The 1153433-nt window shown below is 38.5% G+C and overlaps 8 protein-coding genes, 3 non-coding genes and 3 pseudogenes across 31 annotated transcripts in view; 5 read left to right on the forward strand and 9 right to left on the reverse strand.

The window, feature by feature from the left end:
- Window positions 1–30425: 30425 nt before the first annotated feature.
- LOC103021026 (39S ribosomal protein L48, mitochondrial-like) lies at window positions 30426–31165 on the reverse strand (annotated as a pseudogene).
- Window positions 31166–263561: 232396 nt separating this feature from the next.
- On the forward strand, window positions 263562–264068 carry LOC103020749 (ferritin heavy chain-like). Its single transcript, XM_057528041.1, has one exon. The coding sequence runs from the start codon at window positions 263562–263564 to the stop codon at window positions 264066–264068; it is 507 nt and encodes a 168-aa protein (XP_057384024.1).
- Window positions 264069–264592: 524 nt separating this feature from the next.
- UTRN (utrophin) lies at window positions 264593–771235 on the reverse strand. Of its 8 annotated transcripts, none has more exons than XM_057528183.1 (75): window positions 770778–771235; window positions 765462–765626; window positions 664328–664389; window positions 649327–649419; window positions 648012–648089; window positions 647571–647663; window positions 644945–645117; window positions 642338–642453; window positions 641472–641632; window positions 636493–636696; window positions 635406–635587; window positions 634292–634442; window positions 633002–633121; window positions 630759–630860; window positions 627015–627122; window positions 626555–626734; window positions 624025–624194; window positions 619320–619443; window positions 615350–615437; window positions 610250–610491; window positions 609907–610087; window positions 607147–607292; window positions 606270–606482; window positions 596899–597012; window positions 595965–596120; window positions 591756–591926; window positions 589803–589982; window positions 585839–585973; window positions 583765–583914; window positions 582464–582625; window positions 581880–582008; window positions 581037–581210; window positions 579173–579328; window positions 574271–574441; window positions 569152–569331; window positions 566819–566947; window positions 564452–564622; window positions 561996–562157; window positions 561421–561558; window positions 555376–555564; window positions 554327–554499; window positions 546290–546440; window positions 544888–545063; window positions 540757–540892; window positions 538933–539082; window positions 535774–535849; window positions 529688–529902; window positions 527234–527351; window positions 524104–524309; window positions 520906–521060; window positions 505068–505257; window positions 420732–420904; window positions 407899–408055; window positions 384818–384947; window positions 370562–370830; window positions 364481–364627; window positions 361949–362027; window positions 358403–358463; window positions 343953–344014; window positions 342210–342284; window positions 333616–333817; window positions 327024–327109; window positions 322646–322803; window positions 320698–320864; window positions 319410–319521; window positions 300375–300511; window positions 293769–293807; window positions 293478–293543; window positions 292324–292389; window positions 285622–285780; window positions 284991–285231; window positions 281681–281789; window positions 280257–280349; window positions 269268–269290; window positions 264593–266592 (listed from the first exon to the last, which is right to left on the reverse strand). In XM_057528183.1, exons 2-75 carry the CDS (start codon window positions 765538–765540, stop codon window positions 266584–266586), a joined length of 10299 nt encoding a protein of 3432 aa, XP_057384166.1. In that variant the 5' UTR covers window positions 765541–765626; window positions 770778–771235; the 3' UTR covers window positions 264593–266583. The 8 variants fall into 8 exon arrangements, with proteins under 8 accessions (XP_057384166.1, XP_057384163.1, XP_057384165.1 ...); XM_057528180.1 differs by having other exon boundaries at window positions 641466–641632; XM_057528182.1 differs by lacking the exon at window positions 770778–771235 and adding an exon at window positions 770135–770322 and having other exon boundaries at window positions 641466–641632.
- Window positions 483241–483712, forward strand: LOC103018905 (60S ribosomal protein L26-like; annotated as a pseudogene).
- Window positions 681149–681255, reverse strand: LOC114236394 (U6 spliceosomal RNA). Its single transcript, XR_003622363.2, has one exon. It is a non-coding gene; the product is annotated as a U6 spliceosomal RNA (small nuclear RNA).
- Window positions 771236–826806: 55571 nt separating the features above from the next.
- Window positions 826807–826889, reverse strand: TRNAL-UAA (transfer RNA leucine (anticodon UAA)). The gene has a single exon. It is a non-coding gene; the product is annotated as a tRNA-Leu (tRNA).
- Window positions 826890–841345: 14456 nt separating this feature from the next.
- STX11 (syntaxin 11) lies at window positions 841346–872859 on the reverse strand. 2 transcript variants are annotated; one of them, XM_007171327.2, is made up of 2 exons: window positions 872694–872859; window positions 841346–843390 (listed from the first exon to the last, which is right to left on the reverse strand). In XM_007171327.2, exon 2 carries the CDS (start codon window positions 843383–843385, stop codon window positions 842522–842524), a length of 864 nt encoding a protein of 287 aa, XP_007171389.1. In that variant the 5' UTR covers window positions 843386–843390; window positions 872694–872859; the 3' UTR covers window positions 841346–842521. The 2 variants fall into 2 exon arrangements, with proteins under 2 accessions (XP_007171389.1, XP_057384100.1); XM_057528117.1 differs by lacking the exon at window positions 872694–872859 and adding an exon at window positions 847662–847832.
- A 33335-nt stretch (window positions 872860–906194) lies between these two features.
- Window positions 906195–907524, reverse strand: LOC103018173 (60S ribosomal protein L4-like; annotated as a pseudogene).
- Window positions 907525–915599: 8075 nt separating this feature from the next.
- SF3B5 (splicing factor 3b subunit 5) lies at window positions 915600–916375 on the forward strand. Of its 2 annotated transcripts, none has more exons than XM_007171326.2 (2): window positions 915600–916029; window positions 916208–916375. In XM_007171326.2, exon 1 carries the CDS (start codon window positions 915749–915751, stop codon window positions 916007–916009), a length of 261 nt encoding a protein of 86 aa, XP_007171388.1. In that variant the 5' UTR covers window positions 915600–915748; the 3' UTR covers window positions 916010–916029; window positions 916208–916375. The 2 variants fall into 2 exon arrangements, with proteins under 2 accessions (XP_007171388.1, XP_007171387.1); XM_007171325.2 differs by having other exon boundaries at window positions 915601–916029; window positions 916141–916375.
- A 42582-nt stretch (window positions 916376–958957) lies between these two features.
- On the forward strand, window positions 958958–1055038 carry PLAGL1 (PLAG1 like zinc finger 1). Of its 6 annotated transcripts, none has more exons than XM_057527772.1 (8): window positions 958958–959185; window positions 993510–993579; window positions 1009300–1009341; window positions 1024707–1024780; window positions 1028875–1028906; window positions 1033323–1033392; window positions 1048524–1048958; window positions 1052719–1055038. In XM_057527772.1, the coding sequence occupies exons 7-8, from the start codon at window positions 1048807–1048809 to the stop codon at window positions 1053956–1053958; spliced, it is 1392 nt and encodes a 463-aa protein (XP_057383755.1). In that variant the 5' UTR covers window positions 958958–959185; window positions 993510–993579; window positions 1009300–1009341; window positions 1024707–1024780; window positions 1028875–1028906; window positions 1033323–1033392; window positions 1048524–1048806; the 3' UTR covers window positions 1053959–1055038. The 6 variants fall into 6 exon arrangements, with proteins under 6 accessions (XP_057383755.1, XP_057383756.1, XP_057383754.1 ...); XM_057527773.1 differs by lacking the exon at window positions 958958–959185 and adding an exon at window positions 988824–989235 and having other exon boundaries at window positions 1033309–1033392; XM_057527771.1 differs by lacking the exon at window positions 958958–959185 and adding an exon at window positions 988824–989235.
- Window positions 1055039–1057374: 2336 nt separating this feature from the next.
- ZC2HC1B (zinc finger C2HC-type containing 1B) lies at window positions 1057375–1088898 on the reverse strand. Its single transcript, XM_007171349.2, has 7 exons — window positions 1088871–1088898; window positions 1080037–1080098; window positions 1077619–1077738; window positions 1076964–1077102; window positions 1067852–1067991; window positions 1064344–1064449; window positions 1057375–1057547 (listed from the first exon to the last, which is right to left on the reverse strand). Exons 1-7 carry the CDS (start codon window positions 1088896–1088898, stop codon window positions 1057375–1057377), a joined length of 768 nt encoding a protein of 255 aa, XP_007171411.2.
- Window positions 1088899–1089114: 216 nt separating this feature from the next.
- LTV1 (LTV1 ribosome biogenesis factor) lies at window positions 1089115–1103388 on the reverse strand. Its single transcript, XM_007171323.2, has 11 exons — window positions 1103217–1103388; window positions 1102079–1102210; window positions 1100733–1100906; window positions 1096711–1096798; window positions 1095062–1095203; window positions 1094441–1094696; window positions 1091924–1092051; window positions 1090869–1091008; window positions 1090531–1090583; window positions 1090139–1090339; window positions 1089115–1090013 (listed from the first exon to the last, which is right to left on the reverse strand). Exons 1-11 carry the CDS (start codon window positions 1103217–1103219, stop codon window positions 1089903–1089905), a joined length of 1428 nt encoding a protein of 475 aa, XP_007171385.1. The 5' UTR covers window positions 1103220–1103388; the 3' UTR covers window positions 1089115–1089902.
- Window positions 1103389–1108859: 5471 nt separating this feature from the next.
- Window positions 1108860–1153433, reverse strand: part of PHACTR2 (phosphatase and actin regulator 2) — a 264651-nt gene continuing 220077 nt past the window's right edge. For 4 of the 7 annotated variants that reach the window (XM_057527662.1, XM_057527666.1, XM_057527668.1 and 1 more), the window contains 8 exons: window positions 1148553–1148758; window positions 1146725–1146881; window positions 1143181–1143236; window positions 1137192–1137253; window positions 1133620–1133757; window positions 1125975–1126051; window positions 1123693–1123818; window positions 1108860–1115073 (listed from right to left, as the gene is read on the reverse strand). In XM_057527662.1, coding sequence (XP_057383645.1) covers window positions 1123719–1123818; window positions 1125975–1126051; window positions 1133620–1133757; window positions 1137192–1137253; window positions 1143181–1143236; window positions 1146725–1146881; window positions 1148553–1148758 — 796 coding nt within the window. In that variant the 3' untranslated portion in view covers window positions 1108860–1115073; window positions 1123693–1123718. Of the gene's footprint in view, window positions 1115074–1123692; window positions 1123819–1125970; window positions 1126052–1133619; window positions 1133758–1137191; window positions 1137254–1143180; window positions 1143237–1146724; window positions 1146882–1148552; window positions 1148759–1153433 lie in introns of those variants that run through there. The other 3 variants (XM_057527664.1, XM_057527667.1, XM_057527663.1) reach the window with 2 other exon arrangements.
- Window positions 1118838–1118910, forward strand: TRNAW-CCA (transfer RNA tryptophan (anticodon CCA)). Its single transcript has one exon. It is a non-coding gene; the product is annotated as a tRNA-Trp (tRNA).

The raw sequence follows: 1153433 nt of genomic DNA on the forward strand, positions 1-1153433 counted from the left end.
TCTTTCTGGCCTTTGTGTCATATTTTATTTTACATATGTTATAGACCCCAAAATACACTGTTATTTTTGCTTTTAAAAGCCTATTATCTTTTAAAGTCTTTAAAATACTTTTGAAAGCTTTTAAATGTTCCCATATAATTACTGTTTCCAATGTTCTTCATTCCTTTGTGTAGATCCAAACTTCTGGTAACATTTTCTTTCCTCCTGAAAGATTTATCTTAACATTTTTTGTAGTAAAGTTCTGATAGTCATAAATTCTCCTTAGCCTTTTTATGTCTGGAAAAAGTCCTTATTTTTATTTTATTTTTAAAACATAATGTTTCCTGGATATAAGAATTTTAGGTTGATTTTTCTTTTTCCTTTCAGTTCTCTAAAGATGTTTGACCATTCTCTTCTGGGTTAAGTGTTTTTTGATGACAAGTTGGCTGTCACTCCTCTATACTTAACAAGTCTTTGTTTTTCCAGGCTGATTTTAACATTTTCTCTTTAGCACTGATTTCAGCCGTTTTATTATGATATGCTTTGTGGTGGTTTCTTCATGTTTCTTCTGCTTGGGGTAATTTGGGGCTAATTTGTCAACTACTGAGATAATAACTTCCTGAAAACTGTATCCAATGCCCTGTGTATGAAGATATTTTCCCACTCTGGTTTTTGGGAACATCAATTGTTCCTGACCCTATGTGAGCTCTGGGGATTGTTCTGCCTGCTCCTTTCTGTGATTCTTTCCCCTGACTCAGATAGTTTCCTGATATGCAAACCTAGATCAGTATTCCAATAAAGATTTGAGAAGAAGACTCCTTTGCAGACCGCTGGAGACATGCACATTTTATATATATGATGAATTGAATATATAGCTATACAGTCTTTATTGCTAGTCCTCTGCCTCTGCCTTCCTTGAATTTCCAAACTCTGAGCCCTCTCTTCTTCCTTTAGTAAGATCACTGGGTTCTAGGCACATTTTAAAAAATAGGTTAAGTTTACCTTTGCTACTTTCCTAATTCATTTTCTCACCTCTTTTACATTTCTAGTCCCTTTTTTCAGGCCTCTGGGACAAAAAAGCTCCAGGACCCTTCCCTTATGTCTTCAGTACAACGTATGATTATTTTTTTGATACAGATGGAATCACAGTATGATGGAATATAGGGAGTTGCAATCTACACCTACTAGGAATCAAGTGTTCTATATTCCAAAATTACCTATCCCTCCTTCTTCCAATCAAAATTCCTCTTCCTTCTGTGGAGGATTAGAAAATCCTGAAATAACAAGGAAGAGTGTTGGTTAAGAGGGTGGGCTCTGGAATCAGATACCCTATGTCCATACCCTGACTCTGCTACTCACTAGATATGTTACTGGGGCAAGTCACTTAATCACTCTAAGCCTCAGTCTCTATTTGTAAAGTAGAAATAATTACAGGTTCTGTTATAAGGCAATGTAAGGATTGAATGACACAATCCATGTAATGAATTTGGGACAACGCCTAGTGTAAGTGTTACAAAGTATTGAGTATTAGTATTATTTGCTCATGCAGTATGTAACTGATGAACCCCTTGGAACTTTTAGAAGACATTTTTACAGTTTTAAAGGATGTTTATTAGTCCAGATAAACCTCAGATTGGTCAAATGTATGCCTCTTTTTCCTTTGTATTATTCCACTTTCAAGCAAAATGAATAGGGAACATTACATGACAGGTTTATCTTTCCTGGATATCTATTCCTGTGTGTTACTGTGTTGTGGCTCTCCACGACCACCCTCAGGTTTCATGATTTCTAAAAGAACTAACAGGACTCAGCATAGTTATACTCATGGCTGTAACTTATTACAGGGAAAGGATACAAAGAAAAATCAGCAAAGGGAAAAGGCAGATGGGCCAAGTCCAGATGAAACCAGGCACAAGCTTCCACGACTAAAGTCTCATAGGACATACTTAACTCCCCCAGCTTTGAATTGTGACAACATGTTGTCCACCAAGGAAGCTCATTAGAGACTCAGTGCCCAAGGTTTTTACTGGAGTCTAGTAACACAGGCACCCTCAGCCTACCATGTATCAAAATTCCAAGTTCTCCTAAGGAAAGCAGGTGTTCAGTATAAACCATATTGTTTTTACAAATAGTTTAAGCACAGTGAGCCACTCTTTTATTTAGGGGAAGTTTTGTATCAGTGTTGAGAACTGTTTACCAGCCAAGTTAACAAACACTAATCAAGGCTCAACTTGCAAACAGGCCTTTCTAGGAATAGCAGTATCAGGTCTACTATGTTCATTCTTTTCTGCATAGTCACCTTCTCCAAGGTCTTAAGTTAGCTTTTCAAGGCTTCCTGCCTTGCTCAAAGATTCTCCAAAACTCCCAACACCTGCAGTGCCAGCAAGAGTCTTAATAGAATGCAGTGAAAAGGGAGAGACAGGTGAAGTGTCCAGGATTATCAGCACTGTTTTTCATTATAATCCCAGCCTAATACAACATGTTTATGGACCCTAAATTGCTGCAGATATTTTTCTTCAGTATCACTGGGTTAGGGGCAAGAATTTAAGAAAGATAAGGCCTACTGAAGTAGGATTAACTTGGTATTTAAGAAGAATATTCAGCTGTACAGGCTCTTTTTATCTCAGTTGTATTATCAGAACATGTTTGTTTTTGTAATTGTTGTTAGAAATAAAAATGGTATTGCGCCGATCCCCCAAGGTTGAAGATTTTGTCAAAAATAACACATTTATTTACTTGCAGGTATTAACTACTTTGGAAATAAGGGTTTTTTTCTTTACCTTATTGACATACAATGAATTGACATACAGTGAAGAAAGATACTTATAAGATACATACATAAAGGATTGGATCTCTGTCCATAACCCTGACAGCAATACATCCTCTCTCTGATCACTAGGTGGGAAAACTGTAAGGAGTTGTGTCATGCCTCGTGCTGAGATCTACAGCTTAACAATGTGCTTATTTGTCCAGTAACTGATCCCATGAAAATGCATTTCAAAAAAGAATGTACATATTCTTGGATACAGCTGGAATCACATCATGGTGGATTACGGAGGTGTACCAACTTTGGCCTAGATCTGGAAATCAATAACAACAACTACAAACCTTATTTTTTAAAATTCATATGTCTGGAAATTTAAAACCTACATGTTTGAATAACTCATAAGTCCAATTCAAAGGTCAAATAATTAATAACTCACATGCTTAAATAATTCTTAGGCCAAAAATATATGCACACGTGTGTGTGCATGCTTTTTTCAATTACCGAAGACATTGTAAATTGATACAGTAAGCCCGTTCTTATTCTGTTGTATTTGGATTCTACTTTCAGTAGCTTATATTTTAATCATTTCTTTCCTTCCACTTCAATTTTCAAACTTTCTGCTTATTTAAATGCATATCTTAAGGCTCTAATTTTTTCTTGTAAATGCTATTTTAGTTATTTCCCACTAGTTCAAATGTGTAGCATTTTCATTAGATTTCAATTTTGTCATTTTTAATTTTTCTTATGATTTCTTCTTTGACCTATGAACTATTTAAACATCTGGGTTTTAAATTTCCAGGCATATGCAGTTATAAAATGTACTGATTTCTAAATGAAATGCATTGCTATCAGAAAACTCTGTCCAAATTAGACTAATTCTTTGAAATTTATTGACACTTGTTTTACATCTGAATATGTGGTCAATTTCATCCCCAAGTTGTACCGTTCAGAAATACTGAACTACTTGGTATCCCCTCAAAGTGCCAAGTTCTCCCACCTGGAACTCTCATTTCTTTGCTTGGGATTTTAGAACTCTTCCTGGATTCATTCTTCTCTTGCTTTATTCCTATTCAGCCTCCCTGAATCGTTCTAACCAAATTAACACTCCTTCTCTGTGTTCTTACCTTTTTTATAACATTCATCCCCCATATCAAGTTTTCTTCTAATGTGTCCCCCATGTCAAGTTTGCATTAGGACCACCTGACATGCTTTTGAAAAATATAGGTTTATAGTTTTATCCCAAACCTACTGAATTAGAATCTCCAGGAGTAAAGCCCAGGTATCTTCAATTATATCAATTTGACATTAAAGTCAATCTTTATGGATATTAAATTTGATGAACCACTGAGTTATACTGTAATCATTTGTTACTTTGTCTATCTTCCTAATGGTCTTTGTTTATTTATGACTGTGTCCCCAAAACCTAACATAGACTTATTATGTTGATAAATAAAAGAAACAATAAATGTGTTATAAATTTTAAATAATAAACCAAGCAGTTGCCCATGTGCTATGATATAAGGGAAGGCTACTTGTTCAGTCTAGGATTGAAGTCTAGGCAACTCTACCAGCTTCTGGTGCCTCAAATAAATGCTAACACTTCTATTAAATTTAACTGATCTAATCAATTTAATTAATTTGTTCATGACTTCATGGAGTTTCAGAATTGTAAGAGATCATATACTATAAATGAGTAAACTCCTGTCATTATGCAGATGTGTAAACTGAGAATGAAAGGTACAATTGCTTATCTGAGATGTTTAGCAGGAAGATGATAAAACTGGGATTAGATCCTTCACTATTTATTCATGAACAAAGAAGAGGAATAACAAAGAATACTTGGGAAGAAAGGGACTACAGGGTGAGGAAACACCAATATAAAATTTACATGATTTTGATTTGTTGGAATGTTAAATAGAGCAACCTACAAAACTCAGATGAGCGTAAAAAAACAAAACCCAAAAAACCCGAAAACCTAAATGAGGCTAATCCACAAAGGAATACAAACGTTAATACAAAGTGTCAAAAACTAAGAAAATCTAAGATAGAAATTTTTGTGTTTAGGTTCTCCTGAGTTTTACCTCCATGTCTAAGCAACCAAGTGTGAATTATAATTTTAAGAAATGCCCCCAGTTTGGACAGTAAATTAATAACTTGAAGAAGAGTATAATTAAATACCACTTCTCTTTCTTTGGTTCAGATTAATTTAAGTTTCATGTGGGCTTGGATTAATTTTACATGGCTTCAGTTAAATGAGTATACTGATTCAATGAAGAAATTTTACCTTGTTCAGTATTTTTAATGTTTTAACTAATCTAGTTGCTGTATTTCTTGCCCCTAAAATGCTCCACCAGATGGCAGTAACTGTACCACCTATTCTTTTAAAAATGGAAACAACCTGTGAATTAAACCAAATTTATCTTCAAGTATTTGGTAGAGTTAAATTTTCATTGGCGGGAGGAAAAATTTGCAGAAAAAAGTAGGTTGAATATTTTGTATGTTAAATTAGAGGTATTGTCACAAGGCCAGTGACAATTAAAAACTAAAAAGAAGAACCAAAACGAAAAACACTGACCTTTGTAAAAAAATGTATAAATTGAGCCAATAAAAGTGAAAAGGCCAAATTGGCCACATATTGAATACATTTCAGTGAAGTTTTGGTTTTTTATACTTGGTAAATTATGGTGTCTTTGAATTAATTTCATAGATTTCACTTGTAAATATTTTTGTTTGACCATAATCCAACTAAAATACTTCAAATAGATAACAGAAATCACTGAGTTCTCCAAAAATCAATGTAATTAACATTTATCTTCAATCTCTTTAAATTTACTGAAACCAGTCAAGAGAATTAAACTTTAATTCTATCCAGTATTACAGCAGCACATAGAAGAGCTTTCTTTGACTAAACTTAATCTGGGTCAACAGATTGCAGGACTGGCAAAATGAACCAGTATATACAATCATAGATTGAATGAACAGAAGAATAGCATTCAGAACAATAGGTAGTCTAGTCTACTTACATTGGTTAAAACATAACCTGAGGCATTGGGCTTTGGGACTGTGTCTTTAAGGTAAATTGAAAAAGTAAAGAGTATCTAAAGAACATGGACCAAAATCTGAGTAAACTGAGTAACAGGGAATGTTAAATCTATGGAAGGAAATAGAATGCCACATCTGCAAATATGTAAAGGACTGTTACGTGGAAAAGAAACAAGACCTTTTGGGTGACGTCAGCAGACAGCTGGAAAATGCAGTGAGAAATCTTACAAGAAAGGAAAATCTCCATAGGACAGAAGGAAGAAGAAAATATGGGATTAAGATGGGATGAGGAAGAGGACTGTTGTTAGACCCAGAAATTCAGCCTATCGGACAATGGCTCTAACACTGAGACAATGATGGAATTTAAGATCTTGGGTTCCAAAAAGGCAGGCAGCTGGAACAGAAACCCCTGCAAAAAGGAGAAACCTGAAAGGGTGTACCCTCGATGTAAAGGTGGCTGCAGAAAACTCTGCCTGCCAATTCAGAGAGAAGTTTGTCTGTACTATGGTGGAAGGAAACTCTTCCAGAGCCCAGGTTTCCCAGGTTTCCCACTGTAAGAGAGACTTTTCTCCTAACTGACATTTCCCAGAAATCGGATTTACTGCCTCAGGGGCTGGTGAGCTCCGAGCCATTCATACCACGGAAATAATCAAGCAAATGCTGACTACGGCAGAGTCCTGAAGCTCTGCCCAGCATCTGGCAAAGGGGCTCTTTAGGTGAGATCCTTGAAACACACTCATAAATACAAGTTCTAGCTTTTGTTAAATGACACATCCGATAATATACAGAAGTATTCCAAATTATACTGAACCTATACCATTGCCAGAGTCAAAGCCTAGCTTCTAAGAAAAGGAAACAAAGCCTTGAGTCAACTTTCTGGAACATCTGACTGTTTCCTATTCTGAGCCACAGATATTGAGGGAGGAGATACACGGCTTTCAGGAGACTCGCCTGCTTTTAACTAAAAACATTTTGAAGTTATGTCAAACAATGTTTCCTCTTCAGCTATATTTAATTAATTTAAACATACTTATGAAGATAATAATAACAAGAGCTACCAGATATTGTGTCAGAACTCAGTATGTGCCGTGAAACAAAGTAGGCACTTTGCTTTTTTTCCAGTTTATCCTCAGAAAAACATTATGAGGAAGGTATTATGAAGTAGATGAAGAAATCGATATTTAGGAAGGTTGGAAAGTTTATCCAAGGCCACAAACCATGTAACAGTCACCATGGGACTTAGGTCTTTGCGAAGCCTCAGCTCCTAACTAGGCTCTGTTGCTCACTGTGTATTATTTAGGGAGAGGTCAAATGATCTATTCGGGGTCTTGTGGACGTGATGGCAGTGACAGAAGGGCCGAAGAGAAGACACCTGGAAACTTCCACATGCAGACTCCATGTCTCCATACGGGAGATTCTGATACTGAGCTAGGGTCCAGATGCCTTATTTTATTGACTGGTTCCCTTGGTGATTCTGAAGGACATCTACTTTTCATAACAACTATCATAGGGAACATGAACTCATATTTCCCATAATGAGTTGGCATATAATAATCCCGTCTCCTTTCAACCCGAGATTATTTTAATTACGTGAGAAATTATTATGAACCCTTAAGCTCAGAGAAGCTGGCCATCCAAAAGGAGGATGAGTTAACAGACCCAAGTTGCCTGCAAAAAGAAAGGATTCCAGCTTTAAAGATCTTTTAAAACACTGCATTTTACACCTTCCTGTGGGAGAATGACAATCTACTGCAGTATGTTAAAGACTGACAAGTCCTGCAGTAAAGAAACCTGTTTAATTCTATTTAATCCAGGATTTCCCCAACATAGTTTACCACTAAGTTTTCTCTTGTAGCACCTCTGAATCCCACAGCAGTACTTAAGGTTCAAGCACAAACATTTAGGGAGCTGTGCCAGCAACTACCGTCAGGACGTCCCAGCTCTCTGTCACGTAAACCCTTTGCTTCCCAGACCCTCTCTTCTTTTAGTCTCGTACCCTTCTGCCCTTGCCTGGCTATCTGACTTCACAATTACCAAGCAGGTCTGCACAGCACACCGCACTCCTGCCTTCCACTTTGCCCTTAACTCATTGTAAAGTGGATTGGAAACCTCTGAGGTGTTTAAACTTTCTGAGCCAGCATTTCTCAATAGCTGGTGCAAATACTGGAGAAGTCCAACTGGACAGAGTAACAGGCCAGGAGGTTGATTCTACCCCGATATTATCTTCATGTATTTAAGAAACAGTCCTGTCTTCAAATATTTAAGAAACAGTCCTGAGATGGAGGAAGACTTGGCCTTTGTTTTTTCAGCGGCCATAACTAGCACTTTTGGGAAAGGACTTTGCACTATCCAACACTGGAGTGGAATGCCCCATCATTCATTAGTGAGTTACCCTTGACATATTCAAGTGGTGGTTGGATACCACCTTCCAAAGTTATCTTAAAAAGGATGCCCGTAGAAGGCTGGGCTAGATAATCTAATTCTAGAAGTCTAGTCTTTTTTTAAAGAGAGTACACATCCTTTATAGAACATTTGCTATGGATGGACTGATTAAATCATGCCTCCAGTGGTTTTATTGTAATTAGCAGGGCCTGGCAAACAACTGAAGCAATGACATAACCAGTACGACTGTTTAAATTTTCAAAGCCAGACTCAGAGAGGACCCCTGAGGATGGAATAATTGTGTGCTCCACTTAAATATATGCCCCACACTAAAATGAGTTTGCAAGTTTTGATAGTTTAGCCATTTGACTAACTTAGTGAAAAGGCATTATAGGAGAATAACATGCACATGTTTATACATGGAAAAATGTAAAATATTTAAATTGTTTTAAAAGCAAGTAAAATAAAATGATTGTTAACAGATTATATATTGTGTGGTGGGAGTATAAAATGATTGTTAACAGATTATATATTGTGTGGTGGGAGTGGCATTGTCCTGTTTTCTTTCCTTCTGGGAACATATTCCTGTGTATGACAATGGGAATAGGTCATTTGCTATAGGAAATATATCTCATTACATACAAATCAGAGAGATCCCCTGATGTAAAAATGAGGATATCTGATGTTGAGATCTTTTTGCCCATTATTTGCAAATGAATTAGTGCTTGATTAGATTTTTGCAAAATGAAGTTTCTGTATCAGACAATGTAAAAGAAGATAAAAACCGTAATAAACCCAGTTGTGCTACTTTGTCAAAAGCTGAAAATTTTTATGGCTGATCTTAGTTTTGGCAAATCTTCAAAGAGCTCTCAGCAGACTTATTAACATAATTTTGCAGTGGAAGAAACTGATGAGGTTACACAAAGAATTGGTAACAGAATGAGGGGGAAAAAAATTTAAGACTCCAGAACCTTATTTCTGGCGAAGCACTGCCTATCAGATCCTTGGTAAGTGGTGTCTAAACTCTTTTTTAAAATTCTAGTTAATCTTCAGTTGAGTAAGTAGCAAGAAGGCACCAAAATGTCACCAGCAAGAGTCAAGTGTCATAGTGATGAAAACCAAAGAAAATCAACTGTCATAGCTTGAATCTGTGACTATCTGGGACATTCTAAATGTGCTGGGTAAGTGTCTCTGGAATGACTTGGACAAGGACAGATGACAAGCGTAAATGAGCTCTGTGAGGTAGGTCTTACTCAAGTTAATATCTTCATAACCTAGGGAAACAGCAAGCACTAGATAAATGCTATTGAATAAATATTGTTAGATGGATGATTTATTATGCTTTAAAATTTAATTTTAAATATACGAATAAAATTTTGGACAATATGATTAGTCAACAGTGTAATTCAAGGGTTTATTAATAGAACAGAAACTGAAGGGAAATAGTATAAAACCTGAAATAGCATTTTTCAACATCGGGAGATCTTAAAAGAGAAAGAGGGTCCATCGTACGGGAAGAGAAGAAAGAGAGAAATCAGTATCCTTATTTTTTCAGGCTATTTAAAGAGTTAGTTCAAAGTTATCACTCCTTTTTTCCTCTCAAATTAGAATAAGCTTAAACGAGCTTAGTCATCTTCTGAGGTACTACAAGCCTATGACTCTTATTACATTAAAATTGACTTAATTAAAATATATTTCCATTTCCAAATTATTTTCAGAAAACTGAATTCAGTTTCTTTAATAAAGTCTGATTATTTTGTTCTGTTTTGTTTTAAAATAATTATGCCTACCATTTTTTAATGAGTCACATAAAACAGATATGAATAAAATAACAAAATTAGAAAAGGCAATTTATTAAAATTTGATAGATAATGAAAATTTGCAGCATGTCTAGCTTGTTTTTTTTTCTAATTATCTATTCTAATTAGCTATGCTTTTATATAGTATTGATACTGTATCTTATCCCTAGGCCATATAATAAGAGAAGCGGAGTCTTTTTATAGGAAAGTATACTTTTTCTTTGTGCCATTATCTGATGCCAGTGCTACACTGAGCCAGACCATTCAAGAATTCAGTTAGTGATAATTCAGCAATGAGAACTTTAACTACTCCAGGAACTGGGGTTAGAAGCATTTGGAATCAGGCAGTGTTACCTATAATAGATTTAAATACAGTTTAGGAAGTACTTCAACTAATCAAACTGAACATTTACTGGATCACAACAATTTTTAATATTCACCTATAAAACATGATCTGTGTGGTTAGCTTGCTTTCTAAATGGAATAGCTCAGATATCTCAAGCTAACACCCTACAGAGTTAGAGATGGACCAGTGAGTTGAACTGGAGCCTGACTCATTCTCTGTGTCCCCTGATCTAAGCAGTTAACACAACACAAACTCACATCTGTACCCTGTCCAATATAACCTACAAATATCACTCCCTCTTTGGTGCAAAATGAGATTTTTTCCTTTCTCAAATTTTGTTTTAAAAAAAATTAGTTTTCCTTTTTCAGTACTTACTATATGCCAGGCACTGTGCTAAGTGCACTAAATTTACTACCTCTTTGGAGCCTCCTTTCAGCTCTGCTAATAGGTTATTATCCCTGTTTTACAGAGGAAATTGAGGCCTGTTAAGATTGTTATTTAGTCAAGTTATTTTCCAACAGCAGTTTTCCCTCTAAAATAAGTTCTGAGGATTGGTTTGAATCTTGGGAAATGTTCTGTATCTTTTAAAGAGAATTGATTTGGTTACAACAGGATAGACTCCATTCTTACTACTAAACATGTCAACTACTTGACTTCAATCTAGAATTTTATTTGGCCCTCATTTTACTGCCTGTCTACCCTAGTTTATCAAGTCAAATATGAGTGTATTGTAATAAACTGGGTTCAAGATCTTCAGAATGAATATCAGAAATCTGGCTCTGAATGTCACAAGATATTTCCCACCAGACGGAAGAAGAAAAAAAGAAAAGATTCCAGTATTCCCTGCCATCCACAGAATCATAAATGTATCTGAGGTGATCACAGAAAGACAGAGGCAGAGGTCAGAGAAGCAAAAAGAGCTAAACCAACCCTTGTTGTTAGGGCTCAGGGGAAGGTAGGAGCCGAACAAAAATGATGGGCACTGTACAAGTCGATTGTAATATTTTGTTCATGTGGCAAATATACCTTGGGTTCTAGGTTATCCCTCACTTCTAATTGGTAACACTTCATATTTACCCAGTGTGCCTGCATCTAGAGTTTAAGGAGACCATATTACAATGGCAGTGTGCACACGATGGGGAATGGGATGGGATGGCTGAGGGGTCAGGTCAGGAGACTTAGGGCCAGCCCAGGTCTGTGAGTAACTAGCTAAGGAGATTTTGAACAGATCCCATAATATCTATGGAACTTACTTTCCCATAAATCCAAACACATTACATCATCTTTCGGGTGATTTACAGATTTATGATTCTAAAACTCCATCGATTTTTTTTTTTAATTTCAGTTTCTTTTTCTCAGTTATTAGTTAGTCCACTCCATGCTCACCTGGCTTATATTGTTTCTGTCTACACCTGTCACACTGCTAGTATTAGAAATGGTCACATACACAGTACTCACAGACCCTAGACACATACTAATATAAAATACCAAATTCTGCCTCCTATATGTGTGACTAAATTAGACCATATGGATGTATAAGTTAGTAGTTAAGCTAACAACTATTAGCTTTGGAATATTTATTGGTTTGTAAACCATTTCTGATGATTTCTATAATCCTGTGCAATACATATTTTACCATTACCTAAGCTAAGAAACTGAGACTCAGATTCCATAAGCATGGCAAGATTAATCAATGGATGACTGTTGCATTAGTTGACCCATGTTATTCTAACTTAACAAATTAATTTCCTTCCACCATATCATGTTTTAAGTGGCACAAACATATTGCACTTGTTGCAATTTAGATTCAAGAGTAAGAGATAGAAGAGTTATGAAAGTTCTATTTCCAGATTAAATGAGGCCAGAAATTTTGTCTGCAGCCAGTGATCAATGAAGGAAGCCTATAGGCTGACATGGTCATCAAAGGGGTTTCCAAAAAAATATTTTCTGAAATAATACACGACCACTACTGGGGAAATTTGGGCTTATTTCCAGCAGAGTCTAAATGATAGACATTTCTTCTTTTTCCTGCTAGAATCCCTAAGCAGATAGTGAGAATTAGAAGATCTAAAGCATGTGATGTTAATGACACATTTATTAGGACCTCTTAGATCTCATCATGGCAGTCAGACAAGATGCCAAGGAAAAAGAGGCTCAATGAGGAGTCGACCAGATGAGGGAGATGTTGCCTGCTCAACAACAGAAAAAAACTGGTGCTCAGGGAGAAGCTCATGCCAGGAGAGCAGAAATTCCCATTGCTGCACCAAGGATCGTCCCTCCCACGAGAGGCACAAACCAGCCCCGAAGCCTTAAGCCATTTAATACGAAAGCATTTGCCTTCTCCTGCTAATGGCTACGAAGAAAAGTGCCTTGCCAATCTTCCTTAGAACTTTCTTTAAGGGCTACAAAATTTAAAGAGAGGGGGTATCCCTGTGAAATTTCTTTTCTAATGATGGAGTGTGGTTTGAAGCTGTCCAGGAAAGTCTTGTAAAATATTCCAAAAAAGGACACCCCAAAATGAAGGTGGCCTGGCTACAGCAGACATGTCTATTGGTATCAGCTCAGCACAACCGCACTCTTTTTTCTCACTGTTCCAAGAAGAATTTTGGCCAGAAGATTAATTTGCCCAGGAAGAGGCAGAAAGACAACAAACTAAGTTAAGATGATGCAAGAAAAGCCCTTAAAGAGCTTCATTTATACTAAATTGGTCCTGAGGAAGACGATGCTGCTTTAAAAGCCTTGCAAAGAGCCTCTTACCCCCAGGCAAGCTCATGGATGGAGATAATCACCCCCAGCTGACCTATAATTACCTAGTTTGGACTGAATCCACTCCGATTATGTACCGCCAAATGGATTTAACTGAAATTCAGATTTGCTAAAAATAAAACGGCTAACGACCCAGAGCAAGTAACAGTCTCTAGATGATTCATCATAAAGACTAAACTTAGCTGGATTATCATGTCTGCTTGCCAGAGCAGTTGCTGTCTTGTTTTTGTGGATATGAAATTTCATCTTCCTCTAAAATGCTTGAAAATCAGCAATTCTGTTGAAAGCCACATACATGTATCTGGGAGACTGAACGATGGCTTTCTGAACAAAAACTGGCCCTCTAGCCAGAGGCTACTGCCGTGATTACAGCAAGCCGTGCAGGGAGCAGATGTGATTGCTCAGCCATGCTGCACTGAGAAGGAAAAGCACCATTGCACTAATGCACAAAATTCTATTACCCATCAGATGCATGACAGCACTTACTGACTTGCCACTGTGTGCAGAGACTCAATATGCTGGGACAGGAGGTCATACTATTGAAGACACAGCCCGTGCATTGAGGGAGCTCCTCCCATAATTAAAGGGACAAAAGAGTGGCTGTGAAAAGAGAACTATGTGTACCTGGAGGCTCTCTCCTACAATTTACCTGCCAGGTGAATTAGAACAAGCAGTAGAAATGGAATACTATAAGGATAATAATATTATTTTTTTTAATTAAAAAAGTTTATTGAGGTATAAGTGATGTATAACATCATATTAGTTTCAGCTTCAGTATTTGATTCAGTATTTGTGTGTATTCCAAAATGATCACCACAATAAGTATAGTCAACATCCAACACAGTTATAAATTTTGTTTGTAACTATGATGTGATGAAAACTTTTAAGAACGTCTATGAATATTTTTCTGTTTAAGAAATTATTCTTAAATGAGATGCTCTTTTGTAAATGGAAAAGCAAACAAATATTAGTTTCCACTTATCAGAAAAGATGACAGATATACTTACTGAGAGCTTGAAGTCTCATGTGTTTGAGTTCCTCTTTACCTCCTTCTTCCTGCCCAGTTTGCTTTGCTGGCTCTCCCTCAGCCCAAACAGGGTAACAGCATCTATCAGGGTGCTCAGCAGAGCGTAGTCACTAAAATAATGTTCATGCTGGAGCTCGATGATAGAAACCTTAGGCAAGCAACATTTTAAAACACTATCACTCACAGAAGTGTTCTTCAAAACCATGTACTGTTGATCTTTTGTTACTGGTCCCTCGTGTGAACCTCCCAAAGTAAGGGGAAATGAACAGATTTGATGCAGGTGCTTCTACTAGAGATGAGAGGAGACTTCTCAGTTTGGTACGCTGCCATCCTGTTAACTGAACATAGTACACCCTACCTGTACTCACTGACCCAGATCCTTCTTTCCAAGGATGACCATCCTCCATGGAAAAGTTCTGCTCTGCTGTTCAACCAAGGTTGAGATTGGCCAGCCCCCCAACTAACTTTCACAAGTAGTGAGCTGACATCTACAAAGTGGGGCGAAATACCTCTCTAAGATTCATGAGACAGAAGCCTGGCATAATGGGAAAAACAAAGCAAATGTTTTCTGAAGTTGTTTGTAAATAAGCCAGGACTATTTATATATTACCACTTCACTGTCAATTTCCATATGTGAAAGATGATGGATACCATTTCAAAAATGCATTGAAATGGCTTTCCAAAGGAAGGGTCCACCTCCTGCTTGGCTTAGGCTGGCAATGTCTGGGGAGATATGTTCCAAATCAGGGACAATTCTCTTCCATTTTAGACAGCTTTGTGTTTGGGATCCTATATAATCAGACTTTTACAAATTAACATTTCAAACCTAGTCATTTAGCAGGTAGTGGAAACCTAACTTAGGGGGGAAACACAGAGCTGGAAGATCAAATTGTATTTTCAGCTCGGCCAGTTACTCTATGACTAACAAATATTTATTGAGCTGACAAATAAAACTAGGACTGACCTTGGGCGAGACTAAGCTAATCTTTCTGAGCCTCAGTTGCCACATCTGTATGAAGGGGAGAGTAATATTTGCTTCACTCTTTTATCTCTCAGGGCTGCTGTGAAGACAAATAGGAGGATATAGGAGAACACAGTGTCCTTCAGAGTAAATGTTCCAACTAAGTTTTTCAGTATTTTTAGTATTGAAAAATGTGCTGCTTAACACAGGTAAAGGAAGCACTTTAGTCCATCCTAGCCTGATTTTTCCAATCTGACATGCTTCAAATGTAGTAAGGGGAAAATGCTGTTAAAAGATACTGAACCCTTCCCTGAGAGTTCTGAATGATAAACCAAAGGCTATATGACTTTTCAGCCCTTACAAAGCATGAGGAAAGCCCATTTTATAAGGCAGAGAAAAGACAGTGTCACAGTATATAAGTAATGATAGAATCCAAGGCCATTTTATTTTCAGTGGCACTGTGTGTTCTCTCTGCTTTAGCAAAGGCCTACCACTTATCAGTCTAATAGAGGAAGTGAATTATTCCCCCAAATGGAACTTTACATTGACATTTCCAGGAGGCTACAAAATGCACAAAGCAGAAAAACAAGGAAGAAGGAGCCTATCGTCTGAGGTGTTATGTCAACATAATATACTGGAGGACTTAACACTCTCACCATTACCTTGACAATAACCAAGATACAGAACTATGTATCGGCCCTCTGTAGCTACCATGTTTCCTGTCCTGTTTGGAAATGCCCAGCACAGTGCTGGGACATAGTAGGTGTTTGATTAAAACTCGTCGATACTGAATCTAATGTGTCACACCGCCCTCATCAACATTCTTCTTGTGTTGAATGTCCATTCTGAAAGATCAAATTTCATTGCTCATTCAAAGAAATTTTCACATACTGAAAATCTTCTGAGAATTTAATATGTCCAAAGGGCATGAAACTGATAGACTTGAACATAGACCTTATCTGTGTTATGGAAAGGAGAGTTGCAAACTGGATCATGCCATCACTCCTATGCATCAACCTCACATGAAGAACTCCTCCCCTGGTCATTCTGAATGACCAGGAAACAATGCAGCTGTCATCCCTTCTTAGAGCCCAGAGGTCACAGTCCCTGACCATGCGGTACTCAGTGATGACTGAGGGTCTACTGTGCTGACAGCCCCAAATAGAGGAGGCAACACCGATATTTACAGCAGCACTATTTACAATAGCCAAGACACGGAAACAACCCAAGTGCCCACCAACAGACCATTGGTTTAAGAAAATGTGGTATATATATATATATATATATATATATATATATATATATATATATACACATACATACATACACCATATATTCATACAACAGAATATTACTCAGCCATAAAAAAGAATGAAATATGCCATTTGCAGCAACATGGATGGACCTAAAGATTATCATACTAATATGTGATATAAGTCAGACAGAGAAAGACAAATATCAGATGATATCACTTATATGTATATCACTTACATTTCTCACTTAACTGTCCTTTTCCCAAGAAATGCCCATGTCTTTCATTTAGTTTAACATGTTGGGTTTTTTAAACATATACCTTGATTTTATTTTGAGGTTTTGTTGTCTTGGTCAGTTGTATTTTAATTAGGTGGCTTCTCTTATATTGATAATTTATGAAATGTCCATTCCTGTTTATACTATTGCCTTCTTTTTTATTGGCATATGCAGATTTTATTATTTTGAGTTTTGAGACACTGATAATTAACATCATAACTAGATCTTCATAGAAAATTCCATGATAAACATCAAGATCTTGATCTTGATGTAAACAGAAGGGAGTGATCCCCCCAAATCCATCAAAACATCATAGATTTTGTAGAGTATGAGAAAACTATTCAAATCTTGATAAATAAAGCACCAAGATGCCACTGCACTGCAGCCAAGATTCATCTGCTGTGCACCGCGGGCACCTCGGGCCGAGCTGACATTAGATTACCTTTCTGACTGGCCATCTACAGCCCATAAGCATTCCTCAAGGTGTCAAATGAAGATTAATAAAAATCACTGAGAAAACAAGAAACAAAACTGACTACCACTTTGCAGTATTTGCTAGCCTAAATAAATAAGACAATGACACAGGACAATTTTGTTGGTTGTGGATCAGTGCGGGTAAGTGGCACTGAAACTGTAGTTCTCATGAATGTGTAGGCTGAGATGGGAATATAAACAAACCACCATCAGCATTTGACAGGGTGGGGTAGTGGGGTCTGGCTTACAAACTCACGCCTTACCTCCAGTACTAGCACTATGTACTTCTATCCTGTTTCTGCAGTTTAGATTTTGATGGGCTTTAGAAAAGGACCGCAGAAGATCCCTCCCCAGGAGACATGAGAAGAGGGGATGGTGGCTCTGGGGATACTTCACACTTTTAGCCTGGAGTCCTGACCAGCCCTCCATGCTTCACCGACCCTTTTTTGTTTTTCCCATTTATCCTCTTTTGTTTTCCTGCTTATTTTCCTGATCCACTTATTTTATATCCTACTCTTGGGCTCCCTGTCCTTCCCTCCCTTTTGACTGTTTCCTGAGCACCTACTATGTGCCAAACACAGTATTACATTCTGGGGCACAGAAAGGTACAAAAGACAAGTTATCTGCCCTCAAAGGAGGCATAGTCAAGGCTAAATGTTATCTCTTTTAATCCTCACAAAACCCTGGGAAGCACTTATTATTTTCCCATTCATGAAGGAAGAAACTGGAAGTCAGAAAGGTTAGGGGATGTGCCCAAAGTAACACAGCCAGGGCGAGGCCCCCATGAGGCTGATCCAAGGGTCAGCTCCTGTGCTTCTCCACCAGCCCTCAGCCTCCTGGATTCCCCTCCTTACTCCACCCTCATTCTTCACTTAGTACTTCCCCAGTTCTTCTATTCTAACTTATAACAATTTCCCTTCTCTGTTCCCTTTGGAGAGGGCAGACAATTATTTTTAATTGATAGAACTCCATTGGTTTTCAACCCAGTTTTTAAAAGCCCTGTGAAAAGAACAAGACTTGATGTTGGTCCAGCCTTCCACAGATGATCATGAAAACCAGACATCAAAAGGACTTGGAGAAAATTTTACTGATTCCTTACAGAACTCCTGCCTAGTTCTCCTTTGGCCTGTCTGATCTTTTTGAGGTTTATGGGTATGAGGATTGGACCCTGATTCATAATTCAGTGCCTTCAGGTACTTTTCCCAACTATTATTAAGAACTGAAATATGTTTCCCAAAGCAGAGCTGGCATATTATAGGCCAGGAAAAGAAGCCAGGCAAAGAAAGGAGGGAGGGAGGGAAGGAGGGAGAGAGAGAGAGAGAGAGAGAGAAAGAAGGGAGGGAGACAGGGAGGAAGGGAAGAGGAAAAAAGAAAGAAGGAAAGAAAGTCTACCTTCCAAGTAGAAAGAAGAATAGAATGCTTTCATTCGTATATTGTGAAAGTTTGCTGTTAACCAACCACAAGGTATCATTATTAAAATAACTTTCTACAAGAAAGCAAAGGGAAACAAAAGGAAGACCATGAATGCTTTGACACCAAATTAAAGAAGCAAATATATAAATATAAATAATAAAGTAAAATAAGATCAAGCTACCATTCCAGAGGAAGAAGACGAGAAATAAATAAATCTCTTCAAACCAAACTAGGAAAACAGTCTCGTTGGAAACAAACACGCCTACAACAGAATTGATCACTTAGGACAAGAGAAAAGAGCAGAAATCAGTAAATCAATAAAGTATGAAACTGAAGTGTAGGGTTAACGTTCACCTAATCAATACCTAACACCGCAGATTAACGAGGCCCTGGCAAGAGAGTCTAACTTTTTCATATCGCCAACACCCAATGGGGGAGGATGTGAATGTCAATCAAAACACGGTAACAAGGGAAAGGAATCAATCACCTGCTTCTCAGTATTAAATAAAGGTAGCTCACAGAAAGAGCTGGTGCCTGCCTACCACCTTCCTCAGTAAGAAAACAAGAAGGCATTAATAAGAGTTCATCTGTGAAAACTTTCTGTCAACAGTCACAATGGGAGTCTAGAGGTGTATTAAAAACAAACAACAAAGCTTTACCTCTGATTCAATCTGCAACTAAATAATGTAATAAATGGGATGCTTTTAATAGCAGATTGCAAAGTTTTCCCCTAAATCATAGTTTTTAAAACATCATTACTTTTCTGGCAAGCACTCTAATCTGATTACATACCTTTTAACTTACTTCTATCTGGACTTGTAATCACATATATGAACAAATGCAAATCAATTCATTTCATAGCCATAATTAAACTATTTAAGACATTCAAAATTTTTAATAATTTTGGTTCTGAAATATATATTTGGTTAATAGAATTTGCAGCATCACAGTTACAGAAAGACAGAGAAGATGAAAAGGCAGAGGGCTATGTACCAGATGAAGGAACAAGAAAAAACCCCAGAAAAACAACTAAATGAAGTGGAGATAGGCAACCTTCCAGAAAAAGAATTCAGAATAATGATAGTGAAGATGATCCAGGACCTCGGAATAAGAATGGAGGCAAAGATTGAGAAGATGCAAGAAATGATTAACAAAGACCTAGAAGAATTAAAGAACAAACAAACAGAGATGACCAATACAATAACTGAAATGAAAACTACACTAGAAGGAATCAATAGCAGAATAACTGAGGCAGAAGAACGGATAAGTGACCTGGAAGACAGAATGGTGGAATTCACTGCTGCGGAACAGACTAAAGAAAAAAGAATAAAAAGAAATGAAGACAGCCTAAGAGACCTCTGGGACAACATTAAACGCAACAACATTCGCATTATAGGGGTCCCAGAAGGAGAAGAGAGAGAGAAAGGACCAGAGAAAATATTTGAAGAGATTATAATCGAAAACTTCCCTAACATGGGAAAGGAAATAGCCACCCAAGTCCAGGAAGCGCAGAGAGTCCCATACAGAATAAACCCAAGGAGAAACACGCCGAGACACATAGTAATCAAAGTGGCAAAAATTAAAGACAAAGAAAAATTATTGAAAGCAGCAAGGGAAAAACGACAAATAACATACAAGGGAACCCCCATAAGGTTAACAGCTGATTTCTCAGCAGAAACTCTGCAAGCCAGAAGGGAGTGGCATGAAATACTTAAAGTGATGAAAGGGAAGAACCTACAACCAAGATTACTCTACCCAGCAAGGATCTCATTTAGATTTGATGGAGAAATCAAAAGCTTTACAGACAAGCAAAAGCTAAGAGAATTCAGCACCACCAAACCAGCTCTACAACAAATGCTAAAGGAACTTCTCTAAGTGGGAAACACAAGAGAAGAAAAGGACCTACAAAAACAAACCCAAAACAATTAAGAAAATGGTCATAGGAACATACATATCGATAATTACCTTAAACGTGAATGGATTAAATGCCCCAACCAAAAGACATAGACTGGCTGAATGGATACAAAAACAAGACCCATATATATGCTGTCTACAAGAGACCCACTTCAGACCTAGGGACACATACAGACTGAAAGTGAGGGGATGGAAAAAGATATTCCATGCAAATGGAAATCAAAAGAAAGCTGGAGTAGCTATACTCATATCAGATAAAATAGACTTTAAAATAAAGAATGTTACAAGAGACAAGGAAGGACACTACATAATGATCCAGGGATCAATCCAAGAAGAAGATATAACAATTATAAATATATATGCACCCAACATAGGAGCACCTCAATACATAAGGCAACTGCTAACAGCTATAAAAGAGGAAATCGACAGTAACACAATAATAGTGGGGGACTTTAACACCTCACTTACACCAATGGACAGATCATCCAAAATGAAAATAAATAAGGAAACAGAAGCTTTAAATGACACAATAGACCAGATAGATTTAATTGATATATATAGGACATTCCATCCAAAAACGGCAGATTACACGTTCTTCTCAAGTGCACACGGAACATTCTCCAGGATAGATCACATCTTGGGTCACAAATCAAGCCTCAGTAAATTTAAGAAAATTGAAATCATATCAAGCATCTTTTCTGACCACAACGCTATGAGATTAGAAATGAATTACAGGGAAAAAAACGTAAAAAAGACAAACACATGGAGGCTAAACAATACGTTACTAAATAACCAAGAGATCACTGAAGAAATCAGAGGAAATCAAAAAATACCTAGAGACAAATGACAATGAAAACACGACGACCCAAAACCTATGGGATGCAGCAAAAGCGGTTCTAAGAGGGAAGTTTATAGCTATACAAGCCTACCTAAAGAAACAAGAAAAATCTCAAGTAAACAATCTAACTTTACACCTAAAGAAACTAGAGAAAGAAGAACAAACAAAACCCAAAGTTAGCAGAAGGAAAGAAATCATAAAGATCAGAGCAGAAATAAATGAAATAGAAACAAAGAAAACAATAGCAAAGATCAATAAAACTAAAAGTTGGTTCTTTGAGAAGATAAACAAAATTGATAAGCCATTAGCCAGACTCATCAAGAAAAAGAGGGAGAGGACTCAAATCAATAAAATCAGAAATGAAAAAGGAGAAGTTACAACAGACACCGCAGAAATACAAAACATCCTAAGAGACTACTACAAGCAACTTTATGCCAATAAAATGGACAACCTGGAAGAAATGGACAAATTCTTAGAAAGGTATAACCTTCCAAGACTGAACCAGGAAGAAACAGAAAATATCAACAGACCAATCACAAGTAATGAAATTGAAACTGTGATTAAAAATCTTCCAACAAACAGAAGTCCAGGACCAGATGGCTTCACAGGTGAATTCTATCAAACATTTAGAGAAGAGCTAACACCCATCCTTCTCAAACTCTTCCAAAAAATTGCAGAGGAAGGAACTCTCCCAAACTCATTCTATGAGGCCACCATCACCCTGATACCAAAACCAGACAAAGACACTACAAAAAAAGAAAATTACAGACCAATATCACTGATGAATATAGATGCAAAAATCCTCAACAAAATACTAGCAAACAGAATCCAACAACACATTAAAAGGATCATACACCACGATCAAGTGGGATTTATCCCAGGGATGCAAGGATTCTTCAATATACGCAAATCAATCAATGTGATACACCATATTAACAAATTGAAGAATAAAAACCATATGATCATCTCAATAGATGCAGAAAAAGCTTTTGACAAAATTCAACACCCATTTATGATAAAAACTCTCCAGAAAGTGGGCATAGAGGGAACCTACCTCAACATAATAAAGGCCATATATGACAAACCCACAGCAAACATCATTCTCAATGGTGAAAAACTGAAAGCATTTCCTCTAAGATCAGGAACGAGACAAGGATGTCCACTCTCACCACTATTATTCAACATAGTTCTGGAAGTCCTAGCCACGGCAATCAGAGAAGAAAAAGAAATAAAAGGAATACAAATTGGAAAAGAAGAAGTAAAACTGTCACTGTTTGCGGATGACATGATACTATACATAGAGAATCCTAAAACTGCCACCAGAAAACTGCTAGAGCTAATTAATGAATATGGTAAAGTTGCAGGTTACAAAATTAATGCACAGAAATCTCTTGCATTCCTATACACTAATGATGAAAAATCTGAAAGAGAAATTATGGAAACACTCCCATTTACCATTGCAACAAAAAGAATAAAATACCTAGGAATAAACCTACCTAGGGAGACAAAAGACCTGTATGCAGAAAACTATAAGACACTGATGAAAGAAATTAAAGATGATACCAACAGATGGAGAGATATACCATGTTCTTGGATTGGAAGAATCAACATTGTGAAAATGAGTATACTACCCAAAGCAATCTACAGATTCAATGCAATCCCTATCAAATTACCAATGGCATTTTTTACGGAGCTAGAACAAATCATCTTAAAATTTGTATGGAGACACAAAAGACCCCGAATAGCCAAAGCAGTCTTGAGGCAAAAAAATGGAGCTGGAGGAATCAGACTCCCTGACTTCAGACTATACTACAAAGCTACAGTAATCAAGACAATATGGTACTGGCACAAAAACAGAAACATAGATCAATGGAACAAGATAGAAAGCCCAGAGATTAACCCACGCACCTATGGTCAACTAATCTATGACAAAGGAGGCAAAGATATACAATGGAGAAAAGACAGTCTCTTCAATAAGTGGTGCTGGGAAAACTGGACAGCCACATGTAAAAGAATGAAATTAGAATACTCCCTAACACCATACACAAAAATAAACTCAAAATGGATTAGAGACCTAAATATAAGACTGGACACTATAAAACTCTTAGAGGAAAACATAGGAAGAACACTCTTTGACATAAATCACAGCAAGATCTTTTTCGATCCACCTCCTAGAGTAATGGAAATAAAAACAAAAATAAACAAGTGGGACCTAATGAAACTTCAAAGCTTTTGCACAGCAAAGGAAACCATAAACAAGACGAAAAGACAACCCTCAGAATGGGAGAAAATATTTGCAAATGAATCAACGGACAAAGGATTAATCTCCAAAATATATAAACAGCTCATTCAGCTCAATATCAAAGAAACAAACACCCCAATCCAAAAATGGGCAGAAGACCTAAATAGACATTTCTCCAAAGAAGACATACAGACGGCCACGAAGCACATGAAAAGATGCTCAACATCACTAATTATTAGAGAAATGCAAATCAAAACTACAATGAGGTATCACCTCACTCCTGTTAGAATGGGCATCATCAGAAAATCTACAAACAACAAATGCTGGAGAGGGTGTGGAGAAAAGGGAACCCTCTTGCACTGTTGGTGGGAATGTAAATTGATACAGCCACTATGGAGAACAATATGGAGGTTCCTTAAAAAACTAAAAATAGAATTACCATATGACCCAGCAATCCCACTACTGGGCATATACCCAGAGAAAACCGTAATTCAAAAAGACACGTGCACCCGAATGTTCATTGCAGCACTATTTACAATAGCCAGGTCATGGAAGCAACCTAAATGCCCATCAACAGACGAATGGATAAAGAAGTTGTGGTACATATATACGATGGAATATTATTCAGCCATAAAAAGGAACGAAATTGAGTCATTTGTTGAGAAGTGGATGGATCTAGAGACTGTCATACAGAGTGAAGTAAGTCAGAAAGAGAAAAACAAATATCGTATGTTAATGCATGTATGTGGAACGTAGAAAAATGGTACAGATGAGCCAGTTTGCAGGGCAGAAGTTGAGACACAGATGTAGAGAATGGACATATGGACACCAAGGGGGGAAAACTGCGATGAGGTGGGGATGGTGATGTGCTGAATTGGGCGATTGGGATTGACATGTATACACTGATGTGTATAAAACTGATGCCTAATAAGAACCTGCAGTATAAAAAAACAAACAAAACAACTAATACTAAACTTTCATTGGGTTATTTGTATGGAAATATGTTAATATAAATGTTTCAGACATTACATGAAATTTCTAAAAATCTTATATTTGTATTTGTATGGAAATATGTATGGAAATATGTTAATATAAATGTTTCAGACAGTACATGAAATTTCTAAAAATCTTATATTTGTATTTGTATGGAAATATGTATGGAAATATGTTAATATAAATGTTTCAGACATTACATGAAATTTCTAAAAATCTTATATTTGTATTTGTATGGAAATATGTATGGAAATATGTTAATATAAATGTTTCAGACATTACATGAAATTTCTAAAAATCTTAAAAAAAAAAAAAAAAGAATTTGCAGCAAATTATATAGAGAGAGGAAGAAAGTACTTTATGTCCATCAAACAATAGAATTACATCCATCTGTTATTTTTTAAATGGTGACAGCAAAATCAATTCTAAAGGGGTGAAAAGAAAATGAGATTCTGAATTTCTCACCATACCTTCTAGTTCCCCTTGACACACTAATTAGTTTCCCACCCTCTTCTCTTATGCCTTACAGCATGTTTGCCTGGAGGAAAAATGAAACTGGCAAAACAGAAGAGAAGCAGTGACTAATGAAAAGGACAAGAGAGAAGTGACAATTCCTTTGAATGGAGCCATTAGCTACACGCTGTTTTCAGGGCTCCGGGCCTCAATATTCTAACACTTACAATTGTTTTCAGAAATTCCTATGGAGAGTTACAGACTGTACAAAGCTCCATCCTGGATAGTTTGCTATTTGTACAATTAAGGATGGCATGCCCTTTCTGTATCATTTTTCAGGATTATTATTGCTTTTCTCAGAGACTCAAGAGAAGAGGCATAATGAATACTGTCTCCTTACTACAATCATCCTGTCATGAAGTTCAGAAGAAAATCTTTTCAAAGTTTTGAATATCAAATGACAGCAAAAATCTCTGATAGCTTTGAAAAGCAATTATGTACAGTTTGGGATCGAATTTGATATTTTAAAACTTATATATGCTTTTCAATAAGGGGAACTATTTGAACGCATATTTTTCAGGGATCCTTGAAACAGAACAAAATTAGAATTGAGATTTCACTAAAAATTACCCAACCCTGGAAAGCATGTGACTGAATCCAGTGTCATCAACATCTGGCAAGGTACTAACACATAAGAAATGTCTCTGCCATTGTACTGTTTCAGGCACATTTCTACCCTACCGTAACCTTTTATTCAAATGTCCTGTTATATGCCTGAGGAAAAATAAAGCATATTCAAAAGGAAAAAGCAAAAAAAACGAACAAGGAAAAGTCTTTCAGCTCTTTACTTTTATCTTCAGCTATATCTTCCAAAATTGATATGAGCTAATTGATTATGTTTTTCACTACAGCGTGGTCTAGGGTTATTTATGCCTGTTAGAATTCTGAAAAGTTACAAATGGAATTAGCATTACCTAAGATATGATTTTAAAATTTAGAGTAAAATAGCAAATTGACATTTGGGGCCAATGCTCGGGGGAAAAAATCCTGTTGCTGTGGAAATGAGTATAGATGCAGACCTTAAATTTCTCTGTATTCAAAGGCTAATTCTGACTTGAGGTTAATCTTATACACACACACACACACACACACACACACACACACCCCATTGAACTTGAGGAGACAAAGCACCAGGCTTTACCAAAAGAAAGTAATTTCCCGGCAGTAGTCCCTTACCTATTGTTACATTCAAAGATGGTTCCTACTAGTTGCCAAGGTTGGCTGGATCTTAGCATCCAATTCATTTCCTTAGGGAACACCTGCCTGGGGATACTTCTGTCCACTTCATGGGCTTCTCCTGGGGTCTCCCCTCTATGGCTTGGTACCTTCTAATACTTGAGTGAATTCGGTGGTTCCAGGGCAAGCAGAGGAAACACCAAGAAAAGACTTGAACTTCTACAAAGACAGCTGATCATGGCAGCTCTCCTTGTCAGCTTCTGATATTAATGGACACTTCAACTCTCTCTGCACCTCTGATTTCTGTCCACAAAATATGAGGAGCATTCTTTCCCTATCAGAATGCTGAGTACTTAAAACAAATTTCTGTCATATCTTAGAAACTGTTTGCTAAAATTAATGTCAGTAATAGATATTCAGCAGTTTAGTGAAGGCACCTGAGGCATATGGGCCTCAGGTAAAGGGCCCATAAAAGTGCCTTTCAAAGACGCATACATAGAGAATGGACTTGAGGACACGGGGAGGGGGAAGGGTAAGCTGGGACCAAGTGAGAGAGTGGCATGGACTAATATATACTACCAAATGTAAAACAGATAGCTAGTGGGAAGCAGCCGCATAGCACAGGGAGATCAGCTCGGTGCTTTGTGACCACCTAGAGGGGAGGGACAGGGAGGGTGGGAGGGAGACACAAGAGGGAGGAGATATGGGGATATATGTATATGTATAGTTGATTCACTTTGTTATAAAGCATAAACTAACACACCATGGTAAAGCAATTATACTCCAATAAAGATGTTAAAAAAAAAAGTGTCTTTCAAAATGTCCACATGGACTAATTACTATGAATGTGTGGATTTTATTCTGACTTGGAGTGTATAACAGCTATTTGTAGTGACCAGGGGCTCTGGTGTTTAGTGTAAATTGCTTCTCTAGAACAAAAGAATTTGGGTTTCTTCTTAACCAGCAAAATCAATCCACGAGTGCTACCTTCTTGATAGCTGAAACACCCTGGCTTTCCAAAATGGTAGAAGTAGAAAATCCAATATCAAAATATTTTGATTTAGTTTTATTCTGCTTTTATTCAGTCCTTTCCTCCTTTGAGTCTTGATTAGACTTTAGTTCCTGTTCTGCCTATCTCTGTCAAGAGAAGAGATAAACAACTAGAATAAAAATTGCTACTAAACTATATATTGAATTTTAACTCAGTATTTTCTTTCTTCATTTACTGACCAGGACTGTCAGAGCAAAACATGGATTAGGATCTTTGTTTTGAGGTTATTTTGTCAAGTGGATGGAGATTTACTTTTTTCTAATTGTCCTTATCACTTGGAAAGCTGTACAGTGAGCAAGAGGTACAGGTTTCAAAGGTAACCATATTTTAAATATCCCATTTCCTATTTAATACTAGTTCAGAATATTTCAGATCAAAGGAACAGAATTGATCCAAAGTGCCTTAAGAAAGAAAGAAAAAAGAAAATAAAAAAAGATTTGGTCAGAAAAAAATTTTGGTCCCAAGCCAGGTTGTCTGGAGGTTCACCATGTCATCTGAACTTTTGCATTATTTTTCTGCAATTTTCTCCAGTTGGCTCCCCCAGGTAGCTACAGCAGTTGTTAAAGAAAAAAATTATCCTGACACTTGTTACAACAGTAAGGCAGACACAGGACTATTGCAATAGGCTATTGTTATAATAGGCACTATAACAATGAGGTTCTGCAGTACGGGAGAGAGATTGAGTTCAACTCTGAATACAACAAGGAAAACTAAGGACTGATAGCCAAGAAGCAAGGTGAGGGGGTCAGTGGATGGAAAATTACTAAGAGGAAACATCAGCGGAAAAGGGGATTCTGCCTAAACCTACCTGAGAGGGTTCTTGCTTAAGGCAGACCAGGGTGATCACATATCACCTGTGGGATGGTGACAGATGAGAAACTGGATTAGATATTGAGGGTGATCAAATAGTGAGGGTGAGGGAGTCTCTCTTGATAACCTGAATTAGCAGGATTCTTGCTAAAACTGGGTCTTGAGGAGATGTTCAAGACAGGGTCTAGCTGGGCTCAGAGGCGTCTGTGTAGAGTCTGGTCAAGAAAAGAGTCTTTGTCCCAGTTCCAAACTCCTTGTCCTCAAGGGACACCCAGTCATGGAAGAGAAGGAGCCCCAGCCCCAGCCTTCTCTGCAATGGTCCAGGGCACACTGACTGGACCATCCCAGGGCAAGTACTGCCCCCAGAAAATGAGGACACTCAAGTTAACTGAAAGCAATCAGAGCCCACCTCAAGAACTGGAGTGGGGCCGTTGTCACTCAAACTACACAGGGGATAGGTAAAGAAATTCAGGTAGTATTACAAGAAAGGAAGAGAAAAGATGCTGCTGGTCAGTAAACAACAGAAGTGCTTGGCATCTCTCTGAGCACTGATGGCCTCGTAGCTCTCCGTAGGACAGTCAGTAGGACAGTCAGTGGTTAAACACCTCTGCATATAAAGTCCCTAACACAGCATTTGGGTTATTTCACAGACACATGCAAATATTCAATTCCTTTCTATGCTCTTCCCGCAACTCATAAATCATTGTGCATTTTTTAGAACTTTGGTCAAACTTAAACATACTGCTTATAATTTATGGAGCACAGGCTTCTCTGACCCCCAAATGTCCCCAAACTGGTATGTTAGCATAGTATTAACTGACTGCACTAAGGGACAATGTAAGGCAGAGCACATTCATTCCTTAGGCCTTCCTGACAACCAAATTTCCCTTTTCTCTGTAGCCGTCATGAATGTCTTAAGATGATCATGCTAGGGACGAAACATACCCAAAGGCTGCCCCTCTACAATAGGATCCTGTCGCTTCTGCTTTTCTCAGTCACCTTTCACAAGTCAGCATTGCCCCTGGTCACAGAAAACTTTACTCCTAGAAACTCCCCTAAAGGCTCATAAGCACTAAGGGAATATTGGAAACATAATGGAGGTCATTGCATACTTTTAGCTGCAGCTTGTGACATTATGAGAAACCCAATACTTGTATTTTGCAGATGGACTAGTTAGTATACAGTGGAGTCCCTTAATCTGTTTGCAATTCACTGGGCTTCCTACGTGTAAGGATTGGTGTCTTTCAACAATTCTGATAAATTTTCATTCACTATCCCTTAGCTATTGCCTCTTCCATTTTGTTTCTATTACTTATCCCTGAAATTATATACAAGGTATACATTATATATGTATATATATGTGTGTGTGTGTATATATATATATATATATATATATATATATATCTTACCACTCCTTTAATCCATGAGCACACATTATATATGTATGTATATCACTCTTATCCTCCATAAGCATAGTAGTTATTCTGCTTTTCACAATTTGCTTCATTTTGTCTTTTTGGATCTATATTCCTATTTTTTCAGTTTTTTTTTTTTTGTAAATGAATGAGCAGGGCTCTGTTCCAATAAACCTTTATTTACAAAAACAGGCAATGGGGTTTTGGAACTGGATAGAGGTTGCACAACACTGCAAATGCATTAAATACCACTGAATTATTCACTTTAAAATGGTTCGTTTTGTGACATGTGAATTTCACCTCAGTAAATTCTTTTTAAAAAGCAAATAGGCAGTTGTTGGGATTTGGTTCACAAGTAGTAGTCTTCTGACACGTGACCAAGATCAACCTTTAATTCTCTGCTTAAATTCATTCCAGGCAACACTAATTTGCAGTTATGTAACATCTACCTGCATACTTACGACAGGTCACTCACTACCCCACAAGGTAATTTTTTTTCACTTATGGACAGACCCTGATCCTATCTGGAGGGTTTTTTCATACACAAAATCTCCCTCCATATGCCTTCTATCCACAGAGAGTTTACTTATGATTGTCTGCTTCACTAAAGGGACTCCATGCCAGGTTGATTTAAAGGATGAGTTCACTCTAATTGGAGAAATACTGAAGGGGGACATGCTTATATGCTAAAGCACCAGGCAAAGATAAATTGAATCCCTTAGTTAAATATACTCGACAGGATGGACTGACTTCTCACATACACACACATCCATCATCAGCAGATTTTTATTAGATGGAAGATACCTAGGGTTGGCTCAAAGGAAAGTGGTGACAATCGGCAAGCACTCCTCCACGGAGGAGAGGAGGCACTCCTGGCTGTGGAGATGGGTACTTACGATATTGAGGGTCAGGGTCTCCTGCTTGACTTTGGCCACCCAGGAAGCTCTTCCCCTTGCCACTCAGTATCACCAACGCTGGCACGAAAGGGTCTGCAGTGAGCTAGTTCAACGTGGCTAGCAGTTCTTCCAGTTCTGGCCGAGCTCTGAACCTTCCTTTGAAGTCTTCTTCAGTGTGCTCCCTCACTGACAGTTTGACTCCTTCAGGAAGATTGCTTTGGATATTTTCCAAGAAAATCTCTGCAAATGTAGCACTCAAACCGCTGATCTGAACCACTCGCTCATGGGTGGTAAGAACTGAGTCCAGGAGCATTTTGCTGCCTTGGTCCTGCAACTGCAACGCCTCCACGGTTTTGGTGGGCATCGCCTAACTTTCCTCGACTTTAATGCAGAGATGGTTGCAGAGGCTGTGAACATATTGGGCAGCATAACTCTCTGCCAGGGCCATATCATATGCAGTCAGGTGAATGTTTAAAACCCCATATTCATAATCTGTCCCCAAATTAATGGGTCTCACTTCCACTTTTCCCCTCTTCTTCCTGGGCTGAACAGGAAACAAAAGAGAAAGAAACTCTTGTGCTTTAACTAGGTGCTTGTATCTTCCAATGCCATGCGTGGGCTGTGACCTGCAGTGCCGACCAACGCTCAGCAGAATGCCACCTGCAGAACAGAGGGGATTCTCTCCTGAGGTTCTGAACCTCAAGAGGGAAAAGGCTTGCTTAAAAATGGTGTCATTCCTCAGACACAGCGCCTTTCCCAGAGCTCCATTCATCCTTTGCTGCTGTGCGGCCTGTAACTGTGCCAGCTGAAGATCGGCCCAAGAAGCCGCGACCGCTGGGCGTCCGAAAACACTCTATTCTTTCGGTTTTATCTTCCAGTTCACAGAGTTTCTTTCTCTTCAGCTCTATCTAACATGACATTTAATCCATCCATAGGATTTTTAATTATTTTTGTACATTTTAAATTTCTAAAAGTTCTATTTGATTCTTTTTCCTATTTGTTAGGGAGTTTTTTTTAATAGTCTTGTCTGCTCGAATTTTCAAGCTTATTTTGAATTGATTTAGACATATTCCATTTCATATTCAATTTCTGATAATCCCAAAGTCCCTGTGGGTCTGTTCTAGTGTCTGTTGTCCCACCTCTTCTCATGGGACTGACTTCACATGCTTTGTGATTTTTGACTATGGGCAGCTCACTTTCCTTGGAATTTTTTTCTGTAAAAACACTTCAAGGGCTGGGTTGAAGTTAAGTTTCTCCAAAGGTAAATTATATTTGCTTGCGTCACTAGCTTGGGATCACTTCCAAACAAGGAACACTATAAATTTGCTGCTTAAGGTTTTTCAGACCACATAGATAGAATAAATCCAGCCCACACATATTCACAAGGGCTGAATTTAGTTACACAGTCTCAGATGAGATTAGTTTTTTCCTCTACCCCACATCATGGTAAGCATAGTTAAGTTTCTTTGCTTTCCCCTTCTTCACAATGAGGTTTCTTTCTTACTTATACTAAGAATGTAAAGGATATACTTCTCCAGGGTTCCAGCTTTATTCATAAGTCTCTTGTTAGGTTCTCTACTTTATCCAGTTCTGAGGACTTGTATCCATCTCCTTTGCTTGTACAGCCTCAGCAGGAAAGCTCAAGGTCTCAGTGCAGATAACTCCAGAGTAAAAGGCAGCATCAACACTTGCTTGCCCCCAGCATTCCCATTTAACTTTGGTTTTGCCTCTGCATATTCCTTCCTTTTTATCAGTGTGTTTTAAAAGATTTTCAAAGTATATTTTATCCCGAATTTTAATTGTTTCAATCACAAGAGTCATTTACGGTATCTAACTTACTACGTTGATAGAAATAGACATCCCTGGGAATAAAAAGTTTTAGACTTATTTTTGATTCTGCTTTTGTTTTGTTTAATTTCTTAACTTCTGTTATTCAATTTGGAATAATATAATTCATGAATGTCCTACTCTGGTTTCATTTATGTTGGGTAATGTTTATAAACTGATGCTTGATAAATAATCACATACAAAGTTAAATATAGCTAACTTGTCTAGGATCCCAGTGTCTACCTTTTAGACAACTGGGGAAAACTGTGTCACTGATTCTCCATCAATCACAGTGTACGACCAGGGCTAAAATAGATTCTATGCATGTCACTTGTTTGTCAACCACAAATCCTGTACAAATTGCTATAGCACTGACTGGCACAAAATAATCTGGGGTAGAGTAATGCACAGCAACAGAAAGTCAAACAACGTTGAGTAGAAAATCAACTATCAATAAATAGTGAGCCTATTTACTTTGGTTTACATTATGTCCTTATATCTTTGGGCATTTATTTTTTATCATTATTTGTGAAATCACACAAATAAATAATCATTCAGTTTCATAGGTTTTCTTAATCAATGATCAGTTTGAACTTCAAATTTTTAAGTCTAAAATTTTTCTCATTCTATTCCTAAATATTATTGGTTAAGTAGTTTGCTATTTTTTGTCAGAACTGTTCTTTTTTAATTCATTCTTTAAAGCTAACCTCACTTTGCTCAATTGCTGACAATTGTTAAAAGCTTTCTTCCAAATGTAGATGATAAACTAAAATCAAGAAAGCTGTTGCTCTTTTGACATGAAAGAAAATTAACACTCTCTTGATAGAGAGAGTGTTACTTGTATGTCTGCTCATAATTTTTGGATGCATCAGTAATCCTAGAAACATATGAACTATTTTGAATAGTCATGAAAATGAAACTCTGGTCTTGTTGACCACCGATTTTATCATCTACACAAGCCACTATCAACATTCTAATATTTGCTCTCCGCAAGCTTTATTTTGCCTTAAGAAAATCAGTTACCAAATGACACTGGACATTTGGATTTCTTTTAGAAATTAAGCAATAGCTTATATAAACTGACCACAGGTTTCCCACACTGAACTTCAAAACATCAAATAATTTAAAAAAGAAAATAAGCCTATTTATTGGGTGTTACAGGCAAAAAAACAAAGTGTGGAAGTGACACCAATCACCAAACTCTTATTCACATACTCTTGGTCCAAGACATTTTGTTCTCAAGGTTTCTTCTACAAATTACATGTAACCTTTAGCAGACTTGATGCTGATGCCTCCTACTGAATCATGCTTTGGTAACTGTTGGACCATTTTACTCAGGGATTTTTGCTCTTAGAGCAAACAAGGTATGCCACTCAGTTGCCCCATACCTGAATTAACTATTCATCAGGAACAGACATGGTCCTGGGTTGTGTATCTTACCTAAGCTGTTGAAAAGTTTATTTCTCACTGATTTATTTTTTTTCTAAAACCCATTCAGAGAATTTGAGTTTTATTAATTATTGATTGAACTGATTTATCATACTTAAGAAAAATCAAAATATTCCTCCAGTTCGTATTATTGACCAGTAAATACTACATTTGATTTATTGTAGTTTTAAGCCAAAACACATTTGAAATCTAATTCCTAAATGAGGTTGGATTTTGTGACTTTTTCTATAATCTTTATATTCTGTGGAATTCTCCCCTACCAGGTAAGAAAATCACAAACAGAATTAAGAAATCTATTCAGAAGTGAAAAGGGCAGGCAAGAAATCAAGAATGACTTGGAGACTTGGGGCTCAAATGACAAAGAGATTTTTGGGAGCCATTAATAGAAATAAGGAAGTCAAGAGAAGAAAGTGAGTCTAGTGAGAGGTGGAAGAGGAGAAATCAATTTTTTTACATATTGATTTTGAATTAAAAATGCAGAAGTGAAAGGAGTCACAGATATAAATGTAAAAAATGAAACAAGGATTGTAAATAGCACAGGTAATTCAAAATCCAGGAGCAACCTAAAATATTAATAAATATGACAAATAACCATGAAAACTTTTGAATGACAAGAAACATCAGCAAAGTCTGAAGACAAGTGACAAATTGGATATAACATTTTGGTAACTGATAAATAAAAGGCTAATATTCTTAATGCATGAAGGACTCCTAAAAACTGAGAATTTAAAAACCACATACAGCAACACAGGAAAAAGTAGCAAAAAAATGAATGAGCAGTTCACAGAAAAATTAATTCAACCGGACTTTAAACATGGGAAACAATGATTAGTTTCACTCACATTAAGAGAGATACAAATTTTAACTCACTAAGAAACCACTTCGCACCCATCACGTAGGCAAAATCCATAGTCTCTTTTGATAAGACTGTGGGGAAACAAGTACTGTAATGCATTGTTGGTGGGACTGCAAAATTATATAACCCACGTGGAGAAAATCTGACAAAACACAACCAAATTACATGTATATTTATTTTCCATTGATCTAGCAATCCCACTTCTGGGAGTCTATCTCAAAGATACAGTGGGAAAAAATGATATATACGTTTATATATATCATATGTAATACGAGAGAGAGACTGAACCAGGAAGAAGCTACATTTTAGACTCCATCAGTACACAGGGCTGATGATGATCCTATGACTGAAAAGATAACAAAACGATGCCTAACTTGCGAAGGGACAAAAGAAAGGATGGATATCAATATTAAAACGGGGCAAATCTCAGCATCTCCTGAGGCTGGGTCCCTGGGAGGAACTGTTCTAACTCAGCAAAAAAAATTCATTTTTCCTCTATTTGCAACCAAGAAATAGGCAGCTTCTCAGGCACAGATGCCTGGGTATTGAGAAAATGAAACTAGTTGCATTTGACATGACAAGAAAGGCTGTATCATTGGCATAGAATCCCCGTAACAGAGTGTTTCTCTCTGATGAGCAGATACAGAGTCTACAAAATCTGCCAGAAGAGAAAGGGTTGATGGTTCTAAGATATCTTGATGAGATAATAATATCCTGCACTGAGAAAACACCATTTCACATTATTCTCTACTATGAGGTCTACAATCAATACCCACTATGCACCCTAATTCTGAGTCTTAAAAACAGTCTTCAAAAACATTGAATTCAATGTTTTTCTTCCAATTCTTGAAGGATTTTGGCTTTGGGTACCTCTGGGTATAGGTACTAGAGATATGGAACTGTGGAAGGAATTTTTAAAAATATTTTCTCCTTGACTCATCTAGGTTCTTTCAGAGGCAGGCAGCATTTCTCCCACCACATTCCAGTTCTACAATGTCCTTTGTCCAACCTACCAGGTATAAAATTCAGGCTTCTTATTGCTGAAACCTATAAGAAAAATTAATTCCCAGCATATTGTCATGTATAATACATCTGGGAAAGCAAGTTACTCATGGCCTCAGTGAAATTTTGGCAGGATTTTTACTGCCACACCATTAGCGCCTACAAATGGGGAGAACATATGTATTAACAACTGGAGAAATCTCATATGGGATGACATCACCTGCATACGAGCTGAAGTGTGTACTCCTATAAAATAAAACCAAATATTTCTCTGGCAGCAATCTAGCTCATTAAGAATTCTAAATCATGTACCCTGAAAACCTGAAACAAAATTCTGAAAAGTTGGCATATACAGGTGAGCTTCATCAGTTCCCAGGTTTACTCACATCCCCTGTGACACAATATGGTGATGTTTTGATATGCTATGAGGGAGCACGAGTACCCCTAAAATGTGATTCTTTTCTATATTTTGGGATGTGTTTGGTGGATTAAGTTTAGGGATATTTGGTCAGCCAGCAAAGGTGAAGAAAATCCTACCGATAAAATGTGTCTCAGTAGGTGATAATAATGAACTCAATCAGACGGCTGTTGCAGGGTAGATATTAGACAGAACAAGTTGGTATAATAGAGTGAAATGTTTGAATGTTACCAGTCCTCCTAAGTGTTGATCATACACCAAATCTTTGGGTACCACCAGCCAGGTAAAAAGAGGATACCCTCAGATCATACGAATTCCTCGATTTAAATCCAGTTAATTGATCCAGCCCTTCACTCACCCAACAAGCAACCTGAGATGTTTGTGCTCCCATGGAGAGGTGGCTAAAGCGTATGGAACACTCGGTTACTCAAAGGCCTGAGTGCATGTCCTGGCTCTGTCACATAGCAGCTAAATGAACTTGAGCAAGTCAGTGAACTTCTCCTACATCCTTTCCTCCTGCTATAAAATGGGAAAGATAATAACCATCTCACAGGATGAGATTAGTGAATATATGTAAACGTTTTCCTCTATTTTAAACTGGCTCTTGAACATCAGGCCTGGAGAGTCCTTGTTTTCCCCCCAAGATGTTGACATATTTGTGTTCCATTTTATTTCTATTGATTAGCTAATTAACTTGGAAATAGTTTTCTTAACTGCATTTCATATTTTATTAACTCTGCTTGCTTCTGACATTTGCTTAAAAGTTGGTTCTAACTTTTAAAAGGGGCATATTCTTTCTTAGCTTTTTACACATTTAAAAATTAATTTTTAAAGCATCTTTATGATGGTTTTTCATGTCTCTTTTATTAGAGTATTGGGAATTTAATTAGATCTGTATAGGGCTTAATCCCAAGCAATGGAAACTAATGGTAGGAATTTAATAGGCTGATGAGTGAATGATCTGAGAACAGGTGGACTTTTCTAGTGACCACACAGTAATTTTATCAAAGTTATAACTGAAAATACCTCTGAGTATGAAAGGCATGGGTGCTGAGCTAGCATCTCAAAAGGAAGTTCTCCATGAGGAAGCACTCTAACGCTGTCAGTAGAACTCTCTGTGGTGATGGATATTCTACATCTGTACTATCCAATACTACAGCCACTAGTCACATCATGACTATTGAGCACTTGGAATATGGCTAGTGTGACTGAGGAACTGAATTTTTTACTTAATTTTAATTTTAAAATAAATTGGATGAGATTTTATATACTTCCTTAAAACCAGAACCCCTCCAACCTTCACTAGTTGTCTTTTTCTGTCTCCTGTGTTTATTGTCAACAAGTCCTACTGGTATTTCTTTTCTGATATATATCTGGTAGCCATCTTTCTTTTTCTTTTTCTACCTTGTTTAAGGACTTCCTCAATCCATGCCAGTGAAACCCAACAGCTTCCAATCTTCCTGCTTCTAGGCTCTCCCCTCTCCAATTCAGTTGCCAGAGTATCTTGATAAATTACCAAATTCATTATTGCTTAAAATCCTCCTTTGCCAATAGTATGAAAATTCACGTTCTTAGCCTGGTCTTCAAGACTATAGTATGATCCAACCTTAAGGTCTCTAAATACATCTTGGCTTCAGAGTTCACTTCCAAACAGGTGACTCATTTATCTCTCAAAAGATGTCATGTCTGGTATCCTCTTATCACCTGTTCATTCTGTTCCTATATAACCTTCCCCCTGTCCTATCTATTCACATATTGCTGTATTCCAGGATCCTCTGTGACAGTGGCTTTTAAACTATTGTTTTTACTATAACCTATAAAAAGAAATTATTTAACATGATTCTATAGCATACACACTGATATTTTCTATTCTGTTGTACTTCATTCTATTCTATTTCTTTTTTATGCTTATCTTAAACCACTAAATTGACTTCATGATGATACTAGGTCATGGGCTGAATTCTGTTCCCTAAAATTTATATGTTGAAGTTCTAACCCTCATTACCTCAGAATGTGACTGTATTTGGAAATAGCGTTTTTAATGAGGTAACTAAGGTATGATCAGATCATATGGAGGGCTCTAATCCAATGTGACTGTTGTCCTTATAAGAAGAGAAGATTAGTACACAGACCCACATAAAGGGAAGACCATGTGAAGACACCAAGGGTAGATGGTCATCTATAAGCCAAGAAGAAAGGTTTCAGGAGAAAGCAAACTGCTGACACCTTGATGTTGGACTTCTAGCTTCCAGAACTATGAGAAAAAAAATTCTGTTGTTTAAGTCATCTGTTGTTTAAGTTTGCTAGGGTGGCAGCACTGGCAAATTAATACAATGCTTTAATGGGCTGAGATTCACAATTCAAAAAACACTGCTCTATGAGCCTTCCCTCAATTCCTACAGCACATTTTAATCATCTTATTTTGTAGAACTTACTTTCTCTACCAGTCACTTAGGCATGAAATTATATACTACTCTTTAGCTTTGTGTGTATGCCTTGCCTCCCTGCCTTTATTTTAAGATCCTTGATAGTACAATATAGTCTTGTTTTGTTTTCTACAAAAAAACAAGCACTTTCTTAGACACATAGTTATTAAATATATTTTTGTTCAATGAATGAGATTGTTCTTTTTTTTAAGGCAACTAAGCAAAATCTAACCACTAAACACTGTCATCCCTCTTTAACATCATTTTTTCATACCTGTCTTCCAACATCTCAATCTAAGTCAAGGACAGCAACGTGCTGTCAAACGCAGCCCCACAGTCCTTCTCAGCACTGCTCCACGCAGCTATTCCCCGTCTGTCCATGCTTCCATCTTCGGTCTAAACCAAGAAACCAACATCAGAGCTAGAATTAATGGAGTGGAGATGCAAATATATTCTACATTCCCCTTGTCCATAAAAATTATTTTATTTAACTTATTAATTTATTTAAAATGAAACTACCTAGTACCATTCTGCCCCCTTCAGTTTCAGCTCCTCCACAGTCAAACATTCCAAAAGATTCTATATCCACCCTGTCTCCACTTTCTCATCTGCCATTCTCTCATCTACCCACACTAATATGGCTTCTTTCCCGCTATCCACTCAAAGGACTCTTGCCAAGGTCACCAGGAATCTCCAGCGAACTAAATCCAATAGATGGAGTTCTTCCCTCATCTGTCCTACCTCCCAGCATTACTAAACACAGTTGCTCATTCACTAATACTTGAAACCTTCTCTCTGGAATTCTGTGACCCCTCTATTTCCAGTTTTCCTTACTCCAACACCAGCTATTTCACCGTTCCTCATTTGTAAGACCTCTGAGTGTTGCTGTCCCTCAGGACTTAACCCCGGGCCCTCTTCTCTTCTTTACTCTCACCTTAATGACATGTATGTCAAATATCTATGTACACATATGTGTGGGTGTGTGTATCTCTCTATATATACACACACATATACATAAACACAGTTTACTGGAATTATCAGTTTCACAAAATAAATAGTTTATGAGACTATATGATTCTCTCTCATACTTTCTACTCCACTATATGATATCTTATTCTATTTAATTTTTTAAAAATATTGGTCTTAACCCGCTAAATTGATGTGATAACACTAATGGATCGTGACTCACAGTTCTAAAAACACTGCTTTCCCGTGACTTTAAATAACATCTATATGCTAAAAATTCCTAAATTTATCTCTCTCTTCTCACTTCCAGACTTGTAAATCCAACTGCTTATCCATTTGGCCATCTAGTAAGAAAATCAAATGTAACCTCATGAAAACTGAGGTCTTTATTTTCTCCACATATCTTTATTTTTCCCAATTAGCAAATGATACTACATTGAACCCTGTTGAGCAAGCCTGAAAACTCTAGGTTGGCCTTGCTTTGCCCTCTCCTTGGTTCCCTTCACTCACACAGAAGGAATGGAAGATCAGGTCTTGTCAATGCTACACAGGGTCAGAGACGATCAGAATCATTGCAACAACTGCGTTCTGATGTCAAACTGTGACTTTTTACCTGAAGTTACTCAAGGCCCTCCTCACTTCACTGCTTTGGGACAGCTGTTTAGTACCAGGTCTATCAGGGCAGGCCAGCTCTCTGAAGGGTCATGAGCTCCTTTTTCCATGAAGCCCCGAGTCTGTTTCTGCCTCATCATCTCTGGATGGATGAAGAAGTACAGCTGAGGACTGTACTGACTCATAGTTCAGCAAGCCTGTGAGTTTCACCCATCCCTCCCTTCCCGGTCCCAGAGCCGGCCTGTAAACAGCATTGTACCTTGGCTGTTATAAGAAAGAGAGGCTACAGTGGACTCCGAGTGTCTCATCCTGAGTCTGCAGCCAATGAATAGTTCACTGAGAGGCCACACATTAAAAGATCAAGTCATCAAATGATTAATTTTCCACATTTATGTATTTATCAAAAATAAATCACTTAAATTGTTCATAACGCCTTTAATACTTAATATTGGCTGGATTGGCAGGGTCGACACGAGTCGTGGGAAGCCGAGGCTCCAGGGTTCTGGATCTTCACACTCCCTCCCTCAGTCTCTTCTCCTCTGCCTCAGTCCCCCCCTTGCCTGGGGCTGGCAGCCTCTGTCTTTCTTCTACTAGCAGTAAGTTCCCACCCTTCGCCTGCCAGAAGCTGAGGCAGCAGGGAGTAGGGACACATGAAAATTAAACATTCTTTTTAAAAGCTGTTATGAAAAGACAGAACCATCCTATGGTATTAGAGGTCATAATAGAAGTCAGATAGAGGCCTGGAGGGTTATGAACTGGAAAGGGGGTGCAGGGAGAGGGCTTTCTGGTACTGGAAATGTTCTATATCTGGACCTAGTTATACAGACATATACATATGTTAAAATTCATTGAGCTATATATCCTTACCACTTATGCATTTTGCTATTTCCATGTTATACTTCAACACAGAGTAAAAATACTGAAATCCATGAAAATAGTTACAAATATTCCATGCCGTACTAATTGTTATAAACTTTCTACACAGAAGAAGAATTATTTTTTTTTCAAAAAAGAATTATTTTTTGATAATTTGGTAAGTTTTGTCATTATTCACACAGCAAAACCTAAATCCTAAAACTGCCAAAACATTTATAGGACGGAAAGTGACTTCAAAAGGATCTGCAAAAGAGAAAAGGTTAAAACTGAAAAGTTCAAAGTGAAATGCTGAAATTTGGGAAGTATTCATAAAAATAATTTATTTAATATACTCAAATATATATTGGAACACAGTATGGTGTTTCCTTAAAAATATTAAAAATAGAACTACCCTATGATCCAGCAGTCTCACTTCTGGGTATATATCGAAAGGAAATGAAAACAGGATATCAAAGAAATACCTGCACCCCCTTGTTCACTGTAGCATTATTTACAATGGAAACAACTTGTGTCCATCAATGGATGAATGGATAAATAAGATGTGAAAATGTATGTGTGTGTATATATATATATATATATATATGCAAAAAGGAATATTATTTAGCCATGAGAAAGAAGGAAATCCTGCTGTTTGTGACAACATGGGTACATCTACAGGGCATTCATTATCTTAAGTGAAATAAGCCAGACTGAAAAAGGCAAATACGTACTGCATGATATCACTTATATGTGGAATCTTTTTGAAAAAAAAGTCAAACTCAGAGAAACAGGGAGTAGAAAAGTGGTTTCCAGGGGCTAGGGAATGGGGAAATAGGGGGAACAAACTTTTAGTTATAAGATGAATAAGGTCTAAGGATCTAATGACAAACATGGTGACTACAGTTGATAACACTGGGTTCTATAATTAAAATTTGCTAAGAGAGTAGAAGTTAAATGTTCTCACCAAAAAAAAAAAAAAAAATTAAATCTATGCGGCACTAGATGTGTTAATTAACTAGATGAGAGGTTGCAGAGAAAAACAGAAGTAAGAAATAAAAATGAAATATGTGACAAATTTTGGGGGTAGGGGTCATGAGGGGCAGGAGACGCACACAGAAGCAGGCCTGGACCAAATGGCAGCCTTGCAAGGGACTCCTCAAGACTGAAATTTGGGCTGTAAATGTCATGTCTCTCCCCTCCCCCACTGTCATAGGGCTTCAGCTTCCAGCAAATACCTTTTATCAGCAGAGAAACTCCTACTGTGGCCAGGCACCCACATGTTCCTACTGCTGCAGGCCTATGGTTTGGTCTGGTTCTTCCTGCCACAGAGGTGTAAGGAGCCAGGGCCTTCTGAGGTTGGAGACCTTTCTCTGTCCCCCAGCCCCACCCCTGCACATCCGTGTTCAATTTCCACTTGTTTTGGCAGTCCCTTGACTTATTTTGTAGTTCGGGTTTCATCTGGAATTTACATTCCCGTTCCAAGTTCTCCTTGTGAGGTTTGTGTGATTTCCAAGAAAAGAAGGGAAAATGATGACTTTTACAATCATTTTCAAACCAGACGTGGCTATTTGGGAATTTTAATGAATGCATAAAGATCAAGGGAATTGTTTTTACCTAAAATACTTCTTAATTACAATAAAATAGATTTCTGTGAAGGAAAAGCATCCCATTTCAAAGTAGTCAAACACATAACAAACAGACTTGTGGTTACCAAGGGGGAGGAGGGGTGGGGGAGGGATGGAGTGGGACTTTGGGGTTAGTAGATGCAAACTATTATATATAGGATGGATAAACAAAAAGGTCCTACTGTAGAGCACAGGGAACTATATTCAATATCCAGTGATAAACCATAATGGAAAAGAATATGAAAAATAATATATATATATGTATATGCATAACTGAATCACTTTGCTATATAGCAGAAATTAATACAACATTGTAAATCAACTATACTTCAATACAATACAATACAAAAAAATAAAGTGTCAAACAAACAAAAGCCTTTTAAATTTGGAGTGAAGAAGAGCTACAGGAAGAAAGTCTCTGGATGGGAGGCGAGGTCCCACCAAATCTCTTTAGGAGCCTCTTACTGATATTTCCCCTTCCACCATCAAATCAGGTCCCAAGAGAGCACACTATCTCCCTTTAAAACTCTGCTTCTAAGTGCCCTTCTCTGTTTTCAAATTAGAATATTGAAGAAGTATAAAGGAGGCTCAGGGAGGAAAGGGTATCTCATCAACTGAGACTGATGTCCCCTGAAGGATAAACCCTGCACCGGCATACTAAAAAAGGGCCCCGCAAGTGAGAATGGGAGGAAAGAGGAGGCCAGAACACGGCACTCTGTGCTACACCAGAGATTCAACACAACGTAACTAGACTCATGCAGCCAGTTGTCAGGGCCAGTAGGCTAGAGAGGAGTAGGCTGATGGGTTCAAGCACTCTGGAGATGTGCAGGGATCCATGACCCCAGAAATCTTTCCAAAACCTTTTATGGATTCAGAGCAGGAGTAGACTGATGAGAGTGACATATCATCCCTACAAGGGGACTGGCCTGTGTATTCAGTGGAAGGTGGGGGGTCTGAAGGCTGGCCAACCTGGAATAAAATCTCCCTCTGGGGACACAGGCAGTTTTCTGGAATCCCACACCCCCGTAGCTCAATATTGACTTATTTTACTTTCAACCAGACTTTGTTATGTCCCTTTTTAAAGTTGTGAGGCCCAGCAACTTATCAAATCATCAATCATTCAATCAACAGATAACACTAGTTGAAAAATCAACAACTCAAAATTCTATCTCTTTGTTTCCCTTAGCATAATTGAGACAAGAATTTTTCCTGTTGTAGCTTTCTTTTAAAAACTAAAGAACCCATAAATAAATTAAATGTACAAAATAAGAACAAAAAACATAAAACATCACGCTTTTCAGAGTGCAAATTTCTAGTCCTACAGTAGTTAACATCTGTTAAAAATGATTAAAGAAAATAATTCAGGGGATACAAACAAACATTATTTAACACTTCATGAAGCAGGCAGTCTCTATTCCCAAGGGTCCAGAAAAAACTCCAAAATGGGGTAGAAGGCAGAGAGCTTTCACAGGGTAAAGCATAAGAAACAAGGAAGAGAAAACCAGAAAAGAAAGAAAGAACAAGGAAGTAAGGATAGAGCCCAGAGCCGACGTGGCATTTGGGGATTGGCTACAGGATGAACTGCATTTCCGGCCAAATGGAGAACTTACAGGGACTGGAAAGTTCTCTCAGTTTCAGTTTGCTGATGCGGCACTGTGGCCCCATCTTGGGCCTAGAAATTTCTTTAAACAGCGGGCAGAGTTGAATGAGGTTTCAAAGTAGACAGACAGGAGAGGGGATTTCCAGGAAGAGGAGACGGCGTGTGCGAAGGACAAAAGCGTGAAAGAGTACAATGGTTTGGAAAATTTATACGGCTTTTTTTTTTTTCTTTCCCCTTTTGCTGAGCCTAAAGTACAAGATTAGGAAAAGAGGCAACGTCATGAGAAGATGGGTCAGTCAGTAAGAGGTGAGTTAGAAAAAGGATCTAATAGAATCACAGTAGGAGAGGTTGGTTGACTGTGTCAGATTCTCTTGTGGGATCAAATGACATAATGACTAAAAAGAGTCCCGTGGATTTAGCAATTTGGAGGTTGTTGATATCCTCAGCAAGGGAAATGGGGAAGGGTTAATGTAGTGTAAGTGCCTGACAATTAGCTTTTTTGATTGTAATGTAAGTGCCTGCCATTAGGCTTTTGATTGCCAAGGCATCTGTTTCAAAGACATGCATCTCGAATAAGCATATTTCCAGCTACACAGCTTAGTCACCTCACCCATGAAGTTCCCCCTTATAAAGCGCTGGATAACCTAGATAACTGATCACTTGTATGACCCCCCTTTTCCCTTCCTGTGCTTTAATTCCTGCTCTTAAAATCACCAGTAAAAGTAAATGTCAAACTCTTTTCCACAGTGTTTTTACCATCAGGACAGGAAGAGAATTCTTATTATTCTACATCCTTGCCAATACTTGCTATTGTGAAACTTATAAAAAGTTCTTAATCTAGCATGTTGGAAATTATAAACCATTACGGTTTTCACTGACATATTGTTGATTACTAATGAGGTTGACAGATCTGCATATACTAATTGGCTATTTGGATTTCCTCTTCTAGAAAGAACTTGTTTACCTGACCTTTTTTTTCAATTAGATTATTTCTTTCCCTTATTGACAGGAAGGAGTTCACTATATATACTAATTACTAGTCCTTTGTCAGTTATATATGTTGTAAAGTCTCCTCGTTTATTACTCATCTTTCACTATTTTTCATTAATGAAACAGAACTGCTTAATTTTAACGTAGGCACATTTATCAGTGTTTTCCATTAGTTTTGTGTTGTTTAGAAATTCTTCCCAACCCTGGTTCATAAAGACATTCTCAAATATGCTCTTCCAAAGGTTGAAAATGTTGCCTTTCACATTTAAATCTATACTCCAACTGGAATTGAATTTTGTGCTATTTAAGAAGTAAGATCTCAGTTTAATTTTTTTCCATATTGACATCAATTGTTCCCATACAATTTATTGGAAAAAATCATTTTTTCCCACCTCTCTTCAATAAAACCTCTGTCATATACCAAAAAAAAATTTTTTTAATCACCAGTAAAGTGTGAACCCATGAAATCGTAGGTACCCCACCCTGGACCCCAGTAAGGGCAGAAGCCCAGGTCTGTGCTAGCGTTGTCTCTCTCTTTCTTTCTCAATCTCCCTTTCCTTCTCTCTCTCTACCTGCGACCACACGATATAGCCCTGGGTGTGCCGTGTACTCTCCAGGACTTGTGAGTAATAAATCTTGTTTTCTCAAAGTTCCCTGATGGTTGTTGCTGAGGTGCATCCTGTAATCATAATAAGAGCCACAAAAGCTGGCCCAGACACCACTGACTCCCTCCATGTCTGTGGGGCCCACCACAAGTAGTATGGGCCCCAATGAGTTCCCCCAGGTAGTCCTAGTCAATAGCATCACTAAGGATAGGCTGAAACCAACACAAAACAGCTCATTTCATCGCAAAAATAAAGTCTAAAGCCAGTGCCAGCTAAAAATTGTCACTTGCCATCTGGTTCTATAAGAATGAAGTCACTAGCCACTGAAGTCACTGACCTTCATCACACCCTGGAAGGAGTTCAGGGTGGAGATCAGGAATGAGGCACTCTGTGCTCTGGGAAAAACTGGAAGAACAGGCCTTCAGATAATTAGATATTTTCAGGAGAAGATTTTATGAGCCCAAATTCTTGCATCTTCTCATATCTAGAAAAGCACTAAAATCACAAGGGAGACATCTGCTCCTGGTGACAAGCAGCACCCTTCTCCTGGCCAGCAGTAACCTTCTGCCAGAATGCGTGCTTGATTGCACGTATCCCCCTTCGCCAGAATCACATATGTACTGATCTCTCCCCCCAACCTCTTCAGAGCAGTTCCTCAGAGCTCTCTGAGAGGCTGTCTCCTGGGCTATCGATCTCATTTTGCCCCAAATAAAACTTAACTCACAACTCTCACGTAGTACATTCTTTTTTCACTCGACATCAGATTGCAGTGAGTTGAAGCATGGGTGGGAGAAGAGAATACGGAGAAATACAATATAGTTCTTTTTTACTTGGCTGTAAAAGGAATAAAAATATGACTAAGAATACAAATGTAAAATTAATTCAAATATCATAAATGCCATAAAGTCATTTTCTACCCCAGAACCTCAAAACTTAACATTGAGTAAAAACTGAAGTAGGCCCAGTTTGGATCCCTAAAACATCAACAGTAGCTTGCTAGAAAAGTTTTGCTTATAAGGCAGGTTCCCTGAAGAAGCCCAGATCACTCACTCTCTTACGGACTCCACACATACACTCAGGAACAAGGAGGCACTCTTCATTCATTCAACATTATGTGAGTGTACACTGAAGGTCCACAAAAGACCAGGCCCTACACCTGGTGCTGGGGATACAACAGCAAGAAAAATGGACCCAGTCCATGTCCTCTGATTACTTATACAGATTCACAAAAATATAATTCTAAGGGCTGTGAGGAAAAGGTACAGGGTGAGATCTCTCAATAGGGGGATGTGAGTTAGTCTGAGCGATGGGGGCTGGGTAGGAAAGACATCGCCAGGGAAGTAGTGTTTGACGTGAAATCAGAAGGATGAATAGGAGTTAATTAGACTAAAAGGGGAGTGTTTGCTTTGGGGGAGGGGAAGCATTTTCGGTGTAGGCAGAAGGTGAATGAAAGATGAACTGTGGTGGGAGTGCTGAGGCCGACGGGATGGGTGATAATAAATGAGTGAAGAGTCAGGTAGGAGTAAGACTGTGAAGGGTCTCATGGCATGTTTCCATGACTTTGGAAAACCATGGAAAGCTTTTAAGCCAAGGAATAACATAACCAGATTTTAATTGTAAAACATTCTAGCTGAAAGAAGATGAATGAATTGAAGGAATGTGGTGGTGATGGTGGAGGTAAAAAAAAAAAAGACAAATTAAATAAATAAATTTTTAGTGACATTAACAGGGCTTGATAGATTAGTGAAAGAAAAGTTGTAAGGGTTGTGGAATATAACGAGCATAGAAATCAAGAATATTAGAAATACTCGTTCCATTGGTCCCTTGAAATTCTGAAGAACAGGAAACAGCAAAATGAGACACCAAAGACATACTAAATTTGCAGATTCCTATTTCTGTCCATTTATATGTCAAAAGATGATATAAAACCAAGTGCAGTAGCTTGACTGAGTATCTGGCTGGAAGGCAATCACACAAAGGTACATCTGCAGGGTCTTGACCAGACTTGATTAGAAATCCTGAAGAAAGTCAGGTCATCTCTTGAAAACTATGCTCTAGGCTCTTTGTCCTGTGTAGAATTGCTAGCTGGAAATAGCAAGAGAATCTTCTCATATGCTATTTGTAAAACTGAGCTGGGTGTTGTTTGCAGCTAAATTAGAGTAATACATCTAGCAGACCCAAGAACATGAGGGCACATAGCTTTTTCCCCTCCTTGATTGTGTGTACTTATTCTCTAAGACTGTGTCTGTAGGTCAAGTTGTGAGCTGTCTGTCTTCCTTACCATTTAAGGTACACATCCCAAACAAATGGCCTGCTTTGACTTGGCTTGACTAGATACTGTAGAGCAATCTAGTCACATGTTGGCAAGATGTGTTAATTCTTTTAGGCAGGTGCAGCACCAATTAGCACTTCGGAGTGGTTATTTGGTCAATTAAGTTCCATTCAATCAACATTTATTGAACATCAGGTACTAATGTACCAGGCACTGTACACTAGGATATAAAGATCCATAAGAAATAGACATTGTCTTTGAGGAATTTATAGTGTAGTGAGGAAGGAAACGTAAGTAATTAATTTAGTTCAAGTCACTTCTCTTTACAGAGGACCTACTACACGCCTACTACTCTCATTACCATGTTGGCACCCAATAAACCACTGACTCATGAGTTTAAGCACATGAGAATGTATATCTTCCTGAAGGGTGTTTGAACAAGGTACAGAATTAGAGAACTGAATTGATACCATGTCATTTTCTAATCAGCCTTATGATGACAAAAGTTCCAAATTTTGGCTCACACCTAAAATTAGCCTTTGATTTCTAGGCCTGCCCTTCATTATTGCTACCCATCTTTTATACGAAAAGTTTGCTCTACTCTATTTAAGCCTGACAACAGTAAAAATATCTACCACCTCAGTCTTTTACACATAAAATGGAAAAAAATGACTACAGACTTACAGGGCACAAAGTCATAAACAAGGGCACATGGTAGAGAGACCATTCCATTTCTGTCCTTCCAAGGACACACATGAAGGATGGGTCTCACTTGAATGTATTGGTACTTATGTGCTTTGGTGCCCATTAACCCGAAACATCACTGGGGAATGAGGCCAGGCCAGAGGGGATATGACAGAGCCTAACTCTCTGAATCTATCTGACACTTGCTGCTGTAAATATTTACTCTGCTAGATTGTTCAGCCACTTTCAGATAGATATAGAAATTTGCGTTGGCTGAGAGGTGTCACAATGTACTGATTCTCTATTAACATAGGATATCTTTTTAAAACGCCTAGCTGATCATGTATCCCTCATGCTTATAAACTTCTGTTGGTTCCATGATGATAAATTCCAAAATCATTTAATAATAAACTTAATTATTTGGCTCTTGTTAACCTCACTAATACTATCTCCTACCACTTCCCTACTCACACCCTGGGTTCCTCAAAGTTCCTGAACTTTGAATCTCTGAACATGTGAGGCCATGTCACATCTCTGTGCCTTCACACAAATTATTTTGCCTGCCAAGAATGCCCTTCCCCTAATCATGGTTCTAGGCTCACTTTAAATATCCCTTCCTTCTGGAAATCTATACTCAGCAATATTTCTGATTCTTTTCTCTTTCCAGACACATAAAAGACTGCATTTTCCCCACCTGCTTGAACTTAGGTGTGGCCATATGACCTGCTTTGGCCAACGCATTGTGAGAAGTTCATTTGTCCCTTCTATGTGAAAACAATTAAGAGCTTATGCACAACATTCTATATTCTCTCTTCCTTTGACAAACCAACTGAGGAGACCCACTGTTCAAGATTATAGAGCTACTGGATGGTGAATATTACCACAATCCTGGACCATGTCACCACATAAAGAACAGTTGCCCAGGTGAGTGACCTGATCACAGGAGAATTTTTAAAATGTGAGAAACATCTCAAAAAACAAAAACACTAATTCGAAAAGATACATGCACCCTAATGGTCATAGCAGCATTATTTACAATTGCCAAGATATGGAAGCAACCTAAGTATCCATCAACAGATGAATGGATAAAGAAGATGTGGTATATATATGCAATGGAATGTTACTCAGCCATAAAAAATAATGAAATTTTGCCATTTGCAGCAACATGGATGGACTTGGAGGGCTTTATGCTAAGTGAAATAAGTCAGACAAAGAAAGACAAATACTGTATGATATCACTTATATGTGGAATCTAAAAAATACAACAAACTAGTGAATAAGACAAAAAAGAAGCTGACTCACAGATATAGAGAACAAACCAGTGGTTACCAGTGGTTACCAGTGGGGAGAGGGAAGGGAGGAGAGTCAATAGAGGGGTAGGGGGGAAAATGAGTTATAATGGAATTATATGAAATCATGTAAAACTTTTGAAAACTGCGAAGCACTATAGAATTTTAATAATAAAAAAATACATAATAAAAACTAACAAAAAAGTGAGAAATAACTCCCTGTTGCATTAAGGCCCTAAGAGTTGTTTGTTCCCAGCTACAACCTCTCCATCTTGACCAATAACACCCACCTACCTCCTCCAGGAAGATTCACCTGCTAATTCTTCTGTACGCCCACATGTTTCATTGAAATCTGTTTTAGTGAATACCACGTCGTATTCCTACTGAATTCTTATACATCTGTTTCTCTTGGTAGCCAGTGACTTCCTGAAGGACGAGGGCCATGTCTAATTAATCTCTATATCCCCTAAACTGAGTGCAGTATCTGGAATATAGATGTCCAATACATATTTATTGAGACCTAGGTTTTATCCCTGGCTCTATTGAGCAATTCATTTAATAACTATGTGCTTTTAGCCTCTTCTTGTGAAAATGTAGATGAGAATGGCCTGTCTCTGCAAGGTCAAACAAGTTAATAAGAGTGAGAACACTTTGAAAACGAACAGGACAGAAACCAACAAATTATTATCGTTATGAGCTACAGCCAGACTGTCAGGAAAGCAGCTGAACTGGAAGTTGTCTACAGAAAATATGGGGAGACTGCTTTTGTATTCCTCTTACTTATATGCAATTCTTCAAGGTTTTTTCATTTCTTTTTGGAAAACACTTTTAAAAGTCACTAAGGAAGATGGAAGACAAGAGGAGGAGCAAGTTCCCAGGCCCCAGAATGCTCTGACCAAATTCTCATCCTACATCTCCTGTACTGTTTAGTTAGTGGTTCACCCCCCACAGGAAGCGGATAAGGTGCACTGCAGCAGATGCTACTGCTGTGCTGTCCATCTCTCCCCAGCACTCCCCACTCCCAGGAACACCCACAGCTTCTTACTGACAACTTCTAACTTTTTGTTCAAGGGCTTTCTCTGGCTACAAGAGTGTGCTCTGTCTATACGAAACCCAGGCTCAAATTTCTTGGTGCTAATGCCCCTGGCAGCAGCCCTCAACCAATGATGAAGTAGATGTTGGTGGATAAATACTTCAGCTTCCTTCCCTTTTGGATGGGAGAACTCTGAGCCATGCTTTACAAAGTGGCTTAGAGGCCACTGAGGCACTGAGCCCTAGATGCCCAGAGCAGTCCCTGCTCATTGCACATCTGCATTGGCTTCCTTTTTAAGTCAGTTCTTTTTTCTCCACTTCTTTGTCAGTATTTCCTAGGATCCCCCTGCAAGGAAAATATTTGTATCCAAATCCTTGTCTCTGGCTCTGCCTCTAGAGAATCCAAGGCAAAATAACCCACCTTCCACAAAGTTTTATGTTTTAATATAAAATAATTAATAAATATATAGATTTATGAAACAATAATTATAAATATAAAATAAATAATGTGAACATATAAATAAAAACATATAAACATATATAGGCACACCTCAGAGATATTTCAGGCTCAGTTCCAGACCACCTCAACAAAGCAAATATCACAATAAAGGGAGTCACGTGAATTTTTTGGTTTCCCAGTGCATATAAAAGTTATGTTTACACTACACTGTAGTCTACTGAGTGTACAATAGCATTATGTCTAAAAAAGTACATACCTCAATTAAAAAATACTGCTAAAAAATGCCAAAACAATTACAATAGTAACAACAATGATCACTTTATCAAAAATCACAGATCACCAGAACAAATACAATAATGAAAAAGTTTGAAATATTGTGAGAATTACTAAAATGTGACAGAGACACAAAGTGAGCAAATGTTGTTGGAAAATTGGCACCAATAGACTCAGTCTACTCAGAGTTGCCACAAAGCTTTAATTTGTAAAAAATGCAGCATCTGCAAAGCACAATAAAGTGAAGTGCAATAAAACGAGGTATGCTTGTAAAATAAATAAAATGATATGAAATTAAAAGTTACTACTTACTCTTGCACAAACAGACCTTCTTTGGATTCATAAACAGTCTTTAGTGCAATGTTGTCTTATCAAAAGAACCAAAGTGCAAAACATGTTACTCCAGACACTGTCATCACAGGAAATTATTTCAAGAGCATCCTTCCAGGGGGGCAGGTGGGCATGAGGTCGATCTACTGTCCCTGGGAGGGTGTGCGATGGTGGCGGCCCAGGCGCAGATCTTCAAGAAGACATCAGTCCTTCAGATGTAAGATGAGATTTATCGCAAATGACCCAAGAACCTTCACCCTTAGCACTGGAGCCTCAATCTGTCTCTTTCTTGAGTTTCTTTCCAGTCACTGGGAAGCAAAGTACAGGACAAGTCCCTTGTCTTTTTCTTTCTCCTAATGTTGAAATGGCTGATTAAAATGAAGAGAAACTGCCTTTTATCAGCATTCCGACAGCCATGGCAGAATTATTCCTCAAACCTTATTACCTTTTGATTTCTAGCTTCTTCCCCAATATTGTTTTCAACATTTCAGAGAATAAATTAGATACAATTTTTACTGTGGCTTGAGTATACAGCATGGACGTCAGAGCTGAAGCTTGCCTCTTTACCAGTAAAGCAGGCCCCAGAGAAATAAAAGTCAACCACAGAAATGATGTAGCCCCACAACTGTGGCAAAGGGAGAAAAAAATGTCATAGAGAGTATGTTAGAAATTCAAAAAAGCATGCTCATTTTACCAAATGGCATGAAATCGTTTACTTTTTTTTTAATTCACATGAAATCTCTCAGGTTATAATAAAGGCCAATTATTAATAACAAAGAAGCTTTGAGAGGCAGGTGGGGAGGGAAAATATACGCAAACTTGGGCTGAACATATGTGTGTGCTCTGGCCATTTCGACCACTTTCCCAATCAGCCCTGATGGCAGAGAGTAAGTCACACTGATTACTGAACAGCTGAAGTGATTACGTCACCCGCTGTGTAACAGTTCGGGCATTTGAGGGTAGGAGTGCGTTTGCTGTGCAAAGTGACCCCTGGCAGCCTTTCAGAAACCCTAGCTAAATTTGAAAATGGGTTTGAGAACAATAGCAATTTATGCCAGACCAATTCAATAATTGACCCTAGGTGGAGAAACTAGAAGGGAGCCTGTTTTGGAAGCAGAACATTTTCAAATTAGAGGGCTGACTTTTCTCAGATCATTTTCATTCTGGGATTCTTTTCCATTTGTGAATTGTTTATTTTACTGTGTTTCTGCACAATTAATATAGTAAATTGTTCACCAGGCACTTCACATTTCATGTGTTCATTCATTCATTCTATAAATATTTATTGAAGACTTAGCACTATTTATTGAAGATAGTGCTTGGGGCACTATCTAAAATCTACCTAAAGAGAATAACATTACTGAGGACGTGGACCGTGTCATCTATGTGGTCGTGGTGAGCTCAGCTGAAGGTGCTGGCAGGGTCTGGCACGCTGTGTGGTCTCTCTTCTCTCTTCTCTCTTCTCTCTTCTCTCTCTCTCACACACACACATTCAGAATCCTGAGCGTCTGAGGTCAACATATAAATAGCGCAACTGTAACAGTAGCAAAATACTTCCATGATTTCTGGGAGTTAAGAGACCTGAGGGCTAAGCTAGATTTTGCCAGTGACTTTCAATTTGGCCTTCAGCAAATGAATTCACCTCTCTCCACCTCAATTTCCTATAAAGGTGAAAACTTTCTCTGTTAGTTTTTACTACTTTATCCTCAGCTCCTAGAATAGAGCCTAGTGCTGGTAAAGCTCAATAAATCTCTCTTGAATGAATGAATAAAATAGTTTGGTTTCAGATGGCTAGGGTCTGGGCTAGCCCACAGAGGAACTAGAAAGACTTATTGACTGTCTCTGGCCTATGGCCTTCACTAAAAGCAGACTTAGTCACCTCTTTGGCCCTTCATTTTAGACCCAAAAACTAATCGGAGTGTTAGTATCTAGTCACTCTGACGATGAGGGCTGCTGAGGCCGAGAAAAGAAAGGGCAAGAGGAGAAATTCACCCCAATGCCTCACACAGAACTGGTCCAGGTGTTGGACGTAGGAAGGGTGGAGTGGGGTAGATGTGGGGAGATGGCTTTGGTGGTGACAGAACACATATGAGTTCAGGTCCATCTAAGCTTTTAAGATGTCATAGGAAAAAAGCACCAAGTCAAAAAGTCCAGTGACATCTTTTCTGATTACTTTGGGCAAACTTCGGTGCTAATTTCTCTGTGATTTGGTTGCATCTTGTATGTACCTCTTTTATTGCCAGCACTGTAGGTCACTGTCTATATTTGTTTGCATAACCACAAGGGTATGTGTTCACGGAGACTAAAATGCTTAGAACACAGCAGATGCTTAATAAATGTTTGTGGGAAGAATACACTGTCTTTCTTGGCATGGACATTCACAAATATCAGGTTACTGCCTCCCGACATAAACATTTTAAAAGTTTAGTTTTATACTTGATAAACTTTCTTGCCCATCAGGAAACAAAGATGTTAATGCACCTTCACAAAGTGAAAGAGGGAAGCTATTTCTTCACGGCTCTCCTCTGAAACATTTCTCAGCTCACTCCTTCTTCCATGGAAATGATTAATCACTTCCAACAATTGGTGCTTTAGGTCACCCACAAAACTCACATTACAACCTTTTGAAAACCCAAATATAGACGTAACACAAAGGTAAATTGGAGAGCATCTTTTTTCTGTTGTGACAGTATTGTGTTTGCAATAAATAAAATCAGAAGGAAAGAAAACATTGTCTTCATTACAGAGAGTGATTCCCACACAGCCAGGAAGTGGTTTTTACATGGGTTCATCAGGAACTGTCATTAAACAAAACTTACTGCAGGCAAGGAAACAAATCTGTAAAGCATTGTTACAATTGTTCATCTACCTGTTATCACAGAAATAGCCTCTTTGCAGAGTCCTTAAATTCATTCTAAAATAAGTTTCACTTAAATACACTTTAATATGTGACATGGCATTATAAGTAGGGAAGGGACCCCTGAGAACAACCTGTCTGTTCATTTAATTGGCAGGGGGCACTGTTGCCAGTTAATAATTGGTTCCAATGTTATGAAACTTGATGCATTTGCTCAAAATTTGATTTCCTACACAGGGATTCTACTTGTTGAGGACCACGGATCTGAGTAAGAAGGCAGGGCTCTGCTTCCTTGCCAAGCAGGTGGGGTCTCCTAACTCTGTCTGGTTTACTTCAGGTCAATAGGGATTCTCTAACCTAATTTTCTACCTAAGTTCTCTTAACTAGTTCGCTTGGGAATTGCTGACTTTCCTGTCTTCACTCCCTGGCATCACCAGAGTAGCTCAGTGGACATGCTTCCTTCACAGGCAGTGACCTCCATAGAAGGAATGCTGGCAATCTTTGGTCCTAGGGCTTTGCACCAGACTAAAGCAATAATAAATGAGATTTCTTTCAGGCTGGGCATGGTGAGATGACCACTCTCTTACTTTGTCTATGTGAAGCATTTTAGGCTTAGAATGAATGCCTTATTTCACCTTTTTATATGAGTGGGATTCATCAGTTTAATTTGAACAGCCAACTGTTCCAGATCTTAGGTTAAAATATGATAAGAGTCAGGGTGATTTTATTTATTATAAAATTAAATTTCATTTATTGTAAAAATTTTCTTAGTAAAATTAGTAAAGAAACTTTAATTAAAACATTGGCAGGGGCTTCCCTTGTGGCGCAGTGGTTAAGAATCCACCTGCCAATGCAGGCGACATGGGTTCAAGCCCTGGTCTGGGAAGATCCCACGTGCTGCAGAGCAACTAAGTCCGTGCACCACAACTACTGAGCCTGCGCTCTAGAGCCCGTGAGCCACAACTACTGAGCCTGCGCTCTAGAGCCCGTGAGCCACAGCTACTGAAGCCTGCACGCCTACAGCCTGTGCTCTGCAACAAGAGAAGCCACCACAATGAGAAGTCCGCACACCTCAACGAAGAGTATCCCCTGCTTGCCGCAACTAGAGAAAGCCCGCGCACAGCGACGAAGACCCAATGCAGCCATAAATAAATAAAGTAAATAATTTTTTTAAAAAAACAACATTGGCAAACTATTCTATTCATTCAGCAAATTTGTACTGAAAGTCTATTATGAGCTGAACTGTGGGTTGGTTTCTTTAAATGCAAAGACTCTGCCCTAGAAGAACTCAATCTATTAGAGGAAAATAAGCCAAAAATATATTACAGAATAATAACTACTATGTAAAGTGAAAGTGACAACATTGAGAAAGGACCTTAACTCAATTTCACCTGAGTTTCTATCCTGTTGTATCATGTTCTCCTGGGCATTTTACATTTATTATCTCACTGCTAAAAGACACTGACATAATCAAAGAATCATTGAGGATTAGTAGCTATTCTTAAAACAGTTAAGGCCTTAAAAAACACATTTTTAAGCACTCATATGAAATATGCATAAATCATTTAGGAATGAGTGACCCGTATAAGAATATATGTTTAATCTTTGTCCAAATGGAGAAGGTGGCTAGAGGGAAACAGAAAGCTAGAGACAAAGAATTTGAGAAGGGGGTTCACTGAGAACTCCAGCTAATGTAATAGCCGGAACATTTTCATTTATCCATTTGTTTACTAACCAAGTACACGTACCCCACTACACAGAAGCGTTCATTTAAAAAGAAAGAGAGACCAGGGCAAGAAGAGACTGGTTAGAAAGAAGAAACCAGGTAAATGTGTCTGGGGAAATAATCTGTTTCCACTTGTCCTGCCACAGGCTACTATTAATGGGCATCAACTCTGCGCGAGGCGCTAAAGCCAGGTGCGCTGAGAACGTCAACTCAACTCCACATCACTGGTACCAACCAGGCATTACTATCCAATCGAACAGATGAGGATGCTGGGCCTCTGAGCATGAAAGGATTTATCTAGACTGACTCTTAGTGGCAGAGCTGGAGTATGAACCCGGATCTGTTGGATTCCACTAGCTATATTCCACCACCACTCCACTTTAGTATTAGATAGTGAGTGCAAAAGAATTTGCAGGGCTTCCCTGGTGGCGCAGTGCTTGAGAATCCGCCTGCCAATGCAGGGGACACGGGTTCAAGCCCTGGTCTGGGAAGATCCCACACGCCGCGGAGCGACTGGGCCCGTGAGCCACAACTACTGAGCCTGCGCGTCTGGAGCCTGTGCTCCGCAACAAGAGAGGCCATGATAGTGAGAGGCCCGCGCACCGCGATGAAGAGTGGCCCCCACTTGCCGCAACTAGAGAAAGCCCTCGCACAGAAACGAAGACCCAACACAGCCATAAATAAATAAATAAATTAAAAAAAAAAAAAAGAATTTGCAAAAGCCAAGATTAAATAGGGAAAATATTTAAGGATGCCCTTGGAAAAAAACAGAACAAAAACATATTCACCTGCATCACAGAGGAGATGATAGACAATAAATTCCAAGTTGCTCATTTCTGCCTGGCTTGCTTTTGCCTGCTCATTTCTGGGTCTATATTTGGTATTGTAAAAACTGTTAATCCTATAACATAGAATTAATGAGACTGAAACAACAAAGGCTATAAACAATTAAAGAGACAGATTTCATTTAATACTAGCAAATGAAAATGTATAAAAAAGAAAATAAAGTGGCAGGTTTTGTAAAGCTGAACTTCTGCAATCAGCAAAAGAAAAATATGTTTCATGTGCTACTGATAGTAGCAAATGTATCCTTTATGAGTTGTCATGTAAATTTAAAAATCATTCAATTTTTCCCTTCCTTTTCTTATTTTACAATTGCTTATATTGATTTTATTCATAATATCTTCCTAATTACTAGTTTTCTTTAATTGGCTAGTGAAGTAATTAGCAAACTCAGGCTTGCAGTGAAATTCTTTAAAATTAGGAACTCTTGGCAATGATACTATGTCAATTCAAACTTCTGAATTTTTCAGAATTGTTGGCCCAGGAATAATGTTTGCTTTGCAATCTTTGTTAGGAGAGAGTTCTTAACTTTCAATTAAAAAAAAAAAATCTTTGACATCCTTCAAAGCATCTCTATAGGCCAATTATTTTCTCTGTGGGTTATTTCTAAGATCCCAGCATGGTATACAAATTTTGCTTTCTGTTGTATGTTTTCCCGTTTTTCCATTCAAAATGTAATTTCCTTATAGACAATCAAAAGTCTTGATCTTCAATACTGTAATAACTTGAAGTTATAGTTAGACTAACTGTGATGATACAGTGTTAGAAAAAAAAAACAAAACGAAACAGGAATAGAAATTTGGCTTCTTGTTTCCCAGACTGGGAATTTCCATACCTCAAGAAAACCCTTTTACTTGTTTGCTTGAATTAATGGCCAGACATTATTTTCAAATATCCGTGCCTTCAGATAATATGAACTATCAAAAAGACTTCTAGGACAGGTCCTTCCAGCCTAAATCTGACCTCTCTATTCTCTCTTGGCTGGACTGATTTCAAGAAGTCTCCTCTTCCCAGTGTTCACTCTTAGGAATACTGAGTACACTGTTTGCCAGGTGTGTACCCTTACGAGATTGTTCAATATTCAGCTAAAATCGGGATAGGCTTTGTGCTGTTACTGCTTGCAAAAGTCTTAGGTAATAATATCAATGGCTTTTTGGTGCCTGATATTGGGAGAATGGGGCACAAGCAAGACCTCACATCAACCTCCAAGTAATGAAGGCAGAGATCTTTGAAGAAGAAATACCCAACTTCATCGCACCTGGCGGAAAGAACACTAGCTCTACAGTTGCAATTCAGATACAGTGAATGGCTGAACTCACCTACAACGCAGAAGAGCACTGCAGCTCCAAAGGTGATGTGATGTGATGTGATGTGATGTGATGTGAAGATGTGATGTGGTGTGATGTGATGTGATGTGATGTGAAGATGTGATGTGATGTGATGTGATGTGATGTGATGTGATGTGATACAATATGGACTAACAGTTGGCACACCATGAGATAAACTTCAGGGTACACAAAAATGGTTGAATAGTGAATATTTGGACCATCTTTTTGAGTGAGCATTTCTTCAACCAGTATCTTATTTCAGAATATCAGGTGCCACTCTTGTGTTCAGGCAGGTGCTTTGTTCTCTAAGAAGAGTCTGTGAGAATAGCTACAGAGGACTGCATAGTGTGATCAACCCCCAGTGACTCTAGTGGAGACCATCATGGCAGCCATGACCACACTGTCGGGGAAGCACCCGGGATGAATAGATCTTCCATTCAAAAGGGGAAAGAGGATTCATCAAGGACTTCGCAATCGCTGTGGAAATTTAGGGCCTGTGTGTGTATCAGGAATTAATTGGGACAGTATCTCTTGAGATACTAGAACTTTGTAAAAAATTTCTAACCACATGCTTTTATAACATGAAGAATACACACTAAGCAAAGAAGGGATACTTAATCAAAGAACCAAGTCCAAGGTCAGTATCAAGGATAGCATTTGTTGGGAATAAAGGCAACACTTAGCTCTAATTCTCCTGGGAATTAGGAGAAAAAAGATCCATACAGGGTGTCATAACCTTTACGTTAACCACAAAGTAAGGACAATAATAAAGGAAGCTAACAGTTTATCAAACATGCATGTTTTTCTAACACGTATATCCAGGTATACTTTACTGCATGGCAACTCAAATAAAATGCTTTGATTTTCATGAATGGCCTTCTAAGATATTAGAGAAATAACTAATTTTTGAGAAACTTCAGTTGATGGGAACAGACGGATTAAGAGACACTTTGTTGAAAATTGGGGGACAGACTATATATTCTTTATCTAATTTCCAGCCACTTAACTTTGCAATTCTGATAAACAAATACAATCAATATATGCTTAATGGCACAATGATAAAATGAATAGTATTCTGATTAATCAACTAGTATGTCAGAGACCTTAATTTTAATAATTCAGAGCTCATAATTTCTATGTGACTATTTGTCAGTAAATCATATGGAATGTCATTAACCCAAACTTTATATATTGTGATGCTAGGTGTGTCTGTGTGTGTGTGTGTGTGTGTGTGTGTGTGTGTGTGTGTGTGTTATTTATATTGGTATGAATCTTGAAAGATGGATAAATGAATTTTTCAAAAGGCAGGTAGGAATAGATAAAGAGAAGTGATTGAATGAAATAGCACTGCACAACAGCCTGGTTTAACTCCTGATTCTAGTAAATAAAATATACTTGAAATATCTGGGAAGCCTGACAGATGAAAAATATTGAATGTATTTTTAAGTTTTTTTGCTTTTTTTAAAGTTTAGATTGAGGCTTATAACAAAACATCCCAATAGAATGGGAAAAAATTCAATCAATTGTATGAATGTTATATCTCAAGACGCAAAGCATCCAGCCATGGCTGAATGACCAATTTTCACATTTTATCCCTCTGCAAACATTTCACTCAACATTTGGACTTATGCAGATAGAGTTGAAGTAATAAATCCCATAGGATTGAAACATAATCAAATGAAAGAAGAGATAATGTCCCTGAAAACATTTTGTAAATTACAAACAACCACATAAATATAAGGTATTATTTTTAATTAGTGATCCCCTTAACAGCATTAACTATAAATAATAATAGAAGATAGACGGCAGATTTATTGAGAGCTTTCAAATAGATTCTGTTCCTTTGTGCTGTCCTTACCTGCTGGCCCCATGAAAATATGGATGAGGAAGAAGGCTGAAGACAAGCTTGTGAGATTGTGAGGCTATTCCTGACTTAGAGAACCTCTGAATGTCTGTAACAGCAACTTTGGGGAACGTGTTTCCTCTGTGCTACATTTATTGAACAATTTTTGAGCACAGTGGTTCAAAGCCTGAGGTTTGGCATCAAGCAGAATAGAATTTGTCTCTTATCAGAAGTGAGACCTAGGGCAAGCTATTTAACCCCTATAAGCTTATCTCCTCACCTATAAAATGTGAGGATCAGTAGTTATCATTTATTCTCTGCAGGGTGCTGTGCTTTCTTACACTAATGCTTACTTTTCAGCATTTAAGCTGTGCTCTACAAAGCCCTTAGCACCTTGACAGCACACAGAATCCCTTACCCACACAATAATGATTACCTTGTTTTTAAAAATAGAGGCAATAACTCTATTCAACACATTTGCCATTCCTTAAAATATAGCAAATCAAGCAATATATAACCAATATGCAAGAAAAATATTCTTGTTTTGTTTTCATGTCCATCTCTCCAACCCATCAGAGCAAATCACAGCACAGTAAAAGGAGTGTCAAGTAAAATGAGCAAATCCACATGTCCGGTCCTTTGAATGTGTCCACCTACAGGACAGAAGACCTCAGTGTTCTGGGGATTCCTAAGTCTGCCGCTGCGCCATGCCTCCCCTCTGCCAGCTGTCTGTTCCTTTCCCCAGTGCTCAGGCTCTTGACCTCTCAAACAGTCATCACTCAGGCTGTGCTCTTACCTCGTGCAGATTTACATCAGCTTAAACACCACACCTCCCCCAACTTTGGTTACTCTCCGGATACCCTTGATGTGCTCTTGGTCCTTGCCTGACTCCTGAAGGTTTCCAGTGGGAGAGAGAGGGCCACCTCACTCTCCGCTCTGTCCTTCACTGTTCCCCCTTCTCTCTGAGAGAAGTTCGTGAGACATAAGGTACACTTAATGATACAGTCTGAGGCATTTACATTTGAATAACTTCACCCATATCCCAGCTTCTCCAACACTAGTAAGTGACTATTCTCTTGGTAATTATATGACTAGGGTGATTGGGCCCCTTCTAAAGAAAGAAGGCATGCTCCAAGATACCTTGCCATCTTGATCGGCAGCTAAGTTTTGCCATCAATTTTAATGCAAGTGTTTCAGAAAAGAAAATAGGTAGATAGATAGATAGATAGATAGATGATAGATAGATAGATAGACTAATAGCTATAGACCTAGGTCTATTAGCTGTACAGATGTGTATATAGATCCTAAATATAGATATGGCTAAAGAAAGAGTTCTAGACTACATCCTGCCTCACCAGTCATGGGCTAGATCAGGGTGAAGAAGGCTTCTGTGCAGATCAAGCAAGGGCCATAAGGGCCTCTTCAACATGGTACTGGGGTAGTCCTCCACATGTAGGCGCAGAAACTTAATTTTTGCAGCCCAAGTATTTCTCTAGACTCACAAGAAACTGGTTTTATTGCTCAGAATGTTAACATACTGCTCTAATTGCAGATAAACTTAGGAATGAGGATAGGTTGGCCACATGCAGAGGGCAAATGAGTGATCATATAAAAGGTGCATCATGAGGAAACCACCCAAAGAATACTTGCCACAAAAATTTTTGCACCAAGCCAAGATAGCCTGGTAATTTACCTCTGTACTCTAAGGATATTTATCTCTCAAGAACATTTTGGCCCAATATAGGACAACCCTAATGGGTCATTTCAGCTCTGGACACCCTGTGTGGTGAGGTAAGGCTGTGACTGAGGCTTCATCACAGTTCCATATTTTCCTCTACTCCATCTGACTTTTATGTAAACTAGAACTAACCCCTATATATTCCATTTGGTTTTCGTGTATACCCATCTGTGATGCTCTATTCAATAACTATCCATTCTTTTCCTCTTTTCTTTAAAGTTTTGTTCACTTTGAAGACTGTCTCTGTTAAAACAAGGAACATCTAAATTCATCATTTAAAAAAGTGGCTATTTCCACAGGTTTCATCATGGAGTTTTGGAATCGATACTGATTGCACTAGTCATCCTAATTAGTGGAACTATTTTCATTTTATAGATTTGGACTTAGAGCCTCTTGAACTTGGTATATACATCTGAGCAAAAGCATTCGTGTTATTTTTCATTTTCGTTAGGAAATGAGAGCACTTGAAGAAAGGCCCATGGTAATGGCTACCATAAAGAAAATAATCCAAATGTTGATGGAACAGAGAGATTCTGAAAACAAAAGGAAGTTAAGATATTTACCCAAGGTCAGGAAGCACATTTGTTGTAGCTCTGAGAATAGAATGCCACCTAACTCCTTGGCCAGCATCTTATACAATAGCTTCCTATAGTCAATATTTCTTATCTTGCCATGAAGGGCAGTAAACAAATCTCTTTAATATAACAAATGTGAGTCCTGGCACCTTGGCTGTTTACTTGAATTTACTTCCATCCTTAAAATCTCCTTTTCAATCCATTCTCAGGAGTACTTCAGTCCGTTTTTGCTGTTTTTTAAAAATTATGTAAACTTATTGAGTTTAAGGAACTGACAGGTAGCCCTCATTTTACAAATTAGTTACATGTATGAAATTTCATGCAATTTCTATCATAACTCTAAGGCACAGTCAAACACTGAACAGTTCTTGATACTCTTTCTCCAAAATATCCAAATTAATTATTCTGCCCTCCATAATCCCATAATGCTTATCATATTTATTTGAATTATCTGTGTATTTATCTGGCTTCTTTAAATGCAGGTGATTTTTCTTATTTATATTTGAATCTCTAGTTTTTAGTAGTATCCTGGTATAAGTGTGATTTAATAAATGCTAAGAGAAAAAATATTTATATACACTTTTTAATGATATTTTTGTTCTAGCTTCCATTATATTTCCAAGAACTACATACAAGAAAGAAATGGAAACCCAATGATGCAACCCATGAAAGGTATCACACTTAGGGTTTTCCCAGTGTTCACTTTACATGGCATTTTGCTCTTGTAATTGTGCAGCAGGGAAGGAAAAATCTCTTGGCTCTGCCAGTGGTAGGGGAAAGTGGTGGATACAGGGGCAGAGTAGAGGAAGGAAGAAACCTCTATGCCTTGACTATTTCTTTATAACAGATGGGGTAGAATCATTTATTCATTTGCTACCCACTGTTTTCCCTGGGAATGCAAAAAATATTGTAGGGTTCAAAGGAAAAGATGAAAATGGAGAAAGTGCAAGGGCTTCAGGTGGTTATCAAAATTTTAGGACTGAGACTCTCCAGTAGGGGCAGAATGAGATTTAAATTTCTGAGCCTTGCAGGGCAAATCCAGAGCCATTTGGACACCACTCACTGGGTGTGTGGTACCTTCTACTTCTGCAGATCTGAGAGGGCTGTTATATGAAGATAAATTGCAACTCATGGAGCTGGAATGGATAGTTTATATCTAGCAGATCTGAGGGGTGAATGCAGAACTGAGGCAGGGGACAAATCAAGAAGTCAAAAGGTTGTCAGCCTGGGTTGTACAGAAGAGAATAATTTGGAACAAAGAACATGAAGGTACATAAAGTTGGATGCATAGCTTATTAAAAATGTGTGGTCTGTGTATCTGTGTGTGTGCAGGTGGGGGTGCAAGTCAGCAGACTTAACATATACACAAGTATCTATGTATATGTGAGTATATACATATATATGCATAATGAGTGTATGTGTTAGGACATGTTGAAAATGATCAAAGAAGACAATTTAGGTGATACAAACAAACTTAACACTTCATGAAGTGGGGAGTCTTCATTCCCAAGGATTTAGAGAACTGCAAAATGGTGCCAAAGGCAGGACGCGTTTATAGGATGCAGAACAAGGAACAAAGAAAAGAAAGATAGAAAATGAATAAGGAACAAGGAAGTAAGTATAGAGCCCAATGGCATTTCACGATTGCTACTGGACATACTGCATTTCTAGTCAAGCGGAGCATCTACAGGTACACGAAAGTTATCTAAATTTCTGTTTGCCGATGTGCCCACCCCCACCCCCGCTGGCAGGAGCGGGTCCATCTCTCGAGCCTAGACAGTTCTTTCAACAGTCTTTAGTGGAGCCTTTCATGACTCCCCAAGCATGTCTTTGCTTCTTCAGCAGGGCTCCCATTGTACTTGTGTATTCCCCATGAACGTAATTTTCTTACTGTTTGTCTCCCTCTTTCCCATATTTGGCTGTGAGCTGCTTGAGGAAAAACTTGTGTTTTTCATCTTTGTATTTCTAGCTCTAGAAAAATTCCTAGTATGTGGTACACGCAGGAACAATGCTTTATAAAATATCAACTGTCAACAGAAGTTTGGCAGTTTGGGTACAGTTGGAGGCTCTATTTTTTCCTTGTATTCAAAATTATGATTCACATAGTTGGGGCATTTGGGAGACCTTATGGGATTAGGAAATGGTTGTCCCTAAATCTGAAACTGTGGAAAGGAATGAGTAGTCCCAGCTGCCTTGTGTGTATATCTGTGCCCCAGAGCCATATTCTCATGCCGTTTGTACTTTTAAAGGAATCAAGAATTACAGATTCTCGTGCTGGCTCTGCCACTTTGTAATCTGTAGCATTTGACCAGTTACAAAACCTTAATCTCTAAAGTTTTTCCCAGCTCCAAAGTTATTTGTTGAGGAGACTTGTGCCTCTGCTATGATAAAATATTTGATTCAGATCAGCTTTCCCACTGAGAAGATCTATAAAAACTGAATAACACATTTTTAAAAATAGCTGTTTGAAAAAAATGGGAGAACAACTAAGGCAGCCAGGACCTGAGGGCAAAAGATCCTGGAAAGAAGGAAGGCACATTGTATTGTGAATATTCTCCATTTTCCTTCCTAAGTATTTGCTGATCCATAAGTAGTACAACACTCAGGCTGAGCAGAAACTGGTTGTTGAAGTTTTTGGCAGCCAGAAGTTCAGAGGTAAACATTCAGGACTTGAGAGATCAAGATCCTCAAGAAAAGATAACCTCAAAGAAGTGAGCTTAACATTCTGCACCACGTTTTTCCTCAAGGTATTTACTTATTTTTGAGCTACAGGGGGCAAGAGTGGATATTAGACAATATGTTAACTGGATGATAATGAAAAATATGACATAACATAGTTCATGTGATGCAGCTAAAGCTATACTTAGAGGAAAATGTATATCCTTAAATGCATATATTAGAAAAGAAGAAAATTTGAAAATTATATAAGTATCCATCTCAAGCAGTTAGGAAGGGAATGGCAAATTAACTCTGAAGAAAGTAGGAGAAAATAGCAAGGATAAGAACAGAGTTAACTGAAATAGAAACAACTGTATAATATAATTAAAAAAAAAAAAAAATTAACCAAACCTAGAGTTGGTCCTTTAAAAGAATAATAAAATGAGTAAACCCTAGTAAGAAAGATTAAAAAACAAATGAGAAAGTAGCAACGAATCATAAATACTAGTAATAATTACATAATTATTATTTATATAAGTATGTAACATAATTATATGACATAATAATTACATAATATATAAATAATATAATTACAAATCTTATATACATTAAAAATATGAGAACATACTATTACTATTATGACAATACATTTGAAAATGTAGATAAAATTCCTTGAAAAACATAAACACCAAAACTGACCCAAGAAGTATATATACTTATAACATATACACATAAAGCCCTTAATTTACAACATTCCAACAAAGAAAATTCCAGGTTAAGATGGTATAAGTAGTAATTTATTTATCACATAGACAAATAAACTAATTTAGCAGAACTGAGTACCGTATATGGAAATTCATTTGTGACAAAGTTGACAGTAAAGTGCAATGGGGATTGAATGGCCTTTACAATAAATACTACAGGTTAAGTGGATGTCCATAGTGTAAAATTGGAATTTTGAACTCCACCTCATATCACACAAAATGTCGTTTCCAAGTGGCTTGAAGAATGAAATGTGAAAGGTAAAGCAATAAAATTTCTAGAAAATAGACATAGAAGAATACTTTTTATTTTGAGATAAGCAAATTTATCTTAAACAGAGCACAAAAAAGTACTAACTATGAAGGAAAAGACTGAAAGTTGATTGTTATTGAAATCAAGGTCTTCTGTTCATCAGAAGATACAATCAATAGGGTGAAATGGTAAGTCATAGAAAGGGAGTAGGTATTTGCAACACGTACACCCTAAAAAGGCTTTGCGTCTGAAAATATGTAAGAACTCCTATAGGTAGACAACCTAATTTCAAAAGGGCTACTGGAACTCTCATACAGTTAATGGAGGTAGAAACTGGGGTAATTACTTTGGAAAACTGGCAATATCTATTAAAGCTGAATAAATAAATATACATATATGTGTATGTGTGTGTGTGTATATATATATCTATATATATATCTATATCAACTTTCTCATATTATGTGCTCCAAAAGACCAAAGAGACAAGAACAATCAGGTTCATAGCAGCATTAGTTGTATCAGCCAACATCTAGAAACTACTCCATTTCCTTCAACAGCAGAATAAATAAATAAAATATGAAATATTCATATAATGGAATGTTCTATGGCAATGATAATGAATAAATTACTGCCATACAAACGATGAATCTTACCAACACAGCATTAAGTAAATGAAGTCGGACACCAAAAAGTACATACTATATAATTCCAATTATATAATTTATGGAATGAAAGTCAGAGTTGTGGTTTCTTTGGTGGGGACAGGATTACTGGGGATCCAGGGATGATGAGGGAGGCTTCTGGGTATCTGTGATGCTTTATTTATTGATCTGAGTAGTGGTTACATGGGTGTATTTACTTCAAAAAATTCACCGAGGTAGTAAACTTATGATTTTTGCATTTTTATATAACTGTTAAATTTCAATTAAAAATTATATTTAAAAAATGATTTCATATTGTTTTTCTATTTAGTACATGCAATCAAACTCAGAAGTTTGGGACAGAAGGACAACAGAAGTAAATTGACATTCAACTTCTGAAAGTACCAGAAGGCTCTGGACCTCATTACCTGGCAATACACTCTTCGCACAGTTTACACCAATGTGTATTTAAGCAAGTGGAAAGAGATCAGCCCAGCAGGCCAGCCAGACCAGTCTCCAGTGTAGACAGACTATGAGGTCATATTGGGGGGTTATTAGAGTTTCACTAACCCCCAGGTCCCACCCTGACAAAAATTACTTCCCAGTAAGCAGCTTCAGTCCCTAAAGTTCATACCAGCAGGTCGAGGTAGCACTTATAAAAAGTGGGTCTGAGGTTCCCAATAGAATTTTCTAATTTTGTTTGTTCTTTTATTTACATGAAAATCTTTGAACACTCTGTCATTATAAAGATTGATTTCTCTTTTGCAGTGAGAATCCACAACTGAAAAATATTTTCAGAGACTAAGATTTAGTAATTTCTTAAAGTGATGTATGTGGATCTCTTGAAGTCAGGCTACTTACTCTCCAAGGTCCAGAAGAAATCTTTTTACCCAGGAAAGGACTGTTTCCAGAATGCTGCAGCTAATGTAAAATTAAGCTACCCAAGAAGGCTAATTTTTTAACTATTACTACCTATTATCACATTAGCCTAGATAAAGGGTCAGCAAACTATCGTACATAGACCAAATCCTGGCCAATGCCTGTGGTTGCAAATAGTTTCATTGGAAAAACAACCACGCCCATTCATTTACATATCGTCTGGGGCTACTTTCAAGCCACAGTGACAGAGTTGAGTCATTGCAGCAGAGACCACTTTAGGCCCACAAAGCCGAATATATTTACCATCTGGTCCTATGCAGAACAGATTTGCCAGCCACTGGCCTAGATTTTTGTATTACCTTCCTTATCTCAGGAGAAAGCATGCTCCTATGGGAAGAAAACTCAAAATATGTACTTTTTTAAATGCCAGAGTCAATTAAGTTGAGATAGAGAGCTATCAGAAAGATCTAGACAGAGCAAGCAGCACAGCAAGAGGCACTGCTCATGTGGAGAGTAAGCAAACCCAGCAGCCATTCTTGATTTGGAAGGATGCTGATTCCTTTGTAGATTAAAAAAAGTACTATTAGATAGAATTATTTCCAGAGAGTATGGTTTTCTTCTAACGCCTTAAATGATGTAGTAAGTACGACAACTAAGACTAATGTATGAGCCCCAAGTGGATCTTGGATTAAAAATAAAACATAAAGGATATTATTGTGATTAATGTGGAAATGTTAATATGTGCTATAAATTAGATAATAACATAAAATCAATGTTAAATTTACTAAGTTGATAATTGTAGTTTTATAGGAGAAAGTCCTTGTTCTTAGAGGACTGAAGGTTCCTGATTATCTGCAACTGAGAATAAAATGAAACATCAAATAATCAGAGAGAGATTGAAAAGGAAAAAGTAAATGTGGCAAAATGTTAACAATTGGTGAATCTGAGAAATGATATATGGGTGTTGATTGTACTATTCTTGCAAATTTTCTGTAGGTTTGACAGTTTTCAAAATAGACTGTCAGAGGAAAATCTTCTAAAAATAGATATTGAAAGTTTTTTCCTCCAATACTTGGGGAAAGAATGAAAACGATAAAACCCCATTTTTTTTTTAACTGAGAAGTTAAATTTGTCATTACCAAATTTATTTAGATAGTCACATAAGATTATATTTCCTTCTCTTTTTACCAAGTTTTATCTCAGGCCTCACTGCACCCCTAAACTCTTCATTTGATTTCCTACACACAAGAAAAATTGTGTTAAATATTTTCTCCAGGAACACATTATACATATTACACATGAGTATACCTACAGCACACGTTATAACCATATCCCTCAAATAAACATTCCCTCTAGTTAAACCTCTGTTTCAAAATCTTTTAAGGAACTTGTCACATTATGGCACAAATAGAAGATAAACAAACCAGATCCAAAGGGATCTCCAACACAAGTCCCTCGTCGCTTCTCAGAAATACGGTAGCATGTAACCTCGCAAGATTGACACATTCACAGATGACAGTAGAGAATCACCAAGGGGAATACAACTATGTCTGGCATCATAATTTTATGTTGTTGCCAACTGCTGACAGATATTCCACATGGCGCTTAGCTACTGTGGCTTCAATATGAATTTTGAACTGTATTTGAGAGTCTACATCTCTGAGAAATAGAGGAGTATTTTTCCCAGTGTCCTTCATGGCAATCCCTAAATGTTAATGTGTCTACCTGCAAAGAGAAGTGTGAGCAGCAGCCTCTTGGATGCCCAGGTAGCTCAGAGCTCACTCGAGTTGTTAAAGAGAAAACAGTACAGGTCTCTGGTTCCCAAACCTACATCTGATGTAAAAAATTAGGTTCCTCTGTCTAGGTTCTTAATCTGAATTCAGTCCTTCTGTGCAGAAGACAATTTACTTAACGGACTTGGAGACTGGCTCTTCCTATATTCTAGTTCTTTCACTTTTTAAAAAAATTCCAGGGCTTTTCAGTAGACACCACTATGCCTTAGAGTTAACAGTTGGAGCAGAGGTACACCACAGTATTATATAGGTGGTCAAGATAAACTGTTAAGTGAGGAAGGAGAGGAACAAGGGCAGAAGAAGCTTTAAGTGGAACTGAGTGTACAGTAAAAGCTCTACATGTATCTAATGAGGCTAAGATTGATAGGTGCTTAGATATGTCAAGTCAGCCAACATATCCAAATGACAAATTCCGCCCTGTCCCATGGTATGATTGCAACATGGGCAAATGGGGCCACAGAGTTGTAACATTAAACTATCACAACAATACCTAACATCAAGAATGCTGTGTTACTTCACAATCCCTGTTCATGTTCCGAATGCGAAATGAGCAACAAACCTAATGATCCATTTTGATGAGGGGGTCAGCAATGTGTATCCTCTCTGGGTTAAAATACTGAGAGCATCTCAAGGCAATTTACTTCTTTTCTAAGACAAAGGAAATAATCCTTTATCTTAAATAGGAAGTTTGTGCATTTTTTTTACCTCCCAAAATTATCTAGGTAAGATCTAAGTGCTTGTTGTATTGACGGAGGTAGATAGGATAATGATAAAAGATGCCATCTAAACTCCTACTTATTTACCAGTTACACTGTGGGAAGAATAAAACACAATGTTGTTTTTTGGGGGCCCAGAGCTAATTCAAATAAGCCGAAAAGTTATGTGGCTTCTACAAAGTCAACATATATGTCAGAATAGTAGAATATTGCTCTTTTAAAATAAAAGAGAAGACTCAGTAAGTAAGGTCATGGGCACTAATTAGGAGAGAACCATAGATTACATCATTTAAGTTTTCTTCTCTACTTCAGCCATGACATCTAAGATCTAAGATCAAAACAATCTCTATGTTCCCCACTGCCTACCCCCTTTTTAAGAGCTTCAGTAGATACTGTTTATGACTTATAAGGACAAGAAATGAGATTAGGAAATTAGTCTGAAAGCCTTGGGAAAGCAAAAGAGGCAAGATTTAAGTGAAGTCATTATTTGTTTATCTAAAATGAATCCTTGGGAGCAATTACCACCTCGTTCAAAGAAATAAATATGAAACAGTAAAACCTGCATCAGAAGCCATCCACACCTGAAGGAAGACTTTGTCAGCATCCAATGAAAGAATATACAGACCAAAGTCTCTTTAGAATTGCTTACAGGGGATAAATCTCTACCCCAAGCTAATTGTTCTCATAATTGGAGAGGAAATGAGAACTACTAAAAAAAGAAGGTAAGACTCCAGGGTTGGGCTGACTGGCTGACTTACTTAACAAAACAGTCTATATTTTGTTTAAAACTGGAGCTCATGACAAAGGTTTGATTTTGATGATATACCACATCAATAACACTGACCACAGAATTCACCCCATCCACAATATTCACACCCCATTCACAAGATCCTGTCCTATCTACCTTGGAGCCCTGTACATAGTAGGCACTCATGAAATATTTAGTGAAATTAAGGAAGGTAAGAGGGAGAGAGTGAATATGTGAGTGAGTGAGTGAATGTGTGAGTAAATAGAGAAATAAATGTTGAATTGATATAAAGTACAAGAAAAATTATTCACATTAACAAATATCAGAACTTCATTATAAGAATCTGTGGACTGTACAGCCTTTTATAGCAGGGAGATTAGTTGCTCATGGTATACTAAAAAATACATATATTGTGTCTAGACTTTAGAAAAACAAACTTAGAAAGCTGTGTCTATCATTGCTGTCAGTTCAGAAAGTGCTGAGAGCAAAATTGAATGAGAATTTTCACAAACTCTCATCATGAAAGATTTGGTTTGCATGACTAACTTGTCTCACCCTGTCAGATCGTTGCCCTTGACTTCTGAAGGAGATGCTATGGGCACCAAGCTCTGTATGGGGCGAGGGGGTTGGGGAACGGGTGCTACCCAGATGAGAGAATAACCAGCCACCCTTCCCAAACATTCCTGTTCATTTCAGGTTTTTGTTTTGGGGCTGTTTGTTTGTTTGTTTTACAGAGCCTTTAGCTCTTTGGGTAGCCTGCCTTCTCATCAGATATGGTACTGATGTTTTTGTCCAAAATATTTTATAACAGTCTCCCATGATACTTCTGTGTAGCAATTTGCATTTCTTATCTTGAGAGCTGTCTGATTTCTTTTTCTGTGCTTGGTGTTTGGGTTTCTTCTGTTTTACTATCAAAGAAAGAAACTGCACAATCTGGTAAGCCTCTTAAGAAAAGCCACAGAAGCACTGGCAATCTACTTTAGGGAACATATGAGTGATCGAATATGGTTTTCTATACAATTAGGAGTAGCACTGAGAAGATTGAGGAATCCATACCTGAAACTGCCACCTAAGAGCTTTTCAGCATGGATTGATGCCTTAACCTCTCTGATCTCCTTTTCCTTCACTCCAAATGATTGGGGGAGGGAAGGGGAAAGGAGAAGGGTGAAGAATGAGTGGCAGCTTGTTTCCTGTCTTACTCAATTTCAGGGACTACTGTGAAGATCAAATAAACTGTGAAAGGATTTTGAAACAGAAAAGGGCCTTACCAGCTCATTGGGGTTGTTTTAAGTTGTCAGACCTTACTTGCTGCCTGTCATATTCTCCCTAATTCTGGTGCCTACTGCTACTCATCCTTTTGATTCTTGGCCCATACAAAAAGCTAAAATTCCTCCAAATCCACACAGTGTCAGGCAGAAGGTCTGTAGCTTCTGAACTGGTCTAGATTCTTACTTGGGAGGATGAATGGGACTAGGGAGAGAGGTGATTTAAATTGGGGCATTTCTGGTAGCCCTTGATTGAGGGTGGTAAGCAGAAACTGGCCTAGATGTTTAGGTGATACCTCTGTGGTAACTTTTCTTCAAGGATGCTCTTGACCTAGGCAGGATGAAGAAATTTCCTTCCTTTCTAGGTACAAGTGGTTAAGAATCTTACCTCATAAATGCCCACAACCATGGGGAAATTATTCTGAGAGAAAGATGACGACAGAGAGAAATCAATGGGAGAGACTGAGAAAAAGAGTGTCCTGAGACCAGCATTTCCCCTGCTCTTTTTAGTTTGGTTTCATGATTTTCTTTTAACTTAAGCTAGTTCGAATTGGGTTTCTCTCACTTGCAACCAAGAAAGCTGGCTGATGGGACAAAATTCAAATTTGCGGCATTTCTGAATAAGAGCGTTTACTGACCCCTCTCCTTCTCTCCCACTCCAGGATGCAGTCCATCAGCAAATTCCATTGGCTCCTTCTTCAGCAGCTATCCAGGATCCCACCACTTCTCACCTCTTCAAGAACTACCATGTTTCTAGTCACCATCACCTTTCCTCTGGATTCTTGCCTTCTATCAGGTCTCCTGTTTCTACCCGTTCCCTGCCATAATCTTCTCACAACAGTCAGAGAGATCCTTTGAAAATAATCACTTCTCCAATCAAAACCCACTTCTCAATCTCACCCAGAATAAAACCCAAAATTCTTATCACGGCCTCTAAGACCCTCCATGATTTAGCCCCTTCTGCACCTTTTGACCTCATCTCTATTACTCTGGCCCTTGCCCACTGCACTATATCCATACTGGCCTCTTTGATGTCCCTGGAACATGCCAAACACCCTCCCACCTTAGGGCCTGAGCTACCTCTGCCAGGAAGGTTCTTCTCCCAGATAGGGCATGCCACGCCCCACTTTTCACACAGGTCTCTGCTCAAATGTCAGCAGAGAGACATTCACTGCCCAACCCAACTAAAATAACATCATTCCAACAGTCCCAGACCCATTTCAATCTCTATCATCCTTACCCTGTCTCATTTTTTATACCACTTAGCACTATTATATTAAACATGTACTTATTTATTCTCTTTCTCCCACCGAAAAATTCCTGAGGACTGGAACCTCAGCCATTTTGCTTACTGCCATCAACACCTAGAACAGCTCCTGGCATCCAGGAGGACTCTGCAAATATGAGTTGCATAATGATGCATGCATGGCTGAGGAAATCCTGTGTTCATTCCAGAAAGAAATCAAACTACAGGTAACTGGCCTGTGAAAGCAAGCAGGTGCAATCAGAACTCCATCAGTTACTGCACATCCATCCCTGGGAGGAGCCCTGGGACACATGCCACTTGCGGATAACACGAGTGATGCTGGTCTCAGGACCCACTCCTCTCAGTCTCTCCCAGGAGCACAGTTGGCAGTGAGTCATCCAGCCTACCCAGGTGACAGTAATGACAGTAATAACAGCACTCATAATCCAAGATCACCTACTTAATGCCAGGCACTATTTTAAGTGCCTTGCTTTTGTTAATTTCTTTTAGTGACCACAACAACCCTGTGAGAAAGGCCCTGTTATTACACTTATTTAAGATTCGGAAATTATGTCACAAGTGGTCTGAAAAATTTGCCCAAAGTCACAAAACTACTTAATTGCATAGCTGCGGTTTGAACCATTGCATGCTGGTGCACAAACCCAGATTAGCCACACTACCGCTGGACTGCAGATGGTCTTTACCATGACCTACAGTTTGAAATATAGTCCTCATTGTCTCTTACTACACACACACACACACACACACACACACACACACACACACAACGTATAAATAAAGTAAAAGCTTCACAAAACAATGCTTGCCTGCTAATGGATTATGACCAGAGAGACAAAAAATAAAGCAAAGGGCCCTGTTTGAGGTCCTCTCTACTCTCCATCACACACACCTCCATCTCTAATTCTGCTTTTAAACAGGTTCCAGGGGTGAATTACACTTAAATCCCCACTGGCTCAGTGAAGGGACGTTATTGGACAGCGCACTCTATAAGGAAAAGGATACATCTAGGAGGACCCACCTAGAGAGAGGGGGAGAAAATATGACAAAAAGAGCAAGAAGGAGATATTAACTTCTCCTACTACACAATGTTGCCTAAGGCTAGCCCCATCCTGCTTGTTGGAGAATTTCTACAGATCGAGAGGTGAACCACTGTTGTGTAAATTTAAAAGTTGCTTTGGGCTTCCCTGGTGGCGCAGTGGTTGAGAATCTGCCTGCCAATGCAGGAGACACGGGTTCGAGCCCGAGTCTGGGAAGATCCCACGTGCCGCAGAGCAACTAGGCCAGTGAGCCACACTACTGAGCCTGCGCGTCTGGAGCCTGTGCTCCGCAACAAGAGAGGCCGTGATAGTGAGAGGCCTGCGCACCGTGATGAAGAGTGGCCCCCACTTGCCACAACTAGAGAAAGCCCTTGCACAGAAACGAAGACCCAACACAGCCAAAACTAAATAAATAAATAAATAAATAAAATTTTAAAAAAATTAAAAAAAAGTTGCTTCAACTGAGGCTTATTAATATTCCTCCAGGTCTGAGGAATGTTAGCTCAGCTCCCCTTCTGCCATTCAGAAGGCAGTGTCATTCATTATACACTGAGGTACCTGCTGGGAGAGGATAGGACGGTCAGCTATTTTGTCTAACTTCAGTTATCTAATTGAGGTTATATTCTGCTGTTCTTAGCATTACTATTAGATCTTTTAAATATTTTAATTAATTGCCTTTTTATCTTTCATATTTGTGCCTTAAAACAGTTTATAGATAAACACTTTCAAAATAGCTAAATAAACGATCGACCTCTGAATAGAATGATTATCAGTCTTTAGAAAACAACCCCTGCTTTTCACTTGTACAGTCACTGTGTTCCCCGAGGTAGTTTTAAAGTTCTTTTCTAGATGTTCTGGAAAGCACAATATACTTTATTTGAATGGCAGACGTTAGTGAAAATATTGGGATACATTAATAGGCTTTATAACTCACCATCCTAAAGCTTAATCCAAAAAATCAGCTATGGATGAATTTACTTGGAAAAGTGTTATCTAGTTGTATTTATGGCTTTTGACCCACTTTCAGCTGATTTCCTAAACATGGCACAGGGTCTTCAAAGACCTCAAATCCTGATTCAGGTACTATATAGAAATGTCTTTTGTGTTGTTTCTGCTCCTTTTTTTCCCTAATATTTCACCACCCACTTTTAAATTCCCAGGGGCTCCTCTTAGAAAATCAGTTCAGACTGACCCCCAACTCACAGCTTGCCTCTGAGTTACAATCCCCAATTACAATCACCCCAAGAACCTAGTCCTAAATTTAATTTTTAATCTCCTCTGTGAATATGCAAAGTCCCTTAGAAAGTTTTTTTGGAAGCTCTAGAATTAGCTCTTAAATTATCCCTCCTTCCAAAATAGATTTTAGAGTACACAGTGAAAACTTTAACCATCTTAGTGACACTGAACTGAGTAAAAGTGTGTGGTCTTGGAAAGAACAAAACTCAAAAGATCAGAGCTCATATCCCAGATCTACTCCTTATGAGCCATGTGAGCTCTGACCAGTTCTTTGGTCTTGGTAAGCCTCTCATTTCTCATCTAGAAAATGGAAGGCGATAATATCTCCTTCACCGCTGTGGCAGGTATCAGCAATATCACAGGTGAGGCACCTGGCACATGTACTCAACTAGATGACAGGGCACAAGATAGCCTGGTGCTAAGAGCACAGGTTCTGGAGCAAGTCCGAGTTTGAACACTCCCTCTACTGCCTAACGGTGGTGGAGCCTTGAGCAAGTTATTTAATTTCTTTGTGCCTCCATTTCTTCATCTGTAAAATGAGCATGATAACAATAAAAGCATATAGATCACATAAGGGTTAAAAATATTTTTAAACATTGAAAACATATCTAACAAATCTTGTCACATAGTAAACAAAATGTTAGCTTTTAGACTCCAAAATGTTAGCTTTTAGACCCTTTTCTCATACATATCCCTTGACACATTCCAGGGATAACTTGAGGGACTTGGATATTTTCTTCAAAATATAGAAATTGCATATATTTTTCTCCCCAGATAGGCATTAAAAAGAGAAACACTGAAGGAAAATTTTCTCTGCAACTCATTTATGTGTTTGTTTACTGAACATAAGGCCATTAAAATCACTTAAGTTTATAGAACATTAAAACATATATTAGGCCAAGGGAAATGCTGACGCTGAAAACATTTGCTTCCATTATATTCCTGGTTAAATAAACGAAGCATTTTATTTGGCCAGTGAAATAGTGCTTCCTCAGAGAACTCGGGGAAGATGAATTTCCCAAATGCCCCCGAAAGTTGCTTCTGCATAAATCCAATCTATCCTAGCGGTATAAATAACAGCAGAAAAAAAAAAAAAAAATCTTAGCAAAAGCTGAGCTTAATGTGTACTCCACCTGGTGACGAATAATTTAACTAGTCTCCCAATTTTTGAGAATCATGAGAGGAAAAGCTTTATTGTGCATATGACAAGGTATAAACAGGAGTGAAAGCCAAGAATATTTTCCCTTTTGGCAATAATGGAAATGTCCTAGGTTAACTGATTTAGGACACCTAGGGAAAAGTTTCTGGAATTGTACTAGTTCAGCTTTACTTCCATCATCGTAGTACACATTTAGGAATTAAAAATTTTAAAAATTGCCCACTGGTATGTTTTTGAGTCGCAATAAATAGTAGAAGGATCAAGTCAAGCTGAGAAGAAAAACTAATCTCATTAAAAGTATAATTTAAACTGTTGTGTGTTTTCAAATTACATGCTTAATGCCATCAGAGCACTATTACCATAAACTGAAAATGACTAGAAGCAGTATTACAGGCCAATATGCTGTTTCACCTCTGTGTGGGTTTGATATTGCATTTGCTTGGGGCCTATCTGGAGCCTGTTGAATGAACTATAAGATTTTGGAAGGTCCCCATCTGGCCTAAGCAGCCATGGCTCTTTTTATAATGAAAGATTAGAACCTGAAGAAGGACCTCTACATGGATGGTAGTCACTGGACTATCGAGGCCCACGTATATCCTAAGCCCCACTTACCTTAGAAAGCTCTCATCATTTCCCACTGCTGTCTCCACACTGATCTCAGAGAGCCCTGCACTCTTTCAAATAAGTAGCAGAAGCATAGCTCCAACCTGACCTTGTGCACCTGATGGTATAGCTGATGCAAGGCTGAAACATTTGGGTAAGCCTTTCTCAAACTCTCAGCCATAACAAAAGGAAAAAAATACATTCCTAGAGTGAAGAGACTGCAGATGCTTCTACTTAACAGATCTCACTTGCTTTCTGGGGCTCACAGTATCTAACTCATCCTCTTTCTGGGTTCATCTCCCCAAGTGGGTACCAGCATATCCTCCAAGTCTGCTAGGAACATGGAACTAGATATATACACTCTTCTGTTTAGAAAAAAGAGAAAAGACTGAGCCGGACAAAGACTGTGTTCTCTCCCCTCTACCTAAGACCTACCTTCATAGTCTTTATTTCTTACTTAAGAACCTCCTCTTGCCCTTGTAATTGACATCAGAACAACGATTCCCTTAAGAGAGGCCATAAACTCTCTACAAAAAGAAGTCGCCTATGGACCTCAACTGAACAACCATATCTCAGTACATAATGGCTCCTGAAGAAGAACAAGCATACATATTTTATTTCATCCTTACAGCACCCCCTTGATTTGAATAATTGGCCTCTTCTAACTAGTAGATTTTACCTTCTAGAGGGTAAAGTCTGCATCACTTTGGAAGAACTGAAAAAGTTAGGTGATACCAACCTGGGAAATGAATTTCAAAATCAACTTACTATCAAATAAAACTTTTTACATCATAAATTAACACCATTAAGTCATAGCATTATACATAGAACATTTAATATAAACTAAAAAGGTCAATAGAAAAAATCACCTTATTTTCCCAGGCACATGACAGTATTGCACGTTGATAGGACCTGGGGGGGAGATATCAAATTTCTGCTTTGCCTGTCTCTTCAGTGACTCTATGCATGCCATATAAGGCAATATCAAAAGAATGAAAGATTGAAAGCTTCAGTATTTATAGTCTAGGTTCCTACAGTATTCAGATTTAAAGGACAAATTAAAATAATATGGAAATAAGTTATTTATAACACAAATTATGACATGAAAATAAAAATAGTATTCTAATTTTTGGCATTTTTCTGGATTCTACTTCTTAGATTTATTACCCACCACTAAAAATACTTAGGGGTTAAGCCCCAATAGTTAGAGAAACATAACAGAGAGATACACTTAAGATTAGCTCATGAAACTTTGTACTTTTTCTTTTTAAGATGAAGAAGTTTTCACTCCAGGTCTTGGATGTGATGAAATGAAATTACACTGAAAATGCCATGTGATTACTTACACCAGATGGGAAACCTGGAAACAATTCATAAGAAAGAAAGAGAAAGAAAAAAAAAGAAATGAATTCGTGAAGTTTCTAAATGTACTTAATTGAGATATATTATTAACTAAATTGTAGTTTGCAGTTGTTCCTTGTTACGGTTTCTGATTCATTTACTTCTGGTTCATTTGCTTGTCATAAATTGTAGAGCCCCTATATACTATATAGGACCTACTATAAAGCACAGTAGAGTCACTGCAAATGCAATGCTGAATTGCTTTTTGCCACAGTAACCTTTTATCTCACCACCTGAGACATACATTTTTATGATGTGGGTTTATCTGGGATAACACCAAGTAATTCAGACATAGTGCAGGCTCAAATGCAGCCAACAAACTTTGTAGAATTCAGACAACTTCCTACTGCCTTTGGCCCCAATTTTTCCCTAAATCTACCATCTACTCATTTTCCTTACCACCCTCACTGACCTTCTTTTATCAACACTTATCCCTTGACACCCAAACTCTTTGGAGACAATGAAACTTTACTTAAAATGTTCAACCAGAGAGAGAATCCTTTCTTCCTTTGTTCCTTCCTCCCTTCCTTCCTTTTCCCCTTCTTTCCATCGATCCTTCCTTCTTCTACATTCAGTGAACATGGAGAACCAACAATATGACAGATACTACCTAACGAATACATATGTAACTGTGACATAATCTCCACCATAAAAGATTTTACAGTCTGATGGAAAAGACAGACCTTCCAACATATTGAGTTGGCCAAAAAGTTCGTATGGGTTTTTCTGTAACATCTTACTGAAAAACCCGAATGAACTTTTTGGCCAACCCAATATTATTACATGGAAGTGGGAAGATGTCTGAACATGTTTCTTTGGGAGCATGGACACAGGTGGTCACGTAACTCTGTTTGGAAACAAGATGGACTGTTTCCAGGGTGTGGGACATTTGAGCCAGTAGAAGAGTGGAGCTGAAGAGGTAGACAGGAGCAAGATCATGGGGAGATCAACTGTACCTAGGAGAGTAAACTTCATCCTGTGGGCTAGAGGTTGGCAAACATGGCCCTTGGGCCAAATCCCCATCCCACCACCTATTTTTGTAAATAGTTTGGTTGTAATACAGCCACACCCAGTCTATTCAGCATTATCTGTAGCTGCTTTCATGCTACAATGGCAGAGTTTAGTTGAGACACAGACCATATGGTCCCCAAAACCTAATTATTCACTACCTGAGCCTTTACAGAAAAAGTCTGCTGACCTCTGCAATAGAGCAATGCCTTCCAACTTTTTCCCCCACCCCACATCGTGGTATGCAAGGAAAATGGTAACATTTGAGCAGTAAGCTGGGTTAAACAGAGATGCTGCTCACGGCCAGAGGCAACCAGACTGGGGCCTTGAGCTATGCAGAGCCCTATGTGAACAATCTTAAGCTGGCATGAGTGTTAGTATTTCATCAGGCTAGGACCTATTACTAGTGATGCTGAAAGCTCAGCCTCTGTACACTGGTGCCAAATCCAATCTCAGAGACAGAGTTTTGGGTGAAGTAGAAAAGCATGGCTTTATTGCTTTGCCTGGCAAAGGAGGACACAGTGGGCTCATGCCTCTCAAAATTGTGCATCCCAACCCGGGAGGATTTGATGAGGAGCTTTACAGCAATAGTTCAAGGGTGGGGTTGCTGGCAAGATTAGGGTGTGCAGGGCCTGTACTTCCTTAATCCCTTCTCAGGTGGTCTCTTCTCCTAATCTTGATGCGCTCCTCTGGTCCCTTTAATCTTGCTTCAGGGGGTTTCCTGGCTGCTCCTCCCTTGATAAGCAACTGTTCGAATCTGCCCTTTGGAACTCAGGGAAGGTCGCGGAGGCTGGAGTCTTGCCTACACGAAATGGGGGACAAAAAGGCTTTCGCGCCCAGGAGCCCCAAAGGGTCCTTTTCAGTTTCATTAGCACATGAGTTGGGGGGGAAAAAAACACTCTTTGTAATGAGAAGTCACTGGAGAATATTTTAAGCAAGAATGTACATATGTAATGTTTAGCCAGGAGAAAAAAATGCAATGAAAAATTCAAAAGTAACTTCCTTAGGGAAATCAGAGGTTCAAGGATTTATAGTTCTAACCAGCAAGTTGAAATCAATCACGCAAAAAAAGAGTATGTATTTTAATAACTTTTATCGGAAAACTATTCTGTTAGGTTCCAACGGGAGACAAAGACATATGCCTGACATCACAGAGCTTGAGTTTTAGACCATGCTTTCCTCAGAGGATTGGAAAAAGGGACACCCCCTGTCTGCCAGTTTATTCAGGAGCTGAGGAGAGATGGAAGCCTCTTCTTGGCAGCCGTCTGTGACTAGAAGCTCCTGCCTGAGACAGAACCCAGAACTCTAAGAAATGTCAGGAGTTGCCTTGTGCTTACAAACGACAAGCAGATTTGGGCGTGACTTTATCACCGCTCTGTAAAGCTAGCTGCTCACGTTTGTGGCCCTTGACTGTGTCACATTGCCAGAAATTCTGTCATTAGAAATTCTAAGCTGAAGAATTTCTTATTAAATTGTAAACCCTCCCAACCCCAGAAGTGGCTGAGATACTTTCATCTAACAGCTTATAGAAGCTTCATTCACTCATGAAAAGTTTACTGGGCACCTTCAGTATTCCAGGGGCTTTGCTAAGCCCCTGGACACAAGTTAAAGTCAATGGCCCCAGCTTCGTTGAGAAATAGCTAGATCAGGCTCTGAAGGAATAAGACCCAGGATAGCTGCAGGAGGGGAGTGTGTGTGTGTGTGTGTGTGCGTGTGTGTGTGTGTGTGTGCGCGCGCGTGCATGCACACGCGTGTATTGAGGGCATGTTGGAGAAATGTCAAGGTCTTTAGACAAGAGGCAGAAGCAGGTACAGAAAGTAAATGTTCCAGAGACAACTTTCAGCCACTTCACACTTTTGCCTCAGGCTGTCTCTGTAAGATAATTTCTTTTTATAACGTGTCACAAGAAGCAGCACCACCCGTGCCTCACATGCCTGCATGAGGTATTTACATAGTTTCCTCAGTTTTGTTCTCTGATGCCTGATTACTAATTTCCCACTTAAAAAACCTGACCACTCTGATGGCAAACCAGGAAAGCAACAGAAACAAGAGAAAGATTCTTATCAGAACCAACTGACACACAAAGCCAAACTGGCGTTTTTTTTTTTTTAATTTTTTAATGTTATTCCCAGATCCTACGTAGACTTTTTTTTTTTTTTTTTTTTAATTTATTTATTTATTTATTTATTTATGGTTGTGTTGGGTCTTCGTTTCTGTGCGAGGGCTTTCTCTAGTTGCGGCAAGCGGGGGCCACTCTTCATCGCGGTGTGCAGCCCTCTCACTATCGCGGCCTCTCTTGTTGCAGAGCACAGGCTCCAGACGCACAGGCTCAGTAATTGTGGCTCACGGGCCCAGTTGCTCCGCGGCATGTGGGATCTTCCCGGACCAGGGCTTGAACCCGTGTCCCCTGCATTGGCAGGCAGATTCTCAACCACTGCGCCACCAGGGAAGCCCCCAAACTGGCGTTTTGATCCATAGCTGCTGAGCAACTTGGTAACACGACAGCCTTGGAGGTGCCATTCTGCATCCCCCGACCTTCCTCGTTCCTTTCCATCTTTATACCTGCCCTGTTCCTGGCTTTAGGATGATGAAAATGACCTGGCCAAAAGACAGATTTCTCAACAGGTAATATTTCAGTAGCTTTCGAACAACCATTTCAGGGACTTGGAAAATAATGTCATAAATGCTAGGGTGTACTTTACACCCTAGGTCTTTTCAACTTTATCCATTTGTATTCTATCTTCATTGTCCTGAGACACATAAGTTGCATTCTGATTCCCAGCCCATTTCTTTGCTGGGAGTAAATCCAGTGTCACTTTCCTCGCAGGTGTGGACCATTAAGACTAGATTGCCTTCGAGATTATTTACCTGATAAATGACTTCCATCATACTCCAGCAATGTAGCCAATCCTTTATATAATTGCATGGTTACAAAGGGAGCAGTTTAGAGTCTTTGCCAGCATAGGTGATCATCCAGTTCAATGAGTAAATTTATTCTAGTAATAAGGCACAGAGTGAAGCTTGGAAATGTCATCTGGTGTTAAACCTTAGAAGATATGATCACATCTGATTAATCTGATGTGGTGCTTTGCCCTACACTCAAAAGATAATAGAAAATTGTTGTGGTATTTACCTTTTTCTTGCAAATTGCTCTTGAGATATTGCTACTCCCCAGGGTCACCTCACTAAATACTTGTTTTTCAGAACTTGCTTCTATAACATTCAAGCCAATATAATCAGTATTCTTGGAGAATCTACTATACTGTGTGCAAGGTTTTGGGCTAGGTACTAGGAACCCAGCAATGTACAAAATGCTCCTACTTCCTACCCTCAGGAAGCCTGGCAGGAAAGAATAGGAAATCAGTGAAATTGCTATCTACCTGGACTGCCACATATTCTCTGTTTGTATCCCCCACCTCAGATCCTATCTCTGCTTTTCCCAGTCCTCTGTACCCCTGAAGCCTAACCTACACAGATGCTGTGATGGTTAATTTTATGGATCAACCGGGGTAAGACATGGTGGCCAGCTGGTTGGTCAAATATCACTCTAGACGTTCCTGTGAAGGTATTTTTAAGATGTGATGAGCACTTAAATTAATAGACTTTGAGTAAAGCAGATTATTCTCCATAATGTGGGTGGGCCTCATGCAATAAGCTGAAGACCTAAGAGCAAAGACTGAGGTCCCCTGAGAAGGAAGGAATTCCACCTTTGGACTGTGTTCTGACTCAAGATTGCAGTAGCAACTCTTCTCTTGTTCTCCAGCTAGCCAGGCTGCTCTGCAAATTTCAGACTTTCCAGGCTCTACAGTCAATAATGTGAACCAACTCCTTAAAATAAATCTCTCTGTCTATCTCTTTCTCTCCCTCTCTCTCTCTTTATATATATATATATATACATATATATATATATGTGTGTGTATATATATATATATATATATATATATATATATGTATATATATGGTCCTGTTTCTCTAGAAAACCCTGACTAATATATCCATAGGCTCCCTGTTCTCTGGCTTTGGATTTGGATTTGATTTTGTCAATAGGAGGCACAGACAGAAGATCGGAGGGAAGGGGGAAGAGTGAGGTATTCCCTGGCTCCCTTCCTGTGGGTCCATGTGTTAGCAATGACTATGTCCATCCGACTGATGGCTGTGGCACCTGTCCAGTGGTCCTTTCCTATCTTAATGTTCTAGGTTTCTCTTTCTCTGGGTTATGAAAACCACTCTGTCCTCTCACTTCTTCAGGCCTAGGGGAAGCTACAGTTTCCTATCGCTGTTTACTTGGGGTATTCACCATACCTTGTTGGTGTCCTTCAATCCCACTTATATCTATGTAAATAGTTATTTCACCTAAATTCTCCTAAATGTGTCCATTTGAGTGTGCCAGCTATTTCCTATTGAGACTGTGACTCTGAGTCACAAACATTCAACAAAATCTCCTCTCTTCTCATACTTTAATAAAAAATAGTTTTGTAATACATAGTATACTGGCCTCCAATGAGTGGATTACTATTTCATGGTGTTTATGAATTTTTTACAGGTAAATTCTCTTCAGTGTCAGCCTGTTTACAAACAAAGAATTTTGTCCAAAAAGTTTTAGAGCAAGAAGGAAATTGATTAATTGTCCAATTCAACCATGATCCAACACAATTTTCACACTGAAGAAATTAAATGCAGAGAGCTGAAAAGACCACACAGCATTACACAGTTAGTGTTAGGACTGATTCTAAAAACCATGTTAAACTTTAAATTGTTAAGGAAAATTTTATGTCTTAAAATCTATGATTTCAAAAATATCTTAGATGACAAGATTTGTCCTTAACAGACTGTAGAAGAGCTGATATAAAGTCATTCTGCAGATAAAAGGCGATCTCACTGATGAACTGCTCATCGGATGAGCCAACACTGTGTTTTATTCTCAGTTTGCTCTAGTTACAAGTATTTCATCCCAAAGTATTGGCAGCACACCGTCTTAGCCTAAATATATATTTGCACAAAGACCTATAACTGCCCAAATGCAGAGACCTCCTCCCACCGTGATAAAGTACAATTAACAGATAATGACATCCATGCCTTGGGTGGTGGTCAAGGTTTGGTGAATTAATAAAATTGCACAACTGGTTTCCATCTTTGCTTATTTCTAATCTTGTTTATCAGTATCAGAGGCCATGGCTCCCTTCTGATAAATTATAATTTATCAGAAATTTATAATTTTTGATAAATTGGGTCAGCTTATCTGTTATGGGCTGAATGTTTGTGTCCCTGCCCCAAAATTCATATGTTGAAATCCTAACTCCAAGTGTGATGGTATTAGGAAGTGGGGCCTTTGGGAGGTCATTAGGGTCATAAGGGTGGAGCCCTCATGAATGGAATTAGTGCCTTACAAGGCGCTGAAGAGACCAGAGTTCTCCCCTTCTGACACGTTAGGACACAGGCGAGAACCAGGAAGCAGGACCTCATCAGACACCAAATCTGTTGGTGCCTTGATCTTGGATTTCCCAACCACCAGAACTGTGAGAAATCAATGTTTCTTATTAAACCACCTAGTCTATGGTATTTTTGTCATAGTATCTTGAATGAACTAAGACACCGATCTAAAATAGAAATTGTTTCTGAATATGGATCTTAATATAGTTGTAATAGTTCACATCTGGGCAATTCTCTCTTGTAAATGTTTTGAGGAATGTGGAGTAGACATATGTGAAACTATATCACATATAGTCAAGATCCCATGGTAGACTTTTTTGGAGGCCTATAGAATATTAGTCCAAAAGAACACAGCAGCTACCCACACTCAATTCTCATAACCACTGAACAGCTGACAGGCCTCACTGAGATACTCTTAACTGTCTTGGCTGGATCAAAACCACTGAAGCTGAAGCTGCTGTACTACACTTGCTAATCCCTGAACCAGGCAGCCCTCCCTCACAGTAAAAGAGAGATCTTTTTCTGGCTTCCTTCAGGCTCAAGAGGAAAAGAGTTCATTTAGATTTAGATAAGCCTGAGAATCCGCCTGAGCCCCAAAGCCACAGGAGGCTCTCCCCAGCTGAGGGCTCAGGCGCCTGCATCTCAGTGCCCCTGAGAAAAGGGGCCACAGCTCCAGCTGAGCGGGTAATATTGGCTCCTCTCCTCCTCTGCCTCCTCCAGGGCCTTGCCATTCCTGCCACATACTTTTTCAATATAGATTAAACACTTGTAATTCCATTTTTAGTTAAACTGTATTTTGTCAGCTCCCAGGTGTTTCCTCCCAGACACCAGTGTGGAGGTGAGCTTGTGATTTATCATCCGAGTCCTACACAGGATAACAGGAAAAAAGAGTTTCAGGAGCTGATCTTCTTTAGCGCAGTGCATTAAGGTATCTGGAGGAAGAAATGCATGATCATTTAATATAAAGGAAATGGCCACTGGCCTTTGCATCTTTAACCTCAGGCTGTGCAGAAATCTACCTCCACAAGAATGTGATGCCTGCCTTGTGTGAAGCCCAACACATGCTCCAAAAGGCCAAGAACCACACCTGTTTAGTTTCAAATGCTCTAATCAGCTAGGAAGAAAGGAAGGAAGAAAAGAAGATGGGAGAAAGGAAGGAAAAAAGAAAGGAAGGGAAGGAGGGAAAGAAGGAGGAAGGAATGAAAACAGGAAAGAAGGAGCTCACATTTTCATACAGTTCATTTATCTGATCTTTATGAAAATAATGGACCACTATGATAGGACCAAGCCAACTTGATACCTCTCCACCCTATTGAAGGGGAAGGAACCTAACATGTGCTGAGTGCTTGCTGTGTGCTGGATGTTTCACATATTCTCTAATAAAAATAATAGCTTACATTTATTAAACTCTATGTCAGGGATTATTGGGATACAATTTATGTATGTTCTTTCATTTAATGCTTACAATCTTTCAGGTACTATTTTTATGCCCATTTATCCCCAAACTAAAATTTGAACACAGAACACTACAAAATCAATCACCTTTAAGTTTAAAAACTCCTCACTGTCTTAAGAATATTTAGTCCTGTTTTAAAACAGAGCTAAACAAGAAAACTGAGATTGGATTTAGTTATCTAACTCATCGAGAATCAGGCTTCCACTGAGTGGTGGGAACAGGATCTGAACCCAGTTCTATATGATGCCCAAAGCCCAAGTTCCATCCACTGCACCATCTTAACTTCCTGAATTCCAACTGAAATCCATGTGTTTATAATCATCTAAAAAGTGCTGGATGATGGAGCCTTTGAATTGCAGTGTTCTCACCCCACCCCTCCCCTCCTCTCCCCTCCCATATGGGAGTCTTACAAGGAGTTGAATTTTACCCTCACCTACATGGCCCCCTCATTGCCACCACTCACCCTGCCTGTGTTCTGGCTCTCAGCCTCAAGACCACGAAATCCAGGATCCAAGGAAGGAAGTTTCCAACAGTCATTCAGCAATTTTGCCCTACACTAGATTCCAGACATGTATCAATCCTGGCATTCCTCATGCATTCATTCCATAAACATTTAATGGTTATCTCAATATAAACTATGAAAGGTCTTAAGGCTACAGAAATGTGTGTAGTGGAGTGAGAGCTCCTGCCCACAAGAAAACTCAATGTCCACTATAGAAATAGACATGCTAACCAAACATTTATGAATAAATAAATGCCCTGGGGGGTTTAAATCAAGTCTAGATTCTATAAATCAGATCTAAATGGAAGTAGACCAAGAAGAAGTACTGAAGTTGTCTTATGGGAGTCCCAGAGAAGTTAGCAATTGGCCTGTCTTGAAGGAAAAACAAGAGTTTACCAGACCTCGGGTTCGAGCCCTGGTCTGGGAAGATCCCACATGCCGCGGAGCGACTAGGCCAGTGAGCCACAATTGCTGAGCCTGCGCGTCTGGAGCCTGTGCTCTGCAACAAGAGAGACCACGATAGTGAGAGGCCCACGCACCGTGATGAAGAGTGGCCCCTGCTTGCCGCAACTAGAGAAAGCCCTCGCACAGAAATGAAGACTCAACACAGCCATAAATAAATAAATAAATAAATAAATAAATGAAAGTGGATGTGTTTATAAAAAAAAAAAAAAAAAGAGTTTACCAGACCTAAAAGCAGAAGTATCAGGCAGAAGCCCTAGCATGCACAAAGGCAGAAGTAAAAGAACACATACAATTCTGGAAACGACCATAGTTCCATGATGGGGGTGGGGTGTAGGGAGAGTGGCAGGATCTTGTGCTGTAAACAGGTTTTGACTATATTTTACAGGCCACAGAGTCATTAAACAATCTTAATTCCTGGTTGCAGCTCGAGAGGAATGATTCCATCACTAGTCCTGCTTGAAGGTGCGACATAGGCTCCGGGAGACTGGGCGTTCCGTTGCTGTGTCTGCTTCATCTCCCTCAGATCTGAGCGGATGGAATGGAACAGCCTCCCCAAGGCCTCTTGTCCCTCCAATATGCTAGAACATCCCAGCCAAAGTGCTTACTGGCCATCACAGTTTCCCTGTCTCACCTCTCCTCTCTCTCCCTCCTCCTGGCAACATTTTGAATCTAAAATAAAATCTGCTTCTGCCTATAGTGAATAATTACAATAATAATGGTATTTCTAAGAGCTTTTTGTCTCCCTCCCCGCTTCTGTCCTATGGAGGCCCCAGGGGACTGATAAACTCAGCAAATTTACGTGATGTGAAAACCAAATCATTTATCCAAAAGCTGCCTAATGAGGTTACTTTGGAAAGGAACACTACTCATAAAACAGAAATCAAAATGCCAAAAGGCAGAGGAAGAAATGTTTCAATAGTTGCATTCCTGATACCCACAGGCAAAGGAAATACAGGACAAGTGATACTTAAAGTTATCAAAAGCCATGATGTTATTTAAGGCAGATCATCACACAGGTGAGAACATAAATAAGAATAACTCTTTACATTTCCAGAGCAGCATAGTTCTTAGCTTTTCCCAAAATGTTTTCACAAATACCATCTCAGTTGAGACACACAGCTGTTTTGTAGAGGTTGCGTGCTCAAAGAAACTAGGAGCCAGGTGTTTGAATAATGACCCAACGTCATGTGACCCATAAGTGATAAAGCCCGGATAGAACACACACCTTCTGCCTCATGGTCAGCATTCTTGTGATAAGCTGAATTTGATGCCCCCCCCCGGCCCCCGGAAGAAGCTTCTATTATTCCACAAACATATGTTAGTGCTGATTATGTGCCAGTCAATATTCTAAGTGTTTAGGGATATTGACACATTTAACCCTGATAATAACCCTGAGGCCCAGAGAGATTCAGTAACTTGTCCAAGCTGCCATAGCAGAGCCAGGACTTGAACCCCTGTGGTTGGATTCCAGAAACAGAGTTATTCCAGAAACCATGAGGTTATGCTGCTTCTCTGAGCTCATATTCATAATTTTTAAACGAAGAAAATGGTTCATCTCTCATTTATTATCTACTAACTTTCTAAAGGCTGACTGACTTTTTACAGGTTCACTCTTTTTTTTTTTTAATTTATTTATTTTAGCTTTGACCACATTGGGTCCTCGTTGCTGTGCGCGGTCTTTCTCTAGTTGCAGCAAGTGGAGGCTACTCTTCGTTGCAGTGCGTGGGCTTCTCATTGCGGTGACTTCCAGTTGTGGAGCATGGACTCTAGGCACGCGGGCTTCAGTAGTTGTGGCACGCGGGCTCAGTAGTTGTGGCTCGCGGGCTCAGTTGCTCCGCAGCATGTGGGATTTCCCCAGACCAGGGCTGGAACCTGTGTCCCCTGCACTAGCAGGCGGATTCTTATAGAGGTTCACTCTTGAAAGTTCTTCAAAGTCAGTGCATTTTAATGTCTTAGACCAGGGGTCTCAAAGCCCTTTCATGGGATCTGTGAGGTTAAAATTATTTTTATAATAATACCAAACATTATTTGCCTTTTCACTCTCATTCTGTAGACAAGTGTACAGTGGAGTGTTCCAGAGGTTACCTAATGTGTGACATTGCAGTAAGTGGCATGCAGAAGCAGATATGATAATGTAACTCTCATCTATTAAGCCAGACATTAAAGTAATTGGCAAAAATGTAAAACAATTCCACTCTTCTCACTAAATTGTCTTACTTAGGAAAACAATGATTTTTCATTAAAAAAAAAATATGGTAACATGTGATGGATTTATTACTTTTCAAATAAGTTTATTTAAAATTTTTCATTTTTAATTTTTAATAAGGTAAATATTAAAAGATAACTCACATAAACAAAAACTTTTTGGGGTCCTCAATGATTGAAAAAGTATAAATAGCTCCTGAGACCAAAAAGTGAGAATTCCTGTCCTAGATTACTTAAAATCTACCATCATAGAACCTAGTAATGAAGAGCTTAAGGGTAAAGTTCAAGAGGTGTTAAATACTTTAACATTTGGAAGTGACATCTTCAATGTCATATTTACTTCTACTCATTCCTTTATTAATAAGTAAGGAAACCAAGGCCCAAATTGATTAAGGGCTTGTACATTTAGTACAAAACTGGTACTACAAACCACATTTTCATCATAAATTAATTCTTTTCAAACTTTTGTTGAATAATAAGTTTGAAGGCAGAGTGGGAAATTGGAAAATAATAGTAGGTAAAATGAAGCATATGTGTATAGTATTTTAGAGTTTTCAAAGTGCTTCCATTCTCATACACTCCAGCATACACTCACAATGTGATTCCTAGGCAGGATAGATAGCCCCATTTTTTGGTTGATTTTTAATTTTATTTTATTTTTATCAGATAAAAAAACTTACTTAGCTTTAAAAGTGAGATAGCACTATAAGACTTTCAACTATTAACAGCGGTCCCTGCCTCACCTATCCCTACCCTTCATATCTTGTTCTCTAGCAGCAAATACTTTTATCTCTTTGGGTTGCTTCTTGTCATATTTACAACCATGTGTCTAAACTCTATACTTACACTTCTATTTCTTGGCTAGTTTATACTCTGTTATTTGACTTCCAACTAGAAAATTGAGGATTTAGCCCTTGTTTGGCTCACCTATTGCTTTATTAAAATCTATCCTCAAAACGTAAAACCTTAATGCAGTCATCTATTATAATCTCTTCTCACAGTTGTGTGTTTCCACTAGACTCAGGTGGGCTTGTCTAGGTGTCTCAGGGTCCTTCACGTGGCTGCGGTCAGATGGCGGCTGAGGCTGGATGCATCTTGAGGGAGTCGTCTTCTGCACTCACGCATCTAATTGTTGCTGCAGCGGCTAGCATGGCTGAGGACTGCTCCAGCTGAGGCTTGTGGGCCTCTGCATGGTCTCTTCAGCATTGTGGTCTCAGGGTAAGCAGACTTCTTAGATGGCAGATGAAGGTTCTAAAAGCAGGAATTCCAAGAGAACAAGATCAAAGTCATGATCTTTTCTGACCTGGTTTTGGAAGTCACTCAGCATCACTTCCACTGCATCTTGATGGTAACAAATGGGTCATGAGGCCAGAGGGGAATAAGACCTCATCTCTGCATGGGGGATTGGCAAGACCACATAGTAGCAGAGCACATGGATGGGAAGCATTGACAGGGGCTTCTCTGGAAAATGCAATTGGCCACAGCACTTTCATTCCAACCTGCACATCCCTCCTTCCCTCCTCCATCTTCTCAACATTCAGTGTTTACATTATTATTTAATCCACGTAAGTATTTTCCACAGCTGAGCCACATAGTATATAATGATTTTGTCACTTTTCTTTTACATGATTTTATTTTTCTGGAAGTTAACGATTTGTAATTTTTCCTTTTTTAAATTTTTCCTTAATTTCTGTGTTGCTATGACTAATTCTTTCCCAAATCTTCAACAGAACTAAAATTCACCACTCAGTGCAGTCATACACCTCAAGGAATCTAACGCGTCCAGTTTTTTTTGCTTTTAGAGATTCTTCCTAGAGCCTTGGCCCTTCTGATCCAAGATGTGCTGTGTGAGCTAGTCACTCTCTCTCTCCCTGATATGCAGGAGGCTACATGGGGACTTCCACTAATCACTAACCCCTGCCCTTTCTCCTGTGTTGAATCATCTGTTTCATGGATGATGTGTCTTCTTCTTTGTTGATTTATCGAGTAATTGTTATATTAGCTTGACAAGAAGGACTGTATGAGAGGTAAAATTTTTGAGAACTTGCCTGTATGAAAATGAATTTATGTGACATTTACACTAGTTTTTCTGGATATAAAATTCTAGGTCAGAATTTTCACTTGGTGTCTATAAAGTCATTGTTCCATTACCATCTAGCTTCAATGTATTGTTGAAAAGTCCAGTGTCAATCTGATGCTCAATCCTTTTTGTGAAACCTAGTTTCCTCCTTCTCTTTAGTTGTATTCAGATACTGTATGATGATGGAAGTTCTTTGTTATTCATTGTGCTGGGCGCACAGTGGGTCTTTCCAATGTGAAATCATATTCTGTATTATTTCTTTGACAATCACCCCCAACCACCACTATCATTTTATTTATGATTTATTTTTGAAATTTCTGCTAATCAGATATTGTGCCTTCTTGACAGCTCCTGTAAATTTTTTCTTTCCCTAATTTCCATCTCTATATTTTTAGCTCTACTTTCTGGAAGGTCTCATCAACTTTTGCATTCCATTCTTCTATGGATCTCTTTGAAATTTCTACCATCATGTTTTTATTTTCTAAAAGCGCTTTCTTGTTTCCACTTTTTTTTTTTTTAACAGTGTTCTCTTTTCAATTAATGGAAGCAATATCTTCTGTGAAGATTATCAAATAGAGGTTTTTAGGTGACAGTAGTTTCCTATTTATTCTTCTGAAATTTCTTTTTGTTTATTTTAGTTTCTTTCATGTTGGAAGCTTTCCTCAAGAGTCTGGTACACTTGGTTTTTCATTCATATTTAAGAATGGGGTACTACAGATTTAACAACTGTTTTTCTGATTGAGAAGGAATGAGGTGCTTTTCCAGGGGTGCTACTGAAGTGACCATATCTATTGGTCTTTTCTCCTTAGCTAGTAAAGAAAAGCTGAAGGTCATAAGTCTGGTAGTCAGCACTTCGGGAACAGGGTAGAGAGAAGATGAGATAGAGGAATTAACATCTCTATTGTAGACTTTTATTTAATCCCTTGTTTTTTGCACTTTACTCCTGATTTTCAGTTTTCCAGGAGCTACATGCTACTGTTTTGTTTAGTTTGGAGTCTTTTTTCTCCTCTGTTTTTATTTGTTTGGTTTTTGGTTTTGCTTTATTTTTTTAGATCAAATACATAGCTTGTTTTTTAATGCAACTGGAAAAAGTTTAAAGTTATGCCAGCTCAATGCACAGCAGTTGTAGAGACAAGAATATGGTTGAATGGACAAATCCACTGATCTTGCACCTGAGTGACGCTCTCATGAATCTATGATGATATCAAATCAAGCTAATAAGAAAAACATTTTTTTTGGAAAAGGGTACTTATTGTTTTTCACTATGATAAATGCCACAGAGGAGGAGGTGGATGATATAATATGAAAGGCTTCTGATGGCACTAGTTTTAAGAAATGAGAAATATAGTAGTCACAAGGGATTTTCCCAACAAAGACTTACAACAATCCAGCAGCTGAACTGTGGCTAAAGAGCCAGTTGGCCTTTGGCTCTATTTAATAATGTCTATTTGATAATGCAATTATTTCCTCACTAAGCTGAAAGTATCTATTTGAAAAGTGGGAGAAAAAAAGAGAGGTACAATCAAATATTATTTTCTCCTCTGAATACTGACTTTACGATGAATTTTTTTTTATTGTTTTGTTTTGGTTTTGTTTTTGTTTTTGTTTTGGCCACGCCCCGAGGCTTGTGGGAACTTAGTTCCCTGACCAAGGGTCGAACCAGAGCCCTCAGCAGTGAAAGCGCCAAGCCCTAACCACTGGACCAAGGAATTCCCTTTAAATTTGTTTTACTGCACTAATTAGATTAGACTTAGATCACACTAAGTGTACAACTCAATGAACTTTTCATGTGTGTATACCTGTGCAACCACTATCTTGTCAAGAGAGAGAATATTCCCAGAGCCCAGCAATTTGCCATGTGCCCCTTCCTAGTCACATCTTCACTTAGAGGTAATCACTATGCTGACTTCTAAATCTATAGCTTAGCTTTGCTTATTCTTGGACTTCATAAAAATATAATCACAGTTTGTACTCTTTTGTTTCTGGCTTCTTTCACTCTTACATTATATCTATGAAATTTATCTATGTTATTATGTGTATCTGGAGTTTCTTCTTCTTGTTTTTTTTCTTTCTATTTAGTGTTCCATTATATGAATATTCCACAATTTATTTCCATTCCCATTGATGGAAATTTTGGTTGTTGTTTCCAGTTAGGTTATTATGAAAAAAGCTGCTATGAACATTGTTGCACATGTGTTTTTGTGGGTACATGCATTCATTCTCTTGAGCATATCTATAAGAGTAGCATTGCTGAGTCATAGGTTAGGCATATGTTAATTTTGGTAGGTACTGCCAAATCATATTCCAAATGCAACTGCTGTGTTCTTTACTCTCATCAGCAATATAAGAGAGTTTCAGGTACTCCACATCTTCTCTAATACCTTTAAAAAATATTTATTTATTCATATGTTCCAAAATTATTCTATCAATTGATTTTGTTCCATCAAATTTAAATTAAGACCAGTTGACTGAAATGTCCTGATTTTAATGATTATTGTAGGACAAGTTTGCCATAATAGTACCTACCATCCACACTCTGATAACTAGAGTTGTTTACAATACTTCCTACATGACTTCTGGGGTTTTTCTAGGTCTGGCACTTTCTACCTCCTCCCATTTTCAATGTTACTGTTAATTCCCTGAAGCGTCCTTGAACACTTTCACTTTGTGCTTTTCATAGAAGAACCTTTTGAGACTGAATCACAATCATTAAATCTAAATCACTATTGCTCAACAAGCAGCTTCTTGTTTCTTGGCCACAAGCCAATTTTTTAAGTTGATTTCGATTACTTGAAAGAATATGGAAGAAATTGTGATCTATTGACCAAATGAGAGAATGTAGTTCAAGTATAAAGAGCCTCATAACACTCAATAGGCTTTTTTTAATGTTAAAGGGGAATTATTCCTGTAAAAAAGAATTCAGCAGAGTGAAGATCTGTCCTATTATCTGGGGGAGATTATCTATTCCATGTGCAAATTGACTTCTTTCCATTGTTCCTCTTTTCCACTTTACATGTAAAACTGTAAACCTGAATTTAATTCCAATAAAGAGTCTGATTCTTTACTTTTTTATTTAGGTTGAATGAGCTCATGAAGAGGGGGCAGCTAACTGGATCAAAGTAAATTTAAAACACTATTTAGAAAAAACTCTGTTATAGGTGAGCTGCTCTATCTTTTAAAAGTATATTTTATTAATATATTTGACATGTCCAAAAAGGGTCACACAGGTTATTCTTGAACCTGTATGAATAACTGTAAATATTAAAAGGAAAATCTCATGGCAATATCAAAGTGTCACCAAGAAACGTGCTTGGTTATGTCTTTACAAGAGGTCAACTAATTCAAAAATTATGCAATACCCAGTTTGTGATCCTAGCTTTTAAGTTTAGCAATTTGATTTTGTCAGCACAGAGAGAGTAAATTCATCTCTTAGGACTAATTCATACTAAAGCAAGCTCACAAAAGACTTGTGCAAAATCCAGAATTATAGTTTATGAATTAAAAATGAGAAGCATAACTGTTTTAGTGCTTAGAACACATCAGCATTTTCAGTGCATTTTCTCCCAGTGGACACAAATGATAATCATGAAGCTGCCTCATGAGCAAGGGAGTTATAGTTAAACGTTTCAATGGCATCAGACCCTGGTAATTCAACGCATACATTTCCACGGGGAGAAGAGTGAAGGATACTTTGTCCAGGGCATCCCCTACTCTAGTTGTGCAAATAAAAACATCTACTCTAGCTAGCGTAAGCAGAAAAGCTATTTATTAAAGAGCATTAGTTAGTTTATGGAATCTTGAAAGGGCCAGAGGCTTGGAGGCTATGAGCCAGGGGCAACACCAATCACCATGCAAGAGCTCTGATGATGTCACGGCTTCTGGCCTCGCTGAGCACAGACACCACTGCTCACGCTGCGGATGCTGGGTGTGAGGATCTCACCCACTGATTCCCGAGAAAACAAAACAACTCCACTGCTTCTCACACCGGAATATGGAACCTACTTTTAGCACCTGCTTCGTCATGTTACATTCTTCCGATGCAAGCTTTCACTCAGATGCATTTAATTGGTGAAGCCAAGGTCACATGACTGCTGCAAGGAAGGCTAGGAAAGTGAAACATGGCTTATATCTCAGGTAATGGGGATCATAATGTGGGACGTCCCCAAAGATAAGCAGGTGTTCAAAACAAGTTGAGTAGCCATAAAACATGACAAGTAGGGACTTCCCTGGTGGTCCAGTGGTTAAGACTCCATGCTTCCAGTGCAGGGGGCACGGGTTCAATCCCTGGTGGGGGAACTAAGATCCTGCATGCCACACAGTGAGGCCAAAAAATAAATAAAATAAAAAACCATGACAAGTGCCCTGTAGAGGACACTGCCAAAGTTTGTTTAATCCTGTGACTCTTTCCTCTGATATGCCAGAAGTGCACCTACTATTGCAGTCAGGGAGGGGATTATGGATGTGGCCGTATAAACATAAAATTTGTTGAATTTTTGGATTAAGATTGGTGCACTTTATATATGTTATAGCTCAATTTCAAATTATAAATGATAAGCAAGGAAAATACACTTTAATATTTAAGGACTGGATGTCATTTCACCATGACCCTTTATTAATTTATTCCTTAAGCATTTAATGTTTATTTGCCCATATTTTTCTAATATTATATGAGGAAAGTAAGCTCTGGTATATCTTTGGGTGCAAGGCTTATTCCATGGGAGACATTATTAGAAGTGAAATTACTGGTGAGACATAATGAACATTTTTAAATCTCTTAGTGCATATTGCTGAATTACCAGAAAAGTTGTACCAATATATATGCCCACCATCAGTACCTGGGTGTGATTTTTTTCATCCCCCTCAGCAGCTTTATGAGTTACCATCTATCCTATCTTTATAAAATTGATTGACCAAAAAAGTTCTCTCCTTGTTTTAATCTGCACTTCTTTGATAACCAGTGCTGTAAACATCTGTGAATGAATATGAAATATGAACATGACTGTGAAAGTGCTTTCTTTACTGTCAATACATGCTACCCAGAGAGCAGAGCACAGCCACACTTAGGTCACTCATTCTATTCTCGTGAGATGGTTTATATAAATCTTAATAAGAGAAAGAGAAGAATGGTATAATCTGTTCTTTAGGCTTCATTGTGTCGTAAAAATTTTCAAGTATGTACAATTTCATATCACTGTTGGAGGACTGAGGAAACCTAACTCTAGTGCCAAAAAAACCCAACCAACCAACCAAACAAACAAACAAAAAAAAAGGAAAGTTGTATTTGATGACATCGTTGTCTTTTTTGGTCCTTAAAGAGGGAAGCAGGTTCCTTTGGAGGAGACGCTGAGACCACAGTTTCACATGAGATGGAGGAATAAATCCCCAGATTTCCTTAGACATTTAATAGAATTCCAGGGAAAAGTTGCCATCAGCAGAGGGCTCCAAAATCGATTCAGGTGATAGTTTATTTTAACTTAATATCATCTTGGGGAGAAAATCAAATAACTTTATTGAATAACCCTTCAAACTGATGTCTGTCTCATTGCTCTTACACTTTCATCTACTTCCCTGTAAAAAGACTCTATTAATTAGGGGCTTGGCAAGGAAAAGAGACACTCTTTGCTATTTAAACAAAAATAAAAATTCCTGAAACAGTTATTCTCACATATAAATTTTTCATAAAACGTTACTTCCATTTGTCAAGTTCAAAAAAAAAGCTATACGAATTTAAATTGTAGTAGTATTATAACATTAATTCAAGAAGGATTTATACCTTTAAAATAGTGAGTCCTTCCATCTAGCTAAAAAGCCAATCTTCTTTCATATCTTTCTTCAGCTTTTGTAATTTTCTTCATATAAGACCTACACATTTCTTTTTTTATTGGTTCATGATTAGTTAATGGGTTTGGGGTGCTATAGTAAATGGAATTTTTTTCATTATGTTTGCTTACCAGTTGTTGCTGGTATAGAGAAGTATTGACTTTTGTGCATTTCTCCTGAGTCAGACGCTTTCTGAACTCCCATGAATTTAAAATCTTTCAGTTGATTCACTTGGATTTTCCAAGACAATTTTCGATGTATTGATGCTGAAGGCAGGCCATTCTACTGCTATAAGATGACTTTGCCTCACCCTGTTCTGAGCCTTTCCATGCTCATTTTTACAACAGTCTCATTTCAAACTTGGTTGGCCCTTGTGCCTACTCACACTGAATGCACATGTGCATGTACACACACACACACACACACACACACACACACGCACACCCAATCTTGCCCAAACAATACTGAAGAGATTTATAACATGACATCATCAGGAATATTCTTTATCCCCATAGAGCCCAGCTTTAGGTAAAGCTTGATCCAATAGCCCTGACACTTTCACCAAGGCCCTAGTTTCTCTGTCTCCCTGCTCTGCATAGTGTCTGGTTACCCCCTGCACCGAGACACCCACTCCATCTTCCAAGAGCTCCAAGTTTTCTTCCTGTGGAAGCCAAAGCCAAAAGCAAAGCGAAACAAATTAAAATTTAAAAACAAAACAAAATACCAATAATAAAAGACACAGTATCAGTTCTGGAACTTACTTTCTTACATTATCCAAAGGAGAGAGAAAGAGAAGGAGTTTCTTTCTTATAGAAACTTCTCCCTCGTGGCTGCCTCAACAAACATCTCACATCTAATTCTGTCCACGGGTATGACATGAATAACCCTGATCCAGTCACTCTACTGAGGGAAAGAGACACACTGGTAGATTCAAGACAGTCAAGACCCATCCCTGGAGACAGCACTGAGGTCAAAACCAACCCCTGATGGCTAAGAATGGGGAGGGGCGGCCAAAGGAGAAATAAGAGCGAGGACGAATGCTGGGCAGCAGACAAGAGATATTCACCACAGATGGTAGGTGCTAGCTACAGGTTCTTTTAGTTCCTATACCCTACAAATCTATACTTACCTAGTGCATGCTGTCTTAAGGCAGCGTCCCTCGCAAAAATTAAAGGTCCCAATCAGTGCCCAACCAGCATTAATTCATAGTTCCTATGATTTTACCCTGAACAGAACCACAGTATCAGGATGTGTGTATGACTTCCCAATTCCTGTCTCCCCTCTTCTGAGGAAGTGAAGACAGAAGGCTTTATAACCAGAGGGTCTTTGGATTAGCTCCCCACTAAAGCCTCAGACTGAAGCACTATCCCTGGCTTGCCACAGTTCCCAAAGAACCCAGGAGGGAGAGCACCAATAACTCAATGAAAAGTCACCACCTGCCACTGAAAACCCAACTCACAAACAAATAATCACCCTCTTCCCTGCTCCCCATGGAATACCTTTCATTGTAAAGAATAAATTTGCTTTTAAATAAGAATGCGGTCTTGCTCATACTCATACTGAATTTCTACCTTTGCCCTGGAAGATGCCACCAATTCATTCCAGATGCAGCTATTTCCCCTGTGACACAGGACTCCACTCCTCTGGACTCTGCACCTTGCTTTCAGATCTGATCATTTCCCACCAAGTTGTGTAGCTGATTCTGGACAGGCCTTATCTCAGGATGCTTGCCTGATTCGTCTGTCTTCTCTACAATACTTTTGACAATGCTATAAACATTCTATGCACTCAATAAATATCTTTAATGACTTGAGAATTTTATTCCCTTGGAAGAACTAAATATCCCTTGAAGTGGAACAAAGCAAGCTGAGACTGTACACATTTCCATGGAATACAACCCATATTAGTCATTTCTCAGCAAACTTCCTCTTAGATTTTAATATGCAAACTTCATAAAACACATGTACCTTTAAATACAATGTTTTCCTGTCAATAATGATAAAGGAAAAAATTTATGTCACCAAACCTCAGTGCAACATTATTACAAACACATCGTACAGGTAAAAGTCTTAAGTTACATTCAAAATACAACATCACACAGAGTATAAAGAGTGTGGGAATATCCCAGCTGTTGCTGGTGTAAGAGAGTGGACCCTAAGAGAGGATCATAGCACAAGGGGTCATGAAGATGCGATGACAAAGATTATGCTGGAACACATTGGTGATATGACAAGAATCTGGTGAAAACCTTTTTAAGAATAAAATAAGCAAAGTTGGTTGTTTTGAGTGTTTCTGCATCCTAAAGCCTCAACCAGCTCCTTGAAGACTAATCACAGTCTTCTGCTTAGGAGCCTTTAGAGAAGCCTCAGAAATGTGGCGCCTCTCTGCAGTTCCTCTCATTCGGATAGTCTGCCTGAGTCTCCCTTTTTTCACCCAGTCAACGCCAACTCCTTACAGCACCTCCTTTCATAACCCTTGACAAACAATGGCTTCAACCCTTCTCCCCAATTCCATTCTCAACTTCTTTCAACCTGCAGATGACAAAGAATTCATTACAAGAAATGAACATTTTCTTGTAAATTTTTATTAGCTTTTTCCCTAACAACTATATTTTTGCTGTGTATCCATTTCTATGCCCTATCATAAACATAATATTTAGGACATGGAGTAAAAACTGTACATGTTACTGCATAAAAAGCATTATTAATAGTCTTACTAAGCGTTTGATGATCAGAAAGGGATGGTTAATTTTTTACTTCCTAACATGGTAGTTACTTCTGCCTAGACCTTTTACTGGGTTTTAGTTACATTTAGGAAATTGGCTGGTTGTTTTGTGTTGACATGTAATGGATTATAATTTTTCTTCTTTTAAATGATGAGAAATAGGATTTGGTTAGCGTTTTCATGCAAAATGCCTGATTTTCAGGAACAGGTTCTTATAATTACCATTTCGTTATATTAGACTGGACAAAATAATTTTTCAGCATTTTTGAAGTTTCTATTATACTCAAAGCACTGGGCTGGGTGATACAGAGAAATCAAGGCTATCATTACGTGATTCCCCCACCCTCAAACAGCCCCAGAATAGCAGGGGAGATAAACATCTATTCATCAAACTACAATACAGGTCTAATTGTGGGAAGCAACAAAATTGAAGCAGAAACAAAGCTCTGTGTGAGCAGAGAGATGCATTAATTCCAACTGGAACAAAGGATAGAGACTTGACAATGAAGCTTAAAACTATCAAGTTAAAAAAGAGAGTTTACAAGCATTAACAAATGTGTTTGTACATGTTAATCACAGCATTAGGGCTCTAAAGAGAATGGCACATATGTCAAATTCTCACTTATCCCCTCAGTAGTAGGGATGAGGTACAATTTTGCATTGTTGGTGAAAAGGAAAGTCTATTAAGAAAACAAATAGGGTAAGCAAGAATATGAATGAAACATCTACTTCTTAAGCAAATAAGTGCTTGGATTATTTTAAAATTATACATTAGTCATATGACCTTGAGCAAGAACTTAACTCTGTTGGCTTCATTTTTCTCATATGTAAAACTGGGACATGAATTAAATGATGTCTGAATGTCTCATAAAGTCAAAAATGCTACAATTATATAATGTGCATACAATTCAAATTATTGAGTGCCTGCCATGTATACAATGCCATATGCACTGGAAAGTATTAAATAAACATAATGCACAACCTCTGACTTCAGAAACATCATCTTTCTGGAGAGGTCCATCAGTGTCAGGATCTGTGCCCAAGTGCCAAAAGGCAACGTCCAAATAATAAGCAACTTGGGAACTGAGAGAGCAAGAAGGTCTTGGAGCTAAGGGAAACATCTGGGGCGGGGGGGGGGGGGGGGGAAGGACTTAAAATATGCCACAAAAGAAGTTTGGATTTGAGGAGAAAATTAAGAGGAAGAAGCCACCAAACTTCTCTGCCTACCTCCCACCCCTGACTAAAGGCAACCCCAAAGGGGGTGTACAGGAATCATTAGAGCTCCAGATCACTGTTTGGAAAATACTACTTTATCATTCAGCAGTTAGCCACTAAATGCAAATATCTAGGCCATGCATTAGAGCAATTGGTAACAGTTGGTTTTCAAGGCTTCTATAGTATGTTAACTTACATTTTGTTATTTCTGTGAGTACTGTTCTTAGTTTTATGTGGTCATCAATTCAAACTTTGAAAATAAATCTACAGTCTGAGCAATAGCAGTAATGATGAAAACCTTGATACCTTATTCTTAGTGTTTATTATTAATAATGGTTGGGTCTGGACCTAAATGTAAGGCCAGACACTATAAAACTCTTAGAGGAAAACATAGGCAGAACACTCTATGACATAAATCACAGCAAGATCCTTTTTGACCCACCTCCTAGAGAAATGGAAATAAAAACAAAAATAAACAAATGGGACCTAATGAAACTTAAAAGCTTTTACACAGCAAAGGAAACCATAAACAAGATGAAAAGACAACCCTCAGAATGGGAGAAAATATTTGCAAATGAAGCAACTGACAAAGGATTAATCTCCAAAATTTACAAGCAGCTCATGCAGCTCAATATCAAAAAAACAAACAACCCAATCCAAAAATGGGCAGAAGACCTAAAGAGACATTTCTCCAAAGAAGATATAGAGATTGTCAACAACCACATGAAAGAATGCTCAACATCACTAATCATGAGAGAAATGCAAATCAAAACTACAATGAGGTATCACCTCACACTGGTCAGAATGGCCATCATTACAAAATCTACAAACAATAAATGTTGGAGAGAGTGTGGAGAGAAGAGAACCCTATTGCATTGTTGGTGGGAACGTAAATTGATGCAGCCACTATGGAGAACAGTATGGAGGTTCCTTAAAAAACTAAAAATAGAACTCCCATACGACCCAGCAATCCCACTACTGGGCATATACCCTGAGAAAACCATAATTCAAAAAGAGTCATGTACCACAACGTTCATTGCAGCTCTATTTACAATAGCCAGGACATGGAAGTGTTCATCGACAGATGAATGGATAAAGATGTGGCACATATATACAATGGAATATTACTCAGCCATAAAAAGAAACGAAATTGAGTTATTTGTGTTGAGGTGGATGGACCTAGAGTCTGTCATACAGAGTGAAGTAAGTCGGAAAGAGGAAAACAAATACCGTATGCTAACACATATATATGGAATCTAAAAAAAAAATGGTTATGAAGAACCTAGGGGCAGGACAGGAATAAAGACGTAGAGAATGGACTTGAGGACACAGGGAGGGGGAAGGGTAAGCTGGGACGAAGTGAGAGAGTGGCATGGATATATACTACCAAATGTAAAATAGATAGCTAGTGGGAAGCAGCCACATAGCACAGGGAGATCAGCTCGGTGCTTTGTGACCACCTAGAGGGATGGGATAGGGAGGGTGGGAGGGAGATGCAAGAGGGAGGGGATAGGGGGATATATGTGTACGTATAGCTGATTCAGTTTGTTATAAAGCATAAACTAACACACCATTGTAAAGCAATTATACTCCAGTAAAGATGTTTAAAAAAAAAGGAGAAGTAGGCACATAGAAAAATATAAGGTGAAAAAATATAAGGTGATAATTAACTCAAGGAAAAACCAAAAGCTGTACCACAAAGTAAACTTTATTATAGTATATCTAGCTCTAAAGTGATTGGTATTTAAACAATCATAATGATATAAACACTGATTACTGACTTATCTAAGATCATGATATAACTATTTGAAAGGATGGGAAAGAGGAATCAGGTGTCGGGTGTCCATTAAATCCTTATCTATCATAAAGGGAAGGCAACTAGGACTCAAAGTCACTCATATGTGGAATATAAAAAACTGATAAACAATAAATAAATGAACAAACCAAACAAAACAAACACGTAGATACAGAGAACAGAGAAGTGTTTACCAGATGGGGAGGAGTTGGGGTGGAGGAGGAAGAAATGGGTAAAAGGGATCAACTGTATGGTAACAAACAGAAACTAAATCTTTGGTGGCAGCATGTTGTAGAGTATGCAGAAGTAGAAATATAATGTTGTACCCATGAAACTTATATAATGTTATAAATCAGTGTAACCTCAATAAAATAATTTTTAAAGTAAAAAAAATAAAAAATAAAAAAATAATGGTTGGGTCTGTTCAATGATTCATACACCTTCCTCCCTGAGTGTTCAGGGCTGCTATTAGCTCATTATTATAGGTATTGTCACTGGGCATAGTATTCTATGAAGTGTAATGGTGTTCTGATTATTACATTGTGGCATGTGAATAATGCACTCCATCATTTCATAGGCTATCTTGTATAAGGGTATCTTACTATTACTTTAACATATCTTAGGAAATGAGAATGAAATTTTAATATCAGAGATGCTTTCAGTTAAACACAGTGACTTGTTCCCAACACAGTAATCATACACATTCATTGTACTTAACAAGTTGGGAAAACTGAAAAAAAAGAGTAAAGTACCTGCATTATTTTTTCTGTAAAAATGCATTTTAAACCTTCACCAAAAAAAGGAAACCAAATTATGCAAAGGTTTTGTAGCCTTTATACAGTTACAAAGATAGTCTATTTTATAACATACATACTCAATACTATATTTTTTTAACTAACTGCCTTCATGGCCAGACCCTCTGTCAACCTTCCTCATGTACCATGTGAACTTATGACTAATTACTTCCTGTCAGTCTGTCTTTTCTTCTAACTTCATAAATCACCATCATGACAAACACCTCTGGATATTGTAAAATAAGGTAGGTTTTTATCCGTTTAAAAGGGGTCTGAGAGCACTCAGCTGTTCATGTAAACATATTATCAGGCACTGCGTAGATCCAGTGATCAAATTCTACCTTGAGGGAATATGCACCATGAGGACAGGTCTGGCTAATGGCTGGATCACACTAAATATCATGAGTTCCCCTTCGAGCTCTGAATTTAAATCAAGACTTGCTCCTGATTTTTAATCTCCAAACCATAAATCCACCTTCGAAAAGCTAAGTGGAAACGGAAGACCAAGATTTCAAAGGGAGCAACGGCTATGGTCCTATTTGTGACAAAGACATTTAAAACCTCAATACAGCAAGTCCTTGATATCATCCTTTGCCATCACATCTAAGGAATCTTTGTCTCATAATTTCTAATTTGACAGGAAGCACCAAAACCCCTTTCCCTGGACAAAGGGACAGGCTTAAGGATAGAAAGAAATTTGGGAACAAGGTGCCATTTATCTGAAGAGTAGCATTGCCAATGAACGTGTAGCTCCACTGAGATGTAAGGTGGAGGGACGCCTGAAAAACAAGGGAACCATGTGCTTTTGTACATTAAAAAGGCCAGGTTCTTTATTTCATAAAAAAGTAAGACTAAGATTTGTTAAAAGGAGGAATACACATGTCTCATGAAAACTAGACTTGGGTGATTTTTGAAAGAAAACAAATTCTCATGGTCACCATATTGTTTATGTCAAAAACTTGACGAGAAAATCAAATCACAGCTCTGCTATTGGGCAAAGATAGAACAAGAGTTGAAGCACCTTCCATTCTCTCAACCCCAACTCCCTAGGACCAGGGCGCCCCCTTCAGCCATGAGGAGACTTTTAGAGCAGACGAAGCTCCACTGACACCCAGCCAAGATAACTGAGGACACAACTGGAAAGGCACATGGTACTGAACAAGTTCTCCCAACACTCTGGTGTGTCCCGAGACAGAATGTGGAGACGCTGAGTAGCAAAGGGTTAAAGAGAGTTGCATGGGAGGGGTTAGAACATAAAAAGCATTGTCAAGGAGAAAGCTTAGCATTATGGAAGTAAGGAGCATCTATATGAGTCACTCTCTGATGGAAGACTTACCAAAGGAGCCCCTATGTTATACAAGGACGTAATTCCAAATACTCACTCTCTGCTCTGGTTCAGGACACTTACAAAGGAATCAATGAATGGGCAACTCAAACCTCCTTTGGAAACCAGTGTGTATTCATTTGAGGAAAACAGGCAAGGAGGTAGCATCTGGAGGGCACCGGCCAACTCCAAGAAGTGTGCAAACCTGTATTCATCTACCCAGCCTGGGGGATTTTACCTATGATTTCCCAGACTCTTCACCATTCCCCTGCACAGAGGATCCCTAGGAACCATTCTCCAAATCTCAAAAGCCCTCTGCAGGAACATAAATTTCAGTCTATCTGGTGGTTCTTAAGCAAATCATGTCTTACGATGTTTTAGAATAAATTCACACATGGTAGGAGTTCGAACTGGATAACATCTTTGTTTGCATAACTATTCTATAACTTTACTGGTAGCTATTCCATAACTCCCTGGGTAAAATCAGGGTCCTCAAGATTTGATTTTCTATAGGCACAGAGAAGAAGTGGGAGGAGGAGGAGGGACAGAATGACGAGGAGGAGAAGGGAGAGGAAAACACGGCGCAACCACACCAGAGCACTTTATTGAGCCTTAAAAATCCCAATGTTCCCAAGTCTATAAAAATCAGGTTGCTTTCCTTCTCTAGGCAAGATGGTACTTGACTCTTACTGCACTGGGCTTGAAAACTCAGAGCACCACGAGACAGCCAAAAGGGTTCCACTGAACATTTATATCCTAACAAATGTAGAACCAATTAATATCCAGAAATAACTCTCACTGCTTCCCCCTGCCTGAAGATGGAATTTTCTAATTGTCCAAACCATCTTGAACCCACATAGAGAGATTTTCCAATGAACTTCTTGATTCCAGGGATAGCAAAACTGCCAGCAGTTTCTTTCCAGAAACCTTTCCTAAATCCAGCTTGTCCTCTCTGAACTGGCTTTGGTGGCTGGGAGGGGACTGTAGTGGTTCTTTTTCCTCCTCTCTGCCACCCTTGACCGAGGTCCCGGCCATTGATGAGTCATGTTTAAAAGAACTGCCACATCTGGGTGCTGATAGGCTTCCACAAAATGGGAATGATAAGATCTGGAACTGTCTACACCATCGCACCCCCGTCCCATGCATTTGGAAATAATGTCCTTCTTAAGGTAAGTAGCACTGCTACTCAGCTTCCTGTGAATCACTACTGTCTAACACTCTTACATCAATGAATTAAGTGCATGCTTTCGTACTAAAGTCTCCATGCAGTTTTCCTGTGCTGCCTCCCTTTAGGGTCATGATTCTTAACCTTGTTATGAATTTGATTAAATGATCAATCTCCCTGTATAGGAAAAAAAAAAAAAAACAGATGCACAAATACACAACATTTCAGAGGGTTTCTGGGTTCCCCGAAGCCCATGAACTGATTCCCTAGGGGCCCATGGACATTTAGTTACTAAATCCTATGCAACCACATTGCTTCTGGAAATACTTCCAACATTAAGTTTTCTGCAGCTGTACTCTGAAAAATCAGCAGCTCTAACTCATTTTAAAAGGCTCAGTCACTTACTTTCATTCAAATGTATCTTTAAGATGAGGAGATGACATTCTCCCAGAGAATGGAGGGAAATTGCCCTAAATGCCAGGAACCAGACTTTAAGCATTACACATAATATCACAAGAACTTGAGCAATAGGACTGCAAAAGGACAGGACACATGTCACAGATACTTGGGGATACATTTAGATAAAGTCTATTGCCTACATTTGGACTGAGAGTTTCCATACACTTGACATCATTGGAATACTCAAGAATGACAAAGAATTACAAATATTTGTCATATTTTATACATACATATATATATACGTATATATATATATACGTATATATATATATACATATTTTATACTGTAAATCTGTCTTATTATATAGCCAATGTAGATAAGATCTTGCTAGAACTTCTTTATTTTAGTACTAAATCTCACTTTATAATAAAAGCATGCAGCTCAACCCCAATGGCAGAGTTTTAACTAAAATTTTATATTATGTTGACATGAAGCAGCGAAGTCAGTAACAATACCTTAAGACCCCAAAGAGCAAAAATACACACAATCAGCAGGAAGAGAAAGGACAGTGAGCCCAGAAAGGGAAAAACACTGGAGGCAGAGAAATATGAGACTCTAATCCTTTAGACATAAACTCTAATCCTAGAAAAATACAGAAAAGAAGACATGAAGGAAGATTTAATATATAGGTTTACATAATATGAAAGATAGAAACATTTTAAAGGAAGCATGGACTTATTCCAAAGCTAGGAAGGTATGACATACATACAAGGACAACACCAGCTTAATCCCCTAAAACAAACCTCAAAATCATCATAAAGCACTTAGAATTTTCTTGGAGAATCAATTTAACTTGTAATTTAAGGTGACGTTTAGAATTGAAGAAAAGCTGACAAACAAAATTCTTCCTGCATGTTGGTATCAGATTTCATATCTTTCTAATGAAGAAGACCATCTGGCTTTCTTTATTCATGTATGCAATCTTTTCAGATGTGGCACTATTTGCTTCTGCTTAATTTTGTAATATTCTCTTTTCTTCCTTCACAGCTTTCTTCTCGAGCATGCCTTAGAGAACAACATTCTCTAGAATACTGCTGAATTGCATGACTTCTGAGATTCTTAGGGAAACCTTTCATTGTTTTTGCTACGGGAAAAATCTTTGAGGAAAGTTATTAGTATAGTATGTTAAAAACAAGAAATATTGATTAGCCCAAGAGAGTAGGAAGCTGGACTAGATTTTTATACAAGAATATTTTCTACAAGAATCTATGGCTCTATCGCATGTAGGTTAGAAAAGATTGTTCCTGTGCTCAGAGGGCTTGCAATCTAGCCTTCAGACAGAATAAATAGATATGAAATTTCAGGCACTAGATGATCAGTGTCAAATAAGTGGTACATACAAGTGTGCAGAGAAAGCAGGGGATCGTGCAGGGTTGGGGTGATCATGAAGTTTCACGGACCAGTTTCAAGGAACTGGCTGCTCTCCGCATGGATGCCTGAACAAGATGGAGCTGCATGAAATATGCTGATTACGATTTCAGAGACCTCGAACCTCATTTCTTACTTATTTCCCTAGTCAAACCAGCTTCTACTCTTGGTGGCAAGTTCTACATATCTACCCAGAGAACCAAATTCTAATAAAATTCCAGGAATTGAGAAATCAAATTTAGATTAAAATCAATCTTACACTTGTTCACTCACTTGGTATAATAAACACAACATGAAAGAAGAAAAAAAATAAAGTGGGAAAAACAAAGCAGTAAATGGTGTATATTTAATTGTATTCCATTAGCCATTTTTCCCTTCTCAGGTGAAGCTAAAAGTGGTTCTGGGAAGAGAAGATTATAGTGACTTTGGTTTTTTTTAAAAGCTTAGTAAATTTGGTGATTCATTAACATGCTATCTTACTATTAGTGTACTAGTATTTTGAGACTCAATGAAAAATGGTTTCACAACTTCTTTTATGATAACAGATGCTAGCATTTTAATGCCAATCCTTCTCACACAGTGTTGGATCATCTAATAGATGTGTAATAACTAGAAATGACTCTGGATAGAGGAATTTGAGAAAAACCAAAAATGCTCGTGAATACTTGAAGAGGATGATGAACAAATATACACATCTTCTGTGCCCTGCTACTCCCTTTTGAATTTAAGTTCAGTCTGGTGATTTTTGTTTTTGACTCAGATTGAATGGAGCTGGTCTAATGAGTAGAAGAAAATGGATTCAGTCATCTCAGTATGTCAGGAAGATATATGTAGACTCCTTGTACTGGGTGTATATTCTAGTTAATTTCTAATAGGAAAGTGTTTAGAAAATAAATTTGGTTAAAAGAGTATGTAGTTATATAATTAAAATATTTGTCCTAGAAAGGTCTTTTACTATCATCAAGTAAAATTTACCAGGTTTCAAGGGGATGCACGGATAAACTAGGAGCAATAGTGTAAAGTTAAAGAGTCTAACTCAGGTTTCCAATGCTGTATCTCCTTTCCTCCTTCTCCTCTCCTACCATCTGGCCCTCAGGCAGTAACCCGGCAGTGTAAACCTCAGTTGACACCAGAAACTACAAACTACCTGCTGCTGAGGCATTGAGGCTCCGGTGTCCTGGAATCCACAGGCACCGAATTTGTAATCTCTATTCCTAAAATCTGAGGCAAATAGTAGCTCTTCTCACAAAGCTACATCAATCTGGGAAAAGAAAACCAAATCACCTTGGCATCTGATATGCAAAGTCAGCGGGATTCATAGGATACTATTTTCAGCAGGTTAGGATTTAGGGCATTCGCCCAGAGTAGGGGTGGGGTGCTGGGCGTTTCCAGCAAGTTCCCGGGTGATGTTACTGCTGCTGCTGCTTAGGAGACCTCACTCTGAAAACCACCGGTCCATCGGTAAACTCCCTTCTTCCCGTCATCCCTGCCCACACGGCCGTTTCCAGGCAGGCTGAAATGATGCAGAATGCCAGGGCTTCACGTCTGCAGGGACAGGCTCTTGGTGGCACAGCACCTAAAATGACCTCCCGTATTTATTTTGATAATATTACAGTATCAAATTTGACATTCCTCAAACGTCACTAATTTTTTTCTATGAAGATTAACTTTTGAAATTAGAGGTGACAAACTCAACAGAATTATAATTATAAATTTATTCTTATTAATGATGTTATTTCACTCTTGTTTTCTCTCTGCCCCTCACTCCTGATTCTGCCTCTTTGTAAAATGTCTCAGTGGGAATAATGAAGCAGCTTTTCCATTCTCATGGACTTCCCCTTGCTCCAAAGACATCTGAATAAAGAAGAACAACGTGAATGGTAATTCTGTCCTAGTTCTATCTCATGTGCTTGGCCAAGAATTCACACACCACAATATTGGAATATTCTCTATAGGGCACTGTGTGACTAAAACAAATTTCCATTCGTTTCCATTCTGTGCATCTAAAACATTAGCTCAGATTCCTAATTTTTATATTAATTCAAGAACATATGTAAAAACAGTTTTGAAAGTTAATGATATTATGTAATTGTTCTGGTCAAGACTCTTGGTTGCAAGGAGAGCAACCAACTCAAGCTAACTCAGACAGAGCCATTTGCATACATCTGGAGTTTCAGGAGAAGTGGGTCTCTGATTCAGGGGAATGTCAAGGAAGCACAGTCGGGCCCTAATTAACTACAGCTGGGAAATGGTACATAGAGCGGCCAGGGACTCTCTCCACCCTCTTTCTCCCCGCCCCCACCATGACTTCTCTCATAAATGATGCATTTTCCCTCAATTTCTCTAACTCCACTAACTTTATCCCCTCCCCCGTCCCACCCCATTCCAGCCAAACACACACTCTACACGGCCTTTCGTCTTGGCTCCCCACAGCTTAACTGTTCCAGTCTCTCAAGGTCCAACCCATAACTTTACAGGAGAAAAGAATGGCCCCAGTAACTTCAGCTCCCCCCGCCCCCAGTCTGGATTTTTCTTCCTCAGCAGTGGGGGCTGGTCCCCCATAACAAGCCTGTTAGCTAGGCCTACTCCTTCACAGGAAAAGTGGGAGCAAGACCAGTGAAGGAGGAGAAAGGAAGCAGGATCGTGTAGAGAGAGAAGTAAAACCTGACACAAGGCTACCAACAGCCTCGGTCAGCTCATGGCAACCATCCAGAGTTGATCCGAGCTGGGGCAAGATCCAGGGCCAATATGCCCCTTCATTGACAGTCACTGGATAGGGGCTACCCCTGCAAAGAGGCGTGACCTTGGGTGAGTCACTTTCCTTCCGCTGAAGCAACTCTCAAAGAGGGCTGACAGCCGAGGACTGTCTTCCAGCAGCACTCCCAGTGGCTGGAGACTGTCCTTCATTCCTGAAAGACATCTGGGCAGCACATCACACCATACACTGCAGCCTACCCTTGCACCATATGAATCCACTCCTTTCTGTAGGTTCTGGGAGCAACTCCTCCAGGATTCTGGTAGACTTCTCCTCCTGGCAGAAGCTTAGAGGAAGGCCAGTGAGAAGAGCCAGAGCCTCCTCTGCTGGAGCTGGTCTTAGTGCCACAACTGATATTCACTGTCTCCTTCCTCTACCGCCCAGTACAGGTTCCTCTCACCCGCAGCCAACACATCCTCCGGTCACCATTATTTACCTGATGGTGTAACTCAGAGCCTCCCTGGAATCTCATCACTATGACCTTCTCTGATTGGGGTTGCTGTACTTGTCTATTTACGGTCAATGTAGGGCAAAGGAGCACCAAGACGTATCCAAGTGAATCCCGCCGGTGCAAGATGTATTCCTCCACGTTCCCACATGTTCCAGCAGCCCTACACCCTCCTCCTGATCAGGATCAGTGACCTCTGCCAAAAAGGAAATCCATCTTCTTGCCTGCTGTTCTTTGGCACAAGGAGCCCAAAGTACCTAGACAGCAACTTTAGCTTGCAGTTCAAGGGGAGTTTTGCTGTGTCCCCCGATGAAAGTGATTCCTCTTTGAGAAAAACAAACTCTAAACTCACAGGAATGGGAAGCGCAAATTTCCTAAGTGGGTGGATGGGAGTTATGGCTAGTGGGATCACTCCTGTTTCCCCCACACCTGGTTCCTGAACTATATGTTCCACCTATTGGAGATATAGCACCATTGAAAGGTCTTTGATTTAAGGTATTTTGCATCCTAGAGGATGGAGTCTCATCCTGGCAAAGTATTATTTTTGAGTTAGCTATTCAGCTGGGTCTTCAACAGTCTGCTCCTTTATTCTATCAAGCTGGCAACTACTGGATGATGCAGTATGCATTACACAGTGAATTCTATGGTCATTGACACCCACCTGTACCTCCTGTTCAGGTGTCTGTGTGTCTGTTGGCCTGATGTATATGGATCCTTGCTTAGGGACTGAACACTCTGTAAGCCCCATGAGAGTGGTATTGGCTGAAGCCCTCCAGGCAAGAAAAGCAAACCACCCATACCTGGGATATGTGTCCTTCCCGCAAAATTGAATTCTATCCTTCCAGGATAGAAGGGCTCAAATGTAGTCAACTTGCCTCCAAGTAGACGCTGGTCTTCCCAAGGGATGGTGCTGTATTTGTGGCTCATTCTTTGTCTCTGCCACTGGTATTGTGGACATGAATTGTCAGCTCAATTAGCCTTCTTAAGTGCTGTTGAGCTTATGTAGAACTCCATCTCTGCAATCATGGCTACTTATTTCATGCATGTATGTCAGCACTGGAGTAAATGAAGAGAGAATTTGGCTGATTTTAACAATCTATTTTGTTGTTCAGTGCCTCTTCCACGCTGGGTATGCAATAGAAAGATCTTCACACTTTGTCTTCATGCCATATGCCCACCCATGTGCCTCTCCCCCAGATCTCCATGTCCCCAATCTTCTAATCTTTCTTCCTCTAGACCAGCCAACCAAGACATTCACTACTGCCCATGTGTTTTGTTTCATCCTTGAGCCACAAAGTAAAAGACCAGATGCACTGCCTGAAGCTCTACCCATTGGGAGGGCTTTTTATCACCACTTTTTTTCAAGAATATGCCTGAATGGTACTATAGTGCAACCACTGTTCATTTTCAGCTACTCCTCTTATTAACAATGCTTAGACTTTTTCCTCTTCCATCAGCTGTTATAAAGGATGACCCATGTTACCACAGATGCAGACTGAAAGAGAGCCACTAGGACAATAGTGGTAGAGAAAGTGGGTATCTGCCCTACATGCTAGTTCAGATTGCTTGTGCCCCTAGTTCTGTTTATGATCCCAGATGAATATCTTCCATCCTATGAATGGTTAGTTGATGTACCTGACCTTACCATACAGTGGGTCTGATAAAATCCAGCTCATAATGGACAGTTCTGCCCAAATGAGCACTTGGTGTCCCATGGTCAGATGTTCTATCTCTCCTAAGGCCAGTAATATGCCAGGAGCTATCTTTTAAAAGATGTATAATTCTCTGCTTCAAATGGCATAGTCCTTCTCCAATATCCTGTGGACCTGTGTTGTGGTTTTTCCCAGTAAGGACTTACCATAAATTCCACATGATGTGTTTTTCCACCACAAATATCTATTACAGCACTATATGGCCTGATAGATCACATACCTCGAGTGGCAGGGCACTCGCACTGCAGCTGGGACTTGCTGAAAGACTTTCTTGCCCTGGGCCTAACTCAAAGCTGGCAGCCTTTCATGTCACCCAATACATAGGTCAGAGTATTATTCCCAAGTGTGGAATACGCTGCGTCTAAAACTTAAAAAGGCTACCAAACATTGGATTTTCTTCTTTACGGTAGAAGTTGCAAAATAAATAATCTGTCCTTTACTTTCGAGGAGGCGCACTGATGTGGAGGATGTGAAGAGTCCCTGAATGTTTAGTCCCCATTCTCTATAGCACATGTGCCCTTACCACGTTCTCCAACATACTAGCCATTCCTTGCTCATTCATGCTGTTTTACATGATATTATCAATATAGCAGACCAGTGTTATGTTCTATAGGATGTTCATCTGGTCCATATTATGACAGCTGAAGAGAGAGTTGACACATAACACTGGAAAAAATGGTAAATACTACTGTCCAAAGTGAATACAAACTTTGTTTCTCTTTTTGAAAAGAGACAGAAAAGAATGCTAAGGAAGAATTCCTAAGGAAGACTGATGGCTAAGGGTCATTTTCTGTTAGCCCTTCCATCATCTGGGAATAAGTACTCTAGTCCTAGAGAAGGATTCTGGGCAGGACCACAAGCATGTGTACTACACAAAAATCAATATTCTAAGAATTAGTATTGTTAAAACTAATTTTTAATAAAATAATGTGACTATAGGATACTTTACTATTCATGAAGTATTTTGAAAAATTACATTTTTCTTTACAACAACTCTGTGAGGTTATCAGGTTGGGTATTATTACCTTTAATTTACACATTTTTAAAACTCTGAGGCTCAGAGAATTTAAACTAATTCCTTATGTTAGAAAAACTATCACTCACTTGATGTCTGATGTTTCCACAAATATCAAACATTTGATATTAGTATAATTATCAAATGATTAAAAAAAACCCACACAACCTGACTTCAGATTAAGAGGCTTTCCACTCTCCCACTGAGGATTTCTGTACGATAAATTAGACCAAAGATTCAATAATAAGAGTATAACATCAAGCTTCCCCTCTAGAATATGTGAGTGAATTTTTAAAAACTTTTCATTACAGCTCTGCTCTTTTACACTAAGAAATAATTATAAGGATTGACACTCAAGAAACAGGTCAATCAGTGAATTAAAAAAAGGATTATTTTTTAAAGTAAGAGTACTTGACAGTTCTCGTGGGCTGGAGGGAGGCATCTCTTCAGACTCTGAAATAAAATAAATATCTTCTCTGAGAGTTAAAAAAAAGTCAATGCTTAAAGGATTAGAAAAGAATTAAGAAAATTCATCTTTGAAAGAAAGACATACCTAGACCCACAAATTTCAACTATAATCAGAATGAAAATACAGTTAAATCTAAAGAACTATAGTAAGCCATATTAAAGGGGCTTAGTTATCCATGGAGGGAGAGAACGAGTAGCTCCAGTGGCAATACTGGCATTATCAAGTCAGCCCTGTCCCTATTAGAGTGTGTCCAGCCCAAGAACTGATGGCCCAGGCCCAGTGGGAGGCAGATTCAAAAGATGAAGATGGATGTATAAGGCCATCTTCCCTTGAACTCACTAAACATCTTTATGAAAATAAACCCTATGCTGATGTTGGCAATGATGGTGTTAAAAACCAAGTGCTAGTAAAATTCCACTCCTATAATTCTACTGTCAGGGCTCCTTGTGCCCACCTTCCCCATCACCCAAAAAAAAAAAAAAAAAAAAGGTCATCAAGCCTTCATGCCTTTCTTGCATGGCAGCCAGAACATTTGGTGGAAACTCCCCAGCCACTGAAATGTTTACTCTCCTAATTTTTCACTCAGTTTGTTCTTGGCACCTAGAGAGGAGGAACAGTAACTATCATAAGACCCATATGGCAGGAGAAGGCCATTGGCTTTGCACAGACTGATGGATGTGCTTATTCCAGAAAGCTTCAATTTCCAGGAGGAATGACAAGCCAAAATCTGTATGTTTTTCTCTTCTGAGGCAGCCAGGATTTCTTCAGCAGTGCCCAACCATCACAAAAACCCTATAGTAGGAAGATCATGTGCTCGCCATGGGACTGGACTTAGGAAGAGTAAGTTCGCAGAAAAGCCTCTCCCTCAGAAGGTTCTCCTTTCATTGCAGCCCTGCCAATGATGCTCCTAAGTAGAATCATAGCCGTACAACATGCTAATGGCACAGCTCCTCCTCGAGCTCAGCCTCCAGTCACAGATCATGCTCTGTAATCAGCCAGGTTCTGGCTAGGAGTACTCTCTACAAGCTACTTCAGTGTCATGTGCTGATAGACATCCTGGTGGCTATAATGTTCCTTACTGCTTTGTAGATGTAGGCTAAAGAGTATCAGGGGCTGTGCTCCAGAAGCAGCAGCTCCATCTAATGATGATTGAACGCCATCTACATTCCTTGGTTTCCTCAGCTACCACTGAACACAAGTCTCCCAAGGAATCCTCAGGCTACTCCAACTTTCTTCACCAAAAGTGAAGCAAAGTGATACAATAAAATAAGCCAGTCAAGGAGAAAAAGGAAATATCTATTACTCCCTTTTTTCTGCATTAGATGGCTTTGCATATATTAGTGTATGATAATTATATGTTTAATACTGTCTATCCCCACAAGGCTGTGAGTTCCTTGAGGAGCTGTGCGAATAAACAATTCCATCCAAATGGAAAAAAGCAAAGGTTATATCCATTCAGAGCTCGCTATAGCAAGGGAGTCAGCAACCATCACTTGTATTTGGTAGAAACTCAAATGAAGGCAAGGGAAGAGAGAAAGCTTTATAATGCCAAAAATGGAAGGGTTCGGGTAGGCTCTAATTGGAACTTGTTGGCATGAGGAAGCAGAGGTGAGCAAAACAGAAGTGGTGCATCTTATGTGACGAGTTTGGAGAACATGTTTGGCTTTCTGGTTGGTCCTGATTTGGAAACAGAGGCAAAAAATAGGGAAGCTGGCACTCACAGGCCAAGTCCTGACCATTCTTGGCTGATTGTTACAGACTGTGGGTCAGAATTTTTTCATCATATGTAGTCTGATAATTGTCCATTTGTATATCAGTCTCTCAGTCTCCCCATTTTATCATTGACTCTCTTGCAGAAAGTTGACCAATTCAGGAAAGGTAGATATCAAGATCTTTACCTTCACTGCCTGAGGATTCTTCAGTTGTCTCCATGGTCAATAGTATTACAAAATCTTTTTGACCTTTTTTTTGTTATATCATCATGACAATCATATGAGTAGGTTGTACAGAAGCATTTAAGACTCTGGATAAATTACAACAAACCAGCATCATAACAACTATGACAAAAAAAGAATAATGAATAGTCCCTGTAAGATGATTCAGAATTAGGAACCCTAGTTGCCTAACCAAGGTCAGGAGAATAAATCCTACACGCTATGAAGATCAGCCTTAGAGAGCCAAGATTTTTCCTTAAGGCTTTTTCCTTAAGCCTCTTCTACCTTCCTTGTGCCCATTTCATTGATCCAAGTATAGCAAGAAATATTAGCAATGTCACAGATGCCACCAGAACTAGCCAACAAGAAACAGCAATAGAAGCGTGCATCACTACTCATGCCAACTGATCTGTTTTCCATTTAAGGCAGAGGTGGTATTGTTAATAACATCTGACTATTTGTCTATTTGTCTGGTTTCTACTACTGTGAATACTGCTCTGTTTGCATAAACAATGAGTCAGTAATTCTTCCAGGTAGAGTATTTGAATAATTATGAGTACCCTCATTTAGGAACTCACATCTGATTTATGGAATTGTAAATAATATAAGATTTTATTATTTATAGATTTGTAATAATAATATATCTTCTCTCCAGCCTTGGTGACTTAGAGAATTAAGTTCTCTACCTACAGAAAACTCTCAGAATACCTTTCCTGAGGTAAATGAGATGTTAGTGTGAAGCAAACAGGACCAGTGTGTCGGCCACAAAGGAAGTAGTATCCTATAGGGGCACGTGGAGATCCAGTGAAAAAGAAGTCATTTATGACATAAAGTTGGAACTAAGCCATTATACTATCTGGTTACATATTTGGATCTCTATTATTCTTTTCCAAATGATAAGTGTTTGGTCATTGCCCTTCAAAGGTTGTTGAATTAAAATTTAGAATTATCTAGGATCTGATCAAGAGATTATAATAATTGGTCCTTTTCCTGGAAAAAGAAGGACACTAGCAAAGTCACAGGTTGATTTTTTTTAAGGTCATCTGTTCATGCAGATGCAAGTGGAAATATCACCAGCTGTAATTCCCTATGGTCTCATTTGATGAGACCAGAATTGCCCAGAGGTTTTTATGATAGGGATCTGGTAATAGCTGGCATTTCTAGCAATCAGTGAGATTGAGGGGAGTGGATAGCATTTAGGATAATCTAAGAATGGCATTAGAGTTTACACTGACTAACAACTATTATTATGAAGGAATAAAAAAAGAAAAAGAGCTGCAGTTAGTCAAAAACCAGTGACCTTTAGAAACTGAGAAAAAGAGTGAATATACACAAGCAAATCAAAAACAAAACAAGAATTAGGCAGGTGTTTTGGTCCAATGTCTTGGGGGAATCTATACATTATCTGAGGTCATCTGTTTGTTTCAAAGTTCTTGAGCTAGTGCCTACTTCTGAAAATAGAGCTGTTCTACAGGATTTCTGAGAATCCTCAGTTTGAGGTCTCCTATTCAAGTAGTCTTCCAATTATGTGGAATTTTGAATTGCCTCTTTAGTTGTGAAATGTGAACGCAAAGATTGACTCCCTGGAGTTTCACTGCTGTGTTTGTTGTTAACACTACCAGATCAGGTTACTTCCAGGGAGGTTCAAGGGCAGTTTTTCTTTGATGTCTCTTCCAATATATGAAACCTCCTGGTTGAATATCATACAGAGGTTCTTTGGGAAGATGTTGTAGGAAGGTGGCTTTCATCTGTTGGTGATAGGGAATGGGTATAGTACATGAGCCCCTTGCAATATTTTGTCCTATCTGCATGCAGTAGGGAAGAGTTTAGTATTGAAGATGAAATCACTAAATGCATGAGACTTCCAGTTACCAATGTGTCCCTCAGGGAGTGGACCATATGACCATAAGAACTAGTGAGAATACTTTGGCCAAGGGAACTCAAGGGTTTCTGAAGGTTCTCCTAATTTTAATTTAAGGAAGCCTTTTGTTCTTTTAACCTTTCCAGAAAATTATATGTGGTAAGGACAGTAAAGGTTTTGAGAAAAGGGTAACACTTTACAGAGTTCTTTTTTCTTTTTTTCCCATATAGTGTGTGCCCTGGCCACTGACATAAAAGTTGATATCCTACAGGTTGGAAACATAAATTCAAGCAGATTTTTAGCAACTGTAGGCGCTATAGTTTTTCAGCAAGGAAATGCTCCAACCTGTTCTGAAAATAGATGTGCAATAACTAAAACATAGTCAAATCCCATGGAGGTGGAAGCAGGATAAAGTGCATTTGAGGGTGTTCAAAAAGCCCTTGAGGCTTTGGTTTCTGGCCACATCCTACCTTTATAATTTTTCCAGCATTATGTTGTTAACATGTGGCATATGACCCCAAAATAACCTCAGCTGTGTTTTTTAAATTTCCCCACCAACGTTGATTTAAGATAGTAACCAATTTGTCTGTACAATGACGAATAGTTTCAGGCCAATGAATAGTTTCAGCATCTGAGGGAAGCGTGCAACCAGATTTTTCCCATTCTTCCCTTTACAAACCAGGGGCTAAATGTTGGTAATTTATAATGGCCTCTTTGAATCCCTCCAGGACTTATCCTTTCAGGGATTAGACAGGATAATAACCTGCTTGTTTGACATACTGATCTGCTAGAGCATTTCCTTTAGTTTCCATACTATGTCTTTTTGCATAAGCCTCAACTTTTATAGTAGCCACCTCTCTAGGAAAGCAGGAGTGTGTCTAAAAGTTCCTTAACTTGCTTTTCATTTCTAATGGGGGTTCTAGCAGAAGTGAGAGTCTTCTTTTGTTTCCAAAGCACACCAAAGCCATTACTATGCCAAAAGCATATCTGCTATATGTATATATGTATATCTGCTATATGTATGTATGTTTACTCTCTGGTCTTTGGTTAATTGACAAGGTCTAGTAAGTGCAGTAAGTTCTCCATTTAGGCTTATTTTACATACGGTAGAGGACTATATCTACCTATGGAAGAGGACTATATTCTAAAGGGGAGCTTAAATTAGTGATATCATATCCTGTTTGATAATCTTCAGCTTCTGTTTTGAGGTATGATCCATCAATAAATAATCAGGTCAGAGTTCTCAATGGGAGTCTGCAGTAAACCTGGGCAGAGTACAGAGAGTTTCCTAACAGAGGTATGACAATCATGAGGCTCCCCTTCCAGCAAGAATGGGAGAGTGGTAGGATTCAGGGTATTGCAATGGAGAATAATAATGTGAGAGGGAGAGTGAAAGAATTTCATAGAAAGTTAACTGGCTGGCTGAAAAGTGTTGTGCGTTCTCCGCCAGCAGTAATATCTATACTGCATGAGAAGCCATGAGGTCAAGCAGGGAACCCAGATCTAGTTCAACAGAAGCACCAACAAGTTTTATGGCAACAGCTGTCATATCAGGAGTAAGGTTATAGTAAGCAATTAGTTTTTGGTGGTTCCCATGAAATTGAGTTACAACGGAAAAATCTTGTCCAGATTGCACAAATAGACAGAAGGGTTTTTTGTAGTTAGTGGTGTCAAAGTAAGGTTGCTGAAGAGCCCTCTTCAGGTTATGGAAGGCCTGTTAATGTTTGGGCTCTCTGAAGAGAGTTTCGTACCGTAGACTCAGTCAACTCCCAAAAAGGCATTGCAATTTCGGTAAAATTTGGCACCCACTGACTATAATATCCAGTTAAACTTAAAGATTCTCTTAATAGTTATTTTTTGAAGGGGCTAATAAGATAAGTTTAGATTGTTTTTAGTCCATCTGGAGAGAGTGCTTTTCCCTCATTTATATAGGTCATACCCTAAATAATGAACCGTATTTTAGCAAAAGTTGTCTTTTAAAACTGTATGCCCCTTTTCTGCTAAGGCTGAGGGAATGTAAACTGAATACTTTTTATGGGTTTCCTTGTTCTCTGAACAAAGTAGGAGATCATCCACATATTTTTCACAATTGAATCACAAGGGAAATTTAATCTTTAAGTATTGATGTGAGGAAAAAACCCTGCGGTGTGATTGTCCCGGTGTATTGTTGTCTTATTCAGGTAACGGCAAAAAGATATTGCCTATTCTGTTCTAAAGCCACACTGAAAATGACAGAGCAACGATCCAATACAGTGAAGCAAGTGGCTTCAGGCAGAGTTAATGACAGGATGGTATTTACATTAGGTACTACCCGGAACCAAAGGATAACAATTTTGCTGATGGCCCTAAGGTCTGAAAAAACTGATATCTTCACCTGTCTAGTTTCTTTACTGGCAGGACAGAAGTCTTACAAAGGCTATTGCGTTGTATAAGACCTTTGTATATAAAGCTTTTAACTAGAGGTTTGATCCCTTCTTTTTGCTTCTGGCTTCAAGAGATATTGGGGAAGTTTGGATAATAGTTTGGTAGGATCCACCTGAATTTTGCTAGGTTCTGCTTCTGTTATTTTTCCTATGTCAGCTGAAATTTTAGCTCATAGTGTCAGGTATGATGTAAAGACCTTTATCTGCACCACGTATCAAATATAATGGAGAAGACAAAGGGCTATCCAAAGAAGACACAACTTGATTACAAATAAGAGAATCCTCAGGAAATAGTCCTTCTGGTGTGTATTTAATATTACAGTCTCGTTTACAAAGTAAATCCTTCCCTATTAAGTTTGCAGGGTGGTATCACAGAACAGGAAGGAATGTTTTTAGTTAAGGGCCCAAGGGTTATAGTTAAGGGCTGGGAGACAGGCAACATCTGTGATTGTTTGAAATACCTACCATCTGAGTGGTGTGTTTACTCTCAGGAAGAGGTTGAGCAAATATGGCAAAGCCTAATGTAGAAAGAGGATTGTCTATGTCTACCAGTAATTGATGAGGCTGACCATCTATATTTATATTTAATTCACCCTGAGTGTTTAAACTTAAGGAAAATATTGAGCTCTTTTTCCTTCCCTGAAGCATCCCTCATTCATCTGAACTAAAGAATTTTTCTTTGCCTTGGTTTTTCTTTGGTTAGATGGGACTGCCTTTTTTTTCCAGTGTCATTTCAATTTATAAATATCTACAAGTGTCCTTGTCAATAGGTGGTTAGTTGGGAAGTGTGCCACCTAACTATTTGATCTATAGGACCTTAAGGTTATTTGGGGTTTCATCTTGGTTTTGGTTCTAAAGCCCTTTCAAAATGTTCTGTCAGGTGTAATTCAGGTAAAGGAACTATTTACCATTCCAATTTCATCTTTGAATTAGATCTCCAATTTCATGTTTAACTCCACTGTCAAAATGAGAGGAAAGGACTGCCCCTTTTTTAACTCCCAAATATTTTTGGAAGGATTTTCTAATCTTCCTAAAAATCTCTTATTTTATTACTTTCCTGTTTGCATGATTAAACTATGGTTCAACCAAATTTTAAAATGTATTAAAATTTTTTTTATTTTAAATTGTGGTTAAGAAACACATAACATAAAACTTAATCTCCTTATCATTTTTAAGTGTTCAGTTAAGTAGTGTTAACTACATTCACATTATTATGCAACAGATCTTCAACTGATTTTTACTGGAAATATTTTGGGTATGACTTTTAGGAGACTGCTCTATTGCAGGGGTGTACATTTTTTGACTATCAAGTTTATTGTGGAAGGAAGGATCCTTATAGTTGCCTTTCTGGGTCAGTCCAATCACCTTTTGCAATTCAGAATTTAGCATCTGAGGTTTCAACCAACATGTGTACAACTTAATATAGATCAGGTAACCATGGGTCTAATGCACCCCAAGGGATTTTAAATTCTTCTATGAATATTTGCTGGTCTTTCTGGGTTTAGGGAAATCCTAGTTATAGCTCTTGATTTAATTTGGTTCCAAAGTTTAAATTCTACAGTTGCTTACACACTTGACTCATGGGAGGGATGGATTTTAGAGGAAATTGGAGTTTGGATTCTTAAAAGAATTAGGTGATCTGGACAAGAGAAAGAAAGGGAGGAGTCAAAAGAGGTATAAAAGGAGAGATCAGAAGGGAAAAAAGAAGAGGAATATTTGGTTAGTGGGAGGCAACTGGAAGACGAGGAAGGGGAGGATTTACCTGGGAAATGAGTCTTATGTTTTGTTATATGAGTTTGTCAAATTGCTCGTTAGCATTGGCAAAAACATCTTCTAGTAAAGAAATCGTTGATGAGAATTTTATTTGGAGGCCTCTGCTACCAATAAAAATGCTGCCCATTGGGCCTGACAAATATTATTCTCTTCTTTCTAAGGTGTCTCTCAAATGAACAATTGGAGATTGGAGACAAGATGGCGGAGTAGAAGGACCTTGAGCTCACCTCCTCTCATGAGAACACCAAAATCACAACTAACTGCCAAACGACCATCGATAAAAAAGACTGGAACCTAACAAAAAAGATATTCCACATCCAAAGACATAAAGAAGAAACCCAGCGAGAAAGCAGGAGGGGCACACTTGTGATATAATAAAATCCCAGACGCCCTGGTGGGCGACCCACAAACTGAAGAATAATTATATCGCAGAAGCTCTCCCACAGGAGTGAGAGTTCTGAGCCCCATGTCAGGTTCCCCAGCCTGCAGGTCTGGAGGAGGAGCCCCCAGAGCATTTATTTGGCTTTGAAGGCCAGTGGAGCTTGATTGCAGGAGTTCCACAGGACTGGGGGAAACAGAGACTCCACTCTTGGAGGGTACATACAAGTTCTCATGTGCACCAGGACCCAGGGCAAAAGCAGTGACTTCACAGCATCTTGGGCCAGACTTACCTGCTGGTCTTGGAGGGTCTTCTGGGGAGGGAGGAGGTACGGGTGTGTGGCTGTGGCTCTCTCTGGGTCATAAAAGTTGGCATAAATATCAAATGAACAATTGTGTTCAAGTCAAATGTTCCCCAGAGCAGCCACTGAAAGCCAAATCATCTTCAGTGAAGTTATGCCATTAGAAAAATAGGTACAAGACTTAAGAGAGCACCTAAAAGAAGAAGAAATTTTTCCAACAAAAAGAGATGATTTAGTCTTAGACAACCCCATAGCAATGGTCACTAAAAAGTGATGATTGTGAACCTCATGCCTTGGGCCTCAACTAATACTTATCTGCCTCCAACCACAGACCAGACAGTCTGCTCCCCCAATAGGCAGAAAACTCTCAGAACTTTCAAAGCCAAGCTCTCAAATCAGAAATTAAAGATGGAAGGAGAACCTTATCTAGTTTTGTTGATGACACACGACAACATTTTTCCAAATGGATACTAGCTTGATGAGAAACCATAAACTCAGTGGTCAGTGAAGCTGGCTTTTGAACAACAGGCTTATTACACCCTGTAAAGGTCTATGACTATGATCTGTTTGGCGAGTCTCCTTCTGATTACAACACTTTTAGACACACAACAAAAAATGGAAGCACAAAAGAGAGCAAAAGAGGACGAAAAGGAATGGCTTGATTCCACCAAGGATGCCAAACAAATGGGCACCAATAACAAAACCCTGGTACCAAACTGAGAATAAATAGCCAAGTTATACAAAAAGAGCCCAGTTTAGGCCTAGTGCTGACTTACCGCAGGGGCGTGGATTCAACAAGCCTCAAGCAGCAAAGCACAGGGGCCTCCATTGAGTACCACACATCTAAGTGACAGGCCGTGCAGAGCGGATCTCAGTGAAACCTCCAGGAAAACTGTGGAAATAAACAAAGACCATCCAAATGAGAACAAACGGGCCTACTTACTCAGAGCTTTCTATAGCAAGGGAGTCAGTCACCATCACTTGCGCTTGACAGAAGCTCAAAGGCAGGCAAGGGAGTAGAAAGTTTTACAGTGCAAAAAAGGAAGACTCCAAGTCTGCTATGACTGGAGGTTTGTTGACACGGGGAAGCAGGAGCTAATTGGAGGCAAGATATCTTATGTGATTGGTTTAGGGAGCATATTTGGCTTTCTCTCATTGGTCCTGAGTTGGAAGCAGGGACAAAAAAATAGAGAAGCTGGCACTCATAGACCAAGTCCTGACCGCTCCTGCCTGATTGCTGCAGAAGTGTTGGTTTGACTTTCCAGGCTGGTTGCTGCAGAGTTTATGGGTCAGAGTTCCACTGTTACATATAGTCAATCCATTGCCCATTTGCATATTTAGTGCTGCAAGGAAAGCCCTATGACTTGTTTAAATTTTTCTCAATGGGTTCTAGCCCCAACCCTGGTAAAGAATAGCAGCTCAATAAATATTTGAGAAGAAGAAAGAGAATGAGGGAGAGAAATAAAAGGCCCAAACAGCAGTGAACCCTAATTAAGTATGATAAGCTAAAGGAAGTGTCCATGCGATGAAGCCATTCGAGAGGTCATAGGAGGCATGCCTTCAGGTGGCATTGCTTAGCTGTGACCCACAGGAACAGCAGTACATAACCTTTCAACATGTATGCCACAGTCCAAAAAGATGTCACTTAATCAGAGAGAAGCTATAGGACACCATGTGAAAATGAAAAGAGTCACAATGACTGGCAAAAGATATTACCCTCCCAGGCAAAAGGGATGGTCTTTGAGGTAGTGTCTTGTGGGACTACCTATTCAAGTGTCTTTTCAATCACTTGCTTCTGAGGAGTGAGCACTGTCAGAAACTTCTGAAATTTAGTAATAAATAAGAAGTGGCTGTTTACTTCCAGATGAAACTTTATATGGGTCTCATAGGTACCTGAGCTAGACAGGACATTAGTCCAATGCCTCTGCTTTGCACATACACCTGCACACGTGTACACTGCGCAGCCCCCCACCCCCTCATACACACAAGAGACAGAGAGAATTTAAATAGATTCCAACATTACCTGGAGAAAAACAGTCATGGGCTCTTTAAAAAGGAAGTAAATCAGTGCCTAAGGTGTTTGTGAGAGGCCAAGTTAAGAAGCTGGAAGTAAACCAGGGGAGGTTAGCAAAAAATAAATTGTATGTTAATTTCAAATTAGCATTTACACTGGTTCCAGGCTTCAAAGGGCAAGGATCTGAGGAAGAGGAAGTATTCAGAGGAGGAAAATTATCCATCCTAATTGAAAAAGGACGGTCTTGAGGGATTTACACTAGGGAGGCAGGCTCTTGGGATTATTGTAATCTGTCCCCTGTTTTTAGCTGAGCTGTGTGGAGCAAAAAGCCAGCTCCCCTGGGCAAAAAACTGAAAAGCTGGTAGCCCTTCAAAACAAGTGATGGTCAAGGGCATCAAGAGATATTAGGTTTTAACTCAGAGCTAAAAGAAAAACAAGGAAATTTTAATAGCTTGAATAGCCAAGAGCTATCTTAAGGTGTTGGAGCTATAGAGATAACTATAAAAGTCTAAAATGATATGGGGAGAAGAGGAAAAATAATTTTCCCTCTACTCTTCTAAGTTCTTGGCTGAGACCCGTGTAATAATAGAGATTAGCAAGAGAAAAACAAGCAAGTTCATTCATATGTATATCTAATGTATGCATCGGAGATACCCAAGGAAAACTGAGTAACTCAAAGTGAAGGCTTAAAACTCCAGCTGATACATAGCATCTTCAACAAAGAACAACAAATTCATGGAGAAATGATAAGAGAAAAGAAAACAGTTTTTGACTTCCAAGGGTGGCAAACTGTGGGAAGGTAGATCTATGGGAGAAAACTAGGAGTAGATAAAGGCTAGTTAGTAAAGTTTGTTATGTAGATTCCTCTGGCGCCTTCTACAAGCTGATAAGGTCTAAAGTTGTTTCTGGGGATTACCTTTTGTCCTTCCTGGTACAGAGGAGAAGAGAGACACATTTACATGCTACAAAATTTATTTAGGCAAATAGGGGGAGGGCAGGGAGCTTTCCTTGTATCTGCTTCTTCTCAGTTGACTCAGCTCAAAACAATTCTTATGCTAAAGTGGCATATTTGAGGTGGCATATTCTACTACCCTTCTGGGGTGAAGGATTCTTTATGCCTTATACTGGGTTAAATAGTGACCCCCCAAATTCATGTCTACACAGGACCTTTGAATGTGACCTTATTTGAAAATAGGTTCTTTGCAGATATAATCAAGTTAAGATGAAGTCATACTGAATAAGGGTGGGCCTTAATCCAATGACTGGTATCCTACTAAGAAGAAGGAATCTGACACAGACATAGGGGAGTAGGACAGAGGCAGAGAGACTCTAGTGATGCAAGCCAAGGAATAACAAGGATTGCCAGCAAGCACCAGAAGCTAGGAACTCTCTGAGACAGTATGGCCCCCACCAACAACTTGATTTTGGACATCTAGCCTCCAGAACTATGAGAAAATAATTTTCTGTTGTTTTAAGCCACCCGGTCTGTAGTAACTTGTTACAGCAGCCCTAGAAAACTAACATAGGCCAGAGGAAAAAATTGGATGAAAAGTTCAAAAATGGATGTTACATAAATTCAATACATATTTATTGTGCATTAACTATGTCCCAAATTGGGGCTGTAGAGAATACAAAGATACTTATGAACAGATCCTGCATTGGAGGAGCTTAGAATCGAAACTGCCACTGACTTTCACAGAAAAAGAAAAAAAAGATTTTCTTTTCCTTTCAGTGACGCTGTCAGGTTAGCCACATAGTGGAAGACTGATATAAGAGAATCAAAGTTGTGAGTACTCAGCAGGTGGGCCATATTGTGAAATGGCTTGCAAACCACTACAGAGAAAAAAAATTATAACTTCAGGACAAAAAGGTACAATGCAAATCAACTGGTTTCTTAAGCAGCTCTGTAGAGAAAAGTAAACTTTCTGAACTACTTTTTCTCCCCCTTCCCCCAGGATTCCTTTCTTTTCCATAATTAAGAAGCCAACATGAAGCAGCAGGAAGCAAAGTGTTGGTGGGGGTGTAACTACTAATAGCAACATCAGTGCTGACACTTGCTGGAAAAAAACCTTTGGCATTTTTACCTATAACAAACCTGTCGTCAGTGAAGGCACTTAAGAAACGTGCCTTGCTAGTCTTCTGAACGCTAGAAAAATAATTATGGTAATGTAAGGCATTTAACAAACACTTCATGAGTGAAAAAGGAGTGATTCTTCTTTTGCCCAATTCCTTCCCAAATTATTAGTTCATAGGGATGGAAATTGACTTCTCTTTTCCCCCAAATGATCAAATTAGAACAATTCTATGTAGTTTTAATCCCTGAAATTAAAAAAAAAATTAATTTATAAAGTCTGGAACTGACTATTCCTGGGGTTAATTCCTCATGTGACCCTCCACATCTTCTTATGTAGATCTCTTTGCAACATCATGTAGGTTTGGGATACATCAAAGAAAAACTGCACTGCATGGAGTTAAACAGGTAAGGGGGACTTTATTCAAGACCATCTCAGTAGAGGTCAACACTACCGCAATAGGGGACAGAGACTGAACATAACTCTGAATACCACCAATGGCAGCTGGGTATTTGTAGCCAATGGGTAGGGTGAGGGAGTAGATAGAAAGTTATTAAGAGGAACTTGGTTTGGTATCAAGGATAGAGGGACTCCTGCTAAACTGGCTTGGCAGGATTCTTGCTGAACTAGACTGGCAGGCCAAGGGTAAGACCTAAAAGAGAAGAGGGCTCAGAGCAACCTGACTAATGTTCAGTCAAAGAGCGAGAGCCCTTGTCAGATGATACACCCAAGTAGCCTTCGCACTAACAGAGGTGTGTTAGCCCAAGGTCCAAGAAACGGACCAGATTTACCCACATGTTTGATTGTCTTTGTTTTATTTTCTTTTGGTTTATTGGCCAACTATTCAAATAATTTAGAAATCACCCAAGTAATTTTTACTTATTGGTATTTGTGAATTTATAGAATGGCTATAATTCAAATAACTCGTATGCTTATATCAATAAAAACAAAACTATTAAAAATTGCTTTCATGGTAAGTTTGCTTTGTTTCTTATTGTTCAATGGTTGTGACACATAAAGGAGAAAAGGAAGACAAAGAGTAGACATGAATCAGGAACAGGGTCTCACCAGAAGCACACACAGCTACGTCCTGAGGGTCTCCCAATTCCTCCCATTAGGAGAGCTTCAGACCCATTGGCTGACTTGCTCAGAGTCAAATGGAGAAGTCAGGATTTGAAGCCAGATCTGTCTGACTCCAAGATTAAGATTCTTTCCATTATACCAGCAGTTCCCAAACACCAGCTCTTGGACCTGGACCAGCTCAAAATTAAGTTATAAGCTGTCAGAGCAAAATGAAAAATACGAGGACAATGTAGTGAGTTTTTTTTTAAAACAAAATGAATTCAGTTTAAAGCACTGTCCTTTTTCTGAGATTACAGCCCACTTCTGGTGTTTAAAATGTTCTTTCTCTTATGAAATGATAGTGGTTATGATGGTAATTATTTGTTTTTGGGTTGTTTTTGTTTTTCAATGTCCTTTGTTTTGTTTTTGTTTTTCAATGTCCTTACCAGACAAAATTTAAAATTTGGCCAAGCTATAAATGACACCTGAATGTTTTTGATATTTTGGTCACTCATGGAATTCCAGAACCCAGAAATCAGGACTGCCAAAAGGTAAGTTCCCATGAAACATAGAGGAAATAGGCAGCTTGGCATGTTCATTCAGTGATTTCCTCACCTCCATGTTCACTTCAACCTCTGAAATTTAGAGAAAAGTCACTCTGATTAAAAGAAAAGTTAACATCTCTAATTGTATTAGAGAACAAGGACAGACACCAAGGCACAGCTAGAGAGGATGAGAATTAAGATGATTCTAAGGAGTAGAAGAAAATCAGCCACTGGAGGGTCTAATAGCAGGAGGAGAAAACAAAGGATATTGCTCAGACTGAGAAGAAATGTGTACACTATTGTTTCTGCAGAGAGGACAAACAGAACCTTTATCCTCTGTGGAATCCATCTTGTTTTTTTTACCTCTCCAGGGTTTTACCCACTGGAGGGATGCTTGCTTTCACCAAAGAGGGTGCATCTTCCTTAGTGAACAGGCAGCAGAAGTACGGGCAGATAAGCGTTCCTGTATGTGCAGGAAGGTTTCTCATTTTCAAAGGTTACTATTTGTAAGTGACCATTTTTAAAAATGACCAGACATCTCTGACATAACAGGAGGTGTTCTATTTTTCACTTCTGTCCACTTGCTTACTTGAAGTAATAGGGAAAAAAAAGAAGAAGAAGAAGAAAAAGGTCTTGTTTCCTACCTAACCAAAAGAGACAGTGTGTCATGTTTTAAGAGCCTTACAGTCAAGAAAACCGGGGTGTAACGGCCCACATTCAGTGGGTAACTCGGGACGGCTCTCTAAACTCGTGGTGCCTCTGTTTCCTTGCTAATAAAATGTGACTCATAATATTCCCCACTCAGTAGAGTTGCTGTGAGAATTAAAAATGTATGTTCAATACTACATGTACCTCCAGGTATATCCAATAATGTTAGCTAATATTATGTGGACTATATTTATTGTAAGTAGGAATAGCTGAGCATGTCCCAACTCAGAATAAATAATAAGCATATACTACTAAAGAGAGCCTATTGACTAAACTTGAAGTAAAAAATTAAAAATTATTGTTCACTACATCAGCAACATACCGAGGGCCTAACAAGGACTTCTAGCTGTTGTTCTGACTCTCCCACTGATTGGCAGCTACAGAGGACTAGGAAGGATGCCCACCCCCATTCTTCCTCATTCCAGAGACTCGACCTTTAACACAGTCCCCTAGGTTTCCACATTGGAATGGGCAGGGTTAGCTGTCTGCCTCAAGAACTCTAAGGATGTTGGTCCACTCTAGCCAGTAAAAAGCACTGTCCTAAAGTCAATAACTCTGTCCTTAGATTGACTCAGACTCTGAGAGAGGCAATACCATGTCAGGGCTAGGGCATAGGTATAACTCCTGAGACTGGTCAGCTACTTCAATCCTTGTCCTAAGTTTCGGTTGGACTCCTTTGAGGGAATCCATTTTCCAAAGCTCTTTCAAATTCTGGATAGCTCTTCCGAGTTTATTTCTAAGTATCAATGTCCTTTCTTATTACTTCTGGATTATCTCATACACAACCTTTATTTTTTTAAGAAGCCATCAGAGTTCATTTTAAGCCAAGATTTCTTTTTCTTATTAATTTTTTTTCTCTCATTGTAAAGTTGAAAATCTTTGTGCTAAGAGATTTATGAAACAAAGTTGGATTACTCCTGGAGGCCATCTAAAGCCAGATTCCTGAAGTCAGGGGTCGCTAAACTAAACTACGACCAGCTGGCCAAATGGGCCCGCAGCCTGATTTTGTAAATACACTTTTATCGGAACACGGTCACACCCATTCATTTACATATTCTCTATTGCTGCTTTCACGCTACAAGGGCAGAGTTAAATAACTGCCACAGAGGTTGTATGGCCTGCAAAGCTGAAAATATTTACCATCTGGCCCCTAACAGAAAGATTTACCGTTTCCCTGCCTTATGAAGTCAGAACGCTATAAGAAAAGCTGGTCAACTCTGAGAAAAGTTAGTTGGCTACCATCCTGATAATTAAGTAGTCACTTTTGTCCAAAATTTTCCAAGATCGCAACATGTCAAAAGGAGATCTGACACTTGAAAACATTTTCTATTTTGATGGTTCAAAATGGGACCAAAATTACCATCTTCCAATGGGAATTACCCAGGTTCTTCTATATGAAGCATCCTCTCCCAGAAACTACCTCCAGTTAATTAGAGTTGAATACCTAAAAAGCCACATTGGGGGTAATTTTGGTGGGAAAATAAGAGGATGTGACAGTCATAAGTCTAGATTACATTTAGTGACTGGGAAAAAAAACCTCCAAATTTGAAAATCTTTGGAAGAAAATTTAAAGAACAGTTTAGTTAAAAATTAGTAAAGTTCCTGTCTCTTTTCTCCTGACAAGAAGCCAACTGTACATCACAGGGGCATCAACACCAATATTTCTGAGCCAAATCTGAAAACAAATAACAAGCACTGGGTATTAATTTGCATTAATAAAAGAAGCACATTCTTGATGGGTTGCTCCCTTTGCTGAATAAGAGACAAAGTTTTGGAAAATGAGAACATGCGATGGAAGGCCAGAGGAGCTACTTCTGGCTCCTTATGCAAAGACATGCTTTTAAACTTTAAAATAAGTAAGATATACTTCAATTAAAGAACAAGAGACAGTCATGTTCTATTAAAAATGAAGTTTTCTAATACAATTTTTATTTGTTTATTTGGCCACATGTTCCATGCATTTCTCCTTTTTTGTGTGTGGGTTGTGTACAGCTGGGTCACATATATTCTGGATGATGTTTAGAGTTTCACTGACTTTCCTTAATTCAGTCACTGATGAAATCTGCCACCCATTTAAAATTGTCACATCCCTGGTGGAAAGCAATTTGGAAAAACATTTTAAGAGACACAGAGTGTTCACAGCCTTTGACCTAGTTATCCCACTGCTGGGAATTTATCTTTAACTAAACAATTATTTATAATGGCACACACAAAAAAACCTTTACATCCAAAAATAAGAGAATAATTGAATTAAGATACATCAACTAGAAGAACTGTTAGTTACACAGTCATTAAAATAATTATGGAAATCATGTAACAATACAGAAAGTATTTATGGAATAATGTTAAGGGAGAAAAGTAGAATGTAAATTGTATTTGCATTATGATTACAATATGAAAAATGATGTCTGCATAAGAACTAGGACCGGAAGGAACACAAAAACGATTTTTTGATTAATTGAAATATAGGATTACTTAGGGTGGTGGTATGGAGGCTGTATTTCTTTAATAAATGTTAATTTTTATGATGCTGTTTATAAGCTTAAAAACAGAGAAGAACATCTCACTTTTCCCCCTTCTCTTTAATATTTAAAATAATTTAAGAACTATATCAGTCATGGTCCACTTACGAAGAAAAGAAACCATTCCAACTAGATTAAGCCGGATGGTGTTTATTCCCGGATCAAGGCAATGGCTGAGGAAACAGACTCTAGGTTGAGTTTCCAGAAATAATTCTCAAGGCTCTAACTGGGCACCCCAAAGCGCTGCTTCTCCTGCCATGACCAGGAAGTAGCTTGCAAAACTAGAAAGCTCTGTTTACATCTGTTAGCTCCCAGAGAACATTGCCTCTGTATGATCTGCACAAAGGAGATTGAGCTTCACGCTTTCTTCTCTTACTGTGTAACCCAGTTCTGAATTTAAGTTTTGGACAAGTGCAACAGATCGACAATACCTAAATCACATGCAAAATGCTTTACAGCTTCCACGGTACAGTGAGGCACTAAAAGGAGGCTGACTAGGTGGTAAACAAGCCAGTTTCTAGTATCTGCCACAAAGAATTGCCAGATAAAATACAAGACACCCAGTTAAATTAGAATTTCAGATAAACAACAAATAATTCTCAGAATTTCCCAAATATTGCACGGGACAGACTGATACTAAGAAAGTATTCATTGCTTACCTGAAATTCAGACTTATTTGGGCATCCTGCATTTTTATTTTTTAAATATTGCAATCCTACTGCCATGGAAACCAATAGAAATTGAAATCATTCCCAATTCATACAAAGCTTTGGTGATATTTATTCTCAGATACGGATTCTTGCAATAGAGTAGCCACAAATTTCTAATGGAAGCATTTTCTTTTTTTAAACTAATAAATATTCTCTCAATTCTTTATAATTTCTCCAAAAGTAGGGAGCAAAGAGGTGTTTATATGTTGGTTAGACTCATAACCAATCAGAATGTATCAGTGCTGGATGGCCCCCCTAGAGAGAATGTATTCCTTAGAGGTAATTTTTTCTCTACTGCTTTCTTTTAACAGACAAGAAGTTAAGTTAGAACAGAGTCAGAGTTAGCGCCCAGGACTCCCAGACTTGGCTCTTTCAGTCAGGTGCCTCTGAAAAGAATAAACGTCCTTTATCAGTTGTGATATATTCAAACATAAGTGTCTAAGACAAAAACATGGAGTCCTGATTAACCTCTCATAATTACTGAATGCCAGGGAAAGCATGAGTTGCCACTCAAGAACTGTGGTAGGAAAATCTCTGGACTAGGATGGCCTGGATTTTAGCCCTGAATATATTACCACCCTGCTCGGTAAGCTTGAGAATGTGATAATTCTTCTGAGTCACAGTTACCTCATCCTTGAAATGAAGTCATTAATACTTTTCCTGTTTCCTTTACACATTGCCATAAGGATCGAGTGAGTTCACATCTGTAAAATTTTATGAAATGTAAGAAGCACCATATAAGAAACCTTACAGTCTCATGATTGAAAATTACTAAAGTTTAAAATATTCAATATGCCAAAGATTATCCATCTGTGGTGGGCTTGCTATATGCAATACTTTCAATTCTTGCTTATTTTACCCTTGAGCAAAGTAGGTTTAAGTAGTGACAGAAGTCCCAAAGTAGAAATGGTCTAAACAAGATAAACAATTATTTCTTGCTGAAGTAAATGAACTCTGAAGGTAAATGGGACTTAATTATTCTTAGGGACTCTGGTTTCTTCTATTTTGTTCCTCTGTCATTCTCATCATACAGATTCCACCTAATTGCCCAAGATGCTGATCAACTCCAGCCATCACATTTGCATTACAGCCATTAGAAGGGGAAAAGTTTTGAAGAAGGCATACACCTTCCTTTTGTGTTGAACATGCTTCCTTGAGTGTATATACCATTTTCACTTATATTCTGTTGCCATAATTTCATCAAGTGGTCACACCTAATTATAGCAAGCTGTAATTTCAGACAGCCAGATGCTCATCTATAAATCAAGACCTCTATAGCTAAGTCAGACAATATTCTTTGCCACCACAGGTAAAAACCAAATATCTTTCCACATGAATTAGAGAGAGTCTTAGTTTGGGCTGTTATAACAAAGTACCATAGACTGGGTGGTAACAAAAATTTATTTCTCACAGTTCTGGAGGCCGAAGTCCAAGGTCAGGGTGCCATCATGGTCTGGCTCTGGTAAGAGTCCTCTTTCAGGTTGCAGACTGCCTTCTTCGTGTTGTATTCTTCCATAATGGAAAGAAACTGAAAGAGTTCTCTGGGGTCCCTTTTATAAGGGCACTAATCCCATTCACGAGGGCTCCACCCTTATGACCTAATTACTTCCCAAAGGCCCCACCTCCTAATGGCATCGCATTGGGAGTTAGGATTTCAACAAATGAATTTGGGTGTGTGCGGGGGGTGGCGCAGACACTGACATTCAGTTCATTGCAGAGAGGAATTCAATTAAAGATTAGAATCTTTTTTTTTAATGCAGACATAGAGTGGAAAAGCCAAACAATAGTTGCTTTAGTCATATAATTAAATTACTGTCTAACTAGATTATAAGCTCCATGTAACAACAGTAAAGTGTCTGACACATATCTGATCATTTATAAATATTTGAAGAAAAATCAGCTGTTAGAGGCAAAGAGGAAGGAATCACAAATTTTATCTCTGCAGAATCAAGGCTGCCAAATATGAAATTATTAAATTATTGAGAAAGTGAAACAGAACAACAACTTGCAAAACTGTCTTCTAACTCACAAAACAGGTAAACTATAACAAACTGTGACATGCAAGCAAATTATTGAAGATCAAATTTCTCACTTCATTCAGACCCATATGTTCCAAGACAAAACTACTTAACTTTGCCTGGATTCATAAAATCTCTAACTGGAAAACTCCCCAGTTTACAAATTCTGACCAGTTCCTGAGAAGCCCAGCCATATGATCAACTCCAGCCTGCAAGTACATTTCCCTGACTCCCTCTTTTTCAAAACACTCTGTAGTTACCTTGGTATGTATCAATAATAATATTAATGAATTTAACTTTGATACAGGTTGTATTTCTAATGTTCTTTGCTCAGTAGTGATAGACCACGTTTTATTAAATGTCACACTTATTCTTAATGTCTCATAGATTTTTCTTGAGCAGTAGACATGTCAGTGTATTAATATGGATAGATAACCAGTGTGAGAACTAAAGAAATTTTTTCTAACACAAATTGTATGTTATTTAAATTCTCCCTGGTAAAAGAGAGAAGAAATGAGCTGAGACATGGGATCTGTTCAAATAGACAAGGTCAGGATAGGGAGCAGGTACAGGGAAGAAATATTTTGCAATCATTAAATGAGTCAATAAATGTCATACAGAAGTGAGATAATATATCAAATATCAAACAACAAATATCAGTACAGAAGTGAGATTTATCTTTTTGAAAAGTATTTTACTCCAATGAATTTGGTCTTTTCTGCAAGCCTTAAAGTCTCATAACTTTAACACCAGGTTTACACTCAGAATAAATATATGAGTACACAATTTAATTTTGTTTCTTATAATATATGACTTGGGGCATATATTATCTGAGTTTTAATTATCTTGTTTGTAAAGTAGAGATATTATATTACATTTAACTTAGGATATTCAACCAAATGGCCCTCTTTTACATAATTAAAAACACTATAAAATTATATGTTATATCTGCATACTTCATTATATATAATCATACTGCAGACACTATATACTGGTGATATTCTCTTTACTATGTATCATTGTATACACAAAATCATGTTTATTACACTTTAGGAGCAATTCAAACAATTTTTCTCATATAGTTTTGACTATATACAGTATTTGCCTGATGTGCTGATTCTAGAAATGAATCATCAAGTAATTTTTTATTCCACTGCAATACCTACAACACAGATGGGTTGATATGAACACATCAAAAGAAAAAAATGGTAAAACTGTCAGCATGCAGTCAGTTCTCCATTTTGTTGGCCAAATCTGAATTTTTATTCCTGAAGCCTAAGACAAGCATATTTAAATGATATAAACAGTAACAGAGTAATCTCTATAGCAAAGAAAATGACTATGTTAATGATAGTCACATAACTACACTGAAGGCCACCAGAAGATGGCAGTCTTATTTCTTTAAGGAATAGGACGACTCTGAGACAAATGGTTGGGATATGAGATGACAGATAGCATGGAAGATGAAATCGTTCAGGTCACTGCTGGCTACTGCCTGTCGGTGTAATTCTTTCCCAGGTAAGGCCAATGAACTCTTTCTGCAGGAAATGCCAGAAACTAAAAAGCCTGACTTTTAATGCTATGGATTACACCACGAACGATTACATAAGGAGAGAAAGAAAGAGTTCACAAGTCATCGGAAACTTTTTCACCACTGGTTTTTTCTCATCTTTCTTGGCATGTTCCTCTTTCATGCTGTGTCAGCACACGTGAATGCTGAGATAAAACCTAGGGTATTCCTCTGATGTTTTCTCTAGACTTATGGATGGAAAGAGAAAACAGATTTACTGTGGTCAAGAAGAGACACTGAGGCCAATTATCTAGTCATATCCACATCCTTCAAAGAAGGTATCCCAACCTGAAATACATCTAAATCCAAAATATATATATATTGATTAACCTCCTTCTCAGCCTCAAGGAATTAGGCATTAAGGCAGCAGATTGGGCCTTCATGCTGTGTGTCTTCAAAAACCCTCTCACTGATTTTTGTGACTTTCAGATGCACCACCATGAGCTGAGCACAAAGAAATCAAAAATTCTAAATTGAAGTTCTGTAATAGTTACCCTGCTCTTTTATTTCCTGCCTTTTTGATAAGCTGCTTCTCCCCAACCTATGCATATAGAACACAAACAATTTGGTTTACCCTTGAAGAATCCCTCCCCCACCAAAAGAGAACACTGGCATTATTCACATTTTCCCAATATGGATTCATGTAATGCCATTTTTTCAGTTCTGTTCTGAAGGCTTGGAGAATGGTGAAAGTTCACATTAATAAGCATAACCATTTAATTTCCAAAATTAATGAGCAGAACTCAACAGATTGAGTGCATTGTATTGGAATATCTGATTCCTTTGGAATTGCTCTGAAACTCAGAGAGGGTATGATGACCAAATGGTGCTAGACTAATGATCTTTTCATATTACGATATGAAAAGAGAGAAACAAATATTGTAGCATGCATAGCAATATTGTTTCAATTTGTTGATGACAAAACACATTTCATCTCAATTAACAAGTAGACTTTGTTATGAAGTGCTAGCCAGATTGCTAATAATTAAAGACTTAATGTGTCTTCAGTCATTATAATAGGACAGTGATGAGAGGCTGTAAAAAGTGTTTGAATTCTGTTTGCTCTATTTATTTGGGGAAAGGGAAAAAATCCCTATCTTCATAATGATGAATTAAGAAATAATGCATATGATTATTCTGGGTCTTTGGCAAAAGTTAAGATATCATCTCTCAGTGCTTGCCAGTGATGATACCCCAGTACAGAAATGGTCCCCAGAGGATCGCAGGCCAGTTCAGATACCCTTCCCCAAACAAGTAACTCCCTGGCCCTTGTTCCAAGTTCCTATCTCCCGCATATCTTTATAATAGACTCACTTTTTAAAAAATTAATAATTGAGAGCTTAATATATGTATGCTTTCCCATACTTGTTATACTCTTGGGTAACTGGCCTAAATGACCAGTTTTAATGTTTGTTTTGATTTGGGCAATCTAATTGTTTTAGCATCTTGTGCTGAGATTACGTTAGTCACTCATTTCTTTCTTTTCCTGCTACTTAGGCATGTGGGCATGGTTCCATGCATTCAAATTATCACCAGCATCAATTTTTTAAACCCAAATCAGTTTAAGATGTCTGTTTCCAATATATTTTATGCTGAAGCCAATTGGAAATGATCCTCAGTATTTATTGAGGACCTTCTTCCCCCTAAGATTTTTAAATGATGCGCTTTTGCCCTACAGCAATATTTGCCACTTCAAAGTCCATGTTGTGGTGTGGCTTCTTCATATCTTCTGAATGGGCTTTTATTCACCATTATCACTGTAACAAAGAAAATGGATCGACCTACACATGTTGCCTACCATGTCAGGTGCTGTACACAAAAACTCAAAAGAAGTGCTCTTTGGCCCTTCAGGGCTTTCTTTTAGAGACGAATTAGATCTCAAGTAGGATTATGATATGACTATTCCTGACTGAAAAATGCAGACTGAATTTTCTGGCACAAATACTCCTTAAATTTACTCTGTTTCATGCTGATCCAGAGCTCGTTCTCTGATCAAAAAAATGAAGAGATCAGCAAACGTTAAGGATATTTTTTTTACCAGAGTTAGACAGCCATTGTACTTAATCTTTTTTCACATATACACACTGCCTTTCCCATTTAATCCCAAACACACAGAAAATTTGTCCATGTGTGACTCTAATTGACAAGTATGGCAAGACTGGGTTTTCTATACTCTATACTGGTATTTAATACAATTGGGTAAAGAAATGACTCAGATCATAAAATTTAAAACTATGATAATCACAGTTCAATTCATATGGAGTTTCATTTAAAGGGTCAAAAGTATATTCCTATGTTCTAGTTTATTTATTTTTTCCAATCTCCTAGAATTGTAGAAAGGAAAATGTAATTGATTTTGATTTGCGTTTTTCTCACTGGCCTTGTGTGGTGTAATTTAGTTTAGTTGACTTGCGAAGGTCATTCATTCACAACAGAGATTTGATCAATATTTATTGAGCACTTACTTCATGCCAGGGACTGTGCTACATGCTGGGGATAGAACACTAAACAGAACAGACAGTCCCTACTCCTGAGGAGCTTTCAGATACTTTTATAGCCAACTAGAAATAAACGCTAGATATTCAATTCCTTAATTTTCTGATCATTTCTTTATCCAGTAAGATATGATTACCCAACAGATTTAATTATTGAATATCTGATATTTCCTCAACTCTCAGTAGGGTGTTTTGGCAGAAATTTTTCAGGTATCATTAATTCAGTAGCAAAAATGCTATGAACTATGATCATGTTCTGAAAGTAGAGTTCTTAATCTTAGTTACAGAGCTTTGTGATTTTTTATTGTATCTTAACAAATAAAAAGGAGAAATTTTTAATTTTCTTACAGGAAAATTAAGAAACCATCTTTGGCTCAAAAACATTTTTTTTAACGTGGAGATGTCTTTTAAGAAATATCTTGCACATTATAGTCAGTTAGTGAGTGAATGGCTTTTTGAATGAATATAAGATCTATGACAACAGAGACTTTGCCACTTTCCTTTACTTGTCTGTTTCCAGCACATAAAACTGAGTGTCTACTATGTGCTGGAAATAAAGAAGTGAATTTATTTATATTTAATGACTGAATGTGGCCTCATTGATAGCAAAAGACCAATTCTTACTATTTAACTGGAAAAGAAAAAAAAAATCACATGAAATTCCTCAGTGAAGAAAATTATTGTGATAGCTTTAGTCTACTAAATTTTATTGTAAATACTGGTTTATTTGGATTTATTTCAACCAGTTGATTTGAGCTCTCTATTCTGTTTTTAGGTTCCAAGCATTTTTCCCACTTTTACTGTTGTTGAGAAATCTGTTGTCAGTACAAGAGTAGCTTCATTGTAAGTAATCTGTCTTTTCTTTCTGGCAGCGTTTAAGGTCTTTGGTGTTCTACAGTTTCATTACAATGTGTTTACGTGGGGATTTCTTTTTTTAAAAAATGTATCCTGCTTAGGACTATCTTTATTTTGTAGATTCATATCCCTCCTCAATTCTGGAAAATTCTCACTCATTATCTCACTGAATATTGCTTCTCATTTTTTCAATTTTGTCTATCTGGATGCAAGTTAAATGTATGTGAGAGCTTCTCATTCTCTTCTCCATCTTTTAATCTCCCTCTCAGTTTATCTTTTTATCTCTTTTTGCTGTTTCCTGATGAATTTCACTATGTCTAGCTTTTAGTTCACAAATTCTTTCTTCACTGTGTCTAATCTACTCTTCAGCCTATTAAATGATTCATTACAACAGCTGTATTTTTCATTATCAGAAATTGTATTTTGGTTCTTTTCTAAACCTGCCTGCTTTATTCTAACAGCCTATTAATTTATCACATTTTTATTTCATCTCTTTTTATAACAATTTGTAGTACACCTTTAAAGAAAATAATATGCATCTTAATTTCCCATTATTTTAAGTTCTTGGGGGCCCTAAATTTGCTTTGTGTTACTTCCAATGACACTTGCTCTTAGCCTGTGCAGAGAGCATGGCCCTACAGAAAGGATTCACACATTAGTTTAGTGTGTCCTGGGGACAACGCTAATATGCATTAGCACTGCAAGTGTTCAAGAGGTAAACGTTATCTTTTCAAAACTGAATGAAATGTGGCCAGACCTAGGTTACGAATTCTCAGTGGTGACATTTTTTTTTTCCTTCTATCCACCACCAAGGCCAACACAGACACTTTTTCTCAAAGTCTACCTCTGCTGATACATATATATTTTTTCTTAACCCATTCTTTCACCAACTGTTAGGATACTGGTTTTATATGCAGTTAAAGTTAATTGATTTCCCATCTTACAGAGCACAAGTCTGTCTCCCACTCCAAGTGGCAATGAAAACCTGGTCACTAAATCTAGCAAGTGCCCCTAAGACAGCGCATCTCCTTGATTTTCACCTTCCTCTCATGGTGGTTTTCCCTTTCTATCTTTAACACTCAGCCATGCAATCAAAATGTCTTGTTAAATTTTGCCTAGCAACATTTTGGGGGTAGTGAAATACCTGGTGGGTCATACTGCTAGAAAGAAAAGTTTTACAAGCTATTTTTAACTCTCCTTTGTTATTTTACTTTCGGTCCCGACACACATTAATGGAAAGCGACCATTTTCATCTGCATCAAAGGTAAAGAAAAGATGATAGGTAAACTCTTCCCAGGTGCTGGGACATCCATACTCCTTCCAGAAAAGATGTCAACTTCCAGACTCCCCTCCTAATGGCACTGCCTGTATTGCAGGGTATGAAGGAAGAGAAGATTCTGCGCACGTATAGATTAACACTGCTGATCAGTCCATGTGAATGTTACTGAATCTTTATTTCTTCTCTTGTTAACATTTCTGTCTTCCATTCTGGTATCCCCTTGACTTGCAATCCTCTTTGAATTGAGGACTTTTTTCTTGAGAAAAAGAATCAGATCTCCTCCAATCTGAGTAGCATAGAAACACTCATTACAGGACCATCCACACCCACAGACTAGGAGGACAGACTCCTAAGTCATTCAAAGAGAGATAATATGTTCCTGTTTTCAAGCACCTATTTTTCCTCCAACCAATTTCCAGTTAAAGAGCATATTTTTGTTGTTTAAAAGGAAGCTATGTGCTTTAAAGATAAGAATAGCAGTGAAAAGTAGAAAAAACAGTCCTTAAAAACATCTTCCTCTGTGGAAGGCATTGAGGAAGTCATTCAGTGATCCTGACAAGCTAAATAAGTGGCCTAATTATTTTTGCAGAGGTAAGGTGACTCAGAATATGAAGAATGCTTACAGGAATCTGCATATTTATCTTCTTCTTAAACATACTCTTTTCAACTCCTACTCTCACATATACGGACAAAGGAAAGGGTGAAAAAAGAATTTAAAAGCCCACATGATGTGCAGGCTGATTAAAAGTGAAAGCCAGATCTGCTGACAATTGACAAAAAATCAGGTAGTCATTTATTTAATTGGACACCAAGTGACGAGAAGGTGAGATGATTACCAAAGAGATGAATCCTTTGTTCCAGCCTCACGGTTTAAGTCATTTCAAATGGAAAGGGAACTTCTTCAATTTCTCTAGGACACCAGCCTGAAGAGGTTTTTCAATATTAATGCAGGTAATCAGGATCAAGAATACTATTTGCCTCCCTCACAGAAAGAAAAGATTATGAGCCACTGAAACAGATGGGCTAGGAATGCTGCAGGTATTGCCTCAGCTGCATGTCAGTGAGATACAGGGAAGTCTGTGCAGTTTGGTTCTTACAGTTTTGTTCAGTGGCATAAAAATATGGTTCAAAAGAGAAACCCCCAACTTCCTCCCTATCTTCAGTGACCTAGAGAAGAATTTAATTTCCACTTTACAACTGCTAGAATTCTGACCCAGGAGCATTAAGGTTCTGGTACAGAAAAACTGGATACTGGAAGCAAGAATACAAATACATTTTCATCTTCTTTGTACTAGATTTATGAGAGAGAAAAGAATTAAAACTTACTGAGTACCCAATATGTACCCAATATGTGCCAAGTAATGTGCAAGGCACATTATATATTTTATTACATTCTCACAATAACCCTATCATAAGCAGAAAATATCCCAATACTTCATAGGGCTAAAAATACTTTGAAAACACTATTATTCATGTCTCCAATACTTTGGGGTTCAATTTAAAGGTAAAAAATAGAGTCAGCTCCCACTCAGAGTGATGCAATGGTCTCTGTTTAAAGCTCAAGTACTGGTCACTCTGAGCAAAAACAGCTGCCCTCAAGAGAATGCTGAACATCTACAAGACAGACTGCATCCCTAGCAATTCTTAGCAGCTAAGGGGCACCTTCAGGAAAGGGGAAGCAGAGACCCATACTGTAATCCTCTCATGACAGATGACATGGTGGCATCCCACCATGCCAGATGAATTCATTTCCACAGTATAGGGCTGGAATACATCTGGATAGGTTAGATCAGAATGGAAGCAAATAAGATTTGGAAGAGTGTTGCTACTGTCAAATTAAATTTTAGTTACAAGTAACACATGAATACAGGCCACTCTAGAAAGCTGGGTGAGGATGTTATCATCAGTCCTTGGGAGATAAGAGTGGCATTGCACAGGCTGAATGGAAGTGGTTGGAGCCGGGAAGGCTCCCTTCCATTCACCAGCTCTTCTGTTCCAGATGAACATACCTCTGGGAAGATATGGGTCCCACAAGGTTAACCCAGGAGACCTATGTCACCAGGAGAGGGGAAATTGCCAGATGGTGGCCACACTGAGGCAAAGGCAGGAAGGAGCTCTTTTTCCTCTTCTTTATAAGTTGCCTATTGGACCACGTGCAGAAGGAGAGGGTCAGATGACCCTCAACAGAGGTCTGTATCTCTATCACTGCAGAGGGTCTTATGTTTAGACCTAGAAAGTGAGATCATCCACTGGACAGGGACATGAACTCTGAGCATGAACTGTCTAGATGATGGGTGAACATCTTTTCCTCTTGATCTTAAAATATCTCTTGCTATGCAGTGTATTAATACAGGATTCCTGGAGGGCAGGGATAAGACCAGTAAGCTACTTTCAAGAAAAAAAAAATAGCCAGTGTGGTGTAAGGATTTTTGAGGAGATAAAGTTCTCAACAGGCTGAATTGTAAAGAACACAGACAACAGCCTTAGGGGTACAGCATGGGCAACAGCTCAACAAGGATCAGGGTAGGAAGTTGACTGATCATTTCTCTATTCCCTCCCAGGGTGCAGAAGTCTTTGCTGTGACTAGGAAGTAGCTTTACATAAAAGTCTACCAGTCCCAAAAGGATGGAGGCGCAACCTATCTAGTCAATTCATGTCCCTGTGTCTTCCTGAGGCCATCTTTGAATCAGATCCAGACATGTTCACTGCTAAACTAGATTGCAAAGTTCTGTGATCTGTCACCTAATAGATCCCAACTCCTAACAGAGTAAGCAAGCATTCCTCAAACTATACTCCATGGAGATACAGATATAGTTATTGATATATAGATATAGATATACTGAGAAATCCAAGGGACTCAGATTAAATTTATTTAAGTCAATGATTGCCAAACTTATTCAATCATAGGACTCTTTAAAAAATAACAAATAAAATCTCTTGGGACTTCATTGATCATATTTAATAGACAGTGGTCAAGTGGGTAAGAGTATCATTTATATTCTCTAGAACAACTGGAAATTCAACCTTACCTCATTGTCTCATGAGTTTTGCTCATCCATTTTTCATTGAAAATTTATTCAGAGCAAACTCTATGTCCACATAATAACAGTTGCTGCCTAATACATAGGGAAATAAAACAGACATGGGTCCTGTCATTTGGGAATAAAAAACAGACAATAAAAAGTATCAAATGATTACTAATAGTATCTAGTGCTATGATGAAAATAATCAGCATATAAAGAAATATGGTCAGAGAAGGACTGGAATAGGCCAAATCCTTAAAGAATGAGATGGAGCCAACCATGAGAAAGCTAGGAGCAAAGGTATATAGCAAAACAACTAAAACCAGATGAGCCTGAGTGAGATGCTATTTTTATTTTCCATACTGAAATAATAAAATTATATTTCGGTATATTGCAAAGAACTTCCATCAATGAAAGAAACTTCCAAATTCTAGAAATTGTCTTCTTGTTATTCTATAATTCTGGAAGTAAAAGTTGGGATATTACCTTTAAGTTTCTTACATTATCTTGTGTTTCTTTTCAAATTAGTCATCAAATTTATTTCTTGTTCCATATCCACCTACCTTGATGGATTCTATGTTAAAGAGAGTAAAGATCATGTCTGTCTTATCACTTGCTATATCATAGATGTTCAAAAAGCATTTGTTAGGTGGTTAAAACAATTTATTTTTATGAATAAGTATCTTGGTCCTCAGGAGTCCGGGCAAAACACTACAGCATCTACTACAAATATCGTCTTTTTGGTTGATGTAATCTTCATATCCAGAGTATTTGTTTTACATTGTTTTTAACTATGAACCATTTATATGTCATTGATTTGGGACACATAGGTTAAATAGATACAAACACAATTTTTAAATTATTCAATATCTAACAATATTCTTTAAAACTGAAGTAATAAAGCCCATGGGTATATTCCTTTCTTCAATTAGAAAAATATTTAAAGTGATTAATGTGCCTCAACGATCTTAAGTGTAGGATTATAGTGGCATATGTGTTATGAGCTGTGTTTTCTATAAAAATATATAATTTTTCAAAGAATGACCAATGACTGAATAAACATCACTTCCATTTCAGAGTGAAAGGATGGATGACATAAAAATATCATAAGTCTGGCTGATTTAAAAATTACTATTTCAGGGGCTTCCCTGGTGGCGCAGTGGTTGAGAGTCTGCCTGCCAGTGCAGGGGACACGGGTTCGAGCCCTGGTCTGGGAGGATCCCACATGCCGCGGAGCAACTGGGCCCGTGAGCCACGATTACTGAGCCTGCGCGTCTGGAGCCTGTGCTGTGCAACAAGAGAGGCCGTGATAGTGAGAGGACCGCACACCGCGATGAAGAGTGGCCCCCGCTTGCCGCAACTAGAGAAAGCCCTCGCACAGAAATGAAGACCGAACACAGCCATAAATAAATAAATTAATTAATTAAAAAAAAATTACTATTTCAAGGGAAACTAAGACAAAGACAAAAAAGAACAACAGAGGAGGAAATTTAATAATGATAGATAACTTTAAGCTAGGAAAGCTCCAACTGGACTCTTTGTTCAATGGATCCCTGATAGAATAAGTGCTTCTGAGCCACGGTCAAACTATGCAGTACCATTGTTGAACAAAACATTTTTAAAGACACATTTGCTTGACCTACAGTTCATAGAGAGTAGTCCTCTCAGATCCTCTGGATAAAAGAAACCTGAGAAAGTCTTTTTGATTCCCTTAAACAGAGTGCCATCTCCCCAGAATGGTTCTGTAACACAACTGTCGCCTCCAAATCTTCAACAGCCTCCTGGGTGAGACAGCTTTGGGAAATCAAGGCCAACAAGCAATGCATTTAAGGATGGTTCCAACTGGACTCTTAACAGGAGAGGCTGAGGAGGTTTGGTGCATTTGGTGTTTTTGTCATTGTTGTCTTCTTTTCAGCTTTCCACAAAATTCACTGTAACTCACAAGGCAGAAAAGAAAACAGGGATTTGGGGCCATGAATAAAGTATATGCAAACAGCTACACCTAAGCATGATGGCAGGATGCGACAGAGACATGGTCAAGGGCGAGGGAAACGTTGACAGTGTTCATGTTGCCTTAAAAACTAAGCTAAGAAATTCACAGCCAATTATGGTGACATTATTTCTCAGCCAAGTAACCAAGTGAATAATGAGAGAATGAATGAACACTTAGGGGGAAAGATTTCTAATAATTAACAAGCCAATCTGCCATATTAGAATTAAACTGTATCAACTGATTAAAAATACTGTCATTGTGTAAAATCAAACAAAAGTAAAGCAAATATATTTGGGATTTTCAAAATTGCCATAAAATAAACAGAAATAATTCTGACGAACATCCTAGGTCTGGAGCTTACTTTTTTGAAAATGTGTGTGTGTGCCTGCATGTGAATGTATGTATGTATATGAACGTACATATGTGCGTGTGTGTGTACATACATATATACAAACTATATATGTGTGTGTTTTATGTGTATGTGTGTATATATATATACTTTTTACAACCTCTCAGTTGCTATTGTGGTATTCCATGTGGCCAAATGAACATATGATCTGTATACACTTTTGCCACCACTTTATCCTTCAATCTTATGAGATGCACAGTGTTAGTTAGAATTCAGAGGTGGAATTTCAAATGCATTTATGTCCTGGGAACACAGAAATGCCTGAGTACTTGCTTAACAGTGATGTGTCCTCCCTACATACCTCTTTAGAGGGGTATATATAAGAAAATGAATCTGACTCACAGTATGACTCATCCATTCCAGCAGTTAAGTTTAAAACTCCCAGTCCCAGTAGTTGAATAATATCCCCACAGCAAGGCTGCCTGTTTAAAAAACTGTGTTGAGCCCAAAGCTCAGGCTTGAGGACCAAGTGTGATCTTTCACTCTCTCCAAATGTGACTCTTAAAGATACCAAGTTCATTTATTTCTAGAAAGAGAGAGAACAGCCAGCCTACCCAAGGTGAACCTGGCCCTGAATAGTCCTCTAACCTCTTGAAGAGAGGAAGTAGGAGGTACAGGCCCTGGAGAGAACCAGAAAACCTTCACGTATTTTTTAACACAAAATCACTCTGATTGCTAGTTAAAAGGTGGTTTAGAATGCTAGCCTTTGGCATACCTAATGATTTTCTCCATTAGGAAAGATGGTAAAATGCATGTGCTTACACAGAAAAAGAACAGAAAAGATTTACGAATAAAATATTAAAAGTGGTTCTCTCTTGGTGGTGAGAGAACCACTCTCACCACCAAGAATTATATTCACATTTTATATTTTTTGTGCTCTTCTGTATTTTTCCCAGTGGAACTACATCACTTCTATAATCAGGAAAAAATATTTTTAATTATGCTTTTTCATATTAGCTTTGACTTTTAGTTTATGGTCATGTTAGAATGATATTCTATGTATCTTATGAAAGGCATTATGGCTTTTTAATTGCAGTTTTTATTTTTGATGGGGCAGGGAAACAAAGACATGAATTCTTTAGTTCCATTTTGTTTTTGCTTTTTAAAGTCTTTACTGAATTTCTTACAATATTGCTTCTGTTTTTTTATGTTTTGGTTTTTTGGCAGCAAGGACATGTGGGATCTTAGCTCCCCGCCCAGGGATCGAACCCGCACCCCCTGCATTGCAAGGCAAAGTCTTAACCACTGGACCACCAGGGAAGTCCCTAATTCCATATTGTTAATATACATCTTTCATAGGTGCAGGAGTTCTGATTTTTCAGTATTGTCAGCAGTCTCTGGTTACATTAACCAAAAATAGTCTATTTAAAAACAAATTTCTTGGAAAGAAGGAAAAGTATTCAAAATTCATTATTTCATTTATTCCATTATTGAATTCATTTATTGACTGCTACACATTGGGTTTATAGAAATGAACAAAATATAGTCTCCGACCTCAAGGAATTCACAATCTAGTGGGAGAGGTTAATAAATTGACAATCATAAACAATTATATACATATACATATGCTACTGAAGCAGGTTCATGTTGCCCAACACACAGCAAGCCAAAAAGCTGAGACATCGAGGTTTGCAGCAAAGAGCAGTTTTCTTCGCAATGTAGCCAAGCAAGAGGACAGGAGAACCAGTCTCAAATCCACCTTCCTGAAGGCAAGGGGCTCAGGGTATTTATGTGATGAATAAAGAAGCAGGGCGGTCTGAGGTGTGGGAAGTGTGGGGAGCCTGGGGGAAAATGATTGGAAAATGGTGTGCAGGCATAACTAAACTACAGGTCCCTGCACATTTGAAAAGTCACAGAGTGGACCCTTGCACAGGCCCAGTTAAAGGGTAGGTGGCCCCATCCAGTCTTAACCAGCTCAGCTGTAACTAGATGCAGCTGACTCCAGGTTTCTGGAAAACGACTCAGGCAAACATCTTATTGTTTAGACTGCATGTCACTTGGAGGACATGCAAGTCCTAAGACAACCTTGGTTAGTAAGGCAGGTGAAATGGATTTGACTAATTACCCATGGTTTCCTATACAATACACCTATATACATATATAGATGTATATGTGTGTATGTATGTACACACACACACTACACACACACACACACACACATACACACACACACACACACACACACATATATATATAGTTAGGGACAAGCTAAAAGGAACTCTTTCTAGAGGAGATGATGTTCAAGCTGAGTATTAAAGAACTCTAAGAGTTAACTTGGCATTCTAGAAGGGAGTAGAGGGAAAGATCTGTGCAGCAAAAATAACAGTATTTGCAAAGCTATCAATCTATGAAATACTTTGGGGCATTCAGGAAATTTCCACAAATTCAGAATGGTTGAAACAAGGAGCATATGTGAATATGATGGAAGATGAGCCTGCAATTAGATCACAAAGATTTTATAAATCCATTTTGAAGAAATTTGATTGAACTCTTTGCTAATGGAAGGCCATTAAACACTTTTAAACTTAGAAATCTCTATGTCACTTTAAATTCAAGGCACCCAAACTCAATATATCTAGTTTCCCTCCAAGACTAGCTCTCATCTGGTATTCCACTTTCCAGTGAAAGTCACCAGCATCTGTGCCGTTTCATAAGCCAGAGAAATATGCAGCATCCGTCATACTAAACCTCTTCATCCCCATTTTCATCCTGTCATCAAACCACTACTAAAATGTCTCTCTAATCCATCAATTTATCTCCTCATCCACTGTTGCCACCCTAATCAAAGTTACCACTATCTCTCATCTGGACTATGGTGGTAAAGAACTATCCAGTCTCCCCAGTTGATTCTCCTGCAATCTGATACTCACATCAAAGCCAGATCTGTTCAAAATGCAAATCTAACCCCATCTTGACCACGTTTAAAACCTTCACAATGCTCTTATGATGAAAAGGGCCTGTAAGAACCTGCATGGTTAAGCTCTCGCTACCTTTCCCAACTCATCTCAGCTCACTCTCTCTGACCTCCAGCCATTCCGGCTTCCCTCAGTTCTGCAAACACAGCATGTTCCGCCTCCGCCGACTCCTGCTGCAAGCGCTGTTTCCTTGTTCTAGATTAACCTCCCTTCCCTCCTCTCTGCTTCTCATGTCTCTCCCCCATCTCAGGATGTCGCTCACTTTCCTGACATCCCTGTGTAGGTCATATGTTCTTTAGTGTGGTTACTTCATTATATGTCTTTCCCATTGAACTTTTCGCTCAGTATTGTATTTCTGGCATCTAATATAGGGTCTGACAAATAGTCGATGCTCAACAAATCTTTTTTAACAAACGAATGGATAACATTAACAATTTGTGACTTTAAAAGTTTATTCTGCTAGCAATACAAAAAAATTTGCATGAATAAGATTAAAGGTAAGGACAGGGTTAAGAAATAAGTTTCATGATCAGACTAGAGATGATAGTTGTGTGAGCCACACATGGCAGTGAGAATGGAGAGGAGAGGGCAAATCTGAGCCCTATCAAGAAGTCAGAATCATCCTATGTGGCTAAGATTTCACTTTGAAACAAGGAAATACCTGTAAGCTGATAGGAATTGCTAGATGGCTGTCACAGAAATATTTAGATGCTCTAGGTCTTTGGATCAGGAATATTTCCTCAAAGCAGAAAGCATGATTCACTATTAATGCATAAATTTCTTTTAACAGTGACAAGAATTATCCTAAAGTAAATTTAAGTTGGTGGTATTTTGGGAGGGATGCAGTTGGGAAAGAAGAGAGATTTCAGAGCATGTGTATTTCAAAGGGTTTCTCATGTGGTATTGATATAACTCCACCCCTACTTCCACTTATTGGCTTATTGCTTATTGGCCTCTGATAAGCAATTTGGCTTGAATCCATTGGGGGTCAGAGATGACTATTACCAGAATGCTACCTGTAGCTTCACGAATATGTCAACTCTGAGGAACTAGCGTTTTTTTAATATTGTAAAGAGTTTATTTTAAATGAATAGACTAATAGCCTGTTTAATTTACGTTTCAGATGTCTTAGGCAAGACTAAGCCACCATGGTGTAGCCTTAGGCCACAATGAATTCCTGAGAAAACTTGGGACTGTAGTCATCTATTTCAAAGGACTTAGAACAAACCTAAAGACCTGACTGTGACAGCTCCATGTCCTCGCTCTCAACTACTAAAACACAAAATTCAGCCAAGTAAATCTGAAGATAGGATTGGCTTCCTTCAGTGATTCATGAATCAGGCAGCATCCCATTTAGCAACTAGAAGGATGCTCCCAGGGGATGAATTGATACAAATGGGAAGTTTTTTAGGAAGAAGAGTGGAGCAAGGGAGCAATTAGCAAAAGAAAAAAAGGATTATTTTTAGGACCAGACATCTTTTGGGAGGGGTGCAGATGGCAAGGGTTATATCATGCAGATGACCTCTTCTTCCTCTGGAGGAGCGGGGAATGGAGAGGATCCACATGACATTACTTTATTGGTGCTTACCAGAAAATTCCAGACTAGTTGATTAACATTACATTTCTGGTGAAGGTCGAAACTGCACTCAGGTCAGTTTTTACATCTAGCTTTGGTATCATGAGCTTTAGCACAAGTGACATCATTTCGAGCCTGTGGTTTTTTTCCCTTAACACAACCAACCACAAGCATCGATTCAGCTCCTATACATACATCTCTAGGAATTTTCAGTGTGCTTTGTAACCCATGAATGTGCCTATTACGAACCATTAGCAGAAATTTCTCTTTCAGTTAGAGTGCTTCTCTGTGAATGGGCTCATCTTCTTAAACGTGGAAGAAGATTAAGAGCCATTCAAAGAGATCTGCAAGCTGTCTAGTAGGGATGCAAATGTGCAGGATATGGACAAAATGAGTAGCTCCACTTGTGAAACATTTGGATTACGGGAATTTAACTTAGAAAGCACTGCTACTTTCCACTTGAGAAAAGGTTTTTAATTTTCATTTCTTCATAGTCTGACTCCATTTCCTCTCTTATTCCCAGATGTGGTTATGCATTTAGTTCTTGGCATTCTAATTTTCTGGTTCTACACTGTGTATCTCAGAGCTCTCAATTCACAATTCACTTTCTTAGCCTCACTCTCAACTCTTTCCTTTTGACTTCAAATTTACATCTGCTTCTCAGAGATTTAGTCCAACATCTCCAAAAGCACACTGGACATTTTCAACTCAAACTTAAGATGTCATGTATACACCAAGCACATCATTTTTCACCTACTCCCATCCAAAGAAACATTTTCTATCAGTGGTAGTAAACTTGGTGTCAGCCTTCACTTAACACTTTCTATGTTGCCTCATTCAGATGGGTAATCAAGTGCTACTGACTTTCCCACTGCATCTTACTACTTCTCAAACCTACCCTATCCACCAGCATTCCCTTAACCTTGCCCACCACTTTCTCTGCTGACACCTGGTCATGGATTTCTTGCTCCCTAACCTTCAGCAGTCTCTCACAAATGTTTATCAATATCCCACCTCCCTCACTCTCAAAAGATGTCCAGGCTGTCTATCACAAGCTCCTTAAGTTTCTCTATTCTCCATCTCCAAATCTGTTTCTCTACCTAAGAGAAAAATACGTATTTTACATTTTCACTAGTGTATCCACTTCCCTCTGTCCTGAACCCTGTTTTTCCTCACTTTTCCCAGCATTTAATTCTATCATTTATCCTCTGTAGTTCCTTCATTTTCATTCATTCAATATCCATTGGTATTTTTTCCTTCATTTACAAATTTGTCTAGATTTTAAATTTCCTAAAAAAAAAAAAAAAAACCTATTATACTCCTTCTAGCTACTGTTCTAGCTCTGTCTTTCATTTCTGAAAAAAGTTCTACAATCAAATTATCTCTGTATACTTTAACCTCAAGTTTTTCTCCACCTAAATAACCATTTGTCAATACGTGATCAGCCATTACATTACTAATGAAACCACACCTTCAAAATCATTAATAACCTCCTAATCACCAAATTCAATAAACTTTTTCAGTCTCCCTTTTCCCTGACTACCCTGTATTATGTACCATTTAACTATTTTTTCCTTCTTTATCTCTTTTACCTGGTTTCCATGACATCACCCTCACTGCTAAGCAGATCTTTCCCTAACTTTGACTAATCTTTCTAATCCTTTATTGGTTCCCTAAAGTCTGTCTCCATAGCTACTTAAGCTTTTCTCCATGACCTTTTATTTTCCTTCATCTTCTCCACATTCTTGCTTGTTAATTTTTTTTTTCCTATTGCTTCTACTTCAGGACTCATTTCTATGGAAACAGATCCCAAGTTTTGTGTACCCTCTTCCCATACTACAGCCAATGATTCGTTACCACCACATTTTCCCAAATTCTACATGCCTAAACCCAAATTTACTATCTTCACCAAATGTCTCCATGTTTGTAGTGGACCCAGGATGTTTCCAGTTCCTCATTTACTAAGTGTACTTATTCAACAAACATTTACTAAGCTCATACTCTGTCATTTGAAGATCCAAACAGAAAACCAGAAACCACTCAAAATGTTCTACACAGAGAGAACTTAATACAGAAGATTTGTTACACAAGTGATGGAAGCCAAACAGGGGATGATGAAGTAACACATAGATCAGCAAAAGCTAATCTTGACTAGAATGATGAGGAGAGGAGGTTTTGGTAGAAGGTTCAAGATTTAAGATCACCCAGAAGAAGCTGCAACCATGGCAGAAGCTACAGCAACAACAACAAAAAAGATGCAGCTGTTGCCAGAGACGCTGCTCAAGCAGGAAGAGAGTGAGAAATATCCTGGATTCTCACTTCTTCTTGTCCTCCAGTGTCCACTAGTGCCTCTTTCTGGACAAACCAATCCAGAAGCCAGTGGTCATTATAACCTGGAAAATGCAATCCACAGAAGTTACCCCTCTCCCCACAACTCCAGGGGAGGTTACACAGAGCAGAGTCAAAGAGTGAAGAATGGATCTGAGAGCAAAACAAGCCAAAGATGGATCACGTTGACTCTATTCTTGCCTTTCTACCATATTTTATTCTCATACACCACCAGCAAGCTTCCACCTAATATGGTGCAACTCTTCTTTACGGAAAGTTGTTCTCATACTCTCCTCAAAGAAAGGAGACACAAAGATCCATCAGTCATTATTTTTATCTCAATAATTCATGAACTTCAGGTGATATGCAGTCATTCACATCTATTTTGGATGTGGCTTCTTATTGGTCTAGTGACTTGTGAACTAAATTGTAAAGTTTAGCACCACCAAATTCCCTTTACAAAAAGAGTACAGAAAGGAAAAGGGAAAGGGGAGAGAGAATATCCATAGCTCCTGCAGTCTCCATTTCAGTAACTGATGTCAAGAGCATAGCTGATTTTTTTAAATAGCAGTTTTATTGAGATATAATTCACATACTATACAATTCACCCATTGGAAATGTATAATTAAATGGCTTTTAATATTGTCACAGATAACATGCAACTGTCAGCACAATCAATTTTAGAACATTTGCACCCTCCCCCCAAAAGAAACCCTATATTCATTAACAATCACTCCCACCCCTTGTCGAAGATCTCCCCATTTCTTTGAAGATCAGTTTAAAATCCAGTCACCCCAGCTTTCAGGCACTACTCCAGACTCTGAAATTGGAAACATTTACTGTCTGGCCTATTCATTTGGATTCCCCATAGTGCTATTCATCTTTTTATGTATATGCTCTGTTTCCCCAATTAGATTATAAGTCTCTTAAGAACAAGACTCTTGTCTTGATTGAAGAGATGGAAAACATATTTAGAAATGTAGCTGCCTCACTGAATTTAATCCTCTTTTATTTGTTTTTTGATTAACTCATATTACTGAGAACTTTTCCCCTAACAGAGATTTTCTTCCTTAATCATTTCCCCCAAGAAAATAATTCAAAACTGATGGAATAGATTTAACCAGCAAATTTAAGGAGTGTGTGAAAACATGAAAATGGAACAGTTAAGAAAAACGTATCAGAAATTTTTTGTGATTCTCATCTATTGACAATATGCATTCAAGATGTGCTGGAAATGCTGATGTTTCTTTCGTTCCAGCATTACAACAGTGTCCCTTCACTGCGGTATATAACAAAGTGTGATACTAACACAAGGCGGGGAATAAAACAGTTTCATTTCGTCTCATATATGTTGAATTTACAACTTAAATATGGTGTTAGATGTAGTACACTTTTAATCAATTCTTTCAAATGTATAAACATTTATATGTGGCTTTAAATATGTAAAGACACCTTTCAGTCTGTTTCCTGAAACGAAACACTTGAATAATTAACACTTTTTTTCAATTTCTTTCTTTTTTAAATAAATATCAGGGTATTGGTAAGTAAACTTTCCTTTCTATACTTATCTTCTCCTTTCTCTTCCTTCCCCTTCCTTCATTCTTTCCCTTTTTTTTTTTTTTTTTTTTTTTTTGCCACACCACAAGGCATATGGGATCTTAGTTCCCCAACCTGGGATCAAACCCACACCCCCTGCACTGGAAGCGCGGAGACTTAACCACAGGACCACCAGGGAAGTGTCTTCTCTCGTCTGTTCTTACTTCCCTCTCACTCCTTTCATTCCCCTTAGGAAGACATTAGGACAACTTCTTATATTTGTTAGGAACAATCTTGAAAAGCTAAGAGAATTAAATTAACTGTGGAAGAAGAAGAAAGTTCATATAAAATTAGTATCAGGTTCTCCCCATCTCTACATCTTATGGTCATCATGAAAATAATAACAGGTCATATATCCTGCTTTATATTAAGCTCTGAAATAAATCCTTACCTTGAACAGTATTTTGAAATATATAACAACTTCCAACTTAGGCAACATCAGGTAACGTTTCTACAGTACTTGTTTTGTGGCTAGAATTGTGTAAATGTTGGGGATGTTTCACAGTCTGGTAGAGAAAGACACATAAATGAAATAATGGCAACACGGTGATAAAAGTGCTCTCTCAAGTGCCATGGGAGCACTGAGCACAGTCATTCGTTTCACCAGTATTTCTGAATGCCATGTTTGTGCCAGGTACTATTCTAGATGCCGGGAATACAAAGTTATTTTCCCTCAAGCAAATCATGGTTAATACAAAATTACCCTACAGTGTAATAATCAAATGCCAAGTTAAAGCTGAATACAGAATGTCGTGGAAACCAGAGGATGGAACTAGAACAGAGGGGGAGATTTCGGGAATGTCACAAAAACTCTGGAAAAGAGTTTACTGCAGAGTGGAATCTTAAATGATGAGTAGGAGTAGAATGTACTTGATCTCATAAGAAAAAGGGTGTGTGGAAATAGGAAGGATAAGAACAGACCATGCCATGCAGAAAAGATCTTTATAGAGAAGTAAACAATGTGCTGCCTTAAAGGACCAAAAATTGGCATCTCTGAATTTCAAGGGGCTCCTGAAGAATCTACAAGAGATAAGACCGCAAGCAAGACTGAGAAGCAAGGAAGAATCAGGTCATGAAAACCTTCTGTGCCGTGCTTAAGGATCATAGATTTTATCTTGAAGACAACAGGGAGGCACTGAAGAATTAAAAGAGGAATAACATGATCAGCTTTATTTTTTAGAAGAATCAATCTACGTCTGCAGTGACAGGCTGTATTGGTGGATTGAGGGTTGTGGGAAAGGTAAGGGAGATAGAGGGAGACCCACAAAGAGTCTTTCTTGCCGCTCCCCAGGAGAGAAATGGTAAGTGCCTGAATTAAGGCAGTGACAACAGGTATGGAGAAGAAAGTAAGAAGGCTAGAGTGAATTTAGAAACATTTGTGCTTGTTTCTAATTGTGTAAAAAGGGTATAGAAGAGGGAAAACTTAAGGATAATTAGATGCCTGGCTTGTGCAACATGTAAGGAATTCGGCAGAGGAATAATTGGGGTGGGAGGGAGAGAAATGACTTAAATTTTTATTTTATTTTCTTATATCTTTATTGGAGTATAATTGCTTTACAATGTTGATAGTTTTTGTTATACAACAAAGTAAATCAGCTATAAGTATACATATATCCCCATATCCCCTCCCTCTTGAGCCTCACTCCCACCCTTCCCATCCCACCCCTCTAGGTCGTCACAAAGCATCGAGCTGATCTCCCTGTGCTATCCAGCAGCTCCCCACTAGCCATCCATTTTACATTTGGTAGTACATATATGACAAATGACTTAAATTTCGCACATAGTACACTTAACATTAAGAAAGGGGTTGGTGCTGGATATGTGTGTGATAAGGTATGGATGAGACCACTAAGACCAGCAGAGAGCATCTATAGAGTAAGAGAAGAGGAGACTTGAACCAAAACAGGAGCCCAAGATTCCTGCAGAGGAAGAAAGAACTGATAAAGGGCAGATAAGCAGTTAGACAGAAAACTAGAGAGGGTGTTAGAACCACATGAGTAGTCTCAAGAAGGAGTAAGTGAACATGTCAAATTCCACAAGGAGATAAGTATTTATTCCTTGTTTACTTTTCTGTTTTCTACATTTTTTTCTACCTCCAGCTTATATTTTAATATATAAAAACTCTCATATATAACCACCAGCACTCCATCTTTATCCTATCCTGCAAATTATTTTATTAGAAAAAAATCTATTTTTAAAGCCATGTGGGATGACAAAACTTGTGCTTTAGAAGGTCAGTCTAACTGAGAGCAGTTTGGAGGCTCTAATAATAGCCCCAGAGACGACAGAGAGAAGGGAATGGATTCAGTAAATATCATGCTTATTGAATTGATAGAATTTTATATTTAAATTAGAGGTAAAGAGTGAAGGAAATGAAAGAGCCACAGATATTTAGAGATATCAGGCTTGAGTATCTGGAAAAGTAAGATCTGAAAAACAATGCAGGCATTGGGCTGGGGAGGGGAAAGGCAGACGACAATGAAAGGCAATCCAGTCTGTTCTCCTAAGTGTATTCTATTTGCTTTTCACCCCAGACATAGTCTGGTAGTAATGGGTGCTACTCATCAAATATTTCTGGCTCTCCACCTCCACGGCATATGGTAGAAATGCGCTTCTTTCCTGTACTTATGGATGAGTGCACCTCGTGATAAGATTTACCCAATCAGTTGTGAGCAAAAGGAACCAGAGCACTTTCTTGCTTATGTGAAACTCTCCAGAGCTCCTTTCCTTCTCTCACTACAACTGTCCACGTTTGAGTTGGCAGCTATTCAGGCAGCCTGAGTACTTGAATAATAACAATGAGCTGCTAACCCACAATAGACACATATCATGAATGAGAACTAAAATTTGTTGCTTAAAGCCACTAAGTCTTGGGGATACCTCAGCATAACTTAGCCTATCCTGACAGACACATACTCCCTGGGTGATTTCATAAACTCCCATATCTTCAGCTGTCACTGTGCACTGATGAAATCAGGTCCACAACTTTAGCTTTCAGTTTTGAAATCCAGACCCTTATTTCTAGCTGCCTGTAGGATGTCACAAGCATTTCAAATTGACCATTCTAAAACTGAACTCATTAATAGTGACTATATTTTATTTCCAAGCACTTACTCTGTCCCAAGTGCTTGCCATACCTTTTACATAAATTATACCATTTCATTCTTATAATAAATCCAAGGGCAACATACCATTATATCCCAGCTTTAGACTGTAAATCCTAAGGAGAACAGGAAGTGGTAAAGGAGATGAAGTAGATGCTCTTAGAGCAGTAGAAGAAGAACCAAGAGAGTCAAAAGAAAAGGGAGTCATAACTAATGTGAAATATCACAGATAAGTCAAAGGAGGTAGAAATAAAGTGATTCCAATGCTTTGCAATTAGGAACTTACTGGTAACTTTCAAAGGAACACTGAGGTAAGGAGTAAAGGAGATACGAGGCGGTGGAGAGAGTGAATACAGAAAACTCAAGAATTGTGATGATATCTAAGGGAACAGAGGAGATAAGGTATCAGATGGAAAGGGCTGGAAGGTTTAATTTGGGGACTGTTTATAAAGAGATGCAGGCACGTTTGTAGGCTAAGATGAGAATTTAAACATATAGGAGAGAGAATGAGAGAATAGTTGATGATGCAAACTTCAGGAAGAACTAGACAGAAATGGTACCATGAGCACAGATGAAGGATTTAGAGTTAGGCAGGAGGAGGAATTTCTATTCTCCTGAAGTTAAGTAAGAAAGGGTACAGGCAGGTTTGAGGGGAGGAGTCAGGGTTTAAAACAGTTCATGCTGATGGTCTCCAGAATCCTTGTTAATGTGGCAAGGCCAGCTGCTCAGAGATCCAGGAGGAACGAGCAGAGCGTTCACTTAAAATATTTATTTGATAAATCAAAACTGTAAACTTATAAGAAAAACAATTAAAGGAAGTGAAAATAAATCCCTCCTCTCATTAAAAAAAAAAAAAACCTACTATTTTAACCATATTTAACTGTACAGTTCAGCAGCACTAAGTACATTCACATTGCTGTGCAACTCCTCATCATCTCCTGAATTCTTTACCTTCCTAAACTGAAACTCTGTCCCCATTAAACACTAACTCCCCATTTCCCCTCCCCACCCGTCCACCCTCCTGCCCCTGGCATCTACCAATGTACTTTCTGACTCTATGAATTTGACTATTCTAGGTACCTGGTGTAAGTAGAATCAAACAGTATTTGTCTGTACCTACTGTATATTGGAATGACATGATACTTCTTAAAACTGTAGGAAACTTTTCCATGATAAAAAAAAAAATTTATTTGAACTTAGAAAAATAATCAGGTTAAAAATAAAACATTAAAGATGCAAATTGGGGGCTTCCCTGGTGGCGCAGTGGTTGGGAGTCTGCCTGCCAATGCAGGGGACACGGGTTCGAGCCCTGGTCTGGGAAGATCCCACATGCCGCGGAGCAACTAGGCCCGTGAGCCACAACTACTGAGCCTGCGCGTCTGGAGCCTGTGCTCCACAACAAGAGAGGCCACGATAGTGAGAGGCACGCGCACCGCGATGAAGAGTGGCCCCCGCTTGCCACAACTAGGGGAAGCCCTCGCACAGAAACGAAGACCCAACACAGCCAAGAGTAAATAAATAAATAAATAAATATTAAAAAAAAAAAAAAGATGCAAATTGGAAAATACTTTTTTAGAAAATAGTAAACCCCATAATGAGTGAAGAGTGAGTGCTGATTCTTTGTCATAACCACCTTCTGTTTAATCATTCATGAAGCTATGTATCACAGGATGATTGGAGCGTACAAGTAATCTTGAACTTCACTGTTGTCAATAGTTTTAATTTCCTCTAGGAATAAGCTTTTTGTTAGAGCTACTGATTTGTCCCTGATGTGTGATTTAAGTGGTTTCTCAACGTGGGAAGAAGACCAGTCAGGTAGAAAGATCACTGAACAGAGACTTAGCAGATCTCACCCCCAACCTAGTTCTACCACCAGTTAGTCATCATCTCCTGAAAACTGACTCACTTCTCCATCCACAAGACCGTTCCAGTTTTAACTACTTACTTCTACTCTACCACCTCACCTACCCATCTCCATGTATAGCAAAAGGGCTCCTGACCTTTTAAAAAATATGACTCAAGAGAGCAAAGCATTTCTGGATAAATTCCAAACTGCAACACCGGTCTTTGCTAATCAAGAACTTCTTCTCCTAACTGGAAATATGCCCTCAATGGTCCAAAGAGGTCATGGATCCAGCGACTTTCTGGCACATGTGCTGGCATAGCACAGAAGTTAAAGAGTTTCCCAATAAAGTGTAAGAAAGTGTGTATGATCCTGTCAGAATGGCCATCATCAAAAAGAACACAAATAACAAATGTGGAGAAAAGGGAACCCTCGAACACTGTTAGTGTAAATGTAAACTGGTGCAGCCATTATGGAAAACAGTATGGAGGTTTCTCAAAAAACTAAAAACAGAACTACCATATGACCCATTAATTCCACTCCCGGGTATATATCTGAAAAAAACCAAAGACATTAGTTCAAAAAGATACATGCACCCCAATGTTCTTAGCAGAATTATTTACAGATGCCAAGATGTGGAAGCAACCTAAGTGTCCATAAACAGATGAATGGATAAAGAAGATGTGGTATATATATACAATGGAATACTACTCAGCCATAAAAAAGAATGAAATTTTGCCATTTGCAGCAACATGGATAGACTTGGAGGGCATTATGCTAAGTGAAATAAGTTAGACAGAGAAAGATAAATACTGTATGATATCACTTATATGTGGAATCTAAAAAATACAACAAACTAGTGAATATAGCAAAAAAGAAGTCTCACAGATATAGAGAACAAACTAGTAGTTACCAGTGGGGAGAGAGAAGGGTAGAGGGGCAATACAGGGGTAGGGATTAGGAGGTACAAACTATTAGGTATAAAATAAGCTACAAGGATATATTGTACAACATGGGGAATATAGCCAATATTTTTAATAACTATAAATGGAATATAACATTTATAATAGCTATGAAATTGTGAATCACTATATTATACACCTGTAACTTATATAAAATTGTACAGCAACTATACTTCATTAAAAGAAAAAAAGAAAGTGTGTGTGTGGCTGTGAGTAGTATGTGTCTGTGCATGTGTGTATATGTGATATATGCATTAGTATGATACAAAATGCTATAATAAATAAATCCTATAATGTAGTAGTTTAACGTAAAAGTCATTTCTTCTCTCTCATGTAACAACCCAATGCAGGTGTTCCTGGCTGGTGAATGTTTTTCCCTTGGGGAGTAGGTGGTCCAGAGACCCTCAGTCCTAACATCCTGTGACTCTACCATACCCTAAGTTCTCAGAGTTCACTGCATCCAGGAAGAAAGGGAAAGAGAGGGTGGATAAGGCATTTCTTAAATGAGGAATGATACGCATCACTTCCTTGGTGAAGTACTGATCATACGGCCTCCCCTTGAAGGAAGTGAGGCTGGTAACGGTGGCTCTTAGCAAGGCACCATTTCCCACCAACAATATGGAAGGTGAAGCATAAATATTTATGAACAGTGAGCCGTCTCTGCAGAGCCAGTCCCTCTACTACACCCTTCTTCCCACACAAAAAACACACTCACTGCCTCCCCAAAGAAGTCAACCCAAAGTACCATCCAGTCACTGTATCTGGGACAACGTCCGAATCCCTTTATGGTGTATGGTGTTCTCCATCAGGGACAGGTGTGTCTCCTTGTGGGTCGTGACCCACAGTCCAATTAAGGTTTCCTTTGTGTAAAGGGGAGAATGGTGATACTTAGCAGCCATGGTCCACAGCAATGAGGAATCTTTCCAGGAAGAAATAATAAAGACCCTCTGCCTTCGCAATGGAAGAAGTTACATGCTTTGACTCTGCTTCTGCTTTTTCTGAGAAACTCCCTTGTCCATAGCTCTCCATAGCCCCTGGTTCTGTTCCCTGGGAGTTTCTTTTTGTCTATTGTCCTCCATGGTCACCTTTGAACTGGGCATTGGGAAGTGTTCCCTCCTTGGAGGCTACGGCTTCTTCAGCGCATGTCCTGATGGTACCTTCAGGCTGATTTATAAGCACAGGACTTTTTTAGTCCAGGCTTGTGATGACTTTGACATTTCAATTCTCTTAGGCTTCTGATACAATTGTTTCTATTCAGCTCCATGTGCCAAGAGCCTGTGACATTATTACCCAACATTGCTTAATTTTATGGCTTTCATGCTCCCAAGTCTTTCATCTTAATGGTAGTTTCTTTGAGGCCACCTAAAAAATAGACTTGGGTGAGAAAGAAACATCCTTGATTTCTTTGTTGCAAGAGGAAGGTTTCTGTTTAACTACAAAAATCCTAATATGTCTTCGTTCAAACTTCTATTCATTCTTATTACTTAGTGTTTCAAGTCCAAAACCATTAGATTTTCCAATCCTGAAAGTCCCAAATTTTGAGAAACTTCCCTATTATTTCTGCTCAAAGTCTCCAACTCTTGCCTGTGCTCATCTTCTAGCTTTTGATGGCTGTGGCATTCCCTGGCTTGTGGCCACAGCCCTCCAGTCTCGGTCTCTCTAGTCACATTGCTTCCTCCTCTTCTGTGTGTGTGTGTGTGTGTGTGTGTGTGTAAGAGTTCTTGTAGCCTCCCCTCAGCATTTCTTTCACTTTCATCATGACAAACATTAGACAACAAAACCCTACCCAATCCAGATTTGGTCACAACTGAAACTCACAACTTAATAAAAGGAGGAGCATATTCAGGGCTTCCAGCTATGAGGCTCTCAATCCCAGAATCCTTATTAATTAAGCACAGTTTCCTATTTTCTTATGCTGCAGACGAGATCTTTCTACCCCTCCATGCCTCGATGTCTCCTTGAGGGCTTGGGAATTTATCAGATAAAATTGCTCAGCCTGGCCTCCTACTAAGAACTCAGAGTGAGAGGAGTTTTATGGGCAGAACTCTGAGCCGTGTCCTTGAGTGAAACAGTCAATGTCATCTCAACCCTGCAGTTGCCTTATTAAGGAGGTAAACAAAGTGAAGGAGTGGGTTGGGGCTCTGAGAGCAGGAGGAATGAAGAGAACACCTGCTTCATGCTCTGTTGTTGCTGGTAAAACAAACAAAAGCCCAAGGTTTTCATATACATGAGGCTGTCTTTGTTGCAATATCTTGTCAAATAAATTGAGTCTTTAATGTGCAGTATGTTTCCCGCCCCCTCCCAAACTTTCACTATCAAGAAGATGCAGTATCAAAGGACTGCACACACTCAATTTCACGAACCAATAAGCACAGCTTTTGCATTAATTGCCATTTCGGCTCCTTGGAAAAGAATGACAAGAGTTATCAGGAAGATGTTCATTATTGCCAGGCTTTATCTGATGGTAATGGAAATCTGGCCAGTCACAAATTGAAGATTCCCAAATGAGGACCAGCTCTCAATTGAGAGAACAGGACTGGCTGCTCCCAGATGGTTCCTTGCACATTTTATTAGCAAGAACAGCTACAGGTAAAATTTCTCCTTCGTGCAGCTTTCTCTCCATTGGCTTCCTGGCTCAACAGAATGCCAGTATTTCTGGTTCTGACCCTGATACCCAGTTCAGATGTCTTGTGGTCATGACCATATTCCGTGACCTGTGCCCTGGGCCATCACTGGAAGATCCAGGCAAGGGCTCAATCTTGCCCAGACTGAATCAGTCATTAGGCTGTCCTCTATGCCTAATGGTGAGGCCTGGGGACTGACATTTACTGGAGCTGAGTTGAGGTGATGGCAAGAGTTGAAGATAGAAAGGACATTAATTTCTGCTTCTGAGACTCCAGAATTGCACTAAGATCTTCTCTTCCAAACTCCAGGATGTTCAACTTTTTCTCTAATTTCATGAGCTCCCCTAATATCTCTCCAATGAATTCCTTTTTTTCTTCAAGCTAGAAAGGATTGGTTTCTGTTTCTTGCAACTTAAAGGAATCAAATTAATATTTCCTTTGGGGTGTAGCTTAGAAACCATGAAGCTCATTATATTTTCAGCATATTGCTGAAAATGAGTTCTAAATCCTCCTGGAGAAGGGCCTCAACATTTTCAATATATATATTACCTTCCTTACTCTCTCCTCACTTCCCCTGAATCTTAAAAACAAATTTCAGGAGACTCGAAAATTTATCACTCTTCCTGGAGACTTGACCTGTTCCATATCAGAGTGCAATTGGAGTCGGGGATACCCAGCAGAAGACAGAATATTAACTGGAGCACAGGTTTAGAGAGAATCCTGTGTTCTGGATGCTTATCCAGAAACTTCTCCTGACACCCGCACCCCACCCCCACGTACCGCCCAAGGCAGCTTCACAACAAATTCCCCTTGAACCGCAGACAGTGGATTTCCAGCAAAAGCCACAAGCACGGCCCCACAGTGACTTCTATGCCATCCAGTGAGCCACAGTCATGCCCTCTCCAATGAGGTCTGGATCTCAGTTCTGGAAGGGTCCTTTTCCTGGGGCTCTGCCAGCCCTCAGGATAGTGGCTGATCCTTACCTTTACTATTCTTGTACTCTAAGGTTTACTTCCTTCCTATTAATCAACCTCTCATTATATCCATCTTCTGTTATAGTTGACAATCTTTATACTAAACGTCTCTTTTAATAATCTCTGTGTAGTTTTTGTCTCCTAGTTGGACACTGACTGGCTGATATAGTTAATATCATATATTAATTAATATGATGGTTAATATTATGTGCCAACTTGACTGACCCGTAAGATTCCCAGATATCTGGTTAAACACTATTTCTGAGTGTGTCCATGAGGGTGTTTCCGAAAGAGATGAGCTTTTACATTGTTAAACTGATTAAAGCAGATGCTGCTCCCCAGTGTTGGTAGGCACCACCCAATCTGTTGAGGGCTTGAACAAATCAAAAAGGCAGAGGAAGTTTGAATTCACTCTATATCTACCCTTGGCACTCCTGTCTCAGACTTTCAGACTCAAGCTGGAATCTACATCATTTGTTGTCTGGTTCTCAGGGCTTCAAACTACACCACCGGATTCCTGGGACTCCAGCTTGTAGATGGCAGACCATGGGGCTTATCAGCCTGCATAATCATGTGAGCCACTTCCTCATAATAAATTTCATTGTATCTAGATAGAGATATAAACCTCTATATATCTTAAATAGAGATATATATATATAATAAATATCATAATAAAAATAAATACATCTGTTGCTTTTGTATCTCGGGAGAACACTGACTAATATACCCCATTTTAGAGATGAAGAACTGAGGCTCAAATAAGGTAAATAAGACACCTATGGTCACACAACTACTAAGTGGAAGAGACAGAATTAGTACCAATTCTGTCTGACTACCAAGGCTGTCCTCCGTGACCTGGAAATTCCCACAGCCCACATAATTCTGTACACATTCAGTAATTTAATGGAGCAATTGCAGATAATGCCTTTAGGCTTAATGTCTTCTAAACCAGTGCTCTTCAGGGTTGTTTATGGACCTATGCCAGTTTGCAAACTGTTTGCTACCAATGTGCAATGAGATAAGTACAAAAATTGAGTCTAAGCATGTAGAACATTTCATACTGCTACAACATCCAAGTCCATTTGTATTGTATTTTACAAAAGTATTAGGTCCACAACAAAGTAATAATTTTAAAAAATAGCTAAGTCCTTTCCCATAGATAAGTTTTCTAAACCTTGGGCTCAATATTAAGTCTAAATGTACTTTTGTAGTTGTTGCTGCTCTTTGAATCATATGTTGAAAACCTCTTATCAGGGTGGGGATACAAGGTGATTATAGCTGGTGTAACTGTTACAGAGTATAGATGTGTAATAAAGCACATATGAGATTAATCATCTTTGCATAGTGTTTTAAAGTAGACAGATCGAGGATGATAGAGAAGATGGCGGAAGAGTAAGACGCGGAGATCACATTCCTTCCCACAGATACAGTAGAAATACACCTACACGTGGAACTGCTCCTACAGTACACCCACTGAACGCTGGCAGAAAACGTCCGACCTCCAAAAAGGCAAGAAACTCCCCCCGTACTTGGGTAGGGCAAAAGAAAAAAGAAATAACAGAGACAAAAGAATAGGGACGGCACCTGCACCAGTGGGAGGGAGCCGTGAAGGAGGAAAGGTTTCCACGCACTAGGAGCCCCTTCGCGGGCGGAGACTGCGGGGGGCGGAGGGGGGAAGCTTCAGAGCCACGGAGGAGAGCGCAGCCACAGAGGTGCGGAGGGCAAAGCGGAGAGGTTCCCGCACAGAGGCTCGGCGCCGAGCAGCACTCACCAGCCCGAGAGGCTTGTCTGCTCCCCCGCCGGGGCGGGCGGGGCTGGGAGCTGAGGCTCGGGCTTCGGTCGGATCGCAGGGAGAGGACTGGGGCTGGCAGCGTGAACACAGCCTGAAGGGGTTAGCGCACCACAGCTAACCGGGAGGGAGTCCGGGGAAAAAGTCTGCAGCTGCCAAAGAGGCAAGAGACTTTTTCTTGCCTCTTTGTTTCGCGGCGGGCAAGGAGAGGGGATTCAGAGCACCGCCTAAACGAACTCCAGAGAAGGGCGCGAGCCACGGCTAACAGCACGGACCCCACAGCAACAGGGGCGCAGAGGAAAAAACGGAGAGACTCCCGCACAGAGGCTCGGCGCCGAGCAGCACTCACCAGCCCGAGAGGCTTGTCTGCTCCCCCGCCGGGGCGGGCGGGGCTGGGAGCTGAGGCTCGGGCTGCGGTCAGATCGCAGGGAGAGGACTGGGGCTGGCGGCGTGAACACAGCCTGAAGGGGTTGGCGCACCACAGCTAGCCCGGAGGGAGACCGGGAAAAGGTCTGCAGCTGCCGAAGAGGCAAGAGACTTTTTCTTGCCTCTTTGTTTCGCTGCGCGCAAGGAGAGGGTATTCAGAGCGCCGCCTAAACGAACTCCAGAGAAGGGCGCAAGCCACGGCGATCAGCGCGGACCCCAGAGACGGGCGTGAGACGCTGGGGCTGCTGCTGCCGCCTCCAAAAAGCCTGTGTGTGAGCACAGGTCACTCTCCACACCGCCCCTCCCGGTAGCCTGTGCAGCCCGCCACTGCCAGGGTCCCGGGATCCGGGGACAACATCCCCGGGAGAACGCACTGCGCGCCTCGAGCTGGTGCAACGTCACGCCGGCCTCGGCCGCCGCAGGCTCGCCCCGCCTCCTCCGTACCCCTCCCTCCCCGCGGCCTGGGTGAGCCAGAGCCCCCAAAGCAGCTGCTCCTTTAACCCCGTCCTGTCTGGGCGGGGAACAGACGCCCTCAGGCGACCTACACACAGAGGCGGGTCCAAATCCAAAGCTGAACCCCGGGAGCTGTGCGAACAGGGAAGAGAAGGGGAAATCTCTCCCAGCAGCCTCAGAAGCAGCGGATTAAAGCTCCACAAACAACTTGATGTGCCTGCATCTGCTGAATACCTGAATAGACAACGAATCATCCCAAATTCAGGAGGGGGACTCTGGGAGCAGGAGATATTAATCTTTCCCCTTTTCCTTTTTTTTGTGAGTGTATATGTATATGCTTCTGGGTGAGATTTTGTCTGTATAGCTTTGCTTTACAATAGCTTTATTTTACTTCAATATATTATTGCCTCTTTCTTTCTTTCTTTCTACTTTTTCTCCCTTTTACTCTGAGCCATGTGGACGAAAGGCTCTTGGTGCTCCAGCCAGGCATCAGGGCCGTGCCTCTGAGGTGGGAGAGCCAACTTCAGAACACTGGTCCACAAGAGACCTCCCAGCTCCACGTAATACCAAACGGCAAAAATCTCCCAGAGATCTCCATCTCAACATCAAGACCCAGCTTCACCCAACGACCAGCAAGCTACAGTGCTGGACACCCTATGCCAAACAACTAGCTAGACAGGAACACAACCCCATCCATTGGCAGAGAGGCTGCCTAAAATCATAATAAGGCCACAGACACCACAAAATACACCACCAGACGTGGACGTGCCCACCAGAAAGACAAGATCTAGCCTCATCCACCAGAACTCAGGCACTAGTTCCCTCCACCAGGAAGCCTACACAACCCACTGAACCAACCTTAGCCGCTGGGGACAGATACCAAAAACAACGGGAACTACGAACCTGCAGCCTGTGAAAAGGAGACCCCAAACACAGTAAGATAGGCAAAATGAGACGACAGAAAAACACACAGCAGATGAAGGAGCAGGCTCAAAACACACTGGACTTAACAAATGAAGAGGAAATAGGTAGTCTACCTGAAAAAGAATTCAGAATAATGATAGTAAGGATGATCCAAAATCTTGGAAACAGAATAGACAAAATGCAAGAAACATTTAACAAGGATGTAGAAGAACTAAAGAGGAACCAAGCAATGATGAAAAACACAATAAATGAAATTAAAAATACTCTAGATGGGATCAATAGTAGAATAACTGAGGCAGAAGAAAGGATAAGTGACCTGGAAGATAAAATGGTGGAAATAACTACTACAGAGCAGGATAAAGAAAAAAGAATGAAAAGAACTGAGGACAGTCTCAGGGACCTCTGGGACAACATTAAACGTGCCAACATTCGAATTATAGGGGTACCAGAAGAAGAAGAGAAAAAGAAAGGGACTGAGAAAATTTTTGAAGAGATTATAGTTGAAAACTTCCCTAATATGGGAAAGGAAATAGTTAATCAAGTCCTGGAAGCACAGAGAGTCCCATACAGGATAAACCCAAGGAGGAACACGCCAAGACACATATTAATCAAACTGTCAAAAATTAAATATAAGGAAAACATATTAAAGGCAGCAAGGGAAAAAAAACAAATAACACACAAGGGAATCCCCATAAGGTTAACATCTGATCTCTCAGCAGAAACTCTGCAAGCCAGAAGGGAGTGGCAGGATATACTTAAAGTCATGAAGGAGAAAAACCTACAACCAAGATTACTCTACCCAGCAAGGATCTCATTCAGATTCGATGGAGAAATTAAAACCTTTACAGACAAGCAAAAGCTGAGAGAGTTCAGCACCACCAAACCAGCTTTACAACAAATGCTAAAGGAAATTCTCTAGGCAAGAAACACAAGAGAAGGAAAACACCTACAATAACAAACCCAATACATTTAAGAAAATGGGAATAGGAACATACATATCGATAATTACCTTGAATGTAAATGGATTAAATGCTCCCACCAAAAGACACAGGCTGGCTGAATGGATACAAAAACAAGACCCATACATATGCTGTCTACAAGAGACCCACTTCAGACCTAGGGACACATACAGACTGAAAGTGAGGGGATGGAAAAAGATATTCCATGCAAATGGAAATCAAAAGAAAGCTGGAGTAGCAATTCTCATATCAGACAAAATAGACTTTAAAATAAAGACTATTACAAGAGACAAAGAAGGACACTATATAATGATCAAGGGATCGATCCAAGAGGAAGGTATAACAATTGTAAATATTTATGCACCCAACATAGGAGCACCTCAATACATAAGGCAAATACTAACAGCCATAAAAGGGGAAATTGACAGCAACACAATCATAGTAGGGGACTTTAACACCCCACTTTCACCAATGGACAGATCATCCAAAATGAAAATAAATAAGGAAACACAAGCTTTAAATGATACATTAAACAATATGGACTTAATTGATATTTATAGGACATTCCACCCAAAAACAACAGAATACACATTTTTCTCAAGTGCTCATGGAACATTCTCCAGGATAGATCATATCTTGGGTCACAAATCAAGCCTTGGTAAATTTAAGAAAATTGAAATCGTATCAAGTATCTTTTCCGACCACAACGCTATGAGACTAGATATCAATTACAGGAAAAGATCTGTAAAAAATACAAACACATGGAGGCTACACAATACATTACTTAATAACGAAGTGATTACTGAAGAAATCAAAGGGGAAATCAAAAAATACCTAGAAACAAATGACAATGGAGACACGACGACCCAAAACCTATGGGACACAGCAAAAGCAGTACTAAGAGGGAAGTTTATAGCAATACAAGCCTACCTCAAGAAACAGGCAACATCTCGAATAAACAACCTAACCTTGCACCTAAAGCAATTAGAGAAAGAAGAACAAAAAAACCCCAAAGCCAGGGCTTCCCTGGTGGCGCAGTGGTTAAGAATCCGCCTGCCAATGCAGGGGACACGGGTTCGAGCCCTGGTCCGGGAAGATCCCACATGCCACGGAGCAACTAAGCCCGCGAGCCACAACTACTGAGCCTGCGTGTCTGGAGCCTGTGCTCCACAACAAGAGAGGCCGCGACAGTGAGAGGCCCGCGCACCGCGATGAAGAGTGGTCCCCGCTTGCCACAACTAGAGAAAGCCCTCGCCCAGAAACGAAGACCCCACACAGCCAAAAATAAATAAATAAATTATTTTAAAAAAAACCCCAAAGCCAGCAGAAGGAAAGAAATTATAAAGATCAGGTCAGAAATAAATGAAAAAGAAATGAAGGAAACAATAGCAAAAATCAATGAAACTAAAAGCTGGTTCTTTGAGAAGATAAACAAAATTGATAAACCATTAGCCAGACTCATCAAGAGAAAAAGGGAGAAGACTCAGATCAATAGAATTAGAAATGAAAAAGGAGAAGTAACCACTGACACTGCAGAAATACAAAAGATCATGAGAGATTACTACAAGCAACTATATGCCAATAAAATGGACAACCTGGAAGAAATGGACAGATTCTTAGAAATGCACAAACTGCCGAGACTGAACCAGGAAGAAATAGAAAATATGAACAGACCAATCACAAGCACTGAAATTGAAACTGTGATTAAAAACCTTCCAACAAACAAAAGCCCAGGACCAGATGGCTTCACAGGCGAATTCTATCAAACATTTAGAGAAGAGCTAACACCTATCCTTCTCAAACTCTTCCAAAATATTGCAGAGGGAGGAACACTCCCAAACTCATTCTACGAGGCCACCATCACCCTGATACCAAAACCAGACAAAGATGTCACAAAGAAAGAAAACTACAGGCCAATATCACTGATGAACATAGATGCAAAAATCCTCAACAAAATACTAGCAAACAGAATCCAACAGCACATTAAAAGGATCATACACCATGATCAAGTGGGGTTTATCCCAGGAATGCAAGGATTCTTCAATATACGCAAATCAATCAATGTGATACACCATATTAACAAATTGAAGGAGAAAAACCATATGATCATCTCAATAGATGCAGAGAAAGCTTTCGACAAAATTCAACACCCATTTATGATAAAAGCCCTGCAGAAAGTAGGCATAGAGGGAACTTTCCTCAACATAATAAAGGCCATATATGACAAACCCACAGCCAACATTGTCCTCAATGGTGAAAAACTGAAACCATTTCCACTAAGATCAGGAACAAGACAAGGTTGCCCACTCTCACCACTATTATTCAACATAGTTCTGGAAGTCCTAGCCACAGCAATCAGAGAAGACAAAGAAATAAAAGGAATCCAAATCGGAAAAGAAGAAGTAAAGCTGTCACTATTTGCAGATGACATGATACTATACATAGAGAATCCTAAAGATGCTACCAGAAAACTCCTAGAGCTAATCAATGAATTTGGTAAAGTAGCAGGATACAAAATTAATGCACAGAAATCTCTTGCATTTCTATACACTAATGACGAAAAATCTGAAAGTGAAATTAAGAAAACACTCCCATTTACCATTGCAACAAAAAGAATAAAATATCTAGGAATAAACCTACCTAAGGAGACAAAAGACCTGTATGCAGAAAATTATAAGACACTGATGAAAGAAATTAAAGATGATACAAATAGATGGAGAGATATACCATGTTCCTGGATTGGAAGAATCAACATTGTGAAAATGTCTCTACTACCCAAAGCAATCTACAGATTCAATGCAATCCCTATCAAACTACCACTGGCATTTTTCACAGAACTAGAACAAAAAATTTCACAATTTGTATGGAAACACAAAAGACCCCGAATAGCCAAAGCAATCTTGAGAACGAAAAATGGAGCTGGGGGAATCAGGCTCCCTGACTTCAGACTATATTACAAAGCTTCAGTAATCAAGACAGTTTGGTATTGGCACAAAAACAGAAATATAGATCAATGGAACAGGATAGAAAGCCCAGAGATAAACCCACACACATATGGTCAACTTATCTTTGATAAAGGAGGCAAGCATATACAGTGGAGAAAAGACAGCCTCTTCAATAAGTGGTGCTGGGAAAATTGGACAGGAACATGTAAAAGTATGAAATTAGAACACTCCCTGACACCATGCACAAAAATAAACTCAAAATGGATTAAAGACCTAAGTGTAAGGGCAGACACTATCAAACTCTTAGAGGAAAACATAGGCAGAACACTCTATGACATACATCACAGCAAGATTCTTTTTGACCCAGCTCCCAGAGAAATGGAAATAAGAACACAAATAAACAAATGGGACCTAATGAAACTGAAAAGCTTTTGCACAGCAAAGGAAACCATAAACAAGACCAAAAGACAACCCTCAGAATGGGAGAAAATATTTGCAAATGAAGCAACTGACAAAGGATTAATCTCCAAGATTTACAAGCAGCTCATGCAGCTCAATAACAAAAAAACGAACAACCCAATCCAAAAATGGGCAGAAGATCTAAATAGACATTTCTCCAAAGAAGATATACAGATGGCCTACAGACACATGAAAGAATGCTCAACATCATTAATCATTAGAGAAATGCAAATCAAAACTACAATGAGATATCATCTCACACCGGTCAGAATGGCCATCATCAAAAAATCTAGAAACAATAAATGCTGGAGAGGGTGTGGAGGAAAGGGAACACTCTTGCACTGTTGGTGGGAATGTAAATTGATACAGCCACTATGGAGAACAGTATGGAGGTTCCTTAAAAAACTACAAATAGAACTACCATACGACCCAGCAATCCCACTACTGGGCATATACCCTGAGAAAACCATAGGTCAAAAAGAGTCATGTACCAAAATGTTCATTGCAGCTCTATTTACAATAGCCAGGACATGGAAGCAACCTAAATGTCCATCGACAGATGAATGGATAAAGAAGATGTGGCACATATATACAATGGAATATTACTCAGCCATAAAAAGAAATGAAATGGAGGTATTTGTAATGAGGTGGATGGAGTTAGAGTCTGTCATACAGAGTGAAGTAAGTCAGAAAGAGAAAAACAAATACAGTATGCTAACACATATATATGGAATCTAAGGGAAAAAAAAAAAAAGGCCATGAAGAACCTAGTGGCAAGACGGGAATAAAGACACAGACCTACTAGAGAATGGACTTGAGGATATGGGGAGGGGGTGGGGTGAGATGTGACAGGGTAAGAGAGTGTCATGGACATATATACACTACCAAATGTAAAATAGATAGCTAGTGGGAAGCAGCCGCATAGCACAGGGAGATCAGCTCGGTGCTTTGTGACCACCTAGAGGGGTGGGATGGGGAGGGTGGGAGGGAGGGAGATGCAGGAGGGAAGAGAAATGGGAACATATTGTATATGTATAACAGATTCACTTTGTTATAAAGCAGATGCTAACACACTATTGTAAGGCAATTATACTTCAATAAAGATGTTTGAAAAAAAAAATAAAGTAGACAGATCTACAGAGGACTTACAGAACTTTTTTGGACTTCACAATGTTTATCGATATTAGTATAAGCCCCAATGTATTCCCCGACTTCTCTATCAATAATCAGTTAAGGAAATTTCAAGTAAACAGTCTAGATAAAACATTAAGTAGATATATTAAGCCATATTAAATTATTTTGATTCAAGGTGTGGTATAAATATATATTTAAATATAATAATCTGAACATTCTATATGTCCCTAATTCTCAATATATTTCCTCTTAAACTTAGATTTTAATACATTAACTGGTCATCATATATTTACTGAGTGACAGCTTACATGCCCGGACTGAGCTAGTCTTTGTAATGACACAGAAGTGATATGAGATAGCCTTGTGTAGTTTCTAATCTGACCCAATCTCAGAGAGTAAAATGGAAAAGCAGCAATGGAAGTTAGCAGTTAACAAAGGATTAAGTTCTGTGGAATAAATGACAAATACTCCAGAAGGTCAGAACACACAGGAATCAGTAAGTGCTGAGATGATGAGGCCATGGAAAAGGAGGCTTTGAGTTGGTCCCTGACCATATGCTGTGGCTAAAATGACCTGACCTGATTTGAGAAACAGCAAAAGCAGCACAAAGATACCCAGGTGTAGAAACACTGTAAACCCATATAATGTCTCAGAAATTACCATGGGGCAGCTCATGCAGAGTGCAGTTTAGAATATGAATACTAGAGTCCAGTTGATCACCACCCATAGCACAGAAATCTTACCTTTCCTTTAGATTCTAATAGATATCACCATGGAAAGGAGAATGAGTGTTCTAGGTTTTCTTCTGCAGAAAATATAAAAGGCTTACGGCTTCAGTCTGGTAACTTTTTCTCTGGCTGATTCTCCTTGACTACTAAATAGAGGCATGATTTTAAGGGGGCAGGAAAAGATTTTATTGGAGAGGGTTGGGATAAATTCACTTATAATTCTGCCTCTCTTACAAACATGTTGCATTTAACAGAATTCCCTGGCTGAAGGAATGAACTACCCCTATAATGACAGCTTCCCCTTAAATTTCTTCTTAAACATGCTTAAAAGAAAAAAATATATTTAAACACATTACACATACTCCTGTCGTCTTAATTAAAAGGCATTAAATATAATGTTACTTCGAGGGGGGACAGAATCAAAGAACACAAAGACTATGCCCCTATACTCAGTGGAATGGATTGGAATTTTTTATGTTTAAAAAAACTTTTTCATGTTTAGATTTAGAATATTTGCCATCCTTGCTGTCAGGCTCTATTTTTTTTCTTAAATTATAATTAGTGCCTTTGCTTTTGCAACTGCAAGTTCTTTACCCTTTGTTATTTACTTCTTTTCCACTGAAACAAGTTAATAAAACAAGTAACCAAACATATTAGAATTGTGCCCAGAATAAGGGTAAATGGGTTTTGAATGAAAATTTGAATTACTCCTCAAGAAGTTTAGGTCTTTGACATACATTACTTGACTTTTTATTTGGAAAAACATACTAACACTCTCTCAGAGATTATAAAAAAGTTTATTTTTTATCATAGAAAATTGAAAACATCAAAATAGAAAGTTTAAATGGTCATAATGCCACTTCCTGGAGACAATTTCATTTCTCTATCCCAAAGAAGCTGAGCTGGACTTCCGGGGTGGTATCATCATCCAAAGTCTGTCTGTTACTGCTCACCCGAGATAGGCCTTAAGAAGACTTTGATTCCCAGGAAATGTGACTCTTCATTCCTGCCATCTATAATTTGATGTCTTCAAAAAAATTCTACCCCACTCAGTCTCCCAACCCCAGAGAGGCCAAGTTTATAAAAACAATCATAAAGTAGAAAGGTACACCCTTTCAATCTGCTGTTCCCATAATGATTTCCTGTCCTTCAATTGCTGGCACTTTTCAAAACTACAAAATCATCCTCATTTTAGATCAGTGTATCATATTCTATAAAAAGAAATGTTGTTACTTTCAGTCTTAAGAAATCAGTTGGATTTTAGCCACTTTTTGATCAGTGGTTCCTGTAGAAATAAAACCATTAAGAAAACAAATTGTTCAGCCTTGGTTAAAATTAAGAGAAAATGTAGCACCCAATCGTATCTAATAAGCCTTAGGAGAAAGCATCCTGCTGACATAAGTCTATTATAGTTGTGTGTTGGAAAGATAAAGTACAAAAGGTAAAAAAAATAGTAACATTCTTTGAAAATAGGATCATAGTGAACAAAGGGCACTGATAAAAGATGATCCTGGTGAATAAAAGGTCTCTCAATTTATACCCTTACAGGTCCTGTCTTGTTATCTCTACTGAGAGCCAGAAGAGTGCTTCTAAGATATTTAACTGTTAACCATGAAGTTTCTGCTTAAACTCTCAGTAATATAACCTTCAACCACAAAGCATATAAACATCACAAGGTTCATAAAAAATTTTGATTTATGAAATAAAATTCATTCCCATAATTTACAGAAGAGCACCCCAAGCGTTGTTCTTGATAACCCTTTTTATTTGCATATCGTTCCCTACCTTCTGCTAATCAGATACATCTTTGCATCTAATTTTCTCTGCAGATTCTAATCTAAGTGTACAACCAGAAGGCCGTTTTCTTCCACATTCCTTAAAACTAGTCTGCAGAGTTTCACTGGTCTGCATATTCATTACGCAAATAATTATCAAACACCTACTTTGTGCCAGGTAAACATAGCTCTTTTCCCCAACACTAAATTTATTTAAATTTATAGACTATCTATCCTGATATTATGTTCTTCCTCCTGTTTAGGGATTGAAATATGGTGATACAAAATGAAATTGCCTCTTTTTAACATCCTTACTTGGCAAAATAAAATGCTAACAACCCAGTGCCACTCTCCAAATGTGTATTTGCAATATTATTGCTCCATGAAATCCAAAACAGCTAACAACAACCGATCCTGCTCCTTCCCATCATCCCCAGACTATGTCTATTTATTGCTATATTTTCAGCATCTAAACCTGTGACTTCCAATTTATGTTTATTGAATACATGATTTTACTGGATGGGTGGATGGACGTATCCATCTCTTTGAGCCAGGCAAATTACTGATTAAAAAGACCTAAAGTTGGACTAAACCAGGGAACCAAGATGTGCCAGATGTGTCTAAATGGACCACCATCCATTAATAATAATAATAATAGTTATCATCATTACTACTAACTGCTTAGCATATGCTGTACTGCCCTAAGTACTTTGTGTATGCTAACTCATTTAGACTCCAGAATGAATCTAAAGAAAATAGTTTTATAACCCCATTTCACAGAGAAGAAATTGAATTCAAGAAGATAAGAAACATGTTTAAGTGGAGGAGTCCCAGATTCCACTCTTAATGACTACACTATGCTGCCCCCCTTTAACAAGGAGAACAATAAGAAAATAAAACAGCAAAGAGTACAGAAAATTCACCAGCGACCTCCATCCTGTCCTCATCAAGCTCACTCTCATGTGGCATGAGCTGCAAATTCTAACTCATGGCAATGCTACTCTATATTAATCATAACATCAAGCAGCATTTTTATTTATTTCCAAATGTTATTAGTCATAACATCAAGCAACACTTATTTCCAAATTTTCTGCTGTGTCTTTTTAGATACATCCCTCAGAAGCCATTCTATCCTTCACAGGGCCTAGCATCATATCATGTTCATAGTAGACACTCAAAAATACTTTTTGGATTTGACTAAATTATTTTGGAGTTGCTAAGATTCGAATCTCACAGGTGCATTCTGCAAACCCACACAACTGAAGGAATAAGATTAAAGCACAAAGAAGCAGAGGGACAATTCCTGATATAATGGAACATCTTGAGGGATTAAAACAAACATGTATAGAAATCACCTGAGGCTCTGAAAACTTGATTAATTATTTCAGGAAAACCAGGAAAATACACCAACCCCGACAAAGCTTTGAGCAAAAGCTTCATTATGCGGTACTTGGTACACTGAAAGTACACCATTAACAGTACTTATTAACCAATGGCTGCTCAATGTTACATAAATTATTGTCATGAGAACTATTCCTTCAACAATAAAACTATGAAAACCACAATTTCCCTGACAGATTAACAAGCCTTATCATTTGCTATTCACAATGAGTTTAATGTTTACCCCTCAGCAGTCATCACAGACAAGGCATCTGTGTAGCAGTGCAGACGCTCCCCAACTTAGAAACGAGGTGCTCCAAAAGAACACGGGAAGCGGGCTGTTTGAACTCCAGGAGGCTTTGTCCCCAAGAGGCAGACACATAAATGTGGGCTGGAGTTCTACACGTGTCCACAAACACCTAAATTACTCATGATTTGGTTAAAATGCACAATATTGGGAGAGGGGGAGAAAATATCATGTCTATACTCATAATTAAACAACAGGAAAGGTAATAAGACTGAGGAAAGAAACTCAGTCTGAAAAAGAACCCGTGGACAGTGTCAAGGGCTTCAGGGCTGAACACACTGCTTTGTTACTTCACTCTGTTAATGAACTTCACTTCCAGCCCTCTCTGCTCCTGTCTCACAGACTCTTCTCTCTTCCTCCATCTTTCCAGGCTCCTCTGAGCCCAGGATCTCTGACATGCTGCTGCTTCTGGCTTTGCAGCTCCTCTCCTCCACCCACCTTCCCCACATCACCTGGCTACCCCTTCTCATCCTCAGAGCTCAGACTAGGGGCCCATCCAGATGAGCTCTGGCCCTTCTAAGAACACAGCATAGCACCCTGGGCTGAGAATACCTGCATTTAATCTCTATCATAATTATTAGGAATTAGTACAGTTACTTGTTCTGAGTATTTCTTTAACCCCGTCTCCCCAACTAGAGACAAGCTCCATGATATCAGGGACACTGCCTGTCCTTGTCACCTCTATGCCCACATTACATAGCAGAGGCCATGCTCAATAAATATTATTTGTTGTGTTCATGTATTTTTAAAGCAATCCTCCCTTTTCTTGATAAAAATGTAATATTCACATGATTCTTACACCATGATATAGTTTGAGGATTTTGTCTTAGAAATGCAACAGAGGAAGAGAAAAGGAATCTTCCTTAGAGGGCTGAAAAGAAGGAAAATTAGATTTTTTTTTACAGTGGAATAAGCATTGGAGAAAACAGTCAAAAGAAATCAGCTAATACATCCTCTGAATGCTCTCATTTCAGAGGGAGGAAGCAATTGGTAGGGAAGAAATCATTGCATTATACAGTTTCTAGAACGGACCAGAAGGAAGTATCATGCAGATAGCCTAAGGCTGTCTGAATCAGGGAGAGGGTTTACAGGGTAGAATGAAGGCAAGACACATCTGGCAATTCATGTTTAGTACAAACACAAATTAAAGGTTTGTAGCTCAGGAAATGGCTTTTCAGGGAAGTACTCTTTTGACTTGGCAAATATAATATAGCTTAGCTTATCTTTTTTTTTTTAACATCTTTACTGGAGTATAATTGCTTTACATTGTTGTGTTAGTTTCTGCTGTATAACAAAGTGAATCAGCTCTATGTATACCTATATCCCCATATCTCCTCCCTCTGAGTCTCCCTCCCACCCTCCCTATCCCACCCCTCTAGGTGGTCACAAAGCACCAAGCTGATCTCCCTGTGCTATTCGGCTGCTTCCCACTAGCTATCTATTTTACATTTGGTAGTGTATATATGTCAATGCTACTCTCTCACTTCGTCCCAGCTTACCCTTCCCCCTCCCCGTGTCCTCAAGTCCATTCTCTATGTCTGCATCTTTATTCCTGTCCTGCCCCTAGGTTCATCAGAACCTTTTTTTTTTTTTTTTTTTTTAGATTCCATATATATGTGTTAGCATACAGTATTTGTTTTTCTCTTTCTGACTTACTTCACTCTGTAGGACAGACTCTAGGTCCATCCACCTCAATACAAATAACTCAATTTCATTTCTTTTTATGGATGAGTAATATTCCATTGTATATATGTGCCACATCTTTATCCATTCATCTGTCGATGAACACTTCCATGTCCTGACTATTGTAAATAGAGCTGCAATGAACGTTGTGGTACATGACTCTTTTTGAATTATGGTTTTCTCAGGGTATATGCCCAGTAGTGGGATTGCTGGGTCGTATGGGAGTTCTATTTTTAGTTTTTTAAGGAACCTCCATACTGTTCTCCATAGTGGCTGTATCAATTTACATTCCCACCAACAGTGCAAGAGGGTTCCCTTCTCTCCACACTCTCTCCAGCATTTATTGTTTGTAGATTTTTTGATGATGGCCATTCTGACCGGTGTGAGGTGATACCTCATTGTAGTTTTGGTTTGCATTTCTCTAATGATTAGTGATGTTGAGCATCCTTTCATGTGTTTGTTGGCGATCTGTATATCTTATTTGGAGAAACATCTATTTAGATCTTCTGCCAATTTTTGGATTGGGTTGTTTGTTTTTTTGATATTGAGCTTTAGCTTATTTTTTAACTTTTCTTCATTCATTTAATTTTTTTTTTCCCAAGCACCTGTTATATTACCAAATCCTGAGTTAGGTCTCAAAGGTACAAGATTTCCCTTGCCAGAAGGAAAGGGAAAATGTGAACCGGGTCAAGAGAGCTGCCACTGGGCAGAGGTGGCTTTTAAGCTAACGCTGAGTGAAAGGAGTTTGTCTCTCCAACAGAGAAGGAAAGGTGCTCCTGGATGAGGGAGAGAAGAGTGCGTCCAAGGCATGGAGAGAGCCTTCGGCATGTTTGAGAAAAGAGCAGCGGTTCTCTGTGGCTGGAATAGAGAATGCATATTGTGGGGAAGCAATGAGCTTAGACAAGACAGGCTAGATCTCAAGGAGTCTTGCAAGTCATGAGCTTAAAATTCCCTCAAGACTAATGATATTCAAAATCCTTCTAAACACACAAAATCCTTCTCAAGATTTTTGAGAAAATCTTATACCAAAGTCCAGCCTATAAAGTAGAAAAGAACATAGCTGTCCTGGGCTGCTGAGCGGCCACCTGACCCCTCACCTCCAACCTCTACACACAGCCTAAGGTCCTTCCTTGAAGACCCCAGACCTCTGAACACTCCTGCTGTGGACAGCGCAGAGCTATTTGGGCAGGGCAGGTGCTCGATAAATAAATCAGCTAGAGTCACATGATCAAATGAGGCTTTCACTTGTCCCTCTAATTTTTGCTTTTGAGATTACTCTGACTGCAGTGCGGAACGAACCGGAGGTGAGTGGCTGGCACAGCAGGGGCAGGCGTGTCAGTTAGCAATCCAAGTGGGGCAGGATGCAAGACGGTGGTAGAGTCTTGTTTCAGCCTCACAATGTTTTCCCCACCCTCCCCGACATTACCCCTCTCTGTGGGGCTCTAGGGTTGCAAGAGAGAAATATGTGATTGCTCCTACAGCAGAAGTTGCCTTCTGACTTCCTCAGCTAAAGTGTAAACCACAGCTGGTTCCAGGAAGAAGAGAGGTCTGAAGAGGCAGAAAGAAGAGACCTTCCCAAACTGGAAGGAAGCCTAAGATGAGTATAGACCAAAGGTTTCATGGGTCTGAAGCTTAAACAATGTGAGAGATCTTCTAAAAAACTGAAGTTATGAATACAAACTTAGATTTTAAAATAAACTAAGAAGGAGAAATCACACAAATTACAAATTTTAAAGGCATTTAAAAACAGAAAACATCACAAATCCATAAATATAATATTTTTTTTGATGAACTGCCCTACACACCCATTTGATACTGCTTTTGCTTACACTTTCCAGCTGCATACTCTTCAATGATTTCTTCATATAACAACTGTGTATTTTCTACAGAAAAGGTAGATAATTTAGCATTTCTTCTAGCATGGTCAGTTGCATTTTGGTATATTATTATCTTTGGATATTTACTTAAAATTTAGAAATTTTTCTTTCCGTTTACTCTTTTTGGTAATATCATGTAAATTTTTAGAATTGTTGTCAAATTCAGGAAACCTCTATCAAGTCTCTTTTATGCGTGAGCTGGGAGACTTCAGGTCGTTTCAAGTTTTCTTTTGCTGTGACAAATCTTACTCTTTTGATTGATGACACCCAGTGACCAGTTTGTCATGTTGTTGTCTTCACTGTAGTGCTGCATTATGCATTTATAATATGATCAATAAAGTCACTATTTTATGTCAAACAGCAAGAAATTTAGATTGTTTTCCAGTGTGTTCAAATGAGTCACTCCTCTTCATTAACTGGATTATTAAGCAATCCAAAGGCATATTCATTATCTCTGTGTATCACTTCCTCTCACACAGAGAAAATTTTGGGCTGGCAAAAGAATTAAAAGTTATTCATAGGGTTTCATTGTGAAGAGTAGCATACATAATGGCCAACCAATAACATTTGGTGAAGACATGACAATAAAGAAGTAATATTTGGCATCTGTTTTACTTACCTAATGCTTCATTTTTACCCATTTTCCCATTATTTAATTCTGAGAAAATGATTTGGGATAATTGAATCACATTTACTTTTTCATTTTGACTTTTTTCAATGTGCTCATACAAAATAATCAAATGTAGTGATTTGTTCAATAACTCTCATGATTTCAGTAATTATCATTATTTAAAGAACACCACTTTTCATTGTACCCTCTGAAGGGCAAATCCCATTCACTTAAAAATTTAATAGGCATAAGTACTCTTTTAAATGCTTAAAAATAATACTAAACATTGTCAATAAAACGGTTCTCTCTTCTTGGTTCTTCAAGGTGTTCATCTACTGCACTTGTATTTGACTGACGTGTAATTCAAGTACCTTCTTGTCTGTGGAGTCCTCCTGACTTTCAGGACGTTAAGTCTAACTTATTGGAAACACTTCATAAATTATACAATATATTCAATGTCTTACCTTGGACTCACTAGCTGGAATCTTATAACAGTTGGAATATTGTTCTTTTTGTTGTTGTCATTCATAATATCTACTTGAAAAATATTTCTAATGTCTGTTGTATGTCTTGAAAAATATTTCTAATGTCTGTTGTATGTTCTATTTAATTCTCTGTAAATGTTACCGGCATCATGATTTTGGAAAAACAACAACAACAACAACAGCTTTCTTTTATTAAACAGTGCTATCGGGACAAACATGATACATATCAAAGTCAATGAATCTTCCCAATAAAGATGTTATTGAAAACTCTGCATGTTCTGGTGATCATACAAATTTTTAGTTTCAGTTGCAATAAGAGAGTTTTTGGCGTGCCAAATTGTGTCTTTTTGTGTCAAACTGTCTTTTGCCAAAACAGTCCGTTACATTTTTTGGCTTCCACTAGAATACTCTCTTCCCATAGCACCTGAATTTATGTGTAATTAATAATTCTGGGTAACAATGTATTTAGCTTATCTGAAATTAAGGCATATAAAAAATTCAAATTTATCTTTAGTCTGCTGCCACACTGTAGGGACCTACGTAGTTGTATAATAATATTTCTCTAATATAAAATACATTAACATATCAATGAATATGTGTAGGAGCTCTGTCACTGGACCATTTGTTTCCTGAGGACGTTTGGCTACGTTGGTGGTAATTTTGCATGCCAATTCATCTGCAACCCCCAGACGACTTCAGGGCAACATGCCTCAAATACACTAAGATGTGAGCTAATGTGTTGGGATGAAAAAAAATGTGATTTCACACATAGAAGTACTTAATATTTAAAGTACTGCTATAGATTTATGTTCTACAAATACAGAAATTTTGACAAATAATGTTTTTTATGATTTTCATTTTAAAAAGAAAATGAATGTCACATTTATAATGGTATATAATGTATCAACAAGTATATTTCCTTATGGAGAATTCTAACTAGGCATTAGCAGGAATTGCTTCAACACTAGCATCTGATGACAGGAAGAATTTCCCATAAAATACCTGCTGGCTCCAAACTTTTCAAACCTCATTTTTTCTCCACTGCCCACATATTTCCAGTGTCTTAGGATATATTTATATCCCAACCAACCTGTGGTCCTGCACCATTGTTTCACGAAGCTGAATGAGTCCTGGGAGGATTCCTGGAAGCCAGTCCTATACTACACCTACTGCTAGCAATAACAATCACACACAGAAGGCCCTAAACATGATCTAAACAAATTAAACATTTCCTCCACTCAACTTCCATATAGTGTGATTTCCAAAATGCCAGTAAACACCAAAGCCACCTAACATGAGATGGAATCAGAGTGGAGACAGTAGTCCTCACTGATCATGGTTAAAATACATGATCATAGGAATACACTGCCAGGGTCCTTCTGATAACCTCAGAAGGGCCCCTTGAAAGTGAGGCTCCTTGAAGCAAGTTTTAATTAGCTTTATAGTAAATCCACCTCCTGTCACAGGAATAGAACATCAGGGTCAGAAAGCAAAGGGAGCACGCCCTGCCCAGTGAGCACCTCCAAGGGGAAGGACTAAGAAGTGTTCCTGACGAGGCTGCATTCTTGGCATCAAAACATTCCCTTGCCAAAATGAGACATGGAAGCCACACAGTCACTGACTTCTAAGGACCTCAAAAGCTTGAAGAGCTGCATTCTTACAAAAAACTAGAGGGGACACTTTGAAGTTACGTTTTTCGCTGTTGTTATTCTTGTCATTTCTATTGCCACTGTTGCTGTTTTCTAATAAACTGGAAACTCCCTAGTCCCCAGTAATGACCAGCTTCTCAGCAGCCTCACAGGACAGGGGCTCAGAATATACTTTATTTGACAATAAAGAAATATAACACATCTTGCATGCCCAAGTTGAGATTGTGGTTGCAAATCCATGCCCATTATTATCTCATTATCTCATGTGAGATACTTATTATTTCTACCATCTCAGTAATCAGAGAGGTTAAAACAAACGTATATCATTATAGATAGAGGTATGACACTAGCTGAGGGAAGTATTAAGGCATTATTTTCATTGACAATAATTTCAAAGGACAGTCCATGACACCCTAAAGATATTTACTCATATTCTCATTTTCAGAAGCAGTGTAAAAAGTGACTGCCTTTCAATTCCGTAGTTATATATTTTCTTAATTGTTTAGGACAAAAACTAAGGTAAAAATATTTCACTGAAAACAAACAGTGTTCTGCCTTGCACTTGGGTTTTTCCACAACCCCCTGCTGCACGGTAATCAGAGACCCTAATGTGGTCTTGCACCTCCATGAAAATTTCTGGGTAGAATCGCCATGTATACAAAGCTCCCCTGGTTTCCGACCAACATTCAGAAAACAGTGAGCACTGCATTCATGGCTTCTGCAAAGAATACTGTGAACTACTGTTACAGAAACTGATGCCTGACAAATAATCAGTTCCCTGAAAATGACCTCATTTAGTTGAGTTCCTAGCACTGAATAAAATGAGATTATGTGTTTGCTGGCCAATCTGAAATGTGAAGTATGTTGAGTTATTCCAGTGTGTGACATGCAAAATCCTTTCAATCTGTGACGGTATGATGCTGTGAATGTGTAAGATCAGGTGAGAACTCAGAGAAGGAAAAAGAGGGCGACATATATACTGCCACTCCAACTTGCTGGAGGGAAAACACACTGCAAATGTCAGAATCAAAATAAACTGGGCATAGAACAGGATGTCAGAGATGTTTATTTTGAAACATAAGTCCCAGTTCTATTCTGCCACAGGGTAAAAATGTGTTGATTTTCCATTCAAATTAAAAGGAAGCGAGCACCACTTCTGTGCCAAGTGCTATCCTGGGCACTGGGGATGCAGCAATGGGCGAGAAAGACACAGCCCTTGCTCTCTGTCCTGCCACAAAGAGCCAACGCAGGGCTTGTCTGAGCAGGACAAGCTCTTGACGTTGTGTGCGTTCTTCTCCGAGTCATAGAGAAATTGCAGGGAGACCACAACGGCAGTCATCAGAAACAAAGCATCCACCTGAAATTAGTTAGAGCCAAATAGAGCAAACAGCTCTATGGATTTTTTAACACTGAAGCCCATAATTCAAGTAAATAAATAAGTTCTGCTTCTGAGGTCTTGAGACATTTCTTCAGGAGTCTGCCTTATAAGGTAAGGTCCCTGTGTCCACGTACTCCTCTCCCACATGCTTCAGAAGCCCCGCTAACGTGCATCATGCCAGGATGTCTTTAAACATCCCGCTCATTAAAACTCCAGATTCTGGGTCCATGCTCCTCACTGTCGCTCACTTTCCCATGAGGCTTAGCTACAGATGGAGAATTTACTCCTCACACAGACCTGAATGCGGCGGGCAGCACCATCAAATGAAATTTCTCATCCCAAATTAATAAATTACCATTTTATTTCTTAAATGTGGACATCACTCCCGCATTCAACAAATTTTACTGAGTTCCTACAATGTACCAGGTGATGCCGTAGATGTTGAAGCTGTAAGAGTGAACAAAGCAGATGAATTTTAAGTCCTCTAGCAGCCTACATTTTGAGCATCAGAAATAGAAGTTTCTCCACTCTTCAAGGCATTATGGGACTCAGACAATGGTATGAAAAAATCCACACTGAAACAATGAATTGTCCTATTTCATCAATTCTAAGATGCACATTTTTTCACCTGTTAACATCTCTGAAACCAAAGTGCGTCCTATAGTGAGCAGATTCTCATAGTCACTGCCATTATAGTGACATAGTTTGTGAGGGAATAAAAAGATCCCTTGATTATTCTGATAAGATCAAGAAAGCACCAGTACACAAACAATAACTAATAATAATAGTAGGCAAATCTCAAATTTCACTGACTAAAGATAATAAAAGATTATTTCTCTCTCAGTCCAATGCTAGCATTCCATTTTGGATAGCTCTCCTCCAAGCACTAATTTAGAAACCAGATTCACAGGGAATGCTCTCCAGTCCAGGACTCTCAGTGTTTCCCTGTGGGTCTTTACCATCTGGCCGGGCAGAAGGGAAAGAGTATGGAAGATCACATGTGGGAGATCATGTGCGGGCCAGAAGCAGCCTGTGTCACATCTGCCAGTATTCTATTGGGCAGAACCGAATCACATGGACACGCTAACCTGCCTTCTCACTGAGTCGCCTGGGCCCTGATAGAAAGTACAGCAACTGCGCCCAAGGGCAAAAATCAGACTCAGCCATGGGAATCTACAGATCTTGGATCTTGCTAACCCCAGGGCAGAAGTATGAAAAATAAGAAACTCATCAAATATGCTTCACTTGCTTAGTATATTTGGTTTTTTAAAGCTCTTTCATGTTTTCACTCTCACTCCTCAAAATAAATTTTTGGGATTGGTATTTTTAGGCAAATGAGGGATGAAGACACAAAAGGGTTACTGATTTGCCTGATTCTACATGGTACAAGTAGAGTGAACATATCATTTATCTTTTAAACCAGGACACTTTTGAGAAGGAAAGGGAGCACTCTTAACTGCACCGGAGAGCAGATATAAATTGGAACAATCCTGGGCAAACTGGGATGTACTGTCCTCTACTCACCAGGGGCAGCGTAAGGACTTAAGCATAGCGCTCCAGACCCTGAGTCTGATGTTCTTTCCTCTACACTCTATCTGGTCTTTCAGTCTAATTGAATCTAAGAAATTCTTATGGAAAACAGTACTTAGTCCATTCTAGGGAACTATGTTAAAATTGAGCCTTTAAAGATTGCAAATAATATGTTTGCAAAATTTAAACCAAGCCTGAAAGGTGCAGTAAAAGTCACAGGTGTATAATACATACAAATGAAACAAACTGGGCTGTAATTGGTTTTACAGTAAAAACCAAGGGGAATATAGATTTAATGGATTCTGTTTTATGCATAATGAAAGAAATTGGACACAAGGTTCCATGCTGTGGCCAGTGATTCAAGTGAACAAAGGGAATCTGCCACTAAGTGTATGTGTGTGTGGTAGAGAGATTTTCCCCTGGACTTGTGAGTAGAGTGATCATATAATTTATCATCCAAATCACAACACTTTTGAGAGTGAAATGTGGTTCTAATAATAATTATGTCAGGGGAACAGATATAAATTTGGGCTGGCCAGGGCAAACTGGGATACATGGTCATCCCTTAAAAGAGGAGGGGGCTTTCTCCTCTCAGGGATTTTCTCCCTCATCCAGCCTGGACAGGCTCTAAATGGGGTTGCAGGGGAGACACTAAAAGTCATTGCTACTTCACTGGCCCACCTTTCTTTTTAGAAAAAAAAAATGTAGTTAATGAGGGTTTCCCCAGAAAATGCAATATTTCCTTTTCCTTAATTAACATACTGACCAGAAACCTCTCTGATTTCTGTAATTATACGAAGAATTCTAGATGGTAAGGCAATCACAATTCCTGAAAATGCTTTTGATTGCAGATAATGCAAATGTTTAATTTATTTATTGTTTAATGTTTGTTTACTTGTACTACTACTAATATGTCTGCACTAAATTGTAACAATGTTACATAAAAATAACTTTTTCATCCAATAACAGTGCCTGAATGATTCTTAGGAAATAAGCTACCAAATATTGAAATAAGCTACCAATTGTTGGATTGAACAAGTAGGCCTATTTAACCCAAAGATTAATCCAAGCAACTTACTTGCATATAACAATGCCCAGGTCAGTACCTACTTTCTTTGTCTTTTAGTTCTTAAAAAAGTAATATTTCATCCAGAAGCCATTCAATAAAATATCAACAGGAAATTTTATGTAAAAAAGACAATTAATTTTGATATTGATACAACTGCAGAAACTGGGCATTCTTTACACATTTTTTTTCAATGTGCAGCTCCCTTGGAAGTCTAGAAATAGAAACCCCCTATCCCCAGAACAATTTTCAGTCACAGCTTGCCTGGGTCTGATCATGCCAGGAACCAGAGCAAGGGTCCTTTGGGTCTTACCAATCGCACTCCTAGTGGCCTCTGGGGTGGGGTCTCACCAATCACACTCCTAGCGGCCTCTGGGGAGAAACCAGAGATGTGAGCCATTTGACCCTGTATTTGGTTTGGGCCAGGGTACGATCATCACCTGTGCTTCATGCTGCTACTGGGCACACAGATGCTACTCTCAATTCTTGCAACCATTATGCACCCAAAACACTCATGGACTCAAGTGTAAATAGAATAAGATATAGAAACAGCCCCCAAACACTATGTACCCAAAACACTCAAAGATTCTAATGCAAATAGAATAGGATATGCACTGCAGTGAAAACAGATGTCTAATATCATTATTATAGGGATTACAATAATCATAGGGACCATCCTTATTCCTCGGTTGTGCTGATGTTTCTTCTATCAGCTTTAACTTTAAATGTTAGGCCACTGCTGGTTTCTTAGAAGCTAATGAAAGGACTTGCACTCATGGAACCTACACTTCTCCAGGAGCCAACGACCTAGGGAACTCTCCCCTCTGAATGCACACAGCAACGATGTGATAGTGATTTTTGCATGTGCCAGATGCACGCTAAAGTTTATGTTTATGTTTGTGGAGATGCTTCTTTGGTATGTGTTCCAGTTATCCTTGCAGTGAAACAGACCATCATTAATTTAGTAACATAAAACAATGACCATTTTATTATGCTTACAGATTCTGTAGGTCAAGAATTAGGAAAGGGCACAGTTGGGACCGTTTTTCTCTGCCCAACATGTCTGGGGACTCAATCTGAAAGACCTGCGTGGCTGGAGGGAGCCATCGCTGGGGCAAGAGGATGCTTCCAAGGTGGATTCTTCACTCACATGTTTGGTGCCTGGGCTGAGCTGACTTAAAGACTGGTTCAACTAGAACTGTTGAACAGAGCATCTACAAGTCGTTCTCCACATGGTTTGAGCTTCTGGTAGCACAGAGACTGGGTTCTGAGTGGAATTTCCCAGAAAGAGAGAGTTCTAAGCCCAGGTAGAAACTGCACCAGCCTCAGATATCACCACCAAACCTGTAACTGTTGTGATAAATGCACCCAAGTTTACATGGAAAGGACCCAGACTCCACCTCAGAATTTAGAGACCATGTTTTAAAACTGCGATGTATGATACAGCAAGTGTGTCCCTTTTTCCTTCATTATTATGAGACTTGCATTTGGGGCTAGCCAGTAAAACCACCGCAGTAACAGCTACAAATTAAGCTTTATTTTTAAATATTAAGCAAGCTAAGAGATGACTCGTGTAGTAGAAAAAATATTGTTGCCAGTAGTTTTGCCACTTTGAAGATGGTAAGTAGAGCTGAGTATACACAGAGTCGAGAAAATACTGAATCCAAATCACCAACTCAGGACAATGATGGGGCAGACCCACGCAAGACCTGCCGTGGGCCATTGTTAGACGAATGTTTTGCCCACTTTCTCCTGTCTACTCCACTAACAGCAGAAATTCAGTCGCAGCCCAGCCCACTGAGACATTACTCCATAACCAAAGATGGATACCACCACTGCTTCTTAATTAACCCCTACCCCTATCTTCAGTCTGACAGTCTCAGCACTCATTTGCCTCTGTTCTTAGACTAGTTTGGGGGTAAAAATAACGTTCTATGATGACAAATAGTTAAGTGGTAACAGGAGCTTAAAATGAGGGAACTATTATTACAGTCTTCATTCTTGGTGTCTAGGATGCTGGAATTTGATAATCCCTTGGTTATTCATAGTACTTTGTTATTACTGGTGGTGGTGATGGTGGTATTTGACCGGGGTTTTAATGGTGACCGAAATAATTGGGTTGGTCCCCTTTTTCATTCTGGTCATAGAAAAGTATTCCAGAGAACAGAGAACAGCACTCTTCCTCTCCTCTCCCTTGCTTTTCTATCCCATCTAACAAGTAAAACACAACCCTGTTCTTCTTGGTCCCAATCCATGGGAAACTGATGGAGAAATTCAAAGGACTGTGTATGTTCATGATTCAAAGGTTTGTGTTTTCTCTGAGTTCCAGCTCTGCCCGTTACTATCTGTATTACCTTATGCAACTATCTCAACCAGTTTCCCTGTCTGAAAAAACGATGAGAAAAGTAGTATGTACTTTATATGGTTGTGGTGAAGTTATGCATGTAAAGCGCTTAGCATATCATAAATGTGCAGTAACCCAGGCAATGTAACTGTTCTTAGCTACTATGTCTCTAGTCCCAGCTGGAGCTGATGAGTCTGTTTCTTCCTCCAGTCTGTATGATCACAACTTTGAAACTTCATTTCTCTCCAAAACTTTATCATGTCCATGCTTACTCTCAGCTAATTACTTCTGAATGTACAGAGGAAATCTTCCTCCTGAGGGGACCCAGACATTCCCAAAGCCCCAGACTGCCCTAGGGTTTAGAGTCCTGGGTGGGAGATGCACATTCCTAACATCTCCCTTTTTCTCTGCCCCACCTTCCCCACACATACATGTACATAACACAGAGTATGGCAAAGAGACACAGAAGTTGGCCTGGCCCTCGTCAGGAGCTGCCATTCCCCTGCCAAGCTTCCCCTTGAAAAGGGCCAGCTTATGCTAGAGATGCTTTCTCAGTGATTCAAACTGCCAGGAATGTGGGAACCAGATCAGAAATTACTCTGCTGATAGTTTCCTACACAAACCACAACATGTCTGAGTCCACACTTACCAGGGACAATGAACGGGCTGCATTCCAGCTCTAATTTCCCATCATTATAATGTTTTAATACTTCTGAGCTGTGGCCAGGAGTGTTTTGGAGCCCACTTATGCCGGCTCACAAGCGCTGATTAATAACTTTTCAGGAATTTTGTGAGCAGTTGTCATACATAGGCATTATTTAAAATTACTTTATGTAAACTTACGTATTAAAGGAGTCATATTAAAAATAAAGACAACAAATACTCAAAATGCATCACATCCTAATTATTAAACTGCATTTTTCTGTTACCTTTGCCTTTGAGGTTATTTACGCCTATTCTATCTGTATGTTAGGAAGAATTTATGATGATGTGCTAGTGCGTATCATTTGTAGCTTTAAATTGATCATGGCGGCTACCAATCAGAGCTTGATTTTTTTTGGTGTTGTTGATTGTCTTGACATGAGAAGTAATGGAGAAAATGCTAATAATGCAGATTAAACTCATAAGTGTCTGTAGCCATTACAATGTGAGTAGCACAAAAAATTGAGGACTATTGTCCCAGTATTTGGAGCAAAGAAGTTGCTCAATCACTGACACACTGATGAAGTTCTGATAAACAACTTCATTGTTTCACTTTCATTTCAGTCTTACTTATTAATATAAATAAAAATATCAACCAACATTCATATCAGAACTGTACTCATTCATCAATTACAACCTTAGGTTGGCTATATACAAATAGAGTTCAGCAAAAATCAACTACAGCATTCCGAATTGGCTATATGGCATTAACAATAAAGAGTATTTTTTTTAATACTTTATTTTATTTATTTATTTATTTATTTATGACTGTGTTGGGTCTCTTAGTTTTCGTGTGAGGGCTTTCTCTAGTTGCGGCAAGTGGGGGCCACTCTTCATCGCGGTGCGGGGGCCGCTCTTCATCGCGGTGCGCGGGCCTTTCACTATCGCGGCCCCTCCCGTTGCGGGGCACAGGCTCCAGACGCGCAGGCTCAGTAGTTGTGGCTCACGGGCCCAGTTGCTCCGCGGCATGTGGGATCTTCCCAGACCAGGGCTCGAACCCGTGTCCCCTGCATTAGCAGGCAGATTCTCAACCACTGCGCCACCAGGGAAGCCCCAATAAAGAGTATTTTATATTTTATTATTATTTGTCAATTGTGTGTTACACATCCTTTATATCAGTAAAATTTATAATGTACTTATGTACATATATATGTACAAATATTTTTTTTCCAAAAGACTGTTGTTAAACATTTACTAGCACACTACTGGTGCTGTGACTGTTTCTATTAATTCCTTATAGAGGGTCAGACAGAGCTCAGAGAATTTGAATCTGTTTTCATATGCCACATGTAGGGGGTTCCAGGATTCTCACAGTATTGATCTTTATTTCTTCAAATATTCATGATGGCATCTTTGCCTTATTCACAGCATGAGGAACTTTCAAAATGAATGATGCTTTCACATGAGTATGTTTATTATAATTTTATGCCAATAGATTATATAAATATGTAGGCTAATATTGAAACTTTAACTTTCTTTCACAGATTTATTGCATCTGTGATCATATTTTTCCTAAGAAGTTTGCTTGCATAACAGTAATAGAAACTTGCATTTTTCTGCTTCGTATTTCTCATGATAACAAGTTCACCATGTATGATTTCACTAAGTCACTGAACTGGGAGTACAGATTAAATTTCACTATAGTTGTTTGAGTTACAGAGTGTTAGATTTTTACCTACTAACCACACAACTTAATAGGAACACCCTATTTAATGACACTCCAGGGGAATCTGAAAAGGGTATGCCTCTCTCTAAGCTTTTTTTTGCACATAGGTCCGTTGTTCCCAAATGGAAATGAGCAAAATGTTTGATGATTTTTAAATAGTTGGTTATAAATGAGCCTCTTGATTTTAATTTTGAATGTCAAAGTAATCATAAAATCCTTTAGGAAAAGGAGTTCAGTTTGAAAACATTTAAACCTAGGTTCTAATTTAAATTAAAGTGAAAGATTTGTCTGATGCTCTGGAAACCCACAAGTGGAAGGAAAAGTAAGAGGAGGCCAGCACTTCACAGACATCTGTACACCCCAAATTGAAATGTTTGGTGAAATATGGGAATACGGGGAATACAGTTAAGAGTGCTGAATGGATTTCTAGAGCCCGGGCATTTTCCCGCTGTGACATATATCCCAACATCAAAATCGGGGCACTGCCTTTGCTATATAACTAGTCCAAGAGACTCCACACTCTCAGCAATCCTTATTTAAATGTTTTATTTGGTCCAATCTAAATTTTAGGTGCTACATATATTTTTTACTTAATCTTTTGGCTTTACCCATATGAGATATGAAAAGAAAGAAGACACGGGCTTCCCTGGTGGCGCAGTGGTTGAGAACCTGCCTGCTAATGCAGGGGACAGGGGTTCAAGCCCTGGCCTGGGAAGATCCCACATGCCGCAGAGCGACTAGGCCCGTGAGCCACAACTACTGAGCCTGCGCGTCTGGAGCCTGTACTCGGCAACGGGAGAGGCCGCGATAGTGAGAGGCCCGCGCACCGTGATGAAGAGTGGCCCCCGCTCGCCGCAACTAGAGAAAGCCCTCGCACAGAAATGAAGACCCAACACAGCCATAAAATAAATAAATAAATAAATAAATAAAAAAGAAAGAAGACACAAATTACCTTTCACTTACACTTTTCTTCCTATATTTGGAGATCACCAATCTAATCTCTTCTGGAGAGGAAAATCATCTAATTCTTGGCAATTGCGTGGGATAAGCCTAATATTCTCAGAGTGTGCACTTCATGACATTTCCATTGGTTTTACAGAGGTCCTAAGGTTTCGTTGCTTGGGGGCTTAATTTAGCACATGTGTAAATACATTATGTCTCTATAGGCTAGAGCTATGGACCATCTCAGAACCAGCCCCCAGACAGCAAATACCAAAATTCATTTACAACTGTAAGAAACTGAATATCCATCCCCAGGAAATCATTCAACTCATTACAGGAAAATTTTCTCTATGCCCATGTGTATTACCTACACTCGGGCACGTGGCCAGGCCAAAGTTTAGCTAGATTAAGAGACCACTGCACATGATCTAAGGTAACACTTGAAATAAATAGTTCTCCTGAATTCCTGAATTCCTATTCAAAGGAAGATTATGAACTTCTTCATAGTTCCCAAGAAGGTGTAATAGTACATAAAGTACGATCCTAGCAAGGACCAAGGCCATGAGCCAATATCTAAATTGCCAAGCTATACTTCCAGTCTCAGAGAGCATTTGTATTTGAAATACTGCCTAACCAAAAGGAGCTCATGAACATCTTGAGCAAATGCTAGAAAAGCTTGTAGTGGGTTTTCAAATCTTTATTACACAACAATCCCTTCCCACCCAAGTCATTTAGAATCCCTTTTGTTCATTTTAGCTTAATGTGCTAAAGGGAGTCTGGCCACAGGGGCTTCTCATCAGAAGGGAAATAAATTGATGTAGAGTTTTGCCAAACATTTATTGATAGAACATATAACTGATCTATTGAAAAGTCGGGCACAGTAGAGTATGAAGATAAAGAAAGAAATCTTTATTCTTTCTCATGTATACCTTTTCTTTTCTTCTCTGGGCAATTTCTTAGACGTCATAGCTTCTCCAGTGTCTTTCAGATAATAATAAACGGTACCACCTTTAGGTATAAAAAAGTCTAGTCCTGTCTAATATCAAGTTTCACTCTCTCAACTGATTTAAAGTTTTTCTGACTCCTCTGACCTGAGGAGTCAGGTCAGACTCAAACTCAGGCTCAAAACCCAAAGAAGGGCAGGAGTAGGCTCTGCCTGGTCCCTATTTCTTTCTTTTTTTTTTTTTTTAACATCTTTATTGGAGAATGATTGCTTTACAATGGTGTGTTAGTTTCTGCTTTATAACAAAGTGAATCAGCTATACATATACATATGTTCCCATATCTCTTCCCTCTTGCATCTCCCCTCCCTCCCACCCTCCCTATCCCACCCCTGTAGGTGGTCACAAACCACTGAGCTGATCTCCCTGTGCTATGTGGCTGCTTCCCACTAGCTATCTATTTTACGTTTGGTAGTGTATATATGTCCATGCCACTCTCTCACTTTGTCACAGCTTACCCTTCCCCCTCCCCATATCCTCAAGTCCATTCTCTAGTAGGTCTGTGTTTTTATTCCCGTCTTACCCCTAGGTTCTTCATGACCTTTTTTTTTTTTTTCTTAGATTCCATATATATGTGTTAGCATACGGTATTTGTTTTTCTCTTTCTGACTTACTTCACTCTGCTCAACATCATTAATCATTAGAGAAATACAAATCAAAACTACAATGAGATATCATCTCACACCGGTCAGAATGGTCATCATCAAAAAATCTAGAAACAATAAATGCTGGAGAGGGTGTGGAGAAAAGGGAACCCTCTTGCACTGTTGGTGGGAATGTAAATTGATACAGCCACTATGGAGAACAGTATGGAGGTTCCTTAGAAAACTAAAAATAGAACTCCCATACGACCCAGCAATCCCACTACTGGGCATATACCCTGAGAAAACCATAATTCAAAAAGAGTCATGTACCACAACGTTCATTGCAGCTCTATTTACAATAGCCAGGACATGGAAGCAACCTAAGTGTCCATCAACAGATGAATGGATAAAGAAGATGTGGCACACATATACAATGGAATATTACTCAGCCATAAAAAGAAACGAAATTGAGTTATTTGTAGTGGTCCCTATTTCTTCATCCTCCTCGTTCACTCGTCCTCCCCCTCACTGTTCTGCACTTGATTTGGGGAAGTGCAGTGGCAGAGGGGCTTCAGAAGGGAAAAGCGGAAAAAGGCTCCTGACTCTTAGAGTAGCAATCTGCCACCTCAGTCCTCTCTTCTAATGTTGCTTCGTTCTTTCACAGGGTAGCTCTGAAGAACCTTTCTCCCCCTTCCCCACAGAGATTACTCCCCCAAACAGTCCCTTTCCTGGCCTGTGAAGTCTCTGGCTGGACACTGAGAAGCACCCCTCAGTCCCACTCGCAGTGCTGCTGTCTCTGCTGGGTTCTTTCTGGTAACAGGCAGCCCTTCGGAGTGGGACCCTTTTCAAGATGAAAAGCCTGGCCTGTGCTTCCTGCTTGCTCTGGCTCTCAGCAAAATACTCAGCACCTTTGCCTGCCAAACCTGGAAGTGTAGGTGGCCCTTCCTCTTTGTGTTGCCATCAGGGCAATGTCAGCCAGCTTCTTGCCTTTGGACCTTCCAGGTGAGGACCAGATGCAGTCTCTGAAACTCCAAAGCCTAGGAGGCACAGGTCAAATTCTCCAAGAACTTTCTGTCCATCTTTGCTCCCATCCAGGGTCGTCCCTCAATGACACAGGACCACAAATTTCCTTAATGTACATGTCATGAGAAAGGGATTGAAATGGCAGTCTCCTTCCTGACAGACATCCCTGCCAACTTTGAGAGGGTTTCTTGAGGCCCTCAGGTTCTCCTTGATATACTGGGAAGTTATCCTCTCCTCTCTCCAGCAGAAAGAGAAGGCCCCTGCACAGTCATCCATTTATTTACCTCAAGGAAACCCTCATCTTCTGGGCATGATAGAGCATCCTTTTCAGAATGTGGGGAACTTGCCACCGACTGTTCTTAGCTCTGAGGCCTCAGCTATGAGTGAAACAGCAAGAATCTTACCTAACATCCTGTTATACACATATGCTCTATTCAGGACCCATTCTATAAAGGTCTCTGTGGGCTTATCTGCCTTCCCTTGTCCATCCCATCCAGGTATCTGCTCAGGGTCTGCATTCTTGCATTGCTGCTCACCTTGCTCTACAATTACTTGGACTGAAACTAATACCTCTGAATGCCAGTCTCTTGTGGCCACTGGAAAGACCACAGGTCATACCCAGCCTGCGGCACACCCAACAATCTTTAAAAAGGAGCCCATTACCCTTAGTGTGAAAACAGGGCTTCTTTCCTTGAAAATCTGGAAATATGTCCCAGGGATGCTTAGGCTGCTAGCAGAGGTGAGAAAACAAATTCCCAGCACATAAAATGGTTGTTAAGACAAATATAATCAGCATTTACCACGGGAAAGTCCACTTTCTGCAGGTGTATATTAAATACAGGAGAGAGAGGTATCGAGAGAGAGCACAGTTTGTCCGGGGACTGCGGTGTGGCAGATTGTGTAATGGTGAAATGAGAGGGAGGGAGGTAAAGTGAGGAAGAGTTTGTTTTGGTTCGGTTTGGTTTTTGGGGTTGTTTGTTTTTGAAACTCAGTGGTCTTTAGGATTGACCAGAAAAGCTGAGTGAGGAAGGGAGATGCACGTCTCCTCAGATGAGGCACTGCTTAGAAAATAATGAGCCAGAATTTTTTTCTGCCACGATTGGAATTCCTCAAAAGTAAAGAGGAAAATAGGGGTTTCCCTAGTGGTCCAGCGGTTAAGACTCCACACTTCCACTTCAGGGGGCGCAGGTTGCATCCCAGGTTGGGGAACTAAGATCCCACATGCCGTGCGGTGCAGCCAAAAAAATAAATAAATTAAGAGAAAAATGTTTCCTAGACCTTTCCATTTTGGTAAACACATTAACTTTCACATAATTTTATTTAAAAAAAATAATCTCAATGGCAGAGCAGAACTGGTTGGTAGAGAAGTCACCCAGCATGAATATTACTGGTAAGGGTCCAGTTTCTGGGGTGATGTTATTTCAACATTGTCAATAATATCATACTTAGAATTTTAACAGAGATGTTGAATTCCTACTATGTGCAAGGCATAGTGTTGGTAGAAGAGATAATCATATAGAATATATATGCTATGAGCATTCACTCTGGGGGAGCTATAAAGAAGTTAATTACATAAAGAAAACTTACCCTTTACCTTAGTATCTTCAGAAATTTCCACTTTGCCAATTTATGAGACAAAACTTTACCTCTTGATCATTCTAAATCAAGAGTTTTGAATATATTTAACACTTTTTTTTTAAGAGGGAGCTGGAAAGGAAAAGAAGGAAATGTAGAAAATGAGATCAACAAATAGATTCAATAATTTACCACCAGAAGTTTCCTCAGAGCCACCAGTAAATCTCTTACAGAGTACATAATTAATACTTACGAGTGAGATACTATAGGGCCTACATCTGCCATTGCTTGGTAATTCACTTAATTTCTCTAAGGTTCCATTTTCTTAGCACTGTGGTAGAATCAACTGACCCCAGTCCCTTGGGCAAGAGGGACTGGGTTTGGTGTGGAAGAAGAAAAAATTTGAAACTTTAGAAAATTAATCAGAGGCGGGTCATCTTTCTTGGATGGCAAAACAAAACAGGTTTGTACCTGGCAGAAGCTCTGGTAACTTGATCCAAGTCCAGGAAGGAGTCAAAGGCCCTCACAATAATGCCAGAGTTTATTGTTCTCAAGAGGCAGGGTGACTGTTTTCTCTGCCTCAGATATTTGACTGTATTATCGCAGAGAAAGTAATTTGGACTGTGATAACGTGTGCCGGCATCCCAGGTAAACTCATGAGGAAATTTACCTGGTTCATCTCTGGTGAGGAGACTGAAGTGATCTGAAGGTCCTATCTCCATCAGCCCTGGCAGGACCACGGCCCACAGTCTCGCCTCTGAATAATTCATGACTGTGCAGACAAGAGCCTCTTGAATTAATAATCGGGCTAAGGTTTAGGAAGGTAGAAAGGGTGGTGGAGAGTAATGGAGATTCTCAAGGAAAGGTGTAGGAGACTGGAGAAAAGACTGACGGGGGAGGCAACAGAGATGAAAGAGATCAGGAAAGAGAGAGTTTTGCATGGTTCACCCTTCTTTTGAAGGCCAAGTCCTTAGACAGAGATACATTCTCCTCTGAAATCTGAGCCGTTAGAAATCTTCAACCTCCATGACAGCTGGGTGTGTGATGGGTTGGAGAAGACTGGCAGGATGGTGGCAAGAAAGAGGGTGATGCCCAGGGGGAAACGACCACCTGCCCCCTCATTTGCAAAGGCTTGATCACAGATGGAACTGAGGAGGAACTCCTCCATCCCCACCCCATCCCACCCACATCCTGGCGTTTTCTAAGCAGGGCCACCAGTGACCTACAGAGCGGAGAGTCCCACGGAACTGCAGCAGCAGAGAAGGTACGACTGGCCCACGTGGCTGCCTGCCACAGTTTAGTAAGGAGCAGTCTTCAAGACCAGAATAATAAATCTTTGAAGGTACACTGTGAGAATCAAATGAGACCATTTAAGTGAAAATGCTTTTCACTCCACAAAGTGCTACACAAAGATATTATTCTCAATTATGTTCTAGTCACTCAATCACATACATCTTGCTACAAAGTTATTGGTTTGGCCTTCTGTCTCTAATTCCAAAGTAATCTTTTTTAATGCCTACATATTATGATTCTGAGTTGAAAGCCACCTGGATTAGGTATATATTCTTTTTCTTTTCTTTCTTTTTTTTTAGGTATATATTCTTTATTAACCAGTTGGCTTGTTCCCAAGATAGACTAGGACAGACATCTGAAGCCCAGAGAGTAAATAAGAAGGAACTATGTTCATTTACTGAGCTGTTTTGGAGCATCTGCTTTGTCCCAGACAGCGTGAGAAGTACCAGAGACAAAAAATAAATGAACAATTTGTACTCTCAGGAGACCTCAGTCTGGGGGAGGAGACACAACAATTCAGCTGAGCTTAGGACAGGATGTGTTAGGACAGAGGATCACTTTTCTTAGGAACAGGTCAGAGAGAAGCACTGTACTCCAAGGAGCTGGCCTGCTTATGTGGACAGCAGGGTCAGCATAACACCCATGCCTATGAAAAGGGAATTAAAATTGGTTGCCTAGTGATTGAGACTGGCAGGTCTGCTGTTGCCAAGAACTAGATTACATAATTAGGAACTCTGGGTTCAAGAAACAGAAACCTTGTCTAGAATATGGTGTGTGGGGAGTGAGCAGCAAAATATTAATAAACATGAGAATAAAGAAAACAAATCTCAACCATGCAGAGTGGTGCTGTATGGTCGATTAGAGTTTGGGCTTTCAATCAGGCCACCGACATTTGAATTCCAAGTTCTGTTCCTACTCACTGTGTGACGTTGGGCAAGCTATTTAACCTTTCTTACCTCGCTTTTCTCATTTTTAAAATGGGGTTAACGAAAGTACCTACTTCAAAGAATTGTTCTGTGGATTAAAGAGAAAATCCTAGAAAAACTTTTAAAACAGTTTGGGCAAAAAGTGGGAGCTCAGTAAATGTTATCATTCATCAGTGTTATGTTTCTATGCTGCAGGGAAAGCTAAATGGTAAGAATTCTTGGGAAGGAAAATCAATCTCAGTCAGGCAGGCCTCATGAAGTTTGGAATATTATGAAATGGTAAGTCACGGAGAATCTGCATAGTGCTAAAGACCAAGTTATTTTGTTTTCCCCCCCACCTAACCCCACCTCAGCTATGGATCTATTTGTTTTCACCCGTCTTCACGACTAATATGACTCAACTTTCCTCCCTGAACCTGCATCTATTGCTTCTTTCCTTGACTTTATTGCTTCTGCCTTACCAGCTTCCGCTTGTTTATGACGTCCCCATGCTGCTTTCTCTCTGTGTGACACTTATGCCCCCAATACCCACTCCCAGTTCTCTCCATATTTTACGTTCAGATTTGCTAAGAGAGGGTCAAATTAGTCACTAATATCCCTGTCAGGCAAGACAGTCCTATCAGCCACTTAATAGGTGTCTGGCAAGTCAAATGGGCTCGCTTGAGTTGGGCATATGCTCCTGGTGCGTTCCGCAGTGGCCAGGATGAGGGCACTGGGTAGAGCAGAGTATGTTCACCTGAGTGTAAGGATACACTTAGGTCTGCTTCCCACTGGAGGGCTTACGCCAGAAGCTCCCAGAAGTGGGCACTGGCTCCCTTGAGGAATGTGAGGCTGAACTCTAGTTCACCAGTACCTCCAACCACTGTCTGTCAAGAAAAGGTAACCAAACACTTTTTTAAGTGCACAAAACACAAAATAAAACACCAGTATCTTCTGAATTTCAAACACAATAATTAACACGGTTGAAGTCATTCTTAGCCGTCATATCTCCTGTATCATAGAACCTGTGTCCTCTTTTATCCAAGAATCCAAAACGCTGTTAAATTTTTGGCTAAATTTTAGTCTCTAAAGGGTGTAATTTTCCTTCTCTGTAAAATGAGATGATTGCACAATATTGATCTTGACAATGCCGCTCTGACATTCTATAATCTGTGACTCTCTGTAACATGTCCTGCGCTGCAGCCTGCATCTAACATCTGTGGGGTCCAGAGCGAGAGTACAAATGAAATTCCACATACATAACGCAGCGTAATATCATAGCACAAAAGTTCTATAAAGAAAGGGAAAAAAGCAGCTACATGAAATATGTTTGATAACATACCTTTAAAAGACCTGGGAGGCTAAATTTGAATTTGGAATTCCTGGACTCCTCAGAGTCCCAGAATGTGGCAGCACTGGGAGAGCCAGCCCCTCCCTGCCCAGGCCCCCAGCTTACAGCCTGTTTCCTCTTTGCTTCTCTATCCTGCATGATGAGGGGTCTGGTGCACACACGTAGACCCCACTAATCCATATATGCAGCTCCCTCACCCCATCCCCCATCCCCCAAACCACTGCTCCTTGGCCACGCCTGGGGCCTAGGGGTATACACGCTGTCAGTGGTCTGGTTAGAATGGACAGACATGGGGGCTTGGCTCTAGGCCACTTGAGCAGAGAATCTGGGAAGCCTAGGGATTCCACGTGTAGCACAGAAAGGAGGGCGGGGGCTCTAGGCAGGCACACCCTCTTGGCCTCCCAAACTCCTCATCTGATGGCGAGGGGCTTAACCAGAGTAGGGCCAGAGCAGGACCCTCTAAAGGATGGCTCCCCAAGCAAGGGCCACTCTCCCCTAAGTCTCAGAGGGGTACTACACTGCCCATGACTCCCCGGCCCACACTTACCAAATTAAGGCAAATAAGCTACCAGGGAACTGTTTTGTCCCTAATTCATTTTTCTGACCTTGAAATTCTATGCAACTAACCTAATAAAGGGATAAATAGAAACATTTTAGGGAATAATGGGTTTATTTGGTAAACTTTTGTTTGCATTCTACTGTGTTCAAGGCTGCCAGAAAGAAACTTCCTTTGTCTCTACAGTGATAAGGACGCTTCCCAATTCAATTCCCCTAAAGTGTGACCTTCTAGATTTCATGAGGAATCCTGATTTTGTAAATTTCTGAATTACAAATTTCAGAAATTCAGAACAGTGAGACAAAAAGAGGTGACATGGTTTGACCACAGTTGTTTGGAACTGGTCACACAAGATTCAAGCCAACTCTGACCAACTCCAAAGTCCAGATCCATAACTATTGTCAATTCTCATGAGATGAAATATATGCAAATGACCCCTGGCCACATTTCACCTTACTGGCATAAGTCAAATCATCTGAAACATTTTGATTTTGCAAAGTAATATGTTTTATGCACAACTGAATTCCTGTGTCATGCATGAATGCAAAATGAAAAGAAGTATGTCTTTAAATTCAAATCAGTGGAGACTGCCCAAGGACAATAAATCCATTTATTATAGAGCGAAATGAAAATTAGTAGAGGCAAGAGAGTAAATAAAGCCTGCTCTCTCTCAGCACAACCTTAAAATCCAGCTGAGTCCAACCAAACATACATACACCCATACACACACACACCCACACCCACACACCCACACACACAGAGGCAGAGTACTTTTATCCCTCATGGTGCAGCCTGTTATTGAATTTCTATTCTCTGCACTAAATAATGGAATTTCTACTTTCTAAAAAAAATATGGAAGAAAAAGAAACTGCCCATTAAAAGAGAAAATTTTGCATTCACTAATACCACCCCTGAATAAAGAAAAACAATTTTTTTTCCAAATTGCCAGAATTACTGTAATTTTGAAATTCTAGAGATGTTCTGAAATGGTAAGCTTGCTTTGCTTTCTGGGTGAGGTTACAGATGAGCCTTGTCCTTTCCTGGCTATAAGCCCACTCACCTCAGCAAGCCTTCTGCAAGGTCCCCTTGCCAGTGAGCTTGGTTCCCTCTGTAGGAAATGTTTGTCCTCTCCTTTGACGACAGTAATTCAAACCCTTAATTTGTGGCTTTATGAGAGACGTTTGTTAAAATGTATTTGATAAGTATTTATTGTGTGCCTACCTTGTGATCAGTACTATTCTGGCTCTGAGAATAAGGCAATGAAGGAAACAGACAAAAACCTTACCCTCAGGGAGTTTACATTCTAGTGATGGGACACAGAGAATAATAAAATAAGATAGATAAGTGGTAGATGGTGAGAAGTGCTATGAAGAGAATAAAGCAGGGAAGGGGGAAGCAAGTGTTGGAAGTGGCAGGTTACACTTCTGTGCAGGGTACCAGGGAAGACCTCACTGAGAAGATCATACTTGTGTAAAGACCTATGTGAAATTAGTAAGAAAATGAGACCTGTGTGTATTTGTGGAAAGAGTATTATGGGCAGAGAGATCAACAAGCGCAAATGTCCTCGGGTGACGGTGTGTATTAGTTTGCTAGGATGGCCATAATAAAATACCACACGCTGGTGGCTTAAACAACAGAAACTTATTTTATTACAGTTCTAGAGGCTATAAGTCCAAGATCAAGATGTCAGCAGGCTTGGTTTCTTCTGAAGCCTCTCTCTTTGGTTGGCAAATGGCTGCCCTCATGCTGCTTCTTTACATGGTTGTCCCTCTGTGCCCTCATGCCCCTGGTATCCCTCTGTATCCTAGTCTCTTTTTATAAGGACACCAGTCCGATTGGATGGGGGCACCCTAATGCATTTTAACAGTTTAACTTAATCAGCTCTTTAAAGGCTCTGTCTCCAAATACAGTCACATTCTGATGCAGGGGTACCCAACTCTCAGGCCACAGACTGGTACTGGTCCGTGGTACTGGTCCGTGGCCTGTTAGGAACTGGGTTGCACAGCAGGAGGTGACAGGTGGGTGGGTGAGCGAGCAAAGCTTCATCTGTATTTACAGCCGCTCCCCATCGCTCGCATTACCACCTGAGCCCTCCTCCCGTCAGATCAGGGGCGGCATTAGATTCTCAAAGGAGTGCAAACCCTACTGTGAACTGCAAATCCCCTACTGTGGGGGATTTAGGTTGCACGCTCCTTATGAGACTCTAATGCCTGATGATCTGAAGTGGAGCTGAGGAGGTGATGCTAGCGCTGGGGAGTGGCTGCAGATACAGATTATCATTAGCAGAGAGGTTTGACTGCACAGAGACCTTAATAAATCAACTGCTTGCAGACTCATATCAAAACCCTATCAGTAAGTGGCAAGTGACAATTAAGCTGCACCCGGTGGCAGACTTTACAGTGGCAAGTGAGTTGATATACTTCAGTTGTACAGCTGCATCTGATGGCAGGCTTTAAGTTAGAATCTGACACTTATTTTAGTCTGCACATTGCCCACCCATTATTTTATTTACCACTTCTGTCCGTGCCTCTTTCCTGCACTGCGCACTTGTCTCAGTCACAGTTTTGGTAAGCCCACAAGCTAAACCTAGTCAAAATGAGTAAAAAACAAATGTTGCTGGAGAGCTTCTTTGAAAAAGGGAAAGACCCAATGATGAGACAGCAGAAGACTCTAAGACTGCCAACAACAACAAAAAAATGTAAATGTAAATTGATACAACCATTATGGAGAACAGTATGGAGGTTCCTTAAAAAACTAAAAATAGAATTACCATACGACCCAGCAATCCCACTACTGGGCATATGCCCTGAGAAAACCATAATTCAAAAAAGACACATGCACCCCAATGTTCATTGCAGCACTATTTACAATAGCCAAGACATGGAACCAACCTAAATGTCCATCAACAGATGAATGGATAAAGAAGATGTAGCACATATATAAAATGGAATATTACTCAGCCATAAAAAGAAATGAAACTGAGTTATTTGTAGTGAGGTGGATGGACCTAGAGTCTGTCAAACAGAACGAAGTAAGTCAGAAAGAGAAAAACAAATACCGTATGCTAACACACATATATGGAATCTAAAAAAAAGTAAAAAAGAGAAAAAAATGGCACTGATGAACCTAGTGGCAGGGCAGAAATAAAGACGTAGACATAGAGAATGGACTTGAGGACACGGGGGGTGGTGGAGGGGGAAGCTGGGGCGAAGTGAGAGTAGCATCGACATGTATACAATACCAAATGTAAAATAATTAGCTAGTGGGAAGCAGCAGCATAGCACAGGGAGATCAGCTCGGTGCTTTGCGATGACCTAGAGGGGTGGGATAGGGAGGGTGGGAGGGAGACGCAAGAGGGAGGGGATATGGGGATATATGTATGCATATGGCTGATTCACTTTGTTGTACAACAGAAACTAACACAGTATTGTGAAGCAATTATACTCCCATAAAGATCTATTTTAAAAAATACCAAGAGTGCTACTTAAATTACGGGTTCATCGCAACAGGTGATTCACATTCTCCAAGCCCGCTTTGTATAATATGTGGCGACTGGCTATCCAATGAAGCCATGAAACCTTCAAAACTGCTTTGCCACATGGAGACAAAGCACCCTGCATTAAAAGACAAGCCTTTGGAGTTTTTCAAAAGAAAAAAACGTGAACACAAAGAACAGAAGCAATTACTGAAGGCCAACACTTCGTCAAATGGGTCTGTACTGAGAGCATCATTCTTAGTGGCTAACTGCATTGCTAAAGCTAAGAAGCCCTTTACTGTTGGTGAAGAGTTGATCCTGCCTGCTACTAAGGACATCTGTCATGAACTTTTAGGAGAGGCTACAGTTCAAAAGGTGGCACATGTTCCTCTCTTGGCTAGCACCATAACTAGACAAATTGACAAAATAGCAGAGGATACTGAGGCACAACCGTTAGAGTGGATTAATGAGTCACCGTGGTACGCAATCCAGGTTGACGAGTCCACCGATGTTGACAACAAGGCAACAGTGTTTGTTTTTGTGCAATATATTTTTCAGGAGAATGTGCATGAGGATGTGTTACGTGCACTTTTGTTGCCAACCAACACCACAGCTGCAGAACTATGCAAGTCTTTGAATGATTACACATCAGGAAGACTGAATTGGTCATTTTGTGTCGGTATATGCACAGACGGAGTGGCTGCCATGACTGGACGGCTTTCTGGTTTCACTACTCGGGTCAAAGAGGTCGCTTCTGAATGTGAGTCTACGCACTGTGTCATCCATAGAGAAATGTTGGCTAGCCGAAAAATGTCACCTGAATTTAACGTTTTGCAGGACGTGATTAAAATTATCAACCACATTAAAGTACATGCCCTTAACTACACGTCTGTTCCTGCAGCTCTGTGAGGAGATGGACGCAGAGCACACACGTCTTCTCTTATACACAGAGGTGAGATGGCTTTCTAAAGGTAGATCAATGGCCAGTTTTTGAGTTACGAGAGCCACCCCGGAGATTTCTTTTAGAAGAACAGTCACCACTGGCAGCACGTTTCAGTGACACAGAATGGGTCGCAAAACTTGCTTACTTGTGTGACATATTCAACCTGCTCAACAAACTCAATCTGTCACTTCAGGGGAGAATGACAATTGTGTTCAAGTCAGCAGATAAAATGGCTGCATTCAAAGCCAAACTGGAATTGGGGGGGTGACGAGTGAACACTGGGATTTTTGACCTGTTTCAAACATTAGCAGAGATTTTGAAAGAGACTGAGCCACGGCCTTCTTTCTCCCAGCTGGTGCATGATCACCTATCTCAGCTTTCAAAAGAGTTTGAGCATTACTTCCCAACCACAAAAGACCCCCGAACTAGGAAGGAATGGATCCGCGACCCATTTGTGAATCAGCCAGGTGAATTGACTTTGTCCGTGCTAGAAGAGATCAACTGCTTGAGATCACAAATGACAGTGGCCTTAAAAGTATGTTTGAGACAACTTCAAATCTCCATACATTCTGGATTAAAGACAAGGCAGAATATTCTGAGATTGCCACAAAAGCACTGAAAAACCTGCTTCCATTTCCAACATCCTGTGTTTGTGAAGCAGGGTTTTCTGCAGTGACAGCAACCAAAACGAGATTACGGAGTAGACTGGACATAAGCAACTCACGTCGGGTGTCACTGTCTCCCGTCACCCCCAGATGGGACCATCTAGTTTCAGGAAAACAAGCTCAGGGCTCCCCCTGATTCTGCATTATGGTGAGTTGTATAATTATTTCATTATATATTACAATGTAATAATAATAGAAATAAAGTGCACAATAAATGTAATGCGCTTGAATCATCCCAAAACCATCCCCCCCACCAGTCCATGGAAAAATTGTCTTCCATGAAACCAGTCCCTGGTGCCAAAAATGTTGGGGACCGCTGTTCTGAGGTACTGCGGGTTAGGGCTGCAACATAAGAATTTGAAGAGGTGGAAGACACAATTCAGTCCAACTTGTCTCACTCTTTCTGTTTCTTTCTCTCTTTTTTCCTCCTTACATCTCTTCTTTCAAATCTTTTTTTTCTTTTCATTTTCTCACTCCTTTTTATTCTCTCTACTAGTTTGCAAATTATACTCTCTATACGCTAGGTCTTTTAACATGCCTACTCACTCCTTTTAAGGTCAAGGTTTTCCAGTTTCCTGGAGAATACCAGGTTCTTTGAACACTTGAACTCTAGTCATCTCTTCCCAATTTATATGTTGTTTCTGTCCAACATTTTAGTTTCATCTTGTTTTATAACCCCAATTAGAAGTTATTAACATTGTTTTTTGAAGTCAGAGTTTGTTAGATTCACCCTATATTTACTACTTTCATGTATAGAGTCAGACCTCCCATCTGGGATTATTTGGTTTCTACCTAAAGTACATCCTTTAGAAATTCCCTCAGTGAAAGTCTACTGTAATTAACACTTTCAATTTTCAACTTCACACTGAAAACATCTGTATTACTCCCTTGTTATTGAAAGGTAGTTTCTTTGAGTGTAGAATTCTAAGTTTACAGGGTTTGGTTTTTTTATTCTGAGCATATTGAAGATAATATTCCTCTGTATTTTAACTTTTTTGTTGCTATTGAGATATTAACCTTCTGTCGAACTGTTTTCATATGAGGTGATTGATCTTTTCTCTCTCCATGTATTTAAGAACTAGAGTATCATTGATACTCTCCACTATGATGTGTCTTTTTATTTGCCCCACTGGTAATTATGGATTTGAGGTTTGAGGTCTTTTAACAGTTCTTAAAATTCTCAGTCATCATCTCTTCAAATATTTCTTCTTCTTCATTTCTCTCTATTATCTCCTTCTGGGATTAGGTACATAATAGAAATTCTCACTGTATGTTCCAAATTCATTAACTGCTTTTGTTTTCTCTCTGGGTTGACATATGGAAAATTTCTTCAAAACCACATTCTATTTTCTTGATTCTATCTTTAGCTGTTTCTAAACTTCTAATTAACTCATCAGCTCTTTAAGTTCAGTTATAATGTTTTTAATTTGTAGAAATTTGTTGTTTGACAAAACTTTTTAGTCAGTTTTATAGTTTCTTGATATTTGCTGATATTTTAAGAGTATATTTTAAATCTTAAATAATGTTAAATATATTTATTTTATATTTTCAGTCTGATAATTGCAATACCTGAAATTTTCATGTTTGTTCTACTGACTGTTGGTTGTCCTTGTTCTCACTGACGGTGAATTGCTTCTTTGTATATTTTGTGATTTTTTTTAAGTTTATTTACTTATTTATTTTTGCCTAAGGGTCAAATCTAAGACTACTTTAAATAAAATTTTTGGTTTGAGGTTTTCAAACACATCTGTGGGCAGACTTGTGATTACGAATTCTCAGGAGGGGTTTATATTTTTTTCTTCACCCTGAATCAAGATTTAGGCAGGCATTTTCCCTTGCTGTTTTATGCCTGAATATACTCAAAATCTAATTATTTTTATGTGATGTGTGATGATTACCATAGGAAGATCATAAATTTGGAGTGTGAAAGATCTGATGTGAATTACCTATTAATTAGGTATGCTGTGACTAGTAACCTAACATCTATGAATGTGGATAATAACATTTACCTCACAAGTCTACTTTAAAGACTGAATGAAGTACGTGTGTGTGTAATATCAGGCATAGAGTAGACCCACAATGTTAGCTTCCTTACTTAGGGAATGCTCATGTTTCACACATGTCATTATTTTTGCAAATGTCACCTGCAAACAAATCTTCCTTTGCCAGTTGGGAAATAGGAAAAACAATCTCAGTCTCTCTTCTCTTTTTCAATCTTTATTCATGCAACTTCCCATCTGCTGACAATGCTCTAGTTACAATCTACAATAGAACAGTTTTATCTTCCTAGAAGTACAATTCCTACAACAGGATAGGTAGCCAATAAAAGTAAAGTATTACTAAAATAAAAGTTATTTTTCCATAGGGAGCTGTTTGGGATGAGAGAATAACACACACACACACACACACACACACACACACACATCTATTACAACTTGCCTCTCAAACTCTGTAAAAACTCTTGATTCCTAGACATCAAAAAATCAGGTGAATTTAGTTTGGGGGCTTTTGTCTCCTGTCTAAGTTTAGACCAAACAAAATTCATCTCTGTGGAATACCACAGGAGACATGGTTAAAGATTTAGAAATTATTACATCTCTTAAATTTATGACAAGTATCCCAACAAATAGAACTCCCCAAATTGGACAACTTACTCAGTTGGAATTTTTTTTGGCATTTAACTTTAGAGGGAAGATACAAGAGAAAATTAACTCATACTAGTAATTAAGGGTCCAAAAAATGAAATTTTCAGATAATGTCCTTGGGTTTGTAAAAATTTATTCCAGTCTTTCGCAGTTTTTGTATTTGTGACTATAATTCTAGAAAATAAAAACTAATATTCATGGCATAAAGGCATGGGAAAATCCCCCAATGTTTAAGGGAAATAGGATTAGTGTTTACACAGTATTGAATTTACTAAATATGTAGAATGTACATGTTCATATTAGAAAGAGCTCACCTAATGTTAATACATTAACAAACACTAATATGTATATATTTATAAGCATATAATATATCATAATCTGTATCATGTCTCTTCATTCAAACTCAAGTCTAAGAAGACCTATTCTTAAATATTGTAGAGGTCTTGAATTCTAAGATGGTAAGAGAGTTCTCTCCCTCTTGATTAAAAGGAACCTTGAATCTCTGAGCAGTGAGATAGCAGAACATCTCTGAGACCTTCTCTTTTTGGAGTTGGAACAGTTCTGTCTTTATTGAATTTAGTAACAGAAGCTCTTCTACTCAGAATTCTAAAGGGCTAGGCAGCCATAGCACTAGGTATGAACCTAAACGAATTAACCTTGCCACAAGCGTCCTTCAACTATCAGGAGTACTAGGCCCAAACCTTCTTTGAGAAAGTGGTACCTCTTAGACATTTGTCTTTCATACTGTATTGTGGACACAGAACAGCCCTGCTTTGGGAATATTCTGATGCTCTGCCCTTTGTAGTGTCACTGAGCAATGTACCAGACCACATCCAAGATCATTCAGAGGAAGAAAAGTGAAATCATAAAGAAGTCTGCCAACTGCAATACTCTGATGGATAAGGCAAGAGGGAAACATCTTTCAACTCACCCTGAAATGGTGATTGGTTTACTCTCTGAAGCATGAGGACTGAACTCCTTACAATATTATTTCTGCTAGAATTCTGCTGTTGCCTTTTTACATCAAAAAAAAAAAGTTCCCTTTGTTAAGCTTAAAATATTTGTCTTAAAAGAATCTTTCAGCAATGCAGGTTCATTATACAAGAATCCCAGCGTGAGGCTAAAATGATTAAGGTCATGGTTATAAATTATTCAATCTTCAGAAAGTATTTCTTGACCACTTACTTTGTGCCAGACCCTGCACAAGGAATTGAATACAGCAGTGTCTGGGGTGGAAACAGCTCCTAACGTCATGGAGTCTGCAGTCTAATAAAGAGGGAGATAGCTGAATAATTACAACTAAAATGATGGTTATAAAAAATGTATAAGGTACAATAATAACAAAATCTCAGGCACTCTATCTTTGGAGATATCAGGCAAGATGTTTACTCCCAAAGTGACATTTAAGCTGAAATCTGAAGAAGGAGTGGAAATTGGTCATATGAGTATGCAGGGAGGGGTGTTTCAGGGAGAGAAACTCCAGAAAGAGGGATGACGAGCTTGTGCAATTCAAAGACCATTGAGAAGGTCACTGTGCCTGGAGCACTATGAGCAAAGTGTGCTGGCAGAAAATGACCAGTGAACATAAGTCAGACTCTTTATGACCTTGGAGGCTCTTAAAATGTTGATCATTACTTTAGGGGCACTGGGAAGCTTTGAAGGTTTTAAGCAGGAGAATTAAATGACCAGATTTTAATATTTTAAAAGAGTGCTCTGGGGCTTCCCTGGTGGCGCAGTGTTTGAGAATCTGCCTGCCAATGCAGGCCACACGGGTTCGAGCCCTGGTCTGGGAGGATCCCACATGCCGCGGAGCAACTAGGCCCGTGAGCCACAACTACTGAGCCTGTGCGTCGGAGCTTGTGCTCCGCAACAAGAGAGGCCGCGACAGTGAGAGGCCCGCGCACCACAATGAAGAGTGGCCCCCACTCGCCGCAACTAGAGAAAGCCCGTGCACAGAAACAAAGACCCAACACAGCCAAAAATAATAAATTAATTTTTTAAAAAATCACAATTTAGTCTTATATAAATTCAGCCTCTAAATAAATCTAATTTATTAAAAAAAAAAAAAAAGAGTGCTCTGTGTTCAGTCTGAGGTTTGTCCTCAGTGTGTAGAAAGAACACACAAGTCTCTTCTCTGGGCAGAAAATGCAGGACAAATGCCAGCCTACAAGGATAGATTGGGCTTATCGCAGGGCAACCCATCCTCACTGTTAGGAACAACTTCCAAACATGTTCTTCTATGACCGCACACAGACTCATAGCCTGCCACATCTCAGTTTCTCACAAGAACAGAAATATTACTTGCCCTTCATTGACATTGACCAGCACTATGGTATAATAATATTCTCCTTGGAGGTTTTAGTGGCCTGTTCTATAACTCAGGTCACAGCCCAACTTGCAGATAACTTTCTGTCAAAAATCAGACAACAATATATTATTACAGAGACTGTATTCCTCTGCCTCAATATTTGTGCCTGGAAATCAGTTGATCTTTGGTTTGTGTCCCAATCTAGGGTTGCTGATTTCTTCCAACTTCAGAGGTTGGTGTTTGGTTCTAGCATTAATTACGAAGTGTATTTGGGAAGATCATGTTGGGCTATTTAATACACTGTCTAAGGAAGAAGATGATATTCTTTTCCTTTCTTTAACCCCCAGAATCCTCTCTCACCCTTTCTTCTGGAGTCAGTAGTTTAGGAAATGGTCTCAGGCTATTCCAGGTTTGGTAACTATCCCCATGCTCAATCACAATCATCAGTCTCAAATGTGTGGCTCTCAATCTACATTGGCCACATTTGAGCATCTTGGATTCCATCTACAACCAACCAGCACATCTTCCAAAACACCTGAGAACAAAGGGCTGTGCTGTGTCTTCAGAAGCATAAATGTCCTAAAAGAGTCATTCACCAAGCATGAGTTCTACGTGTTCTCTTGGATCCTGAGATCAGGGTGATGAGACAGAGGTTGGCTCAGCTCTGAGTTCAAGGAGTCTGCCTCTGTATTATCAAGGCCCATCGGGAGACCAAGTCTAAAGTCTTTTCTTGCTCCAGGATTCAGCTAGCCTCCCACTTAATACATTTTTATGTTATCAGATAAGAGAGAACTTTGAGTGGTTGGTTTTTGAGACATCAGAGCTTCCAAACTGATCTTCATCAGAGTTTCACATGTTTGAACGGTGAGAAGGCCAATGCATGTGAAGAGGAGTGAACAGAGAGAAGAACAGTAGGATTTGAAGAGAAATTTAGTGAGAAGCCAGATTATCCAGACCTTGGAGGCCATTGTAAGGACTTCAGCTATTACTGAAAATAAACTAAGGAGTCATTGCAGGCACTTGAGCAAAGGAGTGACATGATTAGGATTATGTTAAAATCTGCCACTTGTGGAGAACAGACTGAAAGGGGCAAAGGAAAGAGGTAAAAACCAATTAGAAACAATTGAAATAATCCTGGCGAGAATGGATGGTGACATAGCTCAGAGAAATGGTTGTGAAGGTAATGAGAAATGGCTGATTACTTTTCAGTAATTCTGTGTCTGTCAATCCAGTGTAGCTATTACCTCATGTTAACAAATAATAAAATAAAATTATAAAATAAAACAAAGTAAGATAAAATAGAATAACAAAAAATTTTCTGATAGCCCTAGGCCATGATGATGTACAAATTCTGGATAACATAGTCGAAGGCTCACTTCAGAGGGTATCTAAGATTCCAAACTCAATGGCATGATCACCTGACAGATCCTTTGACCCTCTCAGTTGGGGAAGTAAGAGTTTGGGGAGATTGGGTTTGACCTCAAAGGGCAACAGAGAAAGAGAGAGATGGATATACAAACAGAGAGGCAGACACAAAGACTGTGGAAGTTGTGAGACTTCAGTGCAAGTATGTGTATGGCCATTTGCTTCCCACAATTTGATTGTCTTCTGGGGTCACCAGAGCTCTCTTGGTCCACAGTGATGTTATTGCTCTACATGTAAGTCAGAGACAGGGCAAAGGATAGAGACACAATGTAGGTACCATTAATTTGGACCTAGACATCCTCCACATGGGGTCTGGAATCCTGGGAGAAAATGTAAGATTGGGAAAACCCAGCACCTTATTCTACTCCCTAGAAGAGTGCATTCTCTGGCTCCCTAGAAGAGCCAGGCACATTGTTTTTCAGTTCTTTCTCCTTAGTATGACAAAGGCCTCTGCTCTCTGTGGAGTCAATTTTCTGTATGCTTCATTTTCCTGGAAAACATAATGCTTTAATCATTCCCAGTTTCAAAAAGTCTCTTCTAAAAGCCAAAAGGGTGTTTTTCTCATCTAGCTCAGACACAGAGTTCACACACTGCAGCTCTGACAAGATGGGAGGACTTTCTCCCATGTGCTGGGTCACCGAACACCCTCCCTGGTGGACTTAATCTAATCCAGTCCACCGAGGCCCCTAAACTGGCCAGTTGGTTGTCATCACTAATTAAAGAGAACATTTTAAAGTCATTTCATGAATGATTCACAGACATATCTCAGTGTCCTTTGTATTTGCGATGGCATTCACAGAAGTGAATGTACTTGAAAAATGTCCCACGGCTCCCAGGAACTACTTCATTCAATATTTGCTTTTTTTGCTTGTCCTTAGCCCTATCAGGTCACCTTATCCTTGAATTCTGGAAGATTTTTGCTCCCATTTCTCACAATTTACTTCTAAGTTAATCCTCTCTTCACCAGTTTTCCCCTAAATCCCATGATTTCTGGTCTATTATTTTTATGTTCCTGAATCCTATGGCACATAACTCTAAACCACTTACCTGAGATAACCATGTCATAATTCGCCATCATTAATGCCTTTTACAAAATGATCTCCAAAAATATTTTTAAATTCCCATCACCAACTCTAATGGCAATGAACCAAGCCCATGAGAAGTTATTAAGCAACTGAAGAGACGTTCCTGAAAACCATTACCAACTGGGGTCCCACAAATTTTTCATAGCCATAATTCAGAAGGCAAAACATTTGGCATCATTTGGTGTCAAGGTTAACATTTTATTACGGCACTTTCTCCTAAGAATTGTCTCAAGATTCCAGCCCGCTCATTTTAAATGCTGGAAGACAGTAGCTGTTAGAAAGAAGCTTACATTGCTTGCTTAGCATGCCTCCCAATAGGCAGCTCTACAATGTGAAGAAGAGTGTCATCAGCTCCTTTTGTGATATTTACTCTTGACTCACCCCTGCTTGGGCTGACAGAGGGATCAGTGCCTTTTTCACTGACCTGGTTTTCCCTGCTGCTGCAAAGAAATAGCACAGGGCTTTGGTACCCCAACTGTACCTCAAATAAAGGGGAATATGTGCTTCTAGAATTAAGTCTTTCTGGTTTGCCTCTTGATGTTTGGGGTAGATGCTAAGGCCCGGTACAGAACAGTCCACGCAAGGGAAGCTCAAATACTTTGCTAAGCAGCCGTACCTTATCAGCATCATGTGTGTTGTGGTTATAGAATGTGTGTCTTGACAGTTTCGAAAGCATGGTGGGACAAGCAAGAAAGGAATGAACACATGGAAAGGACTTTACCTTTAGAAGACTGTTTTATTAATGTGTATTAAATACAGAAACTATCTTGAATTGTCTGTTCTTAAACAGAGTATCTGACATCCCTACTTTAGGTTATACTTATGACAAATCTACAAAGTCAGTAAGATAGAACAAAATAATAATAAATGGCTTTTTCCCTGCGTCAGCCAGGGATTTTCTGTCCCAGAATTAGATCTTTAGAATTCTAGAGCTTTGGGCTATGGCTTTATCAACGATACCAATGAGCTTTCCAGGTTCTAAAGAAGGAGCAGGTAGAAAATAAGCCTACTAATAGTTTGTGAAAAATAGGCACCAGATAAAAGACATGGGTTACAGGAGGACAGCCACTAGAGAAAGAGGCAATGGAGGCAAACAAGTGAGGATGGGAAGAATGTAATTAAGGAAGGCAATTTCTTCTTCCATCACTGAGCCAAGAAGACACTTCAAGTTTATTTAAAAAAAAAAAAATCAATGGATCCTGTCCACAAGTTACACATTATTGGCCTTGCTCACCATTCTGACCAATCCCCTTCTCCTGCACTCTACTTCATGTGGAACTGAAGTCTGGAAACTATTTCTTTATGCTGTGGCACCACTGGTCTATGGATTACAGTGCACATGTGTCCAGTTAAAGAACGAATCTTTAGGGCAAGAATCAATCATGTCTCTTTATACTCCCTCCAAATGCATTCTACTGCTGAGAAACTTAAGAGGGTTTAGTAATTGGTCCAAGATCACACAGCTGCTAGGCAGAAGGGTGAGATGTAAGACCAGCTCTAGATGGCTGCAAGTCTCAAATGCAGCACGTCTCATGTAAAAGGTGATCAGCCATTATCCTTTGATGGACTGCATGGTTAGAGAGTAAATAAAGTTAAAAAAAAAAAAAAGAATTTGGGGGGACCTCCCTGGTGGCGCAGTGGATAAGAATCCACCTGCCAATGCAGGGAACACGGGTTTGATCCCTGGTCTGCCAAGATCCCATATACCACGGAGCAACTAAGCCCGTGTGCCACTACTACTGAGCCTGCGCTCTAGAGCCCACGAGCCACAACTACTGAAGCCCACGTGCCTAGAGCCTGTCCTCCGCAACAAGAGAAGCCACCGCAATGAGAAGTCCGCGCACAGCAACGAAGAAGTAGCCCCCGCTCGCCGCAACTAGAGAAAGCCCGCGCGCAGCAACAAAGTCACAATGCAGCCAAAAAAATTAAAATTAAATTAAAAAAAAAAAAGAATTTAAATCTAAAACGCTAGCAATTTGAGAAGAATATTTCCATAACACCCAATTTCATTTTCTAGTTTCCTTAAAAGGACATAGGAAGGGGTCCAGGACTGGATATAAGAGGAGCATTTCTTTCTAATTCATGAAAAACTTAGAAATCTCCTTTAGTAAGTCATTGAACCTCACATGCTTTTGTTTCTCTGAAAAAATGAAGATACAACACTAAACATTAGTTTATGTTTCCCAATTAGTTTAGAACCTTAGATGATTACACTGTACCAAACATGAGAATAGCAACTAGAATTTTAGGGCATGTATTCCAAAATTCTTGATTATTTATTTTAAAAACAGACAAATAAATAGGAAAAACAACCATGGTGTAACCCCTCCCACTTGACCTGACTGCCTTGGGGTTCACTGAAGGGTCTCAGCACAAAGATCCAGAGAAAGATCTAAGAGCCCACCTACAGCCTGCTTCTCCCTCAGTTTCCTCAAGAGATGACATTAGGGCTTATTTAAGTGTGAGCTGACAATCCTGACCCCCACACAAAATCTGAGAGATTAAGGCTGGTAAAAGGAAGAAGTGTGCTCTCTAGACACTGGGCAATTTATTATCGTTAAGTCAATTATACTGAAGAAACACTGATTGATTGCAAACTATGTTCCAGGCACTCTGCTCTGTGTTGTGTATACAATAATGAACAAGATGAGGTTCTGTCCTCAAGAACCTTTCAGAAAACCTAACTGAATCCCAAGCTGACACAATGGTGTTTTTACAGAATAGAGTGAGGGCAGAAATAAGGGAGGAATCAAGGCTACTAGAGAAAAAGAGAGAGTTCTGAGACTTGAAAGATGAGTAGCAAGTAGGAAAAAGGCATAGAAGCAGTGGGGAGAGCATGCACAAAAGGACAGTGGCATGAAACACACAGTAGATGTGAATAAGAACAAATAATTTAGGGAAGATAAAAAGAGCTGGGTAGTGCTGGAGAGGAAGGGAACATGGTAGTGTCTGGGAAGGAGGCAGAGGTTATATCATAAGAGACCTATAAACCTGATAAGAAATTTAGGTTTTAACTTGAAAGCTATGGGGATTAAAGAGAGTTAAGCAGGAAAGTGCATTTTAAAACACTTAGTCTGGTGGAGCTGTAGAAACAAAGAGAGTATAGGAATAATCCATGAGAGTTTTGAGGGCCTAGACTGAGACTTTAATAGAAGAGGTTGAAAAGTATAGGCTAGATATCACGGTGGCAAAATCTACATGATTTGAAAATCAATTCAATGTGTGTAGATAGGGACTTCCCTGGTGGTCCAGTGGTTAAGACTCTGCACTTCCAATGCAGGGATGCAGGGGACGCAGGTTTGATCCCTGGTTGGGGAATTAAATCCCATGCGGCGTGGCCAAAAAAAAAATATATCTATATATGTTTGTGTGTGTGTGTGTGTGTGTGTGTGTGTGTGTAGATAGAAGTAAATTAAACAGGTGAGAATTTAACTCAGATGTCTGGTTTAGATAGCAAAATGATAGGTGATGCCATTCACCATGGTAGGCAAGACATGTGTGCTGGGATAAGGTTAATAAAATGAGTGTTCCATACGTTAAGTTTATGGTATCTGGGGAATGGAAATCTGAGCGAAGTTGTCCAAAGTCTTGAATAGACAGAGATTCGAACCAGGGATCCAGATGATCATGGGTACACAGTTAAAACTTTGAGATCAGATGTCATCATTTAGGGACAAAAATATAAAGTAAAAGAACAAGAATCCGAGGACAGAACTCTCAGAAATAGAGAAGGAAAGGGCAGAAGGAATGAAGCATCAGGGAGGAAGGAAGATAACCATGGGAGAGTGATGTCCTAGAAGTCAAGGAAAGAGAGGGGTCTGCAGGAGGAGGGGGTCATCAACAGTATCAAATCTCACAGGGCAGATGAGAAAATAGCATTATATTTGTCAGACAGAAGATATAAATACCCATTTCTAGGAGCAGAGTGAATGGGTTCTGAAAAAGTGAAGATAGAAAATAGAGACTACTTTTCAGTATGCCTGGTTGTAAAGGGTGCCCTGATATAGGGCTCTAAGAGAAGGAATACAAGGGGCTGACAAGGGGGTTAATTTCTAAGTGAGAATAACTTTAGCATGTTTCCAAGGTGTTGAGAAGCCAGTGAAGAGGATAAGTTTAAAAATACAGAAGAGGGGTAAATATAGAAGAGATGAGAGAGGATGAATGAGCTTAAGATCTGCTGTAAATAGAAGCTTCTTTCCCTAAGGCTGGAGGGGAAGAAGTAAAGATGTGAGTGAGCATGAAGTTTATCCCACTTCAACTTCAATTATCTTTGGGATGCAGACAGCAGCTTTACCAGCTAGAAGGGAAAAGGGTAAGTGCAGAAAAAGGGGCTTGAACAGAGTAGTTAAAATCTTTGATAAACATGTGGTGACTGGGAGAGGAAACTGACCAGAGGCAGACAAAAATCTTGATGAGTAGTGTAAATGGTCCATCTGAGGCTGGAGACCATTAAATGATCCTGGTACCAAGAACTCAGATGTGTGATTTTCTCTAAAGGTTAGAATGATTACAAGATTTGTATGATGCAAAAACAGAGGTAATCATTAAACACACGGGGAAGAATTTGGTCAAAGCAACAAATTGTGGGGTCTGTTCGGAACTGATAAGAATGCTAAATCATAAGAATGAACAGGGAGGAAAAAACTGAAAGGGCTGAGGGACTAGAAATCTCAGTGCTGGTAAAGAACAAGCAAGTGGGGATTTCCCTGGTGGTGCAGTGGTTAAGAATCCGCCTGCCAATGCAGGGGACACGGGTTCGAGCCCTGGTCCAGGAAGATCCCACATGCCGTGGAGCAACTAAGCCCGTACGCCACACTACTGAGCCCACGTGCCACAACTATTGAAGCCCGTGCATCTACAGCCTGTGCTCTGCAACAAGAGAAGCCACTGCAATGAGAAGCCCGCGCACCGCAACGAAGAGTAGCCCCCGCTCGCCACAACTAGAGAAAGCCTGCGCACAGAAACGAAGACCCAAAGCGGCCAAAAATAAATAAATAAATAAATTTATATTAACAAAAAAAGAACAATCAAGCGTGCTAGATATTTAACATGCAGGAAGGATGGGATGAATTCATAAAGGAATGTTACTTTTGGCCTCCACTTCTCCTTTAAACCTGTCAGGTAGGGGCATGGGGTAGAATGTCCTCTGCTCCTAGAAAAGCAGGCTCTCAACTCTTTTGGCCTCTCTTAGGTAGTGAAAAGTTCTACAGATCCTTTAATTCACAAACATTCCAGTAATCAAAAATGTCCATTTCAATATCAATCCACAATTCAATTCTCATTGAAAGATGAGGCTTATCCCCCTCCTCACCTTGAATTAGGGCTAGTTATAGGTGAGCTGACCACCACTTGGGAAGGTAAGTTTGTGGCTGGCTTCTCCTCTCTTTCTCCCCACTGACTAAGCTATTTCAACTCTTGCCAGAATGGAAGCAGAGCCAGGCTGAGGGAGAGTAAGGGGAACTGGAAAGACCTTATTTGACTATGCCTGTTTAAAGAAAGCTTCATGCTCTCTGAATCCAGCAAGTATTTAAAGCTTATTCTTCTCCCAAGTCATGTTTGTGCCTTCTTCACAGCTGTCCCTCCTGAGCCCCCCTGACAGCAATTATCATCATGGACATAATCCTCTCCTTCAGCCAACTGCTTCTGATTCCCTCTGAATTTCTGTCCTGGCTTTTTACTGCTTGACGCCTCACCTGGCAAGGCAATATCTTTATAGAAGAAGAGAGGGAGAAAAAAATAATAAATATATATATATACACACACACACACACACACACACACACACACAATCTTATATATACTCACATATTTATTTCATTTCTTCCTGTGAATTTAAATTACTGTCTGATGTTATTTCATTTCAACCTGAAGGAGTTCCTTTAGTATTTCTAGCAGGACAGGTCTGCCAGCAACAAATTCCCACGGTTTTTGTTTATCTGGGAATAACTTTATTTCGCCTTCACTTTTGAAAGAGACGTTCATTGTATATAAGACTCTTGATGAACAGCTATTTCTTTTTTCGTGTGCTTTCTACAAATGTAATTTTTTTCTTAATTTATTAGTTTTTTAATACACAAAATCAGTTGGAATGGTAAATTTTCACAAACCATGTACAATTAATTATAATCGCCAATAATTAAAATAACACAAGTTCACAGACATATACATGGACACTCACACTTGTTCTAGATTGGATTCCTCAATACATGGGGTTCTCCTGAAACCAAACTTTTCTTGCCAAATTCCAGGTTGAGAGTTCACCTTTTCCAATTTCACATTTTCTCAATTCTTCTTGGAATCCTGTGGGTATTATTTTCCCCTTAGACCAGGATTGTGGGGTCTTTAAAAACTAGAAACCCTAAGAGATTTGTTACTACTGAAGCACCACCAGATTTTGTGGTGTGATGTGATGGACACAGAAGAAACCAGGAGGGTTCTTGATAACGCAGATAGACTGGAAAAGTTAAAAAAAAAGATGAGAAATAAGAGACCTGTTTCTTCTCATCTTCCTCCCTGAGCGGACACCAAGAGCCAGGACGAAGCGCATTTGAGGCTTTTTTTTTTTTTTTTTTTGGCTGTGTTGGGTCTTCATTTCTGTGCGAGGGCTTTCTCTAGTTGCGGCGAGCGGGGGCCACTCTTCATCGCGGTGCGCGGGTCTCTCACTGTCGCGGCCTCTCTTGTTGCGGAGCACAGGCTGCAGACGCGCAGGCTCAGTAGTTATGGCTCACGGGCCTAGTTGCTCCGCGGCATGTGGGATCTTCCCAGACCAGGGCTCGAACCCGTGTCCCCTGCATTGGCAGGCAGACTCTCAACCACTGCACCACCAGGGAAGCCCGAGGCTTTTTAAAAATTAATTTTTATTGGAGTATAGTTGATTTACAATGTTGTGTTAGTTTCAGGTATACAGCAAAGTGAATCAGTTATACATATATGTATATCCACTCTTTTTTAGATTCTATTCCCATATAGGTCATTACAGAGTATTGAGTAGAGTTCTCTGTGCTAGTAGGTTCTTATTAGTTATCTATTTTATATATAGTAGTGTGTATATGTCAATCCCAATCTCCAATTTATCCCTCCTACCCCCCTCTTCTCACTTGGTAACCATAAGTTTTTGTTTTCTACACCTGTGACTCTATTTCTGTTTTGTAAATAGGTTCAATCGTACCATTTTTTTTTTTAAGATGATAGAGAGTTATTTATTTCTTTCAACATTTTGAGTATATCATTCCACTGCCTTCTGGACTCCATTGTTTTGGGTGAGAAGTCAACCATTCATTGTATTGACATTCCCCTATTGTAAATGAGCCACTTTTTTCTTGCCGCCTTCAATATTTTCTCTTTGATTTTGGATTTCGTCAGTTTCACTATGATGGCCTAGAAGGGAGTCTTTTGTTTTTATCTTAATTGGTGTCTATTGAGCTTCTTGGATTTGTAAATTAATGTTTTCATCAAATTTGGGAAGTTTTCAGCCATTATTTTCTTAAGCATTTTTTCTGCCCTTTTTCCTCTTTCCTCTCCTTCTGGGAGTTCCATTACATGTATATTGCTACACTGATGTTATCCCACAGGACTCTGAGACTCTGCTTATTTTTTTCTATCTTTTTTCTCTATGTTCTTAAGACTTCTCTATCTAGGGCTTCCCTGGTAGCACAGTGGTTGAGAATCTGCCTGCCAATGCAGGGGACACGGGTTCGAGCCCTGGTCTGGGAAGATCTCACATGCCGCGGAGCGACTAGGCCCGTGAGCCACAATTGCTGAGCCTGCACGTCTGGAGCCTGTGCTCCACAACAAGAGAGGCCGCGACAGTGAGAGGCCCGCGCACCGCGATGAAGAGTGGCCCCCGCTTGCCGCAACTAGAGAAAGCCCTTGCACAGAAACGAAGACCCAACACAGCCATAAATAAATAAATAAATAAATAATTTTTTAAAAAATGGTACCCATTCTCACAATTTAAAAAAAAAAAAAAAAGACTTCTCTATCTACTAAAGCCTACACTTGAACCTACTCAGAGTCAGTTTCTATTAATTGGTTTCTCCCTTGAGTATATTGTCATACTTCCCTATTTCGCATGTCTCATAATTTTTAGTTAAAAAACTGACATTTTAGATAACTTATTATAGCAACTATGAATTCTGTTTTATTTTTCTGAGAGTTGCTTTCATTTGCCTGGACATAAACTGCAATGCTTATCTGCCCACAATGTGCACTGAACAGAACAGATGTCTCTGTTCAGTTTTCTTATTCTTATTATTATATTATAGTCTGTCTTTTTAGGGGTCATCCTTGTGGTTACATAGCTTTGTGGTCAGCCAATAATTTGTGTTGAGATCTTCTGCCTATTGATCTGTATAAGGACCAGGAAGTACATTCCAAGTTGCAGCAAATTCTCAAGTCTCCCTTGACTTATAATTTATGCTGCAAAAAAACTGGGATACATGTAGCTTCCCAGTAGGCCAAGGGTTATGGAGAGCTTATCTACTCAGCCTTTTTAGAGTTCTCTCTTTTCCAGGACCACCTCATTAAATGTCTTGTTAGTCCACTGCTCACCCTAACCAGGACCACAAACTTGGGCAAGCAAAACTACAAGCTTTCCCCATTTGTTTCCTACCAAGTTCTTCACTTTTAGTTGACAGGGTTATAGATTTTTGCCTCCTACCCCAAATTGATTCTGCCCACTCTGACAATAATGCTACTGAATTTTGCAGCCAGCTCTAAGCTGGTAAAACTATACTTCTTTCCAGTTGTGCTGGGGTGGGAGACAGGCTGAGAGCAGTCCAAGCCAAAAGGCGTTAGACCCCTGCTGTTCTTACCCAAAGCACTCCAGTTTTTTAAAGAATATATGCTTCTCAAGTTGTGGTCTACACAATATGGACTCTGTGGTCCAGAGTCCTGAAATATTTTTTCTTTTTAAAATTTTGCCAGTTTGTCAGAAGATTCACCAACTTCTTCATACTACCCTAATGGAAGTCCCTCTAGGCTGGTCTCTTAAAATTACGTCAAGCTGACATTACCTGTTTGGGTATGACATTTGTTCCCTACAGTTTATGCCCTGTGATCTGCAGCTGGAAGGGAGGCAGTACTTTTCCAGATGCAGCCCACTTCCATGCCCCAAGATGCTTTAGCTTTCTCAAGCATGAATCAAGCCTCATTAATCTGTGTCCTATATCTGTAGAGATTCCATAGCAAGCTCTTAATGTGGTCTCATTGGAGTTCTTCTTATTAGACTTGGAATTAGGAAGCACTTTCCTCCTGTAAATACACACTTCTCTCTTGTGATGGGGTGGACTCAATAGGGTAGCTTTCTCCAAAGAAATCCTCTCCTAATTCTCTTTAGGCCCAATAACTGAACACTTTTTAGACCTTTAATGTGGTTTATGTGTGAATTAAACCATGGTGACTTGACTTAGAATTCACTTTAGAAGGAAGCCTCTACTGTTTATGGCCTCAACTAAAGTTGAGATAGGAAGAGTCCCATTTTAACATCCTGTGTCAAGAGTAATCTGATGAAAGATTTGCAAATTCATAGGTGCGGTTAGATGGCACAAAAAATACTGTAACATCGGGGCTTGCATATTGAGGGCTTACTCAAAACCCCAAAAGTGATTATTTTTCTAATTTAGGAACCTTCAGTTTAGTCCATCTTTAGAAATGGATGACATTCCCTTTTTTGTGGAAGGAGGCAACTCTCTTCATGTACTGCTCATGCAGACAACTAATTAAATGAAACAAAACGGTCCACAAACACAGAAAGTCTCATCAAGAGGTCCCTGTGGATGGTTCAAGTAATTATGCCTGCCAAGGGAAGATACTGTAGGAAGGATGTTATGTTCAGAGAGCACACAGTGTTATTAGTGTTAAACTTTGGCAGGCTGAGACATGATAGCATCCCTTAATGTATCACTGCCCTTAAGAAGATCAAAGGAGAAGAAACCTCTCTGCCTCCCTTTTTCAGAAGTTAAAAGAGATTTAAGAATGGAAGAGCTCAGTTGTAATGCAGTAAGTTAACAATGGATTACAAGAATCTAATAATTCCTGTCTTACTTTTATTTTACTTAATTAAGTAGGCAAAAGGCAAGAGTCATATCTCTTAGAAAGCAGTGCTTCAATACTGCTAATGTTGGTCCAGAAAGATTTGTTGAATGAATGAAATCTCCAGCTTCCCTAGGGATATCTTCAATCAGAAAAGAAGATTTCAAATGAACAATCATCTATATGGGGGGAGGGGGCGGATGTTGAGGATATGGCACTGACGTTCATAATAAGCACATTTATTTTACACATATAGGAATACAGCTGTCTGCTTAGATAGTTTTGGCATCTACTAAAAACATTAAGCACACTGTTAGACAAATTAATTTTCAGGTCTCAGTTTCTCCATCTGTATAATGAGAGGATTTAACTAAAATCACAGATAGGAAATAAAATTTGTCCACTAAAACTGAGTGGTGGTTGTTATATGATTACCATAAAGAAAAGGATTTTTGAGCTCTACAAAGGCCTAGGGGAAAAGTACACTATGATGGATAAGAAATGTTTTCCACGGTCAAAGGATAGAAGAGTAGTGATTTAAGTTGCAATTTTGCCATCCTTGGAAATATATCTAAGGACTCTTTTACTTTAACATCCTATGATTTTATAACTCTATGGTATAGTCTGTATTATACCTTCTAGAACAAGGCAGTCTGGTTTGTAAACAGAAATAGATCCACTCCACAGAGAACTGAGGATGAAACTGGTTTCATTTGTAGGTAGATCAGTTACTCATTTATCTGATGAGATTTGGGGAAGAAGAGTGGACAGAAGTTCTCTTGCATCATTAATTCCAGACATGTTTTTCACGGGTCAAATTTTTCTTTTCTACAGGTTATATGTAATCACCCACAGGAAATTAATTTGCCACACTAAAACATAATTGAATAGTACCAATGGACCCATATATTTTAACTGAAATTTTAACTTTATAAAATGTTTTCACATTTATTTTTATCCTGCATCATTGTTACTTCACAGTAATCCTGTAAGACAGATATACTTATTCTTATTTCAGGGGAGGAGCTTGATGCCAAGTGAGGTTAAGTGAATTGGTTGCCAAGCCTCCCTGGGTGGAGATGGTAAGTGTTAGAGATGGCACATGAATGCAGTGTATTTAACACCATGTCCAAAGATTTTTATACCACAGCTAATCCTTTTCAGAAAGAAGTTTTCAGTAGGAAGATGAGAAATGGCATAAAAGCAGTAAGTACTGGAGAAGGCGGGAAGGGAGGCTGGTGGTGATGGTGGTCAGATGTTTAGGGAAAAAAAGGGAAATCAAAATCTCTGAGCCACACATTACTGACTCCCACATTTGTATCTCAACATCCTTTACTATATACCAACCACCACCTCCACATCTCCATGAAGAGAACTCTTGATTTTCAGCCCACCCTTCCACCCCACCAAATCTACTCCTTCCACAGTTTTCTATATACCATTACATGGTGCATTAGCCTGCTAGGGCTGCCATAACAGAATACCAGACTGAGAGGCTTAAACAACAGAGATTTATATGCTTACAGTTCCGGAGGCCAGAGTCATGATCAAGGTGCCAGCAGGGTTGGTTTTGGTGAGAGTTCTCTTCTCAGCTTGCAAACGGTGGCCTCCTTGCTGTGTCTTCACATGGCCTTTCCCCTGTGGGTGCAGAAAGAGATCTCAGGTGAACACCAGTCCTATCAGATTAGGTCCCTGCTTTTATGGCCTCATTTAACTTTAATGACCACCCCAAAGGCACTGTCTCCAAATACAGTCACATTGGGAGTAAGGACTTCAACATATGAATTTTGGGGGAACACAATTCAGACTATAGCAACAGCATACAACATTTCATCTACTGTTCAAGTCAAAAATACTAGGAGTTATTCTTGATCCCTCTTTTTCTCTCACATCCCACATCCAATCAATGTACCTTTATTTTTTTTTAACACCTTTATTGGAGTATAATTGCTTTACACTGTTGTGTTAGTTTCTACGTATAACAAAGTGAATCAGCTATACGTATACATATATCCCCATATCCCCTCCCTCTTGCGTCAATCTACCTTTAAAACATACCTCTACATCAGTGACATCTCATCACCTCCACAGCTACAGCTGAAGACCAAGCCACTCGATCTCTCACCTGGACCACTGCAATAGCTTCCTAACTGGTCTCCCTGCAAAGTTGTCCTTTAACCCTATAAATCAGATTATTCCTCTTTTGAAAACCATTAATGCTTCCCATATTACTTAGAATTCAATCCAACCCGTTCCTTAGTGTTAGGAAGGTCCTCAACAACCTGGCTCCTGACTATATCTCCAAAGTAACTTCCTCCTTGTTCACTAGGCTCCCCAGCCAGCCTGGTTCTCTTGCTGGCCCTTGAACACTCAAAATTATTCCCATCCCAGGGGCTTGGCCCTTTCTCTTCCTCCTACCTGGAATGCTCTTTTCCAGAACTGCCCGTGACTCACCCTTCATATCAGTCAGGTCTTACTCAACTGTCATCAACGAGGGAGGCCTTCCCTGACCAAACTAACTGAAATAGCCCCCAGCCCTCAAACTGTCAAAACCATACAGCTCACTGTTTGCAGTAACAGGACTTCACCATCCTAGGAAACTCTTGCCCAGGAAAACTGATTTGCAGATAATATTATTGCTTATTTCAGGAACTTCTCAGTATTCATTTATCCAAACAACAATAGACTTCATTCAAGTAAATTAGCTGGGCTCATCAAACGGTTTCCTCTTAAATTCCAAATCCAAACCTCTGGTGTGTTCAGCAATCCCAAGCTGGACTGACACTGAAAAGCCTGCCTTAAACTAGACCTTCCAAAACTCATCAATATCCCACCTTTTCCCTCCCTATCCAAGGCACATCTAAGACTGTCACGGCAGTGCTCTTCCTTTCAGCACTGAAATCACAGTAGTAATTGACTCATCTTTGCTTTATCAGCAGGTTATTTTGATGATTTGGGAGAGGAGCTGGCACTTGACTCTGCCCACCTTCCTTCTACTTATCCTGTTTAATTTGTATTCATATCATTTATTACTAACAGGTACATATACAATCATTTATTTGTTGCTGATTTATTACCTTTTTCCTGGAATAGAACATAAGATCCATAATGGCAGGGATATTTTTTGCCTTATCCTTGGCAAAATTCCTGGAAACTAAGACACTGCCTGGCACATAGTAGGTTCTCATTAAAACTGTTAATAAATGAGTGAGCTCTGTAGGTTGGCTGAGTCAGGATTAAGAAGACAAGGCAGATATAGAAGCCTCTTCATATTCAGTGAGATGAACTGCATTTCTGGGCCCCTGGAAAGATTATAGAGGCTATAGACTCTCCCTTTGATCCTGCACAGCACTGAATCGCCAGGGCACAGATGCCATGGGTTCCACAAGGCTGGTCTCCTGGGGATTCTGTCCATTCTAGTACCCCTGCCCCACCTGAGAAAATACAATCATCACCATTGGTCTGCTCTGCTTTCCTCTATTATCTTTATTCTAACTCTTTCCTTCCATCCAAGGAAAGAGGGACATGACAAAATAGAATATCTAGAAATACTTCTGGTGCCCTCTCTCCTGAAGTTTGAGCCCTATATAAAACCTGGCCAGAGTGAGGCTGTGTACGAAACATACTGACATATTGCGAGAAGCATATATACGAGGACTGCTGGATAAAATTCAGGATACCAACTTAATTTTGAATTTCAGGTAAACAATGAATCACATTTTAGCATATCAGAACCAATATTGCATGGGATATACTTACACAAAAAATTAATTTGTTGGACCTCCCTGGTGGCACAGTGGTTAAGAATCCGCCTGCCAATGTAGGGCACACGGGTTCAAGCCCTGGTCCGGGAAGATCCCACATGCCGCGGAGCAACTAAGCCCGTTCGTCACAACCACTGAGCCTGTGCTCTAGAGCCCACAAGCCACATCTACTGAGCCCGCATGCCACAACTACTGAGCCCACGCGCCTAGAGCCCATGCTCTGCAACAAGAGAAGCCACCACAATGAGAAGCCTGCGCACCACAACGAAGAGTAGACCCCGCTCGCTGCAACTAGAGAAAGCCCACGTGCAGCAACAAAGACCCAATGCAGCCAAAAATAAATAAATAAATTTATTTTTTTTAAAAATTAATTTGTTGTTTATCCGAAATTCAAATTTAACTGGCTGTCCTATGTTTTTGTTTGCTAACTCTGGCAACCCTAATCTATTCACTTATAAATGGGCACAGGTAATAAATATAAGCAGACTGTTGAATGCATGTCCCCATATGCTAAGGATGATCGGGGCTTTTGTCAATTATTTTGTAAAATATAAATCCCTATGAAACAGTGATTTCCCATTAAAATACCATGAATGTATAGCACTAAGGAACACATGCCAAGCCAATTAAGGCATGGTCATCTCTAACCCTTTAGCTTTTCTTGATGTTCATACAGGAATACATTAAGACACATAAATAAATGCTACGGAGAAATAAAGACGACGCAAATGAGAACAAGGAAAGCCTACATTCAGAGTCTCTATAGCACAGGAGTCAGCCACCATCACTTACATTTTGGCAGAGACTCAAATGCAAGCAGTGGAGTGGGAAAGCTTCACAGTGGAAAAAAGGGAAGGCTTCGGGTGTGCCCTGATTGTAGGCTGTCGGCACACAGAAGCTGTAGGAGGCTAACCAGAAGCCGGGCACCTACGTGATTGGCTAGGAATATATATTTGGCTTTCTCCGGTTGGTCCTAAGTTGGAAACAGGGACAAAGATTAGTGAAGCTGTCAGTTATTAATCAAGTCCTGGCCATTTGAGGCTGAATGTTAGGGGTGATTGTTTGGCTTCCTAGTTGTTACCAGATGTAGCAGTCGGGCTTCCTACAAATCTGAGGTATAGTAGGCTGGTCTCCTGGGTTGGTTTCCTGGGCAGCTTACTGCAGGTTGTGGGTTAAGAGTTCTATTTTTTTGTGTGTGGCATGGCCATTGTCTGTTTGTATATTCAGTCTCTCAGTATGAGGCTGCACTATCCAACATGGTAGCCACTAGCCACATGTGGCTATTTAAATTTAAATTAATTAAAACATAAAATTTAAAATTCAGTTGCTCAGTCACATTAGCTACATTCCAAGCTTTCCATAGCCATACGTGGCTGATGGACTACCAAATTGGACTATGCAGATATAGAACGTTTCTGTCACTGCAGAAAGTTTAACAGAATAGATGACAAAACACTTTTATAACTTTGTTAGACTTCCAAACCCCTCTAGGAAAATGCAAGCACCATTATCATCCTACTGGAAAATTTCCACCTTCTCTCTTCTCCCTCTGAGTCTCATTTATTCTGGTTTTCCACAACTTCACATTCTCCATTCTGTTTCTTAATTACCAGACTGTGCCTCTGCCCTCTTTTATGCTTTCCCAGTTTGCTGGGTTGATGCTTTCCTTTATTCACAAATCGTTTTGAAAAGTTACTCTAGTGAGTACTTACTGAATTACCTCACTAACTCTACTTTTCTAGAAATTACCTCCTTCTTCACTAGCCACAAGTTTATTCCAGAAGCTGACACGTTCCTACAGCATGTCACCCCACACCCACATCCTCTGGTCTCATTGATTGGGTACCTGACACAGCTGGGCAATCAGTCTCTTCCCTGGGAATTGGAAAGCAATTCCTTAGCCAGAGCGAGCAAGAGATCTGTTTTCTACTGGGTTACCAGTCTGCAATAAGTAACTGTTACTTGGGAGCAGGAGGTACCAGCCATTTTCTACCAGGCCATGCAGCTAATAAGAAAACAGTGAGAGAGAGTAATGAAACAGATGTACACAGAGAGAGAGGCAGAAATGAGAGATGCAGAGAGGGCTTTCTGGGTTCCCTGCAGCACGGCTATCTATTGTTCCTAGGGTTCGGCTGCTTCATTGCCCTCAAATTCAATGACATAGTCCATTATCCCTCCAACAAATTTTCTTTTTTGCTTAGAGTAGTCTGGATTGATTTCCTGTTATTTGCAAGCAAAGAGTCCTAATCAATATAAACTGTAATCAAGGGAATTTGGAACTTGCCTATTTAGACCCTTTTTCCTTCTCAAAGCATCACACATGATCATCAAGCCTTCCTTTATTGCAAGCTGGTACAGGATGTGTATGGCTAATCTCTTGAGAAGAAATAAAGGAACACAGGACCTAAAGTGCAAAGTAGGATAGGTTTATTTTTAGAATAAAGTAGCTCAATTAATAATGCTTACTTTACAAGTCCTACCAGTAAAAAAATGGAAAAGGGAAGGAAGAGATGGGCATTTTCTATAATTTTATTTAAATCATTAAAATTCCATAATCATTTTTTGAAAATAGAAAGAAATTAAATTCTTACCTTTTATTAATTTATTATTTATTTATTCAATAAATACTTATTGAATATCTTTTATGTACTGGGTACTATGAATGACACTGGGATTCCTAAAGTATAATTTTCAAAAAGCTAAAGTTCTTCCTTTGTGTAATTATAAAATGAATGCATGTCAAAGTTTTCACTCAACTCATTAATGAAGGAACTGTTGGAAGGCAATCCTTCCTCTATCACTCTGTATTCCTACACAGGGTGTGCCTCCGGAGCCCTGAAGCTGACTCGCTAGGATGAGAGGGAATGTCTCCTTCCCCCGCAGGACCACCTGCTCCTCACATTTAAGGGTGTTCCACACGAAGCTGCTTGCCTCCTTCATGGCAGGGGCATCTGCTCCCATTCAGTGATTAATAATATCACTCCTATCTCGCCCGGAACCAAATGTGTACTTTCCAGCGTAGAGATCTTCCCCTCCTTCCAGAGAGGATCTGTTTACATTCTGAGTTAAAAATAATCTCTCTTTCCCTAGAAGGGGGAGGGGCGGGTGTCCCAGCTCCTATGTCAGTTCTGAGATTCATAATTTGGGGGTTTCTCTCCTGCGGTACAACCTCCTACATGCACAGGTGTAACCATCTGGCTCTCATCACATCACCTAGTAAGGTGGTGGGCTTGAGGAACCAGTGCTACACTGTTATTGCCGTGAATAATAGAGGTGTAACATCCTATTCAGAGTCTGGTGTTTCTGCAAACAAAGGAATATCTCAGATACTTCACAGTTTCTGACTTAATAGGAAGTAGTAAAATGTTAAAAATGGTTCAAAGAAGAATTTGAAGAATGAATATAAATATATATTCATTAGGTATATTATTATTCATTATATGTATACAATAAGAATCAAAAATGCTGAAATTAATTGACTAATAGATGTAAAACTGGTTAATATCCTATATGGCAACAAAACGTAATGTCTGAGGTATTATCATTTCAATAAGACATAAGCTATCAGACAAATTCTTTGCATTCCTATAGATGAGAATCATTTGCATAACTATCAGTCATCTGTAACTTCTACGTACAGAGTTCTAAAATAACTTAGTCAATAGAAAGATGAAGATGTAGACCCTTAGAGAGTCAGATAATCTTTGGAGGGTCCATCTAGACAACAAAAGGACATCCAGCAACCTCTTTGCCCATGTTCAAGTCTTAGACAATTTTCCCGATAGTTTAAAAGAGCAAAAACAGAAATGGTCCTGACTTTCTGAAGCTTAGTCTTGTGAAAGACTGACATTAATCAACTAATGACAAAACAGTTGAATAACTGCAAATTGATGAATAAATTGAAGATATACAGTGACATGAGAACATATCATGGGGAACCTGATACGGTTGAGGGTCAGGAAACGGCCCTTAGTAAAAAATATTGTCATGGACCAAGTTTTTATATAAAACAATTATTTTTTAGTTGTGGTTAAATTCAGGTGGCACAAATCAAATGTACTGGGGATATAAGATGAAGAATAATTCTCTCTCCCACTCCTAATCCCCAATCACCCTGTTTCTCTCTGGAAAGAACTAGTGTCAACAGTTTCTGGTGCATTCTTCCATTCTACTCTAAACATATACATATATATAAATGTATGCAAATATATTTACATACATTTTTACACTAAAAACTATATACCAGATGGTGTTCTGTCTTGCTTTTTTTATTTAACAATTATTTTATATCAGTACATATAGAGTGCCTTATTCTTTTTAACAACTGTAAAACTGTCCATTGAAAGGATGTACCATCATTTATTTAACCAATTGGATAAATTTTTAGTTGAAGAAAAATATTTATGAGTATGATCATTTTAACTAGAATGTATGCAGTGTAACTCATTTCATATGTAAGTTTCTTTTTTTTGCCAGGTTTTAATTGCCCATCACGTTTGTGAAAAGACTACTGCGTTCCTTGAATAGATATCATCCCCAGTCTTGGCTCTGTTAATTGCTAGGTGCAAGATCTTGGGCAAATTGCTTAAATTCATTTACCCAGAAAATTTGAATTAAAAACGCCTGCGCAAAATCTGGTTTGAAGGGTTGAGGTAATAATATGTGCCAGTGGTTCTGAAATTTGACCCTTGCAGCCCTAGGAGGCGGAAATCTTCGCACTCTGAGACACACCTTCCCTCCCACGCCCTCCACCACACACGCGTTAACCAGAGCGTCTCAGCTGTTTAATCTGGTTATTTATTTTAAGCTTCTAAGTAAGATTTTATTTGAAGACAGAAGGGAAAAATTTTTTTTTTAATTTGAAAAACACCCTGGAAAATTATTAAATATAAAACAATGCATAAATATAAGGTATTATTGTTATTATCTTTATCAGGATTGAAAAGGAATCATAAAGAAAATGGGCAATGCAATTAGGACACCAGCAAATCCACAGGTGCCGCAGGGATAGGGCAAGTGGTGCAGCAAAACCAGCTCTCCTGCAGTATCCCTCCCTGAGATTAAGTCAGCCTGTCAAAGGCAATCTTCCGAAAATGATAATTTAAGGAAGAAAGCAGGAGTAGGAAACTCAATGCTGGCTTGATTACTTGAGAACAAAAGCTTGAGAGTAGAAGGCTCCAAATGAATAAGTACGCAATTCACGACCAAAGTGTTAAGGGCCTACAGAATCCTGAATGGATGTATTTTCAGTAGCTTGGGGGCCTGATGTTATTTTGAAGTACCACCCTACTCAGCCTTTTCCTGAGAAAAGTGCATTTCATCACAAACATAAACACAGTGTCCTTGGCTTAAAGCTTCTGTAGTCTCTTTTGAGTGCTATAAACTATCTTATTCTAAGATACAATGTTATTATGTGCTATAAATATTATAATATCAACCTTCCACATATGTTTCCACCACACACACACACACACACACACACACCACTTTCAATCTTTAGTGTCAGGTGACCAAGGACATTAAAAAATTATATAAAAACATATACATGGCAAGTCTTTCTCTTCCAAGTGGCAGCCATTCAACACAGGAAGATGTGCTGTGCCCTCTCCTTCATGGCAAACACTGCATTAGGCACCAAAGATACAGAGGTGAATGAGTCACAGTCAGACCTGAAGGGAGCTCAGTGTTGGGCAGAGTAACCCGGCAGATGACTTGGAAGGGCATTCCAATCAGAAGGACCTTCTGGTGAGAATTATGAGAATTAACAGGACTAAACTGCTTCAAACGCAAGAGTCTAGAACATAGACTAATAGCTAAATAAGTAACTGAAAACATTACAGTGTTTGACTCCACTCTCTTCTGGTTCCACTTTCCTCTTATGGTGAAGTTCATCTTTTTAAATGCTCAGCCTAGCCAATACTTCAGACTAGCTCTTGAAAAGGACTTACATATTATTTATAGTTTTAAAACCAGTGTTACTCTTCCTAATACATTTTTCATTTATTAATGGTGTAGTGAACCGTTATTGAATTTTGTATAACATTGAGCTCTCTTTTAGCCTAAAGAGTTTGCCCATTTAGCCTCTCAATCTGTTTCTTAAGAGATGATAATATTCTCAAGCAATGACAGTTCTACCTTTTTCTTTCTGATCTTTATACCTTTCATTTCTTTTCTTTTTCTTATTAGAAGGACCAGGACCTACACTTCGATGGTAATCAATAGTAGGAAGAGCAGGCATCCTGTTTTATTCATGAATTTAATGGGAATACATTCTAACAGCTGATCATTAAACATCGTGTTTACTTCTGATGTTTTATATCCTTTACTGAGTTAAGAAAAGTCCCTTCTGCTCTTAGTTTGCTAAGAGTTTTTATTGCTAACAGATTTATTAGTTGATGTTGAATTTTATCAAATGATTTTTTTCTGCATATGGTTATTAATCTCCAAGTAATGTGGAGCTTTATATTGGTAGATATTCTAATGTTGAACTATCATTTCATCCTGCAATTGACCAACTTGGTTATTATGGTTATTTGTAATATGCTGTTAGATTCAATTTCCTGGCCTACGATTTTATTTTCTTGTACTGTCTTTTTCCAGTTTTTATATCAAGGTAATAAAAATGAGTCAGATAGCTTTAGCTCTTTTTATATTTTCAGATATATTTTTTATAAGATATTGCTTAACTACTCTTAGAAAATTTGCAAAAATTTGCCCATAAACCTGGCCTCCTGTATTTTTTGGTTGAATAGGTAAGAAAAGAATTTTTGTTAGAATTTTATTTCTCTAATGGTTATTAGTTTATGCAGGTTTTTTGTTTCTTTTAAGTCAAGTGTGCTAATTTATCATTTTCCTTAAAAGATGTCCAGTCATTTCATCTGTTTTCAATTTTTTTCATAAACAACATTCTTTCTCTTGACCATAATAAATTTGATGCTTTCTTAATGTTTTGCTCTCAAGCTCTTAGCAGATATTAAACTTTGACAACTAACCTGTCCAGTTTTCTCCTTGCCTAGGCCCAATATTAATCAGTCTGTGTTTACTGCCCCCCACGGGTGGTATGACACACTGGCTCCTTCCAAGACTATCAGTGAATGTTGCATAACCCAACTGTTGTCCCGTGACTTGTGACTAAAAAACAGAGCTTCTTTAAGGAGATTGTTAGTGTCCCAACTACTTAAAGAAGTAATGCAGCTTCAGCCCAAAGAAAAAATTATTTCAATTATTTCTCCCTATTTCAACATTTTGCATTTGCAACGGCTTATTCATTCTTACGAAGCAGGTCAAAGTCACACACTTTACAAATAACAGAAAGATACGCAGCTAGACTATGCCATATATGCCTTATTTTGAATTTTAGTTTGAATTTTATGAAGAACAGGGAGCTCTTAACTACTTTTCAGGAGCTATTTGGGGTCACAAGAAGAGCACTCCTTTGTATGACACAGTTAAAAGAATTGTGAGCCTAAAGAAAATGTAATCAATAAGGAGGCAGTGTAAAAGTTCTAAATGGACCCAGAGAGATGCATTTCATTTATTTTTTTTTTTTAATTGGGGTATAGTTGTTTTACAATGTTGTGTTAGTTTCTACTGTACAGCAAAGTGGAGTTCCCTGAGATGCATTTCATTTAGAATGTTCAGTTCATGGAAGCATTTGACCAAGAACAAACAATAAATGTTTGTTGTCTAGATGTTTTCAGGCAACAATTTTTTTCTTCTTGGAAACAGAAAACAAAACACAAAACTCCACCTGCTTCCTTGAACTGCATGTCAACTGATTTCAAAATCCTTGATTACTCCCATTTGCTTCAAATATGGTCCCTTAATCATTCTCCCTTACTCACCAATGGCTTCAGCAACTGCTTTGCTGTCTAACTGTCCACCATATGCCCTGACATAATTTATTGTGATTTCAACATCCACTTTTGACACTTCTCAGGTTCTTGATGTTTTTAGCTCCAGTTATTCTTAAGCTCTCAACCCCACCTGAGCCATGCAATTGATGGCCATACCTGTCAAGATGAAAGACTGCACTGAACTATTGAAACAGGAGGGAAGGGGGCAGGACACAACTTTTGAAAGAATGACATAGCCTGAGGACATGACATAAACTGAGTAGAACCAAATGGGTCCAAGATGGCAGACAAGTCAACTTCCACTAGACCTTGAGCTTCAGTATATGCTCACTGTAACACATCAGCAAGCTAAATGACACACCCATAGGTGCCATGACAGTTCCAAGACAGACCATAAGGATCAAAAAGTGGGTGGTGGCCCAATTCCTGGAAACCCCCGCCCCTTCCCAAAATAGCTAGAATACTCCTCCCACTCATTAGCCTACGAAATTACCCACCCCTATAAAAACTGACAACCCCATACCCTGGTGCATTTCTCACCTTCTGAGATGGCCCACAATCTGTCTGTGGAGAATGTTTCTCTCTAAATAAACCCATTTCTTACCTATCGCTTTGTCTCTCACTGAATTCTTTCTGCGACGAGACATCAAGAGCTTCATTAAGTCCTGAAACCAGGTGTGTGATCTCAGTTGGAAGACTGGGGGTTTTGGCTGGGTTCCAGTCCCGGCACGTGGGTTCAAGTCCAAATCTGAGGTGCATGGTTTCACTATCATTTTTTAACTTCCCTCTTTCTGATTCTCAGGTTTTGTTTTCCAGTGTACTCTAAAAACTCCATTCCAGTAATATTCTGACCCTTGCTGAGACCTCCAATAATACTACATTTTCAGTAAATAATATGACATTAATGTCCTCACTTCTCCTTGTAGCTATTTAGGATTCACTGTAGAGCAAACACTTTTAATGTCCTTTCCCCTCCCTCCCTCCTCTGAATTCCCTCAACACCACCCAACTCTGGTAGTTCCCCTTCCTCCTCACCTGCACCAAATCAGCTGAATGAGTCTGGCGAAAACCACACAGCTGTGCTGAATGGACTCACCTTAATTAGCTGAGTTAATTTAAATTTAAAATAATTTAAGTTTAATTTAATTAATTAAATGTTGTTTATTTTACCACAAGTTATAAGTGGACAATTAATTTAGCAAAATAGTGCTACTATATATCCTTATTAAGCTTTATCTCCCCCTCTTTAAAATAATTAGAAAGACCCTGTGGGGCCTTCCCAGGTACAAATCCTTTCCATGTCCCCCATTTCTTGTTCATAGGAAACAGGCTTCATTTAGCTTCCTTGACCTTTCCAGAGGTCCTAAGGACAGATTCAAACAGCTGCTTATCAGGGAAGGGAGGGAATGCAGAAACTAAGGAGTAGCAGTCAAGAAACAATAGTGCAGCAGTGGGGCAGGGTCCTGGTTCCTCCTCAAGGAATATACAGAACCATCCTTTTGAGTTCTGTAGAAATTAAGGCCCCACCCAGGCGGAGGATGGTAACTTCAGACTGAGCACAAGATTCCTGGAACACTACCCTGTTACCTCACCACCAACCAGTCAGAAGAAAGTCTGCACAGAGTGGAAGATAATGAAGACTCTGCCCCTCTCTCCAAATGATTCTCCCTTTGAAGCATTTCATGGTCAAGCAGAATCTTTGCTGTTGGTTTTTGGACACAAGTCTGACTTCTCCCCAGATTGCTGGCCTTCCAGCCTGTATTTTGAGAAAATTACCCCTCCTCTAGCTAACACTATCCCTCCACTTAGCATATACACTCACACCTTCTCAAGGATGTCACTTGTCAATTTACTTCTTTCCTTTATTATTAATATTCAGTATATTCTTCTCCACTGTATTATTCCAATTGACATATAAACACACTTTAATATCACCCAATTTAAAAAAAAAGAAAACCTCCATGACTTCAATATTCTTCAAATATTTTCCAACTACACCTTACTATTCTCACATCATATTTCAAGTAATAGGCAAAGGGAAATAATAAGATTTTATTACCCTTAGGATAGCTACACAAATGTAGGCTTATAGAGAGGTTTATTTAATTTTTATATTAACAAAAGACATGTATTTTGGATGTTAAATATAATTTTAGTGAATGTGATTATTGATCCAAGTATTTTAAAGTTTGAGTGTAGCCATGTGAATAATACATATACCATCCACGCTGAAGCTGCAATCTCCACTGTTCTACAATGACAAATCTCTGTGCTATTCCTGTAAGTCATATTGTCATATTTCATATTGTCATAAGTCATACTGTCATTGCTAAGGAGAGATAACATTAGCATGGAGGCCTCAGAGGAGTATTTGGGATCATTTCTTTTTGGCCACACGGCACGGCATGCGGGATCTTAGTATGGAAGTATGGAGTCCTAACCACCGGACTGCCAGGGAATACCCTGGGGAGTATTTGGGATCTGAACAAGATGAGCCTCAGAAGGCATAAAGGAAACTACTCTAAGCCTTGGTGTGAGAATCCTATCAGAGCCTTTAGTGATAGAATCAAGTAGAGGTATCTGTCAGGTAAGAAACTGTTGCTGAGAGAAGAGTGAAGGCCATTCCTCCACAAAATGCAAAATAGGAAATAAACAAGAGACCATGGTTTTGCTCCTTTTCCAGAATTCGCTGGTATCAATACAATGTAGAGGAACGAACAAGGTTTCCTAATTTATCTGATAGAAATTTAAATTCTAGCTCTGTCTGTCACATAGCCTGGGACCTTGAAAGTACTTTATCTCACTGTGCACAGTTCCTGCCTTAGTAAAATGATGATTAGACTCTCTCCCTTTTAGAATGGTTACAGGGATTAGAAATATTACATATAAAGTACTATCACATACTAGTCATACAATATATGGTAGTTGTGATAACTAATTTTTGTTGATACTGTCTTTCCAGTCCCTTTGAAATTGTAAACTCCTCTTTCACTTTGCACTCTATGTGCTAAATCAAATTACATATGGTGCTCCTTAGACAAACAGATACATGAAATATGAGTAGGAGAAATACGATGATGGCTATTGAGGGTTTCCTGTTGGCAATGGTGGTGTCTCCTAGAATACTTGGGGCCAACACCTGCTCCCTGCAGGCAGGTGGTAAGGAGGTCAATGTGTTGTCAAGAGAACTAACCTACAAGTAAGAGAAGTTCATCCTATCCTACATTTTCAAGACTTAGACCCTCAGACCGGTAATTGGATCTTTGCATTTATTCAATGTGGTTGTTTAGTCCAAACACCTTCTACTTCCTGTTTGAAATCTCCAGAGTCATGAAGACAGATCTTCTGATTTATCAATCAATTTCAGAGTCAAGTAACCATTTGGAGACATCTATATTAAGGTAATCAGTTAAAAGTTGAAGCCTAACTATCACTCAGGCACTAAATGAAGAAAAGAAACAAGGGACTTCTGCTTCTGGACATGATGCAGTAACAAATATCCAAAGTTCTGACCATGTTAAACAACTTAAAAACTGGACAAAATATATGAAATAATTACCTCCAAGCACTAGACGGTAGGCCGTATCAGACTGTGATCCCTGAGAAAAGGAATCAAACAAGGTGAGCATTTAATTGTGCTCAGGATTTCTGCTTGGAAAGCACTTTCTGAAGCATAGGCAGAGAAAACAGAGAATAACGTAGTAACTTGCTGTTTGAGAAGATTAAATGCTGTTGAAAATATCAGTGACTTGAAAACAGCAATAGACACTGTGCAAACTAAAGGAGAGAGAGAAAAAAGACAAAATAATTTTAAAAGAACAGCTTCTTAGTGACTTCTGAGACAATGTCTTAGTCTGATATATTGTAATTGAGGTCCCAGAGGGAGGAAATGGCTACAGAAAAACATATGAATAAATGATGGACAAAAACTTTCCATTTGTAATGGAAGTTATAAATTCACAAATTCAAGAAAATTAACAAACCTCAAGCAGAAGAAAGAAAAACTACATCAAGGCACATCATAATAAAACTGTTAAAAGCCAGTGAGAAAGAAAAATTTAAAACATAGGGAAATAGGAAATAGTAAAGACCTCATGTCAGAAAAAGGAAGCTAGAAAATAATGTATAAACTTCTCAGTTTCTGAAAGAAAGCACTGCCCATCTAGAATACTATATTCAACAAAAATATCCTTCAAAAGTGAAGGTGAATTATATGGGATTTATCTCAGAAATGCAAGAGTGGTTCAGTATACAAAATCAATCAATGTAATACGTTACACATTAATAAAACAAAGGGGGATAAAACCACATGATCATCTCAAGTGATGCACAAAAAGCACTGACATGATAAAAACACTAAACAAACTGAGATTAAAAGGGAACTTCCTCAACTTGATAAAAGACATCTGGGAAAAACCCATAGGTGACATCACACCCAATGATGAAAAACTGAAAGCTTTCTTCCTAAGATCAGGAATAAGACAAGCATGCCCACTTTCACCACTTATGTTCAACATTTTACTAGAAGTTTTATAAAACTACAAAACATTTTTGAAAGAAATTAAGGAATACCTAAGTAAATGGAAAGACGTCTGGATTGAAATACTTAATACTGTTAAGATGACAATACTCCCCAAAGCGATCTATAGATTTAATCAATGCAATCCCTATCAAAATGCCAGTGGCTTTTTTTAGCCATTTTAAGTGCAAATCAAAAATACAATGAGATACCACTTCATACCCACTAGAATGGCTATAATTTTTTTTTAAAAAAGGAAACAGGTAGCAAGGCTGTGGAAAAATTAGAACCCTCCTGCATTCCTAGTGGGAATATAAAATGGTGCAACCACTATGGAAAACAGTTTGGTGGTTCCTCAAAAGATTAAACATAGTATTAGCATATGATCCAGCAATTCACTCATAGGTATATATTCAAAAGAATTGAAAATAGGGACTCAGTCAAATACTTGGACATGAATGTTCATAGCAGCACTATGTACAGTAGCCAAAAGGTGGAAACAACCCAAGTTTCCATCAATGGATGCATGAATAAATAAATTCTGATATATCCATACAATAGAATAGTATTCAGCTATAAAAAAGAATGACGTACTGATGTTTGCCACAACATGATTAGCCTCAAAAATGTCATGCTAAGTGGAAGAAGTCAAATACAGAAGGTCACATATTATATGGTTCCATTTATATGAAATATCCAGAACAGGTTAAGTCTGTGGACACAGACTAGTGGTTGCTAGGGGCTAGGGCAATAGGGAATGAGGAGTTACTGCTTAACGGGTACAGAGTTTCCTCTGGGGGAGATGAAAATGTTTTGGAACCAGATAGAGGAGATGGTTGGATAACACTGTGACTATACTAAATGCTACTGAACTGTATACTTTTAAATGGTTAATTTTATGTTATGTGAGTTTTACCTCAATAAAGACAAATAAATAAAACTGATTTTCTCCAATTGCAAAAAAGGTGAGAATTTTATCAAACAAAAGCTGAGAGAATTTACATCATTATAAAAACTCTCAGTAACTAGGAATGGAAAACCTGCTCAACCTGATGAAGAGTGTGTGTTTGTGTGTGTGTATGTGTGTGTCAAAAAACCCTACAACTAGTTTCATACTTAAGAGAAAAAGCTTAAACTCTTTCCACTTAAAATCAGGAATGAAGTAAGGCTTCTACTCTCCCCACTTTTAATTCAACATAGTTCTGAAGGGCCTACTAAGTGGAATAAGATAAAAACAATAAGTATATAAAAGAAATAAAAAACATATGGATTGGAAAAAGAAAGAAACTGTCTTTATTTGCAGATACGTAATCATGTATGTAGAAAATCCTAAAGAAACCACAAGTTACAAAAACTAGTAAGTGAATTGAGGAAGGTCCTAGGATATAGGATAAATCAATTATATTTATAAATACTAACAAAATACAAAAAATTAATTATATTTCTAAATACTAACAAAAAACAACTGGGAAATGAAACTTTTTAAATATCAAAGTTTATTTCAGAAAAGTATCAATAATATGAAATAGTTGTGAACAAATTTAACCAACTATGTGCAAGTCCTGTACAATAAAATATCAGAACACTGCTGAGAAAAAAATAATGAAAAAACACAGAGAGATATACCATGCTTATGAATTGGAAGACTCAATATTAAGATATCCATTCTCCCCAAATTAATCTTCAGTATATCACAACCTCATTCAAAACCCCAGCAAACTCTTTTTGTAGAAATTGAAAAATGTATTCTGAAGTTTTATAGAAATGCAAAAGGATTAAGCAAAATAATTCTAAAATGTAAGAACAAAGTTATAGAATTTACCCTACTTGGTTTTTAAGACATTGTAATACAAAAGTCAGCAAGACAATATTGGTGTAAGGATAGAAATATAAATCAAAGTAACAGAATAAAGTCCAGAAATAGGCACACATACACAGTCAATCAATTTTTTTAAAATGCCAACTGAGAAAGAAAAGTCTTTAGTCATCAGGAAAATAAGATTTAAAACTAGAGATAACACTGGAAACTCACAACCACTAAAATTAAAAAGACTGACAATATCAAGTGTTGGTAAGGATATGGAACAACTGGAACTCTCATTCACTGCTGATGGGGATGTAATATGGTGCAATCACTTTGGAAAATAGTTTGCAGTTTCTTATAAAGTTAACTTACTCTTAACATACAACCTAGTAATTCCACTCCTAAGTATTAACCCAAGAAAAAAGAAAACAGAGACTTGTATATAACATCTTTATTCCATTCATTAAAAAGAGATTGCTTGGGCTTCCCTGGTGGCGCAGTGGTTGAGAATCTGCCTGCCAATGCAGGGGACACGGGTTCGAGCCCTGGTCTGGGAAGATCCCACATGCCACGGAGCAACTGGGCCCGTGAGCCATAATTACTGAGCCTGCGCGTCTGGAGCCTGTGCTCCGCAACGAGAGGCCGCGATAGTGAGAGGCCCGCGCATCGCGATGAAGAGTGGCCCCCGCTTGCCACAACTAGAGAAAGCCCTCGCAGAGAAACGAAGACCCAACACAGCCATAAATAAAATAAATAAATAAGCCCTCCTTCCTCCTTGATAGTCTATAAAAAAAAAAAAAAAGATTGCTTTCTGCACTGCTTTCTGTAGTACCAATTATAATAAGTCTGAGTGTGTGCATAAAATATATAATATACAAATAAAAATTTAAATAAATAAAATACTGAAAAAAAAATCTTTATTCAAAATTGCCCCAAACTGGAAACAACCGAAATATTTATTAACATGTAAATGGGTAAGAAGATGGTGGTAATATACACACATACAATGTACTATTACTCCATAATAAAAAGCAATAAACTTTTGTTACATGTAATATCATGGATGAATCACAGATTTAAAAAAAAAAATGCTGAGTGAAAGAATCCAGGCACAAGAGTACATACTGTTTAATTCTACTTACATGAAGTTCTAAAACAGGCAAAACTATAATTACAGAGAGCAGATTAGTTTCTTGAGGCTAGTGCTGGGTATGGAGATTAATTACAAAGGGCAAGAAGAAATCTGGGAGATAATGGAAGGACTCCCTAATTTTACTTTCATGAAGGTTACACAGGTCTACACATCTGTTGAAACTCATTAAACTCTTCCCTTAAAATTATGTATTTTACCTTATGTAACGTATGCTTCCACAAAGTTGTTTTTAGAAAATAAGAAAAACAAAGGGCATACATATTTAACACTATTTATGGAGTTAGGGCCCCCAAGAATGAGTGAGTACTTAACAAAACTGTAGGGGATTTTTTTTTTCCATCCAGTTTTTGCCATTTCAGAAAATCCAGGGCACATTTCTTCCTGACAGACAATCAGGAGCAAGAGGCAGGGAGGCATTCCTTGTCATAAAACCTCACATCACCTGATTCCCAATTACCTCATCAATTAGGCGGAACTTTCAGGAAACCCCCAAGAGCAGAGATCAAAATCAAATCCAAGAGAAACTTCTAATCATCATGAAAGAAAACCTCAAAACCGATTTGGCTGTGAACAAAACAAGGTGCACAGGGCCCTACAGCTTTTAATAATCAGACATACTCAGAGTATCTTTTTTGAACATTACAAATCAAAGGTGAGGGCTGTGGCATTTCTGAAATAAATGCTCTGAATCACCTGTGGAAATAAGAGACTTACAACAAGCTTTGACTTTCACCAAGCCTCAGAAACCTCAATGACTGAACCCCAAGGGGCTTAAAGGACACCATTGGGTCAACAGAATCATAACTATATCAGGATAAAAAAAGAATTCCTCCTTTACACTTCTTCTTAAAGGAGGTGAGGAATTTTTGTCACCAGAAAAATTAGAAATTATTCAGTCACCAATTGACAAATTAGTTGATTTAATAGACTTAGAGTAATGCATACTTATTTAGAGTATGTTTTTTAAGGTCTGATGAAAGTCTTGAGGATTCTAAACAGAGATGCTAGTCATTTCCATTGGCTCCACTCACTGATTGGGGTCTGCATGGGGTAAATAGAGCAGGACAGGACTTGAGTCAGAGGCCAGAATGATGGCTCTGTTGCATGCTGGAGCACGACCCTGAGGGAGTCACTTGACCTCTTGTATTCCATTTTTCTCATTTGCAAAGCAAGTCTTATTGGACCAGGATCTGTAGAAAAGGAACTAGAACCTGCAGGCCTCAGAATGCACAGCATAAGGGAGGGTTGGGTGTGTGGAACCTGAGGTCATGGATGAAAGTTAGGGCTGCAGTACCAGAGGGGTGAAGTAAGGGGTGTAGCTCAGAAACAAGGTCCATTGCCAGGAAATTTCCATAGACAATCCTGTGAGTAATCTATAAATGGGTGTGGCTGGCTTAAAGGATCTGACCAGGCAGACAATCAATACAACTATTCAAGATCATGGTGAGGATTAAACAAAAGCATTAAGTGCCTACCTACCACAGTGGCTGGCACAAAAGAGCACTCAGAAAAAAACCTTAGGTGTTTGTTATGGGTTGAACTGTGTCCTTCCACCCTCACTCCCAGAATTCATATGTTGAAGCCCTAACCCTCGTACCTCAGAATATGACTGCTTTTGGCGATTAGGCCTTTAAAGGGGTATTTAAGTTAAAATGAGACCATTAGGGTTGGCCCTAATCTAATCTGAACGTGTCCTGATAAGAAAAGAGAATTTGGACACACAGAAAAACCAAGGATTTGCATACACAAAGGAAACGCCACATAAGGACACCAGGAGAAGGCAGCTGTACACAAGCCAAGGAGAGAGGCTTCAGAAGAACCAAACCTGCTGAAACCTTGATCTTGGACTTCTCAGCCTCTAGAACTATGAGAAAGTTAATTTCTTTGTTTAAGCCATCCAGTTTGTGGTATTTTGTTATGAGGGCTCTAGCAAACTAATGCAGTATTCAATGTGAACTGAGTCAAAAAAGATGAGCTACATGTTCAAGTAATGGGGAGTATGTATTTGTAAGAAACGTGAGGCACCAAAAACGCCACCTTCTCGTTGGCACTGTGGATTCTGTAACAACAAGCAAACAAAGGAATGTGTGCTGATGTTCCTATCAATAATATGCTAAATGACACATAAAATATCATTCTTTAGAGTGTTTAAAATAATACTTTAAAGTTTGCCTTCTAGGGAGTAGTCTAAGGCACAGAAGAATGCAGGATGAAATCCAAATATTTCTTCATGAAAAACTCATGATGTCCTAGAACCCTCTAGGAGTCAGGGTGCGAGCACGTCCCAAGCCAAACCCCTATGTCCCCCACTGTGCCCCCACTGCTCTGGGCAGGTTTGTCTAGTAGCCCAAAGATACATGCTAGATGGTTTTAGGGGGTAATCTGAATGTCCTTTTCAGCTTAATCAATGGAACAATGAATACAGGTTGTTCTGCCTGACAAATCAAGAAAAAAGAAGGTGGTATCAGAAGAACACAAACCAACAAATGTCCTGCTTTTATTTAGAAGAAAAAGGTGAATTCTGGAATTCAAAAGTGGGTAGATTTCATGTTGGCAGCAACGTAAACAGATTTCTTTCTGCTTTGAATGCCAGGCTTTTAAAAGGGAACAGGAAAAGAAAATGGGACAATTAGGCAGAGAAAGACCCCGCTGAGAAAAGGGAAGATAACCAGCTGGCAGCCTCCTTGCTCCAAGGTTGCAACCCCATCAGGTTTCTCTGCAGGGAGGGCGAGGAGTGGAGAGGACGTCACAGACTGTCCCAGTGCAATGGCAGTGCTAGGTCGCTTGAGACAGCTCTCTTGGGGGAGAAGTGTCTGCTTCCTGCGCTCCTGCCCTGACTGGGCCCCGGCTCTCTAATCATGCGCATCAGTAGCACAGGCGGAACAGCCAAGGCATCTGGCATTTTCCAAACCGAGTGGGGCCAGTGAAAAAGCCACCTATCCATCATCCGTCCAGCCTGTGGGATAACTCATTTCTGTGAACCTGAGGGATGTCCCTTCAGAGTAACGCAGGTGACAGAAGAATACAAATGACCTGTTTACAGATGTCGGTGCCAAGCAGAGCAGCCGGCTCAGTGGACAGCAGGGAACGCTGGCGGGTTTTAATGTCTTGCTGTCCGGCCATGGGAGTGCGTGCACTGACTCACAGACTCACCCACGACCTTGGAGGGGTCTCTTCTGTGTTTCTCAGTCTTCAAACAAAATAAACTTCAGTCTAGCTATGTAGAACAGCATTTATCTATCATTTATTTTTTCATTCTTCCCTTCAATAAATGTTTGTGGCGAGGCAACCGTGCCAAGTGCTGGGCTAGGTGCAAAGGAGTCAACCCTGAATAATTCCAGCTACTCCCCCTACTCTCCCCCCCTGAGGTGGCTAAGAAACAAGCCAACATACTTGATGACCACAGGGTCTCAGACATACAGTAGGAGCATCTTCGCTTGTCTAGGAGGAGAGTGGGGCAGGTTTAATGGATGAGACATTCTAGAAAGGGAGAAATTGTATAATCTTTAAGAGTACCACAAAAGTCACATCATCTGGGAGGAGTAATACATTTCCTTTCATTCTCTTTTCAGTGGGGCAACCTTCAGATTCAAAAGCATCCTGTCATTTGTTGTACCTTGTAACAGGCACTGTTATTTCCCTTATTGGTAAACCAACGCATCTTTCTTCTCACCTCATCCACCAGAATAGTCTCCGGGCAAGGAGGAGCCCAAGGGCGAGGGATCAGGCTGATATAGGGGGAAGCTCATCATTTCTAGCCCTACAGGACAGCACGGGGACAGTGGTGAAACAGAAGAATGTCCCTGCTCCAGGCTCTGTCCAAGAGAGTAGAAGTTGGTACAGATAAACTGAGGGGAATGATGTGAGCCACAGGCTTTTGCATTGGTTCACATTTGGATTCTGGAACAGATCATTTTGGGGCTGCCCTCACTTCATGGGCAGGTAGCAGATATTCCCCCCACCCCAACTTTACTGAAGTATAATTGACAAATAAAATTGTATACATTTAAAGTGTAATACATGGTGATTTGACATATATATGTTTTATGAAATGATTGCTACAAGCTGGTTAATTAACACATCTATTACCTCACATAGTTATCTCTACTGGGGAGTGAGAATGCTTAAGATCTACTCTCTTAGAAAATTGAAGTATACATTTGAAGTATATTATTAAATATAGTCACCATGCTGTATTAGATCCCCAGAACTTATTGCTGTCCTCAAGTGACCTATGAAAATAGCTCAGCTGGGTATCAATGGGCCTGCCACAGGCCTGTTTAGTAGGAGCAAGGGAGCCAAACAGAGGATATGACAGAGGCTCAGAGGGGTCCACAGTCCCAGCAGGAGCTGAGGTGAAACCAATTAAAGCAAGGGCCCTGACCAAACCATGGAAGATGTAGCCATGAATTACATCAGCCTCCAACATCAAACTACAAATGGCAGCAGAGACTGTGGGCAAAAAATAGTACTATAGAGACCAGAGGAGCCAGAAATAAAGAGCCTTTCACTCTGCTGGTGGGAAGTTACAGGGAGCCTCTTACCCAGATGCCATCCTGGGAAAGAGGAGGGAAGGGAGGAGATCTGAAAGACCAAAGCATTCAACCCAAAGGGACTGCTTAAATTACTGAATCAGCAAAAGGATGGTCACCAACATGTTTAGAGTTGGCAGAATTTCAAGATTTTCCCTTCCTTCTTTACTTTTATATTCTGTTTGGATTTTCTACAATGGGCTTGAATTATTTATCTAATCAGAAAAATGCACAGTGTTTATCATCTTAAAATTACTGTACTGGACTAATCAATTCTCTCCCCTCATACATACACACAGCTTATCTCTCCTGCTATCTCAAAATGATCAGTAACATAGGGCGAATGAAAGTTACATTTTCCTTGAAGTCTCAACTTAGGGTGAATAACTTTGCCACCACCGTCTGCATCCCAGAGCCACACCTGAAACTCCAGATCCTGTGCTGTTTCTTTATTGAGTCACCACACCCTTTGTCCCTCAGAGACAAACTAAAGAGGTGGAGCAAATTAAACAAAGAGGGTCCAATTTCACAGTCTCTCCACAGAGGCAAGGGCAGCAGTAAGTCAACCCCCTAAACTGAGTGAAATGATCAGGAGAAAGGAACAAAGTTTAAATAGATCAAAGAGAGTTCTCAAAGTACAAGCAACAAAAGAAGAAATGGAAGAAAAAGATGAACTTTTCCCCTGGGGAGGCGGGGTGGAGTGGGGGATTAGCCCCTGAAAGCTAGTCTTCATTCTTCAGGCAGATTTCTGAATTATATTTTTGAATTATTTGATGTCTATATCTTCCTATACTATAGAAAACACTATTGTCATCCCTTGTATACCTTCATTTAATTGTGTATTACCTTCCAAAGCAACATTTCCACTGGACTGATTCTTGCACACTAAGACATCCAGCGAGGTGGTGTAGCACCGTGTCTTTGAGCTTCAGTTCTGGAGTGACACAAATTTGGATTCAGCATTTTGCCAGTCAATCTCCTCTTCAGTTGTTGTGAGAGAAACTCAGACTACCTTAAACCTAAAAAGGGAATTGTCTGGGGCTTCCCTGGTGGCGCAGTGGTTGAGAATCTGCCTGCTAATGCAGGGGACACGAGTTCGAGCTCTGGTCTGGGAAGATCCCACATGCCGCAGAGCAGCTGGGCCCCTGAGCCACAACTACTGAGCCTGCGCGTCTGGAGCCTGTGCTCCGCAACAAGAGAGGCCGCGATAGTGAGAGGCCCGCGCACCGCGATGAAGAGTGGCCCCTGCTTGCCACAACTAGAGAAAGCCCTCGCACAGAAACGAAGACCCAACACAGCCATAAATAAATAAATAAATAAATAAAATAAAAAGTCTAATTGGAAAGGGCACTGACAATATAGCTAATATTTATAAAAAATAAATAAAAATTTAAAGTCTGAAAATCCAGCAATTACTGAGATACTGACAATTTTGAGCAATACTGATAATACTAAGTTCTTCCAATATAGAAGGCATGGTTCTAAGTGATTTTCATGTACTATCATGGCATCTTATCATCTTTAATCTCTCTTGCTGCAGACTCTTCGGAGTCACGGAGGAGAGTGCAGCAACTGGGCTGCAGAGAGGGCAAAGCAGAGAGACTCCCGCACAGAGGATCGCTGCCCACCAGCACTCACCAGCCCGAGAGGCTTGTTGAAACAAGAGTTCCAGGCCCAATCCCAGAGCTCTGAGTCACTAGGTCTGAAGTGCGTTCCAAGAATTTGTGTTCTAACAGGTTCCCAGGGACAGTGATGCTGATGGCCCGGGGACAACACTCTGAGAACCACTATCTGAAAGTAAGCCTGAATTTACTGATTACATTGCTCGGAAAGATCATCTAATATTGGTCTAAAGATTCCACTTAATCAATAATAGCTCTTTTCTTTCCCATAAAGTTTCCCATTAAAGTTCCCATTAAAGTTTACTGGGACTTCTCTTAAATATCCCACCTCCTTCACTAAAATTTTTTATATCCAAAAGTAAGTCAAACATATTTGTGCATTGTGTTTTTAGTTTGATTTGATAAAATAAGACTACCCTTCCTACCCCTCACACCACCTCTCACCCCTGGCAAAATAAATTACCTATTCTGTTTCTTTCCCTTAACATGAGGCTTTCTTGGACTCAAAATATAAAAATCACAGCGTAATTTTCAATAAATGTTTGTATGATGTGTAAGATAAAGACAGAATGAAGATGTTTACTTAAACCCGATTAACTGTATGCTCACTGGTTGATTTTAATATTGATATTGCTAAGTTTGCAGTCCATTTTTATCAATAATATGACAATCGCATATGCAATTGGGGTAGTGACATTTTGTGTATATGCAATGTTCTAAGAAGTATGAAAATATATCTACATAATCTATGCCTGCGCAGCTTAACTGTTTCTGTTAATGTGATTTTACTATTAGGCCGTCTTCACTAACATAACTTTGGCATTTCGCTGTCTTTATCAACATGGTTTTGCTATTCCAGGAATCTCTTGCCCAGGAAGATAAAAGTTGCAAATAACTTCATTGTTTATTCCAGGAACTTCCCAAACACCAGTTAAATGAATATCAAACTGTTCAACTCTTCAATAAATAGCATCAAACATCTGTTTACTCCTCATAGCTCTTTAAAACCCTTGCCTTAAAATCCTTTCCTTGTTGGGTCTACAAATCCTAAACTATTATATCATGATATTGATACTTATCCAACCCTAATCAAACACCTGTATTAAAAGATCTACCTTAAACCTGACTCCAAACGCTCATATATATCCCCATCCAAGACTCTATTAAGCAGTGCTCTCTTTCACCATAGTAAAAATAAACTCAGCTTTGTCTTATCAATAGGTTATTTTAGTGTTTGTTTGTTTTTTCCAGGGAGCCAGTGATTGACAGTCTTGGAGTTCCTACCAACATCCATTCTAGATCTCCTTACTGTAGTAGCCCAAGACCCTTGACTAGGGCACTGCTACTCTGAGTTCCCTTGACCTCCTGCCAGGGAAACTTGTTAGAAATGCACATTCTTAACCCTGCCCCACCCCCAAAACTACTCAATCAAAAAACTCTGGTGGTGATCTTCCAAAAGGCTGAGATTAACTCCTAGGAAACAGGAACCCATTTTAGGAATTCTTTATTGTCTGCTCATATTTGAAAAATATATATATATTCTTGGTGCAAACTGCCTTATAACAACTACTTGTTTCTATCTGTCCTTGTCATTTTGGTTGTACATCTATAAGAGGAAAGTTCATAGAAAAAAGGAGGAACAGAGGTCCCAATAACTCCCTTCATCAAACTGGCCCTAAGAAACTGAGAAGTTCAGTGGTTTCTTACCAGATCTCATCCTTTGAACAAACTGTCCTGGTCCCTTACCAAATCTAGGAGGACTTTCCTCAGTCTTCATTTGTTTTGCCCATGGGAGTCCAGTTTGGGAAAGATTTCTCCAAGCTCTTCCATCCTCTGTGATTAATCAGAGATGGCCTGGCCATTAGGCTGTGGGGCTAGAGTCATGAGGTTCACAAACCACCCTCTCTGACTAACCGTTTCCAGACTCCTATGGGTTTATCTCCATCCATATATATAACTGCATTCCCTCTGGGCGAGTTATCTAGTTCTCATATTTTTACCACTACAACTGCAAATCATGAGCTTAGCTTTCTAAATGACATAATTCACCAAGGATCATTTAGAATTACAGTAATCACTCTGGGGAAACTTTTTGATATAATCGAAAGTGTTCATTTGAGAGTCACCTTCGAACCAAAAAGGGAACAAAATTTCAAATATCCAATTTTTGCAAATTTTGATTAGCATAAGGAAGTGGTTAAAAGAAATTCAGATCCAAAGTTGTTTCCTTAAAAAAATTCTCCACCAAAGCAAAAGAAAATGTGAAAAACGTAAAACTATCTCCCTTTTTGATTCCCTCAAATTACAAAATGAACCTACTGGCCTTTATCCTATGATTCTTTTCTACCATACTATACACCTTCACTTCTCTCTACTCTTGCTCGCTCTCTGGCACTCTCCCCTCCCTGCCTAGCTGGACAGAAACCCCCAAAGCTCAATTAACTCTTTAAACTGCCCTCAGAACAGGAAAAACCTCTTGTGGTTGGTTTTAAGCTAAGGTCTCACTATCAGTTGAAAGCCACTGTCAAATAGTTTCCAAAGTCTATATAAGATAGAAAGAAATTTGCAGAGAAATGTAGGATAACTTTAGAAACCAATAATCCAGGGCTTCTAGATATACAACAATTAATTAATACATTATGGAAACTCAGGTGCAGAAAATTAAGAGAATAATGCAGAATGGGAAGATCGCAAGGGTAACTGAATAGAGTTCTAATTAAAAAGGGATCTAGAGAGGTTTGGAAAAGCTTGAAATATTGGGCACAGTCTTTTGGTGGCTATCCCCACAGACTTTCCTGTGAAAATAGACTGTTCTATGATATAGTCTTGTAGCAAAGCACGGATAAGTTCATTTGCTATTTCAAGGACAGGCTCTCTACTATTTAAGCAGAATTTAGGAGTAGATCTTGAGGCAGATGTGACCCCAGCTTTCTTCTCACTTTTTATCAATAGTCTTAAGCTACAAAGAGGGAATTTAATACGAAAGCAAAAACTAGAATGGGAAATAGCCTTTTACCAGGCCTCAAATACCTTGCTGAATATTTTGAAAAAGGCTTGAAACAGAAACAGAGTAAGACTCAGGATACATTTATTCCTTTACAGAAAACAAAAAAACCAGCTAGATACTTCTGCCTCAGTCATTCTATATGGGAAAAGGTCATCTTCTGATGAAGTCATGAGTAGTTATTGTAAACAAAAATGCATTGGAAAAACAATTATCTTGTGTTGGTCAAGAAACTACAGGAACAAAATGAAGTGAAACGTCAGTAAGGGTGCTCCAGGGGGGAAGTGAGCACCCAATTTCCTGTTTTACTTTTAAACTTACAAGTAGAAATTTCTCTAAATATTAAAGGGAAAACTTGCAAAATTTTTATTGATACAGGTAATGCAATATCCACCTGAAATCCTACCACTGTTATACAATCTCACTTCTGGAGGGAACTTTTAGAACATATTAAAACGGAGCACAGAACTATTAGAATACTCAGTGGTGGGTGTCTCTAACAATCCTGGCACGCCTTGTATCCCAGCCATAACCATCACCCTCGGATCTTTAACCGAGTAACATGTTTTCCTCCTTAATGATCACACACCTGGTAACTCATATGCAGTGGCTTACTGTGCAAATTGAATTGCCAAACTAAATATGCTAATAGTTCCTTTCTTGAAGTCCCTGAGGGCCTTCTATTCATCATAATGGCATAGCTAATTTGGACACTGACTTACCCATGTCAGTATACCTAAACCAAGCTCACACTGCAAATCTCAGAGGCACCAGACTTATCGTGGGCAACATATTCGAGTAAGCTGACCGGGGCTGGGCCCATCAAGGTTAAGACTGCCCCACCTAACCGTCAAGTCAAATTTTCACAACAGCCTCTTAGAGTTAAAGACGGACTACAAACAACAGCCAAAATAGAGAAAAGACTCCTCATACCTTGCAGCACCCCGGATAACACTCGTATCAGTCCTGTTGATAATCCACCGGAAACGATACGGGTCCCGCCTAGGCCAGTTCCGCCTAGCTCGGCTCCGCCAAGCGCGGGTTCCGCCTAGCCAAGGTTCCGCCTACCCCTGGTAGAAAATATTCGGGGGGCTTCCCTTCCCTGGTGGCGCAGTGGTTGAGAATCTGCCTGCCAATTCAGGGAACACGGGTTCGAGCCCTGGTCTGGGAAGATCCCACATGGCGCGGAGCAACTGGGCCCGTGAGCCACAACTACTGAGCCTGTGTGTCTGGAGCCTGTGCTCCGCAACAGGAGAGGCCGCGATAGTGAAAGGCCCGCGCACCGCGATGAAGAGTGGCCCCTGCTTGCCGCAACTAGAGGAAGCCCTCGCACAGAAACGAAGACCCAACACAGCCAAAAATAAATAAATAAATAAATAAATAATTCCCATTAAAATATATATATATATATATATATATATATATATATATATATATATATATATATATATTCGGAAAAAAAGAAAAAGTCCATAAAGCTCCAAAATCTGAAACTTGAATTTATCACGTGCTGGCAACTATTTATACAGCATTTACATTGCGTTAAGTATTGTCATAATCTAAAGATGATTCAAAGTATACAGGAATATAGTATTTGCAAGCATTATACCATTTTGTGTAAGACACTTGAGCATCCCTGGATTTTGGTATCCACGGGGTCCTGCAGGATTACCCAGTGACAACTGTACGTACTTGTCCAGGACACCAGGATAGCTATTCCCTGCTTCCCTGTAGTACCAAGGCCAAATATTATTTTCTTTTTGGTGGCTCCTGAAGCTAAAATTCTACGGTAGTAAATCCATGTTCTGCTTCTTTTAGTGGTCCTTTAGGTCAAAATAATCAATATTTGTTTACGTTCTCCTGGAAAAATCAACAGTATACCTGGACTACTATGGCCAAAAGTGTTATTGAAGTACCCTCCTATTCTTCATAAGTTTTCAACCACAACCTCAAGGATCTAAACTTCCTTGTGATTGTATTCTTATCTAGTATGTGGATGACCTTTTGTTGTGTTCTTAAGATGGGGCATATACCCTGAGAAAACCATAATTCAAAAAGAGACATGTACCATAATGTTCATTGCAGCACTATGTACAATAGCCAGGACAGGGAAGCAACCTAAATGTCCATCGACAGATGAATGCATAAAGAAGGTGTGGCACATATATACAATGCAATATTACTCAGCCATAAAAAGAAACAAAATTGAGTTATTTGTAGTGAGGTGGATGGACCTAGAGTCTGCCATACAGAGTGAAGTAAGTCAGAAAGAGAAGAACAAATACGATATGATAATGCATATATATGGAATCTAAAAAAAGACAATGGTACTGATGAACCTAGTGGCAGGGCAGGAATAAAGACGTAGACGTAGAGAATGGACTTGAGGACATGGAGGGGGAGAGGGAAGCTGGGGCGAAGTTAGAGTAGCATCGACATATATACACTACCAAATGTAAAATAGATAGCTAGTGGGAAGCAGCAGCATAGCACAGGGAGATCAGCTCGGTGCTTTGCAAAGACCTAGAGGGGTGGGTTAGGGAGGGTGGGAGGGAGGCAAGAGGGAGGGGATATGGGGCTATATGTATGCATATGGCTGATTCACTTTGTCATACAAAAGAAACTAACAGAGTATTGTGATGCAATTATATACCAATAAAGATCTATTAAAAAAAAAATATGGGGTGAGCTCTAAGATTGATTCCATCTATCTGCTTACTGTTTTAGCTCAGGGAGGGCAGGAGGTCTTCAAGAAGTTACAATTTTGTCAAAGTAACAAACTAGGTTTCATGTAGATAACAAACCTAGAACATGACTTATCCCAAGGAGGTAAATTTCTTTCCCTTATCAGATTTGGCTTTTCAAAACTTTATCAGGCCATTAGTTGAGAGACAAATAAGAGAATTCCTGGATCTGACTAGCACTGCAGTTCCTACTTTTTCGCAGTCTCCATGTCACTGTACGACTCAATCAAATCTTCTGTAATCAACCTCTTGGAAAATCTAAGCACAAACACTCCTTTCATGAATTAAAATTAACTCCAAAAACCTCCCAATCTGGGCCTATCTAATTATCATAAGCTTGTCTAATTGTATATAATATGAGAGATTTGAACAAGTCCTGCATGTTCTGACTCAGCTTCTGTGAATCATTAGAGATCAATATCTTACTATAGTTTCTTTCTTGACCTGGTGGCAAAAGTCTACTCATCTCGTTAAGGGCATGAGCCACAACAGCCAAACTAGTGAAGGCTCTGTTAACTTTTATTTTATTTTATTTTATTTTTTATTGGGGTATTGTTGATTTACAATGTTGTGTTAGCTTCTGCTGTATGACAAAGTGAATCAGCTATATGTATACATATATCCCTTCCCTCTTAGATCTCCCTCTCCCCCCGCCCCCAGTCCCACCCATCTAGGTTACCACAGAGCACTGAGCTGAGCTCCCTGTGCTCTACAGCAGGTTCCCACTAGGTATCTCTTTTACACGTGGTAGTGTATATATGTCAATCTCAATCTCCCAATTCATCCCACCTCCCCTCCGCTCACGGTGTCCACACGTCTCTTCTCTATGTCTGCATCTCTATTCCTGCCCTGCAGATAGGTTCATCTGTACCATTTTTCTAGATTCCACATATATGTGTTAATATACAATATTTGTTTTTCTCTTTCTGACTTACTTCACTCTGTATGACAGACTCTAGGTCCATCCACGTCTCTACAAATGACCCAATTTCGTTCCTTTTAATGGCAGAGTAATATTCCTTTTTATGGCAGAGTAATATTCTATTATATATATGTACCACATCTTCTTTAACCATTCCTCTGTTGATGGACACTTAGGTTGCTTCCATGTCTCGGCTATTGTAAATAGTGCTGCAATGCACATTGGGGTGCATATGTCTTTTTGAATTATGGTTTTCTCTGGGTTAACTTGTTTTTTAGGGTCTCATTTAAATTTGTCAGTCCCTCATGTTGCACATTCTTTGTTACTTATTGAAAATAAAAAGTACCTCTCTGAAAGTAGACTTACCTTCTAGGAAATCCTATATTTCTCTCTCTCACATATTTCTATGCATCATTGTAATGCTTTGAATCCTGCTACTCTTCTTACATCACCTTTAAGAAGGAGGCACTTATGACTGTCTAACCTTTGCAAACTATCTAGGCCCTTCAATAGATAGGCTAGAAACTAGTTTAGAAAATCAAGACTTAGTTTTGATTGTTGATACGACATATCTTAACACTGAAACAGGAAAATATCAGGTGGTTCAAAATAGAGCTGCCATGTAATGTGGTCCTCTAAAAGGAACAGGGGCTATTTTAGAAAAAGGGTGTTGCAATTACATCTCTCTAGACCTCTCTGGTACCTAAAATATTACTGAGATCCAGTATGCAAACAAAGAAATTATGAATTTGAAGACTTTTGCTAATAACCCCATAGCTAATTCTGCAGGCTCTTCAGATGGGTGATTGTATTTATTCTCTTGGTTTAGTTCGGGTACTCGTGGCTCCTGAGAAGTGGAATGCAAACTCTGATTTGTCTGCGTTGTGGTTTTCAGATCTGTGATCCCCAGAGTTTTGCATACTGTGTGTAGCTGCTGTCACATTTAATGATCCAACAAATGTCTCCAACAAAAAAAGAACAGGAAAACCTGACACTTATGGCAGTTGAAAAACCACCCCAGAAACATGATACTTGATTGTAATAAACTGACGTGAAGTTGTGGCTTGATCATGCTTCCAGATATTAATGGTCTATCCTTCAGCTCAGGCTGAAGAAGCTGAGAACAGAGAGCATATACACTCTCTCAACTTTGTCTACAATGTCATGAATTTAGAATTCTATTGTCCTCACTAACATAGCTTTGGTATTCCTCTGTCTTCATCATCATTACTTTATTATAACTTCATTGTTCCAGAAACTTCCTGAAAAACTCATGTATATGCACATCAAACTGTTCAGTTCTTTCTTCAACAGATCATATCAGACAACTCCCATTCACATTCACAGTGCTCATTTCCAAAAATTGCTATCTACAACTCCTTTGTTTGTTATCAATAGTATGTGGGAAATGAATTTAGTAATCAGTACATGTTGTCTCAAAACACTGAAGAAATAGATTAGAAAATAATTCAAACAGATTGTGACAATCTAGAACATTGTTTTGCTATTTAAAAAAATATGAATAGATCCGGAAGAAAATATGACGGAGTTTTTACCTGTGTGCAAAAGAGCCAGATTGCAAAAGAAAGGGGCTTTTGGAAGAGAGAAAATATACGGTATTTATAGCTCCATTTAACACAGCAATCATATTGTTTTGTTTGTTTGCTTGTTTTGTTTTTGGCCACATGACATGTGGGATCTTAGTTCCCCAATCAGGGATTGAACCCGTGCCCCCTGCAATGGAAGCACGGAGTCTTAACCACTGGACCACCAGGGAAGTCCCGGCAATCATATTATGATTGGATAATGTTTGGGTCAGTTTTAGCAGACACCAGGAATTCCCATTATTAATTAAGCAAAGAAATAAACAAAAAATGGGATCTCAGGAACAATTTTTGGATACCCCAGCCATTCCTAGACCCTGTGGTTTTTGTAATACATGCCTGGTTTAGTAATGCCTGCTATGCATGGCTTGTTTAGGAAGACATGGATTTTAGAAATAGAAATTATTTTCCTCTAGAAATATAAATGTTTCCTGAACGGAGAACAGAGGGCAAACTGTCTTGATTCTTACCCATGCTTTAGCATATTTCTTTAATGATAGAAATATATTGGTTGTCACACAAGATTACTTTCTGTTTTAAAATCCTGAATTAATACTGATAATTGTTTTACTTTTCACTTGTCACTTTTCTAGACTTCATGGGCTCACCACCTATATATATTTGCAAGATTAAAACCTATGACTAATTCAGCACCTCAAGTGTACATTACCGAATGTTTACAGGTTAAGTGACAAAAGGGTTCTGTTGCTAAATGCTTTAGAAATGCAGAGTGATACACAGTTAGATAGGTTTCTTTACTTCAGGATTTCTCAAAGCTTTTATTATGTTCATGTGCATTGCGAATCTCCAAAGGGCCTTAGAGCATGCACTGTTTCTCAAAATTATTTAGTCAGGGAATCCTTTTAGTGGCGAAATCCTGCTACATCCATTGCATTTTTAGTGATCATCATGATGTCTTCTTTGGATTCTAACATCACAAACAAGCACACTGAAACATCACAGTGAAATTATTGGGATATGGTTCTATAGGTGGTGGTTAATTCTCACATTTTTTTCTTGAGCTGTATCCCTATATTTGGATACACATCCTGTGAGGATCTAGAGCGCACTACAAGTTCTTTTTTTTAATATATAAATTTATTTATTTGTTTATTTATTTATTTTTGGCTGCATTGGGTCTTCGTTACTGCGCTTGGGCTTTTCTCTAGTTGCGGTGAGCGGGGGCTACTCCTCGTTGCGGTGTGTGGGCTTATTGCGGTGGCTTCTCTTGTTGCAGAGCATGGGCTCTAGGCGGACGGGCTTCAGTACTTGAGGCACGTGGGCTCAGTAGTTGTGGCTTGTGGGCTCTAGAGCGCGGGCTCAGTACTTGTGGCTCACGGGCTTAGTTGCTCTGCAGCATGTGGGATCTCCCCGGACCAGGGCTCGAACCTGTGTCTCCTGCATTGGCAGGCGGATTCTTAACCACTGCGCTACCAGGGAAGCCCTACAAGCTCTCATAAGGACCTGCTAATCTTCCTCCCAGCTCCCATTACTACTATCATACCCTCTTGCTTATCATTGGGCTGAACCATTAGATTAGGCAGGTAGGGATTTGTTCCCTAACTCTGTTTTCTGCAACTTGAACAATACCTTGCCCGCCACTTGGATATTTTGTTTCCAATTCAGTTATAGCCACTAAATTTCAAGTCAAGGAAGAATTTTGATCTGTGGTTAACATCCTCCAGTTAATCACAAGATTCCTCTTTACTTTTTAAATTTTATTATTTCATTAATGACATTTTGGGGATATAGCATCCAGCATGCGTTTTGTTTTGTACTAAGCAACCTCTTATATTGGCCATCATTACCAATATTAACCTGCATGGTCGGGGTGGGAGTGGGGAGAGAACAGGATACGTGAGGATTATTTGGGGAAGGGTTGAGCTTTTGAAACTGCCCTCGCAGACATCCCAAGCAGCGTAAATAGTTGTCCTCAGTTTGCTAAGGGGTAAACATGGCTCATGAGATCCATGGAGTGTAATGAACAAGACTATTCTAGATTTTGATAGGCTCACTCGGGTCAGATTTATGCTAGAATGGCTCAATTCTTTCCAACAGTTTTATAATGTTATTTTATTTTACTTTATCTAAATTAAAAGAAAAAAATTGATTCGAAGTAAAAAGTTAAAAATCAGTATATTTTTAATACTTTCGTAAAATGTTTCTTAAGAAAGTATTATCAGGAACTAATTGTAATTACATCCCATGGCAGCCTGGGACCTCTTCTCATTTAATTACAAATTGAACATTTGTGGTTTCTGGACTGACAACAGAGCAAAATGTGGGCAAATTGTCAATTAACTTTTCCTAATTACTCACGTACAAAATTCAGAACAGTACCTAAAAAATAAGCTATCTGTAAAAGAATAGCTGAACCCAAGCATACACTGCAAATATTCCCAAATTATGAAAACTATGTCACCAATTGGAATGCCTGCAAAATGCAAGATTAGTGCCAAGTTGGTAAGTTTAAACAAAGTGCAAATAAATTGCATGTTTCTAGACAAATGCTTGCCAGGGTTTGATATCACATGTATCTATTCATTTGGTCAATGTGAAGAACCTCCTGTGTATTGTGTATTCTTCCAGCTAACAATTTAAACAAAACTTCTGAGCAGTTTATAATAATATCCCTTTTATTCCATTTCTCACCTATGCTTTTTTCTTTCTTTCTTCTTTGTTTTTATTTTTTCTAATTTTAGTGCCAGTCCTTTTCTATCAGGAGGTCTTCTGCTTCTCCTAGGATTTGGGGCAAAGACATGCTAAGTTTTCCTACTTGTGTTTCCTTCTGAAATTGGATTGATAGCCTGGGGAGGAGGGGCTGATCTTCTTGATCTTTGTTTTAAAAGAAGGCCTCCTAAAAAGGCTGCTTCCTTCCCACTCCATTGAGGCAGTGGACATCATACCCAAGGAAATGGACATTATAGTATTCTGGCCCATGTCCTCTGCTTTGCCTCCCTCTAAGTTTATAAGGTGAAACCTGATGGCTCCTCCCCTTAGCTACACCCTTCGTCCTGTGACTCTGCAGTTTGTCTCACAAAAGAGGTGGAATCTACTCCCCATACCTAGCCTTATAACTTGCTTTGACCAACAGAATTCAGTAGAAGTGATGATGCACCAGTTCTCAGCAAAGCCCATCTACAGTCCCACATGTCTGTCATTGCACAAAAACACACCCAGTTAGTTAGGTTGCTAGTGGATGAAAGAACCCCGCCTTGTTGCCACAGTCATCCGAGTCTAGCCATCCCACATCACTCAACAACCTGTCAACTCCAGACATGTGAGCAAGTCCAGCTGGAATCAGAAGAGTCCTGCCCAGATCAGCTGAACCTCACATCCCATGAGCTAAATAAATGATTATGAGGTTTTATGGCTGCTGTGTCACATTACAGTGGCAATAAATAACTAATACCACAGATAGTGAATGTAATGTGATTGTGATTGGCTCCTGGCCTCCATCGAAGTCTCACTCTTGTTAATTAACCTCACAAAAACACAAGCTGATATCATATGTCAGTGAACTGTGGGGAGCCTACTTACAGTGTTAGGTGGTGTGGTATTAGCGGTTTCAACAAATTCTCGAGCGATTTAAAGGCCCCTGAAAAAGTTGGTCTACTGAAACAGTTGAATGGTGGCGGTCCAGAGGCGTGGGGGAATATCCAAAAGCAAACTACATTCTTTAAATATATATATATACATGCTCAATGATAGAAGTAACAAGCTGAAGGCTTAGGCTTAGTATAAAAACAAAACTTTTTCATTTGTTCTCAGCTCCATTTTCAACTACCTACTCAACAGGTTGCTGGAAACCAACAATTGGTTCTTTAGGAATGTTTAATGTGGATATTACTTTGAGGTAGACAGGATGTTTTAAATGTATGTTTATTGAAATGGATCGATTTTTTTTTTTTTTAAATTTTATTTATTTATTTTTGGCTACATTGGGTCTTCGTTGCTGCATGGGGGGCCTTCTCAAGTGGGCTTCTCATGGTGGTGGCTTCTCTTGTTGCGGAGCACGGGCTCTAGGCCTGCGGGCTTCAGTAGTTGTGGCGCACAAGCTCAGTAGTTGTGGCTCACTGGCTCTAGAGCACAGGTTCGATAGTTGAGGCGCACAGGTTTAGTTGCTCCGCGGCATGTGGGATCTTCCCGGACCAGGGCTCGAACCCAAGTCCCCTGCATTGGCAGGTGGATTCTTAACCACTGTGCCACCAGGGAAGCCTGATCGATTTTCTTTAACAAATTATATGTTTGGGGTTTTTTCTGTTCCACAGATAGCTTTTACTTTTAGAATCAAGTAACATGATTCTCAACGCTATTTCCCCTGGGGTAGCTTCCGAAATGTACTAAATCTCCTACCAGAGTGGTAAAATCCAGTGCATATACAAAAAGTGCATTATTTAAGAGCATGAGGCTAAAAGTGGATTTGGAAGGGTAACCAACTAAATACCAATAGCACCTAAGTTATTAAAACAAAAACTCAGACGGTCCTCGCGGAGAGTCGCCGCGGTTTCCTGCTTCAACAGTGCTGGGACGGAAGCAGCGCTCACCCGCCGCTCCGGCCGGCCGCTCCGAGCCAGCCCGCGCCACCACCTCACAGCGCCCCCCGACCGCCCCAAGGTCCCCGCCGCCGCCTCTCCTCCGCCGCCCGCCATGACGACCGCGTCCCCCTCGCAGGTGCGCCAGCACTACCACCAGGGCTCGGAGGCCGCCATCAGCCTCCAGATCCACCTGGGGCTCCACGCCTCCTGCGTCCACCTGTCCGTGTCATACTATCTGGACCGCGATGATGTGGCTTTGAAGAACTTTGCCAAATACTTTCTTCACCAGTCTCGTGAGGAGAGGGAACATGCTGAGAAAGTGATGAAGCTGCAGAACCAGCGGGGTGGCCGAAGCTTCTTGCAGGAGACCAAGAAGCCAGACCGCGATGACTGGGAGAATGGGCTGAATGCAATGGAATGTGCGCTACACTTGGAAAAAAGTGTGAATCCGTCACTACTGCAACTGCACAAACTGGCCACAGACAAAAATGACCCCTATTTGTGTAACTTCATTGAGACTCATTACCTGAATGAGCAGGTGAAATCCATTAAAGAATTGGGTAACCAACTTGCGCAAGATGGGGGCCCCCGAATCTGGCATGGCAGAGTATCTCTTTGACAAGCACACCCTGGGAAACAGTGATAATGAGAGCTAAACCTTAGGCTGGCTTCCCGTAGCCACGGGGATGACTTCCCTGGTCACCAAGGCAGTGCATGCATGTTTGGGTTACCTTTACCTTTTCTATAAGTTGTACCAAAACATCTACAAGTTCTTTCCTTAGTACCATTCCTTCAAATAATGTAATTTGGTACCCCCCCCAAAAAACGAAAAACAAAAAAAACAAAAGCTCAAAAGGTTTCATGTACATGTGTTTAACATCCAACATTATTTTTTCCCTATCAATAAGCCTTCTATCTGTAAAGGAAATTGAGAATTATATATATAAGAAAGAAGAGAGGAACACAGAGAAAGAGTGAGACAGTGAGAGTAAGAGAGAGAATGTATTAGTGTGTATGAGAGAAACTGCAGGAAAACATGTAGATTTATCAGGATATAGGCTCTCTTTATATTTTATTTTCATAAATGTACATTCGAAGTTCAGAGTCTACCAGTGAACACCGCTGAAGAATATCAAAGTCATCTTGTGTTAAAATTACTTTTATTCAGGATGAAAAATACAGATGTAACCAGATTAGATGATAGTCTATGATTAGTTCTTTATACCACATATTTCAAAAGAACTACATACTTATTTCCCCTTGTTGTTACTGCAATATATTTCTTTATATTTATTATTCCTTAGAAGGTTACAATGTAGTGTTTTATGTAGCTTTTCCTTAATAGCAGATGGAGAACATGTTGCACACAATTACAGGCAGAAAAAAATACATAACTTTTCAAAGTAAGGACAAGGAAGACACCAAATCTACAACTTGTAGTTCAGAGTTCAGGGAATTTTTTTTTTTCTTTAAATAGGTACTTTTACTGGGTATGATGTGGTCTGATAAAAGCTTTAGATTTTTCAGACTGCAGTAGCATAAAGCTATTTCCAACACGATGGATGAAGACGGATCTGAGGTAGAAAGGTGGTCATGGCTTTCCTCTTATATAAAACAATTTTCTTCTTCTCAAAATATCTCTGCTGCAAATAGACACCCTGGTCCCCCAACCCACCCAACCTATTCTAAAAGAGTAGGAATTTCTAACTTTAAGCCTCCTTCTGGCCAGATCCCAGTTAAAGAGAACTCCAAGTTAAAATGTCCTGATGTTTTAAAAGCATATATGCTTGAATCAAAACACATTATTTTCACTTTTTTTGGTTTCTCTACATTTGGTAAATCACATAACATGTTTAAACGGAATCAAATACATGTTAACTCAGAAGCCGAACCAAATACCCAACTGAATGCACTCAAAGGTATAAGGCAGGGTGCCAGCATCGAAGCATTGATTTCATTCTTCTACAGAAGCAGCGATGCGGGCTTTTGATGAACATTGTTCCCAAACGTATTGATCAAATGAAGGGTAATAAAAGGGCTGTTCATTCACTCAAAAGGTAAAATGAGACATTCATTAAATTTGTGTCTGCTTTCAGAAGGAAAATAACTGGGGGCTTCAAGAGTCATAGAGGGCTTGAGTATACACAAACAACTGTAAAACTTTCTTCAAAGGGAACCAAAGACAGCCATGTGTTTTGGTATCACAATTAGGTAAATGTCTGCTGTGTATTGAATGATGAAAATCAAGACCTGGGAACTAGGAAAAGGTGGACCAAGTTTTGCTTCTGCGTCAAAATGAAAATATGCTTAAATGGGCAACCTTTGGTAAAATGATCTTGGAGATTATTATAATCCTGTCATATTGACTGGAACATGAAATAAATAAAGAAATCAAGACCTACTGATACAGAGCAGGGAAATAAAATGCAGGGAAAAAAATCCCAGTAGAAATGCCAGTTAGGCCCACAGGATTTTTATTGTGGTTATCCAAGTGATCGCTAAAGAAATAAGTGTACGATGTCAAATAAAGTTAAACAATATACACAGAGCTGTAGTCTAATCCATAAACATATAATATTTGATTGAAATATATGAACTTATTAATTTGGCCATACCATGGAAACAAATAAAGAAAATCTATTTGGTCATGTGGCTGATGAATTATAAATAACCAAAACATAATGGTAAAAGAGTCAAAGAAACAAATGAAGTTATTGTACAAGGTTAATATGAAGGAATGTAAAAATGTAAAATTGTCTTCTAATTCTTACGCAATTTTTATGGTTATTAAAAAGAAGGTATCATATTAGAAAGCTCCCACCCACTTTCCCAATACTGTATACATTATACAAATCAGTGACAAGTGTATTACTTCCAAATACCACTCTGTTCATTAATTTACAGTTGCATAGAAAGGGAAGAAGAAAACAATAATATATGATTATTATAAAAACAAAATATCCTTTTCTCTTTGGATAGTCAGTATTTTACTCCTTCAGTAGAACACACAGTCAGCGCTCAACAGCATGATTCAAAGAGCCATGGAGCTTCTGATGAAATGGACGTTGAAATTGGCATTTGCTGAAAAGGGCAATACTGTAAGTTAAGAAATGTTGGTTGGCTAGATGAATACTTCACATTGCCTGTGGGAAGGGAAAACAGCACTGTCAGAACAGCATTTACAGAAAACATTACAGGTAGCAGAGATCTGTCAACTCTTAAAAAAAAATTAAAGTGTTTTTTTTCAGAACTAGACAAGCCCTATTTTGCTTTGTTCAATGGGGACTCTTTACTCCCATGTGACTTTTGTTCCTGGGATGAGGTCCTTTGCTCTCATCCTGAAGTTACTTAGTCTGCTTTTTATCCACTCAGCTGATATAGGGGAAGTCTGGAAGACTTTTATTTTGCCCAGGCTGGAAACCAAGTTAAAATTGAGAAGACTTGTCTTTTTTTTTGCAGGAAGGTACCAATGTTCAGTGATTTAGGCTGGTGTAAGCACCCTGTCTCTCCCTGAGGGTCTGTGGGAGGTCTCCTGCAGGGTGGTACCCTTGACAATTCCAACTGGTCTCAGTCCCCAGCTGGGGTCCAGACACCAAGAACTCAAGACAGGAATTACAGTCCAAGGGTGTGCAGTGGTTCCAGTTAAAGGCTCAGGGCCAATGTACATAGGCAAGGGAGGATAGAAATCCAGGCCACACTAAGGGTAGTGGTATCAACCTTTCGAAGAGAAGGCCAAACAGTTCGGTCCATCATCATTAAAACCCATGTCCTCAAATTCTTCTCTGAATGCATCTTTCACTTGCATGCTCTAATGGATATCTGGATCTCCCCTGAAGACACAGCTTCAACACAGGACTGTTTTTCATCCCTCACACTCCTCAGATATTGGATAGGTCCATATTGTGTTTTTCACAGCACTTTCTCCCTCTCCTCCCTAAAAATAACCAGCTTTGACTCTCTTGTCATCAGACTATACCATCCACTATGCAGCCATCTTCTGGCTCCTTGGTTCACGTCCCCTTACCTCTTGAAGAAAAAATGGCTCAATGTCACTCACTATTTTTTTTATTTTATTTTATTTTATTTTATTTATATTTTTTATTTTTGGCTGTGTTGGGTCTTCGTTTCTGTGTGAGGGCTTTCTCTAGTTGTGGCAAGCGGGGGCCACTCTTCATCGCGGTGCGCGGGTCTCTCACTGTCGCGGCCTCTCTTGTTGCGGAGCACAGGCTCCAGACGCGCAGGCTCAGTAATTGTGGCTCACAGGCCTAGTTGCTCCGCGGCATGTGGGATCTTCCCAGACCAGGGCTCGAACCCGTGTCCCCTGCATTGGCAGGCAGATTCTCAACCGCTGCGCCACCAGGGAAGCCCTCACTCACTATTTTTAAATGTTCATGATTTCAGTGCTCACATAGATGATTCTTCCAAAATTCTGGCCTCTTAGTTCCTTGAACTCCTCTCCTCTGAGAATCCGTCCTCACCCTTCTCAGCCACTCATTCGAAGTTGCAAATCTGGACCATCACCAATACCTGCATCCCCTCCAACATTTCAATTTCAATCATCCCACTTTCTGACAACTCACCTGTACCTTTCCAGCTGACTTCCACTAGGACCCCAACTTCACCCACCCTTTGGTGCTACAACCCATTAATATTTGGTCTCCCATACCTAACACACCCTCACTTCTCTTCCTACCAAACTCAGGTGCTTGTTCAATCATTATCATCAACGCTTTGCCTCTTCCCTTGAACTGCTGTACTCTCTTGGCCAAACCACAACTTCAACTTTGGTTAAATGCAATACTTGGCCTACTCTGGTACTGTGCTCATGAACTTGAATGTTGCTGAAGGGCCACACATAGCCCTGCAGACAGGCCTCAGGTTAAATTCATGAGCAAGAAAGCGGTGGCCTTTAATGCCGCCTGGTAGTCACTCTACTTCTCTCTCCATGTGCTCTCCTGAGCTCCAAGCAGCTACTACCCATCCTCCAGTCTCTCCTCACACCTCCGATGCCTCCTCCCCATCCTCACTCTCTGCTGAAGCCCCTGCTTCTGACTCACTAGGACATCAGAAGCAGTCAGAAGGCTTTTACTCTCTGGGATGAGGTTCTTCCTTCTCACGAGCTCTCACAGCACATCCAATAATCTACTTCATATTCCTTTGTTGTCCCTCCCGTTACTGAAGATGAACCATCTGTGCTTCTCCTTAAGATCTCAGCCCCTCTTGCCATTAAGGCAGTGACCCAATCAGAGGATTCACTGTTTCAAAAAGATTCATAAACAAGTTCATGAGAGAAAGTGTTCTCCAAAGATTTACTGTGGTCTTGGGACACATTGTTTCTAAGAGCACCTGATAAAGAAAATACTGAAAGGCACACGGCTATAGCTGCCAACAGTTCTCAGCAGAATTTTAAATGAAAAATCAAAACCTTTTCCCCTCAGAGTAACAAAACCACCTTTGGGTAGTGCTCCAGTCATTGCTTTTAAGTCCATGTTCTGTGATAGCTACCTTAAGTAGATACCTGGGAGAACAATGTCAGTCAAATCTATCCAGGGTAACTTTATATAGTACATATGAGGCCTTTAAAAAGCTGTTTGAACACAAAAGGTCAAGCACTTGGCATTTCGGGCATTTGGAAGGACTGGCTTGGGAGGGGTCCCCCTCCCTGGACTGACAAACTGTTGTATTTAATCAACTAACATGTCAAGCAAGTTTACTTATTTACATGGGGAATAAAGTAGCACTAAAATCGATGGTAGCTAATCACTTACTCTAGGTTATAATCTATAACACCCAAACCAATCAACCCATTAACTCTTACCTGTGGCCTGCTGGGGAGATTTGCTGAAAGAGAAAACAAAAGTAATCAATTGAAGGTGGTACTATGGTTCCCCCTTTCAGCATGCAAAAGTGTGGACTGTACCATTCCCAGCTGTTAAGCGGATGTTAATAAGAAAAGAAGGACAGGTTTGGGGATTTTTTTTTTTTTTTTTTTGCCTAGATGCTTTAACAGGGCTAGTTTCCCTAGTTAGCTTCTCATATCTCATGTGCTGTAAGATACAAAAATTCCACCAAAATATGCAAAAGATATGCCAGCTCTCTCAAATAAGTACACACTAAAGCATTCAGTGAGTAATTAGTCTTGCAAAAAAAATCTCAAAATTTCCTGTTGAAATCAAGCCATATATTTAGTTTATGTATTAGAACAGAGCAAATTCTGTACATTCTACTGAATAGTACAGATTCTGACCAAGAGGTCATTGGGGAAATGAAGGAGCTCGAATCTTTAGTTTCTGCCCCCCTTACCCCAAAGTCTAGGAAGATGGTGGCGATGTGTTTGCGTCAAGGAAAGGTCTGGCCTAGTCCTCAGCACTCAGAAGTCTTCTAGAAACTTGGGCTAATTGTGCCTTCCATGGGCTTAGTTAAGAGCATCAGAGAACTTAGAATATGGTGTCTAATTTGCCTTTGCATCTGAGCAGCTCAATTCCTTCTTGGTTACAGAGGCCATGGGACAGTGTAGCTGATCCGGTGGGACCTGGGAGGGCAGGCACTAGCAAGTCTCTTCTTTAAGGCCTCTGCTTTTTCATCTCTCCCTTTTACTGTGCCATCTCAAAATTATTGGACTGGTACTCAACCCTGGGGGACAGAGGGAGCTCCACCCCCCCAGTGATGGTAACATCTTTTCTGGGTCAAATAAGAATTGTCCCTAATCAAACAGCATGTTACTCCTTTCATCTCTCATTTTTCTTTGCTGAGGGAAAAAAAAGACATCTGTGACCACATAGTGGGTGCTTTGTGAGAAAGAAAGTGAGCAAGAAGGGCAACTTCCTTATGATGCCTGGAGGGAAAGTGTGAGCCCCAGCAGTACTGGGGGGAATGATCAGGTTAAAAAAGCCTAGTCCTACCAGGCATGTAAATTATATCAGGAGAAAAAGAGTGGATCTCCTTACACATATGGGAACTACACCTGTATGGGAACGACACCATCCTAAGGGAAAGCTTAGTTGCATTAGCATGAAGTATGCCATAGGCAGAGTTATGCTTCTCTTCTAAGTAACAAATACCCAAATCCAAACAGAAATCAAATCCATTTTGCTCCAAATCAACATTTTAACCCTATAGTCTTTTAAATCATACTGAACAAATCATACAAGTATATTTTTTAAAGAAATCAGGAAAACATTGCATTGTAGTAGGTCTTGAGATTTTGATGAACGTCAGTAAAGCTGAATAAATATAGGCAGAAGGAGACCTTCAAGATGGTGGAGGAGTAAGACGCAGAGATCACCTTCCTCCACACAAATACATCAAAAATAGATCTACATGTGGAACAACTCCTAGAGAACACCTAGTGAACACTGGCAGAAGACCTCAGACTTCCCAAAAGGCAAGAAACTCCCCACGTACTTGGGTAGGGCAAAAGAAAAAAGAAATAACAGAGACAAAAGAATAGGGACGGGACCTGCACCAGTGGGAGGGAGCTGTGAAGGAGGAAAGGTTTCCACACACTAGGAAGCCCCTTCGTGGGCGGAGACTGCGGGTGGCAGAGGCGGGAGCTTCGGAGCCACGGGGGAGAGCGCAGCCACAGGGGTGCAGAGGGCAAAGTGAGAGATTCCTGCATGGAGGACCGGTGCCGACCAGCACTCACCAGCCTGAGAGGCTTGTCTATCACCCGCCAGGGCGGGCGGGGGCTGGGAGCTGAGGCTCGGGCTTCGGTCGGATCCCAGGGAGGGGACTGGGGTTGGCGGCGTGAACACAGCCTGAAGGGGGCTAGTGCGCCGCAGCTAGCTAAGAGGGAGTCTGGGATAAAGTCTGGACCTGCCAGAGAGGCAAGAGACCTTTGTTTCGGGGTATGTGAGGAGAGGGGATTCCTTCCCAGTGTGCCCACCGAAGGCAGAGCACTGCCTAAGTGAGCTCCAGAGATGGGCGCGAGCCGCAGCTATCAGCTCAGAACCCAGAGAAGGGCATGAACGGCTAATGCTGGTGCCGCTGCCACCAAGAATCCTGTGTGCAAGCACAGGTCACTATCCACACCTCCCCTCCCAGGAGGCTGTGCAGGCTGCCACTGCCAGGGTCCCGTGATCCAGGGACAACTTCCCCAGGAGAACACACAGCGCGCCTCAGGCTGGTGCAACGTCACACCGGCCTCTGCCGCTGCAGGCTCGCCCCGCATTCCAATTATGACTATCATACCCCTCCCGCCCCCCGGCCTGAGCATGGAAGAGTGTCCTAATCAGCTGCTGCTTTAACCCCCTCCTGTCTGGGCAGGTAACAGACTCCTGAGGGCAGTCTACACACAGAGGCAGGGCCAAAACCAAAGCTGAACCCTAGGAGCTGTGGGAACAAGAAAAGAAAGGAAAATTTCTCTGTGCAGCCTCAGGAGCAGCAGATTAAATCCTCACAGTCAATTTGAGGTACCCTGCATCTGAAGAATACCTGAAGAGAAAACAAATGTTCCCAAAATTGAGGCGGTGGACTTTGGGAGCAACTGTAGACTTGGGGTTGGTTTTCTGTGTCTAATTTGTTTCTGATTTTATGTTTATCTTAGTTTAGTATTTACTGCTTATTATCATTGGTGGATTTGATTATTGGTTTGGTTGCTCTCTTCCTTTTATATATATATATATTTCTTTTTTTTTTCCTTTTCCTCTTTTTGTGAGTGTGTATGTCCATGCTTCTTTGTGTGATTTTCTCTGTATAGGTTTGCTTTTACCATTTGTCCTGAGGTTCTGTCTGTTCATCTTTGTTTTTGTTTTTGTTTTTGCTTTTCTCTCTTCCTTTTCTTCTGAGCCATGTGGCTGGCAGGGTCTTGGTGCTCCGGTCGGGTGTCAGGCCTGAGCCTCCGAGATGGGAGGGCCAAGGCCAGGACATTGGACTACCAGAAACCTCCCAGCCCCACGTAATATCAATTGGCGAGAGCTCTCCGAGAGATCTTCGTCTCAACACTAAGACCCAGCTCCAACCAATGGCCAGCATGCTCCAGTGCAGCACGCCCCATGCCAAACAACTAGCAAGACAGGAACACAACCCCACCCATTAGCAGAGAGGCTGCTTAAAGTCATACTAAGTTCACAGACACTCCGAAACACACCACCAGACATGGCCCTGCCCACCAGAAGGACAAGATACAGCCCCATCTACCAGAATACAGGCACCAGTCCCTGCCACCAGGAGGCCTACCCAAGCCACTGAACCAACTGCACCCACTGGGGGCACACACCAAAAATAACAGGAACTATGAACCTGCAGCCTGCAAAAAGGAGACCCCAAACACAGTAAGTTAAACAAAATGAGAAGACAGAGAAATATGCAGCAGATGAAGGAGCAAGGTAAAAACCCAAATAAATGAAGAGGAAATAGGCAGTCCACCTGAAAAAGAATTCAGAGTAATAACAGTAAAGATGTTTCAAAGTCTCGGAAATAGAATGGAGAAAATACAAGAAATGTTTAACAAGGACTTAGAAGAACTAAAGAGCAAACAAACAATGATAAACAACACAATAAATGAAATTAAAAATACTCTAGAAGGAATCAATAGCAGAATAACTGAGGCAGAAGAACGGATAAGTGACCTGGAAGACAGAATGGTGGAAATAACTACTGCAAAGCAGAATAAAGAAAAAAGAATGAAAAGAATTGAGGACAGTCTCAGAGACCTCTGGGACAGCATTAAATGCACCAACATTCAAATTATAGGCATCCCAGAAGAAGAAGAGAAAAAGAAGGGTCTGAGAAAATATTTGAAGAGATTATAGCTGAAAACTTCCCTAACATGGGAAAGGAAATAGTTAATCAAGTCTAGGAAGCACAGAGAGTCCCATACCGGATAAATCCAAGTAGAAACACTCCAAGACACATATTAATCAAACTATCAAAAATTAAATACAAAGAAAAAATATTAAAAGAAGCAAGGGAAAAACAACAAATAACATACAAAGGAATCCCCATAAGGTTAACAGCTGATCTTTCAGCAGAAACTCTGCAAGCCAGAAGGGAGTGGCAGGACATATTTAAAGTGATGAAAGGGAAAAACCTACAACCAAGATTACTCTACCCAGCAAGGACCTCATCTAGATTTGACGGAGAAATTAAAACCTTTACAGACAAGCAAAAGGTAAGAGAATTCAGCACCACCAGACCAGCTTTACAACAAATACTAAAGGAACTTTTCTAGGCAGGAAACACCTACAATAACAAACCCAAAACAATTAAGAAAATGGTAATGGGAACATACATATTGATAATTACCTTAAATATAAATGGATTAAATGCTCCAACCAAAAGACACAGACTGGCTGAAGGGATACAAAAACAAGACCCGTACATATGCTGTCTACAAGAGACCCAAATCAGACCTAGGGACACATACAGACTGAAAGTGAGGGGATGGAAAAAGATATTCCATGCAAATGGAAATCAAAAGAAAGCTGGAGTAGCAATACTCCTATCAGAAAAAATAGACTTTAAAATAAAGACTATTACAAGAGACAAAGAAGGACACTACATAATGATCAAGGGATCAATCCAAGAAGAAGATATAACAATTGTAAATATTTATGCACCCAACATAGGAGCACCTCAATATATAAGACAAATGCTAACAGCCATAAAAGGGGGAATCAACAGTAACACAGTGATAGTAGGGGACTTTAACACCCCACTTTCACCAATGCACAGATCACCCAAAAAGAAAATAAATAAGGAAACACAAGCTTTAAAAGACACATTAGACCAGATAGACTTAATTGATATTTATAGAACATTCCATCCAAAAATAACAGAATACACTTTCTTCTCAAGTGCTCATGGAACATTCTCCAGGATAGATCATATCTTGGGTCACAAATCAAGTCTCAGTAAGTTTAAGAAAATTGAAATCATATCAAGCATCTTTTCCAACCACAACGCTATGAGACTAGATATCAATTACAGGAAAAAAAAATGTAAAAAATACAAACACATGGAGGCTAAACAATATGCTACTAAATGACCAAGAGATCACTGAAGATATCAAAGAGGAAATCAAAAAATACCTAGAAACAAATGACAGTGAAAACACGATGACCTAAAACCTATGTGATGCAGCAAAAACAGTTCTAAGAGGGAAGTTTACTGCCATACAATCCTACCTCAAGAAACAAGAAACATCTCAAATAAACAACCTAACCTTACACCTAAAGCAATTAGAGAAAGAAGAACAAAGAAAACCCCAAGGTTAGCAGAAGGAAAGAACCATAAAGATCAGATCAGAAATAAATGAAACGGAAAGAGAAATTAAGGAAGCAATCCCACTTACCACAGCAACAAAAAGAATAAAATACCTAGGAGTAAAGCTTCCTAAGGAGACAAAAGACCTGTATGCAGAAAATTATAAGACACTGATGAAAGAAATTAAAGATGACACAAACAGATGGAGAGATATACCATGTCCTTGGATTGGAAGAATCAATGTTGTGAAAATGACTATACTACCCAAAGCAATCTACAGATTCAATGCAATCCCTATCAAATTACCAAAGGCATTTTTTACAGAACTAGAATGAAAAATTTTACAATTTGTATGGAAACACAAAAGACCCTGAATAGCCAAAGCAATCTTGAGAAAGAAAAACGGAGTTGGAGGAATCAGGCTCCCGGACTTCAGACTATACTACAAAGCTACAGTAATCAAGACAATATGGTACTGGCACAAAAACAGAAATACAGATCAATGGAACAGGATAGAAAGCCCAGAGATAAACCCATGCACATATGGTCACCTTATCTTTGACAAAGGAGGCAAGAATATACAATGGAGAAAAGACAGCCTCTTCAATAAGTTGTGCTGGGAAACTGGACAGCTACATGTAAAAGAATGAAATTAGAACATTTCTTAACACCATACACAAAAATAAACTCAAAATGGATTAAAGACCTAAATGTAAGGCCAGACACTATCAAACTCTTAGAGGAAAACATAGGCAGAACACTCTATGACATTAATCACAGCAAGATCCTTTTTGACCCACCTCCTAGAGAAATGGAAATAAAAACAAAAATAAACAAATGGGACCTAATGAAATTTAAAAGCTTTTGCACAGCAAAGGAAACCATAAACAAGACGAAAAGACAACCCTCAGAATGGGAGAAAATATTTGCAAACGAAGAAACTGACAAAGCATTAATCTCCAAAACATACAAACAGCTCATGCAACTCAATATCAAAAAAACAAACAACCCAATCCAAAAATGGGCAGAAGACCTAAATAGACATTTCTCCAAAGAAGACGTACAGATGGCCAAGAGGCACATGAAAAGTTGCTCAACATCACCAATTGTTAGAGAAATGCAAATCAAAACTACAATGAGGTATCACCTCACACCAGTTAGAATGGGCATCATCAGAAAATCTACAAACAACAAAACCTGGAGAGGGTGTGGAGAAAAGGAAACCCTCTTGCACTGTTGGTGGGAATGTAAATTGATACAGCCACTATGGAGAACAGTATGGAGGTTCCTTAAAAAACTAAAACTAGAGCTACCATATGACTCAGCAATCCCACTACTGGGTATATACTCTGAGAAAACCATAATTCAAAAAGAGTCATGTACCACAACGTTCACTGCAGCACTATTTACAATAGCCAGGACATGGAAGCAACCTAAGTGTCCATCGACAGATGAATGGATAAAGAAGATGTGGCACATATATATAATGGAATATTACTCAGCCATAAAAAGAAACAAAATTGAGTTATTTGTGGTGAGGTGGATGGACCTAGAGTTTGTCATACAGAGTGAAGTAAGTCAGAAAGAGAAAAACAAATACCATATGCTAACACATATATATGGAATCTAAAAAAAATAAATAAATGGTTCTGAAGAACCCAGGCGCAGGACAGGAATAAAGATGCAGACATAGAGAATGGACTTGAGGACACAGGGAGGGAGAAGGGTAAGCTGGGACGAAGTGGGAGAGTGGCATGGACATATATACACTACCAAATGTAAAACAGATAGCTAGTGGGAAGCAGCCACATAGCACAGGGAGATCAGCTTGGTGCTTTGTGACCACCTAGAGGGGTGGGATAGGGAGGGTGGGAGGGAGATGCAAGAGGGAGGGGACATGGGGATATATGTATACGTATAGCTGATTCACTTTGTTATACAGCAGAAACTAACACAACATGGTAAAGCAATTATACTCCAATAAAGATGTTATAAATAAATAAATATGGCAATTCACAGTGAAAATATGCTTGTAGATAAAAAAATTGAAAAAGCATTTGTTGGTCTATTAGTAAAAAATAATATTCAGGTTACTACTAGTATCATATATATTTCGATGATGCAAATGAAAAAACCAACAAAAGATTTTACACTAAAAAAATTAGTTACAGCAGTCAGTGGAAATTTTAGTATGTTGGTTTATAGGCAACACAATTAAATTCCCTTCATTAACTCCTTGCCAGGAAGAGATGGAAATGCTTGCCTCTCTGCTCTGAAATTCAATGTAAATAATTAAAAGAAAATTTTAAAAGGCCATAATTCAAGGATGCTATCAGGACTAACTGGGATATTAATCCAAGACAGATGAATTCTAAAGCGTTACGTGCAACAATATACAGACACAGTAAAAAAAAAAAAGTCATGTTTAAGTAGGCAATTCATGCAATTAGGATTTAAGAATACAATTTCATTTTAATTCCTAGACTTCCCGGAGTGGAAATTCACTTGTGACCATGCTAATTTTTAATTCACAAAGGATCAAAAGTCAAGATTAACATGCCGATCTCAATTCATTGTATGCTGGTGACAAGCAATTTTAAAGTTCTTGTTAGTTACAGGGGCTCAAGGGATTGGTTTGCCACTAGGAAGATGCCAATCTGATCTGCTTTCAAAAAAATCCTCCAAAGGTGGTCAGTAAGCTTCGGGAATGCGAAGGCTTATTAAAATATTTGCTAGCTTGAGCAACTTGAAAGGGGCAACAAAGCTAAGGAATCCTACAGAATCTTCTAAGTACCATCTGGGGGAAACTTCAACAACTAAACCTTCCTTCCCAGTGGGAATATGTAATCATTCATTCATTCAATTCAGAAATGTATTGAGCACCAAATCTGTGGCAGGTGCTTATTTCTATTCTGTATCCATTTTCTTAAAGAGTTTAATAACTTTAGGCAGAACTTTAAAAATATATATCAATTTTACAAATAAATCAGTTACACCTTTATTTTTCTGGAAAGCTGTCCCTATCTTGGAGAATTTTTATATTATCAAAGCAAAGTATAATATATAAATACCAAGAAGAGCAATCTAAACCCAAATTAATAGCAGAACCTCGGAAACAAAAAATAATAAGATCTAAATTTAAAAGGATTTCTAAAATAATACTATCGTCATTTCCTATATGGGATGTACTTGAGCTCTTCAAAATAACATATGACTAGTAATACTCATCCACAGAAAACTATAAATATTACAAATATTTGTGAATGTGCAAACTTTGACTGTGAGAACACAGGGCCACATCCTGTTAAGGAATCTTGGGTTTCTGCAACTCACCCTCACAATAGAGAATTGCACAGGTGAGAAGGCACCAGTGCAAAGTGGGAGTTTAACCTGTCATGTAGATCCCACTGAAGATATATACTGTTCTCAGGAACCAGTAATAGCTATTAATGGCTAATACGATACCAACCAATGGGAATTTTACACTTGCCTTTAAGGGAAGCCAAAAAATGAAATGAATGCATCCCTCTCTTAAGATTTATTTTTGCCCTATAGTTATATTATTATTTATTTTTAATTATATTCTCTTGTAAAATATGACATAGATTAGCCTTATACAATATCTCCATATAAGAATATACTGTGAAAAAGATTTAAGAGTAACTGCTTTAAAAAAATTAAACTTTTAAAACATATCATAAATTCTTGTATAAAAATTTTAATATGGAAATTATACATTTTATATCCACTAGAAAGCATATATTTAAACATATTTCCCATCCTAGCTCTCATTGCCAATTGACTTTTAACTTGAAAATATCCATTATGATAGTTAAAAAAAAACTTCTAAACAAGACTTACAGAATTTGTTCTTAACTAATTATTAATGTATTTGGATTTAAGCTGAACTAAAAAGTAACTTAATTTTGAAACTCTGGCTTATAAAGACTATGATGAGGTTTCATGTAGACATTAAGTAAAATATAATGCAGAACCAAAATCTCTACGAAATTTAACCTTGAATTATAATTAATACAAAGATTTAATCTGTTCATCTATTATGGCTGTTATAGAGCCTAGTAAATAAGTAACAATCTGATAGCATATGGGCTTCACCTGACCCTCTGAAGCTTCTGTGATACTCTACAGGACCAAAAACCTGTGTGTGTGTGTGTGTGTGTGTGTGTGTGTGTGTGTGTGTGTGTGTGTGTGTGTGTGTGTGTGTGTGTGTGTGTGTGTATGCACCTGCTTTTTGGGGGGGTGAGCACGGAGATTGATATATGGTACATACAATTCTGCAAACTTTGAGAAATGAAATTACAAATAATAACCTGGGAAATTATATGCTCCCAAATATAAATATATTTACGGACTTGTGGAAACTGCCATATGTCCTTTAGGCAATTACTTCTGAAAATTCAGAGACGATTATATTTCAAATAGCTGTTTCCACTTCCCACTAAGGTTGGCATTTTGTAAACTGTAGAGTGGTATAAATTGAAGCATACTTTTTAAACGAAGTCAATATATCATGTTTACCTACACTCCTGATAATGTCTTTTCCCTCATTTAAAATGATATTTTCCGAGGAGAGGATGGAAAAGGGTGTGATGAGAAGCTGTGTTTTATATATACATATACACTACATATACAGGATGTATGATATATAACAGTATATGTATATACTAAAATCTTAGTCTAATAGCTGACTAGATTTAATCACCCTGAAAATTATAAATGTATTTATAAATAATCATATTTATTTAAAAGATTATTTAAAATATAATTGTAGCACTATATACTATGTATATACAGTAAACTGTTTGTTTGAAACAGCAGAAATGTTTTCTGTGAGAGCTCCGCAGAAACTGCAAGGCGGCAAGGTACTGAAATCAAAATGTTTGGGAAAAAAATCAATAAATAGCAATCATTATATAATTTCCTCTGGAATTTGAACTGTTTTTATTTGGTTATTTTCTGGCTCTTAGTTTCCATATGGAAAATTCACAGGGTCATAATCTGTGATGCCTTAAATAGTTTGGCCTTTATACAGTGACTATTTTATTCCATGAGAAAAGAACTCCAAAACCAAAAACAACCCAAACCAAAACAAAAAAAAAAAAGGAAAATTTGAAAATAATCCCTTTCTACACCTGAATTTGATGACATCAGAAGACAAGGTCTGAAGAGAAGAGAGGGAATTACATTAGAAAAAGCTATTTTCAGACCTTGTTTGGTATGTCACTAAAAGCTCTCTTTTGAAGTAATACATGTTTCTTACTATAGCCTGCATTGAAGAGGATAATTTCTCCTTAAAGACAGGCTTGTTTTATTTGCCTCATGTTATCACTCAGAAGGCAGACCAAAGAATCCCAGAGAGCAGGTTCTCACTGGCCCTGCACACAGTGATGTGATGGTATCTAGGCTGGGCTTCATTTGCTTTGCCGACATACGGAATGTTTGATTTATCTTCAAATAATTTACAGTCTTGTTTCTAATATTGGTTTTTGTTATCTTACCAAAGAAGACAAAGGGCCCCCCTCAGGAAAAAAGAAATGGAAGGAAAAAGCGTAGCAGTCGCGTTATGATCTTTCATACTCACGGCAGCAAGATGGAAATGTACTGTTGATCTGCTCCATAACCTCTGTGAGGTCTGTGCTGGTGTCATGAGGGGGGGCCAGCAGGTCCTCTGCCGCTGTGACAGCAGATAGAAAGAACAAGAGACACTCTGAAATTAATGTCTGGTCTTCCACTAAAACGCAACTTCAGGGAGAAAATACTAGTACTGGCCTCTAAATATCAAGGTGAAAATAGTCCTCCTTATAAAGGATAATTTTAGGGGAAAATTCCAAAACCATTTTTGTATTTTTTTGTGGTAACAGAATTTTACATAATTAAAATTTATTAGATGTTTCTAAAGGAAGAATCCACATGTCAGGGGAAAATTCACGAGTGACAAATAATAGTCATATTATTGCAATTTATTAGTCAGAATTCCACTATTGTGCATTACAAGTATTTTTTCATATGAGAAAGATGTTCCATTAATTTCTTTTTCCTTCCTTCTTTTTGGAGACTTCAGCATAGGCTAGCTTATACTGCCACAAAACTAGAGGTAGTTATTTTTTTTTTTGGCCATGCTGCGGGGCATGTGGGATCTTAGTTCCCCGACCAGGGATCGAACCCATGCCCCCTGCAGTGGAAGTGCAGAGTCCTAACCACTGGACCGCCAGGGAATTCCCACTAGAGGTATTTTATAAGGTACTTTTTACTCTGATGTTTTTTAGTCTATAATCGAGAGCAAAATAGTTCTCTTATTTAAAAATTAAAATAATATTAATATTTTAGATTTTCGTCAGATTAATGCAGCAAAAGATAAATTAATTTGCCTAAAGTATGTGGTCCTCAGTAGAGTTTTAGAACTTAATTTCATCAATAACAAAATGTCATTCCAGAATGCCTGGTTGACAGGGCCCTTCCTAGCAGCAGTGACAGGTCCACATTGTGACCAATGACAGGCTGGGTGGGACTTCAGCCTCAGATGGGGGTGGGAGAGGCAGCAATGTCTGTAGGAGCTAGGATGGAGAAAGCAGAGTACTTAGTCTCCACCCCTGGGCAAAGAAAACTATGTTTGATGTAATATTCTTTAGTATTTTATTCTGAATGTGTGCAAGTATGAAATTTTAGAGACAGGAAATTTACTGAAAAAAAGAATTGTTCCTAAGGCAAAGAAAAAAATAAATTGTGCTCATCCCAAAAGGAAAGAGCTCTTTTTCATCTTTCATCAAAATTCAGTCCATTATACACCTTATATAAACAAGCACATTATAGTTTATTATTCTAAAATGTTTGCTTTTTTGGTATAGTTGAAATGGCTTTGTACTCAGCTGAGACCACAGAGAATACAAATTCCTTTATGCCCAAAGGCACCCATGTGTAAGAATGTTATTTAAAATGAAAAGCAAACTAATGGCAAAGCCCAGAGTAGACCAGGGGAGGGAGTAGCCAAGTCTTGGGGACACGGACCTGCTTGATGGAACTGTGGGCCAGGGTCCGGATCCAGGGAGTAGTTCAGTGCGGATTGCTGAGGTGAAGCCCAGGGGGAGACGCCATTGATCTGGGAATCAGATTCAGGCTGGAATCACATTCAGAGGTTAGAAGAGAGGAAAGATTCAAATAACGATCAAAGAAAACATTTCCGTTTCTAACTTCCCCTCCCCAACTACAGATAATTAAATCACATAACATTCTTCACCCTCAGTCATTTTCAAATACATTTTAGCATCAGTTGGTGCGCTCACCAGTATTCACCTGAGGACCAAGTGGTCCTTCCCTTTTGATTTGGGCACCTTGAAGAACTCACTTGGTTATATGGCAAGATTTACCTATCAATGTCAGTGTCATTCCTCAATTGTTCCATTATTTTTATGTCAACCAAGTGAATTTGGAAACATGTTGCATTCATCTTTAAAAAAATTAACACTGTTTCTCATACAGTAAATGTATCTAATTTCAAAATTAGCTCATTTTTTATTCAAATCAATATTTAACAGCAATATTGGAGAGTGGTGAAGAGCACGATTTTGGATTTAGCTGCTTGGATACAAACTCAGTCACTCAGAGCTGAGTAATTCCGAGGAAATTTTTTTTCTTTTTTTTTTTTGTGGCTGCAATGCACTGTGGCATGTGGGATCTTCGTTCCCCGACTAGGGATCGAACCCACACCCCAAGCAGTGGAAGCATGGAGTCTTAACCACTGGACCGCCAGGGAAGTCCCTCCGAGGAAATTTTATAATCGTCTGCTTTTTATTTATAAAAACTGGATTTTTAAATTTATAAACTAGTGGTAAGAGTGCCTGTGTCAGAGGGTTTTGTGAAGAAGGTAATCAATTAGTATTTCTAAAGCGATTAGAACAGAATCTGACCCCTAATAAATACTTCACAAAGGCAGAAAGTTTGAAATTGACAAGTACATGGTCAAATTAGAAAAGTGTGATCCACTGTAAAGGGAATGCAGAAGTTACAATGTTTTTTTTTTTGTTGTTTTTTTAAAATATATTTTTAATAAATTTATTTATTTATTTTTGGCTGCATCGGGTCTTCATCGTTGGGTCTTCATTGCTGCGTGCGGGCTCTCTCTAGTTGTGGCGAGCGGGGGCTACTCTGCGTTGCAGTGCATGGGCTTCTCATTGCAGTGGCTTCTCTTGTTTCAGAGCTCGGGCTCTAGGTGCGTGGGCTTCAGTACTTGTAGCACACGGGCTCAGTAGTTGTGGCTTGCGGGCTCTAGAGCACAGGCTCAGTAGTTGTGGCACACAGGCTTAGTGGCTCTGTGGCATGTGGGATCTTCCCGGACCAGGGCTCGAACCCGTGTCCCCTGCACTGGCAGGCAGATTCTCAACCACTGAGCCACCAGGAAAGTCCCAGTTACAAGGTTTTTGATGCTGATTTTTCCATTACATCTATATTAGCTGAAGTCTGGTAGTTTTGCTAGTTTTTACTATCAGAGTTGAATTTTCCATCAACGTAGCATGGCATTCATCCTAAGTCATTAAGAAGGGATAAGAGCTCCACAGTCTGGAATATACAGAGCCATTTAGATAGCCGATATCTCGAGAAGCATTACTGTGCAATTCTGAAGGCTCACGAGCCATTAGGCAGCTCTGTCTAACAGGAGGAGGTGAGTAGGGGGAGGTGAGGGTGAGCAGAAGAGCCTTCGGGTCTCTGAAGAGCATCAACAGACTACAGCAAACACAGCTTTCAAGCACAGCTTCCTTCTACAACAATTCTACCTATGCAGTAAGTCCTTAATACTCACACTCCATATTCTAAACAAGAGAGTTCCAGAGAAAAGTCATCCCTTACCCAGGCACCATTCAGAAACATCAAATTCACATTACTAACAATGTAGCTTTTCCAATGTACAGCAGTGGCGCCAAGATAAGCTTCAAACATTCAAAGTACCTAGGGAAAACCAGCCAGGCCTTGGGGAAGGTCTAATGATGCACAATTCCAAAGTAAACCTTCCCCCAAGCAGTCTCACAAAAAGTCTGAAACAGTGACAGACATTCAGAAAGTATAAGGGGTATTCTGTGGCCCGCTGTGCAGGTAATGCAAAAATTACACTGTTTTGAATGATTCTGACATGTTAAAAGATACTGATAGCAACTGTGAAAAGATGGTTTTCTAAAATTTGAGAAAATCACTGGAGAGAGAGTTGTTTCTGCCTTTGACTCAACAAATCATTTCTGGGGAAAGTCATTCCTATTCACTGTGTAGGGGCCCCATACTGCATAGGCCAGAGAAAAAGGCAAAAGATGACATGAATTACCATGTCAGGGATTCTTCAAGAGAGAAAAGTTCCAGGCCCATTTGCTGGGATTCTATACGATAGACACCTGCTGCAAAGACATCTTCACTACCAGTTCTGTGACATGATGCCTATCCTTTAACTGCTAGATGTAATCAGGTACTTAATTCTCTATAGTGTGTTGTGTCTTTATAGATGATACTACCTTATATATCATACTATTTTGTTATGGTCCCTAACAAGATTGCAGGTAAAAAGGCAGAAGCTGTATCTGATGCTTCTTTTATATCCCAAAGAACAGTGTTTTTCAAAATTGCAGGCTATTACCCGTTGATGAGTTATAAAACCAGCACTAAGAAAGGAAGACAGAAGAAAAATAAGAGGGAGGGAGGGAGGAAGGAAGGAAGGAAGGGAAGAAGGAAAGAAGGAAGGAAAAAAATAGAAAGTAAGAGACAGCATTTTTTGATAACAGCAATTAGCATTTTGTATTCATCATACATGTATGCATTCATCATAATGCAAATTGTATTTTTTATTGTCAAGAAAGTCTGCAAACAACTGCCATAAAACATGTTATGGCAGGAAATAATAGCTATGTTAGGAAATAATAACTGCAAATTAATAAACATCTGTTACTTAATTTCTTGAAAATAGCTCATTGGAAGTAGGTTTTACCATGAAGAGTTCAGGTCACTTCCTTTCCCTTCATGTCCACAGATGTTTCCCAAATGTAATTTATGCAGATATATGTTATAGGATCTTTTGCCTTAAACTATTCAGAGCTGAGACAGATTTCAGCGTTAAAGAAGAACGGGCAATTCCATCTTAAGCTGGGAAAATGCACTTTTTGGCGCCAGTGAGCATTCAATGCTTATGTTTGAAGAGGGATTTCTAAGCCAGTCTAAATCCACTATGGAGAGGAGAAACCGGAAGTGAACCTCTCTACCAACTCTGGGACTGAGTCCCATGGGACATGGGACTGGGGCAGATGGTGTGGGGACAGGTGACATCAAGTTCTGCGCACTCTACCTGCTCTAGCAGCTGCCGAAGCCGGTGGAGCTGAGACTCCAGCTGCTTGTTGTGATCTTCCAAAATCTGCATCCTAGCCTCCAGCCGACCTTTATGCTGCCTGAGGAGTTTTGCTTCTGCTATAAGTTCTGAGTCCTCCGACGTGTGATGAGGAGACACAACAGAGTCTGGAGGGGAGCCAACAGGGAGGCCCCTTCTCAAGTGTTGCTCTTTCAGCTGCTCGTATTCCACTTGCAGACTTCTAGTGTAGAGAAGGGAAAACCGGAATTAGTACTGCATACCTCACCTTCTCACCAGAATTGTCCATGAGCTCCACATGTAGCCCACGCTACTTACTTCCTCATAGGCAAAAACACGTACAACAATGATCTAAGCAAGCACGAATAAAACCGTGCTTTTAAATAAACAAGTGCTCTAACAGACACCACCCCTGAACCCTGAAATGCAGCTGTAATCTGCAGCCAGCTGCCCAGCGTGTTAATGTCCTCTAAAACTTTGCCTCCACGGTACTTCCTGGACAATAGTCCTGAAAAAAGAATGGGTTAAGGGTCATGTTGAAGTGACTATGAAAGAATTCCCCATCAGAAGTTTTCCCAGGGTGACACATCTTCTCCTCCCAGGTCTAGCACACCTTTGTTCTTCCTCAAGGTCAGCAATGATCCGCTCCAGTTCTCCACGTTCTTCCCTCTCTACCGACTTCAGGATCTGAGCGGGACTCTGGGGCTGGCTCACAGGGGACTCCCCGCCGAGCGTCTGGCAGTACTGCTGGATGAGGGCATGCTCGTCTTCCCTATGGAGGCAAAGGAGACCACAAAAAGGCTCACATCTGGACATGGATGTCTCCGGAGGTAAAGGAAGTAGAAACAATGATGGTCAGGATGGCTACTGAGCCATGACTGCCTTAAAGCTCAATGTCCCAATGACCTCACTTTAAAACTCTGGGAAGATATTTTACCTAATAGTGTATGTATACTATACACACATACCAACATTTCATGCTTTGCTTTGGTCTAACATGTATATCTCGCAAACCTTAGAAGAGATATTTTACTCAGCAGAGGATATAAAATAAAGTACAACACTTAAATAGTTAATATAAAAGACTTTATAGGCAAAATCAATAACTGAATGCCAAAAGAGTAGGTTAAAAGACTGTTAATTAAAAATAAACTGCTATAGACTGTTTCCCCTCCCCGAAATTATGTTGAAACCTAATCCCCAGTGTAAAGGTGTGTGGAGGTAGGGTCTCTGGGAGGTGATTAGGTCATGAGGGTGGAGCCTCCAAGATTAGGATTAGTATCCTTATGAAAGAGGCCCCAGAGAGCTCCCTTCCTGCTTCTGCCATGTGAGGGAACTACAAAATGACAGCTATGAACCAGGAAGGGGGTCCTCATCAGGTACCAAATCCGCTGGCTCCTTGATCTTGGACTTCTCCGTCTCCAGAACTATGAGAAAAAAATGTTAGTCATTTATAAGCCGCCCAGTTTGTAGTCTTTTGCTATAGCAGTCCCAATCAACTAGTTGATTTCACTGTCTTTAGCATGTGGTTAAAAGCAATTTTATAATGCTTTGTAACCCAAAGCGCGGGAGAAGCAAATCCTTATATTCTTTCATTTAAATAACTTAGCATAAATTATAATTGTAGATATTTATAAAATAGCTACAGATATCTTACTTGATATTATCAGCATGTCACTTCTAGGATCAATCATTCTGCATTAAACAAGGAACTCCATTTAATTGACTTGGGTTCTCCCACTTTTCTAACTACTTGTCTAATGAACTAGACATATTAATAATGTGGTCAGATCTAATGACTGACAGAAACAGAAGTATAACAAAGTAGATAAAGTTGATATGTTTATGTGAAGGAAATGCTTATCAGCAAGACTTGAATCCCTTCCCTTCTTTTACCAGAGATCCAGTCAGATCTCCTTGTAAATGTGCAAATGACAGACTTCCTGGCTAATACTAGCAGGAGAGTCCTGCTATAGAATACCTTTGGCAGATTGTACCCTGATCTGTTTTGATGGCTTTTGGTAAACAAATCCTGGAATCTATGGATTTACAGGATAGGGCTTCAGAAAGACATCTTGTAAGTTATGTAGCTATCAGAGTATAAAATGGAGCTATTCCATGACTGAACCAGCTCCCTACTGTGTAAGTGATGTGATTGCAAATATCCCTTAAAGACCTCATCTGTTACCCTGCGGTCAGAGCACCTCCTAACGCAGAAGTAACCTGGTGAGTGGCACGGGCAGTCCTGGACCTTTTGCTTATGAGTAATGCTTGATACTAGGTGAGATCTTTGATTCTGTGAGTCACATTTGAAAATCCAACCCTGTGCTATCACACTTTACTCTGATAAAGAGGGGACATGAAATTGCATCTGAGAGGTAGTGAGTTCTTAGAAAAGGTATCTCCTGAGCACTGAGATCAGAGCAATATAAAGAAGGAACTGAAAATAATGACTGTTAGGCCTGCAAAACAGCCAAAGCACAGGTTCAAATGAGCCACTTGCTGATTTACTTTGCTTCCTTTATCAGTAAACCTCCCTAATCTCACCTTCTTTCTACTATCAAATGAATAAAAAAGGAGTGGGACTCTTTCAACACAGTTAGAAACTGGAAATAAGAAACATAGATGGGAAGGACTGAAATAAGCTATGGCATCATCCTTTGATACCTGTCCTGCAAAATAAATAAGGGAGACTCTTAGAAGAATCTCAGGCTTTCTTCTAAATTTAGAAGGGTGAGGATAAGAGGAAGGAATGGGTCCTGCACCAATGCAGAGCAGCAGTGTCTGAAAGCAGAAATCCAGGGACTTTCCTGGCGGTACAGTGGTTAAGACTCTGCACTTCCACTGCAGGGGGCGTTGGTTTGATCCCTGGTTGGGGAACTAAGATCTCACAAGCTGTGCAGTGCGGTCAGAAAAATAAATTAAAAAAGAAAGAAAGAAAGAAAGCAGAACCCAAAGCTCCTAGGATGCCCATGTAGCAAAATCAAACAAAAACCTGGCAAGGAGGTATGTGCGTGTGTGTTTGGAGGTGGGGGAGGGTATTTTCCTGAGAGGGAGTAAATGGGTAATTTATTATTATACCCTAAACATAACTGTATTATGAAGGAGCAGAGAAGGCTGTGAGGCTAATGTATCAACACCACAGGGATACCAATTAGCTGCTAAGGGTAACAAGACTCTAAGTCAGTGATGCTTGGAGGCACTGCACTCAATTTAAGTGAAGAGAGAGGCCATAATAAGAGAGGATTAAAAAGTACAGATCTAATAAATGGACAAAGCATAAAAATACAGTGCATATAAACTAAATGATAAAATGAAATAATAAAGTAATAAAAAAGTAAGAGTAGAGGAGAACATTTGTAAATATTTCTCAGGCAAAAAAGAGGAGTATAGAAACTAAAAAGACTGAGTATGCAAAAAAGAAATAATAACAAAAGAAAAATGTTCATATATATCCCAGTGAAAATGTTATCTATTCAGGATAAAGCATCTCAAGAAATCAGCCAGAAATCAAAACAAAACAGGAAATCACTTGTAAAGAAAGAAAAATGTTTAGCCTCCAACTCTCCATAATATTCAATGTCCAAAGTCAATGGACAAGGTCTCGAGTCCTAACCTAGCCATTCATATGGCCAACCAGGTCAAGTAAATGTACAGCAAAGCGCTTTGTCTGCAATTTCCTTCCTTTAAAGATTTTTTCTGTTCCAGGCTTCAGAGTTGCAAACAGCAATGCCAGTGCCAATCAGGCCAGCCCCCCAATTTGATCCTTCCACAAACAACAGTGTCGCTCATGGGCAGATGGAGTGAGACATCCTGATGGCAATGGCCTAAGGAGATGTCCTTGAGTTCCAGCTACTCAGATTCCCCAGGACTATCCTGAGTCCTGTCTCTTTTTGAGACATGGTTGCTCAATTCCTCCTTGAAAGAAAATCAGTATCCTTAAAATTAATGCCTTTAAATTGTCCACAGTCAGACTTTCAAGAGAAAAGGGAATATTGGGAATTGGGTTTATGTGGGGGTAAAAAGCCACGAGATTGATTCAGGTCTAGGCTGGGGAGGTAGCAGCCCATGATGCATGGAGGTACAATGACGAATTAACCAGCTTCACAGAAGATGAACATTGTGAGGAGCCAGGGAGCTGGTTTCATAGACCAGTCTGAAGGACAAAGAAAGGCTCAAACTGCAGATACAAATGACTAAAGGGCCTTGGGCAACTTAGAGAGAATTACAGGTTCAAGTCTCAAAATTCATATCTCAAGGCATAGGGCTTTCTTTGATTGCCTATGGCTGAGATCACCCAAAACCAAATTTGGGAGATTGGGCCCAGCAGATGTTGAATTACAAATTTATTATTGTAATACTTATTCATCTTGTCAAGTCAATAGTACTGATTAAAATGAAAATATTTTAAAGGTAAATATTATACATTTAAGGGAGAAAAAATGACCATTTCATGTCAAACCACTGGATTTTAGGTCCAGAGTAGGGTTTCGAGGGTTGAGTCCTTGTTAGCGTTCTTTCTTGATGGAACCCCTGCATGTTCACAGGAAAAGAACCCCAGAATACTCAGTAGTTCAAACTGTGAAAGAGCAAAGAAATTCCAGATTGGCTTTATCAAAGTAAGATTTATTAACATATTCATTAAGAAAATATTAATGTACCAGTAACTGGAAAACAATTTCTCTTTAGTGATTTATACATTCTTACACTATTAATTTAATCTCCCATAGAAGGGAGAATTTGGTTCCTTGCCTTTTCCAGCACCTCGAGGCCACCACATTCCTCCATTTTCAAAGCCAGCAGCGTAGCACCTGTAAAATCTCTGTATCTCACCTCTGCTTCTATGGTTACCTCCCCTTCCCTAACTGACTCTCCTCCCTCTTTCAAAGACCCTTGCAACCACACTGGACCCACCTAGGTAATCCAGGATGATCTTCCCATCTCAAGATCCTTAATTTAATCACTTGTGCAAAGTCCCTTTTGCCATGTAAAGTGACACATTCATAGGTTTCAGGGATTAGGATGTCGACTTCTTTTGGGGCCCATTATTTTGTCTACTTCAATGCCCTCATCATGTTCCTCCCCTGTGGGAACACTTATCCATCTCCCCTCTAGCCTGTAAGATTCCTGAAGACAGATGGACCTTTATCTACACAGTATTGGGCGCATGGCAGTGGTGTGCTGCTAAGTGTTTACCAGCAGGTTCTCTACAAGATAAGTAAATAAAAAGGCCCTGATTTGTAGCATTTTTAATTCTATGGTTTAAATACCTTCCTCACGGCCAATTTAAGCTAATGACTTCACAGAACATAGAGCTGCGAAAAGATACACAGTTGCACACCACCTGACACCCCAAGAGCATAAATAGTAAAGTGAAGTAAAATAATTAGGATGTGATGAGTTTTGAGTATTACTTTTGTTTTTATTTTAACCTAATCTATTGAACTGCAAGTGTATACAAACGAACTGGAATAACCGCTCTGTTTAACAAGAAGCTTACAAACTTCTTGAAAATTTAACAACCAGCTTTCACAATTGCCTCCAGCACGCTACTGCAAGGTAGGGTTACAATAAATATTTGCTGGATGGAAGAATGAGTTAAGATATCTGCTGATAGTATATTAAAATGTATTCAGCTGTTAGTCATCTGATTATTGTCTTTTCTCAGGCATTGGTGCTAAACTTAAAAATAAATAGTGCTTATTCTAATTTGAAAATAGGAGAAACTAACTTTGAGCATTGCCTTTACTCTGTTCACAAGATGCAAAAAACACATTTTAAAGAATTTAAGTTTGGTTTTAATTATTTTGGTTTTAATGATTATTTTTTAATTTTGTTTAATTCTTTAGCTATTTGTCAAACGTGGTGGAAGTCATGTGGATTCAGGATATTCAAGATACTTAACTGCTTTATAAGAAATACATACTAGGGCCTTCCCTGGTGGCGCAGTGGTTGAGAATCTGCCTGCCAATGCAGGGGACACGGGTTCGTGCCCCGGTCCGGGAAGATCCCACATGCCGCGGAGCAACGAGGCCCGTGAGCCACAATTACTGAACCTGTGCATCTGGAGCCTGTGCTCCGCAACAAGAGAGGCCGTGATAATGAGAGGCCCGCGCACCGCGATGAAGAGTGGCCCCCGCTTGCCGCAACTGGAGAAAGCCCTCGCACAGAAACGAAGACCCAACACAACCATAAATAAATAAATAAAATAAAATTTAAAAAAAGAAAAAAAAATCTACATTAAAAAAAAAAAAAGAAATACATATTAGGAGGTTAAATATGAAACAAGCATTATGAATATGCTATTATCTTGCTTTGGGAATTGTTCCAAACTCACAGTACATTAATAATAAGGTAAATCACTACTGTATTATTATATAGTATTAACTTGCTAATCTTTGAAATTTAAAATTGAACAATCTCCTGAGAGCTTTTATTTATAAGCTTAATGATAGTAAAACAATTTTTAAAAAATATTGACCAGAAGACATTCCATGTTAGAGTGTCCTAAGGTATTTCAACTTGGCTCTCTCCATGATCTTTTTTAGTATAAAACACCTAAGAACCATGTTCTACAACTTTCCTGGCTACTTTACAGCTTCCCACCAGATCCAGACCACAATGGATCTGTGTGAGTCAAGTGAACTTGACACCATTGAAATCTTTTAGACATCATTCGGAATTTAAAATGTTAATTCCAAGGTGGTGGAGGGTGGGAAAAATTCTGGCACACAACAGTGGGATAATCAGAGATAAAATACCTGTCTAGAAAGGTTTTTAAAAAGTATTTTTAAGTTAAGGAGGCTTTTCCTACTTGCTAATAAAATCAGATATTGGCAGAGGAGTTAACACTTTTCAATGAAGGGTGGGGAAGAGATGTCCAAGCCTGTGTGGGTTATAATTATTAAATGGCAGAGATTATGGAGAAAATGGGAGCACACAGAAGGAAGAGAGTTTTACAGAATGGCACATATCCTGTAGAATTACATTTGTTAAATTAACAAGAAATATCAGACAAATGGAATGAATATCTATACCTGTATTTATAAATAAAACAATCTGATTTTCCTGAGGCAGATGAGTGGCCAAATGTAGGATTTTTTTCAGTAACTTATATGAAACTAAATAAATAAACATATCCAATTTATACTATCATGCCTTGAAAGCATAAAATCTATGTAGACATTTTTATAACCACACTTAGCGATTTTGATTGGGATCAAAATTCAGGGCTGCAATCAATGAAGATTATATCCGACAGCCATAATACAAGAACTAGCTTTCCCAGGCAGCGCTAATTTCATGATTTACTTACACACTTCCTGTGGTAGAGCTGCTATCAGTGAGGAAAGACCCATTAGTCCTTTCCATCTGGGCCAGTCTGAAAAATGAAAATAAGGAGGTTAGAGAATGTGGCCATATAGGGCATAGTCGATTGGTACATCCTCAGTGTTCCTTAAACTGTCCTAATTCTCACAAAATACAGAACGGCCCAAATCCCCTAGCAAGACTTTGAAATTAAAACAACATCTAATGTTGAGCTATATTTCTATCACCACTGCCTTAAGGCCTGGAGACCTTTATTTTATATCATGTTACTTAGTCTCCTAATAGACCTAGTCTCGGAATTGAGCTCCAGGACCCTTAAGTCAGTCTTCATTCTCACACAAATCTGATTATGTTCCTCTCGTGTTTAAAGACTCTCCATGACTCCCCTTTACCAAAGGACAGAATCCTACTCCTTAGCAAGTGGACCCCCCATTATTGGACTTCAGCTTCTGTCCCTTCATTCCTTCTCATCCTTTCCCCTTTCTCTACCTGCAATCCTTTAAATAAACCATGTTCTTTCCTAGCTCAATGCTTTTGAGTATGTTTTTCCAATGGTCCAAGCCTGACTTTCTCCCAAAATTTCTACTTGGCCTAGACTCAGTTCAAATGTTACTATTTTATGGTGCTTGAACTAACCTTTTAAGGCATAGGTAGTAACTAGCACTGCCAATGCTTAGTGTATTTTTTTTCCTGAAAGTTGGTACATACCATCAAGACCAGCCTATACTCTATATTGTTTGGTGACTCTAAAATAAACCCCTATAATAAAGCTTTAGCATACATTTAATTACATATTTTAATTCATATGTGCACCCTCTCCTGAGAACACTTTCAATCCCTACTTTCATTCACTGAAACTGGGTTACATTATCTAAACCCTGCTTGTACAGTGTTTGGATTCTCATGAGCTCAGTAATCACATTCCATGGAGATTTAGTCCATAGAATGTATAGCAGGTGTTTGGTAAAGTGCAAATTACAACATGGAGAGATGAAAGCCCAGATTTCAAATATGATGGAATCACGACTTCTGCAAAACTACCTCCCTTAAATCAAGGCATGTTAATGACATAAGATTAATACAGAAAGAGATACATTCTGGGTGGCAGTGCAGTGGAGGGCTCCTATCAAAGTTTCTTACCGTGTAGCATACTGTTCTATTCTTGAATGGGTATCATCATGAAACAGCTGAGGAGACTGTGAAGGGCTGTAAGAGAGAAAGCAAATAAACAGTTTTACACACAAATGTTGATAGACGTTACTTTAGGAATGTTAGCTTAGTTAAATAATGAATTTGACATGCAAACAAACCATTAGGATTGTTACCCAGGAGGCAGAACTATTATTTTAGAACAAGAGTTTAGTAATCACCCCATGCTAATAAAGCTGATCAGAACATCAGTCTTGTGCATATGAAGCTGTGAATACTCACTCATAGTGCTCTGGCCACATACTGATGAGTGTGATAGGACTGCAAAGAGGGCAGAGGGAGACAAAAGTCATAGAACAAACACTTTAGAGCAATTTAATACAAAAGCAGTGGGGCGGGGTTTCCCTGGTGGCGCAGTGGTTTGGAATCCGCCTGCCAATGCAGGGGACATGGGTTCGAGCCCTGGTCCTGGGGGATCCCACATGCCACGGAGCAACTAAGCCCCTGTGTCACAACTGCTGAGCCCGCGAGCCTCAACTACTGGGGCCCGCGTGACTGGAGCCCGTGCTTCACAGCAGGAGAGGCCACCGCGGTGAGAGGCCTGCACACCGCAATGAAGAGTGGCCCCCGCTCGCCACAACTAGAGAAGGCCCACGTGCAGCAATGAAGACCCAACGCAGTCAAAAATAAAATAAATAAAATAAATAAATTTATATAAAAAAAAAAGCAGTGGGGCGTAGGGGTGGGGGACATTCTCAATTGTCTTCTACTCCCATGTTTGGTTGCCCTGAGGTCCACCAGTGACAAAATCAAAACTAACAGAAATGACTGTTTATTCTAGAAGAGATACTGTGTATTCAAGTGCCTGCAGGGGCCTTTTCACAGACATTACAGGATATTTGTAATAGATAGCAAACACATCTCTAAATAATCTGATTGAAAAAAGAAACAGAACGCTCTAAAATAGCTCAAAATTATGGAATAATTTAAACAATAATGTTCCATAACATACCGAAGGGAGATGCAATCATATTTTTGTTTTTCCTGGAGAAGAAACTTGATCAGAACGGTAAAGTTAAATACCAAAGACTACATTGTATATTGACGGCAGAGTTGCGATAAGACGAGAATGTTCTGAATCTTTGCTCAATTTTAAACGTAAAAATCCAAATCCAGGTGTACACAAAGTATCTCAACCTCACAGATTCACTGAAAAAAGATACAACCTAGATGCCACGCTTTCCTCTACACCCGGCCAAAATTCTCAATTATCCATAAAACTGAAAGCAACTTTTCTAGATCATGATACACTCACTCTCTTCAAACAAAATTTTATCCAGAAGTTCTATCTAAGAAACTGACAAAAAGAACATTGCTTGAATCAGAGCTTGAGACTGGAACTTGATTATTCAGTATCCCTCCCAGCCCTGGGGGTACACTCCAACCTCCCAGCACTGCTTAGAAATCCCGAGGTCTCCATGTATCATTTGAAAACAAATGATCCTAATTAAAAGCTAGTTCAGGGGGCTTCCCTGGTGGCGCAGTGGTTGAGAGTCTGCCTGCTAATGCAGGGGACACGGGTTCGAGCTCTGGTCTGGGAAGATCCCACATGCTGCGGAGCAACTAGGCCCGTGAGCCACAACTACTGAGCCTGCGCGTCTGGAGCCTGTGCTCCGCAACAAGAGAAGCCGAGATAGTGAGAGGCCCGCGCACCGCGATGAAGAGTGGCCCCCGCTTGCCACAACTAGAGAAAGCCCTCGCACAGAAACGAAGACCCAACACAGCCAAAAAAAAAAAAAAAAAAAAAGCTAGTTCAAACCCTAACCTTTTTTACTGGAGGGGAAGGAAGAGGAGGGAATACTGATGAATGTGGAAATTTAAAATTCTAAAGAAAATTAGTTTTCTAATTAAGTAAAGTCTCCTGCAAAAGCTAATGCTGATTGAAACAAAGAGGAAGGAAAGTTTAAATTATTCTAGATCTACTTGATTCTCCTATTTCTATTACAGATACATACTCAAGAACAAGTTAATGATCTCATTATCTCCTACTGGGAAGCAAAAGTTGATGTCTGAATAGCAAAGATTAAAAGAAGATGGAAGGTCATCTTATTGGGATGGAAAACTGAGACTCTTTGGACCTACTTTCAAAAACAGGCATTTATCCAGTCTGTGTTTGTCAGAACATCTATACTGTATATAGACTTAATTACCCATGTATAAAATAGATACAACAACAATGAAACAAAACAGTATTATTCAATAGTCTTTTTACATCACTTTTCATTAACTCTGAAATATGGATGGTGTCAGGTAAATGATTTGCTATACACTTTCTAAAAAATAGGAACTGCTTGAGAGACCATTTCTAAAATTCAAGTGTGCCACAACATTCGCTGGGAGCTTTAAATGTAAGAAACGTATTTTTTGATCTTAATTGAACTCAGGAAAGCTTTGTGAAACTGCTTGACTGGTTCCTGTAAGGTTAATTCAGTTAGCACAATAAGTGATTCACTGAACTAAGATAAGAATGGCAGAGGTAAAAAGATGAATTGAAGTTTCTCAAGAGAAAGTTTTTTATATATTGTGAAAATTTCTAAGAAAAGAAATAAAGATTAAAAAAACCCCCAGAAGTTTAGGCTTTACTGACTTCAAAGTACCTTGATGTGCAGAAAAAAAATGTTACGTGATAAGCTTTTTCATTTAATTCTAGAAGAGGAAAACTGGGCAATATTCTCCCTGCATTGTTAGAATCTATGATTAAAGGGGGTTAAAAATAAGACCAATCTATGTGTTAGCCCAGACTTCATAATGCAGCCTATCCCTGCTTTCCAAAGTGGTGTTTGAACAGAGTTTGGTTAATCACACACTAATATGGAAGGAATCAGACTCTACTAAATATACTTAATGTTAACCCAGACTTTCTTTGAAGAACTTCGTGACTCCTTTGGTGCCTTAAATTCTCAGCAGACTGTTCCTCATGCTTCCAATCTTTTTGCCTTCTGAAGTCCATTTCTCCCCAAGCGGAGTAAGTGCAGTCCCAGTGTGCTCTAACATACAAATCTTCAATAGCTCCCCACGGCTCTCAGGTAACCTACAAACACCGTGGCATGGCTTACAAGGTCCTTCATTATCTGGTTCTTGCTTTTCTCTCCATTTTCATTTCTTGTCACGATTTCCAGCTTCCCATCCCAGTTTCTGAAACAATCTTGTCTTCAGGCTTTTGAAAATGTTTGCCTTGGCTTGAAACTCTCCCTCTCCTCCCCAGGCACCAAACACTGAGCGTTTGGCCCTATTACTCTTTCAGTTCTCAGGTTAGCTATCACTTCCTGCCAGTGCAATGCTCCCACAACCATAATTCCACATACTATGAGTTGGTTCTTGCTACAGTAAGAACTTAAAAAAACATGAAACTCATCTACTCCACCTTAACCAATACCAGGGAGAGGTGTCTATTTTACTCCTTTTAATCTTCAGGGAAACCTTTTTGGCCAGTAAATCTCACTCAATTCTCAAATTACTTTGTCACTCTTTGAGCCTGTTTCTCAGGTTTATTTTCAACGGTAACTCTTTCATCAAACTCTACTCATTTATTTTGATTTATTTTTTGAAAAAAAAATTTTGCATAGTTATAAAATTAATCAAATAAGCCTAATCATGGATTTGTTTACCTTCTTTTACTAATATCTAATTTTCTCATAAATCCGCTCCACGCATGCATGTATAATTACTGGATAGGGGATAAGACCTTACATTTTGCAGAGATGAAAGAGAAAGAAGCAAAAGAAAATTCTAATCAGCTTCATATATAACTTCAACACATTTACCACTTTGCTGGTTTTTCTCCAATGTTCTCTTCCCGCAAATAGGAGAATAAATGAAATCAAATTTTTTACTACCCACTCATGTAAATTGTTACACCAGAAGATTAAGTGGCCTTGTACTGGAAAGGGCTCAGTAGATAAATGAACTATACCAACTACAAGAATGCATCCTAGGAGTGAAGAAAGAAGAAAACCTGCCCAATGTATCCAGTAGCTCATAAATCTTTTTCAAAAATGATCTTGTGGGCTTCCCTGGTGGCGCAGTGGTTGAGAATCTGCCTGCCAATGCAGGGGACACGGGTTCGAGCCCTGGTCTGGGAAGATCCCACATGCCACGGAGCAACTGGGCCCGTGAGCCACAATTACTGAGCCTGCGCGTCTGGAGCCTGTGCTCCGCAACAAGAGAGGCCGCGATGGTGAGAGGCCCGCACACCGCGATGAAGAGTGGTCCCCACTTGCCGCAACTAGAGAAAGCCCTCGCACAGAAACGAAGACTCAACACAGCCATAAATAAATAAATAAATAAATAAATAAAAGACCGTGAATTTCTAAAAAAAAAAAAAACCAAAAAACCTTGCTATAAAAAAAAAAAATGATCTTGTGACATCTGACTTAATCTTACACTCCTTCTTTTCTTTCTCTTGTTTTCCTCTCACTGACAATGCTGGTAAATTCATGTTAGCTAAAATGAAGCGTCTTCAGAGTTACAGCCAAAAATCGTAGCACAACATTATTTGGCATACTTTTCTGTTCTTTTTTACTTTCACCGAGTCACCCAGAATAGAATGATTGATGTCAGTGATTATTTTGACAGTGAAAGGCAAATTATCAAAATTGCTTAAAAGGAGTTTAAAAGACCTATCTATCTGTATGACTCATATGAAGATGCATATATCTGGGACATAAATGGTCCCAAATGGTTTATCCAAGAGTGAAAGGTACATCACTACTTCAAACCTATCAAATTGTCCTATAAATAAAAGCACTGTGTGATAATTCTATGCTTCAGGCAGTTACTCCAAAGGTTATTTAGATCTGATACCAAGATAAGTAAAATTTTGTCTTTATTAGAAGGTGTTCAGCATAGTTAAGCTATATATTAGATACTAAAACAAATAATGTATTATCATACACTTTTGAAAAAAAAGAAAAAAAATCTACCCACAAAACAGAGGACCAAAGATATACCTTTCCTTATAGATTTTAAGTATTTGAGTAGTGTCCTTTAAATTGAAATCGTTTCAAAAACATTTCTTCTAAAATGTACTGTGGAAAAAATGACTGGGAGGTATATATCTTAAATTGTACAGAATTTGAAATCAATCAAGGTTATCAGAAAGTTTGAATTTCTTGGTATGCTTTAAATGAGTATGTGGTATTTTTATCTACATATACAGCTGCTTTATATTTCTTTCTGCCTGCTCACCCATAATGTTACCTATAGAGGGATAAAAATACCTACTATGCTTTGGCTGTGGTCTTTCTTCTACTTCTTAGCAGTTCAACAAATTAAAAAAAAAAGACTGAACGTAAATGTAGCAAAGTCCCTGGTCTATAGGGTTTTATCTGGAAAAAAAAATGGACTAAATAGTCTATCCCTCTATTTTGACATCTTTGAGACACGGACTGTCATAATATACTGGACGATTACTATTCTCTGATTCTCTCTCATGTACACAGTAAAATGAATTATGAGTTTTGAAGGTTAAATGTCAACACATTTTTATACTTCTTATTACAATTTTCTCTACTGTATAATGTAGGAAACTCCAGACTTCACACTTCGGAGCTTCTCTTCTGTAGTTATTTGAGAGGGCATATTTCTGTAACTAGAATTTCACTATTCTTTACAACTAGGCACTCTGGTGATGATTAGCAATAAAAGTTAATTTCCCCCAAGATTCAAGCACAAGAAAATTGCCTTGGCCGGCATATTTATGCTGATATTTTTAAAAAGTGATTCAAAGATTTAAAATTTTATTTATTTTGATCTTGATGTATAATTGTTTAGTAATTTAAAATTTGCTCTTGCATTTCTTCAGGCTCACTTTAAAATTTCTTTTTCTTTTCATTTCAGGCTATAAATTGCTCTTCTCTGCTTTATAATCCCAAAGTAGTTTTGTTACTTGAAGCTTTGTTTCATTTATGTTTGTAAACTCAAATTACATACTTTTAAGAAATTCTGTCTATTTCATGTACAATATAAAGCTGTCTCATTTCGCTGTCTTCATGTTCAAGAAAAAAAGAAATTAGAAATGTAATGTGAGATTTTGATGAGATTTAGTATAGGTAGATATCTGAAGCAAGAGATTAAGTATTATTAATAAACTTAAATTAAAAATATGTAAAGGGGGACTTCCCTGATGGCTCAGTGGTTAAGAATCCACCTGCCAATGCAGGGCACACAGGTTCGAGCCCTGGTCCGGGAGGATCCCACATGCCACGGAGCAACTAAGCCCGTGTGCCACAACTACTGAAGACCTCGTGCCTAGAGCCCGTGCTCCGCAACAAGAGAAGCCACTGCAATGAGAAGCACGCTCACCGCAACCAAGAGTAGACCCCGCTCGCCACAACTAGAGGAAGCCCGCGCACAGCAACAAAGACCGAACATAGCCAAAAATAAATAAATAAATAAATTTATTTAAAAAAAAAAAAGTAAAATGAGTGGAAAACATACTACAAGAAATAGTAAAAACATCCCACAAGGAGAGAAAAATGGAAAATAAATAAAATAATGAAAGAGCATATAATACCACAATTTACTTTAAGTATTTTTAAGAATAAAAGAGATGACTAATGCAAAGGCTGACACATTATTACATATTTTAAAAGTTTAGGAACACAGGCAAAATTAAACCTGGAAGTTTTGCTGTGCTGTCAAAAGCAAACAGTCAAAATTCATGTTGTGAAGACTGGTTCCAAGTTTATTTTACCTCTTTTAAAATGAAACATTTTACCAAAACACAAATTCTTTTTTGGTATCAGATTTCTCTTTTGTCACTAACATAAAAATAGCAGGTATAAGAGCATATACAAATACAAGTTTTAATAGTAAAATTAAACTTACGTCTCTAAGTTGTCACCTTCAAGAACTGTCTGGACAGGCAGGTAGCCAAGCCGAGGATGTTTGGCAAAGTATTTCTTTGATCTGAACTTATTCTTCAGCACCTTTGTGAAGTCCCGTACATCTTCCCCAGATGTTGTCTATGAGGTTGAAAAAATTACACTTTTCTCATTAAAATGGAAGGAGACAACTATCTACAATCAAATTAGAGTAGATGTAAACTGATGCAATTACATGACCACAGTTTCAGTAGCTTTATGTATTTTTGGAATAGTATACAAGGTCATAACACATGGCAATCAGGACTCATCATTAAATATATCCAGCCATTAGTTTACAATTTTAAATTTTCTGTTGAGCATAAACCATAAGTAGATAATTTCCCCAATATGTTAAAAATCGGGCCTAAAAGTAAAATTAGTTTTGGCAATGTTATTGGTTGATTCCTTTCACTAAAAAAGCAGCAAAATGTTATTAAACATTTGGTGATGACGAAGTATTCTGGATATTATATGGTTTTAACTAAGGTGAATAAATCAGGGTGAGCTATATATACAGCCTGTACAAGTCAACATAAATTGTAATCTGGAAAAAGAGAAATACACAAGAGAGAAAGAGCAGGGCCACACTGGTTCTCTATATTGCAAGAAATACTGTCAGATTCTTTGTTCTTTTCCAACCATACAAACATACAATTATTCGACACGGACTAAATTACTAATGGCGATATAAAACGTGACTTTTTTAAGAAGCAGTTCAAGATGATTAGTTACTAATCATTTAGGGTGAGGTGGGCTGAAATCTACCCCAACCCCCAAGCCCTCATCCACTCAATGAACTGTTCTCTGAGCCCCAGTTTTCTACTCTGTATCATCAATTCTAGTTTTTTTTGGAAAATGTTAAACAGACATCAACTTTAGTCCTTCTGAAAGTGTATTTAAAATATTGATGTGTGCAGAACTGAACTGAAACCTTGGTCATCTGACTCCTAGCTGGCTATCCCTTCTACAACTAGACAGACCTCACGCCAACCTCTTTACAAAGCGAAACCAGAGGACTTTTCTACAATAACAAACTGAGTACTAAATATATTGACTTACCTGCCACCTGCTCCCCTCCAGGCCTTGCACCCTCCCCAGTCTGTCTTTTCCCTCATGACAAGCATGCCCAAGACTCATACAAACTTGTTTTGCAAACAGAAGTTTAACAAAATGTAATTATTTTTTAAAACAACTGAATTGAGTCAACCTTTATGTGGTTTTGTTACTTTCCATTTGCTCCCATTCCACCTAAATATGTCTTCTTCTAGTAAACAGTTAGGGAAACTTCTGATTCTCTAAGCTTGCAGAGCAGAGAGAAAACATAAATCAGCCCAAGCTATTTATACATCAATTTTCACCTTATTTAAAAGGATATGTATAGCAAGCAAAGCCCACATTATCAGTAGGCCTTGCTATCAGACCCACAATGTCAAATCTTCTCCTGAATAATAAAGAAAAAACTATATAATACCTGCAGTTATATAGATACAGACCTTCCCAAATATAAGTGTAGAAAATGAGCTATTAATGGGGAAAAAAAAAAAAAACCAAGGCACTCTGTAGAGGAAAAAGGGTTGCTATAAGATGATGGTTTGGGGGTATTAAAATCTAACCAGGCAGAACAGGAGAGAGAAGCAGAACACAGTTGGGAGTAAAGAAGGCAATATTTAGAGACACAATGCCTGGTACAGAGAAAAAGCCAAAAGGATATATCACTACTATAAAGGACATTTGGGGCTTCCCTGGTGGCGCAGTGGTTGAGAATCTGCCTGCCAATGCAGGGGACACAGGTTCGAGCCCTGGTCTGGGAAGATCCCACATGCCAGGGAGCAACTGGGCCCGTGAGCCACAATTGCTGAGCCTGCGCGTCTGGAGCCTGTGCTCCACAACAAGAGAGGCCGCGATGGTGAGAGGCCCGCGCACCGTGATGAAGAGTGGTCCCCACTTGCCGCAACTGGAGAAAGCCCTCGCACAGAAACGAAGACTCAACACAGTCATAAATAAATAAATAAATAAATAAATAAATAAATAAAAGAACGTGAATTTCTTTAACAAAAAAAAAAAAAAAAAAAAAGGACATTTGGACTTTTAGCAATGGGCATCACAACCACATATCATTAAGTTTATACATATGTTTATCCTGAATGTTTTGGTAAAGAGAAAAAAAAGGAAGAAGTTTTCCATGATAGAAATACAAAAAGAAGGCCCCATGCAATAATAAGCATTTATGACCCAATTTATTTCTATGTCTGCTCTTAACACACTGTTAATATACAAGGAGATAAAGAAGTAACGGCCTCCAGCTTTTACTTGGTCCATTTCCATCTGGCAATAAGAAGGTTTTTATTGCTCGGGCCAGTGATTTTCAAGCCATATCCAGGTCTTTAACTCAGGCAGCCCTGAGTGGGGCGGGTGGGAGAAAAGGCCAGGTGGGCAAGGCACCGGGCCACTTCCCCAGTCTGCCTCAGCCAGGACAGCGTACAATACAGTGCCCTTTAGTATATTCATGCCGTTGTGCAACCATCACCACGATCTAATTCTAGAACACCATCATCACCTCAAAAAGAAAGAAAGCCTGTACCGATCAGCAATCATTCCCACCCCTCTCCCGATCCCCATCTCCTCCCCTCAGCCTCTGGCAACCACTAATCTACTTTCTGTTTCTGTGGAGTTGTCTACTCTGGACATTTCTTACAAATGGAATCAAATAACATGTGGTCTTTTGTGACTGGCTTCTTTTACTTAGTATAATGTTCTTCTAGCTTATCTCTATTTTGGTTTCAATGTGAACTCTTGCTTGGGAAAAAACTGACACATCATTAAAAGTACAAGTCCAATTCCGCATCACACATTCTTTAGCTAAATACATTCAGGACATGGAAGAACAAAGCAAAACCAACCGACCAACAAAAAACCCTTCTCGCTCCCACAAAAAACAAACAAAAAACACCTACCTGCCTCCCAAAAAGTTATAGCAGGGGTTTCAGATAATGCTCAAATTTGATATTTAGAAAAAAATGAGTGCATTCTCATATATGCTAATGAGGAAAAGAAACTACCACCAGCAGTTGTAATCTAAGGGCACTAAATTCACTAACGCCATAAACTTTATGCAATATTAAAAGGAAAAGTGAAAAGTAATTCATCCCACAGGAATGTGATTCTTTAGCTGGGATAGAGCCAAGAAAGTGAATTATGCCTATTTTCTCACCAAAAAAGGTTAAAATAGGGTATTCCCTGGCAGTCCAGTGGTGAGGACACTGCACTTCCAATGTTGGAGATGCAGGTTCGATCCCTGGTCAGGGAACTAAGATACTGCACGCCGCGTGGCGTGGCCAAAAAAAAAAAAAAAAAAAAAAAAAGGCTTAAATATATTTGTACATATTTGGTCTAATTTCCTATCTAATAACAGTACCTAATATTTCTCTGTTTGAAGGTGCTAGAGCAACAGTTTGGTAAAAAGCTAAACAGAGGACTACCCACCTAGCATAATGAATATCATCAAACTCAACTCTGTCTCCATGCTAGTATGAAGACAGAGTTATTCTTGTTCTTTTTAAAGCAAACAACTATTGATATTATGATATGAAGATGAAATCGAAAGGATCATTCATTACTACAGAAATCATCCAGCATGGTAAGTTATCCACACATTTCTCGAAAGACTAGGTTTTCACTTATTGCTGTAAGAAAAGAAATAAAAAGAACAAAAGACTTTGTAGATCTCATTAGATGTAACGAGGGTAATATATTAGCACACAAGTCTCACCTTATAAATAGCTTTCCTTTAATCTTTTTTTTTACTATCAACGGCAGTGAGAGTATCATCACTATTTTGACCCAAAAGAAAACTGACACTAAGGCTTTCAGGGATTCAGATTGACAAGGTGAGTAAGGCAAGAGCTGCTCTTGCAAACCTGGGTCTTTTCACCACACCAGAGCTATATCACCTCTCCAAGAAAAACGGAACAGTCTTAAGTTTTGTAAGAAAAAGAAGCCATAGCCATTGACTAAACTATTATTACAGTCTGAATTTTGCCTTTATTTTAAATAAAGTACTACTAATATACCCTGTGGCTGATTTTTACAAAATTTATATTGACATGTCATTTTATAACTTTTAAATTGCATATATAAGAAATGCTCAGTGCAAGTACAATTAGAAAAAAAATACACATGGAAGAGAAAAAAGAGAAAAATTAAAATTGCCAGCTCTTCTGTCACCCAGAGATAACCACTCTTAAAATGGTTGTAACTGGACTGTTTTATTTTTTAATCCTTTTTATTGCAAAATAAAATACAGATATATAAAACTATATGCAACAGGCACTTGGTTTAATAAAATACATTATATGGTGAATACGATCCAGTCAGGAAATTGAACTTTGTTGGACATTTCAGAAGCCTCATTCCAGTCCTAACCCCTTCCCACCTCCCTAAAACCAGCATCCTCACTTTTATAATAATAACTTCCTCGTGTTTTCAAAATAGTTTCATCACTCCAATGTCTGTCCTTAGATACTAGAGTTTAGTCTAGCTCATTTTTTAAAATCAGATATATTTTAAGTCACTTTTAATCTAACAGATTTCTTCTTCATACTTGCCATTTCATTACAATTTATCTGTTGGAAACTCAGGCAATTCATCCTGTAAAGTTTTCAAGAGTAGGATTTTGCTGGTTGCATATTTTTGGTGCAGTTTAGCATGTTCCTTTGGATATCCTGCAAATTTGCAGCTGGATCCAGAGAATGCAAGAGGCTCAATGAGACTCAGGTTTGCTCTTTCGGCAAGATTATCGGTGGTGTTTGGTAGGATTATAGCAAACACATGATGTGTGGTCATCTCTCTTACATAATCCTAGTAGCTTTCATGCTAAATGCCTATATCCATCCAATGAGGGCTTTAAAATGGTGATACTCTAATTCTACCGTTCATTTTTAGTTGAAAACAAATTTTAAGGACATCCCCTTCATCCATTTAGTCACTCAATAGTACAGCTCATTCAGGAAAGGCAGGATTACATGTTTGATTTTTCTCTTTTATTGACCAATTTTCCCTGTGATGAACTGGTTTCCTACCATCTTCCAAAGAAGACCAATTTTTAAATTATTTTAAGATATCATTATGAATTCATAGATTAACATATTTGATGAGTTTTGATCTATTGCAATTACTGTTGACCCTTGAACAACATGGGTTTGAATGACGCGGGTCCACTCATACACAGATTTTTTTCACTAAATATGTACTATAGCACTACACAAACCGTGGATGTGGAGGGCCCACTGTAAAGTTATACGTGGATTTTCCACTCTCCAGGGGGTTGGTGCTCCTAACCCCCGAGTTGTTCAAGGGTCAACTATATTATCATTATTGAAGCTCAAACTGTCCCATCTTTGACCAGTAGGAGCCTCTTCCTTGTTGTCCCATTTAGTCTAAGTGCTACTGGTTAACAATATAGTTAATGCTCTCCATCAGTCCGTAGGATGTTATGTCTCTAGTTACTTTGGTTGCCTAAGCCTGGTCTCTAATAAATTCCCCAAGAAGTGCTCATAGGGCCAATATTATCTGAGCTCTTACATGTTGATGATGCATTTCCTGTGTCCTTTGCTAGTTACTAGAAAGTTGGTTTTTCTGGATATGAAATTCTTGGCTCATATATTTTTCCCTTGAGTTGCTTAAGTATGTTCCTCCATTTTCTTTTGGTATAAAGTATTGCAGTTGAAAAGTCTGATAGTTATTTAATTTTCTTTCCTTTTTAAGTCATTTTTTCCTTTTGTTTAAATGACCAAAGGATTTTTTTTTTATTTTAAAGTCCATTAATTTTACCAGAATATGCCATAGTGTTGATCATTCTGAGTTAGTGTTCTCAGGCATAATATACTCTTTCAGTATACAGATTCACTTTTTCTTGTTCTTCCGGGTTTTTTTTTTTTTTTTTGAGGGAGGAAAGATTTTCTTCAAAAAAATTTTTTGGAAGTAGAATTGATTAGTTTTCCTTCTTTTTAAATTTTATTTTATTTTATTTTATTGTTTTATTTTTTATTTTTGGCCCCCCCCATGAGGCATGCAGGATCTTAGTTCCCCAACCAAAGACCAAACCCACGCCCCCTGCGGGGGAAGCACCGAGTCTTAGCCACTGGAACGCCAGGGAGGTCCCTTTAATTTTTATTTTTAGGGTTTGTTCTACCTTATCTTGGGTTTCTTCTTCAGGGACTCATATTATCCATACTTTCAGTCCTTTTTTTTTTTTGCCTATCTTCAGTATTTGTCATTTTCTCTTGAATCCCTTATATTGCTTTCTTCACTTCTTTTTTTAAAAAATTAATTAATTAATTTATTTATTTATATTTTTGGCTGTGTTGGGTCTTCGTTTCTGTGCGAGGGCCTTTTCCAGCTGCAGCAAGCGGGGGCCACTCTTCATCGCGGTGCGCAGGCCTCTTACTATCGCGGCCTCTCTTGTTGCGGAGCACAGGCTCCAGACGCGCAGGCTCAGTAGTTGTAGCTCATGGGCCTAGTTGCTCCGCGGCATGTGGGATCTTCCCAGACCAGGGCTCGAACACATGTCCCCTGCATTAGCAGGCAGATTCTCAACCACTGGGCAACCAGGGAAGCCCTTTCTTCACTTCTTTTTAAGTTTTAAGATTTGCCTCTTATTCACCTTCTACTTCTTTTATGGTATTTATCTGTTCTGTTTATTAAGACTAAAATTAGTCTTAATTTCTGAAATTATTTTTCTTTTATTTCTAACTCTTTCCTATGTTCTGTCACCCCAAAATATGCCAAAGGGGCATACTGATTAGTTTAAATTAAACTTAATTGAGAAACAGCCAGGGCAAGAACAGTCTGACCCCTACTCTTTGTCCCCCTGAAAGCAGGAAATAATCTCCCATGTAAAAGGTACCCTCCCTGCACCAGGACACAGAGAAACATCCTTATCGCTAGAAATAGGGAATTCAAGGCTGAGAAAGCTGCGTGAACCATCTGCTTAGATTCTTCAGTAATTGGTAGCCAAGCCTAAGTTTCTTTGTCTTGTCGGTTCTTCACAAAGTTATTGGGGGTTTTTTTTGCCTAAAAGGTACAAAACTGCCTGCTTTGGTCATTTCTTTGAGTCTCTCGTATGCACAAAATTAAACTTTGATTTTCTCTTGTTAGTCTGTCTCACGTCAATTTAATTATTAGACCAGTCAGAGGAACCTAGACGGGTAGAGGTAAATTTTTTCCTCCCAAACAATATGTTGCAAGTTTTGTGACTGGTGGTGGTTTGTTACCACCTAGATTTATTTGGGGGATATCCCATTACCTAGTTTTGTTGTAAATATTATCCAGAGGTTCGGTTTTGCTGTCTAGATCTCTGTCTCTTTTTATGTAACTACTTTACAAATGGGAAGAAAATGGCAAAAAGGCAGAAGAGATTGAAAACTCTGAAGCCACTGCTACCACCATCTCCCCCAAGTCCTTCTGGACTCATTTTTAACAAGCACATAAGAACTCTCACATCCAAATGAGGCCTGTCCTTCAAATTGTCATTTCTGGAAATCAAATGAAGGTGACTCACTGTGAAAAACATTTAAAAACTGAACCTACACAGACAAGTGGGTATGTGACTACTTTAAAATATACTTTCCTCTGTTATGCTGCTATTAAGAAGCAGTGAGATAATAACGAAAACTTATTTGGATAATGCTAAGTAGTTAGTTCTTGACTTGCTCCCCACCAACTAGTACAAATCAATTATTTAAAAAGTGTTGCTGAATTATAAAATGTAGCCTGGGGTAAGTCTGTCCATGTAACTCTCTACCCAAATCCCCAAAACTCCTGTGTAAGCTGATATGAGATGATTTTTCACTCTTGAGTTCTATTTTGCCAACCAAAGTTGGGGGTATTTTAAATTTTCCTCTGTTTTACTCCTTGATTGGGAACAAATATAGACTTCATATAGAGCAAAATTTAGAGTTAGAGAACTACAAATAAAAAAACAAAACCATATTCATTTTAAATCTCCTCAAAATTTCTTTGGTCAATTCATGACTTGGGATGGCACTATTACCTAATTCCTTAACAAATACTCCCAACATTAGACTTTTAACTTAACTACAAATATGCATAAGTTATAGACAGAGGAAAACAAGGAAGAACAAGCAGGAAAACCAAGATTACACAAGAAACAACACAGTCTTTGGCACATGAGTAGAATAATTATTATTATTTGGATCATACACAAATACAAAAATCACTGTTGAACAACACCCTCATTAGTAGGAATTACGTCTTACATATAGAAGTCCATAGTCCCAAACGATAGATGCATACTTCTAAAGAGAACATTTCATTATCATAGGGCTTATCTTAAAGATGTTCCGATAGTTTTTTAAAAATTGCAAAACAATCTCTCAGTTTTGCTTTAAGTTTCCTAGATTTCAACAAGTTGAAATTCAGACACACTGAATTCTATAGGTAGGATGAAATTAGTAAGATAAGCTCAGAGTGTTTCCAGTTCTAATGGAAAAATATGAAACTAAAATATTCGCATTAACAGAATCATCAAAGGGTCAAGAATAAGTAATGAGTCATCCAAAGTAAAATGGATTTTGCTCAAATGTCACCTTAAAAGCTAACAACAGGGCTTCCCTGGTGGCACAGTGGTTAAGAATCCACCTGCCAATGCTGGGGACACAGGTTCGAGCCCTGGTCCAGGAAGATCCCACATGCCACGGAGCAACTAAGCCCGTGTGCCACAACTACTGAGCCTGCACTCCAGAGCCCGTGAGCCACAACTACTGAGCCCGTGTGCCACAACTACTGAAGCCCGCGTGCCTAGAGCCCGTGCTCCACAACAAGAGAAGCCACCTCAATGAGAAGCCTGCGCACCGCAACGAAGAGTAGCCCCCACTCACCGCAACCAGAGAAAAAAGACCCCAAGCAGCATCGAAGACCCAATGCAGCCAAAAATAATAAAATAAAATAAAATAAAATAATTTTTAAAAAAGCTAACAACAATCTAAATGCACTCAACTTACTGGGAAAATAATGTAAAGTGGGCAAGAACCGAAAACCCACCTTAGGATGCTGAGATCAGAGAAAGAGCAATGAGGCTGTGCTTTCAGCATACTGGCAAACATCCCAAGTCTCATCTGAAGAAGTAAGACTGCCAGAAACAAACTACACTAACTCAATGGAGAGCTTTCCAAAGAATGAATCAGCATTTTAGATATTTGATGTTTATAGTCTTATTAACACATTGATGCTGGCAGGGGTGGAGAGGGGTGGACAAAACAACTATTTCTAGTTTTTTCCTTTGTTCTTTTTGTTTTTGTTTGTTTCTTGCCAACCATATACAGTTGTAAAGAAAAGATGTTATTTCACTTTTAACTTTAAAAAGAAAACTTTTTCTATTTTTTCAGTAGAAAACTGATTTTTCTACATTTTCTAAAAATACTGAAAATATGAAATCTAGGGGTTTTTCTATTTTATTTCTTTTTTTATACAGCAGGTTCTTATTAGTTATCTATTTTATACATATTAGTGTATATATACCAATCCCAATCTCCCAATTCATCCTACCACCCCCCCACCCCGGCTTTCCCCCGTTGGTGTCCATACGTTTGTTCTCTACAGCTGTGTCTCTATTTCTGCCTTGCAAACCGGTTCATCTGTACCATTTTTCTAAATTCCACATACATGCGTTAATGTACGACATTTGTTTTTCTCTTTCTGGCTTACTTCACTCTGTATGACAGTCTCTAGGTCCATCCACGCCTCTGCAAATGACCCAATTTCGTTCCTTTTTATGGCTGAGTAATATTCCATTGTGTATATGTATATATATAGATATATATACATATACACACACACACACACACACACACACACACACACACACACACACACACACACACATATATATATATATATATATATATATATATATATATACACACACACCCCACATCTTCTTTATCCATTCGGCTCTCAATGGGCATTTAGGTTGCTTCCATGACCTGGCTATTGTAAATAGTGCTTCAATGAACACCGGGGTGCATATGTCTTTGAATTATGGTTTTCTCAGGGTATATGCCCAATAGTGGGATTGCTGGGTCATGCGGTAATTCTATTTTTAGTTTTTTAAGGAACCTCCATACTGTTCTCCATAGTGGCTGTATCAATATACATTCCCACCAACAGTGCAAGAGGGTTCCCTTTTCTCCACACCCTCTCCAGGATTTGTTGTTTGTAGATTTTCTGATGATGCCCATTCTAACCTGTGTGAGGTGATACCTCATTGTAGTTTTGATTTGCATTTCTCTAACAATTAGTGGTGTTGAGCAGCTTTTCAGGTGCCTCTTGGTCATCTGTAAGTCTTCTTTGCAGAAATGTCTGTTTAGGTCTTCTGCCCATTTTTTGATTGGGTTGTTTGTTTTTCAAATATTGAGCTGCATGAGTTGTTTATATATTTTGGAGATTAATTCTTTGTCCATTGATTCGTTTGCAAATATTTTCTCCCATTCTGAGGGTTGTCTTTTCATCTTGTTTATAGTTTCCTCTGCTGTGCAAAAGCTTTTAAGTTTCATTAGGTCCCTTTTGTTTATTTTTATTTTTATTTCCATTACTCTAGGAGGTGGCTCAGAAAAGATCTTGCTGTGATTTATGTCATAGAGTGTTCTGCCTATGTTTTCCTCTAAGAGTTTTATAGTGTCTGGCCTTACATTTAGGTCTTTAATGCATTTTGAGTTTACTTTTGTGTATGGTGTTAGGGAGTGTTCTAATTTCATTCTTTTACATGTAGCTCCCCAGTTTTCCCAGCACAATTTATTGAAGAGACTGTCTTTTCTCCATATATCCTCTCCTCCTTTGTCATAGATTAGTTGAACACAGGTGCGTGGGTTTATCTCTGGGCTTTCTATCCTGTTCCATTGATCTATACTTCTTTGTTTGTGCCAGTACCATAGTGTCTTGATTACTGTAGCTTTGTAGTATAGTCTGAAGTCAGGGAGTTTGATTCCTCCAGCTCCGTTTTTTTCCCTCAAGATTGCTTTGGCTATTCGGGGTCTTTTGTTTCTCTGTACAAATTTTAAGATTTTTTGTTCTAGTTCTGTAAAAAATGCCTTTGGTAATTTGATAGTCTTTCTTATACCTTCTTATACCTTTCTAAGAATTCGTCCATTTCTTCCAGGTTGTCCATTTTTTGGGCATAGAGTTGCTTGTAGTAGTCTCTTATGATGCTTTGTATTTCTGTGGTATCCATTGTAACTTCTCCTTTTTCATTTCTAATTTTAGTTTTATTGCTCTTTGCTATTGTTTTCTTTGTTTCTGTTTCATTTATTTCTGCTCTGATCTTTATGATTTCTTTCCTTCTACTATGGGTTTTGTTTATTCTTCTTTCTCTAGTTCCTTTAGGTGTAAGGTTAGATTGTTTATTTGAGATTTTTTTTTGTTTCTTGAGGGAGGATTGTATTGCTATAAACCTCCCTCCTAACACTGCTTTTGCTGCATCCCATAGGTTTTGGATTATTGTGTTTCTGTTGTCATTTGTCTGTAGGTATTTTCTGATTTCCTTTTTCATTTCTTCAGTGATTTCTTGGTTATTTAGTAACGTATTGTTTAGCCTCCATGTGTTTATGTTTTTTACTTTTTTTTCCTTGTAATTGATTTCTACTCTCATAGTGTTGTGGTCAGAAAAGATGCTTGATATGATTTCAGTTTTCTTAAATTTACTGAGGCTTGATTTGTGACCCAAGATGTGATCTATCCTGGAGAGTGTTCCATGTGCACTTGAGAAGAAAGTGTAATCTCCTGTTTTTGGATGGAATGTCCTATAAATATCAATTAAGTCTATCTCGTCTATTGTGCCATTTAAAGCTTGTGTTTCCTTATTAATTTTCTGTCTGGATGATCTGTCCATTGGTGTAAGTGAGGTGTTAAAGTCCCCCACTATTATTGTGTTACTGTCGATTTTCTCTTTTATAGCTGTTAGCAGTTGCCTTATGTATTGAGGTGCTTCTATGTTGGGTGCATATATGTTTATAATTGTTATATCTCCTTCTTGGATTGACCCCTTGATCATTATGTAGTGTCCTTCCTTGTCTCTTGTAACATTCTTTATTTTAAAGTCTATTTTATCTGATATGAGTATTGTTACTCCAGCTTTCTTTTGATTTCCATTTGCATGGAATATCTTTTTCCATCCCCTCACTTTCAGTCTGTATGTGTCCCTAGGTCTGAAGTGGGTCTCCTGTAGACAGCATATATATGGGTCTTGTTTTTGTATCCATTCAGCAAGCCTGTGTCTTTTGGTTGGAGCATTTAATCCATTCATGTTTAAGGTAATTATCGATATGTATGGTCATATAACCATTTTCTTAATTGTTTTGGGTTTGTTTTCATAGGTCCTTTTCTTCTCTTGTGTTTCCCACTTAGAGAAGTTCCTTTAGCATTTGTTGTAGAGCTGGTTTGGTGGTGCTGAATTTTCTTATCTTTTGCTTGTCTGTAAAGCTTTTGGTTTCTCCATCGAATCTGAATGAGATCCTTGCCAGGTAGAGTAATCTTGGTTGTAGGTTCTTCCCTTTCATCACTTTAAGTATATCATGCCACTCCCTTCTGGCTTGTAGAGTTTCTGCTGAGAAATCAGCTCTTAACCTTATGGGAGTTCCATTGTAAGATATTTGTTGTTTTTCCCTTGTTGTTTTTAATAATTTTTCTTTGTCTTTAATTTTTGTCAATTTGATTACTATGTGTCTTGACGTGTTTCTCCTTGGGTTTATCCTGTATGGGACTCTCTGCGTTTCCTGGACTTGGGTGGCTATTTCCTTTCCCATGTTAGGGAATTTTTCGACTATAATCTCTTCAAATATTTTCTTGGGTCCTTTCTCTCTCTCTTCTCCTTCTGGGACCCCTATAATGCGAACGTTGATGTATTTAATGTTCCAGAAGTTGAAATTTTGTTTTATATCCCTATATATTAACCAGTATTGACAAGAACATAATTGAACCTGATACTTTAAAAGTAACATGCACTTGTTTAAAAACTGCAAAAATGCAATACAAATCTGTTTTAAGTGTTGTTAACTTTTAATAAGCTGTTTCCGGTCCTCCTCTCTTCTCACCAAAATCTCAACAAAACTATCAGAACAAACTAGTCCTGTCCAAACTCAGTTCATAAGCAGAGAATTTTGCAATGATTCCATCCCCAACAATTTGAATGCTGGGAGTAGCTGATATTGCTGACCTTTCTAGCAACAAAATTTTACAAACATCTCGTCCCTTCTACCTGAGCTAACATGACTCTCAAACCATCTTCCTATCTGGGCTAATGCTTCAGTTCCTGATAGCTATATTTACCAATGGGTAAGTATTCTCTCTATTGACTTTCCCCACTTCCCCACTTTTCCTACATGGATTGGGCCACTGCCCCTCAGCAGATGCATACAGCCTCTAATTACTTTTCTTTCCTGTTAGCTGTTAGCATGAGTCTGTATTCTACTTATGAACACATTCCCCTACATGTTGTTCTTAACTGCAATTTCATATTGCAGTTATGAACGAGATGAGTACTGTTGCTCCTATGATAACACCATCTCCCCTACAATCCTCTCCATCATGGGCTGTAAAATCAAAGGCCAAGAATAAAGGAGGTTTACACTATTTCCCCCTTAGCCTCAGCTTTAACATCTACTAAAACCGATATGCCTATCTGTTCCCCTTTGACAGCACTTGGCCAGATGCCGCTATCATCTGTCACTTCTAAAGACAAACTGATGATCTTCTAAACACCATCTCATCTCCAAAACCTCCTATGTCCCACTTCTATCACATACTGGGGTCTGGCCACACGTCAGGCTTCATCATAACTCAAAACATCTTTCAATCCCAAATCTTTAACTTGGAAAAAACTTTCACTAACTCAAACCTTCTGACTCTTACTCCTAAATCTTGCCCCCATCATCTTGATCTCTAGCCCCTCAACCCCCTTTGGTTTCTTCAACATGAGGATAGCCCAAATCAATCCCAGTACCATTACACCTTTGAATCGTGCAGCCCATGGCCTTCAATTCTACCTACCATCTTTTAATTCCAAAGCCATTGAGCAATGATGGAGTCACGGACTGCAAATCCTTGCCAACCAACTTCAGCTGCACTCTTGTGGCAATGGAGCTGTCAATTTACTCACTTCTTGGTGACTCATGCTTGCCCCCAGTAGCATTTCCAAGTGGTTCCCCTTTTCATTCATATTTAACCCTATCCAGCTCTCTTTCACTGTCAGCAACTGCATGAACTCTTATAAGTCATATGTGAAATTCATCACCCTCGCTCTCTAATTTAAAGAACTATCTACTTTATGCCCTAACATATAAAAACGCTTCTAATTTGAATTAAATTTGGTTATTTACAACAGAGAATATAGACTTTTTAAAAAAAGATCCAATTATGGTAATTTTCACTGTGAAATTAAATGATCATAAACTCTTATTCCAATAAAAAAGAAACTTAAAATTTGATATAAAATGTAACTATTTTTAGAGTAAATGTTAATCCCAGAATTCAAACATACAGTGCACGGGTAACAAGAAAAAAATTTGAATATTATCTTGATCCATAAGCTTACTTATTTTTCAAAAAATATATATAGTCCTGTTGAATCTGTCCACATAAAGACCTCTTTTTCTCCTTCATTATATTTTTTCTGTATCTCTAGTCCCCAGCAAAATGCCTGGTATATAGCAGGTACTCAACAAATATAATATTCCAGCAAGCATACAGAAAATTCCCCAAATGGAGTTAAACCACTAAATCCATGCCACTAACTTTGAACAAATCACTTACCTTCTCTAAGACTTAGTCTTTTTTTAAAAAATAAGGATGAGTTAATTTCTTAGACTCTTTCCAGCTTTAATATTCTATAAATAGTATTTATAATGTCATATATGAGCACATTTAGCTTTTATGTACCAGAATTAACTAAGCATAGTAAGAAAAGTATGAGTCATCCTTGTCCCAAGGAATTAAAAAGATAGTTGAGGAGGCAAAAACACCAACACAGAAAACAATACAAGATAACACAGAATCAAATACTAACTGGTAAAGTAGGGGCTACTGTTAGAGGCCACAGAATGATGTGTTTTGGTGAGGGGAAGCTGGAAGAATTTGGGAAGATTTCACACACAAAGTAAGAGTCAAGCTGTTTTTGTCAAAGAGTGGGATTTGAATGAATGGAGAGACAATGGTAACAAGCATTAAATATAGTCTATGTCATGTTGTCTGTTTTAGATGAACTCTTTTTGGGCCTAATGAAAGAATTTTAAATGTACAAATTTGGATTATAGAGTGGTAAGGGGAAAATAAGAGTTTTTAAAAAATCATTTCCTAGCAAAAGAAAAATTCTACTTCGTGTCTGTAGATAAATGTTTTATTATCAATTTCATAAAATACTTTCATAAATTATGATAGCTAATTCATACACCATTAGTCTTTCTACATCTAAAGACAAACACCATCATAGATAATAAGCTGATATGTTTCAAGAAATATTTCTTGAGCTTTGAGGGTTTAAAATAAGACTTCTAAACTTCAGAAAGTTTTTAACGATAGAAACATTCAGAATCAGCTGGAAAACAAAATTGAACAGGAAAGAAATCAAGTCAGTAATATGACTAGAGCATTTTCCTAACCACAAACGGAGATGCACTATGAGAAATGCCAACATCAGGATTTATACAGAAAGGTCTAATCCATTTAACACTTAAGCAGTGCTTACTATGACTGCCTTGAAAAATTCATATTTGAGTTCATTTTTTAAGGCAGACACCAGATGAGTTTAGGGAACGTTGAGTAAAAGATGAAGGCACCGTAAATAAAGCTCACTTAAGAAAGTAATTTTGGAAAGCAGTAAAATCAAGTAATTCATTACAATTTGAATTTAACAGTATGCCTTTCAAAGATTCAATTTATACATATTTCTAGTCATTTTATCAAAAGTTCTGGGATCAAATGCAGAAAATAACCTGTCCTAAGATGATTTATGAGTAGGCTGCTGATTAAGATCACTACACAGGGCTGTCCTGGTGGCTCAGTGGTTAAGAATCCGCCTGCTAATGCAGGGGACTCGGGTTCGAGCCCTGGTCAGGGAAGATCCCACATGCCGCAGAGCGACTAAACCTGTGCACCACAACTACTGAGCCTGCACTCTAGAGCCCAAGAGCCACAACTACTGAAGCCCACGTGCCTAGAGCCCACGCTCTGCAACAAGAGAAGCCACCGCGATGAGAAGCCCGCGCACTGCAACGAAGAGTAGCCCCTGCTCACTGCAACTAGAGAAAGCCCGTGTGCAGCAATGAAGACCCAACGCAGCCAAAAATAAAATAAAAATAAATTAATTAATTAAAGAAAAAAAAAAAAGATCACTACACAAACCCCAGAAAGGGGCAAAAAACCTCCCAAAGCACATCTGCAAAAAGGAAGCCATCCTGTACAATGCAGGGTAAGCTGTAATCTTAGATATGATAATGGTGACTTTGCAAAGACTAGGTAACAAGAAGAGCTTTGGGTAACTTACAGATTTTATTTTAAAATGATAGCTGGGGAGTGAAATTCATCAGCATATCAGTGATTCTCAAGCTCACCCCCACTGACCATAGATTGATGTTGAAGAGATGTAGATTTCAAATTGTGTGGGTACTTTGAAAGATCATTTTCAATTATTGTATTTAAGACCAAGGAAAATAGTAATTTTATACACCTTTACTGACGTTATACATCTTTAAATATGTAGTCATTTTTTTATACATCTTTAATGTATACTTACCTTATGATTTTTCCCATTTTGACATTAGTTCTTTATCATCAGTTTCCTAAATTTCTAGCTCTGATCATGCAAATTTCAGTACTATATTTCTCCCCAATTCAAACACCTTACAGTGACCAGCAGAGTCTGCACAGCTTGATATCTGCAATTCTCTTTCATTCCATCTCTTACCAATCTCATTCTCCCTTTTGTGAAGGGAGAAATCCACTCTTTGTGAAATCCACTCTAGTTTCTTTCTGTTCCCTAGCCATTCTCACCTCTTCCCCACCCCCAGCTCTGTGGTTGTGTGACCTGTGCAGCTGCACAGGGTCCCACACTCAGAGGTTTCCTGAGCTTGGCTTAATGCTCTGTTGTTGCCATCTTGAAAGTCACAATAAATTTTTAGCAAGGGGGCCCACAAGTTCATTTTGCTCTGGCTTTTCAAATAGCCAGTGCTACCTACCACACCCCCCTTGGGGAATAATAAGCTCCACTTTCTTCTGTGCCCTAATCATGCCAACCTCTTCTTCACCTCCAGACCACCGTGCTGGATCCTCTTTCCGAAATACCCTTCTATACCAGTACTTTACACAGCTGATTCTTTCTCATCCTTCAAGCTCAACTAAAATGTTAATTTCTCTGAAAGACCTTTCCGGATTTCTTTATCTAAAGTGCCTCCTCTAATATTCTACCTCACTATCCATTTATTTCTTTAGAGGCACTTACTACAATCTGTAATGATGTCGTTTATTTGTTTCCTTGTTCTCTGTCATACATCTCCTCCTCTTAAACAGAGTAGCAGGAGAGTCAGTAATCTTGTCTATCTTAGTAGTACACTGATGAATTATCAGAGCCCAAAACATCACCCGACACATGGTAAGTCCTCAATATTTTTGTTGAGTGAATGAATATGTTAATCATAGTAATAAATGGTGCTTCACAAATTTTCTTGGGATATTTTTTCCTAGTTAAAGTTATTATGCGCTATGAGTATTTCATCTATTATAATTCAGCAACATTCTAGAGATTTTTTTCTCCACATATACGGTACCTATTTATTTGAGATAAGATACCTAAGAATGTGAGTGAGATTTATATGTGTATATTTTGTAAGTATTGCTGCCTTTCCGCCAATTTATGGCCCAAAAAGCAACTCAATTCCCTAAACCAAAGAAAAGGTACAGCTCTATGAATAAATTTTGGTTCACTATTTGGAAAGAAGCTAAAAAATAGCGATCAACAGAAAATGAAGATAACTTCAGAAAAAAATATTTTAGATCGACAGAACAACAGGAATCAATATCCAATACTAGTGAGGCATTAACAAAGTATGATAATAATGTAAAGTGGTATAAACCTCTTTTGGAAAATAACTTGACATGAGGTATTTTGGCCATTGACCCAGATCATCTACTTCTAAGTGCTTTGACCCAGATCATTTCCATCTATGGAAATGTAATTTATGTAATATATGGAAAGAGCTATTTTCACAATAATATTTATGAGTGTTGCTTATAAAATCAGAAAATTGAAAATAAACTAAATGTCCAAATTTAACAGAATGGTTAGATAAATTATAGTAATTCACTCAATTAAACATTCTATAACACAGAAAGATTATATTGCAGGACAACATGGGGGAATACTTACTATACAACATGTTTAGTGAAAAAAGCAGTATTAAAATTATAGAAATATGAAAATAAAATCTTAAAATCACTGATATGGAAGAATATTGCTAGGTAGTTTATTGAGGAGCTAGATTTATGAATTTTTTACTTTCTCCAATTTTCTACATTTTTGTTAATGTAAATACAATAAACATATTTTAAGTATGTCTAAAGAAACAATTTCTCATCACATAGTATTATTTTCAATGTAGGTCAGTGTGAGCTCTTAAAAGAGTTTGCAAAAAAAAAAAAAAAAAAAGAGTTTGCTACCAAGAATGTGAAGTTTAATATTAAAACACAGATGTAAATAAAATTTAATAAATTAATTTTTCTGAAAAAAGTATAATTGTTCTGTGCTAATAAATTCAACATAATATATTTGCTTAAAAGAAAACAAAACAACAAAAAATATATGGTTAAGTGATCTTGAAAGGGATTTTTTTCCAAATAAAGTTAAGTCTAAATAAACTGAATACTTTTAGACACTAGTTAATTCAAAAGCAGTATGTTAAAGCAAAACCAAATAAACAAACACTGGCTCAGTACTCACAGGTATACAGTATTCCACCATTGGGTAATGTAATTTGTGACCTTTTGCTGTTCGACCCGAAAAAAAGCAACTCTGGCAGACATCATAGTTAAAATGCTTTAGGCTTCTATACCTAGAGAGAAGAAAGGAAAATTCATTGGCTTGAAAGCCTATTATATAGTCCAAAACACTCACTTGTGGTAAGGAATTTCATTCGTCCAAATCACCATGAAAATAAAAGTTATATTGGCTACAAATGTGGAATTTGCTTATTTAGTATTTTAGCTACAAATTAGAACAAAGAGAATCTTAAATTTCACAAAGGAAATTAAGGAAACCATCTCCCAAGTGAGAAAAAAAGCTAATTTTTGTAGTTGAAGTCTCTAAAACATGTTTTCATCTGTTTCAACATAATGAGAAGACAAATATCCACGCAAAACGAAAGAAGAAAAAAGAGATGTTTATTAGCTTGACACATCAAAATTTAAATTATCACTTATAAATAAAAAATGAGTTTCAGGGCTTCCCTGGTGGCGCAGTGGTTGAGAATCTGCCTGCCAATGCAGGAAACACGGGTTTGAGCCCTGGTCCGGGAAGATCCCACATGCCGCGGAGCAAATGGGTCCGTGAACCACAACTACTGAGCCTGCGCGTCTGGAGCCTGTGCTCCGCAACAAGAGAGGCCGCGATAGTGAGAGGCCCGCGCATCGCTGAAAAGTGGCCCCCACTTGCCGCAACTAGACAAAGCCCTCGCACAGAAACGAAGATCCAACACAGCCATAAATAAATAAATAAATTAATTAATTAAAAAAAAATTGAGTTTCAAAATTCCCTGACAAAGGCTTCTTGTGTGAAAGTCGGGTTAATGTACTTCATGCCAAACTTGGCCGAAGTAACATGAAGTCATTTGATTACTTCTCAGTTAGTATTTAAATGCTAAACTCCTGCTTACCAAGTTTGACCCCAAAGTCTTAGAAAATCACCAATTTCCATCAGGGTCATATATGTATAATGAGTCATGCAATTATTATGCATGAACACTTCTGTAACCTATGTAAATAGAAACTCAGAAAGATCTCTGGTTCTGGAGCAAAACAGTATAAATAACAATAAGAAAATAAGCTTGACGTATTGGCTATTTGAGGGAATGCCATTTTCAGATGGACTGAATGTGCTAAGAGCATCCCATTTCTTCAGGAGGCAAACCCCCAAATGAGAATAAGTGGGAAGGAATGATGGACATACACTGCAACTATACAAACAGAACAGAAAATAGCCTCCTACCACCACTGGTAGAAAATCAGCCTACCTGAAGCCTACAATTGGACATTCTTTACAGATGTTGCATTTGGCCTGATGCTTTGCAGTCTCAGCTGCTGCCACTCGATGTAGAACCGGCAGCCAAACCATGGACTGTGGTTCTAGACGCATCCAGTCTACAAACTCTTTCACACTTATCTCTGGCTTGTTGTTATTCTGGTGAAGAAACAAAAATGTTAAAAGTGAAGAAAATGCCTTCCTTTAAATTGCAGCAGGTGTTGTTGCTTCAAAATCTTCTGAAAATCTGTATAAAAGTAAAAAGAGAGCTTATATAACTCTTTCTAGGTCAGTTAAATCACTAAATAGTTAAGGTTCTTCAAGGAAAAAAAAATTCTAAAATTTAAAAAGAGAAAAAGAAGAAATTGCCATATACGAAGAAGAAAAAAATCGCAACACCTTAATAGACTTAGATTTAAAAAACAAAATCAAAACCCACACAATTCTAGGTACTCTTCACATAGATATTTTAAAACTATAAAACTCATTCATCTAAAACAGTAAACGTTTGAGAAAGTAAAGTCTCACTGATAACTTCCTAAACTTGAAGGCCATTATAAATGCCAATAAAAACGGTTATCTCTTTGTCCTGCTCCAGTCCTGTTACATCATACCAGGAGCACATTGCGATGAATATACTTTGCAGGATTTCCAAATGTATCAATGATAAATTGTATGAAATGTCTTGGTCTCTCTTTAAATCTTAATACTAAGTAATTTTCACTTGTGCAAAGTTAAATTCGTACCAATGTCCTTCTCCTGCTGTTGTCAAGGTCATTCTATGAACCAGAACATATGAGAATCATATTTAGAATTTTCACTTGGTATTTTTTGTATCTCTAAAACAAGAAAAAGGGCCATTATAAAATGTAATAAACCATAACATCAGTTCTTCTTAAAGAGATGGTGTGAGCATTTTTTTTCCTCAGCAATGATAAATCACTAGACATGCCTTGGCAAAATATCTGTAGCCTTGTACTTTATGCATACTTATAACATCGGTAGAAGCATTTCTAAAATGCTTTTCTACACAGTAAGCATCAAAAAAGAAACTAACGTGCTTTTCCAGTTTAATGTCAGTAACTTAGATCAGTATAAAACTTGTGTACATCATTCTCCTTTTGTATATATGTTCTCAAAGAAAAGAGTGCAATTTCAATAACGTCTTTAATTTACATTTTTAAAAAATCTTGCCTACAAGGAGGTCAGGGCATTTTTATTCATTTATTTAGCAAACATCTATTAAGTAGCTATGATGTTCAAGGCACTGTACATAGGGATACAATAGTAAAAAGATAGAAACAGTCCTTGTTCATGGAGCTTAGGTTTATATAAAAGAAAAAAACCACTAAACAAGTAATTATATAATTCAGTATGTTTTTATTATCAATTTTAATGAGCATGATAAGAAGGCAGAGGAGATTCAGGTGAATATAGTAGGGACACATAACCTCATCTGAAGGAGTCAGAGAAGGATTTTCAGAGGATGTGAGATTTAAGGGAAGATCTAAAGAATGAATAAGGATTAGCAATGTCAAGGGAGTTTGTGGGTGGAGGGTAAGGAAGACCATTCTAAACAGAGGGCACATGTCCAAAGGCACAAGGGCCGGAATGAAGGAACTAAGACAGCACGGCTGGAAAGCTCAAGGGGACCAGTGGTACAAGATGAGGCTGGGGCAAAAGCAGGGCCAAATCATAGCAATCTAATGGCACTTGTTAAAGATTTGAGGTTTTAACCCTTGAGGAACCGTAAGTCTCCTTGAGGGGGTTGCTGTTGCTTGAATCAGATGTGCCTTAAGAAATAAAATCAACTTACTGGGATGGTACCAGCGTCTTCTGCCACCTGGTTCCAGCCCAAGTCCCCTGTTCCATTTCTCAGAATATCCTCAATACCATTCCCCACACATTCTATACACCAGTGATCCTTCATGAACGTTTACCTGTTGGAAGCAGCTGCGAACACTGGGTTCAATATTACTGCCCCCAAAAGCTGCTACTTCCCCCAGTTGCCGAGGGATCTGGATGGCATCGTGAAGTAACAGGCCAAGCTGTCTCTGGTCACACATTTCCGTGGGCCCAGCCACTTCCTTAAAGAGATCTACAAGGAGGAGAGGCAAGAGGTTAACCTCCATCTGCCTATTCTGGAATTTTAAGTAAAATATACCTTTGGTTATGTGGAATGAACGACGTAGATTAAAAAAAAACTTATGGGGACACGAATTACATTAGTTGTCGCCTGAATTCTGACAACCTTAACATTCTGCATATTTGTAATCAGGAACTGGTTAACTACATGTTTCCTAAAACGATCTACTGCAGTATGTAAATACATATAAACAGACCAATAAATACAAATTTTCTTTTTAAATGGTCCAGCGTATGCATGTGGGTTCGTTCAGTGGTCTCAATAAGGTTTCCCTTCTTATTGAAAAAGACAGACAGCTAAAAAGAAGCTTTCTTTATGACTTGTTAAAGGAATGAATGTATCTTAAGTAGCAAATTTTAAAAGATTTGTTTATCAACTTTTTGTATTCACTCCTAAATTCAATATTCATTAAACATATATATTTTAATTTCTTTTAAAGATTTCTATACTCAAATCTATTTTGCATAAGAAACATTAAACAGTATAAGGAGGTGTCTTTTATTGTTAGGGGTTATTTTTTTAGGCCCAATCAGTCTCTCGTCCTTATTAGTGATAAAAATTATTTTTGTTTTACATCATTTCATGTAATAAAATACATTAATTCAAATGTAAAGGACTTAATGAAAACTCATGCATACTTTCACACAGTTCTTAGGCTTTTCTACTCATTAAAAAAAAGATGTTTTAAAATTTTTTTGATTCAGTAAAATAAAAACTCTTTTCTTCCTTCTAGAATTGGCTTATCTTCTTTTCATCACTTGCAGTATTTTGAAGATGAAAATTATTACCATATTTCCAGCAACAAAGCTAATATATTCAAATAAGTTACTTTTGGAGTAGGGAGAAATTTCATGTAAAAACAATCCACTTCATTATAGAAACTAATACTTTTTGGAAAGAAATTTCCAAGTTCTAAAAATTCAAAATCACACAAATTCTAAACGGTTTTCATGTGAAGTTTTCCAAGAAAAAAAGAATGGCGAGTAAATATTTATTGGATCCTAAAAACCAATTTCAAACAATACCTGATAAATGAATATCAGATCGAAAGGTATCATTCCTTTTTTTTTAAGGAAATAAGGCTAGATCTAACACTGTCAACAGTAAATTTTCAAACAACTAAACCAAGCTCAGTGATACTGACACAGTAATTATAATGAAGTATGACTTTAATTATAAGCACACATAGGGAAAGCAAATTCAACAAAAATACATTTAATTTTTATTATCATTTGTTCTCTTAGATTTGGTTAGAGTTCTACTTGCTTCATTTGTCAAAAATAAGACTATCATAGCCAGAAAGTATTTATCCAGGATTCTTATTATGATTCTCATTGTAAACCCGTTCCTGAGAAGAGGCCTCCTAAGTCAATACAAAGTTGATGCATATGAATAATAATAATCTGTAGAGAGAAGTGCACATGTTCAGCAACATCAATCATGCCCAGCTTTCCTCTTTTGAGGAAGATAGCTATACTACTATGCCACTATTTAGGTAAAACTACACACAAAACATAAGAGAAAAGACTCCTTAACATTCTGACATATTTCTGAATTCTTATGAAAGTTCACAGGTTGATGTTACAGTCAGATACGAAAAGGAGTATCAGGATGTGGGGATGGATCAGAGGAATGTTCCAATCTAAAACCCAAGTCCCAATAAGTAATCACAGAAGAGATGCAAAAGGCCATTCAAAAGGATCTTTGTAAATGTGTTGTTGATGGGGCAAGGAAGCCACTGAGTTACAAGCAGGAAGGCCAGAGTGTTGTTAGAACCTAATCAAGGGACATTCTCAAAAAGGCACAAAGAGAAAAGAAGGTGTCACCGGGGTAAAGACACTGACGTAAGCCATTGCAAAATCAGCGTTCAGATGGATACCCATTGACCCAGAATAGCACCTCTGCCATTGAGTTTGGAGAGCAAAGTGTCTTGAATATTAATTCCAACAAAGAAAATAATAATGAGGAAGTGTTCTGATACCACTGGGGAAATCAAAACTGGAATCAGAGTTGCTAAGGACCTCAAGGTAAAAAACAAAACAAAATCCCAGAATATTTCCAGAGTCTCAGTACTCTGAGGAAAGATTTAAAGATTTCAACCCAAAGATTTCTTATTTAATTAAGTTCTAAATGGCATACTTCATGGATTAAATTAAATATCAGAAATTTTCATTGCAGGGCTTCTGCTTCCCCTGCTATAATCTGAAAGTTCAATGTGGAATTATACAGAGTATTGTTTCCCAACAATTGTAGAAAGTGTGTCCACTGTAGTACGAGTGTATGAGTACATGTATGCTGAAATACCTCTTCATTTGAAAAATTATATGCTTCAGAAATACGTGTGAAGGTATGTGTGCAGATAAAAGACATTTTCTGTAGAATTTTGCATAGAATTTGGTTTTTGCTCTAAAACTACAGCCATCATGTTGTAACTCTTTCTTTTGGCCTCAGATTACTCCAATAATCAGCTTGAAAAATACAGGGAAGAGGAATCGTTGATCTAGAAAAACAGATGACCCTTGCATTTTAATAAGATTCATGATAAACTTTGAGGTTGGATTCGCACTCTTTTCAGAGTAAGTTGAGCACCGTAACGTAATTGTTACTTTCAGAGAACCCTAAAGTCTCTTAGGAACACATGAAAACCCCAAATCACAGCTGATTTTTTTTAAAATCCTTTTCTAATTTGATACACTGATGTTTTCATTAACATTTTTCTTTCCCACTCATTATAGAAATAACTTTTTTAGCTTTGAAAATTATATCTTCTGACAATTATAATGCTGAAGACAATTTAAATTCTAGATAAAGTGCCACCAAACAGAAGCCTGTGCAAAGCCTTTTTCTGCATGGCTTACTAGGTTCTGACTCCATCAAGGCACCTCGCCTCCTCATCCTACAGTCAGCTTTTCGTTTCATTTTCGCTGACATTCTTGTCAAACTATCTAAAAAAAAACAAGCCACCATGATCTAGCCCTGGAATTCAAAAACAATTGCTTCACAGCCATCCCAGAAAATAAAAGTATTTTAAAATGTATGTTCACAGAAGATGAAGAACCTAAAATTTATCGGACCTGGGATCAAATACCTTCCTGTTTTTGGTATCTCTCTATTCATGAAATATCTCTCTCCCTCTCCCTCGAAGGTATGGATATATCTGTACAGAATCATATGAGGCTATGCATGGCAGGATCCATTTACTCACATTTTATGGATAAAATTAAATCAAAAAAATTTACAGTAATTAAGAGTTTGGAGACATAGCAGCAATTGCTACCATTTATTCAACAACTGCTATTTCTAGGTACTTTTCACATATGATCTCTAGTTGCTTTCAAAGCAAGAATTACTAGCTTCATTCTTTGTTGAAGAAAATTCACTGAATTTCAGCTCCCTGGAATGTGAAGTGGGAATCTTATTACTACCTCTTAGCTGTCGGTATTCAGTGGAATCATGCATGTAACCTGCCCAGAGTCATCCAGCAGCCACTAAGTGATAGAGCTGAGATTCAAAGGCAGGTCTCCCTGGCTCCCGAACCTGTCCCTTTCCAAATGTCAGGTGCCCTTCATTAACTGACAGCTAAAAGGTCACCAGTGATTTATCTGGTGAATAAGAACAAATATAATGAAATTAAAAAATACATCACTTTATTTTCTTATACTATAAAATATAATTATTTGTCTCACTGTGACTGTAACAGTTCTAGTACATGCTGATTTTCCTAAGCATTGGAAACATACGGAAATAGAAAAGGTTTGGGCTTTAGAGTCAGAAATATCTACGATCTAATTCTAGCCCCACGATTCACTGTCTCTACAGCCTTGACTAGATTTCTAACCTATCCCAAGAATTATTTTTTTCAGCTGGAAAATGGAAATCACAATGCCTACATTATGGGGCAATTATGAATTAAATGAGATATAATCTGCAGTCAGTTCTTACTCCATCAATGCACCTCACATCTTGATCCTATAATCAGCTTTCCATTTCACACAAATTCACATCACTTTGCACTGACACCCTTTGTCTAGCCTCGTACATGTATGATCAGAGTTAAAAAAAAAAAAGGGAGCTATTATTACTAGCAAATCATATAAAGTAAGTCTCTAATAAGTTGTTATTATCATTATTATTACTAAAAACATTATTGGTATAAGAAAGGTCTTACATACATCTGTATTTTTCTTCTAAGAGACCTTTGGAGAGAGAGATCAATCCAATCTTCAGACTCTGCACTCTTATTTTTCCAGTCCGACCCCTGAAATTATAAGAATCTCAGTGTGTTAGATGCATTTAAAACTGTATACAGTATGCTAATTATTTCTGAATATCTATTTCCTTGAGGCTAAACGGAAAAAAAAATTGCATCTTAAAAATGCAACTTTCGGGCTTCCCTGGTGGCGCAGTGGTTGAGAATCTGCCTGCCAATGCAGGGGACACAGGTTCGAGCCCTGGTCTGGGAGGATCCCACATGCCACGGAGCAACTGGGCCCGTGAGCCACAATTACTGAGCCTGCGCGTCTGGAGCCTGTGCTCCGCAACAAGAGAGGCCGCGATGGTGAGAGGCCTGCGCACCGCGATGAAGAGTGGCCCCCACTTGCCGCAGCTAGGGAGGGCCCTCGCACGGAGGCGAAGACCCAACACAGCCATAAATAAATAAATAAATAAAAATGCAACTTTCTATTCACTTTTATTAATTAATGTTAAACCCATACCATAAGTTCATGACATATTTTAATAGTATATTTGACTTAGTCTGGAAGAATATACAGCCTTAAGTCACTTTACGTACAACATATGAACTAGGAAGAACAAAAGAAAGTAAAATGAAAATGCTAATTATAAAGCTAAAAATATTTCATTTTTATAAACACTATGAATTAAAATCTGTTAATAATTATAAATGCAAGATTCAAAATAATAGCTAGAGATATATATAATATGCATGACAATACAGCAAGAAAGGTATAATGATATATCTAAAAACAGATGTAAGGAAACTGACTGGAAAATTAACTATAGGTTGAGGGCTTATAACTTGTTGAATACTTAAAAACTTCTCATCTTCATTGATTTTGATCTGTCAATGCAGTTTCTATAAATTACTACTGCAATTATAATAGTCAATGATCTTAAACACACAGGTGTGCAATCTTTATTTGGGGAAGTATCAAATTATAATTAAATACAAAACATATTAATTAATTAACACTAGAAAATAGCTTCATATTATGCCAATGAGAGACCATTTCAATTTCACTTATAGTTTGACTGGAAGAATAATTTTATCTTTAAAAGCATAGAGTTATATTTATTCTTTTATCAAAGAATAAATGAGTTGTTTACCAAATGTCACACTGTACTAGATCCTGGGGCTGGGGAAAGGGAAATGCAGAAGCTACAAAAATTAATCCATGATCCTTGCTATGAAATAACACACAGTCCAGAAAATAATCAAGATATAAAGATTTCTATCTTTATTATTTCATATAAACAGGATCAGTTTTCAGTTTCAGTTTTTACTGTTAATTTTCTTATGGTATGTTTTCAATACACAAGTACAACACATTCAAAACCTATAACTAAATGTTTACATAATTACATGAATACTTAAAATTTAGTAATTCATACTATTTAAAAACATATAAATATTTGTACCATGTAACTTTAATTTTAAGTATCCTTATTGTCAAACTGTATTTAATTCTGGCTTGTTGATATTTTTACTATTACGACTAATTGATATCTTTCATTCTCAAATTATAAATACTCAATTAAGTTTCTGTAAACATACAATGACATATAAAGTATGAAATAAATAAAAAAGGAAAACATGCTTAGGGATTGGTAAAATGTATTTTCAAAATAGTCCCTCAATAGCCTAGAGTTTATAATCTATACTAAATCATACCCAACAAACATATTGAACCCTTGCTATGTACGTGTACAACATTCAGAATTGACCTATAAAATAACTAATACTTAAATTTTAAAATAAATATAGCCATTATAAGCAGAGACCTAAAGTTTATATACTCATTCCAGTGTCCCACAATTATAGAAATACTAGTTCCAAATTAACCTTCAACTGAGCCATGCTGTGAAGTGTGTTTCTACTTCATATTTTTTAGGTGTTTCCTAATTATCACACGAAAATAGACTATGTTTTCTTCCCTCCAAAAATCAGGAAATTTTATTCTCTGTACACAATCAGACAATAGACTTGAAGAAAATAACAAAAGGCTGTGCAAATAGACTAGTACATGACTGTGGCTAAGGACTAAGTAATCCTTTAAGGGAAAAAAAGATCAAACTGGTACGTATTGGAGGCTGATCTCCAGTCTTTGGTGACAACACCAGAAAGGAACATCATCAGGAAGACTAGTGAAAATGTCAAAATGTCAACCATCCATTCATGGCACCATCAACGATTATGAAGGCTTACTGTGATCCCAGCATTGGTCTATGTTCCACGGGGACCAAGAGAAAAGTGTAAGACATGATTCCTACCCATGACTAGCTGGAGAGGTGAGACAAGGAAACAACTAGAGAATCATAAGAAAATATTAGACCAATCTTACGCATGGACATAAATGAGGTAATTGTGGCTGACTAGTCATGAATGACTGGTGGTTAGTCTGAGTAGTTATTAGTCTCACAACATTTGATAGAGAAGATAAGTCTAAAATCAGACACTGAAGGCACGACACAGCTGGACTGTCCTGACTAAGCGAAAGCAGATTATCATAGGAAAAGCCCAGACAAGGGGACAGAGGAAGGGGATGTGAGCACCAGAGGCAGGATTCATCAGGTACAGTGAGAACTTGCATCAAGAGTAAATGGTTGCGAAAGTTGTCCAGGTTATAGGGAGCCAGATGATAGAGGGCTTTGATGTTAAATAAGATATCAGAATTTGAAAGGTAAGAGGGAGTCAATGAAATTTATAGTGAGTGACATAACACAATATTTAAGTATTTGATTCCCTGATAGTTTTCATAAGTAACTCTTGAAATTAATTCAACCAGAAAGATATGTACCTTATAAATAAAATTATATCCACCTTGGAATAGTGGGAAAAATGACTTAACATTGTATCAAATGAGGTTAATATTCTCTGCAGGGACAAAAATATTTAAACCAAGAAATCCAGACTACCGCTTTAAATCTTGATTTAAACAAATTTAATTTCCACTAAATTTAGAAGGAAGATTGTGGAATTAAGACTTTTTAGCCCAGGAAGATGAAGACTGAGAGAGGCTGTGAACTTATAAATGGAATCAATTTTATCTTTATAGTTTATAAAGTCCTTTCTATATATTTATTAGTTCATTTGCCCTTCACAATCACTTATGTATGTGAAGCAGAGCAGATATTTTTATCTCAATTTTTCAGATGAGAAATTGAGATGCCAAAAGTTAAGCTGCTGCCAAGTTTTAAAGCAACCAGAACCAAAAATTTGGATTCTTGTCCTCTACAACAGAAGAAAATAGACTATCTTTTCAGACAATTCAGAATATTAGGAGTTGGGTACATGTTAAAAGCTGAAAGAAATAGTAAACAATATAATTTATAAAGTACTATCTTTCTTAGATATGGCAGTATGGTAGGAATAATCAAGTGATTATCAAAAAAGCTGAATACAGTTCCATATCTACTACTAATATGCAGTAGGTGGCTATGGATAAGTTGTCTTATCTCACTGGGTCAATTTCTCAATCAGTAAAATGAAGAGGGCAGAATGGAAGATCCTCAAAGTCCTGCTGCTTCTAGAATTCTAGGATCTCCTGTGTGTGCATCACTCATTATTTCAAGAGCTGGTTGAATATATTTCAAGGGCTGAAAATACCAGGTCTGGCTGCAACCAAAGCAGTGCAGTAAAAAATACTGCACAAAGCAATGCAGTAAAAAATATATGGTTAATAGATGAATGTCAGATTAACTGAATGAATGGACGGGTTAGATCATGGTACCACTTCCAAGGTTCAGAGACTTCTTAGGGGTCCATAACATCCTGATGCATTGGATGGAGTAGATCATAATTCCATCAGATTCTCAAAGGAAACTAATGACTTGAAAACAGTTAATAACTTGTTTGGATAAAGGAATAAATCATAGTTGCTACAGAAATTTAGGTAATCAACTCTGCCCCTCTGAGACTACCATCATATGAGTAACTGTACTTCTTCCTTAGGTTAATTCATGATATTCCTCTCCAAGGTGGAAAACTCGACTGAACGGACACTGTCCTAACCTAGCATGGTCTTTGCTATATTTCTTTGGCATGGAAGGGAGATAAATCCTAAAAGCTTTTTGTCCTTTAAAAAGGAAAATTTCAAGATACTGTCTTTCTAAATAAGAAACAGTATCTCTGTGTTGCATTTCTCATGTGTTCACATTTGATGGTAGAAAGTGAAAATATGCCAACATTTAACTCCCTAGAATATGAATTACGATGTTTCACATACTGCTTCCTTCCCAACTAAGTGGCACTATTCCCTTTGGGCTGTCCAGCGAAAACAGCATATGGATGTGTTATGGGCTGAGTTACATCCACCTAAAATTCATGTGTTGAAGTCCTAACTCCCAGTACCTCAGGATGCAACTATATATGGAGAAAGTCTTTAAATAGGTAATTAAGTTGAAATGAAGTCATTAGGGTGGGGACTAATCCAATATGACTGGTGTTCTTATAGAACATTAGGACACAGACACACACAGAAGAAAGACCATGTGGGAACACAGGGAGAAGACAGCCATCTATAAGCCAAGGAGAGAGGCCTCAGAAGAAACCAACCCTGCTGACATCTTGACTTTGGACTTCCGGTCTCCAGGACTATGAGAAATAAATTTCTGTTGTTTAAGCCAACTAGTCTGTGACACTTTGTTAAGGCAGCCCAAGTAGAGTGCTAGAGCCACAGATAATGCCGAAGCAGGGTGATTTAACATCTTCTCCAGTTCTTCCTTAAAACATGGCTCAAAATACACACCTCTGGCTCTACCATACTCCATAGAGCTTAATGAAGTCCTTAACTAAGTATCCCATGACTTTAGCATTCTTCCTGGGACATAAAATTAAGTTATAGGCTTTGTAGTTAAAACACCTAATTGACCGGTTATTTTAGTGAATTTACTATAGAAAATGTCTCTTAGAGGGTTAAAAAATTGAAGATCAACTTAACAGTGAATTAATGTTAACAGCCATATTTTACCCTAGGAGTACAAAAATTTGCGTTAAAATGAAATGTACTGAAAGATATCACACAGGGAGATAGTAAAGCCCACATTCATCATGGTAACAGAGATCCATGCTATCTGTTCTTCAGTAAGTTTATTAAGAGCCTCAGGCACACAATGGCTATTTGATTATTTTTAAAAAAGACATTGTTATGATATTTGTCAGTATTGAAAGATAAAAGACTTTTCTAATCAAAAGAATAAATGAAGTTTTAATTAACTGAAAGCTCTTGAAAGCTCTTGTATCTATCATTTACTTCTTATACAGAATCAGTCAGCTGCTAAACCATGCGTGCATTTATGAACTATCATCCATCTTCTTTCTAAATCAATAAAAAACTGATAAGCACAAATTTTCATACAGCTAATTAACAGAAAATAAAATTTAGAGTCTGACAGAAAAACAACAGTTCTAATTTTCTTATTTCATCTTTGCATACTTTAACCCCCTACCAGAAGAATGAATAATTCTTAATGTTTCAGAAATGTCAGCCCACAGCAGGTCCTTCTAGAATTGATTATTTTACAAACGCATTGTCACATTTTAAAAAGCCAAATTAATGGCAAATGAGTTTTGCTGAAAGCTGGGAATGCTCTTTATGTAACAGTGAGCATCTAATTAAATTACAGATATTGGAGTGTCCTATAGTATAAATTATTTAAAACACCATATATGGGGCTTCCCTGGTGGCGCAGTGGTTGAGAATCTGCCTGCTAATGCAGGAGACACGGGTTCGAGCCCTGGTCTGGGAAGATCCCACATGCCACGGAGCGGCTGGGCCCGTGAGCCACAGCTGCTGAGCCTGCGCGTCTGGAGCCTGTGCCCCGCAACGGGAGGGGCCGCGATAGTGAAAGGCCCGCGCACCGCGATGAAGAGCGGTCCCCGCACCGCGATGAAGAGTGGCCCCCACTTGCCGCAACTAGAGAAAGCCCTCGCACGAACCGAAGACCCAGCACAGCCAAAAATAAATAAATACATTAAATAAATAAATTAAAAAAATTAAAAAAAAAACACCATATATACACATAACCACCACTGTAATAAATAAAGCTAATACCAAAAGAGAAATTAAATCCTTTTAATTGCCAAATTGCTCTCAAGTTGTCATACAAGAAATGCAGAGTGGATTATTACGAGCCAACAAATTTTAAAATTAATAACAATAACTACAAAATTTTGTCTTTTGAAAAAAGAAATATTATAAAACATTATGGAGGAAGGAAATCGGACTTCTTTCCATTAGGTTTCCCCTAGCATGGTGACTAAAAACACTACAAATTTGACAGGCTTTATAAATTGAAGCAAAATCTTAAAATCATAGATGGACATTCTTTTTTGTTCTATTGTTGGTTAAGAGCTCAATTTTTGGAAAGTCGTTCCTTTTCAACAATTAACATAAATATTTCCACTGGGAAAAGGACTTTGAAAGAAAGTATTTTCTTAAAAATTCGCTTTAAAAATTTAGACATTTTGCACTATCAACATATTTCACCCAATGACTGTATTTTAATGGGAAAAAATGCACTTACGTATCATATACATTGAGTAGCCAGTTGAGACACATATCGACACAGAGAGGAACGTTGACCAGATTTTTATGCATTTGTTCAAGGCCATCATAAATTGTTGTCAGGCAGTTGACGACATCTGGAACACTAAGAAGCTGATCGTTTTGGTTCAGCTTGTGCTGTTTGAAAACTTCATTTGTTGTATTCAACTCTAAGAGATCCACTAATCAGGTGAGAAAAAGGAATATGCACAGTCATTACATTATAGAACAACACTGAAACAAAACCACTGCCAGTCCTGAGTTTTTAGCTTGATTCTTCAATTTAAGAATCTATCCTTTTTAGCTAATTTCAATTTTTAAAGAAATAAATAGCATTTCCATTCTTACATCTCTAAACTCTTCTTTTATCCACATCTCTTATGTTTATGCTTTTGAATCTAAACTCTGCCACTTTTCAATATGACCTCACTTTTCACTCTTTGGAATATAAATTTTTCCTACTTTACTTTTCTGGCTTTCCTCTCTTCAGCTTCTTTGTACTTTTAAATGTAGGAAAGCATAAATCTCTAAGTCTAATCCTAACGGTAGAACATCTAAAATACGACATTGCTCTTTCTCCTAACTTTTGAGAGCAGCCAGCTCACCACTCTCTCATTCATCCTTTATACCACTGTGTAACTGATCATTCTTAAACAGTTTCTCCACATGTACATCATGAGATACAAAGTTCACTGAAGATATTCTGTTAATAAAACAGGTTTGGAGAAAAATAATAGTTCTCCACCACCTACTGAATCAAGCCTGGTCTGTAAGTCCCTCAAAATCTGGCTCTAACCTGGGTTGCTTCCCATGATCCTTTGGCACATAGGCAACTTGTAGCTAGGTAGGATTATAGGAGGTTCACAGTACAGGTCCACCCATCCACGGCTCTTCATGTATTTGCTCCCATTCCTTACCCTTCATGGACAGAACCTCTACAGTGGGCATGGCTGGTGCTAGACTATGCACGGTGGGCACATAAGGATAAAGTGGAGCCCTGCTCTCGAAGATGGCCAGTCTGAGAAGCAGGATAAGCATACTGATAACTTCACTAAAAGGGGTGGAAATGCCCTAAAAGAAGAAGACATAAATTTCTATGAGAACTATTACTGCTAGGGAAGTGGAAGGAGAATAGAAAAAGCTCCCTGGGAAGGTGGGATTTGAAATGGACCTTAAAAAATAGCTAAGATACAAGAGATCCATATAAAGCAAGGAAAGAATTCCAGGAAGAGAGAACTGCTTGAAAAAAGACAAGAATTCAAGGAAGTCTAGGCAGCTCTGAGAACCGATGATGGCAGTGTGGATGGTGTGTGGTCACACATGGGTGGCACATAGTTACCGTGAGGTAAACGCACGGAGCTCAGGGGGCAGGCCATGTTGGCCTAGGGGGCGCCCTCCAAGGCCAGGAGGAAGAGTTTAGACAAAGAGAAGAACATTACATAATCTTTCCTTTCAATCAACTTTGAGTCCTTCATTAGCTAACTGAAAACAGGAAAACATATTAGATTATCAAACTGCCATGTATCTATACATTTACTGAGTGTGGAGATGACTCTTCTAAATCTAAACATGTAGGTTTGGAAAATTACAGAACCACATGAACTTAAGGTCTGCTCATGGAAATGACTGCTTTATAAAATTCTTCCCCATCTCCATACTTAACTTTTTTTTCTTTTTTTTAATTGATTTATTGATTTATTGATTTATTTATTTATGGCTGTGTTGGGTCTTCGTTTCTGTGCGAGGGCTTTCTCTAGTTGTGGCAAGCAGGGGCCACTCTTCATCGCGGTGCGCGGGCCTCTCACTATCGCGGCCTCTCTTGTTGCGGAGCACAGGCTCCAGACGCGCAGGCTCAGTAATTGTGGCTCAGGGGCCCAGCTGCTCTGCGGCATGTGGGATCTTCCCAGACCAGAGCTCGAACTCGTGTCCCCTGCATTAGCAGGCAGATTCTCAACCACTGCGCCACCAGGGAAGCAAGCCCTCCATACTTAACTTTTTAACGTTAAAAAAATAAACTTGGGAAAACTTTTTTAATATATAAACAACTACTTTCTCTTTGCATGATACACAACTGTTCCCTCAAAAGTATGACATCTTTTGACAGTTAAGTAAAATGAACAAATAGCTTCCTTTGTATTCTTCTATTTTTAACCACTGAATAACCACTAATTTTGAATTTTTTAAAGACATTTATGAAATGTGTCTAGCTGCTTAAATACCACAGAATGATTTTTTCCCCCCAAGTTATCTACAATGGAAAAGAACTGCTTTAAAATTATGCAGATTAAAATTATTTTTAAAACAACTCAACAGAGAAGTCATTTTTTTTAAAAGAGAGAAAGACACAAATATAGAACACACAAGTCTGGACAAAAGATCAGTCCATTTCCTTTAGATGTCAAATACATCACTGGTAAAATTTCAGCTAATTACAAAAGTAACCTGTGTAAGCTTCACGTGAGTTCGAGATGGTGTCAGAAAAAAAAAAAAAAAGAACCATCTGGAATTTTCATTGTCATTTTTACCTCATTTCTTGGCACTGTACACTATTTTCAATTATAAACTTCCAGAGGGCAGGAGTAAAATTCAAATTCATTCTTCACAGTACTTGACAAAGAGAAGTGCTTAACAAATGACAGTGGCCACAGAACTATAATTCCTCACAGATATAAAGAAACATATTCAAATACTGCCAAAATGCTCTAAGTTTTCTGAATTTCAACACTAATTATCCCAGCAACACAGCACTATTACATCCCTACATGGCCTAAAGGTGACAAAAGACCAAATTCCAAAAAGACCATTTCCTGAATCAGGCTGTTCTTGTATTTCTGCTGGAAAAGCCTCCTTTGTGATACACTTTGTAGCTGTGACAGTAATTTGCCACATCCCACAGACTATCATGTCTTCAATTTTTAGTGATTTACTCTGACACTTTGCCTTCGTGCTTAAGCCAGGAATACATCTCCCTGAAGTGTGTCACATTTAGGTACCTTTAAAGACTGACTACATTTAAGTCACAGAAAATTACAATTTTTCTCTTTTCAAAGGGAGACAAATGACAGCTCAGTCATGCAGCAAATGAAACAAATAGCAGAATCACTTTCTACCAACTTTCAGGCTTTTCTTTAAGCCCACAATGAGGCAAAGGGGGTTGAATGGAATTGGATCATCATTCTCCTGTTCTGCAAAAACACACACTGTTTAGCATCCGACCTTGGGCTTCTATGACTCTCCTCCTCTCTGTCTGACTGTCCCTTCTTAGCACATTTCCTATCTCCTCTTCCCCGGACAGCTCAGAAAAGTCATTGGCACTCAAGGTCTCATGTCTGCCCTTTCCCTCTATAAACCTGATGCTCTCATTCACTTTCATTACTACAGTTATTACTTCTCTCTGGATGACTCCAGGTTCTGTTTTCTCATCCTGATCTCCTGCTTGAATACCTGATCCACATTCCCGCTGCTTTGTTCCCAACCAGAGCTATATTAGCGTCTTCAGGAATCTCCACCTTAATATGTCCAAATAAAGGTCTTGCCTTTTTGTTATGCAGAAATCCAGTAATGCTGTTACTACACAGACCATGAGTCTGCAAATCGCAAGATATCCTACCACTCTCCTTCTTGCACACTCTGCAGTCTATCAAGTACCAAATCCCCCCGATTATTAGCTCTCCTTCCTCCTTACAAATCCATGCCCTCATCTCCCCTCCTATGCTCAGCCTCCATCACCTTTCACCTGAACTCTTTACTTGTCCTCTCTTCCCTTGGTCCTTTGATCTTAGATATTGTCTAACGCATACATCCACGACTGGCCCTATGTCCTAACTTACACAAAACAGAAAACTGTTCTATAGCACCCCAATCTATAAAGAAAATATCCAAACATTAAACACAACATTGTGAGAGCCTGAGGAACAAAAAACTGAGGGAATCAGAGAAGATTTCATTAAAAATGACCTTGGGGGGCTTCCCTGGTGGCGCAGTGGTTGGGAGTCTGCCTGCCGATGCGGGGGACACGGGTTCGAGCCCTGGTCTGGGAGGATCCCACATGCCGCGGAGCAACTGGGCCCGTGAGCCACAATTACTGAGCCTGCGCGTCTGGAGCCTGTGCTCCGCAACAAGAGAGGCCACGATGGTGAGAGGCCCGCGCACCACGATGAAGAGTGGTCCCCACTTGCCGCAACTAGAGAAAGCCCTCGCACAGAAACGAAGACTCAACACAGTCATAAATAAATAAATAAATAAATAAATAAATAAATAAATAAAAGAATGTGAATTTCTTTTAAAAAAAAAAAATGACCTTGGGGCTTCCTTGGTGGCGCGGTGGTTGAGAATCTGCCTGCCAATGCAGGGGACACGGGTTCGAGCCCTGGTCTGGGAAGATCCCACGTGCCGCGGAGAAACTGGGCCCGTGAGCCACAACTACTGAGCTTGCACGTCTGGAGCCTGTGCTCCGCAACGAGAGAGGCCGCGATAGTGAGAGGCCCACGCACCACGATGAAGAGTGGCCCCCGCTTGCCGCAACTAGAAAGAAAAGCCCTCGCACAGAAACGAAGACCCAACACAGCCAAAATTAAATAAATAAATAAATAATTTTAAAAAAAGCGATGCCCACTTAAAAAAAAAAAATAAATAAAATAACCAGCTCAAAAAAAAAAAAGACCTTGAAACTGGACCTAAACCGATTTTAAGGACATTTCAGAATACTGGACAAACTAGCTCATAAGCTACTCCATTTAGACTCCATTATTACATGATGTTCCCTGAACTCCATCCAAGCCTTTGATTCTCATGAATATAACTCCCTTCCTTCTTACCCTTGATTACAGCCATGTGCCTAAATCCTGTGTGGCTTTTAGATCCTGGCTGATATGCTTCCTACTCAAGGAAGCTTTGCCTTACTCTTCACAATGAAGGGAATCTCTGCCAGTATTTCCCTTTGACTTCTCTGTTGCTGCCTAGCACATAAAGTTTTTAAATCAAAACACAAAAGAATATGTATAATACATATGTGTGGTCTAAAGAAAAATAATAGAACAAGCTCCCATTAATTCATTACACAGCTATAGAAACAGGCTATCACTGTATGTTGGAAGCTCGTTGGAAAAATCTCCTTAATTACATCCCCTCACAATCACAGGGAGAACCACTAATCTTTGTATTTCACTTTTAATTTCTGAAAGTATATATGTGTCCCTAAATAACAGAGCACTTAGTTCTGCCTGGTTTTGAACTATATAAATAAATGAAATCAAATTGTACAAATTTCTTCTGCTACTTGATTTTTTTCACGCAACTTTATAATTCTAAGATTCAACCATGTTGATGCTGATTACTAGTTTATTTATTTTTGCTGCTGTATATCATATTTATGAATATGCCAAAATGAAACAAATGTTACTATTAATAAGTGCTGCTATAAATCCTATACATATTTCCTGGAGTACTCCGATAATTTTCAAACTCAAAGCATTTACTCATGGGGACTTCCTTGGTGGCACAGTGGTTAAGAATCCGCTTGCCAACGCAGGGGACATGGGTTCGATCCCTGGTCCAGAAGGATCCCACGTGCCGCAGGGCAACTAAGCCCGTGTGCCACAACTACTGAGCCTGTGCTCTAAAGCCCGCAAGCCACAACTACTGAGCCTGCGTGCCACAACTACTGAAGCCCGTGCACCTAGAGCCCGTGCTCCACAACAAAGAGAAGCCACCGCAATGAGAAGCCCGTGCACTGCAACAAAGAGTAGCCCCCGCTTGCTGCAACTAGAGAAAGCCCGTGCGTAGCAACGAAGACCCAACGCAGCCAAAAATAAATAAATGAATAAATAAATTTATAAAAAATAAAAAATCATTCACTTGTGTCCTAGGAGACTGCTCTGTGCCAGAGATTGTATGAGGCCTGAAGTGGAGAAGAAAGCAGACTCAGCCCTCACATGAAAGCTTAGCTCATTTGGAGAGACAGATGGTAAGTAAGTAAATACACAGAATATGAAATATTATGACAAGTGCCACATAAGGAAAGAACGGAATCTATGACATGGAAAATCAGGAGTGACCTAGTTTGGAGTAGAGTAGCCAAGAAAGACTCATTAGAGATGGGTGAGTTAAACTAGGACCTAAAAAGGAAAAGAACGCGCCAGCCACAAAGAGCTAAGACAGGAGCTCTTCAGGCAAGAGGAACAAAATACAGAGGTCGCCATTTCAATGTCCACTAGAACTGTGAGAGCCCACCGGGGGCTGTGGTGAACGAGGTGAATGGAGAGACCGGCCAAGGCAAAGGCCGTTCTGTGCCGAGGGCAGCAGGATCTGTTGTAAGCAGGGGGGTTGTGTCCACGTGTAACGTGCTATCTCCGAATTTACGTTCCTTGAGTGTGGGAACCAAGTCTTTTTATATTGTTTTATCTCTTGCACAGTCTTGGAGTCCAATACATAAATGAACAATGACAGTAAAAACAGTGTGCCCTCTTTGTTAGGACACTGTGCTGGGGGGAGATTTACATGAAATGAGAGGCAACCGTTGACCTAAGGCAGGTGTCAACACAGATGGGGCAATCCTCCTCACATTATCTGTCACACAAAGCCACGCAAGAGGTGCTGATGGGAGAAAAAGTCGTTACAGGCCATCATAAAGTTCTGGAAAAACTGGAGGCAGGTGGGATTAGCTTGTAAATGTTTCCAAAAGAAGTAAATTTTTAACAGAATTGGGGAGGACTAAAGGGTTACAGACGATTGCAGAGGAAGAAGGGTCAGGGCACTTCGAGTAAACAGAAAGGATGGGAGAGGAGGAAGCAGATTAATCATAAACAGGTAGCTGGATCAGTGGTGCCAAGGCCCCGCTAGGAGGGCAGTGGGGTCAGGAGGCAGCGGGGAAAGTGGTAGCCAGGTGGCCCTAAGGACATCACCGCGAACGTTTACAATCGAACACAACCCAGCATATTTCTAAGTGTGCGTTACTAAATGTCGTTTAGTTTAGAGGTGGGAGGCATCTCTCTTCTGCTCCCCTCTGGTTTGGAGGGATGAGCTGAAGGATGGAGTTTTTTCTTTAGGACTCGAAAAAACCCACAGAAGAAAACAGCAAATGCGTTAATATGTTTATCTGCCCAGAAGTATTACTAAAAACTGGGCCCATGTTCACAGTGATAAAAGCAGTCTCCCATCAATGGAGATTTTGTGGCTGAGTCATTTGTCCTCATTTTATAGCTCATCAGGCCTGAGAAGCCCTTCCAGGTCTGTCAGCTGGATTCTGGACATGCAGCTGAGCCTCTTTCAAAACTGCTGTCACCCTGGCCCGACTGAGCTCACTGAAATCCCTTCTGAGTGCTCCTAATTCACTTCCTATTCCCTTATGGCTCAACATACAGATCACTAGCCAGAGTGTGCTGGCTTTATATTTTGGGACTGGTCATTCTGCCATACTTGCTGTGACCACTACAACCTGCCAATGATCTTTGGGTCTCTGAGGATTATGGGCTTCCAGGCCATCTCAGCCTCTCGTCCATCGCCTAATCTGGAGGTGTTCTTCAGCCCTTCAGACAGCTCTTCCACACGTAGCTTGTTTTTCTTATTCTAAAGCTTTGCATTACTATATTTTCTCGGAATGATTCTACACTTCTCTTTCCTCAGCTCTCCTCATGTGACCAGCTTAAAATGTACTTCTAATTTCTACTGACTTAACAGAGCACGTCTTTAACCTTAATATATCATTTTTCTAAGGGTATTCTGCAAAGCTTCACTGAACAGCCTAGACGTACAACAACTGTTAACAAAAGGCAGCAAACAAGACTATTTGGAATTATTCAAATTATGCTGTTGTAAACGTATAGGCAAATGTTACTTTCCATATTAACTACCTGACAAAGCCTAAATGTTCTTTGAGTAGACTCTATCATTAAAACTGCAACCACAAGTAGAATGCAGACAGCTTAAATCTATACTCTATTACAAGCATTCATATATATACTTAAATTTAGATTATGGGGAAAGGCATAATCCTTTAGTAAAACTATCACAGACTATCACTCTGAACATACTCTCTACAGGTTAAAGTTCATGTTGACAACATTAAATGTCTCAAGACATGTTTAAATGAACACAGAGCCCTTTATCTAATATTCTAGGTACCAGTTCAAATTTGGATCAGGAATGCCATTTTTCAGTGTTTCTTTATCATATGATTGCATTGATTCAAACTGTTTGGAATCCTACACTTCCAAATGAATCCAAAGTACTAAAAAGGCAATGATCTACTACTTTGATTCCTTGATTTAATCCTTTTAAATTGGGTGGCAGCATAATTTTTGAAAAAGCTTTTAATGTGACTCCTGTATTTTGGTTAATTTCGTTCTCCAACTGAGAATGGCATATGTTCATTGATTTTACTACTGCACGCATGCTGATGGGGCAAATAATAAGGCATTCACAGAAACACAGCCAACTCCTTGAGTGAAGTACACTGAAAATCAGATTAACTCCACAAACACATCACCCTCTTCATTTATCTTTGTCTTAAAAAAAAAAAAAACAAGAAAGGCAATCCAAATAACAGAGTGATTAACTTTGGCAGAATAAACTCACAACATAGTGCTTTTTGTAGTCTTCGGATTTTGATGGCTGTACGGTAGGCAGAGAAACGTACATTATTCAGGTCAGCTGAAATGGAAAATGGAACACATTCAAAAGCATGCTTATGATTTAACTTACATTGCATGGCAAGAATATATTTGTTTACTTCAGTGATGGAAAAGTATTATGTCTGTTCACATGAAAAGGTCTATTCCTAAAATCTACAACATTTAAGAAAATAATTAAATGTTCATTAGCACCATGGTGAGATACTTTCCAAAGCAGTGCTACACCGATTTCAAGAAAGCATTTTCAAATAGGAAACAGAGGGAAATGAGGAAAAGGAAACACAGCCTGTTGACTTTCCATGGCCTAATAAATACATCCCACTGTAGGCTGAGGGCCCTGCCTTCTCTACAGCTAAGAGGGATCCTCCTCCAGGGCATTTTCCCCAAGGACAATCAGTTTTCTGTCAACTAGGCTGTCCATCTCACTACTCACAAAGCTAGTCTTATTTCTATGCTCCTTCTGTCCTGATCTATTTGCTTCTTCTGCCCTTTTATCAATCTGGTTAAAATTATACTATAATCAATACTCAAATCTTTAGAAACAATAGATTAACTCCAGTTAATAATACTGTATTGTATATTTAAAAGTTGCTAGAAGAGTAGATCTTAAAAGTTCTCATCACAAGAAAAAAAGATATGTAACTATGTTTGATGATGGATGTTAATTAGACTTAACTGTGGTGATCATTTCACATATATACAAATAACAAACAATTACATTGTACACCTGAAACTAATATAATGTCATATGTCAATTTTATACTAATTTTAAAAAAATCTTAAAGATTTAGCATCAAGTTGAGAAAGAAAAGACACTGGAATTTCTTTCTCTGTCTCCTTAAAGACAGAGTATCTGTATGAGAGACTAGAAGAGTTAGAAGAAAACTCAGAAATCATCAACATTGGCCCCTTCGTTTTACCAACTAAACAATCCAGTGGCTTTTCTCTTGCTTGATAACCTTTGCAGCTGTCCTCACCTACCCAAACAGAAGCTCACACAGAAGCCTGATATTTAAGGAGATGAAAAGGAGTGCCCCCTCCTTGCTGAAATGGGAGTGGGCATGAGAGCTTTGGGGTGCCACTCTCCCTCTCCAGCAGCAACTTAGCCCCCCCCAAAAGAAAACTCTTTCAAAGCCACTGGAATGACCTAAGGGAAGCAGCTAAATAATCAGTTCAAAGTCACATTCTACTAGAAATCTACAAGGTCCTAATTCTCATTTCACGTGTTTTCATGTATTTTTATATTAAAATGAATTTAGCTTTTAATGACAACTTAGACAAAATGAAACTAGGCAAGCTAATTTAATAATATTTACTAAATATAAAGTGAGTGAAAAGCACATTTAAAGCAGTGGATTAGAGGCTGCTGTACTCTAATTGTTTTTGTTTTCACTCAAAGCTGAAGTTTAAGACGACTCAATATGAGAGAGGTAAAACAAATTACACTACTTTTAAAATCAACCTTCTTTGGCTCACACCATTTCAAACCCTGCATTCTCTTAAGAAGAAAGGTAAAATCTGTTTATTGCATTGACCTTAGAAATTCAACTGCTTTCACATGCCCATGACATGATCCTTTAAACATAACATGCCACGTAAGGAAAGATGGTGACTAGTGTCCATTTAAGAATATACAACTCTCAGTTGTTTAGGTTAATTCATTACGATTAACTAAAATAACACTCACCAAGAGATTGAAAGAGTTCAGTCATTTTAGGATGATCCCAACAGGTTGTCTGTGTTTGATGACTGGAAAAAAATAGTAATATATTTAAATAAAGGAATGTATAAAATAATAACTGTCACACAGAAAATATGTAAATAGGATTTTTATTCACATTTTTAAGATACATGCAAAATTATCCCCCGATGGATCACTCAGAAACCTGATGCCCAGTTATTACTTAATATTTGAAACAATAGATTTTTATTTGAGCAATTATATCATGAAACTATAGATGAAATAATTTGCTTTATCTATTTCAAAAAGCATTACAGCTAAAGATTAAAACCTAGATATAAAATGTGACTGTCATGGACCCTGGAACCTCAGCCTTGATGTAGCCAGATCAGTGTAGGCTCCAGAATAATTCTACTCATGTTCGGTAGATATAGATGCTCATTCAGAATAAATCCTCTGAGAGCAGAAGTGCTCTGAAGAGGTGCTAAACTTTAGAAGTCCTAATCAGATTTCCAAAGAACAGAGAAATAGTTTAACTGTGAATAACATCTCCACCTCACAATCTACTGAGTCTTCCCCCTCTTTAACCTTGAGTCTTTCTTTCTTCAGTGTAAATTTGCCCTTTTTCCCCATGGGGACTCACTCAGAAACCTAGAGTCGGTACAAAGCTTATCTTAAGCTGAAGACATCTGAGAGTCAACAAATGCAGAAAGAAGCCTTGTCAGAGCTCCCTTTATCTGACTTAAAAGTAGCATCTTCTTGGAAGTGAGGCTACCATAAATCCTCTTAGGAGAGTTTCAGGGCTATGAAGAAGACAGAAAAACCACTAGCACCTGCACAAACAAACATTATCACAAACTTTCTTATCTCATGTTTGTTCTCCTAAAGAAACACATATCTTTCCTAAAGAAACCTACTGGTTCTTCTCATAGGAGCCTTTTCTCTCCAGTTCCTTTCCCCTGCTAAATTGAATATATAAGCCCCAAATTCCAACCTCCTTTTTGAGTTACTCATCACTGTATGCAGATTGCATCCATAAATAAACTCTTTTCTCTGCTAATTTGCCTTTTGTCAGTTTAATTCAGAGGCCACCAGAAACTGAACCTAAGAGGGTAGAGAAAAAAAATGGTTTCTCCTCCCTGATATGCTCTTCATGAGTATCTGGATTCTCCACTCCCCTTACATATGTGTTTCTCTTTTGTCATTTTAACTTCACACTCCTCTTTCAGCTCTCAGACTCCCCTGGTTAACCAGTATTTTTTACAGGTATTGGAACAGTTTTCCTCATGATCTTATTCTTCACTTTAGAAGCAAGTTTTTATACTTTCTCTTTTTTTGTAAATTCCAAAACTAATCAGAAGTTTTTGGGAATAAGGTAAGGGTAATAATACAGATCAATGTAGTTCTTACATTAGGTTCCTTCTTTGTATGTGTGTGTGTGTATGTGTGAACACCTCTTCGGTGGGTCAGTGGCCTTTTTAAAAAATAGTTTACTGTCCATTATCTAGGTCAGAATAGAGTAATAACATTTAATAGTACTCCAAAGACTTCTTGGATGACACTCAGTTTTTATAAAACTGTTTAGTAAGCTAAGTGAAATTGCACAGTACACAAGAGACAGTGATATTAAAATATTCATACAATCAAATTTCAGGGAAATTATTGTTTAAAACCTATGTAATATATCAAGAAGTGGGGCATGTAACTGCGAAAAGAACATAATCGATGTTATTGTACACAGGTAACAGAACCCCCAAACAACTCATAATTTGCTTTGAAAAATACTTCAAGTTTAGATTTGAAATTAGGTATGTAAAATGTCCTGGAAATTCCAAAATCTCAAACAAAATAACATATGTTCAATGTGAAGGTCTGTCTCTGGAAGAGTTGGAAAGTTGTCTGATTCCTCTACCGGGTTCCTGACACCAATGCGAAGGCAAATATTTCCAAATATTTTGCTACCAAACACCAACCAAATCATCATTCTACCCTTTGACTATCTAAATTGCTCCAAAGACCACAGAGAAAGCACCAAAGCTGTGTGCCCTGATATTTTTACTGTTCATAGTGTGGCCCAAAGCTTGACAGAAATGCAGAATCTCAGACCCCTAACTGTACTGAACCAGAATCTTCATCTCATCAAAATCTCAAGTGATTCATATGCACATTCAAGTTTGAGAAGTGCTGACCTAAAAGGCTCCTAATACATGAATGAAAGTACAAAATAAAAATAGAAAAGAAATCTCCAAGTTTTGCTAATAAAACAACCTCCTCCCTACTATTAGTAAGAATTAAAGAAAAAAAAGAATTAAAGAAGGATTTGCTGAAAATACAGTATAATGGAAAGAAATTCATTACAGGCTCCCAGTTTTAAGAGAGCCTACCAGTATTCACTTGATCTCTTGTCTCTTCTCTGGAGTAATTTCAATCCCCATGGCAACACTGCTGCTCAGAGATAGGCATCCCATCGTGAAGGACCAAACCAGGCTCAAGGACCAAACCAAGGCTCAAGAACCAAACTAAAACTATGAGTAATGCAGAGCCAAACTTTATACTGAAACAACAAATATAAGTACACTTTCTCTAGAATCACAAGTGTTGTGCTTTGGCAAACAACCTCTATGCTACCACAAGGGACAAACACCGCCAAGCAGTCAGACAGAGGACTGAGAATTCCATGAGAACACCCGCTTGCTAATGGCTCTTTTTAGTGAAACCACCACTAGGAGCTGAGGGAACACACACATTTGGCAAACAGATGGAAGGAGGGAAGCGGCACCTCCCTTTGTGAATTCAATACCAGTTGATTCATTAGGCAGAACTGCCAACGCTGAAAATAAACACAGCCTCTCGTTACAAAAGTACAACTGCAGCTTACCAAACAGCAGTTAAAAAAAAAAAGTAGTAGATGCAGTTGGCTGTTGGATTTTCTTTCTTTCATTCTTTCTTTTTTTTTAAGTTGGGGGAGGGTTTTAAAGCAAAATCCACACTCAATCCAAAGGCTCCAAGTATTTGAACAGCTGCAGATTGGTCAGCTCATCCTGCCAAAATGCTTCCAGCCCTCCCAGAGGAGGCAACCAAAACAGAATAAAAGAAGCATTTTCCCCCCAAAATAACGACAGTTTAGGTTCTGGCCAATCTCAAATATGAAAGAGGAGTAGAACTTAACATTGTACAGCTTGATAAACTATAAAATAAAGTTGCAATTTTGTTACTAAAGATCCTCTTTGTAAGAGGGAACAGACACAGGAATCTGTCCAAGAATAAAACGAAAAATTAAAAATCTAACCAAGCATCAATTAGGAGTTAAGTACAAATCACATGAGGCAAACAACAGAGAGAATATGTAACATATAACTAACTAGGGTGCCCAGCCAGACCAGTTTTGCTTGCATGGGGAAAAATGGTGAAGCCTTTGATGTGGGCCAGAAATTAGTGAGTGATACACCTGTGTAGCTGAGTTTATCTTTGGGCTATTTTAAACTCTGCAAAATGAAGAAAACTGATAGTAATGCAAATGGTATTTTGTCCACAGAAATGCAAATTGTGTCCACTCAAATGCAGTTGATTATTCTCCTGATGGATACTGACCAATTTGTCAGCTTTGCATCCATCGTTAATTCATTTTAGCATCCCTAACTTGACTCTGAAGACTAGTACTTAGTATTCTCCTTGGAACCTGTTATAACTTCTTACCCATTCCCTTATTAATTAGTGAGTTGAATGAAATCTTTGACACATGCTCTTTTAGTATTTGTACAAGTCAAGATTTTACGTAGTTTAAATTTTATTAAAATTAAAAAAATTTTTATTTTTAATTGAGATACAATTGGCATATAACATTGTGTAAGTTTAAGGCGTACAACATGTTGGTTTGATATATTTGTATATTGCAATACGATCACCACTGCAGCATTAGCTAACACCTCTATCACATCACATAATCATCATTTCCTTTTTTGTGGTAAGAACATTTAAGGTCTAGTCTCTTAGCAACTTTGAAGTTTATCATACAGCATTGGTGTCTATAAATCACTGTGCTGTGTATTAGATCTCCATTACCTAATTTTTAAAATTATCCTTCAACACCTAGGACAGTTCTGGTTTATACCTGCTGTCACATATAATTATTAAAGTGCCCCCGTACTCTTAAGTGTCCCAGTTGGGATAACACATGACCCTAGAGTTTATGGACTTTGAGGAAATATTAAATCAGTAAGGTTAATAAGTAGCATATGCTTCTACCTATTCTTATTCATAATGTATTCTCACAAATCACAGAAAGTTAAACACAAATAAGATTGTACACCAATGAATAGAACACAAAGAATGTTGTGTCACAACACTGCCCAGTATATAAGACAATGAACCAACAGCAATTTACATGTAACGTTGATAAGATACTAATGTCTGGGCAAAGGCTGCTCTGGGGAAGGTACTTTTTAAACGCATTTGTTCTCATTAGAGTGGTCTCATTTTTTCCATTAAAAGATGTTGAGATGGGATCCTGGTTATCCAAAAACTGACACTTTGCCAGACACACTTACTTGTTACTTATCTATCCAATTTTATGTTTGAAACTGGATTTTGTGGGTTTTGCCATTTATCATTCCATTCCAATTTTAAAGGTGTATAAGAGAAAAAAATTGTAGGTGAGTGAGTTAATTAAAAATACAAGTGTGAGAAAAAGAATAGGTATAATGCTCTGGATAAGACAATCACAGAAAGAGAAATATTTCTTCTTTGCTGTACATAGTGAAAGATAACACACTAGGTGAGGATGTATATAATATTAATTACAGTAATAGTCTATTATTTGAGTGCTCAATTTGTACCAGGTACTCTTCTAAACTCTTTCTATGTGTAACCTCAAATCCAAACAATAATTCTGAGTTTGGTGCCAACATTATCCCCACTTTACAAATGAAGGAAACTAGGGCAAACTTAGATAACCTGCTCAAGGTCACAGTAAAGAGTGGAAATGGAATTTGAACACAGATGGTCTGATTTAAAGCCTGAGTTCTTAATATGGAAGTGTACTTGCACGATTGGGGTTTTAAAATATTTCTGATGAATCTGTCTAAATTTGAGTCTGAGGTCCATCATTATAATCATTACAAACAACCTCGTCTCTCTTGCTTCTCTCACTCCTGGCAAAACCCAAGCATGGATCAGCTCAATTACTTGCCTTCTCTGGACGGGAGCAGCTGTGCATGAATACAGCTGGAGAAAATCACTCAACAGACAGACTGATTTTACTTTAAGCATTTGACTTCAAACCTCAAATGTCCAAGTGCTGGCAAATGAACTACATTCCCTAATAAATGTGCCTCCAGAGACCAAAACAACAATTTACTACAGCCATTTCTTTCCCCAAACCTAAGTGTGTTTCCTGGCCTGCCTAAGTATCATTTAACTGGATCTCACACTTCATTGTAAAAACTAAAAACCATCAGACTAGAATTCCTTCATCTTCCCACCACTGAATCAATAAACTTCCCTCCATCTGCCAGATTGCCTTTTTCCCCCTTTTTAAAATGAGGAGTGATCCCCTCTCCTATCAAAGGTTCTTCCCAAAGATTTCTAAACAACTCTTGTGTAGTTAATCCACCCCTCTCAATAAGACTAGTCTCAGAATGTAAATGTTGAAGGGTCTGCCATCCTTAATATCTCTCTCTCTCTCTCTCACCACCCCCCGACAACAACACACCCCCTATCTTGCATCTATATTTCCTGCTAGCTAGCACCCCTTTTCTCTTCTTTACAGACAAAATTCTCAAATGAACAGTCCACATCCTCATGTCCCATTCAGGACTCAACCCACTTCTATTTGATTTCTAACCTCACTCCTCCACCCAAACTGGTCCTGTCAAAATTATCAGTAAACTCCATGTTGTCAAGTGGAATGCCTGCTTTTCTGTCTTCAGCTCGCTAGACCTCTCCTCACAAGTGGGGGGAAATAAGGAAGAGACAATAAACTTCACAAGTAAGTTACACAGTATAGTAGAAGCTGAGAGGTGCTGTGTAAAAAATAGAATCTCCAGAATGAAGTTGACACAGGCGAAATGTAGGCTCTTCAAACACCCTCTTTACATATACTTATACAAGTTATATATAGGAATCAAGCAGGGCTCCCAAGTAATCAAATTTGCATTCAGGTGACTAAAGCATAAAGACTGAAAACACATTCTGGCAACCTGATGTGATGTCATTTATCTGAGTAATATCTTTTTAAAGACCTAAGAGGTAACATTTTGGAATTTTTAATCCCCTCAATCTTGGTTTCATCGTGCATGAATATATGAAGAATATGGAATACTCCTATCAGTAATATTGATTCTTTCTCTGTGTGTGTGCTTGTGTGTTTGTGTGTGCTTGTGTGTGTGACTAGGGTTGAGGGGCCTCTGGGGAGGGGGCAGGGGCAGCACATGAGGATGCTGTGTGAGGGTAAACGTGTATGTTCCTCAGGTTATATGTAACTTCTTGAACCCTCACAAACACTTTCTACCATTCTCTAGTCTTTTAAAGGCAGAAAATCCAAGGTTATACTTTTGGAAACATAAGAATAAATCTAAGGGAAAACTTAAAGTTTGAATGTCAACATTTCAAGAAAAAAAAAAAAACCCTTCTGTTCAAGATCCAAATAAGATAGATGATCCCACTTGACAATGGATATCATAAAAGCACAATATCTTCCTTAAGAAAATGCCATTAGTTTGTCATCATAATGAAGACACAAATCAGGAAGACTAAATTGTAAACAATGGATAATTCCAAATCTGTTGGATTCAATTATAAAACTGCTGTTAAAAAGAAACAATAAGCCCAAAATGGAGTCACTTGTGCTACACCCCACCAAGACTTAATACCTAACCTCACCGCAGTTTCAGCCTCTCCCAGGAGTGGAATAAACCAGTCAGGAATGTCCTGGTCAGCACTAGTGAGGGAATCTATATAAGAAGACTCTTGCATTCCCTTTCCCACAAAAGATGACCTGGCCTGAACCAGTCCTTTCTTTTATTTTGCTAATAACCTTCTTGTTATCAGCCTCAGCCCCACAGTTTCTACAAAAGCCTTCCATTTTGTACAATTCCTTGAAGCTCCTTTCTCTTTACTAGATGGGCTTCTGTCCAATTCATAGATCGTTGAATAAAGCCAATGAGATCTTTAAATTTACTCAGTTGAATTTTGCTTTTTAACAATGTACTTAAAATTATTTCATATGTAGGATACAAAATAGAAATTGTATCTATTTCAAAGATACAATCATGTAAAGGGTTATAAAGAAACACACCCCCAAAATGCAAGTGTCAATACCCCAGGCATGAATGATAGAACAATAAGGCAAGGTTTGTTTGAGTTTGTTTTTAAGTAAAGTAGTAGGATTAACGACCAAAACGGATATGCCTGGGTGTGAGAGGAGATTCAGGTGACACTTGTTTTGAAGGCACTGGAAGACTGAAAGAATAAACACTTAATAAATGCTGGGGAGCCGCTCCTCTGGTAATATCTCTACTTGGACCCAGAACTCAGAGGGAGTCCCAATCCCACCCAACTCTACCCTCCTGTCTCTTTAAACACTCAAACTAGGGAGAATCCGACCATCAACCAACACTCCTGCAGGTCGTCTGTTGTTGCACTGGGGAGTCCTGTACACTCCTGCCTGGGGGTGTTAACCCCAGGATTATGTTCCCACCAGAGTTCAGTTTATCATTGTATCCTTAAAGTTTGTTTTTCAAAGCTGAATTTATATCATTTAGTTTTTTTTTTAAATTTAACTACTTTATATCTTTCACATATATTTTTAAATGAGAAATTAATTCTAATTTTTACTATAGAGTTGTATTGAATCTTCTACTGTATCATTTCAGCTAATAATCAGTACAGAAAAAGATATTCTATTTATTTCACAATTTTCACATTATTACTTCTGTACTGTTGCTAACTGTAATGACTATTTAAAAATTTAATCAGTACTAATTCAAGTACAGATATCTTTTATTTTTCCTTCCCTTAATGACCTCTCAGTGATCTTTCCTGCACCGTATGGTAGACCTTTATTAATGGCATCCCTGACTCTAAAATCACACTGTGTAGTAAGGCTGATGGTGCTGTTATAATTCAATGTAACTGAGTAATCTAGAAGATTCCAAGCCAAAATTCCACTTCATAGTTATAATAACTCTGGCACCAGCAACGTATGGATGAATGGCAGGAAAGATGGTATCTTCTTAAGTCCTGAACTAGTCAATGTATTTCTAAGACAGTGTCAACTCCACCTAAATTATCTCAACAAACTAGGACGCTGGTAAATACTCTAGTAGTTGCCCATTTGCTGCGCAGCAGGCGGTCTCCTGCTTAGTTTTCTAGTCAGCCAAGGTATGCTCCTCGTTTGTCTGAAGCTGCCTCTGGCTCCAGAAGGTTGAGTGATCCCAAGGTGCTTACATTCTTTCATAAAGCAATTTCATTCTTACCTCCTCATCAGCAGAGTTGGCCCAGTGAGTTTTAAACATTTATTTTCAATAAAAATAAAGTCACAGACCATTTCTTGGAAAAACAGACTCGCCAGTACATTCTCTTATATTTCTATTTCATTTATTTATTTATCATTAAAACCAAAAACACAAGCCCCATTTCTGGAAAGAGACTCAAAGTGTGTCCCAAGACTTCTCCACTTAAAATTCTAGAACCGAAAAGATGCCCTCTCCCATCTTGATTAAGGAAGAGGAGAGTGATGAAGGCTGCTATAGGAAACCTTTCAGAGAGAACTATCTTCCATTATTAGAAATATCTTTGTTATGGATTTATTTTGTTTTGGGATGAGTTTCCTTAACATTTAAAGATAAACTGCTTTATGTTAATTTCTCTTTTGGTGTTGTTATACCTATACATTTGTTAGCTTTGATTTTCCAGTGAGGCTGGATATTTGAATTTCCCATTGCTGCCACTCCTCTCTGCTCTTATTTAGGGAAGAAATATTTCACCTACATCATCTAAGCAGGGTTTGCAATTCCTTTAAAGAAATAAGCATTAATTCTCTCCTTTAGACTGTACATACTTGAGACAAGTATATGCAGTTTATGCAAATAAATTGCATGACTGCTATAAAGAACAACTACTTGCTCTCCAAGATTTCATTTTTAACTATAAACTTCATTTTTTTTTTTTTTTCTAGCAATTGATGGATTAGGGCAATAGAGGGTACCCTTGGAAGGCAAGACAGGGGTCTAAAACAGTACTGCAGGATTACCCATATTGAACACAAGGACAGAAAAGGAAATGTAAAAGAGATGTAATAAATTGAGGAAAATCTTGATTTAGACCTATTCATAAGGGGGAGTTAGAACAAGGTAGAGACTGCAAGGTAGCGGCATTTGTAGATACAGATTAGTTTATTCTGGTTAATACATTGTAATATTGAGGAATGTCAGTTGTAGAGAATGTGATAGGTATTATCTATATAATCAGAGCTGACTCAAGTGTTCATGTTAAAGCTGGGTGTGTGTGACTGCATTAAAAAGAATTAAGCTTTGTACTTCAGATTCTAGTGGGAAGAACAAAGCTATAGAACTGGTGAGCTGTGAGCGTGAGCAGAATTGTCATTTGTACCAACACAAAGTCACGCACTTGGGGTTTAGAGAAGACACTGTAGAGGGAGAGAGGAAAACCATATTTCCTAATTATCCTTTACTAAATTCTATGAAGCAGGATGGCTTACTAACAGGCTGAATAAGTAGAGCGTCACCTATGCTAAAAGCCCCTATAAGGGGACCTATAAGCCAGCTTTGTTGGCCAGGCTCCTCTCAGATGGAAATCTCCCCAGTGCCAGAAAACTCCAGACCTTGTGAATGAGCAAAGGTAGAGGAGGACCAGACAGTTTGCTCCCCCACCTCAAAACTCCTGTCATGATCCCACTGGCAGGACTGTGGAGAATGACATCTGCTATCGATAGAAAAGCACCTTTGTCCATTATCAGACCACAGTGTGAACCTTCCTTAATCACATATTCGGCCTACAGGAATTAGCTTATTGTGAACCCTACAGAAAAGGCAGTGTGCAGTGCTGGAGAAAGCATGGTCTTGCTCTTAGACAGCTCTGCACTTAAGTGTTGGCACATAGCAGGTGCACAGTAGATGGTAACCAGTCTATAGTATGAAAGAAAGGATGTCTGCTCATACTTTCTCCACCTGACTGCACTTTCCTAAATATAATCCTTTATCTTACCCAAATTTTCCATGGGACTAAAAATTTCTGTCCTCTACCTCCTCTAACACAGAGAACAGGAGGCAGTAGGTGCATAGTGGTCAAGGGTTCAGGCACTGGAGTCAGTCCCTGGGTTTGAATGCCAGCTCTTAGATTTCCTGGCTGTGTGATCTCAAGCAAGCTGTGTGTGTTCTTATTACCTAAGCCTTGCCTATAAATGGGGGTAATGATACTACCTATACTTCACTGGGCTACTGTGAGAATTAAAAGAGATAACCCCTGCACAGGATTAGCACAGTGGCTGACAAATGAATATTCAAAACATATAATTTATTACAATGACCATTATTATCACCCACTATGACTATTTATTATTATTATTATTATTATTATTATTATTATTTCTGGATCAAAAAGAGAAGCAATGAGTTTTATATGACTAATATGACATATTAAGAAAATTCAACCCGACTTCCCTGGTGGCACAGTGGTTAAGAATCTGCCTGCCAATGCAGGGGACACGGGTTCGAGCCCTGGTCCAGGAAGATCCCACATGCCGCGGAGCAACTAAGCCTGTGCGCCACAACTACTTAGCCTGCGCTCTAGAGCCCGCGTGCCACAACTACTGAGCCTGTGCTCTAGAGCCCGTGTGCCACAACTATTGAAGCCCGCGTGCCTAGAGCCCGTGCTCCGCAACAAGAGAAGCCACCGCAATGAGAAACCCATGCACCGCAACAAAGAGTAGCCCCCGCTCTCCGCAACTAGAGAAAGCCCGCGCGCAGCAATGAAGACCCACGCAGCCAAAAAAGAAATGAAATTAAAAAAAAAAAAAAAAAAGAGAAAATTCAACCCAAGGCTTTTATTCATCATTCCCTTTACACCTGAAACTCCCTGGATGTTAAGTTTTAGTTGAGGAAACGAACAACCTGTAGAAAGCCCAACATATGACCAAAAATTTACAGAGAAAGAGATCGTGTTTTACGGTAGATTTTTGTACATTGTGAAGGCAGCAAGAGCCATTTCAAATTTTCTTAAATTGATGGAACAATGAGCTGTCATTGGACTATACTAGAAAAGAAAAATAATTAGATCAGCTTTGGGAAGTCCACCTTAGAAGCAGCAAATATCATTTAAAGATATGAGTTTCAACTTAAGATATTAACATAGAGGGATTTACACTACATAGACTCTTACGGTTCAGATCTATATTATATCATTTTCTAGAAACAAATGAGTCATGGAGCCATGGCAGTACACCTCAAAATATTAATAATGAATTACCTAGAGAGAAAGAAATACATTGGGGAGCCATCCAAGTATGTTTTAACTATCCTATAAAATTAAAATACAAAATAAAAACAATTTGTCCTTCCCATTCTCTGCCATCTTTCTTGCTATATTCTGGCATTAGAGTATATAAAACTACATACTTAAATATTGAAAGTATCTAATATTTCTACCTGAAGATTATTTTTTTGTTGGCCATATTAATACATCCTAATACGCTCCAGGAAACTCTAGTTGCATGACAATCATGAGAAATTTGTTTCTAACATTTTTCTTCTACTTACTTGTACAGCCATGCAAAGGCAAGTGTATATTAAAAGCCTTTTCATTCATCATTTACTTGCTTATTAATTTATTTGGGAATTAAATTTTGTTTTCATAATGATTTTTCATCTGGAAATACTGGCCTGTATAATCTTATCTCTAGTGACTGATGTTCCTTCTTTATGAGGAAATAAACTGTTAGGTTACACAACAAAGCAAATAATGAAAGAATCTGGATAAACAAGTTTTCTAAAAATAAGAGAATTCACTCTATATACATGGGCAGATTTCTAAATATTTGACAATCCTACAGCATTTAACACTAAAATTTTAAAATATTTAAGAAAATCCAATCTTTCACTAATGATGTTGAAAATATTTCAGGATGCTACAATCCTATAGGTCACATTAAAATTATTGGTCATCAATGTATTATATATATTTTGAAATGCTGATTATAGTGCTCTAGCCAATAAGATGCCAGATAAACCAGCTTTCACTCTACCTGTCTGCCCCATAAGAACTTTGTAGACTGAGCAAGGATACAATTCTGCTAGATCCTCTCAAAATTATAAAAACACTGAATTAGTGAAATTCTAACTTAGACAATGTAATTCTCAGTCACGTATAACCGACCTGGACATATAGAAATTCCTTTTAATAGTAATGCTGAAATGACAGATGGATTTTTTAAAGTACCAAATCAAATAGATAACCATTGCATAAACATAATCAAGTAACAGATTTAAAATTTGTTTTTCTTTTTTTTTGGCTGTACCACACAGCTTGTGGGATTTTAGTTCCCCAACCAGGGATCAAACCCACGCCCTCCACAGTGATGACAAGGAGTCCTAAGCACTGGACCGCCAGGGAATTCCCATATTTAGTATTTTCTTTACCTAGTAAGAACAAAAATATGCCTCCTGGATCCAATTTACATTGTTTAAAAATCAGATGATACAGAAGCCTAGGTCAATTCAGTAAATTAATTAATTTGATTAATTTGCATGGACTTCTAGATTTTGTATAATACATGTATTAGTTTTCTATTGCTGCTGTAACAAATTACCACAAAATAAATGTCTCCCTGAGCTAAAAACAAGGTTTGCAGGGCTGTGTTTCTTTCTGGAGGTTCCAAGAGCACATCCCTTTTCCTTGCCTTTTCCAGCTTCTAGAGGCTGCCTGCATTCCCGGGCTCATACCCCCGTCTGCAACTTCATATAACCTAACCTATTCACATCCAAGGCTCAGGATGTGGGCATCTTTGTATGGCCAGATTCTGCCTATTGCAGCACATCAGATTTATACCAAAACCTGTAATATTCAATTCAAGTCAATATTCACCCAGCAAATTGAAACTCTCTAATACTATAACTATTATTATTATGTAGAATATAAATTAAAATGTTTTAAATTTGGATCAGATGATCGCATCTTTTCTTAATAAAGACGTCAATTTGCCGAGCCTCTGACTCCTTTCCCTTCATGCCTGCGCAAATTTGATACTAATCAACTGCTTTGCTACCTTATACCTAAATTGATCACAACTCAGTACATGGTAGATTATACACTGATAAAAGTATTAAATTCTCTTAAGACAATGTAACATATATTGCTTATTATATTTATTATGTATTATGGCAAAATTATTTATTTTTTTTAATCTGAGGATAGATTTCAGACCACAATAAAAGCTTCATAGGAAAATACTATTTCTAAACATTTTGATTTCACACACAAAGAGGGATACTGGAAGAGCAGATTATTAGTGTTGGCATGGATTTTGGAGATACCACATGCCATTTTAGGAAGGATATAAAGGACACTTGGCCCAGAGATCTTCACTTGACCCGTGTGAGGTCACAGGACTAATCTGAAACAGCGCTGACTCCTGATAACAGGAACGTTCTTCTCATAACTAGGCCACCGTTCAACTTATACATAAAATAGATCCAACTACAACTCTTATCACCTTTATCACAGTGTAAATCAATAATTTACATCTCAAGGGATTTCACAAGATGAATTTTATCATTCTGTCCAATGACAACACACAGACTAAGCCAAGGATCAAATCCTATGCAGACCTTATGTAAATTATACAAAATTTATAAAATGCTACATAATAAGGAGAAACTTACTATGTACAAAAGGAGAAACTGTCAAGTTGACAACAAAAATGCTGGATAATAAACCTAATGTTGTAGATAATTTCCATAAGTCTAAAAGAACTTGAAAATATTGAACGTTTTAATGATAAAATACTTTCTTTTTGGTGGATTAAAATGAGAAGAGTACAAGTACTTTTTAAATGCATTTTCTGGGAGACACAAAAATGGCTTAGAATCAACACAGTTTGAGAAACATCACTATGTCAAGAATATTTAGGAATTTTGTCATTTTCCCCAAATATTTTAATACCTGCTTTATAAAAATATCAGCTAAATATACCTGTAGCCTCATCTAATGAATTACAAATATCACTCTTGAGTTTTAAACTAATTTTTTTCAAATAGTAAATATATATTCTTTATATCTTTATAAACATAGATACATAATTTCCTTCATATAATAGGACTGAAATCCATTTTTTAAAGTTAATTCATAACTTTGATACTTAACAATGGTTACTTAAAGCCTCTTAAGTTATCAACATAACTTTATTTTCTTGGTATCATAAAGGAGAATTAAAATCAACTTACTTGATGTAATAGGGCACTTTATTATGTGAAATGGATCTTTGCCATGGCAGCTGCACTGAAGCTGAAGAAACAAAGGGAGGTTATTGGAAACACTGCTAACCCAAAAGCCTTATGCCTTAATGCAAAACAACTGAACACGTTTTACAGCAAATTCAATGAGAACTGCTGGATTCTTATAATTATGAAATCTGCTAGGCCAAACAAAGAGTGGCTTTAAAGATTCATTTGAAGCAAGGAAAGAAACAACACAGTCTCAATTTCTAATGCCAACTCTAATTGAACCTGTTGATACAAATATTTTTAAATATCAAGTTTTACGGTTTACAACAATCAAAAGTTAAAATTTAGTGCTATCTGGAAATTGTACTCTGTATATATTTTGATTAAGCTAAAACCAAAGTTAATTTTACCTGGTATACCCAGATTGTAAACTAGATTTCTTAACACTGAATTTTCCAGATCATTAATAACACTCTTCACTTTGCTTCATAGTCACAGGAATAACTATTGAGGACAAATGGCATTTAAAGAAACTCAATTATATGAATTTTAAAAAGGGAAAATTAAAATAAACATAGCCAAAGGGTTGTAAAGAACCAAGGCAATTATCTAGATAGAAGAATTCCAAATACTTATTTTTACCTGAAATGCACAGAACATATAGTTCCCTACTTTTACACTAGACATCACTATGATTGAGATTTTATGTTTTGTTTTATTGAGGTACTAATTTTTTACAAATCCATTTACTCCTTTTTTATAAAAATATTCTTTTCCTACATTAAACCAATTATTTTAAGACTTATTAAGAAGAATTGTACATATGTAACTAGAACTATTAAGGAATTTTGGTAAATGAACTAATAAGCAAATTCAAATAAAACTTTGCAAATATCACTAGATTCTCATACAACCAGTTGTCACCAATTTTTCTTTCCTGAATATGGTATCATAATACTATCTTACTAATGTGTAGCATTCTAAACTTTGCAGAGCATTTTCAAATACATCTATTGATAAGGAAGTCAACTATGAGGAACTAAATATTAGAGGTGAAATTACTTGCCCAATAAATAAATGGCTGAGCCAAGACGTGATTTCAGGATTTCTGACCACTAGTTCAGCAATATTTCTATTCAACAATTCTTCCTCTCTTTATAAAGTATGAGCACTCCCTTCTGCAACTATGTCCATGAAAGTAGAAAAGGCAGATGAAAATGTGGAACTAGGCATATTAAATTTCTCATTAGAGCCAACCTCGTTTCAGCACTGGCACCAGGCTAATAGGTCAGTTTTTATTTTGTGCCTAACTAAACAGCCTCCTTTTGTAACTATGGCTAAAATCCAAGAAATACAAGAAAGCCAAAGGTTCTGAGCAGCAATGGATAACAATTATTAAATTTATTAATTGGGATTTTGTTTACACTTCTCCATTCATTTTTTTTTTTTTTTAAGAAATTCACGTTCTTTTATTTATTTATTTATGACTGTGTTGAGTCTTCGTTTCTGTGCGAGGGCTTTCTCTAGTTACGGCAAGTGGGGACCACTCTTCATCACTGTGCGCGGGCCTCTCACCATCGCGGCCTCTCTTGTTGCGGAGCACAGGCTCCAGACGCGCAGGCTCAGTAGTTGTGGCTCACGGGCCCAGTTGCTCCGCGGCATGTGGGATCTTCCCAGACCAGGGCTCGAACCCGTGTCCCCTGCATTGGCAGGCAGATTCTCAACCACTGCGCCACCAGGGAAGCCCTCCATTCATTTTAATAATTGTTTTGATTTGAATAACTTTGACCTCCTTGGACTGCCAGTGCTAGGCAATGAAAGGCAATGTGCTTGAGTTTCACAGTTTTTACAAGTTTCATTTCCTAATGAACAAGAGTTTGATTTTTATTATGAAAGAATGGTTGTGAGGTGAAAGTGTTCAGTTTCATCAATACTAATAAATACATATGCCTTAGAACTATAGAATCTCAATTATTTGTTAAATTTCTCTTTAATTTGGTCTTAGCATATAGCTTTACATTCTATAAAATTAAGTGTAAGCAATCTGGAGTTAATTCATACCTAATGAGTATTCTGCAAGCCCATTTATTTCATCAACATTGATAGTATCCAAATGGAAATGCATCCTGACACCCAGGTAGACAGTACATTCCAGGAAGGACTAAACATCACTCAAAGATAGGCTACCTAAGAGCTCAGGGGTGTGAAACAGGTGTGTGTGTGTGTGTGTGTGTGAGCGGGGGGGGGGGGGGGGGGGGGCGGGGGGGGTGGAGTAAGGGAGGGTGGAGGGGAGAGAGGGAGAGAGAGAGACAGACAGACAGACAGAGAGACAGAGACAGAGAGAGAAAGGAACACTGGCGAGAGCTAGCTTGAGCTCTAGAAAGGCATAGGACAGAAAAGTCAGGAAATGACTGATTAGGATTCTTGAAATTGTGAGAGTAAGAAAAGCCTGACCTTGAATTGAGGTAAAGCAGATTACCAACCGTGACAAAGATTAAGAGAAAATATAAATGTAAGCAATTTAGTTAGAAGACACGATATTATTACTTCAGTTTTCTCTATGGCTATAGATCCAAAGGTACCATAATTGGGAAAATAAGCTTTGCATTAAGTTTCAACCTTCACTTAAATTGAATTAAACAAAGTGCTTGCTTACATATGTTTGCCAGAGAAAAGGAAAGGAAAGGAATTAACATTTAGTGAAAGCATTTGTGCGAAGAACTGTGTTAAGTGCTTTGTGTAACTTGATCTGTTTTCTTATTTAAACCTCAAGGCAATCAGAGGAAATAAGTATTATTATAGTAATTTTAAGATAAAGAAATTAACTTTCAGGGATTCACAGGCCTGGTAAAAGGCAGAATTAATATTTTAATCTCAATCTGGGTGACTCTGAATTCTACATTCTTTAGTTTCCTTAGCAGTGAGTGATAAACAAAGTAGGAGTTCAAATTACTTATTTAAGATCTCAGGAACAGTCCATAAAATGAAAAATTTCAGTTGGAGACTACTGCATAAAAATCTACATATGTGGGTTTGGCTAAATCTGCAATACTTAACCAGAAGAAAAGCCAAGTATGATTGCAGTGAGCCTAATAAACCAAAATCTTCTCAAAGATTTGTGGTAAGTAATTTTTTTTTTTTTACTTTTTAAATTTCCAGGTGCATTTTAAACAAATATGCACTTTTTAAGGAGGAAAATTAATTAAAAATTTTAAAATATAAAAATGATTTCTTTATTGTGAAAAAGTTCATAATCTTTGCATACGGCATAGCAATGCTATGATACTATATTAGTTATTATAACAGATGGTCCAGTGAAAAACCCTAGCTAAGATGAATTAATTTTTACTTCACTTCAAAGAATTAGCACGACCAGATTATAGAAACAATAACCAATAAGCAATCTTGTCACTGATGTTGACATCTTCTTTTACATATTCATCTGATAAATATATTTATAGCAAAGAATACAGCTTCTTGAGTGAGAGTGAAATAATATGCTGATTCATTCAATTAATGAGATCAGTCAAGTTTATTGGTACTTACTAGAGAGAAAATGCTGTGAGGATGGTCCAAAATCTCTATGGGCTTCCTGAAGCTGTTTAAGGCGATCGTCCACAGAAACCTGCACATACACACACAAGAAATAATTGGATTTCAAAACAATAACCTTAATAATATCCTTGATTTAAGTATTATAATAAATGATGCTACTGCCCAAGATATGACTGCTGGTACAGACTCCTCTGTATCTGGAATCAAAATATTGGTATGAAAATAGACCCCTTCTGACCTCAAGTAACAGTAAATAGTGCCAGGTACTCTTCCAAGTAGTTTAAATGAATTAATTCTTTTAACCCTCACAAAAATCATATTGGGTATTACTCATTATTATCATTGTTTTATACATGAAGATATTGAGATAGAAAGAGGTGTCCAAGGGCATAAAGTTTGTATGTGGCAATGCTAGTATTCATACCCAGCCCATCTGATGCCAGAATCTATGCCTTAGTCAAGGCATAGATTGTTATTAGTCAAGGCAAGTTAAGTTATTCCACACTTAACTCAAAAGCGTAACATTCTAAAGTATCTAAAGTCAGGATGTGGTCATGGGGTCAGTGGCTACTCATCTCTCTTTTGTAAGGAAGGTGGTAAAAAGGGTTATGGGGAGCAAATGAAAAAGAAGTCTAAAATATTCCAAGGGAAAAAACAGACAGATGAATAGATAGATGATAATGATGATGATGAAGATTGATAGATAGACAGATAGATAGATAGATAGATAGAGATGGAGAGTGAAAGGACATATGAATATGGACATATGAATTCCTCCAAATTCATGTCCATCATCTTGATTTGGAAGTATTCAAGTAGATACCAGCTGAATGATATACTCTCTATATTTTTTAACCACATTCTTAGCTCTCTATATTTTGAAAATGCAGAGTTGGTACCCTGAGAAACTAATTGCAAATCAATAACAATTGCACACAGCCTTACTGACATTTCCGTTTCCTTTTCCTGGTCTTTGTCTAGTAATGCTAGTCAGGTGTTTTGCTTAGATTGCCAATCTTATTTTCAGCTGCCTTTAAATGGAACGTGTGTCTCTGGCTCACTGGGCACCTCTAGTTTCTCCTGGTTAGCTATTTAAATTACATTAGCAGGTACATTGTTTGTTATGGCCAAAAAGCATTCAAACCCCACACTTTTACATTCCAGAGGAGAACACAAGATGCTGCTCTTGAAATTTAACACTGTTGTCTTCCAGCGTAAATTGTGCTCCTCTTGTTCAATCAGCAGCTAACATCTGAGCTCGAGTGGTTACCAGGCTCAGAGATCAGGATGAAAGAATACACATCCTTTTTCACGCATAACGTATTCCCTGACTTCCAATCTTTGCAGATAGTAATAACAGAAGCAGAGTGGGAAGGGAATCAAGATGGACCACAGGAATACCTACGTGAAGATAATGAATTAGAGAAAGGGAGCAGAAGAAATAAGGAGTACAAATCAAATGCTTTTGTGTTCTACTCACTAGAAAAGCATGTATGAGTTTAACAGATCCTGCTTTACTAATCCTAGATTATTAATATTCTTTTCAAAGACAGAAAAGACTGTCTAATACTATACACTCATTTATTACCTCTTCAATTTCATGAAGAAAATATATAAACCATTGGGTGGTTCAACATTTGAATTAATTCAGCACCTATCATGCTATAAAATATTATACCTTTAAACTAAAATGATTTTATGTGCTACCTCAAAATTACATATTTATCTTGTTATATATCACATCATTTTAGGTACAAAATATAGAGAAAGATTAGTAAGAATTATTTTTTCAATCTTCCACTTAAACTATCCCACTACTTTTCAGGGGGAAAAAATGATTATTATGACTCCTAGAAACTGGCCACTAAATGTGACACAGCTCCACAAAGACTGAGACAAAAACTACTGACTGGCACATGTGGTGACTTGCAAATGCTGATACTTAGTAACACTCAGGAGGACTCTTCTTGGTTTGGCTCTTTTAAATCTGAGATGCACAAGTTAGGCCTAGTCATTAGAACAACTGCATTAGAGCAACTAAGATCTAAGGGCTAAAGGTAAACACCACTGCAGTAAAGTATGCTAGCTGGAAAAAATGAGCAAGATACCTAAATAGCAGGCAGAGGAAGAAGAAGGATGCGGACTTTCTTAACTTTTCAAAAGAAAAAAAAAAAAATACAGGATTAAAGTAAGAAAAATGACTGCTTTATGAGCCATTATGGAAAAAATGTTTCTGTGACCTACAATAGGTTTCAATTACTGTGATTTATTTGACCTTTTGCAATTTTCTAAAAATATCATATGAAGAGAACATCATAAAATTACATTAAAATCTATATTCATAAATAAATGAGGCCTTTGGGTTCAAGATACTGAAAGACAACTGATGTCATCTCAGGCTAGAAATCCATTATCGAATGCAACCCATAAAGAAAGAGAAAAGGATCACAGGTGGTAGAACAGAGAGGGAGGGCTTAAAGACCAAAGTGTAAGCCTGCATTATGAAGAGGAATCAGCTGACACCTGCAAAAGTTTCCATCGCATATTAAGGTCATCCAACTGGCGAGACATCTTTAGAGATGGGTGCAGGTCAAGTGGAGACAACTGACTGGATAAATCATTCACTGTTTTAACTTTTAAGTTGATTGGTGCAATTTCTTCTCTAAATGCCTGGAAGAAAAGGACAAGAATAATGTCATCAGAAAAGAATATAACAAAAGCTAGTATTCCATATTTCCTTAAAAAAAAACCCAAAACACCAAGACCAGCTAAGAGGCCATAACTATAGCTGCCCACTCAATAATAGCTGACTCAATTCAGGTCTTGAGCAACCAGGACCACCAGCCAAAGAATCACCCTTTATAAGCCAGAGAATCTAAATAGATGCACGAAGAGAAAAATTATAATGCAAACTCATTTAAATGATTATGTATTTCTTTCAAATTTTTCATGATATGCAATTTAATCTGGAAAATGTTTCCCACTTTTATCCATTTTACTAATTTCTAGTCTTGATTTTATCTTTAATTTTCTTTCATATTTTCCTTTTTTAATATGGATACCTTAATATTTTTTCACCTGATGCAACACCTTGATTTGAACTCTTTCCATTTAAAATTACGTTAGAAAGTGGCCGGTAAAAAAAAAGCTTTCCTAACCACAAAATCTATGCATATTATATACTCATAGATTTATATATTTATATATCTCTTTCAAAGTCATTTATGACCTCTCTTTGCAGTTAAAGGTAGGCCAGGAAGAGCAGGGTCTGTCAGAAAAGAGGTAGATGAAGCTTAGAACTGACAAATTACAGTTCCGAGCACAGTAAGAGAGCTGTTATAAGTGGGGATTGAAGGGGTGTATGTGAAGAGGGGGAAAAAAACCAAAAAATATTTCAGGTCAATGACAGTGATATGCCCTGTGAGAATGAACAACAAAATAATGAAAACACTAAGTTTTCTCCTTTCTCCACATAATTCCAACCCCCTCTATTTTCATGTATCCTTTTCCCCACAAAGTCTTTGCTTAGATCCGACCCATCCCTTAAAAAACTCACTGGAGTGCCTGACCCATTGGGAAGATTTCCCAGAGGTCTTTCCCTCCCCAGCCCTAGCTGCAGGCCCCGCCCATGTGCTCCTCAGCATTCTACCTGCCACCTCCAACCCAGCCAGGATTTCCAGGCTGCACATCTCTGGACACACAAATCAGGTTTTACGGTGGGAGGCATTCTTGATTGTTTGGTGCCATGTGAACCACTCATTATAGATTTTAAACATCATTTCTTATCAGAGCTCTCAGTTCTTGGTATTGTAAGCATTCATATTTTAATGCCCCCCCATCCCCCATAGAATGGAAGCTTCTTGAGGATGGACAATCTCCAGTACTCAGCACAAAGTTTGCAATACAAGAAGGGCAGAGTCCATTTCTAATGATGAAGGCTCAAAAAATGGTACTTGAGGCAAGATTAAGCCAATATGGAATTGGGAACAGAACTGGGATATTAAAAGAGAACAGCATAGTTTTAACTCTTTGGTGTGTCAAAAATTAATCATGTACCAAACTTACAGGTATTAGGTGTTATCAACATACTGTTAGCATCAGCTCTCAAGTTTCAGCATTTCTATCATCTCCACCCCTTAAGAGACTAGGCCTATGTCTATGAGTTCCCTTTCTTCTCTTTCATCACTCCAAGTTTAGCTAATGAATAATAGGTATCAAAGTGCTTTGAAGGCTATAAAGTTTTATTAAAACACTACAATATTAATTTGACTTCCTCCTTATGCTTATAAAAAGAAAACCTCTCTAACCACTTCCCAGTTCCCCCTTTTATAACATGTAAAGGCTAGAAATAATCATTATGGTTGGTAAACATCAAAATAATATTAAGAATATGACCTTATTTTAAAAAAGAAAATTAATTTTAGGTAAACCTGAGAATATGTTTCGGCATTTCAAAATTCTTGAATATGTCCAAAAACCACGAGGAAGGTCAAGCTGGAGAGTCAGAAGAATAGATCTGGAGCCCAGAGACAGAGTGAAAGATATGGACTTTGGGGGTAACTGTGTAAATGACACCCGAAACAGTGAGCATGGAAGTCAATGTACAGAAAGAAATATCACTAGAACCCTGAAGACACCAGCATTTCAAAGGCAGGCCTGGAGATGGACATTTGGGATTCAGCTGTAAATAAATGATGCCTGAGGTTGTGGGGTTAGGTAAATTACTCTGTAATATAGCATAAAGCAAAAAAAAAAAAAAAATTAAGAATCAGGTAGAAGAAGGGAAGCCCATGAAGATGTGAAAATTGCTACAGCATGGAAGGAATTCAGAGTTGTAATAGTTTTTCTCCATGACTGCAGACGCTGGCCTTTCATGGATGACAGAATGTGTACAAATAAACGGATTCACAAATACAGTTCAACGAGAAAAGCAGATATATGATAACAGGGACGTTATAGGTCTAAAGAATTCATAATTAATATAGAAGCATGGGACAGAGAGAGGGGTGGGAAAAGAGAATTTTTCAGTCTGGACTTTGAAAAGACCTGAATGCCCTCAGATTCAGTTTGAGACCAATTACAGAACTCAAATCTTTCAAGGTTTCTTCAGTTATGACTTTACATCATACACTAATAATCAGCTTTTAAAATCAATATCTTTGTATTTTGAAGGTATTAACGATTAAAAATGAAATGCTAGAAAATATTCTCAGATTTATATAATTTTAAATAATAACCAGTTTTATTTCAAAAGATGGGGACAGTTTTTTAAAAATTATAACTTCAAGACAGATTTTTTTTAATCTTATAGAAGAAATTTTTTTTCCCCCTCTATAAAAATAATGCTTTTTCTCTTACAAGCCACAGGTAAAAACATTAAAAGTCCTTAGACAGGGCTTCCCTGGTGGTTCGGTGGTTAAGAATCTGCCTGCCAATGCAGAGGACACGGGATAGAGCCCTGGTCCGGGAAGATCCCACATGCCGCGCCACAACTACTGAGCCTGCGCTCTATAGCCCGTGCGCCACAACTACTGAAGCCCGCATGCCCAGAGCCCGTGCTCCGCAACAAGAGAAGCCACCGCAATGAGAAGCCCGCGCACGGCAACGAAGAGTAGCCCTCGCTCATTGCAACCAGAGAAAAGCCTGCGCGCAGCAACAAAGACCCAACGCAGGCAAAAATAAAATTAATTAAATAAATAAATAAATAATAAAATAAAAGTCCTTAGACAAACAATGCATTTTAGGTTTAATTTTGTTTTTGTGGTCCAGTGTTTTATGGTAATGAGGAATCTTTCTATTAAGAAAGTTTATCTTTTGGTTTTTAAGAGCTCCAAATTAAGGGGCTTTCTAAAATAAAGCAAATTTTAAAATTGTTTCAGATCTGTTGTATGTTCTGGTATAAAGAACCAATTTATCATGTTTTGGCTGCACTTTCCTATAGGAGAATAAAAATCTATGTGGTTTTCTTTGCTATGAAAGCAGAAACATCTGTTAGTGTTAAAGGTGCTGACCGGCAGCCCGTTGGCAGATGTGAATCCCAGCCCTTCTCCTGTCAGAGGTGTGTATTCTGCAAATAAGAATGATTAAGGATAATTTTAGGAAGTTAAAATTATTGGATTACCCTAAAAGATTTTGTTTTCCAGTTGCTTTGGTATATTTAATAATATTTGGCAATAATCAGAACTTATTTTCACCTGCCTATAGCTTCACTGGGATTGGGGTATACTTTAGAGCACGTGTAAAACACCCCGGACTTTGCATCAATTTTACTTGGTTTAAAGAGACTTGGGTTTTATTTTCTTTTTTCCTAATAAGATGTTAAAATATCTTAATCCACAGTTTATTACTTTGTCTTAAATATTAGCTGTATTTTTCCTAGCTTTCCCACATAAGCAGAAATTTAAACAGAAGGATTTGGATGCAGAGATGGGTAATTTCTTCAATCAAATGGGATTAACAACTCCCAAATTTTTAGTCCAGATATAACTTCATTTCTCCCTCAACCCTAGTCATCCTGTATTAAAAACTGATGCTTTCAAATTCAAATGGGTAAATTCTTGCTCCAACCAAGAGGCATTTTTGCAAACCAATAGAACATACTTTTCGTAAACCATTGGCTTAAAGATTTTCAGTGTTGAAAAATCATCTTTTAAAATACAAGAAGTGTGCAACTTCCAAAGAACCTATCCTAAAAGGTTTTATTTTCAGTTTGTTATTTTAACTCAGATTCAATTATGGAAAAGCTTTTTGGATACTACAGTCACAGGAAGAAGCCTACTTAATTCACAGGGTCACTGGAAACATGCATATTTACAATGAAAGATGGTACCCCAATACTCTTTCAGTAATAAACATTTTTGGTTGAAAATTTAATACGTAGCTTTTAAAGATTCAAATTCAAGTAGCTGATCAAAGTTAAGCTTAATTACATTATTATGAATGAGGTCTCTACAATGAAAGAGAAGAGCAAGAAAGAAATCATGAAAACTCCACCACTTCCTAGCTGTGTGGGCTTGAGCAGTATCTGCAATGTCATCATTTGTAAAATGGACATAATAATAATACTTATCTTGATGGGTTGCTGGGAGGATTAAAAGAGATACCAATGTAAACTGGCTAAGAACAGTTCTTGGCACACAGTAAGCATCAGTAAATGCTATCTATTATTATTATTCCTATGTCTACACATATATTTATTTACTGATGTAATTTGCCTGAGTAGAATTCAGTTAATTTCCTAGACCTTTCTTCTCTTTTCCTATTCAGCCACAGGCGAAACAAAGGGATAGTATTATCCAATATCTGTGCACAAAAGATGTATATCTTTTGCAATAAAAATTCCGTTCATGATATTGATATTGTCAGCCTGATTTTTCATCCGTTTATCCTTTGATTTGATTCATGACTACCTAGTATATAGTTTACTATGCTACTAAAAACCTAATACACTCTAAATCTGTTATTTGTGTCTTTTATCACCTAAACTCCATTAACTGCTTTTCTGGATATGTTCTACAATACGGGAGCCAAAGGGAATCTAGACCAGAGGTCTAACATCTTTAACTTTGGGCAATACCTGATTACAAACAGAATTTATAGCTAAACTAATTCTTCATTACATACTCAGACAATAAGATATAATTAGCAGATAAGAACTCCCAGGAAAACAGTATACTTTTGATTAAACTTCTAAATCCAACCACTGATTTAAAAAGGAACCTGCCAGACTACACCATGTGGATGCCATTCTGTAAGATCCAGGCTGTGAGAAACACTGTCAAAGAAACAATTCAGTTTCTTCAACAAATACATTGCAAAGAAAACAAACAAAAGATAAATGGGAAATCTGGAGATTAAAAGGGACTTTAAAATATTCTTACAGGGACTTCCCTGGTGACGCAGTGGTTAAGAATCTGCCTGCCAATGCAGGGGACACGGGTTCGAGCCCTGGTCCAGAAGATCCCACATGCCGTGGAGCAACTAAGCCCCTGTGCAACAACTACTGGGCCTGTGTTCTAGAGCCCACGAGCCACAACTACTGAGCCCATGGGCCACAACTACTGAAGCCCACGCGCCCAGAGCCCGTGCTCCGCAACAAGAGAAGCCATTGCAACGAGAAGCACGCGCACCGCAAGGAAGAGTAGCCCCCCCTCGCCACAACTAGAGGAAGCCCGCGCGCAGCAACAAAGACCCAACGCAGCCAAAAAAAAAAAAAAAAAAAACCCAACCTCAGTAATATAATTAAAGGTCCTCTGCTGTATTATTTAAAAAAAAAAAAAACTCAACGAAAACAGGTAAAACTAACCTATATTGTTTAGGGATGCACAGCTGGGTGAAAACGTATAAAGAAAAGTAAAAGTAAATTATTGTAGAAGTCACCTTAGTCGTTAGTTTGGCGGGGATGGGGGTTCTGATGGTGAGGGGCATATGGAAAACATCTATTATGTCTGGAAAAGCTCTATATTCTGATTTTGGTGGAGGTCGTAACAGTGTTGGCATTATAACAATCCCTCATAACAGTTTATATATGTGGCTCTCCTTATTTGTGTTATATTTAACAATAAAGGATTTCTTAAATCCTTTATCTGAGGCAGGGATGCTGACCATGGTTTTCTCAATGTGGTCCTGCAGCGAGTCGATGAGCAAGTCTCCCACAGGCTTCCAGCCATTCCGCACGGCCTCCGCCTCCTTCAGGTCAGCATCGAGCTCATCCATCGCTCCCTGCAGGTCTCTGAGCTTCTCCAACGCCTTGTCCACTTGCTTTTGCCAATTGCTAGTAACAGCATTTAGACTTTCCCACTTCCCTTTGACTTCAGACGACTGCTTACGCATGGCTTTGGCAATCTTTTGGGCTCTCTCCTCAGGAGTCAATTCTGTGATTAAAAAAAAAAAAACAAAGAATATTTGGACGCTTGATCAACTCTACATTCTTAGAGCCAAGTGTGAATCACCTTTTGAAGGGTTGCTACCAGCGTACGCTAGCCAGGGTAAGAAAAACTGTTTCCATACTTCCTCCACTGATCCCTACTACTTCTCCAAAGAAGAAAAGAGCTACTCAGAGTAAAAGTGGCCCAGTGGTTTTGGTGACTTCTGAATTTTAATGTATTTGCAAACCTTGAAATGTAACAAGATAACTCAAGAAATAAAACAATTTTTCTTTAACATAAATTAATTACATAAAATCCAGAGACAGCTTTTCATTAGTTTTTCTCTGTCCTCAGAGAAATGGGAATGATAATTGGGAGAGAAATAGCTTTAAGTCATGAGGAAAAACTCTGAAAAAATAAGATTAATTTATCGTGTTACAAAAAAATACAACTGAAGACAAATAACATATCTTAGGTACTTCATCATCGCTGAATCTTTAATACAAGGCATTCTTTGTAGCCCAGAAGTGTAGCACGTCCACAAATATTTCAACAAGAAGACAGCAAGGTTTCAAGGACCACCCTAAATATTTAATAGAGCAAGATGGCCTCCAGAATGTCTGAAATAAAGTAGACTTTTCAGACAGGAAAGGGCAGGCATAACGCAAGATGCTGCCACAGGACAGGGGCAGGAAGAAAGAGTAAGAGTCTAGAAGACAAGCAAAGGGAACGGACAGAAGTCAAAGTCAAGTTGAAAGCCAAGGGTCAGAAATATAGTGATGAGAAGCTGGCAAGACAAGGGCAGGGGAACTTGATGGTCATAGAGCAGACACTCTCAAAACAGGTTAAATAGATCCCCAGCTAAACACTCCTGGGCCTCACTACCCTCAACACCGCAGGATGCCTCCTTTCCTCTCTAGCTGGTTTGATGGTTGTCCTAAGTGTCCCCTGGACAACAGAGAGGCAAGTCAGAAACATACAGTCAAGGTAAACTGTACATTAATTTAAGATAGAAGTGCATATTCTTCTTTGTGATAACATCCCATCTTTTAGTATCAATCACATTAGCAACATCCACTTCCTCTCAAAACATTCCAAACCATTCATAAAATGCACTGAAGTTCATCAAACTTCTGGTAAGATGAAATTCATGGTAAGATGAACTGAAGCAAGCTCTCCTAAACTGTAACTTTCCTACGCAACATAAATTTGTCTGCCTGTCTTTATTTAAATATTATTTAAAAGTCAAAGGGACAGAACATTTATTTTTATCTAAGTTTCCAGAAATTTCGAGACCTCAATATTTAGATGAAAGCAGCTTTTTTAAATCTCTGGGAACTACATGCATGATGAAGAGTTTAGCAACCACAGAACTCCGAGTGTGCTGCTGAAAGGCTGTGAGGCTACACAGAAACATGACCAATCCCGTCAGCTGAATTGATTACAAGAAGAGACAATGTTATGATAAGTAGACAGGCTGAGCATACCAGTAAAAGATAAATAAGGAAAAGAAGTGAGTTAGAGACCCAGCTTCAAGGAATGTTTAGGCTCAGATACAGTCCAGTACAACGGTGATGGGAGGGAGTCGAGAATCCTGGAAAAAAGCCCTAAAACTTATAACATGTCAGGATTTCAAGTTTAGGAAACTTAGAAAAAGCTTTGTAAGGAAAGGTACATCATTAAAAGGGCAACTTTATTTAAATCCTTAAGCCTTCAAGATTTTTTTATAAAATGAAAAATATGTAATATTAATACGATCCATATTTTATATACATATACCATGCTCTGTGTAAGGTGAAAAAAATCATCCTTAGCCTGATAAGAAAGGGAGTTGATAATTTTTATGATGGTAACACCCGTGTTTGTTAATTAGTCACTTCGGCTTTTTCAAAGATATATTTTAAGCACTCATGTTTTACTGACTTTTGTAAAAAAGAAATACAGTGCCAATTTCAGAAGAGACAACTTAATTATGATGATTTTCCTCTGGATAAAGTAAAAACTGTTTCTAAGTCAGTCACTGAATAACCTGGCAGGGAGACATACGGCTTCTTTGTCCTGTGACAAAATACCCAACACTGGCTGTGACTTTTTGTCTTCACTTAATGTAAAATCTTTTGATTGAGCAGTCCTTTTGTACTATTTATAATATAATCCCCACTCAAGCAGCTACTCAGAAGAAAAGTTCTACGTTCAATTCACCATCTGTTTGCCAGAAAGGAAGCATATTAACTAATCACAGAGTCAGAATAAAAGTGCTTCCTGTTGCAGCAGCAATCTCAGTTTAATGCATACTTTAAACCAAGAACAGAGCGAAGTAAAAAGCCAAACACAAACTTTCCAGGATGTTTGTGAAACAGGTAATAAGTAGCAACATGTGAAATCCCAAGTTATCCCAAGTTATGAGTTTGGGGTAAGAAAATTAAAAAAAGGAATTAAAACAGCAAGAGAGCATAAAAGATGAAAATAATAAAGGGATATCCCAACATTAAAAAAAAAAATCCTCCTGTTACTTGAAAATCAAAGGACAAAGTTTGCTTCAAATTTTCTGAATGGATACTTTGCAATAAATTTTAAGACCCTCATGCAAGAGTGGAGAATCTTCTGGACCAGTGGTTCTGAATTCTGGTGACATATTAGAAACCACCCTGACGGTTTGACTGTTTGCTTGCTTGTTTGTTTTTAAATGCTGATCCCCAAGGACGAAGTATTAAAAGATCCTGGTTTAGTTGGTCAAAGGTGAAGGGCGGCATGGATAAATTTTAAAAAGCTCCCCAGGTGACTGTAACGTGTTGCCAGAACGGAACACCGCCAGCCTACTGGCTTATAAATTGATTTCTCTGGTCAGTGCTGTTGAAGCTGGACAGTGTTTCCAATCCAGTGAGCTGCTCTGTCATTCCCACGTAGAGCAGGGCACTAACTACTGAAGGTGGGAGAGCAAATGAAGCTCCATGATAAGAGGGTAATCTAATTTGCATTTGAAAAGGCAGTAATAGAGGCTAATCAAGAGACAGGAAACAGCAGGATAAAACCAAGTAAATTCAGTGACAGTTCACAGACCAGAAGCACTTTTCCTAGGTCACTTTCCTACTCCCTGGGGTGTGTGTGTGTGTGTGTGTGTGTGTGTGTGTGTGTGTGTGTGTGTGTGTGTGTGTGTGTGTGTTTCTGAGAGAGTACTTTGTTTCACTCTTCATTCTCCCATTCTTCTCCCATCACACCTTCTCACTTATCTGGCCAAACTCTGAGGATGGAATTGTATTTAATTTTTATATTTATATTTAGATTACATAGTATATATAGTATAATGTGATATGATGTATTATAAATATTAACATATTTACTTTATATTTATATAATTAAAATAGCAATTTTTTTATTGTGTTACAAAACATTTAAGGAAGAGTAGATAATTATCTTTAGGAAGAAGGAAGAAGAGGGAGGAACAAGGAATGACCAATCCTGAAGTTTTCTTTCTCGGCTGGTGGTTTTTAGTCTTCAAATATGCAAATTAATTGCATGGCATTTACACCACTCTCTCCTTTCTACCCTGGGCAGAAAGACTCACATGCTTCAGTGGAATACAGGTGGAACACGAACCTGGACCAGAAGCAGAGACTAAGACTTGCAATCAGCACTGCTCCCATCCTGCCCTTGGCTCCTAGGTGAGCTAGATGACCTGCTCGTCCCAGCTTTATCAAGTGGGAACACTATTTTCCATCTGGGGAAACATTTTACACTAAGGGCCTCTTTTCCCTCTGAAATTCAATTATATAAGAAAGGCAAAGCCGCTGTATGTCTCCAAGAAATCTTATAATAGAGGAGAAAAAAAACCCTCCTTTTGTGTGCCTATAATTTTTTTTTTACATTTAAAAACATTAAAGTATATGTTCCTCCTATGAAATAATGTACAAATCGATTAGAATCAGCCCAGTTATTTTAAATAAAGATTTTCCATATTTATCATATTTCCTTTCTCTATTACAGAATAGACACATAATCTCCATAGTGACTTTTTAGAGTCCAAAGCCTTATGTCATGCATGTTTGTTCTTTTCATCTTGGTTTTGCAGTACTCAGTCTAGAGACTAGTATGTCCTCAATATATATAATTACTGAATTGAAATTTTCAATTTTCTGAATGGAATTTCCAGCTTTACTCTTTATTGAGAATATTCAACTTCATAATTTTAAGTGGAAATCTTCCCACTTGTTTTTTCTTCCTCCTTTCCAAACCCATGACAGCATTTATATTAAAAACAACAACAACAAAAAAAACCACTTTTTTTTTTTTAACTGTGAAAGAAAAGGATAAACCTTACAAAGTCATTTCAAGTATGGTAATTCCATCTTATTTGTACTGTTTGCTTATTTTTTACATGTATCTATAATCTTATTGTATTTCATCAAGAGAGGAAGAGGAGATATTAAGACAAACAAGTATAGGAAAAAATTCTCCAGAGTAGCATTTTCACCCCATGGACAATATGGTGCAAGGAAAGATTTGTTCATAGGCCGATTCCAATACTAATTAGTTATATAATCATAGATATATTCCTTATCTCCTTGAACTTCAGTTAATATCTATAAAGCTACCGATACATGCCTGGCACACAGAAAAGCTTCAACAGAGGTTAATTTCTTTCATTTTTAAAATGATTTTGTTACTAAGTCTGGGCGGTTTAGATATCTCTAGAGATTTTCACATAAGCAAACCAAGTTGATTAGCCAACAAGAATTCACAGGAAAAAACAAAGCATTCCTGTAGATCTAGAGACTAGACGTGACTTACTCTCACTCTCCGTCTTCATCCCCATTCCATTTTTCTCTCTCTTCTTCGTGACCAAAAGATGCTCCTGATTCAGATAATGCAAAACATATTCTCCTCAAATTTTCTGATTACATGATTAAGATCAACTTAATCTGTCTGAAATGATCAGTGTTGAAGAGGACCCTGCCCGCTTCCTATACTGTATGATAACTGGTGACAATTCATTAGGAACCAGATTAAAAGTACACCATCAAGTGCCATCAGCTGATTACTACAATATTTCTAATTATTTTCATCTAATAAATTATAAAGATGACAATAGTAAGAGGCTACCCAAAGTAGATTAACCTGATAATGTGTAGCCTAAATCTTTCAGTAGGAATATGATAAAGATGATACGGATCCATCCATGCTGCCAACGAACTTGTCAAACCCTTAAGGGGAAAAAAAAGATCGTGGACAGATACATTTAGGGAAAAGCAAGAACTCCAAAGTAAAGAGGTTTAGGGAACATATTCCACAGATACCAAAATATAAGGTATTAATGGCGGTATGGGTGGAGGTGGGATGGATGGAGATAATAGGAATATAGACCACACCATGGAGAGAGATAACCAGCACTTCTGACCAGAAGTCAATCAAGGTTCAGCTAGAGTCTGAATACTTTAATGTTTCACTCTTCCTATAAAGTGGGCCAAAGTAAGTAAACCCAGCACTGAGCTAAGGATGAAGCATGAAGAGACCATTAAGAAGGTTAACCTCCAAGGAAAAAGGTAGGAACAGCAGAAAGACCATGGAACAGAACTAGCTAAGCCACATGAGATCCATTTGCTGTAATGGAATATTCCCTGAATTTCCTCACACTAATGGCAGTTTTATAATTTATTCAAGTCAGTTTTGAGTGCTGGACAGCAGCAGACAGGTCACTGATGGTCCTGAGAGGGGAGAATAGAAATTGGGAATGTAAGTGCCAGGTGGGCAAGGATATGTTTTGTTCACTGCTGTCTCCCCATATCTAGAATACTACCTGGCACATGGTAGGCATTCAATAAGTACTGGTCAAAGATCTATGTTCAATATCTTTGTTTTGATAAAAAAAATTTACCTTTAAGATCAAAGGACAGGGCTCTTCAATTAAAAGTCTCGCATTTCTGGCCACACCACTGCCCATCTCTCCCCAGGCTGCTTCCCTGAGGAACATAGCCGCTAATGATCCATCAACGTACAAAAGAAGACCTGGGCTTTCTATTCAAGCTTAGCCATTCTTACGAAAGAAGTTAGGCATGTCTTAGGTTTATGTATTGCCAAAATAAGTGAGAAGTTTAAAGTGGAGAATTTATGCCTTGGCTAGGATTATACTTTTTAAAAGATAGCAAACCCTCCAATTCACTCGTGAAGACTCCAGCTCTCAAGAGGAACAGCAACAACAGGAAAAGAGGAACACACCACACTGAAAGCGTTTAGTCTCCTCCTATGCTTTATGTTTAAATCAGAGTGACACTCCAGATGTTGATTTCAATAAAATACATACATGTAAATTATTGCCATCTTTTTTAACGAGGCACGTGTGATTTATGGATGGCTGTAATGGTGATTAGAGACCATAACAGATAGTAAACAATTAATTTAAAATGCTGTGTCCATCAAACTAACCTTTGTTATCATATAATTCTTCATCAAGAATGTTGATTTATTTAAATTGAATTTCACTATGATGGTATTCATTAGCATGCAAACAAGTTTGTGAAATTTTTATCCAATCAATACGCTTACTCAGCCGGCTCATTATATTTTAGGAAAGTTGAAGACTGCATTCATTACATCCATTCATACATTATGGAACCTTAAAATGGGAAGGATCACACTGGATCTCTGTAGTTAACACTGGAAATGAAAGTAACATTATATTTTTCTGTGTCTTTTCATGCATTATAACTTTACTAATCTAATTTGGACTTAACAAAGCTAATTAAATTATTGCCTTGGTCTATAGGCCTGAAAGCAATTATTATTCCTTCAAGTTTTTTAATGAAAATTAAAAAGACAAAGTCTAATATTGCCTAAACACCTTCTCCCTTGGTGCTAGGAAATCAGTGAACTGGTATGTCATTCCATTAAGCAGCCTAATATTTCACAAAAGGAAAAGTAAGAATGAAGGGAAAAGCATATTAATTATTGCATGAAATTTTTATAAGTAGAAGAATATAGAAAGCAAAATCTTATTTTTACTGATTATCTAGAAGTGCTTTGATTATTGGGGTAGTTAAGATAGTATGCTATGATGGTTCAGGGCATCAAGGGTTGTGACAAGCCTGAGTTGGTGTTTCAGCTCTGTCACATGGGTGACAGTAGGCATCCAAACATCTCAAAGTCTCAGTTTCCTCATCTGTCAAATGGGTGGTAACAGTACTCATACCTCAAAGAGTTGTTATGAGAATTAAAGGAAACGGTACCTGGAACACTGTAGGACGCTGATAAATGTTGATTTGTTGTGAACATCTATTTTGACTAACATTTCTCTCTTCTCCCTTCCTTTTTAGGCATTGATTCCTCCTCCATCTAACATGATGCTTATAAAGGGGGTCTGCCAATCCCAGAAGACCCTGAGCTCCATGTTACTCAAGCTGAGTGAGTGTTGCTCTCTCTTGGAATGTGCTGGATCTAAAGAAGGGTTTTCCCTCCCTGGTATGTGGTTGTGAGATATAAGGTCATAGGAAAGCAAAGAAAAGAAAACTTGTGGAGAGAAGCAGAAAGGAAGACATGGAGAAAGGTTCTGACTGCCATTTCGATTCCTGTGGCCAGCTGTGTCCTTGCCCTCACTGTAATTTGGTTATGGGGGCTAATACATTCGTCCATGTGCCTACACTTATGGAAGCTGGCTGTCTGTCATCTACAATGAATGGGGTTCTAATTAATAAAGCGGTTATTAGGGAAACAAAAAATGCCCTGGGGAAAAACACCCATGAGTTTTACTACCTAATTACTCAGGTTAGGTTATGTGTAATTTGGCCTCATTTTATGAGATGCAAGGAAATAATTATTGCCATCTTTTTTATGTAACCTTATGTTATACTGAGAATCAATATAAAAGTAATTTCTAAACTCTATGATAATTTCACCTTTTCACTCATTTAATGATCATGAAATTTTATTTGCACAAGTTTGCTAATACTGGCACAAAATGGACTGACATAGTAGACTGAAAAATGTCATTTATTACTTCTTTGTTGTATCATAAAATATATGAGATTTCACATAGGTGAAAAATACTCCTAACTGGCTTTCTAAAATATTATGAAGCATTTAATAATTAAAAGAAAACAGTATATTCTGAGTTAAAATATTAACTACTACTAAATACACACACAGCTGTCAAAGACCAAAGAGGAAGAACACTAATCCATACATACTTTTTTATCTGAAAGGTTTACTATTAGCCATTAATCACAGGTACAATCGTATACAACTATAAAAAGCTGTGTATGAATAAACAACACACATACACAACTATAGACACTACATACAACTACGAACACACTAAAGCAATAGCTGCTTTTTTTTTCCTCTATCATTTAAATGAAACAAAATAAATTAAGTAACTTCACCAGGCTGAAAAAGAAATAATGTTCAGACAGCCTGCAGTAAAATAATAGTTGTAGTAATAGTAACGCCTTGACTGGAATAAATTTTAAAGAAGACTCAAGGGGAAATTTATAAACAAAAAAAAGCAATCTTTTTTTGTCTTAAAATTAAAACCTGAGCAGAGGAAAACAGCTTTTCTACACCCACATATACAATCATTTGTATAATTTTCTAAACACTGTTAGAGGTGAAATACCCTATTAAAGTGTTAATTTAGTAATCGATACCATAGCCTCAACTCATAAAATGTGTGTGTGTGTGCACATCTGCATACACACCTGCCTGCATCTGTCTGTGTGGTAGAGAGGGGGACGTAGACATAAGGCTCTAACTCCCCTGTGCAATTTTGACTTTTAACCTAAGCTGCAGGTAACGAACATGTGAGAAGGCACGTGTATTCCCTGACTACCTCAAGAGGTGTTCGGGTTGTCTTGGACATCTACTTTCACTATGCAGCTGTGTGGTTTTCAGAGGAATTGAAATCTGGGACTGAGAACAGCAGGGAGGTTGGGTGAACAAGGAAGAAGCCAAGAAACATTCATGCAGGGTTAAGAGGCTCTAGACACTGAAAGTCAAGAAGGAGCTAGGAGGTCAGTGGCCAGTGAGCAGAGAGAAAGAGAGAGGAGATAAAAATGAAAGGATGAGTTGAAAGCCAGACAAAAAACCAGGGGTTACGGAGAGTCACCAACATAGAAGCTTAGTGCTCTGTCCCTCGATCTACCCTACATTAGCTGATGACCTTGGTCAGCACCACAATATTTTCTTAGCCTTTGTATTTTTATTTAAATTTTTTTAAAAAAGGCATACTGTATGATCTGCTCAACTCATTGAGATAGTTAGGAGAATACAAAAGTGGTTTGAGAAGTACAAATACAAAGAACAATGTGAATAATGATGAGACATTTGTTGTTCCACTGTTCTACTTTTTAACAGATATAAACCAGGTGGTTAAAATCAAATGAGAAACAATTCAACTTCACTAAGAGGAAATATTATACACTGACATGACACAATTGAAATCCAATTAAGTAGTTCCATATCACTCAAGATAAGGGAACTATTGACAAAGTTGTGAACTGTGTAAAATTTCTGTAATTATTCAGGTAATTTTAGTCCAATTAAAAATTATATTGACTTAATAACCATTTATAAGCGGAATGAGTAATTCTGGGTAGCTGAGTGATCCAGAGAGCTACATTTCATTCATTTAACCTAATTTTTTTTTTTTTACGGTTGCCATTTTGGAAGGCAATTTACTAAAATATAGTATAAACTCCTACGTCTTCTCTTAACTGATTTATATTCTGTCTTCAAAAATAAACAAACCACAATTCATAGCTTCAGCTTTTCTTTTGTTGTAAAAGGCCCCAAATACTCCTCTGTTTTATTTTAGAATCCCCATGTATCCTTTTTATAATTTTCTTTCTCCTCATTGTTGTCAGACTTCTTGAAGTCATTTCTCACTGTCATCCTTTTCCCCTGTCCTGTCATTTCCACCTTGCTACATACCCATAATTCACTGGAAAACAAGTTAAACTAGTTACAACAGTGTCTAAAGTAAGAGTTAATACCTCTGAGAGGGTAGTTTTTCTATGAGCTAATAAGATCTTCACTATATTTTCTACATAATATCTATCTTGGCTGCTCAGACAATTGTTCACATTCTTTCAGATTCTCAGTAACTGAGAAAGGTCACTAAGCAAGGGGAGGGCTGAGCTTCAGATACAGATATTAATAATATAGTCAGAGAGATGACAGGGTACCAGGGAGGCAAGGAGGAGAGCTGGGAGAGGAATGGGTCCAGTAAGAAACAAAGCCTGCAGTGAGTGGGACAGAATGAGCAGGGGCTGGACAGGCAAAGGAGGAAGGAGTTGGAGATCAGGTAGGAGGGACCTATGGGCAGAAAAAAACCAGAATGGACAACAGAATAAAGTTAAGAAGACCATTACCTGCAGGACATCATGAGAAGCTGGTGGGTGTCAAATGGACATTAGTTTGGAGCAGAGAGAGGCATGAGATGCTGCCACACTGGAAAACTGAGGCCAAATCACTGTGCAGCCTTGTATGGCAGGTAAAGGAGCTCAGATCCCAAGTCAGTGACTACCAGTGGTTTTTAAATGCCAGTTTTGTGTTTTAGATGTATCACTGTAGCATCTATTTATGTTGATGCAGGGATACCAGTTAAGAAAGTACTGCGAAGCAACCTAAATGCCCATCGACAGATGAACGGATAAAGAAGATGTGGCACATATATACAATGGAATATTACTCAGCCATAACAAGGAACGAAATTGGGTCATTTGTAGAGACGTGGATGGATCTAGAGACTGTCATACAGAGTGAAGTAAGTCAGAGAAAAAGAAATATCGTATATTAACGCATATATGTGGAACCTAAAAAAAATGGTACGGATGAACCCGTTTGCAGGGCAGAAACAGAGACACAGATGTACAGAACAAACGTATGGACACCAAGGGGCGAAAGTGGCAGGGGATGATGGTGGTGGTGTGATGAATTGGGAGATTGGGATTGACATATATACACTAATATGTATAAAATGGATAACTAATAAGAACCTGCTGTATAAAAAAATAAATAAAATTAAAAATTAAAAAAAAAAGATGTACACACACACACACACACAAAGTACTGCGGGAACTCTCTGATGGTCCAGTGGTTAGGACTCCACACTTTCACTGCCAAGGGCGTGAGTAGTTCAATCACTAGTCAGGGAACTAAGATCCCACAAGTCACGCAGCGTGGCCAAAAAAAAAAAGAAAGCACTGAAAAGTCCTAGCAAAAGATGGTAAGGGGCTGAAATAGGACAGTTAATATTAGTAATGATTTTTAAATGTTTAAAATATACATACTTGAAAGTTGCTAGGAGAGTAGACCTTAAAAGTTCTCATCACAAGGAAAAAAAATTGTAATTATGTGAGGTGACAGATGTTAACTAGACTTACTGTGGTGATCATTTCACAATATATACAAGTATCAAATTATTATGTTGTACACCTTAAACTTGTACAATGTTATGTCAATTATATCTCAGTAAAACTGGGGGAAAAAAGAAAATATCTAGCAGAGCATACCTGATAAAATTCTTTGTCAGCAACTGATCACTTGGTTGAAATAATTAGTTTGCTTGTTTTCAACAGCATTTATTAATTAAAAGATGCCTGAGAGCAACTCATCCTGTGCTATGCAGTAATAAAATAAAACTCCATAAGCTATCATAAAATGCATATATACACATATGACACTGTAAGATAATTGATAACAGAAAAAAAAGGAGCCAGGAGAAAAGGCTTTGGGAGAGAAAAATCATGGCAAGAAGTATTTTCTGGAATAGTTACTTAAAAACAAAGAGATGGATTCACCTTTGTGTGTCCTTTGGCACATTACACATAGCATACTCCATAAATGCTTATTAAATAGAACCAAAAAATCATTATACAATTTCTCCCTGCTCTAGTCCCTCCAACATTGAGTACTTTGAGTAGCATCACACAAGATAACTAATGTTCAAACACTATTACTGATAGCAGTTGTTCGTAAGTCATGGTAAACAACAAAGTATAAAAGCTATTATGGATAATTTTCTTTTATTTACTTTTAACAAGAGGTAAAGTCAGCCAACATTACACAAAATAGTATCAGGAAAGGAGAAAGCGTGAAAGTTGCTAATTGTAAAAAAACAAGCAAGAAAAACCACTCCAAAACAAAAAAATCATAAAGTTAAACTGACATGACTTTTTTTCTTGCCTCCCAAATATAGTATATGAAAATAGGTCTTAAAAATGTCCTGATGTAACAGCAAAATAAGGACTCAAAAGCAATATGTTTTTACCCTTTAAACTGACTAACCACTGAGGAAGAAAATTTATAGCAAAGTGAAACTCTAGTGATATAACACTTTTTTACTGCTATGAAATAGCTTATTATAAAAACGTTTCCTCCATTCTCTGAAAAGTACTGGGGAAGCAAGGAGATGAGACAAGCAGATTTAAGGTAGACTTTAAATTGGATAAGGTGAGACAGGTGAACTTCTTATTTTTCTTCCAAGCTTAGAAAACAAAAACCCAGGGAAATAGCGCCTTCTTCTTGCTGTATTTAAGTCGAAATGCTCTGTCCAACTTTTCCAGGGCCTTGTAATCTGCACCAGACAGCACGTACAAGCTCCTCACTCCTACGTGCTGTCCAGGCACAGCCCCTGACCCCACCTCCCCCGCCCCAGCTCTGCTGACTTCCCCTGACACACAGCCGCTCTGCTCCCCACTCTGGGCTGCTGCTTCCAACGATCCTGTCCCAGCTAATCGCTTCCTACCCACACCCGAGTGTGCTCAGCATACAAGTCGTTCAACCACCTGCTATGTAGCTGTGTGCATGTTGTGGGCATATGTATGTCCGTGTGTGTATATAATACATATATAATTCAGAAGGCATAATTCTCCAAAGATAGAAGTAACAATCATGAGTGATGTGCAGACTGAGAGAGGCAGAGACTCAACAATGACTTAGGTCCCCAGTAGGCTGACTAGAAAAACAGTGATACTGCCAGCAGAAAATAAAAACCAACGCTGGAAGAGATAAGTATGCTGTGTGTGTCTCTGTACACACACACACACAACAGGTCAAGAAAATCATGATCCTGATGGGAAATTTATTCCGATTGAAGTAGAGCTTCCCTGAGAAAGGCTGAGGAGGAAGATGGCTACTTCCCAAATGTCTGATCCAGTTCCAGCTACAGTCAAAGCATTTTCCAACTGTACTTCCCTTACAAGTAATAAATGCTCATGAATTACACTGCTGGACATAGCATGAGGCAGTCTTTCAGGTCTGCTTTTACTATGGAAAGTGAATGACGAGAAAATATTTTGAATGGCATGTTTATTTTTTAAAATGCATCAGAATGCTTTTATGCCAAAAGTGAAAAATCAAAATAAAGATATGTGCTGGCCCCCAAATTCATCTCTTAAATCTACTATGTGATTTATTACTATCTGCTAGTAAGGTAGATACTGTTTCAGTTTTAAGCCAAAGTACATAAATAATATAGGTTGTTATGTTTAAATTAAAGAAATTCTGTTGTCTGCTTGTAAAAGAAAGGGGCTTTCATGTCTTATTTAAAAAAGTAATCTTGAAAAAGAGAAGTTAATAATCTTACTTTCTAGATATTTAAATAATTTATGTTTACTCTTGTATTTTAAATATTCTTCTACTTACAATTATTTATCATGTAGTTTAAATATAAGAAATATAAATTTTTATTTCTTAAAGAAATTATTTTTAGTTACACTATGCTTTTTAACAAAGTATTTTTCTGCAGTTAATTCCCCTTTAAAATAATGATACTGAAGTATACAGCCATTTTATTTTTTAATTTAAGAATCTAAATATTTGTTAAAAATGACATATTTGACTAAAGTAATACTTAAAAGAGAAATTTTAATACTAGATCCTGAAATTCTGTAAGAAATTTTAAAATATCAGGTCCTGATATGCTGTAAGAAAATTCTCTTGTTGATTCTGGTGTTTTGTTCTCACCTGTGTTTTTATGATGTACTAAAGAAATCAGTCTCACCTGTTTTTGATTGTAGGTTTCTTCTTGGTTCTTCAGGGGCCTCAATTGGTTGATCAGCCAGGAAAACTCGAGCTTGGTCTATAGCATTCAGGACAGAATACTCTTTCTCCTTTAACTCACGTCTCAGTGCCTTTGCAAAGAGAAGCAAAAGTTGAATTTGTAACGTTATGTGTTCAAGTCATGGAACATCTTCAATTAGACCACTTCTGATCACACTTGTCAAGGGAATGTCTAATCACCAGCATGTTAGCGAGATCAGAAGTAAAAATGTAAATTTTACACATATGAATGATGAAACATGAATAAAAGCAAAAAGATGATTCCTGTAGAACTTATATGAAAAAAAAAAATCAGAACCTCCAAAATTTACAATATTCACCTAAGGGAAATTGCTACAGTATATCTGATCTTACACAAAATGTACTTTTAGGGTTATCACTACCATCAGACTGCTAAATCTAAGATAGTTTTTTCTTGTAAGACTGACTGACCAAAAAATTACATCCAGTGGTAGAGATAGAGGCGATTTCACAAGTAGTAATGAGATCCTCAGAAGTGTTTTACATTCTTTGGAATATATTAAGAAAAAAATTAAGAGATAGAAACAAATTAAAGTACATGAAATCAAAACTAAACCAAAGAGAACACATAAAAGACATTCTCCAATTATCTTAAAATATATTCCATCGCTCATGCTGAGGCAATTACAATTTTTCCCTTGTGAGGTTTTTCATGCAAATATATGTCTCAGAATAGTTTGTCTTTAGCACTTCTGTGGTTTTAAGTAGGGTCAAACTTTCACCTCTGCTCCTATAAAATGTTTGGTGATTAAAACTTAATTGACTAGGGTTTAAAAACAACAAAACTCGTCCAGTGACTACTGCAAGATAAGAGTAAATGAAGACTTTCTCATGTGCTATTTTAATACTGTAGCTAAGTCAAAATTACTCAATATTGTTACCTCTTAAATTATGTACATAAACACCTACTGGCTCTAATATTTTGCTTTTAATACAGTTCCTCGGCAATGCATTATGAAAACTCAACTTTTCATTTTCTAAAATATTACACTCTAATAGTATTTTAGAATCAACAAAATCCTTCTGAACATAAGTATTTTTTTAACAGCATTTGATATATGTTGGGATGACGGGGTATTTGGAGGCCATATCCTCATCTTCCACAGTAAATAAAAAGCAAAAATTTTTAATTTCTAGAAATATCAGAATAATCTTACATAAAAAAACTGAAACTGAACAACAGAAAAACACTGGTAATGAAGTTGAAAGAGACCATCACAGGTGGGGAGGGATGAGAAGGGCAGGCAAGGAGTAGAGAGAAAGGGCGTGACAGTGACTGTGTCCTGCGCACCTGAGACTTAACAAATACTGGGTGCTGGAAAGTCATTGAAGAGCTGGACAAGACAGTGGTGATGGTGGGGGGCTGTCAGATATATATTTTTGTTTGTCTATAGTATCATTGTCAGATCTCTGATAGTCATTAAAAAAACAAGTCTGGGGACTTCCCCAGCCATCCAGTAATTGGAACTCAGAGCTTCCACTGAAGGGGTCACGGGTTCGAACCCTGGTCAGGGAACTAAGATCCTGCGTGCCACGTGGCATGGCCACAAAAAAAGTCTGAGTCTGAGAGAAAGTCCCACAGGTCTGGAGAACCTGTTTTCCTTCCTGACCACTAAACTCCAGCGCTTCATAAAACAATCCTCTCTGCATGGAGTGTTGGCGGGGGAATGTCTCCTGAACTCCTTGGAGACGCCGAGGTAGGGAAGTAGAGGAGGCAAGCGTGGGCAGGTGGGAACTACGCAGAGAAAGTAAAAATATGGGGCTCGAGCTCTAATGCCAACTCACCACCCAAATATCCTAGAGGACAGCATACATTTAATATCTGTTCATACTCTACTTTGCAAATTTAATTTTGTTATTCAATTTGTTCTATTTCAATTATATTTAATTGCATGTCAGAAATGGGTTTAACTTTCAACAGCGCTACACATATAATCATTTCACTGCCCTTTACCTCTCAATTAGACAAAAAAGAAAACCAGCATTTCCTAACCACCTGGTGAACATTAATGATAAGATAATTAGACTTCAACAGAGTTGTTTTGTACACAGAGCTACAAAGTGTCATTCAGATTTAGGTTCTAATATCACGACATATTTGGGCAGTCTTAAATGAGTATAACATAATCTAATTGGAATTTTTTCTATTTTAATGACTTTTTATTTTCATTCAAAACAATTCTGTTCTCAGGCAATAACAAGTATTGGCAAGGATGTGAAGAAGTTGGAACCTTCCTACACCGTTGTTGGAATGCTTAAAATGGTGCATCCACTTTGAAAAACAATTTGGAAATGCCTAAAAATGTTAAACATAGTTATCATATGACCCAGCAATACCACTCTTAGGTATATATCTAAGAGAACTAAAAGCATATGTTCACATAAAAACTTGTACATGAATGTTCATAGCAATATTATTCATAAGAGCCAAAATGTGGACACAACCCAAACACATCCATCAACTGGTGAATGGGGACTTCCCTGGTGGTCCAGTGGTTAAGACTCCACGCTTCCGTTGCAGGGGGCATGGGTTCCATCCCTGGTCAGGGAACTAAGATCCCGCATGCCACACAGTGCGGCCAAAAAAAAAAACCAAAAAAAGTCACCATCAACTGGTGAATGGATAAACAAAATGTTGTATATCCACACAATGGAATCTAACTCAGCAACAAAAATGAATGAAATAGTGATACATGTTACAACATGGTTGAATCTTGAAAACATTATGCTAAGTGAAAGAAGCCACACACAAAAACCCATTACTATGAAATGTCCAAATAGGTAAGTGTCTAGAGACAGAAAGTAGATTGGTGACTGCTTAGGGATGGGAGGTTGAGGAAAGAATGTGTACCTGCTCATGGGTCAGGCTTCTTTGGGGGGTAATGAAAATGTTCCAAAACTATCATAGATAGTGATGATGGTGGTACAACTCCGAAAACACTAAAAGCCACTGAACTGATCACTTTAACAGAGTGAATTTCATGTTATGTGAATAGTATCTCAATAAAGTTATTAAAATAAAATAATTCTGCTCTTTTTCCCAAAAATGTCCTCTAGGCATTCTGTTTATTTACTAACCTCTCTCCCCCCTCATCTGCAAGGTAAAAGCTCATCTTGTATATGTAGTATGTTCCCACCTCAGTGTTCCCAGAGCACATCTATTTCTTTAACACAGTTCATCCTGATATATTGTGACCATGCCTCTGTCCCCTCCATTACACCGTCAGTTCTTCCAGGTAGGCTCACCTCTTAATCACTCAAAATTCTCAGTGCCTGTCTAGACATATACAGAAAGTACTCAATAAACGCTTGAGGAACAATGAATAAAAGAAGACATGCTTTCAGAATTAAATACTATGTATGATTTTAAATTATGACCAAGCAAAATATACCAAAGTCTCCCAAATCTGATTACCCTAAAATGGAATAATTATTGGATTCCAGTTAGCTCTGGATTATTTGAACTAGTTTGAAAATTTTTGGTAAATAATTTTTTTTAAAATTTATTTATTTTATTTCTTTTTGGCTGTGTCGGATCTTCGTTGCTGTGTGCGGGCTTTCTCTAGTTGCAGCAAGCGGGGGCTACTCTTCGTTGCAGTGCACGGGCTACTCATTGTGGTGGCTTCTCTTGTGGAGCACGGGCTCTAGGCACATGGGCTTCAGTAGTAGTGGCACATGGGCTCAGTAGTTGTGGCTCCTGGGCTCTAGAGCACAGGCTCAGTAGTTGTGGCGCACGGGCTTCACTGCTCCGCGGCATGTGGGATCTTCCCGATCTAGGGCTCGAACCCGTGTCCCCTGCATTAGCAGGCGGATTCCTAACCACTGCGCCAGTAGGGAAGCCCGGTAAATAATTTTTGATGCAAAGTTAATTTTCCCCTATAATCTAACTCAGCTAGTAAGTACGAAGTATTTCAGTTTGCTGTGGGTCATTATTTTATTAATAGCAAATATCCTTTTCTCTCCCTAAACAAGGAACTGATCTCACTGAAAGGGGTGATACTTCATCTTCCCTTGTTTTTCCATATCCTAATTCATGAGGTAACTGCATAGGGCATTGTTTCAAAATGAATGCAGTCATTAGATTGAAGGTAGTAACTGTTATTACTATTGTGTCAAATCCATCTAAAACATATTGGCTTAAAACAATGACAACTTATTTTTCATGATTCTGTGGACTGGCAATTTGACCAGCTCTTCTGCTACTGCCATGGGGGATTACTCCTAAGGCTGTAATCATCTGTGACTTGAATGGAAATAGAAGTCCAAGATGGTCTCACTCACATGTCTGGAAATTACTGCTGGCTATTAGCTAGAGCACCTCGGTTTCCCTCTATATGGTCTCGAATTGTCCAATAGGCTGGACTGGGTTTCTTCCACATGATGATTGGTGTTCCCAAAGGGCAGAGTGAAAACTGCAAGATCTTTTGAGGCATTAGCTCTACAATAGCTCTGTCCAAAAAAAACTTTCTATAATGATGGAAATGTTCTACAACTATGCAGGTCAATATGGCAACACTAGTTGTGTGTTGCTATTTGGTATGTACCTGAAATATGACTGGTACAACTAAGGAACTGAATTTTAAATTTTATCTAATTGTAATTGATTTAAATTAAATAGAAATGGTCATATGTGGCAAGGGTTCGCGTATTAGACCGCACAGCTCTAAGAATCTGCACATCACTTCCACCACATTCTATCATTTGAAGCAAGTCATAAGGCCAGCACAGATTCAAGAGAATGGAAAAATATAGTTCATCTCTTGATGAAGGGAACCACAATGTCCCTTTGCATGGAGTTTTGGACATAGAGAGCAAGTTTCATTATTTTAGCAATTGGCCACACAGGATAAGGGAGAAAGGGAGGGTTGGGTGGGTAATATTGCCCCATGGACTTGGTAATATTTTATATAAGTTCTCATGAAGGCATCTCAAAACAGTGATCTTTGAAGAAAGATCTGAAGGAAGTGAGGGAGCCAGCCATAAGAGGGAGGGAGGCAAAAGAGAGGGAGCTATAATTGCAAAGGTCCTGAGGGAAGTGTTTGCCAGGCTTAGCAGGCTGGCACTGTCAGAGCTGAATGAGTGGATGTTAAGGGTAACTACTTCTGTAAAAATATTTTATATCATGAAAGTTAGAGGGGAAAAAATGCTTTATGGTTGTTAGGAGAGGTACCTGGTAACCACATTCTTCTTCATACAGCAGTTATCTGGCTACCTTGCTGACTCAAGCTTGGCCATCAACCTAAAAGTTCTCCGTGTGGCAACCTGTCACAAAGCTTATGCATTTTCTATTCTACTACACAGGTGGAAAGATCCTAATCCCCCTCCCAGACAAACACACATAAATGAAGCTTGGGCCTAAAAGACCCACGATCAGCTGTAACAAGAAAAAGATACAGAATAATTTCAAAAAATAAAATTGAAAATTGTATTTTAAAAGTTGCGTGCTCTAAGGTGTTTAATATAAAGGGATAGAGACTCAGCTACCTCAAGAGTCAAGAATAATAAATGGAGGGCACAATGATTGTCCCATGGCCGTAATATTTGACTTCCCTGCCATCCCAAGGTGGCATGAGAGTGTATGATAGAATTTTCCAACAAACGTTTCCACCAAAATTAGAATTTCAAAACTCATATTAAATTCATACAGTCTACAAAGAAGTACGCCAGGCACAAGAGAAGACAGCAATTAATAAGCCTGTGATTCGAACTCTTAAGGAACTTATAAAGAGAGAGAATAGTGCTAGTGAGAACGTGGTAAGTGCCACCCGTCTTTGAGAGCCGTATAAATAGGGCACTGAGGAAACACACAGAGGAGGGAGGGAGGTGGAGGGGATAGCAAGCAACGGTCTCAAAAATGCGTGAAGTGTGTTTTGAAAAAGAACTTGGAATCAGATTAAAGGTAATTAGGGGAAAAGCAATTCAAGAAAACAGAATAACAGGTAAGGTAATTTAGTCCCTCATTGTTTTCCCTATTAGGTAGCTTCTGCATGCTCATTTAAATGAAATGAAGCCCCGGAACGTCAGACTGATGAAGACCTGATGCGCATATCAGAATTTAACTAGTGAAATCACAGAGTTTTCATTCTCAATCATTTCTATGAACCCAACAAGCCCTTCAGCAGAGCCTGCCTTCCCTCCCACTTCTCTTCAGTGGCTCCTGCTGTTCCCATGAGTGTCAGGCAGCAGAGTAAATTGCTTCTTAGTCAACTTCAAATGCCTAAAGGGAGATTCTCAGTGATCCTCCTGAATGGTCGGGGAACATTTCTCCCCACCCACTATTAGTTCATGGGAAGGCAGGGGATTAAGGGATAAGGCGGTATAAAGAAGTGACGGGCATGGCTTAAGTAAGAAAGTCTTATCAGTCAATCATTTCCTCTTCATTTGCATCATGAACGTGACATCGCTCACTGTGATGGCTGAATTGCTGCCAAGGAGACAGCAGTTCTATCCGTTGCTCCTGGAAGCACTGACATGGAGATGCACAGGATCCTGCAAGCCCCTTAGAATGAACACAGGGTCTGAGAGAACCTGGAGGGAGCAGGGGAATCCCTGCCATCCCCTCTGTCCTCAGTTGGCAACTTGTCACACTGGACTGAGACAGGGGGAGAAGAATGACAAACACGTGGGTGTGCACTAAATCCCGGTGTCATCCCCTCTTCTTTAAATCACAACTGTCCCCTCGCCTCTCTTTAATCTAAAGCCATTATCCGCATTGTCTGTATATCAAGTGGCAAAGGTCACTGGTATGCACTTTTCTTTAAACTTTCTAGATCATATTAAAATTATATGATTTTTTTGTTAAATTAGATCTTTTTGTTCTTCTGCTAAAAACCCTCCAATGGCTTCCTGCTGCACTTAGAAAAAATTCTCAACTTCCTACCAAGATCCAGAGCTTCCCTACTCTCTGAACCTCAACTACTGATACACCCTAAATTCCAGTCTCAAAGTCTTTATTTCTGTTTCTAGAATATGTCAAGCTTTTCCCGCCTCGTGGCCTTTGCAATCCAGAAGGCTTTTGCTTCACATCTCCAAAGACTGGCTCCTTCTCATTATTTAAACTCCACATTCGGTATGTCTGTTGGGTGAATGAATAAAGAAATGAGTAAACTGACATGAAAGAAAATGTGGGATTCAAGGAAGGAAAACTCCTGGGAAACGGGAGTAGCTCATACAAAGTTGGTCTGCAGAAGAAAAAAGCATAGCAGCAGGGGAGGAAAGTAGTCATCTCCTTAGAGCTCTTCACAGAAAAAGTTATTTCTCAAGACATAATATCTGTGGGCTTTCTTAGCAATCTCACTGATCCTCACTGGTCAAAGTCAAAGAGATCCACAAGGGTCACCCTTCCTGACCCTTTAGGGACCCAGCTCTAATACCAAACTCACCATCAGTATAAACATCCCCTGCCCGGCAGAGCCAGCCCACTCTCCTCTTTGCCACTCCAGTGCTTGGCATCCACTTTGCTGGAGCGTTCACCATACATTTCTGTCCTGGCTTCTTTGCAGACCTGACTCCTACACCAGAATGTTCTGAAGGTTCACATCTATGTCCCAGAGGACAGAGTAGAAACTCAATGAATTTGTGTATGAAAGAATCAGGAGGCATTTTTAAAAAGTGTTTTGTGGTGTAGTAAAACCAGATAAAGATTTGCAGCCAACAGCCTTGTGTCAACAGTCCAGTGCACACCATTTAGGCACACCTTTACCCACCACGAGCCCTTGAATTTGTCCCGTAACTTCTCTGCAGCTTAATAACAAAATCACTCTACTAACTTCACAGGTGAGATACTGAATGCGAACATACCTTGAAACTATTCAGTGCTGTAGAATAACTAGTTACTACAAAAATGATGCTAATTGAAAGTCTTACCATCAGTCTCAGCTCTTCTCCGAGACCGAGTTTCTTTCCTCGGACTTTATTCACTGTTATTGTGGGGGAAAGTTCTAGCTGTTTTATCTACAATAAACAAAACCAGTACCCAAACCTCCATTAGCAGGAACAATTGAATTTAACTTTTGTAAGAGGTAAATTATTTAATTATGAGCAAAGCAGAATTATGTGGTCCTCCAAGATGAAGTCAAAATGTTTGGTAAGCATCAAACTGTGTTGTAAGACTATTAAGTCACTTCAGATTCTCAGAAGGCAAACAAATAAATGTAGTGTCTTTTCGTGAACCACTTTGTTCCAGAATAAAACGTCAATGTAAACCTCTGTGGTGGTAAAAAGGGTTAGCCAGATTACATCACTCACACTAATTTGGTATAAATATCATATTTCTTCAACTGATCAGTCCAACAAACAGTGGACTTTTTTCCTATCCTTCTAGGCACAGCTAAATCAAACACAGCCACCCGTTTTCCCTCTTTCTTCTTTTTGGGAGAGAACTTAAACTGGGCATCCTAAAACTGTTTTCTAAACTCCCATGCTGACATGGAATACTGGCGTTTTCATGCTAACAATACAAGGTCCAAAGGAAGAAGGGACAAAAATGAGAAATCGTAAGCAAGGTTGCAGTGAAACTTTACTTTCATGCGTTGCTGGAAGCAGAAAACTGGTTCAATCATTTGGGAAAGTAAGTTGGCAATATACCAAGAGTCATTACTATGTTCATATTGTGTGAAACAAGAATTTCGCCTTTGGGATTATATCCTAAAAAAATGATCCAAAAAGAGCTACAAACACAAAAGTTTTCATTATAACATTATTTTTGATTAAAAAAATGAAAGCAACTTAAACACCTAACACCTGGAAAATATTTAGGTTCACTACAATACAGTTACACTAGGGATCATTAAATAACCTTGAAAAATTATTGTGAAAATGACTGCATAGCAACATGAAGAAATAGATATGACATGTATCTAAGTGGAAAAGACAGGAAAAAAACTATGTACCCTATTAAAACTGTGTGAAAGGTGAATATGCGAAAAGAAAATAACCCAAAATGAAAATGGATGTTTTAGAGTGGTAAAATTATGGCTAGTATTTTGCTCTTTATTTTATAAAATCTGTAATAAATTATTTTCACAATTAAAAATTATGCTTTTAAGAAAAGAATGCCAAATGGAATCAAGTTCATTTATAACTGAACAAATTACTACTTTTAAAGAACAGCATTATTAAGAATTACAAATGTGTTTTAGAAGCATACTTTTTATAACAATCATAAAACTTTTGCATTATGTTTTTCTTCAATTACCTCTCTGAAGTTAGATTTATTTATAAATGCAATACATGACAACGTAGTTACTAAATGAGAGACTCCATATGTTTAAGTCACTCCCTATGTTTGTTAGGGATCTTAACTCATCTAGCTTTTAAGGTGTCAAATTTAGACACAAGAGGGAATCTCAAACACTGGGAGAATAAGCTATATTTTAAAACCTACCTCAACAATCAAAAATATGCCTATTCTTTTCTCCCATAAAAAAATCCTTCCAACTCTAGTTTTGAATAATTTAGGCAGTATTAAGACAGGAAAAAGGTAACCTCTTGGGTAACCTCTTACCTGACTACAATATTAAGGCATAAAGTATAATGGTGTTGATAAATTTTCTTACAACTTCAAGTACGTTATTTCCAGCTCTTGGGGAAAGATTGTTGCTTACATTTCTGCCAGCTATTATCTTTATTAAAGATTCAGCTATTTAAAAGTAGAAATATTTTCAAAATGTAATATTTTTTCATACAAATCAAAAAGGATTATAGAGAGACAAAGAGGAAAAAGGAACATTCATACCAAAGGACCTGTTATCTCTGGGTCTATTTCATTCACTCAACGTTCAACAATAATTAACTGAGCATCTAGAATGCCAGAAGTAGACAAAGATACGATAGAAAATAATTATCTTAGATGATGATAAATGCTATGGAAAAAAGAGAAAAGCAGAAGAAAATAAGAGAGCTTAGGAGTACTGGGATGGGAATTACAATTCAAGGAGAGAAGTCTAGGTAGGCTTCACTAGGAAGGTTCCATACAGCAAACATTTGAAAGCAATGGATAGTTATCCATGTGGATACCAGGGAAAGAGCATTCCAGGCATAGAAGACAGCACGGTACTGTGACCGAAGGCACAGTGTGGCTGAAACCAGCATATAGGAGAGAAAATAGTAGGAATAAGATGAGCAAGGTGTCAGTGCGAGGTAGGTCAGATGATGTAGGTTTTGCAGACCGTTATGAGAACTGTAGCCTTTATTCTGAATTACATAGGAAGTCACTACAGACTTCTGATTTATCTGAATAGGAACACTCTGGCTGTTGTGCTGAGAATAACAGAGACGTAATTGTAGCTCTGAACATCTGGTAAGAGGTAGACAGACTCAAATTCTGTGTTCTGAATGTAGAACCAACAAGATTTCCTAACAGACTGAATGTGCAAGAAAGACAAGATTGAAGGTGATTATTTTTTACCTAGCAATCAGAATAGGATTCTATCAGTTGAAATGAGGGAGACTGGGTAGAACAAGTTTTGAAGGGCAGGTTCAGGAATTTAGTTCAGACATACACTAAGCTGGAGATTCCCAGGTGGAGATAGTATGTAAACATATAAATTTGGGAGTGATTGAGAGATGACATGTAAAATTCATCAGAAGGTCAGATGAGTTCAGGAAGGAATAAGTACAATAGAAAGAATCTGGCATGGCCTGACCCCTGAGGCGTCCCAATTTTAGGAGGCTGAGGAAAGAAGGAGGAATTAACAAAGGAAACTGAGAAGGAGCTACCAGTGAGGTGAGAAGAAAATCAGGATAGAGTAGTATCCCAGAAGTCAGGTAAAGAGACAGAACAGAAGTACACTTAGTGAGTCAACAGGAAAGGGAGGACAAATAATGGTCACAACTCAGCCAACATCAACAAACAGAGACATGACAAGTTACAATGAGGGACATATAACTCAGAGTGGGGACTCAGGACAGCTTACTTACTTGAGGAGAAAAGAGATGCTTGCAGTAAGTTTTAAGAGGCTTTTGCTATTGTAAAAGTGTTGCTTTATGTATGTCAAAACATACATTAATGTTTTTCTTTTTGATGCGAGCAGCTCTGGCTATATAATTTGCAGAACGCTGTGTAAAGTGAAATTGCAGGGCCCCTTGTCCAAATATTACTAAGAATTTCATGATGGTGGCAGTAGAGCATTAAATCAAGTGCAGGGCCCTTCAAAGAACAGAACCTTGTGTGATCGTGACCGCATGGGACGCACATCCATTATGCAAGGCATCTGAACTGTAACAAATAGGTATTGCTGGTACGGCAGGATTTCTTAGCTTCTGGTTTCAAAAAGGCACTTAACTCATTATTGGAGAACGCAAGCAGAAAAAAAAACGATACAAACGTAAGGAGAATATGTTAGAATGTAATTTACTTTTTTCCCCAACTTGCTTGCAAGGCTAAATCAGCATATACAGATCTGAAGTCATTATAGTATGACAGCAAAAAAGGGCAGCAGAGTCGTTAAATTTGATAGCACTAATAAAGCTACATGAAAAAAGGGAAAGAAAACAGGCTTACTTTTCATTGGTATGCAGACAAAATTTTTTAAATCTCCGTAGTGTTTTAAAAGTTTTGGTTAATGTCCCTGAATGAACATTTAATATATAAATTCATTTTGGTTCCACCCCATTGACATAAAAAATGATGCCTGAATCAGAATACTAAGTATGAATGCTAAAACTAAGATGGGAATCCTCTAGCTTCTCACAGTAATAAAACGGTATTCTTCCCTACACTTTAAAAAATATGTGCACACATAAATGTATTCCTTCATCTAGCAAATATATTCAGTGTTTCCTATCATCAGGCGCTGTATTAGGTCCTGAACTTACATTTTCTCTCTCCTTCAGCCTTGTTCTACATATAACCAAAGAGGGAGGGAAGCAACATCTCTTGCTCTACTGCATACGCCAAGTCACACCATGGCTCATTTGGAGCCGTGGCTAATTTGGAGAATTTTCCCTCCAGGAGTTTTGGTAACACTCTTTAGTGAATTCTTATTCCAAGGTCTCTTCCCAGCTAGAAGGCTACACACTTGCACTATGGAGCTTTTCCAACCTTCCCAAGTACAAACAATCATGATTTATCTGTGTCTCCCTGGCTGTGTGTTCATACTCACATTACAGTGCTTTTGATATCTACTTTAGTCACTTGTTTTCGAGCCTGTCTCTGCCATTAGGTGGTGAAATCTGTGACAACAAAAACAATCTTAGGAACTGATGTATGCTCAGCCCCTAGCAAAGTATGCAGCAAACATTGGGTGCAACTCAAAAGTTTCCTGAATGAATAAATAAACTGTTAGATAAATGAAACTGTCTCTGGGCTAAATATGCCCAGAGGCAGTTCATTAGCAAGGGGCTGTATTGCTTGGTTTTACAGACCTCTACTTGCCTACATCTGTTGTCTACTCTTTAATTTCACCACTAGGGACCGACAATTATTAGGATGCCTTGCCTCTCCCTCTAAACTCGGATATTCTATGACCCTTTGGGGTGAGGTTCCAATTACCCACATCAGGCTTGGGAGACAAATGCAGTTAACTGAATGAGGTGTGGCAGGTAGGTGCAGGCTCACATAGAGAACTGCCGCTTCAGGTCTTCACACAGACTTTGCTAACAGACCTTAGGGGGCTGTGCTTTTAATAAGAAGGCAGTCAACATAGGTGGCAGAGGCTGAAGGGGAACTTGGGAAATAATTTAATCAATTTTAGAAGAAGGTCAATTTTTCATTAGGTAACTTCATAACACAGCAAGACACTGAAATTTCAGGTTTGCAGACAGAGTGTCAGATAACTTTAGTAGGGAGAATAACCATACACACACACACACACACACACACACACACACACACACACACACACACAAACAGACTAAATTTAATGGTGGAGTGTTGCTGTTTTAAAGACAATGTTATTTTAATGAGTAAGCTTGCAAATGTATCTTGGCAATTCAGTTTAAGGCCCAAATGTCCTGATTCTTATATAATGAGGTTTGAATATAGGAATTCAATTGGGTTAAGCAAAGGACAGAATAGCCCTGAAGGAATGGAAAAGCCCCTAAGATATTGTACCTGAATCATACACTTTCAATTATTCTTGGTGATTTCCTTTTCTAAAGTCAAACATGAATTATACAGCAGAAAGGGTGTTAGAGCTCTGATAACTGCTCCTACCTAAGTTAATAGGTACATTGTTATGAAAATGAAGTGCAAATTGAATAGCAAAAACTGAATCTGCAATTTTATCCAATCTACAAGTATCTGACAAGTAAATTCATAACATTACAAATGAACGCTACATACATCATAGGTGCTTTCTAAGTAATTGTTGATTGAATGATAATCTCACACTTTTGAAAGTGAAGCTACAAATAAGTGACCTCACTTTCCAAAACACTTTTTAAATGATACTACAAATTTAAGTCAATAAGTGGGAAAATTCAACTTTATCAATTTATTCTAGAAGTCATTAGAAATATTATATATTTTAAAGTAGTAATTTATTTTGACATTTGACGGGATGAAATTTGTATCTACGTGAGAAAAAAAATAATGTGATTGTGTTGTTTACCAAGCAGATACCTAAAAAGTTTGGAAGATGATTCCTGTTTAATTTAACAGGTTGACCCTAGATTTTAATGGGGGGCTAGTTCTGCTGGACAATAAATAGCAGATATTAATATGGTTTTGTTTAATTAAAACAACCCATATAGCCTAGACAGTTTTAAACAAAACAAAAATGATCAAAACTGTCAAGACAAATTCTCAGCAATTATGTGAGATGAGATTAGCCACCATTTACTGAGTATTTACTGTGGACCAGGTCTCACGCCAAACACTTAACCATCAAGGCACTTTGACTTATGATTATGATTATGATTTAACAAGTCTGCCTATGTGATGGGTTGTTAAAACATTGAACAAAGTATTTATTATGGTTGTTGCTGAAAATCTATTAATGTTCTGAGTCACTGGTTTAAATATCCAAGAAAGTAGAGGTATTTAATTAAGGGTCCAAAATATATTGATGTTTCATAATATCAGTTCCTGGAACATTTACATAACAGAAGGGAAAGATGCCAGTCAGTGAGTCACGCACTTCAATGTATAAGATAGATTTTTGAGCTGAGCCTTTGCTGTGGGGCTTTCTGCTTGCTCATTGCCTAGGACTGCTACATTTTTCAAGAAGCATCAACCCTACTAACTACTTTGCTTTTCTGATTTGTTTCTGGTCTATGGAATGTTTGCTGTATTTTGGAGCCCAATTTTGCCATGCTTGATTTTCTGTTTTTTACATTTTATCTATAATTATTAGGTGTTTGAGCGGATGAGGTGCTTTGAAGTATGACCTTACAGTACCTCTGACCTTGAAGTCTCAGAGCCATCACCTAAACATTTAAATGTATAATATTCCTTCTGGATACAGTCACAAGCACAGAGCGTTTAGGTATAGGAATGACTAAAATATGTCACTGGAGTAGAGGCTGTGCCTTATTGCCCTCTGTATATTCAGCATCAATTCAACATATAAGTCATTCCGTGAACAGTGGGGGTGGATGGATGGATGGATGGATGATGAAGTGACTTGCACTGCCATTATCAAAGAAAGGTTATGAAAAAGTGTCATTAAATCACTGATGTACATATAAAGGACTAGAGTATAGAAATATATGTGGGACTCAGAAAACTTTGAGAATATATGAGTTCCCATAAACCAACCCTTTTGTATCTGAGGTGACTGAACACCTGTATCTGAGATACCAGAGTCTCTTAACCCTCTGTAGATGGTGCAAGCAGACTGGATCCAGGGTAAAGAGATGCAAATGTAAGATAATGTATACTATTTCTGTTCTTTTACTTATAAACACTCAAATATTGCCTTTCAAGGTAATTAGATTCATGGTTAAACATATATAATTTGCCTATTAGCCTTTAATAAGTTAACTAAAGGCAGTGCATGCAGAAGTGTCTTATGGGCTTGGCCTTTCCATGATAAGCTGTTTTCTTTTATTAAGAACAAGAAATAATAAATCACCTTCCAGTCTCTAGGCTCATATCTAATCCCATATAAATTCTCAAAAATATTGTTGCTTCAATGGCTTCATCCAATTATTTGAGGAGTCTAAGTTTTTTTAAGGCACCAATAGGCTAACACAACAAGTGTATGTTATGATGTCAAAACTTATAGTGCCCAAACATAGTGAATCTAAGGAAAAATACAAAATGTAGACACAGAGCAACTAAAATTTAAAATATACTATAAAATAAGTCCTAGTTTAAAGAATAACCCCAAACAGCTATTGCTTATTGAACACTTACTATTTGTACTCTGCTAAGTGGTTTATACATAGTGATGGTCAGAACAGGATAGCAGAGATTGGAGAATATGCCCCAAAACCTAGTTTATAGGGTTAGTGTGGGAATTGAAATCAGATCTACCTAAGCCCACGTGCTAGGTTCAATCACTCTGTACAGACAGGGCCAACATAAGGTGCCTAGAATAGAGAATAATACACCACTATCCAAGTGAGAAGAGCCAAAGAAAAGTTTTCAGTGAACTTGAATACATATACTGCTGAGGATATGCGTTAAATAGTCAGATGTCTACCTATAATTATTTTCTTCAAATTCTTCATATGACTCCTTGACATCAGATTTTGACATCACTGGAAGCAACTTTTGAGTCGCCTAACAGTTTTCCAGCATGTAGTAACCCCACATCCACCTAAGGTTCTGAGACATAGACTTGTTTTTTAGTTTGTATATAACAACATCACTGAAAATTTTAATGTAAAACTTAAGTGTTAATTAAGTGTAACATCAGCACAGGTGGTTTTCAGATGTATCCGGTAGATGTGTATTTGTCTTGTCCATAGCAGAAGAACATATGGTATCTCTTTCTAAATTGATCTTTAAAAGATTTGTGTACAACGATATTCAAGACTTGCATTTATGTGATCACATCTCCTGGAATAATTAACAAATCAGAGTTAAACTTCTTTGCCTCGTATTTAAAAAGAAATCCATCTAGTAATCTCAAGATATTCTACTTGAGCTTGGAGAGATTATGTCAAATTAATTCAACTTCCCTAAATAGTACTGTGTGGTTCAAAATAAAGTAATTCAGACAGCCACCTGTAAAATGAGAGAATGAGTTTGAAATCAAATACAAGGTCCCCTCTTTCTATGGGAAAATTTTAGAGAACAAAATATCTTGCCTAATATTATTATCAAACCACTTAAGGGTTGATTTTGATTGTTCTCACTAGGTATATACTTTTAAGTCATAAGGCAAGAGTTCTTTGAAGTTAAAAAGATTTTTTAAAATTTATTATGACAGAGACTTAAATACCAAGAAGTTAGAAAAAAATGACAAAGTTTGTAATAATAGAAAAAATGGAAAGAAAAAGACTAAATGCTACATTTAATGCTAAACATATCGGTGAAAAAATTAGTTTAAAAATTATTTTATGTTCTGTTTAAAGCTACATCATACTGTTATAATTGAATTCTACAATCCCTTAAGGAAAAAAGATTGGTAATAAATGTGCACACGAACTGAAAACGTGCCTGAATTATAACCAAGGGACCAAAGTAGGGGGTTAGAGAAATGGGTGGTTAGACAGACAACCAGAGATTTAGGACAGCAACGTGCAGTTCACAGCTCAGCCACGAACCTTGTTGGCAATGACTTCTCATAGCACAGAGAAGACATAGGAACTGTAAGTCTGAGAGCTACAAATATAGGCTCTCCCTGAGTGGAAGCTCCATGCGGACAGGGACTGTGTCTGTTTTCTGTACCTCTGTCCTTCTGGTGTCTTAGAAACTGCCAGACACACTAAGTAAATGATAAGTATTTGCTGGAAGTGAAGGAAGGAGGGAGGAAAACTCAGATCTCATTAAATCATATGCCTCTCATTTGCTTCCACTATAAATAAGGGGATTGGACTGAATTATTTCTTGGGTTCCTTTCAATCCTAATAATTGACAATTCTAAGTTGTACACACTCACTCGCACACACACAGACACACACAAGATTTTCCCTGATAAAAAAAATCTGAAGACCAGGGGAAAAGATATCTCCAAGGACATGGGAAAGAAAAATCTTGCCTGAAACATAGAGCAACCACATGTACACCCAAATGGATTTTGATTTTAAGAAAAGACCGAGGATAAATTAGAGACTTAGGTTAGAACATAGGCAAGGCTGAGGTTCCACTACAGCTGGCGAAGTTCAGTAAGAAAGGTAAACTACTACAGGTAGGTGTCACATCTTTAAATATTACCCTAATTGTACGAACTATAGTGATTGGCCCTCCTTGTAATAATTTATAGCAATTAGAAACATTACTCTTGGCAGTTGGGAAAGAAGGTTACTTTTGACAGAATGTAACTGTATTTGGAGACAGGGTTTTTAAAGAGGTAATCAAGTTAAAATGAGGACATTCATTAGGGTAGGCCCTAATCCGATATGACTGGGGTCTTAATAAAAAGAAGGTATTTTGAGCAGTTTTAAGACACAGATACCCACACAGGGTACACCATGTGAAGACACAGGGAGAAGACGGCCATCTACAAGCCAAGGAGAGGGCCCTTACAAGAAACCAACTCTGCTTACATCTTGATTTCAAACTTCTAGCCTCCAGAATTATGAGAAAATAAATTTCTGTTGTTTGAACCACCTGTTTATGAGCTTTATTATGGTGGCCTTAGGAAACTAATACACATCTCCACAAACTTACTCTGAACACTATTCCATAATTTATATCTCCTAGCATCTTAGCCTGCCTAGTTCTCAGAGTTAAATATGAAGTTTTTGGCAAACATTAATAATATATAATATTAAGAACACTTATAATTTTGGATCATTGATAAATTGAAAGGCAGACTATGATAAAAAAAAGTTCTAGAATCTAGAATCAACACAAACCTCTACAAAGGACTATTTCCAGTGAGGATATAACAGTGAGTGAGAACACATACTCAGAAAATCTGGGCTATTCATATAAACCATCTAATGCATAACTCAGAAAGTTAAAGAAGTACAGACTGTTAAATGGAAACTCTTGACTTACTGATAAGAAAAATCCCTCAACAGTAGTCTGGATCATGCACAATGTGCTAAATGATAGCTACTGTGATAAAGAAGTAACCTGAGAAAGTCTAGAACCAGGCACCAAGAAATCTAGAAAGCAGGGACAATCTATATCCAACTTACACTATTCCCCTCCTCCATCCCCAACCAAGGGGATTTTGAGTAGTTTTAAGACTCAAAGGATTAATGGAATATGAAAACATCATCTTTATATTAGAATTCTAAACTATATCACCATTACCCTTCCTTCTTTCATCATCATTTTGACATCTGGCTCTCTCTCATGGTCATGGTGATTTTATTATCCACATAGACAATCCTTCCACTACCCAGCCTCTCAGCTCCTCAACTTGCTCTCCTCTATGACCTTATTCTCCACCCAACTCACACAGCTCATTTTAGCAAAAAGACACTGGATGTTGTCATAAACCATAAATGCACCCCTCCATAAATTCGACTTCAGCGTCCCTTCTCTGACAACCACCTGTTTTCTTTATAGAACGTGCTCCCAGTTTCCCAATTTGAACAATTCCTCAGCCCCCCGAAGCGCTGACTTTGAACACCATTTTACTTCCCCTCATATGTCCCATATCCTCACATCTCCCCTTAGCCAGCTTCAAACCCATGAGCACTCATTATACAACTCCCTTGTATTTCTGTAACTCCCTGGCCCCTGTCTTACTCCATCACATTTGCTTGTTCCAGTTCAGCTCTCCAATTAATTCCTCACCTTCACTGGAGCAACTAAACATGGATGAAGAAAAACATTCACACTGGCTGTTCTCACGTTAAGTTCATGAGCACTGACTCCAGGTCGGCCTGTTATGCTGCCCTGCAGTCTTGGTATATTTCCTAGTTTATTGATGCATCCACTTTTACACTACATTTTCTACCTCCTCTCTCCTCAGATGTCCACATCTTCTTCCCTCTTCTTATATTCAGTTGTTGACCTTTCATCTTATTTCACTGAGAAAACAGAGACAATAGAAAGAGAACATCTATATGTTCCCACACCCACATGTACCAATCTACCTTCATCTGTACCCATATATTCCACATTTCTTCCTGTTAAACTGGATGAGCTCTTCTACCTAATACAAACGGTTCCACTTGTGCACTAGATCCCACCCTATCACTGTTCCTACATGGTACCCTCCCTCCTGCATCACTGACTTTTCCTGCTTTACAGGATCATTCCCATCATCATAGAAGCATGTTGAATTATTCTCCATCTTTACAAAACCATTACTTGACCTCACGTTCTCCCTCCAGCTACTGTTTCATTTCTTTGTTTCCTTTGTTGTAAAAATCCTTGAAAGGGTTCTCTATACTTCTTCTGCTCATATTCTTTCTTGAATCTACACCAATCAGGTTTCCAACTTCACCACACCACTGAAATGACTCTTGTCAAGGTCAACAAGACTGTCTACAGATGGTCACTTTTCTGTTCTCATCTTATTCTGCCTCTCAGCAATATTTGATGCTCGTGATTACACCCTCCTTTATGAAATACTTTCTGCCTTTGGTATCCTAGACTCTGTTCTCTCTTGGCTCTTCTACCCTCTGGCTCTGCCTTCTCAGTCTCCTCATCTTCCCAACCTTTAAAGGTAGGGTGCCTCAGGGCTCATGTCTTGGAATTCTTGACTCCCTGGATCATCTCATCCAATTCCACGGCTAATATATATGCTGATAATTTTGATTTGTTGACCTTTCCCTCAACATCAGACTTGTATATCTAACTGCCTAATAAGCACCTTAAGCTTAAAATGTCAAAAAACGAACTCTTAAATTTCCTCCCCAGACTGCTAATCCAGCAGTTTCCCACATCTCTCTGAATGATACTTCCATTCTTCCATTTGCTTTGTCCAAAAATCTTTGACTCCTGACACTACATCTCTTCTCTTTTTCTCCCAGCCCATGCATCTAATCCATAAGCAAATCCTGTTGTTATTTCCAAATATATTCAGAAACCAGTTACTTCTTACTATCTCCACTGGGATATCCTTGTCCAAGTCATTACCATCCCCCACTTGGATTACTGAATTACATTCCTGAACTCCTGAACTTCAGGTCTCTATTTGAAAATCACCCCACTTACGGCACTTTCCTAAGCTTCTCCACATAAAATAACACTTCTGCTGCCTATACTATCCCCTCCCTCTCTCTCCTTGACCTTGCTTTACTTTTTCCATGGCACTTACTACCATGGGACATATTATATATTTATTGCTTATTGGTATGATGTCTGTATCGCTCAGAACCAGGCAAAAACTTATGTTCATTTGTTGATTCACCAGTGCCTAGAATAGTGCCTGATGCATATTAGGCACTCAGATACTTGCTGAATGAATGAATTGACATTACCATCAGCATCATTATCAATATTACCTTTATTATCTAAATGCCTGGGTCCAAAGGGTTGAAGCAGAGCAACTGCACCCTAAGACAGAACAAAACACAATCTAAAACAGGGTAACCTTGGTGGGAGCAGGGGTTAGAACATAGCCAGCACATACTGGAAATGTCGATGTGCACTTTACTTGTTAAAGCTAGAAGTGGACAATCACTTCCTACCTCAAGATTTCAGTTTTAATCAAAATGGTAGCATATGGTCACAAGTGCGTTTTGTTCCTTAACAAAGCACTTCCATTAGAAGAGCTTTGTATTATTCTACTTCATCACTAATACCTGAATCCTCAAAAAGGGTATATATAATTAATAGAAGGGAAAACTGAAAAAAGTAAGGAGAAATTGATTTTCTTACATCAGTAATTTTAAATCTTCTATCATCATTATTATTTTTTGCATATTATATACCAACAGTGTCTTCCTTTTTTATTTTAATCTTAGAGCTATTTCTCTATCATATTCTCTTTTCAAGTACAAAGAGAAAATTTACCCAAATGGTAACTTGAATAACCTGGTCACAAGCGTTCAAAATAAGATAAATTTCTAGGTCTTATCATTCTGTATTGAAGCAACTTATAATATAGAGGATGTCTTCCTTTAGAAGAAGCATGTGTTTGTCAGTTTTTAAATGAGAACAGAGTTCTAACATCACATTAAAATGTACAGATTTAGAATAAGAACTTGCGTTGCATGTGAAGAGGAAAAACTATAACAGAACAAGGTGATAGCATTTGTTTAGTTGAAATAATATATTTTTGTCATTAACACAGTTCTAGTGTGGAGAAAACTATTCATAAATGTTAGGTACTATTATAATTCTCTTAGTGACATTTAAATTCTAAGCATGCAGACTTCGAAGTGAATTCAACAGAAATTGCAACGAGAAAAAGGAAAAGGTTCACTAGGAACAGTAAAACAATAAAACCAAAAAAATTACAGTCAAAAAGCAAATAGAAAATATTTGTGGTTCTCTTAAGGTCATTATTAGAATTAACTCAGAAAGTAAGTCTCTTGTAATAGAAAATAATTTTGTAATGTACAGAATTGTATATCTGGGAAGTTCATTTTATAGAAATAGGCAGCTAGGAGGTAAAAGGGTTCCATATAGAATGAAATAATTAATCATTGCATCCTAATGCATTGAAAAGTCATACTTTAACATCTAACTGGTTGAGAGATTTGGTTTAAACTGGTTTTAAAGCTTTCGGTAATAGCGTGGTCACATTATTGTTTTGTTGGTATTTTACTTATATATGCAAGGCATATTAGTTTGCCACCTGCTTGGTGATAATATAAATAAATTGCAAAGAATTGTCCAATAAGATATGTGAATTTTCACCATGAATGTGATTGATTAGGGAAAAAGATACTTGAGGATGAACACAGTTTTGGCTTTACCTATTGTGTGTAAAATTATGGAAGTGAAAACCTTTATAAAAGGCTACTGTGGAAAAAAAAAAAAAAAGGCTACTGCACACCCAGAGCACATCAACAGCTGTTGCACAATTTTGTGGGACCTTCTTGTCTTAAACTTTTGCCATTTGTGCTCCTTAGTTTGGTTCTGATGGTCCTAAAAAGGTAAATTTTGTTTGTTTTTAAAAATAAGTTTATAGTGGAATATGTTATGATTCTGCAAGTTTATCTACTAGATTATATGCTAGCTTAGCTGTGTGTGTATTTGCTGTTCAGAAATTTCACAGTTGACTTTGTTTTTTCTCTCCACGAAGAAAAATATAAATTATGATAATGGATAAAAATTTACATTAAAACAAAGAACAAAAAACAAGGTGATATGTGATATATGAGAAAATGGGTATGAAGATATATAAACGAATGAAAAGTTAATGAGGCAAAGAATTTAAATAATACAAGGTTATAAGAATTAACACGTCAGTTGATAACATTCAGTATATCTGCTTTTCAGAGTAAAAGTACAATTTTGCATAGAGATAGATATTTGAGCAGAATAAAAATGTGACAAAAAAGGGTCTAAGTTCAGACAAAAGAAACCAAAAACCCATAGAATGATCTTAAATACAATGGTCTTCATTTGCTTTCAGATTTATATCTATTCTATTTTCTTACTACTACAAGTCCTTATTTTTTCTACTTTCATTTAATAAAACAAGATAGTATGTAATTCTTTATGACTCTGTAACTTCTGAATTTAAGATTAACTTATAGTAAAATTTCCCCCAATATAATATATTAATATTTTAAAATCTATTAGAAATAGATAAATTTCATGATCAGCTAAAAGCAATATAGTGCTTTAGATACCTGCAATGTTTGAAAAAACCTTCAGTTAAATATGAAGAGAAAACTTAATTTGAAACTAAAGGGAGCAATGCATGCAATTTGAATAAAATGCCTAAATACTGATAATTAGGAACAGAGGGGGGGAAAAACCTGTCATAATTGGTTCCATTCACATATTTATTTTATTTTGAGTACTTATTTCACCAAAATCAAAATGAATGACTAAAAGGAACCCACCGTATGTGATCAACTTACTTTACAATGATCATACTGGAGTTGTAGGGCTGGGACATCCCCTCCAATAGGCATTTGTTTTCTAAGCTCTTCATCTTTCATATTCAGCCATTTGATCAGTTCTTCTAAAGACGTCAGCAACCTGTTCCACTTCTCAGCACTGGCCTCCAAATGAGCCCTGTGAAGAGATAACGTTGACCACATTTAGACATTTGAAACGCATCCAAAAAATTATGTACCTTCCTTTAGCCTAATAATCATGTACAACCAACTAATGCTCACGTCTAAGAAGGAGGCTGAAACTTTGTAAAAAGAATATATATTTCTTGTAAGAAACAGTTATTTCGAATAAGCTAGAATATTAAGGATATGTTGGTAATACCTGTCAAAAGTTAAAACATACACCTCCACACCACAAAGGCATCAATATGAGGCTCTCAAGAAGAATGTCCATGATATAATGTAAAATTATTTAAGCAAGTTTCAGTAGTTTATGTATAGTATATATGCACATTCAAATGTAACTTTTTTCTCATTTCATCTATATATACAAAGAGAGGGATAGAGAGAAGAAATCATATGCATATAAAATTTTTAGAAAGATACATACCAGATGTAGTTACTACTGAGAACACAATAAACGCTTAATTTTTATATATTTTTGTACTAATTGAGTATATGCAACAGGCTCGTACGATTTTTCTTTCCAAACAAGCTAATTTGAGGGGGGAAAATTACTAATGTCTTGATTTCTCTTGTATTCAAATAAATTACTGAAAGCAGAACATCACCAACATTTATCTCAAAAAGTTGAAAAACAATAAAGCATTACTTGGACAGAACACTATTTGGCTTATGGCTGACTGATGTCCAGTGACAAATGTTATGAATAGAAAACAACTGGGCAGAAATCACTGCAGTACTTTATACTCTGATTTAAAGATGAGATCTTTGTTTCAATAATAATTTCTGTTTTCAGCACAGAAAAGTATCTTCAGGTTCTTAAATTATGAACTTCATAATTAGGGAACTATGTTTAGGAAAAACATTTTTTATGTGATGAAGGCTTCAATAAGAATAAAGCCTTTGAAAACAGAAAAGTAAATAAAAGACAAATTTGCTAGTTGCTCCTGCTAGAGCCTTGGAGAAAGCCCAAAGCCTTGGAGAAAGCCCTGCCTCAAGCCCACACCACATGAGTTGGATTTAAAAAGATAAGTCAGTCAAAAACAAGTCGAGAGACTCAAGGAATCAGTGTTTCCTCAATCTTGCATCACCCCAGTGGACAGACCATGAATGTGGACTTACATGCTAAACTGCATGAAATGGAATTATCTTGACTGTCCATGACCTTTCAGAATGAAAGGGGCAAGGCTGATGGAGACAGACATAAGCCTTGTTACACAACAGCTTCCAAAGACTAAAGATTTATGATAGCAAAAGATGATTCACTTGGGGCAACCCCAGGTACAAGAAATCTCTGTTGACCATGTTTTACATCCTCTCATACCACAACGTCCACCGTAACATTGGCTTATGATCCCTGCTTCCACAAAATTGCTCCTTTACTGAGTGATATGAAACAAATCAACCAAGCACAGCAACTACTGTCCCTCAGATCTATCAGTAATTTCCTTTTTGGACATCTGACCTACTTGAATCTTTGTCTCAAAGCTAATAGCTCTGCTATAGTTCATTCAAACAAATATTTCCCCATTGATCACATTACGTGGTATTCCCAGCAGTGGATATTCAACAATATCATAAGTCTTGTTTAAAAGTTCATTATGTTTTTCAGAAAAACAACTATGTATCTCTGATCTCTAGTTCATCTCTAATTCCTAAAACAATGACTGTAGTCTATCAGCCAATATTCTTGGCTGAAAGAAAAAAATGGGAGTTCTGCATATCTCTAAAATACCATGAACCTGCATTCTGTCACACACAAAAGACCAACTTTCCTGCAACCCATTTATAGTTCCATTGTCAGCTGGTTAATATAAAACAAACTATTCAAACTATAAAATTCTATGTCTTATTCAAAAAAGCTAGGTACGAAATAATTTTTTTAAAGTTAGGAGTACAGAAAAAAGTTTGAGGTATCATAATTATAATTTGAAGTTCTATTTTATTCTCCTGTATTTACAGTCTTTTCTGTTCATTCTACAGGTGCTATGATTGACCTCACATTACAAACTTATGCTTTAATGAGATCCTGATTCTGTTTGAGGGCCAGCTTTTCTGTGTTCATATTGATTAATTTTAGGCCAAATATGTCCCTGATAAACCTATCCCTGATAAACAATACTTTTACTTGGCAAAGAACAGAACTAAATAATTTCAAGTATATTAACTGAAAATTCTCTCTGCCAGTTACAAAGCATTTTGTCCTCAGTATATCTGACCGAGTTGGTGCAATTTCTTTCCAGTATCTTTAAATCCAAAAAATAAATATTGCACTTCCCTGGTGGCGCAGCGGTTAAGAATCCGCCTGCCAATGCAGGGGACATGGGTTCGATCCCTGGTCCGGGAAGATCCCACATGCCGTGGAGCAACTAAGCCTGTGCACCACAACTACTGAGCCTGCGGTCTAGAGCCCGCAAGCACAGCTACTGAGTCCGTGCACCACAACTACTGAAGCCTGCGCCCCTAGAGCCCGTGCTCTGCAACAAGAGAAGCCACCACAATGAGAAGCCTGCACACCGCAATGAAGAGTAGCCCCCGCTCGCCGCAACTAGAGAAAAGTACACGCGCAGCAACAAAGACCCAACACAGCCAATAAATAAATAAATAAATAAATAAAAATATTAAAAAATAATAAATATTGATAAATAAATAACAGCTAGAAATCAGAAGTCCTTAGTCAATCAAGAAGTGCTTGAGTGTCTTTGTGCGCAAAACACTTATGCACACACCCTGACCTCTTATTTTAGATTATTTGATCCTGCATCTTCAATGTCTATAGTTTAACTCTTTAATCAATAACCAAACCAGACATTACATTCCTATGACATCTAGTTACACACTCATTGTATTGAATAATATGATAATGTCTTTTCCAATGCAGTTAACTTTTTGACTGCACAGAAATAATGAAATTGATCATTGAAATCTATGGCATTCAGCACCTGAAGAACTATTTATAAAGATGAAGGCAATACTCTTTTAAGCGAGATACTAAAGTGACTTTGAAATAAAAACGATAACATTGGTCTATGTGCTTCTCTGTATCTTTCTTTTTCCAAAGTAAAAAGCAAACTGATCTGACAGAATCTCTGCCTGGAAAATCTGTTCTGGTTATTCTCCGATAGATTATAAATATGTGTTTGGTGGATTACTACCATATGCCCAAATAAAAGCATGCTTCTGTAGTAGCCTTCAGTGTCCTAGTTTCAATTTAATTCTTTCATCTTTCAAGATGAAAGCCTTTTCTTGGGCACTGGGTTGAACGCTTTGCAAAAAGAAACCTTACATTTGTGTTTGGTATAGTTGTACTTTTTCAATTTTACTTGAAACATTCTGAGGCTTATATTTCCCCAAGATTACAGTTAACCAGTCATCAATCATGCTTTCAGAATCTTCACTTAAAATGTTTCTTTATCTAACACATATCTGTGGGCACTCACATTTTGGATAATAGAATTTATTATCCTCTCATCTGCTTCAGTTCGTTCTTTGGGTACCTGACATGTGCAAAGCAATAGATACTTTCATTGCATGTATTAGCAACTCAGGGTGATGTCTACTTCAGAAAATGCTTCACACAAGTTAATTCTATTTAGATTGAGTCATCTATTTTACAGCTCTCTAAACATTTTTAAATGACCAGTTATTTTTAAAACTATAATATGAAAACTTTTTTGAACATAAACATCCATAAACATGGCACCTCATCATTTAAATATTGTAGAAAAGGAACTATGGAGAAAGCTATGTATTAATATTAATATCTATTTTAAATCACCAAAAGCCTCTACCTTTCATGTTTCTTCAAAGAAGTTTTTATCCCTTCTCCCAAAGTACAGATACAAAAAAAGAGAGCAAACAGTGTGAATGAGTAAGAGGAGCATTTATTAAAATAAAATACAGTTTTTCATTTTTTCAATAAAGTCAAACATCTATGGAGTACCCACTCTGATATCAAGCACTACACTGGTTCAGAAATAGAAGGTTCTAGGGTCAAGTTAGGAGGAAGACAAGTAAACCAAATATACTCTGAGATAGGAAACCTCATAACAACTCTCTGAGGCAACTACAGCTCAGAGAAGGAAGAAACTTGCTCAGGAAGTCATGGTGAGAATTTGGAATCCACACTAAATTCTAACCTCTTTCCATTATGTTGCTTTCATCATGGACAGCACTTAAGAGGGCAGATAGAAACTGCCAAGGTATATTTGTAGACAAGTAAAGGTACATTTGAAAAGTAGTAGGTCTGCCAAAGAATTTGATGACTCAAATTAAGAGGAGTAAAGATATACTATCCCCTATTGTGTAAGGAAGAAATGCACAGAATTAAATACCCATGTTGGCATTCTTACTGCAAAGAAACTTTTATTTTATGGTAAAACCCACAGATTATAAATTGAGTTATAGTGAAAGAAAACACCTTCATTAGTGCAAAAATAACCAGTAACATTAAAAGGGGATTATTTCTGCTCCCAGAAAAGGAATTAAGACTGACTAGGAGAAAGAAGTAGGGTCCTCAGAATTCAGTCTGTTCTGAAAAGAACACCAAAGCTGTGCTTCCAATATTGTAGCCACCAGCAACATGTGCCAATTTCAATTTAAAGCTTCAGTTAACTAAAATAAGTAAAATCGGAAATTCAGTTCACTAGTTGCACTAGCCACATTCCAACTGCTCAACATGCCACATATGGCTAGTGGTTACTGTACCGAACAGTGCAGATACAGAACATTTCCATCATTGTAGAAAGTTCTGCCGAAAAGCACTGAGCCAGAGGAAAACAAGAAGGAAAGCTGCAGAATCTTCCTCTATCAGATTTGAGAAAAAAAATTTTTAGAAGTTTTACAATATGGTTAGCATAATCGACTACCTAAAGTTAAAAGTGGTGTCAATGACATTGTAAAAGTGTGATAACGTTAGATGTAATGATGATGTTAAAGGTTAATCTCCTCTAAGGGCCTCTAAAAAGGTGCTCTGAATCTTTAAGAGGCTCATAAAAGAAAGGGAAGATAGAATTTTATCTTTGAACACTGTTTTCATTACATTTGAGAATTTCACTGGCCTTTGAAACCGTAAGTTAATAAGGATCCATATTAAACATTAAACATTAACATATTAAACATTAAGCTGATAAGTGGATATTTAATTAACATAATCCTAAATTATACAAATTTTACATAAAAGTTTAAGCCATGGCCTTCACATTACTGAATTTATTAGTAATTTCCAATTCACATTTTTCCAGGGAGTAAAAAACATTGTTAAAAGTTCCTAAGAGCCTATCTTCTAGCTCAGGTTTCAAATCACTAGCTATCTTTGCTTATATCGATCTAAGTGGAATACAGACTTGTATGTATTGTTTTTTGATTGCAAAAGAATAGTTGGTAAATTAGATTTCCGTATTTTAAAAGTGTGATCAATGTTATCCGAAAAGGGACTTCCCTGGTGGTCCAGCAGTAAAGAATCCGCCTTCCAATGCAGGGGACACGGGTTCGATCCCTGGTCAGGGAACTGGGATCCCACATGCCACGGGGCAACTAAGCCCATGCGCCACAGCTACTGATCTCGCGCACCTTAACGAGAGAGCCCATGTGCTCTGGAACCCTTGCGCCACAACTACAGAGCCTGCACGTCACGACTAGAGAGAGAAAATCTGCACGCCACAACTAAAGAGAAGCCCACGCGCCGCAGCGAAAGATCCCACAAGCCTCAACGAAAATCCTGCATGCTGCAACTGACCCGACGCAGCCAAAAATATAAATAAAAAAAAATTAAAAAGTTATCCGAAAAGACTGGAAAATAGTACTTAAGATATTAACCCAAGGCGTTGACTCACATGTAATTCCGTAGTTCCAATGACCACGCCGTGGCCAAAGGAGGTAACGTCAAGCATTTCATGTAGACATAGTGAATGTTCAATAAATATCAGCTGTTATTATGATCTTTGACAGATAGTCTCTTTTCTAAAAATGATGATAAATTGCAGCAAATATTCCTGGCCATGACAATACTGATTTTAGCACAATGAAAGCACAATTTGAAATACAGAATGCACAGAAGGGACATCTATCTGATGGCCTTATTCTCAGAAAAGAATGAAGCAAGGCTGCATGCAGAGAGGGAGATTTTGAGAGGTTTTGGGAGCCAATGAGGAATCGAAATCTTTAAAAGTTAGGGATAGTGGTGATTATGATAGAAAATCATTCAGAATTGCAATTGCAATTCTAAGTAGAAACTGTCAAGTTACAGTTGAAGAAATGTTATCATTTTTCACTTTCCAGTGCAACACTAGGAAGCCCAGAATTTAGATCAGGGGATAGGGAGGGTATGGTTATCAGAGCATCAGTGATTGGAAAAGCAGACAGGAATTTCAAGGTCCTGACATTACTGAAATGGTTTATAATGAAATCCAAGCTGGGTAGATGGGGTTGATGAAGTCTGAAAAGTAGAAGGGTTTAAAGCAACTAAAGATAAGGAGAAAGATGTGTAGGCTTGGGAAGATGAAGGAAAAATAAAAAGAAAGCTAGGAATTCCTCAGTTGAAAATATTAGAGGATGTGCATTTTTAAACAATCTAGTTAGAATATTGTAGACAAATTATATATACAGAATAAAACTACAAAGTTAGAGGATAGTATATAGATGGTCCGGGTATATAGGAAGCTAATGAAGGAAGGTCCTCTTCATAAAATCCATAACTTTAATGTGAAGGAGAGTTGTTTTACTGATGATATTCTAAACAATCCTGATTTGCTACAACAGAGGGCTCTTCTCCAACTAATATGGCAAAATCAATGGCACTCAGACGTGCATGGCCAGGTGGGATGTAAAAAAATAAAATGTGTGCTCTGAAAGCAATTTGCCCCTGGTCTCCTGAGACTAATCATCCCAGGGATGCCAAGATAACATGGGATGTTAACTAAGTCCTAGGCCCGGGCAGATCTATGGGGCTTAGAAACAAAATAGGGATAAAAGCATTTAGAGATAAAGTAAGAAGAAACTGAGAAGTCAACATATACAGAGTTATCAATAGAGACATCGACACCAAGGATGATAAGTGAGGAAAAGATGCAGAATAAAAAGGAAGTCAGATGCTCAAATCAACGAGTAAAGTAGAAGAGTGTCCTACAGATCAGGAGGAAGCAGGAATAAGACGATGAGAGGGTAAAATAATAGATGTATCCACTTCTAAGGACAAGTTGTTGAGAGATGGAGAAGCAATGCTTAAGAAACAGCAATGAGGCTGCCAACTTTCCCTCTTATCCCTGAGCACAGGGCTCCTGTTCAGCCAGTATCTGCTGGCGCCGTACTGGGAGTTTATGGCTAGCATTCTAATAGGTGTCCATAGTAGTTGTTAAATATTCAGAATGTTCCTGTTGACTGCCAGGTGAGGAAAATGGGAAAACTGAACTCTATTAAAGAGTGTTTCAAGTAAAGCAGGCAATTAAGGGGACAGTCAACTTTCAATTATAGAGAAGAGTGGTGGGAGAGTTTAAACAAATATTAAAGACATAGGAGAATTTGTTCACAATAGAAGCCAGTGCAAGTGGAGACTATACTTCAAAAGGAATGAGAGGAAAGAACAGAGGAACAGGAATTCATAGTGCACTCAGCAAGCAACATTTTCAGTAAGGACTGAAGGAGGCAGCTGGCTGTGGGGGAAGTTACTCTACGTTTTTGTTAATGAGAACACCTCCACACCCCCAGCTCCTTGGGAAGGGGTTTTCTCACTAAGTACGTTCCTGGCCTCTTCTCCACCCTTTCACTCTCTCTGTCCCTGTAGAGGTGGGGTGAGGAATCTGATTTGTAGATCTGGGGAATAACTGGATCTACTTAGCTCAGCCCACTCTTCCCTTTTGAGAACAAGCCTGCAGAGACTGAGTTCTTTTCTACTCTTCCATGCAGGGTTTCCCACATGGGAGGCCACATTGTCCAGTGACTGCTGGGAATTCTGCCTGCTTCTGGAGTCCGGTTAACAGCCCCATTTAGCTCTCACTCTAAGCCACCTCCTCCAGCCTAGCCTCTGTCAGTAATGAACATGACACTGTTGTTCTCACTTGTCCTTACTTTTGTTTCCTGTTTCTTCTGAATCCAGCCAGGAAAGAGGGATGCTACTTGCTGGGGACCTTCTCAGAAATTCCCAATATTAGTGACTAAGAAACAAGACGGGGTAGGGAGAATTTCCATGTCTTTTGAACTAATTAGTTCCAAACATAATGGTAATCAATGAGAGTAATAATAATAGTTAACAATTATTTAGTGCTTATCATGTGCCACTGTTTTAGGTACTTTATAAAGTCTAATTAAATCAACTATTCATGATGACTCTATGAGGAAGTTACTCCTATTATCCCTATTTTGCACAGGAGGAAATACATATTGGCCAAGTAACCTCCCCGCAGTGTCACAGCTGCCAAGGAACAAAACTAGTGTTGAAACTTACTAGGAAGTCTAGCTCCAGCATATTAAATGCATCCTGTACCACTTCTCTCTGAGGTGTGCTTACTATATGAGGGCCCATTACTAAGAATAATAAAGCATTTTATCTTCTTTTTAATTGCGATATAATTGACACATAACATTAGTGTCAGGTGTACAACACAGTGATTCAATATTTTTATTGATTACACTCCATACAGTTATTATAAAATATTGACTATATTCCCTGTTCTGCACATTGCATCCTTGAAACTTATTTGTTTTATACCTTAATTCCCTTCACCTATGTTGCCCCTCCCCCACTCCCTTCTGGTAACTGCTGGTTTGTTCTCTGTATCTGTGAGTCTGTTTCTGTTTTGTTATATTTGTTCAATTGTTTAATTTTCTAGATTCCACATGTAAGTGAAAACATACAGTATTTGTCTTTGTCTTACTTGTTTCAGTAAGTATAATACCCTCCAGGTCCATCCATGCTGTCACAAATGGTAAAATGTCATTCTTTTTTTATGGCTGAGTAATATTCCATTTATATATATATATATATATATATATATATATATATATACACACACATATATATACAAACACACATATATATGCATATATATAAATATTGCATTGTATGTGTGTGTGTGTGTGTGTGTGTGTGTGTGTGTGTGTATATATATATATATATATATATATATATATATAAAATCTTCTTTATGCATTCAACTGTTGATGAACAGTTGCAGGTTGTTTCCATGTCATGGCTATTGTAAATAATGGTGCTATGAACACTCGGGTGCATATATATTTTCAAAGTAGTGTTTTCATTTTCTTTGTCTCAATACCCAAAGCGACTGTAATCAAAATAGTATGGTACTGGCACAGAAACAGAAGCATAGATCAATGGAACAGAATAGACAGCCCAGAAATAAGCCCACGTAAATATGGTCAATTAAATCTACAACAAAAGAGGGAAGAGTACACAATGGGGAAAAGACAGTCTCTTCAATAAGTAGTGTTGGGAAAACTGGACAGCTACAAGTGAAAAAATGAAACTAGACCATTTTCTCACACCGTATACAAAAATAAACTCAAAATGGATTAAAGACTTAAATGTAAGACCTGAAAACATAAAACTCCTAGAAGAAAACATCTATGCAGTACACTCTTTGTTGGTCTTAGCAATATATATATATTTTTTTGGATTTGTCTCCTTAGGCAAAGGCAACAAAAGCAAAAATAAAGGAATGGGATCTAATCAAACTAAAAAATTTTTGCACAGAGAAGGAAACCATCAACAAAATGGAAAGGTAATCTACTGAATGGGAGAAGATATTTGCCTATGATATGTCCCATAAGGGGTTAATACCCCAAATATATACAGAACTCATACAACTCAATACAAAAACAAACAATCCGATTAAAAAATGGGCAGAGAACCTGATAGGCATTTTTCCAAAGAAGACATACAGATGTCCAACAGGCACATTAAAATATACTCAACATAGAGGAAAATCATCAGGAAAATGCAAATCAAGTCCACAATGAGATATCACCTCACAACTTTCAGAATAGCTATGGTCAAAAAGACAAGAAATAACAAGTGTTGGTGAGGACATGGAGAAAAGGGAACCCTTGTATACTGTTGGTGGGAATGTAAATAGGTGCAGTGACTATGGAAAACAGTTTAACGGTACTTCAAAAAATTAAAAATAGAACTACCATACGATCCAGCAATTCCACTCTTGGGTATTTCTCTGAAAGGGTCTCTTAACAGCTCTCCTTGTCTTTAGAACTTTGCTCATCTAATAATGCACTCTCCATAGTTGTGTGGGAGAGATATTTCCAAAGCTTAAATCTAATCATGCCACCTAAAAATCTTCAAATTCCATTACCAGTGGAATGGAGCATGGTGCACACAGGTTCCATGATTTGTGTCTTACCTCCCTCTTCACCTTTTTCTCTAGTCACAGTCTTTCCCCTCTACATCACCAGCAAATTCTATTCTCAGTCAGACCGAACTTCTTAACTGCTCCATGAAAACACAGTGTTATTTCTGGCCTCCTGCTTAGGTATCTTTCTCCAGTCCTCATCCAGTCCATCTGGGGAAAACTATACATCTTTCAAGGCTCAGCTTAGTACAATCATCTCTTTCATGAAGCCTTTGATGATCATCTGAAGTGAAAGTAACCACTTCCTCCTTTGGACCCATCTTAGCCTGAAGAGGACTGTGAACCCCCTAGGGGTAGGGGCCATATCTTATTTATGATTCACAATGCCTTAAACCTAGAAGTAAGTTCTTATTAAATGCTTGAATCTCCAGAAATGAGTAATGAGGCTAAAAATTATTTTAATTTATTATCACATTACTAACACATTTTACTGGAATGTATGATTTGTCTTGATCCAGAAGCCCATTGGCAAAAGCTTATTTCCCCATCTTCTAAAAAAAACATTATTTGTTAGATAGTATTCCAACTATAGTTTATGAGTTCTTTCTTTCTAGGTTAGAAAAAAAAAATGTGACTTGACAGGCTTAGGCAATAAAGGCCATGAAAGGTCAAAGTTTTTTTTGTCTTTATTAAATTCTCCTTCCTGAAGAACTCATCCTCCAAACTCTCAAAATTCCAGGACCATGTACACAATCTTCATCAGGGCCAGGCCTGTGGCTTTTAGCTTGTTAGACTAGTTGGCTTTGTTAGAACCTCAGTGAATGTTTTCTACTATGTTAACACTTTAAATCTTTTTATTTATTTATATTTATGGAGAACAGAAAGGTGAAACCCAATGGGATCTGGCCAGTTGAAAATTCAATTTTAAGCAATCACAAGTATATTCTCTCACTATACAATACTCCCTAATTTTAATAACTAAAAAAGTGTAGTTGGTTGATAATGTCCAACAGGATCTTTACACAGAGGTTTCCATAGTCATGCTACATTACCCCCTTCTTTAAGTGTAAAAAGAAGTGCAAATACCCCTTTATGAGTCCCAGAAGAATAAAAACCTTTCAGGATTTCTCTTCAGAAAGAAATTTTTTTAAAAAATTCATTCACAATAAATAAATAATCCGTGAAAGATTTCTGCTCTCCATGAAGTAGTCTACAAAATGCAGAAACCAGTTGAAGCAGATCCACTGAACCCCTTTATGTAAGAAAAAATAAACTAGATGCTACATTAGACAGAAATTACATAGATTAAGGAACTATCAGATTACCCCATTCAATCTTCACAGCAATCATGTGGGTTAAATATATATATTTTGATTTTGTAAATGAGAACACCAAGGCTCAGAGAGACTAAGTGACTTGCCCAAGATCAGTAAGTAAATAGTAAAATCAGAGTCAAATTCAAGACCATTTGGTTTAAGGTTGTACATTTTTCAATACATCATACCGTTTCTGAACTTTAAGATTTAAGAAACTGACCTAGGTGCAAGATCCAAGTCTTTCTACCAACATTCATGTTCTTAGTCAGTTTCCACTAAACTCATATCCAGTTACGTATTATCCACCATCTAGTAAACATAATTCTAAAATGTTCTTAACTCCCAGTAATAATATTAATAGCTGTCACAGTAGGTCTTTTTTCAATGTCCTTTCTTAGTCAAATTCTGATCCTCAAATTCATCCTTATTTACTTTTTACTTTTTCCAACTGGAGACATGAATCATCAGTTATCCATTTTAGTGTCCATAAGTGATATCTAATTTCTAAAAGTACATCTTCAAATTGGATATACAAATTGCATGACGAAGCAAAACACGTTCATTGCCAAGAGTCAGAAAGATCTAGATTCAAATCCTCGTGTGGCACTTGTTAGCTCAATATCTTGTCAAGTTCTTTATATTCATTAAGCCTCTGTCACCTCATGTAAGAAAGGATTTTATTATTCACCTCACTAGGATTATTTGAATACTAAATAAAGAAATGTTTGTAAAGATCCTAACACAATACTCGGTTAAGGTAAACATTCAACAACTAGCAGGTATTGGTAACATCATTAGTATTATTAGGTTTAAAATATGATATGCAAATTTGTGACTAGTCAGGAACAGTGGACAGAGGGCACTGGACATAAATGGAGCTAAAACTGTAACTTTAAAAAAAATAGTCTCTGCATTTAAATCTTAAACTATTTCTGAAGAAGTAGCATGCTGGTAAGGCTTCCTGTTCTCTTCCTGATATAAAAAAATCATGAAAATCCTCCTTCCCCATTATTTTTATTTTGATACTGACAATGCTGACCTGATACTGGCAGATTTTGCTTTTAAGTCGTTCCATCTTTGGTTCATATCATCCAGTCGATGCTGAAGCATAGTAGCCTCTTCAGAATTTCCCAAAGCTTTTACCATCTTCTGCCTGTTTCCATCGAGGCTTTTAAATATGTCACTGTGGGCATCAATTTCTGCCTGGATGTCCTGAACAGAAAAAGGCAAAGAGATAATAATGCAAATATTAGGTATTAGTGTCAACATTACTTGGGATTGCTATACAAACTTTACTTTTTTCATATTCCACACACGAGTTTTTTAAAAGCAAAATAGTTAATTTTAGCTTAAATGATAACAAATTTAAGTGTTTTCACAATTTCTACATTGAAAATAATAGTTTTTAAATCTTTAAGACACCAATTTCCCCCATTCTTAAAAACAGAATGTATCAATATTATAATCTAAATTTCATGTATCAGCTAGTTAGATGTTCAAATTCAATGAGAAATTTTTGAAATTTTATACAATAGTGGCTGCCAAATCACTCAACTTTGCTTAATACCCAAATAAATTCTTCCTCCCCTTTCCACACAGGCCAAACTTCCCTCAAAACATTAAGTTTTACAGAGGTCACTAAGATATTACATAATTAAACTTTTTTTTTTTTTACATTTAGACAAACTTATTAATAGTTCAGCCTTTTAAGCTAATAAAATCTATTTCTAAAATTTAAAAAAGCATTCTCATAAAAATGTTTATCCTCATTAAGAAATAAAAAATAATGACAAAATAATATTTCTCCTGTTAAAAAGGAGAATATTTTGTTCACTTTTATAAAGTAAATTTGAGTGTAGTTTAAGTAAAATGAGAATTAATATAAATTAATAATAAAAATTGGTTCAGACTTTACGTACTTTGGCAATTTGTATCAAAAGCCTTAAAACTGTTGAAATTACCTATCCTAAGAAGATTTACGTATAAATACATTTATCACATTGATTGTTTTTAAAATAAAAAAGTAAAAACTTTCATAATATACATTAATGCTAGTTTATTATTAGGTTTTAAAATGGAGGAGAAAAAACTATATATTGTGATGTTAATTTAATTTTTAAAGTAGGTGTTTAAATTAGCCTATGTGTTTGTAAATCATTGCACACACATACATTAGAAGACTACAAGAAATAAATCAAAATAGTGCAATCTCCGTATAAGAGGATTAAAGGTGAATTTAGTTTTCTCCTTTACACTTCTCTGAGTTTCCAAGTTTCTATAAAAAACAGGGTTTCTTTTTGTAATTAAACAAATACAACAAATTTAAACTTTAAAATACAGAGGGTCTTATCAATTGTTTAGTACTCTCCTGTTATAAGGTTGTCAACTCAATTTTCTATATTAATTTGGCAATCACCTTTTCTTCATGAATAAATGGGATGTGTAGCTAACTCTAGTGTGACAGCCACTACCATCCAACAACTGAGTATGAACTTACAAACAGAAAAGCAGACACCAGAAGGGGCCATGAAGGTGTGGGGTGAGTCTCCATGGCATTAATTGGTGACTAAGGAATATTAAGGCAACATATTGCAGAAATAAAAATTATATTTCTGGTAATGAATCAGAATTAGTAAAAGAAGAGCAAACTCAAACACTATAATTTTGTTACACTTCTCATCTTCAGTTTTCCTGTATAATCATCATTCTTCTTTAGTTTCTCCAACTCTAAGTGAGCACGGTAAAAATTTAAACAGAAATTCTTCGAATACTCAGAATGCTATTATTAATTTAGAACTTACACCTGATAAGCAATCCATGTATTCCATTAAGAACCAAGGCTTAGCGGCCAGCGTTGAAGTGACTGCTCTTCAAGCATCTACAGACCTACACAAACCAGGACACATGGAAGGACCTTGTACAACTCACTACTCCAATCAGCATGGTAAAAAGGTGTCACACAAGGTTAAGGGGCAGAACTGCTGTATTATAATTTCTGGGAAGATCTGTGACATCTAAGATGACATTAATAGGATCATATTTGAGAGATGGGAGAGGTGAACACAAAGTTTGATGGACGGCTTCTGCAAAGTTTATGCTCTAAATTTGCAAGCCCATTGGTCTCTGGGTTATCTAACAACAAAGCCAGATCAGGTCTTCCTGCAAAGTGTAATCTGAGTACACCCAGAATTAGGGTTAACCACTGAACAAAAACTCTAACATTGTTGACTCTTCTGCATTTTACTAGCACCTCCATCCCAGAGAGTACACAGCAGACACTGATGGGGAAGCAGGGAAACACAGCCAGATACTGATTCATGGTTCTCAGGCTGGGCAACAGTATGCATGTAAATGGCAATCTGGTTGTAAATTTAACTTGGGAGGTTCCAAATAGAGATTCTCAGTAAAAAAGAAAAAGAAAAGGAAACTTCTGCTGAAAGATTCTTTGATGACATCTCCTGAACAACATAGTCCTATCCTTTAGAATAGAACTGTTTTATTTTTTGTGTCCTGAAATGCATTTTAAGACATCCAAAGAGATATATCAAAAGCCAAGTTTTAAACTTCGGCTGTAAATATGCATGATAGCCATCTTTCTCAAAAAGCTCAGTGAGAGAGTAAATAAGCAAGGCCTCCCTTTGCTCTGTATTGTCAAGGAGAATTTGGCCTCTAATTTCCTGTGCAGGTTCCTAAACATCATTATCAGTGGACCACACCTAAAATCACAAGGCAACTTCAAACCACAACTTCCTGTAGCAGCCTGACCTATTTGCTTCTTTTCATATTCAAGAGACATAGAAAGACAGAAGCACATCAAGATTCATAAATAGTTTCCTCAGTTTCACAGCAGCATTCCACAACATGAGGAAATTTGGATACCAAACGCACGAAGCACATTTGCCTCTTCACTTCAGATCAGGTGATGCCTTTTCCAATCTGGCCACAATGACAGATGGAGTAAAACAAAACTGCATCACTGGCCCGGTCAACGATCGTAAGTATTTCCATAACGTTTTGGTTAAGAGCACCACCAGTGATCATATATTCATGTTGCAACATAAGTTTCAATATGTGGAAAACCCTTCCACACATGAGCCTCATCAAAAATTAGGAAGAAAATCAACAACCAGAAAACGATCAAAGAAAAGGAAATCAGCATACATTGTTTTTTTAATTTAACATTTGGTGGCATATTTATTTGGCCAAATATATCAGGAGCTTCTAAAGACAGAAAATCATCTTAATATTTCTTCTGTATTCTTCAGAGTCTCTGTTACACAGAGGAAGTCTAATGAAAAATAGATGTATATGGATAGACAGATACATAGATACATGGATGGATGCAAAATTGCATAAATGAATGTGTGAATAAGTTCATCTTGATAGACTGGCATATTAGCCACTGTAATGCCAAGAGAAATCAGACAAATAATTAGAAGGAAATGTAGTAATCATTTTGTTTAATCTCTTCGTTCAAAAAATTTAACAGGGAGAAATTATTATTTAGAAGCCTGCACTGCAAAGCCTTGCCTAAGCTCTTCGCTGGAAATTTAGAATTACCCGCAGTTAATGAATCATGCTCCTTCATAGATCCCTGTGTAATGATGCACTGGTTTTAAAATCAAAATGCCAGCATGGGAGTCTGTCAGATCATGACCCTGATGTAACATCAAATGCTAAAATAAATTAAAGTTCTATGAAAGAGGGTTAACTCCCACTGCGCAGCTGGGAGACTTGCCCTACTAATGCTTACCTCTGTCACCTGGAAGCCTTTCTGACCATTAAATAAACATTAAAGCACAAAACGGTTATTGATAGTTAGTTATGGAAATGTAATCCATCTAGAAGCACAAAACAATGCTCTTCCAACCATTTAACGTAAGCCAGTCATGTGCAAAGAGGGACCCCAGCAAAGTATTCAAGCAGTTAAACTAACATTTGAAAACAGAACAGAAGAAATATTTTAAGAATTCACTCGAAAGGCTTGCAGTGTACTTTCAAACAATGTAAGCATAATGTAGAAGGTTAAGAAAAGCTAGGGGTTAGAATAAAGAGACTACATATTTTTCTCTAAGTAAAATACCATCAAAAGCCTAAGATGCACACTTTCAGAAGAACCTTGCAGAAGACAGCTACAAAAGCTCACAGAGGTTCACTGATCAACAATTAGTCTTTTTTTATACAACACCCACTACCCAGGTCAAAATAAACTGCACAAATAAAGCAAAACATTTATTCATTTACTTACTTAATAATTGATATTTTAATACCAGTTTTGCCCTAACTGGACATTTCTTTAATGATATAACGCATAGAGGTATTATATGCAAACACTTTATAATGTAAATCACATACATTTTATTTCTTTATAATGTTCTATAATCAAGTAGTGGCTGCAACTATGTAAGCAAAAATATTTCCTTAGATTATTATAAACAGAACTGTTTGAACCCTCTTATAAGAAACAGAGATTTAGAATAGTACCACTAAGAAGTCTTCAACAACTAAGTTGGTATTAGAATAGATTCATCGTCTTTGGGCCTTGCTGACATTATTTTGGTTTATTTTTGCATGGCATATTTACCTAACCCTACATGGCCACAGAAGTGTTTTCTCTGAAGGAATCCTGACCCCTTTTCTGAAGGTGAAGAAGTGAGGTTAGCAACAACTTCCCAACTATATCCCAAGGCTCAGGCTAAATCAACAAAGTTAACCATTAGGGGAAAAGAAATCCACTGTTCCTTTCAAAAGCGACACCGGAATTCAGAGATAGTTTAGGATTGATTGTCAAGAGCTCAGTAGGATCACTGCCTGAGTTTCAGGTTTTGAAAATGAGGGATCATACCTTTTAAAAAATAGTCATGGGGCTTCCCTGGTGGCGCAGTGGTTGAGAATCTGCCTGCTAATGCAGGAGACACGGGTTCGAGCCCTGGTCTGGGAGGATCCCACATGCCGCGGAGCGGCTGGGCCCGTGAGCCACGGCTGCTGAGCCTGCGCTTCTGGAGCCTGTGCCCCGCGACGGGAGGGGCCGCGATAGTGAAAGGCCCGCGCACCGCGATGAAGAGCGGTCCCCGCACCGCGATGAAGAGTGGCCCCCACTTGCCGCAACTGGAGAAAGCCCTCGCACGAACCAAAGACCCAGCACAGCCAAAAATAAAATAAATAAATAAATAAATAAATAAAAATTAAAAAAAAAAAAAATAGTCATGTATCACCTAAAAAAAATACAACCTAATAATATCCTCAAAGGTCATTACGTGCTATGTAAATATGCTTTGAGACAGTTTATGAGACTTCTGGGATAGTGAGTGATTGCAATTAACTAATCAATTAATTATTACAATTAACTTGCTGATGTCAACAAATTATTCAATTAATTATTTATAAATTATATTTTCTTTCAACAACTAATCTCATAAATTTTAACCACTCTATTAATAATTATGGAATCACATTTTGACAGATAAAAGAGTGGTATCACCTGGTCTACAGCAGTATTTAAAAAGTAAGAAATCGGACTTCCCTGGTGGTGCAGTGGTTAAGACTCCTCCTGCCAATGCAGGGGACACAGGTTCGAACCCTGGTCCGGGAAGATCCCACATGCCCCAGAGCAACTAAGCCCGTGCGCCACAACTACTGAGCCTGCGCTCTAGAGCCCGAGAGCCAAACTACTGAGCCCGCATGCTGCAACTACTGAAGCCCGTGTGTCTAGAGCCTGTGCTCCGGAGAAGCCACCGCAGTGAGAAGCCCGTGCACCGCAATGAAGAGTAGCCCCCGCTCCCCGAAACTAGAGAAAGCCCATGCGCAGCAACCAAGACCCAACGCAGCCAAAAAAAAAAAAAAAGTAAGAAATCAATGCCAGTAATGTTCTTTTCCCATTATCTGTGATTATAAATATACGTTAGACAATAGAGTAGGAAAAAAGTTAAATTACTAAGTGGAACAAATTTACAATTAACTGCACTTTCAAGATAATTTGAACAAGCCAACTTGAAATGATAGAAAATTAAGAAACAAAGTACATTTTAAATTCCAACATAGCAAACACTGCTATCAAGAAAAATATTTTTCACAACAAAATAAAATGTTCAAAGTCCTTGACTCTATACCAATTGTTACTAAAACATACTAACATCCTAGTGAGTTAAAATACAGTGGCTTTCCTTCTGAGGTGCACTTTATATAAGCAGGTTTGATCTGCACATGAACACGAGTTTAAGAACAGTTATTAACAAATGTTTTCAAGTTATCAAACTATTGCCCCACCCTAATTCCTAAAATCAGATTGTATAAATGAAACTGAACAAGTTTGAAAACCCAGTCAAAGGTTTTTGTATTTTAAATGTTTTAAACTACAGTCCTGGGGCACCCAACTCTTCAACTCCTGACCTGTGAAAAAGCAGTTCCTATTGCCCAGAAAACTCTCATTTTCTTCCCCAACACACATCTCCCACATATGAGCCCACAATCTCACTCAGTTCCTTCCTTAATTTTAAAGTCATCTTAAGTCCCAGTTTAAATATCATTTCTCCAGGAGAAACTTCACTGCACTCAGGTTAGATTATGTCTACCTGTCGCTCTTACAGCTACCTCCTTTTGCTCAGTCACAGGCTTACAGAATACAGACTTGTTTAAGGTCTGTATCCTCCTACTAGGCTGTAAACTCAAAGAGTGGCGGTCTACCCTGTTATCCACGCCATCCTTGAATTCAGCCCAGTGTCTGGTACATACTGTGTACTTCATAAATATTTACTAAATATTAAAGAAAGAGTAGACCTTGAAATTGGACGTTGACTGTGTCTTTCCAGGATAAAATTTTTAAAAATTAGATATTGCAAATTGAGCAGCAAAATATAGCTTCAAATTATAATTTTAAATATTGGTCATCCTAAAGGATGTCAATATGATAAAGGAAATTTAGCACTGAGCGGTTTCTCTCTGTGTTGTCACTATGGGAAGCATCTTTCCCAAAGGATTCACCACGAGAGTGGTACTACTCAGACTTCCTCTCTCTCTCTCTCTCACACACACACACACCCTTAGAGAACTACCATTACCATTAATCATCTAGTAGCAGAACTGCATAAATTAATAAAAGGCAACAGTCACTCAAGATGTCACTAAGCTAAAATTGTCCATTATTCTATCCTCTGTGACTACTAAATAAATGGAACAGACAGCACACAGTGCAGATGGCCAAGTATACCAATATATTAACAGCCACTGAGGCCATCAGATACTTCCATTATGAAGTATTTTCAAGGAGAAAATCAATTCATTAAAATCAAGGTGGCAATAAAACCAACTCATAGGCTGGATTTCAGAAAGGTGTTTTGGTGGATCAGCTTTCTGTGTCAACTGTGAGTCTGAAGTCTCTGTAGAGTCACCCTGGTCACAACTGCTCTCCCCTCATCACCTGGTTGGGTAATTAGGATCTGCTTGCTGGCTGGCACTTTTTGCCGTAAGGTCATCCTCTCTTGGAGAGAAGTTCCTGTTTCAATCTCCTCTTTAAGACCACTCTGGGGAACATGGGGTTCCCTTCAATCAGGGCTTCCTGATCCTTGGTGAGCTGTCACCTTGCGGAAACAGTAGAGAATGTTTCCGGTCCCCTGGATCCCCAGGAACTCTGAGTCCCAAGTGCAATTTGCCCATCCTGCTAATGCTGGAAAACCACAATTCTAGCATCACACATTTTGGGACTAGATAACCAGATTACAGATCCCAACGATATGCCAAACATCCATGTGTGAACAGATACCCAAATATAAGTCACAAACCACTAGATTTCTTTAAAATTCAAAAAATATCAACTAGATATCCCCTTTCAATTTATCTCACAAACAAACTGCTGTCTTGAAGTTACGCTGAAGGTCTGCTGTCATCTGGAAATTTCAGTTATCTGACCAGTCTTCAACTTTTCAGATTAACATTATTGGAAGACCCACGCCTATCCCAACCTTGTACTCTAGTTTTCTTAAAGCCTGAAATGGTTTCAGGAATCCAGCAAAACACCTTTTGCTCTGGGAACTTAAACATCAGCCCGAACTATTATAATTACTGATAAGAAAAGTGTTAAATCACCAAGTGTTAAATCACCGTGTGATCTGCTCTAGAAGCAGATCACTAATATTGAGGAAAAGATAAGACTAAGGAAACTGAAAATAAAGGGACTATGGGAAGACCGGTAGCTTCCAAAGGTATCATGTGGCTTTTGCATTGGAGCAGTAAGCCTTGGTCATTCCCTAGAACTGGCATTTTTGCTTTCAGAGTTGGGGGAAGGTAGTTGTATTTGAGAGGTGTGAGGTAGTGGTACCTTTCCATAATACAGTTTTCCTGGCAATGAATCAATGTAGCATAGGCTAAATATATGAGACAGCTTTTGTGAAAATACACAAAGGATTTTTTTAAAAAATTGAGTTGGAGAAAAATACATTCATGTATGACAACTTCCTACAGATGAAATATGGCAAAGAGATTAACTTTCACATAGATTTTTATAAAGGCGTCTAACACAAAAATAAACATATATGGAGAACTTCAGACTGTGAATGGCAGCAAGATTGTTTCTCTGAATTTGCTCTTTGTCTCAAAAAAAAAAAAAAATCCCAAATCAAGCTTTTGACAGGACTAAGCCTGTAGGCTTCTTTTACTGTCAATTTAACTACTAAAAGAAAAAATAAGAAATATGCAGATACTAAGGTTTAGGAATTAAAGGAGGAAACTAATATGACCAGAACTGGTAACTTTGTCAATAAAATAGCCAAAAAGCTGAGGCAGGTTACTAACTTCTCGTATCTGACCTAGGCTTTCAAGACTAATAGCAGCAATTACAATACAAAAGGCCAGCTATTGACCACAATTACTGCCTCTCAGGGGGTCTAAGTAATGAATTATTCATGTAACGTAAGACCTATATACCTTTTTAGGAAGAAACAGACAAATCTATACAAACCAAGCTAACAGACCTCTTTATGGTCATAAAGTTTGTCACCTGCTGTTACCAGCTGCCATAAAGAAAGTTTCTCTAACCTCCTCCACCCCTTCTAAACGGTGAGCAAGTTGACCAGGAACCGTCCTTTACCCTCAGGAATGTAGGTGCTTAATAACATATTAAAGGGAGAGGTCAAAGTGAACCCTGTGTTACAGTCCTTACTATGACAGTTGGGGTGCGGGGAGAGAACCGGGAAGGAGGGAACATTCAGCCAGGAGAAGCGAATTCTTCTTTCTCCACCCTCTTCCCACTGCACTGTTTCTACCATCAGGAGGCAAGCAATGACTGCAATTGTTTTGGAAAAGCTTTCAAACTTTTCAAGTGACACGGTTTTACGCCTTTTTCCCCAGGCAATTGTGGTTTTGTAAGAAAAAGCCCATTATTCTGTAAATGACTCAATACAGTCTTGCTTATATTTGTACTTGCAATGAACCATAGGGTATTCGTGGTGAGAGCCACAGAGTACATCTTTAACAAATGATAAGTAATTGATTTATGCACAGAGAGTACTTCATCCCTTTCCTTTCTTTAAAGATGGGAAGTTGAAAGAACATAGGTGTTTGGCATCCAAAGGCTAAGGAAGGCAGAAGCCCATGAGCAGCATGTGGAGGTTTTCTGTTTTAACTGTAAATGTAAGGTAGCCTTTGGCAGGCTAGACTCAGTCCTAGAGTGTGCCAAGAACTTCCCCATGGAAAAAAGAACTAAATGCAAAAGTAATGATCCAAGCATTAAAGCTCCACAGTGCACACAAGCACTCCACATTTAAGACAGACAGAACCAGAAAGAAAAAGGAGAAGTCTGAGGTCAGAAGTGCCATCGTCACTATGAGGCATCCTCTCCTGACTCTCAGAACTGAATCTTCAGAAAAGAGGCTGGAAAAGTCAGTGGTCGGCCACTGCAGGGAGGTAAACCTGAGGGGTATGGAAAACAGAACCCAGGCCTGATGAAGTCAGACTTTGGCATGAAAACCCAGTGTTGTTGCTGGTTGGGTTTTTTTTTTTTTTTTCCCAAAATAACTTTCAATTAAATTACCAGCCGACTTGAGTACAAAGGATCTCTTCTGATGTGAAATTCTAAAACTGACAGGCATCATGAGAAGCCCTCCTGACCAAAGGAAAGATTGCTAACTTGATCTTTAGTTGGAAAAAAAAATTTTTAAGAGGATATCAAATCAAATGCCTTAGAAGTTATATTAAATAATCAGAATCAATAGACTATCCGCCATCTAAATGCATAGTAAAAAAAAAAAAAAAAGACAAGAAAAGGAAGAAAGAAAAAAGTACATTGATGAAGTCTGCTTTCTGCATACCTTTTCAAATTTTGTCAGCAATTCCCGTAAGCTGAAGTTCAGACCAATCATCGTCCAGTAGCCCTTGAAGCCTACATCTTTCCGGCAAACTTCCTTCAGACAACAGCGTTTAACTTCTAAAAACCGTATCTTTTCTGGCTATACTTTAAAACCCTTTGTAAAATCCTTTACAAGCCTTGCCCTTGAGCTATGGTCCATGAACAGCAGCAGCTTGCGCTGGGACATTTTAGCCACCCCACCGTGGGTCCAGGATTTCATGGACTTCAGAGTTCGCAAGGAATAGACCTGCTTGGATGTTCTCTGGTAGCCGCGTTCCACGAGGCTGGCATGGTCTCCTTTTCCTCTGGAAAGCCCAGGATTCCCTTCTGTTCACCTCACTAATGACCTGCAGCCCACAACTGTTCTCTCCTGGGCCCCAAGCTTAGAGTTTGTTCTCAATTACACAAAGCAAAAAAGAAGCTATATCCTGGAAACTTGCATGAGAGAAGGCAAAAAAAAAAAAAAAAAAAAGAAGAAAAAAAAAGAGCCAAGTATTACCAACTTCCTCCATTCAGACTAGTTTCAAGAAGAAAAAGAAGAAAAAAAAAAATCCTGGGTAAGGAGCCAGTTTTCAAAAAGCATGACTTATGTAGAGTTCGAACAGCAAGGAGGGCACTCTTGTCTGAAGAAACACCCAAACATGGGACAAGAGACCACCGGCTTGCACTCTCCCAGACACTGGCAGCCTGCGTTGCTATGGTAACCACCAAGCTAGTTTCAATCCATTTCCCTGAATCAAGCTATGCCTTAGGGATGCTGTGTCAGTGCAACAGAGCTAACTTATTTAAAAAGCTGTTCTAGCCACCGGGAGAAAAGTTGAAGCAGCAGGTCTCATGGTCCCCTTTGCAGAGTTTGCGGCAGGGAGGCCAGCCTCATCAGCTTTGGCTCGCCGATCTGACAGGAGTGTGGTAATCCACTTCTCTTTCCAGCAGTTGTTTATTATTTTAATCAGCATCCTCCCTTCCACCACCCCTCACACACAGTTTAAAGTGAAGCTCACTCCCACTTCCTGGAGACCTCCCCGCCCCAAACTGCAGTACAGTATCTCTCAAATTATCTCAATCCTGAATGATCACAGGATCCATATTCCACTTTGGAGCCCACCCAAGAAAATAAAAGGGGCTGGGTGCGCAGAACAATACAAATCATCAAACAAAACATGTGTGGTCAATTGTATTTCTAAAAAGGTTTTGACAGTAAAGTGGATGGGGAAAATCCTTTTAAAGGAAAGTTGCTTTTTTTTTTTAAATCTCATTGACTGTTTTCATGTGGGGAATATACTTGTTTCCAAAATAAAACTTAATAAGAGAAACTACTCAAAATATGAGTAATAACCAGTTATTTTTAAATGTGCCCTCCATTTTGATATTAAATTATTACTGGCACCGAGAGAAACACTATCTTCTACAAAGTGTTAAGAGTTTAAATGCTTTCAAAGAAAAAGTTGAATCCGCTGCTATTATGGACATTTGCACTGCTACTATGGACATCATTCCAAGGCAAAAATGTGATTTTGTTTTTGCATTATATAGTTATTTAGTATAACAATAAAAGTATGACAGATATGTTCATATGAAACATATTTCTCTAGTTGTGTGCAGAATTTCATCATAAATATGTAATGCTCATAAAAGTGACACTCTCACAAATGGAATGATGTTAATCTTAATATAACTAAGTTTTTTTTTTGCATCAGGGCATAGAGGAAAGGAAAAAATAACCCTGATATTAGAATGTGTATCTCCTAAAAGGCTATTTGAATTACTTAAATATCAAAATTGTTAGCACTCATATGGAGAAAGAGATTCTATTAACAACAGAAAAAAACCAAAATGCTATCAGGGAACAGTATACAATGTAGTTATTATTTTTTGGATTTGCAAACCATTTTTCTTTCCACGTCATTCTCAACTTATTCATATCAGTATTTAAATAGCATGTGTTTTACATATGCGGATCTGTACAAAATTTAACAAGCTTTCATAAATATTTTCATCATTTATTCATAAAAACCAACATGTCTCCAGAGGCAAGCTGGCTTTGTGAGATTTCTAGCAGAATGTGTTTCACCTCAAAGTGCCCAATTCAGATTTATAGATAGACGCTACTAATTTCAAAAACAAGTTTGGTAAACTGATTGTCCAGAAATTTATAAATAAAATCAATCTGTGCAGTTTGTATCCAGAAAGAAAGCACTGACATCAGCATGAAGACCAATCATCAGAAACAGAGAGAAGAAACTTATACAGAAATTGACCAGGCCAACCCAGATCTGTGAGGGCTCTGGGGCCACATGCTGAGATCTTTCAGCAGCAACAAATAAACTTTTTACATAAATACAAGACAAAAGGAACCACCAGCACCAATACCACCTCCAGCACCACCATCACAAAAAAATAAATAAAGGAGAGAGAGAAAAAGAACAATCTTTCTCAGCTGGGCAAACTTCCAACTACCACCCAGGGTGCTGGATGACTGTGATGGGAGACATGTGCAAACATGCAACCCCCCCATGCACATATCAGAAGAGCGAATGAAATAAAGACTCTCTGTAACAACAGAGAGTACCACAGTCTTTCTCTTAAAAACAGTCTTATGTTTAGAGGGTTTTTATACCAAGACAAGAATGGTATCATTAGAGCTTTGAATATCTTGTATCCTTAGATACAAGATTCCCTTCTTTATCAGGGAAAAGAAGCAGTGTATTAGGGAATCTTCCCAAAAGACAAGAGCAGGGGAAACTTTATCAGCATGACTGGCACTTCAGTCCTAGAAGAGATAAAGACAGCATAAGGAAAGAGAGGAAAAGTATGTTCTCACATGGAATTCTAGAGTGGAGTGTCCAGAAGTCAGAGCCTCTGCCAGCCACTCGCCTCCCTGATGCTCCCTGCAAATGCTCGATACCCATTCTCAGAACTGACATCCTCTGCTTGGGGAGAAAAGGGAATACTTAAATAAAGCTCCCTACTCACAGTTATAAAATATCAAAAACTAGGAAGATACAGATGAACCTAGCTATGATGACACCCTTTTCAGGAGAAAAATGGAGGAAAATACTCAGTGGATCCACATGGAACCATTCAAAAGAAAAAATGTTTAAATGCTCACCTAATTTTAATGAGGGTAACTATATCCTCACTAAAACACTGGAAAGCAACTAAAAATGTTATTTTTTTAAATTGAGGTATAACTGACATTAACAATAGACAACTTATTTATGTAAAAGTCCAAAGATATTCCATAAAATTCAAATAGCTAAACACTTAATATATTATTCAAAAAGTACTGTGCTCTTTGATAACTGAGTGACACATTAGAAGAAAAACTTGTAAAATGTAAATGTGAATTGTTTTTATAACTGTGAGCACATTCTATTATGTATTTGTGTTTGATATCTATAAATAGGAATACTTTCTCAGTTTAAACTCTGTATACAAAATAACCTCTTGGTAATATTCCTTTCATCTCCATAGCCCTTTCTTTTTTTTAAACCAAGTACCTCCTCGATAAATTATCTCCTGTAATCCTGTAATCATTAAAACAAAAAACACAGGCGCCCAGTGAAAGCACTGCATCACTAGAGAGACTTAGTAAATTGGAGGATGAAATTTGAAGTAGTTGACATTTTGCCAGTCTAAACTAGTGTGCAAATAAATTGTGCACTAAACCTTTGAGAAGTGGAATAAACATAATATAATACTATCAATCTGTTTGTAGCAGATCAACAAACACTGACTATCCTAAGATTCTCCAGTTAAATAAGCCATGTCTCAAACATAGACAACACAGTTCCATGAGAAAGAGGTTACAGAACCAGAGGGAAGCACAGGAAAACTCAATAAAGGAATCAGTAAAATCTAAACCTAAATTACTTAATAAAAACCACATTCCACTGCCAAAATGAAGAGACCTAAATGTATATACGGCTTTGGCAAAAACTTTCAACGGCTAGGCTAATTTAAAAACTTTTTACACTTAAAAACTATATTTCATTTAATTTGTTAAAAGATGACTTACTTATTTAGCAATTTCATCAAGGCAAGAAGACATTCTTTAGGGTTCAGTCAAATATAAGCAAAAAGAGAAGTCTAAATGCTTTGCTGGAAAACAATTTATGCCTTACCCATGTAGTGGATCCTAAAGTACCCTTCTCACTAAACATAAACTTCACATTTATAAACACTGTAAAGACAAAGTATGTTTTCTATGCAAAACCTAACAGGTTTCTCTTTATATTGGTCAAGATAAAGAACAAAAAGAAAAGAAAAGAAAGGCTTCTTGGGAGCCTCTAAAGCAAAGCATATGGAGGTCAATAGGTGACTACAAATAAATCAGTACATCATGGCTTTATTCAAAATGAAGAGCTTCAGGCATGGGTAGAAAAATTTACTTATTATAAACCCATTCAGACTTAAGGAAAGATCCAGATTATAATGGCTTTGAAAGGAATATACACAATTATCTTTTTCATAACTTTTCTAACTTGGGGTTTATTTTAAAACCAACATAGACTCTACACCCCAATCATGATCTGAGATTTCAATTCACTGTCTACTGCCGCTGTGGTTCTATTAAGGGGAGACTACATTATAGCTTTCTAGTTAACATCAGCCAGCAACCAAGTCTGTCAGCTGGTAGCTATTTAAAGTAATATACAGCCCTAAAGGGCAGAAGGTTCAATCTAAAATGAAGGCCTGGGCCCCCTGATGAAAAGCGGAACTCTCCTTTTATCCCAGGAAGTTCAGGCAACATGCTTTGTACACAAGGAGTTATTTTTAATGTTCATCTCTTCAATAATGTCATCTATTCTGATAATTATGCAGGTAGCAATTGGGAAATAAAAATTATAATTCATAAGAAAAAGATTCTATAAGTATTTCCATAACCTACGCCCAGAAGACTCTACTAGACATTTTTAAAGGCACAAAGAGCTTTTTTTTCTTAAGGGGAGTGGATGGGTGCGGTGGGGATGGAGGAAGAAAAATGCCAGCTGATCTGCTTCTGAATTAGCCAAGCAGGTGCAGGGGTCAGCCTTGAGCAACCTTCTAGATATTTAATGATTCAGACAGCACTTTATTAGGTGACTAAAAATAATGTCAAGATACGTTAATGTTTCAAAACCATATCCTTCCTAAAAATATGCAGCTTCAGACAAGAGTGAAACCATCTCATAGGGCCGAGCCTCACAATTCCAGATGTGTAGTGACAGCACAAGCCTGTGGGATACGCAACCAAATTGCACAGGGCTTTGGAGAAGGTCCTTAAAGATTTTCTAAGGGTTTTCCAACTTTCCTCAGCTCCCCAGATTGAGAAAATTAAAGCCAAATTCGAAATACAAATTTTATTAATAACAACGAATGTGTCAAGATAAATCAAAATTGAAGGTGCTGTTTTCACTCCTAAGTAACACATTGGTACTCCTCCCAGGAGGGCAGTGTTTCTACAATCTGAATATGTATTTAAAAAACTGGACATTCAGTGAACCCCGAAGAAGTTCAGACTTACTCAGTGAGATCAGCTATGCTTATGTGTATAAAAGAAGCAGGGCTTTTGTGATGCTTGCAGGCCAATCCATTCAGAGCTGAGTTACTGCTTCAACTCTGATCCATGTTCCTGCCATCTTCCTGCTTAGCGTCCCATTTGGAATTCTCTGCAAAATCACACCCCAAACCTACTTCGACTCCTTAAGCATGATTCACCCTCACTAGTCTCAACAATAACCAGTCAATACACTTATCACATGAACCATTTATGCTTACAAATATGGCTCCCCTCAAAGTCATAGAGTATAATCATCCTTTTTTTCCCCCTGAGAATCTTTACTTTTATTTACTTTCTGTACCTTTATCTCCATTCCCTCATATATTTACACTAAGCAATGAGTTCTCCATTATGTCTTTGTTTCTGTCCCAAAAAGTTTCAAAAAAGTACTCTATAGACAGTGAATCCAGACAATGCATTATGCAGCTCATAATAAAATCTGCAGGCTGACTAGAGAATGAGGAATTCCTATGTTTGATAGCATTAAGTTAAGCCATTACATTTCCTGGAGATTATTAAAAGCAGCAGAGTTGACTTTTAAAAATCTGCCTAACTTGGGGCTGGGGATCATTTAGCAATATTCATCAAACAGTAAAATGCATATAAACTCTGAGTCAGAAATTCTATCTCTAGGAATTTAATTTGCAAGCATGCGTACACACATATGTACAAGGATGCTCAGTAAGTCATATCTGACGTAGCAAAAAGCTGAAAACAATCTAAATGTCCATCAGTAGGTAACCATGTAAATAAATTATGGTGGAGTCCCACAAAGGAATGCTGTACAGCTATGGGAAAGAGGGTGATGGTAGTTATGTGCTGATAAGAAGTAATCTCTAATATATATGTGTGTGTCTGTGTGTATACATATATATATATATTGAGATTGATGTAGTTATGTTAAGGTACAATATATGACATACAGACAATATTTCTGGACTGAGATAAGAAAATAGCAATGACGGTTACCTCTGAGAGAAGGACTGGAAATACCAGTGCCTAGAATGGGACCCTTTCTTTTGTCTTTTCTAGTGTGTGAACATTTTACCATGGGCACGTGGTACATTTTCCACACAAAATTAAGTCAAGAAATAGATGGAAAATTCCCAAGGAAAACACATTTATCTTTCTAGGTAGATAGCTATTAAAAAATGGTGGCCTCATTAGATCTGAAAGTAAATGCCACCGGAGACAATCATTTTTGTCTCTGAAAGCTTCAGAAGCTTTGAGGTGCCAGATGGTCTGACATTCTAGCAAATCAGCCCTCAATAGAAACAAGCCTTCAGCAGCAGTGGGCTGGTCAATGGTAAACTTTTCTAAAAGAGACAGAGACAAAGCCTTTTTGTTCTCATAAGTTACTCTATAACTAGTAACTCCAGCTTATTTAAGTAATAACTTTGTGTCTAAATAAGCATTATACAATTCAAGCTATTCTCTTCCTAAGGAAACCAGTACTCCTATTGTCATCTAATACTGTGATATTCTAATGGTACAAAAAATTGGGGAAGGCTTATAAAATCCATTGATATACACCCAAAAAAGATCTAGCCTGATTTGTTCAAGGCAAGTGAAGTATGGCTTCATCTTTCAAACTGGGCTAAGTGATCCTACCTAGTAGGTTGGCAGAGAGATTTGAGTATCAGGGCTCACTAATGGTTTAAGAGGTGCTGCAAATACAAACAGCAATTTCTTTCATGGATCTAAGTTACAGTAGTGAGAGAGAAAAGACCGTGGACCCTGCCCTGCTTGTTGTGTCTGGAGAAGGTATCCTTGATGCTCTAACAAAATACTGCAGGAAATGTACCAGTACAGGTTAAGCAACATTGGGATACCAAGATCTGGCAACTTCTTGTTTAAGGCTATATCAAATAGTTGAAGGAGGTTTATAATCTCTAGCTCCATATTAAATATTGTCAAGCCAAGGGTTTAGAGCACAATTTAAACCCAAAATTTGATCTGGCAGGTGTTTTAACTTTAAAATAAAACTACGAGACGATTGTAGTAATACAGCCTTTGAAAGCACAACACCGAATCTAGTATTTATGCTTATAAAAGGAGTCCTGGCATCAAAATTATAACCTTGGGAGGCTAAACAAATACCCAAGTGATGTTGCTACTGCACAAAACCTTTTTGGAATATTGCTTCCGAGATGCCTTTATAATTAACAAGAAAGCCAAATAATAAAACTGATCTCATTTTTTTCAAACATATTGCCACTTTTACCAAAAGTTCTTGATACTATCATATCAGCCCTTCTATTTTTATTTAATGGCTCACCAAATCCCAACCCCAAAATATCTAAACTGTAATGTAGCACTGTTCAATAGAACTTTCTGCAATGGTGGAAATATTCTCTATCTTTGATGTCCAAAAGAGTAGTATGGCTATCGAATACTGGAAATGTGGCTAGTGTGACTGAGGAACTACATTTTGATTTTGTTTAATTTTAGTTAATTTTAATTTAACTGTAAATAGTCACATGTGGCTAGTGGCCTTGCTATACATTCCAGGTGTTATTTCCTCACAATATTCTCAAGGATGTGTTTTCTAACTTTCTCTAATACATACTTGCCTTTTTCTCTGTTGATAGGATTCTTTTCTCTTAAATAATAGCCTCCTTTTTTTCTATCTGTCCAAATTTTATCCAGCCATCAAGTTCCAATTCAATTTCCACTCTCTACTCAAAGCCCTGAACTATAGCTTTAACTCAATAACTTCCTTTCCACATTGGCTATCTCCATTATGCTGCACTATTATCCTGTACTTTACTTACACATAGCTTGTTTTGTCTAGAGGTTATTTTGTGAATTTGTTTTACCTTTCCTTTCACCTCATTAGGGAGTAAGCTCTTTGAGAGAAGGAGAAAAAGTTAATTTGTGCCTCAAGTGACCTGTAGACTGCTTAACATATGGCCATTGTTCAATAAATAGTTTTTAATTGACAAGAGTAAAACAATTAGAATTTACTAAAATGATACACCCTTAATGTGATTTTATAATTGAAGAGAAAGTCATGATCTTGGTAGACTCTTATACAATTACAATGTTACTAAAGGAGTTCATCTAATTCAACTTTCAAGTAAAAAATTCTAGGGGTTGCTTTAATCCATCCTTCCATTTTCAGAAAGGATCCCAAGTTACTCTAAGATTTTGTACTTATCTGACTCATAAATTTCCCCAAAGAAAGAGAGGTGCTAGTCCTTCTGTAAACCACTCAAGTTTAACTTCAAGATAGAAAAAGTTAATTTGACTTTATTTCTTGAGTCATACTTTAAATTTTAAAAGAAAGTGCTGCCCTCTTGTGAAATGAGGTAGAAGATTTATCATTTTACTGACAGTTGAGTAAATACTCCAACGGGATAAAAAGTTAAATTTTAACATTAAAACAAAATAGAGCTTATCTCCAAATTGTATGTATTTCCCCCTCTGAAGTCTCTCCCTCCTGGTCTTGGTGAATTTTCCGAACAAATGAGGAATGGGTCGTCATAGTGAGCTACTTACACTGTACTATAACTGCAAAATAATGAATGAATGAATGACTGGTATAGTTTCACAATAATTAGAATAAAAGATTGTAGTTTTTTAATTTGTATTACCGAGGGTAGAATGGGAGGAAGAGCCAGTGAATGGTACATGAGTCAATGACAACATGGCAAGTCTAAAGTCAACTCACTGTATGACACTGGGCAACAGTTGTCTTCAAGTCCACTTATTTCCATATAAGGTGAGTATTCTAATAATAACCCAACTGCATAGATTTGTGTTGAGATTAAGTGAAACAGCAGAGGTAAAATAAAGTCTAACAATTGCAATATATTTTGTCCTTTATTCAGGCAACTATTATGTGGTACTAGGTACAAGGTACCAGGTACAGATAATAGTTACCACTTAAAAAAAAAGCCATGAAAGTATTACTTTGAAGGAGCTCACATTCAGAGCTATCCATGAAAATACAAGGAAAATCCTTCCACGATTTCACGAAAAACAAATGTGAGCAGATTCACAATTCGCAGAAATGACTGCTATAAATCCTATGGGCTTTAAGGATCCAATAAATAGATCAATTAAATAGATCAATTTACTAAAAACTTCCTTGAGTGACAAATATAGATTATTTCAATCTAAGGGTACTAAGAACTAGAATAGGAAGGAAAAAAAAAACCAAAACCAAATTTAGTGTTATTTAATAGTCTCCTCTCTTTCCACAGAGTATGCTTCTTAGAGTGAGATTTCACTTCCCATCCCACCCACTCCTCTGGGAGTGAGATGAAAGGATGAGAGGTTAGCTGGACAAAGAGTAAAATAGTATATAGCAAGAGTAGACTAAACCATCTTGACTATTTTTCCAACATTAGCAATTCACCAGTTTTCACTTACCCCTCACACTGGGACACACATGTGAATAGCTTCCATTTACACATGAATATTAGGAACTGGTGTGCCCATAAAAGAACATGTTTAAAACTTGGAACATTCTTTGATTTGATTCTCAGCACTCTAAGGGAGTTGTCTATTTAACGTAATCTTCAGGAAATTCTTTTGTAATGTAGAAGATCTTCTGTCAAATTAAAAGCCACCCCCTGATATATTTGTTTTAGCAGTTTGAATTTTTATGCATGAGAGTTTTTTTTTTTAACTTGGTAAAACAACTGACTTGACTCGTATTATGATAGAGAATGAAGGAGTGTCTAGATAGCGAGGTGAAAAAGTGCCTTAAGGAAGAGTATGGATCTTATATTTAGTAATGTAATACATTTTTGGCACAGATTCCTTTAAGAAACCCCTTAAAAAAAACCTATAAAATGCAGGAATGACAATCATGCTGTTCTATTATTCTAATTAGTTGCCTCTCTGTTCAAATACCAGACAGCCACAGAGGAACCTAGAAACATTTTGGTGAGCTGAGAAAAAAGATCTCCAATTAAATGTTAAGAAGAGAACATTAACATGCATATGATTTATAACATTTTAAATTAAATAATGCTTTGATTTTACTGGACTTAGGCAAAAAAAAAAAAAAAAAAAAAAAAAACGTTGACTCATCATACACTTCAGGGAATGCTTCTAACAAATAAATGATGGTTAAGAAGGTGGGAAAATATATGCCTCAGTAACTTTTCAAGCTGAATAAATTACATTTCACTAATTTTCTTAATCTTGTACAGGGGGTAGAAATTTGACAAAGTGAACTGTTAAGTATGTACGGTAAAATAGAAGTCGACCTAAGTCTTGTTACCATTTATTTAATCAGGTAAAACAGAATCTGTTCAATGAGCCATATTAAAGATCAACAAGAAAAAGTTTTCAAGTTCAAAGAATAAGAGAAATGTGCCCCCCTAGCGTGTGCTAAATAATGTTTTCAATAAAGGTGTGTTGATTCAATGTGATGGACCAATGAACACCATTTTGACGTACATTTTTTTAAAGAGGTGCTTTCTCCCTCCTCCTCTCTCTAGCAGTCAACCTATGGGCATCTCCCACTTGCTGCCAGTCAGGACCATGCTCCCAGCAACTCAGAACACTGACCAACACAGCTTTCTACATGTCTCCCTCCCCCCGCATTTTTTTCCCTTAATCCCCAACATCCCCTCTATTCAGCACGAATTTGTTAATTAGCAACTTTAAGGCTGCTTTCTCTGGTTCATTTTATTTTATTTTCTTCAGATTCATACTTATTTGCTCTAACCCTTAATATTTTGTCTCCTGTTATTAATCAAAGAGCGAGGGCCAACCTACCTTGTTGACTTGTATTAACTACCTTGTTAATACTGCAAAGCACCATCTAACACGTGGATCATATTTGTGTCATTTACCTAAATCCTTGTGTTTTCTCTATTTTCAAATTGAACTAGGTGCAAGGTCCAAGTTGGAATACAAAAGTTGTCTTTGGAGCCATTAAATTTAAACACATCTTCAGACCAAATGCTTTATAATTAAACAGTATCTAAGTTCTATAACTGCTTATTTAAGTTAAACTACAATTCTATTGCACTAGATGAACAAAATTATGCATAATAATTAGGACAAACAAAATGATTCTTTATAGTGTCCTCAAGAAAAAAAATTACATGAGAATAAGAATTCAGTTTAATCACTGGTATGGATATATTTCCAAGACTTCAGAGAATCTATGCCAACTAGATTTGAATTCATTATCACTATTTACTAGAAATGAGATAAAGCTGGTTTGTCTGATAAACTAAGTTATGAAATGCTAGTTATTTTCTTAAAAAACACTATGGAAAAATATAACTAAAAAACTGCTAGGGAAAAAAATAAATTAGGCCTCTAAAAATAAATGTATGATCAAATATATAATTAAACATATACCTAGCTATCATAATTTTCTCTTTATTTTAAAGCTCTTAGAATTATTATTAGGATATTAACAGTTTATACAACTAAATCATATCACATGTGTTATGAATTTTCTTCTTTTAATTCTTAATCACTCAGATAAGAGGTCATTATACCCTGAATACTCTGGTATTCTATACCAAAAGCCTAATTCAGTTTAGAAAATTATTGTACCTATGTATGAAACTCTGTATTTTGGATCTCTGGATCGAAAATGACATAAACATCAGCCACTGGAACTAGTCAGAGAGACTTTTTCAAAACTAATTTTAGAGTTCATTTAAAACAGCGTAAGAGGATGATAAAGATAATATGTATATTGGGACCCACAAAATGGAGGCCACCCCAGTGGCCCAACCCAGGTCACAAATCTGAACCTAAGTCAGCTTGCACTTATGGGAAACACCTCATATCAAGGAAACAGCATACACCAATCACAATCAGCCACAGCTAGCTTACCTTCCTCTAGAAAACGGGACCTTTTAGCCTTATAAGAAAATTCCGACCTCCTAGCTAACCATGTCCTTGTTTCCCCACTGCCTCTTCTAAATGCAATACAACTCACTTTTGCCACAGATCCCTCAGGAAGAGCGCCCCATTGCTTGTGAGGCACTGTACTCTCCTAATCCATGGACTGCTTCCCTTGAATAAAGGACATCAAACTTACTAAATGGTATTATTTTTGTCATTTGACAAGGATGAAGATTAGGAATTTTTTCTTAATAAACACTGAGTTTTGTACATGGTTCTATAGGGTTTTGCTTTTCCTACATGGTACTGATTTTCTTCAGCAATTATGCAGCCATGCTTTTATTCACATATATCCCTCTTATGCAAATGTAAAAATAAATTATAGTCATATGTGACACCATATTAAAGAGAAAAGTTTCCTACTGAATTTTCTCTTTTCAGGAAGATGATGAAAATAATTAACTAAACCACAAACACGGCAAGCCATAGATACTAGAAACTCAACAGTACATGCAAAACGTAATTTTGAAAAGTGTACACATGCATGTATGTATAAGTATACAGCAGTACAATTTCTGATCCAGTCTCAGGACAGCTTCAGCAAAATTAACATAAATCTTTAATAAAACCCAGTTATTTATAAAATAAATGGAAACTTGCATATTTCCAACAAAACTATCCAATTCAACCTACTCGTCACTGGACAAGGTTAAACTCATTTCTTCCTGTTTTTCCTGCATGCAATACTTTTAACTTGAACCTAGACCTTGGGTAGTTCCCTTAAAACATATTATTTTCCAGTTCTTTCTGATAAATCAAAACTTAAACTTCCACTTTTGAAGTCCCCTCCCCATTTCTTCCATGAAACTCTCTAATTCTAAAATGGTGACCATTCATTTTACTTTCTAGACCTCATCATTCTCTGAGAGAAACAAGAGTCTTTGATGACACAGTACCTTTAACTTTTGCCTTATACTTTACCTCCATGCATCAACAAATTCTCCAGGACAATGTGCTATGATCTTCACTAAAGCTGTATGATTATGTTGGATGGAAGAGCTACTGAAAAAGAGTGCTTTGGGTTCTGATAGACTCCATGGGGAAATCAAAAGTTAGTCTATGTAAACTGAGGAGCAAAAATTATTAAATTAGGCTCAGAGTCAAAATTTTCTTCATTACAGAACATCTATTTAAGAAGCACATCCCATAATACATCACACAGTTGTAAATGTAATTTATGCAGGGAAGTCAATATAATAAAATCATACCAATATTTATTCCCCTAATTCTAAAGGTGACTACCCTTTATACTCAGAATAAACAACTGCCCTATTAGAAAAAGATCTCCTTCTTTATGGGTTGGGGATATTGTATCAGTGTCTTTAAAATTTTCTAAAAACAAAGAAATAATTTCCAGTTAAAAGATAAGAAAATGGAAAGTTCTGGAGTTCCTTGAGAGGGTGGAGGAAGTGGGTAGATTTGTGACATTTTATCTCTAAACTGACCTTCTGTCACTACTTCATAAAACAGTTGGGATTGAGCCATAAGCACTGCAACTTGTCTGAGAGGGAGGAAAGCAAACACAGAAATTTAAAAACATTCCTCCCAAATACCTCAAAATATATTTTACCTCCTGGAATTAGGGTTAAAAAAACAAAAGATCGCATGAAAAAAAGAAATTGATTATGGCAAAAATGATATCAGATTAGCAGGAAGTTAAAGAGAAATGACTAGAAAGAAGATCTAAACATGACTAGGCCAACTAAGAAAAAAAACTGAAGCTTTATACAATATTTAAACCTCTGTGGACCCACACTACAAATTAAATCCACACCTGTGAAATTTCCTGGCTCCTAGTACAGGGTATTTGTACAAGTAGTATAAATTTAAAGGAAAATTAGCTATGATTAAAAAAGAAGTTCAAACCATGCTTTTGCAGGTTTTTAACTAAGTCAAAATTGGCTAACCCACACACAGACACTCATTAAGAAAATATCATCTTTTCAAAAAGGGACATACACTCTATGCCTTGTTTGAGATCTCATTAACTTGGAAAAAGTTCCAGTCAAAGGCAAACAGGTTTTACATACCGTACTAGATTTTAATTACAGCTAAATACAGTTGCTAATTTTGTATTCATGTAAACACCTGCACTGCCTGTGTCAAGATTCCTGAGCAATAAGATTTCTGTGAACCTAAAAGCATAAAATGGACCAATCACAAATTAATTACCTTATTCATGGAAATATTATTCAGATCTTGAGTATTTTTTCCTTATGAACTGAGTTCTGCTTAATGGAATTTACTGAAAGCAAGACAAACTCAAACTCTAAAATTAGTATTTTGTTATATCACTTAGTATAATATCCAGAATCTATGACTACCTTAGGACCAAAGAATAATTTCAATAATCCGTTATTATCATTGGTGAGAATGTGTTAGGATCACTAAGATACTAACATTTAAGGATGTAATTTTTATTAATTCATCCTCCTCTATTCCAGAAAAAAAAATTCTCTTATTTTACTTTACTTACTTATTAGTCTGAAATAGAAAGTCTTTGTCCAAGAACTTTTGGTCTTTAAATAAAAAAGGGGGGAAAAAAAAACTGGCAATACAAACTACTTCAACTGCATTAAATGAAAATAACTCCAGTACATTTTGGATTGCAAAAACAACAAAGATCACAGTTGAGAAGCAGCTCTTTTAAAAACATTTTGATCTATAATATAAATATTGGGACCATGTTGGCAGACTTTCATACAAACCCCTAATAATAACAGTTGTTAAAACAAGTATTCATATAGCAATTTTCATGAGACCAGAGCTTTGAACAAATAAATATAAACTGTGCTCATGATTATATGTCTCCCTGACTCAAATCTGGATGTTGCAAGATGCTCTTTAAGGAATATAAAAATAAAGTAAGTCATTCTTTTTCTGGCAATTTCTCAGGAAATCATAAGCTAATAATCTTAGTTGAGAATAAATATATAAATTTCATTTATGATACCTGTTCAGAAAATAGGTGCAAAAGAAAGTTTAGACTTTGTCTATTAAGTAGTCTATTCTTGCAAATACTTTCAAGCTTAACAGTAAACCATAAAGTTTCTGAGGTTCTTTAGTAATATAGCAAAGGATGTTTGCAGTGGATTTTAGAGGGCTCTCTCATCTACATTTATATAATGATTCAGTTAATACAATGATTTACCATAATTATATTATTAGTAGTATGATCATTATAATAATCAGTATGATGATTCCACCTAAAATAAACTTGCTAAGTATTTCCCAATTTCTATATGAACCTCTGACACAATGAAGAACTGCCTGTCAATGCGTCGGATTCCAAAATTTCTTCCTTACATTAAAGAGGGGAGAAAAAGGTGCCTCATGATATGTCTTATCTTCCCCTTCTGCTGATATCACAGAACAAACTCACATTTTCAAAAGATGATCCTTCCTCTATTCAAATGTAATGATCATGACTCTTTTAGTTTTCTCTTCTTTTTTTTAACCTAAAATAGTTTCTTTGCTAAACCGCTTTTCTTAAACTCCTTTTTAGTGTTAGATTTTATAGCTTTATCTTAATGTTGCCCGCATAATTTCTGGCACATGCTGGAGTCTTTCCTGGAAATAGCCCCTCTTTCACATTCCCCTGATAATGCTTCATGCCCCTTTGGCCAGGTTAATGCCAACACATTTTCCTTTCTACAGATGGTAACTTCTAGAAAGTATGCTTTGACATCTCAAGACTTGGTTAAGCGCCCCCTCCCTCTACCTAGCAACTCCCATAGCGGCTTCCTGCAGACAGCCCTAATACAACACCTGCCACCGTACCTTGCCTGTTCATATGGTTTTGTGATTAAAGAAATACTGGCAGTAAAAGCAATAAGACAAGAAAAAAAAGTAAGAAGCAATAGGACTTGGTATTGGATTGCCTGCATGTGGCAAATGATGGAGAGAAAGTCTTCAAGAAGGATGCCTAAATTTCTGTCTTGGGTAACCGCGCAACATTAAGCAAACAAAGGACTACAGTAAGAGACATGCATTTGGGTTTTTAAAGGGTCTGTGAAATCACCAATTGAAATATCTAATAAGCAGTTAGACATAAGAATTTAGAGCTAAAGAAAGACAAATGCTGGAGATAACAACACACACACAACTTCCAAAAATAATTTTTAATACTATTGTTAATCCAAAGCATGAATTAGTAACTCTGATTAATTGAAAATCAATTATAATCTAATTTTCCAAACATATATCCTAGGCCTAATTTCCTTGCTAAGAAAATGGATACTGTGTTACTAAGAATTCTACATACAAAGGCAAACAAGGATAGACCTATGTGAAATGACTTCTCTCATTGCCAAACAAAAACTCTAGCGATTTACCACCTGTGAATCCATGCTCAAGGGCAGCATCTAGGGTCCAGAGATAAGCAGTCCCAAAGGGTATAAAATCAATATTTACCACATTCAAAATATAACACTGCAGACTCAGAGAACAGCAAAAATCCATGAAATATATTTTCAATTTAAATATGTTGCCAAGGAATAAAAACAGTGTAACTATATCAACAAGGATGATAACAGATGGACAAGAGCTTATCTTAAGCTTTCATCTTAAGGATGAAATGGTCACTACCTTTAAAAAAAAAAATTACCCTGCATTTCAAATTTGTTTAAAATGTTTCAACTAGAAAATCATTAGTGTTTTTAAAATAGTGCTCTCATTTGATAAAAAGCTTTCCTGAGTTTGTGAACTACATTAACCATTTGGAGTACTTCAGCACCAACATCTATTTTTTTTTTTTTTTTTTTTTAAATTTTTTTTTTTTTAATTTATTTATTTTATTTATGGCTGTGTTGGGTCTTCGTTTCTGTGCGAGGGCTTTCTCTAGTTGCGGCAAGTGGGGGTCACTCTTCATCGCGGTGCGCGGGCCTCTCGTTATCGTGGCCTCTCTTGTTGCGGAGCACAGGCTCCAGACGCGCAGGCTCAGTAATTGTGGCTCACGGGCCTAGTTGCTCCGCGGCATGTGGGATCTTCCCAGACCAGGGCTCAAACCCATGTCTCCTGCATTGGCAGGCAGATTCTCAACCACTGCGCCACCTGGGAAGCCCCCAACATCTATTTTGAAAAAGCAGTTTCCTGAATGTTATCTTGATGCTTAGAGCTTCCAAAGTCCTAAAATTATACAGAGTGGCATCTAACAATAACTGGTGCATAAGGGCAAATAGATCTCTTCTATTAATAATAATTTTCCAAATCTCCTAATTTACTAAAATTGTTTAAATGGCTCATGTAAAGAAGACATAATAACTCTCCCCCCTCAGAAAAAGATTTTAAAAAGAGAGAAGACAAATTAAACCAGAAAATTGGGGCTATAGTGGGCAACTGTAATTGAACAGAGGGCTCCTGGCAATTGTAAATGAGTCCAGAGCTCCCTGACTGCCAAGGCAAACATAAGAGCAGAGATCAGTTATATCACTCCCCAATATGAATTATAGATGGGGGGGGAGGCAAGATGTTGAAACATATGTAATGTATAAATAACACCATTTCTTTTTCAGAAGAACATGTATGTGAATATAAGCGTGTGTATGTACATTAACATTTTCTACAAGGCCACGTACAAAACTGGTTGTTCTGGGTTATAGTACTTGGGAGATAAAAAATCACAGTGTGGGAGATATTTATAATTTATGTGCTACTATATTCATGTTTTTCTTAAAAGAAATGCATTATTTTATAATTTCAAAATCTAATATAAATAAGTGCAAAATAATAAAGAAGATAGTGGATATCAGTATAACCTAAGGACCAAATGACTGCTTTAGATTCTAAACATGATAATATGATAAAAATAAAGAAGCATGATTTCAACCACATGATTACAAAACAATTACCATGAAAAAAACTCAATGTTATTCTATTACAGTGTGGAATCAAATTTAAAGATAGCTCAAAGCAGAAATCCAATCATGTTATTTCACAAGACCAGTGAGAGATGGAGTGAAAGGGAGTAAGAGAGAGGAAGAGAGAGAGAGGATGAATAAGTAGGAAAAAACAGCAAGGAAGAGTTATTCTCAGAATGACTCACAAGAAAAAAATAAAAATTCAGACACATGAAATTCTATACTGTAAACAACTATAATCCCAAGTTATGGTCCTGGAGTAAACTATAAAGATGACTATGAAAATGTCTGGAAAAATGGAGAAAAGAATATTTCTGTTGCTCTAGTCTATCTTTATTATCCTCATCATTAAAAGAAAACTTTGCTGGAGAATCCAGTTAAAAATGATTAATCTCATTACAAGCATAATGAAGTCACAAATCAAATCATGAAAATTTCCATTTCAATGCAAGGGAACTATTTATTAACAACTTGCAATGTATTATATCTTAGAATTTTCTATTTTAAAAATACCATCATACATATATTATAATTTTTAAGGTACTTAAAATTCATACATGTAAATTATAAGCAAGAACCCCTATATGGTGCCAAAAGTCATCACATTCTTATAACAAAGTAACAAAATAATTGTCTAAGAGCTCACAAGCCAAAGAAATTGAGAATAGGCTTATATATTTTAAAAATGTGGATAGAAAAGAAGGGCTGTCTACTGTCAATTCAGAAAACACGATTGTACTAAAAGGAAAATATAAAAAGCTTTTTAATGGCAACCACGAATAACTGGAGGTTTTATGTTGTTGATAAAACATTTCACACTAGCTTATAATGGCCCCAAATACATATAAAAAATTAAAACCGTATTAACCAGCCTAGCAATTCTACTCATACATGGAATACTCAAAATAAATTAAAACATATGTTTACACAAAAAAAATTGTGCAGGAATGTTCACAGCAGCATTGTCCATAATAGCCAAAAAGAGGAAATAATGCAAATATCCATCAACTGATTAATGAATGAATAAAATGTGGTATATGCATACAATGGAATATTATTTAGCAATAAAAAGGAAAGTACCGATAATAGCTACACCATGGACAATTCTTGAAAACACGATGCTTAGTGAAAAAAGCCAGTTGTAAAGTTCCACAAATTGTATGATTCCATTTGTATGAAATATGCAGAATGGCAAATCTATAGAAATGGAAAGTAGATTTGAGATTGCCAGGGGCTGGTGAAATGTGGAGATTAGAAAATACTGGCAAGGGGGTATGGGATTTCCTTTTGGAGTGATAAAAATGGTTTAACATAGACTGTGGTGATGGGTGTGCAACTTCATGAATATACTAAATACCACTGAATTGCATAATTTAAAAGGGTTAAGTTACATTGTATGAGAATTACATCTCAATAAAGCTGTTAAAAAATTTTTTAAAAAACCCTCCTCCATTGTATTCATTGATCTCAATAAATTCATTAACCCTCCTCCATTGTATTCATTGATCTCAACCATATAAACCCTATTTCTGAGACAACCCTGCCAGAGGCAGAAAGAATCTAAACCATCCCTGCCATGCATCCGCGCAGAATTACTGTAAAGTCTTCTAGTTGTCACCCACATGGTAGCTCTAACCACGGATGACCAGCAGACTCCTTCAACGGACACTCAGAAATTGAAAGCACCTGTTATCAGGCTCCCAACGTATAACAGGACTTCTATGCCCAAATTCCTCGAACTTCCTGGTGCCCTAGCTGTCAGGATTTTTGTAAACCCTAGTTCTCAGGGCCTATTTACCCTACTTAAGAGCTCTAAATTCCAGAGTTCTTGACCACTGGAAAGACTGCACATCCACAAATCCCATGCCTGGATCTGTCCTCCTTGTGCTTCACCCACCAGCTTGCACACTGGGCTACTGGAGCATGATCCTATCTGGATGTGGCTGACAGTGAGAATTCCCTTGTGCAGCCTGATTTGACTGCCAGGTTGTACAGCTGGACATCTACGGCTAACAGAAGACCTATCACTGCTCATCAAACCCCAGAACCTTATACCTCCTAAGCAGATACTATACAGACAACATGTGAGATTACAAGAAAGTCAAATATTGATGAAACGTTTTCTGAGAAAGTGCAAAATAAGATTTTTTTCATTTACTTTCAGTTTCCTGGGGTTGAATACAACCATTTGTAAAGAATTTATCATACTGAAGGGAAGAAAAAGAGTGAAAATTATCCTAAGAGATCACTAAAAATATTGTCAATTCCTCAAATGGAACTCAATAGAATATTCGTGTAGTACAGCACATTAAATGGTATGGCTTTTCCTTTTGATAATTATTCTGGTGACTATCTGAAAGAAACTGTGTGTTCACTGAGATAATGTCCTCACTACAAAACAATGGATAATTCAATACCACACTTCTGAGGAGAAAATATTTTTGTTTTCAAAATGGAGAACCAGGAGATTGTATTTCAAGTTTCTTTACTCCTTAAGAAATACCTTATCTGGCTGAATAGGTGAAAGAATTATAAACATACACTCCCAATTCATTCTGTCAAATGCCTCTTTTTTTTTTACATCTTATTGGAGTAAAATTGCTTTACAAGGTTGTGTTAGTTTCTGCTGTATAACAAAGTGAATCAGCTATACGTATACATATATGCCCATATTCCCTTCCTCTTGCATCTCCCTCCCTCCCTCCCTATCCCATCCCTCTAGGTGGTCACAAAGCACCGAGCTGATCTCCCTGTGCTATGTGGCTGCTTCCCACTACCCATCTATTTTACATTTGGTTGTATATATATATATATGTCCATGCCACTCTCTCACTTCGTCCCAGCTTACCCTTCCCCCTCCCCATGTGCTCAAGTCCATTCTCTATGTCTGCGTCTTTATTCCTGTCCTGTCCCTAAGTTCTTCAGTACCATTATTTTTTTTTAACATTCCATATATATGTGTTAGCATACAGTATTTGTTTTTCTCTTTCTGACTTACTTCACTCTGTATGACAGACTCTAGGTCCACCCACCTCAATACAAATAACTCAATTTCATTTCTTTTTATGGCTGAGTAATATTGCATTTGTATATATGTGCCACATCTTCTTTATCCATTCATCCGATGATGGACACTTAGGTTGCTTCCATGTCCTGCCTATTGTAAATAGTGCTGCGATGAACATTGTGGTACATGACTCTTTTTGAATCATGGTTTTCTCCAGGTATATGCCCAGTAGTGGGATTGCTAGGTCGTATGGTAGTTCTATTTTTAGTTCTTTAAGGAACCTCCATACTGTTCTCCATAGTGGCTGTATCAATTTACATTCCCACCAACAGTGCAAGAGGGTTCCCTTTTCTCCACACCCTCTCCAGCATTTATTGTATGTAGACTTTTTAATGATGGCCATTCTGAACGGTGTGAGGTGATAGCTCATTGTAGTTTTGATTTGCATTTCTCTAATGATTAGCGATGTTGAGCTTCCTTTCATGTGTTTGTTGGCAATCTGTATATATTCTTTGGAGAAACGTCAATTTAGGTCTTATGCCCATGTTTGGATTGGGTTGTTTGTTTTTTTGATATTGAGCTGCATGAGCTGCTTGTATATTTTGCAGATTAATCCTTTGTGAGTTGCTTTGTTTGCAAATATCTTCTCCCATTCTGAGGGTTGTCTTTTCATCTTGTTTATGGTTTCCTTTGCTGTGCAAAAGCTTTTCAGTTTCATTAGGTCCCATTTGTTTATTTTTGTTTTTATTTCCATTTCTCTAGGAGGTGGGTCAAAAAGGATCTTGGTGTGATTTATGTCATGGAGTGTTCTGCCTATGTTTTCCTCTAAGAGTTTGATAGTGTCTGGCCTTACATTTAGGTCTTTAATCCATTTGGAGTTTATTTTTGTGTATGGTGTTAGGGAGTGTTCTAATTCCATTCTTTTACATGTAGCTGTCCAGTTTTCCCAGAACCACTTATTGAAGAGACTGTCTTTTCTCCATTGTATATCCTTGCCTCCTTTGTCATAGATTAGTTGACCATAGGTGCATGGGTTTATCTCTGGGCTTTCTATCCTGTTCCATTTATCTGTATTTCTGTTTTTGTGCTAGGACTATAGTCTCTTGATTACTGTAGCTTTGTAGTATAGTCTGAAGTCAGGGAGCCTGATTCCTCCAGCTCTGTTTTTCTTTCTCAAGATTGCTTTGGCTATATGGGGTCTTTTGTGTTTCTTACAAATTGTGAAATTTTTTGTTCTAGTTCTGTGAAAAATGCCATTGGTAGTTTGATAGGGATTGCATTGAATCTGTAGATTGCTTTGGGTAGTATAGTCATTTTCACAATGTTGATTCTTCCAATCCAAGAATATGGTATATCTCTCCATCTGTTTGTATCATCTTTAATTTCTTTCAGCAGTGTCTTATAGTTTTCTGCATACAGATCTTTTGTCTCCTTAGGTAGGTTTATTCCTAGGTATATTATTCTTTTTGTTGCAATGGTAAGTGCGAGTGTTTCCTTAATTTCTCTTTCAGATTTTTCATCATTAGTGAATAGAAATGCAAGAGATTTCTGTGCATTAATTTTGTACCCTGCTACTTTACCAAATTCACTGATTAGCTCTAGTAGTTTTCTGGTAGCATCTTTAGGATTCTCTATGTATAGTATCATGTCATCTGCAAACAGTGACAGTTTTACTTCTTCTTTTCCAAGTTGGATTCCTTTTATTTCTTTTTCTTCTCTTATTGCTGTGGCTAAAACTTCCAAAATTATGTTGAATAATAGTGGTGAGAGGGGGAAACCTTGTCTTTTTCCTGATCGTAGTGGAAAAGGTTTCAGTATTTCACTATTGAGAACAATGTTGGCTGTGGATTTGTCATATATGGCCTTTATTATGTTGAGGTAAGTTCCCTCTATGCCTACTTTCTGGAGGGTTTTTATCATAAATGGGTGTTGAATTCTGTCAAAAGCTTTTGCTGAATGTATTGAGATGATCATTTGGTCTTTCTCCTTCAATTTGTTAATACAGTTTATCACATTGATTGATTTGCGTATATTGAAGAATCCTTGCATTCCTGGGATAAACCCCACTTGATCATGGTGTGTGATCCTTTTAATGTGCTGTTGGATTCTGTTTGCTAGTATTTTGTTGAGGATTTTTGCATCTATGTTCATCAGTGATATTGGCCTGTAGTTTTCTTTTTTTGTGACATCTTTGTCTGGTTTTGGTATCAGGGTGATGGTGGCCTCGTAGAATGAGCTTGGGAGTGTTCCTCCATCTGCTATATTTTGGAAGAATTTGAGAAGGATAGGTGTTAGCTCTTCTCTAAATGTTTGATAGAATTCGCCTGTGAAGCCATCTGGTCCTGGGCTTCTGTTTGTTGGAAGATTTTTAATCACAGTCTCAATTTCAGTGCTTGTGATTGGTCTGTTTATATTTTCAATTTCTTCCTGGTTCAGTCTCGGAAGGTTGTGCTTTTCTAAGAATTTGTCCATTTCTTCCAGGTTGTCCATTTTATTGGCATAGAGTTGCTTGTAGTAATCTCTCATGATCCTTTGTATCTCTGCAGTGTCAGTTGTTACTTTTCCTTTTGCATTTCTAATTCTATTGATTTGAGTCTTTTCCCCTTTTTTCTTGATGAGTCTAGCTAATGGTTTATCAATTTTGTTTATCTTCTCAAAGAACCAGCTTTTAGTTTTATTGATCTTTGCTATTGTGTCCTTCATTTCTTTTTCATTTATTTCTTTTTTTTTTTTTTTTTTTTTTTAAACATCTTTATTGAAGTATAATTGCCTTACAATAGTGTGTTAGCTTCTGCTTTTTAACAAAGTGAATCAGTTATACATATACAATATGTTCCCATTTCTCTTCCCTCTTGCATCTTCATTTATTTCTGATCTGATTTTTATGATTCTTTCCTTCTGCTAACTTTGGGTTTTTTTTGTTCTCCTTTCTCTAATTGCTTCAGGTGTAAGGTTAGGTTGTTTGAGATTTTTCTTGTTTCTTGATGTAGGATTGTATTGCTATAAACTTCCCTCTTAGAACTGTTTTTGCTGCATCCCATACGTTTTGGGTTGTCCGATTTTCATTGTCATTTGTTTCTAGGTATTTTTTGATTTCTTTAGTGATCTCTTGGTTATTAAGTAGTGTATTGTTTAGCCTACCTGTGTTTGTATTTTTTACAGTTTTTTTCCTGTAACTGATATCTAGTCTCATAGCATTGTGGTCAGAAAAGATACTTGATATGATTTCAGTTTTCTTAAACTTACCAAGGCTTGGTTTGTGACCCAAGATATGATCTATCCTGGAGAATGTTCCATGAGCACTTGAGAAGAAAGTGTATTCTGTTGTTTTTGGATGTAATGTCCTATAAATATCAATTAAGTCCATCCTGTTTAATGTTTCATTTAAAGCTTGTGTTTCCTTATTTATTTTCATTTTGGATGATCTGTCCATTGGTGAAAGTGGGGTGTTAAAGTCCCCTACTACGATTGTGTTACCGTCAATTTTCCCTTTTATGGCTGTTAGCATTTGCCTTATGTATTGAGGTGCTCCTACGTTGGGTGCATAAATATTTACAATTGTTATATCTTCTTCTTGGATTGATCCCTTGATCATTATGTAGTGTCCTTCTTTGCCTCTTGTAATAGTCCTATTTTAAAGTCTGTTTTGTCTGATATTAAGAATTGCTACTCCAGTTTTCTTTTGATTTCCATTTGCATGGAATATCTTTTTCCATCCCCTCACTTTCAGTCTGTATGTGTCCCTAGGTCTGAAGTGGGTCTCCTGTAGACAGCATATATATGGGTCTTGTTTTTGTATCCATTCAGCGAGCCTGTGTCTTTTGGTTGGAGCATTTAATCCATTTACGTTTAAGGTAATTATCCATATGTACGTTCCTATTACCATTTTATTAATTGTTTTGGGTTTGTTATTGTAGGTCTTTTCCTTCTCTTGTGTTTCCTGCCTAGAGAAGTTCCTTTAGCATTTGTTGTAAAGCTGGTTTGGTGGTGCTGAATTCGCTTAGCTTTTGCTTGTCTGTAAAGGTTTTAATTTCTTCGTCAAATCTGAATGAGATCCTTGTTGGGTAGAGTAATTGTGGTTGTAGGTTTTTCCCTTTCATCACTTTAAATATGTCCTGCCACTCCATTCTGCGCAGCAGAGTTTCTGCTGAAAGATCAGCTGTTAACCTTATGGGGATTCCCTTGTATGTTATTTGTTGCTTTTCCTTTGCTGCTTTTAATATTTTTTCTTTGCATTTAATTCTTGATAGTTTGATTGATATGTGTCTTGGCGTGTTTCTCCTTGGATTTATCCTGTATGGGACTCTCTGTGCTTCCTGGACTCGATTGACTATTTCCTTTCCCATATTAGGGAAGTTTTCAACTATAATCTCTTCAAATATTTTCTCAGCCCCTTTCTTTTTCTCTTCTTCTTCTGGGACCCCTATAATTTGAATGTTGGTGCGTTAAATGTTGTCCCAGAGGTCTCTGAGACTGTCCTCAATTCTTTTCATTCTTTTTTCTTTATTCTGCTTTGCAGTAGTTATTTCCACTATTTTATCTCCCAGGTCACTTATCCGTTCTTCTGCCTCAGTTATTCTGCTATTGATTCCTTCTAGAGAATTTTAAATTTCATTTATTGTGTTGTTTGTTATTGTTTGTTTGCTCTTTAATTATTCTAGGTCCTTGTTAAATGTTTCTTGTATTTCCTCCAATCTATTTCCAAGATCATCTTTACCATCATTACTCTGAATTCTTTTTCAGGTAGACTGCCTGTTTCCTCTTCATTTGTTTGGTCTGGTGGGTTTTTACCTTGCTCCTTCATCTGCTGTGTATTTCTCTGTCTTCTCATTTTGCTTAACTTACTGGGTTTGGGGTCTCCTTTTCACAGGCTGCAGGTTCATGGTTCCCATTGTTTTTGGTGTCTACCCCCAGTGGGTAAGGTCAGTTCAGTGGATTGTGTAGCCTTCCTGGTGGAGGCGACTGGTGCCTGTGTTCTGGTGGATGAGGCTGGATCTTGTCTTTCTGGTGGGCAGGACTGCGTCTGGTGGTATATTTTGGAGTGTCTGTGAACTTATGATTTTAGGCAGCCTCTCTGCTAATGGGTGGGGTTGTGTTCCTGTCTTGCTAGTTGTTTGGCACGGGGTGTCCAGCACTGGAGCTTGCTGGTCGTTGAGTGGAGCTGGGTCTTAGTGTTGAGATGGAGATCTCTGGGAATGCTCTCACCGATTGATATTACGAGGGGCCGGAAGGTCTCTGGTGGACCAATGTCCTGAACTTGGCTCTCCCACCTCAGAGGCCCAGGCCTGACACCCGGCTGGAGCACCAAGACCCTGTCAGCCACACGGCTCTGTTAGAGGGCTTCCTTGGCAGCAGTTGGATGAGTGATGCTGATGGTGAGACGAGAAGCAGGAGAAGTGATAAGAAGGCACTTCCAGCAGTTCCCAGAGAAGTGACAGATGCGTGTTCTACAATAAAGGCAATGGCTCCTTTGCCTTTTTGGCATAGCTGCTTAGAAATGAGCTTTAAAGGAATTCGTCTTTGAACCTCCAGGCCACCTGATGATCCAGAACTCTGAGTGTATGGTAGCCCATTGTCAGCATCATTGGGATCCGTGTTTGGCTATCTCAAATGCCTCTTTGCAAATATGCAATGAAGTATTGACAAAGTACTAAATTATGCCATATATTGTTTAAAAGCACACTGTAAAACGTTAAAAGTTTAGAATATAAAATGACGTATATTCGTACACAGCATCTCAAACATCCGTGAAAGCTAATCATTGGTATGTTCTCATTATTATCATAGGATGAAAATAAACACGTAAATCTACATATTAGCTGCCATTAGAGAAGTGTGTTTCCGTGGCTCAATACTGAAAACAATATTTTATAAAACTGCATATCCCTGCTGTTAAGAAAGACCATTTAAAGGTCTGAGGACATGGAAGCCATGTTTTCTATTATTTCAGTCCTCATATTTCTGGAATTTCCCAGGGAAAAAGTAGTTAAGATAAAAACCATACCTTAATCTGTCTATTAAGCTTCTCTTACAGTCAGCCCTCCATACCCGTGGGTTCTGCATCCTCAGATTCAACCAACCTCAAATCAAAATTCCAAAAAAAAAAAAATTCCACAAAGTCCCACAAAGCAAAAGTTGAATTTGCTGTGTGCTAGCAACTAATTACATAGCATTTACATGGTATTAGGTATTATGGGTAATCTAGAGTTGACTTAATGTATACAGGAGGATGTGCATAGGTCATATGTGAATACTAAGCTATTTTATATATAAGCATCTTTGGGTTTTGGTATTTACAGGAAGTCCTGGAGACAATCCTCTGCAGACACCTAGGGACAACTGTACTTCCTGGATCTTATATTTGGGGAGTTGTCCATCTCTTACTGAGACTCTGTAACTGTATCCATAATTGTTGCTCAACTCAATTTCCTTTTCTGTTTCAGTATATTTAGAAAAGATTTCTTTAACTGATGGATACAGCTGTCATGCAGAATACAGACAGCATGAATAACCAAAAAACCAAATTAAAAAGAAAAAAAGATGTTTCATTTTCATATCCTTTAGAGAGGCTGAGACTTAAGTTTTCTGACAGGACTGAGTTAAGAGGAAATTGAGTTTTCTCACTACAACTTTCTCTCTCAAGATACTCTGAAGGCTGGATGATTGATCCTCAGGGAACTCAGAAAGCTTACAAAGATGCGGGTTCTAATAATTTCTTTTCGTTTTGATGTACCCTGTAGCCTCCTCAGGTCCCTCAGAAGCCAAGGCATCTGAAAGACTTTTCCTTTAACATCTGAATGTCAGTCCTCCAGGATTACTCAGAAAAGTTCAGAATTACTTCACCATGGAAAATTTAGCTTTTGTCCCTTCTAAATTCTTTTCCTTCCTTTTCTTTCTTTTCAAATTATTAGTATGCCATAGTGAAGTATAAGACATTATTGCCTTCCCGGTGCCAACTGGAATATAATTTTAAACAAAATAAATGACTTTTTTATAAAAGGACGAAAGATAGAGGTCAAAGCTCTCACAAACAAGAAACGGGAGAAGAAGCAAACTGGAGAACTGACCCACAGTCGACAAAATGAAAGAAAATATTCTATGTTTCCTTGAAATCATTACAAGCACTGTTCTCAACATCTTTGATTACCTGCTAAATTACCGTGAGTTTCCAATACCTATGCCAAGCTCTCTGTTCTGCCTGCTCCTCCTTTCCATCACAAAACCTTTTTTTTCCTTAATTACTTGTTTCCACAAATTACCCTGTCATTTTTGAAACTTAAAGAATGACGAATCATGAACCATGAATATTCTACAAGTTCTGTGAAAGGAAATTTTTTTACAAGCTTCCTCTCTTTGCTCCAACATTTGGAATATGAGCTGTGTGGTAAAATATCCAAGGATCAGCATACCTGGAGGTTGCCACGTGAAATGAGTTAATTCTAGACAGGAAGTTACTCAGGAATCGTCCCTGGACATCTTAAAATGAATAGTTATAAATGCACAAATACACTTTGGTTTTTACTTCTAGTAAATCAATCTTAAAAACGTGCCCTACATTCTCATCCTGGGAGAGGGTGTTAGTTATCAGGCTCAGCAACAGACCAGGATTGAGAAGGGCCTTTTCGGTGTAGCTGATCTGACAGCCTCTGCTCCATTGCAACCAGTGTCAGAGGACATCACTGCTAACACAAATACAGGGACAAAGGGAAGAGAGAACCACAGTTGAAATAATAAAAGTATCTTCTTTTCTTCTTTCTTTTCTCACTCAGATCAAAAGAAACCTGAACATTCTCCTTAGGATGCTTATTGTAAAAGATGGGGAGCTGAGTGAGGGACAAGGAAGGGTGACAACTGCAGCACAGGACAGAGTCAGGTAGATAAATACTGACCTCAAGCCATCAAACAGAGGAAAAAGTATTAGTGGTATGCAGAAAGACTTAGGAATACATATGACAAATGAACAGTTCAGGTCAGTACTATTCAATAAATATTATTAATAACCTGTTATGTATAAGCACCCTGAAGGTCATCAAAATGAACAAGACTAAGCTCTCTTTTTGAATGTTAATCCTTCCCACAATAAAAATGTACTAATTCCCAGATGCCATTTTTGAATGCTCTAAAATTCTAAAAATTATCTTCCATTTTCCAAATCTCCATTCTGCATTAGCAGGTGTGCAATATGCCTAAAATAACATGAATATATTAAATTTTGAAGTGCTCTTAGAGGTGGAATTATTTTTTCAAATATCTAAATCATGTCATGGCTAAAGGAGTAGCAGAGTTTCAGCTCAGATGAGGAGCACTGTGATTACATGGAAACATCTGCAATTTAGTTTAAAAATATGATGAAGAATTCATCAGTGCTTTAAAGACTCAGTCTCCACATTTAAATGATGTATGTAACAAGGGCATTTATGATTCAGTGTCCCTGCTTCCTTGCTGGACACAGAGAATGGTTATCATGAAAGTCAGAATTATGGTTACTTCTTGAGAGAAGAGAGGAGGGTCTAACCAGGGAGGCACACACAGACAGCTTCGAAGGACTAGCAACAACTTTTTCCTAAGGGCTTTTATTCTAATTCTTTATACTGTACATATATGTTTTATATACCATTCTGTATATATGCTGCGTTGTACAACAAAAGGACTACATCAAGTATCCCTAGGACACAAAAGAACACACAAGAAACGGGAAGAAAATGTTCACTACACATCCTTTCCACTTTTTAAAAAAACTAAATATATGTAGTACTTTTTGAAAAATTAGTAAAAGCCAACAAATAAGTATATATGTTAAAATTTCACCTATACATCACAATAAAATTGAGGGTAGGTAATGAAGATTTGCCTTCATAGTTAAAGGGAAAGATCTCAAATATAGGAGTAAGTGTTCCTAGTGCCCACACTCGGCATAAAAGAAAATTTCAAAAAAAAAAAAAGAGCTTCAAATGTAGTAACCAATTTTCCATACACATGGTAATCATTCATCAAATTTAACAGTTGTAGAGCCTTATTTCTACAGCCCAAAAATTCACGATATATTACAGGTACAGGTTAAGTGGACTGATTCGTTAAACCAGTCCTACCCCAGGATCCTCCTGTCTCCCAGGGCAGGTTGCTCTTCTCTACAATGACAGCTGATGTATCCCAAGAAGATCAAGGTTGTGAATTATCCAATCTATAACCCTTGGCCTCAGAGTGCTCAAAGTGGGAAATTAGATTCATAGAATTAGAAACCCTCTGTCTCAACACACCAACAAAAATAAAATCAACTGAATGTTTCCATGTCCTCTAATTAGATGACTCAATTTAGATAATGAGTAAGCTAGAAAATCCAGTTCAGACAGCAATCAATAAATGAATGAGCTTTACCTAAGGAACATCTACTAGATCTACTAGAGAAAAAGTCAAAGAAAAGCTACAAATATTAGAAGTTCTAAAGAAGCATGGTTTCAGCAGAGCTTCTAAAGAGCAGAGCTTCAGTGCAATTCTTGTGGGATAGGAACCAATGGTTTCAGATGGAAGTTTCAAGCACTGGAGTTCTGTACACATTTCAAAGAAAGGGGCTACCACACTCCTCCCAGGAATACAATAATGAAAGAATAGTATATGCATTTAGATATCAACAGAAATATACATTGGGACAAGAACTATGAGAGATGAATAAAATGCCTGATTAAAAAGTCATGTTTATATATACCCAAAAGAATTGAAAATAGGGACTCAAGTACTGTACACCCATGTTCACAGCAGCATTATTCATAAAACCAAAGGCTGGAAGCAACCCAAGTGTCTACCACCAGAAAAATGGATAAGCAAAATGTGTTATCCAACATACAATGGAATAGGATTCACCCTTAAAGAGGAGGGAGACTCTGACACATGCTACAGCATGGATGAATCTTGAGGACATTATGCTAAGCAAAATAAGCCAGTCATCAAAATAAATATACAGTATGATTCTACTTTTATAAGGTACCCAGAATATTCAAAATCAGAGACACAAAGTAGAACAGTGGTTGCCAGGGTTTGAGGGAAAGAGGGACTGAAAGTTATTGTCTAATAGGTAGAGTTTCAGTTTTGCAAAAAGGAAAAGAGTTCTGGAGATGGATGGCGATTACGGTTGCACAACAATGGAAATGTACTTAACATTGAACTGTATACTTAAAAACCGTTAAGATGGTATTACATGTATTATACCACAACTTTTAAAAAAGAAAAAAAATCAGCCAATATGTTGCCAAGACAATTATTTTATAGCATACCTGTTACTAAAATTACATCCATATATAATTTCATACATTTATATACATATAAAATCTATAATGGTTCAAAATAGGCTTATTTTCTCTGGTGGCTATGTGCAAAATAAATATTAACATATACTGTGTTTACGTAAAAAAAAGGAATGAAATTTTGATGCATGATAAAACATTGATGAACCTTGAAAACATTATGCTAAGTGAAATAAGTCAGACACAGAGAGACAAGCATTGTATAATTCCATTTACAGGAGGTGCCTAGAGAGTCAAAGTCACAGAGACAAAAGTAGAACTATCAGGGTGCAGGGAATGGGGAGTTATTGATTCATGGTACAGAGATTCAGCTTGAGACAGTGCAAGGGTTCTGGAGATGGATAATAGTGATGGTTGCACGACATTGTGAATGTACTTAATGCTAGTGAGCTGTACACTTAAAAATGGTTAAAATGGTTACCAAAAGAGGCCTGATCTCCTCAGACATAAGCTATTCACCAGAGCTGCAAACTGAAATATAGGTACCATAAATGCACGAAGTGAACTGTGTGTAAGGAAAATAATGGCACAAACTTGATGCCAGACAGGTGACAACCTCAACGTTGGAGAAAACACAGTGGCTGGTAGGGCTACTGGGTAGAAACAGAGCAGGGGAACATCTGCTCACTTCCAGACAGTTGCTGTCTTGTACAAGTCCACTGCTATCACAATGACCAATTCTCCAAGAGAAATTATTTTGAACTAATGGAAATGAAGCTTCTCATAAATTATAGCTCTGGGATTGTGTCTTGAAGGTGGAGTAGAATTGTAAAATGAGAGCCGATGACATGTTTGAGGTGGGAAACCATATCAGGTATTTATAAAACCTGGTCCTTAACCTAGTAGAAGATCTAGCGTTAGAAAAAAGGTACTTTAAACTCACTGTGCAATTTTTGCAACTTGTCTGCAAGTCTAAAATCATCTCAAAATAAAAAGTTGTTTTAAATTTAAAAAAAAAGGAAAGGAAAAGAGGTACTTTGTGAACAGAAAATCTGCAGATGTTTCTGAAAGCCATGCTAAGAATTGTGGACTGTTTATTACTGATGCATAAGCAAGAGTTTTTCAGATTTATTGAAATAATTTTTGTAGTATCATGGAAAACAAATGGAAAAGGCGAGAGATAATAGGAAGACTGGTTTAAAAATGTAAATCAGGGGTCTAATTCTCTAAATAAACACCCATCACTTAACATATTTTTTTTTCATTGAGCTATAGCTGATTTACAACATTGTATTAGTTTCAGGTGTACAGCATAGTAATTTGTTTTTGGTTTTTTGCAGATTATATTCCACGATCGGCTATTACAAGATACTGGATCTAATTCCCTGTGCTATACAGTAAATTCTCGTTGCTTATCTACATATATTTTAATCAAGAACTTTCCAAATCCGCATTTGCTTTCTTTAAAAGTTTGAGGTAGTGAAAATGAATTATTTGCTGGCCACTGTCAGGCTTTAATATCTGTGAAGCAGCTACTGAAATATTGTCTCAGAAGAAAACTATTTACTTGACCCAGGGTCAACAGAAAGATTTTCAGCTGGAAATTGATTTTTTTCCCCGTTTCAGTTCAGAACTAAGATTTATAAATCTCCAATTTTGTTTCTATTTTCAAAATAATTAAGCATCATTCAATGTTTCCCAATCATTTTTGTCATATATGCATGCATAAAAGGGAGGTGAAATATATTCAACTGATCCAAAGAAATAATTTATGTTTTGTTCCATGTTGCATAGAATTGATTCTAGTAAGTAACAGAAGACTAAAGGGCACTAGGGAAAATATTCAGAGCAGATCAATTCATAAGCATTTTTATTATTACATTTCCTCATAAATTTGGTAGCTTTTCACTGAACAAAGTACACCAATTTTTTCTCTTGAATCCTCAAGCTTTTCAACCACCTCCTTTGAAAAATCTAAGTGAATTCTAATGATAGTGATTTTATGTCAGGTATTAGTTACAAGCCAAAAATAGACAAAATGCTTTCGTAACAAAATTCAAGTTTTTAATTCTGAAAACTAACAAAGGTGATAAGTCACAGGTATCAAATATACACAGGAATTAAATATACAAATAAACACCTTACCAACAAATGATCCTATCAAATTTCTCCATGGAGAGCAAACACCATAAAAACACAACTCAAAATGTGTAAGAACAGGGCTTCCCTGGTGGCGCAGTGGTTGAGAATCTGCCTGCTAATGCAGGGGACACGGGTTCGAGCCCTGGTCTGGGAAGATCCCACATGCCACGGAGCAGCTGGGCCCGTGAGCCACAACTACTGAGCCTGCGCGTCTGGAGCCTGTGCCCCGCAACGGGAGGGGCCGCGATAGTGAGAGGCCCGCGCACTGCGATGAAGAGCGGTCCCTGCACCGCGATGAAGAGTGGCCCCCACTTGCCGTAACTAGAGAAAGCCCTCGCACGAACCGAAGACCCAACACAGCCAAAAATAAAGAAATAAATAAATAAAGTAGCTATAAAATTAAAAAAAAAAAAAAAAAAAAAGATGGGTAGAGGGAAAAGATTTAAAAAAAAAAAAAAATGTGTAAGAACATAGTTTTTCATACTATACAGGTAGCCTGTATGGGTATCTGAAATATTTGATGAAGGTAGAAGAGAAATTTTGGTAAGAAATCTATCCAGTATTAATTAATTCATTGTTGACCTAGTATTATGGAAGTTCACTGTGTCTGCTCTGTATTTGAAACTCAGTCTGCCTGTGTGCTCAAGCTGAGTTATATCCACTGGTTTCTTTCCAGTAGCATCTCATCAATTCTTCCATGTATATCATCTAACTGGGTACAAATCTCTCAGCCCCATTACTCCCTCAACCTAACTGATGGCCTTTGGTTTATTTCCACTGCCAAAAAAATAACTAAACTCATTGCCTCATGAAGCATATACTTCTAAGTTCCTAGAGCTACTTACTCAAATGCTTTCCTAAAGGTCTGACTTCCTACGGTAACTTAGTACTGTATGGCCAGAAGCCAGCTGGACATCTCTAGCGGGAGAGCTGACATGTATGTCAAGATCTCAATGAATTCAGAACCTAACTCTTCATCCCTTCCCATTGTCCCCTCTGCCCAGCCTCAACCAACCTTAGCCTCGCTTCACTCTTCCTGGTAATGGTCCTCCCAACCATGCCTTCTGGTCCTCTCAGCTGAAATCTTGGGAAACATCTCCAACACTTCCCTCTCCCCCTCTCATACATCCCTGATAACCAGATATTGGTGACTACTTTCTACTAATTCTAACTGCCCATATCAACTATTGCTTGTTGATTTTCACTGACATTTCTATTCTTCAGTTGTTATTGTTTTGCCTAAAGTATTAATAACATCAACGTACCTGGTTCTCCCCCTTCCTTCCATCTCTTACCTCTCTATGTTATACACTGTAGCCAGATTAATCTTTCTAACACACACTGATGCACTCCCTTGCTCAAAAACCTTTAATAACTTCCTTGAATCTAGAAAGCATCAAGTTCAAAATTTTTACAAGAAATCCAAATTCTCTGTAATCTGACCTAATTCTACCTTTCTCCTTTTAGTAAGTACTACTTGGCAATACTGGCTTAATCCCATTCCCAAACTGCTACTCAAACTGCCCCTTCTGTCCCCAGGGCCCTTGTCCCCTTTTCCACCACTCTCACCTTGAGAAACATTGACCAGTTTGCCAGTTTTCCCAACTAGAAGTAATGTCTCCCAAGTCTGAATTACTGTTAACACTTTGTGCCTCTCTTTCAATAATAACTTCATTCTACTTGTTTTCTTTTATTGTTACAGTGGTATAGCTTTATCTGCCCTCCAAAATTCCAGAGTTTTTTTTTAAAGGCATCACTGTCTTTCATCTTTATATCTTGCCTTCCCCTACCAATGCAGGTTAATTTCCCTAAGCTGTGCACTATAACCTGTTGTTGAATGAAGGGAACAAATTTCATAAATATTCATTAAAAAAGAAAAAAGCCTTGAAATCTGTAAAACACTGACACAGCAAAGAATGAATTGGGAATATTGAAGCAAATGTATTTCCTGTTTCTATAGCTTGCAGGGCCCTAGGATCTTTTACACCAAGAATTTCAAACAGCTGACTTAGTAATCTACCCCAAAGGGGGCTATCCTTTCTCTTCACTAAATTCTGTGCGCCATAATGAAATTAAAAGAAAACTTCCCCAGTGTCCTAAACGAGAGCCATTTCCATTTATGAATGAAATAAAAATACAACACTCTGTAAGGAATTTCAAAGGTGCATTTTATATCTAAGTTCCTTAAATGATTGAAATGACTTCATAGGCTCAAGCTTTACTGATGTCACTAGTGTTTCTATTAAGATGGATAAAATGTAGTACTAAGTTAATTATTTCAACCTTTCTCATCTTACAAAGAAACTGAAGGTCAGAGAACTTAAACGACTCAACTCATGCCGCTAATAAAGTTGCAAAGTCAGGACCCACACTGCGTTCAGACCTCAAGTCAACAGAGCTACTCCTTTGAGTGATAAAATACGACCAGTAAGAAAGTAAGTTTATATGAAAGATTCTTCTATAATTTTCTGGAAAATAAAACCTGGTTGATTGGGAGCACTGTCATGGCATTTCTTTATAATGCCTCTCATACAGTCAGCTCTCTGCAGCCACAGTTTCCATATCCACTGATTCAACCAGCCTCAGATCAAAAATATTCAAGAAAAAGAAAATTCCAGAAAGTTCCAAAAAGCAAAACTTGAATTTGCCACACACCCAACAATTATTTACATAGCATTTACATTGTATTTACAATGATTTACATGGTATTTACATTGTATTAGGTATTATAATTAATCTAGAGATGATTTAAAGTATACCGGAGGATGTGCATTGGTTACTATATGCAAATACTAAGCCATTTTATATGGGACTTGAGCATCTTCAGATTTTGGTATCCTGGGAGGGGGGGTGGGGGAGGGCAGATTTGAAACCAAGCCCCCATGGATACCAAGGGACAACTCTTACTTTGTGTTCCAAACATAACTCACCAGTACTGTCTTTATACTAGTATTTATGAAGTTGCTAATAATCTCACCCTGATATTAATTAGTCTTCTCTAATTTTTAAACAGAAGTGATTCAGAATGAAATAGATATCATTTGCAACAATCATTCGCCCAATATGAGAAGAAAAGTCACTTTCCAAAGCAGATGGGAGTTTCTACAATCCTTTCCTGTTTTCTAGAGTGAAATTTCCTCTTTGTGAGGAAACATATCTAAAAGATGCATTTATAAATAAAATCCTATAAATGTTCATGCTTTATTTCCCCTTGGATTAGATGATACAGCATTATAATACAGATGATTTCTAAAATACCTGTAAAGATATCAGAACAAAACACATATTATTAATCCATTTAAGAATAATAAACCAGTATATATCTCTTATCAGCTGATCCCACAAATTTGTATATGGCTATTGTTCTTAAATTTTGTGTCATAATTGTACTATTTTTTTTCTTAATTATGAACACCACCTGTTGTAAGATAAAACAATTAACAGATTGGGGGTGGATATTGTGTTTATATAAATAGTTTATACACAGAAAATATTCAACTGGTTATTAATTAAAATTTCATGAAAATGTGATAAAATACTTCATAAATATGATGAAAATCTATTTATACCAAGACTAAGTAAATCTCTAAATGGATGAGCAAAAATAAACAGGAGCTTTAAATAAATTAACTGTACCCATAAAAAGAAGTAGGGGTAAAGACGGAAGAGGAAAAAGGAGGAAAAAGAAAAGAAGATGGAAAAGGGGAAAAGGAGAAAAGGAGGAGGAAGAAACAAAATGAACATTTCTTTTCCATAACCATCAGCTTACCAGTTCCCTTGAGCATTTCCTGGGACATGAAGCAGATGTTTATTACACAATCAAAATGGGATCTCATATGCAGGGTTAAAAGGCATGGCAGTGTCTCAGGTATGAAGAGACCTTCACACAGGTATGAAGTGTTACCTGTGAACACTAGAAGAATCTTATACCTTTCCTAATCAAGTATCAGCGACATCCACCTGTTTCATATACACAGACTGTACATGTTGATTATTAAAATTATAAGACTCTGCATTTGCCAGTAAGAAGGGAATACACAAATGTAAGAAGATAGCCTCATTATAATAAGTGCCATATTAAAGATATTAAATTTATAGGCACCATGGGAGCCCCTGGGAGGAGATAAACTAATTCTCCCTGAAGGCATTCAGAGAGAATTCCCTGAGAAGATGGCATCTGAGATGAGCCCTGAGGATCAGTAAATGTTTCTAGAAAGAAGGCATTGCAGACAAAAGGAGAGGCACAAAATCAGAAAAATGCATGATTCCTTTGAAGACCCATGAAAAATTTGATGTACAGTATGGTCTATCCACATTAGCAATAAAGAAACGATTTCTCTCTAAAATGGAACTCAGATTGCTGTTCCCACTCCTACTAATAATAATTATTAAATAAGACTATTACAATTAAATAAGCATTTTCTATGCACTTTGTCTATAATATCTCACTTAATCCTCACAACAACCCTAAGAGGTAAGTACTACTATTACTATCCCCATTTTACAGATGAAGATACTGAGGCCCAGAGAGGTTAACTAATTTGCTCAAAGCCACACAGTATGAATTCAGGATGGCCTTAGAGCCATGCTCTAACCCATGCACTGAAACATCAACCCTAATTATACTGCACCAGGGCAGCCCTCACTATACAAGCATCTCGTCAGGCCTGTCTCATTTAATATACTCTGTACAAAAAGAAGGGCGATCCCAGACCTCAGACTCACCTCCTGCCTCTAGTTAGAATCCTTTTCCACTCCTCTCCTCTCCCTTCTTTCCTCTCATTGTTTCAGACCGCAAAACTTCCATTGCACCCTCTGTGAATCCCTTATTCCCTCTTCATTCTCATGGTAATGTCACCAACAGGGCAGTAGGATTAAAAGAAGAGTACAGCGTCTGTGTGAGACAGACAGGGAAATCCCCAGAGCTGTCTGTCCCCAGCTCACCAAGCCTCTACTCGAGAAGGCAGATTTTCATGAAATACAGAAACAAGGATGCACAATGGATGAAAAAAAGTAGTAAAAAAAAATAGGAAAGTATTGTTTTGGATGCTATTTCTCATTCATGACAATTCAGCAGATCAACAGCTGAAATTGAATATCTCCCAAATATTACATTTCAAAGTGTCATGGTTCTTCTTGCCCTTTACAAACTATGCTTTTTCAAGTCGATTTTTAAAATAAGAAAAGGCTATATGTCTACCAATTAAGCAGATGGTACCTTTATTAGAACCAGAACAGAAGTTAAAAGGGCAACAGCACAGACACCCAGATTAATTTACCTACGTATAAGAGTTAAAGGAACCAAAATTGGACCAAAAACATATTAGCCAATAAAATTCAAATGGAGAGTTTAGCAGCACAGGTGGGTACCTAAAAATGATTTAAATGAACTGGCACGTAGTAGTGACATTTTCCATTCTGCAGTCATGGCCATCACAATGTGTTATGATCTCATTAAATTCACAAGCTAACCCCAAATAAGACAGGCTCAATAGAAGCAGACGGCAAGCAAAGTAAACTAATGATACAAAAGGAATACAATATATTACATTCCTTTTGCCTTCTCAGCAAAAAAGAGAAAGAAAGGGAGACAGACAGACAAGACGCATTCTTATGTGCATACAGGATATCTGGCTTGGGGCACTGGCTCAAGAGAAGTCCACACTTAAACAATACATGTGGTGAGCTATTCCAGGGTTAAAGACCTTTTTTTTTTTTTCTTTTTAAGACACCAAGTGCCCTTTCTGGGTCGTCTAGGCTTTAACCACCCACACGGTTTTAAAATGCTTCCTTATTACTAACTCAATTGTAATATAAACATTAATTCACAAAAATCACACGCTCAGAATTGGGAGAGATATTAAGAGGTCACATAAATTCTCTTCTTTCCTATGGAGTCAGTCTAACTTTGTCTTCTCATTATGTGCTACAAGTCACAGAGGTAGGATACTTTACGTTTTTGGTACACTGACAAACTCAACCAAATTCCAGGGCAACTTCACACAGATTAAAGGAACTCTCCAGAAATAAATCATGTAGAACAACAAATGTATTCCCCATCGTGTACTTCTTGAAAAATTTCACAAGGCACATTAACACCTTTTTCCATGCAGACACCGAAAGGTTTTAAGAGTCAACTGGACTTCTTTCATATTCGGGTTTAAGAGGTTGTAGAGCTGTATTCTGCTTCATTAGCTAATTATTCTACTTCATCCCATAATGGGTTGCATTTCTAGACTGGCCAAATTGATAGGTAGAGTTCTCAAATGATAACAGCATCATTTAAATTAGAAAGCACTGCTTAAGTGCCAAATATTCCTAATGGCTTAAAAAGCAGTTGTGCTTGACTAATGAATATGAAATTGTGGTCATACTTCTACTTACTGATTGAAAAAATTAATAATAACTTAAAAGCCAACTAGTCTACTGGCACAATAATAAAACATGTACTGACTAATTTGATATGAATTTGCTGTGCTCATTTAGTCACATAGATCGCAAATTCATAATATGCTACTAAAACTTTGAGGGGTCATTTATGATTTTAAACTTACTATGATCACAAAGCAATTATATCTAATATAATGGGCTATTTGCCAAGTGTCACAATGAAATGTTTCCGGTTTAAAAGACTAGTTTAATTTCATCAAGAATTGCACATGGTCTATTTAATTCTCCTCTTACAAATAGTTCTTCTTGAAAAAATACAAATTCTGATGGAACATGAAACTTATTAAACATTACATCTAAATATGTCATATTAAATCTCTGAGTATAAATAAAACATATTTGGTACATCCTGACTTTTTCTGGCTGTTATTATTGTGTTTGGTGACACAGCATCATGCATAGCTCTAACTAATAAAGCATGTAACCATAAAGTATTTTAATCTCCAAAAATTAATTATGACAAAGAAAAAGAAGTGAGCAAAGGTTTTCATAGTGCCAGGTACATAGTAAGCACAAATAAATATTTGTCAAACGAATGAATAGCTGGACAGATAAATAAAATTGAAATGGACTTCATTTTTTTAAATTTCATGGTTAACTACTGAGTACTAAAATTATTTGAAGCAAATAGATTTTGAAAATCAACTCTAACGTTTTTTAGTCTGTAAATAAAATGAAGTTACCAACTTCCTATTTTGTACTTACCTAATTTATACTGGGGTATAAATTCAAATTTCAAATAGAAGATTGGCTGTGGCAGAGTATTCATATAAATTGAAGAAATATTTATTAAGGAATATCATATTCAAGAAGACATTGTGCCCAGCAGTATCAAGAATTTAAAAATAAGTATAATTTAAAAACTGAAAAAATATTCAGCCAAATATATTTTCAAATTTTGAAGTAGTGTGACATTACAGAGGAGGGGGGAGAAGCTCAAATTTATGCCCCAACACTTTTCTTTTCCAACATATGACAGTGACATTAAAATTATTATCCTAATTATAACTTTCAAATAGTGACAGATGACTTCTCTGAATGGTCGCTATACCTTTTAATTTAGTTTGCAAAAAAATCCATCTTCTGAATTACAATGTAAGTGCATTAACACTCACATGTATTCTCTTTTTAAAACACCAAGGTGCAATTTAATCAAAGCAAGCTTTTAGAGAACCAACACAATACAATGTAAGGGACTTCCGAAAGGCCTGCTAAATCTGGGGATAGATTCTGATGATCTGGAGAAATGACTGGACTGCATATTTCAGGTAATCCTTCCTAAATTCTCAGGCAAGTGCTGAATGATACTGAGTGGGTGGCAATAAATTTGAGATTATGCTCCCTGCAAGTATACTTCCCAGTAGAATAGTAACTCTATCTATGTAGCTTATTAAATACAAAGTGATTATGCTTCAACAATCTGGCCATGTAGAGCAGGGCTGATGGACATTTATAAGGAGCCAAATAAAAAGAACACATTTCTAAAGAGAAGTCCAACTCAACTCTCCTAAGATGACCTGAAGAAATGCAGGGGGCTAAGATCACTCTAATGCAAACCCAAGGGCAATCAAATTCCTACAGTTCATCCACAGAGAATGGTCACAATGACTTTAAACTGGAGTCTGTTCAAAGCAAATATAACTCAACACTCACAGCCTTAGGCTTCATAAACATAACTTCAGCAGGTCTAGCTTTAAAACATGTGCTCTCCTGATGCTGTTAGAAGGAATTAGTTGCCAAATACAAGCCTGGGTACCAAATTGATGCAACTTGCTTTTTCAGACTTCCAATCATACTATTTTAAATTCAGGGAATATCAAATGAGAACACAATGATGGTTTTAGAATAATGAGCTGATGGCAAGGATTAGATAGCTGAATCAATGGGTGATTTAAAATATTCTTAGTTCCTGTTACTAAACACGTTATCTGCATTCTAGAGAATGCTTCTCTTTCTATTCACCAGAGTAAGGTTGTAGTGAATCTAACTCATCCAAAACTGGTATTAAATCATTAAGAACTTAAAATGTGTGGACAGATGGAAGACAAGAACACACTCTGGTCTAATAGCAATGAAAACTGCCCTCTGATTTCTCAAGAGATCATTTCTATTGACCCTGAATGTAACCAAGAGCATAACAATATTATGACACTAGTTCTGCTTGAAAATCAATGATGCAGGGTCTGAACTGAATTCATGGTGCTTTATTCAATAGTGGATTTCTGCTCACAGATTCAAAGGCAAAGGAATAGTCAATAAAAGTCACAAACAGTCCTCTCATACTCCTGACAGATTTCTTCACCAGGTGGTAGAGTGCCATGGCAGGTTGGCTGTGTTGCAGCCCACCTGCGCCTGGAGCAGAACCTGGCACAAGAAATGCAGGCTCGCAATTCACAAGAGCAGAACTGGCAGAGATTTCAGAGAGACCATCCAATGAGCCAGCGGGTATATGATTTGGGGAGACGAAAGAATTCTTTTCAAACACTGGAAAAACATTCTGGGTCTTTTTAGAAAATACTAAGTAACTGTAGTAATATAGATGAAAAGCAGTGTTTAAAGTCTATCAAAGAGGGCTTCCCTGGCGGCGCAGTGGTTAAGAATCCGCCTGCCAATGCAGGGGACACGGGTTCGAGCCCTGGTCTGGGAAGATCCCACATGCCGCGGAGCAACTAAGCCAGGGAGCCACAACTACTGAGCCTGCGCTCTAGAGCCTGAAAGCCACAACTACTGAAGCCCACGTGCCTAGAGCCCGCGCTCCGCAACAAGAGAAGCCACCGCACTGAGAAGCCCGCGCACCGCAACGAAGAGTAGCCCCCGCTCACCACAACTAGAGAAACCCCGCATACAGCAACAAAGACCCAACGCAGCCAAAAATAAATAAATAAAATAAATAAATTTATTTAAAAAAATAAAAAATAAAGTCTATCAAAGATGTTCACTTTGGTCAATTTTATGTTATGTGAAATTCACCTCAATTTTTCAAATCCAAAAATAAAAAGTCTATCAAAGAAAAATCTGTTAGAGAAAATGCGAAGTTCCAAAGCAACCACTGATCCATGACTGAATAAAAACAAATATAACTGATTCACAATTGTGATCAGTATCACAAGGCTTGCTGCTGCAAATGATTATGGCTTGCGGCTTAATCCAAAGAGATTTGCTAACAGCTACTTCCTCTCATCTGTGCGAGTCATTTTTATTATTTGAAGATAACTAATAAATTCTCTTCAAATTCCAACCACAAGCCTCGCTTTATTAAGTAGTTCTTAAGTAACAAGGCTAATTCTAGTTAACTGTGAGAATTATTTAAGTGATAGTTCAGAGTCAGTAATTTCTTAAATGGTTCAAGATTTCACCTTGATATGCTGTAGGGTCCACTACTTATCTAGTTCAGAATAACTGAATGAAACACAGGATTAAATGGTGTATATCCTTAGGGCCAAATGCTGCTACTAATGAGGAATTACCACATGGAGATCCATGAAAACTGTTTCAGGATAAGGGAACAGTGGTGCAAAGGTCTTGTGGTAGGAATGAGTTTGGTGTGCAAGAAAAGAGGTCAGTGTGGCTCAAGTGTATTGGGTTGGCCAGGGGGACAGGAGTGATTTTTTTTTTTTTTAAATAATAAGGCCAGAAAGACAAATGGAAGCCTGATCATGCAGGACCTCGTAGGGCAGGTTAAAGGGTGTGAATTTTACTCTTAAGTGTGATGGGAAGCCTTTAGTGTTTTAAGCAGAGACCTGACATGACTTGATTTATGTTGCTAAAAGATCACTGGGGCTGCTTATTTTACTGCAGGAGAATATGACAGAAGCAAAAAGAACACTTAGATGGCCACTACCTTTGTCCAGTTAAAATGGCGTGGCTTTGATTGATTAACTGCGAAGACGGAGAGAAATGGTCTGATTGAGAATATGCTTTGGAGACAGACAAATGTGCTCCCTGATGTGGACCAAATAGGGATGGAGCATGAGACAGGTGAAAAATGAGCAATTGAGCATTATTTACAGGGTTTTATTTTGAGCTAAAAAATTCAGAAACTAATCAGGATGAAGATAACAAGGTGGGAAAGGGTACCACATGAGTACAGAGAAACTCCTAGGCCAGGTGTCTGAAGGGGGAAGCAGTCGGATGGGCTTTCCAGAAGTAATATCTGATTCAACACCGGAAGGAATTTGATAGGAGACTCCTAAAGAGAATACTCTACATAGTCAGAAAGAATAATACTTACGAAGGCTCAGAATTAAAAGATTAGGTCCATACATTTCAGAAACTGAATAACAGACAAATAATAAAGGAAACGACTTTTGGAAGTGAGCCGTTGAGAAGTGTGCAATTTTATATGATATACATACTGATTCCTCCCTGAAACTATAGATATACTAGTTTGGGACATTGTGTCAATAAAAGTATTTCTTTTACAATCGTAAGTTTTTCATACACTGAAACACTATGATCGATTTGTAACAATATTTTAAACAATTTAGTACTTTTTTTTCTGATCTTAAATTCTCTATCAATATTTTAACACCCTGTAAATGAACACCAGGAAAGAGGCACCTCCTATGTGTACTACTCAAGGTGAAGCTTTTGATAAAGGAAATGAAGTGCTCTAATTTGGAATGCCTTTGGAATACTTAGGGTTTCTTAAAGACTCATACATTGAAAGATAGAAGTTATTTTTGTTTAATATCAGAATTGCTTCTAAACTCTTGTAATTATCAGGTAAATTCTTCACTGGGAAGGAAACAATTTAGGAAAAGGTTATATTTCTAACCTTATACAGAATCCATAGCTCAAAGTATGAAAGGAATTTATCCTTCCTCACATTTCACACCACTGTGCACAACATTCAACTACTTCTTTGACAAGTTAAATGTAACTAACTAACTAACCTGCTGCTGGTAATGGAAGCACCACAGGTCAAAGGAAACTGACAACCAGGCTCCTTTTATTCAGTCATTTGTTCATTTTGCTTCCAGAACATGCAACGCACACAGAATTCATATCATATATCTGAGAAAATAATATAATGTTTCTTACGCAATTTGTATTTTTTCACTCATTTTTCTCCTTCAGCTGCTCTTCCTAGAATCTGCTGAATCCTTCCTCTGTGCTTTACTGATTTTGTTTTAAGGTAACATTTGAATTTATGTTCTTGTTTACCACCAAGAATCTCACTCGACACATTTGAAAACAGCACGTTTTGGAAGCAGGCAGAAAGTATTAATCAACAGCATTGTACTGCATAATCTATTATATATATTCTATTCCATTAAAAAATTAATGATGGACAAACCAGATTGCCGAGAGCACTTCCAGTGCTAAGAAGTTATTGAAAATTCAGAAAAAAAGAAAAAGGCTGTGGTTCCTAATAAGAGAATCCATTCCTTCCTACAGTAACAAGGTGAGGGAAAGGCAGGAGAAGCTAGTAACAGTCTGACAGATGCTTTTAATAGCAGTGGTCAGAATAAAGAAAACAGTATTTAAAAAAAATATATATATATATATATGTATATGCATACATTTTAATATGTATGTATATATATTTTATATTTTACAAAATATAATTAAATCTTAGCACAATTTTTTAAAGTTCCTTTCTCAGTTTTCTGCCTCTTATGCTCCATCAATGACCCCAAAGCTCATAAGTAATCCACAAACTCAAACTCACTATCCAATCAACATATACAACATTTAGGTGAAAAAAACATAGCTATGGACTTAACTGTGGAAAATATATGTTATCCTCATTTATTCTTTAAACCTTTCAAAAGTGTCACTAATGGTGGTGTTACTCTGTTATTTTTTTTTAGCTTAAATTTACTCTCTATGCTTTCCATAGAGACCTTTCAATCCATTTACTGTCCACTAGGGAAAAGGATAGTATATAAAGCAGAAGGAAGTCAATCTTGGTACTATTTTGACTACGAAAATGCCATTTCTAAACATTCAAGACTGCCCTCACAACTTTAAAGGAGCTCTCATCTTATGAATTTTTTTTGTCAAGTTCCAATGATACTTTGGTGAAAATTCTCTTCAAACCTACATCCTTTCTTCAATATTCATAGTATATGGGAAACTGATGTGGCTCTAGCCCATATGGAGGGCAAAGATAGCTCCCAAAGCAGTTGTTGCTCTTTTTGCAAACATAGCTGAGGTTAACCAGAATGAACTAATGGTGAACTACGCAAGTATGAAAGATCTGTCCTCCCAGGACTCATGAATGGAGCTCCCCTGCCCATCACAGCCCTAACTCCCCCACTAGAACGTGAGGACCAGGAGGGCAGGTTGAATTTGTCCATTGCCGTATCCCCAGCCACAAAACGTTGCCTGCCCATAGCAGGTACCTGATCGATGGTTTGCGAATGAGTCTGGGAATGGATGAATAAACAAGTGAAAGAAAAAATGCATCTGCCACCCTCATGCGGATCAACCCAGAGACACCTTAATAGATTAGGGCTGTTTACTAATATTAACTTTTCAAAACCATTTTTATTTTCTTTTCCTACAAATAATCCAGCCTAATTGCCCTGCAGTGTTGTTATGAAACACAAAAGAGAGTCACGTCAAGGGCCACCCTAGTAACAACATCATTCTCAATTTCTTCTCTCCCTCAAAAAATGTGTATATGTCTGTCTGTCTACCGACCTGTCTTTGCTAGAGGGCGAGGAAACCCAAATTTTGACCTTTAGAAACACAGTAATATTCCTCTCCTTGGATGTGGGGAGGGAAGAGAAAAGGATAAGGCTCCACTGAAAACGCAGCACCGTCTTCATTTTCCCTCAATAAAGCCAAAATAGAAAAAGTTAAATATTTTCTCAAAACTTCTGTATTACAGTATGTTCTATGGACTCTCTTCAATTGAAATGACAAACAATGAATGAGTTTCTACTATCCCATAATTCTGCACTTCATTTTTTTTTTTAAAGAGTGCAGGAATTTACTTAAATCTTTGCTGACCTGAATCTCATTGGGATTGAATAAGGTTTGGAATTCCAGCAGACCACTGCTATCTTTGTTGTCTTCCGCATGCAACGTAATTGACCTTTTCAGCTTCATGTCCTTCAGAACTGAAATAGCTTGGATATTTGGGCTTATTAGTTACAAAAGAAAAAGAGATCTTTAAGCAAAAAAAAATAATGAGTTCAATTACAAGATGGCTTGGATTCTGACAAAGAAAATATTTGAGAGTAAAACTGATTAAACACCAGGACAGGATGTCAAACAGAGCTGCAGAATCATTCTCCCTGAACATTGTTTTAAAAAAACAAAATAAAACTTTAAAAGTTACTGTTTTCCTTCTTAGTGACACCCTGACCTTGTGGGATGTCTCCTAAAGCTAGAGTCTATAACAACATTATTGAGCAACATGATGGATAACAATTAAACATCACAAATCCTTCTCTGTAGGCAAAATCTGGTTACTTTCACCGTTGTGGACTTTCAGTATTAAAAAACTGGTACACATTTGTGACAAAAGAGATTGTTCCCAGGAAAACGGCCCTCAAAGTACAATTAATTAAATTGGTACCGTAATAAGAAGAAAGTGAGTTCCTGTCCTTGGGTCTGGTGGAAGTGAGGGTAGCTTAATCAAGTTTACTAATATGTCTAAGAAAACAAATGTCTCAGGAAAAAAATGGTGGCCAACATAGAAAAGCACAGAGCAGAAGAACAAAATCCGGTAATGTAACAAATCCTTAACAAGGTTCTCCAGAAAAAACAGAAATATATATATATACACACATCGAGAGAGAGAGATGATTGAGAGGCTTAGCAAGTCAAAAATCCACAGGGTAAGCCATCCGGCTGGAGCCCAGGGAAGTGTTGCTGTTCAAGTCTGAAGGCAGTCTGCTGGCCTTCAACTGATTAAATGAGGCCCACCCACATTATGGAAGGTCATCTGCTTTACTAAAAGTCTACTGTTAAATGGTAATCTCATTTTAAAAAGAATACTTCATAGAAACATCTAGAATAATGCTTGACCAAATATCTGGGTACTATGGCCTAGCCAAGTTGACACATAAAATTAACCATCACAACTTGTGAGAGAAGAGAAAAATGAACTGTGGGGAAAACAAGAAGCCACTGCAAACGTGTTTTGTGCTACAAATCATCCTGGTTTGTCAAGGACTGACAGGTATATCAGGCAAACGGACTTCAGTGCTAAATCTGGGAAAGTCCAAAGCAAGACCAGACAAGGTTATCCTACAGGGAAAGATATTTCATCAGCCTTTATCCTCATCTAAATCTTACCAATAATTCTTCCAGTTTGGCTCTGACCTTCTACGTTACATTTATATAGGTTCATGGGCGCACCAGTCCTTGGAAAAGACATCCTCCAATACAAATTAATAAATTCATTGTGGTTTATTCAGCTGCTTCTTGTGAATTTTGATATTGAGTATCCATCTCTAAGTGTACGGATAAAATCTAGGAGCCAATCCATCCATGAAAATGTTATCAGAATCACGAACAGCCAAAAAGCCTCTTTAAGTCAGACAACCAGCCTTTACCTAGAAGCCCTTCCTGCAACCTTCAACAAACATGAATGGCAGTGAAACTTTGGAATGACTGAAACAGTATTTCCTAAACTGGTTTCCATGATAAGAACTGGCTCAAGGGGGGAAAAATGTTTGAAAAACCCTGAGATGAACAAAATAAAATATGTTTCTTTACTACAGGACTTTTCATTGCCTTGAATATATAATAATGTGCATTGCGTGGCACCAAAGGAAGACATAATTTGCAGAATTTTCCAAACTAATTGGACCACAGAAATCATGTTCACAGTAGACATTTTAATATCTTCCAGAACAGGGCTTAACAGATAGCCAGTTTGTTAAACGCAGGCCTAACAAGATATATCAATGCATGGGAAACACTTCAGTTCATCAAAATATTTCCAGAAACATAACTTCTGGTTCTTCACTGATGCTCATAAGCAATTACGAAGACTCCAAATTTGTTTTGTATCTTAGTATATGATTCAAATGTTGATTCACTGATGAGTTTCACCTTTAAAGAGAGCATAGATTACTTTTCTTTTTTCACTTTGCCATACTCCCAAACCAGCAAACAAGTATTCAGCAAAGACTGTACAAGGAGATCAAGGACACCACGTGGTGCAGCAGAAGCCCCTCACTTTCTGCCTCCTTAAGGGGCTCACCTGAGGCTTGGTGGGCAACACATCCCTCTACCAGTCAAAATTCACAGGTCGGGAGTCAATGGGATACCTGTCAAATTAATCTGATTGACTTAATAAGCTCCACTAAATTTTTAAAGTTTATGTTGACACTTAAACCTCAAATAGGAACTGAAGGATGAAGTATCAAGGTAAGAGAATAAGATTTGGGGGAAATTGTGTGTTGCAGGTTTGCGGGGGGGATTTCTAACTGGGAGGGGATCTAAATCGAGTAGCATCACACACACAAAGATCCAATTCAAGGATGCTGGATAACGTATGTTTATGACAATTTGGATCGACGCTAGTTTGACCCACTAGATATACAAGCTTTAGCACCAGATCAATTTGGAGAGAAGGCCTGAAGACTACTTTAAATATAATACAAGGTATTCATACAAACTCAAAAACACGTATTTACTGAAATGAGAAAATAGAAAACTAGTAAAAATATTGAAAATGTCACTACATTGCATGGTACTTAAACTGAGCATTAGCTAATTTTAAATGATTGCTTTCTCCTCCAATGCTGCCAATATTGCCAGCAACAGATGTTGTTACTGCAAATGCTAATTATTATATGCCCTAGCCACCATCTAGCTCACGCTCTCTCTCTCTCTCTCTCTCTCTCTCTCTTTTGGTTTGTATTAGCAACTACATCTGTGCATGTATAAAGTGCATACGATTTGAAATTGTGTTTTGTGTAGGATGATGTCACCATACCAAAATAACAAAGAGATCACTTACTTTATTCCCCAGTGTTAAACACTGTTTTATAAATAGTACTGAATAAAATGAAGTTCATCTATGATCTCTGATCATTGTCACATTTCAGGTTGATGGGGTACAATCAGAATTTATTTCCATTAGGTTCTAATAAACAAATACCCTCAAAATAAAATGTTAAGACATGGAAAAAAGTCACAAACTATATTCCATGTTAACTTTCCAAGAAAGAGTCACTGCAGTGTGAACTTAAATACCATTAAAACAGGTATACAACTTGAAAATTATTCTTTTTAGCAACTCACAAAGGTAAACATTTACAAAGAAAAGGGAGATCCAAAAGGAGAATAGAAAGCTGTCTGAAATCCTCAAAATACTTTCTTCTGATTAATTTCTAAGTATCCTAGATATCAGAAAACTTACTTCACCTGCGTTTATACTAATGAAATCTGAAAATGAAAATTTATTACTTCATACCTAGTATTAAGTTCAGTTGTTATATATAAAAGATGAAGGTTAAAAAAAAATGGTGCACACACTAAAGTTAAAGAATTCTGAGATTAGTTGCAAGAAACACGGGCCTGTAGTCTTTTAAAGTAGAGGTGACACAATAAATAGAATATTCATTTCTAAGTAACTTTGTACAAGTAATTGACAGGTCACCTCTTGCCGAAGTTATGCTAAGGGAAAAGTTATTCAGTCATAATGAAAGAAGAGTGGGAACAGATCTGGAATTGAAGTTTAACAATGAAATTGCAGGGGAAGTTCTATTATCAATGCCCTGCCTAGCAACTGATATTCTATCTTAATTCATTTCATCAAATGCTTTTGAACATCTGTTATGTGCCAATGCTGGATATCAAGGCTGTGATTTTCAGTATATAGCAAACCTTTGACAGATGTGCTATAGAATTTTGACGCATAGAAAACTCTATTTTTGTTACAAATTTTGTACCTTGTTGTTTTGAATATAACTGTCAGAAATAAGTGATGAATTGAGTAGGTCTTGTGAGGTGGTACAAAGGCAATACAATCAAGTTTAAGACCCAAGAGGTAATATCAAGCTAGTGCCAAAGAGAGATCTTGTGTTCACTGGGAACCTGGAAAAACTTTTTCAGGGCAGTAGAATTTTACTCAATAGCAACAGAGCTGTAGGGGAGCCAAGGATAGACAATGATGAGTGTATCCTTCCATAAACACTACAAGAGACTAGGCTCAGATCAAATATTGGCAGACTTTTTTTTTTGCCGCACTGCGCAGCTTGTGGGATCTTAGTTTCCTGACCAGGGACTGAACCTGGGCCCTCAGCAGTGAAAGCACGGAGTCCTAACCACTGGATCTCCAGGGAATTCCCCAGTTTTCATTTTTTAAAGCCTTCAAACATGCTACCAAACTGCAATATTTAGAATCAAGCAGCAATTACAAAATGTCCTATCCATTATACTAAGGAGACAGATGATGGAAGAAGGATGGGTCCTTAAAAAGAACCTATCTTTAGTGGAATAATAATAAGTCACTTGTAATACAGTATGATCTCACTTATTTGTGGAATCTGAAAATACTGAGCTCTTAGAAACAGAAAGTACAGTGGTGGTTGCCAGGGGCTGAGGAGTAGGGGTATGGGGAGATGTTGGTCAGAGGGTATAAGCTTTCAGTTACAAGAGGAATAAATTCCAGGATCTACGGTACAGCACGGTGACTAAAGTTAACAATACCTTATTAATGTTATATGTCAATCATACCTGCACATCAGCCTATAATTTTATGAAGTGTTAAAATAACATTCAATTTTTAATTATTTAAACTCTTAAAATCAGGTCATTGATTTCTTAAGACTAGATCATTCATAATCACGTAGAAGTTATGCCTACTTCCCAGTCTTCTTTTTCTCTCATAATCCCGTTTGGCCTTTCTGAAGACCATTAGGGGAGGTACAGCTACAACATTTTTGGGAGACCTGCTACATCTGTGTGTTATGTAGGTCCTTGCCATGCAGAGTCTGTCTCACGGACAACTCTCAGAGATATGAATTACCACGACTACCACATAGATGTGGAAACAAGAGTTCATACAGCTTGAAAGTGACAAAATAGTGTGATCAAAAATCAAAGGCTCTGGAATTATATGGAAACAGAACTAGAGATAAAGAGGCAGGGGTAGCCCTTTTGTGGCCATCGCTGAAATGCTAGCGGCTGAAATGAAGTTCAATCCCTTTGTGACTTCTGACCGAAGCAAGAACCGGAAAAGGCATTTCAATGCGCCTTCCCACATTCGCAGGAAGATTATGTCTTCTCCTCTTTCTAAAGAGCTGAGACAGAAGTACAATGTCCAATCCATGCCCATCCGGAAGGACGATGAAGTTCAGGTTGTACGAGGGCACTACAAAGGGCAGCAAATTGGCAAAGTAGTCCAGGTTTACAAGAAGAAGTATGTCATCTACATTGAATGAGTGCAGCGGGAGAAGGCTAATGGCACAACTGTCCATGTGGGCATTCAGCCCAGCAAGGTGGTTATCACCAGACTAAAACTGGACAAAGACCGCAAAAAGATCCTCGAACGTAAAGCCAAATCTCACCAAGTAGGAAAGGAAAAGGGCTAATATAAGGAAGAAACAATTGAGAAGATGCAGGAATGAAGTAATCTCGTATACAACTTTCATTAAAAACTGTTAAAATGAAAAAAAAAAAAAGATGCAGGGGTAGACATAATTCATATTCTGGAAGGTCTTACATTTCAACTATATCTAAAATCATTTAATTCAAACATTTTATTTATTTAAATCTTAGAAGAATATGAATATTGATACACTACTCCTGTGTCAGGAGTGGACTAGACCCTTTTAGAATTAATTAAAAATATATGTGAATTCCCAAGAAAATATTAATTGTTTAAATAATGCTACCACTATGCTTGTAACTTCTGCTTTTACTTTGAGGACTAACAGATATATCTGTGAATCAACATCTTTTAGAAATCATTGGAATATCTGATTTTTTTCATAAGATGTCAGAACCTTTTACTGTAGGAACTGATATTTGCTATTTTGCTCTCAAATACTTAGGAAACTACTTACTTCATAACTTCAATGATGGAACTGCTTCCTAAGAAATTTGAATCCTGTAACATCAAATAGATGTTGACCAAGTGTGGAAATATCAAACAGTTGTAAAACAGTTCAAAGGAAATTGAAATTTTGTCATAGACAAAGGGCCAATAAATATAAGGAAAAATTGTTACAAGTAATCAGTGATTGCAATGTAAAACTATTTATCAAATTGGCAAATATTTTAAAATTATAAAAGTCTTGGCTAACAACAGTATGATGAAACCAATATTCTCATACACTATAGGAGTATATTTGGGGACAGCCACCTGACAGTGTACAGCTTTTGATCCAGCAGAGCCACTTATATGAACTCATCCTAACAAAAAAAAATCACAATCCATTACAGTCAAAGGTTTATACAGAAAGAATCCATTGCAGCATTGTAAGGTCAAAATTAGAAAAAAGTCATTTGTCCAGTTCACATAGTACAATGGAATATCTAACACTACCATTAAAAAAAATCATGATTTTTTAATATAAAGAAATATAAAAATGCTTATAAAATACTATTATGAAAGGAAAAATCAATATTCAAAAAGGCAAAAGGCATGATATAAATATGATTCCAAATTTGTATAAATATGTTTTATACAAATACATTTATACAAAGAAAAGAAAAGTAAAATGAAATAGAGGAAGATGTTAATAACATTCCCCCCTGAGCAGCTGAATTAACTGGTAAGTTTTATTTTCTTCCTCCTTTCTTTCTGCATCTTACAAGAAGAGCATGTTCTTTTTAATATATCCAGGAGTAAAAATGTAAATGCTATCTTTAAAACTAATGAAATCTTCTTCAATTTGCCAAACAAAATTAAAGGTGGTTTGCTATACATGCACATGCATGTTTAAAAGCTGACTGTCATTACTGTGTTTGACAACAGTATAATTCACAGCTTTTTCTAAAAAACAATTTTTATATCAACTTCAAGATGAAAAACCAAGGTTCAGCAAGGTAAGTGACATACCCATTTCATTCAATACAGCTTTTATGTACAGAAAGATAACTCCCTCACTCCCCCTCCAGGGTTCCCTCCACTATCCCTCACTGTTTCAGAAGTAAAGTCGTCGCTCAGTACCTGGCAGGTGATTGGTTCCAGGACCATCAGAGATAGCAAAATCCATGGATGCTCAAGTCCCTTATATAAAATAGCATAGTATTTGCGTATAACCTATGCACATTCTCCCATCGTCCCGCATACTTCAAATCATCTCTAGATTACTTATAATATCTAATACCATGTAAATGCTATGTAAATACTTGTAAATACACTCTAAATACTATGTCAATAGTTGCTGGGTGCACCACAAATTCAGGTTTTGCTTTCTGGAAATTTCTGGAATTTCTCTTTTCAAAGATTTTTGAGCTTTGGCTACATGGATACAGAACCTGTGGGTAGAGGGTCAACTATATCTTAATTCTTTATTTAATCTCCCAAAAGATAATATAACATGGAGAAATATTTAAATGAGTACCCTTCCTCAATTCCTTCCAGCCCTAACCTACCACCCCATTTCCTGATACACACTTGTCCTAAATAGGTATATATCAGGAAATGGGGTGGTGGATTCCCAGTCTTCAATTTCTGGCTTTTATTAAAGGAAACATTCTACTGTTTTACACAGTGCTTTGAGCCTCTAATGAGGTTTCTCCAAGACTGCAATAAATATTTGTTAATTTTGATTTAATTTAAAGAGCAGGGAGGTTAATCAAGAGCAATTAATCAAGAGCACAAACATGTTATAAATAAATAAATACATTTTGAAATCTCCCAACTCTTCCAGTTATTTATAGTCTCAGAATATGCCATTCCAATTCAGACTTAGAACACAGTATAAAATGTGTTCCACACAATTTTCAGTAAATAAGGAGCAACTCTAGGTTTCAAATATTACAATTTCTATCATTCTTTCACCAGATGAGAAACTTCAGTTTATCTGGCAATGTGAAAAGTGTTATGTATATTGAGGTATCAAAGACAAAAAGCTTAAAGATAATAGCATGTGTCCTGAAAGAACCACACCACATGTGATTAAGTCAATTATAAAGCAGCAGCTTTAAACAGCAACTCAGAAGAAATGCGAAAATTAAAACAAAAAGATGCAAATATGAATGGTCTTTGTAATAACCTATTAGGAGTAAATCGCTTTTGTGATAAAAGTTTATGCGTCTTTCCCAAGCAGGATTAAGAAATTAAGAATTTTGTCTTGATAAACTTCTACCAACCTCGACAAATGTGAAAGTCAAAGACATTATGTCAACACCCAAAATGAAAAGGCCCCATTCACTTCAACAAAAGTTACCAGTTCCAAATAGGATTTGGAAAATCTTGTTAAATAGGGGTGCAAACCAAACTCTCCTGTTAGACTGAATTTTAAAGAATGAATGCTTTCACAGAGGACAATTTTCTTTCTAATCTCTATAGGAATTAGTAAACTGTAATAAATGAGGGTATCAAGACTACATATTTCCTGCCTTGTGAAGTCACAAACTTTTGCAGTAGGCATACACAGCTTTTGTAAAAGGAAAAATGAGAGTTTTAAAATGCCTTTCATTCAAATTGAAATGAGCTAAAAGAATGAAAAGCTACAGAGCAAATATTTATCATCAGGTGAATCAAGACACTTTTAAGCTATTTTGTATTTGTCACAGTCTTAAGTTAACAAAATGTGAAAAATGCACAGAGAGCAATTGAATTTTTTAAAAGATCCTCAACAGTTAAGTCTGCAGAGCTTCAAGTAATCTTTTCAACCATTATCATAGTAGAGTTGCTGCTGCTTTTGAAACATTTTATCATGAAAATATTAAAGCACAGAGGATAGTTGAAAGAATAGTAAAATAAACACTCATATACTGACAACCAGATTTAACAACTGGTAAGATGTTACCATACGTGTTTACCTAAAGAAATATATTTTTATTTATTTATTTATTTATTGGGAATCACCTTCAGGTAAATCATTCATACCAACTACTTGATTCATTTGCTGCCAATCCATCTCAAGAACCTATAAAATATACTTTTATAATATAGGCCCATAAAATCCAAAAATAGAATATACCCTTATCAAAACAATTCAACCATCACCACTATTAATAGGCCCTAAGACAAATCACTTAACCTCTCTAAGCCTGTCTTCTCCCCTTTAAAAAATGAGGGTACTAAACTTGAAAATATCCAAGGTCACCATTGCTTACAAGGCTTTATCATTTCAATACCCACAGGAAAACTTCTCTCACTGGCTTATTCAATCTGCATATGAAATTCAGAGAAACCTTAAAACCCCTAAAAGGTGCAAGACAACTGGTCAGAAGCAGCCCTCTACCCCAACGCTCAGTCCTATGGATGCACTTCTAGAAATCACTCCAGATTTAAAGCGAGGGTGACATTTGGCACAAGTAAATTATTGAACTATTTAATTGTCATAAAATGTAGATTCTCAACCACATGAGACTTCCTGAGATTTTGGTTTACATTATAATTTCTCCAATCTTTCAATAGCTTCCTATCAAGATTTGCTGCTCAGCTTTTATAAATAAGCATAATAGGTCATTAGGCTTCCATTAGAAGCAATTACTTCAAAAAGAGCAAATGTTGCCCTTTGTTTACCACCATACCACGTATCTCCCACAACGACAGGCTATGTAATGAAGCAACCTAGGATTTGCTTCAAATATTAATGCAAAATAGCACTCAGTCATTATAGTCATTAATTCAAGTTATTCAGTACCTATCAAAACCTCACTCTCTAAATAGAGATTAGGCAAAAATCATCTGAGAATCATCAGAAAGTTTAGTTATTGAAATTCAAGAAAGATCTTCCTCAAGCCTCCCCAAATCTTACCTGTGCCCACCAGCAGCTGAGATAAATAATGTATAGATTATAAAAATTATGGCTGCCCTAATTCTGGATTAAATTGAAATTTCAGAATATTTCTTTTGACTAGATAACTGATGCCTCAGGGGCCATTAGTCCTGCTCAGAAGACATGGCCCCTTTCATGTAGCTCCAATGTGAATCTAAGTTGTTTGGAAATAGTATGATTTTGCTGGCAGAGAATGTATCTTAATATGGAAGCTGGCTTGGTGCTCTAGAAAAGAAGAAAAATGAAATGACCCTGCATTGCAGAAAGATATGGGGTGGTTGGTATTCAACATTCTGCCGCCTGAGTTGAGACAAACAGAAGCTTTTATCTAGCATGTTCTTTCACTATTTCAAAGATGATTCCAGCAGTCAACAGTAGTGAAGCATGTGAATAAATACTGTCATTGATTTTGTTTGCTTACAGAATAAGAAATTATAGAAATTTTACTATTTCCATTTAGTAATACTCTAGCCCTGTACAGCAAATTCATAAACATTAACTTATCGATCCTATACTACCTTTCTAAAGTAAATGGAATGCATATTACTCCCACTGTCTAGAAACTGAGGACTGATACAGCACTCGAGCATCACACTAGATCAAACAGCAAATAAAACAATCAAACTGAGGTCTTCTGTTTCCAAATTCAGCATTTTTGTCATGATACTTCACTTTTACTGTACTCTAAAGAACTAACATGAAAAACAAATTACACATTTTATAGTTCACAAATTAAAGTTTACAAATTATTTAACAAAAAGTGCTATAAAGTTTACAAATTATTTAACAAAAGCTGTCCTAATTATTATTAATAATTAACACCCCCAAAACCATCAAACTCTATAAGATAAAGTAGTAAATTTATAATGAATTCGAAATATTTTCCCACCCTTTTTACCTAACATTTATGGTTTCAAACTCTTACTCCCAATCTAATGTTAAAAAGCAGTAAAGACAGAAAGTAGACTAGTGGTTGCCTAGGGCTGGGAGAATGGAGGGGAGGAAATAAAGAATTCTCATGGGTAGGGGGTTTCTTTTTTGGGGGGAGGACAAAAATGTTCTAAAATTTCATTACAGTAATAGTTGCACAACCCTGTGAATATGCTAAAAAACACTGAATTGTACACTTTGAGTGAATTATATGTGAATTACTGTACATCTCAATAAAGCTATTTAAAAAAAAAAGGGGTCAAAGTATAGCATTTTTACTTATCATCATAACATTGTACATCTAAGGAAAAATTGAAATTTGGGTTATTTATTCAATATTTATAAATACTTGCTCTGTTCAAAACACTCTTTTAAAATAAGATATGGCCCCAAATTCAAGAAATTGACAATAATTCAGAAGGTGAAACAGAGAAATACACAGTGAATTTTAATACTAGGCAAAGTTAAATATAAATTCTATAAAAATAAGAACACATAAAATGTAATGGACACTAGAGTAATCTCCTGGAAACTTAAACATGTAGCCAAGTATCACTTGGCTGTGTGACCTTGCGCAGCATAAAATATTAAAGCACATTAAGAATAAAGCTCTACATAAATATTAAGGCATTGTTTCCTCATACATAAAATGAGAAAACTGGTTAAATAATTTCTACGATTTCTATGTACTCTAAAGTTTTTGAAATCTATAATTTAGATTAATACTAGATAGACTGCTACTGTGAATTATTTTCATTTTTGCTTGAAAAATTGTGTCATTCTCTCATCAACTGAGTTACAAGTAAAAGCGTAACTTTTTTTGTCACTATCATACCAAAATGACTTACATCCAAAGGAAGGTTGTTCCATTTAAAGAAGACATTCAAAAGAACTATGTTTTTATCTCAAAGATATGAGTATTATATAATTTTTCATTTTAGAATTCTTTCTTGAAAACGCTCTCCATGTTTGAATATCTCCAATATTCACAAACACTTTTTCATTAAAACTGGTCTAAATTTTGGAAGCAGTCAAAAGTCAACGATCTGAAATACATAGCTGGCAATCAAAAGAGTAATTTTTTTTATTGAGATGAAAATGTTAATGAGTGATTTTCATAGCCACTTCTGGTAAACAAGTACCCAGTGTTCTCTGAATACAAGGAGCACACTTCTGTGCCCTATGTCTTTGCTCACTGAGTTGTCTATTCCCAGAATTCTCTACACTATTCAACTCTCCCTACGCTCAAGATCCCTATTAGGTATTACCTTTTCTCTAAACTCTTCTCTTACATTTTCAAGTTAAAATATACTCTCTTTCTTCTGTGTTCAAACAGCTTTTAACTTTATTATATGATATTTCTCACATCCCATTTTAGACATTACAGTGTTTGGGTTCCCAGCCCAGTATCTGGAATTCAGAGAGTTTGGAATAGTCTACTTGTTCCCACAATTCAGCAAATCAGTTAACATCACTATAGTTTAGTTTATATTCTACAACATGGTTTGATTTTTCATCTAACAATTTCATAAAATATTTTTAATTGATATCACATATTTTCTGGGAAGATACAGGAAATTAGCATTCAAGCTGCTAGTGGGCATGTAAATACCTATTACCTTGCAAGAGGGAAATCTGGCAATATATAGCAAACATCATTAAATGTCCAACTGATCCAGTTATTCTATTCTAAAAACATATCCAGGAGATAATCAGGATGGTCTCAATGATTTATGACAATGTTCATCACAGAATTATTTATCATGAGAACATTGGTAATAACCTAATTATCTAACCATAATGAATCCCTTAAATAAATTATCCTGCAGCCATTCAATAGAATTTTTATTTACACTATTTTAAAAAATCACAATATAACAAAATGTTTAATGGCATGGAAAAACATTAATGGTGTGTAAAGTTTGAAAGGAAGGCTATAGAATTCCAAAGGAAACCTAATGGCAAACAATACTTCCCGTGCTTCCATATCACAATCATACTGGCATGAGGGATGTCAGTAGGTGCACACAGGTCTTGGTCTTTTAAAATTCTGAGCCCTGAGTAAATATGATCTTAGATAATGTTTTTTCCACCAAAAAAAGTTCCCTTTTCCTCTATCTCTTTAAACTCTTGCAAAGAGTGCCCTGAGAAAAGTAAAACAACTTATCCTCCGTTGTTTTTTATCCAAGTATCAGGAGCTTTACATAAAAGGTTACAAATAATAGTATACCTATACCAAGAACAGTAAATTCAGATGTTTTGGGGGTAAACTTAGACTCAAAATTGATGGCATCAAAATAATTCTTCAAAGTGTTGAGAATACATTTAAGAGTCTCTGTATTTCTTTCCATTCTCTTCTAAGCAAGCATGTTTGTTTCCTTCTGTATCAGTCACAGTAAAGATAACCTTTCCTTTGCTTTGTTCAGTTTCCAGGAATGGAACAGGACTTCTTTTTAATATAATGTTTTATGGAAATTAGGATTACATCAGTTTCACTGTGTGCTAACTAGATTTTGAGCTGCCGTCTAGGAGTCTAATCAATAATCTAGAAGAGCCCTGATAAACTGGGGAATACTCATCCTGTAAGAGTTTCTGTCACTGGCTTATTGGTCAAGGGAAGCTTCTTCTTGCACTTCTTCAAGGTGAATCTCAAACAGAGAAAATAACCACAGAAAAATGTCAAAGATTTTTTTCCTACCCCATTGTTAAAAGCAGGGATGGCCCAAGTTGCACCTCAGACCCAGCAAGTCAAAATCTCTGGAGCATGAAGCTTTTGGAAAAGTTCTCTGGACAACTGCAATGTGAACCCCTTTGTTAAGATCTAAAGGTTCCTTCAACGATACGGATCATAAGGACGATGATAACACCCCAACGCCCAGAGACATTAGGAAATCTCTATGTTCAAGGCACTATGCTGGGCACATCACGTGGATCATCTCGTTTGATCCACACACCATCAATGGGTGAGAACAATCATGGTAATGGCGATAACAACCCACTCTGAGTAACCAACACACATGGTATTTATTATGTGCCAGGCTCTCTTTTAACATTTTATAAATGATAAAACTTTTAACTTTTAAAATTCACACAACCACCCTTCGAAAGAGAGAGACTAATTCCAACTCCATTTTCTGAAAAGGAAGCTGAGACACAGAGATGCTAAATGACTTGCCCAATGTCACCTCATTGGTAAGTAGCAAAGCCAGGATTATGTGAATTCACACAGTCTAATTCTAGACTAGCATCAACTCTCTTAACCATTAAAATGCTTCAGAACAAGTTATTTGAATTCCTTGTTTTTCATGGAAAATGCAACATGGTGTTTATGTTTATGCTGCTTACCATGTACCTGTGGCACATGACAGCCATTCAATTCATGATCTTTGAGTTGAATTGCAAAAAAAAAAAAAGACAAAATTTTTATTAGAAAAATCCAGTCTAGAAAATTAGTTGGCTTTTTAATTTAATTTTTAAGGCGCTACTATGCCCTTTTAAATATAATAATTTAAAAAAAACTATATTTGAGTATAGAAAAGTAGGCTCAGTGAATACATAATTCAATACTTTTGGTACAGAAGCTCTAAATTATGAATCAAAAACTAAAACTAACTATGCTAAAATTTGCATTAAAATGAACGAATCCATCTTCTCAAATCTACAGAATGAGCCCATTAAAAAAGCATCCAATGTACAAATTTAAACTAGAACAAAGTCTTTGTTCTCTTAAAATTATATAGCCAGAACTCATATATCAAAATAGTTTTGAAAAGAACATATTTCATTTTGCTTAAACTTCTAGGAGAAAACAAGTATATCCCCACCTCACAAAACTAGCAGCAATAAAATATCCATTATAGATGATCTATTTCCTCATCTGTAAAATGAAATGGATGAATCAAATGGTTTCCAACATCCCTTGCTCCAGGATTCTATAGCTCATGACTCTAAAGGATGCTGTTACAAATTTACATAAAGATAATTGAAAATGAAATGTACATAAAGATAATTTAGAATTAAACACCTACTACTTAGTTAATGTGATTTCTCTTTCTATACCTTCGATAGATGCATAGCTCATTTTAGTCCAGTATAATTCCTAAAGTTATCTGAAATTAAGTGTAAAGAGACATTGAATCTGGAATCCAAAAACCTATGTTTAGTTCAAGTTGTGCCACATACTAGCTGATCAATTACTGATGTATTTCTTAACCTGCCAATTTACAAAATCTGCTTCTCCACTTGTTAAATGGGAATATTGACAAATTTCTTTCCTACCTAGCTCTTAAGGATAATCATGTAATTATTAACTAATACCATATGTATTGATGATAAAATACATGAGAAAATACTCTGGAAATTCTAAAACACTCTAAAAATAAAAAGAAATTACATCAGTAGTAACAAGACTTTTTTCAGTCATGGAAGCTTGCAGTTATTTTATTGCTGTGTTTAACCACTTCTCTTTCAATTTTCTTAAAGCAAAAGTAAAATAGTCTATTGTGGAAACAGTTCAGTGTGTTCTTCCATTTGATGTTTTTCCAAAATTTTTGCTCAAGCTTTATCTAGATCTACTTTCATATCAGCCTATTATTTATTAAGCATTAAAAGGTTCTGTCTGCTTTTATAAGTGAGTTTTTTTATAAATTAATCTAGAATTCCACAGAACTGAACAAACTAGAAGAAGAAAAATGAAAAGAAACCCTCTGATGCACTTCATATGCTTTCCGATTTCAATTATTTGGACTCATTTTACCTTGCCCAGAAATGAATAAACTTTGTGAAACTGAGAAAGCTACCATAGCATGAAATTTTCTATATCTTCCTATCTCTATGATAGGAGTTCTATTAATTGCTTATTTTAAAGGGCTAAAAATAAACTACCAAATATACTAAGAGAAGCTGGAAGTGTTCACAGTCACTAGTAAAGGGAGTGGATAATGTCTGTACATTTAAAATCTAGCAGTGCATCCCACTTGGAAATTTCCTCTTGAAATTTAATAAACATTAACCCTACATAAACACAAATCATCAATATTTTAGCCACAAATTATCAAATTTAGATACTCTAAAAGTAAAGGAGACCTTTTATCCATATCCATAATGCTATTCCAACACTGTCAGAATGACTGCCCCTGATTTGTAGATTACATATATAGACTTACACAAATAATGATATCTTGGCTGTTAAAAAGCTATTTAAAATGCAATCCTGTAGAATGGTTTCAATTTTTTTAGTTAATTGGAAAACCATTACATCATATCTGATTATACTGCTTTTAGCTAAAAGTCATTGATAGCATGAGTTTTCTGATTAACAAAATGTTAATTTGATAACTTTCAAAAAATAATTTTAAGATACACATTGACTTGGGGAGCTGTGGCAAAACAGAGATCAGGGAGTCATGTAAAGAGTGCTGCTGTATTTGGAAGCCACAGGAAAACATCTGATGACAAGTAGGGATGTAGGTACTGTCTCTCTTGACCTGCCTCACTTTCAGCTGTAATCTCAACCCGTTGAAAAAGCACAGAAACAGAGCGAAAGTAAGGGAAGTAATCTGCCCAGGTGTCCATACAGCCCTGAGGCAACATACCCAGGACATCGATGGAGACGGGTGAGATGTAGGCAAATCCTTCCACATTTGGCACTTTTTTCCATTAAATACCTCAGGCTTCACAAATGTTTTCAACTAACCGAACCGTGTTTCTCACACAGCCGAGAAGAGACAGTGCTCATGTGATCAACTGGAGCTCTACCTCCAGGCAAGAGACCTCTGACCTTTCCTATGGTTCAAACAATATGTGTGTGATTTGATTACGGAAGGAAACTGAGGGAATCTGAGAGTTGACCTTCAAATATATACATCTCAATACTCAGAACATGACAAAGTAAAGTTCCATTGCCCTAGAACACTCGAGGATTTAATTATTCAAGGAACGCAGAATTTTCCAAGAAAAAAAAAAGGGAGGGAAAGGGGGAGAGGAAGCATAAAATTTAACTATATGGGGTGTAAATCATTTGAAGAACACCATTCCACTCTGTGTCTTCTTTAAAAACACATCATCAACCTTAACTACCTCTAAATAAAGGGGACCCACACACGCAGATGAAAAGTGGTATGTAAACATACTTCTTCAGTGAATCTGAAAATCTGTTCAGAGATGACGTGCCTTTGTCATCATATACCTTTGCTTTTCGGCACCATAAGCCTCCACATAGCTCTTTGTTGTCTACATGTGAACACACACACACACACACACACACACACACACACACACACAGAGCAAGACTTTTGTAGACATCACCCATCAATCAGATTGCTGGGTAGAATCTTCTGGTCTCTGTTCACAGAGTGCTCAGAGGCAGCTGCTCTGATACCACAGGAGACATGGTTTTTCAGGGATGACTTTGAGATCAGCACTGTTCTGAAAGCCTGAGCGCTCCAGAAGACTAGGTTAAGAATAGTCAGAGTTTCACTGTACGGATGAATCAGTAGCACCAAAATGTGTGTATATACCACATAGAGAGAAAAAGACTACCAACTGGGGTGCAAGAAGAGAACAGTAGAAAGTAAGAACAAAATTACACTCTACTAATATTTAACATGGAATCTTACCATGGCATATATGTATAATTTTTATATGAATATATATATATATGTACACACACATATATTTATTTTTACTGATAGGACTACTTGATCAAAAGGTTTGGAGGTGATCAAAACCATGTAAGCTAAAGTGAGTTACGTATATATATATGCAGGCAAATAGAAGTTATATTACTTAAATCAAAAATTTTTAAATGCTTAAATCATGAGCAATTCAATTTATAACACTAATTTTATATTTTCCTCATTTTTCTATAATGGCTCATATCTCAATCTACTTTACGAAAAGCTGCTTTTACCATGTCCTCAATTAATAAATATTTTATGAAAATTGGCACTAAGGAAAAGAACGGCACTTATAAAACATAAATTTATTCAGCTTTTCTGCAAAGATTTAGTGATGAAATATCCCAAAATAATCAGATAACAGTGAAAACAAATTAAAAGTCAACTTTATTTTTTAATTATTTACATTCACCTTTGCTTTTACTGTGCTCTATTAGAAGAAAAATTATTTTCACAGCATTAATATTTTAAAGGAACTAAGCAATCAACACCATATCTGGAAAAATTAGCATCCAACATAAGGTGATTTTAGGTCATCAGGGCAATTTCAATGCTGCTAATTATATCTTCAAGTAAGCAGCACTTATGTTTCAGTACCCTGTCAAATTTTATGGGATGTATGACCAGGAGGAAATATTTTTAAATGCAAAAAATACAAGTGAAAGCATAAATAGGTTAAGAGAAGGGGAAAAGGATATTTTAACTCCAAGAGCTATAAATTCCAAGTGCCTCTTTTCATTCCTCCCTAATCTTCAAAACATACAGGAAAAAAACACAAAATGAGACTATTCAACACAAATTTCCAATTGTGTCATTCATAAGCTATTTTCCTATAGACGAAAGATGTATGAACATAAGCAAAGAAAGATAGGGTATCACAGAGGAAAAAGTCTGATGAAAGACTGAATTTCCATATAATATGTAAAAGCAGAGATCCTATAAGAGGAATAAAAAAGGGGATAAAATATTAACAGACACTGGATTTCAAAAGGCAAATATGAATTTAAAATAGTCATGTCTCCTAACACTTTTTCCCATTCATTTCAGTCTGTAAGTGTATTTACAATAGACTGCCTCTATCTTTTTATGAAGAAACACTGAACCTTTAGCATTTTCTCTCTAAGAAACTAAATTTAGAGAATGTAGAAGGTATAGGGAGAGATAAAGTCATGATAGCATTTAAAATTTAAGGGGAAAAGAATTTATAGTGTCTTAAAGTAAATGAATAGCAAACTTATTTAAACTTTTAAGTATTACACATAGACTACTGATAATTAAAATACAGTTAAATACTTTCAGTTGGTATAGATACTTTACCCATGTCAGTATTTGAGATGGCAACTGTTAGTTAATATGCAATTCTGCAACTAAAACTTTTATTCATGTTATATGACCTAATATAGTTCAGTAATTAAGATCAGTTTTCAAAATATAACCAAGCAAATAAAATATATTTATTTCATAGTAATTTTGCCACTTCCTATCTTAAATTTCTGGTTCTTCAGCCAAATTTCATGTATCACTGCCTTATATTGACACCTGCTGGAAAGTACTGGAATTGTAGATCTCTCATTTCGTTATCTGGACAGTTGTAAATCTTGCTTTTGAGAAAAGAAATGTGAAAGATAACATCTTAACTGAGAATAATACAAATTTTAATTTTCTAAGAGAAAAAAAGTAACATTTAATGCCAAACATTTAAATTTAATGGTTTCTGTAGGAAATTATAATCTCAAGAAGTCTGCCCAAAGAGTATTTCTGTTGGGAATTAACTTATCCAATGACTTCATTAACTCAACTTGTGTTCATCTGTGTTATGATTATGAAACTAATTAAGCAAACTTCTCCAGTATTTGAACTTCTGCTTTTCACCTTAGACTATCTTAATACCTTGGTCACATGACTTGAGGAAAATACCTAATTTTGTGAAAGTATGCATACAAATGGATCAGAAAAATGATCCAGCTAATAAAACAGGATGTTTTATATATTCATACCTGTAGATTAAAAGGATAAAATAACATGCATTAGTGAATGAGCTTTTCTTCTCTATTATCAAAACTGCTTGTTCATGAACTACATAAACATTTTACCAGAATAAATTTATTCTCTGAAGTGCACCAAAACACAACATATTAAAATAAATAATTTATGAATTCTTACAAATGAATAAATTAAGTTGTATTAAGTTTTAATTAACTTCTTATGCAAATGAAAACACTTCTAAGTATCTCTGCAAAGAATGCCCACTACCTTAATCTGTCTCCTAAAACTTTCCAGAAAAAAAAAAAAGATTCCAGACAGAAATACATTTAATTGACCAAACTGTAAGAAAAAAGAATATATGATAAAGTTAATAAAATTCTGCTTTTCCCCTCTAATCCACTGCCATATAATAAGCAGGATCTAGGTGCTCAGACATGTACTATTTTATAACATCAGAAAAATAACATTGTCCTAGAGACAGTTGTTCCAATTACAAATGAGTTTGGGCAGCTAATAGGGCAACAAGATACATTCTTCCGAATGGTACTAAGAACATGAAATCAAGGAAGAATATTGTACTGCAGTGCTGGATAAATTGCTTTAGCATTCCGGTTATAATTCCTCCCTTCCCTTCTTAAATCACTCCAATTTCTGACAAAAGTAATGAGATAGTATGCACCTAGTTTAAATAAAACAAAACCATGATCAAAAATATAATAGCTAACTTTTAAAAAAAATATAGGAGCTCATTCAGTGGTTTATGTTTAGGATGACGTAGTATTTGAAATTTGCAAATGTCAAACAAGTTGCCTTCTGAAAGTGTACTTAATCCACCTGCCCAAATAAAATTCAGTTCTTCACGTTTAACTATAGTATATGCAGATTCAAGAATATGGGGAATATTTTACCATAAGATGAAGTCCAGTAGTTTCTAAACTGTGTTTTAATTTTTTTAAATTGATAAACAATTAACTATAGAGAGAGGAACAGTTTTTAAGTAACCTACTCAAAGATTATTTTAAACTTTTTAAAAATTTACTGACATTTACTTAAGATTAATTTGCCATTTACTATTAAGACCACAAGTATCTCAGAGGTAACAGGTCTTAATGAATGTAGTTTTGCTGTATTTTCTCTCAACAGTTCACTAGCCCTTCTCAAAAAAACAAGATTTTGTCAATTGCAAAATAAAATATGCACTAAAATAGTACTTTTCCTGATTCTTAAACAAAATTTAATTAAGCAATTCACTTTAATGGCTTTCACAGTCAGTCACTAAGAAAAGGAATCTTTCCTTGATAAGAACCCTGAAAGATTAGATTTTAGATCCTGAGAAGCAGTAGAATTGTCTGACACCAGAGATCCTCATTTTCAATCACTCAGTTACCTTACAGAGCTTCTGATATCGAGGAGAAGAAACTGCCATCCTTTGTAAACGATGTAACAAAACCACAACTTTCTGCAGAGACGTTCTCACCACAGCCATCATTTTAAGTTTACCACACTTCTGCAGACACCTCAGAATTTGCATTATAAATGAAGAGCAATGATCATTTCCTCCCGGTCACTGGACAATGATTTGCCAGTTCTCTGAGCATGCTCGTTTCCAGGAAAGCATTTGAAAAATACAGGGGACTTAGGTGCCAGGCAAATGAAGGCTGGTATTCCTTCAACTTCTTCTCAATTTAAAAAACATACACAAACGCCACCCAGAAAGCCCCCAGCAGATGCTCACAGCCAGTACTTGCTCAGCCCGGCACGGCCAGACAATGAAGCAAGTTGCTGGGCAGCCAAAACGCTGCCTGCTGCGGGCGAGGAGTAGCCAAAAAGGATATTAAGTGAAACATTAAAGCTGCAGATACAAAGCAGACATCCCCTGGGAGCAGAGATTTAACACATCACCAAGATGCATGCCTTGTAGCGGGCTTATATTAAACGATCGAGTGGCATTCACTCTCTCATTCTAAAGAGGGATGGGTTCGCTCCCCGACTAAATGCAGCTCTGGCTGTGTTCTGTGGGATGAGTGAATAGAGCCCATTACAAATCTTGAGCAGAACAGAAGGGTACTGGACTCTAATGATATCAGCCCAGACGCTGAGTGCTAATAAATCACCTCCACACAGGTCTCAGAACAAGATCATCTAAAACAAAACAAAAAATACCTGCAGGGGGTATGTGGCTTTACCTAAGATACCCTAAAAGCAGAGTCATCTACAGGCTCTCAGATGCCTGCTTAGGAGGAAAGCCATCAGAAATCGAATTTCCAATGTTAGGTTAAGACTCCTCTAATTAAACAGTAAAGTTAGAAAAAAAACAACAAAGTCTGTAATTGACTATTAACATTCCAAATTATCACATTTCCCCTTAGACAGAATCTTCATCTCATTTTATTTGCCATAATGCTGTTTTACTTTTATGAGTAAGAAATATAAGATAGTATATATAGAGAGAGATATATATAGATACAGATATATAGATATATATCATATAGATAGAAAAACGCAGTACAGAATTTTGGGGTTTTATGTTTATCTGCATACGTTTCAGATAAATTTTCTACTTCAGCTTGAATACCATTATAAATATCAATTGGGGTAAAGTACTGTTAGGAAATAAGCAAAATAACCCAGAATGATTAAATGACTGGGCCAAAGGGCACAGCCAGAAATAGAACCCCGAGGTTTCCCATTATCAGTGTCCTGCTCAAATTAATAACCTGGGTAAGTCTGCATTTTCACCTTTCTCTACTATTGTCATGATTCTTTAAAAGAAATGCAGCATTTAAAACTATTTGTTTCCCTTCTTTACTTTTCCTGCCTTCTCAGTCCTTCAATTTTAGCATGACTTAAAGCCCTAAATTGGGTCTTATAGGGTTGTGTTTATCAAACAGTGTTTTTGTGGGCTTCTGCTTGTCTACTTTTTCCCTGCAGCTCTATACTGAGAACCTATACTGCCTCCCTCTGGATAGGCTAACGATGTCAAAATATCTACATAAAGCCAAAATCAGAAGAGGTCATCAATAAATGTGATTAAAAATAGCAATTTATTTGGCAAATGTATAGAAACAGGAAGTAGATCAGTGATTATTTAGGGGGTGGAGAATTGGCAATAGGGGATTGATAGCCAGGAGGTACAGGGTTTCTCTTTGAGGTGACAAAAATGTTCTAATTTGATTATGGTGATGGTTGCACTACCTTGAGAATATAGTAAAAACAACTCAATTGTACAACTTAAATGGATGGATTGTGTGGTATGCGAAATTCCAATAATGTTGTTATCAAAAAAAAAAAGTTGTAATTCCTGTCCCTAAACCAGCAGGTGAAGTTTCCACAGTACAGGTAATACCCCCCAAACACTATGCTGGGTATGGAGCTGGGTACGGGGGAAAATCTGAAACAATCTAAATAATTAAAGTCTGCACCTATGGAAAAGAGGATAAAAATTAGGCTGAAAGTGAACACAGGAGATGAAAGCATAATAATCCCAAAGCAGAGAGCAAAAACAGCAACCCCAGAAAGACAACAGGGCAACAGAATTTTACCCAGGAAAGAATCGAAGCATGTTAATTAACTGGCACTGATAAAATGTAAAGCTTGTATTTTGAAATATAATTAAAATGATAATAATATCTTAGAATATGGGCATGAAAATTCAGAATAAATGCATTTGAATGAATAGATAAACTGACTGGGAAGTCAATAATAGACTTTTTTTTTTTTTTTTTTTAATAGCTACTTTATTTATTTATTTATTTATTTTTGGCTGTGTTGGGTCTTCGGTTCGTGCGAGGGCTTTCTCTAGTTGCGGCAAGTGGGGGCCACTCTTCATCGCGGTGTGGGGACCGCTCTTCATCGCGGTGCGCGGGCCTTTCACTATTGCGGCCCCTCCCGTTGCGGGGCACAGGCTCCAGACGCGCAGGCTCAGTAGTTGTGGCTCACGGGCCCAGCTGCTCCGTGGCATGTGGGATCTTCCCAGACCAGGGCTCGAACCCGTGTCCCCTGCATTAGCAGGCAGATTCTCAACCACTGCGCCACCAGGGAAGCCCAAGACTTTTATTCAAAAGCAAAAAAAAAAAAAAAAAAAAAGTTTCTGCATCTTGGCCAAATTCTCTCATCTGAATCAGATCCACAGTGACAACTGCATAGCAGGCATCTCCTCCTGGATGTTACTCAGATGCCTCATTTCATCATAGTCAAAATGGAATTTACCATCACATCACACTCCGCACTAACTTGCACTGCTGCCCTGACTTCTTCTCCTATATTCCCAATCTCAGATTCTAACACCATCTGGCAATCTTCTTTGTTAGTACCCCTTCCCCCGCCCTTAGTCTACCCATACTATCAAGTCATTAGGTCTATTCCCCCTGTCACTGCCTCATTTCCAGTCATTATCACCTCTGACCAGATGGATAGAGTATCCTAACGGACTGCTCGGCTGTCAGTCTTGCCCAGTTCAAACCCACTCTCCATAAAGCCATTGGCTAGATTCCTATAAAATACAAATCCCACTGCAACACTCCCTTGCTTAATATGCTTTAAGGACTTTTCCCCATTGCCACCAGGTTAAAATATGAAATACTTAGCAAGTCATACAAGACCCTCTATGATCTGGACCTCTCAGCTCTCCAGGAGCTTTTGTCTCTAAAAGATCAGGTTTGCTCTTGCCAATAGTCCTCTGCTGAGGAGAAAAACCTAACTGCCTTGCAGCAGGGCAGTGAAACATAAATCCGTAAATCCAAGTGATCATCCATTCTTACCAGAAATGGCATGTATCATAGCATACTCTCAGATATTAATCTTCATCTTCCATTGTGCTTCCAAACTATGCTTTATCAAAATGTACCCAAATTCACCTTAAACCAAATACAGAATAAACTTCTTCACCTTCATGAAATATTACCACGGCCCTGCATCCAGCTGTGTTGAGACACAAAGCAAGTACAACCACAGAATGTGTCGTGCAAGCAGTTCTACATACACCCCTTGCACACAGAGCACATACTTGCCAGGGTCCTTATTCCATCGTTCTTACGCACACGTGTCTACCACCACCACCATGCCACCAGAACATTTATTTTATAATTTCAGGTGCTTTTCCACATTCATTTTCTTCAACAAATATGTTTCTATTTCCAAATAAGTTTTCATTTTAACTGTCCACTCACACAAAAGGAGAGTCATTAATACAAAAACCCAAAGGAAAATTAAAATTCTTTTGCCTCAGAAATACTCAGCAAATGGTACTAACTCTCTAAAAATCATCTACCTATACGGTGCCCAAAACAAAGCCATGGATTTTTTTTTAACAAAGTGAAGAGAACGTTTTAAAATTAACAGCATGTAACAAAGAAGCAAGGGAGTGAAAAATCATGCAAACTACCATAATGTGAAACATCCAAAATATAAACAAATGCATGTGTTTATCTTTAGATAGATTTTAATAGGCTCTTAATAAATGCCCTCTTTAATATTTCTTATGAGACAAAATGGATTATTTTAGCAACATTAAATTAGTTTTGAGAAGCATTTACCATTCGTGTTATAATGTATTTTAGTCAGCAACCTTTCTTTCTTGATGCTGGTTGCCATAAGACAAGTAATCCTGTGCTTAGTTATTTTTATTCAGAAAGATTTTAAACATCTCTATTTACATGTCTTTCTTCCACAATTTGAATATTCATTAAATATTGAGAAGAGTTTTTTGGCTATGTAAGAATATATCCCAGAATAAAATGTATTGGAAGACATTATTAAACTCTAAAACAGGTTTGCTTTAGACCTGCTAAAACAAGGTTCATTTCAAGCCTCCTTTGCTCTTTGTCTAAAACTGTTACCTTCTCGAGTGCATAGCCTGGGTATGTTTTGAGTTTAACATCATTACATAAATTGAGTATCTGTGAGCATTAATAGGTCAGGCTTATCGTTGTTTAAGTCATAAAAAATAATATATTCTAGCACATACCCACATTTAGAACCCTCTATAACCCTCTAAAACTGAGATGATTAGTAAATATTTTATCAATTAACATTTATGGCAACCTCATAAGACTCCAGAGGGTAAGAGAAAAAAGACAAAAAAGAACAGATTTATCTTTGATACTTACCTACTCACTCTCATTATCAAGTCACAAGTGTATTATACAATGAATCAATGAATAAGAAATAAGAAGTAATGTATAAGTAAACATAGATTTTTGTTAAATTAATCTTGAGAATTCAACCATAAAACACCCTAATAGTCTTTATACATGGGAATAAGTTATTAATAAGTCTATTCCAAAAGGGTCTTTGTTTAAAATTCATAACTTTTTAATGATAATAATTTTAAACTTAAGAGAAAATTTGTAAGAATAATTCCAAGAAAGCTTCTGTACCCTTCAACCAGACCCACACACATATTTGTTAACATTCTGATGTTTCAAGGGAAAAGATTTCCTAAGAAAGGATTCAGAAAAGGTCATCATAATGAATTTCATAACGGTGAAGTTTTAGGGTCCAAGGACAGTGGTCAGTATTTATTTAGAATTTCCACACAGAGCTCTGCGTAGGCAACAATATGGAATAATGCAATCTCTGCCCTTGAAGAACCATGTGATCAACTAGAAGAGGAGAAAGGCATCAGATGACAATGGATCATGAGTTCACAAGCATATCAGAAATAATAACTGTCAAAATGCTGTGAGAATGGCATGGCATAAAGAAGTAATCAGATGTACAACTGTGGTAAACAAGGAGTCTTCTCCACTGAAATAGGTTTAAAACCAAGTTCTAAGTGAGAAGGCCTGTGATGGGCAAGAGTAGGTCATTCTGCACAAAGAAAATGGGAAATTCAAGGGCACTGAAGCAGTTGTACTTGGGGGCAGAACAAAGATTCAGACATGCTTCATTAGATTCCTCAAATATTTTTTTCAAGGAGAGATTTTGTGTTATCACATTTCATGTAGAAGAAAATTTGAACCTCAGACTGCATTCACAATCACAGTTATCAAGCTAAAGACATAAAAGTAATACCCTCAAGCCTAATATTCTTGGTTGTATACTAAGCCACAGAGCCTTTGCAGCTTTTATATTAAGTATTTATAATAAATGGAGAAAGGAACAACTTCCTGTTAAGAGGAAATGCCCTTATCATTCAGGCTTCAATAAGGCTAACTGTAATAGGGCTTAAAATGACAGAAAAATAGAATAGTTATGAGCCTGTAAGTCTACATAAAAAACTATTACTCCCATAAAACAAGGTGTTGTTTCCTCAATTATTAAGTGAAAGTACTTTATAGATCTTATTTTCAGGAACCAATTATTCATAGGGGAGCATGGATTTCATACCAAAATAAGGTGACAACCTCACCTTTGAACGGTAATAAACTTTGCATGTAGGTGGATCAAAAGAGCACCGCAAAAATGAAAATACAAGGCGCAGCTCCCCGTGCACTTGCCTGCATCTGCTGCGTGAGTTCCCTGGCCAGGACAGCGTCCTGAAGAGCATTCTCCCGCTGAGAGGCATCTGCAAGCACATTAACTGTGGTTTCTGCTTCTTGGATCCACTTCAGGAAGTTCTCCAGGTCCCTGCGAGAGGCCTGCACTGTCCTCAGCTCACCCTCCAAGGCACTCTGTCTGTCAGCAATGCTGCAAGGAACAACACGACAGGCACGTCTCCGTTACTTACAGCGTGACAGTCCACATCATGCACCCCCTAAAGAAAAATTAACAGACGGCCCCCAAGCAACCTTTATTTATTTAAGTACCTAATGTAACTGGGAGATTTGTTTATACGTGTGTCTTGAATAATCCTTAATGGAGGGGTAATGTGAATTTTGAGAAGAAGGAGAGGGAGAGAGATATAAATATTAACAAAATCACATCCATATCCTAAAATAATTATAACATTTTACAGTTCGTAATTGTATGTTGTTATTCCCCATACATTTTATTTCAGTACCTTAGTATCATTCCTGACACTCAAAAGGCAATATCAATAAATATTCATACAAGTGACTAAATGAATTCTAGGAAGAAGGAAAATCTGAAGAAGTGTTTAAGATACAATCAAATAATTTAAAGGACTTACTTTATATATTTTAAACACTTCAGATCAATGCAAATTGGTTCTTCAAGCTGATAGAATAATATTATACTCGGAAGACACTGAACAATCAAGTTTTTATAAAGCTTTCATTAAATCTACATCAAAATTAAAGTATATAACTATCCTGGAGTTGCATGATTTAACAGACACACACACCTGTAAATCCAACCTTTAAAACTTCATATATCTCAAAGCTCCATATAAAGACAACAAACAACTTAATTTGCGAATGGGCACCAAGAATTTCACTCTTAGGTATTTAAACCCAAGAGAACTGAAAACATATGTCCACACAAAAACTTATACAAAAATGTTTATAGCAGCATTATTTAGAAGAGCCAAACAGCAGAATCAACCCAAATATCCATCAATTGGGAGGGGAATTACTAAACAAAATGTAGTATATTCACCCATGAAATATTACTCAGCCATAAAAAGGAATGAAGTACTGATACATGCTCAGCATGGATGGACCTTGAAAACATTATGCCAAGTGAAAGAAAGCAGACACAAAAGGCCACATATTGTGTGATTCCATTTATATGAAATACTTAAAAGAAGTAAATCCATAGAAGGAGAAAGTAGATTAGTTGCTGACTAGGACTGGAAAGGAGAGGGAAATGGGGACGGACTGCTAATGGGTGGTGGGTTTCTTTTCAGGGTGATAAACTTCTGAAATTAAGAGTGTGGTGATGGCTGCACAACAGAGAAAATATACTAAAAGCCACTAAGTTGTACACTTTCAAAGGGTGAATTTCATGGTATATGAACTGTTATCACAATTTAAAAATCAACACATGTCATATGATCTTATTTACATATTTTTTCTACCTGTCCATCCACTCATCCATCCATTTATCATCATCCATCCGTCTTCCTATCTGTATATATAGATAGAGGGAGAAATGTCTGGAACACTAACCTAATATTAAAATAGTTCCACGTGCTGGGATTTGATGTGGTTTACTTTCCTATTTGTACTTTTCTGCATTCTTTGAATTTATAATAAACAAGTATCTTTTTTACATATCAATAAACACATTCCTTTTAAAAAATGGGTAAAAGATTTAAACAGACATATCAGCATAGAAGATATATGGATAGCAAAAAGCACATGAAAAGCTACTCAACATCAGTAATTATCAGAAAAATGTAAATTCAATCCACAGGTGAGATATCACTACATATTAGAATGGCTTTAAGAAAATGACCAAACCAAGTGCTGATAAGAATGTGAAGTAATTGCAACTCTCATACACTGCAGGTAGGAGTGTAAAATGGTATGGCCATTTTGAAAAACAGTTTGGCAGTTTTTTATAAAGTTAACCATGCACTTAAGATACAAGCCAGCAACGCTATTCTTAAGTATTTACCCAAGAGAAATGAAAACATATGTCTATACAAAAGCTGTACGCAAATGCTCATAGCACCTTTATTCATAATGGTCCAAAACTCATAATAACCCAAATGTCATCAACTAGTAAATAGATAAACTGGGGTACATGCATATAATGGAATACTACTGAGCAATAAAAATCTAAAAACTAATGATGGATACATCAACATGGATGGAACCTCAAATGCATTTTGCTAAGTGAAAGAAGCCAAACATAAAAGCTACATACTACGATCCCATTTATATGACATTCTGGAATGTCATCAACTTCAACTCAGCATTTACTTACTGAAAAACCGCCAACAGTGTTTGGCTGCCTACAGAACAAATTCAAATTGCTTCTGCTGGAACTCAGTGTCCTCCATAATCTATCACTAACTTACTTTTCCAGCTTTACCCCCCTAGTTATTTCCAATAGTTCAGATCAAAGTGGTATGTTCCTTTTTCTCTAGAATATTCTTAATACTATGTTCACATAATTTTATACCCACATAAAAAATGTCCTTCTGACAATCTTCACCTATCAAAGTCCTTCCAATCCTTTAAGGGTTAAAGCTACCTCTTTCAGAACATCTCAGCCCAATTAGGTTTACTTGTCCTGAGTTCATAAAAGGTTCAAAAACCCTCTTCATTCAGAAATTCATCATATGTATCCTGGAAAAGCCCTTAGATTGTGATCTTATTTCACCCTTAAATTTTACTTTATCTATATCACAGAGATTTCTTGTCTGTCTCCCTGTTCCATAAACTCACTATGGGCAGAAGCAGTCTTTTGTATCTCCATATTCCTCAGAGACTTTATTATAGCATTATGATAGTTTTATAGAATAATGAAAATCTTTTTATAATATGCCTTTAAAATTACCTCCCGAACTCCACTTTTCAAGAAGCTACTGACAGAAGTCCTCTACAATACATAGTTTGTAAATCCAGAAAGAAGACAATATAAGAAGCTTAAAAACAAGAAATCCAACAGACTCTCATGCTAATGGTGAAAGGAGATCTCAGAAAAGAGGGCAATGCACCAAACTGGGTCAGATGAGGGCTGTCTTCACCATTCCAACTGTTATGTTTCTTGTTTTAATTTGACAAAATTAACAAAGGAGACACTCTGACAAAACAATAACTCAAAAGAGGACAAAAACAAATAAACTCCATGAGATTCTAGGAGGAAAAGCACAGAAAATCCCCAGGATAATGGCTGTGCAGCAGGCCTGGAAAGCTGTCTCCAGAAGAAATGTCTACAAGAAAAAATATTAGAAGTGATAGACTGCTTAATGTGATTGACCTTGTCAACCACCAGGCCACTGGAAAATGTGGGAAGAATTAGCAATAGGTGCAAAGAAAACTAAGCATATAAAAACAAGGCAATCATTAATTTCAGGTAAAATAAACAGAGAAGAAGCAAAATTATAGTAAACTTTAGTGCTTGGCTGTTAATGATGTTTAGACAGGCATAATAATGTCAACATTGAATATCTGCTTCTCTAAAAATTCAGTGATAAGATGGTATAGCCACTATGGAAAACAATATGGCAGTGCCTCAAAACCGTAAAAATAGAATTAACATGATCAACAAGGAGAAGAAAAAAGCTGCCGCTAGGGAGAGGGACTGTAGTGAGTAGTGAGAGTACCACTCTATTATAAATCTTTCAGTATTTTAAATATTTTTGTAATCATATTCATATATTTAATTTTTTATATTTAGAAGTTATCCACCAGAATTTGGGTGGTTGGTGGTGATGGTGTTTAATCTTCCACCTAACCCTGCCCATATTTTCAATTATTACAATATCAACTGAAGAAAATATTAAGACATAGCCAAATAAAGATTGTGCCAGGGCTTCCCTGGTGGCGCAGTGGTTGAGAATCCGCCTGCCAATGCAGGGGACATGGGTTCGATCCCTGGTCCGGGAAGATCCCGCATGCCGCGGAGCAACTAAGCCCGTGCGCCATAACTACTGAGCCTGCGCTCTAGAGCCCGCGAGCCACAACTACTGAAGCCCACGTGCCTAGAGCCCGTGCTCCGTAATAAGAGAAGCCACCACGATGAGAAGCCCGTGCACCGCAACCAAGAGTAGCCCCCGCTCACCACAACTAGAGAAAGCCTGCACACAGCAACGAAGACCCAACACAGCCAAAAATAAATAAATTTTTTAAAAAAATGTATAACCATAGTATTTATACTAATTTATCATCTGATTTTTGAAATTAATATAATTTCATATGAAATCTGTAACAGAATATAGCTAAAAGGTATCAGCTCTCCACATCATTCACTTTACTCTTTTTTTTAAAAATTATTTATTTATTTATTTATTTATTTATTTATTTATTTATTTATTTATTGGCTGTGTTGGGTCTTCGTTTCTGTGCGAGGGCTTTCTCCAGTTGCGGCGAGCGGGGGCCACTCTTCATCGCGGTGCGCGGGCCTCTCACTATCGCTGCCTCTCTTGTTGCGGAGCACAGGCTCCAGACGCGCAGGCTCAGTAGTTGTGGCTCACGGGCCCAGTTGCTCCGCGGCATGTGGGATCTTCCCAGACCAGGGCTGGAAACCGTGTCCCCTGCATCAGCAGGCAGACTCTCAACCACTGCGCCACCAGGGAAGCCCAACTTTACTCTTTTTTGAAAAGGCTAGAGTATGGTATACTGGACACGACAAGACACTACAAGAATCTTTTATTTATTTTCAAGGAATTTCACATGATTTATCATAATACCATAAGGCAAAAAGATCACTAAAATTAGATGCTCAGAGGTATGTACACACACTTTATGACACAGGCTAATAAATTACTTTTAATGCCATTTATACGCTGCTCTCAGAAGGAAACCACCTAATTTTACCACCTCTGCCATTTACTAGCTATATGCCTTGGGGTAAACCACTTCAAATCTCCAATTTTCTTTTTCCATCCTTAAAATAAAGAGCTTGGACTAGTTGAGTAAAGGGCCCGTGTCAGAATCTCTAGGGGTCCTTTTAAAACTACATATTCCATCGTAGAGATTATAAAACCTACTGGAAGAGTTCCTCCATTCTCACTCCAACCCTAGCTTCAAATTCAGCTTCATTAAGAATCACTGCATGTAGGGACTTCCCTCGTGGTCCAGTGGGTAAGTCCGCGCTCCCAATGCAGGGGGTTCAAGTTCAATCCCTGGTTGGGGAACTAGATCTCACATGCATGCCGCAACTAAGAAGTACATATGCTACACTAAAGATCCTGCATGCCGCAACTAAGACCCAGGGCAGCCTAAATAACAAATAAATAAATATTAAAAAAGAAATCCTTCCCCTAATTAAAAAAAAAAAAAAAAAAAGGATCACTGCATGTAAATGAAACTTTACTGATGGGAATAGATACGTGGTATGCAGACAACAAAGAGGTTGGGAAGCACTAATGTGGAAGATTCATTCCTAAGATCACATCCAGCACTGAACTTACACTAGTCTACGATTCTCAGTGCAGAGTTTCTACCTGGCAGTTCTGGTTGCTACATCTCAAGATCACAACAGAGCGGGAGGAAGTTCTGAGAAATGCAAATGAGAGAGTATAACGGAGGAACACTAGCAAAGAAAAAGAAATGATTTTAAGTTCAGGAAATTATGGCTACTAGACAAAGGCAGAGAAGTTTTTTTAAAAAAAAATCTTGTAAAACCCACAAATCATAAACAATAAAGATAGGCTGAAAACCTAAAAGACAGAATTTTTGAAGTTTAGAAGGATAATTTTAGCAAAAAAAGTTTTTTACTTCAAACAGAAGAGGCAGACTATAGAATTCTTTAATGCAAGAAATGGTGCAGACTGAAAGTATAAATAACTTCTCATGAAAGATTTAAAGAATGCATGTGTGGCAGATTTATAAAAGTTTATATTAAAGGGAACTGGGATTTTTTAAATGTAAACTCTTATCTTTTAAAGAGATTTCTGTTATAAAAGCAACTATGATAGGCTACAAAATAGCTTATAGTCATTTTGTAGCATTACAAAACATGGCCACCCATATAACTGACTTTTTTAAAATGTTATTTTAAATGTTAAATAATGCTTCATTTTTAAGCTACGAGATATAATATTGTTTAATCAAATGTGCATGTGCTTATAATTGGTCAAAAGAGTGTCTGAACACAAATAGATATGTCTTTTTTTTTTAAGACTTCAATGGAAAAGAGTGTCTTAGCAAATGCACAGATATGTGTTGCTAAATTTTGGTATACTTTAAAGGTGACATTTACAGTTACATGAGATTTAAATATATTTCTCTCTTCTAGAGTGGAAAATAGTAGCATCAGTAGTTTGAGTGGCATGTAAAAAACGTACAGTGAGGGCTTCCCTGGTGGCGCAGTGGTTAAGAATCTGCCTGCCAATGCAGGGGACACGGGTTCGAGCCCTGGTCTGGGAAGATCCCACATGCCGCAGAGCAATTAAGCCCGTGCGCCACAACTACTGAGCCTGCGCTCTAGAGCCTGCGAGCCACAACTAATGAAGCCGGCGTGCCACAACTACTGAAGCCCATGCGTCTAGAGCCTGTGCTCCGCAACAAGAGAAGCCACCACAATGAGAAGCCTGCGCAATGCAACAAAGATTAGCCCCCGCTTGCCGCAATTAGAGAAAGCCCATGTGCAGCAAAGACCCAACACAGCCAAAAATAAAATAAATAAAATAAATAAATTTTTTTAAAAAACAAACAAAAAAAACTTACAATGAAACAATTCTTTAAGCTTCCCATTGAGTACCTTCACAAGGTAATTTGTCCTTTGGTGTATAAAGTATCATTTAGCTAGGAAATATATTAAAGCACACTTTAATGCAGTGGATTTAATGAAGAATTAGTCACTGGAGATATCCCCAACCATCTATGGTACTTTGTGACCAGTCTCTGTTGCATAGAGATTGGGTCATCATCAAGCACTTAAAAATTCACTCCATGGAACTCAAGCAGACTGTTCTAAGCTGCTAATACCACACCACTTGGGAAGCTTAAGAGAGGTAACCACAACCCCGCTATTCAAGACAGAACTATTCCTGTGTGAGGATTTATCACACCACATCCTATTTCCCTTTTAACTAAGTCACTACCAGATATTTGGTCTTAGCCAACCAATACCGGACCATAACCCCAATACTGCTCCATACCTTCCCCAATCTACCCCCAAAACCCTTCTTCCATTAAGCCTGGAAACCTATTCTACGATTGGGAGATTCCTCAGATCAATCCTTTTACCCTGTCTTAAGTGAAATTGGTTTCCCTAGTGCCATCAATTTGTCTGCAGACTTGTAACGAAGTTTTTTTCTTTTTTCTCTCAGACCCTATATGCCTCATGATGAACAACTGTTGGAATGAGGGTCCGCCTCCTTCGAATTGCTACTTCCAAGCCGCTGTTCTTCCATCTTCCATGCAAAATCCTACTCCTTCAAAGCAGAAGACATTTTCCATTATGCTCGTATACTGACCTCCAGGTCCATGGTAACTGCACATAGGCTGCTCACTGCCTCAACAGGTAAGTGGAGTCTGAAATCCAACTCAAGATCTGCTTGCCAAGTCATAGGCTCCAGTGAGGGACTGCACCTCCCAGGGAAAGGGACATGATAGACACCATTATGGACTAGTGGCACCCGGTCTCCACTCCCTTACAAATATCTTCCTTTCCCCTGCTCCCTCTCCGTCTGACTTTCATCTGCATTCTTCCTACTTGCCTCTGAGTAGATACACATTGCTAAAGAACACCACAACAGGGCTATCTTTCCTTTACATTATTATTATAAATCACAAATAGGCGCCCATCACTGCCCAGCACTAAAGTTCCCCTAGGGAGCTCTCTGTCCCACCCACCTAGATTCTACAACCGATCCTCTTTCTTCAAACTTCTCTCAGTCGCACCTCCAGCCTCACTGAGAGCACGCCTCATGGATCATAAAGAAAGCAGAAGTCATTGCACTGAGAATATGTCATCTTCCCACTACTAAGGCTCCAATCCACATGCATCTATACTCATCTCACCGTCCTTCCTGTCATAATGGAAAAAGCAACCCAGCTCTTACCAACCTCAATTCTACATATCTCACCTTATCAACGGAAGGACTTCTTTCCTCTTCCTTTGTCACCTCAGTCTGACATCACTCTACTAGATCATTCCCATGAGCATACACACATGTTTGATTTCTCATGTCCCATTTTAAAGAAAAGTCATTCACCTCTCTTTAACCTTCATTGCTTTCCAGGTACTACCTAATCTCTCTGCCCCTCTTTACAACAAACTTCTCTGGTGATCTTTCCACAAATCATTTCTATTTCCCCAACTTGATCTCATTCTCTACTTTCTACCCCATTACTCCCTTGAAATTGCTCTTTTCAAAATCACCAGAATCTCCAAAATGTGGAATTCCAGGAATGGTGTTGTGTCATCTTTTCGAATTTCTCAGCCTAATTAAACACAATGGATCATTCCCTCTTAGAAATATTATCCTCTCTCCATTCCCTCTTAAAAATATTCTCTTCCCTATACTTCTGAACACCTGGATTTTGTTTCTACTTCATTCGAAGATTTTTCTGTTCTCTTTTCCTTTTTTTGCTCCATCACCGAACCCTAGACTCTATGGACTCAATCAATCTCCCTCTTCTCCATCTTTATTCTTTTCCCAGTGATCTCATCCAGTCCCACAGATTTAACCTCCACTGTAGATGCTTAGAACTCCCCAATTCCTATCTGAGCTCTGGAATGTTTGAGTTCCAGATTCACGTATCCAATTATCTATTTGACCTATACACTTGGATATCTAATAGGCATCTCAAATGAGCATGTCAAAATCCAGTTCCTGATTTTTTTCTCCCAGAAACTCCCACAGCCTTTTCCAGTGAATGGTACTACCACTCATCCTTTCACAAAGTGCCATCTTAGATTGTTTCCACTCCCCCAAATTACATATCTAATCCATCAAACATCTTTTCTACTTCCGAAGTACATCTCAAAGCCATGACCTTCCTTCCACCATTGCTGGCACACAGTATCCCAGGATACCCACCATCTCTCACCTGGACCACAACAATCACTTCTTTACTGGCTGTCCCAATTATTCTCTTACACCCCTAAAATATATTCTCCTCATAAGACTAAGCGAGATTCAATTGAATATTATAAATTAGATAGTGTCATCCCTTGCTTACTGATTCCAATAGCTTTCCATTGTACTTAACAATATCCAAACCCTTTCCCATGTCTTATAAAGTTCAGCATGATGTTGCCTCTGCCTCCCTCTTCTACCACTTCTTAAGCCCCTTTATTCATTATATTTCAACCACATTCTATGCTGTTTCCTGCCTCATGACTTTTACCTTTGCTGTTGACCCTAGAATTTTTTTCAGATGGTTCTTCTTAACCTGAATCAGTTCAAATGCTGCCTTCTGCATTATGCTTTCTAAATTTAGCCGAGCTAAATAATTCCCTCTCATAGGTAGCACTTCTTTAGTTTCTTTTGCCTCCAAAATCATCATCTATAGTTATGTATTATTTTCTTTTTACTACCTGGCTCTTCCTATGAAAGGTAAGCTTCCTGGGGGGTAGGCACAGGGCATTGTTTATGGCTGAAGCTTCAGGGCTGATCACAGAGCTTGACAAAGATAAGGCTAAATAAATAAACATTTAATTAACTAACTCATGGGGAAAAAGAACAAATGAAAGCAAAGACAAAGGCTACAGGCACTGGTCCTTTAGGTTGTTTATTATGGAGTTAAATGCATTAAGAAAATAACTGCTTGCTTGAGCTTGATATGTACAAAATGAAAACATTAGTATTGTTAGGTATGTACCACAAAGACATTATTGGTAAATTTTTTTCAAAGGCAATAAAACAGTAATTGAAATATTAAAACAATATAGCAAAAAAGGAAAATAAAGAAGAGTATAATTTTTACACTTTTCTTCTTTACCAGTTTCCTTCCCAGCTCAGAAGGGAAAACTAAAAACAAAATGCTAGCAATGAAAATAAAAGAAACAGGTTGGAAAATAAAGGTAACATTCAGGGAAAGAAGTAAGCTTCGGAGAGGATAAATCAAATTGACTGACCCAAATCTCTGAACCTCATACCAGCGTACAGGCTCAAAGGATATGGCTACCAGTACTTTTCACCTAAGCTCATTAATTTGGGAGTGACAGCTGCTACAACATTCATTTTAAGAGTGCAAAGGATGGGCCAGGTTGATAGGACACAATCCCCATATGAGTATCTCCACTGACCACAGTTCAAAGAAATTGGCCAAATCAAACAATGGATAAATGCTGAAGAAGAACATTTCATTTTTATTAGTCAGTTGGGACAATAAACAATCACTGCTGAAAAAGTAATAACAGAAATAATGAAAGTTTCAAAATATACAATAAAAATAACTGGGGGGCTTCCCTGGTGGCGCAGTGGTTGAGAATCCGCCTGCCAATGCAGGGGACACGGGTTCGAGCCCTGGTCTGGGAGGATCCCACATGCCACGGAGCAAATAGGCCCGTGAGCCACAATTACTGAGCCTGCGCATCTGGAGCCTGTGCTCCGCAACAAGAGAGGCCACGATAGTGAGAGGCCCGCGCACCGCGATGAAGAGTGGCCCCCGCTTGCCACAACTAGAGAAAGGCCTCGCACAGAAACGAAGACCCAACACAGCCATAAATAAATAAATAAATAAATAAATAAATATTTAAAAAAAAAAAAAAACTGGGAAAGCAATCAAAGGCAAATTCAAATTTTTGGAATGTAATGTTTTCAAAATAATCAAGGGCTTCACAAATTCAGTCTTTAGTATACACAATATTTATATAACCCCTTGTAAACTATGTGCATTCCACATGTCCAGCAGGACGTTATTAACAAGTTAATGAACATTAATTAGAAAGACAGTGTCATTTCTAAAGAAGAAAGTTCCTTCACTAGATAAATCTGTATTTGTGGCTCTCACATGAGATAAACTTTTAAAAATACTACACCCTTTCTTTCCAGGATGGTTAGACTTCCGCTTAGGCAGAAAAGACTTAAATGCAACGTAAATTCAGCAACTGTGATGATTTTACTAACTGCTATGGTCTGAATGTATCTGTCCTCCTCCAATTCCTATGTTGAAATCTCAGTGCCCAATGCGATGGTATTAGGAGGTCGGTCGGCCTTTGGGAGATGATTAGGTCTTGAGGGCAAAGCCACCATGAATGAGGTTAACGACCTTATAAAAGAGGCCTGAGAAAGCTCTCTTACCCCTTCTGCCACACAGGAAAACGAGAAGTCTGCTACCCGGAGAAGGGTCTTCACCCGACCGTGCTGGCACCCTGATCTCGGACTTCCAGCCTCCAGAAGTTTGAGAAGTACATTTCTGTAGTTTCTAAGCCACCCAGTCTGTGGAGTTTGTTACCGAAGACTGAACAGACTTAAGACACTAAACAAGAAAACTGCATTTTCTAAAAGTTTCATCTGGTAATAAACATTTAGAATATCTATATTGCACTCAGTAAATCAGATAACCAATTATTTTCTCATTAATGTAAATAGAGACTATTCAAAATGACTACAGACAAACAATTGACGATGACTAAACCTTCCGCTAATTTAACCATACACAGTACTGTACAACAGACCAAAGGGCAACGGATTTATAAGGAAGACATAATATGACAGAGCAGATGATGATAATTTGGGGTAAACTTTTGTTGAGCACATACCGTGTATGAGGAACTTTTATACCTAATTCTTGATCCTAACAATAATCTTACCCATTAGAAATGTTCTCTGCTTTACAACCAAGAAATTGAGATTCAGTGAGTTGAAATAACTTGGTCAAAGTTCACACAGATGTTAAGTGAATAAGTTGGGATGTTAATCAAGGATTGCCAGATACCACAGCCACTGTGCTTTTCGTCCTGCCTGTACAAACCGAGAAATGCCTAAAAGTAGGCAGCAAAAGATGGCTTCCGAGGGATGGAGGGCAAAGAGAAAAATACATAATAATTAATGATCTATGGGATATTCTTTATAACATAAAGTTATATTGTCTCACTTCCTTCATAATATTTCAGCATAAATAACTATGTGTGTGTATATGTATGTGTGCAAGTATATGCGTATGTGTATATACATACACATATACATGAACATATGCACTCCAGGGTTAAAATAACATTTCAGACCCACATGAGGCATCTACACTCTGAAAGTTACTATAAGCCCATTTCAATGATCATTATCTCAATTTGCACTACAAAATTTGTTAACTGGCATGAAGAGATGTAAGAAAAAATTTTCACCAGCAAAAAGAATAGTAGTCAAGATATGTCAATTAGTTTAAAATGTTAGAGACAGACCTGTTGTTTACAGAATCCAAAATACTGGGAGCCAGTTATGTTTAAGAATTAATAATTTTTTGTACATTAGAAAACTATTATTATGAATGTATCTAAATGACATGTTAACCCCAACTATGCCCTGAGGCAGCAAACACATTAATATTTCTGCAGCTAGGAACAAGGCTATTCACACTAAGCGGGATAAATAAAGACCATAATAAATAGCCTCATGTCAATTCAAAGCTTTCTGTTATCAGTGAGTATTGGATTTTGGCGTGGTAGATAAGGGATCGTGAATGGCCAAATGACTTAGTCCAATTGCAATTCAGACAAAACATTTCCTTTGAATGCTGATATTAAATTTCATATATTATACCGCAATAATAGTGTTCCATGTGCAATATAATAACCCTTCACCCCTCCAGAATTTGGCTGACTACAATGTACATTCAGAATACGGCTGGGAGATGAGAGAAAAGCGATGGTGTAAAGGTGCTCCAGGGCCACTACAGCAGGCACAATGGCCATGTACTGGAGAGAGTTACATTTATTCGTAGCAGAGGCCCCCATATCTTTAAGCAGATCTGGTTTCTAAACTCAACACAGGTAAGAACCAGTAAACAGAATCACAAAGATCTGAGAGGTGGGTACACAGAACCGTCATCAGCAATAGCTGAAGTTCTGACAGCAAAAAAGAAAAATAAAGCGATTTTTAAAGAAAGATAAAAGCCCAACTGCACAGTCAAAAAAGGCTTAGATTCCAATCTCAGCTCTGCCCATATGAGCTGTATGATCTTGGGTGTTCCTTAACTTCTCTCTACTTCAGTTTGTTCATCGATATAATGTTGATGAAAATTCTTCCTATCTCCTATGGGTGTTGAGAGAATTAAATAAAATAATGCAAGTGAAGAGCTTAGCACAGAGCCTGACAATTAGGAGATGCCCAATACAATTTATACGCTAAAAACGAAGCACAAAATCTCACAAAACATAGCAGCCTGAAAAAATTCACCACCAATTCTTCACAGCGTGGAGAGCATTGTCATAATTTAGTAAAGAAAAATATCATCTTGGCTCTGCCATGTGCCTTTGAACGTGTCATTTAACTTGTCTGAGGGAGCATTAGCGTAAGCCAAGCATTCTCGATGGAAGAGATGCATGGTTCTTGGTGGTGCGAGGTGGCGGAGGGGAGTGGGAAAAATCTACTCTTTTTACGTATAAAGCGTAACTATAAAGTACAGAAACAGATACACAGGATACCCGCGGTATTAAAATGTCCTGTGGGCAAGTATCTGAAAAGGATACTTAGGCGGGGTGGATAATGTAAAAAAGGTTGAGAAACACTTGTTTAAATGAACTGTAAGGTCAGGTACAGCCCTTATAGTTCCTTAATTCTCTCTTCATAACAATAATGCCAAGAATTCAAAAAATGTTTAATATAGGTTCATGCACTTTGCTAAAGAGGGCAAGGAAAGATTTCTATATTTCAGAAAGATCTTCAATTAAACAGTTAAAAACTGTAAATATCATTGTGTTTAAAAGAGAAAATCCTGGCAATACATAGAAAACCCAGCTATCACTATGATGGGATCCCGTGAGCCACAATTTTGTTGTATTTTCTCTGCTTTATAGATAATAATATACCTAAATCATGTCTAAATATTAACATGTTTACTTATTTCCCCTAAAACACAGAAAGAAAATAGAATAAAGACAACGATTTGTAACTACCATAAAACTGGAACACTGTGGTTGTCTTAGCTATGATAAATGAAAGATCACCCTGGAATATAATTCATCTTTAATTGCCTCTTCCATCTAATCTAACCACTGCAGTAGGCTGTCTTAAAATATTTACAAAGTAAAAGCAAAAAAAGAACTGGAGTTGCTAAATAAAGCTGGCCACACATTCCTAAGTGATCAATGTTTCTGGTATTGTTTACAATAAAAACAAAGTCATAATTCTTACAGATGGAATTTGTGGAAACACATAGATAAAGTATGCTTAAGGACTATCTCTCTTAATGTTAAGGCTGGGTTTTTTAACTGAGATATAATTGACATACAACACTGTATTAGCTTTAGGTGTACAACAATGATTTGATATATGTATATATTGCAAAATGATTAGCACAGTAAATTTAGTTAATATCCATCACTACACATGGTTACACATTTTTCTTGTGATAACTTTTAAGATTTAGTGACTTTCAAATACACAATACAGTATTGTTAACTATAATCACCATGCTGTATCTTACATCCCCAGAACTTATCTTGTAACTAGAAATTTGTACTTTAAAGCTGTTTTTCATTCCTCCTCTTCCCTGCCTTAGTTTTGGGATTCTTACTTTATCCAAATTACCTGTTACAACAAGAGAAAAGCAGTTGTACTAAAATGCTAGCAAGACCAATATTATAACTATATTCTGCTTTAAACACTTTGAAGTTTTGTATTTGCTATCCTTGTCTTTATTTTCTCCAGAATCCTAGGGATATGCAGCGACACATTCATGTTCATATACTGACTCATAATTCTTTTCTTTGAGTTTCCCAAAATTTACATTAGAGATTCTAACTAAAAATGACATTCTAAAAATGTACAAAATACCTCCATATCAAACTGTTACTAAATGCTTATCCATACTTTATTACCAGTAATATATATCATAAAGTGTTCTGATATTATCCATTTTATTCACTGCAAAATAAATGTGGTTTTGATATCAAGTTAGCTTTCAGGCAGTTGCATCTGAATATTCAAGATGTGTGAAACCATAATTTCATTTAGACACAGGTATTCACAGTACTATGCAGGAAGCAAACACTTTTCTACTGATGATGAATATAAATATGCAATCTTAAAGAGATGCTAACCACTGCTTACAGTGCCTCAAATTCTAGATGCTCAAGTGACAGAAAAATTTCTCTTATAAACACGTATGCTATTTTAGACTGTTCCTAATATACTGATGAGACAGAGTAACGAAAAGAAAAGATAATAAGTTAGTTGAAGCCCAACATACACTTAGTATACTTCAGGAGTCTAGTGTGGATCCATGTGTTCTCAGCCAAAACCGAGGACGACCTGACCAAATAGCATACTGTCTTAATTACCGTTAGGGATAATATTACCCTGATGCCTCTGTAATACCTAAGTGTTCCTTACCATCAGAGTACTACAAAATGTACTCTAGGCAATGCCAAGAGGCATAAGAAAATCAGAACACATAAAATGATCACGGGCAAGGTTTAGACTCATTCAAGGAAAAATTCCATTGCAGAAATTCAAGTACCTAATGTATAAATATACACTCTGTACTAAGTGTGATAATACTAACTCAGTACAGCATAAACATTTAAAAATAATAATAAAATATGTGACCTGTTCCACACGCTTCCATGAGAAAGCCAAAGCAATCAAATTCTCAACTTGACAACATACATACATACATACACCTGCCAGGGCCTTAGCATTACCTTTGTTTTAGATTGGTCCATGATGTTTTCAAGTACTCCGTGGTTTCCTTCACATTCCTCGTGTCATCACTGCCATATTCCTCCAGCAGTTTCTGCAGGACGTTGTCGAATGCCATTACGATACCAGCACCAGGAGCCAGTTCTTGAAGCAACATCTAAGGTGTAATTTCAGATGTAATTGTTAGACTGGCTCACTCAATAACAAGTATGACCAAAACACTGGTCCTTCCGGTAGGTTTTAATATGTTATAGACACAGATATCAAAAGAAGGAAACAAATTATAAAACAAACTCTTGCACGTAAGCTCAAACAAAAATAATTCTGGAAGTGAAAAGTGATCAGGTACATAGCAGATAACATTAAAAGACTACTGTCTTTTCTTCTTTGATATGTTTTACTTCCTCAAACCAGTTGTCTTCTTTCATTCCTACTGCTATATCTGATCCTTACAGGAACATGTATCTTATAGGAATGAACTTACTATAGAGTTATATGTGCACTATATGTGCTTGAAGATATGGAAAGGGCAACAACATGGAAGTCTTCTTGTCCCTGGATCACTGTGTATCACTGTTTACAAAGTTAACTGCTTGGGTGGGTCCAGTAGCTAAGCAAGGTTTACTGAGAGTTGCTTGAATAAACTAAATTGATGCTGTATGTCCATAGGCATTGGTTCCTTGATAAATTTTTTTCCACCTCTGAGAGCGCTTGTATCAAGATACTCCCCATAAAATCTAAATGACAAATGAATGTTCTTAAAATGATTTTTGTAGCGACTAGCAGAAAAATCCACCCTAAAGTTCCAGAATAGAACTACGCTGCTGATTAGAAAAGAAAATTCTTCTTGAACTATGGTTTTCTCCAGGTATATGCCCAGTAGTGGGATTGCTGGGTCATATGGTAGCTCTATTTTTAGTTTTTTAAGGAACCTCCGTACTGTTCTCCATAGTGGTTGTATCAATTTACATTCCCACCAACAGTGCAGGAGGGTTCCATTTTCACCACACCCTTTCCAGCATTTATTGTTTCTAGATTTTTTGATAATGGCCATTCTGACCCGTGTGAGGCGATACCTCAGATGCATGGATAAAGAAAATGTGGCACATATATACAATGGAATATTACTCAGCCATAGAAAGAAATGAAATTGAGTTATTTGTAGTGAGGTGGATGGACCTAGAGTCTGTCATACAGAGTGAAGTAAGTCAGAAAGAGAAAAACAAATACCGTATGCTAATGCATACATATGAAATCTAAAAAAAAAAATGGTACAGGGCTTCCCTGGTGGTGCAGTGGTTAAGATTCCACCTGCCAATGCAGGGGACATGGGTTCGAGCCCTGGTCCGGGAAGATCCCACAGGCCACCAAGCAACTAAGCCCGTGTGCCACAACTACTGAGCCTGCGCTCTAGAGTCCATGAGCCACAACTACTGAAGCCCGCATGCCTAGAGCCCATGCTCCGCAACAAGAGAAGCCACCGCAATGAGAAGCCCGCGCACTGCAACGAAGAGTAGCCCCCGCTCGCCGCAACTAGAGAAAGCCCGCGCACAGCAACGAAGACCCAACGCAGCCCAAAGTTAATTAATTAATTAATTTTTTTAAAATGGCACTGATGAACCTAGTGGCAGGGCAGGAATAAAGACGTAGACGTAGAGAATGGACTTGAGGACACGGAGGGGGAGGGGGAAGCTGGGGCGAAGTGAGAGTAGCATCGACATACATACACTACCAAATGTAAAATAGATAGCTAGTGGGAAGCAGCCGCATAGCACAGGGAGATCAGCTCGGTGCTTTGCAACGACCTAGAGGGGTGGGATAGGGAGGGTGTGAGGGAGGCTCAAGAGGGAGGGGATATGGGGATATATGTATGCATATGGCTGATTCACTTTGTTGTACAACAGAAACTAACACAGTATTGCGAAGCAATTATACTCCAATAAGGATGTATTAAAAAAAAAAGAAAAGAATATTCTGAATATGATGATTGAAACATTGATATCACTTTTAACTGTATTCCTCTGGTTAAGTGTCCAGGGGCTTTGCTGATTATTACTTTTGAGTCATTTGGTGAAGACAAATCAGCAGATAGCATAAACACAGAGAATGATCCAGGAAACCAGGATACCTGGACACTTGCTTTTTAAGTTGTAACCATGGAAAGTCTACATGTCTGAAGAATAAAAACATACTCTCATGTCTGAGATTTTTCCCATATATCCTTTATTATATTCTTCACAAGCGTACACTTTCATTTAGGCTATCTGAAGGGTAAATAAATGTTACACCAAAGTATAACCTAACAACCATAACCTCCAACTCAAGAATATTTTCTATGATTGTAGAGATTTAAAATAGCACTTTAAAAATACCATAAATGTTCAATATCATCAACTCTATAATCAAACTAATCACAAAAAAGGTACCTGCTATGATGATATTGATAAAATGGTTTGGTTATAAAGGTATTAAAAGAGGGACTTCCCTGGTGACGCAGTGGTTAAGAATCCGCCTGCCAATGCAGGGGACTCGGGTTCGAGCCCTGGTCTGGGAAGATCCCACATACCGCAGAGCAACTAAGCCCATGCACCACAACTACTGAGCCTGCACTCTAGAGCCCGTGAGCCACAACTACTGAGCCTGTGTGCCACAACTACTGAAGCCCGTGCACCTAGAGCCCATGCTCTGCAACAAGAGAAGCCACTGCAATGAGAAGCCCGTGCACCTCAACGAAAACCCAACGCCTCCAATAAATAAATAAATTTATAAAAATTTTTTTAAAAAGGTATTAAAAGAAACTAAATTTAGTTAATACTTGATTTGTTCACTACAGTAGCCCTCAAATGAAAGTCTCAGGAGATTTCATAAATAAAAATATACCTTCAGGGTAGATATGGAAGGGAACAAAAGGAGGGTTCCTGGGATCCTGAAAATGTTTTCTTTCTAGATGCTGGTTCTAAGTTCCATTTGCAAAGAGTCAGTGAGCTATAAATCTAGGATATATGTACATTTCTATTTGTTATGCCTCCAGAAATTTTTCAAAAACCTTCCTGGTCAAATTCTTTCTATAAATTTCAGTGTACATTCTAAGCACTTGGGAAAACATTATGACAAAGGTCCTAAAAATTACAGTTAGCAACAGAACAAAACAAGCACATCCCACAAATTGATAATGCCAGAAAGTATCTAATGAGTCTTACTTGATTATCAGAAATTTGTTTGATAAGTGGATCCCTTCGAGCTTGTTGAAGAATATAGAGGCGAGCCTCGTATTTTCTCATGAGCTCCTCCATCTCTTCCCTGTGGTCATCCCACTGAAGACTGTCAATAATCATGTCCTCCAGCCGCTGCTGTCTTAACTCCACACCATGCTGGGTGCTATCCCACTGGTTCTTGACCTTTTCCACTGGAGGAGGCATTATATATATTTTTAAAAATCCCAGAAAGTAACTACCAGGAAAGGGGAAAAATACCTGATACCAAATTCATCACAAATAAGGTTATATAGAGAAAAGAGAAAGGAGGCAAAATGGTACATACACATTTTAAAGGAATTTTATTATGTCTGCCACATTGTATGACTGATATATTTCTGAAACCATCCTTGAAGAAAAAATCTTGAATTAAACTCTATTTTAAAGCATTAAAATATCTCACAATAAAGATACTGACCTTTATAAACTGACAAACCAAAAATTATAAAGAAAATAAATTCCTACCTAATTTATATTTACAGAACTTGGTTTGAAGAAGGTAGATTTTAACAGTACATTATGATAGAACTTTATGACCAAAGATATAGTCACTTGTCATCCTCTAAGGAAATGCTCTAAGGTAGTATTGATTTTAAAAGAAAATAAAATACTTAAGAATACTTTTCACATTTGTTTTACTGTAGCATAAAACCTCTCTAAAAGGAAGTGGTTTTATATATTCAAGAGAAGCGCTAAAAGTAAATTAGATTCAAGTTCTAGGTACCCAGCAGTTTTTTATTATAAAAAAAATCCATATTGGCTCTTTTCCTCTCTCTTTTTTATTGTTTCTATTTCTCTTTCTTTCATTCTCTCTTTCTGTCTCTTTCTCTTCTCCTTTTCTCTCCCCTACTTTCTTTCCTCTTGTATTTTTAACATGTGTCAAGGAAAAAGAGATCTAAGGAAACTTAAACTTTTGATTAATCACTTCAGGGGCAATTCATGATTTGAACTGAAGTACTAGTAAGCAATAACTTTAAATATCTTCAACAACCCATTCGTAATACGTAGGTAGAAAGCTAGAAACAAACTTCTAGAAGATGCCTTGTATGCCAGAAAGACTGAAGGGCTATAGTTAAGCACCAGGCCAAGAAGAACTTAACTAAAAAATAACATTGCAGCTAAGTCATAATGAGACCTTTTGGTAAAATTCTTCAAACAATACTGGGTTATAGTAAACCATTAAGAGCTATCAGTTTAAGACTGTTCAGAAAAATGTAAATTATACTTATGTAAAATAATTCTAAGAAATTGTTCAGTGAGATTATTTTATGCTGTCTTATCTAACAGTTTAAATAAATTGCTTACATTTTAACTTAGGGAGAGGGAAAATTTATTGTAATGGTTTACTTGTCAGTTACAAAGCTACATAAAGTACTATAACTAATAGAATCCTTTAATACTGAACAAATAAAACTAAAGATATCAAGTGACAGCAAGTATCAGAGGTTTATCATAAAAGATAAGCAAATTATCCTATTCATTGGAAATAAGTGCAAAAAGCAAGTTACTATTGGTAGCACCCTCTGGCTGAGGGTGGTTTTTCATATAATGAATAGTGATATGGACCATGCAGCCTCTATACCAGAAAAAACTGAGAGAAAACAAAAAGAGGGAGTTAAATTGAAAAAGGAAGGTATTCGGGAGAAGAAAACCTTAAAGCAAACTTTGGACAGAGAGGAGGGGTGGAGGAAAAAACAAAAGATGGTAGAAAAAGCAAAGTGGAGAAGCCTTTGTAAATAGTTTGGTGTCACCAAAGCTGAGAAGCTCCTTTGCCACGTGATGGGAAACAGGGTCACTCCAGAGTTCGATAGGCAGAAGCAATCCACCAGTTAATAAAAAAAAAAAAAAAAAAAAGGTGGGAAAGAAAGAAAATGGCTTACTTAGTAAAAATAAACCAATATTGTGACACACTAAAAGTTCTCTGCTAACTCATCTCTTATAATAACCTTGCTGCTGCAACATTTATTTTGAAATCAAAACAGTTTTTATAGGGGGAATAGTTGACTTTCCTTCAGAAATATTAGACTAGGTAATAAAATATCTTCCAGTTTATATTCTGCCACAAATAAATATTTATTAAGTAACTAATTGGTACTGGGCCCTGGGGGAGCCCTCAGGGCCAAAAAGGGGAGTATTTACAATCTATGGAGGGGAGAGAGAATTAACTGTGAGATCTACAATGAAATTATGGGGGAAAAGGTCACAGCAGGAACTAAAGATAGAAAATATAGTTCACCAGAGACTAAAAGAGGGTGGGAGAGACTTCACAAAGAAGGTGACATTTTAGCTGCTGAGTAGAATTTCACCTGGGGAGAGGTCAAGAAGAAAAAAATAACGTGAATAAAGGTAAGGAGACTAAGAAATGTCAGGGCGTTTTAAAGAATATCTACAGTACAGAATAGTTACAGACAGTGCTGAGGGCTAAAGAGAGAAAAGGAGTGATGGAAGCAGACAGCGATTGCCCCTATGTGACATTCTTGAGAATTTTGACTTTGTTTTGTATGTCATACAGATTTAACGGATGCTTTTAAGCCAGAAAGCAAATTTGAAACAGGGAACTTTGTTGTTGCTGTTTTGTATTTAATTTTTGTTTTGTTTTATTTTGTATTTAACTAAAGTATTCCCAACTTAGTGCCAGGCACACAGATGTATAGTAACTGCTCAATAAATATTTTTGGAATGACTTTTGAGAAGATGAGTTAAGAGACATGGTAAGATTTGGTTTCCGTGAATATAACAGAAGAATGGATTTGCATTCCTATGGGTTTCTCTAACTTTTGTTTTTTTTGGTTCCTTTAAAAGAAATTCTAACTTAAAAGAAAAAACTTCAATGTATCAGTAATTACTTAAAAGTAATGATATTAATACTTCAAGGAATTCATAAGGGAATTATGACAATGTTCACAAAAAATAAAAAACAAGGGAAAGCTATGTTATTAATAGAGTATCAAATATCAAATCATCAAATAATATTAATTTCTGGTTGACTAATCTTCAAAAATGTATGTGTGTGTGTGTACGTGTTACCATTTTCAGGGAAAGTGAATGATGATAAATAATTTTTTTAAAAACCTACATTTTTCTGTGATTGCTGTTCTCACATCTGAACTGGAAGCTTTATTTTTCAAATTCTGTGCCAATGTAAAAACATAATCAAGCTGAGGATGGCGCTGTTCTAAGTCAGCCTTTGTGATCTGTTAAGACAAAATGATTGTTAAAATAGGTTAATAATCCATATGATAAAATAGTAACAAAGCAAAATTGGTGTGCTGACATCAAAGTTGTTGTTTTCCTCCTATAAGAGATAGTGATGCATCAGTGACATAGCGGAGAAAGTGCAGCAATTGAAGTCAGAGGTCCTAGGTTCAAGTCTCAGCTCTCCCACTTATCACCTGGATCACCAGGCAAGGCACTTTACCTCTCCGTGGTTTTTTTTTTTTTTAAAGATTTATTGATTGATTGATTGATTGATTACTATGTTGGGTCTTCGTTTCTGTGCTAAGGCTTTCTCTAGTTGCGGCAAGTGGGGGCCACTCTTCATCGCGGTGTGCGGGCCTCTCACTATCATGGCCTCTCTTGTTGCGGAGCACAGGCTCCAGACGCGCAGGCTCAGCAGTTGTGGCTCACGGGCCTAATTGCTCCACGGCATGTGGGATCTTCCCAGACCAGGGCTCGAACCCGTGTCCCCTGCATTAGCAGGCAGATTCTCAACCACTGCGTCACCAGGGAAGCCCTCTCTGTGCTTTTATTTTCACAAAAAGAAATAATAAAATGCTTGCAGTTCAGCTATATCAACTCTGAGGAAATTAAATGAAGAAAATCTCTTTGAAAACTAAAAAGTGCTTTCAAAACATCAGCAGTGATTTCTGCAGCTGACGCTTTGCATATCTGTCCTACGTCAGATATGAACATAAACTAATGGCATCTACAGGGATGGTGGTAAAGTATTAGAAAAATCCTAATTGGAATAACTGAAAATTAAATAATCTTAGTCATGAAAAACTGCTGCTCTAGGAAGTTTGTGTCTCTTAGTACTAACAAATATGGGAGAAAAGTTAGCAACATCAGGAAAATGGTGTATTTTAAGTATGGAACTAATAGCCATAAAGATTAGAAAACACAATTTCCAAAGATTCTCTCCCAGCTCTTCCTCTGTGAATTCACTAATTTTTCAGATTTCAATTATTCCTACAGTGTCAAATATTATTTCTAAATGGCTTATTCACAACTTCTAATCCTGAATCGCAAAGAGACAGTTCAATGAATGCTGATCATTTCCTTCTAAATGGCATAAGGGCCTCTCAACACAACATATTTGAAACTAAATCAATCAAACCCTCATCCACATTCCATTTCTTCTGTGCCTGATTTCTGCTAATTGCAATAGCATCATCTCAGCCCCTCGGCAAGGGCTCTTCTCCTTGTTTGAAGCATCTCGTGCACCATTCCCAGTCTTCTTACTCAAGCACAGCATTGTTATCAACAGTCTCCAGCCACAATTTAAAAAAGAAAAAGGGAAAAACAAGATGCTTGGCAACTGCTTACAGACTAAACGTCCAAAGAGCTTTGCGTGGTCTACAAGCTCCTTCACAATGTGAACTTGGGCTGCCTTTGCTCTCTTACTTCCCACTACACCTCTTTCCTGCACAATTCTTGACCCAATATCCTTCATGCTCCCCACCTCATGTCTTTATTCACCCTGGTCCCTATACCAGGAGTGCCATTTATTTTGTCTCTAAATGTCAAAATCCCATGTAGTCTGCCTTCCTTCACTGTGGAGGTAATCCCTTTCCTCATTCTGGCTCCCCCTTACAGGTGGCGTGTACCTGTCCCGCAGCTTTTATTAGACTGTGCCTGGCCACACATGTTTTTAATATGGGAATAAAACTGATACTTACCTCACAAGATTATTAAAGTGAATGAAATAATACATGTAAAATACTCAAAAAAATACCTAGCATACATTAAGCACTTAATAAGAGTTAGCAAGAGCTGTTATTATTTCATGGTTCATTCCCAGTTTCTATCTGGTATATTCTTTTCAATATCCCTAGACAGCACACAGCCCAGTACCAAAAACACACTAAATGTGGAAAAAGAACTTTACAAATTGATATTAGATGGCATATGTATAGAAATAAAACTATAGTCAGGATATTCTCACTTACGATGTCAGCAATTAAACAAGCTCATTATGAAATATAAATTGAAAAGGCGCTTCAACAAATTATTCTACATGACACTAGGCATTAAATGTAACACCAGTTTACACTTATACTGATGTGGCTGGATTTACGATATCAGTTTCAGATCATAAAAATACAGTGACTCTACAGCTCACGTTGTTAAACTTGTTCTTACGAAAACAGCACAAATGCAAGAAAAGCTTTACTCATCAGAGCTTGCCCAGGATGGCTGTTTGACAGGTCAAGAATTTTTTAAAGCTCATTCTCCCAGAGTTTAAGATAAACAAAAGTGATCCAAACAGATCTTGGTGTTTCCATGACAAGCCTTTACACTAGGTACCTACTTTCATTCGGGAGATTGTCTTATTGATCTCTTCTACATCCCCGACAGTGACAATGTTGGACTTCAGCATCTGGTCGATCAACACCAGCCAGTCGGCCAGTTCTGTTATCGTTTTATCCAGATCAGCAGGAACTGAAATTTCTGAAGTACGAGGAGACTGAACAGGAATATCTGATGCAGATGATGCTAGCACCATCTTTTGGACACTGGGATGAGCTGAAATAAAAAACGTAGCAAAGTATCAATAACACAGCAGGATAATCTGACTGTGGTGATGTAATGATGACATGTATGTGTATTTATGTAAAACTTAGTTTAAGTAAAACAATTGAAAGAGGTTTTTATTTTTTAATACTGAAATGGCAATGGTATTTCCTGAAGTATCTATATGTCTTTGGTTGCCATAATGGCAATTAAACACACAGTCTCACCACATTCTAGGGCAGCAATAACTCAAAAGTAACTAACGCTGATATCAAGAGAAAATAAAATAAAAAGTACATCAACCATGAGAAAATTAGGAGTGTTATTTTATTTTGTCAAGATGTTTTTGCTTTAATTGTAAAGCCATTTTATTTGTAATTTTCTGTTCTTTTTCACTTCCCTTTACAACATAAGCATTAGTCATTTTTAATAAACATCACTGTGAACACCTATGTAATAATCTATGTATATAGTCTCTAACTTTTAGTTACCTCTTTTCCTACAGCTGGATACTTAGACTACTCCTGAACTTTTACTTTAAAAAAGAGCTTGCATATATGGTCAACTAATATTTGACAAGGGAGCCAAGAATATACAATGGAGAAAAGATAGCCTTTTCAATAAATGGTGCTAAGATAATTGAACATTCACACATAAAACAGTAAATTTGGACCCATGTCTTACACCACTCGCAAAAAACTAACTCAAAATGGATTAAAGACTTAAATGTAAGACCCGAAACCATGAAACTCCTAGAGGAAAACAGAGGAATAAAGCTCCTTGACCTGGGTCATGGTGTTGACTCTTTGAATACGCAACAAAATCAAAACTGAACAAGTGGGACTACATCAAACTAAAAAGCTGCTACACAGCAAAAGAAGCCATCAACACAACAAAGTGAAAAGACAACCTACAGAGAATGGGAAAAAAAATATGTGCAAACCGTATATCTGATAAGGGGTTAGTATTGAAATGTATACATATAATTCAGACATAAGAAATGAGAAAATCCTATCATTTTAGACACCATGGATGGACCTTGAAGGCATTATGCTAAGTAAGTCAGACAGAGAAAGACAAATACGTATGATCTCATATATGGTATCTAAAAAGAAAAAATATTCATAGGAAAAGAGATCAATCAGACCTGTGGTTACCAGAGGTGAAGGGTGGGGGGAGAGGAAATTGGAGAAAGGTGGTCAAAAGGTACAAACTTCCAGTTACAAGATAAACAAGTACCAAGGATGTAATGTACAACATGAAGACTATAGTTAACACTGCTGTATGATATATAGAACAGTTGTTGAGAGTAAATCCTATGAGTTCTCATCATAAGGAGAAATTTTTTTTCCTTTTTTCTTTTTTTAATTGTATCTATATGAGAAGATGATCCATTTATGGTAATCACTTCACAATACATGTAAATCAAACCATCATGCTGTATGCCTTAAACTTATACAGTGATGTATGTCAATTATTTCTTAATAAAACTGGAAAAAAACTGGGTGTAAAGAAGCATAGGACTTAACACAGGTGCAGCTATAGCCATCTGTCAAGGATATTTAAATTCCTATCACAACACTGCGTCAGAGAACAAAAAGAATAATATTAAGGAAATTCAAAAAAAGTGCTTTTGCTCTTAGGCTTTGCCTACTTATCATCTTCTAAATGAGGTCTCTTGATATTCTTTTTAAAATTTCAATATCCTCTCAGCACACCTGATTTCCTCCTGTGCTCCACGGCCAACCTCAGTGGCACAGTCTCTCTTACACTTCTCTAATTTTCTTCCAACATACCATGTATTTCACTTATTTATTATGCGTATTTACTAATGAATCCCTGACACCTAGAACTATACCTGGCACATAGTAGGTGCTCAATAAATATTTGTTGAATTAAAAAAAAATTGCAAAAGAAAAACAACAACAAAAACCAGAAAAAAAAAGAACTTGCAAGAAGTATCTTTTTGTGTATTCTTTACAGTTCTGATCGCCACCTTAGAAATTTCCCAAAACAGAATTACTAGGTTAAAAGATATGAAAAAATTTAATGTATCTACTACTGATTGCCAAATTGTTTTCCTTAAAAGTTGGAAATTTAGACTTCCAGCAGTGTATGGAATTGATGAACATCCTGCATCCACACAAACAAAATTCTATCTCTACGGATAAACACACATCTTTCACCATTGTGTCATTTCATGTCTTTTTGGTTACCAGTGAGGATAAATATTCTTCATGTTTGGTAATCAAATATGGTATAATTTATAACTGTAAGTGTTCTTTATCTGCTTCCTCATCAGTTTGGATGAACTTTTTATGCAAGAAAGATAAACCCCGTCACATTGCTGAAAACAGTGTTTCTATTTTAGGATTTAATTTTTTTTCTTTTTAACATATAGATGTTAACAAAGTTCGGTTGAGCAAATTCATAAATCTGTCTTGGGGGACTGTTTTCTCAGAACTTACTCTTGTCTTCTCCAAAGATTTGATATCTATTTTCTCTATATTTTTTGTTTGTATGCTTTTGTCTTATTTTGAACAGTGGGAGACTGGTAATTGTTTTTCTTTAGTTTTTATACAAGAGGTGGTTGAATTAATTATTAGATCTATCTAGACCCATTTTAGCATACGGTATATTAAATGACGCTTAAATAATTTTCTAAAACATGAAGTCAATCTGTAAATTCAGCACAATTAAAAAAAAAATCCCAACAGGTTTGTGCGTAACTTGACCAAATTATACATTCAAATTTTGATTTTAAAATTAATATAGGAAAGAAAAGGGCCAAGAACAGTCAAAACATTTTATTTTATTTTATTTTATTTTATTTTTTTAATGAGGATCTTGAATCAGATGCGTATGTTTTTGATTGATTGATTGATTGATTGATTTTGGCTGTGTTGGGTCCTCGTTTCTGTGCGAGGGCCTTCTCCAGTTGTGGCAAGCGGGGGCCACTCCTCATCGCGATGCGCGGGCCTCTCACCGCCGCGGCCTCTCTCGCCGCGGAGCACAGGCTCCAGACGCGCAGGCTCAGCAGTTGTGGCTCACGGGCCCAGCCGCTCCGCGGCATGTGGGATCTTCCCAGGCCAGGGCTCGAACCCGTGTCCCCTGCATTAGCAGGCAGACTCTCAACCACTGCGCCACCAGGGAAGCCCAAAACATTTTATTTTTGATAGCGTCATGCCCTACCAGATATTTAGTTGTATTACTCAGCTAATAATGAATGATTAACCTCGTGTATTACAGATCCAGACATTCAAACAGACCACTGGAAGAGAACAACCACAGTGCGTAGGTGGCAAAGAAGCCTGACCTTGGCAGAGACTACATTATAGATCAATGAGGAATTTACTGGTCAATAAATGATGCTGGGAAAAGTGGTGACCCATGGCTGCAGCGGGAAGATGATGGGACAGATTTTGACCTCACATGCACCTTAGGAAAATTAATTTTCAGTGGAATTAAGGACCTGCATATGAAAACTACAATTGTAAAATATAGAAGAATGTCTTTATGACTTCAGAGTAATAAAGGATTTCTAAAATAAATCACAAGAAGGAAAGCTATTAATAGATCATTAATGTTTAAGAATTCTGAAAATAGTACCACAAATAAAAAATTTAAAAGCCACAGATTAAGGGAGAAGGTATTTGCAATGCACATTCCAGACAAGGAATTAGTAACAAAAGTAGTTTTTTCAAACTCAAAAAACATCAACCAGCAATCCACAGAAGAGGAAATAAGAAAGACAATAAACATATTTTTAAAAGGCTCAAGCACACAGGTAATTGAGGAAACGCAAATTAAAATGAAGTGCCCTATCTCCACAGGTCATAGGTTCCAAATGTGATGTCTGGGGAGCTCTGGGTCCCTAGAGACCCTTCCACGGGGTGTGGATGCCAAAACTACGATCATCATCATAATAAGTTATTTGCCTCTTCCTGCTCATTCCTTCTCAAATGTAGAGTGGCGTTTTACTCAAGGCTACATGACATATGGTATCACAATAGAGCGAATGAAGAAGCAGATACAAGAATCCAGGTGGGCTTCCCTGGTGGCGCAGTGGTTGAGAATCTGCCTGCCAGTGCAGGGGACACGGGTTCGAGCCCTGGCCTGGGAAGATCCCACATGCCACGGAGCAACTAGGCCCGTGAGCCACAATTACTGAGCCTGCGTGTCTGGAGCCTGTGCTCCGCGACAAGAGAGGCCGCGACAGTGAGAGGCCCGCGCACCGCGATGAAGAGTGGCCCCTGCTCGCCGCAACTAGAGAAAGCCCTCGCACAGAAACGAAGACCCAACACAGCCATAAATTAATTAATTAATTAATTAATTAATTAAAAAAAAAAGAATCCAGGTGTCTTCTCTTATGGCAGAAATTTAAAGATTTTCAAAAATGTAATGCCATTATCACTTTTCTAAGTTTTTTTTGTTTTGGAAAATATACTTTCTTATGTTAATATCTTATAAAATATATTATTTTATTAACAGAATGTTTTTTATTATTGTTATTTTAACAAGTTAGTAAACAAATAACTTTTGAAATTTCTCAGTTTTACTTTCTAACTAGGTAAATATTGATAGACATAACTCACACAAACAAAAGGTCTTTGGGGGTAATCAATAATTTTAAAAAGCATACAGTGGTCCTAGGAATAAAATGTTGGAGCGCTGGAAACAATGTAGAACAATGAGAAGCCTCACATTCAGCTGGTGGAAGGGTAACCTGGAACAACTAGTCTAGGCAGCAGCTAGCAAAGTTGTCCATATTCACCACGATCACCCCAGTGATTCACCACCATATACCCTAGAGACTACCTCATACATCATTCTGCCCAATCCTCACTGTCATTTTCTGTACTTTTAAAAAATTGAAAACAACCTAAATATTCATTCATTGTTTCATCAAATATCTATTAAGAACCTACAATGTGCAAGGCACTTGACTAGATGCTACAGGTATGGGAATGTATAAGACAAAGACCTTGACCTCGCAGAGCTTGCATTCTGGTGAGGGTGAATGGATATACGTCACGAAGTAAAACCGATGCAAAAAGTTGGAGAGAAACAGGATGTATCTTGGAGAAAGGCAGGATGTATCTGACATATGGTGGTCAGGTCAGGAAAGGCCCATCTAAGAAGGGAATACTTGAGAAGAGAACTGAACGAAGTGAGTGTGTGAAACATGCAATATCTGAGGGAAGGACATTTGGGTAAGAAAGAAAGAAGAAACAGCAAGCACAAAGGCCATAAATGGAAATGTTCTTGGCATGTTAGAAACAGCAAGAAGACCAGTGTGTTTGAGGCAGAATGAACAAAGGAAAAAGTGATAAGAAATGGGATTAGAGAGACAGGTAGCAGACAGATCATACATGGTCTTCTGGACCATGGTAAGACTGTAGAACTCACTTATGTATGATGGAAGTGATTAAAAGATTGAAATCAAAGGAGTGACATCAAACCTGTTTCTAAAGCATCACTTAGCTGCCATCAGAAGGCTAGATTATCGAGGAGTGGTAAGATAAGAATAGAATCAGGACAGCAAGTTAGGAGAATTGTTCACTTTAAAATGTCCCCAGAAAACTATTTTCCAGTGTCCTCACCTTGCCTCTTCCCTTGCCTCCAGCAGCATCTGGTTCTACTCTGGTCCCAGGAAAGGCAAAAAGTCTCACCTCCCATGAGAGGGAATGCCTTGCACACACTGGGCAGTGAAATATGTCTAGTGTTTAGAGAAGATGTTCTTTTCAAATGATTGAAAGCAGAATAAGAAATCACAACCGCATTGTGTTTTTAAATAAGTTTTTCTAATTCACATACAAGGCTCGTAATCATAAAATTTTGTTATGTATAAAAAATTTTGTAAAGAACTAAACTGTATCTTACCAGCAATTCTTGTCTGAGCAACAGAACAGGGTTCCTGGATGCGTTCCTTCAGCGCACTAGGCACTTCTCTGCATACCTAGAGCATCAGGCCAAACAGAAAGAGAAGGATAGTATATAAATAAAGACGATTATATTTTCTGAAGAGGAAGCGTTCTTCTAAATGATAATGCCGCCGCTTTCCTCCCCCTCAATGCCTAAGCTTCTGTGTCCACTTTCACTAACTACTATCCACTGCAGTCTTGCTTGACCCCCAGCTCCACTAGCATCAAGAATGTCATGCAGTCCTTAACTGCCTTGCCCCTTTGCAACATTTAATGCTACCACTCTCTGTCCCTTGAATTTTGTTAATATTCTACAATCTTGATTTTACTCCCACCTCTCTGACTGATCTTCTAAGTGTCCTTCCCCAGCTCATTTTCCTCTGCCCATCCACCAAATACCAACATTCTACAGGGTAGGTTTTTTTGGTCTTCTAACCCTCGATACTGGCCTCTCTCCCTGGGTCCTGGTTTCTAATGGTTTCACTTATGATGTGGAGTTTTAAGAGGCTGAAGACTCCCCAAAACGTATCTTCAGTCCAGCTCTCCCTGTCAACTGTACATTCAGACGTGCCCAAATATGGATTCATCATCTGCCTCCTTGACACTCTCTTCACAAAGTTGTCTAATGACTCTAACTATTTTCCCAGATCAGTTACCCTGATCTGGATGGTGGGCTTTGCTCAGAGGGGTTACTTGATGTCCTGATGTCCTAAGCATATCCATCCTTGGGTTCGCTCCATCCATCTCTGTGGTGCAGCTATAGTGATCTTTCAAAATGTAACTTATTTAAAACCCATCAACAGTTTCCCACTGCTTTCAAGGTGGTGAAATAGCCTCAAGATGGAACTCGAATTCCTTGTGATGCATGGTGAGGCCCCTAGGTCTCTGCAAGCATCTCTTGTCCTTCCAATTCATATTGAGCTACTTCCAGGACCCAGATTCACTCTCTGTCCCCTCTAGACCCTTTCACTTACTGCTTCTTTTCCCTGCAATGCCTTTTCCTCCATTCTCCATCTGACCAATACTCATTCATCTTTTATCATCTTAGCTTGGATATGATCTCCACAAAATCTTCCATGGTTATCACCCAAAGCCAGGTGGGTGCTCTACCTTTATGTCCCCATGGATACCTCTTTGTTATAATTGCTTATCTACTTGTCTCACCCACAATAAGCTCTTTGGGTTAGAAGCATTTTCATGCTCTTTACCGTATTCCTAGCTCTTAAAATGGTGCCTGGCATAAAATGAGAGTCCAGTAAAAACCTATTAAGTGAATGAATAAAAGCATGAATGAATGAAATATCTCAGATTAGTATTTCTTAAAATGTGTTTGTTGAAATTCTCTACAGAGTAAGCATTGCTTGGTCTCAGACATTCGTAATTCACATAATTAGTGTAAAATCTGTGTGAAGTCCTGTGATAAAGGAAGGTTTGGCTCCATCTAACATCGTGCTCCCAAAGTGACTACCATACCCTATTCTACACAATACCCACTGACATCCTCTGTGTTAAATAAATGCATGTGCTCTGATTGATTATGCACAAGCTGAGTCTGGCATGTTTGACACGGGGCCAACAAGCCTGGAAAGCAGCACAGGGAGAGAGAGTAGCAGATGAAGTCAGAGAGATAACAGGAAGCCAGAACATGATGAACCTAATAAGTCACAGTAAGGACTTTGGCCTTTACTCTGAATGTGATGGAATACCATTAGTGGGCTTTGTTCAGGGGAGTTACTTAAACTGAGTTATGTTTTAACAAATACTTTGGCTGCTTTCCTGAGAAGAGACTGACAAAGGGAAAAGGAGGAAACAGGAAGACTAGTGAAGTGGCCACTGTAGGAATCATACAACAAGAGATGACGGCGGCTTGAAACAACTTAGTGGCCATGGGGTAGTGAGAAATGGTCAAATTCATGAAATTTCGCAAACCTAAGAAAAGCCGAAAGAATTGCCCAGGGAACACCCATGTGCCACTCAATATGTACAATTGTTAAAATTTTGCTGTATTTGCCTTATCATGTATCTAGTCATCTAGCCATCCATTCAAACCGTCCATCAAAGAGACAGGCATTTTGAAGGAGAAGCTGATGATAGTGACTCCAAGGTTTACGTGTTTGTTTGTTTTTAATTGAGATATAATTCACATGTCATAAGACTGAGTCCAGGGTTTTTGGCATAAAACACAATAAGGATGTAATTACCAGTAACTGAGGTGGGAGAGGTATACTAAGGCACAGGAGGGAGGTGGAGATCAGGAGTCTGACTTTGTATGTCAGTCTGAGATACCTATTAGACACTGAAGTGGAGATGCCAAGCAGGCAGCTGTGATGAAGTCTAGAGTAATGATAGAGTCCAGGCCAGAGATACAGATGTGTGAGTCATCAATCACAGTAACTCATCAAGACGGTAATTCTCAAGCAGAGAGGCTAGATCAATAAAGCACCTAAATCATTAGATATAGAATGAGTGCTATCATTTTAAAAGGATAGAGAGGGAGGAAAATGACTGATATGGGACCTATCCAAACCAGGGCAGAAACATATCCATTCAATGTCCCAGACAGACCTCACACTCTGTTATGGTATGTACCAAGCCAAAATATATAGAAATCTATTACTTTATCTACCTCTGTTTCAACTGCAAAAAAAGTAACAGTATGAGAGAAAGGATTTTATCTTAGTCATATTTGTAGCCACATACCATTACATCCCACGTGGAACCTAGTAAATACATGTTGAATGAATAAAATCATTAAAAATAAATCTACGTATGTGAAAAGTCACATGCAGCATCACAAAGTTATTTTAGTGCTTTCATTTTCAGAGTATAATTATTAGCATTTTATTGCCTAATTCTAATATATACTCATTATTTAATATAGTATATAATGTATAAATCTCCCAGGCCAAAAAAATTCCATGTAAAATAAGTATTCTTTGAGAACATATGTTTCCATCCATGACAGATGAAAAAAATATAATTATCAATATTAGTAAGCATTAATAAAATGTGCCCATATTTGGGTACACTTAAAAGTAAAACAGTTGCCTGATTCCACTTCTTTAACAACAAAATCAGTAAACATGAGAAAGGTGTCACAGTAATTCTTAACACACACCTTATTCCATGTCGAATTTACAGTTCTTAAGCTTTCTGAAATTTTTTCTCTTTCATGTAAACTCAGACTTTTATCTGAAAGCATTTCTAATTCAGTTCTATTCAGCCATTTGAGTTTTTCAGCTTGATCATCCATCTCCTGGATTAAGTCCTAAAGGAGTCAGAAGAGAGGTATGGTTAAAAGGTGGTCATACCAGGAAAAGATCAAGAACTGTATTAGGAATCTCTTTGGGAAATACAGTAAGTCCCCTACATATGAACCTTCAAGTTGCGAACTTGCAAAGATGCGAACATGCGTGCCAGCCCCTGTATGCCAGCTGTTGCACTGTACTACCGTACCTTTCAAGGTACTGTACCGTAAAGATTAATAATGTTTTCTTTATTTTTTGTGTTTGCTTTTATGTACATATTATCTGTGTGAAAAGTATTATAAACCTATTACAGTACAGTATTATATAGCCAATTGTGCTAGTCGGGTACCTAGGCTAACTTTGTTGGACTTACAAACAAATTGGACTTAACAAACGCGCTCTCGGAACAGAACTCCTTCGTATGTCAGCAACTTACTGTACTCCTATAAATGTGGACCTTTCATTTCTTAAATGGAAAATAAACTTCTAAGAAGCCTGAACTTATCTTAACAAACTGTAACTAATTTGGGAATGACCTCCCACCTTCAGTGTGCATTGTGTGTACATGAACTGCTACCCCTGACCCCCTGTCTCTTAACAGAGTCATATTATATCATATTTACATTGACAACTTAACATTCTGTTCTTTGCTAATAAAATGATGTCTAATGAAAGGCCAAAAAAACCCCAGAAACAACAGAAGCATTTTATGCATGCATCTCTACCTACCCTAATATACTGTCCCATCCCCTGTGACTGCCCCCAAATTGTTTACCAAAGGCATATTCCAAGAAAACTATTGAAATTTTTAGATAAGACAGGAGCAAGTTTGTTAGATATTTGTCACATTTTGAAAAGGAAACTTAATAATTGTTTGCCATGTATTTTTCATCAATATTAAAAGTTTCTTTCCCACAATACCTCAATCATACTCCTTTAGAAAAAAATCTCTTATCAGATTAGTGGGTATCCTTTTAGGTATACTTTGTTGCATGCAGATGTGTGTATCCACACTCACACACAATTTCTTTTTGTTTAGTAAAAATGTGAGCACATTATGCTTATTGTTCTACTACAAGTACTTTAATTCTTAACACAAAAATATAAAATTTGTGGATATAAAAATGTATGGATATTTGGGTATATTAACATATCTATATATCTTTATGTATTTTTATATGTTGTATATCTATACAACTATAAACAATTCTTGTTGGTTGCAGATCAACAAAGAAAATTTGATTAATACAACCGTGATGCTAAGTCCATAGTAAGCTGCAGTGAGTTACTCTCAACTCACTTTGAGTCTTCTTGTAGGACTCGGTTTTATGGATAGTAATCAGTAATTATCTTCTAAGTCCAAAAGCAAAAAACTATACTTCACAGCATTATTATATTCTAAAATGATGACGTCTGTTTAAAATATTCCAAAAAACCTTTGGTCCAATACTGAGACCACATGACTTATTACTTTTATGTGTGTGAAGCCTTACCGCTGCAAGAATAAAATGACAGCTGCTCTTTAAAATTAAAAAAAAAAAAAAAAGATATTCCTCTTTAAAGTTCACCACATTTACCACAAAGTACAAAGTTTCTTCCCCTTTTCTTCTTCAGTCATGCAGTATCTTATCTGCAGTGAAAATATTCATGCATCAAAAAGCACTGGCAAATATAGAGACAAATAAACCACTTACTGTTAATTCTTGCAGGTTTTCTTCCAGCTCAGTGGTTGATCTTTTTTGCACAGCATTCTCGGCCTTTGTTAACCAACAGATAATCTCATCTAGTCTTTTTCTATAATCCATCACCTGCTTACTTTCTCCTTTTAACCTAAAAGATTATATTATTGAAAAATACTGAGAAAAATTATCCAATTAACTAGAACATTATATATTTGCATTAGATATTCTGACTAAATATGTCACACACACAAATCAATTATTTTAATATGTATTATTTTAATATGTATTCGTAAATGAGTGTTAATAGTAATACATATGTTCTGCAATACCAAAGATTATTTGCAAACATAAGAATAAGATCTCTTCCTTCATTAAATTAAAAAACATTAAAACTAAATAATGTTGTCTTCTCTCATCGTGAAAAACTATATAGAAATTTAATACAAAGGACTTATTTTAAGCTAGATACCACTATACAACATAATGGAGGTTTTAAAAAGAAAACATGAAAAATGTCTTTATCTAAAATAATTAAGGAAAAATACATAATTCTTTATGAGTACTCCATGGAGATAGAAAAGTATCATTATATGACATATTATTCACATTAGGTTGCAACTATTACTCTACTTTATTCATAGGAAAGAAAGAACAAGAACAAGGCAAGATACTGAGAATGGGAAAGTTTTACAAATATTAAGAAAGACAAGAAAAAATAGAAATTTGATTAGCTCATTAAAATAAGTATTATATTTGAATATAGCACCAAGTTATAAAAAAAGATCTAGAAAAAACAAAGCCAAAGTTTTAAAGGCTATAAGGAAACAAATAGTCATATGAATATTAAAAAAAAACCTGCCTCAATTACAACTTTTTAATGTTATAAGAATAACATTTATAATTATATAAACCATCTGTCAAAAGATGAGAATATGACTAGACCTCATATGACAAACAAGATTATGTATTTTTAAGAAAGAGTTTGAAAGCTATTTAGAGCTTGGTGGTGGTATCATTTTTATAGCTGCTGCTATTAGCTGCTGGTTTAAAAATAGAAAGCAATTTTTTAAATGAATTACACTATGTCATCCCTAATAAGAATTTACATTTTTTATGGCTATGACTTTTTCTTTTTAATCACAAATAAACCTAACATAATGATACTATATATATATATATATATATATATATATATATATAGAATAAAATGTTAAATAAATCTTATATATTTAATAGAGAGCAATATTTGAAGGAGAGTATTTTAATGTTTAAAAAACTGATAAGGGAAAGGGGGGAGGAATAAAGTAGGAGTTTGGGATTAACATATACACAATACTATATATAAAATAGATAACCAACAAGGACCTATTGTATAGCACAGGGAACTATACTCAATATTTTGTAATAACCTATAAGGGAAAAGAATCTATCGATAAAAAAGAATATATATGTATAAACTGAATCACTTTGCGGCACACCTGAGACTCACACAACACAAAATTGTAAATAAACTATACTTCAATTTAAAAAAAAATTAATGACAATCACTACAAAATCACAAGTTTTCATTTTTAAGTATCCATCAGGAGAGAACACTGTTTCAAGATTTAAATAAATAAATAAATAAATAAAGCAATAGTACGAATTGTTTAGACTACCAGTACCAAAACAGGTAATTTACCCTCTGTATGGAAGAGTCTTTAAATAACAACTTTGGAAACAACTCAAATACTACTATAGACCTTGTGTTTCAAAAAAAAAAAGTTGTAATTTAAATTTCCAATGTTTCATAATCATGACTAATTTAGTATTTTGAAAATATATCTATGAAGAAAACTAACATTATCAAGTAATTTCAATAAGACATGAGTCACACAAAATTTTCATCTACAAACTAGCTAAATATAATCTACATTTTAAATGTTATCACTAAGTAAAAACAAGTTATAAATTCATGTTCAAACAGTAGATAACAATTGCTCATTAAGGAGTAACACCATAAGTTGCTGAACTGTGTAAATATTTAATGACTGGCACTCAATACAAAAATAAATTGAGCTGTGTGTTGTTTCTCAGTGACTGATAACAGTACACATAATAAGCCCATAACATTGCAAGGTGGTCCCAATTTGAGATAAATTACAACCTGAAGTAAAGTTAAACATGAATTTATGAAAACAAATATTGTTTTAGTTAAAATACAAGACGCTGGAGAAGAGATTCATTATTCTTTTCTCTTCCAAAAAAATGAGTAAAACATGTATTAGCTTCACCTTGTTAGTCCCAGGAGCAATAATTACCACATTCCACAGAGATCCATTTGAAATTGACTAGGGGAATTCCTGCAGTTATTGTTAATACTACGCCAGCAGGTACATCTTTTTCCTTAAGAAGACCTGAGAGATAGATCATTTTCAAGCTAGAAGGACTCTCCCTGCTGACTCACTAGCATGGCACATAAATCCTATGGGACCTCAGCTTCCAATCCTGCCCCTGGTCCCCTGAAGCCTCTTCACCATCCAACCTTCACAGATTTCTTACCTGGCCAGTAATGCCTCCCACCTTGTCTGTTCTGTGCCTTTTCCCTACAAGACCATCTGTAAGGGGAATTTATGGAAAATTGCTGTAAATGCTTCAAAACCAGCTTCAGGATCCCTCCCCTGCGATGCCTCAATTCCACAATCCATCACCCCTGTGTCTGTGACAACTCTCTATCTTCTTAATAAATGTGTCATTTAACCACATCAGATCATTTTTTCCTTTAAACATTTTCTTCATCTTAGTCTCTCTGAGTTCCTTAGTCGTTCATGTTTACTACGAATAGTCAGGGAATAATACTTTTTACAAACACCATCTCCTTTAGTCTTCATGACACTCCTCTAAGAAGATATCCTAGTTTTCATTCACAGGGGAGGAAACTTGGCCAGCGAACTCTGAGGTCTTCCCAAGTTTTACAGGCATAGTATTTGAGAGCATAAGTTAGCACTGTCACTAATTTTCTGTGAGACCCTAGACAAGTTACTTAACCTCTCCTCTCTGAGCCTCAGTTTCCAAAGCTGTACAATGGGTCTAAATAGTCCCCTCAGAGAGTAGTTGTGACGATTAAATGAGGCCAAACCCTGTCTCTTCCACATGGCAACCTCTCAACCAAGACACACAAACTATGATTTGACTCCTACCAAAACACACAAAATAACAGATGATGTTATTTTATAAAAAGCAGCCATAAGCCAAATATTCAAAGTTCAATATTTTATGTCATACTATATACTTGATAAAGTATTAGATTAGCCATTAACATAACAATAGCTTATCACTAAAATAATACATCATCTACACAGTTAAAATTAGCAGGAAAAAAATTACCTGGGGCTTTTTAACCCAAAACTATCATTAACCCACCCCTCCCAAAAAAAGGCCATTAATGAGATGAAATGTATTAAGTAGGAATCATCCATTAAGACTTGATTGTCTCAAAACATAACTTCAAATAACTGTATAGTAATATATAAAATAATATGTGTAATGTTGAGTATTATATTCACTGGTAATCAAACGTGTTTGTAATCAGAAGACACCCTAATAAAATCTGGGGCACTGTAACATAATCTGACATAAAAACGCACAATAATACATTATATTTATTATGTCACATAAATGAGGAACTGTACTATGTACTCAGCACTGACATATAAGGATATAGGACACCCTTAGACACCAAGAACTACCGAGTGAGAGGGATTAGTCATGAAGACCCCGAGGCCCAGTCAGGAAACGAGTGAGGGAGAGGCCTGACCCTGAATCCAGATCTTCAGACTGGGAGTCCAGGGTGTTCCTCCGCCTACTTCAAGTTTCTGCCACATAGTCGCCATATCATAATAAACAGGAAAAAGAGAAATAAAGGTTTTTTTGACATGTATGATATCTGAGTAGAAAAGTAAGACTACAGATAGCCTAAAGACACAGAAAGAGACAATGTCCTAAAAATACAGAACATGGACATTGGAGGTCTTAAATGTCAATAAAACTCCTACTGTATTAACATCAGACAATAAAAGGACCTGGAACTCATTGGGTCGTATCTCAAAAGGCTCTGCCCAAATACCTTCACCCCGTGCCCTCGAATTATCACGGCTAAATCACCTTGGCCGCCGATCCTTCACTTCTGTAGTGATCGCACCCCAGCGTTGGTTTAAACCTGCCAGCTTGTCCTTCAAGAAGCTTCCATCTGTCGGGGAGAGTTTCTGTACAATCCCATCCCCAGCTCTGTTTAGTGCTGCAAAACTGGGCTGGTGGTTGCCAATGCCCTCCTCGAGCTCCTGTGACAGAGACCAACTCAAGATTAACTCCACTTCTACACTAAATTGTTCTGAGGTAATGAATCCACCCAGGTACCATTGGTGTGGTGTCAATTTAAGTGTTAGAGAAACAAAGCCCTGGAAGGATATTTTACGTATATGAAAAAGGCGTTTTTAACACTTCAATTACATTTCATTGAACACATTAAATGAAATCTATTTTGAAATCTAACCCACTCTCATGAATGTCATCAGGCAAAATAGAGTGGAAGAGGACAGCCTAATAACATAAATCACTGCTATTTACATTGATGCAAAAACATCAATCATGTTTGATTGAAGTGAATTGCCTATCTTCTATACACGTGCTTGAAAGTGTCCCTTAAAAAAATTTTAAACCCTCTACCCCTATATACCACTACGTCCTACCATATATAAGTAACCCTCAATGTGCATTTTACTGAGACATTGCTTCACTGGTCTGTAAATTTTTAAGCAACGGATTAAGAAAGGATATTTTAAAGTCAAATTTAAGCACTTCTCTGTAACTCTAAAAATAAGAAAAAATGCATTAACATATTTATGAGAAAAATAAAAGCATTTTCTAACTCCTCAGAAGCCTTCTACATAAAATATATTTTAAAAATTTAATAAAAGAGAAAATATTTTCAACAATGGTAAATTGAAATTTTGCTTGCTTTCAACCATTATTTTTAACGACCCATTATTATCAGCAGAACTGATTTAGCTATTGTGTTATATTTTCCCAAGACTGAATTAGACTTACATGAGCAGCTGTCCTGATATAGCTCAAGAATAATTTACTTTTATGATAATGATCAATGATACAAAGAAAATTAAGACGCCTAAGTGTTTAAGTATAGAAAATAGAGGCGAGGTATGCAGATATCGTTCTGGTCTTGACGTAGTCTTGAGTACAAAATTTTACAAGTATTGTTCTAAACATAAAATTTTAAAAATAAAATTGTTTTTCACATATTCCACTAAAGAGTATTTTTTTATTTAAATTTCTTTAAAATCCTAATTAAAAATTGAAATAACCATTTTCTCTTAAACCTTTAAAACTGGAAACTAGAACTGGAACAAAAAAATTACAGATTGTCTGTATACTCCTGAAAAATTAATATAGTGAGCCCTTACTTTCGAAATCTGTCTTAAATGGTGCATACTAAATAAATATGCCACTTTTTTTAGCAGATCCTCATCCTCTGACAGAAAGCACTCACCTGCTGATGTATCCTGGCTTTCTCTAAGTCCAGGCCACCATCTGGAGCAAAAGTATCAGCCAGCAACTCTTCAGCTTCCGTTATCCACTGTGTGAGGTCATTAAGGTCACAATGGAACTGTCTCCATTCTTCCACAGCCCTATCGAAATAACTAGAGGACAACAAACAAAATAAAATAGGTTTCCAAACTTTCCAGAACCGTCTAGAAGCAATTTTCTAAAATGAAAATTCAAATCTCATTTAAACTGAAAGCCTCAAATGAGTGAATTCACAGCTCACTGCTCTGTAAGACCAGTTTCCGTAGTGGATTACAGTTAATGATTCCTCTTAGAGAAACATGCATCATACCAAGAGCAAAGCAATCTGCATACACCACCCCGCCCCCCATATTCATGCACACATACACACACACTAGGCAGCGTTTTAACTGAAAAGACAGCCTTCTCTGGCTTGGAAAATCAAGATAGATTAGCTGCAGGCATGTTAACCCACCCAACTTTAAACACTTAACATTTCAAACACCATGAAGTGTAAAACATGATTAATTACTCTATTCCCTTAGGAAAAAAATAGCATTTTACTTCCAAAACACTTAGTTCCCAGCTAGAACAAAACCCAAAAGGCCAAAACACTTTAAAATTTCCTTGCAGTATACTGTTGGTGGGAATGTAAATTGATACAGCCACTATGGAGAACAGTATGAAGGGTCTTTCAAAAACTAAAAATAGAACTACCACACGACCCAGCAATCCCACTACTGGGCATATACCCTGAGAAAGCCATAATTCAAAAAGAGTCATGTACCACCATGTTCATTGCAGCTCTATTTACAATAGCTAGGACATGGAAGCAACCTAAGTGTCCATCAACAGATGAATGGATAAAGAAGATGTGGCACATATATACAATGGAATATTACTCAGCCATAAAAAGAAATGAAATTGAGTTATTTGTAGTGAGGTGGATGGACCTAGAGTCTGTCACACAGAGTGAAGTAAGTCAGAAAGAGAAAAACAAATACCATATGCTAACACATACACATGGAATCTTAAAAAAAAAAAAAGTTCTGAAGAACCTAGGGGCAGGACAGGAATAAAGACACAGACGTAGAGAATGGACTTGAGGAAACAGGGAGGGGGAAGAGTAAGCTGGGACGAAGTGAGAGAGTGGCATGGACTTATATATACTACCAAATGTAAAATAGATAGCTAGTGGGAAGCAGCTGCATAGCACAGGGAGATCAGCTCGGTGCTTTGTGACCACCTAGAGAGGTGGGATAGGGAGGGTGGGAGGGAGACGCAAGAGGGAGGAGATATGGGGATATATGTATATGTATAGCTGATTCACTTTGTTATAAGGCAGAAACTAACACACCATTGTAAAGCAATTATACTACAATAAAGATGTTAAAAAAAAAATTCCTTGCAGTCTATTATCTCTGTGTTATGGACTAAATTGCATCCCCCAAAATTCATATGTTGAAGCCCAAACCCCCAACATGACTATATTGGAGACAGGGTGTTTAGGGAGGTAATTAAGGTTAAATGAGGTCATGTGGGTCATTAATCCCATAGGACTGCTGTCCTAATAAGAGGGAGAGACACCAGAGATATCTCTCTCTACGTCTGCCTCTTTCTGCCTCTCTGTCTCTCTCTCTCTCTTTGCAAGAGCACAGAGGAAAGGCCATGTAAGGTAAGGATACAGTGAGAACGTGGCCATCTGCAAGCCAGTAAGAGAAGCCTCACCGGAAACTAACTCTTCCGGTATCAGCCTCCAGAACTGACAGAAAATAAATGTCTGTTGTTTAAGCCACCTTGTCTGTGGTATCTTATTATGTCTGCCCTAGCAGACTAACATACTCTGTGCAGGGACTAATCCAGTGTGTCCCATTGACCTGAACACAGCACAGGATGGGAGTGCCTGCAAAGCTCAGGTTAGGCAATGAAACAAAGACTATCAAGACTTCTATTCAAACATAACTCCTTTAGAAATGAGATAAAGTCAAACTCCAGTGCTTGTCATATTTGGAACAAATAAGTGTAAAAAAGAAAAGCTCTGTTGGATTGGGATCCTAAAGAATTTCCCTCTGCCTCTTTGTTTAGAGTAGTTGTACCAGGAGAAGTTTAGAAGAGATCTCTGAAATTTTAATGATTCTACTAAAATGTTTATATAATAAAAAGGTAATATTATTTTAAAAAATAATAAAATGGTCCCTGACATCGCTAACTCCTAAATAATCTTTGTTTCCTTCTTCCATGAAAATCACTGAATAAAAATTCCATTAATATTTGTTGAGTGCCCACAGGGAAGCAATGTTCTATTGGGCATAATGAAAATAAGAGCACTTCAAACAAAACACTAAGAGAATATATTAAGACAATCTTCATTAGTCGGCACTCAATAAATATTCATTAAATGAATGGTGCACGGATAGATAGGTATAGGTATACATAGGTAGGTGGATGGGTGAAGTCTTCTATGATGAAACTGAGTTTCAAACACTTTTTAAATGATGGAAAAAGAATGACTGATTAAATTAAGAAGGAAAACTATTCCTGGTAAAAGATGGAATTCTGAGTAAGAATCAGAAAGCTGGGAAGGTAAAGAAGGTAAAGGAAATTTTAATCAAGTTTATGTGAAATGAGTGAAGAAAACTTGTTTTTGAGCAGTACGTATAAGGTACTAGAAATTAGGCCAACTGGAGAACACTGTTAAAAAGCTTCTAAGGTCAAGATAAGAAGTCTGAACTTTGTCCACACAGCAGTGAGGGGCACGAAGAAGATACAGAGGATAAATATCTGGGAAGACATTCTTAGGAGAGAAGATACACAAAGATCCAAGGATCTAAGATGAGAAGGAAGAAATATAACTGGCTTATTTCTCCACTGTTCCACTGTTTGTCTAAGATGGTTCTAAAATTACTTATTAAGGAAACATATGAAAGCTAATGCCATGAACCATTACAAAAGAGGCATAAGGGACTTCTCAAAGAAAGATACCTGTTTATTTTCATGGTATTTATCTTTTACCACAGGCCAACAATACTTAAAAAATTTTATAAGCAAAACAGCACAGAGACCTGGCATAGACAAATGACTTGGTGGTCACCAGGTGTGATTATGACCGATAACGGTTATGAAACCATGAAACCACAGGATATTTGCCATTGCCTCGATGTTCTATGAAAAGAAAAGAATAGAAAGGAGTGCTCACTTACTGCTTGTAAAAGTGGGCACATAGGAATGGGGAAAAATAAACATTTTAGGATAGGTTACCAAGGTTGGAAGAGAAAAACTAAACAAAAATTAGGAATAAGAATAAGAACATAATCAACTAATGCATCCAAGTGCTGGGCTAAAGAAAATAAGAGCGACAACCTCCTAGCAAATGAAATCTAGTAAACACAGAAAACAAAATAATAAAATAAAAATGTGATAGAGAAGACTTTTCTAACATAAGAGAATACTGTTCTGTGCTCAATTTAAAAAAAACTATGGAATATTTTCTAAAAAGTTAAAATTTTTATAATCAAGTAAATGGCATGAATATCTGCAATCAACGTTACTAATCATAACGTTCTTGAAATTCTGCCACATTAGCCAGATGCATATATGCAAATAGGATAATTGAAAAAAGGAAGAAAAGTTATCATTATATACAAATGATGGTTCAGTATACTAAGAAAGGCCAAGGAAATCAAATTTATACCCATACTCACAGGCATACACTCACACACGTGTGCGCGCATACACACACACACGCACAAACACACGCAGTGCAGAAAATGCAGAAATAAGCTACCATACATCAACTCTACACTAACCAACAATAAGAAAAGCACAAAACTACCAAGTAATAGTCCTGGGGAGAAAAATGCAGACAAATCTTCAAAACCTTACTGAGGACACAGAAAAGGACCCAAATGAGTGAAATACTACATTTCAAATTCATCATTTTTTCAAAAATTGATTGAGATGACTAAAATTTTACTGGAAGAATAAATATAGAAAAAGAATATGAATTTTAATGTTAGAATAATTAGAGAAAATTTACTGTGGTAGATGAAAAAATTAATAATGCTTTAAAAATGAAAGTGTTATGGTATTAGACTAAAACTAATGGTGAGAGAAGGCAGAATTAGCAAAATTAAATAAATATGAAGTTGAAATGCCTTTAAGTTTATGGTAAAGGAAGTATCACCAACAATAATGGAGAGTTAAATTATTCAGCAAAAAATATAGAGAAAACTGGTTGTTTATTTAAGAAAAACATGGCAAAATAGAACAGATTAGTGTTTCTTAACTCAGGCTGCATAAAAAAGTGAGCTGGGGAGTGTTTAAAAAGTAGGGATGCATGGCCCCTACTCTTGCTACTAAAGAGTTGCTATTTACAGACATAGAGAACAGACTTGTGGTTGTCAAGGGGCAAGGGGGGGAGGGACGGATTGAGAGTTTGGGATTAGCAGATGCAAACAATTATATATAGAATGGATAAACAACAAGGTACTACTTTATAGCAGAGGGAACTATATTGCTAATGGAAAAGAATTTTTAAAAAAGAGTTGGTGTATAGAACCACCAAACTGGAGGCTTAAAACAAAATACATATCAAAATAAAATTCAGATGGTTTAGTTTTTACATGTAAATTTTAAATCAAGCAAAATTGTTTTAAATATATATAAATATTTAATTACTCTCACAATGAAAAGGTAATTTATATGCATATAAACAAAATGAAATTACAAAGGAAAAGACATAAGATATAATTATAGAAAATTAAAATTTCTATATGTCAAAAAACACCATTAACAAAGATAAAGGGTACATGGAAAGCTGTGAGTAATTAAGCAATGAACAAAAAATATGAATGGCTAATATTCTTAATATAGAAAAAAGCTTTTGCAAATTAAGAAGTAAATAATAATACTATGATAGAAAAATAAGCACAGAACATGACCTACCCATTAACAGAAGAAGTAACACTGGTGCCAATAAACATATGTAAAAATATTGAAATTTTGCTGATAATCAAAGAAATGAAAATCATATTGAGATGCAATCCATCACTATACAATTGGCAAAGGTCTAAAAAAAAATCTGTCAGTGTTAACAAGGGTTCAGTAAGAAGGACACTTTCACATATGCTGTTGGCAGAGGTATAACGACCAATACTGTGATGCAATCTAGAGCCTTAAAATGTTATTATTTTTTAACAAATTAGCCTTCATCTAATAATCAAGTCTAATTAAAGTCAGAAGTATGCATAAAGCTGTATGTAAGAGGATATTCTCTAAATGTACAGAGAAGTTTTTAAAAATCCATACAAAGAAATACACCAAAAGATTATTAAAAGTTATCTTTCCAAGGATTGTATAATCACGTGAAATATGTAAGCTAAAACAAAAAAAGAAGATGAAGAGCACCATGCCTATTTTTGTGTGTATGTCTCTAAGGTTTTCTGGTATATTTTTCTGTGTTAACATTACTCTTACACTGTAATTTATATTGAGCTATTTCACATCATATTTGACTTTCCATACATACACAGCTACCATCAAAAGTCTTACCAATTTTTGTTTCTACCTGTTAATAGGCCTGGTCAAAAACTAGAAAGAAGGAGGCTCAAAAACATTCTATTAAACAGAAGGTTATTTTTTTAAAAAAGGCTTTGGGGTTATATATGGATTCCAATTATCTGTAGCTGTCTCTGCTCTTCACTCACATTAATCATCAAGTGTGTGGAGAAATTGAACATTACTGAAAATCCTTTTCAAGATTTTTAAAGAAAATGGACACTATTCGGATACTAAAAATTAAAGGTGCCTCCTTTTCTCCATTGTATATGCTTGCTTTCTTTGGCGTAGATTAATTGTATGTGCGTGGGTTTATTTCTGGGCTCTCTATTCCATACCATTGATCTAAATGTCTTTTTCTGCCAGTACCATACTGTAATGATTACTATAGCTTTGTAATATAGTTTGAAGTCAGAGACCATGATACCTCCAGCTTTGTTCTTCTTTCACAAGACTGCTTTGGCTATTCGGGGTCTTTTGTGGTTCCATACAAATATTAGCATTCTGTGTTCTAGTTCTGTGAAAAATACCATGGGTGTTTTGACAGGGACTGCACCGAATCTGTAGATTGCCATGGGTAGTATGGACATTTAACAATATTAATTCTTCCAATCCATGAACACAGTATACCTTTCCATTTATTTGTGTTGTCTTCTCTTTCTTTTATCAATGTCATATAGTTTCCAGAGTACAGGTCTTTCACCTCCTTGGTTAAATTTATTCTTAGGTATTTCATTCTTTTAGATGCAAAAGGATTGCAAGTGGGATTTTTTTCTTAAAGTTCTCTTTCTGATAGTTTGTTATTAGTGTATAGAAATGCAACCGATTTCTGTACATTAATTTTGTATACTGCAACTTTATTAAATTCATTTATTAGTTCTAGTAGTTTTTGGTGGAGTCTTTAGAATTTTCTATATATAGTATCAATCTCTTCAATAAGCAGTGTTGTGGAAACTGGACAGGTACATGTAAAAAAATGAAGCTAGACCATTTTCTCACACCATATATGAAAGTAAACTCAAAATGGATAAAAGATTTAAGTGTAAGACCTGAAGCCATAAAACGCCTAGAAGAAAATACAAGCAGTATGCTTTTTGACATAGGTCTTAGCAATATTTGGGGGGATATATCTCCTCAGGCAAGGGCAACAAAAGCAAAAATATACAAATGGGACTACATCAAACTAAAAAGCTTTTGCACAGCAAAGGAAACCATCAATAAAATAAAAAGGCAACCTACCAAATGGGAGGAGATACTTGCAAACAATATGTCTGACAAGGGGTTAATATCAAAAGTATATAAAGAACTCACACAACTCAATATCAAAAAATCAAATAATCCAATTGAAAAATGGGCAGAGGACCTGAAAAGACATTTCTCCAAAGAACATATACGAAAGGCCAATGGGTACATGAAAAGATGCTCAACATCACTAGTCATTAGGGAAATGCAAATTAAAACCACAATGAAACATTACCTCGTACCTGTTACAATGACCATCATCAAAAAGACAAGAGATAACAAGTGCTGGTGTGGATGTGGAGAAAAGGGAACCCTTGTACACTGTTGGGGGGAATGTAAATTGGTATTACCACCATGGAAAACAGTATAAAAGATACTCAAAAAATTAAAAATATAACTACCCTCTGATCCAGCAATTCCACCTCTGGGAATAGATCCAAAGGAAACAAAAACACTAACTTGAAAAGATATCTGCACCCTCATTTTCATAGCAGCTTTACTTACAATAGCCAAGATACGGAAGCAACTTAAATGTCCATCAACACATGAATGGATAAAGAAGATATATATAAGAATATTACTCAGGCATAAAAAGAATGAAACCTTGCCATTTGCAACAGCATGGATAGACCAAGACGGTATATGCTAAGTGAAATAGGTCAGACAGAGAAAGACAAATACTGTATGTTTTCACTTACATGCAGAGCCTAAAAAACAAAAGAAACAAATATAACAAAACAGAAAAATACTCACAGATACAGAGAACAAACTAGTGATTGCCAGAGGGGAGGCGGTAGGGGGAATGGGTGACATATGTGAAGAAGGATTAAGGGGTACAAACTACTAGTATAAAATAAATATGTCACAGGGTTGTAATGTACAGCACAGGGAATATAGTCAATAATATTGTAATAACTTCATATGGTGCATAAAATGTAAAAATATTGAATCACTATGCTGTTCACCTGAAACTAATATAATATTGTAAGTCAACTATACTTCAATAAAAACAAATAAATAAAAGTGCTTCCTTAATTATTAAAATATTATATATTACGTTGCAAATGATCATGTATATGTGAGCTGATTCTTCTTTAAGGAACTACATCACAATTTATTAAACAGGGCCTATTACAAGGATTTGAAACATATCCTCACTAATCTTAATGTACATATGAACTTACAGACCTTTTTAAAAAATTAAATATTAATTTAAACATACCCTTTACGATCATTGTACATTCTATTAATTCTGTCCCATTTTGCATTCAACTGAGTAAGTGTGTCCCGGATCTGAATGGCTTCAGGTCCAGAAGCGTCGAGGATAACATCTGGTTGTTTTTCATGAATGATTGCAATCTGCTCTCCGAGTTTGTCCAGTTGGTCTTTGATAGTCTATGAATATATTGTCATATGTTAACAAAATTCAGCAAAGAGATAAAAGAATGGAATCACAGGAGGCCAAAAATTTATATTGAATAAGTTACTTAAAAATAATGAGACATCATAATCGTTGCTTATCAAAACTGGAAACTTTAAAAAAAAAATAATACCCTGTATTGGCCAAAGCATGAGGAATGTTACATAATATCCTAATGGTGGGAAAAAATCCTCACAGATGTCCAAAGTGGCATTTGTACAGGACATATAAAAAGCTTCAATAACATTCTGTAAAGGTACTGAAGTGTTTGAAGCTAGAAATTATTTATATTTTCAAATACCTAATAATACTAATTTAAATGACAGAAATGAGCTATCAAACCTATCAACTCTATCAGCAATTTTACTGTGACTTGATACATAAATGCAATCAAATTATATGAAAGAGTCTTGATATTAGTTTTGTGAATTAACTGAAAACTTTCAGATCCCTAGTTAACTTACAATCAACATGTCATTCCATACCCAACCACTAGCCAATCTTAAATCGTTATAGGTGGCAAGATAAATGTCAACATTTTACATCAAATGACAATCAAGTTTACGAGAAAGGAATATAGTTTGTGCATGTGTTTGATTTTAAAAAGTCTCTGATGTTGCAAAGCATTCATAACTGTGCACGCTTAAAAATCCATACCTACTTTTAATAAATTAAAAATTTTGACAGTATTTCATTGGTGGATATAGGAAAAGTTTATTTTTCATACATATTATTAATTCCTTGGCACAAATGTAAAAGGTTATGGATAATCTAAGCAGGCACAATGACAAATTCCTTGCTTTATTTCTACATCAACTGCAGCTATTCAAATGCAGTGTCCGGATATTTACCTTCAGAGAATCTTCCTGAAAAGAGAAGTCTTCATAGACAACAGAGCTTAATTCTGGAGTATTAAGTGATAATTCAACATCATCCATGGAAAGTAAAACTTTGTTAATTTCAACCAGATAATCTGTGGGGAGAGGTGGTGAGCTAATTCCAGAAGCGAGCTGACCTGTTCTCTGTTGAATAGGGATTGCCTGTAAAGACATGAATAATAATAACACACATCTTTTAAATTATTCCCACAATGAAGAGTAGCAAATTGAAAACACAAAAAACAAAGAAAAAAGCACTATTTTGTGGAGCAATTCAATACCATGAGCAAAAATTTAAAAACTTGTTTTAATTTTTAAAAATTTGCCCTGCACTGCTATAGAAACCATTAACAATCTCTATTTTAATTTTCATCTGTAGCCTGTTGTTAAAAGGCTTAAATAAGCTGTTAATGCTTGAAAGGTTTTTTTTAAGACTTAAGCCACCTAAACTCATTTAGCAAACAGGAAAACATAAGGACTCCTTTCCTAAGTTACTGAAGAAATGAGAATATGCTGCAAATCATAAAATTCTGTATGAAGTAAAAATTTTAATACCATTATTATTTCACCTTTTTAAAAAAAAATCTCACAATTAGATTAAACACTTCTGGGCCACACTGGTGAAAAAGTAAATAAGTGAAACATGTATTAGTAACGTAACATAAATACAGTAGGGGGTTTAATTAAAATAATATCCAGGCAATTCAGTATATAATCTTTTTTTTTTAATTTTATTTATTTTTATTTATTTATGGCTGTGTTGGGTCTTCGTTTCTGTGCGAGGGCTTTCTCTAGTTGTGGCAAGCGGGGTCCACTCTTCATCGCGGTGCGCGGGCCTCTCACTATCGCGGCCTCTCTTGTTGCGGAGCACAGGCTCCAGACGCACAGGCTCACTAATTGCGGCTCACGGGCCCAGTTGCTCCGCGGCATGTGGGATCCTCCCAGACCAGGGCACGAACCCGTGTCCCCTGCATTGGCAGGCAGATTCTCAACCACTGCGCCACCAGGGAAGCCCTCAGTATATAATCTTAACCTTTGAGAACAATATTACAAAACATGAATATCCTACATAAGATGATAGATTCTACCATGCTAAATTCAGGCAGATTCTAAACTGAGTGGATAACTTATTTACCCTAGCATAGTATTTCCTGTATCCTCTAATCAGAGCTTTCTAAACAATAAAGTGCTCTCTGGGATGGGCCACTCGTCCCTGAGTTCACGTCCTTTACGCCTTGATGGCTACCATTTAATAATTGCTGCCTACTGCTTGCAAATGGCCAAAGTACATCCACTCATGAATTAAGTGGATTTCCTTGACACTTTCACCATATTCCTATATTGAACTTCTGAAAGATGATATTCCTCTGTAAACTCAGATGACAGTGAAAATGATCTTAAGTACATGTTCACTGAGTCAGTGATCCTGAAAATGGTTACAATTCCTAAATGAAACCAAAACCCAAGATTAACAACACTGAGTGAATAATATGTTGTTGAATCTTGAGGTCTGCATTCTTTGTCTCCTGGAATTTGATAAACTATGACTTTCACCAAATGATGGGCAGTCCTGGATAGCCAGGTGAGAAGCAAGCCTATTGATTTCCTGACTTTACCCACCGGCTTGTTTATACTTGACACTAATAATAATTTTATTATCCTAATGCCACACATTTAAATTTTAGTCAGAAAACATTTCTAGGTATTTAACTATACATCTAAGAAGGCAAACTATATGCTATATTTTAAGCAAATATAAAAGAATGCTGAAATAAATAATGTGTTCACCCAGGAACCAGTTTTAATAAAAAGATATGAAGTATTTCTTAATAAAAAAATTGTTTTCAATTTTTTCAGATTTTAATTTTAAATAGCCCAATTTTTTGGCAGATCACAAAGGGAAGCTCAATTGTTCCTCTTCTTAACTTTAAGGAAAAAGAAAACGACACAGAGAAAGTATTTACAGGTTGAGAATTCATGTCAAAGGAGTAAAAAAACTGGGACCTGTTCTCCTACTTGGCTTTGTCATCTATCAACCAGGGTCTTGCTCAGACAGCCTCTGTTTTTCCAAGACCAAAAAGGACTCTCGGCCTCCAGCTGTTTGATATGTGCTTGTAGGACATTCAACTTTAGAGTACTTTCCTCATTAGTATCACTAAACATCATACACCAGGTTTTTTTTTTTTTTAATCTGCTCTGCCTGCTTACTGGTGAGAGTCACTTCTATACCATAACAACCACTACAAGGCCAGGAATTTTGTGCTGCTTCTTCAGTTACACAACAGTGTCATTCTGCAAGGTCACATGTATCTGACTCTTTAGGGTGAACTGGGGAGGTCAGTAGGTATTGTAAATAGAAAGTCCCAATGGTTTTTTTTTAAAAATCACGTTCATTAATACTGTATTTTTCTATTAATAATATACACATAATCTAGGCTTCCTGAGCCTCTATACTCTTGCTGAAGCAGCAAGTCCATTCAAGATTCAAATATGTGCTTTCTATATTCCCAAAATAGATTTTATCCCAAGACAGTGATCAATCAAAATGCCCTAGGAGGAAAAAAAAAAAATGTCCTCAAGATCTGACCCAGACTTTACTTCTGGATAATTTTATTTTTAAAGAATTCAGCTAGGACACAAAGATACAGATATACTACAAGGTAGCATTAAATGTTACATGATGCACCTCATGTCATACAGCAACCTAAATTCCAGATAGATTAAAAAATTGATTTTAAATGACACTTTACAAAAATGTTCTAAGTTTTGTTTTTATCAAACCATAGGGAAAACTTGGAACAAAACTGAGTTGAACATCGCCAGCTCTCTGGAGGATGAGGACTTTTTAAGAAAATCACAAAGGAAAAACCTAGCCATGTGCGGCTAAACAAAAATTTTAAATGGTTGTATATTAAAGGTAAAATAATTAGAAGATAAAAATCAATAAAATGATACTTTTTATAGCAAATATGACAAGAGGTTAATATCTTTATTTATGAAGAGCTTGTGCATATTTTAAAATAGTAATACCCTAGTAAACACATGAGAAAGGGTCATTCAATATATATTTCAAATAAGAAAATGAGTCCTTTTTTTAGTTTAAATAAATGCATAATTCTTAAAAAGCCACCTATATCACTTTGTAGCAGAAACCATGTGAAAGGCAGTCAATGAAAAGGAAAATGATATGCATGAGCCCCTCTGTACCCTCAGGGGAGGCTCTGGAGGTATTTGACCTGAGGAACTATTTACATCAGCGGTCCACAACCTTTTTGGCACCAGGGACCAGTTTCGTGGAAGACAATTTTTCCACGGAATCGGGGGTGGGGCGGGGATGGTTCAGGGGGTAATGCGAGCGATGGGGAGTGATGGGGGGCGGCAGATGAAGCTTCGCTCACTCGCTCGCCGCTCACCTCCTGCTGTGCGGCCCGGTTCCTAACAGGCCAAGGACCACTACAGGTCTGCAGCCTGGAGGTTGGGGACCCCTGATTTACATGATAAATATGGGACTGAAGAGAAGGAGGCACTGAGGACGGATGTGATTTTGACTGAAACAAATTTAATGTCACTGCCCTAACATAAACTAGGGACTTTGATTATGATGTGTCAACGTAGGCTCATCGGTTGTGACAAATATATCTCTCTGCTGCAGGACATTGATATCATGGAGGAGGCTATGTGTGTATTGGGGGTGAGGGGACAAGGGGTATGTGGGAACTCTTTGCTGCGAACCTAAAGCTGCTCTAAAAAATAAAGTCTGTTTTTAAAGAACAAAAACAAAAACAAACAAGAAATTTCATGTCCCTTCTCAATAGTCTTTGGTTACCCACTGCCTGTCACCACCTTCCATTTTCTCTCTCTTCACCAATCTCCACCATTTCTCCTCTCTCACTCCTTTTCTCATTTCCAACCTGAATTCATAAGGAGGTTAATCCAAGGTTAACTGAGGGAGGGGCCTGTGAAAGAATTTTTTCAGCTAAAAACCTTCTCATGCTTTTTGTCAGTGCACACACCATCCAATCCTTCCTATGCCCTTCCCCATCTCCTCCCATCCGTATAAATTTTCTCAAATCATTCAACAGGGATAAAATATTGCTCACAGCATGCAGTAGCTCATTGCTCACCTAAAAGAGAAGAAAAGAAAAGAAAGGAAAGGAAAAGGAAGGGAAGGGAGGGGAGGGGGGGAGGGGGGAGGGGGGGAGGGGAGGGAAAGAGTTCTGTAAACTGGTGGTTCTCAATGCTGACTGCACATTAGAATCTTCTACAGAGTTTTTTTTTTCAAGCGCCCACACCTAGGCACAACCTGAGAGATTTTGATTTAACTGGTTTGAGGCTCGATTTCTTTTTAAGCTCTTCAAGGGATTCTAATGTTCACAGTTAAAAAACAGTTTTAAAAACTACAGATTTGAAGAAGTATATGTGTTAACGAAATAAGGACAAAAAAATTTTTAATGTTTTAAAATAATGTTAATTACAATAACTAATGCTAGTGAAACCCAAATGAAACAAGCCTATAATAGTATATGTTAGTACTTTTGAAAAACAAATTTATTTATATATTAAAAGTCTAAAAATTATTTCTATTGTGGACCATTAATGATTTCTGATTTGGGACCCAAAGATGAAGTTCCAGAGAAGAAAGATACTTTTAAAAGTAACAATTAAACAAAGAACTATAATATAATCTGAAAGATGTTAGAAATAAAAATGGAACCGAGTCTTAAAAGACAACACATTTTTCAGGTAAAATAAGAAGATAAAACCCACAGCAGGGAATAACAATGAAATTAGCAAGATTCCAGAGGTGCTAAGGCACCAGTATGTTGGCATAAGGTAGAGAAAACCAGTATAGCTATACTGCATGGTGAATGACAGTGAAAGAGGTAGCCAGAGGTCAAACCGAAGCCTCTATATACCATTATTGTGACAAACCTTGCGCTTAAAGCTTTTTCTGCATTTTGCAATCTTTTCCTAAACAGGTTCTTAGGGAAAGGAATCATAAGATCAGCCATGACTTTGGGGGGAATAATGCTGAGAAAAACACAGAAGATGGGCCGGAGTTAAGAAAAACTGGACTTAAAAACCAACTTGGGGAATAACTAACGAGTGAAAATCATAAGAGTCAGATTTATGGAAAGGTTAGTAGACTGAGGAAGTTAAGTTACTCTCCCAGGGTCATATACAAGTAACTGGTAGAGCCGTACCTAACTTCAGGTTCAGACCTGTATCTACTTCTTTCGGACCTAATGGATATAATCCTTCCTCAATGTGGTGTGAGGAACAGGAAATGACTGATAAGATTGTGAAGTTTCTACCTTGAGAACTGGGTAGTTTTTACAAGTAATAACTAAGATAGGGAATAAAGCAGGAAACAGGTTGGAGGAGGGGAGAGAGGGCTGGTTCAGCTTGGGACCTGTTACAAGGCTGCAGTACAAACAGATAGAGACAGCCAACAGGCACCAAGCCGAGAAACCTGAATCTTCTAGTAGATTCCAACATCATCAACTAAAACTGGTTCTAGAAGGATTACCTAAGTACAGACCTCTGGGGAACACCAGCACATTTACAGTGCAGCTGCAAAGATGGCTATTGAAAAGGGAGCTGGTGGTGAATCTTTTCCTAGAATATAAATCATATTTTATCAATTTCACAAATTTAGTTATTTGTAAACTAGAAATTTTTTTTAATGTGGTCAAGACCTAACTAGAAATTTTTTTTAATGTGGTCAAGACCTCCACACATAAAATACAGAACTGAAGGAGAAAGTCACTCCCCAAAGGTTTAAAACATTATCAGAACTCCAAAAGAGATGTCCAATAATAAGGTTTTATGTTTCTATTTTCTGTGAGTCTCGCCTCATCCCAAAATATAAACATATCTAGCAATACACACGAGAAAGGAGGAGATACCATTCCAACTGGTTTGTTTTGAGATGTCATTGAATGCAACATCACACTTCTCAATGGCAAGAGCTGAAAAAGTTATTTAAGTGGAACAGAGACTCTCCCATGACAATACCTTAGTTTTGTTGTATCTTGTGTGCAAAAGTAGTAACTGCAAACGGATCTTTTCTTTTTTATTATCCTCCATAGGTTGATGTAACATTTGTTCTCCTCTTTGTAGAACTTCCTCAATCTGGGCTCTCTCCTCATCCATCTGAATGTTTAAAAGATAAAAATTACTCAAAATAAAAATGCACAGGGTCACTTACTATCAGTTCCCAAGCAGGAGAACTAACCTACAAAGTATAGTATAAGTCAACATATGTTTATCTGAATGATATACAACAAAAGTTTATGTTTTTCTTAAAATATTTCATATATGAAGTTAAAATAACTCATAAAGAATGCTAGTTTAGCAGAAGTTAAATAGCACTAAGATAACACTACCTTTATAGTCAGAAAGTATGTCTATTTTTTAAGCATTATGTAAATCACGTGACAAACCTTACATTGACACTCACCAGAAAGTCACATTTAAACCTGTTCTATCATGTTTGGCAGATATTTGGGTAAACATCATTAATGTAAAAATATAATTAACAGAGAAGAAAAGTGAGAACACCACGGTTTTGAAAATCTGCTTGAGCCAACCTTTTCATCTTCATCACTGGATTCCAAGCGCTTTTCTGTAACTTGTAACATATTTTCTATATCATTTTCTAATTTTTCCAAGTCAGAGAAAGGCACACCAGCTTCAAATGCTTCGGTGGTGACCAGATATTGGTATGATAATGGTTCCTGGCCAATCAGCAACTGTAGAAGGAAAAATGTTCTTTGAAAAGATATTCTTGTTTGTAGATTTTTGCTGGAGAGGGTATGGAGAAAAGGGAACCCTCTTGCACTGTTGGTGGGAATGTAAATTGATACAGCCACTATGATGAACAGTATGGAGGTTCCTTAAAAAACTAAAAATAGAACTACCATATGACCCAGCAATCCCCCTACTGGGCATACACCTGGAGAAAACCGTAATTCAAGACGAGTCATGTACCACAATGTTCATTGCAGCTCTATTTACAATAGCCAGGACATGGAAGCAACCTAAGTGTCCATCCACAGATGAATGGATGAAGAAGATGTGGCACATATATACAATGGAATATTACTCAGCCATAAAAAGAAACGAAATTGAGTTATTTGTATTGAGGTGGATGGACCTAGAGTCTGTCATACAGAGTGAAGTAAGTCAGAAAGAGAAAAACAAATACCGTATGCTAACACATATATATGGAATCCAAAAACAAAAAAATGGTTCTGAAGAACCTAGGGGCAGGACAGGAATAAAGATGCAGATGTAGAGAATGGACTTGAGGACACGGGGAGGGGGAAGGGGAAGCTGGGACGAAGTGAGAGAGTGGCATTGACATATATACACTACAAAATGTAAAATAGATAGCTAGTGGGAAGCAGCCACATAGCACAGGGAGATCAGCTCGGTGCTTTGTGACCACCTAGGGGGTGGGATAGGGAGGGTGGGAGGGAGGTGCAAGAGGGAGGTGACATGGGGATGTATGTATATGTATAGCTGATTCACTTTGTTATAAAGCAGCAACTAACACACCATTGTAAAGCAATGATACTCTAATAAAGATGTTAAAAAAAAGAAAAGATATTCTTAACTTGACCTTTCACCATTTAATCAGTGTCAAGAAAGAACTCGCATTTATTTGAATTGACTTTAATTTCATTCATTCCCACAGCAATAATTTTACCAACTTGGGATTCTCTGATTACCCATGTTCTCCAAACTCCAGCCAGGGATGTGAACTGCTGTGCAAGTGACTGGCTGCCTGGAGTGGGAGGAGGGTTCTGGGACCACAGGCGAGCACAGCAGGAAACACTGCCATGATCCAGAAGCCATCCCTGCCATGGCCACAGAGAGGAAGAAAGGCCACTACCTAATAGAGGGACATCCCAAAGAATGCCTCCCAGTTAACTTTCCCCAGTACAACGCCCCTTGGATTTTGATACCAAAACTTCGAAAAAGTACATGTTTCCCAATGCAGTATTTTCAGACAGTATCTATATAGAAAGCCTTTACATCAATATTTATGTGCCTAAAATCAATGTAACAAATTTAATAAAACTAAATGCAGGAAAATAACATGCAGTGTTGGCTGAGCGTGGGGAAGCTAGCAATCTCACACTCTAGTTATGAACGTATAAATTGGCACAAACTTACTGTAGGAATCTTAGGAAAAATCTATTTAACAGCATTTATAGGTACAACTTTCACAACAATATCAAGGAATTCTAAGAAGTGATCCTAAGGGCATACTAAGAAATGAACAAAAAGACATGCATAAAAGAATTTTAACAATACAGTATTTATAAAAGTGGAAAATTGACTTAGAATATTTAACAGATCATTTAATTGAATAGCTGTTAAAAACCTTGTCAGAGGAGAATATATAAAACAGTATAAAATATTTGATATTTTAATATCACATACACATAAGAGTGTATATGTATGCCAAAACGTTAACAGAAATTATTTATGGGGACAACAATAATTTTCTTTGTACTTTCTCTCACTCCATCTCCTATGTCTCCTGCATTACTCTTTTACATATGTAGGAAAAATCTCCCATAGATCTATTGAAAAGAATAAGTGAGCTTAGTTCAGAAGGTAAGGAAGTAGGGTCAAGGCTAAGGAAGACAAAAGTTAAAGCAAGATTTCTGTTGTTTTCTTTAAGTTGCAAATAATCTAAGTATATCCACAGGCTATGAAAGATTGTTTGGCCTATTATATCAAGTATTTCAAAACAAAGCAAAGTTAGAAAATATTTACTTCCTGCAAAAAAGATGATCCTTCCTCTCATAATTTCAGTACTTTGAAACCTTTTCTCTAATGGGTTATTTTCTTTAATACTAATTTCTTATATTCGCTCCTTCATATGCATAATCAAAATAAATAAGAACAAATGCTCCAAAGTGATAAAATCATTTTAATTTAAAAATTCTCGATATATATACCATATAATTATCTATCACGTAGCTACGTATCTATAAGAAAAATAGTTTTATAAAAAAACATAATTGCTTACTTGGGCACTTTTGATGTGTTGAGAAACCTTTTCAAAGTTTCTGTTCAATTCAGCTAATTTTGGTTCTACAAGCTCCTTGCTTGAGCCTCCACGTGCATTCATCAAAACAACAGCTTGCTCACGGACATTTTCTACTTGGAGATTAGCATCATCCAGCTCAGAGAGTAAACGCTAATTGTAAGTAAAACAAAATTATCACATGGGAAAAATCAAAACCAAACATGGGTGTAATGCTAACTCGGATGTAAAGGTAGTTTAAATAAATGTCTGAGCTTCCTAGTAAGAGATTTCAGCACCATCAATTTGAATAAGAGCTCTTCATACATTACGACTCATTCATGTTACATGGGAAGCATTTTCGATCACTACCAGATTGGATAAAACTTTATTTTATGATTGAATAGTCTATAAGATTTATTGTGTCATTTCTTCAACCGCTTTATTCTAAGAATTGCAAAGCTTCTTGAGGCTGAATAAAGGAGTAAGTGGCAAGGAGTAGACTGTGACTTCTTTTCCCCCTAGAAATACTATTTACCACCATCCCCCTTCCCTTGGTGAAGGTGAACTGATTTGGAAATTGGTTGAATATTATCATTTAGTTTTTAACTAAAATATGCAACAACATTATGCAGTTTCCTCAAGCTAATTTCACAGTTGTCATTAAATTCATTCTCAGGGCTAAGAAAGGAACCTGCCTCAATTTCTACTTCATTGGTAAGTTTTTGAAGAGTGTTGGAATTCTCTCAAGAGTATGGCTGTAAGTAGATTTTGAATGAAGTCTTAAAAATAAGCTAGCTAGTCTGTATGCATCTATAAATTCTGCAGATGTTTTCCTGGTGATTTACGAGAATGAATGATCCAGCAATGCACCCAATCAGCTAATACATGGTGCTTAACCCACTGTTCTGAAGAATTTGTGCTTACTTGTTATGGTGGCTGAGAGAAAATAAGTAGTTTGAGGAACTGTTTTTAAATCAGTGTATATAGATAGAAACAGGAGAACATCAGCTTAACTATGGAATTTTTAGAACGTGTTCTCTCACATCTAAATCTGATTGTAATAAAAAAAAAAACAGCCGTTGCTTGTCTCAAATTTTTCTAGTTGTATAGTGATTTTTGAAATTCTCTTTAAGAAAAATCAAGTGGAAGGAAATAAACACTTTGTAAATAAGGCTTGGCTTTCATGAAAAATTGTTTAAAGGTTATGTTAAAAGGATTTAATAAGTTCACTAAAAGTGTAATCGTGGAAATGTGGAAAATGTGGTGAGTAAAGGAAACTACCTCATTCTTCGAAGGTTTTATAGAAGCACAATTAAACACTCTAAAATGGCTTTGTTATGAATGAACCATCTGCTGTGAAAGAACTCTATTTGTAATGTCTAAAGGACCTGGAATAATTGTATTTTGCTGGCAACAGACACATGCTTTATTGTTTGCAGGTTCCTCATAAAATCTTTAATTATGCACTGTTTCTGTCATCAATAAACAACGTAAAGGGAAAAAAATATTCATTCAAGGATGTCTGCAAAATGTTGAGAAAGTACATTTGTAACCTAGAATTCAATTGTTCATCCATGCCTGACATGACAAAGGGTTCAAAGGAAGGACTCGTGGGGCCTGAGTGGTAAAAAGAAAAGATTCCCAAAGAGGAATTCTTAAAAGCTGCTTTTGACCTTCAACTTTGAAACTAAATGTAGAAACACAGGAATGAATAAGGGGTACTCAGGGCACTTTTCTGAGACTCTGGAGCCCCCGAGACAACAATTTCTTCTTTGCTTAACACCACTGAGTAAGGGTATCAAAAGGCTGAGCAAAGTGAAGAGAGAAGTCTGCCAGACTTTGTGCTTCTGAAAAAGTATACTATCTTTTTCATACAGCTGATTCCTCTGCAAAGCTGGGTCAGGGGGCAATATGCAGCAAGAAATGAAAGCCAAATACTCATTGTGAAGTCAGTTTTGCTTTGACTTTCTATACTGCCACCAAATTTTGCAAGTCATTAAAAAAATAACTAAGAATGACCTTTTGCCGTGAACTAATGACCCAGCATTCAACTACCTTGTATGACAAAATGGAGAAGTTTTTTTTATAGCTTATTAAATTACAATGGAAAAAATTTTATTAACAATCACATAATGTGGTATTTTTAGATGGTAATTCTTACAAGAAAGGAACGGAACAAAAAATAAGCTAAGACAAAATACAAAGAACAAACAAAAAAAGGCTCAGTTTATCCCACCAACATAAAAGCTAATGAATCTGCTGCATGGGAAGCATGTGTGCACAAGTAACTTGCAGTACTCCTCGAGAGAAAGAGAACAGCAAAACCTTCCACTCCCAGAAGCGTTACTGATCCTCTACATTGGCTACCTTCACAATTTCTTCCCGTTTACTTGCTGGCTTTTTTTCTATCTCATCCAATAGCGCTTCAGCTTGATAAAGCCAGGTGCTTATGTGAGCAACATTTCCATCAAATATTTCCAACTGGTTTTGGTGGTTCTAGAAAGGAATTAATAAAATGCTGATACAATCATATGAAATATTTAAGACAATAATCTTAAAAGACATTTAAAAGACCTTCAAAGTGCTAAACTGTGTGCTGAATTTCAAGAAGAATTTCCACCTTCCTACAAAGCTCTTCCCCAATGGATAAATCTCATTCCTAAACACGCACACTGTGACTGAACACGTTTTAATTTTAATTTAGATCTCAATACAATGAAAAGTTGAAGAAGAATAAAAGGTGAAAGTTTCTTTTTTAATTTCATTTTGTTTTAATCCCTATCCCTCATTCTTGTATTACAAATAATCTCATTGGCCCCTCCTTGATCATATTTGTTAAAAAACTCTTTTAAGGAGGTAATAATATTAAAAAATGATTCAAATTTTGCTTGCTCAATGGACTGTAAGTACTTAGAGGCAGGGCCCCTGTCGTTTCACCTCAGTACCGACAGCGCTTAACATTACACCTGGAACAGATCTCAGTGAAACTTCCTGAAGCAAGGTATAACATGTGATTGAGAGAATACATCTGAAAACAGTTTAAGTCCGTTAAAACTAAGCAAAACTGCTGAGGCTAAGGCAAGAATTTAGAACTTGATGAAAAAGAGTGGGGGAGCCTTATGATGAAACCAAAAACTTTTAGGAACTATATTTTATAGGATGAAGGAAACTAGAAGAAACTTCGAAGAAAAGTGTTTAAAAACAAGGAAACAAATTATTAATCTGTAATATGGAAAAATCATTGAAAAAATAAAATGAGAACCAATAAATCATATGAGCAAAGTTTTGACAGTGGTCTGGATTCTAAGTAAGAAGAATTTATAAACACCAGACTTATTTACCTTGATAAAGCAGATAAATCAAATGTTCTAATAGGAGTAGAAAGATATTATTTGAAAGGAGAAATTAGAAGGTACAGACTGCAGAAGACAGAATTAAGGGCCATGAGCATGTGGAATAAAACTAGTTACAATAAAAATGAATATATAAAATATTTAATGAACATATTTTATGAGCCAAGAATTTCACATTTGTTATTCAACATTTAACAACTCTGTTAGATATGTTCTTTTAATCCCATTTTATATATAGGGAAATTAAAGCTTAGTGACATTAAGTAATTTACCCAAGGTTATGAAGATAGTAAGTCGCGGATGAACTCTGGATATGAATCTGACAGATCAAGACGTAAACCCACCAACTTCAATGCCCTACACATTCTGGTTGATTTCAATAAATATCCAAACACACAATAATTTATTTTTCTCTGTTTATATCCATTACCCAGTAATTCTATGAATTTGGAAAAAGTCCTATCTCAGATATACCAGAACAAATAATAATTTATAGATGAGAACTTTTTTTAAGGGAAGAGAAGGTACGGTTGCCATATATTCATTGTTATTGTAAGAGGGACAGAAAAACACTATGAAATTAAATGGTCACTATTTCCATGAAATACTGGTTAACAGCGTAGTAGTATTGTTATAACCAAAGACTAAAAACATATAGCATTTAACAATTACCATAATCATCATAACAATATCTAAAATTGGTTATTTTAAATATAGTTTTATAAGAGCCCTACTTGTTTTACATCATAATCACAAAAACTGTATGAGGTAGAAATTATAATAATGTCCATTTTACAAATGAGAAAACTAAGACTTAGAGAGCATTTAAGTATTGGGTTGGCCAAAAAAGGTTGTTTGGGTTTTTCCGTAAGATGTTACGGAAAAACCCAAACTAACTTTTTGGCCAACCCATAACTTGACCAATGTCAATCAGTTTGTAGTCAAAACTTTAACTTAGGCCATCAGATGCTAGAACTGGTGCCCTTAACTAGTACACCAATATTAGAACATTACAAATATTATATATATAGTTTGTAACAGTATGAAAATCAAATACAATATTAAGTCATTAAAATGTAGCAAATAAGGTGTATTTACTAAGATATTAAAGTACACATTTCTATGTATATCACAAATGGTTTATTACTTAATAGAGACATTTGAACTCTTTCTAGTTATTATCTTTTCAAAGGAAAAGATAAAATGTAGTCTAATGAAATTAATTCACAAGCAAAACATTATTGTGACAAACAGAAAATAGGATTTGGAATCCTAATCAAAACAGTATTCGTTTATACATAATTAAAGGAGAGAAGATTTCACCATGAAATTCTTCCTGAAACATACCATCAAGGTGTTGCACCAATCCTCGGTCCAGGTGCGAACCCGGCTCCACCCGGCATTAAGGACACAGAGCTTCTCTTCTAAAACAGGCTCACTGCCCTCGATCAAGTTCTGCAGGGCAGCACTACTCTCTGTGATGGTATTTAAATCAGCTTTTCTCTTTTCCAGATCTTTCAGAATATTCTAGAAAATAAAAGTTCCCAGACCTACTTGATCTTTCAAAACATTATAAAAGTTTATACAACCTTCATTTTTAAAAAACTTTTCTTCCATGTATACATGACTCCCTAGATAACTTACACATGTCAAAGGTTCACAAGATTCCACAACTTACTAACATGATGAGAGTTTTTAAGTTTCAAATAAAAATTAAATATTTAATTATGCAAACACCAAAGAATGTAACAAATTTAGATGTGGAAAGGTAATTATTTCATTTATTTTAAGTATAAATTCCATTCATTACACACCAACACCAATTATCTTCATCAAAACTCTAGAAATAATGAATCAGTTCCATTTTCAGTAACTACAAGTGGGCAAAGCAGGACTAACCCAGAACTCAAAATTCTAAGATGACTTAACATATTGTCTGTTTATAAGCATTACAAAAAACATTTCATCTTGTACTATACATCATAGGAGAACTAGCACGTCTAAGCTTTGGTTTTACACTTGTCTTAATATGTAAAGCTAATACTCTAGATGGTATTATGATTATTTGATTTTCACATTCATAAGTTTGACCAGGCAAGGTGTGCAGTCAGAGAATTATAAAGAGAATGTCGGGTTCCAAAATTAAAACTACAAAATTCTTTCAATCAAAAAGTAACATGTGGGCTTCCCTGGTGGCGCAGTGGTTGAGAATCTGCCTGCCAGTGCAGGGGACACAGGTTCAAGCCCTGGTCTGGGAAGATCCCACATGCCGCGGAGCAACTGGGCCCGTGAGTCACTAATACTGAGCCTGCGCGTCTGGAGCCTGTGCTCTGCAACAAGAGAGGCCGCCACAGTGAGAGGCCCGCGCACCGCGATGAAGAGTGGCCCCCGCTTGCCACAACTAGAGAAAGCCCTCGCACAGAAACGAAGACCCAACACAGCCAAAAATAAATAAATAAATAAATTTAAAAAATAATAATAATAATCTGTAAAAAAAAAAAAAAAAGTAACATGCATATATCTACCCTACTGCTGTTGTACCTTTTTAGAAAAATATTTAAACAAATAATTTCAAGAAGCTCAAATCTACATTTAATCTCACATCATTAAATCACATTTTGAAAGGCATAAAAACTACAAATTCACAAGTGAGTCAAGGTATAAGGACTCATTTGGCCACATCAATTACTAGTATTTTTATAAAGACACTGAAATATTTCTCTCAAGTGTTCTCCAGCAGGGAGGGGAAAAAACAAAAACGAAACAGAATACCCACAGCCATGCCCTCTGCAGTTAATAACTTTCTGCATTCCTTCAGTGGCTATGGACTGATTGACTACAGTAGTCTTTTAAAACTATAAGAAATAATTAACCACAAGCAATTAAATGTAAAGAGTACACACACTATGTTAATAGATTTTATTGTAAAGAAAATGGCTACGTTGAAAATAATGATTTTTAAGCTATGGAATAAAAACACTAAGTTCCAGAATGCAGATGCTATTTAAATTTTTCATTGAAAATAATTTTGTATACTATTATAGTGGAAATACATTAAAAAGTTTTGAAATATGCATGTTTCTTAAATCTGACAACACAACATTGAAAAACTGGGTGATTATGTTACATACTGATGTTTCATTTGGTTTACTCTAGTGAAGAGAATGTGTTATGAATTCATGATTTGTATATACCATCTTCATTATTTCAAATCTGAAATAAGATTAAATGGGAATTTAAGAGTGAATAGTTCCAGAAGAAACAAACTTATCATATTTATTGTCTTTACCTTAAAAATGACGAGAATCAACTGAAAAACTAATTGAATTTATGTGAGTGCACAAAGATTGATGATTAAAAATTAAATATGCAAAACTTGGTATCACTTATGTACCAGCCATAAGAAATTAGTAAAAACAAAAAGAAAAAAAAAAGAAAGGCATACTTCATACATACCAATAAAATAAAATAAATATGTATGTATAAACTTTTTTGCATACATGATAAAGTTTACAAAGAAAAAAACCAAGGCATTATGTAGGGATGTAAGGGAATTTGGGGGGGAAATGAGACATTCCATGTTACTAAAAAGACAAATATAACAAAGATGTCAATTCCCCTCAAAACAAATTTATAAATTCAAGGCAATTCAAATCGAAATTTCTAACAATTTTTCTAAGAATTTAAGAGTGATAATTCTAAAATTCATATGAGTATATACAAAAGAAGAAGCATAAAGTCAGGAAATCCTGTCTTTAACTACATGTTAAAATATATTGTAAAGCCACATAGTTAAACAGTTGAAGAACATTTCAGAGGGTCAGATCAGTGAAGCAGAAAACAAAGCAAAGTAACAGGTAAAAAGAATATATGAATTGAGCATGTCACATCAGTGGGGAAGGATAATTACACAATAAACAGTGCTGAGATAACTGGTAAACTATTTGGAATAAAAGGTTAGAGCCTTACCTCATTATATACACCAAACTAAATTCCAGAAGGATTAAAGCATTAAAGGTAAAAAGATGAAACTATGAAAGAGCTAGAAGAGGGCTTCCCTGGTGGCGCAGTGGTTGAGAGTCTGCCTGCTAATGCGGGGGACGCGGGTTCGAGCCCTGGCCTGGGAAGATCCCACATGCCGCGGAGCGGCTGGGCCCGTGAGCCACAACTGCTGAGCCTGCGCGTCTGGAGCCTGTGCTCCGCGGCGAGAGAGGCCGCGGCGGTGAGAGGCCCGCGCATCGCGATGAAGAGTGGCCCCCGCTTGCCACAACTGGAGAAAGCCCTCGCACAGAAACGAAGACCCAACACAGCCAAAATCAATCAATCAATCAATCAATCAAAAAACATACGCATCTGATTCAAGATCCTCATTAAAAAAAAAAAAAAAAAAAAAAAGAGCTAGAAGAAAATATAAGTAAATAATTACATAACTTTCGAGTAGAGTTGGCCTTTCTAAGCACTAAAGGCAGAAGTAGTTAAGAAAAAAAGCATTTTATTCTTTAAAAAATATATAAGAAGTTTTTAAAAAACATACAAAACAGAAAGGAAACTACAGTGGCAAAAAACAAAACAAAATAATTTTGTACCAATACACAACACCCTAAGCATTAAGAATTGTAACAGGTAAAGAGCTCTAAATTAAAAGACCAAACTGTGATAGAAGCTATAAAAAAAAAAAAACCTTGCACCAATACACAACAAGCATTAAGAATTGTAACAGGTAAAGAGCTCTAAATTAAAAGACCAAGCTGTGATAGAAGCTACAAATGGCCTATAAACTAATGGAAAATGTTCTAATTAAATAACCAAAACATGTTATTTGCCTACTGCTGTCAAAAGTGTAGTTAAAACAAGCAAGTAGGAATTCTCACTCATAGCTGCTGGGTACATTTCTGAAGGACAATTTCATAACAGGTATAAGATGTTAAAATGGATATATCCCTTGACCCAATATTTTTAGAGCTAAGAATTTATCCTCAGGAAATAATTACGAATGCATGCTATGATTCAGCCACAAGTATTTTTATTCATCACAGCACTTCTTACAATATTGAAAATTGGTAATAATTTAAATGGACATGAATGGAGGAATGGGACAATAAAAAATAAAGTATACAATGAAATACTATTCCTATCTCCAATGTGTGACACAAAAACACTTGTAAGTAAAGGAAAATGTTAAAGATATAAGGCTTTTCGAGAAGGTCATGAAACACTAGATACAATACAATTCTGTTTTAAGTATATGCTTGTGCCTCCATGTCTATATGTGTCTATAAAAAACTGAAATGATAACAGGGTATTCTTTGATTAGAGATGATTTTTGCTCCTGTCCTTTTTTTTGTACTACACTATGCAAATGTTATTCAATTTGCTTATGTGACTTATGGTGCTATAAGAAAATAATGGCTTTCAAAGTGTATTGTAGAAAGAAGGTATTTCCTTGAAAAACTTAAATTTAACAAAAATAAAGTTTGGTGCCTTTGGTTGGCATTCATCCACCATAACTCATGAATTCCAGTGTTTTTCACTTCCTTTATATATTTCTTTTCACTTCACACAGCCCATGGCAATTACACTTTTCATGAGCTATTTTCTAAACTGAGAACATTCTTCCTAGTGATTAATATCTTGACTTTCTTACAACAATTATCTCCAAAGAAGCATTCAAATTAAGGAGCTGTATTATCCCATGACCTCATAGCACCTCCTCTTCACTCCCCATCAACTGACATCTGTAGAGAATGTTAAAACTGATACCTGCAGCTTTATATAAACTTCTGTCACAGGATTAATCATTTATTTTCAGCACTTATCTCTAGTATACGTGCTTCCTTCTTAGAAAATAAATTCAGGAAAAGAATGCTTCAGTTAAAAAAAAAAAAAAAGAAAAACTATCAATACTTTGTGTTTCATTCAAGTCTTTTTCCACATCAAAAGATAGAACTAGCAAATCAACTCTCTGATCTCTGTGACTTCTAAGTAACTATAGGGCTAGAGAAAACTCTTGGATCTTTTATTGATTTTTTTGAAAACTCTGTTCCTATGCTCTTTACACCGGTTAGTTTGCAATAGAAAGATTAGTTACTGGTACAAAAGTTACTATAGAAGAATTAATAAATAAATTCAGCACAATACTTTGTGAAGAATGAATACTCAAAAAATGTCACTGCTTTTGTAGGTGATAATTATAATATTTTCAAGTACCACCTAAGCATAATAACTACAAAGCCCTCATTGATGAGCCATGTGAGTTTAACTCTTTTCAGAATCAAGATAAAAATATCTTCTGAAGATGGTTGTTTTTAAAATATTCTTATTCATTCTTAGGACAGAGGCATGGAAAAAAGATAAGACTATATTTTATATGAAATGGAGAGAAATTACATCTACCCAGATTTCCCTGATCAAAATGCCACCAATTACATTGGCATAATATTGGTGGTTCACCTGAACTACAACTTACTTTAGCCCAGGAAATTTCTGTATCCAAGTCACCAAGCAAACTTTCTGAAGTGGATTTCTGTACCAATTCAGTTTCAGTAACAGAAAGCCATTCAGAGAGAGAAGCAGCCTCTTTCTTCATTTTCCGAGCCAACTGTGATGCTCTTTCTAGATCCTGTTTTCCCTCTGTCACCTTAGAAAAAAAAAAAGAGAGCACAAGAGAGATCAACATAGTGGGAATGAATCAGAGCATTAACTAAAGACCCAAACAGATTCATATTTAACCCCCAAGACAGACCTAACCTTCATCTCTGGCACCTAGAATCACACCATTCTTACTTTTCTGCAGGGGTACAATATACTGTAGTAGTTACATGTCAGGCAACCCTGAGTTTTCACCTTAGCTCTCCACTTACTTCCTAAGAGACCTTGGTGGAGGTTCAGCCCTCAAAAGGTTGCTATGAGTTTTCAGTGAAAAAAAATACATACACAAAGGGCTTGACCCAGTCCCTGCAGCGAAGTTAAGAAATCAATGAATAGTTCCTTTTATTATTTTGAACAGAAGATGCCTTAAAATCCTCTCAATGAGGGATTCTGTTTAAAAAACACACTTACAATAAAGAAATCTTAAAAAAAAAAAAAAAAACACACTTAAAAACACACAGATATTCTAGCAATGTGAGGGGGAAATAGCAAGATTTTTTACAATCATATGTTTTACAATTAACCGCTTAACGTAAAATACAGTAAATGGCTATGCAACATAAACTTTTATTATTATTTTGCTCTTACTGCTGTTGACGGAAAGCAAAATGAACTGAACTGACATTTACTAGGCTCTTGATACAGCTCTCCTATTGTGCTAACAAATCTACACATGTTATACAATAAAACCCTGTGAAAGGCACTATGTTTTCCATTTAACAGAACAGGGCAGTGAAGCTTAAAAAGGTTAAGGCCATAACCAGGGCGGCATGACCATCAGATTGAGGCTGGTCTGACCCTTTGCATTACATGATGGTACTCTCAAACTAAAGTCATTCACAACCTAACACTGAGTTGACACTTTAAAGGATGTCACAACACAATACATACACAAAAACATGTTCTTCCTTTCATGTGCACAGATGTATAGATGATAACATTACCTAAGTAGTACAGTGATAAGTCATGTATGGGAAGAAATTTTTTTAGATGATACAAAATTTCTTAGATATAAAAACCAAATTTTCTTAATAAGTAAAATGGGATTACATTTCTTTTTTACTGGTCCTGTTCCCATAGGTTCAGTTTTACTCTTTCATGTCTCAAGGATTGATTATTATTAAATTCCTTCTTAAAAGTGAAATTTTTTTCTATGGAGTTTAATTAAAATTCATGACTCTAAATTAATAGTACTTCAATGCAGACTTTAGGAGACAAATACTTGAATTCTTTTAAAAGATATTATGATACTTATCTGACTTTGACATGCCCAGGCAGCTACACAATTATCATAAAACTTAATGCTACCAAAGATTTCTGTAAACCAGGAAGAAGATAATTTAAGTTTCAACTTATAACAATTTACACTCTCCTCAGCGTAATCAATACATTTTAAGATGTACTGCATATTGAATTAGGCCATATCAAGTTGTAAATCTTTTTTTTTTTTTCTGGCCACGGGGCATGTGGGATCCTAGCTCCCTGACCAGGAATCAGGGATCAAACCCACGGCCCCTGCAGTGGAAGTGCAGAGTCTTAACCTCTGGACCACCATGGAAGCCCCTCAAGTTGTAAATCTCAGACCTAACCATTTATCCCTTCTCCCTCTTGGATATGCAACCATTCCCTCTCAATAGGATCATTCCCACCAGGTATGAAACATACTCAAATGTCTGTCTCTCCGTTTCTCTCTCTCTCTCTCTCTCTCTCTCTCTCACACACACACACACACACACACACACACACACACACACATTTCCTACTTTGGTCCCACCTCCCCTAACGACTTCCCTCTCTCCTACGTTCCCCATACAAATTCTCGAAACCATCTCTCACCTCCCATACATACTTCAAGCCATGACATTCTGGCTTCTATCCCCATCACTCCACAGAAATTGTCTTTCCTAAGTTCAATAATGACCCCAATGGCAACAGATCTAATGGACATTTTTAAGTGGATGTCATATTTAACTTTCAATAATATTCAGAACAGGAGCCTACACTCATTCTCCTAAGGCCCTCCTTCCTTTGGCTTCCCAGACCTAGCACTTTCCTGGTGTGCTACCACTTCTTGCTACTTACTGTGGTTCTGTGTATATATATATATATAATATATGGTTGCACAATGTGAATTTTTAAGGTGCATAATATGATAATTTGATACACATACATTGTGAAATGAGCACCACAGTCAAGTTAATTAACACATCCAGCATCTCACAGAGTTATCTTTTTTTTGTGTGGTGAGAACACTTAAGATCTACTTTCTTAGCAGATGTCAAGTTTACAATTACAGAAAACAGCATGGTGGTCCCTCAAAAAATTTAAAAAAGAACTACCATATGATCCAGCAATTCTACTTCTGGGTATGTAACAAAGGAAATGAAATCATTATTTTAAAGAGATATCTGCACTCCCATATTCATTGCAGCATTATTCACAATAGCCATTGATAAATGAATGGATAAAGAAAATGTGGTATACATATGTATATAAATATATATGTGTGTGTACACACACACACACACACACACACACACATATATATACACACACATACATATATACTTTAGTTTCTTTTACAAGCTCATCTTCCTCAAATTCCCTCCTAAATGAGGTAATCCCTCAAGACTGAATTCAGGCCCTTTTCTTTTTTCACTATATCCTCTCCCTAAACAATTTCATCATCACTGAAAACTTAACCACCTCTATGCAGATGACTCATAAAATTTATATCTTCAGCCCAGATATATTCTCCAGACTTGAATAACTTTGTCAATATCTGACATATGCGATTAACTCTCTCAAAGGCACTTAAAATGTCAACATGTCCAATACTTGCTTATGATTTCTCCACGCTTCTGCCTTTCCTTCCAGTGCCCTGTCCCAGTGACGGCACCATGATTTTCTACATAATCAAGCCAGAAACCCAGGAGTCATCCTTCATCTCTCTCTCCTGAATCCCCACATCAAATCCTTTACCAAGTCCTGCTCATTTCACTTCCTAAATAACGTCTTTAAAAAATCGGCTCATACCATCTCCACTGCTCCAAACTAGTTCAAACACCATCATCTCTCACAAAGAGCGTAACAATGACTTCCTAACTGGTCTTCTCACATCCACTCTTGCCTCTCTGCAATCCACCCTCCAAACTGCAGTGGGTGATCTTTTAAAAAACATATATCTGAGCATGTTATCTCCCTGCTAAAACCCTGCCATAATGGCTCATTGCTCTTAACACAGAGATTAAAACCTTTACCACAAATTCTAAGACACTGATCGGATCTGGTCTCATCCCATCTCTCCAACACCATGTTCCCACACTTGCTGTCTCTGTTTTAACCACACAAATGTACCATGCTGCCTCCTGCCACAGGGCCTTTACACATGCTGTTCCATCAGCCTCGGAAGCTCCTCCACTGGTTTCACCCAGGCTACTCCTATTCATCCTTCAGATCTCAGCTTATGCACCACTTCCTCTAACCCAGACTGGACCAAATCCCCCTTTACATACACTCCTAAAGCACTACATACATTCCTTCATTACACTTCGGGCTAATAATCTGACATTACTTTGCATGGCTACTTGATTAATGTTTTCTTCTTTTATTTCTCTCAGTTCCATTAGGCAGAGAGATAATTTATGTTTTTGCTTACCACTGTATGTCTAACTGCCTGTATAACTCCTCACACACAGTAAAGTCTCAATTGTGTTGAATGAGAAAATGACTTAACTCCAAAACCATAATTACAGTTAGAGATCTGTTGTAAAAACCAACCACACCATTCCCATTTATAAAATGCCCAATAAATACAACAATATTTCACAAATAACTTCAGTTGTATAATATACAAATAAGTTCTAACATATGTGTTCCAGATGTGCAGTGTATCAAAATGATACACAATGTATCACACCAGTAATCTAATCTTGCAGAAGTGCGGTCCAAATTGCCCAGGAAATGTAGGACTGTTCTTTCTTACTAATCTGAAAGTGATCACAAAATTTCAGCTAGCATTTGCTGGGCTTGTGTAGAAACTTCGTTAATATTTAATAACCAAAGAAGGGTCTAATGTATTACCTAACACAGCTTTTCAATATTGATGAGAAGGTTTCACTTCAACACATTTTTTATTTGTTTCTTTTTTTGTTTTATTGTGTTTTTGCTTCTCTGGTTTCAGGGCAGAGAGTCTCAATAAGAGAAGACATTAAGCCTATTGGATCCAGCTGGTCACTCACAGTAAAGGGCCTAACACCTTCCCCATGAATTCACTAAAATGCCCGAATTATAGATGTTTCTTGAAAGGATTTTAAATCCTGATAGATTAATGTGAACTTCCTGTCACTATTTATTAGAGTCCTAATGTTTTTAACATTTCTCAATAGATTATGCAATCTAGAAATCCAAGGACCAATAACTTGAGTTTATACAGAAACTATTATTTGTAGAGTTTCCTTAGAATAACTTATGAAAAGTCAGTAGCCATTGAAAATACAGAAATTAACCTGGATTAAATATTAAAAATACATTTCTGTGTAACTATTCATCATTGTAATAGTAACACATACATTTAAAGAAATATAATAAAAAATATTGGCATAAATGAAAACATATATTATTAATGACATAAAATTCAAATATGCTTTCTCCCAGAAGTGAAATGTTAAAATACATAAATGAGAGAGACAGAGGCGGGCAGTGCACTTGCTCTGCTCACCTGGGCACCCAGGTCATTGTAGAGAACCTTCAGAGAAGTCAGCTGCTCATCCATCCCCTTGGGGTTGTCAGTTTGCTGCTTCTGGACAATGTGTCTTCCTGTTTTGATTACAGTCTCCACTTCAAGCTTGACTTCACTCAAAATTTTATAGAGTTTCTTAAAAATAAAGATGACAAATTTTACCTATTAGTGATAACATGCCTGCTGGAACCATTTCAGAACATGGCTTACAAAGATTGACAGCTAAGAACTAACTATGGAGATCAAAGGGCTTTATCTTTCCCAGATCTGGTTCAAAGGATGAGTAAAATGAAATCAAGGCTGTAATGACTCTTTTAAATCAGATAAGAAAACACACTCATAGAGGTTATACTTGTTTTATTAAAAAAGAAAAAAACTCAAACATGTTATCTTAAAGGTTTATGAAAGTACTTGATAATATGAACATATTTCCTACATAAAATGGGAAAATATTAGGACTAAAAACTGAATGTCTAACATTTTTTAAATTACATTTTTTAAAATCCTAAATGCTATTACGAGAAAAAAGCCAACACTGGCTATTTCTGGCTGTTGGAATTTGGAAGTATTAAGATTCATTTTTTTTCTTACAATTCTCTGAAGTACCAAGTCTACCACAATGAGTACATATTAATTATACAATGAAAAGACATATAAAAACTAAATACATCAAGATGTATATGACCATAGGAAGTCGAAGTTATGTAGGTCAAATTCAGAGCTGCCCTCATCCTTGTTACTTTAAAACTAAAAAGCTGTATTCTGGGCAGGTTCTCTTATCTCCATGCATCATAATCTTGACCTGAAACACCTCATGTGGCACTGTCACATAATAACAGGCCACCAGACTAAGTTACACGAAGTCAAGGACAGTGCTTGCTCTGTTGATCTCTATATCTCAGTAAATAAATATTTACATTCATACGTGCACATGCACACATATTATATATAAAAATTCATCCTATTTTTTCATTCTTCCACCCATTCAAGCTTTCAAGTAATCAAACAACCTTCAGTATGCAACAGACATGTGGAGACTGCAATTTTGAAAAGCACAAAGAACTCTTCCCAGACTTTTCTTAGGTTAACTTGTGTCATCTTCAGTTTTTTCATGATTCTTCCCAAGCAGAACACTAGTTCTACGATTGTGCATGCTTGGCCACATTATTTTTAAATTTCTATGCAATTGAATTTTAAAGTTCAAGACTAAAACAGTAATAAGGCCTTTTAAATAATTTCTTCTTTTACATCTTAGGTTTAAACTTTGATTTAAAATTTTATTTTCCTAGAGAATGATTTTTTATGCTATAATATTCCTGACATCCATTCTAAGTATAATTTCTTCTTTCACACTTTAGGTTTAAACTTTATAAACTAAAATTTAAAATTTTACTTTCCTTGCGAACACATTTGTCGTACATTGCAATATTCCTGACATTCATTCTAAGTATGGTTCTTCTAGCTAACTCAAATCTATCCTTTAAAATTTAGCTTATTAGTCACATTCTGCCAAAGCCCTCCCTAACTTCATCCTGTGATTAAGATGTATTTTCTTCTTTTTTTTGTAATCATGTTATATACATGTTTATTCTAGTTTCCTTATCTCATTACACTGTACTAATTGATTTTACTCTCTGCAGGCTATCTCTCTCCTATCTCTTCTAAATTCCTGGGAGGAAAGGACCACACTTCTAATTTTTTAATCTGTTTTTCATCATTTATTCCTATGCTTAGCACACTTTAGACTGACAATTATTGAACAAACCATGTACATAAGCGCTGGATGAAGCCATATCACCGACGGGAAAACCCACTGGACACATTAACCACCCAATGGCCTCACCATACACTTGTCCAAGTGGGTCTGTATGACATCAGGGTCCACATCCTTCACATCCAGAACATGAAGTTCTGCTTTCACACCATCCAACACACGCTTGCAGTCAAGCATGCGCTGTTCAAAGTTAGCAGGCTTCTGGAAAAGCTGAAACTTTGTGGACACCTCTCGAAGTTTCCTCTGTTTGCAGAAATGAAAATAATAAGCAATTCACATCAGAATGATAATCTTTCTCAGCAGACAATATTAGCATAACACATACTGCTAGAAGGCTGTAAAATAAAGCAACAATAAAAACATTCTTTAAAGGAACTTAGTGAGGTTGCCCAATCACCTTGGGGGACTGCACAGCCCAGTGTCATGAATTACTTGACACTCAGTGTCTCATTCTGAGATATAATGAAAGGCTAAGCTAGCCTTGCTGGAATTAAAACTGCATTAATTTTCTTACCTGTTTGTAAAACACAATTCAAGAACCTAGAACTCACAGTGCCCTTCATCACAAGGTCAGGGTGAAGGTCAGTCTGCATCCCCCATTGAGGGGCTAAGTGGTACTGCATCCCATGCACTCAGCCTGCCCAGTGTACCAGCCATACCAGTACAGATGGAGGCTCTGCGTCAAGGGAAAAACCTATACACAGCAAACATCTAAATCTAGATTGCTCTCTCTTCTCAACTCAACTAGAAAACACAGATCCAATAGTTTCCGGTGCACCTTCAACACATCACTCCCATCCCACTCTTTACATCACAGAGAAGACCAAAGGCATCCAAGTCGTCAGCTCTTTCTCATTTTCTTTTTATGCCCAACAGGCTGAAAAGGAAAAGGAAGCTGCCCTTCCCCTTCACCTGCAGCACATCCATCTGACTTCCTCCTCTGGCAGTCCGGCCTTCTGGGGAGGTCGGAGGCTGAGAACGTGTGCTTCTTCTCAGCTCCTCTAGGGTTAGCTCGTGGGCTGAGATCTCCGCTTGGATTTTCTACAAAGAGATTAGAAAAGGGAGAGAATGTCTGGTTTGGTTTTTTTTGAGTTTCATAGAGTCATACAACAGATAAGAATATATTGACCCCTATCCATGTTTTAATAAGTGTGTGTATAATAATAATATGGGCCACCTGTATCGTAGGACTGCTGTATGCTGTGCACAAAGGCCTTTGTATTTGTCACTTCAAATGTTCGCCACTCATTTATAAAGAGGGAATTTCCCCAGTTTCATAGCTAAGAAAATTATAATTTTTAAATGGTGATCATTTGCCATTATCTCACATAAAAACCCTGAGAACCCCCAAACCCACATGCTGACCTGTGAGTAAGGCTGGCCTTTCTCACTGACTCTCGGTTGGGATGGCAGGAGGGGCTGGTGCCCTCGCAGGTGAGGAGATGATTACATATGCTCTCTTTACGACTAGAACACCCTCACATCCATGGCAATACCTGGGCTTCCTGAGGAACTTGGAAGGCATCTATCCTGTCGGTCAAGTACATTGTGAGCTGCTTGTCCAACTCCCCTAAGCTCTCTTGCAAGACCTGAAGCATGTGGTCAGTTTCACGCAGGACCTGGAGTTGCTTTTCCAAAGAAATCTGCTTGCTCTCTGCCTACAGGGGGAAAAATTTACCCATTAGTCGCTCAGCACAAATATAAACATCTGAATATAAGAAAACCCTTATGTCCTAACCACCAAGATAAGGAACATACTATAAAAGCACTACTCTAAGACTCTGGCCTGCATTATAAATAAATAATAATTAGCAATGATAACAGTGAACAGGTCCTTCTAGTATCTTACGCATCTTGCAGGAAATTACTAATCTTTACTTCTTTCTATATAAAATGACAAAATACAAAAATGCCCTTAAGGGCACTATTTTAAGTGAAATAAGAGAGAAGGACAAATGCTGTATGACCTCACTTATATGTGGAATCTAAAAAAATCACAAAAACAAAATATGTTATGTTACATATAACATATAATATAATGTTATATTTCAATTATACTTCAATAAAAAGGGAAAAATGTAAAGATTTCCTACATACCATATTAAAATAAAGGAGAATAAAAATATGCCATTTATTACAGATTTAGGGTATTTTTAGGACTCAGCAATAAACCTATAAACAAGAATATAAGATATAACAGAAACGTCTATGAGTACAGTGAACATGGAAATCTCTCTTTTTGCAAAGTTTAAAGAAGTTCTACAGATGTGCATAGTGTTGAGCCACTATTTATTGAACTTCTGGGTTAAGTTTGATGCTATTCATGATCCAAACATCAATAGTTATTTTTTAATGTGTGTTTGAAAGCTTCTAATATCCACCCAACTCTCCTATAAAAACAATCTCCTTTCTCTACTTACTGATATGGACATGCATGTTGTGATACATTCTGAGTATGTATCTAAGAGACTATGGCATTTTATAATAGCAGCTTATATCAAATTCTGATGGCTCTAATATTTACTAGGATAATATGAGTCATTATTCTTATATACACCTATAATATGTTCCTTAAAGGAAATTAAATAGTTCATAAGTAGAAACAATCTCAAAGATAAATTTTTAAATCATCGAGTTCTGCCTGCATTATAAGTGTAAGGTCTGCTCCTCCCCACCTAGTATTTCAACGCCCTCAACACCCCCATTGGTTACCAACTTTTCCCCTTGGTATAAGTTCCTGAGGTCAGCTCCATATCATAAACATCTAATCGACACTCACACATGGCCCAGTTCTTACCAGGTGACTCAGCTCTTCATATCGACTGTTGAACACCTCCAGTTTCTCACTGATGATATCATCGAGGATCCCTCCATCGATCAGAGTCTGGCCAAGTTCCCGAATCTGGGTGCGATTGTCCGCTGGATGTCGCAAAACAGATTCTAGAGACTGAACAGGGACAGGGGCAAAAAATAATGCATTTACCAAGGCAAAGTGAATCAAGGATTCTAAAAATGTTCGCTATACTTAAAACCAGTAATTCCATTTTCTAGAAATCTACTTAAGGAACAAGATCAAAAATGATTAATTCAGGGACTTCCCTGGTGGTGCAGTGGTTAAGAATCCGCCTGCCAACGCAGGGGACACGGGTTCGAGCCCTGGTCCAGGAAGATCTCACATGCCACAGAGCAACTAAGCCCATGCGCCACAACTACTGAGCCCTCGTGCCACAACTACTGAAGCCCACGTGCCTAGAGCCCATGCTCCACAACAAGAGAAGCCACCACAATGAGAAGCCCACGCACTGCAACGAAGAGTAGCTCCACTCGCCGCAACTAGAGAAAGCCTGCGCGCAGCAACGAAGACCCAACGCAGCCAATAAATAAATAAATAAATAAATAAAATATAATACATTTATTTTTTAAAAGATTATTTCACAAAAATGCCCCTCATGGTATTAATAAACACATAAAATTGAGAACTCAGCATGAATGATGATATATGATAATTCCATAAAAATAATTTCAATGATTATTAATTACATGGGAAAATGTTCATGGTATGATACAAAGTTTAAAAGCAAAAAACAGTACTATACAAATAAAAGAATTTCAAACTGTTGTTGATTATATTACTAAAAAGTTTCTATAGCATATATAAAATTCAAGGCACTGTTTTAGATACACACTTTATATATACATAAATTTAATCATATGGCTACACATTAGTCCCATATTGCAGATAGGAAAACTGAAGCTCAGAGAAGTTAAGTAATTTGCCAACACACACACAGTAAAAAGAAGAGCTAAGATTCTAACTTGGCTCCAAAGACTTGGTGATTCCAAAGCCTTTGATCCAGTTACTATAAAGCACTACCTCCCAGCATATATACATAAAAATAATAATTCAGAAGAAGTACACTAAAATGTTTTAAAGTGTTACCTTACACTTTACTTTATACTTTTCTCCATTTTCCATATTTCTAGAATGCACATGTATTAACTCTCATGTTAGGAAAGTATGTGTTTTTAAAATAATCTTTCAAAACATTTTTTAATACTCTGAATCTCTCACTCTGCTATTTTATTTGAGAAATGACATCTTTTCTCCAGAAAAGCATCTGGCTCCTGGAATTTAGGTACCACATTTGACTTATTTCTGGCCTTTAATCCAGTCACCTACTTAATTACTACATCCTATTCTTACAGTTTTAAAAGCACAGCTACCATCTTCCTCTTCTTTTTTTTTTTTTTTTTTAAGAAAATCTATTCTTTTCACACTTTAATCCACTTAAGAAACAGTTATTAAGTTATCATGTGCCACAGGCTGTGCTGGGGAACTAACTGGGGAACAACAAAAAAATTCAGGCACATTTCTTGGCCTCAAGGAACTCAAGTTCAGGCTTGGGGACAGGATCCCAGGCCTCCAACACTGCCTTCTCCAGCCTATCCTCCAATTTTCACATCTGAAGACAACAGAGTAGAAGCCACTGTAAACACAGTCCTTGCCGTGTCTAATGAGCAAAAATAACTTTATGAAGAAACAAGAGAGCATTGTCTTAATAACATAAGGTAGAGTTTTATCCAGGGACTGGTAAAAACAATCTGGAAAATCACTAGAGAGCTTTATGAAGTCTAAAATGTACTAATTAGCAAACAACTAACCACCTCATAAGGCTGAGTTTAGTGGGTCACCAATAATCTAAATATACATGATGTTATAAATACTTCAGGCAATGGAAGAAAACACAAGTTACGCTGAAAACCACCAAGGAAGCAAAAGTATTTGCTGGCATAAGGCATTACGTTCCTTGTTTGAATACTCATTCAGCCTCATTGCAACAAAAAGAACCACCCAGAACGCGGGCTCCCACCTCCAGGGCTTCGCTGACGGCGTCTGTCTTCTCAGGCAGGGCCTCTGTGCTCTTCATCCGTTCTTCCAAAGTGCTGAGCCAGGTGGTCTCAAGATCCAAATAGTGAAGCAGTTCAATCCAACAAGACCATACCTCCTAAATAGGCAGGGAAAAGTTAGACAAGATAAGAAGTCATTTAGAGATACAATGCATCTCTACTGCTGCACATTCTGTCTAATCAAGAATAATTTCATTTAGATACAAGTATAAATGGGCGTTTAGAAACTGATGAAGCTGGTATTTCAAATAAGTGAAATAAAATCGAATTCTTCGATTAACTGTGTTAGACCAACTGGAGGGAGGTAGGAGGCTGCTTTACTAAGATAAATTCCAAGGCTCAGTTTAAATGCCGAAAATAAAACTATATAATTAGTAGAAGAAACCAGGAGGGAAACATTATTAGTTTGTTTTTAAATAGAAAGGTTAAAAACATACTCAGATTTGCAACACTTTTTAACAGTTATACAGGAAGTTGGTTCCCTGGGTCCACCCTATTCCAACTCAGAGATAATGGGTGTAACCATTTGATGTAGACTCTTTCCAACTTTTTTCTAAATTCATATGAACATGTCTATATATGAACAGAGCGACTTTTTACCCAAATTGGAATTTTACTATAATTGCTGCATTAGTTGCAGTCACTTATTCCTCATTCCTGTGGGGAGTTGGGGGCTGGGGTACGATTCATCCTCCAATTCCTAGGAGCAAAATTATGGGAGAAACAAACCCCTTGGGAGGAGCCTATTTGACAAATAAGTTTAGAAGACAGAGTTCAGCATGGAGCCTACTGGGTTGGTCCTCTTTCAGATCCACTGACTCAGAGAGGACACATTCTAGTAGCATTCAACCTCCTATGAGGAATACTTACCAGGTCAGGGGTCAGCAATTTTTTCTATAAAAGGCCAGATAGTAAATATTTTAGGTTTTACAGGCCACATCTGGTCTCTGTCACAGATTCTTCTTTATTTTTTCTATGTGTTTGTGTTGCTTTGTTTTTAACAACTCTTTAAAAATTAAAAATATACAAACAATTTTTAGCTCCTGGGCCATACAGAAACAGGCCACAAAATAGATTTGACCCACAGGCTGTAATTTGCCAACCCCTGGCTAAGACTAAAAGGGAAAAGAGGTGTCTGATCCCCCAAATTTCTATAGGCAGAAAGCAGGCTGAGAAATCTACTCAGCTGCAAGCAGAGCCCTACTTCTTATGGGAAGGAAGGGATGGCTTACAGAGAAGCTCCCACAAGAAGCAGCACTGGCCCCTAATCAAGCAACAGTCCCTGGCCCCAGAGTAGGAGCCCTGACTACACGTGCCTGGCTAGATTTCAGAACTACTAGCATTAGATTTCAGAGTCACTAATACCAGTGCCTGCTCTTTTTACCTTCCACTGCCCCAACTTTTTTGAATGGGAGTGCCCACTGAGGTTTTCCTGTACCTATCTCACCTCTGTGTTGGGTATATGAGGTTCAGGTAACTTATCTTTTTAGTGCCCGGGTCGCCAGATCGAGAGGTGCCACACCCACACACCTGCACCTGAAGAAAACTGTTCCCAGGAGCCACATTTGCGTTTGCACCTGATGTAGATCGCATGATACTGGATTCTGAGCTTGATGCTGCACTGGATAAGACCTTAGGAGTCCCTGGGAGAGCGTAAGAGTATTCTGCATGTGGAAGGAATGTAACTAACTTATGACCAGAGAGTGAACTATGCTGGATTAACAATGGCCACAAATTTATTACAGCTACTCCCATGAAGTGGTGAAGTTGTCTTCTCCCCTGAATGTGGGCTGGCCTTGGGACTTGCTTAGAGCAAAAGAAGGCTACAGAGATGATGCTGTGTGAACGTGCAGACACAGCCTTTAAGAGAACTGGCAGCTTCTGCTTTCTCCCTCTTAAAAGCCAGCTGCCATGCTGCAGAGAAGCCATGAACCTGAGAGGCCACGTGGAAGGGGACCTGGTGGATGAGAGTGGACCTGAGTGCAATATCCATAAACCTCATGGAGCAGAAGGGCCATGCCGCGAAGCCAAATCAACCCACAGAATCATGGAAAATAATAAATGGTTGTTTTTGTAAGCCATTACATTTTGGCAAGGTTTGTTACACAACAATTAATAACTGAAACATAAGTGTATGTATTAAAAATATAAAAACATGTTTGGGAAGATTATACATCACCTTCTAGACAATGATTACTTTAAGAGAGGGATCAAGAGATGGTATGAGATGGGGAAAAAGGGAAAGGGTTCTGTAATGCCAATTAATTTTACTTGAAAAAAGAAGATCTGGAAAAATATGGCAAAATGTAACATTAGTTATAGCTGAGGGATATGTATATGGGTGTTAGTAATATCATCTGTACTCTTCTATAAGTTTCAAATGTTTCATGATTTAAAACATTTTAAAGGAATCTAGAAATAATCAAGGTAATAAAGTTGGACTCTTTGGAAGAAAGGCATCCTTACTCTAATTTAGAAATTTGGGCTGTTTCTACCCAAGATCTCTTGGTAATCCCTCACCTAATTTTAAGAATGCTTCCATTGTGAAATCTTTTTTCTTCTTATCACTTCCCCTTTCAAAGGCATCAAGGTGTCATCTTTTCTCTTTTATCTACTTTGTTTTCTTACACTTTTCCTTTTCTTCTCTCAAACTAATTCCAAAATAATTCTAAAAGTAATTCTTCAAGCAATACTAAAACCTTGAAATATTTCATTCCTCATTCTCAAATTGTCACCTCTGGGTCATAAAGACAGTGCAAAGAAATGACACAGAATTCATGGTGGTCTCTTGTTAGCTTGGGATAACCTGCGGACTCCATTATTTAAACATATTTTGAGTAGTTACTTTGGCTAATAATAGACAGGAAAATAAACAAACCAAAAAAAAAGCAAAATCATGGGTGATTAGGGCAGAGAAGAAAACATGGACAAGACTGTAGTAGAATGCAATTCCAGGATCATCTACTGGGACTTAAGATTAGCCATACATAATGTTACATATTATGTTCACAGAATGTTACATTCTCAAATGAGTAACCTCAGGTGTTTTAAGTTAGGCAATATCTTAATATTAAAGAATGAGGCTTTGTTGAGTTGTAGTTTTCTTATTAACTAATCCACATTACACTTGTTTTATAGATTCAGAACAAGTGAGTAAGGAGTGAATTTAGTTTAAATACTGCAGTTGTGATTACCATTTTAGGATTCATCACAATGCAATCATTTGTTTTAGGTTGAACTGAATTTAAATTGCTATAAACTGAAGGGCTTCTTAAGTCTTTTCAATAAGATGTAACAAATGTCACACTAATATAAGAACAAACAATCAAAAACTTAATTTTATTAAAAAAAAACAACTCATAGAATCATCTACATCTTAAATCCTATGGCCAGAGTAGGGGAAATGGTCCAGCAAAATACCAGCACATTCTAGTTAGTCTTTCACTCTAAATAAAACCTATAATTTTAGACACCGCTCTAAAACAGAAACCTCAATTCATCTCTGTGTACTAACCAGGCAAAAAAAAAAAAAAAAAGGAGGTACTCACAGTATATGTCTTAGAATTTTAGGACTGGAACAGACTCTACAGATCATCTGTAATATGAAAACCTTGAAAACCTTGATTTCACGTGTAATAAATGTCTAAAGCTAAGAAACTACTTTTCCAAGAAACTTCCACTAACTGAAGGCTGATCTTGATCTCCAGTTTTCTTTTCTCTGTTTCATTTTTATCAACCTATTACCTAAATTATTATCTAATAATTACTACTACTGTTATTATTATTATCTCAATCATGAAAGAACTACTTTTCTTTTATGATCTAGTATTTGAAAAGAAAAATGGAGTTTTTTTCCCAAGATATGGAAGCAGCCAGTACATTACAGAGTGTGAATCTCAGAAATGCATCAGTGAAAAAACACCATACCTCCAGCGTGTGGCACTTTCCGCGAATTCTATTACAGAGAAGTTGGTAATTCTCCAGCACAACATTCAGCGCAGATGTCAATTCCTGGCCACCAGAGGGCACTTTTGCAGCTAATAACTTGATGTTGTCCTTGAGAATCTTCACTCTCACCTCCTTCTGTAGCACATCCTCTTTCGCCCTCTGTTCCAAGACAGAATGAACTTGAAAACCGGCTCCCTGTCTCAGGAACCAATTTCTTTCTTTTTCAAAAAATAACTAAGCCAAAATTAAAACATCCAGATGATTCTAACTACCTAATCAGAACATTATTAGGTAATCCCTACAGAGAGTGCTTGTGAAATAAGAATGCTAACTACAAAATTTCACTCATTATATACCCCAATGTACACAGTCCCCATGCAGACATTCTCATTTAATAACAGCACTGTTAACACCTAAGTTATCCCAAATTATGTTTACTGACAGGAAGTATTTTCAAAGTCTGGGTCCATAATAAGAATTAAGTGAATTAATTTTAATTGACCACTGGAAGTCGAGCAAAAATGGAAGTGCACCATGGTAGAAGTATTCTTTAAAAATAATATAAACATATTTTTTTCTCCTGTAACATAAGTATATCTATCCTTCTGATAATTAACAGCATTTCAAAGATGACAAAGTTATACTGGGAAGATCTGATCTAAAAGTAGCTTCCTGCCTGACTCTCCTTCCGTGCCTGATGAAGTCTCATACTCGGGAAAATCAACCTAAAACAGCCTTTCACTTTCTCTTGTAGCTCTCTTTACTACTTAATGGTTTTAAATTTCTTTAGGTTGGGATAAAATAATTAAGTGTAGTGGTTTTTTTAAAATCCTAATGGTTGTTTGGCAGAATAAAAATAAAATGTTGCCCAATCAAGAGTTTTAATCTCATTTTTTTTAAATTCTCATTCTTAGTGACCTTAAAAAAAAAAACAAGAACAAACAAACAACAACAAAAAAACCTCACAGAACTACAATGTCAATAGTGCAAATAAGATGGTTCTTAACATGGTAGGCTACCTTTAAAATACCTTATATACTGAATATTTTTAAAGTTTCAAGGAAAGCTACACTAAAAAACGTATTTCTGTGAAAATACTAAAATAAAAGTCCTTTTTATTTACTTTGACTCATATACAATAATGCATTGGTGAAAAACAATCCTTTTAAAAAATATCTGCACAGATTTTTGCTTTTGTTATACTTGTAGGCAAGCTGCAACTCTTATTTTTTTAAAAGTAGCTTTTAAGACACTATCTCCTTTGGCTTCGACACTGAAGGACACTTGAAGCAGTGTTGGAAAAGTGGGAATGATGTCCAGTTCTTTTATTATATAAAAAAAGAGAGTGTGCAAGACTACTGACACAGAAATATAAGTTTACAGGAAATACATCCTGTGGACCCAACTGATATTAAATCCCTTGACGACATTCCTAATACTCCTCTTACCTGCTCCAACAAAATTTTGGTATTCATGTGTGCCCCATGTATTAGCTGGAAGAATACAGCTGGTGAAATAAAGATAAACCCCAACCTAATTGGGAAGTCTCTCTTATTCTTTACAAAAAAATAACTCTTCCTGAAAATTTCTGGAAATAGATAGCAGTGATGGTTGCACAACATTGTGAATATAATTGATGCCACAAAATTTTTGAGTCATTCACTGTGGCTCACCAAGGTTCTAATGTAAGACATTTTCTCAGGGGCCCACAAGACTCAACTCATGGGCCAAGTTAACACGTGGACTCTCAACTTCCTATCCCTACAAAAATCATAGCAGCTGACCCTCCTTTTTTTTTGTAATTTGAAATCTTACTGTGAAAGATTATATGTACATTATCAGGCCTTACAGCTAGGTAGATGATTGACTGATTGATTTTAAAGGGAGGAGGGGAGATATAAAGCCTCTTGACCCTGACTGTCCCAGCCTCACCTTCATTTCCTCCACAGCATTCTCAAGCTCTTCTGGTGACTTGTATTCAAAATCCCTCTCCAGGTAGTCTTCTTCTGCTTGGGTCATCCATTCCTGCATCTCTGCCAAGTCTTTTTTCAGGTTCACCACTTTTTCCTGACTTTCAGACAACCTATTTTTTTGAATAGTAATCTAGGAAGGAAAAGCCATTCACTCGAATAAACAAATCCTGATACATTAAATGTCAACTTCTAGTTTCTAATATCAAAAGACACAGTAATAACTTTCCACAAAGAGTCTTAAGGTTTAAAATTCAGATGAAACCCTTTATACATTCTGTGCTGATGCTGTGGAATATAAGCAATAATGAAAACAATAATTATAACTGGGATTCGGTATCACATTTTGGACATTAATCTGGAAATATCTATTATAATTCTGAAAATGCATAACTGTTGACAGAGTAATACTCAACTGAAGGACTCTTACCTACATCCATAAAAGCATGTATTTCAAGGAAATCTACTCTAACCTTATTTATGGGGAAAAAAAACCCTGAAGCAACCAAAATGTCCATTTTTTCCTTTTTCACAGGATTCCCCATTAAGACTGCACTTTTTAAAAGCAGAGAAGAGTAGATTGCTATCAAAGATGTTGATACAACACTGCTTTACAAAATTTTGGTTTTGATAATCTACGGTACTTGTATATTCCACACAGATACAAAAAAAGTTACATTAGAAAATAGGTATTTGTCTGAATCAGGTTCAATAGCTTTTTTAACTATCTTAAGAAGCCTAAAAATATCTTTCAGAAAGATCGCTCTAACCACACACTGACTTCCGTGGGAGAAGATATCATACCACACAGATCATCCAGGGCTTACTTCACTATTCAACCTCCCGCTCAAATGAAATCTCGCAGTAGCGGTCACCCTGCCAGGGCTTGCCTGGCTGTGAAACTGACGGTGACAAAAGGGCAGTTCAGGAAGAGGATGGCTCTCTCGAGAGTAAGGGGGAATACTTAGTGGCCCTCCTGTTCCACTCTCCAAACAGGATCACAGTCATAAAAATAGGCACTAAATAGGAGCTTGGATTTCACTGCCCAACATGGTACTCAGAGACTCTACTGCCAGCAATATACACAGCCCCGCTTCCCAAGTCTTGTTGATCAACACTTTAACCTAGTGAACTTTTTTTAAAAATACAGATTTCAGGGCCCCAGTTCCCCCAAATTCTTTTTACTAGTAGTTTCCAAACACTAGTCAGTTATAGAATATTCATGGATCCACAAAGAAGTGAGAAAAATAAAGACACTGTAGCAAACTTTTCAAAAAAAGAAAAGCTTAAAATTATCATTAATTATCTGAGATTATATACTTTCTACATTTTGGCATTAAGATGTTTTTCCTTTCACGATATCATGCATATAATAGACTGTTTTTATTTGTTGATTTTATATGTCTATCCTTTCTTAGAAAAGTAAAAATTTGGCAACACGATGTTTGTCCAAAATTTCTTCAACCTTTTACTACTCAGTGATATACCACAGTCTAGAACGGCTTTAGAAAATTACATAGCAAGTGGCTGCCTCCTTGCTGGAGACACTTAAAAATTTCCCACGTATTTATTCCCATACTTTGAAACAATAATAATCCACAATTAATTCTACGTTGTCATATGTGTATGTATGTATATATGTAGATAAATAGATACACAGATCTAAATATCTATATGTACCTATGCAACCATCTAGCTATCCATCTAGCTATTGTCTTCCTTATTCCTCACTGTCACTTCCAAACCAGTTTCCTTATTTACTTCCTAAAAAAACCCTAGCTCCGGGCTTCCCTGGTGGCGCAGTGGTTGAGAATCTGCCTGCCAATGCAGGGGACACAGGTTCGAACCCTGGTCTGGGAAGATCCCACATGCCGCGGAGCAACTAGGCCCGTGAGCCACAGCTACTGAGCCTGCGCGTCTGGAGCCTGTGCTCCGCAACAAGAGAGGCCACGATGGTGAGAGGCCCTCACACTGCAATGAAGAGTGGCCCCCGCACCGCGATGAAGAGTGGCCCCCGCTTGCCGCAACTGGAGAGAGCCCTCGCACAGAAGCAAAGACCCAACACAGCCATAAATTAATTAATTAATTAATTAATTAATTAATTAATTAAAAAACCCCAGCTCCTTCAAGCACATGTCATCAAATTATAGCACATTTAAAGGAGTCTGAATTTGGCTAGAATATAAGATGATACTATGAAAGTATTTTAAGTGTGACAATGATACTGCAGTTTCGTAGAAGATTGTCCTCCTTCATGGAAGAAGCATGCTGAAGTATTTAGGAGTGAAATGTCATAATATTTTCGACTTCCTATCAAAACTACATATATAACAAAAAAAAAAAGGTATGCGTGTGTGTGCCTGTGTGTGTGTGTATGTATGTAAAGAGAGAGGGAGGAGAGAGAGAAAAGGCAAATGTGGTAAAACATTAACAACTGGCAAATTTAGGAATGGCTTATGGCCGTTCTCTCGACCATTATTTCAACTTTTCTTTAAATTTGAACTTGTTCAAAAAAAGGAATTCGGGGGGAAACAAAATAAAATACTCGGGGATGCAAATATAAAAATTTCCTGTATAAACATTAAACAAGAAACATTGTATTAAGAGATATGTGCTACCTACACAACTGTCTGTGGGGTATTCCTGCATTTCACATTTTCTCCTCTTGTTTTTTACCCCTTTCTCACTCACTTCAGCTGTATGCATCCTCCCTATTACTTCACTAACAAAACAGAAGCAATCAGAAGAGAACTACGTCATATTCCTACTGTACACATAGTTGCCTTCCCTTCATTACCACAGAGGGACTACCTAATCGCAATTCTTTCACTTAGAGGGGGGACCTCATCCCCTCTTGCCTAATCACAGACTTTGCTTCAGCAATTCACTTCTCTCAATCTCTTCTGCATCATTTTCTCTTTCTAAATGAAGTCCTTTTCGGCATGCAAACTTCCAGTAATACCCCTTATTTTTAAAAATTACAAAAACAGCTCTTTGGATCCCCACGTCCCTTCCAGCACCGACCTCATTTCTCGGCTCCCTTGAATAGAGAAATTCTCAAAGTTGGTTACACTTGCCCCAGTACTTCATTTGCTTTCCTCTCCTCAACATTCTCCAATGCGATTTTCTTTCCCACCACTCCACTGGAACCACTTTTCTCAAAGTCCATAAAAGCGATCATCTTGTCAAGTCTAAAGCTTGCTTTCCAGTTCTGATTAGTCTCAGCAGTCCTCAGCATTGAGCACTGTGAAGAGCTTTCTCCACTTGGCCACTGGGGCCTCACGCTCTCCTGGCATTTCCCCTCTGGCTGACCTTTCCTCCTTAGCATCTTTGGCCAGTGGTAAGTGCTAGAGACCCCATTTGCATGTCTCGTAATCTTGAATTTAATCCTTCCAGTATGGAAAGCATCACTTCACCTGCTCCCACAAAAGCTCCTCCTTGAGTCTTCACCATTTCAGTAAATAGCACCACAATTCACACAAAGTGGAAGCTTTGCAAAAATCCTGAGCTGTCGTTAACTATTCACTTTTCCTCATATCACATATCTAATCCATTACTAGACTCCCAGCTCCATTTTCAAAATATAGTGCAACCCAACATTTCTCATGACTTCCACCACTATCTCCCTAGTCCAAGGGGCCATCCTCTCTCTCCAAGACTGCAATAACCTTTAAGTATTCTCCCCATTTTTATTCTTGCTTTCCCAGAGCAAATTATCCACATGGAAGCCAGAGTGATCTTAAAAGATCTTTCATGTATTAATTCCTTGCTCAAAACACTCTGCCTTCCATGTAAAATCATACTTGAAATAAAAGTCAAAATCTATGCTTCAAAGGCCATATACAGTCCATCTCTACCTACCTTCTGACCTCAAATCTTCCAATTCTCCAACCTGTTAACTCCTTCCTTCATTCTATTCCAGCTACAACAACTTTCCTGTTCTTTATTGAATATGTCAAGCTCATTCCCACCCAGGGGCCAAAGGTACAATAGTACCCTCCCTTCATTAAAAAAAACATGACCCAATTCTGGCCCCAACCTGCCACCCATGCTGTAGTTATTCTAGACCACAGTTTTTCAAACTGGAAGGGCTATAACATCAGTTTACTCTGTCAAGAGAAGCCACTATCTACCTCTTGAAAACCACAGGCAGTGAAGTTTAAAAACTCACCTCTTTGCTACATTTCTCCAGTTGTGTTTGGTAGTCAGCTAGTTTTGCTTGCATCCAGGTTTTGATTCCAGCAACTGGAGAGCTTCGAAGGTTAGCTTCTATTTCTTTCATGTCTTTCAGAGATGATTCAGTTGTTTCTATTTCATTAACAAATGCCTGAAAACATAACATAAGCCCTTGTTGAGTTCATGCCTATATAAGTAGATGCCATTATTACAGTTTGTCTGCCTGTATCCCTGCAAATATTTTAAGAACAGACTGCTTGGGAGTCAGGACTTTTAACTACTTAAGAAATATTGTCTTAAGAAATTCATTTCACCTGGATGTTTCGTATAGCCATCTGCCAAATTAGATTGGAAATACTTGACTCTCAGCAGGGAATAGTACTTTTAATTAATTTAGAGAAGCTTAATGATTTCATCAAATATAAAATGCAAGAAGTATTACTGGCAAACTTCATTTGTAAAATATGTTTTTTTTAAAGCCTCACCATGTGGCACAATAAGAGTGATATACAATTGGTAATTATGACACTAAGATTGTCACCGTACATAAAACAGCAGCTACTAATGAACTAATAAAATTGCTCTTATGTTCCCCACCCAAAATTTAATCCAAAAAAGAATAGATACATGTATATGTATAACTGAATCGCTTTGCTGTACACCTGAAACTAACACAACATTGTTAATTAACTATGCTCCAATATGAAATGAAAATTTTTTAAAATTCTATAACCATGGCCAAAAACAGAAATATGAAAAATCAGTCATTTGTTGACTAGCTATAAAGTCAAAAAAAGGTTTATGATGAAAGATATTTTATCTAGGTTCATTGTCATGTCATATTCTTACAATTTTAATAAGAGCAGCAAATAAGAAGAAGAAGAAAATGTTATTTAGTACAGCAGGTTCCCTAGATCAGCAGAACTCACAGAGCACTGGTCAAGCTGTCTTTGTAGCCCTTCCGCATCTCCTTGGACAGCCTGCTCTTTCATTAAGAAGTCTTTCACACCATCCATCCACTTCTCAATGACTTTCGAATCAGCCTAAATCAAACACAATAACAAAGGGGGATATTACTCAGTGGCATTCAACCTACTACATCTCAAGATCTATTGCTACTGGGAAAAAGGCAACTTTTCAAAACTCTGATAGCATCATTTTCATTTATTTTCTTTCTTTCTTTTTTAAACTTCCAACATTGAAAATAATTATTTTCTTCATTGTTGCCTAAAATCCTCATGAGATGATATCTTGATCATTCTAAAAATTTCAAAACACTCTCCAGTGAACAAAGTTATTTTGCTTAACGTGAGCAATATCTATGATTAAAAATTCAAATTAAAGGTAAAAAATGCTTTTCTGGGTATAATCAGCTTAAAAATCTTTCATTCTCATATAATTTAGAACAATTCTCTCCTTAAGTTGGCTACTCAAAGCAGGAGTAAATAAATAGTACAGTGGAGGGAATACAATAGATTTTTCTTAGTTCTGCGGTTGGATGCCTTGTTATCTAAGAACCCAGTATGGTCCACTACCCAGCTCCATTCTTTCATCCAACATTTACTAAGCACCCACTGTTATCCAGTTACTGTGTGTGGTACTGGGGGAAATGAGAAAGGGAACATTTTGCAGAAAGAATGAGACTTCAGACAGGTAGTAACATTGGAACTGGACCTTGAAGACTACAAATAATTAGGTCCAACTTAGCTCCAAAACTAGAGTAAAGTGATGGTCATTTCTTTCCAAGGTCCCCCATCCATCATTGGTTGGTCTGATTTGTTATTTTCCCTTTCATTGAGCTGAATTTGTTTCCTTGTACTTTCCTCAATTATTTGCTTCTCATTCCTCCCTAGGAATGGAAATAAATTAACTATCTTATTCAAAAACAACCTTCAGATTGGAAGGCAGCCACTATGTCTTCCCTTAGTCTTTTAGTGATTAAACACTCCCAATTCTTTCCATGATGTCTCTAGTACATGATACCCAGATACTGCACTCAACACTGTAATCAACATGCTCTGAAAATTACATCAACTTTTTAATGTACTTAAAATATGCCACCAAGAACCAAGTACTCTTATCCTTAAAATGTTGCAATGAATGACGAAGAGGGAACCTAACTGGTATTTCACGTATGGATATTACATTCAGAAAATGCCATCTAAATTTTTTTTTCATTTTTATTTTTCGTATTGTAGAGTTGGGTTTTGTTTCCTTCATTTCTTTAAATTTGTTTAGAAATATATTATTCATAATATTATGGTTAGCTAAAACTCCAAAATTCCCACAACTACCTCAAAAGTACATTTTCCCTATCCCATACTGTTTAATTGACTTCTGTAATAAATTCAGAACTTGATATTTATAAATACTAAATTTTGCCTTGTTATGTTAACGATACTAAACACTACAACAATAAAAAGCCAACAGAATGATTTGAATTTTTAGTCTCTCCACTTTCTTATCAGCTGTGCCTCCCAGCTTTCTCTTATCTGCAAATCTGACAGTGAGCTATCCTTTTTCTGTTGGGTTTTTTGGGGTTAGGTTTTGGGGTTCTTTCCAGATGAAAAATAAGGCCAATTACAGTGCCTACCTGAGCATTCCCCCTGAGGACACCATCTCATTCATTAACCAACAAACGTTTCAGCTTCGTTTTCAAAACATGGGAATCAGCATAATACTAGCATCTAAGTAGCTTTCCACTTCCTTCCGATAAGGTTATAAGAGATTTTCTCAAATACTTTGCTGATATCAAGACTTACCCAAAATGATAGTTTGTCAGCATTATTTGAACTAAATGAGCACACATGAAATGTGAGACTATGAACCTGTATTATCTAATAATCTAGTATCCCTCCTCCAAAAAATAAATAAAAGCAAGCAGTACTTAGGAAATGAGTGCGGACAAGGCTTATGAGTGGTATCCATGCTGATTCCTGGTGACCACCACATTCCTTCCTAATCACATATAAGATCTCTGGTTGATCATTCATCTACAGCTTTGCCAGAAACTGACATCAAGCTTACTTCAGGTCTTTAGCTTCTAGAAAATAATGTTCCCCTTATTTAGGACATTCACCCATCTCCATTTTTTTCTGGTAATTTCCTCACAAGTTGCATAATCCGACCTTGAGATCATGGGTAAAATCCCACGTTACTCAGGATGTAGATTTAGGCATCTGAAGGACTGTGTCGTTTTTCCATCTAACTCATAATTCAGGCTCTAATGCACCCTCAATAATGACCATTCTCCACTTTCTAGTTTGCAGGGTCATTCTCTGATGAAGATGGGAAGCAAAAAGTGCTTATATAGCTGGGCCTTTCTGTCTCCTCTATTCATGTTATACCACTCTGTGCAAGCACTTCCTCGTTCCCCTTCTCCCAAGCAAGCTTTCAAAGACCTTTCAGTCACACTGAGCACTTTCCCCAAGCTTCCTTTCCCTCTCTCTGTTCTTTAGCCTGTCTGTCACTATTCTCATACACCCACACTACTCTTATAGATTTTCAACTGGTGACATATCTCTTCTTCTGGGTTTGCTCCAGCATTCTCAGATCTTATCCTAGAAGACTGCTTAGGAAGACATGATCAGGGCAGGGTGGAGTGGGGTGTGTAAAAGATAAAAGTGCAAAAACAGAGAAAGTACGAATATATCTGTAGAGTTCATAAAGGGCCTTTTTAACTGTCCATTTAACTTGTTACCACTTCTTGCACTGTTAATCTCCAGTCTGAACTTTTTAAGAATTCAAGGCAGCATTACTGCTGCGTAACTGGGCAATTCATTAACTCTAGTTTGAAATAAGGAAAATTGATAGTCTCCTGGGCCAAGAATTTTTGAACTTTATATGGAAGCATTATATTCCAAGAAGGTTTTAACCACAATCAGCCCTGACTGAAGCAAGCAGCCTCAGTGATCCCCATCATTGGCACAGGAGAGGAAATTTTATGGCATCAACCCCCTTCCTCCCTCCTTCGGACACATACAGACCCTTGTGAGCAAACACAATTCACACACACCGGCTCTTCCTCTTACAGTGAAACATGAGAAAAAAGAAAGAGGCAAGCAACAGACATAGACAAGCCACGTAGACCAACTGATGATCCCAATAGGAACAAAGGGAACAGAGAGGAATCTGAAAAGTGTTTTCATGACTAAAACTCCTGCAGGTAATCCTGACCACACTGAGTTCTAAGACAGGCAGTGTGCCCCATGAAAAGAAAGACCAAGGTCTGAATACCTAGTTCAGCACCTTACCAGCCTTGAGGCCTTGAGAAACTAATTTCTCAATTTCTCTTCTGGGAGCTTCCATAGCTCACCTATGAAATAGGAATAATAACAACTGCCTCGCCTGATTGTTTTGAAAAACAGAGATGGTACAGAGCAGGTATGCAGTAAATGGTAGCTAGTATTACTCAGATCTACAAAATCAAGTGCTTTATTACCAAGATTAACCCCATGAAAGAATTACCACTTCAAGTTCTGGTGTCTATTCCTAACAGACACTTCATAGGAATGAGTAACCAGGGTGAGTACATATTTGTATAAGCATCCGTTTAATGTGTTTAAATGCTGCCAACATTAATGCTTGTTCCGTCACATAACTCATGTTCAAAAGTGGCTGTTTGAAAGAACTACTGCTTATGATAGTTCTGACTAGACCCAGCTAAATTCAGCTCAGCAGAAGGAAGCCAAGTACATGAGGAAAGGCCCAAACTCTAGAAATGCCTGATAACAGAAGCTTCACAAGGCATCCCTACCCCGTGGCTACACAGTGCGGGGAAGGTTTTTAGGTCACTAAGATCACTACTAGCAGCCATTTGTGTGCAGGTAAATGCGGGAGATAGACAGCTCTGCTCTGCCCTGTAGCATCTCCTCTTTCCCTAGAAGGAAAATATTATCTCAATCCACTTGCAGCAGATGTTTCCTGTGCTTTTAAAAAAAAACCAGAATCTGCTCATCTTCAGGTCAATTGTACAGCAAAGAGGTTACAAAGAAAGTGAAGGAGTTCACATGAAGAGTGTTCCTCTGCCCATTTAAAAATCACTCAGCTGATGCACTTATGAGTTTCTAATGCACAATAATGAGTATTTAATTTTTTCACCATCTACATCGACTTGCAGAATGAATATAGAAATAGAGATATATGGAGATATTTAAATTGGGTAATTTCTAACTTTCTATCTTCTCTGGGGAGACTTCAGTTCTTTTAGAGCAATATGAAAAACTTTAAAATACTAGTAAATTTCTGAAATAAATGTCTGTTATTATTTCACATGCAACAACAAACTGTAAGTACTAATCTAGGGTAAGCATTTCTCATTCCTATTTATACTCATAAATTCTCAGAAAAATATAAAATGACTAATATGGTAGTTTTGAAAACCAAAGTATGGAATACTCTCGTTTGGAGGGGTCAAAACGCTACATTGACCATCACTGCTCAAAAGCTCTGATTTGTAAGCACTTTGGATGAGTAACACCTGCTGCTGGGTCACAGAAAAGGAATGTGAGGTCATTAAAACAATTCCTTTAACCCTACACACCCCATCTCCTAGCCCGCAGCCCCTGAGCCAGGGACAGAAGAAATCTGAAGCCTGGTAACTCTGGATTCAATACAATAAGATTCCAAGGTACACAACTTCCTCCCAGGATTTTATTCACAGCTAAATTCTTGGCATTTTATTTTGCTCCTCCCCCACCTGTTGGAATGTCCACAGCTTTTTAAGCAGCCAATATCTAACCCAGGATATAGGCAAAAGAATTGTGAAAACCAAATTAAAACAGTATTTTAAGGCAGTAGGGTTTTTTTTATCTGTTTTATAATGTTCATTAACCTCAAAGCACTCTAAAAAGAAGTGTTCCCCCGCTTAGTAGGGAAGGCCAACAGTGACTTTGTTACTACATTTATTTATCAGAAACCACCAGAGTTCTTAAATTTAAGGTTCAGAAAGCACCAATATTCCCTTTATTGAAGTAAAATGCATTCAGAATGAGAAAAAAAAACTCTTATGAGATCATTCGATCAGTTATATGTTACCTAGAAAGAATTAAATCAGCTATACTGCATATTTTTGTTAGAAAATATTTACCATTGGGTTTTTACCCTGAAATGTGTTCCAAAGTAATTTCTACACCTGGTTCTGCATGTCTCAGAGCTCCAGCACGTCCCCTTCCCCACTCTGCGTGAGAACACAGAGTGTTCAGTGTGTGTCTTTGCTCAGCAACCGAAGGAAGAGGTCTGACTACATGGGTGTCCTGCCAAGGACAACTGGGCATTTAGATTTTATAGATCCAACCTCATTAGACGGGACGAGTGTGTATGATGTCTGCAGGCACCATCAAGGCAGAGCCCTTCACATCCGCTTACCTGCAGTACCCCAGACAAGGTTCCTGTGCTCAAAGAGCTCATGCCCTGGGGGAGGACAGACAGGCAGGTCTCAGCCATAATAAAAGCTGGCCTGAGACAAGGTTCTTGTGAAGGTGTAAACAACGGGTAGAAGAAAAGGGAATAATTAGCTGCAGGTGTGATGGTGAGTAAGACCAAAGACTGCTTGTAGAAGCAGCTTACACTTAAAGGAGGAACCAAGGAGGCTGTGAATTCCTAGCAAGTAAATGACATTTCCGGAGAAAGGCAATCGTCCAATGTGTTCTTTGTGACCCACCGCACTGTCTCCCCACCCGAAGCAGTGCACAGGAGAAGATGCAGACAGGGCTGCAGGGCAAGGAAAGGGCAGGAGCTATGAGATGTGCATGAGAGCACTTTGTACTATTATGGCAAAGACAACCAGATCCTTTCCAGAAATACAACTGGCATCAGTGTAGACAGTGAATTCAAGAGAGGAGAGGTTGCAAGCAGGAGTCAGATTTAAAGGGTAATGGGATTACATGGCAAAAGGGCAACAGATTACATGAAAGTCTGCAAACAGAAGAAGGGGCTCAAGAGGTGGTCCAAAGAGGAGGGAGCATTGGTAAATACCAATATAAGAAAGAGTTTTGTGCGGGCCTTGAGGACAGTTTCACAATTTCATGGTTATACCACCCTGCAGGGGATCCTGAATACGGGAAAGGAAATAATATGAAATACCCTTGCAGCCCCTGAATTCAAAAATGTTATTGCTGGTGATAAGTGGCGTCTTGGGATTTGATAATATTTAATCCCCATAACTCATAAGAAAGTCATGTCAGTAAAATCAACAGTGAAAATATTACCTTTTTTGTGTATTTTTAAATATTTTGCTTCCTGGAAGGAGTGGTAGGTCTTTCCATGAGAGTTTTTAAAAGTACCAATTAACATTTTAATTCTTAAGTACAGGAAGTGAGGTTATTAATTTGGCATGTAATAGATAAAAAAAGAAGAATTTAAGAACATATTTGAGCATGACACTGTGAATAACAATGCTGGCCCAACCTCTACCTGTACAAAAGAAACCAGCCATGTAGATAAAGGAAATGCAGGCACATAAGGAAAACAGTATTTGTCAACAAATAACAGAAAACTAAAACTTGCACATAAACAGATAACAAGATAACCTGACAAGTATTGTAGGATGGTAGGAAAAAAGTAACTGCATAGCTATGAAAATACTTTCAAAGTTTAAATGTGCTGTGTCAATGAAAAGCATTATTATTTTGAGTAGTGGGATTGATACTCCAATCCATACTCATGCATTTGTGTACCGTCTATTTACATATCCCTCAAGGAGTTCCAGTATCATCTGGTTCTGTCAATGTGGAAAAAATGATTAGAATTAGTAATATTCAGGAACTTTTCTTCCTGACTTTGAGCATGTTAACCTCAGCAAGGATCACTGTTAATGTTAGCTGCCTCCAGGAAAGGAAATGGTATTGGGGAAGAAAGGGAACTCTAAATGCTCACTCTCAATACTTCTCAATTATTCAATGTCTTCAGTAAGCAGTATTTATGTATCTCTTATATAATTTAAAATGCATTTTAAAAATAAACAAGTCAACCACTTTGTTCCTAAGATACATCATCATAAATTGGCATTGAATCAAAAACCTACTGTACTTCATGCCTTAAAGACAAGTAGAACATGAATGCCTAAAAAAATAGATACCAGGTCATTGAAAAAGGAAAAACAATTTTAACCTGTAAATGAATATTTACTGCAATTATCTCTAGGGGAAAAAGTAAAAGTTTTTCTAAGTGAATTGTGAGTAATCAAGTAACAAGCAATTCCTTCAAAGCAAATAAAGGAGCAAAAATGTTCTTTAGAAATAAACATTTCAATAAAGAAGTTGAATTAGGGCATACTGACATCGTCAACAATCTTATAGTTAGGAAACAAAAAATAAATTAAAAATTTGTAAGTTACATTCCAAATCTGTTACTGTAATAAAAGCAACCAAAACAAAAAAAACCTAAATATCCAGACACAGGTGCTTAAAGTGAGATATTTTTAATGGAAATAAATGTGGCATATGCTCCAACTGGCCACTTTAAGTGCCTGGACTTGCTACATTAGTAACAACCCAGTAAAGCCCACATCTGGATTACTATCACCACAGAACTCTATTTTGTGTTTTGGAGGAATGTTTATTCTCTTTAAATTCCATATTAAAATATTGGCATGCATTTAGCTAACCCTAAAATAAATACACTTTTAAGAGTCAAAGGAGATTAACCATTAGATTAATCTTCACCTGTAAATTTCCTGAACTACATCTCAGATTTAAATATGAAAACAAAGCAATGATCTTTTGAATTTGATCAAAAAAGAACTGTGAAAAACTCATGAAAAAAGAATAAGTATAATCCAAAAAGTCACAGCTACATGAGCTGTGTGGGAAATACTTAATCCAGCATTGCTCAACCTTGGCACTACTGACATTTGGGCCAGAAAATTCCTCCATTGTGGCGGTTGTCCTGTGCATTCGCTGTAACCTTGGCCTCTACCCACTAAGGTGCCAATAGCATCCCTCCCTTCCCCACAGGTGTGACAACCAAAAATGTCTCCAAACATTAATAAATGTCCTTCTGGGAGGAAAATGACCCCTGGTTGAGAACCACTGACAATCCAATGCTTGGATCATAACCAAAAATTTTAAATTATGAATAAGGGTAATTTGGGTTTTTAAAGTTGGAAAGAATTACAACTGAAGACAGACAAGGGGAAGTGGATCCACTCACAAAATTAAATGAGCCAAAAATACTGAACCACAAAAAAAACCCTCCTCTTCAAAATTAATGGTTTGTTCTAATGAGATCTCACTGTAAAACTGCAGCTTAAACTTAGAGAAAACCACTTCCTTCCACTACCACCACACACACACACACACACACACACAGAGCCCTTGCCATCTTTATTCTCCCGGTCATGAATTGGAACTGTCCATTGACTCCTGTGTGAAAGAGCTTCCCTCAAAGTTCAGTGATCACCACACTTGCTGGTCTTTCTGGATCTCTTCACACTGATCTGTATAGTCCACCAGCTTCTACCACATGTTCTCTGATTTTGATTTTTAAAACATCATTTTCATAAATTTTGTCTCATATATATTCATAAATTTAATCTCATATATATTCTCTTGGGATCTAAATCCAAATATATGTGTGTGTGTGTGTGTGTGTATATATATATATATATATATATATATATATGTGTGTGTGTAAAATCTTCAAATCCAAATATATATGTAAAATCTTCAAATCCAAATATATAATATATATATACACACACACACATATATATATCCCCAAATCTAAATCTATTACTAATCTCATTTTATTCACTGAAAAATATTATTGAGAGCCTTCTCTGTGCCAGGCACTGTACGAGAAGTATACCCTGGGATACATCAGTGGAGGAAAAAAACCACAAAAGACCAAGGTAAAGAGGCACTGGAGGGGGGGGGGGGCGGTAGGGAAGAGGGTGCAATTGGTTCATTCTTCATCCAGACCTTTTCTATTAGAAAACCAGGTGATTTGGAAACTTCACTACTTCACTTCTCCATCTTCCTCAGAGGTGAAATGTTAAAATTCTGACTGTCCCGTCTGACATGGACTTTGACCACTTTCTCCTACGTCCTCACATTTATCCTTTCCTCTGGAACTCTCCATCCAGTTGACCTCTACCAAGAAACCTTTTTGCAAGGCCAAAGGAGATAAATGTGTTCCCCAGCACATTAAAAGTATGTCTTTGGTTGGGATTTATACATGCCAACTTAAGTACGTAATAAACATGGGGCCAGAAAGAATGCAAAATACTCAAATAATAGTTACTGATAATTACTATTTTACTCTGTAATAAACTTAAACTCCTAATGTCCTTTAGATTTACCTCAAAAGTTCTGAGTTTGGGGGTAATTTCTTCAAGCAAATGCAGATCTTTGGAAACCTTGACCTTTAGTCTGTTCCACTTTCCTTGAACATCATCAAATTCTTGCTTATACAGTTTTTCTACATCTGGAGAAACATTTTGCTCCAAAGCCTTTGTTTCTTCTGCAAGTTTATGCAGTATAGGTTTTTGATTCTCTAGGATTTCATCAAGTGCCTGGAAAACAGTTTTCAAGATTAAAAATACACACAATAATTTGTCTGTGCAGATGTAGTAATACTGGCTATAAACAGTCAAAGTCACTTTTTAAAAAGAATTTGATCAAAAAAGAATTGTGAAAAACTCATGAAAAAAGAATAAGTGTAATCAAAAAAGTCACAGCTACATGAGTTGTGTGTCGTTTAGACACAATGTATCCTCTGCACTAAAAACCAGCGGAACAACAGGCCCAGTGAGGGCCCAGTGTGTTGGGCTCCATGGTGGATCTGTTGCATCTGATGAAATAGTGCAGAGGCACATATCTTAAATGACCAGGGAAGCATTTTCATTCAATACAGTAAAAAAACAACACAATCGATTGTCTTCATTTCATTAAAGATACTTTATATGGTTGAGAATTTTAAGCTAGTCACAATAGAAGGAGAAAAGATGCTTTTATTCTATTAAAAATATTTAATAACTATCTTTTAGCTGACGTCCTACATTATAGTGATTAACCTTCAAATTACAAGAAATATAAGAAATGTTTGACTAATTTTGACCAAAACTAATATATTTTTTAAATAGCTGAAAAAATATTTCAAAATATGTGATATGAGATATTAGAAATGAGCCTAAACTTCTTAGGTCTATAGGTCTTAGGACCTATAATATATATTACCTTTTCTTCCTGCAGGGCCTTCTCCACCTTTGCAAGATCATTCAAGACATTCAAAGACGTCTGGGCCTTATTTTCGGAATCATTTAGCAGATCTGTCAGCGTTTTCAGTGTTTCCAAATACGTACGTCCAGGTCGGCTCTTCAGTTCTGTTTATTTAAAAATACTTACTTTGAGAAAGTAATGGCAGGAAACTAATATTGTTATACGTACTGTTAATCTTCCTATTTAATAAGTGAATTCTAATACATAAGAAGTTAAACTCTGTAATTAAGATTAAAAAGGGTCTCTGTTAGAGACACAATAAATCACTCCATTGGCATTTCTGAGAGTCATATAGTGACTTCATTCCTGCGGATGTTGATGTTTAAAATATTAAGTAACCCACCATCATTTTTCTCCATTTCATCATGATGAAATGACTCTCTGAAGATGGTACTACAATGTTCCTTTTGTCTCATATAATCTCCTTTTCCCCAGTAGCTACACAAAGAATAAAAGGAGACAAAGATCCCCTCAACCAGTCTTCCTCTAAGTTCAGGCGTGTAGACAAACTGCCATCCACAGAGGGGTGGACGTTACACTGAACACCACAGCCAGGCCGCACAGGTACCCTGAGAAATAACGGCTGCACAAGGCAGCTGGAGTGATGTCTACTTCAGCCACTGATGTCAAATTTACAGACAAGCAACACTTGTGTAGAGAGGAAGACAGTTCATTTGACGCACAAAGAGGTGAAACCAAGTAGCAGCAAAAGTCACAACAGCCAAAGGGTGGAAACAACCCAAACGCCCATCTACAAATGAATGGATAAACAAAATATAGTGTATACATACAATGGAATACTACTCAGCCTTAAAAAGGAAGGAAATTCCGACACGTGCAACCCACACAAAAGAACTTTGAGGATAAGTGAAATAAGCCAGTCACAAAAAAACAAAAAAATGTATGATCCCACTTAGGTGACGTATATAGACTAGTCAAACTCATAGAAACAGAAAGTAGAATGGTTGTTGCCAGGGGCTGGAGGGAAGAAGGAATGAAGAGCTGCTGTTTAACGGGTACAGAGTTTCGGTTTCACAAGACGAAAAAGTTCTGGGGATGGGTTGCACAACAATATGAATATATTTTCCACTACTGAACTCTACACTTTAAAATAGTTAAAATGGTAAATTTTATGTTATGTATATTTTACCACAATTAAAAACAACAAAAAAAATAAATTTACCAAGTGTTTTAAAGTTAAGAAACTGAACATTTAAACTGCTTTGTCGGGGCTTCCCTGGTGGCGCAGTGGTTGAGAATCTGCCTGCCAATGCAGGGGACACGGGTTCGAGTCCTGGTCTAGGAAGATCCCACATGCCGCGGAGCAACTAGGCCCGTGAGCCACAACTACTGAGCCTGTGCGTCTGGAGCCTGTGCTCCGCAACAAGAGAGGCCGCGATAATGAGAGGCCCACGCACCGCGATGAAGAGTGGCCCTCACTTGCCACAACTAGAGAAAGCCCTCGCACAGAAACGAAGACCCAACACAGCCATAAATAAATAAATAAATAAATAAATAAAAATTAAACTTAAAAATAATAATAATAAAATAAAATAAACTGCTTTGTCAAAAATGAAAGCATATGGGCTTCCCTGGTGGCGCAGTGGTTGAGAGTCTGCCTGCCAATGCAGGGGAAACGGGTTCGAGCCCTGGTCTGGGAGGATCCCACATGCCGTGGAGCGACTAGGCCCGTGAGCCACAACTACTGAGCCTGCGCGTCTGGAGCCTGTGCTCCGCAACAAGAGAGGCCGCGATAGTGAAGAGGCCCGCGCACCGCGATGAAGAGTGGCCCCCACTTGCCACAACTAGAGAAAGCCCTCGCACAGAAACGAAGACCCAACACAGCCATAAATAAATAAATAAATAAATAAAAATTAAAAAAATTTTTTTTAAAAATGAAAGCATATTTTGTTACAGCAAATTGAAAAGGAGGTACTCTCAAACGCTTCACAGTCTAAGTTAACTGAATTCAATAAACAAAGAGTATGGTGGCCAAATGCCTTTCCAGAAGAAAGGAAACATGATACATTTGCTTACCATGCACATACAGAGTCTTACAAGTCATTATATAATTTACGATTGCTGCAAGGAAGGGTATGGTTAAGTGTGTAGCTGTTTAGCATGCACTCCCCATAACGTTACATAATGCAACACAATTCCTGACTTAAAAGCCAAGGAGAAAAAAATATAATGTATGAGGGATGAGCTTTCAAAACCTTTAACAGTTAACTTTCCCAAACCAGGCTTATTTCAGAAGTAAAAACTCTTGAAAATTTTTCAGACTTTGAAAGAGGAAGACGATTTCTTTGAAAAGAGGAGATGGCATTGCTAAAACTGCAACCATTTTGAGCAAACAGAAGCAAATGATCATTCTTTTTAGGCCTGCTAGTAATGATTATCAGCTGGCCTCCTTCAGTGAAAAGGAGAAACAACATGCCTAAAAAAACTCTTTAAAAATCATCATGTCCTATTAACCCAATTTTAATAGCACATGAAAGCTGTCTGCATTTTCACAAACAAGGGTGAGTCCAGGAAATAGCCTGAGTATACTTTAAGAACTGGAACAGTACCAGGCACAGAGGAAAACAGAGTGAGGCTGGTGCAAAACAAGCAAGTGTACTAAAGGTCTAAATATCGGGAGTAATTTTTAAGTTAAGGCAAACTGAGAAAGGAGATGGTGGGCTTGTCTAATAAGAAAACGCAAGAGAATGGGTTTACCGTTCTCGAGCTGTTGGTGACGCTCCTCTAAATCCTGTTGCACAGCTTGGTAACGGCCCACAAAGCTCTCAAAATCCCGCTGGACAAAATCTGGGGCAGAAGGCTGAGACTTCAGGGCTGAGCAGCTTGCACGCAGCATTTCAATTCTGGGGTGGTGGCTACGGAGGTCTGTTAATTCTTGCTATGAAGAGAAAATATGACCACATGATTCGCTGAAGATGAACATCCTCACAGAAAGTTAATCAGAGCAGAATTAACCTAAAGTTCATGATACAAGGAACATCTTCTTAAATACAGGACTGGACACAGAATTCTTTCATGTTCTGGATGGTTGTGTCTTTACCTGACAGGAATCCTTCAAGCTTGGCAAGGACTGCTGGGGAGATTCTGAAAAGGGCGTGTGTTTTACCCACTCCTCTTTTGTCTTTACGGTCTTTTCAAGCTCATCAAGGTGCTTAAAATAAGCATTTATATCTTCCTGTAGTTGAATCTTTCGTGCTAGATCTTCCAAATGCTGGGATATATTCTTCCATTCTGATAATACCTTCTCCAGAACATTTTTTATTTCTTCAGTAGGAAGACCTTCTACGCAGACATGAAAAATAAGCAGACACTTTATAAATTATTACAAAGTTTGTTTTGGATTTGTTATAAACATTCTAACCTATTCAAAATAATGAGGCAATGTCATACATAATGATCACTCCCTTAAGTCCCTTTTAACACAACAACATTGTAATGATGCACTTAAAAATAACTAAGTTTAATTCCTTGATAAAAACAGGAGAGGGGGAGCTTAAAATAGCAGTTCAGGAGGGGGACGGCCAACACAAAAGGCACATAAGTGGAGTGTCAGCCACTGCCTTTTCTACAGAACATGTGTCTCCATCCTTGGCAACCTACTGTTCTACTAGTTTCTAGTCTGAGCACGAGAAATAAAATGAACTGTCTGGACTTGTCTGGGGCTCTGACATCAGAAGGTAGACCCTCTGTCATCAAGAGAAACAGCTGGGGGCTTCCCTGGTGGTGCAGTGGTTGAGAATCTGCCTGCTAATGCAGGGGACACGGGTTCGCGCCCTGGTCTGGGAAGATCCCACATGCCGCAGAGCAACTGGGCCCGTGAGCCACAACTACTGAGCCTGCGCGTCTGGAGCCTGTGCTCCGCAACAAGAGAGGCCGCGACAGAGAGAGGCCCACGCACCGCGATGAAGAGTGGTCCCCACTTGCCACAACTAGAGAAAGCCCTCGCACAGGAACGAAGACCCAACATAGTAATCAATCAATCTATAAATAAATCTTTAAAAAAAGAAAAAAAGAAAAACAGCTGGCTAGAAAAAGGAGGAGGCAGCTTGAGACTTGTGATCAAACCACAGGTCACAGGAATTGCAAAACGAAGGGCTGGAACTCCCAGTGCTGGGAGCAATCTGGTGAGCGCAGGAATACTGCACCAGTAGCCAGGCCCAAGAAGCATCAGCAAGCCTACTGGGAATGCTACACACAGACCAGTAAATGCCAAAATATCAATGCAGTGCTAAGATTATCTACTTTAGAAACACATCCGGAAAAAAAATGCCATTATGTTTATTACTGACATCTCATAATTTTGTCTCATATTTTTGAGAGGCAGAGGATGTTCATAGAAATAAGTTACATATAATAATAGGTTTTATCACAGTCCTTCTCTTAATATAAAATACCATTGAATCACTGAAAATTACTATGAAAAGGTATGGGAAATCTACAAAGGAATCTTTACGTCCTGAGGAAAGCATGCATGTTGAAAGAATGGGTTTAACATCTTTATTATTTGAGCAGGAGCAATAAAACTTTGTAATCAAAATCCAGGGTAACGAGAGCCCTAAAGGGAAAAACCAGGCATGTAAAACAAAAGGTCACTTAGGATCCACAGATGATGCAATTCTGAAAATTTCTGTAACACACCGTATCCACTGAAAATTAGAAATGCAAACGTGACATTACATAATCTGGATATATCACCCATGTCAATTGCTGAAGTAAACTGTCCACCATCACACAAGGAATAGAATATTACACCTAGACAAAACATTCACACCACAGTCCAAGTTCAATTATCCCTGTTAATGGAGGTCATAAACTAACTAAATTACCACTTTTCTTTTTTTTTTAATTAATTAATTAATTTATTTATTTATTTTTGGCTGTGTTGGGTCTTTGTTGCTGCGCATAGGCTTCCTCTAGTTGTGGCGAGCGGGGGCTACTCTTCGTTGCAGTGCGCAGGCTTCTCATTGCGGTGGCTTCTCTTGTTGCACAGCACGGGCTCTAGGTGCGTGGGCTTCAGTAGTTGTGGCACGCAGGCTCAGTAGTTGTGGTGCACAGGCTCTAGAGCGCAGGCTCAGTAGTTGCGGCGCACGGGCTTAGTTGCTCTGCAGCATGTGGGATCTTCCCGGACCAGGGCTCGAACCCGTGTCCCCTGCATTGGCAGGTGGATTCTTAACCACTGCACCACCAGGGAAGTCCTAAATTACCACTTTTCTGACAATCTGAGCAATGGAGATCTAGGCTGTGCGTCTGCCAGGTCATTTCTATTTTAAGTGGGCAAAGGAATAATATCAGCCACTTCATTTACATGTCAGGACAATTTATGATAAACAAGAAAGAAAATTAAGCTGGCAAATAAAATTTTGAGATGGAAAATTATCACCACTAATCCAGAAAATAGTTAAGAGGTACTCATTTTAGGTACTTGGGAAGCTGAAGAAACTTCTTCCATAGTTTTTTTTAATTCACTGACAATATTTCACTATTCATTCACTTTACCCTTTCAAACCAATTCTCAAAATTTAAATCTCCCTCCTCTACGCTTGATATAGTTTGGACCAGTGTCAAGTAATAAATAAAGCACAATTTACATCTTAAAAAAGGAAAACTGTGTATTGTCTTTTAAAACAATTGTTTTGCTCCCAGAGATCCAAAGTTGTAGCTTTTTCTATTTCTACAGAACATCCAACTCTTAGATGACTGATCAAAAGCCAAAATCAATATCCCATCCTTTTATTAATTTTCTAGAAGGGATAACATATAACATATTCCTGTCACTCTCACTTGACTTTAGCTTTTCAATCTATCACTATTAAAATCAAGGGAAATGTTTACAAAACATAGGATCATCATCAAATTCCATAGGCTTATATGTTGATATATTGGGAATTCTTTTTGGAGGGAGGTGGTAAAAGAAAATTTTACTTTGGCAGCATTGGAGAAATGTAGTTACATTAAGGTAAATTCATTGAGATTATTTGAATTTTGATCACTTTTGGTGCATTATATTGATTTATGATGGGTATTTTTTAATAGTTAAATTTGATAAGGTGTTGTTTATATTTGAAATTTTTACCTGCATTAAAGAACTTTTTTCCCCACACAGACCCAGTGGCTCAGGGGAATGTAAAGATTAATATTTTTGCCAAGCAGTTTTACGTATGATTCTTTTTCTCGCCTTGCTTTGAAAGGCTTTTCTTATAAACCCTATTCCTTACTCCAACAATGATAACTGCTTTGGAGGTCTGCTGAAACTCTCCTTGAAAAAGCCACAGACATCCATGGGAGAATTAGGAATATTAGTTTGACGAGAATCTTCTAAAATGTAGCTTTTAATCTTTACATTTTTTGACTTTTTACTGTAGAAGATGGAAATATATACAAATAAATAGAACAGTAGAATGAACCTCCTGTATCAATTACCCAGCTTCAGTAATTAAGGACATTCTACCATTCTTGAATTATCTATATACCCCTATTCACTCCTCACCCATTTAATCATTATTATTTTCACATTTCTTAAAGTAAAATTTACTTACATTGAAATACATGAAACTGTGTTGTTTTGAGAAACCTACACACACTTATCAGTACATAGAATATTTCCACCTCTCCAGAAAGTTTCCTGGTGTCCCTGATGGATCAATCACCCTCCTCCACCCCAGAAAACCACATTTTAAAAAAAGCTTGGATTATTTTTCCCTCTGCCTTTTGAAAACTATGTTGATTTATTTTGTATATATACTAGGGCCACACACACATACATACACAAAAGTATGTATGTGCCCAGTATATGTTCATTTATTTGGAAATTATGGAAATGTACCACTGTCATAGATTATTTGTACAGCTTAATTACTTCCTTCCTTCATCCCTCTCTCCCTCCCACCCTTTCTTCCCTTCCTCCTTCTTTCCTTCCAAACAGAATAGTATTTTCATTCAAACTCCACCCTAGCTAGGTGTCTTATTACTGGGTGTGAACACCCCACTTGGAGATTACTTTTTCAAGTATTTACTTGAAGGGGCCTAGAGACAGAGCGAGAATATAATTTCCCTTGAGATACTTCAATAATTACAATAAATTGTGTGCTAAATTTATGTTAGTTACAATCATAGATTCTTCACTTCTACATCGACACTGTAGCTTGGAAACCAGACTTTATCTGGGTGTGTGTGGGGTAATTTCATGAGTCTATGAACTGAATTAAATTCATGTCTGTGTCAGCTTTTAGTGAGTGTGGCAGAATTAGAGAGTGCAGAGATTCAGTTATTTTAAAAAATCTGTTATTAAAAATTTTTAGGATGGGGTGGGAAGCTTAGAAATTGGGACACTCGTCTGAATAGGGTCTGTATGTTCGGTTTAATTTTCTCATTTTGGGGGAGTGTCTGCCTTTTGTTAGTGAGAGTAAAAGTGGTTTTTAACATTTCCCACTGTCATTCCACTTTATCCATTATTCTAAATTTACAGTACTGTATTTTACTTCTCTACATGTGGTTAGTGCCGTTAATCCTACTGCTGCTTTAAAACCAGAAATGTTGAACCGAAATGAAAGCACAACTGGGTGATTCTCCCGGCCTTTCCTCCTCTTCAATACATTTGAAATAAATCCTAGGCCATGGATAATTAATGTAGAAGAAATTTCTTTACAGAGTGTAATTTGCCCAGAGTCTGCTTATGTAAGGATGCAGATATATGGGAATCTTGCATGATACCACTACACCAGTGGCGCTGCTTAGGATGCAGATATATGATTCAGTTCAGTTAGAAAAGCACATCAAATTCTTCAGTAAAACAGATGTTTGAATAATTACATCACTGGTTTTCTCAAACTAGTTTCATCAAAAAATTCCAGCATGGTGAAGTCTGGTAGGACCTTTCTACCTATGCATGTGAATTAAGTTTTGTGACTTCTCTTGTAGCACAGAAATGTTCATAAAAAATGAAATTATCTGTTTTCATTTGACTTTCACGACTGCTATACCAAACCCGGTTTTCTTGGTTTAGCTTATTTTGTTCCTAAAGATCGTCAACTACTATAACAGAGTAATGGGACACTTGGATGATGTAGCTTTAAGAATTGACTCCCATATGTCTGGCAAAGTATTGATTAAAAAAAAAAAAAAAAAAAATCAAGGTTCTCACCTTTTCCCATTTGCTCTAAAAGGATTTGTCCGGTTTGGTTTAATTCATCTAGTCTGGAACTTCTTTCCATCTGTTCCTTTTCTAATCCCTGAAAATAAAGTCCCAATATAAGAAAAGTGCAGACTTTCTTCTCAATATAGTATTAATGCTTACTGAAGTTTTTATATTTAATGTCCCTCCCACATTCTCTTTAGGTGTTACAGTCAAAGTTTACCTAAGAAAATACCAAGATAAAACTATGCCATTTCAGGCTGCCCTCCAGAACACTAGAGATGATTAAATTTCAAAAGGTAAATTCAAACAAACAATATAAAACTTTGGTTTCCTTAAAAATGGTCTACATCAAAAAAAAATCTTTAAAAGTCTTTGCTGAATTTGTTACAATACTGCCCCTGCTTTATGTTTTGGTTTTCTGCCCGCGAGGCATGTGGGATCTTAGCTCCTGGATCAGGGATCAAACATGCACCCCCCTGCATTGGAAGGCGAAGTCCTAACCACTAGACCACCAGGGAAGTCCCTGGTTTCTTTTATAAGAAGAAAAAATTGTACACTACCTACATGAGTTCCTATCAAGAGGAGGTAATTAAAATTAGTATTTTAGATCCAGAATATTTATTCACATACATGGCCTCAGTATACTCCACACCATAAAAATAACAGTTTGACTGAAATGAACTGAATGCACTATGAAGACAGAGATCACCGAACAAAAATAAATTAATTAATACGAAAGACAGAAATAATTTGAGCCCAATATCATTTGTTGGTGTTACACTAAGTGTAGGGTCTAACACAAACTTCAATTACCAGCATAATTCATACATAATTTTTTAACAATAACAATATGCTTTAGGACCCAAACCAAAGTATTTTATCCTTTATATTCAAAGAGTGGCTCTTAATTTTAATATTTATGTCTCTATGATTTTATATTCTCAATGTCCCTATATCTCAGAGACAGAGGAAGATAAAATCTTCCAGAATTAGTTAGAAAGGGCTGAGCAAAACCATGGACACACACATACACACACACGTGTTGTATACACAGTCAGTATTTGAAATTTCTCCATTTGATAATTACCTAACCACTCAAATAGTGTCCAAAATAGCACAATCAAAACATCCAGGCAACCCATATTACTTCAACCAGACAACCTAGAGAAGAATCCCACTTCTAGGGTCTATGAATGTAAGCACTATCAAATAAATTTAACTCTCCTATTTTGATCCACACAAACCTTAATGTGACCAAGTCAAACAACCATTTTTATAGTCAAAGATCAAGAAAGAACAAGAGATTCTACGAAACACCACTTATTTTTGTTAAACTATCAATGTAAAAAGTCACCGTCAAACTGGAGAAAAATTATTACCTGCTTTATACAAACTGATATTTTGCTACTTTTTTATGGTGGTGGTAGATTAGACTAGGGATTCTCCACCCAGGTATTGCATCAGTGGGAACAAGTTATTCTTTCACTAAAATAAAATTAAGTTGATATTTCCCAAATTTGCAAGAAAAATTAGTGATTAAAGCAATGGTTAAATTTTCTTTATGTTACATTTTTCTCAGATCTTTGGCATCTACTACTTCTTGTCTGAAACAACAAAATAAACGAACTTATTTATAAAGGAAAAACACAGGAACTGCCAATCATGCCTTACATAAACATACACAATTGTTACTTTTATCCCCTCAAATATTAGAGTAACAATTTCTGGAAGTAAAATTGTTCCTAGATCACAGGATGGAATTTAACTTCTCAGTGTTTTATGGGACTTGTTCCATAAAGATCACTGTAGCTTCCAAATTCTCTGCCACTTTACTGCCTTTGAGAATTGGGTTGTTGAACGATCATTAATATCATCTGCTGGCCTTCCAGAAGCATATGGAATGATGGAGCACAGCCCCCATGCCTGGCTCTCTTGACCCCCTGTGCAGAGGGCTCTGATGACGGTGCTTCCACATTCCCCCTCTCCACAGTCAACACGGTCTCCTTCCATAAGCCAAGAACTTCATAGAGTGCTGAAAATACAGGTTTCAAGGGAAAATCATCCACACTTCCTAAGCAGTGGCAGCAGGCATATAAACAAATAATGACACAAATGCAATAAGGGCTTTCACAGAGGTATGGTCAAAGCAATACGGAATCTGCCTAATGAGGCTAAAGGAGGCTTTCTGAAGTAGGAGGCATTTCAGCCACACAGCAAAGGCTTAATAAAGGGCCATTCGGAGCCCGGAAAGCAACACATGGGGAAGGCAGGATATTGAGAAAAGCGTAGGAGTCAGGAGGGCTGGAGCTCTGACGAGTGAGCGAGAGGTGCTGAGTTTCTGCTTAGAGGTAGGGAAGAGAGCTGTCTGGAAGTGCCTTGTAAGGGCACTGTGGCCTTTACATTTTATCCCCACAGCAATGGCAAGTCATTAATTAATTGCAAGCGCTGGAGCTGTATAATCAAATTTATATCTTAGAACTCATCAAGAGTGAGATGATATTATTAGTAACAATAACATTAAATAATAACAGTAATTTCATAAATGTGTATTTTAATGAGAATTATTTTAATAGTTCACTGTTAAGTAAAATGTTGGCTGATGGTTTGAACTGGACATCTTAAAGCTATGTTAAGAAGATGTACTACTATTGAGATGATTATCTTTTAAAATTTATTTGATTTGAATTTAAATCTACTAATGCTGTATATTAATAGATTTTCTAATTTTAGACTATTTGTGGATTCCTATAAAAAACATACTGTTTGGTTATAAGTAAAAGATTGCCTTTTCCGATATTATTGAGTTCTAGTTGCTAGCATTTTAAGTTTAAAAAAATATCCTTTTTAAATGACATGTAAAAAGGGAAGGTAAACAGTGGCAAATGCTGCAAAGAAAGGAAGTCTGATGAGAATAGAAATCTATCCTTTGGATTTTGAAAGCAATCGTCAATGGTTACCTCTAAATAAGAACAGTTACAGTGGAATGATAAGGCAAAAATCAGTCTCAACTTCTCATCCAAACATTCAAAGTCAGCCAGGGTCTGATCCTAAACCACCTCTCCAGCCTTAACTCTCTACTACTTTTACACATACGCCTAGCACAAAACAAAACGAATTATCTGTTCCAAGCATCACAACACGCTTGCCCCCCTCCGAGCCTCTGCTCAGGGGCACTGCCTCCCTGGTGTGCCCTTCTGACCAGCTCCAAGCCCCTCCTTCAGTGTCACTTTGCCTTCTGGACTTCACCAGTGTACAGAGACAGCTGCAAGCCTGGCCTCCTCTCAATTCCATCGGTACCTACCACTTTCTAACTCACATCATCTACACATACGTCTTGTTTTTTAAACATTCACCAAACTCTTTATAAATGCCATTGCTGATGCAGATGGTGATACAGACTTGCTCTAGGTGCCTAAATAATTCGTGCAAGGATGTACAGAGACTTAATGAACCCCAAAGACATAAATCACTGCAATCTCCTGTTGCAATTTACAGTAACACACGTGTGGTACAAAGTAGCAGAGCTACAATCCCATACATTTTATAGTGTTTATTTGTTTTAAATATGTCTCTCCTCTAAAAAGAATGTATATAGAAGAAATCTTGAGATTTGAAATAGTTTCTTGCATTCGGAAGGCAAAACATTTTCAGCATACACACATGTACTATTAGATACCAGATTAAGATAGATCTAATGAAGCTAAAAATTAGTAAGGACAACCAGATCACCTTAGCAAGTGTCCCTTCCTGCACATCTCAATTAACCGGTTACGGAAGGAGGGAAAAAAACTCCTCCTCCACACAGGGATCCAATGCCAGCCAGCTTGAATAGATTCAAAATGTACTACAGCGTTCTAAAAGGTATCTTACGGCTACATTTTGGAAGATTTTGGATCCCATCACATCTTTATGCCAACAGCAAATCCATCCTGATGAAATATTTTATTCACTGTGATATTTTTGTTTTATGTTTTACCTTCAACTTTTTTTTCATTTCTGATGTTTCTTGCATCTTCTTATACTCTTTTATCTCTGTGGCCTGAATGGCAGTCTTTGATTTCAAGATCCAGTTCAACAGCTCAGCACTTACAACATCAAACCTGATTTGAGATTCAGATGTTACTAAATGTCAGTCATTTTCTTCTATTGTTTCACTTGGCTCAAGAAAGAGGCGTGTGTTTTTAAGCACTCCTCAAAAATAAAGCCAACCCAGAAATACAGTAACATACAAAATAAGATCATACATTTACAATTAAAAGTATGAAAAACAGGAACAAAATCGTAATGTCAATAAATAAAGAAAATAATTAAATAAAAATTTTAAACATTATAAGAAACCACTTATACTTTCGTAAACCCTTTGTAGATCATGAAAAACAGATTTGGTTAGATCACAGCAGAAAAGAACAAGTACAGACATTCCTAAATTAATGCCTTCTTTAATTCAACATGTAATTACTGAGTCTCCTATATGCCAGGCACTGGCCTGGGCTCTTAATGTGAAGGTAAACCAGCACAATCCCAGGAATTCACAGGATGCCTCCTAACCCAATCGGGGAGGGAATGGCTTCCTGGGGAACAACAGCATTATGCCCAGGAGTTTTCCGCATAAAGGGAGAACAAAGAAAGGGAGGAACACACTTTGCACACTATAAGTAGTTAGGTGTGGCTGGAATAGCAAGCACTACTCAGGGAGGAACAATTGACAATGTGGCAGAGAGCCACAGGGACCAGTAACTGGAAAGCCCTGCAGGATAGATTAAGGAGTTGGACCTTACCCAAAAGACAGCTGAGAGCCAGTGAGGGGTTTAAAGCGTGGGACGGACATGATTATATTTATCCTTTTGTGTTCACTGAGGAGAAAGAATAAAGAGAGGCAAGTCCAGAGAACAGGCTGTGGTAGTATCGGAAGCCGAACCAAATGACAGTGGAGAAGGAGAAAGGGGGACAGACTTGAGAGGTGTTGAGAAAGTCAGTCAAAACCACAGTGAGGAGGAACAAGAGGAGAAACAGTCACTGGTTGCTGGCCATATGCCAGGCCCTTCTCTAAATGGTTTATATGCATTATTAAGTCAAGGAATCCTCACGACAACCCTGTGAGTATGCACTATTATTATCCTTTCTAATGATGCAGGAATTGAGCTCGAAGAGGTTTTAAATAACTACTCCCGGCAGCAAAGCTAACAAAAGGTAGAGCTGGGATTCAAGCTGAAGAGTCTGTGCTCTTGTCCAGGGCTTTGCCCCAGGGCTTCTCAAAGCAACATCTGGGTATTTTCAGAGACTTTCAGGTAAGCACAGGTTGTCCTTGCTGATTCTTTTGGGAAACTTGGCTCAAAGTGTTTCTAGTGAATTATGAATATTTGTCTTTGCATCAAGATAAATTTTTCTTGTACTTTGAATGGGATTTTGTGACACTCTAGGTACATAACCAGGGGTCACAGTATCACTCAAACAAGGGTACACGCCTCCTGTCGTCTTAAGAGCAGATTTCTATTTAATCTTTCAGAGAAGAGGAGCACAAACCAAAGATCATATGTTTTAAATGACCTTGGAGACTTACTCCATCTCTGCCCTCAATGTAGCAAGAGCAATGTGAACGCCTTAGAGGCCCAGCGATCTCAGGTCATGTTAACAGAAATGTACCTAGATTATAGGAAATGACTGTCCCTATGGTGACTGAAAACAAAAAACAAAACAAAAAACGGCCACTAGCAGCACCAGGAGAAGAGAAGGGGAAATAAACCATCATTTCTGAAGCATGTATTATAAGCTGTGCTAAGCAGTTATTCAAGGTTCACATCTGCTCGGACAGCCCATTTTAAGACAAGCTAATAGTGTAAGACAAGCTAATAGTGTAATAATAAGACAAGCTAATCAGACTAAAAACATTAAAGGATCTGGAAACCATGTCACATTAGGATGCTTAAGAATACTTAGACTTTAGGACAATGTAAATTAGAATATGAAACCTCTCCTTAAATTCTGAAGAGGTACCATATTGAAGAGAGATGATGTAGCTCTATATCACTCCAAGATGCAAAACTAGCACACATGAATAGACTTAGAGCGGCAAACTTTGGGCAAAATTTCTAATAAGGAAACTTCACTGCCGTCTGTTATAATGAACTGGATGTACTCAAGCCTCCATTTGTCCAGGAATGAACTGAAGGCATTTCTGCATCAATCAAATCATGGATAAAAGACTGTGGAATTCACAACTAGTTGCCCACCCAACAGACACCTCCCTCCCCACACTTCTTCCTTGCTGCCCGAGTACCCCAGAACACAACTATAGAGACTGAAAAGGCAGGACAGTTTCAACCTCCCAGGAACCCAGGGTGTGGGCAAGTGACTGAGTCCTGGCCAGTGAGACCAGGGTGCGGGAGTTAGCTGATATCTTCCAGGAAAGGTTTTTCTCCCTGATTAAAAATTTTTAAACTAAACAAATAAGGAAAAACTGCTCTACCTGCCTATAAAGCAGGTTATACAAGGATGTCATGCCCAGTGCTACAGCAGCATCTTGGGACCATGAGAAGACAAGGGAAAAGCCAACATGCTGAGGAGGGCAGAGACAAGGTGCCCGGATGCTGACCCACACCATCCCATTAAAACTGCCCCACCTCCGGACTTCTTGTAATGTGAGATAATCAATGACCTCATTGTTTAAGTCACTTCGAGTACAGTATTCTGTTTCTTGCAGCAGAATTCACCCTATATAACATGGTCGTGTTTAAGATTTTATAGTTATGCACTGTGATATTGTGATGTATAGTAAGAAATGTATATTTGGTCTTTGTCCCTATTTCTGGCACGGTGTTCCCCAAACCCTTGGAATTTCCAGTGATGAGAGCCACAAAGGTGTCATTTGTTATGTTAGTGAGATGACTTTTGGATCCCAGCTAAAAAGGTGGGCTGGTTGTCAGGAGACCCAACCCTGTGATTAGAGGGTTGGAACTTTCAGTCTCACCCCCCTGACCTCAGGGGAGAGGAGAGGGGATGGAGGTTGAATCAATCGCCAGAGGTCAATGATTTAATCAATCATGACTATGTGATGAAGCCTCCCTAAAAACCCAAAAGGATGGGGTTCAGAGAGCTTCAGGTTGGTGAACACATGGATATTCAGAGAGAATGGGGCACCTGGAGAGGGCATGGGAGGTCCACACCCTTTCCCCATGACTTGCCCTGTTCATCTCTTCAATCTGGCTGTTCCTGGGTGGCATTCCTTTTATAATAAACAGATAATCTATTAAGTAAAATGTTTCTCTGAGTTTTGTAAGCTGCTCTAGCAAATTAACTGAACCAGAGGAGGTGGTGTTAGAAACCTCTGAATTATAACCAGTTGGTCAGAATACAGGTAACAACCTGGATTTGCGACTAGCGTCTGAAGTCCCAGGAGGAGGTCATGGAAACCTCCAACCTGTAGCCAGTCGGTAAGAAACACAGGTAACCTGGGCTTGTAACTGGCATCTGGTCTGGGGCAGGGGAGGAGGAAGAGAAAGCAGTCTTGTAGGACTAAACCTGTGAAGTCAGAATTGGTACCAGAACGTATTTATGCGCCCTAGTCTTTTACAACCTTCCCAGCTTCCAAATGCACATAGTCAGCACTGGAGAGACACCCCACCAGATACACTGACAGAATATAAACACTCAGGAAATGAAAGGTCTATCTATGGTGATATCAACATCAGAAGCATCTCCCTCATCTGCTACCTTGGCTCCAGAAGTAAAAGTTCCACAGCCGCTGCTTGCAACTCAGAGGTCCACTGGTCCTGCAAGGAGATGCTCTTAGGAGGACTGCCTTATTATCCAAATGAAAGTCATCAGATAAAATTACAATCCTGCTTTGTCTAATAAAAGCTAAACTGGGGAAATCATATCATTTTTATTCAGGCAAAAATAACAGCCCATTTACCCAAGCACTGGGATTCTACTGTCAAAGGGCAAGAATGATAGCACTACTCAAGGGCTGCTCTGAGACTACCTGCTCCAGTGCCTGTGAGGAACAGTACCTCGCCCACAGGAGAGCTCTGCAGAGGATCTGACACTAGTAAAAGCTCACTATACGCCAGCCATGGTTATTCCTCCTATAAGGATCCTGAGTTTCTTTTGAGTCAGCAATGAAAAGATATTTTACCAAAGATGGATTTTAAAGCTAAACATGAAGAATCTGTTAATAAATATGACAAAGGAATTAACAAAGAAAGAAGACATGAAAAAAGAAAGAAGGGGGAAAAGGAAGAAAAGGAGACTGAAAATGAATTACTTCCCTGAAGTAAGTTTTTTTTAAAGGTGAGAAGAGGAAGGACAGTCACAAAGAATAAGGAGATGGATCTAAAGCAAAATTGTAGAAACTGTGATAGAGAAAGAAAGAATAAATGAGGGATCATGGACAATCATATCCACCCAAGGTAACTGATGGGAAAGGAAGAAGGGTTCTGTCACACAGTTCTCCCAATTGAACCCAAGATAAATAAAATCATCCAGGTGATTTAGATGCTTAGCACTGTAAAGTAGAATATTCAGAAGACTCAGAAGTAGTGAGTGGTTCAGTAGTTGAATTTCCATTACAATAATTATGTCTAAATTTGCGTACGATTAGTGATCAGTACAAAATAAGTTCTGAGTACAAAATACATTATGTGCGGGATTGGGTTTGGAAAATAGTCTCTATCTATTCTCACCTTTTCTTAGTTTCCAAATCCACAGGGATCTGTCTCTTCTTTGGGGGAGGAGGAGGAGGCAGCTCTTGCTTAGACCTTTTTGTAGTTACTTGTTCTCTTAGGCGAACCGTCTCCAAAAGATCCTTCTGAGGAATCTGGGACATTCCCAGCTTTGCGACAGCCTGAGTCACCTGAAATAAAAATCATCCAGTTTTAATGTTTTATAACAGCTTTATTGGGATATAATTCACATGCCATAAAATTCTCCCCTTGGAAATGTACGGTCCAATGGTTATTAGTATATTCAGAGTTGTGCAACCATGCCCACTTTCTAATTCCAGAATAGTTTTATCATTTCAAAAAGAAACCCTAAAGTCTCTGTCACAATTACTCAACTCTGTTATTGTGGCAGGAAAAAAGCCATAGACAATATGTACTGATAAATTAATGGGCATGACTGTGTTCCAATAAAACTTTATTCACAAATACAAGGAGCTGATTAGATTTAGTCCACAAGGCCTGTAGTTTGCACACCCCTGCTCCAGACCTCAGGAACGACTACTTATCAATAACGTACAGCAATATATTCAAATGTATATACTGATCTTGTATCCTGCAAGCTCGTTGCATGTTTATCAGTCTAATAGTTTTGTGTGTGTGTGTGTGTGTGTGTGTGTGTGTGTATGTGTATGGATTCCTTAGGATTTTCTATATAAAAGGTTATATCATGTGAGTACAGAGATAGTTTTATTTTTTTCCAATTCACATGAGTTTTATTTCTTTTTAATGCCTAATCATCCTGTCTAGAAACTGTAGTACAAGGACATCTTTGTCCTGTTCCTTACATGAGGGAGAAAGTATTCAGTCTTTCATCACTGAGTGTAATGTTGGTCGTTGGTTTTTATGTAGAAGCTCTTTATTAGGTTGAGAAAGCTCCCATCTATTTCCAGTTTGGTGTGTGTTTTTATCATAAAAGGGTGTTGAATTTTGTCAAATGCCTTTTTTATATCTATTTAGATGATCACATGTTTTTGTCTTTTATTCTATTGATATGGTGTAATGCATTGACTGATATTTCAATCTTCCCTTCTAGGGATAACTCCCACTTGGTCACAACATATTATTCTTTTTATATGTTATTGGATTTTATTTTTAGTATTTACTTGGGAATTTTCATATCTATGTTCATAAGAGATATTTATACATAATTTTCTTTTCTTGTGATATCTTTGTTTTGGCATAGGAGAATACATATTTCCTATAATTATTTGGGAAATGTCCTCCACACCTCTACTTTCTGGAAGAATATGTAAAAGATGATGGTGATGATGACAATGATTTTATTCCAATAAGGTTGGTAGTGATATCAGCTCATGTTTCTGATTTGAGAAATTTGAGTCCTCTCTTTTGTGCTTAGTTGGTGTGGCTAAAGTTTTGTCAATTTTGTTCATTTTTCCAATGAATCAAATTTTGGTTTTATTTAATTTCTCGATTGTTTTCTATTCTCTTCGTTAGATATTTGTACTCTAATGTTTGTTATTCTCTTTCTTCTACTTGGTTTAATTTACTCTTTTTTTTAGTTCTTAATGGAGAAGTTTAGGATGTTGACATAAGATCTTCTTTTTTAACATAGGCATGTAAAGCAATCAATTTCATTCTGAACACTACTTTCACTGCATTCATGAGTTTTGGTATGTTTTGGTTTTGTTTTTATTAATCTCAAATAATTTTCTAATTGTCCTTTTGATTTCTTCTTTTACTTCTTGGTTCTTTATAAGTGTGTTGTATAGTTTCCATATATTTTTGAATTTCCTAAATCTCCTTCCTTTATTGATATCTAAATAAATTATGTTATCTTCAGAGAACAAAAAAAAAAAAAAAAAAACCTTGTGCCCAAAACAGTCACTCCCCATCCTTCTCTCCCTCTTGGCCCCTGGCAACCACTAATCTACTTCCTGTCTCTCTGGATTTGCCTATTCTGGATACTTCATATAGATAGAATTATAGTGCATTAATCTTGTGACTGGCTACTTTTACTCAGCACAGTGTTTTCAGGGTTTATCCATGTTGTATCATGTATCAGTACCTCATTTTATTATTGCCTAATAATTGCATGGATATACCACATTTTGTTTATCCATCCATCTATTGATGGATATATCAGTTGTTTCACTTTTTGGCTATTATGAATAATGCTGCTGTGAACATTCATGTACAAACCAAAGTGTTAATTTTGTTCAATTTGTTAAAATATTCTTTAAATTAATAAGATTATTTAAGATTTCAAGATCATTTAATGGATTCAGGTCCAAGTGTTATCAGTTACTAAGGGTTGAATGACTGGATATCAGTAAGTTTTTTGAAGGTCTACTAAAATTTACTTTAGAAAACTAAAGATATTCACATGTCAATTTTTCAATTTTATAGTAAACCAGGTATAAGAAACCAACTTTTTAGTTTAGCTACTACTTTTATTTCATAAAAACTAAAACAAACCTGAACGTAAAATTTCCACTTAATAGCACAACACATTACCCAAAGCAAAAGGTACCTGGTTGGAGGAATCTTCTAGTCTCTGAACCAAGGAATCCCATCTCTGAGTCAGTTCCTCTGAGTCACTGTTTATCTTCTTGGATGCCTTAGGATTATCAAGTAACTGACCCACATCCTGGCCAATCTCACTCAGCTGATCCAACGCTTGACGCTTCATTTCCATGTCTTCCTTCAAAATCTAGTATTTCAGATACTTATTAGATGACTCTCTTTTAACAGGACTTTATCTTCCTGTTCCCCAGTCAGGAAATGTAAACATGTATATTTTATTGTAAAATTCACCTGCCTTGCAATTAATTCCCTAAAGCTAAAACATAAGACTCCTGGTTCTAGATCCTTACATGGCAGCATTTCAGAGTTAGGTAATGAGTCTATTCACTAAACTGTATTAACCATTGATATAAAACAGTATGATATCATAGGCTTACAAGACAGATGCTGACAATGACATCACTTACAGCCAGTCGTCGAACACTGACACTTAGTTCCTTTTGGTCTTTGAAGTTGCTCGTCTGGACTTTATTTAAAGCCTCTTCTTTTTCAGTTAACCATGCTTTCAACAAGCACTACAAATAATAATCAAAGTTAGAAATATATTTAGGGAATCATTTGGTAATTCAATTCAATCAAGTTCCAGAATCTCCAATTTTTATGTTACTAGAGGCTTATCCACATCTGGGATAAGAAGGACTTCAAACACCTAAGCCTGAGGCATAAATGACCCAGGAAGGCATCTTTCTTTAAGGTATTACCCTTCTCAGATTTGCAACAGATCGACCTGAAATTAGCCCCACTCCTGGATAACTAAACCTAATTCTCAGGGAAGTAGGTGGGTCTAAAAGGCTAAATCCAACTATCCAAGTCTCCAAAAGAATCACTTTATAACTCTCTAGATGCAGAGGGAAGGTCAGAGATTTTCTTGTCTCAGCCCCTCATTTTAGGGAAGAAAGAGAGAGAAGCCAAATTATATGTCCAAGATCTCTTGGCTTGTTAACTGCAGAGCCAGATCAAAGACCCACACCCCGAAGCCAATGGTTTTTCCATGCATCTTGCAGGACAACCACACGAATGCTCCAGATTTGACAGCAATTATGACTAGAGGACAAAGTTTGAGGATAGTCCAAAGTCAATATAAAGATCTTTAAATTTCATTGGCCAGTGATGCATGTCTTTTAGGCAGAAGATATTTAGTAAAGTAGGGAGATAAACATGAAGGAGGAGTAAAAACAACAAAAATGGCTGCATTGGGATAATTTTTCCCAAAATGTAGTATTTACCACAGAAACCTTTTTCTATAGAGTTGAGGGGGGAAATTCTTGGTCATGTGTTTGGAATCAACTCTTTCTCTAGTTATTTTATTTACCAGTTTATTTAACAACCATTCTCTGCCTTTATATTCCACCAAAAAAGGACAAAGATTAGAAAATACAAGACAAATATGGATCCTGTCCTCAATGTAGTAAGAGTGATAAGATACGCACAAAAATAACTGTGCCACCAGTTAGAAAGTGCAGACATCACAAAGAGATTGCTTACAGTTTTGAAACAGTGGGGAGGGGAAGGGAGTTTATAGGTGATTTCATGGTCCTAGATGGATATGTCACTGGCAAAGCCCACTGGGGTACTGGGAAAAATAAGGTGGAATCTAGGTGATAAGTTCTAACCTCCTCTTTTGTGCTTAGTCTAGTTTCACTTGCCCATAGGGGGCCGTGTGCAGAGTCCTTGCACCTAACAAGGTGGATTAGTTCCCAGAGGAGACCCACCATGCCCAGCATCTCAGGTCAGCAGCCGGTGCGCAGAAGTGCTGTGCATGACACCTCAGTCCAAGATGGCGGCAGCAGGCCATGTGCAGAGAGGCTGCACCCAGCACTGTATAATCTGGAGCCATGAGCAACACACTTGCACCAGACCCGCGAGAACTCCAGCCCCTCCCTGCCAAGAAGAACCCTCTAAAGCAGCCCCGCCGATGATTGTTGGGGAGAGCATGGACTCCAGAGCGCAAGCTCACTCCTCTCCATTCTTTCCTCAAAGAATAAAACTTTCGGACTTCCCTGGTGGCTCAGTGGTTAAGAATCCGCCTGCCAATGCAGGGGACACGGGTTCGAGCCCTGGTCCGGGAAGACCCCACATGCCGCGGAGCAGCTAAGCCCGTGTGCCACAACTACTGAGCCTGCGCTCTAGAGCCCGTGCTCCGCAACAAGAGAAGCCACTGCAATGAGAAGCCCGTGCACCGCAACAAAGAGTAGCCCCCACTCGCCGCAACTAGAGAAAGCCTGCATGCAGCAACGAAGACTCAACGCAGCCAAAAATAAATAAAATTAAAAAAAAAAAAAAAGAATAAAACTTTCCTTTGCTTCTGAACCAAACTAGGTTTCATTCTATTGGCTCGAGCATCACTGGGCAAGAGGGCCCTTGTAGGAGTCGGACTCGAAAGGGTTGGTAACAGGTGGGGAGAACTTAAAAATAAAGAGATGGGTAAAAAGGCATTCCGAGGAAGATGCCACACTTAAAAACACAGAGGTTAGAAAACCAGTTCGCTCTTCCAAAAACATGAAAACAATACAACAAAATCCATAAGCAACCTATGATGCACCATGCACTGGGAAAAGAGAAGTGAAAAAGAACCAGCACTACTCTCGTGGCCTTGACAGTCTAGGAATGGGCTACAAAGTGGGAATTCAGGATTTGAGCACTGGGTACATGGAAGGATGGAGGGAAAGTTAAGTTTGGAAAGGTAGGTTAAAGTCAATCACAGAATACCTTGCTTGCCACACTTGGCTTATGCTGCAGAAATTTTGAACTAATTCTCAGAGCCCATTTCTATCTTAAAGCCTCTGCAACTGAGTGAACAATAATCCCTTGAAAGATTTTCTAATTCAGACACAGTTGATTGGTCTCATTCTCTTTAACAGCAAATTATCAATTAAGTACCAATGTTGGCTTCAGTTCTACATTTTAACACGATTTCTCCTTCCATATCACTAACAGAAGGCCATTCAAAGGTCATTTTTAAACCTAAGGTAATAAATGGCCAAAATCCCAGCCACTCTCTATTTTTAAATATTTTTAATTACCAAATTTTGATTCTTTCCAAATTTTAAATTATTTTACTTAGAGGAGTAACACAATGGTTACCAAGCAATCAATGTCTCCCACAATCATTAATGAAGTAAAATTTTAATTGTTCTACATGACTCATTGGCCTGAATTAAAAGGACTAAGTAAATTTAAATCTTTGTAAAGCGAAATGTAACTATTTCAGAAATCAAAATCAGGTCCATTATGAGATTCTTAATAGGACAATTCTGGTCTTGGGGGCAGGTGGCAGTAACTTACAACTTCACTGGGACAAATTTTGCAACTTGCTTTTTAAGATGTTCTCTCTGCCACCATATTTAGTAAATCACAAAACATCATACATCTGTTTTTATTCCGTGAAAAGAATATAGTCGCTTTTTGTGGATGGAAATGAAATGCATTTAAAAGACTCTCAATGGACACTGAGATGTGGGAACAGAGTATCTGCTTATTTTCTACACCACAACTCTTTGGCATTTTGAAGAAAAGTCTTGCTTATTTGTATTCTGTTTTGACGGTTGCTTTTCTGGAAGGATGAAGATGGGCAAAGGGCCACCACTCAGACTGAAAACTTAAAGTGGCAGCTTTACACCAAAGGTTCATTTTCTATGTTAATCCTTAGTGAAAAAAAAATTAACTAAGTGTTCAATCAATGGTGTTACTAAATAATATTTTCTTATTAATTTCAGTAGTTATCCTGATTAAAAATCACAAAAAATTCTTGTGGTTTAAAGTTCACAAAGTATTGAATGGATTCATTTACCATTATGTACTGAGCACAAACCATATGCTAGGCTGTATGGATACAAGTTCAAATACGTTACCCAACACAAATGCAGTAAAAATTATGTCATGCAAATCCTAAAAGTAGCATATCTAAATACTAACATTCTCAGTAATGAACAAAGTCAAATTATTATTACAATGGAGCTAATATATAATGCAATCTCTATGAATAAACTGCATGATAAAATGGACACAAAGCTGACTTTTAACATAATAAATAATTATTTGTAAATTTTCCTTTTGAGGAAAAATAAACTAGACTTTATTCTAATGCCGTAATTAACGATGGGTTTATTTTTCACCACTTACTTTGCCCATTATGGATAACAGCTTCATACCTGTTCTTCCAGTAATTCCTGCCACAGAATGTTGATTTCCTGTAACCTGTTCCAACGTTCTTCAGTCCATCGGCAGACGGCTGTCCAACGTTCACCGAGTTTCTAGAAAAGGAAGAAACCATCCTTTGTCAACAAAGCCTTAAGAGATAATTAACACAATCCTTAAAGAAATTCTTGGCATCCATCGTTCTCTATTACGGAGTAGCAATTTATGAAAAATATTTTTATGAAAGTTGCTGTAAATAATACAGATGAATCCTACAAATTTATAGATGAGAAAAACTAATTTCCATAGAATTTAATTATTTCACACTACATAGCTAGAAAGTGGCACAACTAGAACTCCATCCTGTAACTTTTGACCCCAAATTCCTGCTCTTTTCCGTTTTATTGTGGTTTTTATATGAGAATTTAACAGTTTCACATATACCTTCGAAATAAAGCAAACATTTATTTTCGGTGCTTCCATTTTTTTCAGGCTATCTTTAAGACAAAATTCAGTGCGTCAATTGTTTCTTAACCATCTTTTACATGCCAAGACAATTTTCATCTGTAGTACCAAAATTATGAAAAAAAATTTTTAATTTATAAAAACTATGTTTTGAATGAGAGAATTTCTGTGAAAAAAATACTTAATTGATTTGTTCTGTTTACATTGCATGATCCATAAAAAATTCCACAAAACTTAGCAACAGAATATTACAAGTATTAGCAAAACTAAATAAATAAATTTGATTAATTTAAAAAAATCATTCTTCATGATGACTTCCCCAAAAATTATTTTATTACCGCTTTATAAATAATGACTAACAAATTGTAAATTTTATTTCTTCATTACTTGCTTGGGAGCAATAATTATTTAATTAATATTATCTTATTTCAATATTTAATACCAGAGTAAGCTTTGCGCAGCTCAAAGGGTAGAGAATGCAGAGCCAGAAGACAGGTCTGTTGTCTCAGCATGAAAACTTATTGCCTACTTAAACCTCTGAATTTCCTCACTATTAAATAGGCAAGACATGAATGCCTACCTCTCAGATTACTGTAATAACTAAATACTACTGCACCAAAGGCTCAAAATCACTGGCTAATTTTAAATGATACAAAAGAAAAAGAATTTCATATGATAATTTATAGTCTTAAAGTTACTGAACATCATCAACTGGCAACATTATATCAGATAATTCAAGTATCGTTTAAGTAAAATACCCTTGAACAACAGAGGTTTGAGCTGCGGGTCCACTCATACTTGGATTTTTTTCAATAAATACATTGGAAAAAATTTTGGAGATTTGTGACAATTTGAAATAAAGACGAAGCACATAACCTAGGGATACTGAAAAAATTAAGAAAAAGTTAGGTATTCATAAATGCATTAAATATCTGTAGATATGCATATAACACAAAATATTGGGCTGCCCGAAAAGTTCATTCGGTTAATAAATATGTTATTCAATAAAGTTCTTGGTGAAAATGAAAAGTGTGTCTTTTATTTTTCCTTAAAACTGAACGAACTTTTTGGCCAGCCCAATATGTCCTAATGGACTGTTTGTTACCAGTAACGCCTCCAGTCAACAATAGGCTATTGGTAGTTAAGTTTTGGGGAAGTAAAAAGTTATACTTGGATTTTCAACCACTTGAGAGGTCAGTGCCCCTAACCCCAAGTTTTCAAGGGTTAACTGTCAACCAAAAACTCTCTTTATAAAGACTTATAAAGATACACTATAGTCACTGAGCAAAAAGAAGCAAGGTTCCCAAAACTGGTGTTGACATTCACACATTGATCTACCAAAGAAACTGGGATATTAAATCCCACACGGCTGAAATTCTCAAACTTTACATTTTTTTTCCCGTATTCACTGGGCCCACTCCCAGGGACTTAGGTCTGCGTAGAGCCCAGAAATATGCATCTTAACAAATTCGTCAAGTGATTCTGAGCAAGAAGTCTGTGGACCACTTGTTGAGATCAGTTCTTATGCTTCCACATCTTCTTCATATGCCCAAGGAAGCTGTGGACCACAAGCGGCCCCAACCATTCCCTAAGGGCTGAAGTAAAGGAATGATACCTAGGTTCTCCTGTAAACCCCCATGCTGTGGAATCCCAACTGGGAAGTACAACCTAAAGAAGATTGTTCTACGATTCTAAATAAACAGTGAGACCAAACAGGAAGAAGAGGGGCAATGTGCAACTGGGGCTCAGACCACAGGTCCCTTGGGACAATCCTACTTTACAGGGTCCTTACCTGTAACTGATCTTCCAGAATAGCTGTAGCACTCTCGCCACTGTTTTCATCAACAATCACTACCATGTGAGTTAGGGAATTTACCTTCACCTGTTCAGCCTCAAGATCATTTTGCAAACTCTAGAGAAAAAATTAAGATAAACCATTATGTCTACTCTTTCCCATTTATCTATTTAAAATCCACTCAGTTGTCAATAGTAATTAAGGACACTTAATGAGGCATGGTGTTTAAATCTCCAATCATTAGCCTAAGTGTTCTACTAATGAAACAAATCCATTATACATCTTTACATTTCATTATGAACCAAAGCAGTTTGAAAATGCAATGTCATAACAGATTGCAAATGGGATGTCATCACTTTTATTATTTTTATTCCAAGTTTTGGCCAAAAGAAAAAGAAAAAAGGTGTCCCATAAACAAGTTGAGCGCCTATAGTAGGAATTAAGAATATAGAATCATTAAGTCAATAAAGTCCCAAACTTAAATACACATAGTCAGAGATCATTTTATCTAGTGCAACATGGTATAAAGTGACAGATAAGTCAAATGCTATTTGATAGTCAGAAGCTGTTCTGATTTGTTACCCAGGAAAGCAATTAGGGGTATACAGACAATTTCTCTTCCCACTTCTTCCATGGGAAGAGCATTGTAGGTCACAACACATACGTATATAGGTAATTTATTCAAATACTACCAATAGTGTCATCAGATGCCTTGAGTTTTTGTGTTTAATCTATCCCTAAAGCTTTATTTCAGTTATCTAGATATTTCATTGAGAAATAAAATTCTTCAGTTCGCAGAGAGGCTATTTTACTCTACCTTTCCTTGACTATGAAAAGTTATCTCTTACATTTGTGACCAAATTAAATCTCCCACCAAATTTTGAATTTTTACCTAGCAGAAGAAGCAATAGCCTTCCTGAAAGGATTAGGTACAGATCAATCTGAGGGTTTCCTTATTTCCCCACACACTGCATTCATGCAACACCCTAGGGTTCTTAACCACTCATAGGTCCAAAAAAAAAAAAAAAAGCCCTGAGAATCTTATGAACACTATGTACTTTCAGAAGAAAACTACACATACCCACATAAAATTTTACCTGTGCTTTCATCCCTGGCTCAGAAAAGTCACATTCCCATGCACTCTACCCTACAGGCTGCTGAATAAAAGAGCACACTGAAGAAGTGTCCCATCTCTGCACTAATGATAGAAGCCATCAGCTCCTGAGAATGCTGAGGGCTGCTTTTTCATATTTGATAAGGTATAAAAGAAATATGAGCCAGATTTACTTTATGATCTTCTAGCAGCTTTTGTAGGGATTTTAAGTCATCATCTAGGGGGCAAGTTTCCATCTTCTGAATGCGTTCTTCTGTGAGTGTTAACCAGGCGGAGAGCTGCTGTAGCTGCTTCCTCTGCAGTTCCATGAGCACATCGTGCAGCCTGTCCGAGGGGAACACAGCATTATTCCCACTCCTTCTTCCCTTTGCAACAGCAAATGCACACTCCAGGCAGCAAAGAAATGGGGCAGGGAAAACATTCTTGTCTAACCATTTAAAGTAGCATTTGGCCTTTAAATACAGAAACCAGCCAAAAAAAAAAAAATTATTTCCTAAATGGAGTCAATTAAATGCAGTCAAAGAATGCAAATAACAGCACCCTCTATTTGTATCAGAATCATTGTTTCTTCAATCAGGAATTCCTGCCTATTAAATAGGTGGAAATTGCCATGGAATGCAGTTTGCTCCTTAACACACAATACACGAAACAAAATGAACCATGGGGAAAAAAATACTTAAAAAAATGTTACATGGGACGAAGTGAGAGAGTGGCATGGACTTATATACACTACCAAATGTAAAATAGATAGCTAGTGGGAAGCAGCCGCATAGCACAGGGAGATCAGCTTGGTGCTTTGTGACCACCTAGAGGGCTGGGAAAGGGAGGGTGGGAGGGAGATGCAAGAGGGAGAGGATATGGGGATATATGTACACGTATAGCTGATTCACTTTGTTATAAAGCAGAAACTAACACACCATTGTAAAGCAATTATACTCCAATAAAGATGTTAAAAAAAAAAGTTACAAAATAGAATTGGGGATAAATATAACATAGTCCTGTCTTCATATGAGAATTAATGGTTAGCCAATTTTAATACTGCAAAGTCCATATTAAATGTCTTTGCTAATTTCTGTATTGCAACTTTTACCTTTGCATTTGGTTAACATATCAAAGGGGACATAAAGATCATACAAAATTCCAGCAACACTACATAAAGAAAAGAGTCAAAATTTTACAAGGCAAGTTCTCTGGTTATCTTGTTCTCACAGACATGAAGACTTTTACTTGTGCTAAACTGGGCAACGCAGTCTACGGAATAGTGTTCCTTTCTGAGCTTCCACTCACCGGGACTGTCTGTCCATACTTGCCACCCTTAGTGCCTCCCATCTGGCATTCAGCAGGGTCATTTGTTCCTGAATCTCAAACTCCTCTTCATCTGACAGAGTTCCTTGTGTTATCAGCTGGTTTCCTGCCTGCAGGACATTGCCAACACTGCTCTGGTGCGCCGTCAGCTCCATCATAAAAGCCTGAGAAGGTACATCATTATGATTTGTGGGCTGCTCAGTGAAGAAGAAAAATCTTAATAAATTGTTAATGTCTAAATATTAATGCTGTGAGAAAAAGTAACCATGTAGAGTGCAAATAAATAAGACTTTGATCCAATTTTTTAAGCTCTGATTATAGGGAATCAGCAGCTGCCTGAAAGAAAAAGAATAGATCAAAGAGGACGTTACATGTGATAACACCAGCTATTTTTAAGTAAATGCTGATTATGCTGCTGTTAGGTCGTGAACATGGAATTATGAGAAGATATAATAAATAAAGCACCACGCTCACCCAAGAGAAAGTGCTTAAAGAAAGTGACCATTTCTATTATTTTCAAACCAAAACAGCAAATCAGGCCTGCCGATTAATATATCAACACCAAGAAACTACTTAATCAAAAGAATTCTTCACATAATCCACTCACTACACTGCAATATATCCCTGAAATAGTAGGAAATTTTCAATATATAAAATTACACAGGAATAGTGGATATGAGTTTTCTTAATCATACAATAAATAAAAATAACCACTTCCTGGGGAACATTCAAATCTAAAGATTTGGTGTGCATTCATTAGCCATTTTGTGTTTAACTATAATGGTACACTTCAGAAACGAGCAGTACTATGCACTGATTTTTGTCAGCGGCTTCACAGAATCTACAAATTACGGTAAGATTAAAATCCGAAATCTAATTCCAGTGCACAGTTAAATCACCCACACCAATTCTGTAACAAAGCCCTATTTAAATATCACAAGTCTTAAAATATGCCATGACCTTTCTGTGGAGCAGAATTCAGTAAACAACAAACATCAGGGTACAGCCCCTGATTAAGACACAGGCACCATGGCACATATATCCTGCTCCTCAGCTATAGATTATTTACTTCGTGGGTTGCAAACTGGTCTTTGACTTCTTCAACATCATCGGAAATGTCATCCTGCTCCTGGAAAGTGTCCTCGGCAGAAAGCAACCAGGTCAGCACTTCCTCCAGTGCTATCTGATAGCTGTCCAGATCCATGTCAACCTCGGTGACAGTGCTGGGGGTTTCAGCTCGGGGACCCTCTTGCTCCTCCTCTGGCGCTGAGCTCTATAAAAACAAAGCCAAGAACACTCACAAGCGCTGTGAAGACCAGAAGGTGTTCAACAAAGACACACCGGATGCAGAAACTAAGGTAGGCACCACTGTGTCTTAGGCATCCACCTGATTCTCAGGAGCTAGGTGAGCCACGCCATGAAATAGAACGCATTTATTAATGCTAGGATGGCAAAGCCTACAAAAGCTGCATCACTCATGGATTCTGTACTCAGGGACATTCTAATATAGCTGGGAAGAGACAAATAACCCACATGAATCACTTCTCAACAGAAATAAAAAGGCTATTAACAAAGTTATAAATTCCATGGGTCCAACAAGGAATGCTATTTGCATTCGCCAAGGGCTAAAATAGGAAAGTTTCATAGAGGATCTGGAACCTGCTGGGCCTTGAAGGATGGATGTCATTTAAAGAGACAGAGATTAGAATCCTGCTTTGACCCTAGTTAAATTGCTTTTACTGAACTGCATTTTAGACACTGAAAGACAGCCACACATACAGGCTGTCGTACTGATGATATTTTTTTGAGGCAGCTGCCCTCTAGTTTACTAGCTGGTCTTTTTTTCTGAAGAGCCCGCGGAATAAGTTATTCCAAGCTCCTTCTAGGCAATGAAGTATTTTCTTATATACTTTAGAATCATAACCAAACCTACCACCTCTCTGATTCATTTGTTCCCTTCCAGAGCAAAAATTCTTTAAAATTTGCCTACAGCCTGTCTCCACTTTATCACCTCTCATCCACAGTTTTTATGTACTATCTCAAACATACACAAACGTATAGAGAACAATACAAGAAATGCTCATGTATTTAACAGCTACATTTGTTAACACTCCCTTTCATGCTGATTAGGCACTGGTCCCCACCACACACCTGGAAAAGCTTTTGCCAGTGTTACCAATAACCTTCTCATTGACAAATCCACTTTTCTAGCATCAGCTTGAGGATGACCATGTAATTAGCAAAAAAAAAAAGAACATTTTTGATAATCAACAGTACTAGAACAACACACATAAACCACAACTGTTCCAAGCAAACCCGGAGGTCCGGTCACCTTATGTTCCTTAAGCTCTCGGTGGCATTCCCTACATCTGACCAGTCCCCGCCCTCTTGAAGCTCTCCTTTCCCTGCTTCAATAACACCATCTTGGTTTTCCTCCTAGTTCAACAGCATTTGCCAACACGTAAGTAATGAAGCTCCTCAAAATTAAGTGCAGAGCCCTTTTTCCTTCTATGTCCTCTGCCTGCATGGCTTCATCCATTCCCATTGCATTTAAAGAACCATCTACATCCTGCAAACATTTACCTTTATATTTCTGGCCCCAAACTCCAAACTCCTATGTCCTACTTCCTTAACATCTCCACTTCAATGTCTCATAGGCATATCAAACTTTGTCAGTATTTAAACCCTACTTTTTTCCCCCAAACCTCTTCACGCTTCCCATTTCAGTAAATGCCTCCTCCATGCACTTAACCCCTCCACCTAAAAATCAGGGAGCCAGCCTTGGTCTCCAGCTTTTACCGCCCACATTTAATACGTACGTATAAGCCATTCCTACCTTCAAAATTCATCTCAAATCCATCCAGGCCTTTCCATCTTCCCAACAACTGTTTGTCCTCAGCACTGCAACAGCCTGCTACCAGTGTCTTTGCTTCCCCGCTGCTACCCAGACCGCTACCTCCACCACCCACTTCTCAAAGAGCAGCCAGAATGATGTTTGGAAAATGTAATCACATCATAAGACTTCCCTGCTTAAAATCTTTCACTGCTTTCTCAATGCTCTTAAGATACAATTTAAAATTCTTAACATAATTTACAAAAATACTGTGACAGCAAGAAACAGAGTGTGTGAGTGTGTGTGTGTGTGTGTGTGTGTGTGTGTGTGTGTGTGTGTGTGTAGGGTTGGATTTCAATTAGGTTAATCAGGGAAGTCATCTCTGAAAAAGTTCCATTGAAATTGAGGAAAGATGGGAAGCTTGCCATGCAAACAGTGGGTGGAGAAGCGTTTCACAGAGAGCAACCCACACATACAAGAATCTTGGGGAAGGAGAGGAAGAAGTCCACCACGACTGGCGTGCCGTGGCCTGAGATGAGTTGGGGTGGTGGGCTGGGCCTTGTAAACCACAGGAGGAGATGGGGTGTTTAATTAGTATGAGGGCTGGAACAGAAAGAAAACACACACCAAAGATATTCTGGAGGAAGAATCCAAATGGACCCGGTAAACAACATGCAGCAGTTAAAAACAATGAATCAGGGAGCCCACAGATGAAATGATGGATGATTAGGAGAGGTGGTGCCAAAGACAGAGAAGGGAAAATGAGTTAAGTTCTGGACCTAAAACCCCGAAACTGGAAAGCCACAATAATCCTGGAGGTCATTTAGTATCAAACCTCGATATTCTAATGAGGATATCTGAGAACTAGGAAAGTTAGTGACCAGCCAAAGGTCATTCAGACAGGCACTAGGATCTATGAGGTCGGAAGTGGAAGGCGTTATCTAAATGCAGGTGTTCAGAGGGTATTCATTCACATACAAGAGGAGACTTTCAACTGAGAGATTAATCTAAAGAGAAATTCAGGAATTATTTGCTGACCACCTAATGCTCTACAGCACATGTTTGTAGAAAGAGCAAGAGAGGAAGTCTGGCTATTAGTGTTCTCAGGAAAGTAGAGGATGGCAAGATATGTCAAAACAGTAGATGATTACAACTTGACCACGTTTTATCTCTCCTATTAACTTAATTCAACCTCTAAGGCATTAATGAAAGCATTAATGAAAAGGTTAATATTAATACACCTGCTCTTTTTCTTTTAATAAATTTATTTATTTTTGGCTGTGTTGGGTCTTCGTTGCTGCATGCAGGCCTTCTTTAGTTGCGGTGCGCAGGCTTCTCATTACGGTGGCCTCCCTTGGTGCAGAGCACAGGCCCCAGGCGCACAGGCTTCAGTAGTTGTGGCATGCGGGCTCAGTAGTTGTGGCTCATGGGCTCCAAAGCGCATGCTCAGTAGTAGTGGCGGCACGCAGGGCTTAGCTGCTCTGCAGCATGTGGGATCTTCCCGGACCAGGGCTCGAACCCGCATCCCCTGCATTGGCTGGCGGATTCCCACCCACTGCGCCACCAGGGAAGTCCCAATACACTTGCTCTTAATCAAACAGCAAATGGCTTCTGCAATTCTTATCATGTCACCCCGAGCCCTAAACAGAAGTGATTATTTTATCTACACATCATGAAAGGCAAATGAAATTTCCCTCCTTTTTAAAAGAGAATAGCCTTCACTATAAGTAGAATATTCCATCTTTCTAACAAAAGGAATCCCGATCCAATGAAGAAATGATTCTAAAACCAAAAGGCAAACTCCGAAGATTATCTGAGCCACTGAAAAGGATGCGTCATTAATGCAGCATAATAACTACACTGCTAGAGACAAATGCTTCTCAGCAAACACTCAATGATAAAACATTAGGGCTTTTCCTCAATATCACTTGATCCTCAAAACTACTAAAAAGAGCCCTTGGTTCACAATCTGGCCCTATCTCTTGCCTTCTTTTCCTCTAAGCTCTTTTCTAATTTTCTGTAAATCATGGTTTTTTGAAATGGAGAAAATAAAAAGAAGTGGTACCTACTACCCAAAGAAAACCTGAAATAATAAACCCTTTGAACCTTGAAGAAGAAAAAAAAAAATGCTATGCCAATTCAAGACCATTATCATTATCACTAACATTTGAAAAAAAAAATCTTGTTGAATAAAAATGAATAATACCTAAACAAAATGAGAAGCAAAAATTATAATAATAATATCTGCTGCTTGTTGAGTGGTTATTAACATCATTTTAGATACTTCAAACTTATTAACTTTATAAAGTGGGTGGTTTTGCCCAGATTTTGCAATAAAACTGAGGATGAGAGGGTAAGTAACCAATCCAAAACCAGAAGTAACAGGGATGAAATTTAAGCTTCAAAGCCCATGCTTTCTGCCTCTCTAAAATATATTTCTTATCACTTTGAAATCGATGTGTATCTTTTGATTGTTTTGTTGATAAATGTTAGACCAAATGACTTTCAAGGTCTCATCCCACTGTTAAGATTCTCTCATTTTATGAATTATGAGAACTGGTTAGACTAAAACAGAATAAGGTAAAATATGGATTGATTCAAGGCAGGATAATTCAGGAAGAAAATTTCATGACTCTATTTATAGCTCCTGAAAAAAAAAGATCCTCATTGATATACTGATGAATAAAACCACTGTCAGCCCTTAAGTGAAAAACTCACCAAGTAACATATTATCAATTATTCCTCCTAAAAGGAAGGGAAAAGCTTACATTTTGATGGCCCTTTTGAGAATATAATGGTACAAATCCATTTTTTAATGGCAAAAAAAATCAGTACTTAGAGCAGAACTAAAGCTGACATGAGAAAAACCACCTTCAGTACAGGACAAGAGTGATAAAAGATGACCAGATGATAGAAAAACATAGGTCCTTAAGCATGTTATGCAGAAGCATGATCACAATCCTAGACTCTAACTCTAGCCTTGCTGTATGAAATAATATATTTTCCTTCTTAAAAAGTAAAATCAGTAAAGTTATGGTTCTCCATTACATGCATGTGATGTGTGACAGCATGCCAACTGATAAACTGAACTTCTGATGCTGAGAAACCAAGACGTTCTCAGTCAAGAAAAAAAATGCTCTGAAAGTGTTTTTATCTAGTACCTAAGAGAAAACAAATATGGCAAGTCAAACACATTAATAAAAATTTACCTGTACCTGAATGTTAATTTCTCCTTCTTCACATTCTTTCTTATATTTCCTTGGAAGTGTCTCTACCTCACGGATGGCATCTATAGTGACTTGCTGAGGTAGCACCTCAAACAAAGATGTTAAATACATAATTATGGATTTCTTGTCAGGAAGCTGAACAGCAACATCTAAAAGTGGAAGAAAATAAGAACCAGCTTAAATTAGATGTCCAAAGTATGTGAATTGCTCAATACTGGATACAAAATAACTGTCTTAGTACCCATAAACAATGCTAGTATATTATCTTTGCAATACCACAGCTCAGTAAATTTCTATTTCATATAATATATGAGTCAAAGGTAAAGATGATTACATACTTTTTTTTGTTCAATATCCCATTTCTTAAAAATCTTCCCTAAAAGCTTCCCCCATAAGGCTCAAAGGTAAGCTATCATCTAAGATAATGTCACAGATTTCATTCATAGTATGAAAATAAGTCTAGAATTCAGTCCTGCAACATTTGTAACTAAAGTTTTCATAACATATACAAGAAGCTCATACAAAAACACATTTTAATGAAATAAATCAAATACTAAATTGTTTATCTAATAATTCTGTTTCCCTAAAACTTTAAATCTTATGCTCGTATTAACTATTAAATTAAATTAAATTAAATTACATTTAAATTAAATTTCCTCCTGAAGGATCCTAGAAATTGTTAAGCACAAAAGTATCATGTCTGTAATAAGATGGCTTGTACCACATTTCAAAAGGAAAAACACCTCCTCAATTCTCACAATTCTTTCAAGAAAGGGGGAACAAAAAAGCACTGCTTTTCAAGTATTCAAAACTGTAAAGCAAAATCAAGGTTGTAATTAAACACTGAACAATACCTTCAGGATCTAACAGCTTTTCAATTCCTAAGTAAGTTTGAGCCTTGCTGAAGGCATGTTCAAGTCTCTCAGTTGGGGACATTTTGACAACTCTATCCCAGCTGAAGAGATCGGGTCTGAAATCAGAATGCAAATAAAATTCAGTGAAGATGAAATATGTGGAAGCAAAGTTGTTACTGTTATAATCGAATACATTTCAGTTTTAGATTTTTTTATTTGTGAATATAAATTTAAAAGTTTATCTTTTATATCCCAAAGTCTTGTCAAATATATAATATTTTAAAGTAATCTATAAATATGAAAACAACAGGTAAAACATTCTAAGGTTATTGTATTGGTTAAACATGCCTGTTAAAATTCTGGAGTAGCCACTGAAAGACTAGAAATGGTATATTTCCCAAATAGTGAAAGAAAAAAAAAGGGAAGAAGAACCTACCAGTATAAAACAAGAAAGAAAAGAAGATATAGAAAAAAGAAAAATGAAAAGCTCAAAACAAGCGGTAAGAATGAACTTAAATACATCAATTATCGCAATAATGTTAATGGACTAAATTCTCCGATTAAAAGACCAAGTTTAGCAGAATAGAAAATCCAGCTCTAATCTCTTCACAGGATACTCCTAAAGAAAAGACCCTGAGAGAATTTCTGTCCACCCCTCTCCAAAGAGCTACTGTCTAGTATTTCATTTCTATCTTGATTTTCTTTTAATCCCACAAACTGGACATTATTGTTGCTCTGACTTACTCAAAAGTTGATCATTTTCTCTGCGCTCTATCTGCTCTTGCATCTTGGACCCACCTACACTTCTGGGATTTACCTCCCTCGTCCCCACCCGCCCAGTTCCCTCTCCAACTCCACCTCCTATTATTCCCCTTATTCACACCACTGCACCCAGTGGCCTCCCACATGCCAGGTACCTCCTCCCCTCTTGCCTGACATATTTTTCTTCAGCAATATTTACCATTTCTATATGCTCCACAACTAACATTTTCATTTTTAAAAAAATGTCTGCCTCCCTCTATTTGAACATCAATTCCAAGAAGGAGGACTGGGATTTTTGCTTGTTTTGTTCTCTGCTCTACATCCTGTGTCCGGCACATAGAAGGCACCCCACACATACTTGTTAAATCAATTAAGTAACAGATGGAAAAATGTTTTAGCTAAAATTCAAGTTTTATGATATCATCTCTTAACGGACTAGAAACAGTGGGCAACCCACTTAAACTGATAAAGGAGAAGTAGAAGAAGATGGGGTGTGGGTTTTTTTTTTAACCAGATAAAAGGTATATGAAAAAAAAGCTAAAGCAAATAGCAGGCTTATGGTAAAACATTAAAACCACTCCCTTTGTTACCAAGAACAAAACATTCTGCTCACTACCACCAATGCAAACTGATATTGTATTGAAGGACAAGGCACAAGTGAAGGGGAAAGGGGAGAGGAGAGGAGGGAAAGGGAGGAGAGGGGAGGAGAGGGGAGGGAAAGGGGGGAGGGGAGGGGGGAGGGGAGGGGAGGGGAGGGGAGGGGAGGGGGGAGGGGAGGGGAGGGGAGGGGAGGGGAGGGGGGAGGGGAGGGGAGGGGAGGGGAGGGAAGGAAAAAAACTATTATAATTCATGGTCATCTACCAAAAAAAAAAAAAAACTTACAGTAACAAATTTTGGTAAGAATTTAACAAGTTTCCAGATATAAGATGTAGAAAAGTCAACTGCATTTTCATATATCAGCAAAGAACATACAGGAAATAAAACTTGAGACAATAAATAATTTACAAGAAGAATAAAACACATAACAAATTTTGCCTTTCACATTTAAATCTTTGATGCATCTGGAGTTTATTCAGGGTATGGTGAGGCAGGGATCCAATTCACTCATTTCCATTTGTTCCATACCATCTATTAATCTGCAACATCGGCTCAGTTGTAGATCAGGATGGAGCTATTTCTGAGCTCTTTATTCCATTAGGTTGAACTATATGAAACTGCCATTTATATCAAAAACAGTCAAATTTGGCAATTTCATATGCTTCAGCCTATTATTATATTAGTGTTTTATTTATAGTACTATATAGTCTCAATTAATATAGCTTCATAATTAGTTTTGGTTTCTGTTTAGGAAGTGCTTCAGCCTGTCTCTTCTTCTTCAGAAGAGTAGTGGCTCTTTTTGGTCCTTTGGTCTTTTATTAAATAATTAGAATCTGTTCACAAGTTTCATAAAAAGAATCATTTATTTTTAATTGGGAGTTTTATAGAGTTTTCCTATAAAACTAAAGTAGGAGGCTGAAAACTGTCACAATTCTTTGTGTATATTACTGGTTAGTGCTGAATGAGTTAGTTCACATTGAACTATGTGAATTATTTTACATTTTTTAACTTACAAATATGTAGAAGAAACCATGGACACTGCACTGTGGCATTTAAGTCCTATGGAAACAAAGACGTGATGGGTAGTTTTTTTTCCATGATATTTCTATTCTTTATGTTTTCTTAGAGCGTGTACAGAGGAGAGAGGCAGTAGTGGGAAGGGCCTTTAGGGAGTAGTAAGTAAGGGAGGGACAGAGAGGAGGCACAAATCTGTACAAATCTGCACATCCAAGAAGAGTCACATCTCACTTATGTCGGTGGAGCACGGCATTAAAGGCAAGCCCATCTGTCCAGCTGGTGGTGAAGTTGAGGACATTGACCTGGCTGTACGGCCTGGTCGACTGGCGCACCCAGCTCAGCAGGATCTTCTCACTGTTGGTCTGCTGTAGGTCTGACATGATATCCTTCATGACATCTTTCACCTGTTCAAAAGAAACCATGGCTGCCAATAACCTCAAGTAGTCATTGGAATCCAGTCCTTGAATAAGGAATATTATATGCATGAACCGTTGGATCAGGCCACTGGTATTCATTTTATTTCAAAACTTTCCTTTAAACACTGGAAAGATAAATACATCTTAACAGTAATGATTTCGATTTAGAGGTGATTTTAACCTCACCTTTACATATTATGGCATTTTCTATATCTTAGCAATACTTATGTTACACTTGGCTACACTGAACATTTCTTTCATAGCCACAAAAAAGTAATATTTTAAAACTATACTTTACAAACATCTTTTAATAGGAAGAAAACTCAATTTTTATTTTCTACAGAATTGTGGAAGAAGGTAAGAACTTTTGGCTGACTTTAAAATCCAAGAATGAAGCACATTTCCTGATGGCAATAACAATTATAATCTAGAACTAATATTTTATATTATTATTCTAAATTAGTACATATAATTTAAGGAAGTGTTCAAAGAGTGATGTGGACATATCAAAAAAACCCCACAAGAGCCAACTTAAGGGGGCTTGAGAAATAATTAACAATAGTGAAAGAACAGAACCTATTAAATAAGTAAAAATCCACTAAATAAGTAAAAATCCACACAGATATATAAATGAATGGATAGATAGATAGATAGATAGATAGATAGATAGATAGATAGATACAGAGAAACAAGAGACAAGGAAAAGCTCTTCCTCATAAGTGGAAAGACAATTAACAAATGTAGAAGAAATGATGAAATTAGAAAATCACTTTGCCAAGCATTATATTAATAACTGATCAGGTAAGAACTATGAATGGATCTCAAAATTAACAGACAAAAGTGTAAAAAGTAGCTGAATATTTATACAGTCTCAAAGTATATCTCCACAAAATACTTTTTAAAAACAAAGGGCAGTCACATTACAGTGGAGACACCTGCAGATTCCACCTCACCCAAATGATGAGAGTTAATACTGCCAGAAAAAAACTAATGGACAGCATATGCTTCCTGATATGGTGTATTAAGAAAAACTCAATATTGGGACCTCCCTGGTGGTGCAGTGGTTAAGACTCCGCACTCCCAATGCAGGGGGCCTGGGTTCCATCCCTGGTCAGGGAACTAAATCCCACCTGCATGACACAACTAAGAGTTTGCATGCCACAACTAAGGAGCCCTCAAGCCGCAACTAAGGAGCACACCTGCTGCAACCAAGACCCAGCACAACCAAATAAATATTTTTTTAAAAAAAGAAAAACTCAACATCATTTTTGTGGCATTCCTCCCAAAAATGAATAACCTGAATCCAATCATGAGAAAATATTAGCCAAACCCACATGGAAGAACATTCTACAAAATAACTGTTCAGTACTCTTCAAAAATGACAATATCATGAAATACAAAGAAAGACTCAGAAATTATGCCAGATTAAAAGATGACTAAAAAAACAAGACAAATGAATGTAATAAATGATCTTGTATTTTCTTTTTCTATAAAGGATATTATTGGGGCAATTGACAAAATCTCCAAGAGCTATAGATTACATAACTATATTGTTTCAATATTATTTTCCTGATTTTAATAATTACATGCTAATTGTTAGTGCATGATATAATAATTACCATATGTATAATAATTAATACTAGCACTGTAAATATTAATATTATGTATTAGACATTTTATATTATATTATATTAATATAATAATAATATTGTAGTTATGTAAGAGAACTCCTTGTTTTTAGAAAAATGATTTGTTTTTACAAAATACTCACAGATCTATTTAGTCAAAGAGAAAGAGGGGGAGAGAGAGAGAAAACACAGAAATACAGACAGCTGTTAACATTTGGAGAATCTGAGGGAAAGGTATCCAGGAATTCTTTGGGCTATTTTTACAACTTTTTTATAAGTATGATATTTTTTAAATCTAATATTTTAAAAACAGATACTTTTTTTTCTACGCCAGGAAAATAGAGCAGTTTGTCAGGCTCTTTCACTCCAAATTATTATAAATTGAATTGTGTCCCCTCCTCAAATTCATATGTTGGAAGTGCTAACCCCCAGCACCTCATAATATGAATATATTTAGAAATAGGGTCCTTAAAGAAGTAGTTTAGGTAAAATGAGATCATATGGGTTGGCCCTAATCCAATATGACTGGTGTCTTGGAATGAGCAAAGGAGATTAGGACACAAACACACACACAAACACACACACAGAAGACCACATGAGGACACAGGAAGAAGGCAGCCGTCTACAAACAAAGGAGAAGAAACCAACCTTGCTGACACCTCGATCTCAGATTTCCAGCCTCCAAAATTGTTAGAAAATAAATTTCTGTTGTTGAAGCCACCCAGCTGTGGTACTCTGTGGCAGCTCTAAGAAACTAATACACAAATGATACATTTCCAATTCCTATTAAGAAGTGATTAAAAATCTTCCCACCTGCCAGTGCAAAATGATGCTCCAAAGTAATCCTAAAGTCAGTTTGTGATTTCCATCTACAATGTCCGTTCCTCCTATATTCACTAAATCCACCTAGTAAAATGAAAAAAATAACTTATAAGACAATTTTTCTACGGAAACCCAGGTTTTTGTTCTAGCTCGTTTGGACAGCAATATAAGTAAATGACAAAAAAAAATTTCACTTTAGAGAATCAGGTGAACCTAAATCTCAAAGATGTATTACTTATACAATAGATCAATAAAGTAGTCACAAAAAGCACAACTATCCCTTCACTCACAGAACAGGTTCAGTACGTCTCATAAGAAAAATATTTCCAGAAATCAGTTGATGCCAATGTCCAGAGCAGGTGGTTGGTTTCAAAATAAATCATCCCAATGGCATCAAAGGACCCCCCCCCCAAAGTCATATTACAAACTTACATTGTTCTGATGTAAAACCTGCAGCGCTCTGTTCACATTATTTAAAGCGTGTACCCTTGTGGAGCCACGTTCCTTCGGCTGGAAAACAGAACACAAAATCGAATGAGACAGAGAGTCCCTCCATGTTGCTGTCAAACACCGACATTGAGATGCCCATGAAACAGCAGCTCAGCACACAGAGCCCCTCTGTACCAGGAGCTCTGGCTGGGCTCTCAAGCCACCATGAAGGCTGGTGTTGACAGAATGCAAATTCTCCCACTAACAGCACCTTAAGATAGCAGTTCCTTAGCTTGCCTGAACACTGGAATCTCCTAGGGAGCTTCCAAGAATACCAGTGCCTGTGTCCAACAAAGACTGTGACTTAATGAGTCTGGAGTATAGGCTGGGTTTGGAATTTATAAAAGATTTCCCTGGTGATTCTAAGGTGCAAACAAGTTTGGGAACCAATGCTCCACCAGGGACAAAGCTTCTTCTATCTTAGTTGGGCAGGATGAAGAAAGATTTAGAAGTTATGTCCCCTCCACCCTGCACTAGTGTAGCCAGAGCAGAGAGGATTCAGAGGTGCTATCCCAGGTTCCAAGTAGGATTACAAGGGCCCACTGGGAAGACTGGAATTGCCACCCAGGGAAAGGTGATCTGGGAGGCTTCTTTCTGCCTCATTGGCCAGGGAATCTTATCTGACAAAGGGATCAATCTCTCCAATAGGTGCCTACCCACCATCTGGAAGGCAAAAGGTAGAGTGTAACACCCCACACTTCGGCAAGAAAGAAATTCATCTTCAGAAGTGCATCTCTCTATACCTTTTATAGTAATTCTACCTCTAGTGTTAAAGGTTGTACCCATAAAATACATCCTCTTCATTGGCAAAGTTATTTCTGTGTGAGTATTGGGTACCTTACACATAAAGCAATAGAGTTGGATTTGATGACGGAACAAACATGAAGATAATACTGAAAATCTGAATAAAAATAAATGCCATCAGTTTTCATAACTTTGTTTTTACTATTTGTTAAATAACATTTAAATGTATTTGTCTCTACTTTCTACTATTCAAAACATTATGCCCTCTTTACATATCCTTTCTTCTTTGTAATTCTCTACTGTCTGAGAGCAATAAACACATAAAGTATTTTTTTGATAAAAATAGAGCCCTCAATAAAGCCTAAATATCATTCAATCAAAAAATTCATTAAAACCCCTTTTTAACATTCCTGTTTCAGCCTTTACATTGTAAGGACCCCCAAGAGGGTCTTCAAGTATCAGTAATGATGAGAGATATGCCGTTAGCCTGGTTCTTGAACATGGCATCCCTCACCAGTGAGGTTCCCGTGAGGCCTTCTAGAAGATCCAGTAGCTTCCTTCCATCTTTGAGGTCTGTGAACATATCACTGATGGGTGGTTTTCCACTCTATAAAAGAAAAAGTACAATTTCAGCAGCAGAAATTTCATACGTAAGTGGCAAATAAATGAATAGTTTCATTTCTTCCAATTAAAAGTCTGGATGATCAGCAGACTATATAAACTAGACTAAGTTTGCCTTGTATGGAAAGAAGTACAAAGAACTTTGAAATCTATAACAAATGTTTTGAGCTGAAAGACATAAATTGCATTATCTCTTAGAAAGGGAGCAAATAAAACTGTGATTAATGTCAATATGCCTTGTATGTACAGATGACCCTTGAACAACATGGGTTTGAACTGTGCAGGTCCACTTATAGATGGATTTTTTTTCAGTAGTAAATACTAGAGTATTACATGAGTATTACATGATCCGTGGTTGGTTGAAACCTCTGAGGTGGAACTGGGATAGGAGGAAGCTGACTAAATTATTCATGGATTTTCAGTTCTACAGAGTCAGCACCCCTATTCCCCCATGTTGTTCAAGGGTCCATTGTATTCCTGAGAGAGAAGATGTGTTAAAAATATACATGAGGGCTTCCCTGGTGGTGCAGTGGCTGAGAATCCGCCTGCCAATGCAGGGGACACGGGTTCGAACCCTGGTCTGGGAAGATCCCACATGCCGCGGAGCAACTGGGCCCGTGAGCCACAACTACTGAGCCTGCGCGTCTGGAGCCTGTGCTCCACAACAAGAGAGGCCGCGATAGTGAGAGGCCCACGCACCGCGATGAAGAGTGGCCCCCGCTTGCCGCAACTAGAGAAAGCCCTCGCACAGAAACTAAGACCCAACGCAGCCAAAAATAAATAAATTAATTAATTAATTAAAAAAAAATACATGAGCATACAGCACCTGGGTGCAGAGGCCAAAGAAAAGTGTGCAGATTCTTATTCCAGCTCTGCACTTTACATTCACAGTATAAGCATGGTTTTCGGTACTTCCATTATGGAAGCAGGTCACGTCGTCATCAATTTCAGCTCTCCACTTCAATTTCAGCTCTCAGGCACTAGTTCTGTATTTCTAGGTCCCAATTTCTGAATGATTAGGACACTCTTGGCTCTGTGTCTAAATCCAGTATCCATCCTGTATTTTGAATGACAAAACTTATAGAATTTCTAAACTCTTGTTTCTGACTAATAAACAGCATCAACTTCCCCTGATAAACATATTCTAGCGTCCATGCCAGAAAATCCTACCCCATTCACAGGTAGACCTTGCCTGCCTGTGTGTGATATCATGGTTGTTCGCAAAGGACAATTACTGCACAGAAAATCAGGATGCCTCAGTTTTAATCTGTCTGACCGTTAACTAACTGGTGAACCTAAATCAGCTACTTACTACTATTTACCTTTTTCTAAATCACAGGTATTGTAAAGATCAAATAAAGAATATTATGTGAAAATGTCCAGATAGCTATAAAGCACAGTGTAATAAATGTTGTATGATTATGTTGAATCAAATTATTCCCTTCTAATATGAAATCCCCAGAGATTAATAGTTTTAGTTCCTGTCAATAATAAAGATATTTTATAACCAATAATTATTGTATCTTCTTTATTCTTCACTTTAAAACATACATATAAAGTCATACGAAACAAAACTTTACTCTGAGCTTGAAATGGGTGAGGGGGAGGAAGGAAGCCATCCTGAAGTTTCCTAGAACTTGGCATTTTCCCTTTTTTCCTCTCTTCCTGATTTCTTACATTTTTAATTATGTGTAATGTATAGTAAACTAGTGATTTCTATCATGTGGCTTTTCCATAGTTCATATACTCTAAATGAGAGGAAGTATGGTAAAGTCTTCACCTTAGAATCAGTAAAGAATAAACTATGGCTTATTTATATCTGAAACAAAGCTGCTTTTCTATTTCCAGCTGCCACTATGTGAGCAGTGACGATGTCAGAAATACATGGATTATCTCCATCGATCACAATGATAAACAGATTTGAGTGATGCAGGAGACCAGATCCAGAGGCAATACTTCAAGAGGCAGAGCGGGGAAGTTTTTTGCACACTACAGACTTCCTACCTGCTCTCAGTAAAAGCAAAGGGCAGAAGTAGCCCTGGTCATCTGCTACCTCTTACCTTCCTCCTCTCAAAACCCACCCAAGTACACTTCAGCAAACTAGCCACCAAATACCCAGATTCCCTTTCAGGAAGACGTGAACAACTCTGGTCTTAGAGCAAAGAGACAACAACATAGGTAAAGTTCATGGGAGAAACAAATAGGGATATCTAGGCACAGAAGGGACCTTAGGAATTACTGATGACAAGGGCAGCTAAATAATGTCTGGGCAGCATTTAACCCTTCTCAAATCCAGTACAGTATCGATTTTCCAAAAAAGAAACAAAGTAACACAAATCAGCATAGACTAAAATAAAGTAAATATAAATATTAGTCCATATTGCAAATAGTTATGAACGCCCACTGATGACCTCATTGTAGACAAGCCTCCTACCAGCCGTGTAACTTTGGGAAAGTGGCCTTTCTACATCTATTGGCTCATCTGTTAAACACTAAGATGACAGATGTTCAGTAAATGGTTGATATTATCATTCAGTACATTATCATATCATTACAGTGGTAATGTTTCTCACTGTCATAAAAGTGCCATAAAATTTCAACAATAGACGAAAGAATGGATAAAACAAATAAGCACTTCATCTTAGGCAGGAATGTAAAAGCAGATTCTGAACCTGAGTACATGTAAGTGTCACTTCATAGAGGAAGATCTTCCAAGTCCCGAATTCACTAATACGATGACCTGTAGGGATATATCCCATTCAAAACTAATGAACCTGATGATACAAGAGCACACCTGTGCTTTAGGTATGCACTGTGAGACAAGCATAACTCAGCAGTAAACCCAATGGATTCTTCCCTAGGCTTCACTGCTGCTCAGTGGTAAAGTGGGAGGCGTTCATTAAGAGGCAGCATTAATTTTTCCACATGAGACACTCTTTTCCTCTCCCTTGTCCGGGTCATTCACGTGTTTACTGAGGAACAAATCTTGAGAAAGACTCCTTGTGAAGCATTCTCTTGAAACAAAGGTAACTGAGACACAGTTCTATCCTTCTAGAAGTCAATCACTTACACTAGGGAAACCAATGCCTTTATATTCTTTAAAAAAAAAAACCCAACAGTAACAGCAATGCAATTTCTTTATTCTTTTTCCAAATTTCAGATAAATATTGATGGCGATCAGTAAGAAATAAGTTTTGTGCTGTGTGCCTATTCTCCTAACACTCCGCCACCCCACCCCCAGTGATGGCACGGGTGGTGTGTACTCCCATCTGGTACCTTCAGAAGAGCCACGTACACCTGCAGGAGGGAATATACAGCCCATGGATCTCTTCACTGGACAATGAAGGAAGGTACCAGGGCTCTTACAAATCCAAAACTGTGGTTCAAAACTTACATATAAAACACACACCCACACTCCCCACACACATAGCCAATCACTACAAAATACTACCTATTCCTGACAAATGCAATTTAGGAACGTCCCATAGGCAGATGGAAAGAACCAAACTATACCAAAGAGCCCGTTCCACCTACCACCTAGGAGAGTAACACCTATAAGTATGGTGATTCAGTGCTTTGTGCTTTACAACGGAGGTCAGAAAATGTCTTTCGTAAAGGTCCAGATAGTACTTAGTTTAGGCTTTGCTGGCCAGGTGGTCTCTATCGAAACTTCTCAACCCTGTTGTCAAGATGTGAAAGCAGCACAGACAATGTATAAGCGGCTGAGCCCGTGGGAATGGTGACTGTGTTCCAACAAAACATGATTTGTGGACGTGGAAATCTGAATTTCATATCATGTCCACATGTCATGAAATATTCTTCTTTTTTTGACTTTTTGTAACCACCTAAAAATGTGAAAACCATTCTTAGTTCGTGGGCCATACAAAAACAGACCACGGAAACATGAAATGTCCCTAGACATAATAATAGCATGACTTACTATGTATCAGATATGCTCTAAGAGATTTCCAGAGATTTAGATGCAGTCTTTGTTTCTTTATAATAGAACTTTAAGGTAAGGAAACTGAGATATAGAGGTGACATGACGAGTGAGAGGCAGAACTAGGATGTGATACCACAAGATCTGACTCCAAATCCAGGTTCTCAAAGTCCACACTAAACTGCTACTAAAATTATGAGGGCACAGGGTCATGACATATAGGGAAGGAAACAGTTAATCAGTGGTGTGGCGGAGAAGGTATATTTAATGACTTCCCAAAGAGAGCAACAAGATATATACCACATTTAAATGAACTCAAAATGAAATTTTTCTCCAAGCTCATGGCTTTAAAGCATCTCTGGTACTTCTGAATCACAGGCTCTAAACATAGGATCCACCCTGGGAAACAGTTGGGAAATGTCAGAAGTCATCATTTAATAAAAATAAAAGCTGATTCAGCCTGACGGTTAAACTCTTATTTAGATTTTTAATTCTTTGCAAAGACTTATTTGCAGAAACTTCTCTGACAGACAGAATACAGTTCAATAATTCAATTGGACAAATATTTGGTGACTACCTCCTTTGTGCCTGGCCCTGCAGAAATGCCAAGTTCAGGTCACCCTCCCCATTTACAAGCAAGGGTTTCCACAGTTTTCCAATAAACACAAAATAGTACAAATGAATAATCTTGAACTTGGAAGACAGATAAGCCTTGCGTCGCATTTACCTTAAAAAAAAATTTAAAAGGCCACATGATAGGAATCCAAACGACAGATGTCACAGGTGACTCGCTTTGGCTACCTCCTCTCATCCCCTGGTCCCCTGTACTTCTTTGAACTCTCTTAACACCAGTTCTAACACCATTTTGACTCCAAGAGGGACCAGCGTTAATACCTACAGCTGAGACACTGAAGCTCCTGAATCGAAAATGTCAGAGGACAGAAGCAAACTGTCATCACAATGCAGGAGGGATAAGCCGGGGTCTGAGGGAGGGCAAGGGCTGCAAATACAGTCATGGATACGTGATGGTTCAATTGAATGCGGCCAACCTGATGGGCCCATCACACCTGGTGAATCAGCCAGCCCTAAAGGCTGAAAGAGCCAGTGCTCAGTTTCAGCCAGCAGCGGCCAATTGAGAATCCCAGCCCACTGTTGGTAGGACTTCTGGTTTCTCAAAAGAGCTGGAAATCTGAATTTATGTGTATAATCTCCTGATATTTGTAATGTCCTAAAACATTGTGCCGGATCAACAAATCTTGTCTACAGGCATGCTGGATCCTAGGATGACTGGTAATCTCTCTCATAGGGCATAACCACACACAGGGGAGACACAAGATTAGTCAACAGTGAGTCCTCTGAGGAACTGAGAAACTGTGGAAAGGACACACACACACACACACACACACACACACACACACACCACCATCCACAGACTAGGGAATACGATTGATTGCAAAATACCAGCAGAGTCCTTATACTTGCACAGACCAAAAAAACAAAGGAATCACACCAGATTCCTCTCCTTTCACTCATTCCTCATCTCTAATCCATAACAACCCTGTCATTACTACCTCCGAAAACACATTCCGAAGGTGACCACTACTGCTTAGTGGCCCCACTCTCATCCACGTCTCCAATACCAGGCCAACCGACCTCTTTACTTCTGCAAAAGAGTCAGAATAACTCTAATTTTAAGGTGCAGATCACATCATATCATGTCTCTGCTTTAACCTAATGGACTCCCATCACGGGGAAATACAATTCAAACTCCAAATAAGAGATCCCATGTGATCTGCTCTCCACCCTCTCTCTAATCTAATAATCTAATACTGTATTATTCCCCCCTTTCTTCAATACTCGCAAATCATAATTATTTCCATCATAGGTCAAGTTTTTCAGCAGCAGTAGTAGTAGTAATGGGAAAAAAAAATCTATAAAAGGTTGAATAAGAAAGCAAAATTTAGGAAGTGCAGTTTGGAGTTCTTAAAAGGGTGAAATGCTAATGCTTTGTAGATACAACAAACAAACCAGAAGTAGAACTGGGACTTGGATTTGGGGTTCAGAAGATGGCCTCCTTTATGTGGTGTGCCCTGCTGACACTGACAAGTGAGGGATGACAAACGCAGTCTGTGCCTTCGTGGCACTCAGAATCTAAACAGAGTTAACAAAGTCTGTACCAACAAGCATGGGGAGCAGAGCAAAAGGGATTTATGAGCTAGCTTGATTCTGCCAAATTTGTACCAAATAAGAAATATAGTACAGAGTCTATCCTGTGATTTACCTAATCCCATTATAAATAATGAAGTTATTAACTGTGTATAATATGGAGAAGAGTGAAAAGATAACAGTTTTTAAATGCTTTCACCACTAACATATCTGATGATGGTATCTTACAAACAAATAATAAATTTGAGCCCTTTCACACTGTTTGATTATTCTGTCATTTATTTATACTCTTCCTATTTTCAAAACAGGATTTGAGGGAGTCTATTCAATTCAGTTAATATCCCCACTGTTTACAGCATGTGTGTGTATGTATGTGTCTGTGTGTGTGTCTAATTCTGTATCATACACATGGATTTATATGGCATATATATATATATATATACACATATATAGTGTTTATATCATAATGTTTTTGCATTCTTCTCAAGTCAATCTGATACCCCAATCAATTTTAAAATGATGCTCCAGCATGTGATAACATATTTTAAGTTTCATAGTCTCTCTCTTTTTTTTTGAGTGATTTTTTTATTCAAGGAGTTGGTTATTTTAAAAACTCAAAAAGAAGTGAATGATTTAATTTAATATTTCTTTTAATATTTTAAAAACCAGAATCTTTAATTTATGAATCCCAAATCTCAGCACTAATAAAAATGTAGCTCTTGTAATTCTTCATTTTCTTAAAAACCAATAATGTATCAGTGAGCACTAGGTACAATGTCATTCTGGTTATGTTTATGTGTAAATGGATTTCTTTTAAGTATTTTACAACAGAAATGTACTTTTTCTCTTGATGATGGAATTAAAAGTGGTTTTAAAAAGTCTCTTTGGATTTCTTCTATTATCTAATTTTTTGTAATGTGTATTATTGTATAAAATAAATATAGATTGTTTAAAAAGAGGTATCTCTAGTTAAAATTAAGCAAACTGATGAAATTAGGTTCATCACAGTTATGACGCATATAGCTTAATGGATGAAATGAAGAGTGCATAATCTTCAATGTCTACTTTATGATTCAGCCCCATAGTGAAAGAGTGAAAGCAGCATTGCTTTCGACTGAAAAGCAAAATGAGTGCAATAAAATGCCCAAGGAGGTCATTAAGCACCTTGACAAACGAAAACCAGCAAAATGTGCCACAGTCGCTTAAAGAATTCGTTGAGTGCATGGCTCTCGGCCATTCTCTTTATGAATTCATGGCGGTCAGCACAAGTTCTTAAGAACCGAACAAGATTCCGCTTAGAAGCTTGTTTGGAAAGAGGTGGGTAAAGAAGAAAAGGGAGAGAGAGACTGGAGAAACAGATGGCTCAGGTAATCCTACTCGTGTCATAGTAACTACACAGCAGTGATTTATGCAGTGCTTACAATGGAATCAAAGCAATGAAGGTGCATTTACCTTAGAAATTACAGAAAACTATAAAACACAAGCTAAATCAAATATCTTTCAGAGAATCAAAAGTCAAACAGCATGTAACAGAATTTTTACCTTGATTTTGGTAAACAAAGTAACCGAGATAGTGCTGAGAAAACTGGGATGATAAGGAACCACGTGTGGGCTCCCACGCCTGGCGGCCAGGGGCAGGGCCACTTGCACACTCCACCGGCAAATAACCAGGCGAGGTCTGCAGGCTGAATAAACCCCAACTCCATACGCCCATCAGGCAAGGTCTGCAGGCCGACTCAATAAACAATACAGCTCATTCCATATATGTACAACTGGCAAAGCACTGGAAATGTTTGAAGAATGCAGTTCCTCAAAAGATAGGCTTCCATGGGACCAGGGTGAGGCATTAGTTAGGGCATTGATAATGATAATGTAAAGGAAAAGAGAACATTTCCTTTGTTTAATAAAGGAGAAGCGGCTGCCTTGGCCCTTCCTTCTCCTTAGGGTGTCTCCTTAAAAACATAATAGGCCCAATTTTTTGGTCAGGAAGTAGATAAACCCATCTCCAACTTTCCAATGCAAAATAACAGAGACCTCAAAATTAACTCAACAGTCTCTCTGGAGGTTGACAGGAGACCAGCACGAGGAGCATCTATTTGTCTCTCCAGGAGGTACACACTCGTCGTTCTTTATTCTACTTTACTGTATGTTTGTGTGAAATTCTGTCCAGACTTTCTGGTCTTCTACCAACTGCCTGCATGTACCTCATCTGATATGAGTATTCAATAACAAAGTGTTTTCTCTGTATTCTACGTTGAATAAAGATCTTTTGTGAGAGGATTTTTTTATTTTCCCAACAGATTATAAAAATAAAAATAACAGTGTCAGATACCTCCACTTCCCACCCAGTCTGGCTCCCCTCATGATTAGCCATGGCTGGAGGGTGCCTACCAGTAGCCCTTGGAGCTAAAAGCTTCCTAGGGCAAGTACAGTTGAAAATGGTCCCAGGGTCTCCTAGTCCTCTTTAACAGAAAGAGCTTCTTTCCCCCAAAACTACCACCTCTTCAACAATCCTCTCTTTATAACTCACTGGCCCACAGTGACCTAGACCTACTCATCCACGCACCAATCAGAGCCCACCTCTGAAGGTGGAGATGGTGGGGTCACATGGGCTGAATGCAAAAGCACAAGGTAGGTGGCTCTGCTCTCCCCTCTCTAGGTGAAGGGTGAAAAGGAATTTCTTCTCAGCAGATCAATACCAAAATTGATCATCAATTACAAAGACATAGCATATACTACCAAATTTCAAATTTGTTTTAACAATTACAAATACTAATAGGCTCAATCAAAATCATTTATTAAGTTCTCAATATGTACAAACACAGCATGTTAAATAATATTTATGTATATTTTCTTTAATTTAACCACAGTAACTAGGTGAAAGTCACTCTACAAGTATAATGTTTGGAACCAAAACAATCAAACTGAATGAAAACAAACAACAACAACAAAAAACCCAAACATGTTTATGTAATATAGCTAAAACATGTCTGGAAGCTGTTTAGGAATATGAAATGCATTTTATTGTTTGCTTTAGAGGTATTGGTGAACAGACATAAATTGAAACTTAAGGAACCACTTGAATATTTATGGCCCCCTAAAACAATTAGTCGAGTCGCCACACACATATTCATGAAAATAAATCAGTAGTAGACCCAATGTGTAACTCCAGCTCAAATCTCTACTATAGATGTTATTTATCACCACACAAGGAAGCCTGTACAGTCTCCTTCACGATACTAAAAAGAGGACTAAACATCTACAGACTGCTTTTGTTGCACCCACCTACACATCCTTTCCCACGTCTATTTTTGTGACCAACCACTTCCCACGTGAACAAAGTTGCAAACAATCGGACACTGAAAGCAATGTCCCACTGTCTCAAATGGAACACACTGGAAACGCTCTTCACATTGAAACGTGTAAAAAATGCTTCACAGATTTCCTCTCTTAAGTCCTATCAATTTAAAGTTCAAGCGTGGAATAGTAACTAAATGAAAACTTGGCTCATCTTTGTCTTCGAAAAAGAAAAAGCAGAAATCTGCCCAAAGTGAAGTTCAGCATTTTTAAGTTGGCCTATTCTCTACCTAACCTTTATTTTTAAACTTCCTTTGAGAACCACCTCACCAAACTGATAAAAGCGCTTCTGCAATTTGTATGTCTCTGCTCTGACAGATGAGCAGCTCTGCAAGTCAGCCAGAGAAAATGCAGGCTCAAAGTCAGAACAAATTTCCCAACACTGAAACAGTGAGGCCTTCGCTGCCTCCCTTGGGAAACCAGCTCACTAACAAATGAGGCTCTTAGAATCAGAGTGAACAAAACCCTCAACCTTTACCCACCAGGCAGTAGAATAAAGTGGGCTTAATGAGCCAATGCTTCTTTCTGTTTCTGGTTTAAAATATATGAATAGCACAGATCAGGGATACCACAAGTTTGGGAGGGGGTGGTCCCTGATGGAGCTTTAATTTAGCATTCCTAAGTAATTATAATCTCCTATAATGTTTCACAGTAATGTCTCAATATTTCTTAGCAACATGAGGCAAGCTATTATGCTCAAGTGTGTTTTATAGCTAAAGGAATAAAAATCAAGTGACCTGAAAAAAATTGGCTAGTAATATGCCCAAGGTCACAAATAAATGAGCAGCATATCCAGGAATAAGTATTTAATTTCCTAATTCTGATCTCCTTTAGATAATCATTTTCTCCCGAGCTCTTCATAACTTCTCAAAACCCAACAATCATAAGTTATTCTACACTGTGTGATTTCTCAGGATACCCAGACTCCAAAGCGGTGTGTATTCTGTGACATAGTAACAAGGACTTGCAGCAAAAAGAATATATATTTATAGTGAATGCTATCTTAGTTATCAAAATATTATTCAGTATTCTCAAGCTGTTTACCAAATCCCTTATCGAGGAATGAATTGAGCTGATTTTAAGTTTTAATCTCATTTTTCATCACCATGAATTTAGTAGATGGATCCTATTCGAAGAATCCTATCCCATAAATAAGAGAATCATATGTATTAAATCCAAATGATGATTTAACAATCTCTCCAGCACATCTCCAAGACACCAGGTAAATGTAGAAACTTTGCATAGCTGGATTTGTTTTTGTGAATAAATGGAGCAAAAGCCCCGATGCATTCGTTTCCATGAAATAACACAATTTATGCCATTTTGCACTCAACTCCACACTCTACTCCCATCTAATTCCAATACAACCACTTCCAACCGGTCTATGGATATATACAGTATTAGGTATTTAAATGTATGTTTCTGTCACTGCCATTCATTTATTTATTAAGCCTACAAACACTCACTGGGTGCTTACTAAATGCCAGAAGCCCTGCACCCATGGAGCATACCACTGTCTAGGAAAGGAGAGACAAATATTTTGAGATGCAATTATTTAAAGGACAATTATGATAAGTGCTTCAAAAGCTAACACTTTAAGAATATAGAGCATATCTACCCTAGTCTGGGAGCTCAGAAAAAGTGTCCTTGGGAAAATGACATTTAAGCTTAGGCATGAAGGAGGAGTAGGAGTTGCCCCAAAAAGATGGAGGAAGGAGCATGTGTAAAAGCCATGAGAAGGCCCATTGCGGTGGCCAGAGTATAATGAGGAGCTAAAGTAAAGTGAAATTAGGAGTAGATTGGAGGGGGCAACTACATAGGGTCTTAAAAGCCAAATAAGAACAAGGGGCAGCCATTGAAAGATTTTACTGAAGAGAAAAGAGGTATTCAGACTTACACTTTAAGGTACACTCCAGCTATTCTGTCGAAAATGGAAGGAAGGTTCTAAGGTTCAGGTGAACCATGGAAAGGAAGAACCAGTATTAGATTATGACAGTGGCCCCCTTGTTCAGGAATAATTTTCCAAAAACGATAAAGTCATGATTCTCATACAAATGTAATATTAAAGTATGTTAAAGACTTTAACTCATTAAGTAATCAGGGAGCCAGTAGGGTGTTACAACCGGTTCAAAGAAAAATTCAAAAAACCACATGTTTGTATGCAATAACGGAAAGTTGAAATAAATTTACAACAGATGCAAAAACAAGTCTATCCAAGGGGAAATAATCAATTGCCTTCCAGCTACTTTGCATTTTTATGGATAAGAATCATTTGCATTACTATCTGTTTTCTACAACTCACTGAGTTGTACAGTAGCTCAAAGATGATGGAAAGCAGATAACCCAGATGGCTGAGCTGACAGGACTCCCACTAATTTTTCTGCTCATTGTAAAGTCTTTCGCAATTATTCCTAACTCAGATAATAATGACTTGGCAAAGGGGGGTGTCAGAAAAGATGGAGAAAAATGGACAATGTTAATGTTGAATGTATATGGTTCTAGAATCAACAAGATTTGGCATTTGAGACTTTGGCTGGGGGCAGGGGGGTGGGTGGGTGCCTCAAGAAGGAGATGTCCAGGGGAGGAATTTAAAAGAAATTCCTAAATGGCAGAAGATGCCATCGGGGGCTGTTTGGATTTCTCAGCACAGGGGCACTATTGCTCTGTAGAGGGACTCATACTGCACAGAAGAAGCGGACTCAGTCAATAATTATATTTTAAAGTCCACCACAATACACCAAAGGACATGGATAAAAAAGAAATGAAATAAAATCTGTTCCCCTCAATAGGATTTTTTTTTTCTCTTGCTAGCCTCTGGATTACTTAGCGACACCATGCCCAAATACAACCTTATCCCAACTCAGCAAGAGTCTGTGGGGAGTTTATGGAAATCTCCCAGTTTAGAACTGTTATTCCCTTTCCCAATCACCAGCATGGAAACAGCCTGACTTATGGAAATAAAACAGCCAGAGGAAAGGAAAAAATGTGGCTGAAGTTTAGTGTGACTGCTATGAGCTCTCCTTTTTTTATATATCCAAATAGTCATAATTCCTTTGATAAATGTGTTCTAGACCCATCCTAATTTCCTTCTAGACTTTGATTTCTTACTAGAAGTAATCTGAAAGGAAATGTTTCCAGGGTCAGCTCTACTTTGACATTTTTCTCCAAACAAAACAAGCTTTTAATAGTGGCCTTAATAAAAAATTGTTCTTAAAAAAAAAATCTTAATAGTGGCCTTAATAAAAATTGTTCTTGAAAAACAACAACAACAACAAGCTTTTAGCTTCCATGTCAGTTTACATAACTGGACCTGTTACTAAAAATGATAACATACCTGGTCTTTTCATTGTCTTGGTAATAATTACAAGTTTCCTGGGGTGAAGAATTTACATGGGACTTAAAGACCTCATTTAATAGTACAAAATAACATATACATTATAAATGTATAAATTCAAATACCAAGTTCACTAAATAAACTATTCTAGTACTACTGGACTTCGTGTTCAGGTCTTTTTAAAGATATCAATGACCCGTGACAAATATTGAGATACTTCTTGAGAGAATTCGTTTGGGTACATGACCCAAATGGTCAACAGATACTGAGAACCGTTCAGTGGAAAAGAAGTCACAGGTCAATAACTGCAGTGAGGATATTTTTAAAGCTCAGAGTGAAGGAGTACTTGGGCAGCACTGAGTTCAAGGTTCTAACTTTGCATGTATCAGTAATGGCTGTGGACCTGGAAATGACACGGATCTGCTGGGCGATGCCCCAGTTCAAAAGTCTATCACGTGCTGTCAAGGTAATGTCTTGTCTGAGCCAAATTCGTGGCAATAATGATAAGGTTAAACATTTTCAATTATTCTTTCTCAATTGTCATCTCTATTCTCCTACTTTCCCCCTTTTTGTGTCCTATCATACTGTCTACCTCTCTCTAGTCTCATAGAAGAGGAACAAAAGTAATTCACCTAGTTTCAAATGTTCCCCAATTGTAGGTCTACCAAGACTATGAAGCTTTCAAATCGGTCTTCAAAATCAGTTCTAAGGTAATTCTTCCCCAATGACTCAAATAAGCTCTAAAAACTAGGTCTGCTTAACTTGCTCTATCTAGAAAATGACCACATTATCCTCAGTAATAGTCAGGATGGATAATCTTACACAACTGAGCACGCATGAAACCCTTGGGATAAAGTATCTCATATCCAGACCCTTTTAATTCCTAAAATTACGTTGCCCAGAATCTGGTCACACGAAGATAGATACTTCAAAAGTTTTGAATAATGTTGACTCTAAAGCACCCAGATGTTACCTGTGCCTCTTGAACAAAGCAAATAAAAATTTACTAAAAAACACCTATGTCTGCTTTGGAATAATCCTACACATAAAACCACCAATTAAGAGAGTAATTCTTCTTGACCCTCTGTCAAAGTCAGGCAGTTTTCACATTCCTTACATTCTCAGAAGCAAGATAAAATAGCCCTCAACAAAAACTTGCAAAACCTAAAAATACATTGCAATCAGATAACCAACTGTAAATAGTGGGATGTGGAACAATTTTTAAACTGCACTGTTACTCAAAGCAATCCTAAAACATTCTCATTTTGCCTCAAAGAAATACCAATGTTTATTTTCCTGGCCTTTGCAACCTTCTCAAATAGAAAAATATGAAATTTTTGAATTTAAAGCCCCATAACGGGTCTCTCTTTATTTTATCTTGCTATAGTGTAGTCCTATAATCCATTAACCTGAAAATTCTCCTCCCATCTCAGATTTAGAGGACAAAATTCCAACTCCAATAACCAGTGGATAATTATATTAGAACAAGTTTAAAAATAGCACTATCAATTTCTCTCTTCAGGATTCTCTGTCCCTAAAAAAATATTAATCAAAACATTGATTATGTTCCAGGTGGGTTAGAAATGCTGAGATAGAACAGATTTGGGGGCAATAAGTGAGGAAGTTCACAAAAAAAAGAAACACAGGGCAGATAAGCATTATGAGCCACACCCATGAGTATGACAATCCCTAAACATTTCTACATGAGGTAGAAAGGCCGCCTGAATGATACCAACTTGCTTTTAACCAGGCAAAAATGAAATCATCATCTTTTTAGCTAAGTTAACACAAAATTTCCCCAATGAGATATTATTTCCTAAATGTACGAAGAATTCACAGAGTCCAAAGCAGCACACTGTCACCTTGGTATCTAGAGAATGGCAGGTAAAAATAAAGAGCTGTTTACACCATGAATGTTTATACCATGAACTGTTTACACCAGAATTTCCATTTAAACATATTATAGAGAATAAAGGAAAAATAAATGTATCTGCATACTCAGAAGATTTCAGGGGAAAATTCACTGCACCTCCAACCAAACTCCATCAACCAGAATGAGACATCTGAATCATCAAAGTTTTTGAAAGACTCTGTTACCTTTGAAAATCGAGCATTTATCCATTTGGTAAAAGTCTTCTTCTGCACGTCATTGTGTTCATCTGTGGGAGGGAAAAGGAGAGAGAGGGAAACGTATGAGAGTTTGTACCTTTACTCAGGGTGCTAAATAAGATTATCTCCATCCTGGAGAGTTTTAAATCGTCTATTAGTAGAGTTCATGAGGCACAATGATCCACATCTAATGAAGAAGGGATGGCTGACGAGTTCAGCAAGTACGGAGCCTGCTAACGAACGCCTGTAGCAGAGGGAGACCCGGGCACCTTCCCAGGGAGCTGGACTTCTCACTCCACACCTCGGCATATTACCACCGGCCATTAAACCCACATCCATGAGGAAAGAATCAGGACTTTACTTTCAAAGTATTATACGCGATACTTTCTGTTGCATTTTAAGTGCAGTTTCAGCATGATAAAAATGTTGTAGAACATTCAACACAAAAATCAAAGCTATCCTTTAAAAACTAAGAAGCTCATGATTTCCCTCCTTTTCATACAAGTCCTACACCCTCCAAAACAAACACTACTATAAGGTTTATAGCCAATTCCATAACCCGTTTTCCTGTAGTAAGACTGACAGGACAAAGTTTTAATGATCTATAAACGCAATCTACACATTTTACAAGCAGAGAAATCAGAGTAGGTTTTTAAAAAGTGACCAACTTTGGTTTGGATTACAAATTCATTTTCCAGGCCACACAAATAAAAACTGACCTTACAAAACTAAAGCATCCTGAACTTCTTGGAGATGGGCAGAGTGACTTAGTTAGGTATAAGGAAGCCATGTAAAATGGGAATAAGTAACACTTACAAGGTCATTGTAAGGATTTTCGGATATAAGTGGAAAACACTTGGGAAAGAGCTGGCATTGAGCTCTTTGTTGTTGTTCTAGTTATAATTATTATTATAGTATATATGTGAACAAGGCAGATAAATATCCATATTACCCTTTCTGTTACTTTCAATCATATCCTCTTCAACTGCTCCCCAATTCTCTGTTAAAACTAGCAGAGTCATTGTTGGCTTAAATCCTACAAAGCAGCATGTTAACAGTCCCCGAGTAGTTCCAAAAGCTGCGTAAGGAATATTTGGAATGGCGCAGAAAGCTGTGGTTCTGTCTGTATATATACACACTGCTTGTTCCACTACCGTGCATACTGCCAAGCTGTTTCCCACGTGATAACAGCAAAATAATAAGAGAGAAGGCTCTAGTGTGCTCTGCCCTCAACGCATCAGCTTCAAAGGGCTGCCTTCAACCCAGACCTCCTCACTCATCCCTAATAGCATAATTAGGCGTTCACCCACTACTTCACTAAGTTAGTGGTATCTTTGGGCTTTACTCTGTTCTGGAAAGAGAGTTTGTAATTAAAAGGTCACTCCTGGAATAAATATAGCAGCAGCGTCAGAAAAGAGTGCACTTCTACAGATCCATAAAGGTAACTGGAGACTGACCCTGAGACACAAAGGGGGCAAGTGGATGAAAAACAAAACGGCTCTCTAAGAATATTCATGCTGTTAATTGTGCTAAGAGGTGGCCTTCCTTCCAGAAAGGACAAGGCAGCCAGCATCAGCCTCGATTTCAGGCTTTCTACCATCTGATCAATGCCACATATAAGCCATTTATTAACCAAGAGGATTTGTTGACACTCTGAATGTCTCAGCCTTGACCATCACACCCGAGAGAGACAGAGCTGAGATTATATGCAGTATATAAAGCAGGAAGACACATCAACCTGCAGAGTGCTATAGCAGCCCCACCAATATGAATTTAGTATTAAATATCAGTGTTCAGAGCACTTGGAAAATCCAATAATTTTGCTATGAACAAAAATATATATAAAGGTCATAAATATTAAATTCTCTTAATTCTGTAAAATTCATACAATTTAATAATTTTTACCATAAAATGGGGGAAATTTTGAAAAATAAATTTTATTTTACATTTTATATTTATTTTTCTACATTTCTGCATTTTATTTTTTCTTAACCTCTTTTCCAAGCATTTAACCTTCTTATTTTCAAAAACATATTAAAATATCTAATACTGGGTTCCTCTCTAGAGATAGTGTGAACCAAGAAATGAGTACCTGTCACCTTAGCAAATGATAACTAAGAACCTTCAATTTTATCACACATAGAATGAGATCAAATTTTAAAAATAGGTTCCCATCATACAGAGAGGTTTATAAAAATTAAAAGGTAATGTTTCTATGATAGTCTTTATCTTAGGGTCAAAGTCTGAATATGAGTCTAAGTAAATGATATGAAATAAAGTGTTGGCTTGTAAAAGATAAATTGTCTTGCATTCAAACTTTTCAAAAGTACTCCAAAATACATAAACACTCTGCTTTATTCATTTTCCTGGTACAGTTAAAGGGGGGAAAAGGGATTTATATCTCAGTAAGCCTTTAGTTCACATTTCCTTTTTTTCAGACACACACACACACACACACACACACCCCTCCTATTTTCTACCAGACAGGAATTCAGTAAAAGACAGGAATTAGCCTGCAGCTTTTCAGTTATGAGACTTTTTAAATGTAACAAATCTGAACACTTACTGGTATAGAACTGCCCTCCACACCACAAAAAATTATGCTAACAACTTTGGCCCAGGTCTCTGTTTCAGGGAGGCAAAAATTTGCTAGCAAAGCGATAGCAGGACAACTAAAATCCTAAATCCCACTATTCTGATCAATCATTTTGCCCTCCTAGAAATTTATACCAAATTTCAAGTCTCAAATTTGTTCAACTCTCCATTATCAAATCAATTAGTCATTTTGATGTTTCCAAAATAAAAATGTGTTAGCAGACAACACAAATTTATATATAACTGGATTATTTATATATGTATTAAGTAAGTATAATTTACATGCTAAATATATTCTTTCAGGATTCCAAACAAGTGTTTTCTTTAGATTTGGAATTTTTTAAAAAACAGTTCATTTCTAAAAGCATTTCTTGGCTTAGTAAATCTTACCCATTAATGACCTTTCTCCATTAGGGGGACAAACACGGGACTGAATTAGGAGAGGAAAAATGTGTTAAATCCCTTAAGGCTGATTTTCCAAATTCTTCCTCTAAATATTTTGCTCTTCTTAAAACGCTTCTGACAAGCTCACACAGATCCAAGGGCCGCTGCCCAGCTTGGAATTTTATTTCTGTGATGGGTAAGGGAAGTGAAGCAAGAAACATCAACAAAACCGCCTGATAAATCTTCAAGGAAACTAGTTTAAATTGTTTTTTCACTTCACCAGCTCAAATGCACATCAAAAATTCTTTTAGCAGAACCTAGCAACAAATGTCAATTTAAATCTTAATCTGGAAATGTGGCAGGGAAATTAGGAGTTGTTTCCCCTATGGAAACACACAAGTCTCAAGAACATGTATACCACCATTAAAACTCTACTACAATTAGAGAGAAAGAAGGATCCTTGAAGCACATCTTTTAAAGCAACTGAAGAGTGTCTAACTGGCTGGTGATAACCTGAGTTCAAAAAAATGCAACTATTGGGAAAAGAAATCCTTAGACTTTAGGCCAAAAAAGAAATATCTTGTTGGATGGTTTCAAACTTAGATTGACCTTATTTGAAGCCTCTGTCACACAATTTAACACACCCTAGAAAGCCAGTTTCTCATTAACAAAAGAGATTATTTCAGAAGCAATGAAAGTATCACAGACCATACTCCCACTTCTTTTTCTGGGTACTCTACGTGAATCAACCCCAAGACACATCTCCCACTAGGGCGTAGTCATGTCATTTTCCTCCCTTGCTTTCTCACCCCCAATCTGTGCTCTCTGAACATCACCAATTCATTTATTAAAACAATACACATCAAAATGTCATGTGGAAACATATAAATATTTGTAAAAATCTGTAAAATATTATAAGCAGGTAGAGAAAGAAACAGAGATGAGACAGACTGCTCTCAAGCCAAGTGCTTAAACTCCTGAGTCTGTTTCGAAATCTGACATCCTCTAACACAATATTGTACATCAACTATATTCCAGTCAATCAATCAGTCACTTGTTAAACTATTCCTACCAGAAACAAAAAACTCCTTTTGTTTTTAAACAATAAAATTCAATTCAAAAAAAATTTTTTTTAATTTTTAAGTTTTTAAAAAATATTTTTGGTCTGACGTTCTCAGAAGACCTGAGGAAAACCTTAAAATTAAAAACGTGCTTTTCAAAACTGTCAAAACTACCTAAATGTATGAGAAGTTCAGATAATTAATATTTCAAATGATCTTTCTGTAAGTTTATCGCATTTATATTTTGAAGTGATTAAAGCTAAAAACTGCATTTAAAATAGACTTTCACCAAGGGACGACTATATAGCTTTAAAAACTCAGCTATTTTTTTTTTAATTTGAGTCATTTCTATTAGAAGTTAAGTAAACAAATATAAGTAAACCAAAATAAATGTTTAGGACATCTTCAAGATAGAAGTAAATAAATAAATAAATAATAAATGGCTTTTGCTTCACTCTTTAAAAGCAAAAAACAAGCTGATGGTCTCTTCAGGAGAAATGGAGATGGATGGAGTGAGAAGGAAAGGAAAACAATTCCACTTATCAAATGAGAAGGCTGAGATCCAGGGACAAAAGTTAAATGAATCATCCAGCATCACTCACCCAAGAAGCGGCAGAGTCACAAACAGAACTAGTGTGACCGACTCCTGAGCCTGTGTTCAATGCACTGCCAAGTGACCAAAGAGGTCAACGAGAATTTCATGGGGGAAAGGGGGCATTTAAAATATATTTTGAAGAACAGATGAAATCTGCTTCATAAGAAGATGGGAAGAAGGGCATTCTAGACACAATGAGACATGATAGAATACTACACTGCCCTCAGACCCAATACCTGACAAAAAAGAGCATATTTAATAAAAACATAATTGTGTATCTACGAGAAAACACAGAGGGCTGTAACACATAATGATATCAAAGTAACGCTCTAAAATAAACCAAACTTCGGAAAGTTTTCAATCCTGAAAACTGTTTACAAAGTAGAGTTAGAAATATATGCTCAAAAAGCATTCTCGTAAGAAAACACAGATTCTTTGAAAATCAACCTCTTTAAGCCAACACATGCTCTGCTAATATGTAACCCACCCACTCTGCTCCCAAACTCATCACAATTCTGGAGCCCTTGGGTTCCAGAAAGTCCACAGTCCCACCAGGACTGTGTACAGTATTTCCATCATTTTCAGCACTGGGGGAAAATGTTTGTTCCAGCTGAGAACCAACCTAAACAACGGAAACTACCCACCTCACTATCACAGAATCAGAGTGTAAAAGAACAGGATGGTATAAAAGGGTACCTGATCGAGCGAACCCCATCCTGAGACCAGAAATGTCAGAAACAGTTAGTTGGTACCATAAAACAAGTCAGGATCCATGTCTCCTAATCTAACACTCCTCCTGCTCTCAAGACTACCTTCTTGGGCTTCCCTGGTGGCACAGTGGTTGAGAATCTGCCTGCCAATGCAGGGGACATGGGTTCGAGCCCTGGTCTGGGAAGATCCCACATGCCGCGGAGCAGCTAAGCCCGTGAGCCACAACTACTGAGCCTGCGTGTCTGGAGCCTGTGCCTCGCATCAAGAGAGGCCGCGACAGTGAGAGGCCCGCGCACAGCGATGAAGAGTGGCCCCCGCTCTCCGCAACTAGAGAAAGCCCTCGCACAGAAACGAAGACCCAACACAACCAAAAATAAATTAATTAATTAATTAAAAAATAAAGGGGCTTCCCTGGTGGCGCAGTGGTTGAGAATCTGCCTGCTAATGCAGGGGACACGGGTTCGAGCCCTGGTCTGGGAAGATCCCACATGCCACGGAGCAGCTGGGCCCGTGAGCCACAATTGCTGAGCCTGCGCGTCTGGAGCCTGTGCCCCGCGACGGGAGGGGCCGCGATAGAGAAAGGCCCGCGCACCGCGATGAAGAGCGGTCCCCGCACCGCGATGAAGAGTGGCCCCCGCTTGCCGCAACTGGAGAAAGCCCTCGCACGAACCGAAGACCCAACACAGCCAAAAATAAATAAATAAATAAATAAATAAAAAGAAAATCCTTTAAAAAAAAATAAATAAATAAATAAATAAAAAATTAAAAAAAAAGACTACCTTCTTTTTTTTTAACATCTTTATTCAGATATAATTCACATGCCAAACAAGTCAGCCATTTAAAGTATGCACTTCAATGTTTTGGTATATTAAATTATTAATGTTTTAAATTGTGGTAAAATATATATAACATAAAATTTGCTATTTTAACCATATTAAAGTGTATAATTCAATAGCATTTATTTCATTTACAATGTTGTGCAACAATTGCCGCTAACTATTTCCAAAACTCTTTCATCCACCAAAACAGAAACTCTGTAACCGTTAAGCAATAACTCCCCCATTCCCTCACTTCCCCAAGCCCTGGTTACCTCTAATCTATTTTCTATCTCTATGTATTTGCCCCTTCCTAATATTTCATACAAGTGAAATCACACAATATCTGTCCTTTTGTGTCTGGCTTATTTCACTTAGCATAATGTTTTCAAGGTTCATCCACGTTGTAGCATGTGTCAGAATTTCATTCTTTTTTTGCAGCTAATAGTCCATTGTATGTATATGCCACATTTTATTTATCCATTCATCTGCTGATGGACACTTGGGTTGTCTCTATCCTTTGGCTATTGTGAATAATGCTACAATAAACTGGTACACTAGTGTCTGTTCCAGTCCCTGCTTTTCAGTTGCTTTGGATACACCTAGGAGTGGAATTGCTGGGTCATAGGGTATTTCTATGTTCATATTTTTGAGGAACTGCTAAACTGTTTTCCATAGCAGGTGCACTATTTTACACTCCTACCAGCAATGTATATGGGTTTCAAATTCTCCACATCCTCACTAACATTTACTTTCCTTTTTAAAATTATTATTATGATAGCCATCCTAATAAGTGTGAAGTGGTATGTCATGGTTTGTATTTGTATTTCTCTAATGACTTAATGATGCTGACCATAGACTACATTTTAGAAATGCAAACTACCAAGCAAAATACTACCCAGTAAAATCCCCAAACTTTTTATCCTGAAAACTTTCTGAACTAGCCCAAGTTCAAAAGCATGCTACTACAAAGTGGCTGGGATTCAGAGACAGCTCTTTTGCATTTAATCCACACAATATTGCAGAATGATTAATTTATTCCTCAAAGAACTATTTTCAGAATTAGATATAACCATTAATTCCTGCCCATCTTCTAATTTTAGAGTTTATTTACCTCGTACCAATTTTCTCCTTGATGAGCTCTTCATGCTTTTTAAATGAATGCACAGGAATACAGGAGGGAATGTTTTCCTACTTTCACTTTTTAGAGCTGCTAAACTTAACTGAAAAATATCTGTAAGGCTTATAGGCATCTGACATTGTTTGAAACCTTCTCTGTGGAAATATCTTTTAGAAAAACTCAATATCTTAGGTATAACCATATTATATGTGTTGCAAATGCAGAGGAACAAGGATTTAGTGTATGGGGACAGAAACGGTAAACTTTACATACAAACACTTCACTTTGGACTTTTGCCCTGAGAGCAAGAGAGTTTTATTAAAAGCACTGGAAATATCATAGAATAAGGAGATGTTATTTAGGAGGAGCTGAATGAGTCATAAAGATGATGAGTCACTGTCATGAAAAGCCGACAGAAAACTAATTTTTTCTTAGTGTGACAAAAGTTAGACTTACTAAAGAATTTTCTGTGAAATTTGATTCTTCACTTTATTCCAGTTAAATAAAGATCTATTATGTTCTAAACACTGTCTACAGAAACCTCAAGAAAAAGTGACTGTTTCATAAACATATATCTCTAGATGTAGAAAATCCATGCAAATGAGTTTCCATGAGAAAAATGTTTTTGAATATAAAAAACATTCCAGTGATCTGATCTCAGACAAGTTCTTTGTCATAAGTTCTACTTTCCAAAATAGGAGCAAAAACGTGTCCTTTCAAGATGGTTAAATATTCATATTTTTGATTTTTAATTACCTTTTTCCCCATATTATGAGGAATCTCAAAGATTCTTTAAGTTTCCTCATAAATCCATAGGATAAAACAATAAAAATATCCAAGAAATGTACTTCCCAAACAAAAACTTAAAGACAAATATTCCAAGAAAAAGAAAACAATAGTTTCAAGTACCCAAATATCTCCCTGCACTCCTTTGTGGGAATGCTATTATTTTATATAAAGCTTTACATAAAGGTTTGTAGAAAACTTTTAACTGTATACCATACAGTTATAATCACGACTATAATCGTGACTCTGGGTCATCACCTAGATAAAAATATATGTACACCTGGCTGCATGGGTCCTGGTCGCCCTGAGGCAATCCAAACACCATTTGAGTGTCTCTTTTTACCATTTCTCTTCTGAAGTGTCTTGATGCATCTTTTCTTTCTCTTCTTAAAACTTCCTGTATAATGACTATAATATACTTTTAAAGATTTCAACATAGGAAGTGTGATGTTACATTTGTGTTAAAGTCAGAGGCTTCAAATATTTTTTACTCATGAAACTCTAAAAGAATTTCCAGGCACATTTTTAAGTTGACAACTAATATTTATAGTAAATTTATTTTTTTTATTTGTTTATTTATTTATTTATTTATATTTGGCTGCATTGGGTCTTCATTGCTGTGCGTGGGCTTTCTCTAGTTGCGGCGAGTGGGGGCTACTCTTAGTTGCGGTGCGCAGGCTTCTCGTTGCAGTGGCTTCTCTTGTGGAGCACAGGCTCTAGGCACGTGGGCTTCAGTAGTTGTAGCACGCAGGCTCAGTAGTTGTGGCTCGCGGGCTCTAGAGCGCAGGCTCAGTAGTTGTGGTGCACGGGTTTAGTTGCTCTGCAGCATGTGCGATCTTCCCGGACCAGGGCTCGAACCTGTGTCCCCTGCATTGGTAGGCAGATTCTTAACCACTGCGCCACCAGGGAAGCCCTATAGTAAATTTAAATACTTAAAAAGATGTAACTCCCAGCACATTGTTAAGGAGCTGCAAATCTAGATCATTCGATTAATAGAAAATGTCTCCTCTATTCCCTAATTGGCAAAACTAGTCCTCACTGCCAAACTAATCATCTAAATTAGACATAATTTCTGACATGGGAAGTCTGACTTTAGTTTTCTATTTAAAAACCGAGTTCAGATTTTAAATATTCCATAATAAAGAACCTACAATTTAAAAAATTAAAATAAAATAAAAACCATGTTCAGGGAATTCCCTGGTGGTCCAGTGGTTAGGAGGTTAGGACTCGGCGCTTTCACTGCCAGGGCCCAGGTTCAATCCCTAGTCGGGGAACTAAGATCCTGCAGGCAGCAAGGTGCAACCAAATAAATTAATTAATTAAATTTTTAAAAATTAAAAAAAATTAAAACCACATTCATATGTACTCCAGGGCAAAAGCTCACTTCAGAATTCTCATTCTAAGGTAGGTGGGTGGATAGATGGATGGATGGACGGACGGACGGAAGGGGGACACAAAGCCTTGCCCCAGATGTAGTAAGGCACTGACTATTTTAATAATTCTTAAGGAAGTGTTCTTTGCTTTGCATTTTGAAACTGCCCCTTTGTTTGGTGCCCCAAAGTAATGCAGCACAGTAAGATTTGGGGAGGGTGAGAGGTGTGTCTTTTCTCTTGTAAACTGCAGGAGGGGAATCCTGAAAGGAAAGATGGGAAAGCAGAAGGCAGGTACCTAAGATGCCTCCTCAAGTTGCTTAAACAACCTGGAAAAGCTGGCCACAAGGGGACACACATATTTCAGTGTGCAAACCACCCTAGGGGCTCATAGTTGTCCCAACCCAAGAAAACACTCCAGAGATGGTGAGCTGTAATTTAATTAGAAAGGCTAAACTCCAGAGGTGGCCACTACAAAGGCATCAATTATCTGTGCCGCCATTAACACCAGAGCCTTTGCTAATTAATTTAATGAATGTGAGAAATGTGCTTTTACTGTGGCTTCCGAAGTGGCATAATTAGAAGATTAGAAACAATCTCCCACTGGTGAATTTAGTGTTATTCAATGCATGTGAATTGGCCAAAATATTTTATAGACATGTCCCAGCATCGATTAAACAATAAAATCTAGCAAGTCTAGGAGGCTAGATCCCTTAACACCCTGTGTTCAGCCATTAGCTGGGAGGATTCTAGTTACCCGATGCTGTCTATAAGTCTAACTAAATCTTTTCTCTAAAACAGCATTGTCCCATAGAAATATACATAATTTTAAATTTTCTAGTTGCCACATTAAATTAAGAGGTAAAAATAATTTTAGTAATATGTGTTATATAACCCAATACATCAAAATATTATCATTTCAACATATACTCAATTTATTTTAAACTATTGATATCTTACACTCTTTTTTTCTTACTGTCTTTGAAATCCAGTGTGTATTTCACATTTATAGCACATCTTAGCTTGGACTAGTCACAGCAGCCTTCACACTGCATTGCACAGCTCCAGAATATTGCTGCACTTCCTGCAACTAAAACCTTCATGTCCTTCAAAAGGACAGAGAGCCTTGGCTTTCCAAGCTCATGAAACAGGCTGCATGAAATTTTTTTTGAGCCTGCTTGCTAATAATGATTGTTTAATGAATGCCAATATGCACAGCAGGTTTGGTCCAAAAGTTGCCTTCATTATAACCCTGATAGTGGGACAATGGATACCCTTCACACCCCACTTTTAAAAGCACTGGGGGCTAATATTACTGAGCAAAACTATAGCAAAAATTAATGGTTGTGCATAACCAAATTGGTTTTGTCCATTTTATAAGACTTTCAGCCCAATACATAGACAATAAGAATAGGAAATATTTCTAAGCCTTTCTTATAGTCATCATTTAAAGTTTTATATTTCCTACTCTTTTAATGAAAATTAGTTGTTCATCTATTTTGTAGAAAACACTGTGCAAAGAAACAGATGGTGACATTTACTGAGCATCAGACCAACTATACTGGTCCCAAAAGAGATCCAAGTGCTGCCTTCAAAAAGCTATCAAGGGGAGGTGTGTGGAGAGTTTTGGGAGAAGGGTGTGAGACAAGTACATAAATAACAGATGGACAACTATAGCTAATATATTAGGTACAGATACATTTATAAATTCAGAGGAAAAATGTTTCTTCTTGATGGAAGTGAAGAGGAGATCAGAGAAGAATTCAAGGAATAAATTGCATTTGAATTAGGCCTTGAATTGATATGTTAAAGGCATATAAAAATTGTTAAAAGAGGCATTTATGGAAGAGAACAGCTGAAGCAAAGTCCTAAAGGCATGAAAAGCACAGGACAGGCAGACAAAAATGTGAGTCGTCTCTCTGGCTGGATGGCTTTAGACCAGAGTTGCAATGCCACTGAATTCTGGAGATAGACTGCAGCTAGACTGTGGAGGATTTTGAATATCAAGCTGAGGGTTTAAACAAGCAAGCAATGTTGGTCACTGACTTTTACTGAGCAAAGGAGTGACACAATCAGAAGTGTCCCGTAGTTGAGTTTAACATGAAAACTAGATTTAGTAGGAGAGGAGGCTGGGAGAAAGGAAGCTAGTTTGAGGTATATTATAATCTCCCATACTAGATATCTGAAAGCCTGAAGTAGTGGAGTAGCAAAGAGATTAGAAAAAAAGGGATGGATGCAAGAAGTATAGAGTTTTAGAGGTAAGGTTGCCAGGACTTGACTACCAAATTATTTCAAGGGTAAGGAAGGAGAAAGAGAGTCAAAAAAATTCCCAGGCTTTTAGGTTAACTTGAAGGATGATAGTGCTTCTCTACTTTAAAAAAGAAAACAACATAAGAACAGCACAGGAAGAGAAATGGATTAGGAAAGGAAGTTCTCCTTTGCACCTAATGAGTTAGAGATTAGCAGGATATTTGGGTGAAGATACCAAGCAGGACTAGAGTAAATGGGAGAAAGTCTTCACGTAGAGGAAACCACCCCAGAACCTCAAGTTTTCAGAAGAAAGACATATTCCACAGCGTTAAAGCAAGGTACCGGAGGATCTGGGGGAAAATGAGGCCTGAAAAAAGATAAGTGAACTTAATCCCTAAGACCCAGATGGCATGCGATGTTGTGGGGGAACAGGGAAGCTGGCTTCGGGCTGGCAGACGTGTAAATTATTACAAGTTTCCTGGGACAATATAACTACACCGATATTAACATACTTTTAAATTATATAACCATTGATCCAGAAATTCTGGAAATTTATCTTAAGGAAATCATTAGATACACAAATATTTAGATATCTTTAAAAGGATGTTCTTCAAAGCACACTTCATAATTGAAAAAAATTGTTAATCTAAAATGTCCATCCGTGGGGATTATTTAGAAGCATATTTTCATACATAAATACAACCGTCAATAATGATACTAGAGAAGAAAATAAAGATATGGAAGGATTTTTCATAATATATTAAGGAATAAAAATGCAGGTCATCAAAGAGTACACACGGTGCTTCATTTATACAATGTATACATATATGACCAGAAAGGTAAGAGCCAAAACATTAGCACTGTTTATTTCTCAGAAGGTCCTGAGAGATTCTTATATTCTATTTTTATTAGCTATATTTGCTAATTTCTGAAATGAGTGTATAACACTCTGTACCATTCTTTTCTTTAAAGCACCCATCCTGCAAAAGTTGTCTTTTTCTCCACTTTAATGTGGACAAGTAGGAAGGTTAGAGAATTTGGCAGCTATAAAAATAAACTGAGCTGAGAGGAGGTCTGTCTGCCTGTCTTGTCTGCCTCGGAGGGGGATGGTGAGAATAGGAGACTTCCGTGTATCTGTAATTACATGCAGACAGGAAGGATCTAGGAGGGAGGGAGGTTAGATGCCAACACGGAGTACCCAAGAAGGGCTCCCTTATGGAGCCAAACCCCAGAGGATGAGTGAGAGAAATGTATCAGGATCCACACTCCTAAATTAGATGCAGTTAAGGGCACGTATTTCTAAAAATGAAACTCTCCAGGTTAAGTTGCTTTTACTTATACCTGTCTTTCCAGTGAGTTTTCCACTTCAGCCTGAAGAGATAATTGGCTACATGTAAAATAACTGTGCCTGAGTCGGCCCATCTCTCCCAGTCTTCCAGTCCATTCACTATGGAAACACTGGTGAAGAGGGAGTTGCATCACTTAAAACACACCTTTTGCAATAAAGTATTCCTAGGCAAAATGATCGGCGCACTGATCAGTTATTAAGGTGAGAAGACAAAAGAAACGATTAATGCAAAACGTAAAGTTACTGACAGATTGCACAAGCTACCTAGACTTTCTCAAAACCTCGTATTTTACTCACTTTCAGAAAAAGAACGCATATCTGGGAGAAAAATGTATTTGTCCTTTGTTCATGTACTTTAATGAAATACCATGCCATATAAATGCAATTTTTAAATAAGAAAAATAGAGTATTTCAGAAGTAGTTTTTTAAACTTTTTTCTCTATTTTAGAATGTTTTAACATTGAGTCACAACAAGTTAAAACCAAGACGTAAGATAATTTTTAAAAAATGAAGTCATTTTAATAAATTTTCAAAATTGCAAATCCATTAAAATGCAATCCTTTGCCCAAGATATTTATAATAAGCAGGGGGGCTTCCCTGGTGGCGCAGTGGTTGAGAATCTGCCTGCTAATGCAGGGGACACGGGTTTGAGCCCTGGTCTGGGAAGATCCCACATGCCGCGGAGCAGCTGGGCCCGTGAGCCACAATTACTGAGCCTGCGCGTCTGGAGCCTGTGCCCCGCAACGGGAGGGGCCGCGATAGTGAAAGACCCACGCACCGCGATGAAGAGCGGTCCCCGCACCGCGATGAGGAGTGGCCCCCGCTTGCCGCAACTAGAGAAAGCCCTCACACGAACCGAAGACCCAACACAGCCAAAAATAAATAAATAACATAGCTATAAAATTTAAAAAAAAAAAAAAAAAAAAGACTGTATAATAAGCAGGAAGAACATGCCAGAAAGGAACACTATGTTTCCCCTTAAAAACTCAGAGGTAGGGCTTCCCTGGTGGCTCAGTCGTTAGGAATCCGCCTGTCAATGCAGCGGACACGGGTTCGAGCCCTGGTCCGGGAAGATCCCACATGCCACGGAGCAACTGAGCCCATGCACCACAACTACTGAGCCTGCGCTCTAGAGTCCGCGAGCCACAACTACTGAGCCCGCATGCCACAACTACTGAAGCCCGCACACCTAGAGCCCATGCTCTGCAACAAGAGAAGCCACCGCGGTAAGAAGCTCACACACTGCAACAAAGACTAGCCCCCACTTGCCACAACTAGAGAAGCCCACGCGCAGCAACAAAGACCCAATGAAGCAAAAAATAAACAAATAAAAAATAAATGTATTTAAAAAAACAACAACAACTCGGGTAAAGATTTTTCCCATGAAACTCACAGTTAAGAAATCAGCCCATGGGGACTTCCCTGGTGGCACAGCGGTTAAGAATCTGCCTGCCAATTCAGGGGACACGGGTTCAAGCCCTAGTCCGGGAAGATCCCATATGCCGCGGAGCAACTAAGCCCGTGCACCACAACTATTGGGCCTGCGCTCTAGAGCCCGCGAGCCACAACTACTGAGCGCGCATGCCTAGAGCCCGTGCTCCGCAACAAGAGAGGCCACTGCGATGAGAAGCCCGGGCACTGCAACGAAGAGTAGCCCCCGCTCCCTGCAACTAGAGAAAGCCCGCACATAGCAACGAGGACTCAACACAGCCAAAAATAAGTTAATTAATTAATTTAAAAAAAAAAAAGAAGAAATCAGCCCATGAAGCACACCACTCTTTGCTTAAAAGTGTACAAACTGAAAGTTTATGAATAAAATAATTTAAATATAGCCTTATATTGAAAAACGCATATTCCCTCATTTTCAACTTACATAACTATATAAAAAGTTCACAAGAGTTATTAATAATTTTTATTGAAAAGCTTATTGAGGTAGGGTTGGATAAGGGAGATAAAAGATAAAATCCACAGTATGAACAAAAATGCAAGAAACCAGTCCCCCAGCACACTAATGTTATCCTCTATGGTCATTTATCCTCTAAGTCACTTTTTTTTTTTTTTAATTTTTGGCCACACTGTGCAGGATGTGGGATCTTAGTTCCCCGACCAGGGATCAAACTTGCGCCCCCTGCGTTGGAAGTGCAGAGACTTAACCACTGGACCGCCTGGAAAGTCCCTATGTCACTGTTGAAAATTAGGATCCTGCCTCAAATCAGCACTATCTTTATTTAATAGTCTCTACTGCGGGTCTGATATTTACTTGCCTTTTTTTGAAAATTTGTAAATTCAATCTATACCATCTCTGGGAATAGCAAAACTTGGTAATTCTTTTCTATATATAATAGATCTTCCTTTCCTTCATCTTAAATGTACCTCATTAAAGCATCAAAAAGTCTAGATTAATTAAACTTAGTTGAAAATTAATTAATTTAGTTGAAGATTAGAAGAACAATTCTTGTTTGCTCTTCTGAAACAAATGATTTTATAGCCAGTGATTACATCTTCTCTCCACTTTCATCATTTTAGACTGAAGAGTCTTAATCATTTTAGTCAGTTTTATAAAAACACCAAAAGCATTTGCTCCAAGACTTAGGTTTCCTTACTAGACTTCTCTCACTGTAAAATCATTTCTTAAGTAGGAGACTAGAATCTCAGAGAGTAATCCATGTGCACAGTCAACACAGCTTTGCATAGAAAGGATATGTTCTCTGTTTTCTTCCATATTTCCTTTCTAATGACACCCTAAAAACTAGAGTTCTTTTACATTGCAGCAACCCAATGGCCAGTGTCTTCTGAGAACACTACAGTTGCTCCTTCTCTTCCATCATCCTAGATGTAAAATATAATTCATGATGACAAAGTTTTCTTGAAGTGAGCAAGAGAGTGAATCAAACAAAAAGATTTGGACAGATAATCTTTCTTCAAAGCATTAGCACTTCCCTCAGGACAAGGGTAAACTAGCAAACCTGACTGAACCTGAGTTAAAAGCACACGCAATAATATGCCCCAAAGAATTGAAAGCAGGATCTTGAAGAAACATCGGCACACCCATATTTATAGCGGTATTATTCACAATAGCTAAAAAGTGGAAGCAACCCCAGTGTCCACCTATGGATGAATGGACAAACAAAATATGGCATATACTGACAATGGAATAATATTAGCCTTTTAAAAAGGAAGAAAATTCTGATACACTGTACAACATGGATAAACCTTGAGGACATTTTGCCAAATGAAATAAGCCAGTCACAAAAAGAGAAATACTGCATGATTCCATTTATATGAGGTGCCTACAGTAGTCAGATTTATAAAGACAGAAAGTAGAATGGTGGTTTCCAGAAACTGGGGGGAGACTGGAATTGGGAGTCATTGTTTAATAGGTACAGACTTTCCATTCTGCAAGATAAAAAGAGTTATGGAGGTGGATGGTGGTCATAGTTACACAACAATGTAAATGTACTTAATACCACTGAACTGTTTACTTAGAAATGGTTACGATGGTAAATTTTATGTTATATGTATTGCACCACAAAAAAAAAAAATTAGGGAAAAAAAGCACATGCAATAAACATTTTTCGTTTCCATTTCAACCTGATTTTCAAAGAAGAAATATTTAGTATGTCTCAACTCATACATTCCCCAATAAGACAAATGAGGAAATTTCACTTGGTTCCAATTTCATCTTTTTTTTTTAACATCTTTATTGGAGTATAATTGCTCTACAATGGTGTGTTAGTTTCTGCTTTATAACAAAGTGAATCAGACATACATATAAAAAATATGGAACGCTTTATGAATTTGCGTGTCATCCTTGCACAGGGGCCATGCTAATCTTCTCTGTATCATTCCAATTTTAGTATATGTGCTGCCAAAGCGAGCACCCAATTTCATCTTTTAAAACTCATATTTTTAACACATTCCTTTGGAATATAAAGTCAGATATTCTGAATTCTAGAATCAGAATTGTTTTCACTACGACCATGCCTCTAGTTATCTCACTCCAGAGGAAAGCATTTGTTCAAACTCACTGTGGTAGATACTGCTGGTTACCCACTCAATCATCCTTTTTCCCTTTCTTGCTTACAAATCTAACCTCATTTTTTTTTTCCCTTGAAGCAAGATAGCCAGTTATAATACTCACCTCCTCTTGAAACTAAGGATAACCATATGGCCCAGCTGGGGCCAATGGTGAGCCAAAAGCCATGTGCATAAGTCATTTTGGGATCAGATCCTCCAGCCTCAGTCGAGCCTGCAGCCCTGGTCAACAACTTGACTGCAACCTCATGAGAGTCCCTTGGCCAGAATCACCTAGCAAAGCCACTCCCAAATTCCTGACCCAGAAAACCTCATGAGACAGTAAATATTTGTTGTTTTAAGCTGCTAAAGCTTGGGGTAATTTGTTATACAGCAATGGATAACTAATACAGATCTGATGCTAAGTTTCAGAGTAATTTGTTATGCAGCAAGAGATAAATAACACAGCATGTATCCAACCATCAATCTGACACCTGCACTGAGATATCTTACAGACTCATTTCAAACTTAACACATCTGAAACTGAACTGTTGGTCTTCTCTCAAATCAATTCTGTCTCTAGTCTTTCTTAACTCAGTACACAACACCTTAAACCACCCTCTTGTTCATGCCAGGACCCTGAAACCAATCCTTGGCATTCCACAATCTATCTAATACCACAATCTATCACCAATTCTGTTGGTCCCAAATTCCTAAATATATTTTAACTCCGCCCACAACTCTTCATCTCCCAGTCATCCCCCAGTCTGAGCTACTGCTGTCTCCTGCTTGGAATCCACTAACCTAATGCCAATAACCTGACACCATCTCCTAATGTCTGTTCTTGTTCCCTTTCAATCCACTTTCTAAATGCTGGCCAGCTTGACAATGAACCCTGCAACAATTAAATTAACATGGTTTACAAAGCTCTGAATCATCTGACCCCTACCTATGCCAAGTCTAATCTTGCAATGCTCTCCCCTCCTCTCAGTAGCTCCAGCCACACTGGCCTTTGTGTTACTCAGTTGCACCCAGCCCTTTCCTGCCCCAGGATATTTGCTCATGCTGCTCTGCCTGCTTATAGCCCATTGTCAACCTGCTTAACTCCTATGGCTATTTCAGGTCTAATTTTAAACATCTTTTCTTCTGGACCTCCCCAGTCTCTCAAAGTACCTTGTTTTCTTTTCCTTTGCACCCTATACCTATCTCAATTTGATTACCTATTGATTTGTGTAAGTCCATGAGGGCAAGAAAAGTCTACTTTGATTGCCATAGTATATGCAGCTCCCAATACAGGTTGTCAATTTTAAAAATTATTGAATGAATGTATTTAATATGTTCATTAAGTCCAAACAAACTGTATATTGCTATAATTCAATCTAGACTTATAAATTGTCCACTTCAATAAAAGAACATGATTCTATTATATCTATGGCCTTTTCATCCATCTGCAAAATTTTAAAACCACGATCACTGAGATAACCCAGATTTTCTTTCTCATTTCCTCTTTTCCACGTGTCTAAAGATCATTTTATTATGAGCAGAGAGTGAAAATGTGACTTCTAGAAACATTAAAAAGAAGAAGAGCTAGAATTAAAATAGTCCCTAAAGGCAGACAAGAAAAGCAATTCTAAAGCTCATTAGAAAATTAAATTGACCCCTGATTCATCTAAATAAGAACATTTTATCCTGGTGTTCAGAGTTTTGATGAACAATCATTTCCCTTTCCAAAGCCTGGCTGATTTGTAAAGGCAGAAGGATCATGACTGCACAAGATTATTTTTTGATGAAGAAATCAGAGACCTGCTGATGGGAGAACCGAGAAATACTAATAAGGGCAAGCTGGAGCACAGTGTAAAGCAACCATACCCACTTACTCTCTTCCAGTAAATATTATACTACGCTGACTTGCAACCGGAGAAGGAGTAGGTCTGGAAGCAGACAGTGTGGGTTCTGAGGCCAAGCCACACACAGGGAGCAGCCCCACAATAATGTCGGCAGCAGCTAACCAGAAAAGAAACTGTGCAGGGCCCTCACGGTGGAAAGAAATAGAAACCACACATGAGTCTTTCCCCCTACATTCATACACACAGACCATCAGCCCAGCACCAAGACTAAATTCCAAGATCACATGGGTTTATGTACAAACACATAATTGTGCCAAACTTTGATAAACGGCACATATTTTAACTTAATAGATTTATGTGAATACATACTAGTAAACTACAATCTCAATTATACATATAAATACATATTATAATATATTACACACATGCACACAGAAATTATGGTAAGTTTTTCACTTCACTAAAAGTGCCATTTTAATAAAAGAATTTAACCAAAGACACCTATGGCAGTTGTACACATAATTCTTTAATGTATAAATTACCAGAACTCAGTTTACTTTTTTTCTACATAAGAATATAAATAATATAAACATTTAGGACACAATTATTATAGAAATTTTCAAATCAAAACAGTAACCATATATAATGTATTCATATATACATAAATAAGATTTTAGTACTAATACTCATGTTAAACATACAGTTTATAAAAAGGCTGCTACCCCTTGTGTGGCACGAAAAAAACGTCATGCCATAAAACTGCCATGCAGAAGGTGGCAACTGTCAGAGACAAGCCTGTGCTCTAGAACAGAAAAGAGGTGCCGCACACAGCACTCAGGCAGGAACTAGCAAACAAGAATACCAGGTTTTTTTTTTCCTCTCCTTTTTTTTTTTTAACATCTTTATTGGAGTATAATTGCTTTACAACGTTGTGTTAGTTTCTGCTGTGTAACAAAGTGAATCAGCTATACATATACATATATCCCCATATCCCCTCCCTCTTGCGTCTCCCTCCCACCCTCCCTATCCCACCCCTCTAGGTGGTCACAAAACACTGAGCTGATCTCCCTGTGCTATGCAGCTGCTTCCCACTAGCTATCTATTATACATTTGGTAGTGTATATATGTCCATGCCACTCTCTCACTTTGTCCCAGCTTACCCTTCCCCCTCCCTGTGTCCTCAAGTCCATTCTCTACGCCTGCATCTTTTTTTTTTTTAAACTTTATTTTTACCTTTGCCTTCATTTCCAATCACCTACCAACCTACCTCCCTAGTATCTCTAATCTCTGTCCTAGCCTTTCCTCTCTCCTTCAAGTTCAGTATCTTTTTTTTTTTTCTTTTTTTTTAATTTATATTTTTGGCTGTGTTGGGTCTTCGTTTCTGTGCGAGGGCCTTCTCTAGTTGCGGCAAGCGGGGGCCACTCTTCATTGCGGTGCGCGGGCCTCTCACCATCGCGGCCTCTCTTGTTGCAGAGCACAGGCTCCAGACGCGCAGGCTCAGTAGTTGTGGCTCACGGGCCCAGTTGCTCCGCGGCATGTGGGATCTTCCCAGACCAGGGCTCGAACCCGTGTCCCCTGCATTGGCAGGCAGATTCTCAACCACTGCGCCACCAGGGAAGCCCCCGTCTGCATCTTTATTACTGTCCTGCCCCTAGGTTCTTCAAAACCTTTTTTTTTTTTTTTTTAAGATTCCATATGTATGTGTTAGCATACAAAGAATACCAGCTTTACGGCCATCAAGGGACACACTCCAACCAGCAAGCAAGACCAAACCATCTAACTGGCGGGGCAACCAGGTGGGTCCCCACTAGGAAAGAGTCAGTGTAACAGCTTTATCAAAGGTCAAAGTGAAGTAGTAAATCAATAGCCAGGCAAATCAGACTAAGTAGAGATATATAATAATCAAAGACAAGTCAAACAAGGTCACACATTCAAAGAAAGAGCCTGGCCAAAAAAAAAAAAAAAAGTCACGATGACACCCAGCCACAAGGAAACTGAAATGATCTTCTGTTGATATTGATAGTAACAAAATCAGAACACCCTTTAAGCTTGAGGGAGTACATCTAGAAACACAGCTCAGATCAATTTTAAATCCTAAAATGGGCAGATAATGTGCATTTCCCTAGCCATAATCAAATATTCTAACATGTTATAAACTAGAATGTATTAAAGTTTGTATACTTGCATAAATACCATTTAATCTTGAAAACCATGAAATGCTCCCAAGTCTCATTTATTAATAGTTCTAAAAGGATCAGTGTTGAGGATACCATAGACATATTTAGCAAAGTCCACATGTTATTCCAGATAACTGACTACGTAAAGACTCAATTTTGACATATATTTTACATAAAATGTTGTCAAAAAGCATCCAAGTGTGTTTATGTTAGCATGTTGTACTACTGTAAGTCCCATACTATGTAGCTATTGCCCAGAAGGAGAAAAATTCCTAGTTTAACAGTGGGAAGAAAAATATTAAAAGGAGATTTCATCAAGATTGAGGAATTCCTCTAGATTATCCTATTCTTGGTTTCTCTGCTTTCTCTTCATCATAAGAGTTGAGTGTGGCCAATCAGATAAATCAAATGAAAGAGAGTAAAAAGAAAAAAAATTCTATAAATGCCATATGACCTGCCAAGAGGTACTTTATTTTATACTAAGAAGATGCAGTGCAAGCAAATGGAAAAAACACACTCACAATAATTCAAAGGCTTTCCATCACAGAACCTGTTCACAACTGCAGATCTTGAAAAACATTTTACAAGCACCAAACTGCTAATATTTGTGTAATTTGAAGAAAAGAACTAGAAATAATATAAGCACATCGTAAGAAATTATCCTTTTATAATAATAATGAAAATAATGATAGCAGTAGCAGAAGTAGTTAATAGGTGCAGAGTTCTTACCATATGAAGGCATGGTACCACTCCCCCTGCACTATCTCATTTTTTTGTCAATTGAGATATAGTTCACATGCCACAAAATCCATGCATTTGAAGTGTACAATTCAGCAGTTTTTAGTATATTTGCAAAGTTATGCAATAATCATCGCTATCTAATTCCAGAACATTTTCATTATCCCCCATACCCTGTACCCATTATCAGTCATTCCCCATTCCCTCCCCTCCCCCAGCCCTAGGCAACCACTCATCTACTTTCTATGGATTTTCCTATTCTAGACATTTCACATAAATAGATTATATGATATGTGGTCTTTTGTGCCAGGCTTCCTTCACTTAGCATTATGTTTCCAAGGTTCATGTTTGTATCAATACTACATTGCTTTTTATGGCTAAGTAATGTTCCCTTGTATGGAGAGACCACATTTTGTTGATCCATTCATCAGCTGATGGGCGTTCTGGTTGTTTCCACCTTTTGCCTATTACGAAGAATGCTGCTATGAACATCTGTGAACAAGTTTTTGCGTGGACATATGTTTTCAATTCTCTTGGGGATATAACTTAGAGTGGAATTGCTGAGTTAGATAATGCAACACTTAACTTTTTGAGGAACCAGCAAACTGTTTTCCAAAGATACGGTACCCATTCGACATTTCCACCAGCAGTGCATGAGGGTACACATCCTCATCAACACTTCTTTTCCATATTTTTTTTTATACTCATCCTAGTAGAATCTCATTGTGATTTTGATTTGTCTTTCCCTAAAGACTAATGACGTTGAACATATTTTTCACAAGCTTATTGGCCACTTGTATATCTTTGGAGAAATGTCTATTCAAAAATTAGCCCACTTTTCAACTGGCCTATTTGTCTTTTTATTGTTGAGTTATAAGAATTCTTTATATATTCTGGATCCTGGATCCTTATCAGAAATACAATTTGCAAATATTTTCTCCCATTCCCTGGATTGTCTTTTCACTTGCATTATCTTATTTAATCCTCGTAACAACCATGAGTTTGTCCTATGAGTATCCCCCTTTTATTGATGAGGAGACAGTTACTAAACTTGTCCGAGGCTTCATAGCTAATAAGAGTTGAAGAAGAGATTCCAACCCAGGCCGTCTGCCTCCACTCATTAGTAGGATGTACTGTCAGAAACACTGAGCTCATTAGGTGCTATAGCGTTAGGCTTAAATAAATAAGCAGGATTGAAAATAATTAACTTAAAAAGAAGCAGTATTACTGATGCTTTGCATAGAAATTACCAGAGGGCCCTCCTCTTGTTTATACCAGTCTTCTTGAGAAGAAAGAGTAGCTTAAAATAAAGCACATTCAGCCTTACAAGGCAAAACTTGGCCTCTAAACAGTGCCTATTCTTTTCAATTGTAGGAAACTTTCTTATTGAGTTATGTAGTTGAAACAAAGGAATTCAGAATACAAGTGGTATTTTTGCTGAGATTTAAACATTGTAAATCATCACAGTGGGTATTGTGTTAGGGGGAGGCCTATTTCTTTGCCAACAACTGTTCTGTTCAAAATATATGCCTTCTCCAGCTCTACACAACCACTCTCTGAGAAGATGAACAAAGCAGAGTTTGAGCAACAACGATGTCATTCCGACCAGTCGCTCCTTACTCTCCTCTTATTTCTGCCACCACCCATGTTCAATATAAAAGTCAATCTACAAATAATTTTAGTATGTCTGTAGAATTACGTTCATGCTAAATATAGGGTGAAGTAGTGGTTTTAAAGGAATATGCTAGATCTACCAATACTGGCATGGAAAGGGATTCAATATGTATAGCTAAAGCAGAAACAAAAAACAAAACAAAAAAACCTGTAAAACAATATGATTTTATATTTATTAAAAATAGGCATTATGACTATATATCATAATACATCTGCTAGCATATGCACACAAACCAAAAAAAATAAAAAATCATCTAATGATGGAGATTTCCCTCCCTGGGAGTAGGGCATAATTTTTATGTAATGAAATGGTTGACTTTTTAAACATATATACATAATATTTTGTTTTTTAAAAAAAGGGTAGCATTCTCTCCAAAAATCCTACAAACCTTAAAAGCCATGGAAATGAATGAACACATATGAATAAAATGAACAAATGAACAAAACGTTATATTTTGTTCTATATCTGGAGAAGTTTTAGTGACTTCACAAACTTCTTGAAGTTGTGAGAAAAATTGTGTACCTGCACATGTGATTTGGAGTGGTGGCAGAAATTCCATAGTTCCTAACAATTTTTAAATGACTCCCTGACCCAGAAAAAAGTTTAAGAACTTTATCTCAAAAGGTTATTATAAGGTCTCATTTTATAAAAGGTCAAGACAGATAACAAATCTTTGTTTTATCAGATAACAAAGCAAAATCCCTTGAGCCAAATACAGTAGAGACATCTTCTAAATCATGAAAAATAGTCACTAGATCTCTTTTAGGTCCTCCTCTGTAATTCTTAGGATGACCCTAAGCCAATCGTATTTTTAAGCTTATGATTTACAGTTCTTTCTAAACGCTAAAAAAATGGGTCTCTTTCCTTTGGATACAACACAAACACCTTTCCCAAAGCAAAAAGAGAGGGAGGGAGAGAGAGAGAGAAAGTCCACCCTATGAAAACTAACTTTAACCACATATACAAACAAATTATTTGGTTCCTTCCTTTAAATATTGTTTATTGAGCATCTACTACAAGTCAGACCCACTGTTCTCTAGTTAATGTCATTCTTATTTGTTATAGCCCAAGGTTTTTCCTTCTTTCTTCTACTTGATGCAACATACAAAAACGGAAGGAATGAATATCCAGCACCAGGCCATCTTAAATGTCCATGTGATCAGTCTCAACTGCCTGTACAAAGGCTCTTTATGGGAAATGAAAAGGAAGAGTAGTGATAAACTTACAGGACTTCAATCCTTAGATCACTAAGGATTATCAGTAATAAAAGAAACACAAACTTCCCCTTACACGGGGGCTTAACATTCCTAGACTTTTTCTCTTGGCCTTCATCCAGCAAATAATTATCTCCTTGAAGATAAGTTTCTCCTTCAAAGTAAAGGGTAATCAAATTTATCATAGGAAAACAAAAGACTTAGGCAGTGTCTAAGCTAGTAGGTTATTAAACTGACATCTACTTGTCTACAACAAAACCCTTCTTCCATTCTAACAGTAAACTGAGTATTTCTGAAATGTATACTTTCTAAAAATTATTCTAAATACTATTATTCTAAAAGTTCTAAATATTATTCAGTGACAATTGCCTTATCTATATAATGATGACTGGGATGGAGGTCAGAAAAAAATCATATGTATAAAATTATCAAGGAAGAAGTGATGTGTCTAAGTGACATCTATTATTGTCTTGGAAGTATTTTCTTAATAAATCCTTGACTCATATGTAAGTCCTTAAGAACATAAGTAGAGATTTCTTGGAAGTGACATCTCCCATAGGCATGCTCCTTAGTTCAAACTAAATTAACATAAATTTTACTACTATAGCACATCAACTTTTATATTCATATGATAATTATAATGTCCAAGTTCTTATGCCAACAGTAGAATACAATGAACATAAAATCTCTAGCACCTGCCTTAATAATGCTGATTGACATAAAATAAATTTCTTCCAAAGGCCAAACTATCACTGGATTCGCAGATGAACAAAGAAGCACCTTGTTAATTAACCTCTGACCTTCTTCACTTTTCATAAAATGAGTCATTTAATTTGGCTACTCACTTGTTTTGTTCCCAAATACACTTCAACATCATGTTTCTCCTTAATAACATCCTGCCACATGACACTTTGAAAGAAAACCATTAAATCACATTAACTGAAGTATATGGCTTCAGAATAAAGTGTAAAAAGTGGAGAATCATGAGTGGTTTACATGTTTTTGTCACAGCGAAGTTAAGTCTACTCTTTAGGATCCATTCCAGAATTGCAATCCCATGCTGTCTTTCCAGCTGAAAGCACATGGGTCATTCCTTCCCTTTTCCCCATCATCAGATAAACATACAGATCATAATATAATACACACGCACACACACACACACACTTCTTCCAGTGTTTTTAAAAATTAATTATAAGTCAGCTGCCAAAAGAAAGTGACAAAATTTATTTCGGACAAGCAGGAATGACTGGGGAATTAACCACCATGCCAAATTCTTTGTGCAGAGGTTCTTTTCTTTAAAAAAAAAAAAAAAAAAAGAAAAGAAAATGCAAATCAAGAGTTATCCACCACAACGTGAGAAGGACTTGACCCACCATTGCTGGTTTTGAAGATGGAAGGGGGCTGTGAGCCAAGGAACATGGGCAGCCTCTTGTAGCTGGAAAAGACAAGGAAACTGATTCTCCCCTAGGGCTTCCAGGAGGAATACAGGCCGGCCAACAACCTGATTTTAGTACAGTGAGACCAGTGTCTAACTTCTGACCTCCAGAACTGTAAGATAATAAATTTGTATTGGTTTAAGCCATCAAATTCATACTAATTTGCTACAGCAGCAATAGGAAACAAACACACCCACTCATCTGCAATATTTCTCAGTCATTCATCCTTGCCTGTGAATCACAAACTCGGAAATATAAAATCAGAAGTAGTAACACAAAGCAGGGAGAGCAAAGCTGTAGATATCCAAGCTTCTATACAGATCAGCACCTACTAACAAAGCCTACACAGGGTGTAATCCCACACGAGCCAAACCAAAAGAATGAAATTTGGCCTAAGAGCCTCCTTTTATCTTTCAAGGGAAAAATAACTAGAAAAAAAACACAAAAGAGACAGCAAGGGAGAAGCAGGTCACAATCAGAAGCAATTTCTGCAGGTATCAGCTGAGCTCCTAAACTAGAATCTGACACTGCAAATGCAACAACAGGGAAGAATCATTCACACACAAGTTCTCTCAATCACAGCTACACCCAGGAGAAGAGTTAGCTCAGCTTTTGGCAGCAGAATCCTAAATATTGAAAACCATGAAGTGAGCTTTGCCATAACTCAATTTAATTCTTCAACAGAACCAAGATATTCTGAAGCTACCAACCCCAATGTCCAGGTCCTCAATCCTTCCCTTGATGTACTACAATAACCTGCTATACTATCCACCCTCCTATTTGCATCCTAAAGACCTTTGAAAGATTAACTTCTTATGATCACAAAGTTCTGCACTCACAAAATCTCCAAACATCCCCCAATGCCTTCAAAATCATGTATAGCTATCTATATGATACAGTGTGAAGCAACCTACTTAGCGTGGCATTCAGCACACTTTCCTATAGTCATCCCCTACTAATCTGTGCCCTCTGCCTGGAATTCTCTTCCAGCCCCAATACCCCCATCAGTTTCCGTATCAAATGGTACCCTCTCTTTCATGGAGTCTTTAGATAGATTTACTCCCCTGATCCAACTCTAAATACCCACTCCACCCCCAACTTTTAAATTCACATCGTATTTTGTTCCTTACTTATAACAAAATATTTGGGGGATTTTGAAAGTTAATAATATTATATCAGTGTGTATCCATGCCCATGCTGATCTCCCCTCCTAATGAGATTCTTAATTCCCTGAAGGAAGAAACTGTCTTATTCCTTGGCCTCCTTCACATAGTTCCTTACACACCATAAGTATACAATAAATATTTCCTGAATTACCAAAGAAATAACCCAACATACCCTTAGGGAAAAGAGAAAAATCCTGATCATTACGAAGAAATTAAGAGTCAGCCATGTAAGAAAACTTCTTTGACAGGGGTAATTCAACTCCAACAAAATTATAATGTTTGGGGTGGGGGGGTGTTTTGTTTTGTTTTGTTTTGTTTTGTTTGCTTTAAGCAGGGGGAAATTCTTACGGGAACTGTTGAGTAAGTAGTTTCTGTCTCTCCCCACCTGCAGTTATTCCTACCACACAAAATCAAATTCCTACCAGCTGACTTAGGGCCTAGAAGCTGTCCTGAAAGGAGATTTAAGACCCAGCTGGAAAGCAAGCAAGTAACAACAGGAGGAACAAGATGTAACCAAGTCCACTCACCTTTCAACCATTTTACATCACACCAGTCCTGGGAAAGCCAGGCTCTCAGTGCATTGCTTTCTAAACGAATCTATCCTTAGAATATAAGTTATAGCTACTAGATCTTGTGGCAATTCACCATACCAATGGACATGTGTACATAAATATATAACTAAGAGCTGGGGCACTTCCATCTCCAATGGGACAAGTAAAGATGGACAGACTAGAAGTCAATCTTTTCCTAACTTCTGACTCAAAAGCCTAGAAAACACATAGAAAAGAAGATAAGCATAAAATATAGTTCTGGAAGATATTGGGTTTCATATCATAATATTTTGTCTCTCTATTTGTCTCTCTGTTTTTAAATTTAAGTAGTAAATTATTATGTGCTACTCTTAAATCATTATGTGTTATTCTTAAATTCTTCTGAAAACATGAAATTAAAAGTGCTAAGTACTAAGAAACTTAATTCAAAAGCATATTTCAAATAGCAAACCAATACAATATCAAACTTAAAAATCAAGCTAATAACAAAGTAGACATACCTATAACTAACTCTTCACCACATTTCTATTCTGGACAAAGGTCCTCAAATACACCTTTATTTCAAAGTGTTACTCACAGAGCAAACTCAGCCTCATAGGTTATCATCTATCCTGAGGATCCAATGATCATTTCACCCAATTGAAATCAACTTTCACATCATGTAAAGAATGACATTTAATGTTTTTTTCCTTTTTTCTCTGCCTTGCTTCAAAAACTCTCCAGGTGTTAATGCAGACCTCTTCTCCATATCTTGGCAAAGTTTACTTTGAACAGGCAGTTTCTCATGACCTTCAAGTCTGTGTTCAACAATGAAATCATTTGGCTCTATATCCTATTCAGTTATTAATCACAAACAACAAAGGAAGAACTTTCACATGAAAAATGTAAAACTTATGTGGGCCAGCATTCACTGTGGGTCACTCTGGGTCACGTTCACAGCTAAGGTCATTGAGGCCCTTGGAATGACCTCCACTTTTTAGAACCTACATTTAACATTGTGCTGGCGAGGAAACATCACAGCTCTGTGACTTTTAGATAAGTGCTCCTGGAGGTTTGTACTCAGAAGAGGGTATACTGACAGACAGCAGCTGGGTGATGGGGAGATGGGAGGGTGTCGGGAGGGGCAGGGATACAGGTGCCTCTGTATGTGCTGATCACCTCCCTTCCTTGGGTGGGCTCTTTCAGTGAGTGCCTCAGGGGGAAATTTCTACCCTGTCTAGGGTGACCACACCAGGACCTCGGCATTTTGACTCCACCCATTTAAAGAAATGTAACTGTTACATTCTAGCCAAATTTTACTTTTTAAAAATCAGCTCCAATGAGTTGATTTTTTTAATTAGCAAGACAAATATTTTACTCATTTTCTTTGTTTCCATTACTATTATTATAACTATTATTAATGTGGCCTTTGTTTTTATTCTTTAAATTTTAGTAAGGCAGTGGCAGCATAATGAAAAAATTGCGGGAATCAACGTGTGTCTCTAATTTAAAAGGCACTTCTTTCCTTATCAGCCATCCCTTTTAGGATCCAGAAATAAACCCATCTGGTCTCCCCCTCAATTCCTGGATGCTTTTAACTCAAACACAGCCTTCTAGACTAAGCCCAAAATTGAAATATTTTATAATATTATAAGTAGTTTATTTTGGAGGTGATCCCAGGAAACACTGGTGGGGAGTGAAGCACTGAGACAGGAAAGAAAAGGTAGCCAGCAAAAGGGTCATTTTCAGTTAAGTTATCACTGAATCTTAATTCAACAGGGAACTTGGGAGAACCAGTGTAAAATGCTCATCTCAAAGGTATCTTACCTGAGATGCAAGACAGCTGGGGATTTATACTATAGCAGTCACTGGCAGTGGGTTGCTGGGGGCTGGCACTTCCTGCCAAGCCTGGGTGTGAGCTTTTCCAGCCAAGCAAAAGAATGCAGGCGCCTGAATTGGCAGTCCCCGTGCACCGAAGTGCTCAAAGCAGGGGTTACGGTTAGGGCACCAACAGCCTTTGCTACAGCTAGGATCGGGATTATTTCCAAAAGGATAAACCAGAGGCAACCACGTTAGATGACACATACCACAGAATACAAGGTTGAGCGCTTTTCCACAAAAATATCCTTCAAAAAAAGAGGATGCCACCTTATATTTAAATCCTGAAAGGTCTCATATTATGGGACACTGTCAATTACTGTGTTTTAATCTGAAACAGCAAAGGACTGTTTGGGTAAAACCCAGTAATCTGAAAGGACCTCAACCATGTTCAACTTGGATGCTATTAAAGGTCAAGCAAAGAGATTTAATACAGACTTGGTTATTGAGGGTATGACTTTTCAACTTCAAGTGGTGGATGGCAAAGCAGCTCAAAAACAAAAGTGTGTGGGAGGTGGATAAGCCAGAATCCTCAGATATGACAATACAAATAAAGAAACATAGGAAATGCTTGTCTTGACTAGTAATTATGGGGAGTGAAAATAAAACAACATGTGGTACTCACAACTGCATACTGGCTGGAGCTCAGAGATACTGACATATTTATATACAACTGATGGCATTAAACTTAACACAGTCCTTCTGGAGAACATTTAGTCATACATGTCAGAAACCGTAAAACTAAACCTCTTGTCCCAGAAATTCTATTTCTAGGAACTTATCAGAAATAAGTAACTGAAATGAAGAATGGCAGCAAACATCAATAATAGTAATAACAAATATTTATATAGCACACACTAGAGCAGTGCCTTCCTGCTCTAAATGTTTTATATCAGGGTTCCCAACTGAGAGTGAATCTGACTTCTAGGAGACACTTGGCGATGTCTGGAGACATTTTTGTATATCAAAACTGGTGGGCAGCGAGGGATGCTGTTAAACATCTACAATGTATAGGACAGCTCCCCCAGCAAAGATTTTTCTGGCCTAAAATGGCAACAGTGTCATGGTTGAGAAACCCTGCTTTACATCCATTCACTTAAATAATCCTTGACAATCCTATGGCATTTTTATTATCTCCATTTTACAGATCAATAAAGATAATTTTTCCATGCACTGTTATACATAATTTTGAAAAACTAGGAATAAACTAAATACCAAAAAACAAGGAGTTAATAAATTATGTAAAGCTACCCAATGGAAGCATGAAAATTACTTATTTGAAATATAATAAAACTAAAATACCAGAACAAAGAATTAGAAGTTTTACATAATTACAATTATTTTAAGATATGAATATAAAGACTAAATGGGAAAATGAAAGTTACTATTCTGTTAAGATGACAGAAATAGTAATGGATATTTTTTCCTTTCTAACATTCTTTCATATTACTGTGATTTTTTAAAAGAAAAAACACTCAACAATGGTGATAAGAAATTTGGAATTTTCCTTAAACAATGAAAGTTCTTATGAAATAAGGAATATCTTATTTTAACAACACAAGAGTTAACAAGCTAAGAAGACAGTTAATATCAAGACATTTCGGAAGAAGGACTTCCATGGAATAGCACCAAATGTTAGTGTTTTAAATTCTGAAGTCATAATATTCCTGTTCAGGGTAAGAATGAACTAGCTAGATTTTATATCTATTTCTCTATCGTTTACTTATTTCATGGTTCACTTTCACCTAAAGATAATGGGCAAAAAGAATCAAATTTCAATTCAGCTAAGTTTGATTCATAATAGCATCTCTATTACATAATGTAATTTAAACTGTTATTTTAAATGTATTAATAGTAATAATATTAGTATTAGTAACATTATTATTGTTGCTATTATTAGCAACATGTATTGAATGCTTCCTATGTGGCTACTGTGTAATCTAATCCCCACAACATCCATATGAGGTAAATGCTTTTATGGACCCTATTTTTCATCAAAGCTCACAGACATTTAAAATTAAGGAATTCGGGGCTTCCCTGGTGGCGCAGTGATTAAGAATCCACCTGCCAATGCAGGGGACACGGGTTCGAGCCCTGGTCCAGGAAGATCCCACATGCCGCGGAGCAACTAAGCCCATGTGCCACAACTACAGAGCCCGCGCTCTACAGAGCCTGTGAGCCACAACTACTGAGCCCGCGTGCCACAACTACTGAAGCCCGCACACCTAGAGCCCGTGCTCCGCAACAAGAGAAGCCACCGCAATGAGAAGCCCGTGCACCACAACGAAGAGTAGCTCCCGTTCACCGCAACTAGAGAAAGCCCGTGCGCAGCAACGAAGACCCAATGCAGTCAAAAATAAATAAATTTTTTAAAATAAATAAATAAATAAAATTAAGGAATTTGCCAAGGGTGTACAGTAGGTACCTGCGTTGAAATTCAGGCAGTCTGACTCCAAAGCCCAACTGCCCCAATCAAAATATAAGTGTGCTGGGGACAAGGTGGGGTGAGGGAAAGACAGCCTGTGCCCTTGCTCCTCTCCCTACAGCAACGAACTGACAGTATCTGACATGTAGGATGTAAAACCTGCCTTTTGAGATATGTTTCCTAATTTTTCTGAGTAGACCTAACAATGAATTAACCAACAGGATCTCATATTTTAAATAATTTTAAATTACTAAAATTAATTTTTATTATTTCAGGTTTAAATACTGTAAATAATTACTTTAATAATCAATCAATATTGACAAATAAATACTTGCCAAAAACAGCTGAGTGAATTCAAAGGAGAAAAAAAATAAGGCTGTCAGAGTTTCCACAGGAAGTCCTACAATCGATGATTGTAACATGAGGGGATTTCGTCCGATCCTCATATCCTATTGGATACCCTGTTCTCATAGATCTGAGGATTAAAAAAATAAGTCTATGTCCTGTCAATAGGAAAAAGGATACCTAAGACTAAGGAATAGGGGACTGTCTGTTTAAACAATTTAAGCATCTGTTTCTAGAATGCTGAAGAGGAATGGGTAGGAAGGTTAAATATAAAACACTATTTGTAGATATCATATTATTGGGCTTACATGTCTCTAGTCTAGTCTCACCTCCCCAGAGCATATATTACGAAATGAAGTCACTAAAAACAAAATGCTGTGATCTTCCGAGATCCCTGAAGCGAAAATTAACTTAACTACTAACAGGGATCAGGACATGAATAACATATCATCATGCAGAAAGGAGGGGAATTTGGCATGAACCAAAGTACAAGCTCCTACCCAGGCTGAGCCACTATCAGCTCAAAGCAGGCTACAGGTTGGTGTGAGGGAGAAGGAGGAACAACTGGTCTCCACATTCCACACCTACAAAAACCTCCAAACTCCACACCTGTGAGCTGTCTCAGTCATGGGCTACAAGGTCAGAAAGGAAGATGGCAGGTAAAGAAAGCGGAAAACCTCCTTTGTGCATGGAGCTTAGATTTCTTCCCACCATATATATGTATGTGTCTGACAAATTGTGAGTAAATCTTATCAAAAATACAGCCTTATTGTTATGTGGAGATTTCAATGTATAAAGAATCCTGGTGTGTCTTTCTTAGCTGTATGTTTTTAAACACCAGCAATAACTGAAATGAAGGAAGATACCAACAAGAACAACAATAGCAAATATTTATACAGCACTTACAAAAGCAGTAATAGGCTGATCGAAATGCTTTCTATCAGGGGTTTTCGACCAAGAGCAATTGTGCCCCTGAGGAGACATTTGACAATGTCAGGAGATATTTTTAGGGGATTTTAGACATTAGTAGGACTAACAAACACATTCACCACCATTATCCCTTCTGATGATTTGGACATCAATCTGATTGGTGGGGTCCCATGCCATACCAGTTATTAAATATTTTTAATAGTATACCTCTGCCTGAATATACTATAGTTAAAACAAATATCATACCTAACAACACCTGAGATGTCAACAAATATTTTTAATAATATGGAGTACTTCAGATATATTAACCGAATGTCAGCCTTTGAAAATAACTTTCCCCTTTTCCAGGTCCCAGAAGGCCAATGGCACCTGAAAAATCTTTTTCTTAATCTAGTTATCACAGGAATTGGCGCACTTGCTTTGTGAATATACTTGCAACTGTGACTGCGTGTAAGAAATCAAATGCAAAACCCTAACTTAAAGAAAAACTTGGTACCAGTTATAAATATTATTTCATCTGTAAATCTACAAACTTTTAACAATAACAAGGAGGTCTTTGGTTAATGTTATTAATAATAACTTGATGAATAATAATGTTATCAGCGTTGGTTCATTAATTGTGACATAGTAAGTGTCACATAGTCATGTAAGACATCAACAACAGAGGGAAGGGGACGCAGTGAGGGGTATATGGGAACTCCCTGTACCATTTTTGCATTTAATTTCTACAAATGTATAACTATCCTAAAATAAAATTTCCTTCACACAAGGTAAAAATACACATAATAAAGTTACAGCATATTTTTCTGTACAGGAAAATAAGAAAAGCTAATTCTGGTTCATCCATGTTACATTTTCAGTCTCACACACTGTTGACTTACAAAACAATAAAGAAAAATGGTCAAGAATCATCCAGGTGGCTTTTGACTGTGCTGCTGGATTCCACATGCACGCCTGCTTTCCATACATTTCTGACTGGAATTCTATCTCATTCACAGAGCAAAAAAAAAGACAACTGAGCAACTAAAATGTGCCAGGAGCTGGGGTAGCTCTGAGGATTCAACAACAAGAATGGGTCCTGTTCTCCAAGGTCACAGACTAGAGCTGGGTTTCTCTAACAGGCAAAATGACCACTTGGGGAGACTGTTAAAATGCAGCAATAGACCACACTTTCAAAAACACTGATCTGTAACATCTGTCATAAATGCTGGGAGGGATGAACACTTCTAGGGACCACTGACTTTGATCCTGGCAGGGAAGCTGTGGGAGGAGAGGAGGAGAGGGCACCCAACCCCTACCTGGAAGGCAGGGAAGAATTCCTAGAAAAGGTTTACTTGACCAACCACTGGAGTGAGTTGGTTTTAATCTAATAGTAGAATGAACTTGAGGACACATCCTGCTTAGAGTGGGGAAGGCTCAGTACCAAGAACATTTACAGCTTCCGCAAGTAACTGAACGCTGGTTACCAAGTACCAACCCCAGCAGCTGGAAACCAGCAGCACAGATGAGTCTAACTCAGGCCACTCCAGGACAGAGAAGGGGGCTTTGTTCATTGGAATTCAGTTACCAACAATATATGCAAAGAGGATTCTAGGCCTGATTGTATGCTGCAGGAAACCATCCGGCCTCCGCTCACTTGCACAGTCATCTCCCTGGAAGAGCTTTTTCATGTGCTAATGGGTTTCTCCATTTTTGCCTACTTCAGTAGCAAAATATCATATCATATTGACTCAGGTTGTTTGGCTTTGAGATTTCTTTGCTCTTTATGTTTTTGTCTCCTCTACATTCAGCCTGCCAAGAGGTGCATCTCATGATTGTCAGTGTGTCCATTTTTAGCTGCACTCAGGCCCCCTACCCTTCAAATTTACCTCAAAACTGAATACCTAAATCTGAATTAAGGAAACAGTCACTAAAATGAGGGCCTAAGGCACTTCACTGATGTCCCCACACTGCACACATGTGCAAACGTCCCTTGTCATCTATGTGCAGCCTGCAGACCACACAGTGGTCCTGGGCTGCTGGTGAACAGAATCATTTAGTTTAAAACCTGATTTAAAACACCCCAGCAACTACAACAGGACCCAGAAAATAGCAGGTCTCCATAAGTATTCTCTGAATCATTTATTTTGGGCTCTTTTTTTTCTTACTTCTCTTTCTTAACCATGTGTGGCTGGGTTGAGGTTGACAGAAAACTGAGCACTACTCCATGTAAGAAACAAAGATGAGAAATTTTAGAAAATTACAGGGAAATCAATGCCTACTTTCTTCCTAATACAAACCCAATATGATAAGAATGGTTCGTCATAAAACACCAGGCAAATACTACCTACTGGATGACTTCCAAATTATGGGAAGTAAATGTCAATTCTTTATTACAGTAATCAAGAGGGAGATTTACCTTCAGCACCATTCATTTTATTTCAATTTTATTACTTAGAGAAATTCTGCAGCATAAGGCCTAGCAACAAATTCAGCAAATACACAGAATGCAATCTCAAGCACTTTTTTTAAATGGTGCTCTGTTCATTTAGCCACAGACAAATTTTCATCATAAAACATAGGATTCTTCTTGTAACAGCAAAAGAAATGGGTAGGAAGGAGGTGGATGGATAAGAAGGATCTAGTGAGAAAATGAGAACTGCTTCCTCAACCCATTTGCAAAATATCCATAATTTCCCAGCTTAAAAATCCATCCCTATGAAATCCACCATGATTTTTTAAATGCATAGGAGCAAAGATAGAATGTAATCATTATTTTAAAGAATGCACATGGTCAGAGATAAAACATAGTAAGAATTTCATTTCATGATTTCTTTTCCCCTCCAAATGTCCCATAAATCACTGGCCCCACAAAAACTCACAAACTATACTTTTCCTTTGCCTGCTGTAACACTAGTTATTCAGAGTTGGACAATAACTATTTGTGAACAACTAACTAAACAGTTCTCAGAGTACTGTCAGATACCAGACTGCATGGGTGAGTCGGAGTTATGTAGGGAGAAAATGAATCTGCTGGGAAAAACTGTCAAATTTCTTCTGTCAAACACAATCCAGGCGCTTCTAACACCATAAAGGGAGATCTTGCCTAAGAGTCGAAGCAGAAGCTAAACACACAGAATCCGGGAGTCGAACAAGAAAACAGGCCAGGTCAAAAGCCTGGAGATTCATTCTGGCAGCAGGTTCCTAGCTGGGGGCGGGCTGGCTGGGCCAGAAGAAAAGGGTCAGTGTTGGTATGACAGGAGGAACTGTTTCCCAGAAGGCCAAGCGCATGGCTATCAGATGAGGCATTCCCATTGACGATACGCAAGTGACCTAGAAGAATCTGTGCAAGATGCCTATCTTACAACTGCTGTGCAGCCCAGCCTCTAACAGTATCTGGATCAATGGCATTAAACTGAAATCTATCGTGTTTCCAGACCGTTATGACGGTTTTCCTCTATTTGGAGAAATCGTCCTCTCTGCAGACTAAATAAAGCTTTTTACATAAGGCACCAAAAGGCAAACAGGTCACACAGCACAGAATCATATGGGAGGCTGTGTGCCCTTTCCCTTTGCTTGCTTTGCTTGCTTGCAAACAATAAAAACCTTTCTGAACAAATGAAAGTGAACTTTGAAACCAGCAAAACATTTCAGGCACCCCGCCACAAAGATATTCTCCAAGCAACTGCAGCCTGTTTGCTGTCCTGCATAGCTCTAAATTTCTTGCCACTTACGGGATGTGTGGTTAAATGAGCCCAGCAGAGAATTACAGCTTTGAGGCTTTGATGTCAAAAATCAGTAACAGATCTCGATCAAAGGGTGAGAAAAAACTGGTAAATTTTCGCTATGATGGTGCACGTGGGGCCTCATTCAAGCCAATGTTTTATCTTCATTTAATAGCTACACTGTATTTTTTTTTTCTGTTATTAACTTAAAAAACTCTACTAACAGGGCTTCCCTGGTGGCGCAGTGGTTGAGAATCTGCCTGCCAATGCAGGGCACACGGGTTCGAGCCCTGGTCTGGGAAGATCCCACATGCCGCGGAGCAACTAGGCCCGTGAGCCACAACTACTGAGCCTGCGCGTCTGGAGCCTGTGCTCCGCAACAAGAGAGGCCACAACAGTGAGAGGCCCGCGCACCGCGATGAAGAGTGGCCCCCGCTCGCCGCCACTAGAGAAAGCCGTCGCACAGAAACGAAGACCCAACGCAGCCATAAATAATTAATTAATTAAATAATTTAAAGAAAAAAAAAAAAAAAAAAAAAAACTCTACTAACAGAAACAGCCAGCATTTATTATAATCCTTCCTGCAATTTGCCAAGCAGTGCGCAAAAGGGATTTTACACCTTTAAAGACTTAGAACAGCCCCATTATCTCCATTTTGCAAGAGAGGAAACTGAGACTCAGGATGCAGAAGAGCTGGGACTCCACTGTGTAAGTCTAAGTCCAGAGCCTTTCTGCTAATGCTAACATGTTCCACAAATTACACAGAAAATGGGTTATTCTAAAAATAATACTGGGGGACTTCCCTGGTGGCGCACTGGTTAAGAATCCGCCTGCCAATGCAGGCAACACAGGCTCGAGCCCTGGTCCGGGAAGATCCCACGGGAGCAACTAAGCCCGTGCACCACATCTACTGAGCCCGCGCTCTAGACCCCGCAAGCCACAACTAGTGAGCCCACGCACCTAGATCCCGTGCTCCTCAACAAGAGAAGCCACTGCAATGAGAAGCCCGTGCAACGCAACGAAGAGTAGCCCCCGCTCGCCGCAACTAGAGAAAGCCCGTGTGCAGAAACGAAGACCCAACGCAGCCATAAATAAATAAATAAATAAATATTTTAAAAACTAATACTGGGAATCACCATCCCTATGAACATAAGTTACCGGGACATGAAAATGTAATAAAATAGTGAGGGCACCTAAGTAATTACCTGTCTTGAGGGCACCTAAATAATTACCAGCCTCAGCACAGTTTGGGATGATGACAGCTTCCACAGCCGAAAGAGAAAGTGAATATATAGAGTCCAAATCGAAAGACTCAACCTTCTGTCCCAGAGATCCACAAATCAGGTTGGAAGTTAACCAACTTAAAACTCAAAATTCAAGTCAGTCATTCAAAATCTGCCATTTTGCATGAATTCCCTTCAGAATCAGTAGTGGTTTAAAAGTCAGAGATCCAAACAACAGGGGGGGAAAAGAAAAAAGGGCAATGTATGAAAAGGCAATCCATTGAAGAATTTGTCCAAAAGCCGAAAAACATATGCAGAGAAGTTCAATTTCACACACACACACACACATAGAAAAATGCAAGTTCAGACAATTATTTACTACTTTTCAACTCTCTGCCCTTTGTGGATAGCAGTTTAACAGTAAAAGCATATTGGCCCCAGAAGTTACCCAAATGAACTAAAATATATGTACACAGGTCATTATTTTTAATATTTTTTAAATGGCATGCACTATGACAGGATGGTTTCATCTTTAGTTTAAAAAGAAAAACTGTGCTTGTGGGACTTTAGATGTAAAGCTGTACATTTATATATTCATAGAAGAAAGTGTGGCAGGACAAACAAAACTAGTAACAATGATCACAGAGGGGGAGAGGAACTGACAATTTGCCACTTTGTATAATTTTAATGTTGCATTAAAATTTTTAAGAAGGAGGCTGATTATTTAAATATATTACTAAAAATGAGATTTAGCATCAAAATGTAATGCAATAAAATGCTTCATTAACTTGAGAACAACCCCACAGAGAGGGCCCCACTAATTCCCACCTAGCTCACAATCCAAGTTTCAATACTTTGCGGTTTAGACAGAAAGTTTTTGACCTGGGTTCCTTTAGCCCTGGACTAAAATTTCACTTTGTCACAGTGGTAGGACTGGGCTATGACTCATCTTCCTCTGCCAAACAATTAAAGTTCTAGTTCAGCGGGAAAAAGCTACTTGAGCTGCCAGTTCAGTGAACTGTTCAAATCAAGGTCAAAATATTGGGGCAGGGGCAAGGGAGTCACTGAGTCCAGATCCTATCTAATTCTCACACCAGTCCTTTCGGTGGCCCTCCAACCAAACCCTGACTTTGCAAATGATTAGAATAGGAAGCACCTGGTGCCCGCTAACTAGGGTCAAAGAACCCAAGCGAAACATGAAACCAGGATCCGTGTCACAATCATACCTTTCAAGTAATGCCAAGGAAAAACACAACTAAAAAGATGACAGAGTACACAGCTTCAGCTTAAATGTATTTTAAGTACCACACAAACATAATATTTGATTACCCATTCCTACACTGCAGGTAGCAGGCAAAGCTCTTTCTCAACTGACTATATTGTTATAATTTTTACAGAACTTATTATTCCTTTTATTTACCTGGAACTCTTACTATTGCTTGCAAGGTGCTTTAAAATATGTTACATCATTAATCCTGACCACAATCCCCTCAGGGCTACGACTGGTTGGGAGACCAGTCTCAGAAGTTCAGTGTCTTACACAGTCGATAGTAGGCAGAACTGGGACCCAGGTCGCCCCCCCAAATAATTCTTCAGTACCATGTTAATCACACTTCTCATTTCCCTCGCCCAAAATTCTTCTGTTTCAAACACGTCACTCTGTCTACCCTTCGCCCAACTGAACAATTTTTTTTTTCTCTCAAGCCTCTGCAAATTACATTCCACCTGGTCTGCCTAAGCACCAACTCATTTTCTTTATAAACATTAAGATCAGCTAAAAATTCACAAGCCCTGAGAAATTCCCCCAGACAAACCTCCCTGCACTCTGGTCACTCTAAATGACGTGTTCCTTTATTCTCATGCAGTCAACAGGCGGGTGAGGCAGCCGCTAATATCTGGCAAAGATAATCACACCCCTTCCTTTCAAACTAACTTTGGCACCAAGAACCTTCGGAGCAACCTCTCTGTAGTGTCCCCAGCTGACCTCACCTCCACATTCACACACACAGGCACCTCAGCCCCTGATGAAATTCTTATTCCCAAGTTCGCCACCTGCCTTGCTTCATGAAGACGCCACCGACCAGGAGCCCTGTCTCTTCAGAGAGGTCTGCTCAGTGTGCCCTGAGCCAGCCTACTCCCCTGCGATCTCTTCCAAGAGCTTCTTCCTGATGACAGTTCATCTTCAGACGGGCCACCGTCTCCTATAACGCACGCCCCTTCGTCAGCACAAACCGGAAACGAGGAGGTCCAGCCCTCATCCAGCCTCCTGCTGCCCAGAGGAAACTGTCCATCCAACCACTCCGCAAGCAGAGGCTGAGACTCTGCTGCCAACAGGCATGGCTTCGGTGCTGAGGTACAGCACTGACAAAGCTTCCTTCGTGCCCCTCTTCTGGAGCTTTCAGTCTGGTAGGGAACCAATAACTCTCCCCTGTGCACCTCCATCTTGAATCCATGTCAGAACCACTTGGATAGTTTAACAGCTACAAGGTCAAGGCCTCGGTTTATTTATGTCAGGCTTCTCTGAGTGTGGGGCTCCAGCACACTGGTGATTCTAACGTGGAACCAAGGTGGAGAATATTTGAACCCGTTTATCTAAAAGGGAAACGGCTGCCACAGAGTCCTGTCAGCCCGACAAGAAAGCAGGAAAGATGGCAAGAAAAGCAAGGCCTCCCAGATGTGGCTTCCTGAGCAGGGCAATTTCTAGACCTAAATCATCTGTGCATTAGTAGATGCCTGCAATTCCAAATAATTTTTTATTTCAAACTTGCAAGCCTTTTTTTTTTTCAACTTTGTTCTCCTTCAATTGTAACATTTGGTCATTTGTACACAGATATAAAGTAAATATTGTAAAATATAAAGATTCTATATCAAAGATAGATAGATACAGATACTCAGATTTCAGCTTACTCAGTTTTCCCTTGTTATATCTCAATGGATAGCTGAGAGGCAAACGTGCTAAATTAGAGTTCCACATTTTAGAAGACAACAAAGGGCAAAAGGATGGTCAATTTCAAAAAATAACACTGAAAGGCTAATTTTCAACAAACATGTATTTTAATTTATTCCATTTTATTACTTGTTTTATTATTCCTGTTAGGTTCTGCAACAGTCATTTGAAACATCAACCCCTGTATGGTCAAGAGTTTAATGCAAAACACTTATGGTTTCACTCTTTCCAGCTTACTTGAGGTCTGTAAATAAAGGATTCAGCCCAAAGTTTAATCTATTATGGAGACTGCTTTGAAGACCAAAAAAGGCCACTGTTGTAATGGAATATGCCATCCATAAACATGTACTCTTTTTTATATCTTTATAACAAGATCACTAAAGAGATCTACCCTGCAGATACAAGAAAATAGTAAATTAATAACAGCCAATAAGAAGAGCGTCTAGGCCCTTGTAGAATCTGAAATCATGTAATACTGATTTTCTATTTTTATTAAAATAGAATGCCCTGAAATATTTATTTTTTTAAAAAATGCTTTCTATTTTCTTAAAGCCTTTGGACTGATCACAGGGCAGGAAAGAATGCTATCTGAATGAACCAGAATTCATATTTAAAGCTGCAGTCTACTCATTTAAAAGTTTGCTTAATATTTAAAGGTTTGTTTGTATTTTTTTCTTCTAATTATCTTCTGATTTCAACCACTATAGTTACCTGAGACCCTCTGTAGCAAGACAGTAACACGCAGACTAGCAGACGAAGAAGACTATTCATGCCGGGGAAAGAGAGAGGATTAAGTGAGAGTCAAGAGATAACCTTTGAAAGGCCACAGGCTGCAATGCTGCTCCTGTACGTGGGGTTTTAATTCAGTTCCTGGAAGGTATTTTAATTCTCTGTTGAGACCACATGGATCTTTAAATAAGAGAGAAAAGTAATAGCCAAAAAAGAGAATTATAGCGCGCTGATTTCCCATTACACTTGGCCACGAAACCAAATTTGCTAAGAAAATATGGGCTGCTCCAAGCATTTTAGTTGAAATGGGCTCCAGAGAGAGGATGCCTACCAGCATTTACCACATCATTCATATGGAGTTAGGAAGGAAAACATTAAGAGGGAAAGAGTAATTCCAAAGGAAAGAAACCCATTTTTAAAAAATTCTAACCAGCCTAAAAGTTGTCCCATAGTAACAATACTCAAGCATGATACGTAAGGTCAAATATTACACATCACTTGAGTTTTTTTTTTTTTTCCTTCAGAAAACTTACATGGCCAGTACACAAATATATAGATTAAACAAGATATGGCCATCTGAACCCATTAGAAAAACTAGGTTGCCCTGGAAGTAAACTCCAGTGACAATGACCAATCCAACGTGAAGTTCTGTGCCTGCATTTCTTGTGAACGAGACTGCCTTAAAGCAAAACTCCTCCATTTACAGCCCCCTCAAAAGTACAAATGTCTGATCCTCCCCTTAATCAGCTCTGAACTATTTTTAAAAGTAAAATACATTTTTAGTCAGCACAGTAAGTCAAGCACAATAAGCTATCATCATGCAACAGCATAAAGGAATCTTTCTCTACAGGACAGTAAACAGTCAATACATAATAAGCTAGTTCGAAAATACATGAAGTACATTTGTCTCAACAAAGGTATGGCTCCTTGAGTGCTTTTTCCTAAGAAGCCAAGAACTGGAAAACAATCGCATGCTGAAGTGAAGGATGAAGCCCACAGCGCTGGTCTCGACTATTCAGAATCTACAGGCGTCAGGAAGAACAGGCCGGGCTGTTCCCATCACCGGCTGGCCGTTACTTAACACACAGGGTTCAGTAAGTGACTGAGACAGCCCTGTCTTCGCTGATGTCCTCTTTTCAAAACCTCACGGGCGGGAGGGCAGGGAGTCATGCAAGTTGACAAACTTACCTGGTAAATGTTTGCCGGCCTGGCGAGCTACTTGCCGTGGCAAATCAAATCTGTACTTTTTCCAACGAAATGCAGTGGCCGCCGGGCCACTCATCACCTACATTTGCTTAAGTGAGGAGGAAAAAGATGCAGAGGAAGTGGATTTTAACAAAAGCAGCCTGCGAACTGCACACTGGGATGTCCTGTTTTGGGGTGGCTTTTATTTTTCCCATGAGAGGATCTGACTAAACCTAACTGAATCTCCTCTAAATAGCAGACAGGAAGTCACACTTCGCAGTTAGTGAAAATTCCTTATGTCATTTTTTGTTGTTGTTTTTTTAATTGTCACAGCTAAGAGCCTTTGAACGTTTCTGATCTACTACAAAGAGATTATAACTTTGCTTCCTGTTTTTGACAGTGTCAGCTGGTAAAGGACACCTCCACCCACCTCCTTACCCACTATGAATATAAACAGAGGCATTTGCCCTGAGTATACAACTGGGCTGAAGAGTTTCGTTACATATTAACTATACTTCAAAGAATAAATCAGACTTGTTATTTCACTTTAATATGCATATACACCTTGGGGAAAATGAAACTCAAAACGATTTCTTCTTCATTCCTTAGAGAATGCTATTATGGAAAAAATTAACTCAACAACACAGAATAATAAGATGAGAGGTAACAGTTTTGATTCATATTTTCCAGCCTATTCTATCTTGTGTATTTGCCTTGCTCTTTTGCTATCATTTATGCAGATGTCATCCACACACATACAACAAGCAAGGAAAATCATTACCCACATTGCCTCATCTGCTTTCTTATTCCTGTTTAACTCTTTTTTCTCTCCTGCTTTGAAATAGAAACTTTCTACTTATAAGCAAAGATTTTCATAACATATGTACCCTTGTCAGGATACACACAGATTTAAATCAGAAGGCATCTCTCTTCCTGCTACTGGCTGAGATACAGAAAAGAGAAGCAGTCAGTACTCACCCCCACTCTCCTCCTCCTTATCTCAGTATTTTTCTAGACTAGAAGCCATATGACTGGTAAAATACTCTCTCTAAGCCTCAATCTCCAAATCTGTAAAATGGGAGTAGGGACCTCACCTGTCTCTGGGATTGTTGTGAAGACAGAGACAATGAAAAGCACAGTGATACAGATTATATCACACAGTCAAAGCCCAATTCCTTTTTTTTTTTTTTTTGGTAACAGCTTTGTTGAGATATAATTCACATAGTATGCAATTAACACATTTAAGGTGTATAATTCAGTGGTTATTAGTATATTTTCAGAGTTGTGTTTCCATCACCACAATCAATTTTAGGACATTTTCATCACCCCAAAAAGCACTCACTCTTCATTTTCTCTCCCTACCCACCAGCCTTAGTCCACCATGAAAATTTAATTATAGTCTCTATAGATTTGCCTGTCCTGAGCACATCACATAACTGAAATCGTAGAATATGTGGTCTTTTATGACTTGACTTCTTTCACTTAGCATAATGTTTTCAAAGTTTCATTCATGTTGTAGTATGTCAGCATGTCATTTCTTTTTAGGCTGAATAATCTTCCATTGAATGAATATGCTACATTTTATTTATTCACTTATCAGTTGATGGATATTTGGGTTGTTTCTACCTTTTGGCTAATATGAATAATGCCACTGTGAGCATTCATGTACAAGTTTTTATGTTGACCTATGTTTTTATTTCTCTGGAGTATATATACCCAGGAGTAGCATTGCTGGATCATATAATAACTGTGGTTAACCTTTGGAAGAACTGCCAAAGTGGCTGCACCATCTTACATTCCCACTAGCAATTCATGAAGGTTCCAATTCTCTCCATCCTCACCAACTCATATTGTTATCTGTTTTTTTGATTATAGCCACCCTAGTAGGTATGAAGTGACATCTCACTGTGGTTTGATACACATTTCCCTGAAGGTTATCAAAAGCCAATTTGCATCAGTATCCCCAAAATGTCTCCGTTTATATAGGCAGGGCTAAATACTCAAAATACACAACAACCAGTAAGACATGGGTACCACTTAATCAGAATGAATACTGGCTACAGTGCTGAAGCAAGATCTTGAAGGTGTCTAGCTTTACCAGTGGCAATTTTCCAATAGGTATGAAAGAATTTCAACGTTTTAATCTGGTATCATATACCCGCTAAATACTGCTGGCCTTCAGATTATATCTCTAGCAAGAGGCTGCTAAAGCAGTTGGCTTTTCTTCCCCTACCCAAGGGCTGCTTATGAAAACTTACAAGACAATTAAATTCTCAATGAAAATATGACACTTTAATCATTTATAAATCAGTGGTTTCCACCTGTCTTTCTGTGTTTGTCTTCTTCCTAAATAGAAACAGTCTCAATTAAAGCAGCCCTTTATAAGTGAATAACCATAATTATTTACAGGAAGAAATTTTAGACCAGATTTAATTTAAGATTGAGGATATCACAAAATTTTCAGGAAGCCAAGAGGGACAAGTCAGGATCTAGACACTAGCAACATTTTCCCCTTTTCTCTAAAAAATGTGATATTGGGAGAAGGATAGTAACTATTCTAATTGAAAGGGATTATCTAATTCAAAGGGATTATCCAATAAAATTCAAAGAGATTATCTAACTTGAAATTCAAAAAATCTAATCCAATCTAACTCATATTAACATATTTTCTAATTCAAAGGGATTATCTAATCTAACTTAATCTAATTTAGAGGGATTATCATTTTTTCAGACCCCCTGGTGTTTGAACAAATTCATGTACAATGATGTTAATTATCTCTTTCCTAAAACATTCTATTTTAGGATTTTAATTTTTTAATCCCTTAAAAAAATTAAACAGAATAAAATCTACATAAAGCATAGGAAAGAAAATACAAAAAGGCTACACACTTTAAAAAATAACTTTTTCAATCGGCAAACAATAAATGCTAGAGAGGGTGTGGAGAAAAGGGAACCCTCTTGCATGCACTGTTGGTGGGAATGTAAATTGATACAGCCACTATGGAGAACAGTATGGAGGGTCCTCAAACAACTAAAAACAGAACTACCATACAACCCAGCAATCCCACTACTGAGCATATACCCTGAGAAAACCATAATTCAAAAAGAGTCATGTACCACAATGTTCATTGTAGCTCCATTTACAATAGCCAGGACATGGAAGCAACCTAAGTGTCCATCAACAGATGAATGGATAAAGAAGATGTGGCACATATATACAATGGAATATTACTCAGCCATAAAAAGAAACGAAACTGAGTTATTTGTAGTGAGATGGATGGACCTAGAGTGTGTCGTACAGAGTGAAGTAAGTCAGAAAGAGAAAAACAAATACCGTATGCTAACACATACATATGGAATCTAAAAAAAAAAAATGGTTCTGAACAACCTAGGAGCAGGACAGGAATAAAGATTCAGACATAGAGAATGGACTTGAGGACACGAGGAGGGGGAAGGGTAAGCTGGGACGAAGTGAGAGAGTGGCATGGACATATATACACTACCAAATGTAAAATCGATAGCTAGTGGGAAGCAGCCACATAGCACAGGGAGATCGGCTCGGTGCTTTGTGACCACCTAGAGGGGTGGGATAGGGAGGGTGGAAGGGAGACGCAAGACGGTGGGGATATAGGGATATATGTATATGCATAGCTGATTCACTTTGTTATACAGCAGAAACTAACACACCAGTGTAAAGCAATTATACTCCAATAAAGACGTTACAAAAGAAAAATAACTTTTTCCCTTATTTTTCAATATAAGGCCTGAGGCCTTACAAGATGTATTAATAATATGATTCATTCATCTTCTAAGAAATTTTCCATGTCCCAAGGCTGCACTGTATAATCCATTGTTTTCGTTATTTCTTGGCATACAGCTGACTATGAAACTGACCGCTGAACCTTCCTATGTCAAATAGAACTTTCCACTGTGGGAAATTTCTAAAACATTCATATTAAGCTAAGTGGAAATGTCATCATAGTTCAGGAGCAAATATGGTCTGTATCAGCCAGTACAATTTCTAAACTAGATTCTACACAGGAAAGGCAAAACATTGAACAAAAACAAGTACCAAGCCTACAATGGAGTTTCTGCAAACACTGGACTTGAAGAAAATCAGAAGCAACAATCAGTTTATCAAAGTTATCTGAAAGTTCTTCCAAAAAGATCTAAAAGAAGCGCACTTTTAAGAACTACTCTAACGTCTATCCACTGACCCCTTCTTCTGCTAGATTACACGGTGGCCTCATTCCTAGTTCTTGTGAAATCAATAGACCATTTAAGTTGCAAGTGTCTGTCTAGGGTATGCACTTTCTTATTCAATCTGGTGTTGACAGCAGTAATCAAATTTTGTACATACCACTAGCTCTATTATAGCTCAACAGCAACTGGCTGCCAGCCTAGGTTTACTCTCATCCAAAAGGAAAAGAAAGGAGTGGACTGCAGAATTACAGAACAAATCAGCTGAAACTACAGGAGATGGTGTGGAAGTGAGAGAGTGAAGCAGAGGCATTCAAGACTAATCCTCCTTCCACTGGGGAGACATACACCGGTCACATCAGCACAGCCAAGCCCAGGTCAGCCAACCTTAACCATTAAAGGCAGACATTTTCTTCATTCCCTCTATTATCTGCAAACCCTCTGGGCTTTGAACATCTTATTACAACTGTCCGTCCTAACTACTGAACCTACACCTAAACCTTCAGAGCAGCAGACAAAAGCCAGAGATAAACCACACCCTCCAACACCAGAGAAACCAAACATGAGGGAATACAAGTTACAACACTTCCCATGAACTGTCCAGACACAACTGGCTTCATTTGTAACTCTTCTGTATGCACATAAGCTAGGATCAAGCCTTTTTCTCGGATCAAAATGTTTTCAATTAATCTTCTGTAAAAACAAAGTCAGCCTTAAAAAAATTGGGAATGAACATTCGGGTGCATGTGTCTTTTTGAATTACGGTTTTCTCTGGGTATATGCCCAGTAGTGGGATTGCTGGGTCATATGGTAATTCTATTTTTAGTTTTTTAAGGAACCTCCATATTGTTCTCCATAGTGGCTGTATCAATTTACATTCCCACCAACAGTGCAAGAGGGTTCCCTTTTCTCCACACCCTCTCCAGCATTTGTTGTTTGTAGATTTTCTGATGATGCCCATTCTAACAGGAGTGAGGTGATACCTCATTGTAGTTTTGATTTGCATTTCTCTAATAATTAGTGATGTTGAGCATCTTTTCATGTGCTTCGTGGCCGTCTGTATGTCTTCTTTGGAGAAATGTCTATTTAGGTCTTCTGCCCATTTTTGGATTGGGGTGTTTGTTTCTTTGATATTGAGCTGAATGAGCTGTTTATATATTTTGGAGATTAATCCTTTGTCCGTTGATTCATTTGCAAATATTTTCTCCCATTCTGAGGGTTGTCTTTTCGTCTTGTTTATGGTTTCCTTTGCTGTGCAAAAGCTTTGAAGTTTCATTAGGTCTCATTTGTTTATTTTTGTTTTTATTTCCATTACTCTAGGAGGTGGATCAAAAAAGATCTTGCTGTGATTTATGTCAAAGAGTGTTCTTCCTATGTTTTCCTCTAAGAGTTTTATAGTGTCCAGTCTTATATTTAGGTCTCTAATCCATTTTGAGTTTATTTTTGTGTATGGTGTTAGGGAGTATTCTAATTTCATTCTTTTACATGTAGCTGTCCAGTTTTCCCAGCACCACTTATTGAAGAGACTGTCTTTTCTCCATTGTATATCTTTGCCTCCTTTGTCATAGATTAGTTGACCATAGGTACGTGGGTTAATCTCTGGGCTTTCTATCTTATTCCATTGATCTACGTTTCTGTTTTTGTGCCAGTACCATATTGTCTTGATTACTGTAGCTTTGTAGTATAGTCTGAAGTCAGGGAGTCTGATTCCTCCAGCTCCATTTTTTTGCCTCAAGACTGCTTTGGCTATTCGGGGTCTTTTGTGTCTCCATACAAATTTTAAGATGATTTGTTCTAGCTCCGTAAAAAATGCCATTGGTAATTTGATAGGGATTGCATTGAATCTGTAGATTGCTTTGGGTAGTATACTCATTTTCACAATGTTGATTCTTCCAATCCAAGAACATGGTATATCTCTCCATCTGTTGGTATCATCTTTAATTTCTTTCATCAGTGTCTTATAGTTTTCTGCATACAGGTCTTTTGTCTCCCTAGGTAGGTTTATTCCTAGGTATTTTATTCTTTTTGTTGCAATGGTAAATGGGAGTGTTTCCATAATTTCTCTTTCAGATTTTTCATCATTAGTGTATAGGAATGCAAGAGATTTCTGTGCATTAATTTTGTAACCTGCAACTTTACCATATTCATTAATTAGCTCTAGCAGTTTTCTGGTGGCAGTTTTAGGATTCTCTATGTATAGTATCATGTCATCCGCAAACAGTGACAGTTTTACTTCTTCTTTTCCAATTTGTATTCCTTTAATTTCTTTTTCTTCTCTGATTGCCGTGGCTAGGACTTCCAGAACTATGTTGAATAATAGTGGTGAGAGTGGACATCCTTGTCTTGTTCCTGATCTTAGAGGAAATGCTTTCAGTTTTTCACCATTGAGAATGATGTTTGCTGTGGGTTTGTCATATATGGCCTTTATTATGTTGAGGTAGGTTCCCTCTATGCCCACTTTCTGGAGAGTTTTTATCAGAAATGGGTGTTGAATTTTGTCAAATGTCACGGGAAGAAGGTTTAAAGTGCAGATTCAAAAGAATCCCAGCACAAGAAAGGCGAAGGAAACCTGCCCCGTGCCCGGCACATTGGGGGCATGCAAAAGCAGTTTCCCACGTGGGGAACGAAATCACAGTAGGGGAGGAAGAGGGAGTGGGGAGATGACATTTGAGGACATACTTATGGACGAATTCACAGTCCAGTCTGAACTGAGTCTTATGTGCATCAGCTGTGATTTGCCAAAGACTTCCTGGAGCAAGCAGATCTGTGATAATGCCTGTTAGCGACCAACCCTCGCAAGATCTTCTCCTTTACCTCTGGTAACCGCCACGTGGGATGCGGTGGAATGTGTCTGTGGAATGTGTTTGCAGACCGGAAAGGGCTGAGAGAGGAGGGCAGATGTGGGAAGAGGCAGTAGGAACCAAGAGTAGCCAGAGCACCGTCCTCAGAGAAGGGGAAATCGTGTGGAGTCAAGAGTCTGAGGATCTTAGCTCCCAGGCAAATGCAGGATGTGATGAGATAAGCAGGGCAAGGCATGGCGAGCTGCAGCCACGTTTTCGGAGGATAATTTGGCAGCACCCGGGGGTGGGGGTGGGAAAGCTAAGAGGGTAGTGGTTGCACCCAAGAAAGGAGGTGCATGAAGAATCAAGGGCCTTGGTCTTGGATTTGTTGGGGGAATTCCCAGGAATTCCTGGGAGGAGCATCCTGGGAGAAAACTGATGCAGAAGGGAAAGTCCAGTCATTCCTTAGGGGTCTGGAGCAGGGATGCACACAACATTTTGGCTCCTGGAAGACAATGGGCATTGGGAAGGGGAATGAGTAGGATTTGTGGGATGATGAGGAATTGAGTGAGGACATAAGAGTTCCATCTAAAATAGGGAGCAGCCCACAAATGAATGGTAAGAAGGGTGTAGGAAGGGAGTGAGGGGTTACAGGCTGAGAATGCTTTTAGGCACAACCTCTGGGTCATATTCATTTCAGTGGCCACCTTGCTGTCCTATTGTAGGATGTTATTTTATGTTTTCAACTCTTATAGAACATTTGGAAATAACACTTGGAAATTGGGAATTTTCCTCCCAACAGTGAAGTAACTCCCAGGTCGCCATAGTCTTTGTATAACATTGGATACGTTTCTAGAGGAGCCTAAAGTCTACAGGAAGAGTGGTGACGAGGGGGAGCTCTGTCTTAAGTGAACGTGAGACGTGGAGGGAGGGCAGGAGTGGAGGGACTGGCTGGGTGTGCATCTGCTTATTTTGCAAAAAGAAACACGGAAAGGAGAAACCGTAAAGTGACACCTCAGATCTTTTCTTAATTAAGGTAAAATATGCATAAAATAGACCTTTTAAGCCATTTTTAAGTGTACAGTTCACTAGCATTAAGTATCTTCACACTGTTGCGCCACTGTTGCTACCATCCATCTCCAGAACTGTTTTCATCCCCCAGACTGAAACTCCGCCCCCAATTAAACAACAACTCCCCATTCCCCCTTCCAGCCCTGACAGTCACCATTCTACTTTCCATCTCTATGAATTTGACTACTATAGGTATCTCAAATAAATGGAATTATATTAAAAAAAAAAAAAAAAAATTGGGAAGGGGGGAGAGACCTGACTTTGAAAGTCTACTCAACTTGCATTTTTAGAGTTCAAAATCTCTAAGAAAACCGTATTCCTGCTAACAGATATTCTCTTCTTAAAGGGAGCATGGAAGATACCATTTCTTGGTTTGACAAGCAACTTTCTCCTCATTTTTTAAAACTTGAAATAATTTTAGATTTACCCAAAAAGTTGTAAAACTAGTACACAGTTTTCATATTCCCTTCACCCAGCTTCTCCAAATGTTATCATCTTACATAACCAGAGTACCATTATCGAAACCAAAAAATTAGCACTGATGCAGTACAATGAACTACTCTAGAGATCTTTATTCAAATTTCTCCAATTGTTCCCTTTTTCTGGTTCATGATTCAATCCCAGATCCTGCACACAAGCAACACTTCAAAAATGTATCCTTTCATTCACTATCTAATGAATGTTTCTGATCCCCCCAAAAGACCTGTTTTCTTTAATGTTGATGAGGTAGTTTCATCATTAACCACTGAGTCTTCCAGGCTAGAAATGTTTATTTCCTCCACAATGCTCTTCATACCTAATCTGTGAGTCTTATCTTGTAAACACAGGTCAAATAGAGTTTGGCAATCCCTTGTCCAAAACCCTTAGACCAGATGTGTTGCCAAATCAGAACTTTTCCGGTTTGAGAAAAGTTACACTGCACATAGGCTATACATTACATTAAAACAAAAACAGCAGGATCCAGGGCAATTTCCCCTAATCAAACACACTAATACTTCTGCAGTAAATATGTGTATTTTATGAGGTGAGTGGGATAAGTAAAGATTGTAAAAGCATGCCAACACTTCAGGTCCAATTTTGCCACCAAATGAGCTCGGGTCAAGCTCGGGTTTTACTATCAAATGAATTACAAAGAAAATATCTTTCAGTTTTTTTTTTTTTTTTTTAATCTTTCAGTTTTTAGAGCTCTTTTTAGCTATTACAACTGCAAATGAGGGAGTGTAGACCTGTACCTATGAAATCCGTGGCCTCATGCATCTCCCACCCACCTTCACACCACATCCTCTTTCACCTCCAATGTTGCCTCTGCCTCCAGGCTCTCTTTACTCCAATTCACCCTCCCACGGAGCCTCCAGATTGGTCTTTCTAAAGCACTTGCAACTCTCTAGTGTCAAAATCCTTAAAGATTTCCCATGCAAGGAAGGAGGTTGGAGTCTAATCTTCTTCATGAAGTTCACAAGGCTCTCCACCACCTGAGCCAACTCCTCTGACTGTAACAGTGCTACACCCAAGAAGAATACAAAAATGAAAAAGGCATAGTCTCCATCCTCAAGAAGCTGCCATTTAGTTCAATCTCTTGAATATTTTCACCTAAGTAAAAATATAGAATATAGCTTCTCCAATGATCAAAGAACGTATTGGGATTTTTTTTTTAACTCATTCTTTTCTAGCTAAGAAATTCTACCTTAGTTCTTGATCACGTTAAAGATTACTAACAAAATCCAACATGTTGACATGAAAAAAGATTTTTCACATGATTCTAACAACACATGTCTAAAAATACTTGCTATGCTACTGTTGCAATTACAAAGAGCGAAAGCCAGGAAAACTTTTCTAAAAACAAGCAAACCCAAAAAAGTAACATCAAAGATGGTATTTAATGGGCTGAATGATTTCTCATGAGATATTGTTTTTCCAAAGCACAAAGATATAAATAAAATCTGAAACCATGCCTTTGTTTCCATATTAGTATACTAATGGAATTGAATGACATTATAACCAACAAAATTATGTTAGACAGAGCTACACAAAAATCCCCACCATCAAAGAGTTTAGAATTTATCCCAACCACACAAAGGCTGATCTCCAGTGCAGACATTAAGGAACATGCCAATGAAAGAGGAAAGAAATCATATTTTCAGTATTTTACTTTTGTTTTCTAAGGTGCAAAGACACTTACTTGGAATGATGAATTAAAAGAAAAGTTCCTAGACATTGTATTTCAAGATAAAATTATAACCTTTCTTACAATTATCTCAGGAAAAGTGCACAAAAGCAGTGAGAGTAAGAGGTAAAGAACACCACCACCAAATCCCCTAATGAGGTGGGTAGAGAGAGGTAGTAGGTATACCCGTGCTCTTCCTACACCAAGAGAGGGGAGGAGGGTTCCCTCCCAGGGTGGCCCTCCTCTCACAACAGAGTGTGTGAGTGTGTGTGTGCACGCGTGCGTGTGCACACATGGCAGGTTTCTCACTGGCAGTGTTGCTTCCAAACAGAAGTGACAACTGGGGCTTCCCTGGTGGCGCAGTGGTTGAGAATCTGCTGGCCAATGCAGGGGACACGGGTTCGAGCCCTGGTCTGGGAAGATCCCACATGCCGCGGAGCAACTGGGCCCGTGAGCCACAGCTACTGAGCCTGCGCGTCTGGAGCCTGTGCTCCGCAACAAGAGAGGCCGCGACAGTGAGAGGCCCGCGCACCGCGATGAAGAGTGGCCCCCGCTTGCCACAACTAGAGAAAGCCCTCGCACAGAAACGAAGACCCAACAGAGCCAAAAATAAATTTTTTTTTAAAAGTGAAGCTCTTTAAAAAAAAAAAAAGAAGTGACAACTGCCTGGAACGGACAGAGGTGAGGTATCCGGTGGCGGACAGCAATCGTGGTAGAACAGGCCAACACTGCACGGATGCTGAGTGATGCCACTGCTCTGTAAAAGCCAGGATCCAATCTGCCAGGGCCCTGGAACCCTGCAGTGCCTACTGCTTAAGACAGGGGTCCCTGGGACAGCCACTCAGGTAGCAAACACCTCACTCTAGCAGAAGGAAGGTTATCACCATGGTTCTTCAGGGAGCAGGAATCGTTGTTTAAGGAGACATCAAAAGTGATGAATAAAACTCAAATGCTTTACAAAGAAAGAGAATTTTTAAAACATTACCAAAAAGGAAAGAGAAAGGGAGTAATTTTCCTGAATTTTCTAAATGTTCTGTTTTTATCAATCAGGTGAAAAATAAGTGTTGTCATTTCTCATTTACCTTTGTATTGTCATCCTTTAGCATGGAGCCTGGATCATTGTAAGGACTTAATGAGCATTTACTGAAAGAAGAGACAAGAGCTGATGTGGAAGACCAGGACAGTGAGAGGAACCCTGGGCGTCTCTCACACCCAAAGAGCCTACACAACAAGCCCACCTGGTGCAGAAGGGAGGTGCCACGGTCTATGATACAACCAAAATCAAAAATAGCAGTTCTGCGGACTTCCCTGGTGGCACAGTGGTTAAGAATCTGCCTGCCAGTGCAGGGGACACGGGTTCAGGCCCTGGTCCGGGAAGATCCCACATGCTGCGGAGCAACTAAGCCCACGTGCCACAACTACTGAGCCTGCACTCTAGAGCCCATGAGCCACAACTACTGAGCCCGCGTGCCACAACTACTGAAGCCCATGCACCTAGAGCCCATGCTCCGCAACAAAGAGAAGCCACCGCAATGAGAAGCCCACACACCACAATGAAGAGTAGCCCCTGCTCCCTGCAGCTAGAGGAGGCCCACGCGCAGCAACAAAAACCCAGCGCAGCCAAAAATAAATAAATTAATTAGATTAAAAAATAGCAGTTCTGGGGCAGACCGCAGCATTGCAGAAAGGGACTAGAGAGCTGTGACCAAGTGAGAAGGGTGCTTTTGGGAATGTAAAAGAAGGATTAATTTGGAAATGGAAGTGCTATAAAAGTAGAGGCAATCTCATTGGCAAGCTGCAGGGCTGTGGAGCAAAGATCAGCCAGTGAGTTTTCTTGAAGTGCATCTGCTGCCATTGTGAGGGAAACTTCTCTAGTTCCTAGAAGGTTCCAGAACACTCAAGCTTCATGGGAAGGTGTGAAGAAAAGAAACATGGGGACTATTCTTTGCTGTTAGCAGTAAAAACATCTAGTGGGAGAAGTGACCTAAGAGTCCCGTAGGGCACAACAGCCTGTGAATCCAGGTGTGCCACCCATAACACTTTGTTCCTTGGTCACCTGCAGTGACACTCTCAACTCAGTGTTTCCTGTGGAGCTCTTAGGCCCTCATGCGAATCTGAAGATGTTGGCCACTCATTAGATATGGGTATTAACTGGCGTGAGTCATCTGTATATTCAGCCTGCAGCTGAAACCACACAAAGATAGTCCTGCCTACTCACGGGCACACCCACCCCACTCCCCGTGTGTCCTATCTCTGGCCATGGCAATGAGACATAATCATCTACTTGTGACAGCTGTGAGGACTGGGAATGGGGAGAAAATGAAGGATCCAGGCAATAACGAGGCAGAACCAGTGCCAAGGAGCTGACCTCGAGTATCTCAGTTCCAGGGTTTCTAGGATGAAACAGTTTCCAAGCAATAACCAGGTGAGGAACAGAGAATGCGAGTAAGGGTTATCGGTCAAGAATTTATGAGCCATGCAACTTAGGAACAAGATTCCCGGGCTCTGGGTCTGTGGGAGGCAGTCAGCTAACTGGTTTACTGAGCGCCTACTCTGTTCCATGCAGTGCCGACGAGAACCCGTTCCCAGGCCAGCAGAGTGAGGCAACCCCAGTGCTGCAGAGGGGGGGTGTGGTGCTGTCACTGCCTCGGGGGTCAGCCCCTGAGATAGGCCGGGGCCTGCGAAAGGGGGAAGGAGAGGGCAGCGGCTACCAAACAAGGGGGGACTGAACACGACAAAGGCAAGAAATGCACAAACAGCCTGTTATTAACATATTCTAAGAAGTGACAGAGAACAGGGAGGAAGATGGGAGGGTGGAACTTGGAAACAATACCAGAAGGTACAAAAGTGAAAACGACGGTGATCCAGAAAGAAGAGGAGAAGAAAGCCAGGCCCTTATTCCAGCGCCTTCCCTGATGGTAAGCAAGCTATTCCACAGTTTGCAGGTTGGGACCATTTATGTACCATTTCACACAAAGCTCCACTTTCCATAAAATCTTCCTCCTCCAGAGAACATCCATGAGGAAATCTGTCTTTCTATAAAAGATTTATAAACAGAGCCAATAGAACAAACTTGGTTTTAAATTAGGAATACTGCACTAAAAATGACTTCCCAGAGGTTGCCAAGTTCCAGTAGAGGGCTGGAACTACCAGTGTTTCTACTGGAACAACAGTATGTAATTTGGTCAGTAAAAACTGACCAATTTTAGGGACCTCTGAACTTTAAAGTTCTTTCACATTTATTTTCAAAAGTCTTACAAGTGAAGCTGTGTTGATACCTCAAGTCCTGTTTGAAAAATGAGGTAACCAAGGTTTCATGATACCAAGTAAAACACCATATTCATGCCGTGGGTGTTCTGAACCTCTGAACCAGCTCCCTGCCCCAAAGTCTTTCCTCCCATCCCATTGTGGGCCTTCTAGAAGCAGCTTGCTGTCTGTCAACACCACTGCCTGAACTAATGTGAAGCCCAGAGGTTTCAAAGTTATTTTTCTGAGAGTAAACAATACTATATAATACTTCCTCTCTTCCTCAAAGTCATAGCCAAAAACCATATGAAAGCAAGAGGAAGTACATGTTCCTCAACAGCAATCAGCTTCCAGGTATCAAGTAGCCATAGCAGCTGCACCCCACCCCAGTCCCAACCTCTGGCACAAACACAAGCGGCAGGATCTTGAGGCCTGATATGTCTTTCCACAACAGAATGACAAAAGGCTCTGACACTTCCACTCCCAAGGGCATTAAAACCATAGCCCCGAAGGAACAAGGTGGTTACTTTTCATATGAGTTACTAAACTGAGCCCCTCCACGCCGGAAAGAGGGGGCAGGAAAGGGAAATGAAAGCAAGTGACTCTAGGTTCTGGATTTCACATGCAAGACTAGCCAGCAACAGGTGCAGCGTTCCAGTGAAATAAAGACTCTCCAAACGCCTCCCGCCTCCGGAGCACAAAGGGCGCAAGCACAGAAAGCCAACATTAGCAGTGCTGTCAGAAGTGGAAGCCATCATCATTTCCCAGCCAGTAGCAATTCTGAAAAAACAAAAAATTTACCAGACAGTACACAAAATATTTCTCTGCTGACATGAGACTTCTTTCACACTGTCCTCTCCTTAAAACACTTTACTCGAAAGTAGTTGAAATGTTGGTCATAATAAAATATTTTTTAGTGCTAGTGACTAGCATAGTGCCTGGTATGGAGTAGGTGGGCAATAAACATTTATTGGATGAATGAATGAAACAAGCAGGTAAATTAAAAGTTGCCTTCACAAATAAACATAACCAAAATCTTACCCTCAAAAGAGTATGTACGTGTATTTTTCCCCGTTTCTCCAAGAAGGGAACAAAAGGCTGGAATCAGAAGCCAAGAGCAAGAGATATCGCAAACAGAAACATATCAGGATTGTGAAAATGACTATACTACCCAAAGCAATCTACAGTTTCAATGCAATCCCTATCAAATTACCAGTGGCATTTTTTACAGAACTAGAACAAAAAAATCTTACAATTTGTATGGAGACACAAAAGACCCCGAATAGCCAAAGCAGTCTTGAGGGAAAAAAACGGAGCTGGAGGAATCAGACTCCTTGGCTTCAGATTATACTACAAAGCTACAGTAATCAAGACAATATGGTACTGGCACCAAAGCAGAAATATAGATCAATGGAACAGGATAGAAAGCCCAGAGATAAACCCACGCACCTATGGTCAACTAATCTGTGACAAAGGAGGCAAAGATATACAATGGAGAAAAGACAGTCTCTTCAATAAGTGGTGCTGGGAAAACTGGACAGCTACATGTAAAAGAATGAAATTAGAACACTCCCTAACACCATACACAAAAATAAACTCAAAATGGATTAAACACCTAAATGTAAGGCCAGACACTACAAAACTCTTAAAGGAAAACATAGGTAGAACTCTGTATGACATAAATCACAGCAAGATTCTTTTTGACCCACCTCCTAGAGAAATGGAAATAAAAACAAAAACAAGCAAATGGGACCTAATGAAACTTAGAAGCTTTTGCAGAGCAAAGGAAACTATAAACAAAACAAAAAGACAACCCTCAGAATCGGAGAAAATATTTGCAAACAAATCAACGGACAAAGGATTAATCTCCAAAATATATAAACAGCTCATGCAGCTCAATATTAAAAAAACAAGCAACCCAATCCAAAAATGGGCAGAAGACCTAGATAGACATTTCTCCAAAGAAGACATACAGATGGCCAAGAGGTACATGAAAAGCTGATCAACATCACTAATTATTAGAGAAATGCAAATCAAAACTACAATGAGGTGTCACCTCACACCTGTTAGAACGGGCACCATCAGAAAATCTACAAACAACAAATGCTGGAGAGGGTGTGGAGAAAAGGGAACCCTCTTGCACTGTTGGTGGGAATGTAAATTGATACAGCCACTATGGAGAACAGTATGGAGGTTCCTTAAAAAACTAAAAATAGAACTACCATATGACCCAGCAATCCCACTACTGGGCATATACCCAGAGAAAACCATAATTCAAAAAGACACATGCACCCCAATGTTCACTGCAGCACTATTTACAATAGCCAGGTCATGGAAGCAACCTAAATGCCCATCGACAGATGAATGGATAAAGAAGATGTGGTACACGTATACAAAAAGGAACGAAATTGGGTCATTTGTAGAGACGTGGATGGACCGAGAGACTGTCATACAGAGTGAAGTAAGTCAGAAAGAGAAAAACAAATATCGTATATTAACGCATATATGTGGAATCTAGAAAAATGGTAAGATGAACCAGTTTGCAGGGCAGAAATAGAGACACAGATGTAGAGAACAAACGTATGGACACCAAGGGGGGAAAGCGGGGGCCGGGGGGGTAGTGGGATGAACTGGGAGATTGGGATTGACATGTATGCACTAATATGTATAAAACAGATAACTAATAAGAACCTGCTGTATAAAAAATAAATTTAAAAAAAAAAAGAAAGAAACATATCAAGAAGTGCCAACCACCCCATCCCCTGGCTAAAGCTGAGAAGCCCTGTCTGCCATCCCTTGGGATTAACAATCTACACAGGGAATTCTCATTTGGAGAAGACCAAATGGGAAAAACAATCATAATCATTTGAGCAATCAGCTTTTGGATTTTCCTTTCATTCAATATGCCATTTCACCTAACAGTTTCCACCTGCCATCACTATAGAATTTACAAAATAAATTTTATTGTATAATCTTTCAACACGATGAAAATAATCTGCTGACAATATGTTATGGAAAATATCTTGTGCTATATGTGACATGTATAAGAAAAATACGAATGTGGGTAAGATGAACCAGAAATGAAGCCATTTTATGAGCAATAAAAACTGACAGAAAAAGTGGAGGAAAATGGCAATTAAATTGAGTCCACAAATGGAGAACGTTATATGAATACTGTATTAAATAAAAAGAATAATTATCAGTATGAGAACATCACTGATTTATATAAGGGGCTTAAACAATGATAATGATATTAATTATAAAAATAGGGTTTCAGAGCACAGATAAGAATAAATCATCAAAATTATCAGGACATATCAGAGAACAAAGCAGTACAAATAAAATGTAGTGTAATAAATAATTTTATAAAATGACTATAAAGTATGACTTGATTTATTGACACATTTGATTCAATTTTCTTTAAATTCATGAATTTCTCTTTTGTTTACAGCTTAAGTATTCTGAGTAGAATTTCTCTCATCCCTGTATATTCAATTTAAAGAATCCTTAGATTTTTCAAGTCACTCCAAGATCCAGAGTAAACTCCCGCTTTCTTTTACCTCAAGGTAACAAACACCCAAAGGTCTTGAATGAAATTCTTCGCTGAGATCCTAAATGCCTAGTTAAGAATTACCTCCAACTTCAAGGAATAAACTGGAATAGGAAGTCCATTACAAATATCATTGGTTTTCAAGTGAGGCCTTTTCATTCATTCATTCATCCATTCATTCATCTGCAAGGATCTATCGTCCCTACAGGTCAGGCGTTGTGCAAAGCACTATGGGCACACAGGTGAAAATCCTGGTCCCTGCCCTGACGGAGATCACAGTCTGGCGACCTCTTAGCAACAAATTAAACAAAGCAATTAGCATGGTAACAAGTGTGCTGAAGCAAGCAACAGGACGGATGGTAGGAATAACAGGACGTATCTACTTCAGATTGGTAGTCAGGGCAGACAACTCAGAAGAGGTGCAATTTAATCCGATGCCCAATTATAGTAGACGGAGCTAGCCAAGAGCTAGGGGAGGTATTCCAGGCAGAGGAAAGAGTCTGTAAAGAGGTGGGTTGCGGAGCTGCATGCTGGCCACTTCTGAGGCGATGGGCTGCGATAGAGGAGGCTAATTTGTAAATACGGAAGCGGAAGCGGCATCTCACCAAGCAATTCACCCAACATGACTTTTCCCTGACACACACTTTCCCCTCGGCCTGGAATCCCTCCCTTCCACACTCTCCTCTGCCATCTCGCAGGTTCCTCCTCTGGGAAACATCCCTTGACTCTCCAGGGAAGAATAAAACTCCAGAAATGAATCCCTCCTAATCCGTGATCCCACGGCACCTAGTACTTGCCACTATTACACCCCCTAACACCCGGCACTGAATCGCTTGTTCAAAAGCCGCTAAGCAAAGGTCTTTCTTTATTTGTCTCTGTTTCCCAATAGTCTATCCCGGAATTCGGCACCAGCAGACACGCAATAAATAACAAGTGCGCGAGGGAACAAACCGAGACAGAAATGGACAAATGAACGCAGAAGGGCCACCAATGCCAACTCATTACTCAGCCTAGGAGGTTTGGAACAGCACCACCGTTGCAACTGATTAACCCATTTATAGTCTGGGGGGGAGGGCAAGATGATTTCTATCCCCATACGATTTCCATACAACAAACACTTTGGGACAAATCTTCTGGCATCACAGAGCAGTGATGGAATAATGTTCAGAGTGTCATTAGATATGGGCTTCAATCCATTCACAATCCACAAGCATGCATGAAGTGCCAGGCCAGGTATTAGGCTCGAAAGCTGACAGTGGCTCTGTCCTGTTCCAGAAGATCTACAACTAGCGAGCAGAGCAAATCCTATTTCCAAAATATCGCTAATGACTCACATTGTAAGATTCTTTATACGGAACTAACCTCTTTCATAATATTTTTACAAGAAAATGTTTTTTTAAAAATTCCAAGGTCACCCATAGGACAAAATTATTTAGAATCTGTTGCTCAGTAATTTTCACACTAATTCTTGGCTCACTGAGTCATTCCGAGGTTTCCTTTCTACGACCAATGCACAAAAGTTTAAGGAACCATAACATTCTAAGTGAGTCTTCTTTACCTGCCTGTGACCCTTTGCCGTCCCCATGTGTAGACATGGTTGTCACTTCCATTTCTTGCTGGCTCAGCACGTCCTCCAAAGGTAGTTCAGGTTCACAAACCAACCGTGCATGCTTTCTGAAGTCACAAAGATATGTGGCTGGAGAGTGTGCTTTGCTGGAGTCAAATTTTAAAACAGGGCCAAACAGTGTGGGAATCGTGGGGATAGGAGTCCCTCCCCAACTGGCCTGACCAGAATGGTTGCATTCCTGCCCCGTGACACAGCCCAATCCCCTTCTACTCCATCTGAGCCTCTGCCAGGCTGTGCAGCCTGTCGCCTTAAAATCCAGACGTGCGACAACACTTACCTACTTAGGAATAGCCAGGTAAGGAAGGTTTATGCGTTTCTACAAACACAGAGGAGCCTAGCGCTTCCTCAGTTCTCCTGAGTTTTTTCTTACATTTGTGCCAAATGAAAACGTGGGTGAGGAGTAATGTTTAGGAATTAAACGATAAAAAATGTTCTTAAGTGTCCAGCTCTTGCAAGAGAGCTTGTTCTCATAAATTTTACAATTTTTCAACATATATACTCTAAACTAATCTCTAAAGCTTTTAGAGATCTAGCCATTAATACACTAAATAATACATGCTGTCAAGCTAAAAGGTAAACTCTGCCTCTTCAATCAGGAGTAAAAACACTACCGAGTGAAATACAAACTGCATCTTTTTGCCAACCTCAACACACAGCCCTCTTCTCACTTCATTCCCAATCACTGCCCTCATCCAGGTTTTCCGTGGGCCAAGCTCCACCCTCAGCCAACACCCGAGTGTCGACTTAAATCTGGCTTCCTTAAGGAGGCCTTCCCTCACCACTAGAGCCCAGCCCAGGCCCCGTGAAGCCCCCTCATGATGCACTATCACAGCACTGCAGGACATTTATCCCCTAAGCTATGAAACAACTCTTTGTATATTCTGCAGTTTGGTATCTGTTTCTTCTACTAGTCTACATACTGCAGAGGCCAGGCACCAACACTGAGTGTTCATCAGTTTTGTTGACCATGCCCAGTACAGTGCCTGGCCTGGGGGGGGCCACGCAACAGAGTTATTTCCACTTCAAGTTGTCGTCTCTGTAAAATTACTCTTAACACAAGTATCATATCATATCGCTTATATGTGGAATCTAAAAAAATTGTGCAAATGAACTTATTTACAAAACAGAAACAGAGTCACAGATGTAGAAAACAAACTTATGGTTACCAGTGGGTAAATAAGGGAGGGAATAAACTGGGAGATTGGGATTGATATATACACACTACTATATATAAAATAGATAACTAATAAGGACCTACTGTATAGCACAGGGAACTCCTCTGAAGACTCTGTAACGGCCTATATGGGAAAAGAATCTAAAAAAGAGTGGATATATGTATATGTATAACTGATTTACTTTGCTGTACACCTGAAACTAACACAACATTGTAAAGCAACTATATTCCAATAGGGACTTCCCTGGTGGTGCAGTGGTTAAGAATCCACCTGCCAATGCAGGGGACACAGGTTCGAGCCCTGGTCCAGAAAGATCCCACATGCCGGGGAGCAACTAAGCCCAGTGCGCCACAACTACTGAGCCTGCACTCTAGAGCCCGCGAGCCACAACTACTGAGCCCACGTGCGGCAACTACTGAAGCCCGCGGGCCTAGAGCCCGTGCTCTGCAACAAGAGAAGCCACCGCAATGAGAAGCCCGCGCACCACAAAGAGTAGCCCCCGCTCGCAGCAACTAGAAAAAGCCCGCGCGCAGCAATGAAGACCCAACGCAGCCAATAATTAATTAATTAATTTTTTAAAAAAAGAAATATAACGTGAAGCCCATATGTGCTTTAAAAAGAAAAAAACTATACTTCAATAAAAAAAAATTCCCAAAATTAAAAAAAATTAAAAACTTAAAAAAAAAATTTGTCTAGATTCACCAAACTACCAAAGGGTGTCCATGGGCAAAAAAGGAAGGGGTGTGATGATAAAGAATAAAAACCCTAATCTACACCCTCATCATAAGATATAAACATTTGATGAATCGAGGAACACTTATATTCTGTTTTTAATGCATTGAACTTATTTTTACTCACTGGGAAAATGAATAAAACACTTCTAAAGGAAAGATGATTTAAAATAAACAGAATTATTAAATTAAGAAGTTTTTTTTTATAATAAATAAAAATATGTATTTCAGTAGTTTTAGTATAAAACAACTTTTAAAGAAGAAATTCTCAAGGGACTTTCACAAGTTTAATAGTTACTGTACGGTTCAGCTAACAGATATCCTTGACATATTCTTTCTTTTGAGATGTAATCAACATATAACATTACATTAGTTTTAAGTGTACAGCACAAATAATTGATATATGTATGTACTATAAAATGATTACCACAATAAAAAGTTTAGTTACCATCCATCACCACACACACCTTACAATTTTTTTTCTTGTGATAAGAATTTCAAGATCTACTCTCTTATCAACTTTCAAATACACAATACAGTATTGTTAACTAGAGTCACCATGCTGTGCGTTAAATCTCCAGAATTTATTTTTGTAGCTTTTGACCACCTTCATCCATCTACCCCACCCCCAACACCCTGCCCCTGTAATCACCAATCTGTTCTCTGTATCTTTGAGTTCAGATGGGGTTTTTTTTCTTTCTTTTTTTTTTAGAGTCCACATATAAGTGAGATCACACAGTATTTGTCCCCCTCTGTCTGACTTATTTCACTTAGCATAATGCCCTCAAGGTTTACCCATGTTGTCACAAATGACAGGATTTCCTTCCTTTTTATGGCTGAATAATATTCATATATATATATATATATATATATATATATATATATATATATATATATCCCATCTTCTTTATTTATGTGTCAGTAGACATTTAGGTTGTTTCTGTGTCTTGGCTATCGTCAAAAATGCTACAAAGAACATGGGGGTGCAGATATCTCTTGGAGATACTGATTTCATTTCCTTTGGATATATTCCCATAAGTGGAATTGCTAGATCATATGGCAGTTCTGTTTTTAATTTTGGGGGGAACCTCCATACTGTTTTCCATAGTGGCTGCATCAATTTACATTCCCACCAACAGTGCACAAGGGTTCTCTTTTCTCCACCTCATCACCAACAGTTATTATTTCTTGTCTTTATGATAACAGCCATCCTAACAGGTTTGAGATATCTTTCTGTGGTTTTGATCTGCATTTCCCTGATAATTAGTGATGTTGAGCACCATTTCAATGTATTCTTGATAATGATGAAACTTCTCCAACTTTCTTCCAGAAAGACTCATCTTTGAGCCACTAAGCCCCTGGGGTTTGCAAAGTAAGGACACTAGGCAGGTAGGATTACAAAACATATCACACTCCAACTTCTACCAGGTGTTTCCATAGTTACAACCTACCAATTGAAGGTTCACCTCATCTTATTTCTATAACAGCTCTGTGAGAATATGCACATACCCTCCAGAAGAAGTAACAGAGTAATCATTAACACACTTACCATGAGTTGCTTTAATCAGCCAACCATTAATACCCACAACACTCCAATAAAAAAAGTGAGCTCTGGAAGAGGGCAGGCCTGGATGGAGTCAGAAGGCCCGTGAACAACATCTAAGGGCTGGGTCAGTGGAAAAAGGTTCAGAGAAGGTACAAAAGTCCAATTTTGCATGAACCCTGATGGCAGCCAGAAGGTCCCAGCTGCGCTGTAAAGATTGCCCTGGAAGACTAAACACCACAGCTTTTCTTTCACACAAATTACTTCTCAGTCTCCCCCACCAAAAGGAAAATAATGGGAAAGAACGGTCCTTGCACCCCTGCTCTGTTGTTCCTTCTCCTGTTTCCCCTCTCTCTCACCCTCTCCTTGTTTATGCTAAAACTGAAGACTTCAAGCCCAAGATCTGCCTGTTTTAATCCACAAGCCCATGTCACATCTCTTTCAGGAAATTAACAAAACCCCCTAACACAGTAAATACAAACCTAAAATCCTTCAAGAAGTCCACACACCCCACCCTGCCCACCAGAATATTTCCTGGAAATCTGTCTCTTTTCAGACACAAATCCATCAGACAACCAACAACAACGAAATGAGATTTAAAGGAAAGTGAGTAAGACATTTCCCTGAAGTCCAGGTAGCCCAGAGAAGCAAAAAGAACACTGAGTCTGGGGCCGTGGTGTAATCCTGGGAAAGTCATCTCCCCCGCCATCCTTGAATGAATTTTGTCAATTATCAGGCAACAGAAGTGGACTAGATGGTCCCATAAGGCATCTTCCAGCTCTAAAATTCTGTAAAGGTCCATGTTACCACAACAGCCATGCATGGTTACAAGGGAGAGGGAAGAGCCAAAGGAAGCCACTTACCTCTAAAAATGATTTCTAAGTCAGGAAATGCTGCAAAGAGACCATTTCAGCTTGAAGGTCTGCATGCTCTTAGTGTTCATTTAAAGAGTTCGGGGGCTTCCCTGGTGGCGCAGTGGTTGAGAGGCTGCCTGCCAGTGCGGGGGACACGGGTTCGAGCCCTGGTCTGGGAAGATCCCACATGCCGCGGAGCAACTGGGCCCGTGAGCCACAACTACTGAGTCTGCGCGTCTGGAGCCTGTGCTCCGCAACAAGAGAGGCCGCGATAGTGAGAGGCCCGTGCACCGCGATGAAGAGCGGCCCCCACTTGCCGCAACTGGAGAAAGCCCTCGCACAGAAACGAAGACCCAACACAGCCAAAAATGAATAAATAAATAAATTAAAAATAAAGGAATTACTTAAAAAAAAAAAAAGTCCCATTCCTTACATTTGTGTTCCATTACAACCACAACCTGTGCAACGTCTAACAGAAAATCTTCCCATAAACACTAGCAACGTGGAAATTATGTGGTTGCAATGTGAGAAGTTTGTCTCAAAATAATCTGGATATTTGCAATTCACATGCACAATAAACGATTTCGAAAGCCACGAAGCTTGTCAGGCCTGGCAGAAGCTATAGAAAATGTTAGGATAACCATACCTAACGGCAGCAAAAAATCAGGTGCCGAGAAAAGATGGCGACTAAAAAAATTTAGGGGACCATACTACTTCCGGGATTGCCAAAGAGTAATATTGTGTCGCATCTTCTATCCTGTCAATAAATTTTTTCAACAAAATGATTTCTAAAGTAAATCTCTCATCACGTATTTATCAATTTTTACCAAAGTAATAAATGCACATCGTTTTTTAAATCAGATAGGACTACAACAAAATGCAGTAGTCCTGCTTCAGTCTTGCTTTCAAGAGGCTGTCCCCTTTCATCTGTTATCTATCTATTCTGACATTCATTTATATATTTCTAAATACTAAGTTTACACTGCTCTTTTCTGATTGTCAGACATTATTTACAGAATGTTTATTATAGTGAATAAGAACTTAACTCTCTTATATTCAATCTCTCAGTTTCTGATATACTTTTAATTTCCAAGATGATCTCTTATTCTCTGAATCTGATTTTTTATAGCATTTTCTTGTTTCAAAGATGCAATTATTTTCCCACATCTCTGAGAGATATAATATTATGTACCGTTTTTCTCTGTTTCCCCTAAGTTCCTTTTTCCTGTTGTTTGGGTGTGGCTTTAATGACAGAGGCTTTCCCCCAACATCTGACTCCTGGCTGCCCCTCACATTTCAAAATGAGGCAGTCAAATACTCAAGTTCTATGAGCTTGGGTGTCACCTGCCAACTGCTGAGCTCAAAGTAGGTCATCAAATTCCATGCTGTGACTATACTATACTCCCAAGAAAAGCATCCTCTGATTGGGGCTGGGGTGAGCTTCAGGAATTCTGATGTCCCTTCATCTTCCTGCTGTCAGACCAGAACCTCACCATCCCCCCTGGGACAGGGATCCCAAGGCAGAGTTCAATTTGTCCAGAGAATGTATAAATCTCTGTTCTCCTGTGCAGGAGGGAATGAAGGGAAAAGATCTGGGAGTCAAAGTACACAGTTTACAGTTTTTAGCTCCAAACTTGTTCCACTTGCCCTGACCCAACCTCAGACAGTGCTGGTGACTCTAAGTCAGGGTGCTTTCCAAGTCTGGGAGGTGCTTCAGGAGGCCTCTGGCTGCCACCCTCTGCTCTGGTCCCCTCAGCAGTCACCACTCTACCATCATCCTCCAACACGTGATGCCTCAGCCACACACAGCGACCTTGTCTCCACTTCCCCTTGGCCACGTAAGTTTATTCATTTTTTGCCTTTCGTGGCAACTCTAGTGCTATGACTGCAGTAGCAATGATAAATACATATGTACTCTTTCACTTCTAACTACAAGTTCTGCTCTCTTCAATTTATCCTTAGGAAGACTCCTAAAATGGTCTTATTACCATGAGCTGGGCACTGGTTGCACATGGCAGTAGGGTGCAGGAAAGACCTGTCTCTTGCAATCTTGAATTCCAAAATACAATCTTGCCGAATATGTTAAAGTCAAACCACACGTTGTGCAGTAGTATCTGTAACATCAGATGTAACTGTCAGTTAATTATTCTTTTCATGATTGGGCCCAATTTGGAACTGGAATTCAATATTTACAATACAATACAGTAACTTCATATGTAATGAAATTTTATAGTTATAGTATAAAATTACTTTTTACTTAATCTTCAAATGTGAAATTTTACTTTACACTTAGTAATTCAATCCAGCCAAATTACAGCTGCTATTTGGGGACCTCAGTGCCGACTGACTGTGTGTATTGAAAATACTAAACTGCCTTAAAACTTCTTTTAAAATTCAAATGAATTTTATCTCTGAAAATGTATGCTAAAATAAACACAGAAACTCAAAGTTCATATTTATTAAAGAAAAAAATCTATAACTGTACTAAGTATATCATTAATAATGAAAGAAAAAACACCCAATGTAGATGTTCCTATAACCCAAATGCTCAGGGCCTCACAGAACTGCAAATATGCTTTAAAACACAGAAGGCAATTCCCGTAATAGTAACATGCTGAAATATAGAAATAATTACTCAGTACTTTCCTTTGGACTAGAAAGAACTTCTCAGCCGGATGTCGATATTTCCCTACAAAACCCAGTGAAACTGACTGTGGCTACCTAAGGAGGATAGAAACTTCTCAAGCTAAGAAAGGTAAGGTTTTCCAGCATATTCATAAAATTGCAAACTTCTGCCTAAAACACTTGGTTTAGAAGCTCACGTACAGCCAGTCTGATTAAGCCACTGGAAGTCGTGGAAGCTCGTAGAAAATATTTTACCAACGTTGTGAAATATCTCTAATGTATCACAAAAAGATACTAAGTGATGAAAGAAAGCAAGAAATGTAATAACATGTTCTTTCCTTTATTTCCTTTAAACCTTTATGTTTCTGAGATAGCAGAAGTTAAAAATTAAAGTAACTGTTATTGACTTCAAACTTTAAAGCAAAGTAAGTATTAATGTTGTGCTCTGTGGATTCTGATCCAGGAATATTTAATACCCCCTAACATTCAAAACAGTGTATCTCAAAAATGTATTTCCTTGCTCTTTTCTATCACATCATTAGAGCGGGATGATCTTTCTGCTCTCATTCAAACAATAATAATTGTGTCAATTATAATAATCAATTACTCTTGATAAGAGGAATGGAGATGAATGATTCTAAAATATTTACAAATATTTACAGTATTTAATCCACAATTTACCTGGTGGTTATGACAATTTAATGGCCTACTGAAGTAAGTATAATCAATCCAATCACAAATTTAAAAATTACTAACGTTCCTTCTTTCCATCTTTGTTCCGTAAATGTGGGAATTAGTCCTTGAGTTCCTAGGCAAGCCAAAATAGTGCCACTCTCTACATCTTAGCAGAATTTACCTTCTAAAAAAGTCAAAATCAAATACTCCCTACACATCTTCCTACATCCTAAACCTAAGGTATTCTACTTGTTAATCCTTTATACAGGTATTCAGTCCCTATGTGTCAAGCATCCTTCAAGGCAGTGACGTAAAATGGTCCATGAAATCCTGTTTCTTTTTCTCCAGCACCAAGATATCAGTCTCATTTAATGAGTTCCTGTGTGGAAAACATTTCCAAGTTAGTTTCTTTAATTTCCAATACCTAATAAGGAAAGATAAAAGCCTTACACGATGAGTCACAACAGTGAGTTTGGTGGTTGAAATAAATTCCTGGACCACAAAGTTACCTGCAGGGCCACTGTGAAAGGCCACTCACAGACTTTTGGGGATTAGCTGATAGAGGTTCCCAGGTGAGGAACAGTAAATCCAGTGGACACACTTGCTGCATGCTCACTAATGCAGGACGAAATGCAGGGAGTCACAAAGATGTTTGTCACATAAACATCCAGACAACTAAACTCTCTACTTAACAAACAGAAACAGCCAAATCCCAAACAAAGGCCCATATATGCTATGAAACACAAACAAAGTTCCATTTTTTAAATTACAGTTGACCCCTGAAAAAGGTTAATCCAAGTATAATTTACAGCTGCCCTGCCATGTCCATGGTTCCTCTGCCTCTGGGGATTCAACCAACCATCCAGTCGTGTAGCACTGCAGTATTTTCTATTAGAAATATCCACGTATAACTAGCCCCACACAGTTCAAACCAGCACTGTCCAAAGGTCAACTGTATATTGTTCTTAGATTTTCTTGTAGTAAGATAATTTTGGACTTCTTTACTATGATTATCATTTGTTTGGCGTTAAGGACTAAGCACTGAGAAGTACTACAGAGTAGTGATTTAGACTGTGGCACAGCTACTTGGGTTTAGATTCTAGCTCTGCCACTCACTACCTGTGCTATGTTGGGTAAATTACTTATCCTCTCTGTGCCTTGGTTTCCTCACTGTAAAATGGGAATAATAACAGAAGTGCCACTTTCATAATGCTGTTTTGAGAATTAAATAAATTCATGTGTGTGTGTCCATATGTATATACACATATATGTGTGTACAAACACATATACACACATATGGGTGTTTGCGTAAATAAATAATATTAAAACAGTTAAACAGCAGCTGGCATAGGAAGCAGGCAAAAACCATTAAGCTACTCTCCTTGTTACTGCAATGCTTCTTATACACCAAACTTCTTCACATGGTATTTCAGATTAAAGTTAGGCAAACACTAAACATGTGCAAATGTATTTAATACAATGAGACAGAGATTATTTAAAATTATCAGCTGACTCCAAACATCTGTGCCCACACAGCCGTCCATACACAGTAAGCTTATCTGAGTGCTTTCAACCAGCACCTTTCCCTGCTCCATCCCCATCAGCAGAAAAAGGCCATAAGAGAATATGGTAAACAAAGCACAAGGAGCATCTCGGAGTTGAGAAAGTACTCAACAGATTTTAAAAAGCTGACTCGGGTGAATGTTCCCAGTAGTAAATGAGGCTTAACGCGAGTCCATCATCAACCTGAATGCTAATATTTCACACCCAGACTGAAAGGAAGGGCTGAAAAATAGAGTGAGTGGCACTAATTGTTTTGATTAATGTTTTTACACTAATTCGTTTTGATTAATATTTTTGTCTCAGTAATCCTACCTATGAGAAACTGTCCTTGGCTCCAGAAAGCCCCCTCTCGCCTTAGTTTATATACTTCCTTGCTGTCCTGCTTCTCCCCTTACTCCCTACATTGTGAAACCCAACCAGAATGTCACACTGTGTGAGCATCAGGCATGTGCCAACCAACACAGCGGCCGGAACCTTGGGTAGGAGTCCATTCAGCCAGACCTGGTAACTTGGACCAAGAGACGTAGCTGCTGTCTCACTCAACAGCCTGCAGCACATCAAGAGCAACGATGCAAAGGGGAAAAGGAGGATGGGAATGAAGGCAGAAAATAACAAGTATAATAATCACAACAGGAAAAGCAAGAGCCTCCAACAGTATTCACAGAACACGCTTAACTCATTTAATCCTCACGGCAACTCTACAAATCTATTAAAATTTAGTAGAATCATTCTTTCCCTTCTACTTAGTCCCGGGATTTCACATTTTTTAAATGTAAAATTTTACATAACTTGGGACAAAAATTGAAGGCAAATACAATGCCTCAAATAAATCTCATGGAAAATAAAATTCTACAGGAAAACCTACCAGACTCCCTTATTTACAGAAATGATGACGAGAAAACAAGAAGCAGAAGGATACTAGGGAATCAAGTTACTCTTGAGAACAATCATCTTAATCTTAAGGACCAAATGAATGTCTCATAAAACAAACAATTGAAAGCATTTGATCAACAAATCCTTAAGTATCAAGGAAGAGAACACGTAGGTACAGAAACTCTGGCATACCCAAGACCAGCACTCCCAAGGAAAAGACCTTATGGACAGAAAGAAACACTACCTTGGGCCATGACATTATATGGGTGAAAGACATGTGGCTTAATTTAGAAAACTACAAAAGAATAATGAGAAAAAAAAGCCTAATTAAATATTATACAAATCCACTTTAATTCAAAAACATATCAAGCAAGTTTGTCTTTTTACTATTTTTTCAGTAGAGGTGATACAGGAATTAAACTGAGCAACCACGCAGTTCTTGCTATCTTCTAAATAAACCTAAAGGAGTAAGAAAGAAGGAATATAATGAAGGAAGATTATTCCTCAAAGAGCTGGGAATGCCAAAGAAGTCCAGGGCACGGCATCATTAGCAAAATTATTGTGCAGCCTCACAACAGTTGCCAAGCATTTTCAGTGTATATCACAGAGTAATAAAATTCTAAAAGCAGAGTACCTAAGCCAAAAATGAAACTTAGAAAAAAAGATAATAGGTCAAAAAAATGGTAAAACATAAAGACTTGAGGTTTGGAAAAAAAAAAAAAAAAATTCCCATCTGGAAGCTATTTCCAGGAAAGGAAGAAAGAACAAAACCCAGAAAGAAAGCTTATGTTAAGAATTACTGACTTTCAGAGCAGAAATGTACACATAACTATGGGAAAAGTAACCATGAGATATGATCAAATATCACAGGGTTTCTTGACAGGAAAGTCTGAGGACCACTTTTTTAAAAATTAATTTACGAAAAGAAAGGTAAGAGTAGGTGTTATCCTCATATTACAATTTGATAACTGACCAAGATAACAGGATCTTTTACATTTGTTGCTGATTTAAGGCAAATCACCAGAGAACTTCTTCCCATATCTATTTTTTTAAATGACTTTATAAATCTGTACCTGGTTTACAATAAAGGATGTCACAAGTCAGAGTCTATTAGTCTAGAAACCACAAAGAGCTGAGGAGATAGCTTTCTCAGTATCATTCACTGTCCCATTATGAGGTACCAGGGAAAACGTTTTTGGGGGCTCAGGGCCATGGAAAAAAACTGTTTCACATTAGTAAATGTCTTCTTGAAAATTTATGGGTAATATCAACTAACCATTTCTCTCTTTGCATTGCCTAATAGACACTCAAACAAATGTGCATCCAAAGTTTAATAATGGGACAGGGCATTGCCTAATAGACAAACAAATGTGCATCCAAAGTTTAATAATGGGACAGGGCATTGCCTAATAGACAAACAAATGTGCATCCAAAGTTTAATAATGGGACAGGGCATTTTATTATTTTTTGCATTTTATGCAAGCAGAATGTCTGTGTACTAACTCCTCTTGGCTTTATCTTACTAATCAACTCGTTTGTTCTCCTCTCTGCACTTTTGTTGATTTCTTTTTTTCCAAATTCTACTTCATATGTGACTTTCTGTAGGAATCTGGAATCAGATGGGGTATGTCTTTTAAATATTACATAAAACTTACTGTAAGACCCAACTAATAACTCAGAGGTATCCCAGTCTACAAAACAAACAATTATATCTTCCCCATAGAATCAATGTAGGGAGTAAATGAAATAATGTATGTGAAAAGTCCCAGCACATAAGCTGACCTCTCTGCCTCCTTCTCTTTTAGGAAATACTTTCTCAACCTAAAATTAATTTTCCTCATGTTCTCTGGATTTAGCAAGCAATCAATTAGGTCACACATTGCTAGCTTTTACGGTGTAACTAACCAGTTACAATTCTAAAAGGTTAATGTATATCCAGATACTTCCCGTAAAAAATATTGACTTTGGCTAAGACTCCTGGACCCTTACATTACATGAAGTAAAAGTTTAACAAATTACGTGGAATTTTAAATGAGGGTCGTATAAATGAAGACACTGTAACAAAGGGATCGGTATATTAATATATTTTTGCAGACCTTCTAATTTTTGACGTTTTCTTTTAACATAACTGCATTTCCCCACTCAGTGGTACACCAATGAGCCCACTGTTAACCCAATCTACAGGAGTGAGAGCTATGAGGTTGGTCAAAGCCAACAATTGACACTCTCTCCAAATAATAATCAATATCGCTCTACCATTTTTAATACAATAATGAAAGAGTAGCGAAAGATGAAACACTGGGGAAAACAGATGCTGTAATCCCAAAGCTGCATCTTCCATTTGGGAGGAGGGAGTGGGCAGAAAATAGCCCTGACCAGGAAGCCAGGGAGCCAGGAGTCACAAACTCTTAAGCAGCACCCAGGGCCACGGCACTCGCATCTGTCAAATGGTAGTCACATCTATTCTCTGGATCATCATAAAACAATTCCTAGGATTCTAACATGGACAAAGTGCTTTTCAGGCAGATCCCTACTAATGCCAAGCTGCCACATTCAGGTATGAAGTCTGTACACTGCATGAAGGCACTGGGCCAGGGGGCAGAGAGGCTGAAACCCAGCCAGCCCAGGGACTCTGAGGAGAAGGAACACCTTCTTCTTTGCACAAAGGCACAGCCCACTAAGTAAGTGTGTCCAGCAGACCGTGTGCATCTCTCCAGAGGGGAGGCCTTTGTCCGACTGCCCACCTAGAAGGACTGCTTTGACCTAACATTCATAAAGACAAAACATCGCCAAGCAGCAACCCTAACAGACTCAAAGAACTCACCGCCTCTCCGATACCTCCTCCTGCAGCGCCCATGGCAACTGCTATGGGAACAAGAGTCCGGAGCTGGGCCCTGACCAAGTAGTGTCGGAATCTCAGCCCATTTCCCCTTCCCCGACCTCTTCTATCACACCAAACACCCAAACCTTCCCCTCTCTGCCCTGCATTTTACCCACGTCCCGCCCACACTCCCATCAGCCCTGGAAAAGTGCCCTGACCCACTGCCCCTGCCAGGCTTGGAGAAGGAGTCATAACGATCAGCTACAGACAAGCCCAGTGCCCCGACCCTGCCCCCTGCCCTGCTGGGTGAACTAAGAGGCATTTTATCAAGAAACAATGTTATAAAGGATGATTACCTCTAATGGCGCTGTTAGTGCTGTCCTGTCTTTCAGCTACCATGAAATGTGACATAAGATTCTGCGGGCCAACTTATAGTTTAGACTTTCAAACAAGCAAATCAGAAACTTTTCACAGCACAGTAAGTGCCCAGACCAGGGATCCGAGCCCCTCCTCTTGATCTCAAGCAAGTCACTCAGCCTCACTAAACCTCAGTTTCCTTATCTGTAAAAAGAAAGAAAGAATGAGAGACGGAGACAGAGGAAGGAGGGAGCGGGCAGGGGAAAGAAAGAGAGAGGGAGAAAGAGAAAGAAGAAAGGATAATAAAATACCTTTCTCCCAGCTCTGCTGTGAGCACTACAAAACACAGTACATGGGAGTGTCTGGCACAGAGTAAACACAGAAAATAGTGACCATCAGAGGTGCACAATCCCTCACCCACGAGGCCCGCATCCAAAAAGCTCTGAAAACCAAAGGTTTCCTCATAACCCATCTGGCAGCAAAACACAACCTGAACTGACCTGAGGCTATTTACAACCTCATTTGTGTTCCATTTGTGTGAATATTCATACATGTTAATGCAGAAATATTAATCTATTTAATTACAGGGTGCTGTCCCAAACTCCCCCAGAGACGTTACATCATATATGGTATATGTCCCAGAAGCTCTCTGAAACCAAAAAAAATCATTAATTCTGAAACACATCTGGTTCCAAGGGTTTTGGATAAGGGATTGAGGGTGTATCATAACCCATCCCTAAACTGAAGGAGATGGTGGTTTGTTGAATCAACCCAAGAGCAGTTTCATATGCTGGATTTCAACTACGTTTCCCATCAGCAAGTTGTCACAGGCTGTCAGCACAGCAGGGGCTCAGCCCTGGGGCAGGGCAGCATTCAGGTCCTGGGTCTAAGCTGGCCAGGCACAGGGTCAGAGGCTGAAAAGCTGAAGGGGTGAGTAGAGAGGGGATTTGGAAATCAAGCCTGCTGCAGTACCTCACTTGCTCTCAGAGGACACAAGCCATCAAGCACATTCTTATAACTTGTTTAGTCACTTTTTTTCCTAAATTTTCAAAGTGAATCTAGTTTTCATTCCCAACACTGGCTCCCTCGAGTCTGGGCAAACTGCCAAGGAATCACAAGGGCCACTCAAAGGGGTTTTTTTTAAGCTGTTGAAAACATTAAGCTAAATAAGTGAATATTCTCCAGCCTCCTTCACTGGGTCCTTCCCCACACTTACCATCCATTAAAATGACACTCCATTCATTCCAAAGATACTCCACTCTTAGTGGATTAAATATATAATATGCATACTATAAATGATAAATATGAGTAAAATGAAGCATAAAAATGAGCAGTAGACGGGGAAAGTGGAGAACTTTAAGAACGAAATCAAGTTAATGTTTCCCTTTATAGTACCGCCCTCTGATCTAGACAAGAAGGGCCCTGCCTTCAACACTGCCCTTTTGGGGGGCTCTATTTTGGCCTCTTCCTGCCCCATTCCTCCCCATGGGATGGAGAGAACACAGGGCCAAGGAGACATGTGCACCCAGAGCCCATGCAACCTCTTCTGCCCAAATGAGCCCTCAGCTCACTTCCCAAGGGTGAGCCACACCACAGTTTGCAAGTGGGAGAGAGACCATGGAGGTTTGGCCAGGGTGACCACCAAGTTGTGCACAAGGCCCTTCTCAGTGCAGAATGGAACAGACATGGGAAAACAAGGGGAAAGGCTAGCTTTCCCGGCCACCATGTTCTGGCATAGAACTCTTAGGAGGTAGAGAACTCTAAATTCAAAACTAGCCCACCAAGTTGTTATAAAAGTGTACTTGAAAAAAAAAAAAAAAAAAGTATACTTGGCATTATCCAATTCTCCCCTTCTTCTTTTTGGTATCAGACACCCAGCCCTCTCCCTGTTCTCCTGCAATTTTTAGCTCAGCACATGGCCACCCACCAAAAATCACAGTTTTCAACCTCCCCTGCCATTGGAAGAGACCACATGACCAAGCTGCAGCCAATGGGACGGCAAAAGGAATCTTGGATGCGATCTCTGGGTCACATCCTTCAAAAAGGAAATTGCTTATTTTTTACTCCTTCTCTTTCCCCTTTCCTTGGACTAGAACTTGGACAGAGTGTTGAGGGGCAGCCGCAAGCAAGAAGATGAGACAGCACTGCAGGACGACAGAACAACAAGAAAGAAGGAACCAGGATCCCTGAGAGACCAAATGGAACAGAGACACCAAGGCACCTACCAACTCCGAGCTGTAAGATGAGGGGGAAAAAAGCTTTGCTCTTGTTTCAGCCACTGAATTTGGGGTTTCTTTGGTTTAGCCTCTTTCTAAGTAACATATCTGCAAATGATCTAAATAAACTGGTTATAAATTAGAGACTTGTCGGTATGCTAAGACATTCAATATAAGTCAACTACAGTGATCCCAGACAAAAGACTATAGGACCAAGCCTTAGCAAGAAAAAAAAAAAATGCAGAAGGGGAGGAGGGATTTTGTATGCATGCAGAATTATTTTTTTCAAAAATCCTACCAGAAAAATGTATAAAATATAAAGTTAAACACACAAGAAAAAATAAATAAAAGAGCTCCAAATGAGAATCATAGCACATCAAAAAGTCTATAGAATGACCTGAAAATGCTCAGTCTATCCTAGAATGTTTTCTTATTGAATATAAAAAAGCAAAATTTTAGATATACTTAAAAAATAAAGACACAAATTTTGCTCATGTGATATGATTAAAGCTATTGTTACATGTTATTTAAAAAGATTGGAAAGAATACAACCACAACTATAATAAGTACTCATATGGTAGTAATAGCTAACATTTATTGAGTGCTTCTATGTACCAAAGTGCTTTTACATATATTAATTTAATTTTTACAACAAAAGGAGGAAGGAGGTACTATTACTATGCCCACTTTTTTGATAAGGAAACTGAGGCACAGAGCAGCTAAGCAATTTGTCCAGGTTTACACAGCCAATGGGTGGCCATGTTTAGACTCAAGACTACGTCTTCTGATACAGTTTTGAACCACTCCCTATAGTGTCACTACAAGAGAGTGCTGATAAAATGTTTAAATACAGTAGGATTTTCTTATTCTGCTTTTCAAATATTGTATGAAATAATATCATGCTATACTTGATCCCTAACCCAATTGAGAGATAAAATGCTTATCCCAAATGCTATCATATAATCCTTTCTATAATCCTAACAACAATATTGCTTGTATGAATCCATGTGTATAGAATATTTGGGACAGTCTCAAGATCAATGCAAACAAAACTGAAATTATAGCAATGAGGAAGAAGGTAACAAAACACAACCTTTCCCTAACACAGCTTTGACAATTAAACACTAACAATTTGGTTCTCTGGAGCTTCTAAAGCCATCAGTGTTAGATCATCTAGCCCACACTCCTTACCCTACAAACAAATCAATTAACTGTACAGAGAAACTGACTAATTATTTCAAGGTCACAAACCTGGTTATTTGAAGAACAAAAATAGAACCTAACTCTCTGAGACTAAGGTAAGTTCTTTCTCTTTAATAGGGTGTCCAGGTTTTCTACAATTGATCAACTAAAGCAGTGATTTTAATTTAGGCTCCAAAAACCATGAAGGACCCTCAGGGGCCTGAGGTGGGTTTCCCGCCACTCCCATCCCTTAAAAGCTACCCCGTTTGTCAGCCTGTGTTAAAGAGAACAGCAATGCATTGTCGCATTCCTAAAATGGGCCTCCAGCTAAGACTTGTTTTCAGAAAGACTTCTAAGGCAAAAGAAAGGAAAGAAGGAAGAAAGAAAAGAGAAGAAGGGAGGGAGGGGAGGAGGAAGAAAAGCAGGGAGGAAGGGAGAGAGGGAGGAAAGACAACAAAGCAAAGTATTAGCATCCTTACCGTCAAGAGCCCTATACCTGGGTCCTTTTGGAGTGCTTAATCTAAAGATAGCTTCCTACTGCCAGAATTCATCTCATAGAAAAATTATCACCATCATTTCATTAAATGGTCATTTTCGTGCCAAATAAAAAGTTAACATAGTCTCCGAATAAAGGACAATCTTGGAAAACAAAAGGCAGTTGACAACCTTACACTGACATGTATCAACATTATATTGGCCTTAGTCTTCTCATTTCATGTCTGAGTGTTGAAAAGATCAAGTGGTCTGTCAACCAGCATTTGGGAAACGGTCATAGGCTAACACGGAGCTAATCCATCAGTACAATGAAAATATAATAAAGATGAAACTGGTATTTGTTTCAGGGATTACACGTTTATTGAAAGCAACGAAAAACACATATTTACTGAACACATACCACGTGTCAGGTACTGTTCTAGATCGTAGCAATTCAATTCATACAAAAGACCTGCCCTCATGGAGTTTACATTCTAGTGGAAAGAGGCAAACATGAGCAACCAAACAAGTAAATTGTAGAGTATGCTAGTGGGTGAGAAGTGTTATGGGAAAAAATTAAGCCGGGTAAAGTGGGTGGAGAGTGCTGAAGAAAGGAGGGTTTACACTTTTAATCAGGTGGTCACCCATACGATTACCCGAGGGAAGAGTGCTCCAGGCAGGGGCCACCAGGGCAGAGGCCCTGAACTGGGAGGGCTGGCTCTGTACAAGGAGCAAGAGGGCAAGGGGAGATAACTCCAGATCACCCAGGGCCTGTGGGTCACTGTCAGGTCTTTAGCTTTTATTATAAGTAAAATGGGAAGTGGCTGCAGAATTGTGGACCTAGAATGACAAAATCTACTTCTGTTTTTAATAGGCTCACTCTGCTGCTGGTTCAGAGCAGCCTTAGGGGGACAAGGCGGAAAGTGGGGAGACCAGTGAGGAGGTGAGTGCAGAAATTCAGGCAAGTGTACGGTGGCCTAGACCACAGCGGTGGCAGTGGAGATGGTAAAATATGACAGGATTCTGCATAAACAGTATTTGGAAAATAGAGCCAACAGGATTTGCTGAGGGACTGGATGGTGTTATAAGAGAAAGAAAGGACTGCAAGGATGACTCCAAAATTTTCAACCTTCAACCTGAGCAACTGGAAGAATCAGACTGCCTTTAGGAGAGATGGGCAAGACTGTGGGATCAGGCTTGGCTTGTGGGGGGAGATCAGGAGTTCAGATTTGAACATACAAGTGGAGATGCCAAGCGGGCAGTTGGATATACAAGTATGCAGCTCAGGGGGAGAGGTCTGGGCCAGAGATAGAAATGCGAGTCCAGTGTTCAGATGGCACTTAAGACCATGAAACTGGGGAGATGACAAAGAGAGCGAGTGGTGATAACGAAGAGGTCCAAGGACTATACCCTGGATCCTCCAAAGTTGGGAAGAAGAATCAGCAAAGAAGAATGAGAGGGAAACTGGGAGAGTGTAGTATATTCCGGAAGCCAAGTCAAGGAAGTGTTTCATGGAGGTATGAATGATGAACTGTGTTGACACTACTGAGAGATCAAGGAAAATGAGGACTGGGAACTGACCCCTGGATTTAGCAATAGGGAAGTCTCTAGTAACTTTGCTAAGAGCAGTTTTAGTTGAATGGTAGGGGCTATGCCCTTAAGTGCCATTAAAGTGGTTTCAAGAGAGAATGAAAGGAGAGGAATTGCAACTGTGTATATAAAACTCTTCTGAGGAAGTCTTTCATAAAGGGGAACAGAGAAATGAGGTGACATTTGGAAAGAGGTGGGAGAATAAAAATAATAGTTGGTATGCTGATGGAAAAAATCCACTAGAGAGGAAAATAGTAGGGATGCAGAAGGGAGAGGGAAGATGTCCTCGAGTGAGCAAGAGAGGATGGGATACCATTACATGGTTGGGGTGGCCTTGGGTGGGTGCCGGTTAGAGGTAGATGTGGTGTCAGACCTTGTGGATTCCTCTTCAGTTGACTTCAATTTTCTTAGGACAAGAGTAGGCAAAGTCATGAGCTAAGAGTCAGAATAGGGAGGAAGGGGTGAATGTTTCAGGAAAGAGGAGATGGTATGAAATAATCATGTAGAACAGTGGGAGATGGTTGCCAAGTAGCATTAAGGTCTCACGTGTGATCATAAATTACACTGAGGCAAGGAAGGAAGGATGTGTTTTTCTCCAGTCATGTTCCTCTGCATGGGGGCTGGTACAGAATAGGTGTAGAGTTAGATTTAACCAGGGGTGGAGTCTGACAGAGATGTGATGAAGCAAAGACAGCAAGGGAATTGAAGGCATGAGAAAGGAGTGATTTCGATTGACCATGTAATCTCAGTGAAGGGCAAAGAGAGGACACGAAGGGATGGGCAAGAGCATAATGGTAGTGGGATGGATAGATTACAGGCCCTGCTGGAGCAGAGACTGCTAAACTTATGATAAAAGAGAGAGTGAGCTAGGGAATTCCCTAGTGGTCCAGTGGTTAGGACTCTGCGCTTCCACTGCAGGGGTCCTGGGTTCAATCCCTGGTCTGGGAACTAAGATGCTACAAGCCATGTGGCACAGCAAAAAAAAAAAAAAGAGGGAGAGAGCTAGAAATATAAGATGCTTTGGGCAGAAAGTGTGACACTTGAAATTCAGATTATGGAGGAGTTGCAGTCCTAAATGATGATATGGTTTGGTCAGGGCATAGGCACTGAAGTGGATGACAAGAACACTAGAAAGAGAAGCTCAAAAACTGAGAGAGTAGAGTGTTGGAAGAATCATCTATGTTTACATTAAAATCACTAAAACAAGAGTAACTTTTTTTTAACTGAAGTATAGTTGATTTATAATATCATGTTAGTTTCAGGTATACAGCACAGTGATTCAGTTATACATATGTGTGTGTGTGTGTGTGTGTGTGTGTGTGTGTGTATACACACACACACACATATATCCTTTTTCTGATTCTTTTCCCTTACAGGTTATTACAAAATATTGAGTATAGTTCCCTGTGCTATATAGTAGGTCCTTGTTGGTCATCTATTTTATATATAGTAGTGTATATATGTTAATCCTAACCTTCTAATTTATCCCTCCCCCACCCTTCCCCTTTGGTAACCAAAAGTTTGTTTTAAAAGAGTAACTTTTAGAGAGAGTGACAGTGAATCAAGAGCTAAAATCACCGAGAAATGAGAGGGAGTGATGGGTGCCCTGCCAACAATGAGATTTAGTGGGTGATGCAATTCAATGACATGAGACTTAAGCTGGGAGGTCTGGTCAGGATGTGACATGGAAGCAAAGGGGACATGACCTGACCTCTCCAGGAATAAGAGAGGGTGGGAGAAAGGAGGTACCAGAAAGATCATCAGGAAGTGGGGTCCTCTGGTGAGGACCACTACTCTTACTCCATGAGTATGGGAGAGACTGTTTGGCTTGTTTTCAAATGACAAATGTATCAACATTTTTGAAAAATGTTTGATGTTAGAAAAAATAAAGCACTGTGATCCCACTCCACCTGAGCTTGAGCACAAGTTTCACTAATTAAAAAAAAAATTCTGGGGGCTTCCCTGGTGGCGCAGTGGTTGAGAATCTGCCTGTCAATGCAGGGGACACGGGTTCGAGCCCTGGTCTGGGATGATCCCACATACCGCGGAGCAGCTGGGCCCGTGAGCCACAATTACTGAGCCTGCGCATCTGGAGCCTGTGCTCCGCAACAAGAGAGGCCGCGATGGTGAGAGGCCTGCGCACCGCGATGAAGAGTGGCCCCCACTTGCCACAACTAGAGAAAGCCCTCGCGCAGAAACGAAGACCCAACACAGCCATAAATAAATAAACTAAAAAAAAAAAAAAAAGACTTTCCCTCTATTAAAAAAAAAAAAAAATTCTGAACCAGACAGGTAATTAGTCATTTATGTCTGATTATTTGCCACTTTTAGCAACAAAAGGGAAAGATTCATCAACAAATACAAATTCATTATATGCAAAACTGGGTCAAACATTATCAGAAATTTTGCCCTTCAAACTTTGTGTCTACTCACCCTAATTCTGACAATCAGGTCTTTTGTTTGAATGGCTCCGAGACAACAGAAGCAACATAAGGCCCAGAATTTGAGCTGTGGCAATAGTGTGGGTCCCCAAACACATGCCAGAATGTCAGATCACCAATTGAATTCCCATCAGAAAAGACTGAAACCCCACAAGAGGCAACTCTAATAAGACGCAACTTTTTGGTGACTCGTAGGCCTCCTTTGAGAAAAAAATGAAAACTGTGGTAATTTTTCCCTGAAAATGTGCAGAGGCACATTTGTAAAAATTCTGTACATGTTACAAGCATTTCTTAATAACCCTCTCCACTCCCTCCCCGAGCTAACCAAGTCAGCTAGAATAACATCTGCCAGTCGGTTTCCTATGACTCTGGGAGATAAATGCAGTCAATTCCCAAGGGGTAAACTACCAATATCTGCTAAAAATATTAAAAATCAAAAACCACTTCTTATTCCTCAACTTCCACTGCCATAATCTACCATCTCTTGAATTACCCTTTCTCCAGATGCTCATTCTAGGGTCAGTCAAAACTCTCAGAAAGGGCTTCCCTGGTGGCGCAGTGGTTGAGAGTCTGCCTGCCAATGCAGGGGACACGGGTTCGGGCCCTGGTCTGGGAGGATCCCACATGCCACGGAGCGGCTGGGCCCGTGGGCCACAACTGCTGAGCCTGCGCGTCTGGAGCCTGTGCTCCGCAACAAGAGAGGCCATGATGGTGAGGGGCCCGCGCACCGCGATGAAGAGTGGCCCCCACTTGCCGCAACTAGAGAAAGCCCTCACAGAGGCGAGGACCCAACACAGCCAAAAATAAATAAATAAATAAATTTTAAAAATATATGAAAAATAAATAAATAAATAAAAAAGAGTGGATATAAAAAAAAAAAATCTCAGAAAATACAGGGTTTTTCCATTAAAAACCCGAACGAACTTTTTGGCCAATCCAATATGAAGAGAAATAAAACAGTTCTTTATGAAATTTTGAGACATTTTAAGGATATATTTAAGAGCGTTCTACAGATACTGAGGAAAATAGTCAAGATTCCAGCTGCCAGTTTTCAAGGATGTGATCCCAGCCCAGGCCACTCTCTTGGGAGACACAGATAACAGGTAGGTAGGTAGGTAGGTAGGTAGGTAGGTAGGTAGGTAGATAGATAGATAGATAGATAGATAGATAGATGATAGATAGATAGATAGAAAGAAAGAATACATCCCCTTACTCATCTCCATCCCCCCAAAACCTTAACAGAAAGGCTTCACCTGCCAGGTGTTGAAGGCACTAAGCAGAGTTCTTCCCTACCACTCTATCCCATCAAGGCTATCTCCTACCTAAAGCTTTCCAACTCTCCCCTCTTCTCCATCCCAACCACCACTCCTTAGTTCAGGCCAACAATACCCCTCCCCCTTCAACTGTGACGGTCACACAGTGGTCCTCCAGGCCTCTAGCCTTGCCCCATCCACTGCCCCAACCCAAGTCATCTATTCTCCTAAAGAGTAAATCTGATCAGATCAGCCATCTGTTTGAAACCTCTCAGAGGCAGCAAAACCTTCTAAAACCAGGAGTGAGAGAGAGAAGGGCATCTCCAATTGCCAGAGAAAAAACAAATAGTAAGTATGTGACCAGATATTTGAATTGGGGTTTATGTTATGGGGTGTGTGTGTGTGTGTGTGTGTGCTGGAGGAGTAGTTTGAGAAGTACCTAGAAATTGGAGGATTTTTTATTTTAATGCTGAGGTTTGAAAAAATATGAAATATTTCAAACCTGCAAATAGACAATAGTAAGATGGCACAACGTACATCATTGTAAGGGATTCTACGGTGCACTACACAGAAGGCAATGCATACATTCGTTCCGCCAGCAGCTGAAAACGCCGGCAGCTGAGGGCTCATAGCTGCGCATCCCTCCAGGAATGGCAGCTGGCTGAAGGTAGCTGGCTTGGCCAAACTTTCACCTCACCTCCTTCCCAGGGTCAGCCTAAAGTCAGTATGCAGGTCAAAACATGAGTCCCAAGACTAAACACCGTGGTCTCACTTGGGGAAACCTCTGAAGGACCATCCCAGCTCCAGGGCTCCCTATGGAATCAGATGGCGCCCCTGTTGTAACTGAACTGCAGTTCAGTTTCTCCCTCCACCCAAACCTTCTTCCCTTGTTTCTTTTAGGAACTGTTCTCAAGGGCACACAAATCTCTGTCTCAAATTCTACTTCCAAGCAACTGAAATTAAGGCAATCATCACTCAGCTTTACAAATCAGCATTATTGCATATTTGCTTCAGATACTATTTTTATTTTCATTGAGGAATTAACAGACACAATTGAAGACCCTCCTCTCCCATTATCTCTAGAGAAGTCCACAATCTTTAATTCAGTGTTTATAATTCCACGAACATTTTTGTATTTTTGAATGTATTTATGAATACATAAACACTACATCGTAATTTCTGAGGATATCTGGACTTTATATATGGTACCATTCAATACATTCTGCAGCTTGTTTATACTTAAAATTATTTTTAAGATTTATCAATGTTGATATAATTAGGTCTTTAACATATGCTCTAAAGCACATGTGTCAAAATATTAATAGCTGATACATTTCAAATGAGGGCACACATATCTGGTATATCATTTCCTCTACGTCAATATTTACTTATATTGACTGCTTCAATATTTTTTAAATAATGTTAAATTTTAAATTTAAAAAAATTCTTTCAGGGTTACTTTTAGAATACAATCCAAACTCCTAACCGTGGCTTACAAGACTCTTCATTAATTGGTCTTAGCTTAACTTTCCAGCCTTTATCTTTACTTCTCACATCCCACTTCAGCCACACTGAGTGATTTGCAGTTCTTACCTCCAAACCTCTGACATGTCAATGATTCTCTCGATCTTAGCCCTCCTCACCTCCACCTCCCAACTTTTTCTCTCACTTGTACTCACTCTTCAGATCTTAGTTTAGATATCCATTCTCCCTAGGTGGCTTTCCTGAGGCCCATAGACATCAGCTAACCCTCCCAGGAGCTCACACAGCATCCTGTGCTGTTTCACTTTTTTAAATTCTAACTGCCTGTTCAGCCTGTTTACTTAAAAGCTTGTGCAACTGCCCTCTCTAGGTGAAAGATAACTGACCCATGGAATTGTGTCTTAATCACCCTGTACCAGTCCAAGTGCTTGCCATATAGTAGGAGCAAGGCAACAACATGCTATTCAAAATGTCTTTTACGGATAGGATGGATGGATGGATGGATGGATGGATGGATGGATGGATGGATAGATAGACAGACAGATGATAGATAGGTAGATACAGACAAATAAGTCCTTCCCTAACAATCTCCATAACATAAAATAAAGCTGAATCTTAAAGCCATATTCACAGCCTAGAGAGACAATTAAATTGGCCAAATCAAAACCTTAGGAACCCAATGCACAACCCAACAAGGCAGAATTTTCAAATGAGCCCTTCTGTTTTTCCTTAAAGGTCAAGGGAACTACCATTCTGAAATACCAGCTTCTATATTGGAATTTAAAGTTAGCCCACTGAATACAGTTAAGTCCCCACATACGAGCAAGTTTCATTCCAAGGGTGCGTTCGTAAGTCCAATTTGTTTGTAAGTCCAACAAAGTTAGGCTAGGTACCCAACTAACACAATTGGCTATATAGTACTGTACTGTAATAGGTTTATAATACTTTTCACACAAATAATACATAAAAAACAAAAAATATACAAAACATTTTAAATCTTACTGTACAGTACCTCGACAAGTGCCGTAGTACAGTACAACAGCTGGCATACAGGGGCTGGCATCAAGTGAATATCCTGGGCTTGAAATAAAGATACTGTACTACTGTACTCTATACAGTACTGTACAGTAAAGTACACAAAAGCACAACCACTTGTAGAGGATGCACACATGTGACAATGTACACCAGGCACTTGAACTAACTTACATGATTGGACATGTGAACACACATTCACATCTTTGAAAGTTCACAACTTGAAGGTTCGTATGTAGGGGACTTACTGTATTAGGATTTGAAAGATAGAACTCAAAAGAAAAACAACATGACAATAATAACCTCTTCTTTTTTCTACTCCTCAAACCTCCACGGCAGAAAATCACATTAAGAAAAGCATTTGTTACCTGAATAATTATGATTTCTGAGCGCCCCTGCTTTATTGACTGAACTCCAATCACCTTTCCACCACTTAATTATTCCCTAAATGGAAGGTATTTCTCAACACCTGTTCTTAATTTATTTTCTATTTGCATTTACTCTATCCTATCTGTTGAAGCTGAAATTAGTATTACAGGATGACATTATCCTCACATGAAACATCCTATTCTTCAATTAAAGTTCCTCTGAAATAGTTTTCCAGGCTCTTTTCACATGTAGATTTTCTTTTAGCTGTCCAAGATTATTATTTTCCCTTTAAGATGAGATTAATATTACCTTTCTTTGCTACCTTTTCAAAGAACTTTTATATTATACTAAATAAATATGAATAACCTTTTTCTTTATTCTCATTTTAATTAACCTACTTTTTTTCTGCAGCATGACCTTTCTTTCAGAATATACATATGGAAAAAATTACAAATGCTATTGAAACAATTCAATTCAGTTACCTAAATAAACTGACCAAGAGGCAATACTTTAGAAAAACAGCAGTAGTCAATGTAACTAAGGAGTAAAAAACTACTTTTAAAATGTAGAAATTAATCAAGTTAAGAATATTAATTCTGGGGACTTCCCTAGAGGTCCAGTGGTTAAGACTCCACGCTCCCAATGCAGGGGAGCATGGGTTCGATCCCTGGTCGGGGAACTAAGATCCTGCACGCTGCACGGCACAGCAAAAAAAAGAAAAGAATATTAATTCTGGAGGAAGAGCTAATACCGACAGGGCTATAACATGACTTATAATTTTTTTAACTGTACATCTGATTGAAAAATATATATATGAATTATAATTTGAAAAGCTATACATCGGATTGAAAAATATAAAACAAATCCCATGAAGTGAAGTTTACGTGGTGGTTTTATACATGTTGTTACTAACTACTAAGGATCTTTCAAATCCTCTCCCCTACTCCTTCTCTACCCGTACCACGCTGGTCCAAGCCCCCATGATCTCTAACCTTAGTTATTTTCACAACTCTTACCTGCTCCCTTCCGCCCTTCAGCTCTGCTCCCTTCTAAATATATCTTTCATGCTGCAGACTGAGTTATCTTTTTGATAAACAATACTGAGCCCCTTCGACATTAACCCACTTAAAATCCTGTAGTGGCTCCCTACAGGGAAAAGATCAAACCACTTAGCATGCTTCAAAAGAGCTTTCAAAATCTGGTCCCACCCTCTCCCATCATCTGAGACACGTGTCCCAGCCACACTCACCTACCAGCTGCAGATTCAAAATGCATTGTTCTTGGGCTTCCCTGGTGGTGCAGTGGTTAAGAATCCGCCTGCCAATGCAGGGGACACGGGTTCAAGCCCTGGTCCGGGAAGATCCCACATGCCATGGAGCAACTAAGCCCATGTGCCACAACTACTGAAGCCCGTGCGCCTAGAGCCTGTGCTCTGCAACAAGAGAAGCCACCGCAATGAGAATCCTGTGTACCGCAACAAAGACTAGCCCGCGCTCGCCCCAAAGAGAGAAAGCTTGCACGCAGCAAGGAAGACCCAATGCAGCCAAAAATAAATAAAATAAACAAAAATTAAAAAAAAAAAAAAGCATTGTTCTTATCCATCAGCTTGGAATGCCCTTCCTCCATGATCCACACGGCTACTTCCTATGCATCCTTCAAGGCACACCTCAACCACTTTCCTCTTAAGGCTCTCTCTTTCCAGCCCCACCCTCCTTCCCAACAAGGTAAGACTTTGTCCTTCCCCCTCCCATTGTTCCCGCAGCCTCGTGTACATGGCGCTGGGTTTTGTGCAGGGACGTCTCTTCACGCCTCTCTTCCCAGCCGGCCTGAGAGCACCTGAAGAAGAGACACATGTCTTGCTCACCTCTGGGCTCATCATCTAGCAACACTGACTGAACAACAAGCATTTGCTGAGTGAATAAGGTATGTATATAAGCAAGGCTGATTCATTAAACCATGAAAATGCATAGTAAGCTTTTATTGAGCACTTACTGTGTGTGGCGACTAAGCTAAAGGCTGGCAATCAGAAGGTCAAATTAGGAAATCATGTACCCATACACAAACAAGAAGAGCCAATAATAGAAATAAAGAGTGAACAAGAGGGAAGGAGACGGATTGTGACTCTGTGATCGATCGAAGAATAGAATGCTTTGTGGCATTTATGCTGATTGAAAGATGGGGGTTTCAAAACTAAGGGGTGGGGAGGGAAGAACAATCAAGCACAGAAAACAAAGCAAGCCATGTCCCAAAGGCAAGAAAAGGACGACTGGCCTCCCTCACAGGGTATTTTGCAGGCGGGTGGGGGGTTGGGGGGCGGCTAGAAAGATAGGTCAGCATCAGATTTCCCTAAATGTTTCACTGAAACATACATGCAAATGAGTTCCCCTCTCTGAGCAATCTGCCTTGATGCCAGGTCCCTAGAATAAGATCTGTGCTACACCGAATTCTCAATAAGGCCAGCCCCAGACAGAGGGCAAGCATGTGTGTGCATTCTCCAAATACCAACACTCTTCTAACAGGCTACATCTCTTGAAAAAGCACACATAAGTTAAAATAATTCAAGTGACTCTGATAATTTTTTACAGACAAAGCATTAAAATGGGATTTAACATATGAGGAAGGGTCTGTTATATTATAGAACTGGCCACTGATACCACATGTAAAACTACAAAAATAAATATCTTTACATCCTTCAGTATAACATTTTCCAAACACCTATGAAGGGACTATATACGGTAACAAAGTAAACTAGAGCATACATGGAGTTTTATCTCAGAACCCCCCCAGAAGGTGGCTTTTGGATAAGGCCAGGAGCCTTCAACACCAAATAAGATGCAGATTCACTCTCCCAGCTCTGAGTCATACTTGTACTTTAAATTTTAAAAGACAGTATAATGCAAATCATATACCTGATAAGGGGTCATGTTGCTTGCAACCTTTAGAGCTCCCTAAGTAAAATCTGAAACTGGCCCCCATACACAAAGGGCAAGGAGAGATGGAAGAAAGAGGCAGACCACTCCTCACTGGTAGGTGACAGGTTTAATAAGCAAGGGAACTTACATATGAGGCTTGTCTTTGGTGACAGCAAGACGAGTAGATCTCTGCCTGGCCAAATTCTTAAGAGTTTATATAGAGTCCTTAAGGGATTTAGTAATATATATGACCCAGATGGTCTCAATAACACATTACTCTCTCAAGGCTACATCCCTGAAGTAGCTCCTAGTGTAGGAAGAGTGAGTGGAACGTATATTCCAAGGATGGGGAGGGGCTGAGGAGCCTCTGATTGCCTGGATCCTCCTTGCAGGTCAACCAGCAGTCACATCCCCTCGATGACCTCCTCCAACAGGTTAATATCCAAAATATATAAAGAACTAATACAATTCAATAGCAAAAACAAACAAACAATCATTTAAAAATGGGCAAAAGATCTGAACAGACATTTTCCAAAAGAAGACATACAGATGACCAACAAACAGGTACATGAAAAGGTGCTCCACATCACTAATCATCATGGAATTGCAAATCAAAACCACAATGAGATATCACCAGACACCTGTTAGAATAGCTGTTATCAAAAAGACAAGAAATAACAAGTGTTGGTGAGGGTGTAGAAAAAAGGTAATTCTTGTGCACTGTTGGTGAGAATATAAATTGGTGTAGCCACTGTATAGAAGTTCCCCCCAAAAATAAAAACAGAACTACCATATGATCCAGGAATTCTACTTGTGGGTATTTACACAAAGAAAATGAAAACACTAACTCGAAAAGAGACATGCACCCCCAGGTTCACTGCACCATTATTTACAATAGCCAAGATATGGAAGTAACCTAAGTGTCCACCTACGGATGAATAAAGAAAATGTACATTGGAATATTTTTCAACCATAACAAAGACAGAATTCTTGCCCCCTGCAACAACATGAATAAACCTTGAGGGCATTATGCTAAGTGAAATAAGTCAACAGAAAAGGACAAATAACCTCATGATCTCACTTATATGTGGAATCTTAAAAAACAAAATCGCAACGACACAGAGAACAGATTGGTGGTTACCAGAGGCAGGGGTTGGGGATGGGCATGACTGAGGAGAGGGTCAAAAGGTACAAACCTCCAGTTATAAAATAAATAAGTCCTGGGGCTATAAAATACAGCATGGTGACTATAGTTAATAATACTGTACTGCATATTTAAAAGTTGTTAAGAGTAGATTTTAAAAGCTCTCATCACAAGAAAATAAAATGCCATGACTATGGTGCTAGAACATGTTAACTAGACTCATTGTAGCATGTTTCACAATATACACAAATATTGAATCATTACGTTGTATACGTGAAGCTCATATAATATTATTTGTCAATTATACCTCAATTTTAAAAAGATAGTATAATTTTTAAACTGGCAATATAACAATTCACTTTGAGACATGGATCATTTACGACCTAGAACCAAATTTGGTTTTTAAGTCTATCTGTTTTGGGGTGGATTTTGGTTTTATTTTGTGGTCTATTTGTTTCAAATATACCTGAAAAGCCTTCCTCATAAGGATGACGGGGGCTGAGGGAGGGGGAAGAGGAGTTAGTGTTTAATGAGGACAGAGTTTCACTTTGGGAAGATGAAAAAATTCTGGAAATGGCTGGTGATGATGACTGCACAACAATATGAATGTACCTTAATGCCACTGAACTGTACACTTGAGAATGTTTTAAAAGGTAAATTTTATGTTATGTATATTTTGCCATAAAAAAAACATTATCCAAAAAAAAAAAAAATTTACCCACACTTTGGTCAAAAGGGACAAACTTCCAGTTACAAGATAAAGTATTAGGGATGTAACGTACAACATGATAAATGTAATTAACAATGCTGTATGTTATATATGAAAGTTGTGAAGAGAGTGAATCCTGAGTTCTCATAACAGAAAAAAAATTTTTTTCTCCTTTTTAAATTTTGATTTTATATGAGATGATGGAGGTTCACTAAGCTTACTATGATAATCATTTCATGCTGTATGTAAGTCAAACCTAATATTATCCCTTCTGTATATACTGGACGCTTTAAACTTACACAGTGCTGTATGTCAATTATATCTCAATAAAACCTCAGGAAAAAAAACTTATTCACACTTGCACAACCTCTGCACAAAAGTCTCTGTTCAAATAGAAATCATCAATCCCACTCAGGCCTCACCAGGTTGTCTCTTTGTAAGCCTCAATCTTAAAACTGCCCCAGGAATAGATCTCATTAAATTCTGAGACTGATCTCAAATACCACACAATGACTTACAGAAAAGCAATTATGTATCTCAAACCACCCTGGAGGTTGTTTAATCAATGAAGAAATGAATATTCCCTTCTGTATCTTCAAAGAGGTTAAAGAATAGAGCTCAAAGACTTTACGGCAAATAACTCAAGGACTATAAGAGATTGGGGGTTTGGTGTTTGGTTAGGTTTGGTTAAATGAATATAAGAACATCCCAAGACCTCTGGGGTGTATTTATAGATCCTTAGGGAACTTGCTGTGGTGGTCCATACATCACTTAACTCCTAATTCATCATTGACAAAAAAAATCATTATTCATCTTTTAAAATTCACTCATTTTTAAATTACTTTATAGCAAAAAGAAAGTATAGTTATATTAAATGTAAGTACTAGATTTCACCTATTTAAAATTACAATAACAAGGAGGCAAATACATATGTAACACCTTAACCTTAAAGATAAAACTAGCATGTTATTATGTTTTTACACTTTATATCATATCTTAGAAATCATCCCATATCAATACAGAAAGAATGTGTGATTTTTCATTGCAAATCATTCCACTGTATGAATAAATTATAACTTAACTAAAAAGAAAAAAAACGAAAGAAAACCAACATAGAGGATGGATGTGAGGATTTTTCCTCACCACGAGTCAAAACCACATGTGCCTTGGAAATTTTTCTTAGAAAAGATAGACAATAAATTTTTATGATGAGTTCAGATGACTCCACAAAAGAATTCAGGATTCGACATTAAGCTTTCAGCAGGAAGAGGTTCAATGCACCAAGTTGAAGACCAAGGTGCTCCATGAAGAAATATTTCAGGGCTGAATATTTTGGTACGATCCTCTGGTTCAACAGACCACAATAAGAAATGCACCAAGTTTCATCACTCTCCTGACTCACTTTACACAGTTTTACCTTTGCTCAACATGACCAAAACCCTTCAGAATACAAGGCAAAAGAAAAAAATATCCAATACCAAGAAATCCATTACCTCTTAAAGTTATTTAAAAAGATTTTGTAAGTAGAAATAATCTTCAACATTTGACTGTAGTTCTCCCTGCTCCTTTGAAATGCACAGACCACTTTCACTTTGGTTCCAAGAGCCTTAAGCCTGCCTCCTTTGTCCATAAATCAATGGCACTAAACAGAATAACCCGCGGAGCTTGTTAAAACTCCAGATGCCGGGACCCCACCCCACTAACTGAATCGGAATCCCCAGGGGTCAATCTGACATGCAGCCTGAGTTAAGAACCGGATAGAGGCTGAACCCAAAACCGGACTTTCAAAATAAAAGCATATGTTTACATCTATGTAATTACTGAACTAATATTAAATCACAAGACTCACATAGCTGATGAGTAGCAAGAGAAGCAATCAATCAGTATTAACCTCAAAATGCTATTCTCCACCCCCAGGTCTTCTTCACGAAAATGTCCTACACCAAAATCTTAATTAGAAGATGGCATGGAAGAAATGTGCAAATATTAAAACTATGGAATTAGAGAAGATGATCTAAGCAGATATGTTTTCAACCACGGCAGTTTTCAAAGTTGTGCCACTTTCGAGACATAAAGTCATATTTTTTATTGGATTTCTCTGCTACATCAGAAATGCCATTATGTGCTTTCTTCTGCTCTTTGAGGGAAAAAATGTTACATAATTCAATGCTAAGATTATTGAACTGGACAGAAATCATAATTAGCCAACCACCCACCTCCCAAAAAACGTTCATCTGAAAATATCCACCTATGAAATGTTATTCTCCTGCTCTATATCATGAGCTCAATGGCTGTGCCAAAACTGATTTTTTTTTTTTTTTTAGTAAATTGAGTTTTCAAAACCAATGTGAGGTTGTACCACTCCAAACCTTAATCTTAGCTGCCAGATGAGCCCACACACACAAACAGTTCCCCTTATTAGCTAGGCTAGGAGACCAAGCTTCTGACAGAGAAGGCCCACGGAATATAAAGAAATCTCAGGTGTTTGGCTGTGAAAAGGCATCAGCACCAAGACCGGAGAGCTACCGGGGAGCCGGGCCCACCTGCCTCCCACGCTTGACGGGTGTTAATCGAGGAGCAGAGGAAGGAAAAGTGAAAGGACTAGATCTGGCTTAGATTCTTCAGTCCACAGCCATCATTTCGAAGGTAAATATATATTAAAAACTCACGCTGACTCACCTTTCAAATACTAAACTGACTGTATTCATTATTTAACACTTACGGCATACCAAAAAAATAGAAAGAGTAATACAGGAAACACCTCTGCCTCCACACAAACAGCTTAAGGAGAAAAAAAAATCTAACCAATACATGTGAAAGCCCCTGAGTAATCTTTCGCAATAAAATTTTAAGTAATTTTTACAACCATCAACGATCTTGCGTGTTCCCTTGTTCCCAGAAAATCAACGATCTTGCATGTTCCCTTGTTCCCAGAAAATCATCCTATTGGCATCTAGCTCAAATCTGGACTCAAATAAGCCTCAATAAAACTGAGTTTTCCGTTCTGTCTATATAATAAAGTACTTCCACTGTTTAGAACATTCTCCCCAATTCATGTTTTTCTCTCAAGAACGCATCACCGACACAGCTTTCACAACCCTTATAACAGGTCATGAGAATCACATGAATACAGAAATCTTTTCTATGATAGCACTACTTCAGCATAATGAGGTACCAACACAGAGAATATTTTTATGCGCATGGCAAGAATAGCTGCTCTCCTCTGCCGGAGTTGAATTTCCACCAGGGTCACTGTCCCTCACCACAAATCCCCAGGGCTCATGGAAAAAAACCAAATCTGCTCAAAGACTCCCTTCAAAGCACAGGTATCCCAGCCAAGTAAAGCTTCAGAAAAAAAGAAAAAAAACAAAGAAGAAGAACAACAACAACAACAAGAAGAACTATTTTTCACAGTCCCTTAAACTCTTTAGGAAAATCCCCTCACAGATATTTCTTTAAATGAAAGAGAAAGAGGTAGACCAATGGGAAATACAACGTAACCACTGTCTTTCCTAAAGAAAGGCCTCTAAAAGATAAACAAATACGGTAACTTCCCTCATAGTTTCATAAAACCCCATCTTGTTAAGCAAGTTTACTTTATTGCAAACATAGCATCTTTTTAGGCCCGCTATAAATGTAACCTGGTATATATAATATTCCATATTAAATAATTTGTTTTATTTTTATTTCACTGGCCTCTCTTTTCTTCTCTCTCCCTCCCCCTACCCCTACCAGCTCTTTCAACGCCAGATACCCATCTGGGCATCAGACCAGGACTTAAAACTGTGCTATATCGCAGTGCATCTGAAATCCACTACCTTTTTTTCACCAGTCAGTTAAAAGCCTTGAGCAGCAGACAGGGGAAAAGAGAAAAGGGAATTCATGTCAGAAACAGATTATCAATTTTTCTACCTTCCACCCAGAGGATTGCTAACTCTTATTTTCCCCTTTGCTAACTCTTAACAGAGAATGACAGAGAGCAGAGACAATAATCAGGGCCAGGAGCAGCACGCTGTCTCCTGCAATCGGCCCTCCTTTAGCAGGGCTGTGATGCCAGCCAGAGGCCTGGAGCAGCTCTGTCTCACAGCCCAGGGTCCCAGTCTTGCAACTACGAAGGAAGAGGATATATAAATACAATTGATACTCTGCAAATTTTCTAAGGGATAGATTTAGGTACAAAATAAAAAAGAACGTTCCGGCAGCAACAGAATAAACTACCTGGTAAATTAGGAAACTGGGCACTCTACAGAGGTCAAATGCAGAGTTTCTAGAGTCAGATCACCTGAGTTCTCACCCCAGCTCTGGTACTTTCTAGTTCTGTAGCCTTTTTCATTGAATAGACATTCATTGCTCACCTACTGTGAGCTAGACAGTGCGCTTGGTCCCAGGGATATATGGGTCCCTACTCTTGTAGAATTAAATTTTAGTAGGAAGGACATTAACAAGCACAAAAAACAAGAAAAGTACCAGATAGTGAAAGAGCATATGGGGAACTTAAATATAGTGATACAGTCAAGAATGACTGGGAGAGCTACTCTCTAAAGTCAGCAGGGAAGTTCTCTCAGAGGTGACACTGAAGCCTAGCTCTAAATGGCAAGAAAGAGCCCATCAGGCAAAGGCAGGGGAAGAAGGGTGTGCAAAGGCCCTGAGGTAGGCATGACTGGGCCTTTGGAGAAACAGAAAGAAGGCCAGTGTGGCAAATTATTATACTTCTGTGTGGCTCATGTCTGTCATCTGTAAAGCAGTGGTTGTGAGGATTAAACTCTGAGCACCACATCTGCACACTGTATGTGTTCAGTAAATGTAAGTTGCTAGAATTATCATCATTATCATCATCATCATCAGTGAGATTCCCATCACTGGAGGTGTGCAAGCAGAGGTTGGGTAACCACCGCACAGGCATGGCCAGGTGATATAGGGCCTCTAAGTTTCCCTCAACAATTAGATCCCAGGATTACACAAGAATAGAAAAGGTGAAGAAAGAAATGATAAAACTGTTATACTCAGGCTTCCTGCCTAAAGGCTCTGAAAGAATGCTTTCAATCATACAACGATGTGGAGTTTACCGACTAATTCATTCAACAAATGTTCCCATCTGAGAATCTCTGCTTCTAATCCCTAAACAGTCAAAATCCCCACTTGGAGCTAGTTGGCACAGTCTTTAGCCCTGAAGTCTACCCTCTTTAGGGGGCTTTGAGCTAAAACTTACCACACCAGCACTGAGAAGAACAGAAAAGGTTGACTAATTCTATGTTACTGGCATTAGTGTCAGCTATTGACAGAATAAAATAGCGGAGAGGATATTCTTTGATTTTACACATATCTCAAACCATTTTATTATTTCATGTTTAAAATGTTCCAAGCAGAAGTTTATGCATCACAGACTCCATTGACAACATATTTCACTTAAAAAAATTCTTGCTCTTGGCCTACTCTCAAAATACTTAATAAATTGTTAAACTTTCTGAAGCCCACTAATTCAGGCTATCAAAGATGCACTCAATGACGGATGAATTTGACTTGCGTGTTTTAAGTTAGTGAAAGATCTACTTTTACCCAAGCCCAGGCCCTGAATCATTAAAGGTCATATTCTTTCAAGTTCTTTTCTAAAAGTCACTCAAATCCAAGGCAAATGTATTACAACCATAAAGAAATGTATGACTTTTATATTCATGAAACTACTTCCTCACCTACTCTTGATATTTCAGATTTCTGCTTAGATGGTGAAAATGACTTTAAAAAATTATTAAACCTCATACACTGCATAAAGCAAATTAATATTGAATAAGGTCAATATAAACAATCCTAATACCTTAGCATAAAATGCACCAATATTTTTATGATGCCAGGCTTTTAGACTGTCCAAACTCAAGGATTTGGAGAGGAAGAGGAATCTTCATAAACCAAGAGATAAATTTACCAGTATAATCTCAACATCACTTCTCTTTTCCACCCTAATCTCTATCCCCTCCCCCATAGCTAGTCCCTCAAAAGCAAGAAACATAGAGTAACAGATTTGAATCAAAATTCTCCTATAGGACAACATTCCCTTAAAAAAATGAAAAAGTAAAAATTCAGCATAGAACACATCCAAGGAGGATCTTTAAAAATATGCATCATAGCTGAGTAATATTCCACTGTATATATGTGCCACATCTTCTTTATCCATTCATCTGTCGACAAACACTTAGGTTGCTTCCATGTCCTGGCTATTGTAAATAGTGCTGCAATGAACATTGTGGTACATGACTCTTTTTGAATTATAGGATGGACCTAGAGTCTGTCATACAGAGTGAAGTAAGTCAGAAAGAGAAAAACAAATACTGTACGCTAACACATATATATGGAATCTAAAAAACAAAATGATGAACCTAGGCGCAGGACAGGAATAAAGACACAGACGTACAGAATGGACCTGAGGACACGGGGAAGGGGAAGGGTAAGCTGGGACGAAGTGAGAGAGTAGCACTGACACATATACACTACCAAATGTAAAATAGATAGCTAGTGGGAAGCAGCTGCATGGCACAGGGAGATTAGCTTGGTGCTTTGAGACCACCTAGAGGGGTGGGATAAGGAGGGTGGGAGGGAGACACAAGAGGGAGGGGATATGGGGATATACGTATGCATATAGCTGATTCACTTTGTTGTACAACAGAAACTAGTACAACACTGTAAAGCAATTATACTCCAATAAAGATGTTAAAAAAATATATGCATTATATGTAGATGATTCCTTTGACTTAATCTGAACTAAAGATCCCTGTTCAACATGTAAATTTTAGAGTACCATGAGAACTGACCACTGAGTTATTATTTACCTTAAAAGAATCAGAAAAGTGCCTTCCAGAAAGCAAGATTGGAACTAATAGGCCCATTCATATCCAAATTTATCTACTGCTTTTCGTAACATAATCCAGCCAAAAGAATGTGATTCAGATCTCAGCTATGCAACTGCTAACTTTTCAATGTTTTTTGAAGTAGGAGCCATCAAAAAAAAAAAAAAAAGTAATAGTCATCACCTTGGCATTAAAACACTCGAAGCAATTTGAGATTATTAAGAATAGTTTAAAAATACTTTAAAAATATAAGAAGTAATACAGGCTCACTGAAAAGCTTTAGAAAGTACATATGAGTAAAAAGAGAAAAATTATAATCCCCAAACGCCAAGATGACCACTATTAACATTTTAGTATACACTCTGCTAAACTTTTTTGAAAAAAAAATAATTTTCACATAAATGACTTCATATTGCACATATTTTTTGTAACATCAAGAACATATTTCTATGGTCATACACACACACAAACATTTTTATGAATGTATAATCTTCTACTTTATAAATACACGCTAATTTAATTAGCTCCACTGAGTTTCTATATGATTAATTCAAGTGCCCTACACTAAAAGGAACAGAGTAGGTTAACCATTGTTTCCTAAAATTATTTTGCTTATGACATCCTTATTTGAATTACACATTAGAACTTATGCTGCTTTCAAAATACTTTGGGAAATTATGATTTCACCAATCGTCAATATTGGATTTTTATGGTGTTTATAATTTTTTTCTGTGATCAACTTTTTGCTTGTATATTTCTGTGTGTTCCCTAGGAACAAAACTCCAAAAATAGAGTTACTGGGCCAACTGGTTATGCATATGTTAAAAACATGTAATAATTTTTGCCCAACTATCCCCCAATAGTGTATGACAATAGCCAGTCTTCTGAAATAATCATTTTTAATTTAAAGAATAGTTTGAAAGTTATGGGTACACATCATATATTCCCAGTATTTTTAAACTTATATAATTACTTTTTTATGAACATGGCTAAAGTACATAGTTATAAATATCAAAGGTCTTACTGTAATGGAGGTTGACTCAGAAAACTATTTAAGAACATAACTCCCCACAATTTATAGAACATGACAAGCATGGATACGTTAAATTGTCTCACGTTCATTTTCCTCCTTGTTACATTTATATATTTCTGGATATACATTCTATACTCTTAAGAAGATATTAGTAATCCCTTATATTGATAAGTACTCTATACTACTAAAGCATTTAAATCAAAAATAACTTGGGGGCAATAAAACATTCTCAGAGCATACTTTAAAATAAGATATTAAGCTGTACCCCCCCCCAAATATCCTTCAAGCTACACAATAGCAGCTACATATTTAGAGTCAAGACTGTAATAACCAAAATCTTTACCAATCAACCAACAATAGTGTCATGGAGGGAAATGTATCTTAAATGTATATCTCTATTAATTTGGAGCTTATTTTCAGTGCATATTTCTCCAGATTCATACAATAAGAAATAACTTCCTAACATAAATAAAGATGGTGCACACAGCAAAAACAGACTTTATGTTCCTTTTATGGTTTTAAAGTGACACTGGATGTAAGTTTATAGCCCAAAGTAACTCTCAAAGTTACTTAAGTATAGTGTTCACACCCAGGGTAGAGTTCTGTGCAATTTTCAAAACTCAGAAAGGTCCTGCCTGCTCAAAAATATCTCCCCATAGAGTCTATCTCAGAATTGTATTTGAAGCTTTTTAAAAATACAGAAATTTTTATTCAATAGTTCTGTAGTGGAGACAATGCATCTGCATTTTTTAAAAAAAAACTCCCCAGTTGATTCATTTGTACAGTCAGAGTCAAAAAGCACTCGGTTATATAAAAAAATTGGGGGAGGGAGTGGTATCCTTAAGTCCCCAATTTAAATGTTCATATGAAAACCATTAATCTGTCTTAGTCTAGATTATTATATTACCTAAGTGGAAACTGTGCCTCGAGAAGGTTCATAAGAAGTTTCAAAAAGGGAAGAACAGGTAGGAAGACACCTGTTGGCCTAGAAATGGTCACCAAACAGGATGGAGGAAAGGCGGTATGGAAGCAAAACTCAAGAGGATCCATCCCAGCATAAACCACAGTACTTCCTACTTCAAGCATCATTTTTTTTAAGCTGCATTTTGTGTTCAAGGGGTTTCTTATAAATGATCAGCAATCAACTAACAGGTGGCAGTTTCACCAAGCAATGCCAAGCAACATACCAGGAGACCAAGTTGGGTTGAGAAATTAAGATAGGATACACAGAGATATTATATTACCATTTACAATGTAATAGTCATTTGTCAGAATTATGTTTCTCAAAAGAAGTTTGTCTCACAAGAACAGTACAAAACAAGCCAATAAAAACCTGTCTTCTAAGTAGCTTATGCATAAAAATCATTCATTTTCTTAAGCTTCCATTACTTACCAGATCTGGACTTAATGATGTCACTGAACTCGTTCTGCCCATCATCAGCCCTGGCCTCGTGTTCTCCATACTTGGCCATCTTAGCTGAGTTTCAATATAATCCAAAGACTTTACAAGGTCCTCTTTTTAAGACTTTCAGTTTTCTATAATGATCAACATCAATACCTAAAGAGAAAAGGGAAAGTATTAATTTGAAAAAAATATATATATGACTATAATATATATGTTGACATATATATTATCATATATAACATATTACATATATTGCTATAATACACAACTATAATATGTATAATGACTATATAATATATATGACTATAAATATCAAACTATGCGTATACATTATTTATAGTCATATACAGTTATATAAAGTTATATATAGTAACCATTCATTCGGCAAATATTCATTCAGAGACTATGTGTAAGGCACTGATCTGGACAATGGAAATATGACTATCAAAAAGAGACACAGGGCTTCCCTGGTGGCGCAGTGGTTGAGAATCTGCCTGCCAATGCAGGAGACACGGGTTCGAGCCCTGGTCTGGGAAGATCCCACATGCCACGGAGCAACTGAGCCCGTGCACCACAACTACTGAGCCTGCACGTCTGGAGCTTGTGCTCCGCAACAAGAGAGGCCGCGACAGTGAGAGGCCCGCGCACCGCGATGAAGAGTGGCCCCCGCTTGCCGCAACTAGAGAAAGCCCTCGCACAGAAACAGAGACCCAACACAGCCATAAATAAATAAATAAATTTAAAATGTTAAAAAAAAAAGAGATACAGCCTGTACTATCTTGAAATTCATAGACACCAAGCAATTAATTATATAATGAATTATTTCATTATAATACTAATGAATGTTAGTATAGCATACTAACATTCATTAGTATTATACATGTTATACATGTATAACATACATTATGTTACAAATGTATAAAGGAGAAGCATAGAGTAGTATGAGCATACAGAAGAAGAATCTGATTTGCTCTGGGCAATTAAAGAAGGCTTTCTTGAAGAGGTGACATTTGAGCCAGTGCTTTTGGAGAGAACAGCCAAGAGGAGAGAGACCTGTTGAACTAGGTGATGTAGATAGGACCAGGGACAGGGCCTTAGAGACCATGTCAAGGCTTTCCTAAAGAGCAGTGGGGGGACCTCCCTGGTGGCACAGTGGTTAAGAATCCGCCTGCCATTACAGGGGAACACGGGTTCGATCCCTGGTTCAGGAAGACCCCACATGCCGTGGAACAACTAAGCCTGTGCGCCATAACTACTGAAGCCCGCGCGCCCTAAAGCCCATGCTCCTCAACAAGAGAAGCCACCGCAATGAGAAGCCCGCGCACCGCAACGAAGAGTAGAAGAGTAGACCCCACTCTCGGCAACTAGAGAAGGCCTGCGCGCAGCAACGAAGACCCAACGCAGCCAAAAAAAAAAGAGCAGTGGGAATCCAGTAGATGGTTTTAAGCTGGGAAGCAACAGATTGTGGCCTAAGTAAGGGTAGATGGAAAGAAGTGCATGGACTTGTGGTATTTTATATATTAAGTAAAGGTCAGTAGGATTTGGAAACTGATTGGATATGAGACGTTCAGGATACTGAGGTGCAAAATGACTGCCCAATTTTGGCTTGGGCAATTGAGTCATTCACTGAGCTGGGGAACACTGAAGGATAAGCCTCTAAAGGAAGAAATAATGAGTGTGACTTGGATTTACTGAGTTTGAGATGCCTCTGAGGTATACAAGTGGAGATAACAAAAAAGTCTGATCTCAGGAATGGTCTGGATTATATATAAATCTGGATGGTTACATGTTATGCATTGACACAGATTTTATTCTGGAAAATACATCATAAAAATTCTGCTGAGAATACATATCACTCAAAATAATTTTAATCTTTAGCAATTAATTAGTCAGAGGCACCTTTAAAATGTAAAGAATTGAGGATTCTATCCTGCAGTACCACTTTTCTTTAAGAATGTCAATAATAATAGCCCTAGTACTTTCTGGAACACAATGCCCAAACAATCCAAATAGAATCAGAATTCAAGTTTAAGTTCAGTAACTTGGCTATATCCTAACATCCCCTTATGAGCACCCCAAATGCCAGTTAAATAAATTAATCATTTAATTGGGAATATAACAGTCAACACATCCAAATATTAATCTACAAATAATAGACATTAATTCACATATTACAATAGATATCACAACCAGAGTTTACGGCTAACTAGGATTAGACAACTCAGTTCTTTATTTCAAGGATACACCATGTGGCATTATTATTTTGTAATATATTTCATTTCACATATTTATGAAATAATTAGAAGTTTTACATATTACAATGTTTTATGACATATAACATTCAAGGAAACACTATATTATTTTATAATATATAAATATATAAAATATATTATTTTTTTCCTTACCAGTTAGGAAAAAGGTGTGTTCTAATAATAAAGAGATCAAAATTACCTTAGAAAAATGTTTTAAGTGTTAAAGTGTTTGACGCACATGAAAACTGTGGTGGATTGCTAAAGCTTTAGGAACAATTTCCCCTCTAGTAGGAAGGAATACATGGATTGGATCATCAGCCTGCCAGATTTTGTGAGGGTATAAAAAACATTTTTCATTTTTTATATCGTCCACTACTGTTATACTTTATGGATTATTATGTAATTAAGTTCTTTTTGGGGGGTATATAACTGCAAAAGATTTGCTGAATTCTTAAGTGTATTTTATTATATTCAAGAACCAAAAACTTTGTTCAGAAGAACACACATAAAATTTCATTATGGAAAATCAGTTTTGCCCCCAAAAAATTCTCTTTACTAGAAAGCAACTAATTATTCCCTTTGAAAGATATTTCTAATGCTCTCCTTCATAAGTGGTCTTAGCCAAGGGTCTTCTTCAACACTTTCCAAAGACTTTTCCCAGTCCCTAAAAGATAAGTAAACTGTTCACACAGAACTTTATTTCATTTGCACATTAATATTCCTTCATCATAATATTTTATTTTGCCACTACTTAAGATAAACTCTCAAATTTTCTCTTCTTTATATGCTACAAAGATACAGCAGTAAGGGGGATCAGAGGACAAGGAAAGAATGGGAAGGTGGGAGAAGCACAGAAGACCATTTTAACAGTAACAGATACCCACTGACTGACACTTGGTGCTACTAATGGGCAGGGGTCTCCAAGCTGAGTAACATATGGCAGCAATTCATTATTGGTTGTCAGAAGACAGATCAAAGTTTCATCACTAACAATGTGCTTCCGTGTGACCCTCCACTTCTACATCAATAGTATGGAAGCAAGGCCATTTTCCACACCAAGCTAGGTGAGAAACAGAATAAATGAATGGGGTATTGCTTTACAAGCTTTAAGCCCCCTACAGTTGTAATTTATTGTTACCTCTGCTCTAGGTTCTGTTGCCTCATAATGATGTTCTGCACAGTTTAGCCAGCTCTTTCTCACTGAAACCAGTACACTCTATATTCACCAACTTTCTTCAGAACGTCTCTGGCTGTCATACGGGCCAGAAGCCGTGAGTGTGTGGCAATAAACCCGGGTTGAAAGTATGGGGGATGGCCTTAAGGGCAAATCTAATGTTTTAATTTTTTTTTTAATTTGGAAATTACAGAATGTAAGAATACAAACACGTTTAACGATGTGCAGTTACGATGGAAATATGGTGTGGGTCCTTAGGCAAAAACTATTCATTCATGTACACCGGGAACCAAAACCTAAGAATGCTAGAGAAAGTGGAAAAGGAAGCCCAGAGGGCCAGAGTTTGCGGCTCCGCGTGAAACTTAGTAAAAGACACCGCCCAGTGCCAAGAACTGCCATTCATTCTCGGAAGCGCTCCAAGGGAAGGTTCATACTGTTGTGGTTAATGCTGTTTACAGGGGCAATCAATTTTAGGTAAACACCTGAAGGAGAGTTAAAGAGCTGTCTCATCGGTCCCATAAATGCGGGTCTAGGTGGCGGGGAATGACCCCGCGTAAACCCTGGCCCTCGCCACCTGGCCCTCTGGAAACCAAGACACCCAGGAGCTTCGCATTCCAGCAGCTCTCGCCTGACTCGCGGCGCTATCGGCAGGCTGCGTGCCCCGGGCCCACCAGCAACCAGCCGGGAGGGGCCCACCGGGAGGGGCCCACCCGACTTCCTGAGGCCCATGCAAGTTACAAAGGAATGGATGAGGCTACTGCCGGGGGTCCCTGAGGCTGCGAGCTCCCGCCCGAACCCCGGGAATCGGGGCTTCCCCGAACTCGGTTCACGCCCGCTACGGCAACTGACCGTCCCAAGGGGAGTTCTATGAAGAACCGACCCGCGAGGCCCTGGTGACCCAGGTGACCTGGAGGTTGGTAAAGAGGAGGCTCTCCCCGGGGCATCCCTGTGAGAGGGGCTGTTAAACCCAGGTTAGACCCGGGCTCCCCAGTTAAGCGTAAAACAAAGTGTGAGTTCCCTGGCTCTTGGAAGTCGGACACGTTTTCTCCCCCCCCTTGAAACAACCCTGGCACGAGTCCCTTTGGTAATCTGGGGCTTGGCGAAAAAATTCACTTTTAACAGCGTGCCTTCTAAAAGTTGCACAGCCTAAAATTAGTGCTGTCTTGGTTTTTAAAGGGGCCTTGGGCAACCAGAGCCTCGGACCCGGAGACACAAAGGGACATGAATTACCTTACCACATGCAGCAAGAGATGCCAAGGGTCCGGGAAACCAGAAGAGGCGACCGCGCGGGACTACGCACCGACCGAGCGCCCCTCGTCACCTCTCCAAAGCCCCATCCTCGGGAGCAGCAACGGCCCGGAGGTCGAGCACGTTTCCTGCCAGGCGGATAGCTGGGAACCTCTCCCCACTCTGTCCTTGCGGACACCTCCCGGGCCCCGCCTTCCCGGGGCTGGGGTGTGTGTGACAGGCCCTCTAGGAAGCCACGTCCCCTCTTGGAGATCACTGGCCCGGCGCGCACGGAGGCGCGACCCTCTCACCCTAGCCGGGAGGAAGACTGGGAGAGTCAAGACGGAGCCCGGAACAAGTCGGAGGAGTTTGGGTCGTTCGCAACTACACGGATTCCGAGGACCTCCTCGCCCGAGCTCTCTCCACGTTTCTAGCATTCTCTGTCCCGCCGTGGGGAGCTGAACTGAGGTTCCCAGGAAAGTGCACGCAAAACTTGGTTACATCTTAGGCTCAGCCTCGAGAAGGAGCTCGGGACGCTGATCCTGGGCGCGGGAGCCGCAGAGAAGTCCATCCTCCCCGCAGCCTACGCCCCGTTTCCCCGGGGCTGTGGTCACATTACCCGGCCCGAGGCTCAATAATGCATGGGCTTACCTGCTCCCGTGACCCGCGGGCCCGCCTCTCCTGCCCGCCGCCGCCGCGTCCCGAGCGGGCCGAGAGCTCCTCCGCTGTGTTTGAGGCGTAGTAATCGCGGGGGTGTGTGCGAACGTGAGCTTTGTGATGCGGTATTTTTTAAAAAGGAACTATGGAAAACCAGACAAGATCCGAAAGAAAAAAAAAATTTTTTTTGACACCCGACTGAAAACGCCCCTAACTTGTGCAATCTTCCTGCCCCGTAGTTCCGCCAAAAACAAAAACAAAACAGTCCAAGTGCAAACCTGGAACGGGCGCGCAGGCACCAAGTTTGCCAAACACTAGAGAGTTTTCCGTCTGCCGAAATGACCCGCAAGAAGGGGGGCACCGCTCCCCGAGATTCCCCAATCGGCTTCGGGAGCCGGAGGCTCCTCCTCGCCCCTCGGCGGGAGAAAGCCCGCTGCAGGCTGCGGCTGCCCGCTCCCCTCCTCCGAGGAAAGGCGACTCCACAACTTTGTGCACGAGCGGCTCGCTCCTCCGGCTCCGCCTCCTCCCTCCCCGCCCCCTCCCCCCCGCGGGCCTGCCCCTTTGTTGGCGGAGGGAGAGGAGCGCCGGAGGCCCTGGAGGCAGGGGAGGGCGCAGGACCGCCAGGGTGCGCGTGGCCGCCCTCCTGGGAACTGGCTCTTGTCCGGGCACTCGGGGTTCGCTCTCCCGAGGAGGAGGGGGCCGAGCAGGTCCGGCCAGCTGCTCCCCCTCCCGCTTGGCTCTCCCGCCCCGCTGCCGCCGCTGCCGCAGAGCCGGCAACTTTGTTCCGGGAGATCAGCTCCTCTCGGCTCCGGGTTCGGCCCCGGCCCGGCCCAGGCCCCCACCGCAGGCTGGGCTCCGGGAACGTGGCGCCCGGGGTCACCTGACCGCGCGCCCTCCCCGGCTGCAGCAGCGGGGCTGGCGCTCGGCTGGCCTGGGGTGGCGCACCCGGAGCGGACTGTGAGTGCCGAGAGCCCAGAGCTAGCATGGATGCCTCGTGCTGACACGATCCCCTTTATTCAGATTATCCGAAAATGGGAGTCACACCCACCCCAGGCAAACCTGGTCTTTAGTCAGGGTGGTTTTCTTTCTCCCATCTCAGTGTGCTGATGTTGCTGAATTTGGGGTCCTAGTTCCAAGGGTATATTTATTTTATATAATTTTCTTGGTGTCATTTTTAATGTTAAGAAAAACTGGAAATTTTGTTTTACATTCGTTCATACGTACAAATACTGTTTGCGCTGACCTTGTTTTTCTATTTTTCCAATATACATACACACAAACATCTATTACAGAGCCTGTTGCAAGGCTGAGGTGACGGCAAAATATGAGTTTGTGCTGTGTGTGAATTTTTCTTACTTACATATGTCATTCACAGTGTGTTCCTGTGATTCTTTTACATGATCATCACACTTGGGAGGGGAAAAAAAAAAACAGCAACCTAAATTCCTAGTTCGTATAAACAATGAGGAAAGGATGATTGATAAGGGAGCTCTGGTTTATTGCTGGTTTAATATTTGAGAGTTAACAATTTACGAGGTAGTAAAGATAAACCACTAGGGGCCTTAAACAAATTTTTCAGAAAGAACTCACTAGTCTTTTATTAGTTATAAAGTACAAGTTTCCCCAGTCCGTTGGGGGGTGGGGGGAGGTTCTGAAAGATAGTATTCCTTAAAAAGTCTCTAGCTTAGCCTCCTTCCTTTGGGGGGATTTTCTTCGCATAAGCCAGATAAAATCCAGAAGATTAATAGGAAGTGGGTATAATTTATTCATCCACATTCATTCATTAATTCATTTTACAAACGCCAATTTGTGGCCTGCCAGTTCCACTGGCGCTGTGAATAATGCAAAGATAAATCTGAGATGTTGCCTTAAAGAACTTCAAATCTAGTAAGTGAGATAAGGCAAGTAAGTAAGGAAGGAAATGCAAGATCGGCGATAAGTGCTGTAAGAAAAGGACAGATCAAGTGCTTTTTGAGTCTGGCTGTATCAAGGGAGACTGAGGTTTCTTTTAACTGATAATTCTACAGACCCTTAAAGCTGCTCATCATGCATTGTATCCCGGTGGAGTTGATGGAAACTCAGATTGCTTCCTTTAAAATAAAACCACATTGGAGCGTCTGAGGATTTCATTACTTAAAATTATGTTAAGTGAAAAGCACTTTGTAAATTGCAAAGTGATACACAAATATTTATTTAACCCAAAATTTTGGAAAATCACAGTCGTTTGGGGACATAGAATTTCTGAGTTTTCAAGCTCTGAGGGGACGTTTAGCTAAGCTTCCTGGAAAACCCTAGGGAAAGGGACACATGGGACAACAGCCTCCATCTCTATGATACTGACTCCAGCCATGCCCAACTTCAGGGGCTTATGGGTGCCTTACCTGGGAACCTGTGCCTTACCTGTTTCTAGCCCTTCTCCCCTCATCCAGAGACTGATATTCTCTGTAGGCCACGAGCAAAAGGAGCCAAAGAACTTCCTACTGATGGGATAACCGAGCGGTCCCACTCTGGTCCTGCTCCCTGTTTGCTTTGTAAGTAAGGAAACCACATTTAACGGGAGATTTTGACCTCGGAGGACTCGGAGTTTCCATAGAACAGACAGTGTGACCTTCCTACACAACCTGAGAATGGAGCTGAGGGGAACGTGGAGACAGACCATCAGGACGTGGGTAGCAGTTACTGCCCCTCGACCAACATTCCAGCTGCAGTCCAGTGGCTGTGATAAGGCTTTGTCTGCCCGCCCCGAAGATGGATGTAGAACATTCAGAGAAAGTGATAGGAATGTGGCCTGGATCTGCCATTAACCCAAACTCTGAATTGCCTCACAGTCACCAGAGAACAGTGAAAATTCAAGAAAACTGAACTGATAATCTCTGGGATAAAGCCCTTGACATAGGAGAAAGTATGATGATATGAGCATAGATTTCTATATAAAGATATAGGCATGTGTAGGTATATATAATATACAGAGACGTGATTCTACGTAGGTATGGTTCATATACAGGAAACTGCATCCTAACATAAGAGCCAAACAGAAAACTTTGCGACTAAACTTTTATGCAAAATTATAAAAACACAGTTTCTCTCTAAACGACAGAAAAATGGGGAAATGCACAATGTATAAAAAGCAAGGCGCTCCTTCAGCTTTACCGTTGGTGTTGACTGTGAATAAATACCCCCCATGGATGCGTTTAAAAGAGGGACATAAGCTGGAGAATTTACCTCTTATCTTTTTCAGGTCAAGAAAGTATAGCTCTGTGGCTTGTATATAATAAAACTATAATATTTGCTGAATATTGTTGCTAAATTCTTCAGTCAAATGTCTAATACTTGTGCAAGTTGAAGAACCATATAATTAAAATTCATTGATATAATTAAAGAAGCAAAAAGATAATAATGTATGAAATTTTTAGAGGATAATTAGCACAAAGGCAGTTTCTTACAATTTAGTGAACTTAAGAATCACCAAGGAGCATATTTTAAATTCAGACTGCCTGCCAGCTCCAAGAAATTCTGATTTACTAGGTCTGGTGAGGCCCAGGAAGCTCCAGTTTTAACAAGCAAGCCATGAGGTTAGATCAGGATGGTTGTGGAATTGCACTTCGAGCCACTGTTCCCTAAGGGGCTGGCCTCAAATAGGCCACTTTGGTTGATTGGATGGGTCTAGAAATTGTCCTACGAGAAAAAAAAAAATCCATACTGGATCCATCATACTTTCAAAATACCCACGATTAGCCTTAGCTCTTTGCATTCAAGTGTTTCATTTAGTTGTGGATCACCCTTGAGATTACAAGAGGTCATTCATACCTCAGGAGCCTTCTGGGCAATTCAGCCTGCTCTGTGGCAGGAGGGCAAGGAGGAGAGGACTGTGGAGGGTATGGGAGCTGAAATGCAGGGTCCAGAGAAGCTAAGGACAAAGTAAAAGGACTAAGGTGTTGGGGAGAAAAGAGCAACTGATACAAAAGGAGAGAATAAAGGAGGCTCTGAAACAGAAGAAAGAGGAGCAGAGAGTAGAGGGTGTAAACCCAAGACAACTCCTTCACGGTGTGCCTGCCCACTGACAACCAGAAAACTGGCGTTAGCATCCTTGTTACTTTTACTTGGTTTCATTTACTTTGCATAATTTTATCATGTTGGCACTCGCAGGGATTTTATAGAGTCTCCCCTTCAACCCTCTAATTTTGTGGGTCAAGAAACAAATGAAAGATGCAAAACTGACTAAGGAGTGCATTTAGGTAAAAAACAATCTCTTGGCAGAAAATGTCCAAATTACTAAGAAGGGAAAAGAGCATCGCTATGTTATATAAGTTCATTGTTAACCTGAAGAAGGAGGAGGGCAGAAGATAATGTAGCTGAAAGATAACAGGCTGGATTTAAGTTACCTAAGTGCTAACTATTATATTGATAGTTCTCAGCTATATGACCTTGTGGACCTTAACCTTTAACTTCCTGTCTGTGAAATAGAAAGAATATCTCCCTCAAATGCTGTTGTGAAAATCAAATGAATTACTTAATAAAAACTGTTTATCACAGTGTTTCGTACTTTTAAACTTTTATTTTGTTCCTACCTCTTTCTCTTAATTTAAGAGGATTTGGTGCCATCTTGTAATCATCTTCATTTATTATTTTTTTTGAAAACATTCCTGGAGCTCCCATTATCTGCTGAAGGGCTGGGTGTACCAATGGGAATAAGCCACAGTAGCTCTCTTCAAAAAGCTCCTGTCTAGTGAGAGAGACCAACACATAGATGGACAACTATAAATTAATATGGGTGCACCAGTACCGCCGAGATGTAACATGAGCCTGGAGAGGAACGTGTAACCCAATAAGAGGAGACAGGGACAGAGGGGTATCAAGAAGTGACACCTGAGCTGAGCCTTAAGAGATCACAGGGATCATAAAGGACATCTATTGTCTTGCCTCTGCCCAGCATCTTTTCTATTGTTTTGGAAGGAATGTTACCTCTTCCTTTAGGTAATTGCTCTTCTCCTGCGCCAATCCAATTTCGTGGGGCTGTCAATCACTTCTCCATCTTGCCTTGGGGTGGGCTTATGACTTGGAAACAGCCAATCATAGGCCTCAACCCCAGTGATAGTGATTAACCGGAAGAGAGGATGGGAGATCCAGGCTAGGCCCATCTGAGTCCTTCCAGAGGAGTTTTCACAGTGACACTGGAAGGGAAACTTCTCTTTTTTCTCTTTGGAATTAGTAAACTGGAGTAGCGTAAGATGGAATCCCTCCACGCCCATCTCCTGCTCCTACTGCTGGCCAGGGTTCTATACCTACAGAGGAGAAAATGAAAGCATCACACCAGGAGCTGAATAAATACGGAAAAAGAGACTTGAGGATGTAAGAGTCCCTGGAAGGCAGTGCCCTTTTTATAGCTCCCTTTTTTCTGAATGTTAACCTATGTTGGAATTCTATCACTTATGACTGAACGAGCCCAGTGTAATATAAAAATTAACCAGGTAAAGAGGAGACCTAAGTGAAGGCCTGAGGGTAAGAAAGAGCGTAGGATGTGTGTGTGTGTGTGTGGCGGTCGGTTGCAGGAGGAACGCTTCCTTTTGTTGAAGTCCTCCTTAACCACCTCAGTTGTCTATGGACAATGCTAGAAATGCCAAACCAAATACATCCACTGCCTCAGCCTGGTAAGGATGGGGATCACCATCTAGATTTCCAGGCCGTGGTCATACATTTTATATGCCTACATTGTGCATTAGTTCCCCCACCTTAAACTCCAGTTGGATACTGCAGCTGGAATGTGTCCTAAATTAGCCTGTCTGGTAAGAGCCCTAACCCTCAGCCTAGCTCTGCCTGCTTCCTTGCCCAGGGCCAGAGTTCAGGTTCCTGGATGTACCCTTGGGTCCACTTACAAATAGATACACCCCTCTGGCATTGAGAATCCAGCCTGGGCTGTGCGCCTCCGGTTCCAAGGCAACAGGAAGGCTTGATGCGGTGAGGTCCGTGTTCTTGATGCCCCTCTCAGGGGCAAACGTTAAAGTGCACAGCTGACTGATTCAAGAGGGGCCTGCTTTACAGCCCAAGCTCTCTCCACGGCCCTTCTTTCCAAGACTCCTTCCTCTGGGCAATGGCCTCTCTGTATTGTGGGAAGACTTAAACCCGAGCCTGACCAAGTTATGATGTTAACCAACTGGCCCTCCTTTATTAACCATTTTTTTGCATCTTGAAAACTCTCTTAAAGTTTTCAAGCGGTTACCAAATTCTTCTGCGTTCTCACCCTGCTTTTAAAAGACATATTACTGCATCAGTTTCCCCATCCTGTGTTGTGTGTGCCCGGAAGTCAGCGGACTTCTCCCTCTGGAGAACTAGCAGGGGCCGCAGATGCACAGGTCAGTGCCTCCTCGGTGATTATTGCGCATTTCCGGCCATGTGGACCTGAAGAAGAACTCAAAGATCCAATCACTGTAACAGGGTAAAATATTTGGGCAGTTTATTGGTAATGTGCAGACAATTTTAAGTATTGATTATTTTAATAAACTATTTTACAAAATTAGGACAAACTGTTTTTTAGTGTAGTTACAGTCACCACAGATCTCAAACTAGTGGCTGCCTGCACTAGAATGAGATTGTGTCACCACATCAACTGTATCTGTCCTCCAATAAGCATCTTTATTCATGTGTCTGTTCTTTGCAAAGAAAAGCAATTCTACTCAGGTACGCACTGTGGCCCTGCTTTGACACAGCAGTCACCTCCACCAAGGAGGCGTCCCAGAGATCTAAGGACCTAAAGGGGTCATTGGTCAACTCACATGTGCAGGCAGAGCCTTCTTTAGAGAATACTTCTAAATTAATTTGCATCTTGAAAACTCTCTTAAAGTTTTCAGACCCGCTGTAAATAAGGGCCAAGTTTTTGTTCACATTTGTGATCCACTTGGCATCATGAAGTACTATTTTATTTGTTAGAGACTAATATAAAAAGAACAGATGCAGGCTCAATAGGTCAAGGTTACATTCTTGCTAAATGATGCTTATATGATAACAAACCTTGCTCTCTGAAAAATAGGTTTCCCTGTATTTCAAATTAAGAGAAATGGGCAAATTTGTTTCTCACACAATACATGGTAGTATGTGGATGGTGGACATAGAGATAAGTACCGTATTTATATTTAGAGTTGCAATTTATTTCCACTAAAATGACCTTACATTAAATTTACGCCATTAGTTTGAATTAAATATGTGACTTTCTTGTATTAAGTTAGGGGTGGTGTTTTCTGTTTGTTTTTTTTTTTTTCCTTAAATAAATGTGCAAGAGCTGTAAGCATTAATTGTCTATATTTACGTTTAAATACACATTTAAGTAATATTATAATTAAAATAATGTAACTCAGTGCCAGAGTCTATAGATTGTATTTTTCCTTAAATAGGGTTAGAACATTACTCAAGTTTGAAAAACACTGGGCTAACACATAACTGTGTTAAGACTGCTCAGTACAATCGTAGATTTTTATAAAGTATTATCAGAAACATCATATGTCACTGTGTTTGTATAACGCTGAATACTTCTATCTCTATATAGTCAAAAACTCAGTTTCAGTGGCTTCCAGATAAAGATGGAGATTAAAAACATCATCTAATCTTGCTTCTTCCAAAACTCCACTGAAGCTAAACCTAAGAGACATATTTTAAGGCATAAGACTACAAGATAAAGATGACCATGACGACAAGAATTTTGAAGCAAGAAAGTAGACGGTCAAGCGGAAACTGACTTTGCAGGCCTGGAAAAGACTGATAAGTCAGCAGTGGAGGGAGGCTGAGAATAAATCTAATTTCCACTGAAGTGTCAGCCCCGCACCCAGGAAGTGATGGTACCAGGTACCCTAAAAGAGGAGAGCGATGGGGAGAAAATAAAAAGGATTGGTTGTAAGAAGAAGTTAGATCCCTCAGTTCCTCGGCCCTCCTTAAACATCTGGGCAACTGCCTCTCCCCAACCCCAGCAGAAGATCAGGAGTGTATTCTCTGGATCAGGGAAACCAAGCCAAATGTAAGGGAACTATACTCAAAGAAGGGAGGATTGAGTATGCATATTCGAAGCTTATACTGCCAGCCTCTGCTCCCAGGGCAGCTCTCAGAATGCAGGCAGCGGGTCTGTATTCTCCACGTGGGGATATAGATCATGTAAGTACATTCTATGGGGAATCTGAACACCCAAGAAGAATCACTTAAAAGCAGACAATAGAAGTTCCAAAACAAACAGATGACCCACATCACCTACATACAGAAAAAAATGAAAGTCATCCATGAACTGGGAGTTTCACTCAGCTTTTTATTAGAACACGCTTAATCATGCACCAACAAACAATTTAGAATTATCAGACATCTGAGGATAACCTCTCACATAAATATCGGAATAAAATGTATAAATAGAAAAAGGCAACTTGAAGTAAACAATGACTAGGCTGGCAAGGAAAAAAAAATTTGTTATTACTATTAATATCTACAGAAGAGAGTAGAAGGTTCTGAATTAATGAAACAAGAATAAGAAGCTCCAAAAAAAACAGAGTTACAGAGAACAACAACAACAAAATTTAAACATGGTTCTAAAAATGAAAACTCAATAGGTATATTGGAATAGAATGTAGAAGAAATCTTGCAATAAGAAAACAAAAAGAAAAAAACTTGAAAAATAGGAGGGAAAACATAAGCAAATTAAAGGACAAGTCCAGAAGTTCCTCGAAGAGAGACTAGAGAAAACAATTATTTCATCAATGAAACAATTTAAGGTTTCTGAAAATTGCTGGATATATATTTCTAGTGTGAAAGGGCTTACTGAGTGTCCAGCAATGAAAATAGGCCCCCAAGATACATCATAGAGATATTTCAGAGCACAGAAGACAGCGAGAAGATCCTACAAGTTTCCAGAGAGAAGGGAGTGGGGGCAAGGTCACATACAAAGTAACAGGAACAAAAATGACTCTGAACTTCTCAACAGCAACACAGGAAGTTAGAAGAAAATGGAGCAATGCATTCCAAATTCCGAAGGGAAATGATTTTTAGCTAATATTAAATGTCTAGCCAGCTTTTCAACTAAGCTGTGAGGAGAAAAATCTTTCACTGAAAAACTTTACCTTCACTCCACACACACATACTTTTTCTCAGAGAGTTCCTGAAGGATATGTACAACCCAAACAATGGAGTAAATCAAGAAAAAAGAAGACATGCTTTTCAGAATAAATGAGATCCAACACAGGATGAATGCAAAGGAATTCTCATATTTACCCAGAATCACGCACCAAGCATGGGGGCAACCCATCTGGACTCATACAAGCCCAAATGCTCCAGAAGAAACTTAAGAAAATAAAATTGATATAATACTCAACCCGAAGAAATGTACTGAGAAGATATTTAAACATCTGGTAGACACGTATACCGAGAAATGGTAAGCGTGTACCTAGAAAACTAGGTAAATGAGAAAACGACAATTCTTAACTGAGGGAAAACTACAAGTTGTGCAGTAAAGGAAAAGTAATCATAGATGTTTACTAGATGACTCAATACCGAATAGCCTCCAGAGTCATAATAAGGTTAACCCTGAACATTGAGGGAATTAAAATTACAGTAAATCTCAATCAGGAAGGTGAACAGCAGAGAAGTGTTTATGACTGGGTTCGGGAAGAGGGGAGGAGACAAGATATTTAAATCTTCATCTTCATGATAGGAAGTCCATAGATAATATCTAAACCTGAAAAAAACAAGAAGGAATATTACAAGCGTGTGACAGAGATTTGGAGGTAATATCAGAAGAGTAGCTTTAAAAGTTCAAAGTTGATGCTTCTGAGAAAGGGAATATGGAGAAAAGCAGTTGGAGACTGACATTTGTCTTTGCAAACTTTGTAGAACTAACTGATTCTTTAAATTATGGACATATTTAACTTTAATAAAAAGAAAATAACAGGCTGACAGGATTCATAAGTGCATGCAGAATAGTATGAAAAGCAATGGTTTATGGTTAGACCAGAGACCCAGATCTAAGTACAGGAGGCAGGCCACAGTATGACTTTCGTGGGCCCTAGGCACTTTTGACTTTGTGGGCCCCTCCCACTAATATCAATATTTTAAATTATTTTCGATGTAATTTATAAACTTTGACTTTTTTTTCTTCTTAGACAAAATTTAATAAAATTTCATGAGCTTTTTAAAAATATCATGGGCCCTAAGCACTGTGCCTGCTGGTTAAATCCACCCTACAGAAGAAAGAAAGGAGAAAAATACAGATTTCTGTTTACTCTGTAGTTAACAATGCTCTCTCTGCTAGGGATCAAAATTTCTAGGTCAGAATGATGGCAAATTAAATAATTTTATAAACAATAAAACTTTTTTTGGTCTGATCCAAACACTGTTAGTACAAAACTGTTTTACACAGTATTTTCTCTTGATTTTTCTAAATTTATTTCACAGCAGTAACATCATGTTGCAATGCTTGAACCTAGCTGCTTAATGTAAACCAATATTAAAGTTTTTGAATGTATTTTCCATAGGGTTATTCTCAACTGAATACAATATTAAAAGGCTTTTCTGTCTCCAGTTCTTTCTCCATTATTATAAAGTGAACCTGACATTTGCTGTTGCTACAGTCTTTATATGTCTGTATGAAGATTATATCACACATTGTGATCAGCTTAATCATTCCCATTTCAGTTGGTTAAGTTGAAGAGATCAAGACTTTGTGCCCAAAGATGCAGGTGAAAATTTAAAGAATTTCTTTAAAATTTGTTTGAATAATACCTTGCAAGTGTACAACTCTATACATTTGTCTCAGTACTTTCTCTTTTCTACTTGGATGTCTTTCTATTGTTTGCATTTCAGCATATCTAAAACTGAACTTCCCTTTAATGTTATCTCCCGCTCTTGACTTACTCAATCCATTCAATTGGTAGCACAATTCTGGTCACTCTAGCTTGAACCTAGGATTCTTGCCTCTCATCCCCATGCTCAATATCTAACTGATTAACAAGCTCTGTTGATTCTTCCTTTGCAATATTTCACATATCTATGGTACCAGATCCCAACCTTACCACCCCTTCTCTTCTCTGTACTTGAACTTTTTTAATGGCCTCCTAATTGGCCTCACTCATCCAGCTCTTTCTCCTTCAGTCTATCCTACACTTTTCATTACATAGTGCTGTTATAATCATGTTGTTCAAGAGTCTTCAACGGCTCCCAATTGCCTCCTGGATAAAATTGGCCATTTGAGTCTGGTAGCAAACTACTCTTTTGCTATTCTCAGACCTTTTAATTCACTTTTCGTCAAAAAATCTTTTACAGCGCACCCCCATACCTTTGGTCCCTCTGTTCTTTCTTCTGGAGTGTCTCCTTGTGACTTCTCCCTTTTTATTAACGTGGCTCAAGTCCATCTTCTCTTTGAAGCTTTTCTTGACTACTCATCCCGTAATGATTCGGGTTCTTTGGATTCTAAACTCTTATTGTCAGTACTATTCATTTAAAATGTATCATAATGCCTTTTGGAGTTCCCTGGTGGTCTAGTGGTTAGGATTCAGCACTCTCACTGCCATGGCCTGGGTTCGATTCCTGGTCAGGGAACTGAGATCCCACAATATATGCAGCCAAAAAAAAAAAGCATCACACTGCCTTTTATGTTTAGTTATAGCCTCTTATTTACGCATCTTGTTGCCTAAATAAACTTTAAGCTCCTGAGGACCCAGAGTGTGTCTGATCCTAACATGGTATTGGTCACATAGTATGTGTCCCTTCAATAATTGATAAAGGAAAAATATTTTTGGCTGAGCTTTTCCATTTCCATGTAGATACCTGGCATTATAATATATGTATATGAATGTGAATGTACTTAATACCATTGAACTGTACACTTAAAAATGGTTAAGATAAAAATTTTGTTATGTATATTTTATGACAATTAAAATTATTATATATATACTATACCAAAGTCCATGTTTTATATATCTTCAAATTATATCTGACAATTTTGATGTACTGATACTATCTACTTGGTTTATCAAATGCGAATGAGTTGGAAGAAAACACTGGGTTCGAGTCCTTGCTCTATCAGAGAACAACTGTATGATGACCTTGGACAAATTGCTTAACATTTGGCGCCTCCACTGCCTGTTCTGTAAAATGAGTGGACGGATTCACTGGATGATCTCCAAAGGCCCAGTTGTATGAGTCTGAAACTTCGCGTCTCTGGAGAGCACACATCATCTCCAGCATCATGGGAGGAAACTCTTGTCTGGCTCCCTTCCCAGATTTGCAAACCAAACCGCACTGAGCATAACGTGTTCCACTCCCAGCCCTGTGGATTCTAAAAACTGTTTGGGAAACTGACAGCAGCTATGAATTTGGAGACCTGTGCTTCTGCCCCACCCTGGCTGTGCCTCTTTTTTGGGAATTCCAGCCAGGCTTGTACTCAACCGGCGTGCTGTCCCAGTAGCACTCATTGTACCCAGGCCCACTGGGAAGGGATAAACCCCTCCCTTTGGTGCCCTCTTACCAGGCCTCTTGCTCCAGCTCTTCCTTCAGGGTGTGGGAGGGGTGGGGAAAGGCACTTTTTCTTCCCTCAACTACAACAGGAAGCGCTCGGGAAACAGGCAGGTCTCATTCATTAGTTTAGCAAGATTTCTGGAGTTTATTAACCTCACATTTTAAATTTATTTATTTATTTATTTATGGCTGTGTTGGGTCTTTGTTGCTATGCGTGGGCTTTCTCTAGTTGCGGCGAGCGGGGGCTACTCTTCATTGTGGTGCGCGGGCTTCTCACTGCAGTGGCTTCTCTTGTTGCGGAGCACCGGCTCTAGGTGTGCGGGCTTCAGTAGTTGTGGCTCGCGGGCTCTAGAGCGCAGGCGCAGTAGTTGTGGCTCGTGGGCCCAGTTGCTCCGCAGCATGGGGGATCTTCCCAGACCAGGGCTCAAACCCGTGTTGCCTGCATTGGCAGACGGATTCTTAACCACGGCACCACCAGGGAAGCCCTCACCTCACATTTTAAGTGGAGGGACTTTTGTCTGTTTTGCGGTTGCAAAATCCTTTAAAATATATATTTTTAAAAATTTCCCACTTTGGGGGAAAGAATATTGTTCTGATGGTTGTCCTTTGAAAGTAATTATGGAAACTGAGTTGTTTGCTTTTTTTTTTTCAAAATAATACTAGGTTTTGTTTGAATTTGCACAAATCTCTACTTCATCTTTTAGCTCAGATTAGTTACAGTAACTACAAATCTGTCAACCACAAAGGCAATTATATTAACAGTTTTTTAGAGTGCTAGCACATTGTAAAATCCCAAAGTTTCAGTTTCTACATGCAAAGCGTGGGGCAAAAGAGGAGGGAGGGGGAATTGTCATCTTAACTGTAGATCAACAGCCCACCCCAGCTTTCCAGGAGTCCTGAACAAAGGGTAAAGCCAAATACTTTAGGTCTGAGACCACTGGACTCTCAAACAATTTTTGTTTAAAAAAGAGAGGAGAGAGAGAAATTTCTTGCTGTCATTGTCTTAATAAGTATTTAATTATTTAGTGATCTGCTGATTCTCCATGGGATTTAAGGTTATTTATATAACGATTAAATAAAATTGAAACTAAATGGCCCAGGAAAGCTGGACCGAATTAAAATTATAGATTGGAAAGATAAGATAAGGTCAGGAGCAAGGTTAAGACACAAAAACACATGGATACATTTTTGATTACTTCTTGGTGTTGTGCCACCATTATTGTGAATAACAATGCTTGTTTAATTATCACAACATGTTAATACCAGGCCATTATTCATAGACCGTTCTCCAAGAGCTATTCCCTTAAGTGGCTCAGTGCAGCTGTGCCAGAGCCCTACATAGTTTGCTTATCTCCCTTCAGATAATGGTATGGTCTGTCCAATATTAACTTGAGGGGTCATTCCATCAACAGAGCCAGGATTCCTGGGGTTAAGGTCTTTAAATTCTAGAAGTCTCATTGTTCATTTTTCTGTCTTTGTGATTGATTAACTGTCTCGCGCTGGCTGGATGAACAGTGTGGTTTCTCCGTGGTGCCTCCTTGGACTTGAACTCCAGCCTCTCCAGTGGTTACCTTAAGTAGCCGGGTGTTTGGATTCTGTCAAATAGAGATTCAGTGGTTATATCCATTTTTCCGGTTATGTTGGAAAAGAGGCTTTTCAGTCAGTACTTTTGTTTCTAATACCAGTTGTGTGGTTTTGTGATTACAATGCAGTTTCTTCAGAAAATTTCAATACCATATATTTTTTTCCAAAAATTTCACAACCAACACATTTTAAAAATATTAAAATAATACTGCTTTCTTTTTTTAATCTAGAAAATTTTTCCTAAAAAGGAAACTCAATCCCAGTTTGTTTATCATCTCCCCTGAAAACGAAGCTTTTCTATCTTTAACCGAGATGTTCAGCCTACAGGCTGGGCTGGAGGTGAAAAGGTCACAGAAGAATTATTCCAAAGGAGAGAGTATTAAATGTTTCTGCACTCCACTGGTGAATCAGAAACAGAGAACTAAGGGCTGGATGACAGCTCATACACTAAAGAATTCTAGAGCTAGAAAAGAATGTTGCCCTTAGGCTAATGATTTCAGAGCTATATTTTCTCCCTTTGAAGTTGGCCTTGGGTAATAGATGTCAGGAGTAGAGGGTGGGACAGGGGCAAAGCAGAGACTATGGCCCCTAGATTCTTTTTTTTAGCCATTTTGCTCTGCTGTAAGATCATGTCTCTTGATTGGGGAGGGGCGGGGAGAGGTACGATTGACACACAAAAAAGCTGTACATATTTAATGCACACATTTTTGTGAGTTTGAAATTAAGTGTACACACATGAGACTATCGCCGTAAACAATGCCAAAACCATAACCATCACCTCTGAGCTTCCTTCCTCCCTCTTTTTTTTTTTAAGAACATTTAACATAAGATCTCCTCTCTTAACAAAGTTTTAAGTACACAGTATAGTATTATCACCTGTATGCACTATGCTGTACAATAAATCTGTAGAACTTACTCATCTTGTGAAACTGAAACTGTGTATTCTTTGACCAATATCTCCCTGATTCCCCCTCCCCATGTATCCTGATTTTCAGTCCGCAAATGAGGTCATCATAAAGAAGAAAGAACTGAATTCTCTCCTTCTGAGGCTCATAGTAAACATTTCTTGTAACCTCAGAACTCTTAGGTCCGAAAAATATCCATTTAGATTTACTTCACGAAAATTTTAAATAAGGAATTTCACCTATTTCTGTCTAAACAGAAGAGGCACTCAGAGCACACCCTGTGGTTATATTCCCCACTCTGCCACTCACGAGCCGTGACTTCAGGAAAATGTTTTACCTCTCAGTTTCCTCATCTATAAAAGAGTGATAATAACACATACCTCATAAGGGTGTTATGAAGGATTCAATGAGTACAATGCATAAATGCAGTTTAGAAAACATGGTATACAAGAAATGGTCATGACTCTCTAGATTTTAGTCAACAGAGCCTGATACCTAGCCAATAAAATTTTTGAAAGTTTTACTTTGGTTTTATTATGAGACTGAGCTATGGCCTTATAAAAATTTTATTTCATTTTATTTTCAAACCTTACAAATAGCTGTGATATATATTTTGCAGATTAAAAAAATTGAAACTTCGTGCTATGGACTGAATGTTGTGTCTTCTCAAAGTCATATGTTGAAGCTTTAACCCCCAATGTGATAGTATTTGAAGGGGGTACTTTTGGGAGATAATTAGGTTTGGATGAAGTCATGAGGGTGGAGCCCCCATGATGGGATTAGTACCCATATAAGAAGAGGGAAAGACCAGAGACCTCTCTCTCTGAGCCATGTGAGGGTACAGGAATAAGATGGCCTTCTGCAAATCAGGAAGAGGCCTCTCAAATTGGCTGGCACCTTGATCTCAGATTTCCCAGTCTTTAGATCTGTGAGAAATAAATGTCTGTTGTTTAAGCCACCCAGCCTATGGTATTTTAGTGCCTATGTTATTTTAGTAAGGTCACTCGAGACCACACAAGCAATAAGTAATTGCACCAGAATTTGAATAAGTGCTTGACACCAAAGCCTTGGCTTTTTCCATAAAACCATGCTGCCCCCAAATGTTACAGGGAAGCTACTTGGGTTTCTCCAGACAGAAAGTTCCTCTGAGCCAGCCTGAATCCAACTGGTCCATTTTGCTATCTGTGTTACCATATGTAAGTTACTTGACTTCTCTATGCCTTGGTTTCTTCATTTGTCAAATGGGGATAATAGTAATACTCTATCTCACAGGGTTGTTGAGATAATAGTATGAAGACCTATGAAGTATTTAGGACAGTGTCTGGCATGTAATAAGTTTTAATATTACTATTACTGTTATTGTTACTACTACTACTACTACTTATAACTTTGGGGTCAACTCAGATTAGTCTTTGTGAGATGGGAGTAAAGAGCACCAAATATTGTCTCTCAGCACAGACTGTAATACTTTACATAGTACAATACTAGTGTGTTCCTTGTGGGATATTAACTTTGTGGTTTTCTGAAATCATCCCTGAAAAATTTACAACAGAATTTGACTGGCCACCCAGCAGAATTACCAGCAGAGTTTTTAGAAAACAGATTTCAATCCTCACTCCCATCCCTAGCCCGACTCCTATCTCTCACCCCCATCCTCATGCCAGACCACTTATCAGAATCTGCAAGGATGGGCCAGAAATACCTACATTTAACAAGTATCCCGAGTGAGTCAGATGTGCAGTCTTCTAATCTAGCCCATTTTAAAACAAGGGAAAAAATGAGACCCAGAGAGGTTACGTGATTTTCCCAAGGTTCAGGGCTCTTTCCACCATAAGGTGCTAATATTCACGCAGATGGGCTGCCTGATTATTCTAGGTCTATTGCCAGCACAGTTTTTTGTCCTTGTTAGCCAGAAGAATTATAGACTCAATCAAAATGCTGAACTAGTCTCACAGATCCACCCCTGCACACCAGGGATGTTAGGAAGCTGAGGGCTGGGGGAAGACTTGAGTGGCAGCTACCCAAACTCCTCCCCCCTCCTCTGTGAACTGGGATGTGGGGTGACAAACATGCAGAGAAAGCAACTCACTTAAGCAGGCCTGGACTCTGGGTCTGCATGAATACGATAGGGTTCTGCATGCAAACATGTAATTTATCTTCTATTTGGTTTAGCCCTGGTTGAAAGATAATCCTAGGTTAGCCTTTTTGAAAAGCATCTTATCTCTCTTTTGTATTTTTAACCAGGTGTGACTCTCTTTTTCTGTTGTTTCGGCTGCTGTTGACATTGGGGTTGAATTTGGACCCACTGATCTTTCAGAAGATGCCTAAGTTGTTCATTTACTTACTCTCTGACAAGCTTACCTTTGCTTGTAGAACCACCAAATGGTTTTCATAGCAAAAATGTTTCTGAGCTGTTGACTTGTAAACATAGCCTTAAAGTCAATAAAGTCTTTTCTCTGAGAGCTCCCAGGTATGTCAAGAAATCTAAGACAAAAGAAAACAAAAAACTCTCCTTAAGGCTCTCATGAAACCAATTTGTAGATATGGTCTAACAACTCTCTGAACTATTGTTTAAAAACATAGGAACACGATCTTTTGTTGAGGGTGTTTCTAAGTATCTCCCAGACAGGGATAGCTTATAAAATATGGGGGACAGCTGTAGCCACCAAGAGAAAACTAGGAGAATTGTTATAAATACCTAGTCTTGCTCAGCCAGCAGCTAAGCCGGAAGAATGCCTCTCGTTAGGAAGCATGCTTCTACTTTCCTAAAAAGGAAAAATAAAATTAGTCATAGGGGCTTGTTTCTACTTCTTGACATGATATTCCCTAAGTGGAATCTTTCCTTTGGGTTGCCAGGAGCAGGGAGTTGGAAGGAATACATGGTCATTTTTAACCTAGTGGTTTTGCCCCCTGAAGCCCAGAGGAAAAAGAAATGTTCCCATAGCAAACATTCTGTACTTCCTTTACAGTTACACTCATCAATCTTTTTTTTTTTTTAATAGTATGCATTTTTTTAAAATTATTTTTATTTATTTATTTATGGCTGTGTTGGGTCTTCGCTTCTGTGCGAGGGCTTTCTCTAGTTGTGGCAAGTGGGGGCCACTCTTCATCGCGGTGCGCGGGCCTCTCACTATCGCGGCCTCTCTTGTTGCGGAGCACAGGCTCCAGACGCGCAGGCTCAGTAATTGTGGCTCACGGGCCCAGTTGCTCCGCGGCATGTGGGATCTTCCCAGACCAGGGCTCGAACCCGTGTGCCCTGCATTAGCAGGCAGATTCTCAACCACTGCGCCACCAGGGAAGCCCACACTCATCAATCTTATAATTGCTTGTTCAATATCTGTCTTCCAATTAGACTATAAATTCCATGAGAGTGATTATGTTTTTCCTTATTCACTACCATGTATCTGGTATAGAGCCCTGGCACATAGTTTGAAGTTCAATAAATATCTTTTGAATAAAATGCTGAATAAATTGCGTTGAAGCCATAGCCTTTAACAGGGATGATTGGAGCCAGTAGATTTAAATTGCAGATGAAACCACTAGGTGAATTTGGAGTTGCTGTAGGTGTACAAGGTGGTGGAGTATATAATGGAATCGATTAGATGAAAAAGTGGGAATTTCTAGTTTTGAAGGCAAAAACAGGGAAGAATCTTGTGATTACATTGAACCTGGTATAATTACATTGGTAATAATTAAGAATTAAAGAGAAAAATGCCAAATTGCCCATAGGTCTGCCTGTCGTAAAACATCTTTCATATATTATAGAGCACATATTAGTATTTTAGGTTCAGTTGCTTTAACCAAGAGAGGCTGTAGATTTTTCAAAGTACTAGTGTAAAAGTAGTCACATCTGTGACAAAATGTACAATTTCAGCAACACAGTTAGCATCTTAAAGCCATCTGGTGTAGTGTAACATCATTGCTGGCTTTATTGTTGATACATAAAGCTCTTGAAAAATAAATCTCCAAAGTTAAACATATGAAGTGTCTGCAGTAGTGTCATAAACACTATCTGCTTTTAAAAATTAAGAGAACAAGATCATTTCATAGGTACAAGCTTCTTTGATGGGATGAATATCTATCTGAAAATATGATGATGAAAGAGTCTAATTGAAAAATGGTTGCGAGCATGTCTCTGTTGAACTTCAGTCCCTTGATAGTGCTGCCTCTACTGAAGGAAACTGAGAGTGACGGGATCAGAATTGAATAGCAGATCAGGATCAAAACTGGAGAACCAGGAGCACGCAAAGTGCAAGAGACAAATACTATCAAATACTGACTTTTTAGTGAAGGAATTTTGAATAGACTACACTTAGAAAAAAATCACTTGGAATAACGTATGCCTGCAAATTTAAATATTTGACTTGTTTTTAGAAATCTGCAACTTGATAGCTTTATTAAGGTATAATTACATACAATAAACTATACATATGTAAAATGTACAATTTGATGAGTTTTGACCTATGTTTATATTTGTGAAACCATCACCACAATCAAGAAAATCCATCAATCTCCGAAAGTTTCCTCAGGACCCTTCTCCTCACTCTTGTTCCTTCCCCTAGGGAAATTCATCTCTTTTTAAAAAATGTTTTAAATTGTTTAAATTATGATAAAAAACATAACATAAAATTACTATCTTATGGATATAACAAAGATTAGAGCAGAAATTAATGAAATTGAGAATAGAAAAAAATAGAAAAAGTCAATAAAGCTAAGGGTTGCTTTTTTTTTAAAGACCAGTAAAATTGAGAAACCCTTAGTTAAAGAAAAAAATAACTAAAGTCAGAAATGATTTCAACCAATGCTACCGAAATAAAAAGGATTATGAAAGAATAGTATGAACAATTGTATGCTAACAAATTGGGTAACCTAGAAGAAATGGAAAAATTCCTAGAAACACACAACCTGCCAAAACTAAATCACGAAGAAAAGGAAAATCTGAACAGACCAATAACCAGTAAGGAGATTGAATCAGTAAACAAAAACCTCCCAACAGATCTCCCAGCTCTCAGATGTCAGGTCTAGAGCATCAGGAAAGACTAAAGATTGTAAGAAAAAAATAGAAGCCATGTTTCAAAAACCTGTATTACAGGTATTTCATCAGTTTAAGATGAGTCTCAAATAGCTAGCAGTTTGGTTCTCAAAAGATCTCTAAACTGTGTGCACTTACTAGGGCAAGTGGGTCAGGATTCTGTCATGAGACAGGTGGAAAGGAAAAAAAAATACTGTATGCTAACACATATATATGGAATCTAAAAAAAAAAAGGTCATGAAGGACCTAGGGGCAAGACTGGAATAAATACGCAGAGCCACTACAGAATGGACTTGAGGATACAGGGAGGGAGAAGGGGAAGCTGGGACAAAGTGAGAGAGTGGCATGGACATATATACACTACCAAACGTAAAATAGATAGCTAGTGGGAAGCAGCCGCATAGCACAGGGAGATCAGCTCAGTGCTTTGTGACCACCTAGAGGGGTGGGATAGGGAGGGTGGGAGGGAGGGAGACGCAAGAGGGAAGAGATATGGGGACATATGTATATGTATAACTGATTCACTTTGTTATAAGGCAGAAACTAACACACCATTATAAAGCAATCATACTCCAATAAAGATGTTAAAAAATGTTTAATAAAAAAAAGAAGGCATAAAATGGATAATTCTTCTTTGGCCATTGTTTGGTACAGTCTGATTTCCAAATCATGTATATTCTTTATAGTTTCTAATGGCAAGGAGATATATACAGAGAGAGATAGATGGATATATCTCTCCTAACAAAGAAAAGCTCAAGACCAGCTGATATTACTGAAGTCTACCAAACATTTAAAGAATTAAAACTCTTATTCTTCTCAAACTCTTGCAAAAAATTGAGCAGAAGGGAACACATCCAAATTCATTCTATGAGGATAGCATTACTCTGATACCAAAGCCAGATAAAGACACTATAAGAAAACTACAGACTAATATCCCTGATGACTATTAATGCAAAAATCCTCAACAAATGCTAGCAAACTAAATTCAACAGCACATTAAAAGGATTATACACCATGACCAAGCCAGATTTATTTCTGGAATGCAAGTATGTTTCAACATATGAAAATCAATCAATATAATAGACCAAATTCACAGACTGAAGGACAAAAAGCACATAATCATCTCAACTGATGCAGAAAAAGTATTTGACAAGACCTAACACACTTTCATGGTAAAAACACTCAACCAAATAGGAACTGAAGGAAATTACCTTCATAATAAACTGCCAACATAATAAAGCCAATATACAAAAAGCCTATAGCTAATACCATACTCAATGGTGAAAGACTGAAAACTTTTCCTCTAAGATCAAGAATAAGATAAGGATGCCCACTTTCACCACTTCTATTCAACATAGTATTGTCAGTACTACCCAGTGCATAGTATTGTCAGTACTACCCAGTGCATAGTATTGTCAGTACTACCCAGTGCAATCAAGCAAGAAAAAGAAGGAATAAAAGCCATCAAATCAAGTTGGAAAAGAAAAAGTAAAATTATCTGTTTGCAGATGACATGATCTTTTACGTAGAAAACCCTAAAAATTACACATGCGCACACACACACACACACACACAAACCTGTTAGAACTAATAAATTCAGCAAAGTTGCAGGATACAAAATCAACTAACTAAAATCAGTTGCATTTCTATATACTAACAATTATCAATTGGAAAAGGAAATTAAGAAAACAATTGCATTTGCAATAACACCAAAAAGTACTTAGGAATATACTTAAGGAAATGAAATGCAAGTACACTGAAAGCTATATAACATTGTTGAAAGAAATTTAAAAAGAAACAAATAAATGGAAACACATTCCACGTTTGTGGATTGGAAGACTTAATAACGCTAAAATATCCATACCACCCAAAGTGATCTACAGATTCAATGCAATCCCTATCAAAATCTCAATGGAAGTTTTTGCAGAAATAGAAAAAAATCATCCTAAAATTCATATGGAATCACAAAGGACCCTGAATAGCCAAAATAATTTTGAAAAGTAACAAAGTTGGAGGACTCACACTTACTGCCTTAAAAACATATTATGAAATGGTAATCAAAACAGTGTTTATAGGCCAATGAAGTAGAATAGGGAGCCCGGAAATAAACCCTTGAGTATGTGCTCAAATGATCTTTGACAAGTGTGACAAGACCACTCAATGGTAAAAGGGCAGTTTCTTCAACAAATAGTGCCAGGAAACCTGGATATTCACATACAAATAATGAAGTTGGGCGCTTAATTGACTCATAATGGAATAAAGACCTAAACATAAGACTTAAAACTGCAAAACTCCTAGGAGAAAATATAGGGGGAAATTTTTCATGCATTAAATTTGGTAATGAGTTCTTGTATATGAAACCAAAAGCACAGGCAACAAAAGCAAAAAATAGACAAATGGGACTACATCAAACTTAAAGACTTTTATAATCAAAAGACATGATCAATAGAGTGAAAAGGCAACCTATGGGATGCAAGAAAATATTTGCAAATCTTATATCTAATAAGGTATTAATATCCTGAATATATAAAGAACTCCTACAATTCAACAACAACAAAAAATCAGTTAACCCAATTTTAAAAATGGACAAAAGACTTGAATAGATATTTCTCCAAAGACAAATGACCAACAAGTGTATGAAAAAATGCTCAACATCACTAGTCATCAAAGAAATGCAAATCAAAACCACAATGAGATAACCTCATATTCATTGAGAAGGCTACTGTGAAATAAAGAAAGAGAGAAAGAAAGGAAGACAAAAGGAAAGAAATGAACAAGTGCTGACAGCGATGTGGAGAAGTTGATGCATTGTTGGTGGGATTTTTAAATGGTGCAAGCACCTTGGAAAACAGTATGGCAGTTCTTCATATTATTTTTGATTGCTACTTTAATTACTCAATTAATTACCTTAAATTAATTACTAATTTAATTACTCATACAATTTTAATTTAAATAGAACTACTATATAATCCAGAAATCTTACTTCTGGATATATATCCAAAAAAATTGAAAGCATAGTCTAGGAGATGTTTGCACATCCATGTGCATAGCAGCACTATTCACAATAGCCAAAAGGTAGAAGCAACAAAAATGTCCATCAACAGATGAATGGACAAACAAAATGAATATACATACAATGGAATACTATGCCACCTTAAAAAGCAAGGAAATCTTGTCACATGCTACAACATGGATGAATCTTGAGGACATTAGGTTATGTGAAATTATCCAGTCACAAAAGGACAAATGCTATTATGATTTCACTTATATGAGGTATCTAAAGTAGTCAAATTCATAGAGACAGAAAGTAGAATAGTTGTTGCTAGGGGCTGGGGAGAAGGGGCAACGGGGAGTCGTATAATGGGTATAGGTTTTCAGTTCCGCAAGATTAAACGGTTCTGAAGATGTTTCACAACAATGTAAATATACTTAACACTAATGAACTGTATGCTAAAAAATAGTTAAGATGGTCAATTTTATGATTTTTTACTACACACACACACACACACACACAAATTCTATAAATAAATAAATAAAACTGACCATACCAAGTGTTGATAAGAATGTAGAGGAACTGGAACTCTCATACACTGCTAGTGAGAATATCAAATGGTACAACCATGTTGGAAAACACTTTGTCAATTTCATAAAAACTAAAACTATATCTCCTCTTCCACTCTAGTAATTTACCCAAGAGAAATTAAAGCATAAGTCCATACAAAGACTTGTATAAGAATGTTCCTAGTAGCTTCATTTGTAATAGTCAAAAGCTAGTAACAACCCAAATATATATCAACAGTGAATAAACAAGTTGTGTATATTCATACAATGACATATTACTCACAAAATAAGTATACTTTTTAGATATCATTTATTGAGTTTTTATTATGTACCAAGAACTGTGTTAAATGCTTTAAACATGAAATCACAACTCTATGAGGTAGAAATAATTAGCCTTATTTTACAGATGATGAAACTGAGTTTGGAAAAGTTGGTAGCACAATATGCCAAAGCCAAAATTTGAACCTAGGTCTAGAGTAAGGCCAAAGGTGGAATGCATAATCCCTACAGTGTATTTCTTGAACTCAACAGGAGCAATACACTGGTAATCTGACAGCAAACCTCTCAGTTGAAGAATTCCTTAGAGAAAAGGAAGCTCTGGTTCTCTGGCTATTCACCAGTGTTTTTAACTGACATACAGCACAATGTTGAGAATGTGGACTGTAATGGTTTTTGTTTTTTGTTTTTGTTTTTTTTTATAAATTTATTTATTTTTGGCTGTGCTGGGTCTTCATTGCTGCACGCGGGCTTTCTCTAGTTGCGACAAGCAGAGGCTACTCTTCGTTGCGGTGCGCAGGCTTCTCATTGCGGTGGCTTCTCTTGTTGTGGAGCACGGGCTCTAGGCACTCAGGCTCAGTAGTTGTGGCACATGGGCTTAGTTGCTCTGCCACATGTGGGCTCTTCCCAGACCAGGGCTCTAACCCGTGTCTCCTGCATTGGCAGGTGGATTCTTAACCACTGAGCCACCAGGGAAGCCCTGTAATGGTTTTAAATGTAAACTCCCTAGGTGTGAATTCCCACAGTTATTATTCCCTAGTTGTGTGAGCTATTTAATTTCTCTGTTCCTTTATCTTTAGGATGGAGATAATAGAGTCTACCTCAGTCTCTGTACTTAGAACAGTTCCTGGCAAATAGTGTTCTATTTTTTTTAACTTCTTAAATTTAACTTTGAATGCTTCCTATCTCTGTTAAGGGAGATAAGCCACATTTTGAAAAACTTCATTCAATTTAATGTATCAAAATCTGTTCAGTGCAATGCCCTGAGCTAGGCATTGTTGGGGATCAAAGCTGAGTCAGATGACAGAATCTCTCTCCTCAGGAATTCTGTAGTCTGTTAAGCAAAATGCTCTATTGGGCTAGTCAGTATTGTTAACATTTACACGCCCTGTGCTTTGTGATTGATTGGACTTTAAAAATTTGACTTTGCAAGATTCTAATCTATTTTGCATTATGACGTACTGTGTATAGGCCATTTCCCATTTAGGGTTTCCTAAATTACCAGCAGCACTTCTTTCTTGATTAGCAATATTTCTTGATATTAACATTGTTACTGAATGCAAGTTTGTGTGCCTGACACACAGTGAGGCCAAACAAACTAAAACGTTGGAGTTAGGAGCAGAGAAAGGTTTATTGCAGGGCCAAGCAAGGAGAACAGGTGGTTTGTGCTCAAAAACCCTGAACTCCCCAGCGGTTTAGGGGAAGAAGTTTTATTTCTTTATTCTTTAAATATTTACTTATTTATTTATTTATTTATTAGCTGCATTGGATCATAGCTGCAGCACCTGGGATCCTTCATTGTAGCACGCAGGCTCTTCGTTGTGGCACACGGACTTCTCTCTAGTGGCACGCAGGCTTCTCTCTAGTTGCAGTGTGTGGGTTTCTCTCTAGTTTTGGTGTGCAGGCTTGGTTGCCCTGTGGCACATGGGATCTTAGTTCCCCAACCAGGGATCAAACCTGCATCCTCTGCATTGGAAGGCGGATTCTTAACCACTGGACCACCAGGGAAGTCCCCTTTGGGGGAGAAGTTTTTAATAAGCAAAATTTGGTTTGAGGGCTAAGAGTATGTGACTTTCTTCTGTTTGGTTGGTGGTGAGGTAACAGGGCCGTGTTCCAGGAATCTTGAGCTCAACCTGCAGTTACTGTCTTCTACCTGGGCAGGGGCTTTAGTTCGTGTAGAAGAACTCGAAGATAATATTATGTATATCCCTTGAGGAGGAACCAGGACCCTGCTTTATAGCTGCACTGTCGTTTCTTGACAGCTCTTCTTTTGTTTCTGCATTACTTCTCCTCCCTATTTAGTAACTGCTTGAATCTGCTCTTTGGAACTCAGGGAAGGTCTAGGATGAAGCTTTTTTCCTACTAACAAGAAATGAGGGACACGAAAAGGTTTATGCCGATTTTGAAATAAAGGTTTAAGTATTTTAAGCATCGTCAAACATAACTTCTAGATATTGTAATGTTATACACAGAAATCAACACACCCCTTTAGTGAGGGGCAGAAGGAATCACAGGTTGTCACAGCTTAAGGCAGACCGACTTTTTGGTGTTATGTAGGTGACCTCTTTTGCTTATGCAAAAACTCACTAACATTGGAGCTGGAGTGACTGTAGGACAACTACATCTATTAGAGATCGAAGCTAGAAATAGGTTCAATTTTGGCACAGTGAAACTTGTCTAAATTGATCATTTGACCCCTCTGCAGTGTTGGCTTTGGGAAAGGACAAATAGAACTACATCAGGTTCTCTAGGTTAGGGATCAGCATTATGAGAAAAGCTATGAAGTAGAAATGTGTTATGGGTTGTGTTGACTGAAAAAACTTCACAACCTAAAAGTTGAGAATTATGTTTTATTCAGAAGGCATACTGAGGACTTAAGCCTGGCAGACACCCTCTCAGATAGCTCTAAGGGGCTGTTCGGAAGAGGTAAGGGAGGAATCAGGATATATAGGAGTTTTTGCAAAAAGAAAACAAAAAGCCCACATAGTTGGAACATCAGACGATTACTGTTAATTAAAGAAAAAACAGACATCTCAAGTTAATGAATTTAGCACTTTTCTATGTATAGGAAGATGCAAGAGTCTGGGCTCATTGAAATCATTCCTTTGATATGCACCTTATCTATCTAGGGCCAGTGTCCAGTTTTCTTCATCCCGAATCCCCTCAGTGTGCACTGCAGACGGGTGGCTGGAGTGGCTGATGCCTTGATGACAAGGCAGGCAGTGACACTTTGTCCACAGTTGAACTGTATCCCCTAGAAGTTCATATATGAAGTCTTAACCCATAGTAGCTCAGAATGTGACCTTATTTAGAAATGGGATTTTTACATACATAATTAGTTAAGTTAAGGTGAGGTCAGTAGGATGGGCTCCTAATCCAATGTGACTGGTGTCCTCATAAAAAGGGGGGGGGGGAAATAAAGGGAAATTTGGGCACAGAGATTCACACACGGGAGAACACCATGGAAGAGCAGAGTTATGCTGCCTTAAACCAAGGAACTACCAGAAACCAGGGGGGAGACCCAGAACAATACTTCCCTGCACCTTCAGAAGGAGTATGGTCCTGCTGACACATTGATCTCAGACTTTTAGCCTCTAGGGCTGTGAGACAATAAATTTCTCTTGTTCATCTTCAGAATGGGAGAAAATACTTGCAAATGAAGCAACTGACAAAGGATTAATCTCCAAAATTTACAAGCAGCTCATGCAGCTCAATATCAAAAAAACAAACAACCCAATCCAAAAATGGGCAGAAGACCTAAATAGACATTTCTCCAAAGAAGATATACAGATCGCCAACAAACACATGAAAGGATGCTCAACATCACTAATCATTAGAGAAATGCAAATCAAAACTACAATGAGGTATCACCTCACACCGGTCAGAATAGCCATCATCAAAAAATCTACAAATAATAAATGCTGGAGAGGGTGTGGAGAAAAGGGAACCCTCTTTCCCTGTTGGTGGGAATGTAAATTGATATAGCCACTATGGAGAACAGTATGGAGGTTCCTTAAGAAACTAAAAATAGAACTCCCATACGACCCGACCCAGCAATCCCACTACTGGGCATATACCCTGAGAAAACCATAATTCAAGAAGAGTCAAGTACCACAATGTTCATTGCAGCTCTATTTACAATAGCCAGGACATGGAAGCAACCTAAGTGTCCATCGACAGGTGAATGGATAAAGAAGATGTGGCACATATATACAATGGAATATACAATGGAATCAGCCATAAAAAGAAATGAAATTGAGTTATTTGTAGTGAGGTGGATAGACCTAGAGACTGTCATACAGAGTGAAGTAAGTCAGAAAAAGAAAAACAAATACCGTATGCTAACACATATTTATGGAATCTAAAGAGAAAAAAAGGGCTTCCCTGGTGGCGCAGTGGTTGGGAGTCTGCCTTCCAGTGCGGGGGACACGGGTTCGAGCCATGGTCTGGGAAGATCCCACATGCCGTGGAGCGACTAGGCCCGTGGGCCACAATTGCTGAGCCTGCGCATCTGGAGCCTGTGCTCCGCAACAAGAGAGGCTGCGATAGTGAGAGGCCCACGCACCGCGATGAAGAATGGCCCCCACTTGCCGCGGCTGGGGGAAGCCCTGGCGCAGAGGCGAAGACCCAACACAGCCATAAATAAATAAATAAATAAATAAAATTTTAAAAAAATAGAAAAAGAAAAAGAAAAAAAAATGGTTCTAAAGAATCTAGGGGCAGGACAGGAATAAAGACACAGACATAGAGAATGGACTTGAGGACACGGGGAGGGGGAAGGGGAAGCTGGGACGAAGTGAGAGAGTGGCATGGACATATATACACTACCAAATGTAAAATAGATAGCTAGTGGGAAGCAGCTGCATAGCACAGGGAGATCAGCTGGGTGCTTTGTGTCCACCTAGAGGGGAGGGATAGGGAGGGTGGGAGGGAGACGCAAGAGGGAGGAGATATGGAGATATATGTATATGTATAGCTGATTCACTTTGTTATAAAGCAGAAACTAACACACCATTGTAAAGCAATTACACTCCAATAAAGATGTTACAAAAAAAAATTTCTCTTGTTCAAGCCACTCAAAATGTGTACTTTGTTACAGCGCCCTAGCAAACTAATATAAGATGGGAAGGGAATTCTGTTCTCTTAATTTTTCTTCTCTTTAGTGTTACACTAATGTTAGGGCTCTTCTGCAACTTGATTTTTTTTTTTAAATTTAAAGACACAGGGAGGGACTTTCCTGGTGGTCCAGTGGTAAAGAATCCACCTTACAATGCAGGGGACGCAGGTTCAATCCCTTAGTTCCCTTAGTCAGGGAACTAAGATCCCACATGCTGCGGGGCAACTAAGCCTGCGTGCCACAACTACTGAGCTCGCATGCCTCAGCTAGAGCCCACATGCCGCAAAGTACAGAGCCCATGCACCCTGGAGCCTGCACACCACAACTAGAGAGAAGCCCACGCACCACAACCAAGAGCCCACGTGCCTCAATGAAAGATCCCACATGCCTCAACAAAAATCCTGCATGCCACAAGACCTGAAGCAGCCAAAAATAAATAAATAAAATAAATAAATAAATAAATAAATAATCTTTAAAAATAAATAAATAAATAAAGATACAGGGAACTCCCTGGCTGTCCAGTGGTTAGGACTCCACGTTCTCACTGCTGAGGGCCCCGAGTTAAATCCCTGGTCAGGGAACTAAGATTCCACAAGCCATGAGGCACAGCAAAAAAAAAAAAAAAGATACAGAGATAAAATAGTCATTTCTGTCATGGTGCTTAAGATCTGCTACAGGAGATAAAACAGACCAACTGGGAGGGCATACTTTGAATCTCACCTCTGTCGCTTATTTGTTGTGTGACTTTGGGCAAATTACTTAGCTTCTCCAAGTTTCAGTTTCTTTACCTGTAATATGGAAATAACAAGATCACCCGCCAGTGTTGTTGAGTAATTTGAGATAATGTATGCAATCCAATAAAGCACCCTCACAAAATACAGCTATAATTATCTCAAAACAACTACAATTTAAGGCAGAATATGAAGACAAGATCAGAGGTATAATTGGTGCTTTAGGAGCTCAGAGGGGTGAGGTATCACATATGGCTGGGGGAACCTGGATGAAGGCAGTGGCATTTAGATTGCTCTTTAATTAATTGGCAGATGGGATTAGTGAGATGACACTCATGGTGAAAAAAACAGCATGAACAAAGGCAATGTGTCTACAAAAAACAGGTACATTCAGCAAGCAGTGAGGTGTAGGCTGGAGGGTTCGATAAGAATATTACCTTAACCGTCTTCCTTAGAGAACACCCCTGACAACTTTGGCTTAAATGGTTTCCCACCTCTGCCCCATACCTCTGCATCTCATCACCCTATTTATTTCCTTCTTAGCGTGTATCACAAATTGTAATTCTCCTTTTTATTTACCTGTTTACTTGTCTATTGTCTGTAAGGGTAGAGTCTGTCTCTCTTATTCAGATATAAATCCCAAAGACATGTTAAACAAATATTTGTTGGGAAGAAGGAAGGGAGAGAAAGAGAGAGATTGAAAGGAAGGAAGGGTGGGAGGAAAATGAATGATGGAGAGTAGAGGAGTATCAGTAGGTCAGGTCAAGAAGTAGTTTGGAACCAGAGCATGAAGAAGTTCTTGAAACGGAGGACTGAAGTCCCAAAGCAGACCTCTGAATCACTGTTCCCAGGGAAAGATTTAGTATTTTGTCTATACAACAGCCACTTCTGATGAGCCTTAACTTCAGGCCAATATGGGAAATACTATATACCAATGGTTCTCAAACTATGGTGCCTAGACCAGCAGCATTGGTGTCATCTAGGAATTTGTTAGAAAGACAATTTCTCAGTCCCTATTCCAGACCTACTGACTCAGAACCTGCATTTCAACAAGGTCCTCAGATGACTGAAAAGCACTGAGAATCAAAATCCTATCTCTTGCTGTAACATGCAGTCTTAATCCACTTGGGCTACTACAACAAAAATACCATCAGCTGGGTGGATTAAACAGCAAGCATTTATTTCTTACAGTTCTGGAGGCTGGAAAGTCTAAGATCAGGGCGCCAGCAAATTTGATGTCTGGTTTATAAACAGCTGTCTTTTGGCTGTGTCTTCACAGGGCAGAAGGGGAAGGGAGTTCTCTGGGGTCATTGTTATAAGGGCACTAATCCCATTCATAATGGCTCCACCCTCATGACCTAATTAACTCCCAAAGACCCCACCTCCAAATACCATCACACTGGGGATTAGGTTTCAACATATGAATTTGGGGGGACATAAAACATTCAGTCTATAGGTGTCCATTTATTGCTTTGCATCTTCCAGGCCTGAGAAGAGAATTGGGCTAAATGTACTTTGAAGTAATGGGACTCTTAGCGCAGAAATCAGAGGTATAAATATTCCCACTCTATTTGGTGCCTGTAAATAGATCTCGGCCTCAATCATAAGAGCTCCTTAAAACTGCAATACACAAGTAGTCTTTTAAACAGCAGTTATTCCGGGACATTCCAGTCTGAAGCCAAAAATGATCTCCCACCCAAGAAAGGAACTCAAAAGAAAAATACCAGTGACAGTAAACCAGCACAATTAGAAAAAAAAAAGACAATGCAAAAACAAAACAAAACAAAACCCCACACAAATAAACTCAGAGAAATAATCTGTCCATTTAAGAAAATGCTGAAGTCTGTTTGTGGGGAAATATTTAGGATAAAGACAGGGGACTAAAGGAGTAGAAACAGACCAAAATCCTTTAGTAAATCATGGAATCTGTAAACTGGTATCAGATGTTCGCCAGTCATAGAGCCACAGGGAGCCTTAGCAACATTTCAAATTCTTCCAAATAAGGTAACCCCAGCCAAAAGCTATGCTCTTAAAGACAGCGATTTCCTCTTACCTGCTCATCTACTTGGTTTAGAATGAACCAATTGTTTTCAGAACTATAGTGCATTTATACATGTAAGATTAGAAGGATTGTAAAAAAGGTTTCTTTACACACTCACACCACAATTTTACTGAGTCAGACTTTCCAAGGTATCAGTTGGAGAAAAGGATTTATAATCCTATTTATAGCCCAAGAAGAGAAGCTGTCTGTGGTTTCATTTGGTGGTTAGGGAGTAAGGAGGATTTGTTTTCCCATTGTAACATAGCAACTTGATTTCAGTGCTGCTCCTCTGTCATATGTACAAAGGGAGATGCCAAATACTCCAAGAGAGAATATTCCAGAAGGTGCAGAGATGGGCTTTAGTCAGCCTATGAGTTCACAGACAAACATACAAAAAGTAACTACTTCAAGCTGAAGGTTTGGATTCCAGAAACTTAGACAGTGAGTTGTATAGAATTATAGGCTTCTAGCAAAAACTCTTAATGGAATGTTAACTGGAAGAAGTAGTTGTGTGTCGATATATCCATCTCCTCTGCCCCAGGTGGGCTGGGAGTGGGGTGCTGCCTGGGCTGGAGTCTGCTCCCTTGGGCCCATTGTCCCTGCCATGTGATAAGCAGCTGCCTTCGTCTACCCCGGTGTGCCACACAGTAGCGTTCTCTGTGTGTGACAAGTTGTAAAAAGATTGGAAAACACTGGTGTGAATTACACCCACGCTGTAGGCTTTTCAAACGTGTGAATAGGTTGATGATTTTAAGTGGAACACAGGTATGACATTAAAAACATTGAATTGCTTACTGAGAAAAAAAATTTCCCATTCAATTTTCTTTCAATCCTTCTAACAGGAGGAAGAGAAATGATCAGTTGGGTGTTACCATATCTCCAACCAATCAATTTTCCTTTTAACGAACAGAGACCAGATCACAGGCACAGAGCTCTTTTCTTTTGTAGTGATTTAAAGTTTCATTTAAAAATAAACGTATTTAGACAAAAAAGGAGTTGATGCAAAGAAAACATGGAGCAAAAAATGGTACAAGTTTCACCTTCCCATATGGCAAAATTGTGAAGACTATATTCAAATGACTGAAGTTCAGAAAACACCTATTGAATTTACACCACAATATCTCTGATAAGTGATTTAAAATGCTTCTAGACTTAGCAAGCATGTTATCAACACAATTTATTTAATTTTCAGACACATTAAATTGTTAAAACTTTAACACTTTGCATTGAAATTTGTTTCCCAGGTTCTTCCTATCATGAATTCTAATTAAATATTTGAAGATATTTCTCTTTCTTTAGTATCCTCTCCCATACTTTTAACATCCTTCTTTTCCTGGGACACAGACCCACCAGGCCATCTTTCCTCAAGCCAAACTCTCTTCGATTTCTCCCCCTTTGACGTAGTTCCGGTCACACTCACCCCCCTGGCAATTCTTCTCTGGGCTTAGTCTAATTTATCAGTGTCTCTCTTAAAATGAATTAGTAAAAACTATTTTGGTTGCATATGGCAGAAAACCCAGTTTAACCTAGCTTAGGCAAAAAGGAGATTTTACTGGCTCACATAATTTAAAACTCCAGAATAAATTTCATTAAAGACATGGTTTGAAACAGAGGCTCATAGAAAATCCCCAGAATAAGGATTCGCTGCTTCTCTCATCTCCCAGCTCCATTCCTCTAAGAAAGAAATTCAATCAGGCTTTTCCCTCAGGATAGCAAGATGGTTAAAGAATTCCAGTCTTACCTTCTTACAATCTCACGTCTAGTAGAGAAGAGTGGGAATCTTTCTGGAATTCCAGAAAAAGTCTCATTGCATATTAGTAGCTATGAATGTGTCGAATGCTTTCCCTTGAGCTAACCCCTGTCATCAAAAGAATGCAATATGCTGATTGGTCAGGAGTTAGGAATAAAGACATCTTTATTGGAAATGCATGGCCTTTCCATGGGGAAAGGTGGGGAAACAGTTGGTGTCCCAGAGGGAAAGCAAGCTGTGTTTACTAGAAGAGCTTGTGATGTCCAGATATGAACTCAGTACCCTGGGTGAGGTAAGACCAGAGAATACAGCAGGACTATCACCTCATTTATAATGAACTTTATATATCAATATAGGAGTGATTGAGAGCATGTTCTCCATTCTGAAACTATACCAGGGGTTGTTATTTTCCAGTCCTCTCTCTATGTTGGTAACTCATGCATGATGTGAGAAATAGAAAGCATTACATCAACATAAGACAGTGTTCTTTGGTTTCCAGACCTAAGTACATGATTAAGATGAGCTGGTGAAAAAAAGAAGGACGAAGAGGAGGAGGAGGAGGAGGAAGAGGATAAGAGGGAGAAGGAGAAGAAAAGAAAAAGGGAGTCCTAGTATTGGATACCTTGATGGCAACCAGGTATGGGAACTGATAGCAAGAAAGGAAATAGAAAAAACATACCAAGTGGTGACTACAGTTCAAAAAGCAGAGTAGAACTGCCAAAAAGAAAAACAAAGTTACCAGTTTCAAAACTCCATATAAAACTACAGCAATCAAGACAGCGTGGTATTGATATTTTTAAAAAAAACATATAAATCAATAGAACAGAATTTGTAGCTCAGAAGCATTTATGGTCATTAGATTTTTGAAAAGGGGGCCAAGACAATTCAATGTGACTTGTCTTTTCAACAAGTGGTATTAGGATAATTAAATACCCACATGCACAAAGATGAATTTAGATCCTTACCTCATATTATACTCCAGAAAAATTCAAAATAGATCGTAGAGCAAGGTATAAATCATGCTAAATTAGACTTCATCAAAACTAAAACATTTTGTGCTTCAAAGGACACCATCAAGAAAATGAAAAGATAAGTTGTAGAAAAAGAAAAAAATTTACAAATTATATGTCTGATAAATTACTAGTATCTAGAATATATAAAGAATTCTTTCAAATCAATAATAAGAAGACAAACAACTGGATTTTAGAAATAGACAAAAGGCTTGGTGCACGTTTCACCAAAGACTACTAACAAGTGGCTAATAAGCACATGAAATCATGTCCAACATCACTAGTTATTAGGAAAATGCAAGTTAAAACCGTAATGAGATACTGCTTCACACCCACTAGAATAACTACAACCAAAAAATCAGGCAGTACCAAGTGTTGGCAATAATATGAAAAAACTGGAAACTTCAAACATGGCTGGCCAGAATTTAAAACGGTGCAACCACTTTAGAAAAGAGTTTGACAGTTTCTTAAAATGTTAAACATAAATTTACCATATAGTGCAGCAATTTCACTTCTAGGTATCTACCCAAGAGGAAGGAAAACATTAAGTCCACACCAAGACTCACATATAAATTGTTCACAGCATCATTATTCATAATAGCCAAAAAGTGGAAACCATCCAAACTTCTATCAAGTACTGAATGGTTAAATAAGATGTGCTGTAAACATAATGGAAGACTATTCTGCAATAAAAAAAGGAACAGTACATGCTACAACATGGATGAACCTCAAAAATATTATGCTAAGTGGAAGAGGCCCGTAACAAAAGATCAAATATTATATGACCCATTTCTATGAAATGTCCAGATAGGCAAATCTATAGCCGGAAGTGGATTAGTGGTTGCTGGAGCTGGAGGTATGAATGGGGCTCCAGCAAATGGGCATGGGATCAATTCGAGCAGATGGAAATGTTCTAAAATTGGATCGTGATGGTGGTTGCACAGCTCCATATATTTACTAACAATCATTGAACTGTACACTTAAAATGAGTGAATTTTATATGTAAATTTTATATCAATAGAGCTGTTTTTTTTAAAAAAAAAGAATACTCACAGTAACGCAGAAACAAACTTTGTAAGTAAAAAAAAATTATGTTTCAACCAGATGGTGGAATTATGAGTTATTTTTATATATTTCTGAATTTTCCAATGAAAAGTGCATTTTTAAATCAGAAGAAAACAATAAAGATAATTTTTTAAAAGTATCCTCTGAGAGTCAAAATAAAATCACTACGTGATGGACCAGAGAGGAGAGTTAGGTAAAGTCACCTTGATAAAGAGACAGAATGGCTCTCAGGCCCGCAAGATTTGACAGTAACCTGACTAAAGTTAACAACACATTTAAAGAAAGAAGAATCAATCAGCAGAGAACACTGATCAATAAAGAAAGCAAAGAAAAGGGACAGTTGTAGAGGCAGGTATTGCAGGGCCTTACCTGTGCCACGCAGAGAGCCTGAAGGCTGGTCACAGAGCCCGTGTGCACAGCCCCAGGGTAGAGATGGATGCCGTACATCTCATAGAGCTTTGGGCCATTAGGCACTCTAAATACACTGCATGCTCACCATAAAACATTTTTCTAACCTTTTTTTCCCAAGCAGCTTTATGTACAGAGAAATCCTAGTTATATTGTTGTATTAGGAATTAACAGATATTCTGGTTTATATACTTCAGACTCCTGATGTTTACACAGTGTGAGTTGGCTTGTCCAAGTTGAATCAACTCTATGGTGGTGGCAAGATGGAAATTATGCATCTGGACAGCTAAGAGAGACTGTGGAGTGTGATAAATGCATTAAGATAAATGTCTCCCTATGAGACCACTTGGAAGCCAGCCAGTCAGTTCACCTTTCTCAGTGACAACCCAACCTTGACAAGAGCTTATCATTCAGACTTCAAATATCAAGAAATCCAAGACACCAAGACATACTGAAATTACTGTATGCTCAGCATACTTTTTTTTTTCTGGCCACGTGGCGCGACATGCAGGATCTTTGATCCCCGACCAGGGATTGAACCCATGACCCCTGCAATGGAAGCACGGAGTCTCAACCACTGGACCACCAGGGAAGTCCCAGAATACTTTTTTTAAGAAGCCACTTATGGGAAGGATTTTAATTATTTAAATCGTGTACTTACTGACTCTCGATCCATCCAGCCATAGCAATGATAACTCCAGCACATGCTAGTTCAATTCCACCCTAGTCATAAAATGAGTCCTGTTTAAATGGAGAGCTTCCTTCCAATAACTTCTGGTGGTGGTGATGTTGGAAAGAGCCTGTGGCCTTGTACCCTCTGCCTCTGGGGACGATGGAGCTCATTTTTTTGAGCACTAAGCTACAACGTATGGGCACTTTGCAACACTGACTTTTTGTCCTGGTTCATAATATCTACTCTCATCCCCATAAGGGACTTTAAGGCCAAGCCCTTGTATCTCACTCTTGCCTGCCCTCTACCTCCTTCCATACTCACACTCTCATCCTAGCTGGACCCTGATAGTGTCCCTGCCTTGACCTGGATGGATGATTTGATTCTGGCACTCAGTGCTCTGAACCACCATTTCCTGGAATAGTGGTTCTCAGTGTGGTTGCTGCCATACTACAATTCAATTCTGAATGTTAAGCACCTACAGTTAGCGTGAGACTCTGTAGGTTTAAGGGAAGTCCCCAACAAGACTGCCTTCACTTCAGGCACCAGCTGCAAGTTTGGGGGTCTCCGGGCTACCCGCCCTTCTGATCAACTGGTTGCAAATTTCGGGAGTTTCTACTACCCCTTCGGGTTTGATAATTTGCTAGAATGACTTACAGAAGTCAGGAAAGTGCCATACTTATGATTACAGTTTTATTGTAAAGGATACAAATCCTTTGTATCCAAGGACCAGCCAAATGAAGAATACATAGGGGGAGATCTGGGAGGGTCTACATGCCCTCTTGCCATGGAATCAGGACACGTCCCCCTCCCAGCACATCAATGTGTTCACCAACCAGGAAGCTCCCCCAAGCCTCAGTGTCCAGAGTTTAATTGAGGTTTCATTATATAGGCATGATTGATTGAATCACTGGCCACATGACTGAACTCAATCTCCAGCCCTCCTCCCTTCCTGGAGGTTGAAAGGGTGTACTAATATCATTGTGCCTCAAAGACTCAACTCTCTGACCCCATGGTTGGTCTTTTGGGCCTGAGCAGCCCCCATTCTGAGTCATCTCCTGAGTATGAACAGAGGTGTGGGGTCTTCTCTGGCGGTCCAGTGGTTAAGACTCCCCACTTCCATTGCAGGGGGCATGGGTTCGATCCCTGGTTGGGGAACTAAGATCCCACATGGTGGGATGCCAAAAAAAAATAAATAAATAAAATAAAAAATAACCAACCGATTCTTAAAAAACAAACAACAAAAAAAACCACAGGTGTGATCCAAAGGCCCACCATGAATAACAAAGACACTCCTGTCACTGGGGGAATTCCAAGAATTTAGAGTGTCCCCTCCAGGAACTAGGGACAGATGCCAGTCAAATTCTTTACTATACAACAGTTGCATATTGCAATTGCCTAATAACCTTTTTAAAAATTGTCCATTCCTGGATCCCACCAAGAGATTCTCATTTAATTTGTCTGGGGTACAACCTGGATATAAGCATTTTAAAAATCTCTGCCAGACGATTCTATCATATCCTACAAGTTGTGCTAATGGCCCTGCTTTATCCCCTTAGTTTGAACTTCTAGAACATGTATGCTCCTCCAAATTAGACTGGAATTGCTGGTTTGTTTAATGGAGCTCCCAACATGCCACTTGTCTGGGACCAGACCACTTAAGATCTAGCCCAGGTCTGGAGTCTCTGTGTTACACAACTCTAAGTGGCCCCATTCATTTCATAGCCTATGTGAATTGTGCCCTGGATTTATGCAGTGTACACACTACACAGGGTGGCCGTGTCTTGATCTAGCCACCACACATCAAGTTTTCATCAAAATTTGCCAAATGACCAACTTAGCAGGTTTATTGATTTTACATATATATCAGCTTGAATAGGAATATGTTCACATTTCTAACAGTTTTAACTTTTAATTTCAAATGTAAAACTGTCTAAAATAAATCAGAATTTATCTAAAACAAACTTGTATATTAAGAAAAAAGTAAGAGCTGAAAGATTCCCATATGAAATGCTGACATTTTGCTAAGTTGAACATTCTGTAAAAGAAAATAGTGAATTTTGTAAATTCATATAAATTTGACATGTTAGTCTACAAATTAGCTTTTAAAAAACTGACCTTCAAAGAATTGGAATCTGCATATTATTTTCTTGGCTTCTGCTATGATTAGCTTTCATCATCTAAAAAATTTGCTTATATGAAAATGGGTTAAACCCATTTTCCACCAAGATTTCTTTGGGCAGCATGTGATTAAGAGATTACATTTTTAAAGTGTTTAAAATAAAAAGGCAAGAGTAGGGAAAAGGAAAACATGAACCACTTCTGACCCACCATGGTTTTTCCCAAAGGCCTGGGAAGTACTCTTCAGCAATGAACCAAGAAATTTTTGCAGCAGAAAATAATATTTTTTTAAGCAGCACTTGGCAACTGTGTTGGGATAAGAGGTTGTATTTGACATTAAGGCCCTGACACTGGTACATTTCCTGAAGAAAACAGTGATCACCTTTATGCATGTTATCCTTACAAAGCCAGTTCAAGGTACTCACCTGAGCCATTTTTCTGACCATCCATCTAAAGAAAAAATTGTCCAGAAAACTTCTCTTTCTGCTTCAGACTGGAATAGGAAATAATTTTTAATAAACTTCTTTTTCTGCCACCAGGAAGGGAAGGGGATTTGAGTTTGTGATTATGATTGCATTTTAAGTTACCTAAGAAAATTGCTAGTGAGAAAAAAAATTGCCTTCTGAAAAATAAACCAAAGCAACCAAATGAAAACTTCCCTAGCCCTAGCTTTGAAAGCTCATCCTGAATTCCAGATCTCTAGTTTTCAGTTTATTTCTGAGTTTTTGATGAATTTACCAGCCCTAAGAGCTGACACTGTAGGACTCAATAAAAATCCTAATAAATATGTAGCTGTGGTTGGTAGTCTTTGAAAAATAAGTAAAATTTCCCAACTTGTTCTACAAACCTCAATTATCTCAGACTATTAGAGCATCTGGAACTAGGGAGCCAAAAGTTAAGGGTTCAGAGCAATCGGGTTCCAAAGTTTCATTTGGGTGGGCTAAAGGTGCATATTAGTTTGGCTTTTCCACCTCCTGCTCCTTCTCAAGAGAATAAATAATTACAGCGATTTATCTTTGAAATGTGCAGCTTGGAGTTGGATGTGGAGAAGTCACATAATGGTGTCAGCACTTCAGCCCGAAGTAAATAAAATGGTGAAATATATTTAGCACACGATAAGGCAAGGCACTGAGAAAGAGAGATAAAAAGAAGAAACTGTCTCTACATGATTAGAGAACTTTACAAAAAACCAAGCTTTTGCAAAAAGAAAATAATTATAAAAAATACAAACAGTGGGGAAAAAAACCAGAAATTCTTCCAAGTTCCAAATTTCCATCCTAATTCTAGCTCCCAAAAGGCCAGTCAGTTTCTCAGGCTCTTGGCCTGGCTTCTTCTCTTCCAGGTTTCAGCCTCCCTCCCTGTGGTAAGTGCCCGATTTTGGATACAGCGGAGCAGTTGCTCAGATCTCTAATGCCTTTCAAGGCTGATGTGAAGATTCAACCTAGTGGTGGCCATTAGTGCTTCCCTGCCTTTTCCAGAAGCCCCAGCCAGGCACTTTGGCAGCACTATGATGCCTGCCATAAAAAAGATCTGCCCTCCAGAAAAGCTGCTTTCCAGTTCTCTCTTTCCTCCAACAAAGGTTGAGTCTGCACACACATTTTAATTTGCTTCCAAGTACTTGAAAAGTCCAATCAATCAAGCAACTGACTGGGACTTCCCTGGTGGTCCAGCGGCTAAGACTCCACGCTCCCAATGCAGGGGGCCCAGGTTCCATCCCTGGTTAGGGAACTAGATCCCGCATGCTGCAACTGAAGATCCCACGTGCCGCAACTAAGACCTGGCACAGCCAAATAAATAAATATTAAAAAAAAAAAATCAAACAACTGACTTTTCAACTGACTTTGCCATTGAGCACAGTAGTTTGTGTGTTGGATGTAGCCTTGGATGTGTCTATGCACAGAATCTCATCCCCCTCCTGCCTGAACCTCTCTCCACCCCCATTCCTGCCACCTGAAACTGCTCTTTCCATCAGTCCTCACTGATGACCTCCTAGTTGCTACATCCAAGTAACCATCTATCCATTCTTATCTTATTTCCCAGATCACAAGAAGCTGACACTGTTCACCGGTTAATCAACAAAAGACATGGATAATGTCCTTTCTGTTTTGCTTGTTTTTCCTTCAGAATCTCTGACCACTTCTTCACAGTCTTCATTGTAGCGTTCCCTTTCTCTACCCACTACTTAAATGTGAACTTTCTGCAGAACTTCATCAGAGACCCTCTTTTCACTTATCTCTTTATTCTTGAATAATTGGATTCAGCCCTTTGCTTTCATTGTCACCTACATGTTGATGACTCTCATCTAATATCTCTAGCCTGCCTCTCTCCTGAGTTTTGATCTCATATATCTGAGAGTCTTTGGGGAAGCAGAGAATGCGAGGATCCAGAGAGGAGGGACACATTAATGGGACCAGAGCTGTCACTTTCAGAGACTCTTTTACTCGTTTAGTGTCCTAAAGAAACTTAAATATTCAAAGGATGCTGTCTGCTTTGCCTGGCACCTTAATATTAGTATATCGTAATTTTACTTAGAAGTAAAGGAAAAATTAAGCATGTATTTCTCTTCTAAGTCAATACTCAGGTAGACAAGTTGAAAATTTAACAGTTCCTTTAGACTGTATGTCATTATTTCAGAACAGGATTAAGAGGAGATGTGCTAAAAAGATAAAGCTATAGTGTTATTATGGGGAGATGGTCAGTGACGTCTTTCTTATATTTCTTATACTAATATTAATATTTATACTAATTTGTACTAATACCAGGTAGGACTAGCATTGGCTACAGATGAAAGAAACCTTCTCCAAATAACAGCTTATTTCAGTCTTCATGGATGTCTGAAGGTTCGTAGTCCAGAGTTGGGTTGGAGACTCTACTAAGGAAAAAAGCTTCAGGAAAAAAGCTCTAGCTGACTTCTCTTCCAATCCTGGGCTGTGACCTCCATCTTCATGGTCCAATATGATGGTTGAAGCATCAAATTAATGTTCCCAGGAGCAGGCAAAGGGCATGCTTACACAATCTTTTAAGTATGTTTTCCTGGAAGCTTTCCAGTAACACTTCTAATTATAAGTCACTGGCCAATTATTCACATTGCTGCTTGCAGTTAAGAGAGAAGCTAGACAATGTGGTCTTTATTCCAGGCAGTTCTGTGTCCATCAAACATTGCGCTTCAAGTACTGTGGATGATGTGAACAATATGTGTGGGGAGGGGTACAACAAGCAGTGTCAGCAATACTGTTTTCTGAACAATGAATAAAACCTTGAGAAAATACCTAGATTTATTTGATCGTGACAGGGAATGGAAATGTTCCTTTGTATAAAGATTTTGTGTAGAAAAAAGATATTTGTATGGATAAAATCAATGAGCTCATAGGATTCTTTTCAAGGGTCCTCGTGCTTGCTCAGTTTCAGCTGCAACACAGCATGGTGAGAATCCATTGCACTAGGAGGACTTAGGGGCCCACAGGCCATTTTCCCGAGAGGCGGCAGGCAGGGACCCATTACACAGAAGCTGAGAGAGCCAGAGAGCCATAAGTGCCTCTGGTCCTGGTGGGTAGACTTGTCTGAGAAGCTGCCAGCTTGGGATGGCTCCCCACAGAAGGGTCTCTGTTATTTTGTGCAGTTCATCTCTGAGTATTCCAGTGAGGACTCCCACCATTTCTCTTGAATTTACAGACTCCACCGTGGGGATTTTTCTCCCCGCTAGTCAACTTAAATCTTCCTTTGTTCAGAATCTTTCCTCTTCCTCTGTTCTTACCCCTTCAACACGACCACAACCTCAAGAATGTGATCTTTGCACACAACATTCTACCATATCCAGCAAATAGCCTCAATAGACCTAGTACTTAAGGAGATTTTTGTTTGTTACTCTTTTTTTATTTTGTCAGGCAAAGCCACCCTCATCAAGTACATGGGTATGGGTATGTCTGTGGCTTTTGTGGCATTTCTAAGCTGTAGTGAGCCTTTCTAAGCTGTGAGCCTTAGATTAAAGGTGTTATAAAGGAAGTAAACAACAACCAAAAAATTCTTAACTTTCTTGAACTAAAAAGCTACATAGAGACCTATATTTGAAATACTGATATTCTGAGAGATAAAATAATGTCGAGTAAATATTTCACATGTACAGATAATTCAATTTCACAATTGTGTTTTAGAAATGCTTGGCTTTTAATCAAAGAGACACACACCTGCTTTTCTAAGTTAGGTTTCAATCTATACATCAAATGCGAAGTTCAGTAGGACATCTTGGGAAGGGATTCAAGAAACTGTAAATAATAGCTGCCTGTATACTCACCAGGGACCTGAGACAGTGGTGACTCCTGGGTCCTACATTAACCCTTGTCTTGCCACTGGGCATGCCTATGGGCCAAGACTTATACCCTGGCAATCTCATTAAAGTAGCATAATGTAAAAGCAGAAAGAGGAAGTCCTTTCCCTATCTCCATGTAAACTGATGGAGATGTTGTGAAAAGAGCAAGGCTTTAGAGATACACCAGCCTGGAATCAAATTCCAGGACTTCATTTAGTAGCAATACTTTGAGCAAGTTACTTAACCCCTCTGATAAGAAAGCAATGAGCAGTAGAAGCCAGCATGGGTTCATTAATAACATCTTACATCAAACTAACATAATTTTTATCTTTTATGAGGTCACTACTACACATAGACAGAGTGCATTTTACTTTTGGCACACCATTAGAAAAAAATATCTCGAGATATTCTTGTGGTCACAATGAACAAATGTAAACTGGATAATCATTAAAAGTAAGTTTGGAGGGCTTCCCTGGTGGTGCAGTGGTTGAGAATCTGCCTGCCAATGCAGGGGACACGGGTTCGAGCCCTGGTCTGGGAAGATCCCACATGCCGCGGAGCAACTAGGCCCATGAGCCACAACTACTGAGCCTGCGCGTCTGCAGCCTGTGCTCCGCAACAAGAGAGGCCGCGATGGTGAGAGGCCCGCGCACCGCGATGAAGAGTGGCCCCCGCTCGCCGCAACTAGAGAAAGCCCTCGCACAGAAACGAAGACCCAACACAGCCAAAAATGAATAAATTAATTAATTAATTAAAAAAATAAGAGATCATTTCTTAAAATATCTCTCTAAATTTACAAAGGAAAGATTACAAAAAAAAAAAAAAGTAAGTTTGGAGCTGGTTGAACAATGACATACACAGATGTATATTAATGTATCAATTCCCCCTGGAAAGGATATCTCTAATAGCAGGAAAGTCTCACTCTGTTATGTTCAAGATTTTATCAACAAATTGAATATAAAATGTATTAAATGCTTGGGTGGCTCAAAAGTAGGAGGGACAGTGAATGCACTGGATGACAGAATCAAAATTCAATATGATCTCAATAACCTAAAAAAAATAGCTGAAATAAAGGTTATTAAAAGAGCTGTGTCAAGTTCATCATTTAGATTCATAGCTGCTTGGGATATGGGTATGGGCCAGGGTTGGCAAGGGTGTCAGGTCAACATGACCAGAGCAAGCAGACTGGGTCCGCTTGGCTGGCAGGTATGGAGAGAGTCAGGGAGAAGAGACCAACAGGATGGGACTCCCACTGGCCAAATCTTAAAAAATTTGAACAGTGAAATTTTAGTATTGATTGTATGGATTATAACTAATTGAATAAAAAAGGAATCCATGAGCCCATACTGATAATAAATAAATAAATGAATCAATATGTGAGGAAGAAGAGAAAAGTCTATCTTATAGTAGAATGCCAACTAAGAAATATAGGACTGAGGGACATAGGAAAAGATCATAGCAATAGTTTTTTCAAACAAAATCATCAATGGAGGCTAATACTAGTGGACGAAAGTATACAATACTTAGTAATTAATTTTACAGTGACGAACCTGTCCAAAACCATCTTATCCAAGTTGTAAAAGTGAACATCACCAGAAAGGCCTATCTTGATGAGTGAGAAGGTTGAAGACTTCTGGTTCTAAATTATACCTCAATATGTAAGGGCTAGAGCGTGACTATAGAAGACAGAGCCCATTGAATCATGAGGAGTACAACAGCTACAAACGCATGCTGATGCAGGTGTGTTGAATCAGTGACTCAAATACCACCAGTGCTTTTGCTGTGAGTGATGTGGGTTTTCCAAAAGGGAAACTAACTCTTGAAGAAATTCTGAATAAAACAAAATACAATGTTCCCTTGATTTACATGTAATTGTGTACTTGGAAAATGCACTGTATATTGAAAGCTTTGCAAAAACATTTTATGTTTAATATGAAAAATGGATTTAGGTTGTGGGTTCAGGTAAACAAGCTTTTAACCTACAGGGATAGCCTGCTGGACATTCCAAAATCTTGCAGGATGAAGGATAATTCTTTATTGTGTGGAACACCCATACATTGCAGCATGCCCAACCCCCCAGTCCCTCCCTAATGGCAGTAGAACCCACAAAATTATTATGACAACCCACAAGTGCCCTACTTTCTTCCAGAATGTCCCCCAGGACCACTGTTATCAGTGTTAAGGACCACTGGTTTAGAGACAAGTTTACATCTGCCAGGAGTGGTCAGTGGGTTATTTCTGCCTCATTGAAAGCTTTGTCTAAGTAAATCCCTTCAAACTCTAATATTCAACAAGTCCACGATTAAATCTCATGAAGCCATTACTTGTTCACCTTCTGAAATATTATAATTTTGTGCTTCTTTGATATTCAAAAAGATACTCAATTTATACCAATACTTAAAAGTTATGTTAGTCAGAACTCTTTTAGCTTCAAATAACAAGAAACCAACAAAAACTTGTGTACATCCACACGCAAAAGAGGAATTTACTGTCTTAACTTGGAAACACGAGTGTGGAGCTGATTCCAAAACAACTGGATGCAAGAATTCAAGTGAGGTCTTGGGTACCTTTATCCTTCCTCCTTTCTTCCTTTCCCCTTTTCCCTTCCTTCCTTCCTCTCTCTCCCCCTCCCCCTCCCATTCTTTTCCCTCCCTCTCTCCCTCTTTTCTCTCTCTTTCTTTTTCTCTTTCTTTCTGTGGGCTGAATCCAGGCTCTCTCCTGGTGATGGCTATGGGCCATCCTCCATTCACATTCTATCTGCTCTCTGAAAGGTCTCTGCTTCTCCTCTCCTACTCTGAACTGTTCCCCACAGTTCAAGAAGGAAACTGTGACTGTGAAAAAAATCAATGTTGTAACTAGTTGTTTAATGCCTGTGCTTCCTAATAAAATGTAAGCTCTATGAGGACAGGACCTTGTCTTTCTTATTCATTGCTGTATCCCAGCAGCCAGCATAGCACTGCTCATTCTAGTCACTTAAAAAATACTTATAGAATGAATGAATTGTTCTGTTGGAACTAGAGGTTGCCCTGCTTCCAGTGCTGATATTTCTCCACAAGAATTTCCTAGACATTTTGAAAACATGGGCAAAAGGCAGCAGTAGCTGTGTATTCTATAAGCAGGCACTGGGATGGCTTATGGTACTGAGATGCAGAAGCAGAATAGAGAAATCCAATGGGAGGGATCCTCTTCACCCCAGATTCACCTAAAGGGCTTCTCCATCCAGAATTATCCAAGTTCATCCCCATCTCACTTTTGTCTGAGAATTACTCACAGGAGACTAAAATCAGCATGAAAGAAATTGACTAATTGATTCAATTAGTACATTACTGAGGTAATTTCAATTCATTAGGCCACTTTAAAATTTCATTCTATGTATGCTTTTACATATTGTTCTTTGTAATGCACCAATAAAATTAGGCATTACACTGAATCACTGTAAAAGAGTTCTCCTGCATAGTAATAGACTTGAATGCCAGGCTATACTGTATGAAGCACTTTTCCATGCTTAAAAGCATTACATTATATATTATTTTGCATATGTTCCAAGTGACAGGGGCTTCTTATTTTTCTTATGTGGAATAAAAAAAGTTTTTTGTCAGGTTGCTCTTAAAATTGTAGCTGAACTGGGTGGTCAGAATTGCTAGTGTTTAAACAATGCGAACAACATCCTTAATATACCTATTTGTGACTAATCCAGTGGGTGTGACACTCAATGGAAAACAACAAATTAACTTAGCATGAATCTGAAAACTTAGAGTTTAGAACTCTGTGCTATTTTTTAACATACAAATTATTAAAGGAATTATGGGAATTTTGTTTGCAAAGAGATGCTGATGACGGAAAATTGGGCATTTGAAGATTTTAAATGGAAAAATGAAGTTTAATGAACAAATCAGAAGAATGCAATCTAAGCCCTTCTCCCATATTTCATGTCTTTTAAAAATTGCGTCTTTTGCTGTAATTTCTATGTCAAATACAATGTATTTCCTACAGCAGAATCAATTCCATAAACAACTTTTACCTTTTTAACAAAACTGGTCTCATAGTCAACCTAAGTACATTTTGTAAGAATCACTAAAGTATAACAATGGATTAATCTCTTGATCATTCTACATGCCATGTACTTCCTAAGCACTTTATCAACATCACACTTAATTCTCACAACAAATCATTTGATAGGTACTTTTGTTATCACCCCGTTTTACAGGTGAGGAAACAAAGACTTGGAGATGCTAAATAACCAGTCCAAAGTCACACAGCTAATAAGGTTTGGAGCTGGGATTAATACCTGGAATGGCCATGGCCAGGCCCTGCAGCCAGTCCAGGGTCCAGCCCAGCCCATCAGCATGCCACAGCAGTAGCCACACCCCAACACAACAGGAGGGTGTATGCAGCCCATATAGGGGACACCCCTTGAGCACCTGGCTCTTGTGGCCAGGTGAGATTGTGCCTCTGAGCCCCACAGAACATCTCCTAAATAAGGCTACTCCTTTGAGACTGGGAGAGCTGATTTACCTAATATAAAGAAATAAACACAGAAAATTAGGCAAAATAAGGACACAAAAGAATATGTTCCAATCAAAAGAACAAGACAAAACACTCAGAAAAAGAACTAAGTGAAACAGAGATAAGCAAACTACATGATAAAGGGTTCAAAGTAGTGGTCATACAAATGCTCACTGAACTCAGGAGAAGAATGGATGAACACAGTGAGAACTTCAACAAAGAGATTAAAAAAACATAAGAAAGTACCAAACAAAAGTTATAATTGAGCTGAAAAATACATTAGAGGGGTTCAGTAGCAGACTGGATGAGGTAGAAGAACAAATCAATGAGCTGGAAGACAAAGCAATAGAACTCACCCAGACAGAGCAGCAAAATTTTAAAAGAATTAAGAAAAGTAAAAATACTTTAAGGGACCTTTGGGACAACATGAAGAAGAATAACATTCACATTACAGGGGGTAAAAGATAAAGCTTTGGAATGTGTTCAAATTATAGTTGCTACCAACTTAAAACAGGCTACTATTTGCATAGTATGTTATATGTGAACCTCACGGTAACCACAAGGAAAAAACCTATAGTAAATAACCAAAAGAAAATGAGAAAGGAATAGAAACATAACACTAAAGAAAACCACCAAAACATAAAGGAAGAGAGAAAGAGAAGAACGGTACAGAGAGGAACTACAAAAACAATCAGAAAACTATTAATGAAATTAACATACATATCAAGAAGAACTTTATGAAAATGGACTAAATTTGACAATCAAAAGACATAGTGGCTGAATGTATTAAAAAAAAACAAGACCCATCTATGTGCTGCATACAAGAGACTCACTTCAGAAGAAAGGACACACACAGACTGAAAGTGAAGGGATGGAAAAATACATTCACGTGTATGAAAATGAAAAGAAAGCTGGAGTAGCTATAGTCATATCAGACAAAATAAACTTTAAAACAAAGACTAATAAAAGATGAATAAGGGCATTACATAGTAATAAATGGGTCAATCCAGCAAGAAGATATAATATTTATAAATGTACATGCACCCAACAGAGGAGCCCAACATATATAAAGCAAATATTAATGGACTTAAAGGGAAAAAATGAAAGCAATACAACAAAGGTATGGAACTTTAACACTCCACTTACATCAATGGATAGTTCAACCAGAGAGAAAATCAATAAGGAAAGCTCAGACTTAAATAACACATTAGATCAGAAGAACTTAATAGATATGTACAGAACATTCCATCCAAAAGCAGCAGACATACATTCTTCTCAAGTGCACATGGAACATTCTCCAAGATAGATCATATGTTAGGCCAAAAAATAAACCTCAATAAATTCAAGAAGATTGAAATCATATCAAGCATCTTCTCCAACTACTATGGTACAAAACTAGAAGTCAAACACAAGAAAAAAATGGGAAAAACCATGAAACCATGGATATTAAACAACATGCTACTGAACATCTAATGGGTCATTGAAGAAATCAAAGGAGAAATTAAAAAATACCTGAAGACAAATGAAAACAGAAAAACGACATACCAAAATCTACAGGATGCAGCAAAAGCAATTCTAAAAGGGAAGTTCATAGCAATATAGGCTTACCTCAAGAAACAATAAAAACCCCAAATAAACAATCTAACTTTACACCTAAAGAAACTAGAAAAGAAGAACAAACAAAGCCCAAAATTAGTAGAAGGAAGGAAATAATAAAGATCAGAGCAGAAATAAATAGAGACTAAGAAAACCACAGGGAAGATCAATGAAACTGAGAGGTAGTTCTTTGAAAAGATAAACAAAATCGACAAACCTTTAGCTAGACTTACCAAGAAAGAGAGAGAGGACTCAGATGAATAAAATCAGAAATGAAAGAGAAGTTACAATTGATACAACAGAAATACAAAGGATCACAAGAGACTGCTATGAACAACTATACAGCAGCAAATTGAACAACCTAGAAGACATGGATAAATTCCAAGAAATATAGAATCTTCCAAGACTGAATTATGAAGAAATAGAAAATCTGAACTGACCAATTACTAGTAAGGAGAATGAAACAGTAATAAAACATCTGGATCTGATTCCAAAGGCAAGGGAAACAAAAGCAAAAATAAACAAATGGGACTACATCAAACTAAAATGCTTCTGCACAGCAAAGGAAACCATTATCAAAATGAAAAGGCAACCTACTGAATGGGAGAAAATATTTGCAAATCATAGATCCAATAAAGGGTTAATATCCAAAATATATAAAGAACTCATATAGCTCAACAACAACAACAACAAACTTGATTTTAAAATGGGCAGAGGATCTGAATAGACATTTTTCCCAAAGAAGACATACAGATGGCCAACAGGCACATGAAAAGATGCTCAACACCACTAATTGCTAGGGAAATGAAAATCAAAACCACATTGAGAAATCACCTCACACCTGTTAGAATGGCTATTATAGAAAAGATAAGAAATAGCAAATGTTGGAGAGGATGTGGAGAAAAGAGAACCCTTGTACACTGTTGGTGGAACTATAAATTGCTGCAGGCACTATGGAAAACAGCATGGAGATTCCTCAAAAAATTAAAAATAGAACTATCATATGACCCAGCAATTCCACATCTGGGTATTTATCCAAAGAACACAAAAACACTAATTCAAAAAGATATATGCAAAAAAGAAAAAAAGAAAAAGATATATGCAACCGTATGTTCATTGCAGCAATTTTTACAATAGCCAAGATATGGAAACAACCTAAGTTTCCAATGATGCATGAATAAAAAAGCTATGGTATCTATATCTATATCTTTATCTATATATACAATATATACAATGGAATATTATTCAGCCATTAAAAAAAGAACAAAATTCTACCCTTTGCAACAACATGGATGGACCTTGGAGGTATTATGCTAAATGAAATGTCAGAAGAAAGACAAATACTGTATGATTTCACATATATGTGGAATCAAAAAGCAAAACAAACAAACAAAATAAAACAAAGACAAACTCATAGATACAGAGGTCAGATTAGGGTTACCGGAGAGGAAGGGGCATGGGGGGCAGTGGGCAAAATGGATGAAGGGGTCAACTGTATGGTGATGGATGGTAACTACACGTGGTGGGGATCACTTCATAGTGCATACATACGTCAAATTATGTTATAATTATAATGGTGTACACCTGAAACTTATATATTAAAAAAAAACTTGGGCCATCTGACTGCTAATCACAGTTCTATGTTGCCACTTAGGACCTACACTGCATATTTCACAAATACACATACTCCTGTGTTTATATTTAAAGGCGATTGTGGAATTGAGATGAATAGGCAACACTCTTTTTAGTAATCCACCTTTCCAATGCAATTTTAAAAGTTACCTTATTCAGTAACTGCTAGCCTCATTACACTACAGTAATGAATAAAATGACGGAAAATACAACCTAAACCCAAAGATCAATTTGAGACTTGAATTGCACAGGTATATTATATAGTTTATCCAGATAGAAACGATTCAAAAACTACTTAAGTGTTTGTCTCTTTGGGCTTCTGAATCTTGATTCTCCTAATGAGTAAGGTCTACCTTAGCTGAAGAAGGAGGAAGAGAAGGGAAAAAAATGTGTGAGCATGCCTGAACCCATACCATACTAATTATACTTTCTTACTTTCTGTATTCTTGATGCTCTGGCATCTGGGGCCTTGCTGACCTGGGAGGGACTGCTTCTCCCAGGGTGAGATAATTCCTAGAAATACCAGAATACTCAGGGCAGCCCCTATACTCCAGAGCCTGCTGAAATTATTCAAAGTAGCCAATCCTAAGACTGTTTACCCTGCTTTGCCCATTCCTTCCTGTGAAAACCACAATAAAAGTTCTTGCCCATGCTTTCTCCTTGCTCCCTCTGCCTCCTGACCGACCCTAATTCTTCCCTATGTGGCCCTGCATGGTGTGCCGTGGCTCTTGTTTCCAGGGAATCTGTGAGTATAAAAAAATTCTTCCTTCATGACAGTCATTTCTGTATCTGAGTGTCTTACCATACCTGATTAAAACAAATCCTGAGTACATTTTAAAACACATATCCTAAATGAAGATTAATGTGTGTGTACAATAAATAGAATGAACTGTGAAATATACTCAGTGGACTTCAATGTCGTTCATTTATTCAACAAGTATTTATATAGTGCATACAATGTACAGAGACACTCTGCTAGGCAGTTTCCATCTCACTTCAGTAAGGATCCAGTGCAATCATTGCTTCTCTGCCAAGCACTCTGACAAGTTGTTCAGAGACATCAAAACCTGTGTGGATAAAAGTGAAACCAGGTGGTTCACAATGGTCTCCATCCAGTAATAGAGTGGATGCAAGGGACCTGGAATTATGTTCCTGATTCTTACATGGCATCTTTGTAACTGAACACACCCATTAAAACTTGGGGCATTATCATTTATATCATTTGAACAATTAGCAAATGTGTGACATGCAATTAATTTGTTCATTAAATAGCTGCAATTGTATTTAAAAGCAAAATGTGAAACAAAGGGAATAATTAAGATCTCCAAATTCCAACTTGCTACTAAGGACAAAGAAAGCTTCTTGTTCAGGATTTCTAAACTTGGACATGACTTCTGTAAAGCTGATGACTAATCCAAATCTCTATTTCTCTTCAACTTCATAGTGAGTTTCGGAATTTGAATAAAATATATTATATTGAAAGAAACAAAGATGATGGCTATGATGAGATAAAAGCCCTATTCATACAATTAAAATAACAGCTCACGCAAGTGCTGTCAGTGATTTGAGATTCTTTTCAATGGCAGATTTATCATTAATGACTGAAAGAGAGAAAACAAAGGTCAATTTACTGGCTGGATTACACATAGCCTTAATGTGCTCCTAAACACAGTAACTGTGGAATAACTATCCGGATTTTACAGTCAGAATAAGGCAGACAGAATTTAACAAACAAATTTGCCTCAATTTAACCAGTAGGTGTCACTATTTAAATGTATTGGCAATACTTTTCCTACAGAGTTCTGCGTGAAGTCCAATAGAAAAAATCCATTTTGAATAACTTAAAATATGCTTATAAATCCACACTCTTATTTATAGATCAACTTAGGGACTTAATTTATTATTTTTAAAATAATCATTGGAAAATCATTCTAAGCTTAGTGGTGGTATACCTACAAATGATTCAAATTTAAATTCAAAATATTTTAAGAATGAAAAAAAAAGGGTCTAATATAACAGGTCTACTTCTCAAGGAAAAGAAAAAATTCTGCTACATTTTAGGACAGGGTTTCCATTTTTAAGAACTACTGATATCCTCTACCTCTATGTAATTTTGGATGAAAGAAAACATTATTCTTTAAATTTATTAAGGAAAATTGTGCCTAATTGTACCTACCACCTAGGTACAATGGGTTTGGGTGTATGATATTATCTGTCAAAGGAGGATACGAATGTAAAAGTGTTTTGGAAAACTGCAAAGTGGTCTATACATGCAAGGTAAGATTTCTTCCTACTTGCACAGTGTAGTTCTACTGTACTTCCCACAAATGATGGCTCCAGAAAAGGGAAGGGAACTCAGTTACGAAACACCCACTTTTGTGAGAAGAGTATTACAGCCTCACAACCACTTTGTGGAAGTAAATTTTATTTTCCTATTTGCAAATGAAGAAAGAAGGCTGATAACCTGGGAAAGTTGATAAGTCTGTCTGACCCCAAAGCCTGGGTTCTTCCTACTGAGTGACCTTGTGATATGTACTTCGTAAACTGAATCATATTCTTAAAATTTGCTGCACTAAATTGAAATTCACTTACAGAATCCTGCTAGTCAGAGGAAATCAATGATAGAACACTTTATAGACAAAGATACAGTAAAGCAAAAGATTCCATCTAAATTGGCACGTGAGGATTGCAGTTAAATAGGCCATACATATTGATCAATCAAAAACTTGTGATTCAGTGCCCTAGGATCCATCTGATAGATTTTCTTGTTTCCAGACCAGCAGTTTTCAGACATCATTTCACCCCTCTTTGTGGCATCTCAGTGATCTGTGTGTCAGAATTTTAACAAGCACAAGAAGAATACTAGCTGGTCTTTTACCATCTCTGTTATAGCACAGTACCTGGTTATTACTGACTAGAAGCTTGATTTACAATATAGTTTTAAAGGAACAAAGTAAAAATCTAACTACTCTGCCTATTCTTGGAAGTATTGTTCTGTATTTGCACTTGAACATATTAATACAAATAAATTAGCAAGAGCCCCTGCATTCAGACTGGGAAAGCTTCCAGTCAATATTGTTCTTCCCCTTGCTCAGCTTTTAAGGAGGAAGAGAGACATAGACTGAGCTCAGTCTAACTGGCTGTTGACTGAATTAAACAATTTTCCCCTAAAAAATATTTTCTGCCAATTCAACATGCCCCCCTGTCCTGAGCATATACGGACCGACCGAGTTTCTACATCAATAGAGATACTTTCAAATGTAACACTAATCATGTTGCTTCTTGTTTTGGATCCTTCAGTGGACTCCAGGCACCATACTTAGCATGGTTTCAAGATGTTTTCCCCCACCTGTATCCTTCTTCCTCTCTTCCCTGCCTCTCCCTGAACCTTACTCCTCTTCCTTCAGTTCTCAACTAAAGCTGACTCTCTGGGAAAGAGTTAGGGCATTTGGAACTTCTCCTTTAGCACCTTGGGCATAATTTATATTTTCTCATTATACATGTGGTTTACTAAAATCTCTGTCTCTCACCATCTAAGCTCCTTGAAGGAGAGGCTGGCTTATTTCTCTGCACATCTCAAATGTCTAACAGCGATTGACTCATAGCCAGTTCTCAGTGCTGGCAGGATGCTTATTTCTAAACGGTTTAGACACTCTCTCTTTTCCTCTTCCCTTCTTCTTGAACAATTCAATTCTATATCCATTAGATGGGCCCAAGCAAGGTAGATGTTACACTGGGGCAGGGGATGGGGGGTAATTTTGGGAATTACAAATATGGATAGAAAAACTAGAACAAAATTTATAGTGTTGGATCAGAATTAGAGTATTGGTAGGAACTCCCAAATCTAAATAGATATATATATAGATAAATATAGGTGTGGACACACACACAGACACATACACTCCCTGATTCTGTCCACTGAGAGGGCCTGGGAACAGTAACACATCAAAACCAATGAGCACACCTAGTACTGAGATCTTGCTTTCTAACTAGCATTCTCCACTAAAGGAAACTGGGGTTCTTTTCAAAATGTCTGATTCTACATTGTCCGGATCAGGAGGAGTACAAGGTAAGCATGGAATATCTTGGGCTAGGAAGTAAGGGAGTGCTAAAAAATGATGAAGACATGTCAAAAGTCAGCCTTGAATAGACTCCCACTGACCAAATCTGGGACACTTTCAGCATGAAAAGTAATAATTATAAAATAGATTGTAACCATTAATTAAAATAGGACACCATGGGCGCATACTTACAGAACTTATTCCATAATAATTGAATAAAATGGAAAGTTTGATGAGTAATGGGATATTTACATAACTTCAAAGCACTTCCCCTCAAAATATGCATTCATCACAAAGGGTTAACTATAGTGGAGAAAACTGGCAGAAAAGCCTTATCAAGTGAACCAACTTAAGATCAGTAACAGGACAGACCAAAACCATGCCACCTGAGAGACTACAATGCAAACACAGTGTCACTTCCAGGATAGCCCTGCTTTATTTATAAGCATAACCTGAATCTAATCAAGAGGAAACATTAGACAAACCCAAACTGACAAACGGATGTTCTACAAAATGACAAGCCTGTCATCTTCAGAAGTTTCAAGATCATGAAAGTCAGGAGAGACAGGAATCGTGCTAGATTGCAGAAGCTTAAGGCAATGTGACAAGTAAATGCAATGCATTATTCTGAACAGGAGACTTTTACTTTAAAGGACCACTGGTGATTAAATGGGGCCTGGGGATTAGATGGTAGTAAATTATCAACATTAATTCCTTGATTTTAACGGTTGTACTGGAGTATCTATTTGGTACCTTACCCTCAAATGATTTGAAAAACAAAAAAATTCTTTCCACTGTACTTGTAACGCCCCCCCCTCTAGATTTTAGATTACTTTCACTTTTTAAAAGTATTTAAAAAACAAAAACAAAAAGCAGACCGCGCCATTCGTATTTTAAAATTCTTAGCCGATTACCAATTAGTCCATTTTGTAGCTATGATGCATACTGTCTCGGCCTTCATGGATTTAACGGAAGAATTGTGTGAATACAGTTAATTTTGGCGAAAAACTAGGAAAAAGTAGAGATGAACTTTTGACTTTTCTGCACAGGCACTTTTCTAACTACGATGCTGTATCACTAGCGCCCTTCCTGCCCAGCTGGCTGCCTCCCTGCAAGCGAGGGAACTGATCCCCGCGGCGCGGGCTGCCGCCGGAGTCCCAACCCCACCTGAGCCCCGCGAAGCCGTTGACCAGCAGCGACGCCGACCCCACCCCACCCCACCCCACCCCATCCCGCCCCACCGCCCGTCCCGGCCCGGGGGACAGCGCCCGCCCCCCACGCCCAGCCCGCTCGCTGAGTCGCCTCTGGCCTGTGGGAGGCGGGGCCGCGTGTTGTCGGGCTTGCGCCTCTCTCAGCCAGGAGACAGAATTCCTGAGTCCAAGACATCGTGTGCTCGGTGAAATTTACATTTTAAAAATAAATTAATTTTTTAATGAGAGAAGAGGAAAACTGTCTACCAGGAGTGGGGTTCGAACCCACGCGGACATATGTCCATTGGATCTTAAGTCCAACGCCTTAACCACTCGGCCATCCTGGTGCAGGCGCATAATCTTCTCTTCGCTCTTCCTACAAGTCGTACTCCACCGTCCTCCTCGCGCCCGCTCTTGAGAGGGCCGAGGGCCCTTCGCCGCCGCTCCCTTAGTTTTCCCAGCCCGAGACGGAGCTGCCTGGCAGCCGGAGCCTCCTTTTTCCGCCGCCGCAGCTCACTGTTGCCCCTGGCCCGCCGCGGCCGCCAGGGCAACTGCAGCCGAGCTCGGCGAGCTTTCGGCGGCGGCGACCCTCCGCTCGCTTAGGCGGAACTCGGGCGCAGCCACTCTACTTTCGGTTTCGAGGTGCGCGGGCGCGGGAAACAAACACGCTCGTAAACCTCTGGATTCCTAGCAGCACGTTTTAGGAGGCGCCCGGGACTGGTGGCGGTGCTGAGACGGAGCCCAGAGAGTGGCGTTTAGTTTGTTTTTTGGTTTGTTTCATTCCAGGGAGAATAAACTTCAAGGAATGAGTTGCATGGGCAGCAGCAGAGTTCTTGGACGCCCGTCCCTATGGGCCGCTTTTCTTCTCAACAAGTCACACGGGCAGGGAGTGTTGTAGCGACCTGTGTCTATACTGCGGCGCCACGTGCAGGGAGCGCGGCACCATTCGCCCTCCCGACTGGCTTCGGGCACGCTTCAGACGCAGTGCCGGGGACCTCCTCTCTGTTCCCAGACCCTCCTTTGCACATAGATGTTTATGTTCTCGTATCTTAACTGTTCTGCAGTGCCCTCCTTCCTGCCTGTGCACGAGAGATTTCAGTTCGTCCTCTCAGTTGACTTCCTTTTCCAGGGCTTTCGCGCCATTCTCCACCACACAGGACCTGGAAGCCACCACAGAGCCAAGGCTTCTGTGTTCTGGAGCGTCAGGGGGCCTGGGGACTGAGCCACCATCCGGCAGCCACGCCCTTGTTGAGACAGTGCAGGCAGCTTTGACCGAGAACTTACGTCATCCTGGAGACTGTACGCATTCACGTCACCAACTGGCTCCTCACCCACTGGGTCACACTGTGAGAAACCCATTGCCCTGCCACCTCCCGGACGCCTGTGATCCCTGGGAACACTGCCCTGACCTGTGGAGGCCTTCGCCCAGCCTGCTGCCCTGGTTCTCTGAGTTCCAGTCAAGAACATGACCGCCCCTGAGGGAGCTCCCCCGGATAGTAGTGGATGAAATTGTCCCCTACCCGCTTTGCCACTTAACATAGTGAGGGATCAGTGGCCTGTGTCTACGTTCCGGCCTCAACACTATCCCTCCCGCTGAACGTGAGGCCTGGCCCTCCAGGAGCGTGCAGTCAAGAACAGGGATAGAGCATTTCCTCCCGCCTGGCCCTGCCCTGCTGAGAGAAGAAGGGGAACTTGGACTCTTGCCAGGGTCCAGAGACATTTGTGTGATGATGACACAGGATCACCACCCACTAACTCACCATCTCCATCTCGGAGGCTAAGTTCTGGCTTGTGCCTTAGGAAGCAGGCCTCAACATGGAGGAAGTTCCCCAAACGTCAGAAGAGTGTTCAAAAGATGCTGGCGACTGCAAGGCATGACAAATATCCACTTGAATGTCAGGACAAAGTGTGAAAGGCACGGTGCAATGACACTTGTTATAACTGACGATATTAGAGAGCAAATGACAATATTAAGATAGATTTTATAACATTGGAATGGCTTCATGTTCCGGAAATTGCATTTGACATACTTCTTATGGGGAAATGTTTCCCTCTATTTAAACTATTTTTCACTGTGTGTGTTTGTTTAAGCCATGATATTCTTTATGCATTCTATGGTGGTTTAAAAAATATGTCTATAACTGCTTTGATACTCCTCCCTTCAAGACATAGAGCCTAATTCCCTTCTCCTTCAATGTGGGCTGGATCTTGTTTCTATGGAGTAGAATAAAACAGAAGAGACAGTATGCAACCTCGGAGAGTAGGTCATCAAAAGGCACTGCTGCTATCAACTTGGTTTCTCTCTGTTGGATGATTCCCTCTGGAGGAAACCAGCTGCCATGTCCGGAACAGCCTTTTGAGAGGCCCATGTGGGGAAGAACAGCCAGCAAGGAACTGAGGTCTCAGCCCAGTCAAGCCTTCAGATGACTATAGCCCTGGCCAATATCTTGACTACAACCTCTTGAGAGACCCTGAATCAGAACCACCTAGCGAAACCCTGATTTCCTGACCCTCAGAAACTACATAAGGTAAATATTTTTGTGTTATTTTTATGCAGCTATAGATAACTAATAGACAAACTAGCCAGAGTTAGTATCTCTAGCTTTGACAATGTATTCACAGGCATATATTTTGTTTCCATACATGTTATCTTAAAAGACCCTGCTGATGGCAACACCAATTGCCTAAGATAATGGGGGACAAACTAGATCACTTTTACATGATTGGTAGGAGTGTAAAATGGTATGACCACTCTGCACAAAATTTGGCATTTCTTAAAAGAAACAAACATACAACTACCATAGGACCCAGCAATTGCACTCATGAGCATTTATCCCAGAGAAATGAAAACTTACACACACACACACACACAGACATTTGTTGCACTTTAATCAATTCATGATAGCCCAAAACAAACAAACAAACAAAGACCCTGCTGACCCTTTTGCTAACATTGAACTTTCCTTCTTCCATTTGTTTCCAAACTCTTGAATGGAGTTGCCCAAACTTTCCAAGTCCACTCATTTACTTTCACTTTTCCCCAGAATCCTCTGCTGTGTGGCTTCTACTTTTCTCTCTCTTTATCTTTTCACAATGAGAGTATCTTTACTAAAAGACATTCAAACTGTGAAAGTTGTATGAAGTTCAAACAATACAGAAGTGAATAAAGTAGAATGCATAACCCCTTTCCACAACCCATGTCATTCCAGTTATACTGAATTGGGACCCCTTTGCCCTTAGAGATGCTAAGCCATTTTCTGTCTCTCTCCTCCTGATTCTATCTGCCCAGCTCTCCTCCAAGGCCCAGCATAAACCCTACCTTCCCACCACACACAGAATTGTAAAGTGAAATGAGTATTAAGTTATACTTACCTGTAAATATGAGTGTACAAAACTTAGGAAGTTCCAAATTAGACTGCAGAAGCATCCTTATAACTCTGCCTGATCTTATTTATTATAATAATTAAGGTATGTGATAACATTAGGATAACAGTAAGGTATGTGATAACATATTATTTTTAGTGACATAATTTTCTAAGTTATAGAATTTAAATTTTTGTCTCAAATCTCATGAAATGTAGAATACACATTTCCTATATATTAAGCAGCATATAAATTAGTCTTTTTGTCCATAATTAAGGGTTGTTGTTATGACAACAATGATTTTTTCTACAGAGGAAACAAGAGGCAGCAGGATGTCATAATGTAAAGATGTTATTTAGGCTGTGGAGTCAATAGATCTAGTTCAAATTCTAATTTTTTCCAAGCTGTGAGGCAATATACTTAACGTCTTCAAGTCTCAGTTTCCTCATCTGTAAAGTGGGAATAATAGCACCTACCTCAGAGAAATGTGACAATTAAGTGAAAAAAATATATGTAAAGTATCTAGCAGGGTGCTTGGCTGGAGGTGGGCTCCTGTGATAGTCGGTGTTTGTTGCTTTTGCCACAGCCGTTCCCAGTTTGATTTCGAGAAAGGTAGACTCCGCCCCCTGCCCCAGGGGGTGAATTATTATTGGCCTTTTGCAAGTAATTGGCCTGGGGCAGGGATAAGGGAGAGAGTGGGCCAGTGATCCAGTTCTGGCTAATGAGAGATAAGGAAAGTTGGCTGGGGCTTCTGAGAAAGAATTTAAAAAAAAAAAAAAAAGGAGTCTTGGGAAGTGAAAGCTTATGCTATTCCTTCCCTTTTTCTTCCTGCCTTCAATGAGCTGGTGTGAAATGAAGTTCTTGGAGCTGTGTTAGCATCCTGTGACTACAAGGGGACAAGCCAATGGATAAGGAGCTAACACCCAAAGATGTCAGAAGGATAGGTTTGAAGGAAACTGCCCTTCGAGACCGTTATGAGCCATAGCTAGCCAGAAACTATCTACCTCCAATCTGCCTGAGGTATGGGATAATTAACACGTCTTGAAATATATGCCAGTGGTTCTCAAAGCATCCGGATCACCTGGGAACTTGTTGGAAATGCAAATTCTCAGGCCTCACCCCAACTTCCTGAATCTGTGTCTCAGAATTGGGTGATTGTGAGGCATGCTCGGGTTTTAATGGCCCTGTTTTCCCGTAGGTTTCTGAGGAAACGTTTCCTAAGGGCTCAGACAGTATGTGTAGCGTGGATGAAGGGTTCTACAGTATTCCACAAAGGTTGCTTCCTTGACTGATTCCCCATTATTGGCTTGATTTCTTATCATTTATCTTTTTTCCCCTAAGTGAGCCTATCTCCTGAGGGTGCACTTGCTGTCTTTCTGTGTTTAAATAAATATACAAATGATTGTGTGGAACCCTGACGCTGCCTTCTCCTCAGGTGTGTCTTGTCTTTGATAGACTCTTCACTTTCGCTTTACCAGAAGTCTCTCACTTCCTAATTTCAGCCTAACACCCTATTATTTCAACATCAGTTAAACCCTTCAACTTCCAGGTTACTTTTAAACCCCCTCCTTATCTCAACAGTGAAGAAATATGGCCGTATCATAGATTTTCAGAGTATTATTGAGACAGGCTGGCACCTGGGACCTGGGACCCTTTGCTGCAGTGCTTACACCTGGACCAACATCTCCTTGAGGAACAGGATACAAAGAAACTATAAGGAACTAAAAATAACTGCGTACATGCGCAGCTGGGGCAGATTATGAACAACAAGATACGAAAAGACCAAAAACCCAACTGCTACTTCTGAGGAGTCAGGAGCAAAAGCAGGGTACTGCTCATGACCCCTGCACACAGCACCGCCAAGGGGGTGGGCAGACCACATAAGTCACCCTTGCGGCCCAACGCATGCATCTGGCCCTACCCTCACCCGTTTAAGGGACCACCTCACCCCTCTCAGGGAGCGAGCGAGGGAACCTGTTACTTGTTTTTGCTCCCTTGGGCTGCAGCCCAAGTCCCAGTAAAGCCTTGCCTGAATTTCTTGTCTGGCCTCTTACCAGTTTCTATTGATTAAAGAGTCCAAGGTCGGTAACATTATCACTAAGCAGCATCAACACTAGGACATATTTTCTCATCTGAAGGTGAGAACGAGAAGCATTCTGTTGCTTACATTGGGGATTACGAAATACTTTCCAGGCACTTTCAGACACCTGAGTGTGCAATTCTTCTGGGTTCCAAAGAACAGAGTTGATGACTGAGCGAGTGTGAGGTCAACCAACCCTGACTGCTGAAATTGTGGTGAGGCTTTTTCAGACAGCTGTGGGCCGGAGATACCACAAAGGGATGCAAGGTTGCTGGGACATGGGACAAGGGTCGGGCGACGGAGGTTTGTATTGCCTGGTGCCTTCCATCTCCCAGCACTTAAGGGCTCAACTACAGAGAAGTCCAGTGGGAATTTTGCAAAGGACTCCTAGCCTGCTTTCAAAAGGGTTCTTTACTCTCTCCTCCCTTCCCCCTCATCTTTTGTCTTCCAATTTCACTAAAGACAAACTTTGTTTTATAGAGCAGTGAGTTAGCATTACTTTACCGTGAGAAGCACTTTACATGTTACCTCATTTTATTCATTTTACCTAATTTTCCCCATTTCTGTTTTAGTTCTTTATTCTTTAAGTGTTCTGCCTCTATCTTGTTTTCCTTACTTTGTCTTCATTTGCATTGCCTTTCAAAGTATTATTACTTTACATCCAACTGAAGTTATATTTATTCCTTGTTTAGATTTTTTCTTAATCTCTACTAGTTTTGATTTTATTTTACATATTGTAGCTTTTAATTTTTATTTTATAATTAAATCTGGTTATTTTATCTTGTAATAACTCACTTTTCATGACATTTCTATTTTAACCCTTATATTTTAATTTTAACTGTTTAGTTTTTCTTAGTTTTCTCTCTTCCTTGTGTTATTATACTTAATTTTTTTTTCAGGGATATTTATTTTACTTTGGGTTTTTGGCAGTTAAGAAATATGGCCTCAGGAAGTGGCAGTGAGGAAAGGCCACATCTCTGTCCCCACAGTTTCCACAACAAGGAGAGGGACAATCTAACAAAAGGTAGGGTCTTCCTGCAGCCACTCAGGGTGAGACTCAGACTCAGTTGGCTAGATATTAAATGGCAGGGTGAACTTAGAAAATGTCATACAAGGGGACACCCAAATTAAATATCATATATATGTTGGGTGACCGTACAGTTTATCATCCAAACTCAGACACTTGTGAAAGTGAAAGGAGAAGCTATTGAAAGTTATGCTGGGACAACAGGTCTCCAAGAAGCTGGTTCCAGGCACCTTACGTATGTAAAAGAAATATGTATGCAAGTTTGGACCAGAGTTAAGTAATATCAGCTCTGCCCTTAATAGACGTTTATTTATTTATTTTTAACATTTTTAATTAATTAATTAATTTATGGCTGTGTTGGGTCTTCGTTTCTGTGCGAGGGCTTTCTCCAGTTGTGGCAAGCAGGGGCCACTCTTCATCGCGGTGCGCGGGCCTCTCACTGTCGCGGCCTCTCTTGTTGCAGAGCACGGGCTCCAGACGCGCAGGCTCAGTAGTTGTGGCTCACGGGCCTAGTTGCTCTGCGGCATGTGGGATCTTCCCAGACCAGGGCTCGAACCTGTGTCCCCTGCATTGGCAGGCAGATTCTCAACCACTGCGCCACCAGGGAAGAGCAATAGACGTTTATTGAATGAACAACCACACTGAAGATTAGATAAACTTAAATGTAAATCAAAACATAATTCCTGATGTGTGAAGCTTTCTCGTTGGGTCAATTAGGAAAATCCAGACAGAAAGTTGTAACTGCCTTTACAGCCCACGTATCTGGTGTGCATTTTGGATTGCATTATTAACCACACAATAGCCCACAAATATTCATCTTTTTTTTTTTAAAGTATAAACAGCAATTCTTTAATTTCATTTGGTTGTGGACAGAGAGGAGGAAAGAACTGAATGAAGGTGATTCACATGTTTTGCCTCTAGCTATCTGGGAGGGTAATGATTCCATTAACTGAAGGAGGTCCATCAGAGGAAGAACAGAATGCTGAGTTGGAGGAGCCTATGGGACATTCAGGAAGAGAGGTCAAGCAGACAGTAGGATATAAAAGTATGCAGTTCAGGTGACAAATCTAGGCTAAAGATGTAGATTATTGAGTGCGTGGCTCAGGCAAACATCTGAGTGTCCCACGGTGCAGGCGGAACAACAGGTGGGGGAGGGGCAGCCCCAGGATGTTGCTGTGTCATGTCTAGTGATCCCAGGACATGCTTGGGCAGTACCCAGCTGCATTCATTATGAGCTCACCCCTGCTACTCAAAAACAATATTTTTCAAAGGTGAGAATAAGAGGAGTCCTGCAAGCAGAAGAAGAAGAGTCTAGCTTGGGTGCCACCTGCTCAGGGAGGTTGCCCACTTACGCTGACAGCACCTGGGTACGTTGGGTACAGTTGAGACTGTATGTTTCCTCCTTATCAGGCAAACTAAAGAGAGCTGCTGGGGTCATCAGTGACCAATCTTCTCTCCACAAAGGTTTGGAAATTATCACCATAGGGTAGCAAAACCATGGGATGGATGAGATCAACCACAAAGGAGGTACAGAGAAGAAAGAGTCAAGGGTAGACTCCTTGGCCATTTCACATGACAGTGTGTGGGCTAACTCATCTGACCCAATACTCTGAAAAATAGATGAGGTACCTCTGTGTTTTTATGCTACCAAGCGCTGGGGAGTAGTCATTTCCCTCCCCTTTTTTCTTAGTTGCCTTAACCACATCTGATGATTTATTATAGCTGTGTAGTGTGCAGGTGTAGCTATAGAGAAGGCAAATACTGTCAACTAAGCCCACACAGGGTATGTGGACATTGACAAATCACAGCCTCTTTCTCCTGTCAAATAAATCAGAGGAGTTGGTAATATAAATCTGAATGCATGAATATTTCCTTTTGTTTTGTTTTGTTTTGGCAATATACTTTAAGGAGGTAATTCAGTTGTTCAGTTGCTACATGGTGTACCTTTAATTCCAGGAGTTTTTGTTTGAGGTGTAAACTGTAGTATCTATTTTGTTTTTAAGTCTTTGTGAAAATTTTGAAAATATATATATATATATATATATATATATATAAATATATAAATTTATATATTATACATTTTATCATATATATACATATAAATTTTCTTCTGAATAAAAAAGCAGACCAAGCAAAGAAACAATAGACTAAATGGAATTAATAGCATCAGTCTCTCCTAATTTTATTAACTGTTAAAGAATAATGCAATAGTTGGATGAAGAGAGGAGTGGTAATTATATTTTATCAAACTATGAGGCACAATTTTTTCATTTTTTCTTTTTTACAAAAAAAAGTAAAAGGAAAATAAATTAATATGCAAGTGAATATAAAGGCTCTGAGTTATCAGAAATCTATACAGGCCTTTAGGTGTTAGTAGGAATTTCCAAAATTTTCAACCCACTTACTACATTGAATTTAAGCCCAAACAAAATTATATTATAGAATATCATAGTACATAATTTAACCAAATTATACTCACAGGGCATATACAGAGGGAAAAAAAAAGATAACGTACCAACTTCTAGTTGAAACCATTGTCCCTGTTGACATGTCAGCCAAGTAAGTTGTTTGTTCACGATTTCTATTTGTTAGTGCACAGATAAAAATCAATTGGGTTCGTTCACAGGAAAGTTTACTTTCAGTATTTTCAGCTTCATGTCCCCTGATCCCACTCTGCTCTTTTGGGTGTCCACAGTTATCTTACTGTCTGACCTTAGGAACTGGTCATCCTTCCTTCTTCCTTTCTTTCTTCTTATTTTAACTCTCAAATTCATTCACACCACTGGATGATGCCTTGCGAAAATATTTATTTTAAGCCTCTTGTCTCTTATCAAGAAGGAAAGGATTTCTCTTCACCATTTTTATATTCTCCAGTGTGTTCTGCCAGTCATTTTTAATGTGACACTGAAACTCTTTATCAGTGACAAGGGCTGCTAATAAAGCTATGGTTTCCTTTTGGAAATGAGCACTTGTTGCAAAGTTATTTCACATATTGATAACCGCCAAGGCAGGATGCCAAACACAAGAAGCTCCCCTACTGATGAGTCCCAGCATTGAAAGAACAGGCACTTTCTTTCATCTCCCAGACAGATTTACTTTCTCCTGGGTCTGTGCATGTTTTAACATCTTGCCACTCAGTAACATTTCTTGTTTGACAGGTTTCTTCCATGAACCAGGTTACCAAGTGCGATGAAGATCATGAAGAGAGGCTGTTACCTCATCTATGCCCTTTTAAGGGTGCTTTAGACCAGGGGAAACCACAGGGCAGGGCAAAAGAATAAACTAGTTAAAACATTCCTAGCCGCAAGAGAAATTCCTGTTTTGTCACATGCAGGCTAAATAATTTCTTTTTATCTAAGGGTGACATTCCTTGTATGTCCTCTCTACCCCCGGGAGATTCTCTTCTTGATTTGGTCCAAAACCGTCTTTTGAAAGAGCTGGAGCACCAGCTGCTGGCAGCTGGGAGGCACATAACAGTAGGTCTGCCAGGACGGCTTCAACAGGGAGAGTGAGGCCTTGCAGCCCAGCCGAGCTCAGAGCTCAAAGAAAGGGCAGTTTGGGGTCCTCCAATCTCTCCTTGATCTTCAACTCCTGCAGCAGAAGGAATGGCCTTGCCAGTTATTTCTCTGCACAGTATACCTGCAGTTGAACATTTTTGTATTGAGTGAGTATTATGGATCCCTAAGGAGTCTATATGTGTGTGTTGGGTGAGGGGATGCCCTGATATACTCAGGAAAATGGACTGAGGCATCTCAGGGGAGCCTCGTAAAAAGAGACTTCAGTGATTGAGGACAGTTTGGGACTGTTTCTCAAAGCCACCACCCTGAAACACAGCCTTTTATGACTAGAAGCAGGGAGCTAAGTATTTTGCATAAATTACCCCACTAGATGCCACGTGAGAGAGGAATATGTACAGCTGAAACCCAAGCCAACACGTTTTGTCCACAATTTTTAAAATAATCTGTTTCATTTGAATGGAAGAAGAAAGAGGAAAATAATCCCTTCTTAAAAAGTTTTACAACTTTCTTTGCATCCCACCTTGGTCTGTACCTTTAATAAGGTACAGAGTCTTCCTGGCCCTACCTCGTGGCAGCCAATCCTGGTCTCGATTTGCCCCCAGTTCTGCCCACTTCAGTCCCTATGACTCAGATCTTCATCCTCTCTCTGTGCAACCTTTTCAGACTGACCATTCCCTTGGATGATCTGCTTCTCCCCAAGTAGCTTTTTCTCCAATCCCATTTCTCTTCCTCTCACCAAGACTTCACCCTGCTCCCAGGACACTGCCCCCTACTCTGGGCCCAGCACCCAGCACAGGACTGCATTCTTAGCTTCCACTTCTTAGAAAAAATAAGATGGTAATATTACTTCACAGAATTGTCATAAAAATACGAAATCAAAGCATCTTGTAGGGGAGTTCCCTGGTGGGCTAGTGGTTAGGATTCCAGGCTTTCACTGCCAGGGCCAGGTTCGATCCCTGGTCGGGGACCTGAGATCCCACCAGCTGGTGGCGAGGCCAAAAAAAAAAAGTGTTATACCAACAGGCATTGTTATGTTGGTTGAACATGTTTGCTGTGGGAGGACTGTTGAGCAAAGTGTGGTCAGATCCAGATTGGTGCCCACCCAGTAAACAAACCGAAGAAACAGAGGGGGCATGAGTGTAGAACAGATATGAGGTATCATCTATCTCCAAGAAAACTTAGAAAACTGAGGCACTGCTCAGTGTCAGCCAGTGAGCTTTGGTACGTGTGGATATGTATTTGTTCCCTCTTTCATTCTTTTCCTACCTTGTTCCATAATAGATTTATGGTGGCTTAGAACAAATCTCCAAGTGTGGGTACCCTAGGCAGGTAAAAGGGGCATATAAGTGGAGACCACATCGATGGGGAAGTATAAAGATCCTGACATAGAAACACATTCAATACATGCATGTTCCTGTTAAATGGCTTTAGGTGCATCTTTGTTTGGGATAGCGAGACTGAGCACATGCAAATAGCTGGGCCTATCTGAAAATAGAGAGATAAGGATATATATTATTAATATATATACATATGTATTTATATATATGTATGTATGTGTGTAATTTGCATGCTGTGTTCTTTTTACCCACTATAGAATGTTATGGGATGCTGGGAAACTGAGAGAGGGCTATGTCTAAAGAGTTCGCTATAGGACCATGAAAATATATCTATTTATCGATAGATTAGGAAAAACAGAAAAGGTCCAAGAAGTGGCTAGGGATGTTGCAATTAAATTGGGGTATAAAATACTTAAAACATAAACATCAAGAATTAAAAAATGACAGTTTTGGGGACTTGTCTCTCACTCCTCATTTTCTAGGATATCACCAGTATTAAAGCATCCTATGCAGTCCCACTCAGATCATCCGTTCAGAAAGTCTTCTTTCTCACCAGTATATATATATAGTCTTTACAACAAAGCTTCTAGTGTATGAGGACATCTTGTCCATTCTTTATAACACATGTAGGTAATAAAGATGCTCAATATTTATATGATGGTGAAGTTATTACACTCTAGATCCAGTTCATTTTCCATTTCTAATAGTCCTATTTTATTAATTCCAGTGATTTTCAATTCTGCTATCAAAAGCAAGTCAACTGTTACTCTGATTACAAATGGATGTTTCAAACTATTACAAATGAGTGACTTGCATGCTGCAGTTCGAGATGCCTTGCATATTTTGAAGAGAGGCGTCTGATGGTAGAAAATAGAATGGCAGGATTTATACAGAGAATCCAAGACTACCATTACCCTATTTTATTATTTTTAAGTTATGCATAATATTCAGTAGTTTCCTGTCAAGATAGGAAGTTTATACTGTAGAGCCTGACAAATATTTGCATATGACATTTAACTATAAAGCATTGGTACAAGAAGAACCCTGTTCTCTTTCCAAGTTGTTATCTTGAAAGGCCATAAACTTACTCTTGTGATGTCACAGTTCAAACATTTTCATACTATTGATCGGCTTTTTTATTTATTTATTTACGGCTGAGTTGGGTCTTTGTTGCTGTGCACGGGCTTTCTCTAGTTGCATTGAGCAGGGGCTACTCTTCGTTGCGGTGTGCGGGCTTCTCATTGCGGTGGCTTCTCTTGTTGCACAGCACGGGCTCTAGGCGCGTGGGCTTCAGTAGTTGTGGCACACAGGCTCAGTAGTTGTGGCTCATGGGCTCTAGAGAGCAGGCTCAGTAGTTGTGGTGCACGGGCGTAGTTGCTCCGCGGCCTGTGGGATCTTCCTGGCCCAGGGCTCGAACCTGGGTCCCCTGCATTGGCAGGCGGATTCTTAACCACTGAGCCCAGGGAAGTCCCCTGATCAGCTTTTTATAAATTCTAACTCTTATTATCCTGGATAACAATGCATCCTAGGTGAGCATCTTTCCTATTTTTGATATTTCTGGAGTTGTCACCACCTATAGTCTGTGGCTGTGACTGCAGGGTTTGGCATTTGGCTAGTTAGGAGTCACTGCATATGTTAAAATAGCTTTAAAAGATTTCCACCTTCAGCCCCTGAAGGATCTATTGTTTTGTGATTGGTTCTTTCATTTTGTACATAAGTGACATCAGTGTATGAAATTTGCAGATTTGCCACAAAGTCTTCTTCTTACCCAGCGTCACCTTGCAGAGTTTGCCAAATGAGCGTCACAGGATCAGGTAAACCCCTCTACAGCACCTCTTGGTGGCACTGGAGCACCCTTTCCTAAGGAAAAAGCCAGCATTTCACCCACTTCTTGGCACCACAGTCAGAGCTAGGAAGGGCTTCTGGGAAACAGGGCAGGATATGGGAAAAGCCAACTGATCCCTTTTCTTTAGTCTATTGTGACCTGGCCTCCACAGCTGAACTTCTTCTGGGGCTTTTTGACTCATAGCTTAGAAAGAATTAGGGGAAAACACTTGCCAAATTGAGCAGAACAGCTGCTTCCTGATTAACTATTTTTTGAGTGGAACATCCAATTTCATCTTCATAACATGCTTGGATATAAGGAATGAAATGCCACTGTGAAAACAATTCTTTCATTGTAAAAAAATTTTAAAACCCTAATATTCAAAGAAGATAGGGTCTTGGGTTTTTTTATTCTATTTTGTTAAAGACTATTAACAGAAGAATATTTACCTTTCCTCAGAAGTTAATAACTATTAACTTAATTAATAGCAGCTCTCTCAGTCTACAAGAAAGTTATGCAATAATGAACATAGCACTTAGCATGTGCCAGGCACTGTCCTAAGTGCTTTTACATATTTAGTCATTTACTTCTTCCAACAACTCTATGAGGTAGGTCCTATTATATCCATTTTACAGATGAGGAAACTGAGGCACAGGGAGGTTATGTGCCCAAATTATATAGTTGGTATATGGCAAAGTCATGTTTTGAACTCAGAGAGTAGGGTCCTGAATCTGTGTTCTTAACCACTATGCCACACCCAGACAGTTACTAAAAACCAGGAAGAAAAATTCTTGCCTTTTCAATAAGCAACAGTACACTGATCTCTTAGTATACTAAAGTGAAGTTTTTACCTAATTCTCCAATGTGAAATGTGGGGAATTAAAAAATACATAGAGCCAGCAAACTCCTTGACTTTTATGAATGATTCCAAACGAAGAAACTGCTTTATGGGTTGAATTCATGAACTATTCTCTCTTATGGAAACTAGCTGGCGGCCTGTATCTCCGATATCTCTTCCCTACCATGAAAGACATAGCAATGGAGCTGTGCGAAGACTTTTTTTTTTTAGAGAAAGTTAATTAGGTCATAGGTGAAACCTATCCCTGGAGTTAGCTGAGAAAGACTTGGGAGAAATCTGAGAAGAGCCCAGTGGGACTTGGTTTCCACGATTCTCATATTTAACCATGAAATTAAAATTAGGATCAGGGCTAGACGTCATGGTCATAAGCAGATTAGTCAGTGAGTTCCAAAGAGTTCACATACTCTTCTTTTTACTCCTTTTAAAAGTTCACTGTCTGAAGGACCTGAGAATAATGACCACTGAATAAACTCTCTCTTTTATTAATAAATAAGTAGAAAGAGTTAAGAGTTGACTTAAAAGAAAGACAGGAAACATGGTAAGTGCAGGTAAGGGCATTACAAAGCTTGCAAATGAAACCAAATCTCCAAAACATGATGATTTTGCTAAACTATTATAAATAACTCAGGAGAGAAGGCAACATACCCTACATGAATTATTTTTCATCCCCCCCCATTCAGAGTTCCATCCAGTTGTTGAAGGCTCAAGCAGGTAGTAGAAGAATTTTTTAAAAGAGTAATTGAAAACGTAGACTAAGATTTAAATGGTCAACACACAAATGCATAAACAGGATGTTTATAATGTAATGTTTATTAAACTAACATGAAAACCAGAATTATTTTATTTTAAATTACTACATTTCCATGCATGAAAAGAATGGGCCACAGTAAAACAAAAGTAATTATTTCTAAGACCGTTTTTTAATATTTCTAGTTCTGTATGCATTTTCAGAATTTGACACCTGTTCTTTACCATAGTAACCAACACAGAGTTGTTCAAAATAAAGTTTTGACCCAAACTGGACTATGGAGATGCAGATGGGAGTGAGATGAACTCATAACAAGCAAACCAACATCAACAACCAGTAAAAATGTTTCATCGATATTTATATACCATATTTACAAAAGTAAAGTTAAACCAACTGGTCATTATGTACGTGCATTAGTAAATATTGGTAGTTTACATTTACAGATATGTGCGTTTGTAATAATCAAGTACAAAGATAAATTTTAAATTATTTTTATTTATGAAAAATATATATAATGTGACAAACATACTTCAATTTGAGTGCTTGTTCAATACTCAGTGCTTAAAAATCTTTGGAAAAAAAACTCCCAAAATACATTCTGATGGAAGATATTAAAAGTAAAGTGGTAAGGAAATAATAGTAAGTGTTAAATGTGATTTTAATAAGTAGAGGAGGTGAGCAGAAAGAAGATATACATCCAGGTGGGAATCACATAGCATAAACCAGATGAAGAATCAGAAATGGAAGATGTGCAGTTTTTCCCAAGATCGGTTCACTCGAAAATGAACACAACAGAGGTACTTTCAGGATAGGGTAAATGAAGCCTTGATAACGAGTTCATACTGTGAGCCGATGCAGAGCTGACTTCCTCCTAGAGGTCCATGTACAAACATGCCTTGGACATCTACCGGAGAGTACGCTACCACGTCAGTTCCTTATTTGTCTTCCTTTAAGAGGCAAGGGTGCTATGTGCCATATCATGACCTCACAAAACTTCAGTAGGCATCTGTCCTTACAGATGAAACAGCGGGTGGGATCAACTCTCGTTCCAAGTACGAGCTGGACTGCAATTCTTGGACCTCGAGTTTTTTCCTTCTCTGAAGACTGAGGTCCCTAGGGATTAGGGCAACTCACCCCGGTGCAGACAGCCTCAAAATCTTTCCCAGCGTGCTTCCCGGCCCATTCCGGTCGGGGATGGGGTGTGGCGGGCCGAGCCCGCCTGCTACTTGAGGCAGGGGCAGCAGAAGCAGCAGACGGTCCGGCAGGGGTTCTTCTTCTTGTACCGCACGGCCTTGCTCACCTGCACCTTGGCCTGGCCGGTGTAGTCGAGGGTCTTCTGCACGTTGAGCTCGATGACGTCCAGGGTGTCCGCCTGCTGCTCCACCAGCATGGCCATCTGCAGGAAGAGGTCGTGCAGGTCGCGGATGCGGCTCTCCAGCCGCAGCATCTCGCGGTGGCGGCTCTCGATCTCGTTGAGGGCCGCCCGCGCGCCCTTCACGTCAGCCAGCAGGTTCTCGGAGAACACGTCCCACTTGCCTTGTTCGAACATGTCCTCGATCTGGTCGCCCGACACGTCCTTGCCCATGATCTCCAGCTGGCGCTGGATGCGGATCTTGCAGTTTTCGCGCTGCTTCATCTCGGCCTGGTTGTACTCGTGCATGGCGGCCTGGAAGGGGCGGGTGAGAGCGCTGTACTGTGCGCGCGCGATGCGCGCCACGGCCGAGTGCGCGCCGTGCTGGGCCTCGGCGTCCTCGCTCAGCGCCTTCATGGCGCTCAGCTTGCGGTGGATGCTCTCGCCCCGGGCCTTGATGTCCTTGGCGATCGAGTTGGTGTCGCGCTTGATGCTGCTGAGGCGCCGCATGGACGTGAGGAAGCGGGTGTTCTGCTTTCCCAGCCGCTTCACGTCGGCAGTCAGCTGCTGGTTTTCCTCCTGAAGGTCCTGGATGTCTCGGTACAAGGATTCCAGGATGTGGTCCGTCTCGAACACGATATCCTCGGGGGGCGAGTCAAATTCATTGTCCTTGTCTGGGAACTGCTGTTCATACCGCTTGGTTAACTCCACAAATTCTACTAGCCGGTCCTTCATTATGCCTGTAAATAGAGATACTGAGGTTAAATTCCTCAGAATTTAATTTATCGAGAGTCAGATATTTGCATTGAGGGAATTAAAGATTGAAATAAAGAAACCTCCTGCTCACTGCTCAGCACTCCCAATGCTTTACTCCTGGGTGTAGGTAAGAAATTCACTAAAGGAGCTAAATGTTTCAGAACATTTTGCTTATGAGTAAAGGACTAACGTGACTGAGAGTTACGAACACACTTGTATTTTATAGCTTGTAGTATCTCAGTGCAATAGCGGAGGTGCCCGGAACTCAATCAGCAATTTCAAATTTTAGATTGCATTGGGAATCCATCTCTTTTTCTTGCTTTACAGTTCTCCAATAATCGCAAATCAAAGCACACCAGAGAAAAGAAAAATAAGAAGACTTGCAAGGATAATGATTGTTAATTAAGGCCAGTCAATTTACAAGGCTTTGGGGCCAACTCTTAAGTGTTGTCTATCCTGTGTCTATTTCAGCACTGGTGAGCATCCTGTACATCATAAGAATATTTTTTTAATGACAGAAATCATGGTTTAATTTTTTACCTTAAAAATGTTATAATAAAACATGCTTAAAGTAAAACAACAACAAAATGAACAAAGACAAAAACCTAAAAAGGAAGTATAAAATTTGGAAGTTGAAATCTCCTTGCTCTTCTGCCTAATATCACCTGTACATACTTCAGTTTGAATGTCTGTTTGATACTCAGTGCTTAAAAATATTTGGGGGAAAAACCCCAAAATATATTCTACTGGAAGATATTGAGTAAAAGAGATAGAGAAATAGTTAAGTGTTTTATGTGATTTTAATAAGTAGGAGAGGTGAGCAGAAAGAAGATATTTATCCAGGTGGGAATCACATAGCACAAGCCAGATGAAGAATCAGAAGTGAAAGATGTTCAGCTTTTCCCGAGGTCCCTAGTGGTGTATCATTAACAAAACTTTTTTTTAAAAAGTTTTATATGGAAAATTTCAATCGTACACAACCCTAGTAGCAGTAATATAACTCCCATTTATCCATCACAGAGCAGCAATATTTGCCCATTTTCAATGGCTTCTTGAAACAAGTTGGCAGCTCAAACAGCATTTCCGTGTTTTTATGAGTGGTTCTGATCAGTTCCCTGCTTAGCAAGGCACAACAGTGTTCTCTATGTCCATATTTTTTCCAATGAAGTAAAAAACTTTCATTTTTAATAGCGTGTATAGACGCCAAAATAATAAACATTTTGCCCTTTTATATAAGATTTTGTGGCTAGAAAGATTTCTTTCTACTATATAATTTGCAGAGAAGAGAGGGAAAATGTCAATAGCAACATTTAATGGCTACTCAATCTATCAGGGATCTTGCTCTCAAATTAGAAGCTTCTCTCAAGTTGAAGTAATTAATTTTACCGCCCCACTAATGGAATGCTGACAAGTTGGATTTAGTGATAAATGGAAAATGGTGAAATACTAACCACGGGTTCTTGTCTGCCATGGTCATTATTTACATAAATTAAGCAAGGTTTAATTCCATAGTGGTGATTTTTAATACAAGTTATCCTGCTTAAAATGCCATTTCTGCTTTCTAGTGACAAAAATCAATACCGGACTTTCTCAGTGATGGAGAAGGTGACTCCTAGAAGCACAACTGAGAGGCAGAAAAAAGACCCAGGTGGACCAAAACTGTGCCTTCCCTGGCCTGAACTGCCTGATATCCAAATATTTCCTCATTTTGAACAAAATTTAAAGACAAACCACAAGTTGGGGGGGCGGATTTCAATATATGGCAGATAATGGGTTAACGTAATTAATGTATCAATATTAAAAACTCCTGCCTCCCCAAAACAAAAAAACCACTTGCCCAAACAAAGACGATGAAAAGGCAATTCATATAAGAAGAACTATAAATGCCAGCGAACACAGGGATAGTTAATATGTATCAGGTAATGCCAGTAAACATGTTCTAGGCCCTTTTCATGTGCTACCCTCTTTAATCTTCATACGGACTTCATGAAGTAGGTGTTGCTATTATCAGAGTTGGTAAGTGAGTTTAAGGAGGTTAAGGAACGTACCCAAGGTCCCTGGTAAGTGAAGAGTCCGCCTCTAGAGTAGCCCCACTTAACCACTACAGTCAACTATCTCCAGCAGGTGTATAAAGGTGAGCATGAGGGACTTCACTATCAAAACAAGGAAATGCACATTAAACCACTGAGATTTCTTTTTTCCCCCTAAGCTGGCAGGAGTTTTTTTAGATAATGATTTAAAAGAGAATTCTGTGAATGCTGAAAAAAATGCTTATAGGAGGGCAAATTGATAGAACCTTTTTGAGGGCAGTTTAATAATATGTATAAAAGCTTTTAAAATGTGTATTTGTTTTGTCTTAAGTACATTTATTCTAAGGATATATGCAGGGGTATGTGAAGCTCACTGCTGTAAATATTTTCATCACCACAGTTTTCACAGAAATTCAAAAATGATTTAAAGGCGCAAAAATGAGGTATTGACTGCCACATAATCACAGAGTTTAGAAGGCTATAATGGGATGAAAAGTGTAAATACCATTTTGGGTAGAAAAACTATGTAAAGGGAAGAGCATGAGCAGTGCTACCGTGCACACATCCTGAAATAAAGACTTGAATAATACACATCAAAATGTAGTTTTCTTCAAATTGTGGAATTATAAATGGTTTTAATTCCTTCCTTGTGCTTTCCTGTATTTTCCAACATTTTTATAATGTCCATGTGGATTTATTAATTAAATGAAGCCCCAGAAAACTAGAAGTACTTGTTTAAAGGACTAACTTCTTTTTTTACTGAAAAATGTGAAAGTGAAATATTATATTTATTGCATTATTTTTTTAACATCTTTATTGCAGTATAATTGCTTTAAAATGTTGTGTTAGTTTCTGCTGTATAACAAAGTGAATCAGCTATACGTGTACATATATCCCCATATCCCCTCCCTCTTGCATCTCCCTCCCACCCTCCCTATCCCACCCCTCTAGGTGGTCACAAAGCACCGAGCTGATCTCCCTGTGCTATGCAGCTGCTTCCCACTAGCTAGCTATTTTACATTTGGTAGTGTATATATGTAAAGGACTAACTTTTTAAAGTCCTTCTTTAAGGTGCATGCATTGCAATCAGGTTACCACCTTATATGACATGGGGAAAGTACATTAGTTGGCTAGCATCAAGTTGAGCTGTATTTATCTGCTTATGTTAGTATCCAATATATTCTACTCTGAAACAAGTGGATAGGACAGAGAATGGATCAGTTTTGATGAACAAGGCAAGAAATGGTGACAGATGCAAGGAAGGCTTAGGAGGCGCTATCATGGGAGGTCAGGGGTGGTTAAGGGGCAGCATCACACACCAGAACATTAGGAGCCTGCTTGTTGTTCTCTCACTAGTCCTAGACAGGTCCCAGGCTCTGTATTACTCTCCTAAAGCCCTGAAAAAGCTATTTGGGGGAATCATTTCATTCATAATATGAAGAGCAAAGTGCACTGCAATCATATAGAAAATGGCCTTGGAAGAATATATTCAGAGGCAGTCATTCCTTCTCAAGACCTAACAACATGAAGCCATGGGTCCTAAATCAGGTGAAGGTCTAAGCTCACTTGAAGGCTCAAGTCCATAATCTGGTAAGGAGAGAGGAAGGGTGTGGGGAACTCAAGATTCTCTATGGAGGTGTAGACAAGAAAGTAGCCTTTACCTTGCCTTCCGGCCTACCTTTCCTGGCCCAGCCCAGCCCCGAATGAGTTGGTCCCACTGATCTAGAAGGTTTCCTGGTTGCCACGGAGGAAACATTAGGAAAACTACAGCAGAAAGTCAACCAAGAGGCTTCTAAAAATGTTCCCCAAAAGGTTAAAATGGGGGAGACCTTCAAGATGGTGGAGGAGTAAGACGTGGAGATCACCTTCCTCCCCACAAATACATCAGAAATACACCTACATGTGGAACAGCTCCTACAGAACACCTACTGAACGCTGGCAGAAGACCTCAGACCTCCCAAAAGGCAAGAAACTCCCCACGTACCTGGGTAGGGCAAAAGAAAAAAGAAACAACAGAGACAAAAGAATAGGGACGGGACCTGCACCAGTGGGAGGGAGCTGTGAAGGAGGAAAGGTGTCCACACACTAGGAGCCCCTTCGCGGGCGGAGACTGCAGGTGGCGGAGGGGGAAGCTTCGGAGCCACGGAGGAGAGTGCAGCCACAGGGGTGCGGAGGGCAAAGCGGAGAGATTCCCGCACGGAGGCTTGGCGCCGAGCAGCACTCACCAGCCTGAGAGGCTTGTCTGCGCACCCGCCGGGGCGGGCGGGGCTGGGAGCTGAGGCTCGTGCTTCGGAGGTCGGATCCCAGGCAGAGAACTGGGGTTGGCCGCGTGAACACAGCCTGAAGGGGTTAGCGCACCACAGCTAGCCGGAAGGGAGTCCAGGAAAAAGTCTGGAGCTGCTGAAGAGGCAAGAGACCATTGTTTCCTGGCGCACGAGGAGAGGGGATTCAGAGCGCCGCCTAAACGAGCTCCAGAGACGGGCGCGAGCCGCGGCTATCAGCGCGGACCCCCGAGACGGGCATGAGACGCTAAGGCTGCTGCTGCCACCACCAAGAAGCCTGTGTGCGAGCACAGGTCACTATCCACACCTCCCCTCCCGGGAGCCTGTGCAGCCTGCCACAGCCAGGGTCCCGTGATCCGGGGACAACTTCCCCGGGAGAATACACAGCACACCTCAGGCTGGAGCAACGTCATGTTGGCCTCTGCCGCCGCAGGCTCACCCCGCATCCGTACCTCTCCCTCCCCCCGGCCTGAGTGAGCCAGAGTCCCCGAGTCAGCTGCTCCTTTAACCCCGTCCTGTGTGAGCGAAGAACAGATGCCCTCAGGCGACCTACACACAGAGGCAGGGCCAAATCAGAAGCTGAACCCCGGGAGCTGTGCGAACAAAGAAGAGAAAGGGAAATCTCTCCTAGCAGCCTCAGGAGCAGCGGATTAAAGCTCCACAAACAACGTGATGTGCCTGCATCTGTGGAATACCTGAATAGACAACGAATCATCCCAAATTGAGGAGGTGGAATTTGGGAGCAACTGTAGACTTGGGGTTTGCTGTATGAGAGTGACTGTTTTCTGGTTTTATGTTTATCTTAGTTTAGTATTTAGAGTTTATTATCATTGGTAGATTTGTTTATTGATTTAGTTGCTGTCTTCTTTTTTCTTTTATATATAGATATATATATTTATTTCCTTGTTCTCTTTTTGTGAGTGTATGCTTCTTTGTGTGATTTTGTCTATACAGCTTTGCTTTTACCATTTGTCCTAGGGTTATGTCTGTCCATTATTTTCTTTTTTTTTTTTAATATAGTTTTTAGCACTTGTTATCATTGATGAATTTGTTTTTTGGTTTGGTTGCTCTCTTCTTCCTTTCTGTTTTCTTTTTTTTTTAATTACTTAAAAATTTTTTTTTATTTTTAATAATTAAAATTTTTTCTTATTTTAATAACTTTATTTTCTTTTTTTCTTTCTTTTTTTCTTCTGAGCCATGTGGCTGACAGGGTCTTGGTGCTCCAGCTGGGTGTCAGGCCTGCGCCTCTGAGATGGGAGAGCCAAGTTCAGGACATTGGCCCACCAGAGACATCCAGGCTCCACATAATATCAAATGGCAAAAGCTCTCCCAGAGATCACCATCTCAACGCTAAGACCCAGCTCCACTCAACGACCAGCAAGCTACAGTGCTGGACACCCTATGCCAAACAACTAGCAAGACAGGAACACAACCCCACCCATTAGCAGAGAAGCTGCCTAAAATCATAATAAGGTCACAGACACCCCAAAACACACCACTGGACGTGGTCCTGCCCACCAGAAAGACAAGATCCAGCCTCATCCACCAGAACACAGGCACTAGTCCCCTCCACCAGGAAGCCTACACAACCCACTGAAGCAACCTTAGCCACTGGGGGCAGACGCCAAAAACAACGGGAACTACAAACCTGCAACCTGCGAAAAGGAGACCCCAAACACAGTAAGTTAAGCAAAATGAGAAGACAGAGAAACACACAGCAGATGAAGAAGGTAAAAACCCACCAGACCAAACAAATGAAGAGGAAATAGGCAGTCTACCTGAAAAAGAATTCAGAATAATGATAGTAAAGATGATCCAATATCTTGGAAATAGAATGGAGAAAATACAAGAAATGTTTCACAAGGACCTAGAAGAACTAAAGAGCAAACAAACAATGATGAACAACACAATAAATGAAATTAAAAATTCTCTAGAAGGAATCAATAGCAGAATAACTGAGGCAGAAGAACGGATAAGTGACCTGGAACATAAAATAGTGGAAATAACTACTTCAGAGCAGAATAAGGAAAAAAGAATGAAAAGAATTGAGGAACATCTCAGAGACCTCTGGGACAATATTAAATGCACCAACATTCGAATTATAGGGGTCCCAGAAGAAGAAGAGAAAAAGAAAGGGACTGAGAAAATATTTGAAGACATTATAGTTGAAAACTTCCCTAATATGGGAAAGGGAATAGTCAATCAAGTCCAGGAAGCACAGAGAGTCCCATACAGGATAAATCCAAGGAGAAACATGCCAAGACACATATTAATCAAACTATCAAAAATTAAATACAAAGAAAAAATATTAAAAGCAGCAAGGGAAAAACAACAAATAACATACAGGGAATCCCCATAAGGTTAACAGCTGATCTTTCAGCAGAAACTCTGCAAGCCAGAAGGGAGTGGCAAGACATATTTAAAATGATGAAAGGGAAAAACCTACAACCAAGATTACTCTACCCAGCAAGGATCTCATTCAGATTCAACAGAGAAATTAAAACCTTTACAGACAAGCAAAAGCTAAGAGAATTCAGCACCACCAAACCAGCTTTACAAATGCTAAAGGAACTTCCCTAGGCAGGAAACACAAGAGAGGGAAAAGACCTACAATAACAAACCCAAAACAATTAAGAGAATGGTAATAGGAACATATATATCGATAATTACCTTAAATGTAAATGGATTAAATGCTCCAACCAAAAGACACAGATTGGCTGAATGGATACAAAAACAAGACCCGTATATATGCTGTCTACAAGAGACCCACTTCAGACCTAGGGATACATACGGACTGAAAGTGAGAGGATGGAAAAAGATACTCCATGCAAATGGAAATCAAAAGAAAGCTGGAGTAGCAATTCTCATATCAGACAAAATAGACTTTAAAATAAAGACTATTACAAGAGACAAAGAAGGACACTACATAATGATCAAGGGATCAATCCAAGAAGAAGCTATAACAATTATAAATATTTATGCACCCAACACAGGAGCACCTCAATTCATAAGGCAAATGCTAACAGCCATAAAAGGGGAAATCGACAGTTAGAGAATCATAGTAGGGGACTTTAACACACCCCACTTTCACCAATGGACAGATCATCCAAAATGAAAATACATAAGGAAACACAAGGTTTAAATGATACATTAAACAAGATGGACTTAATTGATATTTATAGGACATTCCATCCAAAAACAACAGAATACACGTTCTTCTCAAGTTCTCATGGAACATTCTCCAGGATAGATCATATCTTGGGTTATTACAAATCAAGCCTTGGTAAATTTAAGAAAATTGAAATCGTATCAAGTATCTTTTCTGACAACAACGCTATGAGACTAGCTATCAATTACAGTAAAAAATACAAACACATGGAGGCTAAACAATACACTACTAAATAACCAAAAGCTCACTGAAGAAATCAAAGAGGAAATCAAAAAATACCTACAAACAAATGACAATGAAAACACGATGACCCAAAACCTATGGGATGCAGCAAAAGCAGTTCTAAGAGGGAAGTTTATAGCAATACAATCCTATTTCAAGAAACCTGAAACATCTCAAATAAACAACCTAACCTTACACCTAAAGCAATTAGAGAAAGAAGAACAAAAAAACCCCAAAGGTAGCAGAAGGAAAGAAATCATAAAGGTCAGATCAGAAATAAATGAAAAAGAAATGAAGGAAATGATAGCAAAAATCAGTAAAACTAAAAGCTGGTTCTTTGAGAAGACAAACAAAACTGACAAACCATTAGCCAGACTCATCAAGAAAAAAAGGGAGAAGACTCAAATCAATAAAATTAGAAATGAAAAAGGATAAGTAACAACTGATACTGCAGAAATACAAAGGATCATGACAGATTACTACAAGCAACTATATGCCAATAAAATGGACAACCTGAAAGAAATGGACAAATTCTTAGAAAAGCACAACTTTCCAAGACTGAACCAGGAAGAAATAGAAAATATAAACAGACCAATCACAAGCACTGAAATTGAGACTGTAACGAAAAATCTTCCAAGAAACAAAAGCCCAGAACCAGATGGCTTCACAGGCGAATTCTACCAAACATTTAGAGAAGAGCTAATACCTATCCTTCTCAAACTCTTCCAAAATATAGCAGAGGGAGGAACACTCACCAACTCATTCTACGAGGCCACCATCACCCTGATACCAAAACCAGACAAAGATGCCACAAAGAAAGAAAACTACAGGCCAATATCACTGATGAACATAGATGCAAAAATCCTCAACAAAATACTAGCAAACAGAATCCAACAGCACATTAAAAGGATCATACACCATGATCAAGTGGGGTTTATCCCAGGAATGCAAGGATTCTTCAATATATGCAAATCAATCAATGTGATAAACCATATTAACAAATTGAAGGAGAAAAATCATATGATCATCTCAATAGATGAAGAAAAAACTTTTGACAAAATTCAACACCCATTTATGATAAAAACCCTCCAGAAAGTAGGCACAGAGGGAACTTACCTCAACATAATAAAGGCCATATATGACAAACCCACAGCCAACATCGTTCTCAATGGTGAAACACTGAAACCATTTCCTCTAAGATCAGGAACAAGACAAGGTTGTCCACTCTCACCACTATTATTCAACATAGTTTTGGAAGTTTTAGCCACAGCAATCAGAGAAGAAAAAGAAATAAAAGGAATCCAAATTGGAAAAGAAGAAGTAAAGCTGTCACTGTTTGAAGATGACATGACACTATACATAGAGAATCCTGAAGATACTACCAGAAAACTACTAGAGGTAATTAATGAATTGGGTAAAGTAGCAGGATACAAAATTAATGCACAGAAGTCTCTTGCATTCCTATACACTAATGCTGAAAAATCTGAAAGAGAAATTAGGGAAACACTCCCATTTACCATTGCAACAAAAAAGAATAAAATACCTAGAAATAAACCTACCTAAGGAGATAAAAGACTTGCATGAAGAAAACTATAAGACACTGCTGAAAGAAATTAAAGATGATACAAACAGATGGAGAGATATATCATGTTCATGCATTGGAAGAATCAACATTGTGAAAATGACTATACTACCCAAAGCAATCTACAGATTCAATGCAATCTCTATCAAATTACCAATGGCATTTTTCACAGAACTAGAACAAAAAATTTCACAATTTGTATGGAAACACAAAAGACCCCGAATAGCCAAAGCAATCTTGAGAAAGAAAAACGGAGCTGGAGGAATCAGGCTCCCGGACTTCAGACTATAGTACAAAGCTACAGTAATCAAGACAGTATGGTACTGGCACAAAAACAGAAATATAGATCAATGGAATAGGACACAAAACCCAGAGATAAACCCACGCACATATGGTCACCTTATTTTTGATAAAGGAGGCAAGAATATACAATGGAGAAAAGACAGCCTCTTCAATAAGTGGTGCTGGGAAAACTGGACAGCTACATGTGAAAGAATGAAATTAGAACACTCCCTAACACCATACACAAAAATAAACTCAAAATGGATTAAAGACCTAAATGTAAGGCCAGACACTATAAAACTCTTAGAGGAAAACACAGGCAGAACACTCTATGACATAAATCACAGCAAGATCTTTTTTGACCCACCTCCTAGAGGAATGGAAATAAAAACAAAAATAAACAAATGGGACCTAATGAAACTTAAAAGCTTTTGCACAGCAAAGGAAACCACAAACAAGTTGAAAAGACAACCCTCAGAATGGGAGAAAATATTTGCAAATGAAGCAACTGACAAAGGATTTATCTCCAAAATTTACAAGCAGCTCATGCAGTTCAATAGCAAAAAAAACCAAACAACCCAATCCAAAAATGGGCAGAAGACCTAAACAGACATGTCTCCAAAGAAGATATACAGATTGCCAACAAACACATGAAAAGATGCTCAACATCACTAATCATTAGAGAAATTCAAATCAAAACTATAATGAGGTATCACCTCACACCAGTCAAAATGGCATCAAAAAAATCTACAAACAATAAATGCTGGAGAGGGTGTGGAGAAAAGGGAACCCTCTTGCACTGTTGGTGGGAATGTAAATTGATACAGCCACTATGGAGAACAGTATGGAGGTTCCTTAAAAAACTAAAAATAGAACTCCCATACGACCCAGCAATCCCACTACTGGGCATATACCCTGAGAACACCATAATTCAAAAAGGGTCATGTACCACAATGTTCATTGCAGCTCTATTTACAATAGCCAGGACATGGAAGCAACCTAAGTGTTCATTGACAGATGAATGGGTAAAAAAGATGTGGCACATATATACAATGGAATATTACTCAGCCATAAAAAGAAACAAAACTGAGTTATTTGTAGTGAGGTGGATGGCCCTAGAGACTTTCATACACAGTGAAGCAAGTCAGAGAGAGAAAAATAAATACCGTATGCTAACACATATATATGGAATCTAAAAAAAAATGGTTCTGAGGAACCTAGGGGCAGGACAGGAATAAAGACGCAGACGTAGAGAATGGACTTGAGGACACGGGGTTGCGATAACAACATACTACATACTGGACGGCTTATAAGCAACAGAAATTTGCTTGTAAACAACAGACATTTATTTCTCACAGTTCTGGAGGCTGGAAGTCTGAAATCAGGGTGCCAGCACGGTCAGTTTCTGTGTCTGGTAAAGGCCTGCTTCCTCGTTCATAAATGGCCTTCTTCTCACTGTAACCTCACATGGCAGAAGTGGCAAGCAAGCTGTCTAGGGTCTCTTTTATGGGGTCTCATGACCTAGTCACTTCCCAAAGACCTCACCTCCCAATACCATCACCTTGGGGGTTAGGATTTCAACATATCAATTTTGGGGGGAACACCAGCATCCAGATCGTAGCATTCCCTAATTCAGGTTTTATATTTGGAGCAATTATTAGCTTCTAATAACCTAGATCTGGATGAACACATGAAAATCTTTTCACTATTACAACCATTACCTTCTCTCCCCCAATAATTTCTTCATATCAGTTTCTCCAACACTGTAATGTTTCAGTTATTAGAGCACTCAATCAGGTAGTCACTCATCATAACTGTCCAAAAGCCCACAAAATTATTAGCAATCACAGATAATTCTCTTCTAACAAAGATTCACTATGGTTATGACTGACCCAAGACTGCTGAAATACCAAAGCACTGATACTTGGAGGTAGAAGTTTTACAGTCGGGGGCATAGAATTGACAATTGAGGGAATGCTAGCAGATAGCCTTGCTAAGGGAGAAAGTAAAGAGAGGAGCGCTCCAGGTTCAAGGGTCAAATCATACATAGGAGTTTTTCCACTGTTATCTGTATCAGCATTTACAAACAAACACAGTTGTTGCTGTATCTTACATCTGATTTGGCTTTGGCCTTGGAATATGAAGCAAACTTTTGTCTGGAAAATACAGAGGAAATCTATGTAGAAAGAAAAAATGATGGGGAATAAATCATTGAGTCTAGTTTAATTAAACTTTATATTTCATAAAAATATAAAGTATTTTTTTATGGAGTATTTTTTTAAAAAAGAGAAGTCAATAGAGTTGACAGTAAACTGTCAACTGAAGACATTATATTTGAAAACTTCCCTAATATGGGAAAGGGAATAGTCAATCAAATCCAGAGCATGTGTTTCTTAACAAGTCTGAGGACAGTCTTCCTTTCCTTTTGAGGAATATGGTCATAAGCATGGTGAGAAAAAAAAAATGATGCTAAAAAAAGATTATCTCATACACAAGCAGCCTCCACAAGCAAGATTCTGCAGAAGCTGTTTGATAATGCAGTGTGCTAAATCAGGGTTCTTGAGCAGTGGGGGCAGGACAGCACAGAGATACTAGGCAGTTCTAACCTTGGCTGAGTTTCAGTCTGATAAGAGGTTCTGAGAACTTGAAAAGCCAGTTTTGAAATGGAGGTAGATAGTTAAGTGTATCACAAGTCTGTTGTTCAGATCACTAAAGTAAAGAACACCAGTTAGGCAAAATACAACTTCCAAACATGACTCTCCTGCCATATTCCAAACCTCCCTTTGTCATCCAAGACTGAACCAGAGACAATTCTTGCTAGCAAACTAAAAAGAATAAAAATTAGTGTAATGTGTACCAGGTTCCTAAGGAACATTAGAAGTGGATTAAGACCCTACTAGTCTTTCAGAGTGTTTAAAGCAATCAGGATACTGCTTCTCAGTTGTAGAATCTGGTTAGAATTCCACATCCACTCAGGGCAGTGGAAGAGAATGGCTAAGTGTTCAGCCTGAGGAGACAAACTCTGCCACCACTGGGACTAGCCTGGGCTCTCTCACTGGTTTCAGGGTTCCCAGCAGTAAGAGAGGGCGATTCCTAATAGGTAAGTGCTTTTCAAATGTCTGCTGATGTCACATTTCCTTGTAGTCACCTTCTCTCTGCCTTATCTTCCATATGTATAAATACCAACTTCGTAAGATGAGGAAGAGAATTAAATGAGATAATCCAGGTAAAGCTCTTAGAAGAGTGCCCAGCAGACAGTAAGCACTCTGTATATGCGCCCGATTATCATCTATTCTGTGATTTTAATTCACTCAAAAAACGAATGCAGATTCAGTAACTATTGGTATAAATAGTGCATTTGTTGATATACTGCTAACAGTTTATTACTAACAGTTTGTTACTCATCTCATAATCATAAATGAACACTAATCCCTGTGAGTCACCAGATTGTTTAAGGTTTTCAATAACTTTTTTTTCCAACTCTTTTTTTGTAAAAATTTCTTTTTTTCTGAGTATGAATGCAACCCTTGCTCTTTGAAAAGAAGAATAATCCAACGACAGAATTGTTTTACATGGAAAGTAAACATTTCTCATCATTTAATACCACTATATATAATAACTATAAAATAACCAATGATAAAAGTCTAATACATATTCTTCCAGACTCTTTTCTAATCTAGAAAGTTGTGAATTCTTAAGAGACAGCATCCAGAAGAACTGACCCTGATACTGTGAACTATGGAATATTTTTCTGGTAAACTGCAAGAGTTCTCTGGGTTTCTTCCTGCCAGGGGACCCCTCAGGGATGCAGGGCTATAGGGCAGGTACCACCATACTTTCCACCACCAACATTTTCGTGCAGGTGGTATCAGGTAAAAAGGAACACCGAGGGCAACCCGGAAAGGGAAAGGAAATTCTTAAAAAAAGAGAGAGAATCCTTATGTTTTACTTTCACACTTAAGAATCCCAAAGCGGTTACTCCAATTCCACACACTTGGGAGACTGAGTCTTGAGGTGCCTAAACCAGTCTGAGGACTCAGGGTTTGTAAAGTCAGTGGCTAGGCTTTCTTGTGGGAACAGATGAACAATTTTAATTCAGTAAACATCCTTCGAACATCTCCCTCATAAACGTCTCACAAAGGTAAGCCCCATTCCCCACCCCACGAGGTTTTGTTGCTAGTGGGGGAGCGGTGTTTGTTTTGCTTTCCAGGAACATACTGGGAAGAAGTCTTGCTCATCAGCTAACTGACTTGAGTCCTGAAAACAAATGTGGCGCGTGCGAGAAAGAGCGCTCCCCTGGGTGTCAGAGGACTGCTCCCCGTTTCCTTCTCTAGCTGTATAGAGCGAGACATTTCATATCTCTGAGTGTCAGTTTCTCCATCTGTAAATTGGTAATGACACTGCCTATCTCATAAGGGTTTCTTTTTTGATCAGTAAATGAGGTAGATAATGTATATAAAGGCACTGTAAATTTAAACGTCGTTTACAAACATGGTGTTAGGAGTTATTATTTTGCACAGTTGCCACTCATAATCAGTTTATTTCACCAGGTAGTTTATTTAAAATACTACAAGTACTACTCCTTAAGAAACATGTGCAGACCAAGTGATTTTAAATGATCCTGTAAAACCCAACAACTATTCTAATATCAGTTTCTATATTATTACTTAACTCAAGTGACAGAATATTAATGCCCTATATTCACTCAGAACCTCAGCAAAGTATGAGTTAAATGCCTTGCATTTACTGTATACAAGATGTCCAAGGAAACAAACTCATTTACCATAATGAAATTTAAAGGGAATATCTCACATTACACTTATCAAAGAAGACAAATAACAACTTTTTGAAAACAAAACTAACAAACTAAAAAGAAGGAGCTGACCAAATTTCTTATACATTTACCCCAATATAAACTGTTCCACATAGCAGTTGTGTTGTTTATTACTAATACAGCATCAACACCCAAAATATAATCTTACAGATCTTTTAATATTAACAGAATTTTATATTTCCCTTATATCTGAGCTTCTATTTTGTATTAAAGAGATGCTGCATCTTTGCAGTAGTAATTGGTAACGTTCATAATTGGAATCAGGGGATAACCTCCTATCCGACCAAAACTGCAGAAAATTCTATAGCTAAAGAATAACTTTATTTGTTCTCTCATGAACAAACTATCAATATCTGTGTAGAATAATTACCAGCAACCATGAAACACATACAATTTTAAATATCATACCTTTCATTTTTCTGTTGAGCATTCATTATACTGTAATCAGATTTTAACATTTTTAAAAAAAATCTCAATTGTATTAACTAAAATATATTCAAGAGTGTAGAAATCATGGCATCTTGTTGGATAAATCAAGTTGGGCACTGTGTTAACTAGCTTCTAAGTAATATTCATGAAATACACTATGTGAATTAATGTTCTTGTGCACATCTTCAGGACACATATGCCTGCACAAGCTACTGGGACAGACACTTCCATGTGTTTATTCAACAGGTATTTTGTGAGTATCTATTGTACTATGTGCCAGGAAATATGAGGGGATGAGGTCAACTCAGTGAGCAAAAGAGTCATGGTCTCGGTCCTTTAAAAATATATTTTTTAGATAAGAAAAAATTCTTATAGAAAGTATTTTTTAAGAAATAAATGAAAATTTCAAAAATGTGAAATAAGACTTTTGAAATATTTAAAATACAGGTATAGCTGAAACTAAACTTATGCAACTTGCTCATTCTCAACAATTTAAAGACATAACTATGAAGATACTGAGGGAAATACATCTTCAGTTTTCTGTGTAATTACAAAATTTTCTTAATTTCAATAACTGGTGTCATCTATGACATGAAGATAAACACTATCAATCTCCAGGGGTGCTCAGTAAGGTGCCTGAGACACAGTGACTGAATTCTCAACAAAGGCAAGTATTTTCTCACATGATACTTATGGTTTTACTCATGTTGGTAAACATACACACTCTCCGTAACTATCAACAGGAAAATTTGTAAATGAGAGCTACTCACTTTTAACTTTACTGCCCTTAGTCTGTCCAGGCCCAGAGAAACTCCACTATGGCTACGTCATCCTGCCCTGCAACCAGAGATAACTCACCCCTCCCAATCCCTATCCAAATTCAAAACTTGCCCACTTAGGGACTTCCCTGGTGGTCCAGTGGCTCAGAATCCGAGCTCCCAATGCAGGGGACCTGGGTTCGATCCCTGGTCAGGCAACTAGATCCTGCATGCCACAACTAAAAGATCCCGCATGCTGCAACTAAGACCCAGCGCAGCCAAATAAATAAATACATATTTTAAAAAACAAAAAAACAAAAAACTTGGGACTTCCCTGGTGGCGCAGTGGTTAAGAATCCTCCTGCCAGTGCAGGGCACAAGGGTTCAAGCCCTGGTCCGGGAAGATCTCACATGCTGCGGAGCAACTAAGCCTGCAAGCCACAACTACTGAGCCTGCACTCTAGAGCCCGTGCTCCACAACAAGAGAAGCCACTGTAATGAGAAGCCCACGCACCACAACGAAGAGTAGCCCCTGCTCGACGCAACTAGAGAAAGCCTGGGCACAGCAACGAAGACCTAACACAGCCAAAAAATTAATTAATTAAAAAAAAATTAAAGATAAAGCTTGCCCACTTAAACATCCCAATCCTATGTTCCATCCTCTACTTTTTTAAGGCAGTAAATAGCTATTTTGATGAATGTATCTGTTCTTATGTGCTAGTAGCTTAATATACTATTCAATCCAGAAAACACACTTGTATGTTTAAAGAAGACCTATATTCTGGGTAAAATGGCAAATTAAACATTACTTTTGTTCCCTTCCAAAATTCCACTAAAGGAACTTTTGAAAAGGCATACACCAATGAGGTAAAGAACAACACAGAAGAGAGTAGCAACAAAATTTTGGAAGTCGTAAAGCAAATGGGCAAGTGACAACTAGCTCAGCAGATACAAGAAAGTTGAATCCTAAGCAAAGAGTGGAGAATGCCAAGAAATGATTACACCATAAGTAAGTACTCAAAGGCTCAGGAACCAGAATTGAAGGCTGAGTACTTACGGAAAAGGAGGTGATGGTGGCAGGGTAACAACAAATATGTTTGGTTAGAAGCCTTTTTAACAAGTGAGTGTATCCACCATCGCCTGTCCTACCCTGGCAGGAGAGGAGCAAGGCTAGACTCTGAATCTAGACTGGGTTAGAGATACCCACCTGGAGAGAGGAGGATTAAGTGAATGTTTTTATAGGGAATGTTGGACCTCCAAGCCCTCTGTTCACCTACCATCCAGCACACTGACCTATGTCCTATAGGCAGGAGAACGGAAGACCGTTTTCCATAAAGTAGAAAGAAAGAAAAAGAAGTAAAAAATAACAGAAAAGATGAGGAATTTAGGGGTCCAATCCTTTAAGTTCAAATTCCAAATAATAGGAATTGCAGAGAGAGGACATTAAACAAGGAGAGAGAGAGAGAAACAGATCACCTACAAAACATTAAAGGTCAAAACACTTAAAACTAATGGAACATGGGACTTCCCTGGTGGCACGGTGGTTAAGAATCCACCTGCCAATGCAGGGGCACAGGTTCGAGCCCTGGTCTGGGAGGATCCCACATGCCGCGGAGCAGCTGGGCCCGTGCGGCAGAACTACTGAGCCTGCGCTCTAGAGCCCACAAGCCACAGCTGCTGAGCCCGCGAGCCACAACTACTGAAGCCTGCATGCCTAGAGCCCGTGCTCGGCAACAAGAGAAGCCACCGCAATTAGAAGTCCACGCACCACGACAAAGAGTAGCCCCTGCTTGCCGCAACTAGAGAAAGCCCACGCTCAGCAATGAAGACCCAACAGAGCCAAAAATAAAAATAAATAAAAATTTATTTTAAAAAAAACTAATGGAAAAATGCCTTTTAAACTTTTGAGGAAGATGGATTTTCAACCCAGAATTCAGTCAAACCATCAATCAAATGTGAGAGTAAAATAAAGACATTTTCAGATTTACAGAGTCTCAAAATTTTTTATATCTATGTTCTCTTTCTCAGGAAATAAGGAAGTGAAGCAGAAAAGATACAAAATAAAGAATCCTAACATGAGTTCTAACAGAGGAGAGAGGCAAAGGCATTCCAGGATGATGGCAAAGGGAAACTCTAAGATGGTAACTATGAACCTGGCTAAAAAGATATCTGTCTAGATTAGGTGAGCAGGTGGCAGGAGAGATTTCTTCAGAAAAATGAAACTGATAGAATTCCTGATGGGTCAAAATTGCTTAAGCAGAGATTTAGACAATTTGGGGTTGAGTAGGTTGTGAGTGTAAATGAAACTAACAACAACAATAAAAACCAATTAACTTCCAGAAAAAACATTATGTAGTTACAGGAAAGTAATCATGATATAGTACATGGCTCAGCTGTGATTAGCATTTTCATAATCATAAAAATACAATCATGGAATACTGATCTAACAAATTATAATGGAATTGTGTTGGGAGGATGGGAGGAGGGGACAGAAAGGGTGCGTGTCTGGGGAAAAGAGGTGTGAAAATGAGCTAAAACACCATCTTCCATACAGAGCAGGCAATAGGTCATGCCTAAAACAAAACAAAAAACAATCAAGAAATAGTAACAGAAGCATGTTATTTAGAGACATGAATATAAATACTAAAAGAAACAGCAAAAATAGTCGAAAGTAGCTGCCTTTCGGAAGGGGGAAATTAAACAGACTTTTTGTCATTAGACTTTTATTTTTCATTAAATGTTTTATGGAACTAGTTGACTCTAATTATGTATGAGTAAGTTTGATGAAACTAAAAACTAGAGAGAGAAAGAGGAAAGAAGGAGGGCAGGAAGAGATGGAGAAAAGGAGGGTGGGAGGGAAGAAAGCAGGAAGGAAGAAAAAAGGCTTTCTAGATATCGAAAACACTAATCCAAAGGGCAATGGTGTGATTTATGAGTTTGGCTTGGCGCTAAGCAGGAACTCTTTAGGAATCCTCCGTCTTGTCTGCTCACTTCTTTCTCTCTCTCTTTCTCATGTAAACATCTCTTTACAGGTTCTGCTTTAGAATTAACACTTATACACATTTATAAGTGGAATCTGAAACTCTCCTCAAGTTAATATTTTGACTGAACTAAATCCAAAATTCCTGCCAGGGTTAAAAAAAATCTGAAAAAGAAAGTGATCCTAAAATAAAGCTCAAATAATAAATAATTAATTTTTTTAGAAATTGAAAAGAACACAGCACTGGTGAAGCGGGGGAAGCCCTAGCAGATATTAACACCTATTATAAGACAATAATGAAAAGCGTGATACTTTTGCCAACCTGAAAATTAGATAAATGGACACAAATAAAACATGGAGAAATAGACCAATTATATATAAAATGTTAGTTTATGAAGAAGCAGCCATCAAAAAATAATAGGGGAGGAAAAAATTTAAGCAACTAGAGTGATGTAATTGACTAGCAAGAATGTATTTCTCTCTAACCCTTACCAAAGACCCCATAATATACCTCAAGAACATCAAAGAATTAAAAATGCAAACATCAGTAACAGAAGTATTAATAGAAAATAAAGTGGAATATTTATCAGTACTCTGGGATAATAACTTTCTATGGGATTTGAGGTTGTGGAAGAACTCTCAAAGAAAAAGACAACCAAATCTGATTATATAAAATTTGAAATCTCTATGCAACAAAAAAGAATAATAAATATTAAAAATTAAAGCAAGAGATTGGAAGAAAATATTTGCACAAAACATAATAGACATTAGGTAGGTACACAAAATTGTGTGAATAGAAAACCTCAACTGATAAGAAAATAACATGACAAAATATATTGAGGAAAATATACAGAAAGACAATCACAGGAGGTAAAATATTCTCAATAAAAATATGAAATGATAGTATCTGCTCTTCAGCAAATAAATACAAATTAAAAATAAGATACTAATTTAGACTTATTAACTTAGACAAAAATGAGGGGGAAAAAATCACAATACAATGTTTATCGATGCTTTAGTTACTAGATGGAAAGAATAAAATTGAAAATACTTATTGTGTTTATGCTGCTGTCAGTGGTAGGTGTAGGTATCTAGATGTCAACAGAAAGGAGAAAATGTTCGTGGCACTCTAAGTTTCAGCAAAGGGCAATTAATACCTTGAGAAATTTTCTAATTAAACAACAACAAAATTATGCTGACTACATGGAATTTTCTTCTACGAACTGTTAATCTTTTCAGATGAGTTGACACTACTACAGTTTTGACTCTTTAAGGGATAAGCTTCATTCTCTACATTTCCAAAAGGAGAAAAATATTACAGTCCACCACCATAGCTTTTTATTAAAAAATTCTCATTCTCAATGAAAACATAAAAGTTGAACTAATTTACAAAAGTATTCAATTGGATTCACAGTGGTTAAACTCGTCACCCACCTACACTGCAGCAATAAACCAAGCTCGAACTATGCAAAATAGAAAGTGTAAGAACAAACGTTTAGAATTATTTCCTCACCATTCATATATTCCCTATATACAGTATTTATAGTAAAAGCAAGAAAAAAATTAGAACATGAATTGAGTTATACTTGCAATACCAAGGAATATGCCAAAGCATGGAAGTAAAGATGTGAGAAAACATTGCAAATGGTCATCATAGGACATCACATGTCCATTCACTTAACATTCACACTTCAAGTCTGAGTTATATTTTCACTTGCACTATAGTCTTTAATTCCAGTTTTTAGTATCAACGTTGTTTTGAGATGCTGGATGGTGTAGATGTGTTTACATTGACTTAAATGAGATACAGCAGAGCATTCTACACCTCCATCTACATCTAGTAAATGCTGCTCCATAATGACTTAATCCTCCCTTCCCTGCAATCAGCCAAATGGATGGTATTCTTTCTTTCTTTTTTTGAACCAGGGACTGAACCTGGGCTTTGGCGGTGAAAGTGCCAAGTCCTAACCACTGGACTCCCAGGGAATTCCCCAATGGATGGTATTAGCATCCATTGGGGAATTAGCATGAGTTGAGCTGCTAAGCCAGGAAGAGGCTACCAACTGCGACACCAGTGCTGCATCCTCTCTCAGCAGAGCCGAGAAAGTGAAGTGGAAAGATGAGAAGTCAGAGAAGACACTGACCTCTAAGCAAATGTTCTCCAAACTTGGTCTATAATAAGACCCAAAGGCAAATCTGTCAAGCACCCTCCTAGGCCATAATCATCAGATTCTTAAAATTAACTCTTAAGAAGCTATAATATAAACTCATGATTCTCAAAGCTTTAAGTTTACATCATTTTACTGTATATTACATATTAAAATATTAACAAATTAGCGTCTAGCAATGGCACATTGAAAGAGACACACAGAAACTTCTTTCTCTGTTCCTTAGCATCTATTTTATTCAATAAATGAAGGAGTCATTTTCTTGTTCTCTCTTTGCCAGTATGTGCACTCACATACTATACACACACACCACACCCACACACATGCATGTGAAGGATTGGTCAGTTTTGAACTAGACAAAAGATCTTCCTTTGTTTAAAAAGAGGTCCCTTGTCTTATAACCAAAGCCAGGCTCATAGCTTCTATTTTTATATAAATTGTGTTTCGTAAGAGTGGGACACTTTCTCTGACCTTAGATTAAGCTGCGTTCCTGACTCCATGATCTCACACTTTCTGATACCTCCTCTTTCTTAATATTCATCATATTCTATTGTTAATTGTTTCATTGCTTGTCTTCTTTGCTTGCCAATAAGCTCCATGGGATCAAGTGCTGTACTTACTGTGTTTGCCATGCACCCCAAAGTGTCCAGCTAATAGAAGAGCCTCAATGAATATCTGTTGAATAACTATGCTTGCTAGACTGATTCTTTCTTTCAATCATTTTTGATGAGGGTAGGTGTCTTGTACACCAAGATGAAGAAGACAGTCATTGCCCTCAAGGTGCTCACAGGCTGGTAGGGAGGATAATGATAAAAAATGTAATAATAGGGGGATATATGGGTTTACTTTCTGAGCTCAGTAGAAAATGGTGAACTCAACTGGATAAGGGGAAGGGAAGGCTTCCTAGAGAAGGTGATGTCTGAGCTGATTCTAAATGGTTTAACAGGGGTTAGCTGGGCAAGGAGAAGGGGAAGGGACCAGGCAGAGACAACCTGAGCAAAGTCATAAAGCATTGAAGGTATAGGAACTAGAGCAATTTGGTGCTGCAGGAGTGAACCAAACATATCAATATGTGCTAGGAGTTTTACCAGATTATTCTTTAGGTGACTAACATTTCCTACAATGACCTGACTCAAATTCAGTGCTTTTCCTTTTGAAGAAAAATAATTATTCCCTATTTCAATGAATCAGATAATATATTTTCCTGACATAGTTATCTGTCTCATGCTATTAGATAGTCATTTAAAGCTTTAAGACAGCACCTCAAAGTTTCATCTGGCATAAGATTTTTCTGGAAAATCTTATTCTCCTAGAAAGTTTACTCATTCCTATAAATTCACTGCTTTCCCCCCCCCACCTACTTTTATCTACAACTATTCCAGGAATTTGGCATCTCTCCCCCAGTTATCAAGATAGTAAAAAGCCAAGCCAGAAACATCTCTCTCTCTCCAGCAATCCTGGTCGGAAGCCAGCCAAGGAGTTTGGACCAGGCTCTCCACTGGCCACACCAGGAATATGCTATGAAAGACAAGGGGTGAATATCACTATATCAAGCCTGCTGGGATTAAGGCTCAGGTGCTCCTCTGTTCCACAGTTCCCATGGCTTCTTGCTAATCTGAAAAATTCCAGTAGGCTTGGTCACCCTCAAGGGCATAATGGTTCAGGGCAATGGTTCTTAAACTATAGCATGGATCAAAATCATCTGGGGAAAATGTGTGGAAAATGTCAATTCATGGGCTCCACTTTTAAAGATTCTGTTCTAGTAGATCTTGAATGTTGGCCTGGACTTCCTTTTCTGTTTTCTTTTTGTTGTTGTTTGTTTGTTCATAGAGGATGTTTTAAAATATCCCAGGCAATTCTGATCTTATAACCTACAGGCTACATACTGAGATTCACTGGACCAGTTTGGGGCCTGTCAAAGGCTTATAAAAAAGGGAAAGGGGAGGATGGAGAGAAGAGAGAGAAAATGTAGCTTAATATCACAAAATTGTTTACCATTTAACAAGGGTAAAGCCTTGAACTGCAGCGAAGACCAGCACTTCTGCCGGTGGTCTGGACAGCCTGGGTGTTGGCTTAGCGTTCTCTACTATGCACCCCGCCCCACTCATCCTAGCCCACCCTCACCTGGCTCTTCTGCTCCTAATCTTCCCAGGGTTAAGGCTACTGTCTTCTTGCTCTCTGGTTAGCTATTTGAAATCCTTAAGGGCCTTGGACAAAATGCCAGCTTTCTGGGCTTCACTCATCAGGGCAATGATCTGGGTTAGAAAGAAACAGCGAGGCCCTCGTAGAGGAGAACGCTGTCTTCCAGAGAAATGTAGTGGATGATGTGATACTCAGATCCCTTCACGACCAAGGCCCTTGTTCCCCCAGCTGCCAGGAACATTGGTTGCGGAAGGTTCACAGCTCCAGGAATTGCCCTTGACTAAAGGGAGTTGCTCTGTCCACGATTACACTTTCTGCCTGAATGCAGGCCACATGATGCTGGGGATACAGTGACCAGCTCCCTTGCTTCCTGGTGGCAGAACGATTCTGAAGGGCCATCCCACCTCCAAAGTTCCCTACCGTTGAGACCACCATTGTACATGCACTGCAGTTAATTCCTCCCTTGCATAATTCTGCTGTCCTCCCTCCCTGCCAAGTGTTATTCCCAGGGCACCTCCCAATAAATTTCTTGTGTGCAAATCTCAGAGTTTGTTTCCAGGAAACCTGACCTAAGGTACTGGACTTGCCTCTTTTAGTCAAGTAGTGAGAGCACAGCGTACTGGGCCTCTGCACCTTACTTCTTGGGTAACGTTGGGTGGTCCCTTCATCTCTCCCAGGGTCTCCTTCCTCATCTATAGAATTTGAATACAGACAACAACAGTAATAATACTTATTATATCTGTTTTGCCAGGCTTTTATGAGAATTAAAGGAGAAAATATCCATGAGAGTACTTTGTAAGTAATGAAGAACTGTACAGTCTTGTCAGCTGACATCTCTATATCTTAGCTTACCATGTGATAATCAGGGAAGGGGGGAAGAAGAAGTGGGATATCTACTAATATTATACAATTCAGCTTACACATTGTGCCTGACTTTATCTGAAATTAAAAGATTTGTGTCACTAGTCAATACACCCAGGCACATAATAGAAAATTTAAAAAAAACAAAAAACCCAGGAGGTGAGACATGCATTGCTGCAACCCTGAAACTGAAACAGAAGTGAGAACAATCCTTGTTCACTCTTTTTCCATATGAAGATAGCAGTAGAGTTATTTCCACTACTCTGAAAAGTCGGAATTCACATGATTACCCAAAAAGTTATGCAATGAGCAATGAAATGTCATTTTATATCTTTGAACAGAGAAACAAGTAAAACAATTGGGTATACAAAATGGGGAACACTTTTCTAAGCAACTTCTTATTTCTGGATTACCTTGATACCGTATCCACTAAAAAGAAAAAAAAAGTACATTAACTGAAAACATTTAATTAGCTCAAGAAAGATAACTGGAAATTACCAATCCTAAAACTTCTCCCTACTAAAAATTACCAAATTATTGACCCTTACAAAGAACGTGAATGAGATACACAGATAATGTCTGGTATCCACAGACTCAGAAGGAGTGACCAGCAAATGACTTACCCTGACAGATGGTTTCATTATCAGCAAAAGTCACAGAATGGTTAGCACTCGGAGGAGGCTTAGAGACCTACCAGAGCCCCTAACTCTGGCAATTCTCCGCTCTCAGGGAAACCACAGTCAAAATGAGGAGGCCAGACAAACCCACATGAAATATTAACCAAAACCCTTCCCTTTATTGTTCTCTGAGCACTGAATGAATTACAGGCAGGCATAGAGGAATTTAGACCAAGGGGTAAACATGTGGACTGGATCATCCCGGAAGGCTTCATGTCAGTCTCATATAATAAATGTCTAGATTTCCTGGTAAAGCTAAAGAAATGCTGAATGAAACATTTTGTTTGTATGTGGAGAAAACATTTCAAAACTTCAAGTTTTAGATATTTGAACATTTTAAAACTTCAAACTTTCAGTGAGTTTGCTGATTCGTTTAGGTACAACATTAATTCAACGTCTATAATCCTTACATGGTCCAAAGTAGAGGCCCCCGAGGAAAAAAAGAATTAGACCGTGCTTGCTGAAGAAAACTCAGAGAATTATTCCATGCCAAGGTAGGCTGAATCATGAAATGATGAGAATAGTGAAAAGTTGGGGTCAGATTTTTTTTTTTAAGGGGGGGAGGTCGGGTTGTTAGTCAAAAATATCTTTGTCGGGACCAAAGGAATCGACCCGAAAATAGAAATGAGGGCCCGAACCAGGAAACCTGAATCATTTTGCTCAGCAAAAATCAAGAAAACAGGGGACACAACAGGGACAGCTTCACTTACCAAGACTCTGGAAGTTAGAAGCAGGAGGGGCTGGTAAGTACCTGCTTTGGGGTAAAACCAGAACAAAATAGGCCCCAGAAGGCAGATTATAAACCAGGAGTATAAGATCTGGAGTTGTTATGGACCTGCCTGCATCTGTTAGTAAATCTTCTACCACCAGACTCTGCTCTGTAGAGTAATACCCCCTGGCCAGCCTTTCTGCTTCCCCATGGGAGCGATACTACAGATCTTAGCAACAAAATAGTGAGTGCATCTAAGAAACACAAAGCGCTGAACTGAAGCAACTCTTGAGGACAGTTGTGTGGAAGCTGTGGGAACCTTCAGTCACTCCATTAAAATGTTTTAAATTCCCAGGAGAAATGTTCTGATTATTCTAGGATTATTCCTAGACCAACCAGGTATTTCTTGGGGTGAAGGTGGGGGGGGGGGAGGGGTGCCACAGCACAATAGGACCAGAGGGAACCCCATCTCATGTATTGATTGGGCTATTCCTGGTTGAGGGAGAATTGTCAGGGTCAGGAGAGTGACTCTACTTTGAGTTCACCACAGTGTCCAAAACATCATTCATTCATTCATTCACTCGTTCATTCATAAAGACACCGTATCAGAGCAGAGTGGTTAAGAATGCAAGGTCTGCAAAGGGGAAAGGTGAGGAGGAGGGATAAATGGGGAGTTTGGGATTAACATATACACACTACTATATATAAAATAGATAATCAACAAGGACCTACTGTATAGCACAGGGAACTCTACTCAATATTATGTAATAACCTATACGGGAAAAGAATCTGAAAAAGAATTGATATTATGTATATGTATAACTGAATCACTCTGCTGTACACCTGAAACTAACACAAAATTGTAAATCAACTCTAATATAAAATAAAGATCACATCAAAAAAATTTTTAAAAGAAAGCAAGGTCTGGAGCCTGATGCTTGGGATCAATTTCCTGGCTCTGACAATTACTAACACTGCACTTCCTTCACCAGTGAAAAGTAGTTAACTATAGTACCTATCTCACAGAATTGCAATAAGGAGTAAAAGACTTGATTCATGTAATGAGCCTAGAATAGTGCCTAGAACATAATACGCACTCAATAAATTTTAGCTATTATTAGTATTCAAAAATTTTTCATGAGTACTGACTATATGCCAAACATTGTGTGAGCTCCTCATCATCCTTGAAACCAAACCAACTCTTCCATTTATGTTCCTACCTTAGTCGTTAACTAGAAACGTGGGAGTCATCCTAACCTCCTCCCCCTCCCTCATTGCCCACTTCTGGGTTCTGTGGCCAGGTTCCACCTACTAAACATCTGTCAGCTCCTTCCCTCTTTTCCATTCTTCACTGTCGCTACTTGACTCAAGTCTTCTTTAATTTCTCATCTTTTTTTTAAAAAATTTTTAATTAATTAATTTATTTATTTATGGCTGTGTTGGGTCTTCGTTTCTGTGCGAGGGCTTTCTCTAGTTGCGGCAAGCGGGGGCCACTCTTCATCGCGGTGCGCGGGCCTCTCACTGTCGCGGCCTCTCCTGTTGCGGAGCACAGGCTCCAGACGCGCAGGCTCAGTAATTATGGCTCACGGGCCCAGTCGCTCCGCGGCATGTGAGATCTTCCCAGACCAGGGCTCGAACCCGTGTCCCCTGCACTGGCAGGCAGACTCTCAACCACTGTGCCACCAGGGAAGCCCCTCATCTTAAATATTACAACAATCTCCTCTGTGTCTCCCTAAGGCCAGTGCCACTCTCATCCAATCTATTCTCTCTCTTGATTCTAAGTTGTCTTTTTAAAACAGGTATCTGACAATATCATTCGATTGATTAAAGTCCTTTACAGGATAAACTGAGAGCTCCTACATGACATACGGACCTTCGTGACCTGGCCCAGCCTGTCTCTCCAGGCCCCCTCCCCAGCTGGTGTCCACCCCCAAACAGGCTGATCCTTCTGCTGGGTGGTCTAGCCCTCCATATGCTGATGACTCCTCCTCTTACATTAAGCTTCATTATTTAATTAATACTTACTTCCTAACACTTATCATGACTGAAGCCTGTGCCAAGTTCAGGGAGTACAATGATGAAGATCACACTCAACCCTTTCTCATAGAAAAAGTAATGTTGAGGCTCTTGAGAGAGAAATAAAGTATGGAAATTAAGGTAAAGTTGTCTCCAATTTACCACTGTTTCCCTCACTAGTTGGATATCTTATGGAATTGGAGAAATTGAATATATTCTGGTATGAGGTCCAAAAGCACCTCAGCAGATTCCAGTCCCAACAGTGGATTTACTCATTTTGAGTCATACAGCTATACTGCGTTAGAAAAGGTTGATTTGAACTATAAAAACAGTGATCAGAAAGTTGCTTCAATATGGAGTTATAACGTTATATGCCATTAATCAGTCACTTAAAAATGCCTGTGATTGCCTAGGGGTAATAACAGGCTAGACTTATTTTTACATGGTTATTAGATAATATGAAATATAGTCAATTCAGAATCTCTAAAAATCACGCCTTTCTAATTAATATATTTTTAAATCACTTATTGAATGAAACACTGACGAATAAGCTCAACAGGCTGCCTACAAAGACAAGTGGATGATTAAACCCAAAACCTTCCTCGTTCTTCCAGCAATGATGACGCACTTCATTGAAAATCCCAGATCTGCAAGAACTTCAGTCATATTGGGACAGAGGCTCTACTGTGGGCATAGATTTGTCATTGCACTCACCTTCTATTAGATTTTCCAGTGGATTTGCCAGCCTTCTACACCAGTCTTTAGGGTCCTTGTCAGCAAGATCCTGTCTTATTCTCAACTGTATAACCAGAGCTCGGTAAAGAGACTGGCACAGAGAAGGTGCCCAATGACTGTCTGCTGGGCTGAATTCAGCTCAACTCAGCTCCAAAAGAGATGCTGTCCACTTCTCTATTGTATCCCTTCCTAAGAGCTGCTAACCAGCTGCAACAGACGTATCAGCTTCAACATTTTAATTTCTTAGCTCCAACTGGTATCCACCATCTTCACAACTTTTCATGTGGCACTAATTTACTAAAGACAAACTGTCCAAAATATCTTGATTCAGAGTGACATACAATCACTACGTAATGTGACATACTTCTACAACACCATCCCAATGAAAGTAATAACAAACCAGTTATTGAATAATGAAATTAATTTTCTCTTGGGCCTCTGTGGCAAAGCACATGATTTTAATGGTTATCTTACATCAGTCTAGTGACCCTAGCTGGTATGCTGTACCAACAGGTGCTCTTGGAAACAAAACTTTAAACTGTTACTTCCTATACCACCAGCCCCAGTTAGCAGCGCCTGCATTTCACATCTTAATCTTATTTTAAATACAGCCAGAGCAAACCTCACTTTTCAAAAGTTCATTAACGAAGTCTCACAATTAAGAGAGCAGCGCTGTGACTCATTTTTGGATACCCGTGTGGAAATAACAACTCCCTTTGCTGAGAAACGGCTTAAACAAGTGCGTGAGAACCACAGGAAGTAATACAGACCTCGGCTACTATGAGCCGAGTCTAGATAGAATTCCCTCTTGGGACGGTGTGGTGCTTCTAGGCGCTGCCACTACCTGTTGCCCCCATTCTTCTAAAAAGAAAACAGTCTTATGTGGGCTTGGAAGGAACTATTTCAAGGCGGTATCAACTTCTCCGTATTTCTTGGCTCCTGAGTCATACTGCCAAGTTCAAGTCAAGAAGTCCCCAGTCTGGTATTTTTGAGAAAGTGCAACCTAATAGGAAGTGAACAGATGATCAAACCGAAGTAATGCCTCCACTAATTAAAAAAAAAAAAAAATCAGCCTTTCGACTCAAAAACAAAAGTAGTCTTGGGTGGATACTGTATAAGGAAAGCCTACAACAGGTTATCTCTGAAATCATTTCTATGAAGCCCTAAATGCGCAGTCCCTTGTCCACTGGGAGAAAAAGCAATCACTCCGCTCGGTATTAGGAACCCAAATGCCGTGTTCCCCGACGTGCCGAGAGGCGGCAAGAGACCCAACATCCCCCCAAAGGCATCCCTCGTGTCCACGACCAAGCGAGTCGCTCCGCAGCTCTCAGCGCACAGCCTAGAGGGGCGCGTCCTCGCTCCTACGGGCGGTGAACGAGAGAAAAAGAGACCCAAGGGGAGAAACACAAACCAGGAACGGGACGGCGCGTGCGAACCGAGAAGCCCTCTCCAGTGGGCGTCCGTGCCGCGCTGGGCGCCGGGCGAGGATGGAAACCTGTGGCGCGACTCCTGGCGGATGGTCTCCCGGCGCCTCCAGCGGCTCCTCTGCGACCGCCCTAGCTTCGCGCCGCCGCCGCCGCCGCATCTGGGCGCCGGCCCGGCACCCCGGGCGTCGGAAGCTCCCACAGTAGGGGACCAGGCCCCGCCCCCGGACGGCGGCGCCGGCTCCCCGCGCGCCCCGCCCCACCCCGCCCCGCCAGCAGCCAGGGCGCTCCGGACCACTGGGAGCCCGGCGGACCCGCTCCCGCTTCCTCCCCCTCCTGTGCGCCCCCGGATGCTCTGGGCAGAGGAGCGGAGAGCCGCGGAGGGCGCCGCTCGAGGCAAGTCACCCCTTTTCCTAGCCCCCTCCTCCTTGGCGCCCCCTAGCGCCGGGGGCGTGGCCCAAAGGCGCGGGACTTTCCGCCGGGATCCCCCCTGCGCTGGTGACGTTTGCGGGCCGTGCCGGTGCGTTTCCCGCACGGTTCTGAGTGTTGGGGTGACTGCGAGGGGCTCCGGCCGGCTCTGCACCTGCCGCGCGACCCTGTCGGCGGCCGGCGAGGAGGCTGCGGGTCCCCCCGAGGCTGAGCACCGCCTTCCCAGAACCCACCGGGATTCAGCCCTTTCCAGTGAGCTTTAAACGCCATCCCGGTTCATTCATTCATTCGTTCGTTTGCTCGATACTAACCTAGCGTCCGCACAAGTGCTGAGGAAACTGCGTGGCCAAAAGCACCGCCAAGACATTGCCCTCAAGGAACCGGCATTCCGGTGAGGAAAGATGAACAGATAAAGTGTTTATCATGTGAGGTTAGTGGTATCTTGAAAAATAAGGCTGAGGCTTAAAAGGTAGAAAGTGCTCGAAAAGGGAGGGTGAAAAAAAGACCTACATTGATGGGGAATGTCAAAGAAATGCAGGAGCCAACAGAAAGAGCTCCCAAAGCCAAAGGAGGAGCAACTTGAACAACAAAATGAAGTAGTATTAGATTACAACCTGAAGTAGAAACAAACAAAACACCCCAAAACAACATCCCCCGCCATGAGTCCATAGCAATAAATGGTTGGATACGTAAGTGGTGAAGAGATAGGCTCTCCTTCAGAAGAATTCCTAATAACTTGTGCAGATACTCCACCCTCAAGGAGTAGAAGCCTAACTTCCCACTCCTTAAGTACCAGCTGCTCATAGTGACTTTCTCCCCAGAAGTACGATATGGAAAAGGCGGAAAAAGAGTAGCTTTACAATGGGGACATCTGAAAAACACTGCCTCAACCAGGTGATCAAGGTGGACATTAACAGTCATAAATCATATTCATAGTGTGTGCTCCTGATATGATGTGATGAAAATGGCACTTTACCTCTGTGATCTTCCTCCCAAAAACCCATAACCCCAGTCTTGTCCTAAGAAAAACATCAGGCAAATTCCAATAGTGGGACATCCTACAAAATACCTGACCAATATTTCTCAAAGCTGTGAATGTCATAACAAAACAAGGAAAGTCTGAAAAACTGCCACAGCCTAGAGGATCCTAAGGAAACCTGACAACTAAATGTATGTGGTGTCCTGGATGGGCTCCTGGGACAGAAACAGGCCTCTAAGTAAAAACTAAGGAAATCTGAATAAAGTATGGACTTTCGGTAGTAGCAAAGTATCGAGACTGGTTCATGAGTTGTGATGATGTACCATACTAATTGTACAATGGTGATAATAGGGCAAAATGGGAATGAGGGTTATGGAAACTCCCTATATTATCTTTGTAATTTTTCTGTAAATCTAAAACCATTCTAAAAAAGTTTATTTTAAAAGTAAAGCAAAGTAAGAGAGATGAAGGGGTACTATAATAAACTGAAGAAAATAGGTTGATTGCAAAGGCCTCTAAGATAAAACCGTTGAGGGGGGAAACAATGTGGATATTTGGGTTAAGACCATTTCAAAAAAAAAAAAAAAAAAAGACCATTTCAAGCCAAGGGATCTGCAGATGTAAAGGCCCTGAGGCAGGAGCATGCTTGGCTTCTTGGAGTAATATCAGTGTGGGTGGAACAGAACGAATGGGGGAAGAGTGATAGGTGGTGGAACTGGGGTGGGGAATAGAGCATGTAAGGCCTTGGTGGTCATGATAGTTTTTAAATTTTACTTTTATTGAGAAGGGAAGACATTGAAAAAATTTTAACAGAGGTATGACCTGATGGGGCTTTTTTGTTTTCAACCCACTGTTGTGTTGAGGATAGATTAAGGGACAAGAATGGAAGTAGGCCAGCCAGTTAGGAAGCTGTGATGGTTAATTTTACATGTCAACTTGACTAGGCCTGGGTTGCCCAGGTATTTGGTTAAACATTATTCTGGGTATGTTTGTGAGGGTGTGTCTAGATGAGATTAGCATTTGAATCCATAGACTGAGTAAAGCAGATTGTCCTCCCCAGTGTGGGTGGGCCTCATCTCATCTGTTGCAGGCCTGAATAGAACAAAAGGCAGGATAAGGGAGAATTTGTTCTCCCTAGGCCTGACTGTCTTCGAGCTAGGACATCAGTTTTCTCCTGACTTCAGACTTGACCTCAAACTGGAACTCAGGCCATTTACTCTCCTGCTTCTCAGGCCCTCAGACTCAGGCTGGAATTATACCACCAACTTTTCTGGGTCTCCAGCTTGCCACCTGCAGACCTTGGGACTTCTCAGACTCCATAATTACATGAGCCAGTTCCTTATATTACAGTTCAATCTCTCAATATAGATATAGATATATCTCCTATTTGTTCTCTTTCTCTGGAAAACCCTGACTGACACAACGCCATGGCAGTGGAGCTGGTGAGAATGGGCAGGTTCCGGATATGTTCCCAAGGAGGGGCTGACAGGACTGGCTGACTAATTGGGTGGGGTGAGAGAGAGAGAGAGAGAGGAGTCAAGGATGAGTGCAGGTTTTTCCTTGGAGCAACAAGAAGAAAAGAGGTTCCTTATGCTGAGGTGGGGAAAACTGCCTGGGAAGCAAGTTGTGGAGGTTGAGGGAGGGGAGGGGAGGTTTGTGGGGACTAAAGAGTTCCATTTTGTACACTTGAAGTTTGGAGTTGTTAAGTTGTCAAGAAGGCAGTTGGATCGGTGAGTTTGGGATGATGGGTTCAATCTGGAAGTCTTCAGCACGTACATGATTTGCAGACAGAATTTAGATGTCTGAAGTCTGAGTCCTGGGGCACTCCAAAGTTCAGAGGCCAGGAAGATGAAGAACAAGAAAGGAGAATGAGAAGGTATAATCAGTGAGATAAGAGGTAAACTGACAAAGAATGTTCCAGAAGCCAAATGAAAAAATGTTTCAAGAATGGTCAACTCTATCAAATGGTGCTAAAATGGGTAAAACTAGGATCAAAAACTAAATATGGAGGTCAATGGTGAACTTGATGAGAAGAGTTTGGTGGTGTGTGGTGACCAAAGACTCCTTGGAGCCCAGAGAGAATAAAAGGAGAGTAAGTGGAGACAGAGGAATGAGGCAGTAGCTGGAAGGAAATGTACAGTCAAGGGAGAATTTTTTTTTTTTTAATTAGAAGATATACATACTTGTATGCTCATGGGTATGAGCCAGAAGGGAAGGAAAAAGTGACAGTGCAGAAGAGAAAAGAGATAATTGCCAGAGCAATGCTCTTGAGTAGATGAGCAGAGATGGGATCCAGTGCACAGATGGAAAACTGGGGTTTATTGGGGAAGATAGGGTTCTTCCCTGATGGCAGAGGGGGAGGCAGAATGTATGGGCACAGAAGCTGGTAAATGTGGAGACAGGAATATGTATCATCAATGAAGAAGCAAGACCATCGGCTGAGAGTGAGGAGTAAGAGGAAGTTTGAGAAGAGAGGAGAAAGTAGGAAGTAGCATCTCGGGACAGGGAGAGAGTAAATGGACTTTGAAAATATAGTCAGATTGTTGAATAGTACTAAGGGTTCATTTGAAGTCCGGGATCTTGAATATAAAGGGAGGCCAGTTGGTATAGTTGTGTGTTTTCACGAGCCTCATTTGCCTGCTTGGGCGCATAAAACTAGACAGAGGTCCAGATATAACCAGAGTTTGGAGCTGCCAGGTTAATATGATAGAGGAGACAGGGACAAGAGTGTTGAGTGTCTATGCAAGGGAATGATTATAATGAAGGACCATGGCATCTAAACCGACTAACGAGAGAAGAGAGGACATGAATGATAGTGATGAGGCCAAATAAAAAGATATTAGGTTAATGGATTGGAAGTTCCAGGGTGTCAAGAAATTGCTGCAGTTAGCAGGTTAGAGAGATTCGGTTGGAAAAAATACAAGTTGGGTTTGAGACAGTGGACTACGCAGGGGTGCAGATATGGATGATGGCGCGTTCTAGGGGTTCTCTGCAATTGACCTGACCACCCCAGCCAGGCCCCCAGCTAGGTCTTCTGTGTTTTAGATATTTTTCTGGAGATGTTGGCTCTCACCTCCAGTCTAGATTTTTTGAGCCGTGAATACTTTAGGGCAAAGCCCAGATAAAGCAGGGCCAGCGCTTGAAGAGGGGCATAGCTACCACATAAAGGCTCATCCCCTGTATACTGTGGACATCATCTTGTTTACTACTGCCATCCCTCATCTGAAGGGCTCATAAACGCATTGAATCTTGGGGTTGGAAGGTCATCTATAAATAGTCATTTTATATCCCTACACCACGTTTTCATCACCAACTGCCATTTCTCTTTTCTGTGCTAGTTTTCAGATTACCTGAGGACATGTGTTTAACCTATCTTTTAAAAATTGTGATTAAAATACATGTGATGTAAAATTTACCATTGTAGCCATTTTAAAATGTGAAGTTCAGTTGCATTAAGGACATTCACATCGTTGTGCAACCATCACCATCCATTTCCAGAACTTTTTCATCTTCCCAACTGACAATTCTGTACCCATTAAACACTAACTCCTCATTCCCTGTCTCCCCAGCCCCTGGCAACCACCATTCTACTTTCTGTCTCTGTGAATTTGACTACTCTAGATAGCTCAAATAAGTAGAATCATACAATATTTGTCCTTTTATAACTGGCTTACTTCCCTCAGCATAATGGCTTCAAAGTTTATTCATGTTGTAGCATGTGTCAGAATCTTCTTCCTTTTTAAGACTGAATAATAGTCCTCTTTCAGTGTCTGCTTTCCTTTTTCTGGGGTATATACCCAGAAATGGAATTGCTGGATCGTATGGTAATTCTGTTTTTTTTGTGGGATCATTATACTATTTTTCACAGCAGCTGCACTGCTTTACATTCATACAGCAATGCACAGGGGTTCCAAATTTTCCACTTCTTTGTTAACACTTGCTATTTTCATATAAGCTCTCTTTGATTCCCTCTCTATTTGATACCCTGCTGGGCACATGATGCTGTGTGAGTAAATAAAGAACTGTTATTAACCCTGTAGAAAAGGGAGATGAGATTAAATGAATCAACTTGTACTCAGGAAGCCCCACCTCACACATCTTATTGTCTTACTGTACCCACATGTGGCTACCTAAATTTAAATTAATTAAAATTAAGCAAATTTTTAAATTCGGTTCATTAGCTCATTAGTGACATTTCACCATAATAACTAGTGCTTATTAGTATCCAATATATTGGACAGTGCAGAATAGAACATTTCCATTGTTGCAGACAGTTCTTTGGCTACTATATTGGACAACACTTCCTTTTTTATTTTCTTTTTGGACAGCACTTTCTAGATCCTGGTAGCCACTTCTTCTTTGTCTCACAAAGCATATTTGGATAAGCTTTTCCAGAACTGGACAGCCAAAATTTAAGATAAAAATCCTTCTTTTAGAAGGGAGGAAATATGCTGCCTGAAATGTTTATGGCTCTTTGGCACGTAAATGGCTGCTCTGTGAATTTTCAAAATTTGTATGTTTGAATATTAATTTGGACTTTTAGTGATCATGTGTTTCTGTTGCACTTGATAATTACCTTTATGAACACAGACTTATAAACTATTTAAATATTTCTTTACATCCTTTGAAACACTTACCTACTAAACCATAAGTTTTGAAAAACATTCTCAGAATCACGTTGGAGGCTGTGTCTATTCTACTTACTACTGTTTACTCAAAGCCTAGCACAATACCTCAGACACTGGAAACTCTCAATAAATATTTGTTAAATGATGAGTGAGTGAATGACCACAGTAAGCCCCGAGAAGAACTTGGGGAAGCTCAGGGTACTGAGAGAGCATTTTTAGAGGGTGGCAGGCAGGCATAACAAGATTTAGGAATATGTCTCTAGCATTGATATAGCTTAAAAAGACTTTTTTTTTTTTTAAACAGAACATGGAATTTAAGCTATGTTCTTTTATCCCACTGTTGAAAAAGTAGCTTTATAATTCCTATAAGGTTCTTGTCTATTGCATGTTTATAAACCTTCAACTCTATTTTATGAATACTTGCCACCGATGAATATAACAAGAAAAAATGAATTCTAGATTTTATAATGTCAGCATGTGTGCAGATATCTTCTGTTTGCCCCTTCAGATCCACTTTCTACTACCCTCTATCCTGCTCTCAACCCTGGGAGGTTGATCTGAAAGGATTATTCTAACAGACTCCTGTGCTCTTTGCTTCCCTTGGGTTTGGCCAATAGGAAACTCTTGCAGGAGAGCAGAAGCAGGGGATGAGGTCAGGGAGTTTATTCCAAACGGAAGGGATCTCTGTGTCCCTCAGCATAAGCTCACCGTTCCTCTAAGGTGATCTGTTCTACGTGATTTGCTCTCCCTTCGTTCCAGATACCTCTCTCTACTCATGATTCTCAGGCCTGGGTTATGACAGCCCAGAGGTCCCTACAGTTCTCACTCTGCCTACACCTTTATAATAGTACCTTTATTTATAAACCTTCCTTGAATTATTCTAATTTGAACGTGCTGTCTCTTTCACATTGAGACACTAACTGATACAGCATTATTAAATGGTAGCTAGAACGTAGTGTCCAAATCCCTGCTTTGCTATGTTTATACCTACAGCCTATGAAAATGTTCCCTGATGATATTTTCATCTTCTTATTTAAATCCACTGGTTAGCTTTTTGAAGAAACAATGTTGTATGTCATACGATATAAATTTTTCTCTAGTACACTCAGACTAGAAAAATATTCTCAGATTCACAGACAAATCTTTTTGCATATAGCGTCTCTACATAAAATGTAATTTATGAAAATATATAAATAAGATTTTATAAAGTAAATAGGTAGATTTTTAAGGTTTCAGATATCCCAATATCTAATAAGCTCTTTAAAGATATGTGAGGAAATTGTACCTCAGTAGTTCAAACAAGCCATCGTTACTCAATATACACAGCTTACCAGAGAACACAGTTGCTAACCCTTTCTATACACTGAATGTTTCCCTGAAATTCATATGTTAAAACCTAATCCCAATGTGATGGTATTGGGAGGTAGAACCTTGGGAGGTGATTAAGTCATGAAGATGGGGCACTCAAGAATGGGATTAGTGCCCTCATAAAAGAGGCCCCAGAGAGCTCTCTTGCCCCTTCTGCTGTGTGAGGACATAGAAAGAAGATAGCTGTCTATGCACCAGGAAGTGGGCTCTCACCAAATACCAAATTTGTTGGTACCGTGATCTTAGACTTCCCAGCCTCCAAAACTGTGAGAAATAAATTTCTGTTGTTTATAAGCCACCTAGTCTGTTTTTGTATAGCATATAGCCCGAACAGATTGACACCTTTGAAGCTCGAGATTTAAACGTACAATTAATTATTAGCAAACAACAGATCATTAATAATAATAAACCCCATAATGCTAATACCTATATCAAAGATAACCAACACTTATCATCTGCATCACAAATATATGAGGTACGTACAACTCAACCCCATTTGACAGAGGAGGAAATGAGCCTTCAAATCTGCTGTCCAGGGCTTCCCTGGTGGCGCAGTGGTTAAGAATCCACCTGCCAATGCAGGGGACACGGGTTCGAGCCCTGGTCCAGGAAGATCCCACACGCCACCAAGCAACTAAGCCCGTGCACCACAACTACTGAGCCTGCACTTTAGAGCCCACAAGCCACAACTACTGAAGCCCGTGTGCCTAGAGACTGTGCTCCGCAACAAGGGAAGCCACCGCGATGAGAAGCCCGCGCACTGCAACGAAGAGTAGCCCCCGCTCGCCATGACTAGAGAAAGCCCGCGCAGCAACGAAGAACCAACGCAGCCAAAAGTAAATAAATAAATAAATAAATTTATATGTATATATATATATATTTAAAAAAAAAAGAAATCTCCTGTCCACTGTCCCAGCACCAGCAAGCAAAGGACCCTAGATTCAAATCCTAGTGTCCAACACAAAAGTCTATGTTCTTAACTACCAGTAAAGCATCCAAGAGCAACTTAAAGGCCACAGAAAAACCAAAAAATAAGAACTTTCCAAAGCAAATAATTTATTTCATCCTGTTTCCTGCATTCAAAGAGCAATGTCAAAATCTAAGTAAGCTTAGAAAAATTATTTAAAAAAAAAAGAAAAGAAAAAAAAAATGCAACAGATAGCTCTCAGAAAAGCAAATCTCTTGTTTAGTAAGCTTATTTTTCTGTGCATGGTACACAAGATGGGGTAGAAAATGAGGGTGGAAATTGTACTATTTTGGTATTAGTTAAATTTTACAGTTCCTTAAATGACACCATTGTATTTTTATTTTAATGCAATTTGCAATTAAATGAAAACTTTCCTCTGCTGTATTGGCATACTTGTTGTAAGAGGCCTGACATTTAGCATGTATTGGCTACTCTATGCATACAAATAGAACATTCTCTGTGAAAGAGAACGGGCTAAACAAATCTTGACTACAGATAGCATAATTGATCTGTTTAATAGCTCAGTAATTTTTCTGCAACTGATTTTGCATAACAACTTGCAAAAGTATTTTAAGTTGAGATGTTGCTCAATACTCACTTCTGGTAAACCCTTTTTGCACCATAGTCCCGTCCTGCGGAACTGATAAAAGTGAAACCAAAAAAGCGTAAGCAGAATGTAACAAATAAGCCATGCCTTTTACAGATAATATTTAGTCATAAGCCTTTAAATACTGGTTTTGAATTTGAGTAATTAAATTAGTTCTCAAAAGTGTAGCTTTCACAGACTAAATATTTTTACATCCATATTTTGTTCATTTAGAAGCATTTGTGCTATCCATTTAGAAACTACATGTTTCTACAGCAAAAAGATGTGGTTTTCTTCTCTTTTTCCTCTTCATCCATTTTGTCCCCTTGCTGCAGCTCCAAGTCTTTATTTGTCTTATTTTTCCCTTTAACACACTCTTCAGATGGACTGATTCCTTCCTCAAAGATGGTTTATAATTTCTGTGAGTTCATGGACCACAACCAGCATTCTTTCATGACCCTAAAGAAAATGTAAAAGTACAATATTGGCACCACAAAAAACAAAAGTGTTTCAAAAGATGAGTATTTTTAAGATGAACTTAGTAAGAAGTGATACAATGAAAATAGCTTGAAGTCTGAGAGTGAACTCACAGATTCAATGGACAGTCTTTCCTTGAGGATACCTGCTCTTGGGATGATGATCTTGTTGAGAAGACTTTGGAGAAGCTGACAGATGTTCCTCTCAGGTCCACAACTCCTTACCTTACTTACGTGTCCCAGTGTGAGCAGGAATCCTTGGTAGGAGCTGACATGGTCCTGCATCACTAGCTCTGGGTGTTGAAAGCAGGCCACTCCATCTGACCTCTTGAAACCCTGTTTTCTATAAGTTGATGATGGTAAAGATCAATTATGAAACAGGAACTTTTGACACAACTCAACATCCCTAGTCACAAAGAAACATTTACAAAACACATGCCTCCGTGCAAATCAAAATTCGTAATTGATTACAATGCAGATATGAGTGCTGGACATAATCTATTCACGCCTTATTTCTTCATGGTCATAGTACATCATTTCTCCAGCTTAAGTAATGGGTACACTCCTCTTCAAGGAAAAAGAGTATATGGCACCCAGTGTTGACAAATTACCCAAATATAATATAAATGCAATGTAACGTATAAACATGGTACAAATTATGACTACAGACTCTTTAAAAAAGTATAAAATCCAAACCAACCCACACATTGCAAGTATAAAGTTAATAATATTAAAATAAACAGCATTGATTTAATATACATTTTTGTATTTTTTTTAAATATTTGGCTGCGTTGGGTCTTCGTTGTGCGCATGGGCTTTCTCTAGTTGCTGCAAGCAGGGGCTGCTCTTCATTGCGGTGCACGGGCTTCTCATTGCAGTGGCTTCTCTTGTTGTGGAGCATGGGCTCTAGGCGCACGGGCTTCAGTAGCTGTGGCGCGTGTGCTCAGTAGTTGTGGCTCGCAGGCTCTAGAGCACAGGCTCAGTTGTTGTGGTGTACAGGCTCAGCCACTCCGCGGCATGAGGGATCTTCCTGGACCAGGGCTCAAACCTGTGTCCCCTGCATTGGCAGGCAGATTGTTAACCACTGTGCCACCAGGGAAGCCCTTAATTTTTTTTTTGATGAAGCAAAACCACAAATGTTTGCTCCAAAAGTAGAAAAGTGCATTGGGGATTTTGTATTTCACTTACCTATGTGGCTGTCTTTATTTTGAAGACAATGCTCATTTGAATGATCCTCCTTATCATGGCTATTATTTTTCCTTTTATTTTATTTTTTAAATATATATTTATTTGGCTGCGCTGGGTCTTAGTTGCAGCACGCGGGATCTTCGTTGCCGTGTTCGGGTCTTGCGGCATGCAGGCTCCTTTAGTTGCAGTATGTGTGATCTAGTTCCTGACCAGGGATGGAACCCAGGCCCCCTTCATTGGGAGTGCAGTCTTAACCACTGAACCACCAGGGAAGTCCCTGATTTTTCCTTTTAAACTATACATTCATCTTGAATCATTAAGCCAGCTTGATGATTTTTTTCAGCTTTACTGAGGTATAATTGACAAATAAAATTGTAAGCAATTTAAAGTATACATGGTGATTTGATATATGTATACATTGTGAAAGGATTCCCACCATCTAGTTAATTAACACATCCATCCATCACCTCACATATTTATCCTTTTTTTTTTTTTTTGGTGAGAACATTGAAGTTCTATTCTCTTAGCAAATTTCAATTATATAACACAGTTGACCCTTGAAAAATATGGTGGTTAGGGGTGTCAACCTCCCACACAGTAGAAAATCGGAGTATAACTTTATAGTCAGGCTTCTGTAACCACAGTTTCACATCCAAGTATTCAACCAACCACAGACCGTGTAGTATGCATTTAATTGAAAAAAAAATATGTGTGTAAGTGGAACCATGCAGTTCAAACCCATGCTGTACAAGGGTCAACTGTACAGTGTTATCAACTATAGTCACCATGTTTTACATTAAATCCTCAGACCTTATTCATCTCATAGCTGAAAGTCTGTAACCTTTTACCAAACTTCCCTTATTTCCCCCAACCTGCAGGTTCTGACAACCACTTTTCTAATCTCTGTTTCTATGTTCGACTTTTCTTTTTTTAAATTATAAAAAAATTTTTTTTGGCTGTGCTGGGTCTTCATTGCTGTGCGCGGGCTTTCTCTAGTTGCGGCGAGCGGGGGCTACTCTTCGTTGCAGTGCGCGGGTTTCTCATTGTGGTGGCTTCTCTTGTTGCGGAGCATGGGCTCTAGGCACGCAGGTTTCAGTAGTTGCAGCACGCGGGCTCAGTAGTTGTGGCGTGGGCTCTAGGGTACGCAGGCTTCAGTAGTTGTGGCACACAGGCTCAGTTGTTCCACAGCATGTGGTATCTTCCCAGACCCGGGATAGAACCCGTGTCCCTTGCATTGGCAGGTGGATTCTTAACCACTGTGCCACCAGGGAAGTCCCATATGTTTGACTTTTTTTAAAGATTCCACATATAAGTGATATAATGAAGTAATTGCCTTTCTGTGTCTGGCTTACTTCACTTAGCATAATGCCCTCAAGGTCCATCCATGTTGTTGCAAATGGCAGGATTTCTTTCTTTCTCATGGCTAAATCATATTACATATGTACTTTATGTATTGTTTATATTTATTATATAAATATAGATAGGTAGTTAGATAGATAGGTATTTATGTCTAACATATATTCCTTATCCATTTATCTGTTGATGGGCACTTAGGTTGTTTCCATATCCTGATCATTGTGAATAATACTGCAGTGAACATGGGAGTGAAGATATATCTTTGATATCTTGTTTTCATTTCCTTTGGATTTATATCCAGAATTGGGATTGCTGGGTCATACAGTAGTTCTATTTAATTTTGGGTGGAACTTCCATACTGTCTTCCATAGTGGCTGCACCAATTTATATTCCCACCAACAGTGCACAAAAGTACTCTTTTCTCCACATTCTCACCAGCAGTTTTCATCTCTTGTCTTTTTGATGGTAGCCATTCTGACAGGTGAGGTGATAACTCATTTTGGTTTTGATTTGCATTTCCCTGATGATTAGTGATGTTGAGCACTTTTTCATTTACTGTTGACCATTTGTATGTCTTCTTTGGAGAAATGTCTATTCAGTTCCTCTGCTCATTTAAAAATCTGATTGGTTTTTTTGCTTTTGAGTTATATGAGTCCTTTACGTATTTTGGACATTAACCCCTTATCAAGATATATGATTTGCAAATATATTCTCTCATTTGGTAAATTAACTTTTCATTTTGTTGATGGGTTCCTTTGCTGTGCAGAAGCTTTTTATTTGATGTAGTCCCATTGGTTTATTTCTGCCTTTGTTGCCTTTGCTTTGGTGTCGAATCCAAAAAATCATTGCCAATGTCAAGGAGCTTACCCCTATGTTTTCTTCTAGGACTCGTATGGTTTCAGGTCTTATGATCAAGTATTTAATCCATTTTGAGTTGATTTTTATGTATGGTGTAGGATAGAGGTCCAGTTTCATTCTTTTGAATTTGGCTGTCCAGTTTTCCTAACACCATTTATTAAGGAGACTGTCCTTTTCCCATTGTATATTCTTGGCTCCTTTGTGGAAAATTAATTGACCATATATGCATGAGTTTATTTCTGGGCTCTCTATTCTATTCCATTGATCTGTGTGTCTGTATTTATGTCCAATACCATACTGTTTCTGTGAAAATGCCATTGGAATTTTGATAGAGATTGCATTGAATACCTATCAAACTGCTTCGGGTAGTATGGATATTTTAACAACATTGATTCTTCTAGTTCATGAGCACAGAATACCTTTTCATTTATTTATGTCTTCTTCAATTTCTTTCAATTTTCAATTGATTGAAAATCAATCAATGAGAACTGGCAAAAGTGGTAGGATTGGCCAACAAGGATATTCACCTCCTTGGTTAAATTTTTTCCTAGGTGTATTATTCTTTTTGATGCAATTGTAAATAGGATTGTTTTCCTAATTTCTCTTTCTGATAGTTTGTTCTTAGTGTATAGAAACACAACTGATTTTTGTATATTAATTTTGTATCCTCTACCTTTACTGAATTCATTTGTTAGCTCTAACAGTTTTTTTGATGGAGTATTTATAGTTTTCTATTTATAACATATCATCCACAAGTAGAGAAAATTTTACTTCTTCCTTTCTGATTTGGATGACTTTTATTTCTTTTTCTTGCCCAGTTTCTCTGGCTAGGACTTCCAGTAGTACATCAAATAAAAGTGACAAGAGTGGGCATCTTTGTCTTGTTCCTGATCTTAGAGGAAGAGCTTTCAGCTTTCCACCATTGAGCATGATATCAACTGTCGGCTTGTTGTATGTGGCTTTTATTATGTTGAGGTACATTTCCTCTATACCCAGTTTGTTGAGAGATTTTATCATGAATGGATGTTGAATTTTGTCAAATGCTTTTTCTGCATCTACTGAAATGATTATATGATTTTTATCCTTCATTTTGTTATTGTGATGTATCGCATTGATTGATTTACAGATGTTGAATGATCCTTGCATCCCTGGAATAAATCCCCCTTGATTGTGTATGATCCTTTTACTGTATTAGTGAATTTGGTTTGCTAATATTTGTTGAGGATTTTTGCATCTATGTTTATCAGGAATATTGGCCTGTAATTTCTTTTCTTGTAGTGTTCTTGCCTGTATTTCGTATTAGGGTAATGCTGGCCTCATAAGATGAGTTTGGAAATGTTCCCTCCTCTTCTGGTTTTTGGAAGAGTTAGAGAGGATTGGTATTAATTCTTCTTTAAATGTTTGGTAGAACTCACCGGTGAAGCCATCTGGGCCTGGGCTTTTGTTTGTTGGGAGGTTTTTATTTATTTTTATTTATTTATTTATTTTTGGCTGTGTTGGGTCTTCGGTTCGTGCGAGGGCTTTCTCTGGTTACGGCAAGTGGGGGCCACTCTTCATCGCGGTGCGGGGACCGCTCTTCATCGCGGTGCGCGGGCCTTTCACTATCGCGGCCCCTCCCGTTGCGGGGCACAGGCTCCAGACGCGCAGGCTCAGTAGTTGTGGCTCACGGGCCCAGCTGCTCCGTGGCATGTGGGATCTTCCCAGACCAGGGCTCGAACCCGTGTCCCCTGCATTAGCAGGCAGATTCTCAACCACTGCGCCACCAGGGAAGCCCTTTGTTGGGAGGTTTTTAAATTACTGATCCAATCTCTTTATTAGTAATGGAACAGTTCAGATTTTCTATTTCTTCATGATTCAGTCTTAGTAGGTTGTATGTTTCTAGGAATTTTCCATTTCTCCTAGGTTGTCCGATTTGTTCATATATAATAGTTCATAGTGACCTCTTATAATCCTTTGTATTTCTATGGTATCAGTTGTAATGTCTCCTCTTTCATTTCTAATTTTATTTATTTGAGCCCTCTCTCTCTTTTTTTTTTCTCGGTGGGTTTAGCTACAAGTTTGTCAGTTTTGTTTCTCTTTATTAAAAAAGAAAAAAAAACAGCTCTTAGATTACTGATTTTTTCTACTGTCATTATTCTCTATTTCTTTTATTTCCATTCTGATATTTCATATTTCCTTCTGGTAACTTTGGGCTTATTTTGTTCTTCTTTTTCTAGTTCCTTGATGTGTAGAGGAAGGTTGTTTACTTGAGTCTTTATTTCTTCTTAATATAGGCATTTATTGCTGTGGACTTCCCTGTTAGAACTGCTTTGCTGTATTATATAAGTTTGGGGATGTTGTGCTTCCATTTTCATTTATCTCAAGATATTTTAAATTTTCTCTTTTGATTTCTTCTTTGACCCATTTGTTGTTCAGTGGCATTGTTCAATCTCCACATATTTGTGAATTTTCCAGTTTTCTTCTTGTAGTCAATTTCTAGTTTCATACCATTGTAGTGAAAAAATATGCTTGATATGATCTCAATCTTCTTAAATTTATTAAGGGATGTTTTGTGGCCTAATGTATGATCTATCCTGGAGAAAGTTCCATGTGTACTGGAGAAAGTGTTTATTCTGCTGTTGAATGGAATGTTCTATAAATATCTGTTAAGCCCATCTGGTCTAACATGCAGACTAAATCCAATTTTTCCTTATTGATTTTCTGCCTGGGTGAATCTATTCATTGTTGAAAGTGTCAAAGCAAGCTCTTCTTTGCATTTATAGTCATCTGGAAGAGAAGAACATGTAGATTTATAACAAACACAGTATAAAGCTCCATTTTGAATTAGAAATAAATGTTTCAAGATAGTTCTGTTTGATATTACCTATTTTATTGCTGCTGCTGCCATAAAGAATCAAGATGCTTATCAGATGGAGTGGAAAAAATGTTGATAGAGACTGCTTTTACAATCTGCTTCTAGTCACACCAATTTTCATCCCCTGACAGCTCCTCATTGAAAGCCCGCCATCTTGTCTCAGTCTGGGTCTTACCTCTGTCTAAATGTGACACAAGATGTGGGGAGGAAAAAAATCCCCCCTGAGAATTTGCATAAAGTTGATAGTCATAGAAATTTGAAGTCTGAATTCACATTACCTGTGTGGGACAAAGAGCCTCAAGGAGACAGTTTAATTTTTAGTGGAATTGGTTTGGTTATGCCACCAGACTGGCTGAAGCAAAGTCACACCTTCTCTGAAATTTGATGCCATTTTAGCTTCCCTAGTGCAGTCCTGAGACTGTCATCCTCTCGCCTCTTCCTTCAGACTCCTCCAGCGGCTTCCAATTCTTTATGCAGCAATCCCTCCAGCCTGCCATTTAAAACATTCAACAAACTAGCCTCAACTTACCTGATCATACCTCTTCCTGCATTCCCCTTATGCAGCCCAAGACTAAGCTGCTCCAATTTATGCAACTTGCTGTTCTCTGAATGCATCTTCAGGCTTTCCAATTTCTTTATGTAATTTCCAATTTCTTTATATAATTATTTATATAACTGTCCACCTAAATTCCCTTTTCTTTATCTTTGCTTATTGAAATTCAAGACTCCTTGATGTAACCTGTTCTTCTTACCCCACCTACTCTAAAAGAATCTTTTCTTTTTCTGACCTTTCTGAACCCCTGTTTGTATATTCTTTCACCCTTCTTTCCTTCCTTCCTTCTGTCCTTCCTTCCTTCCTACCTTCCTTCCTCCCTGTCATTCATCAATCACTCAATAAATTTTGCTGAGCGTTTATAGTACTGAGCACTCTACTGGAACAGATGGCTCCTGTTCTGGAAGAAGGTCACAAATGGATGGGAGTACATCTAAGTGGGACCTGATGAAGGCCCGGGCTGGAGGGCAGTAAGATGCAGAGTATAAGAGTCAGACCACCTGGGCTCTGCCAGTACTAGCTGGACCAAGTTACTCACATCCCTCTGCTTGCTTCTTTATTTGTAAAATCAAGATTATAAGGGCACCTACCTCACAGGATCCATATGAGGATGAAGTGAGTTTACTATGTAAAGATCTGAGAAGAATGCTTGGCAAGTAGTAAGTACTCAATAAATACTATTAGTATTATATTGTGAATGGAGGGAAAGTGGTGAATGAGAGTAGATTTTCCTGAAAATATGTGTCTGAGAAACCCTACCCTCTACCCTGCATTCTGCACTACTTGTTGAAAATTAAATAGACAAACAGACTTTTGGCAAGACACCTCTTTCGAGTTGATTTAGGAGCTGGTTATGTATGTTTCAGGTGCATTTGATGACTTCTGTTCCTATAGCCAAGTTATTATCCCTTGACCTAGAGTGGCTTTTAAAGGTCACTATTCACACTTGAATTTTTTTAAAAAAATCACTTTAGAGCTGATAAGTTTACAAAGAGGTTTAAAAAAAATTTTTTTTAAGCTTTTCTGTAAGGCTATATTAACACAGCCGTATAGCAAAGCCGGGCGATCATAAGAGTGAAGCTAGAAGATGGATTTTTAAGATGACAGGTCACAGAAAGTATAGGTTACAGAGTCAGCAGGCAAGTAAATGGTCTTTTAAAATATTACAAAGTATTTTAATTAAAGTAGGGAGTTTTTGGAAGCAGATTATCTGCTTTCAATTTTAGGTTGTACCTTTCCTAGCTAGATACAGTGGGCAAGTTATTCAAAGTTCCTGGGCTTCAGTTTTATCATCTACATTATGGGATAATACCTCTATTCAGGATTAAATAAGACAGTGTACATAGAAGTGCTTGAAAATAGAGACAGAAGGGAAGAGAGGGAAGGAGGGAAGAAAGGAGGAAGGGAGGAAAGAAGAAAGGGTGAGTGCCAATTATATTCCAAAGAAAGACCCAGAGATTTATGCTTGACTTTTTAAACTTATACTTAAGGTTAGAGTGTACTTGAGAAGTGTTTTGTTACGGCATTGACTTTATGAGTTAAATCCACCACTTTTCAAACTAAGTGCATAGAGTGCTTTGACTTCATTGAGCTGCTTGCTTTCTTATGTTATTACTTGAATGACGTATTAACCCATTATACACTTTCATCTTTGTAATAGTTGAATTGCATTTCAATGCCTGACCATGAGTTACTGTGGCTCAGAACACTTAAGAAAGTTGACTGCATGCAGAAAATTTATGAGTAGCCGAGTGAGAACATGGCAGATTTCCATAAATCACTTTTATTGAGAGTTGAGTCCGTCTTTCCTATGAAAATTATTTATAGGGCAATGTTCCATTTGAGGGAAAGTGAAAATTAATGGCATTTGTCAAGATGATGATGAATATGTTTCAACACCAGTGGAAAAGAACAAGTTTCACAGAAAATGTAAACTCTATACTGTATTATTTACCATTATAACTATTTCAGGCTCTTTGGTAAAATGTTAGGAAGTTTGGCTGACTTAGATATCATTCACTGTGCTAGCTATTCTCTGTGTGTCCTCCCAGGTTCATCTTCAGCCATTCTATCTGCTTCTTTAATCCCCAGGAGTTCCAAAGGCAGGATGAGACTAGGCAGAATATTTCTTCTCCACTCCCTTCCAGGTGACACCGAGGTTCTGGCAGTAACAGTGTCCCTGATCACTGCAGCTCCCGTGGAGCCTGGGGCCTGCTTGCACCTCTGGAGAAGGAAAGCCTTCCTGCCGGTTCTGGATGCCTCAGGTTTCCTTCCTGGTTCTCTTCACCTATCTTCACTTATGTAAACTTAATAGATTCTCATCTAAATCCTGCCTGGAAGGAACTTGGTTTTTGCTGGGGCCTAGCCGGATATATTCTCCATTAAACAAAGTGTTTAAAACCCTTCTGGAGCATGTTCTGGGGTGCTTGCTCTTACTCTCCCTCACTTTATGCCCATATTCCTTTCCTGTCTGCCTATCTGGACTTCAGGCTCCAGTATCAGCCTTGCAGAGTCTGCTTAACCAGCAATCCAACTGTGTAAGGTCGACCCCTGTATGTATATGTATACACACATATTCATGTATATATTCATGTAATTAAAATATCAATAATTCCTTTTGTACCTTCTCTTTCAGCACTTTAAAGTCTATATTTAATGTACATTTTTTCTAAGTTCCTTTTAAAGTTTTCCTCTATATCACTAACTTTCGATAGGTTGATTATTATGTGCTTTTTGTTTTTGTGTATTCTTTGGAGCAAGGCTAGCTAGGCAAGTTCTTAGACATAACACCAAAAGTATGATCATTAAGGAGGACATTAATAAATTTCCAGGATTTAAAACTTCTGGGGCTTCCCTGGTGGCACAGTGGTTGAGAATCCGCCTGCCAATGCAGGGTACACGGGTTCGATCCCTGGTCCGGGAAGATCCCACATGCCGTGGAGCAACTAAGCCCATGCGCAACAACTACTTAGCCTGTGCTCTAGAGCCCACGAGCCACAGCTACTGAGCTTGCGTGCTGCGACTACTGAAGCCCGTGCGCCTCGAGCCTGTGCTCCGCTACAAGAGAAGCCACCACAGTAAGAAACCGCACACCGCAACGAAGAGTAGCCCCACTCGCCGCAACTAGAGAAAGCCCGCATGCAGCAATGAAGACCCAACACAGCCAAAAATAAAATAAATAAATTTTTTAAAAAAGAAAAACTTTTGTGCTATGAAAGACCTTGCAAAGAGGATGAAAAGACAAACTGCAAACTTGGAGAGGACTTGCAAGCCATATACAGTATCTAACAAAGGCCTTATACCTTGAATATCTAAAAAACTCTCAAAACTCAATAGTAAATGATCCAGTTATAGAGCAAACAAAAGGCATGAAAAAAATATTTCACCAAAAAGAGATAAGGATGGCCAATAAGCACGTGAAAAGATGTTCAACATCATTAGCCATTAAGGAAATACAAATTAAAACTACAATTAGATAACACTACACACCTATTAGAACTACTAAAATTAAAAATAGTGTTACCACAAAAGACCACATATTGATTCCATTTATGTGAACTGTCTAGAATAGGCAAGTCTATAGAGACACAAAGTAGACAGGTGGTTGGCAGGGGCTGGGGGGAGGGGGGGAGTGGGAAATAACTGCTAATGGGCGCAGGGTTTCTTTCACGTATGATTAAAATGTTCTGGCATTAGATAGTGGTGATGGTGCATATGTGAAAACCCACTGAACTGTATGCTTTAAAAGGGTGATTCTTATGGTATGTGAATTGTATCACAATTTTTAAAAAACGGAAAAAATAGTGATAATACTAAATGCTAGCAAGGATACAGAGAAACTGACTTTCTCATACATTGCTGGTGGGAATGTAAAATGGTACAGGTACTCTGGAAAATCATTTGGCAATTTTTTACAAAACAAAATATGCACTTACCATATAATCGAGCAGTCACACTCTTTTATCCCAGAGAAATGAAAACTTATAGTCATACAAAAATCTATATGTGGATGTTCATAGCAGCTTTATTCATAATATAACAAAATACTACAAACCACCCAAATGTTCTTCAACGGATGAATGGTTGAACAAACTTACATCCATACAATGTAATACTACTCGGTAATAAAAAGAAATGAACTGTTGATACAGGCAGCCACCTGTATAGACCTCAAGGGCATTATGCTCAGTGAAAAATGGTACTGCTAAAAAGTTACATACAGTGTGATTCCATTTATAAGGCATTCTCAAAATGATAAGATGATAGAGATGGAGACATTAGTGGTTGCTAGGGGACAGGGATGAGAATGGTGGGGTGGGGGAAGGTGAGAGGTGGGTGCAAATACCAAGAGTTTGTTCATGGAATCACTCTGTATCTTGATTGTGGTGGTGGTAACATGAATCTATATACGGAATAAAATTGCATAGAACTGCAGACAGACACATACCAACAGTGCCTGAAATTTTTTTAAATGGTGAAAAATCAAATAAGTATAGTTAACAGTAAGTTACCAACATCAATTTCCTGGTGTTGATGTTGTGCAGTTATGTAATATGTCACCAAAGGGGGGAGGGTACATGGGACTCTGTGCTATCTGTGCAACTTCCTGTGAGTCTATAATTATTTCAAAACAAAAAGTTAAAAGAAAAACACAATTACAAGGTCATATCCCCAGGAATAAATACTAAATTTGAGTGTACAAAGTCCAGATAAACACACACATATATGAAATTCTCTTATGAGGTATTTTTTTAATGTGCTATTTCAGATCAGAGAGGGAAATATATACCTCAGCAAGTGGTATTAGAATAACTGACTAGTCTATGGTAAAATAATATGAAATAAAACTGTGTTGTTTTTTATTTCCTTCACCAAAATAAACTGTAGAATATAAATTCCAAAGTAGGTACTCAATAAATGTTTGTTGAGTTGCTGGATCAGTGGGTGTAGAGTTTATTTGTTGTTGTTGAGGAATTGTAGCTAATACAGAAAGCAGAAGACAATAAGTGTTGACCACTCCGACATTCTCTTTTCTGGGAGCTTCCATCTCTAGGTACAGCCATCTTGCCGGAGGCCTCCTGAAAAGCTCCAGGGCAGAAACAACACATCCCCTTGTGTATGTAGGATAACCAGGAGACAGAGGTTGCTTTGCGGAGAGTCTTGGAGTGTTCTCAGAGACAGGCTATTCTACTCATAGAGATGTACTGAGGATTCACTGAGATCATGCATATAAAGGGCTTAATACACTGCCTGGCACATAGTAAACACTCCATGATTGCTAGCTCCTGGAGAGCCTTGTCCACAAGGCTAAGGAGTTTCAACAAGAAAGAGTTTGAAAGAGCACTATTAGCATGAACAAATAAATAAGCGGGCAAACTTTTATGGAAAAACAAAACTCTACTTGAGAATGTTGAAGACAATGTCATGGGACTAGGTCTTGAAGGTGAAGTCTTTCTAAACCAAAGGCATAGGAAAAGCAAAAATGTGGGAGCTATGAGAGGGCTGTGGGTATATTCAGGGAATGACATCACGTAACCTTACATTCCTGCTAACCCACTGTTGTCCAGGTCCATCTCAAACCAGATTTGCTGCCGTAGCCTTCCAAGGTGTGTCTCTGCCTGGAGTTTTTCATCTCTCCAGTTCTTTCAAGATATGGTGAGCAATCTTCTACAATAGATTATATTCATAATTTCATTCCTCTGCTTAAAACTTTTTATGGCTCTTCACAGTTCATGGATGGGGTGCTGTATTTAGGATTATGGCCAGCTATGAATGACAGAAAGCCCCAATAACAATGGCTAAAACAAGACAGAAGTTTATTTCTCTCATATGAAGTTCCAGAGATAAGTATTCCAGTTCTCATATGTAGAGCCAGGATGTCAGGGACTCGGTTCCTTCTAGCTTGTTGCTCTACCATGCTTGGCTTCCATGTTTGAGCTTACCTCGTGGCCCAAGAGCATGACTGCTCCAGTTCTAGTCATTATGTTCCTATGTCTTATTCTGTTCAGGCTGCTATAACAAAAGTACCATAGACTGGGTGGCTTATAAACAACAGAAATCTATTTCTCATGGTTCTGGAGGCTGGGAAGTCCAAGATTAAGGTGCTGGCAGATTTCGTGTATGGTGAATGCCCAATTTCTAATTCGTAGATGTTTGTCCTTTCTCTGTGTCTTTACGTAGCAGAAGCGTCAAGAGATCTCTCTTGTGTCTCTTTTATAAGCTCACTAATCCCATACACTGGGGCTCCACCCTCATAACCTAATCACCTCGCAAAGGCCCCGCCTCCAAATACTATCACATTGGGAGTTAAGATTTGACAAACAAATTTGGGGGTGGGAGGGCAGGGACAAACATTCAGTCCATAGCACTATATTCTAACCATCAGGAAGGAGAAAAGATGAACATGAAACCTCTTCCTTTAATATCATTCCACAGAAGTCATACAGGCTGTCCACTTACATCCATTTGCCAGACCTTAGATACATGGCCTGTCTAACTGCAAGGGAGGCAGGGATTAATCTCTATTCCAAATGGACATGTGTCTGACTAAAATGGGGGGATTTATAAGTACAGGAAGAAGAGGGAAACGGACCTTGGGGAAAACAAGATGTCCTTGTCTCAGGCACCTAACATTTCAAGGGTCTCCAAAATTTGACCTCATCTCCCGCCTAGATTATAATCACACCACCTCACTAGTCTATCTGCTTCCACTTTCAGATTCTTTTAGGTCACTGTCATTAGTCATAAATTTAAAGCACAGGTTTACCATATGATCCAGCAATTCCCACTCCCGGGCGTATATCCGGAGAAAACTATAATTCGAAAAGATACATGCACCCCAATGTTCACTGTAGCACTATTTACAATAACCAGGACATGGAAACAACCTAAATGTTCATTGACAGAGGAATGGATAAAAAAGATGTAGTACATATATACAGTGGAATATTACTCAGCCATTAAAAAAGAACAAAATAATGCCATTTGCAGTGACATGGATGGACATAGAGATTGTCATACTGAGTGAAGTAAGTCAGACAGAGGAGGACAAATATCATGATATTGCTTATATGTGGAATCTAAAAAAGGGGTACAAATGAACTTATTTACAAAACACAAATAGTCACAGTGGAGAAAACAAACTTATGGTTACCAAGGGGGAAAAGGGTGGGGGGAGGGATAAATTGGGGGATTGGGATTGACATATACACACTACTATATATAAAATAGATAACTAATAAGAACCTACTGTATAGCACAGGGAACACTACTCAATACTTTGTAATGACCTATATGGGAAAAGAATCTAAAAAAGAGTGGATATATGTATATGTATAACTGATTTACTTTGCTGTATAGCAGAAACTAACACAACATTGTAAATCAACTATACTCCAATAAAAATTAAAAATTAAAAAATAAAGCAAAGATTCAATTAAATTATTCTCTTGTCCCATAATCTTCAATGGGTCCCTATTACTTGCATATTAGGTCCAAACGCTTTTACTGAACACAATATTAAAATCCTTCATAATACCATTTCAACTTGTTCTCCCTCTTCCTCCCTACCCTACTTTATCCCTTTCAACTGGCCATTCTCTGAATATACCATGACCTTTCCATTCTCCATGGTTTTTCCCATGACAGACCTTCCACCAGAATGATCTCCTAAAAGCCCAGCACCAACTTTTGAAATGCTGCACAGACATCCAAACGTCTCCCAAATGATATTTCTTTATAAAGTCATTTTTCACCACTTCTACTAAAAATAACCTGCCAGTTCTCTGAATAGTTGCTATTTTTATGCTGCATTCCTTTATAATAAATTGTAAAATGTTTATATTCATAGCAACAATTATATTGTAAATTACATAGTACCCACTACATGTTACTCACCTTTGTAGTACTGGGAGCACCTAATCTCTGAATTTTTACCTAAGAGCTGCATAATACATATTCATTAAATGAGATTGGTATATAAGCACTAAATTTATAGAAAGAAGGAGAAAAACCTCAAGTCAGCTCACTTTGGATGAGGCACTCATTCAAATTGGATTAAAGGCTTTATCAACAATCTAGTATTACTTATTACATAATTCTCTCTAAGTCTATATGTGCTCATTTGGAATTGTTTTGAGTGATTTGTGTTAATAATACAAAGCTGAATATGGATTTGCTTCAGGAAGAACAACTAGTAAGAGCTATTTTCAGCTCTAACAGGGAAGTGACAGTTTTTCAATTTTTAGCATAAGTGTTATAACTTATCTCAGTCAAACACTTGCTAGGTCATTTAGTAGGTCACTTATGTTACTTAACTTTCTATTTTAATCTCTCAGGTCTATTCAGAAATAGGAAGAAAAGAAAATTATAGTTTTGACTGCTACTAATTTTTTTGTGACAGAGAGTTGAAATGAAAATAGTTTCAACGTTGAATTGTCTGTGTGTTAAAATAGGACTACAAATTCTATTTCATATTAATCATTTGTCCATGTTGGCCATGTTGGCTCTTTAATAGGTTAAGACAGGAAAAATATGGCTATATTTGTTGAAATAAACAAACTCCAAATTTAAGATGAATAAATTGTTTGAAAATAAACCCCATATTGGCTTTATAAGGACACCTCTTCCTAAGAAATGGGATTTCATATTAACCCTTTTGTAATTTCATGTTATTTGTCCCTCTGTCTATCCCACATCTGACTTCTTTTTGTGGCCATAGTTCTTGTTTCTGATCTGATTAAAACTATTTCATGCACTTGTATTAACCTTGGTTTTAAGGGAGGACTGGGACACCCGTCAGAGCTCAGGATTACACATCACTCAAGCAGACTCCTAAGCTAGAAAAGAAGGCTTAGGGAAGTATATGGATGGAATGAAAATAAACCATAAGGCTAATATTTTTAGTTCTAATTCTATCCAATGTTGAGTCATTTTTTGATACGAGGAAAGTCAGTTATCTTTCTAGGGCAGGGGAAAACAAAAGAAAAGACAAATCATTCAGCCAGTGACTCATGGAATCATCTAGGTACAAAACAAAGCATAACAAAAACAACAAACCAGTATCTTTTTGCAAAGGTTAGTTTTGAACACTAGATACTCTAGGTTTTTGGTTCCTCTACTCACTTTGAATAAATAGTTGCCATTCTGGAATTTAATTTAAAAAAACAGATTTTGACAGAGAGTTTATCATTAAATGAAAGAATTTGGGAGGGTGTGTCTGGGAGCTAGAGTGTTCCTTAAACTGACAGTAATTAAAATGTGTATTTAGGGTGCCCCCTTGGTGACATAAGGGCTCAAGGTTACGACACTGAATTGGGGAGGATGAATGGAATAATGGGTGGAGTAATGGGAGTAAAGTTTTGCACACCCAGCTGAATGTTCTCGACAGGCTAGAGCTGTAACCAAGCTTCCCCAGGCTTCATCAACCTGAAGCTGAGGAGGGGGCCTGGAGAATTTCTGAGAGTTCCCAGAGGGTTCACACATGTACTCACAAATGTCCACACCTGTCACCTGCTGCCACAGTCCTGCAGAGTCACAGTGCTATCTATTGACAAGTCTTCCCAGCACAATTGTCTACCATCACACTGGAGGCAGTGAAGCCCTTAAGATGACAAAGCTGTTGATGTTCTGCTGTGAAGTGGGAAGTAGCTGCCCTGATCCCCACCCCCATTCACATGCAAGACTTTGTTAGATGAGTTCCTAAGCTGTGCTCCTTGTTTCCAGTATATTAGAGATTTTAGTAAAATACTCGTTTGTTTTTCCTTATTGCCCCCAGTCTTCACAGGTCTCCAACTTGGTCAGGCTTATCATGCCTGATTCATGCCCCAGTGCTTCTTAGCTCCAAGACAGAGAGGAAAGGACTTCCGATAGGTCACCTCCCCAACTTCCACACATTTAAACCAGTCAGAACGTTCACAGCCTAGCAGAGTGCTGACACATGAATGAAGAGCCCTAAATGTTTGTCAGGGAGCAAATGACCAAATGAATCTTAATAACAATCACAATTTGAATCTTCTCCCACAATGCTCTTTAATCTACATGCAAACAGGCTACTGGCAGACTTAGTCAACACTTTTCCCCAGACATCCTGGCTTGTCCAAATTCCACTTAGATTCAAGCTGCCTATCATTTAATTTCATTTTATTTCCCAAATAAATCCGTGAACTAAGTATTGATATCCCTATTTTATAGATAAAGGAAACTAATGCGCAGAAGTTTCGGGATCTGCCCCACCCAGATGGCTTTTATCACATCCTTGTATCCATCCCCCAGCTGCTCTAGGCATTGGCTGCTATCAACTTTTGAAGAAGTGCTTTCTTCTCCAGGGAATTGCCCCCGATTGAATAGGAGCCGCCTTGCCCTTGGTGCAGACCACAGCTAGTGACTAACACTGGGATACTAAATACTGAGCTCCTTGTCTCAAGAAGGGACCAACTCTGAGGTGCAATTAATGCTCCAGAGTTCCCACTGAATCAGTGTCATTAAGAAGTTCAGTGGTGGCTCTCTTCTGTAGGCTGGAATTGATGAAAGATTCTGTTACAGAACTAGGATCCCTAATAGCCATGGAGATGATAGGATTCCCAGAAGAGCAGAAGCCATATGGTAGCACTTTACCACCAAAATCAACATGGGTATAATGTTCTTAATGGGCAGCAGGTTTGGAATGGAGTGGATAGGGGGCTGATCTCTAGGAATCTATGGAGATATTTAATAGAAGAAGGTCTTCTAAGGAGTGAGATAGATGTGCATCCACCAAGGATATTGCTTAATATATATCATCAAAAGAGACCAAGAATAGATGAGCAGAAGCCTATGATCAGCTGCCTCAATGGAAAGTCATGATCCCTTGCCCAGTTTTCAAACCTGAGCCAATTTTCAAACCCACCACAGAACATCTCCATTGTCTGAAAAAGAGGCTAGATCCACATGAAGAAGGACCCTGCAACACCGTGGCAAGTGTATATAGTACTCATTCTCCCAGTTCTTCCCCAAAGGGTCTTATGGCTGTGCACTAGGGTAGCCATGCACTAGAGACAGGGGAATACATGGCTCTTTTAAGGACTATTAGATACAGAGTCTGAGTTGATGTTAATATCCAGAGACCCAAAGCACCTTCTGACACCCTTGTTAGAGTAGGAGTATGTGAGGGTCAAGGTATTAATAGAGACCTAGCCAGGTATACATCTCCACTCATCCACAGATCTACACAGAGATCATTTCCCCAGTGTTTGAAAGTATAATTGGAACAGACATTAGGATTTTACAGAACCTTCATATTAGTTCCTTGACTTGTAGAATAAGAGTTATTGTACTAGGAAAGGCAAGTAGAAGTCCCTGAAACTACACCCTCACCTCTCAGCCAAGACTGTAAATCAAAAACAATATTACATCTCAGGAGTAGAGTTTAGTGTCACCCTCAAGAATTCAAAGGATGCAGGGGTGATGGGTCTCATTATATCCTCCATTTAATTCATCATTCTGGCCGAACTAAACCAGGTGAATTTTTTTTTTCTCTGCATATGACCTTGATTTTTAATAATAAAGAAAATAAAGGCTCTCATGTATGAATAAACTTCCAATCCTCCTACTTTACCCCCTCAATGAAATTTCTGCATTCCTTCTCTAGTCTTCAATAAAGGAGCACCTCTTTTCTCCTCAAATAACACCCTCCCATTTAGATTTTATCTGATATTCAACTTATTCCATCAAATTATTCTCTTTTCTTTTAACTTCATCTTTTCCCTTGACTTGCTCTCAACCCTCAGTATATAAAGATGCTTCAGTTAGTCCGAAGTTAAAAATGAATATACCATTCTACCAGTAATGGACATTTGGGTTGTTTCCATTTGGGAATCTGCTATGAACTTTCTGTTTATGTGTTGTTCTGTATACTTGTACAGAATAATCTCTAAGTCAGTGGTTCTCAAATTTAGTTTTCATCAGAATCATCGAGAGGACATGTTAAAACAGATTTCTGGGCCCCATCTCCCAAGTTTTTGATTCAGTAGATCTGATGTAGGGCCCAAGAATTTGCATTGCTAACACGTTCCCAGGTGATGCTGATACTGCTTGATCCAGGGACCCTACTCTGAAAACCACGTCTATACGTCCAGTAGTGGAACTGCTTGGACATAGGGTATGGATATCCTCAACTTAGATAATACCAAACTGTTTTCCAAAGTGGCTGTACAATTTACAGTACATTCCCACCAAAAATTAGAATTCCTCACCAATATGTGGTATTATAAAACTTTTGATAGTTTGCTAATAATGGTGGGCATATAGTGGTATCTCATTGTTCTAATTAACATATCTCTGTTTACTAATCATGTTAAAAACACTTTTTAATGTTTATTATCCATTTGTATTTCCTCTATTGTGTATTGCATAATCAAGTCATTTATTTTTCTATTGGATTTTCTACCTTTTTAAAAAATCAAATTGTAAAAGTTCTTTATATATTTGGAAACAAATTTTTTATTGTTGTTATTCATTGATTACATAGACTGCAAATATCTTCTCCCAGTCTATGGCTTGTATTTTTATTTTTATTTTTTTATTTTTTTTATTTTTATTTTTTTTTAATAATCAGTGATCATAACTTTATTTATGAATTTATTTATTTATTTATGGCTGTGTTGGGTCTTCGTTTCTGTGCGAGGGCTTTCTCTAGTTGCGGCAAGTGGGGGCCACTCTTCATCATGGTGCGCGGGCCTCTCACTATCGTGGCCTCTCTTGTTGCGGAGCGCAGGCTCAGCAATTGTGGCTCACGGGCCTAGTTGCTCCGCAGCATGTGGGATCTTCCCAGACCAGGGCTCGAACCCGTGTCCCCTGCATTGGCAGGCAGATTCTCAACCACTGCGCCACCAGGGAAGCCCGTATTTTTATTTTTTAATGGTATTTTTTGATAAGCAGAAGTGCTTTCTTTTAATGTAATTAATGTACTAATCTTTGCTTTAAAAAAAATAAAATACATGATTGCTAAGTTTAACTGCTCTACCCAATCCTGCCTTATGAAAATAACAAAATGTTCCTATCAAAATTACATTGCGGGCTTCCCTGGTGGCACAGTGATTAAGAATTCACCTGCCAATGCAGGGGACACGGGTTTGAGCCCTAGTCTGGGAAGATCCCACATCCCGCAGAGCAACTAAGCCCGTGCACCACAACTACTGAGCCCATGCGCCACAACTACTGAAGCCCGCACGCCTAGAGCCCGTGCTCTGCAACAAGAGAAGCCACCGCAATGAGAAGCCTGCGCACCACAACAAAGAGTAGCCCCCGCTCGCCGCAACTAGAGAAAGCCCAGGCGCAGCAACGAAGACCCAATGCAGCCAAAAATAAATAAATAAATAAAATTACATTGCAGTGTTAGTACAGGTTTGATGTTTTGTTTTTGATACAACTCTACTAAAGTTTGGCACCAAATGTACTTTTAGAAAGTTTTAAGGCTTAATAGAGACTAATAATTTCTCAATGCAGCCTAGAAGTTGAGAAAAGAATACTAAGAATTCTTGAATCTTCCAAATACAGGCAGTCCCCAATGCATAGAATTTCTCCCAAATACAAATGACCACCCTCATCAGGCTCACATGTATAGAAACGCCTCTTCTGCTTCTCCCAGTGACCAGACAATCCAGGCATTGTAAACCCATGCTGACGGCCTCACGGAGCAAAAGAAGGGGGGAAAGATGAGAAGAAAGTAAGGCAGAGAGTTCTGTCACTGCTGCCCAGAGGCTTTTGCTATAGTTCACGTTTTACTCTTTCCCCCAGGCCTGTATTCCCACCTCCTGTTTCCCCCATCTCCACTCCAGAAATCCCTGCCTTTGGGTAGAGCTAAGAGATTTTCCTCTCATTTGGCTGACAGCAGTGAGTGGCTTGAGAGGGGTGGACCACAAGGGCCAGCGCTGCAACGTCAGGTTTCTTCTTGGCAGTCCAATTTGGAATTCACAAACAATTTTCTTCTATATTAAAAACAAAAACAAAACCACAGTTATAAATGGTAGCTCATTTCTACAACTGGAACATTACACTCTAAGTTAAACAAGTTAGTATGTTTGGGCTTAAAAAGCTAATCACCATTTATGACATTTTTTTAATGGGAGAAAAAATGCTCTGAATTCCAAACAACTTTCTTATAATGACTTTTGAACCGCAAACCACTTAAAGGATGGAGACAGGAAGTACTCAATAGAGTCACATGGAATGAGTTTCTTGGCTCCAAAGACAGGGGGGCAATTGAAAGAGGGAAAACTATCTGGTAGACAAAGCCGCGTGCAAATCCCTGCAATGTGCCAAGTATAAGAAGTGGAGTTTGGCAGGTAGCTCTTGCAGGCACTTAAGCAGCTAGACTGATGGGAATATGACTAAACACAGTTACTGCTTTCCTAAATTTTTGTAATGATGAAGATATTTCTAGCACCTGGCATCAGCTTTGTAGGCACTCAAACCAATAGCTCCACCACCCTCTCTCCTTTGTTAACAGTTGGTCCAACAGGAGGGAAGTGTGGGAATTGAGACTGTAGCCCTTTAGGCACTGACTGGGAGAAACTTTTCACCTGACAGATTAAAGCAACATGACTCTTGCCATTACCTTTGGGCAAATATCATGGATTTGGCAGGCTGAAACTTTGCTGCCAAACTGCTTAACTTCCTGGCCTAAGGTCTCCAAGTCTCTTCTGGAAATTGTTTCTAAATATGGTCCAGAGGTTCTGCAAACCTTTATAAAGTGGTCTAAGTGAAATTTTCTTCCTCTTTGGTGTACCTGAATAACCGCCATTTTTCTGGAGAAGTATTAGAAACAGACCAGAGTCAGTAGTCATTTATGTGAAGCATAAATTGCTTTTTAGATATTATTAAAGAATTCAAATCTCAGAGCCCAAGGTTCTTGAGCATCTTCTTCCCACCATTAACAGGAAGAAAGACCTATGAAGGTTTTAAATAACCCCATTGCCTGAATATATCTGGTTAGATTTAAAATCTTGCAGAAGCCAGTGGGCCCAGAGAGAGGAAGAACGGTAGCTTTGGAAGGGAAATGTCCATGTCATTGGGAAAGAATAAAGGCCAAAACTTAAGGCTGGTGAGAGAATCAAAGGAACAATTCGCAAGCAAAACCGCCTGTAAAGAGACCAAAATCAGTCCCTTGTGAACGAAAGGCAGGCATTCCTATGTAAGAGCTGGTGAAGGTTTTCCATGGCAGAAATAGGGCACCTCAGAAGATCAGGGTACAAAGTCTTTCCATAAAGCATAAGACCAAGAGCAATTTTTTGGTTTTTGTTGACAGCTACCGAGGAAAAGCAATCAAAATGTTCCAAGAAAAGACCGCAGAACAATAGCCGGGGATAAAATAAAAAGGATGCATTGGGGTTTAGCAGCGGTAGTCTCAGGAGTGGAGACAGAATCCCTGAAGTGTAGATGGCATTCGGACCTAAATGCCGTATCCAGAGACTCCTCACAACCTTTAGTGTTACTGCTTATGCCTTCCTTCTCTATTCCACAGCAATGGACAGACTGTTTCTTGTTCTTTTTCAATGGCTTTAAACTCTGCTACTATTTTAGTCATTTCTAGATACCCAATTAGCTGACAGATCGCTGATGCAACAAGGATGTGGAAATCCCACTTCATCAAGCCTCACTGTGGCCTTGCACCCTACACCCCCCTCCCCAGCCCTTCTTACAGTTCCCCTCGTAGGGAATTACAAATGAGCATCCCTAGGGAGTCACGCTGGGCAGTCTGGAAGGCAAAGCCCTCTGTGCAGCTCTCAGGAGGCTTCAAATACCCAAGCCCTCTTCCCACCCCACTCCTTTGGGCTAAGAGACACAATAATATTTGATACCCTATCCCTCGAGTTTCTTGCTTGGCTATGGGGAAGCAATTTGCTTCTCTTAATGGAAGGAGTTGTTGGATTTGCCCCCCAGTGGGGTGAGGGCTTTGTTGTGAGGGCTCCTGGCTGTGAGTCTAGGGTGTGGGCTCAGGCTCCTTGGCCTGATCTGCCTCCCTCCTGCCACCTTTCTGGTTTGGCTCTTCTCTGCGGGAGACGGTCATTGCAGTTTAAGGTCTGATTTGGGGTCTTCTCCTTCACATAGGAAAACGTGACCCTTGGGTTTGTTTAGATGTGCCAGGGTGAAGTGGCAGTAATTGGGGACCCGAAAACATCACTGGTCTTCCCACCAGGTGGGTTCAGATGCCATCCATTCGTCCAAGATACCACTTCCTCTCCCCCTGTTGGGCGGGGGGTAGTCCTTTTAAGTGTGTTCTGAGGTTCTTCCGTTGATCCAAAATTTTAGATGCCATCCTATTGAGCCTACTTGGAGGAACGGCTTGCTCTGGACTTGCAGAAGGACTACTTGAGCCTCCTCCCAGAGGCTTCATGACCTGGAGCTGGCTGGCCACCCTCTCTGGACCTGCTGCCTTCAGCTCAGAGCCTCCCGCAACCCTCCTAATCTTTACATTACGGTTAGTGTATTTGTGTCTCATTTAAGAAACCCTTCTCTACCTCAAGGTTGTGACGATATATTAATCATTGAATAACTTTATAATTTGTCTCATATTAGATCTCATATCCACCTGGGGTTGACTTTTATGTATGGTGTGAATTGAGTCCACTTTCATTTTTTTCCCACATGGTATACAACAGTCTGAGCTTCACTTATTGGAAAGATTGTCTTTTCTCTCACTTCCCTGCAGTACACCTATGTCATTTATCAAGTATCTTTTTTTATGGGGGCCATTTCATTTTTTTTTTTTTTTTGCTGCTGGAATATAGAAATATTATTACTTCTTTATATTGATTTTGTATCCAGCAACCTCCCTTAAATATTTTAACTACATTAATAGATTTAATATGTTCAAATTACTTCTAAGCATTTTGAATGCCTGACCAAGCAAACACGTGCTCCTTGTAAGAAAAACCTTCCAAAGCATTTCAAAGGCTCTTGAAAATCTAATTTAACTTATAAATTTGGTAAATCCATTTCTCTTAAATATTAGAATACCACTTACAAACTTGCTCACGTTCTTACTTCTTTTCATTTGAAATTATAAATCAATTACATGTTTTAAATAAATAGAATCATATTTATCTATCAGATAGTCTAAAAGGCAAAAGTCTCTTAAGTATTACAAATACTTTATTTTTTTATTATTATTATTTTTTTCATGTTTCTCACTGACTCTTTGATCAGGTCTTTATTCAAAATTAGCTGTCCAAAATGATTTGACCTTTACTGAATAAATAAATTTAGGTTTACGCAGCAGCCTTCTTTTCCTCTGTGGTGGGTTTCTTTTCTGTGGGCTTCTTTTTTAGCGGGCTTCTTTTCAGCTGCTGGTTTCTTGGTCACTGCAGCCTTTTTTTCCACCAAAGCCTTCTTTGGCTTCTTCAGCTTCTTAATGCAAACAGCCTCCTTTCCTTTCTTTCCCACCGCAGGCTTCTTGCCTGGAATCCCCTTCTCATCTGATTTGGCTTCTAGCGCTGCTGCTGCCCTAGCCATCCGGATTTTGTGGTTCTTGGCCTGGCAGAGAACGGTGTTCTGGCACATGGTCTTTGCATATGGGTTTAGCTTCAACATGAGTCTCAGGTTTTTCAGTGGATTCTTCTTCAGGACTCTGCAATGAATCTTCTCGCGTGGTGCTTGGAGGGCTCTTTGGATCTCTGGGCTTTTCAAGATTCCGCTAAGGTCTGTATTGAGCATCTTGTGCATGGGGAGGTTGTAATTACTCTTGAGGGGAGCAGCTTTACGCCAAGTGCCATACAGCTCCTCTAACTTGCGGAAAGCACTTTCAGTCCAAATGCAGAAATGTCCCACATGCCCCGCAGGAGCAAGTTTCAAAATGTTCAGTTTGCTTATATTAAGCAGAGTAATTCCAGGGATGTTTCTGAAGGCCTTGATGATACCGTTGTCCTCATTATAGATGATGCAGTGTCCCCTGCGCTGGATACGGTGACGGTTTCTCATTTTGCCTTTGCCAGCTCTCATTCACTGCGAGGCGTAGACCTTTTTGATATCATTCCAGGCCTTAAGTTTCTTCAGAAGCAAAACAGCCTCCTTGGTCTTCCTGTAGCCTTCAACTTTATCTTCAACCACCAAAGGAAGTTCAGGAACTTCCTCTATATGATGACCTTTAGACATGACCAGCGCTGGTAAAGCCGAGGCAGCCCACGCAGAGCAGATGGCATATTGCTTCTGCGTAGTATTCACTCTGCAGTGCCAACATCGACAGGTCTTGGTTGGCGCAAACATGCGGGCCCCAAGACACATATTTCCAAAAGTATCCTGGCCAGAACAGTGAGTGCCGCCACCTCGAACCCTGGGAATTCTAGCCACAGCTCTACCAGTTCCCCAAGACTCAGTACTGGTTTGATGACCTGCTAATTCACTGACAGCATAGGGCTGTCTGTTGTTTTTGCGCAAGTTGGTATGCACAAAGTTCACAATATCTGGTCAAATGGGAGCCTTGAACACAGCAGGCAAAGTGACATTTTTGCCAGATGACTCCCCCTTTTCAGAGTACACTGATATCAGTGGACGAGCACACGCCATGGCGGGGAGAGGAGAAGGCCATTCTCCCCTCAACCCGGCGGCTACCACAGGAAAAGCTACCAATACTTTAAATAACATATATAAACAGATTATTCCTAAACCTAACATGAAAGTATTAATACTAATGGTATGATTTAATTTATCACCTTTGCATTTAATTATACATCTTCCTCTGGTTAAAAAGTCATTCATCTACTAAATGAAGCAGCAGTTTTAACATTGAAGATGATCAGAGAGGTTCTATTTCAGGAGAACTGAGGTTACCACCTGGAGCAAGTCATTGTTACTAATTATGCAATTTATAACCAGAAGATTACTTACCAGTAAGAAATTTGAGACTGGGAAGAGGACCTGGGGGAAATTTAGGTTCAGGATAATCTTTTCTGAACTACAGGTGGACACATGAGTCCTAAAAACCATCTCTAAGAGTGGCTTCCAAGCCCAAACCCCTCAAGTGGAATTTCTCAACCTGCCTCTTTGAGTTCATAAAGTAAATAACCCAGCCGATAGCCATTCCTTGAGCCCTCTGCAGGCCCAGGGGTGTGCACACCAGCAGCAAGTGAGCCTTTGGGAGGACAGGCCAGGGAAGAAGACTGCACAAGCCCTGTGATTCTTGGAATTTGTGTTTCAAAGCTTGGCCTGTGTGTGTTTGAGCCAGGGGTTAAGGGAGTATCAGCAGGGATGGGTACATCCCCTTGAGCCATGGACTTTTCAGCTCATGGGAGGGTGCAGCTAGAGGGGGGCCATAGCAGGACCTTCTAAAGTGAGGGGGGCCCAACACCAGGTCCACTCTTGCCTTGATCTAGGGGCAGAACTGCACCTAAACTAGGACAAAACTTCAGGTGCTTTTCTGACTTTTTAAAGTAAAGCTGTTAAGCCAAATATAAAGATTATCCTAACAAATCAAGGGACTCAAAAGTAGAGACGAAAGCCTATACCAACAGCATTTTGCTCTCTCGAGGGCCCCATAGATTAAGATGGTGACTGGACATATTTTTGTGTTTCTATAGAACAAATCAGTTCCTCAGACAACTGCAACTCTTAACTCACTAAAACTTTATGATTAGAGCAGTCCTCAGTAGCTGTAATGCAAGAATTCCTTTACAAGAGAGGGTTAGAGGCAGATATCTAGTTGGAAGTGGGGAGACTTGAAACTGCATTTGCAGAGTGGTTTACATAAGCTGAAGAAAATGTGAAAGGAACAGGTGGGGAAAGGGCACCATTGGTACTTTGCCATGACTGTGTGTGCCAGTCTGCTCCATCCCCCAAATTCCTTTTTGGCTTTAAGCTACCATAAATAAATTAACAGCATTAAAAATATTAGGCTTGCTTCTGTGTCATTTTCTTTTTGGGCCACTGTACACAGCATATTAACACAGATCCTTTGGGGAATGCTAAGTTAAACACTCATAGGTGACAAATGAAGGAGAAATAATACAAATGAATAAAATCACAAAAATACACATACAGATTTTGAAATATGTTTCTGTTTTATGAAAATAAGTGGAACTTGTGAAAAGTGAAAGAAACCATACTTTGATAAGCCCAAAGGCTTCTCTTCTATGCACATACTTGTTCTAAAAATTCAAGATGAAACAACTTCCCTGTGTTGAATCAAAACTGCCAGGCATTAAACCTTCCCTAGGAACTAGACAAATCTTATACTTTCTCAATTCAAATCAGAAGAAAGGTATAAACTCAGCTCCTATTCTCCCGGTTAACCTGTGACTTTTACTCTATGTAGACCATAATGAATCACATGTTTAACTGGATACCTGAAATGTTGCGTAGAAGGTCATTCCTATCCAATTCACTTTTTTTAAATAGTAGGTCCTTGTTGGTTATCTATATTAATATAGCAGTGTATACAGGTCAATCCCCAATTCCCAATCTATCCCTCCTCACCAATCCATTTCACTTCTTGTTCTCAGATTCCGTATGCTAATTTGTGATTACTGATGTTCAAGGGCCTCAGCTGAACTGACTCAGCTATGAAAAACTATTCCTTGCAATCTATATAGATAACTGATTGAAGCAACTCTAAAACAGTTAAAATTTAATATATTCATAATTTTGTAAAGCCTTGTCATGGGTCTTTTTTACTGACATTAACTCTATAGAAAAAATTGTTCCCCCCAAATCCACATCTTTTAGGCTTAGAGTAAAGGATGGTCATGACTTTGAGGTGGATAGTCCCAACTCCTGGGGGATGCTTTGAGATTTGGGGGCATATCCATGCTTAATCCAGTGTGTTAATCTAATTCAATGAGTATTTATTGAGTGCCAACAATGGGTAAATCACTATGCTAATATAATGGAGAAAACAGTTACATATTTCAAAGGAACTTATGTTCAAATTAGATATGCCATATGTACCCAGTTTACAGCATGATTTATGTAATTATTCCTTTACTGTTGTCACCAAAATTGTTTCCAATCTTTTGTTGTCATTTAAGATGTCGTGAACATTCATCATTCATTCATTTTTTCACTGAATATTGATTCAGTACCTATGATATGTCAATCATTAATCTTAGTGCTGCAAGATTTCATATTACTGCAACAAATGGAACATGCACATAATACTTCAAAGTTCCTTTGTGAAATTTCTCTGTGAGAAATTTTTGTTCAGAAATTACACCAGCTTGTGATTGAATGTTATCACTAAACAGAGAATGACCAGCCTATAAAATCTCAAGCGAAAAGTTATTGAATACATGCCCATGGCAATCATATCTGCTCTAGGAGAACTTTAAAAGTACAGAACACTTTATCCTTTTGAAGTATATGCCCAATTAGAGGTAAAACCCTCCAAAAATTGAGAGTTCTAGGTCTGTTCAGATATATGAAACCCATGGTAGCTGGGAAAAGAAAAGCTGAAGCTAAAGACATTTTTGACCACAGCAAAATAGGATCATGTCCAGCAAACTTCTTTTTAAAAATTCCCTAGATTCCATATCACCTAAATTCCACATCATCACTTAATCCAGCTAAACATAAAACCCCGAAGTAAAATATGTATGGTGATAAGAGAAAGATTGCTTGCTTTTCTCCTAAATTATCAGTATAGTTGCCTTTGAGAACACAGCAAACCAAAGTTTTGTCTTCAGCATTTCAGTCACAATGTAACTTTCCTGCTTACCATGGTTGAGAAGCTCAAGGTGCCTAATTATAAAATGTTCTCTATCACTGGTCTGTTTGTTGGCCTTAAATACTGTTTTGGCGACCCCTAGTGTGAAACATGATATCAACACCTGTACGTATAGAAAATCCTTTTATGACTTTAAAACTTGCTTACAGAAAAAGGGTATCTAAAATAATTTTTCACCAAATGAGATGTGATTTTAGTTCATTTCAATTTGAACTTTGTATTTTTCTGCAATAGTAATAAAATTTAAATATAATTTCTGGATACACAAGATCTTTGACAATCAATAAGAGGGTAGTTATTTAGAGTATAATACACCCATACAGTGGAAGAGTATGCAGCTTTAAAACAAGACAAAAAACCCAAAAAGAATAAGGAAGATTTTTATATACTCATATGAGATGATCACCATGATATGTCAAACAAAACAAAAAGCAAACAAAAAAGTCAAAGTAGAGAACTATGGTAAGCATTTTGCTACCATCTAAATTTTAAAAGGGGTAAAATATCATATATATCTGTATATACTTAAATAAATATATCATATATATTTGTGTTTTCATTTAAAAAATCTCTGGAAGGATAAATAAGATATGCATGGCAATGGTTACTTACTGAGGATGGGCGTGGGAAGTGAGCACATGTTGGGAACTGCATTCCTTTGTATACATTTTTGGTTTTGAATGATGCCTTGACCATTCAAAATATTAAGTGACTTTAAAAAAATTTTAAAGCCCACAGCTTTAAAGGTAGACCAAGAAAAGATGAAAAGAGAAAAATGTTACCTCACATTTGCAGACTTAAAAAATAGACTAGACAAAATGTAATTTTCTATCTAAAAACATATATTTTTTCTTTTCCTTATACATTTTTTTATTCTATATCCTTTCCACTGGCATCTTGTCTTGCTTATTTTCCTTACTCAAATGCCAAATTGTACTATGGCATTTGATAGTTACATTGAAGCAACCTAACGGGCAGGATCCACTTGAGGTAGTATCTTGGGACTGGAAATAGTAACGGCTCTTGCCAACAAGGCCACTGGTTCCAAACCAAAAGTCTTTATTGACAAGAAGTGTAAGAAAATGTGATATTCTTTACTAGGTGATAATTTAAGACTCATAAGGAACATCTTTAAATATATATAGCAGATACCCAGGAATAAATCTAATAGATGTGAAAGATCCATATGGAGAAAATTATATAAGCTTTATTTAAAGTCAAAAAAATAGACTTACATAAATGGAAATATTTACTATGTACATAGATGAGAAAATTCAATATAGTTAATATGACAATTCTCCCCAAATAAATCTATAAATTCAATGTAACTACAATTAAATGTGAAGCAGGGTTTCTGTGTTATCTGTAAGCTGATCTTGATACATGGAAGGTTTTTTTGATGACTTTGAGAGTCATTTGGGGGACTAAGAGTACAAAATACTATTCAGAGATTTATTTAGATTTTAAAAGTTAATGTTCAATTTATTAAAGTTATAAATTGAAAAACTGCCTCTTTCCTGAAGCATTTAAGCTCAGCAAAAAATCCTAAACTATTTATTAGCTTAGTAAGTTTTCACAATCACTTTTAAGAGCCTTTTGGATAAAATTTAGTTTCACTCCAAATTTTTACTCTTAAACATTTTATACCATACCTTTTAATGTAATACTTCAATTTTCCTTTCAAGTATTGCAATTGTCTGACTTAACAAATCAAACCTTTTCATGTACTTAAATTATTTTTACAAATCTAATTAATTAAATTTACAAATATGTTTTTTAAAGTTCTCATATATTCCACATCACTGTATAAAACAGTGATGAATTGTGCCCCAGCCCCACCAAATGGTGGGGTTAAAGGCCCCAACAAACATTTAACTGCTAACCCCTAGTAACTCAGAATGTGACTGCATTTGGAGATAGGACCTTAATGTGAAATGAGGTCATATGGGTGGACTCTAATCCAATATGACTTGTGTCTTTCTAAGAAGAGGAGATTAGAACACAGACACACAGAGAGGGAAAACCCTGTGAAGACACAGAGAGAAGATGGCCATCTGCAAGACAAGGAGAGAGTCCTCAGAATGAAACCAAGCCTGCCAACACCTTGATCTTGGACTTCTAGCCCCCAGAACTGTGAGGAAATAATTTTCTATTATTTAAGACACCCAGTTTTTGGTACTTTGTTTTGGCAGCCCTAGGTAACTAATATACCTTGGCTCTTAATTAATACATGTAAATGTATTTCCCATCTAGCTCCAAAGGTCTTTGAATTTGAGGTTTTTCCTCTCATATCCTTAGAATCATTCTTAATGATATAGAAATAATATTAATTTTCATGGCTTTGATTACTCAATCACAATTTCCATGAGGATTTTACTGACAATTCTAAATTCATGTGGAAGAGTAAAGGATCAAGAATAGTTAAGACATTTATGAAAGAAGGTACAGGCTTTTACCCTGTCAGCTATCAAGACTTACTGTAAGGCTACAATAATTAAGATCTTGCGTTACTGGTATGGGTACAGACAAAGAGCCTAATAGAATAGAATGCCCAGAAACACACCTACACATGTACAACAGAAGCATTAAAGATTAGTAGGGAAAGGATGTACTGTTTAATGAGTGATTGGTTATCACTGGGAACTAGTTAGCCATATATAGATCCCTAAAGCAAAACAAAACAAAAACTTCCAGGTGGATTAAGTTTCTAAACATGAAAAAGCAAAATTCTAAAACTTTTTAAAGAAAATGAAGGAAACTATTTTTTATGGTCCCAGAGTAGAAGAGAGTTTTATTTTCATTTTTTTAAACCAAATGCAAAAAGCACAAACCATAAAGGAAGGCTGATACATCTGACTACTTTAAACTTAACTTCAGTGTAACAAGAGATACCCTCTCTTTCCATAAAGAAAGGGTAAAGATGAGCCCCGGACTGGAAAAAAAATATTTTCATTGCAAATAACTAGCAAGCAAAGTATCCTGATTATTTAAAGATCTCCTTAAAAATTAGTAAGACAAAGACAAACATCCCAATAAGAAAATGAGCAAAGGCTATGAATATGCAATTCACAGAAGCAGTAATATAATAGGCCAATAAACATTTTTTAAAAAGCTAGATAAAACACATAGCTAAAGCTACATATATCAACAGGGATACTGACGAGGAAAAAAACAACTTTCATAACCATACATATATAGTGTCATTTATATGATGCTTTTAAACATGCATAACAAAAACATCTATTGTTTATGGATATACAAACTTTCAGCAATCAAAAACACAGGATCAGGATAATTAACTCTAGATTCAAGACAGGATCCTGAAGTGACTAAATTAGGGAGGGGAATACAAAGAAATTTTCAAGTTCATTTGTACAGTTTTATTTCTTTAAAAAACAAAACCAAAACAAAATAACAAAGTTGGAAACAAAAATGGCAAAATGGCAAGGTTTGTTATATCTGGATGGTAAATCCACAGGCATGCCTTATAATAGTCTCTATGTTTTAGGAATGATACATTTGTTATAACAAAGTTTAAACTGAAAGGGCAACATTTTTTTTTTCATTTTTGATACAGGCATTCATTTGATCCCATAAGGAATACTTTTGTAATTAAAAAAAATTTTTTTTAAATAAAGTTGAATCTATTTAAGGAGTGCAACATGATTTGATACACACATACGCAGTGAAATGGTACTACAGTCAAGCTAATTAACATATTCATCTCCTACCATAGTTAACGTGTGTGTTGAGAACACCTGAAATATACCTTTTTCGGAAATTTTCAGTATGCAACACAGTATTAACTATAGTCATCATGCTGTACATTAGATCTCTAGACTTACTGGTCCTACATAACTGTAACTTTGTACCAGAATAAAAGTATTTTAAAGTTATCTTTCCACCTAGTAAAGAGTTCTATTTGGCTGTCATGCAGTTGTTTATCCATTCATCAAACGTTTTTTGAGAAACAATCTCTGCCAGGCTATGAGGATATCATAAAAGAAGCTTATGATACAAGACATCATCGAAGAAAGTAAACAATTTTTTCAAGTAGTTTGTATTCGCGTGAGGAAGTTCTTAAACCAAATATTGGTTATAAAGTGATAATAACAAAGAGACGTCCAGGATAAAAAGAGGAAGAATTTACATCTGTCTGGAGTAGCCAAAGGCAATTTCAAGGAGATACTTTCGAGCTGACTTAAAGGGAGAAATGTTTGCCAGGGGAACAAAAGCATTCCAAGCGGTGGGAACAGTTCCTACGGAGAAATGGAGAGGCGAGCCGCACTGAAAGATGAGAAAAAAGTATAGGCTGAGGGCGTGTAGGGTGGGGTGAGAAGTTGGAGGGAGGATATCAAAATTAGAAGCTCAAGAGGAAGGAGGGGCTTGATGTGGGCGCCGGAACGTGTCGGAACTGGTGCCGTACTTTTGTCACCAGGCAGGAAACGGCGGCCCTGCAAGCGTTGAAATAACTTTCCACACAACTTGTAAGATACTTGGTTGGCACCAGAACTCGCGTCTCCTGACTTCAGCGTGGTCCACCCCTGGTTGTGAAGGGGCTACTGTACCTCGTTAGCTTCGAAAGCGGAATTACACCAAGAGTTCATTTGCCCAGGTGCTTATAGCCCTGTCCTATTAGAGTTTCTCATTTCCACTCAGCCCCAAACCGCCGGAGGATGCTTCCCACCTCCCAGACACCGCGCTCCATTAAGCCGCCCACCGTCTTTTAAACATAGCTCAGGGGTCCCAAGAAGCCTGCGCTCACCACCTCTCGGAGACCACAAGTCCCAGCATGCAAAGCTCCTGTTAGAAAAGGGCCACTAACTAGACCAGGATGCAACGCTCTGCGAAGGGGGCGGGGCTCTTTATAGGGGCGGCCCAGTGGTAGCGTCGCCTGGGCAACTCCAATTCGGTGACAGAATACACTTCCGCTTCCGCCTCTGAGCCCTGGGTCCGGGAGTCTGCACGATTTCGTAGATGTGACGCCATCCGTCTGCGACCGCGCGGCTCTGGAGGTTACGCCGGGTGGCCCCTCTACGGTTTGAAGCCTCAGAGCAGTTCCTTGTCGTCTGCGGCCTCTGACCTGGGAGCAAAGGGAAAAGCGGCGAGATGACGGACCGCTACACCATCCACAGCCAACTAGAGCATCTGCAGTCCAAGTACATCGGCACCGGCCACGCCGACACCACCAAGTGGGAGTGGCTGGTGAACCAGCACCGCGACTCCTACTGCTCCTATATGGGCCACTTCGATCTTCTCAACTACTTCGCCATTGCCGAGAATGAGAGCAAAGCGCGAGTCCGCTTCAATTTGATGGAGAAGATGCTGCAGCCTTGCGGCCCGCCAGCCGACAAGCCGGAGGAGAACTGAGTCCCCGCCGTGTCACCGCTGTACGTGAGCACCTCTCCCTGACTTCCGCCGGTTTGCCGTCATTACTGCGTGTTCCTCCCCCAAGGGGACTGATTTTCCATGGCTCTGCTTCTCGTGCTTTACTTGTGCAGAGGTGCTTACTGGGGGCGTCCCGCCTGACCTGCCTTCCTGTGGACCCTGTTTTCTTGTGCAACACAGCGTTGGGAGACCGTCAGGACCCCTGAGAACTGTTACCGGACCGTGGAGAGAGCCTAAAGCCAGCAAACGTTAGAGAAGACGGCACTGGAGTGAGACGGGATTTAGAGGCTCGTTTTCGGCTAGTTGATTGTCGTTGTTGTTTTTTCCATAAAGTTTGGAAATGTTTCAGTCTCTTGGTGTGGACTACTTGTGTTCTGGTGGAGGGGTCCAGGGACGGCTCTGAACTGTGGTTTCAGGGGAGGCGGGAGGATGGGGGGCGATAAATAAGGGGGGGTTGCGGAGGGGTTGGGCGGTAGTGCAGGACCAACGTTCATTGCCGGACACTTAAATGCGTCCGGCACAACCTTTAGAATGTTCCCCAACCCCGGCTTTTCCCAAGAGCTTTTTTCAGGCCCATAACGCTTTGAGTATTGAGGTTTGTGATCATTGTATCCCTTCTTTTTCTTTCACTCAAAAATATATTTGCTGGCATTGCCCTCTCTGTAAATTGCATCCTCTCTTTCTTTTGGGACTTTGTGGATGTGTCTCGAGAATTGACAAGCTGTCAAAACGAGTTCTTTCATGAATTCACCATTTAACAAATATTTGTTGAACGCTATGTGGCAGGCATTTCCCACGCTTTAGGGGCTTGTATTACACTAGTTGGGGGAGCAGGAGGCCCCACGAACTGTAGACATAAGTAAGCAAATGTTAGAAGGTGCTGTGGAGAATGGGAGTAGCAGTAGGGTTGCAGTTTTAAACAGCACGCTCATGTTAGACTATTGAGAAGGTGACATTTGGGCAGAAACTTTAAGGAAGTGAGGGAAATAGCCATGCAAAAACTAGGGATATTACTTTCCAGGCAGAGGGAACTTCCAGTGCAACGTTCCTAACACAGGATTGTGTCTGACTTGTGGGAGGAACAGCAAAGAAACAAGTATGGCTGAAGGGAGTGAGCAAGGGGAAGAGTACAGGGTTAGATTATGGAGAGGGAACAGATAAGAGTAGAGCCCGGTAGTCCAGTGTAGACTTGTGGCTTTTACCCTGAAAAGGTGGGGAGCCATTGGAAGATTATTAAATGATACGATCTGACATATTTCAGATCAGTGGGTCTCAAACATTTTGGCCTTGGAACACCATTATATTCTTAAAAATTCTTGAAGACCCCACAGAGCTTTTGTTTTAGAAGGTTATAGCTGTTGTTGGTCACCAAATTAGAAATTTAAACTGAGAAAAAATTTTAAATACCTGTAATTCATTTTAAAATAACAATAATAAAACCATTACATGTTAACAAAAACATTTTTTATGAAAAATAACTATTTTCCAAAACAAATAATTTCGTGAGAAAAATGGTGCTTTTTTTTTTTTTTAAACAATTTTGCAGATGTCTTCAATGTCTGCCTTAGATTAAGACAGCTGGATTCTTTTTTTTTTAGCATCTTTATTGAAGTATAATTGCCTTACAATGGTGTGTTAGCTTCTGCTTTATAACAAAGTGAATCAGTTATACACATACAATATGTTCCCATATCTCTTCCCTCTTGCATCTCCCTCCCTCCCACCCTCCCAATCCCACCCCTCTAAGTGGTCACAAAGCACCGAGCTGATCTCCCTGTGCTATGTGGCTGCTTCCCACTAGCTATCTATTTTACATTTGGTAGTGTATATATGTCCATGACACTCTCTTACCCTGTCACATCTCACCCCACGCCCTCCCCATATCCTCAAGTCCATTCTCTAGTAGGTCTGAGACAGCTGGATTCTTGTATCTGCTTCTGCATTCAAACTATTGGGATATGAAGTTTTGGTTGAAGTATTTAAAAAGTCACTTCACATAAATATATAGTAAGGGAGAAATCTTTTTTAAATTTATTTTAGTTATTTATTTTTGGCTGCGTTGGGTCTTCGTTGCTGCGTGTGGACTTTTCTCTAGTTGCGGAGAGCGGGGGCTACTCTTCCTTGTGGCGTGCAGGCTTCTCATTGCAGTGGCTTCTCTTGTCGTGGAGCATGGGCTCTGGCGTGTGGCCTTCAGTAGTTGTGGCACGCGGGCTCAGTAGTTGTGGCACATGGGCTCAGTAGTTGTGGCTCGCGGGCTCTAGAGCGCAGGCTCAGTAGTTGTGGTGCACGGGCATAGTTGCTTCAAGGGATGTGGGATCTTCCCGGACCAGGGCTCAAGCCCAGGTCCCCTGCACTGGCAGGCGGATTCTTAACCACTGCGCCACCAGGGAAGCCCCAGGGAGAAATATTTTAACAGCCTTTTCAAATAATTGTGGATATTCTTTGACACTCTAGCAAAACCCAACAAGTGGTCATTTCTTAGAAATTAGCTACAACATGGGGTCTGGTCAATCAACTTTTCATTCTCTATTACATTAAAATTCATTAATCTTGAACTTTGTGGATCTTTTACCCATATGTGATTTTGAAATATCTTGCATTGCTCATTTGGAAAGTGTTGGCTCACTGAGTTACACAGGCCCTCTAAGTGTTGACACATTTCATTGTGTCAACATATCAAAATATGTACTTCGTACGTATTATTAGTATCACCACTGATCTCATCAGGAAAGTCTTATAGTATTTGAAAGCTGAAAAACTAACAACAGTGGTATAAGTTTTCCACAATTTGGAGTTTTTGCTTGATAGCTTAAAGTTGGTCACTGATAGCAAATACTGTCTGTTGTTTTCCTTGAAGTGACAGGCCCATTTGGTTCATTTTCAAGAAAATATCTGTCAAATACCCTGAATAACTGCAGTTCGTCAACTTTCAAGTAAAAATGATGTTCCTTAAGAAAAAAAGCCAACTGAGTTTGTAACTGAATATCAAGTGCTTTTTCTTGAGAAAACCGTTGTGCTTTGGTGGCAGCAGAAATGCTTTATGCATACTACCAATTTTGTCATGAGAAATATTTAAAAAGATGTGTCCTCATGGGCTAAGAGTTCATAAAATCAGTACGTTTTACTGCTTCATCAAGGACATTCTGAAGTGAAACTGAGTAGATTTTTTAATTTTGTTTTTATTGAGAGGACATGGCAGTGGAGAATACAATGACTACCAGTAGTTCAGTGCCACTATCTTGATTGATGCTAAGTGCTAGTAGTTTTACTCACTGTTGCTTTTGTACCATCTGTACAAATGTTAACACAGTGAAAATGGTGAATAAAATCTTAGTATTATTAAGAAAATAGTGTTGACTTCACAGATCTCTGAAGTTCCTTTCCTACCATTTTCACTTGAAAATAAAACTGAGAGACTGACAGATTAAACTATAGTTATTTAGACTTGAGTATTTAGCAGATATTTTCTCCATAAATGAATGAGATGGGCCATCACTTCAAGGAAAACAACTGAACTGCTGTTTCAGAGGATCTTTCTGGCGGCTGTGTTGAGAATAGATATAGGTAATGTAATAGAGAACAGATTGTAACTGTCAGCAATTAAATAAAAGTATCAATACTAATGCTTTTCCCCCCATAAAGAGTAGGAGAGAGTCAACTGTAAATCCCCATCCTTACAAAATTGGCATGAGAGTGAGCCCTTGTCCCTCATTGGAGTCTGTAGCAGTAGACCAAGAGAGATGACAACCTGAATTGGAAGTAGAGAAGAAGGCACTGGATACTTAGTATGGGGTAGCTTATATAAAGGATCAAATGAAGACTTCCCTGGTGGCGCAGTGGTTAAGAATCCGCCTGCCAGTGCAGGGGACACGGGTTCAATCCCTGGTCCGGGAAGATCCCACATGCTGTGGAGCAGCTAAGCCCATGGGCCGCAACTACTGAGCCTGCATTCCAGAGTCCACGAGCCACAACTACTGAGCCCACGAGCTGCAACTACTGAAGCCCACGTGCCTAGAGCCCGCACTCTGCGACAACAGAAGCCACTGCAATGAGAAGCCCGCGCACCACAATGAGGAGTAGCCCCCGCTCGCCGCAACTAGAGAAAGCCCGCACGCAGCAATGAAGACCCAACGCAGCCAAAAATAAATAAATAAATAAGAATCAAATGAGTAATGTGGAAAATAAAGAACTGCAAGGATTTAGAAGAAAGTTAGTAACCTAAAGACCACCATGAACTGGCTTGGTTTATATTGTTAGGATTCATAGGGACAAGGATTTTGGTCTGTTTTATTAGCTGATATAGCTCAAGTGTCTAGAATTGTGCCGGCACATCACAAGTGTTCAATAAATGTTGAGTGTTGAGTGTGGAAAGATAGGGCTTAATCTAGACAATACTCTAATATATGTTTTAGGCAGTCTTCAAGTTCACCAAAGTAGGTCAGACCAAAGAAGAGAGATATTTGAAAACATGCTTCTTAGATAGTAATAATAGCTAACATATTGATAGCTTTTATGGTGTACTAAGTGTTCTATCTTATGTGATCTCTGGGAGCTATTATCTTTGTTTTACAGATGAAACAGCTTCAGAAAAGCTATTTGCCCAAGGTCACACAATTACTATGTGGCTAAGCCAGGATTTAAACCAAGTCTTTCTAGTTGCAAAGTACAAAGTCTTAAATATACTGTTGCCCAAGCAGGTCTAGTATATGAAAATCATATTAGAATAATTTGAAATAAGTTACTGTCTCAGATGAAAAATGGAAATATTAAAAGTTTAGTAGGTTATAATGAAGGAATATCAGACCAGTGTGAAAGTTCTTATATAACTCTAAGTAAAAAAATGTAATTTGAAATATATTGCATAAAGATAATTTTAATGGGAATAATAATTTATGTGGAAAAAATCCATTCAGAGATTTGAAAGTAAACAAAATGCAGTTCAAATAAATTTACTTGAACCTGTTACTCTTTTTTTCTGTACTGGTATAAAATAATATTTGTATCAAACACAGGAGGGCAGCAGATGATACTCTGGTAGAAATTGCTTTTGGAAAGAGCTCTAAACTTGTAGATTTCTGCTAATGGGAGAAAATCAATTCTTTTTATATTTATTTTCAGTGATGTCATTAGAAAGCCACTTCATGAACTATAAAGTGATAAACATGTTTATCAAGTTAAAAGCAAGTTAAGGTCTAAATCCTAGGATAACAATGTTATCTCAATTAATCTTCACAACAACGCTGGAAAGGTTATTATCCCATTCTACAATAAGCAAACAGAAATAGGAAAAATTAAGTTGTTTGCATAATCTCACTCAGCTAGTAAGCAGTTGAGCAGGGACTTACACCCAGGTCTGATTTTAGCATCCAGGTTTTTCATAGGGTAGGTCAAGGTTTTCAAACTATGTCTCACAGAATTCTAATTGCATGAAAAGTTATAGATGGTTTTTTTCTGGGGGGAGGGCGGGTGGATAAGGGGAACGGAGTATTTTGGTTAAATAAGTTTCAGAATTGCTCCACACGATGGAGGTTCATGCTTCAGATTAATATTTTAAAGTTCTGCAGTTAGAAATTTTGCTTATCATTTCCTAAACTTATTTGGAGTTCCTTTTCTTAAGAAATACCAAGATAATTTTGAGAAATTTTTGGGAGGGTTACTGCTTTTGTCAACGAAAGAAATTTGAATAGAGAAATGATGTATTCAACCCTGGGCTTGAGAAAAATGAATTTGCTGGCAGTGTGTGGGTGGAACTCATAACCACAGATAACTTTCCTTTCCTTCTTAGATTATTCTAATTCCTTCAGCTGAAAATAAGTACATTTGTGAGTGAAGAGTTCTTTGTTCTCAGCTCTGATACTTTTCATGTCTCCAAAACTAGTAACTTAAGGACATTAGAAACAAAAGAGACTTAATTATATTGCACAAATTAGTTATGAAGTTATCTAGGGTCCATTCTTTTCCATGGCAAGGATGTGAAAAAAGCAATGTTATTGAGGAATTTGGACATTTTTGTTTACTCATTTTATTAGTGTCTGGAAGATGTATGCTGAACGAAGCGTTGGCAGTGAATGATCTGACAGCCAACGGTTGGTCTACTTCAGAGAGATGACAATTTGTTCTTATTTTTTTAAATTTATTTATTTTATTAATTTTTAAAGTTATTTTTGGCTGCATTGGGTCTTTGCTGTGTGTTGGCTTTCTCTAGTTGCGGCGAGCAGGGACTACTCTTTGTTGCAGTGCACGGGCTTCTTACTGCAGTGGCTTCTCTTGTTGCGGAGCACAGGCTCTAGGTGCGCAGGCTTCAGTAGTTGTGGCACGCAGGCTCAGTAGTTGTGGCTCGCAGGCTCTAGAGCGCAGGCTCAGTAGTTGTGGCGCACAGGCTTAGCTGCTCCGTGGCATGTGGGATCTTCCTGGACCAGGACTCGAACCCGTGTCGCCTGCATTGGCAAGTGGATTCTTAACCACTGCACCACCAGGGAAGTCTGACAATTTGTTCTTAATTTAACTGGCTTTTTATCTCGCATCCCACATTCCTTCCAGGCTCCCCATGTCCTTCATTTTCTTTACCTGCAATACACACATCACACATACCTGCCCACTCAATCACTTAGCACGGAAATAGTGATTAATTAATAGTGATTAATAGTGGGAAGGGGTAAGAGGTGCTAGGAGGAAATCAAGACATGGAAGAATCCATCTCATCTTTCACTGGGTGCAAATGGCCTGCTACAAATGGCCATTTACCTCCAGATCCTTCCTTTCCTCCACTTCCCTCATTTCCTATCCACTGTTCTCAGTTGTTATCTTGTCCCCCAGCCTTGCCTCTCATCACTCTATCCTCCTGCTTTAGTGAACCTTATCCTTTCTTCCTCCATGTTGCCTCATGAAAGCAGTAGACTTCAAAACAGAAATGTCTTCATACCATTAAAAATAGGGAACAAATGAAGTAGGCAATTTTAGGGGTTGTGGCACACAGCATTGAAGTGTGTTCACCTTCTCAGCCTCCCTTTCCAATCCAACCCTCTACTAGCAGACCAGAGCACCAGTCCTGGTTCTGGCCTACCACTGTCTATTTCAGAATTCTACCCTTTATAATGAGGATAATATCATGGTCCTATCTCCTTCACCTATTTTGATATGGATCAAGTGATACTGTACTTTTTAGAAAAATTTGTCTTTTCCTAATTAATAGGAAAGGTATAAAGAACAGTATAACATGGATATACCTTCTTCCTCAAATTGACAACTGTTGATGTTCTGTCAAATTTACTTCTCTCTTTCCTATTTTTAAAATAATTTTGCAAATAATGTATGTAAATGTGGCCCTTCTAAAAAATGAAAGGAAGCACTACAGATAAAACTAATGTTTTCTTTGACCACTCCTAGCCTAGTTTTTTCTCTCTCCTCATATCAATCCCTACCACCAAAACGATCTCTATGAGTGTACTTTCAGTATATCCATTAGACCAAACATATGTCTCTGTCTGTCTATCTATCTATCTATCTAGTATAGAAGTATTTTGTGTTTTAAAAAATACACAAAATGAAACTATTTGTCAGCTCCTTAAAAAAGCTAAACATATAATTACCATACAATTCAGCAACTCCATTCCTAGGTACATACCCGAAGAAATTGAAAGCAAGGACTGGAACAGTTATTTGCATGCCAATGTTCAGTGCAGCCTTATAGCCAAAAGTGGAAACAATCCAAGTGCCCATCAACAGATGAATGAATAAACAAAATATGGTATATACATATAATAGAATATCATTCCCATAAAAAGTATTGAAGTTCTGATACAAGATTCATAGATGAATCTTGAAGACATTATATTACATGAAATAAGCAAGACACAAAAAGACAGATATTATATGATTCCATTTATGTGAGGTACATAGAATAGGTAAACTCACAGACACTGGAAGTTGCTTAGTGATTATTAGGGGTTGTGGGGAGGCACAGGGGTAATTATTAATTAATAGTTATAGAATTTTTGTTTAGGGAGCAAAAAAGTTTTGGAAAAGATAGTGGTGATGGGTGCACATTGTGAAAATAATTAATGGCATTGAATTCTGTAATAACCTATATGGGAAATGAATCTGAAAAAGAATGGATATATGTATGTGTTTAACTGAATCACTTTGTTCTACACTTGAAACTAACACAACATTGTAAATCAACTATACCCCAATATAAAATAATAAATTTAAAAAAATTAATGCCATTGAATTTTACACTTAAAAATTATTAAAATGGTAAATTTTATGTTACATGTATTTTACCACAACTTTTAAAAATTAATAAGGTAATATATCAAAACCATTGACTAGTATACTTTAAATGAATGAATTGTATGGTGTGTGAATTGTCTCAATAAAGCTGTGTTTATATATATATTATATATAGTATATTATACATGTAATTCTATGCTTTTTTCACATTATATTATTGAATTATAATTGACATACAATATTATATTAATTTCAGGTGTTCAACATAGTGATTCCATATTTTTTTATACATTACGAAATGATCACACGCATTATATTTTTAAGATCTATCCTGTTTGAGAGATATGGACATGTAGTTTATTTCTTTTAATGCTACACTGTGAGAATATACTACAATTTATATATCCATTCCCTAATTAAGGGCACAGAGATTGCTCCCAACATTTCACTATTTCAAACAGCGATGTACTGAACAGCCTCATACATGTCTCCTTAGGTGTGGGCAAGGTGTTCTATCAGGATACAGATGTGTATCATGTGTTTTGAAAGGTGTAAAGCATTGTATAAATGTAGGGTTCTTACTTTCAAAACCTTTACTCTTGGCCATTTATTTAATGAATGTTTATTGAACCTGCACCAAGGTAAACAGGGTCACGGGCTTTGTGGATTTTACAGTCTGTGGGAAAGAAGACGAGTAATCAGTTGATTAGAATCAGAGGTGACAAACTCATGAACACTTCAGTCTCTCCAAGGCAGTTCCTTCTGCTCTGTAGTTTTCATCTGGACCCACCTCAGCTTCTCACTCTTCCTTCCCTCCACTTGCCCCCTTTCCCTCCCACTGTTTCCATTTGTTATTTAACCCCCAGGCAGCATTTTAATCATCCCAACCTCTTTTCCAAGAGTCCTTCCTTTATCCTTACTTACTTGCAAAACAAGTAGAAGCCTTGGAAGAAATTTTTCAGAAAATGAGTTTAAAAGGGCACAATGGACATTTTCCCATGAAATTTAGGGCTTGAACATCTCTTGTCTTTCTGCTAGGTTAACTCTAACGTTAGATGGTAAAGAATTATTAAGCAAGGACAATGATTTTAGCTGATACTATTCATCATGTAGCTTAGCATTCAACACACCACAGATGCTTTAAAAATATTTATTGACCAACAACACTAGTAGATTCTATCATCAGACCATGTAAAGCACAGTCCTAGGCACTGAAGAGATACAAAGATGATAAAAATAAGGAAATAGTTAATGGGGAAAACAGTACACAAATGCATCTCCTGATTCTAGAATAGTGGACACTCATTAACTTCATTTGTTGAATTGTGAATAAGTGAATGAACAAATGAATAAACAAATACATAAGAAGCAATGGGGATCGGGTAAAGTTGAGATGGGTATTGAAAATGCTAAACATAGGGGCTTCCCTGGTGGCGCAGTGGTTAAGAATCCACCTGCCAATGCAGGGGGCACAGGTTCAAGCCCTGGTCCGGGAAGATCCCACATGCCACGGAGCAACTAAGCCCGTGCGCCACAACTACTGAAGCCCACGCACCTAGAGCCCATGCTCCGCAACAAGAGAAGCCACCTCAGTGAGAAGCCTGCACACTGCAACAAAGAGTAGCCCCTGCTCACCGCAACTAGAGAAACCCTGCGTGCAGCAACGAAGACCCACGCAGCCAAAAAATAAATGAAATAAAAAAAAAAAAGAAAAGAAAATGCTGAACATAGATTGCCTATCACTTGGCATATGAATAAGCAATGTGAAAAATATCAAATACCCAAACAACTTGACAATTGCACATAAATGAAAACCTTAAGCTAAGTAAATCTCAAAATATATTTTTGATTTAATAAGCAATTTCACAATATCCATTTTTATAGGATCACATGAGAATTCTTTTTCTTAATTTCTTGGGGAAAGGATATTTTGCTGAACACAGACATCTCCCATAGGTGGTAGAAAATAAGTATCAATTTATGGAAAATAAAATCTGGGATACATACATCTCAGTAAGGACCCACTTTGGGGATGATGAGTATAATATGGCAGCACAGGACTAAATATGCACCTTGTTTTCCAGTTAATTTAAATAGACCTGTAATTATTAGAGTCTGAATTGTGAAAATATATTTATACTCGTCAGGTTGTCAGCTGATTTGGCATTCATTTTTTCTCTGTTTTTAGTATTCCCTCTGGTTTTTGTTTTATCTCCCTCCTCACTTATCTCCTCTTGATTCTTGTTGTTCTGTCATAAGAAACTTAACAGATAATTAGTGTAATGGTGCCAATACATCTTTAACCTTTTCTCTCAGCCCTAAAACTTCTTTAGGATTCACATATTAAGACGTGTAGTGCTAACTAATTTCACATACTCTGAAGTTCATGTCATAGAGACATGAAATTCTAAGGTAGCAAATAAGACATATTTGTGTGAAGGATTCTGTAGTTTGATAGCACATATTTATTTTTATAAATGAGCATTATTAATGGGAGATTGAATGCTAAATAATACTTATATATCTTTAAGAGTGGGTACAGTAGAAGGAGGTTGTCAGGGTTATTCATTTGTGTTAGGAGCACTTGAGTATGTTTAATGTACTAATCATATTTGAGCTGGTTGTTCATGCTTCTGTATCAAATCTCTTTTTAAAAAATTTAAGGGTAATGAATTTAACAGAAGTATGTTTTGAATAAGACCATAAACGTGGGTTTATTCACTATTTAAGCCAATAATTTTGCTCACTACAAACTCTATGATGAGATAAAAACTACAACCCTACCTAGGCCAGGACTCTTGGAAAGGTTTCTAGTGAGAAGGTAGAGGAAACTGCCTGGATGCTGATACCTGAGAGCCAACCAAAGGACACGTCTTGCCCAGAGCGTCATGTGTGCTGTGAAAGGCCAGTGTTGCCTCCTAGCAGGGCTCTTCAAAGAGTCAGAGTCTGGACAGTGGTTATTGATTTTGTATTTTGTATGGAAGGATTATTTTAATTTTTAGAATATATATATATATTTCTAGATATATAGAAAGAAATAGATATAGATATATAGAACTAGATATCACCATACAGAAAGTTTCTTTGTTATTCAAAGCCTGTAAAATTACTCATACTTGTTCTTTGTCAGATTAGGGCTGCCTCATGCCTTTATGAAAATCATATTTGTATGTATTCAATGGACTCTTCCTCTATAAATGAAGAGTTTGCCCTACATCTAGGTAATTTTACAGATCATTAAGGCCCCTTTCCATTCTAATGTATCATGACTAATTTATATGAAAGCCCACTTTTGCCTCCGACACAAGGTCCTGGACAATTAACAGGGTAAAATTTGGCTCTCACTGTGTGTGATGTCCTTTTTTAAGTTTTAAATAATAATGTCATACATGTACAGATTTCTACTGAAACCCTGTGTTTCTGCTTAGCCTTTGATTTTTAAAATTCCAATTAGTATTAATAATAACTGGCTCATTTTTTCAAGTATGCATGTAACAATACTGATTTTTATGAGCTTTTTATGAGCTTTATGACTAGGTCTAATTTGCTGAAATCTTTCATTGTCAGACTATTTGTGGGAATGCTAAAATGCAATTTTATATGCCCAGCGTGTTAATAGTCAGCATCAGTTGGCTTATCTGTCATATTAAGCATTGAAGTGAATATGGCATTGATTTGCACACCAAGTACTGTACCCAGGATGGCACCTCTTTTCTTTGTTCTTCTGCCTAATCTTCTGAATATTTTCTGTTCCAGATTTCCACCAAGTAACTGAACCTTAAATATCAGAACTGCACAGCACATAAACCTAAAAAGGATTTAATTCAAACTACCCTCTAATTTCTATGTGGTATCTTTAGTAACAGCTTCCTTGAAAGAGCACTGCTGCTTTTAAGAGATAATGTTAAATCTACGTTCTAAATTGGTGTCATGGCTTAATTTTTTGTAATGAGAGATTATGGTTTTCTAAAAGGATAGAGTTTACCACAAATATGTGGTTAATAAAAGTCCAAACTGTATCCGTTATAGTACTACTTCTAGAAATTCCTCCCGATGCAGCCACTTACATGAAATTTGTATTTATCCCGTTCAGGGTGTACAAAGGAGTTGAGGTAGAATGCCAAACTGACCTGGGAAAATCTGGTGAAGGATTTGTCCTTTCTACATAAAAGGAACTTGAATGGAGAGACAATTTTACTCATTTTTATATACTCATTAACTATATACAGTGCTGGGATATAGTAGGCACGCAATAAATATTTGTTGAATGTGTCTTTATGCCTAGGGATTTGTCTTCTCTATTCTAAATCAGGATTATTTTAGTTGCAAAAAAGGGTATTGAGATCCACACTGCCTGAAGTAAAAAGGGAACTTAGGGGCTCATGTTACTAACCAGTCCAAGTGCTTCTGTCTTGGTGCATCATGATCCAGGATTCAAACATAATACATGATCAGAACTTTGTTTTTCTCTGTCTTAATTTCTTATTTCTGATTCCTCAGTGCTGTCTCCATTTCCTGAAAGTTGCCAATAGCTCCAGGGACTATATACTTCCAGGTTCAAGCCCCAGATTTTTCCTGAATCAATCATTTTGGTCAGGGGTATTAATATATTGACTAATTTAGCCTTGGGCATGTGTTCCACCCCTGGATTCCAAGTGGAGTCACTGCCTCCAGAGGTGCCTGACCCCACAGTAGGCAAGGGTGTGGACCCATTGAGAGAAATAGGGCAACAGTTACCAGAAGAAGATTGAATGGACACTAGAAAAAAATAAACCATTGTTGTCCCCTGTAAATACTTATACTTTGTCAAATATTTAGTCAGTCAACTACATGCTACATACTTCATTTCACTTATTTGAAAATGCATATTCTCCCCCCCCCCATTTTTATATCTCTGAAATTGGGTTGCATCATGTAAGCAGGGAGTCTCTTCTGAAAGAAGTGGGTATTGAACTTGGCATTTTATCAATAGTAGGCATGTGACTCAGATAAACAAAAATGAAGACAAGAGAGGTGTTCTAGAAGGAATAGAACAGATGGTAAGAAAAAAATGGAGGTACAAATATGTACCTTAGGAAGAAAGATACCCCTGGCCAGAATGAGTGGTTCAGGGAAAGTCAAGAGTGGAAGGTTTTTAAGGAAATCTATGTTGGAGGCCAGATTGTGAAAGATCGCCAAATGCCCAATGAAGGAGAATGAAGGAGTCTGGACTCAATGTTATGAGTCTTGGGGTAATGGGGATATCCAAGCAGAAATTTACTTGTTCAAAATTGTGCTATTAGACGATTAACCTGGAATCAATATGAAGAAAGTATTAGAGATGGAGTGAAGGAGGTAGAAGGGGCAGGGTACAGAATGAAGAAGAAGAAAGTTCTGTCATCTGTCATTGAAGAATGAAGGCAGAGCAAATAATCTGAGAAAGAAATAGAAATGAAAATAATAGAAGGCGAGCAGATCCATTCTAATACGCGATTCAGGAGGTTTTCGAGCTCATGGCCTCCCACAGACACACCAAATCTACAGCTACCTATGGAACAGTTTCCTCTGGATAAAACCCAGAAACTAGCTGAGCAACTCCTACAGATTGGGTGAATGAGAAAAAAGCCACATTGAAGCAAGTAAGAGAGGCTGATAATCAATTTTACCATTAACCCCAACCCCAGTGCACCAACCACAATAAGAAGGAAACTCAGACCCCATGGCTTCTCCTTGAGGAGTGAAGGATTTGACCCATATCTGGTACCCCAACTTTTAAGACCTTCCCCAGAGAGTGAGCCCCCAAAACATCTAGCTTTGAAAGCCAATGGGGCTTGCATTCATGAGATCCATAAGACTATAGTGAACTGAGAAACCGTTCTTTAAGGGCTCTCACAGACTCACCCAGGCCGGGGCTCGGCACAGAAGCAGTGGACTGAAAAGCAGCCAAACTTTCTCTGAGAGAGGCTTATTTGCTTATCTTAAAGCATCCGCCTGAGGGGGAGGCATCTAATCGAACACACATCTAGGGTCCCACTGAAATATTCTTCAAAGATGGAGGCCAATGAGTGCCATCTTTCTCTGCCTCACTGCAACTCACCGGTATCTACTAAAAACAAGCTTATGTACTCATCTGGTACCCTGATTTTTGCAGCTGTCTCCCAGAAGATACCTCTAGATCGCTGGGCTCTAGTGATGGGCAGGGTTTCTGCTCACAGGTCCGCCAGGACTGTAAAAAAACTGAGAAAGAGTTCTTAGCTACCAACCCTAGGACACAGCAGAGGCAATAGATGTAGGTACCCAGTCTTTCTGTGAAAGAAGCCCATTAACTTATCTTCATAGCTGTGGCCTGAAGGGCAGGCTTCTAATTCAACCCACACCTAGTACTGATTACAATCTAATCCAGAGAACAGGGAGGCTGGTGGGTGCCATCATCATGCTATCTCTCTGCTGCTCCAGGTCATTGTTGTCCCAAAGAAAGAGCTTGTACCCATCCAGCACCCTGAGTTTTGTGTCTGCCACCCAGAGGACACATCCCGTGATAGCCTGGCTCTGGTGCAAGTGGGACTTATGATCAGTAGCAAAGAAAGAAACATTTCTTAACTGGCTGTTACCCCAGGGCGCAGTGCAGAGGGAGCAGGCAGAAACACTATTCTCCCAGTCTTCCCCTGAAAGATGAATATTTGCATACTTTAAAAGCTGCTGGCTGAGGGTCCGGATTCCAGTCATCCTGAATCTACGTACTGAGTGAGAGCCTCACTTTTGAGACACTGACAGCTCTTGGCATGCCCTTAACTACTGGGAACCACTAAAAAATAAAGTAGGCTGCTTCAACAATCACAAAGATTTGAAAGACAACCAAGAACTAGGGCAAGGTTAAATGAAAAGTTTCAACTCCTACATGAAGCCACTCCTTCAAGACTGTGAAAGGTGGCTGTTTTATCTAATGCATAGAAACCAACAAATAGAGTCAAAGAAAATGAAGAAACAGAGGAACATGTTCCAAATGAAAGAACAAGATAAAACTCCAGAAAAAGACCTGATAGAGAGTTCAAATAACAGTCATAAAGACGTTCACCAAGCTAAGGAGAAGAGCGGATGAACAAAGTGAGAATTTCAACAAAGAGATAGAAAATATAAGAAAATACAAATAGAAGTCACAGATTTGAAGAATATAATAACTGAACTGAAAAAAATACAATAGAGGGAATCAACATTCTTCAAATGGAAGAAACAATCAGTAAACTCAAAGATAGAACCATGGAACTCACCCAATCAGAGCAGCAAAATGAAAAAAGAATGAAAGACAGTGAAGATAGCTTAAGCAACTTATGGGATAACATCAAGCAGACCAATATTCTCATTATAGGGGTGCCAGAAAGAGAAGAAAGAGGGGGGCAAGCCAAAAATTTATTTAAAGAAATAATGGCTGAGAACTTCCCTAACCTGGGGAAGGAAACAGACATCCAGATCTAGGAAATCCAGAGAGTTCCAAATAAGATGAACCCAAAGAGACTCACAACAAGACACATTATAATTAACGTGTCAAAAGTTAAAGACAAGGAGAGAATCTCAAAAGCAGCAAGAGAAAAACAACTTGTTTTGTACAGGGGAACCTTCATAAGACCAACAGCAGACTTTTCACCACAAATGTTGCTGGCCAGAAGGAAGTGGCATGATGCAGTCAAAGTGTTGATAAGAAAAACAAAACAAAACAAAAAACAAAAACAAAAACAAACAAAAAAAACCCCTGCCAAACAAAAATAATCTATCTGGCAAAGTTGTCATTCAAACTGAAGGAGAGATAGAGAGTTTTCCAGACAAATAAAAGCTAAAGGAGTTCATCACCACTAGATTGGCCTCACAAGAAATGTTAAAGGGACTTCTATATGCTGAAATGAAAGGACACTGATTAATAAGAGGAAAAGATGAATTATAAATCTCACTGGTAAAAGTAAATATACAGTAAAATGGAGAATAATCTCATTTTATAAAGGTGGTGGGCTAATCACTTATAAAGCTAGTATGAAGGTTAAAAGACAAAAATAGTTTTAAAAAAACCTGTAACTACAATAATTTGTTAAGGGATACACAAGATAAAAATATATAAATCATGACATCAAAAACATAAAACATGGGGGAGGGAATGAAAATATAAAGTTTTAGAACATATTCAAACTTAAGTTGTTATCAACTTTTTAAAAACTGTTATAAATATAAGTTGTTTTATGTAAGCTTCATGGTGACCACAAAGTAGAAGCCTATAGTAGATATACAAAAGGGAAAGCAAAAGGAATCTAAGCAGACCACTACAGAAAATCATCAAATCACAAAGGAAGAGAGCAAGAGAGAAAAATCAACAAAGGAATTACAAACAGCCAGAAAACAATTAACAACCTGGCAATAAGCACACACCAGTCAGTAATAGCTTTATGGAAATTGACTAAATTCTCCAATTAAAAGACATAGAGTGGCTGAATGGGTAAAAAAATAAAAAGACACTCTATATGCTGCCTACAAGAGACTCACTTCAGCTTTAAGGACACACACAGACCGAAAGTGAAGGGATGGAAAAAGATATTCCAAGCAAATGGAAGCTAAAACAAAGTTGGGGTAGTTATATCAGACAAAATAGACTTTAAAACAAAGACTGTAATAAGAGACAAAAAAGGTCATTATATAATACTAATAGCGTCAATCCAACAAGAGTATATAATATTTGTTAATAGGAACACCTAAATATATAAAGCAAATATTAAAAGATCTAAGAGAAATAGAAAGCAATACAATAGTGGTAGAGGTTCTATCAACAGACAGATCATTGAGACAGAAAATCAATAAGGAAACATTGAAAAAAAAAATAAGGAGGGGGGGAGGGAGAAGATGGCGGAAGAGTAAGACGCGGAGATCACCTTCCTTCCCACAGATACAGTAGAAATACATCTACACGTGGAACTGCTCCTACAGAACACCCACTGAACGCTGGCAGAAAACGTCCGACCTCCAAAAAGGCAAGAAACTCCCCCCGTACTTGGGTAGGGCAAAAGAAAAAAGAAATAACAGAGACAAAAGAATAGGGACGGCACCTGCACCAGTGGGAGGGAGCTGTGAAGGAGGAAAGGTTTCCACGCACTAGGAAGCCCCTTCGTGGGCGGAGACTGCGGGTGGCAGAGGGGGGAAGCTTTGGAGCCACGGAGGAGAGCGCAGCCACAGGGGTGTGGAGGGCAAAGCGGAGAGGTCCCCGCACAGAGGCTCAGCGCCGAGCAGCACTCACCAGCCCGAGAGGCTTGTCTGCTCCCCCGCCGGGGCGGGCGGGGCTGGGAGCTGAGGCTCGGGCTTCGGTTGGATCGCAGGGAGAGGACTGGGGCTGGCGGCGTGAACACAGCCTGAAGGGGTTAGCGCACCACAGCTAGCCGGGAGGGAGTCCGGGGAAAAAGTCTGCAGCTGCCGAAGAGGCAAGAGACTTTTTCTTCCCTCTGTGTTTCCTGGTGCGCAAGGAGAGGGGATTCAGAGCGCCGCCTAAACGAACTCCAGAGACTGGCGCGAGCCGCAGCTATCAGCGCGGACCCCACAGCAACAGGGGCGCAGAGGAAAAACGGAGAGATTCCCGCACGGAGGCTCGGCGCCGAGCAGCACTCAGCAGCCCGAGAGGCTTGTCTGCTCCCCCGCCGGGGCGGGCGGGGCTGGGAGCTGAGGCTCGGCTTCGGTAGGATCGCAGGGAGAGGACTGGGGCTGGCGGCGTGAACACAGCCTGAAGGGTTTAGTGCACCACAGGTAGCCGGAAGTGAGTCCGGGAAAAAGTCTGCAGCTGCCGAAGAGGCAAGAGACTTTTTCTTGCCTCTTTGTTTCGTGGCGGGCAAGGAGAGGGGATTCAGAGCGCCGCCTAAACAAACTCCAGAGAAGGGCGCGAGCCGCGGCGATCAGCGCGGATCCCACAGCAACAGGGGCGCAGAGGGAAAAACGGAGAGACTCCCGCACAGAGGCTCGGCGCCGAGCAGCGCTCACCAGCCCAAGAGGCTTGTCTGCTCACCCGCCGGGGCGGGCGGGGCTGGGAGCTGAGGCTCGGCTTCGGTCGGATCGCAGGGAGAGGACAGGGGCTGGCAGCGTGAACACAGCCTGAAGGGGTTGGCGCACCACAGCTAGCCGGGAGGGAGACCAGGAAAAGGTCTGCAGCCGCCGAAGAGGCAAGAGACTTTTTCTTGCCTCTTAGTTTCGCTGCGCGCAAGGAGAGGGGATTCAGAGCGCCGCCTAAACGAACTCCAGAGAAGGGCGCGAGCCGCGGCGATCAGCGCGGACCCCAGAGACGGGCGTGAGATGCTGGGGCTGCTGCCGCCGCCTCCAAAAAGCCTGTGTGTGAGCACAGGTCACTCTCCACACCTCCCCTCCCGGGAGCCTGTGCAGCCCGCCACTGCCAGGGTCCCGGGATCCGGGGACAACATCCCCGGGAGAACGCACTGCGCGCCTCAGGCTGGTGCAACGTCACGCCGGCCTCTGACGCTGCAGGCTCGCCCCGCCTCCTCTGTACCCCTCCCTCCCCGCGGCCTGGGTGAGCCAGAGCCCCCAAAGCAGCTGTTCCTTTAACCCCGGCCTGTCTGGGCGGGGAACAGACGCCCTCAGGCGACCTACACGCAGAGGCGGGTCCAAATCCAAAGCTGAACCCCAGGAGCTGTGCGAACAGGGAAGAGAAGGGGAAATCTCTCCCAGCAGCCTCAGAAGCAGCGGATTAAAACTCCACAAACAACTTGATGTGCCTGCATCTGCTGAACACCTGAATAGACAACGAATCATCCCAGATTCAGGAGGTGGACTCTGGGAGCAGGAGATACTAATTTTTCCCCTTTTCCTTTTTTTTGTGAGTGTAAATGTATATGCTTCTGGGTGAGATTTTGTCTGTATAGCTTTGCTTTACAATAGCTTTATTTTACTTCACTATATTATAGCCTCTTTCTTTCTTTCTTTCTATTTTTTCTCCCTTTTACTCTGAGCCGTGTGGACGAAAGGCTCTTGGTGCTCCAGCCAGGCATCAGGGCCGTGCCTCTGAGGTGGGAGAGCCAACTTCAGAACACTGGTCCACAAGAGACCTCCCAGCTCCACGTAATACCAAACGGCAAAAATCTCCCAGAGATCTCCATCTCAACATCAAGACCCAGCTTCACTCAACGACCAGCAAGCTACAGTGCTGGACACCCTATGCCAAACAACTAGCTAGACAGGAACACAACCCCATCCATTAGCAGAGAGGCTGCCTAAAATCATAATAAGGCCACAGATACCCCAAAATACACCACCAGACGTGGACGTGCCCACCAGAAAGACATGATCTAGCCTCATCCACCAGAACTAAGGCACTAGTTCCCTCCACCAGGAAGCCTACACAACCCACTGAACCAACCTTAGCCACTGGGGACAGATACCAAAAACAACGGGAACTATGAACCTGCAGCCTGTGAAAAGGAGACCCCAAACACAGTAAGATAGGCAAAATGAGACGACAGAAAAACACACAGCAGATGAAGGAGCAGGCTCAAAACACACTGGACTTAACAAATGAAGAGGAAATAGGTAGTCTACCTGAAAAAGAATTCAGAATAATGATAGTAAGGATGATCCAAAATCTTGGAAATAGAATAGACAAAATGCAAGAAACATTTAACAAGGATGTAGAAGAACTAAAGAGGAACCAAGCAATGATGAAGAACACAATAAATGAAATTAAAAATACTCTAGATGGGATCAATAGTAGAATAACTGAGGCAGAAGAAAGGATAAGTGACCTGGAAGATAAAATGGTGGAAATAACTACTACAGAGCAGGATAAAGAAAAAAGAATGAAAAGAACTGAGGACAGTCTCAGGGACCTCTGGGACAACATTAAACGCTCCAACATTCGAATTATAGGGGTACCAGAAGAAGAAGAGAAAAAGAAAGGGACTGAGAAAATTTTTGAAGAGATTATAGTTGAAAACTTCCCTAATATGGGAAAGGAAATAGTTAATCAAGTCCTGGAAGCACAGAGAGTCCCATACAGGATAAACCCAAGGAGGAACACGCCAAGACACATATTAATCAAACTGTCAAAAATTAAATATAAGGAAAACATATTAAAGGCAGCAAGGGAAAAAAAACAAATAACACACAAGGGAATCCCCATAAGGTTAACATCTGATCTATCAGCAGAAACTCTGCAAGCCAGAAGGGAGTGGCAGGATATACTTAAAGTGATGAAGCAGAAAAACCTACAACCAAGATTACTCTACCCAGCAAGGATTTCATTCAGATTCGATGGAGAAATTAAAACCTTTACAGACAAGCAAAAGCTGAGAGAGTTCAGCACCACCAAACCAGCTTTACAACAAATGCTAAAGGAACTTCTCTAGGCAAGAAACACAAGAGAAGGAAAAGACCTACAATAACAAACCCAATACATTTAAGAAAATGGGAATAGGAACATACATATCGATAATTACCTTGAATGTAAATGGATTAAATGCTCCCACCAAAAGACACAGGCTGGCTGAATGGATACAAAAACAAGACCCATATATATGCTGTCTACAAGAGACCCACTTCAGACCTAGAGACACATACAGATTGAAAGTGAGGGGATGGAAAAAGATATTCCATGCAAATGGAAATCTAAAGAAAGCTGGAGTAGCAATTCTCATATCAGACAAAATAGACTTTAAAATAAAGACTATTACAAGAGACAAAGAAGGACACTATATAATGATCAAGGGATTGATCCAAGAGGAAGGTATAACAATTGTAAATATTTATGCACCCAACATAGGAGCACCTCAATACATAAGGCAAATACTAACAGCCATAAAAGGGGAAATTGACAGCAACACAATCATAGTAGGGGACTTTAACACCCCACTTTCACCAATGGACAGATCATCCAAAATGAAAATAAATAAGGAAACACAAGCTTTAAATGATACATTAAACAAGATGGACTTAATTGATATTTATAGGACATTCCACCCAAAAACAACAGAATACACATTTTTCTCAAGTGCTCATGGAACATTCTCCAGGATAGATCATATCTTGGGTCACAAATCAAGCCTTGGTAAATTTAAGAAAATTGAAATTGTATCAAGTATCTTTTCCGACCACAACGCTATGAGACTAGATATCAATTACAGGAAAAGATCTGTAAAAAATACAAACACATGGAGGCTACACAATACATTACTTAATAACGAAGTGATTACTGAAGAAATCAAAGGGGAAATCAAAAAATACCTAGAAACAAATGACAATGGAGACACGACGACCCAAAACCTATGGGACGCAGCAAAAGCAGTGCTAAGAGGGAAGTTTATAGCAATACAAGCCTACCTCAAGAAACAGGAAACATCTCGAATAAACAACCTAACCTTGCACCTAAAGCAATTAGAGAAAGAAGAACAAAAAAACCCCAAAGCCAGCAGAAGGAAAGAAATTATAAAGATCAGGTCAGAAATAAATGAAAAAGAAATGAAGGAAACAATAGCAAAAATCAATGAAACTAAAAGCTGGTTCTTTGAGAAGATAAACAAAATTGATAAACCATTAGCCAGACTCATCAAGAAAAAAAGGGAGAAGACCCAAATCAATAGAATTAGAAATGAAAAAGGAGAAGTAACCACTGACACTGCAGAAATACAAAAGATCATGAGAGATTACTACAAGCAACTCTATGCCAATAAAATGGAAAACCTGGAAGAAATAGACAGATTCTTAGAAATGCACAAACTGCCGAGACTGAACCAGGAAGAAATAGAAAATATGAACAGACCAATCACAAGCACTGAAATGGAAACTGTGATTAAAAACCTTCCAACAAACAAAAGCCCAGGACCAGATGGCTTCACAGGTGAATTCTATCAAACATTTAGAGAAGAGCTAACACCTATCCTTCTCAAACTCTTCCAAAATATTGCAGAGGGAGGAACACTCCCAAACTCATTCTACGAGGCCACCATCACCCTGATACCAAAACCAGACAAAGATGTCACAAAGAAAGAAAACTACAGGCCAATATCACTGATGAACATAGATGCAAAAATCCTCAACAAAATACTAGCAAACAGAATCCAACAGCACATTAAAAGGATCATACACCATGATCAAGTGGGGTTTATCCCAGGAATGCAAGGATTCTTCAATATACGCAAATCAATCAATGTGATACACCATATTAACAAATTGAAGGAGAAAAACCATATGATCATCTCAATAGATGCAGAGAAAGCTTTCGACAAAATTCAACACCCATTTATGATAAAAGCCCTGCAGAAAGTAGGCATAGAGGGAACTTTCCTCAACATAATAAAGGCCATATATGACAAACCCACAGCCAACATTGTCCTCAATGGTGAAAAACTGAAACCATTTCCACTAAGATCAGGAACAAGACAAGGTTGCCCACTCTCACCACTATTATTCAACATAGTTCTGGAAGTCCTAGCCACAGCAATCAGAGAAGACAAAGAAATAAAAGGAATCCAAATCGGAAAAGAAGAAGTAAAGCTGTCACTATTTGCAGATGACATGATACTATACATAGACAATCCTAAAGATGCTACCAGAAAACTCCTAGAGCTAATCAATGAATTTGGTAAAGTAGCAGGATACAAAATTAATGCACAGAAATCTCTTGCATTTCTATACACTACTGACGAAAAATCTGAAAGTGAAATTAAGAAAACACTCCCATTTACCATTGCAACAAAAAGAATAAAATATCTAGGAATAAACCTACCTAAGGAGACAAAAGACCTGTATGCAGAAAATTATAAGACACTGATGAAAGAAATTAAAGATGATACAAATAGATGGAGAGATATACCATGTTCCTGGATTGGAAGAATCAACATTGTGAAAATGACTCTACTTCCCAAAGCAATCTACAGATTCAATGCAATCCCTATCAAACTACCACTGGCATTTTTCACAGAACTAGAACAAAAAATTTCACAATTTGTATGGAAACACAAAAGACCCCGAATAGCCAAAGCCATCTTGAGAACGAAAAATGGAGCTGGGGGAATCAGGCTCCCTGACTTCAGACTATATTACAAAGCTTCAGTAATCAAGACAGTTTGGTACTGGCACAAAAACAGAAATATAGATCAATGGAACAGGATAGAAAGCCCAGAGATAAACCCACACACATATGGTCAACTTATCTTTGATAAAGGAGGCAAGCATATACAGTGGAGAAAAGACAGCCTCTTCAATAAGTGGTGCTGGGAAAATTGGACAGGAACATGTAAAAGTATGAAATTAGAACACTCCCTGACACCATGCTCAAAAATAAACTCAAAATGGATTAAAGACCTAAGTGTAAGGGCAGACACTATCAAACTCTTAGAGGAAAACATAGGCAGAACACTCTATGACATACATCACAGCAAGATTCTTTTTGACCCAGCTCCCAGAGAAATGGAAATAAGAACACAAATAAACAAATGGGACCTAATGAAACTTAAAAGCTTTTGCACAGCAAAGGAAACCATAAACAAGACCAAAAGACAACCCTCAGAATGGGAGAAAATATTTGCAAATGAAGCAACTGACAAAGGGTTAATCTCCAAGATTTACAAGCAGCTCATGCAGCTCAATAACAAAAAAACGAACAACCCAATCCAAAAATGGGCAGAAGATCTAAATAGACATTTCTCCAAAGAAGATATACAGATGGCCTACAGACACATGAAAGAATGCTCAACATCATTAATCATTAGAGAAATGCAAATCAAAACTACAATGAGATATCATCTCACACCGATCAGAATGGCCATCATCAAAAAATCTAGAAACAATAAATGCTGGAGAGGGTGTGGAGGAAAGGGAACACTCTTGCACGGTTGGTGGGAATGTAAATTGATACAGCCACTATGGAGAACAGTATGGAGGTTCCTTAAAAAACTACAAATAGAACTACCATACGACCCAGCAATCCCACTACTGGGCATATACCCTGAGAAAACCATAGGTCAAAAAGAGTCATGTACCAAAATGTTCATTGCAGCTCTATTTACAATAGCCAGGACATGGAAGCAACCTAAATGTCCATCGACAGATGAATGGATGAAGAAGATGTGGCACATATATACAATGGAATATTACTCAGCCATAAAAAGAAATGAAATGGAGGTATTTGTAATGAGGTGGATGGAGTTAGAGTCTGTCATACAGAGTGAAGTAAGTCAGAAAGAGAAAAACAAATACAGTATGCTAACACATATATACGGAATCTAAGGGAAAAAAAAAAAAAAAGGCCATGAAGAACCTAGTGGCAAGACGGGAATAAAGACACAGACCTACTAGAGAATGGACTTGAGGATATGGGGAGGGGGTGGGGTGAGATGTGACAGGGTAAGAGACTGTCATGGACATATATACACTACCAAATGTAAAATAAATAACTAGTGGGAAGCAGCCGCACAGCACACGGAGATCAGCTTGGTGCTTTGTGACCACCTAGAGGGGTGGGATGGGGAGGGTGGGAGGGAGGGAGATGCAAGAGGGAAGAGAAATGGGAACATATTGTATATGTATAACTGATTCACTTTGTTATAAAGCAGAAGCTAACACACTATTGTAAGGCAATTATACTTCAATAAAGATGTTTAAAAATAAAAATAAAAAAATAAGGAAGCATTGGCCTTAAATGAAATATTAGACAAGATGGACTCAAGAGGCATATGCAGAACATTCCAACCAAAAGCAACAGGATACTCATTTTTTTCAAGTGCGTAAGGAACATTCTCCAGGATAGATCATATGTTAAGCTGCAAAACAAGTTTTAATAAATTTAAGAAGACTGAATCATATCAAGCATCTTTTCTAACCACAATGGTATGACACTAGAAATCAATTACAAGAAGAAAACTGTAAAATTCACAAATATGTGGAGATTAAACAATGCTACTGAACAATCAGTGGGTCAAAAAAGAAATCAAAAGAGAGATTTTAAAAAATATCTTGAGATAAATGAAAATGGAAGCACAACATCCCCAAATGTACGTAGTACAGCAAAAGCAGTTCTAAGAGGGAATTCCATAGCAATAAATGCCTACAGTAAGAAAAAAGAAAGACTCGAAAAACAACATTACTCTACACCTCAAAGAACCAGAAAAAACAAAAAAAGAGCAAATGAAGTACAAAGTTATTAGGAGGAAGAAAATAACAAAAATCAGAGAGAAAATGAATGCCATAGAGACTAAAAAGACAATAGAAAAGATAAGTGAAATTAAGAGCTGATTTTTGGGGGGGGGGCTGTGTCACAGCATGTGGAATCTTAGTTCACTGACCAGGGATTGAACCCGTGCCCACTGCAGTGGAAGCATGGATTCCTAACCACCGAACCACCAGGGAATTCCCAGGAGCTGATTTTTTTTTTTAAATAAACAAAAATTGAAAAACCTTTAGCTATACTTACCAAGAAAAAAAAGAGAGTATATGAAATCAAATATATGAAATCAAAAATGAAAGAGGAGACATTATAACTGATACCACAGAAATGCAAAGGAGCATAAGAAACTACAATGAACAATTATACACCAAAAAAATTGAACAACCTAGAAGAAATGGAAAATTCCTAGAAACATACAACCTACCAAGACTGACTCATGAAGAAACAGAAAATCTGAACAGAGCAACTATTACTAAGGAGATTGAATCCATAATTTAAAAATTCCCAACAACAACAAAAAAGTCTAGGACCAGATGGCTTCACTGGTGAATTCTACCAAACATTTAAAGAAGAATTAATACCAATCCTTCTCAAATTCTTCCAAAAAATAGAAGAGGAGGGAACACTTCCAAAATCATTTTATGATGCCAGCATTGCCCTCATACCAAATCCAGACAAGGACATGACAAGAAAAATTTCAGACCAATATTCCTGATGAATACAGATGGCAATATCCTCAATGAAATATTAGCTGGTGGAATTCAAAAATAAATTAGAAGGATCATTTACCATGATCAAGTGGGATTTATTCCAGGGATGCAAAGATGGTTCAACATCTGCAAGCTAGTCAATGTGATTCATCAACAAAATGAAGGATAAAAGTCATATGATCAACTTAATGATGCAGAAAAAGCATTTGACAAAATTCAACTATTCGTTTATGATAAACACTCAAAAAAATGGGTATACAGAGAACATGCCTCAACATAATAAAGGCCATATATGACAATCCCACAGCTAACATCACATTCAACAGTAAAAAGCTGAAAGTTTTTTCCTCTAAGATCAGAAACAAGACAATGATTGCCACTTTTACCAACATAGTATTGGAAGTCCTACCCACAGCAATTAGGCAAGGAAAAGAAAGAAAATGTGTACAAATTAAAAAGGAAGAACTAAAACTGTCACTATTTGCAGATGACATGATATTTTATATCTAGATAACCCTAAAGACTCTACCAGAAACTGTTAGAATATATGAAGTCAGTAAATTGTTGGTTACAAAATCAATATACAAAAATCTGTTGCATTTTTATACACTAATAACGAACTACCAGAATGAGAAATTAAGAAAATAGTACCATTTACAACTGCATCAAAAAGAATAAAATACCTAGGAATAAATTTGATCAAAGAAGTGAAAGACTTGTACACTGAAAACTGTACAACATTGATGAGAGAAATTGAAGACTCAAATAAATAGAAAGCTATTCCATGCTCATGGATTGGAAGAATTAATATTGTTAAAATGTCCACATTATCCAAAGCAATCTACAGATTCAATGCAATCCCTATCAAAATCCCAATGGCATTTTTCACAGAAATAGAACAAAACAATTCTAAAATTTTTATGAACCACAATAAACCCCAAACAGCCAAAGTAATCTTGAGAAAGAAGAAAGGTGGTGCCATCACAATTCCTGATTTCCAACCACACTACAAAACTATAGTAATCAAAACAGTATGGTATTAACATAAAAACAGACACATAAGTCAATAAACCAGAATGGAGAGCCCAGGAATAAATCCACATGGATATAGTCAGCTAATTTATGATAAAGGAGCCAAAAATATACAATGGAAAAAGAACAGTCTCTTCAAAAAATGATGTTGGGGAAACTGAACAGCCACATGCAAAAGAATAAAACTGGACCACTATCTTATACCCTACACATGGATTAAAGACTTGAACATAAGACCTGAAACCATAAAATTCAAACTCCTAGAAAAAAACATAGGTGGTAAGCTCCTTGACATTTGTCTTTTCAAGGACTTTTTCAATTTGACACCAAGGCAAAGGCAACAAAAGCAAAAATAAACTAGTGAGACTATATCAAATAAAAAGCTTCTGCACAGCAAAGTAAACCATCGACAAAATGAATAGGCAACCTGCAGAATGGGAGAAAAGATTTGCAAATCATATATATGATACAGGATTAATATTCAAAATATATAAAGAACTCATAAAACTCAATAGCAAAAAACCAAGCAATCTGTTTTAAACATGGGCAGAGGGTCTAAATAGACATTTCTCCAAAGACATACAGATAGCAAGCAGGTACATGAAAAGCTGGTCAACATCATTAATCATCAGGGAATTGCAAATCACAATCACAATAAGATACCTCACACCTGTTAGAACAGCTATTATCAAAAAGACAAGAAATAACAAGTGTTGGTAAGGATGTGGAGAAAAGAGAACCCTTGTGCATTGTTGGTGGGAATGTAAATTTGTACATCCACTATGGAAAACATTATGGCAATTCTTCAAAAAATTAAGAATAGAAAAATTTTTGTTGTGTAAGCTACCCAGTTTGTGGTACTTTGTTACAGCAGCCCTAAGAAACTAATATATATAGTTTTAACAACAGTTTTCCAGGTGGTACAATTAGTTTCAGATACATAGAGGGGTTTTTACAATAAAACAAAACAAAGCCCAACCAGACCAATTGCAACCTTAACAGAATGTCCTTTTATTGTAGACAGGCTTTCTTTGCAGTAGTCTTTGAAGATCTAAAGTGAAGTATTCAGCATGAAGGATAAAAAGGCATGTGTGACAAGCAACTTGTCACCAAGTCAGTTCCCTCAGAACTAATCTTCAAAACGAAAACTCCACTGTCTGTCCTCAGTGTTCTTGGAAGGCATGGTGGATCTAGGCAATGTGGCCTTACACAGACTAGATCCACACTCCTCCAAAGGCACTTACATCCACTTCTTTCTTGACGTGCTGCAGTCTCTATAAACTAACTTTGACTAGTTCTGTCAGAAGAGACAGGAAAGGAAATAGCTAGATTCTTAGAGGTCTCTCAATGGCTGGGGCTTTCCACTGCTCTTCAGCACTATTCTCAGATCCATCCCACACTGCCTTATTTGGATGGGGATTCCCTGAATCCCCTTTGAAACTGGAGAAGTCCCCCAGAGCCACGGGGGAAGTGGACACTGGCCTGCACAGGCTGAGAACTAATTAGTGACTTCCGCCTGCCTCCCTGCTTAGACCACTAATACAGGCTTTGCACAGCATAGAAATTAAGGATCTAAGGCTCAGGCTCAGGCCTCTAAGGATCAGGGGGGTAAGCTGCCTAGATTCAAATCTTGTCTCTGCTACTTACCGGCTGTAAGAAAAAACGTGGAACATAATTGGTTTGTGACTCTAATTCCTCACCCATTAAATAGGAATAATTCTAGAACCTATTTTTAGGTATGTTATGAAGTTTAAATGCTTTATTACATATAAAGAGTGTAAACTAATACCTGCAACATTGTAGGTACCTAATAAATGTAAGTAATTATAATTGTGCAATAACCTTTATGAAATCTCCATAACATTGAGAAATTATCGTCTGAAGAAAATATTTAGAAACTACATCCTTATGAGAAAGTTATATATATATGATAAAATATATAACTATAATATCTATATATACTTGGGAAAGACACTTCATCTTATCGAGTTCCAGTTTTTAACCTATAAACACAAGGTTCTGCACATACACTGCCAAGAATAGTGTGTCTGCACACACATAAGCTAAATCCCTCCAGTTATTTAAAAATAATTGCCTCTATACATCTAAGAACTTCAAAATCCAGCCCTCATAATCAAGAAAGGTAATTGGTGTGTGGGAGTATTTTATTTCTTTTTAAATGGGTAAATTTTTAAAGAGAGAATATTCTTACAGTAGAGCATACGGAATCAAAGAACATAGTCATATAAAACAATGATAATCATTTCCTGAATTTCTTCTAAAATAATTTTGACTCATGTTTATGTGTCTTCAGATCCTACACTATGTCATCATTCTACTCTTAGGGAAACCGTTAGAATATGACTAATTCATCACAATTGGTACCTATTAAAAAATTAAGAACCAACTGAGATGAATTCAGAAAAAAAAGAGGCATCACTGAAAGACATGTTTTTATGAGTGGCCCATAAGGTAGAGGGAAAAAAACAAAATGTAAAAAAACAAACCAAGTAGCATAAGTTTACAGGAAATATAGGGCTAGAGGAACAAGTACCACAGGAATGAAGTAAACAGACAAATGCAGAATGTGGGACATTAAGACATTATGGACCTGGTTTCTTCCATAAATCAATGGCATAGAAAATAAAAAACATTAAAAAGAACTTAGGAGACATAGCAATCAAATGCACTGGGAGGAACTAGTGTGGATCTTGATTGAAACAAAACAATACAAAAAACCGTTGTAAAAACACATTTTTAGACAATTGAGAGTTTGAATATGGACTAGGTTTTATACAATTCCAAGTTATTGTTAATTTTGTTAGTGTGATAATGGCTTTGATGTCGTATAAGAGGTGCAGCGTGAAGTAAGGAGGGGTGAAATAAGCTGATGTCTGGGGTTTGCTTTAAATACTTCAGCAAAGGAAAGAAAAAAAATATGATATACATGTGGCCAAATCTTGGTATAGTTGTCCCTCAGTATCCATAGGGAGTTGGTTCTAGGACCCCTTAGATACCAAAATCCGTGGATGCTCAAAAACCTTATATAAAATGGCATAATATTTGCATATAACCTACATACATCCTCCCATATCCTTTAAATCATCTCTAAATTACTTATAATACCTAATACAATGTAAATGCTATGTAAATAGTTGTGAATACAATGTAAATACGTAAATAGCTGTCCATACTTGGCAAATTTCAAGTTTTGCTTTTTGGAACTTTCTGGAATTTAAAATATATGTATATATTTTCAAACCAAGGATACAGAACCTGCAGATATGGAGGGTCAATTGTAATTATTAAATTTGAGCAGTGGTTATATGGGGACTTATTTTACTATTTTTTCTTCTTTGTATATTTAGATTTTTCATAATGTATTAGTCTGCTAGGGCTGCCATAACAAAAAAATCACAGACAGGGTCGCTTAAACAACAGAAATTTATTTTCTCACTGTTCTGGAGGCTGACAATCTAAGATCAAGGTGTCAACAGGATGGTTTTCTGGTGAGGATCTCTTCCTGGCTTGCAGATGGTTGCTTCTTCCCTTCCCTGTGTCATCACATGGCCTTTTCTCTGTGCATGTGCATCTCTGGTGTCTCTTCCTCTTCTTATAAGGACACCAGCCATATTGGGTTATGGCCATATGGGTTAACCCATATTGGGTTACACCAGCCATCCTTATTACTTCATTTTACTTTAATTACTTCTTTAAAGGCCCTATATCCAAATACAGTCATTTTGAGGGTTAAGGCCTTAGCATGTGAATGTGGGGGGAACATAATTCCGTCCATAACACATAATAAAATTAAATTACTTTTGCAAAATATATAGTTTTAAAATATTACTAGTTTTTTCTAGTAGGTAAAAATATAACTGCATGTAATTTTAGCCTATTAAAATTTAAAGGTAGAGGTTGAGTTTTACATCTTGTCCTTGCCATAAATAACATTTTTACAGAGTGAATAATAATAATATTAAGTATCTAAATAGTACTATTTAAATTTCCTTTACAGATTTTTTTCTCTTAACATTGTCACATATTGTAATTCAAGACAAGGTAAGACAGGTATCATAAGAATATACATGCCAAGCATATTCCCAGCACACTTATGATAAAATTTGGGAAGTAGGATATGGGAGAAAAGGGACAGAAAAAAAAACCCAAAAAGGCACTAAGTTTTCAAGTTGGGTGTCTAGGAGAATGGCGGAGCTGGTGGAATTATGAAAACTGAAATATGAAGCTAGTTATAGTGACAAGATACTGAGTTCAGGCTGGAATATTGAGTTAATAGGGCAGGTAGGAAGCCCAGGGGAAAATGACTCACGATCTCTCAGGGCTAGAGATTCACAATTTGTGTGCCTGCAAGTGGTTCAGAATAAGCTTATTAAGGACATGAGTGGAAAGGAGAATGAGAGAAGACAGAAGAGGGAGAAGGTTTGAAGCTGGAACACTGAAGAACCACCCACATTTAGGAAAGGGGAAGAGGAAAGTATGGAGATAAAAAGCGTTTGAGTGTTGGAAGAACCAGGAGATACAGAATCACAGAAACTAAGTGAGGAATTGTTTGCTGCCAGAGCTGACATTATTTCCTCAATTCAGAGATAATAGCTTTGAATGGACAGATAATTTCATGTAGGATTTCCTTTAGCTTCTTGATAATTGCTTTGCCTCTGCTTAGAGATGTTAGATATTTCCTTGAGGCTCTTTCCAACCCTTTCTCCCTCTCCCCAGCAAGTGTACAGGTAGAAAATATTGAAAGACTATATAAAATGTAGGTATGTGAAATCTACATAATTTTGGATTATTGATGTATGACTTGGGATGCCCAGGAATCTGGCTTGTTTTGAAGCGTTCAAACTGATGGATTACCAAAGGAACTTCTAATTAGGGTAATATCAGGTAGATGTCATGTAGCCAATTTTTTAAAATCCGTTAATTTTCCTTTAAAAAAAGAAAAAGCCCTGGGAGGAGAGTGCGAAGGAGGGGCAGGTCAACCTGGTAAATGGTTCAGAGAAGTCAACGATGCTGAAGACTGAGCCCAGTGTATCAGCAATTAGGACATGACTATTGATTGCGAAGGAAGGAGGTAAACTAGAATGGTTGGGAAGCTCAGATTCCAAAGGGGTGGATTCTAAGATGCTCTGCAGAGAGTAAGGGCCAGAATTTGAGGCAATGGTGATAGATACTCACTGACAAAGTTTGATGGTAAAGGAACATTAGCTATAGGTAAATAGTTGGAGGGAATGGCAGAGCTGTTGGACAATTTTATATTAATATTAATAATTTTTTATTTAAAGAATAATAGAGGCCTTGGCTTGAAGGTAGAAACCCAAGAGCCAACAAAGGGGAGGACTTTGAAAACACAAATAAGAGGTGACAATTGATAAGAGTCTAATCCTGGAGCAGTTGGGGGTTTGAGGTTTAAGGCACAAGGATTAGCTTTTGCTGGGAGGGGCAGTTTCTCAGAGAGGAGAAGGAAGAAAGATAGATAATGGGAAGATGAAAAAATATTTGTGGAAACTCCAGGGGGAAGGAAGTACTTCTACTTGAAGTAGAAGGTAGCTCCATCCTTTGAGAGTGAGGAGAGGCATCAGTTGAGGTCTTGGATGGAAAAGGTTTAGAATTGTGGAGATAGAACATGCAATGGAGAGAGGATGAAGAGGATACTAAAAAGTGGTAAATGCTCTTCTGAGATTATATGAATTCACAGTGGATCCAATTAACGTATTCCTCTGGTGTTCCAGCAACACGAAACAATTTGGGAAAGTAACAATAAAAGTGGATGGGGGGAGATTCCTGACCCCGAATGGAGGGAGGTCTAGGGAATGAAGAGTTTTGTGGTGGTAAGGAAATACGTGCATCAGAAAAAAAAAAAAAAAACAACTGACCTATACTGGGTAGGGAGATAAGGGAAGTCAGAATGGAGGTAATGGACTGAGAAAATAGGAAGGAGTTCTAGGGATTAAAGGTCATAGAGACATTTTTTTAAAATAGGAAGCAAGACAAACCAGGGCAGAACAAGAGGCTGCGGTGTGAGATGAGAATTCTATAACCTTGGAGTAATGTATTCACTAAGTCAGTCCCTTACATGGGTAACTAATGAGTTCCCGGAAATGTGTTCAAAAGGCAAATGTATAAGGAAAGAAAACCCATAAACGTTATAAATGGTTCTCATTACTACAACAAAGAAATGATTGCAAAATTCCTCATTACGGTTTCTGCCAGCTCTGGCTCCTTCAGGCTTGAGCCGACTGGGGAGCAAGTAAGAGTTATAGCCTCCCTGCCCCCGCCCTTGAACCCCAAGCAGGAAGATAGACGGGGGCTGGCATCAAGCCACCCCTGACCCAGGCACCTAGAGAGATTAAACCTGGCTTCCAGGGTCAGGCCAGGCTGTCTAGTTGGAACAGGGGAGGGGACAGGAATTGAAGCTGTCGTTAAGGGGTAGAGGCTGTCTGCCAGAACCATCATGAACTACCCCACCACCCACTGGGTGGAACACGGTCTAGACTCTGGGACGTGACCCCCGCCCCCCCAGCCTCCTTCCAGATGCCATCTGTGGGGCAGCAGAGGTTGAAGAACACTGTCATTCGGTCTGGAGCACTGGGTATTGGGGCCATAAGCCACCAGCACTACTCAGGCTCCCCTAGGAGCCTGACCTGTCGGTGAGCAGCTGATAGCAGCACGCATCACTCGGCAGCTCGTGTCATCTCTCAGCAGATGATGACCCAGATGGAATTTGGTGTATGAAAGGTAGCTGGGCTATGGGGGTGGGTATTAATGTAGAGTGTACAACTGTGCAGTCTGTTCACGACTAAGATGCTGCATTTGCAAGTTGAGGTCCGCTGGATGTACCAGTGAAATTTGGATATGAGGGTTGTTCTAACTAGATATGTAACTAAGGAGAACTGTATTCTCAATCTCGGATTGGGGAATGAATTTGCTTTATTTTATTTTTATATATATCTGGTAGATCAAGCTTGTTATTTATGTTTTTCAAGCTTCCTATATCCTTACTATTTTTGTCTGCTTCACCCAACAGTAATGTAGAGAGATTCTGTTGAAATCTCCTGCTATAGTAGTTTTGGTTCTTAAACTGGCCCCTGTACACAGAGGGCAAGGACAGACCTAAGAGGCAGACCACTCCAGATAGGTAGGTGGCAGGTTTAATAAGCCAGGGAACTTACATATGAGGCTTGTCTTGGGCAGCTAAAAGGTGAGTAGAACTCTGCACCTACCAATCTTAAAAGTTTATACAGAGGCCTTAACTGGGTTCAGTCACGTACACAGTCCAGATGGTCTCAGCAACACCTTTCTCTCTCAAGGCTATGTCCTTGAACATGGCTTGCACTGTGGGAAGGGTGGGTAGAGCGAATATTTCAAGGACGGGGGTGTGGTGGGGGGTTAAGGACCTCTGATTGCCCAGGTCCAGCTCTCGAGTCTACCAGTGGTCACGTCCTCTCGATGACCTCCTACAACAAGCAGTGGATTTGTCAACTTTTCCTTGCATTTCCACCATTTTTTGCATTTTATATTTTGATGTAATTTTAATAGAGTTGTTCCATAGCTTTGCTGCAACAAAACAGTTATAATACTTCAGGATATACTGTCTTATAACCTTACTCTTGAAATCTGTGAGTAGAGACAAGTATCCTTTTTAATTATTGTATTTTTTTTTTTATTGGTAATACATTTGTTTTTTGGTCTTGTTAGAGAATTATACCATAAGTGATTTGCTATTCATCTATTAAAAATACAGAAGGATAATTGAAAAAATTATATTTCAATTGCTGAGCATCAAAGCTGATCTTGTGCTCAATGAAAAAATGCAGAGTGGAAGTTATTTTGTCTCAATATGCTTAACTTTATTCATTCATGAGCTATATGTATACATTGTGATAAAAAAATACAAGGCTAAAAATACTAAATATTTATTGAATGAAAGTTGAATGAGTAAAGTCAATTCTGTGTTCTTGTTTTTTATAAGAGGTGACTCAGATTACAGTTTGGCCAACATATTCATTCATTTAACAGATGTTTTTTGTGGTTTTGTTTTTGACCTTTCGATCCCCTTCACCCATTTCTTTAAACTTTGCTTTAAATTTAGGCTCAAGAACCTCACATCTTCTGCAGGTCATTTAAGAAAGCACCTAGAGTTCCTTTCCCCCTCCTTTTCTACTCTCCAGCCTGCCGTATCTACATCAGATGGTCTAACGTGCTCTACTTGGAAGTGCTTAACTGCATGGGCTAAAGAGCATGGACTCTGAGTCAGCTTGCCTGGGTAAACATTAAAATGTTAACTGTGATTCCCTTCATTAGAGCCACCATTTCATCCCCTCCTCAGAATTTCTGAAAAATCACCTATTCCTTGAAAGTTGCACGCATGCCCCCTCTCTCACTTCCTTTATTGAATTTGTTTTTGAAAGTCTTTGAAAGTTCACTTCCTGCATGAATGCTTCCCTGCCTGAGGGAGAGGTAGTGAACTTGCCTTTTTTTATCTAAACCTGTACCTCCCATCCCCCAACCCATCCAAAGCCACAAGGTGACTAACTAGTTGTAGGGGGGAGGCACCAACAGATTGCTTAGAGGCAGGTATTTTATCTTCTGTCTCAACAAAATACTCCTTTGTGTGTTTTTTTACACAAATACAATAAAAACAAAACTATGGCCTCGATCTCACAATTTACAGGATTTAACATCCTTTTGAATTTTTTTTTCATATTTCTTAGATATAAAACCTTTTCCCTCTGAGAAACAGGCAAGAAAAAGGATGTCCCTCCTCATTCTTCCCCCACTCTTGCTTATGGTCCTTTTATTCTTTATTCTTTACTTTTTCCTTTTGCTCCCTTTTAACAATTTGATTTGCACATTTTGTTGGCCAATAGTGACTCAAGAGTGGAGACAGCGAGAAAAAATAGAGGGGGAAGAAAAACCTCTTTGCTGTGGTGTCATTTTACAAGAATCACACCCATTGACTTAATAGGCACCACCAAGTACCACTTCATTAATTCTTTTATGAATTCATTCATTCAACAAATATACTGTTATGTGCCTGGCACTACACTAGGCACTTTTTCTTGTTCTACAAAAACAAGTTGTGGGTCTAAGCTTTATGTTTTGTTCTTCTGCTATAGAAACTTAAGAAAATAACTACTAGAATTCATATCTTCTTTTCTCCCACTTTGCAAGACATGTGACTTTGTGTATTTTTGTTAGTTTCTTCTCTTCTCACTGAAGTGTAGGAAAAAGAGCCAAGGTTTAGAATTCAAACAAAACTGGGTTCAAATCCCGGCTATCTGTGTGAAAAGAGACACATTTACACAGTTTTGAGATTTCATCTGTTAATGGAGGGTAACGACAACTAGAGCAAAGAGATGTGGAGATTCAATGAGATTCAAAAGTATGTAATTTTTTATACTCTAAGTGCCTTATACAAGGAGACTTCCTTTCATTATGCTATTGTTTGTCTTAGTTTATAAGCCCTTTGGGGATAGTTTATAAACCCATTAATCTGAATTGCAGTAGTATTAATAATCGATAGAAAAAGTAAACACATAATGCTAGCCGAGCAAGCAAATGTGTAACCTGAACACATTTAAGTAAAGCCATTTATTGATTTTGCAGCAGGGTACTTCACATTGCAGGCCGTGTAGTTTCAAGGGCAATCCATTTGCTGCTATACTTAGCTGGGGAAATTCTGCAATGAAAATTCAGAAATACAGGTATTTCTGAGGCACTTCGTTCCCTCATGGGGGGAATTTCTTCTTTTCTTGCTCAAACAGTAAAGTTATAGTGATATATTTACACATCAACATTCGTGAGGTGGAATTGTGGAAAAACCGGGTAGTTGCAATGTGACAGAATTGGGTTGTGTGTGACCATGGGCCACGAGCAAGTTACATGGCTTCTCTGCGCCTGAGATTTTTGAGCTGTAAAATTGGCGTTAACGTTTGTGCATGAATTAACGTGTACTTAAAACATCTGTCACATAATTGACAATCAGTGTCATTTCCTCCCCTCTCAGGTCCACCTGACCGGTTACAGGGAAATCATCCCGATAAACAACACCTGTTGAGTGTGCCAGGCCCCATTCCAGACGTTTCTCGCCGTTCGCCTCATTTAATTCTCACAACAACCTGACGGAGAGCATTTGACACGTAAAGCTAATGAGGCTTCAGCAGCAGGCCCCCTTACTTACACGAGTTCCCCCCGAAGTCCTGCATCTAATTTTCTATCTTCCCTTGAAGAACACCCCTCCCCCCCATTGTTTACGCTTCAGGCCCCACAAAATCTCAATTCGTCCCGGATGGGTACTATTCTTTTCCTAATTTTGCAAAGACGGGTGAAGTAAATTGCGTAAGATAACACACTTGTTAAGCAGTGGAGCAAGATTTGAACCGAAGCAGCCTGACCCCAGAGCCCGAACTCTTGGCCACTGGAGGTGATGCCAACGGTGTCGCTGGGAGAGAGGCAGAGCGGCCAACGCCGGGGCGGAAAACCAGCGCACGAGTCCCCCGGAGCAGCTACGGCGGGCAGGCTGGGGTCGGAGGGGATCACCCCGCCGAGGCTCCCCGCCCCTTCCTCCCCTTCCCCTTCTCCTTTTCCGCGCCGCCGAGCCGGAGCCGGAGCCGCGCCGCTCGCCCCGCGGCCGCCCGGCCCGGCCCGCTTCCCTCCGACTGCCGGCGCCAGGCCGCGGGGTCCGGCTCTGGAACTTTGCAGGGAAGAGAAACTTGGCGGCGCGTCGGGAGGACGAGAAAGTGAGGCGCGCGGCGGGGCGGGGCGGGGCGGCCGCCGGAGCCGGGCGCGGGGGGCGCGGCGCTCAGGTGGGCGCGAGGGGCCGGGTGGGCGCGCGGGCGGCCGCGGAGCGGCAGGTGCCCCGCGCGGGGCCGCCGCGGGGTGCAGGCCGCCCGGCGAGGCCGCGCGGGCGTGCTGCGGGGCGGCCGGGCCGTGGGCGGCCGCCTTTGCGCGGCTCCGGGCGTGCTTCCCCTTTCTCTCCAGCCCGCGGCGGCTCGCTCCTGCGCGGGGCGGGGCGGGTGACGGTGACGCGGGAGCGGAGGCGCTGCCACCTCCCGCTCGCCCAGCCGTCTCCCGCGGGGGGCGTGTTTTGCCTGATCCAAGTTCAGGGCGCACAGAGGCTGAGGGGCGGAGGGGGCGGGAGGTCTGCGTTACCGCAGGGTAATCATTTCTGAACCACCCCAAACGTGAGAATCTCAAGTTCAAGCGTAGCCCGTCCCCAGAGAGACTGAGTTGATGGGAAGAAAATGACAGAGTGGAGGCGAGGGAAGTCCCCACAGACTTCGGGAGAAAAGGGACCGGGGGCCGTGGCACCCCCGGGGACCCTAGGCGACGCACAGAGCAGAATGACGGGGGCGGGGTGTCCTTGTTGGGTGGCGGTAGTCGCGGTAGCGTTTGCAGGTGCGCAGCTGTGTTGTTTGGGTATCAGCGAAGGCGTGCGTGCGTGCGTGCGTGTGTGTGTGTGTGTGTGTGTGTGTGTGTGTGTGTGTCTTGGTGGGGGAGGGTTGCCGAGAGAAAACGACCCCCGGTGCTAGTTTCGTTTACCAAGTGTGAGGAGGTCCACAGGAGCCCCTTGTTCTATTGAGAAAAATGAGTCAAGTGACAACTATTGCAGCTACCTCAGTATCGTAGTATTGAGCATCTTTGAAAGAAAGAAGAAATGACTCCGAAGTGTTCATGGAGTACATAATGACACACAAGATTTATGTTGTCTGGTGCGGGGCTGCCTAACCTGAGGCACCTCTCATAAGCACCTGGAGAGTTTTTCAAATTAGCCCTATTGGGCCCACCCCAAAGGTCCTGAATCACAGGTGGTGGGGCTGAAACCTTGACCTGGGCATTTTTGTAAAAGTTTCCCTGGGGATTTTGCTGGGGTTGCCTGGTTAGGAAGCAGGAGGTAGAAGAACTGGATTCTACTGCGTGGCATTGAGCAAATTTTAAGCACAGTGTTTCCTCATCTGTAAAGTGGCCCCTAAGAATGTGTCTAAAGGTAAGATAGTATAGCATGTGTGGTAGTGTGCTGAAAAGGGAGAAATCGGAATAATGATACAAAATTCTGGTGCAGTGGCAACAAAGGATGCATGCATTTGTTCTGCAAGTGATGTGTAGACTAAGCGGGAGGGGAGAGGAAGAATCACCATGCCTGGAAAGGAAAGGAGGGGGTTTGTTTTCAGGTGATCAGATCTGTAACAGTGTTGGTGTAAACTATAACTCAGAAAATCAGTATCATCCAGATGAAAAGCAGGCAAGCTCCAGCCTGCCCCATCTGCAGATGATGGTTTGAAAAATGCACCGTGTATATTTCCTCTTCTCAAAAACCAAAGGCTTTATATTATTTTCATTTAGGCAAATCAAGAGCCAGTAATCACCAATGTGTCCTGCCTTGTGATAACCCCAGGCTGTCTGAGGTTGCATGTTTTTCTACTACATGTGAGTTTTTGTTCCATTATTCAACAAATTTGTGCTGAGGACCTTGATGTAAGCATGCTCAAAATACAAAGATGAGTAAAATGCTGTTTTTTGCCCTAGCCATGTCTGTCTAGTGGAGGCGACTGACGTGAAAATGCCAATCATAACCTGGTTATGATGATAATACAGGTAGAGAATGAACAAAGTGCCATGTGACCCAGAGGAAAGAGAAACTCCATCAGCTTTGGGGGAAGGGCATCAATAAGAGGCAACACTGGAATGGGAAAATTGCGCCCTTCTGCAAAAGCTTTGAGAATTTAGGATTCTGTGTATAGTCAAATCTGTGTTCTTACTTTTCAATCTGATGAAATTCTCGTGTAATCATATGCTGACAGTCTAAAGTAGAAATGACTTCTGGTTTCATGATGACTCTTTTAAAAATTTACTAGGCTTTCTGTCATTTTACCTTTGTAAAAGTCTCAGCTATGTCTAAAGTTAATCCAAGAAAGAGGTTGTTAAGCAAACAAAAAGAAAAAACGTAAATGTCCTACATTCTTTTTTTTTTCCTACATTCTTTCTAAATATTTAGTTCCACTTAATATTTAGGTAAGTTCTTTTAATTACATGCACTTTTAAAGGTTATACTTTTTTTGGGTGGTTCTCATAGTGTAAATTAGGAAAGCTTAAAATGATTTAATAGAGGAGAGGGACATAAAAGGAAAACTGTAAGAGGAATAAAAAGGGAATAACTAGAAGAAAGAGTTCAGGAGGAGAAAGGAGTTTGCCAAAATTGGTGGAAGAAAGGGGCAGAAGTAAGCACTTACTGGGAAAAGAGTCAAAAAGAAATGGGTGAATCAAATATGGCTGCCAGCTTCTTTGGGGATCTGTTGTCTTACATTTTGATTGAACATGTTTATAGACTCTTAGTTTTCAATGTTATTTCAAAAACAGAGAGAGGCAGTATAATGTGGTAGTTAAAGCATAGGCTAAAGAGCCCCGAGTTTGAATAATTTACTAGCTAGTGACCTTGGGCAAGGGCCTTAACTAGCTGTGTCTGCTCATTTGTAAAATGAAGATGTTAATGTGAGCTACAGGAGGCTTGTGAGGATTAACAGCTATGATGCTGTAAATCTGGACACCTGGCTGTGATAAAGCCTCAATCAGGAGTGGCCTCTGCTCTTGTTTTTCTTCTCTAACCTTACTGGATCCTAGTGGAAGCACTGGTAAACTGGGCAGATAGCACTGTTCTTCTTTCCAGCTGAAGACACTGGAATTGGGAGAGGCTGACTTGCTAAACTTTAGCAGCTAAAGTCGTATAAGCTAATGGGTAGATGAACTGAAGTGAGAAGCTATGTCTCCTGCAATTTAGTCCTGTGCCTTTGTCCTGCTTCATGCTGTTGCTGATTCGGCTATGGCTGAGGTTGCCTCTCCCTGGAGTTTAAAGGCGCAGAGTCTGCAATCATGGGCATCTGTTACCACTGTCCACACACACTGTCACCCGGTGACTTTCCACTTATTGTTGATTTCTACATAAATTACGTTTTTCTTTGAGGTTTATAGGTGGGAGTCAGTTCCTACAGGGGGTAGGGGAAGACAGTGGGAAAGCCATAAGGAAGTCACACATGGAAGAGCTTTCAAAGGGGGAACCCCTCTCTCCAACTTCCAGTAATGTGTTGTAATATTACTAGAAAAAATAGTCAGCTTTATTGCTCAGCGACTTAACTGCTTTCATCTGCAGCTGGTGGTTCTGGTGCAGAAATAATATTTCCTAGCATATCCCCTTTCACATACATGTGTCTGGTCCCTGAAGAGGCGGGGGGGGGGGGGGGGAAGGGATCATGGCTCTGTACAGAGAGCTCATAGATGTGGGTCAGATTTTAATTAGGATGTTAATTGGTAATTTGCAGTGGAAAAGTATGACCAAGAATCTCTTTATTGTACAAAGATACAGAAATGCATAAAGGAAGAATGTTTTTGAGTAGCCCCTCATCGTTGGTTCATTTTTTTCTCATGAAGAAGTGTACTTAATCTTCATAGATGACCTTTCTACTTTCAGGTGCAGATGGCCCCCAATTTCATATCTTTCAATTCATCATTTTTGACCTTCTCAATCAAGCAATTAAAAATGTATGTGCCCAGGATAGTGTTGGATGCTATAGGTGATACTGGAAGGTAGAAAGTCAGCACTTAGCCTAGGGTGCAATTAATATAAATGCTAAATAGGTGTGGCTCGGTCTCCTGAAAAGAAGAGATCAGAGGGCTCTCAAAGAGTTTGAGAAAGCTTCCTGGAGGGGGAGAAGGGACGTGTCCTTGCTGCAGGGTGAGAATGGCCTTTCAAATCCCCATCACCTGGGGATGCAGGAACAGTGGGTGGCATTAGGGATAGAGAGATGAAAGAGTAAAGGTACAAATAACTGAGACCTCGAGGCTGATGCCCCAGAACCACCCCAGGTATCCCAAAAGACTAAAGCACATTTACTTGCTGGGAAGCCTTCAGGATGGAAGAATATTAGTGGCAAGACAGAGCTTCCTCTGACGGGCTCCCGGAAATTCACAAGACATGAGAGAAGATTTCTTGAGTGGCTATGATAGGCAGTATCTATTTGTTGAATACATTTGCTAAATGTATCAAAAATATCTGGGAAAGTTAGGGTTAGAATTAGGGCTAGGGGTGTGAACAGTTTAATCAAAGTATAAGTGATTCTTCTCTATTATTGGGAACAGGGGTTAGAGATGAGGAAGTCACAGGATCTCTGGGAAAGGGAACTGGAGGGGAGGTATCGGGAGATGACTTTGATTGGGACCTTCATTATTAGACACAAAGGCTCTTGAGTCTTGCCCAGATGTTGGATGCACCTTAGCAAGACCTGTGGGTTTGGGTCGCACTAAGTTAACTCATAAGAATCTAACACATCCCATTTTCAGATTATTAAGTTATATCTGAAAGATGAAAGTGCCTAGCAGACCCATTTACTTTTTCTCAGCCAGGTTTAGGCATTTTCCTCACGGCAGGGGAAACCAGTTAAAGGCTGGAGGGCTACTTGCTGAGAAAAGAGAACAAAAGAGTTGACTGATTCACAAAGCCATGGAAGCCTATGATATGCCCTTCACCTGTTCATGAACAAGGACTTCCTTGCTGGCAGGCTGGCCGGCCAGCCTCCCCCTTGCACATGATTGCACGTGGTAGAGACGCCTCGCCGGATGAAATGCTCTTCTTCAAGTCTCCTTTCCTAGACTCCCAGATATCACCACCAGCCTTTACTTATATTTGTCAACCACATGTCAGATGTTTATGATTTTGATTTATTTAGTTATGATCATCTCGCCCAAATTGGAGGTCATTTCTCTTTGGAGAAAGTCTAGTACTTTTGAGTACTATTTTGGCAACTTCACCAATTTTAGCTTCAGTAGAGGTGTGTGAACTTGGAGTCACTCTTATCAGAGATAATCAAGTATTGGCTCGGCCTCAACTTGGATCAACATCTGGCTGAAGGTGCAACTGCAATAATAATAGGTTCCTCAAGCATCAATTTGTGTGAGTCCACGAACCTGAGGACTTTGAGCTGAGGAAGAGAGAAGAAGCATCTAGAGGTAAGAGAGATGGAGGGGAGTGGTGTGTGGGGGAGATGGGATAGGATGGTATTTGGCAACTGCCCACCCCTAACAACCCCTTACCCCAGGAGCACAATTACCTAGCCTGGGCTTTTGGGGAGAGGGGCTAAAAGCATGAGCTGATAAGACTAATTTTTGTGGGGTTTTTTTGGAGGAGGATCAAAGGGAATATAGTGTCTTCAGCAGTTTGAAGGTTTGGAATTTTGGGGGTGTGTTGGGAGGTGGCACCTGAGGCACGGAAGGGTACGGTTCTCTGGGCAGCATGCCTGAGCAACTGGTGCTGGGGCATGCCCTCCTCCTGCCATGGATGAAATAGTCCTTGGCCAGGGATACATGTGGGGTGCATTTGTGATCAGAAAAAAATGGCTTTTAATATACGTATCATCCAATACAGAAGAAGGTATTTATAAATAGTTCATTCATGTTTGGGGAAAATAAGAGCATGAAGTTTTTAGCCACCAGATAAATAGAACACTTTCCATTATTGTCAATTTACAGTGTTTTCACACACGTCATTTACCCTGTCTTATATAGGTGTTGACATTGCTTAATAAAGGTGAATGTGTCAAAATATATAAAGTAGTGGTTCTCAAACTTGTTCTCTGGAACTGTAGATTCCTCAGGAGTGCTCAAAGGTGGGTGTGGATTGGGAGAAGAGATGAGGGAAAAGTAAAGCAAATAGTCTTTTACCTTGTTGCTCCTTCAACTCATCTGTTGAATTTTTATCTGTTTTCTGTGTTGAGCTTCTGATATGATATCGTTATGAAAAAGGGTGTATGTTTTCAAAAGTAAGAGCGCCACTATTACGTGAGCTTTCAAAGGTTAAATTTTATCCCGAATTATAGGGCTGCCCTGTATTTGGAAAGTAAATCTCCCTGTGAATATCGTACTCGAGCCAGGATGTTGGCTGTGTAATTGTTTGTGGGGATCAGATTCTCTCTCCCAGGCCTGATTATCATTAAATAATAGAAATGTACCTTTGGCTTTCCTAATGCCACCTTGACTTATGATTTATCTCTCTGACAGTTGTGGCTCCCAATCTGGAGATGAGCACAGCCACATTTCCCATTTTTGAGCCTCAAGACTTTGCTAAGGATGAATGTAGGGCAGGGTTCTGGGCAGAGGGGAGATGAACCAACAGGAGGGTTGCTAATGGAAGAGAGTGGAGAATCCAGCTTGGAGCAGAGGAGAAAGAATTGCAGGCTTGGGGGTGGCTAGGGGTCCTGAGATAGAGGCATCCAGGATGCTAAGACGTGAGATTTGGAAACAAAGGCAATTGTGTTTAAACCATATATATATTTTAAGAAAACCCTCATCTATATAATACAAGTCCTCACGTTAAAGAATGCCGAGGCAGCACGGTTTTGTACAGCAAGCACAGCAAGAGACCGTGGGTTGCGGTTCTGGTGCTGCCTCTGTTCTTGGCTTTGTGACCTTTGAGTCTGCTTCCTTATATATAAAATGAAAGTGTTAAACTAAGCGCTCAGCAAGCTTCCTTCTCTGCTGAACAACCTGTGCTTTAGGGCAAGTGTTTTCATGAATATCTATGGATGTGCCTCTCGGTGCACATTTCTCATATTTCACGTTTCTCATATAAACACAAATTAGATATTTCTTTTTCAATCTATGTGGTACCACCATCTGTTCAGGATGTTTTTCAATTGAAAGTTCCATTTTTTTGAGCTTTAACAAGATTTGGGTGGAATTTTTCATTATGAAATATGAAACATGTATTTGGAACATCTTTCATGTTGAAAAAGCACTGGGTTAATGCATTTTTCCCGTGTTTCATTTTGACACTAAGCTGTGTTAGATATAAAATAAAATGGCATTACAATAAAATTAAATGGCTTTAAAATTTGCATTATCAGTCATCTATTATTTAAATACTGTATTTCATTTACAAATTTTAAATTTGCCAGAAATATTTTGGTAAACTAGTATAGCTCACACATGAATACACACGCACACACATTTTATTTTTCCTTTTGTAAATATAAAAGAAGTTTGAAGGATATACACCAAACTTAATTGTGGCCGCCTCTGGGGAATGGACTATTAGAAGGGCCAGTAAACTTGGAATTTCTACTTTAGGTGCTTTTGTATTGTTTGTTACAATGAACACATTAGTTTTTATAATTTCATTCATGTGATTTGTTATGGAATGAGCCTTTATGATAAAGTATCTTATTTTATTGGATTTATAGATACAATCACCATTTGACATAAGTAATTTAAGACCTAAAGTAAACTAGTATCATTTTGTTAGACCATGTAGAGAAATGAATACCTCTTCTTTGATGGATTTAGGAGTTGATGGTGTTCTTTTGGGTGTGTACTTGGACGGGGTTCATGTGTTAGATAATGTAAGCGAAGACTTTTCTCCAACCCTTACAAGGCTTGAGCCCAGAGATGAAAAATAAGTTTCATCATACTTGATTGTGGCTAGAGTGATGTGTTGAGAAAGATTCTGAGATCATATCTAAGTTCCAATAACTGGCCTGACATGGGTACTAGAGGATGAAGAAAATGGCTAATCATTTGCCATTTCTGGCCGTCCCTGAAGTCAGGACTTTTAGATGATAAGTTTCTTTATGAAGGTAAACATTTCTTTTTGTCCAAATCTCTTAAGGACTCTAGTATATAGGTTATACTTAATCAGATAATATTTTATGTAGTTAGTGGACAGTTTCATGATAAATCATGTTAAGATTGCAAGGACTGGCATCTTTTGTATTCCTCATAGAAGCTGGCATGATACTGTACTTAAAAGAACTCAAGAATTAATGACTAATGAAATAAATGACTGATTTGTTTGGGCAATGTGAGGTTATCGATAATAAGGATAATCCAATCTGATTGAGCATCAATTAAAATAAATAATTTCATCCTCCTTTATAGAAATATTTACCAGATTGATGTTAAGTTGAAAAAGTGAGCACTGTGACTTATCATTTCTTTCTGTGACCCTCTTCAATCATCTCAATTTTTGACACCAAGAGAGAGTTAAATGGTTTACATGCATGAAGGTGGGTAGCTCAATTTTTACATTTGTGGTTTAAAAGGGCGCCAATGTTACGCATACACTGGATGTAGAGAGAGGGTTACACATACTGTTTACATTCATAAGGAGTAGCTGGTGGAGAAGGAAAAATACAGAAAGAAAGTCCTGTCCCCCCCAACCCACCCCGACCTTTTTTTCTAGGAAAAAAAGAGGAAAGCACTTAATCAATCACAGAGTAATGTGAAGCTGCCAGCGTACTGTTTCTCCACTTATTTCAGACTGAATTTAGAAACAAAATCCCGTATTTGGATGACATCCTGCTTACAACCATATGAACAAGATACTTACTCATCCATCCATTCATTTAACAATTTCTATTGAGCACCTACTACCTGGCCAAACACTGTTCTAGACTCTGGGAATAGAGTCGTGGGCACAAGACTGCGCCCCTGCCCCATGTTATTCATTACCGATGAGAAAATTAAAGCTCTCCAAAGTGTCTTGCCCAACATGGTAGAATTGGGACTCGATCCTCAGTTCAGTGTTCTAACCTCTATGCCACACTATCTCACGTAATTTTGGAGGACCCTGGTTGATGATCAGCAGGATGGTTCTGTCTGCCTTTTCTTTACTCTCCCCTTGTTTGTGGTCCACTCTTTTCCATCCTATGCAGAATTGTATGGATGCAGAGAGATTCACTGTCTGTGAGAGTGTCCTAGGGCAAATCGTATTCAGTTTCTGAATAGTAACCTAAGATCATGCTATTAAAAATGATATGTGAGTAAAATAAAGAAATTGGAACAATATTTTTCCAAAATCTTGAGTTTTAATTTGGTAGAATGGAACCAGCATTAAAAAAAAAAAAGAGGGGCTTCCCTGGTGGCGCAGTGGTTGAGAATCTGCCTGCTAATGCAGGGGACACGGGTTCGAGCCCTGGTCTGGGAGGATCCCGCGTGCCGCGGAGCAGCTGGGCCCGTGAGCCACAGTTGCTGAGCCTGCGCGTCTGGAGCCTGTGCCCCGCGACGGGAGGGGCCGCGGTGGAGAGGGGCCCGCGCACCGCGATGAGGAGCGGTCCCCGCACCGCGATGAAGAGTGGCCCCCGCTTGCCGCAGCTGGGGAAGGCCCTCTCACGAACCGAGGACCCAACACAGCCAAAAATAAATAAATAAATAAATAAATAAATAAATAAATAAATAAATAAATAAGAAAATCCTTTAAAAAAAAAAAAAAGAATTTAAAAAATCTTAGAGTGCATCAAAGCTAGTAAGGTAAATATTATGTAACACTTTTATTCCATGATTATATGTTTATATTAGGTTGCAACATGAAAATTTTTCTTTACTGTTGGTCGTGGTCAAAAACATTTGAAACACATTGGTTTAAAGGGCATCAGGTAAGATAGTGTTTGTGACAAAAATAGAGGTGTATGATTATCCTTAGCTATCATTTGAGTGTGTGTGTTGTTTACCTAAAGCATTCATAGCAATAAAGTAGAATTTGTGTGATGAAAGTACTAGTAGAAGTTATCTGGCTTCTGAATATACGCCTGAACAGATTTTTTTTTTCTTTAAACACACACTCGTTGCAGTTACTGGTTTCCCTGTGTCCTATACTTTTATTGCGGTTTCCTGTATTGAGTGGTTTCGTTATTTTTTGAAACATATTTGTTTTGTAATTTAATTGCATGGCATATAGAGAAACTTGGGGAAATAAAGTAACTAATTGAGGCAATGTCCTATACATTATCTGATTATGATAAAGTCTACAGCTGATTATAATAGAGTTGTTAAATATTACATACTAATTTTAAAACATTTAATATTTTATTTTTCTCATTTAATTTCTAAATGTTAGTGAATTTTGCCTGAAGATATTTATATTAAAAAAAAAGAGTAACAGATACAGTTCCTTAAATTGGGATTTTTCATAAATTATAGGAAAAATCACTAATTTGGAATTTGTGATAATTTGGGCAGGGATTGCACTGACTGATACTTTGGAAAGATAAGAGCTTGATGGTTAAAAGAAAACTGTGCAAATAGATTTTTAGAGTTTTAAATATGTGCCTAAATACATCTTTGGAAGCACATAAGGAAAAAAATCTACTTTTCTATGTTGTAATTTATTTCAGAGATATGTGTAGAGTCTCAATTATTGAGATGACCAGGACAGAGGTGTATTTAAATATTATGTGCTTATTCTTTGTAAGGCATGAATTTATTCCCTAGAGTAAGCTTATAATCTAATTATGGAGACAGAAACATAGAAGAAAGGCTAACCTTAAAAGGGTGTAGAGATGTTTTTCTCTCCTCAGGCAGAGGACAGGAGAACAACATACAAAAGAAAATTTCCTTGAGAAGGGTCTGGGCAGGAAAGCTGACTGAGCTCTGGTTGCTGGTATCAGATACCTTCCAGTGGGATTGCATTATGGGCACGTTTACTGTACTTGAGTTCAACTAGTCAAGGTCAAGAGAAAGAAAGAGAAGAACTAACTAATAATTAGCGCAGGAGGTACCTAGCATTTCACACAATGGGTTTATATTCTGGAATAGTATATCAAGGGGATGTGAATCTCTTCTTCCTTTAGATGGTCTTAATTCTGCTCAGCTCTTACCAGATACATAAATATTTTTAGTTCAGCACAACTGTACCCCACTTACTCTCAGCAAACAACCTGACATCCTACCTCATTTAAAAAAAAAAAAAAAAAAAAAAGAGGCTATAAATTGTGAACTGCTTCCTTCCCATTCATCCTTCCCCACCCCTGCTGTTTATTGTTCTCTTCTCCAGCCTCAGATGTATCTCTCTTAGTTAAGACCCGTCTTCTCTCCTCCAGGACTTTGCTCCCTCAGTTATACCCTCTCCTTCATAATCAAAGGCTGAACATACAGAGGATAACCTCAGAGGTTAAGCAATATGCCCATGGTCACACATTTAGAAAGTACAAAACCGTATTCCAACCTGGCATACTTTGGCTCCAGAGCCAGGTTGGAATACGGTTTTGTACTTTCTAAATGTGTGACCATGGGCATATTGCTTAACCTCTTTGTGCTTCAATTTTTCCATTTGAAAAATGGGACTAGAAATAGTGCTTACCTTATAGTGCTGTGAGCACACCATGAGCTAAGGCAGGCTAAGGGGCTTGGAACAGTCTCTAGTACAAGCTCTCAGTGAATTGTTAGTTTCCACCATTCCTCTTCCTCCTCCTCCTACCACCGTTAACCTACTAATCTCTAAATCTCTATGGTTTTCACCCCTTAGCCCATGTTTGCTGAACCATTTCCTATTCTGGAAAAGAATAAAGCCAAACATTCTCTGGACCCCGGTCCCTTTTTAACTACTATATTCTCTTTCCTCTTCCTTCCCAAGTGTTTTACAGACTATTCAAGGTTAGCTGTCTCTACTTCTCCCTCTTCTATTAGATTTTATTTTCTTTGTAGAGATTGTTTTTTTAAATGGGATATTGACTAGATACAAAAATTATAAACTATTTTCTGTTTTGACTACTCTGAAACCCTATGTATTTAGTACTTTTAAGTTGAGTTCTGTGTCCCTCCCTAAATCCTTCCCTCCCCATTTCTCTCTGAGTGTTTTACTTTCTTCATAGATTTACTTAATATTTGTGCATATTTATGAATACTTTTGTATATTGTTGAACTTTATAATTGGAATTATACAATATAAATTATCCTGAGGCTTCTTTTTTGAGCAAAACTATAATTTCATCTATTTTTATTGGCATAAAGAATGTCATATGCCAAAATTTATTCATTTTCCTGTTGATGGACATTTGGACCTTTTGCTCTTCTAAATGGGTTTGCTATGAACATTCTTGTATGTGTATCCTGGCATACATATACACAAGTTTTTCTAGGATTCATACCTAGGAATGGAATTTCTGGGACATTTAATATATACCCCTTTGTATCATTGAATATTACAAATTGTTGGTAAAGTGGTTATGCTATTTGATAAACCCATCACAAGTGTAAACATTCTTGTTAGACTTTTTTTTTTTTTTTTTTTTTTTAAGATTTATTTATTGATTGATTGCTATGTTGGGTCTTCGTTTCTCTGCTAGGGCTTTCTCTAGTTGCGGCAAGCGGGGGCCACTCTTCATCGCGGTGCGCGGGCCTCTCACTATCGTGGCCTCTCTTGTTGCGGAGCACAGGCTCCAGACGCGCAGGCTCAGTAGTTGTGGCTAACGGGCCCAGTTGCTCCGCGGCACGTGGGATCCTCCCAGACCAGGGCGCGAACCCGTGTCCCCTGCATTAGCAGGCAGACTCTCAACCACTGCACCACCAGGGAAGCCCTAGACTTTTAAATTTGGGGATGTGAAATGGTATCTGACATTTGATTTGATTTGATTTCTGTTTATTTATTGGCGCTGCACAGCTTGTGGGACCTTAATTCCCTGACCAGGAATTGAACCTGGGCCATGGCAGTGAAAGCACTGAGTCCTAATCACTGGACCACCAGGGAATTCCCAGCATCTGATATTTTAAATTATGTTATCAGATTACTGATGAAGTCAACCATCTTTTCATTTGTTTCTTGACCATTCTGTTTTATTTCTCAGTGAAATGCTTTGCCCAGTTTTCTTAACATTTACTGTTTTGCCCAGTTTTCTTTTGGATTGTTTATCTCATTTATTTATAATTCTGAGATAATAAGCCTATCTCCAAATTTGTGGTTTGTCTTTTCACTTTCTTTATGTCCTTTCCTCCTCCTCTAGCTGCTTTTGAAAAATTTTTGTCACTGATTTCCAGCAATTTGATTATGATGTGTCTTAATGTGGTTTTCTTTTTCTTTCTTTTTTTAAAAAAACAACTTAGATATAATTTATATGCCGTACAATTCACTCATTTAAGGTGTACATTTTTCGACTTTCAGTATTTTCATAGGGTTGTGCATCTATCACCATAATCAATTCTAAAACATTTCAATACCTAAAAAAGAAACCTCATACCCCTTAGTCATCACTTTCGATCCTTCCATCCCCCGGCCCTAGGCAATTACTAATCTGCTTTCTGTCTCTCTATACTTGCCTATTCTAGGAATTTCACATAAATGGAGCCATACAAGATGTAGGTTTTGTGACTGATTATTTTTCACATAGCATAATGTTTTCAAAGGTCATCTGTGCTGTAGCATGTATCAGTACTTCATTTATTTAATTGCCAAATAAAATTTCTTTGTGTGGGTATATTATATTTTATTTATCCATTTGTTGAAAAGACTCATTTTTTCCCCATTGAATTGACTTGGCACTCTTGTAAAAAATCAACTGGCCATAGACATATGGGTTCATTTTTAGACTTTCAATTCTATTCCGTTGATCTGTATCTAGTCCTCTGCAAGTACCACATTGTCTTGATTACTGTAGCTTTATAGTAAGTTTTGAAATTGGGAAGGGTGAGCCCTCCAACTTTGATCTTGTTTTGCAAGATTGTTTTGATAATTCTGGTTCCCTGGAATTTCCATATGAATTTTAGGAACTGCTTCTCAGTTTCTACGTAGAAGTTAGCTGGGATTTTGATAGATTGTGTTGTACTTATAGATCAATTTCAGGTGTTGCTTTCTTTATTTCTAGTAACGTGTTCCTCATTTCCTTCCGAGTCCTCACTGGTAGAACCATTAATGCCCATATTCTTACTAACAGTCTAAGGCTATCTAGGCTTTCTCTATCATGTTTCTCAAAATTCTTCCAGCTTCCCCCCACTGCCCAATTCCAGGGCTATTCCATATTTTTAGGTATTTGATGTAACAGCATACCACTTCCAGGCATGAAAGTCTATATTATTTTTCTATTGCTGCCATAACAAATTCACATAAACCTAGTGGCTTAAAACATTTATTACCTCACAGTTCTATAGGTCACAAGTCTGGGCTGACCCTTCAATAGCTCTTTAGCATTATCTCTCACCAGTCTTTGTGTATTTTAGGCTTTAGTGATAACAAGCTGCTGGTAGTTCCCTGTAGATATCATGTCATTTACATATCTCTGCACTTCTTATGGTGTTCCCTTTACCTAATGTATTAGTGTGGGCTGTTGTAACAGATTACCATAGACTGGGTGGCTTAAACAGTAAACATTTATTTTTCACAGTTCTGGAGGCTGGAGGTCCAAGATCAAAGTGCCAGCATGGTTGTGTTTTTGATGAGGACCCTCTTGTTGGTTATGTCCTCACATAGCCTCTCCTTAGTATTTGTACCCAGAGTGTGAGTTGTGGTCTCATTATCCCCTTATAATTTTTTGATAATCCCATCATAAGTACTCTACCCTCATGACCCCATTGAAACCTAATTCTCTCCCCCAAAACCCCACCTCCAAATATCACATTTGGGGGTTAGGCCTTCAACATACGATTTTGGGAGGACACAGACAGTCCATAGCATTCTGCCCCTACCCCCCTCAAATTCATATCCTTCTCACAGACAAAATACATTTATTCGATCCCAACAGCTCCAAAAGTCTTAACCTATTTTAGCATCAACTCTAAAGTCCAGAATCTCATCTAAATATCATCTAGATCAGCTCTGGGTGAGACCTGAAGTATGATTCAGCCTGAGGCAAAATTCCTTTCCAGCTATGAGCCTATGAAACCAACTAGTTATGTGCCCCCAAACTACCATGGTGGGACAGATATAAGATATACTTTCCCATCCCAAAAGGGAGAAGTGAGAAAGAAGGAAGGGATGGTGGGTCTCGGGTAAGTCCATAACCTAGCAAAGCATACTCCATTAGATCTTAAGGTTTGAGAATAATCTTCTTTGGCTGGATGTTGTATCTTCTGGACCTACTGGGGCAATAGTCCTGACTCTGCAGCTGTGCCAGGCTGGGGTCGTGTCCCTACCACTCTGGGTGGGCCTCACCCACACAGCTCTGTTAGGCAGTGGTCCCACCCTTTGAAACCTAGGTTGGGGAAGCCTTGCCCTCTCTGGGCCCATGTACTCAGGGTCTGTGGTGGGAATGGCAGCCTGATAATCTCTGAATCTTCTTGAAGTGTCGTCCTTTCTCTTGTCTTGAAGAATAGTGTATGATCACAACCGAATAACTCTATGGTCAGGTCCTGTAGGATCTGAGAAGTCTGACACCCTGCCTTCATTTTGTCCCATCTCTTCCCCCTTCAGTTCAAACTGGCAGTGTTCCTGCTGGGGTGGCTGATTAGGTCAGGTCCATGGTTCACACCCATACTAATCTCCTTATCAAACAGTCAGTCAGACACAGTGTTCTCTCTAAACATATTTCTCATTTTTTTTGCAATATGGATAAGCTGAGACTCTTCCCAATCTTTAAGTTCTTGGTTCCTTTTTGCTTAACAATTTTTTCTTCAATTCCTTTTTCTCTTTTCACGTTTTACTATAAGCCATCAGGAGTAACCAATCAGCTCCTTCAAAACTTTGCTTAGAAATCTTTTCAGCTAAATATCCAATTTCATCACTTGCAAATTCTACCTTCTGCAAAACACAGAAACATGAACACAATTCAGCCAAGTTCTTTGTCACTTTATAACAAGGATTGCCTTTCTCCATGGCCCAATAGCAAGTTCTTCATCTCCATCTGAGATCTCATCAGAAAGGCTTTTACCATCTATGTTTCTACCAGCATCCGTACATGATTGATTACTTATGTATTTTCTAAGAAGCCAGACGCTTTCTCTACAGCTCTTCTCTTTGCTTTCTGAGTTCTCACCGGAATCTTCTTTAAAAGTTTCTTCACAGCAATGTTGGCTTTTTCTAGCATGCACCTCAGAACGTTTCCAGCCTCTGTCCATTACCTAGTTCCAAAGCCCCTTCCATATTTTTAGGTATTTGTTATAACAGCACCCCACTTCTCGGTACCAGTTTCCATCTTAGCTGGTTTGGGCTGCTTTTACAGATTACTATAGACTGGGTGGCCTAAACAACAAACAGTTATTTCTCACAGTTCCAGAGACTGGAAGTCTAAGATCAGGGTGCCAGAATGGTTGGCTTCTTGGTGAGGGCCCTCTTCCTGGTTTTATCCTCACATAGCCTTTCCTTAGCGTGTGCATGCAGAGAGAGCGAGCTCTGGTCTCACCATCCTCTTATAAGAGCCCATCATTGGGAGGTCTACCTTCATGACCTCATCTAAACCTAATTCTCTCCCCAAAGCCCCACCTCCAAATACCATCATATTGGGGATTAGGACTTCAACATGTGAATTTGGGGTGGGGACACAGACATTCAGTCCATAGCACCTATCATGCTCATCCCACTGTATTAGCTGATGTCTTTATTTTCTACATTAATCTATAGAGTAATCTCTTCTAGAAAATTGGATTCTGCTGCTGAGTTGAGCTAAGTGGCTCGACTCTGTGTTCCCGTGATAGCATGAGGTTCTTCAACTTCACTTACTATGTTGTATCAGAATTGTCTTTCACATGTTGGTCATTCATGGATGTGTGGAAATTTATATCTTGTATTATCGGACTTTTGCTATTGTAAACATTGCTTTATTGCCTAACCTTGTTCGTATGTCATATAGCACATTAGTCTAGCTGCAGGATATATTCTTTTTTTTTTTTTTTTTTAGGATATATTCTTAAAACTGGAATTGTGAGATCAAAGGGTACACACATTTATACTTTTGATAGATATTGTCCAATTGCTGGGATATACCAATTTATACTCTCACCAGCAATACACGAGGAATGACAGTGCCTTTCTCCAAACCCTTGACAACACTGTATGTGTTAAAATCTTGGAATCTTTACCAATCTGATAAGTGAAAAATCTCAGCATAGTTTTAATTTACATTTCTCTTGTGATGAGCATCTTTTAATAGATTTAAGAGCTATCTCTGTATTCTTCACTAAATGAACTGTGTCTGTTCATATGTTTTGCTCATTTTTCTATTGAGTTGTTGGTCTTTTCCTTACTGATCTGTAGAAGCTCTCTCTATATTAAGGAAATTAGCCCTTTGTCATGAGTCACAGAACCCTCCCTCCCCCCACACCCCGCTCCAGCTTGTTGTCTTTTAACTCTGCTTATAGTGTGTTTTGTCATGCAGAAAATTTGATTTTGTTACATGCTTGAATTTATCAATTTCTTTTTCATGGCTTTAGGAGTTTGTGTCAAACTTAGGAAGGCTTTCCTTACCACAGGAAGTAATTTCAAGTATGTTGAAAGCTTACATTTATTGCATTCTTTGTAATTTAAAAAGTTGATAACAATATAGAAGTTCAATAATTGGAGAATGATTGCTTTAATTGTGATATCGCTACATAAGGGGTTATTATGCAACCTGTATAAATAAGGTTTAGAGGAAGTTGCTCACATGTTTACAAATGAATGTCATGGGGAGATGTTTGTGTTCAGGGTGAGACCAGAATCAAGACCATTTCTATTCCAGATCATCTCCATGACATAAAAAAATGGAAAGGAATAAGTGGAAGGCAAATTAATAATTGTAACTGGGTGGTGAGATTATTTTATTATGATGATTTAAAATGTCTTCTGGTTCTTTGTCAACTTCTAAAACGAGCGTGTCTTTTTATAGTAAGGAAAAATACCACATGGATGGCCCTGCAATTCTGTGTGCATCGTATACTGTGTGCTTTGTAGGATCCACTTGCTTCAGCTACTTGACATTCTCCACACCCTCAGCAGCCCAGCAATGGGACAAAGAAAACCGATAATTGTTTGTCCAGAATAGAGCTAGTTTATCCAGATTTTCTTCTTTTCTTTTTCTATTGTCAGATATCAGGATCTCAGGGAACATTCTCCTTTATGTATTTCACTGTGGAATAAGTGCAGCTCAAATTACAATGGTACCCTAAAGTCAGTGTGTAATAGTGATTTAAAAAAAAAATTCTCTTTGAAATTCTTAATAGTGGTCTGTCTTTCTTTTAAAATTAAGCCTTTTTCCCCCTTTTTTGCTCTCTACACCCTCGTAACACTTGGGAGAGTATTTCTTCTGGGCTCTGTTGAGTTATAATTTCCAAACAATAAAATGCAGCCAATCTCAATGCTTGAATTTTGACAAATGTGTTTATCCTTAGAGCCGCCACCACAATTAAGATAGAACATTAGCATCAGGAGACTATAGAGGCCTGACTTTAAAATATATATAATTTAAAAGATATAATTATTTTATACTAATATACTCTGGAACACCTACTACAAGGGTGACAGTTAGTTTTAGGTAGAGTTTTCAAAAGAGGTATAAATGTTTGAAAAGTTAATGGCTTATACAGTAACTGTATATAGTTAAATAATTAACTTCACAAAGGAACTCTGCTTTGGTTATAGCATAAAATTGTAATAAGTAAACACGATAAAGAGCCATATGAGCCATTAGTTGAATTCTTTGAGGTGCTGAGACTTCAAAGGGACAGTCTTATGCATTTTGGGTGTTTTGATTTCTTTACATTTCCTAGTCATCTTTTTTTCTTAATCCTGCAAGGCATTTGTTTATGCTCATATCAAAATGAATGATACTCTGAGGCAACTGGGGAGCATTAGCAAAATCCCTTCTTTAGGATCTTATATGTGAGTCTGTAAACATATTAGCAAGACTGGAGAAATTGAGATAATTAGGATAGATATATAATAGCAAGTTTGGCAAACATGATTAAGATTTCCCCACAGAGCAGAGTGTTTCCCAGTAAAGAGATTATTTTAAATATCAAACCTCATTTCAAAAGAGAAACACTTAAAGAAGCTTTCATCTGTTGGAGCAAGAGCCTATGTTTGTGTAAATCAAACCATTGCACAATCTCAGAATCTGAATGTGGAAATTTCATAGATTCTTTTCAGTGTGGTACAGTTAATGCTGGAGGTGGGTGGGAGTGGGGATCAGTGCTGTTATTTTGGCTGTTTTGGTTTTATTCCCTCACATTTCAGGGCTTGGCCACCCTCCTGTTCATTCTGCCCATCAGCTACTTCTCCCCTACTCTTCTTTTGTCCTGTTTTCTCTTTCTCCTTAGCCTCTTTTCTTGGAATTGTAAAAGAAACAAAAAGAAGGCTCTCACTTGCAATTTCACTTTTTATTCTGACTACTGTAGATTGAACTTCTTAAAAACTGTGTACTTCAGATAAAACAATGTTAATACTAAGTTTTATTAATATGCTTTGCATTTGAGAACCCTCAGGTGAATTGATCCAACCTGGAAATCTAAGTTGAAAGTTACTTCTTCAGTCTTTAGATATTTTTTTTCCTTCTGTTTGCCAGTAGTTACAATGCTTTGCAGGGCATCCAAAGGATTAAATACTAATTTATCTTAAGCATCGATATGTGCTTATGGAATTGATCTAGAGATTAGAAATGAATGTATATCCCAACTCAAAATAACAGCTAAATACATTTAGTAAGCAATTCAGAGGCTTGGATAATGTTATTGGAAAATCATGGCTATAAGGATTTCTATAAAAATATATTATCAGAAATTTGTTGGGCCATTTATTGAGAAAATTTGTACAGCAAATGAGTGCCAGTTCTCTAAATTTCATAGCCTGGCTGACTATCTTAGCTAGTTAGTTGCCTTAAATTCCTTTGGGGGTATAGTAGTGTATTTGTCTGCTAGGGCTGCCCTAACAAAATACCACAGACTGGGTGGCTTAAGCAACAGAGATTTATTTTCTCATAATTCTGAAGGCTAGAAGTCCAAGATCAAGGTGCCATCAGGGTTAGCGTCTGGTGAGACCCCTTTTCTTGGCTCATAGACAGTTGACTTCTCTCTCTGTCTTCACATGGCCTCTTCTCTGTGGGTGTGGATAGAGAGATCTCCAGTGTCTCTTCCTCTTCCTATAAGGATACCAGATCTATCAGATTTGAGTCCCACCATAGGACCTCATTTAACCATAATTACCTCTCTAAAGGCCCTATTTCCAAATATAGTCATATTTAGGGTTAAGGCTTCAACATATGAATTTGGATGGGGGGCATAACTCAGTCTTTAACAGGTAGAATAAATTATAAGTAAATAATTATAAGTATGCAGTGATACTACTTGGGCTAAGATTGTGTGAACTAGTTAGCATTGTACCATTTTTTTTTTTGTATGAATCATAGAAAATAGTTCATTATGTTATAGTTAAAATTTTTTTTTTTTCTTCAAGATTTACTTGGTTCTTTTCTCCTGCTAAACTTAAGCTCCTTGAGGCCAGGGACATACCTTATTGCAGTAGCTTTCAAGTTCTTTTGTCTTTAATCTAAATTAAATGCATTTTACATCATAATACAGGACAAACACACACATACTCAAAATAATTTCTCAAAGCAAAACCTTATTATGGAAATTGTGATTTTTTTTTTTTATCCTTTCATTTCAATAGGGAAAAAATGCTGGTTGTGACCCACTAGATTGATTTCATGACCCACTAGTAATTTGTGACCCACTGTTTCGAAAGCGGTGGCTTATTAGGTTTTGGTTGATGATACTTTACAGAGCTCCTGGCACATAGTAGGCCTTCTGTAAATGTTTATCAATATATGAATGATTGAGTTGCATGAGTAATAAGGAGCTAGAGTAAACTAGAGAAATTCTTTAGAGGCAGATTTTGTCGATTACTTGTTGTCCTTTATTACTTAGTATTCCTGTTGGCTTCTATTCATGGCAGTGTTCCCAGACTGACTGAATTCAAACCTCTTTAGGTGGCAAGTGTTTTTTTTTTTTTTTTTTTAATACTTTTTATTTTAGAGTAGTTTTAGATTTACCAAAAAAGTTACAAAGGTAGTCAAGAGAGCTCCCAGATACCCAGCACCCAGTTTCCCCCATTATTAACATCTTTCATTTCTATGGTATATTTGTCACGATTAGTGAAGTGAGCCAATAATGAGATGTTATTATTAACTAAACTCCATACCTTATTCATATTTCATTAGTTTTTCCCTAATGTCCTGTTTCTGTCCCAGGATCCCATCCAGGATAGCACATACATTCAGTCCTCTTATCTCCCTAGGGACCTCTTGGTGGGGACAGTACCTCACATTTTCCTCTTTTGATGACTTTGACAGTTTTCAGAAGTACTGGTCAGGAATTTTGTGCAAAGTCCCTCAATTTGGGTTTGCCTGGGTTTGTTTTCTTCACAGTTAACTGGGCTTTTGGGGAAGAAGACCATAGAGGTAAAGGAAGAGGATACGTGCTGTGAATATGACTTATTACTGTCGATGTTGACCTTGATCACCTGGCTGAGATGGTGTTTGTCAGGTTTCTCCACTGCAGTGTTCCCTTCTTCCCCTTTCCATACTGTACGTTTTGGAAGGGAGTCACTGTGTGCAGCTCACACCCAGGCAGTGGGGGGTTACACTACCTCCTCGAGGGCAGAATGGCTACACAAATTATTGGGAATTTCCATACACAGGATTTGTCTATTCTCCCTCCTTATTTATTTATTTATATCAGTATGGGCTCATACTGATATAAATGGATGTTTTATTTTATACTTTGGCTTGTAATTCAACACTGCATGAATTATTTTGTTGCTCAGATAGTTCCAGTTTTGCTCATTGGGAACTCTTTCAGGTTGGCTCCTGTGTCCCTTTGAGATACTGCCATCATCATTTTGTTTTTGAGCACTTCCCTGCTTACTGGCTTTACAAGATGCTCTAGGTTTATCTTGTGTACTCCGTGTCCCAGCCGTAGAATCAGCAATTTCTCCAAGGGGGCCGATTTCTTTTATCGGAGGATGTTATTGGAAAGAAAGATCTGAGCACTGGGTGTGCTCTTTGCTATGGTGTGTCACTGCATCTGGGTCTTCTCAGACAGAGATAGGAAATATGAACCTGTGTATTACACATATCTCTAACTATTTCTATATCCATCTGTATCTTTGTTAAGCTAAACATGAGCTCATAATGATATCTCTGACTCTAATCCAGTATGACATGGCTTATTCTAGCCTTCCCCTCTTTCTCATCTGTAACCTTCCTCTCCAACAGTGAGAGAAACTTGGCTCTCAGCATCCACCATCTATTTACTAATTTTTCGTTCCAGTATGTGGTTTCAGAACTGTTAATTTGTACCCCCATGGGAAACAGCTTTACCAACTAGAGTGCAGCCCTTATGTACAGTTCCTCTTGTCTTTAGTCCTTTCCAAAGTTACTTAGGTCATCACCCTTTTTCTCCAACCCACTTCAGTGAATTTATGCCATACATTAGCAGTGGATTCTTTTATCACAATCTGCATTTCATTCTGGGATCCCTTGACCTCCTGGTTGATTTTTTTTAAGTTTGCATACATTAAGGTTTACTTTTTTTGCTACATAATTCTATGGGTTTTGTCAAATGCATCGTGTTATGTATCCATTACTACATTACCATACAGAATAGCTTCACTGTCCTAAAAAATCTCCTGTGCTTCACCTAGTCAGTACTCTTCCCTACCCAAACGCCTGGTGAGTTCAGTCTGGTTTTCATCTTTACAGTGTTCCCTTTTTTAAAATGTTATATGAACAGAAACATACAGTACGTAGTCTTTTGAAACTGGATCCTTTTACTTAGCAATATGATTTAAGATTCTTCCATGTCATTGCATGAGTTAGTAGCTCATTCCTTTTGATTGCTGAATAATATTCTGTAGTATGGATGTATCATAGTTTGTTTATCCATTCATCTGCTGAAGGATATCTTGCTTGCTACCAGTTTTTGGTGATTATGAATGAAGTTGCTGTAAACTTTCATGTACATGTTTTTTGGGCAGATATAAGCTTTCCAATCAGTTGAGTAAATACCAAGGAGGGTGGTGGCTGGATGGTATGGTATGTTTATGTTTAGCTTTGTAATAAACTGTCAAACTGTCTTCCAGAGTGGCTGTACCATTTTGCATTCCCACCAGTATGATGGATTGTTGCTCTGCATCCTTGGCAGAATTTGGTATTGTCAGATTTTTTGCTTTTAGCTGTTCTAATAAATATGTAGTTGTATCTTGTCTTAATTTGCATTTCCCTAATGACAAATGATGTTGAGCATCTTTTCATATGCTTTTATGTCATCTGTATATCTCCTTCAGTGAAGGGTCTATTCAGATCTTTTGCCCATCTTTTTAATTGACTCGTGTTCTTATTGTTTAGTTTTAAGTACTCTTTGTATATGTGCTTATAAGTCCTTTATCAGATATGTGATTTGCAAATATTTTCTCCCAGTCTGTGTCTGGTCATGGGCATGTGGGTTTTAAAAAAGTTTTTTGGGTGATTCTGAACTTCTAGTTCAAAGTCCCAGACCTGATTGAAATAGGAGAGTTGGATCACCTCTTCAGCTACCTTCTCCACTCCCTTTCCATTTCTTACTAGTTAGCCTCTCTGGGTCTTGATGGCCTCATCTGTAAAGTGAGGAATATTAATTTACCTTCCAGAGAGCGGGTATCTTTCAATTTTCAGTTCTATGATTCCGTGACCACCTGACCTTTTGAAACCCTCCTGGAACGCTACCAGTATACAGTTAAATCTCCTTACCTTTCTAATTGCTTTCACAGAGGAAAAGAACTGCATGATCCCGACATCAAGAGCCTTTTATTTCTTTGTGGAATTTTATTGCTCCCACTGCCTAAAACTCAACTGTTATGATGGCATGCCAAAGTGAAATAAATCTGTCAGTAACTTTAAAATGACAGTAGGACAGAAATCTACTGGATCATGTCCCAGAGGTACTGCTCATAGAAATGAACTCCATGTTTACCATGTATTATAACTTTGTACACTTGTAGGTAGGTGAGAAAACAATTTGGCAGTTTAGAATTTCTCTCTATCCTTCCTCTGTGTAGTTACTCCATCATTAAAAAGCAGATCCCATTTCTATAAAACTCGGGGTTTTTTTCCCTGCAAAAATGTCCCCTGAAGGGCAGAACAGAAAAACTACAAGTTATTAGACTCACAAAGAGTAAGGGTACAGTACCTTGAAGGTTATCTACAGATGGAATAATTTTAGATATTAATTAAACCTTAGAACAGTAACACAAAAAGTACAAAAATAATTGCTAAAATTTCCTAACAAAATTGAACTTGTGGAGGCTCTTACACCATCCCGTGGTGTTATCAAATAAATGTGGGACATGGAGACCCTTTTCAACTTCAATTTTAGTGCAATGCATTATAAACTCAAACCTCATAGTCAGACAGTCCTATTACCCATTTAGTTTCTGTTTCTGGCTTCTGCCATTATGCCCATGTTGTCTTATCTTAATGATTTTGTGGGAGTAGCATAGCACAGGCTCTGGAATCAGAAAGAGAGAGTTTAGAACTTCATTACTTATTAGTTGAGAGATTTTTGGCAAGTTCCTTAACCTCCCTAAACTTTGTTTCCTCATGTGTACCATGTAGATAATAATAGCACCTACTTGGATTGCTGTGTCAAAGAAGCTAATATAACTTAAAGGGTGCTTGGTGCAGTGCCTGGCATAAATTTGTTGTTGCTGCTGCTGCTACTACTCATTTAGATGAGGTCACCTAGATGTTGTATTTTGAGTGAGGATATCAGAGGACCAAAGACATTTCAGGAGCCTGTGAAAGAGACTGTTGTTGAAATTCCCTGGCAAAATCATCCTTGTAGAAACTCTTACCCTTCCCAAGAGGCTCAGAAGTAATGGTCAGAGAAGTAAGAGAAAAACCCAGAGAGAAGGGTACCATTGACACTGAGAGAGGGTTATTCCAAGCAGGAAGGAGTGGGGAATAGCACCAGAGGCTGCAGAGAGATCCCAGACAAAAGACTTTCCATTGGCTTACCGAGTACAGAAGGGCCTCCATGGAGTAGTGATGGAGACAGGATAGCTGACAGCTGGGGGTTCAAGACTGAGGCATGAAGCATGCTGAAAAAGTAGAAAGCCCAAGTGGAGGTTACTCTCAAGAAGCTTGGAGGGGAAGCAGGATTATAAAATGTAGCTAGAGGTGATCTGGGATTTGGGTTTTAATTTTTTGTTTTTTAATTTGGGAGAAACTTTAATATGTTTGTTTATAGAGGAGAAAGCCAATGGAGAGTTAAAGATGGGAGTTTGAGGAGATACAGGGGTGCTGACTGATGGAATAAGTTTTTTGAAGAGTTGGGAAGGCATGAGAATTTACAGGACACACGGAGGAAGGAGCTCTGGACAAAAGAAGGGGCAGGATGGGTGATATAGACAAGCTCATAAGTAGTGGGAAGGCGAGGAAGGTGAGAGTTTGTTCTCAATAATCTCAGCTTTCCAGGAAATAGGAAGGTGGTGAGGGTGTTGGAGATAGTTTGAAGAGAGGGATGAAAGTTTAGAAAAGCTACCCATCGAATGGGATTGAGCTGACCTGGCGATATCAGGCAATATCCGTCTTCATGAATGTCTTCATTTGTGGGAGTTTTCCCAGTATTTCTCAACAGAATATGGGAGCATCATAATCAGATGGTTAAATCTGACCTTGTGTTTTTAATAATTTTTTGTGGTTTTGAAGCTTTTCAAGATAAAAACATTGAAAGAATGAATTCCCCTGTACCCTTGGCATGGATTCACCAATTGTTAACATTTTGCCACGTTTGCCTTATAACACTTTCATATATAATAATTACGTTGTTGAACTGTTTGAGAGTAAGTCAGACTTTATGTTTGTTTAATCTTAAATACTCCAGCATTTATCTCCTAGGAACAATGACATTCTTCATAACCACATAACAGTGATAATACTCAAGAAATTTAACATGGTCACAATACAATTATTAAATGGATAGTCCATATTCAAGTTTCTCCAAATGCCTTTATAGCTTGAAAAAAAATCCAGGATTTTTAGAATCAAGCATTGCATTCAGTGTAGTGTTTTTCATCTCATTTAATCTGGAAGAGTTTTAAAGCCTTACTTTGTCTTTCATAACACTGATGTTTTTGAAGCATACAGTCTAGTCATTTTTTTTGAAGATCCATCAATTTTGGTTTGTCTGTTTCCTCATTGTAAAACTTGGGTTTTGTGTTTTTAGCAGGACTACTACATATGTTATGTTGTATTCTTATCAGTGATTGCATCGAGGCACACTCAATTTGTTCCATTACTGGTGGTACTAAATTTGATAATTTGGCTGAGGTGGTATCTGGTAGGTTTCTTTACTGTAAAGTTACTGTTTTCACCTTTTAAATTAAGAAGTAATTTGTGGGGAGATAGATGCTTGGGAACTATGTAGACTATGTAAATATCCTATTCTTCAATTTTTACCCTCTAGGGTAAAGGTGTAGGAGTTTATGTGTTAAAGCAAAAGCTTAAGAGTCATTGGGGACATTTTGGGAGGAGGAGGAAAATATATCTTCTGATAATCACGTGTAATTATTGGTGAAGTTCATGGACTAAGAGTTCAAGGTATCAGCCTGCTAACTCCGAAAAGGAAAGGAAAATTTTAAATAAGATGAACAGTAAAGAATATGATGAAGGAGTTATGTAATTAGTGCAAGGCAGTTCATTGTTGTTTTCATTTTTAAGTGTGTTTTAAAAAGTTTTAATGAAAAGTGTATGATAGATTGAAAGCAAAATAATATATGGTGCCCCTGTTCAGTCTTAGATGTTCAGTAATTCTCCTGTTTTAATCCTCTTCCTTTATGAATCTCAGAGTCTGCATCTTTCTCAGTTCAGTTTATCCAGATAAGAACTCTCTGGTTTCCTCTGGGGGTCGGGGTGGCATGTTTACCTGACTACAGGAGGGACCCGGTCACCCAGTTGTTCTGTATGCAAAATAAAAACTTTCAACCAATGCTTTTCTGACAGCCTCATACCTCGACTTCTTACTCTCTGGCACTGCTGAGTGTCCAGCCCCTGGCGGGGGAGGGGGGGCTCTTCTCCATTCCTAAGTCAGTTACTGTTCTTGCATTTGCTTTTCGTCTTTCAAAATTCATTGAACTCTCTCCAAGACAGCTCATGTCTCTCCTCTGATGTCCTTGTTTTGGCGGAGGTCTGGAAGAGAGATAAGATAAATAGATACAGTCAGCCTCCCATATCCTTTTACTTTAAAATGAGTGGCTAGTACTCCTAAGTTATGAAAAGCCTCTACCCCGTTCCCTATTTCTTGTATCATCTTGCTTATTGCAGTTGAATTTTATGATGAAATTTTAATTATAGTAGAGAGAAAACTAGAATAACTATCAATATTTGGCATTTGTGTACTGCTTTTATTTCTTTGCTCCAAAGGCCAGCCTTTGGTCAATCATTGTCAGCTTAGTTTTTTTCATGCCACATGAAACAGGAATGAAAATTGATGCCATTGATTCTATTTTAAATCACTTCTGACTGGTCCTGGTTGCTTATTAATAAAAGGTGAAAGTTTGGGGTTGTTTTTTTCACTTTTAATGTGGTATTTTCATTTCAAGCTAGACACTGAATTTTCCTACTTAAAACTTTAAAATTCATATCCACACTTTGTATAATTTGAATCACATCAGTACATTTTACTATAGAAACAGAAAACACATAGCTGCTTAAATCAGTGGGCCAGCCTTACTAACTTCTTTGAGAGCCACAAGTGGCTGTGTTCTTCCATCTCATGTACCATCCTGGTCTTTGATATATGGCTAAGCAACATGATTATTTTGTTGCACTTTCCAACATGCATGTAACAGAAAATCTTTGCCACATAGTGTAAAAAATGTTGACATATATCAAACATCACCTGGTGAGCTTACTGCGTTCACCAAATATCAGTCAGTTGAAGAAAGAAATGGACATTAGTCAGTGTTGCTTTGGGAAATATAAAAAATGTTCTCATGGAGGGCTGTTTGAGGAAGTGATGCCTGGCTGAAGAAGTCATTGCAAACAGCGACAAGAGCAGGGAACGGGGAAGAAATCCCGTGAGCCGAGAATTACAGTCTCTCAAAAAGGAGAAGTGACTTGAAGGTTGAGAGGCTAGCCTATGGCCAGTGAGAGGTAGTTTGGCCAGAAGCCATGGGCCTTAGAAGAACTGTATGTTTATATGTATTTGAAAGTGTTATGTTTCGGTTAGAGAAAATTAAATCTAGAGGCACCTATTGAATATTTATTGAGTTGAATTTACTAGAAGATAAAGTTGTTATGGTTTAAATCTGTTAAACATAATGCATACTGTGTAATGAAAGAACACTGGATTAGGAGTCAGAGGATTTGAGTTTCATCCCTGCCGCCTAAATCCTCCAGGTGAGAAAATGAATTGATAAAGTACAAGGCAGTACTAATGAAAAAGTCAACAAAAGCAGAAGGTGATTTCTAATTCAAACTGCTGTGGATGAAGAGAAAAACCGTCTCCCGTAATTTCTTTCTCCCCATTCCATGCAAGGAAGAATAGAAAATTTTTAATAAACTTCATTGAGGTTTAATGTCTGCAAATAACAAGATGCACCTATTTTAAGTGTATCATTCAGGGAGGTATGACATATATATATCTCCATGTAATCATCTCACTGATCAAGATATAGAACATTTCTGTTCCTGCAAGGTTCCCTCATGCTCCCCCTCCATGCACCCTGGGAAACCATTGATCTGCTTTTTGTCACTCTGTAGATTAGATTTTCCCCCGAAAATTTCATATATGGAATCACATAGTACATATGTCTTCTTTTATGTGTAGCTTTTTTTACTCAGCATAATGTTTTTTAGATTTATCTATGAGATGATCATCAGTTTGCTCATTTCATTACTGCCCTTGGGGTTGTTTTCAGTTTGGGGCTAATAGGAATATTTGTGTACAAGTCTTTTTTTTTCTTAAATTTATTTATTTTATTTATTTATTTTTGGCTGTGTTGGGTCTTCGTTGCTGCATGCGGGCTTTCTCTAGTTGCGACGAGCGGGGGCTACCCTTCATTGCAGTGCACGGGCTTCTCATTGCGGTGGCTTCTCTTGGTGCGGAGCACGGGCTCTAGGCGTGCGGGTTTCAGTAGTTGTGGCACGTGGGCTCAGTAGTTGTGGCTCGCAGGCTCTAGAGCATGGGCTCCGTAGTTGTGGCGCAAGGGCTTCGTTGCTCCGCGGCATGTGGGATCTTCCCGGACCAGGGCTCGAACCCGTGTCCCCTGCATTGGCAGGCGGGTTCTCAACCACTGCTCCACCAGGGAAGTCCATGTATAAGTCTTTGTGTAGACGTGTTATTAATTCTCTTGGATGAATACCTAGGAGTAGAATTGCAGGGTCATGCAGTAAGTGTATGTTTAACGTTATATGAAGCTTTCAATCAGTCTTCCAGAGTGATTGTACTGTGCTATGTTCCCACCAACAGTGTCTGAGAGTTCTTGTTTTCTCCCTTGTTGGCAACACTTGGAATTGTCAGTCTTTTAAGCTTTAGTCATTCCACTTGGTATGTACGGTATTTCACTATAATTTTAATTTGTGTTAGTCATTGAGGAAATGATGTTGAGAGTCATTTATGTGCTTATCGGCCATAGATATGTCTTCTTTGGTGAAGTGTCTTTTCCAGTCTTTATCCATTTTCATTGCGTTGTTTATCATTGAGTTGTATGAGTTCTTCAAATACTCTAACAAGTTCTATGTTAATACTTTTTTTTTTTTTTTTTAAATGTATTTATTTATTTTTGGCTGTGTTGGGTCTTCGTTTCTGTGCGAGGGCTTTCTCCAGTTGCGGAGAGTGGGGGCCACTCTTCATCGCGGTGCGCGGGCCTCTTCACTGTCGCGGCCTCTCTTGTTGCGGAGCACAGGCTCCAGAAGCGCAGGCTCAGTAGTTGTGGCTCACGGGCTTAGTTGCTCCGTGGCATGTGGGATCTTCCCAGACCAGGGCTCGAACCCGTGTCCCCTGCATTGGCAGGCAGATTCTCAACCACTGCGCCACCAGGGAAGCCCAATACTTTTTTTTTTAAAGCTTTTTTTTGATGTGGACCATTTTTAAAGTCTGTATGGAATTTGTTACAGTATGCTTCTGTTTTATGTTTTGTTTTTTTGGCCATGAGGCATGTGAGGTCTTAGCTCCCTGACCAGGGATCAAACCCACACCCACTGCATTGGAAGGTGAAGTCTCAACCACTGGACTGCCAGGGAAGTCCCACAAGTCCTATGTTAGAGATATCCATTGTGAATATTTTTCTCCCAGTACGTGGCTTGACTTTTCAATTCCTTAATGCTTTCTTTTGAAGAACAGAAGGTTTTATTTTTGGTAAAATCCAATTACCAATTTATTCTTTTGTGTCATTGCTTTTTGCATCCTAACCAAACAATCTTTGCCTGTTCCTGTGCTTTCTTCTGCAATGGTGCTGTCAAACAGAAATTATGTGAGCTACACATGTAACTTTTTCTAGTAGCCACATTAGAAAACTAAAAAACAATTGGAGTTAATTTAAATCATATATTCTATTGAAACCAGTACGTCCAAAATACTGTCATTTCAACATGTAATCAGTATAAAAATTATTAATGAAATATTTTACATTCTTTTTTATCCTAAGTCTTTGAAAGCTGGAGTATAGTTTATCCTTACAGCACATTTCAGTTTGGACCAGTCACATTTCAAGTGCTCAATAATATGGCTAGTGGCTACCATATTGGACAGGGCAGTAATAGAAGCTCCTGCTTTTTTTTTTTAGGTCTGTGATCTAATTTTTGTGTATGACGTTAAGTGTAATTTTTTTTTCTCCATACAGATAACCAGTTCCCATACCATTTATCTTTTTCCAATGGAATTATGTTGTATCTTTGTCCAAAATCAATAGATCATATGTGTGGGTCTATTTCTGGACTCAATATATGTTTCCATTTATCCTTAAGCCAGTATGATCCAGACTTGATTATTGTAGCTTTGTAGTAGGCCTTAAAATCAGTTAGTGTAAGTCTTCCAACTTTGTTTCTCTTTTTCATTTTCACTCTTCTACGTTCTTTTCATCTCCATGTAAAGTTTAAAGTCAGCTTGTCAATTTCCACAACAAAGCTGACTGTGAATTTGCCTATTATAAGAGGGTTGAAAGATGGATCCCCAAGAGATATATCCATATCCTAACCCCTGAAACTGTGAATGTTACCTTATTTGTAAAAAAGGGGTCTTTGCAGATGTAATTAAGTTAAAGATCTTGAGATGAAGAGAGATCATCCTGAGTTATTCAGGTGCATCCTAAATCCAATGACAAGTATCCTTATAAGATAGACGCACACGGGAGAAAACACACGACACTCACAGAGGAGAAGGCGATGTGAAAATAGAAGAAGGCAATGTGAAAATAGAGGCAGAGATTGGAGTGATGTGGCCAGAAGCCAAGGAAGCCAAGGAAGCCAAAGAATGCCAACAGCCACCGAAAGCTGGAAGAGGCGAGGAAGGATTCACCTCTAGAGCCACTAGAGGGAGTGAAGCCTCGCTGACACCTTGATTTCGGACTTCTGGCCTCCAGGACTGTGAGAGAATACGTTTCTCGTTTTAGCCACAAATTTATGGTAGTTTATTGTAGCAGCCATAGGAAACAAATACATCCAGTATCAGGTTGAGGAAGTTCCATTCTTTTCCTAGTTTTGTTTTTTTTTTTTCAAGAATGGGTGTTGGATTTTGTCAAATGCCTTTTCTGCATCAACTGAAAAATCTTTTTTCCTGCTATTTTGTTAACATGGTCATAATCTATATAGACTCTCTGCTTTCATGGTATTAATTTTAGTATGATCATAGCTGTTACTCCAGTGACACCGGTTTGTGAAAGTGTTGGGTCCTAACACATTGTTTCAAATGGTAAACATGTCAGCATGGATCTTCTTGCTTTATATTTGCTAAAGACATTTTAGGAAGTCATTGAAGAGTCGGGAGAACAAAACTGTATCTCAGAATACTTAGAAGAGAAAAACCATGATTGTAAAATTTATCCTGAATGGTTCTCTATAACAGGGACCACACTGGTAACCCACTGGTCCAATTTGGCCTTGAGAGATACTTCAGTTGGCTTCCATAGTGCTTCCAAAATTAAGGAATTTCATATTGAAACACTATATACCATGCTTTTCCTGAAAATTATATACACTTGGCAATGCTGGCCTGAGCTGTATAGAATCTGCCCCTTACACAAAGAATGATCTTTTCACTTTACCGTAATCCCGCTCTTTTTTGTTTTAAACTCCATAGAGATTTGAGTTTACAACCTTTGCTCTAGAACCTTTGTTGGGGCACATTGTAATGCCAAGGCATGTGTCACTGAGGGAAGGCCTGGAGAAAAGGAGTGTGTCACAGTTGCCAGGTCAAAATATTCATGTTCCAAGAGAACTTTGTGGAAATAACCTAAAGGTAAAAAAGGATTTTCATATAATTCATTACCAACAGGAGAGACAGTCTGATTGATGACTTGTGGATAAAGATGGGACAAAGAAGCATTAAAAAAAATCAAAACCCTAAACCACACAAAGAAAACAGCAAAAAACAAACAACAAAATCCTCACCTACCGCAAACGAAGAAAGAAGTACAACCTTATGGTGTAAAATGTGAGAAGTGATGGCAAAGCAAAGATGCCAAAGAGTCTGCAGATGTGTGGTGTCTATATCCCTCCACCCCCCTGCAAGACATACTGAGGAAAAAGATGATCAGACCAAATCCTGAGAATTTTCACAGATGTCCTGCAACTGGGAAAGAAGTCAGTGACATCCTTGTGAAACATCAGGGAACCTTTACATACCACTGTTGGATCTTGCCCAAAGCAGGACAGTTTGCCACCTTCTGGGGTACTGTGCTGAACTGGGCAAATGAACTGAAGCTTATAGGCATGGAATATTCTCTTGGCTGGCTTGAAGGTGGACTAGTGAGGACTTAAAGGAACCTCAGAAGTGATGGCTGATTTTCCCCAGCAAGCTCTGTATTCAGCTTCAATCAGAGTTCTACAATCCCCCATCTTCCTAAAACCCTCAGGTCACAGAAAAGGTAGATAGAAACAACACTCAGCTCTAAAACTGAAGCCCTGGATAGGGAAGACAAACACATCTCAGGTGAAGAGGAAAGTGCACTGGGAATTCACTCTCAGTATGTTAGTGCAAAAACAAGGTCTGTTGTTAACGTTTAAGGATAAGCAAGATAAAAGATATGACATAGCTGTTGTGTAAACATGTTATAACATGGGAGATGGGGGTGAGAAGCAAGGAAAATAGCATGCAGAAGACAGATGAAGAACCAAGTCTGGAAGAAAACACAACAAAGGAACAGAAATTTATATTCCTTATATGTGTTTGACTCAACAGAAAAAATAGTATGATTTCACAAAGTAGTTCAAGGACAATATGAGAATGTGATGAAAAAGGAACTTGTATAGCTGCGAAAATCGATTTTCAAAATAACATAATTTTAATCCAATAAGCTAGAAAAACCAATGAACAGAATTTTTTTAGAGAATCACAGTGAATGCAAATCAAAAGAAGATGGATACGGAAAATAAAGATCAAGTATAAGAACAACTGGTGACTGTGAAGTAGAAAAGCCAACCAATGAAAGATAAATTTATTCAGATATATAATATGAATGGGATACTATACTAAGAAGAATGGAATCTGTAAGTTGAAAGATCATACTGTATACTCGGGGGAAAAAAACTGATACAGAATAATTGACACTGAGACATAGCCCAGTTAAGGATATACAGGGTACTTTAATGATAAAGAATTCTTCAGGCATCCAAGCAGAAAAATCAAATCACTTCCCAGGGAAAATCACATAGGATTCAGTTCTCTCCACAGAAATCTATGATGTCAAAAATCAGTGAAGCAGTTACCTTCTTTTTCTGTTAGGTGTTGAAGGAAGGTGTGAATCCAAAATATTTGCCTCGCTCCGTTTTTTTTTTTTTTTTAATGTGTAGAGATAAAAAGCAGATAAAACATTATAAGCGCTCCTTAAGAAAACAACTTGAAAAAGAGCAGTCCATCAAGCAATGAATAAAAATAATTCAGGAACGGATACGTTATGATGAACACTGAATTCATTTAAGTATAGAATTAAGACTGACCATCTGGGAGAATAAGGTGGTGGAGCACTTGTAAATGTACTAAGCGCTGGTAAGCCAAAAGTAATACAAGCGATGGAAATCCGGAGATAGCGGTGAAGGTGCATAGACATGTGAGATGTTCTTACGTCATATTTCAGAGCTATGGGACTGTCTGAAACCTGGAGTGAGCTCCATATTACATGAGGGCCTAGAAACATTTAAGTCTTTTTACTTAGTGTTTACAGGCCTCTTTTAGGCACGTGTATCTTGTAGGGAAGAAAGCAACCGCTGGAGATTTGCTTGTTTCTTTTTCTTAAATCCAAAGAGCATTTTAAAATTACTTAAAGCATACACAGAATGATTCCACAACTATAAAATAATTTCCGTCTAATCTTTCTGCGCCTTAGTCTCTGCAGCTGTAAGACCGGGAGGAGTAGTTTTTCTCACTGGGGGGTCATGAGGATTGCGTTTATTTACCTGTGAAGCGCTTAGCACAGTGCCTGGCTCACATTTAGTGGGCACATTTAGGCTGCCATGATTTCCACGCGGCACGAATAGGAGAATAGGAGGTAAGTTTGGCCTATTGCAGTGTTCTCCTAGCATCTGTCGTGTTTCTCATTTATGATTTGGCTCTGGGCGGTTCATCCTGGTGGTGACTTAAGTGAACAGTCCCCGATACGGTACGGGGCTTCGGGCTGGTTCGGGTCTACCTGCGCCAGCTCTGCACCTGGGCGACCTTGGCTTAGCCCACACGGATGACTCAATCGGCCAGGCGTCTGGGCGCCTGTCCTCTTCCTCCGCCCAGGCCGCCGACCCCCTGGCTCCCCAGCGGGGCCTCCTCCTGCCACGTGACGCCCCCGCCAGGGGCCCCAGCGCCCTCCTCGCGGACGCGCCGTTCCGGCTCCCGGGCTCCGCCTGTGCGCGGCCTCCTCGGCGCAGCCATCCTCGCGGCTGCCGAGGGCGGCAAAGCCCACGGCATCTGCCATTTGTCATTCAGCCCGTCGGTACCGCCCCGAGCCTTGATTTAGACACGTCTGGGGCGGATTCTGGCCTCACTCTCCTGGCGGACAGACGGACGGACGGACGGGGCGGCTCTCCTCCCAGCCCGGCGGACCGCGGGCCTTGGCGCGCGGGGCGCTTCCCCGGGTCGCCGTCATGGCCGCGGAGGCGGCGCGCCCGAGCTGCCGCGCCTGAGTTCCGGGGGGCTCCGGACCCCGCAGGGTAGGTGTAGGGGGCTCGCGGCCGCGCTCGGGGGCCGTGGGGCCGCGGCCGGCCTGGGGACGGCGGGGTGGCGGCGTTGCCGCGGAGCGAGGACCGCGCTGGGCTCCGTGCCGCGCTCGGGAGGGTGTGCCGGTGCCGACGCGCCGTGTACGTGACGGGGTCCGGGGCTCCTCGGGACGAAGTGTGAAACTCTGACGAATTGTCACCGGGCAAGCCAAGTCGGCTCGAACAACAAATTCTTTCGCCTGGTCGTTTTTAATGCCACTCTTTGAAGCGCTCGCGTATAGTTGGTATGCGGTAAATAGACCTCGGTTTTTGAAACCTGGCAATCTAACCTTGCTAAAAGGCCAGGAAAAAAGTCTGTGAAAAGTAATAATGTGACTAAACATGAAATGTTTGCGTTTACATTCATTATGGAAAATGTGACTCGTTTTATGCTTTAGTATTAGGGACCCTATCAGGTATGCTCTTAAGACTGTTTTAAAATGTGGGCTCTTAAAATTTTCCTAGGATAACTGATAATGCAACTTTGGTTATTTAGTCTCAGCATCAAACTTTAAGGGCAGTGCTGGGGTTTTTTTTTACTTCTTAATAAACATACTCCTGTAATTTTGACTATTTTTTTTTTCCCAACAAATGTGTTACTTTTATGTTTTAGGAAACCAATAAAAATTAAAAATAGAAACACTCAGCTTAGGTCCTCCTTCTTCCAGGAATCCTTCTCTAACCCCTCCCTCCCCAGGCAGGATCGGAGGCCCCTCCTGTGAGCTTTCTGGGGCCTCACTGAGGTCCTGGTCCCTTATGTCCTCCCCCCCCCCCGCCCCCCCTACTGTGTATTAACCCATCAGTCTCGCTCGGAGCCCAGTGGATACTTAGCACATGGTAAGTGATTAATACTGTTTAACGACCAAAGGAAAAGATAAAACGAGCTGATGTTTCACAGTTTTAGCTCTAAAGTTATAGAGTGGTAAATTAGATAAGAACATTTACTTAAAGTTAAGGATCTAGAAAAGTTGACAACATCCGACGTCCGTGCTGCACGTCCTAGCAGTTCCACTCCTGGGTATTTATCCTGTAGCATGATGTTTTTCAAAGCTTGAAGCCCATTTAGTGGGTCGTGAAATCAGTTAAGAGGGTAAGGATCAGAATTTGTAAAACACGAACCAACAGAGAATAGAAAATATCAGAATGTGTCTCAGGTCATAGGGTATTTGCTTCATGAAACTTTTCTTTTTTCTTTTTTTCCCTCAGTTTTATACACACACAGATGTGTGTCATGATGTAAAACGTCATTCCTCAGTATGAGTCATGGTCAAAAAAGTTTGAAAGCCACTGCCCTAGATAAATTTTCATACATATACAAAAGCAGACGTGTACAAGAGGGTTTACTATAGTGTTATTTGTAAAACCCCAAAGCTGGAAGCGACCTTCATGTCCATCTGAAGGAGGAAGATAAATTATACTGCAGTCATAAAATGGAACCCACCCAGTACAGTGGTGAATGAAGTAGTTTTGTGTCTTAACACAAATGCGTCTCAATAATGTTGAGCCAAAAAAAAAAAAAAAAAAAAGCAAGTTGCTGAAGAAGACTATCATCTATGTGAAATTCAGAACCTGGTGAAATAAAGCTGTTGTTAGGGGTGCATACATAGGCATTAAAAATAGTAAAGAAAAATTGTAAAGAAATTAATACCATAAAAGTCAAGTTAGTGATCATCTCCTGGGGATGAAGAGGGGGAATATGAATGTGAAGGGACACACTGCAAGGTTTTGGGATGCTGAAAATGCTTTTATCTCCTGACCTGGGCAGTGGTGACATGGGTGTTTGCTTTATAACTCTCTGTTAAATGCTACATGTAATGTCTGTATATTAAATTTCCCCCAAAGTATATTAAAATATGGGTGTCACAAAATGAAGAAACCTGAAGCTGTCCAGCTTTTCTTTAAAAAAAGAAAAGTCATGATCAGGAAGAGGTACCTAGGGAATTTAAATAATATCAATAATGTTTTATTTCGTAAACTCTGTTGTGGATACATCAGTGTTCATTAAATTATTTTTTTTAATCTTTAATAATTTTTGTTAATATCTAGAAGAAAATAAAAATCATTCACAGATAATACTATGAACATTTTACCGTGTTTGCTTTCTGAAAAGCGACTTTTACGTATTTTTTACAAAATTGAAATTGTTTCATATAGAATATAAGCTAAAATCAAATTGTTTATAAAAAAATTAAATACTGAAAAGTATATGAAAACATAACAGACCTTCATTGACCTTCATCAGGGAGTTTAAAATGCTAACATGCTGTTATATTTACTTCAACAATTTCAGTTCCTCAGTCACTCTAGGCCACATTTCAAGTGCTCAGTAGCTGCATGTGACTAGTGGCTCTTATATTTTATTATGCTGTATTATTTTATATTATGCTATATTATATAACAATATTTGCATCATTGCAGAAATTTCTATCGGAAAACATTGTTCAAGATACAAACCCTTTGTTGGTTACGTAAACTGTAGGCAATTTTTTCTTTGTGCTTTTGTGTCTTAAGATGTTCTTTACTATTAAGGAAATATATTTTGAAAACTTTTTCTAAAAGTTTTAAAGTTTGTATTTTTTACATTTAGTTCTTTAATTTACCTGACATGTATATGTGTATATGTATATATAGATGAACATATTTTATTTATGCAATGGGATCAAGATTAATGTGTTTGCTTTTTCCCATGTGGTAATTGTCCCAGTACCAGAGATTTGCAGTGCCACCTCTGTCATATACATATTCCCAGAAATGCTTGGGCTCATTTCTGTATTCTCTACTCTGGTCATTGATTTGTCTCTTTCTGAAAATACTACCAATTTTTATTTTCTTTTGTTTTGTATGTAGTATATTTTTCAGTTCTAAGAATTAAAAAATTTTTTCATTATAATTTTTTTTATTTTCCTCTGAGATTTTTAGAAGTATTTTCTAGTTCCAAATGTGGAAAGTTTTATGAGTTATCCTTTTGTTATTGATTTTTTAACTTGCAGTGTAGTCAGCAAATGAGGGTTCTATGCTACCGATTCTTTGAAATTTAAGAATTGCTTTACGGCCTCATGGTTAGCTTTTCAACTGCTCCTTGGATTGAGAAGAATATATGTTCACAGACTTTTGGGGCAAGGTAGGTATATGTCTTAGATCAAGCATAAATATTGTGAGGTTCAAATCTTTTTTAACCTTACCAATTTTTTGGTTTCTTTGATCTGTCAATTACTGAGATTGGGGTAATAAAAATATCACAGTAAAATAATGAATTTTCTCAATTTCTTCTTGTAATTCTGTCAACTTTGCTTTATAAAAGTTGAAAGTACATACAAGTTTGGAATTGCTCTTTCTTCTCTGTGCATTGGACCTTTTGTCATTCTATAGCGACGCCTCCTCACCCAAATGCCTGTTAACCTTAAAATCCATTTTGTTTTATAATCTCCTAGTCACACCTTTCCCTTAGTTAGCATTTGCTTAGAATATTTCTTTCAAATAGGTAAAACTTCATAGTTTTTTCTAATCCACTCTGACAATTTGTCCTTTATCTGGATCTATCAGTCCAATTAAGTTTAGTGTAATTACTGATATATTTAGGATGAAAGTTAGCATTATCTTTTAGGGTTGTTTTTATCCTGTCTTACTGGTTTTTTCCTCTGCCACCTTTTTGGATTTTTTCTTATTCCATTTTCCTTCCTCTTGACTAGTATGAAGGTTACAAATTTATTTCTTTTAGTGGTTTCTTTCAAAATTGTAATGTACCAACTTAATGTAAAGTTTATTAATTCTTTTTTTGAATAATTCAAGAAGCATGAGTTGTCTTGACACCAGTTAATCTCCCAGCTTAAATGTTGTTGTCTTCCAGAGTTTAGTTCCATTTTGATTTTTTTTCCTATAAATTTGACATCACTGTTTTTTCTTTTCATGAATTCTTTGTCATTCCTCCTTGCATCTCAGATCTTTCTTTTCTTCTTCCTCAAATATATATTTTACAAGCTTGTTTATTAAGGGGCTGTTGATGGCAAATGTTATCTGAAAATGTCTTTATTTTGCATTCATTCTTGAATGATGATTTTGTTAGACATATAGTTCCAGGTTGGCAGTATCTTTCTCAGCCCTTTGGAGGTGACATTCCATTGACTTCTACTTTCAATGTTAGAATTAGTTCAAATAACTGTTATTGGTTGATAATTTGTCTTTTTTTTTTGCCTGATTTTAAGATCTTCTCTTTCTTTTGTTTTCTACAGTTTTATGACAGAGCGTGTCTAGATGTGGACATTTCATTTATCCTGGATTTATTGTGTTCCTGTCTCTAAGGTTTGTTTTTCATCAGTTCTCGAAAGTTTTATCTTTTATGTCTTTCAGTGTTGCTTATCCTCCATTTTTCCCATTCTTTCCTTTAAGAACTCTGATTAGACTTCTGTTAGACTTTGTCATTCTGTCATCCATGTCTTTTAATCTCGCTTTTATATATTATACATATTTTTGACCTTGTTGAATTCTAGATAATTTCTTCAGATCTGTATTCTGATCTTTGTCTAATTTTTGTTTTCTTCTTCAAATTGAACTATAATTTAAAAACAATGAAGACATAAGAATAAAGTATATGGCTTGATGACATTTACATATGTATATGCCTGTGTGATCACCACCCAGATAAAGAAACAGAACATTTTCATCCCTGCAAAAGTTCCCTCCTGTCTCTATCCATAGAGCCATTCCTCTCCCCTAGTCAACTATTCTCACTTCTATCACCATAGATTATTTTCACGGGTTCTTGAACTTCATATAAATGGAATCATATAGTTTATTCTTTCTATATTGCTTTCCTTTTGTTCATCCACATTGCATGTATAAGTTGCAAGGGATGACAAACTGTGGGCCAATTCCAGCCCATAACATATTTTCATATATGAAATTTTATTGAATATAGCCATGTCCATTCAGCAGGGTTGGGTAGTTATAACAGAGACCATATGGCCCATAAAGCCTAAACTATATATTATATGACCCTTTACAGGAAAAGTTTAGTGATGTCTCTTCTATAGTATTGCATTATAAGGATATACCACAATTTATTTATCCTTTTTCTTGTTGATAAGCATGGGAGTTGTTTTCAGGTTTTGGCCATTATAAATAAAATTGCTGTATATGTTCTTGAAACTGCCATTGGTGAATGTATATACTCATATCTCTTGGATATATACCAAGGAGCTGAACTGATGGTCTTTGGGTAAGTTGATTGCATTTCCATGAATATTAATAATGTTGAACATCCTTTTATATCTTTTTTGGCCATTCAGATTTCTCTTATGAAGTGCCTGTGTAAATCTTTTGGCCACTTTTTAAAATTAGGCTATCTTTTTGTTAGTGATTTTTAGTTCCTTATGTATTTTGAATAGGAAACCTTTATCAGATACATGTTTGCAAGTATTTTCTACCTGTCTGAATTTGCCTACTTAGTCTGTTAATAGTGCCTTTGGATGAACAGATTTGTTTTTATGAAGTCCAGTCTATCAGTGTTTTATTTTTTTGGCGGGGGTGGGTGGAGGGTTAGTGCTTTTTTGTACCCTGCCCACAGAATTCTCTTCCACCTTCATTGTTGCCCTCCATCAAGGTCCTGACGACGTTTGCTTACTGTTTTCCATCGGAAGCCTTATAATTTTAGTCCTCACAGTTGGGTTTTTGATTTATCTACAGTTGATTTTGTGAGGTGGGGGTCAGTATTTATTTTCCAGGTGGTCATCTAGCTACTCTACACATTTATTGAGAAGACTTTACTTTTTCCATTGAATTGCAGTGGGACCTTTGTTAAAAATGAATGATCGTATATTTGGGTCTGTTCTGGACTCTAATCTGTTCCACTTAAACTATTTATCAATTCTTTCATCAGTACTGCACTTTCTTAATTACCATAGTTTATACTAAGTCTTGACATATAGTACTGTAAACCCTCCAGTTTTGGTCTTCTTAAGGATTGTGTTAGCTATTTAAGTGCTGTGCATTTCCATGCACATTTTAGAATAAGCTTGTCAACATCTATTTAAAGAAAAAGTCTACCAGACTTTTGATTGCGATTGCATTGACTCTGTAGAACAATTTTAGGAGAATGGACATCTTAATAGAATCTTCCAATTTATGAACATGGTAAATCTCTTAATTGAATAAGTTCTTCAGTTATTCTTAGCACTGTTTTATGTTTTTCACTGTGGAGGACTTACACACTATTAAATTTATTTCTAGCCACTTGATTTTTTTGATACTATTGTAAATGGTATCTTTTTTTCAATTTTATTTTCCAACCATCTTGCTAGTATATAGAAATGCAATTGATTTTTGTATATTGAGCTTGTATTTAGTGACCGTGCTAAATTCACTTTTCGGTTCTGGTAGTTTGTAGATCTTTCTAAAGGTACAATCATGTCATCTGTTAAAAAAAAAAAAAAAAAGAATAAATTTGTCTTTCTTATCTCTATTCATTTGTTTTTTCTTGCCTTATTGCACTGGCTGGAAACACTGGAACAGTATTTAACAGAAGTGTTAAAATGGACATCCTTACTTTTTCCTGATCCTAAGGGAGAATATTTCACTTTTAAGGATGATGTTTACTGTGCATTTTTTGTAGATGCTCTTTACCAGATTGAGAAATTTTTCTTCTATTTCTGGTTTACTGAAATTTGTTTTCACAAGTGTGTATCAAAATTTAAAAAAAACTTTTAATTATGAAATAATTTTAGATTTACAAAAGAGTTACAAAGGTAGTATAGAGTGTTCCTATATATGCTTCACCTAGCTTCCTCTAATGTTAACATTTTACATAACCATGATGCATTTACCAAAATTAAGAAATTAACACTGGAGCAATACTATTAACTATAGACTTTATTCATATTTCCCCAGTTTTCCCACCAATGTTCTTTTTCTGTTTCAGGACATAATCCATATACCACATTACATTTCGTTGTCACGTAATCTACTCTAATCCGTGACAGTTTTTAAGTCTTTTCTTGTTTTTCGATACCTTGCCGCTTTTGAAGAGTAATGGCCATGTATTTTGTAGTGTCCCTCAATTTGTGTTTGTCTGATGTTTTCTCACAATTAGACTCAGGTTATGGACTTTGAAGGAAGAATACCACAGAGATGTTGTGTCATTGCATCATATCTGGGGGCACATGATATCCATATCAACACATTAACCTTGATTACACAGTTTAGGTAGTGTCTGCCAGACTTATCCATTGTAACCGTTCTGTTTTTCGTTTTTCACACACTGTTTATTAGAAGCAAGTACACATTCAAGGGAAGGAGAGGGAAAAATATCAAATGATTTGTGAGTATATATTAAAACTACCGTAATAGTTAATAAATATTTTGAGGGATTTATTTTGAGGTTGTGCAAATGTCCTGTTTCTCCTTAAAGTTTTGCTCACTAATTTTAGCATTCAACTGACCTTGCCTGTAGCAGTTATTATTGTGGTATTCTAGTGGTGATTTCCATTTCTTTTATTCTTTCTATGTTTATTAACTGGAATTCTGACTCGGGAACCAGACTGCCTGAGTTCAGTTCCTAGTTCTGCCCCTTCCTTGCTACAGTGTAATATTGGACAATTACTTAACTTCCCTATATTTCAAATTTCTCATCTATAAAATGCAGATAACAAGTATCTACCATAGAAGGTTGCTGAGAGGATTAAAAGAACTAATATGTAGAAAGGACTAAGAATTGTGCTTAGTGCCTAGGAAGTACTCATTTTTTTCTTTATTTCTTAATGTGGTAAGTTATTTTAATTTTAATTATTCTAATAATTATACAGGTTATCTTATTATGAAATCATCTTGTACTCTTGGATAAAGCTTACATATATGACCTGGATTTAATTTACTCTTTAATTTTTTTCATGTAATATTCATGAGTCATACAGCAGGTGTTCTTTTGCCACAACAAAGGACACAATGAATGATAGATTCCTAAAAATATATATATAAATTACACAAGAGCTTAGCAACTGAGGTGGCAACATTCCTAACTTTCTAGAGCGATTTCTATCTGACTCTTTTGGTAAAGCTAGAGATAGAGATAGCTTTTGCAAATGAATCTTTTTAAATATTAAATTGAGCACATTCAAAACTTGGCATATATTGTGAAAAATGGCCACTCAGCAGGAAGGAAAAATGATTTTTAACTTTTATACATGTTTTACCTTGAACATTGTATTATCGTAGAGGTTTCAATATTTGGAATATTTAAAAAGATTCAGGGCTTCCCTGGTGGCGCAGTGGTTGAGAATCTGCCTGCCAATGCAGGGGACACGGGTTCAAGCCCTGGTTTGGGAAGATCCCACATGCCGTGGAGCAGCTGGGCCCGTGAGCCGCAATTACTGAGCCTGCTCGTCTGGAGCCCGTGCCCCTCAACAAGAGAGGCCGCGATAGCGAGAGGCCCGCGCACCGTGATGAAGAGTGGCCCCCACTTGCCGCAACTAGAGAAAGCCCTCTCACAGAAACGAAGACTCAATGCAGCCAAAAATAAATAAATAAAACTATAAAAAAAAAAAAAGATTCATTTGCCAACAGTATGTATTGAGCACTTTCAGTGTGCTAGACAATGTGTTTTTCTAGTTTGGGATACGTTTTTTGCTCTTGGGGGAGCTTATGGGACAGTCAAAATCATTTTAAAAGTTGAAGTTAGGCCTACTTGAATCATTCAGGGAAACTCAATTTGTTACTTTTTAAGAAGTTGATAAAATTGAATTCTAATATCTGTTTTTTCCACTCCTCTCAGCATCTTGGATTAGGTCCTTATCATTCTATGCTATTTCCACCCATATTGAGGTTTTCCTTCCCTTCCTATCATGTGTAATGACCACTGGGGCCATTTCCCTGGAAAGAATCCTTCAGTGACATCCCAAGATTTGAGAAAACAGGCCCTTGACTTCTTAACCTGACAGTGGTCATTTTTCTATCTAGTCCCAAGTGGCTTTACTAGCCTTATAGTCTTACTCCTCAGAATTAGTCCAGTGGCACAAGTGGTCTTAACTACTCATTAGAACCTGAAGTCAGTGCACTGTTTTTGAGGCTATGCTTTTTCTTGCCAGGAAATGCTCTTGGCAGGCTATGCTTTTTCATGCCATTTCCTCTGTCTTAAGTGAATTTCCCAAAAATCTTCTAGGCTCTGTTCAGAGAATACTCACTCCACAATCCTACTAGCTAGATAGGAACCCTGTAATTTGTAATCTATAGCCCTTGTTAAATTCTTTCCTTCATCACCAATCTTTATATCTAAATGTCACTTCCAGTTGATCAGGTTCTTAGAGATGGGGTTCCAGTGCTTGCCATGATACTTTGCATACAAAGAGCTATTGCTAAATAGCTACCACTCTTAAATACCTACTATAATCGAGCTACAATTTTGCAGAGTGTTATTGTCTCTCTTTTAAATTGTGAAGAAACTCAGTATCAAAGAGATTAAGAAACTTGCCCAACACCAGTGTAGTTAGTAAGTGACAAAACTGGTCTGTCTGATTCAAAAGCTCTTGCGATTTCTTGTATGTCATCCCACCTTGGTACTAAAAATAAATAGTTAAATAAAATTATTAAACAGACGTATTTTTGGTAAAACACATTGAAATTGCTTCACTTACATTACCAATATGCTACTTGGAGTCGTCGTTTCATTGACTAAGTTAATTGCTGTGGACTAACTGATGTACTCCTATTTTCTTTGGATTTTCCTTCCAATGATACTAATGAATAAGGTTTGATCATCTAATTTTAGCTTATTTTGGGGGTAAGTGAAATAGAAACTTAAGCACAATTTGTTTTATTTTTGAAGAAGAATATTTTGCATTTGCCTAATAACTTTCACTAGGTAAAAATAGTCTGCTTGTCTTTTGTGAAGTACTTTTTCTATTGAGATGTAAAATACATGGGTGTGGGGAGAACATATAAAGTGTGCCAATCTTAAATAAACAGCTTGATGATTTTTCTAAAAACATATTGCCTGTATAATTACTGCATGAAGATAGACAATATTACATCCATCCAGAAAAAGCAAATTCTCTCATGCACCCCCTAGCCAGTACCTCCCCAGAAGTAACTCTTTTGATTTCCATCACTCTAGATTAGTTTTGTCTATTCTTGAACTTTAAGGGTAACCAAGTAGTATGTACTTCTTCGTGTCTGACTTCTTTCATTCAGCATAATTTTTTTGAAATTTATCCATGTTGATGCATGTATAGTTTATTCTTTCTTTCTCATATATATTTTTTCTGATTAGCATTCCATTCTATCAATATACCACAATTTGTTTATTCATTCTGTTAATAGATGTGTGGGTGTGTTCTGATTTTGGCTATCATAAATAAAGCTGCTATGAATAGTCATACACAGATGTTTTGGTGGACATTTGTAGTATTTCACTTGGGAACATATGTAAGACTAGAATTAAGTCACAGAACAGCCGTATATTTAGTTTTAGTGAGTTCTGCCGAACAGTTTACCAACAGTGAATGAATAAATGGACACTCCTGGTAGCAGTGAGAGTTACAACTGTAGTTCCACATTTTCACCAGCACTTGATATTATTATTTTTCATATTAAGCCCTCTGGTGGATGTGAGATGCTGTCTCATGGTTTTCATTTGCATTTCCTTCATTATTAATAATGTTGAGCACCTTTTCATATGTATCTTGGCTAATTTGATAAGGTAAAAATAGATATTTTTTTGGAGCAGTACTTGTTTAAGTCTTTCACACATTTTTATTGGGTTGTTTGTCATCTTATTGATTTGTAGGAATTCTTTGTATTCTGGAAAATGTCCTTTGTTGGATGTGTATATTGCAAATAGCTTCTCAGTCTGACTTTTCTGTTTTCTCTTTTAGTGATGTTTTTTCAGGAACAGTTCTTAATCAAATCCAGTTTATCAGTTTTTTAAATAGTTACTGTGTTTTGTATCCTGCTTTAGAAATCTTTGTCTATTCCACAGTCATGAAGGTATTCATTTTCCATTCACATTTAGGTCTGTGATCCATTCTATGATCTATCTCACATTTTTGTTATGATGTGAGATAAGGGTCAAGGTTCACTTTTTTTCAGTATAGCTGCCCTTTTAAAATTCAGAGATTATATTACAAAGGAATAAGGGAAGAATGGATATCGGGGAGAATTGGCTGTCGTTGCCATAGCTTCTATTTGTATGCACTTTGTAAGTGCTTGATATTTGATTAACTCTCAGCTACCTCTAATGGCAGCCTCATAATCATACATATAGGCCTGTGATAGAAGACTTTCCCAGATCTACTTAACAGGAAGAGTACCAAGTAGTGACGAGGTTAGCTGCTTCTTAGTGAGACAAATGTTCGGATCTTCTTAAAGTTCCTCTCAAATTACTAGTGTTTCTTCTTTATATGGCACTGTTGCCATCATAGCAGTTGGGAGGTAATGAAATTCTAAATCAAGAAAATCTAAAGAAAGATTTGGCCCCCCAGGTCTTACAATAGAGTGGACTATGGTGGGAGGGAGACCAAATGAAACATCTTTTGGTCTTGGTTAGCTCCTAAACATCTCTCATCCTTTATATTTTGGAAAAGAGACTGGAGGTCTAGATTCCAGGTAATTTTACTGTTGGTTACCACTAATGCAGTTAGTAGATGCAGATTTTTCATTTCATAGGAAATATTTAGTATTGCTAGACCTTGAAACGAAAGGTCTCTGTTTGATAATTAAGGCTTGGACCCACCCAGTGTTAAGTGTCCTTCCTTTTTTCATTCCTGGGGGGAAATACTCTGAAATATCCTAGAAGGGTAGATGTATTAGTTTGCTTGGGCTGCCATAACAAAATACCACAGGTTGGGTGGCTTAAACAACAGAAACGTACTCAGAGTTCTGGAGTCTGGAAGTCCAAGATCAAGGTGCTAGCCAATTTGGTTTCTGATGAGGCTCTCTTCCTGACTTGCAGGTGGCTGCCTTCTTGCTGTGTCTTCACACGGCCTATCTTCTATGCACTGGGTGTGTGCATGGAGAGAGAATGGTCTCTGGTGTCTCTTTGTCTTCTACTAAGGTCACCAGTGCTATTGGATTAAGGCTTCCTCCTCAACCTCATTTAACCTTAATTATCTTTCTAAAGGCTCTATCTTCAAATACAGTCACATTGGGGGCTTCAACATATGAATATTGGGGGGCACAATTCAGTCCATAACAATGGATTTTCTAGAAATGCATGCAGCAGTAAAGTATTGGGACTGAATATAAGCTGCTTTAGTATTCATGCTGCTTTCACTCTCTGCCATATATTTCGTAAGAATAACCAGAGTTTTCATAATGCAATTAGTTTAGTTTAGCTCCTGCTGGAGATTTTGAGAGCTTGTGTGAAGTAGAGCTGTTGTGTTAAATCTATCTGTACTTCTGTGAAGCATGAAGTCAGTGTCATATGTTTTAGGGATAATACCATGTCACATCAAAGAGATGTTTAAAACTGCAATCTAGAAAATTGTTTTTAAACATCTGGGGAAAGATGTTCATATTCTTGAGAGGATGTGATGTAGAACATCATTCACTGTGACGTTTAAAAAATCTACAGTATATAGGAAAATTGTTGATTTTTCTGATACCTCTCTGGGATTATTAAGATAATACAGATCCGTCTTTGGACGTTGTAGATTATAAATTTCGCCAGTACACTTTAGGAATTTTTGGGGTTTTTTGTAGTGACTTACCTGTTTCAGTTAATCCCAGTTTTTTTCCCCACAATGTCGGAGGAGTAGATGATGGAAAGCATTCTAGTTTTAAAGCATAAACATGTTACTCAGATTTTTAAAAATTAGAGTAGATGGTATCTCTGTGTGTGTGTAAAAGAAGGAACGTTTGATTTCCTCTATTAGGTTGGCAATTCAAAATATAATCACCTAAATTCCCTGCCCCCTCTTATGCTTGCTTCAGTTAAAATAAGAAAGAGGAAGAAGAAACTTGTTGGTCCATGAGGTTCCAAGATTTTGAAGAAGATTGATCAAAGGTTGTACATGTTGAAGTCCATGTTTATTCCATGAATCTTATGTTGGAAGCTCTCAGCTGTTTAGAAGCCAGCATCCCTATTTCCTGTAATTGTTTTGACAGGTAGAGAAAGTGATGTAGTCTTTTCCATATCTTGCCTGGGAAGATATGGAATTACCTGAATTACATATGTGTTGTTTTTAAATTGGAAATGTCAGACTTCACTGGCCAAATAGGATCCAAGACTACATAAAACCTTTGTGGAAGATTTAGGAACAGCTAACGTAGAGCTAATTCTAGTAAAGGCAGCGTCTGACCTCCCTTTTTGTTGCATGGACTGATGTATAATGGTTCCTCCTGAACTGTCACTTTCAGATCCCCGTTTTTAAGTGGGAAATGAAGTGAAGTAAATAGAAAAGTTTTCCAAATGAAAACGAGATCATAAATCTGTTAAAAGCAGGTGACTGTGGTAAAAACACAGGCAGTATATAGTGGCAATAGTGAGGCATCCTAGAACTAGTAAAAAATCAACATAATAGAAGGAATTTGATATGAGCAGAAATCTACTTTAAAAGGCACAATCTCTTTTTAGATCAGGAGGAAGAACAGGATTTGATAGATATAGCTTATAAATGCTCTTTACATAATTAAAGAAAGCATGTATCTACTGGATACGTTTTTTTCCACAAGAGATTTGGTGGCATTTTTAACATGACCAAGTGAGAAAGATTTGATGACAGAAAAGACTGTTGGGGCCCTCAACATCTATATTGAGATGTAGAGTATGATAAAGTTGGTTCCTTTGATTGGCAGCATTTGATACCACTGTCCATTAAAATCATTTAACTAACTTACCTTGTTTGGATTACACTAAGGAGCCTTGTGTATCACTCAGGAGAGGCTAGGTTATGCTATAGCACAAATGACTCCAAAAGCTCAATGGTTTAACACAATGAAAAGTATTAGTTTATTGTTTGCCCATGCCACATATCCAAAGTAGATTGGAAAAGGGAAACCTGGAAGACACACTGGAGTCACTGGTCCATAGCAATTTTGAAATCCCTCATGGCAGGTATCATGACATGTAGGGGAACAAATATTTCTTAATTAGGGCCTGATTCTACCTTCTTGTTCATTGTTTTAAGAGGCCTGGATTCCTGTAGCCCTCTTTCTTGACCCAAAGAAAGTTATTTTGGGACTGGCTTGCTTCTTTTGGAAATCTTGACCCTTAATCTCATCTTCTTCCTCAGTCATTTTATCCATATAAATGACTTAGTGGATACATTATCTATCATTGCCCTGAGGCAATTTAATTTTAAAAAAAAAGATTTTCCTAGGCTTATGACCTTCGAAGTCTTTAAACTGTTAGTATGGGAGTTGAGAAGTAGTTAGTTCTTTTAATACTGCAAATCTGAAATGTTTGATCCTCTATTCCTCCACTTCTTGAAAACTGGATAGTCCCTTTTTGAGCTCATCTCTTTCTTGAATACCTTGCCAAATGCAGCCAATAACCAGTGCACTCTTCCAGTGTTTTGTTTTGTTACCTCTTCTAGGGCTGCAGTTTCATTAGGTAGGTGATCTGCCTCCCAAGGCACCAGAAGCAAATGCTTTACCAAATATACCACTGTATAAAATACGCCACTATCTTTCCAGCTCTTAAGATAATTTTTCTCACTGCTTCCTGACCACAAAACCGTGGCCATGTGTTTTAGGTTTTTGCTAGAGAGGCATTCTACTTCTGGTACCAATTTCTATATAGTCAGGATGGGCTAAAGTTACCTGTGCTAATGAGCCATCCCCAAACCTCAGTGGCTTCACAGAAGAACAGTTTATTTTCTTGTTCACACTAAACATCCATTGTGGATCTGTGGGAGACTCTACTCCATCCACACTGTCAGACTTAGGCCTGTGATGCATCACCATCTTGAGCTGTATGCTTTCTGAAATACTTGGTCTTCTCGATTTACATGGTAGGGAAAGATAATATTAAATGGTCTTGTGCCAGTAATTAACTGTTTGTTGGCAGCCCAGAGCTAGTCACATGGCCCTGCCTAACTATAAGTGGGTAGAGAAGTCCAAGCAGGAATATAAACAGAAGGACTGGTACTGTGACTCTAAACAGTTAAAAGTTTTAAGACAGTAAACTAACTATAAAAATATATTCTATCATTCCTTGACAGATTGATCTCAAATGACCTGGAAAACCAGGTTTGAATGTGGAATTCTTAGTCTTGAGATTTCTGCACCTTTAGAACATGGCAGTGTAGGGAGAGCTGGCCCATCTTCTCTTTTCTTCACATTCTTGGCCCAGTTCTACACTATGAAGGGCACACATTTGGTTATGTCCACACCCCTACAAACAGCCACCCCTTGGCCACCTCTTGAGCCTAGTGTGGCACATAGAGTGGCATGATCTGTCCTAAAAAGTAACAGGTTTAGGTGAAAGGACTGTGCAGTCCCTGGTGGCAGGCTTGAAGCTCTTTGAACAAGAATTCCATGGTTCCAGGATCCTGGAGCATAGTCTAGGAGGGGAGTCTGGGCCTGGGTGAGTATGTCCCCTTAGACACTTGGACTTTTCACTGTAGAGGGAAGGGTTTGCTGTGAACCACTCTTGCCTGTGTTTAAGGACAGTGCTGAGCAAGTGTAATATCTGTGTTGCCTAGAAAATGAGACTAAGATATGAATGAGCATGTAAAGCTATACCATTCTCGTGCTTACTAATTTAGCTTCCTAGATAGAGCTAGAAAGGGAAAATGCCCTGATCACCAAAGTTGGGTTGAATGTCTTGACAATTACTATTTTTACTATAAAGTCCTCATTATAATAGATAAATCAGTTTCTTATGTGTTTGCTCGTAGCAAATTTATATCAATCCTAGGTTTTCTGACCTTATGGAGGTATTGGGACTATGTCACGTCTCTCTGAGTGATGCCCTTACCCTGTTACCATGTAATAGGAACAACTAAGAAACTGTGAGATCTAACCATCATGAAGGGCAGTCAGCCTGGGGAGCAGGATCTGGGTGATCAGATCAAATGTTAGCTCTACTACTTCATAACCGTCCGATATTAGGAAGGTTTCTTTTCTTTCTGAGCCAAAATTTTCTTATTTGTATAAAGGGTATAAACCCACCTATTCTCAGGTTGTTGTGATCAACATAATATACACCAAGTGGCCTACACAGAAAATATTCATAGGTCAAGCAAAGGCTTTTTCTCAATTAAAATAATGAAAAGTAATGAGGTATTTTAAGGAGTAAATCTTGAGATTTAGTACAGGGAGGGTGACATAAGGAAGGAAAGAGGTGGGGGTCCCTGGAAGATAAAGTCCTTAGTTTAATATCCTGAAAAGAGTGCTTTGGGGCAGCCCTAGGCTTTTGCTTATCTCCAAGGGAAGGTATGTATCTTTACTATCTCAACCTAATAATTTCTCTTGAGCTTCAGTGTCCTGATTTGTTAAATGAGGATAATAGGAATTGCTTTGATGACCTTGATAAGGATCCTTTGATAGAGTGGTGGAGATAAGAGCCAAGGGAATGGGTTGGAAAGTGAATAGGAGGTGAGGAAATGGGGATTATCTGTTTTCAATTCTTTTCTGTGAAGTTAATCTGAGAAAGTTAGTCTGGAAACATAGTGGGAACTGGAGGGCAATGCGAGGTCATTGAAGGTTTTGTTTATTAAAGGTTGGGAAATACCAGAGCATGATTGTGTGTTGGGGAGAAGTACCTCTAGTAGAAAGGGAGAGGATGATAATGGAGAGAAAACTTTGGATGGCGAGGTGGGGTTGACCTTTGGTGCTAGGAAGAGAAATTTGTAGGTTTAGCATTGGGAAGATGAGATGCTCCATCCAGTAACACGCTCTGTCTCTCTCTCTCTCTCTTTCTCTCTCTCTCTCTCTCAGTGAAGCATTAAGTAGGGATGTTAGCAGAGAGATGTATGTACAAGTGTGGGGAGTGGGAGGTCATTTGGAAGATAGTAGAGAAAGTGGGAAATTAATAAGAGTGGGGGAATGTTCTGGAGTTGTGCAGGCTCTGGAACCCAACTGAGTCTGAGTTGATAGGGTTAGAGTGAAGTCACTCTCCCCAGCTGTGAGACCCCATCTCTGAACCCTTTGTCGCCATTTCTCTTGCAGTAGCCTTTCCATTCCTTTGTTTTTGAGCATTTTTGATATTACCTGAGGCACTCTCCAGTTACACTGAGCTGCCTACTGGGGCTGTCCAAGTTAAGGTCAAGGTACCCGTTATTATTTGGTTAGCTCTCTGATTACAAAATTGTATAGGTTTTGAGTAGTCTACTCAACTTTTCCCCCAGCTCATGCTATTATTGGTGTGAGATTTTGTAGAGAGTGAGGTTGTTCAGAAATGACTAAATTGTCTTTATCTCTATATAAGGTCATTACAATGGACTGAATGTTTATGTCCACACAAAATTTATATGTTGAAATACTAATGCCAAATGTGATGATATTTGAAGGTGGGGCTTCAGGAGGTAATTAGATCATGAGGGTGGAGCCTTCATGAATGAGATTAGTGCCTTTATGAGAAGAGGCCAGAGAACTAGCCAGCTGTTTTTCCTGACACGTGAGAGTACGATGAGAAGTCAGCAGTCTGCAACATTGAAGAGGGTTCTTACCTGAACCCAAGCATACTGGCATTCTTCTCAAACTCACTTGGAACATTCATCGAGATAGACCACATTCTGGGCCATAAAACACATCTTAACAAAGTTAAAAGGATAGAAATCATATGATATCTGCTCTCAGACCACAATGGAATTAGAGTCAATAATAGAAAGACAACTGGAAAGTTCTCAAAATACATGGAGATTAAACAACATACTTACAAATAATACATAGGTCAAAAAAAATCTCAGGAGAAATTTAAAAATATTTTGAACTAAATGAAAATGAAAACACAACTTATCAAAATGTGTTGGACACAGAGAAAGCAGTGCTTAGAAGGAAATGTATAGCATTGAATGCATATGCTAGGAAGGAAGAATCAATCTATGTTTCCATCTTAGGAAACTAGATAAAGAAAAGCAAACTAAATCTAAGGTATGGAGAAGAAAAGAAGTAATAAGAATTAGAGCAGAAATCAATGAAATTGAGAATAGGAAATCAATAGAGAAAAGCAAGGACACAAAAATTGGTTTTATTGAAGAGATCAATAAAATTGATAAGCCTCTAATGAGGCTAACTGAGAAGAGAAGAGGGAGGATACAAATTACTCATATCAGAAATGAAGGGACATCACTTCGGATCCCTTGGACATTAAAAGGATAATAAAGGAATACAATGAACTACTCAGTGCCCACAAATTTGATAACCTGGATGAAATGGACCAACTCTTTAAAAGACAATCTGCTAAAACACAGAAGAAGAAATAGACAATTGAAGAGGATTTCTCAATTCAAGAATTCAGGTAAATAATTACCTTCCAAAATAGAAAGCACCAGGCCCAGATGGTTTTACTGGTGAATTCTGCCAAACATTTAAGGAAGAAATTATGCCGGTTCTCTATAATCACTTTCAAAGGATAGAAGCAGAGGGAATACTTTTTAACTCATTCAACGAGGCTAGCCTTACCTCAGTAGCAAAACCAATAAGCAATTACAGCAGCATTGTAGGATACAAGTTCATCATACAAAAGTCGGTTGCTTTCCTATATACCAGCAATGAACAAGTGGAATTTGAAATTAAAAACACCTTCCTGGGACTTCCCTGGTGGTCCAGTGTGTAAGACTCTGTGCTCCCAATGCGGGGGGCCTGGGTTCGATCCCTGGTCGGGGAACTAGATCCTGCATGCATGCTGCAACTAAGAAGTCCGCGTACTGCAACTAAAGATCCTGCATGCTGCAACTAAGATCCGGCGCAGCCAAAATAAATTTAAAAAACAAACAACAACGAAAAAAACCACCTTCCCGTCATTTTTACTGTGAACCTAAAACTGCTCTAAAAAATAAAATATTTTAAAATAAATATTAAAAATATGAAATCTATGAGTTCAGTCACTACTTTAGCTTACCTTTTACCTTTTGATTTTTGAAGTGAGTAGTCTATGTTAAGGTAATGAGGAACAAACATCTTTTCAGAGAATTTGTTCCTTAAACTGAAACTTACTCTTTAATGCAGAAAAATAGAATTCCTTATTCATGATTTGACATTCAACTACACAGTAGACTCTTAACACACAGTGAGTAAGATACTTATTGTTCACAAATGGATGTTATTATTTTAGTGTTAAAAATAGATATACAAGGGGTTAGGGACAGAAGGAGGTTGTAGGAAAGGAGGTGGGTGTACTTATGAAAGGATGACATGAGGAATCCTTGTGGTGTTCAGTATCTTGGCTGTCGGGGGATCTGTGAGCCTGCAGGTGATAAAATTCTATAGAAGTAAACATAAACACACAAATAAAATGAAACTGGGAAAAATCTCAAAAGACCAATATAGGGCTTCCCTGGTGGTGCAGTGGCTAAGAATCCACCTGCCAGTGCAGGGGACATGGGTTCGAGCCCTGGTCTGGGAAGATCCCATATGCCGCGGAGCAACTAAGCCCGTGCACCACGACTGCTGAGCCTGTGCTCTAGGGCCCGTGAGCCACAACTGCTGAAGGCCACGTGCTGCAACTTCTGAAGCCTGTGTGCCTAGAGCCTGTGCTCCGCAACAAAAGCCACTGCAAAGAGAAGCCTGCGCACCACAATGAGAAGCCTGCGCACCACAATGAAGAGTAGCCCCTGCTCGCTGCAACTAGAGAAAGCCTGCACGCAACAGCAAAGACCCAATGCAGCCAAAAATAAATAAATAAATAAATTTATTTTAAAAAGACCAGTATATTGTATAATATATATGATATATATATCCACACATATACTGATTGTGACATTGCACTTCAGTTTTGTGAAATATTACCACTGGGGAAACTGAGTAAAGGAGACTAAAGATCTCTCTTAAAACTTCATGTGAATCTGCAGTTATCTCAGTGAAGTTATTTAAAAATGCACACACAACTACTATATAAAACTAATATATAATTTTTATTTTTGTTTTTAGGTTTTTCCCGCCTGATTGACAACATAGTCATCATTGGCTTTTGTAAGTTGATATTTTAATTTCTTTATCCTTCACCTTGTATATTTTCTAATTACATGAGAATATTTTTCTAGAGAACCTGAACAAAAATTAGAGCAAAACCTTTTTTTTATTTGGTTCTTATATTATTTTAAAGATAGTCTCACTTTTTCTCATACCATTAGGTGATAGTTATTTTGAGAAAGTTTGAATTACACATCTTGGGCTAGGGCCATCTGTTTCTTTGGAGTGACTTCCTATCAGGGTTATGATTAGCAGGAGCAAAGTGCCATCTGTGGAGCTGAGGTGGCACATACATCCATCCTGTTGGACATCACAGTCTTCACCTAGAACATCCTTGTGGCAGATGGTAAGAGGGACACAACATCCTGGGAGAAAGCCACTAATGCGAATGGTTTGACTAATGAGGTATAACAAATTCTGTTTCGTTTATCTGTGAAAATCTGACAATGAGATGAAATGAAGGGAGAATTGCAGATGGGGAGAATTTAGCTTTATTCTCATTTTATCATTTGGAGTAGCTATATTTCCGTTCTGTAACTTTTTCTTGTAGCATATTGAAGAAAAATTTAGATCTCCTGTTTCATGGTAGTTTTTTTTTTAACTCAGTGAAATCTAAACATTTGAAATAGATTTGAACAAACCTTTTTAACCTGGGAAATGAATTATCCCCTCTATCACTGAAAACATTTGCAGTATAAATGGCTAACCCTCTCCACTCCAACCAGACTTTCTTCTTCCTGAAGTCTTCCTCATCTCCGGAAATGGCAGCTACATTCCTCCAGTTGCTCAGATAGCCTCTGTGGCACCATTGTCCTGTCTTCTTTCTGTCGTCCCCGACACGCCCAGCTGTCGGGAAATACTGTCAGCTCTGCCTTAAGTATATCTAGAAGATGACTGCTTTTCACCATGTATTCGACCACCATACTGGTCAAAGCCTTCATCTTTTTATTAAAATAGCCTCCTCACTTGTTTCCCTGCTTTTACACTTTCTCCCCTATAACCCATTCTCCAAATGGCAGACAGATAAATTATTTAAACTCTTAAGTCTGATCATGTTACTTTTCTGCTCCAGTGACTCCGGTGCCTCTCTTCACAGAGGCTTATCGACTTGTACATGATATGGGCCCCCATTACCTCTGATCTAAGCTAACCTTTTACTGCTCCCCCTCACTCACTGCTTTAGCCATACCAATATTCTTGTTCCTACGTTGGGGTTTTGCAATTACTGTTCCCACAAATAGCCACATGACTTGCTTCCTTACCTCCTTTAAATCTTTGCAAAATTGTCATCTCCGCATCCAGGCCTTCCCTGACTACCTTATTTCAAATTACCACTGTTTCTCCCTGCCTTACACTCCCAGCACTTCCTATCGCTACAGTACTTTATTTATTATTTTTAAAATAAATTTATTTATTTTTATTTATTTTTTTGGCTGCGTTGGGTCTTTGTTGCTGCGTGCGGGCTCTCTCTAGTTGCGGCGAGTGGGGGCTACTCTTCGTTGTGGTGTGCGGGCTTCTCCTTGCAGTGGCTTCTCGTGGCAGAGCACAGGCTCTAGGCACACAGGCATCAGTAGTGGCACGTGGGCTCAGTAGTTGTGGCTCGCGGGCTCTAGAGCGCAGGGTCCGTAGTTGTGGTGCACGGGCTTAGTTGCTCCGCAACATGTGGGATCTTCCCAGACCAGGGCTCGAACCCGTGTCCCCTGCATTGGCAGGTGGATTCTTAACCACTGCACCACTGGGGAAGTCCCAGTACTTTATTTTTTTAACCACCTTCTGATATATTTTACTTGTCTGTCTCCCTTTCACTTGAAGATGAACTCTACGAGAGTAATAATTTTTGTGTGTTTTGTTTACAAAGATGGGAAAGTGGGATAGGGAAAATGGATTGTATAGCGGTTACTGACTTTGCCTAATACAACCTTCTCTTGTTGCCTCGTGACCACAGAGATAGGTAAGTGAAAACAGCAACTAAAATCTCAATCATCTGTATATTTATAAGGATTACTGGGAGAAAAACTAGGTTTGAAATTTCTTCTAAGAATATACTTCATTTTCTTTTCAGTGCTTGTTTGATTAGAAGTTCTTTGATAAAAATGAGTAGATATTGATACTTTTAGTAAATGATTCCTAATACCATTTTGTTACTGAAGATTTAGAGTGTTCTATCAGAATTTAGTTCCAGAAGTGTGCTTTTTTTTTTTTTTTTAAAGCCTGGTGTCTATCTTTTTTTTTTTTTTAATTAACTAATTAATTAATTTATGGCTGTGTTGGGTCTTCGTTTCTGTGCGAGGGCTTTCTCTAGTTGTGGCAAGCGGGGGCCACTCTTTTTTTTTTTTTTTTAATTTTTATTTATTCATTTATTTATTCATTCATTTATGGCTGTGTTGGGTCTTCGTTTCTGTGCGAGGGCTTTCTCCAGCTGTGGCAAGTGGGGGCCACTCTTCATCGCGGTGCGCAGGCCTCTCACTATCGTGGCCTCTCTTGTTGCGGAGCACAGGCTCCAGATGCGCAGGCTCAGTAATTGTGGCTCACGGGCGTAGTTGCTCCGCGGCATGTGGGATCTTCCCAGACCAGGGCTCGAACCCGTGTCCCCTGCATTGGCAGGCAGATTCTCAACCACTGCGCCACCAGGGAAGCCCCCAGAAGTGTGCTTTTTAAGAGCTATAAATTAAGAGCAGACAGAGTGGTGGATAGCCCAAGTTTTAGAACCAAGTGTAGCCTGGCTTGAATTCTGGCTGTGATTCCAATAAGTACACTATAAGCAAGTTAATGAGGCTTTCTTAGCCACAGTTTGTCTTTTATAAAATTGAAATAATAATAGTTGTGAGGCTTATGAGGATTAATTGAGGTGATAGACCTGGCCATTAGCAACATTCAGTAACTAGTAATCCTTTAATCTGATATTGCTCAGTTTTATAAGCTTGAGATACTAGTAATAAATTATTTTACAGTTTACTTTGTAGAGAAGATAGTCTTTTATAATTTATGTCATTACATATAGTAAATTTTGAAAAAATTACGTATATTTTACAGAAGAGAAAATGACTAGGAGACATGAGCTGCTCTGTAATGTGACCCCAGAAAATTTTTTGCATTTTTTGTAATCTCTACACTTTAGCAATGTGGAGAGGATGAAATGAGATAGTGTAGATTTGTCAGTACTTATTTATAAATATAAAACATTAATGCAAATGTAAGGAATTGGAATATCATACTGAGAGAACTTCTACCATGACTTTCAGTCATGATGTAGTAACAGGAACTGGATTTATTATCCTGCCTTAGCAAAACAAACAAACAAAACCCCATAAAATGTATGAAACAAAGGTTTTTAGACATTGGGTGACAAGTGGCATAAGACAGTTAACCCTGAGATAAAGGAAACAAATGATGTGCCCAAGGCCACAGTGTAAGAGGGGAACCCAAACACAGCCCAGTAGTCACCCTGAATTGAGGTGATAAAGCTGGCAATTCAGGGAGGTTGAAGCAGCTAGAATTTGCAGGACAGAGGACCAGAGAGAAGAGAGAGCTCTGGAGATCTTCAGAGGGTTCCCTTGGAGTCTTCAGCTGAGTGCTGATTAGTGCATGCTTATGAGAGAACTACCCAAGGCTTGCAGAAAAACCATTGGGAAGGGAAAGTTAGCTCATGTAGGGCTGGGAAGTGTGCATCCCCACCATTCAGAGTAGAAAAACTTTGTAATACAAGTGGCATTAGATGGGGTGCTCAGAAGGGTATCGCCTCAGTGGTGAGGCAAAATTAGCCCTAGACTAAAGGCTGCCCTGATCCTACCTAAAAAATCTTAAAAGTGGGAATTCCCTTGTGGTCCAGTGACTAGGACACGGGTTTTCATTGCTGTGGACCTGGCTCGATCCCTGATTGGAGAACTGAGATACCACAAGCTGCACTGTGCGGCCAAAAAAACAAAACAAAACAAATCTTAAAAGTAAGCCATTAAAGAGGAATCATAAAAGTTTTTTAGTAAAGAGCCAGATGGAAAATACTTTAGGCTTTACAGGCAATATGACCTCTGCTGCATCTACTTAGCTCTGCCATTGTAATGTTAAAGCAGTCATAGACAATATGTAAATGAATGGGAGTGGCTGTATTCTAATAAAACTTTATTTACATAAATAGACTCTGGGCCAAATTTGGCTCGTGCACTATAATTTGCAGACTTCTGGTTTACAGGGTCAAACTGTGGGACTTCCTTGGCAGTCCAGTGGTTAAGACTCCACACTTCCATTGCAGGGGGCACGGGTTAGACCCTGCATGCCGCATGGCGTGGACAAAAAATTAAAATAGAAAAGAAAAGGGTCGAATTGTTTCTAGTCGCTTAACTCCAACTCAGAACAAAGCTCAAGAATATATAAAGAAACACAAAATATCCAGCGCCTAACAAGGTAAAGTACACAATGTCTAGCATTCAATCAAAATTTACCAGATATGCAAAGAAACAGGAAAATTCAGTAGTAAAAGAAAATTCAATCAATAAAAATAGACTCAGAAATGAAAGATTTAATAAAGATATTAATAAACAAATTTAATACAGATTTTATTTAAGTAATTTAATAAGATTTTAATAAATAACATAGTAACTAAATGAAGATATTAAAAACATTAGTATAACTAAGTTTTATATGTTCAAGATAATAGAGGAAGCATAAATTTGTTAAGAAAAGACATGAAAGCTATAAAACGACCCAAATTGATCTTCTAGAGACAACATAAACATCTGAGATGAAAAATACACTGGATAGGATTCACAGCAGACTAGACACTGCAGAAGGAACAATTGCATGAACTTGAAGACACAGCAATAGAAATTATACAAAATAAAAGACACAAAAATCCTGGGGAAAAAAGCCCATCAGTGAGCTGTGGGATAACTTTAAACAGCCAAAAATATTGTGAAATTAGAGTCTCCAAACGAGGGAGGGAACAGAAAAAAATTTTTTTAAATAACGGCTGAAAATTTGCTAAATTTAATGAAAACCATAAGCCCACAAATCTCAGAAGCTCAATGAAAAGCTAGCAATTACCAAAAAAAAAAAAAAAAAATGAAGAAAATTACACCAAGGCACAACATAATCAGATAATTTAAAACCAGTAATAACAAGAAAGATTTTAAAATGGAGAACAAAGAAACTATAAATTTAGAGGAACAAAGGACAACAGCAGACTTTTCATCAAAAGCAAAGCAAGCCAGAAGACAGTGGAGCAATGTCTTTAAAGTAATGAAAGAAAAAGCTGTTAACCTAGAAATCTATAGCTAATGAAAATATTTTTCAAAAAAAATAGTGAAATAAAGACATTTTCACACATTCAAAAGCTTAAAGAGTTAATCACCGTTAGACCCACACTACAAGAAATGTTAAAGTCCTCAGGAAGAAAGAAAATAATACCAAATGGAAATAAAGAGCACCAGAAATGGTAAACACCTGGGTAAATGTATAAGGTTTTGCTTTTTAAAATTTAAATCTTTTCAAAAAGGTAATCATTTAATCAAAAATAGTAATAGTGGAGTTGGGGTTTATAACATATAAAAGGTGTGACAATAATTGCACAAAGGTCAGGAGAGGAAAAATTGAAATATAATATTAAAGTTTTTTTACCATATGTGAAGAAGTACAATATCCCTTAAAGGGATATTGTAGTAAGTTAAGGATATAGCCATAAACCCTAAATCAACACTAAAGCATAAAAAAATAGTCATAAGCCAAAGGAGATAAATCAGAAAAAAAAAATTAGTTCAAAAGAAGGCAGGGAAAAAGGGAAAAGGGAATGGAGAACAGGTGGGACAAATACAAAAAAAAAAAAAAGCAAGATGCTACATTTCAACCTAACCATATCAATAATCACATTAAGTATAAATGATCTAAATACTCTCATTAAAAGGCAAAGAATATCAGATTAGGTTCAAAAAAAAAAACCAACAAGGATTAACTCTATGCTGCCTTCAAAAATAGTGCATAACATATATATAAAGACACAAATAGGTTACAAGCTAAAGGATGGAAAATAATATACACTTCAGCACTAATTTTTTAAAAAGCCTGCGGACTTCCATGGTGACTCAGTGGTTAAGAACCCACCTGCCAATGCAGGGGACACAGGTTCAATCCCTGGTCTGGGAAAATCCCACATGCCGCGGAGCAACTAAGCCTGTGCGCCACTACTACAGAGCCTGAGCTCTAGAGCCCGTGAGCCACAACTACTGAGCCCGTGTGCTGCAACTACTGCAGCCTGCACACCTAGAGCCCGTGCTCTGCAACAAGAGAAGCCACTGCAAAGAGAAGCCCATGCACTGCAATGAAGAGTAGCTCCCACTCGCTGCAACTAGAGAAAGCCTGCATGCAGCAACGAAGACCCAACACAGCCAAAAAAAAAAAAAAAAAGCCTGGAGTGGGGGCTTCCTTGGTGGTCCAGTGGTAAAGAACCTGCCTTGCAATGCAGGGGATGTGGGTTCAATCCCTGGTCGGGGAACTAAGATCCCACATGCCATGGGGCAACTAAGCCTGTGCACCACAACTACTGAGCTCGCGTGCCTCAATGAGAGAGTCCATGTGCTGCAAACTACAGAGCCCACGTGCTGTGGACCCCATGTGTCACAACTACAGAGCCCATGAGCCCTGGAAGCCTGCGTGCCACAGCGAAAGATCCCTTATGCCTCAACAAAGATCCTGCATGCCGCAACTAAGACCCGATGCAGCCAAAAAAAATGCAAGAAAATAAATAAGTAAGTTTAAAAAAAAAAAAAGCCTGGAATGGCTATATTAATATCAGACAAAGTAGAAATTAGAGCAAAGAATATTGCCAGGGAGAAAGAGGGTTCTTTCATAATGATAAAGTGGTAAATTCATCAAAAAAAGTCATCTTAAATGTTTATGCACCTAATAACAGGGTTTCAGTATATACAAAGAGAAATAGACGCATCCACAAATATAGTCAGATTTCAGTACCCTCTCTCAACAGATACATCAAGTAGATAACAAACCAATAAAGATATAGAAGGCTAAAACAGCACTATCAACCAGCTTGAACTAATTGACAGTTATAGAACACTCTACCCAACAAAAGCAAAATACACATTCTTTTCAAGCATGCCCAGAACTTTACCAAGATAGACCATATTCTGGGTAAAAAAAAAACAAGACAATTAATTTAAAAGGGTTTAAATCATACAAAGAATGTTCTCTGACCATAATGGAATTAAATCAGAACAGAAAGGTATCTGGAAAAATATCTTAAACTGAACAACACACTTCTCAATAACCCAGGGGCACATTCTAGGCCATACAGAACACATTACATTTCAAAGAATGCCAGTCATACGAAATACATTCTCAGACTACAGTGGAAATAAAATGGAAATTAATAACAAAAAGATAGTGTAAAAATTCTCAAATATTTGGAAATTAACACACTTCTAAATAATGCCTGCTGCATCAAAGAAGTCTCACGAAAAATTTAAAGTGAAAATATAGTCTATAAAAATGTGTGGGATGCAGCTAAAATAGTGCTTGGAAGGGAATTTATAGCATTAAATGTTTATATTAGAAAAAAAACTAAAATCAATAACTGAAGTTTCCACCTTATGAAACTAGAGAAGAGCAAATTAAACTTAAAGCAAGCAGAAGAAAGTAAATAATAAAAATTAGAGAAGTCAACAAAATTGAAAATAGGAAAATGATAAAGAAAAACCAACAAAATGAAAAGCTGGTTTCTTTGAACAAGATTAATAAAATGATAAACCTATAGTGAGGCTAACCAAGGAAAAAAGAGAGAAGACATAAATTACCAGTACCAGGAAGGAAAGAGGAGCCATGACTACTGACCTCATGGATTTTACAGGGCTAATGAGAGAATACTACAATCTCTGCCCACAAATTTGAGAACTTAGATGAAATGGACCAATTCCTAGAAGGATACAAACTACCAAAACTCCCTTAGGGAGAAATAGATTACCTGAACAGCTCTATATCTATTTAAGACATCAAATTAATAGTATATGTTAAAAACAAACAAACAATACCACCACCACCACCAAAAACCTTCCAAAAAAGAAAACACCCAGGCCCAAATGGTCACACTGGTGAATTTTACCAAATAACCCATGAGATATAAATGAAAAGGGTAATTGGAAGTATTTTCAACTGAATGGAAATGAAACATATTTCCAAATAATTAGGATGCAACTATAGCAGTGCTTAGAGGGAAACTTATAGCACTAGGTATCTATATTAGGAAAGAACAGTCTCAAATTAATGGCTCAAGGTAAGGGATTGTTAAAATTGCTTTCAAATATCTGAATGTCTTTTGGTAAAAACTGTGTTTCATATTGTTGGAGAAGACAATTAGAGGTGGTTATAAAACGGCAATTCTTAGCCCTTCATAAGAAAGAAATAACCATCAAACTTCCACAGCTATGGACTGAGTTTCTTTAGTGAGACATGCTTCCTTAGACATTCTTAAGAGTTCTTCCCAACTATTAATTTCTGAGATAAATGGTAGTGAAGGAAAAAAAAATTTCTCAGTGTTATTAGGCTGTAGATAAACAAGCACATTTAAACTGATGTGTTATATAGTAAGTAATGCAATGTAAGAATGAGCAGTAATTTTTAAAAATCACAGAACTATAGAATTAGAAGGAGCCTTAAGTGGTGTTGAGTCAAACAACAGTGGCCTCAATTCCCTGCCTTTTTAAATATCAAAGCGTTGGATAAAAAAAAATTTTTAAGGGGGATCCATTGAAGTTTGCAGATCAGCAAAAGCAGTGAAGGACAACTAAATCACTGAGTGACATATTCAGAATTCAGAGAAAATCCCATGAAGCTCAAGAACAATCAATAATATTCTAGACGTGCTTGTGTACTAGGTAAAAGTTGGATAAATGCCATCTACTTTCCAAAGCCTTTTCTGGCTCTCCAAGACTTACTGGCCTGTCTCTGTCTTCCCATAGTATTTTGTACACTCTGCACTGTAGCATCTACATACCATCATCTATCAATAAGGGGTCATAAAAAATGAGACAAGGAGTTAAAAAGTAAGGTTTGCCGTTTATCACTGGCAGTCTTTTCTTGTGCTAGAAAGTTAATCCATGTTCTCCTAGTGAGTAGCATGAGGGTCAAATGAAGTAAGACATGTATTAGTTCTTTGAAAACTTTAACGCACTAGCTACATAAAACAAATATTCCTATTAGGTATTTTTCTCTTCATGTGGCAATAGCCTGTGAATTTCTGCCTAACACCAATACATTTCTACTTAAAATGGTTAAACGGCAAGAAGTAAAACTGATTGTACAGAAAAACAACATTGCTGCTTTATAGCAACCACGGACTTGCCTCAGGTTTTTTTTTTTTTTAAGACAGTTCAATTAGTGTTTCTGTTTTGTATAGTAGCTTATCTTTTATGACAGTTTGATCTTGGTTTATTACTTGGCCTCATAAAATCCTAGACTTGAGTGTTAAATTTTTAGTGCTAGAGGAAATCATGTAATCTAGAGGCTGAAAGTTAAATTTTGTGTCTTTTTATTGAAAAGGAAGCATTTTCCCCCTTTTAACAAGTTTTGTATTGGTTTGATTTTCAACATCAATGATAATAGCTACCATTATTGAGCATTTCTTATATGCTAACACTGCTCTAGGTGCTTTACACAGGTTATCTAATTCTATCCTTTGCAAGCCCTATGAAAGAAGGTATTATTCCTTTTTTACAGATGAGGAAGCCGAGGTTCTGGAAATATTGTTAATTGCTTAATTTACAAAACTACTAAAAGGTGACACTAAAATTTGAATGTGAACCTGACACCAGAGTCCATACTCTTAAACACTGCCTCCTTGAATGAGCGGTACAATGCATTGGGCTTAGAAATAGATTCTGATTACTTATTTAATACAATTACGGAGAACGTCAGTGAATAATTACATGCAGAGGTGGTAGCTAGGGGCAAAGGAAACAGCATGGGATTTAGAAACAATATTTAAAGTTGTGACTCATATACTTACTTGTTCTGTGACTTTGGCAAATCAATTTATTACCTCTCTTGAGGCTTTTTTCCTCATTCAAAAATAGAAATTCATAAAACCACCTATCTCAGATGGTTATGGTGAAGATCAAATTGATGTTTCTAAGTGCTTTGTAAATGCTTTTGAAAAGTATATAAGTGAATTGATGAGTGTATGTCGTCATTTGCCATAGTCTTTCTTCAAGTAGTACATTTTCTGAGTGCTCTTAAAAAAATGATTTGATTTATAGAAATGTAGTGAGTTTCCAAAGCAGCTCTGTTGAATTAGAGTGATCTATTATAGAAGGAGGTTCTACTCATAAGACCAGCTTTCTTCGATGAAGTACATCGTTTTTGAGGAACGATTATTTCACAATACTTCGTAAAGGAATTCTTCACGGATGTTTCTGTCTCCATTTTGGAAGAGTAGGGAGACACAGAGGCCAAAGTGAATCAGTGCCAGAGTCAGCTTTGAGGTTCCTAATATAACTGACACACTGAGCCTACCAAGAATTCCGCTACCTTTCCTGTGCAGTTGGGAGTTCTGTATTTTCTAAGTTTATTTCTGTCCCAGTTTGAGAAAAGTGAAAGTCTTTACCTTGAGGACTGTTCAGTACCCTATACAAAATGGCATCTTTGGCAGTCAAATGAATAATCAATGAATGGACCCCCCCCCCCCCCAGGTCAGTCCCGAAGCTCCTAAGATGGGCACGTGGGAAGGTTGTGTTCTGTGTCATGGAGTGAGTTCTCCATACCTTTCATTCCAGTATTGTTTATTTTCTTTTTGGTTTAGGAATTTTGAAACTTAACCCATCTATTCCCATGTTTACTCAGGATTAGCAGCAGAAATGGAGGGGAGCACAATGAAATGAGCGCATTTTGTTACGGGCTGTCGTGAACGTGGTGTCAAAGCAGCAGCTCGGAATTCAGTGGAGACTTTGGAAATCTTTTAATTCTGTGTGTTCAGTGTGGGTAACCAATCAGGATAATCCACTTTCTTTCCTAGTCCCTCTGGTTCTCCCCTCCCCCTCGCTAACCCTCTTCACTCACATGCGCGTGCGCGCGCGCGCGCATATACACACACACACACACACACACACGCGCGCGCGCCCCATTCACCCACAGACTGTCATTTAAGAGCTTGGATTACCAGTTTCGGTGATTACCTAGCTCACATCAAAAAGCTAACTGTTCTGTCTCTGTTCGTGTTTGTGTTTTGCAAACAGAATTTATGCAAACGGAGTCTCTCTTTGGGTCTCGTGGCCTTCGCTGGAGATGAGGCCTGAGGGAAGCCCCAGGAGTTACAGCTCTCAGTTCATCATACGGTAGTAGTTTACTGGGTGTGAACCAAGAAGGGCAGTGCGTGTAGCCGACCTCCTATCATCAGCAGAACCATTAGGTTGAGAATAGAGTGTCCCAGTGGTTTAGGTATGGTGACACGAAAGAAATTGCAGATTAAGTGAGACCATCGCTTGTGGGATTGCAGGGTGGAGAAAGAAAGGGAGAGTGAGCGGGCCTAGTTTATTTATGGAATGTCGGGGGGCCATCGTGGCTCAGCGGGCCCTAGAAGCGGAGGACTTCCCTCAGCGCTTGTTTTCTCCCTCTGACCTTGGATGAACTAGCGAGCAGTATATTATGCCGGGTGATTGTGCCGGTTTGTCATGGTTAGCATTCTGGACTGTCACTGGAATGTAGGAAACGGATGAATTTGAATTGAACCATGAGGTGGTCTGCCGGCCCTCTCCTTGTCTCGAGGAAACCTGTCGCTGTTTGTCTGGGCCTGGCCTAATGAAAGCAATGGAGGGAAAGAGAGGTGGGCCTTTGATCTCTTTGTTGCAGCTGCTCCCTGGGAACTCACTGAAATCAATGCCCTGTTTTCCTGAAGGAATGAATGGCTCTGCCTAACTAGCTTTGTGAAGCCGTGGGGGAATTCACTGCCTCTGTTTATTGACAGCTGAAAAGGAGCACATGGGGTGGAATGGACCTTCTTGTGAAAACCAGGCACAGGGAAAATTAGACCTCAATTTAACACAGAGGAATTTGGAAATTCACCCCAAAGGAGACGTGGTTTCTCATGCTTACATTAGAATTACTCAAGTTTGGGGCTAGTGTGTAATGAACAATGGAGGTTCTGTCACAACTGTGTTATAAGTAGGAATATGATATGCATAATAAGTGATGTTAAGTAGAAGTTGATTCAATACCCTCCTTATTTTTTTAAACACAGAAGTAGAGAAAGACAAATATTAACCATGATATAATCAGGTGATTCTTTTATTTTTGCTTTAAGAAGAAGAGAAAAAAATTGAAACTTATTTTAAGCATTGTTAATATGCTATCACTAAGTCTCTAGAATGTGTCTTTCATTCATTTATGTTTCAAAACATCTTTGAACTTTGTATCGAAGTTTCATTCACATTAGCTGTTTGTGCTGTTCTGGATTGTGTGTGTTGTGTGGAAGTACTACAAATCACATTTATTTTTAAAAATGTTTATTCTTGGGATATTATAACTGGAAGTCTGTGTCAAGCATAAATGAAACTGGCTTGTAGATCAATTTAGCACTTGCGATGAGAACAGTTCATAAATCCTAAAATTACTGCCTTACTTTTGACAACACAGTAAAGAAAAAGTCGAGTTTATCACAAGGAAACATCACCATACCTTCTTTTATCTCTCCCCTCACTTGCTTGATTTCCCAGGAAGAATTTATAGCTTTTCCCTCTGGCCCTCAGCCCTTTGTGCACACCTCTATTATAACACTTAACACATTGCCCTGTAGCTCTTTGTTTAGGTGTATTCTTTTAGCTGGAAGTAAAGCAGCTGTGTCGTATTCATTTTTATATCTCCAAACCCAGCAAAGCTCTTGGCTCAGTGAATGCGTGCTGCATGAATGGGGATTGATAGCTCCCTGTACGTTACTTTGAATGTAATTACTTATCCAGGCTTCAACTGCACATACTACATTTAGGAAAACCTGATTGATCTGTTGTCACCTGATTGGTGCCGTAGCTTTTTAAAATCTTGCCTTTACGGAGAATTATTGAACAGCTCTTCAATGTGGCAAGTTTGTTGGGCAGTCCATCAGCCTCTGAACAGGAGGCATAGAAAGTGTATGGCGTTGTCCTTTTCCAATCCCAAGCTCTCTTCTTTAATATTCTTTTAAAAAAAATAAGTCTCAGCACAGTGTTTAGGTATTTTCAGTAAGAAGATGAAAAAACTTTTGAGTTTTGTAGACTTTCACCTGACCAGATTTAGTGATTGAGATGGATAGGCTTCCATTTTCAGGATTTAATTCTATGATGTAATGTTAAATAATGCAAAACAAAACCTTTGACAGTTTCTTTAACCAGCTTTACCACCACTGTATGTTATGAACCTCTTGTCAAAGGAAGCAAACACCTTTACTTCTAAGTGAAAAGTGTGTAAGGGAAATTTTGATTCTAGGGGACTACCGTGATTTCACAGGACCCTAGGACAAGCCCAATTCCTGAGTTATTCTCAAGTTAAACCCAATTTCTTTTTAAACCAGAGCTTTAAGTGGGAAATAGTTGTCAACATTCTTTGGGAAAAATAACATCTTAAAATCATAATGGAAAACTTTAGAAAAGGTGGGTGCAGGGGAGAGGTAAGTGAGCACGCAAGTGCAGGAACTGGCTAATGTTTTATTCTCCATGTTATTTTTGTTTTATTTTTACCACAAAGATTACGTTAAAAGCAACCTGTTTGGTTTTCTGTCTTGATTAAAAGTAAGGATGAAGTTTAAAATACAGGTTTACAAATTTATGAGTCGTGGTAGCAATCTTGTAGAGGGATAGGTGCTTGTATGGGTCATACAGATGTGGTCGATTCAGCAGGTTGTGATTCTGCTGAGATTTTAGATTTCTTACAAAACAGAAAAATTACCATGGCCTTGATCATTGATAGACTCTCGCCCCCGTAAGTATTAACTTGTAGATAAGAAAGCTGTAAGCCTCTTACTTAGGTTTTATAACTCCCAGTTTCTGGAAGTAATTTCGTGTGACATCATACCAAAGTCGGGAGGGGTAGAGGGTGGAAGGAGAAGTAGGAAATCAAACGACACTTTTCCGTTTGATGTTTCAGCTTAAAAGCGGTGAGGCATATCTTGTCTACATTGATAGAACTACATACAGGCCCCAGGGAGTGACTGTAGTTAAAAGTTGTGTTCTTGCTGTGTTTATAGAACCAGATAACGTCAACTACATGATCCTCCATAAAAGAGTCCTTTCCTCAGGCCTGAAGACTGTTGTCATATACAAGAAGAATTTCAAGTAATTTAAGAGTCAAACCCTCAAAATACTTTTGGGGAATCAACATATATTAGATCTTTGTATTTATGTGTGTGTTTATCTCCATAGGCAAACTTCCTAGCAGAAAGATACTTCCCTCTTAGACGGCTTCCCATCCATCCAAATAAAGCAGCCCTAATACAGGCTGATCTAGTCATTGAAAGGGAAACATCCTCCTTACGGGTTAGGTTGAATTACAAGAAAGACGGGTATGCTTACTGTCAACAAGTTCTGCCCTTCAGGCCTCTCCTCTGAGTAGTAAGCTTGTCTTTGAAAAAAAAAAATTGCAGTTAAGCAAAGGTTCCTTTTGGTTTTGGGTTCTTCTTTGGTTTGGTTTTTGTTTGCCTGTTTGTTTGTTTGTTTTTGGCCTTTTAATGGTCTTTCCTTGCTCTTTGTCGTCTTTTTCCCCTCTTCCCCAGTGCACCCTCAGCCCTACTTGGGTACTTGCTTCCTTTTCCTAAAGGATAACGTTCTTAGTTGACCCTTTTACAAAAGGTTCTGATTATCATCTGACTTCTTCCTGAGGCTCTGAGAAATTTTCACTTGCACTGGGGTCTCTGGAAAAGAATTGCAAATACAGGAGTACCCCTTGCTTCCCAGGTGCAGTGTTCAGCACTTCACTCACATTAACTCATTTAATCCTCAAAAGGCTCTTAGGCTATAGGTATGGTTATCATCTCCATTTTACAGGCGAGAAGCTGAGGCAGAGAGCTGCTCAACAAGTGGCGTGAGGTTTCTGAGTGGCTCCAGGTGACACCTGGATCTGAATGTAGGCATTCTGGCACCGTGGCCCCAGCTCGTCACCGCGTCACCACGTCACCACGTCACCAGTCTCTCTCAAACTAAAAATCCCGTAAGAACTTAGAGGTGTGTCTCTGGAAGGTTGGAATATAACACGATGGCATATTGACGGAAAGAAGTTTTTGATCCTGGCATTCCTGAACTCAACGTTCTGTATATAAATGTCTCCTAACACAGTATCGGTGTGGTTTTTCTCAATGCCTTTTTTTTTTTTTTCTTTAACCTTTTGACATTTTTTTCCTCTTCTAGGGTTGCTCTCACATCTGCTGTGGCCTCTGTTTCATGTCACATCTGAAACTCCTCTGTACCTCAGACTTAGAAAGGTAAGTGTGCCTCCGCTACACCCTCTGACTTCTGCCCAGGCTGCTCTCTGTGGCCAGTTGTGAGTCTGTGTTCTCATTCTCCTACGTTAGAGCACACGCCAAAGCTTCCCGCTCTCCACGGTAGAGGGGGTTATGTTCCAGAAAACACTTGCTCTCCGAGAATTTTCATTTGAGGAACTGCAGACCTTGAGGGAAAACTTATGGTTGGGGAATATGAAAGCCTATTTTTCACTCTTTAGAAAAATCAAGAGAACATGCTAAGAACTGTCATTGATATTCATATAACTTTAGAAATAAGGGGCACTACACAAATGCCTTTTATTTATCATGACTTGTTTACTAGAAACTTGTGATCTCCCTCCCTGACACTTAAAAAGACATTTTCAAATAAAAACAAATTAATGCTAGGGGAAATTTGGGGGTATTAGACTCCATTTAGAATCATATTTAGTATGTTGCATACATCACAATTCAGAGTCTCTAAATCATGCTCCTGAAGTCATAATGTGAGGTGATTCTCAATTTCCATATATTCTGTCCAAATTTCCTAAAATTATGAAGTAAGTATGCCACTAAATCCAGTGGAGGTAACCTAAATTTGCCCCTAAATTCGAGGGAACTCGTGGTCGACAGGATCCCCAATATTTATCAGAAGTTTTGATTTTTTATTTTTCTCCATCATACATATAGAGATTATGATTTGTTTTAAACGGCTATTTCAAAATAATGACACCTAGTCATTAAATTTCATATCCAACATTTTGGTTGTTTTTCTCCTTTAACATGTATTAGTTCTCTGTTTAAGCCCATTGCCTTCTTCACCCCAAAGGAACCCTCCCCCTATTTTGCAGCTTTAGCGCTAACAGTGTTGCTTAACCATTACTTTTGGCCTCTCTCCACATATTTTTTTGCAAAATGTCCTTGACTGTAATATGCCATATTTTTTTATTCCAGTCTTCTTTGTAAGTTTTCTTAACATCCCATCTTACACTTGAGTTTTTTTGGGTTTTTTTTTTTTCTCCTAAACTAGATAAACCACTTCCAAATTTATTTTGCTCTTGGACTGACTTCTAGAAAGGCTGTCCACAGCTGCTCCAGGTGAAGGGCCAAAGTGAAATATTAGATGTGTGTGTTTAAATTCCTGTTCTCCAAATGGTTCTAATTGAAATTAATCCACTTCCCCACTCATACATTCAAAAGAAAGATTCTAGCGCAATCCAAATGTGCCAGAATCACTTCTGTATATCATTTGGGTGACTTCATGATACCTGTAAGACCAATTCATGCCAGGCCTATTTGTAATTGTTTTCTCTAGTTAAATGTGACATTGCCATTAAAAGCACAGCTAATAATATTATACTGCTTAAGAATTTAAAAATCTTTCAAATACATGACATACAAAGTTTTGAAGGAGGCAGGAAATAATTAGAAATTTCTTTTACAAGTATGTGTTAGAAAATGGAATTGTGTCATGATCCAAATTAAAGAAAGATTATTGAAGTGAACCAATAATTCATACTTTCTGTTATATGTATTGTATTCTGAAACAGGTTATTCATATTTCCTAATTGTGAACTTACCCAGTGTATAAAATCATTCTTGATACTTATTAACAGGCCACATCTACTTTGTACGTAAACTTCAGACTCTGCCCCAGTCATTGTGCCTCCGTATGGACATATGTAATGCATAATCTTGTAACAGGTAGAGTGATGTAAGCATGAAGAGAAGTTAGGGAACTTGCTTAAGGTTACATACCTGGCAAGTAGCAGAGCCAGTGTTCCGACCTAGAGCCATGTGACTCCAAAGCCGGTGCTGTTTGCACTCCGCCAGCCCATCTTTCTTGGACTGGATCCAGCAGAATACTATCATTTGCTTAATGCTTTTTAACTAACTGTAGGAACACAACCTCGTATTAAGTAGAGTATGCTTCTAGTAAAAGAATAAGGGAGAGTAAAACACGTTATCATACCACTTTTAGGTAAGGAAAGTTACTATCCAAGAAATAGCATTAATTTTTTTTTTTTTTTTTAACTTCCTTGACTCCCTGAACAAACAAAAAGTTAAAAAGTGAAGGCCATTGGGGATGAAGGGCGTTGGGGGGTCATAATATAGGAGGGTGTTAAATATTATGGTTACAATTAATAAATAAAGCATATATCTCTATCAATGTGTTTAAAATAGTGCTGGGAGTTATGCGTGTTTATACTATGACAAGGTGTACTTTATTTGGGGAATAACTTAATTGATCCATTATGTGGCATTTACCAAGGTAATTTTTCCCTTTTTGTTTGAGCACAGGAACTAAAAGTGATTCATAAAACAGACGCAGACACACACACACACACAGTCAGCGTGCAAATTAGAACCACATTAGGGTGATCATCATTTTTTGTTGTTTCCCTAAAATGGTTCCCGTTTGCTAGTTCCGATTCAGGGGAGATTTAGAGCTCCCTGTCAACACTCAGTTTTACAGAGAAACTTCAGTGTTCAGTTACTGCTGTTAGTCTTTTCTGTGCACAGCTTTTAAAAATTGTTTTCTGTGTTTTTTCCTAAGGAGTTACTGATTTTAATGCATGGAATGGATCAATGCAGGAGCATAATCTGTCTGTCTGCTGTCTGAGGTCTCTTTCTATAACGCGAGCCCTTAGCATATCGCTCTCCTGATTAAAAACTTTCAGTGGATCAGTCAGGACTCTTGGTTGCAACTGACGGAAATTAATGGGACCACTGAAGAATTCCAAACAGCCAAGTGACGGGAGCGTATTTGCATGTTAGAAGAATCACTCTGACAGCGGCATTGTGCTTAGAATGAAGGGATGAAGGGGAGCCAGTCTGAGAACAGAGAGACTTGAGGAGCCAGTAGGGATCTCGGTGTCCAGTACTAGAAATGCCCCTTTACTGATAAGCTCTTTACTTGCCAGGCTAGTGGTAGTTTGAAGGAAGCCACATGAAAATTGAGTCCTGGCCAGCAGGGTGGGCCGGTCCCCCATTCTCCAGCATGCCCTCCACCGCCACTAGGTTTTGGGGCACCACAGGTTGGAAGATAGCCTCCGGCACATGGTTGCCCCTGTTGGATGGTGAGAGTTGGGGCTGAGCCCTGTGAGGGCTCACTGACTGTCCCCTCCTCTCTCCCATCTGGGCTCCCCCATCTGGTGTGAGAAGGGAAGCAAGTGTCAGCAGAGACCAGACCCTTAGGAGAGGAGAGCGGCCCTGCACTCTGGTTTGCCGAACCTCTATCTGCTTGCTCAGTGCACCCTGACTTCCAAGTTCCCTGTCTGGGGGTTTTCTTCTTGGGCACCATTTAATACCAAATACTCATTTTCCTAATAACCAAAGCAGAGAGCGGGGACTGTCTTGGCACGCCCTGCCTCTGTGATGGGGCACTTGCTCCCCAGATATCTCCTCCTCTCCCGGGTCCGTCTCCCCTCTGGACGCGCCCCACATGCCGGGCAGACTTAGTGGGTGCTTGTGCAGCAGGAAAATGGGGTCCCCTGTTTGCTGATTCTTGTATGTCTGAAACTCTTCCAACCAGAGCTCCCTGTTCCGAAAGTTCTAATCTCGGCATGCTGGCTGATACATCTTGGCTTATCTAGAATCCTCTCTGGTTTTCATCAGGGCCTTCATAAGCCTCATCCGAAGTCTCAGTTATTCAGCCACAGGATTTAAATGGAATTTGTTTTGAGGACATGACTGACCTCAAAGTCCAAATCCCTGTAGACATTTGGTGTCACAAGGACCTACCATTACTGCAACATCTTTGGATCAACAAATTTGTCACATTTATACCGTTTCTCCTCCCTGACACCACCCCAGTTTCCAGCACACTCTCATTTCCATCTTCTGGAAACCAACTGTTTCCAGAACTGTTGGAAACAGTTGGTTTCCAAACTGATGGAAACTCTGTCCTGGCAGCTGGTCTGGGAGGCACGTCCAGGCTCAGAAGCGGTGGTGTCCTGGGCCTCAAGATGCTAGCAGCACTGGCCTCTCTTTTCTCTTCCTAGTAGACTTCTGTTTTTTCCTTTGGTTTTTAAGCAATTCAGAGTTTAAGATAAAGGCCTTAAAGATAACTTTCTCTGTCTCTCTCTTTCTAGGTATTTGCATAGGAATCAGAGGCGTTAATCTTGTGAGTAAACTCTTGACATCTGCACTTGTTTCCTTCCTTCCTTCTCTACCTGCCCCCGGGACTAAAGCTCAGGACAGCTGCCAGGTCCCCAGCACCTTTGCAGAGTCCACGCTCCTCTCTGCAAGAGGAGGCGTGGTGGCATTTTTTGAAAAATAATCTGGCTCCCATTGTAGCAGTTGAAGCTAGTCTATAGCACAGATGCACGTGAGTCTGTGATTCTTTGCACCTTACTCAGGCGCCCCTCACAGGTCTGAATCTCATTCCACGGTGTCAAGTATGCAGGAAGTACTCACTTTTGTATTCCCCATTCGGTCAACCTAGAGAGAAATTTCATTGCAGTCATTTTTAGGTGTCTCCCTGTCCCCCATGCAGTGTGCCCTAGGATCTGGAGATTTCCCTGGCACCTGGTAGGTGAGGGCTGGTCTTTGGTATATGACAGTGGGGTAGTGGTCGCTTGAAGCCCTGCCACTCTTGCCCCAGGCCTGGCCTCCCTGAGCACACCCGCAGCTGTCCTCTAGAGGGTTCTGCCCTGCCTTGGGGACAGAGCTGTGCCAGGGCCCCTTTTCCTTTCCAGCCCCAGGAGCTGGGGGTGGAGGGGACAGTGTCTTTTTCTCTCCCTCTTACCGCTCTCTCCTTCTTTCAACCCTGAAGTTGGGCAGAGTCTCCTCACTGGGTTTAGCTGTTAAGAAAGACAGACTGCTTCTGCTGTCATCTGGGCTAAAATACAAGGAATTACAAAGCCTGCACCTGTTTTAAATGAGCTAGAAAGGATGTTGGGAGGACAAACGAAGTAAAATTCCAGAGTTGTCCTGCTGCACTGATTTGGAGGCTGTAATGAAGGCAAAACATCACCCAAACACTGGTAACTATGGGAATGAAGAGAAGGAAACAGATTTGAGAGACAATAAGCTCGAAGAATCTGGATAGCTTAGTCAGTGAGTAAAATCTAGTATGCCTCCAGACTTTCTAACTTTGGAGCAGCTGGGAAGCAACACGGTGAAGAGACTGACTGTTAATAATGTGGACTCTCAAATCCCACACTCTGGATGCAAAGCCCGGCTCAGCTGCTCGCTGATTGTGTGACCGAGGGCAAATTGGCATCACTCCTAAGCCTCAGTTTCCCCATAAGTAAGATGAGGTTGATGCTTCCTCCGCATATGGTTGGTGGTTTGGAGCATTAAGTAAAGTGATTAAAACAACGGCCATGACCTGGTGAGCAGCCAATACATGTTAGCTCTTATTACGTAGTGGTGCCAGTAGCTAAAATCGGTGATGCCGGAGGAGCAAGCCTGGCGGGTTCGCCGTGCGGAGCCCCTGCTTTAGGATAGGTGACCTTCAGGGGCACTGACAATATCTAGGCTGAGAGGTGCAGGAGGAAGGTAGATGGATTCGCCTGAAATTTGAAAGAAGTTCAGGATTGAAGATAGAGATTTGGGAGGTCTGTGACCCCAAGGAGTAGTTGGAACCTTGGGTGGTGACTGAAGCCCCCCAGGGATTGTGTGAGAAGGTAGAGGGCCAGGTGCTGGGCCCACAGATCTGTTCAAACTCTGAGCGACCCTTTCACAAAACGACTCCACTGTTGTGAAATGAATATGAATGTCCTGTTTACGGCCTCCACCTCAGAGGTATAATCTCAGTCGCGGTGATCCAGCTCCCCGAAGTAAGACTTAGTTGCCCGTAATCTGCCAAGTCGGGTGGGCTCCTTTCCGTCTGGAATTACAGTCCTTAGAAAATAAAAAACTTATCCGGGAGGCTTTTCGAAAACAGGCCCTGCACATCCTCAACCCAGAGGAGTCTTTCGCTGGAAGCCGAGGCAGGCCTCCCGGTGTCAAGGCTTGCCCAGTTCTTTCCCACTCAAATCATTTGAAATAAAAAAGTCAGTCTGAAGAATTTACTTAAGCAAGATCAGGAGTAGCTCCAAGTGAATGAGCTGGAACTGGAGGGAAATCCCTTTGTTCAATTCGGGTTTCAGTGAACGCTCAGCAGGCAGCTAAACCAGTTCATTAACAGAGAGAAAGACGTGTTTCTCAAAGCGGCTCTCAGAAGCTAATGCTTAGAAAAACAGATTGTGACAGCAGAAATGCATTCTAGAAATCATAACGCTCTAGATTCAGGAAACTTTAGTTTTTGTCATCACTGAATAAACAAATCACTTCCACCTAAATATCGCCCCTTTATTTAAGACAATTCCCTCTAACTGATCTGTTTACCGTGCACCAATCCCCGTTCCTAGAAAAATGTGATTTTTCTTGCAACTCTGAAGCTCAGAAACAAGTATATCTAGACATGTTTAATGTTATTGGGTCATTTTAAAAAACCGTATTCTTTAAAAAAAAAAAAAATAATAGAATTGACATATTAAAACCTTTTTTCTGTGATTTTTGAAATCCAAATTCTGACCTGAAAAACAACAGTCTGCAAGTAGCATCCTGTCAAACGTAGATGTGTTATTTTTCCTAACTGCCTCTGCTCTGCTTTATTAAATTGTTGTAGACTGCACATGATTTTTCCCCTGGGGCCACGCATGCTTTCAGGTTCTCTGTTGCATTGTTAACTATTTAAGCATTAGACTGGGGCTGAGATGGCAGGTGGGAAAGGCCGAGGGACTTGATCTCCTCCCTGCCAGAGTTCTCCGCTTTCACTAGTGCTGCTTACATTGAACGGCTTAAGAATAAGCTCCTGTGTGAGCCCTCGGAGGCCAAGGAGTATTGTTGAATTCAGAAAGGAATCTCTTTCTTTTAGTGATAATTTGAATATTTTGACAATGAAGCTAAGCTACTCCACTGCCTGATTTGCGTACTTCATGTCATGTGCGCCCTTTCTAGTGAAGCAGAAGAGAGCCTCTGCCTCTCTGAATTCATAAATTGGCATTGTCCATTGATGAGATGGGTAGGAGCAAAGGAGGAATCATCCAGAAGAATTGTACTCTCTTGCTTTAATGTTTTTTACAGCTCTTAAAAAAAATTAATATAGGCCTTTGGAGACCACCCAATTAAACCACCACGATAAAGGTTGAGTATTTTGAGAAGAGAGATGGGCCATGAGGATAATTTGTGAAGTGTTTATGCATGCAAAGCAAGGAATACGTTTAAAACAAATACTCTGGACGATTCAGAGAACCTACTCACCTCCAGTCTTTTCCCTAAATTGTGGTGGATTATTCTTAAACTTTAGTTTTTTGAAAATGGCCTTAATTTTCCTGTTTTTAACTTAATTTTCCTGTTTAATAACTTATGTTATTCAAAATAAATGGTCATAGCCTTTTTGAGCAAATTAAGAGAAGAAAACAGGCGACCAAGTGAATAAATCGCTTAGGTGAGATATAATTGGCTATGTTACATAATAGATTTACCTTTGTACTGGTAAAGAGAATCCCGAAAAGCTTTCCCCCTAAGAGGATCGACTGGTTAGAATAGTCTTAGTTGGAAGAAGCCAACTTTTATAATTGATTGGTGAACAGAGATACCCGTTTCCACATGCTCACCAGGGATCAGTGGTACGAAGCTGGCTGTAGACCTTTCTGGAAACTTGGTGAAAACATAAGTTCCCAGGGCCTCAGCGATGCTGTCAGTCAGTGTTAGTTTGTACTGTGGCCTAGGAATCTGTATTTTTAAAAGATTGCCCTGGTAATTCTAACGTATAGCCAGGTTTGGTAACCGTGGAATTGTATATGCAAATTGGAGACTTCAGCCTTTTCACCCTGCACAGTTGATAAATCTATATGAAGATATGAAACTTTTTATGTGAAGCTTTTGTTGAAAATGAATGTCTACTGGTTATTGCTGATTTTTTTCAATTCATAATTTGTTTTAGGTTCTGTTATTACATAGATTTGCATACCTGTTTTATGGTATTCTAATACTGTTGATTTTTTAAAAATGCCATTTCCTCTGAGTTCTATTTTGAATATTTTATGTAAGCAATTTCATGGTTTTTTTTTTTTTTTTTTCTACTTGCAGAAAGCAGGGGAAAACATCAGGGTTTTTTCTAATCCAGTTGCAAGTAGGACAAAGGATATAATATAAATACTTAAAGATCTTCTTGGGCAAGATTACATGAGACGTTGAAAACCTTTTAAGTTACAACATTATGAACTTCAGCACACCTTTTAAATATATCAGATGATCTAAATGTTACAGACTTTTGCCATATGGTGTATCTGAGACATTTTTAAATTAAGGGTGGTGGGTCTATTGAAGTATTATACTGTAGGATTTTAACATCTGAACTTGATCTATCATCTATTAAAATGCCTAAAAAGCAGGAGAAACTCTCCTCCACACATTAGCGGTTGTGTATGTGTTTGTGCCCTTGGAAGTGAGCAAGCTCAAGTTGCCACGTAAGCGGGGGTGGGGGGCAGGGGGGGGTGTTTTCCTAGCTTCGTTCACTTAAGGTGTGCAAGATCTCTTCTTACAGGTTTGAAGCTTCAGGCTCCTGAGAGGTCTCCCTGACTGCCTTGGAGCTGCTGTTTCCTGTTGCCGAGTAGGTACGCAAGCAGTGATCGCTTTTAAAAATTACTTCTATCTGAGCATGCTTATTAGTAATTGCTTGTAAACACATAGTAAAAGAGGTCAAGGACATGCAGGAGGTTCAAGGCACTTCAAAAAGACTCTGGTAGAGAAGAGCTACATTTCCCCCTCAAACTGTGAAATACCTTAGAACAGAATTCTTTTAACCTTTTCTGTTTTAAAAAGCAAATTAGTATCCTCTGTGTTTCCGGGAATCAGATCCTGCAGTTAGCAACTTCTCATATCCTCTGCCTTCCCCACACACAGCCCCTGTAATACCTGCAGATCTCTGGAATTTTCTGCTGACAACGCCGTCAGTTCAGAAGCTTTAAAGCTGCCCTATCTTCACTCCTCGCTTGTGTACATAAGAAGATGTGTAAAGGTTGCCTCCCATTTGTGGAAGATGTTGACTGATAAGCCTAAGGAAGATGCTGGTCACGTACCAGTTGCACTAGGGAGTCCAGCTACAGCTTTCAAGGCTTTGTTTGGAAATACTGCGGTAAAAGCTACTGCTGAAGTCCGCTGCTGTGTAGACAGCTTAGCCGGGGAGGATGGCAAGGTGGGAGTGGAGAGTGGTTGGTTTAGCTCAGAACATCCGGGTTTGGCCTCTGGTCACCATTGTCGTCATCAGTCATGACATTAATGGAAGTTAACACTCTTAGAAGTTAACACTGTGCATTAGGCTTTGCTTAGTACAGTGTATTACCTGCAGTATCTTTTTATTAGTCAGTGCCTATGGGCAAAGGACTGAGGTGTCTGGACCTCAGTTTCCTCATCTGTTAGATGGGGATAAAGATGCCTTTCTAGCCTATCTCACAGGGCTGTCAGATGGGCATTAGTAGACAAAGTAGCGTGAGAGGACTTTATGAGTTCAACTGAAATGTAATACTGTTTTACTAAAGGTTATTTTGGCTCCATTTGAAATAGAATATTCTTACTAAATAATATTTTGATTTCTTGGCCAGAAATTGAAATTCATCCCAACGTGGCCAGCATGTCTACTAGGAACTGAGAAAGGCACTGGCAGTTCTCATTAGGGGTGTGTGTGTGGGGTGGGAGTGTCTTGCCCTTGTATCTTCTGGTCACTGTATGATTGACATTGGAAGACCGTGTGTGACAACCAGTAAGATCCTGGAATGTGACTGCCAAGTATTGGGTGGTGAGTCTGTGGGCTGAAGACAGGTAGGGGGTGGCGAGCACCCCAGGCCCTGTGTGTCTCTGGAGCTTAGTGGGGCAAGCTCAGGCAAAATGGACAGGGCCATCGCCAGGCAAGCTGGGAAGGAAGAACAACGTGAGGCATCGCTATAGGCTACTGGGAAGGAGCAGCAAGCATGCGGCAGCGGGCAATCGGGGCTTATTGTAAGCAAGGTGCCTGGCCTCCAGGGCGACAGGAGCACAGAACAGCACATTGAAGCCCCTGCGGATGGGCTGCGGATGGACCACACATGTGGATTGCGAGGACAGCTACTTAGAGAGGTTCACATTCCTCCCCATTGAACTGGCTATGATTGTAATGGTTTGTTAAACAAACAAAGAACCTAAAGCTGTGAATGAGGGAGAGAAAAGACTTAAGGTGAAAAGGAGAGGAGGCCCTGCTTGCTAGTGTTCCACTCTTTTTAAGCTCCCCCCACCCCCTTCCTTGACATTCCTTTCTCCCTTTCAGAGAAGACAGTGCAGTAACTTGGAAAAGTTGCCTTGTCTCTCCAGTGCCATTTCCTTTTAAACTGGAAACAGGATGAAATAAAATGTCTGTCACCTTACCAAGAAAAAAAATGAAAAACTGGGGTCCTCTTAAAGGACTAGTGATAAATATTTTAATATTTCTAACCAAGCATTTCTGGGTGAACAGTTTGCTTGGCATCCTTTGAATTTATTGGATGTGACGTGGAAAGGCCAAGAGAAGATTCTCAGTCGAGCGCTGGATAGTAGCTTTGTCCCGTAAATACCACATGTGGCCGCAGAGGTGGGCAGACCTCTGCTTCTGCAGGAAGGGGTGTGAGCTTTGGAGTGGGCACAGCAATTTCACTTGTCTCTCGGAACTGTGTACACAGTTTATGGTCAAGTGAGTTCCGGATGTTCATCCATTGAAAAAGCTTGGGAAAAAAAAGTGTAAATTGTTTTTTGAAACTGCCAGTTACATGTGTCCATTCAGTTAATCAGATTAGGTCTCAGGCCCTCCTTGTGGGAAAAAAAAGGAACCATTTAGAGGTTTCAGAACAGTACTTTTAAATCTGCTATTCCCGCAGGGTAATGAAGTTATCCATGGGGGAGGGATTAGTGATGACGTGTAACTTTTTTCTCGTGGACAGCAGTCTGTTGATACAGCGTCCTCACTTTCACTGGCTCCCAGATCCCCCCGCCTGGTGCATCGGACCCCTTGTGTTCAGGGCACTGCCTTCTTTGCAGGCCCGTCTCCTGCTGCCCCGCTTCTGCTCGCGCCTGCCTTCCAGCCAAACTAGACCACATGATCCGTGCTGCCCTGTGTTGCTTCATGCCTCTGTGCTTCTACGTGGTCTCCCCTCTGCCTGAAATAGACCTACTCCCTTTTGTCCACCTGGTTCGCTCCTAAACTCAGCCCAAGTAGTCATTATAAAAATTTAGAAAGTACAGATACTCAAAGAGGAAAAACAAAGAAAGTCATCTCTCATTCAGCCCTCTAGCGACCCTTTGCTGACATATTGTTATCTGCACTTTCAGCCCTTTTTCTATTTATTTAGAGAGGTGGTTTTTTTAGGATGAAACAGTCCACCCAAGTCTTGAGCATCCTTTCCCGGTCTCATGTAGCTTTTAAGGTTCCGTCAAGAGATTTTAACTCGGGCGTCTGGCTTCCCGTCATCCATGTGACTAGTAAGCTTTTCTTATTTCTTTTCTCAGTGTGAGCCTTTGCCCTCACACACTTCCTGGGAAGGAATCAGGCTTTTCTTTTCCCTAGAATGGTAACCGTATTAGGACAATAGGCCCTGCCGATAATTAGGTAAGTTTTGGTTCCTCTGTGCCCTGCTCTTAGAGTTCCAGGAAAAGAGATCACCGCTGTCAGCTATAGAAACACATCGTAAAGGGCATAAAGGCGAGTAGCCGAGGATTTGTTGGGAGGGGGGAGGGGGATATATTTCCAGCTGTCACAAAGGAGTAGTCCCTGCCGCTGACTTTAATGACTAGGAAATCTTCTCCTAACACCAAAGGCTCTTGTCTGGATTTCGGGTCCGTGCTCCACCCCACCCCCTACCATGCTACCTAGAGTTCATTAACAGTCTTCCTGACACATTCCGTCCCATCTCAGCTTGAGAACCAGTCCTGGGCCTCACGCTTGCCTCTCTGGATGCACATACCCCTTTTGCTTGCTTGTAGACCTTTGTCTGTTTCTTCCTAAACGTTAATATTTAAGAACACCGTGTATGAGGTGGGGCGAGGAGGAGTGGGGAGGATTTAAGACCCTGTAAGATGTTTCCTTCCCTCCTCTCTGCCTGATGGGTATTATGCCGAGTGACCGGTCCCGTGGAGGTGCTGTGGCCCTGTCTGGGGAGCCCCGAGCTGTGTAAGCCCCCTGCTTCCCCTCCATGCAGGTGCGGGAGGGAGTGGTGTCATAACAGGATGGCTTCAGATGACGCCCCGTGGTGATGGCTCCTGGTCAGCGGTCCTCTTTTGCCCGTGGTAGCTTGGTTTCTCTCGGTCTTCTGTGGCTCGTCGAGGCTCATATTCCTGGGCTGCTGCCTTTTCCAGTGCTTCCTGCCATCCCAGTCGAGACAGAGTCTTATGGGCATTCTCGATCTGCTTCTACCTCTTTCTTCTCTCCCCACCTCCATGTGGGCCTGGAGTGGCCAGTCTTGACAAAATCAGTTACATGTTATCTTCGATGTGCTAAACACAGTATAATAATAAAAGGCTCCCATCTGTAAAAAAAAAAAAAAAAAAAAAGCCCACCTCTTCCCATAGAGTGGGCAACCAAACAGGATTTTTGAGCTATTAGGGTCTTGTTTTGTATTATCACCATCTAGAAATTATTTGGAACATCTTACCAAATTTTTTTAAAATGCAAACTTAGTTCTCATTTTGCTTATTTTTATCACCACAGACTTGTCACTACACTACCTTACCTAAGAGGAACTGAGGGAATTGAGGCAGAAGGCTTCTTCTGTCTTGGAGCCTCCAAGAGGGACATGCCACCACACGCCCACTTCCATCTGGCTCCACAGTGCAGAGTAGGTCCCCTAAAGGAGGACCAGTCTAGCAGCGGCCTGCTGTAAAGAAAACAAACCCCTCCCCAGCCCAGGCCACCCCACTGTACCAGACCACTTGGGGAGGACAGACACTGGTGATCAAGGTTGATCATGCGCCCTTACTGACGCTCTGAAGCCACCCACGTACACAGAGCCCAGAGTAATTTATAAAGTCACTTACAGAAGTCAGATTCAGAATGGTATCCACTTCCCTGCAGCCAAGGGTATTATTCGCTATTATTTAGTCTGGGAGACGACCTCAGGGTCTCCTCCATGTGGAAGTCTCTTGCCTGGCCTGAATGCCCGTTAGGCACCATTAAATTCAATACATCTAAAACTGAACTCCGAACTCCTGTGTTTTGCTAGGTTTTTCTTCTGGGGCTTGACATTTCTTTCCCTCTCCACCATCACTGTCCCTTCTTTCCTCTACCATTTTCTAAGTCCTAATTTAACTACAGTAGTCCCTCCTTATTTGAGATTTCACTTTCCATGGTTTCAGTTACCCACGGTCAACCTCGGTGCAAAAATATTAAATGGAAAATTCCAGAAATAAACAATTCATAAATTTTAAATTGTGCACCATTCTGAGTAGCGTGATGAAATCTCATGCCGGCCTGTTCCATCCTACCCGGGACGTGAGTCATCCCTTCATCCAGCATATCCTGCCTGTTGGTCACTTAGTAGCTGGCTCAGTTATCAGACCCACTGTCGGTATCACAGTGCATGTGTTCAGATAACCCTTATTTTACTTAATAAGCACAGGAGTGGTGATGCCGTCAATTTGGGTGAGCCAAAGAGAAGCCGTAAAGTGCTTCCTTTAAGTGAAAAGATGAAACTTACCAACTTAATAAAGAGAAAATCATATGTTGAGGTTGCTAAGATCTACAGTAAGAAGGAATCTTCTATCTGTGAAATTGTGCAGAAGGAAAGAGAATTTGTGCTAGTTTTGCTGTCTCACCTCAAACCGCAAATGTTACGGCCACGGTTCATAATAAGCGCTTAGTTGAGGCGCGGAAAAGGCATTAAGTTTGTACAATAAGATATTTTGGAAAAAAGTATTTTGAGAGAGAGAGAAACCACATTCATATAACTTTCATTACAGTGTTTGTAATAATTGTTCCATTTTGTTCTTGTTGTTGTTAATCTCTGGCTGTGCCTGATTTCTAAGTTAAACTTTATCATAAGTATGCATGTATAGGAAAAGACATAGCATATGCACAGTTTGGTAATATCTGTGGTTTCAGGCATCCACTGGGGGTCTTGGAACGTATTCCCTGTGGATAAGGGGGGCCTACCGTAGTGGATTCCTGTTGCCTGGCTCCCCCGGTCACTGGTCCTGGGATTCCCTGCCCCTTGTAGTTTGGCTCCTCTTGGTCTTCTGTGGCTCTTTGAGGCTTAGATTCCTGTGCTTATTATGCCTTTTCCATCGCTCAGCAGGAATGCCTCCTATTCCTGTTGAGACAGTGTTTTGTTGGCATTTTTCTACCTGTTTCTACTTCTCTCCCCACCTCACTCTACCTCCACATAGACCCAGAGTTAGTGGCTACCCTTGACTAAATGTGTTAGTCAGCCTGCTAAAATACTACAACAGAAAGCCCACCTTCTCCTAGTGCAATAGAGCAATACATCACTGGCGCTTTATGATTTGGTCTGTGTCTCTCCAGCCTGTTTGTTCATGGTACCCCCATGTTTACATCCATATCCAGTCATATTGAAATACTTATTTTCAAGTACCCTGTGTTGATTCATTCCCTTGGCCTGCAATAGACCACCTCCCCCTTGAACACCAGGTAAACTTTCTGGCTCAGCTTAAACTTTGGCTTCTCCGTGAAGCCTCTCCTGATCTCCCAAGCAAGGGATAATTACTCCTTCGACAACCATATTTCTTATCCATCTTGAGTTTCAATGATTGTTTTCACTTTTTTTCATGCATAAGTCTTTATAGAGCAATTTAATTGCATCATATCTTAGTTCTTAAGGAAGAGCATCTTAGAATGTACACGTCCTGACTCCAGGCTTGTATACTACCTCTCTCCCTTCCACTGAGCATTACTTGGTTTTGCCTGACTTTCTAATTTTTGCCAATCTAGTTGGGGAGGGGGATGTTAAGAAATAAAACAAAAAGTGTCAGATGTGGTAAGTGCATGACACAAGGAAAAAAAAAAAGAAGAGGCAGGGAATGGAGGCATAAGGAGTGCCAGGGATAGGGGTGGGGATTAAATAAATTAACCAGGATTGAAGTTTTGCCAGTCAAGAAGGGGGAAGGCCCACAGAGTAAAATGTACATGGGAAGTGATTTTAATGATGGACCAAGAGATCTAACCTGGATAAAACTGTACATATTTTCATTTGTTTATTGGCTACTTGGGTTTCCCCTTCTGTGAAATATCTTTTTATTTTTTTTGTTCTTGCTTAAAGGTTTAAAGGTTTTAAAGGTTTAAAGTTTTGTTTTAAACATTAAGCTTGTAATCTGTCTGGAATTAATTTCCTATATGATGTATGGTAGGAATCCAGTTTCCTTATTTTCCATGTGGATAACCAATTATTAAGTAGTCCATTCTTTCCCCAATGATTGCAGTGCCAGCCCTATCGTATATTAAGTTTCCATACAAAAGTGGGTCTGCTTCTCAGCTACTCATTCTTCTCCATTGGTCCACTTGTCTAGTCCTGTGCCTATATCATACTGCCTTAATTACTGTAGCTTTTTTTAAAAAAAGTTTTTATCTGTTATCTTTTACCTTTTCTTCTTTGGTCTGTTTGTATGATGAGAATGAGCCAGTTGAGTGGAGAAAGTCTTGACTATTCTTGACTTTTCCTCTTCCATATAAAATTTTAGAATGATCTTGTCAAGTTCCAACAAAGAACCTTGTTGAATTTTTATTAGAACTTCAGTGAATCAGTATATTAATATGAAGAGAGCTGACAATATTACAGTAATTCTATCTGTATTTCCCTATTCATGAACATGGTATATTTCTCCATTTATTTAGGTTTTCTTTTGTCTTTTAGTATAGTTTTGTAGTTTCTCCATAAATATCTTATTTGTCTTTGGTTAGATTTATTACTAGATATCTTTGCTTTGTGGCTAATTAATTTTAAATTATATTTCTGTTTGCTGGCATTTAAAAATGCAGTTGATTTTGTATTTTGAGTTTTGTAACCAAATACCTTGTCAGACTTTCTAATTCTCATATTCTATGTGTGGATTCTTTGGAGTTTTCTATATAGTCATCTGTGAATGGCAAAAGATTTATTCCATTCCAATTTTGTCTTTTTATTGTTTTATTGTTTCGACCACAACTTCTAGTACAAATGTTTAACAAGGAACAGTGATAATAGGCACCTTTTTCATACGACAAAGATAGTAAACTGTTTCATTAACTTAAAAATTATCTCCTCTTTCCTGTTTCTTAGTCTAATGATGCACATTTTAACAATTTAACCTATGGATGGTCTACTGTTAATTAGTCTCTGGGTTATAAAATGTTGCTTCATGGTGCTAATCACTAGTGAGCATTAGGACTAACAAAAATGTAAAAATAGCACGTACCCTCAAAAGAAGCCACATTGGCAAACATAAAGGTGCCTAAGAGTCATCAGGGGAGTTTATTAAAATTGCGGATTCTCAGGTGCTCCCCCAGCAAGTTTGACTCAAATGCCTGCCCCTGGGGTCTTGCACTTGTCACTGTCCTTGTTGTTGTTTGTTGTTTTCTTTTTTTAAAATCCGGTTCCTTTAGGGATATCTCTATTCTCTGTTGGATATTAATGATAGTTGTTTCTGAAGTTTTCTCCATACGGTCTTTTTTCTTCTTCATTATCCTAGCTGCTTTTTTCTGTTTGTTCTGTGTCGGTTTTTCCTAATAGATGCTTCCTTCTGATTTCTGGTGATCCTTGGAGGCCTACTGACTTGTGAGTGGAGCCATAGAAAAGCTGATGGAAGCTTTGTGTACTTAGATAGGGCTTGTCAACAAGGGCTTCGTTGTAGGGGAATATGGGTAAACCCTTCAGGACTGCCATTTGTCCTTGTCGTTAGCTCTTTTCTCTTGGGCTAGTCAGCTTTCCCAGAGAAGATTCTTTCAGTCTCCTGTCCTGGAGAGTATAATAGGCCTGGTTGCCTTTGTTCTGATAGGCGAATAGGGGAAGTATGCAAACTTCTACTTAATTCACCCTGTTTCAGCATAGTACCCCCTTCTCATACCCTCTTTCGGGAGGGGGTCAGAGGGCTGAATGCACTGACAGACTTTAAACCACTCTTTCTGTTACTATACCCACTCTTATCCCCACTTCCAGAAGTACCTAGTGCCCAACTTGGAGACTTTTGATGGGGTCTGCAGGGTGAATCAGGTTGCTTCATAGCTTTTCATTACTGGCTTAGAATTCCGCTTTCTTAGGACGGCTAAGTCAGTTACTGCTTGTTTACCTGCTTTCCAGCTTCCAAAAGTTTGTTGCAGTTTTCTCCTTTCCTGTTATCTTAGGCTGTGTTTTTGAAAAAAATCTCATTAATACTGTTTTAGTAGAGTTTCAGGAGAGACTGGGGCTACATACTTTATTCAATTTACCATCTTTAACTAGATGTTACTCATACTGTTTGCGAATAGAAGGTTAGCACCCCGTCCTTTTTCATTTTTTCTAAGTCTAATGCATAGATTTGATGTTCTAAAGCTGTGGTGTCATTTTCTCTCTAGATATTAGGTAAACAGTTCACTTTGGCTTTCTTGCTTATCTTCAGCCTTGTTTCTAAGAAAATAAGAGCTTAGTCACTGGGTTAACAAAATTAAGCCTCTCAAGGTGACAGTTTAAAAGAGTCAGTAGGCTGCAAACCTGATTGCTTGGCAGGCTGGGGAGGCAGGGGCTTGCTGTGCATGGCGCCCCCCAGAGCAGAACCGGGGGCGGGCAGCCAATGCTTCCCACCACTGAAAGCAAATTGTTTCAAACATATTAAAGTGGAGATGTCTACCCGGTGTTGAATAAATAGTTCTGGAGGGAACACAGAAGAACCCTTTGTGGAAGCAGTTTCTCACCAAACCAATCTTCCCTTTCTAATTGAGCCGTGGTTTTCAGTGCTCTGTTTTATCTCCACCATGACCACCTTAGCCCAAGCCCCTGCGGGCTCACCTGGACTGTTCCAGTCACTTTCTTGATGGGCTCCCCGTTTCACCATCTCACCATGTGGAAAAGGAGCTCATTCCTCTGCCTGGGAGTGACAAGGAAAGTAGGAGTTGGCCAGGTAGACAAGGGGTGGCGGGATAGCCCAGGAAGGAGCATAGCATAGTGTGGAAAACACAGAAGCGTTGAGAGAAGGTGGCACGTTAAGGAGATACCAAGTAGATGGATCTGCAGCTGTGGTTGCCTTTGGGCCACTGTGGGAGAGAGGTCTGCAGACATAGTGGGGTGACAGGCTTTGGGGATCCAGCCTGAGAGTTCATCCTAGGCAAGAGCCTTCTTCCAAGTGGTATGTCAGCTCAGGTGTTACGGATTTTAATGATAGCATCTTAGTACTTTATTGAGGATACATACACACACACTTTAATAGATTTTTAAAGATGCTGACAAATGAATCCCTATGATTTTGAGGGCAGCCTTCCCTCTAGTCAAAAGGTAGGCCTGTCTTAGATGATAGGATCTATTAAATTATCATCGGTACCCACGTTTGAAACGAAATTTGTACAAGTTGTTTATTGCTTGAATTTCCAAAGAAAATTATTATAGACCCCCTCCCTTTTTTTTTTACTTTAACCTGATAAAATGCAGTGACTGAGGCACAAAATATATGGTCCATCACTTAGGAAATATCAGTGACTTTGTGAAAAGTGAAACTGAATTGATAGCACTGAGAGGGATTTTCCCTTTTTTCATCTAAGTCAGTGTCCTTTAACCTGTTTAAATCTAGAGCCCCTTAGAAAATGTGAAGAAAGCTATGGTCCCTCTCAAGAACTCTAATACACGTCTCCTAATTTTGCACAAAATTTTTGAGAATTCTCAGCCGTGGGCCCTGGAACCTCTGCCATGGGCCCCACTTATGAACCCCTGTTCTCAGTTAAGGCTGAGAACCCAGCCACAGCCATCTGGTAGGGTACTCATCAAGCTTCACATCTGTAATCCTCAACCAAGTTACTAGCCCAGCCCCAAGAGCTCCTCTCTTGCTGATGAGACATACAATGAGCCCCAACTCTTCTAACACCATACTTGCTCAGATACAACACCTAACAAGTTTTACAATGCATATGCATAATGAAAAACAAGCAGTAGCGACCACCTGGAGGTTCTGGGTATCTTCTTCCTCCAGCTGATGTTTCTGGATGGTTTTTTCATAGATGATAGAGACTTGCTATCAGAGTCCTTCAAATATTGAGGGGAGCACCCTCTCTAGAAGCCTCCTGGAGCCAAATAAACAAGGCATTTCCACCTGCCCTGCTCCATGATTGGCTCTTTCATATTTTGTGAGTGTTAGAAGAAACAGAACCTTATTAGAGGCCCTTTTAAAATTGGCATTAACACATTTATATAAAAGCAATCCCAGGTTTCAGGACTAGGAGAGAAAAACACTAGGAGAGAAGGTTTGGAGTAGAACATTCTTGCCCACAAGGAGTGATGAGTGGAGTCAAGAAAAGAACTTAAGAGTACCCATGTTGGAAGACTAAAAATGGAAATTCAGTTTCCTCTCAGAAATGGGCCTTGCATCGTGTCACTGGGGACAATGGAAATAGAAGCCAGAAGTCATAGTTTATTTTGAGAATGTTGTAAAACATTTGTCTCCCATTAGCTGATTGTGTTACGCAGCATTGGGGACGTCCTGGAACTACACTTGTGCCCTGACCTCTCCCTCCGCCGTCGTATACCATCAGCCCTCAGGGAACACAGTCCTTCCTGGCTGTTGCCATATATATATATGTTCTTATTCCAATCTGATGCTCTCTCATCCCCAAAATAATCAGCATGAACAGAATGGAGCAGATGGCACAAGCCTTCTTTGGCATACTGGCAGATCTGTATCACTCACTCAGTATTTTTAGAATCAAGGGGATTGAAAATTATGTCCTGAGATGTTTTGGGGGAAGACTTACTATCTTTCCAGGGTGACAGGTGTTGAAATATTACCGTATTTAAGGCTCAAATGCAATCTGTATGTCAGGTTACAGAACTGACTGATTATCATCAGGACCATCCCTTTGTTAGTTCTCCGTTAGGATTGTTGGAGGTTTGCCAAATAATAGAAAGTTAATCACAAGTCTGTTTTAAGGGTGTGGCCAGAAAGCTCATCAGGTTTCAACCAAAGATTGGAATCAGCAGCAGCCAGCCAGTACTGGTCAAGTACATGGTGATGGGAGATGCTGTATTATCCACACGGTTTATTTTTTAAAAATAGCTGGGCTTTGATCCTCAGCCACAATGAATTTATAATCTGTTGGGGAGACTATGTTTATAATAGTTTGTGATTATATCATGAAAACAGTGCAAATATTTATATTTGAAGATCCATATTAATGAAATAGAGTTATGGTGAATGAAATGTTATAACTATTTGTGAATTTGAGTTCATCATTAAAAAAAGCCTTCCTGAAGAAACTGAGGAATGTTTACTATTATAAATGAATTCAGTTCCACATTTGAGGACCAATTTTGCACTTAGGGTTGGACTAGGTGTATTTAACACAGAGACCAAAACTCAGAAAGATAAAAGTCTTGGCAAAGACATTAATGCAATAAGTTTAATAAGTATAAAAATGCTTAAGTGACTTAATGTTTTGTGTTGTTGTTCTTTGCAAGTTTAATGGGGAAAGAGTTGGAGGAAATGTCTCACATTTAAATACAGTATGGCCATGTCTAAAACGCCTTGATTATATACCCACCATCTTTGAAGGCCCGAGGGAAAGGTAATGAGGTCTACAGCTTGTCGGACTTCTGAATCTAGGGAAGTGGCTGGAAAGTGCATCTGGGAAAACTTTATTCAATGCTAAAGGCAGGTACTTTTTTCTTGAATAAATCTTATTTTTCCTTTGTATGCTTGGTGCGTTGGTGAGCAATCAAAGTTGATATCTGTTGAGAAACAAAGAGCTCAGGCCAGTTTTTCTTGCAACCTCTTACGTCCTGTGTGTGTTGAGCATGTGTATTATCCAGGGTACTGGCTCCTCCCACTATGAGTAACGGATGGTGAAGCATACATAGCAGAGAACGTGCGTCTCTTTTCTATTATATCCGTAGTTGAGTGGTTAGAACCATGTGCCAGTTTGCAGCTGATGGTTTCTGCTTTTAATCCCAGTGTTTATAAATACTACCATGTAGTTGTATGGTGTGTTTTTAGATTACCCAGTGCTTTCAGATCCATCTTGTTTCAGTTGGTTGTCCCTACCAGCTCATTTACATGCATCAGATAGATAACACAAACTGAAACTCAGGACAGCTAACAAAGGGGTGAGCTGGAATTTGAAGTAGGGAATCTTTCTAGTGTATTCATAAAACAAATGACGGGATCTACATAAATACCTTCTGTGCTTCAGGGAAACGCCTGAGGGCAGATGAGCAGCCTAGCTGTGCCTGAAGGAAAGGGTAGCCTTGCCTTCATCTCTTTTGACAGTGAAACTGAGAGTGCCTGTGCCTTCCAGTACAGCAGCCACTAGCCTCCTGTGGCTACTTAAATAAAACAAAAATTTCAGTTTCTCAGTATCACATTTTGAGTGTTCAGTAGCCATCCATTTCCATCACAGAAAGTTCTGTTGGACACTGGTCATCTCTCATAAAGCAGGAGTTGGGGAGAATGAATTTAAAGTATACATGCAGGGGATTGGTGTAGGTGAGAAGCCAGACCAGCTCTTTCTCCTGAGTGACTAGCGCTGTTTTGAGTTCAGCTATAAAGAGAGCAAGAAAAAAATGCATTTCAAACTTCATATTGTGTGTACATTTTAATCTCTTAAAATAGACCTGGAAAAAACACAGCAATTTCAAGTGAATGAGTATATTTAATGATGATGATAAATTCTATGCCTTTATAGCTGGGCCAGTATTATAGCCAGACTTAGGCTGGATGAGAAGTAGGACACGCCATGAGTCCTGGCAGCAAAATCTCGGCCACACAGGCTAGAATTCCTGGAAGGAATCACTTTGTGGCCAGGGTGGCTGGGATGCCTCAGGCCAGGCGGCGAGGTGAACCGGCAGACGGACGGTGCAGGACAAGGAGCTGGGGGAGAGGGCTTTGGACAGAGCTGGGACGGGGGCTCAGTTCAAGTCACACTTGGTCACAGAGGAATAAGCTCTGTGTGTGTTGCCATCAGAAAGGAGGTTTGGTGCCAAGATGCTAGCTGAGAACGCCGGTGTCCCCGGCTTTGGATCAGTGCTTGAAGCTTCAGGTCAAAGTGCACACGTCAGCTCTGAAGGTTCCAAGCAGGTGGGGCAGGATGGTGAGGGGTGTCTGTCTGGTGCTGGCTCCTTGTGAGCTCTGACCAGACACTGAAAACATCCGAGCTAGTCGATGCGGAACACAAGAAGTTTCCTGCAATTTTTGCCCCTTAAAAAAGGAATGTGTTTGTCTATGTTGCATGTGCTAGGTGCTGATATGTTTAAAGATGCTTGAACTATTATTATCGTAAAATTTCATCTAGCTAGACTCCAGCTTTCTGATCTGAAAGTAACTACAAAGGTAAGTAAAAATTAACTTTTAACAGTAAAGAGCAGCTCTAAAAGAGTTGGCAGTAAATGAATGACTGCAGGGAACAGACGCCTTGAAGACCTGCTGTGATGGGTCAGGTTGCTGTGAGTGCCCTGCTCACTTGACGAAGTTCAGAAAAAGCTGGCCTGGGTACAAAAGCTACTCCAGCGAGTTTAATGTAAGCACACAGTACGCTATTTTATTATTTTTTTTAATACTGGCACTTGAAAGGTTAATGTCCATTGCCTGAGGATTAACTCTGTCTAGAATAGCACAGATTTCTAGGTAGCCAGGCTTTTACTGTGTTGTTCGTGATGCTGCTTTGGACTCTTAAGGCTTCCAAATGATGGTCTGTTGGTAGAAGAAGAGGAGCCTGGATTTGGGTGATCTGCCTGGGTTGGAAGGGGGGTAATAACTGGGATTGGAGGCAGGTTGAGGCGGCAAGCCCACCTCCTAGGAGTGGCCTTCCAACAGGTAGCCGGTCCCCCAGGCTGGGGCTGGGGAATGAGGAAACGTCCCCAGAAACGAAAGGGGAAAAGAAGAGTAGAACAGTTTCCTGGAGGTTGGTGCCTGTACATCTAAATGTGCTCTGAGCTCTGCCCAAGCTGTCCCTTTGTCTCCGTGGGAATCTTGTCTCCCCTCTAAAGGCACCACATCAGTGAACTAAACTAGCTTTATTCCCACTTTGTCTACATCGTAGACTTGAGTCCTGCACGGTAACCTCACAAATTAACTTATATGTATACAAGTTATTTCGGCTCATCCCCTGGAAGTTTAAACAGGTGTGATAAACAACTTATGTTCTGCCAACAGTGAGTGAAGAGGACTAGCCCATGGCTTGAATAAGCAGGGATGATTTTTTTCTGTACCAGTAAAACACTTGAACACACTGGGAAGGTTGTTCTTTTCTTTGAATTGGCAGACTGAACTTCACAATGACCCGAAATTATGGTTTGAAGTCGGTAATACCGACTGTATGGAAATAGCTGTCTGTATCACAAGGGAAAGTGTGCTTCATCTACCATCAAAACACTGTGCACTTGACTCCTGCCGCCCAGGAGAAGCACAGACAGGTGGATTTATATGCAGAAGGACCTCTTAACAGCACACAGGAGGATGGAGAGTTGTGCTGCATTCAAGCCATTTAAAGGAACACGTTGATTCCGGGGAGTTGATGCTGACCTGGTGGGGGAGGAGCAGCACTGTTTTCAGATGAAATGCAAGGAAACTGTTCCTCTTCTCTCCACAGGACGTGCCCCAGCTCTAGGGATGCAGGTTGCCTTTCTGCTCTGGAACCTCATCCATGCCTCCGACTTGCTCCTCTCAACCTGAGACCGCGTGGAAACTGGGATGTGGGAAGCAGGAAGCAGAGACAGTGGTAACTGAGAGGCCCATGTCTGGGTAGAACCAGGCCCGGGACCACAACGCTGCCTCCCCCCGGCCTGGCGCTCAGCACCGTCCTTCTATCTGTACTTAAATGGCACGGCATTTGGTCAGCGCATCTGAAAAGGAAGGTGTGAGAGACAAAGCCCATGGCCACCTACCCCTGCCAATTATGTGGCAAGACGTTCCTCACCCTGGAGAAGTTCACTATCCACAATTATTCCCACTCCAGGGAGCGACCTTACAAGTGCTTGCAGCCAGACTGTGGCAAAGCCTTCATTTCCAGATATAAATTAATGAGGTGAGAGGCTTTAGAAAAGGTATGTACTTTCACACATTACCTTTAAAAGGCTTTGCTAGCCCTCAGACCAAACACCGCAGGGGAAAAGGGATGCAGGATGTGGATGCGTTTTAGCCTTTATGGCTGTATCTCAAGTGATTACTATAGTTTTTGTATGACAGTTGTGCTTTGCAGTGTCCAGTTCACTGTTTCAACAAATATTTCTTGTGTTCCTACAAGAAGCCAGGCCTAAGGACAGAAAGATGAGAAGACACATGGCTGGGTAGATAGTCATGCAAACACCATTCAAATGTAACCTAAGGGCTTTGACGGAGCTGTGCAGGTGCCGGAGGTTGATGAGACCTGGGGAGGCCCCTCAGCAGGGTCTGGTCTTTAGCTGCGATGTAAAGACTGAACGGGAGGCGACAGTGAGCAGCCTCTGGGAAAGCCCCGGGCCTCGTCCTCGAAGCGCACGTGCGCAGAGGGCAGCGGCGGATGGGAACAGGGGTGAGGCTCAAGACGTAGGGGGGAAGGGAGCAGCTCAAAACAGGCCTCGTCTACTGTCCTGAAGGGTTTGTTTTCTTCTGATAAGTCTAAGAACTGAAAAACATGATTTGGTCAGGATGTTAGAAAGATGGCTCTGGTAGTAATTTGGAGAAGAGGGAGGAGGCCCGTAGACTGACCCGCAATCTGTTGTTAGCAGTCCAGGTGTGAAAATATGGAGAGCTGGTCCAGGTTCTGAGAGTGAGCATGGAGGGGAGGGTTCACCTCCGAGCGCTGGCTTTTGGAGGAGTTTCTCAACTTGGCTCTAAACGCCATCCTAACAAGTGGAATTCTGTTGGGTATACAGATGTTAAGTATGTGCATTTAATCAGATTTTCAAAGGCATCCATGATACAACAGAGGGTAAAAACTACTCTTTTAGGAGATAGGTCCTTTTTTAGAAATAGTACATTTAGTCTGAATTATCAACATTTCTTGAGTGCCTATTAGGTACTCACTTCCCTGAGGGAAATGAATATATGAAATGTAGTTTCTGCCTGTAAAGGAGTTTTATATTATAGAAAGACAATATATACTCAAAATCAGTAAGTGACACAGTAGGCTGATTGACAGTGAATGCTGTGTGTGTGTTACGTACTGAATACACACAGAACTGCCACTTATCTATGCCTCTTTTGATACCTGGTTAAGGGAAATGCATCTTTTGCCTCTAACTTTCATGAAATGAACTTTTAACTTTCAGACTAACATATAAATGCATAGGTAAGAGTCAGAATTTAGCAGGACAGAGTTTCCATCTGAGTGGTATGAACACGAACCACATTATAATTAGATCTGGGAATGCCCCTGGAGGAAGGCACTTGAAAGAATTAAAGAGAGAGATAAATTATGGCTCTTAAGAATAGCACTGTTATAGATGATGTAATATAATAAGCTGATTTGTTAAAATAAGCCTATACATGCCTAAAATTCAAATGTGTTCTGTACATCAGCCGATCTCTAGTAGCCATAAATATGTGTTGAGTGCCTACTGTATGCACCGATTTTGTTGCAAAGGCTTCCTGTTTTGCAACACGCTTCTTATGTGTACACAGTAATTATCCTTACCCGAACACCAAAAGCAGTGTTAGCTACAGTTAAGCCACAGTGAGGATATTATAACCATGGATAAAGACCGAAACACATATAGGAGATAAATATTTGGAAAAGACAGTGGCGCTAACAGATTACTGGAATGACAGGAATTAGGTGGGATTACTGTGGTAAACCGCACTGAAGAAGATGTCTTAAGCAATATTTAGGAGGTAGGTGGTGGTGGTTCTGAGGAAGGGAAACAACTTGTTCAGCTAAGGGTGTGAAGAGAAGCAAAAAAGGGAAGCAGTGTGCTTCATGCAAGAACAGCCTTCCCTGCCGCAGTCACCGACATTTCTTGCCTCTCTGGCCTGAAGCAGCGATCTAATAAAGGGATAGAAGAGTGGCAAGAGGGCAGGATGCTTTAGGTTTTGCTTTTTTTTTTTTTTTAAAAGGCAGCATTCCATCCTGTGTCCCTCAGTTGTAACATAAGATCCATTTTATAAGCAGAGGTTGAAGAAGAAAATAACTGACTTGCTTAACTAGAAAAGAGAACATGGGACTTCTTAATACAGCAAAGGATGAAAGCAGTTACATGGAGAGAGCAAAGGGCAGGAACAGTGATTTGGCAAGGCAGACGAAGCCCCAGTGTAAGCAGTTACCCCGGAGGAATTCTAAGATCATTGATGTGGTCCAGGTGACACCAAAAGACGGTGGTATTTGGTGACTATAGGACAGACTGAAACTGGTGGTTTCTTGGGTTGTGAGGTAAGAAGAAAAGTTAGGGAGGGAAACAAGATGTGGAAGTAATTTCAGCTATAAGATGATCATGTTCTAGATTGGAACTGTTGCATGAGCAGGTGAGGGGGAAATTAAAAGAAGAATTGGATGCCAGGCAGAGGAAAGAGTCAAAAAAGAGGGGTGGTAGCTGGTAGAATGTGAAAACTGTTATTGCTCAGGTAAGAGTTGTGTCCCCCTGAGCCTTTCTCATAGGTAGGACAGCAGTAGGACAGGAAAGTGTGGGTAGGAAATACCAGATCCAGAGTTGTTACCTTGGCACTGATCTACACAGGGGTGATCAATGAAATTTAATTAGGTAAAAATCCTTCACAAAGGAAAAAGGGGAGAGGGACAAGATCTAGAACAGAGCTTTAGGGTTCCTAAACATTAGTGCTGGACCAAATAGAAAGAAAGTTGTTTAAATGTCAAGTTTGTTATTTGCCCTCTAGCAGCCTCGAAAAACCCTTTCGACAACCTATGAATGTATTTAAATGCATGTGGAACCTGGAGAGACCAGCATCACTTCAGATCCCCCAAATACCTATTGCATTGTCCCCGTTCCTCAGCACTGTTTGTACCTGTCTCATAGAACCTGCAGCAGTCAGTGTATGTTTCCCTGTACTGTCCTGGGGTAGCTGCTTAGTCCTTCTAGAAAAAGTCCTTTTGAACTTTGCCGAAGAAATTACCAATGACCTTTAGGAAGCGAGTTGAAGGTGTCTGTCTAAGAGGGATCTTGAAGAAACGGAGACGGGCTGCACGCATGTGACATGACAGCCAATAGGAAAGTATTAAACGGCAGAAACTAAGACTTGAGCGTAAAGGTCTCATGGGAGGCAGGAGGCTGACGCTCCGAGAACAGGTGGTGGGCTTGGCATTCTGGGTCCAATTAGACACTTTCTCTGAGGTTAAAGATGACAGACTTCTTAGCTTTATGTCTAAGGCCTGAACTTTTTGTCTCAATAAAGACCAAGCAGAAATTGTATTAGAAACAGTAAAAATAACAACACTGGGGGGCAGGGGTATGGGGTTCTGTGTAGAAGGCAAATTGGATCACTTCTGGAAATTCAGAAATTTTAAGAGTATAGAATAGTCATTTAAACCCCTTCCTGAAAAATATTTCTTCATGATCATGTATCTTAAAATGCTTGTATACTTGTATTTGTTTAGAAATCTCTTTGTGTACATTAGGAAAATGTGTTCTCCAAGCGTATTCTTTACAGGTGTGAAAACTGCATCATGTAGTACCTGTTTTTTCATTATGCAGTTTCTGTGTAGAATCTGGAAAATACAGAAAAGTATTTTAAAACTAAAACACATATACCACCACCTAGAGAAAACTACTATCAACATTTTAATACTGTTTCTGTATGTTCCTTCAGCTCGTAAAAAACTGGGTCTGTTGTGAACTTCTTCCTTCTGCCCCTAGGCACATGGCTACCCATTCACCCCAGAAATCCCACCAGTGTGCTCATTGTGAGAAGACTTTCAACCGGAAAGACCACCTGAAAAACCACCTCCAAACGCACGACCCCAACAAGATGGCCTTTGGGTGTGAGGAGTGTGGGAAGAAGTACAACACCATGCTGGGCTACAAGAGGCACCTGGCCCTCCACGCGGCCAGCAGCGGCGACCTCACCTGCGGGGTCTGTGCCCTGGAGCTAGGGAGCACTGAGGTGCTGCTGGACCACCTCAAGGCCCACGCCGAAGAGAAGCCCCCTAGTGGAGCCAAGGAAAAGAAGCACCAGTGCGACCACTGTGAAAGATGCTTCTACACCCGGAAAGACGTGCGGCGCCACCTGGTGGTCCACACAGGCTGCAAGGACTTCCTGTGTCAGTTCTGTGCCCAGAGGTTTGGGCGCAAAGACCACCTCACGCGACACACCAAGAAGACACACTCACAGGAGCTGATGAAAGAGAGTCTGCAGTCCGGAGACCTTCTGAACACCTTCCACTCCATCTCTCCCCAGTTCCAACTGAAGGCTGCCCCACTGCCTCCTTTCCCTTTAGGGGCTCCTGCACAGAACGGGCTTGCAAGCGGCCTGCCAGCTGAGGTACACAGCCACACCCACGGCCCCTCGGAGCAAACCTCCCAGCCTGTACCCGCGCTGCCAGAGCTCCTGGCGCCGCTCCACCCCGCAGCATCCCCCAGCTCTCCCCCCCCACCCCTCCAGAATCACAAGTACAACACCAGTTCTACCTCATACTCCCCACTTGCAAGCCTGCCCCTCAAAGCGGATACTAAAGGATTTTGCAATACCAATTTGCTTGAGGACTTGCCTCTGCAAGAGCCTCAGTCACCTCACAAGCTCAACCCAGGTTTTGATCTGGCTAAGGGAGGTGCTGGTAAAGTAAACCTGCCCAAGGAGCTACCTGCAGACGCTGTGAACCTAACAATACCTGCCTCTTTGGACCTTTCCCCTCTGTTGGGCTTCTGGCAGCTGCCCCCTCCTGCTACCCAAAATGCCTTTGGGAACAGCAGTCTCACCCTGGCGCCTGGGGAATCTCTGCCCCACAGGTTAAGCTGTCTGGGGCAGCAGCAACAAGACCCCTCACTCGCCATGAGCACTATGAGCCTGGGCCAGCTCCCCCTGCCCCCCATCCCCCACGTTTTCCCAGCTGGCACTGGTTCAGCTATCCTGCCTCATTTCCACCATGCATTCAGATGACTGGTTTTTAAAGCGTACCTTTCTTATTCTGGAAGATGTTTTAAGAAGCATTTTAAACATCAGTTAGTTATGATACAAGGAAAGAGAAAGCAGGACTGGAATATGGCTTATTCAGTGATGACTGGCTTGAGAGAAGAGAGTTCTCGAACTGCATGTATTGTGCCAATCTGTCCTGAGTATTCATGCTTTGTACCAAATTTAATAAGCAAGTATTCTTTAATGGAATTGCAACCATTGTCATAACCGACATCCATACGAGGGCTGCTATATATAGGTGTTTGTCAAATTGAACTTAATCGTAAGCCATGATCATAATAATGTTAACTAAATAACTTTATGTGGCACTGCCTAGTAAGGGAACTATGGAAAGGTTTGGATTTCTCCAAAATGGGAGAATTTTTAAAATAAGAAAATAACCTTTATATTGCATATTATGACTAGGCTGTGTATTTCTTTTCAGGGATTTTTCTACCTTCAGGGTTGGATGTAGTTTAGTTACTATTGCCATAGCCAACCTATAGTTTTACAGAAACAATTTCTTGTGGAATAATAGATGTCTCCATTTTAAAAAAGCATTTTAAATGTAGTTTGAATATTTTCCACAGGATGCTACAATGTGAGTTATCACTTCATTTATCTTAAAGACTAAACTGATTGTCAGTTACATCTGACAGAAAAAAAAAAAAAAAAATCACTGTGTAACCAGGTTAAGTGGTAAAATAATCCAGGCGTCAGTCAAAAAAAGCATTTTACTGACTTTAATATTGATTATATTTTTAACAGGAATTTAAGAATATTACTGGAATTTAAAAAAATATATATATATATATATTAAACAAGAATTTCCTTTGCTCTGTCTGGCTTAAAATACTACTCTGCTTAAGTATTTTTAATCACCAATAAGTAAATGCATTTTAAAATTCATCATTTAAGTCAATATTAGTTTTATTCAAAAAAGATAACGTTTTACAATGTAACTATAATCTATCTCTTGAATTTGGTATCTAATGAGTTTTTAAAATATAAAACCTAACCTTTTTTTAAAGCTCCTTTGTCTTTTGTGTTTAGAGGCTTTCTATATGAAGATATATCTTACATATAATAAACTCTACAAATTCTGCAAATGGCTTGATTAATTTTTATATACAACCATACCGCGGAACTATCCACATGGAGATAGAAACCAGTTCCAGCTCCTTAGCCGGCTCCCTCATGCCCCCTCCTGGTCATTACATCCCCTACAGAAACTACTATTCTGACCTCTATTCAGCATCTATTAGAAACTAACCCCCCCCCCTTTTTTTTTTTGAGTAAAATAATTATGATTTAAGGTAGGAGCTTATATGTTTCATTAAATTCACAGTGCTAAGAACTTAGTTCTAAAAATTACTGTATAACATTCTGAATCCTTCCAGAATGCTATGTAATTTATTTCTGAGATATAGGTCAGAATACTAGCTACTGAAGTTTTGTCTAGGCTAGGCTACCATGATCCCGTTTTACAATGGTGTTTACTATTAATTTCTAGTACAAATTAGAAATTATTTCATATTGGGATTTCTTCAGAAAATATGCCCCCATAATAACTGTTTATTTTTGCTTGTTTTACCTCTCAATAGGGTGGGGTTGGGTAGAGAAAGGGAAACCTTGAGTCCGTTTGCCCATTAAAGCAGCACGTTAGCCACATGTGAGAAACCGTGGTTCACAGTCCTTAGAGGTGATGCTGCTGACCATAAAGGGTGGCAGGCATTGTAGATCAGCTCCCTGGGGCTGGGCTGCTGCATGTGTGGAACTGACATGGTGGCTCCTTAAACTGCGGTTTCACTTGCAGGGAAGAAATGAGACAGAGGGACACAGGTTACCTCGTCAGTAGGAATCTACTGCTCTGGGATGTCTAAGTTCCCAAATCCACTCTTACCTCTCCAAGGGAAGGCAATCTCCCACAGCAAGCGGAGGGTGGTAGAGTGGCAGCTCCCCTCAGCTAAAGCTTCCCAAATTCCATTTACAGAAGCTTCCATAAATACTTTTATGTGGCTTACGAGTCTTCGGTCAATTCCGGAACAATACCTGATTTACCTGAGCATAAAACATAGCATTTAGTTCCCAAAATACAGATCGTAAGACTTTCAGATGTCGTGTTTGCTGTACCACAGGTGGGAGTAGGTTGGTATTCTCCTAATTAGACAGAAAAAGATGGCTTACTCCTAAATAAAATTCCCTGACTTTAATAAAAGATTAAAAAATTCTTAGATTAAAAAGCATGAGTTAAGTATAAATGACTCTACAAAAGGAGTTTACTAACCCTTAAGATGACCAAGAGAAAAAAAAATAGTTGACACCACCTCCCAACAGAGCTACATAAACCAATGGTGAAATGAACAGTTGACTTCCAAGTTGGCCGTGATAGATAAACGGCCTGAGGCCACTTAGAGCGTCCTCTCCACAGGGCGGGAAGGTAACTGGAACCTGTTCCTTCCACTGTAGTGTTCCCCCAAAACCGACTGTGTACACTGGTATGTGTGAGACAATTCTACATGGTATACAGATGGACATTTAAAATAGGAGTGGTAACTAATTATAGTTTAATGTTCATTAGAAGCAAATAACAAAGCTGAGATTTCACAGCTATTATATAGAATAAAGCTAGGTAAAAAACGATTTTCCTAGAAAGCAATAATGTTAGTACACCAAAGACTGTTTCACTAAAAGTTTCTAATATCAAAGTAACATTTTCTTTAAAAGCTTATTAAATGTCCACTTAAAAAAAAAAAGCTTCAAGTGAATCGTTACATCAAGCATTATCATACAGGTTGACGTGGTGTTTAATGATTTGGGGGGAAAATTTTGAAGGGAGTGGATAAGAAAATTGGAAGCTAGTTTTCACTTGTTCTACATGATGTCTCGAGAGAAATCATGGGCATGTAAACACATGTCTCCCCTTCCTTCGCCTTAGGTGGCTTTCCTGGGTACACAGCCGTCCAGGCTGAGGACTTCCAGGGAGCCAGTCCGAAAGCAGAAAGAAAAGGCATTTACTTTAGAACTCCGTTGTTTCCACATTGAGAATGTTAAGTAATATAGGCCTCTTTAAATTTTCAATTGTTTTAACAATTCACATATCAAAAAGTCTCCAACTTCATAGCAGTCCTATTCAGTGTCAATCTCAGGGAACTGTCCTTGTTTGGAAAAAGGGACAGGGCAGTAACCTTCCAGGTCAAAATGAAAAATCATTCCCCTTTCCTGTTAAATCCAAGAAACAAAATGAAGAATCATTCCCCTTTCCTGTTAAATCCAAGAAACAAAAACTGAATGTCATTTCAAACTATATGTTTAACAAAAGAGTAAATTTCAAGAACATACATTTTAGTAACCCAAATCAGGATTTGTCCAAACTCCTCTTTGATTGGCCTGCTATGGATTCATTCTCTTAAAGGCTCATTAACTGTCTTGCCCATTGGATGATCGGCAACACCTGGATTAGAGGTTAATTTTTTTTTTTTTCTTACCTGGCCTCTAGGAGTTAATCTTTTTTTAGAAGATTTAGTAAATCCTTGCCTGAATTTTGCTCCAGAAGCAGGGTCCACTGCTAATCCTTTGCAGACATAAACAGATTTGTTATTATGTAAAAGCAAACATTAGCAACAACAGAAAAAAGAAATGATTACGAAATCCTCACACTGGATTCAAAAATCTCTATTCTTCTTTTGTTTAGTTTTGTAGCTATAGACAAGTTCTCAGTCCCCATCCTGGGCCAAATAATAAGGAAAACAGAAACTGTCTCAGGAGCCTTCTCTCCTCTACCCCTAGGCCTTCACTTAGCCGTGGATGGGCCCTTGGACCACCACCTCAGTGGCCCACCATTTATACAAGCTGACCCTCAACACCTCTCCCCACTACTGCCCTGGCTTTCAAAATGTACCCTGTGTATTTCATGTCTTCACAATTCTTTGCCTGCTTTCATGCTAGAAAGGGTTTGATAAGCCTTATGGAAGCATGAGATGCCTTCCCTCCCAGGGGTTATTTACACAATGATGGACTCAATCCCGAAACAGGACTCTTTTCCTTCGTGTCCAACAGCACTGCTAGGTATGGAGATGTAGGAGTTTATGGATATAGGCATACCATACCATAGTCTGTTTTAAAGGACCACATGGTATGGGACGGGATTCTCAAGGAAATCATTTAAAAAAAAAAAAAAAAAAAGAATTAGTGCTCTCTGTCCTAGAGGCCTCCTTTCTAATCAGTGTTTTACAATGGGGGAATAACCAAACAACCCAAGGAAATCGTGAATCAATATCAAAGAACACAGGATAGAAAGAACTCAGTGTTCGTATTACCCAAAGATCTCCAAGTTTTATTTTTTCCAAGGAATCAGCAACTGACCCTTCAATACTCATGACATTTGCTACGCAATTAGGTTAGGTAAGGAGGGGAGGCTAGTGCAGGGAAGATGCTTATAACCTGATCAAATCCACTGGCTCCAGACACCAAAGCAGAACCTACACCAACAAAACTTCATAGGCAATTCACTAAATATATGAAGCAATGCAGCTCTAGAACCCAGAACTACATTTTCACAGTGATCTTAGTCTCTCTGTATAAAGGTGCTGGAGAAGCTGCTGCCCAGAGGTACCTTCCCTGTAAATCTGTCACTCTTATATCAAAAACCTTGAGAAAATAGCCATGTAGATATTTGCTGACTAGGCTATAAACTCAGTTCCCATCTGAACATTAGAATCTTCGTGAGAATGAAGGAAGAGCCACACCTTTTTCTAAAACAATTTCCTAACATATATCTACTAAATAATATATACCTACTAAATAATATATTATACTAGTATATAATATGTACTAAATAATGTAATATATAATAATATATAAATATATGTTTATATAATTATCTCCTTAATCTTTATATTTTTTGACCCAGTTTTCCCAAAGTAGATAAAGATTTGCTTGGCTCTACCATTTCCTATTAAAAATTACTTGTGCAAGTCGCTTTTCCTCTCTGTGCTTTCCTCACCTGTAAACTAGGGATATGAATAATATGTCTACTCCTCTGTGTTACTTTGAGGATTAAATGAGGATTAACGAAGATTAATATATGAAGAGCTTAGAAGAGTGTACAGCTAAGCATGGGCTACTGTCCATGAAGAAGGGAGATATTCAGTACAGCAAAAAAGTAGAAACAACCTACCTATTCAAGTCAGGATAACAGATAAACAAGTTCCATTGTATTTTTGTGATATGATACTATGTTTTTAAAGAAACTCTTTGCCATAGGGAAATGTTCAAAGTTTGTTAGTGAAAAAAATCAGGATGTGTACACAGACTATGATCCTAGCTTTGATAAAAGAAAAACAAAAAAGGAGTATAAAGAGAAAAAATGAAAAGAGGTATCAATGTTAACAGGGTGTGGAATTATGGATGTTTTTTATTTTCTTTACACTTTTTCTTTATACCATTTATACCATTTCTTTATACCATTTTCCAGTATCTTCTACAGTAAGCATTAATTTCTTACATGGCAATTAAAAAAAAAATGCTCCTTCTCAAGAGACATTTTTGCAGACCAACTTAAAGTGTCTAGAACCAAAAAGCTTCTAGGTCATCATAATAGTCTAACTTACACAGATGCGCATGCCTGGGGATGTGACACCAGCATCGGTGTTAATCACATAGAGTCTGGACATCTCGCCAAGCATTTAGGGCCCTCCTTGCTCTAGTGCCAGCCTTCCATTCTAACTTTAACCCCAGTTCTTCTCCGTGCTTTGGCCAAATGGGCTATTTGTTTCCAGAGTATGTCCTCTGCATTCTTATTTCCATATCTTTGTTCATTGCTTCTGCAACTTTTCTCCATTGGTCAAAATCTAGCTCATCCTGGGACTTCCCTGGTGGTGAAATGGATAAGACTCTGTGCTCCCATGAATGGATAAAGAAGATGTGGCACATATATACAATGGAATATTACTCAGCCATAAAAAGAAATGAAATTGAGTTATTTGTAGTGAGGTGGATGGACCTAGAGTCTGTCATACAGAGTGAAGTAAGTCAGAAAGAGAAAAATAAATACTGTATGCTAACACATATATATGGAATCTAAAAAAAAAAAAATGGTTATGAAGAACCTAGGGGCAGGACAGGAATAAAGATGCAGACATGGAGAATGGACTTGAGGACACAGGGAGGGGGAAGAGTAAGCTAGGACGAAGTGAGAGAGTGGCATGGACATATAGACACTACCAAATGTGAAATAGATAGCTAGTGGGAAGCAGCCGCATAGCACAGGGAGATCAGCTCGGTGCTTTGTGACCACCTAGAGGGGTGGAATAGGGAGGGTGGGAGGAAGATGCAAGAGGGAGGAGATATGGGGATATATGTATATCTCTGGCTGATTCACTTTGTTATAAGGCAGAAACTAACACACCATTGTAAAGCAATTATACTCCAATAAAAATGTTAAAAAAAATATAGTAAGAAAAAAAAAAAAAAAGACTCCGTGCTCCCAATGCAGTGGGCCTGGGTTCAATCCCTGGTCAGGGAACTAGATCCCACATGCACGCTGCAACTAAGAGTTCGTATGCCACACTAAGGAGCCCACATGCCTCACCTAAGGAGCCGGCGAGCTGCAACTAAGGAGCCGGCAAGCCACAACTAAGGAGCCTGCCTGCCACAACTAAGACCCAGCACAACTAAATAAATTAAAAACAAAGAAACTGAGGCTGAGTTAAAAAAAAAAATGTAGCTCATCCTGAAAGCTCATCCCAAATGCCTCTACCTCTATGAAGCTTCCTCTCTCTGACTGTCACCTCCTCCATAAAGCCTCCTCAGCAAAGTTGATCTCTTGATTCCCTTAGGACTTTTATATCCCATTGTTAAATATTAGATATAATAATTATTGACTGCCTCTCCCCCTAGACTTTTTAAAGAATCCATGGGTATAAGAAACAACCATACACAATAACTATGTGCTGAGTGAATGAATCCTTTTGAACATCCATGGCAGCTGTGTATCAACTTCATGTAATGTCACATGTTCTCTTGGGCAGAGATTTTCCTGTACATACATAACTTCTTAGAAGACTCTGGGACGGATAAGGATTGTGCCTGACACACATTTCCCCTGACTGAGAATTCAGAACAAAATGTTATAAATGAGAGATTCTAAATGCTTATTTTACTCAAGAGAGTTGAAGAATGACAGCCAGAGTTTTAGAGGGCTAACTACCAGCTAGATGAAGACAGTAAAGGATTTATGTGGAAGACGAGTGACACCAAGTAGCCTATCGACTGTAAATCTAGAAATAGCAAGACCAACAACAATTTTTAAAAGACCCTCATATTACAAATAGATTAATACTGACCAGAACAAAAACAATGGCCAGCAGATGCGAATCTGATTCACATAAGGGCCTGTTTACATTAGTGAGAGGGCCTCAGTGCTTTTCTCCAAGCCTTAAAGAGTTTTCAAAATTAACCTCCCCTCAGTAGACTTCTGCTTCCTCCCCAGAATTGCTCCGAATGAAATGTGACTAATTTAAAGGCACACTAACCCTGACAATTTTAATTTTAAATGTAAACAGGTGAGGCCACAGGAAAAAATAGAAATTAAATTGAAAAAGCATCTTAAGCCTGAAATACAACAAAAAGCTACCTCTTAAAGCTAATTAACAGGACAATTCTATCATATGCCAGTAATCTAAGTGAGAAATTATAGACTCAAGATACCCACTTTTCTCCAACATATTTCATTCAAAAAGTATTTACTGAGCACTTCATAACTGCCATGAACAATTCTAACAGCTAGGGATACAGCAGCACAATACAAAATAGACCAAGCAGACAGATCCCTGCCTTCTTGAAACTTATATCCCTTTTTCTGGGGGTGGGGGGACAGAAAGGAGATAAACAAACCTGTAATGAATACTAGATGATGATAAATGCCATTTTGAAAAACTACAAAGAGAATGATGGAGGCCCTGATCACTTCTAAATACAGAGGGTGTGGGCGAGGCGCACGGGAAGAGGACACTCAGCAGAGAACTGGAGGGAGGGAGGGAGGGGGGGGGAGGGAGGGAGACAGCAGTGCAGATCAGTGAGGGAGGGTTCTGGTTTTCAGCAGAGGGGCAGCACGTGCAAAGGCCCTGAGCCAGGAGTGAGCAGGACTGAGAGGAAGCAGTGGACGGCGAGGTCAGGTTGGCACAGAACCCAGTGTGGGCCCTGCCGGACTCTGCCTTTTACTTAGCAACATCACAGTAGCTATAAACCCCCGTTAACTAGTCAAGAACAAATATAATACTGTTTTGCTTAGATCTGCTGGCCTACTCCTCTGTTTCCTAGTGTATCAGAATGGTGTCTTTGTAGCGTCTCGCTTAATGCCACATACTGGGACACGGGACTGCTAAGCCCTAATTCAGGACCTTTCCACTGGTGCCTTGCTGCTACTTTAAAGAAATTATTTAGTTCATGGAAGGAAACTCTTCCCCTATTTTCAACACTATGCCTGTCTCCCCCGATTCCCAGTCTCTTTCCAGGTTTACTAGAGCGGGGAATGCAAATCCTGGACTCCGAGGCTGTACTCAGATTTGACTTGGCGGGCTGTCAGAGTTGTCTAATCCCGATGAATTAAGAAATATTCCCTCTTGGCAAATAAGCTTCAACCTCAAAATCAAAGGGATGTTTTTCACTGGAAGGGAAGCATTATAATATATTCGTTGAAAAAATAAGAAAAGAAGCCATAGTAGAAAGAAATTGTCTTTTCTGAAGGACACTAATTGTTACACTTTAGAAAAAAGCTTGTTAGTGGAAGTTTTACCAAAAGAACACATATATAATTTGAATTATTTTTGTTCTAAGTGAAAACTAAAACCTACCCCCCATTGTTAAGTTTTTACAGATCAGGAAAAAACTAATGATTTGAGTTTAGATGGCTGTGGGGAAATTTTTAAAATATCAATTCAATTTTTAAACCCATGATAAGCAACTCATGAGGAATTTAAAAACTAATGATAAAAATTTATAGTGCTATTATTACTTTGACTGTGAAACTGGCACTTCTTATTCTGGTTCTGATAATACCTTCAAAATAAGACTTGTGACCAGATGGGCCAATATGATCATGAATTAATTCATATTGCCTTCACAGTACATGCTGATCATAAAGAAGAATGCCCATTATTACTAATGCAGCTCAATGAAGAGAGAAAGCACAGTAGATATCTAATCCAGCTCTGCTGTTTACCAGTTGTATGCCTTAACTGAGCCTCAGTTTCCCTTTCCATAGATTAAAACATTTGGAGGATTATTGCGAGGATTAAATGAAATGGGTCAGGCATACTGTAAGTACTATAATGGTGGTCATACCTTTCCGCTACTTTGAAGAAATTATTTCATTCTAGGGAGGAAATTCTTCCCTTTTTTCTTTTTTTTCAGCCTTACTGAGATCTAATTGAATATATGTATAAGTGTGAGGTGTACAATATGATAACTGATACATGTATATATTGCAAAATGATCACCACAATAAGGTTAGTTAACACACCCCTCACCTCACATAGTTACTTTAGTGTGTATGTGGTAAGAACATTTAAGATCTACTCTCTTAGCAGTTTTTAAGTGTATAATACAGTACTGTTAACTAGAGTCACCATGCTGTACTTTAGATCCCCAGAACTTATTCATCTTATTACTGGAAGTTTGTACCCTTTGACCAACATCTCCCCATTTCTCCCACCCTACCCTCCACCCATGGCAACCACCATTCTATTCTCTGTTTTTACGAGTTTAACTTTTTAAGGTTCCACACATAAGTGAGGGCATACAGTATTTGTCCTCCTTCTCTCCGACTTATTTCACTTAGCATAATGCCCTCCAGGTTTATCCATGTTGTCGAAAATGGAAGGATTTCCTTTTCTTTTTATTGCTGAATAATATATACCCCATCTTTATCCATTCATCCATCAACGGACACGTCAGTTGTTTCTATATCTTGGCTATTTGAAAAATACTGTAATGAACATGGGAGTATGGATATCTCTCTGAGACAGTGATTTCATCTTCTTCCCTTATTTTCAACACAAAACCTGGCACACAGCCATCTCCCATCCTTAATCTCTTTTTAATTTTACCAGAACAGAGAACATTGGTTCTAGACCCCACTGTTGTAATCAGATCTGACCTTGTACATTGTCAGAGTTGTCTAATCCTGGTAAATTAGGAAATATCCTTTCTTGGCAAATAAGTTTTAACCTCAAACAAACCCACATATCTTTATATCCCAAAGCAACTTTGGATGTCATAGCTTTTGCTGACTGCCAGCAAATCCCAAAGCCAACAGTGACCCCCTCTGACTCTGTCATTCGATAGTTGAGATGCTCACTCCAGCTCACCTGGCCTGGTTGGGACCACACTGGCCTCCAGGGCCCTGTTCTGCAGCAGAGCTCCCACTGCACTGGTTACAGTCGTTCCTTTTTCTGGACTCATCTGAACCCTACCCTACAGAAAGAGAGAGAGACAGAAAGACAGAGAGACAGAGAAAGAGAGAGACAGAAAGACAGAGAGACAGAGAGAGAGGGGGCAGAGGGGACGAGTTCTGTAACCTCAGGTAGCACACAGGATGTAAAGCTGTCTCCCCTTCACCAGCAGCAGGCTGGAGCCATGTCTGGGACCTGCGACACCCAGGGGAGGGGGACACGCACACCCTGCACCTTAGTAGCCTCATTCCTGTCCTCCCTGCTGGGGCTCAAAACCATGTCTGGGTTTTAGAGCTTTCATTCCATAATCAAGCCCTTGGTGGAGTGGTGATATGTTAATCCTGTAAAATTAGTTGTATGGAGACATAAGAAATCACTTAATGTCAATAAGGATAGTTATGGAACATTTTAGCTTTTCATTACACTTGAAGATGATTTTGTTTTTAAATACATGAACAGAGAAGAAAAACAGACACTGGCAGGCAGCAAGTGTTTTAAACATGGAATTCCAACGTCTCCATGCCGCTCCCCTCCCTGCTGAGCAGCAGTAGCAGAATAGCCACATTAATACAGAAGAAGGACCAAGAGGTTCCTTGGGAGCTCCTCTGTATACTCCTTTCTACCTCGCTACTGATCTCTCAACATCTCCATGGCAACTCCAGTATAAAGATAACCTGTTCTTCCAAGTGACACTCCTCACTTGGGCAAGGACAGCTAGGAGGCTAGAGCAGGCAGCTCATCCCCAGCCAAACAAAGAAAGCTGTTTTCAGAGGCCCATATTGGTCTCTTTTGGTTAAGGGTATAACACATTTTTATACTTGATTATGTTTAAAATAGAAACACATTTCAGCTGTGCTGTTAACAGCCCTTCAAAACTGAAACAACACCTCCTTTTTTGTTCTCCTTCTGAATAAGCTCCACTATTAGGCAGGGCCCCAGAGTGGTGAAGCTGGCATAAGGGAAACAGCGCTGCTGTTCAAATACACTCTACAGTGAGTTTACTCAGAAAGCAAGCAATTCAGAAAGCAAGCAATTTTTCTTCTGTGTTCCCAATCACCACTTAGCTCTGGAAAACAAGGAGAGGAACAGGGCCAAGTCACTGGCTGCACTCAGGACAGCCAGCTGGCCTTCTTCAGGAATAAAAAGCACTTCCGTCCGCTGCTTCTCTCTGCTCCCCGTGGGCCCACTGACGCCCACTAACTTTGTGGACTGCTTAGAAGAATCGTTCGAAGAAACATAATGCACCCTTTACTGCTTTAGGAAGTATAGGTAGAGTTGTCCTTTTTCCAAAACTAAGTTGAAGTCAAGCCCAAAGCAGTCATATTCCCCCCCAAATTGTGGTGCCTCTCCCACTATAGGAAAAGACCATGAGAGAGGGGAAGGAGGGCGGGGCAATGTGAAAAGAGTAAAAGGCCGGGGCACCCTGTGTGCAAGGCACTGTACTGGTATTACCTATAATCCTCCCAACAGCTCAGCAAGACACACGTTAAAGTGAGCCTCAAAGAATTTAAGTAACTTTTCCAAGTTTACCTGTAGATAATATAAAACTGAAAGTCAAACCCTGACTACTGACTGAAAAATCTGGGCTCTTTCTACATTGCACTGCTTCCCATGATATTTCAGGTGTAAAGATTGAATCTCTACAACTATATTTATCATAACCACCCTGCCTGCCCCACCAACACACCTATCTGCTGCCTCCTGTGTTCCTTTATCTAGATGTGTGGTATTATCTGCCAGGCTCTGGAGCTAAAAACCTTTTTGCCAACCCTGATCCTCTTTTACCTTATATTCTATCAGCTTCTCCGTCCCAACAACTATTTCTTAAATCTACCCGCTCCTCCACACACACACACCCCACAGTCCTCTTACTCTGAGCCCTCATTTTCCTTTCCTGTTGTGTGGCTTCTAACTGGCTCTCGCCAAACCACCTTGAACACTAACTGCAAGGGTGACCTTTCTAAAAAACCAATTCCATGTCACTCCGATCTGCACTATGTGACCAGTCTATACTGCATACAGAAGGACACATGAGGCCAGTGACGGATGGTTGGACAGAAAAGCTGAGAAGGTCAGTCTGCAGGGAGGAGAGAAAGCAGCCGCAGAGTAGGAAGAAGAGTCAAGACGGAAAGATGGACAGGAGGACTTCCTGGGTTCCAGGGAACTTTCAATTCCTGCTTCCAGGCCCTCAGGCTGGTTGGCCTCAGATTCAGGGCACCTATTCACTTAATCCCCTTTTTCCTCCTCTCTGAGCCAGCTTGGCTTAAAGCCCTTGTGGCTCTGACGCTCACCTTGACTGTCCCATCCCGTCACTCACCCACAGGCGCTCTAGGCTTTGCTCCACATGGTGGGCTCCTCAGGTCACGAGCTGGACACTTTGTGCACAATGTCCTTCCCAACTTCAAATCTAGACTGGTAAACCCATTTGCTATTTTGCAGAAAGTATCTGCTCCTCTTTGAAGCCTTTGCTGAATCACAAGTGGCCTCTGCCTCCATCTCGCTCCTATATATGCCAACCACTACACCTTCCTACTGCATTGTTTCCAAGGCCACCTCCTCCTCCGAATCACAAATCCTTGGTCAACCAGCACTTGGCACAGTGGCTGCTTCAGCACAGAGATTCAGTAACTGTCTAGTATATGCTGAGCTAGAGCTCAGGTCCATAGTCCGTGGGGTGTGCTATCGTTAGAGAGGGTCCCATCCCTATTACATATTGGATATCATGGAAATCTTTCTAAACATGCTTCACACTGTTAAGTATTCAGAACAATTTAATTTTTTCTTGTTATCTAAGCCATGTTTATGAAACTAATGGTTTTCATGGTATGCTGTAAGCTATGTCCCCGGCACCTCTGATGTGTACGGAGCTGTGTGCTCTCTCCAGTGTTGTTTTTATAAATCTGTCTTCCTGGTCCAGTGTTATTTTACTTATTTGTACCTATTTATAACAGCTGTTTTATCCATTTACTTTAAATTGCTGACTCTGTGGCTTTGCATAGGGTGAAGACCCCTCTCCACAGAGCAAACACATGACCTGCAGAACAAGGCCTCCTTGTGACGGCTTCCCCCACTTAGGCCAGTTTCACCTCAGGTTCAAGATTCTTTTTGAGGTGGTTAAGGCTGATAACCACCATTGGTTAGAATTTTACCATAATACTACAGAAACACTACTTATACATCTACGTCTTCAACCTAAGAAGCTTCAAACACTGTAGAAAATTTTTTTCTACAACACCCAAAGGTGCTGTTAGCTGGAAAGCAGCCCTCAAAAAGAAGCCAAGTCCCATGAAGATGAGTGACAGTCATTGGCTATCTTGATCCTTACACTTCTCAGGATGGGTAATTTAGGTTCCCTAGCAAATTCTACCTGCTTTCCCTAGGCATGTAAGGGCACAAGAGCCAGCACTTGGGGAGAGATATTCACCTGTACCCTGGATGCCAATTTGGCTGCTGCCTGGGCTGGATCAAAGACTCGGCGAGAAGATTGATCCTTGCAGAAATTAATGTGTCGACTGGCGGCGGTTTCATTAAATCTCCTCATACAATATGGACATTGAATATAATCTGAATGTAAAGATAACAACAAAAAGGCAATTAACATTTCAAAAACAACTCTGGAAGGGACTACATGAAATGAAGTAAATAGAATATGAACTCTGCTCCAACATGAAAGAGAGGTACCAAACTCTGATTTGAGACAGCCTATTCCAGAGGGGGAGACATGCAAGGGCTCAAGTAAAGGGCAAGGTGGGGTAAATTTTTTCTACCTGTGCACTTATTTCAATTAAGAGTGTTCCCTTAAAATGTTTACATGCTATGGTGTTTTTTAGAAAATAGATTAATTATATATACTTAGGAACTTCCCAATTAAATGAATTATTTAGTGGACGATTATGTAAAGAAAGGAGTCCTAGAATCACAGAATATTGATAATGATGACTGAAGGGCACAGACGATTCAAAAGCCCAAGTTGTGGTACCGAGTGGGACAGAAGTTTATACAAAAGTTATGGAGCTACAGAGGGAGTAAGATGTTTCAAAATGTGGGTTTGGGGAATGGGGTTTGAAACCAATGTCACACTCCTGCAGTGGCTAGATTTTCCCACTGAACTCCTAAGTGAGGAGGCAATTAATATGTTCAGAAAGGGGGTTAGGAAAAGGGAACAGGTGAGAGTTCCAAAACAGAAAAGGGAAGAGCTTCCAGTGCTAGAACCTCTCTGGCAGCCCTGGGGGCGTGGGGTCCTCTGAGGTTCTGGGGAATACCCACTGGTCTCAATTTGTCTCATTTGCAATTACCAGACAGTGGGAGAAAGGAGAAGTGAGAAAGAGCCAAGGTCTTCCCAGAACGTGGAGATGCTCACATGTTCCAAAGCCAGGCTGGGGCCTCCTGCTCCAAAGCAAGGGGGACCGTGGGGGTTGTGTTGTGTTGTTTTGCTTTAGGCGCCTTGAAGGGATGACAAAGTGGATATGGTGTGACATAAGAGAATAACTACCTCTCTCCCCAGGAAGGACCTGAGACAGCACCACCTTAAACTCTGTATGGAAGTTTGGTTTACTATAGAGTCAAAATTCCTACATGTGCGAATGGGTATTTAAGGCAGTGATGTCTTCAAAGCTAAGAGTTTTTTGAAGACATCTTTTAAAGCAGTTTGGGGAGCTTTCTCCTTGAACAAATCATTTCCTAAAATGAATACTCATAAAATGAAAGAATTGGAATATGTAAGAAATTGGAATGAAAGAAACGGTTAGCACTTAACCTAACAGTTTATTGCACACTCTGGAAGGCATTACTTCATCATTAATTCCATACTTACTGAACACCTATTATGCTCCAAGCAACTTGGGGATACAATGTCTCTGTAATCAAGGACTAAGCATTCTAATACAGAAACAAAATTTTCCCATGGTGACAAATTCCTTGAACAAAATAAAACAGGACAAAATAAAATAGAACAAAATAAAATGAAATAGCAATGGTGAAGGCTCTGCAGCCTGCCTGACTGGTTTTGAGGCTGAGCTCTTCACCTCCCATGTGTGTGAACTTGGGCACGTTTCTGAACCTCCTTAAGCTTCAATTTCCCCAGTACCTACATATCACCTGTATCATTGAGTTGTTATGAAAGTTAACTATGATAATCCACAGTAGGGCCTGGTACAGTGGGTGAGTAGAACATGCTGTAACTATAAGGAAACAGGCCCAGCCAGGTTGTGTTCCAACTATCAAACAGGAAAGAAACTGGTTATGAAAAGTAAAATAGAAAGTGCCATTATCATGCAGAACTCATTTACGATGGTGTGGAAAAACATCTAGAACTGGGTTCGTGGTTCAGGGGTTATTTCTTTAGTTTTACCAGCTGAAAAGTCAAGGTTTATATCAGAAATGCTGCTACCAGACTCAGTTTGGGCAAAGACAGTGACTACGGCAGTGACTGTGTTGCTTCCTTAATACCACTTGTTCATTCATTCATTGCGCCCTTCTGTGTGTTTGGCACTATATGCCACTGTGGAGGAAACCAAGTTGAAGTGTAGTATTTCCCTGCTGACAAAAATCTTAGAGACGACTAGAGGCCTAGGTAAAGAAGCAGACAATTACCACTCTGGGGAATAAGCTCTGAAAGGAGGAAGCACTAGGTCCTCCAGGAGTCCACAGGAGGAACATGAAGCCCAGACTTAAGGGGCAGAGGAAGAGAACGTCAAATATACTGAGAACGCAAAAACTCTTTTCTTGCAACAATAATTTGAACACAGCATGACTGAGCTACACGTTCGGCCCTCATCTCAATCTGAGTCACCTCTTCCTCTATCAATAATGATGTCATAAAAATCACTATGTGCTATCTATTTCAATAGATAATGATTTATAACTAACTAATTATTTATTTATTTTTGGCCACACCGTGCAGCATGCGGGATCCTAGTTCCCTGACCAGGGATAGAACCCGTGCCCCCTGCAGTGGAAGCTTGGAGTCTTAACCACTGGACCACCAGGGGATTCCTGATAATGATTTTTAATGTCTTATTCCATATCTCATAAAAGATTAAAGTAGAAAAACAAGCATCATTTTAAAATGCAAGCACTTTGTTGAGTACCCACGTCTACACAGCCCTGTGAAACATGGACCAAATGTCCCAGGACCACTGAAAATCCCAATTGTAAATATTCTATATCACTGCCCTCATAAACTGTCACATAATCCTGGAAAGTTGAATGATTGGAAAACTTACTTAAGTCAGTAAGAATTAGAATAAATATATGCACGTCACAAAAACTGAGCCATGAAATAAGGAATCATGCTGGAAAAAAAATGGAAATTACTTGCAAACTCATACATACTAGGCCATATGATTAATAACACTAGTAATATCTGTATAAATTTTCTAAGTATTTAAGCTGGAGAATATATGGGCTAATATAAAATCCCTGCACAATCAAAATAATTGAATAGTAATGAAAATGTGCTATTGGAGGTAATCATTTTGCTTGGTGCATAAAATTATAATAAGGGCATAGGGAAGAATTTAATTATAAAACTGTATTTTAGCATAAAAATGTAAAGGGCAGAACAATAAACTGTACACTCGATGAGGCCTTACAAAGGGAATTATTTATTTTAAAGAAACAATAATCCCCACATTTTAAATCCAACGTGGAAATTAGAGAAATTCACACAGCAGACCATCTGACATGGTTTCACTATTCAACTAAAGAACTAGAAGGTAGCCATCAACCCTGCAGCTTCTGCTATTAAAATGAAGTAGTTCTCATAAAAGATGCTTTTATTATACAAAGCTTGTTGCCAAAGTATTACCAAAATCATAGCCATAGATCTTTCTATGGAACGTCTTAAGACAACACATGATTTCAAGTTAATTTTCATAAGCACCTAGCAAAAATGAAGCAATTATTAAGAGTATTTTCTGGTACTGAAGTTCAGATGATTTATTTTTCGGATGATTTTTATAGTATTACACTTTGGTTTTGTTTGTTTTACTTTTTATTTTATTTATTTATTTTTTGGCTGCGACCCTTGGCTTGCGGGATCTTAGTTCCCCAACTAGGGATCAAACTTGTGCCCTCGGCAGTTTAAGTGTGGAGTCCTAACCACTGGACCACCAGAGAATTCCCTTTTTATACTTTTTAGAATGAACTTTGAGGAAAAATTTACGTGCATTAAAATGCACCTATTTTAAGTGTACAGTTTGAAAAGTTTTGACAAATACATACATTTGTGTAACCACCCCAATTAAAATATGAAACAAGTCTTTACCTCCAAAAGTTCCTTCATGCCCCTTCTCTGTCAATAATTCCCCCAAACCCAGACTCAAGCAACCAAAGATCTATTTTCCTGTCACTAAAGATAAGTTTTACCTCGTCTATATCTTACTACAAGACAGCATCCATGGTGTGCTGCATGTATAGTTGCACTTTCTTCTTCCTGTTCAGTTGTATTCCATTTTGTAAATATTCCACAGTTTGTTTATCCATCCACTTGTTGATGGTCATGTTCAGTTTATGCTACTTAAATGGAGCTGCTATAAACATTAATATGTAAGTCTTTTTTAAGGACATGTTTTCCATTTTTTTGCACAAACACCTAGGAGTGGAATCACTGCATAGGTAAGTGTATGTTTAACTTAAGAAAATACCAAAGTGGCTGTACTATCTTAGACTCCCAGCAGCAGCAGCAGCGTATGAGAGTTCCAGTTGTTCCATGTCTTAACCATCACTTGTATTGTCAGTTTTTTATTTTAGCCATTCAAGTGGGTGTGTAGTGGTATCTCACTGTGGTTTTAATTTACATTTCCCTGATGAAAATGATGTTGAGTATCTTTTCACATGCTTATTGACCATTATTTTGTGATGTTCTGTTCAAATACATCTCTTGCCTTTTCCTTATTGGGTTGTCTTATTATTGAGTTATAAGACTTCTTTATATATTCTTAATATTTGACTTTCATCAGATACATGTATTATAAATATTTTCTTATCCTGTACCTTGCCTTTGCATTCTCCTAATGGTGTCTCTCAAAACTAATGTTTTTAATTTTGGTGAAGCCCAATTTATCAACTTCCTTTTTAAAAACCTGTTGCTGCATTTTGTGTCCTGCTTAAAAAATCTTTGTTGACTCTTAGATCAAAGATGTTTGGTTTTTCTAGAAATCTTATAGTTGTAGCACTTTATAGGTCAATGATTCATTTTGAATTAAGTTTTGTGTATAGTATAAGACTATCCTTTCCCATGTTGAATTACTTTTGTTAAAAATCAACTGCTCATAGATTGGGGGGAGATCTATATTTAGATTCTCTTTTCTGTTCAATTGATATACTAATACCAAATTGTCATGATTACTGTAACATTACAGTAGGTCTTGACATCAGGTAGTGTAAGTCTTCCAATTTTATTCTTTTATCAAAACTATCCTGGCTATTCAAGATCCTTTGAATTTCTGTGTAATTTTAGAATCAGCTGGTCAATTCCTACTTGGCAAAGAAAACTTGCAGGGATCTTCATTGGAATTACTTTGAGTCCATAGATCAATCTGGGGAGAACTGACATCATAACATAATGCATGAGTCTTCCAAACCATGAAAATGGTAAATCTCCCCATCTATTTTAGTCCTCTTTAATTTCTCCAAGCAATGTGTTGTGGTTTTCATTTTAAAAGTCTTACACATATTTTGTTAAATATATGCCTAAGTATTTCATGTTTTTTACATGATTATAATGGCATTTTTCATTTCATTTTTTCAATTGTTTATGCCTAGTATATAGAAATACAGTTCACTTGTGTATATTGACCTTATAACCTGAAAGCTTGTTAAATGAACTTTTAATTTCAGTAGCTTTTTTTGTAATTTCCTAAGATTTTCTACATTTACTCATTCATGATCATGTTGTCTGTGAATAAGGATAGTTTTACTTCTTCCTCTCCAACCTTTAAATTTATGTGTATGTATGTATGTGTGTGTGTACAAAATATATAATTTTTTCTTATTACACTGGGTACTATGTCCAGTATAGTGTTAACCAGAAGTGGTCAGAAAGGACATCCTTGCTCTTTTCTTGAATTCAGTGGGAAACTGTTCAGCTTTTCACCGTTAAGTGTGATATTAGCTGTAGATTTTTCAGAGATGTCCTTTATTAAAAGGAAGTTCCCTTCTATTTCTACCCTTCTAAGAGTTTTCTTTTTTAAACATGTATGGGTATTACATTTTCTCACAGGCTTTTTTCCTGTAGCTACTGAGATGATCATATGCTTTAAAAAATATTTTGTTAATATGATGAATTACATTTACTATTTTCTTCCTTCTACTTAATTTAGGTGTAATTTGTTCTTCTTTTTCTAACTTTTTAAAGAGGAAGTTTAAGGCAATTGATTTAAACCTTTCTTCTCTTCTAATATAAGCATTTAAAGCTATAAACTTCCCTCTAAGCACTGCTTTAGCTGAATCCCACAAATTTTGATGTTTTCATTACCATTCAGTTCAAAATATTTTCTAATTTTTCTTGTTCTTTCTTCTTAGATCCATGAGGTATTTAGAAATGATTTGTTTATTTCCAAATATTCAGGAGTTTTCTAGATATATTTTCATCATTAATTTCTAATTTAATTCTGTTGTGGTCAAATAACATAGTCTGTATGATTTCAGTCCTTTCAGATTTATTAAGACCCACTTTGTGCTCCTGCACATGGCCTATCTTGGTTGAACGTTACATGTGTACTTGATAACAATTGTATTCTGCTGTTGCTGTGTATCACACTATAGCTATAGATGTCAATTGGGTCAAAATGTTACAAGCATTTCAGACTGATAGGTCTTCTTGATGAATATATCTTTTTAATTACTATCTCTGTTAATAATACTTGCCCTGAAGTTTACTTTTCCTGATATTAGTATTAGGTACTTCAGTTTTATGATTATTATTTGAATGCATATCTATCTTTTCCTGTGCTTTTAACATGTCAATCTACAATTGTTCAGACATTGCTGGTATTTCTCTTTTTATCCAGAGGAGAAGCATAACTCATAAGTGTATGGCTCCATGAAATGTTCACAAACTGTGCACACCCATGAAACCAGCCCAGATCAAGACACAGAGAGTTCCCACCAATCCCCCTTGAGCCGCCTCCCAGTTGTCCCCACCCCTCCAAGTAAAATGACCTCCTGACTTCTAATCTCAGAGACTGAAACCTGAAGTTTCTAAAAAATTGAGTTTCTGATATTTATAAATAAGGAAGTCTGCATTTCTGCCATCCTTTGAGAAATCAGACCCAGCAACCTTGGGTGTGCGTTCCTTTGAGGCAGCCGTGTGCTGAGGCAGGAGCAGCTGTCCCTTAGGGAGGATGTAGCCTCTCTAGGCCCACCTGGCTCACCTCATTTTGTCACCTGCCTGGCTTGCTTATTTGTGTCTTTATATTTAAGGTGTGTTTCTTGTGGAAAGCATATAATTGGACATTGCTTTATTATTCAGTTTGACAATCTCTGCATTTTATCCTAAGTGTTTAGGTCTTTTATATGCAATTGTCCATATGGTTAGGTTTAAATCTATCATCTTGCTATTTATTTTTATCCTACCGGGTCTCTGTTCCTTTTTTCCTCTTTTCCTGTCTTTTTTTAGATTGAATTTTTTTCCATTTTATCTCCAGTCTATGTATTGTCTTATTAGCTATACATCAATATTTTTAAATGTTTACTCTAGGGCTTATTAATAGGGATCTTTATAATACTCTACCTTCAAACAATGCTATACCTATTCATGTATACCATAAGAACCTTTCAACAATATACATTCATTTTCCTCACTCAACCTTATCCTATTATTTTCATACATATCACTTCCAAATGTTATAATACCCATAATATATTATTACTTACACTTTAAATAGTCATTTATAACCCTCAGCTAACATTATACTCAATGGAAAGCAAGACAAGGATGTCTGCTTTCACCAATGCTATTTAACATCGTATTGGAAGTTCTAGCCAGAAGGCTTAGACACAAAAAAGAAATAAAAGGCATACAAATAGGTAAAATTATCTCTGTTCACAAATGACATAATCAAATATGTAGAAAACCCTAAAGATTCCACACCAGAAACCAACTGTTAGAGCTAATAAGCAAAATTCAGCAAAATTGCAGGACAAAATCAACTCACAAAAATTGCCTGTACGTCTATACAGTAACAATCTGAAAAGAAAGTCAACAATTCCATTTACAATAACATCAAAAGAATAAAATACTTAGAAATCAATTTAACCAGACGCAAGACTCATACACTGAAAACTACAAAGCACTGCTGAAAGAAATTAAAGAGGACATAAATGAATGGAAAGACATTCCATGTTCATGGACTGGAAGACAATATTGTTAAGATGACAACTACACCCAAGGTGATGTACAGATTTAATGCAATCCCTATCAAAACTCAACGGCATTTTCAGAAATAGAAAAAAAAACCCACCCTAAAAATTCATATGGAATCTCAAAGTTTCTAAATAGCCAAAATAATCTTAAAAGACTCTCCACTTCCTGATTTCAAAACATACCACAAAGCTATAGTAATCAAAACAGTGTGGTACTGGTATAAGGACAGACATATAGAAAAATGGAATAGAATAAAGAGCCTAGAAATAAGCCTTCACATATATAGCCAATTGACTTTTGATAAGAGTGCCAAGACCTTTCAATGGGGAAGGCACAGTCTTTTCAACAAATAGTGCTGAGAAAGGTACCACATGTAAAACTAGATATCCAACTTCCAATGATCTTACTTTATACCACATTCAAAATTTACCTGGATCAAAGATCTAAATATAAAAGCTAAAACTATAAAAACTGTTAGAATAAAAAACACAGGGGAAAGACTTCAAGATACTGGAGTATCTGACATCAAAAGCTAGGCAACAAACGAAAAAATAGGTAAATTGGACTTCATCAAATTACTTTTGGGCATCAAAGGTACCATCAAGAGAGTGAAAAGACAGTCCACAGAATGAGAGAAAATATATGAAAATCCTATACCTGATAAGGGATTTGTGTTAACATTAATCTAATCATGCCTCTAGACCTAATTTCTAATTTACAGAAAGACAGGGGATGGATTACAGGATTACAACTTGAAATGGTTAAAATGGTGATTTTATATTTTATATTTTTATCTCAAAAAATTAAAAGAGCTGTGGGTATTTGATGCTATGGAGCTATTACAGAACTGCTTGAACGGCTCTGCCCAGCTCTGTTCTCATAAACCAGGATGTGAAGAGCATCCCCTGGAGTTCTGTAATGCCATGACATTGGGTGCAGTGGTGCACTCATGTTGAGGTAGAGTTAGAAGGAAACACAGAATCTTTACGCAGAATTGAAAAAAATAGGATAATATAAATTTTATGATAAATTTACTTTTATATAATCTAATTACTATTGTTAATTTTAGAGTTTATAGGAGGAAGGCATAATGACTAGGCCAAAAATCAAGCATAGCCTCAATTGGTTAAGAGTAAAATGTCAAAAGCAAACCAAACTGGCCACACACCTAGGTTGATGGACGGAGGGGGTGGAGGTGGGAGAGGCCGGCCTTCTTTAATGGCTAGTGTACACTGCTTTGCTGATCGAGTCGCATTAATGAAGTCTTCATGTTGTTGTCTCCAGTTAGATTTTCTCATGGGTTGAGGCTACAAAAAAATAAAACATATACTAACCTAGACTATATATCTCACCATTATAATATTTTTTAAAGCTAGGATTTGAATTTACAAGAAACAGAACTGTGAAATTTGGAGAAAAAAGAGAATATGTTTTGCAAAAGTACTGGAAAATACAGTAATAAAATTTGCAAGTCACAATAGTGAGGGAAAACACAAAATAACAATCAGAAAAACAAAGAAATTACAAAACTTTAAAGGAAGACTTAAATGTAAGATTAAAAGTGACTGTCTTCCAAGTTAATTGCTGGATTTAATGCTACTCTAATGAAAATATAAACGAGATTTTTTTGCCACATCTGGAAAGTATCTGAAATACATTTGGAAATCTAAGTGAGCATGATTAAAAAGAAAACAGTAAAGGTGGATTATACTTACATGACATTACACTGCATTATCAAGCAAAAATGAAACCAGAGAGCCAGAAAGAGGCTTTAATGTACTGAAGGAGATAATCAAGAACAGCAAGGAAGATATCGATAGTACCTTGGATTGAGGAGCCTTCCACACAGTGGGAATGTCAGTGCCCTGTAATCTTTGTTTTAAGGAATTGAAAGCTTTACGCTTTTTGTTGAACAGTTTTCTACATATTGGTCCATGCCTTTCCTAGAAAAGAAGGAGTGGGGATTAAAATTTTTAACATGTACAATCACAAAGTTCGTAATGCCTCAGTGTACTCAAGCAGCCCCTGCTGCAGTGACTGGGTTGCACCTTCAGAGCCAAGTTCATTCTCTAACTCTCAGATCACAGCAGAGCAAATCCATCTGGCTCTCTTCACCCATGTTACACATAACGAGATACTGTGTTTGGGCAAGGTCAATAAAAGGCCTCTTCAGCTAAAGAAACTTACTTAAAATTTGGTCTTACATATTTAACTCTATCACTTGGGCTCAATGAATAGTTCCAAGCATTAAATAATGTTGAAAAGGCAAACTTTCTAGTTTAAGTTGAAATAAATTATTTCTGATATTCGGCTAGGTACTCACTGAAGCCAAGGAATTTTTCTTATTTCTTCTATTCTGTTTACTGCCTTCACTGCTCTTAAATTCCAGAAGCAAGTCATCCAGGAATTGAGTCCCAATAACCTTAACATTGTTTTCCCATCATTTTGAAGGAACTCTTTGCATACAGCAAAGGGAAACTTAGCTTCTTACCAGTGGAACCTTCTCAGAAAAACTCTTCTTACCACTCAACATTTCAAAATTGAGTTTAGCTGGGTTACTTTTCTACACACAGCAAATCAAACCACTTAACTCCTGAAAAGGAGTGGAGAGGTTTCAAAGAAATATTTGAGAACATCTGCAAGAAACAACTGGGACAACCATACCACGAATGAAAAATACACCAATTCCATTTAAGTTATGAAGACATTTTCCCTTAGTGTGTCCAAACATTTCACATTCATGAAGTCATTTATTTTAGAGCAAATCTAAGCTTATAATATTAAATTTTAAAATATTACAATACTTATAAGACAATCGGCAGAGAAAACTAAGACAATCGGCAGAGAAAACTAGTCCAGGCAGTAGACCTGTAAGTACTCAGCATTTCTGGTACAAAAACCAGGGAGCCAGCACACAGAGCTTTGCCTGTGTACCACTTTTATAAAGCCTGCACTGCAACACTATGGGATTATGCCAGGATCTTTGCCTTCCACTCTTAAGTCCTCTTCCTTGGTGGTCATGTAACTCATAATAGCTATCACTTAGACAGTTGCTTTGTCCAGACCCAAAAAATACAGGCTCCATGAAAATCACTGCACCTGGCTACGAACAAGCCATACCATTTTAAACTGAAGGAGAGAGAGAGCAGACCACTTGATCAAATGCTTTGTAGCCTAGAAATGGGTCAATGAAGTAGAACTCAACAGGACCCAAGAATACCTGGCATTTAGTGATCCCTCTTCAAACGGTACCTTCTAGGTGTCAAATCCATTCTCATGGGGTGCAGTCCTGGGTTAGCAAAGGCAGCTCCCTAGTGGATTGTTGGGCCACAACAGGCCCTGTGAGTTCCCCTTCTAGATCCAGCAAACTCTAGCTGCGGTTAACTAGAACAGATATTTCACTTTTAAATTCCCCAGAGAAATAAAACCTACAACCTCATTCGGTAGTCTTTTGCCCCAAATGTAGTCAGGTTTATAGTCCAAATTCTTTAAGTTCAAAACAAGTCTCTTTGACCTAAATGTCCCAACTAACAGTTCATTATCATTTAGATTTTTGTTTTAAATCGTTTTTCTTGGGAACTCCTTCATAATATGGGGGGCCTACTACCTGTTTGTTTCCCTAATTTTGAAATAAATCAAGCTTTTATTCAACTTTATAGGCATCAATCCGGGGACTTGACATGCAGTTAGCTTGAATCTAATTAACAATTAGGTCTTGGAACAAGCCTTACATCCATTTTGTTCAAATTACATAAAACCCCTGAAACTAGAGAGTTCTGTCTTTATACGTGGCAAAGCAGGAAACAGAGGGAGGTTAAAGGACTTGTCAGAATTAGTGACAAATTTGAGGCTAAAAGCCAAGTTTCCAGATGCTCCAAATTCAATGTTCATTCCTCTTGACTAGCTAATTTCCCTGGTGCTTTGGCCTTAAAATTTGAATTTTTGATGCTTATAGAAAAGGCGAAAGAGCCAAAACCTCTCAAGAGACAATCAGCTGTGCCAAGATACTTTCATCTGGCTTCCTTTTAGTAAGAGGACCATGTTTAATAAGTTCCCTTTTGAATGGGGCAGCACTGATCTGCTTAAGTGTCCTCTGGGCCTGCCAGCCATAGGTTATGTACTTTTCTCCCCTTGCTTTCCCTCCACATCTGTCTTTAATCTTTGCCACTGTGGCCTCCTCACTGACTTGACAGTTCATTTAACTCCAATGAAACACATCTACAAAATGTCTTTATGTTTACCAGAACATCTGCTGCAAAGCGTCTTCCACAGACTTCACAGGGAAATAATTCCTGATTGCCATCTGTATAGGATCCAAGAGCACATTATGTTAATTTCACGGAATTGCCTGCCCGAGAAGAAATGACTAACTGGAGGAGACCTCAATAGCTTGATATCCTCACTCTCTTTTCCCCTCTCCAACTACTTCCTTCTATTAGGAAGATCCTTTGTAAAACTCACCCGTTTTCTTCTCCTAACCTAGACTTCTCACTTCACTGAACAGATAAATTCCATATGCTTCTGGCAACCAGAGTATAATTATTTAATATTTAATATATTCTTAAACTAACTGATAGCTTAGCTTTAGACATAAGTACAAAGTTGATACCCTATACCCTAGTATGAAGTCATAAATAATCCAATGGTAACATCTTTAAGACTGCTGCTAGAATGTAAGGCCATGTACGTGCTAAATGAAGGCATGCCATTTTATCATGGACAGTATGAAAAGGGTCGCCTAGTCGTTGAATTTAAGGTAAACTTTCCTGAGAATGGCTTTCTCTCTCCTGATAAATCTCTTTGCTGGAAAAACTCCTACCTGAGAGGAAGGAAGTAGAAGAGGATGAAATGGACCAAGTAGAATTGGTGGGCTTTGCTCCCAATCAGGAAAGACAGAGCCATTACAATGGAGAAGCACATGAGGATGATGAACGTCCTCCCAGGGGTGGTGCTTAGTGTAGGATCTCTTTATGGGGCCTGTGAAGAACATTCACTGCTGACATTTTATATGCAGTAGAGAATGAGTGAAGGACTACAATCATAATATGCTCACTACTTGCTACTGTTTTTTAAAAAATATTCAATTATTGTAGTGTTTTCGAAGTTAAGTGAAGAATAAACTCAAATTAAAAAAAAAAACACAAAAACTGACTGACTGTGCCCACTATATCCCAATGCCTCAAATTACCTGACCCACAGTAAGGTTCTCAATAATTACCTGTTAAATGTATGGGTCAAACAAGAATTGAGTTTCTACCATAGGACCAATCATTTATTCAATAAATAATTAAACACCTGCCATATGTAACTCTGTGGGAATACTGAGAGAAACCATACATGGGTCCAGCATAGAAAAGGAAAGTATGCCCATAAATTACTTTAAATGAAGTTAGAAAAGCAAACCATTGTGGAATTCTGAAAAATAAGAGTTTTGTTTCATATTACTGCCTTTCAGTTCATCTGGAGTTGAGTATATAAGATTACAAAAGCAGTTTGATCATGCAGAAGATTTTGTATTAGACTAACCATTTGGGCTCTATTCTACAAACAAGGGGAGCAATCAAGGACACTGAGTAGGAAGAATCTGAACAGAGCTGTGGAAGATTCATGTGACAAAGCTGAGGAGGGATGAATGGACGGTGGTTGAGAATGGAAAGTGGGATATTAGTTAAAAAGCTAAAGATGTAGGCCGGAAATGGAAAGGAAAGAGGAAATGGGAGAAACTGTGGTCAAAGAATCAATACGATGACTAGATTTGGGGGGAGTTGGGAGGTGACAGAAGAACGCTGAGGGACTGAGAAGACGGTAGAACTATGGATAGAAATAAAGAATTCGAAAAGAAGGGCCATCTTGTAAGAAAAATGACCTCAGCTTTGGAAATACTGAGTTTGAGATAGAGTCATCCAGCCAGCAGGATGGAAATGAGGGAGGTCAGGGCTAGAGACACAGATGTAGGCTTTGTTTGGAGAGTGATGTAAAGGCATGATATTGCCAGGGAAGAGGTCATGGAAAGAGAAGTACAGGGATGATCCCCAGGGAACTCCATATTTAAGGGCCAAGAAGATGATGGTGATAAGCCAGAAGGAGAAGCAGGAGAGAACAGGGTCATGGAAACCATGGGAAGACGGTTTGAAAAAGGAAGGCCTGATTAACAGGAATCAGATGGTAGCTCATTACAGACACTTGATTTAAATGATTTCTTCTCACATCTGCCAGATGGTATTATATTTGCAACACAGGTCATCCGTTACAGCATACAGAAATACCACTCTTCCTCTCTGTTCTTCTGGCCTTCTAACTCTATAAAAACTGGGTCTTAATTTTCTTTTTTTTTCCCAGCAAGGATATCCCACCCTGCCACATACTTACTCATTAATAAAAGCTACTCATCCTAATTACAAAACTGCTACTTTTTTTCTAAAACACTAATGAAGGATGATTTACTTTTATGACTATTACTGTAACATTTGTAGCGTGATTTCCTGTTCCCCACTTTTCCTATGTAATCTCATTTAACTCCTCACAGCAATCCTATGAGATAGGGTTGATACTTTTTTTTTTCTTAAGAGATAAGAAAATGAAGGTTCAAGGTTAGGTGACTTCTTGAGGACAACAGGTAGTAAGTAGTAACACTGAGACTCAAACTTGAGTCTCTGTCTCTACAAATATTAAGACTATTTACTCAATGATCACCATAAATATAAAGATACTGTATCACTACTAACCTGCAAAGCAAATGGAAGTCCCTGGAGGATCAATGACCTTTGGTTTAAATCAGTGAGCTTTGAATTCAATGCGTTTGAAATAATGACAGCTACAATAAGACTCAATTGAACACCTGAGATAGATGGACCACCACATTCTGAACCACATTCAACTTGGAAGCTTGACAATGAGGAAGAAAGGGAGCATGGAGAACCAAACACAGAAATCAACAGATCCTTAAAAGAATCCTTTGAAACAACCAAGATGCCCTTCAATAGGTGAATGGTTAAACAAGCTGTGCTATATCCATAGCCTGGAACACAGCTCAGCGATAGAAAGGAACACTACTGATACACGCCACAACCTGACTCAATCTCATTGCTGAATGAAAAAGTTAACCTCAAAAGGTCACATACTGTTATGATTCCATTTGTAAAACATTCTCAAAATGACAAATTTGGGGGGGAAAAGAGATTAGTGATTGCTAAGAGGTAGGGATGGTCAGGGAGGGAGGTGGTTGTGACTATACGGAGGTGGAATGAGGAAGACCTCTGGGTGATGGGACAGTTCTGTATCTTTATTGTGGTGGTGGTTATGCCTGTAATAACATGGTATGGAACTCCTTATACCAATGCACTTTCTGGTTTTTACATTGTACTGTAGTGAAGATGTAACTTGGGGGAAACTGGATAAAGAGTGCAGGAATCTCTCTGTAATATTTTGCAACTTTTCATGAATTATGTCAAAATTAAAAGTTTACATATCTAGGGGTTGGCAAATTGTGGCCAGTGGGCCCAATCGGAGGCTGCATGATCTTGTAAGTAAAAGTTGTAATGGTACACCGTCAGGCCCATTTGTTTGTTTATAAAATATCTACTGTTGTTTTCGTGCTACAATAGGAGAGTTGAGTAGTTTTAACAGAGACCTTATGACCTGCAAAGCCAAAAATTATACTTTCTGGCCTTTACAGAAGTAGGTTGCCAATGAGTGTATGAGAACGTAGTAATTAAAAATGTTTTGTGGGAGAATAACATGGAAAATTTTAATATGCATTTTTATTCACGTATTTACAAATAAAGACTGGAAGGATATATATACATATATATATGGTACACACACACTACACATTTAATATATAGTAATTACCTCTGAGTGGTAAGAAAAAAGGTGACTATTTCTTTGTTTCCTAAATTTTCAATTTTTCTAAAGATTATGCATTGCTGTTTAAAAATAAAAGAATGACATTAAAAAAACCCTTTTGATAGAAAAGATTCTAAAACAATGTGTATTAACTTAGCTATTTCTAACTTTACCCTCTCTAATTGGAGTGTCAGTAGACTATTAAAGTGGCTATTGTTTTTATACATTGGTTCATAATCTTAAGACAATTTTTAAAATGAGGAAAGCGATCTGGAAGTGATCAACAGTTTTGTTTAGTATGTTAACAATGAAAAAATAAGCATTACAAAGATCTCAGTTCAACAATTTTATAAGAAACCTGGAGAGGATTACGGCTGTAATGAAATTGGAAGAAATTCTACTTGAGACTAGACATTCTCTTTCTGAGCTGGAAGTTAAGAATGCTTTGTAGAGATACCTACCAATCCACATTTCCTTATAAAGGCATTACAGAGAAGGAAAAAGGAAGACATTTTCTCATTTAGCTGTCAGTGAGTCAAGAAACTCTTTTTAAGTCCTTTGCAGTCCAGGACATGCAAATATTAGCAACACTGACATCTTCCAGGGCCTTATGGCAAAGGGGGTGGCACACTAGCTGAAATTTATTATCTCAGGAACATGACTTATAAAAAAAGGAACTGAGACTAATGAGTTAGGATGGCAAAGAGAACACTCCATCTTATTTTTGCTTTCCCCCAAAACACTACAGTAAAGGGACGTAGAAACATGGAGGACCAGGAGGACAGGGAGGAAAGAGGACAAGAATAAAAAACTGGAATCTGGAAAGCTGATGGACCATGGTAGCCAACCTGGAGGACATAAAACTACATCAAAATCCACTTCCCAAGCTGATGGTAGAAGAAACTGAGAACCATCCAGATTTACACTGCAGAGCCCGTCAAAATCACAGAAACCCCTGGAGCAGCACATACCTCTGACACAGGGACAGGATATGTGAAGAGGAGAAAGAAGAGACTGCTAAAATATGGAGGATCAGGGAGAAAGTTTTCTAAAAAGAAGTGAAGATTCCTAGAACGCCCCCCTTCATCTCACAGCCCCTGGGTGATTGTCCTTCTCCAAGTCTAGCAGAAGTCTACTCTCCAGAAAGGATGAGAGGAGGTCTGTGCGTGAGTCAACATGAGGCACAGCTGAAGGCGTGGGTAGGCAGATACAGATGTATACACATACACATGGTTGATTCTCATTATCTGTGCTAGTTACATTCCATAAATCCCTGCAAGCACTAAATGAACAAATACTGACTCATTCATTACTCCCAAATAATGCACTATACAAATGCATTTGTATTTCCCTGGGGAAATACAAAGTTACAACATTTTTATCAACCTATCAATACACAAGCTTGTTTTATGAATTTGTTTAAAGACACCTTATTTAAATATATATATTGTTGATTCAATAATATGGAATTCATGGCCAACCACACTATAATGCATGCTTGCATGAAGATTATCTAATAGACCTATTTTCTCCATAAGGCATATCACAGCCTTCCTGCACTTAGAAGCATTAGACAGCCCTTCAACACTATGCTTGGGAGCCTTTTAAACAGTGAAATCACCAAGAAAAAGTGCAAAATTATGAAAAGCATGGCACTAAGTAGACCATAAAAAGGACACTTGTTTACAGTAGGACAGCTGAAACAAGAAGGCAGAGTATCACCTTGTTCTACCTTAGCTGGGAACATGTGTGTTGGGTGACTCAACTTTTTAACTGGTATGTGCATATCTGTGAATGGCCATGAAAGCACCATGAATATTGACATAGGGTTACAAATTTTAGTGAGGAGGTGAATTTGCAAACAGGGATTCCATGATTAATGAGGATTAACTGTGTATGTATACACATATATACATACACACACACAAAAGTGTGTGTCTATGTATATAATCTAGTGATTAATCTCATGACCAGTGATGCTGGAAGCAGAGAATATCCCACACCCACCTTCCTCTACTTGGCTCACAGAATTCTGCCTGCCAGACCCTTCCTTACTCTCAAGGCAGAATGGAAGCTTCCCTGGGAATATAATCATTCCATGGAGAAAGAGCAAAAGATACTGACACTGGGAAGATTCCCAAACAGCTCACCCAGACCACCCTACAAAAAAAAGCTCAAAATCCTCCAATGCTACCCACCCAGAGTTCCTAGTGTTCTCGTCCTCCAGTATTAATCATAAACAAACAGACAGGAATTTCCAAAGATCTGAGGAAAATCTCTAGCATGTAAGCCCAAAGTAAACAAAAGAGAAATTTTAAAGAAAATTAAAGCTCTTAGAAATCAAAAACTCAACAGTAGGTTGGCAGATAGAATTAGGGAAATCTCCCAGAAAGTAGAGTGAAATGGCATAGAAATGGAGAGAAACATAAGCAAATTAAGAGTACTTGTCCAGGAGGTCCTACTCCAAATAATAGGAGTTCAGAAGAGAAAAGGAGAAAATGCGAGGAAGAAAATAAAAATAATTTTAAACTATTTCCAGAAGTGAAAGGACATGAGCCTCCTGTTTGAGAGGACACCCACACAAATGAAAATATGCCTAGAACAATAAATATCATTGTAAAATTTCAGAACACTGAAGACAGAGATCCTACTTAGAGGAAAAAAAAGTAACATACAAAGTATGAGGAGTCAGAATGGTTTCAGATTTACAGATAGTAAAAATGGAAATAAATGGGGAAAAATTCTCTAAACTTCTGAGGGAAAATTATTTACAACCTACAGTTTTATACCCAGCCAAGCTATCAATCAAATATGGGGGTAGAATACATTTCCAGACATGCAAGCTTTCAAAAAGTTTACATCCCGTGTACTCTGTCTCAAGAATTACTGGAGGATATACTCCACAACAAGGTGAGTAAAAGATACAGAAAATAGGCATTCAACAGAGGAGGGCGAGAAGGGGATTCCCAGGATAACAGCTGGGCACCAGAACCAGAGAAGCAACCAGTTCAGGCTGGAGGAGTGTGACTAAAGACACAGACATGCTGAAGGCTGTCATAACCTAGATATTCACTGCCTTTGTAATCTGAGGATAGCATGTCCTATATATATCTGGCTCTCATTCTGTTCTATACTTGGCTTGCTTGACGAAATCCCAGCGAAGTGCCTGCTCACCCTTCATACTCTCATGTCTAGATAAGCTAAGGATACTCATTTCACTCCACAGGAAAGTTCTGCACTGATCTCTTCAGAGACAGAGAGAGGTCATAATAAGTATAGAAGCATAAAATATAAAATGAGCATACAATTGCTAAGCCTAGTTTGGCAGGAGATTCAGGATGCTTCAACTATGGTGACTTGTGTTCCCAGGACTCACTCATCACCTGGCTCACTGACATCACCACATGGGGCTCTTGTAAACTCTAAGAGCTGAAGTCAGACTCAGAAACTATTCAGCTCATCTTCTCAAGGATGCCTTGATCAAACGGTAGCAATTACTGCCCTCACTGAGCTAGATTTGTGCTTCTCAGTTGCTAAAAACAAGATACTGTGTTTACAGGGATGCCATGCAGGTGATGATTAATATAAAAGTCCAGATAATTCATAAAACTTACCCAAGGAAAGAAAAATTGAATAAATTGAGGATTTATTCAAGCCACCTATAGGTGGCTTCTGTGTTCTATTTCTTAACTTGAATAACTTGTTCTACTTCTTAACTTGAATAGCGGGTATGTTTGTTTTATTATACATTCTCCATAAGGCCATTAGAAGTTTTACCTTCTTCTGACCTTTAACTGGAACAAACAAGCTAGATAAAACATACTAATGTCAGCACACAAGAAGCAACATAAAAGTATTGATAATCTAACAGTAAAGTTACAAGATAGCTAAAGTTCTGTCCTTCACCTGAGGTGATTTGATGACATCACAACAGAGATGTGGATACATCACTGGTAATAATCATAAATAGTAAGAACTTTTGATACTTAGGGTCTTCTTTCTGGCTAACACTGAGGCTAGGTCCTTTTGCTCCAAGTTTAAGCAATTCTTTTCTCCTCTAACTTTAAGCAATTCTTTTCTGAATTGTCTGTCCCAACTACCCATTCATTTTTATATTTCTTAGTGACCATTTACCAAATGCCAGGCTCTGTTCTAGACCTTGGGGATAAAGTAGTAAACAAAAATACCCTGCCCTCAGTTTGTTCTAGTGAGATGAGACTGAAAAGCAAGATAAAATCAGATGCCAGTAGATGTTAAGGAGAATATGAAGCAGGCAAGGAGCATAAGGAATGCAGAGGAGGGCTGTTTGTGCTATTTTTAAATACACGGTCCGGGAAAAGTTTATAGGGGAGGTGACAATTGAGCACCATCCTTAAGGATGATTTATTTACAGTAAGAGCACTTCAGGGGGAACAGCAAGTACCAAGATCCTCATTTCAAGTGGTACTTATCACAGTGACTTGGCATTAGTTGTATTTTGCTGCACACACCCTGCCTCCTCAGACAATGCAGTCCTTGAAGGCAAAACCCTCTTATTGCTTTGGACACCTAGCATTTAACATGGAGCTTATGTTAAGTTCCCAACCATTGTTTATATGACTGACATCGTAAATATTCCAAAATGTTATGAAGTAATACAAAATATCATGTAAGAACTATTTTCCAGAATAAAATCAAGATCTTTAAATTTGGAGGATAATCAGTCTAAATCACAATATGCTTCACCAAGACTAGTGGCTTATAGGCACATTCTCTTAACTGCAAAACATATAACGTGTTAATTTAAACCATTTGGGTCAGGTGTGGTGAAATTAAAAGCTCCGAAGATGGAATCTGAAGAGCACCAAGTCAAAGTAACATTCTAGATTCTTGCTGGTTTTAAGAACCTTCAAATGAGATGGCTACCAAAATAAATGGTCAATCTCTTTAGGATTTAGTACATTCCTGATACTGACATAAACCATCATCTGGCCCTTTGCTTCTGCAGGCTGGCATTTAAATACAGTATTCTACTTCTGTAATGACAAGCTCTTCAGCCAAGTTTTTTCTATCAGTGTTGGTAGAGTACCTAATGCTACTGTTTTTCACAACTCCTTTAAAAATTCTACAATGATTAGACTTAGAACCGATAACGTACAGAACAAGGTAACACCTCCCAGCTGAGGAAAAGCCATAATCAAATTATAGATGAAGACACTTTCTAATAACTTAGATATCAAATGCAGCTCACCTGCTAAGAATGGTTCTGCCTCAGCCATTCTGTACCCAACTCAGACCAACAGTGTCCACAGATTTTTTTTCTTCAAAACAGTCCCGATAACAACATATTAGTCATGGACACATGAACATGGGTCACTAACAACTTGTCTGTTGCAAGAAAGTCACAGTTTACCAAATAATTAACAATTGTGATGTGTCATTGCGTGAACCTTGAAAAAGTTGAGAAGTTAAAAAATCTCATCAAAAAACAGGGAAAGTTTTCAACTATGTATTTTAATCAAGCGTGAATGGTTCCAAGCATTAAATAACGTTGAAAAGACAAGCTTTCTAGTTTAAACTGAAGTCAATATTTCTGATGTTGAGCCAGGTACTCACTGAAGCCAAGGAAGTTTTCTTGATTGTTTCTTCTATTCTGTTTCCTGTCTTCACTCTTCCTAAATTCCAAGAACAAGTCAGCCAGTAACTGAGTCCCAATAACCTCAATATTGTTTTACCATCCTTTTGAAATAACCCTTTGCAGACAGCAAGGGGAAACTTAGATTCCTACCAGTGGAACCTTCTCAGTGGAAGCTCTTCTTGCCACTCTATTTCAAATGAGTTCTTAACTGGGTTTCTTTTCTACATACAGGAAATCAAACCACTTAAGTACTGAAAAGGAGTGGAGAGATTTCAAAGAAATATTTGAGAACATCTGCAAAAGGCAACTGGAACAACCACACAAATAAATGAAGAACAAATCAATTCCATTTAAGTTATGAAGACATTTTCCTTTAATTTATCCAAACATTTCATGTTCATGAAGTCATTTATTTAAGCAAATTTAAGCCTATAATATTAAATTTAAAAATATTACAATATTTACAAGACAGCTGGCAGAGAAAACTTACTGGTATAAACACAAATATTGTACTGTTTTCTTTTGAATACCTGCCAGTAAAAATTGCAGAGCGAACAGTTTTATCTCTTTGAAGATCCTCGTTCATTATTGTACATAACAAAGAGCCCGTAATGGGGAATGCACCTTATCTTAAATGTTCCACTGTCACAGTTTTAGACCCTCAACATTCTTCTTCAAGTTCAGCAGCTCTCTTTCCTGCCTTCTTTTCTCCAGTTTGAAGGCTAATTTGTTAGCTTTCTTCTCCAGTCTCCGTTCCTGTGCGAGAAAATGCTGTTATTCAAATCTTCACACTGATGCAGACTGACTTTACAAAAGGAAATTCCCGTGACCACCCCCACCCCAGCTCTTTCTAAATCTCACATCTGAAAAAATTACTTTACCTTGCGCTCTTCTTTTATAGCTTGCTTTCTTGCTCTTTTATCTTCTTTGCTTTCACTTCTAGAACGTGGTTGGGTTGACACCTTAGGCAGATCACTGTCATTAATCATCTGCATTCGTTCAACTTGCTTTGCTGTGAGTCCTTTCTTAGGTAAGACGTTGAGAGGTATTCCTGTTTTAGAAGATAGTCGGATTTGTTTGGGCTGAAAGAAAGATCAAATGGCATTGTGGTTTTTTCCACTCCTATTAAAAAACAGCTCACTAATGGCACATTTTTGTTGCTTTTCATAATAGTGTTGCAAGCCACAAAGGGGCTACTGTGAGAAAATAATTTGTACACTCCATTTCCTGCACTGCATATTTCGAATAGCTCAGGACACTAGGACTTACTTACCTTTGGTTGATACTTGATAAGTTGTGGATGGTTATATAAATTTGAGTATGTACCTTAAAAAAACACACACACACACAAAAATCATGTATCAATAAGTATACTTTCAGTTCAGTCAAACATTACTGAGTTCCTCCTATATTCCTGACTTTAGTGTTTTCATAGTTCAAAATAACAATGGAGTCTCTCTTATGTTTTTAAATGTTTCAATTACAACTCAATAATTGAAATTTTTTCAAAATCATTTTCACAAATATGTACTTTTCCAAAAAGTTGATGTACCCTATACTTTAAAATTACTATCATACTTTTAACAGCAAAATGGACACTAAGATACTTACTACAAATAGATTCACAATCCCACTTCTCTTTGGCTTCTTCAAGAACTACAGTAACAGTCTCTTCCTCCTCAGACCCACTGAGCTCATTCACTGGCAGGTCCTGATCCTCGAAGGGTTCAAGAGTATTCAGTTTTACACAACTTTTGGTTGAGTTTTCAAAAATGAAGATAGAGGAGGGGAAAAAAATACCACCCATTATTACACTGTTATGTTACTGAAACTGCACTTAAAGAGCTTAGGGAACTACAACATTTTTTAAAATCCACAAACTCATTTGCTCCATCTGTCACTTCCTGTCAAAATCAGCTCTACTCAGGCTTGCCTGTCCTCTACAGCAGGTTTTGGACATACATTCTGCTGATAGGAAAATTCTATCTGCGTCTTTGCAAGGTTTTAACACATTAAACAAGATGGCATCTTTCCTATATAACATGATCTTTTTTAAAGCCTTGAAAAGCATCAGCCCATATGCTTCTTCAAAGTATTCAAATAACTCACTCAAAGAATATAGCCCTTGTCCTGCTCTGGGATCTACATATGATAGTGATCAGGGAACATCAGACCTTTCTAGCAGATGTAAACACTTCATTAGTTTCTCTCAGAGAAATCACCTTGATGTGGATGATGATTTACCAAATATTTGGATAGAAAGTTATGCTAATCAGGCTGCAGAGACAAACTCTGATCTACTTCTCAGAACACCTTTTTCAGGAAGATGAAGAGTGTATATACTTAGAAGTCAGAGTAATTCTTCAGCCAAAGAGGCTAGAAGCACCATCTCCTTCTCCAAGTGGAACATGACCTTGTACTCTAATCCTCAGTTATTCCATCATGACTCTCAGGTCAAAGCTATAGAGAAAGTGGTTCTCAGTATGTTTCCACCCACTGTTATATTCAGCTTCAGAACTCTTAATAGCAAAATGTGAGCCAAAGGTTAAGGAAAACATACATTTTCTAAACATGGATCTTGACTGGGTGATTTTCTAGATTCAGCTGTGCGATTATAGACTTTATTTGAAACGAAAGAAAGGAAGTAATCAAGGAAGTCACCATACTTCTCTGCCTTCTCTTTATAGTAGTCATTCAAAACTTCCTCTAAGCGATTGCTGTCTACTTGAATGGAACCTTCCAATTCAGCATTATCCAGAGCTCCAATTTCATCATCATCATACTGCTCATAAAACTTGAATATAAAGAAAAAAGATAAGTTGAAAAATGAATGTATGCATTAAGACCATAGCATTTAAGTGTTATTTTTACATTACTTTTACTCCTGTACACTATTTCAGCCCTAGGAGGATCACAACTACCATTGAAGTGTTAGCAGGGATTCAGCACCGTGACAGTACGGTGTGGAAGACATTCTACTCAGCACTCTAAGGCTGACATCTAGTCTGAATACAGGCTGCCATTCAATATGAAAATGACCACTGACAAAACAAAAAGACAACCTACAGAATGGGAGAAAACTTTTGCCAATGATGTGGCCAGTAAGGGATTAATATCCAACATATATAAACAGCTCATGCAACTCAACATCAGAAACACAAAAACCAAGCAACCTGATTAAAAAATGGGCAGAAAACCTGAATAGACATTTTTCCAAAGCGGAAAAGCAGATGGCCAACAGGCACATGAAAAGATGTTCAACATCGCTCATCATCAGGGTAACCCAAACCAAAACAACAATGAGATATCACCTCACACCTGACAGAATGGCTATCACCAAAAAGAATTCAAATAACAAATGTTGGTGAGGATGTGGAGAAAAGGGAACCTTGTACATTGTTGGTGGGAATGTAAATTGGTGCAGCCACTGTGGAAAACAGTATGGAAGCGTCTCAAAAAACTAAAAATAGGGCTTCCCTGGTGGTGCAGTGGTTGAGAATCTGCCTGCCAATGCAGGGGACACGGGTTCGAGCCCTGGTCTGGGAAGATCCCACATGCCGCGGAGCAACTGGGCCCGTGAGCCACAACTACTGAGCCTGCGCGTCTGGAGCCTATGCTCCGCAACAAGAGAGGCCGCGATAGTGAGAGGCCCGCGCACCGCGATGAAGAGTGGCCCCCGCTCGCCGCAACTAGAGAAAGCCCTCACACAGAAACAAAGACCCAACACAGCCAAAAATAAATAAATTAATTAATTAATTAAAAAAAAAAAAACTAAACTAAAAATAGAACTACCATATGACCCAGCAATTCCACACCAGAGTATATATCTGAAACAAAAACACTAACTTGAAAAGATATGTGCACCCCAGTGTTCACAGAAGCATTATTTATGATTGCCAAGATATGAAGTATCCAGCAACAGATGAACGGATAAAGAAGATGTGGTGTGTGTACACACACACACACACACACACACACAATGGAATACTACTCAGCCATAAAAAAGAATGGAATTTTGCCATTTGCAACAACATGGATGGACTTGGAGGGTATTATGCTAAGTGAAATAAGTCAGACAGGGAAAAACAGATACAGTATGATATCACTTATAGGTGGAATCTAAAAAATATAACCAACTAGTGAACATAAATAAAAAGAAGCAGACTCACAGATATAGAGAACGAACTAGTGGTTACCAGTGGAGAGGAGAGGGAAGGGAGGAGGGGCAATACAGGGGCAGGGGATTAAGAGGTACAAACTATTAGGTATAAAATAAGGATATACTGTGCAAGCACAGGGAATATAGCCAATAGTTTATAATAACTATAAATGGAATATAACGTTCAAAAATTGTGAATCACTATACTGTACACCTCTAACTTACATAATATTGTACATCAACTATACTTCAATTTTAAAAGTGAAAATGAAAGGCAGTTATTCTGTTCAGCTTGGTGAACAAAATGCTAGGCAGAAATCTTTACCTCATAATATTTCACAGATATTTTCAAATTCACTGATTATGCAAGCTAAAAGACCATGTAACTAAAGAGCCTCCTGTTTACGTACAAATTTCATTCTGGTTTAGATGATGCTTACTGTATTATTCCAATGCTGTTAACTCTGCTGGGCTTTGTAAAAGAATAAGCAGGGGGTGATACAACTCCTGAAGACTGAGGTTATTACTAATAGTTTGCCTATTGTTTGGAGAGAAGAGGGAAATGAGTACTTAGTGAAAAGGCAGCAAAGTCAGAACCTTTATCTTAGATTCACCTTGAAGGAATTTACTCATTTACGTCAACAGTCTGAATCCCTGCCATATGCCAGATACCACTTTAGGCCCTGGGATGTAACAGTAAGAAAATCACTCAAAAAAAAAAGGAAAGAAATGGAATTTTGTTTATGCTCAGGCCAATGCTTGAGGAAGACAGCATAATATTAGGGATCGGGATCAGAGAGGTTCAGAATCAAAATATCAGATTCTACGAGGAAGTCAGGAGGTTTGATCAGTCACCTTCTGACTTATACACATTCTTTCCAGAATTAAAACTGGGGTGGTTTTATGCTCTGTTTTAATAAAAGACATAGTCTGTTTCTAAAGCTGAAAGTTCTAGCTTTGGGTTCCAATATCATAAAATGTACTAGGAACTAGTATTAAAAGGCCCCTTACGTGGAGAGTTTACCTTCTCAAATCTCTCATCATGTAGGGTCAGCTGTTCATTTCTCCTCATGACCGAGGACGTCAAAGAATACTCAGTAAAGCGACTTTTCGTTTCTTCTTCCCAGAAAAAGTGATTTTCTACAGCCCCAAGAGGTTTTCCAGGGGAAGACATATCCTCATCTGATGAGCCTGCAGGGTCATATTTATCATCATCACTACCTCCTTCCTTCTCATCATCCACATCTTCCCACTCACTGTCATCTTCAGCCTCAGATTTCCTAAAGTCAGAGCCATAAATTAAATGTCAAAACAACTTGAAAAACAACAGAACCAAATGACTTTGCACAAGTAAAATTTGAGGGTATTTCAGAGGCAGGATTCTTGTTTAGGCAGGAACAGCTGTGCTGCTTGACCCGTCTGGTTTGGCTGGAAAAGTAATGAACTAGCAATCAAGCAACTTGGACTTTAGCCCCATCTATCGATGGTTTGTAAAGACCTCAAGTCTCACATTTTCTGCTCTAAAATCAGAAGTCTCAGATTAAATGCTCTCGAAGGCCTCTTCCAGCTATAACATCTAATGGTTACTATCCTATAGAAGAGGCAACAGTCAGGTCATTCCTGCTTCAAAACAAACCACACATACTGTGTCTCCATTCCCTCTTCCTCGTCCGTTGGCTTATTGGCCTGAAGAATAAAATCATCTTCAAGTAGATTATCCGGATCATCAAAATCAAAATCATCATCAAGAGCCGCGACAATGTCAGGATCAAAATCCAGCCGAGGGCCTAGAAGGAAAACAAAAATTGAGCAATAATTTCCAAGAAAGCATGTTTCCTTCACTTAACACAATCTGAGTAGCTATTATATGCCAGACTCTGCCTATGTATTGAAGATAAAACAATGATTAAAAACTTTAAAAAGTTCAGTTCAGGAATAGACAGAGAGATAGAGAACTCCAAGAAAATTTAGAAAGAAAAAAATCCCTCTGGTTTCAATACCCACTAGTAAAAACCTTCATTATAGATCTACAATATTAAGCTGTGTCTATTTAGCAAAATCCAAAGCTTTTACCCACAGAAAAACTGGGCTTTAAATTCACCTGTTAGAAGTAACTCTCACCTGTTAGAAGAAATAAATTTAGTATTTGTAGCCTGTGAAACTTTGTCTTTTCAGACTATGAGATTTTTAAAAATCCCAACCGGTTTCTTCAGCTGTTTTCTTCTATATGTATCAATAAAAATACTACAGAGTCCTAGAAAAACTTTCAAGTTCAAACCTGTAAACTGACACGGCTTCCAACACCCTTCACAAAATGGCCACTGTCTGACTCTACAGCCTCATTTCATATTAATCTTTACCCTTCATTCCAGGCATGCTAAAAGGTGTGCAGATTCCTGTATCTGTGTTCTCTTGCTTTTGCACATAGTTTCCTCTGTCTGGAATATCCTCTCCTCCCCACCCCACTCTCCTTCATTCACCTGCCTAAGTTCTACCTAAGAAATCAACCTTGCCTCATGTCCTCTAGGACACCTTGCCCAACTCCCCCAGGCTGGGTTTGGTGCCTCACCACTATTTATTCATTTGCACTATAATCGTAATTTCCCATTTATTGTCTATCTTTCCCAACTGATGCTAAATTCCTTGAGGTCAGGGATTATGCTTTTATTCTGATTTAACCCAAACACGGTCATAGTGGCAATTCAGAAATCTGTAGAATGAATTAATGAATGAATGCCACATGGCAAATGTTAGTCAATAACTAAGGTAATTTAGCAGGAAATATCAAACACCACTTCTGTGGACTTCCGTGTTTGTTCTAAAATACAGTATTGGTACTGCAAAAAAACAAACATAATTTTTGGTGTATCTGGAACAGACGGTAAAATGGACTTCTATAAAATACTTCTACACTCTTGGGAGAAACTCTGAAAGCTAAAAGATTAAGTATTTTCAAGATCGCACTATATGAATGTAAGGCTTATTGAATATCATTGTTTCCTTTGTAAGAGGTTAGGCGAGGCTAAAATTCCCCTACTAGATCACCAAAAATAATTTTCCCACTTTCCACTCCAAACAGGAACTTTAAAGACTAAGAATTTGATGGCAATGAAAGAAAAGGACGAAGATCACAGTCATCCCTTCCTAATTTAATGATCTCTAATCTGAATTCAAACACATCTCAGTTCTTTAAGCACTTTACCAGGGACAGAAAAAACTCTATATCATTACTATACATTTCTTTCTGTAAAACACAGCTCTATCCACTTGAAAAGTTAAAGAAATTATACACACCTGAAACAGGAGCTGCTTTATTTAACAATCCAACATCTTCTTCAAACTCTGATGCAAACACTGAGGAAGGCAATTTAATTCCAGTGGTCTTGAAAAAGAAGTTACACAATGGTTAGGTTTATTTAGAAATACTTTTGAACTACGAAGAGTTGAAATGCCCCCCCCCCCCCAGAATTCATGTCCACCCAGGAGTTCAGAACATGACGTTATTTGGAAACAGATTCCTTACAGAAGTAACCAGTTAAGATGAGGTATACTGGGCGATGGGGGGGCCTAATCCACTGACTGGTGTGTCCTTGTAAGGAAGCCACATGAAGACAAGAAGACACACGGGGAGAACGCATGTGAAGACACACGGGGAGAGCGCATGTGAACGCGTGGAGGCAGACTAGAGTGCTGCACCTACAAGCCACGGAAAACTAAGGACTGCTGGTAACCACCAGAAGCTAGGAGACAGGCATGAACAGATTCTGCCTGTGAGGCCCAGAGAAGGAATAACCCTGCTGAAAGCCTACTTTCAGACTTCTGGCCTCCAGAACTGTGACAGAAGAAAATTTCTGTTGTTTTAAGCCACCCAGTGGTAATTTGTGGTAATTTGTTACAGCAATCCTACTAATACAACTACATTCTGCATTGTCTCTCATCTGTGCTCCAGTTACATATTTTAAACATGTATATTCCATCATTATCTCAAAAGCAACCTCCCTGCCGTACTTCACAAAGCTTTCTCCAGTATTTTATCCCACTTAATCCTTACAACCCCGTGAGTTATCAGCATGTTTCAGCGAAACACAAGCTAAGAAAGGTTAAGCGGCATGCCTGCCTGAGACTAGCTAAGTGGGGTTTTGAGATTCAAATCCAGGTCTCATAACTCCACTCTCCTCAAATTTCAAAACAAAATTAATCTTTTCCCATTTAAACCAGAGATAACGTCCTCATCTCTAGTACTGGCACAGCTTTTCTCCAAATTGGCTGCTTAAATCCTAGGGTGGTCGTAAATCACTTCTAACCACCCATCCCTTTGACCTCTCTTGTACAGGCACTTCACACCTGTCTTCTGGGCGCCGTCTTACTCATGGTTGACCAGGACACAGACGACCACAGCTGCTGCTCAGTCTACATCTAGTCCAATCTTCGTATTACTGCCAGGTTAAAACTCCTTAAAATTTTATAATATGGCCTTCCCGAACTTTTAACAGGTTTTTTCACTCCTGATTTTCAAGGCACTGTAAACTCAAGGTCTATTCTATGTATCCTGTTACTCAATAATGCAACCTCCATGTAAGTCAAGTCCAGTTCCTCACATTATGGAATAGTTCAAAGTAACTTATGGAGCACACATGTGCTGGACACGATGACCCACAATACTACCTCACGTCCCTTCTTTCTGGCTGGAACGGTCCTTCTTCTCTCTTTAATAGAACCCACCCACTTTTTTTTCTTTTTTCTTTTTTTTGGCTGCACCAAACAGCTTGTGAGATCTTAGTTCCCCCACCAGGGATCAAACTTGGGTCCATGGCAGTGAAAGCCCTAGTCTTAACCACTGGACCGCCAGGGAATTCCCGAAGCCACCCTTTTAGTGACCAGCTCAGTTCCCTCCTTCACCATGAAGCCCTTCTTGATTACTGTTCTGGAACTTTCCTTCCTGTGAACTCCCCTCATTCTGCAAACCATCCAATCTACTTCAACATGTGCTGGCGCATACTTTCTGACCGGTCCTTATGCTTCAGTTTCATCCCTACAACCACTTAGTTAATAATGAGAGTCACCACCAGGTGTTCTCTGTCTGTGGACCTGCCCACCACCCCGTCCTCAGTCTGGCAGCAGGCAGGAAGCTGCGGCACACCTTCTCACTGGCTCACAGACAGAGACTGCTGAAATGCGCGCCTGAGGAGCATGAGTGCGTACCTAGTAAGCTGTTATGGCTTCCAGAGTTTTTCGATGGCATAAACATGGACAAAGATCTGGCTTTCTGCTGTAGAATCCTATTTAAAAAAAGCTTTACTGAGATATGGTTCCCATACTACAAAATTCAGCCACTTAAAGTGCACAATCTAATGATTTTTGGTGCATATTACATTAATTTTTTAAAAATTGTGGTAAAATATATTTAAGGTGCTCTTTGTGATTATCTATCCTTGGAAACCGGGGTTTAAAAAAAAAGGGAGGATCAGCTTGCACTTAATGAATTACCTTTGGAGATATTTTTCAAATCGTGAAAAACAGTCAAAGAATCATATATATAATTAAAGTGTAGATAGTGATTACATTTTTTAAAAAAGGGAACTGTAATTTTTTTTAGTGATTGCAGTGGTTCTGAACTACACGAGGTTTGCCCAACTGCTTTCCACTGTGGCAGCACCTGCTTTCCTTCAAGTGAAAATCAGGGGCTAATCAAGCATTAATAATTTCTCCACTGTCTTTCTGCACTGCTTTTGTTTTTAGGGCGTATTCAATATTGCTGGTTTACTCAATTTTCGTGGTTTGTAACAAATTACTTTAAAGTTGAAGAAACACATGGGACTTATCCGTACTTTTGCATCATGCTACAGAAAACCAATGGCACTTGTTTTCAAACATAATTCACTCGTCCTTATAAACATCACGGAAGTGTCCAGTAAAGAGTGTTATTCTGGGGAATTCCCTGGTGATCCAGTGGTTAGGACTCTGCACTTCCACTGCAGGGGGCATGGGTTTGATCCCTGGTCGGGGAACTAAGATCCCATATGCCATGCCGTACGCGGCATGGCAAAAAGAAAAAGAAAGAGTCTTACTCTGTTAGAAAAGCCAATTCGATAGTGGTTACTTTAACCCAAAATGAATTAAGAATTAAAAGCTAATCTTTTACTGGCCAACACAATTCAGCCAGAAGAATGTCAGGACTTTATTAAAACTTTTCTTACTACATAAGATAAAGATGTTAAGTCACTACTGGACCACCTCCCCTCCCTCAGTGGGTCGTAGAAGGAAATGAGTCAATAAGATACATATCCTATTACTGATACAATAGCCTTGGGGAAGAAGGTGTAGAGAAGGAGCTTCTGTTAAAGATGTGGCAGTGGGGTGTGAGGCCTCACAAGACAGCTATGACCTAGTGAGTGAATGAACAGGTGCAGTTATTACCTCTTTTTTGGTATGATACCCTGAAACCTAACCCTTCTGACCTTCCTTAAGCAACAAGTATAGACTGGAAGAGCTATGATCACATCTTCCCCAAGGAAAACAATGTCTAGACCATGAAAGGACTGGAGAATGAGAAGCAGGGGAAACTGGTGCCCTTTGTATCTCTTCTTTTGTCAATAAACACAGTACATTAGTATCTTCTTTTTTTTAAGTGCCAAGTGATATAAAAGTTTCACAGGGAAATTTACTCTATACTAATACTAAATTAAAAATGAGATAACAAAGGCATGCAACATGGGCATCCTTAACATAAGCAGGTAGAAGAAAACAGAACTTAAATTAGGAGCACTAATTTCATATAAACATGTGCTCTCATATGTACTTAAAAGATAAAGAATTAAAGGGGACTGCATTTTTGTTGAGAAGAGTAACAGAAACTTCATTACAATCTATTGCCTCCATTCTCTCTTAGGGTTAGCCTGCAGCTTCTACAAGCGTTAAAGATCTGAACATTCTGCAGAAGTTCCACAGAAGTTAAGCCTATCTTAGAGCAGTTTATGATGCTGAAACAGTTAAGCTGTTAACATACAGAACATGGGCAGCTTTTCTTCTACTGAAAAGTGCTACCTAGCATGACCGTAACTATTAATCAAAAGTTCCAACCTTGTCAAAAACCATTACTTTCAACAACCCGAGAACAGGAGACCTACTCCCTCCTGACGCTATGTATGTGCATACACACATATACAATTTCAAGCGAAGGCATGGCTTATCTTTGTCCTCTTCAGACTGACACCACTTCTTGCCCCAAACAGTTATCTTGATTTAAAAAATGGTGGTTCTTCACTCACAGCTCCTCACACACTCTCTCTCACATGTGAATTGCTAAAAAGTCTTACTGAAGTTGCTAAAGCTTCTTCTTTCTCATCTTCCCTGTAAGGTGCACCACAGGTATCTGTGGGAACGAGCTCTGAGGGCCCAGACGGTTCCCTCAGGTGCTGCAGGTAGTCATAGTCGTCATCAAAGAACACGCCATACTTCCTCTGCTCTGCTCGCCTTTCTTCATCTTTTATCTAGGATCATAAACAAAACGGAATTAGCACCTGTTCCAAGGATAAGGCTCAGGAACCTTCCAATGAGCACAGCTTTCAGAACAGGGGACAGATGGCTCATGAACAGTTTGGCTGATAGGAATGAGACAAAGAATTCTTGACAAACTCAGGAAACACAAAATGCCACATAAAATTAAAATGGAATAAAAAAAAATTCCTCCTTCCACTAGACATTTCTGGGCAACAATTTAAGCCAAGAAACACACACACACACACACTTTGTTTTGTCATGTATGTGGAGGATTAGAAGACTAGGGGGCACTGAAAGGTAAGTACAATTTCTTGTATTTATATGCAAAGAAACTTCTCAATGCACAATACCAACTGGCTTTACTAAAAAGCTACATATGCCAGTGTTCTCCAACACTTCCTTTCACATTACCCACACTTAACAAGTATACTCCGACTGATAATTACCAAATCAACCTCTTAAAGGCTCCCTGGTATTTTCTAAAGGTAACTCATGCGTTTTATATTTTATGAGATGACCAGGAGGCAAAATGCAGTCTGTGGTTACGAAACACCAAGATCTTATGGAAAGCAGAGACTAAGCATATGGTTGTGCCCTAAATAACACCATGCAGCCTTGTTGCTGATGGTTTAGTAAATATTTTCCACTACTCTACAAGATTGCTCATTTAAACATCTCCAATAAAGATAAATTGTCCATCAAAATAAATATGCACAAAGTAAAAATGAACATATTGGGCTTCCCTGGTGGCGCAGTGGTTGGGAATCCACCTGCCAACGCAGGCGACACGGGTTCGAGCCCTGGTCTAGGAAGATCCCACATGCTGTGGAGCAACTAAGCCCGTGCGCCACAACTACTGAGCCTGCGCTCTAGAGCCCGTGCTCTGCAACAAAAGAGGCCACCACAATGAGAGGCCTGCGTGCTGCAACGAGGAGTAGGCCCCGCTGGCCACAACTAGGGAAAGCCCACACGCTGCAATGAAGACCCAACGTAGCCAAAAACAAAACAAAAAAAGAATATATTTACTGAAAATTAAATCACAGATTTTGTTTTCCAGAAGATCACAGTTATCTGAAAATAGCAGTTGGCTAACATACTTTATTAAAAACTATCAACAGTCTACCTACAAACTTATTAGCTATAGATATAGAACAGGACCCACTTTCTGTGTAGGCAACAGAACCCTCTGGGGTGCAGTCTCATCTGCTGCTAAAGGATCTCGTTGGCTCCGGTGGACCAGGTGAAAAGACACAGCTTTCTTCTTCTCTATAAAGGGCTTTTTCTTCCTGTGAGGCTTCAAAGAAACAGAATCAGAATAATAAAATAAATCAGAACAACAACGAAACAGTGAATAATACCATAGTCCACATAGGCATCTTCAATAAGTTATGTTATGATCTACAGATTTTTAAAACCTGCGCTTCCAGGGCAAGAAACATCAACTACGTTCAATACAATGTATACCACCTTCCTTCAACAAACGTTTGTTGGCACCTACTCTGTACCAGACCTTGTTGTAGGCGCTGGAATACAGCAATAGGTAAGTCAAAGTTCCTGTTCTCTGCAAGCAAATCATCAAGAACATGATTTCAGGCAAAGACAATAAAAACAAAACACAGCGATGTGCAAATAGCTCAAGAGTTACTTTAGAATGAGCGCTCAGAGAAGGTCCCTGACAGTCTGAACCAGAATGACAGGAGCCTGCCACAGGAAAATCTGAGGAAGACAGTTCCTGTACCAACTATTAAACAAAACCATGACACAACAGCTTAAGTTTAGTAAGACTCATCATCCTTCTGCGTTTTTATTTCACTACACAACCTTAACTTTCTGAACTGAGAAAGCATCATTCCAGTTGAGTAAGCCGCCTTGCTTCGGGCCCAACCTTAGACCCTCCCTTTCCCCAGAGCAAACAGATGGGGCAGACACCTGCCACTCCAATGTCTGGAGAGACTAGCAACTCCCTCTCTGCTCGACCCCATGAAGCACTGGGGGGCGCGTTTGTTTGCCATGTCACAGGTTTTTAGGCCTCTCGGGACGGGGAGGTGGTAAAGGGTAGGCCATTCTCTTCTGTCTACTCCCCAGGAACGCTTGGCCGCGGGAGACCCACTCTAAACTGCAAACTATGCCCGGGGTGGTGAGGGTGACCCAAACCGGTGCACTGGGCCACAAGTCGCCTGTCTTCACCTTCGGACCAGCCCTCCCAGTTCCAGGCCGCAGTAGCCACTGGCGCCATTGGAACCAGCCCGGTCTCTGCCAAACCAGAGCGCCCCGCCCCCGAGACAGCGAGGCTTGCTCACCATGCTTGCAGCCGCTCGGCGCTCACCCTAAAGACGGGCGACGGCTCTCTCCTAGTCGGACGGAAGGTGACACGGTACCTCCCGAACGCCACTGAGGACCAGCTCGCAGCCGCGTCTTTACGTCGCTCCACACGTGCTGCCCCGGGAACCGGCCGAGAAGTCACGCAGTAGGCCGTGAAAACGGACCAATCGCCGGAAGGCTGAAGGGTCACGACCGGAAGTTACGCAAAGCTCCCGCCGTCTCAAGGATCGCGAGAAGCTATTGGCGGGGGGGCGGGGCTTTTCTGGCCAAAATTAAATCAGCTGCGGAAGAGAGTTGCGGGTGTGTGAGCTGCGACGAGGCGAGAAACGAGGTGTCTGTGTTTGTGGGCGAACTTGCTTTTTTTTTTTTTTTTTTTTTAAAGGATTTTCTTTTTTATTTATTTATTTATTTATTTATTATTTTTGTCTGTATTGGGTCTTCGGTTCGTGCGAGGGCTTTCTCCAGTTGCGGCAAGCGGGGGCCACTCTTCATCGCGGTGCGGGGACCGCTCTTCATCGCGGTGCGCGGGCCTTTCTCTATCGCGGCCCCTCCCGTTGCGGGGCACAGGCTCCAGACGCGCAGGCTCAGCAACTGTGGCTCACGGGCCCAGCTGCTCCGTGGCATGTGGGATCTTCCCAGACCAGGGCTCGAACCCGTGTCCCCTGCATTAGCAGGCAGATTCTCAATGAACTTGCTTTTATAGCGCCCTTTACCGAGAACAGAAGCCACGAATCTAGCGTCCCCGTTGACAGTTGTATTCCATGCCTATTCCCAATCGTAAACAAAAAAAAAACACACACAAAAAAACTGTGTACACAGAAGGAAGGTGGGCACCCTCCCGGGTCACCGAAGTTTCAGGTTCCCTCTCCTTTGGGCGGGCGCGGAGCTGGTTGCCTTAGCAACGGAGGATCCTGGGGCCTTGCTATTCTAGGCTGCACCAGGCTTAATCAGGTCTTTATTTTCCGCTTAACGAACTGCGTTCAAACATCCAGTTAACAAAACCCTCCTAGACTCTGTTGACAGTAGAGGCATTTGGACTAATAAAATATATTCAGAATCTCTTTGGTGTTTGCATACCTTATCTTAGAAGGTGGAAACTAATGTTTATTCTTTTTCAAGCCATTCCTCAAACGTTTGAAAGTAATTTAAGCAAATAGGCTATAAGCACACCTGCTTAAGATTTCAGGTAGGTGCTGGCGCGCTCTCATAGCTTTTCCTGGGCAAAAGAGGATAGTAATGCATTCAAAGTTCTATCAGCAGACCTTTCCTCAAATTTGTATTTCCCCTTCCCAATTTCTGGTGTCTTTCCGATGTCTGAGTTATCTTGAATTGTGTATTTATGTCCTACCTATTATTACTATAAAATCTATAGAGGGCTTCCCTGGTGGCGCAGTGGTTGAGAATCTGCCTGCCAATGCAGGGGACACGGGTTCGAGCCCTGGTCTGGGAAGATCCCACATGCTGCGGAGCAACTAGGCCCGTGAGCCACAATTACTGAGCCTGCGCGTCTGGAGCCTGTGCTCCGCAACAAGAGAGACCGCGATGGTGAGAGGCCCGTGCACCGCGATGAAGAGTGGCCCCAACTTGCCGCAACTGGAGAAAGCCCTCGCACAGAAACGAAGACCCAACACAGCCATAAATAAATAAATAATTTTTAAAAAATAAAATCTATAGAATATTTATAGTTTTATTACAGTAAAAATTATAGGAACAATTTAGGACCACAGAACTTGTGTTGGGATAATGCTTTGTAACAGGGATAATGATACATAACACTCCTATGTGCTACACATTCATTATAATTAAGCTTCATGAGTGCAGGTTTTGTTTTGTTTTGATCTGTTTTATTTACTACTGTATCTATTTTCAGGACCTAGAATAGTGCCTGGCATGCATACTCAATAAATACTTGTTTAAATGAAGTAACGTTCTGGCACTTTACCTGAATTATCTCAGGTCTTCCTGACACTAAAACTGAGGCATAAGAAAGGTCAGAATTGGATGGGTTTGCTTGTCTAGAAAAATGCATCATTTTCCATTGAAGCACAAATTTCCCCCTACAATATTGAATGATAACAGTAGTATGCTAGGTATACTAGCTGAAATTGGTTTCTGGACTTTGTTTCACTCTTACTGTGTAACCTGGGGCAAGTGAGCTTCAGTTTGCTGACCTGAATGTAAAATGGGAATGATAATATTATTAACACTTACCTCATAGTATTGTTGTCGGTTTAAATGAGAAACTACACGTGAAATGCTTGGACCTGTGCCTGGCTTGTGATCAGCATTCAATGAAGGTGAGCAATCGTTCTCTTTCCAGCTTAGTGTAGTTATTCACTTAATGTCATTGTTGCCTTAGAATGGCCAGCTCCTGAAACTAGGGCCTTCACCATCTGGGATCTGTCAGCAAACACGTGCTTTGGCTTCACATCACGTTCACATCATGGCTCTCTGTTAGCTTGCATCTTGACCCAACCTGTCAGCTTCCTGGAATCCTAATCCTTTTGATTTCCCTTAATTTCTGGTACCTTTTGGGTCACTTATATTACATACATAGACTCTTTTACTTGCTTCTAGTCCCTAGCGATTTTATGTTCTTTAAAATTCTTTTTAACTGCACATCCTCTTGATATTGCTTGGCTTTCTGCTGACTCCTGTTCTTAAGAGTCACAAGTACATACACTTCATTGGTGAATACACTTTGGAAATATTGATCCCACTTAATTTTCCTTACTGTGCTTTCTAATTATAAAATGAATTTTGAGTTTTCTTTGGTATGTTTTGGTTGTGTTCAAAGCACTCAGATGATGTGTAAATGAAATGATTTTACAATCCTGGAGACAGTCAGGTGATGAAATAGTTTATTAAAATTTCATTGTAGTAATTTCTTCACAGTCTTAATTTACATTGTCTATGGGGCTATTTTTATCCTTTTCCACAGATTCTGTTATATGTGCTGATGATTCTTAACTTCCTCTCTATAGCCCAGACCTTTTTCCTGACTTTCAGAGTCATATATCCAACTGTATGTCTATCCGCATATAGCTGTAGTTGCTAACTTTTCATTATTAGATAAATACCCTAGGGAGGAGAGACCTGGCATTTTCAGTGCTTGTTGACCTAAGGATGTGTCCCTGGATGAACTTTTAACTTTGGCTGGCCCAAGTCAGACAATCTGGAGCAGGGAGTACTCAACACAGGAAAGAATTTGCCCCTAATTGTTCTTGCAGGTATACTCAGCAGTTCAAATTTAAGCTATAAATGATCTTTTCCCACAGTCAGTTGAAGTTTGTTACCTCTTTAGCTCAGTCCCTGATTCCTCTCTGAGTCTTCTCCAACCTTTCTTAATCTCTTTCTTAATCTTGCTACCACATTATTCTTCCTAAAAGACAACTCTCATATTATTCCTATTCAGAATTTTCCGATGAGTTCCCACTGCCTACTCAATACCTCCCAGGTGCTTTAATACAGCCCTCGAGATCTTCTGTAGTTTCACCATACACCACAGTTCCACATTACTTTCCTTTTATTCCCCACTCAAATTGAATGAAACCAATGTCTCCCCAAATACAGTATGTACTCTTCCAACATTACAACTTTGTTTACATCATTCCCTCCAACTGGAGGGAATGATGTAATTTGGTACCTAGAAATGGTACCACTTTCAGCAAAAGAGCAAGAAAACCTTTACACAAATGTTACATTCTTAACCTTTCTCTAGAGCTTTATGTGTTCTACTATTAGTGTCCACTTTTTACAGGACAGAGTTCAAAACTCACAAACCGAACAAGGACTTGGGTTGTCTGGACAGCAGTGCTGGTGGCAGCAACTCCATGCCATGTCTGAGTTGAGGTCCCGCAAAGAGTTTTGTCAAATTTAATAAAGTTTAATAAATCCGATGCTATCAAAGCACTGTAGAAAATGAAAAAATTGTCCATTACTTACCTCCATTAGGTTTTAGAAAGTAATGTTTCCATGTAGAACCTGGTTGAGTGTGAGAAAAAGTGGAAAGTAGTTGTTGAACTACTACACCTACCTTGGAGATGTATTGCTGATTTTTAAGGGCATACTTGGGGCCAATTTTCAAGCCTACTCTACTCTTTGGTCCCAATCTTCTCTCTTACAGGTCTTCCCTCCAGGATAAAGGTACACAAAATTGCTTTTCAACTTTCCACTCATACTTTTGCCCTTGTCCTGGAGTTGAGGGAGGCTCATGTACAATTTGTAACCACTGCTGAAAAACATGAAAAGTATATTGCAATTCCTTTTCTGGTCAAAATATGTTCCCAAGCTCTCTCCTTGTTTGTAGTACATTAAATAGTAGGCATAACAAGGAAGTCTGTTTATTTTCTATATTAGAAACTCTAAAGGGACTATCTTATTTTTACACATTATAATGTGAATGAAAACAGCAATATCAAATCTCCTCAGATATAAAAAGACAGGAAGTTTTTAAAATAAACTGTAAATTGCTGTTTAAAGCAGTAATTCTTTAGACGGATATTTTCAATTAAAAGTACAAACCACGAGGACTTAAATACAAACAATTTTAAGTCAGGCAGAGTTGAAATTACAGGCAATTAGAAAAGCTGTCTTATTCTTGCTTTACAGGTGAGGACTCTGTGAGCTGTTAATTTAAAAATACTGAGCACTGTCTGAATACAATAGAAATTGGAACAAACTGAAGCTGGGAATTTCCCAATGATTTTATTGAGGTAACTTTTCCCAATTTTATACATATATGCATTTATATATACTTAAGAAAGCTAAACAATGTTCTAAGGCACTTGGAATTGTGCACAGCAAAGTATCCTACAATATTATACAACTACATAAAGCATAATTTTGCTTTTTAAATAACACAAACACCAATACGGAATAAAAAAGATAATACATAGTCTTTCTTTCAGGTTACAATAGTGGAATTACATATACGTATGTGTGTATACTTGTAGATATTTATACCCACATACTATAATACAGTACAGGTTTAAGAACAACAACAAAAAAAGAGAAACCGTCATGTAATCAGTACACAGTTCCAGTTATTTATAGTCACAGATATTATACCTGTGTAATATGTAGGGTTAGATCACTCCCTGGAAATTAGAAATCATTCAGTCAGTCTGATAACGATCACAGCTTACCATTCTTATCACTTTCACCAAAGCTTGAAATAACGAAAAAATGCATATAGTTCTTTATATAAAAATCACTGTTACACAGAAAAAAAATGACTAGTTTGAGTTTTTAGTAGGTACTAAATCTGGTGAAATTGGTGCAGAATGTTTTGAACACATTGGCACATTTCTAAGCCACAGAAGAAATATTTTAAAAAATAAAAATAAAAATTAGTGCCTATATTTTAAGTGATGAAAGTGGTTTGACCCTAGATTCATTCAGGTTGTTTTTGAATGCGAGTTAGCATTGCCATGGCGATTTCTTGTGGAAGTTCTCTAAGCAATGTAATACATAGTCAAACTATAACAAAACATCCAGTTAGGGAAAAGCCCCCTAAATTGGCAAGTGGCACAAATATTTTTGGCATTTTAACATACCACAAAATTGACCTGAGGGTGGAGTGGCATTCTGCCTCATTTACTCCCTTCAATTTATTCTTAAAAAAAAAAAAAAAAAAGTATTTCACAAGAATTCTTAAGCACCATCTAAAAATTCACAATATAATCACCTTTATTGACTGAGTTGCTCTGCTTCAAAAAAGATATTTAGAAATTTTAGTATTGAAAAAAATTATAGTGGTTAACTTAATTCGATCTGTTAGCCACAATACATCCAAATAATTTCAAGGCATATTTACCATTCAGTTTTGGAGATAAAAAGTTATGAAAGGAATAAGTATGTTTATGTACTGTTAGTATAGTATAATAATGTTTCACCTAGGTAAAACTCAGTTTGTGTATGATCATCGTTGAAGTATGAACAATATGCAAGCAATCCACAGCTCACCCATGTTTCCTTCATAATTTAGTATTCACAAATCTAAGAAAAGTCGAATTGCATGGCTATATTTATGCAGGGGGAATTCAAGCATGTGCATGTGAATTAAATGCTTCTTTAATAGGATAAAGAGGCAATTGTTTGGGAACTCATGGGATGCAGCTTACCAGGTGAAAACTAATGGTGATTTTCATAGACCAAGAGTTTTGTTTATGTGGATTGTTAGCTGTCGTGTTTGTGGTTAAGCCATGCAATGATCCTCAAGACACTGACAAGGATTATGACCAACAGTGTAGTTCTGAGGTAAAATTGTGAGGCAAAAAAAAACAAAAAAAGTGTGCTTCATGTGAAATCTCCCCTTTAAGTACATACAGGGACTAGCCAAGCGACTATGCCTGTCAGAACTGCCTAGGCTAACCCATAACCTCCTCCCTGAAGAACTGGTAAACTAAAGCTGCATCAGAAGGCTAGAAACAAAAGGCTAGAAAAATGATGGGGGAGGAAACTACTCAGGGCCCAAAGAAATGCAAGGGAGTCAAGATGATATTTTGAGATAGACACTTTTTCCCGTGTCCTCAAATTGCAGTAGACAGTGGCATTTAAGGGAGGAGGTACTGCCCTCCCAGAAGGGCATCTGAACATGGGGGAGCGCTTTTTACTTTTCGTATTTACAATGGCTGGGCATACAACTGGCATTTAGGCAGCAGGGGCCTGGGAGAGTAAACATCTTGCAATGTGTGGGACATTTCTGTACAAAAAGAATTGCCCAGCTCCAAATGCCAACAGTACCCCACTGAGAAACACTGATGGAGTGCTTTGCTCACATGGGCAGCTGTGCTAGCAATGTGACAAGCTAAATGACATTTTTTGTGCAGTAAATCCTAGCATAGCTAAAAATGACCCTTGCCTATAGGGTTGGCTTCCGGTGGGAATAGCTGCTATAGGATTCTCTCTTTTTGCCAGAAATCTTACAGCGTGTACAGTAGGATTTCTTAATTTGGGATGAACCTGTCTTTTTTTTTTTTTTTTTTAAAGGAATTCCTTTATTTTTATTATTTATTTATTTATTTATTTTTGGCTGTGTTGGGTCTCCGTTTCTGTGCAAGGGCTTTCTCTAGTTGCGGCAAGCGGGGGCCACTCTTCATCGCGGTGTGCGGGCCTCTCACTATCGCGGCCTCTCTTGTTGCGGAGCACAAGCTCCAGATGCGCAGGCTCAGTAGTTATGGCTCACGGGCCCAGTTGCTCCTTGGCATGTGGGATCTTCCCAGACCAGGGCTCGAACCCGTGTCCCCTGCATTAGCAGGCAGATTCTCAACCACTGCGCCACCAGGGAAGCCCTGAACCTGTCTTTGAAAAAGCATAAGTGGGCTATTTTTTTCAGTTGTTTTCTAGAAATGTTAATGGTGGTTTGTATTTCCATAAAGAGCTTAAGCTTAATGATTACAAAAAGTAAGTGGAAAGTGAAAATGAGAACAGGTTGGGAGTATTCTACCCTTGTCCTACCACACTTTGATCACTGCCAAATTATAATAATGCCTCATGCTGCTCTTTGAAACTTGGGTGTCAACTATCTGGAGATGTGCTTTCTCTCACAAAGATGGTCCTATTAATTTGATGATTACTTTTGCTGTTGCATTCCCCTCTAGGACATATTTCAGCTCCAAAAGTTCATTCTGCTTTAGCAAGTAAAACAATGTGACATACGCTCAAATGCCCAATAGTGGAAGATCAGCCAGTTCAAGTGGCCAAGGGAAAACTTTGTAAATAAATTGCATCTTAGTGGTTCCTTAGTGCTCATAACATTCTCTAACAATGTGAAGAAATTAATTATTGTCTCAAAGTATATACTTTCACTAGTAAGATTAGGCTTAATAATATGATTGGATCTAGGAATGTTTAAGCTATCATACCGATGAAATGACATAAGCTGATGTATCTTGTACTAGCTTGTTTCCATCTTACCTATTCTGAGAACGATTTCTCACTCTGTGTGAAATGTGCTGCTGGGACGAATTAAAGAAATAATATGACATTTTTGAAGAGCTTTCACTGTTTAAATGTGGAGATACTACTATGTGATAGTCAAGTTTGCTTTTTTCTATTGTGAATACAGTATATTTTGTGAAAGTTGTGTCTGATTCTATTAAGTATAAATACAATGCCTGTTTTTGTGTTAAAATGTGGTACACATTAGGATATGCAATGTTAATGCAGATTTTTCTCGCTTTTAAGTGTAAGTTACTTTATTTTTTTTAAGTGCCAATGCAGCACTGAATTAACTGCAGGTTGTAAAACCTGAGTTATGGGTTTTAAGGATTTCTCTCTCATTTTCAATTTTCGATGATTATTGAAGGGTGTATTCAATTTCTCTACTCCCTTAAAAAGATTTTCACTGACATTTTAGAACTTTCTACAAACAATATATTTACTAACATAAGAGAAAGATAAGTGATTACAACATTATGCTAATAAAGGATATGAAAATGAAACCAGAAAGTCGGTTTTTCTGGGTAAATCAGATAGACAAGTGTGCTTTTTTCTCCATTTAAAACAGCTGTTCAAATACCCAAAATAGTTCTCTGAATATTATAGATTTCATCTAAATAATTTTAGGAATTATCATAAAGGTAAACTATATTGAACAAAAAGAAAATGCTAGACATTTCACACCCGTAGGAAATTATCAGGCAGGGCTGCCAAAAATTAACACTAATCACCGGAGAACTAGTTTTGTCAGACTAATTGGTTATGACCATGAAGATGCTGATAAAGCTAATGGCATCTTCTTACTACCTTACTGTTACTGTTCTTTTTCTCCATTTTAAAAAAGATGGAAATGGCCACTTTGGTTTTTACAGTCTGTCTAGTTTTTTCCTGCCTGTGACCTTTCTGGAGATGGATTTGTTCTCTTCCTTAATCACATCTTAGGGACCCAGGAAAACCACTCACTTCTTTCTTCTATGTCAGCCTAATGTCGCACTTTAAACAGGAAAAACCCTGGTGTTGTATTACAACAACCCAATTCACATACACATTTATTTTTATAGAACCGTAGCTTATCGGTTGGATTGCAGAAATGCTGGCATTAGGCGGATACATAATTCTATGGAGGGTGGTCCACATCTTTGTATCCTTTTAGGGCTGCCAGGCAAGAGACCACTAGATGGGCTGCTGAGGTGGATATGCAGTGTTTTTGCCTTTTAAAATTAGCTACTGGGGATATGGGGATATATGTATACATATAGCTGATTCACTTTGTTTGTTGTATAGCAGAAACTAACACAACATTGTAAAGCAATTATAGTCCAAGAAAGATATTTTAAAAAAGTGAATAAAATTAGCTATTAAAGTAGAGCTTCATTCTGCAAAATATAGCTTAGCTCATAATCCTTCCATTCTTTCCATAGCTTTTTATTTAAAGGATCATTCTAATGAAATAATTTGTGGTTCCAATTCTTAAAAATTAAACTAGTAGTGGTTAATTTTTTTGACTTTTAAACTTTTCCCTAAACATGTCAATCACTAGAAGAAAAAGTATGGGTAGTTCATAAATCTGACATATCATACAAGGAAAACAATATATTGAGGGACCAGAGTTTCATTTTTGTACCGAGTGCATCTCAGTGTAGGGAATTAAAAAACTGCATCACATGTACTGCTAGTGGGAAAAATACTGTTCCTTTTATCAACCAAATAGAGACTTTCCATGATATGTATCTTGAGTGATAAAACAGTGATAAATGTCTTATATTTACCATTTTTATAGGGGCCTTGTGATTAGAAATTAAAATGATGTTCTAAGATTATAAGTATAGAAAATTAAAATAACACTATATTCCTTGGTATTTTTCCCAAGACACTAAAATGACAATAAAACAATATCATAAGGAAAAACATGGCTTCAGCAAAAAACTGGAACATAGTTAATACCTATGGCTGGATTTAAACACTATGAAATGGATAAAACTTCAGCCAGAGAAAGACACTTGGGCATGCAGAAAAATGTTTTCAAAACAAAAATATGTCTTACGCTATCAAGGAAATGACAATAGTGTAGAATTCTAGGTTTATTTTATTAATGCATATAGCTGAGTACAGCAAGAGGTGCCAGGAACGCTGGCTACTTTTCTTAGTTATAAAATGGTCCTGGCTTTTTGTAATAGGCTAAGTGGGACCAAATTTTTGTTTTATTTTTGAAGCAAAATCATCCAATTTTAAGTGGTTCTTTAAAATGTAAATGAATGGCAGGATCCAAATTTGTCCACCAGATTAAATGTTTGCTTTTCGGTTGAAATAGAAAATTACAGTTTTCCATATCATGCACCAGAATCATTTCAGAAAATCCTAGTCCGAACTCTGAGAATAAAATAAAGTCTATTTAGGTCTTGTCTTGTTGTTATACATCTCATGTGTTTTTAAGAAAAGGGGCACAAAACAATCACGAAAGAACAATTAAATGCAAGGTGGTATTTACATATGGTCATATGTACTTGGGAGCAGAAGCCATATTATGCCCGTGACTCCATGGAAAACAGTAAGATGACAATAGAGGACTTGTTAATGTAAACGATACTGACTGTAGGCTCATAGGGAAATCTTCCATAACTTTAATCTCACTGATTATTTTGCACTGAAAGTCAATGTTATATTTATGGATGCAATCTGCAGACTCTTAAAATATCAAATGAGGTTCTCCTCACTTACAACTTAGCAGAAATTTTCCGTTCTTTTAAGTCTTTGGGTGAGTATTTTTTTAATCCATGTGCTTTATTTTTTTAATAGCAGCAATCCAACTTAATGCAGCATGGAAAATAAGTAGTTCTTTTCATTCCTATTCAGAGCTAACTGCTGGCAGAAAACTTGCATTTTGCTTAAGTTTTAACTTTGGATTCAGACTTTTTAAAAAGGTGCCATGATTGTCGATATTATCTTCCTTAGATCAAGTGTGATGGTTTCAACTTTGGAGATAATCAAGATAGGGAAAGACCAAAAGATTTATTTCTAAAGCCTGTTACAGATTTATAGGGTCGAATAATTACATCTGACTTTATTCCCAGTCCTATAATCCTTGTGGACGGTTGGTACATTAGGTAAGGCGTATTAAAAAAAATGTAAAGTATGTATAGCTATGCTACTTAAAGCATGCAACAAAATTTGGGTAAGCATGCTTATTAAGAGTCAGTAAAAGCCTCTCGCATTTAAGAAAAAGATACATGAAAACACTCAGACTCATTTCTGGCAACTGAATTCACTGGCACAACAAAAAATAATGGTACGATACTGTACCAATATAATGATGAAACAAGAATATTCTTCTAGGGTCAGGTCTTTTGGAAATCCACCTTGGGTGATTAAACTCCCAAATCCCTTAATAAGTTCTCAACTACCAAAAGCCTACTTTGAAAATACCTTTAAGCTTCCATTTCTTCTTTTCATTAACATAATGAAGTACTTCTCTTGCTTTCTGATTTTCAACCCCCCACCCCTCTCCAGTGCTCAGAAATTCCATTCCCCATTCTTCTTTAACTCGCACTCTTAAATGTGGCTTCTCTGGCAACAGGGAACCAGCGATTGTCTTCTGCTCATCTTCTTTGATTAAAACTCCTGATGAAGAATAAGTGGCGTAACCATGGTATCCCTTACCATCAATCCACATGCTGGACAGCAGAGCCGCTGCACCCTTCCCTTTGCTTGTTGGCCTATCCGGGCTGTATAGGTGGGGAGCACGTCCCACACGCTTCCTTCACCCCAAGTTAAACGGAAACATACACATTCAAATCCCAGTGCAATATCAGGTTTTCAGGAAGCGAGGATTCCCCCCCAAAGATGATCAGTATGTTTCCAAAGAGTCCCGCACTTCATTATGGACGATGAAACCTGAAATATGAAACAGAAACTCTGTGAGATGGTAGAGAAACACAACTCCGCATTCAGTGAAATGCGTAAGTTACAGCAATGTTTATGATCAAAGGCAGCTCTAGCATCCCGACCTGAATTACTGTTCTAAGTTACTGTCAGAACAGGATACCGTTATAAACGTCACGTGGGAAAGCAGAGCCAGCCCCTCTACAAAAGATGCTGGTTGTATCATCCGGGATAGGGAGCAATCAATACACAAAACAGCACTATTCTGGAGGGTCATGTTCTGACCTATATGGAGCAGAGTGAGGTGTTTCATAAAGGATCTGGTTACACCTGGTTTGTCATTATAAAAGGAGAACACCATCAAATAGTCACTATTTCATTAGTTTCAGCCTCTCATCACCTCTTGCTCATGACTCCAAATGTATTGATACTTTCTACACCTGAATTTCCAAATGCCTGCCAGGCATTTCCTTCCAAATGTTCCACAGACAACATACTAAGCATGTGTACAGCTATACAAATTACCTTTTCTTGTGAACCTGCCTTTATACTTTCTATCTTGTTAAATGTTCTATCTTTTAAAATACTCTCAGTCTAGAAACCTAAGATTGCAACTCATTTCTCTCCTTCACCCTTCATACCCCATTAGTCACCAAGTCCTGCCCCGACTGCCTGTCTCTGAATTCATTCAAGCCCTCCGCACCTTTTGCTGGCACTACTTTAACAGCATGCTAGCTAGCTGGCTGGCTTCATGTCCTTCATGCGAGTTCCCGAACATTCCCTGTGATTTTGTAGCCCTCTGCTTTTGAACATGCTCTTCCCTTCTACTGCAACCCCCTCCCTTCATTTTCCATCTATGTTTTCATATCTGAGATCAAGGCCAAAAGCCATCTTCTGCAGAAGGCTTTATCTGATCCACCTCTTCAGCCTACTTCAGTGATTCAACAATTTTATGCAACTCTATTTAGCATTTCATCTGCCCAGACTCCAAATTCATTTCCCTGTCTCAGGCCCATGGATTTGGAGGTCAAATCTATGCTCCACACTGCCACTGGCATTATTATCATAAATACTGATCCAGTCATCCCAGTTCTTTGTTAATATCACTGCACTGTTCCCCACTCCTGACAATATAAAATTTAAATGTCTTAGAGTGGTGACTGAGGATCTTTAGGAGGTGGCCCAACCCATGTTTCTAACTCCACCACTACTCCCAAAGTACCTGAAATTCCAATCATTTGCCCCCCAAATGCTCTCTTTTTCCATTACCCTTTCTTGCCATCTCTACCTCCTACAATCTTACTCTGTGAGTTCCCCAAACTCCATTTTGTCCACCTCTCAGGAGAGCATTAATTACTTTCTCTTCTGTGTACCCATAACGTTTGGTTTATACCAGTTATTGATCACTGTATGTATGTGTGTGTGTGTGTGTGTGTGCGCACGTGTATTGTATAGATGTGCATCTCCTTTTAGATCGTGAGACGCTGAGGAAAGACTTGGGCTTATTCACTTTAATATACTCACAGAATACAATATCTAGCTTATGGTACTACTTAATAAATGTTGCTGTGTTGAATCAAAGCATTAAAAAATGAAAAAGACATAAGAACAGATGAAACAAGACTGGCCATAAGTTGCTAATTGGAGAAGCTGTGTGAAGGATGCATGGAACTTGTGATATTACTTCTGCATGTTTGACTTTCCAAAAGTCAAAATAAAAATAGGATATACCAAGTTTTCCAAAACTAGCAAACCATGTTGTGACTAAAACTCCACCATGAGTTCAATTCTCGACTCTATCCTGACCACAACCTTGGGCAGGTGTGTGAACCTCCATGTTCTACATGTGTTAAACAGAGACAACATTACTGTTTCAGTCACCTGGGCTTTCTTCCTGCCCGCTGATCATGCAAAATTCTTTAACGTCTCAGACCTTTTGCACCAGCTCTTCCCTCTACATTAGCTGACCCCCTTAGGGGGAGTATTTTCCTCTCCCCCAACAGTGTTGATAGCTCCCTCTTGTCATGTAAATCACAGAATAAGTTTTATTTCCTCAAGAGACCCCTTCCTTAGCCATCCTATCCGTATCCACCCTTGTCCTTTGCACACGTCCTATTTTTTCTTCATAGCACTTAGCACTCTCTGAAATGATCATGTTTATTTATTCGTTTACTTACTAATGGTCTGTCTCCTCACTAGAACATAAGCATGTGAGAGTGAAGACTTTGACATGTTCTAAATTCCCAGGGTCCAGAACAGAGTCTGGCTCACTCTCTGTGCTTGATAAATATTTGTTGAACACATGAACAACTGAGTACATATACACAGGTGCACTTAGTTATTTGACCACTTTTTCTATAAATAATTCTATATAACTGAAGACTTCAATCTTGAGACTCCCTGACATTAATTACAACTCAATATATACTAATCTATGATACCCATCAGCACATTCCATCATGCTTTCTAGGAAGAGTCAACCATAACCTGAAGAAAAATATGGAAATTCTATACAAATATTTCAAGAGTAACTGAAAACCTCTTAAATCAAACTTTTTATATAAAATGTGAAAGAAAGAGAGGCAGATAATAATAATAATAGCTAACTGTATTAAATTTTACTATGTGCCTAGCACAATTCCAAGTGCTATACATATATTACTTCATTTAATCCTCAAAATAATCCAATGAGGTAGGTACTCCTGTATCCCCTTTGTGCAGGTGTGGAAATTGAGGCACAGGGATGCTAAGTTATGTACCCAAGGTAGAGAGCTGGTAAGCGGGCACGCTAGGCTCGAGACTCTATTCTTAACCTACGCGAGACTATGAGATCAAAACATGCCTTCATCCATGCTTTCATTCAAAGGGTATTTTCGGTGTCCTCTGGGCAGAATGGAATGGAAAAGGTAATCAGTTGGATTTCTACATCTGCCAGCTTTGATCCCTTTTGACCAGAGAAAAGTCCTGGTTCACATTTCCAGGCTACACTTTGATTGCTACAGTTGTCTCAAACACATTTGCCTTTTGCCATAAAGGAAACTAGATGAGAATGGGCTCAGGACAAACTTTGCAATTACTAGAAAAGCAAGCCCAGCGGTGTCCTCAGGGATGAAATGAGAAGCAGCTTCCCTCTGTGCAGAACACAGGAGCAACGTCCATACCACACAGAGGGAGCAGGAGCCCTGGGGGCCCTGACAATACAAACGTACTGCACCTGCAGGATCTTCTCACCATGAACTATCAAAGGTCCCTCTTTGTTAGATTTTTCTTTTTTCTAGGAATTAAATACAAACTCATCTAATTTAGCAACTTTTTTAGGCCTCTCCAAATTTGCTAGATTTAATACACTAAACATTCCATAATGTCCTAATCTTCGCTTGGTCTTGGATTCAAAGGACAAGTGTGGGGAAGGCTGACAAGTGAGCCTTTCTCTTCTCATCAGTAATGTCTCTGGGATGAGGAAGGTAAATTAAGAATCAGATTGGGCAACAAAATGAGTAGCCAGTGGACCAGGAGAGATTTAGAACCTTTTAAAGCCCAGCATTTTCCTGGAAAGTGTCCTGCTTTTAATTTCCAAAAATTAGCAGGACACTCCAATTTGCTACTATTTGCCCATGGATCCATTAGAGAAGGAGTTCACAGACTGGATTTTGTTGGAAGGTCAGGCCATCAGCACAGCTTCTACGCTGGCGAAGAAAAGAAGATGACTAACCAATACTGTGACTGCAATAATATGCTGACAAAGCTGCAGGGGTCAGAAATGCTACCTCAGGACTTCCCTGGTGGTCCAGTGGGTAAGACTCCATGCTCCCAATGCAGGGGGCCCAGGTTCGATCCCTGGTCAGGGAAGTAGATCCCACTTGCTGCAACTGAGAAGCCCGCATGCCGCAACTAAGAAGTTGGCACGCTGCAACTAAAAGATCCCACATGCCGCAGTGAAGATCCCGTGTGCCGCAACTAAGACAGTGCAGCCAAAATTAAAAAACAAAAAAAAAGAAATGTAACCTCCCTTCATATGCGCTGCCCAGATCTGGTCAAAAAACCCATATATTTTCTTGCACTATCCAATCAGAAAAGGACATTTATATCCTATTTAAATTAGGCATCTTATCTTCAAAATCAACTCTAAAATTTTATGGTTAGAGGTCCTGAAAATGCAAATTATTCTTAAGTTTGGTACTACTCAGTGGTTTGCATTCATTTTAAGGTACATGAAGTTCAGCTTTACCTCAGGGGAAGTTTGCCTATCTGACAGAATGACAGTTTTGGCTTTAGGCTTCAAGTTGATGAAGCAATAAGTAGGTTTACTGTGCTCTCAGGATACTTAAGCTTTTCATCCACCCTTTTTTCAGAACTTTCCTGAAACTCAAATTTGAAGTTATCTATATTTTCTTCTTCTTGTTAAAACTGCAATAAATCTTTCTTACTTTCATACTGTTGAGAGGGAGTGAATAGGAGGAAAAAGCTAATTTTAAGTCATGGAATTCAGGTAAAGATAGTTATTTTCCATAACAGTTCCTCTACAAATTAATACATAAAAATTTCCTCATCTTCCTGTAAATTCATTCAGATAATATAAAATATGAAATTACTCACAAAGTGTAAAATATTACTTTCCTATAATTTCCTAATTGATATATACAGAAATCCTGAATAATTCATTTCCCCTTTACTTAAAAGGGTTTAATGGTCATGGCACATATACTTATGTTAAACAAATGAGGAGACTCTCCTAAACCACTGTTCCTTGTTCAACCGAAGTCAGATGACATGCTGGATGGGATTTTGTTAGTCTGAATAGGGACCAACTCCGGTGGTCGAAGCAGCATTTTGCAATTCTTTTTAGTTTCTGTCCAGGTAGCAAATAAATGGAGCACCCAAGAGAGGATCACCCAAGAGAGAAATGAGTATGCAGAAGCAGCTTCCTCATTTCTCTGTGGAGGGCCCCTGAATTAATGTTTACTGAGGTCACAGGTGTAGTTCCTGCCATGTCACATTTTGATAAACCTATCTAGAAGCTCAAAGAGTGGTTTAATTTATCTGTAAATCCACATTGGATAGTAATAACTTAAGGTGGCACAGAATGAGAAAATTTCTTTAAATACACACACACACACACACACACCCCTCAACACAGCTACATTAGGAAATTTGAAAGGTAGAGAAAAGGAAAAAGAATACCTATAGGCTCTCTCTATAACAAATCATTAAGAGTTTTTTTAATAAGGTTTGGCATTACTTGCATTTATTTCTTTATTTACATTGAAGTACAGTTGATTTATAATACTGTTGGAGTTTCAGGTATATAGCAAAGTGATTCAGTTATATATATATATTTTTTCAGATTATTTTACATATAGTAGTTTGTATCTGTTAATCCCATACTCCTAATTTATCCCTCCCACCCTCCCTTTTCCCTTTGTTATCCATAAGTTTACTTCCTATGTCTGTAAGTCTGTTTCTGTTTTGTATATAGATTCATGTGTATTATTTTTTAGATTCCATACCTAAGTGATATCATATAATATGTGTCTTTCTCTGATTTACTTCGCTTAGTATGATATTCTGTAGGTCCATCCATGTTGCTACAAGTGGCAATATTTCATTCTTTTTTATGGCTGAGTGTTTTAACGTTGTTTCTTAATTTTTCTTCTATGCATCTGAATTTTAAAATAAAACAAACCACTGCCATATATATATATATATATATATATACACACACACACACACACACACATACCCACACACCTTTAGTCAGTATCTGGATTTTTCCACTTAACATTATGCCAATAATCTCTTGAGGCCCATTTTGACCCTAAGAGTTGTCAATTTAATGATCCTTTGCTTAATATAATAAGCAAATAATTTAAAAGCTAATAAAATTATATATATGAAAATGCTACTTTGAACACTCTAAGAATGTTCTTATTTACAAAATTCAAAGTTTATTTTTAAAAGCAATGTTCTCTCTTGATTATAAATCTGATACATGTTGACATTTTTAAAAATTTAGAAATCAGAAAATATCCAAAGGTTATAACTAACCATAGATCCTACCACTCAGCTGTAACCATTTTAAAGTTTAGTTTTTACGTAAATTTTTTTCAAACAATTTACATGTCTTTATAATTTAGAGAATTATTTTAAATTGTAGAAATCCCATTTACTATGGAAAGGGAAGTGGGTTTTCTTTGCCATGGTGATCTGTTTCCAGAATGCAATGGCCCCATTTAATAGAACAGTGCCCATCAAATGGTCTTCTGGGTTTTGAACAGTAGGCTGGGTGGGCAGCTGCTGAGGGGGAGAAAAAACAGTCTGTGGCTGGATAGGCAGCAAGTGTTCTAAAGAACAGAGGTTAAAGCCTGGTACCTTGCAGGCCAAAGGATGAATTCTTATGGGGACCACTTATCCTCATGTTTCTCACATGACCCTAGAATGCATTCCAATTCCAAGAGCCATCTGGAGAAACTGGGGGAATCAGATGAAAGAGTGGATCACTACAATCCCTCTTCAGGTCAAACATGCAGAGAACGTGCTCCAGGATGGAGTTTTCAGAGGTGTCTTCTCGGTACAGGAAGAGCAGGCGTGCCACCGTATTAGTGCCAGCACACTATTCACGAAAAGCCACCATGATGGACTCCTCATTTACACAAAGAGGACTTCGGAAATGGATCCTTCATTTTTTTCTCTTAAATATTTTTTTCTTGACTAGGCAATAAGTCCTTATGTTTCAAAAATTCAAAAGGTTCGTAAGGGTGAATAGTGAAGTCTCCCCCACCATGCCTGCCCCAGTCATCTGATTTCCCTCCCAGAGGCAACCAATGTTATCAGCTTTCCGTGACTCTCTACAGAGATACAGAAGCAAAGGAAGCTATGTATAGGAATGGATCCTCCAGTGTTGACTGATACATCACTGTGTGGGAGATCATCACTAGATAAAGAGGTGCCTGGGCAGAAGAAGCAGGGCTGTCTCAACCTTTTTATGAACCACTCTAAATCACAGGCAGTTAATAGGTTTAGATTTTGAAGGGAAGGCTTACTTGATATAAGGAGATAACATCTGGCACTAATGAGAAAGGCTAATAAGTGAGCTGCTCTCTATCTGGGTTGCATTTAAATGGCCAGGTCATGATCCGTGGCATGTTTATTCCTTCCAAGGGTAGCTGAGACTAAGGGCACCACCATCTCCTACATGAGCAATTCTCTAAATGTAAAACATTATCATATGTTTGTATTATTTTGATAAGACTCAGCAGTATTTACCAAACCTTTCACCTTTTAAAAGAAATACTGAAAACAACTTAAAAAATCATAAGTATTATTTTTATGTCTCAGAGCCTAAATATTTCTCTACTGGAATACAATTCTAATGATGTAATATAAATTGATGGAAAACTCACAGGAGACATTTGCTTTACTGCCAAGTTCTAAAGAACACTTAAGCAAGGAATATTTGTCTTAGTGATATGAATATTTAATTTTTCCTTATCCAGAAATTTAATTTTCTAAAAAACTGAACTATAATTGACTTATATATGTTTCAGATATACAACATAGTGATTCAGTATTTTTATACATTATGAAGTGATCACCATGATAAGTCTGTTACCATCTGTCACCATACAAAGTTATTACAATATTATTGACTATATTCCCCATGCTGTACATTACACTCTCATGACTTATTTATTTTATAACTGGAGGTTTGTACCTCTTAATCCCCTTCACCTAATTCACCCCTTCCCCCACCAGTGTCTTTAAAAGACATTTTAAAGAGTGTTAACCAATACATTTTTGGGAAAACTTTTAAAGCTTACCTTTGTATCAGCTGTTAAAAAAAAAAAAGCCTATGATTTTCTCTTGAAATGCAGTCATCCCTGTTTGCATCTATTAATATTTGCTTAAACACTGAAGATAACAATTGACTATTTTACGACACACACAAACACTCCAAATTTCTGTAGATGAATAAATACAGAAAAACAGCCAATAGAATTTTAAAGGTGAAAAAGACTCCATCAGATTTAAAAATATACTACAAATCTATTCTAATTAAACTGTGTGACACAGTGCCAGGAAAGACAACAGCTCATTAGAGACCAATACAGAATCTGGAAATTGATCCTTAATGGTCTTCTTTTAATAAGAAGAATTTCACATAAAGGGGGAAACAAATGGCATAGGGACAATTGATTATTGATTTAGAACAAAGAAAGTCAACAACAACAACAAAAATAGAACACAGTAAAGTTAGTTTACTCCCTTGAATCATACATACAAATAAATGGCCGATGAATTAAAGATTTAAGTATTTTTTAAAAAGCACATATAAAAATCAAAGATAAGTTTTATAATCTTGGCCTTCCTCCATAAGACACAAAATAATGAACCAAAACATAACAATATAGACAAATTTGAATATGCAAAAATTTAAACAAAAGACCGTAAGAGTTAAAACGTTAACTACAGATTGGGGGAAAGTACTGTGACACATGTAGCAAAGGGCTGATATCCACAATATTTAAGGAAGTTTTACTAATCCATATGAAAAAGACAAACAACTCCAAAGAGAACTGGTCAAAGCACATCAAATTAAAAAAAAATCAATAAAAATATGTAAAAATGCCTAACCTTATAGAAATCAATGAAATAGGATATTATTGTTCATTCTTTAGAACCACCACCACCCCAAAATGCTGATGAAGGTGAGTAGACCAGTCATGTTCATAAACTGGAGGTCGCAATGAAAACTGTGTCCTTTGGAAAGACAAGAGAATAGTAATCTCTCAAAATGTTAAAAAGTATATATTTAGCGGATATAGCAAATACTCGTATACTACAGAAATATTGTCATGTATGCAAAAGAGTGTCTTTACAAAGAAAGTCAAGGTAGCATTGTTTAGATAATGGAAAACTAAAATTTTCATAAACATCCATCAATAGAATAATTGTTCAACAACTTACAGCATACTGTATTATCTATGAAATGCCATAGAGTCATTCAAATGAATGAAATATACACTAACATGGACAGATTTTCTAGATGCTGTCTTTGTGTATAACTGAGAGGGGTACATAAATGCATATAAGTACGTACACATATATCACATATATATACATGTTTGTGAATGTACAGAAAACTGTCTACAAAGATCTACACCAAACTTTTACCAGTGGTTCCTGTGAGAATGGGGATGAATTTGGGGAAGGAATGAAGGAAGTTTTCACTTTTCCTTGATAGATTTTTGTGATGTTTGAATGCTTAATTAGAATATATTATTTGTGTACATAAGAATACATAGATAAAAAAGAAATGAACTTCATTTCTCCCTACATCCTACTTTTTTTACTTGGTCACAGTGTACAAGAGAAGAAGAAGGACCTATTTGAGTATAAATGTTTAATTTTCATAAAATGAGAACTTTCGTATAAGTGCATTTTAAAAATTTGATTATTTTCTATTGTAATTTATTCTTCATACAATGCTATCAAATGAAAATGAGTTAATTAGTTACTACAATTCCTAGGAAAACTATACAGACGTAAAACTATCCTGAATGTCAAAAACTGGGTTGCGTGCGGTCACTACATCTCAGGACTCTCAGGGTCAGGACTCAACGACACAAACACATGGCATCTTCCCAGTTTCCCGGAGGTCCCAGCCAGCTCAATGTCACCATAAATATCCAGCTGCCTTATGATGATCAACTTAACTGGAGAAGTGTGACCACAGTGTCAGATATTAGCATGAACTCTTCCTGACCCCAGAAGTGGAAGGGAGAAAAGGAGAGGACAAATAGGTCTGCTTGATATGGGAAGGTGATGGGTCCAAGAGTACATTATGATAGGATAAAGCACTCAAATCGAGAAAAAGTCTATATATTCAGGATGTCTAAAAGCCCTACATGCATTTACAAAGAAATATGATACAGGAGAAAACAAAACAAATAAGGAAGAACTATCCCTAGGAGAAAGGGGAGTTTCTTCTACATGCCAGACACTATTATAGGACCAATAGCTATGGAGCAAGCAGGCCCCCATAAACCTCAGGGAAGGGATTTGCTATTAAATTATGAAGATACATCACCACTTCCTTTATCACGGGACACGGTCCCCAGCAGGGAACACACCACCAACAGGAACCACTGCAGATGCTGTCGCACCATGATGTATGGCTGCCCTACAGAGGCCGTTTCTAGCCCTGGGATCAGCATTTGCTTTCCAGCAAGACCTACCATGGTACTCTTCACGTAATCATCTGTCCTGGTACGTTTTTTTAACAATTCAAGTTTCAAAGATTTGATTCACATGCAAATTCTTTGAAAAATCTTATATAACACCTGTTACATATAGCAAAGCACGTAAACCCATGAGAGAAATAAAAAGAACACCTGTGAAGTAGAGGGGTCAGACTACATGATCACTCAGGTCCCTTCTGGTTTTAGCAGCTTATGAAACTGAAGTGTGTTGGGAGGAAAAATGGTAGGAGTATAGTGATCTTCTGTGGCAGTAGTAAAAATCGGATTCCTTTCTAAGCTACGTCTTCTAAAAATTGAGTTTCTACCCTCTCTAAGTTATGAGTCCAAAGCAGACACATATGTGCCCACACTGGCTCTCACCAGCATCTGTTCTGGGTATAAAACTTCAACTGAGTCTCTTCAAGAGCAGAATTAATGATGCTGATACTTGTTTTGGGGGCCAGAAAATAAAACTAAGAAATGAAAACATAGCCCTTTAGAATGATTCAGACTTCTTTGAAAGAAAAAAAAAGACTTAATTTTAGAAATGTTCACTAGATGGTGTTGTGTTAAACTATATTTAAAAAAATTTTTTAATTGTGATGAAATACATGTAACATAAAATTTACCCTCTTACTCATTTTTAATTTGCTCAACTGCATTTTGTTTACCTACCTGGTAAACTGTCGACTCTCTTCATGAACTTCCATTTCTGTACTTTTAAATTCATTGAGCTCTTTCCTTATTGCTGCCTAAATAGGAAAAAATAGATAAACTGAATTGTTATTTAGATCACATATTTCCTTAGTATACATAGTATCAATGAAGCAGACATTCTTTGATGAAATGTCTTGGAGAAAGGCATTTCTAATTTCTACTAGGTAAAGGTATGACAAATGAAATGTCTATACTACAGCCAAACAAAAGCCAGGACAGATTTCCTTCCGGTGACATTGACAAGGCAGAGATGAAGGAGGCCTTTGCCAAACTCACCCTGGGGCCTGATCTATGAGTCACCCACATCCCCCATCCTCGATGACCACAAGGATAGCACAGGTCATGAGATTTTTTGAGAAGCAGTATCATTTTCCTATGAAAGTTCTGCATGTCATACCACCCACAGCAACATGGCTTTGACGAGCTGCCACAGAGCTACAGAGAAGGCATTTGCTATTTATTCTTTTATATTGAAAGTTTAGACAATTAGAATTAAACATTTCAGCACAACACTTCAAGCCACTCAAAGAAAATATCAAGTAGAATCCTATTACTATTACTATTTATTGAACACATAATCCATGTCATGTACATGCTGGGGTTGGAAGAGATGCTATGTCCTTTCAGGTTGAAAAGCTGAGATACTCATCAAAATGTTAACATTAGTTATATATGAACAATACTGGCTGGATCATGGATGGTTTTTCGGTTTCAACTATGTGCTTATCTTTATTTCCTAATTTTTCTAGGAAGAAGTTTTTCCTCATGTAAATGAAAAAATAACTAATAAAAGCATCCCCATAACCTCTGAGAAATGGACTCTTCAGCTGAAACAGAATGACATTACAAACCACAGAGAATGGCTTTACAGAGAGATAAGAAAATCTACTTTGTGGTTGGAAAATGATGTATTTTAGAAAAGGAAAAAGACAGAAGAAAGCCTTGAGGCCTCTCTCTGGCTTTCTCCCATCACTAGCTATCACTCTACAATATACAAGCTTTTCCCCAATGCTGCTTTCAATGTTATGTTTAAATCCTATAGTCGTAGATTGTTTGTCTCTCCAAATATATTCCTCAGCCCCTGTAGTTTCTATGAGGAACCTGAGGCTGGGGACTGTGGCAGTGGTTCTTGCTAATGGTTTTTTGGAAGAGGATGAATCAAGTAGAGAAATATTTCTGGGCCCAAGTTCCCTGTGATAAGACTATATATCTTGTTTCACAAGTGAGATCAACAGTGAGGATACTTTGTTTCACGCACTGTAAAAATTGATACCCAGAACCAGTATCTGGCTGATACCCAGCTAAAATAGCAAAAACTCTCTCTATTCATCACCAATTAATATCTATCAAAAAGTCTTCCTTAATCAACCCAAGTGTCCATTGACAGATGAATGGATAAAGAAGATGTGGTGCATCTTATACAATATACAATGGAATATTACTCAGCCATAAAAAAGAATGAAATCTTGCCATTTGCAACAACATGGATGGACCTAGAGGGTATTATGTTAAATAAAATAAGTCAGACAGAGAAAGACAAATACCATATGATTTCATTTATATGTGGAATCTAAAAAACAAAACAAATGAACAAACATAACAAAACAGAAACAAACTTACAGATACAGAGAACAAACTGGTGGTCGCCGGGGGTGGGAGGGGTGTAGCAGAGGGATGAGTAAAATAGGTGAGAGAGATTAAGAGGTACAAACTTCTAGTTACAAAATAAGTAAGTCATACGAATGTAACGTATAGCACAGGGGATACAGTCAGTAATACTATAGTGACTTCGTATGGTGCTAGATAGGCCTTCTTACTTCAAGTCCCATGCTCTTTCCAATAAAATGAGCTTCAGGGCCTAAGTCATCCAGATAATTGTCTCAGATCTCCATGTTGTGTGTGCTAGCTTGTAATTAGAAATGATGAGTCAGTTATAGGCAATGAATGTGACGTGAAATTACAGGGGCTGGTTGTTTGAATATATATATCAGGAAGATGTGATTATAGGCAGTTAAAGAAATGCAATACTCATTTTAAAAATTCACTGAAGACCACCACAGTTTTATTCTAAGAGTATTTCCTCTTACTATTTATTTATTTATTTTTATATTTATGTATTTATTTATTTGGCCGCACTGTGCAGCATGCGGGAACTTAGTTCCCTGACCAGGCATCGAACCTGCGCCCCCTGCAGTGGAAGTGTGGAGTCTTAACCACTGGACCACCAGGGAAGTCCCCTTCTTACTATTTAAAGAGAAGGTTTCCTGAGAGAGTTTTGAGAGGAAAAAAGTAATTAAATACCCTTTATGTTAGGGAAACACATGTACAATAATCTTAACTCCCTTCTATACAAACGAGACCAGAGTTTAAGTCTAATAACTCTTCACATAAGTGTAAGTGGGACTGATATTTTTTTGAAAGATAATGGGATAGAAAGACGTAGGCTGATGTAGTGGGACTGAAGTCTGAATGGTGCTGAGTTGGGTCAACAATGGGGAGTCATTCGGCCAAGACTAGGTATTTCTAAGACTGAAACAAAACAAGTCCACAAGAGATAGTAAGGCACCAAATATGTAGTGTTGTTTGGTAGCATGAGAATTATAGAAAGGAAAAAGGAAACAAAAATGACTGGAACTAAGTTTAAGATTGACTCGTGATGACTGGTGATGGAAGGTCTGCTTATCACTCCCAGTCAGCTCAGGGGTCAGCTTGGCCGGAAGCAAGAGGTGATTTGTTGAATATATGGACTTGCTGCCTTCTCAAATAACCTGAGCTATGAGGATTAACTAGAACTCCCATCGTTTCGATGTCTTTGCTTATTTCTTTGATAAAAATCTGATGTTTAACATGGAGGGGATTTCTTGACTACTCATCAAGCTCAACGCCATGGTTAGATAAGTGTACTCTCTGCTGCCTGGGCAACCATGAATAAGCCAAAGAACATCTCTGTATGGAATTAAAATCTCAGTCTTCCCTAGGACTTATTTAGACAGTGCATTCCAGGGAGGGTGGTATGTTCTATACATCTTTATGTCCCCAGTATCTAAGACAATATTTAATATATTAAAAAAGGGTTTTAATAAATGACTACTGAGTAACTTGGACAAACCCATGTATCATCTGAAAAATTCTGGATTCTCTTTCATTGGATAAATTTAGACTAGACTGTAAACTGAGGCTTCAATGAGTAATGAAAATGTCACCAATGGGGAACAAAGCTTAGATTATCAAGCCTGACCATGAAAGTAATACTGGTAAGAGCTAGCATTTATTGATGAGCTGGAACTCTATAGATAATCTACTAAATTCTCAGGATAGATATAATTAGCTCTATTTTACTAGTGAGGAAACCCAAGTTAAATGACTTGGCCAAGGTCAAACATCTACCAAGTAGCCAAGTAGGAATCAAACCCAGAAGCTCCCTGCTCTACAGCCTGCCCTCTCCTCTCTACATGGAACTTCCACGGCTTACCCCAGGGAGATGGCAACTGCTGTGGGCGCTTTGGTCTTCAAGCCAAGTTGATGGCCTTCTCTGGCTCTACTTGTCACCTTAGGGCTCATCTACTCCAGCACAGATATCTATATAGGCCATATATAGCTTATAGAGGCCACAGATATCTTACTATTTGTGTATTTGTTTCTAGTGCTCTACCCAAGCACAGATATTCTAAAATTAAAAATTCTATGTTAAAGGTGATTTAAGCTCAATCAAGTTCACAACTAATAATGCATTTTCCCCACTACTTCTCTTTCCCATTTTGGGCAGTTTAACAAGACTACCAGGGTCTATGAGATTCCCCAGAATACCCAGCACAGTGTTTTCATAGAATGGGCATTGATTGGTTATTGACTAATTGGCTACTGACCCCTTTTCTTTACATTTGAAGTTCAAAAAAATTTTTAAATGCAAAGTGGTATCTTACTGGGGCTAAGAAAAGAGAGAGAAGGATGGCTCCTTTAGGCTGGCAGGAAGTTCAGTGTTTATTTTGAAAGCAGAGGTAGAAATATTTACTTTCAATAGTTTTTTTTCTTTAAATGGGATATATAGTTCAAAAGTTAAAAAGTAAAACTCTTTTTTAATATAAAGGTAAATTATAGGTTTTTATATTGATTAACTTATTAAAAAAATACATTATTATAAATCTTATCGTCATATATTATGAATATTTTAAAGTAAAAAGCAACAGAAATCCAGAAATGCTTGTTACGATAATAATGATTAGCATGGGTTTTCATTCTAAAATAAAATATATACTAAGACTATTGATAGTTTTAGTATCTCTGGGCAATAACATTACATTATACAAATCTTTTAACATCTAGAGAAAACAGATTATTTTTTTCAGTGTTAGGTTGAAAACAGTATTTTTAGAAATTCTTAAAAATACCATGCATTGATGTGCACTGTAATTATTATTTCCTCTTCATGTATTTTTGAATATTCTGATTTTTGCCAATAAACACAAGTCACTTGTTTATATACAAAGTACTATACATTAAAAGCATTTTACATTGTTGCCTTTTTTCTATTTTCTATCTTTTAAAAGTATACAACATTTTTTTCTTTCTAAAAGAAATTATTCTTATTTTTCTTCGAGGAGAAAAAACCTACAATACAAATCCGGTTCTAAAAATGCAGTCCTTTAGACCTTCAAAAGTCTCAGGGTTAATGGGAGAGACAATGCCAAAGGGAGAAAATGAGACTCAGATGTGAGTAGGGAGGGCCTCTGGCTGTGCTCTGGGGCTCAGGGTTCCATCTGCAGGGGAGATGTGAAAGTCATGTGCCTTCAAATTACTCGTGAAGAGACATTAATTCTGTAGAAGAAAACTCGACCAAGTACATCTCCCCTGCAGCCTAGAAGTCCTGCACAAAAATCTATTTTTGTTTCAACACAAAATTAAAAAGAAAAATCCTCTCTGTTATAGCTAGAGGTGGACAAACTTTACCTTCCACCAACAGACAAGAGTTAGGAAGGACTATTTCTAGAGTATGGAAAATGTAGTTTCCATATGAGGGTGGTTAATCATTTAGACTCTCACTGCTTGTATACTTTGCACTTGCTCTGATTTTAATCATTTACCTGGCCACGCCCTACCTGCCTTTCTGAAATTCAACATTTGAGTAACGTGATAACTGGGAATGGTGGATATGGCAGACTGCATTTTCCAAAGATGGCAGCAATAATAACTCCAGCTCACATTTCTTCTGCAATATGACCTTGCCACCACTCCCCCACTGAGAGGCAGAGCTAATTCCTCTTCCCTTGAATCTGAGCTGACCTTATGACTTGCCTGGAACTTAACAGAATGTGGTGGAAGCGAGGCTGGGTGCCTTCTAAAGCTGGGTCAGATAAGGCCATGCAACTTTTACCTGGTTCTCTCGGGGCACTTGCTCTGGGACAAGCCAGCTGCCATGTAAGAAGTTTGACAACTCTGAGGCCACCATGCTGAAGAGGCCATATGTCGGTGCTTTGGTGGACAGCCCTGGCTGAGCCCAGCTGCTAATAAGCCTAGCCTCTGAGCCATCCTCACCAAGACACCAGATATGTAAACAAGCCACCTCGGACCCTCCAGAGCAGCCCATTTGTCAGCTGAATAACACTGACTGACTGACCTGAGTCACTCTTGCCTAAGGGCAAGAAATCACATTAAGTAGTTAACAGGCAATTCTTGGTAACAGATAAACTTGCTATTTACTACAGGAAACGTGGTACTGACTGATGGTAAGCTTGCCCCACTGACTGATGGTAAGCTTGCCCCACGACCTGAGTATCACAGTCTTCTTCATGCCCTCATGGCTGCCCTCGATCTGAGGGATTTCACCTGCCTGGGGGAAGCCTCCTTTTTCAGGGCACATTCCTCAGCCTGTGTTCTCCATCGCAACCTCAAGGGTTTCCTCCTTGCCTTTTCTGCATAATCCTTGACCTGCTGCACCATTGATTATGCCCTACTCTATCACTTACTGACTTTTTCTCCTATATAGGCAAACTTTCCCTTTCTTTTGGCTCCTTCCTCATGGCATAAAAGATTGCTCAGGTATTTCCCATAAATTAAAAAATCATTCCCTTGATATTCTTATTTTCCAATTCTACTCACTCAAGCTTTCAGCCTCCAAAATCATTTTCCCTCAAGTGACTACCTTATCATACCTCTTCTTCACAGCGAGACTCTTGAGGTTGTGTTTTATTCTCATGGTCCCCACCACAGTCAGTCAGCTAAAATGCCTCCTTTCACTATGTTACTAACCACTTGTGAGCTGACACTCCCCTTTCTAGGCTGCCGGGCTACATCTTCTCTTTCCCCATCTCACAGACATTTCTTTTCAGTGTTTTTCTAATGTCTCTTCGTGTTGGGTTTCTCGGGCTCTATTCCCAGCCTCCTTCCCTTCTGTTTTCATTCTGCACATTCTTCCTTTGTAATCTTACTCCTTTCTAGTTTTCATTTCTTCTTATGAGCTAATAATTACTGAATCTATATCTCCAATATGAGCTTGACACATAGTAGGTGCTCTACAGAATGAAATCTCCTATTAGAGGGCATCAGCACAGAGTGTAACTAAACACCTAGTTCTAGCTTTAAGACTGGGTGTGGCACGAGATTATTCAATATGGAATTTTGCTTAGAGACAAAAATTAGAAACCATTATTTGGGAGATCAGGAAAATTGTAAAGTGAAGAATTTAAAAACAAACAAAACGGTTGGCAAAATTCTTTATGTAACCATGGTACTCATAAAATAATTAGTCTTTCTTCATGATGGAACCCTCTATATAGTTCAGTTATCCTGAACTGTGAGCCATGATATAGATTAAGTGTTGGTAAACCATGACCCATAGGCCAAATGTGGCCCATCATCTGGTTTAATTAATTAATTAATTTATTTATTTATTTTTATTGGGGTATAGTTGTTTTACAACGTTGTGTTAGTTTCTACTGTGAAGTAGAGTTCCCTGTGCTATACAGCAGGTTCTCATTAGTTATCTATTTGATACATATTAGTATATATACTGTCAATCCCAATCTCCCAATTCATCCCACCACCACCCCCATCTGTTTTTATAAATATAGTTTTATTGGACCACATATACATCCATTCACCTACACACTGTCTATGGCTGCTTTCCTGCTACAAAGGCAAAGCTGAGCCACTGCAACAAAGACTGGACGGCCCACAAAGCCTAAAATATTTACTTTCTGGCCATTTATAGAAAAAGTGTGCCAGCCTTGATTAGAGATCAATACCTTTTCCCCTGTTAACGTATCCCTTTAAAAGAGTAACTTGTATTAAGTTGTATTTTCTACGAGTAAGGATAAATCATGGCTGTGGGAAACATGCCCCACCCCAATCCAGGTATGAATGCAGGCAGGTTATATGGTAACAAAGAACAAGTTTTTTCTGAGACTTAATTGAAAGAAATATGTTGATATTATTAAATGTATCAACTAAGTGTCTTACATAATCAAAGGCAGAAAATTATTGGGATATTTGGTAATACCTAGTCTCCTAAGATGACTAAGTAGGCAGTAAGTAGGTATTGGAGCTTTTAGAAAAACAATAAAAGCATACATAAATAAAATCATGGCTCAAGCCACTGAGGTCTTGCCTTGTCTGCAGGTGTTAACCTGGCCCAGGGCTTGTCTGCCCGGCGATCATAGTCAGGTGAATCGGTGACTTCTACATACTCATTAAACCGCAGGATCCTTCGAGCTTGCAGCTCTGCCACTGTGGGTCTCAGGCTGAGCTGCAGGAGGATAGGGATGAGTTCAGTAAACCATTTACAGCCTCATGGTGGCACGTTTTCTATAGAGCACTTCACAGTTATGGTTACATAAGGTCACTTTCAGATATTAAAAAAAAAAAAAAAAAAAAAAAGGCAGCAGCATCTTGGGAGTTTCTAATGAGAACTAGAAAGCAGTGTGCCCTAATTTTGCAACTATAAAAATCACCATTGTTAGATAGGTCACAGTCTTTAGCAACCATCTGCATTATGCTATTTTCCCCACCTTGCCCGGCATTGTGATAAAGGTGCCTGTCATCTCTGACACGGGGGACAGACACAATAGTAATCCAGATAGGGGATGGCTGGTTTGAAGACTGAATTATCAAGACAAAAGCCCTACAACTTGTAGAAATGAGAATAAAAATCTCTGTGCCTACTATATTAAACCTGCATATTCAGAAATGCACAAAGTTACAACAAAGGAATGGTCCAGTGAAGGGTGTGCCTATGGCAGTCTTCCGTGAGAGTCTAAGGACACAGGTCCAGATCTGACATTCACCCTTGGCCAGAAAAGCCGATATGCAGCAATGAGGAGGGGGGGACGCACTGGAAAACTGCACTTCAGTGAGGCCACAACTGCTTAAACCCAGCTGCAACCTTAAGACACTTCTAATAACTTGGAGTCCCCCTGTGGTTTTTGTCAAATTCAAATTTATGGTTATATTTAATCTACCCTGCCCTGTGTGTATTTGTTTTCCTCTCATGGTCCTTTCTCAAGCCCAAGAACAGACAGAGATTGTCCTAAGAGACTAAAGAAACTTGGCCCCTGGTTGAACAGGCATGATCTACTGTCCGCTATTAAGTTTCATGCTTTTGTGGCCTTTCTCAGTTGGGAGGTTTCACAGTATTGTCAGACAGGTAGACCCAGGCCTATGTTTTACCCATCGGGTCCATTTTCAGTATTTTTCTCTCCATACATATACTCTATATACAGCCAGACTATCCATGGTTTAAGTGGTCCTCTTTGGAGGCATTCCTTATTTGCATGGGTTCAATTTTTGGAAAAATTAAGCACTCTCACAAAACAAACAAACAAACAAACAAAAACTGATGTTTCTGTGGTCAAAAATCTCCCCTTTCCTTGGTTTCCTCTTGAGTAAAACCAGAGGCTGAACTGTCAATGCTCTAACATTCAAGGCATTCAAGGATTCTTAGGACTGGGTCTACACCCTGAGCCTACTTGACAAGGGATATGGCAACGGCGGCTCCTTCTATCTTCATAAAGCCCTGGTAGGTGATGGACAAAGGGAGGAAAAATCTAAGTGGTTCTGTTACACTCTCAGTTACTGTCCTATCTATACTGCTAGCTTCTTACTGCCTCTCTAGGGCAGGTAGGGTTAAGAAGGTAGAGAAACCCTTGCTTCTGGGGACTTCCCAAATGCAAGTGACCAATGGTCACAGAGGTCAGAAGTTCTCCATCTAGTCTTGCCCTTCAGGGCTGTGCCAGTTACAGGGTAGCTATTAGTGCTATGGAATATTTTGCACCTATGGCAGGGAGCTCTGTGTGGTACAGGCTAGTGGGGGTAGGGCAGCTCTGTTGTCTCCCAGAAGGACCCAACTGGATTAAGAAAAGACTATATGTATGACAGGGGTGAACTGGAGCAAGGAGGAGGGGTTACTGCTTATCTGTAGCTGGTAACTTAATGGCCATTGAATTGCTAGAAGAGCCATCTCAAGAAATTCAGTTTATATAGTGTCTTTTTTAACTTGATTATTGTTTGATGTTTGGGATCTTTGAGGAAAAAAAGAGATGAATTAAGGCTATTTTTCCCTAAAAATCAAAACCAAAACCTCTCAAATTACAGTCTCCAACATTTCCATGGGAATGGAGTGCTTCTTCTTTCTGCCTTGGAATGTTTTGGCTGTGAACTCCCCAGCCAGCCCAAATAAATGTGGGTCAGATCACACTCTTTGCTGCAGATGTCATATTTTACTCATCCTGCCTTATCCAGCTGTGAACGGTATATCTGAAGAATTACTGAGCAAGGTGTTTTTTTTTTTCCCCATAAAATTAAATGCTTTTTAGTGTTTAAAATAGCATTTACACAGAAGCAGCTCTATTAACTATCTGGACGACGCTCCAGCTCCGTACAGTATCTACAGAGCAGACGTGTGCAGGCCAGCGACGCCGGACGGGAGCAGCGTGCGTGCGTGCGTGGGCGGGCGGCCACCGCAGGACCGCGGGGAGGGGCGAGCTGGCCACGCCCTCTGCCCCAGACCCCACCCCTGCAGCAGCTGTGTGCATCTGTGGCCCTCGCCCTCAGGGTCACCTTCCCTCTCCTGCCATCTCCCCCTCACCGTCCTCCCGCACACCTTCAGACACACCGTGTGTCCCTGCGGGGTGGGGGAAAACACATGAAACTCTGCTCCAGTGGCTGGGAGTGGGGGACAGCTGACTTGGCCGCCACGCCGTGGAGCACACAGGCCAGGCAATAAATAAATCAATCAGATCCCTACCCTGGGCAGCCACAGAGAGGCCTAGGGGCTAGGACCCTACCCCCCCTACCCCTGAGAGGGCCCCCCACCCCGGCCTGGGCAGGATGGGGGGTGGGGCCTGGGAACCGGGTGAAGAGGGGGCCCAGGCCTAGCGGCCACCTCTCAGCTCAACCTGAGGCCCTGTGCACAGCACTGTTGGGCGAGTGCGGGTCCCTGAGGCACACGCCGAGGGGGGCAGGTCAGACCTGCCTGAGCACAGGGAGATGGAGGTCCCCCACCAGGGTCTTGAGCAAGGTGTTTATAATGAAATATAAACTCTGATAGTGCTTAATTTTTCCAAAGATTATTATTATTTTAACACTTACCGAAAAAAGCGAGGGCCCTGGTATCAGATTTATATTTTCATAAATGGGTAGAAACAATGGTCTGAGTTTTGGAGGTAAGCCATTTGTCAATTTGGGTAGCACTGCAGCAGGCAAGCTGGATGATCAAGTTCACTTAATAAATTACTCACCCAGCTCAGAATCTTTAGTAATAACAAAGTATTTATTCAGTGTTTCCAAAACTGCATGGAAACAGTGAGCATTTTTACAAACTATACATTGAAATGTTAATAATGGTTATCTCTGAATGGGAGACGTCTGCATGATTTTCTAGTCTTTTTTGTTCCTTTTGGCGTTTAAAAAAATTTCACACAGATTATATGTTATTTTCATAATTGGCAAATGCAATTTAAAACTTTTGACTGTCGACTTTTCAAAATTAGCATATTATGCATTAATATAAACATAATTCATATTGTAAACATTACATTGATTTTAGTGTCTGTGATTAGTCAGTAGACTAATAGGAATAATTATTCCTAAATATCAGATTTACATGTAAAGCACGGATTTGCATTTTAAAAATGAAGTATATCTCAAAATACACATGCTCAGTAACCATCATAATTTCATCACCTTTCTGCTGAGTCTGCGTTTAAGTTCCATTTTTGCTTCTTGCTCTTCTTCTTCATTCTTTTCTGTTTATTAATTGGGGGGAAAGGGGAGGAAAGGCATGAAGACTTAGTTACTATAAAAGATTATACAATCAGAAAAGTAGCTCAGGCCACAGTTATTTGACTTCACGGATATTGATCAAACACTCCACCAACATCTTTAAAAAGTTATCGAAAGATTCTGCAGAAGAATCAATCATTAATTTACAGATATATTACTTTTTTCCTTATAGGATTGGTTTATTTACTAATTGTAAAACTTTTTGCTTCCTGACTTCTTGTTCTATTCTGAAAAAACCACAAGAGTGCCCATACTCCAGTGAAAGCCTCTCATTGCTGATCATCTCATAGGCTTTTATAAGCACAATTTATCAGAATTCAGATAAAAACTTACTACTGGATCTGGCCTTTGTGTGAAAATCTGAATCACATCAAAAGAACAAATTAGAACCACCTGATGCATGTCTGAGTTGCTGATTTCCATTCAAATCCAAGCAAAATACTTGATTTGTCTGCTTTGGTTTCCACAGAAGCAGAATGTAATCATTTCTTTGGACTTTGCTTTCAAGCCAGAATGTTCTGAATGGGGTTATGGTGTATGGTTGATGGAGATGATTTATTTTCTTGTAATGCTAACTTTCCAAAGTCTTCTCTTTCTCTAGTGCTTCACCAAGTAGTACAATTTAAAGGCCAACTCAAATGAACGTGGTCCAACAGATGGAATTAAGAAAAAAATGTCCAGAATTTTAAAAGAAATAAACATTGCTCAGGATTTAATGGTTGCTATTTGATGAACTTCTCTCTGTTGGTTCCTGTAGCTCATACTTTGTTTGATAAGTGAGCATAGATTCTTGGATACCAATGCTTACGAAAGAATATCTTTTAGAAAGTGCTGTTATGAATTCTACTGAAGGAAAATCACACTGTATAAAGGCTCACCCAAAAGGCTGAAAAAGAAAAGTCTCCTCTGTAACAGATAGATTTACTTTTAAAATTCAAACAGACTTCTTAGCACTAAGATTGTTTTTATTGTGAATACAGTATCAGTATTCAATATTTGCAACATCTGTATTTGCTAGCTGAACATGCTAAATTCTCTATTAATTTTCCTTATCTGGACAGGGAAAAGTTTTGACATTCTTCTGAAATACTAATTTTAATTTATAAGAAAGAGGATGATCAGTCTGGTTATTTAGACAAAGAATGAACGTAAACTGAAATTACCCTGCAAGACAAGAAACAACGAGTTAGTATGCTTTCATTAAGTGCCTGTGAGTGTCGAACAAAATTTGATTATAATTCAGATTTCTTCCTCTGAAAATACTGTAGGTTTTTCTAATTGCTTCAAAAAATATATTGCAATATATCCTTTGATAGCCTTAAAACACATCCTTAGGGTCAAATATTACTTTATTATTTTTTTTTTTAAAGGAAGTGGGGAGACTCAGAATGCAGGCAGACATCTGCTGCTCTCTTTTCTTTTTTTTAAAAAAAAATTAATTAATTAATTTTATTTATTTGGCTGCACTGGGTCTTCGCTGCTGTGTGCAGGCTTTCTCTAGTTGCGGTGAGCGGGGGCTACTCTTGGTTGTAGTGCGCAGGCTTCTCATTGCGGTGGCTTCTCTTGTTGCAGAGCAAGGGCTCTAGGCACACGGGCTTCAGTAGTTGTGGCTCGCAGGCTTCAGTAGTTGTGGTGCACGGGCTCAGTTGCTCCAAGGCATGTGGAATCTTCCCGGACCAGGGCTTGAACCCGTGTCCCCTGCATTGGCAGGCAGATTCTTAACCACTGCGCCACCAGGGAAGTCCCAAATAATTACTTTATATGAGTTGGATAAGGCATGTGGATTGTAAATTATATATAATAGACAAACACCAAACTTGTGGTTCATGTGATTCAAACTAGGACTTTACAAGGTCAGGCCTTTGATGATATTAATAAAAAGAAAAATATAATTGTTAAAACATTTCAGTTATTCTTCCTATATAATGATTATGCTACATTTTCAAAGGTACTTTCCAAAGACAAAATACTGGATATCTAATATGACTCAAAGCTAACAAATGCTCCAATTTTCAAGAAATACACAAAACATAATTTCCTGGAAGAGAATATTAGATAAATTTGCTTTATGAAGCATACTGCACATCTAGGTGTCAGCCAGTGATATTTAAAAAAAGAAGGGCCAACTGTAAATAAACAGGATTTTACCAATTGGGAACTCTTCTCTAACATCAGGAACTGACTTCCTTAGATTCCCCATATTCGAAATTATGCCTCTAAAGAAGTTAGAGAAAGAGGGTGAGAGGTGGAGGAAGGCCAACGTGACTGATCCTAGGAATCTTATTAAATAGTCATTGTTAAATCTTTTACTAAGAGTCAAGGTTAAACCTTAAACTTGGTTTTAAAAAATTCACCAAGGGAATTCCCTGGCGGTCCAGTGGTTAGGACTCCGTGCTTTCACTGCTGAGGGCCTGGGTTTGATTCCTGGTGGGGGAACTAAGATCCCACAAGCCGTGCAGTACGAACAAAACAAAACAAAAATTCACTGAGTTTTTGGAACTTAAAAAAAAAAATTATTAGAGGGCTAATTATAAAGTAGGATGAAAGCACGTCTGGTCACTTTAAACAGACTGGAGGGATACTCATGAAGGAAGTGACTGGCTCACTGACAAATCTCACCCTCAGTAACTCCTCAGAGCAGAGAGGGGCGGGTATCAGAACAGCCACGGAAAGCGTTTGCCATAAGCATACAAATGATACACGTAGTTTAACAGCAGTGGGCACTACAAGAAACCTGCCTGTCAAGTGCTGCCCAGAGCCTTTCATGGATGATGCGAAAAGGAGAAGAAAGAAAAGCACCAAAGTACCAACAACTGGAGTATTATATTCTTCAGTCACCAACTCAGATAAGATGGATTAAAAATAGCCAAACATTTTTTTGTGGGATTGTTTCACTTTTTGTGTTTTATATGTTTCCATATGGGTGTTGGTAAGAAATGAAAATACATTTATAAACCTACTTTGAAATACATCCAAAAAATAAGATGGCTCCATGGATGGACAGATATGTGATAAAGTAAGATGTTAACGGTAGAATAAAGATAGTAGATATATGGGTATTACTGTAAAATTATTTCAGCTTTTCTGTATGCTTAAAAAATTACATAACAAAACACTGGGGAAAAATACATGCAGAACTCAATGGCTTAATACATGTTTTCTCTATGACGATTTAGCTGGAATTATGGTCCTAGCTAAATAGTATAAGAGGATCTGAATATTTTATCCCTACCCTGTAGAAGATGTTCCACGAACATCTCTTTTCCTGATAAGCAAAAGTTGATCCTGCAAGCACCAAAACTTGCTTTCTATTTTAACAGTATTAAGAAACTAGTTCTAAAATCTAACTTAATATATATGTTTTTTAAAAAACCCTAGATGCACTAAAATAGGAAAGAGATCAAATTAGGTGTGATACTGGGAAAGATACTAAGAAATGAAATTTGTCCTGTGGTCTCCAATTAAAGCTATCTGCGTTGACTGCCATTTGATTCATGTTTATTAAACTAGTGACAGGCTTGGATTTGAGAACTGCTGAATGTTTTATGCTGTGAATTAGTTTCCTAATCTGTCAAGAAAAGATGACCTTGTTAAATAAGTGTCCTTAAAAATCACACCACATCACACACAGACTTTTCTTCAAATAGACAATCATATTGCTTTTGAACAAAAGATGGAGATAAAACAAACAAACAAGAGTAATCTATGTGGAAGAACCCAGAAGCAAAGAGGAACTGAATAAAGTGTTGTCAGCTCTGGCCTTCCAGTTCCCTGGGACTGCTCAGCAGAATGTTTTGGGTGACCTCCACCAGTTCTCTTTTCTGCTTCCCTTGGCCATACATTAATGTCAGGAGAGCATAAGCCAGTTATCAGCTTCTCCAGACTGGAAACATGTCTTTTGTTTCCAGCATAAGCACATTTAGACAAACTAAGAAGGAAGTAAAAAAAAAAAGGCTGGAGTCAAATCTGAAGTTGACTTTGGCGTTTCACGACTCTTTCCCCAACCTCCAGGAAAATGGAGTATAAAAGCCAACACAGCACTTAAGATCAATGTGCGATAAATTTCTAATCTATGAAACAGTTCCTCAAATAACCAAACAGCAATGTGGTTTGGCTCTGTCTGTCTCCCAGGAGCAGGAAAGAATTACCCAGAATTCGCTCTTTCTTTTTTTTCTAGGTATTGCATCAGGCAACCAATAAGATACACTCTCTGTGTTTTAGGAGCTCATGGACTGCATTTGAACTTATCTACAATTTAATTCATAAATATTTTCCAGGAACCTATTATTAAAAACCATGAGTCTTGGGCTTCCCTGGTGGCGCAGTGGTTAAGAATCTGCCTGCCAATGCAGGGGACACGGGTTCGAGCCCTGGTCTGGGAAGATCCCACATGCCGCGGAGCAACTAAGCCCGTGAGCCACAACTACTGAGCTTGCGCGTCTGGAGCTTGTGCTCCGCAATGGGAGAGGCCGCGACAGTGAGAGGCCCGCGCACCGCGATGAAGAGAGGCCCCCGCTCGCCGCAACTGGAGAAAGCCCTCGCACAGAAACGAAGACCCAACACAGCCAAATATAAATAAATAAATTAATTAATTAATTAATTAATTAAAAAAAAAAAAACCATGAGTCTTTTTGGTTTGGTTTTGTTGTCAAAATGAGATGCTGCTTTCATTCTTCCTCAGAAAGCTAAACACAGTTTTGGTTTTTTTTTTCGTATCTAGCCATGACTTTTTCCATCTCCAAACTGGCTCTTCTACACACTGATGGTCACTTAAGTCCTTCTTCTTTGGGTTCCATGCCAGTTATGCTCACAAACGGCCAGAAAAAAAACCTTGCAAGGAAAGAACCCCATAGACTGGCAGTTCATCCCACTGTTCAGTCTTCATTGTCCAGTTATCTTAGTAATAGCAACTGTAGTATAAATATGCTGTTAAAATCTTTCTTTCCTTCAGGAAAGAAAACAACTCATTTGGAGAATGGGGATCACCCAGACAGGCCAACTTAACTCTAAAAGCCTGGTGGAAAAAGATTTCCCGCACGCCAGCGGCTCATTACTATTATAGTACTCTCTGGAGTTTTGCCCATCCCTGCTCTTTGATATTTCATACAATAAAAAGCTCTTTTGAAACTGGGTTAATAATATATAAAACTACAGCTAGGCTCAATTAAAAAATATCCATTATTTAACTCACTGTGGTTAGTAACCACATCGATCCACTACAGCACAACAAACCACTTCTACTCATTTTATAGCTTCAACATATGAACTCCAATAACGTAAATACGACCGGACCAATGAGTAAAATGTAAAGTCCAAGAAAATAGAGGGGGAAAGAGAATGGAAAAATGAAGTAGGAAAATGAATGGAGAACTCCTTAAGTGCTGAGAAATTATAAATAACTCAAGAGGGAAACAGAGTTATCGTAACAAAGGAAAATGAAATGGATTGAAAACTTCCTTTTCCCATAATTCTGTTTTAAATGGAGTCATTTGTTAAACCTGACAACAAACTATTATTAATAATAATATAGGAATGTTTGATTTATTTCCTTGCGGATTTTTTGGTCTTTTCTTTCACATTTAGTTGCAAGCAGACTAGAGCATTTTCTTCTATTTAATATTTGCGTGAAAGAATACATGGAATAAATTTCATCTTTCTTAAAAACAACTGTCACAACCATGACGCTGCTCTGGGGTATATCAGACTCAAAGCCATAAAATGAAACACAAACTTCAAGAAATTATTTTAAAAATGATATAAATAATTAATGGGCCATTTCAGTCATTCGTGAATACATATATTAAGGTTCCCTGCTGACAAATGGATTGTCTCTAGAGGGAGCTTGTTCATGGTTACACGAGGAATTCGCTGTGTAGTACAGGATACTCACGCTTCAGGATATTTCTTTGCTCTAATTCTTCAGTTGTGGGCCTCTGGCTAAGTCTCCTGTGATGAAAAAACAGATATACTGCCGGTTACAAACAAGGCCCCCTTAATGGGAGACGCAAAATAAAACAACAAGCAAAGCTGTATTTTTTCGTGTTTTGAGAAACAAAAATCCATTTTTAAGCCTACAAAATAAAAGCCTCCTTTCCACTAGTTTGGAGACTAGAGATTGTGGCTGAGACTGCTAACTACCCCCCACCACCCATCCTCCCTTCTTCCTTTTAGAAACAGAACCCCCAGAGTTTTAGCTGAACACCCAGCTATAGAGTTCTGCCTCCCTGCAGGCAAGGTGCAGCCGTGTGACTGAGTTCTTGCAATGGGATGTGAGCAGAAGCGGTGTGTGTAATGTCTGCTTTTTTACCCTTAAAGTGACTGGGTGTGTATTCCCTTCTCTCTCTTTCCTTCTTCCGCAGGCTAGAACTTAAACATGGTCATGTGAGCCAGCTCAGATCATGCAGATGAGGATATCCACGGAGATGGAAGAGCAACAAGACGGAAGGAACCTGGGCGCCTATCTGAGTGCCTGGAGCTGTGCTCCCCACCCATGCTGGACAGCCCACCAAACCCTGCACTGCGATGTGAAAAAGAAGCAAACACGTGGAAGTGGCTTGTTTGGACCATTGCACTTTTTGGTCTCTGTTAGAGCAGCTTAGCCTGTACCCTAATTAACATACAGATAATTAGAATCTAAAAAAAGGCTCAAGGGTTCATACCAATTCATGACATGATCAATTTATACTGCACAGTGTTTTCAGGAAAATATTACTTTTGGGATCTCAAATAAATTTACAATGTATATAAAGTTATCTTGAGATATACAGGCCATTTCCATCAACCTTCAAGAAAAGCCAGGCTCATTTGGGATTAGTACCTGATCATTTGTACACAAGAGCTCAATGTCTTATTAACCCGTTATAATATTGTTCTTGGTCTTGTTTACATTATTAATTTGTTGTTAATCACAGACAAAAACTTCCTCTGGATGTACTGATAGATTGAATTTGTGCAAATTAAACTAATATACATGAAAGGCAATCTTAATACAAGATACTATCAATTCTAAATGTTTATGGCTGTGACAGAAATGGTATGAAGAATTAAAATCAATGATATTTTGAATAGCTCACTAAAAAGTTTAACATTTAATCTTCATCAGCGCTACCTTGAAATTCACTTAATAAGTGAGCCCACAAAAAAACCCAGTGAACATCTATGCCAGCCAGATTTTGTGCCATTCATATATCCTATACTATATATCTGTACGATATCATCCCCCAAAGACATCATCCTTCTTTTGTTTATGGAGTTTCCTTTCTCTGGAATGCCCTCCTCTCCTTCTTCACCTACTGAAATCTTTTAAGTTATTAAAGGCTCCTGGTTCTTTGTCCCTCTACAGCAGTTCTACATAAACTATACATCGATTAAAGCACTTATCATTATTATAAAGATAATAATCACAGCTCTCATTAGTTCATCCTTTGAAGTGCCAGTCACTGTGCTGGGTGCTTAGCTTACATTATCCTGAATCCTTCAAACTATTCAGCAAGGTAGCAGCCAGTTCCCATTTTACAGATAAGAAAACCAGAGATTAATTCCCTTGCCTGCGAGAAAACACTACTGAACGATAGAGCCAGGACTCATACCTGGTTCTCTTGACCTAGATGTTTGTGCTTTTTACATGATCCCCATCACTCAGTATAAATTTTGCCTCTTTCACTAGACGTGGAGTTCTCTAGGGCAGGAACTCTAAGTGGTTTACCTTTGAATGACAGGGACTAGGTGTGCTGGGTTTGTAGAAAAACAATTCTGTAAAATTTATATACTTATAAAACTAAAAACCCTACCCTGATAAGATTTTTATAGATATGGACTACATGTGTGTTTCTAGAGGCTCTCAAACTTTTGGGGGTTGGAGTGGAATTTTACAAAAACAGAAGAAGTGCTGCTCTGGTTGGCTACTTAGACCTACAATGAAGGAGTCCCCTCCCGCCTCACCCTAAAAACACACCCACTTCCCTAGCTCTCCGCAGGAAGCCTGAGTATCCTCTCCAAGAAATCCTAATGCAGAGCTAGAAAACCACCGCTCTACGGTTATTTCATGGTGTCAACTTCTCACAATGTTCTTCATCAGTCCCCTGTTTTTGAGTGTTTTGGGTTTGTTTTAATTTGTCACTGCTCTAAATACCCTTCAAATAAAAATCTTTGGAAAACACAGGGTTTTTTCCCTTTTAGATTATTTCCTTCTTGTATAACCTCCCAAATGGAATTACCATGTAAAGAAATACTGCTTTAGAATTCTTGTATTATTAAGTTGTTCTTCAGAAATATTGAACAAGAGCCAAGTATATGTGTCCTATTTCCTCATAAAGTTGCCGACATTGGGTTTAATTTATAAAAGTGTTTTGCTAATTTAAGAGGTAATACTTTAAATTAATAAAAAATATTTAATGTTCTTAAGTGCGCGCTAGGATCTAGGCACTAACATACCTTCAGTGTACCATCTCATTTAATCCGCACAAGCCCCAGCTTGGCCCCATCTACAAAACAGACAGTGGCTTCTGGACCCCTCACATGCCTACCCTGCAGGTACACCACAGTCACAGAAATCTTCCACTTCCAAGCAAGGGGAGGACTTTTCTCCCACCTCCAAATCTTGTTCTGGTGTTCCAGGCTGTTCCCTTCTCCCAATTTATGCAACCTATTTTTTATGCAGAGTGAGGGAAGTTAGCCAAACAACTAATACTTAAATATGCTTAAACTGATCATAAAAAGGAGAGCTTCAGCACTTGCTTCTATTAAAACTGCCAGTTACATGGAGTACCAATGCCACGAGTGGCAAAAGTAGAAATCCTACAATGGCGGAGGCAGGAAGTGCGGTCAGATGACCATTTATTTGAAGTGAAAAGGGGGAAGTTTCGATATGGGGGCTATGGCTACCTGACTAGGATGGAACTGGCCGTTGAAGCTACTTAATATTTCTGTAGTCTCGTAGCCCCCAGGGCAGAAGCTGATGGCAGTCATAGGAATGCTATAGGGAGTCCATGAATCAAACCAGGAGTTGGGCAAACTATGGCCCGCAGGCCAACTCTGGCCTGCTGCCTGTTTTGGTGAAGAATGTTTTCTTGGAATGTAGCCATGTTCATCGGTTTATGTATTGTTTACGGCTGCTTTCATGCTACGACAGCACAGTCAAGTAGCTGCAGTAGGGACTGTCTGGTCAACAAAGCCTAAGAGGTTTACTAACTGGTCCTTTATAGAAAAAGTCTGTCCCCACTTGGATCGGGCTTTGGCGACCTCAAAGCTACTGGCTAGCTGGACCAAAAAGGAGCTTCTTTGAGCGATTCACCATCCAAGACCAACTTTAGGAGACCAGATAGGCCAGGCGTGCCCTTCCATGAGGGAGTCACAGTGATTTCAGTTAGGGAGGGAACCGTAGGAAGGAGAAAAGCAAGAATTAGTCAGTGCTGTCCCCAGATTTCAGCAATTACCTGACGAGCTCGGTTCCAATTTGCTGTCGGATTTCCTGCCTCTCTTCTTCAGAGGTACGCTGCAAGATGTTTTTGTCCTCTAATTCCTTCTTAGACGGTCTGTTGCCAAGTTTGATAGCAAGAGTATCCCTTCGTCGTATTTTACTTGCCAAAGCACCTGAGGATTAGAAAAGGCAGAAATGCAGAGAAAGGATTTTAGCAAGTGGCACTCAGGTTACACGTGGGCAGGGACTTTAAATAGAGTCCAGACCAAATTCTTTATTCACATGCAACGGTAGAATTTTAATTAACCTTAAGAAAAAAAAGTTTTAAGTTGGATGTAGTTCGTTTTGAAAAACTGAAGAACTGTTTTTTTGTTTTGTTTCCGTTTTTTTGTTTGTTTTTTTAACATCTTTATTGGAGTATAATTGCTTTACAATGGTGTGAAGAACTGTTTTTTAAAATATTCTGAAAAATGTTGGGAGACCCTGAAAAAACCAGCAAGTATCACCTCATCTTTTGGACAGTGACATTTGAAGTTTATTCTGCTGAGACGGCATACCATGGAAACTACTGATTGCATAATACCTCTTCTTTCTATTCTTTTTCAAGTCTTAAACACTTAGCCCCTTTGCTTATCCTGTAGAGTAAATCCTCTTCTTCCCTTTTCCTCCCCCCACTCAGAAAACCACACTGACAAAAGTCTACCTGTGATACCAATGTTTTAATCCTAAATTACCCAGGAATCCCTGATATCTCACAGAGGATAGTAAATACCAATGAATGATAATGATTTTTGTTATTTTTTATTTTATTGTTGTTTGATGATGATTTTTTTATTGTTCAGTACAAACTAGAAGGAATTTGACAATGCTGTTTAATCATGAATATATTAATAACTTTTCATAATCTGTAAATTCAATTCTGTACTGAATCGCTCCCAAGTCATCCTTCTCAGAAGATTATTAAAAAAACAGCATTTTTCCAGTTCCCTAAGTTATATATAAATGGTTGGCTTTATCCGCTTTACTATCATTCCTTCTTAGAAGGCATACCACCTTTCTTATCATGGATGAGTGACTTTTTAATTCTTAAAAGGTATTAGTCATTCTTGACTCATTCCCCCTTTTAAACCACAGTATAAAAGTGAGTGAAATTCTCAAACATCCCCCATGAGTAATCCAGCAAATCCTGCATTGACGCTCTTTATTCAAGAAAGGTCCCAAGGGGCTTCCCTGGTGGCGCAGTGGTTGAGAATCCGCCTGCCAATGCGGGGGACACGGGTTCGAGCCCTGGTCTGGGAAGATCCCACATGCTGCGGAGCAACTGGGCCCGTGAGCCACAGCTACTAAGCCTGCACGTCTGGAGCCTGTGCTCTGCAACAAGAGAGGCCGTGACAGTGAGAGGCCCGCGCAACGCAATGAGGAGTGGCCCCCGCTCGCTGCAACTAGAGAAAGCCCTCGCACAGAAACGAAGACCCAACACAGCCATAAATAAATAAATTAATTAAAATTAAAAAAAAAAAAAAAGAAAGCTCCCAGTGTGGAAGCGCCATCTTTGATCAATCTGAGAAAGGCCTCTGTTGTTTGACTTTTTGGACAAATTCAAATATGCATACTGGCCTCATAGACTGACTCCCCCACCACCCTGTCCCGTGGAATCATCTTCCAGAAACGCCTCTCACCTAAAGCTAAACCTTAGAAGATACACATTTCTAATCTGAGAAAGGCACATGAGGGGAAAGAAAACATCAGGTGTCTGGCTCCTAATGAGGCTTTTGCTCTTTACAGACTGCAGCTGCTTCTGTCCACCCCAGACTTCCCTCCCTACCTCTTGAAAAGAGCCTTACTTTCTCCACTGCCATCCTCGTCCTCATCCTCTTCATCGTCATCGTCATCGGTGTACAAGATAGGCCCATCAGAGTCAGAGTCATTGGCCTGGTATTCCCTCTGGCCTTCGTCCTCTGAGGCACTGAAGGATTCTGAAGATTCTCCCATCAGCCCAGGAGTCAGGAGCTGAGGCGCTGCCTCCCCCAGCTCGTCTTTGGTTGTGAAACTGTGAAAGACACAGAAACATGGGGGAGGCGTGAAGCTCAGAGCAACCCTCGGGGATGATGCCAGCACATGAGCGAGAACTCTAGTTTCATGAACATCCTTCAGGCTGGTAAAAGGAGAAAGCAGACACGGACCAGCTAACATCACTGAAATGGGGCAACAATACTGCATTCCTTAACTCCCAAGGCTTTAGCGTCTTCATCTGTAAAATGAAAAGGACTGACCAGGTGGTGACTGATCTATTTAGTACATGAATACTGTAAAACTATGTTCTGAAAATTTATTTTTCCCTAGCAATAGGAGGTTCTGTGGAAAGAACAACGGGCTAGAAGTTCTTGGAGATTTGATTTTGCCTCCACTTTTTCTTGGACCTGTAACTCCTGCTTATCTTTCATGTCTAGCTTAAAGCCTCAGATCCCTGAGGACTCTTTCACTGGCCATCAGACTAGTTCCTTGCCCTCTCTCCCTGCTCCCACGGTGCCCACCGCACTGGAGCACTTAGTACACTGCATCTCAGTCTGCCTCCCCAGCCCCCCAAAGTTCCTTGACAAGCAGAACTCACATCATATTGTAGCCCAGCCCAGTACCTAGAACGGTACTGACACAGAAAAGTTTATCTTCTTTAATTGGTATATGAATTAATCCTACTTTCATCATAGCCAGTGTATTAACAGTAAAAAATTATATATCTTCTCCATTTGTAAAACTGCCTGTCATAAGATTATACTAATAACATGAGATGGAAAATGTGAAAGCTAAGTGGACTCTTTAGAAGAAAGGTGATATGTCAGGATGCAGTGAGTTTCTATTATTTAGCTTGGTAAGAGCCTCTGAGTTAAAGTTACTATAAATATACAAAGCTTGCCAATTTTCACAGACCAGAATTTAAAAAAATACTTTACATCAAAAACATATCACATCAAAAACAATGTAATCTTCATTTTAAGATACAGAAGTTCCCCACATTGCTTTCTGATACAAACAGAAGAATCCAAATTTGGATGTCACACTTCTGAAAGACCGTTTAGTGCAAAACATGTGCTTGCTGTTCTCACTGAAAAAAATCAAAAAACAGTTCTTTGAATAATAAAAACAGGTAAACTTTGTCAGAATTGGAGGTACTGAAAATTCAACTTTGTGGCTGATAAGCCTAAGTGTTCTCAAAATTCTCTATTTTTCACTTATTAGAAAAATCCAACAGCCAAAAATTCTTGTTTTCAAAGAAGGAAATATGAAATTTCTGTTTTAATTGTGTAAAATATATAAAGCCTAAAATTGACCATCTTAACCATTTTTAAGTGTATAGTTCAGTGGCATTAAGTACATTCACATTGTTGTGCAACCATCACCACCATCCATCTTCAGAATTTTTCAGCTTTCCAAACTGAAACTCTGTATCCATTAAACAATAAGTCCCCATTCCTCTTCCTTCATCCCCTGGCAACCACCAATTTATCTTCTGTCTCTATGAATTTTACTATTTCAGGTGCTTCATATAAGTGAAATTTTACATTTGTCCTTTTGTGTCTGACTTACTACACTTTGGACATCTTCAAGGTTCATCCATGTTGTAGCATGTGTCAGAATTTCCTTCCTTTTTAAGGCTGAATAGTATTCCTTTGTATATATAGGTCACATTTTGTTTATTAATTCATCATTCCATGGATGTTTGGGTTGTTTCTACCTTTTGGTTGTTGTGAATAATGCAGCTACGGACACTGGTGTATAAATATCTGTTTGAGTACCTGCTTTCATTTTTTTTGGCTATATACACAGAAGTAGAATTGCTGGATCATATGGTAATTTTATGTTTAATTTTTTGAGGAACCACCATATTGCTTCCAAAGTACGAAATCTCCTTTTAAATAAGATTTATTTTTTTCAGAGTCTGGATTTCTAGCATACTGCCACTGGAGGCCACTGTGGGTGACCAAAGCACGATTAAAAGATATGCCAATTAACAACACATTCTGAAGAGCAGAACAAAGATACTTCAGGGTTGAGTCCTAGTATTTGTTCGTATCACTGTTCATTAATTTATCATGATACCAATTATTAATTTAATCTCATCATTTGCATTTTATAATGTTTTGCAGTTTTCAAAAACTTCTGCATATATTTACAACTTAACAATTATTCTATAGTATAAGGAGGGCAGGTAATTTATAGTTCATGGAACCCAAGAAGGCCATGAATGAGTTGCCCCAACAAGGTAGCAAGGCCAGTCTACAACCCAGACTTAAAACTCTCAGTCTATCTATCAAATGTGATGTTATATTTTAGTTTTATACTTAATATTATGTTATACTGATATTATATTATAGATTATATTTAACTTAATATTAAATATTTTACTCCAAAGTTTTATCGACCAACTCAAGAAATGGCTCTCATTTTCCCCCTACGTTTCTTGGCACATTGAACAATACAATGAACTCTATTAATGTTTATGGAAATGAACTAGAAGAGTCAAGTCCCATTTGCATATGGGCTCCAAATGGGGTTATTAGTTTCTGCCTAAAATTATATCAGAATTACATGTTACTGATGATACCAACAAACAGAAATCTACCAAATAGTAACTACCCTGCGCTATGTGAATAGAAGTAGATATTTTTACACATGGCCACTTGTCTTCTTTAAAGTTTTCACATTTGTATTCCAAACAGAAGCCTCTTCATAAAATGACAGGATTTTCTCACATTCGTTGACTAAACATAACCGAGGGAAAAGTTCTAAGTAAAGCAAGCGACTAAGAGCCAGAAATTCTAATTCACATAGCCACTTAAAAAGGGAAGAAAGTATTTGGAAGGAAATTTGAGAGACTACTTATTCCAAGCTCATTAACTCAAGAGCAAACACAAACCGCCCCTGTGAGATGAACTGTAATTTAAATTTTTAATTTTGAAGAATGTACAGAGAAGAAAATCTCTATGCCCTCTACTAGGAAAGCATTAGAGTTACCCTGACTGACAGGAAAATCTATTATAAATACCTCGGCGTCTAATGATGTTCTCAGCTCGCTCCCTCTCATCACTGTCCCAGTGGAAATGGAGAACAGATGCTCACCTCTTTCGTCTGACAATCCTGCAAGTACTTGGGCTGAAGACAGATATCAAGCCCCCAGCATGCAGCACGGAGTTTAGCACAATATGGTGCCCTTCCTAAAATGGTTGTGCAAGTGGGCTGGACAGAATCAGGTCACCTTTGGAAATGGGCTTTCTCAGTGCTTAAGACTATCTGAGGAATTATTTTATATGTTACACCTTGTTCTTTAGTATAGTGAATAGTGAATCTATATACTTGATCTCCTTCCCTAAATTCAGACTTTATCTTAAACATTTATACTTCCTGGGCATGTTAGACATTATTTTGGTAAAAACCAATCTTTACTGTAATGTTTTGTGCACTTTTGTATCTTTGGTGCCTAGTACGCTGCCTGGCACATAGAAGGCAAGCAAAAAATACATGGTGGAATGCTGAAGGACTGTTCAGTTCTGAAGGCTGGAATTGATGCCAATGCCGGCAAACACTCATAATTAAGTGAAGACATCTGCTCTGCGCTGGAAGTATTCAGGACACCATAAGCATTCATTTCAATATCTTCTTCTCCCGAATCATTTATTAAAATGTCAAATAAAATAATTTGTACTTTAACATTTATTTACCTTTCCTTGGCTTTCCTTTGAATGATGGTGCTCAAAATGAGAGAAACAAACACAAAAGAAATTGCAAAAGAAGTAGAAGCAGGTGTTTTGGAAACTTATGAAATTCCTTAGAGCGCTGAGTGTGATGTGCAGCTCTGGGCTTGCATCCTGACTCTGCCACTTACTACCTGGGTGATCTTGGGCAAACTATGTTATCTCTCTCAGCATCAGTTTTCTCATCTATTCAACAGAGATATTTCAGGGGAGACTTATGTGAATCAAATAACTGATACTTCCTGACATTAAATAAGTATTTAATAAATGGAGGTTAATATCACTAGCAATTGAATAATTAAAAGTGATATTTTAGTCTCTTGATCCAAATCAATTTAATTAATGTACTAATTTTTTAAAGTATAACAGGACAAGGATTTTTTTGAAAGAGGAAATATTAAATTAAATAATGTAAAGAGCGAATTTGGGTTTTATTCTTAGAAACAGAAGAGGCTGGATTTAAGAGCTCCAAGCCTCCCCTAGACAGAATTGGTAGTGACATCTACTACACTCTAACGGTCCTCTTCTCACACCTATGGGACAGCAGAGCTAACATGTCTTATTTATCTTTATGTAGAAAATTTATAGGACTTTGTGAGTGTTAGATCTGGAGGACAAAGGAGAATGAGGACCCTAGGATGAATTCCAGGTTTCTGGCTTGGGCAACTGGATGATGGCGTGCCTATAGCATACCAGATTCTGTACTGGTTGGTGGGGATATAGAGGTAAATAAGACATGGTGGGTAGTTCTGTCCCATAGGTAGGAAAAAAAGTGCTGTTAGAGTACATGCAATAACCAATTCTGTCTGGATGAATAGTGAAAGGCTTCACAGAGGAGATAACACTTGAGCTGGGTAGGGAACTGAAGAAGCAAGAAAGGTAGCTGCTCTAAGGTTGGAGGAAAAGGAGTTGGAGAAGAGTTCCTTCCTGATGCTTTTTATTTTCTTGGAGATGGAGGAGGCTAAATAACTTGTT

The sequence above is a fragment of the Balaenoptera acutorostrata genome, chromosome 14, assembly GCF_949987535.1.
Source record: "Balaenoptera acutorostrata chromosome 14, mBalAcu1.1, whole genome shotgun sequence".
In the NCBI taxonomy this organism is placed as follows: domain Eukaryota; kingdom Metazoa; phylum Chordata; class Mammalia; order Artiodactyla; family Balaenopteridae; genus Balaenoptera; species Balaenoptera acutorostrata.

Bases quoted from the DNA above. Each gene is read 5' to 3' on its own strand.
- LOC103020749 (XM_057528041.1), top strand. From the start codon at position 263,562: ATGACGACCGCGTCCCCCTCGCAGGTGCGCCAGCACTACCACCAGGGC.
- UTRN (XM_057528176.1), bottom strand. From the start codon at position 707,634: ATGAGTGGCCCGGCGGCCACTGCATTTCGTTGGAAAAAGTACAGATTT. The intron at 583,915-585,838 runs GTGGGAGCCCGC...GTCCCTGTTCAG, and splicing joins CCGTCAGCGAAGCCCTGGAG to TCTCTAGAATCTGTTTTGCG. The intron at 319,522-320,697 runs GTAGGCTGATTT...TCTTCTCTCTAG, and splicing joins TGTCCAATTGTAGGCTTCAG to GTATAGAAGCCTAAAGCATT.
- STX11 (XM_007171327.2), bottom strand. From the start codon at position 843,385: ATGAAGGACCGGCTAGTAGAATTTGTGGAGTTAACCAAGCGGTATGAA.
- SF3B5 (XM_007171326.2), top strand. From the start codon at position 915,749: ATGACGGACCGCTACACCATCCACAGCCAACTAGAGCATCTGCAGTCC.
- PLAGL1 (XM_057527772.1), top strand. From the start codon at position 1,048,807: ATGGCCACCTACCCCTGCCAATTATGTGGCAAGACGTTCCTCACCCTG. The intron at 1,048,959-1,052,718 runs GTGAGAGGCTTT...TTCTGCCCCTAG, and splicing joins TCCAGATATAAATTAATGAG to GCACATGGCTACCCATTCAC.
- ZC2HC1B (XM_007171349.2), bottom strand. From the start codon at position 1,088,898: ATGGCTGAGGCAGAACCATTCTTAGCAG. The intron at 1,067,992-1,076,963 runs GTGTGTGGCCAG...CTTTACATTCAG, and splicing joins CCCTCCGTCCATCAACCTAG to ATTATATTCAATGTCCATAT. The intron at 1,057,548-1,064,343 runs GTGAGCTGGAGT...ATGTCTGCAAAG, and splicing joins TGTGGTCCCAACCAGGCCAG to GATTAGCAGTGGACCCTGCT.
- LTV1 (XM_007171323.2), bottom strand. The intron at 1,096,799-1,100,732 runs GTAAGACTTTTT...TTCTTTTTCAAG, and splicing joins AAGAAGCTTTAGCAACTTCA to ACCACTGGAATTAAATTGCC. The intron at 1,091,009-1,091,923 runs GTATGGTGACTT...CTCAACCAAAAG, and splicing joins TATAAAGAGAAGGCAGAGAA to TTGTGTAAAACTGAATACTC.